This window comes from Phalacrocorax aristotelis, chromosome 9 (assembly GCF_949628215.1).
Source record: "Phalacrocorax aristotelis chromosome 9, bGulAri2.1, whole genome shotgun sequence".
NCBI lineage: Eukaryota > Metazoa > Chordata > Aves > Suliformes > Phalacrocoracidae > Phalacrocorax > Phalacrocorax aristotelis.
The window spans coordinates 37,071,132-38,216,131 of NC_134284.1; the positions used below are offsets into that span (position 1 = coordinate 37,071,132).

Genomic DNA, 1,145,000 nt, shown 5'->3' on the forward strand with positions numbered 1-1,145,000 from the left:
GGCTGATCAGATGGTTTTGTTACATTTACCTGATGAACACAACATCTGTACCGATATTCTTCCAAGAACATTTCATGTGTACGTGCTTTGAGAAGCAATGGAGAGAATGCAATAAATATGGTAACTAGCAGGTGATGAGGAATCCGATGAAAATAAATTCAATATGGCTATGAAGAGTAAATGAACGTCTTAGTACATATCTTCTGCTCTTTATTAAGTCCTGCAAAGATTTATTAGGTTTTGTATGGCTTAAGAAATACAAAAGGACTGTAATAATAAGAGAGAGGGGATTGCATGTAATTCACATTTTAATAATGGTCAAATGGGTTGATTATATCTTTTCCGATACGATGAATATTGCAGAATATTATATAAACTAGTATTTGTGGAAAAGCTATGCAACTCAAAGTTGTTCAGATGGCTCAACATTAAACCATAAAACCAAATCATTTTGTAGCCCTAAATATCTTTGGCATCAATGTTTCTTCTTTAAAAGTATATGATTTCAGCATTATTTTTGTCAGTATCACTATTTTATTTTTTTGTGGAACATAAATTTAATTAATACAGACTCACTTCTATGAACGGTGTAAAGTTTAAACGGTGTCGTGTTTATTCCCAGAGTGTCGATGCAGGGTTGGAACCAGATGTGAGCAATGAACATCTGATCATTGATACGCGCAACAAGGCTTCCCTCAAAGCAAGAGGTGGTAATATTGACTTCACGGCACCCCAGGAGAGACCAAGGCAGGGCTTAGCAGCCAGTGCCATAAAGACCACATCCAAAGAAATCGCACATGAGGAGGCAGAAAGGGGAGACAACAACATAGATAGCTAGCCACAGTCAGTTAAGGTGTAAGGTAAAGAGTATAGAAATGGTGGTGAATATATGTGGATGAATAACGGGTAGATCTTGTGGGTGTTTTGCTCGGAAACCTCTCCTGGGGCCTGTGGTAGAGCAAGACGTCATGTACTCCAAAAATACACCATTCAACTAGAATGTGCACTAGAGCTGAAAAAAAAAGTGCTGAAAAGAGTATAGAACTGTAAGGAAAAATCACTACTTGGAAACATCCCGTCGAATTGAAAGAGAGCAGCGAATAAGATGATTTTCCTGTGTCCTACTCATTTAATCTGAACAAAATTGGGAAGAGCCAGGTTGTGCCCTCAGACACAAAGTACACGGACACATTGCTTCAGCTGGTCCCTTCCAGCTGCTCCTGTGCGCAGGCTAAGCCAGGACTTTTGAGGAAATTAAGCTGAGCTTGCAGAGAAAGAGCAGGTCACCTTGCAAGCCTTTCTTTGCTGGAGGGTAGGAACTTACCAACCAACAAGCCAGGCCATTTGATATACGCCAACACTCATCACCAAAAGCAGCTGACAATTCCAAACCTTCACTTACATGGCAAACAGCTTTGGATTAAAAAAAAAAAAAGAGTTATTAAAAATTCCTAGTAACAAGAAAATCTACTGGATGACTATGGGACCTCTGGATAAGGAAGAGGAAATTAATTAATCGAAGGATGGTGAAGTAGGTGGAAAGAGAAATGATGGGTTTTCAGTTGGCCTTTCCATTTAAAATACAATGCAAAATTTCTTTATCCAAGAGCATTCGTCATGCGAGCTTGGAATGAGGCCTTGACAGAGACTGAAGTCTCTGAGGAAACTCTGAAAAAAAAAAAAGCAAGAAAGCCAAGAAGAGTAAACCCTCAGGAGTAAAAATTCCAAGGGTTCTGAAAGAAACAAATTATAAAATAATAGGGATAATAGGAAATAAAGTCACATTTCTTTGCTCTGGTGAGATACGATACACATGAGGACTACAAAGCTAACTTCCTTAAAGAGAAGATATAAAATAAGCTATGGATATTAGCATATTACATTAATATCACTGAATGCATATTGCAGAATTATCTCTGTCCAGCACAGATAACTCTACGTACACTTGTTTAACCATTTGAGAAAAGTGTTTTTCCCTGTGAGATCTGAAGGTCATTTGCATTCCTTTCTCCCTCAGAAAAGCATGAAAAATACAAAATCCAATAGTAGGTCACTGCTTCTCTACAGTATGGAGATATGGATTTTTTAGATGTGATTTCTAGATTTGAGTAGATTTAAATCTGTGATTTGGGCAACTTGTGTACTTGGACAATAAAATGCATCCGGTAATATCCGTGTATGGGTATGTTCCTGTAATACGTATTATATATGAAAAAACTGAACAGGCAATTTCACAAACTATTGAAAAATTACATTATTTTTGTCGTACAAAGAGATTTTGAATGCATGAATGGCCAGAAAAAAAGTCGATGACAACAAAAAATCTGAGTGAGGACAGCTTCTCTGGACAGATACAAGATTATGGACCGCTCCAGTGGGAACGAGCACATGAATTAATTTAATCAACATGTGAACTGTTTTCTCTGAATTTACCATGAAAGACAGTTGCAAGAGATTGCACACTCACAGATGGGGACAGGGATGAAGCTCCACTGTTTGGCCAGGTGGTCTAATCCAGGAAAGAAGGTGCAAACCTTGTCGGAACAGTCGCTGAAGTTTGCGAGGCTAGCCAAGAAAAAATCCTTGTGAGGAGGAGATTTGGCTTGTTGCAAAATCTTCTAAAATGTTTATGGACTAGCGAGGACCATGGCAGTGGTGTCGGGGTCCTGATGGACAGTTTTGCGCTGGAACTTTCAGAAAAGCTGGAGGTGGCTGGTCTACAGCCTCCTCACCTCCAGGAGGGGAGCTCGGCTCACCCAGCACACGTACGGGCACCGTGCCGTGTTCGTTGCAGCGATCATACAGACTGTGCTTACTCTGTGTTGAATAAATTTATAGAAGGGATTTCACACTGAAGTGCTAAAGCAGCAGGATGTTGAACTCGATGCAGGACTTCATGTGGCACCTGTGTTCTTATTGTTAATGCCAACTGTTAACGAAATGCAGAGAAACCATCATTCCTGTTAGTCCTTATCCCGTATGAGCCGCAGAAGCTGCTTTTGCTCCATTGTTCTTCCGTGCTTTAGCATATTTGAGCTTTATAATTGTTGATATTCATGTTTTCCTGTCCTCCCTGGCCTCTACCATCCCCAGCGGACATTACCTAGGGCTTGGTGTGACAGCCAAATACATTAGGTATGTGGTTTATCCTGCCTACCTTCTTGATTAAACTCTTAATTAAAAGTCTTTACCCTAATAGAGCTGGAAAATGTGGTCGTCCTCTCCCTTCCCTACGTGAGGAGGGATATTTACTAAAGACAGTGCCAGAAACACCAGCTTTCCATGGCTTGGCAGCCAGAACCCACAAGCCTTTTGTAAATGTTTGCCCATGAGAATGAATTAAAGGATCTGTAGCATGAACTATTTGCCTTATTTCATAACAAGAAATTAAAAGAAAGTGCTGTATGGGAGCATGTATGGGCAGCAGCAGGGAGGGGGGATGCATTTATGCATCAAACAAGCTAGCAGACTGGCCTTTTACGCTGCTCTGAAAGTCTTTAAACCCCACTTATCATGGTATATCCAGCAAAGCTGGGAGCAACAACTGGCAGAGAGGAAAAAGAAGCTTACAGCTTTCCACTGCATTTGAACCAGACTCCAAACTCCGCATTAAAACACTTTGCGGATGGGCTGCTTAGCCCTCTCTTTAATGCCAGCCCTGACTCCGACTGATGGAGGTGTATCACCTACCCATACTGCCAGGAACGATTCCAGGCCCTTCCGCTGATGCAGCTGAACACGGTCGTGACATGGATTACATTGCAAACAAGTCTCCCCGCACCCAGTATTTTCCCTGGGCGTGCATACAGATGTAGGAAGCGCTGCAAAGCCCAGGAGCATCACCGAGGCTGCAGCCTGCGGTGCAGCCCCCCAGCCCACTGGCCTGCCCTGGATGCTGAAGGCTTTGGAAGAACCGGTCTAAGAAATAGGTCTAGCCCACTCCAGGAACAATAAGCATCACTGCCTGTAGGGATGTGACAGCTTTGCTACACCATCAACCAGTGGCCAAGGTTCATTTTTATCCTGTAGACAGACAAGAGTAGTAATCTGGTTGTAATAAAATTCTTCTACTAAGATAAGAGGATATATTAGCCTGAGGCTCCTACTTGGTTTCTTTTAACTTCATCAAATACTAAAAAAATAATCCATCAGTATTAAGGATTTAAAAATCAAATGTGGAAAGAAAATATTTTTGTTCTTGGTCATTTGCGGGTTTATATTTCTCTTCACAAGATTTTGGAAACTGATACTGGTTAAATGTTATTCTTGTAATGTAAATTCACCCTTTAAAAATGAAGCTCTGATCAGCAGCTATTTTTCTCCAAGGCAGACAGCACCCTCGTGAAGGTTCATCTCAGCCTAACGCACAGAAACAGTGCAGGACCCGAGGAGAGTTTTCCAACCGTAATGCTGGGAATTTTCTCATTTATTATCTGTCATGCATTCTTTTTTCTATTGTTATTACTGCTGATTGCGAAGATTTTTAATGCCGCCTTTGCAATCAGCACTCTCTCCTCCTTATTTATTCATTAAGGCCACAGCCCATATCTGTGATCTCAATATTGTTCCCATGGTGACAAATGGGTAATGTCACAAAAACGTGATTGTAACATTACTACGTGGACAGGGCAGGAGCTCTGGCTGAGCGCAAATGGAATAGCTGCTGTTTACCCACAAATATCCTATGAACCAGTAACGAAGGCAAAGGAGACATAGGCCATTCAATAGGTATCTTGAATAATGAGTCGTAATTTTTAATCTTCCAAATGTGGCGATGCTTCCTCTTCCTGTGGAGAAAATGATGTGCGATGTGAGCTGTAATTCTGGGGCAAAAAATATAACCGAGAGGCCGTGAAATGCAAAGTTTTCCGTCTAGGCCTGTACCCTGTGTCTCTTGTTTGTGGGTGCACGAGCCAAGGTCGTTATCTCCTGGGCTGGTAAAGCTTTAGGAGGTAACTCTCTAGCGGAGCTGTACTCCTTAGCGTCAAAATACAACTTTCTGTTACCTCTTTGTGTTGCGGTTCCAAATTTTACCATTTTTTTCACATGACTGAAATGGAAACTACAAGGTGAGTTGAAGCTAATTAAAAAAACATTGATCTGCTCAGAAAAAACCTGTGGATGAAAATTGTAAAATTTTAAATGAAAATTGATTTTTTTTTTTTTGTCTTTGCCACAGAAAAAGCAGTAAAAGAAGAGGATTTTTAAATAGCTTTATAAGCGCATAGGCAAAGGAACTGTTTTTACAAAAAAACAAAAAGCCAAAAAACTAACCTAGAAAAAGATCTTTGTCTTCAGGACAGCAGAAAAACACAGCTGTAGCACATGAGAATTTTTCAGATCCAGCAGTTTTTTGGCACTGTAGCTCTCCTGAGCCCCAGTTTTCAAAGCCCACTTCTGCTCCAAAGTCTGCAGCACGTCAGTGTAGCCGGTAGGCACATTCTTGTATTTCTCTAAAAAAAAAAAAAAATACAATCAGTATATTTCAATATATTCATGTCTGGGTGTTATAAACTGCTTTTGCAATAGCTTTTTTTCTCCTTTCCCACTTCCCAGGAGGACACGCTCCCAACGACAGGGTGGTGAAACAGTGGGTTTCCTTCCCATTTGAGGATGCAGGACGTAACCCTTCGCTACGATGGTTCTCACTAGTTCAGGGGTTCCGCTCAGTTGCATCAAGCTCCAAAGGGGATGTTACAAACGCACCTACATGGCCAAAGGGTGGTATTTTACGGGTACTTTGTACAAAGATGTGTGACTCGGTGGGCACAGAAAAATGAGCAACCAAAGGTTGAAGCAACAGCTGTGGATGGCACTTTTTAAACGTTAAGCAGCAAAGGCAAGCTTCATGCCTGTACCTTAAGAACTGAACTAGTAAGTCATTGCTACTGAGCAAAGACCTTGAGTTACCCTGGGCATTAAAATTTAACCTAGAGTGCTCTGCCTGGAGAAATCACTCGTGGGTGGGGTGTTTTGTTTTTAAATGTCTTCTCCTCTGATTCCCCCACTCCCCCCCAACACATTAATGTCAGCTTCCAGCCATTAATTTTGGAGCATTCACTGTGTATGCTTCAGAAATCAGCAGCTATTGATCAGCAAAATGCTGACTGTTGACACCCTACCTTACAGTCTGCACTTTCCCTCAGCTGTGGTAGAACATTTGATGGCCCGTGTCTTGGCAGCAGGTCGCCTGATGCTGCTCCACCAACGTCAGCAAAGGGGACAGGCTGGGGAGACTCCAGGAGAGCCTGAGACCTTTTCAAGGCAAACGCAATGCCAAAGTAACCGTAATGAAGGAATGCAGCATCTGGAAACAGTTATATCCCATCTTCTGCATTGAGCCCTTGTGATCCAATAAGTGCTTGATTACCTTATAGAGTATTCCTGAATAATTCTAATCAGAGAGAAATTACTTTCAAAAACCATATATATTTCTATTTCCTCATTTAATATTCAAGATCACTCAGTATAAATTACCATGCATTTTTACTGGAATTCTTCCCATCACAGTGGAAATTCCATCATCGTCCTCGTGGGCCACAGTTTCCACTCAGCAGCAACGCTGCTGTAAATCTGTATTAATTTTTATGAAGGGAATGAAGCTACTAAAATTTTATACTGGTGCGACTTTCCCTAATATCTTCTTTTGTAGGAGGTGCTTTGTGTTTATGAAGCATCAGATAAAAAGTGTAAATACTGAGTTCGATGAGTTCTGCATAATGAAGTGCTACAGATGGGAACTGAACGCAATGCCTCCGGTGTCCTTCATGTTACATCCAGGAAAGCCCGAGGAGGGCATCTGCGCAAATGCGTAGGAGCAGAGCACTAGCTGTGCACCTTTCTTACATGATGGAGATAGTCAAGCTGTGCTGAATTCCTCTGAAGGAAGCCTGAGAAGGAAATACTGGCCCTGCTTCAGAGAGCAGAGTTACACTCGCAAAGACCACCCAAAACTTACAAAATCACGGTTCTTCAGAAGTAGCCTTCCCACAACCCCCACCGCCCCCAAAATGCACACCTGTACCGTGGGGAGGCAGCCTGGGAACCTGGCATTAGGTTTCTTTGTCCTTTCTCCCACACTGTCAGTCGCCTGGTGGAAAATTTAATAGCGGCCAATTAAATACCTGTTTGGTAAGGATTTTCCATCTGAAGCTGTATGCCCCTCGTGAGTCAATGCTTTCAGACTACCGGGCTTGCCCCTGCTTCAGGCTCCTTCCCTCTCCCCCCATGCCCTAGAGCAAATATTGATCTTTCCTATCCCATTACCTGATGCCGCTGATATTATTATGCATGGTTTACGCTATGTTTGTGCATTAGATCGGAAGAGGAAAAGGCTCCTGCTATGTTTTTATCCCACTGAAGATGTCCCCGCTCAGCATCTGGGAGAGAACTGGCTCTGTCTAAAATGGCAGAGGCATATTTTAAGACCCCTATTTCACCCACAATATTACCAGAGACCTTTCTCACTCTCGTAAAAGAGCCCAGAGTGTGTGGCCTCTTCTTCAGGTCAGCTTGACTTTTCCGCTCTTACCCAGGCACGTCCTGTGCCAGTTGCGAAGGACAAGCCATGCGTTTGGTTCATTTGCTCCCCAGTACCGCCCGCACGTGAGGGGCAGCCTGCCCTCCCTCCCTTCCCCAGTAATTGCTCCCTCCCCTGAATTTTTCTCCATCACATTAATTTCTCTCGGGAAAACACAAAAAAAAATCTTTAGGCAATTTTGTTTCCTTAGTAATTTTTCGTTCCTCATTCCACTGTTGTGCCCTGACCTAGCAGAAAGCCCTCATTAGTCTGCCTTGCTCCGCTCCTCTCCCTCATCTTGGGACGAGATGGCTGGCTCTGTCTTTGTAAATGGCCGGCTTCGCATGCTAATTCCCAAAATGTGCGACAGTTAAATATTCATTTTGCGATTATGAGAACCTTGTCTTGCTAAAAGATCAGCAAACTGAAATAAACTTTATTTTGGTACATGCAGTTATTTGACACCTGAAGAGCAGCTGGTAATTAACGTCTTGAATGAGCTACTGTCTTGCCAGTGTCACTCCTCAGCCGCGGACGGCACCATTCTGTGATGCAGCTCACGACGATGCAGTTCTGCACTTTTTAAACTCACAGTTGTTAAAATATTTTTGCTGCAACCACAGTCACTGCCGCTGGCCGACTGTCAACAAAGACCGTTTGCTCCCTGAATTATTCTTTCTTTAAGGAAGATATCAGTGTGCTTCATCCGTTGTCCGACAGCAATGTTGCAGCATTTTTGGGGGTGTGTAAAGTGTAGAAACATCCATTTGTTCCATGGTAAAAAAAAGAAATAGAGAAATAAATAGAGTTGCTAAATTCTGTCATGGGTATAGAAGAAACCTCTTCTTCACAACCCCATTTCTGTGTTCTCTCAGCAAAGCCTTAGACAACACCAATCCACACAGGCCTACATCACAGGCTGCATTAGAGCTGGAGAAGAAACTCATGTGCTAAAGAGAACCTCATGGTTTGCGGCAGCTATTAAAGTCTGTAAATTAATGCTGTAATTCTGCAGAGGCTGTCAGTGCTTGCAAACAAGAAAGTCTGGCTTCAAGTGGCTTCCCTTTTTCTCTTGTCACATCCTTCATTCCTTACTCAAGACCTTTTGCAATATCCCTGACAATTTACGCGGGTAAAACTGTGGAAGCTAATCAAGATCTGGTTTTAATTTTCATTGTCCTAACGGACTCTTTAACTGCTACCCGATAAGAACATACGCACTCCCACAACGTTATGGAAAATATGGGAAATGGAAAGCAGTGTTGAAGTATTACCCACGGAGCAAGTCTGATACTTGCAGATGGTGACGAGAGACTGGTCCCGATCCTGTCACAGTTGACCTTGTTATTGTCCCACTTCCCCACTTTCCAAACTGTTCTACTTGCCATTTTTCGGATGAGTTTATTTGGGCTTTGGCAGGCAACAAACTGGAAGCCAAGCAAAATTGCCAAAGCAGCGACAGCTGGAGCTGTGACCAGGACTGCATGAACCCATCTGCTGGAAACTTTGAGGCCACCAAATACTGTGGTCCTTTGGAGAAGACCTACTTTCCACATCTATGCTGCACCTGGGTTCCTTTCTTCGATCTACCTATTAAAGTAATGCCTTGGAGGATTTACTGGCATATGTACCCACCAGCTCAAGGCAGGTGGTGCTAGTTCTTGGTATACAATAGGCAAATAAAGCAGGTTCTATATTGTCCAGATTTTTAAGTCCAGCTTCTGAATCTCTTAACATTGCCTCCGACTGTAGGAAATAATTGACCAGCTGTTCTTCCATCAGACACAACAGTACAGGCTGCCACAACAACAAAACTATCTAGGAATATAAAAGTTGGCAGTTAGCACAGAGAAATCATGAAACCCCTCACTTCCTGTTATGACTTGCATCCCAGCGTTTGTACCAGATTATTAAGAGCGTTCACGGTAATGACACCCTTGGGTCTAGAAGCTCTGGGAGCACTGATGGAGATTACAAACTGAAAACTGTTTGAGAAACAGGCAGGTTAGAAAAAGGGGAGCAAGAAATGCAGGATTCACCCACATCATCATACCCACGTCATTTTGTCTTCATTGCACATCTCGGGGATGAGGCAGTGAAAGAAGACACCATGTAATGAGTAAGTCCTGAACACTGAGAGGAAGGTGATTGTCGTCCCATGCGACTCCTGTCTTCACCCTTTCCATTTTTCTGTTGTTTCTAAAAACATTAGCTTTTGTAGAAGAAAGAAAATAGGCAAAACCAGAATTTTGAATTACTTAATACTTACACATAAAGCAGTTTTAAAACTCAGCAGTTTTGGCTTACGGTTGGAGAGTTTTTTTAGGAGTGCTGTTTGCCTCTAAATGGCAAATCTGACCCCCCTCTGGATGGGTGGCACCACCAACACGAGCCCTTGCCTCAATTCCTGCCCCGATACCTTTCCTCAAAGCCCTGTGGAGCCCACCCGAAAGCGGGGGCTTGGTTTTCTGCTGCCTGCAGGCAGCGTCTGGCAGTGAAACAACGGCACGAGCCTCGGAAAGGCCTCCCGCCCCTCACGCTTTATTTTTAAAATCCAGGAGAGCATTACAGATCAAAGGAAAGCAAACACAGCTTCGTCTAATCTTGATGCTTTTGTAACGCTACCAGCTTCTGCCAAGCCCCTTAGGACTCCTGTTTGCCATGGGAGTTAGAGGTCTAAATATATCTTTGAGGAGCAGGGCTTAATCTTTCTGTTCTATGGGAAGGATGGCGCTCATCACCATCGCTTTCCCCCAAACTTTTTTGCTGCCTAAGCTGCGAAGTCTCCAGGGTGAGAATCCTTCTCAGGGTGGATGGGGGCTGCTCACCGAAACAGCTGCTTATGCATGATTCATCCCCTCCTAAGGGACGTGTCTAAGATAGGTGGAAGGACATTTTTTTTCTCTAGAAGCATCTTTCTTGCTGAGTCTAGTGGGGAACTACTTTTAATCTCTGTGCCTTAAATAAAGTGCCAGTGATATGAATCCCGCTATTTGCTTTCAAAAAATCAGGATACATGAATGCTTACACCCCGGCCTTTCCGGAGCTGCAGCAGACGCGGGCCCCCACTGCCTTCTGAGGAAGTAGGACACAGCTGCAGGTTTTGTCACAGCCAGGACACACCATGCAGAGGCAAATCCCACCTGCACCACACAGAGCCCTTGTAGGTAAGCGAGCATGAACGAGTCTGAGCAACAAAGAGGAGGTGAATGTCGTACCTTCTCACTTGTCCAGGATCCGCCACCACCGGCGACCTCCTTGCGTGCACAGCAGCGGGGAAGTCAGAGAAGCCCTTGCAACCTTCAAGGGCGAAACAATTTCAGGAGGAGGATGCTGTAAAACGTACCCAAAGCGTCTGCCGCGCGGTGTTGAAAGTTGCCGTGGAGAGCCTGTAGCGGCTACTGGGGGAACTAACGTACGCCACGAACCTGCGGACTCATTCGCTTTGTTCCAGGCAGAGATTTGAACAAAACCCCCCGGCGTCCCGGGAGACTCCGAGGGTCTCTTTGCCAGCTGTCTTCAGCGAGGCTGGCATTTCCATTAGCACGTCCTGACGGACAGCCCCGCTAACGTGCTGCGGGGAACTGACTGCGGCAGCTAGGGCAGAAAGCGTTGCTCTGCAGTAATTCTCTTGAAGCAGCTTCTCGTGTCCCGCTGTATGGATGCTCTGGCCTGGAGTAACTTTGCTTCGCTACGAGCAATTAGTGTGCTTGCTACCTGACTGAACAGAGCACTGCCAGGGGATCTACCCCAGAAAGCTGCACACCAGAGCCTTTGCTGTCCCCTTGCATGCCAATGAGCTCTGTGCAATGCTGGCACTAATATGGGACTATATATGTCACTCTATACTGACTTGACATTATGGTCCAGCAGGTAAAAACACACCTATCAATTACTTACTACATAAGACAGTATTTCTGCAGGGTCTCCACACACCACGTGCCCAGTACAGATAATTTATAGCCAAAAAACATTATTCCTGCACTGAAGTGCTTTCAAGCCCGATAGATATGACGGAAGCTGGGAGAAAAGAAGAATTAGTACACCCATTTTCCCTTTCAGAATTGAGGACTAAATAGACTAAATAACACACCAGGCAGACAGCAGCAAAGCGCAAATCCTTCTGTCATTTACAGGCCCAAAATGGGACACTGCCAGGATCCTCCTTTGAAATCAGTCCATTTACAGCCTGTGAATCGTTGTTTATTCCAAGCACACGATTTTTTTGCCCGATATTTCTTTTTCTGAGACGTTGGAAAGCAGACCTTGGAGAGTGCCCAGTCAGCACTTCGATAATGAAGGTCACTTCTTTTGCTGACTCCTGTTAAAGGGGTCCCTGGGTACCATTTCAGTTACAGGCAGTTCACCGAGCAGACATGTTTTCCTTTTTCCCTTTTCATTCAGTTAGTTTTTATTTTCTTTTTGCAGTGTTTCATAGTCCAAAGCACCTGATTAATTCAGTGCTCTCTGCATAGCTCTCAGGCAGCTGTATGATTAGCCTCTGAATGTATTTTAAGCTGATATGTCCTGAACTAGTGTGGTCTTCCATAAATTCTTTTATTACTATGAGAAGCAACTACCCATTTAATAAGGACAGCCTCCATTAATTCTATGATCTCACAATGCCCCAACACTTTTTTCAGGAAAAAAAAGATGCACCTTTTGCCTTGGAATTTTAATAATCAAATTATTTTCGCTTTTCACACCCTTACCTTTGTGTAGACCCTGTTTCACTGTGATAGATGAGACGTGATATAGTTTGTCCCACGCAACATCTCAGCCCTGCTTCTGTCACTGTGTGTCAGGCAAATAGATTTCAGTCAATCCACAGAAGTGGGTGATCAACCTATAAAACAGGAAAAAACTACAAGTACTGATACATCAGCAGATGGTTCAAGAAAGGAGATGCTCCTTCATGTCAGAGTGGACACCTAAACCAGGCAAAAGAGAGAACTGAGAAAGAAGAGAGCAAGAATGCAGCCAGGTTTACATGTTCCAGAAAGACCCAAGTCAATGAAAGAAGACAAGGGGGTGGCAGTTACTTTAACCTCTTCCCCCCTCCCCTCCAAAACATTGCCGCTGGAGCTCCCTGCTTTGCAGAGCAGTCTGCAAGCTGTACCTCTCCCGCTGGCCTTGAGGGTGTTCGTGGTGGGGCTTCGTTACAACCCAGCTCCCAGCAAGCTACTGGCCATGCTTGCAGCTCAGTGCAATGCTATAACCCAGGTCCAGAGCCTGGCGAATCGCTCATGTTTCTAGGCTGAACGTAAAGGACGTGGTAAAGAAAGTGAAAATTCTCAGAAGTCCTGAAAAGCAATGCATCTTCAATCCTGTAAATGCTGCAAGAAAACCTTGAGAGAGATGATGAGTCAGATGAAACCTGCCTTTGGACTGCAGCATCTCTCAGGAGAGGGGTGTTTGCTGAGAGACCATTAGGAAAGGCAAGAAAAGAACACAGCTTACAATACAGCTTTCAAATGAGGATGAATGTGTTTATCAATGGTCAGTGATGAACCTTTGATGTGCCTTGGAAGAGCAGAGATCTTATGCATAAAACATAGTGGCTGTACAGGGCCCTGATCTGGAGTCATCATTAATGTGATGCCTTTTGCATTTGCATCAAGGCACAACCAACAAACCCGCTAGTGTTTATTCCAAAATACAGAAATAATCGTGCATCTAGTTTCTGGGACTACCCTGCTCACAGCCTCCCTCACACAGAAGCCATTTGATCAGGGTAAATAAAGTGATTCAAGAAAGACATAAAGTATTCATAAAGTGCACGTAATAAAACAAGGAGCAAAGATATGACAGATTTTGTATCTGGGAGAGGTACAGTTTTAGATTTTAAAAAGACCTACGCATCATTTGTAGCACGTTAGTGTTGCTAGACCAAAGCCTCATATGCATTGTGCTGGGCTCGTACATACACAGTTGAAGGCAGAGATGATGTGAGAAGCTTATGTTATAAAAAGGTAAAGAACACAAATAAAGAAAAGAAATCCCTGGTAACGTTCCAGAATTAATCTGCAAGTTGAAATTCTATCCTCCAGAAACAGACTTTCCACAATTTGAGGGTTCCTTGCTTCTGAGCCTGATTGTCTTTCTTGATCTTTTCTGGAAACCTGGATATACCATTGCTTCAACATTAGTCCGAAGCAGCAGCCTACCCCCCAGCCAGCACAGATTATGCCTAATCATCACTGTCCTAGATAATTTTTGTTTTCTCTCGTTTAGAACGGGGGCTTTAATTAAAACAACTCCTAAGCTCTGGAGTTGTATTAACAAACCGGCTGGGCAGTGGGTCAATGAGCTTTGGATGAGCTGTCACTGCAGAGTCCTCTCTGCTCTCTCGGCTACTTGACCCAGATGGCTGCTCGTGTTGCGTGCCGTTAACATGGCCGATTGATAGCATTTCTGCCTTGCTGTCTTCCTGCTTTCGCTCTCCTTTTATGGACAGTATTTTGTCCTAAATAATGCTTCACCAGCCCTCCAGCTGGCAACTGGGAACAAGAAAAGATCAGGGAGGTGATCCCTTCTTCAATGATTTCTCATAAGACTTTGCGCTTGAAGCTTTTGTGGGATCCAATGTTCTCAATTGTTTGACCCAAGAGTTGACTCCCAAGAGTTCAAAGCGTACATCCATAAAAACACAGGTTATCATCAGTATTCTTGAAATAGCGTGCACGCACCCCAGGTCTGTAGTGGCTTTCCAGCTCCCTTCCAGACACAACGGGAATTTGCCCTTTTGATCTTTCTCTTGCAGCCACAGCTAACTTGGCCAAGGTGTCATGGCATGCGGGTCACTGCCACGGTTGAGTAACCTGCGTAAACGCACCTCTAATTTAGTAAAGCTGAGGCAAGAGGCTAAATGAAGAGGATTTGTTTACTGGAATTGCCAGAGGCTCTCACTGAACCACATACTGTTCGCTGCAATAATCTTCTCAGGTTTGCTGGCATTTACGGATTTTTCTTTCTTTTTTTTTTTTTAATTGAGAAGTATATTTCAAAAGTCTGGGCCGTGTGACAGATTTCTTGATTCCTGTAGATTTATGAGTGAAAAAGAGTGATGGAAATGTGATGGGGTAGAATTATAACAGATCTAGGAGGAAGACTGAGGACATATATGTTGCTCTGCTGTTCATTTCATTTTTATGAGGTTTTTTATTGTCTTCTTCTATGCATAATAAGTGAAGAAGTGTTAGAAATAAACAAGCAGAAAGACAGCCAGAAAAGGCATGCTGAGATGCTGCAGAATATGAGAAAGAAGCAAGACAAGCACATCCACCAAGAAACTAAAACTGTTTACAATGAATAAGGTGAAATCCTGGCATTGCCTTTGGCTTGACCAAGGTCCATCCTGTGGGCGTGTAGTTATCTGTAGCCTAGAAGCGAAGCAATCAGAATGAGAGTCATTGCTGGAAATCTTCAGCTCTTCCACAAGTAGGTTCCCTCTTGCTTTAATAAAAATCATCTACTTTGTCCTAGGTAATGCTATTCTGATTTAAGTGCATAACCAGCAAAAGATACTCTCAAAAAAAAAACTATAGTAGAGATGGGGTTTTTAATTTTAAAATCACTCATAATGGAACTGAATCAAGTGAAAGAAAAAATGGCCCTAAATATCCCTGTTTCTTTAAGAAAGTTGTCAGTCCTACTAAAACTTATGGCTTGGCCCTTCATGAAAGGTCTGTCCCCTTTCCACTAAATCGGCAATTTTAAAGTGCTGACACTTTGCTTACTTCAGGATATTCCCCTAAAAATACTGTTTGAGCAGTTTAAAATGTTCATCCAGGATCTCATATTTCCCAAAAAGATATTTACAATACAGTGATTTCCTTGTGCTTGGAAGAATTGTTCTTGATTTATTCTGATCAATTCTGATTCTGCTTTACATCTCATAACATTAGAAATTGGTAATTCTCCTGGCAGCGTTGAGCTGATTCTTATTGCTGTTAACAGCCCAATGTGTAACACGCTAATGGTCCGCAGTTTTGCCTTAGGAAGGTCGACTAACGAACCGGTTGGTTATAGCTGGTAATGATTGATTTGTCAGTGATTATATTGCTTAATTCAACAGCAGCATGAATCAAAGATGACACTTCTTTCTTTTTAGGCTGTCACTTAGGCTCTAGTGCTCTTCATGGTAATGGGTGTTGAAGGGTGTTTATTGTGATGGCCTTTCTCCACGTTTCCTTCTTACGGTGCTGCCATAAACTATTTTTTAGTGCATGTGGCTACGAACGTAAACAGCTAATGACTGAATTACGCAGAGAAGGAAAAGGCCCCAAATACTAACCTTGCCACGATAGCCAGCTTGGATGTGGCGCTACTCATTCTTGGAGCTCAGCCACGGGGTTTGGTCCAACGTGATGCCATACATCAGCTGAGTCAGAATAGCTGTCCGTATGGGTGCACACCTAGGCAGCAAGAAAAGGACCAATTTGATCTCGCTCAGGCTGCACCAAAGTGGGTTTAAACAAGGTGAATTGCTCCACAGTGAAAGGTGCACCCACGAGCAGCTCTCGAGGTTCAGCTGATGTGTGCTGATCCATTTAGCCTCAACAATTCAATCAGACTTCTGAGTGGCCGGTTATGCCAAAGTTGCTTTGCACAACTTTGGCAGCACGAAGGAATTACAAAAGCGGTATAAATTATGGGTTTACGCAGTTTCATTCACTTTAAGGATCATTTAACAGCTCATGGAGGCGTAAAGGGATCCCAGTGTAGCATCAGGTCAGAGAGCCAAAACCAACCTTACAGTAGCCTGTTACTGCGTATTAACCAGTGAAAGTCATTCCTCCAAAACACCCCCAGGGACCATGTGTAGACGAGTCCCCACAACAGAGTTCCTGCAGAGCATGGCTTTGCAGCCCCAATCTAGCAGTGTTGCTGGCACACTCTTCCCCAGCTACACCCACCTCCAGAAGACCAAAGCCCCCTTCCCTCAGCTCCCTCTGCACATTCAGGAATGGAGCGGGCGGTGGGGATGGTCCTGCCTGCAAGGTACGGCTGCAGTGCATGCAGTGTTGTGCTCAAGGGATGTGCAATAGCCGGTATTAATTCTGGTGGTCTGGGGTTTCTGTTCTCATAGGATAGAATCACAGAATCATTAAGGTTGGAAAAGACCTCTAAGATCATCAAGTTAACCAACAACCCAACACCACCATGTCTCCTAAACCATGCCCTGAAGTGCCACGTCAACATGTCTTTTAAATACCCCCAGGGGTATGGACTCCCCCACCTCTCTGGGCAGCCTGTGCCAAGGCCTGACCACTCTGGCAGGGAAGGCTTTTTCCCTCATCTCCAACCTAAACCTCCCCTGACGCAGCTTGAGGCCGTTCCCTCTCGCCCTGTCACTGGTGACCTGGGAGCAGAGACCAGCCCCCCCCTCACTCCAGCCCCTCTCAGGCAGCTGCAGAGAGCGAGAAGGGCTCCCCTCAGCCTCCCCTTCTCCAGGCTAAACCCCCCCAGCCCCCTCAGCCGCCCCCCAGCACACTTGTGCTCCAGACCCTGCCCCAGCCCCGCTGCCCTTCTCTGGACACGCTCCAGCCCCTCAGGGCCCTTCTTGTCCCGAGGGGCCCAAACCTGAGCCCAGCACTCGAGGTGGGGCCTCCCCAGGGCCGAGCACAGGGGCCCCATCCCTGCCCGGCTCCTGCTGGCCACACCAGTGCTGACACAAGCCCGGGGGCTGGTGGCCTCCTTGGCCACCTGGGCACTGCTGGCTCATGCCCAGCCAGCTCATGTTCACGCTGCTCTGCTTGCTGGGCTGCACACTGATAGAGCTGATTTCCATAAGAAACTGAGATTAGTGAGACATGTTTCTGTTACTTCTTCATTTACAAGCATCTGGACTCATGGCAGAAGAAGACATGTGAAGAGTGACAGCCCTCCGACCTTCATCTCCTCCCAAATCTTGTTCTCGGACACATCTCCCCACTCACGAGCCCAACGCTGCCATACAGGGACGGTGTTGCAGAACAGCCTCAACCCCTCACTCTGGAGAGCGGTACTGCCAGGAGCCTTTCGGAGCGCTAGATCTGTTCACATGGCGCCCGTCAGCCCCACGGTGGGTACGCATAAGATCAAAAGGAGAGTACAGACCCAGAGTTTGAAAACTTTGCTTCACTGCTTTCAAAGGGCTTTGCCTTCTGGACAGTACCCAAGTCTCATGACCAAATGTCATTCATTTTCTTCCACGTGACCGTAGGCAAAATGAACCGGCTTATTCGCCTCTTTGACACACACACAAAAAACGCCGTTTATCTCTGATGCAGGTATATAAAAGGCATTGCCACCTACACATCATCAGAATCTGATGTTCAAGTGCTTTTGGAAAATTTCTTTGCTGAAGTCTACAAAAAGCTTTTTTCCAGTACTGTACAAGCCCAGATATATAGCCTGAAATTCTTTTCAGCAAAATAGAGACCACAATACTACCATTTCAGCCAGCCAGATTCAGTGATTCTGTTCTCTGCTATCTCTAGACATATAATTGCGAGATGATTAATAACATAGCAAAAAGCCCAGATTCTTCATTCCCAGCGTAGCACAACCACTCGTACTTCAAATACACAAAACCGACAATAAATAAAAATCCTTCGGCTGCTATTACTTTACACACCAATTTAACTTAAATGTTCATGAATTAACCGGGACAGAATTGCTTTGGAGACAGCCTGTTTGTGGGGAAAAAACAATTTCCTTCAGGCTTTTTTTTTCCCCCCCAAAATCCTCCTGTGCCTACTCCACAAACTTCCAGATCTGATGCCGCATAGAATATTTGCAGGAGAAAAAGTTATGTTTTTAAAACAAACTTTCAGCAATGACACTATGTTGACTCGTGCTAACTGTCTGATAATACGACATCTCTAGTAGAATCACTATTTTCTGAACAAATATGTATCTGGGAGTGAAATATTACCTTTTCCCACCTGTTGCTTTGGTTTTGGTTTAGCAACACTTGCCTTAGAAAACAAGGTTACGCATTTACAAGCCTCAGAGGTATCTGATGAGTTCACGCTTCTCTCCAACCTGTTTCCCAAAGGAGCATAACTGCAGACAACACAGAAGCTCAGCATATTCTTGAACTTGGAGACATGTCAGTCAGTCTGGATAATGTATATACATACCCCTTTGTTTTAAAGAGGAATGAGAGAACTTAGAGGTCTGTGCATATATACTCGTATATCAAAATCACCTCGATTTTAAAAAAGCGTGTAATTATAGTGGAAATGCTGGGAATTACTTGATAACAAACTGATGAAATGCTGTGGCCAAACCACAGATTAGTGATTTTTCTTTCCTGAACATAATTAAGATTGCTTAAATTAAAAGAAGTGCAGTAAGAACCCAATTTCAAGTTGCTTATTAAAACTTACTAGAAGGGAGGAGGGAAACAAAAATCTCTCTTGCAGCTGTGCATTTTGGATTAGTACATAAGAGGATTTGGACAGGGATAGTGTTCAGGTGTTTCTTTAATGAGCTGTAAGCAAGCACGAACGATGTGCAGGCTGGGAATGCCAGGAGAAAAAATGATACCAGACGTGTGCAGTGGCAAAGTCCCATCTTGTTTTCTGCTTCACTTTCAGCTACATTTACTCCACAGTGACATTGCCTAACGCAACTTTTAAAATCCTCCTCTCTTCTCTCCCCCACCCAAACCCAAACTCATGCATTACTGCAGCTCAGCTCAGCTTTGCAGTGACGTGAATCATTAACCCTGCTATATACAGCGGTACCATACGAAAGAGGGTTTTCAAGGCCAGCCCTGACCTGGGACTTACCAAAGTTAGCATCCTGCCTTGGATTACTTTGAATTACTTACAGCTGCATTTGTACCAACTTCGGCCTGAGGCAGCAGTAAGACATTGTGTCCAATTTTAGCCATTTTAGCTTCAGAGAAGCCTGCCTGACCTGCCTGCAGCAAATCCCACCTTCCTGTTTATGCTTGAAAGGCAAAGGGGGAAGACAGGAGTGTGCAGAAAGTCAATGGAGCGAGGCTGCATGAGAGCAGAAGCCAAAAGAGTGAGAAACCAAAATACAGTGTATTAGAGATGTGTGAAGCAGAGGGACCAGCAAAGACAGAAGGAAAGCTGGGGAGCTAGAGGGAGAGACGAGAGGCAGAATATCAGCAGGCAGGCAACCCAGGGCGAGCACAACCAGGAACAGAGCAGATGTGTTCTGGCAGTGACAGCACACCACTTTACCCAAGGCATGAAAATAGTCCAGGCAAAAATGTATGGCAAACCCAAAGGAGAGAAGTGAGGAAAGGCTGAAGGATCTGCCCTGCTGCTTTTTAACGGACAATAAGACACAAGATGAAGTCCAGCTCACATAGCAATAGTAGGTTGGATTCATGATGCATTTTGTTGTTCTCAGGGCTCTGGGAGCACTAGTACGCTTCAATGGCCCCTGATCAGCTACCCCCAAGCCCATGCCCAACCATGGACCATGGTGTTCCAGACCCTGCCCTGCAGATTGACTTCCCAGCTTGACCTTGGACCTGCTCATCACCACAAACTTGTCTGATGGTTTGAACTCTTTGTTAAGCCTCACTCGTTGTCTTGTCTTTGCCAATAGGAGCTGTCGCTGTCACGGCTCTGCTCACCTGCCCCATCCATGGTGGGACGGGCTTTGGCTGCCGAGTTCCCCACCCTGCCCACCATACTGACATGGCTCCCCACCCTTTAGCGAGCAGCCAGCCCATGCTGCTCCCTGACACTGATGTAGGAAAGGTCTGAGCGCTGCTCACCTCACCCCCTTTGCACTTGGGGTTTGAAATGGTGAGCGTCTGTTTGCTCTGGTGGGTGTATCACTTCTTGCCTTCCTCAGAAACTAATAGGAGCTATAAGCCTGGACACAAGAAAACAGTGGAAAACAGAACATGAAACCACCTCTCCTGGAGTTAAGTACCAAACCCAGCTCTCTCTTAAAAATCACAGCAGATGGAATATACTTCCGTTACCCGCGATCAAATAGACATAGCATTTACCTTGGATCTGAAGACTGTTGCAGGCTTTAAACCTTTTGGCTACAAATATCCTCATCCTTCCAGTTAAATCTCCTCTAATTTGCAGCTCAAGGTTCTCTAGAAGATGTCTTCTAGCTACATCAGTTAATGTGCGTGCCATAGAAATCCCTGGGTGCCGCAGGAGGCCAAGCCCAATGAGCATGGGCAACCTGTGTTAAGAAACATCTTTCCAAGCTATGGCACTGCTTCAAAGCAGCTCTGCAGAACTGGCTTCTAGTAAGTTGAAGTAGTCTCTGCTCCCTGCCTCTGGAAGCTTGCCTGGATGGAAACTCTCCTCTGCATCTCAGTGAGCAACAACACAAAATGGTGAAACTGAAATAAAGTTTTGCAGGTATTCATTTCACCCTCTCATTCTCCGGCAGAACCTGCGAAAAGACTGCGACACAGAAATCCTAAATTTGTGTAGTCCAAGGAAGGTGGGCAAGCTCCACTCAAGGCCCTCAGAGTTTGACTGAGGAACCAAACTAATATGGGAAGTGATTAACCATTGCCCATAGGTACAAAACATACCAATGAAATGAGCTCTCTCTCCAAGCATGTAGCTTCTCCACTGCTGAGCTAGACACCGTGGCTTTTGGCCATTTATCCACACACTTAAAATTCGTTGACTTTTTCAGTGGAAATAGGACAGATAAAATATAACCTTTGATTTTTGGGCTGTTCCCCTATTTTCCTAGGTCCCCGGAGCCCTCTGCCTTTCTCTAAAGCTTGTTGTTGTTGTTGTTTGGGTTGGGTTTGTTTGCATTATTGTTTATCCTAAAGTCATGCTTTATTTATAAAGGACTAAAACAAAAAATTGGAACCAACGTGGAAACAAACATCGAAAGCATCACAGAGAGAAACAGCATGTGCTCCATCCTAATCAGCAGGGGTACCGCTCCTTTGCTTCCCCTATTTTATAAAAATATCTCTTTCACGTCTTTGACCACAGTCACTGAACTGAAACTTGTAAAATGTCACAGGAGTTTGCGTGGGTTTTGGCTCTCAACACTGTAATGTTTGATGTCTAGAAATAACTTGTTTGCGTCATGGAAGATAACGTCATCCAGGAAAAGCAAGAGCAAAGACGGAGGTGAAGAGGAAAGGAGTGGGGCACGAGGAAGCCCGGGTATCTGCTCAGAGGCAGGAACATGTAAAGCCCAGCTGTCCCATGCAAACCCTGAGCCACCAGAGATGCTGATGCTGCAGAGCAAAGCCAGCTGTTTCTGGCTGCGGGAACCAAAGGTGGTAGGGAAAGCAAGCTCCTCCTGTCCGAAAAACAACGGAACTTTTCTTTCATACCCCACACAGCCCTGGGAAGGATCCAGGCCGGCAGTCTCTCCTGGCTCTGGCTGAGCACTGGTGAGGTCAGACAGCAGAAATTCAGCCGGCCTGGCACAGGGCAATGGGAGCTTACTGGAACTGGATAACTTAAAGTTAAGCTCAAAGCAGCAACACAGCCTCACTATGTGGAAACTCAATGACCGCGTGGCGGGTTGACCTTGGCTGGACATCAGGTGTCACCAAGCTGCTCTATCGCTCCCCTCCTCAGCAGGACAGGGAGGGGAGAAAATGAGGTGGAAAAAAAAAACCCTGTGGGTCAAGACAAAGGCAGTTTAATAAAAGGAAAAGCAAAGGCCACGTGCAGAAGCAAAAGAAAACCAAAGACTTGCTCTCTACTTCCCATCATCAGGCAATGTCCTTCCACTTCCCAGGAAACAGGGCTTCAGTACATGCAGTGGTTGCTCTGGAAAACAGATGTCATAAATGATGAATTCCCCCCCTTCCTCTTCTCTCTTAGCTTTTATCGCTGAGCGGCCATCGTATGGTACGAAATATCCCTTTGGTCAGTTCGGGTCAGCTGTCCTGGCTGTGTCCCCTCCCAAGACCTTGCCCACCCCCAGCCGACTGGGTGAGGGGGTGGATGTTGGAGAGACAGCCTTGATGCTGCGCCAGCACTGCTCAGCAGTAGCCAAAACACGGGTGTGGTATCAACACCTTTCCAGCTGCCAATACAAAGCACGGCACGACGAGAGCTGCTGTGGGGAAAACTGACTCCATCCCAGCCGGACCCAATACACGAAAGATCAGGACTGCACTCTCATAGGGCAGCACTAGCAAGCATCCATTTACATGAGTCCTCAGCTGGCATTATAAAGACCAATATCAATTTTCCTCCTCCAACCGCACAGGTGGCTTGGGGGCAGGGGAGACACAGTCCTGGAGATGAGAGAGCCATGGGCTACGTGTGCTTCCAGGTCTGGGACGTGCTTCTTACCCTAGGACAAAGGTCCATCGTTAAACCCAGCTGTGATGGTTTTGGGGAAGAACTCTCTGGGTTCCCCTGGCTGCCCTCTGGCCTCACCCAGCATCGTCTCCCAGCAAGTGTCTTCTGGATCATTCAAGTACTCCACAGGAGAAAAGTGACATTTTGTCTCATTTTTGAACCGAATTTTCACCAGTAAAGGTGCCTTCCACCCATGCTCAGATCAGACCCAAGCCTTAATTCATTTTGTGTCTGTATATAGCATCAATGGCATCCAAAGCACACTTAGTGAACATCAGCTGTAGTTGCAGGAGCTCTAAGATCATGAGACTCTGCTTTTTGTCCTTCATCGGCAGGCAGGACCTGCAAGCTTGCTGTGATGTAAAGCACAGGACTCCGGGTTAATCAACAGCTTTAATTAATGTCTGTCTGGTCACTGCATCAGCCCATTTGCTCATCCAGGTGACATTTGCTATTACTCCAAAGGCTCCATCTTCCCAAGAGCATCCCTGGGGCAAATTTAGATACTGGACAATGAGGGAAAAAAACCCAAAGTAATGCCTGAATTGGGAAAAATCCGTGGAATTTTTCTTATCATCAAAGGGAGAGGGATAAAATCTGAGAGCAGGCTTATATAGCTGTAAAAAAGGACAGCATTTGACTATTAAAATACAAATTACTGCTAAATCCCATGGAAAAAGGGATAAAGCCAGGAACACCAGAACCAGATCTAATCAGAAATATCTAATTAAAACTTATATGTAAGGTTTCAATGGGCATTAGAAATTATTTTAATTCAGTCTCGCGTTAACAAGCTTTCATCAGTGTATCCTTGTGTATACGCAAAGTTACATATACATAGAAATGTTCTGAACGTGCAACATGCACTCAGTACAGGGCAAGAAGGCAAGGATGGTAAATAATTCCGACCCATTGGATTAGCTCAGACAAACGGAGCTTTTCCTTTTGTATCTTTCCATCTAAATAAGATCAACACAGGAAGGGGGAGGTGGGAACAGATTATACGCGTGGTTAAAGTGATGGTCAGAGAGGAATTAGTCGGATGACAAGTTCTGGGATAAGGACACTCGAAGGGCAGCTGCATGGCGGGGGTGGTGACATAAGAAGAGCCCCGATGAGGGTGCTCTGAACTTCTGCATGCTGGAAGTACCAGAATTGTCTCAAAATCTCTGCTTCCTGCCTCGCTGACATTAATTTTGTATAGCTTCACCTTTTCAGAGCTACGCACTCGTGTTCTTAACAAAACTCCCGTTGTGTTTGATCATTTAAGTCTGTTAAATCAATCTCAAAGCTGTTATCACATCCATGCTCCCACGAGGCAGGCTGGAGATGGCACGAAGCACATGGCAGGCTTGTGCTGGCGGTGGCCGGGGAAAGCCAGGGGCTGGGGAAAGGAAGGAGAAAGGACCAGCACATCTATGAAGCACTTTGATCTTGTAGTGAGTGCTTGAACCCTTCCACCCCCAAGAAATTATTACTCTTTTCCTGTCTAGACCCAAGTTTGAATTCTGCCCAGCAGATGAATGTTGAAGCCACAGACTGTGTAAAGATAATAGAGTAACCCAGAGCACAGATGCTGAGCGAGCACTGCCACTTCTCTAGCCTTCAAAGGACCCTGGGAGGAGGAAAAAGGGACCATGTCCTTAAGGGCTCCGCCACAGTGCACATACCTCAAGAGCAATAAATAAAACCCCTTAATTCTGCCTCTGCTTCCTGAGGGACTGTCTCTGTAACTTTCACCAACGGTTTTTAAAGTAGCCTTTGGGCGGTACACATGCACGCATGTATTCAAAGACTCCTAGTAACCTACTCTGGCCTTTGCAAAACCAACATTTCCTTTATTTTCTATTATTTCCAAGGAGCTTGAACCAGCTAACCTGCCCAAAGGCTGAACCTGGAGTCCCTAGATAGCCACTGCTTTGTTTTCATGAGGCACAAACTTCCTCGGCTCCGGCAGCGAAAGTGATAGCCGTTAGCTGCATCTCCACAAAAACCCAGCAGAGAAAGTGTTAGAGCTCCAAGTCCTATTGATTTTACCAAGTGACTTGAAACAACAATTAACCTTTCTAACTATGCGTCTTTCTTTAACATGCATCTCGGTTGCTTTTCGAAGTTCGCTTTTAAAAATTAATGAATCGATGCAATTTTACATCTATTGACCAATTTAAAATGTCAAGGTTGTAGTAGGAAAGAACACTAAAGAGATGCAAATCTTGTTATGCAGGCAGATGGGCCCTGTTTTGTTGGACACTTGACTCTGAACACTCAGCTCCCAGCTTTGGTTCCTGTCTTTTTAAGTTTTATCTCCTTTAATTCTCTTTAGTGAATGTAGTAGATGTCATGCATTTATAACAGCTTGGAAAACATCCTGGTCTTATTTAGAAATGCGTGTGCTTATGTGCATTTCCAGTTACGGAGACGAAATCTGTCACACACAGCATTTATTATTTAAACAGGGGCTCAGCACTTCGCTTTCATTCAGGGATATGAGTACAGCTATTTAGAGCTGAGCTCTACAAGCTCCTCAGCAAACTCAAAGTCCTACCAGGACTCAGCCCTTCCTTAGATCTCCATCTTGAACCACCTTTTTTATTCCCTATCCACTCATTAACAGTGTACCAGAGATTTCCTGCACTTTTTCTTCTTTAGTGTCTACAAGACAGGCACTTTACAGAGAGAAGATAAAACACTACTCACCCCAAAGACACTGCGATATCTGAGCGTCAGAGAAAGGAACCGGCACAGTGTATTCACAACAATTTTAACTATTTATTTTCCCCCGTAACGACATGTAGTTTCCGTCTGCGGGAGTCCCCTTTGCTGGGGGTGCCGAACAGCTGGCTCAGTTATCTGCTGATTAACGGCAGGGCAACAGATTCGTTCGGTTTTTAACCACCTAGCGAGAATGGCACAACCAAAATACCTAGATTACTCACGGTTAGAAGCATCTATCCATGTAGATTTGATGCCAGCAAACAGCCATGTTTTCAGACTGCAGATTAGCTAAATTACTGCTCACTCCCGTGGCAGTTTGCTTAATTGAAAGCACAGACTGAAGTTCTCAATAAACTCCCGAGCTCCCAGAGTCTCAGGACAACTCCCTGTGTTAAAGTTGGTAAGGCATAAGCCAAAAAAGAAAACAAATCCCCCAATCTCCTCTCTTTATTGTAAGGAACAATATCCACATTAGCAGTGGTGAAATCTATATTCTTTGAATCGAAATAAAAAGAAAAAAATAATCAGGATTCAGCCAAACTACTACTAAGCTGGTGAAATGATCTCCAGAAATTCAGTGGGATCCCGGTGAAGGCAAAGCACTTTCTAAGAGGATTTTGTGATGCAAGGAGTCTCAAGCCTACCCCCTTGCTCCGGTGAGCCTCCACATCTTCCCCCTGGAAAGATCTCCTCTCACCCTCTCATCCCCCTCTAAGCTCCGCCAGTGTCATCTTTCCCTTAGCTGCTTTCTCTCCCTCCGCAGGAGCCGCAAGGGACATCCCTGTCCCATGTCACGCCTGCCTGGTGGCCCCGCGAGCCTTGTCGAGAGGGCACTGAGCATCTTCAGTGAGCAAGAAGATGTTCAGAGACGCAGGAAACCACATACCAAGAGAGCATTTTTTTTCTTCCAAAGGCATAACACACCGGCCACATGCACGTGGCTTTTCCTGGAGAATGGGAACGTAAATCTCTTAGGGAAACACCAGCCAAACTTGAACTCCTGTCTTGAAGGCGTGAGAACGTTAGCTTATTTCCAATTAAACTTCCCCACAACATAAGCAGCACTGTTATTTTAGTAGAGACTAAACAAAATCTTTTCCTCTAGGCTCATTCCCATGCCCCAGAAACAACAGAGGGATGCCCAGCCGGCAGCATCCCGCTTCTACCCGGTGGCCTCTGCAAGGTGTGCAGGATACAGCGCAGAGGCCACAGCCTCCACACACGGCTCTGTGTTTCCTAAGGAAACATCTGGCTTCCTTAAAATATAAGGAAATCAAAAACTTAGGCTTCACAATGGGAAAAAAAAAATCTGCGTGCACCTTAATAACAGGCTAAAGTAGCTTATAATTAGTTCATACTAAGCACTGATGAAGGAAAAATCTTAAAGAAAGACTGAATTTTAAATGAATCAAGGTGATAGGAACGATCTGCATTTACTTGTCCTATAGATTAGTTTGCTGACTACTTTTTTCTTTTTTTTTTTCCTGAAGGGCCTTTTAATTATGCATAGAAATCTCATCAAATACAGATGAAGAAGGTCAGAACAATTAGTATAAAACAAACACTTCAGCATAATGCACCATAATCATTATTTTTGCAACAATCAGTTAGCAAGCTTCAAGAACGTTTGATGCATTTTAAACTAAGTCATTATCAGATTTTCCAAATAATCACAACAATTCAGCAAATCACCAAGCTAAGCTCCCTGCGTAAGGCCGTAGTCTTTTAACTGCCTGTTCCTGGGGCGTCAAATTTGGCCTCACACCCTGGCCTCACCGAAGGAGCTGCAACTTGGCACAAAGCACCCTCAGAAAGGACATATATGAGGATAAAGTCAATTGGTACTAATATAGTATAGGCTTAGTTTACTGTTGCTGCCATTCTCCAATCTCTATGAGCCACCTCAAGCCCGCAGACTCCATGTTTTCATGTTTTTGTGGCATTACAGCTGTTCACATACACCTGGCATGGCAAGGTTCTGATCCCGGAGGATCTTCTGGAGGCAGAAACGCCCATCCCTGTGGCAAAAGCCACGGCACCTCCACGGCACGGGCAGGGTCTGCTCGGCTCAGCCCCAGCTCTCTGCAGTGCCGAGGAGGCGGCGTGAGCGGTGTGCAGGCTGCCGAGCAGTCGGCCGGCAGCGCGCCGGCTCTCGGCTGGAGTCACGCACGGAGGAACGAACAACATTTGCAAACATTAAAGCTGGCGCTTTGCTCCTATTTTGGGATCGTTTTCTACTAGGTGAAATTCCTGCAAACCCAAATTTCTTCACGTGGGAATTTTGGCCGTTCTAGGGCTCGGTTGCCCACCTGCACAGATAATTTAACATCTCCTCAGCCATCCCTGCCTGCCTTCCCGCAGTGCCTTCTGAAGTGTCAAACAGGGCAGTCAAACAAGTAACAGCAAGAAGGAAAAATAGGGAGCGGAACTGGAAAAGAGATAAAACCTTACATTTCAAGCTTTAACCTAAGTCTTAACTTCACTGACTTTATGCTCATCATTGCTGGAAAAAGGAGCCCTCAGCCTGTGCTAATGAGAAACTACCTTCGTAAATGGTCTGTCAGGTTGTAGGCTGTCAAGTTTTAGTTCATTTTTAAGGAATGGTGATGGTTGTTTTGCTGCTAGCTGCCCGACTACCACCCTCTCCAGCACAGCTGACACAACAGCAGTCCCTCTCCCGGTCGCAGCTTCTTTTCCTTTTCCATAGACACACGGTTGCTGCCTGTGCATCGCACTTGAAACTCTGTGTTTGACACCACCCTGCTGTGGAGGCAGCTTCTTGTCCATGGGAAGCACTCGGCAGATCGGTGGTGACTAGGGAGGAAGCATATGTAGACACACCATGCAATAAAATCCTAGACAGAGGTTTTCAGAGAGAACGGGCATCAGGAGAGCTCAGAAATGGAGTCAAACCTCCCTTGCTCCAAAGCAAGGTGACATCTACTTTTGTGCCATGCTGAATTAAGGGCATGAAGACTGGGGAACGGCTACAAAAACTGCCTCAGCTTTTTCTGTCAAAAGGTGGTTTCACTAAACTGGAGAACCACAATACTGCAGCTGGCAGTTGAGTGGCTTTTCCTAACGACACACAAACCCCTCTTGACCTCCCACCATGACCATTACCTCCCTGACCCTCGCGATGCCACAGGTGATGTGCTCAGAGCTTGGGCACTGGATAAAAATTATTTCCCTGGAGGAACCAGAGTGTTCCAGGGTCCAGACCCTGGTCCAGATGTCCAGAGTCCACCTGGATGCCCAAAGTCCTTTGCGCGGTGGACTCGAGCTGTGCGTGTGTGGGATCCATCAGCGGTGCTGGGAGGTCGGCAGGTGAACAGGAGTCACTGAACATTAGAAGTAACAAGAAAACTAGTCAGGAAGGCAAAGTCCCCTTGGTGTGATGGCTTTCACTCCTGCCCACCTGCCACGCACACAGGACATATTTCAAATATCTGAGAATGACAATGGAAAATAGCTCTGCGATTCAAAGTAAATGGGTATTTGTATGTTATTAGTGTTACAGGAATGACCTTTTTGTACAGCCATGTTAAGAGCGAGATTGTGCCTTTAGGGTCTAATCCAGAGCATACTGGGAGTTAATGGGAGCCTGTCCATCAGCTGTAAGGCATTGCATTGGGCCTTTACACACAGGGCTGTGCACCGAAAAGGTGAGGAGGGCAGGGGATGGAGGGAGGGTGGGAGGGAAGGAGGAGGAGGAGGGAGGACAAGTGTTGACGCTCCCCAGACACTGCCCCATGCCTGCCTGCACAGTCACACCCCAGCAGTCACCAGAAGACCCACTACTTCTCTTGCCTGTCTTTGGAAATGGCCAAGGCAATGGCTTATGCACTGGATGTTTGGAAAGCTGCAGCTGCTGTTGGCCACACATATGTCCCGGTCACCTATTTGTGAACTGCCTCCTGTGACTTTTTATAGTTCGTACAGTCTTGGAAGAGTTTGGAATTAATTTATTATTGATTTATGCTACATGAATAGCAAGTTGCCAGAGGAAATGTAAATAATTTTTCAAATGGATGCTGTAAATCTCCTTGATTAAGTCCATTGTTAAATTTTGGGAATGAGCTTAAACTCTTTCTTATAACTGTCTCATTAGCCTTTATCTTGATTTTCATTAACTGTGCACCAAAACACCATGGTGACGGTTTTCTTAAACACAGAGCATAAAGCAGCTCCCTACTCCTCTGCACAGTCCTCGAGAGGGAGCCAGCCGCGAGTCCTTCCCCTGTGCTTCAGGAGGAAGGGCAAAATCTTCCTGGCCAATTGCTAATACAATATATGACATGTGCTGTGAAGGTTCCCTCGCGTCTGAAAACCTGGATCACCCCTCCAGCCTCCTCTCTTTCCTTCTGTGCTCCTCAGACTCCCTCCTGAACTCCACCTCTGTGTCAGGCTGCTGCCCCTCAACTTCGCGTCTCCTCGACTACGAGCAATAACAGGTAGCAATTCATATATCAAACCTCCTGGCTGGTACCCACTCAAAGATAAAGTACAGCCTTCAGCTTGGAAGACCTCTGTCCTTCCCACAAGGCACGGCATAAAGAGTACTTGGGGGTTCTAAAGCTCAATCACAATTTCCACAAAGAAGCAAAGCATCAAAGAGACATTTGCGTCGCCCTAAGGAATGTGCAGCTCCATCGGACCCGGGGAAAAGTCTTAGCCAGTACCTCTTTTTCCACGGCACAACATACCCCTACTCCCAGAAATGCAGCATAACACAGATGATTTCTGATCTCTATTACGTGCAGTATATAGTCAACAGTAAATTAGGGCCTCCTTTAATGCTCTTTCCTATCTAGAAGTCTCCTGTGAAGTACACTAGGAATCAGCTCGGAGGGTGACATGGCAGCTCACAAACCAGACCACCCTTGTGGAGACATCCCCAAAGCGTGGACATTCTGCCTGTTTCATAAATGGTCTTTCCCCTTGCTCCAATTTCCTTCTGACCCAGAACTGACCCCTAAACTTTAATTGGTGGAAGTTGAGTCACCCACATTGCACCTGCCTGGATGACTTGACATGACCAGCCATGTAACAAGCAGATTTGTATTAATCCAAATAGTACTTAAAGCACAATCCACCAGCTATGCAGGTTGATAATGATTCTGACCTTGCTGAGAACTCATTACATTTTCACCTAAAACATTGAGTGGCAGTAAATCTCACACAGCCAACACCTGGCAGAAGTACCCTGCAAGCTTAGAGACCGAACAATATATATGTGTGTGTGGGTACTGTAGATGATGTGTACATATAAAATCAAATCAAGAGAGGCTCTAATGTACCTGTTGCATGGAAAGCCATCACCAACAGCTATGCCTGTAAATATAAAAGCTGTGCTCATTGCTACAGAGGATGAATTTTATAGGCAAGCTCACTGGGTTAATGCCTAACCCACGTCCTTTTCTTACATCCTTGGCATGTTTTTTCCTCCAGATCTCAGCCATCTCATTGCTGTGCTTGTTATTTTTGAAATACAATAACGAGAATGCTGAAAGGAAAGGTGAGCAGAGGACACTGACAGCTACTGAACTGTGCAATGAGGAAGTGATCAATACAGGTTTGGTCCACTTAATTTTCAGCCAACATAACAAGTACATTTGTTTTGCTGTTCTTTTAAGCTTTGTTGTCAAGGATACAACGATATCCTCTATGTCAGAAGAGGAATCTGTTATGAAGAACTACTTTTCATTGGCATTTACTCAATCAAACTTGACATGAAGGCAGCATCTGTCCAATAATTTTTTACTTAAAGTAAAGTCATTATTTATAATATCCAGCTCAACAACAAAAACCATAAATCCTTCTGAAAGCCAGCTACAGTGACATTGAATGCTACTTATTTTTTGTCTGAGAAATGTCAGAAGAAAGGGCTCTGTAGTGGTCATGCACTGATATATTCTGTTATGATTGAGGTGGAGAATAAGTCTGATGATCCGTATGCACCGGACCACCATAAACGTGGCTACTGAAGCTCACAGCGAAGAGGTGGGGTGGTCGTACCCAGCCTGTAAGCAGCACCTCCGTCATGCAGGCTGCACGTGCAAGCCAAACACTCTTGTTCCATCCGCTGCCTCCTAGAATAAGGTACATTACACAGCGTATCTTCCCAAATCTATGTACGTTATTGCTCCTGCTTCAAAAACAAACAACCCCGCCTGTAAGCTCTGCCCAGCACAACATACTAAACATATATCGACTGCACTCCCGGCAGAGCTATCATCTTTCCATCATTCACTGACCACTTGTTTGACAAAGAAAATACAAGCTGTTCACTCCCTGCTCTCTTCTGAAGCACAAATTGGGCTCTAAGAAGAGGTTTTTATGCCAAATATGTGGCTTGGGCAGCATTTAACCCTCTTGCTCCCATAGATGACAGCACAGGGAGGCTGATACACCATCAAGACTTTTTTTCCACAAAAACCATGGTTTTTGAGGCAGTCTCCCTCCACACCAGGAATGACTGAGATCTTTTTATTCTTAAGCAGTTCAGAAAAGCACTGACAGTAGAATTTATCAAAAATATATCTTGCTAGCCAAACCTGATTGTTTTACTCAATAGACTTATCAAAGCAGATTCAAGGAATCTGTATTATATCTGGAGTGAAGTGGCAGAAACTGTCTAAGAGAAATTCTACCTTAAAAACTAATTAAATAGGCTTAGATAGAAGCACTTTCATGTGGGCTGGAAATTAATTGAAAGGCAGCATACAAAAGGTAATGATGAATATTAATGTGCTGAGTTGGTGGCAATATCTAATAGGGTGAGATTTTTATCTACCATGGACAGGGAAATTTTACAGAAAGACGTTAAAACCCGTGTGATTTCAATTAAGGAAAAATCAGGTTAATACACACAGAGGCTTGGAAGGAAACATGTTCAGCAGAAGTGTGAAGTTTTAAAGCAAGTAGAGACACCGTGAGCAGCCAAGACACAGCAGTAGGTGCTCAGAGGGAGCACTGACCACCCACAACTCCCATCCCTCCTTCATTTGTGGCCATGGCCTGCCCACACCACTCAAAACAGAGCTGCTGATGGGCCCTGGGGAGCCCACGGGCACTGTGCCCACACTGCAACCTGCAGGCGTGCAAATGCCTGGTGAAACTCCAGCCTGCAGGTGGGGATGGAGCGCACCGTGGGGGTCAGAGACATCACTTCTTCGCCTTTTCTTTCAATGCGATGCACCTGATTATGCAGCACATAAACGATTAATACAAATATACCCATAAACACATGTTCTTCACGATGGAAGCTACAGTCAATTATTTCCCCTTCTTCAGAAGCTATTACAGAAAGACACAAAACTGAAGCCATTTCTGTTTCACTCAAGGGGTTTTTTCCAGTTACTCAACTCCATATTGTCACATGCATGTACGTAAGCCATGAATTCCAGAATATTTAAAAATTGCTGTATGAGAAGTTCCATTTTACTGTTTTGCATTAAAACATTGAAGGCCACTGCACACCTCTGCGCAGAGTCCTTCGTCCCCCAAAGATAACTATTGCAAAACACCTGAAATCTTACCCTGGAAGATCTGGTAACACCGATTGCCCTGGAGGGGCAGGTGATTTCTGAGAGACTTCACAGGTAATGGCAGCCTCAGGTAGCAATTAATTGTGCAGAACGTGAGCAGTTCCCACCCATGAACATGCTTGGCCTGGCCAGGCAACAGCTCTTGAATGAGCTCTTCAGTGGTGCCTCGTATACGCGTATGTTCAATTTTCTATAAAGCGAACGGCAATAAACTCCTGTAGCTGTCACGGTAAGTCTTCGACTCAGTTTGCACGAGTAACTGTAGCACAGGAGCCTCAGGGTTGTGTCCAGCAGCCCACAAGCGCAGTATCTGTCATGGTATGGACCATCTCTGGGGAGATGCTTGGGCCCAGCACACAAAGGATGGCCAAAGGAGCGCAACCTGCACAACCTTTTCAATCTAGAAACTCACAAATGTCCTCAGATCAACTGAGCTGTGCTTGGACAGCATTAATGAAAAAGTTGGCCAAGCGCCGCTCTTAAAGTATGCGCTCACATGTCTGCTTGGGCAGAAAGACTGTTTCTTTCACTTACTGCAAACACTGGTGGAATAACTAAACTGTTCTCAAACTTTTTCTGCCCTAAGAGAAGCACATGCGTTATGGGAAGGTACAAGAAACAGTGGCCAGAGATACACGTAGCAGAGCCAACCCAAAGACCCTTGCATTCATTTTGCAGTTGTTCCAGTAAATGGGAAAAACAGTTTAGGTAATAGTTAAAGATCAGTTTCTTTGGCAGAAGATGAGGGAGGTAAAACAGGGCCACAAGACTCATCAGTTCTCCAGACTGCTGAGACTTCTCTTTGACCCAAGATTTGTGAAAGGAAAATATTCAGGAGTACAGAAACCTGCAACTGGGAGATAAAAATTTTGCATCCTTTGGGTTACACTGGTACTACTATGGCTGAAAAGTAGTAGCTTATTTCAACAGCGTGAATCACAGTCAGTGATCACTTATTCGTGGTAAAAAAAACATACCTAACCCTCAAACACAGAACGTCAGGCAGTTGGTGGAAGCTTAGAAATAATGTCCTAGAGCTGCCTGAAAGCAAGCATGTTATTTCTCAGAAAAAAAAAAAAAGAATAAAAAAAAGAATTACCATGTGTTTTTATCTGAGACCAAAGACAACCTAGGTCTCCTGGAACTCCTCATCCAGCGGGGACAAGGTCCTCAGCTGAGAGGTGGAAATGTGACAGCACATTCCCTGAATCTGCCGGGAAAAACTACGGGAGGAGGCGCGGGAGGAGTGGGAGCCTGCAGAGCAGCTCTGTGACCGACCGTCCAAGCAGGTTTGCTGCCGAGCGCTTTTTGCTGGATTGTGCATTTGAAAAACCTGCCGTTTTGCATATCTCCGTTTGCTAATTACCCACACGGTGCTTCCCCGGCCTGCTTTGGCACACCATGGGCATTTAGTGTCTTTATATATTGACAGATAGATCTTTGTCTCCTATTACTTAGTGAAAGCCAGAAGCATAATGCTAAGCTGATTAGAAGAAAGGGGATCACCAGCTAAATCCATTTCTTCCTGACTTCTAAATGTGGAAGCACCTTCTCATTGCTTAAGGGACATATTCTTGTAAAAGGTCCGGCCCCTGAACTAGCAGCACAAACGCTCCCTGGATGCTCTTGCAAGGAACAGACTTTCTTGTTCTGCTTAAAGAGTTTTTCCCCCTCCTCATCCTGCTGTGTAAAAAGAGAATTTTTGTCTCACCTTGCAAAAGAAGAATCGATTTTGTTCTTTCTTTGGAAAAATAAAAAATAAAAAAAAATAATTGACAAGGCCTGCTACTTAAAAGGAAAATTGTTTCACACCTCAAGGTCCAAACTTAGAGCAAACCACGTTGTCCAAACCACTGCCTCTGCCCAGACTGGCTATTGATCTGAAGAGACAAAAGGGAAACACAGGCACTGAGAAATAAAGACGCTGTTTGAGCCTCACCCAGCAGGTAAGTGGCAAAGCCAAGAAGAGCAGCCAGCGCTTCTGCCTCTACCATGTTGTGCTTTGTTCCCTCGGTCAGATCAAAAGGGTACCTAATCTGTGCTTTTAGAAGCCTTTATTTTTATGCCTCGGAAAACACTAATCAAGCGCAAGGTTGAGAGCCTAGAAGTGCCGCTGAAATGACATCTGACCTCAGAACCAGAGATGCGAAGGGAAAATTTGTGAAATGTTCATTTTCTTTTCCTATTCACATGCCAATACCACTGATCATAAGATTCTGCTGTAATCAAATGCATTTGGAGTGTAAATACAGCTTAAACTGGAAGTTTGCATTTGTTGATCTCTGTGGAGGGCCCTATTAGGCCCAAAGTGCTGAGCTTGGCAAGTGCCCTTGCCCAATCTCACCTCCACTCCGTGAGCAAACGCCTTTTCACAGACGTTAGTATGCTCCTAACTGTTTGCAGGGTTGCTCCACTGCTAATTGACCCAATAAAAATTATCAAACAGAAATCTCCACCTTTTTTTTTTAAATGGAAGATTAGAGTATGCAGGTAAATGAAGATGGAAAACAAGTCAAGGGAAACCAAAATTAACATCACTCTTCTAAGAACGTACAGGCATGAATATGTATGATACATTATAGATTTGACTGATGAATGACCTGTAACTCATCAGAAGTAATAGCTTACACTGAATAATGAAGGTTCCTCCTTCAAGATGAAACATTAGTCACTTAAATGCCTTCCACATCGCACTGCAAAGAACCCTTTCGGCTATTTAACTTAAATAACCGCTTGCTTTGTAAGAATTTCAGAAAAACTGTTCCTAGTTTAAATATGGTGCCCTATTAGTCAAAATAAATCCTCCAACCCCTCTTTCCTTGCATCATCTTTGGCTTTGCCGTCACTGCCATGTCAGCGTTTGGCAGATATTTGTTTCCCCTTAACCAGGAGAGAGATCAGAAATAAAGTAGGCTCCACCCACGCAGGCAGAGATGAAGAATAGGCTCAGCCAAAGTAGCCAAGATATTGCTAAGACCCAGTTAATACTGTGAGTGACATCGCTCTGGTTAGCCAGATGCTCCGGGTGCTTGTGGACCCATAAAGGATGAACGATGGCACTGCCCATTGCATTGTATGCGTTTAAGAAGTTGCAGACTTTTCCACCCATATTCAGCCATGTGCACATTTTGTCTTTCTGCGGTGGCTCAGCCAGAGCAACGAAACCAGAACTGCCTGGGGCTCTGCAAAACAACAGCTTGGATCGGGTAATTGGGAGAAGAAATGGTTCAGAAAATCCCAGACTCACAGGCTGGGAGGGACCTCAGGGATCATCTAGCCCAACCTCTCTAGGCAGAGCACAGCCTAGAGAAGATGGCCCAGCACCCTGTCCAGACGGCTCTTGAAGGTGTCCAACGTGGCCGAGCCAACCCCTTCCCTGGGGAGATTATTCCAACGAGCATTAGTAATTGGTCAAATCCAGACTTCTGACCAAGACATATATAGGAATTTTGTCAATGCAAAACCTCAGTGAAATATGATGCATTTTTCTGTGTTTGCCTGGAAAGCGATGACTCTGAGCCACACAGTTTTCCTAAACAGTTCAAGTTTTGGTATTTTAATTTAGTGTTTTATCTTTCTCTTTGCCCATTACCTTTACATAACGCTACCCCTGTCACCATGTCTACCTGCCATCTGCCATTACTGGTGTTTGAAAGCAAATATCGTGCTCCTCTTGAGCTGTCAGAGAAGGAGGAAAACTGGCAGAGAGCTGGGGTGCGTCCTGCCTTCTCCATGCTCCGTACTTCTGAGCTTCTCATTAATCCTCCCCTTCTGAACTATTACGATTAGGCTGGAATACAGAAAAAAGGTCCTGTGTCTTTGGTACCATTCATTAAGTAAAACTGATTTTGTAAAGGTAATTCTGCCAAGGAATTCACCAAAAATTGAAGAAAAAGTCATCTGAGGTCAGCGTTTCTACTCAGGTTTACAAAGCAGCACTGGAAAACCGACCACATAGTGGTTTATGCTGCATTGTATTGCATTTGCTATTTGATGGTCTGGTAACACTTTAATAGTCTTGAATGAGCATTTACTTTAGATTTAATAGGGCAGCTTCTCTGCTGTAATTAAATATCAATTGATTGTTAAAAGGGCACTTGCTAGATTTAATATATAAGAGAGAAACCTGGTTTGCTATATAATTAACTCAGAACACAACAATAAAAGTGCAATTTGATTTCTAGAACACAGAACTTGTAAAAAAGTTTATCAACTTGGTGGACATGAGAGGAATTAAATAAAAAAAATGTTAAAAATTGAGTTTAATAATGATCCTAAAAGCTATTAACTAGTTTGGCTAACTATTGATGATTTTGACCTTTCATATAGAGATTCCTTTGAGATGGAAATCAAACAATGAAAGTGACTGTTCCCACCAGGCGTGCGTGGTATCAAGAGACACTTTCCTTCAAACAGGTATAGAAAAAACGTCAGGCATCTAATGTAATTTTAATGGTTTTTTTCTGCATTAATAGTGTTTTTTCGTACCTGCTCTTTAGAAAATCAGCCTTTTAAATATTTAACTTCACCATAATTTACAAACAGGTAATTAATCCCCGTTCTATTTTTATTTGCCTCTGCCGTTACTCCTGCAGATTTTTTTAATAGGTTCAGTCAGTTAAAAATGGAACAACCAAAAGAAAAAACAGGCAGAGGTTTTGCCTGTTAACCATGGAACGCCATCTACGGGCAGAGCACTAATCCCATACCAGAATCAGCCTCCACCAAACTAGCCAGAGAAAACCAAAAACCTAAGTGATGCATGTTTACCGCAAAGCATGTTTCCATGGCTGGAATCGCTCTCAACTTCCATGACATATCTAAGGCCCCTCACTGCTAAATTAAGATATTTCCTCATTACGAGGCACCGCCAAGACTCTCTTCGCGACTCTGCCGCCCACACGCGTCTTGCAATACGCCTGCGAAGCAGTGGCCGCGCCTGCAATACGCTTTCCTCCCCCCAACATATGCTACACACCAAAACCAACCAATAACACAGCAGAATATTAGTAACTTCTGTTCTGCCCAGGGTCCCTGGCACAGACAGCCCAACCCACTGCCTACCAGGCACCTTTGCTGATTTTTCTTCCATTCAAATTTAAGGAGGCAAAGTTTTTTCAATAAAGGCCATCTAAATTAAAGCGGCTGTGATTCCATTCTGCGACGCCCCCCATCAATCCCCTTGCACCGACGCATCGGCTGTGCCATGACCTGACCCCATGGCTAGGGCAGAGCAGGGGGATGGATCGGCTGCACGTTTGGCAGGACACGGGAACAGAGCAATGCCTGTGTCCGCTCTCCGTGACCTTCGCAGATGGAACTTGCTTGTCCCGGCCACAGCTGAGCTGCGTGCAAAAGCTACCTGGTTTCATGACGACAAATCCCACAGACACAAGACCGAGTGCATTGAGATTTTTTTATATTTTTTTTTTTTTGGTGGGACTTCTTTGTCATTTTCCCTGAAATTACCTGTCAAAACCATTCCAGGTGTTTGACGAAAAAAGTAAAACCAAGATTGATTTTTAAGTCAACTCTTTCCCAGAAAAGCCCGAGAAGGGTATCTTTTATGCAAGGAAAATAGAATTGCTAGTAGCAGGGGAGTCTTTTGGGGTGCTGCTGCACTGTGCAAAGGACGGCAGAAGCAAGAAGAAAACAGAGACGGATGCTCAGGCCAGTGTGATGGGCAAACAGGAGGGTATTAACGATGGCTCCTGTCAGACAGCCCCTTTGGGTGCTGTGACTTTGGGAAGAGAGGTGGGGCTTCCTTTTAATTCACATTTTTTCCACTGAACATGAAAAAAGCTCAGGCTAAAAAATGACTCCAGCGACAGGACCGCTGAGCAGTGGTAAGTGCAGAGAGGACAGCCTCTTCAATCACACCATTTGCTTTTGTCCAGACAGTGCTTTCAGATGAGGCTGGGTAGAAATGAAGTGGAACATAATAAGTTTTCTTGCAGCCACCATACCCGGGCCAGGGAGCTCCAGTTTTATTTATGTATTAGAGGCGTAACAAGCCTGTGTTTACAGCACACTGGAGCCAGCTTGGAGGACACAGATAGAAGTAACCTCACCCACAGGCTGACTTTTATTAGAGCTTGAAAAGCCAGCGAGCAGGGAGCCGGGAAGCAAATATTACTGCCTGAGAGACCACGGCACATTTCAGACCAGGGTGAAAATAATGGAGCAAATTCATCACCACTCGAACTCTGCTGGCACCGGCAGCTCTTGCTCCTCTGTACCCATCTGTTCCCAGTGGAAATTCGCCTTCAGGAGTATTTGCATGGCTGGGACATTTGAGAGGAATCAAGCACAGCAGAAAACACGGTAAATGTTGGTAAATCAGAGGGCTGGCTGCAGGCAGGCGTTGCAGTGCCGGCCTGCCTGGTTTGCAGCGCAGCACATTTCGGGGTGTGTGTGCCCGTGCATGCACACGCACTGCCTGCGCGCCTATCTGCTGGCCTCCCCGGTGGCTATGCTGGCGAGGGCCAAACCATCAACCACTTCTCCTCATTACTCTTAACCAGCCATCAGGAAGGCAAGATTTAGAGAGTTCTCTTTTATCTGGCCAAAATACCTGGGAGCAGAGAGACAGGTTTTGGATCTCCTGCTACAAAGACAGCTAAAGCATCCCTGTGCCTTTATTTCCTATGAAAAATGTGCTTGTCCAACCAATCCCTAAAAACCTGGTCCTTCAGCACACACACTCTTAGGGCAAGCAGCATCTCTTGCTAGGGGCTTGCACATGTCCTGACATGGTGAAGCCGTAACTGGATAAAGCCTCTAAACTCTACCGTAACAGATACTGAGAGATAGATATCCTTGTGTCAGCACTGGTGTGGCCAGCAGGAGCCGGGCAGGGATGGGGCCCCTGTGCTCGGCCCTGGGGAGGCCCCACCTCGAATGCTGGGCTCAGGTTTGGGCCCCTCGGGACAAGAAGGCCCTGGAGGGGCTGGAGCGTGTCCAGAGAAGGGCAGCGGGGCTGGGGCAGGGGCTGGGGCAGGGTCTGGAGCACAAGTGTGCTGGGGGGCGGCTGAGGGGGCTGGGGGGGTTTAGCCTGGAGAAGGGGAGGCTGAGGAGAGCCCTTCTCGCTCTCTGCAGCTGCCTGAGAGGGGCTGGAGTGAGGGGGGGGCTGGTCTCTGCTCCCAGGTCACCAGTGACAGGGCGAGAGGGAACGGCCTCAAGCTGCGTCAGGGGAGGTTTAGGTTGGAGATGAGGGAAAATGTCTTTAGTGCCAGAGGGGTCAGGCCCTGGCACAGGCTGCCCAGAGAGGTGGGGGAGTCACCGTCCCTGGAGGGGGTTCAAAAACGTGTAGACGTGGCCCTTGGGGCCATGGTTTAGGAGGCCTGGGGGTGTTGGGTTGGCGGTTGGACTTGGTGATCCTAGAGGTCTTTTCCAACCTTAATGATTCTGTGATTCTAATATAAATATTGAGCAAAAAAGCAAAAATCTTCAATAAGGGCAAAAATATTCTATAATTACTCAATACAGACAAAGGCAGAACTGAGAAATGTCCCTTTCGATAGTTGGAGAGAAAAATCTGACAACTTATTCCTAAAACACAAGAACAGCAGCCACTAAATTACATGGGGAATAACTGCTGTGGCAGGTAACTCATTCTGCTTACACGGACGAGCTTTTTGTCCTAAATCTCTTCCCAGTCTCAACTATGTGATGTAAAAACTGAAATGAAACAAAGCACTTACCTGGCATCACTTTTAGCCCAACAGCAAGGATACGCTTGGATGTTTATATTTAATTTTATGTCTCGTAGATCTTATTTCTCCCCAAAATGCTTGTGGAAAATTAGCACCGACCTTCTGTAATTCACAGGGTACAATTTACCAATATGTAAATCTTACTTTCGCATAGCTCAAAAATAGCAAAGCTTAAAGGCTTTGCAGCCGAGAACCAAACTGATCCAGCTCTCTGGAGAGTGAATGCAAAATCTCCCATTGACTTTTATAGGCATTAGAGCAGACCCTCAGCTGACCCTATAATTTCCAAAGGGAAAATAATTGAGATTTCCAGAAAATTGGTTCAGCATTATTTTAACACTATAAATATTTCTGCTCGGAAACAGTAGACTTTGCATGTTTTTCTCCCAGTCCAAAGATAAAACTGTTCCCATAAAAAAATACTTTGTTAAAATGCTTTTTGGAGAGGGTCCCACCCTTGAAAGATGCATTTGCTGAGGATATCTCAGAAGTGACTTTCTCTTTGGAGATCACCTCATTTCCACCAGAGTGGTAATTGCTCATATCATTACTTTCTAAGTAGGCAGTAACTTACTTTCTCCTTCCTTTCCTCCTGCCAAAAGCCTTCCCACTCCTGTCTTTATAGCTACTTTTCTCCCTTCCCCCCACCCCCACAACCTTTTATTATAGCAAGGAAGTATTTAAAACCCAAACATTTCTAGCACTAGCACAACAGGAAGGATACAGATCAAGAGTATAGCATCAAAAATATAAAAATTAAGGTTGTTCTTATAGCTTATCCAGTGTTCTTTTTGCCCAGGAACCAACCGTGGCTAAATCCAGGAGCCTTAGCCCTCTCCCCCAGCGGCGCAGGACGAGACGGCCTGTTACTTGGGCTCACCTGCGGGCACGCTCAGGATGACGGGCCTTTCCTCTTAATGAAGGGAAAAGTACAGTAATTTGTTAAAACGTAGCAACCGGATTGTCAAGCTGAAATTTTAGCGAGAGAAGACAGATAAAAACTGTAATTTTCAGAATACAGGCAGGTATGCAACTCCTCAGCCTTCACAGTGGATTTGCGCTAATTTAGTAATTTTTTTTTTTCACGAGCTTTTGCTTATTTTATTTATTTTTCAAGACAGAAACATCACAATAACCAGGAGAATTTTTGCTGACCAAACTCCAGGAAAACCGGCTCTTCCTCCACCCCCCAAAAAATAATTTACTGTGAAAATGAGTTATTTACTTATTTGAATACCTTCATTTTAGGGACATGGTTTAGCGGTGGATTTGGCAGCATTAGGTTTATGGTTGGACTCAATGATCTCAAAAGGTCTTTTCCAACCTAAATGATTTTGCGATTTGGATACAGTAACACACTCTCACCGAAACGTTACCCTGAGCCTGTTGCACTTTCCCTTTCCGAGTGAGGTTCTGAAAACGCACGTGCACAGAAAATTACAGCCCTACAAATCAATCGGTGGCAAGATACTCCTGCTGCTGCTCAGGTTTCCTCCCTCACTTTCTTCTCTATTTAGAGCTCTGGAAAATTTTTGTAAGCGGAGAGCTTGGCTGCAGCCTCTCCGCTAACAAGCGCCTTCATTAGCATTCACTTGACATCAGCAGAAACGAAGCTTCCTTTTTTTTTTTTTTCCTGCGGGAAGAACAAACAAAAGCTTTATTATTCTCTGCATTGTCTGCAGAAGTCAGACAACTCTTTGGCTTCAATGAAGATCAAATATTAATGCCATATTCCAAGCAGGATTTTTGAAGCTATCAGCATCTCATGCTTGTTGAAAACAGTGGCTGGAGAAAACTTTTTATAGAGAAGCCCTTTAAAGCGTGTGATGCTCGCAGATGAAAAACAGTAGGCTGTTGAATGTAATTTCTGAAGAAATTGGGGGAAGCTATGGTAGGCCAGGCAGAATCCCCTGCGAAATAATCAGCATAGAAACCAGCAGAGGCAAAGATTCATTTTCAGATACGGAGTTTCAGAAATGAGCAGGGGGAGAGGCCGGGGTTTGCTTGGCCCCCAGGGGCCACCGGCCACGGTGCCAGGCTGGCGTTTCAACCTAATCCCATCCCACAACCACCGGCTTAATACAGACAAGATGTGAGAAACAGTGACAGCATCGTCAGCTCCACTAAAACCGCCCCTATCAATTTGCCAGCTTCAGGCGGTGACAGTTATTTCCAGAAAATAAAAATTTCTTTGCTCTTTCTTTACATTTTGCCATCTCTTAATCCTTGCGGGTGGAGGCGGATAGCCGTTTTGCTTATATCCCCAGTGAGCCCTGTGACACATGAGGGATCCAGGGGACAGGTAGGAGGGAGGAAGGATGAAGACCACAAGAGCAGGAGGGTCCTCCAGCCTCAAAGAGGAGGTGGAGAGGGATTTCCTGGAGAAGTGGAGCATTTTCATGTTTTTGACCGAGTGTTTTTTGTTGGTTCACTCCTGGTCTGTTTTTCACATTGGTGCCTTGCTAGGACAGCAAAGTGCTACTTCTCGTTGGCGAAGGGGCATAAGCTCCAGAAGAAATCCCTGCTGGGGCCCTACAAACATCCACGAAGCAGAAGACACTGCAGATCTCTGCCAGCTGCTGAGAGGAGGGGAAGGAGCCCTCACTTCTGGGCGAAGGTTAGTTCCCCTCCCCTCCCACCACTGCTGGAGGAGACCCTGGTGTGGGTGGCCGTGGCCCAACTAGTGACAGCGTCTGATCTGGTCACGCAACACCCCAAAGGGACGAGTCACAGCCCTCCCTCTGAACCAGAGACTCTGCCTGCAGCCTGTGCTCAAAAAAACATGGCTGGACCCCTCAGCCTTTGCTCTTGTAGCAACCATCCCAAATGGAGGAATTTCACTTATTTCAGAGACCATGAGGGGGTGGAGATTTCTGTTTGCTTTATTAAAACAAAACAAAACAAACAAAACAAAACAAAACAACAATCACTATAAAACCCAACTGGACTTTTGTACTTGTATAAAAATTTGGGAGCTCCTATCAGAAGCATCTTTCTGAATTTCCAGACGCTTGTGTGCCTAAACACCTGACAGCTCATTTTTTTCCAATCTCATCACCTAGTTAAATCTGCTGTCTAAAACCCTTTTGCACAGAAGAGTAAGAATTCATGATGTTCGAATTAATATGTTATTCATGAAACAATCATCCTCAAAATCTTTTCGAGCCCCGGTAGAGTAAGCATGGTCATCCAGGTGTTCACCACCCCATCTCCCTCCCCAGCCTGCCCACGTCAACTCTTAGGAAATATTATCTGAAGGTGATTAAAACACAAGAATGACTGTGTTGGGCCACTGGGTCAGACCAAAGGTTCACCCAGGCTAATCTCCTGTCCCCAGGCATGGCCATGGCTAACCCAGCTTCTAGCTTGGAGATCTGCTGAGCAGGAGGTGTGACGAAAGCCGTGCATATGCTACAAATCCTGTTTAAAGGACACGAGTTTCCCCGCAGAACTGCCGGGAATAATGAAACTGTTTGAACTCTTTGGAGAGCAGTGTTATAATTTACGACAAAAGTACTCTCGAAATCTTTCAAGAAGGGACCATAAACACGACACGCATTCCCACTCAGAGATAGACCTCTAGATGTATTTTGTTTCCAAAGAGGACGACTTTCATTAGGTTGGCTGCTAATTAAAGGGTTTTTTAAATTGCTGGATTTACAGATTTCTTACTCCTACTGCTTTCATTGTACATCACAAAGAAACCAGGATGCCTTCTTTCAAAGTCCTTAACAATTCCTTACAGCTCTGCAACATCTGAGATCACACAGAAATAAAGCAAGAACAAAGTTATAGAGAATGTAAATATTAGCGAGAGACTGCACTTCATCTTCCTCTTCTGTGGGGCCCCTGAGAGCAGACGCTGAGCAATACATATACTGCTCTCAGTCGTCAAAACCCTGCAACTGCATACACCTGCAGAGCGATTACCTGCGTGCTGCACTGCATCACCCACAAACTTGCAGGGACAAAGGAGGCAGACTGGACTCCCTTTGGTTTTTCTTCTATTGTCTCCAAAAAGTAGCCATAAAACCTGATGAAAGATATGTTGGTAGGGAACAGCTTAGGGACATCTGATGGCATTAACCCTTTGACAACCACACCTCCACAAAACTCTGCTACGCTTTTATGCACAAGCAATCTGCATTTTATGCTCCGTTGGCTGCTATTTTGTTCCAAGGACACAGTTGGTGCAGGAGGAATCACAGTTTTAGCAGACTGATGAAAAAAATAAATGTCCAATTTCCACTCCAAAGCAGTATTTCTGCCTTTGGGATGACTCAGTTGCTCTTCTTCACCATCCGCTCTCTGTATCTGGGCTTGGCTTTTTGGACCCATGTGGCGTTATATGAGCCTTGGAAATGTTAACAACGTGGTTTTGCTGCATGGGATCCCTTCACTTCTCCATGACTCTTGGTATGGGCACCGGAGCACCCGCTCACCTCCAGGCTGGCCAAGATTTTATGGGAATTGGGCTGAATAAGCACAGGACAAGGCGTTATCTCCACCTCCAAGCACTGACGGTGCAGGCAGACCCTCCACAAGAGAAAACGCTCCTATTTCGTAGAGGAAGCAGCATGGCACAGTGAAATGAAGGGCCCCTGTCAAAAAGGAATACCATTTGAGGAGAACATAGGGAACTACCTTTCACAAAGCGATCACTAAAACCTGCTTTATTCCAGTAAGATGCCACCAACGTCATACAGGGACCAAAGTTTTTTTCTATCGTCTCCCGTGCCTGATGTGCTGCCACCAATGTCCTCGTCGAGCAAATAATAAATAATGTTCAAAATAATAAATGAGTCTGTCTTCCAGATGGATATGCACAATGTGGGCACCCTCGCCCTGCCTCAGAGAGATGTCTCAGTGAGACACCTTAGTGTGGGGAAAAGCCACACCCTGTCTGCAGCGTTTCCAAAAATTCCCATTACTAAGACGTGCCCTGTGCTGGGAACCCCTGCCCTGGGTCTTCCCCTCCCGTCACACTGCAGAGACCAGAGTGACTTTGGCTTGTGAAGGCTGATCTGGAGCATAGGCTCCAAAAAAAATAAAAGGAGAAATGCAAACGAGCCTTTGAAAGCCCAAAGCCAGATGTGACACAGGGACCTGCCCGTGGTTAGACTGGGACTACGCCGCGGACTGGGAGCTGTGGGCAGCCTGTGGGGCCACGGCTGCGGCAGGGTGCACGGACCAGCGGCTGTACGGTGACCCTGTCACCTGCCACTTTCCCGTTTGCTGAAAAGCTGGATCTGCACAGCTCCGTTTCCCAATGTGCACCGGTGTGCAGGTGAGCAAAGGGAATGACGACGAGCTGACACCTCCCTCCCACTGCCCCGATGCGTTTTGATCCCAATGCTTTGTCCTCTTGGATTACACTGAATCCACAGGGATACCCCTGGCACTCAGAGCCTCCTAAGATAATCGGTAGCAGGGAGCGATCAGGACAGAGCTGTAGCCAAGAAGGCGATGCGAGGGCAAGAGCAGTCCTCCAAGGCACGGTCCTTTGGGGAATTCCAGTGGATTTACAGACTTTAAAGCATCTCTCCATCCCTGCATCAGCAAGATACCGCACCCCTTCACAAAGAAGCAAAAGCATGGGTGTATATATATAAAAATATATATAAATTTTAAACATATATATAAATACCTCTGTATGGGGAGGGAGAGGGAAGCAGAAGGAAGAGAAGAAAGCCCATAGATCAGGATTCAGCCCAATAACCATATTAAGCACGTACCTGTCGTGCCAACTCCTCTGCCAGCCTGGCACTAATATTAAGTAAGAAAAACCTGGCACTTGGCAGCATGCATGAGTGCTTCAATGACCTTAAGATGACATTAATTTGTTGCGGCTTCTTAAAGTAGATTTCAATTATTGCAGGTTTTTTAATACCAATGGGGAAAACACAGAAGCCTGTCAGTATTGGCTGATTTGAAATATGATGTGATTATCATCAAGCCTTAGTAAAGGATTTTAAATTAAAGACAACTTGGTCTGTAAATACTCTGTGTCTAGATTATTGTTCTCTTTTCCTAATGGCTTTTGGCATAGGCCTTGTCAGTGGTTTATTGTACAACCCTTTGGCTGTGACAGTGTCTTCTATGAATAAATCATACACTTCACTAAGCACCAGACGATGGCAAAATGCAACAGCAGATGAAATAAACAATAAAGAACCATTACAGCTGCCTGTTCTCCTCTGCAGGTTTACATCACCATCTGATTTAATTTCCTATTTGTAAAGGCACAGCTCACTGCAATGCCATTATGAAATAAAATAATAAATTATAAAATACAACTGAAAAAATCCTTCCATTTACTGAGATGTTTAAATAGACCTCTACATACCTGCCCTCTGCATTTCCTCTCCAGAGGAAAATACCGACCATGGCATTCAGTTGTGTTGCAAGGGAAAACGCTGGGGATAAATATGAGAAAATGGATCCTAGACCTAAGTTTGCTCATCTGCAGATGCTTGCCTTTCCTCCCGCACACAAAGCATCTGCCAGCCCATCGGGCAGTCAGCTCGTCCATAACCCTGCCAGCAAGAGCGAATGCCCGCGTATGCATGGAAACCTGGACTTCTCAGGCCTTTGCATGACATTGGAGATGGACCTGGTTGGGAGCAGGGAAAGGAGTAAGGAGGGGTATCTTCCCTGCTCCCAGATAATGACTAGTGAAAGGCTGGGATTTACTTCAGCAATAGAAAAATCACTCCTGCCAGTATTGCCTCTCCCAGGCTCCCCTTCCTCCCCACAACGAAGAGAAGTGTCCCGCGGGGTGGGCCTTGGCAGATACATCTGGCTTTATTATAAAGGCTCCGGTTCTGGTCAGGTTACTCAATTAGAACAAGCATCTGCTTCATTTGTCAGACTCGTGCAGCCCATTGCACACGCGCTCCCCGGGCAACTGCATTTCCATACCCACAGCCAGCCACGGTGTTTGCAAGAGAGGGCTTTACCTGATTGCTGGAGACAGCTGCCAACGGAGCCTTTAGTTAGCAAAGCGTCGGAAAAATACCTTTTTTTTTTTCCACACACACAATGTTGCTATGACCTGGTCAGGAGCCATGAATTCCTGCTGCAATTTAATGCCTACCAACACAGAGGTTGTTTTTTAATGCTGCGCCACTGCTCTTTGCTTCACTGAAACCTTTTTGGTGAGTATGAACATGTACAATTCCAAAAAGCTTCTGTACATAATTTCCATGTGAACCGCCTGCAGTGGCAAACTACACCTCTAACATTTGTCCAGGAAGGTATTTTTCATTTACAGTTAAAACACGAGCGCTGACCTTTCAAAATATAATTTTTATCTAGTAAAGCTGAGGTAGGGACAAGCAAATGGAAAGCTCACAGCTACGTACTGATTTATATTTACCACTGGCTTCTGTTAAACAAATAGGAATCCCAAGAGCCTCAGATGCTGTAAATGGGGACAGTTTCACTGACATCACATTTGGCGCAGAGCCCTGCTATTTTTAGCCCTGTTTGGGGTCAGCCTTCAGCTCCAAGAATTAAGGTGACCCCAGATATAATGTCATCCTTGATTTTGCTGGTCATTTTCCATTCTTCAGCCACCCCCTCCCACCTTCTTCACCGGTAACTGCTAAGGATCACCTGGTGAGCTCTGAGAACAAAATAGCACGTGCTACCAAACCAGCCTGGTTCAGCAACATTTGCCGTATGCAAATACTTTATTAAAAGTCTTTTCCCTCTTTGACCCTGAGTACTTACCTCTTCACCGTGTTGGCTGTTGCTGTTTTCAGCAGAGACGAGAGGAAAGAGAAGCTCTCGGCGCTTCAGCCGTCTCCGAAGGCACCATCTGCGAGTCCCCCCGATCTGCATTCATCCAGTCGTGAACCAGAAGTTTCCTGGGCCTCCCCTTGCAGCTAACGCAGCTGTACGGCTGCACTGCGGAGTGCCTTTCTACTTGACCCTTGCTCTGTGCTTTTGTCTTTCTGCTTTTTCCTCGATGCTTATCGTACTCTCCTACGCTCCGTTTTTCAGAGACCTGATCCACGTTTTATTTTCTGTACAATTCCATTTTGCTCAGAGTCAATAAAAGAGCTCATGATTTAGCTGTGGTCTCTTCCTGCCCTTCTTATTGCTCCTTTGCATTGGGATGGATTGTACACGTGCCTTAATGGCATTTTTAAAGAACTGCCAATTTTCCTGGAGTCCTTTTTTCATGTGGTCTTGTTTCCCAAAGGATCTTACCTACCAGTTCTGAGTTTATTGGACTTTACCCTATTGAAGGTCATTGGTGGTTATTTTCTTTGGTTTTGGGGATGCCTTTTTTTCTGTTTTCTGCATTTTTTATTCTTTCATAGCCTTGCCACAAATTGTGACCTCTGTATCTCATGGTCATGCTCATAAGTAACCTTCTACCGTCGTGTTCTCGGCCTTTTCATCCTGCCACTCGGGATCAAAGCTGTAAGCTCCCATTTTCTTATCCAAATTGTGTAGTTGAATATTAGCTCTAACACCACTTTTTGGATGGCTCAACAGCCCTTCAGCAGCCCGCTCACCCCATCCCCGGGACTGGAAACCGCTGCAGGATTTTAGGTTTCATGCAAGCCAGAGGACCTCGTCAGGGATTTATCAAGCAGCTCTTCGTTTCCAGTAAGTTATCCGCTGCTAGGGCATCGGCAGCCACAGGCACGGGCAAAGGCAGCGAGCTCCAGGCATCCTCTCCTGTCCTCCACACCCCTGTGGGCTCTTGCCTTCGAGCCTGGAGAGAAACCGAAAAATCCTGCAGTTTTGCTCTCGCACCTACAGATAATAATTGTGTAGATACTTGCAAGCCCGAGAACTCCAAAGCAGTGATTCGTTGATATATTGCAGAACTGAGGAAGGGGGTTTTTGTGGGTTTTGAGGGGCTTGTGTGCGGAGGGTTGCCAGGTACCAGTGATATGGACAAGTACCGAGCCAGCACAAGGATTACCACAGCAAGCCCTTAGCCACGTGTCTCTAATATCCCAAGGAAAAACTGACAGTGTGGAAGCATCAGCCCATGGGCCAGTCTGCCGAGCGCTTGGGATCGCAGCCCAGGCCAGGCTTCCGCATCGCTCGGCACCTTTTTAGGTATATAAGCAGGAAATTAATTCCTCTTAAAGTCAACTCCTTGGGGCTTTTTTCTACATTACTTCTATGTAGCGCTTTTAAAATAAGCAGTGGTTGCATGGCAGAAGCTTACTGGAGGAGAGGGGAAATTAAAGAGGGAAAAATCTCAGTCCTGCCCTCCCCCCCCGCCCCACCCCCGCTGTGCATCTGTAGCTTTAATGCTTTTTCCACTACGCTAAAAAAATGAAGCATTCAACGAGGAGCAAACACTGGAGAATAACAGCAGATGAGGCAGAGCTGTGCTAGTGACCTGATATATAGCCCTGCTTAAATTACTTTGTCTTTCTTTCTAAACACAGCCTTCTGCCTGCGAAACGAAACGCCTGCTCTCTGCAGAGGGAAGCAGTCAGGATGCATTATTTAGGGACTGTGCAACATGCTGAAGCAGTAAGTGTTATAAAGGTGCTCAAAGGGCACAGAATTACTGGAGACGTCAGGGTTTAGCATCAAACCTTTGAAGAAAAGTTCCCACAAGAGAAATATTTCCCTATGGAAGTGACAGTTCAGCGGTCTGGAGGGAGGGGAGAGGGAAATCCTTCTATGGCAACGCTTTAAAAATTGAGAAGTGTTTTTAAGTTTAGCTTATTGTTTCTCTTGCCCCTGTCCAGTGTTTCCAGAGCCACAAACAAAACCGTGTTCTCCAACTACTACAGCGGAGATCATCCTGCAAACAGGCAGCTGCAAATAGGATAATTGCCGACTTCTTGGAGACAACCTTTAAATTATTCCAAACTTACGACACGATTCAGCAGCACCAGCAGGCTGTAAAGCAACCACAAAGAAAATGATGGAAACTTTAAACAGACCTTAATGCATTTCCCGTTCTGGGTGCAGAGCAGGAATGCAGGCTAGTGGGCTTCTGCTCTTGGAAGACCGTGTCTTTTGTAACGTGCACTTATAAATTTTTAAGAGCATCTCATGTAGCTACGAAACACCAAACACAGAAAGCGCATTTGGCAGAAGCCTATGAATGTCAGCAAGATGTTAAGGATGATAAAATCAGTCACCTGTTTTAGTGCCTGCTGTTAACTCCAAAAGCTTTAAGTGCTGTAAGAGGTCAGGTGTACTGAAGAAATGTTTCGTTTCCTTCGCGATAACAATTATAATATTAAATGCCTTTAAAGATGTCAGGATCTGGGAACGGAAGGGAATACTCATTTGCAAAATGACATACCTCGCACCAAGCGGCATAAAACAGAAACCTATATCTGCTTTAAAGACTTTGCACACAATTTACAGTCCCGTAATTACTGGAGAAGAAACACTTGTTTGGACAGTCCTGAGAGCCGCAGCTTTACAGCACGATAATAGGTGGACACAGAACTTTTCTCCTGGATTTTTATATGTGATTTTGATTTGAAAATACAATTGCATCAGAAAACCTCTCTCTATCTTGTTACTTACTAATCTGGCTGCCTCTTGTCTTTCTTTTCCCAGCCATCACCAGAACCGCTGGCACCTCCTGCCCCTCCGAGCAGCCCCGTCCCCCAGCCCGGCTCAGTCCCCTCGCCACCCCATGGAGACGTTTTGCTTCCAGGACCGCTGGCACCTCCCTGTTGAGCACTGGCTGTAAGCACACTCCTAAACACCAGCCCTGCTTTGATAAATCTGGACCATTGCCTCTTCACCTGCCTCCTTTAACCTCCCATCCTCTCTTTAACACTGCTAACTCAGAGCTCCTTATTCATATTCTGAGCTCACTCTTATTTTTTCTCCACTCTCCACCAACAGCTGGATGCATTTATTTTTTTTCCAGAAATATCTATCTGCATCTTCAGGCACTTAACAAACTTCATAACTCTGGCCCACAGTCACTTTATGCTTATATTTCCTAGGCAGAGCCCTTTCTATTGTATTTTTTTCACCTTAGAGGTTTTTAACCAATTGAAGGGTCTAAGATATCCAACTTCCATAGGAGTCCAGACCGGAATAACTCACACAGGCGTCCTACATACACCATTACATCTCACGCAGCTCTGGCTTCCCCAACGCCAAACAACCCAATCTTACTCTTACCAAGGACAAATGTTTCCCAGGGAATTTAAGAAGCGAATAAGATGGCTTTATCATCACCATTTATTGGCTGTGTTCTCTCTCTGGCCACATTCCTTGCTATTAATAAGGTAGAAGTGACCGGCTTTGAAGCACACACTGGTTCATAAATCCTGCTCAGGAGTGCTGAATATACAGATGTCTGATTTGGAGACAGCTTTTGTTATCAAGGGGAGAGAAGAGCCCCAGCTTAAGGTCTGCAAAACCTCTAGAGCTTCACCAATTTTTTTTTTTGAGGCAGTTGAGGCTTTTCCAAGAGCATCGCTTTCTGTCTTTATTACTGTCTGGCAACACCTGCAATCGCAACTATCCCAAAGCTGCAGAAGGGATGAGCTCCAGGCAACGTCACCAGCAATATCTGTCATCTTTTAGTCGCTCTGCCTGAACGCGCAGGGAGCCTTCCCTGTAACCCAGACTTCTAGTCCAAAACCACCTTTTGAAATGGGATCTGTATTATTTGGCCATGCATTTTGCTCTGGAATTTTCTCAAATTCCCATTAGCAAACACTCAAGGCATCCCATTTGCTTGACTAAATAAATATTTGATTCTGCAGAGCCACTGGTGCACATTACAAGGCTATTTTACCTTCCTATACCCCCGATCATTGATACGTTGAACCGCAAGGTTCCCAGGAAGGGGCTGGCGTCCGGGCAGTTTCAGAAAAAAGAGAGGCTGTAAAAACTGTTCCAATTTCCCATTCTGGAGCTAGTTGCAAAAAGATGGACGTTTTCCCTTTTTTTTTTGTACCCGTTAGAGCTGCACCAGAGAAAAATACCTAAGCCGGCTTAATAGATGGCTTTCTAAATGCTAACTTAATAATGAATTTGACCTCGCCTCTGCAGGAAACAACAGGGTCTTTGGCATCAGACTGTTTTTCTACGATCGTTGAGAGGATCTAGCGGTGAGCAGGAACATGCAGTAAGTGCTGTGAATACAGCTGCTCGGGAGAGGGTTCTTGCTGCACGAAGATCCCAGTCTAAATCAGAGACGTAGTGGGTGCAAGACCACTAGCCAAGAACGTCAGGGGTCATTTTGCAGAATTTCCCATGCTTGAGCTTCAAGGGAGCAAGTCCTGTGTACAGAGGACTTGCAAAATTGTGTTCCCAGGAAAGTTTTCATGTTCCTAATTGGGTATTTAAAGATCCCCAAGTACAGTGTATTAGGCGTGTGCAAAATTAACAAAAATGTCACGCGCCTCAATTAATTCAAACTTACATGAGCAATAACTGCATCATTTGCATTATTACTAACACATATAATTTAGAGACATGTTTGGATATGAATCTAACATGATAGCTTTAGTAAGTTAATTAGATAATTGATAAACATACTAATTGATTTTTAATTACAGAGAGTGAAGCTTGCAGTGGAGCCAAGCCTGGCAGACTTCTCTGTCATTAGAGAACAAAAGGAACTTCAGCAACGCTTCAGCATCCCCAGACTCAATCCTGCCCTGTTTTCTGTACCTCTTTCTCCAAGTCATTTACAAACCCACCAGGATTTCCCCATCCTCTCATTTTCTTACTGTTTTTGAGACCTTCAATCAAAAGAGAAAAAGCTTAAAAACATCCCAGGAGAAAAACATTTCCACCTATCAGCTTAAACTCCATTTTCTGCCTATGAACGTAAGTTCAGGAGTTAAGCCAGCCACCTCCATAGATATGTCACCAGGAAGAGCTCACAGTTTCCATTTTGCCCTACACATTCATCCTGTAGAAGTCATCGGCAGTTCCTGTGCACAAGCACAGCAATCACCCTCCCCGCAAGGCGCCGGAGGTGCCGTTCATCAGAGAAGCACATGCCAAGCCCCCACGGTTTAGGGCAGTGGCACATACGATACTGTCACCACCGAGGTGGCTGAAGAGCTCTCCTCCCCATCTTGCAGACCAGTCTTCAGGAGGGAAGACTCAAGGCGCACATGACCATATAAGAAGAAAAGGCAGGGACCCATGGTTGCTGCCTGGACTGTGATCCCAGCCAGGCCTGCCACTGAGAAGCTTCCAGGGACATGCTTTTGGGTAGACAGTGGACATGTATCTCCATACCCCCAAGAACAGGGATGGGGGCCAACCAACAAGCAGTCAAATACCAAATGTGAACATACACCCCAACTGAGATGACCCTTGATGGTGGGGCAGTGCCAGAAGCACCAAGCCTTTGAGATATCCGCGCCGTTTGCATGCTCCGGCAGACAGGAGTGCCATGTTCTGCACGGCCATGCTGCAATGTGATAAGCTCCCTGAGAAGGGCTTGGGGACGAGGGTCCGCCACGTAATGACCAGCAGCCTGATGATGAGCTTGGGGCTCCCTTGCACAGCAGCTTCTGAGTCCTCTCAGCCTTCAGTGCTCCTCTTGTTCTTCAGAGGAAGCCTGGAGACCTCCTCACCTTTCCTAGGAAAGCGAGGTGTGACCTCACATCAAGCAGGGAACCCAAAGCGTTGCTGCCACTGCGGGGGTGGCTCATCTCACCCCGCCAAGGGTTACTACCCCGCCAAAAAGGGACAACTTCTGGCACTCGGCTGCACAAGAGAAGCGGGGTATAGCCTTACGTCCCACTGCCGCACCCTCTGGGGGAGGTGGGGACCCCCAGGAAGGATGACAGCTCTCCTCAAACCTGCCTGTGGTGCCGAGGAGCCCTGTTTTAAAAAAGGATCAAAATTGCCACATAAACAAATCAGTTGCTGTCTGTTGGTAGCAATCTACGTTACTTACAAAGTCCCTTCTTTTACTTGCCACCAAGGTCCTGGAGGTCTGCAAGCCCGTCTTTGTGCCACCTTTGCTTTAGCAGTTGCCCCAGGGAGATTTTTTTTTCCCAGTGACTGAGAACAAGGCTCTTGATTCACGCTCCTCACACATTAGATTCTCCCCTGGCTGCACTGTTACCTATGCAAGAAACACGCTTATTTAAAAACAGCTCAAAGGTTCTGCCTTTTGCATTGCCCTGCGTACATCTGACCGTGAGATGTCACATTGCTGTCACCTGTGCTTGTTTAGCAGATCCCTGAAATCAGAGCGTGAGGACAGTTTCAGAAACAAAGGCAGCTTTTCATCTGGCAGAGTTTTCTGCGAGATGGACCTGAAGCAGGACATTTGTTCCACCACCTTCCTCTGCAACCCCTGCCTGAGCAAAACTGCGCAGCACATCGGAGTCAGCTTATTTGTTCCATAGGAAACGGAAAATTTCTCCCATTTCCTTCTCATGAACTGAAGAGCGAGGCTGGAGCCTGAGAGAGTCCAAGGGCTGGCCAGAGGGAAGGACATCTTCTGTGCAAAGTGCCTGGGAGTGGAAAGCGGGCAGGAGAGCTCCCGCCAGCCAGGCTGCGCCGGCAGGATCACAGCTGGAAGGGCTTTTAAGCTTGACTCAGCTCTGGTGAGCAGACGAGTCTGGCTCTGGTTCACCAGTGAGAGGTAGAGAGCATCAGAGAGAAGGTGCCTATTTCTGGCTAACAAAAGCCAACGCTGATAGTCCCCACCTGCCCCAGCCGTGCTGGCTGCTCCGCTCTCTCGTGTAAGAGTGATCTCCAGTGACAGGAGATGTACACACAGGGAAGCATGAGGGACAGAGAGAGCACTGACAGAGGAAAGGCAAGAGAATTTGTTTGGGCTTGTGCAGTTTCAGGGAGAAAATAAATGTGGAATCTCACACGGAATATTGAGACAGCTGCAACATCCTCCAACATGCCCAAAATCTGTGTAGAGGAACAGCATCTCTAAATAAAAACGTAATTCTCGTCAAGTGTAAAAAAATACTCTGGTGGGAGCATCTCTAGGCTAGCAGAGTGCTCTCCAGAGAGGGCAGAAGCCCCCAGACCAGCACCCCTCACCCCAAACAGAGCCTAATTCACAGTTTCCTTTAAACTCCTCATGGTTGCTCCTGACTATATGCTCCCTCCACCCTACTTAGCCCGTGAATGAGATTTGGGATGGGAAATGGGCTTTTCTCCTTGCTCAGCTCCCCTGTACTCAGCACCTGTGTGACCACGGAGCTATTTCAGCCCAGAGACCGCATCAGGATGAACCCCTGCGTGTCCATCTGTTTACTGCTCGCCAGCCGTCCTCCTGCTGGCACCGGAGCAGCTACAGGTCTGGTATTTTTAACCTGCGCAGACAAATCACTGCCTGGGAAGCGCAGCACTGAGGCTGATCCGCAGTACAAAGCTGAACTCCTCGCTATCAAGACGTGCCACCCATTTTTGTACGCAGGCAGACTTCTCCCTGATGAGTGACCGTGCCCGCGTTGATGCTCACGGATACTCAATAATAGATGCAGCAGCTACAGCGGGTCAGACCCCAGACCCCCCTCCCCGTGGCAGGAGGATTAGGTCCTCCTCTGCCTTGCACAGCTTGGTGCTATTTTGGGAAACTTGACCCCAAACTGGACTTTTCCACACCGTGCAGCTCAGTCCAGATCTCTAAGTGGCCACTTCACGGCCAGGAATGAAAAAAGCCAGCAGAAGTAGAGCCGTTTGCTGTCGCGGTGTCCAGGCTGATGCAGGGAGAGCGGGGTGACCTGAGGTGTCTGCTGCTCCAGGCAAATGAGGTAAGATTTGTTGGTTCTGGAGGGGGAGTCCTAGCGTCTACTGGACTGGCGTGAAGCCTCGGTGCCTGAATTCCACAGGTGGGTTCAGGGCAGCTCTCTTACAGCACGGGAAACCACCTGAGAATACACCTAATTTTCTTTCACAAATGTGGTGTTTCTGGACTTGTTTGTGCTAGGCCAAGGGGGATTATGAAATTTTACTACTGAAAATACACATAAAAGATTTGGGGAGGCCTAATTACTGCACTCGTCTGAGACTTAAAATGCATCTCAAAACTTATTACTCCGATACTGCAACCACATCAAAGGTGGCAAATTTCTGACAGCACGCTAGCAGTCTATTTCTTTTACTTTCCCGCACGCTTCCAAAAATTATCTTTCCAGAGAAAGCTCTCAAGTGCAAGAATCCAACATTCGCGTTCTAGGAACATTTTTCTCATTCTCATGTAAAAAGACTTCTTTCCAGTACGATTTCCCCCAGCTTAGTGCCTTGGAGGGATATCCAGTGGAAAGGCCAGGGATCAGTTCTCACGTCATGCATAGCCTTTCCTTCGGCTCCCCGTTCCCCCCACGCCCACCCAAAATCCCTGTCCGTGTGTGCTCCAGACTAGTTAGTTCCAGTTTGGCCGCGCAGACGAGCCGGTGCACACGTGTGAGATTAGATCCTTCCAGTCAGCTACCAAATCTGCCCTCAGATGAAATGATTCACCCAACGCGCCACCTCAGAAAGGAAGAGGAGATGAACGTGGCTTTGATGGGGAATTTAAAGGCTCAGTGCTGCCCTTATCTCGCTGTAGTGGGTTGCAGGATGCCTCCTATTGGAAAGATTGCTTTTGCTACAGCCAACGAGAACGTGCCACAGCATAGCCTAAAGTAATTAATAACAGATCAGACTTCAGTGTCCAGGAAGGAAACTCAGCTAGGATGCTTTTCTATAGCTAAAACAGTGACTGAAAGGGTAAAACTGAAAGGTTCAGGTAGCCCCAAGGCCCTGTGGAGATTGGTGCTCTATTCTTTTATTCTGTCTCACCCCCAGCATCCATCCACACCCGTATTTTTCCTGGCACTCACTACTCCGTACCGCCACTGTCCAGGCACATCTCTCATCCTCCTTGGGTCATGACTGTACGTTTGTATTTACGCAAATATAATCTCCTTATGAAAACAAATCCTTACTTGTGAACAAAGCAAACTAAGTCTATGGAGACTCAAATGCTGCATTTTACCTCCAGCTATAGGATCGATCAACAGAAAGCAGGACAACGTATCACGTGCCAGACTGTTCCTTGGTGCTGTTTGAACCCCTGAGACTCATTGCACAGATGTTTAGCAACAAAACACACCCATATTTCACCGTCCCCTTTCCACCTCTGTAGCAAACACCATTTATTAAAAGTTAACGTTTAGCTCCATTTCTTCCAAACCCTGCATGCAGCAGGTACGATGACTCGCTCTCTTCCTTGTCTTTGTGGCCACACGTCTTTCCCAAGCCTCTCCGAGTTCAGCCTGCTACAGCTCAACACCAAGGCCTGATCACATCTGCGTTTCACGCGAGGCAGCACCCCGCGACGCGTAGATGCACCGCTGTCCCGGCCAGCCGCCACGCCACGGATGCTCTGCAAGGGGCCGGGGCGGGGGGAAGGAGCCGGTTTGCACAAAGTCACAGGTAAAAACAGCTACGAAGAGAGAAATCAGTCCTTTGCGACTTGCCGTGAAAACAAATGATTTATGCCATTGGCCGGCGCCGCGTGCAAGCCAGGCGTTTCCCGGCAATTCCCCTTCCACGGGAACGCGCTGGGTCTGGCGAGGCAGAAACCTCAGCTGCACAGGGCGGCTCGGCGCAGCTCTCTGTTGCTCTGCGAGCAGGGGTGAGCGCAGCTGGATAGGCTTTCCGTAAAGCTGTAGTTGAATAAAACTAAGCATTTGGATCTCAGGAAGCCCAGGAGCACCGGGGGCAGCTGACGGATGGAAGGATGAGGCGCAGCAGCGAGTTATTGTAGCCGGGACCTCCTGCCGCTTTGCTGTGGGAAAGGAGGGGAACACCCACAGCACAAGCACGCTGCCGCAGCAAGGGGATGCGAAACACCTCCTATCCCTAGCAATTCCCTTTTTGTTCTTAAAAAAGACAAGCTAAAGCGACAATCAAGCGCGCCGCCCGTCGTTTATCGGGTCCACGGGCGCTTGGAAATGCGATGGCCGCACGAGGGATGCTGCGCAGCGCCGGGGGGGTGCAGGAGGGGCAGTGCCTTGCTGCAGCCCCCTCGCCTCTTCTCAGCTCAAGCCCTGCTCGTGGGAGGTTGGGCAAGGGGGGAAAGGAAAACTTGGGTGGGGGCAAGGGGGGAGCGATGCCGACAGGGCTCCACCGTGCAGCTGAAATCACGAGACAGTCAAAGCTCTATTACAGGGAAAATGAGAGCTATTTCAGAAGGCTTTAAAAAAATTATTTCCACCTCAAGGAAAATCCCTTTACTTTCTTTTGTGGAAGACAGTTACCTAACGCCTGGTTCGGCATGGGGTCTTATCAGGGCTTCTTTTGTGTTTTAGCTTTGTCGGTCTTGTTCCAGTTTATTATTCTTTCCTTTCACAACAGTGCACTACTTTTTGGAGCCTTTGCAGCGACAAGGCTGTTTGGGTAGAGTAAAACCCACCACATACCGTCCCAGAGGAGCGGGAAACCACTGGCAATTCAGAACAGCCACCAAAAAATGGGGAAAAGAACACTTCTAAATATTTTATTTGAAATTCTGTCCCACTATAGGCAATGGGAGCTTTTAGCATTGGCTTCGGTGAGAATGGGATTTCAACTTCAGTCTTAAAAGCCAGCATTTGGATGATTAAAACTCTTGCGCCACGCAAAGCAGTTTTATAAATTGCAAGCAAGGCTTCCTCTACTGATGAATGAACTGCAGAAGGATTTATTGAGGCAAGGTCTGACACCCTGGCGGCTTGGCTGAACTGCCTGGATCCCATTCTGCTTGTGCTCAAAAGCGTCATCATCCCTGTCAAATTGCTGCCAGATACCAAAAGGGATGGGATTCATTTGACCACCGCGATTGCACTGGGAGTAGCGTTTGGAAAGGGATTCAGCCCCCTGCGATACGCCGAGGTGTTCGCATGGAGCATGGCACAGGCTTTGAAGGCAGGAAAGCCTTACAGAAAGGAGATCCACCGCGTCCTGTCACACCAGGGGTAAGTCTACTAGGAAAAATAACAGGCAATTTCCTGAGTGGGAGGGATTCCCACTTGGTTTTTAGAACATTGAACCAGAAGAGACTTCAAAATTGTAATTTTGTTTCAGCAATAGCCCATGAATTTCATTATGTGACTTCTAGAGAGATTACTGGCGTCTCTGGATAGATGATGGCAGATGAAAGTGCTGGTTCTTTGATATTTTCCTGCAGTGTTTGCTCTCAACCGCGAGTATTACAGTGTGTTAAATACCATATAGTTAGAGGATACAGGAAATAATTAAAGAGTTCGTAATTACATTAAAAAGTGCGAATTGCCAAAACTGGGGCAGAGGGGAGGTTCACCTTGCCCAGCGCTGCCCGTGGCAGCGGGCAGCTGTAGATGGTTGAGAAGGGAAGGAAGGGAAGGCACGCTGTGATAGCCCTCAGCACATCCCCTCGACCGCCAGCGCTCCCGTCTCCCACCCTCCTCGACCGGAGGCTGTGCCTGCGTCTTTAGTTTTAGTTAATGGAAGATTAATTAACATATCGCAAGCAAGGTATGTTATTACTACCATTGAATAGCTGTAGAGCCTGAGACCCATATACTTTTCTGTTTTAACAAATAAGCCCTCCCAAGCCTTAGGGTCAGATTACATCAGTGAAAAACACCTGTAATTATTAAACACTGACCAACTAGCGGATCTCAGAAAATATTGGCAGCGGAGAACCATCAAAGAGCTTTGTAGCAGCCTCATCTAGACACCAGCATACTCTCTATATTTGTAAATGAACTGGAAGTACACACGAAATAACAAAATCATTCTTCCCTCTCCTTACGCCCTGCCAGGAAGCTTGGCAAAATGGATGAGAAATTTATTTAGTGCAATATAATTCACGTAGTGACCCATCCACGCAGAGGCTGAGCATCTTTAAATACAGCTGAGTATGCGGTTAGACGTGCGAGGAGACACGATGCAGGTCACCCCTGCAAGACTGGAACTGGCCCCCTGAAATGACCGACTCTGAATAAAACATGTTCATAGCAGGCAAGAAAAACAACACGAGTTCAGAGAGCGATGCTGTGGCCAACACGGCTGATGGGGCTGAAGGAAGGGGGAGAAGAAGGGAAGCGTGTGGTTGAGTCACGTCCCAGCTGCCTCCCGAGTGCAGCGGAGGGACGAGGACCCGGCCGCTCGCAGGGAGGTCTCTGGCTCGCTTTCCTGCTGAGCCTCCAGGATCCGTTTTGGGCTGAATCCTAAGAACATTAAAGAGCAGAACCGTAACCGGCTTGGCAGCTCGCTCTCTCAACATAGTGCAGAGTTGTCCAAGAGGCTGAAAAATTAACACTCACTGGTATTTCTGACCGCCTGGAGCTAGTAAGCCTTTTGGTTTACCTCTTTAATGCTTATTTTTCACATGCATTTTTTTTTTTCTTTGCAGCTATAACAAATACTACCTTGGAGGAAAGGGGCCTGCTGCTTGCTGGCATCCATTTGTCTCAGAAATCCAGGAGGATGCACAGTCAGCGTGAGAGCCCAGTGCTCTGCAGAGCTACCAAAGAGCTCGCACAAAGGCTGCGTTTGACCCTAGTAAAGGAATGGGGTAAGTCCCGGGTGCAAGCAGAGAGCAACAACAGCTGAAGGCATAATGAATAAAACAGATGATACCGGAAAGAAGCCTCAGGAGAGTCGGTTCTTCGGGCCACAGTCATCCCTGTATGTGCTTAAATAAGTGAGGAAAAAAATTATTTTCTCTCTGTATACCTGACAGCGGTGTAGCTGAGGATTCAATACTGAATATAGGTCTTGTACTTTCATTTCTAAAAGGAGGTTGAAAAATTGGCATGGAAAAGAACTACAGAAATTACTCAAGGACTGGGAAAAATGCCATGTGCCGAGAGCTCGACTGGAGAGGAAATATGATTACATGGGATAAATACCTCTATGGGGAGAAAAATGCCTGGTACGGGAGGATTCCCTGCCATCGCAGGGAAGGCAGAACAGGGAAATTAAAATGAGAAACCAGCCTGAATGTCTTAGAATAGGTGAGAGCTGAGCACAAGCTTTACGAGGACTGATGGACTCTCCACCTCCTCCATCCAGGACTGGATGGTGTTAACCTTTAAAGCAGAGAGCCACGAGGTCCCAGGGACCCCTGGGTGAAGCGCTGGTGTCCAGGGCATGGAGCGGGAGCACCAGACAGTCTGTCTCCTTCCTGAGACCTCAACGTTTGAAATAGTTATTTACACAGGGGAAATAATGCACTAAAGCAGCTGTAAAACTAGGCAGGGCTGGCCGCTGGGAACAGCCAAGGCACTGCAGCTAGGAGCTGAGATTTGCCTGGGGTGATTTATCCTGGCAAGAAGAAACTGTACGGCTGCTGGTAGCTGAGCTCAGTTATCTTGGTGTGGAATTATGTTTTGATCTTCATCTTCTAACCCACACACCCCATAAATTCAGAGCCACAAGAACCAGAGTAGGGGGGTGGAGGCTGTCGGTTACGCGGTGAAGGCTCCTTGCAAAGAAATCCTCTCAGGTAACAGTGCTGACCGATCCAGCCCACCAGCGAGGAAGAAATAAGAAAAGCATCAGTAATTAATGGAACAGCCCAGGTGACAAGCTGAGAAACCAACCCCAACAGCAACACCAGCTCCTTCTGCTACAGAGGTGCGTGGAGTTGGTAAAACACACACCGATGGGGAAAGGAAAGGGGAAAGGAAAAGGGGAAAGGAAAAGGGGAAAGGGAAAGGAGAAAGGGAAAGGGGAAAGGGAAAGGGAAAAGGGAAAGGGGAAAGGGAAAAGGGAAAGGGGAAAGGGAAAGGGGAAAGGGAAAGGGGAAAGGGAAAGGGGAAAGGGAAAGGGGAAAGGGAAAGGGGAAAGGGAAAGGGGAAAGGGAAAGGGGAAAGAGAAAAGGGGAAAGGGAAAAGGGAAAGAAGGGGAAAGGGAAAAGGGAAAGAAGGGGAAAAGGAAAGGGGAAAGAAGGGGAAAAGGAAAGGGGAAAGAAGGGGAAAAGGAAAGGGGAAAGAAGGGGAAAAGGAAAGGGGAAAGAAGGGGAAAAGGAAAGGGGAAAGAAGGGGAAAAGGAAAGGGGAAAGAAGGGGAAAAGGAAAGGGGAAAGAAGGGGAAAAGGAAAGGGGAAAGAAGGGGAAAAGGAAAGGGGAAAGAAGGGGAAAAGGAAAGGGGAAAGAAGGGGAAAAGGAAAGGGGAAAGAAGGGGAAAAGGAAAGGGGAAAGATATCTGTTTTTCTTTCTTTCTTTGGCTTCTCCCTATGCATTATGAGTGGAAAACCCCACTGCTCTGCCTGCTGCCGTACCACTTCTACTAGTGCTAAAACCCATCACAAAATGTAGTGACAAGTTCTTTTGTGTCGACCAGTTGTTTTAAGCAGCTTTTCTACCTGGTTTTTTCTTCTCACTCACCTGCATTTCTGCCTCTAAAATCCCTAAAGCAAGAACTTGCAAAATGCTTCACTGTCTGAAACTCAGTGGATCTCCCGGACTGCCATCCCCAGAATGGCTTTTCCAGCTCAGAGGAGAAAACTGGCGTGCCCAAGGTGACTTTGAGTCTGAATTTTTGGTACAAACAACAACAGTTGACTGTGTGTGGGTGGGCAAAGGCCTTTAACAGATGCGATCTGACGGTAAATTCAACATGTACACGCCTATATGCATTCACGCAGACACGCTTTTCAACGGCGGAGTAACCTTGCTAGGCTTTTTCCCCCTCTTCTTCTTTTATTTTCTTTAGGATTTATTTGGCGATACCCCCAAAACACAATGAATTATTCATCCCTGAGAAAAGACTACGAAATATGAAAACCCAGCTACCAGCACATGATGTAGAAATAGAAGGCAAGGTTATTTATAGGTGTTATCCCGAACTTTTTCTTTTCTGTTTTCAAGAGTCAAACCTACTGTAGAGCTGCAATTTTCAGTAGGGAGCAGCAGTGGGAATCTGGCACTCTCACATGCCCGAGGAGGCTCTCGCAGTGTAAGATGTTCAGCGTGCAAACTTAGAACTGAGAGGGGAAACAGCATAACACGCTAGCATTTAGACTAAAATAAAGGCATTACTGATATAAAAAGCGCTTTTACGGTACAAACCTGACCCATTCTTGCTGTTTGGTTGTGCTCCATGAAATACATTGCTGGGGTAAGACCACCGCTCAGGAGCCCCGGAGAGGTGCGGGCCCCTCTGCGGCACAGCCCACGCCCCATGGCTCTCCGTGCCGAGCCCCCTGGGGAATTACTGCTGTAAAACACGGGGCTGTTGCAGTGACTGATCAGCCGCTTTGAATGGCAGATTCATACTAGGGAGTAACAACACTAATGTAAATAATTTATCACTGAAGGATTTTATTAGAGCTATAAAATAAACTCCACTGTAAACGTTACAGATTTGTGAAGTTTTGCAGGGCCATTTAGCAGGCACGCTGCCGGGAGCCTGCAGACAGCCCTCATACCTCACCAGCAAGGAGAGAAGCCGTGAGCTTGCTCAAGAGCTTGAGCAGGACTGTCGGTATAGACTGATTTACACCAGCAGTGCTGGAAAAATCCTGTATCCTGAGGTTATTTTGCCACTGACAGTGATGGGCAGCAGAAAATTTTAAATGCAAATTGGTGCAAGAGCTCATGAATAAATAGAATGCTGCAATTCTTAATATTTAAGACACTTTGACCTAAAGACCCAGTTTTGCTACTCTACAAGTGCAAGGCGGTGTCTTCAGCGTGTCCATGACAGCCTACAGATACCGCCATCTTCTGCCAGAGGAGACCAGCACTGAGAGGCAACACCTGCGCGCGGGGCACAACCGCATACAGCCCTAACACAACTTACTGCACAAAACCCGCCGCTACCTCTTGGATCCTGGTCGGTTAAACTCCGCTACTCGAGGGCCTCACCTAACTCACCTCGACTTCAGTGGAACGATGCAACATTGCTGATGCGGCACAGGTATTTCTGCTGCGGGAGGCACCCAAAGTAGGCGCCAAGAAGAGCATGTTTCCCAGAAAAAGCAAAGTTGGAAATTTTTACAGTGTCAGGCTCAGATTTTGAAGTTGAACATGTGAGAAAATAGAAAATACTTCCCTTCTCTTTTTCTTACGGTTAAAGGTTTGATTTCATTAACCTTGAGAGACTCTTACCCAATTGCCTCTACAGCCGTCTCTCACAACACCACTAATGCCATACTGTAAAATTAGGCAATTTTTCATCCTCTGGCTCATCCAATGCCAAATTTTTCTACTGTCTGGTATACCCCTCTGAGGGGACAACTCTCCTACTCCTCTTTACAAAATAGATTCATTGGAAATATTTCTGTTTTGACAATTGAGTTCTGACGCCTGAGCCTTAGGGTTCATTTTTAATTGGTGCAATTTTTCCATTTGCTCGCAATACCTACTTGAAATGTTTGTAAAATCCATTAATTTGTCAAGGGAAAAATAATGCCCTAATACGTCTTTCTCATTAAATTCCTGTCATGTGAGTTGTGGTTCTCTAGTATGGACAAAACTTTTAATAGATAAATTGCATATAGTGACTTCCTATATTATAATAGATATATATTTAAAAAAAAAAAAAAATGAAGTATTTGAATTCCCACACCAGAGTTCTGCATAATTCTGTAGTTTTGGCAAGAGACCTTTGGGCAAAGCTTTTAAACAGAGAACCATACTCAAAATCTGTCCATCCAAGCACTTGAAAGTAAAAATCAAGGCTGCTGAGAAAGAAATTCTTCAGGTGACCTCAATAAAATAACTTGCCATTCAGGAACAGTTGCCTTCTAATCCCAATATTTAACAACTAGCTCATTCATGGTACTTGGGGTTAATAAACCTTCAGAAACAGGGTTTAAATATCATCATTTCTTTTAATCCTGCTAAATTCTTAACCTCTTGCAGCAGCTACTCCTATAATCCAAACTGTTACTCTGTGCAGCAATGAGAAAACACCTCTGTTTCTTCGTTCTTAAGGGTCTTTTCCAACCTTAATGACTCTATGATTCTGTGATTTTTTAACCAGGTCTAATATATTTAGCAGCAGGTTTTGATTTTTTATTTTTTAATCCTCTTCCACCCAAGGTTTGAGGTTGTGGTTCCAAGGTCATTAACACTGGATCCATGCACTACTGCTTTATGCAGATACAGTGCGTTCAAGGTGGGACCCGAGACAAGAAAATTTGCCTGCTTTCTGCTTTTCTCAAAGATTTATGAAGGCAGCAGGAGGAAGAGGCTCCAGGATGCAGGCACAAAGTTAAATAGGCTTTAGGAAGTTACCAGAGCTAGCTTGTACAAGATGAGCACTCCTACCTCCTGGGCCCACAATATTTTCATCTGGTACCAAAGGTCCTTGAGTCAAATATGACCATGGACTCATTCCCCCTCCACATAACACCAAACTTTGCTCTTGAGTTACCATCTCACACTGCACATGCCTATGCTTCTGGCTTTTATTAGTGTGGTGTTTTTGTCCCGGAGTATTTAAGATACAGGCAGGGGAAGCCAGGTAAGTATTAGATCAATCCACATCACACAGACATCCTCTAGGTTTATTTTACAGCAAAGCACTACAAAAACACGCAGTACGTGGTAATCCTCTCTGTACCAGTTTTCCACCCCTGCCACAAGCCCTTGTGTAAGGGTGATCCAGGGCAGCTCAGCAACAGGAACCCAGGTGGTGGGTTTCTTCACTGCTTTACCTGTGAGTCACATCTAGGAGCCAACAGCCCGACATCACACCCATAGCCCTAGAAAATCTGCTCCATGTCACTGAGTGCTGTTTGAGTCACAGGCTACCACTGGGTGCATCCTTCCTCTCCGTGGGTCTGCTGGACTGTTTGGCTTCTCCACTGCTAGAAAACTACACGCCACAAAACAACTGTCGAGAGCCTTCTCTTGAAGCTGTGAGACCTTTCGTTCCTAAAACCCCACCAAACTTCTCACATTTCAGTGTGCTACGGAGCGAGAGTGTAGGACCCACTGCTTGGGGTCCTACAAGACTAGGGAATGAGTGCCCTGGAAATGCCCATTTAATCACAGAAGCGCAAGACAGCTGTGGTTGGAGGGGACCTCTGGAGGTCACCTGGTCCAACCCCCCCACTCAGCGAGGGCCACCTAGAGCCCAGGCGGCGGCTTTTAAATACCCCCAAGGGTGGAGATGCCACAACCTCTCTGGGCAACCTGTGCCAGTGCTCAGTCACCCTCACAGGGACACAGAGTTTCCCGACGGTTTTCTTTGTTCTTTAAAAGAACTGAGAGCAAGTTCAAGAAGCATAAAGTTATTTTTCAGGTGGGATCATTTGCCTGAGCTGTTAGCTCTTTCTGAAACCTTTGCATAACAGTTCTCATCGTTGCTCCTTCTCCGTCTGTTCCCGATCCCACCTTCTGTACAGGGAGCTCCTCCGTGACGCTGTTGCTCTCCCATCCCTCTCACGCTGCGCTCCTGTGCCCCACACCAGCTCAGAAAGCATCTATTTGCTCTTCCCTTCAGGACTCTCACTTCAGCTCCCGGCTCTGCACATTGTAGGGGAGAGCAGCACAAAGCCAGCGCTGAGAACCTGCTCCCCCCTGCCACGTAGAGATATCTGCCTCTTTTTTTCCCCCTTTTTTAAACCATAGGAGCAATAATATTGATATTTACCAGTAAAGCATAATCGTGCTTTAGCTGAGGTACCTTCTGCAAAGGGAACAAGTAACGCTGACTCAAGCATCTCTTCTCAGAAAGGCAGGAAGCCGAACACAGGCGCCCCCAGCATAAGAAGCATCTCCAGCATAAGAAGCATCTCCCTGGTTGAGAGCTCTGCGTAAAGCACGTTTGCGCTTTGCTGGATGGGAGCCTGTGCCAGGGGAACCTACGTCCACAAAGAAAAGGCTGCATTAAAGGTACCTCTGTGCTTGACCTCCCCACGTGCTGGAGGGCACACAGCAGCCACGGACTCGTGGGTTTACTGCGGGATCCTGGTAACACTGATTTGTGACTCATTGCTAGCCATAGCTAAAATGGGGATCAATGGGCAGTGGGGAAGACAGAAGGCGGTAAAAAGAGGAAAAAGGAGGGTTATAAAAACAACAGAAAAGGCTCAGGAAAACCTGGGAGTGCTTTCCTGGACTGGATGGATCCGGGTGAAAAGGCTGCGGCGGTCCAGGAGTCATGGAAGACTCTGGGATTCTCGTCAGGAGACTTTAGGACTTTGGGTTAATTGATCCCATTTATTAACTTGTGGTACTTGATGTGTTTTATTTAAAGCAAATATGCCTTTTTGATCCAGATCACGAACATTTGATCTTATTAACCCACTGATTCAAGATAAAATGTGTGGAGAGGTGATAGACCATATATTTTTCATCACCGTATCTCTCAAAGCAATTAATAAACTGTAATTCTACATCTGAACGCACCAATACTTACTTTCTCTCTCTCCCCTCTAGTCCCTAGACTACAAGTATTTGGAACGTGGGTTGATGTTCAGCCTGCTGCTGGGGAGTATGCCAAAAAGCGAAGATGAAAAAAAAACCACTGAGAAGAAAGAAATACAGAAGGAAGTACCGGCTTTACAGAACAGCAGAAGACAGGAGAGAAAATAGCTATATTTAATAAGCAAACTTGAGAAAACCGCGATATGCATATGATTTTCCTGATCCTACTCATTTAGGACTTTTTCACTTTCAAGCCTGACTGCAGAACTGCATTAAAAGAGTAAAGGAACATTTTCCTCCCTATCTGACTGGATTAAGAAGTGTTTGAGTACATATTACACATTTTTTTTTTCCCTTTTCACATGTGGATATATAGCTTTGGAAGAAAGCGCCTCGTGTCTCACTTTAGCCCTGTCAGGTCTGGTTTCATTATTAGCCTTTTATGAGAGTCCTCCAGGCAATGCTGGCACACGAGGACTCCTCCACCCTACAGCTGCCTTTGGCACATCACCTGATTACAAGGTATTAAGGCAATGGGAACCCCTCTGTTGTCTCTGTACTAAATCCATTGGAGATATCAAGGGAATAAACCATGTTGATAAGAACACAGGCACCGGTGTTCCTAAAAGTTGACCAAACTGTTGGTTTTTGTTTGCATGGGTTACGTTCAAGTTGCTATTTAAAGGAGCACCGGAAACTAGAAATAGCCCTTCCTACCGATTTATCAAAGAAAGGAGAAGGAAAAGAATGGGGAATAAAAACCAGGCTATTATCTAAAGCTGAGTATTTCTGATGTTTTCCAGTTTTGCTTGGCCAAACTGAAACCTGCAGAATGGAGGAGGTAGCCACAGTTACATAAGCTATTCCAATAACAGAAATAATCTGGGACCAACAAAACAGCGAAGACTGCCCTGGCACGACCAGCACAAAGTCCTGCTCAGGAAACGCTGCACCACGCTCTAGAGTATTAATATTACTGCACAATAATGTCTTGCCATCAGAAAAGCCACTTCAAAGAGTAGCTGGGAAATCTTCTGCCTAATCAACAGGTTTATTGAAGAAAATCTAATTTTTGGAGGTTTGAAAGCTCCTAAATGCATTCCTACCCCAAGGCTCTTTCAAGCAGTACCTCAAAATCCAGTACGTCGTTTGTCACTGCTTAAAAAAAAAGCTAAAAATGATATCCTATACATCTTTCATATCCATATTTCTTAGCCTGGGCTTTGCTTACTGCAGTCTGTTTAGGCAAAAAAGCACACAGGGTATCTATCAAAGAGGAGTGGTTTAACTCCTGGCATTGTCTCTCTTCTAAGTATTCTGGGATTAATTATGATGTTTTCATGTATATATAGGCTGATTATAGAAAAACACACAGATTTTCTTCTCTAATTCCGTTTCAGCTAAGCAGGTGGAATTAATTTTGAAGGCCTGTAGCAATATCTGCCTTCTAAGTAGAAGATGAGCCAGAGTCCCGGTGTGAATCACAAGCCATCCATCCAGGTCTGTAACACGTTGGAATGCAAAGTCAGAGTTCGGTGGTTTCAACCGACAGTTGCTTCCCTTCCAAATTCCCAAATGCCACTGCCGTTTTCAACCATTAATAACTAAAACGGCAGTTAAGGACATGCAAAATTTTTCATAGACTGGAAAATTACACATAGACTGCAGAATAATAATGGTATTTAGTGCTTACGGCACATAATGCTTCACAGATTCAAAGCACTGTGTTTACGAGTGTCAGCTCAGGAAAGAAATATGATGCTTCAGGTCTGTTAAGGTCTATTTAAACCCTCTAGATGTTATAAATATGTCCATATATCACTGTTGCCCCATGGCTGATGGCCCGCTTTGTCCTGGTCCATCCCAAGCCAGCACTGAGAGAAGCTGAATTTTGCAGCACTGGGATCTCACCGTGCCAGTAGGCGCAGCGAGTGCCACACCATTTCAAATTACATCCCTATTTGGAAACGAAGGAAGGAAAGATCAATTCATGCCAAAGGCAGAGTTGCAATTCCTAAAGTGGTCTTTTGAACAGGAATTATGGCACATTAACCCTCGTTCTTGATTAACTACGGAATTCATATTATCCGTTGTCATAAATACGGCTCGGAAGAGCTGCAGGAACACCAGCGCACAGACGGTTCCCCAACACGTGCTGGCTTTACAGCTTGATGGAGCCGTTGATCACAAGGAGAAAAAAATTATTTGAATTATTTAATAAATACACACTCCCATCTCCACTCAGGGAACAGTCAGTGACTCAAATCACAAAAGACCACACAGCAGATCCAAATCAAGTCACCCCAGAAAATCACGTGGCCATGTGAAAACACGTACTGAGCCTCCTAACGAAGAGGAGAGCGTCTCTGGCTGCCCTCTCACCAGGAGACGAGTGGAAGGGTGGATTGACAGTATTTACTGATTTCTGCTCTGTGTAGTGGGCACACAAACAACACTTGGTCCTTCAGGCTCCTTCCCCCGCCCCATACGTTGGTCTGTGCACAGCCATCATTGCGCACTGCCTACGTATTAAAGATGGGGTGCACCACTGGGTTCCTCTATATATGTGTCTTGTAAATACTGATAAGGCGGGATGGCAGCCAGGTCAGGTCTGAAGTCCCACTAATACCGACAAGCTGGAGAGAGTGTAATTGAGGGGATCCCTACCTCTACCAGTGAGCAGCCCTTCACAAGAACAGTCTAGCAAACGCAAAACTCTTAAGCATGAACTGAATAGCCAAATGCCTCCTTTCGCACTCCCATGCCAGGTGCAGGATCCCAAAATGGAAGAGGAAACCCATTAATGTAATTGAACCATGCTAGAAAAAATAGCTTTAGAAAAACCCCACAGCCCACTGAAGAGTTGTTTTGCTGTTACATTAACAGTATGCCCGTAGCCCATCCGAGCAGAACATCTCCTGAACACCACCGCAGCTATCACCGTTGCTCCACACAACCAGAAACTGCAACGTTGCCACATTTACCCCACTGTTAAACCTCAGATAAGGATGTGCCGAGGACGCCAGATGCTCCCAGCAGTGCACAACTTCCTAGGCTGCTACCTGATGTACCAAACGTCTAAGGCTGGAATAAGCTTTTGGATGTCAACGTGTGGTGTCCCACTTCTGCCAGCAGCTCCCCTGATCACGCCAATATCTACAGAGGCCGTGAATCCGGTCTTGGGGGGCTACGGAGATGATAGGGGAGAGGTGTCAAGACCTTCACAAAGCTGATACGGAAGATGCGTACTTCAAATACCAATTCCTACATCCTTAGAAAAGAGAAATAAAGCAGTCTGGAGTTACCCCTGCTTGACTGCAGCAGAAGGGGCAGAGGGATGCAAACATTGCACTTCACCCGGACAGCAGCAACCGGACAATGTTTGCATATCCATCTCCTGATGGAGGAAGAAAGGGAGCGTGCACAGGGCAGGAGTGATCACACTGCCAACATTTAATACTGCTTTTACAGAGAGTGGGGAGAGGTCACCGCAAGTTTAATCCAAGCACAGAGGAAGGATATTCAGTGTGCATATCAGAAGAAACACGTTAATGCCGTTTACAGACCCTTGCCACTGCAGCCCCGTGGATGGGACTCGGTGGACTCATGCCTTCTAATGCAAGGGCTAAATCTCTGTTCACCAAAGTAATGATGGTTCCTTTCCTGGCATGTAGCTGGGACGTACAAGATCTGCTATGGCTCCTTTTCCCTGCAGTGTGATATTTAAAAACAGGAACTGAGGCCTAAGCGCCAAGCATCATCCTTACCCCTGCTGTTCACTAGAAAAGGCCATTATTTTTTTTAAAGTATCAGGTAATTCTACAATTACATCACATAGCAGAGAAAAGGAAAATAACTCAGAATAATCCATCTACCAGATCTACACATTTTAAGACATTTCCATAGTATGTTTTTCTACTATTGCTGTCTAAAGAAGGAAAAGGGAGGTTCAAACCCTGCCATCACACAGAAGCTGTATAAACCCTTTGCACTCTATCAAGATTTGGGGATCATTTAGGTTAATTTTGATACGTAACCTTATTTGCAGACAAGTTACGTCTGATTTATTTTGCATTGCAGAATGGAACTAAAGTTCTTGAACACTGTGGGTGTTCGGGTACAAACAAACAGATCATTTAAGCTCCAGCCTGTACCTAGCACAGCTTCACTGGCATCTGCAAATACAACAGTTACGCAATGAAACTGTGCGTAACGCGGAGAAAAAATTCTGTACGAACTTCTTCCTGGCTGGAAGTCAACCTCTGTTAGTCAAGGCCAGTGGGTCAGATCCAGCCTGCAGATCCTTGACAAGAGAAAAAAAATATAGTGTTTAATTCTAGCAAATTGGAATTAGGGTTGCGGCGCAGGGAGACCCATCAGAAGGTGCCCGACTTTTTCAGAGCTAGGATCTGCCTCTGCAGGTTGTTGCCTGTGGTCGTATTTCTGTGCCCTGCTGAACTCGTGGTGAAGTACAGGATTTCCAGTTAACGTGTTTTCCTTCATGGATCCTGATGGAAAAGGTACATGTACCTTACAATACACGATAGCTTGTACATGACTGCATACAATGATGTGACACTATTTTACAAGCTTTTTAAAATACCTTCAGACTTTCATAGCTTTAATACATAGTATTTTAATATTACATACGCACTAAAGAATTTCCAATGCACAGACACTGCTTCTCCCCAAAATAAAGAATATCTCTACTCTTCCACGAAATGATATTTTCAAAAATATTCTTAAAATTCAATTTTTGAGTGCGGAGGGACCACTGTTCAATCATTGCCCAGAAGGCAGCTGAACTCAAGGAGCCAAGGGGGGAGCCATGAATTCCCACCCCCGGCTCCTTTTGGCTGGATCCAGCACACGAGCCCTTGTCCTTGACACACTCCCAAAAATGGCTGTTTCCTTGGAAAATCTCTCTTCTTCCACCAGCTAAGCAGGCAGAATGCTTAACTGCAGTGGCACATCACGGGGCAAGGGCTCCAACGCGGCCTGAACACTGATGTAAATCTTACACCACTTTCTAATTAAAAGGCCTTAACTATTCACAGGGGTATCTAGGACCTGCCGTGGCTCTGTCACACAACAGGCAAATTTAAGGTGAATGACCTGATAACTCTTTTTCCAAGTGAGATTCATAATGGGCCCTGCAGGTTGTCGTGTAACTTTGCCACCGTGACTGGCAAAAGAATTACTGACCAATTTTAAGCCTAGAAAAGACCATTAGATCGTTCGGTCTGATCTCTTCTGTAGCACAATACATTAAATTTTATCCTGCTACTCCTGCCCGGAGCCCAAGCACGTGGCTGACTGCAGCATACATTCATGGTAGCTTTGACAAGAACTTGATTCCTTTTACCTCACTTCATCATTATTTTTGCAGGTGACCCACGCCTGTCCCTTTTCTTCATTAGCACATTAGACCCTGATCGGTCTTTTAAAATTTCTCCAGCTCTATTTTACTTATTTGCTTTACTAGCTAATAAACTGTTACAGTCAAAACCCCCTCAATCAGTTCTTTTAGGTCACTTGGAAGCAAGCTATCGAGTCCTGTTGATTTAAAACTATTTTTCATTTGTGCAGTGTTTATTTTGTGTAATATTCATTTGCACTGTGTATGTGCACGTCCTTTGCATAAAAGGCAAAGGACAATAACTTCACGCTAAATAAGTGCATCTGCTGCTCTCCAAGCAACACCCAGAAGCAGTTCGCAAATATCAGTATTAATAACCTTCCCATCTCCATCTGGTAACAAGACACCACCACTGTCAGAATTTAATTCGTTTGGTAAAGAGGAAGCAAAAGGCAGTTGGTCAAGGCCAGCAGAAGAGATGACATTGAACTGAAGATACTAGCAGGGCTAAAACAGGCAGTACAAAGATGGAGCAGCTTTAAAAAAGCCTAAAAGCTATGAAAGCACGCTCAGTGTCCTGAAATATGCGGACACAAAAAGATGCACTCTGAAAAGACGGCCCCGTTCACAAAGGCTCGCAAACCAAGTGCGCCTCAACCATGACCCACTGGCAAGGGCAGCACTTCAAACGACGACGCGCCACCGCCTGCACCGCGCTCCCTGACAGAGGGCCACGGTCACTGCAAGAGGTGAGGAGCTGGGCAGACGTTACCGCCACAACAATAATACCTAATTAACATTTATTCTCCCTTAGCATTTAAAAAAAATCTAGAATAATTCACAATCTCTTATAGGGCCTTTATATATGTACCAAATTTAGATACAGGCTTTATTGGGCACATTTTGCTCATTCTGCAATAAATCTTAATTTCTCATCATTACAGTTTCAGTAAGCATTTTTTTTCCTGCTCGCCTTATGAGATAAAAAAAGGATTTAACAGCAAAGGTTCTGATTGCCAAAAGCCACCCATAACTACATGCAAGAGTATATCTTACACTAAGCTATTCAACACAAAAGTTATTAGCAAGCACGCATGTCCCCTTGTATAACGTCCTCCTCGCTCCGCTCTGCTCAGTGTGGAGAGACATTAAAAGCAGTAAGGAGGTTTCTGAAAAATCCTTCTAGCCCCACGTTGCTCTTTCCCATCTATTTGTTCAAATGGCCTCAGGGCCACGAAACTCTCTCTGTAGCTTAAGGAAGTAAACGTTGATTTACTGTGAAGTATCTCCTGTGGCTCACTACCCTACAGCAGAGGCTCTGTATTATTTATCCTGTTAAGTAAAACAAAGTTATGGCAAGATAGCGATGGAAAATTTAATATATTTTCTTAATTGTCCCTCGGTGCTCTGCAGCTCCTGGACTTTCTTGTCGTTCAGTGCATAAGGGCAAATACCTGTTTACTCTAACAGGCTCCACGCTGGGTCTCGCCTACCTCATTCCTTGTGGAAATGGTTACTCAGCCAGTGATTTTCGCTGCCTGCAAGGAGTCCTCTGAACAAGGTATGCACAAAACTGCAACAATACACTTTTGGTTTTATTTTCATAAGGAGGAAGTTGAAAGATAGCTCAAAATCATTAATTTTCCGAACCTTCAGCAACAGTCATGCACTGTTTGCAGGATCAAAAGCATTACAGTGACTATAAATACAATGCACGCGGGAACAGAGACGTGAGGAAGGAAGAGGAGTGCATAAGCAAGCTCAATAACTGTTAGCATCACCACAAGAGAAGCACAAAGTCAAATTATGCTACCAAGCATGATAACTGGAAGGTATGAACGTGAAGAGTGTTACGCCATGGAGGCAACCAGAACAGGAGGATGCTGAGAGCAATAGCATAGAGAAGGATCTGGGAGCAATGGGTGGATATGTTAGCATTAACTCCCCGTGCGAGGTTACAGAAAAAAGATGCCCTAAGTTCCTTGGAGATGGTAGGTACCAGCTTCGACACTTTGAGCTCTGGGATTCTCCTCCAGCCTGCTCACTGGGCTCATAAAACAGTACAGTAACACCCTTTGATTATAACAAATACAGCAGTTTTATCTACTTATGTGATGTTGCTACAGCCTCTTATTATCACTAGCGTTATCAAAGACAGCATTTTTAATAAGATGTATGACATAAACTCAACATGTAAAAATAATAACAGTGATAGTGATACCAGCTCTGGCATGAACATAAATTCATTTTTTTGGAAAGGATTATGACCCTGAAAGAGGTTATTCCTTCCAGGAGGATTTGGGCAATATATTTAACCTGCTGTATGTGGAACTTTCTTTTTGCAAAGCGGATATCAGAAAATCACGGAAAAATTTCAGTGGGAAGGGACCCTCTAGGGGTCTCTAGTTCACCTGCTCAAAGAGACAGACCCATATTTGCCAGCAATATCTTCATCTGATTATTTTATTCTATATTTTATTCTTGATCTCTGATGCTAAATTGATCTTGACTCCTCTGAAAATCTGCAGTTTCCAAAGCGCTAATTTGGAGGAACCCCTGGCTTGCAAGAAATGTTTGATCTTTATCCCTGCCCCTAAAAACACCCATCCCTCTCCTGGGCTTTGAGCAGGAAACTGAGCGGGTTCCATTTCATTTTGCCATTGATAAATTGATCCCTTTCCCTTAATTGCCACCCCTTCCTGAACTTTGGTCGGCAGCGCTTACAAAGGCTTAGAAGCAGATCATGCCAAGCTGTTTGAATTACAAGGGTTTTTCTCATACTTTCTTTAACCATTTTCCTATTAATCTTTGTAACCCCACCACTCAGATGTCGGGGCACGGGAGGTATTAGACAGCCTGACCTTTCCAACTCCCCATTATTGACCAAAATATAACATTAACATGAAACTCTGTTCTTTCACAGAGGGGAAACCTGCATAGCTAATTGTGAAAACATTATTCTGTTGGAATAACTGGCTGCAGGTTCTTGTTACAGGAAAGGTATTAGAAAATACTAATTCCTTTTCAAAAGAGTTACAGAACTATGATTTATGAAGCTAGCATTCTTTTAACTAGTTGTAATGATAAAGTATCGTGTTTGCAGCTTGAGTGATAAGATGCCTGAAGGAGCTCTTCCAATTATGAACAGATTATATGTGCAGCATTAGGGCAATGCCACTTTATCTGGAGTGATGGAAGAGCAAATAAAGGCTATCAATTCCTTACAAATACAAAACACTGAGGCTCCCGGTGTTGGGGGCTCATGAGTAATAAGTTGGAATTTGTAACTGCGCATCTCTAATATAACAAGAAAAATTATAAACATTGAAAGAAAACTGGTGCAACTGTCATGCTTTAGGGGTGTTAAATTGCAGCTCAAATTTTGCTGCTTTAGGAGTGCAAAACTGCAGCTGACTTTGCCGCTTTCACCTGCCAGGGACTATCAGAACGAGACTCAGAAGCAAAGACAAACATCCCCCTCGCCTTCCTGCATACCTTTTCCCTGGGAGGGTGTCCGAGCACTGGCACAGGTGGCCCAGCGAGGCTGTAGAGTCTCCATCCTTGGAGATACTCAAAAGATGTCTGGACACAGTCCTGGGCAACCAGCCGCAGCGGCCCTGCTGGAGCAGGGGCTTGGACCAGGGGATCTCCAGTCCGATTCCAGCCTGAAACATCCTGTGATGTTTCTTCTGATAACTGACATCCCCCATTCTCCGTCAGAGAGAATGCAGTGAAAGGCAAGCCTTGTGACAGCCTATCCTTCTAAAGAACCGCAGAATTGTATTTGATTGCAAAGGAAAATCAATGCAGTTGTGCCGTTCCGTTTCCAGCAGTATAGAAGTCCTGGTGTCCAACTTTGGATCAGTTGCTTTCCAGAAAAATAATTTTCTTAGTGTACTAATACATATGAGATTGAAGTACTTCAGGGAAAGGACCATATGTTTCTTAAGAGCCATAGTGTGTTTGCTGTCATGGCATCGGATCCCAAAGACGATCTGCAGGTTTCAGCTGGAATGTTACCGTTAGGGAATAACATGGTGATGGCAGGAATAGAGACAGCCCTCTTACGCGCAGTCTTGCAATGCTTTTTCAAACAAGAGGCAAACTTCCAATCTGGGGAGAACTTCTGCTTTGTTTGCTTCCTTCTGCTGCTTCCCTGCTGGTTGCAGTCGTGGTGGGAGCTGGGGCAGGACATCTCTCACCAAGTTTCTTGAACCACCAACAATTCCCCAAAGCCTAGCAACCACTAGGGATGTTCACAGATAGACCTGAAAGAAGGGGCTGTCTGCACCCTGGTTACATGCTGATTACAGCGCTCTCTGCTGCAGCACTGCTCTGCACATACCAATAAAACAGAGATTCTGGGAGTTTCCTAATCTGGTACGTCACCAGTGCCGTACCAGCATCACCACTTTGCCAAACCTAGATACAAGCTGGGGGGCAGCGAGGTGACCCTGAGCCAGCACCGGGCCCTTGGGGCCAAGGGGGCCAGCGGTGTCCTGGGGGGCATGAAAAGGAGTGTGGGCAGCAGGGCGAGGGAGGTTCTCCTCCCCCCCTGCTCTGCCCCAGTGAGGCCACATCTGGGGGGCTGCGGCCAGTTCTGGGCCCCCCAGTTCAAGAAGGGCAGCGAGCTGCTGGAGCAAGGCCAGCGCAGAGCTGCCAAGGGGATCAGGGGCTGGAGCATCTCCCTTGGGAGGAAAGGCTGAGAGACCTGGGCTTGTTCAGCCTGGAGAAGAGAAGGCTGAGGGGGGATCTCATCAGTGCTTATAAATACCTGAAGGGCGGGTGTCAGGGGGATGGGGCCGGGCTCTTTTCAGCGGTGCCCAACGCCAGGCCAAGGGGCCACGGGCACAAGCTGGAACACGGGAAGTTCCCCCTGAACATGAGGACAAACCCCTTCCCTGTGCGGGTGCCAGAGCAGGGGCACGGGCTGCCCAGAGAGGCTGTGGGGTCCCTTCCCTGGAGACATTCACCCCCCGCCTGGACGCGGCCCTGTGCCCCTGCTCTGGGGGTGCCTGCTCCAGCAGGGGTGGGACGGGGTGAGCTCCAGAGGGCCCTTCCAACCCCCGCCAGTCTGGGACTCTGTGAAAAACTTCAGACTCAAAACTTAATCTGTGGTCACACAGGGTCAGCTGGTCTGGTATTGCTAAGCCTCTAAAAGTGCATGAAATCTGGGTCAGTGTGGTGGGTTGACCTTAGCTGGATGCCAGGTGCCCACCAAGCCATTCTATCACTCCCCTCCTCAGCAGGACAGGGAGGGGAGAAAATAAGATGGGAAAAACTCATGAATCAAGATAAAGGCAGTTTAAAAAAGCAAAAGCCGCACACAGGAGCAAAGGAAAACTAAAGATTCATTTTCTACTGCCCATAAAGTAGCAAGCAACGTCCTGCCACTTCCCAGGAAGTAGGGCTTCAGTACATGTAGCAGATGCTCCAGCAAACAAACGTAATAGCAAATTCCTCCCTCCTCTTAGTTTTTATCGCTGAGCGGCCATCGTATGGTACGGAATATCCCTTTGGTCAGTTCGGGTCAGCTGTCCTGGCTGTGTCCCCTCCCAAGACCTTGCCCACCCCCAGCCGACTGGGTGAGGGGGTGGATGTTGGAGAGACAGCCTTGATGCTGCGCCAGCACTGCTCAGCAGTAGCCAAAACACGGGTGTGGTATCAACACCTTTCCAGCTGCCAATACAAAGCACGGCACGACGAGAGCTGCGTGGGGAAAACTGACTCCATCCCAGCTGGACCCAACACAGGCAGCCCGCTACAGCAGGTGAGAATTACTTTTCCTTCCCATATAGATGGGGTCCAAGAACAGAAGCAGACATTTCAGACCTCGCAATCCCCATAATGTAGATGGTACTTTCAAACCTTGAAACTCTCTCAATTAATCTGCTGAAATCCCTTTTATTCCCCGCCTCCACCAATTGCTAAGAAGCCAGCAATTTTCAGATGCTGAAAGGTATTGACCACCAATGGAGACTCTGGGGGTCCTTTGAGCCCCTCCTAGGTTACATGTGTGGGAGCGCTAAAAAGGATAAACCACGGGCACTTTCAACCCCCCATTTATTTGGAATACCAAATACACGGAAGGGGATTTCCATTAATTACATATACATTAAATACTCACGGGTGGCACATTAAATAGGTCTAGATGCTTTGCTCAGAAAATTGAGCTGATACGATTTAAGCGTCCAGTGCAGCAACTGCACATGCTAGTGATTCAGAAAGCCAGGTATGCAATTACTGGCAGTCATGGTCCATAATTCCTACACACGTACAGCTCTCAAACCCTTCCTGTCTAAAAGTCTCCTTTCCTTGTGTGTTAATTTCTTAAGAGGTCTTGACATCTGAGCTTCATGAATATTAAAATCAGCTCTGCATTGAGCTGTACAACCTTTGCACAGCCTTTCACTGCACTCTGCATGCCCTTAGTGAAGGGAGTTGCATTGCACTGCAGTTTATGGTCTTGGCTGGGTGTGAGTCAATGTATGCATGCTCAACTGTTCCCCCGTGCCTAATGAAGGTCACAAAAGCCAGTGAGAGCTGTAATATGTCCTTATTTGCATACGCAGGTTGAATAATCCTGTTCACTTGTGTGCCTTACTAGCTTGTTGTAAGCTAATCGGGAGTACTAGAAAAGAGAGTTATTTTATTGGTCCAAGACTTGTACAATGAGAATAAAAAATGATCCCTCAAGGCTTTTCTGTCTGATAATTAATGTTCCTAGAAGCCTGCACTGATAAATAAATAAACAAGTCTCACAGAGCTACTGTTCAAGGTCTGCCCTGCCTGTCATCCACCTCAAGTCCTACTACTTCCTGAAGGTCAGGAATATGCAGAATTCACGTTATCTTTGTTTATCAGTCTCGCCATCACCCAGCACGTTCCCTTCCTCCCCTTGAAATTCTTTTCAGAGTCAAGTCTCCAAAAGCGGACATGAAGGAAAAAAAAAAAAAGACATACCAACATCATAAAAGCTTCAATGCCTTCTACGCCGGGTGTAAAGTGTCCATATAGAATGCCAACAGAAACAGACTATAAGGAAAATAGCAGGAGACGGTATTTGCACTTGTTTTGTTGTTCATTGGCTCTACGTATCTCCCAGCGCAAGCTCAGGGTTTAGCCTCAGGTGTAGGTTATGTTAGTTATAGGTCAATGCCTACAGCAGGAAGTCAAATGCATGAAAACTAGAAGGCATCCCCAAAGCATCTCCTATCATTGCAAACAAGTTAAGACCACGTGTTCTACTAAAGTGTACGTAATGCTCTAAACCTGTATTTCCAGAATCCCTTTGTCCACGTGATTATAAAACGATCGGTGAACATCTATCATTTCCCATTATTTCTACAAAGCCTTATCTTAGCGTTGATATCAACGTGGTGAGCGCAGGCTCGGTCCTTCGCTGCTCTGCACTTTACAACGCAGACCATGCCAAAACAAAGCAAGTTTAAAAAGGTTGCTAAGCTTAAAATCTTGCAGCCATTTGCACCGTAATTACAAACTTCATGAAGTGCACAGGGAGAAACTACAGCACTGCCTGCATAGGACTCGTGGGCAGGACCATACAGATTACGTACAACTGAAAACAAAACAAACTCTAGATCTTTTGCTGCAAGGAAAACAGGACGCTGAGGACTACATGAAGAGACTCAACATGGGCTCTCATCCTTACCTGAACACAACTTAGGCACCACGTAAATCACTCAAAAGGGAGTTCATTTTAAATCAGTTCAGACAGCGCAAGAACTTAAGGGGAACAGGACGAAGTCCAGGCTAAAAGCCCGTCTGTGCCACAGCTTCATCTCTTGGGCCGATATCAAAAGTAAACTGAATACAAGGGCCAGGAAGATCCCAAATAGCCTGAAGTGAGATGAGCCATGGCTACAGCCAGAAATCTACCCAGCAGCCATGAGCCAGGCAATAAACCTTCTCAGACAGGTACTGGTCAGATTTACCACGTAAACCAGAAGAAAAATACTAGAGAAGCTGCACTCCAACCATAAACGAGAATTTCGTGCTTGTTGAAGGACGTAACTTCCCGTAGTAAAATGAACAAATTAGAGAAAGGCCAATTTAAAAGGCTTTCTGTAACACATCAATATTTACTACCAACAGGAACCTGTGACTACATCCTCATCTCATTTAAATTAATGTGCTTCCACTGGTGCTAGTGAAATGACATCACTTGAGATGAGCTGAAGATATAAACTGCTGTAACCGGTGCAGAATTAGCATCATCTCACATACAGAGCGCCTTGTCTCATCCCTCCCTGGGAACCCAGTACACGAACTGAAGCAAAGCTGATCTGGAGCTGGTAGAAGGACAATTCCCATTGACCAGAGCTGAATTTGAACCAGACCAAACAACGCACCCGTTGCAGAGCTGACCAGGAGGATGCTGCAGCACTGCTGGTACAGGCAGCTTTCCCACGCTTGCTACGACTGGTGGTGAAAACAATGACGTGCAAGAGCAGCTAGCAAACGTCCTGATGATATGAGAGGGTCTGAACTATAAGACACAAAATAAATATATTCTTTACAGAATCCTTCTTGTTTCAATGTAGCTGTGGTGCTACATGACCTTATGTGTCATGCTGAGCAAGTAACACCAGCTCCCAGAATAACAGTATGTCTAAGAAATGTGTGGATATACCAGTAGAGGCAGATAGAAGAGGATTAAATTGAAACGTTTAACCTCCGAATACTACATTGCAGAAATGCATGCTGAAAGATGTGTAGGAAGCTGTGCTGATTTTTTTATTTGAATGGGAGAAAAACTGGAGAAGATGCAGAAAAGAGCCACCAACCTAACTCAAAGGTTAAAGAAAATACCTTACCTGAAGATATTCAAAGAAGTCATTGGTTTTGTTCATCAAAAATGAAAACAAGAGGGAATGTTATAAACATTTTCTCTTCTCATGGGGAGAAGGGAAAAATGCTTTAATCTCATGAAGAAAGGCATGGTAAGAATTAATGACTGGAAATTAAAACTGGGAAAAGGATTCTCCCCCCCCCCCAATAAAGAATAATCATCACTGGGACAGACCATTAATCACCGTAACATTTCTGTTACACACAAAGCAAGAAAGTCTAACGCCACATAGCTCAACCCAGGTTGGGGCTTAGCTGAACAGCTCTGGAGGGCAGCTTACCCCGCCACTCTACGCGGAGTGCCTCGTGCTGTGCGGAGGAGCATACTCAAGAGGTGCACGAGAGCAGGAAGGGACATTCTCCATGAGGGGAAATGCCAAAATTGCTTTAGATGCTAAATGCACCCTTTAGGGAAACAGCCCAAGACATGGATTTGCTAACACGGTTGCTTTCGGGTATTCCTCTAAAAATTTGGAGCGTGCTCCAAGTCGGAAGAATGCGGAAATTGTTAAAGGAGGATGCGCAGAATCGGATACACATAGAGGGGGAATAAAAAAGCATAAGGGAATGCACAGAAAGTCTTTTCTAAGTTTGCGCCTCTTTTTAGCAAGGTGGCACCACAATTTGCAGGGCTGGGTGAGTCCCACCACCAGCAGGATGGGATCTTTTATATGGGGAAAGTCAGGAGCAGGCGTGAGATGGACTCCAGAGGAGGAGCTTGTGAAGAGCCCTGAACCAGCGCTAAGGTATCGGTACAGCCAGCTGGTGGCTCGCGGTGGGGCCGTGGGACGGGAAGGTGACACCTCTGCACCGAGGATGCTGTCTGACAAGGATCTCGCCTGCGGTGGGGCTCTTCGGCCCTTGGCAAGCTGAGGCAGAGCTGCCTGAAGGCGAGCGCGAACCCTCACACCCTGTGATTCAAATTCTGTGCGGGCTCTTTGAAACTTCACAGAATTTATCTAAGGACTTCACGCCAAGATGAAAGAGTCAAGGGAAAAATGGTTATGATTTGGTCCGTGGCTGGGAATGTTCATTTCCAGATCAGCCTTCTCTTAGCATTCTAGTCTCACCCCTGTTTTAGGGCAAAATGACAAGATTCAAACCAAGTGCTCAAAGGTTAAAGAACAGGCGGGTAATCCAGCGACTAGAAATAAAAAGATTTGGAAGCACACGCATAAGGAAGTTACTAGCAGTTACCATAAGTGCTACAGATATGCAAGCACATGCGGATAAGGGATATAAGAAATAGCAAGTTTTCAAAGATACACTGAGATTTATAAGTGTCATTTAATACGGCTCTGTCCCCCTGATAAATCCACAGGGGGTGGGGATCCATTTTCAAAGCCCTGCGTGAGGATTTAGCTATGTGATTCCCATTAACACTACAGCTAAATCCCTGCACACCATTTCAAAAGTCTCACGCCATAAATAAGCAGGGAGTGACAAAACAGGTTCGAGAGAGAGTCAAGGGGCAGCGAAAGATGCGAGCTACCAAATGCTATCTGTAAGCAAGGACTGAAAACACCTTTTCGTGGCAGTGAATTGCAGAAATATAAGCAGCAAAGAGGAAAGGATTGTGAAAGATGTCGTGTTAGTAACAGAATTTGTTGGAACGGCACATTAAGGCCACCGGGAACTGCAAAGGAAGATAAGTTAGAACTGAGAATTAGTTGTTTACACTGGATTTACAAAGTGTTTTCCTGCAATTTTTCTGTTTGTTCCCGAGAGCATCAGGTTTGTGCCTCGCTCATGCCCTCTGCCACACAGTGCTGGCCGGTGCGCTGAGGGGGCGGCGACTGAGCTAGGAAATACCCAGCACACGCATGGCCCATCTCCCTCCAGGGCTTTGCAAGAGCCCGCTGGCAGCTTCGTTGCCCTTTCTGGGCAGGCACCAGCCAGAGGTTGTAAATCAAGCACGAATGAAGAGAACAAAACACGTCTTTGCACAATAGCGTGCTTCTGCGGCACCAGCCTGCAGCACCAGGACGGTGCGGCTCACGTGCCAGGCACACGGCAGCGTTACAGGGGTTAAATGTCCTTTAGCGACGCTAAATATGCTGCTCGTGTAGGCTGCGTGAAGCTGAAGGCAGGCACGCAGGGTCAAAGGCATCTACCAGCAGCTCTCCTGTTGACCTCAGGTCACACTAACGCTTCTTAGACTAAGGCAGAGCAGACTCGAAAGTAAAATGGCTCTTATATTTTTTATTTATTTTTTTTTTATTACAGATGGAGTGGCAGGGATATCTTCTTGACGTGTATCGTATCCTTACCACAAAAGCTCAAGAGCTGACAATGCCATTTCGTTTTTCAATCTAAAATATTATCAGAAATATTGTTTCTAAAAATGTAAAAATTCAGAATTCACAGCAATAATATTTCATCTAAGTATTTCAGCCATCTGAAATTAGCATTTCTAATAATTAATTAGCAATTTCTTTTTATTTAATTTTCAGCAAACTAGAAAGACACTCCCTTTAAAAGTTAAAAAAAAAAAAAAGTTGCTCCACGTCTTCATTTTCTAAAATGCGTCCTCCATTGAAACAAATGGGATTTTGTGATGTCATCTAGACGGTAATGTCACAAGAAGAATTAGCAGAGAGTGACACTGGAGGCGTGAATGTAAGAATGATGAGAGAAATTTAATTAGACTTGAAAAAGTTAATGAGAAGTTGTGTATAATACATGAAAAAAGCAGCCAAGATTTCAATAAGTATAAGAGACATTTCATCAAAGATTTGGCTGCTGACTAATTATAAAAGTAATTAAAATGGTGTTTGCACGAAGCCCCTATCTGGAGGAGAGAACAATAGGGTACGTAAAGGGATAAATGGGTAAGAGTTTAATGCAGAGGCATTCTTCAGAAAGTGAGAGTAAAGGATCCCCCCATTCTAATGAATTTTTGTTAATTGCTGCACCATTTCAAACCTAGGTTTTGCATTAGGAAGAAACATTCAACTCTGCTTGCATTGTGGAGGTTAATCTCTTGTAAGTTATTCTGAAATAGCTGCAGCTGCAGCAAAAAAAAAAAACCCATGAAAAATAGATTGCATTAAACAGCTAAAATATATCCAGTCTCTGCCAGGAAAAAAAAAAAAAGAAAAAAAACTTTGAGGAAGAAAAAAAGGCTATACCTCTGGGAGGATGTCTGGAGCTGACAGGTGGCCATGACAAAATGGTATTGCTGTTCTGGGGAGCTGGGGGGGTTTAGCCTGGAGAAGGGGAGGCTGAGGGGAGCCCTTCTCGCTCTCTGCAGCTGCCTGAGAGGGGCTGGAGTGAGGGGGGGGCTGGTCTCTGCTCCCAGGTCACCAGTGACAGGGTGAGAGGGAACGGCCTGAAGCTGCGTCAGGGGAGGGTTAGGTTGGAGATGAGGGAAAACGCCTTCCCTGCCAGAGCGGTCAGGCCCTGGCACAGGCTGCCCAGAGAGGTGGGGGAGTCACCGTCCCTGGGGGGGTTCAAAAACGTGCAGACGTGGCCCTTGGGGCCATGGTTTAGGAGGCCTGGGGGTGTTGGGTTGGGGGTTGGACTTGATCCTAGAAGTCTTTTCCAACCTTCATGATTCTATGATTCTACTCTGCTCAAGGTCCACCACGTGGTTGGTTAGGCACAACCACAGCCCTTGGTGACATTCTCACCCCTGCAAGGTGACCATGCCATGAGCTGCTCTGGGCTCTGCCAGTTCCCCCGTCCTTGGCACTTCAGCCCCTTGTTGGAGCAGTTTTCACTCCCGATTCCTCCTGGGTCACATTCCTAGCTGGAAAAACTCCAGGAGCATAAAAGGCAAAGCATCCACCTGCACCTTGAATTTGGAAGCGACTGCATGTATTATGTGGCGTGGGTGTAACGTGCCCGCCTGACTAACACAGAAAGATGGTGCTCCTGAGAAATCGTAGGCATTTCTGATCACGGCCTATTGCACAGGGGGAAATTCAGCTCATGGAATGCAGAGGCTGCGCTTCCGTAGTAGCTTGGAGAAAGGCTGCAATGAGTCAGTCTTTTCTATCTTGAATGTCAGGATACAGGGAAGAGAAAAAAACCTTTATCTAACACACCATTGCTCTGTGGCTCCCCCAAAATGGGGTGAGAGCACGGGATCGGAGTGGAGCCAGGCTGAGCCTCGCTTTGCAAGGATGCAGAGAGCTTCCCCAGGAGGGAGGGGAGAAGGAAAACTCAGTCACACATGGCATTTGCAGAAAGAACTTCAAATTCCCTCTGCCCTGATAAGCTCCTTAAAGGTTTTCCAAAGATAAAAACATATTTAAGTGAACATAATGCATGTCGAGCATAACAGCCTCTACACCAAAGCAAATATGCAATGTTTCATATAAGGTGAAAACACGCGTCTCTCAAATCTAAAAAACTATTAATCTGATCAAAGGTACTCACTTCACTAAACCTGAGAATGGTCATTTAAAATACTGTTAGTATGTGAGACCGTTAGAAGTTAAGAGAGATTGCTTTGGCAGAGGAAGGACGGTGAAGACGCTGCCTGCGAGGCTGAGCTCTGGTGTCCGCCAGCTAAGCGAAGGGGGACGGATTTGGGATCATCAGGTAGTGGGTAGGACAGAGAGCGCAGAGCGGCACAGAGAAGAGGGACCTCAAGCAACCAAACTGGTGAGGGCTGCTTTCATCATCCAAACAGACAGACATTGTTTTTTCTAATAATAATAGTAAAAAAGTTTTCATTTAAGGGAAAATTCATTCAAAATTATAAGTTAAAGGGAAGACTTATTGACGGATGACAGTAGCAGGAGAAATTAGCAGTAGATGAAACACATTTATGTTGAGGTATGCCACAGAGAGCAATTTGCTGCAGTTGTGCTGTCGTATTTCAAATGTCTTAAAAGTGAGCCTAGCGAAGCGAAAGAAAATTGAGGACATAAACATGGAGCTTCCCCAAGGCATTTTGTGGTGGTGAAGCCTGACTCACTGGAGAGGTGACTCACTACTTGCCCCGTGCCACAGCAAGCTGCTCTTTCGGCCAAACCTACTGCCGACGCAAAATAACACGTGTTTATGGCGCTGTGATAACGAGGAGCAGTTAAAAGTCCAGCCTCTCAGATTTACTGGGAGAGGTTCACCTGTACCTCCTACCTGTTAGCATACTGTCGTGTCGTTCTTACCAGAGCGGAAGGAAGGTAAACAATTCTCCAGCAAAAAATACATGGAAAAGGAACACAGCAAAACAAATATTGCTTCCACGAAAATGCTCAAAAGCATAAAACCATCTTTTCTCTGCCAAAAGCTGAAAACCTTCGGATGTTCACAAGAAAGATTCTAGTAAAACCATGTTGTTTGCCTAACAATTCATTTAGGAAGGTCATTTAATTGACCTTCACTGCTTGTTTTGTCATTAAGAGCTGTATCACAGATCGGAGAAACCCTTCAGCCCAGGCCTGCCCACCCTAACTCCATCCCTGACCCAGCCAGGTCCCTGGGACCCTGCCGCCCACCTCTCCCTACTGACCGGAGAAGGTACGGCTCCTCGCTCGCTGCCAAGCCGGGGAGGAAGGTGCATTCTGCAAAGAGCCAGGCAGAAAGACGAGCGGACCACAAACCACAGGTGTTGTTTCCCTGGTGCTTTCTGGGCACCATCCATGCCCCCCAAAGGCACACCCCCGCCCGGAGGTCCCACTGCAAGCAATGGGCTGGGTTCTCTTTGCTTTGAGCATAACAGAAGCAAACATGGGGCCAATTAATGATCGTCTGGGAAGCATGGCTTTGCCTGCAAGGCTGACAACCGCAGGTCAACCCATAGATAGAAACGTGGCTCCAAAATTCAGTAGAGGTGTAACTAGAGCAATCAGTATCAGAATAACCCCTGGGGTTCGGTTCCACCCAACAGTTCCCCCGATGCACCTGCCTCCTCGTACACTTTTTCTGTGTACATTGCTCTCAGCGCCCACTTTTTAACGTTACCTCCTTTCACACCTCCTCTGACTGTACAGCGCCTCACGCAACGGGACGCAGCCGGTCTCAAATCTACAGGCATTGCCATGACGTCAAGGTGAAGACATCACCCGAGATGCAAGGGTGGCACGTGCTTGACCTGCTCCTCTGCTACCAAGCCACGCTTCCACCTTCTCAGTCGCTTCAAGACCTCTGTAGCTCTGCCCACTTCATGTGGGTGATGGCCGTGCTCTCTCTGGTGTGGGATATCTGGGCTGTACTGACCTCCTTCTATACTGGGGCGGGGGGGGAAGTATTTCTGAACCTTAACTAAACTTTTTGTCTCGAACTTCTGAATTCCTGTGTGACAACATGGTTCTAGCTTTTATTTCCTAGCGCCAGAGGATTCCATAATACACTGCAGTCATACATAAAGTCATGAAAAAGGAAACAGCTTCCCACGGCAACTAAAATGCCTTGATGCGACACACATTCTAAACACAGAAAAAACAAGAGCATGATTTTTTATCTTGTAAACGTCCCTGACATCTTACAGGGATTTATTTATTAATGTCTGTTATGAGCACACAGATAATACACAAGCACAGCATTCTTCCATATTTTATAAAACAAGGAAAAAATAGTCATTGCAGAAGCAGCTGCCATTAATTCTGCTTAAAGGGGAAACCAAAATGTCTGACAGCTCTAGTAAGTACATGACAATCTGTACAGCAGCAAAGATACATAGCACCTACTGCCAAATTGTCGCCCTCTTCTTCAGACCAAGCAGAGTCTTTTTATCCTGGTAAGAGAAAAACTTGGCTTCCTAATTCTGTTCAATCACTTTGACGCTGTTCCACTAGTTTCTAGAACTTGTCAGCTCCTCCTTTTTCTCACGTAAGTGGCCCCGCTACTTCACGGGATATGGATTTACCCTGAAAATCAGCAGTTCAGGGGTCACTTGCCCGATGCTCTGCTGCAAGACCCTGAGCGTATCAATTTGTATTGTTTTACACTTCCATTCTTTTCCAGAGCTTTAGCCCGAGCACAGGTATGAAACCTATAATGGTAAATTGGAAAAGACACCGGTAATTCTTACAGCAGAGACTGCCCCTCGCCTTTCTCACTTTTTCTCTCTTTCTGACTCATCCACTAGGCTTGTTTCTTCTCCCTGATGCCACTTTCTATTGTGTCCTTTGAAGGAGAGAGTCCCAGCAGACGTCCAGGCAGCGCCGCAGCCGGGGGACCTTCTCCTCCAAGGTTTCTGCTCCAGTTGCTCAGAGCTTGGATGAGGAGCAGGAGCTCTGAGCACCAGAAAAAAAGGTGCTTATTCATTTCACCTACCTCCAAAAACTACACGGTCCTTAAACATAGGTGACCTGCTGCTGGTCTGTAAAGTAAAGCTGCTTCACAGATACCTGACTTAAGTTTTTGGTGGAAAATGGGTGAGAAAATGTGACGTGGAGATGCTGCACAAGATGATGAAAGTGAGGAAGCTGATAGATCTGGTGATCCCAGAGGAGAAATGGAGACACACAACTGTTGGCAAGGAAGCTGGACTGTGTCAGGGATAACGAGGAGTGCCTCCAAGGGGAGAAGTCAAGGAGTGTTATTAAAACAGCAAATGATGACGATGGGAAGAGGAAGAGAGTGGGTGGCTGGAGCAAGGGAGCATGAAATGGGAAAGAAAAATGCAGAGCTGTTCAAAAGCAAAGGAGAAATGGGAAGGGAAAGTGGAAGGACACAGTACAAACAGGAGACAAGGTTGCCACCACTATCATCTGACCTGAAGTGTTGAAGCCTGGAAGCAACGAGAAGCAGCTGAAGTGCCAGTGAGGTAGTTTGGACCTGGGTGTCATGGTGCACAGCTGTGGTGGCAAGGGGGAGGGAAGAGAGAGGGGAACGATGGTAGGCATGGTGGTGGGGATGAGTGCGGCAGATGGAGGGAGGGGCACTGGGGCGTGTGGAGGGTGAAACCTGGATTTTCAGTACTGGGGAGAGTGGGAAAATGAGACTGAAGCAGGCAGAGGGGGTGTGAAGAGCTGATGGGAACCACCAAAAGGGAAGGTAGGGCCATGTTGAGAAGATGTGCACAAGATGTGTGGAGGGAGGGAAGCAGACAGGCTTTGGGTGAAGGAAAGGTTGATGTTGGTGGTGTCACCTTAATGCAAAATACATCAATAATCCCACAAACATGCTCCCTTAGTCTGGTTTTAGGAAGCACGTGTATATTGGGATCAGGCAGCTGAAGCCTGTCTCTACTGGGTTCAAACTTTGACTAATCTATGAGACACAGCTCTGATGTGGCTGCCTACAGCGGTGAGGTTAAACTTTATGACTCAGCAAGTCATCTTCTGATCCTATTCCCGATCCTATTCCCCCGCTTCTTTTGAATATTTCCCAGCTGTACACTTGGTGGTCGCATCTTCACTAACACCCTTTGAACTGTCCAGAACTAGGCTTCTTCTGTGCTTCTGAGGTAATTTTCTCCCCCTTTCAGCACCTTCAAACTAAATATGAAATATTAACTGAGATGAGAAAATCATGCCAAACCTGACTTGAAAGACCTCTATTTCATAAGAGAACTAGAATTAGAGTTCTCTTACCATTTGTTTTCAGTAGATAGGCATTAGCACTGGGCAGAACGCCAGAATTAGTGAGATGTTTTGGAACAGTAAAACCTTTTCTGTTTAATGTGAATCGCACTTTTAATATCTAAATTTTATGTCTTAGAAGCCACTGGCAGACATTAAATCATTTTAGACCCCACAATTAAAAACAGATTAATACTCATTCAAGATGAGTCTCCTATCAATAAGCAACAAACTAAGGGAACACTATATGGACCAGAATAAAAATACAGCTGCAGGGTGCGTAGCAAAACATTTAAATACATCATCTTTCTAAGGGTTGGTATTTTACTGTGCAGCTGTACAGCTCCTGGGTTAGATGGAGAATTCAAATCAATATATGTAGAAAACAAAATCAAGGTTAGTATTCACTTTAAGAGATTAATTTTATCAACAAACCCAATATTCTGTTAGAATCATAAAATAGTTTGGGTGGGAAGGGACCTTTAGAGGCCATCCAGTCCAACCCCCTGCCATGAGCAGGGACATCTTCAGCTAGAGCAGGTCGCTCAGAGCCCTGTCCAGCCTGGCCTGGGATGTTCCCAGGGATGGGGCATCAACCACCCCTCTGGGCAACCTGGGCCAGGGTTTCACCACCCTCATTGTAAAAAATTTCTTCCTTAGATCCAGTCTAAATCTCCCCTCTTTTAGGTTAAAACCATCACCCCTTGTCCTATCGCTACAGGCCCTACTAAAACGTCTGTCCCCATCTTTCTTATCGGCCCCCTTTAAGCCCTGAGAGGCCGCAGTAAGGTCTCCCCGCAGCCTTCTCTTCCCCAGGCTGCACAACCCCAGCTCTCCCAGCCCGGCCTCGCAGCAGGGGGGCTCCAGCCCTCGGAGCATTTCTGTGCCCCCTCTGGCCCCGCTCCAACAGCCCCGTGTCTGTCCCGTGCTGAGGAGCCCCGAGCTGGAGGCAGCGCTGCAGGGGGGTCTCACAGAGCGGGGCAGAGGGGCAGCACCCCCTCCCTCACCCGGCTGCCCACGCTGCTTTGTATGCAACCCAGTTCATTCATTGATTTTTGACTCTCATCTCCAGAATCAAAATCTCAGAATATAGAACTGTCTTGTGCACTGGAGAATGTTGGAAATCGTCTATTTTTCAAGCCAGGGAACAATATTTTACACGGCAGTAATTTAACCCTACATACCACAAGAAACAGAAGAGAAAAAAGGAAGAGTTAAAAAAAAAGTCGTTATCCACTCTGAAAAATTGCAAGATATCTCACTGAAAAAGAACCAGCGTTTTACAGAAACCTGGTGAAGACCCATTGTGCAGGCTGCAGTTCTGCATGACGCTGTCTACATGGTACTGTGAGTCACAAACCACACATGAATCCAAATGTCATGTTATTGTGACGAACACCAACAGGGCCCGGGAATATCTGAGTTGCAGCAGAGACTTTAAAGCCAGAGAAGTAACCCTCTGTGCAGCTCGGTACTGAGTACCCCGTACAGTTTACATTTGCGTCCCTACTGACAATACGGGTTACTGGGAGTGTGGCCAAGGAAAGGCAACGGACATAATCCAAAAATAATCACAAATAAGAAAAAAAAACCCCAAACCATGTATGACCTACAGAGAACGAATGAACAAACCCAAATTTTTAAACCTAAAGAGGACAAATGGGTACAGGCAACTGTTTTCAAGGTCATAAAAGGCTATTGTTTGCTCACAAATTCTAGGACAAGAAATTATATCCTTAAATTTCAGAAAGGAAGGCTGAAATTAATTCCACAGAAAAATGAATTCTAACAGAGGGCTACTGAAGGCCAGGAATGCATTGCCCAGGGGGCTTCAGAGTTGCTGTCTCTAGAGGTCTTCAGGAAGAAATCCATCCTTCTTCCAGAAAATATCAAGGTGTGTATCATCATCAGCTAGTAGAAGCAGACAGACTAGGGACTTCTCAAGGTCTGTTCCAGTCCCATTCGTGAACATGGGGCTGTACATAAATACAGAGCAGGATCCATGTAAGTGAGCTAGGCACGAAGAAATCCTCAGTGTACGATACATTCTGAACACAATATTCCCTCTTTTTTTTTTATTTCCTTCCCTAACGCCATCCGCCTCTAGTTTTCCAGCAATACTGTTATGCTGGATGACACAAAGGCATATGACATAGCCTGCCCAGTCTGTTTAAAAGGCCTATTAATACCCCAATAGCAAAAGTTTCGTCACTGTTGAATTGGAGAAATGGTCTGATACCTAGTAAATCTGCCTCAGCTGACACAGACTGAAAGCAAGCAGCCCACATTGCTTTTCCAAAGCGAAAGCTGGAACACAAAATTCAAGGTGAGTCAGGCAAAGCTATCTGATAGTAGGGAGTGCTTTAACTCAATGATGACATTACAGGGCAATCCAAGAGCTGGCAATTGAAATGGAAAAGACAACACAGAACACTCAAGCGTGGGATAAGATATAAATTGACAGGAAAGGTAGTTAGCAACGGAAAGAAATGGATTTGCTCAATTTCCGGCGCTTCAAGACTTGAGACTGAAACTGGAGGTCTGAGAGAGAGGGGTCTTAGCTCCACCTCACTCTGTAGAGGTTGATGGGATAGAGAAGGGATGACTGAAACTCTTTGGGAAGGAGATTCTGGGGTGAAACTCCTTTGCTGTGTCATCCTACAAGATGAAGGGTGACTCTGGTGGGAACTCATTTGCTATCTGACCTTACAGAGAGTTGCACTCTCTCGTCTGACAGCAGATGCTGAGTGTTGGATGGTTCAGATGTGAAAATGCCTGGGTTAGAGGTACTGTTAGCTTTGACTGTTTCCTAAGGAGGAGTTGCCCTGGGGCATTGCTACTTCACATAGTCCTGCAGGCTCACGGATGGCCAGACACACAAAAGCCATATGGAAGCCTCACACCTTTCAAAGAGATTCAAAAAGGGAGAGTTGTGTCCTGTTCATATGGGTTCTGCAGGTCATTGCTACCATAAAATATTCCACACCACACCTACGGTGTTAGAAATAATCATGCTCATCAGAGGCTACCAAGTACACCCTCAATGCCATGCTTTACTCTTGCGTTGGCTTACTCGTTAAGATACTAAAAGCATTATATTTGTTGGGGCGGGGATAAGGAACTAGGAGGCTTAATTTCATTATCTCTGTTGCAGAAGTCCTGAGTGACGACCAGTGATCCATTTACTCACTTTGCACCTTTGTGAAATCGGATTAATAAAGTGAGGAATCTGCTCTGCACTGTGGCTTACACACATCAATAATAAACACTGATAGACAACAGGCCTTCTTGATTCAGTATCACTGTCGATATGTAATCTTTATTATTTATAAACCACCAAAAAACGTGCTGAAAACAACTCAGCCACATTCCTTAACACAAAATGTACTTTGAACAGCTGAGTTATAGGTGCTCCCGCACCTGCGCTTACGGGTCAGTAACATAAGTTGGGGTCTTCGCCATTTTTGCAAACACCACCGGGGTTCCTGCAGTATATAAATAATTTCTAACTTTTCTATGAGAATAACAACAGCAAGAGGAGTCTACAAGAAAGTTTGACTTAATCTAATAGCTCATGCCTGCTTTTCGGTTTATCAATCTTAGAAATATTGCCAATTTATTCCAATGATTACCAAGAAAAATACTTCTGCCTTTGTCCTGCTCCACCTGTAGGCTAAAGCTAATTAATGCAACAGGGCAAGAAAATGTCACGATGAACGATCGGGCTTTCTCTGTACCAACCATGCACTTTCCCAGCTCAGTCAGAGATTCAAAGACTGCTCACAAATGTCCACGGGCCAATCTGAGTTGGAGGAAAGGATGAAGCTGTCAGAGAGGTGAAGGATGAGTTGTGCTTAGTGCAACAAGTCAAATTGAGAAGAGCTGAGCAATGTGCAGGTGATGGATGTCAGCAGGGACATGGTGGCTGGCTGTTCTCAGTGAAAGCACACTGAAGAGGTAAAAAACCACCCTCATTAACTTTTTCCAGAACTGAGCCCCACCTTTCAAAGATGTTCCTTTCTTGCTCAGACCACTCTACCTAACGCCGTGCTGGATCAGCCCAGTGGGGTCCCCAGCCCCACGAGCCCTCAGCACCGTGCTCTGCAAGACACTGCCAGAAACCCCCTCTCGGCTCTGTGAAAGAGGCGCTGAGGTTTTCAGACACCCCTCTGCATTGTTTGTGTCTCCTAACTGAAAACACGAGCGCAAATTCTACCCCTAAGCACAGAAGGACCTTCACTGCCTGCACCCAGGTAACGCCTACACAGGAACTGGAAAAGGAAACGCAACGCACATTTTGGCAGCCAAGGTGTCAAGGCTTCTCAGAAGGAAACACATCACACAAAAGACATGATTCACAGCGTGTGGAAATGCATGGATCACATCCCGTCTTATCAGCCAATGCAAGCTGTCTCCAAACGCCTCTCTAGAAAATTGCAGGTGATAGCAACGGTTAGTACCACAGGTAAGGGGCAGAACTGTGCTACACTCCCCACCACTGCTAAAAGTCACACTAAGGATCACAAAACGTAGTCATGGGCATCACAGATGCGCCGCTGCAATGCCGTAGAGCACGGTACATTTCTCCCCTTGGCTGTACTGAGATGGAAAAATGCAGATTTGTCTTATTCATCTTCTGAGTTCAGTTCTTCCTTGCATTCCTCCTACTCCTCTTTTCAGTGCTTGTCTCAAATATATGTGGAAAGATGAACCTGGGTAAGGTTTATTCCCCTTGAAGGTGTGAGATTCAAATTCTGCTCTTATTTAAATTACATGAAATCCCACCAAACTCCAACAAGAAGAGAATTTCTTCTCTAGATTTTGAATAAAGAACAAGGGGGATTTAAATTATTTAGCTTGACAACATCCTTCAAAAATACTAGCCTATTACTGCCCCATAGTTCTGCCACTACCACACCCCTAGTTAGCAGTTACCGTCACTAGTTCTGCTTCCGCCAGATAGATAATGATGCCAAATTCTGAATTCATATTAATTGAGTAGCCTGCCTGTAACCCAGGGAGGAACGTGGTGTGCAGTTATTTAAAAATAGATGTGGGAATGGTTTGATAGGACCCGAGATCCTGCACGAACCTCTTCTCGGATTAGGAATGAAGTTTAAATCAATCCCTTTCCTACACAACAGGAAAGTTTGACTGATTTCTCTCCCAGCTGGAAAAGGCAGAAGAGCACCTGCAACAGTGACACCAGAAAATTCAATTACTGCATTTCCTAATTCAATTAGTAACTGGGTTATAATGACTAGAAAAGGTTTATTTAGTAAAAAAAAAGATAAAAAAATCTAAACTTTTTGAGGCCAAAAACCCCTATGAAGAGACAAGATGGGGCAGTTGAGATACTGGTATAGGCAACTGCTCTCCTGCCCAAACACTTTTTTCCCCTGTGCATCTCTATGGATATTTCCCCACAGCAGAAACCCTACGTCTATATCCTTTCACAGGGGTCTGTAACACTTCTAGCAAGTAAACCGCCGTGACAGCACTGTTGCTTCCAACACCGAATGCCCTCCCTCCCACCTTTTTCTCTGTTTTTTTAAACAAACCTTGTAAGATTATCTGAAGGTATACCATCTGGTAAATCCCCAGAACGCTGTACTTGCCTTCTGTCAATCACTTCCAACAAAACTGCTTCAAGTTTCACTCCTCCTAACCTTCCAGATGTTTTCTAGAAGTCACACCTTCCCCCTGGCTAATTCAATGCAAATAAGCTAGAACAGCATCTACATTTTAATTTCTGTTCAAAAGAAACAATTCTCAGCCAAATCAATGCAGACCTCTTACTCAGATGAACAAAATGTAATGCTTCATCTTTCAAAAGATAGCATATAAATAATTTAATATTAATGAACTTTAATACATGCAGAGTTTTGCAGAGTTTTCTATCTGGTAACTGCATTAGGTTTATGGAAACTCCCTGAAAAATAAAACTTCCAAATTAAACAAAACTTTAACAGAATTTACAACTGGAACTCAATTACGGCAAGCTATTTTATATGTTTTGCAGACTAAGCTGATACTTTGCTGTCATTGGTTTATAAAAATAAATCATAAACTCTACAGAAATCATTAAAATATATGCAATTACAATACTCAAGACAGCACTAAAGAAAAATAGAGCAGGAAACAGAATTGTAATTATGTTATTTTCTTTTCTGTCCCCAAGCGCCAGATATTGCATTTTTTCCACTTTTATCTCCGGTTTAATAGATGATAGCTGCTCATCGCGGTGTAAACACATATTGGTCCTCATAACAATTGGAAGCCTAATCCAGTAGACCTTTAAGCACTGGAACAATTTAACCGTGAGCACAGAAAATTCATCATCATTTAGAGCCCTTAGACATCTTCTGTAAGAGATGCACAAAGAACGGCTCTCATGAACCTGCATTGAGGAATCATCTCCAGTCCATGTGATACAAGAACAAGGTTCATCAGACAACCTTGGCTGACTCCTTTAGCTTTCAGACCTAAGCACCACCAGCCTGGCTGGGGATGTCCCCTCTCCCCCACCAACACCTCCCTCCAACTACTGTGCCACTACCCCTGTGCGTAAAGCTCCTCGTATGCTTTAGTGTTTGAGAGATGGTCTAGACAACCACGTACCAGCAGAGGAAATGAAAAGGAATTTTGCTGGGAATCAACTACCCAGCTGGAAGGTTTTTGGCTTTGGCTTTGCCCACAGCCACTTTCACTGTAAGAAGGCTCTATATAGAGCAAACTGACCAGGGTCTACCTAAACAGGCTTAGGTAGAAAAGCCAAGGACTGAAGAAGTTAATTCCACTCAGGACAACAGCATGTGAAATGAAGTTTTGGAAGAGATTTGTGGAAAGCAGCTCCATCCATCCACAGCCTTGTCCTTGTCAAGCTATTTATATCTTCTTCCTTAGAAGTAAAATGTCCCCTGATAACCATGAGATTGTATGTGGTTCACAAAGGCTTCTTCACTTTCAGAAAGATTCCATAAATTATGATACATAAGAGATATTTAATTTAATTTTATCTTTTGCCTGGGATCCTGGGGCTTTTCCTTATTTTCATATAGCTTACCATTAATCACAATGATGGACAAATATGCATATGCACATGCACACACAAATTCCACAGACAAATGAAGAAAATGACATGTTTTATACTGTCCCGCTCATCCCAGCATGATATTCAGTGATGAATTCCCAGCGCACTCGAGCCAATCTTACAGAACGCATAAGGCACAAAAATAAACTAAAACAAAGACAATTCAAGACATTATTTGCAGTCAAACAATAGCAAGCCAAATAGCCCCTTGGTTGTACAACGTATTTAAAAGTAGCCTTTAAATCCATGAAATCCTCAGACTCCCTGCTTAATTACACAACTGACCTGATGAGATGGCTACGCTGCCTGCATAACCAGTGAGTTTTCAGGGATTCTGTTTTCACTGTTGTTTTTAAACAACACTCAGCCAGGCTCTCGAAAACATAACTGCATAGATAATCAGCTTCATAATTAAACAACTGCCCAGAAAGACTGCAGCAGGAGTAGAGCGAGTGCCTTCAGCACACTGAGACAAAGACTGTAGGACAGCGGGGGCTTCAGCAGGACAGAGGTGCTGGAGCCCCCCGCTGAAATACCCCACTCACCAGATGCCTCCCCGAGGAAGCGGGGAAGCTCGGGTGGAAGGAGGGCATCTGTGCTCATGTCTGCAGTCCTCAAAGCGCAGCTCAGCTCCTGTGCCTAGATGATCTAGAAACTAGGTAAATCACCTGACTCCTCAAAGACCGTCTATACCTACCACATCAGGAAGGACCTGAACCCCACCAAACATGTCAATGGGTAAAACTGAGTCCTCCTCCTCAGGTGAAACCTGCCCAGTTTCACAGTGTCCACCCTCCCCAGCCCACCTTGGCCACAAAGATGGCCTCTGGTCTGGAAGACCCGGGGTCTGCAAGCCCCTTCTGCTGTGGCTGAGGTGAGGGCAACTCCAGGTTTGGCTGCCAGGACTATTTTCTTTTTCTTTTTTCCAAATCCTCTTGAAACCTCTTCCATCAGCTCTAGCCCCACATGGACAACTGCTCTAAGCTGGGAACAGCAGATGGCTGTGAAACACCAAGCTACGGCTCCTGCCAGCACTGCTACATCTCCCTCCTCCGCAGAAGTACATTTTCCCAAAGCCAGACACCAGTTTTGTTTTCACGCTTAAGTCGGACAGTAAAGCACAAAGTAACCTCGCAGCCATTGCACATAGCAGTGCTGCAGTCTTAGGAGCACTGGAGATGCAAACCAAGGGCAAGGCTTCATCATGAAAACCAGGGCTTCTCAGAGCTGACTGCCTTTACCCTTTCTTATTACTGCGTTGGCTCCACACCGCCTCAGGAACTTTGAGCCCTTCCCAGTTGCCAAAAGAAAAGCCTCTGGCAGCAAGAAACCCAAAAGCTTGGTGATAACGTAAGCAGAAAATTCCCTGGCATTGCTCTTTGGCACTCTTTATGTCAGTGCTTTCACTTCCGTGCATCGCCCATCGCTGCTTCTGTGAGGTGCTGCTAGGCAGCACCTTCCCCTCCCAGAGACCTCATATGCTCATTACGGCCACCTCGCTGCTGTTCAGATGACAGTCAAAAAGGTGCGGCAACCAGCCTCACCAGCTGTGCCAACAAACAAGCAGCACAGGGCGCCTGCAGGTCCAATAGCACCCTCAACTCTGCTGCTCTTCTGTAAAGAATAGAGGCAAGAGCCTGTGAAAATTCAGGGATGATGAATCCCTACAGATCAGTGTAAGCTTCTACGCTTTGTCAACACTGAGAAACCAAACATAATAGTCAATAGATCTCACAGCTGGAGAGATATCTCCCTTAGATTACAGATGCTAGCAATAGGGTAAGAGAAAATGGGAAGAGACACTAAAGCACATACAACTCCAATATAGTCTCTAACATTTAGTAACAATACCTTTTACTGTAAGGAAATATTCAACCAACTTATAGCAAAACTTAACCAGCACACGTAGCCTAAGCCCTCTAGCATGGGAAGGTTTTTTTCTGTACATCCCACAGAATCGTTAAATTCAGGCCAGAAGGGACATATAGAGGTCTCTGGTTCAGCCCTCACTCAAAGCAAGGCCAACTTTGAAGTCAGATCTAATTTGAAAATTAGGTCAGGTTGCTCAGGGCCTTGTCCAGCTGAGTTTTGATCTCTGAGGCTGGAGATCAAACATCACCTCTGAGCCCCTGTTTAAGCCTGTCCACTGCCATGGTAGATTTTATTCTCCTAATATCTAATTAGCACTCCCCTTCTTGAAACCTGTGTCCCGTGTCTCATCCCACCACTATGCAACGCCAAGAATGTGTCCAGCAGGACCACCAGGTCCTTCTCCGCAGAGCTGCTTTCCAGCTGTTACTGGTGCATGGGGTTATCTCTCCCCAAGGGCAGGACTTTGCATTTACCATTGTGGAATCTCATGGGGTTCCTGGCAGCAAACTTCTCCAGCATGTCCTGGCTCCTCAGAGAGCCAGCCCTGATCCTGCATTTACAGAAGTTTTGACTTAAAATATTTCCTTCAATCTTACTCACACACGTGTATCCTTTCTCCTTTCTTATCATTTGCTTCTTCCCTTTTTTTTAGTTCTTTCTATGTTTGGCTGAACAGTTCATGGCCAGAACTGCAAAGTTCCACCCAGCTGTCCTTCCACTGCAGAGACCTTTCCCCGAGATCCATCCCTGTGTCCCCTTGCAGCGGGGCAGATGTTACTTTATCAAGCTTTGGGGATGCAGCAGTACCAGTCGGCAGTCACGTGCCTGTTGTTGGAAAGAAGTATCCGCCGTCAGTGAGCGCGAGGCCGCAGAGCACCGTCCTCATCCCCACACCCCCATGAAAGGCCACGCCGCCGCGCTGGAGCGTGCCCAGCCGACTGCACGGTCCATGCCTGGCACCAGACAGAGCATCGCTAAGCGAAGCGCACCAGGAGCACCGCGGGCGCACGCACAGCACTAACTGCGGTCTGGCAACTACTGCTTACAATCGCCAAACCTGCTGTTGGGTAAAACCTTTCCCCACGTCCCTAAAAAGTTCAAAATTATATGATTCCCTGAGGTGTGAAAAAGCCGTGTACATTAGCACACACACACACCAGGTTTTTAATGTATTTTCTTTGGGGGGGAGGGAGCAGAGAGCAGCCAGTAAGGGCAAGCAGAGGGTAGGGTGTGAGGGAGGAAGCTACGGAATAATTTATGTGCCAGTGGTCAACTGCACAAAATTTGCATTCAGCTAAACAATTACAGACAGAGGATAATGCTGCAGAGAGCGCAGCCTGGCAAAGAGCTTGGAGCTGAATTTAATTTTCAAAAGCAGAGGTTGCAGAAAGTGATACGCATCCTTCTGCAGCCTGGCCTTCCTAGCAGCAAACACCGATATGGTCAAAGAGCGTGGGTTCTCAGCCTACCAAAACTGTGGGTGACACGACAGATGTCTCCTCAGTCTTTCAGTAAGAGAGCTGAAATGACGAGGAACAGAGAAACATGCTGAAGAGGTTTCTTCCAGCCATTTTCCCCTTCCTTCCTTTTCTTCCGTGTTGTAGGCAGGGCCCACAAATCACAGTCTGCTCCTGACCATTGCTGTTCAGGTGGAAAACTCCTCAGCCATCTTGTATGCCTGTTAATAAGAAGGTCAGTCTAAACCTGATTCACCACTCATCAGAAATGGAAAGCATTACATGAAATCAGCATGACATGCATGCCAGGTCTTGCAGAGCTTTGCTATGTCATCTGATCACAGAATCACAGAATGGCAGGGGCTGGAAGGGCCCTCTGGAGCTCATCCCGTCCCACCCCCTGCGTGAGCAGGCACCCCCAGAGCAGGGGCACAGGGCCGCGTCCAGGCGGGGGGTGAATGTCTCCAGGGAAGGGACCCCACAGCCTCTCTGGGCAGCCTGTGCCCCTGCTCTGGCACCCGCACAGGGAAGGGGTTTGTCCTCATGTTCAGGGGGAACTTCCCATGTTCCAGCTTGTGCCCGTGGCCCCTTGGCCTGGCGTTGGGCACCGCTGAAAAGAGCCCGGCCCCATCCCCCTGACACCCACCCCTCAGGTATTTATAAGCACTGATGAGATCCCCCCTCAGGCTTCTCTTCTCCAGGCTGAACATGCCCAGGTCTCTCAGCCTTTCCTCACAAGGGAGATGCTCCAGCCCCTGAGCACCTTGGCAGCTCTGCGCTGGCCTTGCTCCAGCAGTTCCCTGCCCTTCTTGAACTGGGGGGCCCAGAACTGGATGCAGCCCCCCAGATGTGGCCTCACTGGGGCAGAGCAGAGGGGGAAGGAGAACCTCCCTCACCCTGCTGCCCACACTCCTTTCCATGCACCCCAGGGCACCGCTGGCCCCCTTGGCCCCAAGGGCCCGGTGCTGGCTCAGGGTCACCTCGCTGCCCCCCAGCACCCCCAGGGCCTCTCAGCAGAGCCGCTCTCCAGCAGGTCCCCCCCAGCCTGTGCTGGTGTGGGGGGCTGTTCCTCCCCAGGGGCAGGACCTGGCACTGGCTCTTGCTGAATCCCGTGAGGCTCCCCTGGGCCCAGCTCTCCAGCCTGGCCAGCCCTCGCTGGATGCCAGCACGGCCTCTGGTGCATCAGCCGCCCCTCCCAGCCTGGTGTTATCAGCAAACTTGCTGAGGTTACACTCGATCCTATCATCCAGGTCATTGAGGAATGTATTGAACAGGACTGAACCCAGCACAGACCCCTGGGGAACACCATTGGTTACAGGCCTCCATCCAGCCTCTGCCCCATTGATCACAACCCTCTGAGTTCTGTTGTTGAGCCAATGAATCCGCAGCTCCTACCTGACACCTATACAGTGGATCAGGGTAAGCACGAGCATGCTGAGGAGGTAAGCCCCATACAAGTGGGAGTAAAATAAATTAAATTAATTTCTCCATTCAGAATGAGCATGTCCTGGTTTTAGCTGGGATGGAGGTAATGTCCTTCCCCGCAGCTGCGCAGTGCTGGCCTTTGGGCTGAGTAGGAAAACAACGCCGGTAACACACCGATGGTTTGGCTGCTGCTGGGCAGGGCTGGTGCTAGTCAGGGGCTGTCCCAGCTCCCCAGGCTCTGCCGGGGGCACGAGGAGCCGGGAGGGGAGGGGGCACAGCCGAGAGAGCGGGTCCGAACTGGCCACAGGGGTATTCCATACCATGTAACGTCGTGCCCAGTGTGTTACTGGGAGGGGCTGGCCGGGGGAGGGGGGCAGCGATCGCGGCTTGGGGACTGGCGGTGTCAGTCAGCAGGTGGTGAGTGGTTGCATCACTTGTTTGGTCTTCACCTCTCTCTTTCCCTCTTATTATTTTTCTTTCTCATTATATTATTATTACTATTACTGTTCTATTTTAATTATTAAACTGTTCTTACCTCAACCCATGAGTTTTCTTACTTTGGTCCTTCTGATTCTCTCCCCCGTCCCACAGCGGTGGGGCAGCGAGCAAGCGGCTGCGAGGGGCTCAGTTGCTGGCTGGGGCTGAACCACGACAGAGCGCTATACAAATTCTTTGTTGCTCATGAAGCAATCTATGGATGGTTCTCCAGTGTGTCAGACTGAGAAACTCAGACTGGCTATCAGTTTGCAACTCTGAAAAACTTCCCTTTTTCCTTATTGACTTCTTACCTTAAACAGAATAAAAAGTAAAATAGCTTCAGTTAAAAAGTTCCCTTTGCTGTTGTAGCAGCATGCACTTTTCCTAAAGGCACGTCATTAGACATGACTACTTCACCAGAGGCATTATATCCTTTGAACTCAACTCTTCTTGGAGCAAAAATATTCATTACAGCTTTGCGCGGTGTCTACCTCCATCACATCCTAGGCTGGCTCTGGAAATCTACACGTTACAGTAAAGCAAACAGAAGAGACAGAAGAATAGCAAGTAAGTGACAATAATGATCCTGCCTGCAGTAAATGGCTTCCCAGCATTACTCTTGGAGGCTAAATTCATTAAATCCAAACAACCTCAGAACCTGATTCGTTTGCTCACATAAAGGTGTTTAGCGCTGTATGAGACACCTTAGTCCACCAGAAACCACTGTGGGACCCGGCCCATAGCGAACAGGAGACGTCTGCCCTCCCGACACGGCTGTTGGAGCCAGGCAGGTACCGCGGGGCAGCTCAAACAGCTGCTTATGCCCAGGCATCCTTCCTTGAAGACACACTCTTTTCTTTTCTTGAAGGGCATTCTTTCCTCAACTTACTTTCGTGTACAGTGCTCTTCTTTTTACAGTTGGACAAACGCTCAGCGTGCATCTTGTTCTCATTTAATCCATATTTTCCTAGACTCCTCATTAACTCTGTACTGGTTTTGGTTTCCGAGGTGGAAGAACAGCCACCCTCCCTTCAGCTCCTGCCCCCGCCAGGTTACTGCCAACAGGGATGAGTCAACACACTTTCATACTAATCCCTACCCTTTTCCTCACTACTAAATTTTATTACTGTAGCATTTTGCTTATACTGTACCGTAAACCAAATTTTAAAATGAAATCCAAATTATATGCCCAGAAGTGGGTTTTTTCTGTACTAAAAGAGAAAAAAAAACCACCCCTAATAATCTTCACACTGTCAGTCAAGTACACGTTTCAGCTATACGCAAAAGGATGTTTCCAAACACCTTCTGGATCAGGGAGTCCCACGTTTGTTTACTGACGGGTATCTCCTAACCCCACTGCAGTACAGACAAGGGCGGAGTGACACAGCTGGTACAGGAACAGCTGCTGGAAAACACTAGAGCAAATCACTGAACAGTCAACAGAAATAACGAAGAGTTTAACGAGGTGATAGGACAGAGGCAGCACATGTTTGCTAAAACCAGAGTCAAACTGATCTAATTTTCTTTGCTAACATTGCTCATGGCAATGAGCCTTGTGGCCAGAGGAGGAGACAACGTTTTGTTATTTCAGAGACACTTTTGACAGTGCCTTTCATGACAGCAACTACATCCTCATTCCCCAAAGTACTTTGGGAAAAGACTCCACTGGCATGGTTAAACTGACCAGAGCAAGGGAAGGAGAGGTATATTTTCCTGATTTTTGTTATTCTATTCACTGCTTTCCTAAATGAGCTAGACAAAAGAATAAAAAAGGACATCTACAAAATCTATGGAAGAGAATATATCAGGATATATCACAAGCACCTTTGGAAACCAGGAACAAAAATCTCAGTTGCACTGGGAGTTGCGAGAGAGCATCCAAAAAGGAAAAAAGCGATGGGCTGAAATTCAACAAGAACAGGTACAAAAGCTCTACGTTTGAGTAAAACTAAAATATACAAGAGAGAGAGGATTAAGTACCTTTAGCTGGTCACACTGCCAGAGATGGTGGGGAGAGGGTTTAAAGAGATCACGAAGGAGAAGGAAATATCATGCCAAGCGTTATCAACAGGACCGCTAGACAGCAAACATTGGAGGCAATTACTCTGTTCTGTGCAGCCCTGGTGAGCTCTGGAGCACATGGTCCCGTCATTAGCGTTGCTCGTACAAAAAATCTAAACTAATTGGAAAGTGTCAAGTAGAGGAGAGGCAACAGATTTAGAGAATGTGGCTTCTGAGGCAAGCCTGGAAAAGTAGCATAGCAGAACGCTGACAGAAAATAGACTCCCAACACGTAAAACACCCTGGTTAAGGGAAGGGTCATCAGCTCTTCTCCATGCCCCCTAGCTCGCAGATTAAAAGCAATTGGAAAAAGAGTCATTCTACATTTAGAGGCAATAACGGCAAGAAGTTTCTAACTAGAGGGTAGTAAAATGCTGGAGCAGCCACCTTGGGACAACATGGTTCCCCCCTTTGTTACAGGCTTTGCTGTCATTTCAGCGTCTCTCAGGAAGGTCCGGGTCTCACTGGCAGCTACCTCAAACGACAGCTCCCTGTGCGTCTGCTACCAGGAGGAACCACGGGCAGGCAGCACCACTGCACGCCAGAGCTCAGCCTAAGTTACGGAGTTAGAAAAACTAAAAGTTCAGAGCTATTCCCTTAGTCCTTAATTGGCAGCGAAGCTCTCCCAGCCTCGTGCTTTGATTGCCACCCTGCACCTGAAATCTCCCTGATAATCCTAGTGTAGACCTTTCAGTCAATCATATTTTTCTCATCATGTTAGTTATTTCAAGAGATATAAGTCACAAAGGACAGCAGGGATAAACTGCTTCTAAACATGCATCTATATATCTGTAATCACATATATTTCTTTTAAATGAAAAAATCAGGTTAACAGAAAAGCAGTAACAGGCATTTCTTTTGCTTTAAAAGTTTGAAAAAATCTCAGCATGCAAAGTGTCAATACTTCTGAAAAAAGTTTCTAAGAAAACTTTTTGATAAATGAATTTCTGAACTAAGTCTACAATAAGGGCATTGGTGGTGCTTGTTTTAACCTGTTCTAGTTGTGTGTACACGAGAAAAATCTTTGCCAAATTCAGGTATATGGAAAACCAATACTACACTGTAGCCTTCCCAATACGCCTCCATTATTTTAAAAACTAACAGTGAAGTGTTAAACATTTATGAGGTTTAGTTTTCTTTCCTCTTCTGACAGTAATATATTAAAATTATCCGACATCTGTACTATTGATTTCACTTTTGCCTATACAGTAGATATAAAATAAATTAGTTGCACATTAAGTCAGCACAGCCTGAGACACTAATTGTTTGTACGGTTCATGAAATAGAATCTATGCTTTTCTCCAATACAGTTTAGGAAAAAAAGAAAAGAAAAAAGCCACAAGCAAAAAACAACACAAATAGCAGAAAAATGTTAGGCTCCAGTGATTTTGAAGCTTACCTCCCTTACTTAAAATACAACAGAAATAAATCAACATACAGAGTTCCTCTGTTATCGGCACTATTGGTTTATTACAGCAGGGACAGCGATGTTACTCCTGCATCTATATTAACAGTGTAAACTTGTCCTTACCACAAGGTTCAGTTCTGATGACTGCTGCTAAATGACAAGCTCCAAAGTTAATTAGGTGAGTTCATTTTACTGCTGAAATGACTTCCTTTTCCAGGCATTCAGCTCCTGTTCAGGTCTTGCATGCACAACAAGTTTTACCGGTTTAGGGAGATAAAATAAATTTAAAAAATTTTTTTTCAAACCGATCCAGCCTTTATAATGGTTGAATCAATTCACAGCTAGGTGGCTTATGTCAATACAGTGGGCAAATTAAGCCAATAACAAAAGCCAGCACTAAATCCCTTAAAGAATGGCCATGCGAGTGTTGCAGCTGCTCAGCTAAATCTGTTCAACATCTTCTAAAGCAGTGCACTTTCAGAGGGGGTAAGCAACGAGCCACGCTGCAAATCTTCCCCCCTCTCCCCTGTTAAACCCATACCACTGTCGCGCAGACACCTTTTGCTTGTCTTTTTGAAAATACATGGGTTGATCCAAACTGCTCTACAGGAGCCAACGGAGCTAAGCTGTTTTGTAACATCGGAGGATCAGCTCCTGGCCATCCACGGAAGCCCTTCACACTAATATTAGCTCAGCACCGTGTACCAGGACTAATCTACCATTGAAATCTAGGAAAACTGCCTCTTGTTTCTGGTCTAATGCTCTAAAATTAATGCATACCATCATCTTTGGGAAGAGGGACACAGTGACCTTTCAAAAACCAGAAAAAAAAAACCCTAATCCAAATAAGAAAAAAAGCTTGTACCTACAATCTTTGAAGTATGATAGAGACAAGCATATAAATTCAACTGACCAAGGAAAGGCAATTAGAGTGATGGATTACAGGCAATTCAATAGAGATATGAAATATCAAGACATCTCTCAAATACAAATTATTACACAAAATTGCCCTCAGCCCACTCAGACCTCTCAGAAAATTAGTTATTCACATCACCACTCTATCACCACAGACCATGGTTTGGACCATATGCCAGGACGGCTTTTTCCACTGCACCGTTAGCTGAGCGCCACAGCATCGTTACGTGGTCAGTATCTCAAGCAGACGAGGGACAAGGGCTTCTCCGCATTCCACAGTAGACAACTGCTCCTGGTCTTGCAGCTACAACTCACCTGTGTGAGCAGGTGGGAATTGATTACATGAGCTTATTTTACAGCCAGCGAAGCCTCTGCAAGATTTCCCGAGAGGAGAAGGGAGGGAATGAGCACCTTGCAATCCAACCTTGAGAAAGTCTTCTCTCTGTACATCCCACTTTCCCAGTGAGCACACTGGGTATGTCCTCTGTGACAGGGCCATATTTTATATTTATCTAAAGTTTTCTATCTGAATAGCACAATAGCATATAAAATAATCAGTTCATTTCTGCAGAATACCTGTGTTTTTCTCCAGAATATCAAAAAATACTGAAAGCAGCTCCTGCCTGCACCCACTGGACAACGTGCCTTCTTTCTCCCAGGGAATCTCCTATGATCCTGTGCTCCACAGCATATACCCAGCACATCTGATGCTTACAGAAAGCATCAGCTCTGCCGTACATGCACAGCAACTGAGGCGGTGTGATGGAGAACAGCTGTTCGAAATGTAGAACAAGGCACTGGCCAACCTTGCCTCGAAGCGTAGGAGTGCTTGGCATGTCTTGGGATCACAAATACTCTTTGCCTGTTGGCTTTCCATGCTTTAGGGAGGAAAGAGGATTTGGTAGTTAAAGAGAGATGTTTGTCTGACAATAGGAAGGTAGGCAAACGATATCTGTGATAGAAGATCCAAAATGCCACCCACATTGCTTCCAGCTGCTATCCTTCAGTGGAGAATAGGAAAGACTTATTTATTCTTTTATTAAAATGATGAAGAGCTGGCAGTACAAAGACAAGCAGCAGCAGTCACTGATGGATGAGGTCTTTGTGCCTCCTCTCCAGCCCAGGCAGGTGCTCTTCCCTCTTTGCAGATCCAGCACAAGCAACAAGAGCAGCAGGAGGTTTGACGGATGATCTAGTGTAAGACCAACACCCCAAACTAATAAAGGCATGTGCGTTCAGCAGCACAGGGACCGAGCAACCCTCCTCCTCCTCCTCCAACAGGGTGATCCACACTTCCTAAGAGAGGCAGCTTCATTGAGCGACTGCCAAAGACTGACGTGGGCAGCGCAGCAGTTGGGAGCAAGCCACGAGCCCCAGGAGAGGCCAAGCTATGCACGAGGTGCCTCCGTCTCCTTCCTCTTATCAGCAGAGCTACGTGACACAGGGCTGTCATCCCGTGAAGGATGCAGAGCCAGGATGTCCTTCCTCGGGAGGGTGGTGGCAGCAGCCACAGTGGCAAACCTGCTTCAACGCTGCTGTTCACAGCAGGGTCCTCCCCATCCTGTCCCCTTTCTCCCCTGTTGTGTTGTTGCCACCAGAGCCGAGCACGCATTTGCTAGCTGCAGCCATGCGGATTCTACCCACACATCTCTGTTGGTTTAATTTCAGTAAAGCAGGACATTTTGCTAACACCATAATGAAAGGGATTTGAAAATAGATCCTGGTAATAACTCTAACATCAATTTTTCTGACATCAGATCAGAAGGCTTTCAAACTTAAAGTGTTCCCAGGTGATATTTGTCAGGGAACATAGAGTATTATTTTCTCAACACCAGTAGGTTTTTCCCTTTTAATATAGTTCCACCTGCATTTTCTCCAAAAGAATGATACACTGCAGCCATATGGTCATTACGAACCCGATCCAAAGTGAAACAAGGGAAACAGAAATCCTCAGAAACTTCAACAGGCTGCGGGTGTCACATCTCAATCGGCTTCGGAGATTTGCTCAGCTCACTTTCTCTTCCCAACCTGCTGCAGTCTCCTACAGTTCCACGGAGCATGATCTCTCTCAAATTGCCCTCAGCAGATTTACCCCATTTCCCCCCTCAAACATCAGTGTTTTTGGCAGCCAATTCACAAGCTTTACTTTATACATGGCACAGCATTTGGCTCATTTGCTACAATCTCACTTGTTTTCCTCATATTGAAATATAATTTTATGCAATTTAAATAATTCAACTAAGTCTAAGTTGCATGACTCAGCATGGTGATTGCATGTTGAAGCATTTTGTCATTTTCCTCTAAATTCTTGCCCATTTCATTACTTTAAAATTAAAAAAAAAAAAAATCCTGTGGAAAACTTTCTTACAGCACGGCCTCCAGCTGCGTCGGGAGGTTTAGGTTGGATATTAGGAACAATTTATTCACTGCCAGAGCGGTCAGGCCCTGGCACAGGCTGCCCAGAGAGGTGGGGGAGTCACCATCCCTGGGGGGGTTCAAACACCGTGCAGACGTGTCACTTGGGGCCGTGGTTCAGGAGGCCTGGGGGTGTTGGGTTGGGGGTTGGACTTGATGGTCCCGGAGGTCTTTTCCAACCTTAATGATTCTGTGTTTCTATGTTTCTATGATTCTAGACCAAGGAGCTCATAAGTCAGCGTAAGTCAACACACTTCTCAAGCACATTTTTACTGATATACGTAAGTAAAGAGAATAGTTATAAAAGCAAATTGTGCAAGAAAACAATCTTAGAGGAATAATTTTAAAAATTTATTTCTGCGGGTTCTTTAAATAGTCTATACAGTATCATAACGGATACAATTCTCTTGTCAGATTGAGGATATTTTTTATTTGTTGATAACTTGTGTGGGATAATAAAACTTCTAATATGACCCTGTTATTGTCAACTACAGAGAGTAAATAATCTCTGCAATGCTTGGTGTGCTGTTGTACAAGAGGTTTAGAGAGACCAATATGCATTGCTGAGAAAAAGAGAATAAACGCATTTGATTAAGCAGGTAAATATCTTCAAAGGAGTTAAAAATATTGGGTTCTACAATCCAGGAGAGAAAGCTGAACAGAAATGAGGTTTTTAGGAGCATGAGATCAGAGAAATTCATACTATACAATGCATGCATTATTTCTAAGAGCGCTACTGAAACTAGTCCAGCCTTTGAGCCAAAATAAAAGAATACAATTAAACTGCTGGAACAAGCAGCCCAGCAGTAGCTTCTTGGGGAAAAGACAGCATTTCTCTCTATGCACTCTGCCTTAGCCAAAACCCAGCTACTAGTTATGTTACAGGGCTTAATACCAGAAGTGTCACAACACGGCATTTTTCAGGAGTCATATTAGGTGATCTAATTGGCCCTTCTGACTTCACACCTAATTTGTTTCACATCCTGCCCTGCCTGTAAGATAGCAACTGTTTAACAAAAATTTATGGAGCTCAGGACAGCAAACAAGGGGTATCAAGAAAAACAAAACTGAAGCAAAACGTAAGAAAGAATTTTAAATTACCCAAATGAAACCCACAGCCTGTCAACAGAGAAGGCTGGAATGTCTCAATTCAAATTTGCATATGAAAGCTTTTATAGTGAGCAGAAATATTCACTGGCTTTACCTAAGTGCCCATTGGAGAGAGAAAGCACTGAAAACAAACAAAAAAACCCCAATAATAAAAACAGTCACACTGGTGGCGTTATTACTAATAGTTCTAGATGAAACTAAATAATTCATTATATTTGTGCTTGGAGTATCTTCAAACAAAATTGAAATTAACGTTGTAATGATACATTGCACACAATTCCAAAATAATAGAATGGGTTTGTTTTGAATGGCCTGAAATAGAGAACTTTCAAAGAAAGCTACTTTCTTCTTTTCAGACCACCACAATTTGATTAAATTTATCTGAAATATTAAAAATTTTGCTCTAGGCAAAAAAAATTTAGATGCAGAAATTTTGTCTCCAGATGTTATAGATCATAAACAGTCAAGGATTTCATTCAAGAGGTTATAATAAGGCAGTAGTTAACCCACCAGGACAACCGGAGTGCAAATGGCTTTCACTGTGCCCGTTTGCAGAGTATTTGACAATGCGCCTCCAGAAATTCCCCCTCTCTAAGGGAGAACCATTTTCCTCTAATCTTTGCAGACACTAGGAAAACTACCTGACATTTTAATCCTATATTTTGCCGCAGATGACATAATAACCTAAATAAAAACTTCATCGCAAGGAGCAGTTTTGGAGACTGCTATGACAGTACTGATCGCAAGGAGAGACGCAGTCTGCCAAGGAAAGTGATCTAAATGCTCCCATAAAAGCCCACGACAGACTAGGCTGGAGCAGCAATAAAGCAGCGTGCTGGCGCCTGCTGCCAGATTAAAGAGTCGCTGCAACACGGGATGTGCCTTTTGTCCTCGCCTATTGCTTTCCACATCCTCTTTCAGCGTCTGCTTTTAATCCAGGAAAATAAACGCTTAACTAAACTTTAAATGAACACAAAGTAAAAGTCAGAAATCATTTGTTCTTTCTGCTTCCAAAAGGAGCAGGATTTCGTTGTTTAAAAGGACTCGTCTCCATCCCAAACACACGCTCCCCGTAACAACACTCATGTCGTTCCCATCATCGCTCTGCAAAGCGTCCTTCTCGCCTGGCTACGTTTCATTTGCTTTCACATGAAAGATCATTTCCAAGCAAATCAATTTTAATTTTATTTTATGTTTCTCTTTTATCACAGCCGTCCCGCACACACAGTCCAGGGGGCATTTAGGTAACTGGGAAGGGGCCAGTTCAGCTGGGATGTTCGGCGAGTGGCAGCACGCTCTAGGAGATGCTGGTGCTCATCTCGACCTTGGCTTTCCCTCAGGAAAGACACACTCTCCAGCCTACTAAAACCAACCAAACAATTCCCAAAAAAACCAGAAGCCTGATTCAAGGGTTAAGTATTTCCGCAGCTACCTTCATAACGCTGTGGCGCTTGAAATGGTCGTTAGTGCAAAGGCCAAATCTGCTGTTAACCCAGTGAGAAGGGCCTGGCAAGTAAGTTTATTTTGACGCAATGTGTAACGACCTTCGGCACTGCCTTTGAAACACTTAAAGGACGAGTGAGCAAGGGGAAATCCGTGACCTTCCAGTATGCTCTCCGACAGCCTATTCACACGTGTGAAACGCTTAGGATTATTTCTGGCACCCCCAGAAAAAAGTTTCTGGCAGTTCTGTCCTCTCCCCCATGTACACAGACACAATAAAGCACCATTGGAAGTGTCCTATATAACTGGAAAAACTTTACATCCTGATCTGGACACAGCCCATCACTAATCTCTCTTCGATACTTTGAAAAGGTTTCAGGGTATTTTTGGGCCACAAACATTGCAAGATACATCCTTAAGGATGATGGAGTGCTTGCTGTGCATTGCAGCTTAATAACAACAGTATGATCTATCAGTGATTTATTTCAGGCTAGGGACTGGTGGATGCACTCTTTTATCAGGTTCATTACTATAATAGCTGCTCACCTTCCAACAGTACACTAAGCAACAGGATTGATTATTTTCATATTCTGTCTCCAAAGGCGCAAGTAGTAGCAGTGTCATGTTTTATTTCAGAAGGATATTTCAATGATCCAGGCCATTGGGCCCTTGCAAATGATCAGCAAACCTCTGAACCAGACTGCGCCCTGCAGAAGTCGGAGATGAAACGGCAAGGCAGCTGTCGGGGGCTCGCGGGAGCTGGGAGCTCTGCCAGCGGGCAGGACCGGCCACCTCGCTCCCTAACCCAACACAGACGGAAAGCTTTGCTTCTAGAACCACATATCACGAGAAACTAGTAAGGAATTCGGCAGGGAATTCAAAAGCACCCAAAAACTCTAAGATTTGACTTATTCTGAGCATGAAGCTTCAACTGGGAGCACTAAGTACACTGAATGCTTCTTGTAGGATTTCTTTATCCATAAGCTCAAGCATCACCTGTAGCACTGGGGATTTAGATGTGCTGAAGGAGAGGCAGGCTGCACCAGCCCCACGGTGCTGATCCTTCAGCATTCATTTAAAGGCTACACTGATGGAGAATGGCACTGGAGGGGAGAACTGTGGAAAACCAGAAGCAAACTGACCCAGAGCATAAATGCAACAGCTCACTAAAAGCAATCAGGCACCGCCTCCCAAGAGACACCTAAATTTTCTAGAGTAGAGAAACTGTTCTAGAATTTTACGACTTGGACAGCAAGAAAATATTTGCTCGACATTTCAGTCCAAACGCATTAAAAGTTGAGCTCTTGAATAAATAACTTTTGTGCTAACTTAAATAGCTCTTCTCCTTCCTTCCCCCCACCCCGTACTTGGCAATGCTACGCTGCCCTGTAGCTTTTGCTTGTAACAGAGCTCTCGGAAAAGAGAGGAAGAAGTAGCTCGGACTGAAATATTCAATTCTGAGCTTGCACACGCAGCAATAAGCAGTGCAGAAAGTGCAAGTGTTGCACAGGAAAACAGCTTTGCGGTCGGACTGCCGTCAAGGAGAGCATGCAGGTATGAAAATATGGGCGTATGTGTTGCCTAGCTCTGCCTCAGCATTAAATGTGGTTGTATTCCATTCACAGACTCGAACACCAGCAGCTCGGCAGCATTGCTTTCATTAAGAAGAGCATCAGATCCACACCCAGCTACAGCCCCTCTTCCCTGGGGCTGTGTTCGCCCAGAATTGATCCTCCCTTGGCTCCTGGCCTAGGGTGTCCGGAATTGATGATAGGAGACTCATCCAAAGGCAGAAACGTTAGCACCGATGGGACTTTGGACTGTCCTGTGAGCCCTTCCATGGCTCCCTGTCTTCGCTTATCACCATGTAAAGTTGTGATGAGGGTCGAGAGAGAAGGGTACGTGGTTAATAAACAAAGACATCGTTTGATTATAAAATGGTCGCTGAGTGAGCAGGGCGCTAACAGAAAACTAAAATCTTTTCCATATTCCTGACTCATGGCCTTCACGAAGGTCAAAGCCAAAAAGGGGGAGGCTTTGACTTACAATGTCAATAGGAAAATCCTAAAAAAACCTCAAATTACATTTTTAGTTTGCAATAGGGAAAATTCCAAAAAGATGTTAGAGAAAAAAACATAAATTCACTAAGTGCCCTTAAGCACTGGGACAGGTCCAGAAAAAGATGTGACCTCCACCCTCACAGACTTTCCAAAAAATTGACTGGGCACGGACCTCAGCAACCTGGTGCATCTTTGAAGTTAGCCCTGCTTTGAACTGGAAGCTGAATTAGAGATCTCAAGAGGTACCTTACAACTTAAACTATCCTATGGTTCTGCAGAAAACTCAAAAAAAACCCAAATTAAATAAAAAAAAACCCCTATGGATGACACGAACCAGGCACAATATATGATTCCTGTTACTCTCCCCTGTAAATTCTCCTTGCCATCATTGTTTACTGATACCTTAAACACAGGTACAGCCCGTGGTCTCTGCTCACCACCTTCAGGATACCGATAGCGCAGTAAATCACAGCTAAGAGGATACTCAGCTGCAGCATAATTGGTGATGTCACTACATCTGGATTTTATGTTTAGGATAATAAAACCTCTGCAGGTACTAAAAGGTTAATTATATAAAAGGCGGTCGATGCACAGAGATTAGAGGAAAAGGGTGGGGAAACGCACGTAAAATTCACGCCTCTACATGAAAGCACAACTCACACTACGTATGTTATATGAGCTTCTAAAGGGGTGGGTTTGGTTTTTTTCCAACTTAATGCTTTCCTGTTCAGATCCAGAAAGAAAATTATTACTGGAGAAAATTTACTGGCCTGTAGAAGTCAGGTGGATTTTATATCACAAATGCTTGCTTTTTTTATCTTCCATATGGGTTATACCACGTACTGTCAGCTTTTGGTGAGTTTTACCATTTTTTTTTCCCCATACAGCATTATGAAAACATCTCTGTAACGTAATTTCTACCTTTAGCATGAAATCGAATTTAATACATTTTGAGCAGGATTTCCCCATTCTTACGTTTTACAATCAAGGCTCCCAGTTCTACAGGCTAAAAACTAAGGGCACTGGGCTTCACTGGCAGAAACAGCGCGTTGGGTCGATACCTCTAAGACAGGCTAATCAGATATTAGATTCACTAAACAGGTTTTGATTATAGAAATTTTCCTGGCCAGGTTGATGACACCTCACAAAACTGATTTTATTGCATATGATAATCCTTCTTCTACTTAATAACACTCGCCTTCAGGTGCCTTCTGAGTTTGAACGTAAAGGGGAGGAAATCTGCCAGCTTCTCGTGTTGCAAAGAGCTTCCAAATCATCTTCTCTCTTCTCAAGTCTGTCTCCCATGGCAAAACAACAGAGCAGGCAGTATTTTGGTGGCCACCTCATCTTCCTGCAGACCTAACACCTATGGCCCTTCTTTTAGCACTTTCTGCTCTATTCCAAACACACCAGGATACTGGATTTCCTTGTTGTCCCCAAGGTTCACCTGTAGCTTTCAACAGTTTCATTTTCCCCATCTTAAAATCCATGATACAACTCCTGTATGGATGCAGGGGGGATGCGCAGAAGAAAGCAACTGTGCTGAGCCACCGCAGAGAGTTGTCAGCAGTTGTCTTATGCAATTTTTAAAGAAGTAAAATTGGCCATATCAATGGTTACAAACTTCAAGCAATTCCTTTTTCTTTTTTCATTCTGGTATTTTACTCGATGTACTTTGCTAACCTCAGCTCATTATCTATTTAAGCTTAGCTTTTAGCATTTTTTTTCTCCATCATTACCAGTATTCATAATTTCACCCTTTCTCTACACCATTATAGTCTCATGAATTTCTGAGTTTTAATAAGTTATATAATTAGGCAGTCAAAGCTCTTCAGTTAAAAATAGCTTTTGTTTTTCTAATAAAACCCCTCTCCTTGAAATCATCAACTGCTTTTCAAAGCCTTCATGGATCTTCCACGTTCTTGTTTGTGGGGCTTTGCTGTTGTTTTGAGTTTTTTGGATTGTTTTTTCTTTTGCTAAAGGTCTTTATTTTGTACGTGCCCAACACAGTGAGCATATATGACTATGGGGGCAGAGAAGACATGCTATTTGTACCATCCACTGACAAAAGACAGGGCCCATATTTCCATTTGAATTTCCAGCAAGGGGAGCATGGCATATTGGCATGTACTAACCCGTTAAATGAGGTACTACAAATGACATTAGATATCTTCAGACAAGATCTGGAAGAGGGGGCAGACAGTGAGCTGACAAGGTTGATTATCTTGAATAAATTCCCTGCAAATTTGAAGGGCAATAAAATGGTGGACGAAATTCAGAATCTGTCATTACAAAATAACACACATAAGAAATCAAAGTCTGTACCTTTTGTACACAAGAATAGATATTACATTAGACATTACTCCAGGAAAAAGACTGCAGAAGCATTGTAAAAAGTTGTTCAAAGACGTCAGGTCAAAATCCAGCAGCAGTCAAAAAGAAGCTAGAATATCAAGAAAATAAACAAGGACCAAATAACAAACAATAAAAAATAAATTTAAAAAAAATTATGTGCCCACATCCTAAGCGCTTCCTTCAGTGGTGGCCAACCCCTTTGTAACATGACAATACACCTAGATAAGGTAGAGTGAAGGAAGACCTACAGGATGAGAGATTATGTAGATGGCTTAGCTTGAGAAAAAGGCCAACATAGTTGATGATACGGCAAAGACCATTACAACCATAATAGGTGTGCAGAGATTGAATAAGGAACAATTATTCCTTGTTCTTCCGAACACAGCAACTGAGTACATGCACTGAAATTATCAGGTAGTTTTAAAACTGGTATTAAAACAAATTAGATATTATATTTTTTAGAGATCACAGAGATTCATGAATATTACGGAGCCATTCGTACTGTGATGGTCAGAACTTCAGAACTCAACGGAAAAAGTTGTTGTTCTTGCAGGACTAGAGCAGTTAAGGAATATAGAACAGGTTAAATGCAAGGCTCAAATCTGAAAATCCCCAAAGTAGTAATTATCTATAGCTTAGTTCTGATTTGGTACCATACACATTAGTACCAAATGTCATTTGAGATGATTTAGGGGACCCTGTCTGGCTTCCAGTTCCTACTCTTTAAGGACAGAGGTGGTCCTTCAGCCTGGCATCACCTAACCCCAGGCATCACCTAACCCCAGGCAGGTGCATCACAGGTATCCTCAGCTGCTGTAGTGGGCCATGAAATCCTACCTCACAAGGCAGGACCAGGGGAAAGATCACTCTATTCTTATTTATTCTTTATGATTTTTCTTAAGATTGCCTACTGCTGAAAACAAAATGGTTGAATAGAGAAGATTTTTGAAGCAGCCCAATTTAAAGCCTGAAGTTTGTTATTATCTTCTGTAAGAAAAATCGTCTTTGAAAGGAAAATATGAGCGTGTCTAAATGTGCATATGATTTATAGCAGAATGAATGTTTTCTACATTACTTCTACTATATATGGAATTAGAAATAGTCAATGACCCCTCAGTCATCTCCATTAAAATCTGATTTACTAAAATTCTAAGAATATGCATGAAATCCAGCGCTTTTCTGAGTCCCTGGAAGACTAAATGCATGAGATACAAAAGCCCACGTTATAAACTCCCACTTCAAATGCACTTTTTATAAAGTACACTTGCATTCCCGCAGAAAGCTTTAATTCAGCTGTCGCCGTAAAACAGCCCACAACAGCAAAGGCACCCGTTTTCAAACGTCAGCTTGAAAGGTGACATTCCTCATTATGTAAGAGGTAGCAGCCATGGAGTTCAGCTGGTAGCGAACGTCGGTTCCTGTGTAATGTAGGAGCTCTAAATTCATCTCCCAGAGGCATTAGGTGTAAGCAACGGACGGGTGCTTTCAAGGTCAGTGACCGCTGGGCATCTGAATCCATCACAGCCTTCACCAATTCTGCGTTGTTCTGTGACCCCTTTTTGTTCAGAATTTGTAAAGCCCCGAGCCTCACAGCGATAACTCAGATTAGCTCTCTCCTCCCTAACCACCATGACTGTAAAACCTCCTGGGCAGACGAGGCAAGTCTCGAGCATTTACAGACTATCAATATTATTCTTAGCTTTCATTTCCATTAACACAGTAATTGATCTGCTTTTCCAAGAGATCAGCAAGCCATGGCTTAGATACCCTCTTAATTCTCTCTTCCCTCCTCCTTGCTTTCATCCTCTGCAGCATCTTTTTCATCTCTCCATTGTACCCTGTACGAATGAAGAATGAATCAGCTGCACCACTGCCTGCTACCCAGGCACTAATTTTCAGTGCCATGGCAGAACAGAGATGTTAGCTAATTAGTAGAGTTGATTTTAACCCACTGTAAATACTTCTAAAGGAAAAATATTTGAGTACACCAATGCCAAACCAGTTTTATCTTAGACACTTAGTGCCCAAGTATGGTATGCAGCAGGAATAGCCACACATCAAAGCAGCAATAAAAATAATTTTATATTCATAACAGAATTTTTCCAGTGGTATAATACTTAAGATTTTTAATTTATTGTAAGTAAATGACGCATGAAATACTTTTTATGCCTGAAACACCAGATGTAAAATTGCATGGGTAAAAAATAATCTGGTTTTACTTTTAGTGAACAGATTTTAAGTGTTTTAAGCCCCATGTGCATCACTAAGCAACATCAACGATACCTCTCACACTTTCCAATTAATGGCTCTTAGATGAGAACCTCCTCCCCCACCCAGTGCCATACAGTACCTCATTACCCAGTATAGAAACCGCCTAGTCTTGTGGCTCTCTGTGGCTTTGTGTTGAAATTCTGGATATTAAAATAATCCTACACAGACCTCTTCGCACAGCAGGTCCCTACTAACACCCTTGCACAACAAAGCCTGCAGACATCTACTGTCCCTCCTCCTTTGGGTTTCATTTAAAAGAAGTTTGGCTCGGCTGCGGAGCTTCCGAGGGCCACAGCTGACAGCACAGAGCCAGGGCGTGATCACAGCCCAGGAGCGAGGGACTTCTGAGTGCCTTTTTGTTGGTGGAGTTTAAATTTCAACACTTAATGAAAGGTAACAAGAACAACACAAGTGTTTTTAACCTTCTTCCCAGCTCTTAGGGGGCTCAGGAGCGGCTCAGAGGATTACAGTACACAGATTATATTCTTTTCTGCTTATGACTCTGAGACCCCAACCAAGGCTGATAAGAGTAAGATGCACACTAGAGAAGAGACAGCCTTCAAGCTCAGAGCCCACCTTTGCCCAGCTACGTACAAGCACCAAGACAAAAATCTCTTCTACCCTGAAGAGCTTAATAGCATAAGAGGTTAATCTCAAAAACACAAAACCCGTGGGGATGTACCTAGTGACTGGGTTTGCTTTTGACCGAGCACGAGTCACCACTGAGCTCCAGACCCACCTCAGCCATTCACCCACCACACAACCGGGAGTCAACGGCAAGTCCCAGGAGCCGTGATGGTCCCAGTGAAGCAGAGGCCAGGAAACATCATAAAATGGGGCCTGGAGACTCCATTATCCCATTTCTCCAATTAATATTGACTGGAAAGATGATTCTGAGATCCCTAACTCTGCTCTAAACCAGAGCATGCTCCTTCTAACTCCCAACCCCCGGAGCAGGCTCTGTGCCTCTGCCAGAAGGAGAAATTCCATCTCTGGGGAAAAAAATAACTACTTAAAAGTTACCAATACGAGGACGTCCCAGCCAGAAAAGAGAATTTATACCTGGTCCGGGCATTCAGCATTCATCTGTGGAGTCCAGGCTTATAGAGAGTGCCGGCATCCAGTCAACCTCAGAAATTCAGCCTTTCTTGGTGAGATGACCTATACTTTTTTATCTTGACAGTCCTGGTAAGAAAGGTTTCCTATGCAGGGATCACTTGTGGATACCTTAAGAATATTACAAAGCAGCTCCAGATCCGTCACCTCTCTCTTTCTGGAGCACACAGGGATGCCTGTCCATGTTATCAGCACCTGAGGTGACACATGCTTTGTATCACAAAGAATCAAAGAGATACTACGGTCCAGCTTAGCTCTTCCATCAGCTTCATCGCTGGGTCACTCCTGAGACCAGGTGGATTTTCACCCCTTCAAGCTCACGCCAACATGCCTGATTTCGTTCCCCCCTTTCATCACTGTTTCAGAGCCACAGTTGCTCCCATTCTCTTTCTCACCCTCCAAGCTCAACATTTTTCTCTGGAGCTCCAGCCTTTCCCTCTAAAGCTTTCAAATATTGCTTGCTGTACATGTCCTTAAGTTGAAACGCTGTTTGCTCACTCTGCATTTCTCTCCCTCCGCTGCTATGGAGGCACTACCACCTTCTCAAACTTGTTCCCTCAAATTCCCTCCTCAGCCTAGAATAGTACTTCTTGGTAATTAATATCAAGGTGTCGTTTTCACATGTGCTTATATTGTTCGTCACAGCCCCGAAGGCTAACAGCACCTTCGGTCCTCATCTGCTCCCCAGATTTCCCCCTGCTCCCATATCAGCTGAACCAAAGCAGTTTGGCAGAAGAGAAGGTAACCAAAGAAAAAAAAAAAGTACAAGCCTATGAACTCCTTAAGGTTACGCATAAGCAAAAGAGGCTGTATATAACAGAGAAATCATATCTGAACTGCAGATGCCTCCTGCTTGAATCAGGAACCACTCTACATTAATGGCAAAGCTCAGGCTCCCCACCTAATTAGAAGATCTTCCGATCTTCCTCGTTGGTTTTATTTTTATTATTGCAGCTTTGCCCTATTAGCAGTGCTCTTAAATCGAGCCTATGAAAGCTCTAAAGGAAACCTGCTGATATATAGCAACTAGTAGCATTAAAGATAAATTAAAACTGTTGTCTAAAATTTCCAGTTTAAATAAAGTATAAGTGAGTACATCACATTTGTTGAGAGCATGAATTTTAATTGTTTCCGACGACTAGTCTATCAAAAGATTATTTGTACTTGAGTTTCTAAAGCTAATCATATGTTTTGCATTATACTTTGTATAAAGCTGAACTCCTGTGCACAAAGGCACCCCGTCAAGGCACACTCAACAGAGAGTTTGATCAACCTGAGCAGAACATGCCTGTGGGAAATGCAACAAGTATGTTTTCTGTCCGCATTAAGGGCGGCCGTAGATTTTCCAGGCTCTGTTACCTCTCTCGTGATGAGCGATTCATCAACTATCATGTAAGCAAAACGCTCAGAAATGAACCCATACAAGTCTGGGTTGGTGAACACGGAGCCTGGTTTTGCTTTCACTCGACTTTAATAGTGAAAAAGGTACAAGCTCTAATTTTCACTTTTCCCAGTTGAAACAATTGCCAAGTGTCTGCCTTGATCCCACCCCTCGCCATGTTTCCACTATGTGGAGCTTCTGGTACGTGGTAAGGAGTATTTTACCCGAGCAGGACCACTGCTGAGGCATCTCAACTCTGTTCAGCCAGCTGTTTTCACAGCACTTGTAGGAACTCACACACCTTTGTCGCCCCTCTTGCATCCTACCTATGTAACTGAAAGGAGTGATGAGCTCCAAAACTATAAACAGAAGCTAAAGAAGTGGTCAGCTGGACAAACATGCACCCCTGGCGTGCTTGGGTCTCACACACCATCCTACAAGCAATGTTCAAAGAAAAAAATCAGCAAGCGATGAAGAGATCCTGTTTTGAGAGAGTCTCCCCAGTTGGAAGTCACAATCTCCAAACACGCCCTCAGACACCCCGAGGTCACCAACACACACAAAATCTCTTCAAACCGAAATACAGCAAACAGCTGTGGAACAAGACATTCCCAACTTGCCATGCATCTTCTCTGCTGCTAAGGTAAACATGTCCCAGCAGAGCTACCAACATCTGCGCACCCAACAACCCAGCTTCCAGGTATGCTTCACCCAGTGCACCAAGAGCTTCCATATGCCGAAGTAAATCGCTGCCGAGCACCTGATTAGAGTCATCCGACCTGAGCACAGGGAGAATACACACGGATGGCAGCAGATGAGCGTTTCTTACAAAGCAGTCATCATTTCAGAGATACCAGTCCTGATTCTTATTGAAAATGTACAAACCGAAAGATGGTTTTGAGAGATAAAATTCATAATTCTGCTTTCTACCAAAACCCATGAGACCAAGAGATTAATAAAACACCATGTAAGTGACCCCGTTTGCCCCAGCATCTCTGGGTTTCATGGGCTATATACCTGTCTCTCTTTGTTCCTCTATTCCAGGTCTGAGAATCTGGCTTGCCAGCTTGCCTGATTTTTTTTCTCACTGCACCAGCTGCTCTCTCTATAAACCCAATCCCCTCAAAGCAATCTGATTTCTAGCTCTGCTCCCACTAGATACCACATTAAGAAGGTGGTGGTTATCTCAGTTTTGGGGATTTTCCCCTACCAACCGCTACTGACTCTGATCACAAACCATGGACAGATCTTCTCACTCCTGTGAGGGTGGGAAGGGAGGATTAAAGCTTGTTCCTAAGAGGTGGCACTGGGACAGCTGCATTAATTGTCCGCAGATATAGATCCTGCTGCTCCTCCATGCCTGGACCCAGCTGATGGGGCTACTCATTTCCAAGAAGGTGGTCACCTTGGTTAATCCCAGCCACCAGCGATCACAGCACACAGCTATAACCGACAGTACCACAAAACAGACTTTCGTATCTAGGGTTTAATCTCTGATACGCAAAGGAGCGGGCTTCATTGCGACTGTTCGTATAAAAAGCCCAGTTGATCTTAGGTTGCCTCCTGCCATCCCCAGAAACTCATCTTCCAGGCTGAAGCACTTCAAATGGAGCTCTTCACGCTAATGCCTTCCCCTTGGCAACAACTAAGTGGGTCAGAGCTGTGTGAAAAGGGTCTAAAAGCACAAGAGGCGGCACAGGCATAGGGGACAGGATTTCAGGTCAGTCCACAACAGCAGCAATGCTGCCAGCCATCTTTCTGTGCCTCTTGGTAGTAAAGTCAGGACTAAAACCAGGAGGAAATAGCAAACGTGCACACAGACTAGGGAAAAAAGAAACACGCACCAAACAAAAAAACCCACAAACCACAAACCCCACAAGGACTTATTTTTACAAGAAAAAGTGTCTTTGACAAGAAATCTATTTTTACAGGAATCAGGCAAAGTTTAGAAAAATAGGTATTGAACATCAGCACAAGATAAAAAGTGACCACTGACCTGGCCCAGCAGGCAAGTGGAAAACACTGCTCCTTCCACATAAGCATCCTTAGGAGGAACTAGAGATCTGCGTGCGGTCGCAGGGCCACGATCCGATTGCAGTTACAGAGATGTGGTGGGATAGCTCGCGTGACGGGAATGCTGTCATGGACGACTACATACTGTTTAGGAAAGACAGACCAACAAGGCAAGGTGGGGGAGTTGCTCTGTATGTGTGGGAGCAACTGGAATGTATCGAGCTCTGCCCAGGGGTGGAAGAAGAACGAGAGTTTATAGGTAAAACTTAAGGGGCAGGAAAATATGTGCAACACTGTTGTGGGCATTTGCTACAGGCCACCTGATCAAGAAGAGGAAGTTGATGAAGCCTTCTACAGACAGCTGGGAGTAGCATCACAATTGCAGGCCCTAGTCCTCATGGGGGACTTCAACCACCCTGGTATTCGCTGGAAAAGCAACACGGTGAGCCATGCACGATCCAGGAGGTTCCTGCAGAGCATTGAGGACAACTTTTTGGTGCAAGTGGTGGAGGAGCCAACAGGGAGAGATGTGCTGCTGGACCTTATCCTAACAAAGAAGGTGTAGTTGAGGATGTGAGGGTTGGGGATAGCCTTGGCTGCAATGACGAGTTCAGGATCCTCTATGGCAGAAGCAGGGCAACAAGTAGAATTACAACCCTGGACTTCAGAAGAGCCAACTTTAGCCTCTTCAAAGACCTGTTTGCAGGAATTCCATGGGTTAGAGCTCTAGAAGGCAGGGGGGTCCAAGAGAGCTGGTCAATATTCAAGGACCACTTCCTCCAAGCTCAAGATCGGTGCATCCCTGTGAGGAAGAAGTCAAACAAAAGAGCCAGGAGACCTACATGGATGAGCAAAGAGCTTCTAGAAAAACTCAGATGGAAGAAGGAGGTTTACAGTATGTGGAAAAAGGGACTGGCTACTTCGGAGGAATATAGGAACACTGTCAGGATATGCAGAGATGCAAGAAGGAAAGCCAAGGCCCACTTGGAACTAAATCTGGCAAGGGATGTCAAGGATAACAAGAAGGGCTTCTTCAAATACATCAATAGCAAAAGGAAGACTGGGGAAACTGTGGGCCTGCTGCTGAATGAGGTGGGGGCCCTGGTGAGGCAGGATGAAGAGAAGGCAGAGTTACTGAATGCCTTCTTTGCTTCAGTCTTCACTGCTAAGGCTGCCCCTCAGGCATCCCAGCTCCCAGAGGAGAGACAGACACAATCTGCAGAAAAGACAACTTGCGCTTGGTTGAGGAGGGTTGGGTTAGAGATCACCTAGGCAGACTGGATCCTCACAAATCCACGGGCCCCGAAGGGATGCACCCATGAGTGCTGAGGGAGGTGGCGGATGCTCTCGCTAAGCCACTCTTCATCATCTTTAAAAGGTCATGGAGGACAGGAGAGGTGCCCGAGGGCTGGAGGAAAGCCAGTGTTATTCCAGTCTTCCAAAAGGGCAAGAAGGGGTACCTGGGAAACTATAGGTCAGTCAGCCTCACCTCCATCCCCAGAAAGGTGATGGAGCAGTTCATCCTGGAGGTCGTCTCCAGGTATGCAGAGGAAAAGAAGGTTATCAGAAGTAGTCAGCATGCATTCACCAAGGGGAGATCACACCTAGGCAACCTGACAGCCTTCTATGATGGCATGACTGGCTGGGTAGATGAAGGGAGAACAGTGGATGTTGTTTATCTCGACTTCAGCAAGGCTTTTGACACTGTCTCCCAAAACACCCTCATAGACAAGCTTCGGAAGTGTGGGTTAGATGAGAGGACAGTGAGGTGGATGGATCTGAACAGCAGAGCCCAGAGAGTTGTGATTAATGGGACAGAGGCTGGATGGAGGCCTGTCACTAGTGGTGCTCCCCAGGGGTCTGTGCTGGGTTCAGTCCTCTTTAGTACATTGATCAATGACCTGGACGAAGGGATAGAGTGTAACCTCAGCAAGTTTGCTGATAACACCAGGCTGGGAGGGGCGGCTGATGCACCAGAGGCCGTGCTGGCATCCAGCGAGGGCTGGCCAGGCTGGAGAGCTGGGCCCAGGGGAGCCTCACGGGATTCAGCAAGAGCCAGTGCCAGGTCCTGCCCCTGGGGAGGAACAGCCCCCCACACCAGCACAGGCTGGGGGGGACCTGCTGGAGAGCGGCTCTGCTGAGAGGCCCTGGGGGTGCTGGGGGGCAGCGAGGTGACCCTGAGCCAGCACTGGGCCCTTGGGGCCAAGGGGGCCAGCGGTGTCCTGGGGGGCATGAAAAGGAGCGTGGGCAGCAGGGCGAGGGAGGTTCTCCTTCCCCCTCTGCTCTGCCCCAGTGAGGCCACATCTGGGGGGCTGCGGCCAGTTCTGGGCCCCCCAGTTCAAGAAGGACAGGGAACTGCTGGAGCAAGGCCAGCGCAGAGCTACGATGATGCTCAGAGGACTGGAGCATCTCCCTTGGGAGGAAAGGCTGAGAGACCTGGGTCTGTTCAGCCTGGAGAAGAGAAGCCTGAGGGGGGATCTCATCAGTGCTTATAAATACCTGAAGGGTGGGTGTCAGGGGGATGGGGCCGGGCTCTTTTCAGCGGTGCCCAACGCCAGGCCAAGGGGCCACGGGCACAAGCTGGAACACGGGAAGTTCCCCCTGAACATGAGGACAAACCCCTTCCCTGTGCGGGTGCCAGAGCAGGGGCACAGGCTGCCCAGAGAGGCTGTGGGGTCCCTTCCCTGGAGACATTCACCCCCCGCCTGGACGTGGCCCTGTGCCCCTGCTCTGGGGGTGCCTGCTCACGCAGGGGTGGGACGGGATGAGCTCCAGAGGGCCCTTCCAACCCCTGCGAGTCTGGGATCCTTGCTTGCAACCATCAGACACAGCATGAGGGGAGGGAAGAAGTACAGCAATGAAAAAAATTTCTGCTTAATATTGAAATATATTTCTATGCAGGGGGGTGCCCTAGGTACAACCACCCCAGGAGGCAGAGAGGCGAGCTTCTGCAAGTCCCCACTGCAACATAAAGGGCAGACTGGGGAAGCACCAACAAGATCAGAAAGTGTGAATTCCAGGCTGCAATTTAGCCAAAGGAGTACGTAAAAGGGATGCAGAAAAGGCTTATACACCTCTTCATGGGCTTTGCTATATGGTAGGTCTGAGCATCTAATTCGGAGAGACCACAAGATACCAGGAACATATAGTGCTCCAGCATTTACTCACAAATGCAGAGATTTCATACTTAATGCAAGTCAAACAGCAAGGTTGGTGGCTTTGCCCTTTGTGACCAGCTGAGGCAACTAGAGCCACTGGAAAGCTTTCGAATTGGTTTTTAAAATCAGTTTCTTCTCCATTAACTTTTAAAACTTATGCAGATTGTGGGATAATTGCCACATGCTGTAAGTCATGACTAAAATGAGTAATTCACCTTCCCAGCAGACAGCACGCAGACTAAGCACTGGGTCAGTACAGGGGGCTTCTCCATGAGCAAACCCTCAAGATTCAGCCAACGAGCAAAGCATCAGCACAGTGTCGGTGCTTGGTGCAGCACAACTTATCCTCTCGTTCTCCGGAGGGAGACAAATGCTCCATGAAGATGAAAAAACCAACGAGTCAAGACCAGAGTCTGTGCAGCTCAGTCTGGTCTCCAGCAATGGCAATGGGAGATACCAGACACAGCTTGTTCTCAAATTCTTGTACATTAATTTTTCTAATCCCTTCCAGACTTGTCTGTGGGTCTTGTCATTCCCTTGATGGCTTCCCACTTCTACTACCAACTGGAGCATCCCTTGAATCTTTTGAATCTCTCTGAATCCTTTTTTTCTAGCCATCTTAGTTTCCTCTCTACATCTGACCTGCCATGATTTACATACTTTCCAGTTCTCTGCAATTTGGAAGCGAGACAAAGTTCATAAACTTTCAAGATGAAAACTCTTTTCCCTGCCATTTCCCCAAACTTTGCAATGGCATAAATCCATCAGCACAACGGAAGCGGTATCAACACACTAATTGTGTTAAAGAGTGTTTCTGTCTCCTTGGGCTTGGGAAGGTGGTCCCGTGTCATTCCTTCCACGTCAGCCCGCAGCGATGAAGGTGCTACAGCAGTACATCCCTGCTGCTTTGAGAAGATGCGCTCACCGTTTCCAACAAGAAATCACCTAAGTAAACAGATAGGGTTAATCTTTTTTTCTTACGGCTGCAGAATATGCTGTCCATCATTAGAATTTTGAAACAAACTGATGGCTTTAATGCTTTTTTGCTTAGTCAAGCAAATGTATCCATGTGACCACAAAAAAAAATTATGCAAGAGAATGAGCTTAGATAAAGAAGAATCAATGCCACTTTGAAGGTGTTAGAATGAAGTATTGATATTTTAAGTCCACATTAACTCTAATGGCAAAACTATAAATCACGGACAGTCTTAATAAAAAGGATCCTGTCTTGTGACTGCTCAGAAGAGGTCTTTGATTGATTTTTGGCATAGTCAGGTAATTCTGCAATCAATAGGACAGAAAATCCACATATTTGCTTGTTAGCAGCAGAAGTAGTTTTTGTAACACAGACAGACTCGCTACTTATAAAGCCCATTTCACGTGTAGAGAATGTGCATCTGCTAGCTATGGAATTGAACTTATATACAAATTATCGGATATAAAATTAGGTTTAAATTAGAGCCCTCAAACTTCTATGTGCTTCTATATGATATATGTTATATGAATAATCAAGTTGGTAAAAAACCCCAGAAAATTGCAAAGCTTTAAAAAAATTCATGCATAGCCATAATAATCCTTACTGTGGCTCCCCAAATACAGCTGCAGACTAGCGTGGAATAAGCTGTTTCTGCCAGGTGACACAGCTCTGAAATTGGCTGCTGACAATTACAAGAAAGGTCACATTTATTTGTAAACCACCTAAACGATGGAGCAATCCCTTGAGGGATTTTTAAGTTGACCTGGGAAAGACACACGGCACCAAAACACGACTCAGAAAACCTCCCATGGGATGCCACCCAAGCAACGGTTTGGTTTCACCAACACAGTCTGCAAACGTTCCACAAAACTTGTTCAGACATGCAGGACCCAGTGCTGTATCATCTACCTCAGATCAAGGAGGCTAGAAGCATAGTAAAACCAGATGATTTTGTGTCAAAATCTCTGGAGTATACTTACACACATCAAGAGGCAAAAAAAAAAGCTATGAAGACCTCAAATTTTCTTAAAGACAAGGTGAGTGGAGCCTCTCCTGAGGCCTCCAAATCAAGACGGCATGAAAGCATCCCTTAGATAAGCACCAAAACCAACGGGTGTTACTTCTGATCCGCAGCGGCCCTCTTCCGTCCTTAGGAGTCCGAGATTTTGGGACAGGCTTCATCTGGGTAAATTTAGACATTCTCACAGTTAAAGCGCATTTCTGCCAAAGGAGCACAAGACAGCACATACTGATCACGTCAAAACTCTCAGAGAGAGCCTACAGAGATGACGTTTTTGCCTAACATTTGGTATTCAAAAGCCTGAATCATTTCAGTGAGCTTAAGACATGCTTTTTCCGTACAAATTGATTAATAGCTCTTGTTCAAAATACAGAAGGGGAAAAAACCCGCCATTAAAAAGAGAAGCACACTAGGAAAGCGTTACGATACCACTAAGTTACCAAAGTTCCCAATGCTGTCTATCTCAATACGTCCTGACTGTGACGAGACAGGAGAATTGCTCATCATGTTACTGGGACATAGGCTGGGAAGCAGAGAAGAGCAGGAAACTTCTGAAAGCGAAGATGGAGTTACAGTGCTAGAGAACAACCATTCGGTGATAGGAGTTTCATAGATAATTCCACACACTGCTGAGGGGAGGCTTGTCTAGAGATCCCAACCACTATCTTTACTCTGAAAGGATAGGAAAATGGACAATTTCCAAACTCCAATAAATTCTTTATCACACAGAAACTGGTCTTATCCTCTGCTGCATGCCACGCACACAAATCCCTCTTGCCCTCATTTTTGCCAGATTTATGCAACCCATCTGTTCTGCTAAACTGTTTCTAGCTTTTAAAGCCAAAGTAATTGCTTTTTCTCTTCTATGTGCTTTATGCATATTTATGATAATTTTACTTTTTCTAGCCAAATATCCTGTTTTCTGCAGAACCAATCATTACTAGTCAGAATGCCCAAATTGCACAAAGTAGCCAGACCACCTCCAATGGTTAGAACATCTCTCCTTTGAAGCAAGCTGCCACGCAGAAATCCAAAGAATAAATCAAAATCCTAGGCATTTGATGATTTGATGTCCCTTATGGAGGAGGTCTAACTGCATGCGCAGAGCTGGTGAAGGAATTCGTCACAAGTGTTCAGTGCAGCCTAATTACTCTCATTCCCAATGCGAGAGAGGAGCTGGAGAAGCTGGAAAGAGCAACACAGCAGAATATGCTGCACGTGTGACATGGTGGTGCCTCCGGGGTACATGTGGGTGAAAAGAAAGGTGATGCCTGTATCGGCATAAACCTAATAAGCCCCTGCGAAGCACTGAGGAAGGAGGTTCCCTCACCCCAAGAAATCTGAATTCCCAGTTTCCTATTTCCAGTGACACTCTTCTGATTCAGGCTAGGGGATAAAATCTGCTCCTCACCAGCAGCCCCAAAATGCAGCTTTTAAAATGCCATTGAGGAGAAACTGCTTTTGTTTCCTCTCTTGGCAATAGAAGCCACCCAGCCACCCTCAGGAAGGAATGGGATTTTATACCAGTGACCTTTCAGTTTACGGAAAGACTGATCGGATTATAGCACATAATTCAAATGCATTTTGAGATAATTGTGATTGATGAACTGAGAGCACACAGAAGAAAAGCATAAATTACAACCCCGAGGTAGTGATCAAGGAAGCCAAGATGAGGCTAGATCCAGGAGAAACGGTGGCTACGTTGCCACCTAATAACGCCAGATCTGGGGTCATCTTTCCAAATAATAAATACTTTAGAAAACATTTATCTTTTCCTCAGTACCCAAGCTACTTCTGTTCTGCTTATAACAAGCTCTGTTAAATCTGACAAAGGCAAGGAGAGCATTTTGGGAGAGTCAAGAAATCTATTAACGGTATCCAAAGTTTACTGACATTTCCAACTGCGCAGGTATCTCAGCAAATATCAAGACACAACTTTGGGGATTCCGCTGCGGTAACGTGGCAATAAAGAGAGGCACTTTGTGTCAGTTTCTCACCCCTGAAGGAAGATAATATTTAATAAGTGCTCAGACAATAAATTCCCAGAAGTTTCCTAGTACTTCGATGTTTCAATAATTGCCTCCCATTAGCGCTATTCCTAAGCTATCAACATCTAGGCAAGGTACGGCCTGGAGGCAGAGCCTGTTCACAGGATAAATAATCCAAACCCAGTTGGAGAATATCAATCAAGAAAGAGCCGCTCAACCCTAGGCTTTTCTAGCGACTCAGATGAATACAGAAGAAAAGCATCTGTGCTGTTCCGACTGCTGTGCTCGTCACAGTAGAAAAATACACTGGATTAAAGTAGTAGCTACTGCAAATCACTTTCAAGTTTAGGAGAAGCGCTCAGCCCTATTGCTTGTCAGCCTTTAGCTCTTCGGCTGGCCTCTACCCCCCGATCTATACCATCTTCCAGAGCAGCTCAGCCCGTTTCTGTGTCACATGCATTTAAAGTAAAGTTAGTGACTACGTAAAATACTAATAACGTCACGGCTATTCCAATAAAAAGGATTATAAAAAACATTTTATAATCCATGCCTTAGAATGCCTTGCCCACACAGCAGCTGCTGAAAGTGTGCTCCTACTTATTAGCAGTTGAGCGTTTTTAAAATCTTTGACTGCAGAAGAAAAGGATAAATAGGTGCTTAAACGTTGGTTGTTGAAATGCTACAGGACACACTTTGCAGCAAACAGAGAAAACGGATGAAAACTTTCTACAAAATTGAGTATTACAGGGAATGTGTTCCTAGATTTTAAGCACTAGAGCTCAAATTGGAAAGGTTTTTGGAAAGCATTATCTGGTGCCTGAGTTACAGGAAGAGTGACTCATAGCTGTCATTTAATTAAAAGACTGTCCTCCGCAGCCACAATGATTTATAGTTGTACAACCCTGCCACACAGATTGGAAAAGAAAAATGGCACAGTTTTTCCTGCTTGAGCTGCTAATGAGCACCAGGCTGCTGTTATGCACGAGGGCATCAGTGGCCATTGGGATACTAGGATGAGCTTCCAGCCTATGAAAACGGAAAATAATCAGATTAGGAACAAATACTACATACATTTTTGAAATTTCAAATGGCTCAGCGCTGAACCCAGGAACAGAGTCTCACCCAAAGGAGCAGTGTGGGTCCCTCAAAACCACATGGAACTCAGGGCTTAATTCGGAACACTCACACAGGAGCTGCTCTGCCCTACATCTAGAGTTTTTAAGGCACCATGGGAGGCAACTGAAGAGATGTACCCTGGTTTAAATGGTGAGATATAAACAAAGACAACTTCATTAGACTTCAGAAAGAAAAACCTGGCAGCGTGAGGTTTTGTTCTTATTTTATCCCCTTAACTTCCAGCATTCCTATCATTGTGCTGACTGTTGCACGCTTCCATCAACCCGGGAAAAGCCAAGTGCTACACTTCAGGTTCAAAGCTCTTCTAGCTGAAAACATGTGGAAGATGAAGCTATACAAATACCTTGCTGTCCAGGCTTGTTCCCCATATGAGAACACACAGATCGTGAACATGTTCCCTCTTAAAATCTCTGCTTTAACAAATCATTTCAGCCATGGACTCTCTTAACACAAGGTGCGTTTTAAAATACTTTCATTGAAAATTTTCAATAATTTCTGGGGCTCTTTTATTAGCTTTCTTTTGATTATTCTTAACTTGTGTACTAGAGCAAGTACATCATCCCAGGAACCTTCATTTCATCACTACCTGTACTGCGGTTGAAAAGAATGGGTTGAGAAAAACCAGCAGCCACCCCCCCATATTGTCAGCCAAGAGAAGGACACAGAAAAGACCTGGACCAGAATTTCAGAATATCTTGAAATTAAATTAAGGAAAGGAATTATTCAGACTTACCATATGATGTGGAATTAAAGACACAATTGCATTAAGGCTTAATCGAGCTATTAGGGAAATTTGCTCATTGAAAAGAGAGAAAAGGGAAGTGGAGAGAATGGGAGAATGGTAGGAGCAGCATCATTTGTTAATGGTAGGAGGTGCATCATTATTAATATTCTGATAGAGATGGCTACCAACACTAGAAGAAGCAGGGTTAGAAAAAAAGAAGATATCGTATATTCTTTCTTATCCAAATGTACATTCAGAAAGAATAAGGACTTCCCAGAAGCTGAAAAAAGTGTTTCTCACCCATAATTGTACGTTCTGGAGGTGGATCGTCACCTGCTAGAAGTGTACATCAGCAGATAGCATGCTTATTATCAGTGTAGATCACTGAGATTCGGTCTCAGTGACAATCCTTCAATGACAACCCATGGCAACTTAATTCCTGTACTTTTTGATATGAAATACTGTCTCTACTCCAGATGAGACGTCAAAAGAGGCATTGACCACACGTGGGCCTACACAACTAACAAAACATTCCAAACAAACACCATAAGCTAACAACTTTCTTTTCTCCAACTGGAACCAGCTCATCAAATTATTAATCCACAAACTGTGGATTATACTAATTAATGGCAGGTAACCGATCTGCAACGCAGTAGGCGAAGTATAAATAAATAGAGTCAGTACTAACCTGAAGCTGACAGAAGTGGAGTTCATCAATTTGGGTTAGAAACGCAAAACTGCACAGCGCTCCTCCTGGAACATCTTACTGAAAGGTGACAAGCCTTGAGTAGCCAACAGCTGAGACTGTCACAGCCATCAGAAGTCCTGAGCAAGCATTTAGAGCTATTTAACACTGGCTTTTATTACTAAACAAAAATCAAGAACAAAGTCCTCCACATATGAAAAATACAGCCTTGTTCTCTTTGACTTTTAATACACATTGGTACTGGACCGTCAGAGACCTCCGCTGCTCAATCCGTCCAGACGCAGAACTGCCGATAAACCTCAGCAGAAGGACTGCATGCCCACCGCCTCCAAGGGAGAAGCCAACCACGCCAACAGCCAGCGTCATGCATTTAACAGCGCCGGCTACCACACACAGGGTGCGCAAGAATCAGAAGAGCTCAAGCAAGGATGAAAGGAAAGCCTTGTAAAGACATTTGTACACGTTTCTATGGGACGGTCCACCGCAATCCGCATGATGTGAGTGAGAGTGGAAAACCGTGCTGAGAATTAAACATGTTGTTAGCGTCAGCCAGCCTGAAAAAGTGATTAGGAGAGAAAGATATACCACGGCTGTTCCTATTTGCGATGCAAAACGTAACTAGAGGTGTTTCATTTCTAGGAATTTTCACACTTCCCTCAAAAGTGTTTTTCACCAAAAATCACAATTAGCTGCACATCAATCACAATGCAGAAGTGCTCTGCTCACTCCGGCATCCTGGTAGTAGCAGTAAATATCACCAAAAAGGAAAAACACGGGGCTCGCAGGGCAGACTCAGCACACTGCATGGCTTCGCTCCGCCGGCCAGGTGGCAGCCAGGACTTCACACCAATTGTGCCAGGGACTTTGTTAGCAGATGTCTGGTAAATTAATTGATGCACATGCTTCTGAGCTTCTACCCATAACAAATCTAGATATCAGGTTGACAACAGAGTCCAGTGCTACTCGTGCTAGCTTTAAATGAAGCACCTGGAATGCTATCGGAGCACGGAATGTACACTTGAGAAATGAACACGAACACACACCTCAAACTGGAATGAGTTTTTAAAATCTTGTTTGGGCAGCACAAAGTGCCTATTTGGGACAGCATACAGTTTGGGTTGGGTTCTTCCACCTTGTCAAGCCTGGTGTAGCTGCAGCCAGCCTGCTCCCACTAGCCTAAGTGGGTTGAGGCGGTTCAGGTGTCTCTAAATTACACTGAAGCCTGGAGAAGGGGCACTCAGCCGTGTGCCATTGCATAAGCTGGGATTAAACTGTTCAGTTATTGTACTCCAAAGCATAACGATCCCCACAGGGTTCCCCCCAAGGATGCTCTGAGACAACATTGCTCCACACATTTACAGAACACAAAGTCTTCTCCACACTTGAGCTATCAAAATCAATAAATTTGCAATTGCCACCTTACGTCTATCACACTTCACTAGAAATCCCTTAATTAGTTTCTTCTAGGAGTCCACGGGTCATTTAGGTAATTAAATCCAATCCTTTCTCATCAAAGGACACTATGCCATTAAATCCCACTTATAAGCTCATTGTGCTCCATCTTATAACTACTATAGGCTTCATCATCTTACCCCATTGCTCTGAGAAGCCGTTCCAGGACTTCGCTCTCCCGGTTAATAAAAACCATTAAGTTGTTCATGCTCAGGTCTCCATCAGAGAAGGGCCTAAGACCGTTGAGAGACATTTTTTAAGTCTTCCACTCCCATGGCTGTTAGAATATAAAGTTATTCTAACAACATCTCAAATCAGAATGAATATGGGTGAAAGACACATGATGTCCTCTTATAAGACTTTGAGGTCTAAAACACACCCCAGATCTTCATGATGCCCAGAGTACTCCCCAAGACACCACCGAGAATATTTTTCAGTATTACGACTGGAAGCATATTACAAAGATCATATAATATTTCCAGGTATGACCTAGCACAGGAGGTGCCACCAAAGGCACGTGCCCGCACAGCACAACCAAGCTGGGAGAAGAGGAGCCAGAGCCACAGCTTGTCCCAAGGGACTCTACAGCCCAGTTTAGGGCACCCTAATCCAAGGGCCCAAGCCACGCACCAGCAGCGTGACCTTTCCACTTCTGCCGGCAGATGGTCACGTAAAAGCAGAGATAGCGACACCCCAGGAGGATGGGTTTGGATCTGGGAAAGGGAAACTAGGATGGATCCAGTTTTGTGGATTTTTAGATTTGGCTAAGGATTTTTTTAAGTGCCTGGAGCTGGCTATACCATGGATGTGGAGAAATCGATATAAAAAAAGCCCAGCTCCTCCCAGTTCTTTTGAGCATTGATGGACGCTTATTTTGCCGTGTAATTTAGCCCAACTAAGGGGCTGGTCTTCAGTAATTACACATTTGCTCTGTGCTAGTATCTGCAGAGAGGTAAGGCAGCTGCTTTTCCTGCTCCCACACTCGCTCCACCGCGAGGGAATTGGGCAGCGGTTAGGTTTTGCAACTGGCTACGTGTACTCTGTCCTGTGAACAACTTCAGCATTACAGAGAACCCTCTTCTGAGTACGACCAACAGGACAAGGACGCTGCTGGCACCCCAAGTAATTTTATGATGTTTCTTCATTTAATGAAACACAGTTTATACCCCATTTGCTGCAAACAGCTCAGCAAGTTAAAAAAAAAAGATACAATTAGCATTTGGAGTCATACAACTATATCCAGGGTGAAATTACAGTTCATTTTTCTTCACATCTCTCACATAAGGGACTTAATCCCTTCTACCCTGGGAAATGTTAATTAACATCGATAGGCTTTGCACCAGAGTCGTAGCAAACCCAGGAGTTAGAATCTGGGAGAGAAGAGCCAGGCAGTGGCGCTTCTTCCAGACATCAGATTCAAACGTGAGCACTGGAAACTTAATTAAGGAAAAGGAGATATACATTCCCACAGGCACTTTGCCCGGGGTGTTCCTCAAGAGCAAGGCTTGGCGGCCCCAACCCAAGCAACCCGGCTTTCCCCACCGCTACCCTGGTCCTTTCCAAGCCCTGCTCGTAACCTCCGATACCCACCAGCACCAGAAGCCACCTTTGAAAGCAAACGTACTAACATTTTGGTTTCGAGATGCAAATCTGGGCTGTTCCAGACCCAGCAAGGCCCTAAGGACCAACACAAGATATCCTCAGATCCACCCTCACCCCATCACAAACCTCCTCCCTTTGCCCAGGAGTGCGTCAGCCGCTACAGCAGGATGTCAGATGGACTCTTGTCTTGGACACACGGGATGTTTTGTCCGCTCAGAGAGGGGGGGAAAAAATAATTCTAAGATAAGCAGCAAAATGCCCCGGTCTGTAACATCACACTCATGCAAAGGAGTCCCTTGGCAGCCAGTTTCCTGCCCTGAGGAGCCGCTGCCTCAAGCAGCTCTGGTTTATTCCTATCCTTAAATAAGCACACGTCACTAGCGAGATCCCTTTTCTCCCAAGGCATCGGGCCAGAGGCCAAGTTGTGTTCGGATGGAGCCAGCGTAGACGTACTCAATCACAGTCGTGCTCTGAGGTACAGACCTCTCAGCAGCTTTTCGAAGAGCATTACAAGCCTAAAAAAAAATAGTAAGCCCTTGCAAAACATCGCTGAGAAACCTTTTGATGTTTTATACTCACTTGCATTTGCTGCAAGTTTTCCATTTTATTTACATTGCGTGTTACAGGAAAACCCAGATAGTGAAACATGCAGAAGTAACTTGTTCAGTTTCCTCTGCAGGAAATTTCAGCTAACCCTTAATATCACTGGTAAGAGAGGAATTAAATAAATTGGCAAGATGTTTTTCAGGGTTTTTTGTTTCTTTTTTTTTTTCAAATGTGCATTGAAACACAATCCCCTTCACCAGTGGGTTAACTTCCAGAGAAGATAATTTTTAATATAAATTAATTATGAGATTTGCATGAGAGGTCTTTGTAACACAACTTAAATGAAGCTGAGTTTTAGTAAAGACCTTGAACAAAAATGTTGCTAATGAGTTCCCCCCCCCCTCAGTTGAATAAATAAAAAAATCCCCCTCCCCCAAGAAACCTGACTTACAGGAAACAGACACCTTTGCTCGTCCTATATCTAATTTCTTTAAGTAGACATAAAACAATATTTTGTGTTTCTATTTAGCACTTTTATTTACCAGGAAAGCCAATTTGCTGTTCCTCTAGTGCTGGGGGAAAACAAAATATTTTACAATTAGTTCTCGGCAGAAGTTTTAACAAATTTCTTCCAGTGAAAGATGCCCACTGCTCTATAGCTGAGACTCGTCTGTCACCCACGTCTGTCTTCTGCGGGTAACGAAAGAGCAAAGGAGACAGGGTCTGTCCAGCAGCACTTTCTGACCCCAGATGTGTCTGTATTTAATTTTTTTTTTTTAAGTGATATTTTACTAGAATGCCTTCTATCCCCCCACCGCCAGCTGCCTCCTCTCTCCCGATGCCATCTGACCTTTCTGATGCCTTCCCCCTCCCCAGGCAGCTCTGCCGTTCACAATAAAGGTGCATTAAACCGAACTGCTCTGAGCGCTGGGGCTTATCGTCGCTACTGCCGAAATGTCAGGAAGCTGAAAGCGTACGCGGTTGTTACGTAGGCTTTCAGAACGCAGATTTTTGTAGGAATTCAGGAGTTGGGTTTTTCCTTTTTAAAATCCAGTTTTTTTAAAAAAAAAAACAAACACATACACAAACCAAAACACAAAGCACTCTTCTCCAGTCTCAGCTTCAAGTCTTGTAAGCATTTATTGAGCAAAAAATGTGCGCGTTTGGTGGTTACTCGACGCAGAGAGGCTATTTTCTGCCCAGTGCTGGGCACAGCTCCGCCTCTGGTCCCCCCACCAAAAAGGGCTCCTCAGACTTGTCTCCTGAGCACTTCTAACAAAAAGAAAAGATGCACGTTTTCCCCTACAGACCTAGAATATCGATACCAGAGCCCACCCGGCCCCCATCACCCACTGCCCAGGGTCAGCAGGGTCGTGGTGTCCAAGGAGGGGTGGAGCAGCAAAGCTCTGCGTCGGGGGCAGACACGCTAACTCACTTCTCACTCCAGGTTCGGAGCCGGAGGGTGCAGCCTGGGCCCCCATCACCTGCCGTAAGCGCAACTGGCTGAGCAGAGCGGCCAGTCTTGGTTTTCCTTCCACAACAAGAGCGATGTATTAACAGTTTCCCCTGTTTTCTGGCAGGCACGAATCCTGCACCCACGCAAGACAAACGCTCTGCTTATCATAATTTTTAGACCTCCAATTTTTAAAACTGCCGTAATTATCAAAAAAGTATTTTTAAGCCAAGAGCTCGATAATAGTTTAAGACCAGAAGGACGCAGCACCAACACCCAGGCCAGGGAAGGCTTACGGCTCTTCAGGCTCCTACGGGCTTTAACAGAAGCTCAATTATACCTTTAGTTATTGATAAACTGCCAGGCTGGGGCACGGCCCCCCGAGCTCCTCGGGCGGGCTCGTACTCCACGAGGTCCTTCGCAGGGAGGGCCCGCGGCTGATTTCCGCACAGCAAGGTGACTGTGCCATCTAGCTGCGGCTGCTCCGGCACTTCAGCGCACGATGCCAACCCACTCCGCCTTACAGAACGCGCTACACAGCTCTGCTTTCCGGATAAAAATCAGACCGTTTATTTTGTCCGTGCCGTGGTGGGTATTAACGTACGCAATAGAGGTTACTTTAGCCAAGAAATAAATTACTTAAGAACTACCAATCAAGCATATATAGTTGATAGGAATATTTTCCTTTTACTTACAGCTTTCTTCTATTACAAGCTTAGTTAGCGTTAAGATTGCCATTTTGTGTTGCTTGTTTCTGCACCGTTTTATGTCTGTTTATTTAAATCCACTTCTCTCGCCAAAATATATTCTCCCCCCCCGCCTTTATCTGACGGCTCCACTCTTTCTGGCCTTGCGATCCCATGTAGCGCATCCAGGCAGCTGCAGCATCCACGAGCGCACAGCAGTTGATTTTACAAGATGTGGAGAGGGCGACAGGGCTGAGGCTCATCATTTCAGCAGTAAACACAGCCTTCAAAATGAAAATGCAAAGGCATGGGGTTTGATTCATCCACGCTGAGGGTTATTTTAATGATGCAGAAACAAACTAAATATATTTTTAATTTCATATTTTAATTTGTCAAGAGTATCTCAGTGGCTTTTAAATGAGATTTAAAGTGCATTTTATTCCGCCAGGAATAAATTCAGTCACTGGCTAAAATTAGATTAGTGGCTCCAGTGCCTAATTAGCAATAGGTTTGGAGGCTGCAATTTTGGAACACTCCAGGCTACATCTCATTAACCCATCTTTAAGTAACTTTCTCTGTCGATATACGATTTATACATAAAGAAGAAGATTCGGGAACAAGACACAAATGCAGGAGAGCATTTACCTAGTTCATAACTAGGAACGGAGGCAGGCAGTCCAGGTAAAGGCCGGACCCAGAGAAGCTGGGCTCTGAGCAGGCGGTGAGGCTCCACGCTTTGCCCTGTGCTGGGACGGACACCCAGGGACCCCTGCCCCAGCTCATACTGCTGCACGCTCCAACCCCTCTGCGGAAAGCTGGGGAAGGATGGAGAGTAAATTAAATTCATTATGCATCCACTGCATCTCCTCCACGGCCCAGCGAGGTGTAGGAGAGAGATCCAGACAGGGGCAGCAAGGATGGCAGGACGCACCCAACAGCTCCTGGCTGGGGAGAGCCTAGCAAGATTAGGGATCTCCGGCCAGCAAAGATGACGATATAAAGTCTACAAAAGCACAACTAGATAACAAATGCTTGTGAATCCCAATCCAGCCAAGACTGGCCCCGCTTCCCCGCTCTGAGGGGCTTTTCTCTGGGGACGTCCGCTCTTCATGTTGCTCCAGCAAGCCACTGCTATGGCATGAAGAGCACAGCTGACCACACCGTCCACCTGAGCAGCGTCAGTTGAGCTGGTTGAGTTGAGTCAGTTGAGTCAGCACCAGTTGAGCTGGTGCGTGTGGTCTCCGGTGCCACATGCAGCGGCACACGCTGCCCAGTCCCAGCCGGGGCTAGGCACCGAAAACAGGGAAGATGCAGCACTCTTGAACTGGCCTCTGGGAAAATGCAAACAACCCAATCACATTTCATTTACAAGAAAGTGTAATGTTTCTAAAATACTATTAGAGGGACAGTTTCTACAGTTGGAAGACATTAACTACCTAGTTTCATCCAATGAAACCAGACAGCAGGACCACAGAGCTTAGACCGAGTAAGGAGGACACCAGGAATAAGATACTGAGTGCGACTGGGTTTTGCCATCTAGTTAAAACTTATCTGGTCAAGGATGAACCCTGACAAACTTCAGGAAGTCATTAGTGGCAGGAGGTAGGCGCCAGGTGTCATGGCAGCTGGCACTTCAGGAAGAACAGATGAAATGGGGTTAGAGGGTTATTTGCTGGCACATTGTCTTGTCCCCTAATTCTTGCTTGGGGTCTGTGGTGGTGCAGCCCCCCCAGCCTCCCTGGGATGCCGGAATGAGCCCTGTGGTGCTCTTACCTCGGTGATAACGACTTGGGCGCCGGGCAGTCTCTGACCCCCGCCGGGCCACCCCCTGCCCGAATGGCGCATCGGGACCACCCTCAGGCCTCAGGATAAGCCCCGGCGTGCTCTGACCTCGGCCATAACGACTTGGGCGTGGGGCGGCCGCTGCCCCCCCCCGGGCCGCCCGCCCCCCGGGCTCGTGCGCCAGAAGGTAAAACACCGGCCAAAGGCAGCCGCCTCCGCCCGAGGGGGGACCCCCGGAGCCCCCCGGGCCGCGGCGGGCTGGGTGACCCCGTATCCCCCCGGGGCTGGGGCGCCCCTCGGGGGCGGTTCCGCAAGGCCCGAAGGACCCTCTGCGGGCGGTTGCGCGGGGACTCAAAGGCCGGATTTCGGGGGGTTCACCGGCGCGTGCACATAACCATAATTTATGAAACTCCCAGAAAGGGAAATTTTTTTCACAGGTTAACCTTGGTGAGTGTGTGCAACTGGACTATATATATTATCCCTACTCTCACAAACCGTTGACCAAGTCTGAGACTAAGACCAGACCCAGCCACACCTGGACTCTCTGCAAGGGGTTCAGAAAGCAAGGGGGTCTGTTCTGAGCCTCGTGACTCAGCGGGAGGGTCCCTCCTTATCCCCTGCATCCACAACCCCTCTGAATGATTCTAATTCGGGTATACCTCAGTTTTTCTTTGTATACTTTCTCTATTAATAAAAAGAACCTTGCCATTCTTGAATCTTTACCTAAGCCTCTCTGTTAATTGTAAAAAATACCATCAAATCACTGTTTTAAATAGGCTAACGCTGTTAAAAATTATACGACCTACTACTGCGATCTATCTCCAAAATATTAATAAATCTTAGATTGCTAACCAAAGCTGTGTAACAGATCACATTCCCGACAACGTGCTGTAGTCGGCAGGATGCACAAGGCTGTATTTATGACAACTTGGTGTAGTCAGCCATATCCACAAACCCTGCACTTGCGACAGGGTCCAAACATTTTGATCCATGTGTCCAAGAGCATGTAAATCCTCTTAGGCCATTTGAGGAAAAGGTAATGGCTGTATCAACCAAGACCTTCTCCTGAGGCCACCTCCACAGCCACTGCTCCAGCTCGGAACCCCGGGGATGCCATCTCCCGCCACAGGGACAAGGGGATCTGCCCACACTCCCACAACCACCCCCCAGCCCCCGGGTAACAGCAGCAATGCCATTCCAAGGGGGATGTTTTGCTGGAAGCACGGCACACAGAGGGAGCTGCATCCTTCAAAAGCCTAGTGGAGACAACTCATGTCAGATGTCACCAGGGTCCAAGGACTGAAATAGCCTTCAGCCCACGTCCTCAGTACTCACAACCAGAGCGTTAGCAGCACAGTCAACACATCCTACCCACCGAACCCCAACACGAAAGTTCAACCTCTACTACGCATTTCTGATTAATGCTTGCCAATAAACAATTTCCTGCCTCTGGCAAAATGATTGTCAGAAAGACCCAGGAATATGAAAAATTGACAACAGTTGCTGGATGCTAAATATTGTTCACGCTTGATTGCTGTAATGGCACATCACAGGCTTTGAAAGACAGTTAGGCATTTGTTGCCATCATTAATATGGAGTGAGTTTATCATCCAACCTCCGAGTTCCCTTTCTCATTTTCCCTTATGTTCTCTTACTATACAGCCATTCATTTCTCATTTACATTTTTTTTTCTTAACAGTACAATGATTTGCAAAATTAAATTCATTCAAACTTTTTACTGTCCTCATTTCCACGCATCTTTTATTGTTTTTATTACCATGACTGGGCTGGTTTTGGCTTATATTTCATCACGAAGCGTTTTACAGGATCTCAGGAGCACTCTTGTTTTTCATTTTCTTCCTCATTAATAGATACATAATCACCACACAATAGTGTTCCAAACTCTTAGGTTTTTTTTATAATCCTATATTAAAAAAGAATCTCTGTTTTTTTGGCAAAAGATAGCTAATCCTGTGTCTCCAACGGCTGGGTGAACTTGGCAAGACAGACGTAAGACCATCTGCCTTGTGGTTCCTTATCCTCTTCAGTATATCAGACTGAATATTTGAGCTCAAAATTTCCCCCAACCCTAAGTATTTTTTTCTTCACTTTTTAATGAAGATGCTGAGTTCAGCACAGAAGGAGCTTTACTTTAGTGCTTAAGTAAGGTTCGAGAAATGAAATTATTGCAATGATTTCAAGTGTTTTAGTACTCTGCATAGTATTTCAATATCCAATCAAGGACAGTAGTAAAACTGAGCTAAAAACAGGCGTATCCCAAATAGCAAACTTTTGTGTAAAGACAAACTGGGGTGGGAAAGGGGAACACACCAAACAAAAATCCAACCCCAAAACACAGCTGGAAACCTTGTGAGAACAAAGTTTTCAGGTCAAACCAAGTCCGAGGAATGCAGGAGAATTTTGAATGTGATTCAAAGGAACAGACCAGAAAACCCAGGGAGAAACTTCTAGAAGTGTTCCAATACCCAAAGCATCCAAAATAACCGAAGCTTGTCAAGACATTTTCATGACCCATAAGGAGGTTAAGAAATACACACAAAACCAACATCCTACATCGTCCAAGGAGAAGTTAGAACTAGGTACTCAGGAGCATCCAAGCCACTAACGTCTTTTGGAAGTCTGGACATGTATTTTGGAAATTTAAGGAAAAACTAAACTCTCTTGAAAAAATCTGTCCCCAAAAACATTACAACGTGTTTCCTCCATTTTCTGCATTCTTAGCGGCTTAATTTTCGCAAGCAGTTGAAATTAACTCAGAGTTGGACACCTTTCAAGCACCAACTTGTACTGTAATTGCACAGAATGTCCTTCGTCCCTGGTTTGCAACAGCACCCGTGACACAGAGGTTACTGCACCCCAGCTCTGACCAGCCCAGCAGAGCAGATCATCCCTGACTTCACAGTTCTGGGGTGTTACGATTTTCCACGTGACGGGGGGAGCTGAGCCAAAGCTCCTCCTCTTGCAGTCTTCCAGAAGCTCCGATGTTGTTCTTTGCTGGCCAGACACCTGCATATCTGCACCAAAACACAGACTTAGCTGAGCTCGAGCTCCGTGCTGAGAACCTTAACTTACAGAATCTAGCTTATGTACATATGCAGTGCACACCATCAGCTAACATAGATGGCTCTGTAACACAAACACCAGTAAGGTTGCTGTTCCATCTCACTCCAGCCTTCTTCCACACTTCCCAGGCTTCCTTCTGAAGGTCTCACCCTCACTTGCAAGGTCCAGTGTAGCTAACTGCTTTCCCTCAAGAGACCTTCTCCCCAAGAAGCTGCAAAGCTCTTGCTCAGTCCTGGTGTCTCCCCTTTCCCTCCCGCAGAAAGGAAGCCGTGCACGGGCTTCCTTCACCCTCAATCTCCACAATAGTGCCTGAGCAGTGTTTTCCTGGGCAGCTGCTTATTTCCCAGCAGGCAGAGCCTGCACCGCTCGTGTTTCCCAGATAAAAATACAGCCTCCACAACGAAGATGCTTCCTCCTGTTCACATAAGGGGCAAGGACTCAGTCTCAGTCTCTGCCTTTGCGCTGACACAAACATTGTGTTACAGCAAGAGCAAACACATTAAGGAGCAATTCCCCCCCCCACCCCGATCTAGCTGGAACACTAGTGAGGGTTGGGGATTTTTTTTCCCTCCCTAACCTCCTTACTGCTGATTAAAGAACAATTACCAGCTCAAATTGCTTTTTTAACACTCTTCTAATTACTACCATCTCCTTTGCTGTAGTAGCTACAGCAAGGAAATTAACCTTAACTTGCATTATGCTAGACAACTTTCACCTCGGTACGAATAACTCATAACATGCTCAGTTGGCTAGTCCTAGTTTCTGCAGTACCTGGATGAAAGTTTAACAGAAATAAGAAAAAAATCAGAATTTTCTTTAAAATCGGTGTATGTTATAGGCCCTCAATTCAGCAATAAAACTGCTGTAAAAGCTTTGGCTGCCTTGGCTTTATTGCAAGAGGACAGGAGGATGGCAGGGAACATGCGGGGCCGCTCTATCCCCTGGCAGAAGTAGGGTAGTGCTGTCCATACCCATCCTGACCATGGCAAGCAAAATAATTCATGAGCACAGAGTGAGGGACCTCTCTACAGTAACGCTAAAATGCATTTGCATTGTTGTAACTATGAAAACCTATAGAAAAGCCCAAATTTATAAATAAAAATTATATTTTTTCAGACCAAGCAGATCAGTTACAAAATGTAACCAGAGTTTCAGACACAGTCCCTTTGTCCGGTCACCAGTTTGTTTTCAGCTAAGCGACCGATTAATTTTGCATGTGCTTACAGGAGATAAAAACTTTAATTTGATCAACTAGCATAGCCGGAGAAGGGAGACCAGCTTTCAGATACGCAAATACTTGGCCACACGTAACAGCCATGCAGCACGGAGGTTGGGATCGATTCCTCCAGGTACAACTTGAGGTTCACCCAACAGAATTGGAAGGGGATGCATAGCAATGGCAGGAGAGAGGGAACAGGCAGTTGCGGTCAGTGTCTCGATGTCTGGATGGAGACCCCGACAAGCGGTGTCCCTCAGGGGCCCGCACTGGGACCAGTATGATTTAACATCTGAGTCAGGGACACGGGCAGCGGGATTGAGCGCACACTCAGCAAGTTTGCAGATGACACCAAGCTGAGCGGTGAGGTTGATACTCTAGAGGGGAGGGATGCCATCCAGAGGGACCCTGACAGACGGGAAAGGTGGGGCCTTGCCAACCTCACAATGCTCAACAAGGCCAAGCGCAAGGTCTTGCACATGGGTCAGGGCAATCCCAAGCACAAATAGAGGCTGGCCAGAGACTGGATTGAGAGCAGCCCTGAGGAGGACTTGGAAGTACTGGTGGATAAAAAACAGGACATGAGATGGCAATGTGCACTCACAGCCCAAAAATCCAACTGTATCCTGAGCTGCATCAGAAGTGTGAGCAGCAGGTCAAGGGAGGTGATTCTACCCTCTACTCCACTCTCATGAGAACCCACCTGGAACACTGTGTTCAGCCTGGGGCTCCCAGCATAAGACAGACATGGACCTGCTTGAGCAGGTCCAGAGTGCCACAATGATGATCTGAGGGCTGGAGCACCTCTCCTGTGAGCACAGGCCGAGACAGTTGGGGTGGTTTAGCTGACAGAAGGCTCCAGGTAGACCTTATTGAAGGCTTTCAGTACTTAAAGGGGGCCTACAGATGGGGAAGGACCTTTTATCAGGGAGTGTAGTGGTAGGACAGGACAAGAGGTAATGGTTCTAATCTGAAAGAGGGTAGACTGAGTAGATATGAGGAAGAAATTCCTGACTGTGAGGGTGGTGAGGCGCTGGAACAGGTTGCCCAGGGAGGTGGTAGATGCCCCATCCCTGGAAGTGTTCAAGGCCAGGCTGGATGAGACTTTGAGCAACCTGATCTAGCTGAAGGTGTCCCTGCTCACCGCAGGCGGCTGGAACCAGATGATCTTTAAGGTACCTTCCAACCAAACCATTCTGTGATCATTCTATGTTATTAGCCTTTGCAAGAGTAGAAGCAACTTGCAAAAGGTGGGAAGGGAGATAAAAATAGTAATACCATACCCTCTTTTACTGTTTTCCTCCCTTATCTTGTCCATATGTCCATGGAGCTATGTTATTCTCAGCCTGAGGTCCTGTGACCACTAGGACTACTATGGGTGTTTTTCTAGATCATCTATTGACACAAACGCAACTTGCCTGAGGTGTGAACATATGGCCACATTTCTGCAGAATTAGCCAGAGCGCAGAAACACAGGGTTATTTTGCAAGGCTTATGCTTTCATGCTGTCTCTAAAAATGGCTGCTTGGAGGAGATGCAATGCCTGATTCTGCGTATGCCTTGTTGGCATGAAGTCAAAGGTTTGGAAAAAAAAAAATATATTCAAAGTGGAAATGAATTAATATGGGGGCCACTGGTTACCCACACACAGCTGAGGTCCTCTACATCAAGCACTACAAACACTAAAGCTGGGTTTATTATTGCACCTTTGAACCATAGCCCCAGAACCAACTATTCCGAGCCCCATGTTGACTTTTACTGTGTTTATGACAAGAACAAACATGCCCATGATCTTCTGCTTTCTTTTCTGCTTTGTCACCAAAGTACCAATTTGCTACAGACGCTGCCTCTCTTGCCATCTTGACCATCTCCCAGGACACTTCTCACACAGGCATCCAGAGCTACTAAAACCTATGGATTACAAACGGGATCACTGCAGGCTCAGTCCAGAGTCTAGCCACTAAATTAATGACTGCAAGGCTTCCCACTCAGAAAGCTTTTTAACTACCCAGAACCCAGCAGCCTTTAAATATACCTGTAAATTCCCATGGAAAGCTATTACAAGAGCCATTTCCTAACGGTTTTCTATCATTACAGCAATTTTCTTCTAAAGCATTTTCCATAAACCAACTGTAGCAGCACCGTATGCAATTAGTTGAAGGAAAAAGAAAACAAAAAACAGAACAACTTTGCAAAACACCGCTTCCCTCTCTTCCCCAACATCAGTGTGGAAAAAGGTTGACTGCTGGCTGGGGTGAAATCAGCGGGTGATAAACAGCACTGTTTAGCATGAACAGTTGGTTTATGTTTCAGATCAATCTGCAAGTCTAGCATGGACATGGGACACGTCGACACTCTCGGTTGCAGCAACTATAACCTTAGTTATGTCTAATGCTATAGTTCCTGTTCATTACGACATCTCCTAAGGTCCCTTTGTTCAGCTTTCTCCCACAGCGGAGAAGGGAACCGCGTTGTTCGCTGTAATCCCATCAAAGGCAGTGAAGTTACACTACACATCATCTTGACCCAAGAGACGTCATTAGCTACTATTCTGAAATCCTTCCCTTGGCCATAACCAACTTCGGAAAGTAAAATAAAAATAATGCCTTAAAATCAAGCTGTTTATTACAAATCTTGATACCATAAAAACCCAACCAGGAAGGATCCTGCTCCTACCCTCTTCACAAACATTGTTTTCTAATCCTTTTGCAGAATATCACCAAATTTCTGGTAACACTCCATCCAGCCCAGGTGCACACAGTAGCAATTTATCCCACACGAAGTTGGAGGGTTCCTGCATTTCTTCTGCCCACTTGAGGGCCTTCTCACAGCAAGGAAGAGGATCACGTAGTACCTTTGAGCTAGACCTGGCCCCCTCCAGGAGTTCCACATGCAGAGCATCCCTGCAAGAATTTTTGGGAAGCAAGTGAACAGGACCTTTCCTACCTAACCTCAGGTATGTGTTGTGCATTTAACTCAAGCTTTTTTACCTCGAGCTCCCTGTGTAACCCATGGGTTAGACCCTCCAAAGGGCGGTGCCCACATCCTGAGGATCCACCATCAGCCCTTCCAACAGGTGACTCTGCCACAAAAGGGGTGTTTTGGAAAGGCTAGAGGGATCACCCCGTTACCTTGCGTTAACAGGACCTCCCCATTCGCCACAGCGAGTTTTACACCAGGCATTAGAAAAGCTTAAAGCAGAGATCAGCGAGGCTGAAGCACGTCAACAGCTGTATGCAGGGCTGTGCCCAAAGTCATAACCCTCTGTGGGACAGGCAGCGCTTACTGCAGAAAGAATGACCGCTTTGCTGACTTGCCTGCCCGGCAGCGACAGCAGGATGCTCGAAAGCCCCGCAAGGCAGAGCGCCACATCTGCACGCGTTTCATATTCATGGTAAGGGAACAGACCCACGTAAGCTGCCCGCCTGCCCACCTCCAGTGAGCCTGAACGAAGCTTCCAGCAATATTAAGCTGTACTTGTCATGACAGCTTTGGTACCACAGCGCATCTTCAGATGTTTTTATCAGACTCCTCCAGAGCTCTTTCACATCAATGCTAAAAATATATTGCATATTGGAATACTGGTGTGTTGCCCCTTGGTAGCATTAGCCATGCTAGCATTAGCCATGTTGACACACACAAAAATCTTGATTTTAATATATTATTGGCTTAAAAATGCAAGAGAATTTAGGAGTAATTTTTCTTTTTCTTGTTCCAAGAAAATAGCAGCAGCATATTACAATACAAGTAAAGCAGAAACTACTATTGCTAGCACAAATCATTGCTAGTGCTCATGATACCACTAGCACTATCATCTCTGGTGCTCTGCTTTTAGCAAAAGCATAGCAATGTATCCCTACACAGATACACTTACACCTCTGCATATTATATCTGAAGGTAAACAGAGAAGCTCTCTAACCTGGTGTGTGTGCGTTTCCTTCCTTTCCTGAAATAGGTCACTTCCAAAGGGACAGGAGTCCATGCAGTTTATAGCTATAAAGCCATTCCCACAAAAAAAAAAGGGGATAAAATTAATTACGGCTCCATGTCTTCTGCAATAACACACCCCATGGAAGCTTAACAAGTTGCATCATTTTGCACTTAAAGGTGTTTAGACTAAAGTGCAATGAAGAGCTGTGAGAGTTTTGATATGTGGGGAGCAGTCAGGCTCCAGCGGAGAAACAGAGCCTCCACAAAGGGGAAAAAACCCAACTCAACTATATTTAATAGAGAAATACTTTTGAAAACAGGTCATTTCTAAAAGATTTCAACTTATATAAGAAAATTAATTAAGGTAATTTATGGCCAGATGGTCAAGTGGAAGCTGCTTCTCCCTCAGCTGCGAGGAGGACCTTCTCCTGATCCAACCTTTACAAGCCCATCTTCACCTCTAAATGCCTCTCCCATAGCACAAGAGTACGTGATATCAGGAACTGGAATCTGGGCAAATTTACACAGGACAAAAAACAGACCTCAAGCCCGCTATGGGCTTTTCCACCTAAGTGCACGATGGGCCTGCATTTCTTACTCTGCAATGCAATAGCAAGGGCTTGCAGGCAGTAACATTGGACAAAGCCTCCCGAGGCCTGGATGCCACCCATCTCGCACCCTGACACCTTAGAAGACCATCAAAAGGCACAAAGCACAGAGTCACTCACTTCTCCTCCCTGCCTGGATGGGCAGGGATAAGGATTGCCCCTCCTAACTGTGGACCAAGTCTTCAAACATGTAATCTCAGGGACCATTTCTAACCCTTGTAAATGCTGAAGTACCTGTGCACACACAGCACCAGGGAAATCCCCCAGCACACATGCAGCAGAATAGCAGACAAGGATTTTAAGCTACTTTTCCCTTTTACAAACATAGAAGAGGCAGCTACTGGTTGGGCATAGATGCAGGTAGAAAAGATTGCCAAATTCCTTTCCTCTGAAGGGAAACTCATAACCACCAGGACAGCATGTCTCTAGTAACCTAAGCAAACATTTCTGGTGCAGCAGAGGATGCTACTGACTGGAGTCTACGAAGATGGCAACCCGTGTTATCTGCCTGGAACAGTTACTCAGAATCCTTAAAATAACTGGGATACAGTTTGTCTAAGGCATCTCATTTTTCATATTGTTCATTATTTCTAATGAAAAAGCCAATGCTTTAATTAGTCCTCTTGTTCTGTGTCCTGCAGGCTCAACAAGGTCAGTAGTATCTCCTGGCTATACCCACCCAGGTTTAGGGTTTAAATATCATTATCAAAAGACAAGTCAGGCACTAAACTTTGGCTTACGTTCATGTCTTCATATACAGCAAAAACATCCTCCTCAGAACCTTTCAGATTCCAGGCATATTCAAACTCCAGTGACCATCTTCGGGTCTCTCTCACTGCTGTTATTACTCATTCCTCTGCCTCACACTAGTCCCTGCTTTGTCTTTGATCTAGAAGTCTAGCTGTGGTCATTGACCTAAATAACCTGAGCACAAAACACATTCTCCTGGATGGCCATTAGTGCAGGCTGGCAAATGCAATCTCTCATTTATCCTTGCTGGAACTACAGAAGGCCCTGTGTGGGTAATTAGGACTGTCCACAGAAAAGGGTTCTTAAGCCAACAAGCAAAACTTTATTTTACATGACATGCTAGTGTCCCTTCAGCTGCTGTGATTCACATACCCAAGCTATCATTTATTTGCACTAAACGGAAGATTCTCCCACACAGGCGCAGCTCCCAGGCATCTCCTTCCACTGTAAGGCTGCCTCATCCTTCCTTCCTATTGCATTCCCTTCCGATGCTGTGGCCAGCTGCCTCCAAAGACAGTTGCACTTCATGCACAGTTATTTATTCAACAGCTTGTTTCAGAAGGAAAGCGAAACCTGGTTTCATTCTCTGGTTACATCTGGGAATCCCTAACTTCCCCATGGCTAAGCAGAGTCTCCCAGCAGCCATGCCAGGCAGGGGACGGAGGCTCTGGGGGTGCAGACCAGCCCCGACAGAAGTTCACCCACAATTGCCCAAACCCTCAAAAAGATAAGGATAAATATTCAAACGGTGGAACAGAGACAGCACGGTCAGAGCCTCATTCTAAGAGAGAAAACTAGAGAGGAGAGTGCTGCCAATAGCCAGGATACAGGCTGAGCTGCCGGAATCCACCCCCCGCCCAGTCTGATTGTTTTAACCTCCAAGGAAATGTGAAGATGTATTACAACAGATGTGCAAAGACTACACTGCATCCTCGGCCTGTCTTAGCACATCCATATCTTTACTGGCTTGACTGGCTGACAAATCTATTCTGTTGTGCCTCATTTCCAGTGCTTAAAGAACATCAGTATTACAAGTGGGAATATCTTGGTATAATTTATTTATACTGTATATTGACCTGGTTATTGAATATTTACCCTATGAACATATTGGTTCAGTAAAGTGCTGGGAAAGAAAAGTTTTGAGATATCACTGCTCTGCAAACAGATCAGAGCTAAGCTCTGAAACGGTCCCGAGGACCTGGAAGAGCTACAGGACAGTCATGGCACGTCACATCGCTTGGGGGCCCCAGGCACGTGGTGCGTGACCACGTAGCCCGATGATACAGCATGGCTACAAGCTTCACACCGAGCCAGCAAAGGCCACAGGAGACGCTGTTAGGCTGCTCTGCCTGACCTTGTCTAGACCTGCCTCCAGATTTTTCTTACTTAGACTGCCGTTAACAGCTGAACTAATTGATCAGGTGTCTATGGGTCATCTGCTCTTACTCTGTACAACACAGCTATAGCTTTATACGGATAGCAGCATAAAGCAGTTATTTTGTGTATGATCAAATATTTACAATTAAAATAAAGTTGTTGTATAGAGAAACAGCACCGTGGTACCACAGCAGAGAATTAGCCAGAAGTGGGGACCTGGATGCAGCATGGGGGTGGTACAGGTGTCGGGAGGTAAGAGATGGGCACAGGCTGGCACAAGACCCCCACATCTGCAAACTCTCCACACACGGTCAAATGCAGAGCTAGAGCTGGACAAAGGTGGGTTTGGGGGTAAAAGAAGCTGTTTCTTTGCTCTCATTAACTTTCCTAAGAGCCTCCATATGTAATAAATCAGGATACAACACAGAGCTGAAAAGCCATGAAGAAAGAGGTACAAGAGGGCATGTCAAACAAAAATGACCAGGAAGGTCCTAGTATGAGGAAGAAGCCACCAGCTCGGACATCCCATTCCTCCCAGTGAAGGACCCCTGATGCCGATACTTGCTGTGACACCCCAGAGGCAGCCGCAAGGTGAAATCTGAACCAAAACACGTGGAGGAGCTGGGAGCAAAATGCCATGAAAAGGGTTAGAAACAAGGTGTGCGTAGCAATTTTAACTGCATTATTACAGAAACCTTTTCTGCACAGATATTTATCTTTCTGTAATGGATATCTATCTGGCCTACTGCCAATTCTTGCACTAAACTTAATATTTCAATTACACTAACAGAATTTTTGCTTTATGGTTTATGTTGCATTTCCTTGATATTGAGCATAACAAGTTTATAAACAGATCATTGTGAAGGGCTTTAGAAATATAAGGCTTTGTTCCAATAGGTGGTCTAAGCAACACAAACCCCGAGGTTTTCATGCAGTAATTTGTACATCCCATTTAGCCCACTTTAAAAGACTAAGAAACAAGGTGAGGACTAGACTATCAGAGCCTTGGAGGGCTGATCATTTAACAACCAGGGCGAGCAGGGTCCATAATTTGCTTTCTACTTTCTAATAAGGAGTTACAAAATGAAAGCTGTTTCACACTATTTGTAATTTTGGAGAAATTAAGGATTTGAGAGTTCAGAAATTAATTTTTTGAAGGTCAGAAATGGCCTAATTGACTTGCATGTCCTCTGCAAGAAAAACTCAGCAGCAGCTTGAGAACTGGGCATGGCAGCTGCAAGCTGCATCCTTCCGTCTGCTTTTAGCTCTTTCTTTCCTCTTGTATCTTAGTGCATACTGGATAGATTTGGTCCAGTAGTTCAAAGGAACTTGTGATATTTGTCCTGGTTGCATAAAAAAAGTACAAGATTATATAACATTCAAAGGTATGTGGCAATATTACTTTGAATTCCAGCAAAACTCTGTAAAACTCTGTGTCCTTCACTCATGGACTACGTTTAAGATGTTTACAAAAGCTAACCAAGAAAAGTAAAAGCTTAGTAAGGCTTCTGAAAGCAAACAAGTCCACACCTACATTTAGCACCAGGGGAGGTTTAGATTGGTTATTAGGATAAGTTTCTTCAGGGCCGTCAGGCACTGGCACAGGCTGCCCAGGGAAGTGGTTGAGTCACCATCCCTGGGGTTATTTAAAAGACGTGTAGATGTGGTGCTTGGCGACATGGTTCAGTGGTGGACTTCGCAGTGCTGGGTTAACAGTTGGGCTTGATGGTCTTAAAGGTCTTTTCCAACCCAAGCGATTCCATGTTGAATAAATTAGAGCGACTGTAAACCCTGGCTTGTAAGTCTCATCTTCAGACAATCAGACAGCAAGGCTGCAGAGGAAAGGTAGGGCTTGAACACCAGCAAACCTCTCCACTAACAGCATTACCCTGAGAAAACTCCACAGCTTACAGACTGCTCCAAAAAGCATCCGTTCCTTCAAATATGTGTATTCAAAAAAAACCAACTGCAAAACATTCACAGTAATGCACATCCACCTCTGCTTGCACCAAAAATAGTCCCACTAGCAAGAATTCATGCCAACCCTACAGAATACTGAACTGAGCAATGCGGGACCAGGAGCTGACGTTTTCAACCTCTAATTCAGATCTTTTAGTTTAACTACAAAATGCTGCACAACCAGCTATACCACTGCATTTCCTCATCTGTTAGAGATCTTTCTACATTGAGGACCTTAAATATCAAAGCTTAATAATATAAAACGCTTTTAAAATTTTAGTTCTCCCTTAAATAACGTAATACAAGAAGCAGTTACAAAAAATACTTTAAAAGATAGCCTTAAGACGTACGTATCAAGCTCTAAGCAAAGAAAACCCATCCCCAAATGAGAATTAGCAAGTCAATGTTTAGTGTTTATACTGAACTTTCAGGTTCATTAGTAACTGAACATTGGGAGATTAACAGAAAATTTTTAAAGGGTACAGTAGTCTGTTTTGTTACTTTCCTCTCCCAGAGAAGGAAATCATTCCCCAAAAAACCCTTTCAAGATGAAAAAAATGTAATTACAGATTTTAATTCCCAGTGAAATGAAAGGGATTTGGAAACTCAGTTCATTTTACTGGTAACAGTTCACAAGTATTTTTTGATAAGAGAAAGGGGCCGCCACACAGAACTGGAATAAAGTCTGAGTTGTTTTATTTTCTTTCTTTGTAGAACCTTTGTTTTTATTTTTAATTTATACTGGTATGTGCAAATATGATTTACTACAATAGGCCATAAAAAGATAGTAATAAATATAGAATAAAATTGTATAAAAAGATGCAGGACCTAAGTTTTCCTGTCCTCCACCTAAATACTATTTGACAATCTGCTGGATTCTATCTGTGTCTGCTCATAAGTGACCTCTGTTACTGATCTATTATTTAACTTGCTGCAAAATGTATCGACAAAAATAATTTTATCATTTAAATAGTCGAAAAATTTGATATTCCTGCAAGTCTTTCAAGGCAAGGCAGTTTCACTCTACCACTTCCAGCTAAGGCTTAATATTTTTAATAAGGGATAAAATTAGCCAGTTACTCAAAACATTTATTCCCCCTCTGAAAGTACCTGGTACAAAACAAAACTGCATCCTGACAGGTTTAAGAAGTAGCAGCTGAGCCGAGACAGGCTTTGCTCCCAGCACAGTCTTTCATCGGGAATTAAACACGCGAACAAAAAGCCTCAGAACTACTGAGGTGGACAAGAGGACGCAGAGCCAACTCAGGCAGCTCACCTGCCACTTGGGTTTTGCAGATCAGCAGGTTACGAGTCCCCGGGTCCCCGGTCCCCACCAGGAAGCACTGGGATTTGGTGTCGAGCCCCCACCCGGCACTGGCTGGGTGCTCCAGCCTTGCTACCGCAGCACCATCTCCCCATTGCCCGCGAGCCAGCGAGGACTGTGACCACAACCATTAACAATTGCTTCCCAGCACCAGACAAGCCTGACAGTGGGGGCTGGAGTTCGCTCACCCCAACCCATGGTGGGGGGGGGATGAAGCAGCTCTAAGAGATGGAGGCTGTAAGGGTTACAGCTGCTGCTGGAGCACCTTCTGGACCTTCTTGGGATCAGTCTTGTGCTGTAGGAACTGTGCTGGTTGCTGCCACCCTGCTGGAGACTTACTGGAGGTCACGTTGTGGTGACCAGACCCAGGATGCCCCTGAACCAAGAGCTGGTACTTGCAAGGAATTATTTTCCAGTTGTAGCCTGTTGTTAGCATGGCTCATCTCTCCAAGGAGAGCCCATCAGCAAGACACCACCCTTCCCCTGCTATCCCAGGAAGGTCTTTTCTTGAACTGCAGTTAGCCCCTGGTGCAAACAGCAATCAACGCAACTATTCTCATGCAGTGGATAAAGAGACCAAGACCCACACAAACAAATTTAGGAAGACAGAGTGCATCTAACCTGACCTGCAGATATGCCCTAAGGTGGCCCTTGTACAACAATCATCTGGAGCTCTGTTGGCCATGCCAGGCTATTGCGCTGGATTTCTTTCTGTCAAAGCCAAAGGGTACAAAGGGGACATGCTGCGACATAGAGGTGAAATGCAAGATAGGAAGTGGGAAGCTTCTCAGGCCACCTGGCTTCAACATCTTGGAAGAATCCAGTGACTCATGGTGCAAGGGCACAGTGCTGGGAAAGAAGATGGACTGCAGGAACCAAACACAAAGCTTGGAAGTTACACAAAATTGCTGCCTAGAAATGGCTCAAAACAGTCTCACTTCCATGAAAGTTACACTACAGAAAACAGTAGGGGCAAGATACATATGCAGATGCCATTTGCTGCAAAAGCCCCCTGAATGAGCAGAGGGAGCATCCCAGCCTCAGCAGCTGCCTCCAAATGGTGCTCTACAGAACAGTGTCCAGTAAAGAGCACTTCAGGGAGAAGTTGGATGAGGTTCACGGGACCATGGGGCCCAGAAAACATGAAGTTGACAGTGGTCAAAGTACCCCAGATCCTGGTGTTTCAGGCAACAGAAATCAAGTACTCTGTTTTAGCAACCAAGAGGCTGGTAGCTGAGGATTAGTTACATACCGGAGCAGCAATCACAGCTCTTCAGCAGATGAAATCAGTGTCTCCAAGACTTCAGTGAGATGCCTTGAAGGGGTACAAGTATAACAGGTGACGGTTTTCAGAGGACACTAGTGGTTATCCATGCCACGGTTCAAGCGCATGATCTGAAACACCAGCTGTAGGCCCTTATTCTGTAGCATGCCCATCTGACTGGGAAGGGCCACTTGTACGTTAGGTCACCGTGATGCACAATATCCCAGAGAGCACAATTAATGCCACTCTCAGCAACTGTTTTTGTGAAATTAACACCCGCACACTGGACTGAGATGCTCTGCCCCGAGTCAGCCTGGAACTCTTCTCTGGTTTAAAAAGAAGAAAAAAGGCTAGTAATTAAAATCAAGGCTCTAAACACAGTAGTAGTTGTTACACTACTCACGACTGTCATGATTCAGTGAAGCAGCTCTACATTTACTTAAAATCTTATCGACTGAGATTATACTTCAGTTTCCCTAAAGTGCTCTGCTGAGTCTGTGCGCCGCCTGCTCAATAGTCATCTCTTCTTGGAAGAGTTACGCACCCTAGACTGACACAAAACCTGCGCATCACAAGCTTAATTAACAGAGTTGAAGCAACATTTCTTTGAAAGGACACAGAAGAGAGAGGAGGGGAACCCACACCCTGCCTCGCTTTCCCCACATGAGGTTCTTGTAATTGTTGGTTACCCAGTTGGTGTTTGTAGGTGACTTTGAATCACTAAAAGACCTGAGGGCAGGGGGAACCCACAAAACAAAACACAACAAATGAGGTGCCAAGGTCTCGATTACCAGGACCAATATCAGCAGCTCCCTCCTCTGCAGAAGAGCATGGTGAAGAGACTGACCATGACCGTGCCACCACAGGCCCATGTCTGCTGTGCCAGCGTGGGGCTGGTGGATGAAGAGATGGAACCAAGTGACCTCCAGCACTAGGAGGTTGGGGCAGTTATGACCCCTTGGCTCTGCTTACCTCTGGACATGGGACTCCCTTCTGCTCCAGAGCCACTGTTACACTAAAATCGTCACAGAGCGGCAGAACTTGAATATGGCACGTGGTCAAATAACACATTGCTGGGAGGGGTTGCTACACAGTTATCCTAAGTCAACTTCACAAAATGACTGATAGAAATTTAATTAGCCTAAATGATAATCGTATATTCTCCTGAGAACATGCAGCATACGGATTCTGAAAAGGCAATAGCTTTATTTTTCATCATTTCTTTCCATCTTGGCTGAAAAATGCAAACACTTTGATACAGCATCGCTTTCAGAGCGAACTTCATTCATTTATAAAGACAGAGCACCCATATGGCTTACACGATAGCTCTCCTGTTTTGCACTGGAAATGATCTAACAGCATCTAGTTGATGTGATAGTACTGTACTGAATACTTTATTTTTTCTTCTTTGCGGATCTGCTTTTCTTTTGACAACACAGCTTTTGTGAGCGCTATTGATTATTAATTACCTATGCAACCTACACAGTTAGATATAAACCTAAGGAAGGGAAACAAAATATTAACTCCAAGTGCTTTTTCACATATAAATGAATTTGAAGATAAGGGAGAATAAAGCCTGGATTTTAAAAGGTCAAGCCTGGAGAGATTGTTGATTTTTGGACAGCCACCAGAACCTTCTGCTCAGCAAGGGTAGGGGAGGCGGCTGCCTCGGCAATTTTTGAAGAAGTTGAATAAAGTTCACTCCCTTTTCTAAAGAGCAAAAGGAGGCAGGAGTTTGCTGAAGCTTCCTGCTCTTTATACTTTATTATTGACTTCCTGACATAAAATGGAACGTTCTTAGCTAATGTCAATACCTATTTTCTTGTATTCGGCAGCCCTCTGCCTTTTTTATTTCAGCAAGTTACAGCTAACTTATTCTTTTATTTTCTCCTCCCCCTCCCATTAGTGCCCTGCTATAGGTTCCCACTGCAAACTCTGGGTTTGTCCCAACCTGAAAAAGGTAGTTTTAGAAAGAAAAACAGGATAGTTTTGCATGCAGTCAGATCCCCTGGCTTCTCCTTTCCCATGGATTAGAGGAGGAATAGCACAGCAAGCTAGAAAAAACAAACCAGCCTTTATATTCTAAGCATTTTAATAGTTTCAGTGGGAACCACAGAAAGATGTTTCTCCAATTCTCACCCATTTAAGCTTTCCAAACAGCTGCACTGTGATGCTGCCTGCCTTCTCCAGAGGATACAAACTGGAAACTGTCCCTCTTCCAAGATGTTTAAGCTTTAAGAGGTAGATTTTCAGGAACTTTTATGGAGAATTAATCAAGTAACTTCTAACTCTGTTTAATGGGAGTTAAACAACCAATTCTCTTCTGAGCCCTGCCCAGCAGTCAAGGTGATTATTGCACCTCTCAAGAACTCCTCTCAGTTTCAAGACACTGACCTTTCCCAAGTGCATTTCATTATGTGTCTGACTCTCCAAATGGTTGCACGCCATGAGCGTTCTGCCTCAGCACTCCAGAAGGTGCTCACAACTACGTGGTGGCTCCAGTGAACAGGACCAGCTCCCACAAGATCATTTCAGCTTCGCCTGTTGACGGCAGAGTCCAGAATTGCTTCCCAGCAGTGACACACTACGACATCCAGGTGAGAAGGACCCATCACCACCTCTCACACCCCCAAGGTCCTGAATATTCGCAGCTGTCACCAGCCCTCGCAGCCCAGCTCCAGTACAGACCCGTAAGCAGTGAGCGCTACTGCCGCTCGTGTGCCTCCCCTGCCTACCCCACCTACATTTACAAGCATTGCTTTACCCAAGAGCAGAGCTGTAATCCCCTCTACACAGGTGGGCAGTTATGCCTGAAGAAAGATTCACCCAAAGTCAAGGAGGAACCACGCAGCAGAGCCTGGACTCACGCAGAGGCCCCTCCACGTCTTCTAATGGTTTATGTGCATCACTTTCCTTCACCCAGAAAGGGCCCAGTTTAAGGTGTACAAATGCCAGTGCAAGAGCCTAGCTCTGCATCATAACACAGCAGCAGAGGCAATCCCACCCCGTGGTTACCCAAACAAAGAAGTACATTTAATTGTCAAGTTTTATACCCTGTCTGCTGATTGCATGCCTCGTTATCTCTTATTTCACACTTTCAGAGTCATTTAGGGCAGAAGCCACCCTTCTCATAGCATGACAAAGCTCTAATTGGGATATTTTTGTCCCCTCAAGGAAAGGAAAAGAAAAAAAATGCTGGAATTTCAGTCATTCCTCTCATCCTCAGGCAGAAGCAACAAGATCACACTGAAGCCATGACAATTAGTCTCGAGGAAGTGTTTATGGACATGATTTAGTCCCAAGTCCCTGCTGCATGCCAATGCGACGCTGCGGGCCTGAGGTTGGCAACGCTACACCATAATAAAGAGCAAACTCAGGGAGAGGTTTTGCATCTTTGGGACAAGATGACTGAGCTCTGATCCAAAGGAGACTACTGAGGTCGGAAGATCAGATGCAATCCTTTAGGTGATTTCCTGGTGGAGCACCATAGCATCTTCCCAGAGCCTTGCTACCCTTCCTCTCTTCTTTATTACCCTCCATTCCCTCACGTACACCAGAACACTGCAATTATTCCAACACAATTCCTATCTGCATTTCTTTTATTGTTCAAATTATCAGGGACAACAAGCAAAATTAGAAAGGCTGAAACAGGTGATCTTTTCCAGTAACCACTGGAAGTTCACCCAGCACTGTCATGCAGTCAGTGGCAGAACAGGAGAGCAGCAGCCTGTCACCAGGTGGGGAAGACCCAGAGCCATTCCAACTCTTTCAAACTGAGTACATCAAATCGGTACAGCAACTGAGACTCAAACACTCGCCCTCAAAACGTGCAGAGTAATATAGAATTTCACCTGCACAAAAGGGGATGGTAAAGCCATTCCCCTTCATACCTCTTTCTGCTCCCACCTTCTCAGAAGTCAGCCTGCCGTCTGATCTTGCAGCTACTTTTTGAAGTTATTTTCCTTCCTGAGCCTGGATTGTCTCAGCCTGGAGCCAAAGGGGGACTGGACACATTCCTACACATGGCCTATTTTCATAGAGCAGGTAAGTAGGTATGAGTAACCGGTATATTTGAATGAGTTGTTCCTCCTGGCAATTAAGTCACTAGGAAGTAACAATCTTCCTAATAGACTGCTGCTTCTTAGCACTTATGAGCAGCACATGCATTTACCATTTAAGAACTCTTAATGCGGTCTTCCAGAAAGAGGAAAGGAGAGAAATTAAAAGCCAGTGAAGCCAGTTCCATTACTTGCTAAAATAAGGGGAGATAAACTTAAGTAGCATGTAAAGTTCCACAGGAGATCAACAAATAATTTGGAGCTGTGCGTGTTTACAGACCCATATACGTGCAAGCACACCAGGGACATCAGAGTGGATTTTGATAGCAGATTATGAAATCCAGCAGGAATTATGGCTGTTCAAACCACGCCTTTGGTACTGTGGTTTTCCTGTAAGACCAGTTAAAAAAAAACACTTGAGTGAGGGTGTAAACACATTAACTTTACAGTGGGTGCAAAATGGTAAACAAAGGCAAGAGAGAAGCAAGAAAGACACAGAAGAGCGCAGAGGAGATGGAGCTGTTTCGGCACATCCCACCTTGGCGGTAACACTGTGACAAGCTACAGGAAAACCAGGACACTCCTCCAGATGCTCACTCCCAGCACACTCCCACCCCACAGTGGGCGCAGAGGACATGGCAGCCAAACCAGCCCCCTCTGCACTGCCTGGTCCCCACGCTCCACAGGGGACCATAGTTCCCAAGTGGAGAGGCACGGGGCGCCAGCTACAGCTGAGGCGATCCACAAGGACCCAACAAATATGAGCATCCCTGTCACCTTCATCACACCTGCAACTCTTCTTTAATATTGTATTCCATTACACCAAGAGTCCAAAGTTCCTGTAGCTTCCCCATCACTAGGCTTTTTTAGCAACCAGTAGAGCGTTGCTTCTCCATTACACCAACCACCATCAAGCATTTAAAGCTCTACAGAAACCTTGTGATTATCATTTCTTGGCACAGCTTGAGCAGCCCTTTACTGTAACTTTCTGCTTTGCAGATCAAAGGACCTTACACCCAGCTTTAGGGTTTCAGCTATGAGTAATGTTTTGCCTTTTGTCACCAAGGCCAAAGGCCCAACGCAGGTCCTCCCACCACTCAGGCAGCCCCTCATCTCCACCTCTGTCCTGCTGCTTGTAGGTACAACAAGCCACGGGCTCCAGGCTTGGGTTACGTGGGAGCATTTCACATAGCTTCTGGTTAGAAAAAGCGTAGACCTACATTGGATCTCTCCACGACAAAGTCATTAAAACTAGAATTTCCATGCAGTTTTCCAATCCAGCCAGCGCTGTGAGACAACTTACCAACATGTCTTAGAAATTCCTAAGACACAGCACTGAGAAAAGTCAGCAGCTGGGAACCCAAAACTGGAAATGGCGGTAAAACACTCAGTCCCAGTTATGCAAAGTATGGCCATGCAAGGAACAGCAACCCAGCTACAGGGCTGGGGGCTGTCAGGTCTGACCAGAATAATTGTCATTATAGTGGAAACACAAAAATACTTTCAGTTCTCAGAACACAGGCCAAGTTTGTAGGACTTACTCACTGATAATGTTTTCTCTTGTCATATTAATATCTGACTGAATTTCCTAATATTACAGTATTGTTAACATATTAAAAAGAGGTATAATTTTGTAGACTCCTTCCCACTAGGCAAGAATGTAATTATCCGTTATCTTTCAACACAGCCAAGCCCAGTAAATACAATTACAAAAAACTTATGTTCATCGGAGTGTGAAAAAATAAGTCATAAAATTAATACTGTATTTATCCTCTTCCTTTTAGCACTTATTAAAATGCACCAGTGATTTCCTGATATTCCTTTTTTATGGCAGCTTTTGGTTGGAATTAATTTTGACTTTGGTTTCCTGCTTGTTTACGAAGTTTTTCACATTTCTCAGAACCACACAGGCTTCCAGCCATAACCAAGTGTTTTCTCTTTTCCTTGACAATAATATAAGCTAGCGCCAGTTGTTCAAGAATTCTTTGCTGCTAAAGAAGGTGGGAAAAGCTGTAACTTCCCATCAGTTATTGTAAATTATGCTTATTCTGTCCCCCAAATAAACAGTTTTCACAATTTTATATCAGTGAAACAATTGACAATTACTTCAATGATCTGGATGAGGGGATCGAGGGCACCCTCAGTAAGTTTACAGGTGACACCAAATTGGGCAGGGGTGTTGATCTGCTGGAGGGCAGGAAGGCCCTGCAGAGGGACCTGGACAGGCTGGATTGATGGGCTGAGGCCACTTGTGTGAGGTTTAACAAGGCCCAGTGCCGGGTCCTGCCCTTGGGTCACACCAACCCCAGGCAGCGCCCCAGGCCTGGGGCAGAGGGGCTGGGAAGTGCCCGGCGGAGAAGGCCCTGGGGGTGCTGGCTGACAGCCGGCTGGGCATGAGCCAGCAGTGCCCAGGTGGCCAAGGAGGCCACCAGCCCCCGGGCTTGTGTCAGCACTGGTGTGGCCGGCAGGAGCCGGGCAGGGATGGGGCCCCTGTGCTCGGCCCTGGGGAGGCCCCACCTCGAATGCTGGGCTCAGGGTTGGGCCCCTCGGGACAAGAAGGGCCTTGAGGGGCTGGAGCGTGTCCAGAGAAGGGCAGCGGGGCTGGGGCAGGGTCTGGAGCACAAGTGTGCTGGGGGGCGGCTGGGGGAGCTGGGGGGGTTTAGCCTGGAGAAGAGGGGGCTGAGGGGAGCCCTTCTCGCTCTCTGCAGCTGCCTGAGAGGGGCTGGAGTGAGGGGGGGTCGGTCTCTGCTCCCAGGTCACCAGTGACAGGGCGAGAGGGAACGGCCCCAAGCTGCGTCAGGGGAGGTTTAGGTTGGAGATGAGGGGAAATGTCTTCCCTGCCAGAGCGGTCAGGCCCTGGCACAGGCTGCCCAGATGTGGGGGAGTCACAGTCCCTGGGGGTATTTAAAAGACATGCAGACATGGCACTTGGGGCCATGGTTTAGGAGGCCTGGGGGTGTTGGGTTTTTGGTTGGACTTGATCCCAGAGGTCTTTTCCAACCCTAATGTTTCTATGCTACCCAGTCCCTTGCTTTAGATCCCTGCTCTACAGATCTCTCTCATACCTCTCTCGGGCTGTTTATCAGGCTGAATTTTTTTGTCATGCACAGAGACATCTCCATGGCTTGGGCCAGTCTTGCAGAACTTCGTAGAAGTGCTCATCTGTTCCTCTCCAGAGGACTAAATAAGGGACTTCACAGTCACCCAAAGCTATGGAATTTACACCTACTGGAGAACCCAAAGGAGACGCATCCTGCTGTGGCAGAAGTTCAAGCAGCCAGGAATATGCCACATTGGAGGCCAGCGTTTGCTACGCTGGGTCCTTTGTCATCTAACAAAGATCAGTCAAATCAGTACCACTAAGTACTCCAAGCAAGACATTTCTTCACTGAAACACCTCTAAATGGGTCTCATTTATATGTTTGGCTTCAGGATGTGGAAACAGAGGAATGTATGTTCTCAGAGGACCATTTTAAAGTTGATAATGCACTTTTATGAAGTTTTTAAGTGTTACGCAGTTAGTCAAGTATTAAACTAATTCCTCCATTTCATCTCTGTGTTTACAGAACATAAACTCCATCAGAATGGCATTTTACAAGCTGTCAGGTTTGACTCAGCTAAGGAAAAGCATAATGCCATGACAAGGAAGCAAAGTCTTCATTGTAATGCCTTCTCTCCTCTAATTTCCCAATGCGGAAGAGGAAAACAAAAGAAAATTGCTTTATTACATGCAAACCAGTAACACCGCTGCTGCTGTTTACCCACACGGTTATCACTGTTTGACCACCTTGAACTGTTGCACTTTGAACACTCGAGACCAAGCAGGAGTGAAAAAGCAACAGCAAATGCTACAAAACCAAAGCTTTGCCCCTGTGAGTTTTGAACACCCCCAGCAACTAAGCTACCACAGCCTCCTCAGGCGTCCATGCCAGCGTTTCATTGCCTTTGAGGAAAACTTCCTAACATTTAATCAGTTTTAACCCTGCTGTGACTTGCACTGTTGCCTCTCCCCTGTCCCTGCACCATGCCGAGACAAGCCCGCATCGCTCACCAACACATCCCCATCATGTTCTTGCTGCCAGCAAGAAGATGCCGCCTTATTATAAGGCCCAGCACATCCTTGTCTCTCCTGTACCAGAGCCCAGAACCAGACACAGTGCTCCAGCCGTGGCCTCAAACCTTGCCTCGAGGGGAAGGATGCTGTCCCAGACCCACACTCTGGCTGGAGCAGCCCAGTTTGGGGGGAACCTCACCTGCCCCAAGAGCTCGCTGCAGACTCCAGCTGGAGCTCCTGACCTGCAAGCTCCTGCCTGTGGAGCCATGCAGCACCACTGCCCTTTCCAGCACCTTCTGCTGTCTTTTTTTTTTTTTTTTTTACACCCCCCTCCCCAGTATTCTCTGACTTTTTTTTTTTTTTTACACCCATTTAGCTCAAGTTTACACGTTCATACCAGTTTTCTGTTTTTTCAGAGAAAAAGTGCTGCTGAATGGAAAAAATATTAGTACTGGTACCAAACAAAGCTATCAAAAAGCTCCATTTTCATTTACTTCCACTTCTAGGAGATGCTTCTCTTATCCTCCCCTCAAACAGCATCAAATCCAGATGGTTCAGATCCCAGCTGTGAGTCAGAGTGAGCACCTCCCTCTGAGCTGAAGCTTCCAGGAGACAGACTGCCTCTGAGAAACTAGCTCTTTGCTAAACATAGCAAGTTTGGGTGATGTCAATTGGATTTAGGTACTTGTTGAAGCATTGAAAAGGGGTAAGTTGCTGAGGTACTTCGTGTTGCTGAAGCACGCTGCCAAATCAGACACATATTGTTGATGCAAGATCTAGTCACTCTGAGCTCACTTTACTCTGGATCTGCTTTAGTTGTTCCCAGCTTTATCCAGCACCACTGTTTGCTACCATGAGAAACAAGCGAGTGCCAGAGCCTCCACGATGAGCACCAGCAATCAGGTGTACAAGATCGATTGTATTAATCCTGTCAACCACACTGAGCCGACACCCATACAACACTGTAGAGTCTTATTATAAAGATTTTATATTACCCTTGGCCCCATACTTCTATGGCAAGCATTGAGAGGAGAAAAATATTAGCAAAACTTCTACATCTGGCACCAAAATAAACATGGATAGCTCGAGGAGTCCAGCGTGAGCCATGTGCTGTCAGAGGAGCTGCCCCTGCCTGGTCCTTGACCCCTTCAGCACACAGAGATCTATGTCAGACTTGACTAAATGCAGGCCCGGGAGGTAGAAGATGACAAACGCAGATTGCTCTCTCCCTGACAGACTCATCAGTTCCCAGTGAGTTAAAGGCACCGTGAGGAACAGCCTTTCCTAGCCCGAGCACGCCGTGAGCGGTAGAGCCACTGCGAGCAGGCAGGTGCATTCGCATCTGGGAACGCAAAAACACACCACAGAGAAAAGGCTAATGGATACACATGTCCCTTCAAGTGCCCTTCTCGCAGGTCCCCCAGATCAGCCCCTTTCCCTTCTCCCTCCTCCTATGATCGCCCCAAAGTTCAACGTGTCTGCCAATGTAACACCCAGGGTAGCAGATCCTCCCTGTCATCGCCCCTGCAGAGGTCCCCATCACCCCCAAACGCCACCCACGGCCACACTAAAGTCCTAACTCTGCTCAACAGTCACATATCCTCTATTTAGTGAATTTTACCAGGAAGTGAACCTTGTGTTTCTAGAGGGGAGTGGTGGGCAAGGAAACAGATAATGTGATTTAGATGACATGGGCATCACCCACTTGCCACCACCTAGCCTGGCTCCCAAGGGTGTGCGGCGCTTTTCCAGTTCAGACACAAACACAATATATCACTTCCCAGCACAGCACTGAGTTAAGCCCTCCCGGACTAAAGGAAGCCTTGCAGCCATATTCTGTTTTTTCCAGAAAATTGTTCTAGACAAAACATCAAGACTACCCAAAGCAACAAGGCTCTGATTTGAAAAGCCAAAATGCCACCCACAAGTCACTTTAGAAAAAAAAAACCAACCTTTTAATTTATTTCTCTATACATCTATCCATTTTCTTCCTGCAGTCCAAGGATACCCTTTTGTCATATTGTGACCTATACTTCTGATTGCCATGATAGCCAGGTTCCCCTTTTCTTTATTCTTGCTTTTAAACCTCCTCCCAGTTTCATTATTACTTTATTATCCTTATTTTCGGTTAAATTCATGAGCAAGATATTTCCCTTAGGGAAGGCAACAATATTAATGGTCCTCACTTTGAAGCAGATTTTTGTTGCCAGCAAACAGGAGAAGTCATAGTTATAGGGAAGTGATAGATGTACTTTCTTAACTAAATCAGCTGTCATCAGAGCACTGGAAGAGAAACACACCACTGACGGAAACGTGCACGTTAGGCAAAAAAACCCGCTTCTGAGAGCGCGGACGTGTCGCAAGCTCTGCAGGTAGCGTTTCTTCCCTTGGCACTGAGGGGAAGAGACAAATAGCAGGTGTCAGTACGTTGGCTGGGGTAGAAGTGCACGCTTCCGTTCGTACGCGGCTCAGACTGGCAGGAGCTGCTGCCGGACGATCCGGGAAGCCGCGTCAGCGAGCGCCTGCGGCCGGGCAGGGCAGCCAGGTCAGGATGGAAACTTGGCACAGGCTGGTTTTGGCAAGTCCAGGAAAATCTGTGTCTGTATCTCTAATTCAACTTTCCTAAAAGACCAGTATAGAGTCTTGCTGAATAATGCCAGCTGAAAAGCCTGTAGTTGTAATTATGCCTTTTGTTGCCCCTTCTTAAGGAAAGATACCATATTTACAGTCCTCCAGCCTCACAGCCCCAACCCTATATTCCTGTGACGATACCCAAAGAATCTGGAAGAAAAAAAAATACACTGAGCTTATTACTGATGTGCAAATTCCTTCAGAAATGGAGGGGTGACCAGACTCTCCAGGAACAAACACATGAAGTTCCTGGATATTTACTTCCACCCCATTATCCCTAGAAGACCAGCAATTCCTCCGAGTTTAACTGACTGCTAAACCTGCCAAGAATTTTGTTTTATTAATTCTGTCTGGTTTACCATATGCATACTGCAGTGTCTAGATGGGTAGACCAAGAGTGATCTTGACCAATAAAGTTAAAGTACCTCTGGTAAATAATGCTTTTAAAGAAGTAGTTTACAAGCCAGACATTATCCAGCAATGACTTAAATAAAACAGAGCACCGCATTGTATGGGACGGTCTTGAAGGGATGAGGGCAATAAGCAAGCATGCTACACCTCTGAAATTCAAAGCAAGTCTCTTCATTTACCAAAAGCCAGCTTGGGCATGTCTCCATCCCAGCCAGCACTGCCCTGCTTAGTGGTGAGCACCAGCCAGTCCAGACACCAGGCACTTTGCACCTAAAGCACAAGCAGCATTTATATTCCCTTGTCAGATGTGTTCGATGCCTCCGCAGCATCGCCGAGGACCAGGGGGTCCCTGGGTTGCAGAAGTGGCATGGGCCGGGAGGCGTCCCCTCCTCGCACTGCGCCGAGCCCTGCACTCCTCTGGCTGCGCTGGTATACGAGACACCAACATGCAGGAGAGGTAATATTGAAAAGGCAGCACCAAACTAGTGATTTAGAGAGATACACGTAGTTTTCTTGTGTCCTCTCCCTGAAGGTAGCAAAGAAACCTATTTTTAAGAGTTTCTAAGAGCAGGGAGGTAGCTGTTGTCACCACTCGTAGCCTTGGTAACACTATCAGTCTGCAAATATGCTGTTTGCACGCCCGCAGCGCGAACACAGAAGTTACGATTCTGCAGCTTTGCAGTCGCCCTCCTTCTGGTTTGTGTTGCAAGATGTCCCCAGAGAACCTCTGCAATTAGGACTCAAACACTCTTAGTGCACTTTATTCCTCTGAAGTTTCCCCGCAAGTTCCATGAGGTTTTAACAGCAGCGGAATTTCTGCTCAGACACTCCTATTTCCTGCATACAAGGCTTTTTGTACTACAATAGTTTGGGTTTTGTTTTTTTTTCTCTTAATTCTTAGAGACTTTAAACATAAGCAAACCTTAAAGATGATGTGGTCTCTTCATTTTAGTAGTCCTTAGAGAGGTGGTTCTCATCTTTGAGATTCATGAAAAGGTTATTTTAGCATTGCTAGATAAGCAATTAATTCCCCAATTAATATAAATATTTTATATGCAACTGGGTTCTTATTCAAATAAGCAATTATGTTAAGGTCCTTTGATTCCAAATTAGTATAAAAAACCATCCTGGCATAGGGGAATTTTTCCAGAAGTTTTTGTTTAGATATAAACTATCTGCCTGTGCAGAAGAGGAACAAATATTAATGTTACAGACTTTATAAGATTAGAGCATTTAAAAAAATATCCCTGTACAGGTTTTCAATGGAGAGGTTGCCCCCTTTCCCTTTAAGGCTCTGGAAAACATCCACCTTGAGGAGATCATCTGCGAGAGCAGGGAGAGCAAGGCCAGCACCTTGGGAAGACACTTGTGTTGAGCGTGCTGCTTTTAAACAATTAAAAGCTGCAATAAAATATATCCATCGGTCATCTTTGAAGAGAATTTGGATGAGAGAATACGCAGGTGGACTGAAGGCAACAGGTACATGCTCACTGTCTAGGGTAAGCACTCCCAGGCTGTTTTGCATCATTTATAGGGAAAAAAAGCGTCAGGATCATGACTGTCTAGAGCAAGCAGCGAGCACAGACATGCATGTGATCTGCTGGTCTCAAAGCAGCAGGTGTATGCTAATACTAGCACTTCTCTGCAAATTTGCTAAGAGTTATTATAAAATCTGTGTTACGGTTTCACTAACCGCCTCTAGCACGATCCCACTGTGGTCCATTCTGCCCCAGCTGGGCCAAGCCATCTGTCAGCAGGGCACACTCAGAAGCGAGGACAGCGATCCTGGTCACACGAGCCTCTGCTCCAGACTTGCAGAGACCACCCCTAGCCATGGCAGGCACCGCCATCTCTCCTAAACTCAGGGACCCCACCGGAGCGCCTCCGCCAAGAGCTGGGGCGCAGCCTGCTCTCCCCATGGCTGCGGGGGAACAAACCCCTGCACGGGCTGACTCAGCCCAAACCCAGACACGCTTCCCCTCCGTTCCTTCGGCTTGGGGAGTCAGAGCTCCCAACAGAGCTGGGTCACACGAGCTGAAAACCCACCAAGAAGCCTTCTGGGGCCTCTTATAGCTCTGATTCAATTTAGTTATCCCAAGCATTGAGCTGCTGATAAAACACTCCTGCAGCTGTCACATGCAGGTGACTTCAGGCAGGGATGAAATGCGGTGCAACTGCTTTGGCTTTTGATCGCTTTATACACCACAGGACCAGGACTCCTCCTTCAGCAGCACTTTCCCTGACCCATGGGAGCTGCCCATGACTTGGTCTTCAGTTTGGATCTACTTCCTACTGGCATTTTTGGAAGAAAAAACACCCAGCACAAGCCAGCACTGGACTAGCAGTTACCATGGACATCAGTTCCCTTCCATTTTCTGCATAGGAGGAAGTGCAGGCTGAGTTACAGCGATAGGGTAACGCACCCGTGAATGCACGGGCAGTGCCCCCACAGCAGATACCGAAGGTTTTGCCAAATTCCCGGGTGTCACCAAGTGAATTGCAGTACAACACTTGACACGGGTAGCCCTGCACGCTGGGTTCCTACTAGCCACTGCCTTTTTGTGCCCAGTCCAGATGGGATTTTCACCAAACACAAGCAGGCTTGCAGCAGAAACGTCTGACTGCTTGCGTATTGGCCCCTTCTGGATATCACAAAGCAGGCATCGCTATTCCCCCGCGGTGACCAAGCACACACAGAACTCACTCCCCCACCCTGCACCCAAGAACACAGCGATCTCCATCTCCCATTGATCCTCCTGCAGTCCTGGCTGATGGAAAATAACACATCTTTTTAAACTGGGCAGTTTTAAAAATATCATTCCTTATTGACTCCTCTTCATTCTGCTACACTTCATTTGTTTCTCGCTTTTGTAAGATGCTGATACACCTACAGCAAAGTCACCTGGGTGACAGCTAAAGCAGCACGCCAGGAATTTCCACCAAATTAAGAGCTAACCAGCCCCAGCCAGGCGACGGAGTCACACAGACCGCAGCAGCAAAGGATGGTGGCTTTTAGACCTACAGAGCATGTCTATAGCAGTAAACTCATCCGATGGGTGGAAGAGAGGAGCCGAGGGCTGTCCTGAGCCGGCCCTTCTGCGCAGCACCAGCAACCCTCTGCGCTCGGCCATGGGCAAGGTCTCTTTGTATTTATTCCATTAAACCCCTTTTCTCTCATCAACCCCAGATTCACACTTAGGTTTGATTAAACTTCAACTAAGAAACCACGATTTAAAACTCAGGCAATGCAAGAATACCTTGCATTGAAGGTATGAAATTCAAGAATACCTGGTTTCACACAGTACCTTGTATTATAATTGTGCTTGAGAAAGAAGAAATAAACTTGACTTCAGCAGCTTCCTTTGCCTTAAAAATTATTTGCAGCAAGTCAAGCAGCATCCTCTGATCTGCAAAATACTAATGATCTACAAAGACCTGGACTGCAACCCCCACACCCAGCTGTCCCAGCTGGACATTTCCCTCTGGATAGAATAAAAAGCATTCTTCACGAACACAAACTTGAAGAGAATAAAGTTCTCTCAATTTCAGTCTTTGCTCAAGTGTCTAACCTTTTTAAAAGCACATCCCATTGCGTTCCAGTTGGGATTGTACCTGCCTCCTCTCAGCCGAGAGCGCTGCATAACATGCCAATGAGCTCTTTTAGAGGGCCAGATGGCTGGGGCCGGGTAACAGACTTTGTTAGACATTGGGTCAAGAAAAGGGGAGAGAGAATAGTCTAAATAAGCATCACTGGCATGCTGTAACTGCTCAGCAAATAAATCATAATTTATTGTTTCTGCTTTCTGAATCATAAGTAGAGATTACAAGCTACAAAGACAGAGAAACCATTATTGGCTTCAATCTCTAAACCACAAGAAAAGGTCACAAAGGTAATTGCTGCAAGAAAAGATCACGGGTCAAAAGAAATGTCTTTTCACTTGAAATCAGGAAAAAAAGTTGGCCGTGGTAAGAATTAAAGAGTGTACATTTATTTTCACCTGAAATTCACACAAAATATTACAGATATATGAAAAGTCTAGTTGTGAAGACTACCGCCTAACCTTTATGGGTCCCGCTCAATCGTGTAGTAGCCAACACTATTTGGGGGGGAACTAGCACGGTTTCCTCCGCTGTGAAAAGCGATGCTGCCAGAGATGCACAGACAGAGCTTTGCCCGTTTTCCCCAGTATCCCCGGATGTTAGCGTACACAACCTGGCGGCAGCCATGCACGCAAGGTAAAGGCGGCGCACAGGAAAATAAAACATGACTGCAGCGTGAGGATTTCAAACTGAAAAATACCCGATTGTTCATCAGTGAAGCTTGGTGGTTAAACGGCTTTCGACTAAATACAAAGTGCTTAATGGAAGCCTGGATATACTGACAAGCCAAAGCCCAAGGTTACAGCAAATGAACACTTCTGAGAAAAATGAACATTCAGGTTCCGGGTACTGACTAAAGTAAGATGATGTTTTTAATGTCAACAGTTTTCATTTTCACTTACACTCATCATGAGATGTAATTTAGTTTCATGACAATCTAATATTTCCTCAGTAAGTTGGAGAATAAAGAAAATTAATAGTGGCTGATATTATTAAACAAAAATCCTATCAAGAGTAGGCTACATTCATTTCTGCAAAGCTTGTTTTGCTACCGGGTTATATTTCCAATCAGTAGCAAGATAAAGATGTACCTAGATAATCCCACAGCAGCTCCTCTTCCCATGAAAGGTCGGGCCAGATGATCTTTTGAGGTCCCTTCCAACTCAGGCTACTCTACAGTTCTTTAACTTTCAAACCCACTGTGAATCTAGAGCCAAAGGGGAAGTCGTGGTCGCCATTTAGAACAAGGCATTTGGTGAATTTGCCCTTGCTTGTTTTCCCCAACATCAGAGACAGTAACCACCAGTGTCACCGAAGTAGACCCAAACAGCCACACGGGAGAACCAAGGAAAGCATGCTTGCCTTCGTAATTTTTTTGAAAAACAACAACATTTTGAAACCATAGAAGCAAACCTTAAAGCTTACTGACAAAGTTTACAGTTCATTTTAATTTGCTTAGGGTGCTTTTGGTGTTGCCCACGGGCTGAGCACAACTTGAAGGCATGAACAAGTCAAACAACCACAGCCAGCTGCGGGATAGAGGTTGGCACCCAACTGGGCCAGGCTCCTCCTGATTTTTAGAGAGCGCCAGGCACCTGAAGGGTAGGGAGGACAGGGAATAGATACACCCAATTTTCTTTCTTCCCTGGGCTGGCACCACACAGGCAGCTGCTGGGGGTCCAGCTCGGAGCTCGCCGGGTGACTGCCACCCCCTCGCTCACAGCTCTCGGGGGATGGGAGCAGGTCAGAGCAATGCACAGGCCCCAGGTAAGCAGGAGACGCAAGAGCATGCCATGATGAAAGGGGCCAGCAAGCAGGTGGGTCTGCTCTACATAACAGCTGGGAAACCCCCACCCCAGTACCCAACGCAGCCCAGCTGGGTCTACTGATAAAAAACTGGGGTCTTGGGCTTCCAGCACCCACCACATTGCCTGTAAGGCCACCAAGAACCAGGCCTCTGAACTCCTACATACAAAAGCAGGATTTTACATAGGAGTTCCTAACTTATCAGGTTACAGAGCTGTTCTTTGTTGTGCTGCTGGCACCACGAAGGGGGGTGTTGGGGATCTGCTATGGCAAATTGTGCCCCCCCAAACAGGCAAACAACCCCTGCCTTCATTTAAGTCAAAACACACCTCACCTGCTGCAGCTTGATTTGCAGTAAAAACCACCTCTCAAGTTGTAAGCACCCAAATTACCCTTTCCCTCCAAGGTCAAGTGCACAAACAGCTGGCCAGCTCATCGCCTTCTCCACAGCCCCAGAGAGCCCCACAACCGCCAGCTCGAGCCAACTAACCACAGCAAGATGGCAGTGCCATTTCTTTGAAACACTCAGTGCCATTTCCTCTAGTAGCCTGGAAAAAGAAGCCTTCCCCCATCCTAAGATTGTATTTTCCTCCTGAATTATTAAATGAAAACACATTTTCACTCTGCTGAAGTTATTATTAGAAGGAGACTTATCCCATGAAGTGAGCAGCAAGTCCCAGGGCTACTGTATGCTACAGGCTCATCTGATTAACATTTTGAGATCCTACATTAAAAAAAATAAAGCACTAAGTATAATGTTCCTAGGTGCCTCTCTTTAATTCCAGAGAAAGAGAGCTATAATACCCAAATGGCATTTAATCTGGCACTAAAAACATCAGCACATAATACTTGCAACAGCAAGAAGCAAGTTCTGGGTGAGATCAACCTTCCCTCATTAAATCCAAACATTCACCCTTCCCTAGCAGACACACACAGGGAAAGCTGAAACACCAGGGAAAAAGCAGTAGAAACCTCAACCAGAAGAGAAAAGAAGGGAAAAAAAAAAAGCTTAAAAAAATATAAATGCACAAAGCACAACACTTACCAGCTCCAGCAGGCAAGAGGTGCAGGACAGGGCTGTCCCCAGCACACCCACAGCTCTCCCACCCCACTCTGCTTCACAGCACCAGCCCTCCCCCACACCCCCTTTATATGGGTTCCTTGACAAAAACTGAAAACACCTGGTTTTACCTTTCAAGCAGAGTTTCGATGCAATCACAGGATACTGTTCCAGGCCCTGCTGCTGCAGGGCAGCCACAGCTGAGCACCCCTGGGAAATACTGGGCCCCTCCGGGCACCCTGCTGGGTGCTGTAGGGTGCTCAGCGCCCTCCTGGCACTTGAGACCTCACATGGGATGTCTAGCAAGTCTAATTTGCTGGTAAATAGCTCAAAATATTTTAATGGTCTTAAATACACCCACCTTAAGGGTGTTTGTGTTCTACACATACTCTTGGTACACATTTCCCTTTTTACGGTGAAAATCCTCATCGGTCACCACAATTCCCAGCAAGAGGCATAGCCTGATTTATGCTCAAAGAGAAAATCGCCAATAAAACTAGGATATGGCAATTAAGCCGTTGGGAAAATAAAGCCACAGGGAAGATAATCCGCACTCATAGTCCCTCCTGTTTGTCAGGAGGGGTTGGAATAAGGCTCCAGTGGGTATCCTGGCCCGTGGTGAGAAGCCACTGATCTCCTTGGGGAAAGGCTGAGAAAGCAATCTGTGCTTGCATTTGCTCTCTCGTGCCATGCAGAGGTAGGCAGCTGCCATCCCCCTCTCTGCAGCATCACGCCCCAGGAGGCACATCCTTATTTTTAAGAATAAAAGGCCCACTGATATGAGGAAAGTTTAGTGCTCCTTAGCCATCTCCCAAGCCACAGCTCAGCCTCTGCTTCTGTTCCTTAAATGTCTCAATTTGCATAAAATTGTCTGCAAACAATCAAAGTTAATTAAGATAATTTATCACTTGAAAGTAAAGCATCTTATCAGCAGGTATCAGCCTGTAAAGCAAACAAAGAATTAGTTGTAGGGACATAGTTGGGGCCTTATTACCCTGTTAGACATGAAGTGACAAAAAATCTCTTTATGACACTTTCTGTTTGGTCTGGGTGCTATGTTTTCAAAGTAATTAACTACAATTAGCTAATCATCCTCTATAGTAACTTCATTTGTGACTCTACACCGTAGTATTGACTCATTTACACTTTGGCAGCCTTCCTGCATATGAATTGTGATAAAAAAAGTTCTGATAACAGCCCAAAGTTCTTCCCTGTGAGCAGAAATGGGATGGTGGAAAGAGCTTTGATTGCATAGAGAGCGGTACCCATTTGGCCCCGAAAGATGGAAAAGAAAAAGCAGAATATTCTGATCCATACGAGGAGCTGGGCTGTGCTATGCCCTGCCATCCTATCTATTGGTTTCTATTGCTTCCTTGATATACGGAGTCTTTGCGATGTTGCCGAGAATGCCACGTGCGAAGTATGTTCCCTGTGTCTGAAGGGACTGTAAAAACAATGCACTTTTATGAAAAAATAGCCTCATAATCCCAGTTCCATTTGCAGAGATAACACCACGTGTGAGCAAACACAATGCCGAGTTACCCACTTCTCTGGACTGAACAGTGAGAACTTATTTAATCAAATTGTGATCATAATAATAACAGAGACCATCTTTAATTTTGCATTTGTGAGATTAGTTGCCTATTAGCATTCACAAAGGCACTAACCCGTCAGGGTAAACCCATGTTAACGCTGCACAAAAACTGCTAAAAGGCAACCAGGAACGGTAATTTTTAAAATTAATTTAAAACAACTCCAGGGAGTGCCATGGGAAAAGGCGGATCATTAAATGGCCACATGAATATTCACAGCAGCCACGAGTCGATCAGGCGCCGCACGCCTATGTTCAAACCAGCCACATAACGGACTTCCCTGGAGGGACGCCCGAGCCAGGCTCAGCGGATGGGAACAGATCATCCCCCGAAAAAGGCCCGTTCCTCCCCTCCGGCTCTGCCCAGCCAGACCCTATTCATTTCCACGTGGTGCTCAGGGACGTGGTTTAGCGGTGGCCTTGGCAGTGTCGGGTTAATGGTAGGACTGAGTGATCTTAAGCTTCTTTTTCAACCCAAAGGATTCTGTGATTCTATGATTTCCCCTCCTTTGCCTTTTTTCTGCCCTTTGCCTCTAACCCCCACTGCAGCAGCCCTCCGCAAGGGCCATATAGACCCCACCCTCCCTCTGCCCACCCCGCCTGCGCCTCTCCCCACTGGCCTGCCCTCAGCCAAGACGCCGCAGGGTCCTGCCCATCCATGCCCAAAACCGGGAGGATGCTTCCATGCCTGCGAACCCCGGACCCTGCTGCCCGTGCGTGGCACAGGGCTGGCCCTGGTGTCCCAGCCAAGCTCCTCGGATGCTCTGCCTGTACAGAGCAGGGACACAGGGCATTTAACAGGAGAAAGATCAGCCCGTGAGGTATGTGAGGGGGAGATTTCTCAAGCACCAAGCCAAAATATGGTCAGGCTGGTGTACGTCATGTTGCCCTGGGGACACCATGTGTCCCTCGGTCTTCCTGGTGGAACTGAACTGTCCCGGTGAAGCAGTTAGGGGAAAAACAAGAGAAGAAGGATGAGCCGATCAGAAATACATCCTGGCCCGAGAACAAAGTGTGCTGAATTTATACCGCTCCTTCCACACCCGTAGCTCCCCCTGGATATCTTACTCTTGCTTTTATTGCTCAAGAGGGAAAGAAATGTTCTGAAAGGAAGAAACACTGCTGAGACTTTGCTTCTGACCTTGCCACAAGGGGTTAAACGGTCAAGATTCCAGCGGCTGGAGCAGCAGGTATTTCAGTGCAGGCACTGCCACTGGTGCCTACTGGTGAGATGCCAGCCACCTCTCCCCAGTTCACACTGGTGCTGATGGGTATGCTCTGAGTCAGCCCAGATTTGCGTCCCCTGGCAGCTCTGTCACCCACCACGCAGATCACAACCCACTCCAGGAGCACCCAGCACCTCCCTGCCCGAGCACAGGGATGAGAAGGCGGCTCTCCCAGGCATGGGAAGCCCCACCGGTGCCACACGTGTCCTACAGAGCTGCTCTCCCATCCCAGCACCTACCTGTGCCACGGCCGTTTCTGTTCGCCGAGCATCCTCCTGACCGGGTTCAGCTCCAGACCCTCCCCACGGTGGGACCGCCGTTCCCTGGGGAGGTCACAGCCTGTGAATGCCAAGAACAAGCAGCGAGGTTGTCTCTCTGAAGGGGCTCTCAGTGGCACCAGTACTGCCAGGGCGCTGCTTTGGAGCTCGCCTTGGCGCTGCAGGGTTCAGCAATTCTCCCCAACCTGTTCAAACAACAAAAAATGTGCTTGATTTTCTCTGCTTTGGGGTATGTTGGGTTAGTTTTGGAAAAAGCAATCACCAGGTCCATGCAAAAAAATTTATATATATTTTACTGCTCCCACCTCCTTTTACCGTACGTTCATGCAGACCTGTACTCACAAAGACAATAAAACAAGAAGACCGTGGGATACCCATGGATTCATGTGCGGCAAGGGTGAACGCAGGCTTCAACAGGCACAGCGTGTGCATGCACAGCAGAGCAGGGCAGGAGGCAGACCCCGCTCAGAAACCGCACGGGACTCTCAGAGGGCACCCACGTCCCACCACCAAGCTCCCCATGGGGGGCTCTAACCCATCCACACCGCTAAAGACACCCCGCGCCCCCCGTATGCCAAGCGGGCTGCCATGGTCCAGCCAGCGCTGCCGTCGTCCGCGGGGTTATCATCAGTGCATCAATTGTGGGGTTTGGTTTTGTGGGCTTTTTTTCCCCAAAGAATGCAAAACAACAGGAAAATTTCAGGTCGCAGAGCTGCATGTTCAGGCCATTCTCTTTCAGCTGAACACTAATGACTTTTATAAAATAATATTAAACTGACAGTGATAGGAAAGCTAGGAATGACCCTCTCGTCGGGCCCAGGCATCTAAAGAAGGACAGTTTAATTAAGCGTTGCCCTGATGATGGAGGGCCATTGCCATGGCAACTGGACTCAGGCGCTCCACCCTGGACCAGCCCTGGGAAGCCGCCAGCGCCACTCTGCGCTGAGCCACGGTCTAGAGCTGCATGACACCAGGAGGGGCTTTCCAGGTAGCAAAGCAAGGTCCTGATGGCAATTCACAGGTACAGATAAAAAGGTATTAACATACATCACTGAAATACCTTCAGCTACCCGGAGACAACGTGCAGCAGTACAGTGCTGAGGCACAGATTTGTTTGCAGCTCTGATCCGTTTTTGCAATATTAGCTGGGGAAAACAGACAGATTTCCAGAATCTAATAATTATGCATGACTCAGTCTTTCAGTGTTCACCTAGAGACAACCAGTCTGGAAGCAACCGCCCGCTGGCTTCCACTGGAGGTGAGGCTGCACAGCACCGCAGGCTGCCTGGCCCGGGCAAAGCTCAGAGAGGTCAGTGCTCCTCCAGCCCCCAGCACGGCCAGCACGAGCCCAGGCCGGGCTGCACGGACTGACGGCAAAGGGCTTTCCGCTGCTTTCAGAGGAATAAGGAGAGATTTGGATTTGTGAGGGGCTTTTAGCAAAGACGAAAAAATTCTTTAGATTGCAAATGGGTTGAAATATTCTTTTACTCTTCCTTCCAAAAAGCTCTTGCTCGCACTATTTCAGTTTCCTGGCTTATCTGTATTTCCCAGTTAAGAGCAGCTGAACGTAGGTACTAATGCAACTTAGCTTCAAGTCTTTGCTAAGGCTTATGGCTTCCCATCCAGCTGTTTTGAATTCTAATTGTGAAATGCATACACCACCTCCTCTCCCATTTAATTTAAAAGCAGATGACATTAGAGGCACAGATTTTATTTTTAAAGACAGCTTGCAGTTCAATCTATTGAGAAACATAGTTGTTTTGTTTACTTTTTAACCAGGGTCACCACCTTCTCCGCTGTTGTTTCAAGGTTGACAGTGATTTAAACTTGGTGTATTTTTACAACCTGCACCTAATCCAGGGTATAAATCATTCTGAAGGACATTTATTTCTGCCTGTCATTTCACAGGAAGACGCTATTAAAGCTGCTCTCGGTACAATGTGCAATTCAAAAATTTGTTGCTGATGACTTCAACACGCGTTACATTTTCATTAGCTACCGAGAGAGGCAGCGGCAGGGAGGAACGCCAGCCGATTAATCTGAGTAAATGATAATTGCTTTCCCCTCATTTAAGAGCATGTCACTGGTTTTTCTTCATTAATAAAAGGACATCTGCATTTTAACTGCGCCCCTTTTTTTAATAAAGACCAAGTAGAACGGGCTCACTGGACACGTGTGTGGGAAATGCAGAGATATCGCTCTGCTTCCCACCACTCCCTTCATTCTCTCCCCGTGATTTCAGACGCCGTTTCAGAGACACGTGAGCTCAGCTTTTCAAAAGCAATACCTGATTTGGGGGGTGTGCGCTTCCAGAGGACCCTGCGAGAAGCTCGGGTGTTTCAAGGTGTCCCAGCACAGGTGGATGGGGTGCGACCACCCCGTGCCAGCACCACGGAGTGCTCCCCACCAGCACAGCGCCCGTCTGCGTTAGGGACACGCACACTGACACGCGGCACTCACGGCCCCGCTGGGCTGGTAGAACTGCCCGCCTGCCTCCTCCTGGCCTGCAGGACATACGTTTTAGAGATGATCTGACATGGTTTAGGCAACAGTGAGAAGGGTTTGTGCTGCCCCTCATCATTTCCCATCCGTGGCAAGTGCAAAGAGTGCACATGTGTTTGACAGACGTGCATGGCACACAGCTTGCTGGCAGACACGTGCCCCTGGATAGTAGCTTGGCCATGTCTCACCTCAAAACAGAATATCCCCAAACACAAAGTTATCCATCTGTTTTTAAACGGATCCTGAGAAACCCTGGGGCTGCTCTTCTCCAAAGCAAATTCCACCAGGGACCCTTCACTTGAGACAGCAGCAGAGCTCTGGGATGGGTGCAGACCCCCAAAGCTGGGGTCTCCTTTAGAAAAGGCTTCCCATTGCATGCTGATGTGGGTCTGTGACCCACTGCCTGTGGCTCTCTGTGCTGCATGTCCCCATGGGGCAGCAGGCATCGCCGTGACTCGCAGGTGCTGGTGAGGGACCGTTGTCCCACTGCCCTCACCGGTTCTGCTTTTAAGCACAGCCACAGGCTGGAGACAGAGCCAGCACCACCCAAAACCCAGCCGAGCATTGGCTTTTAGAGACCACACAGAGGGAAAGAACCCATTGCCTCCTGCTAGGGACAGAAATGTGCAGCTCCAATATTTTCCTATCTGGTTAATTAAAGAGCCTGTCGCGGTGCTTGCTGGGAAGCTCTGAGCGCCGAGGGTGAGCGGTGCAGAGCATAGCGACATGTGCAATGGGAGGCAAAAGTGTACGGTCGGTGCCGCTCACCGCTGGGCACCTTGCGCTGCTGTTGACCCAGCAGCCTCCCAGGTGGTCGTGGTGACCCAGAAATGCTCCCACAGGGCTTGGGTTAAAACCCATCCAGGTCCCCTCTTCCCCAGAGGGCTGGACTGGTCCCAGAAAGAAACCTCTGGTGGAAGTGGGCTTGGGGACTCGGAGGCTCACAGCCACGATGGGCAGAAAGGGAAGGTGGGAAGAAAGCATGAAAAAATACCCCAAAGAGAAGCGAAAACTGTTTCACACATCATTACCGTAACACAGCAACCACCAACACAAACGTGCCCGCTGAAATCTTGGCAACCTCCAAAGCAAAGGCTGGTTCAGAGAAACTAAAAATCACCCTGAACCTCTGCCTCCAGTTCAGCTCAGACTTTTTTGGGGGTTCCCACGCCTTGCCATTTTGCCGTTGCCTTTTCTCGCTCTGAGCAGCAGAGGCTCGCTCGCCAGCTGCAGCCACGAACCGCAGGGCAAAGCAGTGCGATGGCCACAGTCAAGGCTAAGAAATGGCTTTGCATCTCCAGAGCCCAGCGCGTGCCTTGTTCTCCTTGCCTTTAAACACCAAAAGCATGACAGACTTGAGTGCATTTTAATAAACATACCGTAACGCGCTTCGGCACAAGCACTTGTTGCATGAGCACTAGCTGCGGTGTTATCAGGATGGGCAGCTGACCTGCAGGCTTTAAACCGCAGTTATAATTCCCTGGAGGATGCTGCAGTGGAGCGCTGGCAGGGGCTCTGGCCCACGGGCAAGGGCTGGGGCTGGCAGGGCCCCTCTATCGCCTCGTCTCGAATGGGATTTGTAATCCCAGCCCAGAGATTTGGAGCAAATTGATGGAATGTGGATCTTCCAGTCATTGAGACATCTTTGAAATGAACAGCAAGGCCCTGGCAGATCGGACCGAGCACTACCACCAGGGCATCACTGCCATGCAGTGGGTACGAATTTAACCTGGCTGCCAATTTTATTATCACTTTTTATTTCTTAGTGGGGCTTTGCAGTGGAGACATTCCCCAGGGAACAATAACAATAACAGCAATAGCATTAAAGAAAGCAAAAGCCAATAATTTTAGTTAATTAGCAGGCTGCTGTTGAATTTGCCAGATGCACTGCAGCCCTCACTTTGCAGACCCATCATCCAGGCAGAGTCTTAATGTGATTCCCGACAGATACCTCTTGACATGCCTGAATCGATGAAATTAAATGCCAATGGAAGGATTTCTCATATATCTTTAAGAGCACAAAGCAAGAGTTCCTTGTACAAATCCCATTAAGAACCACTTTGAAACTATAGTCTGCAAAGCCTATTAAATCCAAAAAGATATATTTAAGGCAAAAACTAAAACTATTTGAACTTTGCAGTGTCTGAGAGGCCACTTTAATTGCACAGCAAACAGAGCATTTCTAATCCAGCCCAGATGAGAAAAGAGAGGGCAAAAAGGACACACATTTAAAAGAGACGGAAAATAAATAGCAGAAAGGCACAGAGCGTAATGGACCCAAGGGAGCGGTGCTGCAGAAGGATGCGGAGTGCAGAGATGGAGACTCCAGCGCAAGACCGGCGTCAGATCACTGCCACTCGAGCAGACTTCAGAAGCTGCTTTGAAATGGTTATCCTGACTTTTAGAGGTCTCAGTGGGTTCACGGCCTGGAAAGCAGCCTTCCCGTGCAGAAAGGGGCAGCGCGCACCCACACACTGTCCCCGCTAACTAATCAAAAACCAACCTGGCCACCAAAGAGCCCCAAACAAACCCTGATCTGTGGCAGCAGCAGGTGACCCACACCACAACCGGCCCCAGCACAGGTGGCATCCCCAAGCACTGTGGCCGTGGTGGAGCATCATTAGGTTGCCCAGAGAGGTGGTCGATGCCCCATCCCTGGAAACATCCCAGGCCGGGCTGGACGGGGCTCTGAGCGACCTGATCTAGTTGAAGATGTCATTGCTCACTGCAGGGGGTTGGACTGGATGGGCTCTAAAGGTCCCTTCCAACCCAAACCATTTTATGATTCTGCGATGACCTGCTGACCCGGAGCCTGCCTGGGGTGCAGCTCCTTGGCACAGCTTGGCTCTCACTCAGCTCAGGGGTGACACTGTGTTTGCACGTGGCTCTAGGAGCCAGCGGGTCCCTCTTACGCTCGTCTGGAGGCAGGACCAGAGCACGCCCACCCTGCAGCCCTCTGGACCCTGTGCAAAGCTGCATAGGTGGTCTTGCGCATGATGCGTCTCCATGCAGAAAAGTAAGAGTATTCAAGCAGTGCCTTTGATTTGCAGACCTTTTGTACACAGAGCTCCTCAGCAACTGCTGTTTGCTTCCCCTGTACTTGGCATAGCTTGGAGGCAGATCTGAAGCCTTCTCTTCCTGGAGCTGGAGGAACAGGGCTGCCTGCGGGCTCACTGCCGCAGTGCCAGCCAGCGGCACGGGCACCGGCTGCCTCCTATGTACAGCAAACCTCAGTGCTCTGGGGAACTGCAACGTCCCCTTTCACAGAGAATCACAGAATGGTTTGGGTTGGAAGGGACCTTAAAGATCACCTAGTTCCAACCCCTGCTGCCATGGGCAGGGACATATTCCAGTAGATGAGGCTGCTCAAACCCAATCCAACCTGGCCTTGAGCACTTCCAGGGATGGGGCACCCACAGATTCTCTGGGCAACCTGTGACAGCACCTCACCACCCTCACAGTCAAGAATTTCTTCCTAACATCTAATCTAAATCTACCCTCTTTCAGTTGAAAGCCATTACCCCTCGTCCTATCACCACATGCCCTTGTCTCCAGCTTTCTTGTAGGTCCCCATCAGGCACTGGAAGGCTGCTACGAGGTCTCCCCAGAGCCTTCCCTTCTCCAGGCTGAACAACCCCAACTCTGTCAGCCCATTCTCACAGGAGAGGTGCTCCAGCCCTCTGACCATCTTTGTGGTCCCACTTTGGACTTGCTGCAACAAGTCCATGTTCTTATGCTGGGGGCCCCAGAGCTGAATACAGGAATGCAGGTGGGGTCTCACCAGGGCGGAATAGAGGGGTAGAGTCACCTCCCTTGGCCTGCTGGCCATGCTTCTTTTGATGCAGCCCATGATATGGTCGGCTTTCTGGGCTGCGAGTGCACATGGCTGGGTCGTGCTGAACTTCTCATCAACCAACACCTGCAATCCCTTCTCCTCAGGGCTGTTCTCAATCCACTCATTGCCCAGCCTGTATGTGTGCTTGGGATTGCCCCGACCCACGTGCAGGGCCTTGCACTTGGCCTTGTTGAGTCTCATGAGGTTGCCAAGGGCCCACCTCTCAAGCCTGCCCAGGTCCCTCTGCACGGCATCCCTCCCCTCCAGTGCATCGCACAGTTTGGTGTCATTGGCAAACTCGCTGAGTGTGTGCTCAATCCCATGTTGCCGACAAAGATGTTAAACAGCACCAGTCCCAACACTGACCCCTGAGAACCGCCCCTCGTCACTGGTCTCCACTTGGACATCGAGATGTTGACCGCAGCTCTTTGAGTGCGACCATCCAGCCAATTCCTTATCCACCAAGTGGTCCATCTAATAAAAACATGTCTCTCCAATGCAGAGACAAGGATGTCATGCGGGACAGTGTCAAATGCTTTCACAAGTCCAGGTATTTTGTGGTAGAGAAGCCACCACAAAAGGCCAGGCCTTCAGCAGGCTGGAGACTTGACACGTTGCGAGGATCCATTTCAGCAAGACCCCTGCTCACTTCTCAGCCACTGTCTCCCATGACCAAAGAGATTTTTGGCTTTCCTTTTCCACAGAAAAATATTTTGTTGTCCTTATTGGCTGTGATAGTGTGCTGGTTTTGGCTGAGAAGGGGTTATTTCTCCTCACTGTGGGGGTCAGCTACCTTTCCAGCTTCCCGCGCTCTGCCGCGTGGCGGGGGGGGGGCTGGGAGGGGCAGGGCCGTGGTGGGGGCGGCTGACCCCGACTGGCCAATGGCAGGTTCATTCCATACCACGGGACACCATGACCAGTATATTGGGGGGGGCAGTGGCAGCGCGGGGGCGGCGCGGCGTCGGGTCGGCGGGTGGCTGCGGCGCGTGCGGTTTGTTTCGGCGGTTCGTTCCCCCTCTCCCCTCCCTTCCCCCTCCCCCGGGGCTTTGCGCCTCTCGTTGTTCTCCTTTACATTGCATTTCTACTGTTGTTTCTTTTAATTTTCATTATTAAACTGTTCTTATCCCAACCCACGAGCGTTACCCTTCTGATTCTCTCCCCCATCTACCGGTGGGGGAGTGAGCGAGCGGCTGTGTGGGGCTGAGCTGCCGCTAAACCACGACAGATAGTTTTTGTATTTTGAAAGACATCACTAAAAATCCAAAATCAACTATTACCCAAACCTCAGTTATTCTTCCTTTGTTGTTTTTCTCCTGGCCATTTGAAAAGATGCACTTTTTTGTGAAAACAGTGGTTCTCTTCCTGCTTGCAATTCTGCAAATACTGAATGGCACCACTTAATAAAATTACAGTGGGTTAAAACCTGAATGAGAGGAGAAGCAGAGCATGATAACTGTTCCCTCGCAGAGGAAAAGTGCGTACATTCAGGCAGGGCTGCAGAGTGCAGACGAATAACAATACTTTGACTCTGATGGGTATCTGATGCACACTGGCTCAGAATGGTAATGTTTTATAAGCAGAATGCATTAGCTCCTCAGCACTAATGCTATAATGAATACATCAATGCTGATAATGTATATATGAATCCAGAAGTTGCCTCTTCAGATAGGTAGTGTCATCAAAACAGCACTTCACGGAAAATTCCTAATATCCTTCTTGATTGTAACATGCCGCTGACTAAATGAAGCAAGAAGAGAGCTAGTGCCACTGCTCCTGGCTGAACCGCAGCCTCTCCAAGAGGCGCATGCCCCAGGGGAGGTGAAATACTGAGGCTGGGTCGGAGAAAGTCCTGGCTGCACGCAGATGAGTCTAAGATGAAGGAGACCAGCCTCCCCCATTTCAGTTATTCCCAGTGGCATCCCAAAGCATTTTGGGGTCACAGAGGTGCTTCCAACATGACTTCATTCTCGCTGTGCACCAGCCACTGCACCCCAAAAAGGTTGAGCCATGAAATAACACTGCTCCTTGCATGAAATTCGGGCTGTCTAGACACACACCGAGATCGGAGCTCCCAAAACACTACTTTGGGTAAGTTCCTTCAGAAAACACCGGTGACGGTGCCAATGGCCCACGGCAGTGCCCTCCCCAGCACCACACCTCCCATCCCTGCAGGAAGCCCAAGGGTGGCAGGAGGTGGGGAGGCACAGGCAGAGCCTGGGGGCTTCCCAGGGGATCCCCAGCATGACCCTAGCCTGGCAGCCAGGAGCAACTTGTTCCCCACACTCAGTGTTTCTGGGGAAAAAAAAAAGCACTTTGGGCCATTTACTACAGTTTTCTAGAAGTGGATGGATATGCCCAACTCCTGGCCAGCCCTCTCTCCAAACCCACATCTGCTGCCTGTAGGCACTCCATGGCAAAGGAGCTACGCCAGTGGCACCTGTGTCCCACAGCTCCAGAGGTTTGGGGCCTCCGTGACCAGGGCATGGTACCAACCACACCGTCCCCTCCAGCTGCTGCTGGGCTCCTCCAGCAAACAGAGATCCAGGACTTCTCTAAATGCAGCGTCACGAGTAACAGCCTCTCCTTCCAGGAAACGCTTATCTCCTGGAATAGCAAGAGAAAAACAAACAGACAAAGCAACGCTCAAACACTAATTAAGGTCTGGGTTTGAACTACTGTCCTAGTGACTCAGTGAGAAGATGGATAACGTGCTTCCACAACTCTGCTGTGCCAATTTAGCATCTTCCTGGCCTGCAATCAGAATTGTAACAGCCGAACTCTTCATCTCCCCTCTTTCAGGTGACAAGACTGAGGTGAATTTATGTTATTTATTTATATTTTCCAGGTGAGAGGAAAACAAGTTGGAAAACTATTCTCAAATTCCCCCCACTCGTGTTTGCAATGGCAGTTTTGGCATACAAGGTTTTGCAACGTCACAATATCTTTTGTGGAAGCAGCGGCATGTTTCGCACCCACCCCAGTTCCTCTAGGAGCAGCCTGGACAGCCTGCCTCCACTGCAAGCCCACCTGTAGAAAGCGGCCTTTGATATGAAATTGCTGGGCTCAATAGCAATCCCCTCGAACCATAAATTTCCGCTTTCACTGGCTCTGAAATGCAAACTCAGAGGTCCTGCGAGAGTAGGTCCAACAAGCCCATCCCACGCCACGCCTTGGCATCAGCAGCTTCTCTTCAGAGCACAAGCTGCGCCGCTACGACTCGCAGTGAAAAAACAACTTTGCCACTCAGCGGCTCGACGGCGCGCGCTCGGCTCCGCGCGTTGCCATGGCCCGGCATCGCTGATGAGTTCTTTATGCATTCCATTTACAAAACATAATTATTTGAAGAGCTGAAAGTGAAGCTATCCATCAAACCATTAATGCTGCTCTGCTCCCTAATGAATGCTTGAAATCCACATGCTCCGCTCCTTATGTAGTTTTAAGTAAGGACTATACTGAACTTTTACAGCATTAAATGTGCTACGGAGACAGCTACGGTAAATGATCCTCTGGATAGTCCTGGAAGTACTTGCTAGATATTCCCTATTGTGAACTTTTTCTGAAACTCTGAACAGTTTGGGGATAATAATTAAAAAACACATTTCGTTCACAGCTTCCAAAGTGGATGTATTTCCAATTCCCCAAACAAGAAGAAGCCTCCTGTGTCTACTGAATGATGACAGATGACGCGCACTACACAGTATTTATAATTAAGTGCAAATGTCAGTGCATAAGAGAAAATAAAAATGGACAAAGAAGATGAGAATTTCGTAGTGTGTGACTGCCACTGCACTGCGATGCCCGGGAGTGCGCTAAGTGTAAAGATTTGGGGTTAGAGAGAGACACAGATCTTCCGCTAATGTTCTGGAAAGTCATTTTAGGTGCAAAGTAGAAACAGAACAAGCTACCCAGCTTAAATTATTTATGAAAACAATTAGCACGTGTTGTACATATATCAAAGACAGAAGGGGAGTGCAACTATTATAATCATTTGTTTCAATAATCCTAATTACTTCGGTGCAATTAAACGTACGCCAGGAATGCTACACGGCCGCAGACTTGTCTAGGATTAAATACCATTAAAACTAAAATAAAGCCTTTAAAAGGTACACAAACAAGCTGATAACCAGCTGCCCCGTGCCCTCCTGTGAAACACTGCAGCCCGCTCACAGCCGGAGCAAGGCGCCACAGAGACCACCACGGGAGGAGAGCGTGCGGTCCAGGGCTGGGAGGGATTTAGCGTCTCACCTTGTCAGCTGGACAGCAGGCTTGAGACATGGCAGAAAAGGGTTTCTGGACAACTAACGCACCCAGAAGTTGGTATCTTTGTTAGAAGCGTAGTTCCCTTTTCTCCGTCTGGCAAAATGGGGATGAGCCACTTGTGTTTGAAGGACTCTGAGATAACCCACGCGGTTTCCAATCCGTCAGCAGCAGAGGCAGCGGCTCATCAGCAAGCCCCCGATCCACACGACGGCGGACAGGCACCTGTCAGCCAAAACGCAATGCGAGGGATGGAAATAAAACAGGAGCCGTGTTGCATGTTCTCCTGATGTGCTTCCTCCCTTCCCCGCACAGAGCACAGACGACACGCCGGGGCAGGCTGCTGAGGTCAGCCAACACGAGGGGGTGAAACTGCACTGCCGAGCGCGGGGGGCACAAGGCAGCAGAGAACCAGAGCTGTGACTAAATCGTTGGAATCGAGACTAGCGGGTGGAAAGGGATGACTCTGAGAAATACATGACAGACATCACCTCTGAAAAATAGATGCCTCTCAGTTTCCACCGTCTGACCCTGAAGGACGAAGCACGACCACCAGCCTCAGCTCATCCCGCTCCTACCCTGCACACAGCCCGCGAACACACCCGCCAGCAAACACCCGAACCAGGCACAGGGTTCACACACAAACATCCAAGGCACCATGAGAAAGGAGGTAAATGTGAGATGAATAACTCCTCGTTATTGTCAGCTGGAAGACTTACACTTTGAGTAGAGGGATATAAATTGGAGGGTTTATGTACCGAATGTCAACACAGTAGAAAGGAAATCGAATAATTAGCAGTGAGAATCTAACCTGAAGTATGAGTATCGTTTTTAGCCTACAGTCTCGTTTTGCTCTCGTATAACCGACCAATGTCATTAATGACTGTTGCCAGAGGACGTGATTCAGGGACGGTTGCAGGAGGCATTTCCTACACACCCCTACAACAGTTCTGTGCTGTGCTGTGGGTCAGCACCAAGGTGGCTGAACATTTACTAACTAAACCCCATACATTTAACCAGACTCAAAGGAAAAAAGATCCAAACGGCTGGGAGGGGACGGGATTTCAAATGAAAACTCCAGCTGCAAAGAACTGGAGCTGGAGAGGGAAGAGAGATGAAAGCTTCTATTCAACCCTGTACTCTCTGCAAGGAATTCACTACAATTTATCGAAGCAGCCAAGGATATTTTCAGTGCAGCCCATTTAAAACCAAACTACCTCAAAGCTTGTACGTGAACCTCTAGGTCCTGAATAAGAGGGAGAAAAAGAAAAGGAAAAGAACAACAAAATAAAGGAAAGCTTCTTTATGGAAAATTGGTGATATGCTTTCAAGCATCCCTGTGTATTTCTAACTATGCTGGAAAATGTCAAAAAAGGGCCACTTGGAGGCAGGGCTCTAGTACAACTCAGAAGTGATGTATTATTTGGTTTTCTTCTCATTCTTCTCTTTTGCTTCTCCTCTCCTGTGGCTGTAACAGGTGCAGAGAGTCCGTCTGACATAGCTAGCACCAGATGGCATTAATTTATTGCAAAACTGTTTTCTTTTCTAGAAAGACTTTGTTGGTGTCCCTCACAACTTCAGTCAAGTTCCCTTCATTAAATCAGCTCTGTGTATTAAAATCTGGTCTCTGGACATAACGGCCCACCACAAGGAACTCAGATTCAGAGACTTTGTTTTAACAATTAAACGGAATCATGGGACTGGATTTGCAACACGATCTTCAATGGTGTTAGGCAGGACTATGGCTGCTGCCAGTCTGTCTCAGGTTCTCGAGAGAACTTATTTTCCTTGGCAGAGGGAGCTTTTCCATCACCCAAAGGAAAAAAAAAAAAAAAAAAAGTGCATTTGGCCACTGCCTTTCCCTGGGCAGCATCTTCTGATTTGTTTTATGGGTTCAAATGCTGAGCCAGGGAAGGCCTCCACCGGCTGAGCGGGGCTGTCACCCTCACACCGGTGTATTTATGGGAAGGTCAGGGTCTGTACGTCTTCAGATAACACAAACAGCAAACTTCAAACACGTGATACTCAAATGAAGAGAGCAAATGAGCCAAGAGTGTCTGAGCCGAACCGGTGAGCGAACAAGTGAGCGAAGCAATGGTGCCCTGAAGCAGGGTGCACTGGCAACACAGGGATGTGCTATTGCAGGAGAGTTTTGCAGCTGTTTCAGCTTCAGAAGACATTTTTGGGTTCCAGATGTAACAGGATAACACAGCGAGGACACCAACAATGAGAAAGGAAATGAGTGGTCTTACTGAACTAAACTGTAAATACCAAGAGAGATTAGTGAAGGGATGTGTAGTCCCCTAGGTGAAATTGTAAAAAAAAGGATCTGAAGTTTTGGCAGCAAAAAGCTGTCGATTAACTCTTTTTTCACCATATTTTATCTCAGATAAATTTAATTTAAAAGAGGTTGCATTTTAACTGAGGTGAGAAAAGGGTCCACTGCAATTTCTCATCAGCAAATGTCACCCTCCAGTATCTTCCTGGGGCATTTCCACCAGTCAGGGCAGGAACCGGGTGAGTGTTTCCCCGCTGCAGCTTGTCAGGGACTCAGTCCAAACCTTGATTTAGGTTTTCAAGCAGCTGGTGCCAACCAGCAGGAGCTGGGGACAGACAGAGGTTTAACAAGACCCCATTCTCCTGGCAGCACCAAAAGCATTGCCTGTACTATAAAGTGTCTCACCGTAACTGCCGCAGCAAGTCCAGCCTCGCTCATCACGGCAACAAGCTCTGCTGGTGCCGGATTTGATGCCTAGAGCCAGCTCCTGGGAATGCTTGCAGGGCTCGGCTTCCATCGCTGGTGAACAGGCTCCTCTTATCCTGTGCTGAAGTATGTAATGCAAATAAGCACAGCAACTATTGCAAGTGTCGTCCTCCTCTTACGGACTACATGAGTTCATGAAAAATGGTCAACTGAGGAAAAATTAAATAAATAAAAATGCAGATAGGAGTCTTTGCTTATGAAACTCCTGCTGCAGATGTCCGGCAGCAAGCCAGACTAATGGAAATATCACTCTAAATTTGTCTGTGCCTCTTCTCTAAATCACTGTAGGAATGAGGATACAGGAGAGATGGAGTTGGGATCTGATGCAAATAGAAGTGATCTCAGGCTCTGACGACTGCCACGCACGAAGTTTTAATGGGTACGCTATTGAATCATTGCCGAGCAGCCATTCTGTAGTTATTCATTTCTAAATAGGCCTTAAAAATCTGGTGCAATTTGCTCTACAATATCCAAACTGTACATTTGACTCTAGAAGAGAACCCCCCGGTGACTCAAGAGTGCAGCACCGCAGCCAGCCCAAAGCAATTATCAGCTTCCCGAAATAGAAGCCGGAGAGGGCTGTGCCAGCTGAGATACCAGAAACTCTGAAATGAATCCTACCAGATCCAAATTACTCACGTAGCGTGTTGCAAACACTTTGAAGCCAAATGGCAGATTCCCTCTGGCCTATCAAAATTCACTGAAATACACCGCTTGTTAATTTGTTGGCAAAATATTGCAAACTTGACAAGTACCATGGGGCAAAAGTCAAACATAGCATACCATGTGATTCTTGTTAAGATATTAAATTTGCAAGAGAACAGCCTTTCCCATAACCTTAAGAGATTAAAAAGATGGTGAGTATTTTGCTGTAATTGGCCTTTTTCCTATTTGTACTGCATTTATGAACAATATTAATTCACACACAATTTAAGCCATATGGCGGAAAGAAAATTAAAAAGTTACAAAAAGAAAATTAGCTGTTGATTTGTTTTCCATGTCTGGGAAATTTTCATCTTAGGTTTCAAGTTATATATCTCTTTTAGCTTTAAATAAAAGCAAATACAAAATTTTTAAGATGGTAAACCTCTTCTTCATTGTCTTGGCAGAAGAATAGCCACTCGTATCGCTACCGAGTTCAAGTGGAGAGAGTGATGCGCTTGCCAAGATGGACCAGTGCAGCCCTTCACAGAATGGCTGAGGTTGGCGGGGACCTCTGGAGGTGACCTAGTCCACCCTCCCAGCTCCAGCAGGGTCGCCCAGAGCAGGCTGCTCAGGACCGTGTCTGGTTGGGTTTTGAGTATCTCCAAGGATGGAGACTCCACAACCTTTCCAGACAATCTGTGCCAGTGTTTGGCACAGGAAAAGTGTTTTCTTGGGTTCAGATGGAATGTCATTGTTTTTAATATGTGTCCATACCTCCTGTCCTGTCAGTGGGCACCACTGAGAGAAGCCAGGCTCCATCTGCATCCTTCCATGTCCATGTGGAGAAGACCTCCTTGGGTATCCTCCAGGATGAGCAGTCTCAGCTCTCGCAGCCTTCCCCTGTAAGCAAGATGCTCCAGCCCCTTCACAATACTTATGGCTCTTCCTACAAAAAAAAAAAAAAAAACTGTCCAAAAAAGGATACTTATGGGCAAAGAAGGTGTTTGTAAGTAATGCATTTCCAAATCATTCTCCCATCACTCGGCAAAGACCTTTCAAAGAAAGACAACATCTGAATATAGTCCTGAGCACCCTGTACATCCATGGCCTGGCTACATCTTGACTGAACCTCTCCCAAGGGGTCCCTGCAGGGGTTATGCGTGGTTATACGTATTCCCTCGGTATCTGACCGGTGGTTTTATTGTCTTTTTGCAGCAGAAGCACAACAGCCCATATACAGTATTTGGGAAAAGGGCAGCAGAAGTCCACCTGCCGCTGGGTGAACCACTGCACCTCAGACAGTTAAACCTCCCAGTAAATGCCCAGGAAGCTTACAAATGAAGTTTAACCATAATCCGTTAAACTCCTCAAGAGAGGAGTCACCCCGTCAGTCTAGATGAACATCACCGGAAAGCTTGGCTTCTTACATCTACCTAAGGGAAATTTCCTCTTGCTGTTGTCATCTACTGTGTAACATGAATTCTACTCAAAAGGGAGTTTGGAAAATAGACCCAGCCATGTTTAGAGAACTCAATTCTCTTTGCGTTCCTTTAAGTTGAATTAAATGAGACTAATGTGGTTTAAAAGTTCTTGAGCAATACAATTAACGCCATTACAACTCAGTAGTTTGCAGTATTGACTTCGCAGCTGAAATGGAATTGGTTTTCTCGGGACTAATGGGAAATCCTACATTTCTAATGGGAGACATTTAGCAGAGACATATGCTTTTTAGAGGTTCTTGCTCATTTGTAAATATTGTAAGGTATTTATTCCATGGGTGCAATGCAGCTTTCACCATAGCACAGCTGGTTTTCCTGGTATTTGTCCAGCGATGCTTCTCACAGACCCATTTGTGACTTTGCCGAGCTCTCTCTCTGTCTGCTGCTTAAAAGCTTTAGGAGGTTTAATAATAGATAACAACTCATGTACCATTAGCATGATTAAATGCTCAAGCAAAAGATTATCCAAGTTAAAATGACCAGATATCTAAATTCAGAAGGGACAATTCTAATTTTTTTTAGCTCATCAGACTGCCTTTTCCAAGCATCCATTTTGTCTCACGTTTACCCTAGGGCTTGCCTTTGTCTTAGCAGCTGTTCTCTCTTCCCTCTAAGTGCCCTGCCACACAACACAACCCGCTCCTCAGTTCCAGCCATACTCAGGCTCCCTCACCTTAGCAGTGGTTATTTCACAGAACTGCTCAGAAGTCTCGGGTGAGACCAATTACCTGGTCCTGGTGACTTCTCACATGTCTCTGTGCTGTCATACAGCACAGCCCTGGTCTGATTTGCCACCTTCTCACCTAAAACAGAGGGTTTGTCCCCAAGGCATGAGGCAGCGGGGAGCAGAAATAATCAGCACAGCCCTATGTCCCTCTTGCTGGGACGTACAGGAACGCAGCACCTTCAGCCACGTCGCTTCTCTTCCTGCAGGTGTCAGATGCTGCTATATGTCAGGCATTGCGTGTTCCTAGATAACTGCTGTACCTATACAGAGCGCTCCGTATACATAATGGTGGCGCCCACCACCCCTGGTGTAATCGAGGGCATAGACAGCCACATCCAGCTGGTCACCTGCGCCCCGCCCCATAAAGGAGCAAAATTCAGGTGACCTATATGACGCTTTCACTGCAGGAGGAGGAGAACTGCATCCCTAAAACACCCATTCCTCTCCAGGGATTACGAGGGACCCTTAGAGGTCCAATGGAATAACGTCTCTTTATGGTCAGGAGACATCTAGCTGGCAGTGACATTGAGCCCCAGGGGGTGATTCACTTCATCCTCAAGTAGGCGTCTCCTGCTTAGATGAACCAGGCTCGAAAGGCACGTGGGTCCTTGCCAGGAGGAGGGAGCCAAGCACGGCAGCTCGGGGGTGGTGGCTGCAGGAGCACAGCCGAAGCTCGGCAGAGCAGCCCCTGCACAGCCAGCCCAGCTGTGGCCACGGCGCTGGTGGTCTCCACCGTGACCATCCATCCCTGCTCCACACCAGGAGCTGCCTGATGGCTACAGGGCACTTCATCAGTATCTTCCGACCTCAACCTCAGCTTTTTTGCAATGCCGGTGGTTTCACCGAGTTACTTCATTGTAAATGAAGGCAGACCCATTACTGCAGCAGCGGAGTGCTGCATTGAAAGTGCTCTGGTGGGGACCTTTGATGGGTCCCACTGCTGTAAGGGGCCTCGGGCAAGGAGGCACTCAAGGACATAATCTTCGCAAGCCTGATGGGGAATGTCCTGGAGGGATGCAGACAGCCTAGCAGCAGGGGCCAGTCAAACCCAAGACAAAAGGAACTAAGATAAGAGTCAGAACACCCCTGAAACCAACACACCTCGCTACACACTGTGTCAGGGTTGCCTGATGGGGCAACTCACGATCAGATGTGGAAGAAGGGCTCGGAGTTCATGGAAAGGACACAAAAAACACCCCTTCAACAAACCACTAGGGACCACCGGAGACCACCTGATGCCTCTTCAGGGGCTCCTAAGGGACTTAAAATGCATGGGTAATTAAGATGCAAGTATTATAATTTGTTCCAGGAAATGTAATGCGTATGTACAGAACTGAGCAATACAGGCTTTGTCCATCGCAACTTGTGGTATGCACGCTAGGAGGAATTTATCCCCCGTGCATCCAGCGCCCTAATAAAGAATGCCTGCTTCTTAATACTGTGTTGGTGTTAAGGAGTTTTATTGCCGATTTCGGTGACGCCACCCCTAAAGGGAATGGGATTCAGAGGCAAGCAGGAGCAAGGGCAGATGCACACTCATGGGGCTGAAGCCTTGGAAGTCCCTCACTCCCGGTGTCGTTACGGACATGTTGTAGCAAGGGTGAGGCGAAATGATGAGCAGGAAAGGAGCTGACCTCTTCTCGGAGGCTCAGGATCAAGATAATTAGTGAACTCATTACCCCTCTCCTGAACGCAGACACATCGCCTTTTAATCCTGTACCTTGGTACAAAACAGAGGACCTTTTGGTAAAATGAAATGTCAGTAAATTCAGGGTACGTAACGGGAAAAGTTGCTTCACACACTACATGAAATTGCTGCCACCCCAGGTCATCGTGGTGTAGCTGCTCTCTTGTTTTGGATTTTCAAGGGATAGGTAATTTCCAGCCCACTCATATATAATTTCCAGTTCTGTGACCATCAGCGATCAGCCACATTTCAGGGCGACACTGATCACCAGCTGCCATAAAGACAGACTTTCCCCGTGACATGTAATTCTAGTCCTGATGACTGCAGGGGGGTCTCTGGCAGAACTCACAGGCTCTTGATGAAGAGGGTATTGAACAAAACAATGGGAAGCCAAAATCACAATGCTCGATCACTGGAAATTATCATGGTTACAAAGTAAATGTCAGACTGCATTTCCTCGGAGCTTTGTTAATATAAATAAACCTTTCAAGGCAATGTGGGCTAATCAGATACCACCCTTAACAGGTGACTGCAGAGCAGCCTAAATACATGTGATCTAGGGTTTTGCATAAAAGACACAAAAAAACCTGCTGCTTTACACCGTGTCAGAATGAACAAAGGGAGTGCTCAGAAGTTGAGGATGGCTTTTGCTTTGCATTTTTTGATTCATTAAAAGGAGCAGCTCCAAATCCTTGCCAGAGTGAATCAGCCCCCTTTCACGTCCAGTACCTGGGCCAAAATAACACCACAACAGTGTGACAAATCCAGCTCTGCCGTCCTACTTCATTAACCAGAAAGCCATGAATGACGAATGCACACTCTTGGGTACTCTCATCTGACCAGCCAGGCTGCAATTAGTGTCTTTCAAGTCCTCCTCCCCTTCCCAAAAACACAGGAATACCTCCTGGGTGAAAATTAATTTGAAGACCAAGCTTAAATGTGTTGTTGGCACTCAGTTCAACCCCACGGGGAGAAGTTTTGCAATGCTACCGTGTGCTCCATGCCTAGGTTGTATCGTTTCAATTCAGAATCACCATGCTGTCCGCTGAAAACCCTGTGAAAAGAAGGTCAGCAAAAGTAGCTCTTCTCCCTGGAAAATCAGACTGACAGCAGGAATATAACAAAGAACTGCAGGACATTTTTCTCATCAGCAGTGACACAGACCAGAAGAAAACCTTAGAATATTAGAAACTTATTAAAGACATAATGTCACTGCCCAGTTTTGGGGAGATTTTTTAAATGGCTCATACTGTACATTGGCAAGAGAGGTTTTCTTGCGCTGAACATGCTTGGCACATGCCTAAGTGGAAGCACAGCGCTGCCAACCGCTCCTTTTACATTTGAAGTATGATGAGCTTTAATACATTTGCAAACCCGCACAGTTTTATAGTCCCTGTAGGCATTGTCTACACAAGAAAAATTGGACAACACAAAACACACGTGCAAGAACCGGTCCACGTGCACCTGGGCTGTTAGCTGTGTTGTCTCCAGACACCTCGGGGAGCGTTGGGGAACAGACGTTGGGTGCAGACCCCAGCCCGTGCCGAGGCGATGGGCCAGCTGGGAGAGGAGTTACCAGCCCTTCCCCAAGAAGCGACAAGGCAAACTTCAGCAGCTGGGGATGGTAACCCCGAGGGCTGCCAGGTCAGCATAACTGCAATTTCTTTACAAGCACGAACAAGCTCTTCATGAGCAAATGGGACATGGCACATCCTGTGCTTCTTACTCTGAACCTGCTGGTTTAGCACGGGGACCGTGCGAGCTGACTACTTTCACCTAAATGTATAAGAAACTAAAGCCAAAAATCATCAATGTATTGAGGTTCCCAAAGCCTTTTTAGAAGCTCATCTTTCCAATGACTTTACATGCAACTGAGCTGCTTTTATTTTTTCTCCAACTTAACATACCAGGGTTCGACTTAGAAATAGAGCATGCTTATTTTGGAGTCCCTATCATTACTCCAGTGGGAGATTTGGGGCCTTTTTGCCACAACACTTATAAAGGATGGAGAATCAGCAAACCTTTTTTTATTAATTTCAATAAAATCACTATACTATATTAGTGAAGAAATCTGCATTTCTGCTGCAACACCAGGACCTGTACAAAGCTTTTGGTCTTGGTCTCTGTGTTCCAAATATCCATAGTTAAATATGGACCCAAAAGGTTCATAGGCTCCTATAAGCCTAATGATTCTCCTGGAGAGGTGAAGACTTCTTTAAAGAGCTTCTGCACAGAGCTGTTGACAGAGGATAACTGCATTTCACGAACTACAATTAGGATGAGAAGTGGAAAAAGGTGCCAAGAAAAGTAATAAATAGGGCAATTTATTTCTCCTTTTTCTATCCCCGCCTCCCATGCTCCTCTTTAGGCTCACATTTCTTCACAAGCAGTTAATCCTTGGGATATATCATTTTAACAACTGTTTGCACTCTTAAAGAACATTTGCAGTAAAGAGAAACCTGTGAACAAATAATTCTTCTTTTAAAAAGTTGCAGTGGAAAATGGAAAATATTTTACTTTGCTCATGAACTTTTAACTGATTTTCTTTTCCTGTTTCATGGGCTGTGAGAGTTGTTTTCCCTTTATCAGTGATAGAAACATCTCCTACCAGACAAATGATTTCTTTGTTATTAAATAACTCATTAAAGATTCAGACAACTCATGACTTGCAGGGTTTCTGCACAGGGAGCTGAATTCAGTCCACCATTCACTCATGTCATTGGGATGAAGAATCTGACAGGCATGAATGAGGCTTTGTGTCTAAAGGAGGGGAATTCTCTTGTCTGTCATAAACTGCGCATTAAAGTTTAAGCAACCACCATCAGATTGATAGATTTGTTGGAGAAACATGTACGTATATTTCAGACTTTTACAGGCAAGTAAAGAAGGGCGCTTGTCCCATAGCACAAGGAAGGAATGCTACAGGAGACTGAAGAAACGTACACTCAATACCTGGAAATGAGAGCTTTTAGATATTGGAGCTTTCCATCAATTTAATATCTCAACAGGCTTTATCAAGTATTCAGTAGAAAACCACATATTGGGAGAAAGGAACATTATCATATGAAACTTAAGTATGCAACGCCACACCACCAGCTTGAAACATTACTGATTACTTAATTTTTTGCTCAGTAAAACTACATAAAGCCGCACAACAGTAGGTCAGATGATTCAAATTAGATGTTAAAAAATGCTGTTCTCTTAGGCAATTGAAGGCACTGGAGTGTAAAACAAGATTGTATTTGTTTGAACCGGCTAAGAGGGAATTCTGTGATTTTCCATTACGGTGCGTCTCTTCAGATGAAGCTGCTGTCTGCCCTGGCCTGCTCACACACTTTGTCTTCCATGTGCTCTGGCTCCTGACAACTCACAATAACTCTCCCAGATCAGTTTTTTGAATTTTCATGCATGAGGTAACATAGCTCTAAAGTATTTATTTCTCACCTGCCAGGCTACAATACATACAACTACAATTATAATTTGGAATTGAGATACCGACACATTAGCATTTGTTCTTCTCCATTACCGGGGTAAGCACTTCGACCCTGCTATGCCAGAGCCCGTGCCATGACTTTGCTGATAGTCTTTAGTGCTCTGAGAAATTAAGTGACCCTGATGTTTCCTCCTATTGACAACAAATGCCATAAATCTTTTATTATACACTTAAATATAAAAGACAAATACCGTGATGCCTTGTTTCTTTTATATTTTGACACTGTCTCCCACCCTCCCTCCCTCCTAGAGAAGCTGGTGGCTCATGGCTTGGACGGGTGGACTCTTCGCTGGGTAAAAACTGGCTGGCTGGCCGAGCCCAGAGAGTTGTGGTGACAGAGCTAAAGCAGGCTGGTGGCCGGTCACAAGCGGGGTCCCCCAGGGCTCAGTGTTGGGGCCAGTCTTGTTTAATATCTTTATGAACCATCTGGATGAGGGGATCGAGGGCACCCTCAGTGAGTTTGCAGGTGACACCAAGTTGGGTGGGAGTGTTGATCTGCTGGAGGGCAGGAAGGCCCTGCAGAGGGACCTGGACAGGCTGGATCCATGGGCCGAGGCCAGTTGTGTGAGGTTTAACAAGGCCCAGTGCCGGGTCCTGTCCTTGGGTCACACCAACCCCAGGCAGCGCCCCAGGCCTGGGGCAGAGGGGCTGGGAAGTGCCCGGCGGAGAAGGCCCTGGGGGTGCTGGCTGACAGCCGGCTGGGCATGAGCCAGCAGTGCCCAGGTGGCCAAGGAGGCCACCAGCCCCCGGGCTTGTGTCAGCACTGGGGTGGCCAGCAGGAGCCGGGCAGGGATGGGGCCCCTGTGCTTGGCCCTGGGGAGGCCCCACCTCGAATGCTGGGCTCAGGTTTGGGCCCCTCGGGACAAGAAGGGCCTGGAGGGGCTGGAGCGTGTCCAGAGAAGGGCAGCGGGGCTGGGGCAGGGTCTGGAGCACAAGTGTGCTGGGGGGCGGCTGGGGGGGCTGGGGGGGTTTAGCCTGGAGAAGAGGAGGCTGAGGGGAGCCCTTCTCGCTCTCTGCAGCTGCCTGAGAGGGGCTGGAGTGAGGGGGGGGCTGGTCTCTGCTCCCAGGTCACCAGTGACAGGGCGAGAGGGAACGGCCTGAAGCTGCGTCAGGGGAGGTTTAGGCTGGGTGTGAGGGAAAATGTCCTTATTGCCAGAGTGGCCAGGCTCATGGCTTTAGATTGCTATAGCCTGCACCAAAAGCATGCTTTGGACTCAAGAGGGGACCGTACTACACCTAGGAGATTTTCTACTGTGAGCCTTTGCAAGCCACCACTGTCTTCATATAACAGTCTGGACATAATTTTTCAAACACAGGCCAAAGCCAATAATTAGCTTAGTGTGTAATTATTTCTTTCAGTCAGTCTGGAGTTCATAATCTTTGGGAAATTTATTTCCTGAAGGGCTTCTGAGGGTTTTCCAACTACAGAATGCAATTTGTTAACTGTTAATAACTACAAAATTAGCTAATTCATTCAGAGCTAAAAATAACTCATCCATGTCAACAGTAATCATCAAGTTATCTGTAAATTCAAAAACAGCAAAGAAAAAAAATATATATACCTCTTTCTCTAGTCCAAGACATTCAGTGGGGAGGACAATTGTTACTGGTGAGGACCAGACATTTCAGAGGACATCGTGGTCTCAGGGCTCCGCAACGTGTATGGACTCAGAATTCCTGTTGAGCTCTTCAGTTGCAAACACTCTGTAAACTGCCTTTCCTGCCTTAGCTGGGTACCACCTTCTCCAAGCTGGAATATCCTCCTGTTTCTGAGGTCTCAAACCCTTTCTCTTAACCTCCCTTTTATTCCAGCTGATATCTGTCAGCCCTGTTCCCCCAGAGAAGACAGACCTCTCCGTGCTTCACCATTTCCCACCCATGGGACATGCCCACCTTAGAGCATGCACCACAACTTCTTGACCCTCCTGGACACCAGGATTACTCCTGTATACGCTGAGCTTACTTGCCAGTTAGTTTTGGTTCAGGCTTTTCTTTTCTTGGCCATTGCATGAGGAACTGGTTTAGAATTCAGCTCTTTTCCTAACGCAAAATTACAAGATTGACTGGTACTTATAAACTCCCTGGTGAATGATGACACTAGATGATGTCAGAAGCTAAGGGGATATAAATGTACTACTACAGTGCAAATCATTCCCATTTATGAGACCTCTGGATAAATTTTGGATGCTAGAAAGAAAGCCTTCGCCGTGTGCTGGTTTTCTTCCCCTCTACAAATGTCATTTCTCTCTTCTGCTCTCTGATGACTGCTGCACCCTGCCTGTGCATAAATATTTTATCTTGAAAGCCATTTTATTGTACCCTGTATCGCATGGTAGGGCATCTGAACAACAGATAGACCGAGGGAAGCAATTTAACAGAGGGTAGCATCTCTCAGTGGACGTGAAAAGAAGATCACATTCACTTGGTGAAGTAAGGAAAGCAAATTGACTGCAGGACTACGGGGGAAATCTCTGAGCGTTGGAAGTCTAATGGGTTTATTCCCAAATATAACTCGAGTGGTTTCAAGGGGCTGCAGCAGCAGTGACTTCAGCAGCAGAGGGTTCACTAATTAACAGCACAGTCGCCGCGCGACTCGCTGCTGAGCACCACCCCTCTGACCTCCACTGTATTTGTGACAAAGTCACAAAAGCTCAAACTCTCAGAAAACCGCGGCTATTTTACAAGTGCGTGAAGGAAAAGTATAAAGGAAAACACGAACCATAACCTATCACGCAACATGTGTATCAGATGAATTTCCAGTCGCTGCGGCCAGCTGTAACTTCATTATGCAGCACGATCTCCCTGTAGCACTGCTAGCCATGCACGCGCGCGTGCCGTGATAAAATAGTGGAGCTTTATCTCTAAATGCAGGCAACACAAAGCACCCTGATAAGAGTAAATAATTTGTTTACTTCTAATAGATTTCTGCCACTGGAAAGAGAAATAAATGTCCTGTCAATTTTAAATATATATATCTCTACATTATCTATGGTATTAATCTGAGGAAGCAAAAGCTGCCTAATAAGAAGCCGTAACATTTATTTAAACTTCACAACATACTCAATGACAAAGACATACATGCATATTCACACACCATATACCATCTTCAAGGGTTTTTTAATCAACTGTAATATTCTATTATTTTGAAATATGATTTGAGGACATTTGTTATCTCTTTGGATCAAAACAAAAATAGGCTCTTACAATACTGTTATGTACCGTAAATACAGTAGCTGGGTCAAAACCAAAAGGTTGCAGACTTTATGAAGCTTTAACCTTGGTAAAGCAGATACTGGGACTCCTCTCCGAGCACTATCCAGTAGGATGATCACTCCTTATCTGAGAACTGAGTTCAAAAAGCATCCAGATCAGTAGCAAGACACCTTTACAGATAAATCTTTACCAATTATCTGAAATGAGAGTTACCTGCAGAGAGACTTGACAGGTGCTAATCTGCTACATGGAGACCTATAAGAATACGCAACATGGAAATCCATCACCTCCTCGATTACTTTCCTAAACTCAGGAAAGAAATGGCTGCGTTGATACAGGAGAAAGAACTGCAACTAAAAGTGGGGAAAGAAGGGTAGGCAAAGGTTTGGAGAAGCAGGAGCAGAGAGGAATTGGCTGCTGATGGTGGGAAATCCACCGAGGGGAGGGAAATGTGCTTGCTCCTCCAGCTCAGCACGACTGGGAAGTCAAGGAAGGTATGGGACTGAAACCTCTGCTCTCACCATGACAAAACTCTGCAGAACTTTGGAGTGTTTAATCAGCTGATGCTTGCAGCCTAAATAAAGTTTATAGCTTCACATTAGAATGCTCCCCCCTGCCTTAGATACACACCGTACATAACAGTGAATGTAACGCAGTGGTTATGGTGGCCACTGAGCACTCAAAACGATTTCTACCGGAGTCAATAAAACAAAACAGCCCTCAGTAGGAGAGAACAGAAACCTTAATCAGAAAGGAGAACTTTCATAGCAAGCTACATGGGAAAACACATTTTAAAGGCCAAAAGGATCAGTAAGGAAATGGTATGGAGGTGAGGAAAGGATTAAGTGCTCAGCCAAGAATGCCTGCGACATGATGGATTTAACCTAAACACAGCTGGATCTCAAAAATAAGTAGGGCTGAACGACTGGTTATAAAGATTGGTTAAAATGCACCACTCTAAGCTCAGAGGGAGCAGGCTCATATGTCACAGCCAGAGATAACAGAGATGAACTATGTATTAGGGCAGCGCCGGACAGAGTCTTACGGGTTGAAAATTGCAGTCATGGTAACAACTTCCATCACAGAAGAGGATGACAGACCATCAGCGAGGCTGGGGAGAGCGAGGAGAGAAACCAGATGAAAAAGGTGTCTCTGGGAGAAGAATATTATTATTAACTGGGAACCGTAACTGTTCAGATGTAAACTGTTAACTCCGGGTGCGCTGAGTGGAAAGGGCAGTCAGACACGACCCTGCTGTCACTGGTGGAGCTCCTCCCGGAGCTGCAAATCTTGCAGGGTCACCTCCTGCAAAGCATGGGTGGAGACAGCCAAGAGCTCGCAAGCCCACCTGCCGGTCTGTCCCACAGCGCTCACGGACACACGAGGACACTGAGGCCTGGCTCGGCCAGTGGGCTTCATGCTCATCATGGCACACAGGGCTTGGTCATAGGCTTGTAACGTAGGACATGGTTCCCCAGGGCCCAGAGGTGACCTCTGCTGGCAGCAGTGCTCCAGCACAAGCGCTTCACACAGCAGACGTGACTGTGCCCCCAGTCCCTGTGCACGGCACTGCGCGGGGAGCAACGGGCAGGGTGGTCATCGGGCGAAAATGTGAGACGGGTGTAGATTCAGGTGAGTGAGAGGGGCACAAGGCAAAGGGGATGCTAAGGAGAAAGGAAAATATGAAGACTGTTGATGAGGGATGTCAGCTAGCAGGTCTGATCACATTTTTCTGGTTTCTCATTTTTTCAATAAATGTTGTTCATAGCAAAAAATTAGATTTTGGGACAGAAAATTATAAACATTTGGTCATTTATTTAAGTAGCAAAGCCTGACAGAGTTTGGGTTAAGGACATTATCCCACTTTTTAATGTTGTGCTTTACTCCCTTGGCTCACAGGACAAGTGAAAAGCAAAAGAGAAAATCAGAGAAAAGAGAGGAGAGAAGCGACGCCCCGGCGGCAGAGCCTGTTCCGTGCCCCGGGGCCGCACAGCACCCTGCGCGCCACATCTGGCAGGGAAGCCCACAGCTGCGGGAGCCTGGGCTGAGGCTGGGGGAGGACAGAGCACACACAGCACCCCTGAGTGCTTCCCCTCTGCGGGATGTGCCCGCATGGGGCAGCCGCACCCGAATGCGCTCAGGAGGTGCTTTTTCTGCTCCCCTGCTTTGAGTGATCCCTCTGCCCCGCAGGGGACAGTCCCAGCACCACCCGAGCAGGGTTTATCTCCTGCTGTGTATGTTCTGCTACTGTTTACACACTTTTTGAGGGGACGAGGCTATTGTGCTTGTGTAGCCTGCCTGGCCGCCATCTGTCAGCCCCCTGATTTGACTCATTAGTACAAACCACAAAGGGGCAATAGGAGGATCAAGGGTAGAAAGTCCCTACTTTTTTGGTGAAGATCAGTGACTGAAGAAGAAAGAGCTCAGCTGGTGCCCAGCTGGAGGCAAACACCAGAAAAACTCACTCATTATACCGGCAGATGCCAAAAGGCCGATTCACGGGACACAGGCCAGCTAATCTGTACCTGGGGCTCCGACCCAGCGAGGGCTTGTGCTGCCTCTTGCCCGGAGCCTGCTAAGGGACGTGGGTGAGGGCCCGGGGTCCCGGCAGCAAGGGGTGTTGGGGAGCAAAGTGTCAGTAGGTGACCAGGCACCACATTCTGCAGAACTTGTTGCCATCATTTCCTTTATACATCTTATACCCTTACGCAGGTGTCTGCAGGGTGCACAACCCCGTTGCATCTGGATTATTCTCTTTCTTGAAATTTTACCACCGTATTGATTCAATCAGATCTCCCCTAGTCGGGGGCTAGTCAGACCCTGCCAAAGGAATGATTTATGTGAACTTTAAACATTTTCTAAAAGAGAAAATCTGGGGAGGAGGAAGAGGTGAGCCAGCGCAGAGGACATCTGCTTCTGCGGGCAGCTCCTGGCTGCGGCAGGTCTCCGGCGGGTGCTGACTCGGGAAGCATATGCAGTCCTGCTTTATCTGTCTTTCAGAGCCTTTCCTAGGGACAACTTGACATTTCGGAGCTTCCGCCCCTCCCTGTGACACCGTTCAATGGCAACTGTCACATAAAGGGATTCTACTTAAAATTCAGGTTTAGTAATTGAGTCATGCTGAGAAAACCTCAGGGTGCCCGTAAGATTTAAATTCGGGAAAACCATCAATGTCAGCCCATCAAACTGTTCACAACAAAAACAGTCTACCTCAAATGGCAAATGAATTGTTTTATCTCCTTTGTCAGGGGCTTGCTGCATATAATTTAACACGACAAAGCACAGCACCGGACTTGGAGAATAATAAAAACAGATGGAGCACTTGCTCATTTATGTGACCTTTTTGTTCCTTGACTTGAATCAGGCGGTAAATTAGCTGCACTAAGTAACTAGAGCTCCCTAAATGCACCTGCTCACTTTCCTAAACACATGCAACCTTTCCTGCTAGGCTGTTCAGTTTTATGGTATCTCTCTGACATCAGACAGATGTGACTTGATGCTGACGGTGCTACGTAAACTGTGCTAATGGAACCTCAAGGCAACCTTGAACAACAAAAAGCAACCTTGAACATCAAGCTGACGAATAAAAACTCGGCTCTAGCTGTTACGATTGCAAAGGAAGCCTTGGAAGTGTGGGCAGGGTGATGGGCAAGTCCCTTGTTCGCCCTGTCCAAAGTCCCTGTTGACAGAACAGTTGATGTGGGAAAGGGACGGATATGAGCAGAGAAGGTGGCGAGGACGAGAACGTGACAACCAGTGTTACTGAGGATGAAAATTCTGCTTCTTGAGGGAGATTTGCTGTTTGTTACAACCTGCCACAAACCTAGACCTTTCCAGTGTTTCCAGGACCTAATGATTTAACGCGTGTTTGGGATCGAGGAAAACATTTCATTTTGACAATACTGAAACAGCGCTATCTTTCTTACTGTGTCACTCTGAATGAAAAGTCATTTCTAAACTCAAAACATTTTGCCCTTTTGGAGCAAAGGAGGATCCTTTGAGAGTCTTAGAGAATTCTTAAAAACTGTTTCCCATTACAGGTAATGCACTTTCTGATAGAATACTCTTCCTAACCTTTTTCCAAAGAGCTATTGCTCTTAGTGCTACCCATCTGCATGGTCTACACAAAAGCTCTACAATACTTCCACACATCTATCTCATTTGAACTTTTTAAATGGATGCACTTAGGAAATGAGGCTTTTTCGCTCTCCTTACTCATTAACCGTGGAAGACTGATCTTTTGCATTGGCTCAGTTTGGCTCCCTGGTGCGTGAGCCGTACGAACCGGAGTCTGGGTGGCCGTGGCACCCGTTACCTAACCCAATTACTGCAGTCCAGTTACCGCACTGTGTTCCTCTTCTCTTTGTCAGGGACCTCCTGACTTCTTCATAAAAGATGAAGGGCACCCTTTAAACTTTAGCACTAATTAGTTCACATATTAATATTGCCTCGATTTGCCTAGATCTCTCTGCCTGATTATTGCCTTTGTACCTTTATACTAAGGTTTCTGATACAGGTGAAAGTAAAGCACAATTAGAGCAAGTGTGTGAATGAAAGCTGAGCTATACTGCCACGCTTCAGTTTTCATACAGGACACAGCCTGGGTGCTAAGAATAACGAACGTACAGCATTGGTGGGGGGAAGGAAACCTGTTTTATTTTGGACTGAAAGGGACAGGATTGAGGCCATGAGATCACAGCAGCAAAATGCCGAGGACAGATTACCATTACCAAATCCCGCAGAGCACACACAGCCTGCTTAACCGCCAGGGACCCAATCATTATCGTGACACGACAATCACAACACCAGCAAAGAAGCAGAATGAAGAACTATCAGCTATAGGAATAACACTGGGAGATGAGAATCCTCACCTCTGGTCCTTGTAGGAAGAAAGTCATTCTTTGACAGACCACCGAGAGGAATTTTCTTGGGTGTACCCACCTTACACAAATCACAATAAAGAGAACCATACAGTTCTCTAGAAACCACTGATGAAGGAACCCAATACCCGGTGTCCCCTTTACGCCATCCCGCTCTGCTCCCATGTCCCCTTCTCATGACCAAAGCAGTGAAGCAGCAGCGGCGCAGCGTGGCGTGTCCATGAGCAAAGATGCCGAGTGCTTCAGTCTGATCCTCAGGTACAGCTCAGTACGTGGCTGTCTCACAGGACCCGGGCAGTCAGACCCCTGTGAGATGACTCGCCGTGCAATGTCCTCACATGAGGACAGGGATGGGAGCTCTGCTTTATTCTGGATTTTTCTGGAGAAAAGCTTGAAATGCCACAGACCTCTTTTGGGTTGCTGTTAAAGACTTAAAGGTTATTGCAACAATTTTTGTAAAGATGCTGTGAGACACAGAATTCATTTTGGACCTGTAAAACTAAGAATTGCCTGATTAACATTTGTTGATTACAATATAACATGATTACAGCTTCTCTACAACGCTGCAATATATTCCACGAAACAGCGGGAGCCCATAAATGCACACCTGTTAATCAGGAATGAAATTCCACAACAATAAAAGCTATGCAACTGGGTCCTCATCCAAAGCTTACAGGAACCAAGACAGACGATGCTTTTGTTTTCTATGAGCTTGGGACAAGGTTTCCATTACCTTATAACATCAGCATTTAAATCATGCGCGTTTCATGCTGTTCTTTGTAAGTAGTTTTGTTCATTTAGAGCTCTGATACTAACAGCGTGAACAATATTCATTAATAAGAAAACAAATGATTTGCCAGTACTGTAGGGATTCCAATGAATTTTAGATTTTCAAAACAATATCTCTTGGTCTGTAAGAATTACAGGAGCAAATCAATTTGCCTTGATTCTGGGTATCTATTTGGTTTCTTCTAATAAAATGAACACCAAGTATTTATTAGTCTAACAGTTTATTTACACCACTTTTCACACAGGTATAAACAGAGACTGAAAGCAAACTCTGTACGTGGGAAAGCTGTTATGAGTCTGAACATGGATTCGGTGAGGCTGGAGCGGTTCGAGGAGGCCAGGGAAGTAGCACCTGCTTCCATACAAAATCAGGAGGACTTGGGCACAACAATTTTTAGGTTCCTTTGAAACACCATCCCGGATTGATGGAGGGAGTGCTGCTGGTAACGTTAATGACTCACTAACAGCAACACATTAAGAACCCTTTCTGACTGTACACTCACTGTCTATGCCCTAAATATGCCGCGCGATGACAAGAAGAAAGTGCTTCTCACTCAAGCAAAGATAATGCTTCGACAGCCAAGAAGAAAGGGGACGCCTGCCTGCGGCTTGTATTTGCATCCAATCTGCACGCGGTGGGGGAGCACCGCCGCACAGGCCAGCAGCGAACGCTCGGTTCACACCACTTCACAACTTTGCTCTAGACAAGAAGTGTCTCCATAAGCTAATGAGGTCAACTTCATCCCTGATATAACTTTGCTCACTGCAGGATCTCGCTGAGACTGGTTTTGGCCCATTATTGCTTTTAATATTTCTCAGTCCCCTATTCCTTCTTTTACTGAGCTCTGCTCTAACTGGAAGCCAAAACCTGCAGCTGTGTTTTGTTTTAGACTTATGTTGGCCATGATACACACTTCTTTGGGCTCTGCTGAAATCGTGAACACAAGCAACTGAGTAAAATCTATTCTTTTCTACATCTACTGTTGCAGTTTTCCTCACACTGGGCTTATTCCCCAACCCTGGAAACATCCCAGGCCAGGCTGGACAGGGCTCTGAGCAACCTGCTCTAGTTGAAGATGTCCCTGCTTGTGGCAGGGGGGTTGGACTAGATGGCCTCTAAAGGTCCCTTCCAACCCACACCATTCTATGGTTCTTTTATATTTTATTCTCAGGGTTTAATCTGGAACTGAAACCCATTCTGGTAAAAAAAAAAAAGGATAATAAAAAATGGGAATGTATTACAAATGACTGCACGGCTCTAGGACAGAGGGAGAGATCTACTTTCAGTGTTTTCTTATTGACAATGCTATCAGGTTGTTAAAAGAGGAAAAAGTTCCCAAACCCTTCCAAGTAACAGCTGGCTACTGAAAAATATTTTCTGGAAAATCTACCAACATGCAGGTAAGTGTGCTGCTGGGAAAGGGCACAGCTGGGGGCATTGAATTGAGCCTTATAAAGACCGGCACTGAATTTTGGTGTGTTTTTTAAAGTAAAGGCTAGTTTTTGCCTTCAGCACTAAACTATAAAACATTATTTTGGCAGTGGGTTGTGCAGTTCAGATCTCAGAAAGGAAACATAAAAGAATTAAGATCAAGTCATGCTGTGAACAGAGGAACACTAATAACTAAGGGTAAGCTCCCAACACACATTTTCCCACAAGTCAACATTTGATCCTTCTCCCTGTCAGCTTTGGCTGAAATATCCAGAAGATTCAACATTTATTAACTAGGGACAGTGTTTTCACAGATATCCCATTTCCTTAGAGATCTGGGACGAAAGCAATAGAAAATGAAGCACAGAGCCTCAGCTACTCTTGTGCTAGACTTCCCGTGACAGGCTGTTGGAAATGCTTTGTACTTGTAATATGATATTAAAATAAATTACAAACCTCCTCTTTCCTTAGTTAAGGCCAAACGCATGCGTGAAACTATCTGACAGATTTTGCAATAATTTATCTAGAGTGGAAAGATGGAAAGAGAAAATAGCATTTGAAGGTATTTAAAGCACAGCATGACAAGCAGCTAATCTGCATAGAAATGGCAGATGTTTTTCCTCTGTCCAACAAGCGCAATTGCCTGAAGATGAGGGAACAAACACCGCGGTACGGCTGATGGGAACAAGGATGGGCAGATGGCACACTCCACCTGACCGGCACTGGATCAACCTCCAAGCGGGTTCTGTGGTGCTGCTCTCCATCACCTCCTCACCCGCTCCTCCACACTGAACAGCAGCCCTCGTGGGTTAGTGCCAAGCTGAGCGATTCTTCCAGCCATCCCTCTACAGAGCACTGGAACAAACTCCACGGGTCCCCGCGGAGGTAAGGACAGGCAGGTAAAATCCCTTGGCTTCTGCAATTTAAATTTTCCAGCTGATCAGCCAGAAGGAGCAACCAGAGCAGTGCTGGTGCATTTGGTTTTGTTTTGATACTTCCAGGGATGTGCCAATGAAACTCACGGGAACTGAGTCAGTCATTTGTACCAGCTTTGTCCTTTAAGAGCCTATTTCACTTTTTGTTTCATGCTCTGTTTTCTATTACGAATGATTATATGTGAGAAAATCCCTAAATGTCACCTGTGTTTTCACAAATGCGGTTGCACAATACAGCTCTGCAGCAACACCATGCAGCTTAGATTGTACTGCCAATATAAATCAATTATGTTAGTCCAATTTAACTGGAAATGAGATAAACAAGAGAATTTCAAGCACAGGACTTCCCTTCCAGAGGATGCATCGCCAAATGGACGTTTGAATTGTCCTGGAGCCTCCCCGCTGATGTCGCTGTGCCCACAGCACCAGCCTGGACAAAGCCCCACCAGTGGATCTGCAGTCCACTCCAGCTCCTGCCCCCCGGCGCATCGGGCACTGTCAGCAAGCCCACTCCGCTTCCCAGGGTTGAATTTCTGTTGCAGCACTGAGGAGAAGGATGCCCGATGGCAGAAGGCAGGGGGCTGGGATACAGCTGAATGGTGGCCACTTCATACTCCCCACAGACCGCGGCCGACACACCAGCATCAGTAAATGTCAGTATCTCTCGTAAAATGCTCCCAGAGATGAAGTTAGGTTCAGTACTGTACAGCAGACCCATGAGAAAACCAACACAAGAGTCTTGGGATTGACAGCCTAGGGAAGGCTGAAGTGCGAGGTGTCCCATACCTTGCAGCCTCCTGCCTGGAACAGACACTTCGTTAGAGCCAAGCGCTTTGCAAATCAAATTCCAGAAATTAAATTACCAGCCTTTACCTGGGATCCCTCCCGAGAGGCTGTAATTAAAGAAACGCGGTGGGACCGACTCAATGGACACCAGAATGCAGCTCCCAGAGAACAAATGGGAGACTTTGCATCTTCACCAGCTTTGAAACACAAAGGAGTCGGTGGAGAGAGCATTTGGAGTCCATGACCATGAAGAGCCAGACCTCTAAAGCCACACACCTCCTGGAGGTATCTATAGCCTTAATGTTGCCTGTCTGTTGGCCAGGGTAAATATTAACATGAACTCACACAGCAGCTCCCTTATCAACAAATATTCCTCAACTGAAGAGCAAGCAAACACGTGACTAATGGAATTAATTTTGCCTGGCCAGGTGTGTGTGTGTATGCGATGGAGAACTTGCCTTTAACGAAGATGCTGCCCTGCCCAGAGCAGGCTGATGAATATGAATGGCCATATGCAACAAACCTCCCCAGGAGCTGAGGAACCAGTTCCAAAACATGACATAAGGCTTCCTAGGGAAGATTCACAGCCTTCAGCACTTCTTTATCCAGTTCAAACAGGCCAGACTGCCTCACAGGCTTAGACCACCTCTAATATTTCTACAGAAGTTGTAAGATCCCAGAGATAAAGTTGACCCATCCAGACCATGGCTAAAAGTTGTTGCACGTCAAGGCAATGGCTCTGCACGGGAGGGCTCTTCTCCCACTTGCAGCAGACTCCAACCCATCCTGCCCCACCACCTCCCTCTGCCATGCTCTGAGGACTCCCACAGGTGGCAGGAGATGGGTCCTTTGGGCGGGATTACTGCAATTCTAGTAAGCATACTTTGAACCCTCACTTTGGACACCCACTGTTTCAGACAGGGAAGCAGGAGCACTTCATTTGAATTGTTTTGCTCCAGACTCAGAAGCCTTTGTAAACCCAGCTGGAATCAATGGGTGGCTAATGGAAAATGCATGCCACATCTGAAAACCAGGCACCGGCTCTCTTAAATTCAGCCCCAGCAAAATCCAAGCTAGAGTTTATTTCTAGATTCAACCTGACCTATTACTTTATAATTTGGCTTGTAAAAGATTTACATATATTTATTGTATGTGTCGTTAAAAATTCATACATAAGAAAGACTTTTTCAAAACTGCCATTTTGCACACAAGTGCATTAAAGTATTGTGTCAATGAAACGAAAATTCAATGAGAGTTTCATTTCAAAAGCAGGAAGCATTTGAAAGCAATAGCTTAGATATTTCTTCAGAGCTCTTGACTTTTGAATCTAAGAACTGGTCTAAATCAATTCAGAGTACTAAAAGGATCTTATTTTGTAACTTATGAGCCCATATCCCACAGCGCTGAACTGTTCAGCCTGGGTCATGCCCATTCATCAAAGATATTTAGTTTATCTATAATCTCGGGTGGTTAAGATACTGTTTTTCTGGTGATTTGTGCACAAACCATACACCAGGACCCTTCACAAGGCTTCACAATACCATTTACTTAGGGTACGGCAACACACGACATGAATCATCGGCCCTGTGTTTAAGCTCTTTATCTGCACCTTCCTTTGCCAGTAACATATGCCATTGACAGCGTCAGTTCTCCAGCTGATGCTAACCACATTGAACGCAAACCTGTTTAAGGCACCCATTACCCTCTTCTTTTGTGTAACGTGGTGGTTGGTAGCAGAAAGCATTTTCTACTCTGGCTGCGAGGACAACTGCAAAGAGTCAAGACTCTTCTGACCTGAGAGAGGTGGCAAAGAAACCCAACACTTCTCCAGTCACTGAAACACAGCCCAAAGCACACAACACTTTTTATTCCTGGGTTCTGTCTTGCAGAGATTTACTATTTCAGGCAATGTTGCCCTTAATCTACAATAAATGTAATTCTAGCCCAACACATCTGTTTGTGTAATGAAAAGTCATGAAGAAACCTTAAGCCATTTTTGAGATGATCCATTAAAAGCTGACTGCAAACCAAGGGCCTAAACCCATGAGGAATATGATACGATGAATTGTAATAGCATTTCCAGGGTCATCTGTTTCAAAGTTTGATGAGGGAAAAAAAGAACAACCCACTCCTATAAAAATAATACATTTTTCTCTGCAGCCAGTGCTCCTAGGCACACCTCCCTAGCCCTCACCTCCTGCTCCTCTTCATCTGCAATGCTTAGCACCTTCCAGCTGCACGACAGCCAAGATCGTGCTGGAACATTTCAACATGAAAAGGAAAAAGGAATAATATCTCAGACAGTTTCAATAGGACAAAATAACAATTTTAATGAATGGTTAATCACAGATGTTTGATGCATTGGTTGCCCTTTTGGATGATCTGGGCTTGCTGAAATATGACATTTTGCCTAATCTCTCTGTGGTTGTTTTCTAAGAAAATGACTCCTCCACCACTACTGCTGTTCTAACACTTGCCCCTTAAGTCTTGATCTTAAAAGTTATTATATAGCACATTAGAAGACATTTAATACTATCTAACAATCATAATACGTAGGGTTGGAAGGGACCTCAAGTGGCCAACTAACTTCTCCCTGTACCCAACACAGGATCAAGTAGACTTAGGCTGTCCTCACTCTATGTTTGTTCATTCATTACTACAAAATCTCTATGACTGATGACTTCCAGGTCTCTCAACACACAGTACAAAAATAACTTTTTCCCCTATATCTAACTCAGCGCCTCATTGTTGTAATTTTGGCTCCTAGTCCTGCCCGCAAAAGCTGCAGAAAGCAGTTTATTCCTTCGTTGGTGGAGCTTCTGTAGATGTAAAGACAACTGCTGCCCGGTGTCCTGGAATCACTTTGCTCCAGACTAAACATTTCTGGTTCATTTAATCTTTCTTCATATGACAGCTTGACTAGTTCTCCGATTGCCTCTGCTGTTCCCCGTTGGATCATCCCCAGCTGGCCCACATCTCTCTTCACAGGCAGTGTCCAAACTGGACAGACTGCCTGGTGTTCCCCAGAGCCATCAGCGGATCATCTTCATATGAATGCACAGGTTCATCTTTGTATTAAAACGAGGGTCCTGGCCACCATTTCATGGGAATCCATGAAAAATCACATACCCAGTCCCCATGGATGACAAATGTGCAATGCAGCACACTGATGCCAGGCTACGATGGAGGAGAGATGCTTCTCCTTTCCCTTAAGTTGCTCCACTTCGCATACATAAATACCATGAAGCCAGAGCAAAACATGCGTTATTTCCACTGATGCGAGGAGGAACCCAAAATTGGGTCCTGCAACACTGAGACACGTGTCTCAGAGATTGGAAGGTGAGGTGTGCCATTCACAAGATGACAGCTAGGGCAGGAACTGAGCCGAGCCTCAGCACCATCACACTCCTCTCTCCTCTAGACCAACAGTTCCCAGCCACTTCTGGTAGCAAAATCCATTTCTGTGGCATTTGAGACTCTGACTGTTGGCATAAACACATGCATTTCTGCAATTTGTAATTCCTTTGTCACTGATTCAGGCTGATTTGCGACCACGGTGTCTAATTGGAGAGATTCTGCATTGAATCATCCTGCCCCGGAGAGGTTCAGCCACCGCCAGCCCCATTTATTTGTAGTACTGAAGGAAGGAGCGCTCGGAGGAGCGGGGCTGATGCTCCCGTGGGGAGGGCAGCACCCAGCAGGGCTCCCCGCTGCCAGTAATGCTCTGGATCGAGAGCAGTGCTGGGGCTAAACTGGGAAGGGAGTGGGCAGAGGATACTGCAGATTGTCCCCTCCGGAGAAGCCGATGACAGTCAGTGGTGCTTGTTTTTCTTCCAGCCCTGTGTGACTTAATCACTTTCAAGTGTTTGCTGCTGCCACATTAAAGGCTTTAGCTCTCCCTCAAAACTGTTCATGTTCAAGAGGAAAATAGTACCAATCATTACTGTACAGAAGTGTTTCTGTGATCACACGTGTATCTGCTTCACAACCCTTCAGCTCATGCCAAAGTTAAAGGCACAGCAACTGCTGCATTTTACCCCCAAAAGCCTTCCAGCATGCTGTGTAATGACTCTTCGCAAGAGCTTGTGTTTAGGTTCACTCCAGACGATTGAGAAGAGACCTGAGATGAAGCAGCTACAGCAAACAGAACACCACAAATCGCTATTTTCAAAGAGGATTTCTTTTTGAAGTCAGACAGGCTCCTCACAGCACCACAGAAAGGCTCGATTTAACTATTTCAGTGGCACTAGCTATTTCAGTGCTTGGAACTGGAGTAGGATCAGGTCATAGAATCATAGAATCATAGAATTATTAAGGTTGGAAAAGATTCTAAGATCATCAAGACCGACTGCCAACCCAACACCCCCAGGCCTCCTAAACAATGCCCTGAAGTGCTGCATCTACATGTTTTTGAACCCCCCCAGGGACGGTGACTCCCCCACCTCTCTGGGCAGCCTGTGCCAGGGCCCGACCACTCCGGCAGGGAAGGCGTTTTCCCTCATCTCCAACCTAAACCTCCCCTGACGCAGCTTGGGGCCGTTCCCTCTCGTCCTGTCACTGGTGACCTGGGAGCAGAGACCGACCCCCCCCTCACTCCAGCCCCTCTCAGGCAGCTGTAGAGAGCGAGAAGGGCTCCCCTCAGCCTCCCCTTCTCCAGGCTAAACCCCCCCAGCTCCCCCAGCCGCCCCCCAGCACACTTGTGCTCCAGACCCTGCCCCAGCCCCGCTGCCCTTCTCTGGACACGCTCCAGCCCCTCAGGGCCCTTCTTGTCCCGAGGGGCCCAAACCTGAGCCCAGCATTCGAGGTGGGGCCTCCCCAGGGCCGAGCACAGGGGCCCCATCCCTGCCTGGCTCCTGCTGGCCACACCAGTGCTGACACAAGCCCAGGGGCTGGTGGCCTCCTTGGCTACCCGGGCACTGCTGGCTCATGCCCAGCCGGCTGTCAGCCAGCACCCCCAGGGCCTTCTCCGCCGGGCACTTCCCAGCCCCTCTGCCCCAGGCCTGGACACCTCAGCGTCAGGCCACATCTGACAGAGGGTTTTCACCATCAGTTTTGGGTTGATGCATTTTCAGCCCTAGTTCTGCTCAAGTTTAATCAGTTCTTTACTGTTGCTACTTTTCTTACTAGTTTCTAGTAGCAAAGGGGATATATTACTTCTTCCCCTTCCCTGGGTGCTGTTTTCTCCTCTTCAGCTGAGTGGTTTGAAAAGGCTATCTCATTGCCCCTGAGCCCATCTGCTCTCGGACAAAATTAGCCTGCGAGCTTAAATTGTGGTTGAAAGCGAGGGGAGTCTGCCTGGCCGAGCGTGCGCTGAAGCGGATCGGGGAGCGCTCGCAGCCGCAGTGGGGGACCTTCAGCTGTGCCTGGTAACTTCTGAGCGGCTCCAGCTGCTCACAAAGCAAAACCCAGCTCAGCCCTGGATAAAACACCTCTCAGTACCGAGTAATGTTGGCAGAAATTGGTTAATAGCTTATTTGCCAAGTTTATACAAATACAACTCTTTGGCAGAATCTGCTGCTCTTCGTTTAGTAACACTGAGTGCTTGCAGAGTATCTCAACACATTCAGTGCTTTGCAGTCACTCTGCTCTTTTCAGTGAAGTACATCACCTTTTGATCTCCCTCTCTGTGCTCAGATGATGCAGACGTCCATATTTCACTTCTTGAACTTTTCTAACAATCACAAAGAATGGCACATCGGTGACACAGCTTCAGAGGATTTGTGTTCTGTTCATTTTATCACCCGCAGGTAATCTTAAAAGACATTTCTTCTCCTGACACATATCAATAAATTAGTCCTTTCCACAAGGACAAAAGCAAAATTCCTATTTTTTTTCCTGGGTCTGCCAGTCAAAGTTTTGCCCTCCCCAGTTATTCCCCAGACAATTCTTATTCTTGGAGCTTTACTAGGACAACTAAAATTTTCCTTCCTTGTGCTGGAGATCGCTCTAACCAACACCGTTTATCACGGTTTCGACACCTCTCTGGCCTTTTCCATCATCAGGAAGATCGAATACAGAATTGTACTCATGACCTTCAGCATAAAATACATGTGACCAGCAAAATTGCCCATAATGTGCCTGAAGCACGACACTGCAGAATTTAAGCGCTCATCTTTCTTTCACTATGTACAAGAAAAAGGACTTACCTTGAGTTTGTCAATTAAGAAGGCTATTTCTCAGGATCATTCAGAATTAGTCACTATTCATCTATTCCTCCCACAGAAGCACACTAACCCGTTGCCCCCAGCAGATGAACCTTTCATGACTTCACTCTCACCATCAAAGACATTTCTGGCAGGAAAAGCAAATCCCCAGAGAAACTTTGTACACTGTAGGTTTTTGATCTAGAGGGACCGTTCTGCATTACTCTGGCTCTGGAGTTCATTACAGATTACCCTGCCGCGGTGCCAGTGTAATTTGCAAGCCACGCTTTTATTTAATACAGGGGGAGCTTATCCACATGGATAAATACTTGGTGGGAGGGAATGAAGATGATGGAGCCAGGCTCCTCTTAGCGGTGCCCAACAAGGGGCACAAATTAAAAAATATGAAATTCTGCCTGAATACAAGAGAACGCTTTTTTCCTGTGAGGTTGGTCCAACACTGGCGCAAGTTATCCAGAGAAGTCTCCATCCTTGGAGACACTCAAAACCTGACCAGCCACAGTCCCGAGCAACTGGCTCTGGGTGTCCCTGCTGGAGCAGGGGGTCGGACCAGATGACCTCCAGAGGTCCCTGCCAACCTCAACCAGTCTGTGACTCTTGCCCACACCCAATCCGCTAAAAAATAAGCAAAAGCACAAAATCACATACCAAGCAAGAAATGTTATGAGGCACTTGAAACATTTCACTAGATGGCCAGAGAAGAGCGTCAGCTCCCCTGGCAGCTGTGTGCACCACCATGGCCCAGCAGCGCTGGGTGAATCGCCCTGGCAGGCTGTACACAGCCCATGGGCTTTCCTGGCGTCTTCTTGTGCCAGACAGCATGCCCCCAAAGCTTTGCTTAGCACGGGTAGATCCCAAGACTGGCTTTTTCTCTTGCTGTTTGGCACCTTGCACACCACACCTTTCAGTGGGTGCTGGAGAGCCCCATACTGCAATGGTTGGTCCAAGGTAAAAATGAGAAGTCAATGACTGAAGCTTCAATCATTGCCTTAGGTGATTGAAGCTTCAAATGCCTAAGGAACACCCCTTCCCTTCCACAAAGAAAATCCCTTCCATGGCTTTCCACATCCACTTTCCCCATCCAAGCCCTACACGATACAGAGAAAAATCAGCCTCCTGGCCCTGTGGCAATCTCTGTGCCTTTCTATGCAAAGCTAAAAGTAATCCTAAGCCTTTACGCTAATCGACTTGGAAATATTAAACTGGCCCCCACTGTGCACACACGTCTTTGTCTCATCTCTGCTGAGCACAGGCAGCTTCCAGCTGGCACGGCTCACATCTGGGTGAAATGCAAAAGTGAGGCAGACATCCCCTCAGTCCTTGGACCACCAAGACCCGTCACTGAACAGGGCTAACTGAGAAAAGGACGATGTGTTTGTGCAATGCAAAACCGAAGCATCCGCGCCACAGGGCAAGCCCACGACGGAGGAGCGCAGAGATGGGCTGGGAGCGGGAGGCAGCACAGAAAACACCGCTCATGGCTGCGTTTCGCACCAGCCACGCTGCTCCGTAGCAGCCAGCTCCTTCGGGTGTCCTGGGGAAGCTGCCTTCTAGCATATTGCTTACGCATCGTCTACTTACGTGCCTCATCAGTGGGTAACTGTGACCAGTTCAGTGCAAAGGGGGGGAAAAAAAAGCCTGAAAAGAGGAACAAGCTCTCAAAGCAGAGTTGAGAGCTTGATTTATTCTTCTAAGAATGAACCGCTAGCAGAGAAGCAAACTAAACCGATATATGGGGACATTTCTCCATATGCCACAGGCCATAATCACTTCCCAAAAATTTCTTATTCTGAAACAGCGAAGGCTGTAACAACACACCACAAGGATCACGGCTCTCCCTGCGGCACCAGGGTCCTGCAGGCAGGCTGGGACCAAAGGTCCTTCCAAACTCCACGGGGGCTTTAGACTGGACATTTAAAATCTATGCCAATTATATCTTAAAGCTCATTAATATAACCAAAACTTAGATTTTTTTTTGTATTTCATCTACTGCTGGCATGTAAAAGTTGGTTCGTGTGTGCTCCAGACACCGGACCTGCTCCCGCTAGCGTACATTTACAAGGAAAAGCTAGAGCAAGACTAGAGGAAAGAGATAGAAGAACCTCGTGTTGAAATATGCACATACTCTCCAGGCAGTGGCGAATAGAAGGACTGGGTGTTTTTTTCTTTTAACATTAAATAAACAAATTCCGTTCCCTCTGCCCTTCAGGTCACAGATTCAATTTATTATTCTTATCCTCCTGCATCCATAGGGGAGAATACTTGACTCACAGAGTGAGTGAATGGACTGGATAAGCATATAATTTTCTTAATTTTTAGGTCATTATCTGCCCGTGAACATAGGAACCAGCTAGAGCTTGCTGCTGATATAAAATTCTGAATGCAAACACTTTTTGAAGTAAGCTTTTAAATTATTTACTTAAAAACACAAGTTTAGGCCACTAATTATAATAATGCAAAACTTTGGACTATTACACAGAGAAGCCATCAAGGAAAACCTGCTTTTCTCCAACAGGAACTACTGAAGAACTAATATTATTGAATAATACCTTATGTCATAGTTACATGCAGAGGTGCTTGTCTGTTATCTACTTTTGGGAAGAAAAATGGGGGCAGAAGAAAGCAGAGCACAGCATTAGGCTTTGTGTCTTTTTCCACATTGTCACGTCTCTTTTTTTTCATGTGAGCATAAAAATTATCTGCGAGCAGATAAGCTGGGTGGCTTCCATGATTCTGTGGGCATGGTTTAGGAAGCATGGCAGCGTTGGGTTAACGGTTGGACTTGATGATCCTAGAGGTCTTTTCCAACCGTAATGATTCTGTGATAAGTGTGACAAACCACCCTCTGAAAGGCAGGCTGCTAATTTGGGCCACGTTGCAGACCACAGCAATTTGACATTGTGGCAAACCTTGATCTCAAGTCCCCAAACGTGGGGTGCCACATCGTGAGAGTCCCGTTCCAGGGGCGCTGTGCTGCGGTCTGGGCAGCATGGATCCAGCTTTCCAAGCGCTCAGCAGCTTCCCACGTACTTCTCGTGCTTAAGGCAGTCTGACGACAGCGATGTGCCGGTGCAGCAGCTTTCCTGTTTTGCGTTTCCCATGACATTTTGCCAGATGTCTGCAAAGATGCTTTCCCACCTCAGCCCTCGAAAGCCTGTCCAGTTTCAGGATAGTCACTGGCCTCCCAGGGAGTCCCCCTGCCTGCCCCTCCCCGCCGGCAGGCCAGAAGTAAAAGAGCTTGGATGGGGGCTACTGGATGGGGACATGGCAGAGATGGACCGTGCCCAGAGGAAGGACTCTCTTGAGGTTCCACCAGCTTGCTGGTTGATGTCCTGCACTGCAGAGGAAGGGGGAGGCAGCAGCAGATGCCGGGAGGAGGAAATGTGCTGGGGGAGAGCAAAGGAGAAATCCCTGCACAGCACAGCCTCTCATAGTCTTCCAAGCACACCTGAAACCCCCCGTCCCTTCCTGGGCCCCCTCTCCCACAGCAAGCTGGAGCAGCTCTGCAAGGCACGGCTGCGACACCGCTGCTTTGCTGGATCGAAACACCGGCACGTGGCGCAGGGTTTTTTAGCCAGACTGCAAAATGCAAGCCATATTACTTTTGGATCAGTAAAACAATTATTAATACTTGATAGCAAGATGTAATCTATTCACATATAATTTCTAGTTTGCTGTCAATGAGCTAATTTAAATTTTAAAAAAGTTTGCAGCTCCCTAATTAAATTTGCTAAAAGCATTTCTCTTATCAGAAACGAAACGACTAGCGTAATTCAGTTTTGGCAGTCGCCTAAGTATAACAACCTCCGTTATGTTAAACCCAGGACTTACGACTCCACAGCAGCAACATTCAATGCACATCTCAGCGCTTAGCTCAAAGCTCAGCTCACCCAAACACCTTCTTCCGCACGCTTCCCAGTTACAGCAGTTGGCACATCATTTTCGCGGAAGTTTTATGATACGGCAGTAAAACTGACAACTATTAAATGATGTCTTTGTTTTTATGCAAGCTCACCAGGTACTTCACTAAATGTTCGCTTTTAACTGTACTTCATTATGAATAACGGTGGGAACAGACCCAGATCAAAAACCTCGTGTCCAAAGGGTCTGAGCCGGCTGGAGGGTGCCGAGCTGGGGAGCTGTGCCCCGTGCAGCCCCAGCTGCCAGGCTGCTCCACATCGCCTGCCCTAGTCCTTCTGCATCTCGGAGAGCTCAGGGATCTCTGTGCCAAGCCCTTGCCGATGCTGCCTTCACATGCAGGCAGCTCCTCCGAGCTCGTGAGAGCGATGGGGCTGCAGCACAGGCAGGCGCTGACGCTGGGAAGGAGGAGGCAGGCAGCGAGGTCAGGGCAGCCCCTGTGCAAAATAACTGGAGTCCAACCAAACTGCTCGCTTTGTGCTTTTGAAGACAGTGGTCATGAACAGCGACTTCCACAGTTGTCACGGGAGAAAAACCCCTGCATTAGCAATGACTGAATTTTACAGTTGCACTCGGTGATCTTAAAGGTCTTTTCCAACCTAAATGATTCTATGTATGGGGCACGCAGCTGCTCAGGGGCCCTAGGAAAGGTCACCTTTGGTTCTGCATGGTACTTTCCTAGCAGGCACCACGGGCTGCGCACAGGGCGAGCAGCCTGCAGCCACCCTGCTCCATCCCTGCAGCGGGCTGCTGCCGAGCGCTTGCTGCTCTACCCGAGCCGTGCAGCGCCGACGCTGCGCCCCTGCCCACCCCAGTGCTCGGCACAGCGGCCGCCCCCGTGCCAGTCCCCACGGCCACTTAACTCTGCTGCAAGGTCCAGCAGGGACCCGGGGCATGATGTGCAGGGAGTCACAGTGTCACCTCACAACCTGCTGCCAGGACATCAGAGCAGAGGGTGGGACATAAGGTCAATTAGTCCTTGCAATTAGGGCTGGGAGGCATGCCGTGGCATAACAGTGCACTGTCTCCGGAGTCAGAAACCTCCCACCACCTTCCCGCTTGGGCTCGAGCTCCCCTTCGGACTGGGGGTGCAAGTCCCCCTCCGGAAAGGGGCCGGAGGGGTGGCGGTCTTGGGGTTCAGGCAGCTGCAGCTGGGAGGCAAAAAGTAAAGACCTGCAAATTACACATTAGAAATTCACTAGCAAGAGGTTAAAAACTATTTTATGAACCCACCCTTCATTAAGTCCAATGTGGGTCTCGCAAATCGGTTTGCAAATAGCCCCCTAAGCCTGACAGTCCCCCTGTCCCATCACTCGAGGAGGCTGGCTGTACCACTGCTTCCTCGAAATGTTCTGAATACGTATGCGCGCGTCTACACAGGGAGAAACAGGATTTGGTTTTGCAGTTTGCCGGGTTTAACATTTTTACTTGCTGTTGCTCAGGTGCTGAATAAAATCTACACGACAGTCAGAGAATCCACCACCCTGGTCTATATCGCAGTGCTGTGGCAGGGCACTGCCTGGTTATGCTAAGTGGCTGAAAGAAGAATTTGCAACCATTTCAAGGACAACAAATAATAGTAGAGGCAAGCGAGCTGACAGTGAAATTTTTATACAGAAATGCAGCTGCTTAAGCATTTTAAATAAAATTATAGCTTAGGTTAAAAGGTGATCTTTAATACCGAACTTCAGGTGATTTCATTCAAAAGGAGCCTATTAACTTCCACGTTAAACTTGCGTTGCCTGATCATTATTCCCTGATAGCACAAGAATTATGACCGACATACGCAGTCCCTCCACACTTCTCAGCCATGACAACAGACTCTGATTACCCCGGGGCAGTTTGGCGCTGCAAGCCGATACGCTGTACTCTCTCAGGAAGGCAAAGCCTATCAACACCGATGTTAATAACTGTCCGGCCCTGACACACCGAATCTCAGTGCTACACATTGCACAGGAGTGATGGAGAACCGTTGTGACCCAACCCCACCATAATCTGTTGCACTGTCTCTGGCTCTGCACTGTCATCCTCAGCAAAGACAAATTCATCAGCAACAGCAGCCGCCGTAGGAGTGGGGGCAGATCCCACTCAGCCACCTTGCCGCTGCTCTGTAGGTCGTTTCAACACGGCAAAAGCCCCTCTGAAGTAATTTTTGAGGCTGACCTGGGGAACAGGATTAAGGATGAAGATAATGCCTCCTGCACTTCATCAGGCTTCAGGTCTCCTAGCAGTATGCTAAAATGCACATGGCCATCATCTGAACTGGATCTTTAGGTGCACAGCGCACAGCCTAGATGGAAAGAGCTCTCTCCATCAGCCCGTGTTCAGCGGTGGCACAGGGCAAGGATTTCAGGCCCATGCACTCTCAGGAAGGACACCTTCAGCAGGACTTCCCATGCTCCTTGCCCTGGGGGTCTGTGAGAAGCCCCCTGGCCCGGGCTGGGCTGGGCCATGCAGAGCTCTCCCTCCTCCCTGGCCAGGAAGATTCCTGCCTCTCCACCTCCTGGCACAGGCAGAGGCTTTCCAAACTCTTTGCAGGCTCTGCATTCCCTGATGTGGTGTGCATGGGACGTTTGGTTGCCCTCATTATGCAAGTCCGTGACACAGCCCCATCCTCCCTCCCCTCCTGCCCCCAGATTGTGCCAACGGGTGTACCTGCGTTTTCCCCTCTCTGTGCTGGTTTTCCCACTCCTCCCATAAGCACATGCTCAGATCCTGGATCTGATCCATCCTCTGCTTTTGCCCTGCTCCATTCCTCTGGTGACATCTGTCCCAGCCTCTTCTTCAGCTCCAGACCCACCATCCCCCTCCAAGGCTGCTAAACTCTCCGTTCACAGTCACTGCATAAAGCTTCTCCCCCAAGTCCATAAACCAGGCTGTTATCTTCAGCTGCGATCATATCCAGACAGCATCTAATTCCTGCTCACTTCTCTTTCTCTTGAACAATCTCTCTAAGTTATAGCTCTTCACATCCACCCACACAGGTAAGACTAGCAGCAGGGTTCTCATCTTGCTCATTGCAACATCCCTACTGGGACCTTGACAAATGCAAACTCAACCTATTAAAAAAATGGCAGCAAAGTCCATTTTTCCAGGCTGTCACATCCATCGCATCTCCCTGCCAGCGCTCTCTTCTCTAGCACGAGCGTCAGTGGAGCAGTGCTAAACTTTCAAGACTTCACTAATTTTCCACACTCTCCTTCCTCCGGCTAACTAGTACTGAAAAATCACCTGCTGATATAAATATATATGTGTGTGTGTGTGTGTGTGTGAATCAAAACTAATACTAATAACAATAAACAAACACGAGGCCTGCAGAGACACAACCCAAGATGCAACAGGAGACGAGAAGCCAGCTGAGAAGGCTCCAGGACCTCGCAGGTGTAGTTTCTCGCACTGCTGCGGGGGGAACAGCCCCGTTTCGCTCCCCGGGGGGACCTGCCGTTGCTGTCAGGGCACAGCTCTGCACCGCGGCGCGCTGCCATCTCACACAGACACGAGATCTGTGCACGTGCCCATACCTTATAGTGATTAACCGTGTCAAAACTGAAGCTATGTTAAAATTTTCCAGCAGCAAACCCCCCCCAAGGTCTGTGGAGCTGCACCGTCCATGAAGACCCCGCTTTGGCTCAACAACTCCTGCTGCAGGTGGTGAATTGCGAGGCTGAGGACAGGTTCCTTGCAGCGAGCAGGTGTTTAGCTCGGGTTTCACTACGGTGTTGCACAAAGCAGTGCTGCAGACAGGGAGCACGTGGGGTTTGTCCTCTTCATAAGATGCTCTGGAGCGTGCCTCAGCTTGTGATTAAAATCAAACGACAGCTTGGTTTCTTTTTCAAAAATTTTCTGTAGATCTTGATCTTTAGACACCTAGCAGACCACATCACAAATTATTAACAGGTGAACTACATTTCCCCATGCTCTTTCATTAGGCTGCTCATCAGAGCCAAATCTACAAACTCCAAAAATTTTAATGATTTAAAAGGGAGAAGTTATTTATACAGCTATATAAATCTTGTCATTAATAATGGTTTAAAGGCAGTGAGTGTATATACAAATAATTTCTCAGACATAGCTAGAAGTAGTCCAGACAATGGCTATAGCATCTCTATATGAGAGAAATGATCACTTCTTTTAAGCAGAAAGTAGAAACGAAATGCTCACGTTCTGGCGGGCCTGCAGGCCATGCACCAAACAGAGGAAAGAAAAGGCTCAGCAGATACCACCCTCACCCTTCTTGATGTGTCAGACCAGGCAAGCTACCCACAGAAGTTGCAAAGGCGGGCAAGTGGTGCCGTCACCTCCCACGGGGTCTTTCCCGCCTCGTAAGCAAGGCTGGAAAGATTGAGAGGTCAGGAAACCCATCCCCTCGCAATTTTCCTTTGATACCATCTTACCCAGCTTGAATTCCCAGGAGAGCACATTATGCTGTCCTTTGCCTTGTGAAACACTGGATTAAAGACATCTTGTCAGCGTCATTAAAAAATTCAACAACCTAGCCATCATAAAAGATAAATTATTCCTGGTTTCCGCCTTTCCTATAACAAGTCTCCTCATGAAAACAACAAACGAGAGGTTCCCATAATGAAATCAGAGCGCACATGGTAACCCACCGCCCCCTTCCTACCCGGGCCCATCAGCTTCTCTTATCTCATTACTTCTGAGTAGTAGATGCACATGGTAATAGCTCCGCAGAGCAATCTATGAACAATAATAGACTGTTTAGCTGCCACAGCACAGTTGAAATGTAAGCTTTGAACCTTCACAACGATTCTACTGTAGGAGGAGAGAAAATTAAAGGTTCATTATTAAGGAGAAAATGATGATAAGACGAACACTTCATGTACTTATCGACGGTCCTATCATTGATAAATAGGCTGCTAAAATGAGCACCGAGAGGTTTGCATCACAGGGAGCACGGTCATGGGTGACCCACTGGCAGAGATCAATAATATCCACAATGAATAAGCAGCGATAGGCTGCATTTCCTCGTTGTTAATCACATCCCCGTTGGAAAATGCCACGTTTATCCAGGTAAATGCCATTTCAATAAGGCAAACATTAATTCTATGCACTTGTTTTTCCCTAAAGTCTCATAGAAAAGCAATATGCACCAACAGCAGTGGTTATAGATCGCTCTGAATACAAAGTGTGTCTGTTGCGGTTTTCGTGGCCGCACATAATTTGAAAAAATTCTGGATTTGTCAGGGTTTTTCCCATCCATAGCAAACTACCCTGAAACATAAAGCACTAGATTCCATTGACAGCAATCAGTTCCACTACAAACCGGGCAGTTTTGTTTCATCTCAGGTTTCTTCTTTTTGACTTGCCTGCAGAATTTTTCATTTCAAATCTAGTCACTATCTCAACATGTAAAATGCTTTAGTGGATGTGGTTTGGAGACAAATATGGCTTCTTGGTATAAGCGAGGGTGCCAGTATCGCCCTGCCTCGGCACCAGGGAGGCGGTTCCCAGGGGAGCACTCAGCCTTTCGCCAACCCCAAAGGCTGTCCTTCGCAGGACACACGTCGCACCGGGTTTCCTTCTCCCGCCTACTTCTTGATTTGAATTGCCAAACACATTTCACTGGGTCTGCAGTTTCTATTCCCTGACTTCGGGCATCCTGTTCAGATACCTGTTACTTTTAATTTTTCAAAATCCATTTCACAGATGAAATATTTGTCTCACAAAATGCCAAAAGCAATTCTTAATGCTATATTTTTTAAAAAGCAGCGTCTTCTGATAAAAAACACTCCCTCTGCATGATGTCTGATCAACTCTCCGTGCTAACTGTGTGCATCCCAGCATGCCGCTATGCACACTGTTGTTTTTACTTCCTCAATTTGTAAATATAATAAATGGAATAAGATGCCCCATTTTGGATGTAACAGCAACGTTTCACTCCCAGGTGTTTTATTAAATCCTGTCCCTTCTTTGACATGCTCACCAACCTCTCCTTCAGAAAAGGTTTCTCTGCTTGCTTTCCACTCCTCCAGCAATGTCCGGTCTTTTGCTCTTCTGTTTGTGACACAAACCACTGCCAGGCACCAAGGTGGTGATTTGGGACTTCTGTCCATCCCTTGCAGTGCGGGAGGGCAGCCCACGGCTCCGTGTGATGGGGACAGGGCAGTTCACACGTACGCTTGTGGGGACGCAGCTCTGAACCGCGCGTGGTGCTCATGAGCCAGGTACCGTCCACCCCAGAACTGCCGTCGTGCTGCAGCAGCTCTCTCGTCCCCCATCCCAGCTGGGGTCACCCTCCTTCCTCCCTGCCCTCAAGAATCATAGAATCACAGAATCATTAAGGTTGGAAAAGACCCTTAAGATCACTGAGTCCAAACGCTAACCTGTCACTGCCAAGTCCACCACTAAACCATATCCTCAAGCACCACGTCTGCCCTTCCTTTAAATACCTCCAGGGATGGAGACTCCACCACCTCCCTGGGCAGCCTGTGCCAGTGCCTGACAACCCTTTTGGTAAAGAAATTGTTCCTAATAGCCATCTAAACCTCCCCTGACGCAGCCTGGGGCCGGTTTCTCTCGTCCTGTCCCTGGTGACTTGGGAGCAGAGACCAGCCCCCCCCTCACTCCAGCCCCTCTCAGGCAGCTGCAGAGAGCGAGAAGGGCTCCCCTCAGCCTCCCCTTCTCCAGGCTAAACCCCCCCAGCTCCCCCAGCCGCCCCCCAGCACACTTGTGCTCCAGACCCTGCCCCAGCCCCGCTGCCCTTCTCTGGACACGCTCCAGCCCCTCCAGGCCCTTCTTGTCCCGAGGGGCCCAACCCTGAGCCCAGCATTCGAGGTGGGGCCTCCCCAGGGCCGAGCACAGGGGCCCCATCCCTGCCCGGCTCCTGCTGGCCACCCCAGTGCTGACACAAGCCCGGGGGCTGGTGGCCTCCTTGGCCACCCGGGCACTGCTGGCTCATGCCCAGCCGGCTGTCAGCCAGCACCCCCAGGGCCTTCTCCGCAGGGCAGCTCTCCAGCCACTCCTCCCCAAGACCTCTTTAACTTCGGGGTTACAGCACAGGATTTTGGTGTTTGCTCTGGACTAGCAGTGACGTTTTACCAGCAGAAACTCACAGAGCAGCAAATCTGCCCACAAAATCCAAAACTTTGCATGGTCAGGCACTAAATGCACTCTCCAGGTGCCCTGGAAGCCACAGAGAAGCAGCGCCATGAAAGCAGCAGGGCTTGCGCGGCGCCGCTTCCTCTGCTCCAACAAAAGGAGCCGGAAAAGGCGGCAGACGCATTTCAGCTATGACCGGAGCTTCCCTGGCAGCGCCCCTGTTGCTTGCTCATCCGCTGATGGCCGCAACGATTCAACGCCGGGCGCCGAGGCAGCCCTGCTCCCACGGAGAGGAGGCGACGGCTGCACCACCTCCCGGCACCCAGCGCCGGGGCAGGCAGCGCTCAGGCTCATTCAGTTCCGCTGATGGAAAGTTCACTCTGACTTGCCCAAGGCAGAAATATGGTGATGTCCTCAATTGTTCCAAATGCTGCATTTTTTTTTTTCTTTATTTTAGCTTAACAGCCATTCTGACATTTAAAATCCCTGTTCGGTCTCAACTTAAATTTAAATTGGAGGTCATTCAGGGCTTATTCTGAATACTTGCAATACTTCACAACACCTGTTATCTCTGCAGTTTATAAACGCTGTAAAATATAGGAGGAATATTTCTGAGAATTCTGATGCCACTAATCCAACTAATATTTAACCCCATTATATTAAAATTATGAGATATACATATGGATTGCAAGGTTAATTATGTTTTATGAATAGGCTCCTCTGCAAGCAGCATGGTATGTACACTGCTAGAAATGTGCATGATTGATTATGATCAAAACCAATATTTTTCTCCAGTTCAAACTTAAATACAGTTGGTTTATTAAATGTTTTGTAAATTCACTTATGCAGCAAGCACCTGACATCTGTTTAGCATACTACAAAGGTTGTATTTTATAATAAGATCATAAATTTTGTTATAACTCTAGAGAACTATAAATCTGCAAGCAAGAAGAAGCCGGCTTACATTTACAGAAGAGGTAGAAGTGGTTATATATCACCAAAAAAAATTAGACCAGCTTCCCCTCGAGTATCCACAGGGATGACACCAGCTGAAGGTTGAGTCCAACACCATATTTGTCAGCTGCTCCATCAGCTGGATGCCACTCGCCCCCTGGATGGTGCCAAGTGTTGGCTAGACAAGCTAGTTATGCAAAGTGGGTTGAATAATTCAAAGGAACACCGATTTATCCAGTCAAAACAATGGCAAAATTTGGGAAATCTCAGTTTCCTCCGCACGCCCAGTTTTGCACTGACACGAGGGACAGCAGATCTGCGTTGGCGTCAAGGAGAGGAATCAAGCCAAGCTTAACAGAGTGTTCTGGCCATCCCCGTGAGCAAAACTGAAATACAAGTATACGAACCCAAAAATACAGAGAACAAAACCACTGTACTATGAACCTTCAAAACAGCTGTTGGATTGAGCCGATTGCTGCCTGGAGAGGTGGAAGTGAAACTCAATTTGTGAAGGAAAAAGAGAGTTTGTGATCCACAACCCCCTTTACATTTTGCAGATTCCGTCTCCCGCCTACTTTTTAACCACATTTTTCTTATCGTCGTAATAATCTTGAAGCAGGTCTATTAGCAATTCATCGCCGCAAGTAAAAGAAAGCAAGCATTTCATAAAGGAGGTCCCTGACACATGCATAATGCCATCAATCGTCCTGCCAAGCAGATAGGAACAGGTCCCTATCCCGAGCGGCGGCAGAAGGACTGCAGGTGACAACAGAGACTGCGCAAGGCCAAAACACCTGAAATTCAGTTCCCTGAGCTCCAGCTGGCAAACACGTTCTTTGTAGCAGCAGGTGTAAAAGCTCTGCACAGAAACAGGATTTTAGAGGGATCTGGTTAGAAGGAAAAATAATTGGTGGCGACAGAGCAGGCGGGGCAATGCGAAACCTCCACTGTAGAAGGTGCTGATTTTCATGCTTCGGGACAGATATAAAAACTGAAGTATATACAGGCTGGTTGTGTGAGAAAGGCAGTGATCCAGCACTGCCCAATAACGTGGAATATAATGTTATGATGACAGCCAGGCACTGAGAGCTACCAGAACAGCCACGTATGTCCGAAAAATATGGAGCGCTGCCCCAGAGCTGAATCTGGGGCACAGGACTCAAACCCTCTAATCTGCTATGGCTTGGGAGGAAGGGAGAGGGAGGAAAATCTCTCTTCTGGCTTATAATATCAAGAAGTTATAATTTCATGTCAGATCACCTACTCCACACATCAGGCTAACAGGTAACGGGGCTAGAGCCCTATCCATTCATCACCCGCTCCCGTCCATCCAGGTGAGCGCAGCACCCGAGTCCTCCTTCATCCTCCTTCATCCTCCATCCTTCATCCCCGCAGCGTCCTCGGGAGCCCACGACAGGGAGGTCTGTGCAGAGTCTCACCTTGCCGGAGCACATACGTCCACATCACAGTTGCATCTTTCAACCGCAAACTCCCCAGAGGTGGGTGCATCTCATTACACGTGGTGAATGTGCCGAGCACACTGTGGGGCACTATAATAACACCAATAAATTAATACTTGCAAGGTGTGAAAGCTGTCACAGTGCAGGCACCGGAGAAGTATGAAGACAAGTTATTAATGTCGTTATGGATCTCCGCACACAGCCACACTGTGCAGCTATGCAGGGAGAAAAGACAAGGAGGGGAAAAAAAAAACCCAGAATGGAATTAAAACTTTAAAATAGTTGATTTCTAATTTCTTCTGAACAATCACGGAGCTGTTCCCAAAAAGCAATGCCACACGCTAAATCTACCAAGCGAGAAGCAATATTCTGCCAGTGATTCCGGAGATTTGATTTGTTGCTGTATTTGTCAGCTGGGGATGGGAGTGGGCCCCACGAGGCACTTCCCTCGTAACGTTGCAGCAACCCCAACTGAGTTACCACCACGAGTGGAGTTCAGCTAGCAAGGGCTGGAGATGTCAGCAGGAGCCAGCTGGTGATTCCATAAGGATAAATACTCAAGCATGACCACAGCCAACAGAAACTGCTTTCCAAGAGTACGTGCCTTGTTAGGCCCATAAAATCAGGTACAGAAAACCATGAAGCAAAAGAAAACCTATTCAGACGTCAGGCTTTGGTGCGCTCCCTGTGTGCTGGGGGGGACTTGAGGTTGCAGGTGGTCCCACATGCCTCCAGAGGAGCAGCTGAGCAGATGCAGCACATCCCTCCCGGCGCAGAGGGAGAAGAGCACAGCCCTGCGCTTTGCTGGCTGGAAAAGTGCAAACAGGAGTTGGCAACTGGTTCCATTCAGAAAAGGCATGCCAGAATTTTCCAGCTGGGTGGAAAAGCAGAAAGCCGAGGTCTGAACGTGGCAACCAATTTACCCTTTAATTTCTTCTCTGTAAGAACTAGAGATTTTGGTCTGTCACTGGCAGGTAAAACATGCATCGCAATGGGCAAGAGAGATCCCGGTTGCCCTCTGCCCCGCTCCAGGCCCCCAGCGCGGCGGTGGAGAACAGCCCGCGCAACGGGAAGCTTTTCCCCTCGTCTCCTTCGCCTGCGAGTAGGACGCGGGTGGCAGAAGAGAGACCCGCTCTGCTTTGTTGTTCTCAGTTCCCTAAATCCTCACAAGATACCTCTGTTTTGTAACGTCTCAGAGAAGAAAAGCTCTTTTTACTGTCTTAATTTAACAGCAAGTGTTTGGGATGGGAGCTGTAATGCTTATCTGCCTGGAGGCAATTTCCCTATTAAGTGACCAGCAAACCGCCCATTCCTCGCGGCGGCGGGAGCAGTGCCGGCCCCGGTGAGCTGTCACGCACGCAGAGGGGCTGCAGCACGCTCGGTGACGGAAGGCAGGCGTGATGGCATGCTCGAGTGCTTCTCGGAGGCTGCAAATCCTCCTGAAGGTGTCTGCTTCATGAATCCAATATTAATAATGTTTTCCCTGTATTTTCTGATGCCTGCCTTCTTTCTAAAACTACTTGTTTTCCCGCCCTGCCCACACCAGAGAGCAGACAAACTGCTTTCAAGTCTTGAGCATGGTGATGTTGTACTTAAAATGCAGAGGCAATTCGAGCAGGGGAGAGGGGGAAGAAGGTCGCTGCCCACATCAGACATCGTGTCCGCCAAGATCACATTTTCTGTGCAGCCTGGGACTGACGCTGCCGTTTCTGTCTCACATGGCATCACTTCAAACTTGCTCCACGGCCCACGCGTATGTAATATTACCATTTACACACTCAAGGGGCAGAAAGCAGCATGTAATTAACACCAGACTTTTACCCTTTGGCTACAAATGATATTTGTGACATTTGATTGTCCAAAATGTACGTTTATAACAGTTTCCGTACGCAAAGTCAGCTCACCACTCAAAGGGTGTGTGATCCTGATGGTGCCCAAGGAGAAGGCAGGCTAAAGGGGTTAGTACTCAGATCTGGCGGGAAGACCCTAGTGAATTACGCGAGTGGTGCCGCGCAGAAGCAGGTGCCTTTCTGTCGCCACCCTGCAACACACCGACGGCGCCACCCGAAAGCACTCGCTCAGGTGCCTTTCACAGCGCCGAAGCTGCTGCAGCAGGGCGTGGATGCCGAAGGCACGCTGCAGATGAAAACCCACTGCCTCTGACATCCCTTCTAGCTTTTTTCTTTTCTCTTTTTTTTTTTAATTTAAAGGAAAACCATTAACAAAACTAAGCTACTTGAATTACCTGGGATTATGCGCCTATAGCTGTCCGAAAGCAAACACTGTATGACCTGTAGCCTGGAGGAGGATGGAGCATTAGGACACTAATGGTCGCAAGATGCAAACTGCTGCCACGAAGCGAGCTGCATTTCCATCTGCCTTTACCTCTGCAGTTTCCTCCAACAACTCCATCTGCCAATTCACTGCAAGGAGTCATGCTGCGACCATTTTGACCCAAAGCTCTTAGAGGTTGTAAAGAGGTTGGTTCGTTTGTTTCCAGATCTGTCTCTGAGCTTTTATTTTCTTTTATTTATTTTTTTTCCCTGGAAGGGAAAGGTTTCTTTTTTGCCCCCCTCCATCTCTCAAGGGCAAAGCTGCACTGCAGTTCCCCAAAGTTTCACAACCAGACGGGCGGGCCGGACTCCTGGTTGGTATTGCTGAAACAAGTTTCTGACTTTTTCTAGCTTTCTATTTCCCGGCACATTTTGACCCCGTAAAGTGCCAAAGCTACCAGTTACCATCAACCAGTGCGCTTCAAGGTACAGAGCTGACATCTCCCGTGCATCACCTCACCCAAGCGATGCCCGTAGAAGCACCCAGCAAAAAAGTGCGTCATCCCAACAAGCTTCACACATGACACGGTGGGCGGTGAGATGGAAATGGGGCTCCCCACAGCTGCACTGCGGGTGCTCTTCGTGCAGCCACGTGCTTTTCCTGGGCACTGAGCTCTGGCTGCTCTTGCTGGGTTTCCCCCAGCAGAGGTATGGGGAAAACTGGATAGAGCTTAGAGAACTGCCTATAAATTTAGGTGGCCTGTCTTCCCCTTGGCATGTAATCCAAGTTGGAGGAAGCCTTTGCTGTTACACATCATGGAATCACCATTGTTAAAACTGTGTGATATTTCATGGTCTTTGAAGTATCATACTGAGAGTCCCCAATTACTCCAGTCCTCCCCGATTAAGGTGCCCTGCAGCCAAACTGCTCTTCCAGCCAGCTTCCTGCAACCCGGCTCCACTGCCCCAAGAGAGACGGACAGTCGCTGGAATGACCCAGCAAAGAAATGAAGCTGACAGTAGAACCTGCCTTCAGCATACACTACTAAATTAGAGTGGTCAGGCATTGGCACAGGCTGCCCGGAGAGGTGGGGGAGTCACCATCCCGGGGGGTATTTAAAAGAGGTGTAGACGTGGCACTTCAGGGCATGGTTTAGGAGACATGGTGGTGTTGGGTTAATGGTTGGACTTGATGATCCCAGAGGTCTTTTCCAACCTTAATGATTCCATGATTCTATATCTTTTCCCTCACGGCGGCGTCACGATCTGTTGGTTGTGCTTGCCAAGGCTATTGAACATGACCTTACCCAAGACGCCTTCATTTATGCACACACAGTGGTGCTAACATGAAGAAAAGGACAACCCGGAGTGACTCGATTCCCATAACAGCCAGATGAGGCTGGTGATGCGCTTGCAGAGATGAGCCCATAGCTGTGCACCGGTGCGACCTCCTGCTCAAGCTAGTACCAGCTTTGCGACTCTGAGCAATTCAAAACCACGGACTGATATGAGAGAGGAAAAAAGCTTTACAGTTGTACTTGCACTGTCCTTCCCTACATCCAAAGGGATTTTCGTTGGTTATTAGATTAATTTCCTCTTTCTGCTCTAACTACAATGTATGGAGATGAATTTATTACCGGTTTTGTATTAGCCAGAGTCTTAAAAACCACTGATGGAAGAAAAGACTTTGAGGCCAATTCCTAATGAGAGCTTGTGTCATCTCTAAACTTCCATTGAACTTCCAGATCCCCTTTGAAGAAGCAAAGTATTTTAGAAAGTTTCCTAAGGTGACATAAAACTTTCAGTTTTATACCTTTTACAATAAAACATATTTTTCTGCTGAACCCATGTAGAGATCTGAAACTATCAAGCAACAAGTCTGCCTATTAAAGCCCCTGCCTTTCGTTGGATATTTCACTCGCATTAACTAGGAAATTGCTCGGCCCCATTGTCGATAAGATAAATGTGTTCTCTCTGGAAAATCTTAGCAGATTTTAATAGCAGATTCCACCTCATAGTTTCTTGTTACTTTCTAGATATATTGTAATGGTATCTGCTTTGAAGTTCTTTATCTTGCTTTATCCTTTCTTCTTTAAGGAGCAATTTCTTGTGCTGGAACTAGCCTTTATGTAGAAGTCTGAAAGTACAAAGAATAAAAGTGTCCAGCCTTGCAGAACTGTGAGCATCTGTCTAATAGAAATGTCTGCAGTTTTTCAGAAACAGTGAAACCATGTTATTGCCTTTCAAGTCTCCCCAGATTGTCAATGCATTGTGTAACGTAGTCTTAGAATGACGTCTTGGTTTTGCTTTCAGTCTGTCTGGGCCCAGCCCTGGGGAGGATGAGTACTCTTGATGCAAAGCATCTGTAGCTGTAAATACCATCTGCATAGCTACTGAAGATACTTTTGATCAGCTGCTGGAAAGTAAAAACGACACCCAACTCTATCCAAAAGTGAAACTTGACAAGTCCACCTTTTCTACAGTAGAAAGACTAAGTTTTCACAAAAGCCGTTGCACTAACACGTTGTAGTGAGAAGGTACCGCAGAGCCTGGGTATCGTACAGCCTGCTGGAGCACCAGCCAGAGGAGACGGCTGCTTTCCCAGGCTGGTTGTCCCCCTGTGAGACAACCCAGGTGCACCACCTATCCACCCAGAGCACGCCGGGCTGTAAGGTATCAGCGGAAGAGGGCAAAGCTGTGCAGAGAAAATGGGTATCGAGCCTTTCAGAGTCCCAAGACCTTCTCCAGGCACGCAAACCAGAACAGAGCCATAGTCTAGGTGAAGACAAGTAGGCAGCGCATTAAGATGGGCACCTCCAGGCCAGGACTCTTCTCAGGCAGCTTTGGGAAGCTAGCCGAGGAGGCTGAGTGAGAAACACGGCATTCTCAGCATGCCTCTATAACCTACAGGAAAATGCAGATAGCTGCCAGCAGCATCGACCCACCAGCGATCACGGCATCCCCCGAGATGGCCTGTTGCTCCCCATTGGCAGAAGAGGGATCAGCCCAGATCTTGGGGTCTTTCCTCAGCATCTTCCATTCTCAAAGCCATGATTTTCCCTTTTTCTTCACTCAGCGGTAATACACAGACCTTGCTCGGAATGCGTGACCTTCTGGCATCCGACCTCCTCTGTTTGGAGGCACAAGTTCAGGCGATCCAAGGTCCCGCACAGCAGAATGGACACAGCAGCTCAAGGTTTCATACCCTGCTAGTCACTAGAAACACTGCAAAGTCACTCATTATTTGGGAAAAAGGACAGCCTTTGCTGGGTTAAGACAGGAAGGAGGAAAGCAGGGAGCTAACTTGGGTTATAAAAGATCCATTCTCACTTTCACTTTCCAGGGCGGCCCAGCGCTGTTGCCCGGCCGATGCGGACGCATCCAGCAGCGCACTCAGCTGCACCACTGAGCGCGTCCCACGGGGCAGCGCAGGCTTTCAGCAAAGGCTGCTTTTAGCACTTCCAGCAGCGCAAACCCCATCTGAAGAGGGAAATGGCAGGTGGGCTACAGAATTGCTGCGCCAGTATTAGCTACTAATGTATTAAGAGAACATAACTTTATTCCCATAAAATATTTAGAACACATATGTATTTATTACTTTTCATCAAACAGAATAAGAAAGTTCTTCTTGCTTCAGCTTTTGGAAACCAAAACAAGTCTGGCCTGACAACTGCTATGTGCTTTCTTCCCAGAAAGCAAATAAAAAGTTTGGGGAAAAATAAATGTTCCACAGGATATAGTTTGGGAGCCACTACCAGATACAGGCTTAGTATGCCAACAGGAATTCAAGTCACCAAATCCAGGCAAGGCATGACACAGCCCTGGGCAACCTGACCCAGCTGAGCCTGCTTGGGCAGGGGGTTGGACTAGATCATCCCAAGAGGTCCTGGCCGACCTCAGCGATTCTGCCGTAAGGGATGATGACAGACTGACATCAGAAAATGGCCATGTGCTGCACTGGCTAGCAGAAACGTGCACTTTTGTTGGTCTGCATTGCATATGCGTACGCCTATCAGCACATATACTCAGTGGACTCTGACTTATACCTATGTAAGGTCATAAGGGGGAGTCGATCAGCCTTATCCCTCTACTTACGCTACCTGAGTGCCAGGTTCAGACAAGCTGTTTGGGCACCTAACTTCCCAAAATAAAACCTGCCTTTGAAGAACTTCAGTTTCCTGCTGAGCCAAACCACGGCAGGACACGCAGTGCCTCCAGGAAAAATCAAGGTGAGAACCGTGCCCCCGAGGGCGTCTCTGAAGCACAATCCCTCCAAAGCAAAACCCATTTGATACAGGTTATGCCCTCCTTGCTCAGGGCTGTGCTCGACACGGGTGAGAACATCTGTCTTTGCTGACCTTAGAAACAGCCCTGTGCAGTGTTTGTGCCTTCAGCCTTTGTCCGATCAGTGACACATGACCTTAAGCGCTCTGTCAACAGAGGATCGGGCATGTTATATGGTTTCTAACCAGCTACGGCTGATGAGATACGTACACCGGCATATCGCTGCTGTCAATGACCGCGGCCCGTGGGGAGGCTCAGCCCGGTGCCTGCACTGGGCAATGCCCACGAGGGAGTCCCCACGCTCCGGCCAACAGGTAGGGCTTGTTTCTTCCATCTTTTGCTTGTATTTTCTGTTGGGACCATACGCTTCCCATATTCCCTTTGTAAACCATGCAATACATTCTACTTGGTGCTGTAGCATGGAAAAAAAGGTAACGGCAATTGCCGCAACAGCTCCGCAGCGAGGAGCAGAGTTCGTGCAGCCCACTGACATTGCTGAAGGGCAAACAGGAACGTACCCACGTGTGAATAAGATTATGCAATTTTACTCCCTGCGAGTAAATAAAATTACTTATTCTTTAAAATCAAAAGGTAATCACGCTCTCTTCAAATTGTGTGAAAGGATGGAAACTGGATCCCTGTTCCTAAGACATTAATCAAATCAAGACTCAATTTAATGATGTTAACAGTCATCCTTAGCTTTCAGAATCATTCAAAGGGCTTCTACTGAAGTTATTTGATCTCAGGCTTTTTGTTCACTTTTCAGCAGTATTTTAGAGAGTCTATAACGTCTGAGAAGCTTCATGTTCTGAATAGGGAAGGAATCGCAGGACTAATATCACTATTTATTACTTTTTTTCTACTCAGTCAAACTTAAATTACATGCACAAAACTTCACGATGATATGAAGCACATAAATGCCCGTATTTAGTATTTTGATTAGTCACAGAAGAAAGTAAATCATGAGCTTGTCTATATAAGTTGCCAAGCTGCTGACAAAGTCTTTCAGAAATAACACTGAAAAATAATGAAGCCAGGTTTATGAATGAAGCTTGTGTCAAGGTAAGACAGCATTCCCTTCAGCATTATAAACAGTGCTTTGATGAAAGTTTCATAAATGGTTTAATTTTTCTCTTTTATCTTCTCCCACACTCTCCTCTCTGCAGCCTATCTTTCTTCAGAGCAGCGTTCGCGGAGGAACAGATGGTTCAGGAGACAGACGGGAGATCCCTCCTGAAAATTACAGGCAAAGGTTTCTCACTGGCTTGTCGGAGGAGAGTTAGCTCAGTTACGGGTAGCAGATATGACCGGTGAGACAACCAGCCTTGGCCCTGGCACGGGGACAATCCGAGGGGCAAAAGGTAGCTAAGACACAAACAGCATCTTCGTGTGGACTGAAACAGCTTAACAGAAGCTATTGGGCTGTGCAAGACTCCCACCACCCTCTGGCCGAACCGCTCTGCTCCGCAGGAAGGGTTGAGTATTCACCGAGATGTAACCTCGAGGAGGAAAAACACCCTCTGAAATGGAAATTATGACACTGAACTTCAGAGGGAGGACGCTGGGATTCTAGACTTTCTCGGTTAATGTTTATTTATAAATGGAGGTGCACTACCACAAGAGATTAAGAGCTTGCCTAGCTGCAGAAGTCCTCTAGCCCTGCACCTCAGGAAGCTGCTTCGGAAATGACAGTTCACAACTGCTCACTGTTGTCACCTACTGGTGGGTCTTCATCTCCATATACCCCTTTCCTCTAGGGACTCCACTGCAAGCTCGTCCCTCTGACCTATGCCACAGCCCCACCTGCAGCATCTCCTTTTTTCTTCCTATTTTCTAAAAAATTTGCCTTGCTTGCTGTGTCTTCCTCCACGTGGTTCATGAGGACTTCAGAGCCATAACAGTTTGTCTTTCCATCCCATCAGGGAAACGGTGCCTTGTCCTGTTGACGCAGCACAGAAGAGAGAGGAGGCACCACGCCAGCCCCTGCAGCACCTGGGGGCAGCACGCACGACCTCGGGGGCAGCCCAGCTCACGTGGACAGCCACGGAAGAAGGAGGAGACCACAGCTGGGGCTGTGCTGCCTTCCCCCACCTGGGAGAAGGGTTTAGGGCAGGTTTTAGGGTTTAAAGCTGGGTTTAGGGCAGAGCAGCTACCAGCTTGGTGTATGTCAGTGATGGATAAATGGGGAAGAGGAAACTTGCTTTGGCTCACTTCAGACAACCGCTGGCCCCGGGTCATCACATGTCTTTTACAACACTTTTGTTGTACATGAGCTGCTTCCTCCCTCCACCCATCCCAGGACACAGGGATACCAGCCCTGCCTGAGCATCATCACTTTCAGCTCCAAACACTTGCCGCCGCAGGAAAGCTAAGCTGCGGGGATCTCTGCCTCTCTCACATTAATTCCACTTCCAGCAAGCCAGTATTTGTTGATATCAGAATTACATGCAGATATCAGACTTTTATTCAGACTATTACAAGAATTGCTATAATCTCTCAATTCTTCCTTTGCTCCTTATCGTACTGGTTCAGCTCTTGCCTGCTTCATAGAGTTGCTGTCTTTGTATTGCCCTTTGTTCAAATTTGCACTCAGACAACAATTAGAGGACTATGCATCGCACATTCCCATCGTATCACACAGGCATTTATTTCTCTGGAAGGCTGGCAGCAACCTGAAACAGCACTTCTTTTATTAATGGGAAACCACTGGAAGAATCGCTGCATTCCTGGAGCTTTTGCCTTTGGTTGTGTCTCCCACCACACAGAACACACCTTTGGCTCTTTAGCAAATAAATAAGTCGTCAACTCCGTGAGAGCAAGCAGACAGAGGACACAAAGAAGAGTGCCCGATTTGTGTGGTGAGTCTGTTCATTGATCATTCATGGTAAATCTTGGCTATGGACTACAGAAAAAATATGAGACTGCTTTCTTAGACATACCCTCCTTTTGTTGCGCGCTTCAAAGTCTTCGGGCGCAGCCAGCCTCCGGGAAGGCACGGCAGAGTCTGTCATTGCGGGCACTGAAGCTTGCAAAGAATAGCTGTGGCAGAGGAGAAAGAGAGCCCCATTTGAAATAGGAAAGGGGAAAATGTGTAAGCCCTTCCCTCTCCCCACCACAGGCTCCCACTTCCTCATCCCAGCTAAAGCTAAGAAGGTAAAAAATATACTTTAAGAGAAAGATTCCTTTGAAATGAGGCAGAACATGGTTACAGAGAGATGAAGACGATGGCTTATGATAAGGGCACAGCCAGCAAGGAACAGTAACTTTGGGAACAATGGGTATTTCACAGGTATTAGATCTGAGCACAGTCAAGGCTGCTGGGAACTGCAGTACAGGCAGCGGGGTGAAAAGGTGCCCAGGCTTTACTGGGACTTTTTCTTCCTGTTACTTTACTGATAACGGGGAGGGGGGTGAGAGACAGCAGAAATGATCAAGAATATCCTGATCAAACAGGGAAACTATGGAGGTATGTAACTACTGTGTCATCTCTGTTTCCCCACAATCGGTCCGTAGCTTCTGCTGAGCTGACTTGCAAACAAGCATTTCATAAACCAGACGTGCGTTTGCAGACACAGGGAGTGAGAGGTGACGGGATGATTTTAAGAGGATGGTACCCTGAAGGGACACATCGAATGCAATCCTCTTGAGGACTTTAAAGCTTTTAAAGTTCAATACAAAGACAACTCTTTTTTTAGGTGACGTAAGTGTAATAGAGATTATATTTTAACCAGAAATTAGGAGTGGTGCCAAAGGAAGTCATCCTGACCTCTGGCAAGGCTGTGACCTGCCATGGCATCGCTCCCTGCCCAGCACCACCGCATCCCAGTCCCCCAACATCCCGATGGCAGGACAGCCCAGAGCAGAGAGGGCTGCCATGTCCAGACAGAAAACAGCTTTTCACTAGGCAACTGGTACAGGCACTCAAGTCCTTCTTCAGGTGAGAAACAGAGGGGGCAACTTTCAAGACCAGTTAATTATGGTAATGTAATTAAACAATTCAAAGGGGTATCCTAGCAGGGGTAAATTTTCCTGAAAAGTAGCATCCCTATAAGGGGTTAGCAGTAGGGAAGGTCAATGGAGGACTCTAATATATGGTCTATATGTCCGTATCAGATGGTAATATTGGCACTGATCCCAATTTTTCATCTCCAGCAGAGTTAAGAGCTGTTTTCCAGTCCTCTCCTGGGGATCGGGATTGAGAAGCCAAGGACAAACCGCTCTCCCGTTTCACTGAACCTGCCTTGCTTACGTGCTTCAACAACTTAAAACAGACTCAAAACTGGAAAGGCAAAACAAATTAAAAACTCAGAATAGAAACATCCCATTTCTGTTTGGAACCACTCCCTGTTTGTGGTGCGAAGCCCATCAGGACCATCACACTCCTGCAACGCTGGCTTATGGTGCAGCATTGTCCGGAGAGCAGGGCTTAAATTGAGATATTTTCAGGTAGTTCCGTGTTCTTGCAGTGGAAACCAGCGCTCAGCACTACAACGAGGAGCTTTGACCGCCCCCACTACAAACACGGCCGCAGGACAGCAAGGGGGAAGGCAGAGCTCTGCGTGGACAGATCAATAGGAAGCAGATACTGCAAAGCTGCTCTGGCGCAGTGGTGGCTTTAAAAAGGCCAGTTCTGAGGTGCAAAGTTTCAATGATAATCAGTTAAGTGTTATCCTAGCAAGACGACACCACAGTCACTGCAAGAATGTGCTGCCTTTTTTTCGTTGTTTTAGCATTCTCCTGACGCATTCTGGTTTTATTTAACAACTCTTACTGAGTAAAATGTGGAAAGTAGGGGGTGGAAAAAAAGGAGTGAACACCTTAACTGCTCTGAAAACTCCTAGATGTCTCTTCAAAACTTTTTTTTGGAAGTATTTGCTGGCGAGAATCTCCTCCACCATTATCCCAGGTGTGCTGTACGAGCTGCTTACCAGATTAGAATTAATTTCAGATAATTTGTTTCCTTTCAGAACAGTACGGTTGGGGAGCGTGCTTGGCCGGGACACCTCTGACTGCAGTAACCAAGTCAAATGGAAATAAAGGCAAAGACGACGCTGGTCTGACACACCAGGCAATTTCTGGGCAACTCAAAAGAAGAACTGGAGCACAGCTGTGCTCCAAGAGCACCAGGAGAACATCACATCGGCCCACTGGTGTCCTGCCGGATGCAGGCACTGGACAGAGCTGGCACGGTTAGGGGGGGTGGGAGGAGAAAAACCAGATTAGACCAGACCTCTGGTGCTCTTCTGCTTCCATTAACAGATTACTCATAGTGGAAAGATTTTTAATGCAAAAATCATTTGTATTGGTAACCCTTTCCGGGAGCTACCTGAGAGTCCCAAAGAGTCTTAAATACAGTTATGCCTAAACTGAAGATGCTTTTTGGTTCAGATTAATTTCTTTTTCTAATGGTTAGATGCTGCCTACTTCAGCAAACATAGCCATCTTCTCTTCCTAAGTACTTCGGTAGCACGCAATTATAGTTACTGTAATCGAACAATTAATGTTTCCATTAAAAATGCCTACTTGAAAGCATTTTATTTCCGTCACAAATTTGGAGTGGCTGAAACCCCCAGCAAAGGCTGGAAGTGGCTGGGTGCATTTCAGCAGGTGGGAGGAAGGGCGCCGCAGACGGCCGGCAGGAGAAGGCAGAGCCGCCCCGGCGCTCTGCGGGCAGCATCGTACGAGCACACGGCCACGGCTCCCCCTCGCGCCGCTCAGCGCGGTGTGCGCGTGCGTGCAGGCAGGGGTGGCACCGGCTCACGCGTCCCACCGCCTGCCCCGAACCAAAGCAGGCACAGCTGGGGCCGAGAAAACACCTCCCTGTCCCAGGGCTGTGCTGTTGCCTGCCCAAGCCTGCTCTGCCACCATCACCCATCCTCCCTCTCCCCTTTCCAAAAGACCAATTCTTCATGTAAGTAACTAATGTAAGTTCGCTGGTGACACCAGGCTGGGAGGGGCAGCTGATGCACCAGAGGCTGTGCTGGCATCCAGCGAGCCCTGGGCAGGCTGGAGAGCTGGGCCCAGGGGAGCCTCACGGGATTCAGCAAGAGCCAGTGCCAGGTCCTGCCCCTGGGGAGGAACAGCCCCCCACACCAGCACAGGCTGGGGGGGACCTGCTGGAGAGCGGCTCTGCTGAGAGGCCCTGGGGGTCCTGGGGGGCAGCGAGGTGACCCTGAGCCAGCACCGGGCCCTTGGGGCCAAGGGGGCCAGCGGTGTCCTGGGGGGCATGAAAAGGAGTGTGGCCAGCAGGGCGAGGGAGGTTCTCCTTCCCCCTCTGCTCTGCCCCAGTGAGGCCGCATCTGGGGGGCTGCGGCCAGTTCTGGGCCCCCCAGTTTCAGAAGGGCAGGGAACTGCTGGAGCAAGGCCAGCGCAGAGCTGCCAAGGTGATCAGGGGCTGGAGCATCTCCCTTGTGAGGAAAGGCTGGGAGACCTGGGTCTGTTCAGCCTGGAGAAGAGAAGGCTGAGGGGGGATCTCATCAGTGCTTATAAATACCTGAAGGGCGGGTGTCAGGGGGATGGGGCCGGGCTCTTTTCAGCGGTGCCCAACGCCAGGCCAAGGGGCAACGGGCACAAGCTGGAACACGGGAAGTTCCCCCTGAACGTGAGGACAAACCCCTTCCCTGTGCGGGTGCCAGAGCAGGGGCACAGGCTGCCCAGAGAGGCTGTGGGGTCCCTTCCCTGGGGACATTCACACCCCCCCGGACGCGGCCCTGTGCCCCTGCTCTGGGGGTGCCTGCTCACGCAGGGGTGGGACGGGGTGAGCTCCGGAGGGCCCTTCCAGCCCCCACCGGTCTGGGATTCTGTAAGAATATGCACTGCCTATCAAAACAAAACATTTTGACAACAAATCCAACATTAATCATGTTCTTTATCCCACACCCACCACCTATTACCATTAATATTTGCAAATAATACTGAAGACTTTTGTCCCTCTCATGTATAAGCAGCTCTAATTATAACATTAGTTATTAATATGTGTGCTAATAGTAGTATCATTACTGTATGATTTCTTAATCATGTATCAAGCTTACTATATAGCAAATACCATCTTCATTCTGGATGCCAATTAGCTCCAAAGATTACAATTAAACATATTTATGCATATTTATGCAAACACTAAAAGAAACTCATCCCCATGCACAGGATACATTACATTTTAGTTTCCTCTGACTACCGCTCATAACAACAACGTGTGCTCAGCTCACATGGCATGAACTGCAAACAATTATCACCCGCTGAATCAGCCCAGGTTAGCCCAAGACTTAATTTTTTTGTGTACTTTTCAGATGCCATCAAATCACAGATGCTAGTACTTGAAAAGATTGAGAGAGAACCCAACATATCCCTCTACCTCAGGGCAGAATAAGCCACAGACAAACCCCATCCCCAGGTTATGGTCATGGTGGCACTCAAGTCTCATATTGCATGCAAATTGTCTGTAGAGCACCAATTTAGTCTAGGGCGGGGATTTTCACACTTCACTTCATCACATCTCCTGTCATTTCCTGACACGTTCCACTCAGCCAAGAGCTGAAAGACAGAGCAATAATATAGATGTTTGTTGCCTTTGACTCTTTGTGTCTCCAATATCTTGCTCAGGCATGCAAATACACAGTAATTAGAGCTATGTGATACCAAAAGCCAAAATATTTCAAAGCAGCTGCTTTTGCCTTCTCTTTTTCTAACCCACAACAGCCAGTGTAGTCCTCCTCTTCTTCCCCTAACCCTGCTTTCCCTCCTGACCTCCATAAGGATGAGTCTTTACAGGAATTCCCCCTCAAAATGGCCCTGAAGAGTTTCAGGGTGGCATGAAATTTCTGAAAAACAATAATTAACAATTTGTTGCTGTTCATTCATACACGGCTCAATACTAAAAGAAAGAACAGCACCCAACCCCTAAAAAGGGAGTCGAGAGCCAGCCATGGGCACCAGTTGCACAGCCTTGCACAGCTATTATCTGCAGGGTCTGAGCTCTCAGCCTCTGCTGGAGGCCAGGCCAGGCTATCGGCATGGTTGCTCCATTGCCACCGACGTCATCTGTTGTATCTCCAGTGTACATGTTTATCTTTGGATATGAACACAGAATCATAGAATCATAGAATCATTAAGGTTGGAAAAGACCTCTCAGATCATCAAGTCCAACCCCCAACCCAACACCCCCAGGCCTCCTAAACCACGGCCCCAAGAGCCACGTCTGCATGGTTTTGGACCCCCCCAGGGACGGTGACTCCCCCACCTCTCTGGGCAGCCTGTGCCAGGGCCTGACCACTCTGGCAGTAAGGACATTTTCCCTCACACCCAACCTAACCCTCCCCTGACGCAGCTTGAGGCCGTTCCCTCTTGCCCTGTCACTGGTGACTTGGGAGCAGAGACCAGACCCCCCCTCACTCCAGCCCCTCTCAGGCAGCTGCAGAGAGCGAGAAGGGCTCCCCTCAGCCTCCCCTTCTCCAGGCTAAACCCCCCCAGCTCCCTCAGCCACCCCCCAGCACACTTGTGCTCCAGACCCTGCCCCAGCTCCGCTGCCCTACTCGGAGAAGGCTGATTACAGGTCCTGCCTGGGTCCTTCAGCTTCAGACCCTTCTCAGGCCACAAGTCTCATGGTGGAAGTCATCAGATGACCTCCCTATAAGGCAGAAGACATTTATCGATAAACTCTTCTCAGGCATTGATAAAGCCTGGGTAAAACTGATAGTGATGAAGATCCAGCCCACAGTCCACTATCTGAGTAGCTCTGACAGCCAGGAGAGCCGGGTCTTGCACAGAAACAAAGGTGAGCCGCGCAGGCGAACAGATGACCGAATAGTTTAAATAGAAAACGCAGGAGGCTCAGTGAGCTGCAAAAGGCAGCTTTGCCCAACTTTGTGTGGTATAAAGGAGCAGCTGGGAAGACGCCTCTGTTGTTGCCCTTTGGATACCAGGATATATCCCTGACGGACAGAGTCACCATCATCTGTTGTTGTTTGGAATAAAAAGCCCAAGACAAAATCACCCGCGTGTTTTTCCCCATGTCCTGACCCTGTGCGGGGGCTGGGAAGGCAGCACCTAGCGAACACCACACCGAGGGTTGGCTCTTTTGGAATCGAGCACGTTCTCCCTTGTCAAATACCTGTTTGCTACCTAACGTTGCAGATCTATAAGGCTGTGGTGAAAGCACTTCTTGGCTTCCCCACAGCTTGTACAGAACTGCTATTTTGCTATTCTATAAATGTCTAAATAAATAATGTACTGCTGTGCTTCTCTGTTGTTTTTTGTTTGGGGTTTTTTTTTGGTAATTTGGATATGAAAAGTTGAAAAATTAAGAAGTTTTACACGTAAACCTAACTAGATATTTAAACCTCTTTGCAAGCTTGTGTATAGGTTTCATACCTTAAGGCTCCGGTGCATAATTAGCATGCCCTGCTCCCATCATGGTTTTCTGTTAGAAAAGATTCTGGATGTCATCAGAAAACACCTTCTCTAATTTTAGTATGCAAAATTCTAATTACAGTATGAATTTTTTATTTCTTAATTCTTTACCATTTTTATTCACCCTCTGGGTACTGAAATATAATTAATTCTGCTTTACTTTTTCTAATAGATTTATGTGTATTATCATATATATTAAATTTCCAGTTCTGTAACTTTTTTCTTTTTTATTGCTTCCCACACTGACAATGTTCACTTCATTAAAAACAAGTAATCCCTGAGCTGCGATCAAGACATAATTGCACATTTTTGTGTTATAATAACATGCATGTTCTCCATATCTTATTAGTGAAACCCCCTGTTACGCTTGTACGACTTCGAGTAACCTCCCAAACTGCAAGTGGATTCCAGGCTAAGGCGTTAGGGGCACCGGTGGGATCGGTTCACGTGCAGTGATGATGGTCATACTCAGAGAAAACAATAAAACACTGCTTTTCCCCCCCAGCTCAATTCCCTCGCACCGTTCTGCATAGACCAACGCCAAGACCGCCGTCACAGCCCCGGCCTAGCAAAGTGGTTGCCCACCTGAAGCCCAAGGAGCCAACACACACTGAGACAAAGCGTATGGCAAGAAGGCGAGGCAGCAGCCCCTCCAGATCATAGAATCACAGAATCATTTAGGTTGGAAAAGACCTCTAGGATCACCAAGTCCAACCCCCAACCCAACACCCCCAGGCCTCCTAAACCATGGCCCCAAGTCCCACATCTACGTCTTTTAACTACCCCCAGGGACGGTGACTCCCCCACCTCTCTGGGCAGCCTGTGCCAGGGCCTGACCGCTCTGGCAATAAAGACATTTCCCCTCACATCCAACCTAAACCTCCCCGGTGCAGCTTGGGGCCGTTCCCTCTTGTTCTATCGTTAGTGACTTGGGAGAAGAGACCAACCCCCCACCTTGCTACAACCTGCAGAGCACCACTGCTAGTTAAAGCAGTGGCAGGTTACATGACCCTCCTTCACACATTGACCAGGTTGGTTAAGTTCTTCAGGTCCATAATTACACTTCTCAGGGAATGTAAGGGCCAAAAAGCCTGCATTCCTTTTTTTTTTCCTTCCTTTTTGAGAAAATCCCCAGTTCAGATAGATTTTTCTCATCTCAAAATAGTTTTTTTTTGTTCGAAGCTCAAGGTAATTAAAACCACAAAGTAAATTTGAAATGGTCAAAATGAGGGCAACAATTGATCTTCATCATTACTTTATCATATCAATTTGCTGATAGTAAACATATTTAAGATACTGACCTTTCAACTGGGAATAGGAAAGTATTTTAGTTTATTTAAATATACCAACTGCTCAATGTTTTTTCTAAGGTGGAAACACTTTTCTGATGCCAGAAGCTGCCCTCCCACGCTGAGCGAGTGGTTACCGCATGGAAAAGACACCGACCTACTCGGTTCAAACCCCACTGCACGCGCTTCATTTGCTAGCAACTTGATCTTAGAAATTTTATTATGCATATAGCTACTGTTTTTTCTTCCAGCCTTTAGCTCATACTTTTCTTAGCACTTACGAATTGGAAAAAAAGAATACCTTTTTAATGCACAGATAGAGACCAAAGGCAGAACTTTCTAGCAATTCATCCAAAGCTGTACAGTGTCCCCATATTAAGGGAGTACAAAGGGTACCGGAGATGTCGCTTAACAACTCTTCTCTTAACCATTAAACAATTTATCTGGAACGTACGCGAATATTAAGGAGTGGAAGGTAACACTGCTCGGCGTGTCGTACCTGTCCCGCTGTGCCTACCACAAAGGCATCAACCCTCTGCAGAAAAAGACCCCAAAACATCATCACATGTAACCCAGGCTTATTTTAAACCATGACGCTGTTTGTCTCACCTTACCACAGCTGCTGCTCAGCAGCCTCACGGCTGGCTAAAACGTGACCAAGATTCAGAAGATTAAAATATTTCCCAGTATGAAGCTACTCTGCTGTACTAACACGACTCACAGTAAATTTTAGTGTCGTTCCTCCCCCCAGCCTTTTAATATTTTGTTTCCTGGGATGACGTACAACAAAAACTGCTGTTAGTAATTACCTTCTGCTTGTAATAAACTGTCAGAAAGAACAGGAAAAGTCTGGAACAGTCATTCCAAATCCCATGGCAACATGTCAGCTCACGCAGAAAATCTTAGATCGGATTAGAGGTGTGTCGTGGCTGACAGAAACAGCGCAGAGCCCAAAGACACCGGGTAGCTGCTGGCTTTGGAAAACAAACGGGGCTCCCAATTAAGTGATGCTAGGCATGCCAGCCAGTTACTTCTGGTTTATCTCGTGTGACACCACCCAATATCACCTAGCACTGCCTGAATGACTTGTTGATATAATTAATTCAGCAAGTTAAAGATATTGCTGGTTTAAAAGAAGGCGAAAGAGGAAAAAAGCAGGAAGCTGCCCAGAAAACACGTGCTCCCACAACACCCGGCAGGAGATCTCACAGGCACACCCAAATTAAACAATATTCACTTAAGAAGAGACTTTTTTTTTTAAATCTTGGCACAAAGAGCAGGGCCTGTACTGCAATGGGCACGTCACCCGTCCTTCAACCCGCTGGACGGTGCTGGGAGCAGGTCCACCAAAAATCTTGTGCTTTATGTACAGAGACTTCAAAAGATCCGATGACCTTGGCGCTCACCGGTTGCCCAGTAAGGTTTAACCCCATCAGATACCTTCCCTAAGGGACAACATGCCTTGCACTTGCCAAAGCAGGCAGTTCCCCAGTGTGAAAAAACCAACATTTGTAAATCTACACATGTATGAATATATTTATGTAGCAAACCCATAGATTTTCCACACCCTTAGAAACAGAGCCAATGGGTGAAATCAGCCTTCTGCTACAGAAATGGGATCGACCGTCTTTCTCAAAAACAAAGAGCTGGCGTCAGAAGGTGAAGGTTGGTACAGTTGCCCACCACAAATAAAACTGTAGCTTGGCCACAGACACTGTATGAGATGATTGATAAAAGCTAGAAAATACCTGGTAGAGAGCACTTGTCCTGAACTTCAGGGAAGACTCTGGTGGAGCCATTTTGCTTTGAACGATGGGGCCAATATTGACGACAATTCAGCAAATTCCTCTGCGATTTCCAGCCAGCAGCGGGATATTCTCGAGTGCACGTTCCTCCTCAGCAAAGCTCAAGAGCCCGGTGAGCCAGACTCTCAGTTACATCAGTTTTACAATATCGAGTACTACAGCAGCTGCTTCCAAAGACATTCCTCTCTCTTCCTTTATGAAATACAAAGAATTATTATGAACACAGCTGCTAAAACCAAGAGGGATGTCACACCAAAAAAGGCAGGTAGAAATTTAGCTCATTCTCCCCCTAGTTAGGAACAGAGACTAGAATTAGAAAAGCCGTATGCCTTTCTAGTAGACGATCACAAATGACTTAGGCTGCACCTGACATTTTGACCTGGAAGGACAGGAAGAAAACTGAACACACACAGTGACGGTGCTACCCTTGCTACAGGATAACCACCTCCTCTACCACCCCTGATGTGACCACTAAACACCTCACAAGACCTTATGCAATATGGAAAATAAGTCATTCTGCTGATTTACTAAATATCAGTGGAATAAGAAGGCCCAGAAAGCCAAAAGCACTATTAACGTCACCTTGCAATGTTACAGAATTACAGAGTTGCATGTGATTTTTAAGGCAACTGTGGACTGTTTAATCCCATGGTAAAAAAGAGCCATTTAAAAAAAACCATTTTGATTTTCTATCAGAGATACCAAAACCACAGATAAAAACAGCACAGGCATATGAAATGTAAACTACTAGGTCAAACCTTCATTTTAGCTGAATCCTTACTACCTTTGTTTTAGAGGTAAAAAAATCTCTGACAGGCTCTTGGATGATATTAAAGGCGTTCCTGTGGTCAGGAGGTAGAAAGCCTCAGCGCTGGGGCTGGTTGCCTTTAGGTATCCCTCCCCAGCTCAGGTTCAAGACCTCTCTCTGAGTCCAAATGACAGAGACCCAGCAGTGTCAGGGCTTATTTCAGGCTCCCAGGGAATGACAGTAGACGCAGCCATCCTCCTGGCCCCAATTTTAGCTGGTACTTCTTCCCAGCTGGCTCGACAAATAAAGACACTCCTTCCCCAGAAAAAATAAGGGTGAAAGAGGGATTTCTGTAGTGAACAGCTCGCTGAAGCTTTATTCCACCTGGCTGCTACTCTGCGAGGACATTCATGTCTAGCTTATGGGTGAAGACCGCAATATAGCCCTGCTTTTCTTTTGCTTTTGTTTTTCTCTGTTTGTTGTTTTCTTTTACAGATTACAGTCTGTTACATGACACACTGTACGAGATGTAGGAGAGGTCAGTGTGATGCTGAGCCGAAGGCAAGGAGTGGCTGATCCAACCTACAAAAGGCACATAACGGCAATGTCTCCTGAGCCAGCATCGACCCCCACAACACAAACCACGCTTTCTAATGGTATTCTAGGAGATTACAGTATTTTATTTACACTCAGTAATCTAATTTGTGCTCCTAAAAGGCATAAACACTGATGTTCCATTAGAGCTATATTGATAGTTCGTCCAGTTGTTTGCTTAGAGAATCCCTGAAATCACAAAGTCGATTGGACGAACCCACACCAGCAAACCAGACTGCTGTACGGAGCAGAGAAAAGAAAAGGAGTTTCGGAGACAAAACTAGGACAGTTTGCATGGTTCCTCTGCAGGTGCAAGACCTCCTCTGCTCCACCTCCACCAGGTTACTTCTGGCACCACCTTAGAAATCTGGAAAAAGGCTTTATTGTGGGTTTTCTTGTGTTTTGAATAACAATTAAAGGGAAGAGACATCAAGATAAAAAGACGGAAAAGGCATATGGGGCTCTCCTGCTACTAACCTGCAACTCCGCTAAACTGCTACCCAGTGGAGACCCAGCACTTCATCCCAGCTCTGCCAGGACAGGGTTTAGAATAGGAAGAACGAAAAATGGTGCATCTGAATGATTAAAATAGAACTAAAAATCAAGAGCACAGCAACAGCTTAGCACAGATATCTTAGGTCACCTTAGCTTTACACAGCCTAAGTGGAAGTTACCTGGTCAGAACACAGCAGATCCGTTTGGGTTTTCCACATGTAAAAGGACTGGAGAAACACTTATCTTTTCTACACTAAGGTAAGATGATCATATCCAATAGATTATGGCTTTTTAAAAACCATTTTTAACATAAAAAGAGGGTCAGGATTCAGACTACATTCCTCTTTTTGAACTGATGTTATAGAATCATACATAAGACCTCTGGGATCATCAAGTCCAACCCCCAACCCAACACCCCCAGCCCTCCTAAACCATGGCCCCAAGAGCCACGTCTGCATGGTTTTGGACCCCCCCAGGGACGGTGACTCCCCCACCTCTCTGGGCAGCCTGTGCCAGGGCCTGACCGCTCTGGCAGGGAAGACATTTTTCCTAATATCCAACCTAAACCTCCCTGGCACAACTTGAGGCCGTTTCCTCTTGTTCTGTCACTGGTGACCTGGGAGAAGAGACCAGCCCCGCCCCGTTCATGCAGAGCTTCCATCTGCAGATGCACAGCCTGCTCTCGGAGGCACTGCTGAACTGAAGCATGCTTCTCCCCCAGCAGGCAGCTCCCCCAGCTGTGTTTTTGGAAGAATCTCCAATGCTGATCTCATGTAAGTACTTTTCTTCTTTCAAACTTGTTTTTCTTTTCCTCCTGTACTCACATAAACATTATTTCCACACGTTTCGTATCAGCATAACGCATGAATCATATCATATCTGTCCTGCATTATCCTTATCATATTCTCTAATGGAATTGGTAGGTAAAATTATTTCCACCCGCTAAAGCAAAAGCTTCATATCTTTGGGTTGCCTTCCCTGGCCTCCTGTCGTTTCCCAGGCACTGCCTGGGTTCAAGAGCCATCAGTCCCCCAGGAGTACGCCGGGATGGCACCGACCACGGCGGTGGCAAGTGCCACTTGTCACGCCGGGAGTGGTACCGCAGCCTTTCCTAACTTGTTTTCTCAGCTGTCAGATGATATTTGTTACTTCTCTTCTTCACAATACTACATTCAACAACTCCTGCTAGGAGAGCACAGGCACGGCAGCTGCAGGAGAGCCCCACATCCCCACGCCCTGCAGCTCAAATCAGTGCCCAGTGGGGGATTTCTGAGCAGCCTGGCATTTCATCTGACCCCAGCCGAGTCTCCTACATCTTTTGGCCAGATGACAATCCTGGCTGACTTTTTTCTGCCAAGCTTGACCACTGGCGATGTTACCCGAACGAGCAGTGCTCCCAGTGCTGTCTCAGAGGTAGTGGCTGGTCCACGTCTTGCTGTTTGGGACTGTGCTTTCCTTTCCACTGCCTGATTCAGATGGGGCGGTCGAGCTGCACCGAGCCCGTGCCAGCCCTGAGACATGCCCCTTTGGGAACACAGCCCACCCAGCAAACAGAGGAGTAAGCCCTCAAAAACCTTTGCTGTGACCTGCAACCTGCCAGCGAAGGGAGGGCAGAGAAGCCTGCTCAGCCTGTCCCCATCGCAGCTCTGCCTCGAGCACAACCACCCTCAGCTGCTGGCTTTGTGCTGGCGGTTCGCTCTGCAGCCTGCTCAGGGTAAAGAGCACAAAGCCACGGGGCTGGCCGTGGAAAGCACCGCCGCCTTAGGTACACCCGGGCTGGCGCAAGGACGGCGGCAGAGGGCTGTGCTGGCAGGGCTGTGCGGAGCCACCGGTCTGCGTGGCCACAGGAATCCACTGAAACGCCGGGGGACTGGGGGAGGCTGAGCAACAGCGATTCACAGAATCCCAGAATCCCCGACTGGCCGGGGGTGGAAGGGCCCTCTGGAGCTCACCCCGTCCCACCCCTGCTGGAGCAGGCACCCCCAGAGCAGGGGCACAGGGCCGCGTCCAGGCGGGGGGTGAATGTCTCCAGGGAAGGGACCCCACAGCCTCCCTGGGCAGCCTGTGCCCCTGCTCTGGCACCCGCACAGGGAAGGGGTTTGTCCTCATGTTCAGGGGGAACTTCCCGTGTTCCAGCTTGTGCCCGTTGCCCCTTGGCCTGGCGTTGGGCACCGCTGAAAAGAGCCCGGCCCCATCCCCCTGACACCCACCCCTCAGGTATTTATAAGCACTGATGAGATCCCCCCTCAGCCTTCTCTTCTCCAGGCTGAACAGACCCAGGTCTCTCAGCCTTTCCTCACGAGGGAGATGCTCCAGCCCGTGATCACCTTGGCAGCTCTGCGCTGGCCTTGCTCCAGCATGTACCAGCCAAAGTGCTGTTGGTAACTATATAACAGCCCCCAGTCTATCGGCAGAGCCCACCATCACAGGACACCCAGACACACCGGCTTAGTCCTCAGACACGAGCGTGCCAATACGATGCTGTTCCATGCTGATCTGGGTTAGCCCCAATCCAGTGAGCACAAGGCAGAAGGCACAAAGAAACACCTGAGAATATTTTATACACTGGTAGATGACACTTCCATACTGGCTTTCATACAGGCTTATATTGTCCAGCTACAGCGTGCACGCAACGGGATGGGCAGAGCTGGGCTGAGTTCTTTGGTAGCGCTCCTCTCTGGCACAGCGATAGGATCAGCTACAAAAATATTCAGAGAAAAACACCCAAAACATCCATGTACACACTAGCCTCCTGCGGGTGTTTCACCAAGAGGGTGTTCGAATCCCACTTATACTTACTGGTACTAAAGATTTGATTTCCAAGTCATGCAGGACAGATCAGGGAATGTGATCCATGCCTTGGGCACGACGGTGGGAAGACAGAAGCACAACCACGAGCTGCGAGGGCGAGCCGAGGGAGCTCCCACGGGACGTGCTTGTCCATCGGATTGCCCTGGGCATCAGTAACAAGAGACTGCGCAGTGTCGGGGGAAGCTGGTGCTAGAGCAGCTTCCCAGAGCAATGCTGAAGGTCATGGTGTTACTACCGCAAATACAAAAAGCCCATTCCTCTGTTTCAGTGTTTGGTACCGGTACCGCTGATGCACCCTAAGCTCAGACAACACAGCCATATAAACTCACATTTCAGATCCAAGTACGACTTTCAAAAACAGGAGGATATTTTAAATTATTCCTTACCTTTGCCCTGCTCCTTTCCAAGTGCAACCCATGCTGAGCACATGCTGCAAAGGGGCTGCTTTCCACCTGCAGGAACTGACTTTTTAATGTAGTCAACCCAATAAAGCAGCCTCAAGCCCAGGACGACGTATGAAAACGATAAGGCCCTTCCACCCATGCCCCCAATAAAATAAATAGCTAAGAAAAAGAGAATGAAAATAGACTGAAAGAAGACATTCTGGTTCCTAGATAATCTGATAACAACGGAGCCAAAGAGAAGGCTTTGAGTAGGAGTCCCTTTAGGAATATATTTTTGGTGAAAAATAAATGAACAGAACGTAATATCTGAGGACTATGTTTTCATAGGCAAGAGAAGGAGATGTGCCCAAAGGGGTATGGTTTAGTGCTGCTTCTGAGTCCATGCCACAGAAAGCACAGCTCCGGGACATCAGCTGGGCCAGCCAGCAATAGTGCTCCAAATGTCAGTGCACGTGGAGAGGTGGAGGTGGGGCAGCAAGGCTGCGCCGTGCACACCCTGGCCGGTCCCCGGGATGCCCTTGCTGAGGCATCCTACCTCTGAGCATCAGCAGGGAAGAGAGCAGAAACGGAGAACATGGACGTGGGGGTGGGAAAGCCTCCTCGGGAGGAGCAGAGCGCTGAGCGGTGCTGCCCATCCTCGCGTGCTGCTGAGGCTGCTCCCGCTCCCATAACGCATCTGACTGCAGAGAAAATGAAAGTTACTACCAACTTGCAGCAAAGGTACTGAATTGCACTGTGCTGGGCCATCAGTTACGTGACAGCCTGCCTTTAATAATCTCAGTCATTCAAGTCAGCGGCTACAGCAGCTGTGAACCTCCCGAGCTGCCCAAAGCACCAAAGCCACCGTTTGTAATCACAAGGAGGTGACAGGTTGGATCTAAACAGCCAAAACCTGTGAATACCTTAGCAGTGAGAAAGTATTCCAGAGGGAGGAAGGCGCAAGTGGAAGAGGTTATAAAAATCCAGGGAGACCGCGACCTGCCACTGCAGTGCCAATGCAGTAGGAGCCACGGAGCGAGCCAGCCCACGCACTCAGGTGAGCTGCTCTGAGATATTACTTTCCTAAAAAACCTGTGAGTCTGTTTGTGGTTGTCTTATTAACCCGTTACTGCATAGATACAAGGCAAAAAGTACATTTTGCAAATGAAACGATGCCTCAGGCCGCTGAGTGGCATTAACTGTGCAGATTTTGGTATGCTTGTTGGCTGCAGTGGCTTCCCGATAGCCCCGATACCAGTAGTGAAGTGAGCTACAAAGCCAGCCCGCCTGCAGAATGGAAGAGAGGGAAACCCACCAGTGAGCAGGCTCTCTGGAAACGTGGGAGATGCTGGGCAACACGCAGAGCGCTTCCCTCCTGCGTGCGTGGTTTTGCCCCTGGCAACAGAAGCCTCAGAAGCACTGGGTGGGTTTTGCAGCTCTGGGTTCACTCGGGCAGAGAGGCTGAATGCCAAAGTTGTGCTACATGAGCTTCGGTGCTGCGCTCTGTAGGAAGGCATCAGTTACAACAGGTAAGGTTTAGGTCCATACAAAAAGAGGGCGGAAATTCAGCCAAGTGTGTAAAATACCTCAGGCTGAAAGGTCATCCTTGGCATTCTTAGGTTGTAGCGGTCCGTGATCAGACATCGCGTAACAACTCAAGCAACCTTAAGACAAGACATAGCATTAACCTGACAAGTACTGGGGTAACTGGACGATCCCAAGAAAGAAGTCATCCTGCTCATGCTGATCTGTAGGAAAGGTGGACAGTGCCTGAACACTGGGCAAAGAAAAAGAAAACCCCTCAGAACAGCACTAAGAGATTGAAAGGGAAGTCCCCCAAAGTACCTGAGGCATCAAACGATGAATACCAACCAGCAGCTGTTTGTCTTTGGGACAAGAAAATTTGCAGTGGATTACACAGCCCTGCGAGAGTCTGCAAACCCCTGCGGAGTGTTTGCAATGTGGCCGGAGCTGGACAGGCACAGACGTGATCACTGAATACATTTCAGATATACCAATGTTGAACATCACACCAATGGGTAAGCGGATAAACTTAACTCGAACATAGGAAGCTACTCTTAATAGAGTAATAAACAAAGTGTATAAGAAAGAAGTCTAGAAAAGATAAAGCCTCTTGTCGTCATCACAAACATGTCCTAAGCTTGGTTTTACCAAGGAGAAGCACTCTTTTGAAGTACCCTGTAAGTTCACTTCCCTGGAAGTCACAGAGCCAGTTAACACACTTACTCGTCGTGCATCTCTGTACCTTCACTGACTGGTTCACACAAAAGCATATGTTTTTCAAAGCCAGTTTCCCATCACTCGCAGAGTCCTTTGGGCTTGTCCCCCATACTGAAGACGATTCACTGGACGATACCAAGCACTGAGGATACACACAGAGGTTTGGTAAATGCCACGCTGCATCAAAGTGAAAAAGAAGCCTGAGAAGGGCAGAGCTGGAGGCTCCAGCCTGCCCCGTACGGAGGCAGAGCTGCTGGACGAAACCCACCCAACACATGAACGCCATGTAAAACCTGTCACATCTTGATGTCTGCACCACACACCGTGTATTGGTGGGACAATTCTTCTCCCAAGTCACCAGCGACAGGATGAGAGGGAACGGCCCCAAGCTGCGTCAGGGGAGGTTTGGGTTGGGTGTGAGGGAAAACACCTTCCCTGCCAGAGCGGTCAGGCCCTGGCACAGGCTGCCCAGATGTGGGGGAGTCACCGTCCCTGGAGGGGTTCAAAGGACGTGCAGATGTGGCCCTTGGGGCCATGGTTTAGGAGGGCTGGGGGTGTTGGGTTGGGGGTTGGACTTGATGATCCGAGAGGTCTTTTCCAACATCAGTGATTCTATGATTCTACACCATTGGTATTGTCAAAAGCAGCTTGGCGGTTCTGCCCTCCCATTCCCCCCACGGCCCCTGGAGCCGACGGGAATTATCACCGTAGTCTCAGACACAGAATACACAAACTAGATAAAATCAGGTCTTGGTGACTGAGAAACATTTTGTAACACTAAAAACCAAACCAAACCAAAACCCTAAGCAAAGAAAACCTGCCTGACCCCAGACAAAGCGTGGGCTGTGGCTGGCGGAGGTGGCACTCCGCGATGAAATCGGCAGATAGCAATTAAGGCGATGAGCATAGAGCGGTCAGTGCAGTCTGCTCCAGGCCCCCGCTATTAAATTAAGACTGAGGTCTTTGCTTTGTTTAAAAGCACCAGGATGCCGATCTCTGTGAGGTTACAGAATTATAACCAAGAGCATCAAAAAAATGTTTAAAAGGACTAATGAAGATAAATTAAGGATTGAAGAAGCCTAAGCAAGGGATCAAAGGCATTTTATACTGGCCCCAGAAGAACTGGAAGCTGTTAAGGCTAGCTTTACAGACCAGAAGCATGGGTCAAATAAAGCAGAAGAGGCCACACCGGTGGCATGGAAAGAAGGCAGCAAAGTGTTGTTTGTGCTGACTGGAAAAGTCGAAGCTTTGGGACCTACCTTCAGCCCCAGACTGCTGGGGAACTTTAACAGCTCAGGGACTTCCAGATGTGGACATCACTCAATATATTTTCCCTGGGAATCTATTCTAGTATTGATTTGAAGTCTGTAATATTATTACATGTTATTTTTTAAAAGCTTTTAATCCACCCTTAAATCTCCTCTTTGCAGACTTGAGCCTAGCACAGATACAGCAATGCCTGTCACTCACATTCGGATGAAGTAGTTGGTGTGGCAGATCTTTAACCACACCAATAAAACACTAAAACTTTCATTTCCTTCCTATTAAATCTGCATTTATTGGGTACACTGCAGCGAGAGAGGTGTGGAACATTATTTTTCCTGCCATCTTTTAGTCCGCTCACACATTTTCAAAGCGCTGCTCTGAGATTTAGCCATGCACGTTTATTCTGGGTTTAATGATTGCGAGGAAAGTGGTCAAGCCCTCAGCAATCGGTCCAAAGAGTCACCCATGTATATCCCTGCTCTGCGAGGAACTGACCCTGAGCAAAGCAGGTGTCTTAGATCAAGGTCTCCAAACACTGAGCTCTGAGTGGGCCCATTCCCACAGAGCATTCCCATGTCTTAAAAGCATCACCAGCCCATGTATTTGTGAAGAAAACCAAAAAAGTAGGATGTTCAAACTATCCAGTTTTCCAAAATACACCAGTATAGACAGTGAGGTTTTCCAAAGCCCAGGGGAGGCCTGAGCCGGCGACTCAGGTACCACGACGAGGTAATAACCACGAAATATTGAAGCAGACTCGTATGATATCAACATCAGGGTGAGGGGTTACCTCGGCCCGCCAGCAAGGGACGGGGAAGGCCACAGTGGAAGGAGATGGAGTTAGAAGCTCCTCATCAGGGAAGATGTGGCAAGTAAAGAGAATATGAGATGCAAGGTCACAGACAATAAAAAGGCAGAAGTTCGCAAAAGGGAAGCAAAGAAACCCTAAAAGATTGGCAGAAATGCTCTGAGAGTGTGGTGCTAACACATGCCCAAAGGCCTATGAGGAGTACGCGCAGGCGTCAACGAGAACTGAAGTCACGTTACTCTCCATGGTCAGTGGGGAGGCCCCTGCGCCCTGTCAGGTCTACAGCCTGCCCCCGTGACCGGGAGCTCTAAGAAACCAGAGATGAAGCCCAGGTGCCTCCCTTGCTCCAGCTCTGAGCAACCCAGCTCTGTCTGCCGCCAGCCCCTCTGACAGCAGAGGTCCGAGGGGCGAGGACAGGCTCAGCCCCACCAGTGCCCATCAGACGGGCCGCAGAGGAGCCCGCCTGAAAGCAACGGTCACGAGCTGCTCCATGCCTGGGTCTCCTGGTTCACCGCCTGCCAGCTTTGCACGGCACGTCTCAAGAGGGAATTCTGATAAGCCGCAGCCGAGTTACTGCTCTGCCAACGCTAAACCCCTCTCAACCTTTTCCTTCTTCCCTGTTCGCTCTCGAGACAAGTGGCGCCACCGAGAAGGACCCTGTATGCACATGGCAAACAATTACGATTGTTAAAACACAGCAAACAAGAATACTTTTATAGTCTGATACCCTGAAGCAAAGCCCAGCACAAGAGAAGAGAGGAGATGGTGCCTAAGTTAGACTAATACCATGAATCCTATTTTTCAGCGGGACTGTTCTGTGTACTTTTACGTTTCGTTCATTGCTTTGTTGATGGCAAGCCAGCACGACAGACAGCTGAGTGCCATTTCAGTTATAATAAAATATTGGAAGATATTAGGCATTGTGAGCACAGGCAAAATTAGATTTACAAATGAGAGTCATAGGGGAAGGCCACAGCGAACAGCAGCTCGACTCCAAAGCCTGCATTCCCGCTACAGCAAAGGAAAGACGCGGGCACTGCAGCATGGGGCACGTCTGGTTCCTCCAGCCCCTGCTGTGTTAGCCCCCTCAAAGAATGCAGCAGGCCACTTAAAAATAAAGGCATAAATAAATAAAAAGGTTTATTCCCAAGAACTGCACATTGCCTTTGCCCTCCCAGCCCCTGCGGCCGCCGGCAGCGCAGCAGCTCCTGCCCAGCGTCCCGCCAGGACGGCGCGGGAAGGTAACACGTGCCGACACTTCGTCTTGCACAGCAAGGTCCCAGGCAACCTGCTGTCTGGAGGCAGGAGGTGGGAACTGCCGCTCCTCCCACGTCTGTCCCTGGCATCCTGACAGACCGGGAATATATTTTTTGAAATGCACCTTCTAAAAACATCCTACTGTGTAACTATTAATACCTCCAAGAAGATAAGCTTTCTGTGCTTTTGCCTAGTGAGTGGGAAGGCGGCCAGCCCAGAGCATACGGAGCCCTCAAGCCACTCACAGGCGTGCAGAACAGGAGAGAGGAAAGATAATGCTCAGCATTGGACTGAGATGGTGAGATCCAGGTCCTGTATCAATTCAGAAATGGGCTTGAAATGGCACCAGCAGCAACTGCACAGTTGCCAACTCTGTACGGAGGTGGGCTTCAGTGACGCTTGCTTTTATTTGTGGTGATGATTGTCCCTGCGGTCATCTGAAGGGAAATGCTCAGAAATTCTTCAATAGGACCTAATAACCAGTGCATGAGGATCTGAAGTCACGAGGTCCAGCAGACATCCACCTCCACACCCCGCTGCCTGCTATCCAGCTCCGGGGAGCACCTTCAAAGCACATATTCTTACCATAAGGGCTTCCCAACACAGAGCTCTGCTCTCGCAGAAGAAGAAAGATGAACCTGCAACCCTGACTGACCACTGCATCATGAACCCAGGTCTCACAGAAGCCAGAGCCTCAGTCTTCATCTCCTCCAGCCACCAAATTCACACACCACAAACCACGGCTGAGCGAGGAGGGGCGTCCCGCAGGCCACCCAACTGTCAGCACTCGCACCGCCGTGGGGATCGCGGGGCGGGGGAATTACATCGGCCTGGCAGCACTTTAAAATACACTGAGCTTTACTCTTTGCAGACTCAGGAGGCTATTTTGTTTGGAATTCTTCAGATAATGTGTATTAGAAACATTTCACCTGCAGAAGTCTGCTGGAAGATGGATGGTTATAACTATGGCCAGCACAGGCATATGCTCTAAATAACAATTTAAAGGCAGGTAGTCCTCTGACTGCAAGCAGTGTATCTGTTGCTTCAAGAGCTGAAATATTGAAGACTAACAGAGGTATTTCACACACAAAGTGATGCTGGGACCAGGCACCGCACAGCAGAGGCTGGAGATATTTACTGTGCAACAGGCAACTTCACGGCACCTGCCAAACGGTGCCACGGCGAGCAGAGCCACGGAGAATTTCGTGCCACCAGAGCCTCCTCCATCACCTACAAGAAATGCCCCTGCCTGCTCTGAAGAAATACATCGGCTCTCACCTAATGGCCTTGTCCATCACGGAACTGGCGTGGCTGCTGCAGGCTCCAGACAGATGCTGCATTTCAGGCTGCCGTAAGAGCCCTCCAGAGGTCTGGCGAGAGCAGCCTGCTAGAGAGCACTGCCTCCTGCACCACGGGCCGGGCAAGCGCCACCCCGGGCCCCCTTCCGAATTAGATTAGCCTGGAGAAGAGGGGGCTGAGGAGAGCCCTTCTCGCTCTCTGCAGCTGCCTGAGAGGGGCTGGAGTGAGGGGGGGGCTGGTCTCTGCTCCCAGGTCACCAGTGACAGGGCGAGAGGGAACGGCCTCAAGCTGCGTCAGGGGAGGTTTAGGTTGGGTGTGAGGGAAAACGTCCTTACTGCCAGAGCGGTCAGGCCTTGGCACAGGCTGCCCAGAGAGGTGGGGGAGTCACCGTCCCTGGGGGGGTCCAAAACCATGCAGACGTGGCCCTTGGGGCCATGGTTTAGGAGGCCTGGGGGTGTTGGGTTGGGGGTTGGACTTGATAATCCTAGAGGTCTTTTCCAACCTTAGTGATTCTGTGATTTTATGGTCAACCCTGGAAAGCAAGGGCGTCACTAAGGCGTCACTATCCCAAATTACTTCCTACCAAACTATAAGCCCTTCTAAAATAGATTAAATAGCAATTTTAAAATGCTGTTGTTGAATATGATTTATTTTGTCACATTTTACCTGGCTATAACTCCTTTCACTGCTTAAATGCTACTCCTCCAATATATCTCCTCTTCCTGTTTCGGCTCTAAACTTTGGCCTGTTATTTTTTGGCTAGTTATTAGTGTTATTTTCCTAAGAAGCTTTGCGCTGAACTCCCGGGATGTTTTTGGGTCAGGCTCGCAGCCTCCCGAGGGCAAGGCACGGCGCCCCAGTGTCCTGTCCCCCCCTCCCTGCTCTCCCTGGGCGCTCGGGGGCTTCTCAGCACACAGTGCAGGAGGTCACCGCATCAATAGGTGAATAAGGTTTTCTGATAGATCATCTTTGCCCCCAGAAAGGCTAATTAAAAGCTAGTGACATTTCTGTAATTAACTGCTTACTGTTCTGAATATAATTTGGGGGTTAAATGGCCCTGTTACGTTAGCTCAAATTTTTATCAAAGAGCTTCAAAAGTGCTGTGTGGGTTCCCGCATCCCACAATCCCATGGAAGATTAGAATAAAATTATAGCACAAATTTAACTCATATGTATTCCCGCTGGATCCATTTCTAATCTCTTGTGCTAGGTTTAGTGATTTAACGTTGGCACTGTGATTTTAGAAAGCCTTGTGATGGCAGCAGCACCTACAGCTGAATTTATGGTACCTTGCCGGCGAGGCTGTCTTCAGTCACTTGTGAGCTTCGCTAAACTGTGTCCGCACAGGCTGAGCTTCTCCTCTCAGAGCTTTGGGTTTTGTATTCATTTCACCCATAGGAGAACCGCTCTGAGCAGTTTCTGAGACTGACTGTTATTTTATATTTTTTAAAAATTGACATTGCCCAGCATAACCTGCTTTCTGGCGAGGAGTTTATATAGGCATAGCACTTAGCCAGCTTCAGGAAAACCTCAGATTTGCCAAACTGCATGTTTCCGGGGGAAAATAAAAATAAAAATTTCATTTCACTTTGGTTCATCTGACTGACACTTCATCACCAAGAAGTGATGAAGTCCCGCTCTCCCGGGTCTCCACCCCGCACACCCCCCCCTGCGACCCCTCCACCCGGTGCCGCACGCCGCTGGACCGCGGGCTGAGCAACCAGCGAGGGACTTGCCGGGGTCATATGGATTTATATGTCAAGGAAAATCTCGTGGGAGGACGCTGCGGAGCGTGCCGGCCAGCGTGGGCGCTAGGGAAGGGGGAAAACCCAGCACAGCCCTGCAAAAAGCCTGTGTATCTTCACGGTCACAAGAATTATACAACCTCCCAGAAATAGCTACAGATTAAATCAGGGCCCTACATGACTTGATTTCATTCTGGCCATTTATTCCTCTTTATGCTTACTAGAATTAATTTAATTCTGGCTCCTCCAAGCTTGAATTTTGCAATACTGTTAATGCGCTTCTAACATAGTTCCGTGCAGGTCCAGTACAACGCCAGATCTAATTCTCATCAGTAACATTCATAGAAGCATACAGATTCTTCTGTATCCACTACAAGCAGCCAAAAATCTAACAAACTTGTGAAAAACACAGTATAGCTAATTGGTTAATTAAAAAGGTGTGTATTTCACACTGTACAGCATATCGTTGGCTACAGGAAGCAGGACACTGAGCTCAGGAAATTAATGGAGTTGGGAGGGAGCAATCCATAACATCTGACTGACAGACCAAGGTACACCTTATTTATTAACAGAATCTATACCGAAATGGAGGCCAGCATGCTGATGGAGAGCTTCATTAAAAAATAGTGTCAGTCCTACATTATCTAAATTACACTTAGATCCGTGCTTAATTGCATTGGCTTAGCCTAAACAGGAGTTCCCTTTCAGAAAATAATGAGCTTCACACCTGACACTGGAAGGGATGGGGGTGAATTCAAAAGTGCTTTGACTCCTAATCAGGCAATTATGTTTTCTTCTTGATCCTGAATTAATTAAAGAAGAAAATAGCTACAGCATTAAGATGCTTTTACAATAAAGACAGATTCATGACCGTTGGTAAAAGGCAGAGCGATCCATACAAATAGGAGATTTCCTGAGGCCGACAAAGACCAGTCCCCAGCCAATTCCTCCTCCCAAAGTGATGAAAAGGGGGCTCCCCTTCAGCAGTGCTGGTCATGTATGGACATCCGAGACTCACCCTGTTTACACAAGGCTAGTAGGAAAGCCTTGCAAAATTAAAAGTTTTTTCTATTTCCAATAATAAAAAACCCAATCTTCCTGCCTTCCCTGAGCTCATCTTGACCATTCATACAACCACCTCCCTGGTTCGAGCTGGCAGCAAGCGGGTCTGAGCCCACCACGTCCCAAAGAGCAGCTTGAAACGCTGCGCTAACAACCTCCTTTTAGACTCTCTCCTAAGTCGCAGATACACCGAGGTGAAACCTCAGCTGCATCGAAGGCACTGGCTCCATCCTTGCCGAAGGGGCTACCTTAGACTAGCTACAGCCGAGAGAGGCTTTACACCGGACCTTACAAGCGCTGCCTCACGCAACCTGGCCCTGACCAATGCCTTGGCCAGTGCACCTCGCCTCTCTGCATTTAGCCCTTGCACCAGGCCACGGCAATTGCTCCCTGCCAGAGCTTTCCCCATTCAAGAGTTTACGAAACACGCCTGCAACAGGAAGCGAAGCAAAGCTCTTCTATATCACCTTGTGGATCAATAGTGCTGGAGCATCCAGCCCCGACAGCACATCCACGAACCCCAGACCCAGCCAGGGCATCATTTAAGCTTTGTTTTTATTTTGGTAAGAAAACATGGGGGTTCTTTTGCTCACTGAATGAGTGGCATGCCCAGCGAGAAGGCGCTATACATCACACATGTGGTGATTTGCTCTGTACGTGCACTCATGAATGGCCACTGCAGACCCTTACCTAGCCCAGCCATTCCCTCTGCACGCTGCACGGACCCGTCTGCTAAAGCCTTTGCAGGGAGAGAAAGGAAAATGGGTATTTTTGCTCAGGATGAGCCAGCCCCATTACCGAAGGGGTTTCCCCTAAACATCAATTAAAACGAGATATTTTTGGCATCAATAACAGAAACAGTTTACAGGGTTACGATGACATTTTTTCCCCACTTAGGGGCCCATAGAAAAACAGCTTTTGCTGACTGGGTCTAAAATGCCCCTGTCGTAGCATCACCCCCTCACGCACGGCCGCTCCCTGCTGCGGATCGTGACCCCTCTCAGCGCTCTGGGCCGGAGCCCCATCACTGCACCCCAGACACGAGCAACGTAGGTCTCTACGTTCTCCTCCTTGGCCGTTAATAGTGTTCAATCCCATCAGAAGACTGAGGTAATTCACGTCTTGCAAAGAGGTACTTTCAATGCCCAGCCCTGACGGCGGTAAGACATGCTGTGAATGACAAAACGCAGCAAGAAAGCCAATGAATCACAAAGTAATCAGAAAAGTACAGTAAATCTACCCCAGCCTAGGACCAGAGGGTGGCTCTTTGGCACAGTAAACATGCCGATGTCAGAAATGTCTCTGTGGTTCTTTGGGTTTGGGGTATTTTTAGGTAGGGTCTAGTGTAAGAGCACTGCCTGAGGAGTGATCGGTCGCAGGTAAGCCCTGTAGCAGTTCACAGGGTTTTAGTGACATCAAGTTTCTTCTAAGAACACTATATCCTGCAGCAGCCAGTTAAAACAGAATGATTTACACGCACGCGCACAAAAGTTATTAAAAATTCTGTCCAGCTGTACCCTGAAGAGGTGATGCCACTTCTGGAAGACCCCTCTTGCTGTCTCAGGCTGGGTGTTTAGGCGGACGCAGCCATCGCAGAGCTTCACGTGCAGTCTGGGAGCGGTGCCGAGCTGCAGAGACAGGCCAGGCTCAGCGGGTGATGGTGACGCAGATCCTGCCCTAACCCCTCTTCCCCCGATGCTCAGGGGAAGTTGCAGAACAGAGCACAGAAATACTGGGATGTGTCATGTCTGTTAAAAGCTGTCGCTGAGATCCAACGACCCTCCAGTTCTGAACAGCCCCAAACCCCAGTTCTAGCAGGTTAAATACACAACTGGAATATGCTCCATCTCAAACCCAGCCTCCTAATGAGAGGAGAGCCGCACCACAATATTAGCATGTTTAGTTAGAATCTTTTTTTTAATTAAGCCAAATAGCTCGTACTATAATCTCATCCTAACTTAGGGCATTTATTTTTGCTCTCCGTATTCAGCATGTCTGCGGTCAGGCCGTCATGCACGGTGGAGAGGAGCAAGCACAGCCTAAAGTGGTGCCTCAGGCAAGCTGTGAGGCCGGAAAGCACGGCCAGCGCGTCAGCCACCGACAGCCTGTCAAGTACAGGGGAGGGGCGGAGAAAATGCCGCGACGCACAGCCACCTCTCATCAGCGACAACAGGCAAAGCACTGGAGCCGCGCTGAAAACGTCCCAAATAATCATTGCTGGCAGCGCGGCAGGGACAGGATGTCACAGCTCTGACGTCGCTCACCACGGCAGGGACGGGACGTCACGGCTCTGACGTCACTCACCACGGCAGGGACAGGACGTCACAGCTCTGACGTCACTCACCACGGCAGGGACGGGACGTCACAGCTCTGACGTCACTCACCACGGCAGGGACGGGACGTCGCAGCTCTGACGTCGCTCACCACGGCAGGGACGGGACGTCGCAGCTCTGACGTCACTCACCACGGCAGGGACGGGACGTCACAGCTCTGATGTCGCTCACCACGGCAGGGATGGGGACGTCACAGCTCTGACGTCACTCCCCATGGCAGGGACGGGACGTCACAGCTCTGATGTCGCTCACCACGGCAGGGATGGGGACGTCACAGCTCTGACGTCACTCCCCATGGCAGGGACGGGACGTCACAGCTCTGACGTCGCTCACCACGGCAGGGATGGGGACGTCACAGCTCTGACGTCACTCACCATGGCAGGGACAGGACGTCGCAGCTCTGACGTCACTCACCATGGCAGGGACAGGACGTCGCAGCTCTGACGTCACTCACCATGGCAGGGACGGGACGTCACAGCTCTGACGTCGCTCACCACGGCAGGGACGGGACGTCGCAGCTCTGACCTCTCGAGCAGCAGCCGTCCCCGGCCGCGGGCGACGGGCATGCCGGGCCGGGGCTGGCGGCTCTGCCCCGCGCTCTGCAGGCTGGAGGCCAACTGGGAGGGCAGTACTGACTGTTATTCGCTTTCCTCTTCCTCGGGGCGGTTCGGAGAAGCGGCTCGTTGCTGCCTGTGGCCCTGCACGGCCGCAGCAGCGACGGCCCCGCCGTGCCCTGGGTGATGGGAAGGACACGGGGGCAGGCACCAGCCACCTTTTGCTTGGGGCGAGGAATCTTAGAGAAGGATGTTAACTTCCCTTCAGGTGCGAGTCCGGCTGAGGGAGAGCCTGCAAAGGTCTCCCTGCCGAGTGCTGCAGGCGAGGGAACAGCCGGTGCCCTGCCACGGCATGCGGCCCCTTCGCTCCGCGCTGCAGGGAAGAATACAGCCTTTCATTTTGGCGGAGAAGGGTATTTTTGTCCCTTCTCTCCCAGTACGCTTTGTGTGTGCGTGTGCTCTGAAAGCCCCGGCACTTGCAACACCGTCTGTCGGATGTTAGATTTGCTCTTTTGGTTATTTACTGCTGTTCCTCAGACACGGCTGTGGGCTATGGCTGGCAACCACCCCTTGTCTCTCTGCAAGCTGCAAAATAGAAATACGGACAGGAACATTCCCCTGAGTGACACGCAGAGCTTTGTCAGAGCGGTTTAGGTGGATTAGAGCAGTTTTGAGTTACATTCATTAAAGGAAATGAGATTGGTTCCGGCTTTTAGGTGTGTTGAAATACATTGACAAAAACATGTTGGCAGCTCCGAGTGAATGGAAACCGGTAACACCCCCCCCCATCTTACAGACATCTGCTGTTGTTCTGGCCCCTTAACAAGTCATCTCCTAATACCCCCTCTGGAGTCCAGGCTCACAGGTGGAACTGCCCCACATTTCAATGTTTAATTTTGGGAACAGGGGTCCCAAAGATTCGCAGAACAGGCCTGCCTGGTGCTGCGCCCCTAACAGACCTGCAGGCAGCAGCACTACAAAGGAAGCCAGGGGAGCTGCAGCTGCAGGGCTTTGCGAGCATCCTTCGCTGGGGTGCTCCGGAGTCAGGCGCATGTCCTGAAAGGCTGCCATAAATCACAAATCTGCATATGTGCAGTGGAAAAGATGACCCATTAGCAAACCTTTCAAATACAGATAGCCTCCCAGGAGACAGGGTTGTACATTATTCACAGAAATAACCCTGACGGCACAAAGATTTGTAGAGCATTTCAATTGCTCTGAAATAATTACGAATTTGTTCAGTGAACAAAACTGGAAACCTAAAAATCACAGCAGCTGAACAAATTATTCCAAAATCTGCCTCATTTATTTCATGGCAATGTAGATTTGCAGAAAATTAACATAAGAGGCAACTTCAGTAGCTTATGTTAAGCTAGGAAATACAAAAAATCAGAGAGCCATACCGTGGATCTCCTGGAGTCGCTTTGCATAGGACGTCTCAGCACCTCTACTCACAACTTCTGCCATAAGCCAACCTTGAACGAAGCTTTGCCCAATTTTTGGCCCATCTCTTGAAAAACTACCAATACTGGATGCACAGCACAGCTCTGGTAGTAATTGCACTCAGCGCCTATTCAGTCTGCAGCTTTCATTTCCAAGCTCTGTGACAGACTACTTCTAGTATCACCAAAATCCTTCTGGTTAAAACATGGCTTTGGATAATAAGCTCACTCCATTTTAAAACAGACCTAGCACCCAAACCAAAGAATCCTTTGCCAGAGGGCATCTTAGCCAAGGCTGAATGCCATGTTTCTCGGCAGCTAACATAAGGCTACAGACCTAACACTGTATTCCCAAAAGCTTATACCAGGAACTGTTCAGTGATACATCCACTGCCCTTGAATTTCACAAAAGTCCTTCTTTTACCGACGACGGGAGTGACACCTGGCTTTTAACTTCATGCAACACGTACAGACTTTGTAACAATCCCGAAGATCTCTCCTTTATATATATTTTTTTTTTCTGAGAAAGCAGAGTGTGTACAATTTTTGCTTGAGGTGTCTGTTTGCTTTAAAAAAGGAAGCTGATGTTTCAGCTCCATGAGATTGAGCACTGCCTTATGCATCTGGCATACTGACAGCAGATCAAAAGCACTGCGATGCTGTTTCCAGCCACCTCCAGCCTGGAGAGGGGAAAGGAAGACATGGGAGTGAAATTCATAAAGCAACTCAAAACAAAAACAAGGCAAACATGGGGTACTCCCGTCAGCCGCATCCCAGGGAGGAGCACTGGGTCTGTCATCTGCATGCTTCATACTTTTCATTTGGGTTTTTTGTTTTTTTTCTTTTCCCAAAATACCATTTTCAAACACCCTGTAAAGGAAGACACCCTGTCAAATTGCTGCTTTGGCGTTAAATCAGTAGTAGTCCCACTTCTAGGCTCCGACGTAGCAGCTCGTTTTCTCCAGGTGTTGCACACCCCGTGGTGGCCGTGCAAACCTCGGGAGCTGCAATGCCCTCCGAGGCATGCCACGGGCTGCTGCCCGGCTGGTGGCCTTGCTGCTCCGAGCCTGGCAGCCACCTCGGCAACCCTTAGCGCTGCTCCACGCTGACCTTTGCGGCTGCTGACATTTGGGGAATTTGTAGAGCAGCAGGCTCCAGTAAATCTTGTCAGAATTAATGTAAAAGTAGACACGCTCATTAACATCTTCCCTCAAATAAGGGCTGGCTGGCTGCAGAGTCGTTACAGAGACACCAGTTGTCGCCACTGCCCGCGGTGCAAAGCTGGAAGGTGGGCGATGCACCGGGACACCGAGCCTGCCGGCACAGGGCGATGGCATGCACCGTCTCCTGCCATGCGGCAAGGGCATGCCCAGCCAGCCTGGACATCCCGCGGCCAGAAAACTACTGGAAACAGGAAGACACGTGTACCCTACACCCATGAAGTCCGATCCTCTGACCCACTGGAGACCCACGGCCTCTGTATTGGTACACCGGCAACATGGGGTAGACCTTTTCTGTACATATTAAAACCAAAACTCTCCGGAAAGGTTCACTGAGGCGCCAGAGTTTGTTACAGACTCGTCACCAATCCACCTGTCAGCTCCAAGGAGTTGTAATGCTCCTGTCGTTACGCTGCTGCTGATTTCCCTCGCTGCGCTCTCAGGTCAGGGCACAAGAGAGAGTCTATCAAAACCAAGTGTAATTAGTGATCTGTGAAGCGCTTGTAGGGTCACGCCCTGGTCGGCCCCCTGACCTCTCCCAAGGAAGTCATCCCACCGGGGCTGATTTCGGATGCAGCCCAACAGCTCGTCCTGTGCCGTGCCAGGGTCCTCCCGACCCCCTCCTCCCCGTAGCTCCCCAACAGCTCTCAGCGCTGCCTCACACACCAGCATCCGAGCACGTTGCCGTTAGGGAATTTTCCACAACACACATCTTTCCACTGCAAACCTCAAGAGATCCCAAGCACAGACAGAAACATCCCTGCACCTGCACAGACTGAGCAGAGCCGGGACGGAGCTGATGCTGCAAGAGCCCTGGGTCAGCCCGAGACGGTCCGTTCTCCACCCTAAGGACCACAGACTCATGAAACAGAACGTGGGCTGCGGCTGTTACCGGTGCCGTCGCCTTACTGACGAAGATCTTACGCTTGTTGGTTAGGGGGTTGGTACGAAACTGTCCCTCACACCGAAACTCGTGGGCTAGGCTATGGATTGGCAGGTTGGCTCCTTCTACATCCCTCGGTTGTGTCTGTAATAACTACTTGTGAGTGTACCTGCAACACAGCTATTACAGAACTGCAAAGGGATATAAAACTGTCCAGTAACATTCATTTTCTACATGAGATTTTACACCTGCATTTCAACATTGCTGAGACACTTTTAAGATAATAAAAATAGAAACATGAACAGAGAAGTAAAGCTGTTGTAAAGGTTGAGGCAATGCTGCATTACTTAATGTCAAAATAACCCCTTGTACTATGTCCAGGTCTTTCATTTACTTGTCAGGAGGACCGCAGAACTTTCTTTGATTGAGATTGTTCAAAATAAACCCCCCAGAACAGACTAACAAGCCCAAATTTCACTACAGTTACACTGGTGCACCAGTTTCAAACACTACCAGTATCTCTCCCTAGACACGTTTTCCTCCACGCCGAGGCCATCCCATCACCTCCCAAACCTGCCTCTGGTGTCGGGCTGCAGGTACCCAACCACTCGCCCGGCCCCGCTCCGAAGCGCACGAAGTTCCGTAGCAAGCCTCAAAGACCGCCGATCTCTGGCAGTTTTTCTTTCCGCGTTACCAGCAGGCGGGAGAGCTGAGGTTCACTCTGCCTTGCACTCGCCCCGAGCTAAGGTGCTCGCGGCACCAGGCAGGACACGCACTGCGACCCTGCCCTACGCCATCTGAGCTCCCTCGGTTCTGCAAGCATCTCGGTTCTAGAATCCAGGGGGTTCAAGACCATGTAATAAATTAGTAACAAAGGATGAGAACGGCCCTGCACCATCCGTTAGACCACTTCGCCTCTGATTTCTTTACAGAGGCAGCCTGCTTGATCAATAGGAAGGAGATATTGTTCAGCCTGGAGAAGAGAAGGCTGAGGGGGGATCTCATCAATGCCTATAAATACCTGAAGGGTGGGTGTCAGGGGGATGGGGCCGGGCTCTTTTCAGCGGTGCCCAACGCCAGGCCAAGGGGCCACGGGCACAAGCTGGAACACGGGAAGTTCCCCCTGAACATGAGGACAAACCCCTTCCCTGTGCGGGTGCCAGAGCAGAGGCACAGGCTGCCCAGAGAGGCTGTGGGGTCCCTTCCCTGGAGACATTCACCCCCCGCCTGGACGCGGCCCTGTGCCCCTGCTCTGGGGGTGCCTGCTCACGCAGGGGGTGGGACGGGGTGAGCTCCAGAGGGCCCTTCCAGCCCCCACCAGTCGGGGATTCTGAGATACACAAAAAAAAAATCACAGCAAACCTTTCATCTGTGGGGCATTAGAGAAGGGGAACGACTAAGGAGTCAAAGAGGTGGAGAACTCACCCAAGAAGCCAGAAGCCAACCCTTCAGAGCTAACAGTTCAACACTTAACCAATCCCATGAACTAATATGTAATTAAAAGAGCACAGAAATCCAGACACCTGCTGCAGAGGAGACAAGGGTGGTGGGGTCCCTGCAAAGTAGGGAGGGTAGAGGTAATTACACCCTACCACACAGTTATCTCCTTCAAACACATCTTCCTAAGTATTTTCAATTCCTTTGAAAAACCTTTTGACAATGGGGGGGAAAAAAGGGGAAGAAAAAACAAGACGTAGAAGACATAATTCTCATAATTCTCTTGTTGGCCAGTTAAATCACACAATACTGTTAGGAAAAAATGGTAGAACAAAATGATTGTCAGGCAGACGCTTGAGCTTCCTTGTTTAATGTAAGTAAATAAATTAATGAATAAATCTAGCTTCACAAAGCAGAAATCCCTGGGGTTTTCAGGCATCAATTAAACACTACAAAAAGTCACAATGACCGACTGAATTCTTGAAGCAAGTAAAACCCTGGGAAGTTCAACACCTATTGAACAGAGCCCTTAGGAACTAGCACTTTGTACTGGAGAAACTGAAATCGGGCATCAAAATTCATTGCAAGTGCCTCAAATGAGGGCGAGGTCATCTCCTTACCTAATTTACTTGTTAACGTTCATCTGTCTGGCCCACTCCGGAAACCTGAGACTGCACTATAAGCCTCTCCTTTCTTTTTTTCCCATCCACTTCAGTAGAAGCTTTAGCTGGTTTCCGTAAGTGTAGGTAGCTATCAGGAAAGGTAACGTGCCTGGATATACCTATCCTCAATAAGTGCTCCATGAGAGCCTCCAGGATATTTTAGTAATTCATTAAAAAGAAAAAAACCTAACAAGTTATCTCTGCAAATCCTCTGAGGACCTCTCCAGCATTCAGAGCGAGTTAGTGCTGGTACAGGGTAGGGCTTAAAACTCCATTCATTTTGCCTGTAGTAATCAAATGCGAAGCTCTGTCAGGTAGAAGAATTGATATTAAAAAGATGAAAACTAATTTCAGACCTGTATTTTCATTATAAAAATATAATATCCCTGCAATATGCAGAAGAGGAGATGCCTCATTTCCAGCAGAAAAGCACGAGACACAGAAACCAACAGTACCAAAGCCCGAGCAATTCTCTTGCGAACGCTGTCCCCCAGCTAATCAACATGCACATGCACTGATCAGATAATAAAGGAAGATATATCTGATTTCTGCTAATCAGTGCTAAAGCCACAGAAGGTTAGCACGATAAATAGTTCATTATGGCTGGGAAAGGCTTATTGCCAGCTCGCCCAGCCTATGCCCGGGGTCACAGCTGAACGAATGCAAACACAACTGCTAATCTGGTTAGTTCGGCTCCATGCACGGTTGTGATGCCAGAGTCCAGGAAGCCAGTTTGGGACCGAAATGACACAATGCAGAGGTGAAGTAAAGTTCTGTTCTCACTGGAAAAAAGGGAACTGTGGGGTTTGTACTGGTCTAACTCCGTGCACAAGTCCCGCAGTCATGAAGGGCTCCACAAAGATGCTCTAAGTAGAGCTGCCGCTTTGAGGGCTGATGGAGACGGAGCAAGCTCGAAGGGCATCTGCTCAGGCAAAGCAAAACTCATAGTCCCTTGTCTTCCCGTGCCTTACACCAAGAACCTCTTCCTATCTTTAAAACAAAACCAGGACCCTTCCCTTCTTGTGCACTGCGGATTTTGCCAGCAGACAAGCCTGTTTTGGTAAACTCTTTCCACGTCATTGGGGGGAACCTGGGAATGTCCAACGTGTTTGTAGAAGCACAGCAGCACCTTGTACTCCGGCAAGTTTGCAGGAGCTGTAGCTTCGCACCTGGGTTGTTTTTACTGTTTTTTTATTTAGAAGGAACACAGACACATTCTCCTTACATCTCTGCTGCACAGAAGCAGATGCAGAAACCTCCCCTGGTTAGAGGCAGCCGGCCGGAGCACAGAGTGATGATAACCCCCATGGAGAGGCTGGGCAACAGGCTGCCGAGCGCAGGAACCAGAAATCAGAGGCAGCGCCCACCCGTGACTCCGAAGCCAAGAGGAGCTGTTCGTCCCTCAGCCCCAACCCCCCTGACAGCTACTTTGTCTGTCCATCCGATCACTTCCCTAAGCCAACTGCTCTTACACTGAATCGAGTCAGACCCTGGTTTTTCTTATCTATGGCAATGCCCAGAGAGCAGCTGTGCCTGCTGCTTCCCGTCAATCCGAGAGGACAGGAGTTTCCAGCAGCTGGGAGAGGTGTGAGCCCATTCCCCGGCCATGCTGCTCCAGGGACTGGGGGCACCGGGCTGGGACGTGCAGCTCCGTGACAGCGGCAGAGATTTTGCCTGGTCAGATGAAGGGGGAGACCCTCCTGGGACTCGCTCTCCAGGAAGAAATGTGAGGTTAGACCTTCAGCTGAGCGGGGACCAGGAACCCACCCCTGAAGAGAGGCTGCAAACGCTGCCCTGAGCAATTTAAAACTCTTCCCCTAATCAGAGTTGCCACTGAACAGCACGGAAAACAGTGAAATCACAATTTCAGAACCACTGTCTTGATTTAGATGAATTCAAACTCTCAAAAAACAAGCTCATTAGCCACCCAGGAACACATGAAGGACTTCTGGCAAAACCAAGACGCTGGCGATCGTATCCCCCCACCCACAGGGAGGGAAGCAAACGCTGATCCGCAGAGCTCACGGCGAGGGCCGAGCAGATTACGCCGTTGTTCTGCGTGCCTCTAAGGAGGAGGATTTATTGCCAGCCATTTTCTAGGGTTTAATCTGTTCCCTCCACTTCCCATGGTAGACTAGAAACCAATTAATGGCGAACAAAGTAGTGAAAGTTATCTCGAGTTTTGCTTTGATGCCAAACCACCGAATCCGAAGACTAAAACAATGTGTCTCAAAAGGGCAGAATGGAAGGGAATTATTAATTCCACCTCCTACTGTTTCCAGCACTTCGGGAGGTTATTCCCCAGCAAGGGAGCACTAGGTTTTGAATCTGCTTCCAAAAAATCTTCAGCTGTCAAATTCCTCAGAAAGATGTGTTAAGAAGAAAAAAAAACTTCCCAGGAAATCAAGTGAAGCCTTTTTAGTAAAGAGACAGAATAGATTTATTTTTCAATAATAAAACCCTAAAACAGTGCCAAAGCCACAAGGGTCAGAATAAAGCTAGTGTTCCTCCATTAAAGAGAACAATGTTTCTTCTTTGGTGTCTCTAAAGATGCATAGTTAGTCAGGCATGCGTCTTTCCAGGCAATTCTTTGCAATGAATTTTTAAATCACCCATTGAAATCACAGGCAGAGGCAACAACTAACCACTTGGATGTACGGTGGTTTTAAAGGCAAAATGCCAAATCCACGTATATTAGTATTAATTCACATCACAGACCAAAAAAGAGTGCTAACTCTAAAGCTGTTTCTGTAGGAACTCCTACCAGCAGCAGATAGATTCATGGATTAACTCTTTGGCGTACACCTGCTCTTCATCTCGTCAGCCAGAGGAACCTTACGTCCAGACACCTCTAACAACCTGAGAGGGTTAAAGCTGTTACCCAGAAGTGCAGGGTGAGGAGATCCGCATTAAGGCAACCTCCGCACTGCTCAGCGCCTTCAGAAATCCCTGCCCATAGACCATAAATCCCCCACCATCCTGCACCTCCCGCTGACCGCTACTTCCCAGGTACCCCACCCCACGCAGCACGGAGCCAGTTTTACAAAGCCACGTGCACCAAGACCCTCCCTGGCCAGGTGAGAAAGAAAATCAGAGCAGTCGAGTCATATTCTTGGCAATCCTCCTGCCCAGCGACGCTGCACTTGCAGCGGGGTGAGGGCGGCGGATCTGAGGCTCACAAGTCTGGTTTCACGTGGGCTAGCACGCTGCAGGGCGAGTCAAGCCCTGGAGCTACACACCAGCAATCCAACTGCCGGTCAGCTGCTCCGGTTTGCTCTCCTTCATGGAAAAACTGGCTCTGTGCAATTCGCAGCACTCAGGAAACAAGTCCTGCTGCAACACGGAGCACCGCAGTTTCACCTCATCCTTTTCCTCCTCCAGCCTGTTTGTGATTTTACACTGAGACTGGAGATCATGTGCAAAACGGAACGTTATTTTTCCTTATTTGTACAGAACTGGAGCAACGAGGTCTGCTTCCTGAGCGGTAAAGACTTAGAAATGATGAGCAGTAACCATGCCACCAGCAGCCTGTTCAATGGGGAAGAAAATATAACGCACAACCAGCACTTCAGCCTTCCCAGCACAAGGCAGGTGTTTTACCCAGCCCTTTAATTTTCCCCATTCCCTCACACCAAAGCCGATTTTTCAGTTATAAGGCATTTGAAGCCCAACACAAGGAAGGCAAGAAAGCAAAGCCCAGACTAATGGAGGCAGCTCTGCCCAGTGACTTCTAGCCTCAGCACCCAGCTCCAGAGCTGGAGGTTTGGTCTCCAGCGAGCATTTGCAGGCCACGGCTTCTGGAAGGGATTTCATGAGCATTTACAACTATGAGAAGTACAAAACAGCCACTGTTGGTGGGACAAACCGAGCCCATGACAGCAGAACTTGCTGCCTGCACAAGTCAAGTAGAGTCAAAGATAACACAAAGAAATCAGCACAACTGAGATGCTCCAGGAAGAATACAACAGAAATAGGTTAAAAATTAGCTTCTCGAGCACCTCAGAAAACCAATAAAATAAACTCCAGGATGAATTGGTTGTAAAGAGGGACATTTCACTGTGTCATCTAGGCTACGTAAATAAATCTGGCTCTGCTTGTGTTTGGAATTGTGTGAACATCAGGGCCCTTGCTGCAAGAGCAGCTGAGACATCGAGACGCTTGAAGCACACACCGTTCTTTGCTTTAATTCATCAGCACCGCCCGTCTGGGCTATCGAATGCTTTTGGGTGATGGTCTCAAATGATTTGAGACAGCCAAAATACATTTGAAGCACCTGTCAGGAAAACAAAGGGCCAGAAATAACACAGGATTTGGAAACGTATTCAGACATCAAGAACTAGATAAGGTAACATATCGAGCACATCTAAAGTACTGTGCCCCGCGCAGCAAGTCACGGGCAAAGGACAAGCCACAAGAGGAAGGAGGGCTTTGCAGCATAGTATTTAGGATATTCCACCAGCACTGCTACAACCCCTTTGAGAGTTTTGTGCCCCGCACAAAGCAGGGCAATGGAGCTGCGGGGTGTCAGGGGGACCTTTGCAGTTTCAGGGACGGCACATGAGGACTTTTTGTACCTTCAGCCTTTTGAGATTTTCCACTGGGAAAGGGAAAGCATCACCCCTGTTTTTAAAAAGGGAAACAAGGAAGGCCTGGGGAACTACAGGCCAGTCAGTCTCGCCTCTGTGCCCGGCGAGATCATGGAGCAGATCCTCTTGGAAACTATGCTAAGGCACATGGAAAATAAGGAGGTGACTGGTTACAGCCAACGTGGCTTCACTAAGGGCAAATCATGCCTGACAAATTTGATGGCCTTTTACAACAGGGTTACAGTGTTGGTGGACAAGGGAAGAGCAAGTGACGTCATCTGCCTGGACTTGTGAAAGCATCTGACACTGTCCCACACGACATCCTTGTCTCTGCATTGGAGAGACATGTTTTTATTAGATGGACCACTTGGTGGATAAGGAATTGGCTGGATGGTCGCACTCAAAGAGCTGCGGTCAACATCTCGATGTCCAAGTGGAGACCAGTGACGAGGGGCGGTTCTCAGGGGTCAGTGTTGGGACTGGTGCTGTTTAACATCTTTGTTGGCACCAGAGAGTGTGAGATCGAGTGCACCCTCAGCAAGTTTGCAGATGACGCTAAGTTGTGTGGCGTGCTTGACGCACTGGAGGGGAGGGATGCCGTGCAGAGGGACCTGGGCAGGCTTGAGAGGTGGGCCCTTGGCAACCTCATGAGACTCAACAAGGCCAAGTGCAAGGCCCTGCACGTGGGTCGGGGCAATCCCAAGCACACATACAGGCTGGGCAATGAGTGGATTGAGAACAGCCCTGAGGAGAAGGGATTGCAGGTGTTGGTTGATGAGAAGTTCAGCACGACCCAGCCATGTGCACTCGCAGCCCAGAAAGCCGACCATATCATGGGCTGCATCAAAAGAAGCATGGCCAGCAGGCCAAGGGAGGTGACTCTACCCCTCTATTCCGCCCTGGTGAGACCCCACCTGCATTCCTGTATTCAGCTCTGGGGCCCCCAGCATAAGAACATGGACTTGTTGCAGCAAGTCCAAAGTGGGACCACAAAGATGGTCAGAGGGCTGGAGCACCTCTCCTGTGAGAATGGGCTGACAGAGTTGGGGTTGTTCAGCCTGGAGAAGGGAAGGCTCTGGGGAGACCTCGTAGCAGCCTTCCAGTGCCTGATGGGGACCTACAAGAAAGCTGGAGACAAGGGCATGTGGTGATAGGACGAGGGGTAATGGCTTTCAACTGAAAGAGGGTAGATTTAGATTAGATGTTAGGAAGAAATTCTTGACTGTGAGGGTGGTGAGGTGCTGTCACAGGTTGCCCAGAGAATCTGTGGGTGCCCCATCCCTGGAAGTGCTCAAGGCCAGGTTGGACAGGGCTTTGAGCAACCTGGTCTCTCCTAAAATCTTAAAATCCAAAATGGGAGTAGATAAACTTCCATTTTATTCTAATTCCTGGGGGGAAAACTCAAGACTCGTCCCTGCTTTTGAGGGAGTTTATGGGCAGATGTAGCACAGCAGCAGTTCGCTAAGAACAGCCATTTCACACGTGAGGCGAATTGAAAACAAACAAAAAATCCAGCCAATGTGGAGTCCAGTGAGTTCAACCAGGTTTAGACCCAAGACCTAAAAAAAAGACATTGGGCCCTTTCAATCCTTTTAAATTGAGAGAGCACTGATGGGAGTGCTCTCTACCATGGGAGACAGAGGGGTCCTCAGGATGACACTGAATGCACATTAAAGAAGAGATGACTTATTTTGTCATACAATTTTGACTGGAACACATGACAAATGCAAAGACCGAGAGGATTAGTGGGATTAACTAATTGCTCTTCTCAATCCAAGAAAACTAGGCAAGCATCTCCCCATTTGGTGCTGAGCCTCCCAGAAATGGGAAAACAGGATCAGAGAGACAGAAGGCAGTATTGTGTTGGCAGGACTCTCACCGAGACCCAACGCAGGAGGCAAAGCACGTGGAGGATGGCTGACCTAGCAGCACCTCCAGGACGCCTCTTTCCACGTCCATAGTGGGAGGTGTTGCTCACAGCCTCCATCACACCGAGGTGTGCTAGTCTTGGTGTGTGCAGCTGACACTTTCAGTATTTCCAGGTGAAAAGCTGGCAAACATACAAAAATCCAAGACCCAGGCTGCATGTGTAAGTGATTTTAATAAGTAATGTACTGTAAGAAATAAATCAAACAGCCTGCAATATTTAATTTATTAACCTTGTTTCCACTGGGAATGGATATGAAACCAATCACGCTTTAATTCATTTTGTCTGTTTCTACCCATCCACCAACACGCAGCGCAAAATTCCAGGTCCTGTGAAAAGGTGACGCTAATTACTTGGCAGCGCGGTCTGGCAATCTGTCCTGCCGTACAGCCTTCCCACAAGGCCCAGCTGAGGCCACAGCCAGTCAGTGACCCAGAGAAATCATCCCCTGTCAAACATCTGCAATTCAATGCTGGAGGTTTTACGGGAATACTGTGCGGATGCAGTGCGAGGGATTTCCACCAGCTACACTGCTGCAAAGCAACTAGGAAGCCTACTCTGGTGAGGGACACCAGGACTCGGAGGGGATTCTCTACTTGTGCTGGACCTAGCAATGGGAATAATTAAGCTGAATATTCCTGCAGATTGTTTTGTTAAAATGAAGAAGAGAATTTAATATTTATTAGTGGGATTTGCCCATGCTCCTGCCTGTTCTCATAGCGGGGAGGAAGGCAAGGATTCACACCGTCTAACCTCAGATGCACGCTGCTGCTCTTTGCATCAGAAGGGTTTGTTCCCCTGGCTCACCAGACCAATCCTGTGGAGAGCCAGGCTCCCGTTTCACAGCACTTCCTAACAGAAATGCTTTAAATTATCCCATCAAGATGCCTATACCTACCGGGCCGTCTAGACCAGGGGGAGACCGGCTTCCTAATCTGGCACTTATATTTTTCCCAACCTGGTTAGGTCCCCTTCCAGGCATGCACCGGACAGTCTGCCATGGGCACCATCACAGAAGCAATCCATGGAAAGACCAAGTGAGATGAGAGATATTGCTCACCATGAGCATTGAAACATCATGAACACAGCAGATAAGAGGGAAGAGGACAGAGGTCCAAACAAAGCCGAGTATGAGGGGAGTGTGGGACGAGGGGTTGATTGTGGCCACCTCAGCAGGTCAGGTTCGGTAAGACCAGAGCCTGCATTCCCTTCCAGAAGGAAGAGAAAGTCCTTACCACTCACACCTCCAGTCCTACCAGACACTGCATTTGCCTTTCTGCAGCCTGAGAGGCGTTTACTCGGGATGAAACTAAAGCCACCAGCTATCAGCAGGCAGATCCTGGCTCCACTGAAGTCTACAGAAGTCTGGCCACCGACTTTACCATAGACAGTCTTGGTTCTTCCACCCTCCAATTTATCTATCAATACTAGTCCTAGACAGCCACTCAAGGGCCCTGCTCAGGCAGCACATCACCCATGGGCTGGGCTCGGGGCACAAAGCCCTGGTACAGACAGCGGGGGTGTCTGCACACACCGCCACAAAGGCCCTGCTCGGGAAAAGCAAAGCTCACCTCATCATCAACGCAAACTCAACAGGAACAGGAAGGCACATGGCAAAAGGCATTTTGTAAAATCCTTCTGCAATCCAACCAGGGCTTGCTGAATTAGTTACTGTAAAACCATCACCCAGTATTTCTTCCATCTCTCTTTTCCGGTGGGAAGCCACAATATAAATGTTTAATGAGAGTAATAACTTTCCTATACAATTCTTGCCATAGAAGACGCTTATATTTTAAGAAAGAAGCTCTCACATAATCTTCTATAGGCAAATATTAGCAAAATAACAATTATTTGAAGCTGCTGATGCCATCTCCTAAAATCTTCTCTCTTCACTTTAAAAAAGGCATTTTCTCGCTATGACAATCAAATTCCTAGCATTACAGGTTAGCACAAATACTCTCTTAGTGCAGATACCTTTACAAGCAAGGCTCACCAGGAAGCCAGCATTAATATGCCACCCTGTAGACATAGAAAAATTCATCTTTGTTCAAAAATTGGCCACCAAACAACATCAAATGTCGCAGAGCTAAGTACCATACAGAAAGATAGAGGCTATCCTGGCACACGGAGCTTGTACCCAAACAGCTGGGAATTGAAGCTGTCTTTCAAATCCCAGTTTCACCGCTTAGCTCTGCTAGTAACCAACCGCTTCCGAAGACCTTTTCTGTAGTACTGTCACTCCAAAATATATTAGCAATGAATAAAAGACGCTACAGACAAGGTCAAGTGACAGGTCAATTTGGAATCGGAGCAGTCACGCACCATTTTGCAGTACTTGACCTCTAAATCCCATTGTTATACAACAAAATAATCTATTCAAGACACACGCTGAGCTCTGTATAAGGATACTCTGCACCTTCCAACTCCCCCGGGTGCATGGGTTAGCTTTAAAAATTCCCCTCGTTACCCACAAAGCCTCAGCGGTTCATCACCCCGGCGCCGCAGACGACAGACACAGCAAGGGCAAGGGGGAGCGTGCCAGGCAGGACCTGCTCGTGGCTCGCTGCAAACCAACCCATCAGAAATCTAAAAACGCAGCATTTTGGAAAAGCTCAGAGGTTTCTTCTTTTTTTCCTGATTCTGAAGAGAGCAAAGACATGCAAGCTATGCTCATACTTGTACAACTTCCACTCGATTTGGGGATAATTCTTCGTCAGGAATAAATTAAAGCATTTAAGCAAGAGGTGTTTGAGGCGTCTGGAGCATAGAGTGCATTCAGTGGGATCTGTAGCTTCCTGACAGGCTCTGCATTTGATAAAAACTTCTTGATCTAGTAAATGATCTGTCATAATAACTGCTTCAAAGACGAAAAAAAAAAAGCTGGTGAAGCATTAGCTATAACTTTACAATCAATAATGTGCAATATTTGCTTGGGACTTGATCCAGGCTTCTGTTTTGATTTTTATCTGAAAGTATTTGCCCGGCAGACGAATACCAAGAGAGGGAAGGGACCGGGGTTTACCAAGCGTGATCCTCTACTACTGATTCTGGATTATACTTAAGTAAAGCCATCTCAGAAAACATCAGAAAGTATCTCCTCCCGCAATGCAGTTATTTTTCTTAAGAGGTTCCTGATATCCTAAAGAAACGCATGAATTATACTCCGTTTCCAGCTGGGTCAGGATTTAAGGTTCCTCACCCGGGAAGGCGCGCGGCTCGCGCCGCAGCCCCTCTTGCCGCTGCGGGCAGGACCGGGACGGCTGGCTGCTCCCTGAGCTCTGCCCAGCCCAGCCACGCTCCAGCCCCGCACGGGAGGCTCAGCCCCGGGCACGGCTGAGGCACCAAGCTCTGAGCTTCTACGGCTCCCGACACAGCTCGCCGTGCGGCCAGCGTTTTTGTTTCGAGAGGGAAACTTTGTTTTGTGGCCTGCTTTAACCACAGGGTTTTATACAGGTATGCATTCTTGCTTTTTCCTATTTCTCACCTTCCCTATACATCTTTTTTCCCCCGGCCCTCTACCTGCACAAGGGACAGCGTTGCTTTTCTTCCTCGCTAGTCACCTCTGATCCTTGCCAATAAGGCAGCCGGGGCCCATCGGTCTGGGCAGCCCAGACGAGCCGTGCCGGCGGGGAGCGTTACCCGAGGCTCCGGGCACAGACACCAGCGCCGAGGCAGGTTTGCTGGAACGGGGCTGAGAGTTTGCCGTCGTTCGCAAATTTCTTTTATTTTTTAGAGCCCTCAACACCTGGACTTCACAGTCCTAAAGCTCTAATTTAGCACCTCTTTCACCCACAAAGTAGGCTGTTCGAAGGCACGTGCCGCCCCCTTTGCCTCTCTCAATTTACGTGCTCTGCTCTCACACAGCGATGGAAACACAGGCAGATCACGTCACTACAGACTCCAAACGCCACTGACAGCCAGGACAGTCCCGGCAATCTTTGGCTGGGAAGCCAGCAGAGCAGTCAGTGGCACTGACAAAATATTTTGAGCTCAGAAAACAGGAAAGGGGTGCAGCCCCCCGCGCCACCCGCCTGCTGCTCCGCTGCGACATGGCAGTATCAGGCGGAGGACCAGCTTAGCCACGGATGGTAAAGATGAGCTCCAGATCTCACTACTTTCTACCTTTCTTTGGTACTTTCTGAATACTCTCCTTGCAGGAAGGGAACCAGAAGCAGCATCTGACCCTGCTGCTCCTGCCTGGTTTTGCTGTGTGGCTGTCGGAGATCGCCACGCTCTGCTCGGCACCGAGGAAGCAATGAGGCGCAGCACAGAAGGCACAGGATTCACGGCTTCCAGAGACGGTCAGTACAGCTCATGGCACTCTCAAGGAAAGGTCTGGCATGTTTAGAGCTACAGCTCCAGCACTTGCTGAAAGTAAGTATTTGAAAGAGCATTACCTTCAAACAACGATGTAAAAAAGAACAAGGAACAACATGAGATCATTCTGCCAGCTTGCAGCAGCTCTGTGGAAGGCACAATCCTTGCAAAGGACTTGCCAAAGAGCCTTACAAGCATAATCTCCCTGACCTGCAAACGGCATTTCTGCTTCAAAGTCACCCAAGGGATCCTAGGAATGGCACTGAGGGTGCTTTGCAGGATAGCACTGTAGGACAGTAAGAGACAGGAATCTGATAAGGAAAATAAGGATCCAAAACTAAACAAGAGTTTACATCAGAAAGTGGTTTAGAAACAGCCACTTTCTCATCAAGCATTGAAAAATCTTTCCCCTTTGCCTTACCACTGTCTCCCAGACCTGCAAAATCTCTGCAGTGACAATCTGCTGGCACGGGGCTCCGAACCCCCCTGCAGCTCCCCGAGCTATCCCCCTCCCCAAACCCTCCAGGCAGATCCTCCCCCATCCCTGTGGCTCCCTACAGGGGTGGAACCTCAGTTAGTGTGTAGCGCAGGGACGCAGACTGCTCCTCACTGAGCCCCTGCAGCTGCCCAGACCCCTGCTTTCTGCGGGGAGGGAGAACGGACGCCTCAGGCAGGAACGGCTGGGAACACCGTTCACGGGATGGTGTGACAAATCTTGGAATTCACAGCCATCTCATAGAATCACTAAGGTTGGAAAAGACCTTAAAGACCGTCAAGTCCAACCACCAACGCAACACCTGCAGGCCTCCTAAACCATGGCCCCAAGTGACACATCTACACATTTTTTGAACACCTCCAGGGATAAATCTGAGTGTCCTTGAACTATAACCAGTGCTGCAGCCCCTATCACCGCTTAGGAACAACCGAGGCATTTCTAGCTCATGTTTATATGCTTGGCAGAAGATGCCCTAACAGCAAAGGCAGGCAGGCATCCTAGCACTGAGCTGCCATTGAACAGAGGTCCAGATGTGGTCTCCACCCAAGCTCAGGGGCGATACCACTTGCGCTTTTAATTTGGGGCCACCTATCACGGTGGATGTTCAACACGATGACAGAGACAAGAGCGTTGTTCATGTGTTTGCAGTTTCAGGAACCCTCAATTTAAAGAAAAGATGCAGAGACCCCAGGGTAATCCCCAGCAGGGATGATTTAGCAGGCTTCTGGAGATCTAGACTGACCTCTCCAGTCACAAGTATCTTCTCTCTCAGTAGCCCCATGTCCCAGCTCATGGGCAATGAGCTGCCAGCATCTCTTCAATGTTTGGCTTCTTTGAACTGAGAGTACAAAAGCAGATGTTGTCAGAAGCATTTTGTCTACATGCTTCTTCTGATGGCCCAGTAAAGGTCAGGGACCGCTGCTCCAACCTGTGTGTAGCTGCAGGTGGCATTTATGCTCTGCTCTTAAGTAGGGGCAGCCCACCAGTATAAACCAAGGGACAGAGGGGGTTCAAGAAGTTCAAAAATTTGGCTTATAACCAGAAGAGTGACTTGATCATTCGTCTCTGGTGACCCAGGACGTCCCCACCGTTCTGATCAGGTGGGGGGGTTTCAAACTCGTGGGCTCCATTGAGGCTCAAGGAATGATCTTTAGAGTTTTTCCACATCCAGCTGTAATTATAACTTGAATTTTAACTCATCCAATTAAATGAAACTATTGAAACGTGCAAACAGGAATTATGAAATCTGAGTTCTCTTTCAAACTCTCATTAATTTATGGATATTCAGAAGTTTCGGATATCACAGGAAGACGTTTGTCATAGATTTCTTTTAAGTGTGGAATCAAAACAAAAAAAAATCCTTAGGCTACAAAAGCTCTGCGCAAGATGGACAGATTATGTAGTAAGACAGCCCATCATCTCTTCCCAGACTAAAATAAGAAGAAGCAGCAACGTGATTGACAGCAAACTATAGTCAACAGAGAAAAAAAATCTTCATACATTATGATTCAGTTTTTCCTTTGTTGACTACAGTTCGCTGTCAATCATCTACGGCTTTTCTTTATGTGAGGTAGGGAAAAAGGTTGCTGTCTCCTTCTTCCCCAGCAAGCTGTCTGTTTTCTTGCCTGCACTTTCTAGCCAAGGTATTTAAATGTTCTCATCTTGTACTTAACAGAAATATATAATAAACCTCCCAATTACCTTCTACCCTTATAAATGTCAAACCAATCAAAAGGTTGGAAGGGGAAAATTAAAGCCTATTTTCAGAAGAGCACACTTACTAATGTATTACTGACCTTCAAGAGAAGAGTAAGATAATGCAGCTTTTTTCAGTACCTACCCTGGCTTCCAGCCTACAGGATGAGTTCAGAAATGTGGGGTCCATTGCAAAAATGACTCCTAGAAAATTTGATCAGATTTAATCTAGGTTATCTACCTAAAACCGCGATATCTGATGGGTTCTGGTTTCAGCATTTCCTCTGTGACTTTGATGAGTTGCAAGACAGTTTTGTCTGGGAGGAGCCAAGGGGGAACAGAAACCAGATTCATTATTAGAAGAGCTGTTCAGCATGTCTATACAGACAGCGGCATTTGAAGTTAATCTTCTTCCTGATTTCATTACAGACGGAGCCATGTGAGACTTGCTGAATTACCCATTTTGCCACGGTTCCAGCTGATGGGGTAGATGGAGGCTGTCTACGCACCACGCAGCAAGAGGGGTACGGGAACGGAACTGGACTGTGCAGAGCTGCCACTGCACCGCACCTCCTAGCAAGGCATGACTTGCATCAGGCTCCCACTCTGGCAAGACGACAATCGGGCCCTTCTACCAATCCACTTTTTAAAGCCTTTTTATGCATATTAGAAGAGAGTAAGAGCATATATAGGAGAAAGCAAAATGCTTACCGGACGCATACCCACCCAAAGCCACAAAGGAAGGGCCTGGCTGTTGGTTGTAGAATCATTAAGGTCAGAAAAGACCTCTAAGACTATCAAGTCCAACCGCCAATAACATTTGTCATGTCACAACATTGTTGATGTGGATATTATTAATCTCTTAATCCTTCGCAACACACCATCACTCAAAATATGTGCATGCACACGTGGGCTATGAGAATCAGAGGGAATCTTTCCCTAAGGCTTGGCTCAGCAGCCTTTAGCCTCCCATGAAACCCCCTCCACGCACACACTGCCCCTGCTAGGAGCAGCCCCGTCCGCACTGTGCTACAAGCGTCACCCCTAACCCGCTTCACCGGCAGACTCCCCGCCGTCCTGCACGGAGCACGGTGCCAGCACCTCCACACAGCCGAGCTGTCAGCAAGTCAGACAGGCACTGGGGAGCTTTGCAGGGGAGGCTACAGCTCCTCGAGATCTGCATTAAAAATTTGCAAGCATTGAGATCAAGAAAAATCCTTTTCCGGAGAGAAAGAGCCACACAGAAAAACATAGCGCCTTCTTAAAATCACATTTATTCATATTTTACTTTGTGCACGTGTGATTTTGTTCCACATATGGCAAATCTTGTTTTTTTTCAAGGAGACTTGTGAATGGACAGTTTTGCAGAAGGCACAGAATCCAGCTGCTCATGCAAGCACTTTCCCATGCACGGGCACGCTGCTAGAAATCACAACCCTGGCAGAGGAACTGCTCACGCCTCAACATTTAGCCCATCACGCAGTGAGGAGGTCAACTATTTTTAATATCTCCGTGCAGTGGTATTTCCATCCTACAGTGCAGCATCAAGGCCTGGTGGGCCAGAGGGCATTAGGTGCCATTTGGGTTCCTACTACCTCCTGCCCCGTTACTTTCTTCCCCACATAGCAGTGAGGGTTGTTAAGGAATATGCTTACAAGGCCCATGAAACACCACCATCCCCATCACACAGAGCGTCTTACAAAAGCTGACGTCCATTCTCCGCATCGAGGAGTACCGCACCAATGCTCCTGTTTGCCCTTGGCTAACTCTTCAAGGCCAAACCACCCATTTTCTTCTTTTCCTTCCTGACAAACCTGCTTTCCTTAGGTATGAACATAAATTAACCCTGCCTGAGGCCGAGGAAGATGCTAAATAACATGATTGTTGCAAAGTACAACAGTATCACTGGCAAAATATTAACTCTTGCATCATAAAAACTGTGTTTACTTGTCTTTTATAGGCACACTGAGCGCAAATGTCACTACAGGGCCCTGTGCAGATCATCAGTGGGCTTGGAGGGATAAAGACAACCACAGGCTGCTCATCTGCATGGGATAACACCAGCTATGATGCTGCAGCCCAAGGAGATTTATGGTGCTGTGACAGCTCCCAGCTCCCTGACTTTGAGGAAGAGCTGCTCTTCCTAGCATTTGCTGCTGCCTTTCAAATATATACATCCTTGCTCCAGAGGGTCCTCTGCTAGCTCAGAGGTTAAGCTCTCTTCCTCTCCCCACTACTCTGCCGCCCATCACAGGCTGCAATAAGCCCCCCGACACATCACCTGGAGGGGTCCCTGGGCCTTTAGAATAACAGAATCATTAAGGTTGGAAAAGACCTCTGGGATCATCAAGTCCAACCCCCAACCCAACACCCCCAGGCCTCCTAAACCATGGCCCCAGGTGCCACCTCTGCACAGTGTTTGAACCCCCCCAGGGACGGTGACTCCCCCACCTCTCTGGGCAGCCTGTTCCAACACCTGACAACCCTTCAGTGAAAATTTTTTCCCTAATATCCAATCTAAACCTCCCCTGACACAGCTTGAAGCCATTTCCTCTCATTCTATCACTAGTAACTCCAGGTGGCCATGCAGGGCACTGCCTTTGCCCAGACCAGGAGGAGGAGAAGCAAGGCAACGGGCAGGGTTCAGAACTGCTCATAACCACCCAACCACGGGGTCTCCTCAGCTTCTAACCCTCTGGAGTAACAGTCCCCTCCCAGCCCAGCTGGCCCCACTCAGGCCTTCTCAGGCCCGGCCCCCTCCAGCACACACACGCCTTGGGGGAAAAGGATGGATGAGTCCCGTTCTCATCCGACCACTGACACTGTGAGCCCTACTCATGGGATCACAGCCAGGCTGCTCAGAAATCTGCTGTCAGGGCTCGGAGAGGGTCTGAGGCCTGCGGTCCCATCTCTGGTCCCCTGGACTGGAGAACTGCTATGCAAACTCCGTGTGGTACTGCACAGCCTTAGCTGCAGAAATGAAGATAAATGTCAAGAAAACACCATGTGGAGGTGAACCTCTGGCAGATGATGAGGTGGTGACCTTCTCCCAGAACATGCTTCAACTTAGAATAAGCTATTTAAAAGGCCCATTCCTACTTGTCTCCTGCGGGATTAAACTTGAGCAGTTGCTTTCTCAAAGGGGCAAGTCTTGTTTCACAAAGCAAATGCAGCCCCATCAAACCCTTGCATGGGACTATGAGCATTCTGAGGTGGGGACGGTGTTGTGCAAAACTTTGTAGCATGGTAACTTTGATTTTGTCTTGGTAACCGTGATCACATGCTGAATTGATGCTAATGAAACATTACGTAAACATTGCATGTACAATCCCTTAGACATAAACCATTGACCAAATCTGAGACTAAGGTTGGACCTAGCTGCACCTAAGCTCCAACAGGAGTTTAGAAAACAAGGGGGTCTACTCTGAACCTCATGACTCAGTGGGAGGGTCCTCCTTACTCCTTGCATGCCTGGTCTCCCTGTGAACCATTGTTAACTCAAGTGTAACCCAATTTTCATTTGTGCATTTCTTCCATGCATTAATTCATAGAGAGAACCTTGCCATCGAACTTCATTAAGTTGCATTTTTACAACATCATATTAAAACTGCTTTTACTAATACCTTTGTCGGTGATTCCTTAAGTGTTCTAAATAACCTATTTGCAACAGATGGACATTATCCGCCTGGAAGAAAAGCACTGTGCTAGCCCAAGAGGGCTGCCGCAGCACCCAGAGCAGGGTTTAAGCTCCCCACAGCCTGAAGCAGTCTCCCTTGTCCTTGGGCCGTACAGGTGCCAGCAGCCACAGAGACCATCATGCAGCCCTGTAAAGTTACACAAACTTAAAGAGATTTTGTTTTCTTTGCTGCCTTGGCTCCTGAAATTTATTAGCGTGGCACTAGCTTTCCCCAAGAATAGTGCCTGCCAAGTTCATTCCCACTCTCTAAAACCACATTATAAATCATACACCAGGAGAACATCCTGAGTGCTGATGACTGGAGGTTATGGCAGTGATGAGGGCTGCCAGGAAGAAAAATGGATTTTCCTCCCCCAGTCCCAGCAGAAGTGTCCAAACACGCCGCAGCCACTGCCCTGTCGGGCTGCCGCTCTGAACAAACTGGAGTGTGTTTATAGGAGCGATCACCATCTCTGCACTGGTTGTTAACACAATTAATGAAGGAATGGTTCAGTGGTTTATAGCTCGAGGTCTAACAGTGGTAGTAACAAGAAGGGCATCCGTTAAGACAGTTTCTTCCATTAGAGCACAATAAAACTATGATTAGTTCTATATTCAGATAATAGAGAAAAACAATTTCCAGTTGATATAAATCTTCCGAGGCTGAAGCAGTACTGCTAAGCTACCTGTTTGCTTGTTTGCTGCCTTTTGAACACTTCTTAAACGGGGCCGTTGTTAGCAGTTTAGCTTCTCAAGACACAACACAGTAAATTAACCCCGTCAGGGGGGAAGCACTTATAAGAAGAGGCTGGATGCAGAGCAGGTAATCCGGGCTGCCACAGAGGACTCAGCCATCCTGCTTCACCAGCTCAGCGTGTACAGGTCCAGCAGGTCACGGGCACTGGAGGCTCCTTCCAAGGGAGATGGACACCAGCCATTTGAACAGACACACATCTGTAGTGAGTGATCAGGTTATCGAGAGCTCTCTGTCCACTGTGCATTGAGTAAAAAAGAGTGGAAAAGCTATTTACATAAGGATTATCCCAGTTTGATTTGTGTTGGCTAATTAAATGGTTGGGAAGAAATTTGATGAGTTTCTGTGAATAAAGCAAGAGCAAGGGAGCACATACCAGAAAGAGACGAACACTGGGACAAACCTCATGCGGATATGAATTAGTCATGAATTAATTTAGACTGGAAAGGACAAGAAAGCCCCCAGGCCTCAGAGGAAGGCGAGCTCTGTGTTTCCAAACACAGCATGGGCCGTCAAACTGCTGGGAGATGGAGGTTGACAAACTACAGTGGGACAGCAAGGATGCTGGAGCAAGAAATGAAAGCTTATGTCACAAGTCTTAAGGTGTCCAATACACTGAGGAACCTAGTAAGGGTTGTAAGGTGCCTTAATTGCTGCGTCTCTGCACAGTGTTGTATTAATTCCATGCTTCAGGGTTTCTATTTGCTGCCAGAAGGGGCATAAGACAACTTCCCTTTTCAGAATAAATTCTTTGCTTTCTTTTCATCTTAGAAGCTGGCCAGCAGTTGAGATGGGATGGAACATGACACACACTGTGTGCTCAGTACCAGGAAAGCTTCAGGAGCCTGCTGTCCTCCTCAGTTGATCATGGCCAGAGGTCACCAGGAGGGCTCCTGCTTGGGTAAACACCCTCCTAGAAGTAAAAGCACCCCACCTCCATGCATGACTTTCTGGTGTACTGTGTCACTGCAAGAGTTGGAACTGCTGACCCCCAAAACCAGGTCAGGACTGACTGATTTTCAGCCATGCGGTAGCAAGTCTGGTAGAGCCGAGTTCATGAGAGGTTCCTTGCATTGCTCTTGGCTGAGCCACCAACTGCATCACTCCTAGGTCTTCCTTCTCATGCTCTCTCTACAGCCATGAACACTAATGAGAGATATGCCAGGCTTAGGAGCACTCTCAGCTCCCGCTTCCAGGACAGGAGCCTGAAGACTAGAGCTTGGGGCATACAGGAGACTTTCACTAGTGTTAAGATAACAGAAGCAATGCCAGGATCTGTCTCCCAGCAGAGCTGGGCACACAGCCACACAACTGCAGCAGCCTCAAACAGACCCGTGCCCGTCTCACCTACATGCTTTTTACCCACTTCTCCCATGCACAGTCCCCAGCTGAGGAGTCTCCTTATCTCTGCTCTGCTCTGCAAGGCTTCAGGTCTGGGAACAGCTGAAGGACTGGGGATAAATGAAAAAATAAAGTAGTATTTTTGTTTCTTCTCAGAAGGACCACGCTCTTTCACAACAGGCACAGAGCAGGCTATGCGGAGAGGTGCAGAAAGAAGCGAGGACCAAAGGCAAAGGAGGATCTGTTTGCCAGAGGATGAAGAGCCCAGCACTTCTACATCCAGCTCTTTCAGCAGAAGAGAAAGCGAGGCAGAACAAAGGCAGAGCCTCCACACTGGAGCAGATCTTCCCTGGTTCTGCGATGTGCTGCAGAAAGCACTCCGGAGGACATGGGGCCAGCCCGGAACCAGCAGAGAGCGGCTCTCCGTGCCCACGCTGAAGCTGTGGCGGAGAAGAACGAGCTGCAGACAGATGCAAAACGCTCGGTGCTGAGGGACGGCGTGTTTAAGGAGGGACAGCGGGAAGGAAGGATGACCCAGCATCACTCCAAGTTTGCTGAGGCAACGTGCAAAATACAAATGTCAATTAGAGAGTTAAACCCATGCACAGTGTGGAGACAGAGACTTGGCAGAAGGGCTCCCAGCTGCCCAGTAAAGGGGACAGAAGGTGTCCATGCACACGCAGATGTGCTGCAGCAGCCTGCCATCGCAGACGGCCAGGGCAGGCCAGGCCTCTGCAGTTTCTACGGCGATCCCTCACCTCCTCAGCCCGTTTCTCATGGTACCGAGCGCTGCTCCCACACACACACTATGAAGGAGAGCTCTGCGTTAATTTTAAATGCTTGCTTTTCTTTGCAACAATGCCGTTAGCGCTGGGAAAATTCAGGAGAGCAAAACCACGAAGAAACACCTTCACAAGAGAGGCGGTGCCGGCAGGCAGAGCATCCCACCGCAGCACGCGGAGGACGGCCGTGCCGGGCGGCTGCACGCACACCCCTGACCAGGCGAGCACCGGGCTGCTGCAGCTCCAGCGCTCGGACACACATGCACAAGGGCTGCTCGGTGCCGAAGCTCCTTCGCCGGTCCATGCGGACGGTCGTGGCAGCGCTGGAGCGTGGCTGCTATCGGAGGACCACGAGTGCCACCTGGAGCGCAGCCCTCAGCCACACGCCACCGGCGCTGGCAGCGTCCTCTCGGCACCAACCCTGCCCAGAAACTCCGGGCCGCTGCTGCTCAGCTCCCACCAGCCAGGGCTTGCAATGGGCTTTATCGCAGCACTTACCCCCGGCAGTAAGTGCTCAGGGCTTGCTGAGAGTCAAACCTCAACTCCCTAACAGAGAGCAGCGAAGCAGGGAGTCCGGGAGTCCATTTTCCTCCACTTTCTGTATTTGCAAAGAGGTACTTTCACATCAGGACCAGAGGTAGGTCAGAGAAGTGGGAGAGAGCAGAAATGTACTGTCCTAGGTGTTTTCCAAGTTCCTGCTTTCTTTGGGATTGCTGGGAAGCTCCTCTCTGCAGCTAGATGTGTGCGCCCGTGCCATGGCAATTCAACAGGGAAGGTGTAATGAGCTGGCCCAGCCTCTGCAGGGTCTGAAGGTGGTGACACCCAGCTGATTTAGACACTAGAGAGCAGAGTCGTTAGAACTGAGACTGCCACAAGCATGAGTCCTCCAAAACACCTTTGCTTTGACTTCTGCTGCGTGTGTGTGTCCTCCTGCAACGCTTCCGTTCTCAGGGCTGGGCACGAAGCTTTAACATAGTTCCGTCCAGAGCTGAGTGTTTCAGGTCAGCCTCAAGCCAGGACACAAAGGACTCATACCATCCCGCGTCTCACCCGAAGAGACCACACTGTTACTATTCTCAGCAAGTTGAAGCACATTTCATCCCCACCAAATACCCCAATTTCTGAGGGACACCACTGCTCCAAGGTGCCCGAGGAAGCCAAACCCACTGAAAATTTCCATCCAGCCTTTTAACCCCCAGCACAAAACTGACTCCACCACAATAAATGACAATTCCAGAAGTAAACTGTACCAGCTCTGTCACTTGTGGCATGAGCATCACAGACACAGCATTCAAGGCTGGCTTAACACAACGGCCCCCGCACCCACTGTCCTGCCAAGGTGACAGTATGAATCAGAACAGGTGGTGCCACACCGACCCTTCTTCTACCCTTCCTGCCACCAGCTACGACGGAGACTGAAACTGCTTCCTAGAGGCACTGCCATGGGATGCCCCATCCCTTGCGCGAGCTGCTACTCACTTCCACCCCGCCAGCATCCCCAGCGCAGGGCAGGAGCGGCGCGGGAAGACACAGGCGCTTTCGAACTCCCCTGCCAAGACATCTTCCACGGTTTCATCCCTTGTGCCCTCGTGTAACCCACAGGGATCCTCACGAGAGCCCCCTGCCTCAGCAGAGCCCCTTGGGGAGGGCAGGCTGTGACCCTCCTTCCCCCCAGGACAGTCACCCCCCAGCTGGGAGGGCTGCAGGTGCCCGCCGAGAACCTGCGAGCGCATCGTCTCAGTCCAAGTGAACTGAATGGAGGAACCTTCTCTCAAAATCACACCCGCTACTCCAGCACTTAATTCCTTTCAGGATATTGTCTTCAGAGTTTAATGTCTCAAAGTTTAACAAGATCGCCCCACGTCAGTATTATGGCTTGGAAACATCTCGGTGCCTGTCCACATTACAGGTGATGTTGGCAAAGGTTCCAGGCCAATAATGCAGGAATTATTGCAGAAGAGCCTTGATATACAACAACAAGGGAAAAGGGTGTGTTGTTCATCTGGCTGAGCTGCATCTTTGCATTCCTTGATCATTTGAAGCCAACACACAAGCCACAGCCACGGGGAGACAAGAAGCACGATGGCTACAGCCCGGTGCTTTGTATTTCTTTCAAATCCCATTTTTCACATACACAGACAATTCAACTGGCTGGGAGCAACTGTGAGAGAACTAAGGTAAAATCACTTCCAGCTGGAAAATGTCTGCTGCTGCTTAAGACAAAGGACTGCCAAAAGCTGTCGCTGCTTTCTTCTGCACACCTGCATGCGAGATACCTGTCCATCTCTTCATACAAAATGGCTTGGAAACTCCAGCAGCTTTTTATCAGAGATAGGTCACCCAGACAAAGTGAAGTAGGAGAAGCCAGTTTTGAAGGCATTAAGATATTTGAAGGAGGAATAAATAAATAAAACCAGCTCCAGTGGACTGTCTCCTCATGCCCGCCGCTTCTGCGGGGAGTTCGCACCGCCGTACCAGAAAGGACTGACACGGTTCACCCAGGACTAACGTCAGTCACCTCTCCACACCGCGGCGACAGGGGGACGGAGGGACGGGGTGGTTGCACATGCAGATGGGAAGGGGTGAAAGTCCATTTAGCAGCTTCCACTCTGGTGAACAGGAGAAGGCGCGTGAGCCGCCAGGACACCGAGTGGCGGCTGTATATACTGTATATAACACAGACACACCTAATCCCCCTCTGAACCAGCCACACTGTGCTGTGACTAAGGGTGTGGGACACCCTGCTGCTCCTTGAAATACAGAAAACCATCACTAAAACGGTGGTGCTCCCTTCTACCTGCGTTTCAAAGACGCAGATGCCCGTTTCAGCACACAAACACACAAAGACCTGCTTCCAGACGCAGATAGTTTCTGTGCTTCCCAAACAGTCGCGTGCAATACAGTGCAGGTGTATGGTCAGGCCAGCTGCGCTTATTAGCATTTATCAGCTTCACCCAGGAAATGTAATGAGTAAGTGGTGTGTCTATGGTGGTGCTTCCACTCTCCAGCCACCTGAGCCGCTCGGTTCTCACCCACCCTCCGGCCCTTCTCCCCACGTCCCTTCCCCTCCGCCAGGCTGCTGGAGCACAGCCATCACCCACCGCCCCACACAGCATCGCCCCCCACCAAGCCCCAGCCCCTCGGCTCTGCAGGCGCCGAGGGCAACCCGTTACGGACACTCCTGTCCCCGTCCAGCGCAGAACAGTGATAAATGGGTTGTTCCTCTGCTTTTTAATAGCAAAACCCACTCGGCAGGACCAGCTACTGGCAGAGTCAGCCAGCAGAGCCATGAGACAAGGTGTGCAGGAGCCGGCTGCGTGCTGCTCTGAGTGACAGGAGCTTATTTTAGCACAGAGCAAGCAAAGGCAGCACAAGGAGCTCCCTCTGCACAATTCTGGCTTGATGTTTTGCAAACAAAAAAGAGACAAGTGAGTAAAGCACTTTAAAACCAGTGGCAGCCAATCTACATAAAGTCAGACACGTGGGTCCATTTACATTTTCATTAAAATATCTAGCTTTCCACAGTTAAGAAAGATAAAACCACTCAGGAGCTGAATTAGCTATACATAGGAGTTGCACCTCACTGCAGCTGTTTGGGTCAAATATTTTTAGAAGGCTTTCAAAATACAAATGGGTCATCACAATATTTGAATAAAAATCCTAGGTATTTCTAATATAAACCTCTAAAAGTGACAGTCCGATCACCTTCAACATAACATGTGGTCTACACAAAAGCAGTTTGATTTTAAATAGGCAGTAATGTTTAGCACAGAAAACCTTCCAGAGCGTTAAAAGGAAGCAGAGGCTTTCCCTCCTTCCATTCAAGCAGTGAGGCAGCAGTGCTGGAGGCAAACACGGAGGGCACCTGCAACTCGTCCCTTCTGCCAGGCATTGCCAGCAGCAAGCACGGCCCCTCGCGCATCCCCAGTCCAAGCCCACCGAGAGGCCTGGGTAACGCTGCCCATTCCCCAGAGCCCCACTGGGAAACAAACCCACCCCAGTCAGAAGCACTAGGTTGGCATATAAAACAAGGGAAAGCGCCTTGGGTGGGAGAAATGACACCAGCAATGAACTAATAATATACATATGTGACTAAAACTCATCGCAACCAGTCCAGCTCTTGCCTCTTCCCCGATGCCCCCACTGCCTGCATGCCAGCACGCCCCCCTCCTCGCCTGGGGCACCACCATATGGCAAAGCCACCTCTACCCCAGGGCAAGGGAGACCTGCTCTGGTCCCTGAAACACCCCTGCTGCCCAGCTGGAATTACACAAGAAGTCCTAGAGCCATCCAGCATCCTCCTACCCTGTCCCACCCGCCGCTGCTTCGGGCAGGGGCCTCTGGTGGGAACGCAGCATCTCCAGAAGGCTCTCTTCATCCCCAGAAAGAAACTGGCCGTCACCCTGGTCACAGAACAGCACCGGAGTGCACATGGAAGATGAAATAGGTGTCTCTCTTGACCAGAAGTGGGGTGGGGGGCATAGACATGCTCCTCTCCCCATCCTGCTTTTCTTGCTTTCCTCTGCAGCGACACAATAAAGTATAAACTCAGCATTAGCACATCTAGGGCATCTAGTAGGCCCCAAGGACCCATTTAGAGTTAATTTAACCATTAGTATAGCCCCAGAAATCAGGAGTAACGGATGCTTTGCAAATCCACTTGGATTCCCTCCTCGGAGCGAGGAGATCTGATGCACTCCTTATGCATCACATTTATGCCTCAGTAAAGTTGGTCCATGTGCTCACTAAACCACTCTGTACCACTTAGCCCTTGGAAACCTAATTAGTTATATCTGCTGAAGGCTTAAGCTCAGTCTGCCTGCCAGGGCAAGAGCTGGGTGGATTCCTCAGAGCATCACTGTCTGACGGAGGGCCGAGCAAAGCTCCGCGAGAGTGTTTGCCATGCTCATCCCTGCTGTCCAAACTAAGCTGGTAGGTTGAATACAATCTATGCAAGAAGTTTTACAGAAGTGACAGGGGTTTTTTAATCCCCATTGATTTGTTGTGAAACAGGAAGCATCAGAATAGCTTCTGTGGAGAAGTGGATTATTCCCCCAAATCTCTCCTGCCCTTCAGTTAAATCTTTTCCTAGAGGGAAAAAAAAAAAAAAGGCAAAAATCATTCAGCCTCTTTTCTTGAAGAAAGAAAGATTTCAACCCATACAGCTTTGAAAGTTTCTTTCTCAGATCCTTTTCTAAGGTGAAATTATTGACTCATCACTTACTGCCTGGCTGGGCAGGAGGAGAAGAAAAGGAATTAATCGCTGGAAGTCCGGACAACACACTGCTTGGGCAGGTGACACGGTGCGTTTGCAAGGCCAGAGCAAAGCAGGACAGAGGAGCGGGAGCAGGCGCCTTATCCCAGCCTTGCCAGAGCCCTGCTGCAACGCCTTGGCCTTTCCATCCTTCGTGCCTCAGTTTCCCCATCTGTCTGCACACTTGATGAGCCTGTCTCCTTTCACGTGGGGCTCGGTGGATGCACTATGCCACACGGGAAGGAGTTTCCTTCTGTAACCAAGTGGTGCATTTCTCTTCATAGCAAAGGAAATTATAAAATGCAAGTTTGAGCATTATATAGTGCTACGGTCTCCAGGAAAGCGATATTTTCCTGATGTTCTCTACAAGGACAACTCAAGACCCAGGTTGGTCCCAGGTGGGGCTGCCCAGGGGAGTGGTGCTCCATGCTGATGGCATTCCTGCGGCCAGGCACTGCACAGCCTTTACAACAAGGCTGCACCCCCGCTGCTCCTTGATCCCAGCGCTGGGCAGGGCGAGAGGTTTGTGCTCAGGGACTGGGGGGATCTGCGCATCTTAGAACAGAAGCGGTTATTAAGTTCTGCCTTTAAGAAAGCAGCAAGTGAGATGGGTTCCTGTGCTTGACTTCCCAAGAAAGGGCTGGGAGAAGGACTTCAAGGCTTTAATCGGTCCCTCGAGGGACCTGCTGGCAGGTCGGCTCCATCGCAGGGCTGGTGAAGAAGATGCCCAGAGCCCTCCTGCTCCGGCTGCCCCAGCCCAGCAGCACAGAAAGCTGCCTCCCTTTTCACAGGGGGAATCCAGAGCTGCAGCACTGAGGGCCCGGCTTCTGCGCTCAGACTGCAATTTCCACTGGGATAATTACTCTTATCAGGGATATTGGGGGAGAAAAGCAAGGAAACCCACCCAGTCAGCGAGGCAAAGAGTGGCACAGCCTTCGGAAGACAGCAGATGAGATTTTCAACTCTCAGATATTACCCAGGTCTTGACACCCGAAGGGTTCATTTGCTGACAAACCACCCAGGCTGAAAATAGATTTTTATGACTCTTACTAAGAATTTAAAACTCCAATTATGGTACAGTCACTCTGTCAAAAAAATGCCAGCTTTTCTCTGATGACGACTGGGTTTCCCGAGCGCTATTGCGGAGACGTTCCTGCCAAGCTTCCTTACACAAACCCAGCTCTGTGTCAGCATCTGACCCTCCTTTGGTCAAATGTAAGCGATGACTCGGTGTGAAGTGGGGGATTAAGCACCCACACAGCTCGTCCACTGCTTACATAAAAGGCCGAGAAGTTACAATTTATATTTCTTATCAATAAAAGCCTTCAACAATTTGAACTGCGCAAGAAAAGGTTTGGCTTTCCTAAGGGACCATCCTTTGATATTTAAGCCAATTTTATTTAAACTTATCAATTACCATTTAAAAAAAAAAAGAAGAAAAAGCACAGCTTTTAATGGCAAATCCTAAAATCTTTTCAAATCTCTCAAGCAATATTTATCTGTTTGGAAGAATATTGGTAATGATTATGTTAATAAAATCAATTTGTGACAATTACTTAACTTCTACCATTCTTGGAATTAAAGTTTTATGTTATATTTTCTTCTAAATCAAGTAATTGATCCTCACATGAATTAGAATTATACCAGCTCGCAAAATCCACACACTAATTGAATAGTTAACCAAGTGTTCAATAAACTTCACACCTTAGTATCATACCCGTTAAAACTGCTTAATTAGATTTGGCTCCTTGCATAAATAGCTGTAAATGGAGACTGCTTAGTTTCACTTTTCATTTAACTTTATTCTCAAAGCACATAAACAAAATAAGTGCTTATCCGATTTCTTTACATTTGTCACAATATAGTGCTGATTGCAACAGCTGAAAGATTATAAAGTATTTTTAAGTGCTTATCAATCAGTTCTACTACAGCCAAAGTTTCCATGAGCGTGGACCTCGTACACTTCGACTCAGCTCAGCAAAGCACTTAAACGACTTGAGCCAGAGCTCTGCTGAATCGCAGCTTCCCACATTTGCATCATCAAGAACTGCAGTGGGTTTGTTTCTTTAAGCCTTTTCAGGACTTTCCCTTCCCTTCTCCGCACCCTTGTCTAGCCTTTAAGCCTTTAAGCCTTGTCTATCCCTGCTATATTTTATTCACCTTTTAAAACTCTATCATACGACATTCTCCTTCCCCCATTTTCGTTCCTTTTTCTGGAGCAGGAAGGCCGTGTTTGGGTTGTATTTGGGGCATCCCTGCTGGCCCCCACCTTTGCACCACGAGACAGCAGAGCAGTTACCTTCTCAGTCTGTAGCAGGAAGGTCTCTGCAAACTCAGGCAGACGTGTTCCCACCAGCCACTCCCTGATTATAGGGCTAGAAATTTCCCTCTAAAAGCTATCCATCTTAACAGCACCACAGACCACACAATCATTCATTTTGAGTTTTGCCCTTGTATTTTGGCCCCGCCCAACATCTTTCTCTTGAGCTCCAGGACTCTCCAGAGCCCCGGTGACAGCGGGCCGGGCAGCAGGGCGGACTGAAGGACCAGCAACGCTCAGCAGCTCGGCACAGGCAGTGAATTTACCCGTGAAGCTCCCCCCAGCAGAAGATCAGCATGCAGCACTAAAGAAGAAAGCAGCGGACCAGTCCGCAAAGCTCCCCACCAGTCTGAGCACAATGAAACTTCCTCAGCCCTTTCGGAAGTCTCCCCAGGACGCGCAAGCAAGACCCGCCAACCCAAGAGTCTAGCATTACCTCGGCGCCATGACCGATGCTCCCCCTCAGCCAACCGTGGTTGCTTCACGGGAAGGTTGGGCAAAAGTTAAAGCGTGGGACAGAAACAAGCATCGCTCTGGGGGAGCGTGCAGGGGGGAGCCAGCACCTCCTGCCTCTGGGAGGGCTCAGCTGGTGCCCTGAAGGCTGGGGGTTCTGTTACTGCCCCGGCGCAGTCTGTAGAATCACTGCAAGGTCCTCAGTGACCCGCAGGCCACCTCCTCTCCAATCTTCACCTTGACAATACTTCACGCTCCACAGTCTGGGTACATTTAACACAGAGCTCAGCACTTCTCTCCTCCTCAGTGCCCTCCGTACCAGAGTCTAGCCCTCTGTACCGACTCACGCCTCACACCAGTGCAGCAGCTTCCCAGGATGGCATGCTCCTTCCCCTCCAGCAGCTCCCCCGGTATCCAGTCTAAGAAAGTCAGCATGCAGCCCGTCTGCATCTCTTGACGTCACCCTCCACCAAAGCCCTTCCCGAAGTGCTCTCCACGGCCCCGCACTGACGCCAGAGTCAGTAAGGAGCCATCTCCTTTCCCACGCGCCTGGGAGAACATCCCCAGGTTTGCTCCGCCAACATCCCAAGCCACACCAGCATCCCCACCAAGAGCCTCCTCTCCCGGGCTGATGAGGCAGGCGGCAATTAGCAGAGAGGTGATGACTGCCCAGAGCCCCACCTCTGGCCACGCTGAGACTGAAGCACAGCAATTAGCTATGGTCTGACGCTCCTCTCTGCTAACTGCTTTGTCAGATGTTCAGTGTTGATTTTTAACACGTTATTATTAATTACTACCCCTCCTCTTTTATTTTTGACATTCATCTATAGCGTAACTGGTGTGGCAGCCTCAAAGATATTATCTCTTCCGGGAGACTATTATAAATTCACTTCCCCCATAACATCTTATAGACATTGCTCACATTAGGTATAAAAATTTTATGGAACATACTAAAGTTGGTGCACACAGCAGCAGTTTTTCAAACATAAACATCTTGGACACTTTAAAGATATTTCTTTCTAAAAAGCAAGCAGCATTTAGTCACACCGAGAACTGCATGCAAGGAAAATATGTATTTTAATTAAGTTTAAAAAAAATAGTGGAGCACAGCTCTAAAATAGTTTTTGAAACTAGACATGTATTGATTTCTCTTTAGCTTATACAAAAATTCATTGTGCAAACGATGTGCTTGGGGGGTATAATCAATATTGTATCTTTCAAGGATATTGAAACAAGCGCTTCAGAAGGAAGAATTTAGTAAGGAAGTATGAGCAGGCTTCACTTACACACCAAAAGTTGCAGGCGGTTCCAGCAAAGCTTGGCCTTGCCAGGCCATGGCGCAGCTCTCCTCCCCAGCTCCCCAGGGCACCGACGGCATCCCTCAGCAGGCACCACACGGATGCCTAGCAAGAACACCTGATGCTTCAGTCACACCCCCGGGTGGGAGCGATTTGTAACATAGCCTGTGGGTCATTAATTCAACGCAGAGCAGCTTGCTGCTCCCTTCTGGTCTCTGAATGGGGCACGCAGGTGGGTGTGTTACGGGATGCTTCAGGGAAACCTGTGTGTCTGCTGCGTAGGGGCGCGCACAAAAGCCAAGTGATCCAAAGATCTGAGTCTAAAATGAATGAATGAGAGCACTCTCACTAATGGTGTGGATCTTCTCATACAGAAGTATTTTAGTGCTCTTACTTCATGTGTAGCTTAATTCTCTGAATCTGTATTCGAACCTTTTACCTTCTCATTTTCTCATGCCTCCCTTGCTCCTTCTTCTCTTTCAAGAAGGATTTTGTAGTGATGCTCAGTCTTGGTCACTGTAAAATCTTGCATGCGAGAACCCTCAGAGCTTTGTAGCAAAGCTGAATATGATTTTTCAGGACAACGTATCTCCCTGAATAAGGATATCATGTGGACACATCCTCTCCCCTCACCACACGTGGCCCTTACTCCCCCTCCAGCTTCGAACTTTCTCACTTGGGATGATGAATTTACCAGTGCCCCAGCAAAGGCTGTCACTAGCCACCATTTTACTGCTTTTTGGGAGCTGTTGGCCATGCTTCAATAAAATTTTTCTTTCAGAGCAGACTGAAAAATGCTCTAAATCAATCACGGAACTCATTTTGAAAAAAACCCAAACCTCTTGTCTGCTCTGCAATGCTTAAAATCACACCACATCTCCTCCCTGCAAAATCATTGCTTCACATTTGCATCATCGTCATTTGCAGGCAGACAAAAACCACATCAGAAAGCAGAAAGGTGGGAAAAGGGTCTATAATTGTTCCTGGATGGTTTTTTTTTATTGATTTGTTGAAGTCTGTTCTTAATAAATCCCCATAAGTGCCACCCCTAGCCATGGGCTGGGGGAGGACAAGTGGAACGGCAGGTACCGGCGCACCTGCCCCCGCGCCCAGAGCTCTCGCGGAGGCACCGAGCGCAGCGGAGGATGGACACAGCCAGGCTCCTTTCACTCACCTACAGGCACTGGGCATGGACAGGCGGTCCAGGCACGCGCTGACGCCTGCGGCACCAAGCCTTGCTGCAACCAACAAGGAAAAGAAAGTGAGAAGACTGATGAAGAGCATGGTAACTGCTCCTGCTTGCCAGGAATTGCAGTCGGCTGTAGAGGAAAGGCCCAGGACTCTGAGCCTATAGAAGCGTCTTTAAATGGTGCAAGATTAGACATTGAAAGATATAAAGTGAATGTACCCAGGACTGGTGGGGTAGGGCAGAGCACTGTTGGGGTGCTGAGCCCCTTCTGCAGGCCTGCCTCCTTCGGGGAGCTGGAGGGGGAAGTCCTGCTGCAGAGCTTGAGGTCTTGCAGGGTACCCAACCCGCCCAAGGTCAATAGGGGTCTGGTGGGATCTCGGGTTGGGAGGGCGGGCAGGGCAGGGCTGCCTTGCCTGTTCCTGATAGCATAAAGGAGGGGGTTTTATTTATCCATAAACTAACCCTGGCAATAAACTGACAGAGCTTCAAGGAACTCCAGCTATTTGGGAATGGCAAATCCCTGCACAGAAGGAGTAGCCACCGACCAGTGCTGCCTGGGGTCCTCCCGGGCCTTCACGAGCACAGTGCCAACCCCGCTGCTAACACCAGGTTAGGCACGGGAGATGCTCAGAGACGTGTCCCAGGGGATCAGTATCCTGGCAGACAGTCACGCGTGCTGTGTTAGCAAGCAGCGAGGACGTGAGAAACAGCCGTGTAGGCCACCTCCTCCAGCACATCCCGCTTTCGAATGACTGCATCACTGTGAACTCTCTCAGCCCGATGAAGATGTTTACCTGGAGCCTGCACAGCACCAAGAGCAACCAAGGTCTCCTTCGGGGGCTAGAGCTGACTCACACCTCTGCTCAACAGTTACGCTACCTCCGGTCAACTCATATTTTTTTCATATCTGCGTTTCATCGGGGAGTGAGTTTCTTTCCACTCAACTGCAGTTCCTAAAATCCCACCAGCTGCTCCCGCCATCTGAAATTATCATCAGCTTCAGTGGAGGGAAACGCTAAACCTTGCTACGCACATCAGCGCTGCAGATCACCTTTTCCTGATGCCTGAGTGTCCCTTCTCAAATTGGTAATATTATCAAAAGAAAAAATAACGGGAAGTTAAGCGTGCAGGCAGTTTCCACTTCCAGCTGGAGTGAGGAAAACAGTTAGCCTCGAAAGTTTTACCTTCCCAGGGAGAAGAGTCCTCGGCTCCTTTTAAGCTGCCAATGATAAGTAGATTTATACACAACAGGATGTGTTAATGACAGCAATGGTAACTAAAATGAGTCTGGTAACACCTGAGCAACGCCCGTGAGCGCTCAAGAGATGAACCATGCCGTGAAGACAACCAAAGCCAACCAGTACATCCATTTACTAACTTTATGAGCTTGAGGTTGATGTCTTTTTCCACTGATTTGTAGTGATGCCCACTGAGGGTAGAGTGAAAACACCCATTAATGAACGACATTAAGTGTCTTTTTGTGAGAAGCTCGCCCCCACGTCCTCCTGAGCATCACGAGCACTGCGATGGGACGCCGAGGGGACAACACTTACGCCGGGCAGGGTCCCACCAGCCTCCTACCGCCCCAGCCATGGGTCAGGCAATGCTGTCAGTGGGGAGGCTGAGAGCTGCTGTCAGATGCATTGACTGCGAGCCCAGAGAGTACATTCTCCTTCTGCTCCTGCTCCCCTGCAAGAACAGTCCTCTGCCTGCTCCAACCCAGTGATTTTAATGGCTTTCTAAGCCGAAGCAACAGCCACGCCGTCCCTCTGGATCCACCAGGAAGAGCAGCCTGCCCTTCTCCATCATTTCAGGATTATTCTGCTTTTTTAGGAACCCAAAACAAACCCAAAGAGTAATGAACAGGACACTCTTTGCCATAAAACATGCTAGCGTTGATTGCCGTCTGTGTTCTGTATTAAAAAAGGTTGCCCGATACCATCAACCGCAAGTTGTACCTGTGCTGGGCACGGATCGTTGGAAGATGAAAGACATCTGGACAAAGGGCAAAAACTGCTATATGAAAGAAATAGGGTATTACCCTTTTATCTACCTGTCCTCCTACCTCCCCGCACAGGAAACCCGCTCTTGTAATTTAACTTGGTATCTAAACTTAGTTGGTATACAACACTTTTTCCTACAACTCCCAGCAAGCACAGCAAGATGAATGTGATGACAGGGTTGTGGATATGGGACGATATGTAAAAAATCTTTGAGATTACGTTGGAAATATTTCTTTCCTTAAGTGCTTTTATAGAAATTCTTGACTGTTTTGAAATTTGAATGTTGAATTTAAAAGGAAAAGAAATAATTGAGGGAAGCAACTGGCATAGAAAGATTTCCATTCATACCGTTAAAACTTTGCAAGAAAAACCAAATCTCACATGGAAAATGCTGACAACTTTAATGCAAAGCTATGTCGCTTGCCTTAACCACGATTCATACACTTTTACAAAAGTAAAGGTAATGGGTTATTTTCCTAGCCCTTATACTTGAGAAAAGGATTTCTTTTATTTCTTTGTCGTCTTTCTCTCCAGGCTCAAGCCAGAAGAAGTCACTAGATATACTATGATAAATAACATGAACATATGCGGATGGAGAAGACAAACAGTACAGCTCCCAGCCATATACAGTATCACCAAGATGCAACATCTTAAGATTTCAGGTAGTCTTCCAGTTGAAAAACCACCTCAGGGTAGGTCCCCGTACAAGCTCAGTGGCTAAACCATCACCAGAGATTTGGGGAGATTCCCCCAAAAGCTGCCGGGGCAGCAGTCAGACAGATCTCCTCCGGCATCGGCATCGGCCGCCCCACCAGCCCGACTATTCTGAGTTCAGCAGGCTTGCCCCAGGAACGTGCTTCAGGAACCGGCACTGATATCGGCCTCTGCACCCACACCCGCCATCAGCAGAGGTGCTGCGTCCTGCCCAGCCAAGCAGCCTCCAGAGCAGGGAAGTAGGAGAAGGACTTTGCCAGACCCCGCCGCTGCCCTGACAGAGAGATGTTATCTGGGTGGAGAACTTTTTACAGGGCTGGAGGCTCAGGTTAATTACCACCTCAATGAGCCAGTGGAGGCAAATGTCTTAAAGACAGTGTGATTAATCATGAAAACACATCTAACCTTGAAACGTGCTTTCCCCAGGTTTCCTGCATGTGGAAGCTGCTGCAGGAGGAGCCTGAGCGAGTGCTCGCCTGCAGTGCGCAGACAGCAGCCGCTGATAGGGAACCTCTCTGTCCTGGGCTAACGAAGCTGAGGTCCAGGCCCTGCTGGGAGGCACCCTGTTTGCATCTGGGACTTGCAAAGATCTTTTAGAGGAATCCCCTACTTGTACCAGACCTCAGAACAGTGCCGTGCAGCACACAAAGCACAGAGCAGTACGAAACTGTTCCCAGAGCACGTATTCATGACTTTGCCCCAGAGACCGCTCTTCTCCCACTTAGCCTTTGTCACCTCCATTGACCAAAGCTGTCCTCCCCTAATCCTCATCCCTCCTGCTTCTGTGTAACTTTTGTGTCCCAAGTCACCAGTGACAGGACAAGAGGAAACGGCCTCAAGCTGCATCAGGGGAGGTTTAGGTTGGATGTGAGGGAAAATGTCTTTATTGCCAGAGTAGTCAGGCCCTGGCACAGGCTGCCCAGAGAGGTGGGGGAGTCACCGTCCCTGGGGGGGGCTCAAAAATTGTGCAGACGTGGCACTTCAGGGCACGGTTTAGGAGGCCTGGGGGTGTTGGGTTGGGGGTTGGACTTGATGATCCCAGAGGTCTTTTCCGACCTTAATGATTCTGTGATTCTATTTTAACAGAGTTCTCCTGAAGAGACAGAAGTAGCTGCTCAGCACTCCAGACCCCCTGATATGCTGCAAACCCCCGATATGAATCTCTCTCCCGAGAGCAACAGCATCGGTGTATCTGGGAAAGCATGCTGCAGACAGCTCAAGGTATGTTCCTTTCGAGCATTTTGTAGCCGTCAGTTAGACTTTGTTTAAATTTCCCTTGAAGTTAGCCCAAAATCACACACAAAGAGCAAGCAAATTTATATCTTTGTTATAAGCCTTTTCCCTACATTTCTGTAGCTCTCTCAATATAGCAATTTATTAATCAAACAGAGTAGCAGATGCGACAGAAAGGCCTAGTAAGTATTTAGGTGGGAGGTGGGGATTTTGTACGCTATCGCAAGGGGATCTGAGGAGCCCCTGCCAGCCCCGGGAGCGCCCAGGCTGCCAGCCCTGAGGGGCACTCTGCCTCCTGCAGACCTGCAGTTCTTCCCAGGCTCCCTCCTAGGCATATGGAGATGCCGTAAAACTTGTTTCACAACCTTAACTCATTACCACATTGCCTTCCTAAATACCCTGCCCTCAACACAGGAAAACTGCATGTTTTCTGTACCTGTGAAGTATTTCCTGGAGACACACAAATGGTTGAAGAGAAAAAAACTTCAGAAAACCTGCCTTATCTCCCTTAAAAGCTGCAGAAACTTCACACGTACAACTTGTATGTACAATGCAAAGACTTTGAAACTCATTGCGGACTTTGCTCAGGGAATAAACACCACCAAAGCTAGTGAAACCTGTCCTCAGGTGAAATCACTAGAGAGCTGCAGAGGGAAAAGCCTCATGTAGGAAAGAGAATGAGCAGAAGGGTGCATCTCCACGAGTGAGCAGTTCAGCAAATGAGCAAGGCATTCGGGACTGGCTCAGTGAAGAACCAAAAGGGAGGGAGAAGCTGAAAGAAGGAGCATGGATGGGGCCAAAGAGGTGGGTTGGCAGAGCCATCTGCAGCACCAGGGTCAAAGCCAAAAAAGCTCTTGTGAAACAGCTGAGAGACAAAGCACTCAAGGGTCTGGAGGAGTCAATGCCCAAAGCAGAGACACAGGGAATGGTGGGGAACCAAAGCATCAAGACGAACATCTGCCCACTTGACACACACAGCAACACAAAAAGAGTATGAGGTATGACCTTTCCTGTGAAGGCTCTCTCCCAACTTTCCATACAAATACTAGAGACAAAGTTGGAGCCCAGCTGTCCCAGGGTCCCTCGAGAACCAACAGAGAGTGGCAGGGACTGCTAGAGCATGATTCAGGTCTTGGGCGGCCTGAGTTGCCCTTGGCTGGCCCCCAGTTCATCACAGCTTGCAGAGGAATACAAGGTGACCAGGGTCTTCAGTTAGCCTGTAAGTGCCTGGAGAGAAAGGAGACGAGTCTGCTCGTTGCCACTCGTGTAAGAACATGCCTACAAATGTGACAGCAAGGTATTTCTTAGGACTTGGGTAGGGCTCAGTTATGGCATCAGCCTTTATAAATCCAAACCCAGTCCCTCTCTTCTCGTTTCACTGCCAGCAACACGTGGCAGGAGGGGAGTAACACAAGTTGCTTAGTTAATGGCCAGGGAAAGCAGAGAGCCCAGTGAAACCAACACTCACAGTCAGTATGCTACACTGGGAATCATGACAGACGTTACAGTACTGCCAACCCAAACTCATAATGACTGACAAAATTGACAAACCATTTTAATAGTTAAGAATTTTTGTTTCACTTGAATTTTGGTTTCTGAGTCTTTTATCTGTACAACCCGTGAGCAGAGTAAAGCTCTGAACAGCCACCTGTATGACTTCAAACTTTTATTTGGAAAAGGGTCTTCAGCCTTCTCATGAATAGAATGTAAGGATTTCAGAAAAACAGTTTATGGTGTAATATTCATGATGGAAGTCACACACAAAGAACACTAGAGCCTTTGATTATGCTCTGATGGGTGCATTTTCACGCAGCCGATCTACCGGATCTTTAAGCAATCCCTGCGTTCCCTTCGGGCTGTGATGGGCATACGGTTTGCTGAAAGCATCTTGGGTAACCAGCTGAGCAAATGCCCAGCAGGCTGGGGAAAATGCCTTCCAGCATCCCTGAATATGCAAGCTAGCGTTGGCCAAGTTGGAGAAATGTTTGCACCTGTACGTGTACAGTCATACTGGAAAATAATGCTGGGGATGGACTGCAAGAGGTCACCTCACCCTTCACAGAATCCCAGACTGGCAGGGGCTGGAAGGGCCCTCTGGAGCTCATCCTGTCCCACCTCTGCATGAGCCGGCACCCCCAGAGCAGGGGCACAGGGCCGCGTCCAGGCGGGGGGTGAATGTCTCCAGGGAAGGGACCCCACAGCCTCTCTGGGCAGCCTGTGCCCCTGCTCTGGCACCCGCACAGGGAAGGGGTTTGTCCTCATGTTCAGGGGGAACTTCCCGTGTTCCAGCTTGTGCCCGTGGCCCCTTGGCCTGGCGTTGGGCACCGCTGAAAAGAGCCCGGCCCCATCCCCCTGACACCCACCCTTCAGGTATTTATAAGCACTGATGAGATCCCCCCTCAGCCTTCTCTTCTCCAGGCTGAACAGACCCAGGTCTCTCAGCCTTTCCTCCCAAGGGAGATGCCCCAGTCCCCTGCTAGGGCAGAAGCAGGCAGACGTGAATCTCCCCTAACAGGCTTTTCTCACCAGCTCTCAGCAGTCCGTCAGGGTGACGAGTCCACAGTGCCGGCAGGCAATCTGCTCCGGGGCTCCATGCGCTCTGCTGTTCCTTCTACTTCTGTACTTACAGCACTAACTACAGCAGAACGGATTTGTCCTGAGAATACATATAACATTTGAAAATATAGGCTTCCAAAAAAGCAATGCAAAAGGGGCAATAAATCATGACACCGGTTTGTTAAAAGTCTGATTTACACATCAGCGCATTGGGTGGATCATTTTTGGAGAAAGCTTCCAACAGTCAAGACCTGCAACCACTTAAAACTTTTTATTCGCAAAACCAATCGACCTGCCAACATTAAGCACAAGGTATTTAACAGCATTAACCACCCCATTATCCATTTCCTCACTTATCATGTTCTCTCGTATATAGAGTTTTATTGTGCTTTTGCTTCCAGCTCCATTAAATGCTGGTGAAATCACTGTCTTTTAGAAGATTGAAAATACCAGGCTGCTAAGGACAGAGGCAAAAGGAACCCAGATTATATTTAACTCACTTACAAATTTGTCATTTAAGCTGATAAGGCCATTAATTTGAAGCCATGATATGCCCATCATTTTAATTTTGGGTTCATTTAAGCTACATGTACATAAAAGAAGTAATTCCCAGGCTTTCCTTCACATTATCACATAAATGCATTGCAGAACCAGTGCAAAAAGGATATTAGAGCAGGCACCCCTTAACTTTGCTGTAATTTACCAGAGTGATAATTAAACTCAATCTCAGAGCATTAACATGCTCTATGTGACACAAAATAAATTCTGAAAATAGCATTTCTGTTTAACAAAATAATTGTAAAAGCTTCAAGTGGGCTTTAGCTGTAGAAGAGCCGTGCCTTTGCGCTGACCCCTCAGACAGCAGGAACGCCCTCCTGCTTCCCAGCCCTTAACGCCAGGCTGGGGAATCACCCACTGACCTCCCTGAAATTTGCTCAAAAGTCCTCAGGGCTCGCACCACCCCGCCGTGAGCTCGGGGAGCTGGGCTGGTACCGCCGTTGCTCTCCAGAGCACCCGAAGCGTTACAACTCCTGGTCAACAACTCCTCCGTACATCAGCGAACGTGGCGGGCCGCTTCGGGAGAGCCCTTTTGGCCAAAGAAGGTGCCTTAAAGGTGGAGCTGAATTATTTACAGCTCAGTTACAGGGCACTTCAGCAGGATGCAAACTCCTTGGGTGAGAAAATCACCAACCAAAAATAGAAAGAATTACTACGGAGCGCCTTGGGTCTCTCTCCAGGGGAAGAACAAGTCCTTCCCCACTTGCCTTTGCGCCAAAGCATTTCTTTCAGCCGAGACTAGAATTTTGGTTTATATGTTACAGCTTCCAGGCCTCGAGCACCGAGAAGGCTCGCAAGAAGAGCTGGCTGTCTCCAGACCTGGTCACGGGGAAAAGTAAACCTGAGGCACTTTCTCTGCAGCCTGGCTTCAGGGCGGCTGCGGGCGGCTGGATGGCCAACCTTGCTGCAGACAGACACATCCCTTTTCTCCCTCTTGCCATCCAGTGCGAACAAAAAACCCTCTGCTCATGCTTCTGCTACCCCTGAAAAGTATATCTTTGAAATTTTCCTTGGCATAAGCAATGCCCCGATCACTATTCACAGGATATTCAATTTCAGTAAAACCAGAGATCCGGCAAAATTCTAGGAAAAAAATGATGGTTGTTATTACAACTTGAAGCATTTCTCAGCGTCGTGCGCTGTCAATACCAGACCACACTCAGCTCTGGTAGATGTTGGAGGCTGCAAACATCAATCACGACTTACAGCAAAGTGCCAGTAGCTTTTATTGAAATGAATCCTTTGATCACATTAAAACTTTTCTCCCTATGTGGATCATTTTTTAATTAAGTTTAAAATAAGGTAATTGCCCACTTCAGTTGTTAAGATCCTCTGGGGGACACTTACAATAATATCCATGATTATCTAACATGGGGATTGCCATACGCAGTGTTCCAGGCTGATCCACAATGGGGCACATTAAAAATCAAAATCCAAGGAGAGATTAGCACTCCTTTGCCGATTTAACATCTTAAAATGACTATTTAGAAACTTTTAAAGGCGTAATGAGATGTGTGTTACGGCTGGTGAAATAAAAGCTAATGCAAATTGTTAGATGGGAGGAGGAGAAAGTTGTCTGGCAGAATTACGTGGACCAGAGTCCCAGCCCATCGGTAGACCAGGTACGAGATCACCGGTTTCTCCTTCCACCGAACCTTTCTACCAGATATCAGGAGCTGTAACGCGTCCTGCAACGGCAGGCAGAGGAGCTGGAGCCATCTGCAGCTGCAGTGACTGCGAAACTGGGCTGCTGCAAGCTCAGAGGATCTGGGAATAGGCAGGGCTTTCGCAAGGAGGTGAAGTAGAACATCCAAACTCCATTTTATCAGGAGAGAATGAACACAGAGAACGAACTAGAGCCCTTTATAACTTTGCAAGATAAGAGCCAAGGATCGACCAGCTCTGCCTCCCGTCCCTCTGCTCCAGGTTGCTCTCTAGAAGATATACGCCATAAGCAGCTCAATTATTTATTTCGTTGCTATGTGCAATCAATCTGTAGCACCATCATTGATAAAGAATATCCAAAAAAGTAGAATTAAGGGTACCAAGACTGAGAGTGACTACTTAAAAATCAACAGTATATACAGCCTTTTATGTCTTCAGTGCGTATCCTTCTTTCTTATAGATCTATATACAGTATATGTATGTATATACTATATAATAGTGTCATATTACCATGACACTATCAGAGGAACAATGGGGTTACGTTGTCCTATCACTAGATATAGGATTTTTGGTGGCAAGGAACACAAATATAATTCTTTTGCTCTATATGACTTGGAATGCACAGGCTGCCTTCACGTCACCACGCACAATGCCTGTACTGCACTGGTATCACCCCTTTGCAGCCGAGAGCGAGTAACGGAGTGACCTTGGTACAGATTACAGTGGAATAATGCATACATTCAGTGTATCGCGTTCTGTTTGGGATTCATGTGAATCTCCTCCAATATTAACCTGTTTTATTTTGAAGGGCTTCCCACCAGATTGCCGAGGCACACTCATACATGGTCCAGCATCTATAGGCACATGCTCACGTTTCCTTGGCTTCTACACGTGAAGAATCAGGACCCAGAGGCAGAAGAGTATCTGAAAAACAAGTGCCCGGTTCCTAAATGGGAGAGGTCATTTGGGTCCCTGACACCTTCTCTGCTCCTCCTGTTAAACCGTAAAGGTCTCCATCTCTAATAGAGAGGTCTATGCAGATAGCATCAAGCTGTAGGTAAAAAATCTTGACGATATTTAGGGAAGCAATTCTTCCTGCTCCTAATCCTGCCAACGCCAATTTCAGATAAAAACCATAAAACCCAGCGGTTTCTATTGGAATGGATTTAGTTATTATACTAGCATGTACTAGCGGGCAGTACGCGAGTCGGGGGATGCGCGCTTTGATTGTGGCTCTTGGGGTTTTCAGAGAAATAAAGGAAATTATCCCCTCCAAATGTCTTCAGTTGTGCTTTACGTTACAGCACCAGGCTATTAACCGTGAACAGAGCAGAACAGAAACTAGCTGTGCCTATTCCAGGGAGCAATGAAACGGGAGTCGTCACCCTGGTTTAGAGCAATGCAGCTACTGAAATGCAGAATGGCAGCGTGTCTGAATTTCTTCTCATTAAAAAAAAAAAAAAAAGGATGGAAAGTAGAAGGAGGGTATTCCTCAAATCTCTAAAATCCCGGAGACCACCAGAGAATGTAAAGGTATGATACCTAAACTTGCTGGTAGATTAGAATAAAGAAGTGCAAGAAGTAGTATATAGCGAAAGGCATTAGAAAGCACCAGAAATAAAGGAATTTTACAAGTACTTAACCTGCTGTGTTGGGTTTATGTCAAAAGAAATGTAACTTTTGTTGGTTTTTTTTAAGTTTTCAGATTTTTTAAGTTTTCCTTTTCCATTGCCTCTATTCCCTCTCCTCCAGTAAAACCACAAAGCCGCTATATAATCCTCGGCCAATAATTTCTGTGTGTTGATTTAAAAGCACGAGAAGAGGAATCAGTCTCAAAGTCTGTCGGCAGTTTCCAAATGCCAGCCGGTTTCATCCCAATCAAGCTGGAGGGCGTCTCCTCACCGAGGCTCGGAACAACTTAGTGTCCTCCATGCTATTTATCTTGTGAACAAAAGCACCTCTGTGTATGGGGAGCGCTTCAGCGAGCGTGCGAACGCCATCACGTACAGAGCAGCACGGAAACACGCTGCCCAGGCAGTGAGAACAGCTTCCCTTGCTACACCTGCAGGGGAGAGAACTGCTCGATAAAGAGGTCTTTCCTTCTGCAAACATGCATGGGTTTAACGATAGTCCCGCTGAAATGAACGGCACTTCTTGTGGATATAAAATTAAATGTTTGTGTTTGTGCCTGCGGAGCCCAAGCATACAAACATTTTATGCCGTCTGAAAGTTGTATTAATATGGAGATCGCTGTGGAGGCTAGGGGATATTATGCTTTTATTATATCTAACATATGGAAAACATTTTATTATATGAGACACAACATAATCATTATAATTGAATACTATCAATTGAAAAATCCCATATGTGTCTGAAAACTGTGCACCACTGTAATTACAAATGGAAACTAAGAACATTAAGAATAAAAGGCTGGCAAAAATTACTGTGTTGCTTCATTTTGTTAGCTTTGCAATCCGGGCAACATTTCCTCAGCAAGATAAGTTTTTGCTGAAAAAGCGGTTAAGTGCACCAGCAAGGGAGCAGAAAGTGTTTGATATAAATTGGAATTCTATTTTTTAACCTCCAGATATGGCAGATAACAAGTGGTCCAGCAAAACTTTACTCTTGAAATTAAAATTTACCTGGCAGAGGCCTTTAATTATTTTCTAATGAACTTAGGGTCTCTTCTGTCCTTGCTCTGTTCATTCAATCAAAGCGATACAAAAAAATAAGCTGAGGCAGGTTTGGATCAAAAGCCTGTTCTAATATTAATTTTGTAAAATACGAATTTCATACATTTTTAGCCCAGCGGAGCCTCATACCCACACAGCATGGTGGGAACGTGCCCCAGCGTGCTGCAGCCGTAGGGTATTCCAGCAAAACAGCTGGGGGTGGGAGGCACAGCCGACACCCAGTCCCTATCCCTACTGTACCCTCACGGAAACCACACTGGCAGAGCCTTCTTCCCTCCCCGTGCAGCCAGCAGTGCAGCTGGTAAGGCAGCGAACAAAAGCAGGACAACCGAAATAATGGGAAACGCAGCTATCGGAGGGCTCGGTAACGGAGTGGGCAGCCTGGCTCAAACAGCGAGCACAAAGGCAAGTAACGCTAAAGCAGGCAGTGAGTATTCATGGTTGCATCTCGTATGAAGACAGGGAATGACAAAGTCCTCAAAGAAATTAGATGAAGTCTAGGAGAACGGAGGCGGCTGCCAAGACCACGAAGCAGGAGTTTAAGCTGGCAGTTTGCTTCGTTCTAGACAACCTGGCATTCACGGTAACACAGGGTACAAGGCTTGCAAGAGCAGGGCTTGTGCCAGTTTTAGAGGCTTCTGTTTCCTCCTCGCTGTACCAGCTTCCCTTTCCTCTCTCAGCACGGCAAGCCTCATTCTTAAGACCCAACGTGGGGAGGAGACCCAACGGAGGGCCCAGAGGCAGCTCCATCCCACACCCCACTCGTTTGGGCTGAGCTTCTGCTGTCTAAGCTGAGGTCACCCCCTGGCAGCCCACCCTCCCCACACCTCCGCACTCCTCCCGCTGGAGGTCTCTGCCCCACCAAGACGTCTTTGCTGATCCAGTTCACGCCGCCCTCCAGCCAGCACCGCCACCGGCATGGACGTATAGAAGACGAAGAGGGCATTAAGTGGCAACGGCCCATTGCTCACAAGGGCCACATACTAGACCACAGCCTCACTAGATAAACCACTGCAGTTTGCCAACTGGCTTGGAAAGAGCTCCTGGGGTCCTGCATGGGGAAAAGGGTCTGTCCCAAAGATCACGTCACTCCGATGAAGGACACAAACAGGGCAGGGAGGGTCCTGAGGAACTGGGGCCACCTACAGTGAAGGTAACCGAGAGTATTCCCCACCTCAGTATCTGGCCAAGCGCCGCTGGGAAGCTTGGTCCCAGGCAGGTAGGACGACAGTGGGATGACCCAAGGTGAACTTGAAGACGTCCCATCTGGAAATCATTACAGAATCCCCCTCCCCACCACAGACTCTTCTGCACTGCCCATGCCGAAGCCACCCTGGCTCCAGGGTAAATGCACTCTCTCAGCTGCTGGGTGAGTTCCTCTCACCTAATTTTTGTTGTTTGGGCTTCCAGAATTGCCAGTGACAAGAAACCGGCATGTGCAGGAGGGTCCCGCTTGGCTTCTCTCTGCGCTGGCAGGAGAGGAAGCGATGGAGCTCACGCTTCCAGCGAGGCGGCTCCCAGGCTGCTCCCCTGCTTGGACGGGGTGCCTAACGCGCAGGGAGGCACAGCCGCGGGAAGCACAATCACTCACAAGCAAGGTTAGGTTTTTTTTCAAAAATCAATTGAGATATAAATTTCATTTCGGTTCTGATACTCTTGATTGCTGCTTGCAGAAAAAAACATAAATAATTAATTGCATTAGAGAACTGTCACTCAGCCCCAATTTCGCTTCACCTGAAGTAAAAAATGACCACTTTAAAGACAAAAAATTGACAGGCACTAAATCTTTATTTCGCGCTGCTGTCTTTTCCCCTGCTTTAAAAAAAACTGCATCTCTATGTAACCAAGTAATTATGTTTGAAGAGTATTAGCCATCCTAATGCACGGTGATTTATCAATGGTGATAGGATGTTATCCCAGATTGACCCTAGAAGAGGCAGAGGACGCCATCGAGACTCTTATGAAATTAATAGCAACAATGTCAGATCCTAGAAGGCCTGCAGAACTTTGCCAAGACTGACCCGCCTCCAGAACAACTTCAAGACCATTTTTAAAGGATCCGTAAAAGGTATTTTGTTGTTGTTGTTCTTTATTTTATGTTACGGCAAAAGCATCAAGATGTGGAGGGGATGCAGAAGGTTTGTTGAGTAACTTTGCATCCTCATCTCCAGTGGCTTTTTACGAAGGTGCATACAGCAGCATTGATGGGATCGAGCAGAGCTTCTTCCAACCCTTCTCAACAGTAAAGGTCAGTCCATTAACTGATCAGCAGAGAAGAAAGCTCTCCCGCAGCCTGTGAGGGTGCATATCCACATTCACTCCTGGTATTTGCGACAGCACGCTGACTTTAACAGCGTTACACCAGAGAACCTCATTGGGATGACACTGCTCATTATTGCCGGTGGGCTCTAACATAGCAGCAATAAATCCACCTTCAGACTTCTAAAAGTCATGAAGTACAGCATTTTCCATACATGCTAATGGAAAATGAAAGGAATGACAGTGCACTGGTATGGCTAGATTCTCCATTCTTCTGCTGGGCATGCCGTTCCCTGAAGCAGAAGCTGGGGAATGACACAAGAAATGTTTCCAAGATTTGTGCCCAGTTCTGGGCCCCCCAGTTTAAGAAGGGCAGGGAACTGCTGGAGCAAGGCCAGCGCAGAGCTGCCAAGATGCTCAGGGGCTGGAGCATCTCCCTTGGGAGGAAAGGCTGAGAGACCTGGGTCTGTTCAGCCTGGAGAAGAGAAGGCTGAGGGGGGATCCCATCAGTGCTTATAAATACCTGCAGGGTGGGTGTCAGGAGGATGGGGCCGGGCTCTTTTCAGCGGTGCCCAACGCCAGGCCAAGGGACAACGGGCACAAGCTGGAACACGGGAAGCTCCCCCTGAACATGAGGACAAACCCCTTCCCTGTGCGGGTGCCAGAGCAGGGGCACAGGCTGCCCAGAGAGGCTGTGGGGTCCCTTCCCTGGGGACATTCACCCCCCGCCTGGACGCGGCCCTGTGCCCCTGCTCTGGGGGTGCCTGCTCACACAGGGGGTGGGATGGGATCATCTCCAGAGGGCCCTTCCAGCCCCCGCCAGTCGGGGATCCTGGGATTCTGTGATTTGAGACTTAACTTGCAACTTCATATTTGCCATCTCTTCCTTGAGGCCAGACATACAAACAGCCACACTTCACTTTGTTCTGTCTCCCTTGCGGAGCAACACACTGATGTGGTTTCCTACCCAAGCCATGACAATAGGCATTTGAGTTTTACACACAGAATTAGCAGATTCAAATCTCAAAGATGACCACAGCTAAAATAAAAAGCTGGCGGCTTTTGTTGATTTCAACTCTTGTGATTCTGATGCTCAAATAGACACTTATCTTGTTGGAGTAGGTAAAGTAGGATGTTTCTCAAAGAGAAGAGCTTAGGCAGTGCAACAACTCTTAGTCTAGCTACTCTTCTCCTACAACCGGGGCCTCCAAACAAGACAGATTCCATAGTGGACATAAGGGCCATTCAAGTCTGTGGGAAGGTGAAGCTTTGCTGGAGTATGCTTAATTTCACAGAATCACGAATCCCAGGCTGGGAGGGACCTCAGGGATCATCTAGCCCAACCTTTCTAGGCAGAGCACAGCCTAGACAAGATGGCCCAGCACCCTGTCCAGACGGCTCTTGAAGGTGTCCAACGTGGACAAGCCAACCCCTTCCCTGGGGAGATTATTCCAATGGTGACTGTCCTCACTGTGAAAAATCTCCCTCTCGTGTCCAATCGGAATCTCCCCAAGAGCAACTTGTGTCCATCCCCCTTGTCCTCTCCATGGGACTCTGTGCAAAATTTCATCCTTTGCAGGACTGTAGCTCCTAGATGCACTGCCTAACATCCGAGCTCTGCAGGCACCGAGTGCAGACGTGTTGCTCAGAGCAGAGAAAGGTCACAGAGCCAGCCATCCTGCCTACGCTGGGCTGAGGAGGGCCCTGGAAGCCTACTTCGAAGGCCAGACGCAAGCAAGCCTTCCCCCCCGTCTCAGCCGGGAGAGGCCATCACCCAGCGAGCGGCAGGTGTCCGTACAGACAACACACAATTACTGACCGAGCTCGCCAACAGAGACTTCTCTCCTGAAAGGTGCTGCAGGCCTGGTGGCGTGGCCTGTGCATCACCCCGGAGAAGCACAGCATGCACCGAGCGTGGGTGCGAGCGTCCTGGCAGAAAGGAGTCGCTCCAGCGCTGTGCCGTCGGGGGGGCTGATCCCAAAGCAAAGCTGCAGTTCTGCAAAAAACCCCCTGTAAACCTCCAAACTGAGCGATCAAATAAAAACAAAGCCGCTGTTGTATTTTATTTTGGGGGTGGGGGGAGAGTTGGCTAGCTTCAAAGGAAAGAGAGCGATTCTGAATAACAATGCCATGCCAAGAGACACCAGAAGTGCTGATGATTTGCCACGAACTGTAAACAGAGGGTGGCTCGAGCTACAGCCTCAGAGTTCATTTATTCCTATCACCTCTCCATATATGTCCCAGGAGGGAATTATTATTGAATTATAAAGAAGAAAACAAGTATTACACTGCAGAAAAATATTTATTACCCTCACAGGTGGAAAACCAATACACTTCAGAAGGCACTTTTAACTTTAGATAGTTTCGAATTAGAATCTGTTCATCTGTCCATTTTGCAAAGTAACTTCGCTCCGTGGAAGAACCAGCAGATTTCAAATGGTTTAGGACAACAAGAACAAGCCAGCTAGCTCTGCTACCCTCTTGCTGCATGCAGTGGTGTTAGAAAGTCTGGCTGACAGCACACCAGTCTCCTTCCCTTACCTGCAATAAACAGATATATTGATCTACATTGAAATTACCCTCCGTTTTATGAAGTGAGGCTGTTTGGAGGATAACATCTACAGACACTGGTTCCTGAAGGATCCTGTGTTCATTCAGACATGAATTTGAGATCACAGGTTAAAGGATAATTAATATATTGTCTGGCAGAAAGTGAAATGGTGCCTCCATCAAGAGAGCAAACCACGTCTTAAAACAGTGTCATCTTAGGACGGTGCGCTAAAAATATTTAATCCAGTATGGCATTACATTTCCTGTCTGACCTGATAAATAGGTCTCTTTCTACTTCTAATCTGCATGGGAATTAAGTCTTCAGACTATCTGCGCTACCACAAATAAATTACATGTTTGTCTTAATGACTTTGAAATTTCCCTCTGACAAATTCTAAAGGTATAAATAATCTCAGAAGTCTTGCAGGAAGATAAACAGCCGTGCTTTAATAATCATAATTCACAAAGCAAGCAACGCTTGGGTTTAAATCGAAACACAGCATCATTCTGCCAAAAGAGGGGAAGAAGGAGTACAAGAAGCATTGTGTTGGTTGTCTCCTAAGCAAGTCAGGCTCAAATGGGTGCCAGGGCGTGCTGCATGTACCCCGAGACATCTGGATACAATTTACAAGTCCCTGAGAAGGATTTCTAGCCAGGTCCCCCTGATGCCAAAGCCTCTGCATTTCAGCCCAAGGGGCAGAGCACCACAGGTTGTATTGCACAACCTTATATCAGAGCCAGCTGGCCAAACTCTAACGTCTCACCAACATGTCGTGAAGGACTGACTCATAAGGCATCTCTCGGGAAATACGGCACCCCTCAGGAGTGACCACTCTATCTCATTGATGGTGCCACAGCCTCTACTATGAAAGAGAAACAGAAAAGCAGAGACAGCAACTCCCTTCTTGGTCTCCAGGCCCCCTTTGCCTGTGGAAAGGGAGTTAAGGAGAAGTTGCTCAAAAGGATCATTACTTTCTTGCATAAGAAGACACAAAATAGCGCACCTATGGGTATAATCCTGTGTTTTCTCCCTATGCTGGCTGAACTAGGAACAAGGGTCCCAAACCACGACCATCCTGATGAGCAAGAGACAGAGACCCTCAAAAACCAAAACCCAATCCCGCATCAGCAATGGCTCTCCCAGGTGACCGAGTACCATCTGTTAGCTGAGGAGGGGAGCATGGTGCAGGACAATCTGCATACGAAGCCCGCCCTTCCTTCCCCGGCTCCCTCACAGTCCCTCTTTCCTAGTTTCACACTTGAAGGTAAGATCAAAAATAGACCTGACAATTGCAAACACATGTAGTTCTTCTTTCAGAGGTGCAGCACAGAGAGCAGGGCTGCTCCTTGCCTCTACTCCCACGCAGCGCAGGGCCTTGCTGCACAGCGCCGAGGGGCTGGATGGCAGAGGAAGGCATTACCCGGCTCCCTGCTCACGGGGTGACCACCCAGCTGCGGCAGTGCTCTTCAGGCAGGGTGAGCTGCCCCCGAGCTGCAAACCAGGTCTCCAAAACAACTTCACTGGGTATGGCCCACTCCTGTTCTCTCAGGAAGGAGCAGGTCTTTGCAGGTGTGCTGAACACCTCCCAGCTGCCCCTCCGGAAAGTAAAGCTGGGATCTCCAGAGCGGTAACACTTGAGCTACTGCCCGTCGCTGTGAGAAATCACTACTTCCCAAGTAAGACCAAGAGCTGTAGAACTGAAGACACTCAGTAACATGCAAGGGACAGTCAGGCTTAAAAGGGCCGATTGTTTCTGGCAGAAACCAGCAGTTTTCAGCATCAGTTTTCTCTGACTTTGGTCTCACGCCAGTCCTTTCTCTCCCTTCCATCTTGGAACACCTTCTGAAGAGCTAAAATCAACCTTTAGGTTCAGTGAGGAAGAAGTCCAGACTGCTAAAAAAATCAAGAGTCACCTTCAAGAGCAAATAAACACATTCATCTTTCACTGGAAATTAAGTCAATTTACATGAAGGACTGATTTTAACCAAGTTATTAAATCTGAGACTCGCGGTATTAGATAACTCAGTTGCCTTTTATTTCTGGTTTTGAACCATCAAGTGGCAAAAGGGGAAATGAAGATGGCAGAAAAGAAAAACTTTTCTGAGGACATAATGGTCCGTTACGCAAAATTTTAAACCAGCTTGTCTTTGGCTCTCTATTGCCCAAATGCAATTCTGATCTTTCCCTTCAGGCTGTTATTAACACTTTTATAATGAGTAACTAGAATAAAACTCAAGTGAATAAATATGCTCAAGGTATTTTGTTATTTCTGCAATTAGAGACAAACTGCCACAGTAAAGCTAAAAGCATTGGGGAAATTATATTCAAAGAAACACTTACCATAACTACAGTAATCCTTGAGCTGCTCTTAGCAACTGCAGCGAATGCTGCGAAGAAGCTGTGTCTCTGTCATTAGCCACTGATAAAGGGCAATTTGTCACCCGCTATGGCACTGTGCGGCACGGCAAAATTAAATAGCGAAGAGGATCGAAGTTCTGCAAAACCTTGTATTGGCAGCAGCATTCACCAACTGCCACAACGTTTATAACAAATCAAACCAAAACAAGCCCCGTAACTATTTACTCCTCGGAAGACAGGCACCTGCTCGGGTGGGAAGTGGTCCTGAAACGGGAGAGCCCCATAATTAGTCCACCTGCGCTGGCCAGGTGAAATCCCCATCATAGAAAATACACACTCTGAATAAACCCCAATCTGCCAGCTGTCGGTTAAAGTTCTGGCTTGTTTTATTGTTTATACATCTTTGATAACCAGCAGGCAGGAAGAAGACAGCCTGCAGGCTCTTTTGCCATCATACTGGTCATGAAGACGAGCCTTGGCGTGCCGAGCGCTCTGACCTGCGGGCAGCGGGAGCTCTGAGGGGGTCCCCTCCGCGACACAGGCACAGAAGCATGGTGTGAGGCTCCCGGTTCTCGCCAGTCTACCCACGGCCTGTCTTTGCCACTCCTCGGTGACAAGGTTTTATATCAGACATCAGAACTCACTCCTGCGAGTTTAGCGCTACATGCCCCCAGGGTGCCATGCCCAGCATTGCCGGTAACTATTACATTAACTTAGTAATTATCTATTCCAGCAAAACTCAAAGGGAATTTATTCTTGGAAGAAAGGATGGTAGAAAAAGGGAAAGTAACAGGCAGCCAGGTTTTACAAAACACGGATTTTCTTCTGTGACTGTCTAACAGGCTTTTGGAAAACAAAAGACAGTAACTGTCCTTTATTTTGACTTCAATAATGCTTCTAAGGCTCTTCCATGTGACATTTCCAAGCAAGCTAGCAAGTCCTGGTTATGTCTGGGAGAAAGCTGATTTTCTTCCCAGTAGCTGGTGCGGTGCTGTGTGTTGGATTTAGGAGGAGAATAATGTTGATCACACACCGATGTTTTAGTTGTTGTTGAGCAGAGCTTACACTAAGTCAAGGACTTTTCAGCTCCTCACCCTGCCCTGCCGCGAGGAGGCTGGGGGGCACAAGGGGCTGGGAGGGGGCCCAGCCGGGACAGCTGACCCCAACCGGCCAAAGGGCTACTCCGTACCGTACGGGTCGCGCTGAACAAAAATCTGGGGGGAGTTGGCTGGGGAGGGGCGCGGCCGCTGCTCGGGGACTGGCTGGGCATCGGTCAGCGGGTGGTGGGCAACTGCATTGTGCATCCCTTGGTTTTATATTTTTATATATGAAATATACAAATATATTAAATGTATATACTTATATAAAATTATATATATGCTATATGTTATTTGTATATTATTTTGTCATTATTATTGTTATTTTTATTTTCCCTTCCTTTTCTGTCCCATTAAATTGTCTTTATCTCAGCCCACGAGTTTTACCATTTCCCCGATTCTCCCCCCATCCCACCGGGCGGCGGTGAGCGAACGGCTGTGCGGTGTTTAGCTGCCTGCCGGGTTAAACCACGACAGAAATCACGGTCTGGATGAAACAAAGAACACCACCATACTGAAGCCAGGACATACCGAGAGAGCAGTCATCCATGACCCCGGGGGGCATGCTGAGTGCGCTTCTGCATCTCTCTGGCTCTGATGCTCTTTAACTTTTCCCTAACGGCCTGGACGAGGAAGAGCAGCACACGTATGACAGGCACAGCTGAGACCAATCTGGGGCAGTCCGTAAGTAGCTTGGTCAACCAGACTGAGAATTCAAAGAAATGGCGACAACTGGAAAATGGATTTGAAAAAAATACTTAAACTGAAGAATGAGAAGCGCCCAGTACTACACAAAGCAGTGCAAGCTGAAGAAGTACAGGCTGGGGAGAAAACGGGCTAGCCAGAAACTCCTCGGAAGGGGGCTGAGTTCACAGTGGATTGCCAGTGAACTGCAATATTAGTTAGCAATTCCCAGTCACTGGTGAAAAGGCAAGTGTCAATCTGCGACGCACGAACAGCAGTGTGCTCAGTCCTGCCCTCTTCAGCCTCTTCCCCCTCCGCAGGGCATGGACCTGCAGAGGACCCGCTTCACAGCCAGCCACAGTCCGGCCCAACCCCCGTGGAGGTCGGCAGCGCAGTTTCGGAGCATGACGTGTCCGGGCTAACCTGGCACATGGGGCTCGGGCAGGTTTCGCCTGATGCCGCTCCAGCTGCTTCGCAGCGCTGGCGCAGGCAGGCCCCTGCCCCCAGCAGCACAGACGTAAGCCAGGGGAGTAACTGCCTCGGGGCCCAGACTGCCACCCCCAGACCCCAGCCTAACATCTCCTGCCTTCAGCCACCTCATCCTCTCCTGGTTTGGCAGCATAAGAACAGCGAGGTGGTTGTGTTTCCCTTGGCACTGCCTTGCAACCTGCGCCTGCAAACACCTGATTTTCCACCAGGAAGTTTGATCACCTTGTGCAAAAAGCTTCCATCCAAGAGACGTCACCCAGTCATCATAACTACTGCGTGCAGGTGACTTCTGTCCTTGTTTCTGTTTTCAGGAGGACAAGACACTCAGGAGTTGCATTTCTAATGTAAGCTGATGACGGGCTCTGCCTCTAGTAATTTGGGTTGTTCTTGCATTTTACGGGCTTTACATAGACTTCCTTACAGTGAAATGCTGTCTGGGAAACTAAAAGGCTGCTCCTTTTCCCTTTCCGATTCAGATCTTGAGTTCTTGGATTTCATCTTCGTCTCCCTTTGCCCTTAGCAAACCAAGCGCATTTTCAATTTTGACAGTAATTGATCTTCAGAGAAGAAAATAATTGATCGGGAAGCCACTTGCAAATGTGCTTCAAAGACAGTGTATTACGAAGGGGAACATCGAACTACGTAGAAATAGAGTAGCAAAAGTTTACCAACAGTCATTTCCATTTCCCCAGGGCCAACAAGGATGAAGTTTCTGTGTGAGCCAGTCCCCAGACTGGGTGTCCCCACAGGCAGCAGCCAGACATCTCAGGGGCGATGCAGATCTAGAAAGGATCTGACCATCGCTCTACAAGAGCAGGGAACTAAACTCGGTATTAAGTCACTTGCTAATTCCTTAGCAACCTCCCTCTCACAGAGAATGCAGTTTACGGCAGGATCCACACAAGACGTGCTGGTTTTGCTTTTGCCTGATGAAACGCCACTGCAGCGGAAGGGGTGCGGCGAGAGGCGTACTCCCGCGCCTCTGGAAGGCATCCCGGCACAAACGCAGCTCGACTCGCTGGACGCCAACCTGAGGACAAGGAATGGCTTCTCGTCTGACAGTGAAAACAGAGGCAGAAAGAGGAGCCAAGCTGAACGCGGCAGGTGCCACGGCCACAGTCAGGAATGAAAGTTTCAGAGGCTGCAAAAAGCCTATTAGATACATCCACAGAAGAAAAATTCAGGAACAATTAATCGTTAAGCACAAAGATGCTATGGCTGATTCAGAAGGTCCCTAAGCCGTAACCTGCTGAAGGCTAAGGGAATCCACTGCAAAATTATCATTACGGACCCCCCCCATTACCATACTCTTCCCCAAGCACCCCCTACTGTTACCCGCTGCCAGAGGCGGGACGCTGGGCTGCACGGACCTTTGGCCTGGCGCAGTGCAGCTGCTCCTCAGCTCTTTGGAGGCAAAAGCAAGCGCAGCACAGAGGTCCCTTCCAACCCCAGCCGTTCTGTGATTCTGCGAGTCTGACACGCTGGAGGTACGGATCCAGGGAATGGAAATGTCACGCTGCCTCTCCTGCACGCCGCTAGCTAGGCTACAAAGATCGAGCTGTAATTGGTGTATGTTGCTGGAAGATTAATAACCACTTGAAACATCTAATGACATTGCATTTCATGCTATGGTCCGATGGACATAATCTGCCCGTGATCCACGCAAAAGCTGTTTTATAAATCAGTTAGCAGTCATCAAAAGCAGAATTGATAATAAATGCATTATTTTTAGTATTAATGTATTACAGCACTTTAATGCAAAAGAATTTTGGTTTTGTCACCTACAAATGGAATCCTTATCTCTCCTTGCAGTGGTAAAATATCATTTTAGTATGACAGATGTGAAATGCTCTCTGTATTTTTCTACTTACAGTATTTTTGTTGCCAGATAGATTACTTATAACAAGGTTCCTTCAGATATTACCGAAAAGTATGCATAAAATATCCGGATTCACATTCAATCACTCAAAATATTCATTCCATATAAAAGGCTAGTTTCACTTTAGGCTTTAAACCTACATACATATTATCAGACCATTTCCACGAGCCGTGACTTGATCAGGCTGTAGATAATATGCACAGAGACCACGTTCGCTGAATGCCAATGGCTAATGTGAATTCCTTGAACGCTAAACTTTTTTTCTTTTCCAGCCGCAGCTCTGGGAATGATGCCACTGCCTATCACCTCTGGGTTTGAACTTGCAACGGGCTGAGGCAAAACCTGATGCAACCCAGTCTAAAAGCATCACACGAGACTGTAAAGAAAAGACACAGGAAGAAGAACTGGGTCTCTTCTTCCTATCCAAGATCATTCAATGACCCCCAGAAGCAACCAGAGCGATCCACCCGCATCTGGCAGCACAACGGCCAGGTTAAAGCAGGTGTCGCTGGATTTAATGATTCCTCTGGAACATGAGGAGTGTGTTACTTATTTCTATCCTTCACTGCAACTAAGTTTGGTCAGTTGCCTGTTTCAGACCGTCTCCTCCGAACAGTGATGCATGAGGCATGAAAAGCACCCTCGCTCAGCAATGGCAAGTGCTGCTCTGTTGACTGTAGGGTGTTGGAGGGTAAAGGTCCAGCGGGAACATGCAGCATCCGCTTCTGTTGTGGCAGGGTGTTGCATACGGAGTCCAAAGGGACGGCTCGGTGTAACAGGCAAGATCTGCATTTCCAGGCCTAGGACGAGCTGTGTCAGGCTACATTTGCAGGGGACTCCAGGCATCGCCTACGGCTGCTAGTTTGCAAGGGAGTCAGTAAAAGGTGTCCCTGGCTGCCGCGGAGACACGCTATTATGGTCTTATGTGATGTGACATATTAGCTGACACATTTTATTTGCTATGTCATACCCTCACTTGCGGAGGCTAACAAATGAAATCACAGCTGTCAACCATCCAAATTAAAAATAAATCACTCCACTGACCCTTGAACCCAAGCTGACAAGTCATTCCCCCACCCGACGGCATCGCGTTCGCTCTCAGTTTCCAATCCTCTGCTATCATCCGCGCTTAATTTATTTTCAGTTCTGGCCCGGTCCTACCTGCCTTCAGCAGCCTCCATTTGCTGTGAGGGTGGCGGTGCTCACAAGCGCAGCAACCCGCAGCCAGGCTGGTGGGCGCAGGGGAGATGGGGCGGGTGGGACGTGCTGGGACCAGGCTGGGGGAGCCTTGCCTGGAGCTGCTGGGTCCGGACACGGCTCCTGCTCGCTGTAGAGGTGCTGTTCAGAGAGCAGTTCGGGGAGGATAAATGAGGGGGCTCATCAGAGCCAGCTGAGCCCCAGCCTAGCGCCACTGTACCCAGCAGACCAAGCCCTGCCTGTGTGCTCTCTTTAGGCTGCTGGAGAACACCCTACAGACGGGCCCTGGTACTTATGGGTGACTTTAAACACCTCAGCATCTGCCAGGTGGGCACTATGGCTGCACGCAAGCAATCCAGGTGATTTCTAGAGCGCATTAAAGATAATTTCTTGACGCAAGCGATTGATGAAATGACCAGGGTAGGTGCTCTGTTGGACCTGCCGCTCAAGCAAGGAGAGAACTATGAGATGGTGCAGCCTTGGATACAGTGAGCATGAGCAAATGTGGACTTCAAGATCCTGAGATGAATGAGCAAGATGAACAGTGGCAATATAACTGTGGGCTTCACAAGAAAATCATTTTAGCCTCTTCAAGGACCTGCTTGGCAGGATCTGAAGAGAATATGCCCCTGGAGTGGGCAGAGGGGCCCAGGAGAGCTGGCCAACTGTCAAGGACAGCCTCCTCAAAGCTTAAAATGGTTCATTCCAATGAACGAAAAGTCAAGCAACTGTGGCAACAGACCAGCATGGATAAATGTGAAGCTCCTGACTGAAATCAAACCCAGCGAAGAAATATATGGAGGGTGGAAGCAGGGACAGGCTTGGAAGGAAAACCAAAGACACTGCCTGTACATACAGGAATGGAGTCAGGAAAGCCAGAGCACAGCTGGGGCTGAAGCTAGCAGGGCAGGAGACAGGCACAAGATAGGTTTCGGTAAGCGCGCCACTAGCAAAGGGAAGGTGAAGGAGATGTGGGCCCACTGCTCAGCGGGGCAGGGGAGCTAGTGACAAGTGATAGGAACAGGCTGAGGTGAGGACTCAGTGCCTTTTTCGCCTCAGTTTTCACAGGTAAAGCTTGTTCTCAGACCTCCCAGGCCCCTGAGCCTTCGAGCAGTCCGGGCGAGAAGCAGCACCCAAAGCAGAGGAAGAAAGACTCGCCGACCACGTAGCCCACTTGGATATACACAAGTCCTTGGGACTTTCTTGGGCCGTAGCAGTAGGAGGGTAGCCAGCAGGTCCAGAGAAGGGCTCCTCTTCCACACCTGGCGCACCACAACGGCAGCGCTGAGTCCAGTTTTGGGCTCCCTTCTACACAAAGGATATGGACGTACCTGCTGCCTGGCAACAGGGACACCAAGTTTATTCTTGCTTATCTCTCTTTTTTGCTTGCCTTTCTGTTTTGTAGACCGACACTCTGAACCCATAGTCAGATCGCTCCATAAATGAAGGCAACTGAGAAGGACTAATGTTTTTAATAAAACTATTTCAGACTCTATCCACAGGAGATGATATCATCGTCACAGATGAAAACCCTGAACTGTGTTTTCCATTTCAGACACATGTTCTGAGTAAGAGAAGAAAGTCCTGTATATTTTAATAGTGAAACTCATCAAGAACTCATGTTTCTAAGCAAACTGCTGTTAGGATGTTTAGCAGCATCAAAAAGACCTTCAAATAGACTATTTAGCAAATAGCCTTGCCTATGAGAGCTGAAAGATTTGGCAACGTTTAGTAATTTATGTCTTGCCTTTTTTAGGGGTAGGTAATAAATCAGAGAAGGTATTTTACCTGGAGATACAGAGAGAGAAGGTGCTTTCTGCTCTGCACCTTCATTATTTGTCTTCAGCTTCAAAGCATACAGCCGGTTGAAAGCTCCAAAAGGGACATATAATGATGCCCCATAATCAGCAGAGTAATCATGAGATAGCTGTGTTACATTACTCTCTCCAGAATATTAATGGAGTGAGGACATTGCAGAATGATGTGCAACAAGGGTTTAAAAACCTTCCAAATGGTTTCTTAGTCTATTATTTCTGATGCTGTGCCACTCTGTTATCAAGGCTGAGAACAGTAGGAGGAAGGCAGCCATATAATATTCACAGCCTGTTGAGAAGCAGTGCAGTTGCAGACTGCATCTCTGCTGCATCTCCCTTCTTCAAAGAGCCACACATAGAGAATTAAAATGTTGTGTGCCAAAAAGCAACATGATTTTGACCTCCAGAACTGATCCTGGACTCACACAGGCTTTAGGCTGCTCTGAGAGGTGCCAACTAGCCACAGACATGAACTTTGGCCATGTGGAGTCATGACGCAGGTACTCTCTCCTGCTCTGCTGGCTGCAAGGCTGTGGTCAGCCCTTGCACAAAGCATCCGCACCACCTTCAGAGCAGCCCCTGGCAGGCTGCGCTGTGGTGTGCCCACCTGCACTTATGCCTCATCTGCCCACCCTGCATGGACAATGGCCTGGGACTGTCCCGGGGGCCCCAGCACAGAGGGACTCCCTCTCCAGAAACCCATGGTGCCTTGGGTTGTGTTTCATAGAATCACAGGACGCCCTGAGTTGGAAGGGACCCACAAGGACCACCGAGCCCAGCACCTGTCCCTGCACAGGACAACCCCAAATTCACACCATGTCTCTGAGGGCCGTGTCCAAGTACTTCTGGAATATGGCCAGGCTGGTGCCGTGATGCCTCCCTGGGGAGCCTCTTCCAGGGCTCCACCACCCTCTGGGGGAAGGACCTTCTCCTAATGCCCAGCCTAACCCTCCCCTGGCACATCTCCCTGCCATTCCCTCGGGGCCCGGCGTTGGTCACCAGAGAGCAGAGACCAGCCCTGCCCCTCCTCCTCCCCTCGGGAGGGAGCTGCAGAGCGCCATGAGGCTGCCCTCGGCCTCCTCTGCTCCAGCTGAACAAACCCAGGGACTCCAGCTGCTCCTCGTACGGTTTCCCCTCTAAACCCTTCCCCAACTCCGTGGCCTCCTTGGGACACTCTCCTGTAGCTTTATACCCTCCATGTCCTGCGGCGCCCAACACCGCACCCAGCCCTCGAAGTGAGGCCGCCCCAGCGCGGGGCAGAGTGGGACAATCCCCTCCCTCGCCCGGCTGCGATGCAGGGCTTGGTGCCCCCTAGGGCACGGCTGGCCCTCGGGGCTGCCAGGGCACGCTGGTGGCTCCTGTTCAACCTGCCATCGGCTGGAACCCCCAGGTCCCTGCAGAGCTGCTCCCCAGCCCCTCGCTCCCCAGGCTGTCTGGGCAGCCAGGGCTGCCGAGCCCCAGGGGCAACACCCGGCACCTGCCCTCGTTAAACTCCATACGGCTGGTGATTGCTCAGATCTCCGGTCCGTCCAGATCCCTCTGCAGGGCCTCGCTGCCCTCGGGAGTGTCAACAGCTCCTCCCAGTTTTGTGTTGTCAGCAGACTTACTGTTCCTTCCAGTCCTGCATCCAGGTCATTAACTAAGAGATCAAAGAGCACCAGCCCGAAGATGGATCCCTGCGGAACCCCGCTAGTGACCGGCCGCCCGCCCAAGGTAACCCCGATTACTATAACCCTTTGAGCCCAACCCATCAGCCAATTGTTTGGCAGGATGCGTGCCTGGAGGTAAGCAGGATGGGTTACGAGCAGGTCTGGATTTGCAGATGGGCTCAGCCCCCACTTACGGGGCCGAGGGTTGTGGGGCATCATCAGGAAATCATAGAATCATAGAATCGTCAAGGTTGGAAAAGACCCTTAAGATCACTGAGTCCAACCGCTAACCTGTCACTGCCAAGCCCACCACTAAACCATATCCTCAAGCACCACGTCTGCCCTTCCTTTAAATACCTCTAGGGATGGAGACTCCACCACCTCTCTGGGCAGCCTGTGCCAGGGCCTGACAACCCTTTCAGTGAAGAAGTTTTTTCTAATGTCCAACCTAAACTTCCCCTGGTGCAGCTTGAGGCCGTTTCCTCTCGTCCTATTGCTTGTTACTAGGGAGGAGAGACCGACCCCCGCCTCGCTACAACCTCCTTTCAGGCAGCTGCAGAGAGCGAGAAGGGCTCCCCTCAGCCCCCTCTTCTCCAGGCTAAACCCCCCCAGCTCCCCCAGCCGCCCCCCAGCACACTTGTGCTCCAGACCCTGCCCCAGCCCCGCTGCCCTTCTCTGGACACGCTCCAGCCCCTCAAGGGCCTTCTTGTCCCGAGGGGCCCAACCCTGAGCCCAGCATTCGAGGTGGGGCCTCCCCAGGGCCGAGCACAGGGGCCCCATCCCTGCCCGGCTCCTGCCGGCCACACCAGTGCTGACACAAGCCCGGGGGCTGGTGGCCTCCTTGGCCACCTGGGCACTGCTGGCTCATGCCCAGCCGGCTGTCAGCCAGCACCCCCAGGGCCTTCTCCGCCGGGCAGCTCTCCAGCCGCTCCTCCCCAAGCCTGTAGCGTTGCATGGATGCACTAACAATAAGGAAGGCGATTCCATGGACGAATTTCAGGTCACTGCCTTCAGTCAGAAAGCACAAACAGCCTGCCAGAAAACATCGCCCGTTTGATGCACTGGGCAGATATTCCATTCCCGGTGCTGGGCCGACTGGTCAGGGGCATAGGAAGGTGCCGTGAGACCGGGGAAAGACAACCACTCCTTGGCAAAGTGTCTTCACAGGCCCAGATCCAAACCATGGACCGTTTGGTATTGTTCAGTTGTGCAGTTGGAAATGCAAAGGAAAAACTACTCACTCCGCTTCTGTCCCTGGGTGAGGAGGAAGACTTAGTAATGCTAAGAGCATCAGCTGGATTATATGTATTGAAAAGTTAACTTTCACTGAAGAAAATACTAATTTCAAGTAACTTTACAGGAGATAACAGCTCTTGTTTAACACCAGCACACAGGAATCCCTGCTAGTTAATGCTGACCCTGCTGCAGCACAGGAAGAGGCACAGACGCGTCTGCATTTCACCTGGCTCTGCCCAGGGCGGCTGCTCTCACGCTGTGTGCTGGTGCCGTCAGCGAGGGCAGGCTCCCTGGCGTGAGCATGGGAATCCAGACAAACTCAAATCTCTGTCCTGACTGCTTTTTTTTTCTCCCCCCCCCCATGAAAGACTATTTTTGTAACAGTATTCAGAAAAATGATTGTTTTCTGCGGAAAGTGCTTATTCAAAAGCCACAGAACTCCAGCTGAGCATGTCAAACAAAACACTTTCCATCACAAATGTTGCTCCTGTATCCTGGCACAGCCATCGAAATACATGCTAATGCTGCCCCATCTATGCACCGATCCCCAATACCACATGCCATAATGCCTCACAGAGGAAGGGATGCCATGAAATCCTAACAAGAGGGATGAACAAGGCATCACAGGAGATGAATCCAACCCAAATCCTGCTCTTAAGGGTCAGCATGACAAAACGCCCTAGCAGCATTTCTATCCTTAGCAAAATGTTTCCATTTTTTAGGCTTTTCCAGGAAGTTGTGGTCACCCCTGGACACGTCTTGCAAGAAATGTTTTCAATTTCCCCTCCTGAAATAATCGCAGAAAAATTAATCTTTTAGAAAGTTCCTTCTGTAATTTAATGCGAGTTAATTAGTCAGGGAAGAGAGGTTTGTTGCTTCACTGTGCTCTGGTGCCATTCTCTAGTTCAGCTGTACTACTAACCCTACCTCTTACCAACTTATTTCTTTCTGTAAGTCAAAACAGGGCTGGTGAGCAGGGTAATTGACTCAAAGGGATACTCTTTGACCTCTTTATCTTCACTCTAGCAACATCTCTGACCTGATCTAATTTATCCACCACAGAGTGATTAAAAAAGTACGAAAAGAGCAAGTCAAACTGCTGGAGAGGCTTCATGTGGCTGAAAACCGCTTCGCACGCTCCAATTAATTGCATTTTTTTTTTTCCCCAGTCTCTTTGCATGCAATTTTGACTCCCTGACAGGCAGGCATTTGCAGAGGTAACAGGACAAAAGACGGAGGCCAATATTGCAGAGATTCTTCTGGGCAGCCCTGCAAGTTTTCTAAATTGCGTGCGTGGGTGTCCCCGTGCCACCGGCGCGGGTACTGCTGAGGTTAGGCGCCGTGCTGAGGCCTGCGCCCGCTGTGCCCGCTGCATCGCGGCCTCCCTGCACGGAGGTGGCTGGCATGCACCTCTGGAGGCCTCCTGGTCTAACCCCCCTGCTCCAGCACCGCCTGCTCTTGATCCAGAGGTGGGAGCGGCTGATGCTGAAGTAGCTTTCACCAGCTCAGAGCTCACCTCCCCAGGAGTCCTCCGAGTACTTCCAGGCAATTTCAAACCCTGCCATAGACTTCAAGTGCACGAGGTGAAACAAGCGGAGCAGAGACTCCATCACACATGATCACACTGCACTTGAGGCACTGCAGCTTACAGAATCCCAGAATCCCTGACTCGTGGGGGCTGGAAGGGCCCTCTGGAGCTCATCCTGTCCCACCCCTGCGTGAGCAGGCACCCCCAGAGCAGGGGCACAGGGCCGCGTCCAGGCGGGGGGTGAATGTCTCCAGGGAAGGGACCCCACAGCCTCTCTGGGCAGCCTGTGCCCCTGCTCTGGCACCCTCACCTCAGGAGAACACTTACTACTTGTGTTGATTTTAAACCCTGGTCCTTTGGAGGATGAGCACTGTCATATTTCATCCCCAGATGGAAAAGCCCAGGGCGTGGGTTCTGCGGGACAACTCCATGGCACAGCCCGCCTGGGGAAAGCACTGGCATCAGGATCCGCACGAGGATCTGACCCATCTCGTCCCGCCTGCCTTGTGACAGTAATGCAGTGGAAGAAACAACCGGTTTCTGTTCTCTCTAAGGCTGCCTTTTTGCTGTTAGCAGCATTATTCCTGCCAGCTGGTGCTTGGCACCAAGCGGGACATCAAATAAGGACTGTTCTCGCCACCTGGTGCTACTGATGGTAATTACACGAGAGCGGTTATGGGACGCCCTAGACTTATGCTTCGTCTGCCTTCTTGGGGAAGCTGCACGTGGGACTGGACTGTTGTAACCGCCATCAGTAAAACTAGATAGAGAAAACGCTCCTGGAGCCCTGCTCAGTGCCACACAGGAACAATGCTGATAGTAACAGTGTAATAGTGCAGTCTTTTGAGAGGACAGAAAACAGTTGCTCTTTCTTCCATCTGCATCAGCATTGCAAAGCGGGTGGCCTGGGATGTGTGCAGATGCGTTCCCCAGGCTGGGTAACCGATTTGTTTTCCTAGGCAAATCTGGTCGTGCGATGGGATCTTTGCATCTGCAGGAAAGGACCATCTTCTAGATTAAGATATGCTAAATACGTTCCTGCTGTTACAGCGGGCTTTTGTGTGCGCCTGTGCGCCCGCCGCGCGCTGCTTCATCCAGCTTCTCAAGAAGAAATAACTTCAAAGCCCCAAGAAGCTGGCAGAAAACCTCCCACTAATGTGAACTGGCTCTGCATCAAGGCTCCGGTACTTTGATTCTGAATCGCCCTGGGACCACAGGCCAACCCAGATCTAAAACTCCCGTCATCCTGTGCCGCACCACAACAACGTTCCGGTGTTCCAGCATGACACAGGCTCAGTGCAGGAGTTACCTTTATAGCACTACTAAGCCCTGGACTGTTTCACCACTGAAGCGGGAGAAACTCTAGCACACAGAGACAGGATTATTTGCGCTTAAGCAGCCACTCTCCTGCCTGAGTACAGGATAAAGGAGTCGAGCACCGCTGCCTCATGGCAAGGAGCCACGCCGCTCTAACAGCCCGGCCACCCAGCGTCCTCGTGGCTCCTCTCCAGCATGGCACACCCATACACTCGCCGTAGAAACGGCTCCTTTGAACTGCAGAGAACAAATCCCAGAGTGCGATGTGCACGGGAAGTTTCACATGGGGACCTCTCAGCATCACCCTCTGTGAATTTGGGGTGACAGTGACATCCTGAGGATTTCAGAGATTCTCTGACTTTCAGTGTTTTTAATTTCTTCATTGCAGTGACTGCACTCTGTGCCCTGACTACAGAGCTGGGAAATCCCCGGGCTACCGTTATACGCAGTTCAGAGCTCTCGCAGGAGGCCTGCGACGTGTGAACGCTTCAGACAAGTGTGGTCTCGGTGTTGCACCACATCTACCCGCTCCCTTTGCCGCTGGGGACTCTGCAGCCAAAGCGTTCACCAGCAGGCAGGCCAGGCAAAACTCAGCGCAGGCAGCAGACCTGAGCGCGGGCTTCGGCCCCCTGCTATTAACACTACTGGATTTGACGGGAAAGAAAGCAGCAGACAACCAAGAGGGCAGAATCAACATCTGGAGACATTAGATTTGAAATCAATTACATAAATTATGTAATGAGGAAAGATTAGCTAAATTAGTGTTTCTGCGTGAACTCCGAATGCAGATAGCATGACCACAGCCTGTGCCTTGAGCGCACTCCTGCTCTGCGTTAACACCCTCCATTACTGCACGCAATACCTCATTTGGTGTATTCGGCGACCGAAATATTGCAAATTTCAGATGGAGATTAATTGAGGCCTGCAGCATTAGCTCTTTCCCCCTAGCTGAGGTCCTGCCGGTGTACCCGACGGCACCTCCGTGACACCAAGACCGTCAGTGCCAGTCACAGCAGAGCTCTGGCTGAACGTGAGTGAAGCGTCGTCTCGAGCTGACACAGTCACATAATGGCTGACCTTGGGCTGCTTCTGAAGAAAATGAATTAGCTTACAGAGGTAGTCAACTGGAAAGCTGAAACTATCATTTTCCAAAGATATTCAAGGTAAAAGGCCCCAGGGACAATCTTTTGTCAGTTTCTGAGACTTGATTAACTGCCTTAATTCCACATGATTAATGGCTTTCAAATCTCAGGAGACCCAGGTCTCTGTGCACATCGTGTGACTGAAGTGTCTTTAAAAATGCTTTTCTCCAAAGACCCCTACGAGATGCTCGAGAGCTGCAGCCACCCACGTCCCCGCCGGGCCATACAACGCCGTGCCCTCCTGGTGCTCTCAGCGGCACGCCGGGAGGAGGACCTTCCTCCTCCGGTCCCACCCACTTCACACACAGAGGGCATGCACATCAACTGGGAAAAAATGGTAAATGGCTAGTGACAAGCCCTCGGTGGGTCCCCGCTTTGAGATACCCAACGCTTTCCTCTGAGAGCATTTACGAGCTACCTTGCTGATCTGCACGTCGTGTCAAGAGTGGGGCAAGCACAGCAGGACCGCAGCAAGGAATGGGAAAGGCAGGTGGGGTTAGCCCAGAGATCTGCCCTCATATGAAGTGAAGGGACTCTCACGAGAGGGCCAAGACTGTTGCAGACACCCAAGACCTGGCAGGGTCAGGGGTAGGAGCTGAGCAGTGAAGCTCCAGGTCTGCAGATGATCAGAGACGGGCCAGGCTAGAGAACCTGCTGGAAAGATTGCTCCTTGGAAAGGACACTCCATCTCCCCGTGGCTGCTGAAGAGCACCTCTGCATCACAGGTTGAAGATTGCCACCGCGTTGTTCCTTGCAGAGCTAACCAGGAAAGGGTCCCCTGTGTGTGGCACCTCATCTGAGCAGAAGTTGGCTACCCAGAGGGACAAAGCCAGCCACTTGCCATTTTCATCCTGAAGGACCAGATGTTTGCAGCCAGACGGAGAAAAGGACAGACTGAAAAATCAATCCGGCCTCATGTGGGCAGCTGTTTATAGCTGTGATAGGACTATGTCAAATACCTCTTTGGTGGCCCCCTCCCCACTTACTCAGGTTTCACAAGGACAAAAAAGATGTGGGTTTTAGGAACACAGGGCCACTGTGTAGAAATAACAGATAGAGTCACACAAGTGGTGGCTGGAAGAGACCTCTGAAGGCTTCCATCCTGCCTCTCACTTGATGTAAGACCATCGCCAACACTAGACCCACTGAGTCTGGAGGGAAGGAGAGAAAAGGGGAGAGGAGGAAGGCATGGCAGGGTGAGCTGAGGTGGGAAGAAGCAGGTTTTTAACCCAAGGTTCAGTTTTGCTAAGACCTAGATGGCCATGCTGCACTGCAAATGCTATCACACCACAAAGCGGCTCTGGGCAGGGAGTGTACTGCCAGAGATCAGAGAAGAGACGGCTCTTGTCTTGCCCCACCTTGCTGGTTTCTCAGTCACCAGTGCTTACGGGCTGGGTTTGGAATGGGGAGAGCCAACTACTCTGCACGTCACTTCAAACTTTTCGTTGAAGAGCTGCGATGAGGGAGACGCAGGCACCTCGTACAGCGGTCCGCTGCACCCAGGGTGATGGGAAGGGCGGAGGAGCAGTGGTCTTAACCCTCTGGCTTGGTGCTTAACCAAGGAGGCCAGGTTCTGTCAGTGGAAGAAGGCTTCTAACCCCCCTTCACCAGCCAGTAGAAGTCCCTACAGTGGGTGCCCTCCAAACCTGAATGACAGGAACACCTCATTTTGCCAGGATCAAGCCAGTCAGTAGAAACACATTCCTCAGCATCTCTCTCACCGAGAGAGGAGTTTGCTGGGCTTTGGTGGATAACTACAAACACAGCATCCCTCTGTACCTCAGGGACCAGGTCTCTGCTATTGTAGGGATGCTTTCTTCTCTTCTGCTCTCCAACAGACGTGACTCTAGAGTGTGAGAAAGGTGTTCAGAGTATGTCTGTAACTCTGAGAATCACCAGGTCCTGGAGTGGCCCTGGCAGGGGATGGCGGTGCTGGCACTCTAATCCTGCTGACATTGCTCTTTGGAACCACAGATGATGCCTTGGGTGCCACCCCCGACACCTGTACAAGAGATCTGCGACACAGAGCAGAACAAATGGTGGAAAGAAACCTTAAGAAAATTATCACAACTCTACTGAAGAATTAGCAAAACCCTGCTGATTAATGTTGCTGACATGTGTGCAAAAATAGTTGAAACCAATTTCATTCTCTTCAGTGATCACTAGCGGATGCTCCCAAGGGATCAGCAGTAAGGAAGCACAGGCAGCATGTTTCGGTCTTGCAACCAAAAGCGGCGGCCAAAAGGCAAATGGAAAGAGAAGAATACGAAAAGAAAGAAAGAAGCATTGGCCTCGTCACCTCATATGACTTGCCAGATCAGCATGTGTTCTCCAGATGAATAATGCTTGTTTCACAGTTCATGGTAAATATAGTGAAGTCGAACATTTAGACTTCCTATTATAAACAAAATCAAATTAATATGTTGGATGAGTATGAAGCGGTTAAGTACACATGCACCACACAGACCCGATATGAGACATCAGTAAAACACTGGTAGCTGAATCATTAATCACTTGTCAAAGGTTAAAACAGTAGAGCCTCCAGTAAAAATGCACAGCATTTTATGCAGCACAAGGTCTGTAATGGATAAAAAATTCATCCCGTTTCTGCCCTCGTTAATAGGATGCGGGAACTGTGCATCTACAGGATCTATAAATAAACTACCAAGGCTGACTTGCTTCTACTGTACTTAATGGTAGGAAATTGCATAAAAGAGTTGCTCAGGCAGCCCGTGACCTTGAGAAGTTGATGTGAAGAGAATACATACGGGTTGATTGTGCTCTCCTGAGGTGGGCTTCTGAGCGAGGTTATCGCAGCAAATATACAGCAGAGCTGCAATTTGCCGGTTTGTATTATGGAAAGTCAGAATGTAGCTCACATGAACTGAAATGAATTACACATGGATCGTATTATTATTTTTATTTATTTATATTTATACAGAAAATGAAAGTGCTGCATAGATCAATAGTTCGTATTCTCAGAGCGAAACACAAAACCTGGCTCTGCGGCAACAACTATTGAACTTCATTGGGCACCCACTCTCACACTTATTTATTTGTACCGTTTCCCATTTAATGCCTCAGAGCTTTTGCTATTAGATGAATCCCTGCTGACTAAGGCAAGGGGCAGATAGTTTCTGTTAACATACAGGCAAAGGCTCATCTCTGTAGCGCTTCGCTGGTTTGGGCACTGGCTAGGATTTCCCCCTCTGCCCAGGCAGAAGTCCTCACACACCTGGGAGGAGAGTTTGAAGGTGAACTTGCGATCCCTGCCTGGGCGCTCCCTGCCACAGCCCCGCAGTGCCCGTGCCCGGCCCTGCTCCCTGGCAGGGAAAACATCTCATTAAAGGAGGATACCATTACATCGAAGGAAGAATTTCCCGCTGTCGTACCTTGTTTTCATTGCTTATATCTTGGACAAGCTTTCAGCGTCTCAGTTTGCACTTGCTATGCTAGCTCAGTCCCAAGCTGATCTTTCTGGAACGTTTCCACTGCAATAAGTAGGCTTTTTTTAAGAAAGATAGCAGGGAAAAAATGTTGTTCTGCCCATCTTCAATTCGTTGTGCAGAAGGCTTTGTAGGGTAGAGGAAAATCCACTCAAATTTGGCCCAAAAAAAAGCTTTGGAAAATGGCAGTTAACAGATTTGCCGCTGAATTCCTTTGCTAGCAGCAGTTTAAAGTCCTCAGAGAGCCCTCCTGCCCTGGGCACGCTCCCACTGGCAGCGGCAGCACAGGCGTGCTGCGGGCTGGCCCCCAGCGGTGGCCAGGGCACCCATCTGCCCTGCGACAAGGAGACACGCAGAGAGGTTTGTGGCGCTTGAAGGAACAGGGCAAAGAGACGATGAGGCGGAGGTGGCCCGTGCAGTGGAAGGAGACTGGGAATCAGCAGGTGGGGAAGCCAGGGAGGAAAGATCTGGGAGCAAACTGGGAACGCCTGGGCAGGGAGAAACATGAGACGGAAAAGTAAGTCTGAGAAGCAGCTTGTGGGGAGAAACCCGTGCAGGAGAGGGAGGGTGAAGGGCCTGGGTCTGGCTGGGAAGCTGGGAGGATGGGGATGAGAACTGATAAAGCAAGGAGAGAACAGGGTTGAGAAACCTGGAAGGACCGGGCTTATTTATAGAAAAGTGCAGGGCCTGGAATGATGAGGAAGGACAAAGACAAGCAAAGAGGAGTCAAAAGCTCATGAGTGTGGGGAAAAAGGGCAGTGCTTACTGGGTCACAGCCTCCAGCCTGGAACAAAACCCAGATCCCTGCGCCTCACTGCCTGCTGGCATCCTGCAGGAACACGCACGTCCTGCTCCCCTCAGGCGCTGGTGTGCGGATCACCCTCCTGCTCCCCCAGCTCTGCTAGCGGCAGAGATCTGTACACGGATCTAAATGTCTCAGCCGTGCCGCATGATTTAAATAAAGGCTGTAGCACAACGCATATCTCGCCCCGTCGTTCAGAGGGAAGCCTTTCAGCGGCTGTGCTACGCACAGACAAGCAGATCTAAGTAAAGATGTTGGAAGGAGCGGCAGAGATCTGTGCAGAGCCTGAAAAGGCCACAAGGCTGTGAGTGTCAATGGGACAAGTGAATTTATTTTTCCACAAACACAACAACTAAGAAACCTCAGTAAGGTCCGAAATCCAGAGTTAAAAGCTGAGGATACAACATACTGGTCTTGTATAACTTCTCTAGACCCCTGTTGCATATGTAATACGTTGATTGATGGATTAGAATCATAGGACCATAGAATAACTCAGGTTGGAAGGTGTCTAGTCCAACCTCCTGCTGAAGCAGGGTCACCTGTGAGACAGACCAGATTCCTCAGGGCTTTATTCAGTCAGATCTTGAAAATCTTCAAGGATGGAGACTGTACAATGTCTCTGGGCAACCTGTTCCTCTCCTGGACTGTGCCCATGGGAGCACAGCCTACTAACCACCGCTGCTCTCGGAGCCCAGGCATCCAGCCAGGCATCTACTCAACTATTTGTCCTCAGACAAACAGTCTGTGACTCAGACTGTAGCGTCCAAACTTGGAAACATGAATATTGTAGGACAGAAGAATATTGTATTAAAACATTGCTGAAGTCAAGGTAACTGCCACCCACTGCACTACTCCTGTCTCTACATCTAGTCATTTTATGCTAGAAGATAATCAGGTTGGTCAGGTGTAATGCCACCTTCTTCTCCTTCGTCTGCCAAGAAGTATGGTCCAAGATGACTCGCTCCGTGATTTTCCCAGGGGCAGTTCCCTGGATTGTTCTTTCGGCCTTTTCTGAAGATGGCTACAACATCTGTCTCTCTCTAATTGCAAGAGAACTCCCCTAATCCGCATAACTTTTCAAAGTTGATAGAGAACAGCCTTGCAAGGACATCACCCAATTCTCTCAGCACTTTCAGATGCATCCCATCTAGTCCCATGGACTTGTATGGATCAAGTCTTCACAAGCAGTCCCTGAGTAGGTAGCGGATAACACTGCTGGTAGTTTTTCTCCTCTTTGAACCCCTTCGCTATGCACAGAGGCTCAGGAGACCTTGCTGGTTAGAACAGAAGCAAAGAAGGCATGAAGTGCCTCAGCCTCATCTGTGTCTGCTGTGCCTAAATCACTCACCCTATCCAGAAACTGGTTCACATGATCCTTATTCAGCATATTATTGCTAATCTAATGGTAGAAGCTCTTCTTGTTGTCCTTGACATCCCTTGCTAGTCTCAACTCCAGGTGGCATTTGGCTTTCCTGATACCAGCCCTACACACCCAGACAATATTTCTAAATTCCTCCTTTGTAGCCTGTACCTGCTTCTACCCCCTGCGTGCTGCCTTTCTGCACAGGGCCCACGCCCTGCTTCCCTGGTCTTGTCTCCTGATGCAACTCCTCCTCTTCCTGAGTATGGGGAAGGACAGTTCTTGTGCTTGAAGGGTGCTCTTCTTACAGACCTGCCAGCTTCCCTGAACACTTCTATCCTTCAAGGCTGCCTCCCATGGAATCTCACCTACCAGTTTCCTAAATAAACCAAAATCTGCTCTCCTGAAGTTCAGGCTCGTATTGTGATACTCCTTCATCACTCCCTTCACGATCTTGAATATTTCCTGGTCGGTTCAGACGAGGCTACCATTGATTACCACATCCCCATTAGCAGTAGCTGAGCTCTGTAAGACCCTGATCGTATTCCGCAAGGCTCAGCAGAGTGGGACTGCATTCATTAGTGGCTTTAATGTTGATAAAGAAATAGTCTTTAATGACATTATCACTTTTTTGCCGGCTTCCAGAGATAAAGTTAAAAAGCGCAGTTCCTCTCTGCTGGCTCTCCAAACTTTGCCTGGGGTTTGCAAGTCAAGTTAGGTTCTTGTTGACTCATGTATCTGCAGGGAACCATGACTGCAAGTCAAATTCTGCTCTGTTTCACAATCAGATTCTCAGTAGCCTTTGGAGACACCAGAGGAAGCTGACACAACACCTATTCTCCATTGTTTGCTCCAGAATCGCTATTTCCATCTGCCTCCTGCCCAACCGTGTCTTAGAAAACAGTAACCATGGACTCTTTCCGCTGTTCCTGCAATGGGAACGTTAGACATCGGCAGGGAAACAGCACTCTGTGGACATCAAGAAAGATAAAGCTGCTTTCCCCCTGAAGCCTACTGCTGACTGCAGCACTGCCTGCAGGCTCTCTGAATTAGTCACAGCAACAACTCCGACTCCTGCAAGGAGATCTGGTAATCTCCTGCTCTCTCAGGGCACCATCTAATTTTGGAATGTCAGTTCCAATCCAACAACTGTCCCTTAAAACCAGAGAGATAAATGTTAACCCTTGGTTAACAAATGCCAACCCTCTGCAAGACAGATGTTATCCTTTTGCCTAGTCTTATCTCTTTAATTTGGAATGAAACCGGAATGCCCAAAGTACTGTGCAGCAGCCAGGAAAAGAAGCATTTTAATGCTCACAGATGTAAACTTCAGTTTCCCAAACATGTGGAGAGCAGAGGCATCCCCAGATACTGAAGGCCAACATGAAGAAGGTCGGTGTGGCACGGTGGGACAGGCAGCAATGTGCACTGCCACTGGTTCGGCAGGTGACTTTGGGACGGTCGCTCTCGTACCCCTAGCCAGGCTCCTCTTCTAAAAGATACCCAAAAAAAGGATTAGTGACACTGGCCTCACTTGTAGCGTGCTGCGTGAACTGCAGACGGCAAGTACCGCACGGACTCAGGTGTCTGTGTCACAGGGCTCTTCCAACAATAAACTGGCCATTACATCGTGCCATTGCCAAAGTCGTTCTTCTTGTCCCACCAACATGGATCTTGCTGAGACAGAAACGACCACCCATTCACAGCTTAGACTTAACACGGGCTTTTTGTGATCATGGCGCTTCTTTCTGGTACTTGCACTATTTCGAGTTTTAGTGCCAGTCCAAATTAAATTCATTTTACAATATGTATTTATTTTACTGCTTCTTGAGAGAACGATTTGGAAAACTACTGGACACTTTGAACAATACTGGTTTTTGTTTATGGCAACTACCTGGGTTCTTTGACTGTCTTTTCTCAGGGAGAACAGTCAGCAAGGGCAGCACCTCAGCTTGCACAGGGACATATGTTTTTACCTACTGATTGCACACAAAACTATTCAACAGTTTAGAATTTCCAAACTGACATTTTGTCACACTACTGCCTGTTAATTACATTTACAATTCCTTACACATGGCGGGGGGGGGTGTAGAAATTGAGTATCAAGTGACATATACCTCGTCTCCCACGAACTAAGCAAATAAAACTTCACTTAGCTTATTGTAATTTCATGACCCACAGCACGAGCTGGTGAAAAAATCCTCAGTAACATGACTTATCACTAACTACTCAACTTCCTTTAACCTTTGTTATGACCAAGACTGTTGAAAGGCTCCAGAATGCATGGCTGGGAAGACAGAGCCTTCGTGCCTGGAGGAGCACCAGTGGTCCTTCCAGACTGAACAGTTCCCACATTGCTCTCCCTTCGCTCTTCTCTCGCCACACCTTAGGTACATCCATGTCTCTTCTTTCGTAATAACTGCTTTTACAGCTGTTTCCCAGTCTTAAGTGATAAACAGTGATACTCTGAACATTTCCTACAGTCACCCCAAATGATTTGGGGAGGGAGAATACACTGAGATGCAGAGAACTTTGGGAGAAAACAATCTCCTTATCGTGCCGGATATCACTATGAATAAAGACCTTGGAAGCAAAAGTATCATTAACGCAGCACAGGTGGTGATGTTTTTGCAGGTGTGCCAGCATCAGGGGAAGGCACTACAAGGAAGGCTGGTTTTCTCTGCTGAGGAAAGAACAGGAAGACTTGACAAGGGAGCTTGTGGAAATTCAAATCAGTCCTTTCCCATCTTGTTTATAAATGGCTCCGTGTCCTCAGGAGTGGTGCACAGCCTGGTACAGTTCAAATGCACAGTTCAAATGAGGCATAACTCTGGCAGCCTAACTGGATAAACAAAAAGGAAGCAACTTGTCCCATCATCATTATTTCCCTCCAAAGCATGTTTGCTGTCACCACAGTGATGATTCAGGTCCGGGTTCTGCGGCACTGAAGGATGTAAACACACAAACAAAGAGAGTCTCAATGAACAAGAGTAATGAAAGTGATTCTTGCATTCGTTTTACAGAGAGGACTAATGCAGAAAGCAAGGAATCATCCAAAAGGCTCTTGCTTTTCTGCACTAAGTTACCGCCTCCGCCTTACAGGACTGCTGACATGCACGGAGGACGTACCAAACTGTCTGTCCGCTCCCACGTAAAGCCCTTGCCAGTGCGGGGAACCGAGTCCAAGATTCAGAGGTCCCACAACAGCACTGACGACAGTGTTGTCCTCCCCCTGCTCCCAGGCTGCTGCTGAGGACGCAGAGCCACTTCTGAAAAAATGTGAAGGGGCCGTTTTGAATTTCCTATCCAATCTCTTGCACAAAATAAAAAAACAAGTCAGAAAAACATTCCCTATAGGCCCAGAAGTTCTGGTGGAGCAGAGAAATGTCCCTCAAGAAGCCAGTCAGTCCTTGTGTGCTGACTCCCAGGAGCTGCTGCAGCTGGATGAACTGGGACCGGCCCTGGCAGTGCCGGAAGGCCAGGCAGCTGCAGCTTCCTCTCCGCGCTTCCCATGCATGCCCGAGGACAGCGAGGACATCAGTCCCCAGCAGCCACCAGCCACTGGTACAAAACAGGGTTTGTCACCTCATCTCCCAGCCACCAGAGCTCAGGAGCATGAGGTTGTCAGAGAACAGTCCCCCGCAGCTCCCTGTCTACGGTGGGTCTAAAATAGCCATGTTATTTAGCAAAGCAAACCTCAGCTTATAGCATAATTAATGTGAGGCTGCCATGAAGATATCCTTAGGAGGATCAGCAACATTCGCCACAGCGTTAAATCCTGCTGTCAGTGCGCTGTGAAATCAGATAAAAATAGACCGGATCTGGTGGCAGCCGGCACCGCCCGTGTGAAGCAATCCTGCCTGCATCCTACGTTTTGGGGCAGGTAAGAGAACAAGATGGCGTATTTCTGCTTCCTCAGCTCTGTTTCTACTGCTCTTCGTGTTTAAAAGAAATACTGCGAGTGAAAGCTGAGGTAAATTGAGATTTCAGGGGCTTGCAAAGCAATAATTTCCGAGAAAAGCATGTACCATGAACTTGCAATGTTCTGAAATCCTTCACAGCTAGGAAGGGAGGTAGCTGTTTGCCCAATTTCACTCATAAACCCTGAGGAAAGAGATCTTACAAGGGATGTTCTCTTCGTAGGAAAACATAGATCTGATCTGTCAGCATGTGTATCAGTCAAATGATGGTTCATGCCTTAATTTCGCCAGAAGGGATCACTCTGAGGAACTGAAAGGGCACCATCCGGCAAGTTCTAAGCACTTGTGAAAACGAAAGCTGCCTCTTCATTGCAAAAGACACCTCTAAAGAACAAAAATACTTCCAAAAAATGATCACTCATCACTTCTTGAAATAAAACCCTTCAGTTCTGCAGCATCTAGAAGACTAAAATTTCAGAATCTTTTTAGAACTTCTGCTATTTCGTTAAAAAGAAGCCAGAGAATAACTCAGTAACTTTCTATCGTTAGTTTAATATTCGAATATCTCACAGAATAAACCCCAAATTAAACTAATAAGCATTACTATGTTGTTTTGTTGTTCTGAAAAGTACAAGGAAGCCCAAAGATCTGTAACATACCTGGCTCTAGCAAGGTTTTCATAATTAAGCAGTTCTTCAGAAGGTATCTTTTCTGCATTTACGTAGAAAGACCCAAACGTTACAAAAACCTAATTTCTGCAGAGTAGCTCCATACTATACAAAGCAACAACAAAAATCTTATTTAGTATTAATCCCATTCATCATAGAACTAAAAGCACCACACAAACAAAGGTTTTCTTGCCCCAAATGTCTTTCAACCGTGCCCATTTTGCAAACATCCTGGGCTTCAACTGAGTAAGCAACAAAACAAGACGAACGCACAGAGATACACTGCCAAGTCATTACTTCTGTCATTAGTAAGGTAGGCAGTTGACACCCTTAGCTAACTTGGAGCACCAAAACCAATGACCAGTTAACTGTGTGCCCCGCGAGTAATTCATGAGTCCTTTCCAGGGTTTTTTGCCAGTTCTCTGGAAACCAACCAAAACAACGCAGGATGATGGCACAGACGCATCACCTCTGTTGTTAAGGTGTGAGCCGTATCTGCCCAGCCACCCCTTTCGTCTGAAAGCAATCCCTGTCTCACGGGTGGTTTGTATTCCTGGCGTCTGCTCTAGGGGCACTGCACTGCTTAGATCCACACCCTGTTTGAAATTTGAAAATAAGCTACGACTGAGCTTCACAGGTACCTGGTGCCCAGGCAAGCTGAGGCAGAACAGGCAGTCCTGCTCAATATCTTCTAACTGGGTATTTCAGGAGAACAAATAGATGAAAACATAATAAAAAAATCGAGAAGGTTTTGGAACAAGTGAGACAAGAAACAGAGAACACAAGAGACCAGGAACAGGAGAGAAGATTGCTATCGCCTTTCAGACAGAAACCCTGGCTCCGGTGACATCAACAGGGGGGTTGTTACCGGACTAGCCAGAGTGGCCACAGATAGACCACTTATGGACCAGTGGCCCCAGAATCAGGGCTAAAGCCTTACTCTGCCCTACAGCCGCCCCAGAGCATCTCCAGCGCAGAGCTGAGCGCCCATGCTCGCAGGAGTGCCTCACCTCACACAGCCTTTTTTGCACAAAATCGAGGCCCTCTAGGAAGCAGTTTCTGCGTGACCTCTCTGTCCCAAGAGGTCTTCACAAGGACTGCTAGGAGAGATGCAAACCTTTTACATGGCTTAGTCTTGCACAGGGGCCTCCTCCTCCCAGGGACACGGAAAGGGACACAATGTCATTAAACACAATATTTGTATTGTAATAAACTGTTAGGCAGTAGCTCACGGGACAGTCCAGCCCTAAACAGAACACAGAGCATGGGTGGTATGATACTGTCCCAAAAACCTACGTAAGCTGGGCTCTGGAGTAGAGGTCTACGTTAGTGACAACTTCTTGACAGTGTGTGTTTTCTGTCTAACGAATCAGTGCTAATACAGCACAGTATTACCAAAGTCCTTCTTACCATCTGGGGGATGTGGGACTTGTCAAGAAGGTGTAAAAATACTACTAAGATGTTGAGAAAAATCCAGACTAGTTCTGAACAAACATCTCAGCAGAGCAAATTAACCCCAAAAGACCTGAATGCTAATGCAGGTACCTTGTAACGGCACCTGAGTTCTCTCGTGCACAACAAGGAGGTACCAGCCTTTGACATTGAACTGCATTCCTACACCAACGCTTTCTCCTTCCCAACCGTGCTGAAAACATACTTCATCTGACCTCCTCCTGGCTGGGAGTAGGAACAAAGAGGAGGGATATTTTTGCAGTGCTACGGCTTCTTTTGGAAATTTAATAACAATTTTAGAAAAAGATTAAAGAGTGTTTTAATCAACTTCAAACAGACAACAGATGTTGGCTTTCATAAAAGTGAGTTATGAAAGAGAAGGGAATAACAAGAATTAATTAGAGGATGCTGAGCAAAGAAAGCACGTCCAGAAATCTGGATTTCTTCACAATACATTTATAGGTTAGCATCCCCTCGGGACAGGTGGATACTTTTTCTTTACTTGTTTTTAATAGAGACAGTATCACAGTGGTATCACCACTACCGAAAGCACAGATCATTAGCTCTGTATTTTAGCAGTGTAAAGTCATCACTCCGGCTCCTAGGAGCATCTCTCCCTAAAGCCAAGCACAGCGCCGGCACTGCACGCACCTTCTGAACGCAAGGGCAGAGTTTGCAGTGCCTGGGTGCAAACTTCACTGCAGGGACAGTAAAGGAAGAAGATGCTGCTCACGCCAGGCTAGCAGGTGAAAGGGAACGTTGGTGCTGGTGGTCTGGGAACAAGGAGACGGGTAATCAGCAGAGAAAAGAAATATTGCCAAGTGCACGATGAAACACAGACTGACTGGCTTTTTTCTTTAGCCACAGCAACAGACCCTACTGTAGGCCCCTGAATGACCTCCCCTAGTGCAGCGACTCCCATGCAGTGGCAGTGGAGAAGGAGCAGTAATAGGCACCACTGAAGTTACAGACTATGCACTGGTCATTCTCCGCATAAACTGCAGTAGCTGCAGTATCACAGAATCACAGAATCCCAGGCTGGAAGGGACCTCAGGGATCATCTAGTCCAACCTTTCTGGGAAGAGCACAGTCTAGACAAGACGGCCCAGCACCCTGTCCAGGCAACTCTTGCAGGTGTCCAACGTGGCCGAGCCAACCCCTTCCCTGGGGAGATTATTCCAGTGGTGACTGTCCTCACTGTGAAAAATTTCCCTCTGGTGTCCAATCGGAATCTCCCCAGGAGCAACTTGTGTCCATTCCCCTTGTCCTCTCCATGGGACTCTGTGTAAAAAGGGAGTCTCCATCTTCTCTGTAGCTGCCCCTTAAGTTCTGGTACATGGTGATGAGATCCCCTCTGAGCCTCCTTTTCTCAAGGCTGAACAAACCCAGCTCTCCCAGCCTAGCCTCGTACGGCAGCTTCCCAGTCCTCTGATCATCCTGGTGGCCCCTCTCTGGACCCCTTCCAGCCTGGCCACATCCTTTTTGTACAGCGGGGACCAGACCTGCACACAGGACTCCAGGTGTGGCCTGACCAGCGCTGAGTAGAGTGGGATGATGACTTCTTTCTCTCTGCTGGCGATGCCCTTTTTGATGCAACCCAGCATCCCGTTGGCCTTCTTGGCCGCAGCAGCCACTGTTCGCTCATGTTGAGCTTCCCCCCACCAGAACCCCCAGGTCCCTTCCCACAGAGCTGCTCCCCAGCCAGGTACATCCCAGTCTGTGCTGCACTCCTGGATTATGTTTTCCCAGGTGCGTGACCTTACACTTGTCCTTGCTGAACTTCATAAGGTTCTTGCTGGCCCACTCCTCCAGCCTACCCAGATCTCCCTGCAGAGCAGCTCTCCACTCAGTTTGGTGTTGATTTTCAGTAGTGCGGAGCTCCCTCCTTCTGCATGGAGCAGCAGTCCATCGCACAATACTGGAATGGGAAAATGTTCACAATAAAAGTGAAATGACATCCAGAAGCATCAGATATAAAACTAGTACAGAAAGCTAAACTTACCACTCACTATTCTAAAACACATGGACTTGGAATAGAAGACAGAATGACTGTAAAATATTATATGTAAGATCATGGAAGTGGAGGTGCTGAGAAGTAACTGAGGAGTACTGGACCTCCCAAGTGACAGGTGGCTTTTCCCACCATCAGGCAGGACAGGGTGGGATGCCAGAGCTTGCATCAAAGCACCCTTTTGCTTTGTGAAGCCCATTACTTACGCAGGGTGTCCTGGCACAGCGGCTAACAGCACCCATGAATAACAGGCTGAAGGCACGCAGGGACTCACCCAGGACTCCGAAGGCATAAGCTAAGGAAACGTCTCACCAGTGGGCACCAGTGCCCTTTTCTGTCCTGCTCCAGCAGACATCCCAGCTGAATGAGTCCTCGAAAATCCAGGCTCTGATGCTGCATGGCGTTATGTGGCGAGTAACATCAGCGTGGAGCACTGGAGTAAGCGGAGCTAAGAGCCTGCTGAAGGTGCTTTGCTAAATGGAGGCTACGGGGGGAGGCAGGGTGGAGTGTAGGCTTGTGCAGTGCTGTGGGAATGACACTGAGGCCTCACGTCGGAGAAATCTCAGCTGGGCAGGTCTCAGTTTGGCCAAAAGCATGTCACTCACTCTGCATGGCATCTACCTCTAACCAAACAGATACGTTCTCCATCCTCAGGAGCAAACACCAGCGCTGGCTGCAACAGCAGCCATTGACAATCATGGTTAAGTGGAACTTTGCTCCCTGCAATATGAGGGTTATAAAGACTGGACAAGTTTCACCCCTCCTGCCCTAAGGATCTGTCACCGATCAGCAGAAGCCCTGGCTGAGAAATCCTCTGCGCACCCTGCTGAGCCTCACTGCCCACCGGCGAGCTGCTCTCACCGCCTCCATGAGAAACTCACGTGCAAACCAGCGCGCTGCCCTTGCGGATGCCGCCACCGGCTCCAGCTAGCCTGCTAGATCCTTGCAGCCGGCTACGGGTGTTACTGGGGACATCAAGCTGTACCTGGAACCGGTCATCTCACGGTCACAATAGTGCTGCTGGTGACCACAGCTCTGGAGCAATACAACCCAACGCTGGAATGAAGACATCCAAAGGGACGCCGGAGCACAGAGGTACCGAGTAGCCATAGCAACCCGCAGTGGCTATCTATTTTCCTTCTTACTGTATTAGTGCTTTTCTCTTACACTACTGATTTTCTATCATACTGTATAAGCCGCAGGCCCAACTGATCTCCAGCTGGCTGAGATGTTAACGCTCTTTGAAAATAATTTTATTAACAGGTTTTCTTCTCATCATCTTAAAAGTGCTGCAGTGAACTTGGATTTTATCTAAAAAGGAGAGAGGAAGAAAGGAGAAAGATGCCACCAGTGCTTAATCTCACTGGAGAGCAAGCTGGTATACCCATTTATGTATGTTACTCTCATTTACTAGTCTTATGTGAAAATGACTGGCAGCTTCATTCTGCTAGGATCCCTGTGACTAGGAGAGCCGGGCAGCCGGCAGGCAGCTCCGGGTTTGGCATTTGTGCTCACCTGCCGACCGCAGGCAGCTGCGGGCTCCTCCTCTGCCCCGTGACCCACTCGTGGTCCTCTCGGGGACAGAAGAAACGATGGTGGAAAGATTGCACGTGGTCGTGGCACAGGAGGGCACAGGAGCTCCTTTGGGCAAGCCAAGGAGGGGCTGCAGGACTCGGCCTCTGCATCTCAGAGAAGCCACGGGGCAGACAGCTCTTTCTGAGCTTCCCCCACCGGACCTGCCGGCTCTCTCCTCCTGCTCCCCTTCTGCAGTATGAAGGGCTTAGCGTATAAAGGTCAGCCTCGATCCGTGGTTCAAACAGATTAATTTAGGGCGAAATCAGGACAGGAGGAAAACCATAAAACTGACACTAAATTTCTTCAAAAATGGACTGATGAACCTCACCTTCACAAAAGAAGAGGCAGGTCATTCTGTCAGGATTTGCTGCTTCCTGCAGAATCTTAATGACTTGTTTATTATTTATTTACTATTCTTGTTAGTGTGTGAGGAAGAGGGGACAGAGTGAAGAAAAGCAAGAAATGCGTTTGAAATTTATAATAATGCGTAATCCCTGTCATGCTGTATTGAAGTTCTGCCAGGCAAGCGCTAAATTGGGATGTTCTACAGGAGTTAACTAAATTCAGGGAAACAACCTGTCATTTTTTTGTAGCCGTACCTAAGGAGCAGGAACGCTTACCCGGGCAAACGGTCGTGTATTTAACACCAGCCGTGCACTGGTGCTGCAGTGACTCCATGTCTGAAGCTGCGGTAGCCATAGCTGGTGTCCCCAAAGCCCACCTCACCGCAGACGAACTGACTTCACGTCATCATCAGAAACATGAAAGTAACCCAGCTTGCTCTACATAACTAATTTTAACTAGAAAGGAAACCTTCCTGCTTGGGAGTAGATTTGGGCTACTTAGGTTTTGGCAGAGAAATTACCACCTCTCTGCTACGGGAAGGAAAATTTTGCTGGAAGACAAACAAAAGTGCCTGTTAATGAACAGGACAGGCAAGCGCGACGATCCCGTGAAACCTGGGAGAACGCGTCCGAAGCAAACATCGCCGCGTGAGGCCGTGGCTGGTGCGTCTCAGAAGGACGAAGTGTTCCGAGACCTTTGCCAAGCAACGCCTCCAAGCAAGATATATGAAGAGATGACCATTTTATCGCACGCTGCCTAGAACGGCACTGGGTAACATTTTCCAGAGGAGAAAGTTAGCTAACATCATCTCCTGAGAGGGGTTGTGGATTAGGCTCGGGAGCTCGTAACTACCTTTTACTCTTTGCGACCTTAGGGGAGTGGAAGCCTGAAACCTCCTTAAATTGTAACGTGGGGTCACACGAGGAAAAAGGTTAATATCTACCACTGCAGAACCACAATGTTGATGTCACTGAAAGGATGCATGACTGCTATCTACATATTAATTCCCTCAGATACTTCATTACTGACAGCTTTTCTGTGCAGCACCAATGGCAAGCCATCTATGTGACTCTGGGACCCCCAAAAAACCAAAATGCAAACAAATTTACATTTCCTCCCCATAGCTGCTTCATGCAAAGTAAATTGCCAAAAAGCACATTAATGCATTCATTTTACCAAGGCTTGTTTGCACTCCTTCCTTGAAGGAATCTGAAAATGTTCTTTCTCCCTTCCCTTTAAATGGTACTTTGGAATTAGTATGCCATTGTGTGGATCAAGGCCATTTGCACAAATATAAAATATTGAATTAATAAGACTCTGGAATATTTAATCATGACATTGAAATGCTAAGGACTGCATTAACATTTATTATTCTCTATAAAGGAAGGATCTCCAGCACTCTGCCTGGAACTGTTCTATAATAGCTCTTTGGAGCCTGATGTGGGTTTTTGGTCTCTTGCCTAAACCAATGCTAAAAGGCAGTATTAATGCAGATTAAGCTAAATTTCATAACCACTAGAGTAACACTCCAAGAAAGAGTGAAATTACTAGCTCTTGATTTAAAAAACTGGGAGAAACATCCCCCCCCCATTTCCAATTAGCAGAGCTTAGGTGGCAGAGAATTGTGCAGCTGAGTCTCTCCATTACCAGCTTAGGCCACGATGAAGAGCTATGAGATGCCAAGCCCTGCGCACCAGAGCAGGAATGTACCAGAGACACCAATAACTCCAGAGGGAGATGGACATTTGGACACCGCTAAATGAGTCCTTCCTCAGGGTTTCAAATATTTACATCACCTCCAGCCACTTGGCATATCAGTTCGCTGCATTTCATCACGTACTTCAGGTGAAGAACAAAAGTAGTGGCGCATACAGATTCTTCACAGATACACAATTGCTTAACTATCTCACATACTCGTTCTGAGTAGCCATATAAATTAGATTATATCTATTAGGGCAGATACTCGACAAAGACGAATCTGCCCCACCCTCACAGTTTAAGTCCCCAAACAGAAGACATCAACACAGCAGGTATTTTCATTTGTGTAACACAAAGAGTTGTCTGCCAAAAATCAAGTGATGCAGCCCTACCTAGTGTGGGTAATTCCCTTCATGGATAGTACAAAGGCAGGTTTACCCACCTCCTCCCGCACCCCTGACCCACCCTCCCTTGGCACGATGCTTTCCCCACCAAAGCCCCTGCTCTGCCTTTGAGGTTGGCTGGGTGACACGAGGGCATGGACTAGCCAAGGACTCACCTTCAAAGAACAGTCATCAAAGGGATCTGCGTTACCTAAGATACAGGTTATGTGTGGAAATCTAACATTATCCCCGAACCCATTCAAAGTTTTATTTTGTTGGTTCTGGAGAGCCCCAACTTCTGCTGGGGCTGTGTAAGGTTGTTGTCAGGACGCTCACTGCTGCAGAGGAAGGTCTCACCACTTCCTAGGAGTGGGAAGGCCTGACCTGGACTATGCCGAAGCCCTGACACCTGAGAAGGTGCGCAAAGGCCTTCCCTTTCTGACCACAGCAGCGCTCTGTCCTCCAAAAGACAGGTGACCGATTCCTTCATCTGACTTTATTAACCCATCCATACAGTATTTAGGAGTTGTCTTTTCGACTGGTGGCAAAACTGCCTCCAGCCAGACCACGCAGTTCCTCCTAAGTTGCAAGGGAGTGAAATTCAATTGCAAGTGAAATATGTGATGGATGACTTTACATTACCCTTTTTAGAACAAAAACCAGATCTTGCTATTAACAGTAGGGCCCAGATAGCGCACTCAATATGTATCTTCACCAAAGAATCACCGAACTAAAAATAGGCAATAATATTTCAACCTTGGTCTTGCTAAGAATAAGAGCACATCCAAGACAGGTTTGAGACAAGTGAAGAATCATTGATTTTATTCTAACGAAAAGGTCTGTAAATATGGCTTTTGATTTCACAAATTTCTTATTAAAGGAGCAAACTGGACTGAGGAGTTCGCACCTATCAGTGAGAGGAAAGTCTTCAGATGATAGAACTCCTAATCCAGCAAGCTAAAAAACTAAGTAGGGATATTTATATGAACCAGCCTCTTCAAAAAGGGTACTGGGAACACATCATCTACAATTGGTACTTTGAAAATTGGTAGAAAATATATGGAGCGCCTGGCATCTTAGAGGGCATATAGGGAAATATATGGGGATGTCAGAATTGTCAAGAATGAAGTTGGTTAAGACCTTGCAAATGGCAGAAAACCAGCAGCAAACACATCAGATGAAGCACGGAACTAACCCGAGATGGGGAAATTCTCATGGCCAGCCCTGGCCGTACTAAGCCAGGCTCGATATTTTAAACTGAACGCTTTAGCAGGATTTATTGGCTTTGGGAGCAGTGCCACTCCTCATCTGCCACCAGGCCAGCAAGAGCCCTGCTGGATGAGAGATTTCTGCACCACGCTCACAGCACGACCCAAGCAGACCCTGAAAGAGCTTGGCTTATTTCAGTGAGGAAAAAAACAAAAGAAGGCTGTAAGAGGGTGTTTTTTCTCAGTGTATTCAGGGATACAAACATCAGGGAGGGAGAAGGGTTGTTAAAACTAAAAGGCAAAAAATGCTTGCACAATAGTAAATGGCATAAAATAGTCATAAATCCAGGCTGGAAATCTGAGGATTTATAATCCTGACAGCAGTGAAATTCTGAGATGGCTTCCCAGCAGTAGTGGTAGAGGCAAAAACCCCTCTGCCTTGCTTTACATGTAGTTTGCTCAGCCCGCAAGGATAATTACATGAGAGGGGCTGTTAAAACAGTTGGCCAGGATGCGCAAACCAGAGCTCTTACATCAGTGCTAGTTTGAGAGGTCCCCATCCAGATGTCAGATCAGTGTGTGGTTACCTGCATGTTTACAGGCAGTCCCAGTGTAGCAAAGCTGCTCATACCGTTAAAGTCAAGCACCTGCGGAACCCAGAGTGATGCCACCAAGCATAACTCAACTGGTAATTCAAGCTTAGTGTCAGGAGTTTGAGGCCAGGAGGTTGGCTGCTGGTTTTGGGTCACCAAACAGCTCTCTGCACTTCCACTTCCGTTTTACGGTCTGAATGGAGTTATTGATTGGAAAGGTTCCTCTACTGCCTCCCACTTTCACGCCAAGCAACCCCAAACACTTATCACCAAATTTATCCTGGAAAAGGGATGAAAGCCCTAAAACTCAGTAGAAAAGCAGTTGCATGGGGAAAAGGGAGTCAGGAACAACGCCTTGTAACCCTGGCCCTGCTGTTAGCCTGCCAGCTGACCCTGCTGCTCCTCTGTGCCTGCTCAGACGGAGCTCCTCGGGGAAGGGGCTGTACCCCAGGGGTCAATACTCAGGCCAATACTGTTTACTGTCTTCATTAATGGCCTGGGTGATGGCACAGAGCACAGCCTCAGCAAGCTTGCGGACGATACAGAATTGGGAAGGGTAGTTGATAGACCAGATGGGTCTGCTGCCATTCAGGGCCTGGACCGGCTGGAGAAACGGGTTAAGAGCCTCATGGAGTTCCACAAAGGGAAAAACAAAGTCCTGCAACTGGGGAGGAATAACCCCATGCACCAGTATATGCTGGGGGCCGACTGGCTGGAAAGCACTTGGCAGAGAAGGGCCTGGGGGACCTGGTGTACAACCGCTTGACCACAACCCAGCAGTGTGGCAAAGACGGCCACCAGCCCCCTGGGCTGCGTCGGGCAGAGGCTGCCAGCAGGTCGAGGGAGGGTCTGACATGGAGAGTGTCCAGCAACGGTCCACAAACGATGATGAAGGGACTGGAGCGTCTCTCATATGTGGAGAGGCTGAGAGAGCTGGCACTGCTTGGCCTGAAGCAGAGAAGGCTCTGGGGAATCTCATCAATGTATACAAATACCTGAAGAGAGGGGGTAAAGGAGACAGAGCCAGGCTCTTCCCAGGGAAGGCGCAAGAGACAATAGGCACAAACTGAAATACACAAAATGTCATCTAAACATAGGAAAAAACTTTTTCAGTGCAAGGGAAGACTGGAATGGGTTGCCCAGACAGGTTTTAAAACATCCACCCGTGGGGACACTGAAAACCCACCAGGACACAACCCAGAGCAACCTGCTCTAACTCCCCCTGCCCTGAGCAGGGAGTACCCGCAGACATCCCTCCAACCTCAGCCGCTCTGTCACTCAGCCAGGGCACAGCTCTAATGTGCATTAGACACTGCTCCAGCCTGGACTGCCCGAGCGAGGCATCCCCGCTGTAGTTACTCAGAGAATTTTATCTTCCTGCATGGAGATGCTGCAAAGCTTTTTGCAGCAAACTGAAAAAACAGGAAATTTGGAAACCTTGAGCGTGATGTGGACACAAAGTGGACTGTATGAGCTCTCAGACCTGACAGATGTTTTTCCCAGGCAGATCCCCAAGTAAGGCAGTGCATTTGGCAAACATCCAAGGGACTTGTAAAATGATGTACTAAAAAAACCGTCAACACCAATTTTAAAATGTTTTAAGTGCTCACCAATGACTAATCTGCAGGTAGACAACATCTACCTTGCTAATGGCTTTATAATTTGTGTTGTGTTAAGAACAAGCATTAGCATGGCCAAAGATTCTTGCATTTTCCTAGATCAAAATGTCTCCTAAGTGACAAAAATAGAGAAGAGCACTGAAGAATTTATCCCTAAGACGAAACAGACATTGCTTTCCCTTTTCTAATACACAATGCATACGTATTTTAACATTTACAGTTAATGTCCATAAATATCAACGCTATTGCAATGTGATATTCTTTAAAAGCAGTTGCATGTGCTTTACAGGCACTAGACCGCCCAAGCACTTTGCCTCTCTTTTTAAATTTGTTTAAATTGTTTTAAATTGTTTAGCACATGCCTTTGGCAGATGTCCGTGGGGGTTAGCCTGGAACAGTGTCTGAGGGAGGCGAACTCCTCCCTCCTTCCCGTACGGCAAGATCACCACGGCCCGCGGCTCTGGGAGCTCCTGTGAGCGCCAGGCACTGGCAGAGGACAGCACAGGAGGGGAACAGGCTGAATTTACCCACTGCAGGCTGTGCTACGGTCACTGATGCGAAGCTGTTACCACTCCTCAGCTAAGAGGGATTCAGTTGCTGTTTACAGGGGAAGGGGACGCACACTCCAACTTGTCCAGTGCCGCGGTGAAACCTGCCTCGCGGAGTGCAGGACTCACAGAGGTCTGTTCTGCATATTCTTTCCATGCCACAGCTTTTTCTGTGCCCAGGACTTCCACTCCACAGCCCATGCCCACTGGCTCACCGCTCCGCCACCAGCAACACCAAACCCCTTTATCCCAGCAATCAGCATTACATGTTATTTCCCTGGACCTCACTACTTTACCCACAATCATGCAAACATGCTTTTGGATTTCTCTTTTTTCAGCAGTGCCTGTCAGGTCCACCTTGGCCTCTGGCTCCAGGGGGCTGTGCTGCTCCACACCTCCAAGGCTGGGACACATCTCGCACCTTGGTCTCACCTTCTTATAGAATCATGGAATCATTAAGGTTGGAAAAGACCTCTAGGATCAGCAAGTCCAACCAACAACCCAACACCACCATGTTTCCTACACCTTGCCCTGAAGTGCACGTCTACATGTCTTTTAAATACACCCAGGGATGGTGACTCCCCCACCTCTCTGGGCAGCCTCTTCCAATGCCTGGCCACTCTTGCAGGGAATAAATTGTGCCTAATCTCCAATCTAAACCCCCTCAATGCAACTTCAGGCCGTTCCCTCTCGTCCTGTCACTGGTGACTTGGGAGCAGAGACCAGCCCCCCCCTCACTCCAGCCCCTCTCAGGCAGCTGCAGAGAGCGAGAAGGGCTCCCCTCAGCCCCCTCTTCTCCAGGCTAAACCCCCCCAGCTCCCCCAGCCGCCCCCCAGCACACTTGTGCTCCAGACCCTGCCCCAGCCCCGCTGCCCTTCTCTGGACACGCTCCAGCCCCTCAAGGCCCTTCTTGTCCCGAGGGGCCCAAACCTGAGCCCAGCATTCGAGGTGGGGCCTCCCCAGGGCCGAGCACAGGGGCCCCATCCCTGCCCGGCTCCTGCTGGCCACACCAGGGCTGACACAAGCCCGGGGGCTGGTGGCCTCCTTGGCCCCCTGGGCACTGCTGGCTCATGCCCAGCCGGCTGTCAGCCAGCACCCCCAGGGCCTTCTCCGCCGGGCACTTCCCAGCCCCTCTGCCCCAGGCCTGGAGCGTTGCCTGGGGTTGGTGTGACCCAAGGACAGGACCCGGCACTGGGCCTTGTTAAACCTCATCCCCCTATGTTCTCTCTCAGCCCTCTTCCTAACCCTCGCTACCTCCCCTGGGCGTACCACTGCCCACAGGGAGATGCAGGTACAGAGAGATGAGGTGCCTGATGTGGCTCGGAGGCAGCAGCAGATGCAATGCCAAGTCCCACAGGGCTTTCACAGCTGTAGGAAAAGGCTCATCAGAGAGGGTTCATCAAAGAGCCATGAGAACCATTAAAGAATGTGGAAGTTTGCCTTAGAGAAAGAGACTTTGGGAGTTACTCTATTTAGCACATCAAATAAGATTAAGGAAAGACCTGATCACAGCCCACACAAACCAGCATATGAACAAAAGCTGCAGAGCAAACTCTCCCACATAACAGGATAGGGAAGGACGTTGCCTGCGGTGGACGGACAGTTGGATCACCTGATAGGAACTGGCCCTTTTTGCCCTCACAATCCATGTAAAATTCATCCCATCTTTTAATGCTCCTTGAGATTCAAAGTCTGAAGGCTGAACCTAGACAACTTCAGGACATAAGTAACAGGAAAATCTTATTGGGGTGGGCAAGTAGTTGCTGGAGTAGCAGAACCATGGATGTGATGGAGTCAAGGACATGAGCACTGTCCTGCAGGTTGGACCTTGGCCGCCCTCGTCCCCAAGCTCTGCTCGGACAGCAGCAAGGGGAGATGCTCTCTGCAGGGGCAGCAGACTGGGCTGCGCTCTGTTGTCCATCCTCCCGTACCCCCCAGCACCCACCACCACTGTACCGGGGGTGTCAGCAGCCTGGCCCTGATCACTCCTCTTTGGACCGCTCTCTGTCAGGGGTGATTTTAAGGATGCATTTCTAAATAGACAAAGTGGAGCAGAGGAATGGACTTCGTTACAGAAGAGGCTGGACTGTGCGACCACAGTCACCCCCCTCTACCCTCATCCGCAGTGAGAAACACAGCCCTGTGGTACGTGTCCCTCCGTGACCCTGCAAAGCGATTCTGCATGGCTCCCGGGCAGAAGTGAACATGGCAGTCGTGTTATACAGCTCACACACAAGATCATTCTCTGAAAGCACCTCACACCTAAAACCTTTTCTGGGCAGGTATTCCTCCAGTGGAGAGAACAGATTTAAAACCCCATAAAACCATGCCATAAGCATGATTTTCCCTCCAAGATTTCTGTAGCCTAACTAGCGCCCCGGCCTACACCACTAATGCAAACAGAAATGTGCTTCAGGACTGGTTCTGGACAGGCAAATTGGTTTGTGCCGCGACAGCATACCAAGGAATCCCTGCGTGCTCCCCGTGGCGTGTGTGCTTTACTTGAGCATCCACTAACAGCTCTAGTCAGAGCAGGGACACTGCCCTGCGCAGACCTCGGCACTGACCCACTCAGGCCGTTGTCTCCCTCTTAAAATACTGGCCTAGGACCTCCGGCTCTGTCACAGTCTGAGATCAGTCACTCAAACTGACCTGTAAGATGGGGTCACTATGTTTCTTCCCTTCTTTCATTGAACAAGGCTGGAAACCCTTTGGACCAGGAATTCACTTACTGATCTTTGTTCATCTTTGTAAAGGACTTGTCCTTTAGGACAAATCAGCAAGAGAATCCAAGAACCAAAGGTTTGTGTAGCTCAGCACTCCGGCTCTGATGCTGGCCTAAGCCAGGAAAAACAGAGGACTGTGCCCAAAACACTGTCCTAGTTTGCACCCTTTTAGGTCAAGGACTTCTTCAGACGCACAAATTTTGATATATTTGTTCCTTCTGAGGTGATTTCTCTTGCATGAGCAGAAATACACAATACAAGTAACACTGCTAGGAATTCACTATCACAGCAAATTTAACTTTCTGCAAGACAGCCCTAGTTATGAGCCATAAGCATTTTTAAACTCCTACTTTACTTTTGCATAACTTCTTGCAAAATCTTGGGACAGGTTACGACACTGTGGAACCATCTCACCCCTCAGGGAAACAACGTCAAACTCTATCACCACAATGCGCTGTCTCCTAATAACAGGCATCATAAATCTCTCTCTCCTCAATAAAAATCAGACATGTTTCCTTGCAATCAATGGGGATTACTTCAAGCAATCACTTATGAAATACACACAAAAGATAAGGAAAGTTACAGACACAAGTGAAATAAACTCTTACCAATAAGGAAAAGGACAACAAGGATGCTTTAAAAGAACAATAATAGGGAAAATTATTGTAATAGCTTACATCCATTATTGGGAATGGATGCAGCAACTATCAGTGTTAGAGAAAGCACTCAAGAAATATCTATCTTTTGTGCTTGTAAAGATTCTGAGTATTCACTTTTTACAGGAATAACAAAAATATTTTCTGTTAACAAGGACTGTTTAACTAAGCAGATTATTATCCAACCACAGCCAAAGCGAATCACAGACAAGAAACTTTAAAGCCATTTTTGTGAGCGGTTTTTCAAAGCAGTTCCTCAGCTAATTACATAAACATTTACGAAACCTCGGCGCCTTCAGTAAAGGACAGAGAGGAGGCCTGCAGGAGCAGATGGCTGTAATCACAGGACTGAAAGGGGCAAGCTGGATGCCCCTGAGAGCTGCAGAACAGCTAATGTGGCAGACCAGAAAGGGAAAATGAGGCAGGCTCATAGTCATGGAGTTCGGATGGTAGCATTAATTACTAGGATGCTGCAAAATTGATTGGATTTTGTAGAAACTAGACCTGAATAAGCCAAACGCCTTATAGAAACTTCTTGCGCCAGAATTGCGATTGTTAACCAAACTGCAAATTCTCATCTCAAGCATCTGAGGGCATGGAGAGAAAGATGCTCCCGGTAAGGGCATGTAATTCTTAGTGCTCCTGTACAAGCCAAATGCTGATCTCATTAGAGAAGAACTGAGCACAGCTCTGATCATCTGCTTCAAAAACACAAACTCAGACACAAACCGGTCTAGAAGCAGCAGCAAAGTGACACGGGTTAGTGCTTCCAGCTGGGACAAAGGCCAAGACAAACTGTGGCTGCTCTCTAGAGATACGCACGGAGAAAACAGCAGTGAAAGGGGAGAATTCGGTAGGCTAAGGGGCAGGGCCAGCACGAGAACCAAGTGTTGGAAATTAGCTATGAACACATTGACTCTGGAAATCAGAAGGCAGCGTCTAATCAGTAGAGAAGAAATACTGAGGAGTACACCCCAGCAGCAGCAGCATGGCAACGGGAAAAACGGGTAACCAGTTAAAAATGAGCTCAGCTGATGACAATAGCGGGGTAGGACTGAAAGCAACAAGTCAAGAGTCCTTTATAGCACATGTTCCTGAGGAAAGGTTATGGGTGGTCCCAAGGAAGGACGCTGAAGGGGCAGCTCAAGGGTCTAAGAGGTGAATCTCAGATGCACAGGCAGGAGAGGGACTAGCACTGCCGGCGTATACACCACTGGAGACCATCCTGTATGAAGGGGTCAGAGACCCGGGATTCAATCTCTGAGCAGCCTCTGTAAAAGCAACAGGAAGACCTGGGGTCTGGAAAACCTGCCTTGCATAGGGAGATGAGAGAAGCTTTTCATATTTTGGTTAACAGTGAAAGAATGCGGCCTCCTCGCCACCTGCCCAGGCTGAAGGCTTCTGGCATTAGACTGCTCTTCGTTCTGGCGGAGAAAGGAAGCGTCTGGAAACTAAAGCGAAACAATTTCACGTAGGAGTAAAGCACACAGCTTTACCACTGAGGTGAAAGTCACCGGAACAACTTATTATAGTCTGTGGTTGGTTTCTTAATCAGATCAGAAATGATTCCAGAGAAGCTCTCCTACAAGCCAACAGGTCCAAAGGAAGCTAACCAGGACACCGATTTCTACGGCCTGCGCGGCAGCAGAATCCAGACTGCATAGCCAAATGGCTTCTCTCTTGCCCAGGGATCTGTGACAGCTCCTGTAACCAGCAGCAGAGCTTTCAAAATCCAAGCCAAGCTTTCCTTAGCTGTGCACCACACAACGCATTTTCCTTAACCCTTGCTCATGCTTGTGTTTCTAAGAGTCACAGATGGGGGGGCATATTTAAAAGCTAAATGCTGTAAGCATTATGAATAGCTGGGGTTTTAGCAGAAGTACGTTTCAGGCGGAGCTGTGTGCTGGCCAGAGACCCCTGCTCCAGAGCCGGGCGCAGCACTGAAGGCAGCTCCTGCCATCTCGTGGACGTGGGCCCTCCGCCGCGCTGCTCCGGCATCGCACATCAAACCAGCTGAGAAAATGCAGTGCTTTTCCCTCTTCAGTACCTCCTCTCTGGAAATGCTTGTCAGTCAAGCCTTTCCACCTGGATGCAGAAGAAAATATTCCCTCGCATGAGGACTGACCCCCCAAGCGCAGGTACCACGTATGGCATCGGGGGGAAACGCGTGAGCTGCTTATGGATTTCGCGAGACTTCGCACAGCCCAGTGAGGCTTGAAAGGAAATGCTTGGCATTTAGTGGCTGATCCCTAGAGCTTAGCTATTTTTGCCTCTGCTCCTAAGATAGCGGGACCATTTATGACAAAATCCAATTTTGAAAGGTTTTATGAAGTAGATAATCTCTAAGCAACAAAATATTTCAAAGATTTTTCTTGTACCTCGCTCATGCAAAAAGTTACAAAGATCAAAGAAACTGTCTTTTTTCATACATTATCCAAATGTATCTTTGTAAAACAAATTATGAAGTAGCTCCTCTTAGAATTTAAAACAATATATTGAAAATGTTTGAGTAACAGCGCTAATTTGGTTTTAAACTTTATTTAACTATGCTTAGCCAAATAAGCACTTAGCAGCTTAATACTGTAGCTGAAGACATTCAGATCATTAATAGGATCTCAGCAAACCAAACAAAACTGGATCAGATCCATACCGGATACTTTTCTATCATGGCAATGAATAGGCCTTGGAAATTTTAATTAGCATACTTAACAAAAGCAATTTTAGGCTTTAAGTGTTTTTGCTTCTTCTGCAGGAAGTTACAAATCGCAACACTCCCAAGCATCCCCCTCCTGAGCCTGCTCCTAAGCCACTAAAACCTAGGGCTCTCAGAGTTCAGCAGGTGTTGAATCACAGCACATACATCTCCACGGGAAAGTAAACATTCCCTCGTTCCTACTTTCTTCTCCTTTCTGTCTTCGCTGTCTGGTTCTCAGTGTCACCGGAGCTGAAATCCACCCGTCCTCCAGGACCTCCCTGCGCTCTGCAGCAGCACCCTGCTGGCAGCCCACCGCTTCTCCTTCGGTCCTCGTCTACCTTTGCACAACGTTGGTCTCGTTCAGAGCCCCACATCCAGCTACCGTTTCTCTGCTGATGGCTTGCAGGCCACACAGTAGATGGGCATCTACCATATAGAAGGACAAATGGATCAGAGGTGGGTCCTTTCCCCCTACCTGGTCACTATTTTTTCCCTCCAAACTTGAGTTTACACCGACTGTGACTGATAGGAGCCGACGAAACCGAAAGTCTCTGGCCAGGAGTATGGGGTGAGGGAGCGAGGAACAGCAACTGGGCTGCAGCCACACAGCACACCAGCACGTCTTGGTTTTTTATGAAACCAGCCAAAAACCCTTTCTATCTAGACCATGGAGAAGCTGAAAGCACTGCTCACCACCCTGACCAACGCTGCCTCATCGCCTTCCTCAGTCCCATCCCATCCACCTACTGGCTTCTGTCTTAACACCTGGCTTACGTGCCTCTAGAACACTTCCGTGCCTGACATAAGCACTCCTGGCCTATGACCGTATGTTTCAGCCGATGTCTAAAGAGAATTATAAAAAGAAAACAAGTATGCTCTAGCATTTCTGAGGAGGCATTCTCTCCTAACCCTGGTTTGCTGAGCAGACGTCCTGAAACAAGAGTATTTACAGTTTTTACAGCTCTTCAGCCTACCTGCTATGTAATCACAGCTATCCTGAGCACTCCTCTAGAGGTCACATTTGTTCCTCTATCAGTATTCCTGTGACGATTCCCCAGAGAAAACTAGTGAAGTGATATACACCCCGCAAGTAACACCAGGACGCAATAACACCAAGAAGTACAACCACCTGGTAAAAGCAATTTCAAGGCTAAGGCAGTAACACGTTTCTTATCTCAGTGTGACCCTGCCATCAAATGAGTCTGTGCTATTGCTTGGCACTGAGATTCATGAAATGGTATTGCTGTTGGAGCACGCCAGGGCCAGTAACGTGGCTGTAAATGCTCCAGCCAAGGCAGGCTCCCCGTTGGGCACACACAGGGAGGAATTCACTTCGTCTACCTTCAGCCATCCGCAGCACAGACTGCTGCACCTGCACTGATCACCTCTACATGCCCAGTGGAAAGAAACAGGCATTCAGACATCTACTTTCACATGGCTTCACAGGCTACTTTGCCTCTCCTTCAACTACAGAGGTAAACGTAGGGAAATAGGCTCAGTGGGTGCCTCACTGACGACTCCTACCTCCAGGGACAGCCACAGCCTTAGAAAACTCGTGCCCTTAGGAGACAAAAAATACAGATGAACAAAAAAAGGGGAAGGGAAGAGGAAGAGGGAGGAACCCCCTTTAACATGAGCTGTGCAGGCTTGCACTTGCAGTGGGAGAGGGAACAAAGGTTTGTAAAAGGAGGTGTTGATGGGAAAGGTGTGAAAGGGTGAAACACTGAAGCAATCCAAACACAAATTACCATATCAATGAAGGAACATACTATGGCCATCATAACAAACACAGAAATATAACCCTGACACCACAGTGAGAACTGCTGTTAGAAGTTAGATCCCGCTGGTGGGCAAAACAGGGAAGTACAGGCCATTCCACGCACCACAAGTTCCCTCAAAAAAAATAAAAGCAGGCATTAGGAAGGCAAAAGGGTAAAGAACATAGCTGAAAGGTACTGAGAAGAGGGGCAAAGTCTGTATAATTAGGGAACAGGTAGATAGAGGTCTCTGACCTTTGCTGTGCACCACGATGGGACCACCCAAGGACACGGAGGTCCTCTTCCACCCTCCCTTCCGCATGGCCCACTCCCACACGCCCCATCACCTTCCTCCTGCTCTTTCAGCTTTCTTTTTTCTCCTCAGACCAGCTGCACTATGCAGCATTAAGAGAACACGGCAAGAGAGCACAACCAGCTCTGGTCAGCCTGGATTTCTTGTCCTGGAGAAGCAGCTAACCACAGGAGCTAAGCATGGCTCAAAGCAGAAAAAATGAGGCAGTCTCAAGCACCAGCTGTCACAGCTGATCTGCAGGCCCGGAGCATTCAGCTCTGTTGCCCTGCTTCCTGACAGTATCGTCAGAAAGCTCTAAGTCTTTTTATTCTCTCTGTATTCCTTCATAAGTGCTTGTTTCATCACAGCTCTGAAAGGTAATTATCACTGGAAACTTAGAATTAAGCAGAACCGACCCCATCTTCCCTTTTAAGAGTTAGCTTAATAGATGAAACGGTTTCTACAAATATCCTTGTTCAGACAAACGAGGAATAATTTGGTATATCTGAACGCTGACTGCATTTCTGTTCCAATCTGTTTGCAAGGTACTCTGTCTGGTCCCGTCCTTTCTCTTTTCTGTATCTCATTGTAGCTCTCCTCCACTTTTTCAGGGCTTTTCTCTAGTGACAAAGCCGGACAACACCTCATAAGCCTGAGCCTGCGAGTCTCACGCATAACCTGTGGATGTACGAGACAAAGTCTTGTACCAGTCCTTCCAGCTCCTTGTCTTGGCATTTACCTTAAATGAGAGGTACTTCAATCTCCTGGGATTCAACCCAGGACCCTGATCATGCTTCTGACTTTGATTCAACATGCCTTTGGCTCCTCCAGCTTCTTGCTCAGACCTTGGGTCCTAATTTTGCCCTTGGCTATCTCTGGCCCCTGGTTTCAAATCTCTTCCTGCTCAGCCCCTAGTCTTTGATCCCAACCGCCCACAGCTCAGCTGGGATTCCCCATCAGGCCTCACACTTCCTCCCCAGGGACGCAGGGTCTCGCATTGGCTTATGGAACCAGTAAGCCAACCCCGGCCTGTCCTCCACGGTGTCTTCCAGGAAAGCATGGCTCTGTTCCATTTCTAGCTTTCTTTTGAGCTTCCTGAAAAGTATAACAAATACACTGCTAAATGACAGGGAAACAGCAGAGGAAATTGAAAAAAGTGAACAGGGGCTACTACGAGACTCTCATTAAAGAACAGATTGCTCAGTGAAACAACAGTGAAGGGGATGTGAATGGTTACTAAGGGAGATGGACCTGGCACTGCAATAGGTGATATTGATATGCCAAGCAGAAGAATAAACAGGAACAAAAATAAAAGCCCTAGAGAAAAGCGCAAGGCACATGGCTCCGAGCACCATTGCTAAATCAGCAGGAGAAGAGTTCACAGAAATCCAATTAGCAAGGCCAGAAGCAGGAAGAGCAGGCCAGAATGTCAATCAGCACATGAAACAGCCAGCGCGAAGATGGAATGTAATAACCACCTCCAACTGCAGTGAGAAATACAGGCAAGCAAAAGGAAAGCATGCATGGGAAGGACAGAAACGGTTTGCTGCTCCTAAAAGGGAAAAAATGCTCTGAAGTGCTTAGAACAAGGAATTGGCAGCAACGGCAGCAGAAGCATAGGACTAAGCGAGCTGTACAAGGCATATATCGCACCAACCCCATGTCTAACCCATTACGATTGCACAGACTTAAACAAAGGTCTTGTTAGCAGGAAACTAATGCCAGTGCATTCCTCAGAGCTCCTGGCAATTCCCCCTTGTCTGAAGGAGCTTGACCTGTTCCAGATCTTTCATCAATCCTGGCCTCTCTTCAGGCTCCCCATGGTAGGTAATCTTACGCCATCCTCACTCTCCTACGGGCTTCTCTCACATGCGCCAAGACCTACATTCATTTCATGTACTACTTCGCTAACCTATTGCGCTGCTTCCGCACATCTCCCCTCCAAAAGCCAACTCCAGTGGTCAAAGACAGGGATGCAAAATGACACCCACACCTCCTAGGCCAGATCCTCTCTTGTAAGAGTGGTACAACTGTCGAAACAACCACCCCCTCCACAAGACTCAGCAGCAGACCTTTGCTAATAGCACAGCGAGACAGATTCCCAGTGGGCACTAATTAATACCACCTTCTCGGCTGGTGTTGACGTTCCTTCCAGCAGCTCTAGAACTGGACCAGTAGCTTTAAATCCGTCGATTTTGGAAAAAAAAGAGCAAAGCCCCACTTCGATCGGCTAGTTCAACAGCTCCATCCAGCCTTCCTGAAGGGTTTAGAAAAGAAGGACATTTCTGAAAGTCATATTTTATTTTTTGAAAATGTAAATCCAAATGGTCTGATGGTGTGGTCACAAGATCACAAACATTGCCAGCATTCATCTCAGAAGTCTTCTGGGAAGGCAATATAAAACCAGAGCTGCTACTTTCTCCTCTTTTTTTTTTCATTTCATCCTGTCGCGCCGACTGCAGAATATTCTAAAGAACATGTTAGCACAGTGGTTAATGCAGTCCATGTCATTCAAGCTTTCAGTCCATTATTTGCCTGAATATCTCTTCAGTCATGAATAAAGCTTGAAAAAAAGGGCAAAACTTTCACAGCAAAACAATTTAGTTTCACTAACACATTTGCATTCCAACCAAAATTACTAAATAAGCATGAACGAGATGAATGCAAATGAATTCACCGTTAATAAAACGAGAGGAGAATTTATGCACAAATAATAAATTCCATACATCCACTGCTCAATAGTGCTGCCTGCAAAGTCCTCTTACGGCGTCTGCCTAACGATTTACGCAGCTGTCAGATCTGACACCAAGTTTCACTGATCGCAAGGTGGCACGAGGCCCTTAAAAGCCTGCAACTGCTCTATCCAACCGGTGTTCGTACAGAAATCTCGCTATTTCATATGAAACGGGAGAAAGGCTAAAATAGACATCCAGCAGCACGCTGCAGCAGCACAACACACCGGTAACAAGCAGAACGAGGCTGGCTTCCAGTGTGGTCTTCACTTGTCAAAAGATTGTGTTTGATGAAAAGCCTGACAGGGATTCCAACCGCGGAGGGGAGGCCGGACCGGCCAAGGCGAAAAGCATTGGCAGAGGGTATTCAGAGACTAACGGGAAACTCAACCGTGTCAAACCCTCACGGTGTTACCGGCTCTGACGCAAAGCCATGACCTTTTACGGCACTCGCCTATCCCAGAGCTGACTTTAGCGAGCAAGGTTCAAGTCTTGGTTCAAAGTAAACCTGTCAACTAGAATGAGGTTTTCCAAAGAAATATATGCGTCAAAGAAAGTTCTTTCAAAAGATTCTCATCGGTTCCTCTTCTCTTGTAATTTTAGGGTTAGGTACAATTCGACACGGCCATACACACTGTGTTTAACTGAAATAATGAGTAATTACACTTCAGAAGAACACTGCCTAAGCCTCGGCTTGGTATTCGTTCTGGAGGCTGTGACTATCAACGAGAAGCCACAGCTCCAAATGCCTTTGCTCAGAAGCCGTTTTCAGGAGCCAGCACAGCATGGAGTTGTACATGTTAATCCCATGGACTATCCATACAGTTCTTTAGAAGGATGAACCACTGTGAAAATACAACGAGAAAGAAACAGTAAGAACTAAGGAGCTACTGGAAACTCTGAATTTTAATGATAGGATATTTTTTAAGAGTGAGAAAATAACTAGAAAAGCAGTAGAGAGCTGAAGACCAGGAGCGCAAAGGGAGTTAGGTCAAGTTTTGTTTAGGACAAACCCACAGGGATCACTTAGAGCAAATATTAAGAAATGGTATAGCTGGATTTTGGTGGTGGGGTGGGGACAAACAGAGAGGGACTGGAAAATTTCCAAATACGAAAAGGCTCCCGCACAGAACACGAAGCTTAAGCCGAGAACTTCCCTGGGCGCGCAGCTTTACGGGGCCTCGCTGCGCCGGGTGCACAGCGCATGCACGAGTCACTCCAGGGCAAGCACCGCTGGATTTACAGGCGTTAGCTGCTCCACAGAACTGCCTCTGCATCCCAACACAAAAGGAAATATAATTTTTCCACTGGAGAGGAACACGGTTTGGGGAAGCAAATTGTTCACAGTGATTTTGATCTGCCAGTTTTTTAAAAAATGTTAGTACCTGCTCATAAATCCAGTGCTTTTCCAATATCCAGATCTCTCAAACCTAACCAGTGTTGTCCTCCTACCTAAGGAAAAATCTCAAAGGTGCGTTGGAAACCACAGATCAACGAACCTCATTTATGCATAAACTATTTCCGATTTGTGAAAATCACCTGGGTTATTTTGATAAGAAACGTGCATTCTGACCTTTGCAAACAAAAGCATCCCTCGGTCACATATCAGCATGAATAAGAGACCGGAGACAAAACTGGTTCAGAAGTTTCATCCTGAATCCCCAAAGGCTTCTGAAAAGCTCTTTACAAAAGGCAATTAAGGAACCAGCCATCAAAGGCAGTAATCAGCCTTGTTTGAAGGTAGACTTTAAAGGTATTAAAAGGTAGGTCCAGATTCAAAACACATTAGTAAGTTTTCATGGTCAGATGCTTGAAGAGTAACATTTTATTTCATTTATTCATTACTTGCATGTAATTATTTTTCTGATATCCCTAAACCACAGCCTCCTTTTCTACTCCCTCTTTCCTCCCCTGGAGCTGCTGGCTGAGAAAGTAATAATGCACCAATCATAAGAGGCAAAAGAATAAAATAAAATGTTATTTTATAAAGTTTTTATAAAATCTTATTTTATAAATAAATGGGGCAGCCACCACATTGTCACCTGAAGAAGAGTGTGGCAGTGTTTTGTCGGTGACAAGTCTTGCGTTCACTCAGATGTGTTTGTATAGGAGGATCAGTATTTGGTTGCTGCTCAAGCCAGCAGACATACAGACACACAAAAGATGCTTCAGCCTTTTTTTGTTCATAAACCACACGCTGCTGTGAATTGCTATTCAGTCACCATTTGTTTCTACCCCACCTTCATCCTGACGGAGCACCAGCAGAACTCTTCAGAAAAATCAATACACATATTTGAAAATCGGATCATTCCAAACTGTGTGAGATTAAACTAAAAAAAAAAAATTAAAAATAAACTTCTTAGACATTTTGCAAGCAGGAGCACTTAGAAGGCAAATCAGAGAGCTCTGATATCAAAATCTGGAACAGCTGCTTAAATCTGGCTCACGTTTCCAGCAGTGACAAGCAAGCCCTTGCAGAAGCCCCACCTTAGCCCGGCTCAACGCGATCCTGCCACAGCGTTACCAGCCGTACGAAGCAGCAGTGCGCTAGTGGAAGCTGTTGGTTTTCTTTCTTTTTTTCCTTCAAGGGAACGTTAGTGTTACACACATCCACACAAATAAATTCACCGTGTTGAAGGGCATTTAAGAGATCACAAACTTGTATGACAGAGTCCCCGCAACAGCATAGAGCCTACTCACGCGTCAGATTTAATTATCTCAGTTTTGGAAGGGTCTTCAGAATTTGTCCAAAGACATCTTGTGAGTCTGACAAGTGGACAGCAATGACATGCTGAGGAAGAAATGGTAGAGGAAATGCTCTGTCAGCTGTAACCTCACTACTTGGAGGCTAGTATACAAAGTAGAAGCGCTGGGACAGTGTTTGCACTGAAGGATGGGGAGGAAAAAAACGAAAGAAATGAAGGTATTTACCAAAAGGCCCCTCCTGTCCAGCGGCACGAGTTCCACCAGGGTTCTTGGGGTGATCACGTTTTCCATCAGCGTATTACATTTAGAGCAAGGGCAAGTAAAGAAGCCCTCACCCATAGGTGAGTGCACTTCAGTTAATCGTCATTTAAGTGAAACTTCAAATCTGATCTAATTTAGCCCATTTATAGCAAGGCCTTTATCTAGGAAGCCTGACCAATATTCAAACTGACTGTTAGCACATGACAGAGAGAGGGTACAGGTATAGCTAGGGGTTTAGGACCAGAAATGTTCTTAAAATCATTTGTTAAATGAGACTTGTACATCTGAAAGGGAAGATAAATGCTAAAAGGTCGTCCTCGAGAGCTCTCTCCAGTTGCAGGATCCGGACTGGATCCAACCTGAGACACTTTACTGGTGTCCCACTCTCACCAGGACAGGCTCGCATCTTTCTGAAAACTAAAACCTGCAATGGTTCTCGCATCCAAGGACAGCAACAACTAAAAATCATCTGATGCTCTCACAAGTCTTGGACAACAACTATTCCGGTGGTTTAAAGTATGTCCTGCGGCAGACCATCACGCGGCTCTGGTTTGATGCCACTGAAGTCTGGCTGAGCGAGGCCTCAGCCTGCGAGTCGCAGTCAATGTGTGAAAGTTGCATAAAAGTTGGTTTTAGTGCACTCCACAGATTTCCGCCCTTCATTACAATGTCATGAGTAGTTAAACTTGTGCTTAGCTATCCTGACTAGTCCCATTAATTTATTGATTCTGGCCAGTGTTGAGAAGAACAGCTGGTAAATGAGTTTTGTGAAAAGTCAGCTTAGCACACAAAGCTCTTTTTAACTGGGAGAGAAGGAAAACTTCCTTATCTTTGGAAAATGGAGTACAAAATACTGCAGAGATTTCCCCAGCATAGAGCACACGCGTGACCCTGACTTGCTCATGTCGCTTGATGCAAAGGCATTCAGGACCACAACAGCAAGTGGGGGGCAATGCAGACCTCCCTCCGCTATACTGCTTTCAGTCAGAATATGCATGTTTTCAAGTGTTGCTCCTGGAGGTCTCTGAGCATTTGAAATGCTTCAGGCAAACCCTCAGGCTGGAGGGAATCCTCAGTCACACTTAGCAGGCTGGGAAAAACCGTCACTATCTGCGTGCACGGGTGAAGGCAGACCCTGGCGCTTACAGACGCAATGTCCTTCCTGAGCGCAGCACCGGCAGGGCTTAGCTGCTCTTTTGCCCCAAAAGCGGAAGGTCAGCCACGTGTTTCCCGACACAGCGGGTGGCAAGGCACAAGCTTTTTCTATAGAAGGATGGAATCCAATTATCACCATCAAAAATGTCTTCTGGTAACTGCAGCAAGTGACTGGCATAGGTCATTGCCTCGCTAGTGTAATTAAAACCATACATGTCTCAAAAATTTCCTTTAAGGTTATCAAAAAAGCCCTAAGAAACCTCCCCATCCCCACTTTGAGAAGACCAAAGTGCTGTGGCCAAGGCCAGAGTGGAGCAGGAGCAGAGGCAGAAGGAGCGGCCAGCCCGAAGGAAGGCTTAGCCACATTCCCCAGGCTGAGCCCTGAGGCTCAGCCATCCCTACTGACTCCAGCAGGTCTCAGAGGTATTCGGGCTGTTTAAAGACCAGGCTCTCAGAAACCCGAATATACTCTGTAAGAGTCTGCCCATGAAAACGCTGCTTTCAGCCATTTGCTGAGCTCTGTCAGAAGCAGACGCGAGACCGCACAAACCTCTCACATTTCAGTCTGGAGGACCCTGACTGTGAACTCACTGAACACCTTCCAGTTCCCTGGGAGCTGAAGCAAGCTTAGGTGAAGCTTTACTGTAACAGATTCATTCCACTGCCCCAAGATCATCCTACCAAGGGAAACAGGGAAGTAAAACATAGGCTAGAGATCTGAGATGCAATGAAGTCCGTCAGTAATCTGCAGCAGGAAAAGGTTTAATTAGGTTAAATGAAGATTAGTCTGTATTTCTAGATTTTAAAGCCAGTAATAAACCATCCCATATACACCTATATGTATACTTATATATGAAATATATGTGCATTTGCTTCTGCCTCCCCCCAAACAAAGGAAGCAGTTGGGTTTTTTTCTTCAGCCATATAATTAACTGATTTAAGATCTCAGAAATCTGAAGGATAAAGTGAACGACAAAAAGTATGAAAAATTAAGAAAACAATTAGTTTTCTCCCAGAAACGGGAGTATGCCTTTCATAAAAACAAATGGGTAAAGCGCAGTCAGCTAGGCAGATGGGTAGATATGACCAACGTAATTACTAAGCTACCAGGAAAATAGCTCCAGAAAGGGAAGAAGCAATAAAAGGCTAAGCTTCTTCACAGAGCTTCACAATAACTACAGGAATACAGAATGGAAACCCTGAGGGCAAGATGACATTTCCTTAATTATCAACAGTAATCCATCTTGGCTGATTGGGATACAGTCAAAAGATACTTAATTTTAAACAAGCTTTGCTCTACTTCTCCCATTGGAAGCGTGTTTTGGGAACACAGAACATCTGGTGCTCTCTCATGGGTGCCGCAGGTGACAAAGGACTAAGAGAATCCGCTTGTCCCTTGGTTCTTCATTTCTCAGGCACCTCTCCAGGACAAAAACATTACACAGAAGAGCGAACGCCAGACCGCAGCAGGGTAAAACCACTCAGAGGACTGCAGACATTTATTCTTATGCCTCTCTACTTACTATATGTATATATAGTCTGCTGGACTGTCAGTGGTGACTTGGGAGCAGAGACCAACCCCCCCCTCACTCCAGCCCCTCTCAGGCAGCTGCAGAGAGCGAGAAGGGCTCCCCTCAGCCCCCTCTTCTCCAGGCTAAACCCCCCCAGCCGCCCCCCAGCACACTTGTGCTCCAGACCCTGCCCCAGCCCCGCTGCCCTTCTCTGGACACGCTCCAGCCCCTCAAGGCCCTTCTTGTCCCGAGGGGCCCAAACCTGAGCCCAGCATTCGAGGTGGGGCCTCCCCAGTACCCAGTACAGGGGGATGTGTGAAAATATGTCTCCTTTTAAGCCCACAGCACAAAGACCCGATAGAGCGACTAAGTAGCCGTCACTTGGAGGTATGGCCTTGAACCAAAGAACTTGCACATTTTGCCTCCAGATGTGTCCACTCTCCCACAGAATAAGCTCTCCTGTTGTGCTGGTTTTGGCTGGGATAGAGTTAACTTTCTTCACTGTAGCTGGTACAGTGTCTTTTGGATTTGGCATGAGAATAGCACTGATGGCACATTGATGTTTTAGTAGTTGTTAAGTAGCAGCTAAGTGTTGCTACGTAGCGCTTACACTAGTCAAGGGCTTTTCCAGCCTCCCACACTCTGCCGGGTGCACAAGAAGCCGGAGCAGAGGGGGCACAGCCAAGGCAGCTGACCCAAGGGATACCCCACACCATATGATGTCATGCTCAGTATATACACTTTGGGAAGGAGGAGGAAGGGGGGGATGTTCGGGGTGATGCTGTTTCCCTTCCCCAGTCACCGTTAGCCCAGCTTCCCTGGGGATGGCTGAGCACCCGCCTGCCCGTGGGAAGGAGTGAATGAATTCCTTGGTTTGCTTTGCTTGTGTGCACGGCTTTTGCTTTTCCTTTTCATTATATTGTTATTATTATTACTATTACCATTACTGTTTTGCTTCCCCTATTAAACTGTCCTTATCTCAACCCATGAGTTTTCTTGCTTCTACCCTTCCGATTCTCTCCCCCGTCCCACCAGGTGGGAGCAAGTGAGCAGCTGAGTTGGGGCTGAGTTACCAGCTGGGGTTAAACCACAACACCTGTGCACACAGCTGCTGTTCCAGCTACATGCAGCACCTGAACTCACACTGCCCAACAAAAACCACACTATTCCACTCATTCTTTTTACCTTAAGGACTTTCTGTACTTAGTCTGGATTATTCTTCTTCTCTATACAATCAACCTGTTCTCTCCATCACAGAGCAAAGAATTGGCCAACAAGCTTAAAAATTATTCAAGAAACACTATTTAGGAAGCTCCACTGGCAGCTGGTAGTATGTACAAAAGGGGACTTGCTGTGCCCTCTTAGCAAAGTTTATAGCCAGTATGGGCATCTACAACGATCTAAACTACACCCCCAAATCTCACAAACCTGTTACTAGAAAGGAGCTACACCTGACTCAGCTTTCTGTGGATCCTACTTTGGGGTTTTTTTTTTTCCTGAAAGGAAGAAAAAGCATGATAGCTTCTGCAAGTAACCGGAGCAAAACAAGTTTTCTTTTCTTTTGATTACTTAGGCAAAAGCTGATCTGATAAATATTTAAGAAACTACGGTAGCACTAAGATATCATTAGAGATAAGGAATAAATTGTGGTTTGAACTTTTTTCTTTTTTTTTTTTTAACAGGAGCCGAACCACTACAGTGCAATACATACTGTTAGAAACTGACATTATTACAGTGAACTAATCAGATTGCTCTACTGCTTTCGGCTTACCAGTGCCGCGCTAGCCAGGCTGAGACCGCGCCAGCTGTACCGTCAGCTATACCCAAACCACAGCGAGACACACAACTACTAACATAAAATGTAAATAAAGCCTTTTCTTTTTTTTTTTTTTTTTGCCATTCCTGTTTTGCCTTTTCCATGCTCTGCTTTCATTTTCCCCATCGCCTTCTCCAGTCGGCCCCCACCGGCGGGGCTGCCAGCCCCACTGCTTCCCTCGGAGACCCCGGCCCCGCCGACCGCTGCGCGGGCGGCCAAGGCCCACGGCTGATGCCGGCCAGAGCTCGCCCGGCTCGCAGAGGTCCCTTCCGTGACCAAAGGCCTCCCGAAGCGCGTGCCCATGGCCTGCGAGCGCCCATACACCGCCATGTGACGGGCAGCACTCGCCCACCTTATCCACCCGCAGGTTTTAACCTCTTCTCGGCCCGAGGGAGCCGCTCAGGCGCACGTGAAAGCCTCGCCAAGGGGCTCCTTGGCCACAGAGCGAGGCCACAGAGCCTACGCTCCCAAAACGTGCTTCTCACCCAACTACTTTCCTTGCAGCTCCTGACCCGCCACCACGGAGCCACTCCTGCCTTCGACTCGTAACGCTGACAACTGCGTACCTGGGTTTTACTCCTCCGCATGCGAATTCTTAGACATTTTGGATAGCAGCAAGCGCGGGGTCATTGTCTGCTCTATAATCTGGGCCGCTAATTACCGTATGCATTTCCTGTAAGAAGCCCAAAGACTTTAATTACAAAAAAAAAAATTAAGATACCACACAGAACCCCAAAATATCCAGTATAACTTTTTTTAAAGGCAGCTCCTCTTTATTCATCACCATTTGGTCAATTACCGTAAATACAGAGGTGGTTTCTCACCCAAATCTGCATTTCTAAGCCTGCCTACCTGGACTAGCCTAAGCATCAGGCTCAGCTTACCCCGCAAGCTCTTCCCTGTGCCGCCTGGGGAGCTGGGAGAGCCTGGCGACCTCCCGCATTTTCTACTTGAAACATGAAAGCCTAGTGCTTAATCTTTCAGCCAAGACGGAGACTAACGCTTGCCTGCATTTTCAGAGGTCTGACTGCAGCCCCCATCGGAGCCGGCGGTTGTAGACGGGATTTGTTGCTGTCTTTTAAAAAAAGACCCTCCATGCGCTGCTGCGGAGCCGGGTCCATCCCGGGTCCGCGCCGGGTCCCTCCCGGGGCGCCGCCGGCTCCTGCAACGCCCACGCAGCGCCGTCGGCGGGACCCAAGGGAGGCGGGAGCGGCTCCCAGAGCCGCGCGGGGCGGGCAGAACCACCGCGCAGAAGGGGGGGGGGGGCTGAGCCGCCGCCTCCCTAAGTACCGCTCTGCGACTTCCGGCCGGCACCATTCCCCCCCCCCCCCAACACACACACAGAGTGGTTCTCGCCGCCCGGGCGGGCAGTGACGCAGCGCTCCTCTCCACCAATCCGGGCGTTGCGGCTCCCCTCAAATTCTGTAACAGCTGTGGCGGGCTGAGCCGCGCGCGCGCGCGGGGTCGGGCGGCCGCCTCTGAGGGGGCGACGGGACCGACCGACCGGCTGGCTGGCTGGCTGGCTGACTGACTGGCGTGAGGGGCCGGGTGCCGCGGCGGGATGATGGAGACGCCCACCCGCCGCTGCTGCGGGGAGCTGCTCCTGCGGTCGGTGCCCCTCAGCAGCCTGCCCGCCGGCGAGCTGACCCCGCTGAGGGAGCTCCTCGGGCGGCCGGTGGGCCCCGGTGTGGGACGCCCCGGGGGGCGGGAGCGCGACAAGGAGCCGTGGGACGCCGGCGAGGGCTGCACCGGGCCCGCCCCCGAGCGGCGGCTGAAGCGGCAGGCGTGCGAGCCCCCCGCCCGCGAGTCCCCGGCCAAGATCTTCCAGCGGATGAAGGCCCGGGCCGCGCGGCAGAAGCAGGGCCCCGGGCCGCCCGCGGGGGAAGCGCCGGCGCCGAGCTGCGACAGCGACCTGATCCTGACGCCCAACCCCGGGCTCCCCGCGCTGCGGCCGCAGCCGGCGCAGGAGAGAGCCCGCACGGCCGGGGCCGGGCCGGTGCCCGACAGGGGCACCCAGCCAGGAAAAGGTTTGTCCCGCCGCTTCCGAGGGGTCTTTTCCAACATTAATGACTCTGTAATTTTATAGACGTGGCACCTGGGGACGTGGTTTAGGAGGCACGGGGGTGTTGGGTTGGGGGTTCGGTTTGATGGTCTTAGAGGTTTTTTCCAACTTTAATGATCTGTGATTCACCCAGAAACCTGTCTCCTGTCTAACACTGATCTCCGACCGGCTCCCTTGTGCCTCTTGCTTATGACTCCTCCAGGGCCTGGAAAAAGCAGTCAATATCTGTTCATAGGTGTAGAAAAACATTGGTGCCAGGACTGATTTTCCCTCAGATGTTGAGGATTTTTATTTTCTTCTATTTTAAAGGTTGGTTGGAGGGGGTGTTTTAATGCTAAAATGTGTCTGTACCGTAGCTGATGTCTCTCACCGGCTCTTTAACTTGGAGGACTCTCTCCCGCGGTATTTTCTCCCTTTCTTGCTCAGGCTGGCTTTAACGACTCCCTCTGTTCTGTCTGCCAATGGGATTGACCCTTTACGACATCCTGAAAAATATTTTCAAGAGAGTTACATTTTAAAGGTGAAAAAAATCAAAACAACCAGTTACTTCAACTGTTCCCTACAGTCAGTACAGAAAGGGTGGTGGAAGAATTGTTTGGGTTTTGAGACCCCGGGGCGCTTCCCTGGGCAGCCTGGTCTGCGGCTTTTCCAGACCATCTTCTCTGTTTGACTGGTTGGTGTAAGGTGACTGCGTTCCCTCCTGCAAAGGTGCTGTGGGCGAGTGGGAATGGCCTTCCCTGTGACTCGTGTCCCAGAGCTGTGTGTCCATAAAGGTTAACAGAGGTGTTTTAGAGGGGAAGGTGTCCCGCAGTGGTGCCCTGTCATTCTCATGCTGTGATCACCTGGAGAGGGACACCCCCTGAGGTATTGGCTGCTTTATCAGAAGGGTTAGGCTTCGTTGCTACGTGTATTCCTGTGAAGTAAAATACTTAGGAATCTCCTGTACTAACCTTTTATTGAGTTCTGGGTAGGGGTTAAGACCTACCTGGTTTGTCTGTTCATTTTAAGACGTAATTGCAGACAACTAGGCTAAGTGCTCAGCCTGTCTTACCTGGCCGTTAGCATGGGCAGCTGTATGCTGTTCTCACTGGAGGGGATATCGAGTTGTTCTCAAAGGAACTTGCAGTTACAGAGGTGGCAGGGCACTCATTTTACGGTTAGATATGAAAAAGTCTTCCTAAATCTTCTTGCTGCAACATAAAACCACTTTTTACTCTTAGTATTTCTGTTGGATACAATGAAAATGAGATTCAACAGTCATCGTGGTGACTGGAATAAGGGAAACATTGTGCCCATTTTTAAAAAGGGTGGCAAGGAAGACCTGGGGAACAACCGGCCTGTCAGCCTCACCTCTGTGCTTGGGGAGATCATGGAACAGATCCCCCTAGAAGCTATGCTAAGGCACAAGGAAGACAGGGAGGTGATCTGAGGCAGCCAGCATGACTTCACCAAGGGCAAGTCCTGCCTGACCAACCTAGTGGCCTTCTGTGGTGGGGTGACTGCATGAGTGGACAAGGGAAGAGCTGTGGATGTCATCTGCCTGGACTTCTGTAAGGCCTTCTACACTGTCCCCCACAGCATCCCTCTCTCTAAACTGGGGAGATATGGATTTGATGGGTGGACTGTTCAGTGGATGAGGAACTGGCTGGATGGTCACATCCAGAGGGTTGTGGCCAATGGCTCGACATCCCAATGGAGACCAGTGACAAGTGGTGTCCCTCAGGGGTCCGTACTGGGACCAGTGCTGTTTAATATCTTCATCAATGACAGTGGGATCGAGTGCACCCTCAGCATGTTTGCAGATGACACCAAGCTGAGCAGTGCAGTTGACACACCAGAAGGATGGGATGTCATCCAGAGAGACCTGGACAAGCTGGAGAGGTGGGCCTGGGAGAGCCTTATGAGGTTCAACAAGGCCAAGTGCAAGACCCTGCACCGGGGCAATCCCTGGTATTAACACAGGCTGAGGGATGGAGAGCAGCCCTGCGGAGAAGGACTTGGGGGTGCTGGGGGATGAAAAACTGGACATCAGCCAACAATGTGCGCTCGCAGCCCAGAAAGCCAACCATCCCCTGGGCTGCATCCCCAGCAGCGCAGGCAGCAGGGCGAGGGAGGGGGTCCTGCCCCTCTGCTCCGCTCTGGGGAGACCCCCCTGCAGCGCTGCGTCCGGCTCGGGGCTCCTCAGCACGGGACAGACACGGGGCTGTTGGAGCGGGGCCAGAGGGGGCACAGAAATGTTCTGAGGGCTGGAGCCCCTCTGCTGTGAGGCCAGGCTGGGAGAGCTGGGGTTGTTCAGCCCGGGGAAGAGAAGGCTGCGGGGAGACCTTATTGCGGCCTTTTAGTACTTAAAGGGGGCTGATAAGATTCCCCGACTGGTGGGTGTCGGAAGGGACCCCTGGAGCTCACCCCGTCCCACCCCCTGCGTGAGCAGGCACACCCAGAGCAGGGGCACAGGGCCGCGTCCAGGCGGGGGGTGAATGTCTCCAGGGAAGGGACCCCACAGCCTCTCTGAGCAGCCTGTGCCCCTGCTCTGGCACCCGCACAGGGAAGGGGTTTGTCCTCATGTTCAGGGGGAACTTCCCGTGTTCCAGCTTGTGCCCGTTGCCCCTTGGCCTGGCGTTGGGCACCGCTGAAAAGAGCCCGGCCCCATCCCCCTGACACCCACCCCTCAGGTATTTATAAGCACTGATGGGATCCCCCTCAGCCTTCTCTTCTCCAGGCTGAACAGACCCAGGTGTCTCAGCCTTTCCTCATCAGAGACGGGGACATGTTTTTTGGCAGATCCCGTAGCAATAGGAAAAGGTGTAATGGTTTTAAACTAAAAGAGGGGACACTCAGGCTAGATCTAAGGAAGAAACATTTTACACTGATGGTGATGAAACCCTGCCCCAGGTTGCCCAGAGACGTGGCCGATGCCCCATCCATGGGAACATGCCAGGCCCGGCAGGACGGGGCTCTGAGCGACCTGCTCTAGCTGAAGATGTCCCTGCTCATGGCAGGGGGTTGGACTAGATGGCCTCTAAAGGTCCCTTCCCACCCACAGTGTTCTGTGACTCTATGACTTTTTATAGAAGTGAAAGATCTGAAAGTTTTATTTCCTTTTTAACAACACGTTTCCAAAGGTATATTTTGCCCTCGCATCATCACATCACAAACAGATAATGACTTTTGGTCAAATATCAAAAGGTGTTAGTATTGGTGCTCCTTGTTAGACCTTAATGCTATGAAACACACCCCATGTGTAGGCACCTCCAAACCCCTGTTGATTCCTGTGGGTTGGGTTACATCCAGACATGCCTATGCATACCTGAGGGTGTTTCTCACATGCAGCAGCTGTAACCCCCGATGGCAAGGGAAGGGTCGTACTGCCATCCACCTTGGGAGAGAAAAGAAAATATACTGTTGTATAGTGGAGTACGTTTTTCATCCCCCAAATTAAAATATTTTTTTGTATTATTATTTTCCAGAAGTTCTTTGCACTTGGGTTCCTGAGAACCGAACCACAAAAGCACTAGCCATAGATCCTCTGATATTGGAATCCCCTCACAGTTTCTTCTTGCGTGTAAAGCAGAAACTGCAGCAGCAAAAAGGTACTTGGTGTGTTGCTCTTGAAAACACTTCAAAAACTTCGTTGACTTCAGGGTTTCTGTTCTCTCGTGTGCTTTGGCAGAACATCATTGTTCTTCATCGTGGTCTGCGCCCAGTGGAAAAGGGAGGAGGAAACCTGCAAATCTGCCTTTTCAAACCCAGGGGTGGCATTAGGCTTGGTTTAACTATGGTTTAGGGCTGTGGGCTTCCAACCTTGAAGCTGACGATGTTAATCTGTTTGAGGCACTATCTCCTCTGGCAGTGAAAGCCATCTACCTTTGGGCTCCTGCTGCGGTTAAGAGTTGTTTGGAGACTAGGTGTAATGCTTTCCCTTTTGAATGTGAAACTTTGTGGAAAAATCCTAAACCTTTTATTTGCTGGCTGCCCCCTCCCCCGATTAGTTTTTATACATAAAGAGAAAAGGGTTGGTTTAGTGAGCAGCTCTCTTGTATTTGTTTTTTTTCCCCATATTGTTATTTAATAGCAACACTGTATAGGCTTCTGCCCTGTAATTCAGTTTTGAAAATACAGATGAAGAAAATGAGCGCCAAAGTCTTAGCAGTGTTCAACTCCAAAACTGAACTTAATTTATCTGAAAAATCAAACTCCGATGCTTGCAGCTCCCAGCATAGCAGCAGCATTGCTAGAAATCCAGGTCTTGAAGTCTGGAAAGATGGAAACATTTGAGATGTTGGTTTTTGTGAAAACAGATTTTGTTTTTTTGCTCTGCAAGGAGGATTCATTAAAGAAAAGATAGGAAAAGATATTCTATTCCTAGGTATAGTGTGCATTAGCTTGGTTTTGGGGGAAAGTGAGATATCTGTAAGTCTTTAATAGCGGGGGGTATTGATTGGGTGGTGAGGAAAAGCTAGTCCGAACAAATGGAGTGGCCTGCTGTTAGCTCAACGATTGAAACAGGCAGTGCTTTCACAATTGTTTAATGCTAATCAGTACAATCCCTCTTATTAAAAATGGAGCTAACTTTATGAACGTTTTTTTATTAGCTCTCAAATATCACTAATTTCTTTGTATTTCTTTTTTGTTTTTTTAAACGGACAGGTTCCACATCTTCAAACCCCGTCAAGCAGAACATTCCTCCATCCACAACTATAGAAAAGCCATTAGTCCGATCCGCTTTTCCGGAGCGGCCCGGGAACAATCCTACAGAGTACGTGACTGCGGAGAAGGGTGATGAGGATAGTTTCCTTGTGGAATCAATGGATGCTGATGATGAATTGTCTCAAGTTACAGTGACTAGTTCTGTGAATGTAAACTGCGCCCCTTCTAAAAATGGGGCTCAGTTAGAAGAAAGGTGGGGAAATGGAGAAGCAAAACGTACTGAACTTCATCACGACAGAAGAGAGTTGCAGCCAAGTCATAAGCAAGCTGCTCAAGGAGTAGAAAAGAATCTGGAGACTAATCCTCAAAAGCCCTCACAGTGCTTCTGTAGTATTATGCTCTCTTCTCCCAAAGTCCACATCCCAAGGAAGGGAAAGCCGAAAGAAGGCTCTAAGGTCCCTGTGGATAACCCTCCTACAGATCATGTTGCTGGTGAAGCAGGCAAAGAGGTAGGAGAACTTAATACTTTAGGGCAACTGATGTATTCCTGTGGGCTGCTTGTAGCTCGTAGCTGTGATTTATTTGGGTTTTTTCTTGTCAAAAAAAAAAAAAAAAGAGTGCTCGGAAGAGAGTATTATTGATTAGATCTTACTGGTAAATGCTTTCCCATCAAAAGGATTTCTTTTTTTCCTGTACTCCAAAATGACAATATTCAGGGGTTTTTTTTCTGGTGGGTTTTTTTTTTTATAAAAGGCCCTTTAGGCTTGGTATTCACAAGCCACAGGATGGGCCGAAAGAGTTCTCTACCGGAAGGAGCCTCCTGCGCCATCTCTTTAATACGTTAATTGCCATGTGTTGATGTGATGGACATGAAACAAATCCCTGGCCGGTCCAGCTCTTGGCTGTCTGCACAAAGCCAAAGAGGAGAGATCTTTCCCAGCTGGAGGCTAGGGGTGGTTCTAAAGTTAACTGAATCTGTACAGCTGGTAGTGAGGTCAAAGTCTTGGCTTTCCTACAGAATATCCACGCTTCTGTTCAATTAAGTGGGACCAGACTCTTCTAAGAGGCTAGTCTGCAGGGCTTATTTTGCATTCAAGAGATGCTTGTTAGTATTTACAACTTTCTGAATAAATCTCGAGGGAAGCGGTGTGTTTTGAAGCATGCCACGTTCCTCAGTGATTAGCCCAGGAAACCGGTGGGAGCGTACCTTCCCAAGGGCCGAGCTTCCTTTGTTGCCTGGAGAAACCCATGGGATTGCAGTTCCCTGCAAGTTAATTTTTTCGTTCTCCCTCACCATTGTCAAGCATGTTTGATATCTTTTCCTGTATTAAAAAGAAGTTACCTTTACACTAAGTTTGGAGTCAGATAAGGAACAGAGACCCATTAGTACTAAAGTTTTGTAGCTGAGTATAAGATACTGAAAGAGGAGGTGTTATTGGATGCTACAGATCCAAGCATTGAGTAGGTGCTGGCTGTATGTGTCGGGTACCTCTCCTCAGGCGGGGTTAAATCATTGGTAAGATCTTTAGTGAGGTCCAGACTGATGGTCAAAAGGCGAACATCATTAAAGAAAAGATCTGGAGTTTATTAACTGAAGTTGTGGGAGGAATAGTGATAGTTTCAGGTGTTAAAAAATGGTTTTCAGTGAAGCTTTTTTTAAAAACAAATTGTTTGACACACAGTTTTCCAAACTGCAACTCGAGTGCGACTGGCTTGCTGGCTACTTAATGCAAACGAAGGTACTGCAGCTCTGTGTGTCAGTAGTTTGCAATATCAGATACAGCCATTTTAACACTGTCTAAATTTTAGGAATAACATAGCTAATAAATACAGCTTTATATTTTCATGGATAATTTTTTAAGTGTAAGAGGTATGGCCTTGTGTTGGTATTGTTTGTGCTGAGTTTTTGGGTTTGCTAGAGGTCTTGGCCAATGATTTTGCCTTCTGAAAGTCAATATTAAATTACCCAAAAGCTTCTATAATTTAAATTCCTGTCTTCACTTGTGCATTAGACTCCAGCTTGATTATGCTTCAGCATTTCTGCGTGTCATGGTGGTTTTCAGTTTTTCTGGTCTGGAAGGGTGGTGCCTAAATATCTTCTCAAGTTACACAGGAGTTAATTTCTATTTTGCTAATGCCTTGGTGATGTTGCATAGCTTAGTCTAATCTAGTCTAATTTAAAAATGCCTTCTTTTTCCTCTTTTTTTTTTTTTTTGTAACAGAAAAATGTCTGCCTAACCAGTTGGAGAATTAAAGTCATGGATGGTAACACTGCAATATGTGTTGAAGGAAAACGGAAGTAAGAAAAAGCTTTCTGATTTAAATGCAATGTAAAACGTGGTGGTGGGCTTTCAGCATCTGAGCTGGAAAGGCTATGCCGCCTTCGCCTGGCTGAAGAGCTGTAGCTTTGAGACTTGTATTCCTGGAACATCTTGGTAACTGCTGAAACCAGTTCCACACGCTTCTGCCGCTTCCCTCCCCAGCCACAGGGAATGCGGCCCTTTGCTTCCATCCTAACCCTTGTGACAGTGCTTGCAAATCTTACCATGTCTTTAAACGTAGTTGTCTGTCTTATAGCCCATTTGCCTCAGCGCCTGCAGAACGGCAGAGCTGGTGCACGGGGGGATGAGGGGCTGCACGGCTGGAGGCTGAGGAGCAGTGGGGGAGAAGGAACCGTGGCTGTCCCGGCTTAGGTTGGCTCAGGTGGCCATGGGAGCTGCACCTTCGTGGAACTCACCCATAGCCTTTGGTAAATATGAAGCGACGCTGTCGTTTAAACTTCTTTAGCGAGGAAGGGGTGAATTCCTTCATGTGTGCAAGAGGCAGAGTGCCTACATACAGGAAGATGCTGGTTAAATAATTATTTCCAAGTCGATGAAAGAGCTTAAGAGGAATAAAGACAGATGTATTTGTCTAGTTGATCTCCCAAGCTGGTACTGACTAGGGGTCTTAGGGGCATCTACTTCATTTCCACAAAAATTCTCGTTTGTGGCTGTATTAAGTCAAACTTGGTGCAGACTGCCATCAGCCACGTGTTCCTGCCATACAATCTGTGATGGAACTATTGCTCCTACAGCTCTGGGGTGAACCATGGCAGCAGCTGATCCACCTGCATACTGGCTCCGTGGATTATTTTTTTTTGCTATGTTTTTGGTCAGGTTGTGTTCAAATAGCTGTAAGATGAGTAAAACAGGTGTCAGAACAAAGGAGAGATTTAGCGTGCAATGAAGTTGTTAAAGATGTTGTGAGAGTATACCCTTGGAGAATGGTATTCTACTCTTTCTGTAGTTAGTAGCTACCTAACACGTAGTTACCTACTGAAAACTCAGAACCTCACTCGAGAGCAGCAGCGCTGCGAAGGGCGGTAACTCAGCGTGCTTACCGAGAGGTGTCAGGAGGCCGCGTGTTCCGTACGAGGATTTGTAGCAGGGATTGACATTTTCATGGCTGTGTGGAAGCAACCGAGCCTCTTGCGTTGTACCCCTCACTACCTGCAACATGTTCTCTTTTCGCTGATGTGTATCTGATACATGGCGCTCACGCATGACATCTTTCATTTGCTTTATAGACCTTCTGAATTGACGTCTGTTAATATTTTGTGATGTTATACAGTTGAATGCTTTCACTGCCGTCTTGGGTTTCAGTCCTTAATAATGTTCGATAGCTTGATCTGTTGGTTGCTGTTGTAAAAGTATATTTAAAAAGCAAAACAAACACCCCCCACAATGCAAAACCAACCCAATAAACTCCCCCCAAACCCTAAAATATAGATTTTTCTAGTTTAATGATTGGGTCTGTTTTTTATTTCTCATGGAGAAGACCCTTAATTTCTTAACAGCTCTAATTTTTGCACATATTAGGGCTCCTTCTTCAGTTGTTCTTGTCCTTAAATAGGAATGTTAGAAATAAATATAATAATCCTGGGGAAAATATACATTTGACCTGTATACTGGTACTTTTGTAACTTGCGTACTGGTATCACAGCGATAATGAGCTGGAGCCCTGCAGTCCGTTTTGCTTCTGCAGCCTGGCGTCAAGCTAATGTTCTGTGACTTAACGCTTGCAGTAGTTGACATGTTCACTTTGACTCCGTCCAAGTATTAGGCAAGGCCAAAACTGTTTCTTTTCCAAGCTAAGAATAGAAAACCTAGCACATCCCACCAGCATATGTATCGCTCATAAAATATGTGACGCTGTCAGACTCGTATGGAATATCAGTGTTATAGTTTTAAATTACTTCTTCTGTGAAAACAACGCTTTATTTTTGTTCTTCATGTTACTTGTCTTTTCTTAGAGATATGAAAAATCTGTCTTGGCACAGTAATGCAATTGTGGAGCGCCTAGCACACAACCAAGTTAAAACTTCGTCTGGCAGTATCTACTTGCTACAGGGAAATATAGATTCAGCTTCGATGAGAAAAGAAGGTAAGATGATGATTCTTAATGTCACATTACAAACTGAGAAGGGCTTTAGATTTAGGGTTGAACATACTGCTGAAGCAAACGTTTTGTCTTCTGCTAACTGGGCCTGGTGGGTATTCGGCACATGCTGGAAAGTGACCCCAGCATCAGATCTCTAATTACTCTCTAATGTTAATTGTAGCTGGCATTTTTAGGGTGCTGCAGTTACAGAGAGGGCTTTCAGATCATGCAGTTGGCTAATGGGCACGTTCTTCTAAAGACGCTGTTTTTTGCTAAGATTGCCTTTGTGTAATTTGGGTCAATGTTTTGGCATTTAAACAGTGCTAAGACATTTGGATAGGGGTGGCTTATACGCTACTGCAACTACTCTGATGTTCGCATTCTATCTGTGACTCCTCAGCAATTAACCACTAGCTCTGCAACACTACGTGGCATTTCTGGAGATAGACAAGTTACGGTGTCAGTGCTTGATAATTTAGGAAACGAAACCATCTTTAGTGTCTAAGTGGTATGTTATACCACATCCAGCAAAACTTCCTGCCTCAGATTGTTTTGAAGCATGTGGAATTTAAAAGGAGACTTAATTTACACACACAGATGAAGTTAGGCTAGGCTTTATTTATTCTGCTTCATGTGAATCCTCTGTCATGTTCACTAGTAAACGAGCTGCCACGTTTGTGCTTACAGGCAGCTTTAGGAACATAAAGATCACCTGTGGCATAGGTGGGATAAACGCTTGCCTTACCACAGGCGTGCACTGTGTGCGTGATCGCACCCTTTTTAAAGGAGCGTATACGCATTCTCTGCGCTCTCAGGCCCAGGACAAGGCACCTTGTGGTCTATGGCTTTAATTATTTTCTTCTCATTTGCAGTACTGGGATGCATTTTGATAAATACCTGATGTGGCTGCTCTGACTTGAATTTTTTTATTAGCTCCTCTGCTGAATACTTATATTTGTTCTTATTTTAACATTCTGAGAAGGAAAAGTGAGAGCAAGAGACTTCTGTGCAGAGCAGCTCAAGTACTACAGAGGTTTCCTAAGCCTAAGAGTTAATGGACTGTGCTGGGGTCAATTCCTTTGATCTTAGGGCAAAACCTTCTTCCTTCCTTGCCTCCCAACACACAAAAAACTATCATGGGGTCAGTGTGGACAATACCCTGAGCGGATTCAATATGAATGTATGAATCAAAAGAGAAGTTAGAGACAAGCTAGTGCAGGTAGCCAGAAGAAATACCGCACCTAAAGCCTAACCTGAGGAGTGCCCTAAGGCCGCGCTGTTGGCAGCCGGGACTGTTGGCAGCGGCACCATCGGTTTGCGAGCGACGCCGCACCAGTATGGAACTACTTGGCTGTGGAAAACACATGATCACTGTGTACTGATACTCCAAATGACTCCTCAGAGCGCTGAAATGATTTGTGAAATGCCCTGCAGTGAGAGCACTGGCTAAGCACTTACCTACTCCTGCCTTGTCAGCGGAAGTGGTTGTCAGCAGCCTGGGACTCTGGGGTGTCCAAACCTATCCACCGGTCACCGTTGAAGGAACTCTGCAAGGGACGGTACAGGCTACTTAGTTGCACAGGATCTGTGCCTGGAACGGTGTTGTCTGGTTGATGTCCCAACAGCCCTGCAGCGGGGCTGTTGCGCACAACTGCTGTGGCACTCGCCCCATTCCAGCCTCCAGCCATGCCACGGCACTTGCGGTGCCTTGGCTACAGCCCTGCCTGATGGTCAGAAAACGTCCTGTCCAGTCGACAGAAAGAGCGAAGCGATGTGCTACAGTGAAATGCTACTCCTAAAGCTGTTCAAAGGAGCTGAAGGATGAAATAACTAGCATGTAACATCTCGCAAAAAACCCTGCTTTAATGCCCGTGGGCCTGAAAGGTGGCTGACGCAAAGGTTTTAAGGAAGTTGTTTCCCAAGTCACTTGAAATTAAGGAATGAGGAATTTGGCATTCATGCGAGGTAAACCAATAGAAACTGTAATAACGAGTGGGGCTGGCGGATGTACAGATAGCGAGGTATGGGGGAAGGCACCTACAGTGCTGCTGTAGGTGAAGTAATGCCTCCCAATGGTGTAGGGCTTCTTTGACGGCGCCCCTAGACTCTGGCCTTCTAGAAGGGCTCTTGGGAAGATTTGTAAGGACACAAAGTAGTTATCTGGTGAGGAGGGGGAGCTTCCGTGGGTTTAAATAACAAGAGAAAACGAGAGGAATAAAAAGAATCCCATAATGATGTGGGCTGTTGAGCAGATTCATCAGCTTTGTAGAAAAGAGCACGACCTGGGTAGCAGCAGCTGTAGTCTGGTGTTGCCGAGTTGCTCTGGATGGTGAGTGCTGGCCACAAAGTGTGTCAGAAGAGCTTCGGAATGGGCATTAAAATGATTAAATTGGCTCTTGATGAATGTAAAACTATGCATGTGGTGGTAGAGGAAAGCATATTGTTAATATATCAGAGAATGGCTTCATAGTTTGGTTTGGGAGGGACCTTTAAAGATCATCTAGTCCAGCCCCGTATGACAGTGTAGGATGATGTATGATTGTAAGGCTCTCAGTTCACCATAAAAACTGAGGAACAAGGTTTGGGGGTTTCAATAGGTGGCTCCATTCAGAGGCCAGCTTAACGCTCACCAGCAGTGAAGCAACTTGAACATCAAAAATGAATGGGGGAAAAAAAAAACCAAACCACGCTATTGGCTGTAAAACCCGTGTGAGGCACCAACATCGTGACAACTGAGTACAGCTCCACACCTTCCCTTCCTCCTCCCCGTGGAAACCCCAGCCACCTGCTCTCAGAAAGAATGCAGGATTAGGAAGGTGTGAGGAGAAGAGTGATGCGTTTAGAGTTACGACAAGGCTTTCCTAGGGCAAAGGACAAACCAAGTAATGACCTTTTGGCCTGCAAAACAGGACTGGGGAGGAGGTGGGAGAGGTTAATGAAGTAACAAAGGGAAAGGAGATGGTCAATAAAGATCAGTTGTGTGTTGTCTCTTGCAATAACAGAATAAAGGAAATAATAAAAAAACCCCAACTAGTGGAGGGGAAATAAAGAGCTTTTCATGCTACATGCATCTCATTTGTGGAAATCCTTGCAGGGGATGTCGTAGGTGCTGAAGTTTTACATGAGTTCCATTGGAGCCTGAGCAATTTCCTGGGAGACAAATTCTTCAGGGTTTTTAAATACATAGAAATCAGTGCTGATTTCTCAGGTGGAGGTTGGGAGGTTGTTTGGAGGGAATATTCCAGTATACTTGCCTTGCTTCTACGCTCTGCTTTGGCCTCTGCTGGTAGTGTCCTCCCCTGGTTGGGGCTAGACGTGCCTTTGGTTGTACGCTAAATAAGCTAACGAGAGAGCGCCTTGCTGACTCCCCGTCCTCCTGTAGGAGCTCAGTTACTGGAACTCTGTGGGTGCAGCCTGGCATTAATGTCCTGTCAGCACCCAAGATCAATAGTTTGTGGATGTGATTCCTTCTTTATTTTTTTATTTTTTTGACTTGTGTGCCTGTTGAATGCTTTCCAGTAAAGGTACTGCTTCCCAGAATTTCAGATAAATAGGCTGCGATTTAAGCTCGTTTCTAATCCCATGTTGCAGACCCTGCTTGCAGCAGTCCATGACCCCAGCGGTCTCGGTGTCAGAGGCTAAACGCTGCTGATTTTTCAGACGTTGCGAGCAGGCGAGCGGTGGCTCAGTGTTGTGCTCCTGCATCCGTACAGGTCAGGCCCTGCCCGCGTGAGGGCTGCGTGACAGCCCGGTGTCCCCGGGAGCATGAAATGGCACGTGTTTAGCTCAGAACGGCTGGAGCTCGAGCGATGCTTTTTTCCGTCTCTGTTGCAACAAAGGATTATGTTATACCTTTGCGTCAGTATTTGGTTTTAGGATAGTTGTCCAATTTTGGAGGCAAAGCTAGAGCCATTCTGTTGTATCTGTACTACCTGAAGCACTTTCCAGTTCTATAATATCATTGCTAATGCTTTGACTGCACCTGATCCTCATGCAGTTCTTTGCTTACGCCCTGTGAATGGTCTGTGTGCTCTTGGCTGAACAGTTTCCTTCCAAGTGGAGTTTCCTTGATAAGTCCCAAACAGCTCAGACCAAAGCGCAGCCCGAAAGCCTCAAGCTCTCTGAGGGACTGACTCCTGGCACGCTGCAGGGAAGCCACCTGCCAGCCCCGCAAGACAAATGGGGAGAGCTTACACTCCTGGTTCCCAGGAGGCTACAGTGCTGCCTCCGGGTTGCTGTCTGCCGTTAACAACCCCCCGGGTGACTTCTCTGCAGTACGCTGTTCTCTTAAACCGGGGAAACCTATCTCTCTCTAGTGTTTAAAGAGGTAGTAAGCTTCTGAGGTACTTACAAAAGCATGATTGTACTGGCTGTTATTTCTATCCTTTCTGGTTAAAGGTATTGCTCAGCTGTTGTTAATGCTACTTCTGTTTCACGCAGGATTTCCCTACCGTTTCATCAAAAGATTTACATATGGGTTTTCCAAAAGGTGGAAGGAGTATGTTGAGGAGTTGCTTGAGGAAAGGAGGAGGTAATTTCTTTGGAGATTCTGTTTCATCGCAATGCTCTTTGAAGTATTTATTGAGATTTTGCCTTTTAAGAATGTTATACTAGAGGAGTATAAAAGACTGTAGACGTGTGCATGAAGACTGCGTTCAAGGCAAATGCTGGTCCCTGCTCTGGAACCCTTTCACCTTTCCTCACGCTGCTGGTTTGGCTTCATTCCGCTTGTTTATGGAGCCTTAGAGCAAACACCAGCAAAGCAGCAAAGGGCTTCACTGCGCAGCGGCTCGCGGGGTGTCTGTACAAGTGCAGCTCCCTGGGCCCTTGGGCTTTCGCCCAGATGAGGAGGCGACTTCGAGTTTACCTCAGTTAATGTGGTGTTAGAGGATGGCTTTTTCAGGTGTTTATCATTTCTTTTCTTAAACTCCAAATCACTAGGAAAGAACGAAACCAAAATAGTGGTGAGGATGAAAATGAAGAGAGTGTCTCAGGTACGGATGTGCTGAAAAATGCAGGAGGCTCAGCAAGAGCGGCGAAGAAACCTGAAACCAGAAACACCACCTACGAAGTGTTACCGAAGAATAATGAAAACACTTGTGAGTATTTAGTAATCCTTTTCTGTGGACAAAAATTGGGGGCTTTTTTGAGAGCTGTCTTTTGCTGGGGAAAACATCTCGTGCCTGGTTTGTATCTTGTTAATCAGGTTGTATGGAGGAGGTTGGGCGAGGTGTTTTGTTTGTGGTCACTTAGGCTGCAGCGGTCAGGAGCGCCGACGTGTTTCTTTATTCCTGGTTCGCAGCCGTACGGCAGCTGCAGCAGCACGTGCCATGGGGCTGCCCTGAGGGAAGCCCTGGGAAAGGAAGATGCTGTAAAAGCTGTTTCATTTTTCTCTCTCGATACAGTTGGGATTATAAGGATTATAAAGATTATAACCTTCTAAACAAAAAGTTCACAACAGTAAATTTTATAATTTGTGAAGATTATTACTTCAATCCCGGTGAGGTATGCTTATTTCTAACCTGACCACTTTTAAAAGGACAACATAACGCTGTAGTAAGTTTTATATTTTCCATAACACAGTATTTGGGACAAAACTATTTCTCGTTTTTTTTCCCTGTAGATACGACACCGAGGCACAATTCCATATTGAATGACTCAAACACCGTTTACACACGTAGTGGCCGTCGCGTTAAACCGCCGTTAAGTTTCTGGTGTGGGCAACGTGAGTTCGTTGATCAGAATCTAAATGTTACTATAGAAGAAGGTGGAATAGATTATTTGAGCTTGGTAAGGTTCTTTTGCATGTTGTTACTTAACCATATCTTAACCATAGTGAACAAACCTGGCTAGGTATCTAACAGGAGGAGTCCAGCTCTGACAAGTACCTGAAGAGGCAGGAAATCTTGGAAACGTTATAAAAACATTTTAAAACAAATGAAAAAATAGTCTTAACCTCTGTATTATCAGATAATTGTTGTTGTCTGTAAAACGGGGATAATGGGGAATTACTTCTGGAAAAATAAGTGGGTTTTTTGGAAGGTAAATGCATCAAGCAGGACGTTGTACGCAGGTACTGGTTTGGGCCACAGAGGCTCCTAGGTAAAACGCTTCCTGTGGTATCGTGATGGCGGGTCCCCACTGCAGTGTTTAATCACGGGAGGGGTGCTGGTGCTGCAGGCAAGCTTCTGGGTTAATCCAGCCTGGCCTCGGTTCTCCCCTCCCTGCGCAGGGTTTTGCATTTGGTAGGACCAGATATTTCCTGATTGCTCGTCTCCCGACCTGTCCAGGTCACCCTGGTTTTGACTGAGGGGTGCTGGTCTTATTTATCACAATGCTCTAAGCAACTCTGATAACATTCGGACAACAAGTGAAGGAAAGCAGCGTTCTCTGTGGTCGTTGCGAGCTTTTTCATTTTATTTCAATCTCTCTAAGATTGGCTGAGTTTACAGAGTGGGGGTGCACTCGCGTCACGGCTGCAGCAGCGACAGTGTAGGTCTGATTCGCCACCAACTCAAGCAGTTCTAGGCTTTAGGATTTTAACTTGTGTTTTAGGATATTTCTATTGAAATGGGATCTGGCTGAGTTGCTTCAGTGCATGCATTTGTGTGAACACCCATGTTCACCAGACGGTATTTGGTAGGTTCCGGGCAACGTTAGGTGACTTGTAAATCCACCCGTCCTGGAAACATTTGGCTTTTTCAGAGCTGGCATCGTTAGGCTTGATATGTAATCTCTTGCAGAAGCTTAGATTAAATTGTTTTATTTTGAAGATGTTTAGTAATGAAAAATCCCAAAGAAAGACCACTTCTACCTCTAAGAAGACAAAAAGGAAGGAAGTAGTGAAGGCAACAGAAGAAACAACAAAAAGTCAAAGTAAAGGTAAAAAAAAAGTGGTTTTTTTTCTCTTGTTTTGAAGTTATTGACTAGAGCGAGTCGATTATGAATTGGGCGCTGGAGCAGTATGGTGATGTCCTGTTAATGCAAAGAAATTATTTAAATCTTTTAATGGTCAATTGCATCTTCTATGAAGAATTACCAGAGTAGCGTCAGTGCCTAGTTCTCTGGTTCTACAGCTCCGAATATAAACTAGGTTTTTAAATCACTTCCATAGCAGGAATGCACAGATTTCTTTCTGGAAATTGAAATGAAAGGGTTATGATTTTTTTTTTTTGAAGTTTCTGCTCCTGTACTTTGGATCCCCCTTTACCTGTGACTCGAGAGAGCCTGAAGAGAAGCAGAGTTCACCAGTCCAGTGAACTGGCGGTCTGGCTTTACTTTTTAAGCTGGAGGAATTAAATCAGATAAAATGCCTATGCAGGGAGAAAAAAAGTTATAAACAGAGTTTTAAACCCTGTAATAAAATTTTGGACACAGTAGAACCCTGAAAATGATATAAAATATACAGCAGAAGTGTCTCTTTTAAAACAACTGCAATGCTTCCCACAGAAGAGCTGTATCTGCAGCACAAGGAAAGCCTTTGGGATGTTGTGTTTGCTCAGTCTCAGTCACAGCATTTTAGCAGCACTCTCTGCTTACTATTTCATTCTCTTTCTACTTAATAATTTCACATTCCCTTTTGCAGCCTTGATAATCCTAATTCTTTAAGTCGCTGTCTGTCCCGGGGGTGAATGGGGCAGGAGCAGGGCGCTCCGTACGCGAGGGGCCCTCCCCGCTGCTGGCTGCACTCCCTGGGAGCCGGGGGTCGCTTGCTCGGGCTGGACTCGGTGCTCTCAACCGTTTCATGCTATGTCCTCTCTGTGAGAGTCACACGTAAATGGATTTTCTCTGCTTCTTGCCTGCCACGCGGAGGCACGGCCTGCCTGCTGGGACCGGCTGTCATGTCTGCGTCGTGTAGCCTCTTCTTCCTGAAGAATTAACCCCAAATACATAGGAGCGTATGTGTGAGGGCAGAAGGCCTTAACCCCTCCGAGATACACGTCTGGGGAAGGAGGTGTAGTGATCCCAGGGAGCTTCACTAGGTGCTGTTTGTACTCAGTTACGTCTGGTAAAAAGTTACGGACATCCCTCAACAGCAGAAATGCGTTTATAGTTATCTGTGAGGTAAATCTTTGGAAATGGGTTGCAGGTAACCTGTGCTACTGGCCTCTTAAACGGGGAAGGGGCGGGCAGTACAGATCATGATGAAACGCTCCCAGCATCACCAGTTTCTCTCTGAGGTGACGTTTTGCTGTGTCTCGGAGGGAAGTGGTGTTTAATTTATTTTTCTATCCCAACGTGACCGTTCAGCAGAATATCTCCTTGGCCAGAAGAGCTCTAGATTTCTGTGAATGCGGCGAGAGGCTTCTGCAGAACACAGGGAGCTGCAGGCTGGAGGTGTGCTGCTCCTCTCTTCCTCCAGTCTCTGCAACAGAAAAGAGTTCTTGGGTCATAACCAGTGTGGGACGCACTGTGTCCCGCAGCAGGCTGGTCTTTGCTTGTCTGAGAACACAGTGATGATTTACCTACGATGTGTGACATGGTACCGACATCATCTCTTTCAGGGAGAAGCACTGAAAAAGAAGTCAGTTCCAAAAAAGAAACGAAGTCCGCTGGAGGCAAGGAGGCCCAGCGCTCAGCTTCAGATGACAGTGAAAGCGATCATGCAGTCAATAGAGCAATTAAAACTCAGCTTTCTGTTAAGCTGACTCCCTTAAATACTCACGTACTAAACAAAAATAACTATAATAGCAGAATCCCTGGAACAACAAAAGAAAAGAGAGGAACAGAACATGGAGAGCAGACGGCGCATCAGCCGTCTTACAAGTACTCGTTAAGGTCAGCCAAGCACCTTCTCCAACACAAGCATTTAACAGAAGAATCGTCAAGCAAAGATGAGGACGAGGAATCCAGTGAAGATATCCCGCTGTCTATCAAAAGGAGAAATGAACCTTTATTTAGAAGAGAGACTCAGAACTCTAAATCTTACTCTAACGGTAAAAGTTCACAGGATGATGCAAACAAGGTGTCGTGTGAACAAAGGACAGTGCAACACTCTAGTGCCTCCCGTAACGTGCCCTTGAGGCAAAGTGTGTCCGGATCTGTTAATGGTTCTGATTTACTTAAAGGGAAAAAGGCTTCCAGTGAATCTAATATGACCCACCTGCCTGAGAGGACAATGAGGATGAGAAGCAGAATCAACCCTCCACGGTATTTGTTTGAATCTGACACTGAGACGGAAAGCAGTGAAGAGGATTTTCAAGTAAAAGAAAAGAATTCAAAAGTATCTAATAAAAAAACAAATTCTAAAGTTTCTGGTACTGCCAAGGTTTCAGCACCAAAATCAAGAGAACCTGAGAGGGGAAAGGTGCAGAAATCTCTAGAACTTTTTCCAAGGGCAGCTGACAGTTGGTCTGAAAAGGAATTACAGAAGCTCCACAGGCAAGTGGTTGCCCCGTCTTCACAGGGCAAAGATTCCCTCGGCCATGGGGAGGCACGATATGCCAGAGGGTTTGGGTGGCCGGGATTTGGGTTTTTCAGATTCAGTCTCTTTCATGTTATTTTAAAGGCTTCCTTCACGTTTACATTTCATCTTCAAAAATAAATACCGTTAGCAAATTAAAAAATGGTGGAAGAAAAGAGGCAACTGAGTATTTTCTAACATAACTGTAGGTGTGTGAGCCTACGGCGGCCCCTACCACTGCCACCAGCATAAAGCCAGAAGAACACAGATATTAGGCAAAATTCTGTGAATCTGTTCCTCTCCCTGGTTTTCAGAAACGCGCACCTGATCTTGTTAAAAGTGATAAACATTCCTATGAGCCAAACTGAAAAGCACAAGTAGGTAAATAATATGGTTAAAAGTATTTATATTTGTGATTTAGATGGTAAATCAGAGGTAGCATAGACTCCCCTAATGGAATAAAACGTTAAATACATCAGCATGCCACATTTAAGCCTCGTAAAGGGGAGATTAACTGCGAGAATGTTTAATTAATGCGTTGTCCAATTATGTAAGCTACTGGGCAGTATTTAATATATACATTAAGTAATAAAATGACCATGTTTGGTTTTGTTTCTTCTAGGTTAGAAACCTGAAAAGTCAAGAAGGTGTGAGCTCGTGTCTGGGGGGGGAAACCTGCTGCAAATAAGAAGCTTGTCTTGTAACGGAGCTGTTATCTTAAATTGTTCAAATAAATTTTTGCATGTTTTAAAGTGTCTGGACAAGACACCAGAGACAAGGTTCTCTGTGTCCAACGCGCAGCACCCTGTCTGGGAGGGGCGGCCGCTCCCGGGGCGTTGTATGTGGCAGCGCAGGTTCCTCTGCGTGACGAAGGCTGTGGCTTTGTTTTCTCGGCAGGGCCATTGCTTCGTTTCCAAAGCACAGGAACGGCTTCTGGGTGGAGGTAGCCATGGCGGTGGGCTCTCGCTCGGCTGAAGAATGCCAGCAGAAGTACGTAGAAGAACAACAGTCGAAAGGTTCCGGAACGCATGCCAAGAAGAGCAGCGCGTCAGGAAAACCAGAACAGAAAGGTACCGACATCTTGGTTCTGGGTATATCGTTGTCTTCAACTGATTTTAAATTCAGTATTTATTATGTGATGGGAGATACAGACATAAACACACATCAGCGTCCAGCAGTGAAGGAGGTCTTCTGTGGTACAGAGTTTGCTTGCAGAGCTTGGAGGATGTCATAAATGACTGAAGTAACAAGAAAAGGAAGGATAGCTCTTGGAGCCTCACAGATAATGGGCGACTTGTAGAGCTCTTGATCCAAAAAGGATAACGGGGTGCCTGTACTCACTGGGGGCAGCGTGGGGTGAGAGCAGCGAGGTTATGTTCTCTGGTGTTGGCACCGACGCGGCTGTTGCTGCGTTCTGTCCCGTTCTGAGGTCAGTGACTCCTGTTTACGGATAGCAAGTGCGCCCTGAATGAAAGGCATGAGGTGCTCGGTCAGTTATTTAACACAGGGAAGGTTACAGTGACTCAGCAAGCGCTGAAAGGAGTGCTGCTTGGTCGCGGCTCCTGGCTGGCCCAGACGTGCCATCGCATGGCCGTGGGACGCGCACGCTGTAAGTGGTACACAACTGTGAGCAGAGGCGACTGGTGATGTCTCTCGGCGGTAAAAGCTGTGCATCCATCTCTATGTATTGAAAGCATTAAAATCAGTTTTTCTGTCCAAGTGAGGCGATCCAGGTTACTGCTAGTTCCTGAACTTCAGGCGGGAATGTTTGGCCCTGGTTTGGTCACCGCCGTACCATAGAACAGACTGGATGATCTCCGTAGGTCTCACAGAATCCCAAACTGGCGGGGGTTGGAAGGGCCCTCTGGAGCTCATCCCGTCCCACCCCCTGCGTGAGCAGGCACCCCCAGAGCAGGGGCACAGGGCCGCATCCAGTCGGGGGGTGAATGTCTCCAGGGAAGGGACCCCACAGCCTCTCTGGGCAGCCTGTGCCCCTGCTCTGGCACCCGCACAGGGAAGGGGTTTTTTCTCTTATTCCTTGGTGATGGGAAAAGGTCCACCCCTTATTCTATGCCACTTATGTCATGCCCAGGTCCTACCCTTTCCTGTCCATTCCAATCAATCACCACCACTTCCCTGTCTGTATATATAGACTTGGCGCCTGCCTTGGTGGGTTTGTGGGAGTGTGATATAGTCAATGTGCCAGGCCTCCCCATATTTGTATTTCAGCCATCGTCCCCCACACCACAGAGGCTTTACCCGCTTCGCTTGCTTGGTTGCAGCGCACGTGTCACATTCGTGGATAACCTGTGCAATAACATCCGTGGTCAAGTCCACCCCTCGATCACGAGCCCACCTGTATGTTGCATCTCTCCCTTGATGGCCTGAGGTGTCATGGGCCCACCGAGCTAGAAATAGTTCACCCTTTTGCTGCCAGTCCAGATCCACCTCAGCCACTTCAATCTTGGCAGCCTGATCCACCTGCTGGTTGTTTCGATGCTCTTCAGTGGCCCGACTCTTGGGGACGTGAGCATCCACATGCCGTACCTTTACAACCAGGTTCTCTTCCTGGGCAGCAATACCTTGCCCCAGTGCGGCAGCCCAGATGGGTTTGCCTCTGCGCTGCCAGTTCTGCTTCCACTGCTGCAGCCAGCCCCACAGGGCATTTGCCACCATCCAGGAGTCAGTAGAGAGATAGAGCACTGGCCACTTTTCCCGTTCAGCGATGTCTAAGGCCAGCTGGATGGCCTTTACCTCTGCAAAGTGGCTCCATTCACCTTCTCCTCCAGCAAGTTCTGCTACTTGTCGTGTAGGACTCCATACAGCAGCCTTCCGTCTCCGGTGCTTTCCCACAAGGCGACAGGACCCATCAGGGAACATACTGCTTTTCATCTTCTGGCAGTTTGTTATACAGTGGGGCTTCTCCAGCACGTGTCACCTCCAGCCAGTGTCCCAGCCGGAACCAGGACACGCTGCGATGGGTATGTAAGGCTCTAGAGCAAGGTTCCAGCTGGGATGTAGCAGAGAAATTATTTTTGAAAGCCTAAGTTGTATAAGAGCTCAAAGGGTCACAAACTATAAGACACTTCTGCAAAGGAGAGGCTGAACTGTGTCAGGGCATTCACTGTAGTTAGCGAATTCTCAACCCGTGCTATGTAACTAATGTCTTAGAACAATTAATATTTTAATATTTTAATTCACGTAGATACAAAAGAGCCGGTTATGATAACTGCCAAAGTGGGAACCTTCAAAAGAAAGCAGCAGATGAGAGATTTCCTGGACCATTTGCCGAAGGACAACCACGACGATATTTTCACTGCGACGCCCTTTCAGCACAGAAGAGTGAAGGTAAGTCTGGGAACATAGTGTCTGTATGCGTAAGCTTTTCTGGTTGGTACTTCAAGGGTGTGTTACAAGCCTGCTAGTTCGGTTCCATCAACAAAACCGTGCGGATCTGGGGGAAGAGGCTTATTTCCTGGCTCTGTTATCACAATACTTCGATTGCCGGCAGCGAGGACGTGTGGAACGTGGCTTCCGCAGGCAAGCGTTACGGCTGCACGGGTGCGCGATGCCAGCCGGCGGTCGGGGCGTCCCTCCTGCCGCTGGGAAGCGCGGGTTGCGCAGCGATGCCCCTGTCCTGGGGCCGACTGTCGGACCCTTGGGCCGTGCAACCGCGTCCTTTCCAAAGTCACGCTGATGCTTAACAGGACTTTTTCCTCTCTTTCCTCTCAGCACATCTCACATGTAAAACCACTTACCCCTCCCCGCTGCCTGCAGGTGGTTTCTCTTTGGGGGTGCCGTTTCCCTCTCGCCCTGGCCCTCGCCTGTTGTTCACTCATGCTCGGCTCTTTGCTGCCTGTTGGGGCCCGAGGGCCGCCCCTCTCCCAGGCTGGGCTCGCCATCCACAGCAACAGGAGCGCCCTCCCCTCCCACGCCACAGGCAGCCCCAAACGCAGCCGGCAGACGCGGCACCAGAGCCAGAGAGTGGCACCTCAGCTCTGTCGTCAACCTCTGCTTAGCTGCCGTGAGGTGTGATGATGCGCTCCAGGTGTTAGTTAAGGCTCTGTTTTCATTTGTGGGGAGAAAGCCACTCATTTATCAAGAGAATAATTTATTTTTTCCCCACTGTAGGGAATTTTTGAAGTATTTTCATAACACATCTTTCTTTTTGCTGTTACTTGACCAAACAAGCTCTGTCTATCGAAACTAGTGCCTCAGTTCCAGCAGGGACTCCAAACCACACCTGTACATCTCGAGACGCTCATTCTGTGGGTTTTCTTGGTAGCAGCAGTGCGTTTCTTATTCTGGACGTGTGCGGAAGTAATGCCATGGCCCGCTGGAAAGTCAGAATTTCAGCGGTGGTCGCTTCATTGCTTTCTATAAACCGCAGCGTGCGATGGAGAAATGCCCGTGACCAGCACGAGCGGATTGCCTGGGAAAGAATCGATGCACCTGTGTCCAGGGCACCCTGGTTTTGCAGGGGATTCTCCAGGAGACTCGTCCTTTGGTAGAATAGAGTTTCAGCCAGAGATTTGAAAGGGTTCTTTTTTTCCTTTTTTTTTTTTTTTTTTTTTTTTTTAAATTCATTCTGCCCAGCTTGTGCTGTGCAAAAGAAGCCAGCCTCCTTCTCCCGAGTATGGTGGGGTATAGCTCCGGAGAGAAATTCTGTATATTGAGGAGTCCTGAGTGGATTCCCCTTCCACGACCTAGTCCAGCCCCCTCCTTGAGCCCACCACGCAGGCTCTTCACAGCTGCGATCTCCTGTGCTAAGTTCCAGAGCTGAATTATTTGCTGTGTGAAGAAGCACAATCTTTTATTCGTTCTGAACTTGCACCTGCTGACTTTGTCCTCCTCTTCTCACGCGAAAAAGACAGCGAACAACCGTCCTGGTCCCTGAGCAGCCCTGACACCAGCTGTAGCTCTCCCCGACCCTGCTGTGCTTTTCATCATCTGCGCTGCTCCTCTCTGAACCTTCCAGTTCTCTCTCTTCAAAATGGAAGGACTGGATGTTCACTGAGTAATCCTGAAATCCTCCTCCTGAATAGTAAAGATCAGCTTTGAGCTTGTAATTTTAGTCAGAAGTTGTTTTTTTGAATGTGTAGTAGCAGCCAAAAAAGGCCAGCAAAATGTTGGGCATCCTCAGGAGTATTAAGAGCAGGATAGAGGCATCGCTTGGCTGCTGCGTTGCGTCCTTGTCTACCTGCGGTCTGTGTGCTCTGCATGTAGCTGGTTTCTGTGTCTCAGGAGGGATGTAGCGGAGTCAAAACGCAACTGAAGGGAGTGAGGGAATGCAGCGACTGCCTGTCGAGGAGAGGCCGGAGTCTGGGACTCCCTGGTTGGGGAGGAGGGACAGCCAAGGTTGTCAGGGTTGTGAAGAGGCTGTGTCCTATCGCTGCTCTGAGACAGAGTCGTGGGAAGCCTTGGCGGCAGACTTTTGTTAGAAAGGGCAGGTCACTGATTGCTCTGATGTGGCTTTGTAGTTGCCAACGTTCCGGGGAAGTCATGAAGATGATGATGACGACTTTGCACTTACGGACAACCCCATCACACCCTCCTCGGCTGTCTTCCCTATGGTGAAAACCCCTCAGTGTGAGCATATCAGCCCTGGTATGCTGGTACCCATCAACAGGTAGGAACTCGTACCACCGGCCCTCTGCTAAACTCTTCCTTTCTCATTGCCCCCAAGACTGTTTCTTGTCTTCTGAGAAAGATCACTCTTGGAGCTGGGACAGCGGTTCACTTCCAGACTCAGGGCATGCGTGGTAAAGCCTGCACTCCTGGAGGGATTTGTGTAGAGAACGCGCTTCCCTTTGACAGCGCGTGCACTTTGAGCTACTCAGAGAAGCGTGGGCAACGAGAATGGTGCCAGTTGCGTGTCCTTTTACTCTCAGTGAAGGTGGTGATTTGGGCTTCGCCCTGAGCAGAGGTTTCTCTTCTTGTTTTGAGTCTTAAACCTGTTAACCCAGTTGCTTCAGTCTTTACGGAAACTGGAATCGTCTTGAAACTTGTGGAGTAACTGGCATTTTACCTAACGGACAAAGAACGCACACCGTCTGGGAAGGTGATGAAGCTGTCTGATGCTTGTATTGGGTGTTCTAGCATGTGATCCTGTTCTGTGGGGGTATGCTCCCAGAGCTGCTGTCATACTGAATGGACCAACAACTGTTTTTAATGGCCATGCTCATTTTCTCTCTGAGTTAGAGGTGTAGGTATAACGCCTTTAACGGCATCCAGCGGATTCTGTGGGCGGCACACCAGTGACCATAACGTGCTCTGTTTACATCTACAGGAATGATTACGACAGGCACGTGTTCAGGATGCAGAAGAACACGCGGGGCAGCAGAGGCACTTGGGACAACGTCAAGAAGTCGGTAATGCTGGTTTCCTTGAGCGTGGCCTAGCGCTGCCTTGAGGACGCAAAGCTTTGTGAAGCAGCAGGCAAAAGAATGCCGGGGTCACAGGCCAGCTCTGTGGCTCTGCTGCTGCATATTCAGGAAGGAGACCGGGAACCCTCCCCTCCTCCTGCCCCAGCTTCTGGCTGAGGTATCTGCTCTTGCAGAGAGGTTCCGTTTGTTAGACGAGTGTTTATTGTAGGGATTCAATCCGTTGCTTTTCTTCCAGGATTTGTTAACTGCTTTTCAATTCTGGGATCTTTGGGTACATTAAGTTCCTGTTACATTCTTCTGTACGGGGGGAAACAGTAATTCTCACCTTGTATCAAGAAAGTCCCTGAATTTATGTATTTATTAATTCTGTATCCTGAATTCTGTAATTCTTCTGGCTTTTCCATGAAAAGCTGAGATCCCAGAAGTAGAAAAATGGCTCCAGCCTCCACTTTGGTGAAAGCCTTTGTGGTAGTTAAAGAGTTTAAATTTTTAGAGAAAACGTAGCATAGCAAGGGGGCAACTTCATGCCGGTGCAATGACTACTGAGTCTGTGCCAGGCCCCGGCTCAGCGCCGTCCCCGCGCAGGGGAGCAGCTGGCTGAGCAGAGCCTTTTTCTCCTTTCCGTCAGGCTGGAGGCGTGCTTGGGACACCAGTGTCACACAGAACCACCTCCAGTTTTGGTAAAAGTAAGTGCTTTTTGTTTCACTCACTTTCGCGTCACCGCTGGCTTGTTGGGCGACCACAATCTTAGCGTTTAATAATTTTTCTGCAGGGTTTCTCAGAAGCGTCTTTGCTTGTTGGACCTTCTGTACCTGCTTTTCAAGCTCGGGCACGCACACTAATAACCCCCCCCTCTTTTTCTCCTTGCAGACGTGAATCAGCCCTCTGTTGTAGGGAAGCTCTTTGTGGCTGAGGCAGCAGATTCATCAGATGAAGGACAGGATGATTTCTATTTTTCTGTTTCATGAACTCTGGATTTTATTAGTTCAACACCTCTGCGCCCCTGGCGTGACGCAAGGGGGTTTGGCCACCCCCGAGGTGGTGTTCCTGTGATGTTAAGAGTTCAGTTTGGAAACCCTGACCTGCAGTGTTTTTATGTCTTTTAACACCACCCTCATCTTGCCACCGATCCAGCAACGGCTGCCTCTGCCCGGTGTACAAAGCAGCACTTTCTTGCCCGGGCTCCTCCTTTCCGTTGCCCTGTTTCTCCTGTAGGAGGGAGAAAGGTGCTCAGATACCAATTACCAGCAAGTTTTGATTCATTTTAAGATAAAATATCTTTTTGAAGTATGGCTGTACAATAAATTATTAGTGTACAGTCTGTAACTAATTGGAATTGCTTTTTAGCTTCCTCGGCAGAGAGTTTGAATTTTTACATTTCCTTAATGTAATAAAAAAGGAGAAGCTTATTTTACTCACGTAGTAATTGGACTATGTGGGGGGAGAAGTGCCATTCACACGCTGACCAGCTGAACACGACTGACGGATATCAGGGCCTGCACGTGTTTTCATCCTCTCTTGATTTTAAATAGCCATGAACGGCTGATGTCAGCCTGTTGCTGGTCTGTGTCAGACCCATGCCCCTCCTGGGCCAGCCAGGTGCTTTATCGCTGTTCGATTCCCTCACTTCTGTACGGGCCCCTTCAGGAACGTGCTCCAGGAAGGGATAAACCCGTTCCTTTGCCAGGTAGCCACGGTGTGGCAGCACCAGGCTGCAGCGGGGCGCTGGAGGGAGGCTTCCCCCGGGGTCACCTGCAGCCAAGCGGGCGGGGATGGGGAAGCAGGGGTGGTGGGGGTGGGAGAGGAGGGGAGGGGGATGTACTTGCTGCCTGGGCCCATCCATCCCTACGTCGCAGCTGTCAGCGTTCCGGGCAAGAACAAGGAACATCGGGCAATTCACTTTTTCCCTAGCAAACATGGGTACTGATCTTGCTGCGGATGGCGAGCAACTGCCGGTAGGCTCCTTCCCCTCTGCTGCCGCCTTTCCACCCAAGGCAGAAAGCCTTCCGTTGCCAAAACGCTTCGGCCGTGGTTCTCATTAGTAAAGGAGTTTTGGAATGATCATACCCAGCAACCAAAAGGCAGCCTTGCCCTGTGCCCCAGGAGGCGCCGGGCAGCGGTGGCAGGGCCCCGGTGTCTGGGGATGTGGGGGCGAGCGTCGCAGACGGGCCCAGCCTCGTGCTCGGTGACAGGCAGGAGCGGCTGTACCACGCCAGAAGCCTCTGACGTTTCTGCAAGGATTTATTTACATATTTTACAGTGAATCAAAACTCAATAAAGTGCAATTAAAAGAAAACAGCCCTGGGTTCCGAAACCAAGTTTCACTCCCCTCAGCTGTGGGCAGCCGCGTTGCCTCTCCCCCTGGCGCAGAGGTTCTCGGGCAGCATCTGCACATCAAAACCGTGGTGGAGGTAGCAGTAGATCTCCTCCGCCTTCTGCGGGCTGACGTGGGCGCTGGCAGCGATGTCCCGCGGGGAGCTGCGAGAGACAAAGGGCAAACCGCCAGTGGCCAGAAGAAGAAGCGAGCGAGAGGGACGCCAGGAGCTGCTGGCGGTCGCCTCGCTGAGAGCACACACTGAGCAAACCGGGGAGAGGTGCAGAGAAGACAGACTGCTGTGAATGGGGAAAGGAAGAGGTAGGGCAGCGGGAGGGGTGGTGGGAGCGGAGCCCGTGTCGCTGCCTGGGCCTGCTCGGCTCGAGGGGACTGAGAAATGTGTACAGACCAGGACTGATACGGAGACAGGAAAGCGCCTTCCAGTAAGAGAAAGGATCTGGGAGCAAGCACCCCAGCAGCAGGCGCCCGACGAGACAGGAGCAAAAGCAAAGTCAGGCCCCGGAGCATTTGCCGCACATCTCTGCTGTTACCTGTTTGCCATCTTCTTCACGGAGCCAAAGTGATGGCACATATTGAGGGCAGCCACGTAGCTGAGGTTCGGAATGCTCAAGTAGAAGTTGAGCATTTCCCGTTTGTGACCCTCCACCTCCGTTGGCACACAAATGGCGGCATTTTTTCTTTGCTCCACCAGAGCCAGGTCTTTCAGCAAACCGGCAGTTTCCTCTTGGCAAGAGCTAAAAAGAATGCGGATGCCAGCCTGGACCAAGGCTGAGAGCACACCATCGTAGTACTGCGTCCTCTGGAAAAACCGTGACGTTTCTCCTGCAGCGTTAAAATACAGAAAACTCAGTGAGTTTGAAGTGCTAAAATTACTGTGAAAAGTCTAATACGAATCACTCGCAAAGCAAAAACGGCTCAAAGATCCCCTGCTTTGAGAACACACAACCGAAAACAAGATGAAGGAAAACGGCCCCAGGAAGGGAGGCAGGAGGGGTCACAGGAGCAGGATGTACTTGGGTATTTCAGAGGTGGGGTTCAGGAATTAACACTGAACTTGCAAATGAAATGTCATTAGGAGAGGACTGGGAGGAACACGTGGTAAGTGACGAACAACAGGGCAGACCAAATCAGAAGAGGGTTGGTGAAAGCTACAAAAGTAAGAACACACTTGAACGCTGTCCAACAAGAAACGGGCAGCTCTCCGGAAACAGCGTAATGAGTAAAACTGGACAAAACCAATGAAAATGAATGGTGCCTTCGCAGCGAGGTAAAAAGGCAGCTCAAATCCAATCCACTTATCTACAGCCCCTGCGGAGAAGCTACATCTTCAGTGACCAATTCTATTATTGTTTCCATATCTGAACCATCAATAAATTAGATTTCTGTCACAAAAACAAAGCTGCATCCACAATAATTTGATTTCTATAGTGGAGTTTTATATCCCAGAACGTCTGTAATTTAACTGGAGCTGTGAGCTCTAGTTATGTCTTCTGTGAAGCAGGTGCAAGCAAGATCTCTCGGTTATTGTCTAGATGGTGCTGAGCCTTAGTAAAATTGTTTGATGGCATAATTTGGATCTCAGGATAACAGCAAATGGCTTGGCCAAATTATCTAAATTAAAGAAATAGCCTTGTTTAATCAAGTCCGGAGGCGTCTTTGAGACTCCTCTTTTCTGTGCTGCGTGACACGAGGCAGTAGGTCAAACACAGCCTTTCCAAAGTAACTCTTGGTAGGAGCACTCTTTTTGGCTTCTCTCTTTTCTTTCGCCTGCTGAGGCAGCAGCCGTTACGTGGTTTGGTCTCTACAATTCGGAGGTAACGACATGTGGGCCGGCGTGCTCAGCCTGGCTACCGCTCTCGCTGGTTCTAACCCGTGAGTTTCCCCCTGTGGTTCCGCAATGCCACGCATTAGGGCACTGCTAGAAAAAACATATTTCTCTCGAGCCGGCTATTATTTCCGTGCTGAGCATAGGTAGGCTTGTGCTTGTTCCTTCTGTGTTGAAATCCGTCTTGAAGCTGGGTTTCTTTTGCGCCTATTAGTATGGGCAGTTAATAACGTTTGCGTTAACGTGCCTTCCCCTGCCTCAGTAACCAGTAAGCAGTGTACCCCTCTGGATCCAGTTGTGTATCTCTGCCCAGATTAAATGGCCCTCAAAAGCAAAACAAGTTTTAGTGTTCAGCTGGTGACCTTATTAATGTAATACTCCTGCAGAGACTAACGTACAGGTTTTCAATCCCCATTCCGTCCCGCACGATACACGAAGCCAGCGTGGCCAGCGCAAGCCTTGGGCAGACCAGCGCGGCCCCACGGTGCCCCCGCCTGGGAACACCTACCTGTCTTAATCCTGTCCTTTTCCACGATCACGCATATTCTCTGAAACATGCTCTGCAGGTGCTGGATCCGCTGGGTGACTTTATTTCTGTTCACGGAGTTCAGTAATTCTGACAGAAATTTCCTTTCCACGGCCATGCAGTTGCTCACGATGTAATCGCTGCTGCTCAGCGAGCAAACCTGCACCTTCACGCCATGAACCGCCTTCAAGGAAGAAATCACCTCTGCTCCAGAGGAGATCTCACGGCTGTCTACCAGAATGCAGAGCGGAGGCTTTTTCTCCAGAGGGTCACGGGAGGACAGAGCCGTAGCTGAAGAGGGGTTTGCGGAAGCAGAACAAGGCGGAACTGAAGTGCTCCTACCGGTGTTCTTCAAAGAACTTCCCACCTGTAAATGTTGAAAAACCACACAGTGTTTCCAGGAGATCATGGAAGCATAAGGCCAAGAACAATTAAAAAAAACAACAGTTTTCAAATACTGATGCTTAACAGATACGCTTTGTTCAACCTTTTTTTTTTTTAAAATACAATTAATAAAATCTTGGGGAAAAAAGGTATTTTTTGATATTGCAATTGTAAAACATTAACACTTTCAGATTAACACTTTAATCCCCGATAAACAATCTCCCAAATTAGTTGATGTAAATATTTAGCAGCTTAAATGACAAAAACAGGCAGCCTTCACTAATGAGTTCAATAAAAACTGAATACTGTAGAGGGTACAGGTCAGGCAGAAAAGTGTAAGAGATCAGGAATCCAACCTCTGGCTATGAAGGGTCTTAATTTAGGACAGTGAACAAGTATTTTATAACTACGAAACCCAAATTATCAGTGGACACTCGACTGAAATCGATCCATACTCCCCCACGACTGTCAGACTCGAGGCAGTGCCTAATCCACAGTTGCTACGGGTCAGCTGCTGAGACACTCCCCAAGTTATCCTGCGAGTGCTGAAGCTCCCGATGTCACAGGAGAGCGCGACGACGTGAAGCAGTACAAGCAGAACGGCCCTGCTCCTCCCCTGCCAGAAGCACGCTCGCTATAGCGGCTGTATGGCCGACAGCCCTCAAAACAACAGCGCAACAGGACAGGTTGCCACTGCGTGGGGTTCTTTAACAAACATGAGGTGAGAGGAATTCCTTGTTTTGAATTAACACCGACCTCAGCGGGAGCCTGGAGATCCTCCTTCCCCAAATCAGAGCTAGCGACAGCTAGTGGAAGGCGTGTGCTCCTGACTTGATGGTCTGGGTGAAAATCCAGCCTTTCAGACACCGAAGCTTTCAAGCTGAGAAGCATCTTGCTCTTACTCTCCACAGACTGATGAACACCGATGTCCCCAGCAATTGTTCTGTGCTGCGCAGAAGAGGCGGAAGGCAATGACGTGGGTGACTTCGCACTTTCCTGTTCTGCCCCGAGACAGTCTGTTTTCATGGGCCTCTCATTGCTAACACCTGTTTCTTCCCCGCTGGAATCACTGAGGACGATAATTCGGGATGGTTTCTTCTTTTGCACTGTGCCAGAGTAGTTCTCTTCCATCCTGGCCTCGTTTAATTTTCTCCTGCGGCGAGTGAGGTAGTGTTTTCTTCCACTAGTAAAACTCTCATTATTTAGGAGATCAAAATTAACGCACACTTCCTCCTCACTAGATTCACTTTTTCTGCAAGTTTCCTCTTCCCCCTCTCCAACACAGAAACTGTCTTCTGCATAAGTCTGGTCTTGCTCAGGAATCTGTTGGGGGGGAAAAACCAAACCCAATGAGTTTCAAAGCACCGTAATGATTTTGCTCCTCGGTAAACGCGCTTTGCTGCCCCAATCCATCCTACGCACAAGCACTGCGGGGCCGAGGGCCTTCTCACACCTCCCAAAGCCTCCCCTGCTGAATATGCTCTGCAGCTCCCGAGCTGCTTCCCGGGAGGGCCCTACGCACGCGTGGCTGTGTCGGGAACAAGCGTACACGCGGATGAGCCCCATGATTCATCACCAGAAAGCTTTTATTGGGACTGTGAATTGTAGTATCACGACAGAAGCGAGACTCGCTCGCTAATACGACTATCGAACAGGTTGGAATTACAGACAGGAATATCTCCGTTGTGTGTCTCCGCAGAGGTGGAAGGACTCTGCTCGCTTTCACTTAAAAATCAAAATGAAGTGAAAAGTCTTTGCTAGAACGTATTATTTATCAACATTAGGCTGCAAACTACACTTCAAAGGAGGATTAGAACCTAGATACGGTCACAGTCGTATTTCGCAAGGAACCCGCAATCGGAATTTCACAAGGATGGGAGGTATTTCATTTCGTACCTGTGAGAAAATTGCCGTGTCGTTGAATTCACGATGAACCATTTTGTATCTATTGCCAAGAGCTGGACTACGCACAGATTTCAGATAAACTCTTTTCATCTCACAGTCTGGATAAAAACAAGAAGATAGAAGAGAATACAGTGTTATTAAGGATATAATTTTAAATTCATTATTGTTATGTTGTGTTTTCAATATTAAGTAATTCCTTTCTAGTCTCCCAATACCCTGTATTTCACAAAATAAAAATTTGAAATTCCCAGACACCTCTGAAAATCCCAAAGCCAAGGGCTAGGCCTACCCAGCTTGCCTAGACTGGGTATTAGGAAAAACGCCTTCCCTGCCAGAGTGGTCGGGCCCTGGCACAGGCTGCCCAGAGAGGTGGGGGAGTCACCGTCCCTGGGGGGGTTCAAACACTGTGCAGACGTGGCACTTGGGGACATGGTTTAGGAGGCCTGGGGGTGTTGGGGTGGGGTTGGACTTGATGATCCTAGAGGTCTTGTCTTTCCAACCTTAATGATTCTATGATTCTATTCTATAGCATTTTACTGCCTACAGCCTAGTTTGCCAAGCAGGTGAGCAGGGATAAGGGCAATGTTAACTACAGGAAACCCAAATTACTCAGTTTTCCGTGTTGCAAGTCCCCCCCAAAACAGACACAACCGATTTCACAGGCTGTATGAGAAAGGATGTGTTTACTGAAGCCCACACAGCATCTTACAGGGAACAACCCACAATTTCAGTGGAGAAAGAAAATCCTCAGTAACACCTGGGAATCTTAAATGGCAATAAGACGATTCCATCATGCAAATATCCCAGGCAAAGACAAGGCTCATAAGCACTGGGGTAAGTAAACCATCCTGGCCAAAAAACAGCATTACCTTCTCAGCTCTGTCAGCGTCAACGCTGTGATTTTATCTTTATCATTCATATCGTTATTTCATATCATATTTTAGGTCTCTCTGTAACAGAAGACCTGAAAGATTCAGAAATTTCTACGTGCAATTGAAAATCGTGTTCCTGTTCAGTCATAAGGGGGGGGGGGGGGGGTCGACCCTCAGCAAGAGGCGATCTCCTGCCCCACAATCCTCGAAGAACAGGCTCCAGCCTGCCCAAAGCTATTGCACGGCAGAGGCTCCAGGGAGGAGCTTACTACATAAGAAACCCATGCGAATACAAACAGAAAAGGTCCAGACAGATAACGGAAAGCCCCAGGTTTACCACAGCCGAGGAGGTTACTGCTCACTAGCTAACGCATGCTGACACATCAGCTGACGGGTTGGCCATGCCTATCATACATCATTTGCTAAGCAACACCCCTTAGCTTAAAACCATCACAGCTCTCCTCATTCACCGTTTAACGCTTGCGTGACCTCTACATCATCGTTCAGGAACTGAGCGAGCGAAGAGTTCAGCTTGTCCTCTGCATCATCGCTCTCGTCGGATGAAACACCGTCTGCATCTTGCTGGGACAGCTCAGCTTCTTCATCTAAAAACTGTCTCGCTGCATTCTAGAAGTGAAAAAAATCCACACAAAATCTGAGTTAGAAGGTGGCTCCCAATTGCCTAATGTTACGTATTAGACCTCCGATTAAACCAGTTCATGGCTTCAGAACATCAGCTACTCAGACAACCACGGATATTAGGCTTCTGGCTTTGAAAATAGAACGCATCAGAGGGAACAGAGGTAAAGAACACGCGGATCAGTGAAATACACGGCAGCGCACAGACGTCTGTCCCACCAGCTCAGAAGGCGGAGGCCGGACTGCATTTCAAAGCGCCGGCCAAAGGTAACGACAGTGCGCAGCACTGTCTGCACCCAGACCAGGTAATAGTACGGGCAGAACTTACTAACCGTTGTAGCGAAGCTACCCAAAAATATCAGGTTGTTTTGTAACCAATGAATCTAGTTTTATCCATTTTATTCGCTTTCGAAAATCTGTTTTGATTTTGAAGGGCTGGATTACTCTGACCCCAAGTCCACTCGAAACTTCAGATACAGACTTCGGGCGGGTTTGCCCTTTCCTCTTTAGGATTTAGGATTAATTGTTTCATGAATTCATCACACAGTGCGACTCATTATTGAGAAAATGCTTGTCTTTCAGGGAAGATGAGGCACTTCACATGTGAGCTGCAGCCCAGGAGACACGATAACAACCCTGGTACTGAGTTCCCTTGAAAACAGACAACAGAACATTCACAACAAAGTACATGGAAACAAAACAAATTAATTCAGAGAGATGTTTTGTCAGAGATACTTTATATTAAGGTAACTTTCACTTATCATTTCAGCTATAAAGTACTAAAATAAAAGATAGGGGGAAAAAAAAACTCAAATCCCATTATGTCTCCCAATTACTCCAAAAGAATGATTTGTTTGCCTTCAAAATACCTTGAATTAAAAGCACAACGCTGCAAATTTCACTTTGGTGCATGAAAGACTATGGCAGCTTGTGCTACAATAAGTGACATCGCTGATTTTCATACTTTCCTAAGTCTTTTAATTATTTGCTTACACCAATTAGTAAGCCTGAATGACAGACATTATTAATAGTTCCTTTCTAGAACAGTTTTGATTATTCTGAAACACACTGGAGGTCACCTGTTTACAGGAAAGAACTCTCGATGCTATTGCCAATTAGTCTTAATCCTTCTTACTTGCAAAGGACCATGGAGAGGACAAACCCTGCGGTGTGAAAAGCACCGAGACACCAGAAACTGACAGTCAAGAGCCTGGTCACGCTTGGGGAACAGTAAGTTACCGGGTTCTTAAATTATTTACTGAATCTTTGAATTCAGCACCAGTGGCTATTTTGGTCACCTTGGGCTTCTCACAGACTCCGTTAAGCTAACTGCAGAGCTTGGCTGCACTTACAGCTCCATTCCCTGCACTTCTGACACAACACCCTAACTGGCGGTGGACTCATCAGAATAATTTTAATGTCTTGGATCTGCTGTGGATCTGGAATTCTGACATGTTCATCACCATGAATGTTTAGGTAAGATGATACATGAAGGCAGAGTAGAACTTCCTAAGCATACAGGGGACACACTCTCTTTCCATGAGCCTTTTGGTCTCACATCAAAAAAGTGTTTAAATAAAATTGAAACCTCTTTTTTTAATCTACTTAGTTCTTTGTATTCCAGAACATAAAATACTGAGGCTATAGGGAAGTGTCCATAATGAAGATTATCTTTGAAACAGTAATTTCTGCCTGGTGGAACCACATCCGTGTGTATTTAAGAGCTTTTCAACTTGCTATGAATATATGGTTCTGGCCCCTCGTCCTCTCCTGCATCCATCCCTGCAGTGGCAGATTAAAGTGTGAAATACTAAGTTCTGATTTAAGCTTTGGGGTCGAGGGACCATTGCTGTTGTAAGATGTTCAAAGCCGACACCGTTGGAGCAGGCAATAAATCCATATGATCAAATGCCCTAACAGTGTAAGTTCTGGACAAGTACCTGAGCTTCCTGAGTCTGACTAAGCTTTGAGTATCTCCTATGTGTAATGTAAATCGTTAGTTTGCTTCAGACCATGACTATGCAGGGCCCTGCAGCTTCCTCTGAAAGCCAGGCAATGGACATGAGGGTTAAGGTCATTATCCAGTCTTCTGAGATTTCATCTCAAGGGTTTGCAACAGACTTGTGCGAAACTGCTATGAGCCTCGACCCTCCTAAATGATGTCTTAAAAACAAACACCTGCCCAGCTGCATGCCTACTATAATACAGTTATATTGCGAGACCCTACAAAGGACATAAAATAGACAGAAGCTCCGTTTTTCAGGCCATAAAATACACACAAGCTCCAGAACGAGTGACTCAACGACACAGTAAATTTTCATCCTAAGTATGTGAAATGAGTGCTCAGCATTTCTGGCATTTTCATTTGTTTTTAAAGATTTAAATACAGGCACATTAGAAAATATTTTAAGTTCATTCCTGCAGTTTGAACAGAAAGCAGAATCTCAGTGCCTTGCTGTCTCTTTTTTTTGTTTGTTTTTGTTCGGTACCACGTGCCACCTGTGTTCAAGGAAGCATTCTTCCGCACTAGGGTTTGCCACGGTGCAAACGTGCGCTGCCACACACACACCCCCCCCCAAAGCACAGCCATGACCTCTGCTGCAGCTCCAGTGCAAACGGCTCCAAATGTGGCCTTCAGCGCACTGAGAGGCACGGAACGTCACGTACCTTGTACCTAAAACTGCTCTTGACCTTTTGGCGCTTCGTACTTCTCGGCTGTTTCTGGTTACAGGGTGCCGAGCTGCTCTTCGTGGTCCTGCTTGAGTTGTTGTGGAAATCCGCGCTGTCATCACTGGACACGTCAGACTAGAGGGACACGTCACAAACACGCCAATAAATAAGACTGAAGCAAGCAATACTTTAATTACACAGTCATCCTTCAACATCTGGGGGTTTTAAGCAATACCTGATTATTTGTGAATGACACTAATCATCTTATTGAATACAAAAGGAACGAGGAAATGTTATTTGGGAGAAAAATCAAGTCAAATGTGACATGAACTTTTTTTTTCATTCAAAGCTTTGTGAAGAAAAGGTTATTTTACTGCCTTTCACAAAGGGAGAGGCTCGGCTCTCCTGCCTATAACAATAATTCACAGCCAGACAAGTACAAAGTCATCTTTGGAGACCTCGGGAAAGAACTGAAGGAAAGCAACTACATTCTAATATGCCTTAGGTCAGCTGGAATAAGATATTTTTAATAACACTTGCCTACTGCCTGGATCAAAGGTAAATGTTTAAACATGTACTCCATAAATGAGCTTGCATTATCTCCCTTCGGCCTCACCAAAGCATGTACTAACCATGTTAAGTGGGTGTCGACGTTTTCTGATGGCACGAATCGGCGACTCAAAATCACTCTCGCTCAGAACCTGTGTAAACAGAAATAAGTGTAATTGCAAAGAGGATTTTTGTTTTGGTGTTTGTCATTTTGCTTCTCTTGTCTTCCTCTCCCCCCGCTCCCCTTTTTTCCAAGACTCACACCAGGAGACTCCAAAACATTCTTTTTTTTCCTGTTTTTTCTCTGGAAAACAATCTCTTCTTCACTCTCACTGCTGGCTCCTGCAGAAAAAGTAGTAAACAACATTCACAAGAAAATGCATTGTTCACAACACAATATTGCTATAACTGAGCAATCAAAATCTGTCTCTTTCATAGAAGTACCTCCAAAGGAGATTACTTATTGATCTATGTGGCAAATATTGTTCTCTTTAGCCTTGTTAATCAAAATAAATAATCTCCAGCTGAGATGTACAATAAATCCTACCTCCCTGGAGAGTCTCTGCAGGGAAGCGATTACCCCAGGCAGTACAGATACAGAAAAAGGGAGGTGAAAAATGAAACCAAGAGAAGAAGCCCTGAAAAGTTGAGGAAGAGTTACACTTCTGGAAGCATTCTGTAATACATACCCCTCTGGGTGCACTGAAACAAAACCAGAACTTGCTGGAAACTCCTCTTTCCAATTCCTTTTCAAACAAGTGCAGCTTTTTTTGTTTTTACAAAGGACTGCCTTGATGAAAGACATGCTATTCCTTCACATTCTGCACGACGAAGCTCCAGCGCTGACAGAGACCCTGCCTGAGTGCAACAGGCACGCCACCTCTGGTAACATCCTTCCTACCCCAAAGCAGGCTCGACACTAACCGCAGCTACCGCATTCTAGCGTATTTTTAACTCTGTTCTAAAGGAGTATGGCAGGAGAGGGCGGGATGGAGAGTTGGCTCTGGCTAAATCACTCAAAGGTTTGAACTTCTTTAAGGAAAAGCACAAAATTCCCAAACATTCCACTTCTAAAATAACATAATTAAACCCCAATAACTATCATTTCAACAGCACACACTCTCCGGGGAGGTTTTCAAGACCTGACAGGACAAAGCCCCTTAACAATCTGATCCAGGTTCAGTGTTAACCCTGCAATTCTAAAACAGCATTTTGTTTCCTTTTGTAGTTTTGTTTTTGGTGTGGGTTTTTTCTTTGTTTGGTTTTGGTTTTTTTTTTATAAAATAGATTACAATTTTTGAATTCAGCAAACTAACGTATCAGTTTGAAGATATCATGATTCAGGAAGAAAGGTATCATTCAACAGTCAATCACCTTTGGAAAATAGGATGACTATCACACAAATTCAAAGAGAAGGAAAAAAAGACTCTTAAAGCACCAAAGGGACTGTTTACGCTTTGTTTCAATGTTTAAGGACAGTAACAAAACCATTCAGAAAAACTCAATGTGCCCTACAAATCAGAGCGAGTGCTAGTAAGCCCGAATTATTCTGCAAGTAATTCAGGGTTATTCAGAGATAAACACAACAAAGGGTGTGAATATGACCCATAAGTGACCTATGAGTGAAGAATGACCGTCACTTATATACTGGCAATATTTGAATATTAATTTTTTTTATGGTATATTGATCCTAAAGCAGAAAAAGAAAAAGGGAGAGAGAAGGGAGAAAATAAAAAAACTAGAACGGAGCCTACAAACAGCCACTATTTTTAAGACAATCCAGGTTTGTGCTGAGGTTATAATCAGCAAATTATGCAACTAAACTGAAAGAAATCCACCAGCAGAGTTTCTGCTCCTCAGGAACAATGACAGGAAAATATGAAGGCACAGATTCAGGGATTGAAGTGCAACAGATCCATATGATTACGAGTTAGGCACTGAGAGGATTAAGAAAGGCCTTTATAGGCAGCTATAGCTCACACAGTTATGTCTCTCACGGTTGCACTGTTAGCACTTGTGAAGAGATACGAGAGGTTTAATTCCAAGTACTTCCTCCAATGTGCACGTGCATGCATCCGCCTCAAATGGCTGAGCTCGTACGCAGGGTTGAGGCTCTGGAAAGTCTCCCCATTGAGCCAGCTTCTAGTATTATAACCATTATTCCCATTCACCCTTCCCACCTAAGTCATAAAACCAAATTGAGGATCGAACAGATACTGGATTCTACGTTATTTATTTAAACACAAAGGTATTAACTGACTGTACCACTGAAATCCCTACCTTCAGCAGGAAACACACGTGAACTACGAAGGTTGGTGTCTTCCAGGTTTTCAGTTCTTTCTAAAGGGGAATCAAGCGCATCCATGGCTGAACTCCCAAAGTTCTGCCTACGTGGGCTTGTCTTGTCTTTAGCTGCAAGAGGCGCCTCTGGAATTTGCTCCCTGGTGCTAGAGGAGATATTCACAGGAATTCTTTTGACAGCTTCAATATTGTTAAACTTTCTACTTGTTGGGGTAGAAAGTGCAGAAGCCAAAGCTTCAGGTGATCCAATTCCTGTTCTCCTGTTTCCCGACTTCAAGAAAGGCACTGCAGTGGTAGCATCCTCAGCCCCTTCTCTATCATTCTTGCTCCTACTCTGGAATGGCAAAGGTATGGAAATGTCTCTCCTCTCCAGATTTCGGCAATCCCGTCGTGGTGACGTTTCAACTCTGGAGCTATTCAGTAATTTTTTTTTATCGCCAATGGATTTAACATCCACATGACTCCCTGAGGCACCATTTAATTCTCTGGTATTACTAGTACTTAGAGCTTCATTCTTGCACTCTTCAATGGAAAATCCCAGATCAAAGTTAACAGAAAACAGTTCTTGAGAACAGTCATAAAGATCATCATCATCCAGAAAGTGCTCAGTCACACTAATATCACCTGACATTTCTGCAGTTGTGGCTTTACCGCTCGTTGGCTGCTCCTTGCAGGCTTTGTCAGCGTTCACGCAGCGCACCTCGGAGGGAGCCCACTCGGAGCCTCGCTCTGCAACTGGCAGAACACCACTCTCACCTGAAAAACTTCCATTACTTGTGTCATAAATGTGGTCATCTTCAAACAAATGTACACTCTTCTCTTCATCGATTATCACATTTTTCTTGTTCACGTCAAGATCTTTATCTTCTCGAACAAAATACCTATTTGAAGGGTTATTTGTCAGAGCGTGATTTATTGTTGGAGTCTGCTTTTGAATTTCAGTGAATTCTTCATTCTCAAACAGACTATCAAAGCTCTCGTTCCAGTGAAGTTCCTCCTTGGCTTTAACAACAGCCGTCTCGGAAGATGGTACAGTTTTTGGAAAATGGGTACTTGCAGAAGCACACAAGTCGCTGGTGACTTTCAGTTCAGGATTTTCAAAGAGCAGCAGCGAACGATCGACTTCTGAGGACTCAGGAAAGACCTTGTCCTGCAGCCTTTCTGAATAATGACCAGAAATAGCTTTTTGAAAAGGACATATTGTTTCTTCATTTCTCATCACGTTTTCAAAATCATAAAGTTTATTCAAAGAGGGAGGAGATTGTGATAGAAGCCTTTTCACATTGGAAAGCATTTGTTTTAACGAAGAAGGCTCCTCGGATGGTCTCACAAGCGCAAATGAATCCACGTATGATTCAGGAAGATAAAATAAGTCAGAGGACACAGGTGACTTCTCATCCGTGAAGCTACTGTAACCTGAATCTGCGTGGTTTGTCCCCAGTGACTTACAAGCTTTATCTACAGTTTTGTATTCCTTTATTGCTGTACTTTCATGAATTATAGTACTTTCACTGTTGTCACAGAGGTCAATGAATTCATTTAGGTCAAATGTCACCTCTAGTTCCTCATCCTTTTCACTGCCCTGGTCAGAATTTTCAACCAGAGCAAGCCTTTTTGCTGAGTAAGAGGCCGAAGTATTAGTATCTGTAGGCAACACGGACACTTCCAAATTTAATCCAGAAGTTCTTTTGTGAGTCTTTGTTATTTTAAACGTGGAAGAGAATTCGCTCCCATTATCACTCGTATCAGGTAAAAATGGTTTTACTTTTGATCTGTGCGCCATGCCTTTTCTAGATGAGCATGCTTGCTGATCAGATGTGGAGTTGGTCATGGAAAGATGACTTTTATTCCTTTGAACATTAATGTCTTCAATTCGTAAGTGGGGCTTAATCTCCAGTTCATAGCTGCACTCTCCCTGGTGACAAACAGAGTGGCATATTTACTGTAAGTACATACAGACGTACAAGGACCTGACGTAATGATAACTAAAACAAGTGACAAAGATTTTCATACTCCTAAAGTTTATTAGAAAGGGGTGGGGGAAAAAAAACCAAAAGGAAAGTGCTTTGCATTTAAAGTCAGAACTTTCAAACAAAAAGTTCGCTGGCAGCTTAACTGCAATTCCATGCGCGGGTAGTCAAGCCTGAATGTTTTAGAAAGACCAAGAGACACCATGCATAAATAAAGGTGGCATTTAACAGAGCAAGAAATGCGCAGTGTTCTGCACCGAGCAGCTGTGCTGTGGAGTTAAGATGCAGTTCTCGGAACATTAACGGCAAGCAACTTCCCTTAGCTAATAAAATGTGCAGGGCATTATGTCCTCAGACAGGCTAGGGCTTACAGGCTGTGGTTGTGGGAGGACTAGCAAATTGGGAAAGGTGCTGAGAGCAGAAGAAACCCTTATTCAAGCACAAGCGAGCCTAGAGTTCTCTGTTCTCTTTGTACTGTTGTTTGTAATTTGGCTGTTGCCATTGATGACACATTAAGAACTTCTCACTTACATACTCTGAACTTATTTTTTTTTCACGGATGCTTATTAATCTTCTGTTCAAAAAGGCACTGACCTAGGCAACCAACTCTTTTCAAAATACACTTGAAAAAAAGCATGATAGACTTTGACATCACTCCCAGTTAGGTATCGATACAAGGGCCGCCTGGATGGAAAAGCTATTTATTTATTGTCCTTCTCACTCTCCATTTTAAATTAAGATTTGAAAATCTTAATGCAATCTCCCAAAGGAACAGTAAGGGTCAAATGAGGCTCCGAAAGCAACAGTTTGAAACACTCATTCAAAGTCTAAACTTGTTTGGCTAATAAAAATGAAGATTTAAGATCTAAACAGAAGGTACAATTATTTGGCAGTTCAGTCAGATGAATCCCTAGGCTTATTAATCCTGAACTTAAATTATGTACCTTTATACGTTACCTGCTTCCTATACAAGTAACATTCTCCAAAAGCCTTACCAGATATAAGTAGGAAAAAATTAAGGTCCTCATAATCCTAACCTCCTGAACCCTCCTCATTGCCCCACAGGAATGCTACTAGAGCAGTTCTGCTTCAGCTTGTGTTAGCCATACCGATATTCACTGTTCAAGCTCCAACAACATCTGCATCTTCCAGTAGCATTTCACAGCCCCCCATCCTCCTCTAGCTCTGCACAAGCACAAGCTAGACCCTTCACTCCCTGTCATATGTACCCAGGCAATGCGCAGACTCTTCTCCCACGGGCATAACCCCTGCTCTTCCTTCATAGAGAACACGCCTTCTCATTTCTTCGGCATCTGGTCTCAGGGTAATTGAGTTGCTCAGGAAGCTTCCAGAGCTGTTCTAACCAATGGCACCGTGACACCAACATGTTGACAAAACCGGGACCCCCGGGACCACCGAGGCATCTCCCCAAAGGAGGCTGTTAAGCAGTTGGAGTTTCCACAGATGGTACGCCTGGAGCTGCTGTTAAACAACCTTTTACTGCTAGGCTCCCTACGGGAGCCAGAGGAGTCAATCATGGAAAACCAGGTTTGAAAACCCCCCTGGAAAGTCATTCTACCCCGTTACACAAGGCAGAAATAACCATACCTAAAATTACTGCTACCTGGCTTGTCTAAGTGGATTCCTGAAACAGGATTCGAAGCCGTCTTCCATGCATCTGAAGACGGATCACATCCTGACACAGTTTTGGATCCTCTCTGGTTGCAGTAGATAAAGCAAACTGTCCAGTATTAATATTTTTTCGCTCTCAGTAATAACAATAACAACATCATCATCATCAACGTTATCAGTATTTAGGTTTTACCACTGATTTCATACACATGCCACAGGAAGGATGATATGCAGAATAAATAAGGAAGAATCTGTGTACAGGCTGTTTTGGGGTGGGGGCACAGCTGGTTACAAGCCCTGATCCCAACGGTGATACACCCGTGTCAGTAAAAACCTATGCAGTTTCTATACGGTCAGCACAGCAGAGCAGTAGAGCAGGGGGAGGAGGTTCAATTGCCAGAGATCCAGCTCTAAAGGGCCGTGAAACTCCTACTCCATTTCTCACTACAGAAGATGTTGCTCAGCTGCTACACCTTTGCCTAGGCTTAGGCTATCCATTTATAAACATATCCAAAGAAGCTAAGATTAGGATTTTTTTAAAAAGAGATCTCCAAGGAGCTCCCCAGCCTATACAGGCTGATTTATAAGAAGTCTTAATACCAAATACTGAAGAAAACAATTACTATGAAAGGGCTAAAAGATAATTTTGATATGTGTAGATTCTAAATAATTAGTTTCCCCTCAAGCTCAATCAAAACACAAAATCAAGCTACGGAAGTCTTTGTAGGAAATCAAAGAGCAGTAACAAACAACAATCAACACGACCTGGTCCAATTAACTTTGCAAATGTCACCTGAGGAGATTAAACCTTTGGTTGACAAGGTAACGGCGTTGATAATGATATGTTTAGATTTATGTAAGTAACAACTGGATACTACGCAATTGCATAATACGTCAATTAAAGTACGAAGCATTGTAAGAACACAACCTATGTTAAATGGATTAACGACGGATTAGCTGCCAAACCACTAAGCCTTATTGAAACAGAAGTAGGTGATGCTCTTGCCCGCCCAACACACATTTAAGAGGTGCCAGTGCAGATCGTTCTTGGCCCTAGATTGTTCTGCACTTTTTAAGTAACCCAGAGTAAAGCAATGCAAAACTAATCAAACCTGCAGGAAAAGATGAGGGTTCTGAGTAGGTAAAAGGATAATTCAAATCACAACTGGACCAGAGACAGAGCAGATAAGAGCAAATAATTTACATTTTCCTATGGCCAGACACGCAGTTGTATGTTTAGGAGAGTAAGGGGTAACAGAACCGTAGCACATCGTCCAAAGCACCTAAAGAAACTCAGGAACGAGTTCCTGAGTGGGTAACGGTGGTACATAGTCTCTTGCTTACATACCTCAGGAACTAGGTGGTGGCAAATGTGGTGCCATCATTTAATGGTTAGGGAGGAAGCTAATACGTTGCTACCCTTATATGTCCATACTGAATAAGTTAGTAGACAATATAGCAGGTAATAAAAGTACTGGATGAGTCTTCTTCAAAAGTGTCAATATTGCTTTTGAAAACAATCACCCTTACAAACCCGTTAGATTTCTTTGAAGAGACCAACAAGCAAAACCACGGAGGTGCTGCCACGCCTGCCACCCTCCCAGCTTTCTGAAAGGCTTGCAAAAACTCCCTACCAAAATCCTGAAACAAACTTAACCAGAGAAGGCAAATTAGGGAAATTTCTCACATGGATAAGTCATTGGGTACAGGACAGAAAACAGGAGCGAGGAGTTGTTACAGTGAAGAACTTCATTAGGCCACTGCATACACCCATGATTCTGGTCTAACCTGGGGGGACGGGGGAAGTCTACCAGAATTTAGCATCTAGGGCAAACTTTAGTAACCTAATTTCAGGCTTACATGGAGTTATGTAACTGTTCTACTTCAACTCAGCCGTTGGAAATACTTTCTCCCAAACAAAATACTTTCTTCCAGTGAATCTAGTTAATACTGATGGAGTGAAAGGACAGAATTATCAGTATCACATTTTAGCTCGAACGTGTACAACTTGTGAAATCTAAAATTACCTGATCAGCTCTTCTATAACCTAGCGAGCTCCAGTGTGTACCAGCTACTCAGTAAATAGGTCACGCAGGAGTAGAAAAACAGGCATCGCTGGTATATTATTGTACTAAATCAATGACCTTGCTTAGAATTACTGATTCAGTTTAAAAAGCAATAGGGTTTTTTAATATAGACAATAAAAAGGAAAAAGTAAACTTTCAATATTAAAATTTTCACTTCTAATATATAAATATATGTATATATACACAAATACACACACTGTCTTTTCTAGCATTTAAATTTAAGGCATTTAATATAAAAATTAAAATTAACCTCTCTCTCCTCATAAGCTGCTTTGGATGTACATTTTCTAAGGAGATCCAGGTATCTGCCAAAACCCTGGTAATTTTGCTACTTAAAAATGAAAGGGTAAGTGTGTGAACAGGTACAGTATAGATTCTGACAATTATAACGTCTTTAATCGAAAGCTTGGTTGAAACAGAGGCAAAAGCAGCAGAAGCAACTGCCATTGAAGTCTTTTCTGATCCAAAGCAGAACCTATTTTCAGACCTGGTTTTTTGGTTACATCTAGGGAAGAAAGGCTTTGGGGTTTTCAGCCTTCATACTGAGTGTTAAATCCCACGGAGTCAACACCGCCAATACCGTTAGTCACATGGGTATTTTTTCTGGTTAACTTACGGTTTAGCATGAATATTAACAAAAAAAATTAAGCAGTAAAGCTGCTGGTTTTCACAGAGTATTTTGCATGAGCAGGTAGAGCAGATATCAAAGCAGCATATTCCAACCTATTCGAATGTCAAGTGGTTACAATTTTTTCCTTGTAGGCAATCAGTTGATCCCTTAATACTCAGGGGAAAAACCCTTGTGTTTGCCCCCACATGTGATCCTCAACACACGGAAGACACCTTTTCTTGTCTTCTGGACAACAAAATGCAATGCCTCAAATGCTCTCAGCTGTGACCGTCCTCCCCCACACCCCACAAACACTTCTTAAGGTTTACTGATATCACCTAGGCTATAATTATTGCTTTTAATATGTTGGATATGTTAACACACACTCGCTGAGGAAGCCCTTCAATCACAATGGAAGACTTCTGGAGGATAGAGAAATCAAAGTGAGCAGTGCTTCTCCAGCTCCTCCCATCCCTGCCATTCAGGAATCCTGCTCACCTGCTTGACAAACTGGGCTGTAGGCAGTAAAATGTTATAGAATAGACTCATTAAGGTTGGAAAAGATCTCTAGGATCAGCAAGTCCAACCGTCAACCCAACACCCCCAGGCCTCCTAAACCATGCCCTGAAGTGCCACGTCTACAAGTCTTTCAAATACCCCCAGGGACGGTGACTCCCCCACCTCTCTGGGCAGCCTGTGCCAGGGCCTGACCGCTCTGGCAGGGAAGACATTTTTCCTAATATCCAATCTAAAAATAATGTCCCTCTCTGAAATGGTTTAACATACAACTATGTACTCTACAGTACTTACTAGTGCCCAGTGACGAGACTGAAGCACAAGAATGAAAGAGGACAAGTACCCACAGCTGTCAGACAAAAGCTGCTTTAACCCAGTGTGTTGCATCTGGCCAAGAATTGAGAAAAGTACAGAAATCAAGAAATTATAGAGTGCTTTTTCCCCAAAACACGTCCACATGCTCACCTAGGCTCCGTAATGTCAGCTGACACTGGCTAAAAATTATGTCTATACCAATGACCTTAATGGCAGTGGATGAACTTTTGCTAGACACAAGATATGGGCATATAACAGATTTTGACTATCATGTAATTTTTTTGTCTTTATTTTATATTCCTTTCCTGATTTCTGAAATGCTAATCCCTTTTTTGAGTAACGGTGATTATTAAACTAATGTTTACCCAAAAGTATCCAAAACAACCCCTTCCTGGCTACGGCAGCTTTCTCCTCCATTCAACTTTGAACTTGTACAGAATTTATTCAGCAGCTTTTTAGATCTTGCTCACAGGCTAATTCTTTAGGAAATTTTGTAATTCTTTACGGCCATCTTTTATCACCAAAAATCATTTTTTACTTTATCGCTTCTCCAAACCATTTACAAAAAGGTTAAACAATGTTGATGGTTGTGTGATTTCACTGCTAACCTCCCTGCCATGTGAGTACAGGCCAGGAGCTGGTTAATGAACAGGATGATGAACCCCTCCTATTCTGTGGTTGCTCAGGTTCCAGGAGAGACTCTAAGGGAAGCAACACCATCAAAACGTTTTTTTGGAAGTTCAAGTATATTATATCAGATGACCCTTAAAAATATATTTAGGTGATTCATGAAAGAAGCCTGAGGGACACAGAAACCACAATTTCCCTCTACAAAAGCTGTGATATTTCTCTTCCTAACAATGACACATTACTGATGTATCTACTAAATCTATCGCTTTTTTTGCTCTCAGGCAGCCTGCCTGGAACGAATCACAAACCCTCTCTCCTGCAGCCACCCGACACCGTTCTTCAAAACCCAAGTCAGTGCCTGACGCCTCCTGCTCCTGCGACACCCAGGCTGATCTCAGCGGCTGGGAATTCTGGAAGTTACCATCCGCTCCTGCTTAGTAGCAATTGGCTACCGGTCATTTATCTGCTTGTACTTACTTTGCTGATACTCTGATCTGAGAGGGTGTTTGGCTCTACAGCAAACACAGCTACACAATAAAAACACTCAAAAGATCCCTAAAAAGGAAGATTTATTAGCAGAATACAGGGTATGTACCCAAGCAATTATGGGAACAGGTATCATTAAAGAGGCTACAGAGGCAAGAGTGAATGTTCAAGAACATCTGAAGTGTCAGAAAACAATCTGTGGTTTAGTAACTGCTTATTTTAGAAAGCTTTCTGGCCAGAAGCGATAGCTAGTTGGTATTAGAGGTGCCTGACCTGGTCACCACAGACTGTTCTGTTATCGGACACCACAGATGGATAGGCTAAAGCCGACATTTGACTCCCTTAGCCGGGGATGTCCCTTTGCTAAGCGCTGTAGGAATATACAGGGGGAGGGGGGAAACCTACCACACTACGGGGAGACCCACAGCAATGTCCTGGACACCGATAAGTCATTTCCAGGAAAACATGCATAGCAAAACCCCCCTGAATCCCAGCGGCCGTAGTAATTTCCTAAGCTAGTTTCCATGCCAACATTAAAAACACGAGCAGCCACATGTGTATTCAAGCAGATAGCAGGACTGTTGCTTTGAAAACCAGTTTTTCAACTACAGTAGCAGTTCAGTGTTCTAAATAAATGTGATTATATTGCACTAAACTTTGTCATCAGTGCATTATCATAGTATTAAAAATAAAGTTAAAGTATTATCCCCTCTCAAAACACAGATAGTATCTTCAAAGACATTTGGGTTTAGACCAAAAGATACTTAGCTCCTGCACGAGTTCCAAGACTATACAAATGGGTTGTCAGTTTACACTTGGCACACTTACTGTAAAAGTTTTGCCAAATCACTATTCTGCAAGAGCTTAAGCAACAACCAACCAATTATTCACGCACCTAAATATTTTGACTGTTTGTGAAAAACAGCATACAACTATTCTAAATCCAGAAACCTACAAAGCTACGAAGATGCTCAGGGGCTGGAGCATCTCCCTTGGGAGGAAAGGCTGAGAGACCTGGGCTTGTTCAGCCTGGAGAAGAGAAGGCTGAGGGGGGATCTCATCAGTGCTTATAAATACCTGAAGGGTGGGTGTCAGGGGGATGGGGCCGGGCTCTTTTCAGCGGTGCCCAACGCCAGGCCAAGGGGCCACGGGCACAAGCTGGAACACGGGAAGTTCCACCTGAACATGAGGACAAACCCCTTCCCTGTGCAGGTGCCAGAGCAGGGGCACAGGCTGCCCAGGGAGGCTGTGGGGTCCCTTCCCTGGAGACATTCACCCCCCGCCTGGATGCGGCCCTGTGCCCCTGCTCTGGGTGTGCCTGCTCACGCAGGGGGTGGGATGGGATGAGCTCCAGAGGGCCCTTCCAGCCCCTGCCTTTCTGGGATTCTGTGAACCTAAATGCAATGTTACTGCACACACCCCTAAACCAATAAAATAATGATGGAACGAACCCAACAAAAGTTGGCAACAGGCATAATCGATACGTGCTCTCCTTCTCCACCGAGAGCAGGGAGGGAGATCAGGAGTGCATACATGAGCGCATACATTAGTGATACAGCCCCACAGAAGGCGGGCAGCTGCGTACGATGGTGTTGCAGATACCGTACCACAGTCCGCACGTGACGTTTCTCTTGCCCGCAGATTTAAGCTGGCAACCCTATATTAACACATACTTGATACTGGTTTTGGCTGCAAAATTATGGCACATTTTCAAAAAACTGAGATCATTTAACTTTGGTGGAAAGAATATTTTTGGCTGGTATGCCTGGACGTGTGGCACAAGGGCTACAGGAGGCTTTAACACAGCGCTGTACCAGAACACTGAGTCACCCCTAAACACAGCAGATACGCTATCTCAAATTAACACAGCTAAGCCCTTGCAGGTGCCACACACAATCTGCTCAATCCCCTTGTCCCTTTCACATGGCTGACACCCCAAAATCCTTTGCCTAATCGCTCTTACTTCTCCGTTCTCACTGTGAGCACAAAACCCCACAGGATCATTAAAACAGAAAGCAATTAAAGGCCCGAGCAATCTAAAGCAGGTCTCAATTAGCGTTCGGACACAAATCGTTTGGCAACAAGATCAGAAGAATCAATATGGCACAAAGAAACTATTTTAATTGGAGAGCTGACATTTTTGGTCCTGTGGGCTCTCCCTGGCAGCCTTGCCGTCCAAGAACAAAACAAACATCCTTCCACCTTCACACTAGGACGTATGTTCCTGTTGGGTTTTTCTGGAATAACGAACAAGCTGGGCGCCTCTGCGCAGCTTTCTTTCGAGAATCCCAAGATAGAGTATTTGCTTTGATTATCTCTTCTCTACTGCTTAAGCCAGATTCGGTGCCCAGGCAATAAATACTGTCCCACGGCTCAACCCAGCAGTTCCACAGAGGTGTTATAGTCTGCTTGTCATAAATACTGTAACTGAACGTCATGCGCTGTCTTAATTATTTGTTGCTGGCTGGGGAAGAAGTTTTGCCACACCTCAGATCAGGAATTTAACCTGAGACATACTGTTGGCAAGGAGGGTCTAAAAAAACCAAAGAAATAAATGTCATTGTCCTTATGTGAACAATTTTTCAACTTTGAATTCAGCGACTCCTGGAAAAAAGCCACAGCTTGCTGGAAACACCGTGTTTTCCCCCCAGAATATGTCCGATTTAAAATTTCAAAATCAGGGAAAGCCTTTTCAGGTCCTTTGGAATTTTAGGGTACCCTGGGAGCATTTTCCCTGCTGTCAGGCATGTCATCCCATGAACCCTTCGAGGCAACCTAAGACAGGTGAGAAATGGCAGGTGATTTCAGTGGCAGTTGTTCCAGGTTTACCTCCTGAACGCTGCCACCCAAGGTGTTCGGTATCAGAGATGACCTGAGTGAAAAAGAGAGACAACCCTTCTAATGGGAGTCTTTGGGTTTTCTTTTGCCTTTCTAGGGCAAATCCTTGCTCTGACTACAGCTCATGTTGCCCGCTTTGAAGTGGGAAATAGACGCTCCCACATTTGACAATGTTACAACTTTTTAAAAGTCATTAAGAATTGCCTACCTCCCGAAAAAAGACGCACTTCTGTATCTCCTGTCACTTACCCTCAGAAACTCGGACAAGTATCATTTCACTGAAAATGATTACTTGGCCCTGACCTTGTTTCCAAACAGCAGTTTAATTTTCAAAAACGCTTAAAAGCTATTGAATTATTTTGCATAAGGACAGCATGATTTGTTACCGTGTCACACAAAAAATCCCTGCTCAGAGCTAGGAGCAAATCCAATCCCATCTGCCCAGTTCTTGTTGCTGTAGAGAAAAAGCTACAGGCATTAAAGGCTTTTCTGCAGTGGATGTGCCTGTCGCAGGGTTCGTATCTGGGATTTCTTTTTTACTTTCTTTTCATTGTGCCAACATTTAAGAGCATATACATACAGTTTCACATACAAACACCTTCATATACAAACACTTTCACTTCACCTATTTAAAAATATCTAAGCCTTTTAATTGACTTTTTAAATGTGTTATGCAAAACACAACTGCATAGGAGGTTTCTTGGAATCACTGAATGCGTACAAGAAAGGAAAGCTACGCGTCAGGGAATTCCTGAGCTTCCTTCCATAAGAGAAAAGAAAATGCCCATAAAGAAGACACAAATACCTCCTGAGCTGGCTTGTATTAAGTTATTACTAATCTCTGAATGAGATTCTTCCCAATAAATAATTAGTTTCATCAGATACTTCCAGATCATTTGGTTATTCATAGTAAATTAATGAATTGCCTGTCTTTATATTTTATCCCTCGGTAAGAAAATAATCAGAACTGTGGTTTGAAGTTCAATATCTTAGCTATTTAAGGAAGTGGCTTTGACTTGTACTTGTCTTAAATCCCTCTGCTATTAAGATCCGTAAATTAACGTCAGACAGATTAGCAGCGGTATATTTGGCCATGGAACATTTAGAGGAGGAACCTGGATGCACAGTACATACATGCAAAGCCTTTGAATCGCTGCTAAAACAATTACTGTTTCCATCCACTCATTTTCATACAAGACTAACCTTTTAGGTAGATTTTTTTACAAGCTTTATTTCTGTCAAAGGTGAATTTCCCAGAGGCTGGAGTAATATCCCTTTACCCTACTGTTCAATAATAGCTCTTCCTACACTTTCATCTTAACACTAAGGTAAAGCAAAACTTCTCAAAGTTGAAACTTGCCATAGAAACAATCTTCACCAGGAAAGCCCAGGCTGAAGTACTCTGTAAAACATCGAGCTTGAATTCAGACTCTCCCAATCTGTGCGCTATATATTGAGCACGCGTAACGCGTCAGGGGATGCGTTAATCCAGCCGCGCACAAGCACGCCACGCTAACGCAGGAGGCGGCAGCAGCCCCGTGCCTGGACTGCCATGCCTTGAGCAAGCACAACGCACCCAAGGGGTCCCCCTGTGAATCGGAGCAGGATATTAAATGGGATTAAATTCAAACCTGGCAGAAAAAAGCATGATTTTAAAGCTCACTGTTTTCCCAATCATATGCCGAACTGAACTGCTCAGGAAAACACAGTGGTGAAAAACACACGGGGCCGGTGACGTCCAGTCCTGCACGTGCAAACCCAGGCGGCTCTTTCAGCCGGTGGGATTTGTCCCCCACAGCTGCTCGTACCCACACAGCAGCAGCCAGGAACACAGCCAAGACATATCCACCTACGTAAACATGCCTTAGTAGGCATGCAGAAATTTAAAACATTGCCTACAAATCTCTAAATTTCATTCATTTTGCTCTACTTTTGCATTTTTTAAATTAGAATTTTCTTCTAAAAACAAGCACTCTTCAATTAAAAAAAAACTCAGCGTAGTAGTTACTACCAAAGTAAAACATCCACACCTCCCCGTCATTCTGGGCTATGGGCACCATGGCAAAATCAGTCCCTGGCAAAGCTTTCTTAATTTTTTAAAGATCCTGACATGAACAATTTTATATGCAATAGTGTTGAGAATACTATATCATAAGGAAAATCTAAATGTCTGCAATTGGAACGCTACATTAATGTTTTATTTATTCCAATTTTAAGTTTAAAGTACAAACTTCAATTCAAACCAGTAAGAAACCTGTCAAGCTTCCCAGAGAATACCCCAAGAATCATGCAGAACGCTTGGGGATAAAGAATTCAAGACTGCCTTTCATGAAGATGTAACCAGCTTAATGGGCAGAAGTGCAGTGGATGTTGGTTACCCTGACTTCAGCAAAGATCCTGACAAACCCCATAGCTGAGCTCGTGAGATATGGTTTGAAGTGGACTATGATGGTGGGTGGAAAATGGGCTGGATAACCATGATTAAAGTGTTCTGATAACTGGTATGAAGTCCAGCCAGCGGCTAGCTGCTGGGAGTGCTTCTCAGAGGTTTTCAGTGTTTAACACTTTTTTATTAATGACCTTCACTACAGTACAGAGTGCACGTTCGTTAAGTTTGCAGATGATAGCAGGGAAGGGGAAGCTGGTGACAAGCTTGAGGGCAGGACTGCTGTTCAGACGGTCCTCAACAGGATGACAGAAACCTCAGGACAGAGAAACAGGACAGCAGTGTGCCCCTGTGGCAACAAAGACGATCGCACCCAGGCTCCATTAGCAAGATTGGTAGCCAGCAGGGCAAGAGAACCTTGGAATCATAGAATCATTAAGGTTGGAAAAGACCTCTAGGATCAGCAAGTCCAACCATCAACCCAACACCACCATGACTCTAAATCATGCCCTGAAGTGCCACATCTACATGTTTTTGGAGCACCCCCAGGGATGGTGACTCCCCCCCCTCTCTGGGCAGCCTCTTCCAATGCCTCACCACTCCCTCAGTAAAGACATTTCTCCTAATATCCATCTAAACCTCCCCTGACGCAGCTTGAGGCCGTTCCCTCTCGCCCTGTCACTGGTGACTTGGGAGCAGAGACCGACCCCCCCCTCACTCCAGCCCCTCTCAGGCAGCTGCAGAGAGCGAGAAGGGCTCCCCTCAGCCCCCCCTTCTCCAGGCTAAACCCCCCCAGCTCCCCCAGCCGCCCCCCAGCACACTTGTGCTCCAGACCCTGCCCCAGCCCCGCTGCCCTTCTCTGGACACGCTCCAGCCCCTCAAGGCCCTGCTTGTCCCGAGGGGCCCAAACCTGAGCCCAGCATTCGAGGTGGGGCCTCCCCAGGGCCGAGCACAGGGGCCCCATCCCTGCCCGGCTCCTGCTGGCCACCCCAGTGCTGACACAAGCCCGGGGGCTGGTGGCCTCCTTGGCCACCTGGGCACTGCTGGCTCATGCCCAGCCGGCTGTCAGCCAGCACCCCCGGGGCCTTCTCCGCCGGGCACTTCCCAGCCCCTCTGCCCCAGGCCTGGAGCGTTGCAAGGAGTTGAAGTGATTATTCACTCATGGGAAGTGATTTTTGTCCTCTGTTCATCCTCTGAGAGACCACATGTGGAGTTCTTAGTCTAGTTTTGGGCCCCCAGTACAAAAAAAGTCTCGGACTGGATCAAGCCCAGCAGAGGCAGCCAAAACTGTCACAGAGCTGGAGCACAAGGATGTACAAGGGAACACCAAGGGAACTCTCTCCAGCCTGAAGAGGGGGATCTTATTACCATCTTTATCTAATGTAAGAGCACAGGGAAGACAAAGCCAGACTCCCTCGAGGTATGCCGAGGCCAGGGTTAATGAGCACAACATGTAACAAGGGAAATTCCAATTAGACATTAGGAGAAATTTTTTCACCACGAGGGTGGGGCGATCTGATGCTGAGCCAGGGGCCCGCTGAAGCTGTGGGATTCCAGCCCTGGGGATCCCAAAGGCTTGACTGGTCAAGGACCTGAGGCACCTGGTCCACACAGCCCTGGATTGGACCAGAGAGCTCCACAGCTCCAAACCAAAGTGCTCCATGGTAACAGCGATAGCCCTCAAAGCAGCTCTCATAACAGAGATACAGAAATGGTTTAGAACAGAGATATTTTTTTAAAATGTTATACCAAAAGGTTCTTTGGTCTGATTTACTGTGTAATCACACCCATTTTTCTCCATATGCGTTTTCTGGTTCACCAGCATTGAAGCTGTAGGAAGACTGAATAACAACGAGACCAGTAGTAACGGGGAAACAAACCCGCCTCCCCACACTCACACATGCTCTCCTGTTAGCAATATGGGAGATAGCTCTCTTGTGAACTGCAGGGCAGCAAGTTTTTGCCGGTGTAATCCACCTGATGAGTAAGGACTGCCGCAGCACAGCGACTGCTCCAAGGTGATGCTGCTGTACAGACAACATTCATCAGTCACTTCCCTTCCCTTTGGTGAATGTCAGTGGGAACATATGCTGTTGTGGGAAGACTATCAGTGCCTTTCGGGGAAGTCGAGGACTTAAGAAAATATTAATAAAACTCACGTACAAGAAACCACTGTCAGTGCTGACAAAATAGATTAAGACACATTGCATCTCTGCTTTTTGTGAAACAGTTACGGTGAAGCTTTGATGTTCTTGAACCTTGACAATTTGGTTTAGATATAATAAAGAGGCCAACAATCACTGAAGTCTGAAAAGTGGGAGTCAGTGCCGATTACAGCTTCTGCCTTTTCAGCCTTGTCAGACGTGGTCAGAGTTACTGCTAGTGCTTTGTTTTCCCCTAGAAGAATTTAACAGGGTGGAGCGACGTGTCATGTTGTAACCTCTCACATTCAGCGGAGTCATTAGAAGGCGTTTTTCACCACGCCAGTGACATCCAGTTACAATTTGTCCTCTAACTGATAAGAAAGTTCAGTGTCTCCACCTATGACTAGTTAAGACAGATCAGAGGAAGCTGGCTGGAAAGCAATCCAGGTAATGCCTGAAACTTTGAGCTGGGAGGCAGCTGAATGAGGTAACAAGCAGTCCCACCCTTCTGAGTGCAAGAGCATTACCTACAGCGTACCATGATTAAGCTGATGTTTAGCTGTTAAATTAGAAATAGTGAAAGCCACCTGTTTATCACTTGTTATTGATTAATAGCTGTATCCTGGCCTTTCCGATGCAGATCAGACAGCATTTTCCAAGACTCTGCAGACTTTCTTCAATGTGCTGTATGCAGGACTGCTCTTAGGTACCTGGGGAGAGAGCTCGTGTGCTACAACGGCACATGGCAGCATGATTTCTGAGTAGAGCTTGACACAGAGAGCCACAGAGCTTGCCCATGCAGGATGGCCATCAACAGAGCTAAGCGGAACGTAACACAACAACCACAACGTAAGAAGCCAGTTTTGGTCCCGCCTGTTGAAGGGACACCGTCTCTATCCAGCAGTGGTAGAGGGCAGAGGTAGGTGAGCTGGGCTGTCTCGTTCCCATGACGGACATTAGACAGACCTCCCTCTCTAAGTTCTGTAAAAGCTTGCTCGTGAAAGCAAGCATTTGATACTCTGCTTTGCTTTTGATTTTTGGCACCAGCTACGGCAGAGTTTGGGGGAGAAGACTGGAGACTCGCTTGGTGACTCACAGATTTGCTCTGTAAATTACTTTAAGGGTGCCAGATGTTGGCTTAGCACCTACAACTTTGAAGGCGCCTAGGAACCTGAACAGACTTCTGGTAGCAATACACTTGCACAGAAGTCACAAATACCTCAAGTGCCCAATCTGGTGGTAGGGAGGGAAGTCCTCAATTAGAAGAGTGATTCTAAAATTTTTAACCATTTCTTTAACTTCCTTCAGGTCTCTATCCCTGAACTCTCCCCAGAGTTCTCTCTCTGGCAGCACGTTCTTGACCCTAGCTTGAGAACACGGAGTCTCAAAGAAGTCAAGAATGCCATTGTTCTGAGATGAAGTGGAGCAGCTTATCGTAGCTCTGAAATCTATTTACAAATTTCCATTAATACACTTTCCTAGCGAGGAGTACAACTACAATGTCTCTATTCTCTTCCTTGATTAGTCTAGTTATTCAGGAAACTCTGGCAGCTTAGCAACAGATTCTGATGACCTAGAAAACTTCAACACACTAAAAAGCAGTATCTGTGGAACACAGGAGAGCTAAACTGGAGGAAAAGATGGCATGGTGAACAACTGAAGTCTTCAGGTACTGTCAACACATCTACCTCTGCACACATTTTCTTGTGCGTGCCTTTCCTTATAAAGGCATATATGCTATTCATGGCTGTTAGGCAACAAAATTCTCAACTCCCAAATGGTTTTCATCCATGTTTGACTGCTCTCCTCTTATCCTTTAATTCTTAGGGGGTTTTTAATTAAAGCTTTCACGGAAAACAAGCCAAAAAGCCTCAAAACACAACCATCTTAAAACACACTATACATTACTGCATCATTTGTATGGAATCCTCTTAATGTACATACATGATACAAAATTATTTCCAATTCTTGTTACACTCTGGAATAGTTCTAACATCGCTTTTGGTGACTTTGCTCCTTGACATATACAATTCTTGTATTTACAGTCTTTTTGTAAAAAAAATGATACTTGGATCCATTAAAACAACGATTTGGAGGGGGGTCTGTTTAGGGAAATACTAGCTATTTTTAAACAACTTCTGTGGAAAAGATTAAGAACTACAGAACAGGAGTAGGAGACATTTTGGAATAAAACTAAATATACATTATCCATTTCACAATGCCTAACTTAGCCCACGCAAACACTGCCCCACTTTTTGTTTCAGCTGAGCAGATAGAACTAGAGCACTTGTTATTTTTTTAAATATTCAACTGTCCATTAAATCCTCGCGCATCTTTACAGCCAGCCCAATGCAAACACCTTACCTGTTCATGTCTCATCAGTTCTATCATTTCCATAACACTGATAAAATGGTAGCAACGATCTGAGTGATCAACCATGGATGTAGGAAAAGGGCGATTCTGCCAAATTCTCCATTCAGACAAGGAGAGTTCACGAGTTGCTTTCTCTTCATGCTTCTGCAGATTGAAAGTAAGATTGGCAAGGAGGTCTTAAGCAAGAAATTGTTTAGCAAAACTAACATCTACCTTTCTGCCAGGGACAATAACTCTTCCGAAAGCAGAGAAGTCTCTAAACATTATCACAAAGGTTTAATTCTGGTCCAAAATAAAAACAATTCCGTGCTTTGTGTTGTCATGACTTTTCGTGGAAGACAGGTTGTTTTAAGTGGTGAAATGGCACAAAAGCTCCTAGTTTTTTTCTCCGAATCAAAAAAGAGCCTGTAAAACTTGAGGTTTTCTTTCAGCAACACTTTTATAGTTATATAAACGAGGGAATGAAAAAGTGTGGATATGATACATGAATACAGCATCCTGCACGGAATTCTTCAAAACAGGAACAGAACATATTGGATACTGAAGGACTTTCAAATGTATTTTTAATTTACAGATGTAACCTCAAAGACCTATTTCAAACACCTAATTCCTTAATTCTTAACCTCAAAAACCTACATATAATCTGCAGAACCGCATTGTTAATATAGACCTCCTTCAAATTCATAGCTGACTTTGTTACTTAGGGTATCCTTTAGGCTTCGTGTCAAAGGAAACATCACATTGAGGTTAAACTCACTGATATTTCTTCCAGGTTTTCTAAGGTTTCAAACTGAATTTGAGGCAATACTGGTTCCTTTACTCCATCACTTTCCTTAATCCTGTAAAGTCTGTCCCATATTTCAAATTCCTCAGGTGACAGAGACCAATTCTCATGACGGTGTATTTGCTTTTGGCCTATGGGGGGGAAAAACAATAACAGGAAAATGTTACCTACTTTAAGAAAAAGGATACAAAGGATAAAAAGAACTTTGTATGATACCAGCCAGAAGAAAAAATACCTCCTCTGTGCCACAAGCAAAACCAGATACAGAGAATCTTGTGTCAGAAACAAGTAACGAAATAGTGTTGTATGCGTTATAATTACGGATACATCTATCTATTAAACGATCGTCTGGGGGGAAGGCATCATATAAACAAAGATATAGATAGGCAGATATAAATAGATATACGTATATCAAACACATAGAGGCTCTGAAGACAGTATAGCAAACAGGGAAAGCATATGGACTGAATTTCTAAGCGTGTGTCTCAGAGACCTCGGGGAACAAACTGCAAAGTAAAAGCTTTATTTTGTTTTTTTTAAAGTTACTCTTTAAATACTGGAAAGCAACATTAATTTGTTACGACAAAAATATTTGCTAGTTATTCTTTGAATTAATCTCCTCTATTAAGGACATGCAGATGAATAAGAGGGCAGAAAGAAAAGTACTATGAAAATTCCCCAGGAACAGGGAAATAAGAGAGCGGCTCGTGCCTTCCTACTGCACGGGTACTGTCAGGACAAGAAAGCTGAATTTCAGGAACTGAAATAGCTGTGCATAAACACAGCCTTGATTAACAGGGGTTTTTTTTCAAAGAAAATAAACACCGAAACCAGCAGTCTTCTGCAGTATTTCCAGTTTTCCGAGAACCGCTCGAGAAGGTAATGTGCATTATCACGCATGTTTAGTTCAAATAGGAGATGAACTCGGGAAATTTATCAGCCATCCAAAGGCCTTGCCACAACTATATTAAAAGGCATGGGCGACTGGAAAGGCATAAAAACCCCACAAAGGTCTAAGGACTAAAGTATGTTTTAGAAAAAGACAGTAAAAGAAGATTGCATCGTTAAGATAAAAACAGCAATTAAAGAAATAACGTGGAATTGTAAAATCAAACGAAAAAGCAGCTATAGACAACTCAAAATTGATACAATCTGAAAAGGGGGGAGTAGAGGAATTGTGAAGAACCAGGAGAAGAATTAACAGAATGAGATTTCATCTAGACAAATGCGTTGCAAAAAGAAAAACAACAGAAATCACTGGTAGCTTAAAATGACATTCAGCTACCAGGGGCAGCAGGGAAGGGGAAAAGCGCATTTTAATGCGCCTTAGCTATTTTTTGCCACGACTGTTGTGGTTTCGTACCTCTCAGAGCAGGGAGATTGGCAGAGAACTTGCAAAGGTTCTAACATTAGAGATGATCATCCAGATCTTACAGCACTTGCACCTTTTCAGTTATCTTGTGCGATCGTTATTCTCATTTTATAAAGTAAAAAAAGATGAGCATAAAAAACATGAGCTGTCACCAAAGATATCTGCTCAGAGATTTTTTCTCCAATGAGCCTGAGCCATTTTAAGCGCAAAACTATTCTTTCTTAATGCTTTTTGGTTTTACTACACTTACTAATATGCTACTCGGTATTCGCAAACTCCTTAAAATAAATAAAGAAAAACAAAACAGAGAGAGAGAAAATAATCTCAAATTAGAAGAAATAATGTAAGAGGACTGCCAAGTAATGGGATTTTTGCTCTCGTTGCTGTACTTTTTGAAGAAAAGCTCATACAACTTCTTCATACAACTGAAGAACACAGTTAGTGACGGGGCAAGACAGGAGTAATGTGTCGTTCTGGTACCGACAAACACAAAATTTATGAAGGAGGTTCTGAAGTGGAAGGATAGCGTAAAATTAATAGAAATTTAATCAAATTAAGAAGAACAAGAAATATTTCATTTTAACTAGAAAAGGAGAATGCTTGAAACTACTGTGATACTTCTGCCCGCAGTACTTGAGTTTCTGTGCACGTGTATTCTTCCATGGGCAAACGTGAAGGTCGACTGAACCTCAAGAACAAATGAAGAGAGCATAAGGAAGGACGTACACAGCGTATTCATTACTGCTAGCTTTTTCCAATTTCTAATGTAGAAAGGAGCACTGAAATAAGGAGAGGAGAAAATGCAAAAAATAAAGAGCTTTCTCTTCTTTTTGAGATTTATCTTGAACATCATTAAAACCAGAAACAGCCACTTGCTTCAAACAGTAATGAGGGGGACTTCAGCACAAAGCTGGTACTCAATAATTTGCACTCATGTAACACTTGTTTGCGAGACGGGCAGTCAGTCGTGTTCATCTTCGGCGACTGATGGGCCTCCACGCACACTGTGTACTTCAATTGTGGCAGCTGCTAACCTACTTCACACAAAAGGAACCTGGTAATTACAGCCTTTGAAGTGCTATTCCCTCAGCAGGAAAGACGTTCAGCATATTATCTTCTTTATGCACTTACTGCCTCTCATTTCTATTTCCTAGGACAGACTTACAAATATTCTAAAATGATTATTTTAATTCCATGTTTTCTCTGCTTATTTTCTTGCAAGTTGTGCCTGTTTGCTCCATCCTTGGTCTTCCTCACTGGCCGCCATTGGGGTTGTGCACAAAGCCCAGAGAAGCATCCCCTACAGAAGGCTCCAGAGGCACAAGGGGAAACGTCATGACCAGGAGCATCATCGCAGCTGTGCCACAGCTGTGTCTGCAGCACACGCATACTTACAAGGATCCTGGGCTGAGGAGAGCATGTACAGATCGATTTATCGATACTAATTCTTCTCCGTTATGCTTCCACCCTGGAAAAGGGGAGATAGTATGAACTGGTTTGGAGGCCAAAGGGGAAGCTGAATTTTCCTGCGTGATTTTGTAGCTTGCTTCCCCTTTCTATGGTCAGCCTTTTGTTTGCCCTGGGTGGTGTCTGGAAAGAGATCAGATGTTGATTTTTATAGTAAGAACTTTTGTGACCAGAAGCATTTGAACGCCACTAACTCTAAAGTCTAACTACTCATACTGAAATATGAAGTTTCCCAGAGCTTTTCGGAGTTTCTTCTTTCCAGAAGTCACTATTGGCCTTTACAGAAAGCACTTAACCAAAGAGATCGCTCATGACAATTTCCAAGTATTTACAAAGCTTGGTTCTTTCTTCTCCTCTTACAATTATGTTCAGTTTACTGAGCATTTCAGTGCCGTGTAACTGCATCAGCTGAAGAGCTGTTTCTCTTTATAGATTCATTTTCCTCCAAGGGTGTGTGCAATTCATAAATATCCTACCCCTGATTTCCCCTTTTCCTCCCTCAAAATCATTTTGTTTTCAAGCACTTCAGTTTTATTGTCACTTACAAAGGCATAAGACATACTTTTCTTGTATTAATGAAAACATGAAGCCTAACCGTAAAAGCTCAAAACCAGATTTGGTATAGAATTATCACTAAACGTTTAAGTGGCAATCATGCCCCCTGACAGAGGTATATTGGAAGTCTTCAGAAGACGTCATTAACATTTGCCTCTTCTGTTTGTAGCTGGAGTTTCTGACCTTCTGTCATTGACTCCATGAGAAGCTCTATGGAGAAAGATGAAGCCAACGTCTGATTTGAAGTACGGATATTTCAGGACAGAACTGATTCGAGGATGCTAAAGGCAAAGGATGAGGAATCAAAGCAGCAGTCAGCACAGTATCACAGTCGAAAGGCTACAGTGGACAGAAATTACACTTTTGCTAGACCCCAAACTCATGTGAGCACGCAGTTTTGATATGCTGTAATATAACAACATGAGATAGCAGCTTATGCAGTGCTTAGAAAAACACCATAATCCTCTTACCAGTGACACAGGAAAAGAGAGCAGATTTGTGCTGGAGGGAACTAGTTCTTCGCTCTTTGGAAAGCATTCTTGAATTGCTTGGTTCGTATTTTTCAGCAGTAATAAACATTTTATGCAACTCTGGATTTACGCCTTCTGGAATCATACGTGGGCTGTGCTGGTAGAAATGAAGTGCTTTGTTTCCTGAAATAGCTTTGTGGATGTTCCTTTTGTTAGACTGGCTTTGATTGTAAGTCTGTAAAAGAGAGGAAAATCATATGTTGTTGGACTGTTTTTCCACATGACTTGATCAAAAGCAAAAGAACACCTAAGTGTCTGCGGGGTTTCTCATTATTTCCAGTTCTGTCACCAAGATGTTTTTTGGTTTTGTTAATTTTTTTTTCTTCCCCAAACACAACTAGAACAAAACATGATGCAAGGCCCCAAGAGCCAACCATTTTTCCTGCTCTGTGAATAGCGCCTGTTAGTTCCACATAACTGCTGGTGCAAGGTCTTGAACTGCAAGTCCAAGACTTCCAGTACGCGTCACGTTATGGCAACCGAAGCAGAGAGAGCGAAGGAACTGAAGGACAGGGATGAAAACAAAAAAGCAATAAGGTTGTACTGAGAATCTGATAAGGAATACTTTAAATCATAGCTACTAAGTTCATTTTTTCCCCCTTTTTAAAAGAGCTTCCATACTAAAATATCTAAGTCAAATTAAATTTTAATTATCATTGTTTTGTGCCTAGGTAAAACATTCAAAGCAAATATACCAAAAAGGAAGAAAGTACCAAAGAACAGTGATTGTTCTTTAGGTTGCAAACAATGCAAAATATAAAACAACATACAGCTTTTTATGCTCTATAAATAGATCAGAGGTAGGCACAGCACCTGAGAGGAAAAGAAACAGCCCTTACCTGAGGGAATTTATGATCTGCAATAGATACAGGGATGGTGTAAATTAGATTACATCAGAAACAAAGAAAGGAGGTCAAGAGAAAAAAAAAAAAGGCATAAGAGTGTTTGTTAATGCCATACATGCTCCGAGTCCTTTTAATTACACTCCATTTTTATTGTGCAACAGAGAAACCAATACAAAGATGGAGAAACTAAGGAAAGAAACTGGTCCCTCTCTCTGACCATTTCTGGTCCTAATACTCTTCTCCTAGCCTCCGTTACAGGTCACGGATGGAGGCAGCATGCCCAGGCAGGCAGACTACGTGCTCTGCGTGTGACAGTGTGGCAGCTATGCTCTTTGGAGAGGGACGATCTTTGGAAGCCAGGATTAGAGGAGATGGACACAAAAGGTGCTCTCTGAATAAAACCGAAAGCAGTTAACCGCTAGCACTACTGCACCATCCCTCAGGCAATCTAATAAATATCTTTTAATCCTAGAACGGGTAAAAAAGTCTCCTTGGAAGGGGGGGGAGAAATTGTATTACCAAATTCATTGCTTAACAGAATTGCTACTTTGCCGTTGCTGAGACCATGTTTGCTTTGTTTCACAGAGAGCATAAACTCGGCCTGACAGGAGCCTGAGAGGCTGAGAGCTGCCCCGTGCCCTTCTCTTTGTATCGGTGTAAATCTGCAGCCAACAGCCCCCGTCCAGGCTGATGCACACGCAGCTCAGCTGTCAAAAGACATTAGAAAACCCAAATCAAAACACGGTGCATCTTGGAATACGGCCAAACTAGGAAGGTAGAAGATTCGTAAGCCGGGGAACGTGCGGCATCACCAGGGTGCAGGCGGGTAACGTGCGCTGCACCGCTGAGCCGCAGCGTGCTTCCACGAGGGGCATCGGAACCGGGCGGGGAAACACGTGGGGAGGAGAGGGCTGGAACAGAGCGACAAACACTTCTGCAAGGGGAATTCCTGCCAAACATCAAACCGCCAGACCTGCGCTTTCCAATTTTTCCCCGGTAAAATTTATTCAAAAGCTTTATAATTGACTTGAAGTGGTTTGATTTTTTATAAAAAAAGAAAAACAAATTCCCATGAATTAATATGAGACCATTAACTACTTGGCTGCAAGTTACGTGATTGAGACATTACTTGCACTAACAGATCTGGAAGGAGACTCAATCAAAAAACCTAATCAAACCAAACAAAAAATCCAAGCAAAAACAAACAAAGCTGATACTGTTCAGCAATTAAATTTATTTCATGATATCAAAAGAAAAGAAATTATATAAAATTGCTATTCTACATGGGGAGAGGTTCTGCATCACAGATCTCTGAGAAAATATGAAGAACCCAGTAATCCAACTGCTTAAGGGAAACTCCAAGGAGTCTAAGGGACCATTATAATATCCCATTACAGAGCAGAGCTTTCAGTAGTAATCAGTCTTCATAAGCAGCACGAGAAAATAGCTACTTACAAACACCATTCACTTTTATAATTTTTAACTCTCATCCCTTCAAAGCAGCTTTTTTTCCTCAGGCAGGATTCTTTGGACACTCATTTAGAATTAAATCCCTGCTACCTACAAATCTAAACCAGAGGCACAGCATCGACTGGAATAAATGAAATAACGGCAAGACTCTGAAATTTTGGGTTTACAATTAGCTGACACAGATCTCAGACTTCTCTGTCAGGAAACCTGACCCAACCCAGAACCAACCTCACTAGTAAACAAGAACAGGAAAGAACAAAATCTATTTTCAGGCAGAACAGTGAGGTACACCCTAAAACCAGTTTGCATTCCAGCAGGGACTGCACGATGAAATTGTAGAGATGTAGGTTCATATTACTCTGCAACTAATCTCACCAACGAGCAACGTCAACAGGGATTGCCCTGCCTCCTCCTACCCAGACCCTGCCCCGCCAGCTTCCTTGGATCAGACCTAGCAGTCGCGCAGCTGTGGGATGACACGGGGCAGTGTGCTGGTACGGCTGAAGATCGGTTCTCCCGGCTCACAACTCAGGGCTTAGATTTCCACTGGTACATTAGCTTCCCAAGGGGCAGCCTGCACTCAGAGACAATTAATTATACTCTGAGTTGAGTGCTGAGGTTCAGGAATTTAGCAAAAGTAGATTTCCACTTAAGCTGATCTCTTCAGGCCTCACACGCAAGTGTGCTACGGCTAAGTACTTGTCTGAAAGCACAGTGTCGTCAGCAGTTCAGAGCGAGACGCTTCCAGTCCTCCCGCGCTCAGAGCTCCATCCCTCTCTCTTCCGCACGCTGTTCTGTACGCTTGGCAAAACCCCTGTATTTTCTGTGTCTCAGTTTATCATTTACAAAAAGTGTTATTAAGAACAAAGGCTTGAAGCTCTTCGTGTCGAGAAAGTGCACGTATTTTCAGAATAATGTGGACTTCACTTTCCTGTAGGGACAGATAAAAGGTCCCTAGGAGTGCTCAGGATTGCTGTGATGTTAATGCATGGTATATAGTTTCCTGGAACAGACTAAACAAGTTGCTGTGTTTTCCCAGTAGAAGAAAGGGACACACTTACCCGTTCCTCCCGCCCTTCGGCGAGGATGACAACGATCCTGCCTTGCCGCCTGCGCCCCGTTCGGCCCATCCTCTGCACGAGGCGAACTGGACTTTTCTGAGCGTCAAAGCAGATGATGAGATCAACTTCTCCAATGTCTAAGCCTTCTTCCCCAACACAGGTAGAGACCAGAGTGTTATACCCACCTTCACGAAAGCGTTTTACCACCTGAATAAACGATTAAAATTAGATTTAACAGGTTAGCCAGAAAGGCCCTTATACACAACTCTGCAGTTCTTCTGTGTTCAGACAGAAGTTGAAAAAATTAATTTGTATTCGATAACTACAAAACTTAGCCTTTCTGAATTCGTCAGCTACTGCCTCGGGATCAAATACCACATGCTAATGTAATCAATATGTCAACTCTCCAAGTCTAAAATAAAAGACAAAAGCACACCTTGTTCTGACTCCAAACAGGGAATTCTTCTAAAACTGATCTTCCCAACTTTACAGTTAAATATTTTTGGAGGTTTGGGGTTTGTTTTTGGTTTTTATAAACTTTGCTAGATCAAAGTTTAAGGGCATACCTTTTTTGTTTCTACCTACAAAAAAACCCAAACAAACCTCCATAGCAAGTACTGGAATATTTATCCAGAATTTCAAATATATAACAGTTAGCAGTTGTTAATATAATGTAAATCTATAAAATATTTCTACTTACACGTTCTGCCAGTGAGTATAATTTGGGATACTCTGAAAGCAATTAAACTACATCGGAATTGACTAATGATGCTTTAAGGTTCAGTCACCACCATACAATATGCATCGATACTCACGTAGTTATTTACACAATTAATACTCTCTATCGCTATTTCCTAATACAAGTCTCTTCTTTACCTCAAGCTGTTCCTTCTGCGTGAAGCCTTTTGTGCTCTTCCCTGTGGAGTGGCCAACAAACGTCATCACTCTAACGACCGGGCTGAGCCGGGAAAGCATTTCTGCAATTTCTTGCACGCTGTCTCGGAACGATGAGAAGATCATCACTCTGGTATCCACAGCCTCCACAGATGTGCCTTCAGCCGTGACTTGATCTGTTTAATTGTAAAAAGCCAGGAAAGCATTTTTATGGATGATTTAAAAATAATTTAAAAAAAAAAAAAAAACAACTAAGGGCAGGTCATCGCTCGAGCTACACATTCACAGCTCACATCTCTCTTACTGGGAAGACTCTGTTCAAGTATCCTGCATTCTGATTTTTGCAAAGAAGTCTTCTTTAAAATAAATTTCACGTTAAAAAAAAAAATCTAAGTAAATAAATAAATAAAAAAAAACCCAGTAGAGAAAACTGACAACTAGGAGCCTGTCAGCCTATTTAGACCAACCTCCCAGAAAATGCTGAGATACATCTGCTGAACAGTTCCTCTTTGGAACCACAGCAGTATTCGAAATTTGGAGAATTTACACCAACTATGGTGAGAAAGTCTTGTATCTGAGGTGCCATTACTAACGTTACTTTGAAAAGCTCCGGTCTGATGGCAATTGGCTTGAAGTAAAGTCTTAGATGCCTTCTTCCAAAGAGCCTACAGTGTGACTTTTAAATCTGCTACTTAAATGCCCTGAGTTAGATGCAGTTGGCAGCATATAGCAATAAAAACCACTGCTACCACTACTCTCGGATACAGCACAGTGGAGTAAGATGTACATCAGCTTTCTGTGATTTACTACAGAACGTTGTCTCTGCTTCCACCGCTTCGGATCCTCATGACAGCAGAAATGTGCAAAAACTTCCTTAATACCATAATCTCTTGCTTCTGAATGATCTGTCATCGCAACCGGTTTTATCTCTCACTTCCATAGCAAAGGTAACTTTTCTGCTTTTCAAAGAAAAGGGAAAAATAGTTGCATTGATACGCGGTTTCTTAGTGAGGCGCCTTTGACCAAAACCATGTTTCTTATGTTATACCATCACGGATTTTGTCTTCTGGGTACTCAACTATTTTTTTTCCTTCTTTTGCTTCTTTTTTTTTTTTTCCGTTACACATATCGGGTATCTGCTTTCATGAGCACAAGCAAAAGCTATCTGAGCAACACGCAAGTCTTGAACAGCCAGCTGCTGTTTATCCAGTCCAAACACTCAAACAACATGCCTGTTACTGCACACTACAAAGTAAAAACGTAGTATGTTAAAAAAGAGAATCTCTCAAAGGATATAATGGATTACTGCAATCGGCACCGCCTGCATGCATTACCTAGACAAAACAGCCCTCAGATGAAACCAAATAGATTTCCAGGATAAAGATCTCCTTTTTTACACGATTCTCCACAAAACACCTTTAGACCTCGCTAAAAGAAAAGTTAGACAAGGAATTAAAATTCTCAATGAATGTGTAAAAAGATGTTTCCCCGAACACACAAGAACAGTCACTTGGAGCTTGACAACAGTTTTGTGCTACACCTGCAATCACAGTATCAAGCTGTTTCTTGAAGTGAAAGCATGAAGTGTAACAGTGCGTGTGTATCTCTTTCTGACCAACTCTGAGAAATTCCATTTTAGTTTTAAGGTGTGCGTATCTACATGCAGAAATGCTTTCGGCAGCCTAAGTCAGAAAGGAGAAGCTGAAGCTAACCATTTTCCCCATTTCTTTTTAAAATGAGCCTTGAATTCCCAGACAGACTATAAGGATGGCAGCCTCTGGTCAAAACAAATTTTACTCTTGCAGCTGACAGCCAAGGAGGCAAGACAAGACGACCTCCAGAGGTCCCCTCCAACTAGTCTCAGTTATTCTATGATATTCTACCACACTGTTTCAGTAACTTGTGGGCGATCTGGGAGGTCATCTGTCAAGTACAAATGCCAGTCCCCAGTGAAGGCCTAGAAATTAAATGGTGACTACGATTCAATATTTTCAGCTAGAAACCAGACAATTGCAACCCTGATATAACGTGACCTGCGTAATTTGCCATCCTGAGCTGACTGACAAGCTGTATATTTCAGAATAAGTACAGGTTGGATATATCTTACTTACACGAGTCCATATTATTGTCCTCCACTAACTTTATTCTGAACATTATTTTATATCTATTTTAGCATATTCTTAGGACTTGAATAGCAATAATGCTCAGTAGCATCTATCCCTGTACTGTACAAGATGCTATACTGCTGCCATTACCTCCCTGACCTTATCCAAAACCAGACCTAGAATATTCAAGACATTAGCAGCCCATAATCAAACTGACAAGTAATCCAGGTATGGAATATTAGCTGGGAGAAGCTCATTATGCTGAACCCACATTTCTCATGGGCTGGCCAGAACGTTACCTTGCACTCACCCGAATTGCTGGTAAGTGCGTCTCCCAAAGCAGAGGCAACAGCTTTGTGGTCAGCAAGCTCCAACTTAACCTGGCTGATCACTAGTTAGAAATGGTTCAGAGTCTGCACAGGTGACTTGGCACTACTCCCACAAGCTCTCACAGGACAGCTTTCATTTCAAGTGGAGGAAAAAGAGCTCGTGATCTTCCTGATATGGCTAATGACTTAGGTGATTAATACTCTCCTTTTTCTGCCTCAGATGCAGGGCTTTTCAAGGAAATGCTTTGCAGAAGTGATTATTCGTTTTAAAAATTACACTGGCGTGAACACAGTAAGCTAGATTCAGAGTAGTTCGGAAACACATAATTGGAACAAAGCAGAGGTATATTCAGGGTTTTGTTTGCTTCTGTTTTTTTTTTCCCTACAGCTACTACACACTTGCATGAGTTCCCCAAACAAATGCTGAATGTATTTTCCACCACCCTCATAATGGTTTAGGCTTTTATTTCAGAGCCTTCTGATGGAGCAAAGATACGTGCGCTAATGTTTGGAATCTTAATAAGCACTCAAGTTTTTATTGACAGACTCATGACAAATTCTGGTCTGGAGGAGGCAGAAATCAGGACATGGGTGTGTACTCTATTCAGAGCCCAGCACCAGAATTTAGGGTGTAGCTACTTGTGTATGTGTGAATTTAGAGTTTACTTACAAGAAACAGGGAGTAAGGGTAGAAATACAGGTTTTGGGTTATTGCTCAAACGGTTGTCATCAGAGACACTGTGAAACAGTGAATAATAAGGAAAATAAATTCTCAGTGCCTCACTATTTCTGTCAACTGCCCAGTGCGTTTGGGTTGGAGACACATACGCTTAGGGGACACAAGCCGGAGTTTATGCATTCCCTAAGTTACTCCAGTTTTGTGATCCGACTGTGAGTGGTAAAAGTGCCTTCTAGCCTTGCGTTATGCACAAAGATTTCAGGACCGGCTCTTTGCACTTGCTTTAAATCTAACTAGAGAACCGTGCTCAGCACACCGCAGTATGTTCCCCGTGGCCTTGCCTTGCTTGTTAGTGATGAGGATAAAGGTGGTTACAGGGATCAGGAGCAAGGAAGGACAGCAAGAAAACCTAACATACCTAGCTCAAGATACAACTAGATACACTACCATGCCTTGCCAATTATGCTGTAAAAAAGTATGTATTTCTTCCTGCAATTTTCTATTTATAACAGTAACGACTCATGGTCCATGCCTACCCACTTCTGAGGTTCATGCACACAGACACAAAACCCAAACCCAAGACATCTGTATATTTGTTACCTGTTAGTAATATTAAGAGACATGTCTGACCAACACTGCAAGGAAAAACAGATATGATGGGATTCATATGACAGCAAAATCCATGCTATCAAAAGAAGACGGAAGAGTATTAAATATGAAACTCAGTAACTCCAGTACAGAACACAGAATTTGAAAACAAAAACAATAGCTTAGAAAGATGTTACAGGAAACAAGATAGAGGCATGGAGGGAGGCAGGGAGGACAGAGGGAAGTATGGATGGGAAGGGAGGGAAAAAAGAAAAAAGAAAATAATTTTATTAAATGCATTTGAACATATTATAAACTAACAAAGACAGAAACAAGGAAACTTTAAGTTGCCCAGACTGCTACTAGGAAGTAGCAGGCATGCAAAGTGTATTCTGAGAATCAAGCATCTAAGACAGAAAAAAAAACCCAACAAACCAAAACGGAAGGGACGGTCAGAAATTCTCAGACCTTCACAGAGCACAAAGATCCAAACAGACAAGGAAAATAGTGAAGAAGTTACAAAAAAAAAAAAAAATTATTGCTACTGATGTCGTCATTCCAAAAGCACCAACTGGGCCACCAAGCTAAAGCTTCCTAACACCAGAGGTGTCTGAATGACTCAGAATATTTTGCTTCATTATCTCATGCTACTGTATGACATATTTTTGTTCTCTCTTTCGGTCAAGATAGAAAAGAATGAGAGAAAGATGACTGTAACTGAAGGGTTTGGACTCCAACCCCATGCCTCAGAGTCCGTCATTCGTAGCAACAGGCTGGATATCAGAACTATTAGCCTTCAGTTCCACAAGCACGCTGCGCCTAGCTTTGCAGGAGGTGACGGTAGCACCACACTGAGAGATGGCTTCCAGAAAAAATCCTGTGACTATGAAAATCATGAGACATAGTAGCACTAGGAATGTGTTCGCTATCACTGTTTTACTAAGCTGGTAGAACAGTTTCTATCGCATTAATAATGATAGCTTATAGAATGTTTTTTCTTAAAGGAATTTTATGGTATAGTTCTTCTAACGAGGACTTTTCCACACAGAAGATACACAAACATACAAGAAAATAAAGAAGCACTTGAACAAATTAGGAAATAAATCAGTAAGATATTACTTGTTTCCATCCACAGGTTTAACTGTTTGGATACATTTTGAGTTGTTGGTACTTACCAGAACAACCCTTTTTCCAGGATTTGAAGTGTTCTATTACAATTTCCTCCAATTTCCTTAATTTTGGATGGCTGTAGATAAATTCCTTTTTATTCTCAAACACTGAAAAGGAAATAAAGCAATTAAAGATGTAAGTAAACCTGCAACAAGTATGAAGGTTTAGCGAACTTCATTTCCTCCCATTATAGTTCTCAGAGCCAGCCATACAAATTCCTGACACTAGTTCTAACTGCATTCACCTAAACAAACCAGCCAGTAAACTGCTTACGGGAGCACATCTGTTAAACCCAGGTTTTGAGCAAGCGTTGTTACTTTTGTTACAGTCACCCTGTAGAAGATATACAGCCAAACAGTAATATTTTAACCTTTCATTTTAAATCAAATTAAAAACTTCAAACATCGAAAGCTTGTTTGAAGGTAGCTAAAACCACCGAGGGAAGATGCGGGGGCGGGGAGGGAGGGTAGATAAGTAAGTGTGGGGAAAACAGTCTGGAGTAAAGAAGACTAAGCGAGTGTATCACAACAAATAGCTTCCTGCATCTACAAACTTTGTAGAGGTAGGTACTGTTTCATTTAAACAGAAGGTAAATATTCTGTCCCTAAAAGGGAAATACTGACCTGTTTTACTCTTGTAAACATTCCCATTCTCTGAAGCCAGAGATGTGTCTGAAAACATGTCTCTAAGCTGCTGATACAGCTTCATGAAGTCCTCATTACGACCAAGTTCATTTTTCGTACGGGTTAACCCTTTGTAAAAAGTTGAAATACCTTAGTATTTAACCTCCAGAGTGCATGTGATTTTTACTATCCAAATTACAAGCTTTCTCAGAAGTAGCAAGCTCCTTTCAAGAGCTAAAAGATTCATGTTAGCTTTAGAAAAATGTAATAAACATTGCTTGGCAACAATATTTTTTCAGGGAAGATTCCATTATAGAATTTAAACATGAAAAACACATGTAAAGCCCAGTCCAGTGGGTAAACTGTAAAGTTTTACATCAACCATTTAGCAGTAGAAAAGCCACAAAATCCTGAAGCACCGAGGGCGGTGAGGTGCTGGCACAAGCTGCCCAGACAAGCTGTGGATGCCCTGTCCCTGGAAGTGCTCCAGGCCAGGCTGGACGAGGCTTTGAGCAACCCAACACGGTGAAAGATGTCCCTGCCCACGGCAGGAGGGGTCGACCAGATGACCCTGGAAGGTCCCTCCCAACCCAACCCATCCTGTGATTCTGTGAAGTGCTGCCAGATACTCACAGAGAAGGGAACTTAAATGAAAAGCTAGAATTAATAAGGTTTTTTGAATGATTTTCTGTCAATGTTGAAAATAATTTTTTTCTACTCAAACCAGAAATCAAATTTTCCAGAACCAGTACAGACCTATTTATTAGAACTATTTTCCCTCAGCCATCTTTCAGGCAGTTGGACCAGGTGATCGTTGTAGGACCTTTCCAACTGAAATAGTCTATTCCATTCAAATTCCATTCAATAGCAGCCAGGGATTTAAGGAATCTGAGAAACTAGGAAATACACACAATGCTCTCTGGTGCCTTGGACTAACAGCAGCATGACACCATCAGCAATGTAAAAATCTGCACGTGTGAAAGTAATACATTTTTAAAATGTCAAAAGCATAAAATTAATGAGAAATATTAGCACATTAACTCTATCTCTGCTAAAACCATGACAGCGTACTATAAAAATATATTCTATAGATATTCTGTAATATGAAGCAAGCACTGTATGCTTTTGGTTCAGACATGGAACAAAGCAGCGTCCTTTTAATTAAGCAGTGCTGTAGGCAAAGTAGCTTCTCTAAGTTACCGCACAGGTACACAGCTAAGTGCAAAACAAAATGAAGTAAGAAACCGGAGAGCCAAACCATGGGGTAACCTGAACAGCTGGAACCTTCCCCTCCCACGTCCAGAAGACACTTGCTGTGGCACTGACATTGCCAAGTGGAAATTTTCCCCCTCAGAAAAGATGTCAGTACCAAACCGGGCCTTCCAGATAGTGATGACAACCAGCACGTCTAAGGACGACTGTGCAGAGTTGCAAAAGACTCAACAATAGTCAATGATAGAATTAGGAAAACAAACCGAGGCCAGGAGAGAAAACAACTTGCTATTGTGCTTAGTGAGCATGGAAGATGTTGCACAGCTGGGGTAGAAATTCTGGCGTGATGTGTCCAAACCTGTAATCTTCTGGCAAAGACACTTAAAACTCACGCATACATGAGTTTTGCTACAGGGGGAAAAATCGCTTTACAAGACCAAATGATTTCTCAGTTTAAATTGTTCAGTGGTTATTCTGTCCCTCCAAAGATAGCACTGCCACTTACTCGGAGTTTGGTTTGTGGTTTGTTTTTTTTTTCCCAGAGCTACAGCCATATAAGCACATTTGCTTTCCCAAATAGACTCTATCCTTAACATTGTGCTAACATATTTCCAGTAGGGATGAAGGGGAACAAACTACCAATTACATCTGCAACACATTCATTATATAAGCTGTTTTCTGCAAAACTAGCCATAGAGATGAGGTAAATTAAATGAGAAGGAATAGAGACCAAAAAAAAAAAAAGGATGTTTCTGAAGACAGTTCACCTTTCGATCCATCCATAATTCCACACAGGTAGATAAATAATGACCGTACTCCCATTTGCAGCAGCAGCTCGTAACCATGGTATAAACTGATACAAAGTGCAAAATCTCCTTCAACTATGCCTTGATGTATTCCCTGTGAAAATGAAACAGGCAAACCATTAAATTAGGAAGTCGATAAGCAGCAGGAATCATACTGCAGTTCTTATGAAAAACATAAGATTGACATCTGAGAAATGGAGCCAAAGCACAAACGAATGCACAGCAAGCAGTCTGTCTATCAAACCCCTCAGGAAATGGGTTACACAATTCTTAATTATCAGTGAAGGTAGTCCTTTTCCACCTTCAAAACGATCTCCCAAATACCTTCATTACCCTCCAAAATCAGCTCATTACTTTCCGATGCAGCAACACTCAAAACCTGACAGCTTGAACCATCAGTATCTGGCAAAACAAGAGATTTCTGGCATGTCTACCCAGGCTATAAATTTAAGTCAGGAAAGTTGTCTTACCTACTGTGGAGTGTACTTTCCAATGTTCTTTTTTTAGGGTACAGTCTTGGGGGGTGTGGGGGGAGTGGGGGGTTTAGGTAATAGTCTTTAAGTTTGCCAAATATGAACACTCCATGACAATTTACAGAAAAATAGGGGCAGTAATGTAGTTTTGAGGGGAAAGCGTGAACTTGGCAGTCAGTAATTACAATCTAAGTTCTCAAAACAATTTCAGTTTAGAAACAAAGTTCTTCATCTTCGCCTTAACTTTACTAGATGAGCATCAAGAAATGCAAAGCAAGCCGACATCTTTTATTCCAGGGCTAAATATAGAATGTTACAAAGGAAATCTATCCTAAAGTGTATCAGGAAACTTTGTACATTGTGGAATATTACCATGTATTCACTATTTTAATAATGTGAAATAAATAAAGACATTTACCATATTTTGTGAAGACGGATTTTTTCTATATTGATCTCTCGCCAGAATTATCTGGTACTTTGTAAGGTTGGGAATGTCCCGCCTTGCTAAAACACCTATTTTAATCAGGCGTCCAGCAAATGTTTCTAGCACCTGCAGACAGAACACAGAAGTATACAAGAGATGTGAAGGTATGTGTATTTGGCCCTTTGAAGTAGTTTTATTTGTGCAGATCTTACACAAAAGAACACAAGTAGCTCATTTATTTTATTAGAAACACAGAATTTTTCAAAACAAACTGGACTGATTTCTGAATAATTAGTTACTATACCAGATGACAACCCGGTGCTCTGCCTCACTGTCAGGTTCTCCATTATCAGGATGTTTCTAGGCTAATTTACAAAACCTTTTTCTAAGACCAGTAGAACCGTTACAACCTGGGTCCCTAAGGATTTGCACCCTCCATCCTATAAGACAAACACCCTCCTGCCCCCAAGATAAACCCATATCCACCAAACAACTGAGGAGCGGAAAGACACACTGTGCTTTTGGAATTGCACAAGTACTGACTGAGCAGAGGGGAAACAAAAGAGGACGGGCAGACAGCTGCTGAACTCATGCTGCAGCTCCCTCTGGTACGGGTAGCCTGAACTTCAGTGGCGTTTCCATCTCAAGAAAACCTGTATTCAGCTTTGAGAGCATGAATTACCGCAGGCAGAAGATGAGCCAACAGGTTAGACAATCGTGTGTGGAAGGGATGGGAGTGGGGAGACGTGAGCACTGGGGAACGAGCGCCCGGCAGGTGGACCCGGCACAGTAGCGCGCCCCGTTTCCTTCCAAAGCCACACCAAAAGACAATTTGTTTTTATACATCACATGTACCTGCTTTGGGCATCAGTGAAACAAGGGAACTGACCTGCACTAATTCATCTTAATCCTGTTTTTCCTCTTTGTTTCTCAGCCTTAGGTGGTTAGGATTTTTTTCATAGACTTAGTTTTGCATGAGCACTAACTCTGTGATAATTGGAGTAATCAGATTTGTTCTACAAAAATTACTTACAATCTGTTGGCCCACTTGGCTAGTAGCACCAAAAACATCTTAGTGCTCCCCAAGTTTTCTGGGCATTTTAACACAAGTTCAGCAGAAGTGCCCTAAGAAAGCTATAGCATAACAAACGCCTAATCAATCCCTTTATTGCTGTTCTTTCAGCCCACTGCAAATCAAATCCAACTGAAGCAATAAAAACAGGTCTAACTTTCAGGCCTCAAACAATACTGATCTAAGTATGTCTTCAGTTTGCAAAGACATGTTCCCCTAACAGGAAGGGATGCACACTGTAAAAGAGCAGTGCATGTTTATGCGCCAAGTAACACCACTCTGTGTGTCCTCCTCACGCATTTGGTGTGCGCTGGGGTTTAGAGCCTGTGAGGATGCACAAACGTTATTAACAACCACACTCTACTCATACCCCGTCAATGCAAAGGCAGCTTAGTTTAACTTCTCTCTGCTTGCTTGGGTTATTTATAGAGTTTGGTGCTCCTTCAGCTTCTTACTCTATGTACACAAATGGTGAATCCTGAGAAAAGGGGTGGGAATAATTGCTGTTGTCAACTACAGCAGCATTAATCCCCCAAAGAATCAAAAATGCAAAGAGAACTTTGGAAGGGTGAGCGAACACTTGTGAAAGCACCGGCCAAACTGAGGAAACAACGTGCTGGGGAATTTCCACACTGCCTGCTCCATGCCTGCAGGTCTTTCAAAAACAGCTAGCTAGAGTCAGCAGGCTAAGCAGATTATAACAGATAAAGGCTGCTGAGAAATAATAGGAACGAAGCCTAAATTCTGAATGCTCTGGGGCATCGCGGGTTGCTCCTCTTCCCTGCTTTGGTCCTTCAGGTGGGGACACCACATCTCAGGCAGCTTGCTGCTTTTTGCTCGGGTCAACCCAGCTCAGCCCACGGCTCCCGCCTGGAGGGGAGGCAGGTGGTGCCCACAGGAGCAGCTGGGAGGCTGCCGGGAGCAGCTCCGGAGGCAGGATGGTGCTGGGGAGCACTGCCCGCTCCCTGTCTCTTGCAGGAGTTGGTGTCAGGCCCGCCGGGCAGACCGAACGCCCCAAGAGCCCCCAGGCAGCTCCGAGCCCATCTTCAGGCTTACCGTTCCCCACAGGGAGCCTGGGTCGCAGCCTGGCACGGCTTCCCAGGCAAAGCAGAGCACAGTCAAGGACGCCAGCCTGAAGCATTCCTGCTAATTAAGACTAATGGATTAATTAGACCAAGTAAACCACTAACAGCATGCAAACACCAGTTGGAAACTACAGTATTGCTAGGAATTTTAGGAGGAAAGGGAAAAAAACCAAAAGAAAATAAAAAGAGGAAATCAAATGATCTTTTCTTAAAATACAGTCAAAACCATTTACCAAGCTACTTGGAAGTCTAAATACACAAGAAAGTAATTTTTCATATTTGGTTTAGTTTTAAGAGTTTAAATTTCAAAACTTTATCTTTTACCAAATAGTTTGCTATTGTTATGTTGGTTTTAAATCTGGCCTGTCTCTGACAAGTCACTTTAAAAGGACAGAGACAGAAACATCTGTGCCAGGTTATAAAAAAAAGGTATTTAAAAAAAAAAATGTTGACCATGCAAGGGATAACTTGGTGCTTTTTATTTTAATGGGCTACCACTGAAACAGCACTTTACCCTCCCGTCAAACCCTGAACAGTTGGACATGAGGACACTTGAAATGTTAAAGATCAAGCTTAAACTCTGCCTCAAGTAGTGGAAATTGAGTCAATTTCCGATCACAGATAAGTTTCTCTAGAAAATAAATCAGTGTTTTCATTAAAAAGTAATGTCCCCATAAGTACAATATTTCAGCACTGGTTTATTATTTCCTATACTTGCTGCATAGCTTTTTTAAAAAAGAAATTTCCATTACAGGTACCTTCACGTTTCATCCCTTGACCTAGTTTGTAACATGGAAGAAAATTATATTGTTACTGTTTGCTCAATGTACACCCCTGTCTGATTTAATCATCTTCTGCAAAACAAACCGAAGACAACTATTATGAAAGACAGCAGGATCCAGTCACCTGGAGCTTGAAAACTAATAAGGAACGGTAAACATAACCTACTTAGGGGAGATACAGAAACAATCTCTACTCAGAGTGATTGCATTTATCTTGCTTCCATACCTTTGTTTTTAACTAAAAAGATAATAATTCTCGAAAGGGTCCTCAATCTTTCCAAAACATTTCAGTGTTATGTTACCCATTTAAAAACAGAACTGTAGAATTAATTTAAATTAATTGCTTACTGGGACTCATGGCTTTTTGCTAGCTCACTAAAATCAGGTTCAAAAAGCTGCCAGATTTACTACCAATATATATGAAAGACAACTGGTAAAGTTATCCCATACTGCACTAAACTTGCCAAGATCATAGAGGTTTTTGCTGAGCGAGGTATCTTCTCCAGCAAATCACACTGATTTTTTGAAGCTTGTACCTGAGATTAGCTTCTGACCTGCCGTTTGGAGCTACGCCGTTAGCTGAGGGTTTCCGTGTGTGTTACAGGCAGAACCAGCAGGCAAAGAATTGTTTCGGTTTCAGCTACACGTCACTGAAAGCTGCTATGAACCAGTTTCCTCTTGGCACAATAAAAAACAAAGGCTCTAAACGAAGGACCCGGCCTAATTATTTTACTGCAGATTTGCAAGTGTTCTTTACCAAAGAAAACCAAGAAATCTCCCACGCATAAATAACTGTTTGTATTGTATTTCTTTCAGAGTAGAGAAGGAGTGGTTTGAGAGAAACCAGCCACTGAGAAGACTGTATCTTCACAAAACAAAGACTGAGAAGGTCCACTTCTATCCACAGGAAAGGCGAAGTGCCAGGAAGGTCTCCACGGCGCTCCCAGCCTCAACTGACAGACCTGACCAGGTTTATACAGTCACACTGCGCTTAACTTGAGCTGCCATTTCCCTTCATCTCCTTCCCCTGCTCTCCCAACTCACCTGGCTCCAGCATTTTCAATGCACAATATACCACAGACCCCTTCCAAACATACCAGGGCAGACACAGAATTGGTGTGCAAGGAAATGAGGCTACGTGTGTGTGTCAGTGAGGTGACATCACGCTTAGAGCTGTGTGGGAACGTTAGCGTGCCCACTGACACACAGGTCTGCCTTAACAAGGGACCACTAAACCAGGAGCAGCGAGGAAACACAAGCAGCTCCAGAACACAAACCCAGATTTTTGTTGTGGCCGTGCACCACATGGGCATCACGCTGCTCCCGCTCTCTGCTCCAGATCTTCACATTTTCAACAAAGGGAGCGAAGGAAGGCAAGAAAGGGAAAGAGAAGACTTCTTCCAGGCTCTGGCCCCACCACCCATAGCTGGAAAGGCCTCTCAGAAGGTGTATCTATCACAGGTCTTCACAACAGAGTTGTGATCATACTGTCCTAGGGGAGAGCAAACAGATTTTGCAGGAAGGCATGAAAGCAACCAAGGCCCTCTCCAGCGCCATGGCAGAGCAGCCCCAGTGAAGGTTTGATGAAGATCTGGAGAATTCATTGCTTTGTTTTAAGACTGAAACTAGAAAGGTCTGGCTTTCACAAAGTGCTACCTTGAGAAGTGTAAGTGCAATAGTCTAATATTCCTGAAGTAACTTACAGCCAGAAGTCCTGGGAGCAAAACACGTTTAGTCTCTGCCAGCCTCAACTCCAGCTTAAGTGACAGAGTCTTGCTACTCCATCAAAAAAGAAAGTACATGGCAATCCCAGCCACAACCAGAGAGCTGGCCAGCCCCACAGCCGTCGGGGCGCGTCTCACGGAGGAGCTAGGGCAGCTTACAGGCACCCCTTCACTGACTGTAAACTTCTCAGGCACTCGGAGTACATGAAGCTTATGTACAGAGTGAGAACAGTTTATTGTAACGTTTGATGTGGCCTCTCAAATCATAGCCTAGTGCATCAAAGAAGGGAAGGAGGACAGAAAAACTGTGGGGTTATGACAGAGGAGGCATTTGGGGCTATGACTAGTGCTCAGTTTTAGTTATCTCCCTGTAAAACTTCAGAGTCATGCCAAAGACAAGCAAACTCTAAACATTGAGAAAGTGACGTTTTGTGTAAGCTTTCTACTGACATTTCTTACCTTTCCAATAATGAAAAAGCAACAGGCACAGGGCAGGGTACAGTGTTTTTACGCTGACCTTACAATTCTCCAAACCCAATACTGATCAACCTAGCAATGATCTTGGCACCTCTGAAAGTTTTGTTGTCAAGTTCATATTAACTCAGTCAGATCCTTCACAGTCTTCCCACTCTCCAGGGATTTGTTACACATTGAACACAGACCATTCTTCCCTGCAAGCTGGTATTCATCAAAAAGATATAATAGTCTGCCCTCTTTCATGTTTTTTTCTCCTATTAGAGCATTTTTCATGTCTTAAAAGTTAAAAAAAAAACCCTACAGTTTTTACTTTCAATTAATTTCACTAGGAACATTTTTACTCTTTTACTTGAGGATTTATAAGAAAGAAGTGGCTTTCTATATTAAGCTGCCATTCAGTAAGAGTCAATGTCATCAGTTTGTCAAAGGACAGAAAAGAAGAATCCTACTGAGGATGTTTCATATCCTCAATTTGCAAGGCTGAATATTTGTTTGTCTTTTATATTCAGAGGTACAACCTGCCAGGAAAGCACCAAGAAGAACACAGCCCTAACAAAACCATACTCTCTCAAGAGTGACTATTTATTAACCACACAAACTTAACAAGTTGGGGGGGGGACGACCCAAATACAACAAAAATCAGCTTTGTTCAACTCCAGTAACAATCAGGTGCTCTGGCAGCCTGGGCTGATAGCAGCGCCTAGATACAGACCATGACACATCCTCAGCACTCCATCAAATGCAGCCCTTAGTACGGAGTTACTAGGCACATCACAAACCAGAACCAAATCAAATACATGGGCAGTGATCTGTGCAGGTGGATCTTTAAAACAGGATCCTAAACTCCTCCCAGGAGTGTAAGTTTAAATGCCTACAGGTAGCCAGTCAATACTCTGTGGCATTTCTCACAAATAGAGAAATTTGGTTGTGATTTTAGACAATTTTTCTGGTTGTTGATTTTTTGGTGTTTTTTTTTTTTTTTTCTATCGCCAGCAACAATGCTTAGCAAACAGAAATAATTTCATTTAAGCAACTATTTATTCTCATAATTAAGGCTTGAATGAAAAAGCCGGGATTGTTTTCTGTGAGAAAGTGCCAGATTTATGCAGGATAAAGAGAGAAAGAGCCTTGACACATTGCCTCAAAAAGTCAGCACTTCTCAAGAATAATGGTTTCCTAGAAGAAATCTTCAAAAGCCAGGACGCCCTCACTTGGTAGCAATAACCCAACTTCTAAAATTCTAAAAACTCCTTAAAGAATTCCCACAAAACTCCAGCCGGTGTTTGCACTGCACTAAAATGTAATTTAAGACACTAGCTGTGACGCGGATTGATTCACATTGTGCCTTACTTCAAGGTACCTACCCTCAGCAGCGTAGCTGCCCCACGGAGAAAGTTCAACAGCACCTTTGCGAGGCAAATCTGATAACTGCCAAAAAACAGAGTCCACTTCGGCACATTTTCAATGAATCTTGTGATTCTGTACACTAGGTATTTGACCATGAAATCAAATCAGCAGACAACCATACACTTAAGCATGCATCATCTCCAACATTTGTCAAGGATTTGCCTTCTCAGTGAATTTCAGATCAGAGAAGGGTCTGTGACACTGACATGCTGCCCACGACTAAGAGACCAAACACCCTCATGGTGGAACTACCTGCCTCACTGCAGCCAGTGCAGCCCACTGCTCTGCAAAACCCCCACGTGCTAAATTCCCTAGGAAAAAACGGCTGTCTCAGGACATTCCCACGGGCAGTTGTTCCTCCATCTGCAAATTCTACAGGGAACACCTTTGGCTGACAGAGGGAACGTGTTAGAGAAACTGCAGGATTTCAGCCTGTAGTGTCAGAAATACATGGTCAGGACTTGCACGTCTCTGCCTTCTAAGGCAATTAACATTTCATTGTCACACCAAGATCAGCCCCTGGGATTAGGCAACCAAAGCTGAGCCTGGGAGAAAGATACTGATTGGGGAAAAGAGGGGGAGAGAGAGGGAGAGAGAGGGAGAGAGAGGGAGAGAGAGGGAGAGAAAAAACAAAGAAGAAAACAGAAGAAAACACAGAAAAAAAACCACAGAAAAAAACCCACAGAAAAAAAAACACAGAAAAAAAAACACAGAAAAAAAAAAACACAGAAAAAAAAACCACAGAAAAAAACCAGAAAAAAAAACACAAAGAAAAAAACACAAAGAAAAAAAAACAAAGAAAAAAACAACAAAGAAAAAAACAACGAAAAAAGAAAGGCAGTGGGGAGATGAAGCATCACATCAGAGTCAATGGTTACATCCCTAACCCTTGGTCTCCCCCCGTGAGCATCTCAACAGCGTACGGGAGAGGACTATTTTCCTTTTATTCTAAAATTCTAAAAACCCAGAGGTTCCCCTTTCCTGCCTACACAAAAAGCACCACAACACTTATTTCACGTTAGAGTCGGAACGAAAGACTACAAACAGAGCCACACGCTCGGTGCAGAGCCCCGATTCAGATTTAGATCCTGCTTTAATCGTCACAGCCGCCCCCGTACCAGGTCCGAGGGCTTGCCCCAGCGCGGGCGACAGGCAGCTGCCAGCTCCCAGAGCTGGGCTTTCGATACCGGGAATGACCCCTGGCTTTTGTGCTCCTAACTGGAACCAGTTTGGAACGACCTCGCAGATGCTCCTGAATAAAATGAAAGGTTTGTGTTTCAAGCATGGTTTGAAATCATTAAAAGAAAGTCCTGATAAAGAAGGACTAACAGGACACAAAGAGCAGTGGGGGGAAAAGATGATGAAGAGAACAGCTAGGAAAGAGTGTGAGTTAATAGCGAAAAACCCATAAGAAACACAAACTTCTTTAAGTTCTGCACTGTTCGGATCCTACAGCACCGGCACAAGCTACAGAGCATCAGGACTGCTGGCGAAGAGGCGCTGGCAGGATGCCGGCCGCACCTTGCTGGAGCTGAGCTGAGCTGAGCTCTGCCCTGCCCGCCAGCCCCGCCGCCCCCCAGCAGCGTTGCGGGGGCTGCCGCACCTCCTCCCCTCCCTCCCTCCCTCCCTCCCTCCCTCCCTCCCTCCATCCATCCATCCATCCATCCATCCATCCCTGCCGGCCCTGCCCGGCGGCGGGCGGGCAGAGGCGGGGGCCGCCCCTACGTGTCCCGGGGCTCTCCCCCCCGCCCTCAAATCCCTGGGCAGGGCCAGCCCTTCATAAGGCGGCGGCGCGGCGCCCAGCCCGCTGCCCGGTACCCGCTGCGATGGAGGCGGGCGGGTGCCGCATGGGCGGCCCGGCGCCGGGCGGCCCGGCGCCGATCACGCTGGAGGAGCTGGACGGGATGGCGGAGGAGAGTCCCGACTCGGCGTACCACAGCAACGGCAGCAGCCTGGAGGAGGAGGCCGAGCGCCCGGAGGACGAGGAGCAGGAGCGGCTGCTGAGCTACTGGCAGAGCGTGGGCCGGGGGCACCAGGTGGACGTGCCGCGGGGTAAGGGCAGCGCCGCCCGGGCTCGGCTTCCGCCCACGGCGGCCCGCCGGGCTTTGCCGGGATTAGGTAGGCGGCGATTCGGGGCTTAGCGGCCGGCAGCGGCACCGTCCCGGTTATCTCTGACCTTGGGTCGCAGGGAGTCCCTCTCAGCAGCTCCCCCGGGAGCCCCCCCGGCTCCGTGCAGAGCGGTGCTGGCGGCGCCCCGGCAAGGCGCCGGCACCCCGAACCTCGCCCCTTCTCCGGAGGGCCCGGCGGGGTCTGTCGTGGGGCCGGGTGTCTGGCCCGGGAGGCTGGGGGCAGCGGGCAGGCAGCAGGTCCCCTCCAGCGAGGGGCCGGGGCCCGTGTGTGGTTGGTAACACGGTAGCAAGCGCCCGTCCCAGCCCTGTGCCCTCCCGAGACGCAAAGTCTGAGCTAGAGCTGTGCACAGCGCGATGCCAAAGATTTTTATAACTTAGAGAAGCAGGTGCAGTCGTAGTGGAGTGACCTATTTATATTAAAAAGGACCGATGTGAGTTTTCAGTCTTAATTAAATATTAAATGACTACCTGCAGAAGCATTCTTCTTGGTAATATCTCCTGTCCCTATCCAAAGGTTAGCTCTTTAAAGAAAGATGGTTGAACTGAAAGATGACACAGAGTAAACAAGTAAAAGGATTGACTTTGCTTTTCAACAGCAAGCCTCCCGGGCTTATCTTCTTAAGAAATTGTTTATTTTCAATCTGAAGAATCTGAAAGACTGTAACAAGTCAGATAACTCAAAGCAAGGAGCAGAGAGTAACTGCAAACTTAGCCCGTTCAGAAACTTTAACTCATCTGCACTGTCTTGCATCGAGGAGTAGCGAGAGGCCTTTGGCATCTCCGCTGTTCAGATAAATCCCACCTTAGAGGGTGGGAAGCAGCAAAATCTTCAATGCCAGGCTGCACTAGGCACTACCAAAGTGAAATGACTGCTATTTAAAAACTTCTACTACATTCCAACACAGCAAAGAGGGTACAACCTCCTCCTCAAGTCACGCCTGGGAGACTCACCTTACCTTTCTAACATTTTAGCAGTGAAAATTAATGCCCGGTCAGGTACTAAAAGAAGGGCAAGGTCAGTCTGAACAGAGCGCTCTGTCTCGCCTTGCTCTCGCTGCCCCCTTGGGAGCGGGCTTTGGATGCCATCCCATGGTTTTTAGCAGGCGTTCCAGTGGCCATGCGGTTGCCTCTGTCATCGAATCATTAAGGTTGGAAAAAACCTCTAAGATCATGAAGTCCAACTGCCAACAGATACAAGCTGCTCCTTGAGAGTAGCTTTTTGTAGCAGAAAACAAGATTCCTCCCCACAAAATTATCTGGTATTCTGACGCCTTAGCGAAACATAGCACTGAAATGCCCGAGAGCTGTGCAGCAGGACGTCTAGTCTAGGAAATATGTCAAAAGCAGTAATTTAGCACATTTTAGTTACTGTATTATAAAAGGTTTACTTTGTAATGCTAAGCGAATGTTACAAAAATCTGAATAGCAGATACTTTCTTCCGATGTTGTTCAGGGCTATGTCAAGAGCGGAGCGCACCTCACCTGGAACTGCCTGAGAGAGCGTCCCAGACAAGTTTACAAGGGCCATTCAAAGCTGTTCATGTCCGTGTTTAGTACTCAGGCAGCTAAGGTGGACTTGAGCCTCAGGGAACAGTCAGAGGAAACCCAGGATGACTTTCTGGGAGAAATCCTCTCTGCCAGCAGGGAGCGGAACGCCTCTGTGACTGATGTGCCCCCTCCCAGGGTCTGCCGTTGCTGCAGCCATGGTTAGGAACGTACATGAACTCGACTTGGCTGACTATGGATTGCCAGCCTGGTAACTGCAGACAGGGCATTTGAGGCCGTAACAACAGAAGGTAGTTTCCTACAGTCTAGAGGTAAAGTCTGCAAAATAAGAACATTACCATCCCTCTCATCAGTAGTTCTGGACTGCCAGGAGCTCTGATGCCTGTTCCGTGCTGTGCTGACAATATACCTTTCCAAAAGATGACTTGCTTTGTAGCTTTTGTTAGCACCGTTTAAGGGTAACAGGAACACTGTCAGCATTCTAAAAATTGTAAGATTTTGTGAGATGTGAAGAGCAGATATTTGTACGCTGGCACTTCAATTTATTGCTGTTAACAAGAGCTTAATCCTACAGACTGACTGACTGGCCTATGCCAGACCTGGCAACAAAAAGTTAAAAGAAAATTAAAGGTGCAGGAAGGTATAGTCTAACCTATTTGGCTTGAAAACTCCATTTTACCTACCCTCAACAGAAGCAGAAAACATGTTACAGCAGTTACTTTTAAATTTCTCAGTTCTAATTTCAACATAATGACATTCATTAAGAAGCAAGCTCAGGGAAGCTGCTACCCATCAAAACCATCCACTCCCTAAAGCAGAAAGTTGGGTAAAGATACCCCATGTACAAAGCAGCATGCTCTGAGGTCGAGTGCCCAGGCTCCAGATCAAACTCTGGATCTGGAGTGGCAGGTGGTTTTACGCCAATTCTGGCGTACCTCCCCTGCTGAGGGGACCTCATGTAAGCGGCTGCAAGGCTCTGCTGGCGCAGAGGCTGCCGGACCGCCGGAACATCTGCACGTTGGAGGAAGCGTGCAGGGAAGGACCACCAAGTCCATCGCTGGGCCATCCTAGTGACACAGCCGCAGGCTAAAGCCCAGCCCAGCGCTGAGCCTGCTCCCAGGGTCGTGCTCGCAAACACCTCCCCGGGCTTTCTAAGGCACGTGCCTAGGGGCTTGTTTCAGTGGGAAGGTTTTGGTTCCCAGCCTTACAAACGCCATCACTTCTACTCCAGAATGACAAGGTTAGGTGTGCATGTATGTTATTTAAGGGCACAGCTGACAAGTACATCCCGCATCAGTGATGCTCCCAGCAGGTCCGATCAGACACAAATTAAGACATGCAACAATTTAAGTACTGTTCAGTCTCACTGCTATGCACAAGTCTTGTCAAATATGCCTTATCTATATAAATCCCTTTGTAAAGATTTGCCTCTTTCACAATACCTTCCTACACTAGCACCTGCAGTCACAGCTGTGAAATCTATTAAACTGAGCCCTTTCCCAGCTACCCTGCTGCAGCTCACCTCGCCTTGTTTTGTCACACCAGTATTCAAGCTTGCAAGTTCGGACTGACAGACAACATGTCAAGCGACTCGCTTGCTTTTTGGCAGTATAATCTTAGTATTGTCCAGGTTAAGATATTTATAATCCAAATGTTATACTGTCATGCCTGACAGGCACAGATTCATGAGCTGCAGAATAAAACTCTGAAAGGACTCTAATTAGTCGTAATCCCTACCCTATGCATTAATATAGAAGAAAAAAAAACACAGTTACCAATAAAGGAATTGAAAAATAGAGTTGGCATTTCTAGAGTTCTGAAGTGTTTCCTAATTCTTCAGTATTCTGTGGAAAATTCAGTGCTGAAATCTAATCTGCTTCCGTTTTTCTCTCAGCCTCCAAGGAGATCAATTTTACATGTCAGTTATTACTTACATTTTAAATGATTCCCAATAACTTTTTTTAAAAAAAATGTTTAAACTTAACTAAAGTGTAGCTTTCTCCCCTTTATTAAAAGGATCTTCAGTATTCCAAATAGTCTTAAAGCTAAAAACCCTGCACTGGATGCCAAGAGATGTAGGTTTGATTCCCAGCTCAGCTACAGATTTACTAACTGACATACACCAAGTTAATTCTCCTGCATCTTAATCCTCTTCTTCTCTGCAATATGGATAATACTCCTTCCCCCATCATCCTGCCTTTTCCACTTAAGATACTGAGGCACTTGAAACACCCCAGAGAAGAGCTCTTATTTCACTTGAAACTTTAGTCCTTCTCATGCATGTCTGATACACACCATGAGGTACTACGGCAGAGATCCACAGCCAGACTTTCAAACTGTACATAAAAATTAAGTTTCTAATCCTCTGTCACAGTACACAAATGCCCCATGTTACTTCAACTTTGAAAGGCAAGGGGCAACTTTTTTGGAAGAGAGGCTCTCCAGTCCTAAGACTAGCCTTATATCCAGAGTTTCCAAGCCCCTCTGTTAGGGATCAGCTTCTAAGCAGAATTTATTTATGAACTGCAGCTGGAATTGATGTCAAGGCAACCAGAGCTGCAAATACACCTAAGCCAACCAGATTTAAATGGCAGAACCGTAGGAGAACAGAAGGACTAGAATATGCCAGTATTATACACGCAAGTGTAACATATTTGCTCCTTCTATCCATTTGAGCTTGGCTGGGAAGTGTAACCATTATACAGAGCGGAGGACTGCCGGTGTCACTACAGCTACAGAGGACAGGTTCGCCATTTCATTTCTTACAAAATGTGAGAATCGTTCAAAACGCCACAGCGCATTTCAGTGCCGTCCCAGTAGTGGTAAGCGAGCATGCAGGTGCTTAGAGTTCTTCGACGGTAGTCAAGCATTAACGCTCTCCTTGATATAATGATCCACCACCAAACCGTGAGAGCTCAGACCGGGGCGATGACACCTTAGGCTGCACTGAGAGCCCTTCTTGCTCCCAAGGGTGAGACAACCGACAAGGGCAGACAAAAGCACACGGTGTGCCTGTTAGTCAAAGAACGTTGGTATATTCCATTTAATCTTGACAAGTGCTTTATGGTAACTATGACTACTTGAGAACGTGGAACCACTGTACTTCTTTCTGCCAGGTGTTCCGCAGAACACAAACTACGCAGCTCACTTTGCTCTACTCCCTCCTTTATATAAGTTATGTTTCAATTTTGCTAGAATGTTAATATTCACTCTAAGTCAACAGTCCTCTGCCCCTTCCCAACTGAAATAAAACCTTTCTTCTAATGTACCTGGTATCTAATCAGACAGCACATGCCTATAAAAGTACTATGCAACAAAAAGAAATTCTGTTAAGTTGACACAAATCTGTGTTCCAATTTCTGTGATAAATAATCACCTCTTTATAAGACACAGTTCTTCAGGGAAGTATACACTGAGGAATTTTAAGTTTCCTCATCTTGTATTTCTTTAACATAACAGGACACTTTTCTCCTCCCTCATCCATAGTTCCCACACTTTTCTTTTGAAGAAAGTATAAACCTCTGTTTACACTAAATAGGTATAATATGTAGCATTAACTAATACACAACTACGTAATAATTTAGGGTGTAATATTGTGTGTTATGAATATAATCATTATTAACACACAAAATTATTTGTGTGTAAATATTGCAACCATGTAATAATTTAGAGCCCCTGGAAAGCTCTAATCTAACCCTTGTTCAAAGCAGGGCTCGTTTCAAAGTCAGGTTGCTAACTTTCAGGTTTCAGTTTCCTCAGGGCCTCGTCCAGCCGACTTTTAAGTTCTCCCAAGGACAGAGGGTCCGTAACATCTCTGGGCCCCTAGTCCTGTAGTTGATCACTCACACTATGATTATGGTTTGTTTTTTTTTCTTTTTAATACCTAACCACCATTTTCTGTGTGGCAAGTTATGTCTGCTGACTCTCACCCTATCACTGCGTAGCTCTAAAGGGTCTCAGTCTTCTCCACATCCTTCCGCTACACAGGCAGCCTGCACTTTGATCCCACCTCCACTTCCCCCACTCTGGCCCCAGCACATCGGGCTTTCCCAGCCCCTCCTGCGCTTCCCCCTGCCCTAACCAGCCAGTGGCCCTCCACCAAAGCGTCTCGAGTTAATCAATGCCTTTGCTGTACCACCAAGCCCCAAACCATGTGAAATGTAGCTTCACAAGCACTGAACAGAGCAGTCTCCTCCCTTGACCGCCTGGCTACAGTCTCGCTGATACAGCCCCGCACATGTCCTGTGCTGTGAAACCGCCTTCTGAAGCTACAAAAAAAAGTTCATGTTCTCTTCTACCTCTTAATGCAAACATTTTTTGCCTTTTATTTTTAAATCACCCCCCCATGAGGTCTTACTAGAAGGGCTTGCATTTAAAACAAACCAAAACATATATACACATATATATGCATATATACATATATGTGTATATATATGTATATATAGATATATAAAATGAAATTCACTTAAGACCCAGAACTCTGCCTTCCCTCGTTTCAGTTACAATGCAGCTAGCCGGGGACCACAGCGTGGTGGGGTAGCGGGATGGCAGTAATGGCACTCTGCTGACATCCCAGCCTGCCTGCACCGCGCCGGCAGCTCAGGCACTGGGGCTCCTGGGTGACACCACCGGCCTCACACCCGACACGTGTCCTGGCTAAGGAGCAGCACTGAAATGTGCCCAATACCGAATGCTCAAGTGAAATGTTAGTCATAAAGCGACTTTTGGAAATGGCAAAGTTTCCACAGTGGCATTTCCTTGAACCTGTGAACAAGAGCAGCCAACCCAATGTACTTCATGTAGATCCAACACTGAAAGAGCTGCTAGAACTGGCAACATCTGCCAGAAAACCAGGCACCGCCAAAAGCTTTCCATAGATGCTTGTATAATTGCGATATATGAGGGGTGGGAGGGTGGAAGCTCTTCCTAACAGCACAGAGGCAGGAGTCAGTTAGCCTTTCCCGTTAATATCTAAGAGCAAACTAAACTTGTTACAAAAGCAAGGTCCCCAGACTTTTTTCTACAGCTTCATTCTAAAATTGCAAACGCGTTATTTTGTTGCAGACATGGCAGAGCCAATTCAGCAGCTGACCAGAAATAACAACCCCCAGGAGAGACAGACCATCCCATTTACTCTGATCCAGCGCAAAGAAAAGGTACCGTTTCCCTTCCCGGTTGAGGTTTTAACAGTATTTTCAGTATACGTGCCTAGCTTCCAAAAAACATGTTTCTTTATAAAATTATTTTAACCATTTAGGAGTTTTAGCGTCATAAGTGCAAAGCATTATAACTGGATAACTACATTTCATTTTTAACATCACACCACTTTTACATGTGTGAATTTTTCTTTTTTGTAAGGTAGAAGCGAGCAGGAATGCCAGAAGATGGCCAGGAATTACAGTCATCATGATATTTTATAATTAGTTTAACAAAAGGCCTCATATTTTGACATTTGAAATAAAAATGCCTATTTTCTTCATTTAATTTGATGCATTTTCTTCTTTATACAATCACATTAATAAAACCTTAGCAAAGAATACCTGAAAGAGATTAATAACTGAATTTAAAGCCAAACATGTACTTTTGTGTCATGGGCCATTATTCTTGAAGCTATAAGTAAAGCACTGAAATACCATTTGACTTCTATTTGACTGTTCAGTTCTTTCAGACGATTAACTTAAAATACAAAATTATTGTCCTCCTGTGTTTGCAGCTTGGAGATCTGCTTTACGAAAAACGTCAGTATGGAAAAGCCAAATGGGCTTGTATAAAAATGAAAGAAAAACAGTATGAACAGAGCATATGCCTTGGGTTCATGAAGCTTATGAGGTACATTTGCGAGCAGAATTCCTCAGGTAATTGGTACCACAATTCCACATTGAAGTTAAAACATTATATTTACGCACTAGGTCCTCCCAATGGGGGAGATACCTTTATTAGCTTTGTCCAAATACACCACCCTGTCTAGAGGGACATTTTCCTCCAGTACAGCCTTTCCAGCAGAGTCCAAACCAAAGTGCCGCTCCCGCCGTGTATGTGTAGAGGAGCGCATCCACGGGAAGCCATCACCCTTTCCCAGGGCACTGTCACCATGACAGCTGCCTGGGCACTGACACTGGCTATTTTTGTAGGCTGTCAGCTATAAATTAGGCTTTTGCTACAGAATTTGAGAGGTTTAGTCCTCACAGCAGTACTGAAATCACAGATTCTAAGAACCTATTCAGAGCATAATGCCGAAAGAGACCGTAATGTTTTTCTGCTTTTGTTTTAGTTAAACGAAACGATGCTTAAATTGTGCCTGTCTGAACGGACACCAAAAATTTGTGTGTTTGAAGCCTATTGTCAGAAAGATAATCCAGTTTTAACTCTCATACTTTAAAATAACGGCAAGTCCACCATGTCCTTGATAGCTCGTGCCTGCATGAAAAACGTGCACCTCATTTCCAGTCCCATTTAATCTGTTTTCAACTTCCAGCCATCAGTTCTCTTTTTTTTTTTTTTTATTCTCCAGTTGATTATAACGTTTTGCAATGCCCAGTGTTTTGTTCTGTAATAGTACATGTGTCATCATCAAGTCAACCCTTAATTTTCTTTCCAAGAAACTAAAAACATTGATTGCGAAAGCTTTTCCTTATTTAGGTATTTCCCCCACTCTCCCCGTTCTTTTAACGTGGTTTAAAAGTAAGTTTGGCTGCAGAACAGTGCAGTTTTGTTTTCACACTGTGTACAGAAGCAAAGTTCCCGCTCCAAGTCATCACTGCTACCTGCACAGTCAAAAGAGTCAACCTTTTCATACAGCACTGCAGTAACATTGCAATGTTTTTGATTACAGGAAATGCTACACGCATTCACAGTGCAGCCCTCTTATCTTGCCTACATTCTTTGTTCCCAAATATTTAGAACACGACACAAGGTCAGTTTACAAGATTAACACAACCCTCTTAAGAGGGGGAAAGAAATTGTCAAGCTCCTTGCCCTACAGGAAGATAGGAGAGCTCAACAAATGCTACATCGTAGACACGCATGCACACATATTTTTACTTGTAGGCTATATATATACACACACACAAACTACAAGGCATAATAAAACGCTACCCCCAACTTGGAATATACAATCCCGTTTCCTAAAACATCCTACTGAATTCCTTTGAGTAAGGAGGCTCTGCCCTCTGGTAGTGCCTTTGTATTATTCAGTCTGAGTTCTGCAGTCAAGCACAGTATGCAGACCTTCTTTTGTATTTTCTAAAAAGTCGCATACGTCTCCTCAGGGCTGTACTTGGGGATAACCATACCCATCGTGACCATAGTCCATACAAATGAGTCGCAGTCGGAGATGACACAGTCAGTGACGGTAGCGTACTACCTGCCTGAAGTGCTGCAGGATGAGCCTCCTCATCCTTTTGACTCCGACATAATCATTGAAGAATGGCCTTCTACTATCGTTTATAGTAGGTAAGAAACATTTTAATTTTGTTCTAGTAAAACCCGTAGAGAGTTGCAGTTTTCAATGTGGGCACATTACATCTTTTAAATCAAGATCTAAAAGGTAACAAACAGAAAAACTTGATTTTCAGTAATCGTTAAAGGCTGCCTGCTTTATGAGACTGGGATGTTCAAGAAATAATGGTTATCAACTTATTTGGGAGAATGATGCATCCGTAAATGTGAGCGACACCAGCATCTCAGAACACAGACTGTTCTGCGGAGCTGGGAACAAAGCGTGTGATATATCACTGAAAATTTTAAGACAAAACTGTTACGTGTTTGAGATCAGTCACAGTCAGGTAGCATCATCTGCAAAACACGACTACGTAATTTAGAGGGAAGCATTTCTAGACTCTCCCAGAGCCTAGAAACTTTGGATTTTAAAAAGAATTTAATATGAAGTTGCTTGTTACAGGAGCTTCAGAGGAATCACCAATGAAGACTCCATAATGAGAGAAATAAACCTCTTGGCGGAAATTCTGGAGAGCCCCGAGCTCTATTTGCAGGATACCTTCATCATCGCGGGCTATACAAATCCAGCTGCTGCCAATCGACACAACGAGATATGGTTCCTCCAGAGGCCATAGCCACCCCTCCCTGATGCTTGTCTGTCACACTGGCAGAATCTTACAGGTGAATCACGCGAGACTAGTTGTCAAACCCTCAAAAGATTTTAGAAATGTAGCTTTTAGGCGGTTTAGCAAGTCAATCACTCCGACTTAATAATCCAACAGAGGTAACACCTGAAACACACGCAGTTTCCTATGTCAACTTTTACAGTTTTTACACAAGTTTAATGGTGATTTTTAGCACTTTAAAACTTAGTTCACCTTATCTTTTTTTACAAGATAAGGGAGACAGAGACCTCTCTCCTCATCCACTTACTAGCCTCTCTAGACTGCTTGTGGCTTGGGACGGTCCTAGGGGAGACCCTGGAGCCCCTGCCCTGGGCACCTAGTGCTGCACCAGCTGCACAAAGACCCTCTTGGGGCTTTCAGCGGGGGACACATTAAAACCACCTCACGCATGCAGGCTGTGCTTCAGAAAAATAATGTTCAGGTCTTATTTTCTGAAGAGAATCAGATTTAGACCACTGGGATTAAACCAGGGAGTAAGACTAGGCCAGTGCTGATTGCTTTTAATGGCATCAGCTGTGGAGCAGAGATTCTTACTGCTTACCTCAGAAAGCATTCAACCAAAGTACTTTTAACCTTGAGAGGAGACCAAGAAGGCAGAACCGTCCTATTCCTCATTAAAGTCTCGATAGCAGGAGCTACAGGTTACCTTAATCACACACGGTAATCCCATGACTATATGCAGTGTTCCCAAATAGAAAGTGGTTATTCTTAACTCTTCAGTTTTCTGAACACTTTCATCTTATGACTTTGCTGAATGTTAAAACACTGCAGCTGAAGTAATTTGTTCAGTACTTTTTACACTCCCCTGGCAGTACCACACTGTTAATATTAGAAATGACACAAATATTTCACAGAATCACAGAAAAAAAAATGAAGCTAGACATGACCTCTGGCAGCCAGCTGGTCCAGCCCTCTGCAACAGAAGGGTCAGCGCCGCTGGCAGAGCGGGCTGCTCAAGGCTTCACACAGCTGGCTTTTGAGCTTCTCCAGCGCCGAAGGGGGATAAGGAGCCTGTAACCCCTCTGGGCCCTGGTTCAGTATTTGACCACCCTCACTGTGAGAATTTTTTCTTCCTAATATCTATTTTTCCGTGTCGCAGCTTGTTTCTTTTACCCTTCATCTGTATGATAACTCTTCAAGTAGACAACTGCTAGCCTGGCACGCTGTGACTGAGAGACAAGCTCCCGTAGTTCTGCACGCATCAGAAAGTCTGAAAGCAGCACGTGTGCTTTGCTACGTACTACAGTTAACGAGCACCTCCGGCGCTTTAGAGTCGGGGTAGCACACAGTTGTGCTCTCACAAATCCCTCCTTAATGTCTCCCCTTACAGATATGATGGTAGAGTTTATCCTTAACACTTAATAGAAGTAAATGTCTTCTTACATAAGATTTCATGAATTATATCGCTAGCATTATGGATTGATTATAAGATTTAGGCTTTAAATAGAGCTTTTGTGTTCTTCAGTTACCATATACAAAACGGCAACCAGAGTCAGTGTCTGCCAGCTTACGGTAGTGTTAATTGGCAAACAAAATGGATTTATGTAGTACTTCTGGCTGAATAAACATACAGGCCTCAAGAACTTTAAGCCTCCTGGTTCCACAAGGCTCTGCGCTGCACAAAATTGGCTTTATGCTTAACCTAAAACCTCTTGTTGAGCAGCAGATTGGAGAGTGATGGCTGGCCCTGGCTGATCGTGCTGAAGTGTGGCCAAGGTGCTCTCTGGTGGCGCCTGCCCAGAGATTACCAAGGGAGACAGCAAGGAGGGAGAAAAAAGAGGGGGGAAAGAGAGAGAGAGAGAGAAAAGCCTTAGTTTTAACGCAAACAAACAGGCGGTTTTTTCCTCCCCACAAAAACAAACAAACAAAAGAAAGCAATCCTCACTTTCTTCTTCTGAATGTCTGATATCCCTAGCTGTGCAGATACCCTGCACTAGCCCAGCCTAGCCATTTGTATTGCCACAAATTAATTGTATGTGAAACTGATGGGGCTGGGGGGGTGGGTGGAGAATCTCAAAAAAATGCTGTGGGTTTGGGGTCTTTCTTTTTCCCACCAGAAAGCTGCCAAATCTGGTTTGCCAGGTGGCAGCACAAACGCTTGTGCCAGTTGTGGCCACAACTAGGAACCGCATTGCCTGATGTGCCAATTTAAATGCACGTCAAAGTACTCCTTATTTAACAGAACCAGGCAACAAAGATACCTGCCATGCCTTGTATTCCTCTCAATTTGTTCAGGATGCAGGATCATAGCCAGGGAAAAAAAATTCAGACTTCCTTTTCAATATGTTGAATTGTTTCCCATTTGATTTTTATTTCTTTTGCTTTTTTATTTAACATTTCCTCAGACCGTTGGAAATGCCAGCCAATATTAAAGTGAAGCTTACAATTAATGGAACACAATAAAAAGTTTTTAAAACCTGAGTTGAGTAGAGGGCCTAGGGAGGCATTACATAAAAGCTTTTGTTTTGCCCTCACAACCCCATGCTTTTTATAAGAGCAAATAAAAACAATTTTCAGCTTTGATAAGATTTTATGGCAAATTAAAGAAGTTTCTGCATTTTGATTGCTTTTGCCAGTTATAGAAATTATTTTCATGCTTTGGGCACAACAAATGTCAAATAGCTACTGGAAGCAGTTAAATCCCCTCACCATGAAGTACTGGTTTGTACACACTTCACATGTTAAACGTCTATTGCAAAAAGCGTTTGCTGTATCCCGTGTCTCCTTCCATAGGCAATCTCCTCCTAAACACTTCTGTGACTCAGCTACTTGTGGGTATGTTGTAGAAACATTACTGAAACATAAGACCAAGGTATTTATCTGAATGTGCTGATATCCTGTCTGCAGCAAAGCGTTCAGTGTTGTTTTACGTAAAACTGTGAATTCCAGGATAGTATTTATTTTGACTTATGTTAGACGGCTTCTGCTGCTGAGAAAGAACTAATTAATCTGGCGTTTGAAGATACACTTTATGGCTGTGGAACATTGTACCAACTTCTGTAAACGGCTCTCACGCCCACGGGCACAAAGAATTGTGTGTTTTCGCTGACACACAACAAAGTTTACTTAACAGTTACAGTAGCGATTACCACAAAACGTTACTGTTACTCAAATGTATCATTTTAGAATGTTTGAAAACATCACGTCACGCATGATTACCTAACTCCTGTTATCGGAATAGGTATTTTATTATCCATCTGTGGCTCTGCTTTGTAAGCCATTAAGGAATTAATTTGAAGTTATTAGATTTCCACTATTCAAAGGAGAAAATAAAACAATTCACCCATATTTTTGGAAGATTAAACGATGTAGCCTTAACAGATAAATGTTGTCCTGCATACTGTGTATTTTTCAAACAAGCATTAGTGCCTACAAAGTTTATTCCAGCTATTGTGATACTCAGGGCCTTGCTTATTGTATGTATACAAATATAAACATAATTTTTCCGGCATTGTTGCGTTGTGCTGTTTTACACTGTCCTCCATTTCCACTGAAATGTTGTCTTGTTTACTGTTACTGTTTGTCAAAATTAAAGATAATGATTTTATTGTGCAGAGTACACTTGGCTTTCATTTTTGTAACAGACATGCAAGCCCCTTTTCCTGTCTTTCCTTTGACTGGAAATGGCAGAAGTCACAAGTGACTATTCTGATGTCACAAAGGCCACTTAAGCCCCAAATTTGAAATGGTCGCTCTAAGACCCAAAAACCATATGTTCTTTGAAAGAAACACGTGCATTTGGAGCTATTGTCTCCTGCTGCAGCCAGCGGGTCCACTCGCACGCTCACTCCTCCTCACCGCAGAAGCCGCCTGCAACCCCATTTTGTCAAGCGTCCGGCACAGCCCCCCGCAATCCTTAGTGCAGTGCAGACTGGGGCGGGACTGGGTTCAGAACCAAACTGTAGAGAAGCAGTTCTTAACGAAAAGGGATGCATGTATTAGAGTTTTCTCCTAAATCCTGATGCCATTCAGAACACATTTCATGGCTGATTCTTCTTCTGGCAGCGGACAAGGATAATGCAACGTGTGCTTGCTACTTCTGTGGCTGCACTCACAGATCTATCCTGATCTCAAACCGCTCAGAAGCCAAGCACCTCTGCACAAGCTGAGGTACAGGACCCACTTTTGAAAGTGCTGAGGTCTCCAAGACTAAGGCCTGGCTTGCCCATGAATGCTGGCAAAGGCTGGGGCACCATCCTTTCACGCCCTCTGTGTTGTTACTGTGCGTACAAGTCCTATTTTCTAAGGAAAGCAGTTGCAATACAAATGCAAATACCAGATCAAAGAAAGGAAACAGAAACCACGGAAGCTGCAGTGACAGCTTTGTCAAGGTTTGTCTATACTCCTCAATTACACCAGATTAGCCGAACCTATGTGCCTACTTCAGCTTATAGCTCAAGTAAAACACCTCAAAAAAAAATCCCTGCACTCAATACACGCATTCAGAGGCGCCTGCAGTGACGCAAAACTATCTTTAAAGCTCTTGCTAGCTTGTCAGTAGAACTTCCTCATTTAAATACACCCTCAGGTTACTGGTGTGAAGACAGCTGATCTAATTCCACCTAGAATACGAACAAACTAGTTTGCCTTCTGATGGTCTTCACATACGCTACACCAAAAATCATTAAACTTTAACCAAGAACATACTCCAAGGCCATCAGTCTGATACCAATGCTCATTTTTTTATGCGTCTTACCAGAAAAAGAACATAAATTTTGAACTTTTCAAAGTGGGATATTATGTAATTCTAGTACCTTACTGAGAAGACACAGACCATTAAGTCATCACAGACTGGCTAACAGCTCTGGTCCCTGCTAGCATGACCTCTATTTGGACATTACCTACTGGTAACAGAGAAAGGAAAAAGTTCTCAAAAGAGAAAAGGGAAAAAAAAAAAAGCACCAAACAACCATCCAAAAAAAAAAATCAAGGAGAACGAAGTACACTGAGAGATGACTTCAAGCTCTAAAGAATATTCTCAGTCAGAGAAAGTGTTTCAGTCAATATACAGTTTTCACAAGGCTGGCAATAACCTGGACAACAAAAGCACGGCCATTTGCAATATCTTAATACTAGTAAATTCAGAAGCCTTCAGTTTAGGTCTCATGTCAGTTTTGAGAAAAGTGATGAGAAATCATGAGAAAACGAATTCCATTGTGAGTTTTCCACCAGAGCGAGGTAACAGGTATCACTGGTGCAAATTGAAACAGCAGCTGCTGTAGTTGAAACCATGGGGTTTTTTCTTTGCCTTATACTCAAAGTTACTGGCCTAGGAAAGCGTTACCTTTCTAAGTTATTGCCAGCCCAGAGAGGGATGTTAAAACAGGAAGGGACATTATATATTTAGTGACACTGTCCATTTAACAGTGAAGAAATGCCACAACTCACCCGGATGTAAGCATTCTGAATTTCTACCAGTTCTTCACCAAGCGGAACAACAATTTTCTCCACTTGTCGCTCATGAGAATAAGGCTGAATTTCTGGAGAATCTTCAGCACATAGTTCTATCTGAGCAATGAGTAAGTTGGAAATGACTTGCTGCACAGCCTGTTTGGGAAGCCACAAAAAGACCGTATTTGCTTGTTAACACTCCAACAACGTAAGTTAATATCACATGAAGGTAACTATTTCCATATTCTAACAGGCCTTGAATGTAATCGTAAGGTAAAGGTACCCACTACCTATAGATGACAAATGAAAGCCTCTCCATGTAAAGGTCTCAAGCAGTGTGCCAAGACCCAACACAGTCAGCTCATGAATGCAAAAAGCACGCAATTGCACGAGGGCTGGAGTCACAGAACTCTCCCTTTGGCTTTGGGCGAACCATGAAATACCTGATGAGCAGTAACCTTGAGCTAGGAGCTTAAACTGAATTTAGATGCCCACCTGGCACAGACAGAAAACCTAAGCCTTACTTATGTTTATCCCATTCCCTACACTGAACAGAAAATGATAGCCATTTTGCATTGAGAGTAGATTCTTTTTGGTTCAAATGGGTTTGTATTCTCAAAAAACAGAAGGTATTACTTCCTTTTAGAAAGGTCAGAAAATAAATAATACAAAGTCCATGGCATGATAAAGGCAAACCCTCAACAACTAACAGACTGTGAAGAGACTCAGTTTTTATGTGGAATTCTAATAGACTTCAGTACCCCGCATGGTGCTCAAACTGCATCAAACGGTACTAAATGTAGCTTCTACTGAAAATTTATTATTCCAACCACACGAGCAGATTTGACTCACCTTCGTGTCACTGCCTGGTGTGGCACTTAGGGCCAAGATCCGAAACTGACTTGTGTATTTGCTTAGTTCCCTTACAACCTAAGGACAGGAAAGTTTCCATTAATACCCTTAAGAGAGATTATTTGCTTATACAAACTATATTGATGAAAATATCCACTAAGTGCAAAGGGCTTAACAAAATATTCTAAAAAAGAGTATATCTAAATTGAAATGGGAGCTAGGAAGTGGTCGTTTATAACCATTTTATCCAACACTTAATTGTGACTCAGTATATTACCCCAGGCCCATTCAGCAGAACAACCCTGGTAAATTATGAAATAGTTTTTCGCTTGACTTAAGAAAAAGAATAACAGCACACTAACTCAAGTGAGTTTGAAGTAAGTTTGAAGAACCACTCTTAAAAAAGTAGATCGTGAACGATCAGCCCCATGAAATCTGAACAGAAATTAGGCAACAACCACCGTGCCAACCAGAATTCAGTAGAGTCTCACTTAAAAATGTTGCATTAGCAGTTGAGAAAATGGCTGAATATTCCTCAGACCTCCCACGTGCTCATTCTACAGCCTTCCCTAAGACCAAAATTGGGCCAAGTACAATAGTTGCTGAACATTCAAGCAATAACCAAATTGCCTCCCTGCTTTGTTTTCCCACCGAGCCAAACTCTGCCAGTGCTCTCAGTGAACACCAAGGCCTTCCGACCAACCACAGGGAGGGGAAAAACCAACAAAAATTACAAATAACATAATATAAAAGCTACAGAGAATAAGTGAACAGAGACAAAAAAGGAATTCAGTTTGTGCTGGTAGTCCTACTGAAAAGCGTGGAAAGGTATAGCCAAAACTGAGATGAAAGCCTGCCAGTCTCACAGCCATGGGGACTGACGGGGCAGCTGAAGAGATTCTTCTCAGCTATAGCCAAGACAACCCAAAGGCTAATGAGTACAAGTCTTGGCTCTACTCTGCAGAGCGGCTCACATAACAGTAAAATATTTTAAGAAAAGATTTTTACATGGTATTTTGAAATGAAATAATGTATAAGCTTCAAGTCTTTGAAGATGAAGTTGCTATGGTTCTAAAAAATGATAGAAGACAACTGCAATGCCTGCAAACCAACATGGACTGTTTTAACTCGGCAAGCCACCACCTCTTTTCCAGCATGCCAACTAAGACAAGCACTAAAACCCACCTACTTTCCACTAAAGAGGGCTAGTAAGCAAGTAGACACAGCCCTATATACATGCAGTCAATTTCTCCAGCATATAAAACCATAACTTTCTTTTACTGCTATGAGGAGATTAAGCCAAGATAATGCAACAAACTCATTGCTAATCAAGACAAAACCCAATTTTAAAAAGAAATCATAAACTCATTCTGCTAAGATAAAGAACTTTACAAAAAAAAAAGCCCACATTTTTGTCTGAAAAAAACACCCCTTATTTAAGACCTACTCCAACATAGCACAAACACACCAGAGTAGACCTGCAAATACAAGCACACCTGAAAGAAACAGCACAGTGGCTTTTAATTGCCTGTGAAAAAAATTCCCCTATCAAAAAAATATTTTGAAAAATTTAAAATGTTATTCAGGCATGAAAAAAATTCCCACCTCACCTTACCAGAGTTTAATACAGGTTTTACTTAAAAACAAGGCACCGACGACATCGAGGCCTGTTTAATCTCTTTCAAACAAAGCTAAGGACCTCAGGGACAATTTCCCTACAGCAGTGATGACAGTGACACGTCAGGGAAATGCTATAACTGATTTTGAGGGAGGTTTTTTTGGGAATTGTCAGACAAGAGTGGGGCGACTCCAGCATTACCTGACAGTAGGCGTGATTTCCAAGGGCTTTGTGGGCTTCGTCAATAACTAAACATTTAATCTCTACAGCAGGACACGTCCCACGGGAAAGATCATTCACCATTATTTGAGGCGTAAGGAAGAAGACTCTCTTGGTAGACCACAGTTCCCTCCGACTGAGGGCTTGGGTTCCCCCTGGAAATTAAAGAAATAACATTAGCGAACGGTTCTGCCAAGAACACACGACCCGTGACCTGAGAGTGACAGCAGAAGGCCGACAGGGCTGGCAGGCACGCGTCACCTTTGGGGAATGAGTGCCTTTTAAAATAGCACATGCCTTGATGCATTTTCAGGAGGAAGAAGGTGAATGCAATAAGTAAGAAGATTTTTTTGCATTAAAACACTATATCCAGAACAGGCTGGAATGCTCCAGATGCCCTGCAGCCCCGTACCTGATCTGCACCACCTCTGACAAAGGTTCACGCTTAAACACAGTTATGGATTCGGTCATTAAGCCTATGACTTCAGTAAGCAATACACTGCAGCTCATGGGGTTTGCAAAAAGTTTTTGCAAATAAAGGAAAAAAAAAAAAACAAACCAATCATTCTTTAGCTTAAGTTTCATGCAAAGCGTATTTTCTGAGGAGATGTTTACACCCGTGCGCAGAAACCCCACGGCTCTGTGAACCACAGGGCTGCGTCCCCGGCCTCCAGAGAACGTGTTCCAGTGCTTCATCACCCTCACGTCGGTGACCCGGGGGTTTAATTACTGCAAAACCTGAAATTAACCCCTTAAACAGCTCCTTATCCTAAAAAAAGGCTTCCCCCCACCCACCTCCCCGGCCCTACCTGTCATCTCGGCCATGTGCCGGGCCGGGATCCCCATAACGCGGGCGCAGGCCTCCATCTGCTGAGCCACCAGCGGCTTGGTAGGGGCGAGGAAGAGCACCTTGCCGGAGGGGAACCAGCGGTAGAAGTTGTACATGACGACGGCGGCCACGAAGGTCTTCCCCAGCCCGGTGGGTAGGCAGACCAGCGTGTTGCCCAGCAGGGCGGCGCGGGCCATGCGCAGCTGGTAACCGCGGACCGGGTAGTTCGTGGGGTAGATCCAAACGGACCCCGCCGCCGCGCAGAAACCCGCCGCCGCCGGGCTCGGGTCCACCGCCGCCGCGGCCGCCGCCAGCAGCAGGTCATCGTCCTCCTTGTCCCCCTTTTCCTCCTTGTTCTCCTTCTTCGCCACCCGCCAGGCCTGAGGCAAAGTGCGCTGCCGCCCGCCGCTCATCCTCCCTCAGGGCGCTGCCGCCTCCCACCGGCTCTGAGGTAATGCGCGCCAACGCCCACCGCCCTCCATTTTCTCCCCGCGCCGTCCCTTCAAAACCCCGCGGGAGACGCCGCGGCGACGAGGGGGTGGGACGGAGGGACGGCGAAGCGGAGGAAGCAGAGGTAAAACCGCCCCCCGTCCCACCCCCTCGTCGCCGCGGCGCCTCCTGCGGGGCCGCCGGGAAGGCTGGGCGGTGCGTGAGGGGGAGGAGGAGGAGGAGGAGGAGGCGGCGGTGGCGGCGGCGGCGGCGGCGGCGGCGGCGGGCGGGAAAATGGCGGCGGCGGCGGCGGGTCCGACGCAGCCCTGGAGCGCTGAGGAGCTGCGGAGCGAGGCGCTGCCCAAGAAGGATATCATCAAGTTCCTTCAGGAGCACGCAGCCCAGGCGGTAGGGGCGGGAAAGGGGGGCTCTGTGTGTATGTGTGTGTGTGTGTGTGTGTGTGTGTGAGGTGGGGGGGGCCTCTCCGCCGCTCACCGGTGTGCCTTGCAGTTCCTGGCCGAGCACAAGCTGCTGGGGCAGGTGAAGAACGTGGCCAAGACGGCGAACAAGGAGCAGCTGATCGCGGCCTACACGCAGCTCTTCCACACGCAGGTGCGGGGCCGGGGCGGCGGGGCTGGGGGCCGGGGCCGGGCGGTGGCTGATGGCTGCCCTCCTCTTCCTCCCTGCAGCGGTTTAAGGGCACGGAGGGCGCGGAGAAGGCGGCGGAGAAGGCGAAGCCCGCTAAGGCGGAGGAGGCCAAGGGGAAAGCGGCGAAGCCCGAGGAGGCCGCGGAGGAGGTCGGTGCGGCACCCCCGCCTCGCCTTGTCGGGGCGATGGTGTGGGGCGGCCAGACTAACCAGGGCTTCAAAACCCTGCTTACAGCGAGACGTCTGGTGTCTGCACCGCGTCTTCACCTTATGCGGCTTCTCTAACTGAATTAGCAATAGGCCTGGTGCATCTCTCCCAAAGCTTGGCTTTGCTGAAACTGGCTATGCTGCTATGTCTTCCCCACATACTACAGCACTGCAGTAATGCACCAACCCTTTAAAACACACCATTTGCTAATGCTGTAGGTGTGCATTTGGCACCTTGAACTAGGTGGTCGTTCAGCCTCGAAGGTAGTTGGTCTGAGACTAGTTAACGCAGTGGTCGTAACTCTGTTTTTATAAATTTAGGGGCCACCAAAGTATACAAAATCAATTTTAAAGAAGGGTGATAAAACCAACTTTCCGAAGAAAGGAGACACCGTTCACTGCTGGTATACAGGAAAGCTGCAGGATGGAACAGTCTTCGATACCAATATTCAAACAAGTAAGGCCATGTATATACCATCTGGCTTTTAGTGCAAATGCATATAGAGGAAATGAGCTGAATCGTCAGACAGCCTCGGGCACGCGTTCGCTGCTGGGAGGCGTGCGTGGTGGGCGTCCTGACAAACTGCTTTTGCCATCGTGCTGTTGAGCTGACCGGGGTGTCCCTGCAGTCAGCTCCTGGAGCCTGCTTTTCCATGAGGGAACGCAGGGCAATATTTTAAGACTGGCTGGAGTCAAGTGACATCTTGCCAGAGGTCACGTTCAGCATTCTCTGGGCCACAGATAATGTGAGAGAAGGGGATTTAATTGGTACTGAAATTACTTTGGAGACAGTTCCTGCTCGGGAAGCTTCTGTTATCTATGGAACATAAGCACCAGCAGTGGAGTTAGTTTCTCTAAATAGACATGTCATGCTGTGCTTCTGCAATAAACCCTTAAACGCGGGGGCACTGGAACGAGAGTGATTTGTAGCGTGGTGTACCGTACCCACTGCAGAGAAGTCTGCTGCTATTTTTGTGCTAGTTTCTCGATCAGAGGATTTAGGTATATGAAATCCTGACACGCTTTTCCAGCAGCGATGTCAAACGCTGAGAAGAGCAGCAGGGCTGTCACTGGAATACGTTCTGCAACTCATCGTACTTGTTGTGTGATGGTGTATGTTCCCTGTTGACTTTTTTTGATTCACTAATGTGCTTATGACTTTAGTAATTCAGAAATGAGTCTTTTAGGTTCACTGGATCAAGATCTGAAAGATGCTCATCAATTTGAACTCTTGGTCCAACTTGAACGCTAAATTTTCCCCTAAAATCTGATAGTGGGCTAAAAATAATAGCATAAGAACAGATATTTATATAAAGTGTGATTGTAATAGTTTAGAAAGAACTATGATATGTGCTGGTGTGATGTTAAAGCAAATATACATAAAACTGTCTTTCAGGTTCAAAGAAGAAAAAAGCAGCCAAGCCTTTAAGTTTCAAAGTTGGCATAGGAAAAGTAATCAGAGGGGTAAGTAAAGCATGACTCCTTAGAACACAGCAAGTTTTCATTCTGCAGGATTTATGACTGGGGTGCAAATTTTGAGCTGCTGTTCTTGTTTCTCGCGGGGGCGAAAAGGCCAGTTGAAAGCGCCTACATCTGCAGGATGTAGTATTTATTCTTTTTGGATGCATTCATCTATCTGCAGCGTCACTCCTCTCGTTAAGTAGTGCATGGAAATCAGCGTAACAGCTACGCATTCCTCGGGACAAGCGCAGCCTCTCGCGTACGCCTGCCCTAGTGCTTTGCACAAGGCTCTCCAGTTCCCGGGGCTCCCTCGGTCGCTCTATGCATTTGGTGTGCTTTAGTCTGCCAGAAGATGGTTTTTCTCTCAGCATCTTTTTGATACTTGCCTCGGTACCTTTTCATGCGTAGTTCAGTTCGTCCATTAACTCCGAACTGGATGCTGAAACTCCAAGTTCTAGTTGCAGTCGCGCACCGAAACGAGTTGCGGTTTTGGCGCTGTTCTGTCCAGCGCCGAGTGCTGCCGTAGCGCAGGTGAGGCTGCGGGAGGGGAGTATCTGGGCTGGCTGAAAGCCCCCAGGAGGAGAACGGAGTGTTTTGCGCAGCCACCTGCGTGCGCACATCTTGGAGTTGCAGCCGGGCTGTGAGCTCGGTGCGCCTGGGAGATACCGGCTCGTGCAGAGCCAGTCGCAGCATGGTGATGCCGTGTCTCACTGCTGCTGAGCCAGCGGTGAGGGTGGCGGCTGTCTGCACAAGATAATGCAGGAGGGACCTTGGGCTCACCTGACTTTTAGAATACAAAACAAGCCTAACCCAACCCAGCGTAATCCTCAACGCTGCTGCTGTGCAGCAAAAAGGCCTTTGCGGGTGATAGGATTGGAACTGGGATGGGGAAGACGTCCCTGGGCCTGTGGCCAGCGCTGCAGAAGCAGCCGTCGCCCGGGTTTTTCTGTAGTGTCCTGGCGCAGCGCTCCCGCCTTTGCGCGGGTGCCAGGTGCCTCCTGAAGCGGTTACGGGGCACGGGCTGCGGCTGTTCGCTGTGAAACGCTGGCACGGCGCTAAGCTGAAGGCCAGCTCTGGTGTGGCAAGTGCCGAAATAAAATCAGTCTTTGAGCACTAAAATAACCCTTAAATGCTAATCCATTGATACTGCAGAATGGTGGGGAAGTGTTGGGGTGGAGAGACAAGCCCCTCAGTACTCTCTACTGTGAGATGCCTGCTGGAACTGCTTGAACTGACACCGAAAGGAGCGTATTCCTTCATCGGTCGCTGCGGTCTCACAATGTAAAAGCAAGACTGACCAGGAAGTAGGGCCCAGGCTAGTGCAGGAGCAGGGAACGCCAGCCAAGGGGAGCGCTTCCACAGGCAAAAAGGAGGTGAAGCCGCCGCCCGGCACACGCTGCGGGTGGGGGAGCGTTCTGGGGGATCGAGGCCGTGCTGCACCGGCACTCAGAGGGGAAAAAAGCACACGAAATGTGCTTCCTCACAAGCTCTGTAAGACTGCTGCGTTCTTGTGGTATCTGAGTTTGATTTGGTGTTTTATTTCTGTTTTGTTCATTTTTATTGTTGTTTTGTAGTGGGATGAAGCTCTCTTAACAATGAGTAAAGGTGAGAAGGCTCAACTGGAAATTGAACCTGAGTGGGCGTACGGCAAGAAGGGGCAGCCTGATGGGAAGTATCCTTCTGCAGTCAGTTACTCACTAAGTGACTTGGAAATGCTGGGTGGAATGAAGTGCTCCGTGGACATCACGGGACAAAATGGGGGGAGCGTTCAGCCTTAGACTGGATGGATGCAACCGCCCATGTGTTTTGAAGGAAGACCCCTGCAGGGAGTACTGCCGAGGAGAGCTTGCTGCTGGTTTTCCTCGAGCTGCTCCCACGCACTTATTCCCGCAGCGCCTATGGGGATGCCGCGGGCAGGGAGCAAAGCTCCCCGCGGCAGCTGTCGGGACAGCACTCGTGTCGTGGCTGGAGCACGTTCTGGGGTACATGTGATACATGGGATTGAGTCTGAGATCCTGCAGAGCGTCTCATGCACTCACAGTTCAGTTTAACTGGTGCTTCTGGAGGAAGGGATTGTTCTATCTTGCTCCAATCAGGGTAACTTTCAAGGCGTGTCTAGAAATCCTTCTCCCTGCCATAGTGTAGCAGGACAGTCTTCCTTCCCAGAGGAAGACCAGTGCCTGTCTCCCAAAAACAGAGGTGAGGCTTTGGCAGTCCTGGCTTAGAGGAGCAGGACTGAGGAGGAGCAGGTCCTGACAGAGGCAGGGGGGCAGAGCTGGTACTGAGGGGCTCCTGACGACCTGTGTGAGGCAGCAGCTGTGCCTCTGTGCTGCCAAAATGGGTCAATGAAATATGAACCGGACACCTGAGCAGCGGGACAGCAGGTGATAAATCACTTGACAGAGCTGCATTCGCTCAGGGGGTGGGCTGGTGCCTGGGGCGGGGGCTTGGTTGGTTTTATAAAGCTTCCTTAACTTGTGCAACCAGGATTCCACCAAATGCAAAGCTCTTCTTTGAAGTGGAGTTGGTGGATATTGAATGAAGACTTTCCTTCGCCGCTGGGAACCCATTTATGACCGAGAAAGCTTCTGACAATGCGGTTTTGCTCTTGTACTGTCAGGATATAGTTACAACTGTGGCCTTGTATTGAAACCGAGTTTGCTCCCCCGCCCCAACTGCTGTACAGCGACACACCACTAAAGAACACATAGTTTGTACATGCACGTGGCTCCCTGGTTTTCTGTGTATGATCCCCTTCAAGCTGCTTTCTCTTACTGGGGGGGGTGGAACGGCTGCCAGCTCCAGCATGATCCTCCTCAGTGTTTCCCTTCCAGCTCTGGGAGCTACTGTGTGTTAGACAAGTGCTGCTGCAACAGTTTCAGTCTAACCTAAAATATTAGGAGAGGGGGAGAGGGGAAAAAGATGTCTACTCTAAGGGGAAAAACTTAGAGGCATAGAAGTGTTGGGCCCAATGCCCACCCCCTCCTGGAGGAGATGTTCCCAGGCCCCAGGGATTTGAGCAAAGTCCCAACTCCTGGCTGGAACGAGGCAATCCAAGAACGCTCAGAGGACTACTGAATTCCTTGCTTTTATTACAAAAATGGGAATGATCACTTTGATCAAAATGAAAAAAAGTTTGCTCACACTGTGTACATGAAAAACTCTAAATACAAAAATCATCCCAAACACAGTTTGTGCCTTTTAAAAAAGAATGCAACATCATTTTGCACTGCATTTTAATTTTTGACACACACACACCCTCCCCCCACGTAGAATAGAAAACACAGAGCGCGGCTCACGAGGGCTGCCTTCGCCAGCCGAGGGGCTTCGGTTGCAGCGGTGTGGGCAGCCTCACCCCGCAGCTCCCCCAAAACACCAACAGCGCTCCTGGTTAACTCTATGGAATCATTACAGGACTGAAAAAAATTCTTCAGATATCTCCATAAATTAGTGCAGGGAATTAAAATAAAAAAAATGCATTTATGGTAAACTAGAATTGTACAGAGATACCATTTATCAGTTACCAGCACACAACTCTTGCTTCACACATACCCTGTGAACATCAGCTCATTTCACATGCAAGAAGACCAAAAAGCGGGTATTACAATAGTTCTTTCACGTCCCTAATTTAGAAAAATATATTTTTTTAATTCCATCTTTGTTGAAACCGCAGCACAGCAAAGGTCGGTCACTCTTCGGATCAAGTCGGATGGTAATACTGCCCGTAGTTCCATGCGTTCTGGTAGTTGTACTAAGAAAGAAGGAAGGAACAGGGTAGCATCGTTCCGCCGGCCCGGCCGCGCTCCCCCTCTGTACAGCCGAGGGGTGGGAGCCCGGCAGCACCGCCGAGGCGCCCGCATCGCTCCCCAGAGGCCCGGGCCTGGGCGCCCCTCGGCGAGGCTCTGCGGGGTGAGGTGCCTCGGGCCTCCTGCTGGGAGCCAGCTTTGTGGGCAGTGACACCCGCGGGAGGGCCAGCTGCAAGGCCAGGGTGAGGCTGGCACCACTGCCCAAAGTGTCTTTCATAGCTTGATAAACACACGTGTGGTAAGTCTGCCGAGAGAGGCCAGGCCAGAGGTTGGCTCCTGCCCCTCAGATACCCTCTGGCACCTGCTCTATGGCTTCTCATCACTTCCCTTTCAACAGGAGCTTGTAAGAGGGAGGAAGAAGGAAGGTGAGGGAAGCATGAAGTGTCCAGTCTGGGTCCTGGCTCCCCATCGGCCCTTATGGCACTGCCTGCAGGATGAGCTCTCTGCCCTGGCCTCCCAAACGCCCTGACGCCACTCCCTTGGAAGCATCAGCCAGCAAGACCATCGCCGAGAGAGTTCCCATGGTGTTGCTGCCACCACTGCCCCAGCTGAGCCCTGGCCGGGTACGAGTACTGCTACTTGTAGTGCAGTACGCTACTATATACTAGTAAGTGCTACCCCTAACCTTCTCGGGGTAGCAGGGAAAAACGTCTCCCTGCCCTCAGAAACTGTTCCTGCCCACTATTCTCAAGCGGAGCGTGAAACGCGCAGAAGGCAGACAGCGATGGAGTCACCGCGTCAGCCACAGACCGAGATCTTCATCAGCACCGTAACTCTGCTACTCCCACGGTTCCGTCTCTGAAAGCTTGGAGCGTTCCTCCCAGCCTGGTACGGGGCAGTTTCCCCACGCTGGGTGAGACACCTTTCACCGCCTGACTTTGGAAAGAACACCTGACCTCGATGCAGACAACCCTAAACCGCAGTTAGACAGCGGCCGCTCTGCGTCCCATCGGCAAACACCCTTCTCGCGGGCTCGCCAGGCTCCCTGCAGCCCCAACAGCAGCTTTCCCTGAACTGCTTCAGCAGAACCTTCAGCTGGACCCTCCACAAGCCACAGCTCGAAGAGCGAGCATCCCAAGCCCTCAGCTCCCATCCCAGCTGAGGGGCGGCAGCAGCACCCGCCCCGAGCAGTGCACATCTCGTACACAAAGGCAGCTCTGAAGCGCTGACTGGCAGCCCACCCCTTGGACAAGTCGGCCGGCAAAAGGGCCCATCGGCCTCGAAGCAAGCAGAGCCCGTGCTGGAGGCTGCTGCTGCCGCAAGCAAGGAGAGGAAACCATGGCACGGTATCACGGATTCGCTCTGTAAGCCCTTGCGGGGGGCAACGTGAAACACCACGCGAGAAGAGCCCCAAAAGAGAAGCTACTAAACAGACCAATTCTGCCGGCGCTGTGGACCAGTGCAGCAGAACCCATACCGAGCCGTTACAACAACCGCCCGTCGGAGAGAGTAACTATCAAACGGATCTTTTGCCCTCAGCCAGCAACGTCCTTGGCCGCTGCCGCGCTTCCCTTCCCGTGCAGAGCTGGCCACCACACTGCTCGTCTTGCTCCACACTAGAGAGGAGTATGTCACACTTACATAATAACCCAAAGAGGAATCAATAAACCCAAAAGCTAAATCTTTACTCCAAACTCTCCTCGGCACCTGAGCTGGGCCACAGAGAAGCGTCGCTGGGAAAACCACGCCACGCACATTCAGGGCTCAGCCATTCGGCAAAGGAACCAAAGCACAGACCCACCTGATACCAGGCGTTGTAGTTATACGCTGCCTGGTTGACTTGCATGTCGCCATCCATCATCTGTGCCGACGCCAAGGTTGGGTCGTCTGTCAGCATTTTCTTTTCATCCGGCTCCTCTGATCTGTGAAGTTAATATTTGCTGGTCAATAGTAGCTTAGATCAAATTCTGAGCACATCTTCATGTGAGAAGTGTTAAAATGTGTAAAAGCAGTAATATTTTCACACTTGGTGCCCTGTCCAAACAGGGTAACAATTTCATTTAGAGGAAGACAGCACAATATTGTGCTTCAGAACAACAGCCTGGTTTTTAACCAGTTCTGGTGCTCAAACCGAGGCAGCGGGAGCATGTTTCTGCTTAGAGACAGCTATTCTTACCAGTACTGCTCAATTTTTGTGTGATACATAACTCAGTAAGCCGTTTTCCAGTAAATGTTTCCAAAATACTTTAGCCAACAGCACAGCTCTATTTAGTATTAAGTGACTAAAAAAAAAAGCAGTGGTTTTGTTCTTGCAAACAGTAGGTTTAAAGGTGAAAGACACGTGTGTATATATATACATAGATTAAAGGGGGAAACACAGTAGTCTCTGAGACTGTCCTCCAAACTGTTTTTAAAGGATTTCGCGCAGCACGCGTTCCAGCGACCCCACAGTGCATCATCTACCACATCAGTTTATACCCTCGGGTGAACAGACTCCCTACCCGTTCTCTGCTCTCCTTTTTAAAGAATCCTGCTCCTTTAGGAGTGCTTGATGTTCATCGTAGGCATCCAAAAGCCTGAAGGGGACAGAAAGAAATAAAGCTTCGCTCACCATTTTCACCTGACTGTTTTAAATTAAAACGGTTGCTGTGTGTTTGTCTACTTCCAACTGTAAAAAATAAAAGACCGGTCTAAACCCAACTCAGCCATAACCAAATCTCAGTCAGCGATCCACCGTGAAGATGGGAAAGCCAAAGAACTTCATTTGAGGGGGGATCCCACAATGCACACTGAAAATTCTTCCGTGAGCTCGGAAATTCCCAACGCGCTCAACTTTTATCACAATTCGTGCAGTTCTTCTATAAAGTTTCTTTATAAAGAAGCTTTCTAAAATTTATTTGGGATACAGCTGCTTCTTCCAGCGACTCCGTTCCCTCAGCTGCGTGCTGATGCCATCCAAAGCCGCACTGATGTCTAGGAATCAACATGTTCTTTAGATACTGGAAAATAGAGTATCATACGAAATTGTAACAATTCCAGAGTAGCCCTTTACAGCTTCTTGCCAAACCACACGGCAAGCACAGGTATATTTAATGCAGCACAAGAGCCATCTATCAAGTATAACCGTATGTCGCTGAATGAGCGCGCAACACGCTTCTGTCGCCTAGCGGAAATTCCCACAAATAGCTAAACGCCGCTTCACCTGCTGCACGCCGCAGTTTACAAGGTATCGCGTGAAAACTGCTTCTTCTGGTGCTATCGCTCTTGGTGAAAACCATTTATTGTACTGATTTTCTGTGCTCTAGTCTTTTTTGGGAACTGAAAACTTCATTTTGTTTGGTCCATCTAGGATCCTGCACTTGCAACACTTGGCTGCCCCGCAGGTTAGAACGGTCGGAGTCAGCAGAAATTAAGCCCAGCTATTGTTGAAAAAACCCCGTACAAAGCAGGAAAAACTAACTCACGGTCAGTCCTTCCAAGTTATTTAGCTGCTAAATGTAAGTAAAACCAGCTTTTTCTACAATATAGAATTAAGAGGGGGGGAAAAGTGTTATCTAGTGTTGAATTACACAGTTGCCCTTCCAGTATCTGAGCCTCCCACATACGTGCAACAGCATGGTTAACACTTCTGAACACAGAGAAATCTAATCAATGCAGTTTTGGAAACCTCCAGCAGCAGCAGCGGCTCGCGCGGTACAGAGTATCACACCATACCCGCATCACAAACCACTTCACATTCTCTTGGAGGAACATCCTCCTTTATAGGACTTTGCAGGAGAAAACTACAGTAAGAACCTACGGGCAGCACACTTCTGCTCCATGAGGCGTTAGGCATTTCATTAAAAAAAGGGGTAATTTTCTGAAAAGATATTGCTATTTAAAAATAGGAATTTGATTCAGAAAAGCAGCCATCCCTCAACAGAGAGCTGATGGCAGGGAAGTAAATGTTTACTGGCTGCCACTAACCCGACCCCTTCCCTGGTGCTTTAACAAGCACTCTTTCGGTGACCCTCATTTGGCCATCGCACAGGTGACATCTTACTTGTTTACATCAGAACCAAAATCTTCAAGAAACTCCACTTTTCGCTGAGAAAATGTGATCCTCATTTTTATAGACAATGCGCCATTGACAGCTTTATCAAAACAGCTCAGGATGTTTTCTTCGTTTTGCTTGAGATCGCCACTGTACTCCATTTCAAGTAAGTTGAGATACAGTTTCGTATTTTCCTGTTCAAAAGACGTATTAGAAGTTGTAGATCTCGGGTCACGTTAGGTTTTTAACGCTGAACGCATGTCTACCGGATGCGCACCAGAACATTCACACCATAAATACATGCTAGAACAGTCAATAAAAGGATTTTCTTTTTACAGTGGTCATCTTTGACCTGGTTTGTTTCACGCATAGATTAGGAGTGATCTGACACTACAAAACCAGGTGTTACACTCTGCTAATCATAAGCTAAGAGTATTTGGAGTGCCAAGTATTTCTGTGGTTACACCAAACAAGCTACGAGCACCACCTACACGCTCAGTTTTGTTCACCTTGGGATGTGAACACCCCTATGTATTTATTATTCTAAAAAGGAATAAGGAAGACACGAAGCACATTGTGCTTCTGATGGAAAACACTTGCAAACACCCACATTCGCAAGCTGCGAATACGGCAACATCAGTTTAGAGGGACTGGTGTCTCCATGTAGTAACGGAACATTACATCCAGGGACAATTCCTGTCATCATTGTTGCCAAGTTTTGTTTTTTTTTAAAAAAATAAAAGGTTCAGAAAATGAAAAATACCAGGATTTTTTTTTTTTAACACAGCAAAGAGGGAACACATACTTTGTCAATTTCTATGGCTTCTGACAGCACTTTTCTTGCCTTTGGAAGATTTTTCTGTACTTTGAAGAGGTGTCGAGCTAATTTGATGGCATAAAACGACGATTCACTAATTGATTTGGCATTCCTAACAGCATCTTCGAGCAGGTGTTCAGCTTCTTCCATGTTTCCGTGTCTGCGTTCTAAGCTTACTCTCCGTAAGCGAATCATTGCTAGCCCTAGAATACACTCTTCAAATGTTTTCAAGATTCTTCTTGCTTCATCGATGTTGCCTAAAACACCGGTGAAGATGCTTTAAGATATGAGACATCCAACAGCCTCTTAAAAACAGAATCCCTCCCAGCAAAAACTAACATTGCTCTTACCCTGCTGCTCCTCAAAGGCGGCCCACAGCATGTGAACCATTGGTTTCTTAGGAAGGTGAATTGTGCAAGCCCTGCTGTAGACATGCCTCACTCCTTCAATACTATGATTCTCCATGTATTTGGCATACTATAGTTGAAAACAGAGCAGAGATTGGAAAATTTAAAGCTTGTCTTTGTCTTTAAAAACATGACAGAACGATAAAATTCTTTTGTTTAAACCCATTCAGCACCTTTATTGAACCACTAGACTAGTTTCTGTAAGGAAGGACGTAGAGAGGCAACGAAGTTGGCATATGCAGCAGTCAAATCTGGTTGCAAGCAGACCATCTCCTAATGCAACAGATATAGTTATATATGAACAACATTCCACAAGAGTACAAAAGGTTAGTCACTAGATCAATGTATGCAATCCGCAGGAGGTAGGTGGTGAACCACTTCCCTTACCTTAATCCAGAAGTCCTCATAGAGGGCACATGAAATAACACATCTTTCAAAGAGGACCACAACTCGTTCATGAGTGCCATTTTCTATCTCAAATTCTAGGTACTCTTTCCAGTTTTTCAGCTGAATTTTCTCCAGAGGTTTTACGTGAAAGTAAGGCCTCTTTATCTGCAAGAGTCACAGTACGGCAACTTACGACTAAGCAGCATATCACCAAGTTGCTTAAAGAAAAAAAAAAAAAAAAATAAAGAGCCACACACCATCCAAGCGATGCCATTTAAATAACCAGGGCTTCAGAACGATACGTCATTACCTATTCAAGTAAGTCTGCTGGGGTTACCCAAGTAGTGACCAAGAGATTTTGCTGCCAATCACGTTCTAGGCTAGTGGCTTGCTTTTCTAGAAAGCTTTTTCAGTGCGAGCGTTTACGGAAGCTGAGCAGGAGCTCAGAGCAGTTACTCCCTCGCAAACCCGTGGTCACAGCGGAACAATGACACGATGAACAACAACGAGCGTTGCCCACATACGTAGGTACAACTGAAGCCCTTAGTGCCGTACTAGTGCATACCCTACCAACTATGCTCATGGTTTGGTTGGGGATCACGCAAGGGAAGGCAGGGCATTGAACTGAACTTCATGTTGAATATTTACATGAAGCTGATCATTCCAAGAGCTAGCAAGATTGCATTGTTACTGATGACTACCAGAGCCGCTGCCTGGGACAGAGTTCGGCACAGAAAATTTAAACATCGCTTTGAACTAAAGGGAGCAAAGCACCCTTCCAGAGATCTTTTGCTTTTCCTCTCCTTCATTTGTTGTTTTACCCAATCGTTTCTCTCCTGTTCTGCAGCTCCATCTCAAATATAAACGGACAAAGAATTTATAATAATTAAGGAGTACGTTCAATTCTTCCAGGCCACCTGAAACTTAAAGCAGGTCGCCCCCTTCATGCTCCTCACTGAGCTCTCCTATGGAACCCAACGCTCTTTTTTCCGTTTTGACAAATTCACAGGGACATTGTTCCTGCTAAAGTAACAGCAAAACAGGTCTAAGCAGTCTCCTTCACTTACGTGACATCTGTTGCCTACCTACCTAATTTCTGCTCATTATAAAGACATGTTTAACCTTCTCTTTCAAACTCCTCATAGATCCCACACGTCGGTTATCTACAGAGCAGATACTCTTGGAAGAAAAAGTACCGATTCTGGCCAGGAGCAAGAGAGGACACCCTGTTTCTTACATAATTTCTGCAGTATGTCCACAGTTTTAGCATTCTCCCAAGTTTCAATAATTTGTAGCTTACGGTTTCCTGAGCCAAGACTACCTGTGCTCACATAACCATTTTTCACAACACATCAGCATATCTGAGCATCACCTACTGTAGGGACAGGCTTTGTATGCTCTCCTTCCTCCTACGACAGGCTAGCGGCCGCAAAGGTGACCCCGTGACACGCAGGGCTGGTAACGGCACGGCAGGCTCTGTATAACCAGAGCTGTATGTTTTAGTCTATGGCGCTAGGACTGGCTACGCACTACGCCTTCGAGTTCCTTTGGCTTACGAGGTATCTGGCCTAGTCCAGCAAAGTGCAATAAGCAACGTAACGTTCTGACATCAAGCAACCCAGTAAGGAGTCTCTGAAAATCCATCCCAACTGTTTAATACTTTTTTTAAAAAGAAAGCAAATTTAAAACAAGAACTATGTTATGCAGTAGGGTATTTGCAAGGAAGAAAATAAATAGGAGACAGAATTAAAAACTCAAGTAGTTTTTTCACAAGTATCCAAACTTAATTCTACATAGAAAAAGTTCTATATCTGCAGTGATCAAACGATTAGCTTAACTAATTCCTTTTAATACATTACACATAGGAGCTGCACGTTACGATGGCTACTTCTGGAAAACAGAAGTGATTTCAGGTGTAAGAGTGTAATGATAAAATACAAAACCATACAAATTTAATTCACCTTTTAGGACAGGCTTACCTTTTCAGTTAGAATTACCTCCATTCCCTTATTACTTTGCAGTGCCCCACATGGCAGGGCAGTAGTAACCTACATAGCATTTCACGCGTGTATACTTGAAGACTTCTCAGTAAACAACACACCATCTTGCCTCTCTCCAAATACCACTTAAAGATTTTTACACTGTCAGATGACAGAGCTGACCTCAAAGGTTACCTTTTCACAAGGGAAACGGCAGAGAAGTGAGACCTGATCTTTGCTCAGAGCCCCACACAGTTTACATTGTAAGGCCTAGCCGTTACTCAAAACGCCAAGCTCCCAGTCTTGTGTTCAAAACTCTCATGCATGCTGCCTTACACAGATAAACTCACCGCTTCTTCGAACGTCCACCTCTTACTGACTTCATGCTCATTGTGGTTAAACATTTCTTGATGAATCTCAATGATTCTGTGCCTCATGTTCTCTATCTCGGTGATTAGCTAAAACAGAATTTAAAAAAACAAATGTAACAGATGGACACCGCATCACCTTTGTAGGTGCACTTTATGGTGACAGTTGTGTGCGTAAATTAGAAGTACCACAGATGGGTCAAGAGTTACCCCGAGAAGAGCCGGGGAAGGGACACAACACTGTCCTGATGGAGCCTTGGCCCTCAGCGCAGCCCAGCTGAACTGGTTTTCTATCGAAGTTTTGCTCTTACATTAAAGATGACTGCAATTACAGATGAATTTGGATCCAAGTCAAACTTGTTTCAGTATGTGTACTTTTTCACAGTTAGCAATTCCTCTAGAGGGCTCCAAGTTTCCGTAGGCCTCTGAAGGCTATGAACCTGCACAGACCATTGCTGGTGGAGAGCTTTCTTACACCACGCTTCCTAACCTCTTAACTGGAATAATTAATATTCATTCCTAAAGTTTTGTACATCACTGCTTTAGTTTTTCAACTCCATTTCCTTAATACCTATGAAAACACTGGTAAGACACATGCTGTGGACCAAAGTAGTTATCACACGAGCAATGACACACAAGAAAACCACGGGAACGCCGCAGCTAGAGACACACTATACTGTCTGCAAATACACTCGCCTTTCACCCACAGAGAAAGGCACGACATGCCCAGGAACACTCCCCCGCGTACGTACCTTGGCAGGGTCAGTTATGTCTTCGGTGCCAGAGGGCAGGTCGTCCCCAGGTTGCGCATCCTCCCCGCTGTGCCCGTTCACAGACGCCAGCTCCCTGCGCAGCTGAACAAACTGCTCGGTAGTCAGAAGGTCTCGGGGCAAGTTGTTCTGTATATGTTCTTTAAACCTAAGAACAGTTCGAAACAAGTCAACGGAAATGTGATGGTTTAGGTGGCAATACTCTGCATAACCAGAGCATGACAGTAAATCCTAGTGGGGCTCTGCATTACTTCAGTGATCTAGGGCAACACTGAGAATGCAACTTCTGACAGCACACAGGCAAAACACAACTTCCACTGTCTATCAGACTTCAAAAGCTTCGCATTTCAAGGAGAAACAAAAGGATGAGGAACTCCGGTGGTAAGGACAGACCCCTTGCCATGTAAAATTGATGGCAAAGAACAAGATCAGTTTGAGAGGAAGATGCTTTATTTCCAAAACCAAAAGATCTGTAGAAATTATGGGGAAGACTGGTGTGTAATTTAACTAAGGTTCCTGGTCCCTTCTTAACCCCTCCGTATTAATGCACAGTTCTGCTATCTGGAAGTTAATCTTCTCCTTAGTTAGTTAAATTAGTGTTTCACCACATGCGAGCATTGCATGAGGAATTAAAGTTCAAAACTGCTCATTCTGATTTTTCAAAGACATCCTCTCTTCTTCCTCACAACTCCAAGGCCTCCCTTTATTCCACAGCAGAACATGTGAATTTATCTGAAACCAAATACCTAAAATGCATATTAGCACTTTAAAACTATCAGTCGAACTGTATGAGGACATGAATAAGGATATGAAACTCAGCAACTATTTCAAGCTCTTGTTCTAAGTGACCATTTTCACATTTACAGAAGTAGGTTAGCATGTGCTTAAGAAGCTCGTGGCACTAATCTTTGTCTTCTCTTTACCTCTGGAAATGATGACTGTAGAGTTGTGTTGGAATTCCAAGGATGCGGTCATATATGGACGTAACTTCCCTTAGGTTTCCCTGTTCGTTTTCCCAGTTTATGTACATTTCCCATAGTCTGTCAGAACGGAAATCTGTCCCAGCAGCTAAGACTGCATGTTCATAGGCTCTGAAAAAATGAAATATCTTCACAGATTTTTCTGGATGTGGTAACGGAACAAGGAAGAAAAATTCTGGCTCTTATTTTTTCGAAGATTATGAGCACCCTCATTTACTCGCAAACACACTTAGATTATTTCAATTCTTCAAAGTATTTTCTAGCTATCTGTAGCAAGATCTCTAGAATTTCAGAAGCTTCGCACTGACTTTTTTTTCCTCCAGCACTATTACAACAGAACAAATAATGGCAACAGGAAAAGCCACTTGCAGGAACACAAGATATTAAGAAAAGACAAAACCTTTACCACTTGTATCTCGTAAAGATGCTAAGACCATTACTTAGCAGTTTACCACACAAAAGCTATCCATCAATCACGCAGCTGGAAGCTGCTTCATTTAAGTTCAGTTAAGGTTTTGGGCCAAACCTCTGTCCCACCTGTTACTCTAACCAGAAGCACTGCCAGCAACAGACCAGGTCAGACACATTCTAGCTGTACCTTGAAAATCTCCAAGGAATCCAGTTCCAACACCTCTATGGGGAACACCTTCCATGGCTGCAGCGAGTTTTTCCCAATGTCTAGCCCGCAGCTCTCAAGTCACAACTTTTGACCCTTGTACCACATTGTCTACCCCTTCTCACAGAATCTGGCTCCATCACCTCTTAGAAGCCCTGACAGCGACCGCAGGCTGCTATTAGCTCACCCCTTCGCTTAAGCACATTAACCTGATTACACTGCCGTGTAACTGTACGTACGGCCCTCTCGAATCACTCGCTCTGCTTTCAACTTACCCTCGAATAGTACTGTTAGTTTCAGGATCAGCAGGGTCCAAGGTCTCCTTTAAGAAGTTTATATAATGTATCCAAAGATCAACACTAAGAGGAATTGCCTGAAGCCCTCTGCGATAAACCTATGAAGAGAACGTGAACTGTACTTCAAATACTTAACGGCGTCCTAATAGAGAGGCAACACTGTGTTATCCGGTGAACCTTAGAAATACTAATTACTGGAATTTTGTTTAAATAATCTACCATTACCATTTGGGTGGAGGTTGGATAGAACATGGCAATGTTCTGATCTCCACGTGCAGAGTCTTGATCTTCAAAGCGCAGCGGTCCCTGCATTCTGACCAGGTTGTGTGGGCAGGCTTTGGGGTACAGACCATAGGGCACAGACCCATTAGAGCATCATTGACAGCGTCTGACCAAAAATGCAATAAGATGTAGCAATTGTGACCAGCAAACCAACTATATTGTTTTGAAAATGAGTAATAAATGTAAGTGACAGAAAAGCCCTGCCCTACTTGTTAAGCTGCAGTGTAATACAGAGGCTTGCACTGCAAAGCTTGACAAACTGTAGAGGTTTAACGCACCTGCCAACAAAGAGAAAAAACATTAGCTACAAATGCCACAGACGTGACAAGTGCAAACAAAATCCCTACAAACCTGGCCATACATGGCAGGTACTGGCAGCCAAATGACTCGTAGCAGGTTAGTCATTGTTTGGCTAGCAGGACCAACGGCAACAGCTGCGCCCAGCTACCTACATACCTCGTCAGACTGTTTCACGTTGTCGTGTCGCTTCTCGAGGTCCGCGTACTTCTTCCAATATCCATAGCAGTATGGATAATGCGTGAAAAACCTGTCGAATGCTTTCCTGGCAGCCGGTAAGTGGTTCTGCAAGAAATACACAATAAAAGCAATTAATCCTTTCCCTAAAAAAAACCTTCACGTTGTTTTAAAAACAGCTATTGTTTTAACGTTTTCTTAAGAACAACTGGTTTTATTTCGTGATCTCAGCCAATGACACCGGCAGGGCAGCTGTCTTAAAACAGTGCCTAGAACAGTACATCAGGCTTTCATAGATTTGTCACTGGAATATCCACGACTTATTTTGGTTTTCTTTGTTTATTTCTGGAAGGCTAAGGAAAAAGGGGGCATGCGCTCACCTCCTGCTCTACATACTGCAGTAGATATACCCATCCTGTGAAATCCTGGGGATTGTCCTCTACTACTTTCCAGAACTTGTCAAAATCTGGAGGGAAGCAAGCCTCAATATCTGTTGTCTGTAAACTTTCAATATTTGGAATTTCACTCTCCTGTGTGTTCTCTTCGTTCAAGTCAGGGGAACTGTCAGGTGATTGTTCCATCTCAGTTACACTCATAATTTCTGTACTGAAGTCCATCTGCTGTTCTTCTGTGGCGGTTTCAGCGCCATTGTCTGTGCTGTCATTGCTCACAGTTGGCTTCTCCTCCTCGGTGGTATCTGCGTTCTCCATAGCTGAGGTTACTGCTGTCTCCTCACTTTAGATCCTGTGGAAGAAAGAATATTCAGTATTTGTGCAGTGAAGGTTCAAGTAGAACTTGGCCGTGAATTATCAGCTCCCAAGTGCTTTAGGCACCTGTGTATTTCACCACAAGCCTTCATCAATTAGACCCGCTTCGCTCTTGAGGCCAATCCACAATGAAAAATCCCATTTAATAGCAGTCATCTACACATACAAAACATTGTGGTTTTTTCTAAAAAACTATCACAGGTACCTATTGAAGTATAAAAGTGAACCAATACAGTTTTCCTGCATGAGTCTGGCAGAAATTTATTCCAAATAGAGAATTATGTTCAAGTTTATTCAAGTCTCCTACTCCGTACAAATCAGTAACTTCTTTGCAAAACAAATGCATGTTAAAATGTACCCTCAGCGCTTAGCTGAACTGGCTTAAGCCATAACTTTGCAAAGAGAAGAATGACTATCAGCACTAGACTCAGTCCCTGTTAATGACATCTACACAAACTCACAAGCACCAGCCACAAGAAATGTTCTGGCTGCCCCTTACACACAGTCACTCGCTCTCACACACAGGTCAGATGTCAGGGGTTCCTCCTGCCCCTCAGGACAGACTCCATCTTCCTCCCACTCTTCATTTTGATCTTCCCGTCCAACACTACTGCCAAGCCCTACCTCCTCTGCAAACGCCCTCGGCTGCGTGCTGCTCTGCCAAACGGCCTCAGCGGATCTCAGCCCTCGTTGCCCAAGGCCCGGGCCTACGGCACTCAACCGGACCATCTCCACACCCAGGCTACAGCCTTGTGCCAACAGATCCTGGGTAATACAACACCCATGTAGAACACAACAGCTCTTAGCTGTGAATATATTTTAAGTGAAGAACAGCGCGAGACCATCATTGTCAAGCCCACTGTAGCAATTGCCACTCCTATTTCCCTTCGGTTCTCCTCCGAGGGGATGACAGCAAGTAAGTTTCGCATTTAAAGAAGTCCCTACCCCACACCGTCCCACTGAAAGCCTGAAAAGAGAACAGACAACCTGCCTTCGCTTCAACGAACACATTGATACGCCACCAAAATTATAGTGGGGGAAAAAATCTTTGACAGAAAGGAGAAATATCTATACCCTATCTTCAGCAGCTTCAACATGTGAGATAAGAGTGCACGTTCTCCCGAGTCCACCAAGCCAAGTAACTCTGGTGTAGTGCCATAAGGTCCACATGGCCTACCCTGCAAGTTTCCTAATAACTGTTTTTTAAAAGTAGTTATTTCTATTCTCCATTGCATACATCACCTGTAATCATATAAATACAACTTCTTTCCTTTAAGGTTCATAATTTTGTAACTTTATGTGGTAACTGCTCATAAAAATGAACAGTTCATGCCATTTAAAAGCCACACAAACACAACATGACCACGCAGAGCACCACACTGCTTTTGTTCTACAGGAGAAGAGGGCACTTGTGTAAGATGAGAAGTTTATTTCATTAACGACCAGTCCTTCCCCATATCCCGGGCCACCCTCGAAAGCTGGTTTCTTTAGTGAGCATTGGAGATGTGTTTTCAATATTGATTTTGAGAATAAACATACTTCATAAGTTAAGAAGTTAAATATCAAAGCAGCATCGCTATGCCTTCACCAGCGCAACATACGGAAGAGACCTGCATCATTAAAAACAGCTGCTACCGTGCAGAGCTTACCTCCACGAAGATTACAAAATCAAGGCGCAAGAGTGCATCATGCAAACAGCAGCCCCAACACTCAGAAAAAATAGTTTAAAGGATGTTTGCAGCTCTAAAATTTGAGAAAGCTAATGCAAATGTTTTCAAACATGCAATAATTTGTGACCTAAACTTATTCTGCTATTTGACAGGCGTTTTCCCCCTCTAGCCGATTCAGATGATGTATCCCAGCTTAAAAAAAAACCTCCCCCAAATCTAGCTGTCTTCAGGTTAGGGGAAGGACAAAAAAGACAGAGGGAGAAGCGGTCCCGCACCACCTCTGCGCACAAGGCTTCAGATGGAATCTGAAAGTTTGTTTGACAGTTGGCTTCCAAGGGAAGGCGTTCTGGAACACGCCAGGGAACCGGAGCAAACCCAAACTCTTACAGTGACTGAAGGCCAGGGTCGGCCCCGCCTGATGCCAAGCGAACGCCACGAAGGCAGCAGGCACAGGGCTGGTGTGCGCCCAGCACCAACAGCCGCATCAGGGAACGATTTAGTTCAAGTTCTTTACATTGCTCAGGCTGAATAACTAAATAAATATATCAGATAAAGTATTTAAAGCTGGTGTGCGCGGTTATATCAGCATATATTATTTAGCCTGTTTCAATTAAACATTTATGGTGTACAATACCGGCTTTTAAAAATATAAACAAACGGAAAACATCTGGGAAAAAGCACAAACGGGCAGCACCGAGGAACTTCAAGCCCCAACCCACCCTCTCCTCCCCTGCTCTAGGAACGCTTCACAACCCTGAGGAGCGGCTGCTTGAAACCTCGCGGGGCCGGACTGCGCGGGCGTTACCGGCGGCCCCTCTGCGCCTGCTGCCCAAACACTAACGCTGTGGCGGCCAAAACACAGCGACACCGTAACGAGCCGGGACGCGCTCAGAGGCTCGGAGCCGGCCTGTTGTTTGCTCGGGGGTGCAGCGGCTGGGGCTGCACGTAACGCGAGTGAGGCTGTCCCCAGCCGGGGAGGCCGGCAGGCGGGCTGGTTCCGCCGGGGGCAGGGCGGCCGAAGGCAGCGCAGGGCCCCGCGCGACCCGGCCAGGCCCAGTCCCCACCTGCCCCGGCCACGCCGCGGGCTGCCCGCCCAGGCCCGCCCGGCTCGGCCTCCCCAACGGCCGGGCCCTCCCCGGGCTGAGGCGCGCACCGCCCGGCCGCGCCCGCGCACCCACCCACCCCGCGGAGCGCCCGCACTCCCGGAGGCGCTCCCAACCCCGGCCCCAATCCCGGTACCTGCCGCGGGGCCGGTGACCGCCAGCCCGCCGCTCGCCTCCCGCCGCCCGATCGCCTCACGCCGCTCGCCTCCAGCCCGCCCGCCGCCGGGCCTGAGGAAGAGCGGGCCGCGCCTGCGCGAAGGGTACCGCGCCTGCGCCCCGCGCATGCGCCCCAGCCCCGCCGCCCCCGCGCCTGCGCCCTCCCCGCCCCGCCCCGCCAAATGGCGGCGGCCCCGCCCCACCCCGCGTCCCCACAGCTCCTCAGGCGGGGCGGCCGCGGCGCTACGGAAATAAATGCCTTTATTGGCCTCGGGGTCCGTGTAAAACGCGTACAGTGTCGGCAGCGGGTGTGGGGAAAAAGGAGAAGAAGGGGTCGTTTCCCCCGAGCGAGCCGCCGGCGTTGTCCGTCCCCGTGGCGATGAGCACACCCAGCCACCAAGCAAAGGTTACAGCACCGTAACAGCAGCCACAGCAAGCTAATACTGCACGACTGTGGAAGTGGATTAAAAAAATACATATTTTTCACAAATACCAAACAAAAAACCCATTGTACTCTTATCTCCAGGATTTTTCTTCCGCTTACAAAAGTAAAGCTTTAGTGCTAGAACGAGTCAAAACGTGACTATGTGGTAAGTGTGTTTATTCGTTAGCAACCTGATGTCCACAACTACAGACGGGCGCTGCGCTGGATCTTCCCAAGGAAAGCAGAGGAGCAGGGGCGACACTCCTGCCGCGGCCGGGCTCTCGCCGGCAGCTGCGGCCCTGCTGCAGGGGCAACGCAGGCTCTGGGAACCCGTGACAGGTCTGTCTGTCCCAGTCCGTCGGCTGGTTTGAGTTTCACGCACAGAGGTCGTTCTTCTAGGTTGCTATCTCCAAAAACTCTTCTAAACTCTTCTTGATGTGCGGTGGCTGAGATGCAGCATGAGTTAACAGACTTTGACCCATCTGTGCAAAGAGTGCTTTCGATAATTTCGCTGTGGCTGTCCGGATGTTTCCTCCAGCCCCAGGCAACGAGCCGCTGTTCGTCATATTTCCCAGGAGGTGCCAAAGGACAACTAGAACTTTTTGCTCCACAGCGTAAGGCTTCCGTGGGTATAACTCGGTAACAAGATCTGCAGGAAAGACAACGGGGTCATCAAGCAGTGCTTGAAGACAATTATTAAAGCACGGTTCAGAAGTGATCCCCTGCTTTGACAGGTGTTTAAAAGCACTTAGCGTCAAATCATCTTCTCAAAGCAGCTAATGAAGGAGTGCTTGCTGTGCACAAGAGCTTGTCTGTTGCTGCAACAGCATCTGTGCTCCAGTGAAAGACACCAGCTTTCCCTACGAACACCCTTTTTTATCCCCTCTCAGGAGTTTACACAGCAGCGCTGGTACTGCTGATAATTACAATCCTCCATTAAATTAAAAAAAGTAAAAGAAACAAAGGGGGTTTTGAGGGGTTTTTTTAGTTAAGATAGTCATAAGGACCTTTCTTTCTCACAGTGGACTGTGTGACATTTGATATTGTATCATTTCCCTTCTACCTCAGAAATATGCAGTAGGTATTTCAGCTTAAGGAACCTTCTGCTATAAAAATACATAAGATTAAGCATTTTCCCTACTTAGACAATTACATCATGAATTAAGTATTTCATTTGCAAACGTTTGCCTTTCTGCTAGAATGGACTCTTCTGATACATAATATAAACTGCTCCAAAAAATTCCAGCAAGAGATGAAGTGTTTAAAGTTTGGTGACTCGCGCGTTCAGAAAGCATACATTTAGGAATATTTCAAGAACAGACTGTCCATTGTGTTATTTAGCTCAATTTCATAGCTACTACACACAGAACTACTCTGAAAGTAAGCCAAATAACGTCTGTTTGGTTTAAGCGTGCTTCCCATAAAGACATCCCTTGTTCACTTAAAAGATCAAAGGAAAATTCAGCACTTCCGCTAGTAATAATCCCCAATATTAAAATATGTTTATAAATTCTAATTAAAATTTGTTTTCAATTTTTAAGCAAATTTGTCTTTAAGCTTTTGGCACCACTTTAGGACGAAGGTCATTATGAAGTCTGACATCTTTGTGGTGACTGCGGCTCAGCTTGCCAGCTTGGCTCCTTCACCCCAATATGTATTAGCAAGAGCTTTAAAATGAGAACAAGACCAACTGCAAAAAGTAAAAAGGTACAGAAGTAAAATTCAGGAGTTAGTAGGAGCCAGCCTTAGAGAACAGTGTATTTTCTGTGCTGGGAAATCTCAGAAAAAGCAGTCAGTCACTCCTTTAGTTTCTTCCTGGCACGAGTATGAGGCCGTGAGTGCTGTGAGAGGGAATACGACGTGAAGCCAGTAAGGGAAGCAGGCACGCCTCTGCTCCCCGGTCGGCCCCGCGCAGGAAGGGATGCTTGCCGACCGGGCAGAGGCTGCCGTGTGGGGACCCAGCCTCGGTACAGTGCATCAGGAGCTGACAGCACAGAACTCACTACAAAACTCATTCTCTGTGATTCCGTATTAAAATTATTATATGCTTAAGGTATTTTATACATTTTCCAGGTATTTATACCTCTTCTGTCTGACTATATAATAATAATCTTTTGTTTTGTCAGCAATAGATTCAATTTGCATTAGAAAGGGGTGAAATTTGACAACTGCTACATCGTTAATGCCCACAATCTACTGTGACAGAAGGGAAGACACAGCCACCGCCATCCTCCAATGAATTTGCCTAATTAGGATGGTACACAAGCAAACAAACATGGAAAGCAGAGCATCACTTTACCAGCAAGCTTTTCCGTCATGTCTTGCTTTGCTTTTCCATTCAGAAACTGGGCTTTTGTGCAGAACGGCTGGAGGAGCAAATAGTTGTCTAAATGCGAAGAACAAAACGTGTTAAAATTCTTAAAGAGAAAATTAAACAGTCTGGAAATAAGCACAATATGGAAAAGTGTAAATGAGAACCTTAGTTATGATATATTAACTTCAAAAAACACAGTACTTAAGGGCATAAAAGCATAAAAAGATACTCTTAGCAAGCCCTAGCTCCCACAGCCTGGTAAAACATAGCGTACTCATTTACTGAAAATACTAAGATTCCACTCCAAAACTAAAATAGTTGAGGAAAGAAAACAGTTGTGGCATACACAAATCAGCAAGAACCTAGTTCTTTGACCTGTTTAAGAGATTCAGCAGTGTGACAAGCTTCTGGGTAACGGAAGAGAGAATCTCACAGAACGGCTGAGGTGGGAAGGGACCGCTGGAGATCCCCCGGTCCGAGCCCAGCTCAAGCAGGACCGCCGCAGCCAGTTGCCCAGGACCGTGTCCAGACGGCCTCTGAGTATCTCCGAAGATGGTGACTGCACAGTTGTCCTGGGCAACCTGCGCCAGCACCCGGGGACCCTTACAGGAAAAAACACCTGCTATGGAAAAATAACGAAACCGCCTACGACATGCTTAGGACAAGCCCAGCTAGCTGTATTTCTTTATTGGACTAGCAAAATGTTAAGATGACTTCTACAGTTTAAAAAGCGTGAGGAAAAAAAAACACTGATTTGTTACACAATGTAATGATTGGATGGAAAGTACTGAAAGAGTAACTCCTTAAATTTAGAATTTAATTAACACAATTAAAACACTCTAAAATTAAGAGAGAGTAGATTACTTACCTAAGTGTTGACATAGAGCCTGAATAACGTTGGTGGCAGCTGCGTAAATCCCTGGATTTTTGGAGTTCAGGTTGTTGTCTACCATGGCAGGAATTAACATGTTGATCACAGGTGACAAATTGTCTTTCAGCAAAGGAATCATCTTGTGCATTGTCTCCAAAGCAACCTGATTTACTTTGCTGTTTGAGTCATGTAAGCGAGACTTGAAAGCATCGAAGATCTGAAAAAGTATCCAAACAGCATTCATTGGAATTAGCAATTAGCGTTTGAGGTGGATATTATGTTTCCTGCTTTATTTCACACTTTAATTGTCCACCTTAGCAAAAGACGTCTCTGATATGCAAATACTTGAGATGTATTTTTTTGTAGCAAGTAAAGCGACATTTGGTATTTTTATAATGTGTGTTATTCAACTGTACCTCACCTCATCTGAATTCGAATCGTTCCTGTACAATGAAATGGAAGTAAACTAGCCATCTGTAACTTTCAGTATGACTGATATTTTCTGCAAGCAAGTATTTTTAGCAAGGCACAACTCTATTTAGCAAAAAGAGTGTTTTCATGATTTCAGAAACATTCACAGTTAAGGTATTGGAAAGTTCCACAGAAGTATTTCATTGTTCCACAGCAAAGACGCTGCATTGTTAGACAACAATCTTGGTTTTCCTTTCGTTATATCTATCTTCAGTTTATAACTGCTAGGCCTCATCATAGTATTTTTCTCCTAAAGAACCTCCTTTCCTATTAGAAAGGACACTTACCTTAAGCTTCATCATAATAAAGACCTTTCCTCACCTTCTCTAGACAAACAAAGCAGGCAGAACTCGCAGCTGTGTTTCAGAGACCCTTTTTCAAATCTTGGTTAATCCTCGCTGCTCCTTTTGTAACGTGCTCCATTATTTGGGTACTTACTCAGCAGTAGCATGAAAAACTGCACACAGTATTCCAGAAATAGTTCAAAGAGGGCCAGCAGTAAGTGAAAACTTTCCGCTTCTTCCTCCTATTCACTTTACTACCTTTGCAGCTTCCATATCTCCCCCTTGAGCACACCCCACCTAGTCCTCCATGCTTTCCTGTTAATCAGACATACTTATTGAAAGATGGAGCCAAGATTTTTATCAGAAAACTTTGTGACACAACTTTAAAGACCTTTGAAATAAAACGTTTTCATAGAGTTACCTTCACAATGTTGGCAACAACAAAGCCTTGATTGTTCTCTGTGTCTGATAACAGCTGCTTAATGCCATTTATTCGATCACGGAAGTCTTTTGCATTCAATAAACCTACAATGTCTTTAACGTATTCTTCACTTTCTACTGAATTACGAGGAGCTGTTTTTCTTGTGACTTCACGGGCTTCTGCAGTCTCTCTGTTGGAAAGGAAAAAGTTATTCAGTGAGCACAGAAGCAAGCTGAAACAGGAGTCATTAATCTCAGACATTTTCTTTCCGTGTGAGTGCAAATATCAGAAGTAAACAGAAAATCTTCTGACAAAGGACTTACACTTTAAATATGGTGATTTAAAAAAAAAAATCACCTAATAATAACTGTTGTCCTCAAGTCTCAACACCCATTCCACTCTGAATGCGTATATATACCTATCTCACAAGAGATAAGCCTCAGCAAGGCTAAGGCTAAGCTTTAGCTAGGCTGTTTCAAGTTTCCATACAAGAGCAGCTGGGTTTGTGACCAGTAACAGTTGTGAACTTCCCTCACATCAGCAGGTCAAAAAAAATCCTCCCAGAAGTTGTTGTAGTTCAATTCTTTATTCTCAATGTACTTCAAACACTGATCCCAGCTTAGGTGGCACCTAAGCAACGTGCCATGCCGAGGTGGAAATTCAAGAGCTCTTCATAGAATATTTTGAAACACATTTTTTGTAGCATCTAATCTTATCAGACAGTCATGGAAAGACCTATAATATCACTTCTCTGTCCGGATAAGTATCCTGCACTTACAGACCGGCCCAGGTAGAGTCACTAGCTCATTCCTAATTCTTGAACAGAAGTCTTTGATGGAGAATGGAATAAGCATCTCTCTTGCATTTTCACACTCAAACCTATCAGCTCTGCGAGAACAGAAGGCGGCACGAACATCTCCTGTCCTGCTAGTGTATCACAGGCCACTAAAGTACCTGCATCAAAGGTAACAGAGTCTTTGGCATAATGCAGTAAGTAGCACCTCTTCTAAGGAAGCAGACCTGTGGTCTTACATGCCAAAGCAAAATTTACTATCAAATGTGGAATTAGTTATTATTCTTAATAGTAGAGAGTGTGTTACAGAAATCTGTTCCCGAACAGACACACTTCCTTCAACCTGGAGGCAGTCACAGTGCCTGTGAACTCTATATTTTTGGATGCAGGCTTTTGGTTTAGTTTAAATTTGGGGCCGTTTCTTGTTCAGTTCAATAGAAGACCTATTAGAAGACAAAAGAGAAAACTAAAAATGGACAGAGTGAGTATCATCTGAAACCTTCAGCATCCCCAGCTGGGATCTAACTGAATACTTAGTGTCGAGGTAAGCACACAAACAGGTTATTTGTACTGCAGCTGCCACTAGGCACATTTTTTCTATAGAGTCTGAACGGCAATATCTTCAGCTGGTGCTGACATGGATCTACTGTGAATTCCAAGAATTTTGTGTACTGGGTGTATTTTCATAGCCCGTCAACAGACAAATTAACTTCAAAATGCATAAAGCCATTTTAGTATTACCAATTACCCCATTTAAGAAAAGTTCATCTGGGACATGTCAGGTTTCCCCTTTTCCTTCAGGTACGTTTAATTTTCACAACCCTGCTGTGAACGTTCCTGTACTCTCTCCTTCTGGTGAGGCTATTTTCCTAGAGGTCAAGTTAGTACCAGGGTAAACCACCGGCGATCATTACCTGTCAGTGATGCTGAGAGCATCTCTGTAAGTGGATGATGACCTCGAATGTCCAACACTGCCAGTATGGGAACGTCTTCCTTTTGCTGAGGGTGTGTCTAATGGCATCTCCCCCAGACCCTGCACAAAGGTGCAACTGTTAGTTAACACGGCTGGCACAGCTCTGCGCTGCTGGAGACCCTGTCAAAGGAAGCTGTGCAAAGTATAGCAGCACGTTTTCCACGTACCTTTTCACGTAGGTTGCTAACGGATTCCTTAATGTAAGGCAAATCCTTGGTCGGCGTATACTTTTCAAGCGTTTTATCAAAATCGGGATGAGCCATCATACTGAAGAGCATCTTTCGACCATAATACCTGCAGGATAACAGACCATGACATACATATCCGTTAACATGGGTTTGCTTTGTAACCTCTGATAATTATAGGTGTGTACCTCCAAAATATAGAGGCACAGGAAGATTGCTATCTATATGGGTAACTAGGCACCCTTTCCATCCTCCCAAAAAGAAACTATGCTCAAGAATCACTATTTAATCATCAACTGAGCAAATTAATAGGAATAGTCTTCCATTTCAGCTGTCTTTAATTAGGATGGTCCAGCCTTGTCAGTCATACAGTGTGTATCCCAGTGCCAGCGTTCCCTCCGCAGCCTGTATCTCGTCTGTGCTCAGCAGAGTACATCCTTCGAGCCCCTTTTCTTCCTGCAGCCAGGCGGACACAGCTGCAGCAGGCATCCAGGTAATTCCTGTCACAGAGGCTGTCTGAACAGTCTCGGCAGTGTGAGCTTAACGGTTGGACTCGATGATCTTAATCCAACCTAAATGATTCGCTGATTCTCTGAGTCTACCCTCTGTCACTGCAGAGCAACACGCAGCAAGCTAATTTCAGCTACCTGGAATGCGCTTATCATAGAATCATTAGGGTTGGAAAAGACCTCGAGGATCATCAAGTCCAACCCCCAACCCAACACCCCCAGGCCTCCTAAACCATGGCCCCAAGTGCCACGTCTGCACCATTTTTGAACCCCCCCAGGGACGGTGACTCCCCCACCTCTCTGGGCAGCCTGTGCCAGGGCCTGACCGCTCTTTATAGTAACTATTAACCTGACTAACCTTGTTTGTTGTGAACTATCCTGTGCAAACTTGGCTATTGCAGGGAAAATCCGATCAGCAACAACTTTGGTTCCAGACATAATCCGCTCCGGTCCCATACGTTCTACAATGTCTGAGAGGTGCTGGGCTGTGCATCTTCTCACCGCTGAATGCAGGTGGCTAAAGAAAACACAGCTGCTTAGTGAAAACTCATCACAGGAGCTAAACAGCAGTATTTATGTGCTCCACCGCACACGGCATACAGGTTTTCTTTTTTCATCTTTGGCATAATCTACAACTAATATAGTGCTGATATGCAGATACTTATTCTGGCTGTACAGAAAAGACATTGCGGAGCAAAGACAAGTAACTTTATATAAAGCATAATGCATTGGATTAAATTTCATTTCATTCACTTAAAAACCCAAACTACAAGAACGTAGAATGAAAAATCACATCCTTTTTGTTTAAAGTCAGTTTCAACCTCTAACTGCGGCTTTTGGATTAATAAAACCAGTAATTTTTTTCCTTTCAGAATTTAGTTTCTGGTTTTCCTTAAAATAATTGCAAAATATTTTAGATAGCACACCACTACATGTTATTTCCACCAACTTTATGAAAAAACAGTTCTTATGCTCAGAAACACATCCCGTGTATTTTATATCAATTTTGAACTAAATAAAGCAGTATTGCACTGACTTCTAAAAATCTTGCGGAAGTCTATTTTCTCCAAAACGCGGGCCACTGAACACCTGTGCTGGTGACAATGAGAGAAGAGCTGGAATCAATTTTCGAGCTCGTGCAGCAGACTCACCTCTTATATAAGTTCTGCTGCACCTGCTGATCCCACATGTTTTCAGAGAAAGTCAAACTTTTTCAATTTTATTTTTATCTTTGGATTTAAAATCCTATTTAGAGGACAGCTTCACTGCACAGTAAATGAGACTTTTGGATGGCTCATCATTCATAGGGGAAAGCAGGTTTAAAGGAGAGAGCTAAGGAAAAGAATTGCCTTGGTAAACCACGCCAGTGGCTCCCCAGCTTTGGTGTTTGACACGAGCATCCAGCGTTCTTCCCAAATGTTCCCATTTCCGCAAGATTTTCATTTTCTCTGGTTCCACAGACTACCACGGCCTCGCTGGAAGTAAAGCCACCACCAGATTATACTGCACAAAGCAGCTTCAGCTCGCACAGAGACAGCTAACCAGGTCTATTCAAACTGCAAAGTGTGGCAACTCAGAATACAGCTCAGGCTGCAACATCTGCCCGGTAGCGTGGCAGCTCCCAGGCTCGACTCCCTGCCAATGCAGCCATCCTCTCCGCTGCTGCTGGGCTGCCTAGTTTAAGACTAGCTTTGGCTCATGCTCAGTACCTGCCCTTATGTCTGCACAGCAGCCACACATCTCGGGAGCCTGGGAGAAGGGAAGCGGTGACAGGCTAACTCCTGCTGTGCGTACCGACGGAAAAACAAGAGCTGGGATGTTTAAAGACCTTACTCTATGGAAGCAAATACGCCCCCACTCCCCTCGAACGCCTGCTGCCCATGCAAAATAGTTGGAGATCTTTTTGTATGCACATTAAGACCTTAAAATTAAACACAATTCATGCAGATAAGAAAAGTGGTTTTAAAATTCCTGAAATGGAGTCACTTTCAGATCTAGTCCTGGAATCATGCTCTTGGATCAAGCGCCTATTCTCAGAGGTGAGTTTACAGTGGTAGTCCAGTCTCTTTAGAGCAGCATCTCACAAAAGCAAACACAAATGTTTTTAATTAGTCTTGTTGGTAAAGTCAAAATCAGCTTTGTAGCTGATGAAGAATCAGCGTGTGTATAGATCTACTCGGGGTTGCAGGTGTTAATACTTATGATCACAGTAGGCTCAAGATGTGTTGAGCAGAAAATAGGTAAATTTTAAAAGGTCTTATGAATTGTAGGCAAAGCTGTAACCGCTAGCTTGAATACCTAAGTTGTGGCGACTATAAGCACCTTAACGTATAAGCCAAATTTAGAAAAGCTATCGTTTGTGTAGTTACACAGTGGTGTCAGACAGACCCTTTCCACTTCGTCCTGCAGACACACGTCATTTCTCTCCCAGATTTCCACTTTGAAAGATAATTCTCGTAGTCATTGTTACGGCCCCTAGAGAGGAAAGCTCCTTATGTGCTGCACAGGCTTTGTTGCTAATATGGCCAGAGCTTCCTGAAGCCAATGTTAGAAAAGCTGTTACAGTGCTATTTAGGCCCTCCACCGATGAGTTATGCATTAGAACATACTGTACTCCAGGATTTAGACACCACTTTGACGAAGTCTTAGGTGTGAGGCAATTAATCCCTGCTTCAAATGCTGTCTTCGGACTCACAGCTCAGATAATTTTGATGCCTTAAGTATCTGAAAATGTATCCGAGTTCACACATTGGAGGGGTCAAATGTTTGTAGTCTAAGAAACTCTTGAGGATGGGTTAGTGTGTTTGAATCTGCCACTGAAAATGGGGAGATCAGCTGTAGCCAGTTATGATCATGAGCATTGCTTGGCCAAGGATTTCTGAAGACACGATGGGAGCACATAAACAGACCGCTTCACATGGCTTCTGAATTACAGCAATGTGCCGTTACTGTCTGCTGCTCATAAATTCACAAAAACAACTACGTGTGGGCGTGATCCATAAATAATTTGCATCCCAATCTGCATTTCAGTTTAAAGTTCAGGTGATGGCAGTATGGTTCTCACTGGCTTTCAGGAGACAGAATCGATATATTCCACAACAACCAGCGTCCCAGGAAACAAAACATTTTGAATCAAGACTAACTCTTACGATTTGTAGCTGTGCAGAAAGTCTAAGGATTGGTTTATAATGGAGCATCTGAAATGTTCAATGGAAGGGATAGGCTATGAGAAACGTGGCCTATTAAATGCCACCTAAGTACTGACAGATAGGTAAGAGATTAAGTACAGGTAGGTATATATCTAACGTACTGGAATGCCTGATGGCTTAAGTATTGCTGTTAGAGTGAATGAGGATAGAAAAGAAAAAGAACAGCGTAATTAACAGGGGAAGTGAAAGAAAGGAACGTAACTTCTGCGACAGCCTGAGGCGAGCTACAGGCCAGAATCAAACCATGCAACCAGAAATGGAGGCTTGTTTGAGGTTCTCAAGAACATAATGGCCACCACCACTGTAAGGGACGTTAAAATGCAGACAAAAAGGACTGTTCACCAGCTGAGTCCAGAGAAGAACAGGAAATCAACGAAGATAGCTGCAGCTAGAGGATCGTAAGCTATAGATCATCTTTCTAAACAAAAACTGGTGCTGAAAACTAAAAAAGACAGGCATTTGACTGCAGAGCGAGTGAAAAATGAGAATGCTATGTGAGCTTTACTAGGCAAAGCAAACAGCAGTTTCCTAAGAATGCTATGCTAACAGCGAGTAAAATTACTGAAGTGTTGCAAAATGACCAGAAAATATACCAAGCTTCAGAAACAACAGCCAACTTTTTACACAACGGACGGAAAGAAACAGGGGGGGCTACCTTTTACTTTCATGCCAACAAACATTGCCCTGGGTACAGTTCTGCAGAGCTGTCTTAACTATGTTTTCAAATTTCTGCCTCTTGTATTTAGATTTTTTGGTTTAAAAGACTGTATTTGATAAATTTAATCTATTCACAAGTTATTTCTTTATAAAGTCTTTATAAGAATTACCTTTGCCCTCCATTTATAAGAGAACAAAGTGCACGTGCTGGAGTCACATTATTAACCATAGCCTTCAGTGCTTTGTCTACCTCTTCCCTTATAAATGTGTTGGATTCACCAGCTTTGTGCAAAAGGACTTTTACTGTATTATCTAGTTCTTGATCCATGCTCTTTTTCAGGTAGGTGAACAAATCCCCTAAACAGACCACAGCAGCTCGAGAAACACCTGAGCGTAAATTCTTGACCTGCACACAGGAAAAACCCAAACAAACAATGAATAATGTTTATAAAATATACTTTAAAATAAGTAAAGCTTAATGTTTCCCTTTGTAATTTTTAAGCAACATTAAAAGCAACCGAGAAATAAATTTTTAAGGTGATTCACAACGTGCGAGAATTAAAATACAGGTGAAAATGTTACAAAGTTGCAATCTACATTTTTTCAGCCTCTTAGCAAATCCGATCAAGTGTTGGTATCGGAAGTATGCGCTGCTTTGCTGGGCAACAAACTCATCCTTCTGAGACCGTCCAACAGAGGAAAAGTGACCACAGAGGAACGTACCATTTCACTTCAGTGTATCTGAGGGCTGTAAAATACATACACGCACAAATAGTGAAATATTCTGATAGTAAAATTTAACCTCTTGAGCCACAGCCAAACTCGTTTCATGTAGCTTTGCGGTCAGAATAGTCGCATGGTAGGCAGACAAACATCTAACAAAGTTCAGGCCTTCAATTTTCTTCTCCCTGTGTAAAAAAAAAATTAATTAAATTCAAAACATCCGCAAATTTTCATAAAAATATTAAAACACAGAGTTCCAAGAAGCCAAATAGCAAACAACTCAGACTGTGAAGTAAAGCAATGACATATCATGTAGGAAATTCCTTCAAAGTGAGGCTTGCTTTTAACGTGGTGGTAGGACTATCTCAGCAAAGCAGTCCCAATTCTTTCCCGCGGTTCCCTCCACAGCTTGCGCCAGTGGCAATTAGAGAGTGCTTTCCTTCCCCAAGATGAAAAGGCAGCAGCACTGTAACCCCCTTTCGCTGGTTGGAGCACAGTGAAGCCTGATATTCCACAGAAAACAGAAAGGAGGTGTTGGTGGGGGACCTCTCCGGAACAGTACTTAAACTTAGACATCTCTCCATGTCTCCGAAAGCTTAGCTGCTAAGCCTCAATTTACAACAGTTACAGTTTAATCTAGATCTGGACTGAAGAAAGAAGTTTTTCTTTTTTCTCATACACCACTTGCAATCCTTCTCACTACCTTTGATGCTATGTCCATTTTGCCTTTTATTTTTTTGAAGTTAGTTATTGGAACAAACACCTACATTAGATTCAGGATGTAGGTAGATGGTTACACCTACCAGTCATCATCAGCTAAAAGTGTCAGGGCTTCCATCAGTGCCGCTTCTGGCTTTGAAAAGGGCTGCAGTTCTGATGGGTCCATTATTTCTGGGCTATGAGTGACTGACGGGGTCTGGTCTTTATAGCGTCCTCGTGCCCCAAGAGAAATTTCATCTACAAAGGCATGAAGCATTACAAATAATTAGCATAACCTGAAGAAAATAATCCATTCAAAGGAAGGAAATACTACGAGTTTGACGTATATAGAGGCCGCTGCTACTAAGGGACCAGGTTTTCAAGGAGACTGCTTTCCCAGTTACATCATCCATTATTCAGCATTTCGTTCAGAGGAATGATTTTTTTTTTTGCCAACAACTACCGCTTTAAAAAGTCACAAACAGAAAGGTAGGGGGGTTTTAAATGTAAGATTGGATTCACAATGTGCTGAAGAACAGTGTGGTAAGACACAATACAGTAAAGCTGAAAGAGCCACTGGAGAAATTCTGAAGAGCTTTGGCCATTGTCAGTATGATCTTCCAGCCTGAAAAGATTTCTACTGCCTATTTTAGAGGCACCTCCGTGACGAAATGAACCGAGAAATGTGTTTTCTTGGAGACAGAAGGGAGTCAATTTGCCATTAATACATTACATCATTTAATTTGCTCAGCAAAGAAAAAACCCTCTCATGTTTCAAACATCTTCCTAACAAATTATAGATGAAAAATGTTTCAAGGGAGGAATGAGGCATGCTAATCCCCTTCCCTGCTCCCCCCAGTACTAATCTTCCAGAGCACCTCAGGACTGCCCATTGTACATACTAATCGTATTACACCTGATTGTATTTTGGAACTGTCCCGCTCCACATACCCAAATATTTTAACAGTCTTTAGTTTACTGGAACAGCTTACCAGAATCTAGCAAGGCTGAACATTTTGTCTTCTTCAAACTGGATGCTCTTTTTAATGAATGATTCAAGGCAACATTTTCTAATGACAAAGACACGGCTCGTGACGACACTAATATATCCCCACAGAGATTTACGCCTAGAAAATAGAAGGAAATGTCCAAACCACAACAACAAATCAGAAAAAAAGGAAAAAACTAGTATTTTCAGTCCTAATTTGTCTTTTGAAATTTTTCTTAACTACAGTCTCTCAAATGTTTCCCATAAGCACTTTAACCTCCACTATTTGCATTATAAGACTGACAACAAATGACTGAAGGGTAAACTGCAGTGTCAAATTAATTCTGGTATTACATTATGTCACACTAAGTCATGATTTTTGGTAATTATCACAGGATTTTGACTTCCATTTCGGCAGCGTTTAACAGGATATCGCTCATTTCAGACGAACACTAATCCTCACTTTCTGTTGTCATTTTCTCTGGTTCAGTCAGTTTAAGTCTTTCCCAAGGGTTTTCTTCCTTTTCTTCGAGGTCTGTGACTTCCTGATGTTCTTCATGACTGCGTTCTTTCTCATCTTTTTTCTTCTGCCTCATCTTATCCTGGGCAGATTTTGACATGACAACTTTTATCTGCAAAAAAATGAATGCCCCCATTATGGTATGCGCTATAATATAATGCACAAGTTACCCAACACCTTGGTACCCGGTTCTTGATATTGTCTAAGGTAAGTATGGAAATTTACTATTGTCACCATTATCCTACAGAGCAAAAGGAAATTATTCCCATAAATATTAAATATAATCCTGAAAAGAGCTGAGCGCGTGCTTTCTGCATGGTAAGTACTCCTACGGGCAAAAAGAAGCAACATTCCAGGTTTAAACATTTAAGGGAAATAATCACTTATCCTAAAATACCTGAATGGTTAGAGGACTAAGGTCTACAGGAGATCATCTTCTCTCCCTTGGCAGCATCGTGTAGTTTCCTAGAATTTTAACTAACAAATACACGGCCTGGGCTAACGCACATTTAAGCACACAGGGTTTTCTGTAAACAGCAGTCTCCAACAGCGTGATCTGACCCTACGCTCTTACATGTCTAAGACGCTTACAGTTCCTCATGAAAACTTAGCAGCATTTAATACATTCCTCCATTGACTCCTCTGAATTTGATCCCTCCAAGTATTAATTTCTTCAGTGGAAATGAGAAAATTAAGGCACTGTTTATCATTAGCTTAAAGTTTTAGTCGCCTTAAAATGTTATTTTAAATATTTTCAGAAACACCTGCGATTTTCATTCCAAATTTTTTTAAAATTTGTATCACGTCTCATTCAGATCAATCTTGCTCCATGTTATAACAGATGTAAACAGCATTTAGCAAAGCAGCACCACTCCTCGTGAAACCCTATTACGGGACAGACACTCAGGCAGTGTTTTTTAAAAAAAATGATGAATGGAGCTAGATTAATACATCCACCCAGAACAAGAGACATGATCAGCCACTTCCTCCTTCCACATTTCTTTGTGCTGTGGGAGTCAGAGAAGAGGGCATTTTCCAGCTCCCGGCCCACCTGCAGCCCTTCTCCCAGAGACTTCCCAGTTAGGCGGGAAGCTTCTGGCACAGCAATTTGGCGTTGTAAAATATCCAGGTGGAACCAAAAAGAAAAAGCCGGGAGAAGCACCTTGATGGCTGTAGGCTATTTTAATCAAACTTTTGTTTACCATAACATAGAGACCACAAAACTGTATCGAGCTGTATTCATACATCTAAAAACAGGAAGCAAGGCAATAAGAAAGTTATGAAATTCTTACCTCTCTTTCATTTTCAAGACGGAAGTGAGAAGCGCTGTTCCGCTGGATGCTTCTCCCGCAGACCCCTGACGGCTCAGTCTCCTCTTCGACAGCTCGGTCATCTCCATTCGCTCCACACGTTACGGACTGGTTGTGCGTCCGTGCGGAAGGAGGACTTCCAAAAACACCTGAAAGGCATATCATGTTGTGCCCCCACCGAAATAACCGTTGCATTCAGCAGAACCTAGCAAAAACTAGAGAAAACCAAAAGTAATTCAGGAAGATAAAAACATTGCTGCTGTGCTATTGGTGCCAATTTCCACCCAAAGGTACTCCTACCTTACTCCGAGTAGGACGGATGCCCGTGCACGTGGGCGCACCGGGCTAGAACCACACCTAACCTTCATAATGCGCTGCCGTTCGTTGTTGCAATGGAATAGCATATCCATGAACACTTGCAAGTATCGTTCTTTTTATTCCCCTTTAAACGGGAGATTGTTCATGATCTAAAATGTTGTACCGGATCCCACCCTATAAAAGTACATTTTCCCTCATTTTAATCACATGATGAGATGTGAGAGATAGTTTGGGTTTTGTAATACCTTTACCAACAATTACAACTGCATCTTCAGACAGGACACTTGGTGAAATGAAATCGAGGTTGTTCATCTGTGGAAAACCAGACGTTGACTCTGCAAGACCTTAAAAAAAAAAACAATCACAAAATGTAAATCATGTAGTTCACGCTTTGGTACTTGTTTTACTCTTCTAAAAGACATTGACATCTGAACCTATCACGAATCAGTCTATTTTCAAGTTACTGAAGTTAACAGGATTTACTAAATATTGATATCCTCAAAATCAAGGAAAGCATACAGCAAACAGAATTTCTGCCGAAGGATCATAAAAGAAAACAAATGTTTGTACGAGGATTTTAAAACTGACTGATTCCAGCGAAACATCCAGAAGTTTCTAACTCACTCCATGGAGCACAGCACTGCTCCTTATGAATCAAAACCGAATTTCCTGAAGTATTTTTTTCCCCGAGCAGCACTTAACGTTGTTTCCCATAAAAATTAGCAGTCCCTCAAATTCTTCACCACAGTGGATGCCATATATTACGTACTTCTATACTGGCGGCACTAGTTGCAAATAAAAACGATGGTTTGTGTCAAAAGAAAGGCACCGTTTGCTTTTGCTGTTTAACCTGAATAATCCGAAATTTCTAAAAAGAAAAGGACAACTTAGGAAAGCCTGATCACCTACCAGAAAGCGCATAAACGAAGTCAGTGGACTACTGACCCATCTCAGTTGAGAAACGCTCTGGTAACCTGACAGCCCTCTGCCTGCATCCGCGGCTGCTGACAAATCCCTGGCAGCTGCAAGGACCAGCCAAGCTGCAGCGTCGCAGCAGCGTGGGGCTCCTGACAGCTCTGTTATGCTTTTTGCCCTCTCCTCAGTCTTTGGTTTGCCAGAAATGCAGGCAAGAGGGCGACAGGTGCCTCTACTTTATAAATTACCTGATTACATGGTTCTAATTTTGGAGCTCTCCTTTTTATGCTTTACAAGAAAAAAGATCAAGTGAAAAGGTTTCTCTTGAAAGTGTTACTTCGTCCTCCCACAAACCCAATCACTGGCTTCTGAACGTTCCAAGTTTTAACATTGAAAAACTGACAAAATTGGTCTTTTGGGATTTTCTTGAGCATTTTCTTGAGGCTTCACGAGCAATCCTCTCTTAGACTGTAACTGAATGTGCATCAGATACTGTACCCCACCCCCAGATCAGGACCTTCTGTCCTAAGCTCAGCTCCCAGCCCGAAAAACGTACAACCTTCCATTTCACAGGCATCACAGGACAAGCAGGCGTTAACAAAAAAGAGAAGGATTTACAAATCTGGTTATAAACTTTACTTCCATCGCTGAGCTTTAAATGTTTGACAAAAAATAGCACTCCACCATTCCTATACGACCTTGTGAATAGACAAAACTCTCCACGATTAACCTTGAAACACGAGACGGAGAAAACACAAAATCTTATCGGGACAAAGACCTTCGTTATCCAGTGTCTGTTAACATGTGGAATGTCACTATTTAAACTTGTATTTGTCACTAAAACATGGTTACTTGATATCTCTTTTAGCCACTGTGGGGGAGATCTGAACCAGAGACAGTGAAACCATAAGTTGCTTAAACTGACTTCCACGTTTTACTTTTCGATGTTAAAAACCCCCAAAGTTGCTGCTCTAGTCTAACGAGCTTAGAGGCGGAGAAATCATCTACATCGTACACACGACAACTCTGTTGTAGGGCACAGCAGCTCCTAGGAGGCATTAAAATGACAGAGTTAAAATTGAAATGTAAAGTACGACGGTTTAAGTTCCTTAATTTTACCAATGAACAACACAGAAATTTAAACCCAAACTTTTAAAGCCGCTCATTTATTCAGACTCAGATACACAACAATTTGGTCCTCTGTTCCTGCCACGTACTATCGCCTGACTTTTAATTTAATTGGCAGTCTAATTTCAGTTAATGTCAGAAAAAAACACAACTTGTTTTAGCGTAAGTATAAAGACTAGAAAAAAGGAAACCACGCTAAACGCCTTGAAATGTATTTTCTATAAAACCTGTGTTACGAAAGGCTCTACATAGCCTCAGATTTTGCTATAAATGAGAGCTCAGTTGAACAGCAACGTAGCAAACTCACCAACCTTTTGCATGCTTAAAATTTCTTTGGCGTTCCATATTTTGACTTTTAAAAACAGTACGTGACACTTCGCCTTGCTTCTTGTCCTCATAATCTCCGCTTCCGTTGCCACAGTTCAAACATTGGCCAACTATGCCAACGTTAGAAGTCCCCTTATCATCAAATACTAGCCACGCAAAAGGGAAAAAATCAAATATTAAAAAAAAATTAGAAATAGATTTTCCTACAGGATTCCCAAGTAGTTATGTTTTCAGGGACCCTCAGACTGGTTTCATGCATGCAGTGTGAGCATTTTTGCCCACAGAAATCTGAGCATTTCAACACAAACGCTCAGGCTCTATTCATTTTTTGCATGCAAAGGCCTTTATCTACAGATAAACCCAGGTTGAAAATCTAACTCAAAGTTTAAAAATTACTTTTTAGTTTAAAGTCTGGTAAATATGAACAAGTGAACACTAAGCGATCCAGCGTTAAAAGCCAAATTAAGTCATAAGTCAGCTAAGTGAAAACAGTTAACACGCAAGTTATAATACTAGTTAACACACAAGAAATCGTCCCGTTTCATACCCTAGAAGTCATAAAATACATTTTTGTGTTACTATTAGAGACCACAGAAATGGACCAAAAAGTTATGCCTGCACAATGTCCTGCACATATTTTAGTTTTGGTTAAAAACCAACACAAAACAACACTAATTTCTTCAGGAATCCTTTAAAGGACCGTTTCTGCTTTCCCAAATCCTCCTAAAATTAAAATACCTAAAAAGACAGAAGTTTTTTCATATACTACGTGCTTTTACTACATATTCCACAAGTTCCATGGAACTAACCCCGCGTTTAACCGAGGGGACTGGCAGGCAGGACCACGGTGATGGGCTGACCTAACCAGAGCCACCCAGGCGTCCGTAGCGCGCCGCGAGGGGCAGCGGGCAGCCCTTCTGCTTCCCGCTGCCGCAGGCGGCACCGACGCATCTCCGAACGACCGCCTGCACCCGCCTGTCTCGCAGTTGCGCGCCGGTGGCCGTCCCTGTCAACCCAACCGTGTCCCCGTGAGGCCAAGAGCCGTACTGAGACCCTCAACACGGTTCCTTGTGCTCTCTTTGGCTGAGAGCTGGGATCAAAGCAGGCTGGTTTGTTCTGCTAGGGGATGGAAACCAAAGGGATTGTTTTGCTGTGGGATTCTTGAGATGGTGAGGCTTCCCCAGGAAGGAAGAGTACGGACGGAGCCCTGATCTGGGCTGGCATGAGATGCTCTGCAAAATTACTACCTGGCCAGATCCCCTGAAGGTCCAAGAACTCCTTGACCATGAACTTCTGCGCTGCTCCGATGAAATCCAGTTGTTACAGTGCTTCACACACCAACATTAAGACCTCACACGCCAGGACTGATCCACTGAGTGCTGTGGTTGGTACAACAGCACCCTCTGGCCTCTGACACTGCCAGGGCACAGGGGAAAGATGAGCTGCAGGCCTGACAGCAGGCAGGCAGGTTTTCACGGTGTCGACTATAAGAAGCTGCACAAACTTACATGTGACAGAAAGAATTTGGGAAGAAATGTCTGAGGGCTACCGTTCTATTAAAACAAAGCTAAGAGAAGCGGGTAAAATTCACCTTAGGGGAAGAGCTGAAGCAAGCTGAGCTCAATTAGCAGGTTAACGATAAGTAATGATAAATTTCCAGAACAGAAAAGAGCAAAAGTGTGAAACTCTTGAGAAAATAAAAAAAAGCTGAAGAAGGAGCCAGAGCACAACTGGCCCATATGCTGGGCAATTCAGTTCCCAGGACTGTGTCTGGGCAAATAACGCATTTGGAAGCACCCCCCAGGAAACAGTATAATCAGAGAAATCTGATCTTTTATGACACAGCAACAGACCCCATGGCAGGCCAGAAGGGAGAGATGCCATGTATCGTCCCAGGCATATGTACGCAGAGCAGTTACCAAAAGCTTCATTCTCCAAACAGAGGGACGTATCAAGCAGGGTTCTGCCACACTCTGTTCAGGAGCCACTACTATCCAGTGTTTTACCCAAACAGCTAGATAACGAGGCTGCGTGCTGCATTCAAATAAAGGTCAGCAATGGGGAGCATACACGCATGCTTGAGGACAGCATCTGAATTCAAGGAGCTCACGATAAAGTAGAACGACCCAAGAAGAACGAGACTCAGGTAGGCCAGGACCAATTTTGCACGCTCTACAACAACGCAACCGTAACTATCCTTTCAGCTCGCAGCGTACGGGGGGTATTGCACGGGTCCTGCATGTCCAGAAAGAGGCAGATCTGCTGAAAACAGCCCAGTTAAAAAGTTCAAAAAGTTTGACTTATGAAGGAAAGCTAGAAAAAAAATTAGGAGTTAGTCTAAAGGACTGAAAACAAAAGAGGGAAAGAAAAATACAAAAGGAAGGTAGCTGCTTGGAGGAACAAAATATTCCCTCCTTCGAAACAAAATAGAAATGTAATGAGATGATTTTCATTCAGCGTTAGAAAAACACTTCCATCTGACGAGACCAGTTAAATACCGAACTGATTTTCAAAAGTTTTCCAAGTTATAGTTTAAAAATTCAGAGCTTCTTGAGGTTTGACTTGTGTGATGGGCCAAGTCCAGTCAGCAGTGGGAGTGAAGGACTCTTCTTCACCAGTTAGCTGCACAGCATACATTGACCTTACCAGATGCAGGCTCTCCGCAGGAGGCCCAGTGCTGTGCATTCTGCTTGGTTAGCTGGCTCAGTAAGCAAAATAAATGTGCTCCTCATTACTTTACACTGAAGGTCAACCTCTCACAGAAGGTCTTTTCATATGACGAAGGCAAAATCATTAACCACAACGTGTACTACTAAGTATGCGCAGTATTTGCTTTCTGACTTACGCTGTTACTTGACAAACCCGTTCGCTAATTTATCCTGAGAAAAGTGGCCTTAGCTAAATTGAGGAGCAATAGCTTCCATTTCTGAAAAAAGACCATCGGTCTCAGAAGCAACTACTGTCTTTTTTAATGTGATGCCTTTGCAAATTCAGGCCTTAAGACGCCCTCCAATCTTAACTGAGCTAAGTTTTGTAAACTTCTTGGAAAAAACACAGAGCTGCTGAGGCTGCGAAGGGATGCAAAGAGCAGTCTTTGGGAAGAGAGGTCAGAAAAGACCTTTGTGGACATGGCTCCCTCAGCTCCTTTCCTCCATCCAGTGGAATCAAAATTGATTACACATAAACAACTGTAAGCAATCAGTTTCTGCCGATTACAGGAGTGCGTGGTTACCTGTACTTCACTGCAGCGTAAAATAGAACAGCATCACTTAACTTCAATTTCCTACCAGGAAATCAACTGCTTGCAACATTTGGACCCTTCCTACTCTTTATCAAGCTGGTGTCCAATGAACGTGCGCACAATGCTGCACTGAATTCGAAGCGCACACACTTTTTGCATTAACATATTTTATCCTGGCTCAGAAAGGCAGAACCCCTTGAGCTCCTCCTTCCCTGCAGTACCACAGGGTAACCTCAGTTTCACCAAACAGCGTCTAGCAATCACCCTTTTTTTAAGTACTGAAGGGTCACGAGCTCATTGAACAGGAACAGACACATCAAGTGACCGTTCTGTGACAGCAGTGAAGCAAGGCAGATACACTGATATGCACAGCAAAATACCTCTGCTGGAGTTATGCTCTGCCACGTGTAGGTCTCTGCTTCTTGCTGAGGGTACTCTTGCAGGCTGTGATTTGCTGCCAAGTAGCGGAAAGGTGTCTGACCTGTTAAAATATAAAACAAATTTTTATAAGTACAATTCTACACACTAGTCAGAGCCCAGTTAAACAACACTTTGTAGCACAGACATCAACAGGTTTCATTTTCTCCTCCCCAGCGTACTTGGTGGACAAACATTGCCAGGGTACTCCTACAAATGTTCACACTGAGTGGAAAAAGAAAATTAATTCAATAGAAGTTACTTGACGAGCAGGTCCTTTATGAAGAACACCATAAAGACAACTCTTAATAAACTGCACTCTGGGACCAAATTTAGCATGCACTCGTAAAGCTGAGGAACCGTTTGGCCTAGGGGACTGACGATGCTGGCTCCAGCCCAGCAAAGAGCGGCAAGTGGCAGCGACCAAAGCCGCTAACCTTCCAGAAACAAGCTGTTTCCAGCTCAGTGTCTAGCACAAGACGTTCACCAGGAAAACGATGCTATCTACGAGACAATCTAGATACTTCTTTTTCAAAATGATGCATCTGAATACTAAAGATGATTCAGCCCAGAGCCCTGCACTGTTAAATGCCATGTCTACCTCTGTAATAGTCACAGGGAAAGAGCAGTTGTTTCGCTTTCTGCCAGGGACTGAAATGCACACAACTAGAAGATCTTGAGGAAATCCCACGCTTCAGGAACTTCACTAATACCAATATCAAGCTCCCATTGCTCAGGGTAGTTTATCAGTGGATAAACTGACGTTCTAAAAGTCACTACACAGGAGCAGCCTGTGTTCTTGTTGCCCAACTACACAGATTTTGTGAACAGAGAATGCCAACTTCCAATGCTCGCAAAGCAGCATCCCAGCTAAAGTCTCTGAAATTTTTACGAACACTCCAAGGCTTTTAAGGTCTTCTGGGATATATTCTGTCACTTCTACAAACCCAGCCTTCCTGCCAGATGGCCTCTCTCTTCCTTGCTAGTTCAGAATTCCTGTATCTTTGAATCCTGTAAAACATTAAGCTTGTGTGTCGCTGAATAATGGAAATGGCATGTTGTATAGAACGTGTCCTAGTCCAAACCTCGCCTGGAAGAACATCATACACAGAATTTTGTAGTCTTGATTTTTTAAGTATTCTAGCATTTTTCATTTTAAAGATTATTTTTATAACTGTGATTCAGCAGTAATGCATATAGGGAAGATACGTACATATAAATAGTTCTGAGACTTTACAGCTGTGAAAAGCCTCTGCTTCTGAACCATTCCAGTGTCCCTCTGCCTCAAAAACCTTCCTTTCATATATTCCCTCCCTCCCTTCCTATTCTGTTTGCTGTTCAGCTGTATGCCAGTTAGATAAAGATGCACTCAGTACACATGAAAATAAAAGATATCTTCGGGTCAGAGATACAAGCAGCTTTATCATGGGCTCCGAGAGCAGACAAGGAGATTCTGTACTGTAAAGGTGTCAAACTACCTCAGAAACTGTTTTATTTCATTAAAAAATAACATAGTTTATACTGCTAATCACCAGCTGGGTCACTGCTCTTTTCAGAGTAGCATGTGTCATCATACAAGTTCTTTTTAGAAGAACTCTGTGAAGGCATTTTAAATTAACAGTAGTCTGTCAGTAGTAAAATGGAAACAGTTCATGATTCGCAGTAATAAGAAACTTCTCAATTGTCTCCCAAAAAACCAGCCCATTCCTTCTTCAGCTTCCAGGCTGTAAGAAGCAAACCTTATCCTTCCTCTTAACTCATTCTCCTTCTTACTCATTTGTTTAGGCTATGGTTCACATACCTTCTATGGCAGGCTAAAGTCTCGATAAAATATTTACTACCACTGGCAGCACTTCACCAGCTCCGCTGTGTTACTGTGGCTGCACCAGGGGCCTCTTTCAAATTAAAAGCCAGCACAAACCAGAATAATGTAATTAAGCAGCTATTGTAGAGAGCAATGTATTTTCAGATAGGAAAATAATTCACATACAAAAATCAAGCTGTTAAGCAAAGCAATCTTACATAACAAATACATTACAGATTTCACTCCCTTTAATATTTAACTAACACCAGCAGAGACTGCGTGTGAGAGTTGCAAAGCAGAGTTAACATACAAGTGCCACTCACATTATTCTCCTCCTCTGGGGGACTGTGGACACAGGTGAAGTCAGAGACTCCTGGCTGTAAACTCCGCTTTCGCCGTAAGAGCCCACGCTCAGGGAGGAAGCATGGGAGGGGGAATCCACGGAGAGATCAAGTTTAAGAGCAGAATCAGGACTTTCAAGATCTGAAAAGTTGCTGCTCAGCTTTGCCCTCTTCTTAGCTGCGCTGTTTCGCAGAGATCTCAGGGAATTCTGCATCTAAACAGGATTGAAAACAAAATGACAGTTTTTATTCACTGCGTAGGAAAAAAGCTTTTCTAAGCAAAAGAAAGTATGTGAGTGTTCGGTTGAGGGGAGTTCGGTGCACGTGCCTCTACCGGGCAACGTGACCAAGTATTGGCGTAGGTCACGCAGTATTGTAATGACCCCTTTCACCGTTTTGCTTCACACAAATAATCATGCTACTAAACGCAGATTCCCACAGGCACTGTATCCTAGCTTCATTTTGCAAATCAAAAGAACAGATTCCTGCAAAAATACATCACCTGCTCTTATCTTTTTTAATAGACTAAAGAAATTGTTTGACGACTGCTAATCTGCACAATTGCCACCTCAGGCTTTTCACATGTGAACAGCACAAAGATGCAAAATATGCAGAAGTGAATCCTGAAAACTGTGCCTAGCAAGCAGAGCTCCCGCTCAAATACGCAGGAAAATCTATAAAGACCAGAGCTCCGCTGCACACTCTCTCCTCTTTTTACTGAAGATAGTTGATGTGAAAAAAAAAAATCTCCCCCTCTCTGTTTAGCACCTTAACTACCTGCAGTTGTGACTATGGGATGGAAGAGAGAGATAGTAAGGCAAAGCCATTAAGTCTCACTGCAACTGTCCTCAGATCCACAGGGACAAAAGACAGGATTTCTATGAACTGTGACAGAAATAAGGACGTGTTGCACAGGCTCGCGTGGGGAAGGTCGCACAAAATCCAACCGTGCGTGATACCGATGCCTCTCACGTAACCAGCGTTGCAGCGGTTTCCATTCGTACAGATGAGGGTAGCGCGGACGCCGTTCCACCTCCCCACCACCTCCTGAAATAACCCGCCATGCCTCTGCAGTATTTTCCTACGCCCTGCACCGGTGCAGCTCTTTGGTACTTCTCAAACATCAGAGAGGCCTGAGCGACAGAGGGAGTGACGGAGGGAGCGACAGGACCCCTCGGCGTGTACGGGGCGCAGCGGCAGGGGCCGGCGTGACCACGGGCTCCGTACCCAGGGCAATCTCGCCGGGCAAGCCACGCGACCGAGAAACAGCCACGTGGGGTCTACAGCTACGCTGGCCGCCAAGTACTGCACGGACCAGTGAAGGGAGATGCTAGAATAAGTCTGTTTGACAAGTCTCGCGGGTCGCAGAAGGGATAGATTTTTAAAGGTGTTTAATATTTCAAATATTTTCTAGTCGCAGGTTGAGTGGCACACTGAGAACACTGGCCACTGAATACACATAACGGGCCCGTGTTAACACTAGTGGATTTCCACTTACAAGAGGGATGCCGACCTGCCTGCCCTAACGCCAAACGTGTCTGTGTCTTATCGAACAGCTGCAGGTGACACCACGCTCATCCACCTTCACATCAGTTCTTCTCATTTTACTCCATGAAAAAATGACTGAATCCTGAGAGAGCTGGGACACGCTGCGTGGGTATCGGGGACAACCCGCTTCGGCAAAGCCGGGAGGCTGAGGATGCTCCCGGGCTGAGTCAAATGAACCTTCATCAAGGAAGTTATTTGTTATTTCGGACCCTTTGTTACAACTAAAGAAAGGATTATTACTTAAATCTGACATGAAATTTAAAACGATGTCAAGACAATGAGAACAGAAACCTGCAGTTCTGCCCTGGTACTACGATAACTGAAAACATTACGACTTTGGGCCTGAGAAAAACAAGGGAATTCAAGATGTCTGAACAAACATAGGAGGTGTGCTTCAGCACCACTATTTATTGCTTTATTTAGCTTCTGTCAGACACCCAATGGTATCTCATCGAAAACCTGCACCGATGACAGTGTCACAAAATCTACGTCAGAAGTATATATTATTTTCTGGCTCATTTAAAAAAAAAAAAAAAAGCTTATACTACATCAACTATTAAAAGTGGGTTATGTCATATTTAAACCAACCTCTTCTTGGTCCACTTCCTCGCCATCGACATTTAGCTCCGAAAGGTCAGCGGCAAGCTTCCTGTCCACGTCCTTCAGCCACACATCCTCACACTCCTCGCTTCTCCACTTGGTCACGTTCAGTTCAATCCTATCGGGCAGCGGGCTCGCAAGGCGGGGTATGGGGGGGACGGGTCTGGCCCCGTTCAGGCCCCTGCGGGAGGCTGCGTGTCTCACCAGGGTGGGTTTCAGCTGCAGAGGAGAATGTTTCTCCTGCAAGTTCTCTCCTGAAGGACACAAGCAATGCCAGCCTTTGGAGGGGTGGCAGGAACAGAGCACTCACCAGAATAAACTTCATGCCTCCTTTCTATGTCACACTGGAAAACTTTTATAATGAGGCAAGCGTTCAAAAACATACGTATGCACGCAATTTTATTTACTATTATAAATACCAGACTTGCCTCCTTGCATGGCATTTTCTGTTACCTCCTGACTCTACCCTTTCCACCTCCTTGCATTTCGAGCTCAGTTACCAATCTCTTCTACTTTTAGTGTTGCCTTCTTTTTTTATTTTTTTATTTTTTAAATAAAGTTGGGGTTTTAAAAATTATTTTTTAAAAAATATAAATTTGTGTTTCATGCCCATACATACCAAGATATACTTAGTACCTTTAAAAAGTACGTAACTTAATTAAGGAAGAGAAGTCTGGTGCCCTAACAAACTCTCCTATAAGCTGCTGTAACAACAATTAAGTTATTCTAAAGAAACAGAAAAAACCTGAAACGCGTATGGATAATATAAAGAAAACCAGCAAGTGACGTACACGTGTCTGCAAGATAAAATGACACGCCTTCCAGCGACAGGTGACGCCCAAAGAATTAATTTAGAGATTTTATATAGATGTGCAAAAATATATGTCTCAGTGAAGATGAATTTTAAAACAGGTTTCTTTAAATCAGTGCAAAATTGTATGTGGAAACTGTTGCTTTGCTCACAGAAGGTATGCCCACGAGGAACCAGTTGAAGCTAAACAGATACCGAAGCTATTCTTAACCTAAAATAAGATTGCCTTTATTAAGTATTTGAAAGAAGACAGCTAAATTGTTTAAGCAAATGTAATGAAATAAAACTATTTCTGGTTAACCAACATGTGCGTGAGGTCTTCAAAGACAGAGGAAATCAGACCACAAAGAGCAGTCTCTGCCAGCAGCCGTCACCAGAAATTGGGATGAAAGCAGCACCGAGCCCACTCACTGGAGGGGTAGCTGTTTGCAGCCAGGTTTTAAAGAGCTATTCGGAGCGTGGGAAATGCGATACGTACGTTTCCAAAGGCAAATAAAGAGGCAAAATGTCAAAATGGAATGAATAATATTTTCTTGCACATGTGTTACTTAGAGTATTAAAAGTAACAGTTGTTTCTGTATTGCCTTTTTTTAAAAGTGCTAGATTCTGGAGTTTGGTTTTATTTGAGTGTGAAGGCAAACTTCACTGATAGTTTACCGATAAGAAAAGCAGAACTGGTGCACTTTATGCTTTATCTCATATATTTAAAAGACAAAAGGAACAAAACACATCAGTATTTAAAACTACCAAAGTACAAAGACTTCACTTTTGAAAGGAAGCCTCCGGGGATGTGCCTAGACTAGCGCAGCTGTAAAACCCTCTCGTTTCTAACTGCACTTGGGGCGTTGCATTAAGTCCCCATTTCCCTGCCACTGTAGGTTTTCTGGCCGCTGCTTGAAGTCACTCAAAACGAAAACCTGAAGTCTGTTTTCATTCCACTGACAACATTCCTACCTGTATTGTCTCCTGGGTTTTGGCTGAGAAGCTGCTTCTGTGAACTAGGCTTGGGCAGCCCTTCAAAGCTTTTAAGAGGCCAGGAATTTGAGAAGTTCATGGTATTATCTTGTGACTTCTTTGGAGAGTCAGCTGGAGAGGAGCCGTGCTTTGGGCTGTTCCTGGGTGATGACAGGGGGTAAGACGGCAGAATGAAGGTCCCCTGGCTTGCACTGGCACCTTGGAAGGACATCGTTTGTTCTGCTTGATTGCAAAAACTCCTCTGCGTCCTGCTGGAAAAATTTAGGCTGGCACAAACTGAGCAAAGAAAAAGAGAATGGTATTTGCAGTAATTAGCCTCTTTGACAGCTCTTATAATAATAATAATTTACAGTGAAATAGTACACCCTCTAGATAATCAAACTAAAGGTCAGCGTTTTACCCAAGCAAACAGGCAAATCGGCTAACTTCATTTTGCAAATTGGATTGTCCCTCAAAATATCAATTTCCTTTTTCTGCATCTGATCAAATGAGTTTGACTCTAAGCTATTTTGCAGTCATGTTTTGAAGAATTATATTTAAAAAAACGAATGACGCAAGTCAATCGAATGTGGTTCTGCTGCTTGCTGCTTCATATTCCAAGCCTGCATAGCATAAAATTTGCAGACGCCACTCTCAAAACTCAGTGATACAAGAGTACAAATAAAGAACAAATGTTATAAATTCTACCTTCTTTAAAAAATATTCCAAAAATTATTTTTCCCCCAGAAACCAGTTGGTGAAAAATGGAAAGATCAGTGTAGATTTGGAACTAGACAGTTTTAATTGTTTCCCACAAAAAGCAGCTGCGTGTTCCCCACACGCACTCAAGCTTTTAACCACGCAAGTGAAGAAGAGGACACGTTCTAACAAAGACCCTGACAGACTCTGGAAGGCGGGCTACCTCAGCGATCTCACTGAGAGTACGGCCCCACAACCAGTTCCTTGGCACAACTGGGAGAATGGGAAAGCACAGCGCAGGAGGGAGAACAAGTGACAGTGTGAGTCGGGCTCAGGGAACCTGTTAATTCTCTGTGTCACTCCAAAGAAAACCATTCAATTACACCTTCAGCTACAGCATAAAGAATCCCTTTACAAATCTGATCGTTCCAAGGTCTCTGTCTTCTGCTCCTGCTGCTTTCAAGGCTGCAGCACCCCGGCGCTCCCCAGGTATCCCAGGGCAGCAAAACTGAGACAACCAAGCCAGGTGTGGGTTGTTTCACCAGAGAAAGGCTCAAGTAACAATATCTGGCACAAAAACTGTTTGCAGAGAAATAAATCGGCAAGCGTGGGCAAAGTACCTGGCAGCCTTCTGAAGACCAAGGCCAAGAGAAGAGAACATAGATTTTGTAGTTACAGAGGCAAAAAACCAAAGAGGAAATGTCTCCCTTCTTTCCATAAGCATGAGGAAAGCACAGCATCTAGAGCCCAAAAGTGGCTAGAAGTAAACAGAGTAAATTACGTTCCTACATATCTTCCAAGAAGGCTGTCAGCTCTACCCCTTGTTCAGCACGTCTGGACCACTGAAAGCAGCTCTGTCCACAGATTTGGGATCATTCCTCTGGAGAGTGAGCTTATTCCTTCATTAGATGTACATCAGGCATTTTTATTATTATTACTGCTGATGAACAGACAAGTTTCTATGTGCTACAGGTCCTGATTTATCTCAGCCTCCACCTCCCAGGTTAAGGTGCACTCAATCAAATCCCCAGCCTCACTTTTGAAACTAGCAGCAAATGCCACCTGACGTAGCAGCACCCTGGCTGTCTGTCTAATAAAAGCTGCACAGACACCACCTCAAATTAACACAACGTTCAGGTTCTGTTACAGCACCGTTTATGCAGCATACTGTCAGACAGCAAAGGTGTGGGCTGCAAATTAATAACCACGAATGAAAAGCATTACACAGAAGCAAGGTGTAAATAAGTCTGAATAGGGACTGAACAACATTTTAGTAATAGTTTTCATGTCTTAAGGCAGGATAGAAAGAGACATTCCCAGAGTAACATGCACTGACTTACAATACAGTTAGAATCCATATACCTTTGTCTTGCGGACCGTTATTTAATCCTAAAAATTGTAAATCAGAGTCCACACTACCACTCTTCCCACGCGGCTGCATGTATCTAAGCGTTCCACATTTCCCTGAAATTTGCAGCTGATGAGAGCCCACGGCACCTTTCAAAAGAAAAACCACAAATAACTACATAAACACATCACATACGGTATTCAATGAAAAACATGCCATATTTAATAGTGAATTAAGACCTGTCTAACTTTCAGTGTCGAATATAACCACTTTGAAAGTATTTCATTCAAGAGTTTCTAAGCAACCTCCTAGTACTGTTCGCAGGCACAAACTGGACAAACGGCTGGCCATTCTTCCAGGGCGCTTTTCCAACTCTGAGAATTGCAGCGGGGCCTAAAGAAAAACCCAAACCAATCACCTCTTTGCATACATGACAATAAAAGGAAGACAACACCTTCAAACCCCAAAATGCAGTGAGTTTCTTTAGAGTCACGTCACTCCCAGCACGGCAGTGAGCAAACTCGGCATGCCACACATGTCAGCGCTCCTCGGACAAAGCCGAGACTATCACCTACTGCCAAGCGAAGAGAATAAATCAGGCCTGGTCTTGCCCGGTCTTTTCACGTGCCTTTTAGCTATTAAAGTACAAATCACTGAGGCTATATTGCTTGCCTGGAGCACTGGACCTACAGTCTTCTACAGACCTGGTTTTCAAAAACATGACATTTTTCATTTTTTAAAACAATCTTTAGAGCTCACCCTTCAGACAGCTCTCTACCCTAGCTGCTTATACAAAGCAAAGAAGAGAAAATATGCAAATCTAGAATGGATACGCACTGCCCGGCTCTCCCGAGCAGCCTACAGTACATAAATATGACCTTCCCAGCATGCTGTCCAGTTTATGCTATTTCATACTCTGCTGCTAGTGTCAGCTAACTCTGGCAGCATACTTTTTGTGTTAACAACCGCTATTCTAGTCAACAACGTATTCCTGCTCAAAAGTCAGTAAAATTCTGTGTCTCCTTTAAATTTACTGCTTTATCTGCTTGTATTTTACAGTGTGAAAGAAAGTTGGCTGAATTACTCTGTCGCTGATCTACATGGTACTTCTTTTTCCTGATTCCCCAAAAGCAGCAGAAAGCTCTAGATTTCAAGGATATCCCGAGTCCTTTTGTTCAATACATCCGCTCAAACAACCACACGATTTCTTTCTGGTCTTGCTGTCAGCAAAAAAAGCTGATGTATAAATTCTACTGGGTCTATCTAAACTAGTTAAAAATCTGTGTGTGTACGGCAGGTCTGGAACACAGCAGTCTGAGTTCTGAGATGGTGCAGACTTCTCCAGGAACGCGGACGGAAGCCGGAGGCGTAGCCCTGTGTCTAGTGCTCAACTCTTTGTAGTAAATGAAAATAAATAACAAAACAAATGATCAACAAATAATAAACCGTACTCGTGAAGCTACAAATTTATGCTCAGGTTCTTCTAAATCGGTTTTGTAAATGGCAGATCAAACACTTTTCTGTGTTAATACTTACCAGCAGAAACAGAAGAATGCTCAGAGTTAAAATCTACACTATTCTGAAGTAAACTCCTTGAAGGTCTTTTTCTACTAAAAAATAACTCCTCACTGACTGGTGCTCCTTGAGAGGGCCATAACTTGGGAGAATGAAGAAAATCATTGGATGTAGAGAGCTGTAGGAAAAAGGAAAACAAAGAAACATACACGTGTGAAATGAATGCACAACCCTTTTCTGCACAAACAGCAGAATTACCCGCGTAACTTTGCCTCTTTACAACAAAGCTACGTGAACCACTGCCAATACGTTAACAAGGCAGGACTGCCAGACAAAGGGGTATTTCTCCCCTATCACTTAGGCAATGAAAAGCAAGAGAGCGCGTAGGTGAACCACATCCTTCACCGGCAGAAACAAGTGGGGCTCATCATGCATATATCCACAGATAAAGCTCACTGAATGGAGAGAGCCATGAGAGGAAAGGTTTCTAAAAAAAAAAAAAATAAATAAAAAACTAGACTCAAGGATGGTACCAGGCAGTGGGCCAGAGCAGAAGCTCCAGGTCCAACTCCTGCCCCGGCAGCAGCCTGTCTCAGGGCACAGCACAGCGGCAGGGCGGGAGCTCCCATGTATTTACTGCCTGTGCGCTGCAGTGCTGGGGGACGAGAGCCACAAAAGGCACCGAAATCGGTGCCTGTGGACAGAAGCCGCCGGGGAACAAGCACCCGCTGCAGCAGTGCCCCGGGGTGCCTTGCTGCAGGGGTGCCCCGGCGGTGCCACGGAGGGGACAGCTGTCCCCAGCGCCCTGGGCACCCGTGCAGGGATGGACGGGGCTCCGTCCCATTCAGCCTCGTCCTCCCACGGCCACCTCAAGGCTGGTGAGTTGCCTAAACCCAAAGCGCTGAGGTTTAAAAAAACCACTCGTTCTGTTTTCTGACATTAAACAGTCTCACTTAACCATTTATTAAAAGATTATAATGTAAGATACGAAGCCTGTCACCGTGGTGAAACCAAGGGTAGGTTCGCTGCAGCGTGCCAGGTCAGCAGCTCAAAAATTCAGATTCTTTGCGCAAAAAACATGTCAGAATATTTTTAAAAACTTAAAGTGTAGCACATCAATACAAACTGCCAGACTTCCTTTGTTAAGAAAAGGCTGGTTAAACATAAAACATTTTGATGAATGTGTTCTTTTCCCAGCTATCCGATACTTCAAGTATTTTAAGCATTAGAAAGCACTTCAGTTGGTTTCCAGTTCTCTCTCTAATACAGGTTGACACTTTTCACACCAAAAGGAAAAAAAAAACAACAAAACAAACTGGTAGAGAGTTGCACTAGTCAACAATTTTAAAAATTAAACATTACTATTTTGAATTGTGCACATTAAGTCACATAAGTGTTTAAACAGCAGCTACTCGAGCAGTGAAAAAAGCATGCTTCAGATTTCATCTAAAAGCTGTATTTGGTAATAACAGCACCTTGTGGTGAGAAACAGTTAAAGGAAAAATCTTAATAATAGAAGTGTTTAGCACAGAAAAAATCACGCTTTAAATAAAGTTTTCTTGCTTTCTGATGTAATTAGTAAAATCAGTAATTTAAACTCTTTCCAGGCTATATTAACTCTGCCGTCCCCTTTCATAGACAAGGCTCCACACAGAGGTCAGAAGTCTGAACAGAAATGGAAATAGTTATTCAGTATTGGAAAGAACGGCATCACATTAAGCCTAAAAACCTCCTTTCCTCAAATATAAAGGTTGTCTGAACCGAGAATTGGCAGTCTCGCACATACGTAGTACTTCCATTTATAAAAGTATATGTTTTTTAATTTCACTGAAGATCTCATTTCCCCATAAAGAGAGATTCTGAAATGGGGAACGCCACAGAAACCCTCGCAATACGACACTGCAGTTCTCTGTTAGCCCATAATTCATCATCTCCTCCCGCCACATCCTGACCCACCAGCAGCGAACTCCGGAGATACACGGCACAGCACCCTGCAAAACTGGGAGCAACAGCCCGTTCTGAGGTCTGCCACACCTCCAGTGCACCACAATAAATCTCATGGCAATTTAACAGGTTACAGCGTCTCGATAGGGAAGTGACTGGGTCAGATAAACAGCAGCTAAACGCTCTGATTTAATATCTTGATGGGGTTTAATTTAGTATTTAATTCAACACAGTGATGGGGTTTCCCAAAAGCACCACGAAATAAAGCATGGCCAGAACTTAAAACCTGAAGCAGGCCAGTCATGAGATGAGTAGCGTGGCTACGAGCACACTCTAATTGTTTTAAAATCATTTTTATAGTTACTTTGTCACATAATATCCTAAAAATAGGATTTTTTATGGTTATGCAATACAGACAAAAAAATTCAAGAGTTTCAACAAAATCTTTTACGTCCCTTCCACATAAAGAGGATTCACAACGCATTAGCAAGAAATACATCCATGCCAAGAGAAATTAAATCTCCGTACCCTACCAATGAGAACCCTCCTGAAAAAATAAAACTTCACAATTCAAACTTTTAAATTACATATTTCTAATTCTGCTCCCTCTAACGGTGCCCCCCTTCAAAAAAAGAAAACAAAACCTCACACGTGGTACCTCTTAGCAGTAAATAAACAAGCAAAGCAGCCATTTTCCTATATTTCCATTTCGTGCTTTAAAAGACCCGGCCAGTTCCCAAGGTACACAGCAACGTGGGCACAGGCTCTTGAATGAAACAGCTTCACTGTTCCTGGGAAGGGCTTCGTGGTTAACAAAAATGGCAAAAATTTTGTCTTTACTTACAAAAATGCACGTTCCAATGTGCCATTCTGCTACATCTCACGTCCTCCAAGTTCAGCGGGTTTGATTAAAGTCACCCACGTAACAAGTCAAAGTCTCGAGTGCGCAGCACTTTAAGCAAATCCACTGAAATGCTCAAAAGCTTAAAACTTTACATAAAATCCTCCTCCCTGAAAGCCAGTGCTAATGCAGGATCGTTCTTTTTAATCGGCCTTCAGGGATTAGACTCCCTTAAAATATCTGTGGGCAACTGCTTAGTTCAAAGCATAGGACAGCGAGAGAAAACTTAAGGAGCCATGATATAAAACGGATCACCCGAACCCCATTTTTAAAGGAAGACAGCAGCAGGAATCCAGCAGTTGTGAAAGGCTTTAGCAAGACCAGAGCAGGAGATACGAAGTTTTGCAATGAATACGGAACACGTTCCGACTGCTGGATACACAGTAAGAACAGTGACTTAAATCACAGCCGCAGCAGAGGTAACACTCAGCGCTACGCTGGCTTTTTATCACCCAGGTACCCCAACGGACACTAGATTTACTTTACGGATGAGGAAAAGAACAGCAGCCAAAAGGGTGAGGTGGTTTGTTCCAGGTTTGTACAAGTTGGGATAAGAGAGGGGATGAGACCTCGGCATTCCTGCCTCTGCGATCCACCTGCTAGAAAACGGCATTTCCAATCTACGTATCTTTCAGTCCATAAATAAATGTGCTACTTGCACAAAGTACTTACACCTATTTTTCCATACAGAGAAAACAATATATGCAGAAGGAGCAAATTACACAACGCTGACATGATTGTACAACCTTGCTCAGTTGTTCCAATCCCAGCTACAGCAATTAAAACTGTCTGCTTTCTTGTATGCAAATTATAATTATAGCGATTATAAATTTGCTGAACATAGGCATGCAGGGTGGCGGCAAATAAACGCAAACCTAAAGCTGCCAGATTTTTCACTGAAGTAGACGATGGATCCTGGCACAGGGATTTCTCAAAAGGTTTCAGCTTCATTTAAATTCCACTAGTACCACCAATGTCGGAAAATATTTGAACCCATCCACCAAAAGAAATACTAACTGGTTACCGAAGCACAGCCCCTGTGCGTAACCTGTCACCGACAGATCTCCGGTCTCATGTTCCCTCCCCAGCTGAGCAGCCGCACCGGGCGAGATGAGAGGTCCTCCTTCCTATCCCGACCCCAGCAGCCATCAACACCACGCTCCCAGGGATCAACGACAGCACAGACGCATAATGCTGTCTCCCCAAAATACTCTCCCAGCCTCCAGAAAAGCCACGGCTCATATGCCAGAGACTGACACCTCAACTCCCAGCGAAAGGACAGCTTTCCTGACGCGGGCAGGTCAGCCTCTGTGTCCCTTTAATTCTCGTTATCGCCTGTGGAAAACAAAGAGCACTTGTTTCATAAAACTGATTTCACAGATCATTTGAACATTCACTACGGTCTTCATAAAGTCCAGCTATTAAGTTCTGTGGTTATCAGATCAGCACGTAAATGGAGAATTCCACGCGTACTGCCAAACAATGGAGTTAGGTGAAATTGCGCATGGCTCACGTATGCTTTATAAAGTGGCTTAAAATCATAGAGTCATTTAGGTTGGAAAACACCATTAAGATCATCGAGTCCAACCATAAGAAAAAACTTCAGTAAAACACTCGAATGTCTTGCTTCCCCGCAAAGGGCAGTGCTCTCAACAGCAGGTACAGGGACCCACAATGCATGGATTTCACAGAGGGAAAACCAGAGCTAACTCTTATCCAGCAATAATTACTCGGCACGTTATGTTTTACACACAGCACACTGAATTTGCAAGGCACACACGGGCAGGCTTGGCTACCAAAAGAGCAGTGAGGAACTCCCAGCACACCGTTAGTTGATTTTGAAGCAACCGGTTTGCTCTCCATGCTTTCAGCCGGGCACCAGAGCTAGTAAGGTCTACAAAAGAAATAGCATTTCATTTTTTAAACACTGCTTTTGTATCCCAAACTGCAGAGAGGGTTTTTGTTCCGATAGCTTGCTTGAATTGGAGTTACAGAAGATGAGAGTTAAAAAGGGAATGGGGGATTGCTAGCGCAGTGTTCTTAAACTCAGTTGTGTGACCCGGCACAAGCTGGGAGGCCACCGGAGAACGCAGCATGCTTGGTCACCGCAGGCTAATTGCGATTACTTAATGCCAGCACCCAAAGGACCGACAGATCATGTCAAGTCCTAAAGAAAACAATATAAACGTTGATTTCCAAATAGGATCTGGCTCTTATTGGAATTGTTCACACTTTCCAAGGCTAAACCGAGGAAATGGAGCAGAGCCGGTACAATAGCATCTCCAGAAGAACACTCCCTTCAGCGACTTCAGACAACTTTATCCATTGCATTTACAGACACAAACTGAACATGGTGAGCAGGCCCTGCCAGCTCGGGACCAAAAGTGAACAGGACCTTACGGAAGTACAAATAAAAACAGTCACAGGGTTATGCACTTTATTACCACCGTGTTGCCAAATATTTCCTATCTCTAGCAAACAGAGCATTCCTCTGATGCCGTTATAAGGCTCCTGTAAGTATATGCTTCAGAACGTAAAGCTGCAGGTACTTAAAAGAAAAAACAACAAAAAAAACCCCAGTTACCATTTTATTAGTTTAGCTAGGAACCAGAGAAGCTTCAGCCTACTGATGCAAGCTCAGTGGTGACAGCAACTGCCTCTGTCCCACGCGAGGAGAAGGAGATCAGGCCACTCAAATGTGGCTTTAGAAGAAGATACGGTCACAAGCAGAGTCTGTTCTGTAGCTTTGACAGATGTGTGCTGCTGCCAAGAGCCAGAAACACAGAAGCACATATAATTATACTTTATTTGATAAACTCGGGTTTGGCTTGCAGGAAGAAAGATGGAGGGAAAGCTGAGGTGCTATGGTCAGCTATTAAGCCGTAAGCCTTCCATTTCAGTCTGGAAAGCACTGAAGCACGAAATTGTGCACCTTGACCAAAGGTACTTGTTGTCAGAAATAAGACCCAGAAATAAGGTTAAAAACTGGTATAAATTTTATTTAATGACCTTTTTAAGGGGCGTGTGCTGTATGGCCCATGAGTGCCACACTCTGAAAGCGCACCTCGAGGCAGAACGTGGCACTGGCACTGCCTCCCTTTCCAGAAAAGCTCCGTGCCTGCATGGCTTACTCCAAGTCAGTCGCAGCATCGGGGCGAGGCGGCTCCTTGGGTGACCAAACAGCCTTGCTGCATGCAGCGCGTCTCTCCGGGGCGCCTTTGGTGGCACTCTCCGGCTCCGAAAGAGGCAGCTGGAGGCACCGGTTTTCTGAGAAAGGCCCCGCAGGGTTTACCATCAGTCACATTTCCTTCTGCCATTACGACTGGGGAGGAGACTCCTTTCCAAGTGCAGAACAAGGGCATCCTCTGGAAGTTGCAGTGGTGGCAGTTCAAGCACCTCTGACCCCAGAGCTTCTTACTACGGGGTTTGTATGGTAGAACATAACTATGGTCTCACGCAAATCTCAGAAATTAAGAGAAGCACTGGGCTTGCCTCTCCGGTGCCAAGCTAACCACCAGCAGCTGGCGACAGCTCCGCTGCTCGAGGTGGCAGCGTGCGCGTGACCGCGGTCACCCCCGCGCTTTGCGCCATACAGAATCACACCGTGCAGGGTGGACGCGCGTGGTTACGCTGTCCGCGCAGCCAGACTGCCCCTCCGAGTCCTGCGGCATATCTGTAAGCTTCGAGTTGCCAGCCAGGTACGAAACAAAATCAGTTTCAAAGAACTTCAGAGGCTGCAGAGAAATGTTTCATCAATAACCCAATTTAACATCACTGACAGAAGCTGTGTCTAGACAAACCCTTGAAGGCAATGTGCTTTATCTCCGTTACATTTTTAGTACACATTAACTTACACCTGTTTTACTTCGCTTCTTATCTGATCAGGAAAGTCTAGACGTGGCCTTGGACAGCCACTGTGTAACATGACCCTAAAAATACTAGTAGAAAAACAACTTCAAACATCAAGCTTATTTCATGCATCTTTTCAGCCACAGAATGACTCCAAAAGTTAATTTTTAAGCAAATTCATTTCAAAGGAATGTCTGAATTAATTATTAATTTTTTTCAATTTACATGACCGAGTCGACCACCCCAACGTTATGCATGATACACCTTACTGGAAACAGTTAAGAGGAGATACAGGGCTAACTTTCTTTCTCCTCCCACGCTTAGATTGCTAAATACCCCAAGGAAAGAGCTTTATTTACACAGCTTATGGCAATCTCTTTCAGTTAACAAGGAATGTCTTCAAGTACCGGAAACACTGTCCAAGCATACTCGTCCCAGTGTGCCTTAAGTGAAAACAGTGTTCACCTGCTTGCATCAAAGGTACATACACACCATGGGATAAAAGCAGCTGTGTGGCACGGATGTAACAAAACAAGCACCACCAAGAAGTCAGCAAACACTGTACCAAAAATCACAAAGCCAGATAAAAACAAGCCCCCTGCCTTGGAGAGCTTTACGGTTTATTCAGACGTAACGGCAGGATAAGACAAATGATCAGTATGCAAAGGCAGGGTAACAAGGCTGTCAACCTACAGCGATCACATCAATATTTCAATGCTTAAACCACTGTGTCCTTTAAACTTCTGTTACAGTAACTTTGGGTCTAGCCAATAGGACTTGAAAAAGTCTTGAAAAGAATTAATCTCAACCTAAGTTAGATCCTTGGTCACAAAGACAGCTCTTTAGTCTCTACTGCCTGCACAGACTAGATCTCTATTGACTACAGGGCTGCTCAGGCAATCACTGTGTAGGCAACCAAAAGGAGCCCCTACCCTTTTTCTCCCTTAGGCCAATGATAAGCAGCGTTTGCCTTACTTTCTAAATAAAAAAAGAAGTATGTCAGGGAGGTTTTCTAACAAGGCTGCTCCTTTCCCTCACAGAGGGCAAAGATGCAGTATCATGGAATCATAGAATCATTAAGGTTGGAAAAGACCTCTAAGATCATCAAGGCCAACCATCAACCCAACACCCCCAGGCCTCCTAAACCATGCCCTGAAGTGCCACATCTACGTGTTTTTTGAACAGTAGCTACCTTAAATCATGCTTTTGTCTTTCACAGGAGCACCGTTACAGCCAGACCTTACCTTTACAGACAGTGAAGTAAAAAGGAATCATTGACATTTTAAAAAATGAGTGCCACCACTACTTCTGAGTGACAAACAAGTGCCACCAGCACCCGATAAACAACTGCTATTGGAGAGGCAGATGCATGATGATGACAGCAGCCTACGCAGCCTGAATGGGTACGAGACTGCACAGAGAAACAAAGCTACTCCTTGAGCCAGGTTCAACTTAGATTCGCCTTAATGTGTCTCAGAAGAGCTTGGTAGGTGGGCAGCTGTTAATTTACAGCAATTTTTAAAACCACAGCTCCCAAAAGCCAGTTGAAAAACCTTATGTCTGCCAGCAGTACCCTCTTCTTAACTGCCTGCTGGCAAAGAAACAACTTGCATTTTCACGTGGACTGAAACAAATTTTTCAGACCTGCTGAATGCAAAATATTAGCCGCTCTATTATATCAGCCTTCAGGGGCCTACTCATAACCACACTTTTGACATTGTCCTCATCCGGTGAGCTGCTACCACTAAAGCAGGCTGGCAGTGCAGGCATGGTTTTGGTACCGTGTTCATCTATGTCTAAGTCAAAATTGGCAACTTTCAAATTCTATCAAACGTGACATCAAGTGTTATTCTTGTCAGTACTTACTTGCGTGTAAGCAAAAAGCTATGTCGAGAGGAGCTATACATCAATGTAAAATGAATTCAGGTTAACTGGAGGTTTCTGGTTACTCAGGCATCTTTCAAGTTAAAAGCGCACAAGGAGCATTAACGTGTTTCCTTTGGTAAAGTGCAACCGATGGAAGTCTTCGAGTTCTGACACCTCAAAGTTATCAATCTGCTTTCTACCAACTTAAATATGCAAGAAAACAATATCAAATGGAAGTGAGAGGCAAACAGAACAAGTCAGAAAGCAGCAGGAAGAGACAGGAACAAACAGAATCTCAAGGAGGCACAGGATGGCTTAGAAAAACAGTCATTAGGTGCAAAAAAATTAATTCTTATTAAGAAGGAATAAAGACTGGACATGACAAAAAGGATTTTCTCCCTGTAGAAATATTTTCATTACCAACTACTGTATACTACGTGGCAGCAGCGAAAGCAAAGCAAGACTGGCTCACTTCACAGCTCGAGTCCCCGCATAGTGGCAAAGGAAAACAGAGTCAGGACAGTAAACTGCACGGATAGTCACGAGTAGCTCCTGTTCAGAGCAATGCTTCCACCCAGTAAAGGCTGCAGCTGATTCGGTCCTAATTCTGCAAAAATGGATGGCACAAATATAAGTTCTACATCTGTTCCTAAGCAGGACCAAAGTAAAATATTTGCCATAACACACAAGGATGTAAGAACAAAGACGATCACAAAAGGAAAAAGTTAATTTAAACTTGAAGTGTATGCATGACTTTATATAATTGAAAGTCTTCCAAGGAGAAAAGAAGAAAACTTGTCATCCCACAAAGATTCAGTCACACAAACGCTGGGATGACAAAGAGACAAGCAAAGCAGTCGTCAGACGTAGGAAGTCAATCTGAAGGTCTTCCTAATTCTTCCTGTTAGGCTTTACATAGGGGAGGTAACTAGCTCTCCTAACAAGAGCCTCCGGCAGCCTGCGTACGATCCGCCCACCTTTGAGACTCATACGATAAACAAAACCAAAAACCCACCCTTGCACCTTCAGCACTCCAGATGCCCAGCAGTTCGGTTGGTTTTCATCCCAGTATTCTGAGATGGGATTTACGCCCATGAAGTTCATATTACACAAATAAAAACAGATATAGTCTAAAAATCTTTTATCATGTTAGTATCAAGGATGTTCCCTAGCAAAACAAGTACCTCACCATGTCTGATGTGAAGCCGTGAATATGTAGCTGCTTCCCCAGCACAAATATAACTAAGTTCACACCACTTGTAAATGTACTTTTCATACGCAACAAAACAGAAACCATAAATTAATTGCCTTCTCTCCCTCTGGGCAACCTTCCCAATTAACAGGGATAAAACCAACCATATGTACAAAAAGGTTAAAAAGAAAAAAAGCAGACCCATTTCCACAGCACCCACTGTGACCTCAAGCGAGGGCTGTCTCAGGCGGAGGACGTTCCACCATTCCAACCAACCGCCAAGTTTTGGTGCGTGTCTTGGCTTGCTTTTTGATCGCTGTCTACAGAAAAACACAAACCCAGCCAACAGCAAACAACAGCAGTACAGAACTCAGCCCAATTTGCCCAGAGAATGCTGGCAATTAACTATTATTTCTACAAGTTGTATTAGTTAATACTGAAAAGCCTTTTCAAAAAGAAAACCCTTCCTCCTCTAGAGGTGTCTCCTACTTAACTGGTTGTCCAGACTCTATTCGCTTTGTAGATAGCCCAAGGGAACTTAGTTGCCTGATTCATCAACTCAAAAAGAGAGAGACCTCTTTAGGAGTGTGAATAAAGGTAATACACCAAGGAAGGACATGAGCCTGTGTGCATACAAGTACATACGTGAACTCCAAGGTTTTTACACTACAATAATGTTAACTCACTTTTCTTTTTATTAAGAGACTTTGTTAACAGCCAGCCTCCATAAAGTAGCACTGTTCATGGCCTCACCCAATACAGGAACAAGTTACTAAGCAACTAAGAATTAAATTCTGAACAGGTAAACGTGGTAGTGAGGAAGTCTGTTCCATACAGCTTTCCATTTTCTAAAAAGATCAATTCGCTTAAACTCTTTCCCTGGAGTTCAAGTTATGATAAGTTAAACCTGTTATAAAAAAAAACAACCCAAGCAACAGAAAGCCCACCACGCAGCTACACCCCCCAGGTCGTAAACGCACGGCTGGTATCCAAAACAGACGTCATGGAACAGAACCCCTGCCAAAGCCACAGGGACCCGAACAAGTTTTCAAAGGTTCCCTTCCTTTGCAGCTGCCGACATGGTCAGTAAGTGGTAAAATCGAAACTCGGATCAATCAGAATTGCTTTTTCAGCCTAACCTACGTTTTTCCTAGTCAAAAGAGGCTGAGGAGCAAGAGCCACATAGACATTTGGCAACCCCCAGGTTTTATTAGAGGTCAGCACGCTGCCAAAAAGCACTGCCTCAGCCACGCTCCAGAGCTCTGCCTTCAAAGCCTGAACTGAAGCAATTTGTCAGTTTTCCTCCAAACAGCTTCTGTATTTAGGAAAGCCAGCATTTCTGCGTAACTCTTTGCAGTCCACCAAGTACTGTCAAACACAAATACACAAAGAGAAGCTCTGAAATAGTTTCCCCGCTCTTGTACTCATTCCCTGTGTTTGAGCTAATCGTTGTCTGAGACAGGTCCCTAGGGTCAGCCTCACGGAGTCCAGCTAACCTCAAAACCTCAAAACAAGATTTGGGTTTTTTTGGAAGTGATAGGTTGACTGGTTTCTACTAGTGCTAAATCTGACATCAGGAGTTCTCAAATTTGCCTTCCCAGATCAATGCACGTATAGAGATCCTCGCACATAAAACATCAGCAGTACTGGCCATGCCTCGCAAATACCTCCATTTAATAAACCTTTGACATCTTTCAAATCTCCCTTTGGGACGTGCCTTAGAATAAATGAGCCCAGTGAGCTATGAGCACATACCTTCTCCACACCCTTCATTAAAGGCATCTTGACTCCTGAAGCACCTTCCCCGTCTCCAGCATGCTCATTTTCCCATGGCAGTTTGTTCTTTCCTTTACCCGCACTCAAGACTCTTCTTGGGCTTACTGCTTGATCAGCGAATGCACCATGTGAGCTGGAGTTTTGCAGAGCATCGTCCCTGGTGTGACACCCACAGTAACTGTGTGCGCTCTGAGTCCTGTTGCCCATCAATAACCAGTCTGTATCTGCTCCAGGGGGTAAACAGGACCCCCTGTTATGCCCAGACGAAGGCAAGGGCACAGCATACTCTACAAACCCTTGGTCTACTAGCTTCGGCAAGGTCTTCCTGGCCAGCCTGGCCTGCACCGCGTGCATCACTCCATCCCCATTGTCCTCAAGCTCCACGGCATCCACTGCCTTGAAGAGAAGGGCGGTTTTGCCGGGGCCCATAGAAGACGCCAGGACAGCGAACGCTTCCATGGCAGCGTGCCGGACCCTGCGCTTGCTGTCCACCAGTGCCGGAGCCAGCCCAAATGCCAGCTTGGCCAAGTCCAGCTCCTCACTAGGGTAAGTGAGGAGGGCCACGATGCAGATGTTGACCACCTCCTCGCGGACTTTGGAGTTCTTGTGCTGCAGATGCTCCTGCTGCAGCAGCAGGCCCAGCACCGGCTGAGGACCCGCTGCCTTCATCAGCCGCAGGAGCAGGCGGTTGTACTCCTGCCGGATGGCCAGTTTGTTGTCCCCCAGCACTTTGGCAGCAGCAGAGACCAGAGGACCCAGGAAGGCCTGGGCCCGGTTGCCCAGGCGCAGGGCCAGCAGATGTACCACCTCCAGCGCCCCGAGCACCACCTTGAAGTTGGAGTCATCGAGGAGGGTGTAGAGGAAGCTGATGAGCCCCAGGAGGCTGGGGGCAGGCGCGGAGCCCACTGCAGCCCGGCTGGCGCCACCGACCACCCTCTTCAGCTCCTCTACGGCCTGCGCCCGGTTTCTGTAGTCCTCCTGGTCCAGCAGGCGGGCGTGCAGCTCCGGCGGCAACAGCCCAAACTTCAGGCCGGTGCTGTCGGGCCGGGCGGGGGGCGGCGGCGCCATGCCCGCCCCGAGCGGCCGGCCTTCCTCCTCCTCCTCCTCCTCCTCCTCCTCCTCCTCCTCCCGCTGCCCGGCGGGCGCGGGGCCGCCCAGCTGCCAGGCCAGGCTGCGGCAGAGCTCGCCTGGGCCGCGGCGGGCGGCGGGCGGCGGCGTGAGGGGGCGCAGGGAGGCGGCGGGCGGGCGAGGGGGTCGGCCGGGCCCGCGGCGCCTCCACCCCCCTGGGGCCTCCCCACGCAGCGTCGGCCCCCGCGGCAGCTCCGCAGCGCTGGCATCGCCCCGTCCCGCCGCCCGCCCGCCGCGCCCGGGGCCCGCCGGCTCCTCCATGGGGCGGGCGGGCGGCGGCAGGGCGAGGGCGGCGGCCATGGGCGGGGCGGGGCGGGACGGGACGGGACGGGACGGGACGGGACGAGGCCGCCCCGGCAACGCCGCCGCAGCGCCGCCGTCGCCAGGGGCCGGCCCACACCGCGCCTGCGCTGCGCCGCCCACGGGAGCGGCGGGGGGGGCTGGCGCACGCCTCACTGCACCCCCGCAACGCACACGCACACACCGGCGCTGCGGAGCGCGGAACCGCTGCTGCCGGAGCCGAAAGCTGCGGCAAAGGGGCGGGAGCAGGCGGCGCCGAGGCTGCGCCGCCGGTGAAGCGGAGCAGTGGCCGCCTCCCCCCCCTCCGGGGCGGTCAGTGGCACCGCCCGGGCTCTGTGGGTGCGCGGCGCGTCCCCGCCGCTGATTGGGGGTGGTGTGGGGCGGTGGCGCCGCCGGCGGTGCGCGTCACTTCCGGGCGCCGCCGTAGGAGCGGAGGCGGCGGTGCGGGACGGCGGTGCGGAGCGGAGCGGAGCGGAGCGGGACGGCGGGCCGGGCCTCGGCGCGGCCTGCGTCACCCCCGCCCTCAGGTGAGCCCGACCTGCCCCACCCCGCGGCTCCGGCCGGGACCCGTCCGCCTGCCGGTAGCGTTTTCGCGCCCGCTGGTAGCGCGGCGGGGACCCGCTGTTCCCGGCTCGGTCTCTGAGGCGTGGGTGGGGCGGGCAGCGGCGGCGGCCCCGCGGCCATGGGAGCCGTGCGGGGGGAGACTGGGGCGGGGCGGCGGGAGGTCCCCCGGTCCTCCGGAGGCTGCCCGCTGAGGAGGCGGCAGGGAGGGAAACGCGCCGCTGGTTTTTTTTAAGCTCTACCCTGTTAAGCAGGTTGGGAGCCGAGCTTAAGCACCAGAGTTAGGCGCAAGGACGCGGAGAGCATAAAACTTCATAAGCGAGGCAGTTTATTCCTGCAAATTATCTCTTGCGCTTCTTTTTGGCAGGCGGAAGGCGCTTTTCGCGATGTGCCGGGTGTTCAGAACCGCAGTTTAGGGCGGGCACTTAGGGGTTTTGGGCTTTCCAGTGAGTAACAAAGCCAGACGAGTCGCTCGCTGGCTCCAACCATTTTGTAGCCTAAATAAGGAACTGGCAAGCACTTAAATACTAACTTGAAACAGAGAAGTGCCTGGAGCTCTTCCTGCTGTTTTCACAGAAAGAAAAGACTGTTCTGCATCGCTTACTGGGCATCGCCACGTACCCTGATTTTTGGAAGAGTAGCTCTTCAGCAAGCGAGCTTAGGTATTGATGTTTCTCGTTAACCTTTTTATTTCCAATAATTCCTTCTCTGCTCTTCAGGATAAGTTTTATTCACAGACTGTGGAAAGGACCTGAGAGCCCAGAGTCTAGGGGCAACCGTTGGGCTTGTGCTGTGAGCATGCACTGTCAGACTAGCATATGTTTTTCAGGGCTGATAAATGCTCCAGTTTCTGATTTCTTGCACAAGAATAAAATAAATGCATGCAAATACATGGTGTGGGTGAGCATTGCCGTGCAGGGGGCATGTAAGATACAACAGCAGGCATCTGTACCAAGTTGGTACAAAAAGTTTTATTCCTGCAGAATAACTTAAAACCACCTATAATTAACTACATTTACAAGTTTTGCATCTGAACTGTAACAGTTCCTTTTTCCTTCTGCATGGTGTTACCTTGCAGTTTATGATTTCTGCATACACATACACCCAAGTTAGGAACTGAGCACGAACACAAAAGGAAAAGAAACTGGTTTAGCTGCTGAACAGCTCTTTCCCACCCTATACTCCCCCCCCATATAATTTGTGCTGCAAACACATCTTTATATGGAAAATGTTGTATGGAATCCTGCCTTTTGCAGATATGCTTAAAATACTCTTTTAATATGGGTTTTTTTTCTAGCGTAGGGTTGTAGTAGGAGAGGGATGATCTTGCTTATCTTGTCGTGGGTAAGAGATTTTCTGTCCCTAGCTGTAAGCCTTCCCTTCTCTCTCAGTGCTATTATGTTCTGTATTTAAATGTTGGCAACTAATTTTATTCTTTCAGATTAAGCACTTTGTAAGTAGGCTCACTGCAAATTAGATGTCAGTTAAGGAGCTGCGAGAACGATGAACTTATTATTAAGATTAAAGAGGTGAGATCTTGAAGTTTGTGTAGTCATTTAGCAAATCAGGATTAAATCAGCTTTTCAGTTCAGAAATCGGGTGGTTGCAGTGTTCTCTGTAGAACAATAGTTGTATTTCCTTGTGGTCCAGGATTCTGACATGTTCGTACCCTCCACCCTCTCACCGGTACAATAAATCAGTCTGAATAAAGAGCTGCAGAACTGCTTCTCCGACAGGTAGTGGTGGGTAGCACCATTTGAATTTTAATGACACTGAAATTAGAGCAGGTATCATAGTGCCTTCAAGTGTCATGATGCAAACTGAAACTTTTTGGAAGAAGCATTCGGGGGTTTTGTGGAGCTGTAGGTAGGAGCGAGGATCCTACTCTCTGCCCTTACCAGTCATTTTAGGGAGTGCAGGAAGCTGCCGGTGCCGTGAGGACATGGAAGTGGTGATAAACAGCAGGATGCTCAGACAGTCCGCCTGGGACCTGCTGCTGTGCTCCCCCTGGGAAGCACCCACCAGCCCCCATCCCTCGCCCCTTGATGGTGGAGGCAGGCCCAGCTCCAGTCTTCCCAGGTCAGATCTCCCCGGAGGGCAAGGGCAAGTGCACTGGGGATTTTCTCTGACAGTGGAAGCCACTCAGTGAGGTGAGGTAAGGATCTCCCCCTTCTCCTGGGCTGCTCTGCCCACCCGGAGTGCAGGGACCTCTTCTCCAGCACCCCTTTTCCCACGGCCCAGGGCCCTGCTGGCTCTGTGGGTCTCTTTCGCCTCTTTGCGCAGGGGGAGCGGAGGGCAGGGCCCTGCCGACTGCTGGGGCCCTGCCCGCAGCACTGGTTGAGGGGGAGCACAGCAGGGCTCGGCTGCACCGCAGCAGCATGAAGCAGGCTGCAAGGTGAGGAGCAGAACATAGTTTAAGAACTTGTAAAACTTTGTCTCAAATAAGCCAGTTCTATTCTTTTTTTATCTCTATTTTTATTTCAGTCACTGTTCAGTTCTCTTAAGTATCTGACGTGGAATCTTATAATCTTTTCGACGCTTCAGATAATATGCATTTTACTCCAGAACAAAAAAAAAAAAAGGGTGGTGGTAGGGTTTTTTTTTTAAGTCAAAGATTAGTATAGCACACACTATTAATAAACATTTGATTGTCCTTGTTATAACCTGCAGGAAAAAACATACAAGGATCGAAAAAGCAAATTGGAAAGTAATAAACCTAATTAAGATAAAAGCAAAAATGGAAAAATATTTTTCAAATGTTATGTGTGGCATGTCTAAGTAACATGAGTAATGAAGCTGTTGAAATGAAGCCCTGAGTAATGCGTTAAAAATTCTGTTTGTCACAGATGGACCAGTCGTCTCCAACCTACATGCTTGCCAACTTAACCCACTTGCATTCTGAACAGCTTCTGCAAGGCCTGAACCTCCTTCGCCAGCATCACGAGCTCTGTGACATTATCCTCAGAGTTGGCGATGTCAAGATCCATGCCCACAAAGTGGTGCTTGCCAGCATCAGCCCGTATTTCAAAGCCATGTTCACTGGGAACCTTTCGGAGAAGGAAAACTCGGAGGTGGAGTTCCAGTGCATTGATGAGGCAGCCCTGCAGGCCATCGTGGAGTATGCCTACACGGGAACTGTGTTTATCTCGCAGGACACCGTGGAGTCGCTTCTTCCAGCTGCCAATCTTCTCCAGATCAAACTGGTCGTGAAGGAGTGCTGCGCATTTCTTGAAAGCCAGCTCGATCCTGGCAATTGCATCGGGATTTCCCGTTTTGCAGAGACCTACGGCTGCCACGACCTCTACTTGGCTGCGAACAAGTACATTTGTCAGAACTTTGAAGATGTTTGTCAGACGGAGGAGTTTTTTGAGCTTACGCATTCTGAATTGGATGAAATTGTTTCCAATGACTGCTTGAACGTTGTGACAGAGGAAACAGTTTTTTATGCGCTAGAGTCCTGGATCAAATATGACGTGCAGGAGCGACAGAAGTACTTAGCACAGCTGCTACACTGCGTTCGGTTGCCGCTGCTGAGCGTGAAGTTCCTTACGAGGTTATATGAAGCAAACCATCTCATTCGTGATGACCACACTTGTAAACATCTGCTAAACGAGGCCCTGAAATACCACTTTATGCCTGAACACAGACTGTCCCACCAGACCATGTTGATGACACGACCTCGCTGTGCTCCTAAAGTTCTTTGTGCTGTCGGAGGAAAAGCTGGGCTGTTCGCGTGTTTGGAAAGGTAAGTAACAGTCAAGTTGTGGCAGCAGTTGAATGGCGTGATGGTCACACCTGTTTGTTATCGCCCTGGGTCAGGATTATGACAGTCGCTGAAGAGCCGTGGTTTGCAGGACTGTAGTTACTGCTTTCCTTCATAAGAACTCTGAGGTAGATCTTTTTTTTGAACAATCACTGAATTCAAAATAATTTTTGCTTTCATGAGTAACCCTCGATGCGACAGGGGTGTTTTTTGTGCCACACAAATAGCTATGAAATCTTATCATTTTATAATTCTGTTGATTGAGAATTTGGTTAATAAAGTAGTTAATAAAGGTTTGTATGCTGCTACTTTATCCTTTCAGGTCTTTCCATTTTATGTAATCTTTCCCTGATCTATTATTATTCCAGACAAGCAAATCATAAAACCTAACTTAATATATGACAGATACGCTTCCCGATAACTCAAAAGTCCTTGCAATTGAAATAGACTTACTCAGAGAAGAACGAAGAGGTAATTCATAGCAATGTCATGTTCTTGATCACAATGTAATCGTGACTTCAGTCTCTGCTGCTGAGCAGGTATCCGTATCTGTGCTGGCAGAAACAGGTAAGTCCCCATCTTTCTTCACCTGGTTTTCAAAACGAACCTTCTTTTCAGTTACTGGACTAGTTTGTTACATCCCTGAGGCTAATCATGTGAGCAAAAGGAATGTAATGGAGAGAAAAATAGCTTTCTTCCCCAAACTGGTACGGCTGGGTTTACTTTTACCTTGTATTAACATTTCCAGAAATGGCAGTTAAGCTATGCGTGGGTCTGCGTATGCGCACGCTGACACATACGCGTGTAGCGCTTTGGTCTTGAGCGTACCCTTGTCAACACGGCAAAGGTTTTCTGGGTTAAAGCAGACTACCCAAACTGGCTCTGCAGCGGATTTCTGGGGTGAGATTTTACTGAGAGATGTTCTTTTCTATGGCAGTTACAGAATCAATCCCAGAATCCCAGGCTGGAAGGGACCTCAGGGATCACCTAGTCCAACCTCTCTAGGAAGTGCACAGGCTAGACAAGATGGTTCCATGCTCACGTATATATACATACACTTAAATACCTGCATGTTCTTTTTCCCTGTGTTTAGAGGTATTGAAGTTATTTAAAGTTAATTTTCCGGATAATAGGGATCGATGGTAAACTAGATGTTGGGACTGGGAATTGTTGGGTTTATAGATTTAAAAAATTAAAGGGGTTTTTTACTTAATAAAAAGTCTGTTTGAATCCTCTGATATTCTTCAGCTCTGTTTCTTTGGCAGCTTCTTCAACGACTGTAGTAATATTACACACAAATGTAGTTTGGGGTATTTGGTTATTTCTTTTTTTAACAAAAATGATGCTCTTTACTATTATTAACCATGTTTTAATACATATAAAAATTTGCTCTTCCTTAATTTATTATTCATGTTAGTCTTCCCTAAGCTGTTGTTCCAGTTAATACTTAAGTTTAAACAGTTGCTCTTGATGTACAAAAAAAAGAGTCGCAGATCAATTTCAATAAATAATTCTTAATACAGTTAAAACTGTGAAGCAGAAAACCTTATTTCCACTATTTTCACTCTACTTTTCCTTTGTACTTGCAGGGAGGCTGGGTTTTCACTTAGAGTGAGCTGCTGCTGCTTCATAATAACAAAATTAATTGGCATATATTTAGTACTGCTCTTTGTTAACTGGACTGCTGCTGTCAAGAGCCAGCCTGGTGTTTCAGTAGTCAGTGGCTATCTGTTCTCCAGTGGCTTCATTTGCTTGCACGTTTTTCTGAACAGATCATATTTTCTGTGTATTAGATATTCTTTTAAATAATTTAGGTAATTCAGTAACTAAACTATTTAGGCAGGTTGACTAGCCTTTATACGTGATAGGCTAGACTCACCATATTTTAAGACTGAGTATAATAAAAAGAAAATGCAAATAAGCTGTGTTTTGAAAAAAGATTTTTTCAAATTAGTTTGTTCTACTTTGACGATTCATCTAAATTATACAGTGCCTGTAAAATACGTACTTATGAAACCACAAATTGTACTTCCTAAGTGTATGTTTGTACGTGTATAAATAGACACATGCTTCCCCCTCTAACTCTCCTTTCCTCTTTCTCCCATCACTGTGGCTGTTCTGACTTTTTTGTGTTCGGTTTACCCTCCTTATCCCTTTGGTTTGTATTTTTAGCTTACCCCAGTCACAGCCTACCTCCAAATGCTGCTGTGGCGTCAGCACCGCGTTGTCTTCCCTCGCATTACCCACGGTGCTGCCCTGCTTCCCCCGTAGTCTGCCTCGTTTGTACTTTCAAAACTCGTCGTTTCAGGTCTCAGACTCGGTGCCGTGGCTACTTGCTCTGTTGCTGCATCACTCTGTATGCCGTGAGGCCCTGGGGTTTTAACTGTTTAGAAGAGTAAACAGCATTTGATTTTTAGCTTGCGTTTGGGCTATTGGAAGGAACAGCAAACATCAGATGGGACACATGAAATACTCTTAAGACTGTGTTCCTTGACGCTCACTTGCGCTTCACAGAGCTTCAGAAGGCTAGGTTTGCTCACGTAATCTCTGTTTTTTCTATTTCAGTGTTGAAATGTATTTTCCCCAGAATGACTCCTGGATAGGCCTGGCACCTCTTAGCATTCCCCGCTACGAATTTGGAATATGCGTGCTAGACCAGAAAATATATGTTGTAGGAGGGATTGCAACCCACGTGTGTCAAGGCATCAGCTACCGAAAGCATGAGAATTCAGTGGAGTGCTGGGACCCCGATACGAACACTTGGACATCTCTTGAAAGGATGTTTGAGAGCCGGAGCACTCTGGGAGTGGTCGTTCTGGCAGGAGAGCTCTACGCCTTAGGTGGCTACGATGGGCAGTCTTATTTACGAACTGTAGAGAAATACATTCCTAAAGTGAAGGAATGGCAGCTGGTGGCCCCAATGAACAAAACCAGAAGTTGTTTTGCTGCAGCTGTCTTGGATGGAATGATATACGCCATCGGTGGGTACGGCCCTGCCCATATGAACAGGTATGTGCTTCTGATGTGCCTCGCTCGACGTCATAAGCTGGAAATTGGCAAAACTCACTGTTACGCTTGCGTTTGGCAGCCACTTAAAAGTTATTCCAAGGTGGATTGGTAATCCCCAGTGGGCCTCATTAATCCTTGTTCTGCAGTATCAGTCTGATAATTCAACCGGGAAATCTTTATTTCAACTTAGCTTTACGTGTTCCAGCTCTGAGCTGGCCTGTTTGGGTTGTTGTTGGTTTTGATTTTGTTTTGGGTCTTTTTAAATCCTTAAGAAGGGCAAATGGTAAAGACAAAACATGCATGTATATTGCTAAGCAAGGTAGTGCAAAACACCTGACCTTGTAGGCACCCAAGCTGGTTAACTCGGCGGATCAGTATTGTGAGGGCTTATTGGCTCGGGCCCCGAGGTGGTGTGCTTGTAACTGTGCCACAGTGCTGCGCCCCCGTTACTGAGCCCTCGGGGGAGGCTTGCTTAGCACTGTGCCAGTGCGATGTAAATCCTTGTACCTCAAGCCTGCAAAATATTAGGATGCCTGGTTAACTTCAACGTTTAAAACACTGATTTGAAATTAAAAGGATTTGTTACGTGCTTAATATACACAAAATAAATATATACCTCAGATGGAACCTTAAAGAAGTCTTAATGATGACAATAAAGTTCAGGATGGTGGTTACTGGTCTGGCTCGCGGGTACAAGTTGGCTTGCTTTAGACCTTACGTTCACAAGGTTTCCTAGTACCAGCACGCTCTTTAATTGCTGTGTTCCACATCGCTCTCTGTGGATGGACAGGGGCATTTAGTTACACAAAGACATAATTTGTACTCTTTTCATTAAAATGGGAGCAAATCAGCTGTGTGTCCCTTCAGGAAGCAAGTTAATAAACTACAAGTCTAAATAACTGAAGAAAGAATGAAAATGAAAATCTTGCTTATAGGAGGGGATGCATCGATTGTTTAACAGTGTAGTATTACATTGCACTAGTCATTAATTGTACTTACCCTTTACACTTCATATGTTTTTATGTAAAACAGTTTGCGAAGCAAAGGATTGGTTTCCAAATAGGAAAGTATAGCTAAGTAGTTTTCATTTGGGAAATGCAAACAATTTTTTGAGTTACTGAAATACAACACAGCAATAAGTCCGACCATTTCGTGTGGTTGCAACAGGATTTTTTTGAAACTTAACCGCTCGCTAGAGATAAGCCTGGGGCGGCATGCCAGTGTCTGAGGGAGGGTGTGCTAGCGGGGCCCTTCGGGCTGCCGTCTCAGTGGAGGTCGGGGATGGAGATCCGTGTGGCAGCAAAGCCACACGGGTTATGGATGTATTGGACACCTGAGAATGGTCATGAAGGAATTGGGGCTTCTGCCCCCAAAAAGGTGGTGGGATCAACAGCCCAAGTGAAGTGCCTCTACACCAACACACGCAGCGAGGGCAACAAACAGGAGAAGCTGGAAGCTGTTGTGCAGCAGGAGAACTATGATATAGTTGCCGTTGCAGAAACACAGGGGATGACTCGCACAACTGGAGTGCTGCAATGGATGGCTATAAACTCTTCAGAAGGGACAGGGAGGGCAGGAGAGGCGGTGGGGTAGCCCTGGGTGTCAGGGAGTGTCTGGACTGTCTAGAGCTTAATAATGGTGACAATAGGGTTGAGTTTTATGGGTAGGAATCGGGGAAGGGCCAACAAGGCAGAGATCATGGTGGGAGTCTGTTACAGACCACCCATCCAGGAGGAAGAGGCATATGAAATATTCTATCAGCAACTGGGAGAAGTCTCACAATTGCTAGCCCTCGTTCTCATGGGGAACTTCAACATACTGGATCTGGTAACTGGACCTATTTTCCACAAACAAGGAAGGACTTGTGGGTGATGTGATGGTTGGAGGCTGGTTTTGGCACAGCAGTCATGAAATGATAGAGCTTTTGATTCTCAAAGGAGTAAGGAGGGGGGTCAGCAGAACTGCCACCTTGGCCTTCTGGAGGGCAGACTTTAGCCTGTTCAGGAGACTAAGTGACAGAGTCCCAGGGGAGGCAGCCCTGATGGGCAGAGGGGTCCAGGAAGGCTCAACATACTTCAAGGAGGAAGTTTAAAGGCGCAGGAACAGGTTGTCCTCATGTGCTGAAAGATGAGCCGTCGGGGAAGACCAGCCTGGCTGAGCAGAGAGCTTTGGCTGGAACTCAGGAGATAAAAAGGGAGAGCTTATGACCTTTGGAAGAAGGGGCAGGCAAGTTAGGGAAGAGTGTCTGGAAAGTGCCCGGCAGAGAAGGCCCTGGGGGTGCTGGCTGACAGCCGGCTGGGCATGAGCCAGCAGTGCCCAGGTGGCCAAGGAGGCCACCAGCCCCCGGGCTTGTGTCAGCACTGGTGTGGCCAGCAGGAGCCGGGCAGGGATGGGGCCCCTGTGCTCGGCCCTGGGGAGGCCCCACCTCGAATGCTGGGCTCAGGTTTGGGCCCCTCGGGACAAGAAGGGCCTGGAGGGGCTGGAGCGTGTCCAGAGAAGGGCAGCGGGGCTGGGGCAGGGTCTGGAGCACAAGTGTGCTGGGGGGCGGCTGGGGGAGCTGGGGGGGTTTAGCCTGGAGAAGGGGAGGCCGAGGGGAGCCCTTCTCGCTCTCTGCAGCTGCCTGAGAGGGGCTGGAGTGAGGGGGGGGCTGGTCTCTGCTCCCAGGTCACCAGTGACAGGGCGAGAGGGAACGGCCTCAAGCTGCGTCAGGGGAGGTTTAGGCTGGGTATGAGGGAAAATTTATTTACTGAGGGAGTGGTGAGGCATTGGAAGAGGCTGCCTAGAGAGGTGGGGGAGTCACCCCCGCCAAGCTGTGTAGACGTGGTGCTTGAGGACATGGTTTAGTTGTGGACTTGGCACTGTTGGGTTAGTGGTTGGACTTGATGATCTTCAAGGTCTTTTCCAACTGAAACAATTCTATGGTTTTATTATTAATGTGGCATTATTCTAATTTCTTTATATTTTAAGTTATGAACTGTAATAGCATTCAAAATACTTAATAGACAAGCAAGCCATCTCCAAAAGTTTTCTGTTGACTCTAGGATTTCTTCACATGGGGTTTGGACCCGGAATGCTGAAGCTGCGCTGTTGTCCTGCGCGGTCGCTCCGAGCTCCATGCTGTCTTTGTGCCATACAGAAGTATCAGCTTTAGTAGTAGATTAAACAGTCATTTGCAGAGTGGATCAGGGGTACCAGGGCTACTGCGGGGCCTGTGGGTGCTCGCTCCACTGCAACCTTGTTGCACAGACCATAAAAAAAAAAAAAGATAATCAAGCCCTTGCTGTGGCCAGAAGTGGTTCCCAAAAGTTGAACGTTCAGTGTGCACACAGGCCTGTGAAAGGTGAACTCGGTAACCTTCCATCAGGAATTGTCAGACTTGTCACTGGAGTAATAGGAAATGTGTTTATTGGGCTGGTACCCGTAAAGGGAAAGCTCTTGACAGCACTGAAGTTCTGCAGTGGCCTCACTCCCTGTGCCACATCTATTTTCCTCAGTCAGAAAGGAACCGCCAGCAGCTCCTCTTGAGTTATTAGAATCTGATATTTCATAATTTGCCTTATTATATTTAATTTTTATTGAACAATTTTGGTTTTATTGATTATTCAAGGGTGCGAGTAGCATGCCGTGCCATACGGTCGCCAGACTCCTACAAGCTCTAGCATTAAAGGAATTGCTGTGTAATTAAGCACGTTTTCTTCAACTCTGTAGTGCTTCTGACTTTCTCCTCCCCTCTCTTCTGCCCCCTCGTGCTACACATCCTGTCCCCAAAGCTACACTTAGGGCAGGGAGTGGCTACGTGCCGTGAGCGTGTTAATGACTCTGACCATCTGTACAGCTCCAGTGATTAAAAAAAAAATAATAATAACGATGATGATAATTCATTTCCACTTTATCCTGAAGGCCTCTTCTATCCTTCATGTTTTGACCAGCAACACCTTTACTGCTTTTCATGAGGGATGTGCTCTCCACGTTTTTTTTTTCCTCTTTGCCTGTTATTTTCGGACAAGCCTCAAGGAAGTTTTTGATTTGATGTGTTACCCAAATAGATACACTTCAGATCTGCATTGTGTTCAGTTTTTCACGAGCTGCCTTTTTTTGTAAATACCAGCAGTCGTCCTTGAAAGAGCTTTCCCTTCTGAGGCCAGCTTTGAAAAAATCTTGCTTTCTTTCAATATGTAAGCTGAAGGTCCAGGGTAGTAGCGTGAGGATGTCAGAGAAGTAGCTGGACTGCAGTCACTGTGTGAGGATGAAATATGTTAAAACTGCTTTTTGGAGAACCTCCAGCTGCGTTGTGTGGTCGAAGGAGAGTAGGATGTGGTCGATGCCTTTGAGGTGACAACACTGGCAATGTACTGCCGTTGGCCACGGAATTTCCCGTCAGCTCAAGCACTCTGTGTTGCATCGTTCCCGTGCGTGGTGATACCAGTTGGCAGAACTAGATGTACCTCTGACAAATGCCGATTTCTTGTGGAGTGAAATTCAAATGTCACTAACATCCAAGCCTCACGAGTTGTTTGCTTGTATTCGCAGCATGGAGCGTTACGATCCAAGCAGAAACCTGTGGGAGACAGTCGCTTCGATGGCTGATAAGCGAATAAACTTTGGCGTCGGTGTCATGCTGGGCTTCATTTTTGTGGTAGGCGGCCACAACGGTGTGTCTCACTTATCGAGCATAGAGAGATATGATCCTCATCAAAATCAGTGGACTGTGTGTCGACCCATGAAGGAACCCAGAACAGGTGGGGACATACAAAACTCTCAGCAGTTAACTCAGATATCGCTGCAGAAATAAACTGTAGGGACCTGAGAGAAGCTGCAGTAAAGTTGCAGCGACTGGTCTACAGAGCTTTGCGCTTCATCTCTAAACGGAGACTGCTTAATCAGCTCTGTGAAAGAATGAGTATTTATTTCTGTTTTTAATTTCAGTTCAGTTTAATACTGAGCTGTAACAAAAATAATATGAAGTAATATTTTTACCTTCTTTTTTTATCTCCGTTGATTTTGAGTGTGTTTCAGCAATTCTGTGGTTACCGTTCTACTGAATTTTTTAACATTGAGAGTCAGTAGCGCATCCTTTCTTCTGTCTCCCTGACACAGTGCTGGAACAGAAGAGCATTGCGTTGTCATAGAAAAGGGTGCAAGAACAGTAAAAAAGGAGTGCATGACCTGAACAGAGAGGGACTCTTCATTTACACCCGTTTTCCTTAAAGAAAACCCAAAGAAGGAGAGGCTGTGAGAACCTGTCTGTTCCACCTTCAGGTGGGGAGGGGGTTTTCATCGAGGAACAGAAATACTACTTATTTCCACACTTGGTGATCATGCAATCTTTTTTCTTTCCAACAGGAGTCGGTGCGGCTGTAATTGATAACTACCTTTATGTAGTTGGAGGCCATTCAGGGTCATCCTATCTGAACACTGTACAGAAATACGATCCCATCTCAGACACCTGGCTGGACTCTGCTGGGATGATGTACTGTCGATGCAATTTTGGTTTGACTGCACTTTGATGAAAAGCAGGACTTTACGGACCTGACGCAAAGATGGAGCTTAATCTGCTTGAAAATAAACCCTGCTGGTGGAGACCATAAGCTGCATTTTCTGAAGCTGGAAGAGTTGGAGGAATGTGGTGAAGTTGGGATTGAAATGAGGAAGGATTTGTTTTCCTCCGGTAAATGGCCTTTGTTACGCTAGTGCCAGAGGCAGAAGGAACGGAAAGCTTGTTACCAGCTGGGTTTAGATAGCGTCCTGTTAACGGCAGTGAGTTTTAGAGAGTACTGTACATGCCTGGGATATGATTAGGAAACTTACTGTATACCTAACCCTTCACTTTCTAGAGCTTTTCTCTCTTCCTCCTGCCTACTACGAAATATGAAGTTTACTGTGCTTGGGGTGAGAGGTGCGCGAATGTGTTGTATGACTGGACAGTTCGCTGATAGTTGTCTGGTCGTGTCTTCATATTAAGAAAAGCCAGTGCTTCATCTTTTTTTTTTTTTTTTTTATGAACAGCAACTAAAGGGCTGCCTTGTTTTCTGTATCTCAAGGTTTGTAAATAATAAATGCCATAGTCTGTTGCCTGTACACTCTCCTTCGTTACCCGCTTGCTGGTAGGAGGGCTGGGATGGTAATTAGTAACTACTTCAAGAAATTTGCAAGGCAAACTTATTGCCTCCTTGTGAAATTTTTGGGTCTGCTGAAGAGAAATCACATTTTTAACTTTCCCTTATACTTTCTTTTTGTGGATAAATGAGCGCTAGATTAAATAACTTAATCTTGCTAGTCTGCTGTGCGTTTTCAGTTGTAATCCAAGGAAAAACTGCAACAGTCGCACATCGGAAGATGCCACACGCAGCATTCATAGCATGATGTAAAATAAATGCTCAAAAATGAATCCATCCCGTCCTTCTCCCGAGCGCACTTGTGTCCGTATTCCGTATGACTTCCTTTTTTTAAAAGAATGTATGATTGCTTTCTCAGAGTGTTCAGATACAAAAATGGTGCTACACGTAGGATTTAACAATAAGGCTGTTACTGATTTTTAGCGCGGTATGCATAAAGCATGATTGTTTTGATTGTTCTGGTGGGTTTTTTTCTTATTTGCTTGATACATTCGTGCCTCTGAAAACTGTCAAGAGAGCTCTGTTTGTTAAATTATTTTGTTTTTCAGAAGATCTACGTTTATCGTTCCTATTCTCACAAACACATAAATAGGGAATGAATAGCGAGACCCCACCTCGGGTTCTTCAGACAGTCTTGCCTTTAACACGAGTTGCAACGAGTGAGAGGCACGGGGCATAGTTGCTCATCCCAAGCGTGTGTCCTGTCTAACGGAGTACTGAAGGTCAGTTCCTGTCATGAACCAGAACCTCAAGAGGCGTAACTTTGTGATAGCCCTAAACATAGTGAAAATTTGGGCAGATAAAGAGAAGGTGATGCCCTGGGTTATAACCATTATTTAAAATAGATGATGGAATAAATATGAATTTTAGCTAATTTAGGATGTTTTGGTTTGTCTTCTGATTTTAACTAGGAATCATGGTTGTCTTGAATTTCTGTTTTGATGTCTGTGTGCGTATTGCCAGGCCTGGTACTGAAGAATTTTTTTCTGCCTCGAGTTGTTTCCCCCTGGTTTTAACATGTTAAATTAATGTTTGTTTCCCCTTGTTTTTTCAAGCCCGTATAGTATTATTTTTGAAGGTGCAATAATATATGAAATAGTTGCTTTAAAAGCCATTTCTTTCTAAGTATGCGACGTGGAGGGGTTTGAGTGTGCTTGATTTATTCTAAGTTCCTGCAAAGCTAATTGCAGCCAGGCAAACAATGGTGTTCCTTGTTCTTCCATACGCTGCCATTCAGATCTTAAACAGTCAAGGGGACGAGGGTGTTTTCACCATAAAATGTTATTCAAAGATAACAGGTGTTTGCACAGATTATAAAATCCTGCACGTATTCTTCAAATTTGGTAGAATTAAGCAGGACTTTAAAAGCAAATAAAATTAACAATGTCAGCATTTTCAATGCAGTTTATTTGACCCACTAAGGATTCTAGTTATATAGCAATAATAGCGTAATTTCAATTTCCCAGTGAATCTGTTGATGGGACACAATTAGCTACATGGTTGTACGTTGCGTGTTTGTGCGTGGGGAGGAGAAGGAAGGGGAGCAGGTTTGGGGATCAAGGGAGGTGTCTCGGCCCCTTGCGCAGATTGCCTTCTCGTTCTGTTCAGGTAAATGCACGAGCTGAGTGTTTCCATGTGCTGTTTGACTTTTCAGTCTCTTTCACAGAGATGCCATTGATTATCATATCTTCCAATCATATTTTTCCAATATACACCGAAGATAAAGACGCTTAACAATAGAATATAAAAAAAATCCTGACTTCAGAGGAGTTTATGCCTGTTGTTGATAGGAGGCTTTCCCCTCGGTGCGGTATGTACCACACCCTTTAGGTACTGCAGTAGGATTCCGTGAATGAAGACGCTCATAGATGTTCTGATGGCATTAGTAAACACAGTTTTCAGTTAGAAAGTGGTGCAAGGCATAGAAACGGTTCTGACTTCATCACAACAACAAATCTGGTGGTCGGGGTGGTGTTGATGGTTATTCAGTGTTTATATAGACGGCTTTCGTTGATGGAAGTCAACGCAAAATGTTTTACCCTCTTTACCTAGGCAGCTGCGGTGTGAAACGGGGTCACAGAGGGTGACCCCGTGTTGTGTAATGCGGCATTGCTAAATTTAAGATAGCAGCATAAACAATTTTGTTGGTGTGCAGGCTCGGTATGAAGAACAGGAAAACTGCCTAATACGCTGCTGCTGTTAGACGAGCTCCCTAGCTAGAAACGGATCGAGCAGCGTATCAACCTAGGGATCGCGTCACTTAAAATCATGCCAACTTCATTTTCTGTTCCGGGTGCTTGTCGTCCTGCTCACTGAAGTGCTTGGTTATCGGAAGATCAGACACAATCATCAGTTTAAACCTGCATTTAAGGAACAGTACTCTCATTGTAACGCCTGTCTTGCAGTTTAAAAATTAAGGACCTTCAAATAAGCTGTCATAGAACTATAAATTATCATCCAGTTCTATTTCTTAATCGCTCAAAATTATCTGTAAAGCACTTTAGGATGGGTATGAGTTTATACGTGTACATACAGTTCCTGAATTCCTGTTTTTTTCAAGATATTCATCCATAAGCTTCTTGACAGTCTCTCCTCCTACCAGGAATGCTTTTCTTTCAGAAAATCTAGTTGGAATCTCTAGAGGGGCAAATGTGTCCAGTCCACATTACAAACGGTTAACTGTTTCTGGGAGATAGCTAGATGTTACTTTTGTGAATTTGCCACCTGTAAGTCCCCATTCACTATATGAAACAATGCAAAATGTCCAAACTTGCCTTAAATGCTTGATATTTAACTGAAACGTAAAGAACTGGATGATAATTCCTATTTTTTTGCCTTATGCGCTGTGCTGTATTTTAAACCCAAGGATAACTATAATTTTTAGCAGGATTTAATAATTGTACAGAGAATACCAAATTGTACTCGGACTTGACCAGAGTGCTTTGCTTGGGAGTATAAAAAGATACATGTAGTTTTGTGTACGTAGAGTGTTTTTATGTGTACCTCTTCTTTTTTAGCAGCGGTGTCCCCGTTTTGTTATCGTTTACAAAAGTGGCATTTGAGTTCAACAGGAAAAATAACTGTAACCTGCATTCTCAGTCTTTACTAGTGTTCTCGGTGTGTTTGCTCTTGTGATAACGCTCTGTAAGTGTTGTTGTAACTATTTCATTGAATGTGAAACAGTTTAGTAAATAAACCTGGGAAAAACTCACTTGTGCGCTTCGTTGGATGGTGAATATAAACACGCTGTAGCATTAGTCTTCTAATGCACTAACATCTTTGAGTTGTTACTCACCAACAGCTCGGCCCTGCAAGGAAACAGCTCGAGCTAAGGGGTGGTGGAGCAGGAGGACGCTTGCCCTTCTTGGGGAGGGTGGAGCTGCCTGGAAGACCCTGGCCCCGATAACCGCGTTACAGGGTCTCTGCCTCATCGGTATCAGGAGCTCCCGTGGAAGAGGATTTTAGTACGTGGCTTGCTCTTTTCCATCTGTCCCTGTAGCCGTAGCTGTCGCCTCCCTGATGAATCAGTAACCATGGAAGGAACACAAACCCGCTTGTTCCCGCTTCCCTTGGCAGAAGAGCATGCTCTGGAAAGCTCCCGTACAAACTGTTCTCTCCTGGTGAAGTCCCAGCATCACTGAGTGGCTGCAGAAACAGGAGCTGTTCAGGGCCAAAAGGGTTTGCAGCTGCGTAGCTCTAGTTCACTGTTAGCTCCTCACAGCTGTGGTTTAGGTGGTGGTTTTGCTTCAGGTGGCGGCTTCCATGAAGTACCAGGAGAGGAGGCACCCCTCTCTCTCCATCAGTGAAATGCAAATTTAAGGCTTGGCAATTGTGCGGTGAAATCATTGTGTTTGCTGGCTGCATCTAAATAGAGGCAGAAATGGTTAATTTTATTTTTACACAGCTGAGGGCAGGGATTAGTGTGCTGAACTTGTGTTCTTGCCCAAGGCCTGAATTCAACATCTGGTTGCTGCCGTGGGAGAGGCCGTTCGCTGGCACGCACGGGTGCCCTGTGCCGCTGTCCATGAACCGTGCGTGATTGTGTAATCTGTGCACTCCAGCTAGAAAACGCTGCCTTTTACAGCCTTAGCCGTGCTGAAGCTGGCACAAAAGGGAAATACTCAAGTGATTTTCTTGGGGGGAGGAAGAAAAAAAAAATTACTAGATTAATAAAAGACTTTCAGGTAATACCCATCAAGGGTTTAGTTTTAGCTTTCTGTAACTTTAAAGGTTGCTATTACACATTGATATATCTGGTACATTTTACAGATAGACAGCGGGGAGAAGATTTTTTTCTGGTTTGTTTTAGCATAAAGTTACCTGTTTTTTAAAAAAATAAGATCGTGTCAGAAAAATACAAACACCTTGCATGGTGTTCGACCTAAAACAGTGCTAGGCAGTACGGTACGAAGCTACTGTCGTCCTCTTCTTTCTCCGGGTCTCAAGTATACCTGATACACAGAGCTGTGTTTTAGGGGTGGCCGGGAACGTAACAGTAAGAGGAGCATAACTGAGGCGTTCTAGCTGTCTAATATTAACTAGAGGTGGCAAAAAAATCATAAAATTCTGGTGCTTTTTTTAAAAAACATTACTCTTCTAAGCCCTCTGTAGGTGCAACCAGTAAACATTGATTTGGGAAGCTGCAGTGTAGTGCTTTTTATTGAAGAGCATGGCACCTTCCAATAAATACCTGAAAGTAAGTCATATGGATAGCGCAAGCATCCCACGCAGGCGCCTGCTGAGGGAAAAAGTGTCTGGTAGGCACTTACATTCCTTGGAAAACATCACTTTGATCATCTGTGTCCCCCCTTTGGCCACCTAGGCAGGTGTACTGCACGCGTCGTGCTCGGTGGACGCGGCGGCCCGGCCTTTCGTGCCCCCCGGTACCCAGATTTAACCGAAGAGCCAGCGTTACGGACGAGAAGTGGTAACGGGGGGGTGTGACAGGCAAAGCAAACTGCGTTAGCTTTGCATGAAACTTCTCAGATGGTAATTTTCTTTCCTCCTAAAGCTCTTGTCTAAAAACAAAAGCCAAAACTGTTTATGACCAGCCCCAGGGTGCTCACTCTTCTGGCAGTTATTTAAAAGTTTCAGATGAACTGAGGGAGTCCAAGCGACTCTACTGAATTCACCGTGCATTTATCTTGCGCTGCTTCGTACTGGTATGTGCTCTGCTCCTTGGCTGAGGTCATTCCCATAGTTACAGACCAAAAGAAACCAAAGAACCTGTTTCCATGCTCCGTTCCCGGACCCCATCCCACTCCTCCTGCCCTTCCCCCTGCGGCAGGGCAGAGGTGGGTGCCGGCCGCCCACCCGCACAGGTCGGCTCCCCAGAAGAAGCTGCAGTGAGCAGGGGGGCAGACGCCCAGCTCCGGCGCTTTACTGGCATCTGTGAGGCACAGGGAAGTTCAGCTGCTGTGATTTTTCCCAAGCCAGGATAAGGGCTGCTCAGTAGAACAGAAAACCCAGCACGTTTCAGCCTGTGCTGAGCAAAACCTCTGGGGTACCCCTGGCTCTGTCTGGGGGCGACTGGCAGCTGAGTCCAGACTCCACGAGGAATTTCTTGGGGAATATGGAAATAATTGTAATTGCATGATCTAGATCTTAAACTGTAATAATCTGCAAGTGCAGAACAATAATGACAGCTGTTTCTAAAAGTCATACATGTAAAAAATTGCCCATTCCTTGAAAGCTCACATTTTTTAAAATAGAATCACAGAATCATTAAGGTTGGAAAAGACCTCTGGGATCAGCAAGTCCAATCGCCAACCCAACACCCCCAGGCCTCCTAAACCATGGCCCCAAGTCCCACGTCTGCACGTTTTTAAATCCACCCCCAGGGACAGTGACTCCCCCACCCCTCTGGGCAGCCTGTGCCAGGGCCTGACCGCTCTGGCAGGGAAGGCGTTTTCCCTCATCTCCAACCTAAACCTCCCCTGACGCAGCTTGAGGCTGTTTCTTCTTGTCCTATTGTTAGTAAAGAAGATGTATTTAAAAAGTACTGTATTTCTTGCCCATAACCTACCTGCTTTGAAAATAAGGAAAAAATCATTAACTTTGTAAGTTACAAGTCAAATTTTCTTGACTGATTAAATTAAATATTTTAATGCATTATTCAACTAACAATTAAGAATATACATCTCAAAATATGGCTGTAAAATGAGAATTTAAGAGTTTGCTTCTAATTGTACATAAGATAAACCGAAACAAAACCAAAGAGCTTCAGCATAGACTGAAAACTCTTTAAACAGAAAGAGAAATTGTTTAACATTCACTTAGATCACTTAGGGGACCTGGGAAGGGCTCCAGCCCTGCCACCACGTGGACTTGGAGGAGGAGCGGGCTGAAGCTGTGTCGGGGTGCTCGGGTCCGTCTCAGGTGTGGAGATGGGTCCCCAGGGAAGGCTCCAACCTAAGAGTGGGCTGGGTCAGCACACCGCCCGTGCCGGGGTACAGCGGGTCCCCCCAGAGAGCGGGCACGCCGGAGGAGCACCCAGCCGCCCCTCGCACCCGCTCCTGGCCGTTCTCCCGGTTCCCTGAGCCCAACAGCCCCAGAGCCCTCCCTTCAAACCTCCATCACACGCACAGGACCCACAACTGCCTCCCGCCCGCTCTGAAAGCCCGAGCCCTCCCACGCAGGGGTGCAAAAGGCTTTTCTCCACGCGGTACAACTGGCTGCGTCTCCACACCTTTCCTCCCAGCCGGGGAAGGACGTTGCGTGGGTCGGAGCCAGCCGATGGCAGGTCCCAGAGCTCCGGGTGCCGCAGTCCTGCCCGGGGCTGCTCCCACCTCCGCCCCCGCGGCGCTGCTGTGGCTGCTGGGCCCTTCTCCCCCAACTTTTTGAAGGCAGTTTATGATCAAATCTTTTTTTTTTTTTTAACCTAGAAATTGCTTTAATTTACTATTAATGCACTTTCACAAGCTCCAGCACATCAGAGCACTGCGATTTTAAGACTTGGCATAAAAACGATTATTGCACTGTAAAATGAGATGTATCCAGTCATTTAAAGTGTCTTTCCATCGTCCTGAACTTTGTCAGAATTAAAAATTGCAACGATGATGTCTTAATGACTCTGCAAAGTAATTTTTAATAGCTAGAGAACTTGCCGGCTGCACACACTGCAGACCCCATGCCTGAATATTTCCCAGTATTTTTGTAATTTTGAAATGCCTTTGGCAAGTGAGAAGAAGATTTGGAAACTGTATTACACAGTCCTCAGATTATGTGTGAGCTGGAAGCACACGTTCATCTTCCACGGACAGATTAAAGTGTTCCCAAACATTAAAGTATCAGCTGCAAAAATAGAGGGTATTGGCAAAACTGAAATAATTTCATTACGTGATAACCTTGGAGATACAAATATTCCTCTGACTATTTCATTGTCGTCTTAAAAATAAGCAACACGGCAATGCGTTACTCTCCTTCCAACTGTGCTGTAATGACCAGCTATCCACATTTTTTTGGTGTTTCCATCATGCAGCCGCTGAGAAAAACATGTCCCTTCAGCAGATAGCAAATGACAAACGGCCCAAATTCAGCCCCCAGAGCCGCGCCTGACTTACGCGAGCGTCAGAGAAAGGTCTCCTCTGGCATGGCCAAGGCAAGGAGCAGAAATGCTCGCCATAACCCATGGGCTGCCGGAAGGGCCTCGGGGCCGCCTGGGATGGGCTGTGGTCCAAAGAGCTCAGCCCACCCCCATGAGCTGTGACCATCCCCAGCCTGCCCCCCGCTTTCCCCCGGTCCCCAGAGCCCTGGCTCCTCGCGATTCATCTCCCCATGTGCTGCCCAGTTCTGGAGGAGATATTTTGGGGGGGAATGGCAGCCCTGCCACTGCTCTGCGGGCAGTGCGGGCAGCCTGCCTTTGCTGGGCACGCGAGCTCCGTCAGGCTGCTGCCGGGGAAAGGCAGCTCCCACCTGCCCAGACCCTCAGATTTGGGCCCTTTTCGGCCCCAGCTTCTCACCAGGTCTGTCCCCTCTGCCACCCCGGGCAGCTCTGCAGGGACAGTGCCGGTCCCAGCAGCAGCTGGGGGGCTGGGGGGAGGTGGGGAGCAGGAATGGGACTAATCCAGTGCCTGGATTATGCCAGACCAAGTTAACCACATAGCATAACTTCTGTTTTTCTTCCTCCCAAAGAAAACCACTTTTGCTTAGCTTGAGGGCTCGCATAAATACCTGTTCTCATGGTGGTGTCCTGGGGAAGCCCCGCTCCCCAAGCCCTGAGCCTGCCGGCAGGCGTGGGCACCGCGTCCCTTGCGCCGCCCGTCCTTCACCCAGGCTGCTTCAGCACCTGTGGGCGAAGCACCCAGATGCCATTTTTATTTGCACAGATTGCTCTGAGAAGACCCTCTCACGCCATAGCCTTCTTGGAATTTTCTCTTTTTATTGTAAATTAGTGTTTCAACTAACTTGCCTCTGCGCGCTGTAATTCCCCAGCGCACGCGCGTGGCCTGTACAAATACGGATAACCCTTCATGAGGCACACTGCGCTAGCTGACGGCGGATCCCTGGCGGTTTAACAACCTGGTGTGGTGTGAGGTGACCCTGCTGGCTATCGCGACAGCGGTGCGGGAAGAGGCAGGCTCTCTCGCTGCCTCCTCGCCGGAGCTGATGCACTCCGGGGTGAAGGTGCGTTACAGCTGGTGACCGAAGGGACCCCAGGGGCTGGAGAAGGTGGAGAAAAGGAAAGTGCTTCAGTTTCAAAACTTACTTTTTCAGAATAGGTATAATGGTGTTTAACTGGAAGGGAAATAGCTTTTACCCTTCAGGCCTCTAGCGGGGAGAAAAAAAGAGCTGCTTTTTCCCCCTCTCACAGAGGCACACAGCAGGTCGTGTTCTTAGGTGGTGCTATTAGAAATTCAAGTCCTGTGCATTTGGAAATAGAAAAATTATATTGCTTTCAGTGATGTTACTTGAAAGTTAGAGCTGAGTGCATGCTTGAGTGCTTTATTTAATTGGAGACCAAATTCAAACACCAATAGCTCTGAGCTGCAAATTTGGGTACATATTTTAGACCTAAAACCTCCAGGCTGCAGAGCCGTTGTTCAGCCCATTATAAATGTTAGGATGCAGCAGGTATTTCATCCTGATGTGGACCTGGATTTACCTTGCAGAATCCCACCACTCTTGCTGAACAACGCAGCGCGAAGGCATCGCATGCTGCGTTGTTGGTAGGTATAGTTTAAGGTTCCTGTGCATGCTAAACTGTATGCAATAGTCTGTACCCATCAGCTGCACTACTGCCGCAGGCAGCAAGGGGACTGTGATGAAGGAATTGGCAGTAAGTCCTCTTAAATCCCTCTGCCCATCTCCAAAGGGCTGCACCGCGCTCTCCTTGCCATCAGCAGAAGATTGCCAAGGAGCGCGCCGGCGCTGGGGAAGGGGCTGCCTGTGCGTGGGCATCCCAGTGGGACTCTGTGGAGCAGGTTGATTCCCGGGGCTATCAAGGGTGTGAGCAGAGCAGGGATGAGCAGAAACACCTCATCTAAGGCTGAGAGAGTCGGGGTTGTTCAGCCTGGGGAAGAGAAGGCTGCGGGAGACCTTATTGCTGCCTTCCAGTGCTTAAAGGGGGCTGATAAGAAAGACGGGGACACACTTTTTGATAGGACCTGTAGAGATAGGACAAGGGGTGTTTCTAAACTAAAAGAGGGTAGGCTCAGGCCAGATCTAAGGAAGAAATTTTTTATGATGAGGGTGGGGAAACCCTGCCCCAGGTTGCCCAGAGAGGTGGTCGATGCCCCATCCCTGGGAACATCCCAGGCCAGGCTGGACGGGGCTCTGAGCAACCTGCTCTAGCTGAAGGTGTCCCTGCTCATGGCAGGGGGTTGGACTGGACGGCCTCTAAAGGCCCCTTCCCGCCCAAACCATTCTGTGATTCTATGATTCTATGATACTACAGCTGCTGCCAATGCATGAGCTGAGGGAAGAGGCTTCCACCAGCTGGGGAGAAGAAAACGCAGCCTTTCAGCCTGGAAATAGAGGGGCTGCTGTCTGTGGGAAAGCATGACAGTCAAACACAGGAAAAAAAACCCCACTGAAGCCAAAACCAATTTCCAGTTCAGGAAAAATCCTGGGTAACAGCCTGATGTGCTCCTCTGCCCATGGGAGCAATTGCAGCTCTGTAATGTGGGTGAGCAGAGCGGGACACGAGTGTCGCTGGGCAGCCGCCTCCAGTAGTGCCAAGGAAAAGGGAAACAAGGAAAAAAAATGTGGAAAAGTCTGCCCAGCTCAGTCCTGTTGGACCAAATAAGCCCACTGGTGACCAGAGCATCCCCAGGGAGGGGGGTAAGGGGGTGTGGGACCCCTCCTGCCTAATCTGGGAGAGCACCAGCCCCCTTAGGGGGCTTTGGCCTCAAGCAAAACACAACTGGACCACACATCTGCAGGAGTTTCCTGCAGATGGGAAACATCAGCTTGGCTGCCCTTCGAAAAAAGCGGTACGTCTGTGACCTTCCCTGCGACAGCCGCGGCCCATCCCGGCTGCGGGTGACCGGAGTCAGGAGGCAGCGGGGAGCTGCAGGACGCTTCCAGCTGCCGGGATCGCCAGCGCGTGGGACAGGCAGGACTGCCGCCGAGGGGGGAAGCGGCAGGGAAGAGCTGCTCTTCTGCCCTCCCTCAGGGCGCTGCACAGCCCTGAACAGAAAGCCGGACCAGCCTATTTCCCTTGTACGATCATGATCAACCACATTTTTTCAACTTCCAGTAAAAAAATCTTTCAGTAACATGGAGCCATGTTCGGAATCACTGTCTGTTTTGGGTGCGCCCGTGTGTTTTGTTGTAGAGAAAGGAACAAGGAAGCATAGCTCAGCCCCCCAAACCCACCCTGTGCCTGGGCTGCACGGGGAAACGTGGTCTCTCTGCATGTGCCTCCAAGAGCAAGGAGCCTGGCTGTACCTGCTCTCCTCGTGCTGGGTGCTGGCACCCCAGATCGCAGTCAGCGCCGTGGAACATAGAATCATGGAATCGTTAAGGCTGGAAAAGACCCTTAAGATCATTGAGTCCAACCGTTAAGCTCGCACTGCCAAGTCCACCACTAAACCATATCCTCAAGCACCACGTCTACCTTTCCTTTAAATACCTCCAGGGATGGAGACTCAACCACCTCCCTGGGCAAGCCTTGCCCTGGGAAAACCACCTGCCTGATCATGGGGTCTCCCCTGCCAGGTAAGTATGCTCAGGGCCTCAAGGGTCCAACCTTTAGGGGTGCTTGTGGACCCCACAAACCCATCCTGTCACCTCTGCTGGCACCAGCACCCTAAAGGCATGTGTTTTGTCTCCTTGAGGGAAAGTATTTGAGGATGCGAATAAAAGGGGTCAAAAACCTTTCTCCAAATGCCCCAGCCTCTGCCTGCACCAGCGAATAAACCGCTGCAGGGACTGCTTTTGTTCTGCTAAAAGGGTGATGCACTGGGTGTGTCTGACCTCCTGCTCTGAGGGTCACCTCTCGGCCGCACAGGTTATAAAACACAAAAACTCCCCCAAATCCTTCATCTGAGTGGCATTTTAAAGCAGGGAAGCTGCACGCAGCACGGTCCCCTTGCAAACCCAGGCAGGCAGCATCCTGTTAGATCAATTCGTGATGCAGCAGTTCTCCAAGTGATTTTTGAAATGAAGCTTGCTGCTGTGTCTTCCCAGGTGCAGACGCCAGGCCTGAGCCGAAGCAGGGCTACTGCCCAGATCACGCAGGCAAAAGCTGCTGGAAAGTCAGCACTGAAAGAAACAGCGTGGAAAGAACGCAGCGTCAGGCACCAGCCCTCCTGCAAGCGGAGGAGGCCGAGTGGAGGCGAACGCAGCCTCCCGAGCTCCAGCGCAGATCTGCTGCCTTGTCCGGGCAGCTGCTGCCTCTTCGCCAGCCACAGCAATGAGCCGGGGCCACAGGAGTCGTTTGAAGGTAAGAGCCAGGCTGCGGGTGGGCGCGAAGCCTCAGGGCAGGTGATAACACACAAATTGCCTGCAAGCATTTGTGCGCGGTTCTGCCCACGAAACAGATGCTGTGTCTCGAGGGAAAGGTAATAAAAAGCTCCTGGCGGCAGCCACTTCCAGCTGGGTCTTGGCTGCCCTTCGCTGCCTGCCCTGCCGTGGGAATAACGCATGCACACTCGTACTGCACGCCCTGGGGAGCTGTGCGGAGACGTCTTAGGACATTAAAAGACCAAAGCAAGATGTACCCATTGCTGCTTCTGACGGTAGCGAGCATTGGGCTTTCTTACGCCTTGGGCGATGCCTACACCGCTCTAGGCTGGTGCCCTCCCCCGGAGCACACGGGCAGCGGGTCCCTGCCCTCCCGGCTGTTGGGTTGCTCTGTCTTACAGCAGGAGCCTGGGAAGAGAGAAATCCCTGCGGCTGTCCCCACCAGAGCCAAGGGCCTCCCGCTCTGCACAGTGTCCATGAAGTGAGAGAGAAATCCCTGGTCCGAGCCGGGGGACAGCTCGGTGCAGGGCTGCAGGGACCCCGCAGGCATCCCCAGAGGGAAGGGGTGTGGGGCTGGGGCTGCAAACCCCCACCGCCTTGCCTCGCTCCACATGCCACCCACAGGTGCATGGAGCGGCCTTAAGGCATGGATGCAACTGAGCTGCAGCTTGGTTTTTTTCCCCAGTTTGTCTTTAAAGGTTGGAGATGGCTGCATCTCCTCCGTCAGGTTGCTTTTTCTCTAGGGAGCCTTAGCTACCAGTGCTGCAAAGCCAGCCCAACTGGGTATGACCCAGCTAGGTCCAGATGGGAGCCTGGGTTTCTCCATCCCGCGTATCCCTGCTCCCTAGCCTTCATCTTCCCCTCCTGCCCTGCCGCTCTCAGCCTTTCCTCCCGCAGGCTTTTTAATATTGCTGCTGCCTAAAAGTAGCAGGAGCGGTGGAAAATGCATCTGATGTTATGCAATTCATGTTATAAGCCTTGCAGAGTGTTATCATCTGCTGAATTTTAAAATCAGGCTCCCTGCAGTCAGTCTGTGCCTCCCCGCAGAAAGCTGCTGTATCACCAACGAGATTATCCACCCCGCTGCCAGGCTGCCCCCGGCACCGGCTGCCCCCGCGCCTGCCGGGACGGCCCCCGTGCCGCACACGGTGCCGGTGCCCGGTGCCCGGTGCCGCTGCCGGCTGCCAGGTCCTCCTCCTGGCTCCCACCGTCCGTGCAGAGAAAGGCTTTCACGCTTCAAAGAGCAAAGGTCGGGGTTTCCCAGAAGACAAGCTAGAGGAGCAGAGAAGCAAAGCAGAGAAGCAGCGAAGGGTCAAAACGAGAAGGTAAACCAACCAGAAATAAGGGCTGGTTGCAGACAGCTCTCCTGCCTGTCCGTGGGGGCACACGTGCGCTGCCCGTGACGTGTGGGACTGCGGGTCCCCAGCAGAGAAGCTGGTGGCAGAGGATGCCCAGGCAGAGCCGGGCTTTTTGGGGAGACACGATTCACCCGACTTCTGCTTCCCAGAGCGCTGTAAACCTGCTACCGCTTCGTGGCACGGCTACAGCAGCTACAGGCACTGTGTTATTTTACAGTCACCCACAACAAACTTAGAAAGACAGAAATATTTGCTACGATTACAACATGAAACACAGGAAGAGCCAGCAGTGATTGCTGAATGCTGGCCTTTGGGTCAGTTGAAGTCTTTTCTATAAACCAAAACGCCTTTGCGTGCCAGCCCAGGCGGGACGCGCGGGGCAGCGCGGGAGCTGCGCTGGGCGAGCGTGCCCTGCTGCAGAGCAATGCCCAGCCATGCCAGGGAGGAGCGGGGAGACGAGCGGCAGAAATCCGTGCCAGTGGTTCCCCCACCAGTGACTGCTGCTGCTCACTGGTCACATCTCCCACCACCTCCAGTCCTCCTCCTTGTTTAACCAGCTGCTTTCCCTGCCTTCGCTAACAAACTGCCATGCTATTTCCTTCCTGAAATGATTTCAGCGCAACAGAAACAATGCGTACCTGCCAAGAGGTGACGTAGCCTGTTATTTTGGAAGTTTTCTGACTTTAAAAGGGGTAAACTTGAAAATTCCAAGAGGAAGAAGTAGGGGTTTAAATTCTGACCATCAATCCCTGGCTAAGTCGGATTCAGGGCAGCGGCGGTTCCCCGCTGGACCTCGCCGTGAAGCAGCACTAGCTCATCCACTGAATTACATTTTCTACTAAGTGTTACCAGCACTGGAAACACTCCTTCCTCAGAAGCCAGGGGGATTTCTGAACAATTCTTGCTTTCCGGGACCTGGATGGACTGGATTTATTTTGAGACTGATTCCCTTCCAAATTTTGCTCCGACTAAAATCAACGCTGAGCGCTGTGTTGTCAGGTTTGGCATGGCAGGGAGCCGGCGGCTGCTCCCGGCACAGGGTGGCCTCGGCGGGGGTGTTTGTTTTGCCTGTGCTGAGCACCGCCAGGCTGGGTTAACCGGTGGGAGTCTGGGGGGTGCTGAGCCTGGTTGTGTGGTTAAAATTGCACCTGAAGCTTGAGGCATCCCTCCCTGTCTGTCTCAGGGATGAACAGATGGATGTATTTTCCTAAATACCATAAATAAAAAGTTAATGTCTTCAAATTACTAATATGTATATTGCCAGGAAAAATATAATGAGATAAAGTGTTTGCTTTCCTCTGCTCCTGGCACAGATAAACGTTTGACTCACCAGGGGATGCTGAAAGCCCTGATCCATCAGCTCCAAGCTGCCGGTCATATGAAAGCAGGCAATTGGGGGCTTCAAACACCCTGTGCTTCAGCCCAGGGAGGGTGGCAGGGCTGCCTGCCCGCAGCGCGGCGCGAGGAGAGGCGGAGGGAGACTATTTTATACTCATGTTTATACTTTTTACCCTCTTATCTTCTCAGACAGGCACCCAAACTACCCCTGAGCTTCAAGCTCTGCTCTGCTGCATGAAGGATGCTGCGAAGGATGCTGCCTTGTTGCACAAAGGATACTGCGAGGGTGCTGGGGCTGCAGCTGCGTTAAAGGCACTGCAAAAGGGAATGGCCCAAGTGACATCGGGTTCAGGGTGGCAGCCCAGCAGGCTCAGGGATGTCTTTTTGGGGCGAGGAGGGGAGTTCAGCTCCTCCGTCCCCAGAAGAAAGAAATTGGGCAGAGCCTCATGCTGCCCCCCTGCATCCACAATTGGCTTGTGCTGCTCGAGGACCACATTGGCTTTAGGGACAGTAGGGGTCCCTTGCTCCTGCCTAGGGCTGGAGCCTGAACCCGGGACAAGGGGGACTACGTTGAGTGTGGGGGAATTTATGTGGTGCCAAGGCTGCCCTGGTGCTGAGACGGGGTCACACGCTGCTGGGATGGCACCTGGGTGCAGCTCCTCCAGCGATGCACGTCCCTTCCTCGTCAGCTTTAATTCATTGCATTTAGAAAGACCGGAGAAAGTGTGTTTCCCCGAGGAACAGCTTTCACAGGCCGTTTTCAGGAAAATGAAAAGCCTCTTTTTTTTTCTTGGTTTTTTAAATTGAGAGCTCTTTCACTGAGCGATGGCGGGGAACAGAAACCTGCAGTGGTGCTGGGTGGTCACTGGATGTCAGTGTTGATTCATACAGGGGCAGGCACGGGTGGGGGCTTCAGCCCCACCCCGGCAGCCCGGGTCCCCCCACTGCACCAGCCGAGAACCCCCTGCCCAGGGGCAGCCGCCCGAGAGGTCAATAAAACCGAGCAACGCCGCTCTCGCTTTGCGATTCTCTCTCGAGGCCATGGGCACCGACGTCGGGGTCCCCCCATCATCATCATCTCAGGTGTGATGCTGCCAGGGCTTTCTGGGGGGTTCCCCTGAGGTTCTGGGGTGCCCCTCCATGCATTTTGTCCCCTGCTAGCAGCCACCCCAGCTGCCGTGCTGCACGGCTCTCCCAGCCACCTCCACCCTCGGCCGGCGCTTTCCCTGGCTGCTCTGGCCTCATTGCGAGGATGCTGGTCGCCCAGGGACCCCCACCCTGGGCTGCTGGTCCCCCTCCCCTTCCCCGCCACCATCCCCAGGCGGGACGTGCCATCCCTGCTGCTGCAAGGCCACATGTGCCCGGGGAAGGAGGGCAAGCGGGTCCTCAGCGGCTGGTCCTCCGCGGCAGGATCTGGGGAGAGGGCTGAGGGACGTGACCTGAGCCCCCTCCCCAGCAGCCCCAAGCAGTGAGTGCTCCTGGGCCTCAGGGAAGTGATGTGACCCATGGAAATGCGCACGCAGGAGCTGGCCACTGCTGGGACCCCCTGCCCTGGGACGCTGGAGGGGCTGCCCCTGCAAACCGAGCCCTGGCAGGGTGGCACAGCAACATGAGGGCAGCGCTGGGCTGGCAACGAGTCTCTCTCTGCAGATCTCAGCTGCTGAGGCTGCAAAAGAGCCTGAAACAGCACAGCTGGGTCAGAGCGGGACCCGATCAGCGTGAGCCTCCAGCCCCAGAGCCCACCGTGGGGTGCAGAGGTGGAAAGCTCCTGGTCTTGGCTCATGGTTGAAGGTGGAGGAGGAAGAACCGGGTTCTGCTGCGAAAGCAGGGTGCTGGAGAGCTGCAGGGAGGGCCGGTGCCTCTGCAGGAGGAGGTACCCCCACCTCTGAGCATCCCAGTACCACTGCTGGGGGAAGTGCTGAGGTTGGCAGGGTGCTCCCACCCTGGGGGGGTGCACCCTGCCACAGGCGGCCCCTCTCTCCTGCAGAGCCCACCCCCAGACCGGGACCCCTGCGGGCGTACAAATGCCCCATAACGGCTTGTGCTGGGTTGCTGTAAAGGGAGATGCTACCTCCTGGCTGGGAAATGTCAAGCTTTGTAGCTGGGCTGTGCAATAACAGGTTTTAGGTGGAATTAGAGGTATTAATGCACCACCGATCTCCTGCTGTGAAGCCCTCCGCTGTGGTGGTGGGATGACAAGAAAGTTTTTCTCCCCCTGCTCTTAGTCACCTGCAGAACCTACCTTAATGAACTGGGATCTTCCCAGCTGGAGGTGCAGCCCCCTCCCCATGGCGCCAGTGAGCTCCTGGGCTGCAGCAGCGGGCACCGGGGACTCCCTTCCCACAGATCCATGCTTTGATAACAGGCTCCCTTGACTCTCACAGCAGTCGGCCACCTTACTCATGTCCTCCTCTTCCTCCCCTCCACCAGCTTACTGCTGCCTTCATGGATGACAGAGGGAGTGTGTTGCTGAAGCGGGTTCTGGTGTCGCAGAGACCCTTCCCTCGGGCAGGCAGAGGCTTTCCATGCTGCCAGGTGCTGCCGGTACGGCCCTCCTCCGGGGTCTGCCCCAGACATCTCCGTAGGGGACGACAACTCCTAACTCCTACCTGGTTCCCACCTGCAGCTCTCCCCCTGAACTTCCTTGGGGTCCCCTTTTCTCTGCTGGGTCCATCCAGCTTTGCACGCCCCAGCGAGCATCTCCGCTTCGGCAGAGCTCCCACCTCTACTGCACATTAGCTCTCCTCACCTAAGTTCTGCGGTGGGACCCCCCTCCTGCTGCACAGCCCCCTGGCCCCTCTCTAGACCTCCCTACACATCATACGGGAGAACATCCCAGTGTGCGAAGGTTGCAGATGCTGAGCGTCCGGCCAAAGCCGCTGTTTGACTCCAGCTCACGCAGCCATCAGTGCCAGCAGCACAGCACCCAGCCTCCTTTCACCTCCCGCTGGGCCAAAAACTGGAGACTACGAATAACCATCTCCCGAATCCGGCATTCCAGCTTCTACGTCGTTCCCCTGTGGTATTGGAAATCAAAGTTAATATTTGGAGGTATGCCGGTTCATACACAAAGTATGTGTTGAGTTTTCTCTGCCTTTCTAGTTATTCTGAATCCTGATTTGTCCTAAATGAACAAGTACTTTACTTACTTGTGCAGATTAATTTGGAGAGCCAGAGATAATAATATTTTATAAATTTAGCATGAATTTCCCAAAGGGTTTGTGGTTATTCAGATTAAACTAATTCAGTTCAAGCTGGTACCCAGCTAGGAAACAAACACAGTCGGTTTTTTTCTTCAAAGCCCTCACCAAGCTCAGTGAGAAAGCTTGAGAGGAATAAATGAAATGAAGAGGCAGTGAAATCCTGGGAGAGGGGGTGCTCTGCAGGCTGAATGCGCTCAGCCCCAGGGGACCGGGTTTGGGTCCTCCTCGTTGGCAGGGTGGGGTGCCGAGGGAGCAGGCTGGTCCCTGCGGTGCCCATCTCAGCCGCCAGGCAGAGGGGAGAAGGCGTCCCTTTGCCTCAGAAACCTTCCCACAACCGTCCCCGTGCCGGAGACTGCAGGAAAGGGCAAAGAAGCAGCGACAGGAGGGGCTGAAGGCACCTTGGGGAAGGGGACATTCGGGGGTACAGCTTGAGGGAGGGTGCGGGCACCCTGTTGCCCAGCCTGGCGCCCTGGACAGCCTTGCTCTGGCCCATGGCACAGCTTGGCTGGGGCGGCAGAGGCATGTCTGTGGTATGGCCCTGCCATGCCGGGGCCGTCCCCACCACCAGCAAGCTGTGCTGGGAGCAGGGCAGCAGGCACGTGCCCGGCCAGCAGTAGGCTGCAAGGAGACACAGGCAACCATCAGCCTAAAGCACGCCAGTGCCGGCAGCGTGCCTTGGAGGAGGGTCACCAAAGCCACGTTAGTAGCTGAGCTGCTTTGGTTGCACTCGATTGCTGGCACGAAGCTGCAGCCGTCCTCTGGGCCTTGGCGGGCAGAGCCACAAGGGCAGCGGTGACCGCCCAGGGGTCTGGGGGTCGCAGCGGACTGGGAGGGCACCAGTTTGCTCGTCCGCTGTCTGCCTGCCATAAACCCCCCGTCCTCCCCCGTGCCCCCCTGCAGCCCCCACCGCTCCCCCGACACCACCAGCCCCGGGCAGCCCCACCAGTGGTGCCCAGCCCCGTGCCCAGCCCCATGCCCATCCCCATGCCCAGCTCGGCCGCATGGCTGAGCACGGGGCAGATGTGGAGATTCAGGTTTTGCCCAATTTGTATTGAGGTCGCATATGCATCAGAGCAAACTTTGGCATCTCCCCGAGGGCAGCAGCATCTGCCCTGGCTCGGGGGGCAGGAGGGGCCGAGTACACGATGCCTGATGCCGTCTCACCCTGCGCTGGGGCAGGGAAGCAAACCATGCTTTTAGAGCGAGTGTCCTGCTCACAAAATGTTTTAAAGCATGTCTGTGGGAGTGCCAGCTTGCTGGTGGTCCTGTTCCCATCATCTTAAACAGCAAATACTTTGTATTTCCACATCAGCATGGGGAGGATGGAGAAGGAGGAGAAGAGAATGAATATTTGCAAGAGTTTCTTTAATTACCATGAATCACTGCAGCATTTAAAATACTTGTCCTGCCTTTGACAGGGTGAATAATATGCCGTGGTCAGATATTAGCATTCGAGCCGGGTAGCGGGACGGAAGGGCTTCGGCAGTGGGAATAAAGCAGCAGAGAGCATGTGGTGACAGCTGCGAGGAATGCAGCAAATATTAACGGTGGCAGCTGGAGAGGCCGGGAGAATGGCAATTCCCAGGTGTGCCCTCCGCAGCGCCGTCTCCCCTCCTTTGCATTCACCGCACAGCTTCACCGCCTCCCTCTCTACGCAGGCACCAGAAACCGGCACCCAGGAGGACACCGGGGGCACCAGGGTGTCCCTCCTGCCCCCAAACCGTGGCCGGCCAGCCTGGGAGGCGCGGTGGGATGGCACATGGCACCTTCATCCTACAGATCCGCCGTAAGGCACCCCGGGGAGCAGCCAGCTGGGTCTGCAGCCGTCGGCAGGACCGTGCGGGCGCCACATAGAACCATAGAATGGTTTGGGTTTGGGTTGGAAGGGACATTTAGAAGGCATCTAGTCCAACCCCCCTGCAGTGAGCAGGGACATCTTCAACTTCACCAGGGACATCTTCACCTTCAAGCACCTCCAGTTCCAGCAACGTCTGAAGTGGGGAGGACTGTACCGCAGCAGGTTAGGGTGTGAGGGTGGTCAGATCCTCACCCAAAATCTCCACAGCATTTCTTTTTTAGTTTGGAGAATTAAAAATATGAGAAGTCCTGGTAGCACAGCCTGTGCCTGGCAAAGCCCGTGCCTTCCTACCCGCACCGGGTGGCACGTGGAGCTCCAGCCGTTCCCACAAAACGTGGTGGCTGAGTCTTTCAGTCCAGTGCTGCTCGGAAAAGTACCCCGTTCCCAATGGCAGTGCCTGTGGTGGGAATAACCCCTCCCTGTCCTTGTCCTCCCTCCCTCCCTCTGCCGGGGCTGGGGCCGCAGTGGCTGGGGACCCCCAGCACGGCGTGAGCGGTGCTCGCTCTCCTCCCTAACCAGCCCTCCCCCGTCTCTGGGCGAGGTCAGCACCCCTTGATGAGCCTGTTGGAGATAATCTGAGCTTGTCTCTTTTTAAACAACTTCTCCATTGCTCTGTGTTCTCTCCCCTGGTCCAGCTGAGGGACTAATTGTTATGAGTTGACGTAAGGCCCGAAGTCTTCATCATCACTGTGGCTTGTCTTTGCTCCTGGGTATGACATCTGCGAGGTCTGTAAAGCCGTCTCTCTCCCTAGATCACGGCTTTGAGAGCTGCAGCCATTACCAGGGCTGGTAATTGCTCCTTCGCACCCAGAAGCATTGTGCATATGGCCCCAGCGTGGAGCTCACATATTCCTCCTGGTGAGAGGAAGTCTCTGACAGCAGAGGAAAAAGAATAAAGGCAGAAATGATGGGCTAATCAAAAACTCTTCCACGCAGGGTTAAATACACATGATGCAGGAAAGCAGGGTATTTTCTAGGCACCGTGGGATTGCTGCATGGGCCAGATGTGTGTGTGAAGGCATCTCATTTCCAAACTGACAGCCCCACCAGGTGAAACCAAACCATTCCCCGAGCCCATGGTGTGCACCCGCTGGCGCGCATATGGGAGCCGAAGAACCCATTACCCTGCTATTTGGTGCATTTTAGGTGCTATACGTCTGTATATTCAAACATCCCAGTTGAAAATATATTTATCCACATGTGCCCCTCATCTGGGCAGGCATCCTCTCTGCTTTCTACCCAGGGAAGCATGCGGGCACGGCCAGGCTCGCAGAGGGGCTTGGCCAACACGTCTGCACAGGAGCTCGGTGCTGGGGAGACCTGCAGGATCCCCCCCTCTCCCAGGGTCCCAGGCAGGAGCTGGCAGAGACACACACACACACACACAAACCACTTGGCCACGCTTTTTCTTTTGCCCAGTGAAACATGTAAGAAAAGTGACTGAAAAAGGGGTTGTGGGGGGCAAAGATGCAAGTCTGCAAGCACCTCGTTTTCCGAGGGCGTAGGGGAGAGTTTGGGATAAATAATGCCCTGCACCAGCAAAACCTCAGAGAAAAAGCAGGTTTGTGTGAGGTGTGCTTGGCCCGTGCTGTGGTGCCCAGAAGCCAAACGATGAGTTGCATCCGAGTCCCTGATCTGAGCCGGGATGTGGCACTGCTGTGAGGGAGGTGAAGTTATCCGGCAGCAGAAGCAGGACTGCCTCGACAGGGAGGAGGAGGAGCGCGGGATGTGCAAGGAGCAGCAGTCACCGCACCTGGAAATGCATCTTGGTGGGTTTTAGACATGTTTTGGTTGTTTGCTGTTGTTTTCAGCCCTGTCCCACCCTGTCAGCAACGGTGCTGCAGCCCACAGAGCCACAGCCGCTCCTGGGAATGGGGGCAAACCAGGGCCAGAGAGGCTGCAGCGGTCACAGAGGTGAGTAAATCTGGAGGCAGAGGCTGGGATTAACGGGAAATAATTCCAGGGACAAGCTGAAACAGGCTGGTGTCGTTTCATCCCTGTAAGCCTCTTGCCTGGCAGCGTCTGTGGGAGATTACATCTGCCCGCTGCGCTTTTCCCTGCTGAAGGATCCTCAGCTCCAGTAATGTGATTTGCACAGCGGATAGATCAGGGACCTCTAGCTCTGCCTTGCCTGGTCTCCAGTGCCTGTGGTTCCGAGATACGTTCGTCTTCACTGATGGTGTTGACTCATTACGGCTTTTCCCCAAGTTCCTTAAACCCCTCTTTAGTCAGGCTTAACACCAACGAGGGGTAACGCCAGCACAGTGTAGATTTAGGTTTTTGCTTTAAATTGCCGCTACCGATTTAATTTCTGACTCAAAGCTGGGTTTTCCAAAACCATCCAAAACTTTTGGATGAGCAGCTAATCAGGTGAGTGTGAACAGTTTAGATGCTCTGTTCCTATTAACGTAGTCACGCGCCTGTCCCAAGTCCTTATGAAGGCTGGCAATGGCTCTCCAAAGGGCAAAACGTGCTGCTGCTGATGATGGGAAAGTGTTTGTCACCCGCTCTGGCTCCGGCAGGCAGCCTTCGGGCTGGCAGGACCTCCGTGCCTGCTGTCCAACAGCCCCCCGGCCTCGCCGCTCCTGCCGGCACCTCTTTTGCACAGGGACCCCCAAATACTGACCCTGTGGAGGCTGTACTGTAAGTATATGAAGACAACAAAGTCTGATTTGTGTTATATTACTAAAAAGCCCACAGTTAATCCCGGGAGGTATCCGCGTATCTGCGTTTTGGTCCCTTTTTTCCTTCTGATGGCTTCTTTCTTCCTGGGGATATCACATTTTATCTGCATTCGAATTATTGCAGGATAAAAAACAGTCTAGCTGGTTTAATTTAAAGTGACAGACCTTATCACACGGTGTCATCCTGCATTTCCAAGAAGAAAAAAGAGAAATAGAGTAAGAATATAGAAAAAACATAATTTTAATACTCCCTGGAGATGTTGTAAGATGAGCTGTGAGATGTTGTAAGATGAGCTGTGACACGGGGGTAATTTGGGAGACGTGGAGCCAGCACCGGCTCTGCTCGGTGTCAGCATGCCTCTGAGCAGCCCATTTCGGGGCTGGGACAGCGCTGCTTTGTAGGAATTCAAGCCTGGAAAGCCCAGGAGGGATCTGGAAGGGCTGGGCTGGGCCGGGGGGAGTGAGACTTGCTATGGCTGTGCTGGTCCCAGGGCAGTGCTGGGAGTTGTGGGGTGTGTGGGGTCACTGGGAAAAAACAGCGTCAGGAGCAGATGGGGGAGCGAGGCTGGTGACCCCCGCGCTTCGGGGAGCGTGCTGCCGACCCGGGAGCGAGCAGCCGGGGGGGCTGCGCGATGCCAGAGCAGCTTTGGGAGCAGGGTCGCTGCCCCGGGGCATGGGCGTGTTGTGGGATGGCGGGGGGAGAGTATTTTGGGACTGCATGCAATTTGTTCTGGGATGTTCAGGGAGGAACCAAAGGTGGGAAAAGGGATGGATACAGGTGATTTGGGGGGAATAAGGGTGGGGAAATAGCAGGATAAGAGGACAGAAAGAGCTGGTCCTGTGCAAATGGTGGCTGGTGGGTGCGCTTGCCTGGCCGTGCGTGTCGCATGGGTGAGGGGCTCCTGGTGCCTCTGGGCACAGGGGGGTCCTGGAGCAGGGCCATGGGGGAGTATGGGGCGCAGGTACAAGCCGGAGCAGCCAGAGAGGAGGTGTGGAGCTGGGGGTGTGTGTGTCTCTGTCTGTCCAAACGTACATGTGTTTTTAGAGGGCTTTTTGCAGAGGTAAGAGTATTCAATGACTTTTCCAAAGTCATCTCAGTGAGAGAGTTTGGGATTTGAGCGTCACTTTGTGCTCAGAGGATGCACACACCGTGTTGCAGTGTCCTTCAGCAGCCCTGCCTGTTCCTGGGGTGGGTGCCGAAGGACATCAGCTGTAAAGAACCGAGGTGTCAGAAAACAGTGTTATTGATAACCCCCGCTCTGGCATTATGGTGGAGCGTTTCCTCCAGTGAATCGCTCCTGCGCTTACCTTCGATGTGGAGCTGATGATAGAAAACTTGTTTTATTCTGCAGAAAGAAAAGAAAAAAGAATGTTATTTGGGGAATATCCTTTCTTAATTACCAGAAAGGAAAGAGCCTCACTCAGCAGACAACTTGATTAAAGGTGAAAATTTTTGAAAGGGAGGAAGGCTGTGCTTAGAAAGCAGGAGATTTTTCCTCTTGCTACAAAAGTATAAAAGCCTAAATGAACATTTCACCATGGGCAAGCTCCTCCACCCCCAGAAGGAAAGCAAGTCGTAACACTGCCTGCTCCCGCCTGCTCCCGCACCAGCTCCCATCCCTGTACCTCAGGCGTCCTTGCAGTCAGCTCCCTGCCCATCGCAGGGCAGGCGGGGGGCCTGGGGGTGCAAGGGGCAGCGGGATGGGGCCGGTGTGTGCCGGGGGGGGGCTGCGATATTTGAGTCCCTGCAATGAAATTGCTGAAGGCCCCTCCTCATCCTCAGTTGGTGTTTGCTTTTCTTTGGTACTGATGTCTTTGCTGCTTTGTGGAGGCTGTAGAAACCCTGAAAGCACCTCTGTGCACTCTGTGGCTTCGGAATAGCCGTGATTACGCCCCCCGGGGACACGGGGCCTCCACGACGGCAAAGTCGCCTGGGCATAACTGAAGGTTTTTGGTGCATTGACCCCATACCAGGGGCAGCAAGGGCAGGGGCTGGGGTGGGCAGGGAGGCCCCGTTGGTGGGGCAAGTGAAACCCCATGACGTGGTGCCAGGCACACCAAGGGGTGCAAACCCTCGTGACACGGTGCCGGGCACACCGAGGGGTGCAAACCCCCCATGGCAGGGTTCCGGGCACACCAAGGGGTGCAAACCCTCGTGACACGGTGCCGGGCACACCGCGGGGGCCAGCCTGCCCAGGCAGCGCAGGGCTCACCCTGCTCTGCAGGCTCCCACTAACCCCAAAGCCACTGAGCTCGGCTGACGGCCCGTGAGCCAGCAGTGTGGCGAAGCTGAAATGTGAATGCTGGTGGGAGCGGAGGTTGCCTGAGCTGTGCGAGGAGTGACAGGAGAGGCCTGAAGGGATTTGGGGTATTTTCTAACAACCCCCAGGGGAATACACAGCATTAAACTCGAAAAGTGACTTGTGCTGGAATCAAATGGGGATTTTCCTTACAGGTAAAGAGGACTTTGTACACAACGTTTTCATGTGAGAGAAAGATAAAATAAATCCCTCGATATCTTCTGGCATTATATTTCGGCTGTTTTTTTAAACAATGCATCAGTGTTGAAGTTGAGGTTGGTGAAGGCACCGACCCATCCTGCGGCAGCGGTGCTGGAGCTGGGGCTGGGATGACGGGCCGAGAGGAGGGGGTGAGGGTGACAAACCCCCAGCCTCAGCCCTGCGATGGCAGCAGCATTGCGGGGGGCTGTCCCCTTACCGCGGCGAGCTCGGTGGCTCTTTGGCGTCGCCCGTGCTGGGTGGACGGGAAAGAAAGCTGTTTTTGGCAGCACCAACCAGAGCAGGTGATTTTTGCAGTGGGCTGCGGGCTCTCCATGGACCCCTCCCTGCCCTCTGGCCAGGCCGTTTGCTTACTGATGAGACTGTCACAGTTTCAAAGCAATTCGGACAAGAGGATTTTAAGCTCTGAAGGGATCTTACATGTATCCCTGTGACATTTGACATGCTAATCTTATGGAAATAGATTAATTACAAATGCTATTTCTGTAGGCTTAACTTACAATCATAAGGTCATTGCTAAAGGATAAAAGCTGATGAGATTGTACTGAATAATAATGCAAGCCACAGGATTTCGCTGAACGATCAAGCGGCGGATGACAAGTTTCGCCGGAGGAGGACAGGGCAGGGATCAGGGGGGAGCAGCAGCTCTTCCAGTCCCTGGTGCTTCAGACATTTTGGAGCAGCTCTGGGAAGCTGGTGTGTAGGGTCAGCTCCCCACCCGTGACGCTGCCGTGTGCGGCGGGGATCAGCCTCCCGAGGGGCATCCAAACGTGCCTTGGGAAGGGAGCGGGGTGGGTGGCTGGGTCGGGGAGCTCGCCCCAAGGAGCACCCGTGGTGCACTGGCAGCACGTGGCGGGGATGCGAAGGCAGGCTGAGCCCCGCTGCTCTGGGTCTCAGGGGTGCCGAGGGCGGGCTGAGCCCCGCTGCTCTGGGTCTCAGGGGTGCCGAGGGAGGGCTGAGCCCCGCTGCTCTGGGTCTCAGGGGTGCCGAGGGAGGGCTGAGCCCCGCTGCTCTGGGTCTCAGGGGTGCCGAGGGAGGGCTGAGCCCCGCGGCTCTGGGTCTCAGGGGTGCCGAGGGCGGGCTGAGCCCCGCTGCTCTGGGTCTCAGGGGTGCCGAGGGAGGGCTGAGGCCTGGGGCTGGGATCCAGCTCTCACCCAGCCTCCTGGGCCTCAGCAGTGACCTGGTGCAGGATGCCCGCGGGGGGACAGGAGGTGGGCTGGAGGGAGGAGCGATGGTCAGTTGAAGCCGAGGACAACCGCTTTCAGTAAGCGTAAGCTCGCTTTGTCGCTTTTTCTCTCCCTCTCTGTTTCTAGCTCTAATTCCAGGGGAATAATGCAGGCAGATGGGCGCTAATATTGGCTCTGTCACCGGAGCAGACAACGGAATTTGCTTTTAGTCATTTTCATTTCAGTTTATTCGGCGTTTGCGCTGTGGCAGCGTGTTTCCATGGGAATCGCCGTGTGCGGGCAGGCGTCAGGCAGCGGGCATGTGAGGGGTGCTGCACAGCCACCGCCGTGCTGGGGGCAGTGGGGACCCGGGGGCAGCCCGGGACCCTCCCATGGGTGGTTGCTGGGACCCAGCACCTTGTGGTGCTGTCCTCTGGCTCTGCACCAGGAAAACACCCTCTTGCAAGCCCTGGCCTGGGGTGTTTGCCATCTACCTGTACCCCACATCTCCTGATTGATCTGGAGATGGATGGAGCTGTAGGGGCTGCCAGTGTGGCACCACCCCGCTGCCCGGCCCATCACGGCGCTGGTGCGGGGTTGAGAGACTCCATTTAAACAGAAGGATGAAGTCTGTGCCGCAGAGGAAGGGCGGTGGGAAGCAGGGGATCAGCTTTTGGCAGGGAAGCTCCTCATAAAGGCTGCCCATGGCTCCCACAAACCTCCCTCCCAAGGGACGGCTGCTGCAGGTGGCTGTTCCTCTGCGCTCGCTCTTGCCGGGTGTCAGTCGCCCAGAGACGGGGAGCAAAATGCACATGGCCAGGGCAAGCTGCCTCGTAGAGGGGTGTTGGTGGAGCTGTGACAGCAACATCCCACCTGAGAAATGCTGATGCTTTTGCAGGAAATCACATTATGCAGAAAGCGCAGGTACCGACGTGGCGTTGAGCGCTCAAGGAGCAGGAAGACAGGGCAGGGATGGGGGGGGAGATGCATTCCCACCCGCCAGCCATCAGATGTGTCTGGTCCTCACAGCGGCAGGAGCAAGGCGCTCGCCTGGCTCTGCTGAGGGGAGACGGAGCCGGGGTACGGGGGAGTCGTGCTGGGTGGGCTCGCTGGGACCCACAGCCTCACTCAGGCGTCACCTCCCGGGCTTTGCTCCAGCCCTGAAGCTGGAAACAGAGCCACGACATCCTTCACCTCCTTGGAGATGCTCCCAGGGGCTGGATGCCGGCACCAGGACTGTGGGGTGCAGCGGTCCTGGACCTGGAGGGTCCTGAAGCTGGAGGGGGTCGCCTGCAAGGGGCAGAGCTGGAGGAGTATTTATTACACATTGTGTTTGCTGTGTGGGGCATCGACAAAACAGCTTCTTTGATCCCCCGTGCTTGTGTCTCTAAAAACAGGTCAAAGGCAGTGCAGGAAGCTGCCTGTGGTGGTGGCGGGCTGTGCGTGTGACCCTCCGCTGGGATAGTGACTGATGTGAGGCTTGGGTTTGCATTTGGGAGTTAAGCCAAGGGACAGGTAAAGCTTCCCTTTGTCTGGCCTTAGGTTTCCAGGCCTTAAAGATGCTGAGCAGACTGGAAGGTGCCCGGCAGATGGTAGCAAAGCTCTACTGCATGCAGCCCATCTCTGCGCCGCCAGCAGCCTGCAGAGCAGCGCTCTGTGCCTCGGATTAAACCACTCCGAAATGCGCTTCTGGCACATCTTTCTAGAAGGGGAAAAGGTGTTTTTGCTCGGTCTCACCCAGAAGCGTGTTCCCAGTGTCACTGCAAGCCCGAGCGGGGCCAAGGAAGGAGGACCATGGCGTAGACCCCGGATTGATGGCACTGGCCACTGACGGGCAGCCGGGGTTTACCTGGAGGGGTCACTCAGGGGGTTTAAATGGCAACCCCTGATCTCCCTTAAAGGTAGCCAAAGCAGATTTACAACTTAACAGGTGAGCAAGTATTTTCCACAGCAAGCAGCTCTGTGAGCGGGAAAGGCATTTTCAGTAGCACGTGACTCCCTGCCTTTTAAAAATAGCATTAGGTAAGAGGTTATTTGTGATTTGATATCATGGTACTTGCAGGAAGCTACAAAGAACAGGGCTATCTGCAGCGGGGATTAGGATTTGCAACAACATGTACAGGCAAAAATCACTGGCAAACTCAGCTAGTTGTATTTTTATGGGTAATGCTCCCACGTGAGGCATTGCTGCTGGGTGCAGGGTCACGCACACGTCCAAGCAGAAACCTGCTGTCCCAGGGGAAAAACTGAGAGCCAAGCGGGGAGCTCAGGCATGTCCATGAAGCCTCCTGTCAGGGCGGTGATGGGAGATGGGGCAGGGGTCCCATCGGCTCTGTCCCGCCGTCATCCTCGCTGGGGCACCCGCGGGAGCCAGGCTGCTCCAGAGCTGGGGGGGCTCAGCTCGCCGCTGCAAGGGTGTGCGCCTGTGTTAGGAACGAGGATACTGGTTTTGGTTTGAATTGCAAAGACGTGATTTCCCTTACAGCAAAAAAATTAAGGTAATGGAAGAGGATCTTATTTGGTAGGAAGGATGCTATTAGTCTCAAAGAAGGTTGTAACAAGAGTAGGAAAAATAACCATTTCCAGCGGTAATAGTTACAGATACTTGATTTTTCTCCATTTGAATATTTTAATGACTTTTAAAGCAGAATCAGTTTGTTGTTTTTTTTTTTTTTTCTTTCCAGAACATCTGTAACTTGAAAAGGTCTTTCTCCCTAGTCATTGTTATTCTTAGAAAAAACCCAGAAAACATAAACCGAAATGTAGAATTAACATTTCTGGAGAAGCACTAGTGAGAAGTGACAGCAGAATTCTGTGAATTGAGGGTTGCGCTGCCTCCCTCTGCCACCTGGGCAGGGGACCTGTGCTGGCTGAGCCCATGTCCCCGTCCCCATCCCATCTGTGTGCGCCCAGGATGGGACGTGTGCGTTTACCCGGAGCAAAGAGCCGAGGGGCTGGGGCAGGGACCCCTCCGGTGCCACCTTTGGGAGCCGCTGATGTTTCCCGCAGTTGCAGGGGTTTTGGGCTTTGCTGGCAATCGGTCATTTCTGTTCTGGACCCACGGTCAGGGTTTCCCATTCCCATCCCAGCAGAGACGGGTGTTTCTGGGGCTTCCTTGGCTCCCCGTGGGATGCACGGCAGCGGGACGGGCTGCGGCTCTGCTCGGGGCAGCCGCTGCTGTGTCCCATCTAGGGGAGGTCTCTGGAATGGGCTGGATCTGGCTGTGGCTGCACTGCCCTCCGGCAAGGTAACTGAGGTTTAACCCCACCTTGGGACTGTAAGTGGCTGCATGAGGTGTGTCTGGAGGAGAGACGGGGATCTGAAGCCCAGGAGGAGACTTCGGGCAGCGCCCAGCCCAGGGAGGCTCCAGACCCCATCCTGTGCTGGTCCCTTCCCCCTCCCTAGTGCCTGTTTACCCCCTGCAATATCAACTTAGATTTTATTCAGGGAAAAAACACACAGTATGGGATGAGATAAATATTTCCAGTTACCTGATAATAAAGGACTGATTGATAGGAGAAAACCATGAGGCACAGGCGTCGCTACTAGCGTGACATTTCAACCCTATTAGTCAGATTAAAAATTAGATCATAGAATCACAGAATCATTAAGGTTGGAAAAGAATGCGCGCTGCTGCTGAATGAATCTGTGTCAGAGGCTCGGCGCATGAATTTCCCTGGAAGGGTGTAAACAGCGTTGCACGGAGGAAACGGGCAAGCGAATGCTGAATGTGAGGATGGGTGAGGGGGGAATAGGGGCACCTGCGCGTCCCTGGGTCCCAGACATGGCACTGGAGGTCTGTGTCCTCACACCACAGAGGGACTGGGAGTCTAATGGAGTCACACATTTCAGGATCTGGCTTTAAAATGGGAGAGACCCCATGTTTTCGGGTAAAGCTGCTAAGGACCCAGCAGCCTCGTGTCACGCACAGTCTCATGGTCCCTGCACTTTTGGGTGGACACCCAGAGATGCCGCCGGTGTCCGGCCCCATCCCAGCACTGAAGGACCCTCGGGGGGGTGCACGTCAGCCGCCCGCGGACCGGGGGTGCAGGGTTCCTGGGGGGTGACGAGGTGAGGGGAGCGCGACGAGGCTGTCTCAGACACGGATATACAAGTGACCAATGTCCACAGGTGGTCGGATAGTTCCCACCCCACTTATGCTCAGGATGGGCTTTTTAAAAACGGGGTTAACAATGGTCAGCCATGGGAAGTGCTCCAAAAGTGGCCGGTCCAGACAGCCCGCAAGCTGGGGCGTTCCTTCTCCCGACACTTTGCATCCTTCTCTGGGAACATCTGCACCCTCCTCCGGGAGCAAGACACGGCCGAGAGGCCGTCCTGCGCAGAAATCACCCCATCGCGTGCTGTATATGAGGTGGCAGGACAGAGAAGAAGATTGACTCGCTCTAGAATTAGGATTTGATCACAAGCAAATTGGCTCCTTCGTTGCCGTTTCACGGGAGCCAGGTTTACAAGTTCATGTATATTAATAAACTCGGATCTCGCTAAAATGTGATTACAAAACCTGTGTTTGTGATTCATTTTGCGCAGTGTAATTTGACATTCTCTGAGCAGAGGCGTCGCTAACCATTGTGTATTGCAGGGACAAGGTTTGGGTGAAAAACTTCCAAAGTCCTTTGGCAGCTGCGGCCTTAGGAGGAGCGGAGTGCTGCTTTTCCATCGGGCCACAGGATGCTGCCGCTGCCAAATTAGAGTGCTAAAAATAGCCTTTTAACTCCCCCAGAAAGGTTTACTATTATATTTGTGTGTCAATAAGCCAGCGAGACTGCAGCCACCTGCCTGGCTTCTTTATTTCTGAGTGTCCTGAACTGAGAAACAAATAGTTGCCTGGCCATCACACTGAGCAGAGATTTTTTTTAGTTTTCTAATTTCCTGCAGATTTCCTACAGAACAAACAGAAGTGGTGACACTGATTACTTGTTACATCATTAATATTTAACAGCTTGCCATAATAAAATATTTAAACTCAAATATATTGATTTTTAGCACTTTAATACAGTTGCAGCACAAACAGGATTAGCAAGGTCTCATATGCAGTACTTTAATTAAATCCATAAACCACACATTTTTAATAAAGTTGCACATGAAACTTAATTTTAAATAAATGCTTCAAAATAGGCAGGATATTCAGGCGAACAGGAGGCCGTGCAGGACCTGGGAGACTGGGGTTTGACCCGAGCACATCCCAAGCTTGCCAATGGGGACTCCTCCCTCCCGTGGGACCTTTTTGCCCCCCTCCAAGTGGGTACCTAAACGTTGCCTTCAAGAAAGAAATAATAAGAGTTTTAGCTAGAAATAATAAGAGTTTAGGCTGAGGTTCTGTGTTTTGCTGCCTTGGGGGGATAAAAAGTCCCCGCTGGTCCCTAGACAGGGACTGACCAAGACCGAAACACAAGAACAGGGTTTTTTTTTCCTAGAATTTACTGCTGGCAGTGGGGGCAAACACCCCTGCAGCCCCCTGCCCTTCGTGGGGCTCGCTGCCCTGCCGCCGCGAAGGGCTCTGGCAACCACGCCATCTCCGTGGGGTGGCTTGGGTGGGCTGTGGCAAAGTAACGTGAGGGACAGCAGGGTAGCAAAACAGCAAAATAACGAAGCGATTTCCCACCTATTTCCTATTCTATTCCGCTTTCGAAAATATTTATGTAATGTTTGTTTGCAATGCCAGCCTCTGGCTCTCCGGAGGCTCCGCAGGTAACTGTTTTCATTGGCACAAGTTTTGAAGCTGATTACAGGTTGTGGAGGGTTTTTATGTCGCTTATTTGGTTTCTGTAGGAAGGGGAGCCGAAAAGAGCAGTGGACGAGTCCCATGAAGCCAGTTTGGGGATCGTCCATGGGCAACACGTTGGCTATTTGCCTGCTGGGGAAACCAGCCACAGGAAATAATTAAATAGTGTTACTGGAAGAGCCTGATTAAGAGAGAGAAACCACTGCGGGCTTTGACAAAAAGGCTCGAATCAGACTCCTTTGATTCATACCTGTTGAAAGCAAAATTAAATGGCTAAAATGAAAACCCAGCAGCCCAACCCTGTCTTGGCCTTTGCCCCCCGACAAGCGTACGCTGTTTGTGGGTGTCCTGCTGTGTGTGTGCAAGGGAGGGGGGGGCTCTGCCCGGCCGTGCCCCCACGAGTGCTGGGGCCCGAGGGGATGCTCTGCCCTGAACAGGTCTCAGCCTGCTGGGACTGAGATTTAATAATCAGTCAGCAAGTTGGGGAAGTGTTCGGCGGGCTTTTTTTTTTGCAAAATATTAGTAAGAGAAGATAAAAATATTATTTGTATATTATTATATTATATTATCAATACATACATATTTACATACACGTCTAGTTATGTATTTGTGCTATGACTTTGCGGAAGATGCCAGCCATTCCCTTCTTCCCGCCTCTCTCGCATGGCGCCGTGGCCATATTTCTCCCGGCTGGTGTTGCCGGGCGGGAAGGGCAGTGCCGCCGGCACCTTACCTCGGGTATCGCTTGTGCGTGTTGGCGTTGGGTGTCGGGCGGGGACATCGCTTGGAGAGGACCCGCCAACATCACCCCGAGGTACTCCACAGCTGCCGGTGCGTCGCAGTGAGTTTCCTAAGGTGGGTGGTTGCGTGTGAGAACTGGCCTAAAGAAAAGGTAAAAAAGGGTGGTGGGTGCATGGGGTAACGCACCGGAGAGCTGGGGGAGAGGAGGGCTGCTCTGCGTAGGGATGGCGGAAGGGAGAGGGCACCCTCTGCCCTCCTGGGAAGGCAGGGAAGAGGGGCTGAGGCTTTTCCTCTCCCTGAGGCTGTGCAGTGCTTCAGGCCATGGCCAAGCAGCGAGTCATGGCTGGGAGAGCGCTTTGGCTTTCAGGGCAGAGTGGTTAAATTGATGTGGAGCTGGAGGACGCCTCCAGGATGCCTCCAGATGCCTCCTCCTACTCGGCTGGAGGAGTGTTTTCCTTATTTATATATTTCATACAACAGACACTGGCTTCATACTTCCCTGTGCACTGAGCTTCAGTCCTGTTCATTTAAAGCATGGTGATTTAGGGCACCGTTTTCCCTTGTGCATCTTGGTGTCCTACCAAGCAGCCCTAAAGCAGAAGATCCCTGCAGGCTGTCAGCGGGAGATAAAACACATTTCAGGTGTAAGGGGCAGAGTTCATTACAGGTTTACAGGCAGTCTGGAGCGGGGTCTCTCAAGCTGCTCCTGCTCGTGGGCTCATGGCATGGTGTGGGATTTGCCAGACACTTTGCTGAGGCTGGTCACAGCTCCCTCTCTTTTTTCCCCCAAGGATGGATCCGATGGCCCCAGGATGAAATGCCCCAGTGCTGTCCCACTGGTCCTGCCGCCCTGGAAGAGCTGCCCAAATATTTCCCTGGAAGTCCCAGTTTTCCATGGTGATGCAGCAGGAGCATCGTCTGCTTGGCATCCTCCCCGGGAGCACTCAGAGAGGAGGCACCAAGACCCATCCAAACAACTAGTTTTATGCCCAAACGTGGGTCAGCCCTGAAAGGGGGATGGTCAAGAGACTGTGGGACTGGAGCAGTGGCTGTAGGTGCCCACGGGCATGAATGGTCTTGGTGTTTGAGATCTGGCGCTGTGTTGGCTCCGGCTGACCTGGCTGGAAGCTGCGGGTTTGGGATTAGCCAGGCTGAGGTCCTGCTCCATCTTCCCCCCTCCCTCCCCACAGCCTCAAGCAAACAGGGCTCAGAGGGAATATTTATTGTTGCTGCTCTTGGGTTTTTTGCCTTTGCACTTCTGCAATTCCAAAATGCTGATACTAATTTAACCTCCCGCATTTATTTTTACGAAGTTCCTGAATGCCCAGGCTGCTTTGCCAATTACCTTCAGCTCAGGGAGATATTTTCTCACTTAATTAAAGGAAACAACAACAAAGCAGCCTGAGGCAGCCTGGACCAGAACGTGAGCAGCGCTGGGGGTGTCTGAGCTCGCCGTCTTCCCCCGCCTGCCTGGGGGCTGCAGGGGCTGGACCGACGGGGTCTGGGGAACCCCTCAGGGCACAGGCATGGAGGTGATCACACCTAAAGGATGCTCACGGGAAGCGACACAGCTTTTTCTCAGATGCCTGATCAGAGGATTTTCCCCCCTTGAGTGTGACCCAAAAACTGGCTTTTACCCATTGCTTAAGCTCCCAAAGCCCTTCCCAGTTGCTGGGATTTTCTTCTAGCATTTTCTATCCCAACTGTGGGTATCTGGGAGGACATTACTAGCCAGCCCTTTGAATCCCACTAGTGTCTGCCCATAGTGCATCTTAATATCATCAGAAAAATTATCTTCTAGCATAGTTAAGTGGATTTGCATCTACATGGATGCCCCAGCAGAGTCCCCTGGCCGTCTGTGACGTTACATATTTGGTTGCCCCTTTGCTTTGCGGTGCTTAGCCTTGTGCAGCAGCCAGCTTGGGTGTGGGTGGAGGAAAATAGAAAGAGGAAGCAAAACCTTATTGTCAATGTTGATCGAGCTGTTATGACTTATTTTTACTCCAAGAATTATGTTTCTGTTGGAAATGAGGCGATACGGTGGTTGCTAGCAGGAACGGAGCCTGTTCATGGCCTGTTTGAGGCTGAGCAGAAAACAAACCAGCTCCCACCCCTGTGGTGTGACCACCCATGAGGTGCTGCAAGGGCAGGGAGATCGGACCCTTCGGAGAGGGGACATCGCAGGAGGTGCAGCAGCAGCCTCCTGCCTGTGCAAGGCACAAGGCGGGGGGAGGTGACCCCACGCCACAATAGAATCGTAGAATAGAACAGTTTGGGTGGGAAGGGGCCTTTAGAGGCCATCCAGTCCAACCCCCTGCCATGAGCAGGGACATCTTCAGCTAGAGCAGGTCGCTCAGAGCCCTGTCCAGCCTGGCCTGGGATGTTCCCAGGGATGGGGCATCAACCACCCCTCTGGGCAACCTGGGCCAGGGTTTCCCCACCCTCATCATAAAAAATTTCTTCCTTAGATCTGGCCTGAGCCTACCCTCTTTTAGTTTAAAACCATTTCCCCTTGTCCTATTGCTACAGGGCCTGCTAAAAAGTGTGTCCCCATCTTTCTTATCGGCCCCCTTTAAGCCCTGGGGGGCCGCAGTAAGGTCTCCCCGCATCCTTCTCTTCCCCAGGCTGCACAACCCCAGCTCTCCCAGCCTGGCCTCGCAGCAGGGGGGCTCCAGCCCTCGGAGCATTTCTGTGCCCCCTCTGGCCCCGCTCCAACAGCCCCGTGTCTGTCCCGTGCTGAGGAGCCCCGAGCTGGAGGCAGCGCTGCAGGGGGGTCTCAACAGAATACAGCTAGCAATCTGTATTTAGACAAATGTGCAAACGACTTGACATATACAAAGTTGCCTGTTCACCAAAAAAACAAACAAACAAAAACCCCAAAACAAACAAAAAAAAGGAACAGCAACTGTACAAAATCACATTTTTTAGACTCTCTGTGGCCAAGAGCATCTTCTGGTTTAATGTGATCATTTATAATCTGAAGGCAGAAGTCTCATGCAATTTCATTTACATGAAACAAGTCAGAAATAAATTTTATGAAGCTGGAGAACTCTGAAATGTCAAACGCAAATGAATTGCCTGGAAGGAAAGGTGGTCTGGGACTTATGGCTGGTACCTGCACGTCCTCATGACCGGTCCAAAAGGCTGTCGCAGGCAAAATTAATTAGTGGTGCTGAAAAGTCTAAGTGCACAGATGGTGCTATAGGCATATAATATATCCTTTATTATTATTTTATATTATTATACTACGTTTGCAGATGACACCAAGCTGGGCGGGAGTGTCGATCTGCTGGAGGGCAGGAAGGCCCTGCAGAGGGACCTGGACAGGCTGGATCCATGGGCCGAGGCCAGTTGTGTGAGGTTTAACAAGGCCCAGTGCCTGGTCCTGCCCTTGGGTCACACCAACCCCAGGCAGCGCCCCAGGCCTGGGGCAGAGGGGCTGGGAAGTGCCCGGCGGAGAAGGCCCTGGGGGTGCTGGCTGACAGCCGGCTGGGCATGAGCCAGCAGTGCCCAGGTGGCCAAGGAGGCCACCAGCCCCCGGGCTTGTGTCAGCACTGGGGTGGCCAGCAGGAGCCGGGCAGGGATGGGGCCCCTGTGCTCGGCCCTGGGGAGGCCCCACCTCGAATGCTGGGCTCAGGTTTGGGCCCCTCGGGACAAGAAGGGCCTGGAGGGGCTGGAGCGTGTCCAGAGAAGGGCAGCGGGGCTGGGGCAGGGTCTGGAGCACAAGTGTGCTGGGGGGCGGCTGAGGGGGCTGGGGGGGTTTAGCCTGGAGAAGAGGGGGCTGAGGGGAGCCCTTCTCGCTCTCTGCAGCTGCCTGAGAGGGGCTGGAGTGAGGGGGGGGCTGGTCTCTGCTCCCAAGTCACCAGTGACAGGACGAGAGGGAACGGCCTGAAGTTGCATCGAGGGGGTTTAGATTGGAGATTAGGCACAATTTATTCCCTACAAGAGTGGCCAGGCCCTGGCACAGGCTGCCCAGAGAGGTGGGGGAGTCACGCCCCCCCAAGTTGTGTAGACGTGGTGCTTGAGGACATGGTTTAATTGTGGACTTGGCACTGTTGGGTTAGTGGTTGGACTTGATGATCTTCAAGGTCTTTTCCAACCTAAACAGTTCTATGATTACCTGATTCTATGACTGTACGTGCTAAATCCAGGCAAGCGAAGCTGAGATACATGAACCTGGAGGCAGTTTCACATCTGATATTAGTGGGATCAGTTTAAAGATAAGCAGGTATTTAACATGAAGTGCAGTTTCTGAGATTCACCTACCCTTTCCCTATGCAACCAGGAAAAGCTGAGTCTGACCTATTTACCACAAGCAAGCTTTAAATTAAGTGCAGTGGAGAGCACAAGAAGGGTGCAATGAATGTTTCCCTTTTATATTCTGAGTTTTTATTTCTGCAGATCTTTTCAGTATCAAATTTTGATGATGTACAGGACTATCTTTTCCATATGATTTTAGGCAAGCTACTTTTGCCACGGCCATGCTGCACGGAGTGACCATAGAAATATGCAAAATAAACGTTATGAAAGCAACATGATTAAATTTTCTGACGGTGGTTGCCACAATGTTCAGAAGTGCATGAAATCAATGAGAATTTTTCATTGTTTTGTTATCTGCCCCAGGTTGCCAGGGAGTAAGAAATAAAAATTTCCTGAAAATTAAAATAATTCTCAATATGTTAGATAAATATCAGTACTCTCGAAGAGGTGTTTGAGCAGGCTTGAGAAATATTTCAATTAAAAAGAAGGGAAAGCTTAATCAAATGGGTGTGTGCAGGGGCTGTCTGTCTGCAGGCAGGGGAGGCTGCCTCGCCGAGCGTGGCTGCTCAGAAACCCCTGTTGGGTGCTGGTGCTGCCGGCAGCGATGGGCTTCGAGCCCTGGCAGGTTCCATCCACTGCAGTGATGCCTGAGGGTGTCCCACTATGCAGGGAGAGCACGGTCCATCTTGTCCGTGAAGAAACATCCCAGACTGGTCTGGGCTTCTATAACCTGGTTTTAAACCTTAAAACATACTTTTTGCTACATCTCCATCCAGGAGTGGGGTGCTCATATCCCCGCCGTCCTACATGGGAAATCACGGGGGAGCAGGGGGACACCTCCCACCACAGCTCTTTGCCCTTCAGGCTGCTGCTTTGCACTGAGCACATCTAACCATGCTGCCAGTCTGTATTATTTCTTTCTCCATGAATAACCAGCTAAAGCTTAAACGCATTAAAATTGAAAGTGAATTTTGAATGCAGCCCAATATTTATATGCAATACTGTATCGTCTGTAATTTGCTTGGCCCAAAGCAGAGAAATAACTTGTCAACTGCGCTGAAAATAAGGAAAAGATAATGCCAGGATTTTTCCTTTGTTCTGGGTGATGGATGCTAAGCTAGCTAAAAACCTGGTGTTTAACTGTCCTCAGGAGCAGAAGTCCAAAAATCCCCAAGTGCTGTGCCAGTGTGCAGCCTGGGAGCGAGAGGCTGTGACCATGGGAATAGCACAAAGTCCCTCGGGCTGAGGGGTAACACCTGCACCAGCTTTGGGCAGCGTCCCGAGAGGAGACCAGCCACGACTCACGGGAGCGAGACGCTGCAGAAGTCTTAAAATGTTGATCAGTAATGCGGGGGGAGGGAACAGCTGCCCAGGGAAGAAAGTCAGTAAGAGATCCAGCTCCGACTGCCACGTATTTGGTGGCTGCCTCATTTTTCTTCATTAAATAGCACCCAGCACTTGACAGTATATGCTTTTTTCACGTGCAAGTTTTAGCAGTTAATGAAGACTTGCTTGGTAGGTTATGAATAAACCACAGCAGCTCTTCCCCCGACTCCATCAGCGTAGCACATGTCAAACCGGCACAAGGCACAAAGCCCCTGCTTAGCACCGGCAGGCTTCACATGGGGCAGACATGGTTTATGCCAACTTGTCGGGGCTCACAAACCATTCTCGAAACACTTCTTGGAAGTAGCCCATGCTCCAAGCGCAGCCGGCGGTCTGGAGAGCCCTGTGCAGGAGGAGCATCGGTAGTGAGGAGGCTTGTCCCAGGAGCAGTCTACAGGCTTGTATGGCTTCCACAGCACGAGGGATGGCTTCTGGCATGCCTTCCTCTCCCCTGTGCCTGCCTCGTGCTGGGCAGTTTGCTCTAATTTGCTTTTTAATGCAATAACTGGGGAGTGGAAGAGCTGATGGGGCTGAGCCGTGGGAGCTGGGGCCGTGGAGTAGCACGGAGCATGTGGAAGAAGAAGGTTGTTTCTTCTAGAGAGATGGGGTTGCGTACCTTCCCTGGTACAGGCTGTGGAAGAAGCCCTGCTCTTACTGGAAGCAGATTTGTTTTGTGCGAGGGCACTGATATATCTGTCTGATTTCCTGCTGTGCTCCAGGCAGTTGTTAATGGGCATATGTTTATTTGTTATGGCTGTGGCAGTGCACAACATTTTTTAACGACTCCTGTAAAAGATGTAAGGGGAACGGAGATGAGAAAGGGAAAGCATATTGGACTCAGATGAAAATCTCAGGCCTTGCGGATTTCTAACATTGTTTTCCATTCAGAAGGGAAATCACAATTAAATGTCCTCTGCAGCTTATCGTGGATTGCAATGAGTTTAAATCTGCTCCTTATTTTTTTTCTATTTATTCTTGCACAGTTTCACGTTACAAATGAAGTAAAAATAACGTTTGCCTTTTCCTTCCTCCTGCCCTCTGCTCCAAAGCAGGAGGGACCGGGGCTGCAGAGGGATGGACCAGGACATGGGACCACTCTGAGCCCAGTGGGTTCACTCCTAATAACTCAGCGGTTGCATTTAATTCCTGCTTCCCCCTGACCTGGGGATCTGCTTTTCTCTGCCTCCCCTTGGGTACTCCTCTGACTATGCAGATTGGTAACGAGCTCTTGTTCTCATTTGTAGCTTGCCAACAGCGAGGGAACTCATGTAAATAGGTCAAATATCACACACAGATCTGGAAGTTGGGGCCTCTATTCTGTGTCGGGAAGCAAAATCTTTTCAGGTTACAGGAATTTTTGCTTGATGCCTCACCATGTAATCATGAAGTTCTTTGCCCTGGGGTTGCTGCTGCGGGGATCCTGCTCTGCTTGGTCCCTCCCCGCGGGGGGATGCTTCGCTCACGTTTTAAAAGACAAATGGTGTATTTTTGCTGGAGCAATTATTTTGGTTTTTTTTTTTTTCTTTTTTTTAAGTGGGGTATCCAGGTAACCAATTATGAAAAACGTGAGCTAGCTTCTTCCTTCCAGTCAGAGACTTGAGCATTTAGGAAAAAAGCTTAACTTGCAAAGTTACCCTGACATTGTAATTTTTGCATACCTAATAAACCGTGGCCTCTTTAACTGAAAAGTGGGGATTTTCATGGAATGCTACCCTTTTCATTACTGCATACATCTTCGATTTAATTTGGCATGGGACGCATCAACCTTGGCTTTTGGAGACAAGGTTAGAGCCTGCAGAGCATGAAAATGAGTTCTTCTAAACACTTTTTTTGGTCATTTTCTACTACACCGGGTGCAGGTTTTGAAAGAACACAGGAACAGGAGTTATATTTTACATGGTTTGACATGAAATTATTAAAGAAGATTCTCTCTCCTTTCCTGCCCTCCAATGGAAACCATCTCATTTTTTTCCCCTGAGAAGACAGAGCAATTTGAACCACAGAGTAAAGCTGTAGCTAATATGCATATATTTTATTGAATATGTTTTGAAATATTCACTTGTCCCGGAACGCCTACCACAGCCTTCTGTTCCTCTTCGGAAAACATAATTTTCTCATTATTGCCAGATTATTGTTTAAAAGAGATGATGAAAAGAGCAGCCAAGGCTTTCGGGTTAGACTAGCTCCTTGGTGAAGGCTGTTGCGGGTATTTTGCCCCCTTCTCTCCCGTGGGGGCTGTGGGGAGCGCGGGGCCCTCTGCCTTGCCGTGATGTGGGCAGAGGTGGGGAAAAAAAAAGAGAAATAAAGATGGATATGAAACAAAAGGCTTTGGTCTGTGGAAGTTAAACGAAGCGGCGCTGCTGGCGCAGCTGGGGCCGGTGGCGGCGCGGAGCCGGCACTGCCGAGCGGGGCGATGTGGGCGCCGAGCGGCGGGTGCTGGCACCGAGGGCTGTGCACGGCCACGGTCCTGGGCTAACGCTGGAGCTTCAGCCAGTGCCTCCCAAAATTTAAAAGCACCCTCGTGAGCAGGGAGGAGGCCGGGGAGGAACAGCTTCTGGAGGAGGGCAGGTCGGACGGCCGCGGCAAATTAGTTGCTTTGTTACATGTCGCATTCGCTCCATTCGCTTTTAATGAGGTGAGATTGTTTCATGCCCATTTCGTCATTAAGTTCAACTCCCCTGAAAGTGCTGGCATTGCCTTCTCTTGGAGAAGGGCCGTGATGAGAGTGAAAAGAAGGGCTCAGCTCCGGGGACGTGGTGATGCTGTGCTCCATCCCGAGGCCCCGGCCGATGGCGTTTTGACTCTGCCCCAGCTGAAATTCCCTGCAGGGAAAGTCAGCAGCTGGAGGCTGGGAAGCAGGCTGCTGCAGCCGCTGCTGCCCTGAGCCGACAGAGTAGGTTGTAAATTGCTCTGGCTCTGTGCACTGTCCCTCCTCTGCAGCCCTGCTCAGGGTGCTGGGGTAGACACGGGTGCTGTGATGCCTCCCTGCAGCCCTGCCCTGGGGTGCTGGGGAAGAGGAGGGTGCTGTGGGGGCTGCTGCCCTAGGCATGCATTAGCCATGAACAGCCCCAGCTGTCTTGCATTGGGCCATGGTGGGAGCAGAAGCCCCACAGCACGTGTTCATGTGCCTCCTGATGATGATGGAGGGATGCATGAACCCACAGGGATGATCAGCCGCCATGGCTCTTGGCTATCCGAGTTTATACTTGAGCCTCCATTTTTAGATGCCAGAAACTCAGGGTGGAAAAACTCACATCCAATACAAAGCTCTGACCAGGTCGGTATCTTCTGAAGATCAGCACTGTCTGTGGTCCTTCCCCCGGGCATCTCAGGGCAGCTGAACCTGCTCTTGTACCACTGGAAGCCTTGTGGATCCAACTTTGTAAAGATAGATCATAACTCAGTTTTCCAAATGGCAGACCTCAAAAGAGGGATATAGCTTGGCCCTAGTCATGGAAAAAACATGGAGCTATGTTTTTCCGAATAACTCAAGGACATTTCCTGAGTCCTAGAAAAGCATCACGTTCTCCATTGAGAAAGTGGCAGTACCTGTATTGTGGCCCTCAAGCAGGACCCAGCCCAGGAAACCACATCACATCAAAGGTACAAACTGCCTGGAGCATGAAGCCAGAAGGAGCCTCCTTTCCCCCTGTCCCCATTCCCATCCCCGTCCCTGCGAGGTCCCATCGGGGACATCCATCCGCTCCCGGTTGACACTCCGGTGCTGCAGGCGTCCCAGGTGTGCTCACGACGGGTAGCTGCATTTGCATTAAATAGCAGGCATGATGCATTAAAAGATTGAACAGACCAAAGGAGAGCCGGGGCTTCCCCTGCCCTGCCAAGCCGCCTGTTTGAAGTGGTACAGGTTTTGCCTGTGCTGCGGCCGTGGGAGCCTGTGGGCACCCGGTAGCAGGGCAGGCAGGCAGCAGAGGGGAAACAAGGCAGTGCACGCACAGCATTATGAAATACAGCCTCTTTCCTCCAAAAAGCTGTTTCCTAGGGGCACCCGTTGCATTTCCAGGATGAGATCCTGAGCCACTTCACGGGTTTGGTAATAAAGCATGTCACCAGGTTAAGCACGGATTACCGGTGATTACAGATAGCAGACTCACGCTGTGCTACTTTACTAGGGCTAATGAACTAAAGTGTTTATTTCATGCTTCATTTCTACAACTAAATGGCTGTAATATATAATGTGATTATTCCAGCCTTTCTTCAGCTGCACGCTTGTGGCCATAAGAAATGTGGAAAGTATCATTATTGGGAGAAAAGTGCTGCACATGTATTTCTGTGAGCAGATCATCAAGTGTTAAATCAGAACATTTACATGCCGTGGAAGCAAATAAACTGAGCAAAATAACATCTAAGGAATTACTAATACTTTGTATTGTTATCTTAGTAACTCTCAGCAATCTTTTGGGCCTGTAATTGATGTATGTTCTGCCCACTCTTGAAAGTGGTAATATACTTTTGTCCTGATTCTGCCATGACACACTGTTCAAGTTTTGCTATTTTCCTGTATGATTTACGGCCACATGACTCATGTGGCAAACTCTAAATACTGATAGGGTAGATGTGTACCTGTTGGATCACCTCTGTTCACTTTAGTAGATTTACTACAGCTCCTACACCAGTGATGGCTGTTATTTTTCTCCATGATAGCTCAGTTTTGGGGCTCAGAGAGGGTGATCAAACCCTGGAAGAGGCTTCCTAGAGAGGTGGTGGATGCCCCAAGCCTGTCGGTGTTGAAAAGGGATGTGGTCAGTGCCCTTAATAACATGCAGTAACTTTTGGACAGCCCTCAAGGGGTCAGGCAGCTGGACTAGGTGATGGTTGTAGGTCCTTTCCAACGGAAATATTCTATTAAAAAAATATTTGGGATAGTTTTCTGTTATTTTCCACATCATATTTGTAAAAGTATGCATCCAATAATACCGGGGTATGCTTGTCTTGCCTACACAAAATGGGCCTGTGTGCGAGTTATGCAATGAGAAACCCTACTTGATATCGCTCATTTTAATTTAAAGATAAATGGTGGGGCTGAGGAGAGCACACTGCCCTCGCCACTGAATGAATTAGGCAGAGGTACAAAATGATCACAGCTACCTGAGAGGGAAAGGGCCGTTATTCACTTAGACTGGCTTTTGGAAGTGTCCTCATTTCACCGTAGTGTCTTGGCCGAACCCTTTTGGATCGAGCCTCTCTGCAGGTCTGTGCGTAACCATCTAGAAAAACAAGCAGAAATATTTTTTTCTGCTTTGCTGATTTTTTGCGATCCCTGGCACGCTCTGTTTTTGTGGAGGGGACAGCTCTCAGCTCGTTCCTGCGAGCGGGGAGGGTAAGTCACTGCCGGACGGGGTGGGAGCCCAGCTTCCGATGCCGAGGGTGCATTGAGGGGCATCACGGAGAAGCTTGCGCCTCTCGCCCCCCCGGCCCCGCGGCAACGCAGAGCTGCAGGAGCCGTGGGTCTGGTGCCCGAGAAGGGCTGTGGGTGCCCCTTGCTTATCCCAGAGTTGTCTTCTGGCAGCTCCCCAGGCAGGCGCAGGCGTGCGCAGGCGTGCTGGGGCTGGCAATTACCCATGGCTGGTGCCTGATTGGTGTCCTGGTGCAACACCTCTGCTCAGGCCAGGCAGCTGAATTTACAGCCTCAATCTCTGCAGAGCTATTAAAATGACACAATCAATGCTTTATTCGCAGTGTTGCCCATGCTTCTTGTTGTGGCCATGTTCGCCCTGTGTTACCAGCTTCCCTAGAGGGCACGTACATAAGAAATTAACACAGATAATCCTGCCTCCCTAGCATCCACCTGGGGTTGCTGGTGTCCCCGTTGCCTCCTGACACAGATTTGTGAGGCCTTGATCATGTGCTGAAAGTTGTCTCAAGTGTGTGTGGCTTCTTGATACGTTTAATGAGAGAAGGGTCACAAAAAAGCCTGAATTTCTTTACTGTTGACACAAAAGTATGACCCTCAGCTTCTCACCCAGATGGGTTTGTGTCAAAGACCATCCTCCATCAGCAGCAAGATTTGGAGGAGCCTCTGCCCTGCCTGGTCTTTAGGAATAAGGTGGGGTGTGTGCTGGGATGGAGGCATCTACTTCCCCCATGACTCTGTAAGAAAACCTAACAGGACAATATCTAAGGGTGTTAGGATCAGAGCCAGGACCAGCCCTCTGTCCTCCAGACTGGAAGTCTGTGGCAGGATGCTGAGGTTAACGCAGATGGAGCAGGCTGGGAGACCGTCACATTGCTCCGGGGAAACAATGGGGAATTAATACGTCCTAGCTCCCACGTGCAAGTATGCATTTCTGTTTCATTTTCTGTTCTGTAGACTGCTTCAGCTCAGCAGCTCGGTTTGCACACCTTCCTGCAAGCTGCAGCAGGAGCCAGAAGGAGAGGCAGGATTTCTGGGCAGCCCGGATACCTGCAGGTTTCCAGGAGCAGCCGTTTGCTCCTTGGCTCTCGGCCCCACCCCAGGAGGCAGCGGCAGAGCCCGGCTGTGACACCCTGTGCATGGCCCAGCTCCAATGCTGAAGCGCCGGGGAGGTCCCCGTGCCGGCACCCTTCATTCGCAGTGCTGCATTGCTTTTGTGCCCAGCAGGGACAGGGATGGCGAGACTGCGGTACTTTCCCTCTTGGGCTTTTGAAAAAACAAAAATTTTTTTAACAACTCTGAAAATTAGCTGTGGATCATCTTACCCTTCCCCTCCTGCCCTTCCCCTCCTGCCCATCCCCTCCTGCCCTTCCCTTCCTGCCCTTCCCCTCCTGCCCTTCCCCTCCTGCCCATCCCCTCCTGCCCTTCCCTTCCTGCCCTTCCCTTCCTGCCCATCCCCTCCTGCCCTTCCCCTCCTGCCCTTCCCCTCCTGCCCGTCCCTTCCTGCCCTTCCCCTCCTGCCCTTCCCCTCCTGCCCTTCCCCTCCTGCCCTTCCCCTCCTGCCATTCCCTTCCTGCCCTTCCCTTCCTGCCCTTCCCCTCCTGCCCATCCCCTCCTGCCCTTCCCCTCCTGCCCTTCCCTTCCTGCCCTTCCCCTCCTGCCCTTCCCCTCCTGCCCATCCCCTCCTGCCCTTCCCCTCCTGCCCATCCCCTCCTGCCCTTCCCTTCCTGCCCTTCCCCTCCTGCCCTTCCCCTCCTGCCCTTCCCTTCCTGCCCTTCCCCTCCTGCCCTTCCCTTCCTGCCCTTCCCCTCCTGCCCTTCCCCTCCTGCCCATCCCCTCCTGCCCTTCCCCTCCTGCCCATCCCCTCCTGCCCTTCCCTTCCTGCCCTTCCCTTCCTGCCCATCCCCTCCTGCCCTTCCCTTCCTGCCCTTCCCTTCCTGCCCATCCCCTCCTGCCCTTCCCCTCCTGCCCTTCCCCTCCTGCCATTCCCTTCCTGCCCTTCCCTTCCTGCCCTTCCCTTCCTGCCCATCCCCTCCTGCCCTTCCCCTCCTGCCCTTCCCCTCCTGCCCATCCCCTCCTGCCCTTCCCTTCCTGCCCTTCCCCTCCTGCCCTTCCCCTCCTGCCCATCCCCTCCTGCCCATCCCCTCCTGCCCTTCCCTTCCTGCCCTTCCCTTCCTGCCCTTCCCCTCCTGCCCATCCCCTCCTGCCCATCCCCTCCTGTCCTTCCCCTCCTGCCCTTCCCTTCCCGCCCTTCCCCTCCTGCCCATCCCCTCCTGCCCTTCCCTTCCTGCCCTTCCCCTCCTGCCCTTCCCTTCCTGCCCTTCCCTTCCTGCCCTTCCCCTCCTGCCCATCCCCTCCTGCCCTTCCCTTCCTGCCCTTCCCTTCCTGCCCTTCCCCTCCTGCCCTTCCCCTCCTGCCCATCCCCTCCTGTCCTTTCCTTCCTGCCCTTCCCCTCCTGCCCATCCCCTCCTGCCCTTCCCCTCCTGCCCATCCCCTCCTGCCCTTCCCCTCCTGCCCTTCCCCTCCTGCCCATCCCCTCCTGCCCTTCCCCTCCTGCCCATCCCCTCCTGCCCTTCCCTTCCTGCCCATCCCCTCCTGCCCTTCCTTTCCTGTCCTTTCCCTCCTGCCCTTCCCCTCCTGCCCATCCCCTCCTGCCCTTCCCCTCCTGCCCATCCTCTCCTGCCCATCCCCTCCTGCCCTTCCCCTCCTGCCCTTCCCTTCCTGTCCTTTCCTTCCTGCCCATCCCCTCCTGCCCTTCCCCTCCTGCCCTTCCCCTCCTGCCATTCCCTTCCTGTCCTTTCCCTCCTGCCCTTCCCTTCCTATCCTTCCCTTCCTATTCTTCCCTTCCTACCCTTCCCTTCCCCATCTCCTCTGTGGCAGGACACAGGAGACACAAGGTATCAGGCAGAGATACCAACAGTGAAGGACTTTACAAGGAGTGCCGTGATCCCGAGTCCCTGTGACACCCACCTGGCAATTCTGCGCAGCCATGTGTCTCGCTGTGCTCTATACACCTGCCGGGGCTTTAATAGTTCCTGGGAGAAGTTCAGCCAGCCCACAGCTGGGGGTAGGTGTCCCTCTCCTAAGCAGAGCTTTTTCTCTCCCTACCAGCGCTGCTCGCCTCCAAGGGAGCCGGCTGCACCTCTCGCCCGGTGCAGGCAGGGTTTGCAGCCTGGTACCTGTCCTCTGAGCCACAGGAGGAACAACCATCACCCACTGCCGCCCCTTCCTGCCCTGAGACCTTTTTGTGATGAACTCCCACCTAGCTGGGCAGATTTGCTGCAGTAAGCCTTCCTGCTTGCTTGCTTTCTTCTAGAACGGGACAAAAGAGAGAATAAGATGTGAGAGGAACATTGCTTGTGTCTCTGGGTACAGAGACTTTGACCTCTCCTGGACATGCCTGACTTTGTGCGGCAGATAGCTGACAGAGCAGAGCTGCTTTTGCAAGACCCATCCTTTATCTGGCACTGCTCACTTTTAAAATAGCCTTGCACTTCCTAAGTGAATTCAATAAATATTCCGGCTTTGGATAAACATCAAAGCGTAATTCTGAGAAGCATTGACAAGCTCAGGGCAATCTAGTCATGTCTCCCGAACGGAGATGTGCTAAATGGCCATGTGTCTGTGGATAAAAAACTTCATCTGAGCCCTGCTTAGGGCAGGCTATTTACAGACAAACCTACGGTGAGTTTGACGTCTGAACATTTAAAAAATTATAGGCTTTCCTTCCTGAAGGAAGCTATGGAAATCTTTCCGTAATGCACCTGTGAGCCTTAGCACATGGAAAAGTAGGAAGATGGGTTGGTGCTCCCCTGGAAATTCAACTAATGCTGTGCCCCTCGTGCAACAGCAGGAGAGGAGGGCTCGTCACCCCTGACACACCTCGGTCGAAGGTGGGAAAAGGAAAATTTATCTGTGTGTGTCTGAAAACCTCCCTTCCATAAGTGACAAACCCACAGATCAATGGCAACAAGGCAGTGCTTTGGTGACGGCTCCCCGTTCCATCGCTGGTGGTGATGCCGACCCGAGGACCTGCATTTCGGAGGGGAGGATTTTTCAGATGATCTCAGAACAAATTGCCCATTTGAGGGCAGGACGGGGCCGGGGGAGAGGAGCCAAGCACTAACTCTGAGCACAACATGGTCCCGTTGGTGCATCAGGATGCCTGAGAAAAAGATTGTCTGCTGATGGACTGAGGCAAAGTTCTTGGGCCGGGACCAGAGATAAAGCAAAGCAACTGAGAAGAGGGGAGATCCCAACCCGTTACAGTTTGCTTCCCAAGAGATGGAGTGAGACTCCCGTTGCGCCCGTGCACGAGGGACCACAAAGCTCAGCCCTACAGCTGCATCTGGCACACCAGACGTGAAGGGCTGGATTACCTCCTCTCCCACTGCAGGGTGCTCGTGATCTTTCGCATGGTGATAGACCAGACATTTGAAGGCATGGGTGCTTAGTGGACAGAAATATACAGAATTATCGATGGTTTTGCTTGAGAACCTGTCTCAGTCTATAATCATTTACACAGCAACATACAGAATGTATGTGGCTGACTTAAACTCATATTCAAATGATCGTACGTGTCTGTGAATGTACATTTATATGAAGCCTATATGGCCTAGTCTTGGCCGAGGATGTGCCACCTGGTCATCCCCTCGCAATGTCACTGTTGGCGGCTAAAATGTGCTTCTCTGCAGTTTCCTGTGAAAACAATCTAGCCTGAGCCCTTTTTTCTTCTGTTTCCAAACTTGTGTTTTGGGCTTTTGTGTTTGTGGGTTTGCATTTTGGCGATTCTGACCGCCTGCTTCGCCGGCAGGTGAGCGGGCGGGGGGTGCGGTGCCCAGGAGAGGCTGTCCCCGGGTCCCCCTCCCTGCTCGGCTGCTGGTTATTTCATGTGATGCTACCAGCCCTATAAACCTTTTTTGCTGTCACTTGATAAAAAAATCACAACACTTTTAACCCTGTGCCACCTACAAAATGCTTTGGTTATTTGATAATTATGTTTAATGAACTTGCCTGAGGATTAATGAACACGGATCAGAGATGTTTGTGAGCATATTTTCCTAAAGAAGCCACTTCAGCTAAAACAGAAAAAAATGAGCAAGGGAAAGTATGCAGTGCCTTAAATAAAATATATATGTTCTCACTAATGATAAGGAGAAAAGTGAGGGAAGGGAGGACTTTCATGCACAGGGTCAGTGATTTATGCACCTGCTAACTACAGGTGTAGCTCTGCAAATCTGAGTGACAAACTGAAAGCCATGCAAAGAAATATGAATTTCTGTAGAGGCTAATAATGATCAGGGTCAGGCAGCACAGCATTTGCCCAGCTACTTGCTGGTGCTTGGTTAGGGAAGAGGGAGTTAGTGTGATGTAAGCTGATGCTCCTGGTACACATAAAGTAGAAAAATGTTCTAAGGATGAGGCAATCAACTGATGAACAACACTGTGGATAAAAAACCCTGTAAAATCCCCCCCATCATCAGCGTTGTAGTGCCTGCTCCGCAGGCACAGCCATGAGGCCAGAAAGTGCTGCAGGCACTGGTCTCCTGACCTCGCACCCCTGAAGCTGTGAAGAGCTGCGAGGAAGCCCAGCCTCCTAATCGTGAGCATGAAACGATGAGCTGAGACACACGATCTTCTTTCTTGCCACCCTTGCTCATCTCATACAGGCTTTAATGCAACCTGTGCGTGACAGAAAAAGCGTTTGTGTCAAGTGAGATTTGTAGTTGATGCCTACCGCCACTGAGCTTGACTTAAATGGAGATAGGTTAGCAGGTGATGCAGGAGAATTGGATCTGCTGTCTTGATTTCCATCTGCTCTGCCCATGAACGAAGAGCAGATGTGCACGCTGATATCATTAGATGTGCCAGCCTCCTCTGGCAGCGAGGCTGGCTGTGAGGTGCTACTAACGTTTTTTCTTCAACTCTTCCATGCTGAAAACCCCGAGAGCCTGACACAAGAAAAGCACTTTTATTCTGAGCTTTACATGGTGTGCTCTGGGTTTGTCACCCTTCCTACTTTGTTCCTGCGTCAGGCTTCAGGATAACAGGATAAGGAGAGCTTTTCAGGTGCTTCTCAGGTTTTTTTATAGTTGAAAAAATCAGGGAAGTATTCCATAGAATGGTCTGATGAAAGTTTTCACCCTGGTTTTCATGATCTACCAACGTGCTGGGCTATATCTTTGTTGAAACTTAGGGTGTTGTACCTCTGTCTTGTTCAGTCTGCTCTCAGAGCAGGCGCACTTCTTGCTTCGGAGGAATTTATCTTGTCGGTGACTTACTCCAGTGAAAACCTAAATGATTATTTACCTGAATCTTTCAAAGTCATAATTTGCTTTTCAAATAGATGCTGGTGATCCCGGGGTCCTGGTAATAGTTTGTATTTATGAAATCAAAACCACCGATTCTTTTCAGTTTGAATTGAATTTTTCTTTCAACATTTCTTGCAGTTATATTGAAATCATTCTTTCCTACCGCAAAATGATTTTGCCTAAATCAGGCATCAGATTAATCTGAAATCAAGTTCAAATGGTTTGACTTGTAAAACCCTGACAGCTCTCATTTTCCTCCTGGAGCAGAGAGCAGGCATTTCCATCACACAACCGGTAGAAAGCTGGAAGGGTGGTTTGGGGAGTCCTTTGAGTTCCCTGCAGGGAGGGCTTGTTCAGCCACCGTGGGCTTCACATGAGCATGGTTAACACTGAGGGGTGAGACTATGTCAGGCTAAAAAGCCCCCTTAAAAGGCACCTTGCTTCAAGAGCGCAAAGCACAGCATATCCCATATACCACGACGGTGTATGGGACCTTGTTGACAGCGTGCTCAAACCCTGGTAGGTCCTCAGGGTAGGGCTTGAGGGGACACGATGAAATGAGCTTTCAGCTCCCAGCTGATTTTCACTGTAATAATATTTTAATACAATACTAATGAACCTAATTTTCAACAGAAATCATTCAGAATAGGTAAAGCTTTTCAAATTTTGGAGTCAAAAGGCTGGCGAGGGGGGCTACGGTGCGTCCACAGGTAACGGCAAGAACAGGTTAGGAAACATCTGGTGGGGTGTTCTTTCGTCAGTGCCACGTGTTGGATTAAATAACCTCTTGATCATTTTTCAAGATTTACATTTCTAGATTCTAAATTGCACAAAATGTCTGCAAGTGAGCAAAGTTTCATAGAAAATGGTTTTCCACTTTCACCCGTCACTAATCACTGCACTCAGAGGAACATGTTGTCAAATAACAGATGGCATATTATTCTAGAAATAACTGATCAACATATGTTTACTTTATACATAAAGACTACGCTTGAAATATTCAAGAATTATTTCATGTGCGTGTAAAGAAATACTGTTTTCAAAAGGCTCGGCTCCCAGAGGGCACAATTAGCAGATCCAAATATATAGGTGCAAATTAAAGTTTTGCATCTCTACCTGATTTCCACTCCTTTGAGTTGTGACTGTCTTGTCAAAGAATTTCCTTCTGTACTGAACAATCATTTTGGGTTAGAAAAATTCCCTATTCCTAGAGTTATATGTGTTCCATCTGCTCCTAAAAAGTCAGGTACCGGTACGGGAGGACTTATAATCCAGATAGAGAAGATGGTCAGATGGAGGTAGGCCTGGACTGTCTAAAAGACACTGGTGTCCCCAGGGCTGGACACACAAGGACTGTGTAGGCAACACCACGGGGAAAAGGCATAAACTTCCTCCTTTTGTGCCTACATTTGAACTGCAGCTGCGAATTGCTCCTGGCACTTGTTTTTCGCTTTCTGAAATAGAGGCTACTGAAGAAAATATATCAGAGATTTATCAGAGAGATCTTTTCAGAGAAATACATAAATGAAGAGATCTGAATATTTGAGGTCCCAGCTGGGGGTGAAGCATGACTCCCCCCTCGCTCCCCTGTGCATCCCTGCAGCAGCCGCGCGGCCGAGGCCGTGGGAATGTCTCGGTGGTTCCATCCTGGGGACTGAGGGTTGTTTGGTTCTGCTTCTTCTGCTTTTCAGCGATAAATATCAGGAGGCTCAGAAGCACGGTCGGATTCATCTCGATAACAAATTTCTCCTCCGCGCCAGAGGTGTATACTAAAAGATATGCTGTTCTGCTGCCTGGCAGCTTGCTATGCGGGTTTGCAAGCACCATGTGCTGCCGCTGCCTTCTTCGTGCTTCAGTATTTTAAGGATTATCTTCTATCACTTGAAACGTGTGTCAGGCAAGAGCCATGTGTTAGCAGAAGAGATGGAAAGCAGAATAAATAACGCCAAACTCTCGGTTTCATCCAGCACACCTGCATGAGCGCAGCCTGTGCTATGCAAACCCCACGGGCAGCAGAAGAGCTCTGTGCTTGTGCTCGGTTCAAGGCAAGGTTGGTGGCATGTCTGCCCACCTTTGCTAATGAATGTCCAGATCATTAAAATCCCCCGTTGTCCACCAGTTCTTCTGTGCTAGGCAGTTCTGTCAGATGGATCCAGAACAGATCCTCCACTTCATTTCTTTGGTTTGGTGGGACCAAACACACGTCCCAGCATGACCGTGACAAAGCCCTTTCCCCTTTAGCCACCACCTGGAGATTTGGAGCTTGTCCAGCTACCTCAGCTGCCTCCACACAAAAGTGTTCTTTCAAGGGGAAGAAGTGAAGTGTCCATCACCTACTGATGTATATCTCTAAGAACTCATTGCGATTTTCCTTTGGCCCCACATAATTCCATACTTATACTGGAAATATGAATATTCCTGGAAAAAGGAATTTTCTTTAAGTTATACAACCATTTCTTTCTAATACATTGTGGAATATATAAACCACATGCACTATATCAAGTAACATAAACACCTCTGCCTCTTAGTTTTCTCTCTGAAGTACATGTTTCTACCAGGCATTTGAAAGGACCACTCCCTTCCACCCAAATGTCTTTGCAGGTAGGGAGAACTCCCCTGTGCAGCTCTGATTTTGGGAGCGGTCTGGCTGTAGGCACCCGTTACCAGTTTCAGAAGGATGTGGAACTGCTGGAGCAAGGCCAGTGCAGAGCTGCCAAGGTGATCAGGGGCTGGAGCATCTCCCTTGGGAGGAAAGGCTGAGAGACCTGGGTCTGTTCAGCCTGGAGAAGAGAAGGCTGAGGGGGGATCTCATCAGTGCCTATAAATATCTGAAGGGCGGGTGTCAGGAGGATGGGGCCGGGCTCTTTTCAGCGGTGCCCAACGCCAGGCCAAGGGGCCACGGGCACAAGCTGGAACACGGAAAGTTCCACCTGAACGTGAGGACAAACCCCTTCCCTGTGCGGGTGCCAGAGCAGGGGCACAGGCTGCCCAGAGAGGCTGTGGGGTCCCTTCCCTGGGGACATTCACCCCCCGCCTGGACGCGGCCCTGTGCCCCTGCTCTGGGGGTGCCTGCTCACGCAGGGGGTGGGATGGGATGAGCTCCAGAGGTCCCTTCCAACACCGCCAGTCTGGGATTCTGGGATTCTGTTACAGCCGTGTCAGCAAAAGCAGTGGGGTTTCCTGCAGAGCGTCTTCTTCTCTCGCATGTCTCCAGCAGTTCTCCTCAAGCTAGAGGCACGTTGCAAATAATCCAGACTTGGAAGACAACATGGGAACCCCGTCGTGCTGTAGCCTTTTTGCTTATCTCCTGGTTACCAGGTTGTTCTAATTAAGAGGAATTTTCCTTGTGTGTTGGCCATTATATTGTCAGATGTGGAAACGCCTGGCTTCTGGGAATAAGGCTGGAAGTCCAAGCAGGGCTCTGTCAGAATCATGCTTACATGTTGGAACAATTAATTGAACCTCATATTGTTTGCATGTGATGTTTTTCACTCAAAAACCTGGCAGTTTCTGATGTTGGAAACAGTAAAATTCATTATAGACCGGGAAGGAAAGGTACTGAATCCACTAAGTCATCAGTGTGTAGGAAAATACTTCATATTCATTTTTTAAATGGGTAACCATACTTTATGCAGCCTGAATTTTAAAGGCAGAAGGGTAAGTCTGTATGAGCAGTAGCAATATCTTCTGTAGGAAACGCTAAGCCATGGCTCTGATTTGTGTGGCGATCCTGCAGCAGCCCTCGGGAGAAGCTCCCCTGCAGTCAGCGCCGAGCACGGCCGCAGAAAGCACAGACACATGGCAGCCCGCACGACGGGAACGACGCACAGCTGGACTCTGCGGAGACCGGCCATGGGAACAACTCCGCCTGAGAAAATGTGCTTTGTGGGATATGTCTAGCAAATATCCTGCAAGGGGTATTTTCTCAAACAGAGAGCACTAAAAGAGTGTAGGAAAAGTCTATGAGTGCAAAAAAAATATTAGAAGGTTTTTCCTCTAGCATTTCTTCACAGCTGCTTGGAATTGAAAGGCAATCGTATCATGCTTAATATCCATCAGTGGATCTATTTGCCCTGAGTTTATCTGGGCGTTATGAAACTCCTAATTTGGTTTCTGCGGTAGTCTGTGGGGGAGTAAGTACTATGTGATTAACTCCCGCCTAAGTCTTATTTTTGGCTTCTTGCCTAATAATTTCACAAGACAACCTATAACCTGTGTAATGAAAAATTGTTCTCGCTCTTTGTGTCTCCCAAGCCCCAGAGCTTGTCCCCCTGCTCTGTCACACCCCATCCCCAGAGCATTTCTTTTCCAGGCTGGTCTGTTTGGGCAGCCGGCAAGAAACCGCGCACAGCGGCCGAGCACCTCCGACGCCCATCCCCGCACCCCTTTGCCTCCCCTCCGGGGCACCAGCCCGTGCCCGTGCTTAGGGCGCCCGCGCTTTTCCCACCTGCATTAGGTGGGCTGATGAACACTGAGCGCCATCAGCCTTCCTCTTGCCAGGTGGTTCTGTTCTGTGAAACGTTTTGTTCATGACCTTCAGTTTTGACAGTGACTATAATTTCAGTAATTGTGTCACAGTAGCAGATTTTGCCCCCTTTCGCGCCGCCTTGCCTGGAGCACTGACGACGGTCCTGATGAGCTTGCTTCCCCGCACACAAGCCCCCTGAGGGGTGGCCCTCCTTGTTCCCCTACTGCTTGTCGTCTTCTCCCTGCAAAGTCACCCAGGGGAGGGACTTTCCTCTTGCCCTACAATAGGTCCTTTTCTCCAAAGCTCTTGATCAAAAATGTTTTTAATGCCCAATATGCTACACTGACCGACCCACCTTTATGCACAGAGGTGTTGGCTTCATCAAGGGGCTGCAACAGACTTTTGAAGGCACAACCTTTCTCTACCGTAGCAACATAAACCTACTCATTTTGTATATATTTTTTTACAACTTATTTCATTGTGCTTGGTTCATTTTCCCCACCTCCCTTATTTTCCAGCAGTGTACCCACTGTCCCCCAGTATTGGTTGGCTTACGTCACCTGCTGCAGTAGTGAAATTTTGTAACTCACCTGAATTATTTCTAATTATATATACCTTTTGAGCATTACAAAGCGAGATCTGCAATTGCTTTAATAGAGAACTTGCTCTTATTTAAAGCCTAGCTTGATATATTTTGGGGATTTCTAATTGAAGAGCCTCAGGCTCTGCTTTTGTTGACTTCAGTGAGGTTAGAATTAGGTCAGGAGGTATTTTCTCAAGCTCTTTCAAGGTAGAAGCAGTTAGCTCATTTCTGCTCCCTTTTTTTCATACACAAGTTGCTCCGTTTCACAAACACAATACCGAGCTCAGCTGCGGCTTTCTACACTGCTGTTGTAATTGCATTCACAAATCCAATTACGGCAGTTTATGGTGAGCACAACTTGAGCACTGATTTCTCCTTTTCATCATTTTTCCACTTCCCATCCTCCATGCCGGAGTCTGAGACCGCTGGATGAGGGACACAAGCAGAAAGAGCAGGCAGATGACAACCCGCTGTGCTGAGATGTTAACTCTTGGGGGAACATGGTGGTTTCTACGTGTAGCCTTCCTCATGGACAACCCGGACCTTGTGACTGCAGCAAGCTGGAAGTATAGCGCAAAGTGTTTATCGAGCTTTTTCCTGAGAAGGCGGATTATGTGTGGGGGCCAGGCGATGGTTTAGGAGCACACATCCACCCTGCAAGGAGCATCCGACGAGTCTGGATGCGGGGACCGCCGCTGCGAATGCATCACAGCACAAAGCCAACGGGGGCGGGTGCCCGTGAGCAGGTTGATGGGTAGCCCCAGAGGTAACTTCCATCCTGGGCTGCCCACGGAAACAGTGGCTTCAAATTTTGCTAACTGCGAGGTGATGGCCACATCAGCTCCACTGGACATGGTATCGGTGGCCAAACTTCCAGAAATGTGTAGGAATTAGAAAGACGGCCCCGAGAGGAATGGGTGCACCTGCCCTTGGGTATCGTCCAGCTTGGGACAAGCCCATTTCATGGTGGTGTCCTGGTTTCAGCTGGGCTAGAGTTAATTTTCTTCACAGTAGCTAGTATGGGGCTGTGTTTTGGATTTGTGCTGGAAACAGTGGTGATAATATGGAGATGTTTTAGTTGTTGCTGAGCAGTGCTTACACTAGTCACGGACTTTTTCAGCTTCCCGTGCTCTGCCGGGTGCACAAGGGGGTGGGAGGGGGCACGGCTGGGACAGCTGACCCCAACTGACCCCAGGGATGTCCCACACGGTATCACATCATACTCAGTATATAAAGGTGGGGGAACAAGGAGGAAACAGGGGACATTTGAGGTGATGGCGTTTCTCTTCCCAAGTCACCCTTGCACGTGATGGAGCCCTGCTGTCCTGGGGATGGCTGAGCATCTGCCTGCCCGTGGCAAGGAGGGAATGGATTCCTTGTTTTGTTTGCTTGCGTGTGTGGCTTTTGCTTTACCTGTTAGACTGTCTTAATCTCAACCCTGGAGTTTCCTCCCTTTTACTCTTCCGATTCTCTCCCCCGTCCCACCAGGGGGGAGTGAGCGAGCGGCTGCGTGGGGCTTGGTTGCTGACTGGGGCTAAACCACCACAGCAGGAAAGCTGAAACGCTTGGGTGGTTTTTTTTACAGACAGAACCGCTGGAAACGGCACGCCTGTGGATGATGCAAAGGTGAGATCTCCTGGTGAAAGTTCAGTGGGGTTTTTTGCCTTCTGAGCAACGGGTGGGTTGGTACGGATCAAATCCGGGTGCCTACATCCCATTGATAAGGGCCTGAAGTACTCACCAGTTGTGTGGCTGTAATCTTGTTTCATTATAGATATGGGCACCTTCCTTCCCCTCCCACAGAACATCTCGCGGGCTGCTCCTGCGGCCTCTGCGTTGCTTCGGGGTTTCTGTTGAGCCAGTGCCTGTGGCTCAGCCCCTCCTCGTGCATCGTTGCATCGTTGCCCTCCAGCGTCGCGCCGGGAAAACCAAGTTTGTGTCGTGCTGAGGAATCCTTTCTCTTTTGCTCAAACAGTTGCTACAGCTTCTTGTGAAGGCTTGAGTGATTCATTTACAATTTTTCTTACAGGTTTTCAGGTTAAATTGAAATTCAAAGTAATGATAAAACCCCTGGTACTTTATAAGGTGTAATGAAGATATCCCATGTGCAAACTCAAGACTATTTTCAGATATTTTTATAAAGTATGTAGGTTAAAAATCCCAAACCTAACCATGCAAACAACCTCAGAAAGGGCCCGAATCCCTGTAGGTGTGCATTTCTCCTGTGCTTATCGAAGGGAGTACCCAAGTGGCTACTTCAAAAGTTAAATTTGATTTTCTTGGCATAACTTGAAAGCAGGAAATTATTGTAATTTTGAGAACTTTTACCTTGGAGTTCTTTCATAAGTAGATGAGAAAAATTGATATTGTTGTTGGCCTAATTTCAAAGAACAAAATTTCAAAGTCATTGTTAGGTATTTTTTAGGTATATGTATGTATATATCTGTCTGTACACAGATATCTAGCTCTAACCTGCAACAGCCAATAGTGGTAACTCAAAGGAGAAGAGAAAAAGAGAAGAAGAAGGAAGAATTCTAATGCTTTTATTCTTTTTCTATAGGGAGAAGATACAACCCCATGATTGTAGTCCCCAGAAACAGCACTTCTCTGAATTCTTTAGCCGAGGAACGGAGATTTAGTACTCGGCAAATGCAAACTAATTTCCACAAAATGTCAAACAAGGACACGATTTCTCTCCCCAGAGGACTACTTCTGAAATATGAAACAAGAGACGGAGGATAAATATATAAGCAGACAGTGAAAAGATGCGGTTCAGCATGGAAAGCCTCACCATCTGCGTATGTGTCCAGTCTTTAATTACATCATCACACAACCTTTTTGTCTCACCCTGATTGTTTCAACGGATGGCTTGAATAACTACTTAGCATTCCCTTTCTCCCATCCTTCCTGCCCAGAACGAGCTCGCTGCAGTCTCTTCCGAAACAGGAACGCCGGGCTTTGCTCTGCCTGTTGCTGCGGCATCCGAGGGCCGCGCGGGCGGCCGCGGAGCCACCATCAGAGCACGCTGTGAGATGGAGGAATATTGTTCTGCGGATCAATGCGGGAGCACCTGCAGCTCCCCCACCCTGCTGCTCTTCTGCTTTTGGGGGAGCAATTCCTTCTTTGCGGCTGAGGACACCGGGGGTGAGCGAGCTGGGACATTTGGGGAGGGGCTGCTGCAATAACAGCGCAAGGGGCTGATCTTCCATCCCGGGCTGGGGCACGCCTGGCACGGACAGAGCATTTGGGAATTTTACGTGGGAAGGCTTGACAAGTCTGTAGGGAATATGTGCAGACTGTGACTAAGGCTTTTCTGACAGCAGTAAAGAGATTGGCCATGTACGTTACCCCACGGTCAATCCTCCACAAAAATTGGAGTTCCCCAGCGAGTACTGGAGTCTTGCAAAGGAAGGAGAAAACTGCGCATTTTTCTGCAACATCATTTTTGGAAACTTTTTGTCTTCTATATGCTGCCATTTGGGCTGTATAAGTATTGCAATGGCCTCGGACTTTCAAGCAGGTTGATGCTCTTGCACTGGGTGGATTTACCATCGGGGTGAAATACTGCTGGGGTGTTGCTCAGAGGCTCCCCTGCACAACCAACTATAATTGCATCTTTATGCTAAAACATTGGAAAGAAGTGAGATTTGCTGCAAGAAAATTCAAAAAGCCAAAGAATCTTCTAGGATTTGGAAGAAAGAGACTGATTACAATCCCCACCCACCTACTAACATGAATTTCTTCCTGTGTAAGGCTGGGTGGCATTTGGTAAACTGTCACTTGGGAAACAAGTAAACTACAGAAAAAGTGGCTGTTATGTACTAGTGTTCTGAGAATACATAATTAGTTTGCTATTACTCTGAATTTCATATGTCATTTGGCCGCTCTAAAACAGGATAATTGTAGCTGAGTCAAAACAGAAATTGAGGAAGGACAAAGGGCTGGCCAGTCCCGGTCCCAGGGGACAGAGTAGCACCCTTGGGTGTGTTCCCGGGCAGTGCTGGCAGGGTGACGGCACCCGCGGGGAGGACGGGCACCGCAGCCTGGATCTGCCTCTGGCTCCGAACACCTCTGTGTTTAATGGGGCTGGAGGATGTTGTGTCTCTGGCTGCAAGGTGAAGGTGGCAGCGGAGGAAATCATGGAATCACAGAATCATTGAGGTTGGAAAGGACCTCTAGGATCATCAAGTCCAACTGTCAAATCAACAGTACCAGGCCTCCTAAACCATGTCCCCAAGTGCCACGTCTACACGGTTTTTGAACACCTCCAGGGATGGTGACTCCCCCACCTCTCTGGGCAGCCTCTTCCAATGTTTAATAAACATTTCAGTGAATAAATTTTCCCTCCTCTCCAACCTAAACCTCCCCTGACGCAGCTTGAGGCCGTTCCCTCTCGTCCTGTCACTGGTGACCTGGGAGCAGAGACCAGCCCCCCCCTCACTCCAGCCCCTCTCAGGCAGCTGCAGAGAGCGAGAAGGGCTCCCCTCAGCCTCCCCTTCTCCAGGCTAAACCCCCCCAGCCCCCTCAGCCGCTCCCCAGCACACTTGTGCTCCAGACCCTGCCCCAGCCCCGCTGCCCTTCTCTGGACACGCTCCAGCCCCTCAAGGCCCTTCTTGTCCCGAGGGGCCCAACCCTGAGCCCAGCATTCGAGGTGGGGCCTCCCCAGGGCCGAGCACAGGGGCCCCATCCCTGCCCGGCTCCTGCTGACCACACCAGGGCTGACACGAGCCTCCCTCCAGCACCTGTCGTGCAAACGCGTGCAACGCCGCGTGCAGCACAAGGGCATTATCTACGTGCTGGGGCCGGTGACCTGCTCGTAGGGGCGCAGCCCTCGCGGTGGCACGCTCTGGTCCCCCAGCCGGTGGGGAAAGCAGCACTGCTTCCATCAGCTGGGACTGAACCGCTTCTCTTTCTGCCTTTGCTTTCTGCGTGGTGCTCCAGGCTTTTTACGGTCCCATCGGAACGAGCGAGGGTGCGGCATAGCTTCCCGCGCACAGGCGTGCTGTGCCTGCCGCTGCTCAGAAACCACCATCGATTCCAGATTATTTTAACCAGGCCGGGTCTTGTCCCTCCCGGCAGGGCTTATGGATATTTTCAAGTTTATGTCGGGTACATATCACAGCTGCTATAGCCTGGGGTTTTTACCTCTACGTCTTAAGTTTTCATTTGCTTCCTGGGGCATTTTTCCTTTCAGTAATCTAGTGTTCTTATGTTGTTAATTCACTAAAAAATCTTTTTTTAACCAGCGGTTGCATTATACCTCTACATATACATGCAGATTTAGAATTAATAAAACCTTGATTATGTACCGTGAACTAGGAGAGGGGTTTTGTTTGCACTGAGATTTGGATGGAAATTCGTTTCTGTACCTCTTTATCCAAATTTTTTTTTTTTTGTCTTACTGCCATAAAAAAGATGTTATATGCTGTAGGAGCAGTAATATTTAGCTGTGACAGAGTAAATTAAAAAGGGATTTTCAGCTGTACCTACAGCACAAATGAGGCACACGGTTCATCCGCATCTTTGTAGGCAGCCATGGGGTTCTTAATATATATTTTTTTTTTAAATTATGCATGTAAGAGTGCAAGATTGTTAAAGCACAGTATTGGCTCATGAATTACAGTTTCCCCGTCAGCTGCAGACTGTGAGAAGCCATCTCTGCTGAAATAGTCTAAAGCAGACGTTTCTCTAGAATAAGCTGAACAAAACAAACAAGCCGGGAGATGAGCTAAAGGTTTTCAGCACCTGAAGTAATTTTGCAATTAAACATAAAAGAGACAAAACTGAAAGGTTATTAATGCAGATTTTGGGGATGCAGCGTGGCTGGGAGCAGGGAGCAGCTTGCGAGGAGGACCACCGGGGAAGGGGAGGGCAGCTGGGGAAGGCTGGGGGCAACGTGGGGGATGGTGGGGGGGGTGAATGGGCAGGGGGGTACAGGACATGGAGGGCAGTGCGGGCACCCAGCCAGGGGCAGGCTGAGGCTGGGGGGCAGGCTGGGGGCAGCTGTGGGGCAGGGGTGCCGAGGGCAAGCTGTGGGCAGCTGTGGGGCAGCAAGTGGGGGATGAGGCTAGAGGCGATTGTCCGGCTGTGGTGGGGACAGGCTGGGGCAGACGCAGGGCAGCATGGGGGGAGAGGCTGGGGCAGCTGTGGGGTTGTGGGGGTCCAGTCTGGGGGTAGCAGTGGGGCGGGGGGGACACAGCCAGGCAGCAGTGAGCTGGGGGACGGCTGGTGACCTCACAGTGGTGGGTGCTTCCAGAGGGCAGGGGTGGGCAGAGGAATCCTCCTGCCCCACACCACCACCCCCCTGCCCCATGCCATCACCAGCTGCCCCGCGAGCCCCTGCAATGGGGAGGTGCTGACCATCATGCCCCAGACGGACCTGCTGGGGAGCGAGGGGCTGACCCGGAGACCCTCGGAAGATGTGAGGGAGCCCGTCCTGACACCATGCACGGGTACGGAGGGTCTTGCCTGCATCCTTCAGGCCAGCAAGGAGGTGGCAATCAGGAGCCACCGGGTGAGTCACGTTTGGAACAAGACGGCACTGGAAGAAACCCAGAAGTCCCCTGCTCAAAATCTGAGGGCTGCACTGATACAGAGAATAAACTGATAAATAGGGTGGAAGAGGAAATTTCGGATACGCGCCCCGGAATGGCTGCAGCAGAGGGGCAGGCGTCGCAGCGCAGCAGCCAGCAGGCACGGGGACAGCAGCACAAGCACGGCAGCCAACGCCTGACGGGACCAGAACCAGCAGGACATGTCCGAGAACAGGCAGCGCAAGAAACCCAGGAGAGCGAAGGATCACGCAGTAAGGCGGATGACCTAGTTCAGCAGGCTGGCAGTGCCCTAAGTGTTTCTCAAAGGCATGAACTTAGGGGCCAGGTTTTTGAGCTGGAGCAAACCCTGGAGCAGGAGTCTCCGCGGAAAGCATCACAGCACTCCCTCGGGCAGGACTTCTGGCAAAGCCTCCAGAGGGTCTCCACGGGGGGCAGCTGGCAGTCCCTGGGGACAGACTCCTGCCTGGGGGATGAGCCGTGGCAGAGCGGCTGGCAGACCCTGCGGCAGGAGTCACCGCTCAGCACAGACTCCAGGGAGAGAGCGGAGCAAGTGCGGAGGGTGGCCTACAGCCCCGAGGAGGGGGCGGCCTGGATCAGCCAAAGAACAACCAGAGAAGTAACCAACAGGAGCCAGCAGACGAGTCAAGTTTGGAGCAAGAAGGCTCTGGCAGAAATCCTGAAGTCCCCTGCTCAAAAATCTGAGAGCAGCATTGATATAGAGAACAGATCAGTAAATGGGGCAGAAAAAGACATTTCAGATATACGTCCTGAAACAACAAGGTGGCCAACGAGGCAGGCATCACGGCGTGGCAGCAAGAAGGCATCAGGGCAGGAGCCATGGCATGGCAGCCAACAGGCAGTGGGGCAGAAGCCACGACGTGGCAGCAAGAAGGTACCGGGGCAGGAGCCACGATATGGCAGCCAGCAGGCAGTGGGGCAGGAGCCACGACGTGGCAGCAAGAAGGCATCAGGGCAGGAGCCATGGCATGGCAGCCAGCAGGCAGTGGGGCAGGAGCCACGGCGTGGCAGCAAGAAGGCATCAGGGCAGGAGCCATGGCCCCACCAGCCTGGAGAAGAGGAATGGGAGCAACCTGACAAGCCAAGCAAGGGCTGTGCAGTGCCCTCTGACAGCAGCCTGCTGCTGGTGCTACAGCTGGAGTGCAGCAGCCTCCGGGGAATAGAGCTTGTGGTGGAGCAGCAAACAGCTGAACCTTGGAGGAAAAAAAGTCAGGCAGGAGCAGAAGAACACACTATGCAGCAGTCCCAGGGCCCAACAGCTGAGCGGACGTACAACCTCCTGTCTCTAGAGGGAGGGACCTGGATGGGCAGAGCAGTGAAAATCCTGATCAGCTGTGATGAAGAAACGGGTGACACTGTCATTCAGAGAATCCCTGAAACAGCCGAGCACCCTGCCCAGCAGCAATCCCGAAGGGAAGGGGTGACTGGTGACCCCGAGGTGTGTGGTGGAGCAGATGCAGAAATGCTGCAAGCGATGGGACACGTGTCCTGGCACAGTGGTGCAGACAGAAGTGGGGGAGCTGCCTCTGGGCTCCCGGCTGCCTCCCACAGCCCCAGAGGTTTGCCGAACACAGCTGTATCCATAGACGTGGTCCACAAGGCTCAGCAGACACACAGCGTTATTTCTCTAGAGGAAGGGCTCTGGATCAGGAGAAGAACGGGCAAATTACTGAGGAATAAAAGCCAACAGACAAATGTCGCTGCTCTGTAGAAAAGCAGCGTCACGGCGCAGGAGCGGAGCGAGATGCTGCAGCAGCAGGGAAGCAGCTGGAGGATGCACCTCAGGGGAGCAAGAGCAGGGTGAACCCCAGACTCAACCAGGCATCAAAAATCTGTAGTCTGAAGAGTAACATGAATAATTCCCTCTGGAACATGGAAAGCTTTTTCTCCTACCAGCCCAGGCAGGAGGAAAGGGACTGGCAGAGAGCCGGCTGGCAGGGGCAAGGTCAGCGTCTGCTCTCACCTCTCGCCAGCTGCTCTGCTCCCCCCGCAGCCCTGCTCTGCACACCCCTGCCCCTGGTTTTGTAACCCCTGTTACCTTCGTAGCAATACAACAGTTTAGCTTGGGCCGTGACGCTGTTACGAAAATCATCAGTATGTCAGCGTAGTTTACCCTGTTTAACAGCTTCCTCTTGATGTACTTTAGGAAGAGAGAAGATGTGTACCTTGTGGCTGTACCACAGTCATCAGAGGGTCTGAACGGTGCCTGTTTGTGGGCATGATGCTCACAGGGGTCGTGATCACCGATGCCCTCAGCTCAGCTGCGTCCCTGCCAGTAACAGGATGCACGGCCACCGTCTGCACGGCCACTGGCATTAAATGCTCCAGGGCCCTGGGCCAGCCCCTCCTCAGCCTCCCGTGGTGTGCGGACACGGCAGCGCCGTTGTCTGCCTGAGCCCGAGTGTTTCCCAAGGTTTGTTTTGGTTTCCGCCAAGTTCAGCGGCGAGACGTGGGGCCAGGAGCTGCTTCACTGTGAGAAGAGCAAAAGCACTCCGTGAGGAATGGCAGCGGGGAAGAGGCACTTGCAGGTGGTGGGGAAGAGGAGCTGGCAGAGACAGTGTCGGGCCAGGGGAGACCGACACCGTCTTCTGGCACGTGAAAACAAAAGGAAGAAAAGTGAAGACTGAAAATAACAGCAAAGGAAAGATCGAGCTGCCAGGTGTCAAAAGGAATAAACCCACATAAAACAGAAAAAATAATAATAAAGAAAGGAAAACAGCCCTATCTGGTCACGGAAGTTATCCTCATCGCTTTTTCTGCAAGTCACAGCCCTCTGTCACGCCCTGTTTTCCCCCAGGACACAGCCAGGCACGGGTGTTGTCTCTGCGGTGGTAGCTGGGTTTGCACTTCAGCAACCCCCCACCGTGGGTTGCACCTGGAGAAGAGGCTCCACCAATATCTAAAATCTGGAGCTGCTGGCTCCTTGTCTCCTGCATGGCCCCGCTTGTCCTTCAACCTCTCCTTTTTCATTTTCCCACCCATAAATGGGAACAAGAGTGCTTTCCTTTCTCTTGTGCTTTGCTCGGGTGATGAAAACTTCAGGACAGCAGCTGTCTCTCCCTCTGTGCATGTACGACGCTGAAAACAAAGGTCTTCTAAACCCAGCAGAGGCCTTCAGCTAAATCAAAAGATTCCCTGAACTCCTATTCTGCTGGGAAATATTTTTCTCTCCAGACCGGACTCCAGCACCGTCTCCTCCGCTGGCAGCTGGGAGAAGTTTGCAGTGCCTGGCACAGAGGGAAGGTGATGGGGGGAAGCTCAGCACAGCTAGAAATTGATAATGCAGCCCCCAAGCAAAGCCTGGCTTGCCACGTCTCCCATCAAATCTGGAACAGAAAAGCAATATAGAGCCAGACTTACACTAGGCACGAAAAATGTGAGACGGCAATATAAAATTACTACTCTCCTATTCTATTCTATTCTATTCTATTCTATTCTATTCTATTCTATTCTATTCTATTCTATTCTATTCTATTAAGACGCCCCTTTCCCCCCGCCCGTCTGGCCCGCGCTGCCCGTCCCGGTGACACTGGCCTCTCTAAGCTGCGCTCAGAGCGACGCCGGCTCTGGTTTCCCCCGCACAGCTCTACCTGCAGCCTTGCAGGATTTAGTTCTTGCCTACAGCACCAGCTCCCCAGTTCCTGGGATGCTGTGAGCTTTTCACCCTGCAGCGCCTCTTTTCAGAGGTCGTTCTAAATCCAAAGCAAGCCCTCGGCTTGGAGCATCAAGGTTTAAAACACAAATCCTAAACACAGATTCCAGAAAGAAAACAGAAAGTCCCGAGAGTTACTATTGCTTTCTTAGATCCCATGACTTCAAGCCAGTTTCATGAACATTGGCAGCTTTTTGACTTCATTTCAAACACTTAGCCGTGGTTTTATTTCTGCCTTTCTCTCTGAAGGGCTACATAGTGCTTCTGGTTTCCTTCCTTGAACCTGGATTTTTATGTTTTTATAGATTTTAAAGGAAATTTACAGAACGGAGCTGTTGCTTTTTGAAGCCGGAGGTGGGGGGAGAAGTGAGCACAAGAGTATGGTGTTGGAAATCTGCATCCTACTTTAATGTGCCAAGTCCATTTGATGTTTTGAAGTTCTATAGAAGACAAAATGTTAGAAATCTGTAGCGTGACACGCAAGTAACTAGAAACATATACAAATCTGAAATAGAAATAATAAGTATAAAAGACAAAAGTATTTCTTAATGAGGGCTCCCAGGCTCCCTGGGTTACTGCCAATCTTCCAGATACGCCGAGAGCTGCCACTGCCGCACCCTTATCCTCCAGCTTCAAGGTGACAGCTCTCTTTATAAGGCAATTTTCACCAGCTATTGGCAAATTATTGCGGCTTTGTGGGAGCCATTTGTGTCTGGGAGCCGGTGCCTCGACCCACCTCCCATAAAACCGTCTTGTCTTCAAACGATGACGGTCCCTCAGCAGTACGCTGCACACCTGGTCCCCAAAATATTGGTGCAGGATAATAGTTTTTGTGGAGTTTGCAATGAAACTGAAAGTACAGAGGGTTAATGCTTTTTCAGGAGACGGGAAGCATCGCGAGCAGGTGGCCGATGGTTCCAGCGGGAGGAGCTCAGCCGTCGGGTCCCTCAGCTGAGCAGGCATTTGCTGCTTGGACTTGTGCCGCTTTTCAGCCTTTCCTGCACTGCCGACCCTTCATCTGGGGAGGAAACCACGAACCCACCTGCGCAGGTGCTTAAAGAAATCTGCACCGCGTTGGACAAAGCCCTTCCAGCCCAGCTGCAGAGATGCAAAACGGTGCGGTCCCCCAATGCCGGTGCTGCTTTCGGCCGCACCTTGAGGCGACACCGAAGCAGCGGGTGAAGTGGCCAGTGCTGACGGCCAAATGCGATCAGGGAAGAAATTTGGCACCGTCTTGTCACACCTGTTTTGCACTATTAAAGCTGATGTGGGCTATAATGGAGGAGTAAATGAGCTCCAGTCCAGGCTGTTCATCGGCTGAGGCTCTCAAAGTTCATTATTTCCAGAATTAGGATCTCCGGGCAGTTCCTTGCAGACAGGTTCCTTTAGGAAGGAAGCATCATCTGCTAGTTTGCATTGTGGCCACTGGAAAACATATTTTAAAAAGACTGCTTAACTGTTAACGTCTTTCTGCTCCGTGCCTTATCTTGTGTGTAAAATGACTGTGATAAGTCTTTAAAATACTTTGGTCTAGTTAAGACGTCAGAATTTTAAGTCAATGCCCTGCACTGTTTCAGGTAGAGTTAGGAAAATGCACGCTAACAATAATTTCATGTCAAAGCAGTCCAAGGATTTTACCATTGACTGTCTGTAAAGGTAACCGTGTATCAATTTTCTTTGGACTTCTAATATGTTTTGCATTGTGAAAAGGGGATTTTGGGGAATAACTTGCTGCTGACACGGGCGGCTGAAATGCCGGACCCAGCAGGGGCTTCTGTATCAGCTGCCACAGGCGGGATGAGCCGCAGGGGAAAACGGGGACGGAGGGTCGGTGGGATGGTGGCAGAGCCGTTGTCACGCTTGATGGTGTCACCGGGCTGGCACGCAGCCACCCCGGCCCCCCTGTACCGAGGGGACCCGGCGCTCAGGTTCGGACCTGACCGCACTGAACCCCGACCTTGAACATGAGCGAGTTATTAATTCTCTTGAAATTGTCTTATTTGCAGAAAGGAGCCGAGAAGGTGTTTGTTTTTCACTACGTGAGGTCTGCTTTTACCTAGCAGACCAGCAAAAAGTGGGTTTTGCGGCTTCTAGGGGTTTTTTTGAGATCATGAAGCAGTTCATGTGAATGTCATTAAAATCTGAAGTTTGAAAATTTGAAATGCTCACATGGATGATGCTGGGGAAAAGCTTGCACTCCTCTAGCCGGTGAGTCAAAGAGTAGAAAAGCTGAGATCTGTGTTCACGTGAATTTATCCCAGATCCCTCGATTACATATTTCCATTTCTATTTTTCAGTGTGGCTCACGAAATGGAAGAGGGGAAGGTTTTCAGAGGCACAACGATGAGGTGGCATCTGCCTCTGCTACCCCAGCTCTGCACAACGGCGGTGTTATCTTGGTGTTTCTGTCTCATCTTTGCCCCTTGCCCCTACTTCATGTCACCTTCAGATGGGGACCTTTCGCTGGCTGCGAGCACACCAGCACAGCGGATCCAGCCCGGTGACTGCACCCCCCCGAGAAGGAAGGGAGAGACAGCCACACAACGGACCAGAAAGGTAGCAGCTTTAGGTGAAAAGAGCATTAACTGCTCTCTGGGTACTAACAGATCTCTCGTTTTATAAATAACCGGGAAATTTTAAAGCTAAGCTTCCTTTTGGAAAGCAAGGTTTTCATGTAAGCTCTCCGAGTTTCACGGACAGTAGCAGGCACATTGCTGTGAGGTAGGAAACCGGGTGCCTTCACCTGCCGGTGCGAGGTGACAGCCAACGTCACACAACCCGCTCACGCTTTCCCCCGGCCCCGTTGCAAGCCACCGTTTGAGCAGAGAAGCCGCAACTGGACATAGAAAATCCTGGTCAGTTGTCCACACACTGAAAATATACGAAGGTAGCTCCTACCAGCAAAGGGAACGACTAGCCTTTGGAAAAATCTCCTGCATTTCATATGGAATGAGGAGAACAAGCCTCCGCTGTGGAGGAGAGCCAGCCCGCTGCCAGGCGTGGTGCAGGGAGCCCCGTCTCTCCTGGGTGGTTGGGATGCTCCTGGTGACTGACGTCCAAAGCAAGGAATCCAGGCTCGACCCAATGGAGAGGTGGATGGAAGTGCCCGTGGGAGCATTCCTTTCCAGCCGGCAGCTGAAACACGTTCATTAGCAATGCATCAGATTTTGATCTGGAGGACCCTCTTGCAGCTGAAAGCTAAGGCAGGTTCTCCAGCTGAAGTTGAAATGAGAGTGAAAATAGCAAGAGAGAATTGCGCAAAAGGGAGGAGGCATCGTGTCCGCTGGCCATCGCAGGGACAAAACATACAGGGTGGCAAACTCTCTTCCTGCCTAGTCCTACAAATGCCACCTGAAAACACCCTGCTTTTTCTGAGCACCTCTCCCAGTCCCTCTGCACACCCGAGCCGTGCTTCTGAAACGGGCGAGGAGAGGCGCTGCCCGCAGCACGCTCCAAACTCGGGGGTACCAGGCTGCTTCCGACGCAGGAGGAACTGCTTCTGCTGCTGAGAGTGTGAGCTGTTTGTTGCTGGCCAGGAGCTGAGTATTAACGCTGGCATGGATGAAAAGAAATATGTATTCGGACTTCAGATTTCTGCATTAGCAATTCTGTTTGTAAGCTCTCAGCTTAGTGAGGAGGGTAGAGTTTAAATGATATTATAGAGTTGGAATCGTAGGATGTTACCCCTTTAAAACAGCTTTTTGAAGATTAATTTTTTTCTGAAAACGCTGTGGGTACCTGTTTCTGGAGAGTTGCTGGTTGTATTAAATACGTCTGCTGTAATAGCCAACGGTCTTGTACTAAACAAGCGAACCAGCAAAAGCAAACCACTTGTTAGCAATTAGGGCAGAAACTCTGTGTTCCTTCTTTTGCTTACTTGAGCTCAGGAAAATGTTTCCAGGCGAGACCTAATGAGCACAGTGTGGCAGGAGGCATGGCGAGGCGTTTGGGAAACGTGCTTTACCAGAACACATCTCGGAGCTCTGCCCTATTAAAAAGGGACTTTAGATGTGGCTTGGTTGTGGCCTGTAAGTAAATCAATGTGGAGAACTCTGCTGCTTTAGGAGACGAGTTTAACCCTGCAGGCACGGGCAAAACCTGCGGCGGAGGATGCGGCGTGGAGGAAGCAGCAGGAGAAATGGGGATGAGGAGGAGGGAGGCGTGCAATCTCCCTTCCCTCACATCTCCAGCTCTGGAGCTGCCCCGTACTTTGGAGAGGGGATAGAGTAGGGCTGGGCAGTGGGAGAAGGTGGGAACGCCTGCAGGTAGGAGAGGGACAGCCAAAGGGAGGGTTGTTTGAGTCTGTGGGTCCTGTGTTTATAGATGTAAATCATCTTGCGGCTCTAATTCCTAGGGTGGCAGGAAGGTAAAATAGATAACTTACTGGTCTTCTGCATCTGATTAAATTACAAAATAGGAATTTAACTCTATTCCGGTGAGGGAACAGTTTGCATTTTTCTCTGTTACCTTCAGAGGATATTCAAAGGAATGGGAACGATCTCTCCACGTTTCCTTGGAAAACACGGGTCGTTCTACTGCAAGTCAAATCTTCCCAGATTTGTAGCAAAATAACGAACAATTTGTTTTGCAGAGCGAGGTTTTATAGTTGTTTGTTGTAACCGGCACACGGAGATGTAACAGAAAGTCACCCAGCTTTTGCTAATTTATCTGGCTCCTGCAATTTTCTTCTGCGAGCTGATTGCTGGCGACGTGCGGTGGTACCTTCATTAGCTACCTTTGAACTTTCCTGCATGGAAGTGAGAAGGCAATCGTCGTGCGTGTTGGGAGTAGGGGAAGGAAGGGGTTTTGTTTTCTTTTCATAATATTTCAGGCAGTTTCCCAGAAGTGAGGGTGGGAATTATTCTTTTCCCCCTCCTATTTCTGAACACAGACTGAATGCAGGGTCCTGGATGCACCTGCAAATCCTAAATTACCATGTCACCTTGCCACTGGGAAAACACGTAGGGAGAGACCTCAGTTCGTCTGCAATGGCTGTGCAATGCTCTGCAGCAGAAAGAAGATGGAAACGTGCCTTTTGCGAGGTCTGAGAAGGACCAGACCGACACTATCGGTCTGTGTAAGGGCTTGATGAATTGTCACTGGAGTCTCCTCAGGTTTACCAGCGCTGCTGCCGGTTTTGCTTTCTGCCTGAATGAGACCTGCACCTTCAGACCGACCTTTCTTTCTAGTTCATTGTACTCTCCCAACACAAAGCATTTCGTAGAGCCGCTGCCCGGAGGAGGCAATGCCGGTGCTGTGCCCGAGGAGGGGAGCGGGTGAGCTCTTCAGCTGAGGTGCTGGAGTCACCTTGCCAAGCAGCGCCGTGCTTTGGGAACCGGAGGTCTTGCAGCAAAAACGGCCGCTGGGCCCGGGAGCCCTGGTGCAGGCAGAAGCTCCACTGGCGTGGGTAGGAGTGTTATCGGAGAGGTGCTCGAGAAGTTGACTCAGGACAAAATTTGGTAATAGATAAAAGGGCAGATGCGTGCTGGGTGACCTGAAATCTATCTTATAGGGGAAAAGCAACCAACCTATGTTAGGCACTAAGGGAGGATGGTCCAGCATCTCTGCGGTGTGCTGAAGTGTTATGCTCGTCAAGGTTGCTGAATAGTTTAGGCAGATTTATTTTACTTTTGTGGTTCGTTATCTTTCCATGATTTCTCATCTTTCTGCCTCAGTTTCTGACCGAGGACCAGACAATTAATTGCAGAGCCTGGGAGGTTCAGGGAAAGCTCCCACTCTGCTCTGAGCCTGGGGTTCTTTTGCAGCGATGGTTGCTGCTGGGCGGTCCCCAGCTCTGCTGTTGCTCCCTCACCTATGGAAGACATCAAGGTTAATAAAAAGCACAGCCTGAACCCCAGGTGGTTGCCCAGCCCTTGCTTTACAGTGCCTCTTCCAAACCGTATTTTTCAAATGTTAATTTTCTGTGTTGCCAAAGAAACAGTTCCCCACCAGCTGCAGATTACTGCCTTGCTTCAGGGTGCCCTTGGTGACCTCCCATCCCATTTCTTCCCCTGACCTTGTCCCCCCACGCCGAGCGCTGGGGTGGTGGCAGCCAGGTGCGGGGATCAGCGTCGGCACAGTGAGCGCTCGTGAAAGCAACTGCTGTTTTCAGGGCAACGCGGGCCTTCTGCAAGATGGGGAGAAAGGAGAAGGGAGAGAGGTTCGTTTGCCTCCAGTCTGGAGCTCCGTGCTGGTGGTTGCAGGCTGCCAAGAGCACTCCCACTCCTAGCGCAGCAATTAGCTCAGCGTTTCCTTATGCTCACAACTGCGAACCATATGCTCAGTGCTGCTGTATAATGAGCAGCATTCCCAGCACAATAAACTGCTGGAGAGTTTCAAAAGGCATAGCAGAGAGGGCTCTGCTGCCACCGGGGAAGGGTTTGTGGACGTCCATGGCATTGCTGGTCCACCTTGGTGGCTGGAGCTCAGCCCACGGCTTCTGGTGGAGCGGGGGCTTCGGCACAGTCCGAGCCCCGTGCCCCAGACCGGAGGGGTGAAGCATCTGACCCACAGGCATGTTCCTGCATGTGCTGGTGTTGCAGCGACCGCTTCCACCCTCCTGCCCCAGCACCTCCCCCCCCGCCTTCCCCAGGGGTGCACCGCTCCTCTGGTGCCGCTCCTCCTGCTTGCCTTGGGACTTGGCGGACCCGAGGGACGATTCGCTGCCTGTGAATGCAAGTGGCAGATGAGAGGAACAGCCGCTAAAGCAGCTGAGCCAGGGACAGAGCTTTTCTAACTTGCTCAGGACTCCCCGGCCTCAGCAGCGGCACTGCTGGGCAGGCAACGTGCAGCAAACAGCCTCGCGCTCGGATCTCAGCTCTGCTTCCCGCGCTGGTGCGCGGCCCTGGGAGGCGTTTACAGGCAAAACACTGCCTGTGGGCTGCAGGGTAGGCGTCCTGGTGCTGCCCCTCACCAAAGGCACTTCTGTTTACCGAAGCATTATTTGCATCCTTCGGTGCCCTACCCCTCGCTATGTGACAGCCGCTACGTGCTGTCTTGGCATTACCACGTTGCGTGGAGCAGCGGTGCGAGGGGCCCTTCCTCTGTGCCGCCTTCCTGGCATCAGCTCCTTTGCTGTGTTTATGTGGGCAAGACAAAACTGTACCTGGCATCCTGCCCCCTTTAACTCGGCAGACATAAATCCCGCTATTTATGCAGCTCATGAATTCAGCCAAGTGTCATTTTGCAGTTGGAAAGCTTCTACACGTATTTGTTAAATAGTTTTAAAGGGTATTTATCTGTAGCGTTAGAATGAATAATTAAACTATAGAGAAGATCCTACCTGCTGGCCCCCGGAGGCAAGTGTCTCTTCTCAGGATGCAATCCTTGCAAGAAAAGTCTGCACCTCCTGCTGCTTGGAAAGCACGAACCGGCTGTGGGCCTGATCCAGAACCCCCTGAAATGAAAGGGGGGTATTGCAAAGCCTCCTGAAAGCAGGAGGTCTGGCTCCACTGACCGCTCGGCACGAGCCGAGGGCAGCAGGGAATCCCGGAGCTCCGCGGGGGTGAGCCAGCGGTAAAAGGGTCACCCAGGGGAGGAACCCCAGTGACTTTTGTGGAGCTAGAGGAGAGCTAGAGTGATCTGGCTGGGTTGCTTATGCACCATGAGCCCGCGGTGCTGAGGTGGCCATTTACTGCAGCATGGTGGGGCAGAGGCCGGCTCCCCTCACTGAGGACCTCATCCCTCCAGGGATGCTCATCTGGGGGCATGAGCAGGGAGCGAGGCTGCCTGCCTGAAAGGTTGCGGAAGATTCTCCAGAGGCAAAAAATTGCACTGAGAAATCACATAATGGATTCAGAAAGAGCAGGGAAGTTACAACTGCTTCTGCGAACATCTTTTGTCCTGGTTGTCAAACAGGCGGGCAGATAACCCGAGCCCTCGCTGTCACCGTCAGCATTTTAAAGGAGATCTAGCAGTTTTGCTCGAGTATCGGGCACAAAAAGACTGCTCAATACACAGCATGAAGGATTTTAAATATATTTGGGTCTTGCGTAAATGACTAGTTGTGGTTTCTGCTGCAAGAGGCTCTGAGCTCCGTAAAACTAAAAAGTGTTTGGCAAGCAATAAATGACACGTCACTGTGCTGCCACGACGTAGTTACTGTGATAAAGGTTCAAAGATAGCTTCAACTGCCTTCAGAGTTTTATTTTTTGTTAGCCTCTGCCTTCGACGCTGGGGTGCCTGTCGCCTGCTTGCCCACCACGCCCCTGCCCGGCGGTGGACGTCCCCCCGCTCTGCTTCGGCTGGACGTAGCTGATTCAGGAGGTTGGGGGCACCAGCATGGCATCTGGCTAGCTGGAGAGGACACGGCTGGTAAGAGACAAAATAAAACTCAAGTGCAATCAGGGGTTTGCTTTATTAAGGTATTTGCAGGCAAGGGATGGTTTTAGGAAGGGCCTTGTTGCTCACTGGGTCGTGGTGTCACCCTCACCACTGCGGTTTTCGTCCATTATAAGACTTATTGCTGACCCAACTCCTGGTGACTGGGCTCTGCTCCCCAAGCAAGAGGCTTGTGCAGGTACTGGGAAGATGGAGACTTCTTTTGTAGGTGAATGGACAGATATATCGCTTTACTCTTCCACCTACATGGTTCTTGAGGATTTTTTTGCTTGCCTGGGATATAACTCACTGTAATTATGAGTATGTCCAATTATGAGATAATAAATACCCATTTACCCCCTTCTTAGGAAGATGCAGCTATGGCTGGCAGGCAGAGAGAGGCTGAGAAGCAATGATTTCCCTGAAGTCTCATGGTGGATCTGCCGGAGACAGAACCTGGCTCCGCTTCCCAAGTCCCAGTCCAGTTCATCAGTGATAAATTTCCCTTCCCTTAAGCTTTATTTTCAGATAGCAAAAATAGCCAAAAAGCTGAAAGCTTACTAGGATCTTTAAGTATCTCTATCCGATATTTCTGGCCCCAAATTCCTGGGGGTTAGGGCACGTGGAGATGTCCCTGCTTCCTCCCTGCCGTGTCGTGAACGCCCATTTATTCTCATCTTAGCCAATTTCAGCTGTAGCCTCATCTGCAATAGCTGGCTGAATGCTGAAAGGAAAAGGAAGCTGAGTGTCTTTGGCACTTTAGAATAATGTGCCTTTTTTCCTCTTGCCTAATTTAATGTGTGGTTCCGATGTTCCTGTCTGAGAGCTGTGATAGACCTTGCCTGTGCTATGTAAGTGCTGTATGGTCTGTGCCGCTCTGAGAGTAGCTTGTAGCTATTCATGCCTTGAAATAAAATATGAGTATGTTTAAATCCTCCCCTTTACATTTGGCACAGCAGTTATTAGTGAAACCAATGTATTTTTTGGCAGTCTTCACTATTACTTTGTGACTATTTGTGTTTAACTAATAGCCTTTCTTTCCCTCCACCCCCTCAAATTCTTCTGATATTCTGAGGCTTCAACAATATTCAAACCAGCCGTTTGCTGTAATGGCACGGCCTCATTAGGTTGATGCATTTGAACATACATACTAATAAGGTTGTCATAAGAAGAAGGATACTTTATTTTGTTCTTCCCTGGGGTTGCCACTTGAAATAAGACCAATTGCCAATAGCGGGCAGTGATTTCAGGGGCAGCCCGAGGAGGAGCGGAGGCAAAGGTACCGGGGGCTTTATGAAGCTCCAGAGAAGCTGCTTGCCTGCAGGAGCGGTGCTTCTCCCTTGTCTACCCAGCTAACCATTGGCTCTGCAGAAAAACAAATTTCTCAGGTAGCACTTCTGAATTTGTAATTAACTCCGAGTCCATAATTTCCGAGTGTGGGTAGATGAACTGCTGCTCAGCTCAGCGAGCACTAAAAATAGAGCCGCAGAGAAACCCCATGCCAGCTCACGAGCTCCGTTACATTAAATGTTTAATTAACAAAATTTTACTGCATTACTTATGGCTGCTTCTTCAATCTATTGCTGTGTTTCATGAATGATACTAAGAAGCGTGCGCTTGTTTTGTCATGTTTGTCATAAACCTTAAATTAGATTTTTTTTGTAGAGCAGACAACATTGATGATTTTTTCTTTTGTAATGGGCTCTGGAAAAGGTTTTTCTTTCTTTCTCATTATAATGGAGCCATCTATTTCTTTTGAGGCATTGACTGTATAAATCTAAAGGCTCTCATAATGCCTCATTTCGGCTTTAATAGTCATCCTGATTTTTTTTTGTTTAGAAAATACAAGTGATGTAGAATTGCAATTGCAGTAAGTGCGCGTGAGCGGTGTAACAAGCCCCTCTCTGCCCGTCAGGAGCTGCTGCCGGCACTGCCGAGGCTGTGCCGTGGGCTGGGCTGGGGGCACCCGCTCCCTCCCACTTCTTCTGCTTGTCCCCACAGCGGGGCCTGGACATTGACTTCAAGCAGCGTTTCAAGCCTGGGACACCAACAAATTCCTGAGCTGAAGCCCGTTTCCTTTAGAAGACAGGCTTTGGGTTCTACTTTTGGGTATGAACAGAGTAAAATGAGGAACTGAGGAGAGAGAGAGCTGAAGTTTGGTTGCATTCGGGTGAAAGTTAGGTACGTATCTGTACCTGAGCCATTTGAAGTTTCCTTTTCTGCTTTTCCACTTTTTTTTTTCTTGAAAATATAGGGGGCTCCCGCTTATAGCTAAAGGACAATTACTCACTAATGGTAAATATGGCCCTTAAGAAAGGCTGATCTTAATAAATAAAAAGCTTGGGCTATATATACCTGGTTGGCCTCCTGGAGGCACCAAATCCCTTGCAGGTGGGCCAACAAACGCAGCAGCAGCACAGCTAGTGGGGGCATCCATCCTCCCCAGCTCCCCCAGAGCTGCGCCTACAGAGGTGCTGCTCCATAAGGTAGGGAAGAGCTGTTGGAGGGCTCCGTGCAGAGGCGACAGCGTAGCTCGGAGCCGCCCGCCCGAGCGCCTCTCTTCACAGTGGTCTGGATCGGTTCTTGCAGGTTTGGTGCCTTTTCCCTTCTCCCGTTGCCTGTGTTCCTTGGCTGGCTGGCTGCTCACCCATGGCAGCTCCAGCTACGAAGTTAGCAGCGGAGCTGGGCATTTTTCATGAAAGGAAAGTTTTTTTGTTGCTGTTGATCCTTCCTTTAATGGGTTTTCATTTGCAGGTAAGAGGGGCTTAAAATCCCCTGCATGACACACTGAGAGCTGTGCTTACCGTTGGGGTCGGAGATGTGTTTCTGCCTCCTAAGAGCACTCCCCACTTACTCGAGGTGTTCTCCCTATGGCAGTGATTTCGGCTTGATGCGCTCACGGTGTGATTTTGGGACGCTGCTTAAGCATCACTGCTTGGAGTGACAGGAACGGAGCTGCTGTCCGTTCATCATTCCGCAGAACGCAATTCAGAGCATTTCTTTTTAATTAGATCTCTCTTTTTAATTTAATTTTATTTTATTTTATTAGATTAATTGGTATAACTGGAAGCAATAGTGAAATGGCATCAGTGAGAGAGATGACTTCCTTCTTTAGCCTGCCTCTCTTGTGCAATAAAAATTATTATGTACTCTGCTTTCCATAGGATTTTGACCTCAAACGGAGTGCAGCTTCAGTAGGGACTTACCTTAATGCACAGCGATCAATATTTTACTTTTCTTTTTTTTTAATTGCATCATCGCTGGCTCTATCACATACTCTTCAAAACCTGCTTTGAGCACATAATTTTTTTTTCTCATTGGCCTTATTATGTTGATCTTCACCATTGAGTTGAACCTGAGCTTCACTTGGTCGTGAAGCTTGAGTACTTGTGCCTGTTCCAATGAAGGTTTCTACAGGCACCGGTCTCTGCAGGGTTTTGGCTGCACACCATGAGCAACAGGCAAATGCCCGCTCCAGTCTGAGTCACACAGGCTTAGACCTGTGTAAGGTCTGTGCCATGAGGCCAACAGGCACACTGTGGTTGGTCCTAAATACCCGATGAGAAGAAGATGAGCATGCTGCTTATGGTTGCGCTACATGACCCTTTTGGTCTTGTTTTGCATGCCAGGACACCCAAAACCATGAGCATCATCATGGCATGCTGTGTCCGCACAGTCTGTGTGGAGGCCATGGAGATGTGGGGTGTGGGGTGGGCTCAGGGCGACGCAGCTTGTCCCTGGCAGCGCTCCTGGCCCCGGGACAGGCGGTGCCTCTGCACCCATGCAGCTGGTGGGTGCTGCACTCACAGCCAGACGTGCAGCCCGGTGGAGACCCATCCCCAAGTTTGTGTACGGCCATAAACTGCATGTGTTTAACACAGTTTTCCTATCTGTAGGTCGTGTTCCCCCGAAACCCAAGACCTCATCCCAGGACATGACACACCGCTTTGACACCAGCGTAATCTCTTCCCTGAGGAGGGAGATGGGGCTTTGGTAGATGCTCTCTCCACTTGTGCCCCTGTGCTAGTCGGGATCAGTTTTGCAGGACAGGTGCTGACACACACGTGGCTGGTGCCGCCAGCGAAGCTCTGTGTGATGGGGCGTAGCCGGTTGCACGCTGGTATCTTCCGTGGTTGGTGCCAGGGTGCCACGGGGCGAGTGGGGAGCGGGGCGCGTGGGCAGCCTCTCCGCAAAGCTGCCCCTGAGCAGTCCCTCTTCTGGCTGCTGTATCACAATAGCATGAATATAGTAAGATATATTAATGAAATGTGCTCTCGCCATCTTCACAGCGGGTGCCAGCCCACCGGTCCCTGAGGGATGCGGCTGCAGTACAGCAACACGTGCCCTGGTAAAGGGACCTTTCTGCCAGCGCCTGTACCATATTTTTCTTTCCTCGTGGGGATCAAACAGCAAACGCAGATGTGCTCGGCGGTCCTGCGGCAGGTCCGCCTCCCTCGGTGGCATCCTTCCCGTGGGCGCTGGCGTTGTTAAAACAGTGCCACGCACCAGTTTGCAGATCAAACGCAACATCTGCCCTGCTGATGAGCTTTCAAACAGCCATTAGCTTTAAAGGTGCTGAAAAACTGCTGGTTGTTTTGATCCATCTTTACTTGTTACAGCTCATTAAACTTGAGTGGCGGAGCAGAATTGGCAGCGGTGTGAGACGGCAGGGTCCGGGTGGGGAGGGATGCCTGCTCCTCCTCTCAGGTGGGTGGGTGGGCAGGTAGGGGCTAAGCTAAAGAGACGTTAGAAGAAAACACATCAAGCTTATTAAACATTACACTGAAAGGTAAACGGTTCTAATTTAAATGTCAGTCCTGGTGTAATGAAGTAATACAAATTATGATAGTCAGTGATTTCCATCTTCAAAGCCATTTATGGACATGAACAAATTTATTCTCATGGCATCATCATCAGGAAAAAAGCTTTATTGTGGGGACACTGAAGAAGCAATTTTTAAACACCTTACCAAGGCTGAGGAGGACCTGTGCCAGGTCATTCCAGGGACACCTCAGCTGGCTGCAGAGCAGTCCATGTCCTTGAAACCTGTTACTGCTTCCACTGCCTGCTGATACGGCTCCAGGGGTAGTGGGACATGTAAGTGGTGCCTGGCGGGCTCCCAGGGTGCTGGGTAAGGTGGTGGTGGCTGTACACCATTAAGAAACTGGTCCTGGTCTGCAAATGACCAGCCAGGGGCACTGAGAAAGTGGCAAACCCAGTTTCAGGGTGAGTTTCTGGTTGCTTTGCTGTAGCAATGTCAGTGGAGGTTGCCAAAGCAATTGTAGACAGAGCAGAAATGTCGGGGGCGATGGCTCACCCCAAACTGCAAGGTCCGAAGGGTCCGTGGTGCTTGGCCTCTAAAGAAGGACTGTTTTTTTGCTAAAGACATCACCCCATACGTGGTACGCTGTCTGTCTGTGCCGGCAAGTCTGTCCAGCTGCCTGGGCACAGGGGCCACGGAGCAGCTTTGGTGCCCCTGGTCCCAAGGCGCACTGCAGGCAGAAGGGCAGATGTGCCCCATCTATCTGATGAGGTTTATTTCAATGGGAGCCAAAAACGTGCTGCAGCGTCACACAGACACGTGCATGCACACACACGCGCGCGCCCCCCAGGCAAAGCCTGCCTTGCGCTCGCCCCGCAGACGCTGATGGGTGCTGCCCGTAAGGGGACCGGGCTGGAGATGGTCGTTCCCAGCCTGCAGGTGAGGTGTGCGCAGATCCCTATTTTATTGTCTCGGTGAGGGTATTCACAGCTGGGCTTCCAGCGGCAGCGAAGAAGTGCTGTCCGTCCTTGGGAGCATTTCAAGCGGTGAAAGGCCACCGGAGACCTCACGGCTCCAAGCCCGTGGCGAGCAGGGGTGCAGAGGTCCCGAGCAGATGCGGCTGGGCCATGTCCAGGCGTCTCCCTGCCCCCCTGCTGCGGGGGCGGTGGAGGTGGGAGGGCTGAAGGCACCCTGGGGATGGGCCAGATGAGCCCCAGGGCCAGAGCCCTGAGAACAATTAATGCGCTGGGCAAGAAAACAGGCGAGTGCTGGGCAAGATTATGTCATGGAGAAGTCTTACCAGCATAGGGGATGCAGTGGCTCCTGTGTTTGGTGGCACTCAGGCTATGCAGGCGTTTATGAAAAAGGTATTTTTTCCCCATTATTTCAGATTGCTCCATTTTAAAGTACGCATTGCTCGGAACGAACTCACCACGTTATAACGTGTCGCTGGTACTGCAAGTTCTGTTACAGATGCATTTTGTGATAGGGTTGATTCCTATTAGCCAAAAAAAAACCCCCATTAATCCGTCATTGCTACAAAGGGGCTGAGACACGCCCTTCTTGCTCCGGACAGAGGATACTGATTTATTTTTCTTTGGCCTGGTTCCAACTGCTTTGAATCCCTGTGGTATAAAAAGAAAATCTGTTTTATTCTCTTTCTACTTGAGCAGCATATCCTGAAGGAAGTGGCATACCAGAGTCTGGTGGTAAGACACCATCTTATATATAAATGACTGTGCCTTGGTGCTGTAGGTTGGGCAGCTCTCTGCTGCTCTAACCACCGCCAGGGCCAGAAACCCAGGAAGATGGGTTGATGCCCAAGGACAAGTTGGATCGTCACACCCGGGGTAGTCATCGCACACACCATGAACTGGTGCACCAGTCTTAGGCTGTGTTTTTATTCATTTTATGGAAGTAATTGCATGTTTTAATGAGTTGTCTGATGATTAGAGGATGAACTTGGCAGCAGGGCTCCTGCCTCGACTGCTGGCTGTCCCACAGGGCTCTGGGTGAGCTGTGGCCGTGGACATCTGGTGCAAGGGAACTGAAGACTTGATCCCGACCAGCCTCATGGGGGTGGGGAGGATAATTAACATCCCCAAGCTTTTTTTAAGCTCTGCAGATGAAAGACATGGGAAGAAATGAGAGCCAGCTACTTATTCCATGACTTTTTTCCTTGAGCAGCCCTGAATGTTCTTGCCATAACAGTAACACTGAACAGAGATTTAGTGTACTTAGGAGGAATCACCTTCTCTGTCCATATCTCTCCTCCGCAGCCACGTCCCACTGGCAGGACCGGGGATGCCACCTCCTGCTGATGGTTGCCAGAGGTGCCAGCCTGCGTCCTCAGGAGACACCAGCCCCTCCGGCTGCGCGGGAGAGGGGGTGACACACATCACATTCTCCGTGTGCTGGCTGCCGATGCATGGTGAAGTAACTGGTGCACGTGACCGACGAATAAACTGCTTGAAGCCTTTTTCAACAGCAAAGAGAAATGGAACAAAGCTGAAATTCAAGCTTGGCTTACCTCACTGTTCTGCGCTCCCTTGCGAAAGCTGAGAGGTGAAACAGCAACTCTAATTCCAAGTGCCTCCTTTTCTGGGGTCTCCTTGTGTGTTACTGCTTAGTGCTGAGGCTGGTTTTCTCAGTGAGTGCCTCTAGGAGCTTGTCAGCTGGAGAAGTTTATTTTTGATAATAATACTCTTTTCTTGTGAGATGGTATGGATTTTATTCATGGGCTTGCTTCAATAAAATGCTTACAGATTGCTATTTTAAATACTCTCAGCCTGGCTCTTTGTACTTATTTTGTTTTATATAGACATGTATTCCGCAGATAACACAGAGGAATTCAGCTTGTTTCATCAAAAGCGAGAGGAAGGAGCCTCAGAGAGGCACAATCTGCACTCAGAAGTAACAAACTCGGTATGAGCGAGGACAGCTTGTTCCCTCCTCAGCTATTTATTTATTTGCTTGCTTGCATGGCAGCAGATGGATATCAGGGTGTGCTGGGCTTGCTTTCGCAGGGAAGGTGCAGAAGCCATCAAACGCTGCTAAACCAGAGCTGGCGAGTTGTGGAGTTGCGTGGGAGTGGAAAAAAACACGGTCCCAGGTCCTGAGCTGGGAGGAGGTCGGGCTCTGAGCCGGACCAGCAGCCTAAGTGTCCTGCTCATGTCCAGTAAAAACTAATTCTGTCTAGAACAAGTCCAAATGGAGAGCTTCTCCCTGATATAAGGCTAAAAGGATGGCTTAATTCGATGGGCAAAGCAGGGACGGAAAGGGGATATGATTGCCTTGGAGAAATACACTGAGGGATGGCCACCAGGGAGGGAAGGGAAATATTTACCCTGAAGGACAGTGCTGGCACAAGGACAAGTGGATTTAAAATTTCCAAGGATAAATTTAGGCTGGAAAGAATAAAGTTTCTGACATTCAGAAGAATGAATTATAGAACAGTTCCTAACAGGAAAAGAGGGGAAAAAAAGGATGTGTTTTATTTTAAAATGAATTTTATGGAAACAATCGTGTGATGTGACCCCATGGGAATATATTAAAGGTTCTAGATGGGTCCTGTGCCTTTGCACAGGAGATGGACTAGGCATTTACCATGAATGGTCATGGGGGCCTAGGGAAATCATAGTCCCTCAGAATTACCCTATATGCTCCAAGTTAATAACATTTTCCTAAAGACAATATTCTAGTGAATAATTATTCTCAAAAGTAGCTGGCAGTACAGCTAAAATATGCTCAGTGCTCCTCAATATTACATTTCCTTCTTCATGTGCTTGTTTTACCATACCTGAACTTTATTCTTTGAATAATAAATATACTTTGCTATACATAAACAGTGTAAGTGCCATATTAAAAGAAGACTGAATATTTAACTGAAATTTAAACTTGTCATTCCATGATCTGATAATAAATGTCATAAGTTATTCAGCTTTCAAGTTAAATCCCTGAGCAAATGTTTTGAAAGAAGGTGCTGATTTGTCCATGGGTACTACTTTAGTTGCTGGAAATTTCAATAACTAAGTCATAACACTTCTGCAAAAAACTCTAAATCAAGGTTTTCCATTGACAAGTTGATTTAGTAATACAGGATGATGAAGATGGTCTGATATCTTGAATATTGAGTTATTTCCCAGCATTCTATTTTTCTTGCTTTGAAATTGTCTCTATGTACTCTCTAAAAAGCCATTTTTATCGTGATGGGATTCTATTTTCACATAATTTTGCAGGTTATTTACTGTGAATGAGAAAAGAACGAGTTTTAAAGAGATGTGATGGACAAATGATGTATGCCTCTCCTGCTTGCTATTTTTCTTTTAGTTATAGGCAATACATTCCTTCTTCTAAGGCAAAGAAAATTATACAGTAAGGGACAAACCCCAGGACCCCCTCTCAGGGAGCCCCTCAGTGCAGCAGCACCTACAGGCAAGAGGAATATCTGGGCTATAGAAATCAGGCCAACTCCATATTGACATCTTCTGCACGTGGTTTTTGGGTGGTAAAATATTTGCAACTCTCTCCAGCTTAGAGGAAGGGAATGGAGATCCACTGCAGCTGACTGCAAATGTTAAATGAGGATCTCCTTTCAAGTCAGAGCCAAGTTTTAAAAGGCTGCAGAAGCCCAGTAAACAGCGGCGGATTGGCTTTTCTGACCCACCACTCACCAACTCCTTTTATCAGCTCAGGCTCACACAGCCTCGATCAAGAAGGCAATTTCCTTTACAAGAGCCCGGCATGTACAAGCCTCAATAAGCCAGCAGTCATCTTCGTTTTCAGGATCAGTGGACTACAAAGGGGAAGGAAAGGGAACAATTTAATAACATTTCTTTTCCATAGGCGGCCAAGCCTGGGCACGCTTTCTGTTCCTCAGCACGCGCTGCTTATCCCACAGGATGGGGGGAAGCTTCTGAGCGAAAAGGTGAGCCCAAATGTGGAAGCATTGAAAGGAAGCCTAAAAAGAGAAGTGTCCTCCCTTTTACCCCCTAAAATTCATAAGAAATTCGCTCCAAGCAATTCACTGTTCTCTAGGCTGCTGTGCTGTGAGGAGGCTGCATACCACCCCGGGGTCACTCTTATTTCTAGTCTGTACATTGCAGAATTAAAAAGACCCTCTATGAAAAAAAAAAAAAAGACTATAGAAAAGACCGCTTTCAAGCTTAAAGACTTGTTTTCTATTCAGCATGCTATAGCACCGAACACTTCTTATTTCTTTTTTGCCGTTGCAGAAAAAAAACTCCTCTCCTGAAGTTAATAGTCCAGCCCTGGAGCTGCTTTGCAGAAACTATCACGCGTTTCCCACAGCCTGTGGAAAGACCCATCCCGAGTGCGAAAGGCTTGCAGCGGCTGTCAGCTTTCGCTCTAAGCCTGGGACTATTCCTGTTTATTGCACACGCTGTATTTTGGTGGGACAGAGTCTGGATGCTGCAGCTGGACCCTGGAGGGCCTCCCCGAGTGTCACTGCTCCGGGGCAGGGGCAGCCCGGCCGCAGGCGTCACCTTAAGCAAAGCTCCGTGACATCCCATGGCCATTATTCTTCTGGTACTTGACATTTACGTGTTTTTCCTCTTCTGATGTTGCTTCTATGTATGAAGCACCAAGCTGGCCGGTGTGGAAGCTTGAGGCGAGCCTCGTCCTCCTTCCACAGAAGTGAATTCAGAGTGTCAGTTCACAGCCCTTCCCAAAACTGCAGACTTTTAACAGATATTTTATTTCTTAATTTCCAGGCCCGAGGGAATGGCAGGGAGATGTGCCGGGGGAGGGTTAGGCTGGGCATTAGGGAAAGGCTCTTCTCCCCGAGGGTGGTGGAGCCCTGGCACAGGCTCCCCAGGGAGGCATCACGGCACCAGCCTGGCGATGTTCCAGCAGCACTAGGACACGGCCCTCAGAGCCACGGTGTGAATTTGGGGTGTCCTGTGCAGGGATAGGAGCTGGGCTCAATGGTCCTTGTGGGTCCCTCCCGGCTCAGGGCGTCCTGTGATTCTGTGATTCTTCTGGCTTCAGATAACTTGTGGGGTTTTGGAGTTTGCAGAGAGTTGATTTGGAAGACGAGAGTGTAGCCGTGTCACTGGCTGAAGGCACCCTTCATCCACAGCCGCGGCGCTGGTGCTGGCGCGTGCCACTCACTCTTGTCCTGCACCGTAGCTTCCCGCTAACTCTTCCAAAGGTGGAGAAAATCACTGATTCTCGATTGCCTCAGTAAAGTACAAATCAAACTAAGCAAGGCACCAGTAAATAGAAAATTGATTTCAGATTCGTCTGCTTTGGGGCTTCTGGGTTTCGCTTCACACAAGTAAGAGAAGGAGCCTTGGAGGGATTGATGACACAGGACGTCAATGCAAGGCATGATCTCATCTGCTTCCAGAAAGGTCACCAGCCATTGGCAGGGTGCAATTACCCAGCAGGCAAAGGAGGTATGAAGGAAAATTCTGTGGCTTGGGTGCTACAAGTAGCAATATTTGGAAAATGAAAAATAGCACCAGAACTGTTCCAACAGCTTTGTACCCGCAGACTATGTGGCAAAGCACAGGTCCTCTGACCCCGGTGGTCAGAAGGAGTCTGCCCAGCAAGGAGGTGGTGGCAGGGTCAAGAGCTAAGCATCTGTCAGCAAGCACGAGCCTCTGCCTCCATGTGGGCTGTAAGCCCAAAAGCCGCACTGCGTGCTATGATGCATGCTGGAGCCTGCTTTTCTAGGGACTACAGGACAAACAATAAACAATAAGAAGCATTTTAAACAACTTCTTGCACTTATAATAGTATGTGGCATGAAAAATAGCCTGTTTAGTGAGTAGATACAGGCAGTTAAGGAAGAGACATATTTTCATTTTAATATGCACTCTTCTCAAGGTGAGTTAATAGAGGCTTTTTGTAATGACCTAAATAAAACTTCAATTTCGCGTGCCTGTAAGCACTCTGCATTTTTTATAATTCATTCAGGTTTGTGGGGAAATCAGCCAAGCCACAAACTAAACACTGCGTTGCGTTCTCCTGTAATTTCTGCACAAACAGGAAGATGTTTTTACACTGTGAAATGAAGCAGACTGGAATAGCAGTAATGATTTGATAAGAATTTCCTAAGTATTCTCCAGCTTATCTCTGCCATTAGCTAATTTGAGCCTGGACGGTTGCCATGGAGACCTGGCTAAGCAGGCAGCAGCATTGATGCTCGCAGAGACACCGATGGAGAAGAGAGCATGGGGGGTGCAGGGTTTTTTACTATTTTCTGCTGACAGCCCATGGCTACACGCACGTTGTGGGTGCCCTACTGATAGAGGTTGGGTCATTCTCACCCTCTGGCTTCCCAGAGGGCACATCGCCAGTGTCCTGCCCAGCGTCCGGGTGTGAAACTGTGAGGCAGAGCATCCTCAGCACCGTCTCGGCTGCTTCGTGCTGCCTGGTGGAGGCAGTGCACTCCATGGCAGAAATCTGGCCGCCACACAGCTGCCTTGCTTTGAACTGCTAGTCCATCAGTGAATCATGTCATCTGGGCTTTTTGCTCCTGATCGCTCCAGATTTTCTCCATTTAGTGACACTCATCCCAGTGGTCTCTTCTAGAGCTATGTTTTTATGCTTTCCATCCATGGAACCACAGCTAAATGCATCTGTTGTCTTAATGAAAGCTAAATCACAGAAATTATATATGCTGGATGAGGGCGTGCCTCTGAGCAGCAGACCGTGCTCAGCTGGCAGAAACACCTAGAATATTGCTTGCAACACAGGCAACATAAAAAAGTGAGGAAAGCAGTAAATCTGCAGCATGGAGGACAAGCTGGTAGAGCCCCGGCAGACCTTCAGAGGATATTTTCATCCGGGGGTGAAGTCCAAAAGCTTCTCCTAAAGCTCATGGAAACAAGGTGACTCCATTTTGCACGTGAAGGAGCTGGCAGGGGTACACTTGTGTCTGTCAGTGATTCGGTAACACTGACCACATTTTCAGCAAGTTGAATCTCATGCTGTTTGACAGAAGCAGCTTTCATCCAGCATCCCCATAGAAATTTTTCTAAATATAGATGAGCTAAGCTGTGTGCTTTGAAAACCAGCAAGAAATGTTGGGTTTTGACCCAGGAAATGTCCCACAAGTCTGTGCTGATAATTCTCCTAGTTTTAATGGGTAGGAAAACTGCTCTGGATCTCTCCACCTATTCCTCTGGCTTTGCTTTGGTCAAGGTAAAGCAAGGATCACTGATAGCTCTGGTTATGTTGATCACCCTGGGACAGTTCTGGTATCAAGACCTTCTCCACTGACTACAAAATATGATTTCCTGGGAAAAGCAACGTTACCCAGACCCCAGGTGTGGTTGAGGGCCTGCAGCAGGAGTCTCAGTCTGTTATGGTTCAGTGGATGGGAACTCAGCTTGTCCTTATTTTCTTTAAAGGCTTGGTTCCTCTGCTGGGAAGGACCCCTTCCCATGGTGGGGCTGGAAAGTGCGACCTGGTTCTCTTTAATCTTCCTGCTTTTATGTATTTATGAAAGTGTCCCATGACAAATACTTCAGCCAGAAGAGACAAGTAAGGCCTTTACCATTGTTTTCAGGATCTATCTTAAATTTCTTCTCATATTTCTTTACGAGTTCCATCTCATTTATCTGCCTCTTTCCCCCTAAGGCCTTATAATTCTAGAGCTGGTTGCCATTCACACAGTCTCACTTTTTGTATTAATGTCACCCACCAGAGCCTTGAGGCAATCCTGAAGGCCACTGCTTTAAATTAAACAACAAGGCTTTTGAAGGACAGCTGGTGCCCATGTGGTCACGGTGACAGCCACGGCAGCTAGCAGCCTCTGTGAGCTCCTGGGGACAGGATAGGTGGGATTCACTAGCAAAAAGGACATTCAGCTTTTGTGAACAGCTTCCCTGGGGAGGATTTTCCACCATGAGCTGTGCTCAACCTCCATCTCTGTGCGGTGCTTGGAAGAGCTCTCCTGTGGTCACTTCACAGGCATCAGCAGGTGATGGTGAGCTGCTGGGTTCTCCTCACTGGACACCTGCATGGAACAGCACTTGAGGACGGAGGGGTTACCCAGCCACCACCAGCACCTTTGAGAAGAGCAGGACAGACCTACGGTCACTGCCCATCTCCCTTCCCCTCCGAGCCCTTTGAAGTCTCCTGGGGTTGAGGGGCACTGCAGTGGCACAGATACCTGCCTGAAACGGGGGGACTGAAACGGGGGGACCTGGGCACGCAAGCACCGTTCCTTGGAGGTTAGAAATGATGGCTGCAAATGAAGTGCCACCAAATGTGAGTGCCGTATAGGCAACACATCTCAAGGGACTTTGGTTTTTGTTAGGCAGCTTATTCAACACTGAACTGGTCTAAAAGACTGGCCTGTTGGCTTTGTGCTGGTTGTTGGTGCCGAGCTGGAGGGAGGGAGGCAGTTCTGTGGGCTTGCTGAACGCTTTTGAAGGAGAAAAGCAGAAACTGGAGCTTTAGTGTCAACACAAAGTGTCAGATTAGTAGTGCAAGGGCTCCTGGCTGAAGTGGCTGTATCTGCTCACAGCTACTGACAATTTTATGATGGTAATAACAGAGAAAGAAACATTAAATGGTTCCTAAATATAATTTAAAGCCATATCAGTGAATCATTTCTTATTAAGGAGAAGTCTTCTGGTGATTAGAACCAGAAATTAATAACGAACATATTCCTCTGTAAAATAATAAAGCATCTGAGAAACAAGTGGATGTAGGTCATCTTACCATGCGCTAAGGGGTGATGTTATTGGTGTGTGATGTCCAGCTTTGATATCAGGAAAGTCAGGAAAGGCACTGTCTCGGAGGATAGCCACCAGAAGGAAAAGAAGGTACGAGTATGTCTTTTAGGAAAGGATGGTTAACTCAACAGAGCGTTAAGGAATAACCTGATCCTTGCCCCAAGTACCTCATACAGAGGGATTCCACCTAGGAGAGAAATGCCTAATGAGATCTGGTGACCGACACTGAAACAAGGCGAGTTCAGATCAGAAGCAGGAAATCCCTGCAGGTAATGAGGTACTTCAACATCTTAACAAGAGCTGTAATGGGTTATCCATCACTGGAAATTAATAAAATCAAGATTGGATGCTTTCTTAAAAGCCACATGAGAATTAATTGAAGGAAGTTGTATGGTTTGTGTTATTCGTGTTCCTTCGGGCACAGTAATTTAAGCTTTTTTCCCACACTACAGAATACACTGCATGTTCTTGAGAGACTCATGAAGAACCTCTGATGCTAAGTTAGGGTGAGAGAGGGGTGTAGGCAGTAGGATGAGGAGGGGAGGGCTGGACATGGTCTTCTGAACATGTCAGTGACTGCCCAGTCTCTGATCTGCACTAGCAAAATGGGACCGGGGATGGAGGGCGACCAGGACGGTGCTGCTGGGCAGGAGCAGGCGGGGTAGAGGTGAGGCAGAGGCTGGGCAGTGAGGAAAGGTGAACACGGCCTCCACCTACGCTGCTGTGTCCTCGGCCAAGCAAGGGATTTTCTTGTGGACTGAAGTGGCTCAAAGAAAGATGCAGCAGGAAGGAAAGAAAACATGAAAAAGGCAGGCTGGAAGACTTGAAACCCCACCACACCTGGGCACCTAGCTGGAGCTGCGGCCTCTGCAGCATTTACCCCATCTCTCTCCTCTTGAAGAAAATGCTTTTTCTCACTGTCAATGCAGCATTAAATCATGAAATGAGGCAGGGCTGGATGTTCAGGTGGAAGGAGCCCACCTTGCTCCTGCCCCAGCTCTGCAGCGACCACCCGGGTGGAGGAAGAGCTCAGGAGCCGACCGCTCCGCACCCAGAGGGACCCGCATCGGAGCCGCGTGACCCGAGCATCCCCTTCCGAGCTGTGCAAGTGGGACCTCTCTGCCGGCCGAGGCACCGCGCTTTAATCACCTGCAATTATCACAGCAGCTTTTCGCAGAATCAAAGCGTTATCCTGATGAGTTCTTTCCTGATGACAATTTGGTTTGAAGGCTGCACAGGGTGCTCATTGCAGCCGAGGGCTCTTCCTGGCTGGGGACTGCAGGGCAGCGCTAGGAAGACCACATCCAGCAAAGAAAGGTGTTTGGGCTCAAAAGTTTCTTGGATTTTTTTTTTTTTCCTGAAATATTTCTGCAATTATTTAAAAGAAAGCTAGAACCTTGGATGAAATGTCAGGGCTGAAATTATGTCACCGCCTTATCCACAGTTTAGCAATACTTGAGAGCTGAGCTCAGTTTGAACCCGTCCGAGCATCGCTGTGAAGAGCGAGCGGAGTGACCTGTGCTGGGGCCGCTGCGTCCAAGGAGAGGGCGCACGCCTGGGACGGGAATAACTCATGGGATGGTGGCTGCTCTGTCTGAGCAGAAAAGCAATAAGAAAGCTGGCAAATAACAAGGCTTTGACTTCTTTTTAGGTCAGGTAACGTTAAGTCCCATACGCAGCAAGAGCAGTGCTTAGTCGCCTGATAAGTGATGGATTCCTGCAATTAGCAGAGGCTCAGAAGAACTGTTGTTTTACAGTTTCCATCTAATCAATAAACCAGTAATGATCTGGTAGTTTATTCAGCTTTAATCTTATTTTTAAATTTTTCCTGGAGGCGGGAGTCAGAACCTAGGTTGTCTTAGTGGCAGGAGTCATTCAGTGGGGTTAAGAGCGTCACCGGGCATGTTCAGTGTGTGAACCCCGAGCCCCCCACCACGCCAAAGCACAGCCCCTGGCACAGTTTCCAGGCTGTGGCACGGCCATGGGATGGCACAGGGGGAGCAGGGAGATGCAGGCATGACTCTGAGCTACTACCATGGCTTTCCTTCCCAGAGTGTCCCTAATGCACAGCTGCTTTGGCTCCCTGGGGTGGGTCCTGCCTTCCACCCTGCTCCCTTCTCGGGGAGGGCTCTGGGGCCAGAGCTCAGAGGAAAGCCCGCCCCTGCCAGACCTGCCCAACTGTTTCTTACAAGACTTTGCTTCTTCCAGCTGGACTTCTTTGCGTCGCTTGAGAGCACCAGCTTACAGAATGTCCTTTCCTCTTCAGGGTTTTTTAATTAACATTTCTATTATCGAGCTTAATTAGCACATCTCTGGCTTCCATCTGCTTTCCTCTGTTACAGCCTGCTGAAGACACTTTGGTACAACATTATGCATCATATCATGGAGAATAATAAATGAGCATCATTGTGTTCGGATTACACAGCTTGAGCTGAAAGACCGGGCCTGGAGGTCGAGAGGCAGCCACTCCTTTTAGCCCCTGCTTGATTTCTGGGTTAAACTCTGGTTATTTCTGATAAGCTGCCCAGAGAAATTGCATGTGCTGTGAGTATTGAGCCAACCAAGCATGGGGAGGAGAGATGTTCAGTTGTCCTCTGAGTCGTTGTCTAGACTACTTCCACTGCAGATGTGCACGAATCCCATCAGTTTTTGCTAGAAGCATCCACCGGTTGCATTTACATGAGAAAATCTGGTGCTCCCCCACTGCAGAGGCACGGAAGAGGAGAGAGCAACTGATGCGCAGCGACCTTTTCACAGTCTCCGAGAAGAGATGGAAGTTGCCAGCTTGACTTCTTTGAGCCTAGCTGTTTCTGACAGGTGAGTGTAGGTATCAGCTCCCCTTTCACCTCCCATCAGTGGCAAGCAGCCTGCAGGGCACCGTTACCCCGTTTCTGGCATCCTCTGCTCATCATCCCCTGGCATCCTCCTCACCCACCGCTCCCCAGGCATCTTCCAGCTTCATTCTCCCCGCGGCGCCTCTGGCAAAAGCAGCCCTCCGAGATGCACTGCTGCTCTCGGTCCCTCTGCAGCGGTCAGCTTTGCTGCAACCTCTGCTAACACTTTCTGGGGAATCGTAGCAAGGGAGGGCCTGAAAGTCTTGTACGGAAACAGGGTATGCGAGCACAAGTCCCTCCAGCATGCCCCTCATGCCCCTCTTCCCTGTGGCATTGGCTGTGCTGTTGCATCGCAGTTGGGTGTGTGCACAGCCTCGGGGTTGGACAAGGTGACCTCCAGAGGTCCCTTCCAACCCCTACCATGCTGTGATGCTGTGATTCTGTGACTTCAAGGGTCTTCAGGGCCCTGCAGGAACCTGCACCTCGCTGACCAAGGGTCCCAATGGGCGAGAAAGGAGAGTGCAGGAAGGGAAGAAGAAATCCTCCTGTACTCCATGCTGCAAATAAATTTGTGGGCAGAAGTGCTTCTGCTTACCGCAGACAAAGGGAATCTGTAAAGACGGCTGGTGGAGCATCCCCCTCCGAAACAGGCTTTGCAGAAGCTGCCCCTCTAAGTACGCCTGCCTCCAGCACACCATCACGCGAGTCCTCTTTTCGCAGTACGTCGTACTCGTGAGTCACCGATCGCATCATGTATCGGGTTGAGTTTTGTGGCAAAGCTAGTTGCTGAACGAAATGTTTTCCATTCCCATTTCCTAGCTGATTAGTGCTGGGAAAAAGTGGCACAGAGGGTCCACGTTCTTGTCTTCTTTCTTAGCGACGGACCTGCACAAGCTTCTCAAAGAGCCTCAGTCGTCAGGTGTTTCAGGTGAGGCTGGCTGAAGTGCCACCATTACCTTCTGGGGGGGGTTTCAGTGTGCAGGGTCCTGCTGATTCCCCTCTTGTTTTCATCAGAAATACTCCGGGAATGTTTGTTCTTTGCTGACATGGGGTGGTGACAACACTAATGCTTCAAACGGGCATTTTGGAGGGAAGACTGGGTTAATACATGCCCCAGACCGGAGTGCATGTTTGTTTTCTCTTCACGCTGCAAGCACTGCTCTGCTATCGCTGATGGAGCAATTTACATTTATATCCTCTTAAAACATGACAGTTTGAAAATGTAGCCCTTCCTTTGCTGTAAGGGCTTGTCTCTATTACTACATACATATACGTGTGAGCGTGCATGTATGTACGTACGGAGTCAAACGGCCCCTACATAAGAATTTCCGTATTTCTTGCAGCCTGCTGTCTGGTACATCTGCTATAACTGATGGCTGCACTCATTATGTATGTTTTGTCCTTCTTCAAACTTTAAATGTGATACTAGTGATACTGACTAGACTGAGAGGAAACGGCCCCAAGCTGCGTCAGGGGAGGTTTAGGTTGGAGATGAGGGAAAATGCCTTCCCTGCCAGAGCGGTCAGGCCCTGGCACAGGCTGCCCAGAGAGGTGGGGGAGTCACCGTCCCTGGGGGTATTTAAAAGACATGCAGACGTGGCACTTGGGGACATGATTTAGGAGGCCTGGGGGTGTTGGGCTGGCAGTTGGACTTGCTGACCCCAGAGGTCTTTTCCAACCTTAATGATCCTGTGATTCTAATGGTTCTGTAAATTGAGTATCTCTGTTCATCTGAAGTATCTTTCAGCCAGGACAAATGGCCAAAGGTCAGGCAGTGGCTGTATTCTCCTTTGCATTCTGGTTTGGGGAAAGCTTGGAGGAACCGCTGGGCATCCCACCGGGCGTCTGCTCCTCTCCCTGCCTGCTCAGGGCTGTGCTGCTCTCCCTCCTTCCCCTCTCTCCCATCCCTGGGGAGGGGCCAGGGACAGCTATTTCTGATGGTGGCTGATGTAACCAGCTGTGCAAATCACTTTTCCTACTCTGAATATTGTGCCTTCAAACACCTAATTGTGAAGAGATGGTCTCCTGATAATTTATTTTTTTGTATCTTTGACAGTTGTTTCTCTTTTGAATAATTTGTTAGAGCAGTATAAATAATCTACGCAGATAGGGAGGTCTCGTGTCATAAGAAAACATTCTTCAAAGCAATGAAATGATACCCTGCAGAGGCGAGCTGAAGCCTAAACTCCAGATGAAAGACTTACAGCTGGTTCCCAAAACTTCTTCTGGGATGGACCAAGCCCCCACATCCTGGGCACGAGGGAAAACTTGCGTTTGGCTCTGGGTTCCACATCTCTGGCTGAGGCTTGGTTTTGGTCACAACCCGTGAAATAGGCAGATAAGGAGGCAGGCAGTGAATGCCTGGAGCTGCTCTTCGGTGCCCGGAGGCACACTGCACCAGGGCAGCTCTGGTGACACGGGTCCCACGGACTCGATTTTGTGCTATTTCTCACCGGCCTTAGCAAGGACATGGGAACCATTTGCTCTGTCTGTGCTAGTAAATAAAATGGGCCAAGGCCAGCATTTTGGCTTCGGAGGGAAGCGTCGTGGCACAGCTCACGTCTGTACATGTCATGTCTTTTCCTGCTGGAGAGGGTGGCCCCGTCCGTGCTGGCTCCCAGGGGTCCCGTGCCCGCGATGCCCGGCAGATCGCGCCCTAGCCCACGCCAGGGAGCATGCCAACAGAGAGCTAACCTGAGCACCACGCGACAGGGCTCAGGCTGCTCTCGGGCGCTGTTTCATTAATTAGTGTGGATGTAGCCTATGAACGTCATGGTTCTTGGTGGGCTGAAGAGCAGAGCAATCGATCGGGTAGCTGGTGTCACTAATGTGTGTGATTGCTTGTGTTACCGGTGTCCCACAAATCGCCTGTTCTTTGGCTCTCACGCAGAGTTCTTGGGTGGAGAGATTATTGATCTGTAAATATTTCATTGGCCAAACTTGTTATCGCAGAATCCCAGACTGGTGGGGGTTGGAAGGGGCCTCTGGAGATCATCCATCCCACCCCCTGCTGGAGCAGGTACAACTAGAGCAAAGCTGCTTCTTTGTCCTGTGCCGTAAACCAGTATTTGAGGTACGGTGGTGTTAGAGGGGCTTGGCAACCCTCGCAATCCTACATGCCCCTCAGCATGCACGGAAAGCCTGAACAGACAACGCTGCTGTGACTGCTGCATGAGTCGTCTCCTTTGGTAGGTGGAGCTGGGTAAGACGAAAGGGTGGATTTATTTTTTTTTTTTCTTTTTTTTTGTGAGGTTTTCACCTCTGCAAAACAACTCATGTCATAATTAGGCAAAGAGGCGAGTCTGATGTTCAAATCAGTCTGCTTTCTGTTGCGGCTCGTCGGCAGCAGATGGAGCGCTCTCGGGAGGGCCCACGTGCCCAGGAGGAGAGCAGCGGACGGGATGTTTGATGCCTCCTGGCTTGAGCTGTCGAGCTGCTCTTCCTGCGCTGCCCAGGGAAGGGAGGGCTGGCGCTCGCTGGGAAGTTATGCTGAATTTTGCGCAGTGCATAAGTTTTAGCCATCGTTTGTATCCTGACACCAGGATAAACTTAGGGAAATATTTCTTGTCTCTTCAGCAGAAATTAATACATTTAGCAGTGACATCAAATATTCAGTACAAACAAGACAAGGGAAGGACCTTTACACAAGATAAAGCTGTTGGGGAGACGGCAAAGATAAATACAGCGCGAAAGATATTTCTTATTAAACAGCTGGCCCGCATGATTTGTTTCCTGCATTAGTGATGATGCATGGCTCCTTATTCACATTAATAGCCGACCATAAAGAATTTTTGTCAGCTCAGTTTTACTCGGAGTTAAATAAAATATTATAGTTTATGACAGGTTTAACAACAGACATCAACTTTACAGCATCTTGTTGCTCTTCTATAGCAGACTGAGCATATGCTTTTCTTAAAATGCCTCTAACATATTGCATAAGCAATCACATTGTTGTGATAACATGACTTTTTAGCTTGATTACACTACAAGATGAGCTTTTAAGCTTTATGAGAATGCCATAAAAGTCAACAGTGAGATGAAACACCGAAAGAGAAAGCAAATACTGGTTTTCCCTGAACTTTCTTAGAGAATAAGTGCACGTTGCTGAGTGTGTCAGATGATAGATGCAGATCCGCTCCGGCAGCGATGTGGGGTGGCCGAGCTGCCTGCTGGAGCTGAGGAGGATGGTCTGGTGGCAGCTGGAGCTACCGGACACGTTTCCACCCTGGAGCGGGGCTGGCCAGCAGCCGTTCAGTGCGGGAGCGTAAGGATGAGCAACAGGAACCGGGCAGGTCTGGCCCACCAGGGGAACGCTCCTGCCTGGGACGTCAGGAGAACAGCAGGAGGCATACCTGGTTATTTGTTTTCCTGCACAATCATGCAAGCTCCTCTGAGAAAGCATCTGAGCTCCTCACAGGCGCTGCTGCTGTGTCATTGCCGTCTGAGAAAGGCTGTTTTGAGGACGAGCCGTGCAAAGGACAGAGCACCTTCCCCATCCCCAAGAGCAATCGTGGCAGATAAAGGACCTCTGGGTAAACATGGTGTTTTGCTGCTGAATGAGCTATGGGGACGAACCACCCATAAACCAGGTAGATGCTCCATCTCCTGCGGTATTGACATCCAACGTGGTTACGCTGTCAGCAAGCGTGCTTTAGCTCAGCTTACCCAGGGGCTTCAGAAAAAAAAGAAAAACTACAGCCCCTGAGTACTGCTGTGAAGGGAGTAGGAATAAATTACCCAATGTTCCCTTCTGTAAGGTAAACTAATACTCTTTGATTTTACGTTCTAACTCCCTGCAAAGGGCTCAACTTGTTACTTTCTGCAGAGAAAGTTCCGATGAAAGCAGCAGCTCTGAGGTCTGAGGCTGAGCTGGAGCACAGCCGCCGCCTGGGAAAGCCCGGAGAGGTGAAAGGCTGTTTCCATGGGGGTTTTTAATGAAAGTATTTCCGTAACGCAATAGCTATAGCTGCACAAAGCACTTGGTGCACGGTTACAGCACATGCAGACAGCATGCAAGGAGGGAAGCATTGCCACGCTCTGTTCTCTATTCTGCTGGGTTTTTAAAATTTCAGAAACATGTCCTACAGAGTGGTTTGATGGAAGCCCAGAACTGCACATCACCTCTCTTCTAGGGGAAACACTGTTCTGCCTTTTCCCATTTCAGAAACCCTTAAATAAGTCAAAATCCCATTAAAGTATCATCACACAATGTTTAAGCTCAGCATAGATCATGGTTACTATAATTCCTATTAATAGGCTTCCTATCCTTGCATTACAAGTGGAATATTAAACTTTGTGGAGTTCAGAAGCAAACCATTTAATTGCTGGACACAAGATATATTTTGATCTTTTTCAGGAAAAAATACCCAACAGAGTGAAAGCTGTGCTTCATTTGTGGTTGGAATTAATAAGATCAAAGCAAAATTTGGCATATTTAAAGAGCATTGATTCGAAGGAGCGTTTCCAACAGCCTCTGCTCCCTCCATTTAGAATATTCTTTTCAAAATATTTAAGAAGCATTAGACATTTTGTTTTGTGACATTCCTTCCCGTGATACTTCTCACCGGTATTGTATTACTTTGATTCCACGGTCCAAGGATCTTGGATAATCAGACAATAATAACAAACAGCAATGGCTAAAGGGAAGAGGGTGAGCGGTTGGATGGCAAGGTTAAGAAAAAGAAGAAAAAGTGGATAAAATGATTCTGTGGAGTAACAGGGGAACCTGCTCTTGGCCCCCGGGGAGGGTGTAGAGGCAGGTGGAAGGAGGCACATTTATCGCCCTTGTATGGGTAAATGGGAATCAAATCAGCAGAAGAGGTTTTATCTTCCCAGGGACAAACAAGACAAAAAAGTTGCAGCAATAATGGCAAGTCAATAATACTTCAGAGCATAGCAGTCCAATGATTTATTTACCTGGTAGTCAGTTGATCAATAGGAGATAATAGTATTCTGAGTGTTTGGATAAGCAGGAAGGACAACATTATAAAGAATTGGTGTCTTTTTAAAAAAAAAGAAAGCCCTGAACCGAACACTTGTAAGTCACTTCAGGTTAAATTACAATGTTTGAAAGAATTCGAAAGGCAGGCTGGAGCTGTGCTGTTAACAAGAGACCAAGCTCTCAACGGCGCTTGGGATTTTAAAGGGACAAACTGCGAAACTCAGAGAGGTTTTTGGTAACGTTACGTGGTTTGAAGAACTCAGGTAGTTGAATGTGGATAAACCGCCAGTTTGGGCCCACAGTGCCAAAACTAGGCAAAATTGGGTCCCAAGGTATCAAAGGCAAATCCACCTCAGAAAGGGATTAAGGGTAAGCAGAAAGTCTTCAGCAAATGAAGGAAAGAACCGACCATTAAATCCAGCAGCTCTGAGGTCAGGAAATGTAGAGAAATGATGAGCGCCTCAGGACAGGCTCAGCTGTGTCTCGTAAGGGATATTAAACACTGAATGTTCAAATAAAAAGTTCATAAAAGTAAAAAGGAATAAAGGAAGAAGTGGAGAGGATAGACAAAATTTAAAGGTAATTTGCACGCTGGCCAAAGCGAAGTGCCTATCTCTCTTTTCAGTAAGGATGGTTTATGTTAAACATAGGGACTGAGGGAATAAAACAGTTGCTACTGTACCAGATGGGATATTACTGCTTAAATTGGAGAGGATGGGTAATAATGAAATGCCATAATATGACCAAGGAGATGAATAATTGCCTAGGGGAGAGATGGAAAACAATAGCATTAGTGGAAGTCGTAGGCTGGAGGGAGTTACTGGTGGATTTTCTGAAAGACAAGAGTGAGGACCAATTTTATTTAATATTTTCATTAGCAATGCTGGTACAACAATCAGAAATATGCCAAGGGAATGTGTTGGTAATGGTGAGCTGGGGAGCATCCTACTAAAGGAGGAAGAGTTGGATGATCTTCACTACTGGGATAGCAGAAATGGGATAAAATACTACTATTTGAAGAAGTAATAATAAAAACTACTAAGAAACATGGCTTTAAACTAGACACTTTTAAAGCATGGCTTTAAACTAGACACTTTTAACTAGGCAGTTATGTGCTCCTTTTTCTTGAGCTTTTCCTTGTGCTTCGTACTGGGAAATTGTCAGCTCTCCTAAAGGCTTGACGTTTTCCTTATGCAGTATTTTTATCTTTATTCTCTTTACTTCCTCAGGTAGGTGACTAGCAGCTTTCCAAACTAGATGATATTTTATTCTTATTTCTTTAGGCTTCTCTGTTTCTTATATTCACTGGAAATTAGAGCTTTCTCCCTCAATCTCCAGTGGTCACAGAATCCCAGAATCCCAGAATGACGGGGGCTGGAAGGGACCCCTGGAGCTCATCCCATCCCACCCCTGCGTGAGCAGGCACCCCCAGAGCAGGGGCACAGGGCCGCGTCCAGGCGGGGGGTGAATGTCTCCAGGGAAGGGACCCCACAGCCTCTCTGGGCAGCCTGTGCCCCTGTTCTGGCACCCGCACAGGGAAGGGGTTTGTCCTCATGTTCTGGTGGAACTTCCCGTGTTCCAGCTTGTGCCCGTGGCCCCTTGGCCTGGCGTTGGGCACCGCTGAAAAGAGCCCGGCCCCATCCCCCTGACACCCACCCTTCAGGTATTTATAAGCACTGATGAGATCCCCCCTCAGCCTTCTCTTCTCCAGGCTGAACAGACCCAGGTCTCTCAGCCTTTCCTCCCAAGGGAGATGCTCCAGCCCCTGAGCATCTCTGCAGCTTGAAGAGGTCCCATGTGAGTACTGGCCAGTCCTCTTCCCTCCGCTGTCCTGAAGACCCCACCGGCACCACGCAGCTCCCCACGCCTCCCCAGGTCTCACATCTCTCAGCAAAGCAGCACTGAAGGAACCTATTTTGCACTCTCCAATCTGGGCATTTCTTTTTATTGTCAGATGCAAATATTTGCTTCCATACGTACTTCTGTATGTTAAAATACGAGAATTAGGTGAACAGGAAACTGTCAGGTTGCAGCTGGAGGTACCCTCCTGTGATCTGGCTCATGCTTGGTGTTTGTTTAAGCAATTTTTTCCCAGCTATCATGTGCTGGGTAATTGCAAAGCATTACGCTCGCTCAGTTTCTGGGCAATCTTTCCACTTATGTGAATTAGCAGGGAAGTCTATTAATAGCAATGCTAACTTAACCACTTTCTGTCCATGGGTTTCCAAGCCTCTCTGAAAAGTTACGTCAATATTAGCATCCCTCTCCCTTCTTTTGCAGCAGGGGAAGAGACAGTACAGAGGTGTCAGTAAAGTATCTGGGCTCTCCTGCGGTGTTGGTGACAGGGCTGGGAATAGGGGCCAGGTTTGCTGCTCTTGTCAGCGCTGAGCCTCTGGTCAAACAAGTCATCTGCTGTCCCTGTCCCTCTTCGCAGTGCGGCACCAATGACTGCAACATTGGCTCCCAAGCACGGGCTGTGTTTTGCGTTTTGCAGAGGGGGAAGATGTATAATCGCTGCTGAATTAAGAACCATGGCCATTGAGAAACTCTGTGGAAAATGAAAATGCACTGGCAATGAGTGGAGGAGAAAACTCCTGTGTCCTGGGAGAGTCCTCGGAGAACTCACAAGCCTCCAGCAAAGTGAGGGGGTTATTTTTAGGTGGATGGGTTGAGGTTATTATTCTGTTCAGTGTTTGTCCCCATGGATGGTGGGGATTTTGGAGTTCCAGCCCATGAAGCCCGTCCCTTTGCAGACCGTACCGGTGCGCAGCCCCGAGCTAAGTGCAACAAGTGAGAAGATGCAGGAGATCCTTTTCCCACCTCTGTCACTGTCCAGTTGCACTCTCCTACCCCTTAAAAAAAACATTACATATCCTGTATCTCCAGATGACAGGCTGGGCTTAACCAGTCTCCCTTCAAACGGCTGGTTCCCACTTGTAAGAGGTACAGGTCTTCTGCTGTAAAAATTACACTATTGCTTTCCCGCTTCAATTTCAGGGGTGTAGAGCAAACCAAGTTAAAAACAGTCCATATTCTTAGCTGCTTAATACCTGTGCAGCCATTAATTAGCTCTGTGAAATCCATGGAGGACCCATTCCTGCAGCTGCCCTGCAGCAGAGGAAACGCTGGCGCAGCTGCAGGGGCACGGGCGGCTCCAGGCATAGCATCGCCCAACGCCCGCACGCCCGGCCCCGTGCTCCTCGCAGCCCCGCGGCACGGGACTCTGCAGCTCACACACACTGCTAGCCTCTGCTTCACAAGGCTTTCGTATTGCTTTGAAAATCTGCAGAGCTTGCTGTTCTCTTACACACCACCCCCCCCCCAAAAAAAAAAATATATATTAACCAGGTGGGGTTCTGTAGGGAGAGGTTCCCCCTCAGCGACCCTCAGGTTATCTCACAGCTGAGCTTGCTGCCCTCCTCTTGCGAAGGCCAGGGAGGGAGAGGACGAGGGGGAGGCTGTTGTCCCCCTCCCCTTTGTGTGGCTGAATATGTCAGGCACTGGAGAGCATTGCTGCTCTCTGCTGGGATGCCTCTCCCTCGCGCTGCTGTTACTGAGCTGCAAGAAGAAGCCTCGACCCTCGCCAAATCCCACGACAAGGGACCTTGCAGGGAAGGCTGTGCTGGGGAGCACAGACCCTTGCTCAGGGCTTGGGAGGGGGAGGCAGAGCCGCTGAGCGGCCATGGCACTGCGGATGTTGGCCAGGACTGGCCACCGCACCCTCCGTGATGCTCTTTCTTGGGTAAGAGCACCGTTGTTTGAGGCTTGGGATTTGTCTTCATAGGTGCCCTTGCTCTTTTCAGGCTGGTCTTCCACTTCTCTGGGTTTGGGTGCACCTGTAATAGATTTATAGTAGCGGCAGGTTTTCTTTTGGGGGGTGAGAGCTTCAGCGTGCAAGGGAAGCAAGGCTGGCCACCTTGGCTGTGCCTGTACGGCACTCGGATGGGGGGATCGGGGGGGTTAGCTAACGGGTGCTGGGCTCCCTGCCTGGCTTTGTGCACCTTTCCTGTCCGTTCACCTCTCTGGCTCGGTATCGAGTGGCCGAGAGCGGCCGAGCACAGGCTGGCTGCCTTGTGCAGACGATGCTGAGGTCTTCCCATGGAGGTGCTGGTGGAGTCTGCAGTGGGGTGTGGGAAGGACTTGGGTACCACTGATGCCCACACTGGGGGCCTGGGGTCTCCCAGACCCAATGATGCTGGGAAAGAAAAGTTCCCCTTTTGTCTTGATGGGTCTTCATGTGGGTGGGATGTACCAGATATACACGAGCCTGTACTTAAAGACTGGTGCTTCCTGCCTCTTCCACCAAAGAAAACTTCATTTTCAAGCTGTGAGATACATTGGTCTGACCTGGGGACCAGCCAGCTCCTATTTCTCCAGGAACCAGGACTGATCTCAGCCTGTAACCACCAGAATTCATATTTTCAAGGAAAATTTGGCATACTCCAATCTCTGGCCCTGGTAGCACTGCAGTTATTGCTGCTCTCTGTGTAGGCACAACAGCCCAACACCACTCTCTTTACCTAGGCAGCATCAAAGCCAGCTGGAAAAATTCGAGATTATTAGTAACCACAAATGAGAGCTCTGATTAAAGAAATATGATCTCCAAGCAGGGTGGGGTGAGGAGCAACCACTATTTCTGAAACAATAACAAATGCAAAACAGAGTCCCCAAAGAAAAAGCCTGAAATGATAATACTGCCTGGTACACATATTTCATGGGATTTGAAAGTAAGGGTTTTGTTGATATGACAATATCAATCAATCTAATTAGATCTTTTTGCATAACCACGTAAAATTTGCATAAAAAGTATAGCCAGCCCAGGAGACAGCTGAGAAAGACAAGGGTTGAGTGAAAAACAGAAACTTTTGAATTACAGCTATTTTTTTTTTTAAGACTGTGTCAGTTATGATGGGAAAAAAACTTGCACAAATTGCAAAACCTGGGTGCCTGGAGTCTAGATCTAAAAGAATGAAGAAAATAAAGTATCTTTGAAAAATGAAAATAGGAAGACAAGTCCTAAAAGCTTAAAAAGCTCCTCTGTGCTCCTGTGGAAGGACCCAGCTGAACGTTTTCTGGCAACGTACTTGAATATTGAAAAAACATGGGTTTAATTGCGATTTGTAACACACTGTTTCAAATTCATTAAAGAAAGTCAGGGAGAAGGGTTCTTGGGTGGCAGCAGAGGGCCTGACTGGGGTTTTGCTTCACCTTTTATACTTCATGCATGTTGAACTGCCTTGACCGGGGAGCTCTTTGGCCGGGGCAGGGAGATGCTCAGAGGTACCACGCAGGCACAGTTTTGCCCTTCATAGGAGAAGATGTTTTCCATGAGCAGGGAGAGAAGTGCTTCTGCTTTGCTCCCTCTCCGTCTGGTGGTCACTCCTCCTGGTCCCTGCAGCCCTACACCATTTCCTAGACCTGAATGTGCATAGCACGCAGGGTGCACATACTGATAAAATAAACACCAGAAGACTTAGCATCAAGTCCATCTGGTGCCCCCGCCGGTATGTGTCTCGGATGCTGGGGGTTTGCTGGGGCAGACGCAGTGAGTTTGTGGTATGCTGAGGCTTGGCGTAGCAGTGAGCTGCATCTCAGCAGCCTGTTCCCTGGAAACCACCCTCCTCAGCTTTGGCGCATTCCCGTGCACGCAGCGGCCGTCCCCAGCCACTGAGGGGATGCTGCGCTCCTGTCCGGCCCCTCTCCCCAGTTCTGCCACAGCCCCTGGCGCAGGATGAGGGCAGTGCTTTCATCCAAGGTAGGCATGAGAGTGCTCCTCCACGCAGAGCCGGTTCCTTAACAGCCTCGTTGACCCAGCGCGGGCAGCACTGGGGGCTCCGCAGGGCTTTACCCCGTTCCCTCTCCAGGAGAGCATCACAGTACTGGGCTTGCTCAGTGGAAAGGCTTTTCCTGTCATCACATCCACGTTAAAAGAACAGCAAGGGGCTTAATTCTTAGCAATGCGTCAGAGTTGGCTGACGGTACTGAAATTTTTGCAGATCAGCTTTCTAGTGTAAAACCAAGTTTCTGAAATAGTGGCTTTTATTAAGAGAAAAATTTAATTTGTCTTCCTTAATAGTATGTGTATTTGGCAAGTGACCTAGATTTTGATTAATGAAGTGAATAATATGGTTTTCTTCTAGCTGGAAGCTACTGAGTTATTTTTGTTTTCCTCTTTAATCCTGAAAATGGGTTAGCCTTTAGGTGGATATATAGATTCAAAAATACCAAGCTGATGATACAATGCGGTTATAGTTTAAGGAATTCAAGCATTTGCATGCACTCACTTTTTTGTCTGCACAAGGCAGATAATTCATGACAATAGGATGAGAGAAAGTGGCTAAGCTGTGTGTGCTTCAAAATATATCTGGGCATTTCCAGATATGAATTCTGTCACGTACGCTGGCTACAGGTAGGCGATATGAAATGCATTTGAGTAATGACAGGCAGCTGGAGGCTGGCTCTCGTTCCCATGGTGGACACCCAAAATGGCCATAACCCATAAAAAGTCTGCTCTGAGCTCCTGCAGACTTTGCTGGGTCAACTGTAGAGGAGCCGGGCTGGCTAAGCGTGGGGGAGCATTTCTCTCAGGTCCTTGCGGCAGCGACGCTCAGCACTCCTGGGCACGGGGAGGCTTGTTCAGATGCCCTGAGTGGGTTTAGAGATCCTCCCTGCGAGCCCATGTGACGCTGCGATGGATCTTGGCTCTTCAGGAGGACGGGTGCTTTAGTTCTGCTGTGCTTTCTTCCTCTTTTATAAATAATACAACGCGCCTGCCACGGTGGTTAGTAAATAGCAGCGCTATGGCAAAGGTGCCCAAGGACGTTGTTATGCATTTCTAGACGTGCAGGTTTTGCCTCTCAGAAGTTACGGTCTGTGAGGCGCGCGGCTTGTGGGAGATGGATGGCAGTATTAACCACACCGGTCTGAGGTACAACGGCTGTGTGTGCGGTTCCTAACTAATCAGTAAGAGTAATTATGTTTGCCACCAACCCAAACAGTGAGTTTCCCCAGCGAGACCACAAACGCCAAGCAGTGGATCACGCTGCATCGGCTGCAGTTGATCTAACGCTGGGGTTATGAGGCAGTAGGGAGCCGCAGGCATCCCCTCTCCGGGGGTGCCATGGCAGCAGCCGTAAATCCGTGGGGGCGGACGCAGACCCCGCAGACGGCACACAGCTCTGGGATGCGAATGCCATTGAGTCACAGCTGTCCCCTGAACCCTCCTTTCTCACACTGCCTCCTTATGACCAGCAATTCATCACCCGTCTCATCACGTCCACCCTCTGCATGGCCCTCTGGGCTTAGAAGTGCGATTGCTGCTCCTTGCCAGGCTCTGCCTTGCTGTGGCAAGAGCCCCCCACCATCTCCCAAAGCTCCAAAAAGCAACAAGCCAGAGGCGGTAGATGTTTAGCGTTAATGCAGCAGCAAGTGACTGGGGTACTGGCTCTGATATGTTCCTTCCTGGTACCACTGAGAAGTTCTTATTTCCTGACTTTTCCTGCAAGCTGAGTGGATCTTGCATGTTTATTATTCATCGCTGGCAATAAAGGGTTCTGGGGAAGGCTCTGGTAGCAGCTCAGTACCAAAGTCAAGGGAAATGCTCTTTTGGTAAATGATCTCAGGAGAATAAAACAGCTGCTGATTGCTTTTTTCATTTTCATTAAAAAGGGAAGCAGGAGATGGCTTGTTCTCCTACCTGAGGGAGTTGTTCAGGTCTCCACCCTACAGCTGTGTCAGAGCTGGGGATGCTGTTTACTACAAAGAAATCATACCCCCCTAGAACAGCCACTGCAAACACCTCTGCCTCCCCCAGGCTGGGAGGCAGCACCCTCGGGGCTCGGGGGCCAGCCCGGCCAGGACACCCCACCCCTGGCACGTTGCTGGTGCTGCTCTGAGCACTGGGACATGCATGGGTTTGGGGTGTTAAACCTCAGGTGGGAGGGACCCATCCCTGAAGGCTTCAAGGACAAGTCCTGTGGCTGTCAGCTGGGGGCACCCCAACACTGCTCCCCTCAGGAAAGAGAAGTGGCGTCTGGCAGAGTTGAGGGCTTCCTCCCAGGAAGACCCTAAAAAGGTGAGCAGGGAAGAAGCAGTGTTTGCTCCCCACTGCCCTGCACCAGCTTTCTGCTTGCCTTGGTGCACAACGTGTGGGGCTGGTGGTAGCAATGCCAACTCCAAGTGTCCTGGCAAGGGGCATTACAAAGTGTGTGGCCCTTGTAGCTCCTAATTGTCCTGGCCAGCCCCACCTGGGGCCCCACCACCCTCAGCAGCCCCACCTGGGACCCCACCACCCTCAGCAGCCCCACCTGGGACCCCACCACCCTCAGCAGCTCCACCTGGAGCCTCACCACCCTCAGCAGCCCCACCTGGGGCCCCACCATCCTCAGCAGCTCCACTGGAGCCTCACTGCCCCCAGCAGCTCCACCTGGAGCCTCACCACCCTCAGCAACTCCACCTGGAGCCTCACCACCCTGCAGCCCCACCTGTCCTGGCCATTAGCTGAGCTCTATTTAAGCTCCAGCTTGGGTCCCTGCTCTGGTTGGAGGTTTGCAGTTGGTATGTCTGTGCCCAGACCCATGTTGTCCTGTCTTCTGCTGCCCTGGCCTCCAGTCCTGGCTGAGGCTGACCGGGCTCTCAAGGATGCCTCTGCTACCCTCAACCTGCCCTGGCTGGGATGCTGCTGGATGCACCAGGTTGGTGAGGGCTTGTGCTGTGGTCACCTTAGCCTCATCTGCTGTGCAGCAGCCCTTCTTGTGGTGCTCCCTGAGAGAGCAGACGGTTGTCTAAAGCCTTGTGACTTGTCCCTGGTCTGTTCTGCCTCTGCAAGGCCCTGTATGCTTTTTCCCATGCTGGTGTGCCATGCCTCATCTCCCTGGAAGCCCTTGCTTAATATGGGGCTGAGTGATCTGGCTCTTGTCCCACTCTCTGCCTGAGGTGTGTTGCACTGATGAGCTCCTGGGTTATTTGTTTCTCACTAATCCAACTGGTGGCTTGAAGACCTTTGTGTACATTACTGAAAGATGGTGGGGAAAAATCCCTTTGGTCTTTTGGGGACATTCTTGGCAACTCTTGTGAACCCTTTGCTACAAGAGCCTATGGTATTGTTGTACTGATGGTTGGACTTGATGATCCTAGAGGTCTTAATGATTCTATGATTTGCAACTCAGCAACCTTTTGCAGAGTCCAATTAGATTTCTATAATAAAATATCCCTTTCTGTGGTGCCATTAGTAACTTGGGGGAAGCTATTCTAGCCTCTTGGGTGACAGAGAACTTCTGCTGGTCCTGGTGCCCCCTCAGCATCGCTGCTGATGCTCACAGGAGCACTGCTGGTGGTGAGAAAAACCGTGCTGTTGGAAGATGAAGTAATGAGCCTGATATCAGGCTTCCAGGCTGTAGTGGTGATTTGCACATGTGCAACACCCAGCTGGCTTTCCATGCTGGCAGGAATTTTGTTACAATTCAAAACTAAGACAACCCCAAACCCCACCAAAACCAGCCTTCCAGGTATCAAGAGGTTGAAGTCTGCAGACCTTCCAAGACCTAAGTGCCTTTATTTGACGGCTCAAATACTGGATATCTTGCTTTGAGCTTGCCTAAACCGCTGGCATTGGATACAAACATGTAGCATCCTCTTTGGCCGTAACTTCCCATGCTCGTGGGGGGAGCTCAGCCTTTCCCCTCGTGTGCCCTGTGAGAGGCTCTGTTTCCTGGTTGAATATCTCATAGTCTGAGTTCTGCTTTTCCTAAAATCCCTAGTCCTGCAGCTCCTTTCAGGAAGCAAAGGAGCGGGCTCAGGAAGCCCTGTGCCGGGTGATGTCTCGGGTACCTTTGCTGCTGTGGTGGCAGCCTGGCTGGAGACCCGTCTGCGGTGCCGGTGGTCCCTGCAGCTGGTTCCTGCCTGGGCAGCCCAGCCTGCTCTGGCTTGTGGTGGCTTTACTTGGGGTGTCAGTCAAGCCACTGGCAGCTGTTTTAACTCTTTCATTTGGGCGTTTCTGTTGCAAGGATTTCATTATAACTTGTTTTCCCAGCGGCCCACTTTCTTCAGTGCTTTAAAATAATGTGAGTGAAATGCCTCCATCCGACCCTGCCCGGGTTGTGCTGCTTCGGCACCGGCGGTCCCCAGGGCTTCAGGGCACCGAGCAAGCCCCGCGCTGCCCGAGGCAGTGCCGCAGTGCTCCGTGGAAGGCCACTGTGCATCCACGAGCTGACTTTCCCATGGCGTGCTCTGCCAGAGCATCACTCAGGGTCGTGGGACAGGCATTCATGCTTTCCTTGCTGTTGTTCTGTACCTGCTGCTTTTTAAGTCCAGAAGTAGGACAGAGCGCAGCCTTCTGTGCCCCTGCCAGCGGGTGCTGCTAGCGGGCTGACAGCTAAGGCAATTCTTTTTCTGATCTGTGTTTCAATGCAAATTAGAGCTGCTGGCTCAGAAGGGGTGAGGGATCCCCTCTGAGGCAGCAGCCTTTAAAGACAACCTTTGATATCAGGAGCTGGGCTGTTCATCCAAGCTTTTGCTTGTCTCCAGGCCCTGGGGAGAGGGAATAAGACTAGAAAAACTGTGACGTGAACACAAACAGCAAGTAACACTGAGAGCTACAGGGTGGGTTTTTTAAACTTCAGGACTTAGAAAATGCCGGGGGGGGGGGAAAAAAAAACCTTGTGTGTGGTTATTCTCTCCTGAGTGTACAGCATCACTGGCATTTTAATTGGAGCTTTTTTATGTAGTTTCCTTGATACAGTGTTCACTTGCCTCTCCTTGGAGCTAGCACTCAGAAGCAGACAAGGGTGGGTGGCCAATGTGGTGGTTCTGCTCAAAAACGAGAACGTGACCCTGGGTTAAAAATCTGCATCAAGTGTTAGTGGTCCTGCCAGGTCAAGTGCCTCTTCCCAGAAGTAAGGATGTGCAAACAGGCATTGCAGAACACTGCAAATCCAAAAATGTTAGACTTTGGCAGTCCATCATTTGGTTATCAGGGAAATGAGTTGACTTTTGGGACTACAGATAAAGTTCATACAGAATGATTAATAATTAACTATGCTATATCAAATTATTTTTAAGTTTCAGCATTTTTCTACTCACCACACTTCGGAAATACTTGGCTGGAAGAAAAAAGTGCTTTTGGTGTAACTAGAAAGACAAGCTGGAGGTAGCATGGGCATGTTTGCTTTATCCCAGCAGGTCTCTGTGTTTCCAGGGCTCTTTAGCCCCGTGACCTTGCACAAAGCGTGTAGGCTCCTGTTGCAGAGACCCAGACCCCGCCGGGCCGCGGGGCTCAGGAGCAGCTCAGCCATGCGGGATGTGCGTGCCCCTCTCGTAGTGCCCCGGTGTGGTACAGCAGAGATCTGGCTGGCTCTCGGTGGCACTTGACCTCCTCGAGCTTTAATGTCACTTGTGAAAAGAGCTGCCGGGCTTCAGCGCCACACAGTGAATTCTGATGCTCGGGCTGCTCTTGTGGGTGGTTTCCTTCTGCCGACTCCCGTGTGATGGAGCCGTGCCCAAGGCTGGGTGATTGCATTGGATATTTTAAAACTGCAGAGGAACTGGATGGTGTAGGTGTGACTGGCTCTTCCCAGGAGACCAAATACTCGAATGCATACTTATTCAGAAATTTTCCTAATGGGTCATGATGTGAAGCTCTCTGGAAGCCCCAGCAACTTGGCAGCACCTCTGGGAGACAAGAGTAGCCAGCAGCTCATGGCCAACCTGGGTGGAGGTTTTTTGAGGGGAAGGTGCTACTGCTGTTCGTGTAGGCTCAGAAGATATAAATCATGGAGCCCATCACCCATGTTCACGTTTCACCTGGATCCAGCAGCTTTTTCTAGAGTTCAGGGACCAGAAATTGTGTGCCGTGATTTTTAAAGTGATTTTCAGGTAGGAATTATGGTTACATTTCTCTGCCATGGGAGCACTGGATCCAGCTGTTCATGAGGATGCTGAGCTGTTCAAGAGGAAAGCCTTTTCCAGTCCTGTGTCTGCCAAAGTAATTCTGGAGTAAGACTTTGCAAGGAGAAAGAGGCTTTGGAACTTGTAACCAGAGAGCTTGTTTAGCATTGCCCCTCCTCTGGCGGGTCCGGCCCGCTCCCTGGTCAGAGATCCTTCTCCTGCAGCAGCAGCCCCAGGTCATTCATACGAGGCTTGTGTCATCTCCAAAATGGAGATGAGAATTTCATTTGTGCAGCTGGACTCGAGGATAAATTCTTCATTATTTAAACAACGCTGCGTGAGGACCAGGTTTGGAATTCCCAGCCTATGGTGGGAAGAGAAAAACAGAAGTGATACCATGTGTATTTTACACCGATCTGGAGTGGGAAGCCTGGGACTTGTTGACATGTCCCAGGAAGGTAGTGCTGTCGGAAGCTGCTAGGCCTTACTCAAAATTAGGGAGCAGAAAGCTGAAATACTCTGCCGTTAATCAGAAAATTGCAGATGTAACATCATGTATCTTACGAAGATGAAGCGCAGAGTGCTGGAAGAGATTTATGTGTGTCTGTATTAGCTGACCCCTTTCTCCAGGAGGTAAAAGGTGCACCAGTCCTATTGAATTTGATCCAAACTTTTGGGCCTCTGGGCCAGCTGAGCCTCAGGGCCTTCCTCTCCTCCTCGAGCAGTGTCAGACCAAGCACTCCTGGCTCAATTTCTCATGCCAGGATTTCCATTCTTGCTGCTTCTAATCCAAATGTGGTCCCCAAAAGTATGGGAAGGATTTAAAGGAAAAAATGTAGGGTCTTCTCAGTTTGCCAGAGCCCCCAAGGCTGCCAGAGCATCTTTGCTTTGCAAGCTGGGAACCTGTATTCGGAAACATGTTCTTCAGCTTCATTTTTGGGCATAGAACATTCTTGTCCGTGAAGCTTGCTAAGTAACACAGTTCCAGCAGCCTTGTTCAAGGAGATTTTAGTTGTGATGGAAATGAGCAAATAAATTACCAGTTTTATGTATTTTGTTTTTTATTACTGCTGAAGACTAGCCGGAATAACTCGTATCATGAAGTTCCCCATATGCTGAGTGGTCATTGCTGACCCCAAGTCTATACAGGTAATAGCTGTTATAAAAGTCCAAATGCACTTTACAGCCTTAGTATTACATTCATCGAACAGGACCATTTCACATTTCATTGTATTAAGAGTGTTTGGTTTTAAGTATTACTTTGCCTAATGGCAAGTATTTTGTAACTCCGGTCCCAGATGAAGCTGCACATGTGAGAAAGTGCCAGTGGATGAATTTCCCCAGAAGACATTTGGGATATTCTTTCTCTTTAGAAAAGAGGTGCTCCAGGGAACCAAGGTTTTATTTTAGACAGCAAGGGTAGGAGCGACCCTGCGGCAGATGGCACAGGAACACGAGGCCTGCTACTGGAACCTTAAAAACAGTTAAAGATTTACAGTGCATCCAAAGTGCAGTAACACAAAAGTTTCATAATTAAATCTCTGATTTGAGCCTGATGTGTTATTTCTGAACTCTTTACTAGACTTCAGCACTTTTTGTTTCACAGCATTTGAAACCAAGAACTGTAATTTGCCATGAAAGAGAACAAAACAGCCATGAGGTTTTCAGGTGGGCTGGAGGAAAGGTCCTTAACGTTAAAGGTCTCTGTTGGTGTTGAACAAGGACATAAATCTGCATTTCTTGTACCCAGAGGGTGTCGTGACATCCTACCTATTGGGTTTCTGGTTTACGGGGGGGAGAAGGAAGGAGACTGTCTTTTCTTGTCCTCCCCACCTTTCCCTTTCCCCCCGAAATGCTAGCCAGTGCTGTGAGCCCAGGACCTGATGGTCTGTGTGCTGAACACTGGCGATTTATGCAAGGGTCACTGGTCCTGGCCCCACAGGTGTCCGTCCCTGGTCGAGTTTGGTCAGCGCCCTATAAGCTGCCCTGGCTGTTCCCCCTGGGATGTGGGGTAGGGACAATGACTAGTCAGTCCTGAACGGAGACCACTTAAACGTGAGTTGGAGTTATGAAGGCGGTTAAACAAAGCAGACCCACATTTTAGAAGCTTTTTTTAAAATTTTTGTTTTCAGTATAGCATATATAGGGTTTGGAAGGCAGCAAGGACCCCCACGTGCCTGAGGAGCCGTGGTCTCTGGCTGCAGTCCAGCAGCAGGCTTGTCATCCCTGAGCAATGATATCGCATTTCCTCATATTAGCTTGTATTTGACACATTCTTAACTAAAATGCTCTTGGCTTTTTCGTGAAAAATAGGTTAAGACAATCTGCAGTTTAGAGGTGCAATGGCACCTCATGTAATTATGCATGAGCAAGCTTTAAACTAGCCCGAGGGAGCATTGCGATGGATGCAGCCGCCGTGATGCTGCGGGGTCCAGCGCTGGGCACGTGCCCAGGGCCCCCGCTCCCCCCGCGGCCGCGCTGCTCTCAGCCAGGGCGTGCGAGGCTGTAAATCTGCAGTTTGGCCCCGCTCGGAGGCCCTGAAGCACGCAGCTGTCTTTTGCAGCTGGTGTTTGGGATGTTTCAGGTGCATTAATTTTTCAGCTGTTCTGAAAATTTTACCTAAAGTCTTTCTCTATGACAGAGTGGGGGGAAAGGGGGCACATGGAAGGAGTTGAAATGTTTCAAATCAGAACCCGAGTAGTATGAAGAATTCCCTGCCTTCTTCAAAGGTAACACTGTTTCTACAGAGTCACTGTAGTCACTAACCTAGTTGAGCTCAGATATTTGCTTTCATTTCTTTAATTAAAAAGCTAAGCTGAGAGGATTACATGACTTAAAAAAAAAAACAAACCCAAACTATTGAGCTAGAGTATTAAGTCATATTATTAAAAAAAAAAAAATTGCTTGGAGCTTCAAAGTCTGGAGGGGGAAGGAGAAAGGGCAATGGTGTACATAAATGTATTTACATATCTTTGGAAAGAAAAAACATCCCAGTTCTCATCACTCCAGCTTAATTATTTTTAAGTACGTATATTTTTGATTTAGCTGTTTACATACATCTCTCTCTTTTTGGCAGATCGAATAATGTGCTGTGAAAATACACCGAGCACCGTGCCCTCCCGCAGCCGCCGCCGGGTCAGCTAAAAGCAGCAGCAGGCGCTGCCGCATCGGGAGGGTGCGCGGCCCATGGCTCGGTCCTCACCCTGCACTGAGGGCACGAGTTTATTCTGCCGCTGCCCTGGCTGACGGGTGCTTTTTAAAATAACCAACATAAGGACAAGGCTATGCCCCAAATGGGGAGCCCCAAATGGGGAGCCTCAGGGGTCTTTTCCTAAATGCCAGAAGGATGACCTCCTGCTGGAGATCCACCCTGGCCAGGGCATCCTGCTCCTGCTGGGCTGTTCGCTGATGGGGAAGGGAAAATACTATCGCCTTTTCCCCTCCAGCTTCAGCCAGCGCAATGCGTGCTCCCATGCAAGGAATGTTTTTGTAAGTGAAATGCTGTGCGGATCAGAAAACAGAAAAGCTGCAAATAAAGCAGTGAGAGGCTCGGGAGTGTGACTGAGGAGCCAAATGGTCTTGCAAACGGGGTCTGCAGCCCACTGAAGGGCTGACACTGAGCATGGGACGTACATAAACCAGAGAGAGCTGAAACACAGCATTAAGGGCAAAAAGCAATACCTGAGAGCGGTGTGCTGCCGGGGGGCTTCCCTGTGCACCTGGCTTGGGGATAAGGCGATTAGTGAAGACATGAGTGTGTGGTCTGACCTGCAGGGAAAACCTCAAAAATATAAAGATATTTGGGGATTTAGGCTGTTGGATGCTGGGCTTGTGCTGCTCTGGCCAGCGAAGCCAGAGTCCTGTTTAGGTAGAAATAGGAAATAAAAGGTAGAAATGCATGGGGGGAACGATGAGGTCCTTGATTTAAGGAGTAGTCAAAAGGGATTTTTTTGGCCAAACTGAAAAAAGGAAAGCGCTTACGATGAAGGACCAAAGGTAAAAATGCATCAGTGAATTCTCATATCGGGCCAAAATGCACAGAAGCTCAGTGACCCCGCAGCCAGAGACAAGGAGGAAAACGCACGTCCCGTCAGCGGTGCGCAGGGCTGCAGGCTGCGGTGCGTGAGAGCGCCTGGGCTGGTGTGGAGAGGAGGCCTCCTACGGAGCCGGCGGCGCCCTCCTGGGTGGAGGGACCTCAGCATCCCTGCAGCCCATGGGAGAAACCTCTGCCTGGGTCTTTGTGCGTGGAAGTTCCCAGCAGGCTGGCTGCAGCGGGCTCCTCCGGCTTCCCACAACACCTCCAGCCCTGCGAACTTCGTAGCGCTGATTTTTAGAAGCGTATAGTGAGAATTTGACTACGAACATCTGACGTAAGGTGTCTGGTTTGTAGTCCTGCTGCAGCACTCAGGCACTGTTGCACGCTGAAAGGCAGAAATTTGGGTCACCAGTGCCAAAGAGAAGGGTTTTCTCAAAAAAAAAACGTGTGACACAAATACCTGTGTTTCCCATGAGGTGACCATGGGGCTTTTTGCCTGGTGGCAGCTGCTGTTGTCACCGCACTGTCCCCGCACCACTGCTCTCCAGGCTAATGGCCACTTCGGGGCACCTTCAGCTGGGTTAATCGCCGCGTACCCTCGCTGCTGAGCGCGAGGAGACAGGGACCTGCTCATATTTGGGTCCAGCAGACATTTTCTTTCACTGCTGAAGCCACCCAGGTGATTTCTAGGCTCAAACCTTTTCTTGACAGCTTCAAGCTGCGTCAGGGGAGGTTTCGATTGGATATTATTAAAAATTTCTTCACTGAAAGAGTGACAATGGCTGCCCAGAGAGGTGGGGGAGTCACCACCCCTGGGGGGGTTCAAACACTGTGCAGACATAGCACTTGGGGACATGATTTAGGAAACATGGTGGTGTTGGGTTGGGGGTTGGACTTGATGATCCTGGAGGTCTTTTCCAACCTTAATGATTTTTCGATTCTCTTTCTGCTCCTCTTTCCTCCCACAATCTCACCCTTTCCATCCACCTGCTGTGGAAAACCCCATCACCTCCAGTTGCCCCAGTCAGGACAGCGGCTGAGATGTGCTGTGGTGGTGGATGACGGCTGCTAATGTGACTTTGGGTGGTTCTGCCCAAATTAGCCAGAGGCACCAGTGGTCAGCTGGGGCCTGGCTGATGTGTGGAGATGTGGGATGTGAAATTCTGCCTGTTGTGGTATGGGGAAAAAGTGTGTTGGCGTGGAAGCAGGTGCCGAGGGCATTGCGATGCAGCACGGGGAAACTCACAGCTCTGCTCTGCCTCCAGAGCGCGTGGGAATGCAGTGGCTGGGGGTAGAAAATGCGTGGGAAAATGCCTAGTTTCCTCCAGCCCTTAGGAGAGACCGTGATCAGCAGTGGGCAGGGGGATGCTGTGCCATACAGCTCCAATGCAGCCCCACACCTTTACTCTTGGTGTGTTTTCAATTTCAATTATGTCAATCCTGAAGGTAACACGACACACAAGGGCATGGAAGAAACACAAGATGGGTTATAGATGTTCATATTCAGGAGAGATATTAACCCTTCCCAGAGTTCCTTACTTATTTGTCCTGTTTATTTCTGACAAATTATGACTTTTTGTCTGAGCCCTCGTTCTTCTTGGTCAAGGATCTGTGTTCACATCTGTGTGTCTGGTCAGAGAAAGCCCTGCTGAAACCCAACTTGGTGTTTTCTTCCCTGCTGCTCCTTCTTTTAAGGAGAAAGACTCCATTTACCCTTTTGCAATGTAGGTATTTCATTGAATCAGAAGTTGTCAGAGTCAGGAATAGCCGACGTGTGTATCACGTAACTTGATGTGTCCTTATGGGAGACTCCCTTAGGAGAAATTTTACAATGTAGAGAAATGGAGTATAAAAGAGACTGGGAGACCAGCAGAGTTAAACCTAAACAAGTTGCAGTATAAGTAGGTAGGCAGAGTATTAAGTTCAAACATCAGGTTTTTATCATGTTAACCCTCACTGTTGACTGGGTTGGTAGACTGTTATGTCCCCATACGATCTTTGGATAGATATATAGATACATACACACACATATATATTGTGTCAAGGTAGTTTCAAGATAAATTAGCATAAAATGACAAACTGTAGCTTCAGGCAAATATGGAACTGGGAGAAAAATCTATAATAACTAAGCAGTGCAAATAGCATTAATATAATCAGAATTACCAAACTTTTGCGTACCAAAACAAACATATTATCTTTCTAATAAGTCTTAAGCCCCAAATCCTGCCTGTATGTATTCATGTGTATACATAAAGCTTCACGGGATGTTCATATAGGTTCATAGGATGATACTGGCATTCAGTCAGCAATTTTTGGTGGCATCAGCCATGTTTTACGTGGTTTATTCCTGTCTGGAGTTTGGGCACCTACATTTGGCTGACGTGTACCCCCGTGGGGTTCTCAGGCTTGGCTGGGGAATGCCAAGGGATGGGGTGATGCAGGGGCCTGGGCAAGAAGCATCAGAGCAGGGTAGTGCCCGGCTCTCGGGGAGGAGGGCTGCTGACGGCCCGTGTGTGCCATCCTCTCCGTGCCCGGCTGGGGCCGGTGCGTGGGAACAGCAGCAGCACGTTGCTGCAGGGGTTAATAGTCCTCAGCGGTAAAAACTATACCTGAGCTCCCTCTTGAAACTTCCCATTTCCCTGTTCTGCCTTTCTCTCTTGGAGTGAAGAACAGCTAATCCCCAGGGTTTTCTCTTACACGCACTCTACCTTCTTACATTTGTGGCACCTTCTTCGGCAAAGTCTTCTCCAGCTATTTTCTGCACCTTCCGCAGGTTGCCCTCATCCCTTCGAAATGAGGGCACTGGGGAGATAAATGCGATGTGTAGTGCCCCGTGGAGAATAAAATTGCCTTTTTCATGTTTGTTGCTTCTCCCTTCTTGTCGTGTCTTTGTTCTGACAGCCCTGTTGAGCTGTGCTGTCTTAATTTTGGGAGAGAGCTGGGTCCATAAATTGAAAGGCCTTCACAGCACAGGCCAGCATCTGCATGTATGAAGATAGACAGGTACGAATGGTTTCAGGCTTCAGCTACAGACCCTCGGAGTGATTAATTCCATGGGAAAGACTTAAAAAAATTTATGAAATGCAGACGAACAGTTAAAGCATTGGAAATGTAAAGGGTTAAATAAAACATACGTTCTAAACTCCCATATTTCCTCTTTTTGTAGATGGAGAAAGCTTCAAAACCAAATATCTCTGCCTTTTGAAGAATAAAACAACTGAGACAGCTGGCAGCCTGACCTCGGTGCTGGTGTTGAAGTCCACTCCTGTTTCCCAAAGCTGAACTGAGACCGCTATGGCACATGCGGCTGCTGGCAAAGTCAGAGGCTGCATTTTCCACTGAAATAACTGTATCTTTATTTCTCAAATAACAGCCAGCTGTTATTTGGTTTCCTCCTGAAGCAGAAGGACGACTGCAATAAGTAATCACGCTGACCATTCAAAATTAGAAGGTATGTTCCAGGTCTGCTCTACAATAGTGAGGCACTTGTCTGCTTTTGGTGCTGCAGATTTGTGGGAATGGATTTACATTTAAATGCCTTATAGACAAAGCTTTGTAAATAGGAAAATAAAATAGAGCAAAAACATTAGGGCTGGGGAGAAGAAACATAAAGGGGAGTGTGAAAACAGGGAGGCAAATCTTACCTGCAGCACGGAAGGCAGTGACACTGTGGCATGGGCGATGTCACTGGAGCATCTCCTCCTCAGTTTGATGGAGGCCCAACTAATGTCATATTAGGTTTTGAGTTTTCAAACTGTAATAGGACAAGCAACTATGATGCTAAAACAAATCCTCTCCAGCCGCCTTTCTCCTGGTGTTACTACCTGCTAATAACCATGAGAGCTTGGATAAAGCGGTGCATCCTGCTACTTTTTTCCTCTACCAATTAAACTAATATTTTTGACATCTCAGCTCTCTGCAGAGGTTTTCAGTCCCACATTCTCTGTTTACCGCATGTCACTGCAACACAGCTCAGGCACTGCTATTTTTTTTTTTTTTTTGATGAAATTTTCTGTTTGACATTAAATTCGACCCATTTTTACCAGAGTAAGTGATGCCTGAGGATGACGCCGCAGGCTCCGGCTGCTCACGCCATGCGTGCTCGCCCCTTGTGTTCCTCAGAGGCAGGCGGCTTTCAGCAGCTCTGCCCTCATGCAGTGGGGTCAGGCACCCACGGGGAGAGGGGTGCTGGGGGAGGATGGCTCCCCAGTGCTCGCCCCGAGGCTCGATGCTGGTGAGCTGGGCAGGGGTGCTGCAGCCGGCGGCACTGAGATGAGAGAGGGTCGGTCTGGTGGCTTCAAAAGCTTGAAATGCTCAAAGAGCAGTACCAGCTCTCGCTGCCTCGCTGAAAGGAGAAAGCACGTAATGTTTTCTGTCATTAGGTTGGGGCAGCAGATAATCTGATTTACCCGGATCAGTCCTAAAGTCCTCAGACAAAGCCCTTCCTGAGCCCAGCCTCCCTGTCTCGCAGAAACCCTCCTGCTCTCAGAGGTGCCTCTTAATCTCTGTTTGATTTCGTTTGCAGGCTGGAGAGCTGCCACAGCTGCTGAGATCACAGATTTGGTAAGAGCAACAGAAAAACTGAGTTTGAACATTTGAGAAGGAAGCAGATTCATCTCCTTCATTAAGGAAAGAAATGATTCAAAGGTGGGTAATGCATTTAAATAACAATTGAGAAGAAGAGACTGGTGAACCAAGGGGGAAAGCTTTTGGTAAAATTATACAGGGAGAAGTGGGATTTCCTGCCTGAAAGTGCAAATCTGGGTGAGTGGTCAGGGCTGGGTGCTGCAGAGAGATTTAGGGCACCCGACAGCTTAATTACCCCCATTCAAATAATTTCTGAATATGGATTTTTCAATTCTAGGTTGTTCCCTTGAAGTTAACGATAATCTAGAACTTCTTTTCCCTGCATAATGTATGTTGGCCTTTCCACTCATTAAACCCAAGATCACACCACATAATTTAAATTTTTATCCAGAAATTATTTCTTCTAAAGGCTAAAGCCTTTGCTGAATGTCCACTATGTAGATCTGAAATTCAATTACCTCTGCCTAGCAGCTGGGGAGACGAGGGCTGGAGAGCGCCAGCGGAAGCACTGTGTTCAAATCTATTGTGCAACTAAATCAATCTCCATATGAAAAGGCTTATATCTTAGTTGATGTAAGCTGCTTTCAGCCAAGATATCAATAAATCGTAGGTCAATAAATGGAAAGCACTGAGGTGTTTTTGGCGAAGCCCGACCTTCTCGGAGCTCTCCATTTCTGGTCCTCAGCTCCATCATTCTGTATGCTCAGATTTTCCTTCCTGGCTGAAATATCTCAAGTGTTCAAATGGGGCAGATCCCTTCTGTTTCTGGTCCCTGCGTTTGCACCGAGGGGTTGAATTCGGAATGCAAGGCTGCATGAGTAACTGGGGCAGTTAGGGGGCGGCTGCCCTCTGCCCGGAGCGTGCCCCCTGGCCAAGGTCTCTGCCAGCGCTCGGTGGCCGGTGCTGGGGGACACCCGCACTCCTCCCAGCCTCCCACTGCCAGCACTGGAGTTCGAGCCCGTTCCACGTGAAAGTGCGAGGGAACCAGCCTGTAAATTCTTTCAATCCACAGAAAAGACCAGGAATGAACCATTTTGCGGACATTTTCTTTTCCCTCCAAAGCCAAGGCAGTGCCATGGACAACAGCAGGCCTTTCTCGTGTCCCCTGTGGGTTCCTCCTGCCCTCTGGGACACCGTGGTCCCCAGAGCCAGCCCCCCCCCAAACCACCAGGGCAAACACGACTGAGGGGTTTGGGACCAGGGGGAGTGTTTCAGTGTGGAAGAGGCCTGCTCCTGTATCCTCCCTGCGCTTACAGGAAAACAAAGGCAGGTTCAGTCAAGCAGTGGCACGCTGACAGGTTTCTCTGTAATAATCCTGTGCTATATAATAAACCCACCATGCTTCAAATCCACCAGGAGGAAAGCTGCTTATTAATGCAGACAAATGCACATTCTTCCTTCTTGTTTTTGCGTGTAAAACTTTAAGAATTGTCAAACTTGACTAGTCAGCTGTCTAGGAAGAGACTGATTTGCATCCTTCAGCATCCTAACAAGGAGGTGGGACAGCTCTCCCACTGTACACAGCCCAAGCATAAAACCTTGTGGAGGATGGGAGATTCTAATTCTGACCAACCTTCTTGATAACTTAAATTAGCGAAACATTTTAATATATCAAACAGATTTCCTGGGAATGCATTTACTGTTTTATACGTGTGAAATGATGCACACAAATCTGACTAACGAAGTCTATAATTTGTAATGAGCGAATTGAGCACGGGGCCAGGGGATTCCCCCACCAAGCCGACCACACCATCCTCGGGGACATGTCCTGCCTCCTCTGCTGCTGAAGGAAGAGACATCTTCCTGTCACAGCTGGCTTTCTGATTTGTTCAATTTTCATTGTATGAAACTTTAAAAGTCTGGCTCTCAGGATAGGCACACGTTGCGAGTGGCATTAATTTAAATGACTGCTAGGTATTGCAAATGGAGCCCCGAAGGTACAGGGTTTGAAAGTGTGGTAGCTGTTTACCAACAAGCACCAGCACTGTGGGGGCAGAAGGGAGAAAGCCAGGCAACCGGGAAGGCTGCACACCTTGGGACAGGGGTGGGAGAAGAGTCTCAAAGCCTGTGGATGAAATCAGTGCCGACAGCTGGTTGCAGGGTTGGGTTTCTGGTCCTGTTTCCCTCTAAGGCAGACGCAGAAGACGGCAGTGCTGGAAGCTGGCTGCCAGCAGGAGGATGCTTAAGAACTTGTCCCTAATAACGACATAACCCTCAGGTAAAATGAAGACAAGACATTCCAAATGCTGTTAGATCACAACTGGAGCACAAATGCCAGTTCTTGTGTATGCAGGGGTGTTTCTCAAAACTGAGGCCGATTGATAGGCAGGAGCGCAGATCTGCACTTCCCTTTGCAGGGCTCCCTGGGTGTATCTCATTTAACCTGAAATCAGACTGAAGAAAATGCGCTCGCTGCAAGGTTTGGGACCTCATTCAGGAGGAGTCTTAGTCTGTGACTGGTTCTGCAGCACTCCCCGCTCTGCCAGGCTTTGCCTTAAATCGGCAGCGTTTTCCGGAGGGCTTTGCCCATCTCCCAGTGCCTGCTGCACCCCCGGAGCTGCCTGTGCTGGTCCCTGAGCCCCGGGGTTTCTATACCCACCTCACCAAGGCATTTGCAAAGTACATCATGGGCTGCTTTCCAGGGATTAACCAACCCACTTTTGCATGGCTTAACCAAATAGCTGTGACGCATGTGCGAAAATCTGAGGTCCTTAATTTTAGGCTAAGTGCTAAGGGCATGGGAAAGGAAGCGATAGCGGGGTCCCAGGATATTAAGGAGGATTACTTTTAGGCTACTGCTATAATTTCCACTTCTTAATGAAAAACTCTGTATATGCCAGAAGGCAAAGATAGATCAACCATGGTGTGCGCATTCAGAAAATGCAGCATGGGATAGCCTAGAAATTACAATCTGCATTAAATTTCAGACAACTGCTAAAAAAAATTAAACAGGTTAGAGAATAATGTAAATTACATATGGGAAAATAAATATCCCTGCGTGCACACTAAGCCCGTGTTACAAAAGCCGCAGCAGTGCGAAGGGGATTTGTAGGGGCTTCCTTCTAGTGACATGAGTTAGAGACAAGCTGTCAAAGTCATGGGTGCTGTTTTGATGCATCTGGAGGACGGATCCCACAAGCGGTGTAGGCTGGGGGACGTGTCGTGTATCCGTACCACGGCCGGCCCGTCCCACCCCAATCACGGGCTGCCGAGGCCGGTGCCGGCGGCCCGGGACGATGGCGAGAGGGAAGACGACCCCGCAGGAGGAGCGGCAGTGCTGGCCTGCGGGCGCTGCGCCGTGCGTCAGCCCGGGTCGTCTGGCAGCCCCTGCCCTGCATCCCAGCAGGGGCAGGTCTGGCAGCGTGGATGTCAGATGTGCGGAGGTGAGGAAGAGCACCGGCATCACGCTGCTGCTCACACCTAACCACACCAGAGATCTTCCAGAAAACACAACTTCCCTTACTGTAGGAAACCTCAGATTTTTTTAATATGAGCATCCTTTACACATTTATCCATGTCCCATCCTTTCTGCAGGTACCTGGGCGCTCGTTTCAGAGCTGTTTCAAGGCGACTGGCTGCAGATCCCAGCCCAGCCCAGAGGCATGCCCGCACCACCGGGAAGGGCTGTGTGCCGGCGCCTGAGCTACTTCTGTCCGTGCCAGCATGTATCCTTCTCCCCAGCAGACCAGCTCGGTGGCCGGTGCTGCCTGCTGCCCTGCAGCTTTCCCTTACATGCGTCAGGTACGTATTGTTCTTTATATATCTTTTTTCCTAAAGAATATTTCTTTGTTTTCAAGGATCAAGAAAATGCTTAAAAATAGTGGCTGAAGAAACAGCCAAAGGAAGTGGCATAAAGTAGTGGGTTTTGCTACTACAGATGGGTCTGGATAAACCTGTTCAGTCAGAGGCTCAGTCTCTAACTGCCAGACCTCGATGGGGTGAGGCACAGGGCTGTCCACGGGGTTGGATTTGGGTGCCGGCTCCGATATGGGCACTTGGGCAACTTCTTTGGGGAGTGACTTTCTCAAGTCCAGCATAAATTATTTTGTCCTCACCTGGAATTCAAGTCCTTAATTTTTCTTTGCAATTTGTAAATTATAGACTCACAGAATCATTAAGGTTGGAAAAGACCTCTAGGATCATCAAGCCCAACCACCAACCCAATGCTCCCACATCTCTTAAACCATGCCCTGAAGTGCCGCGTCTACATGGTTTTTGAACCCCCCCAGGGACGGTGACTCCCCCACCTCTCTGGGCAGCCTGTGCCAGGGCCTGACCGCCCTGGCAGGGAATAAATTGTGCCTAATCTCCCCTCGATGCAACTTGAGGCCGTTCCCTCTCGCCCTGTCACTGGTGACCTGAGAGCAGAGACCAACCCCCCCCTCACTCCAGCCCCTCTCAGGCAGCTGCAGAGAGCGAGAAGGGCTCCCCTCAGCCTCCCCTTCTCCAGGCTAAACCCCCCCAGCCCCCTCAGCCGCCCCCCAGCACACTTGTGCTCCAGACCCTGCCCCAGCCCCGCTGCCCTTCTCTGGACACGCTCCAGCCCCTCAGTGTCCATAACTCAGTGTTATGGAGGCTCCTACCTCATCTTGGTGAGGTAACTGTGGCAGGCAGGGACGTGGTGCCCTGCCGCACATCGCCCTTCGTGGGGGCTCTCACGTGGGCCAGCGCTGCCCTGTCTGTCAGTGCACAAGTTGGCATCCAGAATAACCACCTTGGGTTTTTTTGCTCTGGATATCTTTTGTGTGTTCTGAGAGCTGCTAGCTGGCCGTTTGCTGTGGGAAACGCTTACTTCCAAAGTACAAGTCCCAGGTGCACGGGACACCAAGCATTCTGCCCAGATAACTAACATGAGGCAGGCAAGTTAAAAATGTACAAGTGCCCTGCACGCGTGCCAGTGAGAAAAGACAAGCAGCTTGTAACGTATGAAATGGGTGCTATTTTATTTTAATTTAGAGAACTGAAACTTAGTTCGGAATAGAAAAAGGGATGAATCATTCTTGATGGATTCATCTTAGCCATTTATGTTCCAAATACTTACTTTCTCCACCATAGCTGCCTGAGGATGCGTGAGGAATGTAAAGCTATTTGTTTTGTTATTTTAAATACAGCCTTAGATGTACTTACTATTTTTGTGCACTACCTGGGAAATAGTAAATTCTGTGACTGATCATAGAGGTTGCTCTGATTTGGTAATAAAAGTTGATTACGTTTCATTGCAGCAGCAAAGAATAGTGTCGGAATAGGGATTTCTGGAGTGTTGCGATGCACGAGGAAGGGTTTTCGCTGCGCGTTACTGAACAAACATGATAAGAGGAGATCTGGCAGTTGCATCTCTGATTTCTGCCTATCCTCTTGAATCGATAATTTTATTGACTGAGCTTGGCAAATTTACTCTCCTTATTTTGCCTGTCCTCAGAGCAATAAAAACCTCAGGACAATGATTTATGCCAGCCCTGGTGCACAGCACTGAGGGCCGCAGGTGCCCCCATGCAGCCACCTTCCTGCACGGCCCGCTGGCTCCGCTCCCGTGGCATAGCCGCTTTGGGGTTGCCAGAGCTCTCTTGCACCGCATTTCCAATAGGCTTTTTCTTAAACGACAGCATTTCTTTGCTGTTGGAGGGTAAGGCGTTAGTGAAATCTTTCAAACAGGCATCAGTTACTAATTTTGTCGTGCGTGGAAATGATGTGACACCTCTATTGCCGTAGAATTAAGGCAGACCTGGGCGTCTGCCAGCGTCTCTCATGCGGACTGACCCGAGCACATCTGTAGGTGGCACAGCAGAACACACACTGCTGCTTTTGACAGATGTTGAAGGTCTGAAATGGGGTAAATGGTCCAAAGGAGGATGACCACGTGCAGGAAACGCATCACCTGCGGGTCCTGGGGGGAAAACAAGATCCAGGCAGCTGCCGAGTCGAACGCCTGACCTCCGGAGTGGGTGGTGTAGGAAGGGAAGAGTAACTAAAGAGGCAGATAAATTAAATGGGATGGAAAATCTGATTAACATATATCTTCTCATGAAATAATTTCTTTTCTGGTTCTGAAAGCACAATAGATTAAATAGAGCTGTGTTTCGGTAAATCATTTCAAATGCATTAAATGTAAAATTATGATGAGGATGGGGATTAACACAGGAAGGGTAAGGCAGGCTGGGCTCGCCGGAGGACGGTGCAGTGCCAACCTGGGGGGCAGGGGAGTGCCGTAGGAGTTGCTGGTTGGAGGCTGGTGTGATGGGGCGGTCAGGCTGTGCTGGCACCTTTCCTCCGGTTCCCCAGAAATCTGTGCAGTAGAGATGGGACCGCCATACCCTTTGTCCCTGCCTGGCCCTGCAGAGTGTTTCCTCATCAGAAAAGTAGGTGGCATTTGGAAAACTTCGGAAAAACGGGTAAAAAATTGAAGAAAATCGGTGAACCTTTAAATCTGTGCAATTTCCCAGCTCGCAGTCCCAATACTTGCAGCCTGGCTTTAAATAATGTTTCTCTTCAGGTTTGTTGTGCTCTGATGGGGTAGCTGGTTGCCAAAGGAGCGGGCATTGTAATAGAGACACAAAGCATGGTAAGAGGCTGTGGGTTGACAGACCTTTTCACTTTTAAATCCGCAGTCAAGTGGGTTCTCCCTGACTGGCCTCACTTCACCAGGTGTTTTTTGCCATTTATTACTGTCTTTTTAAAATATATGTTCTGAAATTCAGATGTGTATATAATGGGGATGATATACAGTTGTACTTCAGACTGAATGCGAGCCATCTGTCAAAAACAAAAGCTAAATTCTGTGTAATAAAAGCCACAAAAAGATTGATATTTCACATTAAAGGGAGAGCTGAAAAAGCAATTTTGTTTATGGGCAAACCTGTGTCTGGCACATTTTTCATGTCATATAAAGATGGAAATCTCACCTTATGGCTGTAGATTACTGCTATATTTCAGGCTTTATAATTGTGGACAGATATGCATGCGCTTCTATGTTAAGAGAGATAATTCCCCGTGTGTTGTTGATACCAATGAGTCCATCTGAACACGTTTCTGCCGCTTCCCAAATGTGTAGTATTTCCCATATGCTGCCCTTAGTCTGTCGGGTGAAGCACATTTTTCTAGTAACTTGATTGTATGTGAAACTTTTTTTGGTACTTTCAATTTACCTCAAACCATTCTGAGTATCAGCAGGTCCAGGCGGGACAGAGGTTGAGAAGGGGGCGGCTTGGCTGGGGCAGGGACACATAGGGAGCTGGTCATATATCCTCACCTTACATCAGAGAGTGTGAGGTACTGAAGAAACAGTTCTGAGCACCTCAGAATTGTGAAAACCCTTTAATTATTGACTGAAGTGTTCTGTAAACAATTTTTACTTGAAACCACAAAGCCACTCTGGAGCTGTGCGTGAGTTGCATCGCCTCTGCGATGGGTACCCCCGTGTGGGGGAAGCCCAGCCTGAGGCTGGCTTCTGCATTAAGCACACCGAGGTCCTGGCAGTCCCTGTCACATGTAACAGAGCAGGGCAGAGGCTTTTTGCATATTTATGCACCTCCTCTTGAAGGATAGGCATGTTCTGACCCCGCAGCTTTTGCATGTGTAAGTCACAAGGGATTGCTTGCGGGGCTCTGGGCAGGTGATAGGGTGGTGTTACCAACCCAGGCCGGCAGGTTTCCTCATCTGTGGTGCAGGGTTAGCGTATTTATCGGACAACTGGAGAGGGAGACGTTATTCTGCCTGCCCCCAAGTAATTCATGCAGTCCACGCAGGTTTGGGTCGTCCGTCTCTGAGACGCCACCCGGCGCAGCCGCTGCGCGGGGCCCCGCGGGAGACGCTGCGGTCAGAGCATCCCGCTCCCCTGCCAGTCTGGGCGGGGGTGGCGGGCTCTGGTCCTCCGAGGGGACCACCAGCTGGGAGGGGCTGAGGAGAGCTCAGCACGGGAGAGGGTGTCTGCAGTTTGCAAAGTGAACTGGCAGGTGGGGCATGTGCCTGATCCTGCAAAGCAGGTCCCCGGGTGCTGCTGAGGGTGTGCAGCAAGCTCCTCTTGCTGAGCCGCATTTGCCAGCGGCAGCCTGGACCTGAGCCATTCTCAGCAGCATTCCTTGCTTGCATCTGTACAAAAACTCCTGATAAATTGCTTGGGTGGCCGGGCCAGCAGCAGATTACGTGTTTTTTGAGACATTGGGCAGCATAATTTAGCTGCACCTGGCAATCAGGGCATATATACGTTCCATGAATTGACTTCTTATTAAAGACACTTTATTCTTTGAGTGATAATACATACATATTTACAGAAAGTGCCTTTTTAAGGCACTACATTCTCTTTTTCTGTTTCTTGAGTCATATTTTCTAATGGAGATAAAGCCATCAGCTTGAAGGTAGGTGATACCAGTGGAGACGCTGAGGTATAACAGTGGCTGACATACAGGAATACGGACCAAGGTGGTCCCATCCTTGCTCTGCCACTTGCAGAGGAGGTAACTTTTCTGCAGTGCAATCAACAGCATTGACTCTGCAATCCAGGAGGTGTCTTAGGGCCTGTAAATCTGCCTGAAGCATAGTCCTTCCCCACCTACACCAGCCTATAGCTTTGGTTTAAACGTGTTGCTTTGTTCTCTCTATCACCATCCAGTGAAAACTCTTGCAGTCACATCTGGAGAAATCATCCAGCAAATACTATCATACAAGGGGTCATGTAAAATGAAGTATGAAATATTTTTTGGCAGAAAGAAAATAGTGGCAAATGATAAAGGTCAAAAAGAGGTTTTAAGGGTGGACACAGATTTCAGAAAGCTGTATTAGAAATGCACGAATAATGGAGAGCTAGGTTGTAGCCACAAGTAACATGGGTTATTTGTTTGTTGAGCAGTGTGAAATATTTTGAAGTACTTTTTGATCACTGTATAAGTGTAAACAAGGCTTGGTATCGCTGGGAGTTCAGAATCCCAGTTTGTTCTGGGATTTGGTCTTCAGCAAGGAACCAGCAAAGAGCCCAACCAGGAATGTGACTCAGCATGTGAATCTGTGCAGTGGCTGCATCAGCGTCTAGGTGTCAATGAGCTCTTGCTAAAGCACTTCAAGTTTTTGCCAAAAAGCTTTTTTGCACATCAGTACTGGAAAAGAAATGCCTGTCTATGGCCATTCCCATTAACTGTGTGTAGGGGAAGAGAAGTTGTGAATGTATGTGAACTTTTTCACTCAGAGCATTACACCTTTGAGGTTTAAATCTTTGGGCAACACCTGCACCAAAAGCAGCCTCATTTCTGGAACTCAGTTTTCAAAGTGGTTGCAAGAATTTTGATTAACAAAAAAAAAAAAAAAAAAAAACCCAAAGCAATATCAGCAAGGTTGCACTGAAGGTTTTCTCTTTGGGGACCCTTCAGCAGGTCCTGTGGGGCCAGCCGACGTCTGTGGGGGTGCTACACAGGGATGAGGGACCCCAACGTTTCTTGCAATAATTCCACCTTTATGCAAGTGTCCCAGGATGCCCTTAGCACCTCCACGACGGTTTCCTCGGCCACAAGCCCTCTCGGAAATCCAAACCAGGGTGTTAAATCCTGCTGTCACAGCCTCTCCAGGCTGGCATCGGTTCAAGGGGTGCAGAGGTGGCACCGAGGGCTGGGGGGCCAGGACAGCGGTGTGCAATGACCTGCCTGCCGAGCCCCTGAGCTGGTGACAGCCTCAGCTGCACGTGGGTAAAAGCAGCATGTCCCACTCGTCACGTCTGATCACATACGTAGGCTCATGCATCGGCTGCTGGGTCGTCCTCCGAGTCTTGGGGCTGGGGGTGGCAGTGAGCGCCTCAGTTCACCTTGCTGAGAGGCTCTCTCCATTTCCAGAGCACCTTTCTCCTCTGAGGAGTGATACCTCCTGAGAATGTCATTATTTTGAGGACATCTGCTAGGAAGTGGTTCCTGCAGAGAAGCTGGCAGTGCTGCTGTCGTTGGGAAATTTCTGTTCTCGGCCCCGTCTCAAGGCAGTGCTGGACACAGGTGAGCGGGAGGGAGCTGGCTGCAATGCAAAGCCATTTTTATAGTAAGCAGCCAGTTAAAGCACCCACGTGATGTGGAGGTTTCATTTAATGGAAGCTGTGTTATGCCAGGCTTAATATTTTTGCATGCAGCAAAAGGTTTGGTGCTGCTCATCACGCTTCGCGTGCCGTGGGGCAGCACAAGGGTGATGCCTCCCGCGGCATCGTGTGGGTGGCATGGCGAGACGGACCCCGCTCCTCCTCGGGGCACCTTCCTCCTGGGAGCACCCCCGTGCTTGCGGATGAGACGCTGGCTACTTCAGGCTGTCAATCTCATACATAAGTGAAAAGGTAATGCAAATTGCATGGCTCTGCCTCTCCGAGTCTTTTGCTCCCTGTGTGATACACACGGATCTGATTTGGCTCTCTTGATCACAGAGGAAATTCCCAAGGGAGAATAAAAACTGCCAGAGCAGCCACGGGACCGAGACTTGCAAAGTAAACATTCGCAGTTTTAAATCTGAAAGAAAAAGCCTGATTTGCAAGGAAGGTGGTTTCAAAGTACTGATTTTGTGCACTCTCACTGGATCTGGGGAGAGGCAGGGGGAAGACTGCAGGCTGCTCCCGTGCTTTGCATTTTAATCGCAGCCGGTCCTTCGTCCTCAAAACCTCCCGGCTGCAGGCGTGTGCTGCCAAGCTCGGTCCAAGCAGCTGCTCTGTCCAGCCGCCTGGTCACAATGTCTTCTGTGTTCATAGAAAATTACCTCTTTTATAAAACAAAGTTTTCCACCCCTGAAGGTGTTAAGCACAAAACCATGAAGCAGTTTCTGGGGCCTCGTAGACACCGTTTCTGTCTTCCCCGTTCCCCTCTCTCAGCCAGGGGAGACAGGTGCCCTCAGGCAACAAAGCAAGGGCCTGCAAAAAGACATCATGATTCCGTTGCAAGAAAGTCCCCGCAGCTGCTGGTGTCCCTGAGGCTCTGGTGCTGGCGCGCCCCGGTGCTGTGGGAGGGATGGGCTGCCTCCGCAAGGAAAACCGGTCTTTGACCGTTGTACCCAAGTCTGCCGAGCAGAACGGTGAGCTGCTTCTGCTGCTTTGCTCAAGCACTGATGACAAGAGCTTCCAGTGAATACCTGCCTTCCACCTGCCGCGGCCACGGTTTGGGGTGGAGGTGGCGAATGTTGAACTTACCTGCATCTGAAGATGTGCCTCCTTCCCCTTCCAGCGACTGCTCATCGCTTGAGTCGGCCTTAGGTCACCAACTTACTGGTTTTATTAAAGTAATTTCAGTTTCAAACTAAAGAACAGTAGCTTTAATAGTTTTCATTCAATTAAAATACAGAAAACAGTCTCAATGGGGAGAGGTACTGTAGGCAAAAGAGTTTAATGTTTTATGTCAGTAATAACTTCTCATTGTTAGCGAAACGGGTAGAAATAAGTCAAGATGAGATGATATTTTGTAGCTTGAAAAAGGATGACTGTGGGCAATGGGTTGTGCGGAGCTGTGCAGTGCAGCACAATGCTAAACGCCGCCGTGCCAAAATTGCGTGCAATTAAATACTCATCAAACGCAACCGTGGAGGATAAATTAACTCTACATGCTGCTAATAACTTCTTGTGGGAAGCGAGTGAATTAAGTACTTAAAAACGATCAGGACTGGGGGGCAATCTGACCGCGTTAGCAACAGGGTAGTTCACGCGGTCACCAGCCGCCTTGTTGAAGGGGTGGGTGAATTACTGCCCATTCCCGGAGCGGGGTCCTGCCTCAACGCCAAGCACAGGAGAACCGTCAGCTCGCATGGCCACGAAGAGCTCAGAGGACAAGTGCCTTCGCGTGTGTGCACCCTCGTTCAAACCAAAAGAACAGCCTGGGAGCCAGGACCTTGTTTCTGGACACAGGAAACCTGAGGACGTTTCTTACGGCAGCCCTGTGCATTGCTGGGTGAGGGGGTCTCGCTCGCTGCCGCCTTTCCCCATCCGTGATATTGGCCCTGCTCAGCCTCCCATAAACACACGGGTCATGAGGAACTCGGATTTTGGTGTGGAAACGGGGATAAACATCTCAGGTAGAACAAGAGCTGCTCTTTCAGTGGGCTGCAATGTGTTTCTCGTGCTTTTCTGACTTGTATCAGACACAGCTGAGGTGGGGCCGTATATTCTCTTTGCCTCGTGACAGCTTTCTGTCTCACGTGGGAAGGCCTGCCAAGTATTTCTGTTTTCCCCGCCCAGGAAAAACAGGCCTTGGATGCATGGGATGATTTCCACAGTAAAATATGCAGCTTTGTAGCTCTGAGAGTATTTGTTCCGGAGTAACGAAGCAAGAGGAAAATGGCTGTTGGGCTTGCTGAGGACGATGTGGGTTCCCCTCTTAAACTACAGCAGCTGCTGGGCATGGTGGTGGAGCGTGCTCCGGCCGAGGACCGTCCCCAGCTACCGCTCCCACCAGCAGCTTGTTCCTGCCATTTTGGAGTAATTCTCGTTATCTGCATGGGTTGCCTTAATGGCGTAATTGTCTGGTATGTAACAGCGAGCGCTGCTTCTAATCAAAACAGAGCCCGGTGCGTAAATATTTTACTCACAGAAAATTGTCAGACCAACCTTAGTAAATGCTGCTGGAAATCTATGAACTTTAAATAACTTCCACATGTGCATACAGGCCCTATTTATTAGCAGTAAAAAGCAATTAATGCTTTTGGTCAACACATCTAATTCAGTCTTGCGCATCCCATCTGTCACTGAGTCACTCCGAGACAGTTAAATACACGAGCGGTGACATTTCATACTTTTTAAATGGAATTTGTGGGAAATGTTTGCAAATTGGAGCTGCAAAGGTAATAAAAGCAGGTAAGACAGTGCCCTCTGGGCCCCGCATCTTTATCTTGCAGGTATGAGGGATGGTGACATGACAGCTGGCCAGGCGCTGGGGGGGCCCGGCCCCCCGTTCCCCTGGGCTTTCCCGGGGTGCTCACAGATGCCCCGGGCAGGAGGCAGAGGCAGGAGCTGTGCTGCTCGTTGGATGGTGTCCTGAGCATTGAATGAATATCCTGACACTGATGCACGATTTGCAGGTGCCCGTAGGCTCTCCAAACCCTAATGCATTTAAAAAAACCAGTCTTCTGCCAATACAGACGGATTAGGGCATTTCCAGATTCTGAAGAGGACACTGTTCGTGAGGTTCATGCTTCTAGGCACACATCTGGGGCGGGGTTTTATATTTATATTATATTATATTATATTGACCTGTTGGTCAACAGAAGCACGGGGAAGCACCTGACAGCCTCCCGCCTCTGTAAGTGTCCCCAAAATGTGAAGCCAGGCTGGAGAACGCTGCTGTCGGTACCGTCCTTGGGGGACACCCGTGATGCCCACGAGCGTTTCTGCTGCCCGTCACCCCCAGGAGCCAAGGACCTCTCCCAGCACCTGGTTTCCCACGCGCACACCACAAAGGGAGACAGATGGCAAACGTGGTCTCCACGCGGTTTGGAAACCACTGGCGTTGCCCAAGGAGGAGCATCACAGTAGAGGGTGGGGGTCCAGGTCCAGGGAGGCGGGTTGGGGCTGGGGGAGCTACATGGGCTTCCCTGGACACGGGGAACTGGTGGTGCCTGCAGAGCTGGGTGCACACAGCGACGCAGCACTCCCCCTGTATCCATCTGATAATAAGCACTTTTTAATACCATCAGACAATAATGTTTTGAGAAATTGGTGCCTACAGTTGGTGTCAGTTATGAATATTGGGCCAAACAGCAGAGGAATTATCTCTGACTGTCAAAAATAGTTATGCAATGAGTTGTGTTTCACAAAGATGTGGGCGTACATGTGCAGGTGATAGCTCTGGGTGTTTCTGTTGCTCAGCAGGGATGATAGGCTTACCTGTTTGAATACTCCATAAATCTAGTTTTCCACTCCTGGTTCCCTTGTCCAACAGTAATAGCAGCCGCAGGTCTGGGTCTAAAATGCAGGAGGAGAAGTTTTATTGCAGCAAAAGGATGGGAGGGATGAAAATGACACTGGGGCTGCACAGAAATGAAACCTCTGGGGTTGGAGCTTTGCTGGAGCATGGGGTGTGATGTGGGGGTCCCTGCCGTGCCCCCCTCGGCACACAGAGCAGGTGCTCAGGCAGCCCCTCATCCTGGAGGATGCAGGGTTGGGTGTTTGGCTCAGAGATACTGGGACACCTACCCCTCAGCTCCTGGGGCAGGACGAGCCGCGGGTAAGCATCAGGGACATCATGAGCAAGGGGAAAAAATGAAATCTAGAAGCTGGCTAGGTGAGAGTGACTTGGAATTGAAGGCTAATAGGGTGTTTTTTAATTTAACTTTTACTCTTTGATGGAATCTGGTTTGTTTAAGGATGATTTCAAAGCTACATTTGATGCCCTCAATTTTTCTCCTAATAGAAACAATCCGGAACACTTCAGATTTGGAAAACTGCTCATTATAATAATGTCCTGCAGTGCTTTTCTAATTAGTAGTCAATGTTAGTTCAGGGCCCTAACTATCCTAGCAAGACTAAATCACATTTTTCACTATAGCTAAAATGTATTTAGCAAGTGAATTTTAAATCTTTCTCAGCAGTGCCTTCTCTTTCATAATCTTTCTACATCCAGTTTTGTTATATATTAGAATAGGGATAGCCATGGAGTGAAATCCAGTGGCAGCTGTACCTCGGTTCAGATTTGCATGCCCCTTGGGTGTTTTTCTTCACTAGGAATTCTTTTTCAAAGCCTTTCCTGAATTGAAAATCTTAAAAAAATAAAAATAGATGAGACAAGAGCACATCTCCTTTGTGCAGCGTGTGCTTTCATACCCTAATCGTTTCACAGATAAAACATTACGCCGGCTCCCTGATGCCATACTCTATGCTCAGTCCAAAGTATTAAGAAATACCATATGTCTAAACCACAAATCGTTTCCTTTAACTTCAAATGTAGAAACTCAGGCAAGGTAAGAGCACATCTGGCATCCAAACCCTCAAGGGGCGATTCGGGGGCGTGTTGTGGCAGAAAGGCAGCTCTGGGTAGAAGAAGGGGCAGCCTCTCTTACAGCTTTTCTGCTGGTGATGGGCTCTCGGGGCTGGTTTCCCACAATTAAACCTCAGCGATGGGAGCTGTCCCTTCCCTTTGAAAAGCAGCCGGCAGAGCCTCGCCTGGGCTTGCCTGACCCTGCGGGGAGCAATGCCAGTTGTGGAATCACAGAACGGTTTGGGTGGGAAGGGGCCTTTAGAGCCCATCCAGCCCAACCCCCTGCCACGAGCAGGGACATCTTCAACCAGAGCAGGTCGCTCAGAGCCCCGTCCAGCCTGGCCTGGCATGTTCCCAGGGATGGGGCATCAACCACCTCTCTGGGCAACCTGGGCCAGGGTTTCCCCACCCTCACCGTAAAAAATGTCTTCCTTAGATCCAGTCTAAATCTACCATGATTTAGTTTAAAACCATTCCCCCTTGTCCTGCCACAACAGGCCTTGCTAACGAGGTTGCCCCCATCTTTCCATCAGTCCCAGAGCTGCTGAGATGGACTCTGGGAGCAGGTCTGGGTCTCCGTCCCACAGGAGGAGTGACGAGGGCTCATAGCACAGGGAAGCGGGGCTTCCATTTCCAGCTCCGCGGGGCGGCAGCGGCTGCACGTGCGGCAGGGACAGAGCTTAACCCTCTTGTGAGGACACCCTCCGCTTGTGCTGGCTGCCGGGACGTGTGACGCTCACACATAATTTCACTGTATATTGGCCAAAACCTATTGATCTGGTAGCTAGTCTTGAAAAATCTTGAAGGTTTATTTTCCCTTTTTATGTTTTTTTCCTCCTTCTCTTGCACTAGAGGTTGCCTAATTGGGATCAGAAAAAATGGTTAAGTCACTGGCTTGAACAGTTGTGAGCTGTTAGTGCTCAAACACTTTAGTACAATAACAGCCTCCAGGGTTGTTAAAAACTGGAATTCTGTTGCACACAGAAATATTTGAAATGTTGAGTGTCTTTTTAATCTAAGGATTTTCTTGCCTTTGCTTTTGCGATCAGAACTTAGAGATGTTGAAACCTAACCTTGCCCGTGAACCAGAGCTTGAAGGCTCTTTTGCATCGCAGAAGATTCCCCAGATAACAGAGATGGGTGGTTCCCATCCCCCTGCTCAGCACACGGACCCTGATGGGGGACAGACGGATGGACTCAGACACCAAACAGCTGTGCTCGGGTCTGGCCTCGGAAGGGGCCACTAAAGCAGGGAGGAGCTTTAACTTTGCTCTCTTGTAGCCTGTACTGATGGCACTAACCTCCGTTCTTATGTGTATTAAACATTCAGACACCATCGGGTAGACTTATGTGCAGCTATTTGCCGAGCGGCCCCTGCGATGTATTCAAAAACCTTCTTATGGAAGTTATAATTGGGGAATAGAAATAATAAATTTAGTATTTCATAATTATTTACCATAAATATCTTCAGTAAAAATTAATTTATGAACAGGATTATATAATATAATTAAGATTAAATGTATAATCACTATGAAAACCTCCCTGCTAGAGCTAATAATCCACTTCTGGATTTGGGATGTGCAGGTGCCCAGCATTAGAAAAAAGGGGACTTGTTCTCCCATGGGTGTTTTGGCTGCTCCTTGTGGCACCAATACAGTTAAATTTCAGATGAACCATTTAGTGAGGATAAAAAGGAAACCCTTAAAGTAAAGCAGGGGGAAATGAGCTGGTTCAGGCTCAGTGGAAAAATCTCCTCGGAATCTGAGTGATTTTAAACCTTTAAGAGGTTAGAAAAACATCTGGGGTGTATCCCATTACCTCCTTCTCTTGCTTTCCACCTCTCTTTTAAACAGTTTGCTGTGAAAAAGCAGCAGCAGATACGTGCGTCAGGTAACGGCGTCCGTCATAAACATAAACATAAAGGCAAGAAAGTGTCTCCCAGAATAAGATCTCCAGTTTTCACACAACTCTCTGAGGTTGGTGAAGGGTTTTAATTCTGCCCTCTGGTATCAACAAGCAACGGAGAGTTCCTTTGGAAGATAAACCTGTATTTTATTTCCATTTAGATGCATAAGGATGTCTTGGTTTTGGGCAAAGAGGATGCACACCTATGTAAGTAAAGCCAAGAATGTAATGTCAGTATAATTAAAATCTTAGAAGTCTAACAATTAATAATTTAGATCTAATTGTTACAGGAAAAAAAAAACCCACCCCACAAAAATAGTGCAGTTAAATTGTTATGTTTTGCTCCCAACTGCTCTTGGTCTTAGTCTGGGGCTGGGCCTTGGTGTCATGGTGCGTGTCAGCACTGGGGGTCCTTCGTTGGGACAAACGTGATGTCCGTGGATTTTAAACACGTTTTGCGTGGATACACATCGGTCGCTCCATGTGGGGAAGACTGCTGCACCTCTGGAGTCATCGGTGTTTAAAGAATGATAAAATTAATTGGTTAAGTTTTTGTAAATAAACTTTTGGCAAGGTTGTCTATGGACTGTAAGACTCTTCTCCCAAGTAACAAGCGATAGGAGGAGAGGAAACAGCCCCAAGCTGCACCAGGGGAAGTTTAGGTTGGATATTAGGAAAAACATCTTCACCCAAAGGATTGTCAAATATTGGCACAGGCTGCCCAGGGAGGTGGTGGAGTCTCCATCCCTGGGGGTATTTAAAGGAAGGGCAGACGTGGTGCTTGAGGACATGGTTTAGTGGTGGGCTTGGCAGTGACAGGTTAGTGGTTGGACTCAGTGATCTTAAGGGTCTTTTCCAACCTTAACAGTTCTATGATTCTAAGGGCTGTCGGTCCATGTGTGGGATCCCTCTGTGAAAGGCGAAGAAGCCATGTCCCGGCATCCACAAAGCCAATCTCAGTCCTCACTGCTGTGTAGGTCTTGTAAGGCAAATCTGAATGTTTCCCGGCGGCCCTAAGGAAGTTGCGATGCACCCAGTAACACTCCTTGTAAAATTGCCGAAGCCTTCATGCGTTTATGCACCCTTGTCTTTAAAAAACCCACAAACCAAAATAAAAACACCCCAGTTTTTATAGAGTAAATAAAGATGGGAATCAGTGAATTAAAGGTTCTTCTCAAGCTGTTTTCAGCTACATTTCATAGCTGTTTCTAATGTTAAATCATTGTGCTCCTAGCACACAATATATTGTTGTTATTTACAGGAGGAAGAAAAAAAAGGACTAATATAACCTTGTGGTCTTTTTCTTAATGAAATGGATGTCTGATAGATTCATGGAGCTATTAGAAAGGATAGAGGAAGCGGAGCTGTGGAAAGCACATTAGTGTTGCAGCTCGGTGGACATCTACAGGTTTTTTATAGAGAGGTGAGGAGGAAAGGTTGGGGCTGGAGTTGGGGACTTAACTGACTGTGCAGCTGAACTATCCAGAAGGAGGTACCTTGCGCAAGGAAGGAGCATTGGTTTCTGTTAACTGGGTAGAAAGTAAAAGTATTCGATATGGTAAGCAGTAAAAGTGTGCGTCCGTTGTTGAACTTGGGTGAGTACGGATTGAATGTCGCAGATTTTTTGACATTAGCCAGGGGAATGACGGCTGAAATAATACCCATCATTTTTCTAAGGCACCTGTAAAATCCCTGAGAGCCTGCTGATAATACCTTCTTCTTAACAGGAGAGAGATGAAGAGTAGATAAATGGAATTAAGTATCCTACGTGGATATGTGACCACATACGGATTTAAATGAATGCAGAAAGAAAACGATTTGCGATACAGAAGAACGATTCAGAGCTTCCTCTGAAGCTACACTTGTACCGAGGGTTCATCCTGCTGTTTTGCAAGATCAAAGGATCATCAGTGCAACAAACGGGTAGGAGGTTTTTAAATGGAAAACAAAATACTTCTTTGATTTCAAGAATATCAAAAGTAAATCTTGCCTCTTGGTTTTGGTCGCAATAACTTGTGAGTTTTTTGAAATAATTTCAGTATGATTGGTCGGCTGTGAACCTAACAAATGGAAAGAGGAATCATTAGGTCTCCATCTGATTGTTGGATAATCTAATGGTCAACGATTCTTCTGGAAAACAGCACTATGATATTAAATTTGAATATACATTTCTAAAAAAAAAAAGGAAACGTGTAAACTAAGTCAATTTCTTTTTGAAAGAAAACTGGGAAACAAGTTGAGTCAGCGGCAGTTTTCTGTTTTGACGTCTTTGGAACATATTTTTTATAAAAATTTCTGGCTTTTTTTTAATCATATATACATTTTACTGAAACAACGAGTTGCAATTTGCCTCTCTGTAGCCCCAAATTAACTCTTGAAAATTACTCTTTGAGGAATTTGTATCTTTTCCTGTTTCATTTTAATTAAGCATGAAAGCAAACATCAAGGTCTTTCAAAAAACTGAGCCTCATCCCTATCTGTAAGATATCTACTGGGTGCTCAGCACAGCACCTGAAATGACCCCTGGTCACCAGGGACCTTTATGTGGTCTTTTATCACAGAATTGACAGGAATTGATAGCAAGGTTGAAGCATTTCAACAACCAGGCTGGGAAATTCTGAATATAATCAGAAAGACCAAAGGAAAACTTTGGACTATGACTGAAACTTGTGCCGACAGAATAAGCTTTATGTAAGCTTTTGTGGTTTACAAGAAATTCTGTTTAATAAAATGGTATGTAATAACCTCTGCAGAGCACAGAGGATCAGTTATTCAGGTTGGAAGTTCTGTTGTTTGCACATCATCAGATAAACCACAACTGGGCATCAATAAGGGACTGGTCGATGTTCCCAGAAGGGAGCTGATTGATGCAACAACTTCCTGCTCAGAGCAGACCCTGCTGTAACAAAACAAGGGCACTGAAGTCCTGTTTCAGGATGTCCAAAGCGCAGTGACCCCATGCAAAGCTCTTCCATAAGGACGAGGATCATTTGAGACGGTGTCCTCTGTGTGTGGCCGTCCTGCGTGTTCATGTGGGCTGCAGTCAGGTACCAGATCCAGACACCTTTAGCCCCACTAATACCTTAGGGAGCACCTATCTCCTACCTTTCCACGCACAGAGCACGTGCCAAGTCTCCCTTTTCAGCTCAATGGCAGCTTTCACATGCAGCTTGCGGCTTGAATCCCTTCTCAAGCCTTGCTTCTAGCCCTGAGTTTCTTTGAAACCCATTTAGACATTTCAGTTCCTCTTTTTGTTTGTATTTTGATTTTTCTGCTCCTTTTCTCCTTTAATGAATTCCTCAAAGCAGATGGTCTTCAAACTGCCTTTTTCAAGAGACATATTCTCTCATCTAAGAGAGGCATATTTCTCTCATCTGAAGAGCGTACGGGAAGACTTTATTGCCTTGGGGACAAACAGATATACCCAGAAAATGCACACTTTACAGGGGCTTTAATCCTCAGGCCTGCAGCAAGCAGACGAAGAGGCTATGTTTGCTATTGTTTGTCAGGCTGTCCCATTTTTCTGCCTTAGATCTGGGAAACCTTGAATTTTAGGGATCCATCTATGTGTTCAGTCCAAACTCTTTCTGGAAGGAGGTAAAAGTCTGTTGGTCATGACTGCAATACCAGAGGAAGACTTTTCTCTGGGGCAGCAGAAGAAAGTACCTTCTCCATCTCCGTTTCCTCCTGCTGTGTGATGTCCCAGCCCAAAGTAGTCTGGAGCACCCTGTTATGAGAGGATCCAGTCATGAAAGCAAAACCTGTGTGTCACCTTCCTCCATGTCTTGTTGACTGAAGGGAGTTGGACTTCTTCCTCAAGGCCTGCCTCGGCTTGAGATCGATCTTCTCACACCTCTTAGCCTGCCGGCACCACCAAGTAGAACATGCACTGGTAGAAGTCACAGGGGCTCTCCGGTCAGTGGCATGGCCAAAGGATGTCCCCTTTTCTCCCACTTTGATCTTGCCCTTTTGGCAATGGGATCAGCCCAACAGGTGCTTCTGGAACCTGACTCCAGAGCCCTTTTTTTCACCTTCACATCTTCCTGTCTCAAGGAGCTGTCAGAGACTATTCTTCTTTGTCCAAGAATGAAAACTCTTGGGGAAATCTCATTGTCAGGCAGTTTTTGGGCTTCCACCAACCTCTGCAAGGAAGTGGCAAGTAAGCTCCAAGTACCACTGCCACCTGCAGCAAGTCCTCCTCGGTGACAGACTTCATCTCCAGCTTGACTTGCCGCTCTTCAAACCCAACCACCTGTAACCAGGTGGGTTTCCCTGGTGCATCCCTGCTGGGCTCCTGCTCAGCAAGTGAATCCTGAGTCTGGTGTCGGGGACAAGTTTTCTTCTCTCACACAGGGATTAGTTAATACTTAAAGCATCTTCAGATAGCTTATTTGTGTAGTAACAGGATTAGCAAGGAATACACAAGGGAGGAGGTTCAGAGAAAGAAACAATTGTACTCTTTCAGCATACGTTTATATCTCTTTTCAGTTTGGTGCGTGCATCTCTGGTCTGACCAGGAAAACTGTGAAAGCACCCTTAGATAATCTGGCAGTAGGAAACCCTGATGACGTGGCCTGTCAATGCAGTCTCCAGGTGTGTGGCTCGTTGCCTGCAACGGTGTTGATTGCTTCTTATAACCCAGTCTGTCATTTTGATAAGCTCCAGGCAGCACTGGGAGATGTCAGTGCGCTCTCTCGTGCTTTAATCCCCCTCTCAGCAGCCATTTCAGCAGGCGCTTCCATTGCGCGGGCACGCCACGCGGTAGCACGTGCTTTGCAATCCTGGCACTACCACTGCCCCAGCCTCTCTGTCCGCCGTCTCTGCAACCCTTTCCTAGAAACCATCTCAGGAGAATCTTCTACAGCTCTCACTGCTCTGCATACAGGGAATTTGTCTTTTAGTAATGGAAAACTCTCAAGACTTCATTGTGGATAGGTGGGAAAATACTGCCCCTGAAACCCTCACCGTTTTCTGAGTAACGCAGGCAACTTGTGCCGGTTTTGGGACACACCACGCTCTTGTTTTCCCCCAGCAAACACCTGCAGCAAAATTCCCTTCCGAGTTGTGCCTCCTGTCAGAACAGCAGCAATGGCAGGTGCCGGCACAGTGAGATGGGCACACGCTCACATCTTCGCTGCCTCCAGGCCCTTCGGCTGCTAAGAAGGCTTGTTAACATGCAAACGCCTTGGAAATGCAAGCGGGCTGAGAAGTGAGCTCTGTGTCAGCGGCTTTATATTCAGGTGGAGACTGGCACTGCCGATATAGTCCCCTATATAAACTAAGCCCACAGGTGGTGTGACCTACAGCAGATCCATTCGCTGCCCAGTTGCATTTCAAAAGTATTAAAAGCCTTAGCAGAAAAGTTGAACAATTTTAGGTAGATAAATTGCAGATGGGAGGACTGAGATGTCTTGCAACTCATATTAATTTAATATTGATTTCTAGTAAGGATCTAGTGACCCGTTCAGATGTGTCTGGGAAGATCCACAGATCTTTTTGCCTTGCCCCTTTCACTGCAAGAGTGTTGCAGAAGGTAGGTCAAAATTTACCCAAGAAAATTTATCAGAGGTTTAATTGCATCTGAGGATGAAGAGCTGGGTGGTCTCAGGACCCGCACCTTGTCTCAGGTCAGACATCCCATGTTTTGGTTTCAGTACTAGATTTCCGCTCAGCATTCCTCATATCATGATGCTTCTGTTGTCCTCGGGGTTAAATGGGCTACTCTTCACCACCAAGAGATGCTTTTTCATATATTAATCTCTTACTCATCTGCAACATTCTTCTGTGGGGGGAGATTCCCCAGTAAAAAAACATGCCGAGGGTGGATGTTTTGAAAGGGAATGTTATCCAGCTGCAGTGCGCCAAATAAAAAGGAGGCATTAATATTTAGTTATATAGCCTGGGGCTTATATATTTGCATTGAATTGGGTTTTTTTTCACACAGCCTGGTTGTTTATAGACAGGAGTTGAACAGTGCCTTCCACCTGAAATCACGTACCCCCGATGCTGCCCCCTGCTCGGGTAGCTCTGGGCTGCGGGTGTCCCTGCGGAGCACACCGAGCTCGCCCGCCCTCGCGTCTGCTCCCAGGGCAGGGTCCCCTTGGCCGGAGCAGCCGGGGTCTCTAGGTGTCATGGGTTTCCTTGGGACGGCGTCACTGGGTGGAATGTAGGAGGCACGGTACCTCCCACTGCTCTGAATTTCTGTTGCATTTCTTCTTCATAGACACACATTTGCCTCTCTGCCACAAAAGGTATGGAAGTTCCTGGATCCATGATATTTTGGGTGAACCTCATCGCACGTGAAATCATCTGCTCTTTCACTTAACCAGTTTGATAAGGAAGCATCGTCCTTACGTCTGTTGATGAGCAGTAACTGTTATTAATTTCTATTAAATGAATACCAGGCTGTAACTGCATTAGAAAATTAATCCATTTTCCTGAATAATATATCTGTGATCACTCTGGGTTTGGCAACTTTTGTGGCTGCAAAAGTTCCTTATCTACTTGTTCTGATATTTAAATTCACCCCAAGCCACCCCTAACTGCTTCAGCAATGGGTTTTGCATGCAACAATAAATTTCACTCAGAAAACAAATGATACAACTATGAGAAAAAAGATGTGAAAATAGGTTTTTAAATGCATATGCACAACTACTTCTGTCAAAAGAGTTTATCACTTCGTCCAATCATTCCAGCAAGCACCACATAACTTATCTTCAGCTTAGATGGCAAAGCATGCATTTCAAGCACTCATCTACAGCATAACAAATTGGTGAGTTGTTATTAAAAATGCATTTTGCCATGATCACAGATATTCAGCAAGCAGACAGACTGGAGCCTGATATAAACCGGTTGCTCTAATAGGTGTGATTATGTATGTATATATGCACAATTTGATAATAGGACTGAAATGTTTGTGCCGTGATGGAATGGCTATTTTCTGTCTAAATATTGATGGAGGATTTCTTCAGGTCATGGATAGCTGTAACTTTTGAATGTTAGAATGAAGTTTTATTTTTCTTAAAAGCAAGAAATTTAATTTTCGGATGAAAAATTGTGTGGCTGCGGAAGTTCTGGGAAGAGAAACTGAACTTGGAAGGGAGTTCTAGGGATATGAGGTACTGGAAATTAAAGTGGCATTATCAGATCTTCTTTTGCTGTTCCTATGAATAAAAACCTGTATGTTTTCTGTGCCTGTATAAGCCTGAAGCTTTCTTTTAAATTTCGTACTGTTAAGCAAAAGATAGTGTAGAAGATTATAAATGCAGAAATCTTAATGATGTGAAGGAGAGTTCTGTTTGCTTACTGATGCAGAAAAAGTTCAGATTAGGGACCTATATCTCAGTCGCGTTGGTTTAGTTTTATTTTATGTCATGTTCCCCTACAAAAATTACATTTAATTTTTTTCTGTGTGGCATTGCGTCCCCTATTGTCAGATATTGCTGCCTATAAAACCAAATTAATAATCTAAAAAAGGTTCCCTATTAGTGATTTAACCTGAGATAACGGTGTAAGGCTGCTGCTCTGTATATCCATGGAAATCTTCTGTGGGTCAGGTCTTCCCTGGCCCGCTATCACAAACTGGGGGTGATGGTGATGTCTGGTTTCTATCAACGCCCCTCTCCCAGATTTAGCTAATAGTTGATTAATCCTTGTTTCCAACCACCTCATATCAACCAAAATGGCTTTTGCTGAAGCAAAGCTTTCTGAGCCACCCTGGCACATCCCCAGCACGGGGGCAGGACCTCCAGGTCTCCCTGGGAAAGGTGCTGGTGGTGGAGAGGGCTCCTGCGGTGCCCTCCTCGGGAACCGGCGGGATGCTCTGCTCCTTGTAATTACGCCTACAAACTATTGAATGAAACGGGTTGATTGAGAACCTGAAGGGTCAGAAACTGGTTTTTTTTTTACAAAATTGGTACCTACTCCTTGGATGGGGGCAATGTCCTGTCACTCAGTGTCAGCAGCACCAACTAATTGCTATGTGGATTCCCTTCAATTATTAGATTCCTAAATCCCCAAAGTGCTTTCCGAGGCAGTGTTTAGAAATGCATTTAAATGCATTTACTGTTGTCAATTCTGCTAAGTGCTCTTCTGGCTGCCTTCTATGAAAGCAAGAACAACACCGGTCATTTTGCTGTGTTTTGCTTGTGGTAAAGGCCCCTACTTTTAGCAGGTGAAGCTTTTCATTAGGCTGTTGGAGGAATAGTGTGAAAAAGATGTTATTTTCCAGCTGACCTGCCTTGTTGAGAGGGGATAGGAGGTAAAGGTGAAATGAAAGGAAACAACCTGAACTGCAAATCCTTGTAGCTGCATCTTCCACACACCAACTGCTCAATGACAGCCAGGGTCTGGGAAGGGATTTTGTTCCATAGCTGTAATTCAAATATGGGGGAGTTTGCGGTAGGTCTTCTCCAGCATCACGAGGGCAGGACTCCTACCAGATCTGACCAAAGACCCCGCTGGGCTGAACCCTGCTTTCGCAGCAGCCCACAGCAGATGCTGAAGGAAGAGTATGAGGGCAGAGATGGAGAGCAGTGACACTTTGCTGGCAGACAGTCCCAGCATCCATATATCTATAGGGGCTCCTGGAGTCAGGTGATATTCTTGTCTTTAAAAGTTCCGTACCCTTCAGTGATTTCACCTAATTGTAGGGCAGTGACGGTGCTCCTGTGCTCGGCCCTGGGGAGGCCCCACCTCGAATGCTGGGCTCAGGTTTGGGCCCCTCGGGACAAGAAGGGCCTTGAGGGGCTGGAGCGTGTCCAGAGAAGGGCAGCGGGGCTGGGGCAGGGTCTGGAGCACAAGTGTGCTGGGGGGCGGCTGAGGGGGCTGGGGGGGTTTAGCCTGGAGAAGAGGGGGCTGAGGGGAGCCCTTCTCGCTCTCTGCAGCTGCCTGAGAGGGGCTGGAGTGAGGGGGGGTCGGTCTCTGCTCCCAAGTCACCAGTGACAGGGCGAGAGGGAACGGCCTCAAGCTGCGTCAGGGGAGGTTTAGGTTGGGTGTGAGGGAAAATGCCTTCCCTGCCAGAGCGGTCAGGCCCTGGCACAGGCTGCCCAGAGAGGTGGGGGAGTCACCGTCCCTGGGGGTATTTAAAAGACATGTAGACGTGGCACTTGGGCACATGGTTTAGGAGACATGGGGGTGTTGGGTTGGGGGTTGGACTGGATGATCCGAGAGGACTTTTCCAACCTTAATGATTCTGTGATTCTATGAATTGTGTTTTGAACCTGTCTTTTTAACAAAGTGTTCATTGTCCAGCTCCTCTCCGACTACATTCTGCTTTGACGTACACATCCCACATGGATACAGACAGAGATACAAAAGATTAATCTCCCCAGTGAGATGTGTTTCTTGGCATCTGAGGGATTCTCCAACATTGAGGTAAACCAGATCAGTTGAAATTAGCCCTGTCCCATGTAAGTCACATATGCTTTTGAACAAGCCATCCTTTCGGTGATGACACTTGTGCTGGGCTGAAGGAATGTTAGCTTCTGTGTGAGCAGAAGTGGCTCCCAAAGGACAAGACAAGGAAAAAGGTCATTGCATTTATCTGAGCATGTGCAGGGACAGGGCAAGTGCTGGCCTTCAGCGCACAAGGTCACGAGCACTTTCCCTGGGGCACACGGGCTGCTGCCAGGCCAGAGGCCCTCACCCAGGGCTGGCTGCACGCCGGCACAGCCTGCTCCAGGGTGCACAACAGCTGCTGGATGGGGCTGTTTCCTCCTTCTGTGAAAGACTTCAGACAGGAGTCCAACCTGTTCTTTCAGGGGATGGAGGCGCTGCATCGCTGCCCCAGCAGGCTCTTCTGCACCCGTGTCCCCAGGGGAGGGATGGCTGGGGTACGCGATTCACATCATTCCTTTGGTCTCCTCCAGCCGTGATGTTTTGCTGCTCAAGCTGAAGAATGAAGTAGGTTTTGCTCAAGCCCAAACCCAGTATTGCTGGAACATCTCAGCGGGTGTAGCCCCCGGGGATCATGCCTGCGCGGCAGAGCTGCCACCAGCGGTCGTGTCACTGTGGTCTGTGTTGTTTGGTGTTTTCCACCTTTCCTCTTCCACCGAGAGGTGTTTTAAACCTCTTGGTACTTGGTGCCCAAGTACTTTGAAGCTGAGCAGGTGAGAGGCTTCTGCAGGGCTGGTGGTGTTTAGAGCCAGCTGAGGCTCACCTCGCTTCCGCAGAGTTTCGATTGCTAATTGTTTCCTAAATATTCCAATTCATTTGTAAATCATGTTGCCATAGCAACAATAATTTCTGTGCATTACTAATATCAGACACCTCTCGAATCAATTTGTTTTCCCTTGTTGCCATAGTGACAGACATTTTGTCAGAACTGTTTAGGTAGAGAGAAATCCAGAGACCTTTGCAGAGAAGGAGCTGCAGAAGGATCCCTGCGGGGAGCCCAGCCGCTCCTCTCCTCCCATCTCCTCCTGCTCCACTGCAGACCGGTCCCCCAGGCCCCCGCCAGTGTTAGTTGGCTTGGATGCAAACAGCCCCCTCTGCTACTGCCCCATCCTCATCCTCTCCATCTCCAAACTGTCCGCTGCTAACGGCCGCCTGTCGTCTGGCTCAGCTTTGCACCTCTTCCAGTCCGAGAGCCTCCAGTGCCGATCTCCTCTGCGTTCTCTGATGGTTTCTCCTTTTACATCTGGGTCTTGGATCACACCTCGGCCTTCCTGGTTTTTAGAGCAATGTCTAATAAAATAGATCGGGAAGGGAGTGTTTATCTGGTGCAGTCATTAGTGATGCAGAATAGGCGTGTTTTGAAAAATCCCAACAGTTCTTTTAACTGCCTAAGTGGTAGATGAGGTCTTTGAAAACTCTGGCTTACAATATCTATCTACAATAGCGTGCAACCTATTTTTTGTTCAGAATTGGTGCTGCTTCACAGTGGCAGTTCAGTGATGAACTCCCCAAACAATTTAATGAACCCTTTTGGGGTACTCTGCCTCCCTAGCTCAGCCGCTGGGCTGTCAGGATCCGCCACCCAAGGTGAGGTGGGGGCTCAAATATTGCCACTGCAGCCAGTATTACTCTTAGTTCTTAGGACCGCATGAAATGCTTGGGATGGAAGAAAAGTCACAAGGAAATAGAAAAATAATCTGAGCACTGTTGGTTTGATCATCCACATAGTCCAAGTTCCCATAATCTCTTATCTGAAGACTAATAATGCCATTTTTAGATGACATCCTATTGAATCCGTCTGTATTTGGCAATCTAGGAAATAAAAACTACTTGAAAGAATCTGTTACTAACCATATGAGTGCTCAAATTATAGGTGAGCTTTGGAAAACCTATAAATCTTCTGAGTATGAGTTACGAATCTCCACTGCGGGCTTGGAGGCTCCCGCAGGACCCCAGGGCTGTGCTGCATTGCTGCTGCCACGGGACGTTGCTGCTCACTTACCCAGTCTGCAATGGGGAAGCCTGCTGTCTCCTTGCAAAATAATATCTAATACTTCTTGCATTGGAAATGTCCGGGTGGAGGAGCCAGAACACTGAAGCAGCAAGTTGACATCTGGCAAAATAACTGTGCAAAATACCTTGCGGCAGACAAATGCTTCTCCATACCAACTGTTTCATAAATCCATCCGTCCTCCGTGTATGTACATGCATGCACAGTGCCTCTGTGTGTGTAATCCTCAGCTTCGGTACAGTGCTACTGGACGTACGAATATCAGCATGTCACAGGGGAAAATCCCCTGAAGAGAGCCTTTTTCTTCCATGTTGAAGATAACCAGAAATTATAATGTGGTGCTCTTCTTCCTGAATAAATCACAGGAAGCTGTTACAGGGATTTACAAGAACTGTCTGTGTTGCTCTACCTTCCCCTGCTGTCATGGCTTCACCTGCATGCTTACCTCCACTTGGTGGTAGCATTTTCTCTGTCTTCCCTTCTCGCTTCCAGCATTTTGAGTAGCTGTGGATGCGTGTGAAGAGACAGTTCCCTACTAAATATATGATTGAGGTTACACTGAGCATGTACTTTTCCTCTGAGATGCAGTGAAATTTAACACTGAGATCCTTCCTGGACTGTTTTTTTCCAGCATTCAAAACATTTTCTTCTAAAGTGGAAAGAAGAAGAAAAAAATCCTAAAAACTTGAAAATACGACCCCATGACCGGCTCTGCCTTGTACTCAGGTGGGCTTGACACCCACATGACCCTGGAGGGAGGTCACAGTGGAGGGCCAGCACTCTGTCTGCCCCAAAACTAGTCTAACTCCTGGCCCAGGCTAAGGGGAAGCTGGTGCCAGGGCTTCCTGGTGGTCCTCGCCAGGCAGGTGAAAGCATCCCCATGTCCTGCCTCAGCAAGTTCTTCCCAATTCCTTCTCTCCTGGCAAAAGGTGTCGGGGTGAAGGAACTGGAGCTAAGAGCGATGGCATAACATTTCTGGTGAGCAATTCACCTGCGAGGCGGGAGGGACAAGCATCCATGCTCCAGTGCAAGGCAACCCTTGCAGGAGCACCAGGGTGCTTGGAGAGCCTCGTGCCTGCAGCGGTGCCCTCCCAGCCCTGTCCTGGGCATGGCTCCGGTGGCATCAGTACCTGCTGCCGGAGGAGGGCTGTGCTGGGGTCTGCCTTGGCGTCGGAGAGACAAACGCTGCTGCCGAGGGATAGATTTCCACACAGATGAATGGAATAGGAAGCTGATTTTTTTTTTTTGAGAAGCAAAGGCGATGCTGCAGGAGGAAACCTGTGACCAGCCGAGGCAGGGCTGCGCACAGGGAAGGCTCTCTGCGGGTGATGCAGCTTACTCAGATCAAGACAGCAAGAGATGATGTCACTGTTGGCTTTATTTTTTTATTCTAGCTATTAAAAATCTACATAAATGCTCCACCCTGATAATGGGCTGTACTTATTTTGCTCTTACTTCTCTTAGCTGGTATTAAAATCTTGTGGTCTGAGCAAAACTGCAGTTAAACGTGGTGAGGTCTGTTGTGCCAAGGCATTTGCTTCTGTTTCTGTGCTGCACAGGTGCGTCTCATTTTCTGCAGAGAAAAATTGCAGCACCACCTGCTGTAAATGAAATTATTGTAATATTAATTTTATTTTTTTAATTGAAGTGTGCCGTTTATAACTAGCTTATCTGAATGGCATTTACTGCTGTTCCCTTTCCTAACAGCAGCAGGCTTCCAATCACTGGAAACGCACGGTTATTAAAACATAGTAAATTGGTTTGCAAGTTAAAAACTCTTATTCTTTTCAAAGAATTGATTACCGTAGGGGCTGGCTGAACTATGAAATAGAAAGAGAAAGGAAACTTTTTGGTCTCCTAATCTCTCAAGTACATTGGCAACCTGGGTGGCAGTGACGGGGTTTGTCGTGGGTTGTACCACGCTTTGAAAACACCTTCTGTGACTGTTACGTCCGCGTTTTACCCAGAGATAGGGCAGGAAAGGGAAACGGTGGAGAACTTAGCAGGCATCCTGGCCAGAGCCAGCGCTGGCGGCTTTCTGCGGGGAGGGGCGGCTGCTGGGCACCGCTAACAGGTCCTTTGCTCTGAAATGGTTTTGCAGATGGGCGCTCATGTGTTTGGTCCACTGCTCCCGGGGTGCTGCAGCCCGCAAGGACGGGCCCTGGCGCGGGCGCTCGGTGTCCTGCTTCTCCCCTGACCTGAGAAGGACTCCCTTTTAACAAAATCAGCATTCTGCTTTAAAATGGGTGGTGAAGCCGGTTATGATGATAATAGCTCTTTAAAGCCTTTGAAAGCTGGATGGAAATACTGTTTGGAAGGCTCTAGGGGACAGAGGGAGGAGGTGGGGATAAAATTGCCCCATCTCTTCCCGCATGCCCTTTAGGGCTGCCTTCCCGCCCATCTCCTGGCAGATGCTGAACGTCACCCTGAGGTCGCAGGGGTGGAGGCCTGCCCCATGGATGCTCTCCATCACTCAGCCATATCAGATTTCCCAATTTTGCTTCTAAGTTTGGGGTTGTTTGGGTTTTTTTTTTCCCCCTTCAGGTGCTGTGGATGAGTAACGGGGTCTGGCACAGCCGCCCCAAAGGCTATGGCAGGGGTGAGGAAAGGCCACGTCTCCTCACGCTGTTCTGCGTTGCAAGGGAAGGGGGGGCATTTAAACTGGAGCAAAGAGGCTGTGTGTGCGCTGGGTGCCGTCAGCTTACAGAGCTCACCGGGGAGACATCGTGTGAGAAAGCCAAAAACTGCGGCAGCCTTGTATTGGGGCGTGTCAGCGCGTGGCCGGGGTAAGTTAGATACTGCAGACTTTATGATGGCTTTATAATTACAAGGGCTACCCATTCTAATGCTGTGCATTAGAAATCATTATCTAGGATGAGAAATAAACCTCTTAACAGATTACTGTTGCAAAATGTATGATACTGGCTTTCTTGGAAGCAGCCAGCTTCTGTCTCTGTCAAGAGTAGTGTAATTACTGTAATGAGCTTTTGGCAGGCTATTTTGGAAGTGTAGGTCTTTTTATTCTTCTTTTGAGAAAGCAAAACAAATATGTGGCTCTGGAAAACGAAGGTGTTCTCCAAACCCCTTGTCCCCACCTTCCTCAACGCCTACATGCACAAAGTGAAAGACGAGAGAGCTTTGCGAGTGTCTTGCTAATGACAGCTTTTCTTCCAAAGTGATGTCTCAGACTGTAAGCAGCTGCTTTTGGAGAATTCAACCTTGACAAGGCATCTGCTCCAACTGCTTTGGATGTGGCAATGCTGGGGGGAGGGGGCTTTTCATAGCGATTGCCTAAACTCCTGGAATTTTACAATGAAAATAAAATGAGAGGCAGATGGCACATGTCTCCTGAAGCAGCAAGGCCAGAGCTGGTGATGGCATTGCAAAGAGGCCCAGTGAATCGTAGGATCACAGAAATAGTGACTGAGAGCTAGAAATAGTCCCAGACCCCCCAAAAAAAGAGCTGTTACTGCTTTGCTGTTTAAACATGCAGCGTTCATGGTAATGCAATCGTGGTGTGTATTATTCATTTTAAACACTGTTCAAACCTGTGATTTCCCTTTTTCATAAACAGTGAGCCCGGTTCTCCATTTCTTTGCGTTTGGTCTTTTTTAACATCTAAACATACGTAATGTTTAGGAGAAGCCTGTGCTTTGCTGGGAGACGTGAGGTGCCGTGCGGGCGCCTGCATGCCGTACGACGGCCCCCAGCAGGGACCAGCCTCCTCCCTGAGCCTCCTTCCCGTAGCAGCCGCTATCAGCTCGCCTGGTGCAAGCCCAGACCATTCCTGCTGGAGATGGGAGTGGCACCTGCGATCAGCCACCCTCGGGGGCCCGGTTCTGGCTGCAGTCCACGGTCCCAGTTGCTCCTGAGGTTTCACTAGGTGGGACTGGCTGCAGCAAGTGGGGTGTAGCCTGAGCACGTCTCTGCTGCCAGAGGCAGAGGCCACGCACACAGAGAGCTGAAGGGATGATGGGTCCTGAAAAGGCTGTGGACTTAAAATCAGCGTGTGGGAAACAAAAGGGAGAGATGCCCTTTTCTGCAGAGGGGAACTGAGCCCTGGAGAACAGCATTTGTGACCGGCTGCCAACTGGATTTAGCTCCGTCACCACAACTCTCTGGGCTCGGCCACCAGCCAGTTTTTACACAGCAAAAAGTCCACCCATCCAAGCCATGAGCTGCCGGCTTCTCTAGGAGGATGCTGTGGGAGACAGTGCCAAAGGCTTTGCTAAAGCCCAGGCAGACACAGCCACAGCCTTTCCCTCACCCACCAGGTGGGGTCACCCTGCCATAGAAGGAGATCAGGGTGGTCAGGCAGGACCTGCCTTTCATGAAGCCGTGGGGCTCATCACCTGGTTGTCCTGTATGTGTTGCATGACGGCACTCAAGATGATCTGCTCCATGACCTTCCCTGGCACCGAGGTCAGGCTGACCGGCCTGTAGTTCCCCAGAACCTCCTGGGCATCACATTTGCTAACCTCCAGTCGACTGGGACCTCCCCAGTCAGCCAGGACTGCTGGTAAAGGATGGAAAGCAGCTTGGTGAGGCTTTCTGCCGGCTGCCTTGGGTGGATCCTATGGGGTCCCATAGACTTGTGTGCGTCCAGGTGGTGTAGCAGGTCACTAACCATTTCCCCTGGGATTGTAGGGGCTCTGTTCTGCTCCCTGTCCCTGCCTTCCAGTTCAATCACCAGCCTGTTTATGCAGCGCTGCCTCTTTGGACAGAAATGTTCAATCTCAGGGATCGCACTCAGTGTGGAGCCTCTCCATGGGGTAGCACGCTCTCTTGAGACATCCAGCAGCCCTGACCTGCAGCAGCCTCTTCCCAGTACACAGCAAGGAAGGTAGGGGCAAAACTGGGAATTAGCAGAAAAATAGGCTGGGAATGACCACACTAAACTTCAATTAACAAAACCCAAGGTGCTCATTTTGCCTTGCTTGTCTGCAGCAGGGCGGACCCGGTGCTACCCGTGGTGAGGCTCCGCTGCAGGAAGGAAAAGGGGACTGGCGGGGCCGAGGCTGGGGAGCGTGGCACGGCCGCTGACAGCCGCTCCGGCAGCCGTGACGTCCCGTGTGCCTGCTCAAGCTGGTTTGAATAATGTTCACAAATAGGTGGACCTTTTTTTCCCCCCTCTGAGCTGATGAATTGATGATTTATGAATATATTTCTGTTATCTGACTGGCTCCGCTGCCCTCTAAGGATTATTCATAATAAGAGAGTGTGACGGAAAATAAGGAATGCAAAAGCCTTTCTAACAGCTAATGTTGTGTGTTGTATTTTTTTTTCCTCGTCCTGCCAGCTCCATTTCCATGGCAGTAAAAAGTAGGGCTTCTGCAGTGCAAAAATGATCCTGTTGGAAAATTAGCTGCAACCTTCCTGCTGGAGGAGAGTGTGGCCTCACATACAGCACAGGAGTGTCCCTGGGGCTGCCCTCCCCGCTTGCACGAGCCAGCACAACCCACTCCTAATAGGGGGCTGGCATGTTCGTGTGCACTTTGAAATAACTAGCATGAGGAGTTGTTGTTCACAAGTTAAAATTGCATCTCCTGGGACCCTTGGATTGGAAAATGGACCCAGTTTCTGCCCGCTGCAGCCGGTGATGCTGAACATGCCTGTCCCCCACCCCACACAGCTTCACCCAGGGCTTTGCTGCCTCTGCCTGCCGGGAAGGCTGCTCCAGGAACTCCTTCCTCCGGTGATTAAAAACCCTATTCCAAATTTAATGGGTTGAAGCCACAAGATTTGAAGTTTTGGAGGATTCATCACTTGTTTTTCACCCGTCATTGCTGGTCCTGCCCACATGAGGAGCCCGGGAGTGTCCCCTTCCCTCCCACGGGGCAGGGGGTCCCACAGACTTTGGGGACCCCCAGGCTCTGCCCTGTCCTGAGCAACCACCACGAGGAACCCACTGCGGTCTTTGCAGCCTGCTGTTGGCATTGCCCCTTGTAGAGTGCTTCTGTCTGAAACCTTCACGCCCTGTAGAGGAGCTTATGGTGCTCATACCTCAAGGGGAGATGCATTTTAAGAGAAAAATTTGCGTGGCTGAATAGCCCTTCAGCACAAAACTTTGGAGCAGGAAAAAGTAGTGCTGAGAGAATGATTTTGTTCACATTTTGCATGGTTTTGATACTCTGAGAACTTGAATTTTTGTACTTTCTAGCTAAACCTGCTGCTTTGATTCTGATGAAGGGTAGCTCCAGCAACTACACTTTAGGAACATTTTCCAAAGGGAAAAAAAGCAGCCCCTTGTTTGTGTAAGAGACTTGAAAATAAAGCAACTGCAGGCTACTGAGAGCATAGTAAAGGCCTATATAAAATGTATTTTGCTCACTACTGTCAGCTTTATTTAAATCTTCCAAGTGATTGTTTTGCATATAAGTATATTCTAATAACTGTCTGTATTGCTGCATGCGAAAATCTAATTTCTGTGACAGATTATTTTCCTATTCAGTGCGTTAGGTGAAAAGGCTGCATTTCTAAAGCTAAAGTGCCTCCATGTTAACAAAAGCGCTTACAAAGATGCTGCAATTGCTACCAGCATTTGAGTTGTGCGCATGCAGACTGGTTTCCACCTCAAAATTATTTTCTTTTGCAGCTCGTGGCTCTTTTTCCTGAGTTTCATGCGTTTTGCATCTCTTCTTTTACCAGTGTCTGTACCTGCTCCAAAGGCACCTCTGACTTACTGGAACAGGTTAGCAGCGTTGGTTTTCTGCAGGGACCTGCCTCCCTTCTGCTGGAGCCCAGAGCTCTGAATGTTGTAGCACCTAAAAGAAGATCCCCCTTGCAGCTGGACATGCTGGTGTTGCGGGGAGCCTTTTTCCACCCCTGTACTCCAGGCTGGCTCTCTTGGAGCTTTGGTGGTACCCGTGTTTTCTATACTCTGGTGCAAGTGCAGTGCAATTTCTTTGCATGGCCCGCGTGGTGGCCTCTTCCGTGGCCAGCAAATGGAGGAACACTCTCCCCAGGGACCAAGGCAGTGGCAGCCCAGGGTGCCAGTGATACCAGGTGTCCCTCCAGCAAGAGGGCTGGTAGCAGGTCTGAGGACCACATCCCCAAAGCAGGGTGCAGCCAGGGAGAGGCTTGGCCTCAAGTGGGGATCGCTGTGCTCTGTTCTGCCCGAAACGTGCAAATGGGGTACATCTGCATGAGGTGTACCTCTCAGGGCTGGTGCCCGTCTCCCTCGTGCCTCTTGCACTGCCTCCTCGGCTGCCGGGCTTCGTGGGCTTTCTCTGTTCCCCTTCCCTTTGGCTGCTGTAGCTTTACACAAAAGGCTGTGGTCTGAGCTGATGGCAGGGGGAAATTCATACTTTTAAGAAAATAGACTTAGGCTTTGCCTTCAAAATACAAATAAAAGAGGTGAACCCCCTTAGGAAAAATCCAAACTGTGTAAATGAGGTGTAATGAAGGGCACAGACATGAATGTGCTGCCGGGCCCAGGCTGCTGCTTCTCAGATGGTTGCTTTGAAGCTCTCCGGGTTGCAACAGCAGCAGAAAACCCGCCTGACAAAGCCCCGATGTTTGGCTGCTCGGTTGGTGGGTTGAAATGGGTCGTGCTGCGGTCAGGGCTAGAGCAGGGCAGAGGGAGAGTCACACAGGGAGTCAAATGGGAAGGAAAAAAGTGGGGAAAACAACCCAAATGAAAGGAAAGTGGCTTCAAGGAAGGTGGGGGGGGGAAAAAAGGCAAAAGTATTCTCCCTTTTGAAAATGTGACTCATTTGGCCTCAGCCACGGCAGCGCGGTTTGCCGCCAGAGCTGGGCAGTGCAATTAAAGCGGTGAGTACTGGGAAGCCAGCGAGCGCAGGGGTGACTGTCAGGGCTGGGAGGTAACTCCGCATCTCTCTGGCTTCTTTGGCTTATGGGTCCCTGAGGGACTCTCCCGAGTGAGACGGGTAAAAGGGATACCTTCCCAGGCTGGGGGGAGGTCAGGTGCTGCAGCTGGGTCACTCATGAATCTTTAAGCAGCACGGCCTGCTTTCTGTCTGAGGAAACGTCTCATTTACTGGAGTTCTCACCAAAATGCAGGCCATGAGGTCAGGTACCGCAGCGCTGGGAGCAGTGTCGCAGCGGGGGGAGGCAGCGCTGAGCGGGGCATCGGTGGCTCTGCAAGAGCCCGGAGCCACGTGGGCCATGGGGATGCGCGCTGCCGGAGCCCCGGCAGGTTGGGCTGCTGCTCACGGAGGCAGCATTGACACACGAGCTGGCAAAGAGTGTCAGAGATGGTGTGAATTGCCTTTCCTGCTTTGGCTGGCATGGTTTAGCTGGTGCTAAAAGCCAGGTAATTTACATGGGTGGTGCATGTGCCACCCCAGCCTCTGGCAGGAGTAGGGTGCCGAGGGTGATGGCAGGAGAAGGTCAAGCTGCCCATTCCCTGAATGAGGGCTGTGGTGGTGAGAGGTGACAGCAGGACATCTCTGTGTCTGAATATCTTCAGGAATTGTAATGCATATGGATATTAATTGCTTAAGGGATGGATATATAAATTTAAGCCATGGTCTAGGCCTTCAGTGACCTCTTGTTCTTCTTTTTCCTTCTGTGCCCTCAGGAACTGGAGGTGCATCTTCTTTATCCCCTGAAACCAATTCTTGCTCCTCCGCATCATCTCCTTTCCCAGCTGAGTGACACCATGAATATTTCTTCTTTGAGGTCCTCCCTACACCCACTGCCATTTAACCTCCTCCCACCCGTGCACAAGGCTTTCCATGGCTCGCAGTCGCAGCTGGGCGAGCCCTGGGTGTCACTGGGCTGGGTGCCTGGTTTGTGACAGGGCCCTAAAACAATAGTTTTCTGATACTGATGGAGGCTCAGAGCAAGTTATGGAGACCCACATTTCCGAAAGCCTACTGGATTTGTGTCTCTGTACTTGGAAAAGTCCAGAAGAGCTATCTTGGCTCCACCGTCATCACTTTTCTCGTGGCGCGGCTTGCCCTTGGTGTTTACAGCGATACATGGGTATCTGCATGCAAGGGTGCAGTGGGGTCAGACTGAGCTCTTAACTCCTGCTCTATGGATAACTTTGAAACTTTTGACCTTCATGTGTGTCTGAAACTCTGTTTTCTCACGTCTGTAATGGAACAATAATGGCTTTCACTTCTTTACCTCTTTTAATACAAACTCCCGTCTGATTCTCCAAGCATCAGTCATATTGAAACGCTTTTTCATGATACAGCTACCTTAATGACTGTGCTCAGATCATCTTCAGTAACCTACAGGAGGGAAATGGGCTCTCTAGCCCATGGAGAGGTTAAGAAATAATGCTTGGTCACCTTTGCAAAGTGATTTGAGCTCTATATATGAAATAATAAGTACCGGATGAGAGCTATGCATTATTAGCCATCTCTTATCTCCAATTGACCTTTCCCGGTCAGTTTAACACCCAGTCAAAAGAAGTGAGGGCTCGCATTTTACGCTGACTTGGCATTGTGCCCGTAGCATCTATTAGGGTGTCCCAGAAGTGCCTATTACCTCATCACACAGAGCATTATGGTGCGCTTTGGAGAGCGGGAATGAAACCAAGGTAAAAGCATGCCGGACAGGCTGCCGCTGATGGATGGTGTCAGATCGCAGAGACACCAGAAGAGCGAAAGACCTGACGTAGAGCAACGGACCTTGGCAAATTGCTGGGAAGCTTGAAGGGAAGGGTTTTATTTCCCTGGCTGTATTGACTGAGTGGCCGCTGCCTCCTGAGCGGAGGCGATGCGCTGTGATGCAGCGTGGTGCTGCCTGCGCTGCTCCTCTGCGCGGCACCGCTGTTTTCTCCTGCGCGCCACTTCTGCTACGTTGAGTTTTGTGACTCTCCTGGCACTGTAGCATCATCTCTGCCCACGGTTTCTTTGGCAGGGACATGCCAACCTCTGGCATTTAAAAGCAGCAGGACGAGGGCTGCAAGTCGGTCTGGGCTGCGGGGTCATTCTCTCCTCTTTGCCCAGCCTGCCGCTCCCCTGCTGTGCTGGGAATGGAGGTTTATTTATTTATTTAGGTCAGGTTATCCTCCGTCAGGGCCAGCTCTCTGATGTGTGATGCTGGGGGAAGCAAGGGGCCATAAATCACTCTGCTACTAGTCACAGCCTTCAAAACGTCCCTGCCTGCTTGCATCCGAGTGCTCCTGGGCCCATGCTGACCTTTCCCAAAGGCCAGCTCACTCTGACCTTCTAGATGGAAACAAAAGGCACTGAAATTTCCTTTCTTTCCAGCCTTCTTTTCTCACCAAACTTTAAGGGAGTAATTGTTTCTGAATAACAAATAACTCAACTTTAGATCATTTTACTCCGTTTTACATTCATGTCGGTTCCTGTTTTGATTAACATTCAATGCACGCTTGAAACCAGGATTCTGCAACATGATTAATTCCATTAAACTGTGTGTTAGAAAAGATTTTCAACCCTACTATTGCTTGAAGTGAAAGCGAAAGGAAGGTTGGTGGAACGGAGGCAGCTCCTGTAGGATTGCTCCCACCCTGATAGACGTACCGGTGAAAGAAGTTTTTGGGAAGAGGGGGGCCTAGATTCAACGAGGGGTGGTGTTAACATGACACAGTGCATGGTACTACATAGAGAAAGAGGAGCTATAGGGATTTTTCTAGTATTGAACTGAAAGCAGGACAGCCAAAAAACATAGGATAATATCACTTGTTGCCTCTTCCGCCATGCCTGGTGTGCCGCCCCTTCTTGTTCGGTCGTTGGTCGTTCAATTAGAGCAAGCTGAATTTGTCACAAACGGAATGTGAGACCGAGTCCAAAAATCAAACCAGTGTGCAGGCCTGGGGGGAGCCCCTGGCTGATGTGGCCAGGCTGACCTGATTTCCAGGTCAGGGTTTAATGAGCAAATCTTGGCACCTCTGCAGAGCGGAGCATGGCAGAAGTGGTCCGTGTGATGGGCTTGTTCTCAGGGAGAGATGAGTAGAAGATGACCTGCAGTGGGCACACGAGCACTTTGGTCCCCTCTCATACTGTAGGCTTAAGTGTTTCTTCTTTTAATTTCTGTCAGCTTTCTGTCTTCTTTGAATAAGGCTTGTTCTAATGAGCTTTCATGCTGCAAGCTTTTTGGGGAAGTTTCACTTATGTGTCATTCTGGGGAAAAATCACTGTAAATTGTTGATGAACAGAGGACAGAGAGAGGTAGAGGCATCGGGCTGTGATGGGAAAGCTTCTAGAAAGACACCTGGAGAAGCAAAGGAGAAAAGCTAGGGGCTGCTGGACTCAGCTGGTTCTGATGTGTCTTACCCAATGGCCCAAAAAGGGCCAAACTCCCTCAAAACAGAAGGAGATACATGTAGGAGAGACCCTCTTCCTGCACCTGGCAGAGATGTTTAACCCTCCCCTCTTGTCTTCTGCGGGTCTCTAGTCTAATTTAATCTTTCACCTTGAAAGTCCTACTCTGCCTGCATGTAGGAGGCATCTTGGCTACCCTCCACAGTTGTACGTGGAGACATTTACACACTTCTGGTATACAAGAAGTCACTTAAAATATTTGAGCTGAAGCAAAGAACTATTTCCTGTCCATGAGATTTACCACTATCTCCCCTCCTTTTGGTGGCCAGGAGGCATTCTCCAGCAAGAATGCATCTTCCTCCGGACCTCATGTTTTCTGCTGGGCCATGCATTAAGTGGCGTTATGCAAAAGTCCCATCAGTCCCACTGCATACAGCTTAGAGCTGCCTCTTGAGTAAGGGCAGACGTGACAGGCGTCAAGTGCTTTGGGTGACCAGGCACCCAACTCTTCCTCCCAGGCAACCTCTAACAGCTGCATTTGCACATCTGTGTAGCAAAATGTCCAAAAGATATGTGTAACTTGCCAGGTTATTTTGGTATTTTTGGCGTTTATACGCTGAACTCTGCCTTCTATGTGCTCTGCCTCTTGTTTGAATGCTTGCAAGAAAGGAAAAGGGTGCTCTGAGACCAGTAAGCTGATTATCCAAATTGAGATGGATGGAACTGGGATAAATGCAGTTACAGAGTGATGACTCCAAGCACCTGGAGAGTCAGTACTAACACACCTCGGCGGTTTTGCCTGTGTCCCTTCAGAAAAAGGTGAAGATTGGCTTCGATGACTTGAAAAAAGTGTCTCACATCCTCCAGTGCTTGATGTGAGAAGGCGTCAGAGCAGCGTTTCTGCAGCCGCCGCTGTGGTTTGCTGGGAGGGAAGGGCCATGCGCATCTCCGGCTGATGGAGGCATCTCCCGGGAGCGATGCCCTTTCCCGTTCCCAGCTGTAAGAGCGAGGCTGATGGACAGGAGAAGCGACGGCGCTCTGCTGCCCGCATGGCTGCTGTCAAGAAGTCTGCAGGGAGGATGACGTATTGGTGGTTCAAAAAGGGCTTCGATCTGCAGCATCAGCAGTTTAACATGCTGTAAGCCTCCTTCATCCTCCGAAAAGACAGTGTAAAAGCTGTGCTTTTTGCCCACCTCTTTTGCTTTGCCTTTCACTCAGTATCCTCTCATGTCATAAGGAATCCATAGTTCTGCCTGAACTGGCCCCAAATTCTGTGTTTTCTTTTAAGCTATAATATTTTTGGTGACATAAATACTATTTATTTGAAAAAGGAATGGCTCAGAAAATAATTCATTGTTCTCCTATTTCCATTTATTCCATCTCTCCTAGGAGGCATCCCACTCAGTATCCCATAAATAAATGGGTGTTAAAATCTCATCACAATCTGGCTGTGCTGGAAACCGGCCTTTGGGCTATGTTTTACTCAAGGTGGAATTGCTATGAGAAGCTGGTAATTTGCCATTACTACCCTAATGAAATATTTAATCAGATTAATCAATGTAGCTTCATTAGTCAGTGTGCTTCTCAGACTGAGATCTGGTGCCATGGCTGCCTCGTCCTTTTGTAATGTGCTTTGGAGAACTTGATTTATTTATCTCCAACATCTCCCCTCTCATATCTGAGTTGCTACAGCTGGACTACAAAATCTGTCGCTCATTGATCAGCTCCAGGGGAAAGCATTTTCAAGAGCTGGCTGGAGAGGAACTGGTGTGTGATTAGACTGTAATCAAGGGTGCTTCATTTTTTCCTTTAGAAAGTCCTAGATTGGTTTCTATAACAAGCCCTGGCCATGAGAGCTGTCTGCTGAGCGCTCCAGTGTGTCCCCACAACATTTCCAGTTGCAGAGCAGGGCAAGGTTGGGTGAGGTCAGGGAGAGCTGCAGGAGGACACCCTCGTTTCTCTAGGAACAGTTGACGATTTTCAGACCTTTCTGACAGCAAAATGTGCTCTGTGAGGGCTGCCGGGGGAGCTGCCACAGCCTCCCCGGGCTGGGGGTCTGCGGTGTTGGCATGTTCCCACCCGGGCATGCTGCTGACACCTGGGGCTCTGTAGAAGGTTTAAGTACGAATAAACCAGACAGAACTGGACAGAGACGCATTTTTGCCGATTGCTTTTTAAAAGCAAATGTCAAATCCACAGGAAAAGTGTTATTTTTTTACATTTTCCCACTTGGCCCCCGAGCCTGTGTCTCTGAAGCGATGCTGGTGATGGCATGGCACAGCCAGTACGGTGATAGGCAATGCTTCTCTCCAGCGTAAACGTTCGGTGGGGTAAGCTGTACTACTTCTCTGCACTGCAAAAGTAAATAATAAATTAGTCACATGGAATGAAAGGGTCAGTTATAGGGACAACCCTTCCAACACTGACATCCGCACTGTGTCATTGCCTCTGGTCTCCTGTGCTTGTCAGTAGTGTCTGCGCTCCGCCAAGGACTGGGGATCTAGCATTACACAGAATCTGTTTCTCTATGATCAAATCAGTCTGGAAATAGCTGTACACAGCACAAAAATATTTTCCTTTTGCCAGCAGTCCCCTGCAGCGCACTGCCCACAGGGCGCAGTTATCCAGGTCTCCGGGGTCACCCAAGCGGTCCCCGGTTTGCGGTGCCCCTCTCCTTGCACACCCAGCTGGTCATCACTGCCTCCCGGGCTCTCCCTTGCAGAGGCTGTCGTTGGAAACGGTGCCTGGTTCCTTCAGCTCTGATGACCTCTTTTTGCAGGCTGCCACTTCTATAAGCTGTGTAAGGTCTCTATTAACCTGCTTGCATTAGTACTATAGCTAAGCCTAGACTACAGTACTATAGCTATTAGTATTATAGCTAAACCGAGCCTACAGTACTACAGCTATTAGTACTATAGCTAAACTGAGCCTACAGTACTATAGTTATTAGTACTATAGCTAAACCGAGCCTACAGTACTATAGCTGTTAGTACTATAGCCAAGCCAAGCCCACAGTACTATAGCTATTAGTACTATAGCTAAGCCAAGTCTATGGTACTATAGCTATTAGTACTATAGCCAAACCGAGCCTATAGTAGTATAGCTAAACAAGAGAGATGAGGCAATGCAGCCGGAGCACTCAAGCCATAGTTTCTCTGCAGTTAGGCTGCTTGTCTTGGTCTTCAGTGATATACATGTAATTTTTTTTGCATCCCTTGGAGCAGTGGCCAGGCCTGCGGTCCCTCACGGTGGGATGGGCTCTGTGCCTCTCGGCTGGGCTCACCATGCTGCAGCCCAGCACGGGCAGGGCTCCCGCTCCTGCCTGCCCCCTGCCTGCTTTCCAGGCACTTCCCACATGCCCTGTAGGTGCTTGCTGTTAGCAACGCCTTGTCCTTTACGTGCAGAATTGATTTCCTTGGTTAATTTTACTGCTGCGTGTCACGGATAAGCATACGCAATATACAACTTCAGCTAGTGCTTTCTTGGCAACTAGTAATTTGAAGTTTTACTATACATTATATTACAGACTACAAAGTCATTGACTTCCTCTGACTGATCTCAAATGCACTTAAATCATGGATGAATGCCTGTATTTTTCAAAGATAAGCCCAGAGCAAATGAATTGGATTTATTTTTAATGCTGACTTGTTTTTAATGCCCAGTGACACATGAACAAACGATTGCCATCAGTTGTCCTCTTTCTTTGTAGGCTATTGCTTTGGGCAGGATAATATCGGTACATTTAGTATTATAAATCATCCCTCTGGCTTGATATTTCTTTTTTAAGGAAAAGGCTTAGATGCAGCCTCCAGAAGATAGATCAAATTCCTTATTGTCATGGTACCACTAAAGTCAACAGCAAAACTCATGCTATTTGACTGATTCAAGGACATCGGGGCATGGATGTCTTGCCATCGACTGGCCGGGTTGGACAGCGGGTGAAGACAGGGAGAGAACACTGATGGGTTCGAGTGGCCCCAGAGTCCCTCCTGCTCTCCTGGGGCCAGGCACGGGGCACCCAGCCCACAGGACCGTGTCCGGAACCAGAGCTCAGGGTTTAGGCATGGTCTATTTACTGCTGGGTCTAAAAGGTGTCCTGTACTTCTGGTCATCCCTGTGGCTTTTCAGGTCTACCGCACCCTTTTACAGTTGAGGGACAGTGACAAGGCTCCAACACCTTAATCAATGTATACAGGCACCACAGCTTTGTACAGTGGCCTAATAATGTTTTCTGGCTTTCTTCTCCATTCCTTTCCCAGCTTTGTAAAGTATTACTTCGGCTTTTGTGATTTCTGCTAAGCACAGAGCTGGTATTTTCACAGAGCTGTCTTATAACACATAATATCTTCCAGGGAAGATTGTAATTTCTTTGTAAAGGGAAGAATTTTGCTAAACTCACATGTGCAAGCCTTGAAAAGACTATTCCCTTGTGCTATTGGGAGTGGGAAACAAATTAGATTAAAATATACCAAAAGCACAAAAAGATTCTGAAGAGTCCATCTCCAGGTGCAACTAAAAAATCAGAGTGCTCAAGGACTGTGACCTGTTGCTCATCTGGCCACGTTTTCCAAGGAAAATAAGAACTCGTCCCTGGAGGAAGGGGCATGCAGTTTTCCTCCAAGGCACTGGCAGCACCTCCACTGCGAGCGCGCTGCGTCTCAGGCAACGTTGCCTTTGGAAAGCGGTAAAAAGGCCTGAGTGTGATACCGGAATACGGATGAGGTGGGATATAAAAGCATTGAAGTGCACTCTCAGCTCCGAGGCTCTTCCCTGTGGCCTGTTGGAAGAAGTGTTTGGTGTTTTCTGCCTGGGGAGGGCCACATTCTGCCCCGCTCCCTGGGAAGCCCGTGGACATCACTCGCCTGCGGGGACCGGGCGCAGCGTGTCCAGTACGTGGCACAGGACTGCGACAACTCAGCAGAGGCAGTAGCTCCTGGAAGCTTTTGCAGCCGCAGCCGAGGTATCGTACACACCGTTTAGAGGAGTCTATCTTCCTTTTTCTAGTTTTCCCTTTCAGTAGAGCGCCTGTTTTTCAACATTTAGGCACACTGTGCCATATGTTGTTTTTCACGGTGTAATGATGTGAGGCACCTTAATGATGAAACGCTGGCATCCTTCCCGAAAGGTAAAGCGAAAGGAAAAAAACTTCTTGCTCACAACAGTCTTCGCAAACTCGGTGGATGGGCTGGCACAAGGAGCGCTCTGTTAACTGGCAGCTTGAACGGGGCTGCCGCGTGAGATGCTGCTCCGGGGCAACGTCTCCTGGAGCCGTGCCATGCGGTTTCGCCACGTAATTGAAGACGACGACTCTGGAGGGGCACGTGGTCCCCTGTGGAGCGAGGGCGTCCCGTTTGGATGCTGGCCCATGTTTCCCTCTCTGCATCGAGGAGGCGGGGGGGGGCTGAGCCAAGTGGGCCCCCCCAAGCCAGGCACTGGGGCAGGTCTGACCCCCCCACCGACACCCTCCCAAATGGTGCCAGAGTCTGTTTGCTTTTCTATATATCATGGTAACATTATTATAATGGCATTTTAAATACCCTTCAGAATATATGCTAGAGATCTAAGGCGCTATTAATAGCATTTTAAGTCTCTCTAGTATTGTTTATGGCAGCCTCTTGTGAATTTGCAAGAAACGATAACTCTGCTGGGGAAATCAATTATGCCGAGCAGTTTGTTACATCATTTTTCAGTGTATTAATTTTAATTTCAACAGAGGAAAAGACACAGCGAATCCATCTATCATTTTTGAACGAGGTAGTGTACAATGGCCTCTTGGGACTCCCCTAGTTCTGCAGTCACAGCTATCAATAAAGTGGAAGGAGAACTTCTAGGTAATTTCCAAATATGAGAAATTCTTATAAATTAGATTGAACCAATGAATGCAATTATCACAGCCCAGGTTTATTCTCCATGCTGGGGATACAGCACCCGTTTGGCTTTAACGGAACAAATTATTTCGGTCCCCCTGCGCGCACACGTATTTCAGCATCAGGGCAAGAGGCCTTCTGGTTCTCTGCACCTGCATTTGTCATAACCAGGTTTGGAAACCACTGCCCTTGATCAGCTGCGATAGAGCATTGAACCTGGGCTTCAAGTTCATAGTATTATAAACTCTTTTTAAAGAAAAGTCACTTAAAATGTACAGTTTACTTCATAGCCGTGGCTCTTCTGTCTTGCACAGGATGCTATGCTTTTCTCAATTTGGTACATTTTTAAACATTACTAAAATTACAGAAGGAGAGCCTATATGTCCCACCTATATACCTATATATTATATTGAGACCCACTATACCCCACCTTCCAGCCACAAAACGTTAATGCCCAGGACGAGCAGGATAAAAGCATTTTGTGGGGTAGTGCAAATTTAAAGACTAGTAGAGGCCTTAAACTAATCCCGTGGCTCTCTCAGGTTCTTCCTTACCTAGAGAAAGATATCCTTTCATAGGAAATTTTAATATGAAAACAGGGCTTTTCTTGTGCTCCATTTTTTATCACTGCGGTCACCACTTTCCTATCTTTTGATCCCCTTCTTTATCCCACACGTCTCTGTTAGTACTAGAATGAAAGAAGGGGAGAAAATGAAAGTTGAAATTTTATGTTGATATTAAGCCTACTATTTTATTATGTGGAAAAAGAGGAATAAATGGTGACGTTAATCTGAAAACCAGGAAAATGAAAACTGATTTGAAATGTATTTATTAGCCTATTATATCTCTTTCCAGCTCTGCTTCTGTTTTCTTGTGAAACTCCCTCATCCTGCGTCAGCACATAAAACCACCACGGGCAAGAGCTGCTACAGGGCCGTGAGTCAGACTGGCTAAAATGAGAAGCCTTTCATCGCTGGCTGATGAAGGCCCATTTCATCTGTCTTCCACATTACTCACTGAGCATGGGCTTTAATGAGCGTAAGGAATAATACTGGAGTCTCTCGAGCATCTGAAGCAAACCCCTGGGCACGCTGCCTTCTGTAAGGCTGGAATACCCTCTGCCGTCTCTACTTAATTCCCCAGTAAACGTGTAAAGTATCACAGCTGCAATTCAGTGTATTTCTAATAGGAAGGAAGACGAGGTGTGTATGTTCTTCGTGCTCACAGCACGCTTTATTTCATGTTTCTCTGCTTACTTGGGGTGGGCAGAGGGATGAAGTCATTCAGCCTGCCCGTGCTTCGGTTCTTCTGTGGCAGCAGGAGGGATGGGGTAGGAGGGCAGAGGAGAAGATGCTCACCCCCCACAGCAACGCCTGGACCACTGACTCTCAGCTACCCCCTTGCTGATGGCCAGTTCCCTTCCCTGAAGCACTCTGTGGTCTGGCATCGGGTCCCATACCCTGAGCTCACACACCAGCTTGCTTTCATGCCGCTGCTTTGTAGCAAAAAGCCCTAAAAGCCTGAGCGAGCTTCACGGAGGAATAACACCCTCTGCTGAGCTGCAATGTTGGGGATACGCTTCCAGGGAATTGCGTTAATATTGCTGTAGGCACTCGGCCTTTGGGTACGGTAGGAAAGGTGTTAGCTCATGTACATGGTGTGGCCAGATGCTGCGGCTGTGGGGTACAGTGCTGGCCACGCAGAGCTCCGTGGAGGCCACCGAGTCTCATCTTTCTCATTCCTTTGCCTCGGCTAGGGTTGATCAGAAACGCTACCTCTTCTAACCTCTCCTGCCAATGGTTTCTTCTGGCACATTTCTCGTCAGACTCCCCTCTACGGCTATGGCATATCTGATTTATGAGACTACTCAGTGATTTTTCTTACATCTTCCTTTTCTCCTTCATCGTTAATGCATCTGCTCTCTCCGCGCCTGTGGGAGCTGCTTCTCTTCTCCCAGCGAAGCCTCCTCGGCCTTTCTGGCGTACCGAACAGCCAGCGGGTGCGTCGGTCCATGGGTAGCTCAACGGCACGGGGAAGTCCAGCTCGCAGTGCGGTGCCAGGCACCCGGCACACGCCTGGGGCTGGGAGGGCTTTGTGCCAGGGCAGCACCACCCTCGGCACATCCAGCAGCAGCTCAGCCCAAGCCCCGCGCCGGGCACCCAGCCTCCCGCTCGGCCAGCGTAACCTTGCAGGTACGGGTCCGGCTTGACGCTTACAAACAGGAGATCCAGTCAATTGAGGCCGTTTTTTTTTTCCATGATTAATTGTTGTTAATTATTGGAGAGCCGGTGCATTAATCATGCTTTGTGCTGCTTCCTTTATTCCGCCATGCACCGCTATCTGCAGCAAACCAGAGTGTCGCCGGGGGAGCGGGGCATCGTTGTGGCACACGGGAGCAGTGTGAGATGGTGCCTGCCCTCCTCTCCCTCATCCTCCTGCCTAAAATATCTCCCACGCTGCCCTAGGAAAGGGAAGGAAGGGAAGGGAGAGCCCAGCTCAATAGGAGACGACGGCATCGCCACGAGGTGACGAGGGGAACCAGCTACTGCACTTCTCAGTGGCTGCAGCCGCCCAAGAGCAGGAGCAGTGGTACGTTTTTAAAAAATTACTAAAATTACAGAAATAGTTCATTGAACATGAGGCAAACGCATTAAGCATGCAACCCATTAAATGTGGAAACTCAAATGTTTGTATCTTTTAAAAATGTTTGTGCAATACACAAATAAACCATGCCTACTTAGTTAATATAAACCATACATATTTAGTTAATATTATATATATATGCATGTGCACACATACATATCCATATACAGGCCATACATATTTATAAAATCCTCAGCCTAATGGTCAACGATCTACTGATTTATTTTTTTTTTTTTACTGCAATGAAAACATAACTGCTTTTTGTCATGCTTGCACAGATCAAATGCAAAATTATTCAGGTTAATCAAAATTACAGCTGAATGTTAAGTGTTGCAGAAGGCTCTTATGATACTGAATAGCTGTGAAATAAAATGGCTGATGAAATTTCATCTAACAATGAACAGTGTTGCCCAGGAGAGAAAAATAACCTTCCTTGTATATCTGCAATGATGGGCTCTGGCTAATATTACACAGAAAAGCGATCTTTCCTGCATAGAAAAATAAACCATTTCCCTGTGAGCCAGCAGTGCTGGCACTTCTGTAATGCCGGGAATAATTCTGGTCATCACATGCCCCAGAGAAGTGAAATCTGGGCAGGGAAAGACAGCAGAGCCAGCCTTGGCTGTAGCTGTGCTCTGAATGGGGATAGAGTAATCCAGAGCTGCTCCTGCTGGAAGGGAGAGTAGGAAAAGGGAAGACAAGGCTGCTCTGAAATCCCTCCGGAGCAGCTCAGTGGGGAACAGCTCGTCCCTGCTTGTCGCTGGAGGCTGCGGCAGTGCCCAGGACGGCGACCCAGGAGCCGGCTGAAAGGGAACAGCAGTAAACAATTTTTCCCTCACGGGGTATTTCTCACACCGTGCCGAACTATAATGCAAGCTCAGCTGTTCGGGGTGCTGCGAGGTGTGAAGATAAACGCTTTAAAGGCAGGGAGGGAATGGACAAATTCCTGGGCAACAGCTGCATTAGTGACCGTCAGACCTGGAGGTGTGGGTACAGCCTCTGTCTCCCGAAATCCCTGCAGACCCCTGCCTTCTGGGGCGACAGATGTCATCCCACTTTCTAGGACCTCCCAAACCTCCGTCCTTATCCTCGTCATTAATCCTCTGCTACTGATCCCTGTCCCACTGTTTCGTTAAAGGTTTGGGGTTGTGGGGGTGTGTCCGGAGGAGTTCTTTATGCTTGCATTTTGATTTATTCAGATGCAACGAAACCTCAAAAGTTGAATTTGCGGCAGTTGCTATTCCTTTCCATGGAGATCTGTCGGCGGAGGTGGCAGGTCTGGTTGAACAGGAGCCAGGAGCCTGCTTTGACTCGCTGCTCTCCTGGTGCTTCCTTGTCCCAGAGGGCAGGATGGGCTGTGCAGCCATGGGCTAGGGGCTGCCGTGCTGGTTAGGGGGGCTCTGAGACCCCCCAGCACGCGCAAGGCAAGACAAGGGAGTAGCCATGGGCAGCTCATGAACTCCTGTAGTGCAAGACTCGCATTGGTGCTTGAGTGCTTAACAGACAGATAAGGAAATCCATTAATTACAAAGCACAAGAGAAGTTTGATAAAGGTTTGGCTGAGCTCTGCGACGTGTGCCTTGCTCCAGTGGTTATGGCGAGCCAGCTCTGGCTCCTCTGTCCCTGTTCCCACACCCCATCACAAAGGAAAATGGCAGCTTTCTCCAGGTGCTAATGAATCGTTCCCTATCTGGATGGCATTTAAAGCTTTGTACCTTTTAAACAGAGAGGAGTTAAGCAAACAGGTACATACAGAATGAGTGTGGGAAAAGTCACAGGCACAAAGAACAACTGCAAACAGGTGTCATCGCAGTGATGGCCACAGCACTTTGTTTCTTCCTGGTTAACTCCTCCTGTTGTTTGCAGATACCTAAAGCAATGAAGTCGAGACTTATTGGCTTGCCCTAAACACTGATCTCTTAAGAAAATTCCAGTGTGCTTTATCACCGAGAGTTATTCAGCTCCAGAAATTATCTGTAGGGCCGGGAGCAGCTTCACTGTGCCTTGCCCATCACCCCATGCCAGCCCCGCAGCGGGCACAGCAAGGGGGCAAAGCCGCCTCCAGCTCACCCGGCAGGCAGCTCCGCTCCTCTCTGCTCGCACGGCACAGCTTCTCCCCAGATTCGGGGCTCTTCCTACCACAGGGAAATGTGCCACCTATCCATTTATTCAAACATAATGTGCTTTTATAGCCTCTTATTTCTTAACTGTTGTAAACTTGCAGCAGATTTTTATAGTCTCAAATTTATATTTCACCAGTTGGATAGTTTAATCCCAGGGGGAAAAGCTCCAGTTGGAAATTCAGGATTTTTATGCCATCATAAAATCTATGGTGTCAGACATAAGTGGTGAGGGTGGGTACGGAGGAGGAACACGCCAATCTTTGCACTGATTGCGTTTGTGCCCTGCACGTTGGTTAATGACATGACCGCTCATCTTCAGGGGCTTTAAGACTTGTGGGTGCTAGTAATTTTTTTCTTGAGGTGATTATTCACTTCAACCAGCAAAATAAGAAGCCACAGGGTCCCTCGGCGTCCCTCCGAAGGCGATGCCCATCCTTCCCCGCCTCCTCTCCGAGCAGCGGTCGGGTTGCCGGGGCTGAGCGGCACAGGAGAGGCAACGGGAGGCAGGAACATCGCGGCTTTTGTCCTGCAGAGCCAAGTCACAGCTGTCCCCCACCATGTACCTCCTCCTGCCAGACAGGGCTGGCTGGGGACCCCAGACCCCCGGCCGGGCTCCGTGAGCAGCGTGTTGCCTCATTTCTCACTACGCTCCCCTGGGGGAACAGCACACTTCCAGAAGAGTTTCCTTGCAGGTACATTGGCTTCAAGTGAAGTAGAGAGTTAGGGAGAAAAAGAAGCTGGAGCAAAGCAAAGCATAGTCAAGCACCACAGCAGGCACAGGGGATTTTGCCCTCAGATGGTTTCTAGCAGCGTACACACCAGATAAGCCAGCCCTACGGAGAGGCGGGAGACCTATTCTTGCAAGAAAGTGGGCTTGGGTGAGGCTTTCCTGCAGCAGCTCTCAGCATCATCTTCCTGCAGCGCCGGTGGAGCTTGGGAACAACAGGCTCTGCAAAGCAAAGGGTTTCAGTGTTGGGCACTTGGAGACCGGGCACCATGGAGGCACCCGAAACCTGCCTGCCGCTGGGGCTGCGAGGGGCGCAGGCAGCTGCGGGGCTGGGGTGGGATGCAGCGGGGAGAAGCCTGAGCGCAGCTTGAATGCCAGCTGGAGTCGCGGTGGTTTCCTCTCCAAAGAGGCACTTCTAGATGCCAGGAATTTGCTCACGCCTGTGCCCAGTGAAGGGTCTGTGACTGCACACAAGTTGGGCCCTCCTTCGGAACCTAAGCCTGTTCCTTTGGGAACTCTTTTTCAGAGCATCACTCGACCTTGGAGTGGAAAAAAATTATCAGCTACAGACCAGGGCCTTGATTTCTTTTCAGTCGTTTAAGATTGATTTAATGCATGCAAGTACCCTGTCGGTTTGAAGATCAAATCTAGTCTCTCTTGTTTGCTCTTCCTTTAAAATTTTTAAGCATCCCAATGAGACCAATCAATTACTGTGGATTTATGCGCTTTTCAGACCACTGAAGGCTGTGAGTGGCTGTACCCGCGCTGGGAACGTGACCTTGCCTCCTACCAGTACTGCCTCCCTCCCGCCTGAAACCCACGGCCACAGCCACAGCGCAGGGGTGGGTTTTCCTCCACGTCCCCCATGTGTCTTTAATCCACCTTCACTTTTTCTTCCCCTTAATAGAAATAATGGTAAAGCTGAGCAGCCAGAGACACGGTGGTTTATGACCCCTCCCTTTTAATGAATTGCAGCCACTGAAAAATTTATCCAGTGGTACATTCTTTACGGCTTTTTCTGTATGAAGAGTTTCTGAGCTGTAAGAACACTGAGGGGATGCGGTATTTTGGTGAAAGCTGCTGTGGCTTCTTGCGAGAGTGGGTAGGCTAACTGCAGCCGGCTTTGGCGGGGAAGGAGTTTGGCTTCAGGGTTGATAATCCTGCTTGTGGGCAGCTCCGGGACGCATGTGGTGCCTGCCTGGGGTCCCAGCTCTTCCTCCCCGTGCCATAGCAAAACATTCTATTCTATTCTATTCTATTCTATTCTATTCTATTCTATTCTATTCTATTCTATTCTATTCTATTCAACAGCAGCTTTATCAACTAGAGATTGCAGAAGTGTGAGCTAATTACCAGGGGCTTTACAAAAGCGGGCTAAAGCCTGCATTTTTGGTGGTTAGTATATACTTTCATCCTTCCTTGAACTCCCCCAGAAATTATTTTCTTACTGATGAATGCGTTATCTTGTTTTCTGATCATGCATCTCTGCCGGGGAACATGTTGCTAAAGAAACAGTAATTATGCTGGAAAACCTCTTAGATAATGGCAGGCTGCTACATTAATAGGTTTGAGGTTCAGCCCTGGGAATAATTTGGAGACTGTTGAAAAGGGAATGGTATTCCACTCCTTGTCACGTTTCAAATTAAAACTGCAATGAGATCTGCCTGGCTAAGGCATCCCAGCGGGGCTGGGAGTGAGCAGGGCTGCCCTCAGCCCATTGCTGAGCAAGTGGGGAGATTGCTCTGGTACGGCTCTTCACCCAAAAATGCCCCAAATCACACCGGCAGCAAGGGGAGGATGTGGCCATGATGCCCACCTCGGGGTGCTCCCCGCTCCCACAGCCCCCCGGGGAGCCCTTGGGGTGTGGGGGGATGCTGGCCATGGCTTGACAGGAGAGCACCGGTCTCAGATCCACAAAAAGTTTTCTCAGGATGCTAAAATTAGTAATCTTTTTTAAAATAAAAAAGCAAAGATATGGGTGACACCACAGCGATATTCTCCTTGAACTCTGGCTGGTGCTGTTCAGGGTTGTTGCTAAATTCTTATTAAGCTGAACTCTGTTTGGTGGTACTTCTTTTTATTAGTATTTGTTTAAAACAAATATCCTTTGTGAAAGTTTCTTTTAAAATGTGTATGCTTCGCCCAGGTACCTGGAGCAATGGCTCTTCTGAGTACCTATTTAGACAGCCTTTTGAGTGGTATTATTTGTCTGAAAATAATATACCACATTGGATAAATAAGGCGTGCTTATTTTGAAGCGTATATTGCTGTTTCCACAAACAGACAGCTGCTCTTCTCAACAAAATAAATGCGTATTTGTGACAGTTTCGGAGAAGGATGCTGGCATATTCCTGTTCTGTACTTTTTTCTCACGCTGCCGGGAAAGGGGCGGCGCGGGAAAACAGCTGTGGCGGCCCAGGTACCTCGGGAGGCACAGGGCCGTGGGAGCACAGGGGTCTTCTCGTGGCAGATGGGGTGACAAGTGGGGTGGCAGCGAGCACGCTTAATTCCTTTTCACACGCACACCTACCACTGGCTGCCTGGAGGAACAAGTGGCACGCTCATTATTTCCTTCTGATACATTTCTCTCTTTATTGGCTAAATACATCTTGCTCAGGACTTTGGGTGTTTATCTGTCAGTCTTCGGCCTTTTAATAGGAGCAGTCACTGCAGCGCCTGCTGCTGAGCTGGCGCTCGGCAGTTTACTTGGAGTCTCACTGCAAAATTCATGAATATTGCAGAAAAAAAAAGAAAAAAGAGAAATGAGAAGACAACGGCATGGAGCAACGCTTCCAGCTCCTATTAGCCGGCAGAAGACAGCCCCTGGTCAACGTGTGCAGGTGAGGTGTCGCCAGCTGACACAGCTTTGACATCTGTGCAAAGAGGGTGGGGAAAAGCTTCCTAGGCTGCTTCGTGTGTTAGTAATGCCTTTCACCATATACCCTATCCAAGATGCACAATTTATTCTCCTACAGCCTAATTCAAAGGCTTTTCACAAATGCTTTTCTCTCTGGAAAAAGGAAGGGAAAAGAAGCAAAACTCTGCTTATTTGGAGAAAGAAGGGAAGGAGCCATGAGGGGGGCGGGAGGAGGACTTGCCAGGCTTAAAGGCTTGTGAAAGGTTGTAATTTTGTTGCACGCTTTAAAATTGTTTTTCTTTTGTCTTTGCATTTTTTGTTTTCTCACCGTAATCCCAGTTGTGTCTGAACAGAGATCTCCGGGTTTCCCTGGCCCAGAAACCTGTGACAAAGGCACTGTCTGCAATGAAACGCAAGGGGACAAAAAGCAGTTGTGCAATGAAATGTGTAAAATAGGTGAAAGGAAGGATGCGTTGCACAGTGCACCATTATGAAGGGCAGGGAACTGCTGGAGCAAGGCCAGCGCAGAGCTGCCAAGGGGCTCAGGGGCTGGAGCATCTCCCTTGGGAGGAAAGGCTGAGAGACCTGGGTCTGTTCAGCCTGGAGAAGAGAAGGCTGAGGAGGGATCTCATCAGTGCTTATAAATACCTGAGGGGTGGGTGTCAGGGGGATGGGGCCGGGCTCTTTTCAGTGGTGCCCAACGCCAGGCCAAGGGGCCACGGGCACAAGCTGGAACACGGGAAGTTCCCCCTGAACATGAGGACAAACCCCTTCCCTGTGCGGGTGCCAGAGCAGGGGCACAGGCTGCCCAGAGAGGCTGTGGGGTCCCTTCCCTGGAGACATTCACCCCCCGCCTGGACGCGGCCCTGTGCCCCTGCTCTGGGGGTGCCTGCTCATGCAAGGGTGGGACGGGGTGAGCTCCAGAGGTCTGGTACTGTATCATATGCTTTATTGATGCCTGGATCAGTGGGATCTACCTCATTTTCCTTGCCTGCACAACCAAATCATTTGCCAAGGCAAGCTCTCCCTTCGCGGTAGCACTGCAGTGGGACCCCAGCTCCATCTACCCCCATGTCAGCAATCACTGCTCAGGCAGGGAAATTCAGAGCCTTGCTCGCCAGTCCTTTCTCCAGGTGAGAGATAGGCTGTTTTGTAATACTGTTTCTTGTCCTTTTTCTAGCCCCTAAACTCATGATTCTGACTGATTCCCTTAGTTCTCCAACTTGCCTTTTGAAATTGCAGATTTTCCATGATCATGCGATCCTTTGAGGTGTTTGTTGCTCCAGCAACGCTGTACAGATCCCTCCAGGTATCCAGCCCTCACCCTGGGAGCTGGGAGCTGTCTCCAGCAGCAACAGGCTCCTCATTAAAATCCTTTTATAATTCTCCCACAGCAACACCCATACCCAGGTTGATTCTGCTTTATCCACGTTACTCTTTCCCATAGGCATCAGCCGTGTTCATTCCTGGTTCCATCCCATCACCTTTCCTTCCGCTTGGCCTTTGCAAAGCAGAGTGTCTTCCCTGAACCCATGAGCACCTGCAGCTTGTACGGCTCCTCAGCCTCCAGCGGCCCAGCTCCACTGGTGCTTCGCTGGAGCTTTTTAACTGTGATTGGCAAATTTTCTATAAAGCAAGCTTGATGTGCTTATGGGTCAACGGCCCCCATGTCCCAGGAGTGCTTTGTCCTAATTATCATGTCTGTAGTGCTGCCAAAGTAATACAAATATCTCCTTTTTCCTTTCTGCCCTTTGGTTTGTGTTGCAGAGATACAAATCCAGCATAGTTTTACTTCAGCCGCAGTTGCGACGGTCCCTTAAATTCTTCATCATGAATCCAGGCGCTTCCCTCAGTTTTGTGCTTTAGACTCAAACAAATAGGAGAGACACACTCCTTACTTTATTTTGCTCATGTGAATGAGATCTTTGTGCGTTCACCCCCCTGGAGCTGCGCAAGCCCCCTCTGCCCTGGTCCTCCTCTGTCCCCCGTCCAGCTCCCTCTGTCCCCCATCCATCCCCCTCTGCCCCCATCCAGCCCCCTCTGTCCCCCATCCATCCCCCTCTGCCCCCCGTCCATCCCTCTCTGCCCCCCATCCAGCCCCCTCTGCCCCCCGTCCATCCCTCTCTGCCCCCCGTCCATCCCACCCTGCCCCCATCCAGCCCCCTCTGTCCCCCATCCATCCCCCTCTGCCCCCCGTCCATCCCCCTCTGCCCCCCATCCATCCCCCTCTATCCCCCGTCCATCCCCCTCTGCCCCCCATCCATCCCCCTCTGCCCCCCATCCATCCCTCTCTGCCCCCCATCCATCCCCCTCTGCCCCCCATCCATCCCTCTCTGTCCCCCGTCCATCCCCCTCTGTCCCCCGTCCATCCCCCTCTGCCCCCCATCCATCCCCCTCTATCCCCCGTCCATCCCCCTCTGACCCCATCCATCCCCCTCTGCCCCCCATCCATCCCCCTCTGCCCCCCATCCATCCCCCTCTGCCCCCCGTCCATCCCCCTCTGCCCCCCATCCATCCCTCTCTGTCCCCCGTCCATCCCCCTCTGTCCCCCGTCCATCCCCCTCTGCCCCCCATCCATCCCCCTCTATCCCCCGTCCATCCCCCTCTGACCCCATCCATCCCCCTCTGCCCCCCATCCATCCCTCTCTGCCCCCCATCCATCCCTCTCTGTCCCCCGTCCATCCCCCTCTGTCCCCCGTCCATCCCCCTCTGCCCCCCATCCATCCCCCTCTGCCCCCCGTCCATCCCCCTCTGCCCCCCATCCATCCCCCTCTGCTGCCCCGCTGCCTGTTCCCACCGCGACAGCGGGGTGCTTTAACAGGGAAAGGTCTAAAGACGGTGAAATACCCTTTGGAAGTGCGGAGTCTTGCAGAAACGCAGTAAAACCCGTTACGCTGCAGCAGGAGCAGCCTACGCTCGCGCGGACCTTCTGGCGAAGCCATGGGCAAAGCGCAGCCCCACCGAGCTGCTCGCCCGCGCCAGCCGCCCCGCGAGCAGCCGCGAGGCACGGTGCTCCCGCCGCGGCCTACACCGCGTGTCCCTGGGGACCCAGCCCAGCCAGGCAGCAAACACAGGTTGCTTTAAGGAGCCCGTAAAAATCCGGCTGCCGGCAAAGGGCAGAAACGGTACAGGTCGGCTAATGGATTATTTAAACTGGGAGGAGGGGAAACCACCTCTGTGAGCTGAGAAGAGAGCTGGCATGGCACTGCGGTTGCCATCGTGAAAAATAAAGGCTGGTTTTTGGTGTGAATTGCAAGGAGCAATAATTCCATTCTGCTGCATAATCATTCATTTGGTTAGCACATACTTAGAGATCTATTTTTATAAATATATATGTATATATAACCTTAGGCGGTGTGAGCTTTAGCTCAGCCTGGCAGTAACGCACGTTCTCGGCGCAGCCATGAAAATAACTTGTCCCCTGGTTTCTGTGGTTCTTTCTTAAAGACAGAGGCGGCCCCGCAGCGGGAGCAGCGCGGCGCGGGCTCGTCGGCAGGCCTGGGCGCAGCCGGGCGCGCCGCCGGCGGGCCTGGGGCAGAACACGTTGGACGTGGGCTGGCTGGAGCCGGGGCTGCGCGCGGGCAGGTGGCTCAGCAACGCGGGCCCGCGCCGCCGCCGCTGCGCGCTGCGGTCGTGCCTGGTCGGAGCCACGCGGATCGGAATGGTTCTGTTGGGCTCATGCAAAGCCTCTGCGATTTCATGTCTAATCTATGCCTATGTATGGATTTTAGGATTTTTAGATTTTTATATTTTAGATTTTAGATCTTTAGACTTTAGCATTTTAGATTTTAGATTTTCATATTTTATATTTTAGATTTTTAGATTTTTAGATTTTAGATTTTAGATTTTAGGATTTTAGGATTTTAGATTTTAGATTTTAGATTTTAGATTTTAGATTTTAGAGTTTAGATTTTAGATTTTTAGATTTTTAGATTTTTAGATTTTTAGATTTTTAGATTTTAGATTTAGATTTTAGGATTTTAGATTTTTAGATTTTAGATTTTAGATTTTAGATTTTAGATTTTAGCATTTTAGCATTTTAGATTTTTAGATTTTAGAGTTTAGATTTTAGATTTTAGATTTTAGCATTTAACATTTTAGATTTTTAGATTTTAGAGTTTAGAGTTTAGATTTTAGATTTTTAGATTTTTAGATTTTAGATTTTGGATTTTAGATTTTTAGATTTTAGGTTTTAGATTTTAGATTTTAGATTTTAGCATTTTAGATTTTTAGATTTTAGAGTTTAGATTTTAGATTTTAGATTTTTAGATTTTAGATTTTAGATTTTTAGATTTTAGCATTTTAGCATTTTAGATTCTAGAATCTTAGATTTTAGAATTTTAGGTTTTAGTTTTTAGCATTTTAGATCCTTTAGATTTTAGGAGACATGGTAGTGTTGGGCTGGCAGTTGGACTTGATCCTAGAGGTCTTTTCCAACCTAAATGATTCTGTGATTCTGTGATCTATGTCTAATTATATCTTTATATCTCTAACCTGTATCTACATAGACTAGAGGTACATTGATAAGCTACCTTATCTCCTACCTGTATCTCCAGATATCGATAAGGTCCTTCTTTTTCCTGTTGAACCACCACTAAAGTTGAAATTTCTCAAGTCCATGGGCAATGCAAAAACTGAAAAAAACACCCCACATTGGCAAGATGAGGACGTTTTCCTTTGATCGCACCAAAATGTTCTTATTTTTTTAATGCGAAAGTCTTCAAAGTGTTCCAAGCTATTGGATAAACCCAATAAAATGCCTATTCAGTGCTGATCCGAGCGCGCCCGTAACGGTGCATTGAATGGCCACAGTGACAGTGAAACGCTGGTTAGTGTTTCAAAGTGAAAATATTTTATGCATGTCCATTTTTTAAAAAAATTGCAGTTTTCTGAATGGAATGAATACAAGTCTGGTTTTTTTTCCAGGAGAAAACAAAATACTTTCAGCAATATAAATATATATCTTTAATATAAAGAACTCAAAACCAAGCCTGCATTATTTATGTATATATAATTGTGTATATAGCATCTATCAGATATTCTATTCTATCATATTCTATGCTATTCTATTCTATTCTATTCTATTCTATTCTATTCTATTCTATTCTATTCTATTCTATTATATTATATTATATTATATTAATATATAATATGTCTCATAAGCCAAAAATACATATATGTGTATAATAATATATTGATAATGGGTTTGCATTATTGTGCATATTATGCATTATAACTTTTATGTATTTATATGTTTTATATATATTTAAATATAAAGAAATAGAAATATATTTGAATTGCTTGGTAAAAAGAAATATATATAAAAAGAAACATGCTAGAATATGCACTTTCAAGAAAAAAGACTTATACATGTTTATGTATGAGAGATAAATGTAACGTAGTGCATACAATAATATTCATAGGTGTTATTTACGTTTATAATTTGTATGCATTATTTATATGTACATTGTGTAATCTCATTCTGTATTGTTCACCCTACGTATTTTATATTTTATATATACTTTACGTATAATTTTTTATTCTTATTCACAGTTTCAAACCAGGCTGGTGTCCTCGGGGGGCTCCGGCCCCCAGCCCCGCCGTCGCCCCAGCTTGCGGCAGCCCGGGCTGGGGGGACGGGACCGAGCCAGCCCTCACCAGAGACACCAAACACCTTCCCACCGGCTCAAACCCGAGGCGGCCGCGCCCTTAAGCCTTTCAAATCCCGCACAAGTTTTTCAGTAGGTTTCTGCCGTTCGCCCCCCCCGCAGCTCCCTTAACGCGAGCTTGGATGGCGAGTGCTCCCTACGGTGGGGTAGCTGTGACGGGCGTTTCACGACGCAGTGCCAGGCGGCGGCAGCAAAAGCTGGAAACGGGGCTAAAAGAAAGCCCCGGGTGCATTTAGCTTCCTTCTTGTCCCTCTTGATCATTTCCCTGGAAGCCGGTGACCACCTCTCTTGGATGGAGTTAAGCTGCATGAGCAAAATTAGCTGAGACTTGAAATAAAGAATTATAATAGCAAAGCGCAGAAGGAGGCGAAGAAAAGGCCTTCAGATCCCCTGCAAAAGACAGATATCAGGAACGTAATGAGCAGCATATCAAACCATTATCTTTTTTAATGTAAAAGCTGCGTAATGTTGGAAAACCATGGAAACAACACTAGAGGAGATAACCAGTTTTAAACATTTGCGGCAAAGAAACGGGGAGGGCAGTAATATGCGGCTGTTGTTATTTATTTTAAAAATAAACAATTTTGGTAAGTCTTGTGGGAAACCGGATGAATTTGGGATTAAAATGACGGTCAGGGAGGCAGGGATTGATCGGTGCAGCATGGCCAGCCGGAGGTGCATGGTGCTGGCCATGGGTCCCTCTTGTCCCACCGGGCAGGGTGCTGCGCCCGCGGGATGCTGCCCCCATGGGGTGTTGCGCCCGTGGGATGCTGCGCCATTGGGATGCTGCGCCCATGGGGTGTTGCACCCGTGGGATGCTGCGCCCGTGGGATGCTGCGCCCGTGGGATGCTGTGCCCGCGGGATGCTGTGCCCGCGGGATGCTGCGCCATTGGGATGCTGCGCCCGCGGGATGTTGCGCCCGTGGGATGCTGCGCCATTGGGATGCTGCCCCCGTGGGATCCTGCGCCCGTGGGATGCTGTGCCCATGGGATGCTGCGCCCGCGGGATGCTGTGCCCGCGGGATGCTGTGCCCGCGGGATGTTGCGCCCGTGGGATGCTGCGCCATTGGGATGCTGCGCCCGTGGGATGCTGCACCCGTGGGATGCTGCGCCCATGTGATGCTGTGCCCGCGGGATGCTGCGCCCGTGGGATGCTGTGCCCGCGGGATGCTGTGCCCGCGGGATGCTGCGCCCGCGGGATGCTGTGCCCGCGGGATGCTGTGCCCGCGGGATGCTGCGCCATTGGGATGCTGCGCCCGCGGGATGCTGCGCCCGTGGGATGCTGTGCCCGTGGGATGCTGCGCCCGCGGGATGCTGCGCCCGCGGGATGCTGCGCCCGCGGGATGCTGTGCCCGTGGGATGCTGCGCCCGTGGGATGCTGCACCCGTGGGGCGCTGTGCAAATGGGATGCTGCGCCCGTGGGATGCTGTGCCAATGGGATGCTGCGCCCGCGGGATGCTGCGCCCGCGGGATGCTGTGTCCCACCAGGCTGGCGGGGGCATCGCCGGCCGCTGCCACCTCCGCAGGCTCGTCCCGCCCTCCCAAGCATGAGTTCAAGGTGAGACGCACCACTTTGATGCAACCCCTTGGTTATGCCTCGCATGCGAGGGAGCCGGGCCTTTTACATTAGCGCACACCAGGAGAGCATCAATGTGGCTGTGAATCTATCAAAAGAGAAAAAGACCCAGCAAAATGAAACTCCCTCTGAGACAAACAGCTTTTTCTCTTGCTGAATGGCATCAAAATACCGAGCCCCTAAGCTTCAAAATATTGATGGCGTTATTGAAATGGGACCTTTAATTTTGCATTAAGATCATTTTAACATTGGAATTTGGGGCTTTAATTATGCATGAGTCCCAGCCTCTGTGCTCTGCTGAAATTAGTTTGCAGTTTTCATTTATACTTCTACACTTAGCGTGTAATTTAGCCCCTCGTATGAAAGGGCTAAATGCCGCTAAATGCCTGTCCGTGGTTAGCTGCAGTAATCCTTTTAAAATAGACATGCAGATACTGCACTCATGAGTAAGTGTGGAAGGTCATGAAGAAAACTAGGAAGCAATTTTGGGAGATTGGTCCCAAGGAAAGCCGCGGTGCAGGGCACAATCCAAAGGCTCTCCGATATAAACCCTGAGCTCTCCTGCTCCTCGGGGTTGGGCAAACACCTACTAGTTTTGCTACCGCCGTGAGGTGATTCTGCTGCAGGGACGTGATGCAGAGGCGCCTTTCAGGAGCCCGCCGTCCCCGCCGCGGTCCTGCACGGGGAGCTCAGAGTCCTCCCGCATCCCCCTGCGCGTCCCGCACGCCCCGGCCGCTGGCGGGATGAGCATCACCCGTCCCGCCCCTGCGCCCCGCGGCTCTGCTCCGCAGCACGTTCCTGTGACAACCCTGGCGCCCGCTTCCCATTCCTCCTAACGGGGGGGCAAGCCTTCGACAGACCTCTTGGCCCCTGCCCAGGGCTGCTGAGCGCATACTTTACCGCTTCTACCCTGTCCAGGTAATTCCTCAGGAGGGGACCGAGTGGTTGTGCAGGTTTCTGCAGCACGGCGACAAAAAGAAAGTCAGGCTCCATCTCATAAATAAAAATATTTTAATTAGGGAGCTGTTGTTTTCTATCTCTGGAATATGATACAGAACCTTTTCAAGCTATTAAAAGAACAGCAAATAATCGAACTGTGATTTTTTAATGTTGCATCCTGCGCGCAGTTATACCGGTACTGCGGCATCGATAACCCGTAACTCCCATACGAACGGACCCGATGAACCCCGATGGGCGCCGCCCAGGCGCGTGCCCTGGCTCCCCACCAGCCCGCGGCACGAGGCAGCCGCAAAGCGCGGGGACCCGGTGACCTGGGTCCGGCTGGGAGAGCATCCCGGGATGCTCCCCATGCCCTCCGCTCCCGGGGGCAGCTCGCGCCGATCCTCCCCTGCCCCGTGGCTTCCTGTCATGGCGGGAGCAGGGAGCTGAACTGCTGCTTCAGGCTTTTCCTCTTTCTAGTCTATATAAAGTTTTTTTTGGCAGTCGATTACGCCTCCCTCCTACATATTTGGGTAGGAATTTTTAAGTATTGCTTTTTAAAGTGTATTTCCTAGGGAATTTGAAGTCTCCTTACCAGCAGAAGTGCCTGGGGAATGAAACCTCTGTCCATAAAAATATGTATGTTGAAAGAGAAACTAAGTCTGAACTAAATCCAGTTGTTTTATACAAGACAAGAGGGAGCAGCTTAGCTCGGGGAAAAAGGAAAACAAACTGAATGACAGAAAAAAATCAACATTAAAATCAATCTGCACTCCATACGATGTTTGCTTGTAATGCCAGAAGTGTGTCTGTAAAAATAACGTCTGCATCACTGTGAATCGAGTCCTCTGAGACAGAGGCAGAGCTCAGGACTAAAGGGAGGAGCAGGAGGACGGATCGGTTGTACTGCTCTGGGCTAATGGCCCAGAAAGCACCAAAGTACAAACCCCTACGGTAAGGATTTCCCTCTGTGCCGGTGCCTGTGTTCAGCTTCTCCTCAGCTTTCTGGGCTGGTGCAAACTTGGTGGGCACTGGATTTCAGATGCCCGACCACCACAGGCGTGAGAGCGGAAAGGCGAAGCAGCAGCCGGGACCGTGCAGTCTCCAGAGATGGGACACCGGTCATCAGGGTGTGGGAAGCAGGAGTATTCGTGGAACGGGGGTGGGAGAGGAGACGAGCCCCAAAGCTGCCCGTAGCCTCCACGCGGCGCTCAAGCTTCTGATCAGCATATCAGCACACGCTCCTTTCCATCCGCAGTGAGATGTAAATGTTTATTTACAGTATTTATTACGATCAGAAATGTCAAAGGAGATATCAATAAATCAGCAGTGCTCTGGGCGTGGAAAATCAAAGTTCTTTGAGAGATAATCCACAATTTTAAGGACGTTTTTTGTATTTCATGGTGCTTTAGCATTTCAGTGAGATAAATGTTAAGTTTGGTGTCCCGAGAGTGATTTGGAGAAGCTCTTTCTGACTCACGGGTGAGGTTACTTTGGGACAGTCTACACAGAGATGATGTCCCCCACCTCGTCTCCAGCACCAAGCACGGACAAGGTGAAAGCTTTGGACGGGGTTGGGGCCATCAAAGCACTGCCAGGCTGCCCTGCCCGCCCCGAGGTGGGACGCTGCCGCCCTGCCCGGCTGCACGCCCCCTCCAGCGGCACCGCTCGCCCGCAGAGGGGCTGCGTCCTGCCCGCGCCAGCGCGGCTGTCCCCGGCGGGTGTCCCTCGCCGGCCTGCGGCATCTGGGCTTCACCCTGCGGGGGGCTGCATGGGGGGCTGCATGGGGACCTGCATGGGGAGCTGCATGTGAGGAGCTGCATGGGGGGAGATGCATGGAGGGACATGCACGGGGAAGGCGCATGGGGGCTGCATGGGGGAGAGATGCATGGGGGAGAGATGCATGGGGGGAGATGCATGGGGGAGAGATGCATGGGGGGAGGTGCATGGGGGAGAGATGCATGGGGGGAGGTGCATGGAGGGAGATGCATGGGGAGATGCATGGGGAGATGCATGGAGGGAGATGCATGGGGGAGAGATGCATGGGGGGAGATGCATGGGGGAGAGATGCATGGGGGGAGGTGCATGGGGGAGAGATGCATGGGGGGAGGTGCATGGAGGGAGATGCATGGGGAGATGCATGGGGAGATGCATGGAGGGAGATGCATGGAGGGAGATGCATGGGGAGAGATGCATGGAGGGAGATGCATGGAGGGAGATGCATGGAGGGAGATGCATGGGGAGATGCATGGAGGGAGATGCATGGGGAGATGCACGGGGGGAGATGCATGGGGAGATGCATGGAGGGAGATGCATGGGGAGATGCACGGGGGGAGATGCATGGAGGGAGATGCATGGGGGAGAGATGCATGGAGGGAGATGCATGGGGAGAGATGCATGGGGAGAGATGCATGGAGGGAGATGCATGGGGGGAGATGCATGGAGGGAGATGCATGGGGGAGAGATGCATGGGGAGAGATGCATGGAGGGAGGTGCATGGGGAGAGATGCATGGAGGGAGGTGCATGGGGGAGAGATGCATGGGGAGATGCATGGAGGGAGATGCATGGAGAGATGCATGGGGAGATGCATGGAGGGAGATGCATGGGGAGATGCACGGGGGGAGATGCATGGAGGGAGGTGCATGGGGGAGAGATGCATGGGGGGAGATGCATGGAGGGAGATGCATGGGGGAGAGATGCATGGAGGGAGATGCATGGGGAGAGATGCATGGGGAGAGATGCATGGAGGGAGATGCATGGAGGGAGGTGCATGGGGGAGAGATGCATGGAGGGAGATGCATGGGGAGATGCATGGGGAGATGCATGGGGAGATGCATGGAGGGAGATGCATGGGGACATGCATGGGGAGATGCATGGGGGACATGCATGGGGGGAGATGCATGGGGGAGATGCATGGGGACATGCATGGGAGAGCTGCACGGGGGAGCTGCATGGGGGGAGCTGCATGGGGGAGCTGCATGGGGGAGCTGCATGGGGGGAGATGCATGGGGGGAGATGCATGGAGGAGCTGCATGGGGGAGCTGCATGGGGGAGCTGCATGGGGGGAGATGCATGGGGGGAGATGCATGGAGGAGCTGCATGGGGGAGCTGCATGGGGGACCTGCATGGGGGGACCTGCATGGAGGAGCTGCATGGAGGAGCTGCATGGGGGAGCTGCATGGGGGACCTGCATGGGGGGAGATGCACGGAGGAGCTTCATGGGGGAGCTGCATGGGGGGAGCTGCATGGGGGAGATGCATGGGGGAGAGATGCATGGGGGGCTGCATATGTGCGGGGGAGCTGCATCTGGGGACCCACAGGCACAGCCCTGCGCACACCCCCAGTTGTGTAGGTGTTTGCTTCCTAAATGTTTGTGACTGTGCCAAGAGGTGTTGCCACTGTATACGTGCAGCTTTAATTGGAACTTATTCGTCTTGGCTGAGGCTGCTTCCCCAAGTTTGCTCTGAAAATCTCATCTGCTCTCTGCCTCCTCGCTGCAGCCCCGAACATCTGAGTCCCTCTGCGCCACCACCATCTGTTAGACCTTCACGTAACCTTGCCTGTCCTCTTCTCCGTGTCTTTTTTCAGGTTAGCAAGGTAAACCTTGATTTTAAACTAGTCAAACATTGCCTTGATTGATTTTTATTTTTTTTATGTTAAGCATCTCTTACACCTGTGGCATTTTTGGAATAATTACATTTCTGGTATTTTAACAAATAGTTGCAAATTAAAGGAGCGCATGCTGAAGTCAGAGCAGATGGGCTGAATAAATTTATTGTTTGGGGAAGAATATCAAGAGAAATAACCTCCCTTTTTAGGGCAGGGAAGAAGAGAAAGGACAAGTAAAATTAGTAGAATGGTTCAGTTAGCTTCAGAAAAAAATGCCATGAATGCGGTAGTAGTTGATGGGCTGGCAGCTGTGAGAAGAAAGAGGTGAGAGAAAACCAGGCAGGAGGAGGTTACAACATTGCAAAGGCAAGCCGGGCGTGCATGGGGCGTGCACGCATGCACACGTGTGCGTGCAAGCTTACAGACCCTAATACATGTGAAGCAGCCCATTGTAAAGCAAACCGACCTGACCTAAACCGTGGCTGCAAACTCTGGGGAACCCAAGCGGCCCAGAGGCTGGCGTGAAAGCAGCAATCCTTGCACGTTGCACAGCCGTGCCCCGTTGTCGCGGCCGGTTACTTTCCTCCGAGGACTAAGAGCAGCCCAGACCTGAGTGGTTGATGCTTCAAGCACGGAGGCAGTAACCCGGAGTGTATTAGGAGCAGCATCACACTTGCAGCAGGGCCTTTCCCACAGCTTTATTTGTGGATGCAAGGACAGCTTTAGCTCTGCTAAGGTGCTCCGTGACGGACAGCCCCGAGCAGCCTGTGGCCATGGGGCAGCCCCAGCTCCCAGGTGCCTGGCAGTGCTTGGCTGACGCAGGTTGGCTCCGCTCCTGCCCGGTGGCGCCGGCTCTGGGCTCTTCCAAAAGCTGTCGCTTTGTATTTTGAAATATAGCACCTTTAAATCTTCCCCTTGGACAGCTTCTACCTGATCTATGGTTTTTAGACTAGAGCTGAGAGAATTTTCTCTTTCAGTTTTACATTTGTTCCCGTGCTGCTTTTGTTCTTCAGCTCAGGCAGCATTTCGCCTCCTCAATATTTTCCCGTTTCCAGGCAGCGATAATATCCATAACGTCACACAAAAAGCAGGCAAAATGAATACTCTTTGCTAAGCCTTTCCCAAACACACCAGGAGATGAGGTGTTTTGGAAGCTTGTGGGTCCATCTCCTTGTTTCTCCCAAATAAGAGCCCGCCTGGGAGGAAAACGGCAAATTTCCATGTTTTCCTTTTGCTGGGACGCACAACTGCTGTGGGAGGATTTTTTTATGGTGATTAGCAAAACTCCAAAGCCTCCATTAAGTGCAATTGCTTTTATGAGATTTAAACCTTCCAGTTACGAGCCGTGGCCCATACAATGCGCACGAGGCTTGTTGGGATGGCGGTGGGGTTACGTCTTACCGTAGTCCCTTTTAGGTGCAAGGATCTGTGGGGCTGTTTCCTGGTCTCAGAGACGAAAGACTTCTTGTACGCCTGTACAAGAGTAGTTCAGAGAAGAAATCAGTGTGCTCAGCTCCTCTTTCTTTCCTTGATCACTTCGGTTATTTGCTGTCAATTTGAAATGCTTTGCCTGGACAGGCAGAATGAACCACTCCTGCAACTTCGCAGGGACTGCAGAGGCTGTCTGAAAAGAGTTTCCCTTGCAGGTCTCTCCGGCGTTTGTTACACAGAATTGTAGACATTAAATCAGCATAATTACTGCAATGCCTCAGCCAGACTAGGGACTGGATCCATGCGTTAATTCTCAAGTTCATTAGGGAACTGCTTAAATCTGGAGCAGTTGAGGTTAGAAAAGGAATGAAAAAACGGAATACGGGTATCATGAAAAATATATTTTAAATGCTGTTATTAAAGCATTTTTGCAAGGGTTTAGTAGCAGACTGTCAATGGGCATAGATGGATTTATTTAAAAAAAAGAAAAAGCTGCAAAACAGGTTAAAAATTTGAATTGAATGTACTTAATCTTTCCATTATACACTCAGAAAGAAAGCAGGATAGTTCTTTTTGTTGGCTCTAAGCGAATACAGCATGCCCGTTGCTCCTGGTTTTGTCTGATACATTCCATTAAAATATACTCAACTGTTTTCTGTAGTCTGGTTATAGAAATATGCAAGGACACACTGTAATGGGGGGTGGTGTGTATATATAGATGCCTAAAGAGAAGGAAGTGCATGTGGAGAAATTTTTTGAAGGTAAAAGCTGCTTTTTGTTCAACATTTTTGAAAGGAAAACTCCACAGTCACGTAACAAGAGGATCAAATTACTTCTGTATACAATCTTTTCTGAGATAAGCCAGTGCAGATGTATGCAGGAGTTTTGAGGACAGGTTAGACGTCTTGCCATGCAGAGAGTCAGGGAGTTTTATTGGGCTTTTAAATTTAATGCCCTCTCTTTGGTTTGGTTTTGGGTTTTGTTGTTGCTTTTTTGGGGTTTTTTCGTTGGTTTTTTTTTAGAAGTTGACACTATAGATTTCAATTCCCTTATTAGCTTTGCAGATCAGAAGCACAGAAACAGCTACTGTACCAAGGGAGCTTGATCTCCTGCATAACCCTCACCACTTACTGCCCTTTGGGCAAAAGTCTGCTTTGAATGACTCTGCTTCAAACCGGTCAGGCAGAGCTGATACCGGCTCAGTTATTGATACGCCAGAGCTTGACACAGGCAGGACGCACGTAGCGGTACGGTGCTGTTACCGTCCTCACGCAGACCGGCGAGCATCGATGTGTGTGCTGAGATACTCTCCTTGTGATGGAGACCTTGGCCCCAGGCGTAGGTATCCGCTCCCGGGGCGTTCTCCGCACGGACTCTGGCAGCTTTGATTTATCTGCTCTGTTTTACCCGCCCTTCTCTTCTGCCCGAAGCGGTGGGTGTGTGAAACACAGTCTGAGCCAAACCGACAGAGCTCCAGCTGCCTTCTCGGCAGGCAGGACGTGGTCATGATACTGCTGGTCCTAGAAACAGCCTCAAAGCACGCCGCCCTCCCCTCGGTATAGCCCGCTCGCCGCGGCTGATAGGCGAGCCGGAGCCAGCTCGGTTTGTCCCAGACTGCAAAACCCAGGAGTGAGCAAGCTGTCCCACCTCCCGTGTCCCAGCACCCACCCAGGCAGTGGATGCAGCAATGGTCCCCGCTTGGTGCCTTTGGGGGCCCGTGCCCCCCCCAGCAGCAGCTCACCAGTACCGCCTGGGGGGCTCGCAGCCCAGCATCGCGTGGGCTTTCTGTCCTGCAGAGCCTTCCAGCACATTAACATCTGCTTTGGTTGCAAGTCAGAGCACAGGGTAGAAATGCTTCAATAAAGAGAAATTCAGGCGCTGCCTGGGAACGGCATTCCTCGCAGCACGTAAATGCCTCTGAGCTCTTCCTTGTGCCTGAGACCCTGCCTGAGACCCTGCCTGAGACCCTGCCTGAAGGGCAGCGGCTCCTCGTACAGACCTGGCAGCTCTCCGTGAAACCCACCAGCCGAGGAGGGGCGATGCTTTCTTCTTGCAGCGCACATCGAGGGCTGAAGAGCTGGAGTGATAAGTTCCGCCTGCCTTTCTCGGCTGCACAAGCCGGGCCACGAGATTTTGTAGCGCCTGCTGCAAGGTTTGACTCGGGTGCGTTCGGCTCAGAGCACGGGGCTGCTCCTGGCTTTACTGGATAAAACCTTTCAAAGTTACTATAGATCATATTCAATATCGACCTAGTGATGTACCAATGCAGCTGTGACCGACCTATCATGGATAGAAAGCCACTTGGTGTCTGGTGACCGCTTCAGTGTTGCAGTGATGGTAATATCAATGCCAGGACCCTGGCTACAGAAGTGTAAGCAAAACCTCAACCTTCTGAGCTGCTTTAATATGTTTCTATAAGTTCAGATATGTTTTGTCTAGGTTGCTAGTTCCAAAAAACAAATTTATATGTTACTATATGGTCATTTTTTAATCTTGTTTCCTGAAAACTCTTTTTTTGGGGGTCAAAACAGAAATAAGGAGTACAAAAAAGGAGCAATTAATGAAGAAAATAGTGACTGGGTTGTAGTGGAGCTCCTTTGGGAAGTTCTGTGTCTACAGCACTTACACCTGGGTCACCGAGGTTATGATGTCCAAGGCTGGTTTGGTTTTCTTAAATGTCAGGAGAGCTGAGTGCTCTCCCACAACACCACAACACCTGTATTTCCCTAGTTTTTGGACAGCTAAGTAGTGTGAAATTTAATCTGAGAGGAATCGTAGTTCCCCAGGCCAAGAGGGAAGATGTCCCACTGTATGCCTGAGGAGACCTCGTTGGGTCTGAATCTCTGAAACACACCTACAAGCCTCCAGACGTCCTCCTGGATATTCCTGAGGTTTTCATAGCTCTGGTCACCCATATGAAAATCGCGGTGGGTGCTGGCACGCAGGTATGGCCTTTGTCGCTCCGTGTCCAACTGGAAATAAAATACAGCAGACTGCCCTCCCTTTTGCCTTCATATCACGTGAAATAAATGGGCCTGGATTAGATGGACCGTCGCTGTGTACTCTCTCCCACCCAACTCCCTTCTTAGAAAATTTCACAGAGCAATTGGACAAAATAAGAAAATAAAAAAGCAAAAAAAACCCTCACTGTATCCACTGTCACGGCACAGTGTAGTAGATCCACTGGTTCTCATTTTGTGTAAGAAAAAAGGCTAAAAGACCTGTTTGGAAGGAGACTTATTCCAAGAATAAGTCACCACGTTGTAGAGCCCTGGGGCTGCCCCAGTCCTCTCCCTCGGGCTCGCTGCTGCCCGGTGTGAGTCGCCCTCCTGGGCCCGGGCGTGAGATCAACCGTCTGAGCCTGACGGGACTCCGCAGCAGAACCCTAAACCGCTCCTCGGTTACGGGGAGATGTACAGAGGCATCGTCCAAACTGTTGTTGCCTTTTAGTGGTGAGCGGGAGGGAAAGCTTCGATGTTTCTGGGTCACTTCTGCTTAGACTATGGCAATCTTTCACAAGAAGGTATTTTTGGGAAACGCGTTCAATTTCAAAGCATTCTTTTCCTCATATTTTGCTCGTTAAGTTGTTCAGGAAAAATTACCAAATGAGACTATTTGCCAGAAAAATTGTCCAGCTGGTGTTCTCGAATGCCAATCTGTGCTGCTGGAGGATGCCGCATTGCGAACTGCTCATAGCTGGCTTTGAACGCTGCCTCCTTCCTGGCAGGGCATGGGGCTCTCACCCAGCTTCTCCTGAGCACCTCCTTTATTTTCACAGAATCCCAGAATCCCAGGCTGGAAGGGACCTCAGGGATCATCTAGTCCAACCTTTCTGGGAAGAGCACAGTCTAGACAAGACGGCCCAGCACCCTGTCCAGGCAACTCTTGCAGGTGTCCAACGTGGCCGAGCCAACCCCTTCCCTGGGGAGATTATTCCAACGGTGACTGGCCTCACTGTGAAAAATCTCCCTCTCGTGTCCAACCGGAATCTCCCCAAGAGCAACTTGTGTCCATCCCCCTTGCCCTCTCCATGGGACTCCGTGTAAAAAGGGAGTCTCCATCTTCTCTGTAGCTGCCCCTTAAGTACTGGTACATGGGGATGAGACCCCCTCTGAGCCTCCTTTTCTCAAGGCTGAACAAACCCAGCTGTCCCAGCCTAGCCTCGTACGGCAGCTTCCCAGTCCTCTGATCATCCTGGTGGCCCTTCTCTGGACCCCTTCCAGCCTGGCCACATCCTGTTTGTACAGCGGGGACCAGACCTGCACACAGAGCTCCAGGGGTGGCCTGACCAGCGCTGAGTGGAGTGGGATGATGACTTCTTTCTCTCTGCTGGCGATGCCCTTTTTGATGCAACCCAGCACCCCGTTGGCCTTCTTGGCCGCAGCAGCCACTGTTCGCTCATGTTGAGCTTCCCCCCCACCAGGACCCCCAGGTCCCTTCCCACAGAGCTGCTCCCCAGTCAGGTGGGTCCCAGGCTGTGCTGCACTCCTGGATTATGTTTTCCCAGGTGCGTGACCTTACACTTGTCCTTGCTGAATCTTACACTTTTCCTTGTTGAATTTTGTTTCTTTATCTTTTATAAAACTCTGCTTATGACTCCCTTCCTGACAATTGTCATGTAGATGTTCCTCCTAGATGCCGGGACGCATACAGTTCAGCATCCAAAGCACAATGGCAGAGCCCTCTTATAGGGAAGGGAGCATCTTCGGGCTCCTGCGGGCTGTATCCAACCTGCAGAGGCAGCACTGTCAGCGTGGTGTCACAAAAAGTGGCCAATTTGCATCCTGGGGCAAGGGACCCCCCTTGTGTCCGGGTATTCACTCCCTGTGGGACTTAACTGTTGTGCTCGCACCCAACTGCACTCTGCAGTCAGGGGTCACAGCCGCGGGGTTTGGAAGGAGAATGGAGACCATTGATAGGAAAAAAAAGGGCTGGCCTCGAGCTCCACCAGGCTTAGCCTGACCAAGGAACACCTGAATTCTTTCCCTCTGTCTTTGGGGATCTCATAGGCAGCCACAGGTATCCTGTGTGGTTTTATGAGGCCAAGAAAAAGGTGAAGTTTTCCCAATTTTTATGGAAAGGGTCACACCACTGTATTAAATGATTTAGGGGGATATTTCCTATCCAAAGTTCCTACCTGATCAAGAGCAGAAGTTTCCTACTGTACGTGGTCTAGCTTGTCTCTAACTCACCTTAGCAGGGTGATAGGAACAGTTGGAGAACTACAGGTCCCAGCAAATATGAGCCCTGCCCCCCAGAAACCAAAATCCTTTTCTGGGAGGTATTAATAGAAGAGATCCCTGAGGATTTGAATAGCATCAGGTGGTTCTGATGTAGTTAATCTTAGCGTGCTGCATCTAACTTTGGGAACTAGACTGTAAGGAAAAATGCAAGCATATAGGATAATTATAAAACAGCAGTAATAATAGGAGACTTAGAAAGTATTACAGACCAGGAAAGGTCAGAATAATTTTTCCTGGAGAATTTCTGGAGTGGTGGCCTTTACGGCATGCGCCTGAGGAACCCGGAGCAGTTTTCTCCATCAGAGGTTTTCAGAGCGCGGGACTGTGCTTGCAGAAGGCGGCAGCAGGCGGTATGAGACGTCCTGAGGTGCCGCAGGCATTTGGCCAGGGTTTTTGGGAATGGGGGGTTTTATGCCACGCAGCAACCGAGCCAAACCCAGAACTTTTCCTTCAAAAGTTGAAGAGAAGATGGTGTTCAATGGTAGGAATGAAAGGAGGAGGGAAGGGTGAAACCTTGCACTTCACTGATGTTTCAGTTCTCCAAAAACAAAGTTAAAGTTTCAAAGCAACCAAGGAAAAAGCAGTTATTTCCTTTACAAAATTTCTGTTGAAATATTTTGGGGTTTTTTCCACCTCAGGTCTTCCTGTGACTCCATTTTTAAGCTAGAACTCTTGAAAGGTGTATTAGTTGAAATTATCATCCCTCTAATACAAGAGGAATTGCTCAGAATTATCAAATGAGGAAGCGTCCAACAAAGGCAGGAAGGATACGTACGTTTTACAAGCATAGATTTTTATGGAACTGAACTTAAAACATTATAAAAGTTTACAGTTTAGTAGTTGCATGTACACTGATTTGCATTTTAGGCTGCATAAATGTTAATGGTTTCCTTTGAACTTGATTTAATTCCTTTGATATTGACAGTAAGGCATCTACCATGTCTCCTTCTTTATCACTTTCAAATAGTTTTCCCCACCACTTGTAGTTTGACGCAGCAAACCGATTCTGCAGCCTGATTCTGGAGTTCATTAATATTATCAGAGATTTGTGTGGGGATGGCGGAGATAATTTAAAGCTCATGCAGGGCAAAAAGAAAAATCCGCTTTTAAAAGAATAATTAACTTCAACTCTTGCTCAGTTCAGAGTTTATCAGCAAGGTTACGATGAACTGCTTTAAAATCTGTTTTTTAAAGGGTTGTAGCTTCATTGTCAAAGCACTGACGACTTCTGGCAAATTAAGCATTGCTCCCGTCCTCACTGGGCCTGCAGGGAGCTTTGCTGTAGGTGGAGGGGAATGAGCGGGCCACAACACTCGCCGAAATCTGAGTTTTATGAGATGGTTTTGAGCAGTGAGGTTTCCATCCTGCCCTACGTGTCACCTGGGCTCTTTCCCAGGTGCGTGGCTCGGGGTGCTTCCCTGCAGGATGCAAAGCTCCGGGCTCATGCCTGGAGCAGGCGAAGGCGCGCAGCTGCTGATGGACTTGTTTAATGGCGGGTCAGGCAACGTCGGAGAGCCTTGCAGGGGGGAAGAGGCAGCCAGGGGGGGAGGGGAGGATTTTGAGCTCCACCGTGGATGCTGTATGGAATGAGCAGGTGCCGGAGGCTGGCACTGGAGACCGGCACTGGAGACCAAGCGTCACCCGGGGCTGTTCCAGCTTGCAGAGGGTCGGCTCTGCAGCCTGGCCAGCCCCGTGTCGGAGGTACTTGTGTGTCCCCAGGGAGAGGGGCTCTCACCCCACACACTGCTGGTGTGCCCTACGTGCCCGTGGAGGCTGGCGGCTAGGGTAGCTGGGGCAGGTGAGCATCGTGGTGGCCCACCAGGAAGGCTGGTGGTAGCGGGGACACTGGCCCTAGCGTGGGGCTCCTCAACGGGGACGTGAGCGTGGAAATATCAATAATGCATTAGAAAATACCAGTAAATGTTCTGTGACATGTTTGGCTGAGACTTAAGCTGTTTTTGTATTAAGTTGGCGTTTTGCAGCTGCTGGGTAAGTGCCAGGGGAATGATTGTTAAATTTAGGATTTCATTGTTTCACTGAAAATGGGCACAGCATGGACTTAAGCACTTCCCTGGGCACCCATATTTCCATATTTTCTAGAACCCCACAGAGCTCTTAATAATATATTAAGCATTTTGAGTAGTAAACATAACAAGTTACTAAATTAGGAGTTTAGGTAGTGGAACGGTTTCGGAAACTTAAAATTCACTTTCTAGTTCTGCTGCAAACTTCTGCAAGAGCTCGTGTGACTACTTAATTGTTTTGTAGCTCGTTCTTTGTAGAAGGCAATGACAGTTCTCCTCTTCTGGACCCTTCTATTATTATTACTTCATAGATTTTAGTTGCTGACCTCACTGACGGATTCTTTTCCCTGTAGAAGATGTAGATCAAGTACCCTATACCGCTCTTGCTGTGTTTCACAAAAACGGTTTATTCAGAAGAAAGGGCATGTAAACTGCAACTCATGCTGGACACTGTTTATTGGACCATCAGGACTTTTATACTGAAACATGTACATGTGTCTTAGAAATTATATACAATCGAAAAAGCTAATTTTTAAAACACTTTCCAAATATTTATATTATATTTAAAAGGAAGTCACAGAGTAGTTAGTGTTGGAAGAGACCTGTAATCCCCTGCTCAAGTAGGGTCAGTGAGAGAGGGTTGCTCTGGGCTCTCTCCGGTCAGGTTTTGAATATCTCCAAGGATGGAGACTCCACAACCTCTCTAGGCAACCTGCTCCGGTGTTTGACCAACCTCATGGCAGGGTGGAGGGGGGACAAGAACTTTCTTGTCTATAAATGGCATTTCATGCGTTTTAGTTTGTGACCATTGCCTCTTGTCCTGCCACTGGACACCACTGGGGGGGTCAGGCTCAATCTTATTTACATCCCACTGCATCAGGTATTTATACCTGATGGATGAAGATCCCCCTGAGCCTTCTTTTCTCCAGCTGAGCCGTCTCAGCCCTCTCAGCCTCTCCACATTGGCAGATGCTCCAGTCCCTTCATCAACTCTGTGGGCCTTCCCTGGACATGCTCCAGTAAGCCCGTGTCTGTCTCATTCCAGGGAGCCCAGCACCACAGCTGTGTCTCACCAGTGCTGAGCAGAGGGGCAGGGTCTCCCTCCCTTTGACCTGCTGTCCACCCTCTGCCTGATGCAGCCCAGGAGGCTGGTGGCCATCTTTGCTGCAAGGGTGCATGGCTGGTCATGGTCAGCTTGGCATCCACCAGGACCCCCAGGTCTCCTCTGCAGAGCTGCTCTCCAGTCGGTTGGCCCCCAGTGTGTACTGGTGCATGGGGTTGTTCCTGCCCAAGGACGACACTTTGCAGTTCCCTTTGAGCCCCACCGGGTCCCTGTTGGCCAACTTCTCCAGACGCCTTTTGCACTCCGCGGTTGGAGACATGGAAGCCCTTGGTGTTGCCCAGGGTGGTGCTTTGCTCTGGCGTGTACGTGGGTGATGGAGGGCAGTGGGGCCAGCACGGCAGTGCTGCTCCTTGCTGGAAAACGCTTCCTCGTACCAGTACCGGTTCCAGTTTCTGTCATAGCCATTACTGAAGTCAGTAGAACATCTTACCTGGTTAAGACTTTTTCCTTTCAGCACTTTCTCGCTGGAAAGAAAACTAAAGGCAGAGCTCAAACTTTGTGAAACAGTGGGCAGCATGTAGAAGGGCATCAAGGGAGCATTTATGGGTTTGATGTGGAGGCACCACCAGAGGCAGGGTCTCTGGCTGTACATTCTGCAGAAAGGGGAGAGGGACAACAAGTCTGTGTGGCTGGCTTGCTTCTCTCTCAAAGCGGTGAAAATGTGTGCTGAATCAAAATCCTGTTGTACAGGGAAAGACACATATTTGTCCATGGTGTATGAGCCAGGAGGGACTGATTCCATCATGTTCTTGCTCTGGGTTATGTATGAGCAGAAGGTAAGAACTTTCAAGGCATTAGGAGTATTAGCTCAAGCAGATGTAGGGAGACAGCTCCTTACCTCCCCCCCCCATAGTGACTGTGAAATTAAGCCCTTGGGTGAGTCGTAACCAGATGCGGAAACATTTTCTTTTCAATTTTGCAGCTCTATTAGCAAGAACACTTTATTTTTACTTATCCTTTGCTTCTCATCCTGGTATAGTGTAGGAGCCACTGCAAATGTATCACTTGCCACCCTTTTCCGCCTCCTAACTTAAATGCAGGGAAGACTGTAGCTATCTCAGATACTACTGTGCGCTGCCCCAGCAGCTGCTGATTTTGGTAAGGTGCAGTTTTAGGCGATGGCCCAACACTTATTCCTGCCATGCCCTCACTGTGCACTGCTGTAAGATTAGAGCAGAGCATCAGGGGGGAGGTTCAGAGGGGCAGGGAAGGCTGTTCTGTACACAGCGGTGTAATTCACCATTCCTCGTGCACATCACCTTCCGGCAGCACGTAGGCGAATAGTAAGAGCGGTGCTCTCTGCACAGAGAGCTCAGGAAAGGCCGCGGGGGTTGTTTCAGAGCTGCAGCCATCGTGGATTGCAAGCCCACACTGAACCATGGCACTTTTCCAAAGGTGTCTTTGCCATGGCAGCGGTCCCTGACATCCTCAGCTGGGGCTGCAGACGTGGGGAGATCGCAGGAGGTGACACCTGGGGAGGAGGTCCCCACCTTATCGCCTCCCGCTCACTCGGAGGGATGCTGCCTTAGCATGTGGCTGAGCAGGCTTTAAAGGTGTTGGGACCGCTGCCTCTTTACGGCACCCTGTAGGGGAATTTGGAGAAAGCCCAGCTTTTACTTTTGCTTCCAAGGCCGCCATGGCTCAGCCAGACAGCGATGCTTGCACCCAGCTTTGCTGCGGCGCGGGTGCCACCAGGCTCCCGGGCATCCCTCAGGGACTGCAGCACCAGCTCCCAATGGCTTTGGAGGAGATGGGGCCCCTCTGGGACCTCGGGAAACTTTTCTTCTAGTGACTAAGGCTGCTCAAAGTGCCTGAGCGAGTTATGCAAACAGGTTCCACTTGGACTTTCAAGACCCCTTTAGATGTTTGTGTTGGGTTTTTTTTATTTACCCCTCTAGTAGCAAATTAATGGATTTCAAGGACTACATTGAAAACTTACATAGGTGACGGTAGGAAAACCCAATTTTTCTTCTAAAACAACTCACCCATGGCAGATAAACATAGAAAATTTCAAGCCAAGATGAGATTTTATATAACAGATATAGCGGACTAGACTATTACTCTTTTAAAAGGAAACACAAATTGTAAAAGCTTCATCTTTAAATCACAGTTCCACAGCCTTGTTCTAACATCACCTGCCTCCATTATGAACAGTCAAAATTGGTGCAAAGGTTTCAATTATATCTGGAATTGTTATCAGCTTTGAGATTATTCTTTTTGTTTCCTCCCAGAGCTTTGGATGTTGCTACGTGTCTCATTGCTCTTACATATAACAGGACACTCAATACCGACGTAACAATACACTATTACAGTCAACTTTTTTAATATATTCTAAATCGCGGGCTTTTGTGACACAATTCAATAGCAGAAACAGGTATGAATATACATTAATGCTTGGTTTGCACGAGGTCCTCCAAGAGGAAAAGCCAAAGCCAAGGGTCAGGGAACACCAGCCAGACGAGGGCTGTAGCAGCCAGAGGTTTGGTCGGCGGAGGGGACTTACAGACTCTGACCTGCTGGTTTTCAGGCAGGGTGTATCGACTGATGCTGTTCCTTGAGCCCTTTCATGGCAGCGCAGAGAAGAGATGTACATACCTTCAGCTCACTGGAGGATGAAGCGAAAGCATGTCTTAAGACTCAAATCTGGTTTCAAAGGTTTTAAGTAGCAGTGAGTCATCCGGGCCTCTTGGTAAATAGTGTTGATGGTAATTATCTTGGTAGTTGCAGTAGGATTGTACAAAACAGTTTCTTTTTTTGGCTGAGATGATTCCTACAGTAAAGTTTCCCTACTAGAAAATTTTAAGAGGGAATGGATAAGATGTTTCCCTTGTCCTTATTTCCCTTCTACCTGTGAAGCACATAGCCTTTTATCATTTTGATGCCAAGTGACCGATGCCTTCCACTGCAGAGCTGTCCATACTTTTCTCCTGAATACAGATTGAACAAGAATGTTGGGTCTTTGTTTCTTCTCAAGGTCTGCCTATTTTGTGATCACAGCTGGGAAACTGTTGAAGGAGGTTTTCTCCTTTGGCTTCTTTTTCAGTTGGCTGGTTTAGAAGGGTAAGCACCATAGACACCATGATTCAAGAGAAGTACAGCTACCAAAGCCTGCTGGTAGGGCTTGGCTCAGCCTTATTTTGCAGTGAGATATAAATGAGAAATGCCTTTGAAGCGTGGCCCGCTGTCTCCTGCGCACGCGGGCCGTTGCACTGGCAGCCCTGGGCATCCCCTGACCACAGCTTGGCTCCCCCAGGTACCACGCCAGAGTGTGGATTGAGCTCCCTGACCTCTCCAGGGAAGAGCAGGGGCAGCCGGTGCCCAGAATTGCTCAGGGGCAGAGCAGGCAGCTCCTCAGAACGGGCATTCATGGGATGGATGTTAAAGAGGTAAGAATTTATATGCTTCAGATTGGACCACGGAGGAATATCAAATATGCTTTCCCCATTCTCCTGCTTTCCTGGGTTAAGCCTTGTTAGGAACAAACACGATGGTGTACGCTAGCAGGTCCTGCACTGCAGCCAAGACTGACTGATTTGGGGCGGTGGCGAGAGAAGGAAACCCGCTGCAGGAAAGAGCCGGGTGCGGGGCTCCCCCAGCCCCCAGCGCGGGGGCCGTGCGGGTGCCTCCTCCCGCCGCCCGCGGCGAGGCTGCGCTCTGCTGTGACCACCCCTCTCGTTCCTCTTTGCCTAGCGGAGCTGGGACGTGCAAATGCTCGGGGGGTGGGACGTTTTTGCGCGGAGTCCCATTTATTTTTCTTCTTGGGATGGGTGCAGTAATGAGAAGGTTTTTATTCCTTCAGGGCACTAAATCGACCTTTTTGACTGGTTCGCAAAGACCTGGCAATTCGGCCTTTTTTAATTAAGGTTTAGGAGATTTCACATACTTTTCATTAGAGCTGCTGGAAGCACCACAGCAGGATCAGACCTGCGGCTCCAGCCTCCCGAGCAGAGTCACAGCCAGGATTTGTGCCTGCAGCATCGTTACGGATGACCCTGCCTGACCGAATCGAGGTGCTGGGGCTGGGGAATGGCATTCAAATGTGGTACCTGCCCAGCAGAGGACTCTGTGTGAGTTTCAGTGTATTACCTCTGTATTTCCTCTCTTTAAGTAGTTCTCCCCTTCCCCATTTGCACCTCCCAGGGAGACTTCAGGCTAGACCAGACAGATTTAATCCAAAGCATTTAGATTTTTAATAACTCATGAGTTTAGTGAATCTCTTTATTGTGAAAAGAAAAGCTTCCAGGGATCAGTTCTTCAGGCGAAATGTGTCCAGCTCTCCCCTGGGAGGTGTTGATCCCCTGCTGCTTTCCCAGAGATGTAATTACTGCACGGAGAGTTTCCTCCTAATAAACGAGAGCACGCTGGACATGGCGTGTTGTCATGGAATTAACAACCGCACATTTCTCCTTGTGGGAAGGGGCGTAAAGGTGAGAAGTGATTTGGGTTTTTTTGGTGGATGGGGGCGCCGCTGGTGACTCAGGGCTGTTTCCCGACCTAGTTATTGTCCTCTCCAGTGCCAACAATTAAACGAAAGCAAGTGATTCCGCACGTCACAGCTAATTGCTATCTTCGTGTGATCTTTGGACTTAACAGGAAGGCTGCTGGTGTCAGGAGTCGGTGCAAACAGGGTTCTGAGTAGACGAAGGAACTGATGTGTTGGTAACGAATTACATTAATTTTCACAAAATGAGCTGATGGCAGGATTTCCATGGCTTAGTGCGGCTTTATGCTGGGGCTGCTGGTGTGACACCTATGAACGGTTTCCTTGCCGCTGAGCCGAAAATGGCTGTTGGCAGACAGGCAGGACCAGCCTTATTTCCAGTGTACCACTAAAGGCGGCATTAAAGCGGGTCCCTAAAACATCTTAAGGAAATGGTTTATGAAAAGGCTTGTGAAAGGTGCTGATGAGTGATTCTTAAGTAAGCCAGCATGAGTGGTTTTCTGACAGTATATCCCGATCCAAAACCCAGTGACCTGGCTCTGCTAAGCAGCTCTGCTGAAGCCAATAAGATTATTTGCATGAGTAACGACAGCAGAATTATTTTCTCTATTTGTAGAGGAAAAGTGCTTTTTAGAAAGATATTTAGTTGATGACCATAGTTGACACAACCAATACTAAATTCACAGTATAAATATTTGATTTTTCTATAATCAGTTCTAAAAAAGTAAAATAGTGAAACGTTGTTGGAAGGGGAGAGGTAATTGTAGTTCAGATAAAGTACTTAGTTTTGTTTCCAGCTTTCATTTTTTTTTATATTACTTTTATTTATTTATTTATTTTAGTAAAGGGTTTTCTGGAATTTTATGCCATTTCCAAAAAACACCACCTTTTTCTGTCCAGCGAAAATGTCAGAATGTAATGCTTTGGGGATTTCCAAACTTAGTTTTACAACCAAAACAGGTTCCCGAAATCCAGGGAAAGAGTGCTGCTGAAGCCAGCTGAGCTCTGGGGGCGGTGGGAGAGGGCTCCGTTACCGCGGGCAGGCGAAAGGAGGCGTGAGCTGGGGGTGCTGGCGCCTCCCTTCCCGGGGGCCTCACCCAGGGATGGGGGCCGTGGGGAGCCTCACCTGGGCGGCAGCGCTCGCCTCTGACGGTACCACTCGGAGTTCATTTCCTCAGCCGCACCTCGGAAAGCTGCCCCCAGCCGCGGTCGTTAGTTCCTCTGACTCTTCCCTTCCAAAAGAAGCCAGCCCGAGATGGATGTGGGCTCCGCGTGGTTCGAAGGAGTGCTGCCAGCCCCGCTCCCAGAGGACAGGGTACGTTGCAGTATCTTAACAGACCTGTTTTTAAGCTGGACTTGGAGTAGCAGCAAGAAATGGCCCATCAGTGCTTCAGAAATAGTTTTCAAATACGTTGGTTAAAGAACAGCGATTAATTTTTTAGAGTCCTAAAATATAATTTTATTTGTGCATCATTTTAGCCATTGCTTTTTGAACTACCAGGCAGATCATTTCTCCTGTCATTGCAAGGACAAGCGAGACCCCAATCTCTGCTCGCACATCTCTCGGGAGCAATAGCGTCAGGATAAACCCAGGAAACTCAACGCTATTTAGGTCACTGACTGCTGAAGAAGGTTTTAAAATTAATATTACAAGCCTTAAGCTTTCTTTCCCCTCCCTAAAGAAGTGGGAGGCGCTGAATAGACCCATCACTGCTCTGTTTGAACGCGAACGCAAACAGAGAAGGCCTGAGGGAGCGCATCTCCTGGGAGAGAGTACCTGGGCTTTAACGCACAAGTGTGGATGCCCCAGAAATAATTGTTTCCTGGGCTTAATTTTGCTTGCTTTAGAAGAGACGAAGGAGGGAAGTGGTAATGATGATGGATGTTCCGATTTTTTATCTCAAGAATTTAAAAAAAAAAAAAAATCATTAGGGAAAAGTTATCATTAGGGATCCACAGAAAATGTAATTAAAGCAAACCTCAGAGAAAAGACGAGAGCAGATAGTCTGAGATATTAAGAGCTGTGCAGAGAGAGTTCAAAATGGACTGTTTGAGGAAAAACAGCCATTAGCAAAGCAAAGGTGTGACGGCGTCGGCCGGCGGAGGGGGCGGGCTGGGCGGCAGCGGTGTGCCCATGCGGGATGGGGCAGGGACGGGTCCTGGCTTTGCTCAGACACTGGGGACGTGCACGTCCTCCCACCACGTCCCTGCAGAGCAGCTCTTCCTGCCGCCGCCGCTTCGGCAGCCCCGCGAGCGGGCGGCGATACCCGGGCGGGTTCGGCTCCCCTGGGCGGGAGCCACGGCCCTGCGGCGGCTCACAGGTGTCCCTAAGCAGGTCCGTTTCGGTGCGCACAGATGTGCCGCCGCTCGGGCGGGGGGTCTGCGGGGAGCACACCCCACCAGCGGGGAGGGCGGAGGCGTGGGCTCTCCGCACGAGGCCCGGGAGCCTCTTTCGACCAAAGCCAGAGCGTAGTCCCGCGGGAAGCCCCGGGCTCTGCGGAAGGAAAAAAGCAACCGCAGAACAGCTGTTTCTTCCTGCTTTTTTTTTTTTTCCAAAGGCTGTATAGAAGGCTTTTGCTTTCCCCCAAGACTTTCCTTCGCTGCAATGCAATGCGCAAAGCCTGAAGACAGGCTGTGTGCTTGCTCTGGAGGGGCAGTGCCTTCTGCCTGTGACGGTGCTGCTGCTGGGCTCCGGAGCAAGGACCGCTCCAGGCTGGGGGCACGCTGCCACGCAGCCCTCTCTTGGGCAATGTTGGGGTAGTTGTTAGTCATCGAATCATAGAATCCTTCAGGTTGGAAAAGACCTCTGGGATCATCAAGTCCAACTGCCAACCCAACACCCCCAGGTCTCCTCAGCCATGCCCAGAAGTGCCACGTCTACACGTCTTTTAAATACCCCCAGGGGTGGCGACTCGCCCACCTCTCTGGGCTGTGGGTAGAAACACCCGTGCAAAGCAGGGCAGGCAGGTCCCCAAGCTCAGGGGGTCTGGGTGTGGGGACCAGCCCAGCACCAGTGAGGCAGGAGGCTCCCAAAGCCCTCCTGCACCTTCTTTCCATGACTACCACCCCGTGCGGGGGGAGTGCTTGGAGCCCCTCCGTGCGCCTTTCAGTGTGGCTTCCACCAGGGTCTCTTGCGCTGCTCTCCGTGGCCGTGCCCCTGATGGGCATTTGGCTCCAAATACATTTAGCTTCTGATTCGTGCTGGTGTTTTACATGTGCCAGTGGAGAGCTGGGATGGCCAAACATTGAAAATCTGCGGGCAATTCTATAGATCAGAAGGTTCTAGCAAAAGAGAAAGAAAACATTTCTTTTTTTTGCTTTGCTTTTGTTCAATGAATATTTTGAGCTTGCTGATATCACAGCTCCGCAGCCTTGGGAACTGAAAGCAGGAGCCAGCTGGAGACTGAAGGAGGTTATCCATAAAAAACATGGCACAAGCTTTTTGGGAGGTGCAAAGGGAATTTTTAACATTATCTTTTAAAAACTTTTCAATGGCTTATCTTCATTCAGACCGTTTACTCCGTGCCAACTGATCTGTTTAATTTCATTATACTTTAACAGGGTTTTTTTTTCAATATACACTGGCCATATAAGTGAAAATAACGTTGAAATTGAAAAAGTTCCCAATGTTTCGGTATCTTCAAATTTTTCCCCCCAAATTATTTGTCTTGTAGGAAATATCTGAAATCAAGCTTTCCTTTCTGATTTACATTCCTCTTTTCGTTCTTTTTTTCAGGATTTCCCTTGGAACTGAAATTTCAGACCACAACTGCCTTTGCTAAAAATACACTTGTTAAAAACCTTTGGATTTCATTTAAATATATTATATGCCTAGTTGACTCTGGGCTCAGGGATTTTCTGTAAAACATCAAATATTGGGAGAAATGGAAGCTTTGCCGGGGATGCTCCTGCACTTCCTCTGTACCACGGGGTCGGTACGAAGGAGCAGGGTGCTGCACGAGCCCAGGAGGAATTTCAGTCTGGCACGTCCCCGTTTAGCCAGCAAGCAGGCATTAAACCAGGTAGAAATAGTGAAGGAAAAAAGGCTGAACTGGTTATGAAAAAGCAGAGTGCAGAATGGTCCCGGGGACATGGTGCTCGGGGTACAAGGGGAAGGTTGAAGGTTGAACAGGTCCAGCCTTTGGGTCTGTTGGGCCGTCCTGGGAGTGCTGAGCCCTGGGTGGGCTCGGGCAGAGCCCCCCCAGCCCTCTGGGAGCTTCGCTGCAGCGTGAGCGTCCCCAGATCCCATAAAAACCACGTGTGCTGTGCCCAGCGGGGCACGCCACGGGTTGGAAACTCGCAGGGTCCCACCAACTTTCCTATAAACACCCTCCTGGGTTTGGTGTCTCCTCCCCAGCACGTCATCTAGAAATGGTAAAAACCATTTCTATGCATTAGCATGCATTTGCTTCAGTGCTTCTGTGTTTGGGCAGTTAAATATTTATTGAACAGGTGGTCTCTTGTGCAGCTTTGCTGTCTGTAAGTGAAGTGTCTGGGTGGGGCTCCAAGGAGGAGCGTATTCTGTGGTGATCAGGTCCTAAATCAAAGCATGAACTCCTCTGAATGCTGTAGCCACAGGGAAGTTTCTTCATGCTTCTAAATAGATACAAATTCCTTAATTTTTTGATCTCTGGAAGGGCTGGAGAACATTTGCAAGTAAATACCATGGTTTTTGGTGATGTCTTGATTCTGGCTGTCCGTAGGCTGTCTGGGCTAGAAGAAAATATCTACAGTTTACTTGCAGATGATAAAAAAACCCCAACCCTTATAGAATTGTAAATAACACTGGGGCAGGGTCAGTTGGGCAGATGGACATGGACCAGACCATGAGATAAGCTTGTTTGAAAAATATGGGTATTTTAAGACAGCCAAATGGAGAGGTGCCTCTTCAACAGCCAAAATAGCTGACACTTATGTGAGGGATGGAGGTCTGGAAGCCTGCGGGATCATAGCAGAGGCTTCAGTGTGGGTTCTCAATACAATGCTGAAAGCAAAAGTGTAGCTGCGGTTGCTGGAGTTGTAAGCGATGTACCTGGGGCAGGAGGAGGGGCTGGACGTGGCTTTGAGGTGAAATATCTCAGCCCAAAATTGCTGCTCCTCAGTATGGACATGCATGAAAACCTTTACATGTCAACAACTCCAAGCGTCTTTCTTCTGCTTGGCGCTTCAGACACTGGAAGGCTGTCGGAGACGCTCACCACTGGTGCAGAGCGCCGTGGCCTGTAAGCAGGGCTGGGCGTGAGCCCCTGGGAGAGGTCTCCTACCACCTTGTGTGCTTCGCAGGGCAGGAATAAAGCTTTTCTCTTAAATAAGGAGTGGCAAGATTGCAAATGCTTTGGTTTACCATGCTAACATGCCATGCAGGTAAAATGCACTGAAAATTCAGAGGAGTTAAAAAAAAAAAAAAAGCTATTGAACTTTTTTGACGGTTTTGCAAGTATAGTGTCAATAAACTGTTACAAATACTTTGATATTTACCCGCACGGCTCTATTAAATGTTTAGTATTACAAGCACACTTTCTGCTAGTCACATGAAGGAATATATGCCATTAAAAAGTTAACTCTAATTGCCAATGTAATATTGTCATTAAATTTCTGTAAATTAAAATGGGGCTCCCTCAGGATTTTAAAGAGATTGTATGTCAGAGTGAAGACTCTGCAGTGAGTAAAGCCTGCATCTGTTTAGCCAATATCATCAGGCTCTTAAAATTGAAATACACTGCCATAACTCTGCATAGTTTCTGTTTCTTTGGGATATTTTATACTCTGTGTGTAGTAAGATCATTAGACAACGGTTGAGAATGGATAGGATTTTTGTGGAAGCATTTAGAAAAGAAAACCTTATTAATACTTAAAACATTTAATAGGCCCAAGGCTGTACAGGGGTTTGTGCCCTGGTGTTCCTGCGGTGTGAGAGGCAGATGATGCTGGGCGGTGCTGATGAGGTCGGGCAGCGGTTTGCCAGATCCCCTCGCCCCGCCGTGCCCAGGGCACCCGCCACAGCCCGCGTGAAGGCCCTTAAAGTGCTTTGGCAGCTTGAGCCCCCCGTTCTGCCCGGTCCAGTCTCTGTATGGCCAGTGTTTGCTCCGACGTTCATATGGGGAAGAAGAGGGTCATGTGGAAGCGTCCAAGAGAGTGCAGGTCCCTGGGTAATGCATTTTAAGCTTTTGGTGTTGTCTGTTGCTGTATCCATCCTGCTCCTCTTGTCACGGGAGAAAGCAGGGAGAAATGGCATGGTCCAGTGGAGATGAGGTCCTTGTCCTCCCCAAGAGCCTCAGCAGCGGCTCTCAGTGCATTTTAGTCCCTTGACCTCCCCCCGCGGTCCTGCTGGGAACTGTATCTGCAAGTGGTGATGCTCCATCTTGCATCGGGCTCCGAGTCAAGCGCCCAATATAGTGGCCACGAGCACCCGTGGGCACAAATCCTGCCTCTGCGGGGGTCATGAGCGGTGGCCTTGGAGGAGAGGTCCCACAGCTGCCTCGGCTGCGGAGAACAGGGGAGACCTGGAGAGCAGGAGGCTTGGGGGATGCAGGGTTTCCTGCAGTGGCTGTGCATCTGTTCTTGGGGTGGGGGGTGGGTAGCGATGGTCACTTGTTTCTCATAGCCTCTGCATATTTAAAATACAGTGGGGTGAGATAAAACTCACATAAGACCTTCCTGCACCATAACCCATTGGGAATGTGTCGGTCTGGTGCTGCAAACTCCTCCCAGGAATCTTCTGATTCTCTGTTCCTGTGGAAAGTGTACCCATGGCTGGGAACATCCCAAATAGCGTAATGGGGAGAATTAATGTGTTTTTATCTTTGCTGAGCACTTTTTCTGTGCCGACTTGGAAGTGTATTGTCTGCCTTCAGCTGGAAACAGCACATACATTAGAAGAAAAAGGCAAGTTCATCTGTGTATAACTCATGTCAATGCTGCCACTGACATGAAAAACCCAAGTTATGCAGACAAGCACAGTTTGGCTGGTGTAAGATATTCCACTTTATCATGCTCCAAAAATATGGCAAGGAATCAAATAAACACTGTCTTTCATCCACTGAGGGTCTAAATATTTCAGAGGGTTACAGCCCCCGCGATCACGATTTGGTGTACAGCTGGCCACGACTTACTTTTGACTGATGGAAGTTTTGTCAAGCTGTGAGGAGGCAGTGCCATCAGACAAAGTCTGGAGATAAAATGTTTTAATTAGCAGGCTCCATCTCCCGCTGTTCTGCCCTCAAACCCTTATCAATGTGAGCAGCTGGGAAGCAGTGCTAGACCCAAGCATTGGCCTTATATGTAGAGAGGAATGTTTGTGCTGTAACTCCGGCAATAGCTGGGACTTAAGAGCTTGGGAAGTTATGCAACTTTTCCACGTGTCTCAGTCCTTGGTGGGGAGGATGCCCTTCCCTTCCCCTTCGCTCTCTGGGTTCTGTCTGTTCTCGTTGTGGCCCAGAGGACCACCAGAACTTTGGGGTCAAGTTATTGTGCCCTTGGCTTATAGCATGGGAGTGCTTTTTAAAGGGGGCACAGCTCTTTAGGGTCACCTGTGGATCAGCCTGGGACAGCTCTTGCTAACTCCAAAACTTCTGGAGGCATCCAGAGGGGTGTTTGGGAGGCTGAACTACCACCCATCCATCAGTCAGCGTGGGCTTCGATTGACCAAGGAGGACAGGACCGTGGTGTGAGGTGGGAAGGACACAAGGGACGTGGGGTCAGGTGTACTCAAAGTGGGTGAAGGCAGCTGTAAGGGGTTTATGAAAGAGCAGAGCAGTTGAAGCGTCCCACCACGGACGGTAAGGCTGTCCCCGTGGCTCTGAGGTGGGTGAGACCTGTGGTGCCCCCAAGGGCTGCGGGGACCCCGCTGTGCAGAGAGCTGGTGCCATCCATTCAGCAGTGGGGTTTCTCACCTTTGAGACCGTCACTTGCGGGGTCCTTTCAAAAGACCGCAGACTCACAGAAATGCCCTTACTGTCCCCCAGGAAAACGTCGCACCACCAGAATCCAGGTGAGCCCTGAGCAAAGACCTCAGATTCATAAGGGCTGCAGGGAGAGGCCCAGATGCACACAGTGTGCGTACGTGTGGGGGTCCCGGAAAATGCAGGTGCTCCTTCAGGGGCTGGAGGACCTGCAGAGGTTCACCACCCGTCCTCCTGGCCCCTTTGATGGGCAGCAGCTTGGCTGTGTTTGTCCAGGCTCTGAAACCATTAGTGGAGGCACTTTCCTGGGCCCCACGGAGTGGCCCCAACAGGCTGGAGTTGAGCTGGATTTTTAGTTCCATTCACAACGAGAAATAGTAAAAATGAATTATGAATCAGTTCCTCAGAAGACTGTGTGTGGAGTCGGAGACCTCCAAGATCACAGCAGACATCTATAAAGTGCATCTCATCTTCCTGCAGTGTCTGGAGCTAATTGGAGAGGGGGGTCAGATAGGGCTGAGCTAGGAGGGTAATTTTTGAGTGTACAATTCTGTAATTGCTCTACTCTTGTGGTTTGAGACATTATTATCAGAATTCAACAGTGGAATTACATCCTTATAAATTTAAACACATTGTGGGGGAGGAGTTGAGATGATTGTCTTTCTCTGGGGGTCATCGGAGAACGCCTGGTGTAGCGTGCTCTCAGCTGTCCTCCGATGGCAGAGCCGCTAGTGGGAACACTCATGGTCTCCTTCAGAGATGTTTCTATTTCTGGCTGCAGTCCCTGTCTGGAATGTAAGGAATAATAATGGAATTGATTAAAATTAAGGGTCTTTTTAAGTTATATCTTTGTAACATACTGTAAACGCAGTCTCTGTAGGATTTTTTTTAAACATTACCTCATTAATAATGCATCATTCATTCGCTCCTCTAGTTAACTAAAGTGGGGAGGTCTGTAGTCACCTCCATGGAGATCCCCACTGCAGATCCAGTAAGAAACCTGGGGGCATCGGTCATAGGAGTTGAAGCTGTGATCGGTCTGTTTTGAGTAACAGCAGAGCGAGGTCCCGTGTGTCACCCAGGCCTGCATCGGGGCGACGCAGAGAGGCTGACGTGTGACGCGCTGGTTCTGGCGGGCGCAGGCTGGGTCGCAGGGGTTTCCTCATGGCATGAAGCCGTGCCTGGCTGGGCGATCCAGGGGCAGAGCCCTGCGGGGACGGGATGTGGAGCCAGCCGTGCTCTTGCGTGGAGGGGGGCTGCATGCTCGCCTCACGCCTTGGAATTGCTCTTAAAGCAAGGTCAAATTTTTATTTGAAAATTAGCCTTTTTGTACTTGAAATAGAAAGCTGAGAAACTGGCTGCTAGGTTTGGAAAGCAGATGTAAGGATGCAAAGTAATAATCTTATTAGCTATCTTTATTTGGTCTGATTCCCTAAGTCTCCCTGAGACTTAAGTCTTGCTACAGCTGGGGTCTGAGGCCATGTCCCAGAGCTACCTCCCCATGCTGGAGCTGGGGAAAGCCCATCCGCTTGAGCCTCCCTCCTCACTGCAGCCCTCTGTGAGCACAAATGCCTCCCAAGAGCCTGCCGCAACCTGATGCTCTGATGATCGAATTGGTTGGGATGGTGATCGATTAGCCTCCTGCTGATGAAGTACTGCTGATGCTGCAGCGGCTTCTGATGTTCAGAACCTTCCTCAAGTACTGCCTCATCCCAGGCAGCTCCGTGGTCAACAGACAGCTGATACCTCCACCCTAAAGCACCTTTGCTGGGTGAAGTGATGTCAAAGTACCCCGAAGACATCACAGTACCAGTCACTTTGGTGGAGAAATCGTAAAATATAGCTGCAGAGCATCACACATGGTAGTGTTGGGTTGGCAGTTGGACTTGATGATCCTAGAGGTCTTTTCCAACCTTAATGATTCCATGATTCCATGATTCTATGACACATGGGCATCTAAGTGCAGCGTTTCATATCTGCAGCTTCCAGCCCCCTCTAAGACAATCCAGGACTAACCTGGACAGCTGCTTTCTCACAGCTTGTGGTTTGTGTAGCGTGTTTGCATTTATTGCTTGGAAGAGACGTGCGGGATGCACATCCTCAGCGTGCAGTGAGCTCAAATGTACCGAAAAAGGCCTGATCGGCACGTGCTCAGCTGCGTTTATCCTGCCCAGTAACGCCTGTGCTCTCTTTCTTGTGACACCTGCACTCCAAGGGTGCAAACCCACACTGTGGCATCTTGCAGCAACGAGCAACCCACACGGTGTCATTCCCAGCGGGGCAGGGTGTCCAGAGACCATTTCTCTGTGTGTTAGAGATAAATGGATTGATCTACGCATTAAAAATGCTTATATCCACATTGTGTATGAAAAATGAATTCTCCTGGCGTAGTTGACAGTGGAACTAGAAACCAGCTTCTTGAATGCAAGAATGAGGAATGGTTTAATCTTTTTCTTGTGGAAGAAGTTAAAAATGGAAATGGAGGCTACTGTACCTTTTTTTCCCAATTATGAATGTTCAAGCTGTTTACGAGGCAAGATGACAACAAACTCACTTGCCATGTAATGAGCTAAAGATAACTGTAATTAGTATATGAGTCAGTCTGTAGAGCCGTTAAAACATGGGTATTGCACCTGCATTTTTAATGGTCTACAGTACGGTGGTGCTGAGGTTGCCTTTCCTTGCATTTTTATAGGTTCATGGGCATCAGTCTGATAATGCAGTTACCTGCACTTTTAATTTAAAATGAATATCCGAGTTTATCCCTATCCAGCAGAACTCGCAATTGCTTTTATAAGTCCCGCAGAATCACTGGATCTGAAACAGTGCTTAAAGCATACGGGTTTGCTGTGGAGGGATAGATGTGAGTCTGTATATCAAGTAAAGGATGTACTTAAGCAGTTAGCTGAACTTAGTCTTAAAGGCGGGCTTATTAAAGAGTTTTTACTCTTCCTCGTTTTGGATAATATGAGGTGTTGAAAGTCTCCATGATTCAAACTTTATAACTTGTGTGAAAGTTATGCTAGCAACGGGATGAAAACGTCCTTAAGATTTTTGTCTTTAAAGAAGAAATCATTTTAAAGCACGCGTTGTACAAGGATCGCCAGAAGTGTGATGCTTTCTGAATAGCTACTTCTTCGCATTTATTTTTCATTTTCCAGCTCTGATTTGGGATATTGAAGGATAAAAGGGCGTGCTGGTGACTCCCTCGGCCCAGCGGGATGCTCGCGCTGCCCGCGCTGGCCGCAGCACTGCTCCCGCACGCCCTGGGAGAGCCTCGGCCACGGTGGGACGTGGCCCGGGGGGGAAGGGGGCAGCTTTCCCTGCGGACACCCCCGCGGTCAGCGCTGGCGATCTGCCGCGGCAGCCCCGGCGAGCTGGTGATGAGAGATGAGTTTGCAAAAAGCACCGCAAAGGGACTAATTAAGGTGAGCGATTTGCCTTTGTTTCCATTCCTCACAGCAGCCTAATTGGAAGGCAGAGGCATTTTCACTTGGAGAGGGATTAATTTTAACTGATAAATGTCCCGGTCTCAAATAATTTTCTGTAGACTACTGCAGTGACATGATTCAGCAAGGCCATGGCTCACGCTGCAGCCCAGCAAGGCACTTACACGTGAATCTGAGTTTCAACGTCCAAGTAATTCTGATTAATAAGAAATACTTAAGTTAGCAGAAGCTGAAGAAGCTTCTTGGCTCAGAGTTTTGCTCCACTAATCCTCGGTTACATTCTCCAGAGCCGTCCAGAGAAGCACTGTCCTTCTATAGGAAACATTAAAAAAATAACTGTTAAGGGTATGATGGTCCTAGCTGATACAGAGGAGGCATTAAAACGTCCGGGTCTTGAATGCCCTTGCAATGTGCTCTTTTTAACAGGTAAAGGAACTGCTTCTGGTCCCGCTCATGAACAGTGTGTGCATCTTCTGGAGCAGGTGAGGGGCCTGGGAACCCCTTGCTGGCGTCTGGGAGCGTGCACGGCCAAGGGGAGCTGCGCCATCTGCCACAGCGCCTGGCCTCAAGTGGGTGCTGGCTTTGAGGTGCATCTCTGGTGCTTGGTCACCGTGGGACATCTACTGCCTAGAGAGGAACTGCCCTTCCCTTCACCCCTCAGCAGGGATCCCTTACAGCGTGACGGGGTGAAATGGCTTGGTATGACCGAACCGGTGCCGCCGATCTTGCGCAGACTGGCAGGCGGGTGCGTTACCGCCAGGGTGCTTTGTGGTGCCTGTAAAATGGGTGTGGAAGAGAGGCAAGGTGCGATGGTGAGCCCCTTCGGCACCCCTGCAGGGTTCGCCTGCCTGCAAGGACGGGGCAGTGGCAAAGCCAGGGTGAGTCTTGCCTCCGCTCTGCAGCGGCACCGAGCTGCCCCTGTCCCCAAGTGCCACGCAAGGCCTCCCACTCCGTAGCTCCCCCAGGACATAACGCTGCACATCTGGAACAAAAGATGGGTAGCACGGTGTTCCCAGGCCTGGTCTTTTCTTATCTGCAATATACAATCCTCAGATATTTTACTGTTTCGTCATCCCTCTGTTTTACGAGAAATCTTTATGTGATTTTTTTTAAATGTTCTTTCATGCAGGGAAGGAAAAACCTTTTGTTATTTTACTGCTTAAGATTAGAATTAGTCTTTAAGATGTTGGCGTTCACTTTATGACCTGTTTCTGATTTATCTGCCTGGTTTTTCAAAAGCACAGTTCATTTGGGCAACTTGTAGCTTAGGGATGTGTAGCTGGGGAGTCTGTGCTATAGATGCTGCGTTACTGGTCTGTACTGGCACCTTCTGACCTCGTGAAGTGGGAAAAAGGGAGCAGTGTTGCAGACCTGGAGATCACGAGTGCTGGAGGCTGGAGAGGGGCTCTGGAGGTGTTGGGTGCATCTTCTGCTCACAGCAGGGGTAACGCCAAAGCCAGTCAGGCTGCTCAGGACCTGTCTAGCTGCATCTTGAACACCTCCAAGGACAGAGATCCCACATTCTCACTTGGCCTCTCTACCAGTGTTTGGCCACCCTCAGGAGGAAGAATTTCTTTCCGGTATCTAAAGGAGGTTTCCTCACCGCAGCCTGTGCCTCTTGCCCTTCCCCCAGGAAGGGCCCAGCTCCATCCCCACCATGGGGCATTCACAGGCAGCAACAAGCCCTTTCACTGCCTCCTTTCCTGGTGCCATCACCCCCTCGGCCTCACCTCTCCTGTCCCTGTTCTGGCTCCCACCACCTCTCTGGTCCTGTGGGGTCTGCACCGATGAGCAGGGCTGTCTGGGACTGGGGGCCAGGCAGGACCAGTGCCCAGATGGGGCCTCACCAGTGCCAGAGTGGAGCATCATCCCCATCTGTCCATATGCCTCCAGTTTAGCTCTAAGGGTTGATCAGGCACAACTTGTCCTTAGCGAATCTCTGCTGGCTATTCCCATCATCTCTTCGTACTCCACAGAGCCTGGACAGAGCTTCCAGGAGGCTCTGCTCCATCGGTCTCTCTTGGGACAGGCATTGCCTCTTGGGGAGATGCTCTGGTCAGTCAGCTGCGCTGATATGGTAAAGCCAACTCAGCTAAAACTTTACTGTGAGTTATCTTGCCTGTTCTGACCACTTTGCCCCCTTCCACCCCCCAGACGGAGATGATGTATGCACCTTCCTTCTCGACTAAGTTAGATATTGATACACAAAACTTTTGAAAAATCTGATTATCTTTAACAGTCTATGATGCATTCAAGCCGTGTCACTGGGCTTGTCTGAAGCCACAAGGAAGGTCAAAATTAATGTGCTGAAACTTCCAATAATGGAGCAATGAAGGAAGCAGATTTATCCAGAAGGAGCAACTAGTTAATTCTGTGCTGCAATAACGGGAAATGCTGCATGCTTCTTGTAAGGACAGATACCTAAGATGCTTCAAATTGCCAGGCTTCCATGTGTTGTGCATTTTCTCAGTAATAGCAAAGAATTTTAAGTAGCTTTTGCTCACAGTGATCACGTTTGCAGAGAATTGTGTTGGGTAGTGCTTAAAAAATTAAAGAAAAATGAAGAATTTGAAGAGCAGGGGAGGGAGGGGACAGAAGTCCTTTTTTCCCACTTAAAACAATTTTTCTGGGATCACTGAAAGTGACTGAACTTCAGCTTTCTCAAGCTCTGATGGAAGCCACGTAGAAAAGATGTTCTCTGCCGTGAGCATAGGCAGCTCTCAGGTTCCCAGACTAATCCAAAATCAATTTTGCTTTTATATGCAAATCTTGATTATGACTTTTAAAAAGCACCTACCGCAAGAAGTACATCTGCTATCTGTAGGGATTTTGCCCTCTGACTTCACCATTTTAATTGAATTTGTAAGTGTGTAAGGATTTCCTTAGGCGGAGTACGCTAGGATGATAGCGCTGATATCATCTGCCACCCATTGGATTTTTGCTGGGTCAGGGGACAAGGCTGATAACTAAACGGTACCAGCCCATGGTATAAAATACGGCAGGTATTTGTTCAGTTATTTTTTTCCTTCAAGACTGCCAAGCCTGCATGTAGCGACCCAGATTTGGTGGGTTCGCAGCGGTGCCAGAGCTGCAGTAGCAGCTGGAATGCGGGAGTTGGCACCGAGAGAAAAAAGAAAAATGGGGATATTTCTGGGGGGAGGCTGAAGCTGCCATGCCTATTGCACTAATGAAAATACTATTAGATGTGGAAATAGAGGCAATGTTCTGGGCTTCAGTCGGCAGTCTGCACACTGTGGTACTCCTGACCCCGTGTGACTTCCTAGGGCCATCCTTGCAGGAGCCAGTCCCTCTTTTCAGTCTAAGCAGCACATTTTTTAACTTGTCCTTTTTAAGAAAACTTCCCTTTATGTAATGCATGTGTATAACCTGTGGAATCCTATGCTGTTATCTATGACATCGGAAATGCTTAGATAGATCTGGAAAAAGGAAAACAGTCAAAAAACCCCAAGCCGCGCTCAGGTATGGATGGCTAGCCAGAGCCGGCTACCCAGCACAACCTCCCAAGGCAAAGAGGTTTGTTTTGCATTCGTCTTCCTGGCTTTAAATGTAATTTTTTGTTTGTTTTGGGGTTTTTGTTTGTTGTTTTTTTTTCTTAGCGAGAAGTCCACGGCAAAGCTGCCTCCTGCAGTTTCCCATACGCGCATCACACACAATGTCAGCCCGATTTGGCTGAAGGCGTGTGTTTGACAGAAAGGCACACCTGTAATTTCTCAGGCCTAGCTAGGGATGCCAAGTAAAGCTATAGCTTCTTGACAATTACATCTTTACAAAAGCTTTGGAAAGAACAGCTAGAAAGCAAACTTACTGACAAGCTTTCTTATTAGAGGGAAGTCCTTTGGCAAGGCCCACGAATGCAGCATTTCACGATGGATATCTCAGAAGAAGGAGCTGTGGGAGGCTCGTTAGAAATAGCTTTTTATTCAGAAACTTTTATTTTAGAGGAAATTCTCCTAACAAAGGCTTAGCTTGAGTCATTTCACAGTGGATCAGTAAAAACAGATATGAAGTATATGTAATTTTTACTTGAGTCGAACCACAAAGTAAATTGGCTCCAATGCTTGTGCTGATGGCACGTTGACACCAGCTCCAAAGGGGTCCCGTGTGCAGGAGCCGGTGGATGTGAACACCTACGAGCGGTTCCACATTTCTGACAAAAAAAGGGGAATCAGAGGATGGGGAAAACCGATAGCAGCAACTGGTCGTGCCAGTACTGCTGCCAGAGAGCTGCCCTTTGCCCCGCTGCCGGCTGGTGTGGGGTCTGCTCGGCCAAAACCCCAGCAGCTCCTGGGAAATTAATGGCTGGCCCAAGGAAATGGTGATGGGGCGAGAGAGCAGGGCTTATTAACAACTCCTAGGAGTAACACTACAAACCAAATGGGAAGTATTTCCAAAGTCAAATATGAGATTAATTAATGTTACGTGTGACCCGGTTACACAGGAGAGCTAGAGCCTCCAGTTTTACTGCTTGTTCCATGGTCGTGACTCCCCTGTAGCCAGGCTGTTGGAAAGGACAAATGTAGCTTAATTCAGTTTGCTATTTAGGCCATCTATATATAAACACAGGAATGTAAGATGTGACCCCTTGGGGGGACTTTTATCTACTCCTCCTCTCTTTGCCCTACTTCTGGTAATTATGTTTTCCAAGTAGGTGCTTATTCATGGAACTTCTCTTATACTGAATGTCAGTAAATTCTGCAAAATGTATTTTCTGCTGTTTTGTTAGAGGCATTCTTAAACCTGAGCAGACAGCTATTACCTGCCAGCAGTATAAAAATGTAGTTCCTGTATGTCAAATGCTTTCAAATTCCCTGTGCTTTGAACAGGACCCTGTTAGGGCTGAAGCCTTCTCACCGTCCTCTTGGGAGTTTCCTATGCTCCGGCGTGGCATTTTTTTTATTATTCTCAGCCCCAGTGAAGTTTCTTTATAGTCTTACAGCAACTTAGCAGGGATTGGGCTGGAGAAATGAGGAAGGAGTCCACCTGCCCAGAGGAGCTTACGGAAATCACAGCCTCCAAGTTGTGCGGAGAACTAAACAAACAAACAAAAAAAAAAAACAAAAAAAGAGCAGAACCAATTCAAAGCTGGAAGAAAAGCTGGCAGGACTCAGGCGGTGGTGAGCACCACCCGGCAGCTGGCCTGCTGGGTGAGCAATATTGAAGCAACAATCAGAGCACCACTCGCAGAAGCTGTGAGCAGTAGATGAGCTGTCTGAGTGAAGCAACACTGGCAGGGCTGGGGGGAAGAACAGCCACAGGATAACAGAGGCGGAGCAAGGCGGAGGGAGGGAAGCCTACTTTTGGAGCAGGAGGCAAGCAAAGCTCCTGGTGGAATGTGGGCATCCACCTAGGGGTGGGAACGCAACCAAATGCGCGGTGGGTTCGATCGGTGTTTAAAAGAAAGCAGGGAAAGCCTTGCAGACTTTGTGCTGGCCCAGGTTAGCCGTCATGGGGGGGCGAGAACGTCTTTTCACAGCTGCTGTGGCAGAGGATGAAGTTGATGGAGGTTGTGCTTGGCTGAGGCCTTGCAGCAGAGAGAGCTTGAGGTAGGTGGAGCGATGCGATGGGTGCCTCCGGCAGCGCGTAGGGGTGGAGAGCCACAGGGAACCTGCAGCAGCTGATCAGACCAACCTACAGCCCTGGCGAAGTAGATCGTGCTGATGTGCGGTGACACGCTGTTTTTGAAAAAAAAAAAAAAAAGCAGAGTCAGGTATACAACTAGTTGTATCCATTCGCCTCACAGCATCTCTGTGGATTGAAATCCCGTGCTCAAATGGGAAAATCATACTCTAGTTTCAATCTTTTGACCAGGGTGACATCTAGGACTGTAAAATACTAAGGAGGATTAGAGGGGTTGCAAGGATTTAAAAGAAGCAATAAAAGATTTCGGTTATTTACCAGTGTCACACAGGCTGCATTTTTAGATGCAATAAACAATTGCTATTTGTTGAAGGAGGCAAAAGAGAAGAGAGACTGCAATATAGTCATGAGCAGCATGGAGGTGGGGCTATAGATAAAGCTAACAAAGAGCCATACTGTGATAGAGGCCAGGCCAACCTAATCCATTCTTGTAAAAGGCAGAAAGTAAAAAATACATATGATAGTAATACTTAACTTTAGAAGAAGAGCTATATAAAGTGGAGTGAAGTAATTAAGGGATCAGATAATGCAGCAGAAATGCTTGTGGAAAATAGACATCATGTGGGATATACCAGGCAGGAGGCTCTGACTGCCTTGTGCCCATCACGGAGCGCTCCGAGGACGCGCTCCCCTTTCACATCTCCAAGAGTGAAAAGGCAGTCCCCAAAGCGTGCAGATCTTTCCTAAAGGAGGAAAATAGGGAAGAGCAAAAGCACTAGCTAATTACTGCAGATTTGCACTTAACAGGGCTCAGAATTTTTCTGAGGAGCAACAGGCTTGGGAACTAACAAGAAAACTCTTCCTGTAGGGATCAGCTGAGGCGTAACTGCTGAGGCCGAGAGTTCCTGGAGGTGGGGAGGGGAAGCAAGCAGGGAAGTTTGATGAATTCTTTGTGACAAGTGCTCTGGGAGAGGCAAGGTTTCAGCCCCGCAGCTGCTCTCTGCAGTCAGCAGGTCTGCGACTGCCTTACCTAAAGGTCCACCGAAAGACCTTTGAGAACAGGCTGAAAGTACAGCAGAGTGCCCAGGGCTGGACAGCATTGTCCCGAGAGCTGAAGGAACCAGAGTGCAGCATGTTTTAACACTGCAGACTAGTCCATACACTATTGCTTAGTTCAGCCTCGATGTCAGAGAACAGAAAGGTCTACCCTCCTTTTTAAAAGGATGGCAAAGATGATACCGCAAGTTGCGGACCATTAAGTTTGATTTCTGCATCAGCAATTTAATAGGAATGGTGGTGAAGAATAGAAGACCAGACTCAGAGAAACATGAAATCCTCCCTGGGTTCTGGAGAGAGGAACGAAACACATCTCTTGCTTGTATGTTGATGTCCCCCTTAGAGCACTCAGATTCATGCTGGATGCCTTTCCTTTGCAGAAACAGTTTCCTTCCACCATATCAACTCTTTTGATGTATTTTCCGATCCTGCTCTTAAGGATTCCTCCATCTTCCCTGATATGGAAATACCTCACGTGGAGGCGAATGTCCCTTTTTAAGCTGAATGTCAAAGTTGCATTAGATAACCCTAAGTGGTTTTGTTCTTGTGTAACCGTTTCCAACAAGTTTCATACGCGAGTCTGTGGTGGTGCAGCCCCCCTCCCCCGGCCTCCCTGGGATGCCGGAATGAGCCCTGTGGTGCTCTTACCTCGGTGATAACGACTTGGGCGCCGGGCAGTCTCTGACCCCCGCCGGGCCACCCCCTGCCCGAATGGCGCATCGGGACCACCCTCAGGCCTCAGGATAAGCCCCGGCGTGCTCTGACCTCGGCCATAACGACTTGGGCGTGGGGCGGCCGCTGCCCCCCCCCTGGGCCGCCCGCCCCCCGGGCTCGTGCGCCAGAAGGTAAAACACCGGCCAAAGGCAGCCGCCTCCGCCCGAGGGGGGACCCCCGGAGCCCCCCGGGCCGCGGCGGGCTGGGTGACCCCGTATCCCCCCGGGGCTGGGGCGCCCCTCGGGGGCGGTTCCGCAAGGCCCGAAGGACCCTCTGCGGGCGGTTGCGCGGGGACTCAAAGGCCGGATTTCGGGGGGTTCGCCGGCGGCTGCACCTAACCGTGAGTAACTGATGAAGTTTTATTCACAGGTTAACCTGGGGGGGGGGGGGTGGTGTGTGTGTGCGATTTGACTGTTATATACGTTACCCCTGTTCTCATAAACCGTTGACCAAGTCTGAGACTAAGACCGGACCCAGGCGCGCCCGGACTCTCTGCACGGGGTCCAGAAAGCAAGGGGGAGGGTCCCCCCTTATCCCCGGCACCCACAGCCCCTCTGGATCATCCTGACTCTGACTCGAGTATTCCTCAGTTTTCCTTCGTGCATTTCTATAGAAGTGACAGAGCGACCCTCGCCATTCTCAGACCTTTAACTAAATCGCTACATTGATTGTAAAAAATTCCATCAAATTGCTGTTTTAAATTGGCTGATGCTGTTAAGAATTATACAGCCTAATGCTGTGATCTATCTCCAAAGTTATATTAATAAATCTTAAATTGTAACCAAAGCTGTGTAACAGATCATATTCCCGACCATTCGGTGCAGCCGGAGGGTGCGCAAGGCCGTATTTGTGACAATTTGGTGTGATCGGCCATACCCACAAGCCTGCGTTTGCGACAGGGTCCCGTCTGAACTTATCTGGGCCACCTCCCAGCCGCATCTGCTACGTCCAAACCTTGCCCGCTTTGTCCCCTTGGATTACTGATAAATCACTTTTGTGATATTTTCAGCAGAGTTTGAATCAGACAGTGCTATCAGCTCCAGCCTAGCAGGAACACGGGTGCTGTCGTGTCCTTTGTGACCCGTACCTGCTCGCCGAGACCTTTTACTCCCACCTGTTGAACAGGTCTCCAGGTAAATGTCATGTGGAAAAAGCTGCTGCTTTACTGACAGATTTAATTTTTTTTTTTGAAGTCAGAGAAGCTGATGTGTCCTTTCATAATTTTGTTTCCTGTTGCTACTTTCCCAAACAAGATAATGAGGTTTTACAAAGATGTACCACATATGCCTGTATTAATTTATGCCTGGTCAAAGATTGTTTGCTTTTGGGGGGGGTCTGTGCGTGTGTGTCATCCTGGTTTAACTTAACCAGACTTTCGTTTTCTGCTTGTCTTCAGTCCGTTTTAAAATATGACTTTTCTTCAGCCCCATGCTAACAGCTGAGTCCACTTTTATTATAACTCCCATTCATCGTCGTCCTTCAGAACAGTTGGTTGTGTCTTGAGGAGCTGCAGAGCAGCTTCTGCTCTTCCCTTGCGGTCGATCTGCTGGGTTTGGGTTTTTTCCACCCCCTTCTCTTTAGCCTCTAATTTTGTCATTTTTCTTTGCTCCCTGCTGGAAAATATACCTATTTCTGGTGTGCCTGTGGTGATAAAGATGGGACTGTAGGCAGAGTTGGATGCTGTAGCTCAGCAAGGTCTGCTATTTCTGCAGCGGCACTCTGTTCTGCCCAGGACCTCTGGAAGTGGCAGCAACCCATGTTTCTCAACAGCATCTGCTGATTAATGGCACTTCCCCTCTGTTTTGCTCAGCAAAGTGTGCCTCTTGTCATGTGTCCTGTCACATTAAAATTTTTTCTTTACTTTTCTTTGTTCTGCCGTTTTTAGTTTGGCAGCAAAATCAGTCATATGTGATTGTGGCCCCCAGAGCTCTCACTTTTCTCCTTGATCTCCGGACACTTTACCTTTTAACTGCAAGCAAGCATTGCCATGGACTATCGAAATCCTTGGCAGGGCACCAGAGCGGGTTGTTCATCCACTAGAGCAGGTGGGGCTGCTCTCGTTGTTGGGGACTACGGAATCATAAAATAGTTTGGGTTGGAAGGGACCTTTAGAGGCCATCCAGTCCAACCCCCTGCCATGAGCAGGGACATCTTCAGCTAGAGCAGGTCACTCAGAGCCCCGTCCAGCCTGGCCTGGGATGTTCCCAGGGATGGGGCATCGACCACCTCTCTGGGCAACCTGGGCCAGGGTTTTACCACCCTCCCCGCAAAAAATATTTTCCTTATATCCAGTCTAAATCTACCCTCCTTTAATTTAAAGCCATTCCCCCTTGTCCTGTCACAACAGGCCTTGCTAAAGAGGTTGCAATCCTGCAACAGTCTCTGAGGGATGCTCAGAGTGGTCCAACCACACCCTTTGCTGAAAAGGGGGGGTGGGAGAGAGAAGCGACCACCTTACACTGCTGTCCCAGTGAGCATCCTCTGGCTAGTTCATTGCTTCTCAGGGTTGCTTCCTATTTTGCCTTTTCTCTTACGTACTATGCAACGTGGTCTGAAATGGTCCCTGCTGTAAAAGAAAGTCTGCCAGGCTATTTTATTTTTCAGGTGCATATCTGAAATAGTTGTGCTCTAGGGAGCTTTCACTGTTTCATGTTTGTAGCTCCCTGTCTGAGCTATTTTGGGAAGCTCAGGTGACCACTGGCTTTACGAGATATCTGTATACTTGGTATTATTTAGATCTTGGCAAAACAGAAGTGCGATGTGCTTTTTAAAGGTCGAGAAGATACCTGCAGAGTTAGGTCCTCGGCGCCCACCGGTTGTCTCACCTGCTGCCCAGAGCCTGGGACGAGCCGGCAGCGGGTGGGTGGCAGCGGGGCACAGGGTTGGCCCTTGGGCAGGGTGGATGTCATGAGCTTCACCACGCTTTATAGAAACCCGAGGCCCAAAGTCATTTGGATGCTGCTTCATTCAGGAATGCCAGATAAATGGTTTGCGTAGCTAATACCCACTTTTAAAAGAGACTTTGGCAGCAAGACCTGGAGTTGCAAGTCAGCTCGTAAACACCTGTAAAACCTTAGCCTGAATTTCCCCTTGTTACCCGGTAAAGTAAAGAAAGAGCTGAGCCCGATTCCCAAGCCCAGCGTAGGGCCCTGCTGAGGGTGGTGAGCACCCAGGGAGCACCCAGCTCCCACCCAGGGCTCCCCATGAAACCCGTAACCTCTGAGCTAGGGCATCTTCTCAAGAATAATCATGTAATTAAGTCTTCAAAGGATAGAGAATTTGCTCCCTATTAGGTTAGCTGCTTCACTGCTTAATTAACTTTATTCCTAGTCTGGATTTGTTTCGTTTCTCCTTCCAGCCTTTGGCTTTCATTATGACTTTTTTTTTTTTTTTTTTCTAAATTTAAGATCTGCCTGGTATTAGAATCACCTCCCCATGATGGTACTAAAGAACACAGTGAAATTGGCCGTTACTCTTCCCTTGGATAAATTAAAAAGGTCAAGTGCCTGTAACCTGTCTCTCTGTATAAAACTGGTTTCGTATTCGTGAGCCTCCGAACTTTGTCAGGTTGTATCTTGGTGTCCCCGGCCTGGATGGATGGCCTTAGTAATGCAATACCACCCCTGGTCCCTCAGCATCCCCCGCTTACACCTCTTACCAGAGAGAGCCACCCCGTCCTGGCTGGCACGTGCCTGCCGTTGGTATTCACCCCGGTGCTTCAGTTCTTCTGAGGATCACGGCTCCCGGGAAAAAACAGCATCATGAATAAACATCATGAATAATTTTCTGAGAAAAGCATAACTTCATCACTCACTGTAAGGAGAGGGACAGGATGAGAGCACTGATTAGAATATTTATGCAAACCGGTCTTGATGAGATCCGTCTTGACAAAATAGACATAGGTCGATCCATTTTAATTTCATGTAAATGCCTTGTTTTCCAGAGTGGCTCAGTGCAGTTAATTGCAGATGCTGACCCATGTCCTCTAGCTCTGCAAACCTTCTCTCGGGCTGAAGGGTGCAAAGGTTCCCTTTCTGGTGTGGATCGCGAGAGGGGGATGGCTCCTGCGCCTGCGCCGGGCGCTCGGCTGCCGCCCGCGGGTCACCGGGACTTGGTGACGCTGAGCAGGACAGTTGTCTTAGCTGAGGCTTTGGAAAGCGCTTTTAATATCATTGTCTGGTGGATTTGGGAGCACGTGGAAGGGATTTCTGTCTGACCTCTCTTCTAAAGCTTTGTGGTGGGTTGGCCCTGGCTGGATACCGGGTGCCCACCAAAGCCACTATCGCTGCTCTCCTCAGCTGAGCAGGGGAGAGAAAATATAACAGAAGGGTAGGGAGAGATCACCCACCAACTACCCTCATGAGCAACACAGGCTCGACTTGGGGAAATGCGCTTAATTTATTACCAATCAAATCAGAGTAGGATAATAAGAGATAAAACCATATCTCAAAAAGATTTTCCTCCCACCCCTCCCTTCTTCCCAGGCTTCACTTTACTCCCAAAGTCTTGACCACTTCCCCTCCAGTGGTGCAGCAGCCAAGGAATAGGAGTTGTGGTCAGTCCATCATATGCTGTGTCTGCCGCTCCTTCTCTTCCTTGGCGCCAGCGTGGGCTCCCTCCCACGGGAGACAGTCCTCCACGAGCTGCCCCAGCGTGGGTCCCTTCCCCGGGGTGCCGCCCTTCAGCAACAGGCTGCTCCAGCGTGGGTCCCCCATGGGGCCACAGCCTCCTTTGGGCACCCACTTGCTCCGGCGTGGGGTCCCCACGGGCTGCAGGTGGGTCTCTGGTCACTGTTATCCTCCACAGGCTGCAGGGGAATCTCTGCTCTGGCACCTGGAGCACCTCCTCCCCTCCTTCTTCCCTGACCTTGGTGTCCGCAGAGCTGCGCCTCTCACATATTCTCACTCCTCTCTCCAGCTTTTTTCTCCCCACCCCTTTCTTAAATATGTTGTCCCAGAGGCGCTGCCACCAGTGCCGATCGTCCATCATCAGCCTTGGCCAGCGGCGGGTCCGTCTTGGGGCCGGCTGGCATTGGATCTGTCGGACATATGGGAAACTTCTAGCAGCTCCTCACAGAAACCGCCCCTGTAGCCCCCCACCGTATCAAAACCTTGCCATGCAAACCCAGTGCAAGGGTGGATTTCATTTTGGGTTACTTCTAGGCTTTTGCTTACAAAAGCTTTTGCAGCTGGTAGGAACACGTTTGTGATGTGCTAATCATTGATAAGCCTCATGAAAAGCATGAGAGGTTCTCCGGGCAGGACCCAGCCGATACACAAGCAGGTCCTGCAGGAGGGATCAGTGCCGTGGCTGAGAAGGGCCGGTGCCCGGGCTGTCCCCGGGGCGCGGGGACGGAGCTGGGCACCTGCTGCCTCCGTGGCAAGCTTTCATCTGCCCGCGTACGCAGGGGATTAGCTCCGGGAAAGCAATTCTCTGCATCCTACTGCAGACAAGTGACCTGTGCTTTGTTTCTGCAAGCATAAATGCAGGCCATGTACGTGAGTGGGTTTTAATAATATTAATCACGAGCATGCAGGTAGGCGTTTACTGGGTGAGGAGCTGGCGTAATTGTAAGGGACTGAGCGGACAAAAGTGCTTCTGCAGTTGTCTCCATCATCTGTGCCCGTTAACTTCGGTTATCTGGAGAAAATCAGACACGCTAATCGTTTCTGCAGTTCAGCCAAACGTGCAATGGTGAGGTCTCCCTTCTGTAACCAAGGGTGCAGCGCGGTGGCAGGGGCGGTCACGGTCACCCTGCTCTGCGGGCAGACGTGCCCGCTGGGCGAGAGAAAGGAGCCCTCTCCGAAGCCTGAGTGCCTGCCCGGCAGTTCGGGATATTTTGTTTGCTAACTGTGAAAATAACAAACAAAGCCCCCCAAAAACACACCCAAAACAACAAAAAAAAACCACCCTACGACAACCCTATAAGCTTTGAACTATGTCATGTCCCTCATTTCAGTAAAATTTTGTAGCGAAGGATTAGAGTTAATTATATGTTTTAGGGAAAATAATCGTTTTATTACCCTGAGTTTGTCACCTTTTTGATTACATGGTTTTCTCATTTATTTGCAATCCCTCATTTATTTTCTTCCTGTTCTTTTACACCTGTTTTAGGTTGTTATTCTGACTAGTACGCGGGACATTTTGTATCCTGGTAGTGCCGGGTGTCCCAGTCAAGGCCTGGCACTGAGAGAACACCCCTAGGTTTAACAACTTCCAGTTTAAAGATACAAAGAAAAACATTCTTTGTTTGGAAATACGCAAGAACAGTGAGCGTGGGAGATGACTACCTCTGGGTTTTCAGGTACTTAGTCACTGGAGAACACACAAAAATAAAACGGCTGGGTCTTCTCTCTGAAAGACCAGGGGGTCTCGTGGTGCCTGAAGGACTGTGTCACGGGGATGTTCCCTCTTTGTATTCCCTCTGCTTTCTGATACAAAGCTGTCTCTCCTCTCTTTTCCTGAGAGCCTTTTCAGGTCTCTAATTATTTCTGCTGAAATCTCTGTGCCTCCTGTTAACAAGGAGAATGTGCAGGTGGGGCGGCTAGGGCTGAACACGGTGTTGGGATGGTGGTACTGGATTTACCTGCATTTATGATACGAAAGCAGCACTTCTCACACTCTTGTTTGGTTTGGTGCCTTTGCAGAGCACCTGCCGCCTCTTAGCAGAAGCGACGCCTCTGGTTCACTAGGACCCTGCTCTGGCGAGGGGGTTCCCTGCCCTGCCAGAGGCGGGAAGGTGCAGCAGGAGGTTCTCTGCAGATATCTCCTGTTGCTGGAGCCCCCGGGCGCTGCTGAAGCCCAGGGCACGGCGCTAAACAGAGCCTTGCTCTCACCCCCCAGCGTTCCTCACATCTTCTCACCTGGCCAGGAGGAGACAGCAGCAAAGCCCAGTCTGCTGTTAGTGCCTCTGCAATTTCTGCTGTGTGCATGAAGTTTTTTTTAATGAAGAAATGTTGTATTCCTGGTTATTGTATCTTATGCTTTAAATGGGTGAAGTAACGGAGAAACGGCTAAGAGGCTAGACACATGACAAAAAGAGAGCAAATCTGTCAGGGAAAAAAGATCTACCTTATTTTCTCTCCAAAATAAATCAGCTGGGAAAATGCTGAGTCGATAAAGTTCACTTTCAGCAAGCATCCTTATTTCTGGTCGGGAGATATATTGCTTGTATTTTAATTGGGTCTCTAATTGTTCTTCCTGTGCTGCAGTGCCTGCCTTTTGAATTCTGCTGGTAGCACTGCCTGCCATTTCTTTATGTCTTTCTTTTACAGGAATAGTAGCTGAAAAAAGGCCTAAAATGTTCAGTATATGCAGAGGAGCTATGCTGTGCATCAGCAGCCGACGGCTCCCCTACGGCAGGGCTTCAAGCCCACTTCTGGCCATCCTGCGAGGTGTCTGCAATCCTCATTCTCTGTTACTTTCCATCATTTTTGCAGAGGTAGAAAAAACGAGTGGTTCTGGTGTCTCACAAGTATTCCCAATGCATTTTGAGCTATATAATGAAGCGGCGCAAAGCTTGGCAGGGGTTTAGTTTCTCTGCTAATTAAGATTAAAAGTGAAAGTGGTCCATTACAGGGAAGCATCTCTTAATGAAAATCTAGAAAGAGTTGAGAAAGAAGGCAAAAAACCCATTTTGCTTAAAAAATCAGAAGCAATGCAGTGCACTCGTAACAGCACGTCATATTTTATCGTGTGATAGCGGTGCTTCATCTTGTAAATGAGACCTGTTGACACAGGACTTGCCAGTCAGAGTCCACTGTGCGCAGCCTGGGATGACAATTTTGTGTGCTCTTTGGCTTCTCGGATTCCCTGGGGATTTTCACAGCAAACTCAAGATGTTGATTTTGGGCTCTTGCTGGGAAGTGCAGCAGCAGAGTTAGCAAAAGGTTGCATGATTCATCTCCCAGAAAAACAAACATGGAGTTTTAGAGCTCAAAGAAGAAGGTGAATACAGTTTTGCGTTGGTTAGAAGCGCTGATTTAGCTCTCCGTGGATACCCGGCCAGCTGAAGGCCGTTCCACCTCCCCACCGAACATGGCACGTGGCTGGAGGCAGTTCGTGCTAAATGACGAGGCTGTGTTCAGCTGTGCGACGGGGAGGCTGCCTTTGACATCAAGCCCCGTATAGCTCTGTCTGTTGGACCTAACTCTGCCCGTCATTCAGACCTTCATGTGGCTGGCGAGAGGGAAGGAACGGGAGGTAACATTGAAAGGGGGCTGTGCGGCAGGTCTCCCTTCCGAACGCAGGCTTCCCCGTGGTACAGCGCTGGGCGTGCTACCACCGTACAGAAACTGGGGATGCTACGCGTGAGGGTTTTGGTGGAAGCGGCTTAAAGGGCTGTGGGGATTGTCTCAAGAGGTGAAAGGAAATCTGTTTGCCACGAGATCCAGAGAGAAGATGAGGAAAAAGATCTGTGAGTTTAGACAAAGCACTTGGACTTCTTGGAGAAATGGGAAAGACTAACGTTCATCAGTTGCGAACTCTGTCTTTCTGGGTCTATCTAAAGTTGCCATAACGACATGCTATATACCAGTCCTATACTCTCCAAAATCAGCTGTGGTTGTATATCGGTGGGTTGCCACCATCGTCAGTGTGTATCATGCTTTCCCTACCCAAGTCCAAGGTGAATTTGCATATAATCCATTCAAACAGGGAAGATTTCAGTAAAAACAGGTGTGTGCTTTCATGTGAAGTTGTGCTCTGAACAGATCCGGCAGGATGTGTATTTCTGTCTCTCCTAATTTCTGGATTCAGTTACGTCTTTGCAGATAAAGCCCTTTGCTTCTCCCAAGAGGCACCTGTGGCATAGCCAGCTTGCTCCAGAGAGCTCACCCAGAACCTCCTGGGAGCTGCAGGGCTGGTGTGGGTCCCGTGCTGCTGCCCAAGCCTAGTCTTCTTTCCTTAATACTATTATTATTAGCTCTGAATTAATCCTGGCATCAAGCATTGCCTTTCCTGGTGTCTCAGGTGGTGGGCAGGGCAGGCGGTGCTCCCGGGGAGGACGGGACCCTAAACCCAACATCTCAGCCTTGGGTCTGTTATCTTACCCGTCTGCAGCTTCTTACAGAAGTTACTTCAGATTCCCTGGGTAACAGGTCACCTACCTACAGATTCAAGCTTTACTAGCTTTCAAGAAAACTCATCAACGAAAATAGAAAATGTAGCTTTCACTTTCCCACAGATCTGGTACTGTAAAGAAACTGTTCTCACAGGTCTTTCGGATATTTTCTGCTGGGAATATTTTGTTCCAAGCAGCACAAGAGCACTCCACTGAAGAACAAATCATGCTATTAGACTTGCACTTTAATCTTCCCTTTGGGAACAGAGAGCTTCCTAGTGTAATCTTGACGGTACCGAAAAGCATTATTATAATTTTAATGCACGTAACAAATTACCATTGTCCCCTGTTTGCAAAGGTGAAGGAAGCTATCTTTTATGCATACGCTAGAATGAACGTAGCAACTTCTGTTCTTGTTTATCCTGGTTCAGACCTAGCTCTACTGGAGTGAAACCTGTTTTTTAAAGTAGATGGGCTCTGGATGATCACTGGGAATTATAAACTTAAAATGTGCCCCTACAGGTTAATTGGGGGACAGCTGTAATTGGTGTGTGAGCCTGGACTTCACGACAAAAGAAAGCTCAAACTGAATTTCCAGGCTCTGCCGAAAAGCCTAATCTGCACATTGATTCAAAAGTTAGCGCGTCCCGCCTGGACGCCGCTGCTCGGTGCGTGCAAAGGTCTCCCAGCGCCCGGCTGCCTCCGATTTCCCCCCTCTGCCAGCACAAAGCCACAGGAGCCTGGTGTTTGAATGCCTCTGCAGCCTCACCCTGGGCACTGGGAAATGCCCTCCTTGCTTTCCCTGCGCCTGCTGCCTTCCCCGGGGGTTGCGGTGCACGGCCCTGAGCGGCGGCCCTGCCCGTGGGGTCGGGTGCTGGCAGAGCCCGGTGCTGCTCCTCAGCTGTACCCAGGCACCTGCGAGAGCGCCCGGCACCGGTGCTGAGGCCGTTTCTTGCCTTGTCCGAGCCTGCTTCTGCCCCGATGCAGCCCAGCGCCGTGCCGTGCCCTCCCGGCGGTGCCGAGACCCAGCTGGAGGGTGCGCGGTGATGCGCGGTGAGCGCCGGGCTTCCTCCCGGCCACGGGGCCAGCGCGGGCAGGGCAGGTGCAACGGGCTTGTTGCTTCTCAGCGGGGAAGGTCGCGAGTGGTCGCAGTCCGGCAAAACCCTCTGGGAGAGGGGTTTGCTGTTTGTAGGCAGGGGGTGGAAACCTGCAGCGTCCACACGCCACGGGCACAAACGATTTTCATATTGTCGGTCTAGGAGGAACAAAGGAGAGAAAAGGACCTCCAGCAGTTTCCTGTGTTGGTACAGAAACACCTCACCGAGAGAGGAAAGTGTTTGTACTTTACGTGATATTATTCTGTGCGGTTACCAGAGGCATCCTGTAACCTCTGGGGGGTAGGTAAAATAGTGCATTGTGCTGGCTTTGAAAATTTGCTGACGTGAACCTCTCGTGCAGCTGAGGCAGCCGTCCAGTTGGGGACTGGAGTGGAGCTTTGCTTCTGGTTCAGTCTTTTTTATGCTTAATATGCACGTTTATGTTGAATCCAAACTGCAGGAGAGTTAGCGGGAGAGAGCCATACCCTGAGCCCTATTTCTATTTTTAAAAGCTCATATAACTCCACTAAACAGGATGGATTTTTAGCTCGCATCGCTTTGCGGTCCTTAGGCTTCTTCACAAGCGAAGCTTTGCACGTGCAGAGGGAGGAGCGGAAAGGGCAGAGGGTCCAGGGGAATTCACGCTGCCGTCAGGCCTGTGCTGCCAAAATTGTGCCACGTTCTAGCACCAGGTGAAGGAAACGGAATGGCAAAAATACCGTGACTTACTGCACTACAAAAAGATGGGTAACTGGGTATTAAGACATTCTCCTACCTACTCCTCTTTCTTCCCTAATACCTACACAGAAGAAGGGGAAAAGAAAGCAGTGAGCATCCTGTGCTGTGCAAACGACACAGAACAATACCAAGAAGTGGATGGGAACTTTCTAAACACCCAGCTATGAAATATGACCTGGATATTTTGGCAAGATCTTCCATCTTCAAATAGAAAATCTACTTTTCCAACCGTGACTTTTATTTTTAGGTCTGGTCTATTTTTTTTGTAAATGAGCAAACTTACCAAAAAAACCAAGTGTTCTAACAACATAATGCCTTTTGGGGAAAAATATCAGCTTTTTTAGGAAAAAACCTACCACACGCACACCCCACCCCACCCCCCAATGTACTATACACCGGACAGGCTTAGAGACGGGAATTTGAAATCTAGCCTAGCTCAAACCTGAAATGAGAGATGTCCGGGGGTGGCGGGGGTCTGCCTTGGGAACAGCTTGGGAAGGTCTGCGGCGGTTGCTCAGCTGCAGGCATTTTAAAGTCAAGGATAAATGTTCCTCTGCAAGCTGTGCACTATTCCCAACAGGCCGTGATTTAAAAAGGTGGTGTGGTCTGGACAACGGTCTGTTCTGATCCTGGGCTATTAGCCTGTCGTTACAGGAAAGGCTGAGGATATTTCTGGTTCAGTTCTGGATGCTCGTGGTTGCTTGGTGAGCATCTCCCTCCTTGCCTGTCCTTCTGGGAGGAAGAGAAAGGTGCTCCCCAGCGGAAGGATGATGGGAGGAAACGTGATGCTCTCTTTGTAGTGCCTAGGGCATTATGAAATACATCCCTCGGAGGAAATCACGGCTCCTGCATCGCTGGAGCTGTTGCCAACTGGCCCGGTAAAGCCTGGTTAGAAACGGCTCAGGGAACAGCCCAGTCCCAGTATCCCCAGTGATTAGAGACAGGGATGTGTGGAAATTTCATCAGATCAGCTAAGCTGTAGTTCTTAGATTCTCTCAATGTATGTTCTAATATGTGTCGTTTCTGTCCTACCCGAGCGTTCAGGAAACCATCCTCTCCGAGCCAATTTAGTTCTTGCTAGCATAGCTGGCAGTTCATCATTTATCTTAATTGCTCTCTGTGTGGCTCTGGGGTGCCAGGGCCTTAAATACCAGAGTCCTCCATAACATAACCTATCGAGCTTCTACGACAAAAGTAAAAAAACCCAACCAACCCAGACAAAACCCCACTGAGGCAATCCAGAAGAAACCTGTAGATGTGCCCACAGAAGGTGGAGGCCCCTTTTGCTTGAAGTTGAACTGCGTGCTGGTGGGGTGAACCTTCTGCAGCCCTCTAGTAACGGGGATCTGACACCCAGGAGACTGGGAGAGACTTCTTCGTCTCCTGGAACAGGTTGGGGGCACCAGTGCAGGACAAAAACGTGCTGCAGATTGTTGCCTCCTGTAACCTCTCGCAGCGATGCCGGCGGTTCGAGGAGGTGTATTAAAGGGTAGGAAAGCACCGCCGCGCCATGTCGTCTGCAGCTGGGAGACGGCACAAGAAGCAACATGCAGCTTATCTCCCTCGTGCAGGTACCTAAGTACAGCCTGCCATAGAGCTGATCTTAACAGAGAGAGTATGTTGAAATGCATTGATTTGACCCAGTCTTTCATGGCGTGGTACTACAAAAATGCCACTGCATAATATCAATGAAGCACCTTAGCATGGATTAAAAGCTGGCTAGAAGGCAGATCTCAAAATGAAAGGTTGTCCATGGGGACACATACTGGTGACGGATAATTCTAGGATTCTTACCCATCTTAGGGCTCTTCTGGATTTCCTTTGCTGGCCGGGACACAACGCATGTTGTCGATAGACATAAGGCGATGAAAGAGGAATCCTGCAAGCTGCAAAGCGCTTCAGGAGACCAGCCGGCCCCCTGTGCCATCTGAGGCTGCACTGGGTATCATCAGACCATGTTGGACAGGTACCAAACCACGTCCCACCCGTCTCAAAATCCGCAGACGAGAGGTTCTTCTCCATTCGCTCCCTAATTAAGTTCCTCCACACCTTTCCAGAGAGTTAGAACTTTCTCCCAGCAGCCGGCCTGAGCGCTGATCTCGCCTGCAGCGGCTCTGTGCTCCCCCCTGCCCTTCCCCAGCCCCTTCTGCCGTGCCGGCTTCTTCCAGCTCCCATGCAAGACCACAGTCCCGCACCTCCCGGGCACCTCTGGGCTTTCTCCAAGGCACGTACCCTTCCCCAGACACGGTGCCCTGGCGTGTTTTCAGCCCCGCGGGGAGCGGGAGCACGGCTTTGCATATCTGACACATCATGCCCGCTTTTGTAGAGCCCGGTATATTACTTCTGTGACAAGACGACATTATTAACTCGTGTTCAGTTTGTCTTCAGCTGTCACCATTGCTGCTTTTTTCAATCCTGTTGCCTAGCAGGCGCTCCCTATTCTGGTGTCTGAATATTTGTTTTTCTCTCATTTGTGTGTGCACTTGTCTCTATTGAATTTTGTCTCTTTGATTTCAGACCATTTTCCAATTTATCCAGATCACTTTGAATTCTAATCCTACCTGCCAAAGCACTTGTAATCATTCTCATAATGATGTCATTCACAGTTCCCTGACTTGTGTTGCTGGAGTCATTAATATTTAATAGAAGCACAACCAGTAGGGTCCCTGCTCGATAGTATTTAATATGTCCTTTGCCAGGGAATTGTTCGTAGCAGATTTTTGCAAGTGTTTCTGGGTCCCTAATCTCTTCTCACCACCGATTGCTAATGATTCAGATAATACTTCAGTTAACTTAGTATTTTATGATAGATTTAGATCGCTGACTTACCTCAGGTTGGTTTCTCTGAGGCGTTTTTCCCTCTTGATCCTGCGCTGCCATCCTTCTAAAACAAATACTCTCAGTCTTGGTCCCAGGTGTAAGCGCACATCCAGCCTTTCCTATGCCATTTGATGTGCAACTTCTTTGTCAGTGAATGGCTTTACATTATGTTATTCTCCCTTGCTATTTTTTAAGCCCTGTGCCTTAGTGTTTGGACTTTGGGATCCTCCGGGCCATCCTCAGCCTCGCATCCCTGTGGTCACAGTCCGTGGATGTGACCGTGGCTTCCAAGGACGGAAAGGCAGCAAAACGGCGGCGTAAGCCGTGCCCAGGAGAGGGAGCCAAGCCTTGCAGGGCGCTTCTTGGGCAGCGGGTTGGCGGTTGAGGCGGACAAACGTTGAGTCCCACCGCACAAGGCTGGTCCAAAAAGCTGCAATCACCCCAGATGTTATCATCGGGGAAGCCCTAACAGGAGCAAGGGGGGATTTACATCCGTGCTAGTGCGGCACGTACTGAAGTACCGTACTCTGATGTGACTTTGTGCTTCTCATAATCACACTGAGGATGGGGCAGAGCCTAACTGGGAAGCGGCACTTGGGCAAGGCCTTCAGAGGTGAAAGCTTTCTCCTCCCGAGCGAAAGCTGCGCTTTGCAGTAGTAAATATCCCGCTCTATGGCGATTGCATGGCAGCGCCCCAACACCCCGGTTAAGACACGTAGCAGAGCCCGGAGGCATTGCGGTGCCAGCTGCGGGGCAAGGTGCTGCACGCCTTGTCTGTGCGTCTCCCGAGCGGCGGGGGACGTGCTCAGGCACGGGGGGGTTCCAGCACAGGGGCGCTGCCGGTCCTGGACCCCTGACGGGCAGCCCCGGGGGAAGGAGATGGCGAGTCCTGACTTTTTCCCCCGCCTGAGCGCCGAGGGGGTGTGCGACATCCTCACGCCTTGTGATGCGATAAAGGATTTTTTTCCTTTTCAGTGCATTCCTAATCCACGTGCTGCGCCATAAGGAATTGTTTCTTTTTTCCCTTTATAATCCAGCACTACTTGTGACTGTCGCATGATTCCCTTTCACAACCGGTTGTGAAATTATAAGCTAAGCCTTTAAAAAGCAACTTTTAACCCACATTCAGTTCCAATATTTGAAATCAGGTTCTTTTCGTAGGTGCCATCTCACACGTCCCCCTTGAGGCTTTTCAGCCCTGAGAGCTGAAGACGTGCTGTTTGCGGGCAGTGCCACAGAGGCAGCCTGCAGCACCGCAGCACGGCAGCACCGACACGTGCCGTGGTCCGGGGCTTGCAGGTCGTGGTGCGGTCTCAGCTGTCCGACAGATGTTGAGCATTATAACTGGCAGAAAGCACAGTTTTCTCTCTGATACAAGAGTACAACCCTTTAGTATTTCTTTTCATGCTGGACTGGAAAGCAAACTTGCATTTCACAACCATTTGGGGAGTTTTTTCAATAATTTGGATTGACAGGATCACATTGTTCAGCGACTCATGAAATTTGAATATTAAAACATGAATTAAAGTTGACCACCATAAATGCTAAATTAAAATTAAGTACAATTTAAGAAGCTGAAATTAAGCTCTTCGCTGCTCTGAAACTAGCAACTGGTCTTAGTCCTTTTAGTGTTTCCATCTAAATAGTTTGGTTACGCTGACATTATCCACCCAAACACTTCCTCATGTCGTTGGGCAAACCGTGTAGTCTGTGTCTTCTTCCCAGCTAGGTCTTGTCTGACGTCTTGGCACATTTTGTGGCTGGCAACCACCTCTCTGGCTCCTGCGACAGCCTGATCCTTATTTGTATCCCAGACTGTTCCAAGCAGCAAAGGAGAAAGACCAAAACCCAGTTTAGTTCCCCTTCCCTTCCTAAAGCCGTAGTCAGGGTGGTCATGGGCGCAGGTGGAGAGGGCAGGCCGTGTCTGACGAGCTGGGGTCCAGCCTTTGGTTTGCCACGTGCAGCTGGTGCAGAGGATGGGCACGGTGGCCCTCTTGTAGCACCCATGGGTGCCACGCTCCTGCAGGAACACCCAGGCGGAGCCAGGACCCTTCAGCCCCCAGCACGAATTAACGGCAGCACTTCCCAGCCAACAGTCAGTGTGGTGGTACCTTGATTGTGTCAACGAGCTTGAGCAGAAAGTAAGAGACGAGTTTGCACAAAAAGCAAGACTTTATTTTCATAGAATCACAGAATCGTTAAGGTTGGAAAAGACCCTTAAGATCACTGAGTCCAACCGCTAACCTGTCACTGCCAAGCCCACCACTAAACCCCATCCTCAAGCACCGCGTCTGCCCTTCCTTTAAATACCTTGTTATCCGTTGGTGGAGGTCTGCTCATTCCGTGCCATATGCTGACATCGGAGAACCAGATCCTCACAGCTGGCACCGGGGTTTATTGAAGGGTGCGGTAGTTTGCTCTGATAGCAAAGGTGAATCTGCAGAAAGGTGAACACTAATCAGTTTCATAATATTCAACTGGGAACATTAACTAATTATAGGATGGGTATTTTGCAGAGTAAAATGAATAGCTAATGGCTTTACTATTTTAATTACTTTAGGAAAGGTTGCCCTGTAGGTTATCTAAAGGAGTTTTGCCTGGTTAGATTAATATTACAGCTGAAATTGGAGAAGTGTTATTATTACCATCTATCACAAAATGCATGTGATGTGACCAGATCGTGTGTATCTCCCAAGTTTATTTACTGTTTTTTTCCGTAACCGAAATGGTTCCAACCATTCTGAATAACACCTTTGTCTTTAAGGGGGTTGTAAGGTTCTTTTCATAAGGCAAAGCTGGTTGGCAGTGTTAACAGGAGAGGCTGAGTTTTGCTGGCAGTATCGTTAGGTCATGGACTGTGACTTTGTAGGGCACGTTCTCTTCTTTTTAGAACACAGCCTTTTGTGTGGCCTTTGGCTTCGGCTGTTGCTGGCCCCGCAGCGCTGGTGGTGTGAGGAAGGGTATATGGGGAAAGGGGTTGTAGAGCACCAGGCACAGCAGGGAAGGGAAGGGCCTTGGGGTGGCTGGAATCTGAAGTTTAAATATCACGGAATCACAGAGTCACAGAATCCCAGGCTGGGAGGGACCTCAGGGATCATCTAGTCCAACCTTTCTGGGAAGAGCACAGTCTAGACAAGACGGCCCAGCACCCTGCCCAGCCGACTCTTGAAGGTGTCCAACGAGGCCGAGCCAACCCCTTCCCTGGGGAGATTATTCCAGTGGTGACTGTCCTCACTGTGAAAAATCTCCCTCTGGTGTCCAATCGGAATCTCCCCAGGAGCAACTTGTGTCCATTCCCCTTGTCCTCTCCATGGGACTCCGTGTAAAAAGGGAGTCTCCATCTTCTTTGTAGCTACCCCCTAAGTACTGGTACGTGGGGATGAGATCCCCTCTGAGCCTCCTTTTCTCAAGGCTGAACAAACCCAGCTCTCCCAGCCTAGCCTCGTACGGCAGCTTCCCAGTCCTCTGCTCATCCTGGTGGCCCCTCTCTGGGCCCCTTCCAGCCTGGCCACATCCTTTTTGTACAGCGGGGACCAGAACTGGACACAGCGCTCCAGGGGTGGCCTGACCAGCGCTGAGTAGAGAAATATAGTTTTCTTTAAAAAAACCAAACGGCACCCCAAAATCTCTTGCTAGCGAATTTGAAAACGCAGCAGCTGATGGAAGCAAAAGACTGTTTACACTTAAGTTTGGGCAGTCGGCGGAACACGCTCCTGTACAGGAACATTGCTTATACATTATCAATTCACATCGAGTCAGGGGTGCTCCTTGCGTGTGCAACATTATTAATTTATTAAATTACTTATAGGGTTACTGAAAATACAGCTTTCCCAGGGTGCTTCTGTCTTTTTCCTAGGCTCAGTTATTTTTATGTAAAAACCAGTTGGTCTCAGTGTTCTGGTCAGCATTCACCTAAGAATACAGCAAGAGGTGAAATACTTCTGTGTAGTTTGTTTGAGTTTTTCTCAGGAACTGTCAGAAAAGTTAAGAACTCCAAGGGAACACTTTATTATGAAAAGCTGAAAGTCAGCTCTACAAAAATAAAGTTTAATGGGCTCAAGGCCAGCCTTTTGACATTTTCTGCCTAATTCTGAGCTATGTGCCATGGCCTTTATTCAAGTTCCTTGACAAAAGCATTCTAAATAACTCTAGTATGACTGCCAATAGCTATTACTTTATCAATTTGGGGGGGGGGGGGGGGGGGTTTACTTAACACAGACAAGAATAATGAAAAACAGGATTCTTTTTTATCTTTTGGGGAAGAAGGTCATGTTTTGAAAAAGTTAATTTGTGCCTGCTCGGGAGTATTTTCACTTAAAAGCCAACATTGCTGCGACACTTCTGCAGTCTGAAAGACGTTCCACTTGCTTTTTCCTCCAAAGCATTAGAAAACTGATATTCTGGATTTGTGTAATTACATCGCAGCCCTCATTGACTGCACTTTTAATAGTTAATCTTATGTATTGGTCATCAGCAAAATCCAGAGTAGACGCAGGCTTCTGTGCTCGCCTCATGTTTATACACGCTGCTTGCCCTCGCTTGCTCTGCGGCTCACCATCTTCGGCGTGTTTATCTTCACGAAACCTCAGTGCCCCTGTGCCGGGAAGAGCGGGTGGATTCCCAAGGGGATCACGTCAGGAAACCCGCAGGCTCCCGGCAGTGACGGGCATTGCGTCTGTAGGCGCCGGGGCCGAGGCTCGTACAAACTGCTGCGCTGAACGGGGTCGGGGTTGCGGGGCTGGGGGTGATGAGCCTCAGCCACCTCAGTCCCTTTGAACTGCAAAATAAAAGACTACAGCGGCAGCTGGTACAGGCAGCGCTTGTGTTGGTCCCCTAGCCCTGCCGCCAGCTGCAGCACAGCTTGGTGACATAGATGGCACCCCAGCTCAGGAAATCACTATTCCGCTTGGAAATGTCCAGGGGAAGAATTGCAGCTAAAAGAGAAGCATTATCTCTGTAAGATGGTAGAGGATGGGTAAGGCAGGGGGGTGCCCCGCACTGACGAGGCTGGTTGGTTGCTTGCTATCGGCAGCAGGAGCGGGCGGCACGGGGACCTGGAGATGCGCCGGGCGTTCGCGTTGTGGCTGGAATGCCCAGGCCTGGGACACCAGCTGTTCCAGCACAAGCTGTAAGAAAAAGAGAGCATAGGTTCAGGTGATATGACCATTTTACCCCCCTTTGCGGGGGAGTGATAACAAGAGGGGAGAGGAGGTGAGGAAGGCTCGTGCCAGGGGTAAGGCTCTGCGGGTGGGAGGCAAAGCCTTGGGGTGCCAGGCAGGAGCGTGCTGGCAGGTACTGAAAGGGTGCTAGAATAACTGATGCCAAATAATTTTTCTCAAGATCCGTGCATCTGCTGGCCTGTTCAGGACCCCATTGCGTGTGGGCAGCCGTGTCTCCGAGTCTGTGCCTGCGGCTCCTTGCTCGCTTCGCTTTGCTCCCCTGCTCCCGGCTGCCAGCCAGGGCTCACCACTGGAAGGATAATTTAGCTCAGTGGTGGGGCAGAAGAGGCTGGAGGCAGAAATAGCCGCCATGGGGAGAGGCTCTGAGAAGGAGGGCAGCAGGCTGGCCCGGCGCTGTGTCCGGGAGAGTGGACGGAGCGCTTGGAGGCTGTCCCTGCGGGAGGCAGGCACTGGGATCCTGCCAAAACGCTCACTGCTGTGGGATGCAGCTGATCTGGGGCTTGCCCAGGAGCAAACAGAAATGCAAACACCTGGAGACGTATGTGCAAGCCCTAATAAAGGTCCCTACGCCATTAAGCATCAGGTTTTATGAGGATGAGGATGAATCCTTTTCTGAAACCAGCTCTTAGAAGCATGTCCAGCACCTCTGTGATCTGAGGTCTCAGCTCACATAACAAGCCCTCGGCTGCCATCCGGCTGTGATGCATCACGGAGACGTCCCCGGGGAAAGGAGGTGCTCGCGGATTCCTTTGCATAAATGTCTGAGGAAGCCTGCAGAAATCAGCACAGTGGCGTGTCAGAGAGGAGCGCGCATGCAGCGCGCCGCGTGCAGCCCCCAAATCATCTGCCAGCCTAAGACACCGACCTACTTCGGCAGATTTTTGAAATTTCACGCTTTGAAATATTTATGATTAAATACTTGCGCTGCAGCTTTTCCTCGTCTCCTTGCTGCCTGCGTGCTGCTCTGTGCCCGTGGCTCTCCTGCATCGCGCGTGCCCCGTCTTCCTGCCCTGATGCGCTACGGCTGCGTTTGCCCCGTGTCCAGCCCTTAGGTGATAAACATCCCCATAAGCTTCCGTTGAACTTGCCTGTGCCATAAAACCCACTACCTAAATAGGGCCGTGTGTTCATCTGAGCTGTGCAAAGCTCTGAGGCCCCTGTCGGTGGCTGAGAAATCAGGATGGAACGATGCTGGATTCAGGTCAGGTGGGAAGTGCCGCGTAGAGCACCGGGCAGCCGGCTGGGCTAAGGGCTGTGCGGCGTCTGCAGCGCACCGGTCCCCTCGCCGCTCCCGGCAGGGGTGGGTTCTGAGGGCTGCCGTTACTTACCGCGCGCCGCTGCTGTGCAGAGAAAATGTTCTGCCGGGGATTTGAATAAGACCTGATCAGGTTTGTGGTCTTAAAGCGTGCCCCGTGTGCCAGCGGGTACCAGGGCCCTGCAGTCCGCTGGCATCCTTCGGCGTGAAGCGGAAAGGATGGATTCTGGCCACGACGGCGAAGGACTTTGTGTGCCTATAGAGGTGTGATTAAATTGGTCCCAGGAATACATGAGAAAGACTTCCAGGACAGCAATACTTACAGGGAGGACCGATGCGGTAGAGACACAGCCCTGGCATGTGCTGGCCTCGGTGCCTCGTGCCCCCTGTGCCACCCCCTGCCCCCGCTCTGCCAGAGCAGTGGGACACCCAGAAAAGGAGTATTTCTTCGATCCACCTAACCCAGGCATTGAGCGAGGAAACAAAAATGGCATCTTCCCAGAACTGAGTCGTCAGGAAACATCACCATTTGCAATGAGCAGCTCGGAGGCGAGGCAGCGCTGCCTGCCCTGGCTGCCGGGCCCGTCCCTGCTGCCCGCAGGCGTCCCGCAGAGCTTTGCAAATACGGGAGGGCGTGCGGGACTCGCTGCGTGTACGCATGCAAGCGCGTACACCGGCCTCTCCGGTGCCAAGCTCAGCGAAACCCTCCCGCACGGCACGGCTGCTGCTGCGTCACCTGCTGCGGCCGCGTGGTGTCAACGGAAAGGGTAGAACATGGAATTCTTGGCTAATACGCGGCCTCCTGAAAGCTCATTGAATTACTGCTTTTGATCTCTGCTGTGTTGTATTTAAGCGCACCTGTAAGCCTGGGAGAATAAGCGACACATTTCTATCACTTGTAGGCTGATTCGCTGAGAGGACACAGCTCAGAACTGATTCAGAAGGTCTAACTGGTTGTTCAGTCCCTGCATGAAAACATGCTTTTCATTTCTTTTGGGTTTTTTGTTTGGGTTTTTTTTTTTTTTCTCTTTTTCTCTTCTGAAACCTTTATTCTATTGCTGTGTTTCACTGGGGAAAAAATCAGGAGTCTTAAAATAACCTCGTAATCTATACAGACCAATCTCAGGGCTGCCTGTTTTCCTGGGCAACGAGCTAGTAGGCAGAGAGGACTATTATCCCATTTTTAAATCAGCCTGCACATGCTCCGGGCGATGCGGGCTCTCGCTGTGGTCCTTACTGCTCTTCATCACATGGAAAACTGCTGTTATTCCGGGGTCCTTCCTGCCCGCTGCTGAAGGCGGAGGGGCTGGAGGGTCACCCGCTCTGCCCCACCTCCCCCGGTGCAGGTGGGTCTCACCCTATACGCAGGGGCTGCGGACCATGCAGAGGTCAGGTCAGTGCCCTTGGTCTCCCAGTGCTCCCTTGTATGGGCGAAAATCTCCCACCAGAAGGCAAAGTTACCCTGTTGTGCACGCGGGAGTAAGGGGTAACTGCGCTTCAGTCAGGCACAGTGGATTATACTTTTAAGCACAAATCACTTGAGAATCTTGACATCTGTTAAGTGGGTCTTAATCGAGGTGCGACACATACCGCAAACAGCGGCAGCAGCGACGCAGGCGGTGGCCGTGAGCCTCAGCCCAGGAAGGCAGGGAGAGGCAAGGATGGGGATGTCTTGGGATGGCTGCAGCCTCCTGGACGGTCTTCTACGTCTTTCAGGTGTCTTCAGATGCGTTTTGGGGTAGTCTTTTGAACAAACCAGAGGAACTGTGCAGTGCCGGGGCAACTATTGGCCTTTGTGGAGTGACTTGAACGGGAAAATTCACAGTTTAGATTTACCAATAGCTAATATTTAATTTATTTTTTTTTAAGGGAAAAAAAGCCTTTTTCTGCTCTTTTTATGTCTTAGATCAAAGCTCGCTCATTTTAACTACTCCCTTGATATTGTATTTTGTCCTTTTGGCTTCAGAAGCACATTACACAGACACAGTTCCTGCTCTGGCTTTGAACTTCACCCCATGAATCTCATGATCACAGCACTTGTACAAACTTGCAGCGGGAATGGCCCCACCATTTTCTTCAGGACAATACCCGGCATGTGAACAAAGCCCTTCTGTCGCTGGGTGCCTGCAGCAAGCTGCACAAGGAGCCACTGAAAAACTTCTGTAATTTAACAGCATGCAAGGAAAAAATAAAAGGAAGGGGAATTAGCACCAGTTTTATGTCTTCTCTGTAGCCTGGATAGTCTGTGCTATTAGTCGAGCCTCAGGCTGCTGTTCCGGGCCAAGCCGTGCCCTGGTCTCACCGCTGGGTGCCGATGGCCTGGCAGAGCATCACTAGCTTGGCAGACTGGAATACTGGCGAGGAGACGCTGTCAGGCAAAACTCATCTCTCTGGTGGTGCTGGTACTCAGAGCAGGCAGTGGGACAGCGTTGTGCCCACCCCAACATCTGCAGCCTGTTCTTGATCCCTTCTGCTTTTGTGCTTCATTTACTTCACGTGAGCTGCAAGTTGGGGAGCGTCTCGCCGATAGGCACGGCTCAGAGCTCGCCGGAGGCTGCGCTCCCAAGTCCCACTGCAGCGCCGGTAAGAGCAGCAGCGCCCAGCACCTGTTGCATTAGCAGAAACTCCTCCATACGGCTGACCCTGGTGCTCGGTGGCCGAACGGGCAGACGTCGAGGCCAGTGCCTTAAACCGCGCCGCCCCGCACGCGCCGCTCGCACGGCTGTGAGCCGGCGCGGGAGGCACCACCAGCCACACCGCAAGGATGCTGGTGGGTTGGGAACTGCAAAGTGCAACCCCAGTGATGAGGCACAAAGCGTTTTTCTTCTTTCCTTCCAAAGGATCCCTCTGTCAGCGTGAAGACCTTGGATGGCGGTAGGAAGACAGAAATTAATAAAGCAAATGATCAAAGAGCTGGATGGGCTGATGGGCTTGGTGCAGTGATGAGATCAAATGTTACACATCAAGGCGCCCATCAGAGAGCCGTGTTCAAGGGAAAGCAGCTGTCAGCATGTCGCTTGTTTGCTCCCGCGTGGATGCTAAATCCGAGCACCGGGACCAGCATCCACATCCCGCCTCAGCACCCGCCTGGGCTGCGCCGGGCAGCCTGAGCACCCGCAGCCCTGCGCCTGTCTGCGGGCGCTCAGGAGAGGGCAGGAATTCCTCTCCGCGCCTGTCGGGGAGTTCAGTGTTCGCAGAGCTGGCGTACTAACAGCACCGGGAAAAGCTCAAACAAAGGATGTGCTGAATTTGCCCCTGCAGCTCTGCTAATGCCAGTTACCTCCCCAAACACACCGTCCCTCGCCCTGGCTCCTGCTGGTTTCAACGAGCTGTTTTCTCCTTTTTACACAGATCAGTCAAAATACTCAGATATCTGCATGGGTCCTGCGAGGCGCTTCCTCCCCCAGCACCCTTCAGTGCTTTGAAAACAGCCTTTCCCTCCACTCACTGAAACAAGCAGCTCTCCTTCTTCCAGCACAGCGCTCAGGCCAGGGCGGGGAGTGGTTTAAAGAATCATTAGGTAGATGTTTGCACTGAAAAGGTCTGTTATTCGTTGAAAGCACCCAAATCTGCTCCGTGGTACTCCTTCCCGAGATGCGAGTGGGCTCGTGAGAGCCAGTGCCGGGAATGCCAGTCCCTCTCTTGCTGGGACGGGGGTCAGGGACCCCGGCCACCCGCGTGGTATCCCACTCCCTGCGGGGCAGGCACTGCGGGGGCTTGCACAGGCACGGGATGCTGTTGTGCTGCTGAGGTTTCCTCCCAGAGGCACGGACGGTTCCCCTTTGCCGCCCCCCCGGCACGGCCGTGTTTTAGGCACAGGCTTGCTGCCAGGGCAGACGCTCGCTCTCATCCGCGTGCCGGATATTTTTTAATGGCTTTTCCTCCAGGTTTCGGCGGCAAGCTTGAGCCAATGTATTTATCAATGTCCTCTGAGTCTGAATCCATCTTTTCCCTCAGAGGTGTGAGTTAGAGAGGCAAACCCTTAGACCGGAGGACATGCACGGGTCTCAGGGCTGCAGCGCCCTGCCCTCTGCCCGGCACAGCCCAAGACCGGGGGGCTCGTCGCTGAGGGGCTCCGCACCACGCACCTGGCACTGTAGCAAAACCACACAAGGACAGATTTCTTCCTCCACCAGTGCTTTTTCTATTGCTTGAGTCAGTAAAGATTTCTTTCCTGACATCAGATCTCTTATTTAATCGTGCAATATATTTGCCAGTGCATCATTAAGCATAGATTTGTATATCCTTAAATTAAATTTAGCTACTAGGCCTGAGTTATTTCCTTCCTGATTACCCATTTGTAAGAAACAATACCCATTAATCTCTCTCCCTTTTGCTGGTGTGCTACTTTTAGAGTTTACCACAGAGGGCTTGGAAGAACAGAGCAAACACTGTCATTCCTTTGTAAAAGGATTTCAGCATGCCCTTCTCCTGCTTTGTACTCAACCTCTGCAGATTAAAAAGCCCCTATTCTACAGTTAATTTCTCCTTCACTCTTGTCTGGTCTCTGGCTTTCATGTGAATTGATTGAAAATATGGTGCTAAATGCAGCTCTTCCATTTCAGCTAACGCAAATTACGCCAAGTCCCAGTGTGTGAATATAACCTGGTTAGCATGGGGGGGGGTGGGGTATGGCTGGGGGGGTGATACTGTGGAACAAGGGAGGGAAAACAAGAAAGGCTTTTATCCAAACGGAGGCTGTTGGAAGCAGATTTCCTTTTCCTAGCTCTGCTCACTGCTAGTGGGGAAAAATAACTCTGCAAGTTAAGGAAATATAAATTAGAGCGGTGAAGCTGCCTTTTCCACAGCCTGGCGAGATGGGAAGGAAGGAAGGTGCGGGTGCGCAGTTTGTTAGGGATGCAGGTCCCGGCACATTGGGTGCTGCGTTCCCCTGGGGCACCTGGGGAATCGTGTCGGGGAGGGGGATGAACCTCCCAGGGGTCCTGATGGACCCCCTGAGCTCGGGAGCAGCCCTGGGCAGCTGCCTGTGGGCGTGTGTCCGCCGAGAGGAGCAATAAGGACACGTCTCGGGAAGGGTCGAGGTTTGACGCAGTCTCTGTCATCTGCTGCAGCCCAGCACGTGTAGGACGTCCATGGTCCCTCCGTTAACTACAGTTTTCCAACCAGCTGCCCTTTCGGCACTAATACAGCTGTGAAAGCCCTCATGTTTGGGGACAGTCCTCAGTCCAGAGATCATTTTGTCCAACATGATTTTTTCTACTGGAAATGATGGTTTCTCTGTGGCAATTGTAGAATCCCAGACTGGCGGGGGCTGGAAGGGCCCTCTGGAGCTCATCCCATCCCACCCCCTGCGTGAGCAGGCACCCCCAGAGCAGGGGCACAGGGCCGCGTCCAGGCGGGGGGTGAATGTCTCCAGGGAAGGGACCCCACAGCCTCTCTGGGCAGCCTGTGCCCCTGCTCTGGCACCCGCACAGGGAAGGGGTTTGTCCTCACGTTCAGGGGGAACTTCCCGTGTTCCAGCTTGTGCCCGTGGCCCCTTGGCCTGGCGCTGGGCACCGCTGAAAAGAGCCCGGCCCCGTCCTCCTAACACCCACCCCTCAGGTATTTATAGGCATTGATGAGATCCCCCCTCAGCCTTCTCTTCTCCAGGCTGAACATGCCCAGGTCTCTCAGCCTTTCCTCCCAAGGGAGATGCTCCAGCCCCTGATCCCCTTGGCAGCTCTGCGCTGGCCTTGCTCCAGCAGTTCCCTGCCCTTCTTAAATTCCTAAGCTTGCTCTTGGTAAACTGACTAGTGGGGTTAAAGAAATAAAAACCCGGGACATCCCAGCCCAGCTGACACCCACCTGCAATTACTGATCAGATCCCACATATTCACATTTCTTGAAAAGAGAGCTGGCTGCGATCTGACAATATGGGGTCACCGTTAGATCTCTTCGGGGATGCTGCAGGTTCCCAGCCCAGGGTCACATACAAGAGTCATCAGAAAGTGTTAAAAGAAGATATAAAACTGTTCAGCTGAAGTTAAATAGGACTAGAATATGTAGATATTTTTACTGTTGGCTGGATTTTATTGGTAGTTTATTTGAGAAAAGCCACTGATGTTTGTTTTCATCTAAATACATTTTACCAAAAAGCTATATTTAATAGCTTTTCCAAATCAGTAGAAATTCAGAGAACTTTGTATCCACCAAATTCCCTGTCCTATCCCCTTTCCTCTCCCCACCCCTGTAGTATTAATCATACAGGAAAACTGGAATGCAAGGAACCCAGTCTGCAAATCCCAGGGAGATAACCAGGTGGGAAGATCTCCCGACTGACTATAAGTGCGTTATTGTCTTCAGCTTTTCCCTTTAACAGCCCTGTTGCTATGGCTGTAGCACAGAGACCCGAGCTCTCCCTTTAATGATTCATTTCATTCATTGCTCTTGCCCTGTAAAGCCAGGAAGTTTTCCTTCCTCTCCCCTTCGGCACGGCGGGCAGCCTGGCTCCCGGCTCTCCGCAGCTGGAAACCACCCGTCGGCACGTCTACAGCAGTGGCAGTTTGCCCAAAATACGCTCCCTTCCTTGCAGAAGCATGGCTTTTTCGTCAGCTTATCTTCTCTCCTCCTTCCATCGGCAATGCTGACGTGATGCCGTCACCACCCGACTTCCGATGCGTGAAGAAAGTTTGAGGTAGAGGAGCAGAAACGCAGCTTTCCTTCCTACCACCCCAGGAACCACCACTACCTTTTAAAGAGTTTTTGGAAGATGGAGAAAGTTCAAAACAATCTCAAGTGTGATTTCTCATTCACTTTCCCTTTAAAGCGAAGGCTTTCGTAAATAAAAGTAATTCAAATGGCATTATTTCTTTGCTGCTTTATTTGTCTTTTAGGAGACGAAAAGCTCTTTGAGTTGTACAGAAGCTGGTTTGAGGACCCAGCCCTCCTTTACTGAAGACAAAAGAAAACAAACACACAAAAGGCAAAAGGAAAAATTAGCTCAGCAGAAAACCCAGTGCTCTGCTCCTGGCTGGTTCCCCTCCAAGGGAACAGCGGGTGGCCCGAGCCCCTGAAGCCTGGCGATGCCGGCCAGCACCTGCCTGCCCAACGCTTCCAGCTGCCTGCTTTGCCACAGCCGCACATCAGGGATGTCAGGCACAGCCGCCGCCGGCTCAGGGCACGGTTTTACAGGTGTTCAAGGTAACCTGGTTACTTGCCACCCCTGAAAGAAGAGGTTTCCCTTTTCCCTTTCTCCCCCACCTTTTAACCACGCACTCTTGCTGTTCAGCTCCTGCCGGCTCCGGTGCTTGTCGGAGCCTGCTGTGAGCTGATTGAGGTCACTAACCTGCAAAAAAAAAAATACCCAAAAGGAACCCACCCAACAAAGTAAGTGATAGCTTTTCATTAAAACAGCTGAGGAGTCTCCAGCGTGAGCAGAGGGAGGCTCCTCGGGCTGTGGCTAATCTCACTCTGGCAGATGGGAAACCTGCCAGGAAGGTTAAACCAGCTGAAGTTTTAACCAGGTGAAGGGTTGGTGAAACACAGCTCTGAAAGCGAGCGGTGGAAGGGGCAGGTATAGAGGGGAGGGGAGGAGGTGGGGGCCCGCTCTCGCCCACGCTTGAGATTTGATCCTCCACCAAATCCAGCGGGAGGATGCAGGGTAGGTCCCCCCGGGCATCCGGGCGGGCGCCTGGGATCAGGGCAAGAGGAACCCAAAGCTGTCCTGGAAATCCAGGGAGGAGGCAGCGCCCATCGTGGAGGGGATGCTTCTCCCCTCGTTCCGGCCGTTTTCCTCCCCCTGGTGAATTAAGGGATATTAAGCCATGAGATGGGATGAGCTAAGCATCCCCTTCGCTTGCTGACTGGGCTATTTCCACGCCATCGGTTTTAGAGCATGAATTTCTGAGCCCAAGCCCTTCTTAGGGGCTCGCCGTGATCCTCGCTGGTGATAGTGCGTCTGTTTGTTAGGAAAACGTTCCCTTTTCATTTCTGGTGACGGCACGAGGAGCCCTGTGCCCTGAGCACCTGCATTTCGGTGGCAGGGGCAGCAGCTGACCGCGGTCACCGCAGCCTGCCCGCGCGCTTCCAGCTGGAACCACCCCCCCCAGACATTTTGGTGCTTCCAGATAACATTTCCTTGAACATTTGGCATTGCAAAAAGTTTGTTTTCTTATGCTTTGGTCTCTTGGGCTGGCATGCAAATGAATACAAAATACAAGAATTTTCTGCTGATGCAAACCCCCGTTTTCCTGTGGCTTTAGTTGGTGCATCACAGTGGAATAGACACAAAATTGCGATTACAGAAAACCACACGTCTGGACAGGGCACAGATTTGCAAGGCTTACTGTGGAGAGCCTGGAGTGCGAATATCAGCTCTCACAGTGGCATCAGAAGTAGGTCACTGTGACTCTGTCCTTATGCTTGCCTTCCAAACTAATGAACATGGAACTTTTGCTCTTATAGGGTCAAAATGGTAATTTCAAACTTCAGAGCACTTTTTCCATTAAAAAAAACCAAACAAACAAACAAACAACACTTTGCTGAAATAATCCGTACTCACTAACACTTTTGATTCAATGAATTCTCATTTTCAAATGGAAAGAATGGTTATTTAAAAGACTCCTGACCTTCTCTCTCAGGTCCAGACTGTGAATGCTAGTGAGCCTGGATATCAGCTTCCTTCCAGGAATGAAAATCCTCAGAATTTATCAGCTGAAAATATTAAAAAGAAAAATATTTTCAAGACTTGCGACAGGGTTGCAACAGGAATCTCTAACTTCTGCCGTGCAAACATTTTGCGTATTCTGACGACGTAGTGACATGCAGCAAGGGGGACATTTATGGTTTTTAAACTGTACTCAAGTGTATCTCAGATCAGCAGTTCCAGAATAACTCCGTAGAGTCATGCAGAATAAGGGAAGCCACAAGGAGGGAAACAAATAGAAAAGAAAATATGAGTAAAATACAATCTGAGAAAAGACGGAGGGACCAGAAGAGGAAAATAATTAAATGTTGGGAAAAAGCTAGTGTTGCAAAACGGAATTGTAGCAGGGCAAGCTGCATGCAAATACTGGGGTTGGTCAGCTTGCACGTCGAGGCAGCTGAAGAGAAGCAGGGCTGGGTGCCCCGGGTGACCCCGAGAGAGGCGCGTGAGGGCACCAGGCCGGGGGGCAGCGGGGCAGGAGACCCTTTAAGAAGAGCCGAGGGGACCGAGGCCCTTTGCGGCAGCTGGAGAGCGACCTGGCTGGTGCGCAGCCTTTGGCTCTGCCCCAGAGCATCACAGCGGGCTGCGCCCAGGAGCACGGGCGGCTCGGAAAGGCCATGTTTCACACGTGTGCCGTCGTTCTGTTTGACAGCATAATTTAAGTTCCATGAAACCATTAAACAGGTATTCATATGTTGTAAAGCAGACAGAAGTAATGAAATATATTATGCAGAGGGCCATCATTCATCCAATTTATTACGTTACAACGTTCCTCTGATTGAATTACGGTTGTGAAATTACTCTCTGTCCATATATTATCCTATGTTTAATGTATAGGGTACATCTGTTCAGGGTGGGATGATAGACTAGGGACGGTTTATTTCTGCAACTATTCTTCCTGTAACTAAGTCACCCGTTTATCACTTGTGCGATAGCCAACGGGCACATGCTGGGGAAAGAGCACAGGGGGCTTAATCTCTGCGCCCTGCCATCACGGTTCCCCTGAACATGAAAAATTAGTGCTCGCAAAAGGCCCTTGCTGCACATGAGAAGGTAACACAGCTTTTAGCTGCAGCCAGTTCAATCCAGCCAGGTTGGTACTGCAGGAGATTTGAGGCTGTGAGAGAAAACCCCAGCTCGGGCCAAGTGCAACATGGCAAAGTGAGTGAAACTTTTCATGGGCTGGAAAGTTCTGGCAGAGCTCCCAAATATCCGAGTGTTCTGTGTTAGCCCCTGGGCTGCCCTGGTGGTGTCGCCCCTGGGCTGCCCTGGTGGTGTCACCCCCAGCAGTGCCCTGGGGATGTTCTCCATCGTTGGGCACATCCTGCAGTCGTAGCACACCAGGCAGAGCTGTGGCTACCATCCTGTCCCATCTCATCCCATCCCCATCCCGTCCCATCTCATCTCATCCTATCCCTGTCCCATCCCATCTCATCCTATCCCTGTCCCATCTCATTCCCATCCCGTCCCATCTCATCCTATCCCTGTCCCATCCCATCCCCATCCCGTCCCATCTCATCCTATCCCTGTCCCATCCCATCTCATCCTATCCCTGTCCCATCTCATTCCCATCCCGTCCCATCTCATCCTATCCCTGTCCCATCCCATCTCATCCCATCCCGTTCCATCTCATCCCATCCCCATCCTGTCCCATCCCATCTTAACCTACCCCTGTCCCATCCTCCCCCATCCCGTCCCATCCCACCCTGTCCCGTCCCATCCCGTGCCATCCCAGGTATGCACACACCTACCCTGGTGCCCCTGCAGGAGGAGGCAGCGAAAGAACACCCCAAGTACCCAGCCCAGACCGCACCTGGGCAGAAGTAGCAGTAAAGCACCCCAAAATAAAGCCCATGACAATTTACAGAGCTTTCCCCCAGGGAAGAAATAATGCTGTGGAAAGATCTACCTTCCTATTAAAACTCCTGCATGCGGGAAAAGCAGATTTTCTGTCAAAGAAGCATTTAATTAAGCATTTTTTCAGCTAGATCTGCTTTTAATCCCGCAAGTTGTTAATATTGCCGTTCTTGGCCTGCTAATGGCTTTCTGTTACAAAAACCAAAATATTTTACAGATACCATATTCTCAAGTTTCCTGTCATGTAGAGAAGTAAAGCTGTTTTTATAAATAACGGTATGGAGAAACTGATAAACTTCTGAGGACAAAAAAGGAAGATAGGGCTGGGTTTAATTGTTTTTGAGATCAGATTTTTTTGGAAGCGTTTCCGTTGCAACATATAATGGGTTGTTCCAAATCCCTGGTGTTTTATTGACGGCTGCAGGTTGGTTGGGGGTTTGTGTATAGGGCAAATGAACCCAAGTCTCAAAACAGTTGCCAGGGCAGTAACAGAGCTGACAGTGAAACCTCCCTTCCTTATCTCAGCACGCAGTAATAAGTTTTACCACCTGGCATTGATTTAATTTCGAAGGTGCTAATTGTTAGTGGGGAGGGGTGAGTCTGCACATCACCTATATGTGGAGCCACAGCACCGGCTGCAGCCCTGGGAGCTGAGCACCAACCTGTGAACAACTAGGAAATACAGCAGCACTGCAGCTGTACCCCAGCAAGGAACCTCAGCTGGGGGGTTTTAATGAAACAGGTATTCTTTCCTGTAAAGAGTTGCTGCGTTTTGTGATTGAACTAACTGCTGTTAATGTAAAGTACGTGACATTGCCAAATCAGGGGTCTTTGGAGATTTTTCTTTAGCGTGGTCTTTTCTTTTTTGCATGTGCTGTTTCATTGCTAGCTGGTTTGGGAAAGCTCAGTAGATGGTTATGGAACATACGTGCCTTCCAGTCCCTCTTCCCTGCCATGAATTTCATTGTCAGGCTGTAAATGTATTTCGCTTCCTTTGTTGGTATATTACAGCACATCTCTGCTAGAGAGCGTTAGCTAAGAATGTGACATTAAATGGCAGGAGATTTCAGACTGGTTATTTGTTCATTTATTTTTCTGCCCATCTTCTCTGCCTGTTTCTCACCCTTTGCCTGCTTGAGTTGCATTATTACTTCTTGAACCCAAGGAGCTCTAAAATCTAATCTAAGAAAATAAGGCTGAGTTCTCGCAGATCATCTGGTCCATTTGCCCAACAAAAGGCCTGAAAAACTGCATCTCTTTTTTTCTGACAGGTGCTTTTCTTACTTGTTCTTGGGGGAGAAAAAGTTAAAGGAACTTCCATAAGTTCTCAAAAAAAAATCTATTTCAGTGCTTCAGTCTTCCGTTTCTTATATGGCTTTGTCGTAGTATTTAACCTAGGTTTACCTTGCTGCAGTATTTTCTGGTATCCTTTGTCTCACTTACGGCTGACCCCAGGGTCAGTTTGCTTTGCAGAACCACGGAGGGGGTAGGCAGCCCTGGAGGTCACCTCGCCCAGCCCCTGCTCCAGCAGGGCCCCCCTGAGCAGGCGGCCCAGGATCGCGTCCGGATGGGTTTCAATGACTCCAAACCCCCTCTGGGCAGCCTGTGCTTGGGTTTTCTTCCCGGAGTTTATTATGTATGTGAAGACGATCGGCTCGGTTCCCCTCTGTTCTCTCTCTCTGATTCGATAACGCCACTTCATTTGGCCTTTCAGGTTTTTTTGTGTGCCCGTTCATCTGTGGTTCTCATTTGAACAACATCTTCTTTAGAAACGTGGCGTAAGAAAAGAAATCGTGCATCTTACAGGGCTTGCTGTTGGTTGTGCACCCCACCGCTGTTTGCCTTGTGCGTACCAGAATGACGCTGTTGTCTCAGCTTGTAATTGCACGTAGCCCCAAGACCTTTCTCTGTAAACCTCTACCTAGCTACTTCTTCACCTGGGCAGGATTATTGCTTATTGGATTTCATCCTGATTTTTGTTTAAATTCTCTAATATGGTAGAACCGCCTTGAAGTCTAATCTTGTTTCCTAGCATGCCCACGTCCCTTTCCAGTTAGGAGTCACCTGCAAATGGGATAAACATATTCCGCCTCTCATCAGCCAGGCCTTTGCTGATGTTGAGTCACACCAGGCTGCGGGAACCCCCACGGGACCCCACCAGCTCAGTCTTCCCGTTCCTGCTGCTGAGCCTTTCTGATCTGCTTTCTGGGTGACTGTAACCCATCCAGCTTTTACGTGGCTTATCAAGAGCGTGTTTCTCAGCTTTTCTTGCCATGGGAGGGAGCATTAACCAACTCATTAAACCAAGTTCTGTGAGATCTGCTGCTCCCCTCCATCCCCAGCCAGTTCCCCCGTCCCCAGGGGCACGGCATCCACCGTCGGAGAGAGGGGAACAGTGGGGTTGCCGTGAGCCGTTCTGGACAAAATCATTCTTGTTACTTATCTCTCAGAATCTTCTGGGGATTTGCAAAACGTGGCTTGATTATTTGCTCCTGGCAACAGAAGCTACGCGAGAGGCTTTGCATAGGAAGTGGAAGATACGCGACAGTTTGCCCTTGGTAAGTCTCCCAGTCTCATTCTTCCTCCAAAACTCCCCAGCGCTAGCAGCAGGCAGTTCTGAAATTGCTCCAATCCTCTAAGAACTTCAAGAAAATATCGGCAGGCTCAGCTCCTCTGAAACATTAACTTTTCCAACCTGCTCTTTTCTGAGCTATTACCCTTGAGTCAATGACACTAATCGCGTTACGCGGCTGATTGCAATTGTCCTGTTACTGAAGAGTGAAGGAAACGGTAACAAAAATTATTAAACAGTGGTTTTTCAATGTTATTTGCCATAAGCTTTTCTCCCTGTTTATTTGCCACCTTTCTGTTTGCTCTCCTGCTTCCGTAGGTCCGTTCACAGAACGCTTCCTCGGTAGTCCGATTGCCCTGGGTGGGTTTACCTCCAAGTGCCTTGGCTCTCCTGATTTTTTCCCCTGTATGCTCATGCCATTTTCTTCAGTGCCTGCCCTTAGCACCAGTCGAAGCACAGAGAAAGCAGGAACTGGTTCCACCTCGTGCCTGTGAATCACCCGTGGTTCGGGCAGGTGCTACCCTGTCCTTCCTTCGTGCTGGAGGAGCGTGTGTTTATGCCATCAATATCACTCCTTTAAGAAACTGCCATCTCCTAATTGCATTTTCCTCTGGTCCTCCGAGATCACTTGAATGCATCCTGAGATTACTCTCTTCGTCATCATTTTTCAACAGGCTACCTTTTCTATCTTCCTTTTCATGCCTTCTCCCCTGTGGGAAGCAGTCACCTCCAGCAGAGCTTCATCTCCGCTTGCCTTCAGGTGATCCAGCCACTCCCCAGGCACCACAATACCAGGGCTTTTGCAGCAAAAAGACGAGTTGCAGCTCCTTTGTGTTGTCACGTAGAACTCGTCTGAGTGTGACCTTTTCCTGGGATAAAGCTGGACGTTGTGCAGCCAGGCTTAGCAAGCGTGATACAGCACATTAGCATTAATGAAATGGCTTGAGCATATTGCAGAGGGCAGCGGTGAGTGCCCGCCTGCAGTACCCCGTCTGCAGCACGGTTAGTGCTCCCGAAGCACGGCCTGGGAGCCAAAGCTTGTGGTTTCCCAGGAAATGTGCTCAACCAGGAATATTTTCCTTGTTTAGAAGTTTATTGCGACCTGTAGTTAGTAACAAAGCGGCTAACGAGACCCAGGATTTGCTCCCTTCATCCCCGCCCAGGCTGGCCCCGGCTTTCCCCAGGTCTGGGGGGCAGTGGTGCCCTGCCTGGCACCCCCAGTGAAAAACCCAGCATCAGCATTGAAGGCGACTTAATTTACCTCTTCACATAATGCCAGTCCCCGTTTCCAGCTTGAAGTATCTCCAATGGACAAACATCACACAGCTTAGTGTAATTTGACAGGAAATAGGTTAAGGATGCACCTGCCCCATGGCGGCTGGGTGCTGCTGCCCCAGCAGCAGTGGCTTGCTGCTTAAGGAGCCGGCACCCCGAGCTTGGCACCCCCCCTTCCCGCCCCAGGCCGGCACGCTCTCGTTAACGCTCGGTATTAACGATCCAGGGGCCTGAATCCAAGGAGTTATGGGGTTTAGTTTAATTGTCCCTCCTTGCAATCTTACCTGTATTAAGAAAAAAAAAAACCTTAAGTACTTTACTAATAGTTTAGTCTTTTTCATGGGGCTTTTTGCTTCCATTAACTGTTCTGAAGCCACCTGCCTCTGACTGAGCATCGATGCCGGGGACGGCGAGTGAGGGGTAGGGGTGCTTGTGGCTTGGGGGTTTATTAAAGACAAAAAAGGTGGCTATCAGAAAGCATGAAACTGCATTTCCCTATCACAGGTTTCAGAAAATAGTCATTAGGAAAAAAAAATATTTGCATCTCACAGTAAAGTAACAGTAAATGTCACTGTTCTTAAATAGCGCATGTTGCACCTCGCTTGATTTAGCGCCCTTTCCCTAACTGGAACACAAACAGACACTTCTCCAGTCTTCAGCACTATCCAGCGAGAGGAGAAGTGTTAACATTTATTACTCAATAGCAAACATCATTAGCATGACCTTTTTGAGACATTTTAAAGGAAAAATATATATAATGCAGAATCTGGAGATCCTTTCCCTCAGAAATACTCAAGCTTGCAGCTCCCTTTGCATCGCCTCTATCTCACGGGGAAGCAAATACCTTCAGCTGACAAAAGCAGAAGGACTAACTGTGCCCTGATGGCTTTGCATTTCTCAGCGTCTTTATCAGTGCTCGGGAGGATGCAACAGCTCAGGCAGGTGGGCTGGAAAACAACCAGAGGGCTCACAGGTTTTTTGCTGATAACCCCCCCCACACACTATTTCCTATGAATATTATACACCATTGAAGAGCATCCCAGTGCTGGAAACCCTTTGGGATGTCCGTAAATGCTTTGAAGAAGTGACTGCTTCATTCCTGGTTTAGCATCACGTGCAGTCTCGGGCACGTGAGGCAGGGAAGCAGGGTGAAATGAAGGTAAGGGTGTAGTTGGTCCTGAAAGTACGCTTTCAAGGTACGAAAAAGCACGGTCCTGCACTGCGCAGGCTCTTCATCGGGGCCTGAGAAAGCCTTTTGTGGCGCCGCATGGGCACTACAGTGACGCTCCGCGTGCGCCAGGAGGGAGGCTCTAACACCCCGGAGGGGAGTTAGAGGTGCATGGCACCCAGCTCGCGGTTTCAGGAACGCCGCTGCGCTGCCCGTACGCGGCGATACCTTTCCCAGCATTGCCCCGCACCCAGATGAAGCTGTCTGGATGCTGCGTTGTTGTCTGGAAGTAACGAGGAGTGTCACTGGCCCCTTGCCTTTTGCAGCAACGATGGGAGAAGTTTTATCAGCAAAAAGAAATAATTCTTATCTCTGCAGCTTCTCTCTCCTTTCTGTCCTTGGCTCTTCCCTGATGCAGCTTGGGAAAGCAAAAAAAAGAAGGAAGAAAATAAAACAGTGGTTAAACCTGTCCATGCCCTCAGCTAGGTTAGAATTCCTCCATTTGATTAAACCTGGTGATTTTGGAGCACCAACCTGTGTGTACTCAGCTGGGTGTAGCTTGGAGCGACAGAAGAGAGCAGAGGCAAAGCTGCAACCTGATGAGAACAGCTCACCGCAAACTAGCCCAGCCTGTCCGTTTGTTACCAGCAGCTCTTTGCTAGAAATTAAGTGTTTTTTAACAACGCAAGGTAAAATTTTGACTGTCAGATCCCAACGTGTCATAAGCCCAAGTAGTACAGGGGGTTGAAAGTGCTTTATTGGCTGAACTGAGAGCTGCTGGCTGTTCAGACAGTGTTTGCTGGAAGAAAATGTGCGTGTATAGTGTTCTTGTATGTAATACCTGTGTGTGCGTGGTGTGTGTACAGGCACCTCACAAACGAGCAGCGGCAGCGCGGCTGCCTTGCGTCTTTTTCAGAAGGCAGAAGAAGGGATCTGCTGACGCCAGCCCCGGCCCTTGTTTCTCTCGGGAGGAAGGCGATGGGAATATTTCTTTCATGCAGGATGATGGGCCGAGGCTTTCTCCTACCCTACGAAAAACCAACTCCCAGCTGTGGCCGGTGGTTTTCCAGCACGACGCTGTATTTCTTGGTGTGCTGCGTGTTGCCCACGTCCGCAGCGGGTGCGAAGCAGGCGGCAGCGCCACGGCAGCAGGGGAGGCTGTGCCAGTTGGTCCTGCTTCAAAAAATGTTCAAAAAACATGTAGACATGGCACCTGAGGACATGGTTTAGAAGACGTGGGGGTGTTGGGCTGGGGGTTGGATTTTATGATCCTAGAGGTCTTTTCCAACCTTAATGATCCTATGGTTCTGCTATTTTATTGCTGGCAAAAAGTGATGAGTTATGATGAAACGAGGAAGGGATGAAGGACAAGTGCCTGGGGCCAGGCAGAAAAGGTCTGGTCTAGCAAGGTGTGACCTGGACGGGGCTGGTGCATGCACCGCGGCTCAGCCTGGGGCACGGCGCGGGATGCCCCAGCGCCTCTCCTCCCCATTCCCCGCAGCCCTCCATCCCGCAGCGGAGGGTGACCGTGGGCCGGACACGCTCCTGCCGGTGTGGCTGCCGGCATCGCTCCCCAGGCTCGGACAGGGCTGCCGACAGCACTGCAGCCCGGGGCAGCGCTGGTGTGGCAGATGCCTCTGGCCACCGGTGCGTGTAACCCGCAGCTTTCCTCGTCCCTGCTGAGCGAGCACCGCGGAACCGGCCCCCTGCCCGTGGGGCGGCAGCTCCTCCGTCATACCTGCTGATGTCCATCGCACGCGTCCGTGTGTCCACGCACACTTGTACGTGCGTAGTTGCGCTAGGCTTCCCATGGCATTTCCCAACCAATTTTTGTGTGATAAGTATGTGAAGGAGATTTATTTGCTTCAGAACAAAGGAAAACTGGAGATTAGAAGGATGAAAAGTGGGTGGCACCACGTGCGGAGAAAGAATGAGGGAAAAGTAAATTGCAAGAAGGAAAAAGGGAAGCAGGAGAGAAGGAAAATGTTCAGGCGTCCTCTTTAGGTGTCCTGGCAATCCTGAGTTTCTTCCTATAGCCTGTGAGTCCTTCAAGGGGACCTGTACTCTCTGAAAGCACCTTTAATAGAATGACCTTTTTTATATGTTCAGACCTTTATCTTCCCATCTTCATTTTACCTCTAAAAGGTGGCACTCATGATGTAAGAGCTCTTAAATGGAACAAAACCTGCCGCATCCAGTGCGTGCCTGCCTGGCGAAGGAGGAGGCACCGTGGCCATAACACCACGGCGCAGAAGTGCTGGCGCTGTCGAGGGCAGATGCTGGAAGCTGGTGGGGTGGACAACCCCTTCCAGCAGGTTGCAGGATATGCACCTGCTGCCGCGGGGGGTCCCAGCACGCCTGGGGGTCCCAGCACGCCCGTGGTCCCCGCTGCCGTCCCGGTCCTGGCGAGCGCTTCCCGGCTGAGCCTCCCGCTGCTGGCACAGCCCGCGCCCACCCACCTGCCCCGCTGCTCCTCACCCTTCTTCAAAGGGAACGGCGTCTTTGCAAATCGAGCCACAAATAAGCATTTAAATTACCGCTGTAGTATTTTTCTGCACATCAAAAGCCATCAAAAGAGCAACTAGTTGCATCCTAACAGAGAAAGTGATCTGTGGTTGTTTCAGTCCCTACAGCTTTCTGTTCATGGGCAGCTCTCATGAAAAGCTTCTTGTGTGTGTGATGGATCTCCGTAGGGTTGTTAATCGCTGTCAACAGCTCATATCATGAAAAAGCACAGCGCTCTTGGATGCACCATGTAATTCCGGACTGCACACGTTGCCCCCCTGCTGCTTATACCTATATTTATAACAACTCTAATTTTTGCTAGATTCAAAGAGCTTTTTGATCATGTTTTTGCTTTAGCTGTGTGACGCGGTCAAACTGCAGTAGTAGAAAATCTGTTGTAGTGTTCGGCGATTGTCTCCTGTGAAACAACCCAGTTATCTCACAGGGACACTGTTTAACATATATGAAATGGGGCATTTCTCATAGCCCTGCAAAGACTTGTTTTTGGCAGACAAGCTCCATCAAATGCCTTTGCCTAAGTAGCACAGACTTGCGGTAAAACCTTTTAAAAGTATGTTTTTGTGAGAGCTAATAGATTGCTAGCGTTTAATCCTGCCCCGATGGGGACAACAGCATACGTGACGCCTTGTGATTTTTTTTCTTTATATGAGCATAAATATCAAAATGGAATCGGGGTATTCTGTTTGTTTTTATAAGGAAATAAAGAAGTGAAAGGGCAGTAATTTATTAGATAAAAGTTAGTACAGCTGGGCCCACATTAGGGTGATTTTGTACAACTTCCTCAGAAAAACTTGATTAAGCTGATACGTGTTTGAGGCGAAACGCAAACAGGATCTGGGATCTGGGTCGGTCTGGGTAGGATTCTGATCGATAAATAAGCACCGATTCGGTAAAAGTTCATCACAAAACAAAGCAAGACTTTGTTGTGGTGAAGGGAGATGGTTTTGATGGAAGGGCAAGTGGAGAAGCGCTCAGCCAGCTATACTGACAGGTTTTATTAGCGTATGGGATGCTCTTACAAGCACAAGCAGCCGGAGATACAGGAACGGGACAGACGTGTGTGAAGGAGGAAGCTGGCGAGGGCTCGGCTCGCGCCTTGGCTGCGCCGCTTGGCGGCCGCACCTGCCCGGAGCATCTGCAGCTCTCGCCCAGTTCAGATGATCTCAGTGCTGTGGGAGCCTTCCCCGCCTTGTAGAGGCTCCACCTGGAGCTCTTGGGGCCTGTCCTGCACGTGGTTGTGTGGACACTTAGAAAGCAGAAAGAAATCCCCCGCCTGCCCCTGGGGAGGACGTCTCCATCCCTCCCAGTGTGCCCACGGGACGGGCCTGGCTCCCTCCTGCCCCGCTGTCCTCACCACCGCCTGCGGTGACTGACAGCGCCCGGCCAGTTCCTCCAGCTTTCTGCCCTGTTACAGGGTAATAATTTAACCGGCCCACCCTCCAGAAAACCTTCTTTCCACATGTTTCATACACCCAACCTCTCTTTCCCCCAAGGCCAAATCTGAGTATTGCAAAATTACTTATTTCTTTCTAGTAAGGCAAAACCAAACTGTTGTATACAGCAATGGATGGGCTCACGCTGAGGTCTCCCAGGCCTTGAAGCAGAAGCTTATGGGAAGAAAATATCCACAAGCCTTTGCTAAATCAGAAGTGAAGGGGCTTGCTCCCAGCGGATATCAGAGGGGCCTGGCAGAATTAAGCGTGTATAACGCTTGATGTTGCAAATGTCTTACTGAAATCAATTCCTTAGGAAAAGGAAGGTGGAGTATTAAGTCTGAAAAGCAAAATGAGGATAAAATAGGCAAAGGCCTTCATCCATCAGGAATTTTCCATGAAGAAATGACCGTCATGTTATATATTACCTCTTATTTTTCATTTCAGATTGTGTTTTATGATCAGAGTAAACTACTACATATTAGCTGTTTTAGTAACCAGAATAATGGCCCTGTAACTTCAAGATTATGCTAACGACGTCAGTTCAGCGCTTGGCTCTATTTCCCGCTTTGCTACAAAGAGCACGGCAAGGGACTGGGACAGGAAAATGTGGAGTTACACAGAAAAGGTGAAATTGGGAATGCATATTCCTAGCCGTGCGTTAGGGAGCCTAGGTTATGTGCTAAGACGTACAGCTGAGATTGATAAACATGAAAATTACCAGAAGGATTAAAACATCTTCCATGGTGGCCAGATGAACCCAGAGAAAGAACGATGTTAACGCCAATGTTTTTGGGGGATTCATTCTGATGATATTATAAAATTCAGGGCGGGTAGCCCTGCCTCCCGACAGGTACTGTTTGCACTCTCAGCTTGTGCGTCGCATATTTGATTTGGGAACAAGAGCTTTCCTGTGCCCCGTCCCTCCCCTCCGGAGCGCTGTCACTGGACAGCCCTGAGCTGGGGTGGGGGAGAAGGAAGTAGGCGCCTTATCAGGGACCGGCCGTGCGCTGCGGCAGCTATTCCTTAGTTCTTTGAAGCATTTTGAATTTTGTAGCTCAATGAAATCTGCCTGATAAAAATGTAGGGTCTGACTCTTGTTTGCCTTTATCTTCAATGCTACCAACTGCATTTCTTTCTTTCATCTTTATGTCTTCTGCAAAAGTAATGTGCACCTGCTGGTGATGTTAATATTCATATTCCTGTTCTTCCCTCTGATGGAAAGATGTTTCACTAAGTATAAGCCCTTGGCAAAATATAGTTAGAATAGTGAAAAGAAGAAAGTTTGGCTCTTAATTCTTCTGCGTTCCTCATTCAGATATGGTAATTAGACCCTGAAATTTCTCGTCTTTCAGATTTTATAGTTGACCACCTTCTCCTCAAGCTTTTATCCCCCTGCAAGTCATCTGCCCGTACCCCAAATGGCAGTCACTGTCCTTCAGGTCGATAAATCCACCGGAGCTCATCACCAGCCTGCTGCAGGGAGCAGGGACCTCCCAGCACTGTAGCACCTTCCGTCCTGCTCCGCCACAAAGACTGAGAACTCTTACAGGCAGCTGATACAAACCTTCCCCGCTCTCCTGCGAGGGCAGGGCTCGGCAGAGGCCGGCTCCCGCCGTGGTGGTGCCTCCAGGGCAGCCCCCTTCGCCCTGCCAGGGTGCCCTGCCTTGGGTGCGGGCTGCTTCAGGTGGGGCTGCGGGCTCAGCGGGGTTCACCTTAACTGCAACCACTTCCAGATTCCCTATAACTAAACTCATCTCCTACCTTCCCTGGAGGCCAACCACTTCTCCCTTTCATACATCGTATTTCTCTCTCCACCACTGGAAATGCCTCATCTTTGGCCACTGTGTGCAAATGCTTGATATAAGATGCGGGGTCCTCTCTCCGACCTCTGCAGAGGAAGACGTCTGCAAAGCTCTCTAGCTGTTCTCCACTTGCCTTTGGCTTCTGGGGAACGTGGTTGTATGAGGACTGTGCTTCACAAGAATTCAAACGCAAAATCTAAACCCACGTGGATGATAAAGGCACGCCATACGCTAGAGAAAGCGGGAGCCACGTCCTTTGAAATGACATTAATACCTTGAACTATTAGTAGTTAATAGCCAAGCTTTTCTTGCTAGGAAAAAATCTTGCCTATCCTGCCCTACCTTTGGCTTTTTCTGCGTTAAGGACGCCTCTCGCTGATGATTCGTACCTGTCCTGTGGTTAATTAGTTTCCTTTCCTTTCTGCATGTCAGACTGAAGAATTCCGAGATTTCAGAAGAAAATCTTGTTATTTGATCCAGCACTTTTGACTGTGAACTTTCAACTGGAATATCATCTCGCCCCACTTTTTTTATTCAGGTAGTTCATGCCTGCCGCAAGAAGATCCATTTACTCTTTTAAAAATCAAACTCAAATGGTTCTGCATATAACTTTTCTTGACCTTTTTTTTCCTTTTGAGTACTTCCAGGCACATAGTGATGTACTAAAGCTAGATACATATATAAATCATGTCCGTAAGAGTCAGCGATGCTCTAAGTTTTGGGTTTTCTTTTTAACTTCCCTTTTTAAAATCAAGTGGAAACCATATAATTATTACAGTATTTTCCTCCGATAAGTTCCCACAGACGATTTTGTCAAGAGCAGTCAGCTAGCAGGAACATGAATCTTTCCAGCCATCACAACAAACGGTAGCTGTTATCAGCCCGGGACAATTTGAATATAATCTAATAATGGCACCTAAATCCATACTTGTCAGGTGGCCTGACACCAGGATCCCAGGAAATAATGAGCTTGCGAAGGCAGCCGGTGCAGCAGAGCGCTCCTCGTTCTCGCCTCTAATTGCAGCCGGCGCTGGCAGCGAGCGCAGCCTCAGACGTGCTGACCTTTCCCAGCGCCTCCGGAGCTGCTCGGCTTTGAGTGACTGAGCCTTTTGTTTGCCGCGCTCGCTCCGCTCCCTCTGCTTCGTTAGGCAGGCGCTGGGGAGACAGGTTAATAAAAAGGCAAGATTTAGATCAGTCACTATGCAACAGTGCGGAAAACCAAAAATCAATCAGCCGTCCGTTCAGATAATCCCTAACCACGGATTTCATACGCCGCTGGCCTGGGGAAGAGCGCCTGCTCTCCAGCTAATTGCACTGAGGGCGGACGCGTGTTCCCAACGCTGTGAACAAAACTCCATGCCTAGCATCTTATTTATTTCTCTGCTCCCGCCTCACCTTCTGAAGTAGATGATTGGGTGTGGGTAATCACAGCGAGAAACCATGAAATATTACGTGAGACCAGCACCCACCTCGAGACACCAGTTAGAACCAATATATAGTTTATATTGGTTGCACCAGAGTAATATTGAGAATCGGAAGGTGTTTTCCTCTCACTGGCTCAAAAAAGGCTGTGCAGACTCAGTTTGCTCCCTGGCTGTAGCACGGTGGTCTTACAACACTGCTCTAAAATCTCCCAGTACAACTGGTGAGCCAAGCAACACTCACCCCCGGGGTCCCCCTGCCCGTGCTGGCGTGGGCACGAGCCATTTTCAGTGCCGAAAGTTGCCGAGGGCTTTCCTGCTGGGTGTTTTTAAGCTGAAAAAGTGTCACAGTTCGTTAGAAATGGCCCTTGAGCGTGCTGAAAATGAATGCCTCGAGGTGTAGGGTTTTAGTCTCACCGTGGCTCTGCCGCCTAATCAAGAATCAAGCCAAAAACCTGAACTATTTTTTAATATAAACTAGTATGCCCGACACAGATCCCATGGGAAAACAAGCTGTGCCCGATGGATGTGTGTTTATTCCTGTGCTGTGTCCAGGCAGCCCTGGAGCTGATCGTGCCATCGTTTGCTGTAATTCTCGTAGTTTGGTTCATACTGTCCATGCCCACCACTTACCTCGATACTGATGCTGCTGTTATTAATGAAGTGCTTTGCAAGGATGTGGCAGAGACCGGGAAGGTTTTCACCCTTTCTGATGCATATCAGGTGGGATGTACCCTTCCGCTGCGTAAGGCAAAAATAAAGGTCACCGGAAGACTCTGGCATATCTGCAAATGCAATTTGTGAAGCCCCCTCTTTTTGAGATGTATATTCATATCTATCTGAACCTAACATGGTGGTAATGGTTTGGAAGGATCTACCGATCCTCTCACAGGCTCCCTTAAGCACAACTATTTATTGAAAACAAAAAGAAAACGTCGTATCTGCCGTACTTCTACCAGTGAGGAATTAATTAAAATGGGAGGGCCCACCTACAGGAGAATTATGGCTGGGTTATTTCTCAGGACTCTGCTACTAAAACTAAGAAGTGAAACTATTAGAATTATTTAACATTAAATTTGCTGTTCAAAAAACCGTTCAGAAAGCCCACAAAGTCAGGCAGTGACTAATAGACAATTTTAAGACAACTGGGTAACTGAAGTGTGAAAGGCTGAAGTACCCAAAAGGTCAGGTGCCTCAGAGATTTGATTTTTCTATCCGAAGTAAAAATCTTAATGACTAGTTTAATTATATGACATATCATAACACATTGGTTCAGTGAATTCAGGGAAGTTAGGTATTGCTATTTTCCTGGATAAATCATTTGAAAATAAGTTGAATTGTTAAAATAATCATTGACTACTTCAAAAGGTTTCCACCGGTGCTTTCACAGTTCAGTAGAACTAAAATATGAGCTGAAACCTCATTGAGCTACGAGCACTTAATTGGAATATATTTTTGTAAGTTTTGCTTTTTCCTCTCTGATAACTAGACCATGATGGATATGAACAAGCTTTGGAGTTGAAGCTGGTCGCAGGATTAATTGCAAGTGATTTACTCAGCACATTGCAGCCTCTGCTCCTTGCCGTTTGGCAGTGGGCATCGCTACATCCCAGTCATCCTCACCCTTCGGCCCGCGGGTCGCCTGCACAGCGTCGGCGTTTACCCCCCATCGCCGCTTCCCCCTCCTGCGGTGTCTCAGCACCCCAGTCTTGCTCCCCATCCTGCTGGTCGCCGCTGGGAGGCAGGGGGCTTGTCTTAGTCCTCGCACTTCCCCAGGTGAGGGCCAGGGGCAGTTCGAGGGTGTTGCGCAGCTTTTGGAAAGGGTAGTTGAACCAGTCTTTGCTGAGGACGCTACTCTCAGCGGTACTGATCCTCTCGCACGGGGGGCCCATCTTCTGAATAACCTGAATTAACCTGCTGCCTCCTGCTACTGCAGCACCAGAGCGTGTTGAGGTGCTGGTTGGCTTTTCTCCGCCTCCCTATGAGAAAACATTCTCCTTATCATGCAGATGGAAACTTTCATCGTGATAAGGCTAAAGTCCTTGGAGATATTAAGGCTGCTGATTTTAAGGAGATTTCAGCCAGCGCTAGACACCCAAAGACCTTATGCGGAGCTTGGGCTAAGTGATTGCCCCGGGGCCCAGGCAGAACCCACGTCCTGCTGCTTCCATTTCCTTTCCTCAGTCCAGAAAGAGGGATTCTGTGTTAGCACCAGAGGTGTGGCCCCCGCGTAACTAACGTTTAGGAGTCGTTCAGTTCCCCCATTGCCTGGGTGACTGCGTGTAGCTGTAGCTGGTGGAGAATTTCCAAGAACGGTCTCCGCAGGGCGTATGAATAGCACTTAAATGAGTGTTAATAACACAGCTTTAATTTAACTCCTTTCCCCAGTCAGTGGCATACAGAACAAGGGCAGCAATAGGAGGAGTAAGGAATATGTCTAAAAAGCTCTTGAAATCCGGGGGATGAGCACAGCGTAGCCATCAGTACCAGGGATTTTTCACAGCCTCCCCCGAGAGCTGCGGTGGTGTAACTTCTGCTGTGTAGTGTCATTATTCTGCATGGAAATACCAGTCTATTTCTCACTTGAGCAAGCAGGCACAAAGCAGCGCCATCTGACATTATCTATTTGGGCTTTCAAAGTGTCTTCAACCAAGTCCCAGAACACAGAGCGGGAATAAATGGCCATTTGACTGTGGCAAAAGGTTAACGGTAGGGTGTCCGGGGATTTCCACATGGGGGCTGTTGCTGTCTGGCATGCTAATTAACGACGTGGGGAAGGGAGTGATTACTGATGTGGTACATCTGCAGACGACGGAGTTATTTAGATCAGCCAAAGCTGCAATTCTCCGGTCTAAAGGGACCCTAACGAAGCAAGGTGATCAACAAGATGGCAGGAAATAAAACTCAATGTTGTGAGCTACAAGTTATGTAGGACAGAATAATTTGGAAAACTCGTATGTCTGGAACTAACAGCAGCGCCATGAATCATAGGAATACTGTTTGGAAGGGACCGCTGGAGGTCATCCCACCAAAGTCCCACCCTGAAGCACCAGCGCAGGTCAGCCGTGGCTTTGTCTAGATAAGTTTGGCGGTCTCCAGGAATGGAGGCTGCACCACCTCCGGGGGCCTCTTCCACAACCGCCTTCCCTAACGTCTTGCCTAAAGCCTCCCGAATTGCAGCTCGTAGCTGCTGCTCCTGACCCTGCCAAGGAGGGTCTGGCTTTGCAGGCACCCCTCAAGTGGTGGTGGGCTGACCTTAGATGCACAGGCCCCTCATCATGGGTGAGACGCTCTTGGCCCCCGGCCATCCGGGTGGCTGACGGATGAAGTCGCTGTAGTTTCTCTGTATCCTCTTTCTTGTTGACAGCAAAACAGCCTGTCAAACCTAGGTCGATGCATTAAAAAATTGGGCAAAATCAAATTTTTTTTTTTACTAGATCCGGTAGGAACTTTTCACTGGAAATGTTTTGACAGAAACAGCCTTTTTTTATTAATCAATATTTCTACAATGCCTGCCTAGAGTTACACCAGCCATGCGCAGTCAGTCTGTGCAAGCGGTCAGGAGCGGGCGAGGTGCCCCAACGCGTGACGAGTTACGCGTGTTGTCCAAAGTCAACGACTCATTTTGTCTTCAGGAATAAGCGCTGTCCTGCTGCAAACCAGCAACCTCAGCAGCAACAGCCAGCTCTCCCTGGACCCCAGCCCCTCCTCCTGACCACCTAGGCTGCGTAAGAGCTGCCTTGTCCTACTCATGGGCTCTGAATAGGCACGTCGGGGCTGGGAGGTGAGTTTGGCCCGGGCTCACCCAGGAGCTCGAGGCAGGGCGAGGTGCCAGCCAGCCCCATCCCGCCGCCTGCGCCCGGCCAGCCCTGCCGCCCCAGCTGCGGGATCCGCCTTCCCCCCGCCTTACTCGCAGCTCCTTTGGCTGCTAATGAGATTAACGCCCGTGCCGTGGGAGTAAATGATAAGTGATGTAGTTAGAATTAAGAAATTAATATGACTGGGTTTTAAATTGCGTAGGAGTTCTGCGGTGAGTTTAAACGTGATCAGACAGCAGACGCAGCGCGCGGAATATTGATTTTTTTTCTGTATGACAAGTACTATTTTTGTATTCTTGACTGTCAAATAAACAAAACCTACAATACAAATTAAGGGGGCATGTCCAATACATCCTGTGTTTATAAAATAACTGGATTCTACACAGCAGATTAATTATGGATGGCAATTAATTTGAGTTGCTAACAGCTAAAATCATGAATATTTTAGTGGAAGTCCACCTACAGCACCGGCCCTGGAAATTACATCCTACGTTCCAGTGCCTGCTTTTGTTCTGGAAACATTGCCTCCATTTGTGATGGGAAGCAACAACTTATAAACACTGCAATAATCGTACGGCACCACACGCTTTCTGCTTTTCTGTATGCCAGATGAGTCATCCCAGTTATTTTGTATTACAATGTTATCAGGATGGATTTCATGATATGATTATAATGCATGTAAAGCTTAGCAAGGAAATACTATATAAATTTTTAATATAACTTTCTATTCAGTGCTTTTGTTTTGTAGTGCACAGAACCAAATTATTTTAACTAGTTTATGCCAGCATGCTTAGTTGCTGCTTGAGTTAGTTTATCTCCGTCATCCAAAACTCAGCGCGATGAGCAAGCACTTACTACGTAATTTTATTAATATTGTGCCACGTACACACTATGTGAAGATTGCCTATAGTATATAACTGTCTACTTTTCTATTTGAGTTTTTATTTCATCCTGCTGATTGCCAAATAAGACAATATTTTCGTAGAAATTAATAATTTTCCATCATGTGGTTCTTGAAACACAGAAGTGAAACACCAGTCTTCTATCTCATCATGTGTGTTGGAAGGTCAAAGAAGCTTCAGAAAGGTGATTTTTTTTTCCCCAGAAAAACTATACTAGCTCAATGATCAGGGCTTACTGAAATTCTATTTGATATTTATTGAAATCATATTTCTTTGCCATATTTTTTCTATTTTGGTATCCACTTGCAAACTGGAGAACATCAATGCCTGTTTAAGTACGGCTTTGCTAGCGATATCTATGGGAAGAGCTTCCCCTTCCCAGCCCACCGCGCAGTTTTGCTCTCTCTGAGGGCTGTAGTGGACAGACACCCATCCCCCAGGGAGCTTAACCAGCCTGCTGGGAAGATCTAAAAGCGAGGCACTGAACACAATGTCGTAAAGTGCAAAATCATAACGGAAAAATATATGGGGGGCATCCCCGCAGGAAACAGGAGCCGTGTTGCGGTCCCTGCAGCAGAGCTGTAAGGCCATTAGAAACACAGGTGCGGTTGGTTTTGCCTGAACCCGGAGCAGTAGATACTGCTAGAAAGGAAAGAACAGTGACTCTGACATTTTTTTTTCTGTTTCCCTGAGAATTTTCCCCTCGTCATCTGTTAGAAAAAAAAGCATGAGAAGAAACTGCCTAGGTGTGGCGTGGTCTAGCCTGACTAGGTAGTTAATTAAGAGGAGGCTTCTCTCAACAGGGGGAACCCAACGGTATCGGAATAGCAAATGCAACAGACCTTGAGGAGAAGCAGAGAGAAGCTCTCAGCTGGGAAATAATGCGTGTCTGTTCCCAAATACTCTGACAATGTTTGTTCATCCCCACTTGAGCCGAAGTGTTCACACGGGGGTTGAGAAACGGAAGGGAGAAGGAGCGCTGATGGAGGGGGGGATTTTCCCTAAGGGCAGGAGGCTTCCCCGGAGGGATGCAGCTGGGGCAAAGAGGATTTGGGAAAGTCCACAGGAGCAGGCTGAGGTTTATGGAAGGAAGGGGGGAGGTGTTTTTGCAGGTCTACCTTTTGGGTTGAGCGAGCACATCACGTGAGTTCACCTATTCCTGCTTTTTTTAGAAGGGACCAGTCATTTAAATCACCTGCTCTTGAGGAGTTGCAGAGGGGAAAAAATCTCAAGGTACTAAACTGAGTTGGGCTTGTTGGGAAGAGTCAGGGAGAGATAGTCTTAAAAGGCCATAATGCGTTTTATTCATATAGGGAAAGGAGACAATAGTGAAATCCATCTCCAAAGGGATGCGGTCAGGCGGTCAGGTGGGGGTGGGAGGCGTTCATAGTGGGGATGGGGAGAGGACGAGCACTGGAGGTAAGCCCCAGGGGCAGCAGCCGACAGAGAACTGGGAGGAGGCTGGAGCAGTAGATCTTCAGTGGGTGATGCGCGGCAGGAGCGGCTGCAGTAAGGCTGGCTGCAGGCTGGGCAGGACACAAACGGAGAGCGAGCTTTGGTGTGCTTCGGACGCCGCGGTAAGACTCCTGAAGATTAGAAAACAGCTGCAGTGGTAAAGACTTCAGGGTTATTTTTACAGCCAACTGGCCAAGGTGGAGACATCTGTAGGTGTCCTACACTGAGAAGGACAAAGATAATTGCAAAGTTGCAGCCACGCAGCTCTGTCCTTCGGAGTCTGCAGCTCTGTGTCCTCCACGATCAAGCAGGCTGGCACGATTAACTCGGCGTTAATCACACCCCTTCTCCATGCTCATGGAGGACTTACCGGGGAAGGGGAAAAGTGCAGCTCATGAATATTTATGGTTGGTATTTACACAGGCAGCGCCTGGTTGCGGAAACACAAAAGCATAAAATAGTTTAAGAGGCTGCTTTATTCTTGGACTCAATGCTGTTACTTGACAAGTCTTCTTCCATAAAAATGCAGACACAAGAAGTAATAAAAATACTAAGAGTAAAGGTCAGACTGACTGCTCCTGTGTACGTCAAAAGACTGACATTCTAGAGAGGACATATAAAGTCTCCCGTGTTTGGTTTCCAGCCCTGTCCGTAAGGGACCGAGGAAGGATAGGAAGAGCTGCAAGTCTTTTCTGTGGCACATAAAGAAGTGCCCAGAAATGTGGTCACAGCTGTGCCACTCTCAGGTTTTGATTGTTTTTCAGGGAGGACTTTTCCAGAAAAGTGAGAAATTAATGGTTTGGTATCACAAGGAACAAGTCAGGCACACCTAAGGTACTGTTAATCCGGATTTTAAAAAGGAAGCCTGCTTTGTTAACACTAATTTAATTCAGATTCTGAACACTTATCTGAGAAGAAAAGCTTTCCTTGGGAAAGATTCGCATGCCCAACTCTTTCAGCTGCAGAATAAGAGAGCTTCTTTTTAGATTTTCCGGTTAAAGCAGATTAGATGAGACTTAATATTCTTGATTTATTTGTTTACGTATTTATTTGCTTTTTAAACCTAAGGGTAAAAAACATGAGCAGATTTTAAGTTCTTTCATCTCCAGCAACAGTAATTTCATTTTAAACCTTGCTTATATAACCCAAAGCAGCAAAATTGTGATTCCCTTTTCCATTTAAATAGCCTTCAGTATTTATTGCGTGGAGCTGAAAAACTCGATCTTGCGGCTTGACACACGGCAGATCAATTACAAAGCCAGAAGGAACTTTTGCTTGATACCAGCCATAAAGCTTCCCTGAATTAATTTCTATTTTAACTAGAGGATATCTCTTAATAAAAAAGTCAAGTTTTGATTTTTGGATTACCATTGACATTGACTCTAAACAATACTCATAGGTTTTAAGGTGACAAATACAATCTAAAAAAAATAAAAAGAAAAAAGGGAGTCTTCTTCCTTTCCTCTTGAAGCCAAGGTGTCCGAACGCTGCCAGCAAGCCCTGTTCAGCCTTCCCCTCCTCAGCCTGAGCGTAGGAGCTCCCTACATGGCCCTGGGGACCCTTTCCACTATATGGATGTCCTTCCTGACTTACAAGCAGAGCGGAGGACCCGATACCCTGCAGCAGAGAGGAATGCAGAAGCCTCCCTCTCAGCTCTCTGTTTATCTCTCTCTGTACTCAGAATTTTCATCAGCTTTTGTGGCCGAGGTGTTGGTTGGAAGCCGATGTTGATGTTCACCTGCCAAGGGCCCAAGTCACGCTTGGAGCCACGGTGCTCACAGTAAAACCCTCCACCTCCAGAAGTGGCCTCAGTCCTTCACTCTTGAACCTGGGGTGTTAAAATTGGCTTTTACAATTGACCTTACCTTTAGGTTAGTGATTTGCGTATGCCAAGCTGACCAACAAGGTGGAGAACTCCGTTGTCCCCCCATCCCCATCGGCACCCCCACAGTCTCTGGGCCATCTGCAGGCTTTATACAACATGGCTTTATGTTTCTTCCCAGGCCATTGATTGAAATGCTTCATAACCTGGGCTGAAGACCGGTTCTTTGGTACCCTATTAGTGATGCACCAGCACACGGACCCCAAAGCCACAGTGCCACTGAGACCCATCAGCCAGTTTTAAATGCACCTAAACTGTGCCGTGCTGCAGAGCTGTCCTGCTGTCGTACTGAAACGCTGTACTGTGGGAATCGGGAAAGCACCGTTTTGTTTCTTACAGTAAAAATCCAACTGATGGGGTTAATCTTCCCTGCAGGCAAAGCCTGTGCTGGAGGTAGGGAGGCCTCCGGTTTCAATTGTGTCCCTTTGTAGTTAAGATAAAGAGTGGTCGTGAGGGCCTGGAAGAAATGAGGACTAAAGTCTGCAAGGAAGACAGAGCCTCTGTGTGTTTTGGCTTATTTTCAGGAAAATAAGTTGCTTTTGCTGTGTTCAGGGCTTCTGCATTGTATCAAAAAAAAAAAAAAAAGACAGATTAATGCCTAAATGATTATACTAAGTCATTTACATAATCTATTCATATGCTAGCTACATTGTGTATTTCTGACTCTTTTAGGATAAACTTGTTTTAAGAATTTGTTAAAATATGAAAATGTGTTGAAGGAAATATTTTTTCCGTAGTTTTCTCATATAGAATAGAAATCTCGGGCATCTCACTAACCTTAAGGGACTTCTTTTTCCAGGTCAGAAACCCAAAACATTGAGATTAATATTCAGGTAGCCGCAGAAGCACCAGAGATTTAAAACTCCAATTAATATAATCCAGAAACTGACATTTCAAATACCACTTGCATGATACTGCCAAAATATTAATGTCTGCCTAAGCGTTAGTATTTTGAGATTTAATATGTGGTATTATGGATGTCTGTTTCTTATACTGCCCAACAGGAAAACCCCAAACCCCTTCTGGAATCTGGCCTGAGGATCATGTCCTGCTGCAGTGACGGTGGCGCTGGCCGAGGACCCTGCCACCAGCCAGCACCCCGTGCCACCACCCTGCCCCGCTGCCCCCACCTCGGTGCTCGTGACCCGCCTCTGCGGAAGGGCTCCTAGGCAAAACCTCAAAGGGGCACCCTTCGCTATTTCAGCTGACCTGCCCCAACCACCAGCTGGATGTCGATGGGCGTCCTACTTCCCACCAGCATCCTCCAGACGCGGCGGGAAATGCTCCTTGAACAGCAGCAGGGGGTTTGCCCGCCTTCTCACAGCTTTGGAGTGACTTTCTAACCAAGGCAGATGTACCCGAGTGGGAAGTTTTAGCAGGGCCTGTAGCGATAGGACAAGGAGTGATGGTTTTAAAATGAAAGAGGGGAGATTCAGATTGGATCTAAGGAAGAAATTTTTTATGATGAGGGTGGGGAAACCCTGGCCCAGGTTGCCCAGAGAGGTGGCCGATGCCCCATCCGTGGGAACATGCCAGGCCAGGCTGGACAGGGCTCTGAGCGACCTGCTCTAGCTGAAGATGTCCCTGCTCATGGCAGGGGGTTGGGCTGGATGGCCTCTAAAGGCCCCTTCCCGCCCAAACCGTTCTGTGACTCTATGATTCTACAGACCTGTAGTGTCCAAGAAGAGGAGGAGAAATGTTTCACGTCTCACGGGTTGTGGGAAGAGCATTCATTACAAACCGAGCGAAGGAACGACACGAGAAAAGGTTCGAGAGGCTGAGGTGTGGAGACGGCGTTTCGCTCCGGCGCAGGAGGTGGTGAAGGCTGTAATGCCTCATTTATCTCTCAGGGCTGGATCAATGCGCCGCTTGTATTTACTTCCCTCAGCGTCAGAAGTGTGGACCAAATCCTTGAGAAGTGCCAACCAGACAATTGTCTTGGGTATGATTAAATAAAATTATTAAATAGGGCCTATTCCTTTTTTAATTAGATTGCATCAGAGCTTCTTCCATTACAGAGAAGATGATTCGGTTCAATTACCTTTATTCTCAGATGTGAAGCATTCTAACACACTTTTTTTTTCCTTTGTTAAATTAATTTAATTAGAAAACACTATTTTTATGAAACAGGATACTGTAGCCTCAAGAAATGAATTTTCGTATGCAGAATACTTGGGGAAAAAAAGCAATGAAAATAATTTTGATAAGCCTCAGACAGAATATCTCTATTGTTGCTCATGCCCTGAGGTTATATTTTTAATTGCTTATAATAAATATAACTTTATTAATTAGAAATTATCTCAAAAGGAAAGAGACTTTTTTTCTGCTTTTACGGTATACAGAGGCTTAAAATAAAATTACTGCTCCTAGGGGTAGGCACATCTAATTTACCTTTCTTCTTTGCTCTCAGGCTGACAACAAAACCAAGAATATAAAATCTTATCTTGTTTCTGTGGTTATTTCATATATATATATAATTGAGAAGCAGGTCGTTAGCCCTTAACTGAAGGAAATTTGGGAAGTTTCTTATGAGACTCTTTCTCGTTGAAACTTCTTCCCTCAGGTTTGTGATGGGAATCTCACTTGCCAATGAAAGCAGGGTGTCCGTGCTTTGTATTCATTTTTTCCTTGTATCACATTTTTCTATCTTATTTCTTGCAAAGTCACAATGTTAATTTTCTCTTCTGCAAGATGTCTTCCATGTGCAAGACGCTAACTTGGGGGTAATGATGGGATTTAAGATTGAGGAGTTGGTTGTAGGATATAAGAAAAAGGGAAATAGTAAGGCATAGCATCTTTTTGTCCTTTCTTTCACTCTTAAATTTAAAAATGAGGAAAAAAATCCATAGATTTCATTTTTCTTCACTGGAGGAAATTTTTCTCAGCTGTACAGGACAAGTTGACTTGAGACACAAATAATAAGGCCAAGATGTTCCCAATCTTACTAGATTTCATACTAGGAGTGAGAAAAACTTCCCACAGTTTGGGCTTCGCAGGAGCTTCTCCTCAGCCGCTCCCCTCTCCCGCAGTGCAGCTCCCACACCGGGAGCAGACCTGGCCCTTGTTCTGGGAGGCTTTTTCAGGGACCATTTGGGTGCTTTGGGTGCTGGAAGTGTGAAAAGACCAGAGCTGGGGTGGGCTCAGCCCGTGCGGGGTGGTCAGGGCTTTCGCAGACGGAGGCTTGCTGGCTCCAGGTCCTTGTCTGAAGCTCAGCCAAGTGCTAACGGAGGGTGAATAAGCTGGATTGATTTCTGCTCGTCTCCAGCTGCTTTCGCTTTCCCGTTGCCAACAAGAATCAGTGCTTCCAAAGCACAATAATCCATGGATTTTTCCTTCTTCCTAACAGTGCTAAAAAATGCATCCTCTCCCATCTTATCATGTGCACCTTAATTTTTGTATATACCTTTCTCAACCAAGATTCTAGACTGCGCTTTTATGCTTGTTTGCAAAGAAGAGCAATTTAACCCAAGCCTTATGTGGAGGTAAACAACAGATGAATTTGAATTTTTGGCATACTCTGGGATGGAGCCCCACGTCCTGCTCGCTGGGTGTGCCGGGTGCCACCAGGCCCCTCTGGCACAGCCATGCCGCCTGGGGCTGCGAGTCCTGCTTCGCCCAGAGGCACCGGCCGGCTTGGGCTGAGCGACCGCCTCCAAAACAAGGGGCACGGCGAGGGGTGTAAACCTGGGGACACCTGCGGTCGCTTGCTGCCTTTTCCCCAAATCGTTATCATGTTTTACTGCTATCGGTTTTACCGTTTCTCGGTCGCCAGGAGGAAAGCGCTGGGCATCGTGCATCGCCAGGGACCCGCAGAGCCCCGCACAATGTGCTGCTCCTGCCTGTGTGATGGGCGCCGCGCACAGGGAAAGCTAAAGGAAGATGTTGAGACCACATCTGGGGGGCTGCGTCCAGTTCTGGGCCCCCCAGTTTAAGAAGGACGTGGAACTCCTTGAGCAAGTCCAGCGCAGAGCTGCCAAGGTGATCAGGGGCTGGAGCATCTCCCTTGGGAGGAAAGGCTGAGAGACCTGGGTCTGTTCAGCCTGGAGAAGAGAAGGCTGAGGGGGGATCTCATCAGTGCTTATAAATACCTGCAGGGTGGGTGTCAGGGGGATGGGGCCGGGCTCTTTTCAGCGGTGCCCAACGCCAGGCCAAGGGGCCACGGGCACAAGCTGGAACACGGGAAGCTCCCCCTGAACATGAGGACAAACCCCTTCCCTGTGCGGGTGCCAGAGCAGGAGCACAGGCTGCCCAGAGAGGCTGTGGGGTCCCTTCCCTGGGGACATTCACCCCCCGCCTGGACGCGGCCCTGTGCCCCTGCTCTGGGGGTGCCTGCTCATGCAAGGGTGGGACGGGATGAGCTCCAGAGGGCCCTTCCAGCCCCCACCAGTCTGGGATTCTGTTTCCAGACCCAGACAAACTACCTCTGATTTTAGCCTGGTTTCTCTTGGAGGTATTTACCTGGTTTTTTGAATGCAAAATATTCTGCCATTACTTCTGTGAAACTGAGGAGGATTGAATACTCTCTTCCTAAAATGTATTTCTTTTTCTAATTAAAAAAACTCATCAGGCTTATTTCAAACCTTTTCCTGCCCATTTGGTTTTTGCTGTCAAAGACGTCAAATACAATAAGTTAGTTACCTGGGAAGTTAAATGCATTTTTTTCACCAAACTCCTTCAATCTGAAAAAAAAATACACAAAGTTCTGGAGAATAGTCTGGACAGTATTAATAAACCTCTCATTCATGTAAAAATAATAGTAATTCCTGATTCTCTGTGATCCTGAGACTTGCAGCTCCAGGACTTGCTCCTACCATGGGTCAAGCCGTGTGGGCAAGGGCTCCTGTGATGGAACTGGGTAGGTGGGGATCACCCACACCTGGCTTCCCATCACCAGTGTTTCCTCCTGCCCCTGTACCACCTCTCTCCTTGTGCTTCCAAAACTGCTGGTGCTCATAAACAGCAAAATGACTTTGAGGAAATGGAAAAAATATTAAACAGATGCAAGAAAATGTATTATCTTTTTTTTTCCTTTTCCATCCAGGCCAGTTCCTTGACCCACACAAACAGCTATGCCAAGAAAAGGGAGCGGGGTGGAAGCAGGAACGGGTCGGCTGGAGAAGGGGTGGCTCTGGCTGGAAGCACGGCTGCCTTGCAGATGCTGGAGGGGAGGCTGGTCCCGCGAGGACTTGTCGCAGACGGCACGGTTAGTCCCAGCAGATCTCATCTCCACAGTCAATCTAAAGCTATGTTTATACTTAAAACCTGCGACATGACTATGCATCTTTCTCTGCTATTGTTTTAAATCTCTGTTACAAATACTACAGAGGAAGAAGGTGTCTTTGATTCGAAAGGAAAACAAAATCTCCACCTGGGTTTAAGAGGGAAGAAAACACCGATGCAAAAAGGCAAAAGGAGAATACAGGGAAATGTGCAAATCCACAGCTGGGAAATCGGGGGAGAGAAGAGAAGCTCTGTGTCAGTGGGAAGGGACAGGCAGTGGGATTAAGCAGGATAAGGAGTGTTTCTCTCTGAATAAATAAAACCCCAGCAGTGTGATTGGGCTGCTCTCAGGCAAAGACCAAACATATTGGGATACAGAGAGGCTGAAAACCCTAAATGTGTCCTCACGCTCTGTGTGGAAAGAAACAGGATGATTTATTCATGTCTTACTGTGATAATTAAATGCTTTCTATTCCATCTGTAACTGGGCAGGATGTTAAAGAGCAACTGCTAACCATTTCTGAATCAGCAGGACCACACAGTTTGCTTCTAAGATCATTAAAAAATGGCCAGGAATCTCCGGGAGCTGCTAACCTCGTGGACCTGTTTGTTGGCTATTTTTAACAAATCATGAAACATTGGGAAAAGACTGTGGGAACAGATAACTAAGTTATGTCAGTATTTAAAAAAGGCAATGGGATGTCCTGAAGTGCCAGAGAGTCTGATGTGGGTGATGGTAGTGGATGGTGGCAAGGCTGATATAGGATTATCCGTTGTATGATCAGATGATATCCCATATTTGATTATCTAACCATATTTGCTGGGATGTTCTCTTGTAATCAATACCAAGTCAGAAGGTTGCAGCATAATAATTGCCAATGAACTTTGCTTAACAGGAAGAGTTTTGTTAAGTTTGGTTCTGCTTTGGCTGGTATCTTAAGCATTTGCTTAATAAAGGTAACTGACATATCTCAAAGTGCGTAGGAGCTTTGTGCTCGTACCGCTGCAGTGTGCAGAGCCACTTCAACACACTCCAAATGGGTGGAAACAGCAGATAAACAGCAAATACATTTCAGCAGCTGACAGTTCTGCAGAAAGTTTCTCCTGTGGTTTTCCAGGGAACTGTCCTTTGCCCAAACTAATCAGTAGCTTTACCAAAAACATACACCTGATGTAAAAAAAATATATATACTTTGCTAAGAATTTGTAAATGTGCAACCCCAGGAAGCGTCTCGCACCTCAGACTTGTATTTCACTTGGAGACAATAGGAGGGGAGTTACAGCTAGAAGAAAGTGACCTGCCGTGGTCCGTGGCAGAGGTGGCAGGAGAATTTAGGTTAGCTGGTTTGGAGAGAGGGGTTGGCCCCTACACCACGGGCACTTCCAGTACAGCCACAGGATGCTGATTTGGCTGTTGGTTGAAATGCAGAGAGATTACTGGAGAAATATTGCTTCCACAGCTGTAACAAGGCCACCATGTCTCCTGAGAAGTTATGAAGTGAAGGAGACTTGAGGAATCGGTTTGCTCAAGTGTTTAGTGGCAACACCATTTTGCTCTCAGATCTGTCCATCTAGGGGCCAGGCATCCTAATTCCATTCTGTGTGTTCTGTTTCACCTGTGCTGGTACCTGTTTAAGAGTTTATTACTGAAATTTGCAGAGAATGGGGTCTGAATGATTCATCAGGGAGGCAGCTGGAGTCTGAAGGGCAACGTGCATAAAAGGATGCACCTCTGAATGACAGAAAGCAACAGGCAGCGGCGCACCCCAGACCTCAGGGTCATGTTCTCATAGAGGAGAGCAGGACTTCTGTCACTCCTGGCACCAGCAGCCAGAAAGTTAAAGATGACGTTGGTTAGCAGTGTGGGTGTTGTTAACCAGCCCGGGGCGGCTGGGTCTGGAGTGGTTCCACGTGTCCGACCCCCTCCAGCACGGGGATGCCCATGTGTGGCCATGTGTCCTGTATCCCCCGGGGTACTCCCACCCTCAAGCCCAGGGAGGCGATACTCTGGACTGCCTTGACTGGGAGATGAGGGATGCCCTGGCCCACGGGGCTTTTCTTTGCTTTAGGATTTGCCTTTATAGGAAATCACTAAAAGCACTGCACCAACACATTATGAAGGCAACAGTGCCACAAGGGCAACGGCTCTGAAGCTTAATCTCACGCCAGCATGAAACTCCTCTGCTCTCCAAGGCTACGCAGGGACTCACATTTCTTACCACACTTAAGGAAAATCACATTTCTTTCTAACCTCTTAAAAATGCTTCAGGATGTTGGCTAAGTTGAACTTCATGTTGACCAGAAATATCCAGGTGCTTCAAGGTATAACCACTGCTTTGTTGTAGAGCTACGTGTGTTCTTTTATATTGCGTGCCATAGCTGTCTGAAAAGGAAAGGATATTGGAGAGGTTTTCTGAGTCAAAGGTAATGATCTGTCAAGATCTTAGCAAAGAAGTGAGAAACTTTTAAGCTAGCTAAAAGAATGAGTAGAAATAAAAATGTTAAGTAATTAATTAAACAATGCTTAAGTGAAAGGATGAGCCCTTTGAAAAACTCCTGGCGTCTGACAGTACCGTTGCTGAATACAAGCCTCTCTTGAGTTATCAAGACACTGGCATGGGTGATATGTCAGTATGTAATGAGAGAATATTCCCTTAGGAGTACCAAAACATTTTTAAAAGGCACTTTTTTTTTTTAACGGAGCTTTTTAAATATTGCTGATGAGGAACTAATGAAAGTTTGAATGTCAGCCCTTCACAGCCAAAAGGCATAGTCCTCCACGTGGGAAGGCAAGAGGCAGATTAGTTTTCTCAAACGTATTTAGCATTGAACAGTGGTACAGCTTTCCATTGGAGAACCTAATTGTGAATGCCAGGAAGTCTGGCTGTTAAACACCTTTTCTCCACGCCCTGCAGCGGTTCCCCATGTCCCCTTTCCAGCGCTCACCCCTCCGTTCCAGGCAGCTGGGGCTCACCTTGCTCCCCCTCTGCTGCATCCCCAGCCTTGGCCAAGTGGCACCCGAGCACAGCATCCCCTGGGCATCGAGCTGGGCAGGGCGCTTGGGCACACCTCGCTCCCGCCGCTCCCGGAGCCCCAGGGAAAGGGGAAACATCGCTAACATCAGTCTGCCACCACCTAGCAGAGGACAGTATTTGGGGCCCATCTATGTGAGTGTTGAGTAGTGGGAAACAGGTGCTGTTTCTGTTTTCTCCTTGAATTAACAGTGTAGGTAATGGGATATGTTAGATTTGCATCACTTATTTTATAATGAATTGGGAACTGAAAAAAGGCATTGATTTCCAGCTCAGCAGTGCAGCAGCGGAACCATATGCACGGGTGAGAAGGGCTCCAGGAGCCAGAGCCTGGCCACCCTGACTTCATTCCCTTTGTGGTGAGAGTCGATCCTGCCTCTTCAGTTTTTGCTGGCCTCCTGGGGCGAGGGGGGAATGCTTTCTGCTCTGCACATTGCTTTCCTACCTTTAACTCAAATTCAGAATATTTGGGGGCTGAAATGAACATTGGCGATTTTTTGCACTGTAGATGCAGACTGGAGACGGGGGTTAACATGTCAGCAAAGTCAAATTGCCTTGTTCCAGAGACGTGTAACCCCACGGCCGGGTGAACAGGATGGGAGAAGTATGTTGTCCAGCAAATTAGCATGAAATGCTGATACTGGCAGCTTTGGTAAGCTGGTACTCACAAGCGAACTGTGAACCAAGCCAGGAGATACCATAAATTTACCTATATGCATATTTACATATATATATATATATATATGAAAATCTGCATCATCCCCCAGTTGCCCATGCAGTAAGCTCTGGCAGAGGGAGGAGGGGAGGACTGCTTCTGAATGTGAAGCCATATGAACATTACAGACTTTTACTAATCCAATACCTAGTGTCTTATTTTTAATTAGCTTACTGTTTTATATGAATCTTCATTTAATTAGACCAAACCAGCAGTAACCAAGCCCTTTAGGTGACCCCTTTGTCCCACAGCTCACCTCGCTGCCACAGGAAGGTTTTCCTGGGAAACTCGGTACCTTTCGGTGGTGAAACTTTGCAAACTGAAACAGAGGTGAAGGGAAATGAGCCCCGAGAAGTCTCACAAGGCCCAGCTGGTACATGGCCACGCTGGGCAGTACCAGGCAGAGATTTATTTAGGCTGTGGTAGGTGCATTTCGGGGATGCTTTTCCCCAAGCCCATGGTCACGATGCTCTTCCCTGAGCCCATGCTCACTCAAACGGTGCATTTTTGATGGATGCTTGTATCTAAGTAATGAAGCCTAGGAAGCTGCCTGAAGCAGGGGTGGCACAGGAGAGCTAATTTCTGCCAGTTTTCTGATTGCCTCGTGCTCCTGAGGCCATCTTCAGGGTGGTTGGGAGGGCTGGGGCAACCAGCCCAACCGGTGCCAATGCTCACGGGGCTGGCAGGGACCACAGCACAGTGCTCTGCCCTCCTCTGCCGCCACCCACTCTCGTGCAGTGGGTGCTTCAGTCATTGCATCCCATACCAAGCCCTTCTCGCCCGGAGTCACTGCTGTGTGGGTCCACAAGTATTATTAAGCTATTCTCCAAGATTGATTCAGGATAGAAGTCTCTAGGTAATGTAGGCAAGAAATCCTCCTGTCCTTTCCCAGATGCTCCTTTCTTCCTTTCTTCTCTACAATACCAACACAGCCGTGCTTTGAAGTCTTCTCTTCTGGGCCTTGCTGTCTGTGTTGCTCTGCAAAGTGTAAAGGAGAGAAAAGCTTTAATATATTGTGGCAGGGGTGCAGGGATGGGGTAGGGAGGGGAAGGTTAAAAGACTCTGACAATAGGCAAGGCTTTCCAAATAATATCCTTTTATGCTTGGTTAGAATGAGACTCCAGTCATGGTTATTACACATAATGATGTAACTGTAATTGCTTCTCTGTACAATGGTATTAAATTAAATTCACAAAATGTCAAGGTCCTTTGCATTTAAGTACAATTCAGCAAAGGTTTTAATCATAGAATCGATTAAGTTGGAAAAGACCCTAAGACCATCAAGTCCAACCGTTAACCCAACACTGCCAAGTCCACAACTAAACCCTGTCCCCAAGCACCACGTCTACACAGCTTTTAAATACCTCCAAGGACGGTGACTCCCCCACCTCTCTGGGCAGCCTGTGCCAATGCCTGACCACCCTTTCAGTAAATAAATTTTCCCTCATACCCAACCTAAACCTCCCCAATGCAACTTCAGGCCGTTCCCTCTCGCCCTGTCACTGGTGACCTGGGAGCAGAGACCAGCCCCCCCCTCACTCCAGCCCCTCTCAGGCAGCTGTAGAGAGCGAGAAGGGCTCCCCTCAGCCCCCTCTTCTCCAGGCTAAACCCCCCCAGCTCCCCCAGCCGCCCCCCAGCACACTTGTGCTCCAGACCCTGCCCCAGCCCCGCTGCCCTTCTCTGGACACGCTCCAGCCCCTCCAGGCCCTTCTTGTCCCGAGGGGCCCAAACCTGAGCCCAGCATTCGAGGTGGGGCCTCCCCAGGGCCGAGCACAGGGGCCCCATCCCTGCCCGGCTCCTGCTGGCCACCCCAGTGCTGGCACAAGCCCGGGGGCTGGTGGCCTCCTTGGCCACCTGGGCACTGCTGGCTCATGCCCAGCCGGCTGTCAGCCAGCACCCCCAGGGCCTTCTCCGCCGGGCACTTCCCAGCCCCTCTGCCCCAGGCCTGGGGCGCTGCCTGGGGTTGGTGTGACCCAAGGGCAGGACCCGGCACTGGGCCTTGTTAAACCTCACACAACTGGCCTCGGCCCATGGATCCAGCCTGCCCAGGTCCCTCTGCAGGGCCTTCCTGCCCTCCAGCAGACTGACACTCCCGCCCAACTTGGTGTCACCTGCAAACTCACTGAGGGTGCCCTCGATCCCCTCATCCAGATCATTCATAAAGATATTAAACAGAACCAAACCCAACACTGAGCCCTGGGGGACCCCTCTCATGACCAGACACCAACTAGATTTAGCACCGTCACCACAACTCTCTGGGCTCGGCCACCAGCCAGTTTTTACACAGCAAAAAGTCCACCCATCCAAGCCATGAGCTGCCGGCTTCTCTAGGAGGATGCTGTGGGAGACAGTGCCAAAGGCTTTGCTAAAGCCCAGGCAGACACAGCCACAGCCTTTCCCTCACCCACCAGGTGGGGTCACCCTGCCATAGAAGGAGATCAGGGTGGTCAGGCAGGACCTGCCTTTCATGAAGCCGTGGGGCTCATCACCTGGTTGTCCTGTATGTGTTGCATGACGGCACTCAAGATGATCTGCTCCATGACCTTCCCTGGCACCGAGGTCAGGCTGACCGGCCTGTAGTTCCCCAGAACCTCCTGGGCATCACATTTGCTAACCTCCAGTCGACTGGGACCTCCCCAGTCAGCCAGGACTGCTGGTAAAGGATGGAAAGCAGCTTGGTGAGGCTTTCTGCCAGCTGCCTTGGGTGGATCCTATGGGGTCCCATAGACTTGTATGTGTCCAGGTGATGTAGCAGGTCACTAACCATTTCCCTTTGGATTGTGGGGGCTCTGTTCTGCTCCCCGTCCCTGCCTTCCAGCTCAGGGGGATGGTTACCCAGAGAACAATCGGTCTTACAACGAAAGACTTTCAGCACTTCAAATGCTTTAAATGGACTGATATCAGTTTTTTGTCCCAACTTTCGTTATGAAACACCAAGACAACAAAACACTTCACCGGTGTGCCTTGGGAATTTCATGGCATTTGAAAACTGGAAGTGAAATACCCCCTGCACAGAAGTCACACCTTTCCCATGCCTGCTATAGACATTTGTGAAAAGCTGGCGTTGTGGCAATAAATTAATTTAGACCTTCCCTTTAGATAATGTCCTCACCACTGCATTTCCCAGGCTGATGAGAAGAATGCACTCAGGGCTGGCATATCAGGCTTCTTCTCGTGACCTTGAAATGAAGGAAGGGATGAGGGCTTACTCCAGGGCCATGACCGGGCGACCCCAGGACTGTGGGTGCAACTGGGGCTCCATGGTCAGGTAGGTCCGATTGTTGGGACCAGGTGCCCTGAAAGAGCACAGGTGAGCTTTTTTAGTGAATTTTCACTGAATTCAGTCAAAATTTAGATGTTGCTTTTCTATCGTTTCAGGCCCTTGCGAGCAGTCAAGGTAGGTAAAAATAATCCCCATGAGAAGCAACATGGTTTTTTAAGCCTAGATTTATAAGATGTGCAAATAAGTTGGGAAAAACATCTTTTTCATGAGCAAATACTCATGCAAAAATGACAGATGGCTCCAATGGCTCCATACACTTATGGATGCAGATGATCAGCTAAGTCTTTTTCACGTCTTTTTTTAGAGGTGACTTTGTTACCAGGGCCGGTAGTGACAGGGCAAGAAGCAACAGTTTTAAACTGAAAAAGCATAGATGTAGATTTGCTATAAGGAAGCAATTTTTTTGTGATGAGGGCGGTGAGGCGCTGGCGCAGGTTGCCCAGGGAAGTTGTGGATGCTCCATCCCTGGAAGTGTTCAAGGCCAGGTTGGATGGGGCTCTGAGCAACATGATCTAGTGAAAGATGTCCTTGCCAATGGCAGGGGGGGTGAACAAGATGATCTTTAAGGTCCCTAAGAATCCAAATCATTTTATGGTTCTGTCCACTCTGCGGAATGGTCTATGAGCCCGTCAGTGCTGAGGAGCAGCAACAGCCAGTTATACAGGGCATGAATAAGAAAGACAGCTTTCTATTCTTTTGCTACAAATATTGTAGAGAAAACCAAACACAAAGAAGTGAAAGGGTGGAAAAAAATGATCTCTTCGTGCTGCCTCTTCTCCATGGCCTTTGCAAAGCCCTTTTGGCTTAGCCGTGCCGAAGGCAGCCGCCGTTGCCATCCCGGGGCTGACCGTCCAGCAGCTCCCAGAGATGCTGAGCGGGAGCGACGGCTCTGGCAGGAGCAAGCGCCCGGTGCCTGTGCGCTGCGAGAAACGCGCTTTCCCAGCGGTGGGCGAGTAGCAGGCGGCAGCAGGGCACGGGGAGGCTGTTTAACAAGCTCTGCCTGCTGCCACCTGCTCACCTTTGTTCCTGATTAAGTCTTCAAGTGTAAAGTAATGTGAGATGAGGGAGCACAGTTCCATGAAATTACCTTTCCATTAAATTCCTTGTCATAAACGAGAGGGAAGGTGGTTAATTCAAAGCAAAGGTGAATGAAATAAATTTACTGTAAATCCCTCCTGAGCTGCCCCTTTGCTTAAGTTTTGAGCCTGCAGCAGCACATTATGTACCCTGTAGCACTGAAGGCTTTTGATCTGGCAGGTCAATACTTCTTTCCCTTTGAGCTGACGCTACTATGAATTGCTTCATCTTCCTCGGCAGGAACGCGTGCATCCCACTGAACTGGCCTCCCACAAAAACTCCCACTATTGATCTAATTTATGAATGAGGTCCTTGATTAAATTACCATTAATGGATACTGCACATGAAGCAGAGGCAAATGTCAGGAGGATTATTAGAGTAGGTGGGGGGGTTCTGAATTACTGAACGACTTTTTTTGTGCTTGCAGCCAACACTGCACGCATTACTTGGGAGCTGGGGCTGGGGCCACCGAGGCCAGGGAGCTGGGAGGTCCCCGTGGCACCACAAGCAGAGGCGTTGGGCTGCGGCATCAGCATGTGCAGAGGCAGCACGCTCAGGAAGATCTCTGTCTCCCGTGTGGCAATGCCCAGGTCCGACCTCGCTGTCAGGGGTGGGCTTTCCACGGGACTCAGCTGGGTCCCAGGGGCAGGGAAACTCCGATTTTTCCAGACCTCTGTCGCTGACCTGAGGGTTTGTCCTAATATTTCTGCCATTACTGCTCTGCAGACATTTCTGGCAGCTGCATCCCCTTTGCTGGGAGAACTGCTGCCTCCCTGCTTGCTTGGGAGAACTGGCTTCTCCCTTTGCTGAGCCACAGCCTGTGTTTTTCCCTGGCTCATCAGCAGTGCTCTGCAAAATCCTGTGTTGCTGGAGGCTGAAGAGAGTGAGGAAGATGCCAGGAAGCACAGAGAGTAATTCCTGCCTGAGGAGGTTTTGGTGCAGGCAGCTCGTCTGCTGGGACAGATGCTAGGGACCACAGGGGCTGGGGGGCTGGGCCACCTCGCTGCACGGCCATTCCCCCTTTCCCCTTGCATCCCCCGCCGCAGGGCATGGCACATGGACCTGTTTGCTTGATTTCATGTTCTGCACAGTCTGTGTCTTTATTGGTCAGGAAACACTACGAGAACATTCGTCTCCTGGCCATCCCCGAGCTGCTCTACGATAGTTTGTGGACATCCGCGTATGAAGAGGACCCTTGCAGAGCTGGGTATGTTGCCACAGGCTCTGCCACCAGCAGAGGTGGGAATGGGAGGAATACAGCCAATCCTGCAGATGACAGAGCCGTCGCGGGTCGGTGCTGCACACCAGCCTTACCCTGGGCTCCCACCCGCCGCTCTCAGCGTGTGCCTTTGCCTCGCGGGTTCGGCGCGTTCGGGTACGGATCGCTATCAGGGCAGCGGTTGCCTGACCCTTACAGGTTCTTCTGATGTACCAAACCCGCTGGGTGTTGTTCTGCCTGTGGCAGAAAGCGTGTTGCTGAGTTAATCCATCTGCATCAGAATATTAAATACCATCAGGATATTATATTCTGCATTTAAAGATAATTTTCGGCCATTTAGGATGAAAAGCACAGCACGCGTACGTGTGTGCGTCTGCGTGTTCACACCGCTGGAAGGGGGCAGAACAACGTGATTGTATTTGTAAGGTCGTGGATGCGGGGGATATCTACATTTTCATCTCATTCCTCTAGGGCAGATGTTGGTTAGGTGATCCTTTACAGGGATTTGAAAAGGCAAGTGGGCAGCTTGGGTCAAGACTCAGCAGTTTTGGCTTCAGATTCTGACTTGCTGTGTGACTCTAGGCAAATAATTTCATTTCTCTGTGCATGTATTTTCCACCTATAAAGAGGGGGTAATTTCTTTAAACAGTGGTGGTAACTTCTTCTGCAAGCAAATGTGACTGTTATGAGGCTGAATGAAGATGAAACACCCCAATGCTACAGTATTAGAGAGATGTATGGTATTGAAACCCTATAAATATTTAAATTTAGTATATTGGCCCAGGCAGAAACAGATCCGAGTTTGCATTGTGCACACACAGTGTAATCTTGCAGAATTGGTTTTAGCCGATTTCATCACACTGAAGACAAGTTAACAGCTTGAGAGCAGCTCCCGTGCAAAGGTAAGTCAAGGGTCCATGTACGGCCAAGGGTCTGGAGGCTCCCTGCTTTTCGGGATGACATTGGGCTGCTTTGAGCATGCCGAAAATGTGGGAAGAGACCATTGCCTTCAGGGGAAGCTGCAGGGTCTTTGCATTGAGCCTGGTGCTTGAGGACAGCTTTAAATCCTCTACTCATCGGTCAAACCAGCAGTGCTGGCTGTGCACAGCTTCCTCCCCTCCCCGGGCATTCCTCCTCATCAGCACCAGTCTGAGCTGAGGCAAAACACCTCAAAATTATAGCCAGGGATCGCCACCACCCCTAGCATTTCTGAACGGTACTCACGTAATGTATGTGTATGTATATGCACACACGGGGACACGCAGACGGGCTTGCCCTGGGCAACGGACCTCTCTTCCCCTCCGGCTCTAGGCATACCAAATTTTGATGATGCTGATTTGTTTTCTTCTGTGAGCACAGTGGCAAGATTATTGAAGATGAGAAGAAATATCTCGCATATAGCATGAATGGCAAACAGGCTACTCGCTACAAGAAGAAATCTGGCTGAAGCAGGGCCTGAAACACCCTTCTCCTCTCTAAAGGTTATTCACCGTATGTGGGAAACAAAACCCCTCCAGGAGTTAGGGCGAAGAGGGGAGCAAGAGACAGGAAAGGGGGTGGAACAAGGGTCAGGACACTCGTGAAAAGCAGAAGGTCAGTAGCATGCGGGCAGCCGGGAGGCTTCACCGCAGGAGCTCCCGCTCGGCCGGCGCTGGCGGGGGGAACTGCCCAGGAAAATTAGGTGCGCCTTTTTTCTCTCTTTCCTTGGCAGCAAAGCAGGGTGGTTTCTATTTTTGTCTTGGCTTGTTATGGAAAAAGATTAAATACATCATTAATCAGAGAATACAGTGGAAGCAATTGTAAGCTGAAAAAAAGAGAAAGAAAATAAAAAGAGAAAGAGATAGAACGTGAATAATAAATGAAAAGAACACAAATAGCTTAGTAGGCAGCAAATGGGAGATAATTATATCATTTCAAATAAGGTTAGTAAGAAAAGTTCATGCAATTGGCATAAAGGTTCCTGTTAAATTGTTATGCTCTTTCCAGCCCCTAAAAGACATAAATGTTCTGTGAAGGGAAGCCCTGGGGTAGAAAGAGCCACTATAGACCTCCTCAATTTGTGTGTAGGACTACGGCCCATTGCAGCCCAAGGGTAGCTACTGAAACTCTCTCCCCCAGTTTATTAATAATTAGAGCTATTACTTCTATTTCTAAAACATTCTCCGTTCTATAACTGTTTTTTGAAATGTTACCACTTATGAATTTGATATGTTCTACAGATTTAGAAAAATCAAACAGACCGATATAATTTCTCATTATACTTGACGCCTTAATGACCTTAGTGATTTAACAGGCTTAGCATAACATCGGAGGGGTATCCTTCCAGGCAAGTTTCAGGTCTTAAAGCTATTACCTGTAAATTAAGGTACTGTATGGAGAAAACACATAGCAAAAACATGTATGCAGAGCAATGCAGCAGGTAACTTGTTAGCAAGTTGTGTTCTCCGCCAGCAGTAAGTAGCTGTCAGCAGCCTGACAAAAATGCTCTGAAATAAGAAAATTACAGCATGAATAAATGGAAATGAAAATACCTCTGGGCACTAAGAAATTCAAACTGTGAAAGAGAAAGGTGTAAACTTTAACCACTGGCGTGGGGCACATGCGCGGGGACAGCCTCCGCGCGCTGTCAGGAGGAAGGGGGGCAGAAAGCGCCGGGGGGGGGTGTAGGGGGACGCAGCCGAGCTGCGTGGGTGTGGGGGACGGGCCGGCGCTGGCGACGGAGGAAGCTCGGGTTTGGGAAGGTGATGGGCGGCCATACGTGCGGGAGTGAGCAAGAGCTCCTCCACATTGCAATAGCCAGCCCTTAGCGAAGGCTTCCACACACAGCCGGGAAACCCCATGGCGAGCCCCTGCTCTGAGCCTTCCACACCCTGGGAGGCGAACCGGGAGGCGAACTGGGAGGGATGGACGTATATATGGATGTATATTGTATATATGGATGGCTCTTGTATATATGGATGGCTCTTGCATATATAGATGGGTATTTTATACAGCCTAACCTGCCTGCTGGGGGTACGTGCTCCCCCTGGCTGCTGGCAGGGCCTGGGGGATGGAGGCAAACTGGGGGGATGGAAGCGAACTGGGGGGATGGAGGCGAACTGGAGGGATGGAGGCGAGCTGGGGGGATAGAGGCGAGCTGGGGGGATGGAGGCGAGCTGGGGGGATGGAGGTGAGCTGGGGGGATGGAGGCGAGCTGGGGGGATAGAGGCGAGCTGGGGGGATGGAGGCGAGCTGGGGGGATGGAGGTGAGCTGGAGAGATGGAGGCGAGCTGGGGGGATGGAGGCGAGCTGGAGAGATGGAGGCGAGCTGGGGGGATGGAGGTGAGCTGGGGGGATGGAGGCAAACTGGGGGGATGGAGGCGAGCTGGAGGGATGGAGGCAAGCTGCAGAGCACGGCAGAGGTCGGAGCCAGGGGGAGCAGGGACATCCTGGGCTCCCACGGGGGGCTCTCGGCCCTTCTGACAGCTCAGCCCTGGCACCGGCCACGTTTCCAGCTTCTCAGGGACCCCTAACTGGAGCAGGGTTATGGGTGGCAGGACTGGGCTCCACCCCGAGACTGCCGTGAGAGGCAGGTCGTGCCCTCTCGCAGCGCACCATGCCCGGAGCGCCTCGCTTCAACCAGTGGCATTAGCACAGTCACAGTGTGCACTAATACCTACAAAACCACCTATGGAAGCTGGGAGAAGCAGTTTGGATGTATTAGCGGTTTAAATAGGTTCGGATCTGCTAATACCATTTGAAATTACAATAGGAATACTGTGGCAGAAAAATTTACAGATTTTTAATTTCATTGCAGATTAGAGGGAACTGGGACTTTGTGTGTTTGAAAAATGACATACTTCATAAATATTTAGTGTGTCAGATTGGCGACTGCAGATGTGTCATAATAAAATCCGAAGAAAATTGGTCTTCCTCCAGCCATTAATAACGGCCAAGCGAGCCAGCGCAGTAACGAAAACTGATCGGTGCCAAATGACCAAACACAACAGCACCAGAGACCCGACCCTCTTCATCAATCCCGGCCTAGGCGCTAAGGCCAGGTCTGCTCCCCGGGGACCCCAGTGCGGGAGGAGCTGCACCCCTGGTCTCGGGGGGACACAGACACCAGCGGGGGCCCTTTGTGCCACCACATCCCACCCCTGCCTCAGGCGTCTGCAGGAGGACGGTGCTGCCCGCCGCGCTGCTGCGTTGCTCGGGCATGGGTGCAGGGGTGCTATGGGGTGCAGGGGTGCTACGGGGTGCAGGGGTGCTGTGGGGTGCAGGGGTGCTACGGGGTGCAGGGTTGCTGTGGGGTGCAGGGGAGCTGCAGGGTGCAGGGGAGCTGCGGGATGAAGGGGAGCTGCAGGGTGACTCACACAGCGAAGGAGAGGCTGAAGGGCAGGTGGGTGCTGCTTTGCCTTCGCAGCAGGAGGAGGAGGAGGAGGAGGCGGCTGCTCCTGTGGGGGAGGGTAGCCGGGGAGCTGCACAGCAGGGCTGCTCTGAATACCCAGGTGGTGGGGGACTGACGACAGTTTTTCTCTCCCATGTTTGGAATCAAATCATTTGAATGTTACATTCCATGGGAAAAATAAGCAAGCAAACTGAAGGATTTTCTCTTCTCCCAGGCTGATGGCAGGGTCATTTTGCATAGCAAGAAATGTCTTTTTACACTCATCTCTACATATAATAGAAGCGAACCAGTAACGATGTTAACACGGATGTGCTCCTAATGCATAATCATTGGCAGACATTTACTTTTCAAAACTCTTTTAGATAAATTGCTGTTCTACCAATGCCCCCCTCACCTAAAATTTCTCCACCTCTTTCTGAAATGGGGTTGTTATAATATGTGGAACTTTAGGCATGTGCTTTATCTTTCTTCCATCTCTTTTTTGGAATCTTTGATCAGATCTACTGTCTTGTCTTGTGCAAAAACTTACTTTACCAACTATATAATATGTCTTTAGCATACAGTATGGGTTTGCTTCCAAACTCATTGAAGTTACCAGGAGCGTTTTCACTGACTGCTGTGTGTCTGAAACGAGGACATACCTATGTCTGGAGACATGAAAGAACTCCAAAGTCTGATTTCAAAGTCTAATTCCACATAGGAAGTCTTCAGGAACTCAGATCCCAAGTGGCAAATGTGTTATCTGTATAAAACACTTGAAGCCACTGTGCCTTATATTCTCCCAGGTGTTCCCTGTCCTGTATTTCAGCTAATGCTTCCTCCTAAAAGCCTTAGGCAAGAAGATGTCAAAGGGTAAAACCAAAATAACACAAATTTAGGTCTGGTTTTGATTATATCACACAAGTAGCCCAAAAGGTTAAGACACAGTACACAATGGCCTGGCCATCTGCTTTTTGGCCTGTTAGAGGAAGCTGTTGGACTGTTGGATCTGTGGTTTGAGCCAGTACAGCCTTTCTTGTAGTAATAAATCCAGCTTTCTCTTCACATAGCAAAAATGCAGGGAATATTTTGCTTAGCAACTTCTATGCAAACGTGAGTTTTTGCACAAGGTGAGATGACAGGTCTGATCAAAGGGAGGATACTCAGATTTCCCTCTTAGTTCCTTCTATCATGTTAGAAAAATATATTTGGGATCAAGAGGTTTGCACATCCATAGCAGAGCGGAGCGTTACCTGAGTGAAAGCCTTGCCAGTTCCACACAGGAACTGACAGTTCTCGGTAACTATCTAATTATTTTAAAATTTAAAATAGATAAATGAAAGTGCAGCTGTGTTTTAACTCTGTAGGTGGGGCAGTCCAGACAGACCCAACAACCGCTCCTCATCCCTCTGCTCTCTGTCCCTCTCCTGGAGCACCTCTCTGCAATCCCGGCGCTGAGAGCAGCTCTAGACAAGGTGACACTCTTCCCAAGGCCTTCCTCCATCTCCCCCGAGGGGAGCGACCTGCGGAGAGTCCTTCAGCTGCCTCTGTCCCGGATTAGGCAAGTTTCAGTTTTTAGCAAGTTGTGCAAAAAAGCCAGATGGAGTCGGTTGGTTTTGCAGCTTTTCTGAAGGCAGAGCAACACTTCAGGGTCAGCACAGCCCCCAAAGGAGATTCATTCTGCAAAGAATGGCCGAATAACGGCAGAATAATCAAAGCTAATGGCTGTTTGGTTGCTGAAGGTGTTTCTGCGGTGGGAGCAATTGCTGGGGAGCCTGGCTCCGCAGGCACAGCCGGGCAGGGCTCGAGCCAGCCTCGTCCCGCTCGCCTCCACCTGGTGCCGCAGCTCTGCCCCAGGCTGCCACCTTCTGCTCCCCGCCCGGCGTGTCCTGAGCGGTGGGTGCCCACAGCCTGGTTTCCAGCATCACCCCTAAGCTCAGCTCCCTAAGCTCTGCCTTCAGCTTTGGAGTTTCCTCTTGAGGAGATACTGAGGCACCAAAAATCCAAAGTAGCAGGGAAGAGAAGAAAATGGTCTGAGGAAACTATGGGTCCTATGGATTTGTTGCCCTTGAATTTTAAAGCGAGATGTATGATCCAGCCTGATTTGGAACAGGGCAAACGCTGATGCGCTCCTGGGTAGGACGTCGCTGAGAGCAGCAGCCCGGCTGCTTGGCTTTCCCACGGGAATGGAGGGAGTCCTCCGTGTCGGAGATGGGGGGTGAGTGGCTGCCACCTCTAGCACTTGGCAGGAAAATGCTGAGCCTTATAATCACAACTGGAAGACATGCTTTTAGAAAATGAGACTTCTTGGGTGCTTGATTGAAATCATCGCTGCATATCTGTTTCATTGAATTCAGGGACAGAGGAATATAATCTAATATTTCTGTGGGAGGTTTGTTTATAGATCTTTATTTAAAGATTTGGAGATGAGAATAAATTACTCTAACGTTTTCAGTGAGATATAGATCACTCCTAATCAGGTTTTTTGTCTGAGTTGGGGCAGGGAGACCTGGGATGACTGAGAGGCACGTCAGAAGAGGAGGCGCTGGCAGGACAGTATCCACGGGCAATGCCCAGACTCGCTGCTGTAATCAATGCAATCAGTGGATGAGGGTCACAGTAAGGGAAACCTTATTAAAATACACACCACATCTGTAAGGATTTGAACCGCAGGCATTCCTCACACATTTCATGACCCCTCCACTTTGAGGACAGCTTTTTCTGGGAAGGCAGTTAGAAATCTGCAACCCGCGACTCGAAATGAAGATTAACGGGAGCGGTTTTTTGGCCTGCAGCCTCCCACAGACCGTTTATTGTTGACTATGATGTTTCCAAATGGTGATGGACTTGAATTTAGAGAAACAAGATGGCACTGACAGATGCAAACCGTTGCTTTTGGCAGCTGGAAGCTGAGCAGCTGAAAGGAACAGTATTTTGCTGCGGAGCTGGAAAACTTGGCAGCAGCTCAGGCTTTAAAAGCCCACCCCTGTTGCTGGGTGGATGGTTTATAGCCTTCACAGATCATCAGGCTTCGTAACGGGAAGAGGCATGAAATTTGGAAAGAAGTGGCAAAACAGTGGTGATGTTCCCTTGCTAATCGCCTCCTGCTCTGCCAGAACGAGGTGGCAAAACCCAGGGCCTTTCGGCGCTGCCACCACCGGGAGCCCAGAGCCCTGCGGAGAGGGAAGGCAAGCGGGGGAAGAGGTCGGAGCAGAGCTGGAGGAGGCTTAACTGGAAGCTCCGGGAAATCTCAGTGGCACAAAAGCAGTGGGCAGCAGCCGGTTGTGGAGCAGATGTCCACACCTCTTCCTTCTTCTGGAGGAATAATGACCACATGGTTAAACAGTGCTGGGGGAAAGAGGGTTTTAAGTAAACGTGAATGTAACAAGAATTACTTTGGGTGTCTGAAATACCTATTGGGCAGTATTTCAAACACTAGCTATTTTCACTAGTGTTTAAAGGCTTACCTAATGTACCCTTTGGGGCCAGTCAGTGGCCGGTGTCGTACTGCGTAGATGTGAATTGCTTTTCACAGAATCCCAGAGTCACAGAATCCCAGGCTGGAAGGGACCTCAGGGATCATCTAGCCCAACCTTTCTAGGAAGAGCCCAGCCTAGACAAGACGGCCCAGCACCCTGTCCAGGTAACTCCTGAAGGTGCCCAACGTGGCCGAGCCAACCCCTTCCCTGGGGAGATTATTCCAGTGGTGACTGTCCTCCTTTTGAAAAATCTCCCTCTGGTGTCCAGTTGGAGGCTCTTGGTTGATCAGGAAGGGCCATGGCAGAGGCGATGAAGGTGATGCATCTGCCCGAGCGTTGGTGTCTAACGCTGTTTGACCCATCCCTCCTGGGCAGGAGTTCCCATGTGCCCTGTGCCAGAGGCGCCCGTGCCAGTGTTATCCCAAAAAGCAGGTTCGTCCTCCTGGGGTGCAAAATGCCAAACTACACAGACCAGAGGTATTTTATTCAAGTCGGTTTTGCACAAAGATGGGTGCTGGGTGGTAACCCACAAAGCTGCACCCCGCACGGAGAAACTTAAGGCATTTAGACAGTTAAATGTGTCAATCACAGCTAATATTCACACGCCTCAGCTAATAATTGGTTAATTTCTCACTTGGAAGTAACACTACAGCTCACTTTTAATTCACCATGTATGTGCGTAGATTAAGGGACTACTAGAGGGGGGCGGTTCCTGGCCTATGGGCCTGACTTTTAGTATTATAATGAGGATAGTTCCCCTCCTGGGCACTTTGTTTTAGTTCTTATCTACATCCCAATTAGTTGCTCTCCCTGACTACACACTTTATCACCCCGTTCTCAGCGGCTTCTGAGGCGGGATGTTTGCTGTGATCAGTCCCTCAGCTCTCCTCAAGGATATAATCCTAAAACAAGTGCTTTCCTGTCTCTCCGTTCCCATCTCTGGTCCTCAGCTTCTGTTTTGCCAGGCTCGCATAGTTCATTGCTATGTCTTTAGTGGACAGTTCCAAAAATTCTGTTTTCTTAGGGATATCAAGAGTCCTGGTCTCTGCACCAGCTGGAGGACCTGTATGGCCACAGGCTCCGAAGGGCAGCCCCGCTGGGCATCCTCTCTGTAACAGAGGGAATTCAACGGGTCTGAGAGTTAGTTTTGGAGTTAGATGTTGGGGTTTTTTTTCATAGCTGTGCAATCTCACTGCCAAAAGGATTTCTTCTTTCCTGTTCAGTTTTACTGGGTTTCCGAGGCGCTGCTGCGGGGCAGTGCTGGGGCTCCCGGCGGGCTCTGCTCCCCATGGCACGGAGCAGGGGCGCCCCTGCCCTCCCAGAGACCCAACCAAAAGCCCCGTCCTTTGATGGGGTGCAGAGGTCATGGGAAGGAGTTTGCTCCCCTTAACACCCCGTTGTCCGATAAGCGGATCCGTCGCCCCTTGTGCAATGAGTCAACAGTCACACGCTCAGGAGAGGCTTGTGCGAGCCCGGCTGCTCGGCGGTTTTCCACAAACCAAGCACCCCAAAGCCGGCTACCTCATTATATTTATACAACAAATACATACATATTCTACCTATCCAATACATATTCATTCTAATCTACAATACGTAATGGCATTAAGTCACTCCTCTTGGCTCTGCTTCAGATCCTTCTGCGCATACCTTCTTCTCTTCAGGGGTCTTGGTGGTCTTTACAGATTAAGTGCCCTCACCCTTTTTACCCATATATTCTTCTGCCTCCTAATCGCACTAACGCGGTGTCGGGTTTGTTATTATTTAAAAGTCAAAAGAAGAAAAAACCTGCATTCGCCTCTACACTTACCAGAAAAAAAGGATACGCTTCCAGTCTTGAGCTGCGTAGGCCATTTGTAAACTAGATTATGTGGTTTGCTGTTATTTTTCATAACGTTATAGAAGTTTGTTACCTTTTGGACCAATCTGGTGAGGCTGGCGGTCAAGACACCAAAGGAACAACACGGTAGAGCTATGAGTGTTTTACGGCTTATTGTATCAAACTTATTTCTTGGTAATGCTGGCCAAACATGGCACTTTATTTTTGTGAAAAGGTTAAATAAATTATCTTAACGTTTCGATTTTAAAATGGGATTTTTAAATCAAAATCTTGTGTTTATAAAATGTGATTTTTTAAAAAACCTGTTGGGGTACTGTGTGTTCGTGTGCAGCTGTGCTTGGTTTGCCCGTACTGGGAATCTCACAAAGGCAGGAACGCGCAGCTTTCTGCCTCCTTTAGAAGTGCCAACAGCTTTTTATTTAATATGTAAAACGAATCTTTAGCATTAAAAAAAAATTCAGTCCAGCGGTTTCCTTTTCCCTGCCCACTTCCCTACTGAGAGGCAGCTTTGCTTCTCAGCTCTTCTCTCCTCAAATAAGAAGCGATACCTAAAGGAGAGCTGGCTGCAGCCTTACAGAGGGTGATAGCCCTGAAAAGAGCTGTGAAATCCAAGATCGTTTTCTGGTTATTATGTATTAAATTAGAGTAAAGCTTCCCGAGGTGAAAAGAATCTCTCTCCATTACCACACTCCTTGCTGTAAAATGTGTAGGTTACATCTCATTATCACTTAAGAAATTAGCACCTCAAGGTCATGAATAACAAAATATGGGCTGCGACCCTCTGCAGAATTGGCTTATTAAGTCAGCTAAGCATACGTGTAATTTCCTATCCTTTTATGACCTTCGCAGGCTAAGGTCACTGAAATACGTATCAGTGGAGGGTATTTCTTCAGGACCCTTAATACGGGATTAGATTATTTAAAGGTATTTCACTTAGTGGATGGCTTTTGCAGGCTGTGGAAATTTTTGGTGCCTACTTGACCTTAGCGAAGGGATGTTCAGGTGTGTCCCGTGGGGTTTAGGCCCGCAGGGTGGGAGCCGCGCACGTAGGCAGAACCGAACCCAACGGAGGAGAGCCACCGTGCCGGGGGGGCGCGGGGGGACGGCTGCCTGGGGTGCTGAGCCCCCCGCCCCGTCCCATCGAGCTCAGCCGACGTCTGGGGGACAGTGGAGAGGCTGGGAGAGCAGTGGCATTGCAAAGGGGTCTCAGCACGCCCCCGCGGTATGGGAGGGGTCCAGGGCATCACTTACAGCTCCTTGGGAATAAATCACACCACCTGTAAGCGCTGAGTGCTCCCTGCAGTGCCTCCGCAAGAGCACAGGTGCGGCGTGCTGGCTCTCAGGGGCTGGCTGCTGTTCAGCACGAGGGAAACCACAACTGCAAATGTTTGGTGAAAAAATTAATAACCCCAAACCAGCAAAGGCTTCTGTAGTTCAGTCATTCACCTGCATGGCCACGACACTGGGTTTAGCCTATGGCCAACATAAAAACACGTCTAGGCGTGCCTCCTGGGCTGGGGCTGCTTGCTGCAGCAGTGGGGGCTGTGCTGGCAGAGTTTCTATGGGCGTTATGACATTAACAGTTCTGCTTATATCCTTCGGGGCTATTTCTTTGCTCATTTTTCCTCTCTCTTGACACAATTCATCTCGGGCAAGCTACATATTCACAGTTGTCTGTGTTGATCTGTTTTTTTCCCTTTTGCCTGTAACTTGTTTCCAAGGCTCAGCGCACGATCGGCTGTGGATGAGAAGCCACTTACATATGACTGTACAAGAAAAGACTGTGCAAGAAAAGAGAGCTTCGGTTTCTTCCTTAGAGTCAGCTAATTTTTCCTTACATAAAATTTGTTTTCAGGCTATCTTTTTGTGCGTGTTTGTTTTTATCTCAATAACATATGGTACAGTGGATGTTGCCTAACTGCTATAAATAATTCGGCAGCAAGTAGGTGATATAAAATACGTACCCTGGCAAACGTGCAAGTCCTTTTAGCAAAATATATAACGGAACAATATGAGAAAGTGAAATGGAGAAGACACTGAATTATGAAAATCCTTTTATATACCACAAGTGTAATTCACCTGTGTGCTGTGCAATAACGGGCTCGGTGAAGGGTGTCTGCGATACCAAGGGTTAATACGTGATATAACTACTCGCTGTAGCCTGGGCTCACTGGATCATGCAGCGATTTGCAGTCACGCCAAACTCTACACCAGTGACAGAGGCAGACTCTTGGATAGCCTACGTGATTTAGAGGTTTAAGCGACTAGAAAGCTTAACAGACTTGGAAAGTGAAAGCAATTTCATGGGAAAGTTGTTTTTCAAGTTTTCATCCTGCACTACCTGCTCTATGGAATAATATGCCAGGTTTCCTTAGTAAGCCCTTGAAGAAGAAAATTCACAGGCCTTGGTTTTCAGACTAAGGCTCAGAAAACTCCGTTTTATTATAATTAGATTAATATCCTGCTGACCATTATGTTTTTCCAAGAGGTTTCACAGAACGTTTTTTTTTTATAAATGTAACATTTGGAAAAAAACCTGGATTTATCTTGGTTTATGGCCTATTTTACGTGGTGTGATGCCCTGGTATTACTGACCCAAAGGGCACGTGGCCATGGGCATGGGGTGGTGGCATGGGGTGGCATGTAGCTGCCTCCCCTGCCTTACTCTGCCCCCAGACCACAGCAATAAACCTTGTCTGTATGCCGGAGGAAATGCTGATGATAAAATCAACACAGGGGGAGGGTGGGTTTGGACAGGTTCTTTATGGCTTCCCCCACTTTTGAGTAAGCATATGTTGTTTGTACTTATATAGAGAGAGCTACTGTTTGGGTGTATATAAATAGATATGTTTATAGATATAATGATATATTTATATATAATGTATTTATATAAATAAAAGTATTTTTATATAAAAGTATATATAAAACTATACATAACTGTATATATATTTATATAAAACAGTACTTACATCTAAAAAAAGTCCTCCTTCAGCTCAGGAGATGCCCAGGTACAGCCCTGGCAAACGGGCTACAGCCCTGGAAAACACCCTGACCAAGCGAGGCCAGGCTCAGCTCCGAGCTCCGGCTCTCCCAGCGGACCTGGTGATGTCCCAGACGTTAGACACGGGCTGTGCTCGGCAGCTCCCGCTTGCCCATAGCTCATGGCATGAGCTGCTGAGGAGCTCATGGTCTCAAGCAAATTTGATGCCTACTTTGTGATTTCCAACCTGAGCGTCTCAGCTGTCGCAAGAGCCAAAGCTGGAGATTAAAATCTCATCCTCGTCCTCGCCCCGCTCCCTGGGCTGGGTGGGAATGCACGGCAGGCCCTGGGGCTGAAGGGATCCAGGTGGCATCATCCAGGTCCCTGGAGGGACATCGGGTACTGGGTCACTCAAACCCCCACTTCTGCCGCGGGGACGGGAGCGCCGAGTGCCCGGCAAAACCCCCCAGGTCACCCGCAAGTCGTGAGAGGCTGTTGTGGGAGACGGGAGCCGTGACGAGCAAGGGTGGCCTGATTTTCTGATTGGCACTGAGCGCTTTGCTGTGCAACTCGACAGACTTGTTTGAAAAAAATAAATAAAAATGCAAGGTTTTCTTTGGAAACAGAGCACGAACAAACTTTCCTGTTCTTAAGTAAGTGAATTAAGAATTATCTTTCCTGATGCATCAGTATCTTGTTCGTTATTGCTTTTTACCACGTGAATCTCCTATAGTTATTGATTTAAATGTCTGTCTCCTCCAGTACTATTGGTAATTTTAGATTCCCTGCCTGCCCTCGGTCTTATTTCACAACACGAATGGGCTTTTTCGAGTCGTCGCTGCCCACTGGGCTGAACGTGGCCAGCGCTGGCATGGGCGGGCGGCAGCTCTTCCCCCCAGCACAGGGCGTGCAGGCAGGCTGGGAAACCCGCTCCTGCTCCTGGCAAGGGAAATCTGCACAACCCTTTTAGGATGTTCAAGGGAAATCACCATTCTTAAGCTTTACACGTACGCTTTTGATGGCTATCACAATTTTTAAAGCAGGGGAGGATGTAGGCTTGTGGCTGGAGATCAGTTTTTCTGTTTCATTCTGACCTTTGTCCCTTGCTTTAGTTAGAGAAGAAAATTCAATGTGTGCCCAGAGGTGCTGCAGTCACGGAGATGCACGTGGTGGCCCCGGCGAATTATCGCTGACTGACTCTCCTTGGCGGAGAGCTAAATCGAGGGGCTGTGTGATGATGTACGTCGGTACCGAGGTCTCCTTTGCCCCTTCCTCTCTCCTCTCCAGAGGTCGCACCCCTACGTGGGGAACGCCGCCAGACCTCGAGGGCAAAACAGCAGCTTTCCCGGAGAGGGAAAATATTGAGTAGTAAAAACTGCACTTTAGGCAGCTTCTCCTTGTATCGCTGGTCCTTCCCCCCTGCCAAAACCCAGTTGGGAAACAGGAGGATTTGCAGGTTGGTTTGTTGGCGTATGCAGTGATCTTGATGGGGTTTTGACAGCTGTGGTCCAAGCTCTGAGCTCAACATATAATTTATACCAAAAAGGGGACGTGCAGATGGTGCCACAGTAAAAACAGACAATAATTTGCATCCGCCAGCACGTCAGCGAATCGAAGGGGCTTTTCCCACTCGTGCTTCAGTGAGCCACAAAGCAAAAGTGTCCTTTTGGGGGGCCAAGGAGGTGGGGAGGTGGGAGAGGGGGTGGTTGCTTTGCAGCTAGTCTGCAAACAAGCCTTCCTCGGACGTGTGTCACAATTTGGCTGCATGTTTTGTTCACATGGCTCTATGGCTACAATGGGAAGAAAAATATGCTTTCCTTTCAAAATAATTTCTAAAACAATGGCAGAATGAGGTGAGTCAAAGCAGAAATCCCTGAAGAGGCAAGAAAACCCATGTTTTTAATGAGGTAAGAAGAAGAAAATGAAAAATGCAAAACTTAAAAAATAAAAATACATTTCCTTTTTTAAATGCACTGTTTTACGGTAAATTCTAAAGCAGTTTATAGCTCTCCTCCACAGGGCAACCTCTCTCCCTGGCTTGCATACCTCTTACAGGGTGCATCGGGTCGGGTCTGGCTGCCCTGGCAGTGTTGTGTTTGAGTGGGCCCATCTTTCCCAGATGGTTTTAGATGGTTTTTCTGTTGCCGTTAACACCCATACCACAAATGATTTTGTCGTGTGAAGTGCTTTTCTCCTCCCAGATGGTTGATGAAGATATTACAGCTGTGTCTCTAGTATTAGGCATCCCCAGGCCCTCTGAGGAGCAGACCTGGGGACAAGGTCTTGCTGGTGTTTGCTTTTTCATGATTCTAATACAGAATCATAGAATCATAGATCGGTTTGGGCGGGAAGGGGCCTTTAGAGGCCATCCAGTCCAACCCCCTGCCATGAGCAGGGACACCTTCAGCTAGAGCAGGTCGCTCAGAGCCCCGTCCAGCCTGGCCTGGGATGTTCCCAGGGATGGGGCATCGACCACCTCTCTGGGCAACCTGGGGCAGGGTTTCCCCACCCTCATCATAAAAATGTCTTCCTTAGATCTGGCCTGAGTCTACCCTCTTTTAGTTTAAAACCGTTACCTCCCATAAAAACATTACCATGCCCTATTGCAACAGGCCCTACTAAGAAGTCTGTCCCCAAGTCTCAGCTTGGGGGAGCTACTCAGTTATTAAACCACTGTATATTTTTCCTGAGAAAGCGTGTATTTTTATTGTGAATATTGTACATTTTGAGTCAAATACCTTGCAAATTTGATTCATGTTACCTCTCTTCAATTATATTAACTAGACTAGAACAGGACACTTATTTCTTCTGGGTTTTTTTGTGAGGTTGGGTTGGGGTTTTTTTTTTGAAATTTCACTTGTGTGAAATACCCTCGCTTGTGTCACTGTCACATTATAACAGTGATCTATACGATGACGAAGCTTAGGCTCTCCGGGTATGTTCATCACTACATCAGCTGCCCATCCCTACCTTACCTGTGCCCACAAAGCATCAGCCTGCAGCTGTTCCCACCTAGTGCTGGTGCTGCTTTGCTTTAAGCGATAGCCCATTTTGCAGGTTTATCTGACCCCCAAGGAAAAGGGAAAAGTGGGCTTTTTCCTGGAGGAGCCAACTGCTTTTCCTGATACTGAACAGTTGGGTGATGCTTGGGGTTGTGGATGAAGGGACCGCGGCCTGCTTAGCACCATGGCAAAATGCATTAATTATTTGAAAAAAACGTTTAACTTTGCATGAGGAATTAAGACTAAAAGACAAGAGCAACTTGTCTGAAAAGTGACAAACAAGGCATTCCTTTAGCATCCTCCGGTCCCGCTCTCCGGCTGGGAAGGAGTTCAGAAATCGGCACAGGAGGGCTCAAGCGACTGAATCCCAGACTGGCGGGGGCTGGCAGGGCCCTCTGGAGCTCACCCCATCCCACCCCCTGCTGGAGCAGGCACCCCCAGAGCAGGGGCACAGGGCCGCGTCCAGGCGGGGGGTGAATGTCTCCAGGGAAGGGACCCCACAGCCTCTCTGGGCAGCCTGTGCCCCTGCTCTGGCACCCGCACAGGGAAGGGGTTTGTCCTCATGTTCAGGGGGAACTTCCCATGTTCCAGCTTGTGCCCGTGGCCCCTTGGCCTGGCGTTGGGCACCGCTGAAAAGAGCCCGGCCCCATCCCCCTGACACCCACCCCTCAGGTATTTATAGGCACTGATGAGATCCCCCCTCAGCCTTCTCTTCTCCAGGCTGAACAAGCCCAGGTCTCTCAGCCTTTCCTCACAAGGGAGATGCTCCAGCCCCTGATCCCCTTGGCAGCTCTGCGCTGGCCTTGCTCCAGCAGTTCCACATCCTTCTTAAACTGGGGGCCCAGAACTGGACGCAGCCCCCAGATGTGGCCTCACTAGGGCACACCTAGTGTGTCTCAGCACACCACGGCAAACGCCTCCTCCACCGGCCGCCCTGCTCTGCCTGCCCTCGGTGGCGGGCAGGGGGCACCTCTGTATTGCACGCCGTGGTGCAGGAGCCGCCGCGCACGGGCACCCGCAGAGTCCAGAGTGAATATCGATGTGACTCGAAAATGCGTTGCAAGGCACGCTCTGCTCCGCGTGACACGTCAAACGTCCCACCCACAAACCGTCCTGATATTTTTTGGTCAAAATGAGGAAGAGAGTGCTGCAGCCCCCAGGTCTCACCTTCCCCCCCTGCAGCCTGGGGGAAGGCGGCCACAGAGCGGTCACTTCTTCCCTAAAACAGTCATAAGTTCCTGCTTCTGTTATGCAGATCAGCCTTTACCAATATTTACAGCATTGATATTTTTCATGAAATAGAATCGCTCCCTGGCCAGCTGTTATTATGAGCAAGCCTTACTCTTGAGTTTTCATTCCACTGACTTCAACGAATCTCATTTTGGTGAAGCAAATTCTGCAAAACATATGACTTTCCTTGTCAAAACAATATTTACAAATGTGGGATTCTGACATTAGAATTTTAGGCTAAACCAGATTTTGATTGGGTAAATTTAAAAAGGCTGTCATTTATCAAACAGTTTTTCTCAGTTTTGAAGGCAGCGAAAAATAGTGATTGATGCACAGTTGGGAACTGCTCCTTCAATCTTCACTGGCCTGTCATTAAAAAAAATTGCAGCTCAGTCCATGGCCTATGCATTTTTCTTCTGTGGAATTTTGCAAGGTCAAAGGATTGTCGACATAACATCAATATCAACAATATATTTTACTGTAACTTGAGAAGTTCAGAAATAACAAGTTTGCTGCCAGCCTGGCAATACCAACTTACATCTGTCATATATCAGGAGCTGGAACTGATAGAGAAGGAAAGATCTTGCTGGCACCGTGACCGCGTTGTTTTCGTGGTTGGTTTGTGTTTGGTTTGTTCTGTTGTTTTAAGGCCGTCGCTAATCTCTTCTTCAGCAATACAGCTGCTGCCAGTAGGAGGCTTGGAAATGCTAATTTTTAATTTATAAATATTGCCAGTTTAGCTTTAAGGTACACCAGGGAGTATTTTATGGGGTCATCAATTCTTGTCTTGAATGTGATGTGTTGGTGTCTTCATTCCCTCGGGGCACTTTATTAATAGTCCCATGAAACATGCCTTGAAGTTTCTAGTAGCAATTAAAACATGTCCCTTTGTTCCTAAATTAATCTTTCTAATTCTCTTAAAAACAATTTACTGAAGAGCCCTACATTTAGAAGAGGGCTTGTGCACCGACTGCAAACGCTTCCTGAAGATGCTCGTGGTACCGAGGGTCGGTGGGTTAGGGGGGATTTCAGCTACGGGGTCAGAAACAGACCAACAAAATAATCCTCGGCGTCCCTCCAGCAGCCCTCGCGTCCCCAGAGCCAGCTCCTTCGGTTTGTGTTAAATTAGCTGAAATACCGTCTTTTCATAGTTATACGAGGAAGAAAACTTTAGGCCCGAGAAGCTTGCTTGACATAAATAAAGGGCACCGTGGGGATGCTGCGACGGCTGTAGCACCCGGGGAGGCCTGGTGCCTTCATCAGCGAGGCAGCGCGTTGCAGCTTCACACGCAAAGAGGAGAAACCGCGAGTTGGTTGCTAGACACTGGCTTTTGGTGAATAACGAAGGGCAAGGTCAGACAGCAACAGCAATGCAAGCGTGGCACCCTATGAGTCGGTGGGATGTGCCTTTAACAGAAGTGGTTTGCCTGACCCCTGCGAGGTAGATACAAATACCTCAGTCGACGCAATGAAGGCACGCTTTGAAGCAAAACTGCCCATCAGGTCCGGACGGTATACACAAATCCGTGGTTTTGGGGGGAGTTCCCCCCATGATTTAGAATGTGAATTCCACCTCTTAATTTCAGTTTAAATAAACCTGTGGTTGCAAGCGTTTTAGGGCGATTGATCGACATCAGCCTAGCAGAATTGGCCGGCCTTAATTAGGCACCATCTAACCTTAACAGTTACCGCCTGCGGGAGGCCTGGTGGCCCCGGAAAGGGGGCAGCGGAGGAGCCCCGCCAGGCTTTCCGAGGTGGGATGCTGGTAGGGGAGACGTGCTGGTGGCTCCTGGCTGCGGGGTGAGTGAGCAATTTAATGTGGGTAGGGGTTTCAGTAGCAGACGGATTGAGTTTGGGTTCCTATTTCTAGTCTTTTAGGTGATGAAAATGGAATTTGGTAGAAGCACGGCTGGTTTACTCTGCTGTGGCGCAGCTTTGAGAGCTGGGCTGGAGAGGGAGGTTGGGAGCGCTTGTGAAAACCCGAGAAGCTGGTAAGGTTAAAAGCCTGCAAGATTTCTCTTTGTGACAGAGTTTGAGCGCAGGCCGAGGCCACCTCCTGATGTGGGAACGCGACGTGGCCTCGCAAAGGGCTGGCAGCAGGGCTTGGCTGCGGAGCTTGCGGGGGGCAGCTCCGAGCCACGGGCTGCGCCCGCCGGGTCGGGCCCCCGCCGGGACTGATGCAGCCGTGGGCAGGGAGTTTCTGGCCTCCTGATGAGAACTGGGGCTGCCTGTGCTGGGGGGCAGCGCAAAACTCGGTGTAGCGCTTTCTGATTGTAGCAGCCGTGTATTTGGCGTTCTCAAAGCAACGAAGGACAGTGCAAGGGATGCCTAAATCTGCTGGGGATGCTTTGTTTCGTTCTCCCCATCCCCCCCTGGAAACCAAGCGCCTCGTGGGGGGCTGAGCTGCTCCGTGGGCACGGCGGGGGCTGCAGCCCCTGCTCCGTCCCCAGGGCAGGCTGCCCTTCAGGAGAGGCGCTGAGGTTCAGCGGGTGGGAGGGAGGGGGCAAACAGCCCCTTTGCTGTCTTTCTCATGCAAAACTCCGCATCGCAGCGTGCACCCCAGAGCAATCACGCTTTGTAACTGTTAATCCTTCTCTTGTGATAATGGCAGTAAATTCTTCCTGTTCTTACTTCGCTGTGTTTCCTCAGATGGTCGATTGAAGGGAGGAATGTTAATGATGCCCTTCTCGTGGTCACGCAGACTCCGTGTCTGCCTGGTGCTATTTACGGCGTTTTGTTGGGTTTGCCTCTGATTCATACTAATTTCCATTTAAAATGCATGAAAACATATGTAAACGGCACAGTGTTTTCTGTCCTCTTCCATGGTTTCTGCCGTATGAAACCTCTGTGATCAGCCGAACTTCTGTGGAATTACCGATGTTGATGTGCGTATGAGCAGGTGGGAATTGTATTTCCAGACTGAATAATTTCACGGATGAAGAACAGAGATCCTGGATTTAAATTTGCACCGTGAGGATAATTTTTTTGTTGTTCTTTTGTTTTATTTTTTTCTTAACCTGATGCCTTTGGTTCCTGCCATTGACTTGTTTGCCCCTTCCCGAAGGCGGTCGGTTGTAAGTGAAAAGGCGCTGCACGCTTGTGCTCCCTCTGGAGAAGAGGGTTTCATTCCACACGGGGAGTGTCTTCGTTTGCAAGATGCTTTTCCCTTTTTAAAATTGCATAATCTTTATTCTGCTGATATTGATGTGCCTTTTGGTAAGGTTAAAAGTGATATGGAGCAAGGCAGTGGGTGCAATGATTCCTTATATGTTGCTTATACGTTTTAGTAGCCGCTTTTGATGCGATTTGTTGAAAAGTCTCCATACTGAAGTTAGTTTGGGGGACTTATTAAGTTTTAAATACTGTATAAGAAAAAAAATTTTAAATTCATCTCCTATTTCAGGTGATACAAGGTTATTTTGTCTCTTGGCACACTAATAATCTTCTATACGTCCCTTGTAAAAAGAAGCAAAAAGTAACAGTTTTAACCCATCTTTAGGGTGTGTGGATGCATTGTCAGACTGCCAGTGTAAAAAGAATGAGTAGGAATGGGTCTTGTATGTGAGAGGTACGGTGAGGTGTAAAAACATCAGAAATACTGCGGGAACAGATAAGAACGATGGAATTTCTGCAGGTGACCTCTCGGCCCAATAAAAGAAACGCGGTGCCAGGGCTGTGCTCCCAAGGCCCCGGTGAGACAGTGCTGCCCTCCAGATGAGTCCAGTGAGGCCGAGGATATGCAGAAACACAGCAGGTGGTTTTAATGGGAGGGTTCAGGTCTCCCAGGCAGACTTGGTGAGTGGCTCAACGGGGCAGGGTGTAAGGATAAGCTGCTGAAGCACTGGATGGTGCTGCCTGATTAGTCTTAACACAAGCAGGGTTGTCGTCTTGGGCTTGGAAGGGAAGTGAGTCTGGTTCAAGAAATATTTGGCGTGTTGGATAGTAGCAACCACGACACAGGGAGGTGCAGCACAGCAGGAGAGTGTCAGGCGAATACATCCAGATAAACAGTTTGGAGGAGGGGGTCTGAAGACAGCCTCTGGCAATTAGTCTCTTATTTTTAAGAGCAACCCAAAAAGCAAAAAGCCTGTGAGCAGGCTGGAGCTGCTCTTGAAATTCTCGTTAGGAGCCTGGTGAAACGGTGTGCCAAATTCAACAAGAAAACAAAGCCCTTCCAAGAAGCCCCATGGCTCAGGGGAAAAGTTAAGGAGTTGGTGGCAGGGAAAAAGCTGGCACTTAAAAAAGTGAAAATCCTCAAATAAAATGAGAACAGGGAAGCACAGCAGAGCTGATGTAGACAGGTGATTAAGAGGTCTAGGAAAAAGACTTCTGCCCAGGCACCTCTGCCTGCAAAGGAACAGATCCGGGGGATCCTGCAGCCCGCTCAGCCGTGGGGCTGTGACAGCAAAGCCCCTGTGCATGGCTGGTCAGGGCTAGCGGCCTTCGGGAAGGTGGTGGATGCAGGGCATGCCTTCGCCAGAGCCTGCGCTGCGCCATCAGGCAGGGGCCCCTCACCACTGCGGGTCTTCCAGAAGAGGCCTCTTCGGTGTGGAAACAAACACACGGTGCCTCCGCATCATGTCAAGCTCTTAAAAAATATTTAAATATTCTTTTCAGTGTTGTGTTGGGGGTAGTCCGTTTGTTCCTTGCTTGGTTTTCACCCATGTGAAGGTGGTGTAAGGGGCCTCAGGCAAGAATGCACTATAAACTTGCAAGCCTGATGGGGAATGTCCTGGAGGGATGCAGACAGCCTAGCAGCAGGGGCCAGTCAAACCCAAGACAAAAGGAACTAAGATAAGAGTCAGAACACCCCTGAAACCAACACACCTCACTACGCACTGTGTCAGGGTTGCCTGATGGGGCAACTCACGATCAGATGTGGAAGAAGGGCTCGGAGTTCATGGAAAGGACACAAAAAACACCCCTTCAACAAACCACTAGGGACCACCGGAGACCACCTGATGCCTCTTCAGGGGCTCCTAAGGGACTTAAAATGCATGGGTAATTAAGATGCAAGTATTATTGGTTCCAGGAAATGTAATGCATATGCACAGAACTGATCAGTATAAACTTAGTCTATTGCGACTTGCAGCACGCACACTAGGAGGAATTATCTCCCGTGCAACCGGTGCTGTAATAAAGAATGCCTGTTTCTTAATAATACATTGGTGTTAAAGAGTTTTATTCCTGATTTCTGTGACAAAGGAGCCTTTCCAGGGCTGCAGTGATGGCTGACGGCATCCCTTAGTGAGGATGCGTTGCTGTGAAAGAGGCAGATACAGTTTAGTCTTTGCTTTGGTGTCTCTAAGTCCCCATCTGACTTCCTTTTTCACTGAGAGAGGATCTGCGCTGGCATGTGTGCACCTCTGCTGTTGCCTGGAACCCACCTCAGGGGGAGGAGGTGACTCTGAACATCACCTGAAGAGGATATTTCCCTCGTTAAAACTTAACAGTCAGCTTTATAGCAAGTGGCTGGCCCCCTTGCTGTCACAGGGAGAGCGCAACGCTTTTCTGTTGAAGTGAGGGGGAAATACAAAATGAAGAGGAGTCAGACAAGCCCGAGCAGCCTTTTCTTATGGCATGCGCAGTGTGGCAAGAAAGGGTCTTGGGAAACTTTTCTTAGGACAAAGAAACCAAACCTAAGTTCATTGTGCCCTTCGCAAAGAGAGGAGGGAGCTAGCTGTTTAAATGTCTCTAGTGATGTTACAGCAGTTTCTTTTGGAGGATCTTCATTAAAAAATTAATAAAAAAAATCTGATCCGTGCACTCCATGTCCCTGCTGGCCTGTATCCCGGCTCTCAGCAGAGCACGCTGCTCTGCCAGCTACGAAGCTGCAAGTAGCTCATCCTCTCGTGTCAGTTGCTGGGGGAGGATGTCTCTCTAAACTGGAGGGGAAAATACAGCTGTGCACCGCACTGCCCGCGAGCAGCAATGCTGTCCCAAGGGCACCGCTTCAACGGGATGACTGCCCCTTGCCGACTCCTGCGCCACTCCGCTGTGAGGAGACCTGCTCCTCGGCTTCAGCGCTTTTAAGCTAGAAAACAGACATTTAATCTGATGGCTTTCTTTGTAAAGTGCTGGGGAGGAAGGGGTGCAAGGCTCGGTTAGGATGAGTTATAGCGATGATGATGCTGCAGTAACTTTGCTGAAATTCCCATCACTGCTCCGCCTGCGACCGTGCCCGTGGGGGTGGGGAAAGGTACCGGAGAGCACCTGTGCTTCAGCTCAACGCCGTCCAGCGCATCGCTCGGTGCCTCGGTACCTACCACTGCACCTTCGACGCAGCAGGCTGCGGGCTCTTGGGTTTCAGGAAGGAGCAGAGCTGCCAGGAGGTCTGGCTTCTCCATTTCTAAAGCCCACACGTTCCCTTCCTCTCCTCCCTTGCCCAAAAGAGCCAATGTGAGGCTGGAGGAAACAGCTAACTTATTTCTATCTCTGTTGCTAATCTTCATGTTTTGCCAGCCTTGCACCTCCCTTCTGATCAGTCTGACACTTTTACAGCCTATTTTCTTTCTGTTCTGGTTTCTGTGGAAGGTGTGTGTAGCTCTGGGCCCATGGTGCTCTGACCATGAATGAATTACCCTGTTCCTGTCAATGTCTTTTCTCTGCTTTCATCTAAAGCTGCCTTGACCAGTATGTTTCTGCAAGGTCTGTTAAGAAGGAACCATTAGATTAATAATCTGACCTCTCTGGGCCAGTCACCAAGAGATCTGGTGGTGCTGAGAAATCTTGTAGGGAAGAAAGTGTAGATGTCTTCCTTTTGAAGACCTCCAAATATCTAAATAGCCTTGGTTTTCACTCATTCTCTACCAGTGACGTGTGTGACTGTAAAAGAGGGTCTGATACCAGGACACCCCAACAAGCCTGCCTCTTGGATACTGGTGGGTGCTGCTCTCACCTGAAACCAGATCAGCCGTGCAAGTGTGTATATTAGTGTGGAAACAACCCTTGAGTGCCCTAGTATGCTTACATAAAACATAAATGATCTAATCTCCAAACTAAAATACTAGCTGTGATACTAAGGAGATGTAACTCAGCAGGAGGTTAGCTTTTTAAGGACAAATTAATAGGTGATATGAATAAAACAAGCTGTAAGAGCCTGTTTTCTTTTGCAATTAAGATATACTGTGTGAAAAGTACAACTGAAAATTGCTTCTCTTAGCAAGTGCATGACTCTGGTGAAAAAGTAGATGTGTTTATAGCCTGGTAAGGAGAAAACAGTGAACAGAAAGTGAGGCGTCTCCTTCCTGTGTTAAGCTGTGTGAAGTATCAAATGTATTGGACAAGAAGAGAGCAAATCTCATAGCTGGCAAACCGGGATTTCATCAGGCCCATTTTTAGGGTTATTTTGCTAGTCCTTCAGGAAATGTTGCTGAACCTTTGCAGGGCAATGGGGACTCTCTGCTATGTACCTGCTGTCTGTCCTCTACTTCCCTGGGTGCTGCTTGTTATTGCTCCCCAAAACCCAGGTGTCCCTGTCCTCTCACCTCACTGGAGGGTGCTTGAGGACAAGCAAAAGGAGCCAATGCAGCTCGAGGTGAGATAACCTGCAGGTCACCCGTTTCTCCCTGCTCTGCAGGACTTGCTTCCCCAGCACCAGATGTTTGTGTCATGAGCAGCTTCAGGCAGCACCTGAATTGTCCCCCTGCTCGGGGCTGGCTAATGCCTGTGTGGTTTTGGTGGGTGCCAGCAGCCCTAGTCCCTGAAAGTTCAGCCAACTGGCTTTGCTGCTGGTCACCACAAAGGTGTCTCCAGACCAGTCGAGGTCTGTCACCCAGAGGTGCTGCCGGCCCTCTGCAAGCAGCGCTGCTCAGCAAGCCTGGTCCAGGCCAGACCCATCCCTCGCTCTGCTTAGGCAGCCTGTGAACAAGCACCCTCCTAGCCTTCAGTGGTCTTTGAAAATCAACAGGGTCTCTGATATAGATTTTTCTGCAGCTGAAGATAAACTGGAGGGTCTGAGGGTAGTGTCTGCAGCTGGACAACACTGCTAAATCTGACCCCAGAACACCTTCAGGAGGAGCAGTAGAAAAAAAAGCTCTGCAAGGTCTCTGGGCATGATTTTTACTTGCCACTGGCATGAAGCAACCCGCTGGGGTGTCTGGCTGGTGGCTTGGGGCTGCTGGGGCAGAGACCAGCCTGCTCCTAATGCCAGGGTTTCTCCTGCATCACAGTGAGACTTTGCTTGCAGGCATTTCAGCAGGAGCCCTCCCTCTCCTGCCCTGGGCAAATGTTCCCCTTTAAAGAGATGCTTCTGGCATCTTCTGCTTTTTCTGATACTAGGCTCTTCAGGCTGTTATTTAAATAAATCAGTGCTTTCAGATTCATATGGAATTTGTGCAATAGTCAGGCACTCTCAACTTTTTAGAGCTGAACTTAATTACTACTCACTGTGTGCTCCAGAGGGCACAGGTCCTTGCACCTTTCTGCTCTGAGCTTGCTCCGTGTTTAAATTTGAAACAAGGAAATGTGTATCCAGTGAAAACCGTCTTTATTGCCTGTGATTCAAAAAGTGTTAGTTTTATTACTAAACCCATATGGAAACAACGTTCAAGATGTGAAAAATCTGACATCAAGCTCTTGCTGATTTAACACAGTTCTTAGATCAGAAAGGTTCCTTCCTCTCCCTGAGAAGCAGCTTCGTTAGAACTATAATAAGAATAGAATGAATTACCACAGAGTGCTTTTCTCTTTATAGGTTGCCTAGTTCACAAAGCCACATAAATCTTCCCAGTGAAATACTTGCACACTTCTTTTTATTAGCTCAGCTCATCCTTCAGAGGTGGTGATCTCCAAAAACCTGCCTCATACCAACCTTCCCCCAAGGTGCCAATTGCTCTTCTCTGCTGGCAGCACAAATCTGAACGAGCTGCACTTGAGGCACCAGCATTAGCCTGCTTTGGCACACCTTAGCTGTGTATTTGCCGCCTGGAGTGGCCAGAGCTGTACCTGGCAGAGCATGACCCTGCCTCCCCCATCAGCTGGGAGCACTGTCCCAAATGGTGCATGTCACGGGGCGCCCCGAGTCCTCCTTCTCCCTCGGAAACCTGCTAGTGCTTTTCTGGTTTGGTAGTGGGGCATTAAATACGATGCTGTGAACACCGGAGAAAACCTTTTCTATCTCACGCTGCTGATCGTGCCCCTGGAACCAGGAGGCGAGCAGGGTAAGGCTGCTGAGCAGTTGTGCCCGAGTGGGGTGTCTGTCAGGGGCTTAGTGGAGATCTGCTCTCGAGGCAGGAGAATTATACCGTGTTGGGTGTGCGTGGCAAGGTTTTGGGGGAGGGGGGCTACAGGGGTGGCTTATGTGAGGAGCTGCTAGAAGTTTCCCTTATGTCCGATAGAGCCAGTGCCAGCCAGCTCCAAGACGGACCCGCCGCTGGCCGAGGCTGAGCCCCTCGGTGATGGTGGTAGCGCCTCTGGGGTAACATTTAAGAAGGAGGGGGGAGGGAACCTGTGCAACCACAGCCAAAGAGAGGAGTGAGAATGAGAGGCACAACCCTGCAGACACCCAGGGCAGTGAAGGAGGGGAGATGCTCCAGGCACCAGTGCAGGGATCCCCCTGCAGCCCCTGGGGGATGCCAGTGGCAGAGCAGGTGGATGCCCGAAGGGGCCTGTGACCCTGTGGGAAGCCTGTGCCGGAGCAGGCTCCTGGCAGGGCCTGTGGCCCCATGGAGAGAGGAGTCTATGCTGGAGACAAGCAGATTCCATGTATCTACCTGTGCCAACACCCATCCCAAGGGTGTCAGCCCTGGGCCCATCCCCCTGCCCAGCTCTGCTGCCCAAAGGTGGCCCCTGGGCCTCCCATTCCAGGGTGGCCACAAGACAATGCTGAGGCTGTTTCTTACCTCATCACCCAGGGAAGCTTTGCTCCCTTCTGTCTCTGGCATTCCTGCTTCCAGTCAGTTTAACCCCTTCCTGCCGTTGGGCCTCTATGCCCGATCATTCCTCAGTCACAAGTTCACTGCTGAGCAGTTCGAATGGGAATTTCCTCTTCAAGTCCTTCATCTTTCTCACAAGTCTGAAAAACCAACGGATGAGAAATGCGTTGGTGCTTTGAGGTGATGCTCCTTGCCTAAGCTGTCTGTTGCTTCAGCTGGGATGTTGTCTCTCTTGTGCAGAAGGGCTGGTGTCAGCTTCCACTTTTAGGATGAAATTTAGACACATTACTTGCATTATCACATAATCATGTTGATATCAGAATATCAGGTTTGAAAACTACCCATGAGTTCCAAGATCTGGTTTAAAATCGGCCTTCTAGTGTGAAAAACTAGACAAACCTTGTCATTCTGCATTTCTAACATTTGTCAGTCCCCACTTATGGTCTTATTTTACTGATTAAAATCAGGGCTTTCCAATATATTTACTTTGTCCAGGTCATTCTTTCCAAATGTCCTACGAGGCTACTTCTACACTTGGGTCTTTCCACAATGAGTTTTTGTTTTAATTTTTAGTATCTTAAATATTCTCAGCAGGAGGTTTGTACGCAAAGACTGATATCGTGCGTGCTCCATCAGACAGCAGCAGCGTTGCTCAGATGCGAAGCTTGTGCGTGACGCTCCTACCCAGCTCGGCCTGCACCAGCTCACCCATGTGCCGTAGGGAAAGCCAGGCCAGCAGCCGAGTGCTGCTCTGTATCCTCTGTGCTTGGAGAGCCAAAAGCAGCAAGTGCAAACACACAGCATTTCGGGTGAGGATTTTTGTTCGCCTACGAACTTACTGCACTCACTGATCTGGCAGAGGAAATTAACCCCCACCTCTGTCCTTTTAATGCAACATAAATGAGTCTGTTTCCTGTAACGCTTTTGCTAGTTGGCAACTTTGATGGAAACACAACACAAAAGCCCAAACATCAAAGAAACCAGACCTTTCCTGGCAAATTATTCAAACAGTTTTATGCTTCTGTGGCTGTTTGCATCTTGATGGACTTCTTAAACTAATGCTTTATTGCTGTAGAGTAATTCTTATTTTTATTACTGTTAAGTGTCTTATCGCTTGGTACCGTGAATTATTTGTGATGTTAACTTACGTTCTATGGCAGTTAATAGCAGCAGCTGCCCTCCACAGAATAGCACCGTTGTTCATCCTTAAGGGTGATATCTGAAGTGGAGGAGGAACCTCTTCTTCTGTGAGGTGAGAAAAGAGCAAGAGAAGCTCCCACGGGGGTGGTGAATTTGTTACTGCTGAAGTGGGGAGGGTTATTGAGCATCCCTGCGCTGCAGCCTTTCCTCGGTGTGCTCGGTGTGCTGCCTCGCAGCTGTGAAGGGGCTGGAGAGGCAGAGGTGTGCTAATCGCAACCGAGTTCACTGCAATCGGTGTGGCATCGACAGTCCCGGGGGTGGGGAAGCAGCCCGTCACTGCAACACCAAACCGCTGCCGGTAAGCAGCAAAGGCGCGGTGGGGACGTGCCGTGAGCATCGGGAGCGCGGCTGTCTTGTGAGAGTCTGGAGCAGTGAAATCAATGCTGTCCAGGCTGCAATTAAAGGCACTTAAGGACCATTAGTGGAGCTTGTAAAACTGCTTTTTAATCCAGCTTAATAAATGGGAGTCCTAGTTTAATTGGTATTATGAAAATTACATGTGGGCTATTTTCTACAGAAAACTATAGGCGGAATTGATATCCCTGTGATATGAATCACTGCTTTCCAGACTTCAGATTAATACCATGTACTGAATATCACATGCTCTGTTGACTGTAACGGTGCCATGCATCACAGCTGTCACCAAATGCAAATGCCCTCGCAAGATTTGCCAAAGTACGGGAGTGGAGCGCTATCTGTTCATCACAAGCTGACTCTCCTGTAAAGGGAGATTGCAGTGTGCAAGATTTTATTGAACTGTTAAAGTTCTTAATGCTGCCAAATATGGAGCTAAGGGTTTCTCCATCAGCTCTGACAGGACAGCTTGGATGAAAGAATGGTGATTTGGTTCCAAACTGGAGGCTTCTTTCTCAAGCCCCACCACGGTACTGATTATTTTTACTAGAAGTCCTCACCCGCAACGGCCCTGGGTTGTGCTTCTGCCACGTTCGTTCATTTGTCTGATATTTCTTTGCGCTGGATCTCTGTGCAGATCTCTTGCTTGGCTGCTGGGGAGCTCCTTGAGGGATACAAGGCTAATGCCTTGTACAAGATGGTGTAATTACACCTTCCCCTGCATCCTCTTCTCTTCCTGACTTATGCCGAGTGAAGTCTGGCTGTAACACAGGATCTGGATGAACCTGTACCACCCAACAGCAGTTAGAACTGCTTTTCACACCCCCTCTAGTCCCTGCTGCACAGACGCCTATTTGGTTGTGGGGATTACGCTGAGAAGGGTGTAGCAGCTGAGAAGAACCACAACCCTGTTGCGACTTTCCTGCGCTGTGCATCGCACAGCAGCTCAGCAGAAGCCCAGAAATAAGTTGTGCTGGACTGATCCCTCTTGGCAGCCGGTTGCCTCCCCCTTGCCTGCACGGGGGTGCCAGCAGCACGGTCCCCGGGGTCTCCCTGGGCTATGGCAGCGCGCGTTGTGCGGTGCTGAGCGGGGATGTTCTCCGGCATGCGGGGGCGTTGGCAAGCTCTGACCTCAGGGCTCAGAGAGGGACTCGATAACCTGTGGCTTTTTCCATAAGAAGCACTTGTTCTATCCTGTTCCCAACATATTAAAAAAACCAAGTTGCTTTCGTCTTCCTTATTGAAGAGCCTTCAGTGACATCTCTTAATTTTTCCCTTTTCTAATGTCCATTTTCTCACCTGTTCTATGGGAAAAATTCTGACTTGGGAATTTGGCCACCGAACTTGGAGGGAACAGCCTTGGCAGTATCTTTGTAACAAGATTTTATGTGCAGTTTGCTCTTTTGGCATAGCAAGGAGGAAGTGGAGAGTAGTGAACGATAAGAATTTCTTTTATACTGAAAAGAAAGGACATTGCTTATTTTTTTGTTATTCTCTCCATTTCAGAGGAAAAACGCTCAGAAACATTGTACGTGAGTCAATCCATGGCCCTCCCCACCCAAATGAAAAACTCTTTATCTTTTTTGTACTTTGCAAGTGGAAGTAGTTGGCAATATTGACGTTCCTGTAAGTCATGGCAAGAATTTGATGTCCTGGTGCCTGGGGCAGTGCTCAGGGTTACACGGTGATGCTCCACCTTTCAGTGGTACAATGAAAGGGTTAAAGGACAGACCCTCTTTCCCAAGAGCTTCTCAATAGCTATAGTAGCCTTAGGCATTTTCTTGTGTAATGTTAGGGTCTTTTATTTTAAATGCATTTTTATAGTGAATGCTTTTCTGTTGTATATTTGAGCATGATATGTTTAAAAGTGAGGTGTGTAAGAGCAAAGGGAGCTAAATCTGAGGAATTGGGTGTCTTTCCACTGGAGGTGCAAAGCTCCCACGGCAGGAGCCTCTCATTGGGGTCAGTGGAGGAGCCACGGAGGGAACCGCAATGAGTGCGAGCTACAAGCCACCAGATTTACCTGCCCTCTGTGTGCTATTGCTGCTTCCTGAGCTTTCAGAGAGCATTTAACAAGGCTACAGAGGATTTTAGGGAAACCAAGCCAGCATTTGTATGTAGATGGCTAAATGGGGTTTTCCCAGCTGCCTGGTAACAGTCAAAGAACAACCCAACCCTCTTTTCCTTATGAATTTCCTAGAGTTCCTGTGCTCAATTTCTCTTTCACCTGATAGGGCCACTGCAGAAACATGCATCCAAAGGGACAATGTCCCCGCTCAGGGATCGCTGCTTGTACTGCTGACAGCTCAAAGAGAAATAAAAAAAAAAATCTTAAATCCAGCCCCACTGCTCAGCAAGAACAGCTGGGCACTTCTGAAAAAGCCCAACCCAAACAAAAAGAAATTTGAATACTCTTGGAAATTCCTCTCCTGCGCATCACTTCCCAATCTGGTAGGTCCCAGTGGTTTTTGTCGAGCCAAAGAGGCTCAATTCAATAACAACGTCGCTGCCCAGACCTAGGGATGGGGGACTCTATAAAGCTGCCTGGGAGTGTGTGTATGTGACCTGCTTCCAGGTGTGCTCCTCCTACAGCAGGTAGGCAGAGAGGCAAATAAAGGTCCCAAATCGACCTGTGGTGTCCAACTGTCTGTGAGCAATGTGATTGATTACCTGGGTGGGGCTTTGACAAGGGAACATTTCCTTAGGAGCAACAGGAGATGAGCTGAGCCTGCAGTGATTCACTGGGCGGCCCAACTAAACTCAGACTTGGCACCATTGCAGGAATGAGACCAAGAGCTAATTCGATGCTGTTTACACCCGCAGCTTTGCTGAGCAGCACTGGTGTTAATGGCACGATGCTTTCCCTCTCGCCTGAAGTAAGATTTCCTTAATCTTGGCAGATAAAGCCTTGATCTGCCTGAGCTTGGGCTGGAAGGCGAGCTGCCTCCCAGCTCGTTAGTCGCTGTGGTAGCGGATGACCTAGTTCAGAATTTTGGGAGGGATTTTGTAATTATTGTTCTAATTTATCTTGGGTCAGGTCAAACTATAGTTCAGTTAGTCATGTGAACCTTGGGACCTTTCTACTCCTAACCAGAGAGAAAAATAAAGGAGGAAAGTAAAGATCACCAGGGCAAAATAAGTAACCTATTAATAGTTCTGAAGAAAATCGTACCTTAAAGCACTCTGCTCTAGTTTTTCGATTAGCTCATTCGTTTTTAGGCAGAAGGGTGTCTTGCCATGCATCCCGCCTTCCCCCTGCCCTCAGAAAAAGTGCCGCAGCCGCAGGACCCACCATGAAATCTCTGCCATGGCTGGATGGTGTCCGATGTTTGAAATAGTGATGTGCTGCCTCCTTCGAACTGCTCTCGCCTCAATTTCCTTGCTAGGGTGTTTTTGTGCCGTTACTGTTCCCGTCTCAATTTTATCTTCACTTGCTAGTTTTCCTTTTAAAAAGCAAACTGTAAAATCGTGTAAAGGCTCTTTGCTACTTGCGTTCTTTATCCTTTGTTATTTTTTTATTAAATTGTGGCAGCCACCACTGCCTTTTCCGTGAGCATCTGTCAGTGTAACCACTGCAAGAATCCCTTTTTCCCCAGGCTTTTCCCCTTAGCTGTGCGTACCCATTCTGGATGGAAACTTGTTCATGTTTAGCTCCTCTGGAGCGACAGTTTTCTGTGGACGTTAAGGCAGACTCCTTCTATCATTCTTAAACCTGATTTCTTCCCCCCCACCCCCTTCTGGTTCTTGGGCTTATCTGCTTTATTGTAGCTAATCTGCTCTGTGCTTAGCAATTCTTTTAGGAAGAGCAATGAATGTTTACAAGCGACTGTGTTGTTCTTTAGACAGTGTAATTTAACTTTAAAAAAGAAAAACCCAAAACAAACAAAAAAAACCCCCAACAAAACCCCAAACCCCTTTGGGGGGGGGCAGTGGTACAGGCTTGCAATAAACATCCTATCTTAGCCTGCGCCTTCCAGCCCTTCCCCTGCAGATTCATGGCTGACAAGTCTCAGTGGAATTGAATGGGCCTTGATTTTTACAGATTTATACCATTTATTACTCCCATTGACTCTGTAAAGCTTCACCCAGACACAATAACCCGCGAAGCAGCCCTTCCTCCACCAAACATGCTGGCTGTTGGACAGTAATCGTTAAAGTACAGAAAGATCTTACTGTGACCTCCGCGGTGGTACCAATGGAGAGGTGAAAAAAACCCCAAACAAAAAACACTCAATAAAAATGAGAGTGGTCAAGGAAACAAGCTTTTTGCACATGTTTTATAGCCAATTTTCTTTTGCATGTGAGTCCCAAGCTTTTTGGACTGCTCTGAGCCACGGTGCCTGGTGCTGGGCCCTGCCAACGCACCCTCCCCGCTCCCGGCAGCGGCTGTGTGCCTGCTGGCCGCTGTGCTGGTGCGTGCGTGCGATTCGTCCTGCAGAGATCTGAAATGAAAGCCAAAAATCACCCGGGAATCGGCACCTGGGTGCGGGCCTTGGGCGGTGGGAGCAGAGCCCTGACCCCGGTCCCATCAGGGGGTTACGGGGATGCTCGGCTCTTGCATCTCAGCTGAGGACGAGGAGTCTGGCCGGAGGGGTGCTGGTGCCCCCGCATCTCTGGCTTGCAATCGCGCTGCTGCCACCAGCCCTTCTCTCCTGTGTCCCTGACCCCCCCCTTGCCCAGCTGCACCCCGTGGGGCTGGGGGTGCTGCTGCCTTCTGCGCCGGGTGTTTGGGGAATGTGGAGGATGGAGCAAAGAGGCCGATGCCGTTTCCCAGCCCTGCTGAGCGGCGGGGAGGCTGAGCTGTGCCACGGGGAGCTGCACCCACCTCTCCGCTGTGGCCATGGGTGCCCCTGCACCCTCCCCTCCCCGGGCGGCAGAGCGCTCGGCTCCCGCGGCCCTGCCCTCCCGCTTAAATGGCTTTTCATCTCCACTTTCATCTCCCAAATTATTTTCCCAACAATCTAGTCCCTCATAATTTCTTGCCACTGCAGTGGACCGGTGTTAAGTTTCCCAGCTTTGAAGCTGGGAGAACAAAGGAAGATTCCTTTTTCCTCCTAATTTCTTGCTCTGCCGTGGTGGGGACCGATCCCCACACCAGAATGTTTTGCTGAGTCTCTGTTTCATGCCCGAGGCTTAAATGTTCTGGGCCAGCTGCTGTTATGTGTGGTCTCACTAATGTTTCCAATGTAATATTTATAATAACCTGCGCAGCAAAGAGAGCCCGCGGACCCCAACAGCTGCTGTTTCCCTTTCATTTTTTCCCGTCTGCTTGCTTGTGGCAAGGCCAAAAATGGGGAGAAGTGGGAAACTTGCCAGTGATGCTCTGTCTTGCTGTTCAAAACATGGGTTCGCTTTCGGTGCTAATCTGTTTGCTGCAGCCTCCCTAATAGTCTTTATGTGGAATTATTATGCATTGGCAAATAACCTAACCTGATGAATGCGGATATTTAGAAGGGCAAAAATTCAAGCTAAATCTGTTTCAGGAAGAAAATCTGTCTCCGCATAATGTCAGGTCTGCCCTGATAATGTGGTTTTGTATTTTATTTAGGTGATGCTCAGCCCTCTGAAGTGCATCACGCCCTCCAGCAGCGGCTGCTCTCATCAGTTATGTTTCTCTCTAGGTAGAGCAACACCATTTGTCAGGCATGCACGGACAAAATTGGGCTTTCTCTGGTCAATGTGCACTTTGTGCTGGCAGTTAATGACTGAAAATAAAACTAGTATAGCTGACTTCGTGGACTCAACTTTGTCTGTGCACCACGGCCAGGATTCAGCCATGTAGCTGCAATTTCAAGAGACTTTCCATTGAAATAGCAACAATAAAACGGATGAATGACGATGCTAAAAAGAATGTATCAAATGTGACCTGCTTTTTAAATATTTCATGCAATTAAATGAGTGCCTTTTTGGGGAGCTTGGCTTCTTTCAGCCTGTAATCCTAGGGCGTGTTCTCCATGGCCAGGGATGGGAAGATCCCATCCCAAATTCAGACATCAAACCCGTTCTTGTTCTGAGCCAGGAGCAAAAGAGTTTGTTACCCACCACGGGTCCCAGCAGCGGGCAAAGCTTGGCTGCATTTCTTTTGCTGTCCTTGGGTTTTCATGGAAGTCTCCTGCTTGCAGCCCATGGTGCTCCCTGACCGCCAGCCCCCCACCTTGGTGACTTTGTGCTGCAGCAACTCGGCTCCATCTTCAGCAGTTTGAGGTTCTGAATGACTGACTTGTGCGTGCGCCAGCTGGGTAGCTGGTGCTTTTCCCTGCTCCTGCAGACATAGTTTCAAGGCCTGAGCTTCCCTCCGTGTGGATCCTCCCTCCCATGAGGAAGGTCAGTGGGTCTCGGGGCTCTTGGGACCTCCTGCTCCTGTCCTGGGGTGAGAGCACAGGCTGAGCTGCCGGCTTGGTGCTCCAGAGGTGGTGGGGCGAGCCTGGAGGCGGCCCGGGGGACCGGGAGAGCTGCAGCACACGGATGGGGCTGGGAGAGAGGAGCAGACCTGGCAGCCCACATCCCCCTGGCCAACTGCTTCTCAGTCTGCAGTTTTCAACCCCCTCATCGCAATTAATTCTAGCAGAACAAGTGAAGCCGTAAGCGAAACGTGCTGGAATGAGCTTGTGGTTAAGACGTGCATTTAAGATCTTCTTATTTTTAACTTAAAAATCAATAGCTAGGAGATGGAATAAAAGGATTGAAGACAGAAGTAATGAAGTGCAATGCTCGTATGTGATCAAGAGCTGAGCAGAGATGCTGTTCTCGCCACCACCAACGCCTGTTTGCCTCCTCGGTGGGATGCTGGGCTTGGCGGGGTCGGGGGCAGGGGCGCACGCTCTCCCTCCACAGTGGGCCCAACGTGGTGCTGCATCGCTGCATGCTGCCCTGTGCTCCTACTGGTGAGGCACAACAGCAAAACCATTTCTGCAGCTTTGTCAACCTTTTTTTGGGGCACCGGTTCAAACCTCCTGCCTTTTAATATCAGCTGGCCATTGAATGGCCTTCTGTGAAGAACTATGTTAGACTTCTGTTGGTTTGGCTGGTGTATGAGTTAATAAGAGCGTCTGGAGTTGCTTTCCAACCTCTGGACCTGGCTGTACCTTGTGGCAAATCCTGGGCACCCTCCACCTCTCCCTGTCTCGTCAGGGAGACCCTGAAGCCGAGCAAAAGCAGGCTGGAGCAGACCCGTGGCGTGCTTCGGCTCCATCCCTGCTGCCGAGGAGGCCAGCAGGCACGATGCTGAGCAAGAGCATCTATGGCTGCTCCTGCTTTGTGGGGAGTCAGAAACCATTGTTTACTGAATAAATAATACATTGTTTTACGCTTGCTGACACATCTGATGTTGGGCCCCAGCAGCTTTGAGAATTTAGCATCTAAATCCAAGTAGGGCCATCGACATGTAGTCAAATCTTCTGCTCAAGAGGAATGGGTTTATGCAAATCAGTGGAAATCAGAATTAAAAAGTGATTAAGTGACTTAGCAGAGCTGGTTTTGAAGCTGTTTGCTGTTGCCCTCTGGATTAGGTTGGGTGTGGGGAGCACTCCCTGTCCTCACATGGGATGCTTCCAGGGCACGCGGGCTGCGGGTGGAGTGGATGGTGGGTCCCTGCCCCACAGCTGGGGATGGTGCAGGTGTGGGGCTGCTTCTCCCTCCCACCCACCCGCAAAGCACTGCCCTTTCCTGGCAGCATCCTCTGCAGGTGCCCCCAAACCCCTTCTGCTGCACTAAGCATTTTGGGGCAGATAGATATCCCATCCACCTGAGTATAATTAAAAATCAAGGTTTAGCAGTAAATTGCTAAACTTGGGACGGTTTTGTCCTTCGAATAACATTACAACCCTCCCCCCCCCAACCCCTTCAATGTACATTTGATGTGGTATCTTCCTCTTAGAAAGAGCCACTTAGAAATATTTATACAGTGGCTTGTTAAAGCAGCTATAAATAATACATTAGTGTTGCAGGAATGTCTGTTAATGTTACATTATTTACTGGAGGTGTTCGTTCTTCCTGAGACAGGTATTTTTTCTTAACTCTCTAAGTCCCCAAATACTGTTGTGTGGACTATAACATATAGCAGATATATAATGTAGGCTATAACATAGATCAAGCTATAACTTAGCAAAAGCGTGTCCTGAGGCTCCTCTGATAGTACACACAATGCTTTTCCCCTTAATTATTTTATCATGATAATTCCCTTTAATTATCTCACCGTAATAAATTCAGTAGGTGAATTAATGCAGAGGAGTCACTGCAATTGCACAGCTTTGGATTTTCTGTCAACGTTTTTGCTGACAAACCAGAATCCCTTTGCTTCCTCCAAGGGCTGTTCGATGTTACTAGTGCCCTATTTTTCTTACGTCCCATATTTCTCCATTACAAAGAAGGCAGAGTAGAGGGGCGTGCGATGAGTGGCACGGCTGTTATTTGCCTCTGTTAGGGCTGTGGGAAACGAAACTTTGTGGTAGTTAAATGGACCAGGGAAGTTCTGCAAACTTTTGTTGAAATAGTTTGCTACTGCTGTTTGATTCTGTGGTTTTTGTGGAGGTATTTTTGGGGGTTTAAAAAACTATATCAAAGGTTTTGTCTTCTGTATAAAGATTTAATGAATTTAGGGTATACAGAGAGCAACCCCAGCTGAACAGCACGGAGCGTTCTGACAGCCCTTGTTTGTGGTGGTGGTGCCACAGCAGGAGCTTTCGTTTGGTCTTTTCTTCCCAGTGGTGTTTGGAGTGAGAGGGAGAGACCGAAGCTGGGGGCAGGGGGTGGAGATGCCTTTTCCCACCTGGCTGTGAGGCCAGGATGGATAGGGAGGCCAACGCCGCGGGTCCTGCTGCAGCATCGGCCGCAGGCAGCTCCTGCAGAGCCGGGCTTAACCCCTCTTGCCTTTACTTCAGGCAGAGCTAAAACATCTAGCAGTGATCCTAATTCTCTGGGACAGAGGAAAAAAGACCTGTCTCTTTCTGATCTTGTTAGCTGAAAAGTGAATCTGGGTCTTGTTAGCTGGTGCTGCAGTGCAGTGTGTGCTAGCCCATCAGTCAGGAGGCTGCAGCTCAGCATCCTCAGCGGAGCCGAGGAAGCTTTTAAATACAGACAACCTGCACTAACATAGTCTGAATCAATAATTTTAATATCTTCTTTTTTTTTTTCTCAAAACTGTCTGGTTTAGGTAGGTACTGTCTCATGCACAGATCGTCGGTGAGAGCTATCCTGGTCACCCCTAATAGCCCAAGGGGTATTTATGGTGGCTGTGTGCAAGCACTGATGGAGGAGCTATCAATTCCCCGTGTGCTGCCCGCTGCCTTTTTACTGCCTCCTTTGCCTTATCTTGCTCTGTAAACCTTCCAAGCTGCAAGGCTGCGTTGCCAATACTGTTCTGTAAAGCTGATATAGCTTAGAGGGTAATGAAGTGCCCTGGCATCTGCCAGAAATGAAAAGAGGCAAATAAAACCTTGCAGGTTGTCTCGCTGCTTAAACAGACTTATTTCATTCGGCTAAATAAAACCCTGTTCTCCTGTAAGACCCGTTTCGTTTCACACCTGAGCTGCGGTCAGTTCTCTCCCGAGCAGCTCTGCCCTACCGGAGTGTTCGGAGGGTAAAGACCACCCTTGCCTCCGCTTTCACCCAGGCGCGGGGTGTCGGTGCTTCGGCCCTGCAGCACGCTCGCTCTCCGAATTCCAGATGGGGCATTAAAAATTCATGGCTCACGGCGTTCAGTTGTAATGCTGATAGCTATAATGACATTTATTCTGCGACAGCTCAGCTCTCTGGACGTGCAGGAAAAGAAAAACTGGGAAAGAAAAGTGGCTGCTGAAACATCACTTTGAACCACGTGAAGGAAAAGTAAGGCTTGTTTACAACAAGCGCCTAGAGTAGCTTTTCATTATTTTTAGGTGATTAGCTGGGGAAGAGCTTTATTTTGATTTGGTTTTACGTGTATCGATACATGACACTTTAACTGAAATCAGGTCTGGGCACCGACGCCGCACCACGCTGAAACTGTAGGTGTCTGCTTTAGCACAGGTTCTGCAGTGCGTAGTCTCTATTACTCTTATTCGAAGGGGTCAGCGAAGCCCAGCTGATGTGCCGCTGGCAGAGGAGGTTTCCTGGGAACTTGAGTTCTGGGAAAAGTGCTTTTGTGCTCTTCCTTTTTGGTTTTGGTGCCTGTTGCAGATGTAAGCCCAGCCCTTGGCAGAGCCCCATCGGCAGGGCATGTCCTCGCTGGCCGGCGGCACGTTGCACCGATGCCAGATCTGTTTGACGCTGCAAGATTTCCATCTCCTAAAACCAGCACGTCACCTCAGGCTGAGCCTTCTGACGGCTTTGCTTGCTATTCTATTAACTTATTTTTACCAGACTGTTGCGCTGCCACATGCCAGCATTTTAGGGAGGACTTTGGTGCACAGGCGTGAGGATAAGCGAGGGACTGGAAAGCACCTTGCAGGGAAGGGGTGCCCAGAGCTCATTTGAAGCAGTTACTGCAGGAAAGAAAGGGCGACTCTAAGTGAGGATGACTTGGGAATCTATAAAACCTTCTGTACTGGGTTTTAAGTAAGTACGTATCTATACCTTCAAACTTTATTCATATATTTCTCTAGTACCAGATTTTGCAGCACCCACCCTTTGGAGCACCCTATGCATGTACCCCGAGCACCCCCCAGTGCCCTGGGGCAGGCATGGGCTTTCCCTGGGCTGTACTGGAAGCCAAAGTAATACTCTGTTCTTTAAATGATTGATACTCTTCGATTAGGTAGTAGTAAAGAAAACTGTCAGTAATGCTTCTCTTTGAAACAGCAGCTTAGGCTCCGGAGAACTGACACTCCCAGCGGCTTCGTAGCCTCCGTGGGAGCGCACGCAGACATCACGGTCTGCTGTGATTCCTGAGGCAGCCCTCTGGCTGTGGCACTTCTGTGCAGGCTGGCCCCTCCTTGCCCATAACTGATGTTAATGGGCACCGGTTGCTCAAATTTAAGGTATTTCTGCTTTGGTGAATGGTGGGGGCAAAAAAAAAGTATCTATAGAGCGTCTGTGTTGTAGTTCAGCACCCAAAGTGCAGGCGCATGTTCCTCTTCTGGATAGATGCCATTTCAGAATATAAAAAACATTTATCCTGTTCTTGATGAGAATGTTACGGAAATATTCTCAACACTCATACATGATTTCACAGTTGTCTTAGGCGACGTGAATGCATACAGCAACCTGATGAGATACAACAAAGAGCCGAGAAGCCATCTCAAGCAGCTTTTCTTAATTTCTGAGCCTTGTAGGGTCTGGCAGAATCTGCTCCTTAATTTGGTATTGCTGCTGGGAGTTTGAGAGGTCCTGTCCTTCCCTCCTGGGGCTCGTGTAACCAGCTCGAGTAACTGCTCTGAAAACACTCTCAGCATTGCTTGCAATTAAGGCTTTGTGTTTTAATGGCTACAGAATTACCGTCATGCAACAATTTTTCATTTTTTTATTGGAATCCACGCGGGTTGAAAGGGAGCACCAGAGGCAAAGGAGGATATTTTCTGCACTCGGAAACGCGTGGTGGTAGGGAGAGGGTGCTCATGGGCTCAGCGGGCCTGCCACGCTGGGCTCTTGTAACGCCTGCAGACAATGCAGTCTGTATTTAACTTCTTCAGCATGCTACGGCAAATTATTTTATTAGGAAACGTGCGTGTGCACGTGCTCTGTTCCTTATGCACGTAAGGGGAGAGCCATCGAGCCATGGTGACGTCCACAGCTGCTGTGGGCATGTTCTCTCCTTCGTGGGCAGTGAAAATCATACCTTGGTTTCCCTTCACACAACCCCGCCTTGGGCAGTCTTGCCTTGATTTAGACCTTTCTGTTGCAGAAAACTCCCTCGGGTCCTGGCTGACTCCTTTCTGCCTGTCCGTGTTTATAGTGCACCTTGTGTCGCTTGTCTCCGATCACTTCTGGAAGTCATGGTCTGAAAAATAAGCTGTTATTATTGAGCTGCCATTCTGGTGGCTTTGGGGTCCTTTTTCCTTTCCATTTTCATGACTTTGGGAAGTTGTTATATGGGTTTTTTGCCTCCATTCGCCCACAAGCAAAATGGATACAATACTTACCTGCCTAACAATGTTGTGAAGCTTTTATTGCTATAAAGAGGTGGTTTGAATACCTTAGGATCGAGGCACAATTCAATCCTAAATGCAGTGTTGTATTTCCTCCTTCAAGCAGATTCGCAGCCCTGTTAGTTCTTCAAGCCTACCGGTAGTGTGGAAGAGAGATGGGTGCCGCAATAAGCGGTGGTCCCGCCTGTGAACACAAATCCCAGAGGCGTCAGGAGATACATCAATTCTGTCTTCACTTTTATCAGTGAGAGGATGATCAAGACTAGGCCCCTAAAATCACTAGTCTTATCAGGGGATGAAGAACAAACGTGAACCCAAACTGCGTGAGCAATAGTAATGCAAGGTTGGGCTTTTTCTTAGTTATTCTGGAGATACTTGGACCAGGAAAGAAAGCAGTCACAGCAGAAAACGTGTGGGCCAGGGTTAAATGGTGATGCTATTACTAAAAGTATATTCTATGTTTCACACTAAGGTTTCTAAGGCCTAAAGGTCAAATCAATCTGAAGATTTTGTTTCTTGTAAACAGGGTAAAAAAAAGAAATAAATCTGTGCTTAGAATATAGCAATGGTAATAAAACTGTTGACATCTAGATCCTGATCCATCATCTGTTCATGCTAATGGAAATTCTTTAGTCCTTTGCATTAACCTCACTGACCATGGGATTCAGGCATATAAAGTTCCTGTTATTCACACTCTTGTATCCTCAGTAGAAGTATTGGTGGAAAAGCGTGTTTGTGGTTTGGTTTTAGTTTTAATTTTTTATTTTAAATAAACCAAAATCCTCATCTACAGTGTCTCTAAGCAACAAAGTACAGGGGGGGAAAAAAACCCAAACCACCGAGTAATTTCTGTTTCCTTGTACGTGCCTTTTATTAATGTTAAAGCGTGGCTCTGGTTTCTCCTGACAGTGGTAAGGATGCTCGGTGTAAGTCGGCGTTAATTCCTCTCTGCAATCTGCAGCTCCTCCGACTTCTCCAGCCCTCCCAAAGCATTAGAGAGAAGTGCTGGAACACGGCTAATTTAGCCTTGTGCATTCAAAAATAGATCAAGAAAACATTCAGTGAGCTATTGCCCTGGGAATACGGCTCCGAGTTATTTACAGACCAGGCGTGAGCACAGCAGGGAGAGCCGCTAACGAGTAGCGATTAAACCGAGCGCAGCCGGACAGAGCGGGCCGTAGCAATTGCCGCTGAGGCGCCAGGTCGCGGCTCTTCAAAGACTGAGCATCCTCACCGCGTTGCCGTTGTATAGTGTTTATTCGAGGAAAGAGAAATCCTTCTGCAGGGGCCTGAATTAGTGTGCAACTTGGGCGCCTCTGGAGAGACAAACCTGAAGATTTTTTCTTTGGTTTAAATCAGTGGTAACATCTTCAGAGCTGTACGAAGGTCCAGCTGCTGCAATGCCCTGTCTCGGGAGTGGCTGGAAATGAGTGGTAAAGGACAAAGTAACAGCACGTGCCTACCGTCCTTCCCCAGTCCGGTCTTCTCGCTTCCCACCTTTCCTGGTTAAACACGTGGCTTTTACTATCTTTTTTTTCAATGAAATAGTGTTGAATTTTCAGATTTTAATTTTCAGGGATTTAATGACTCGAAACAAGGCAATCTTGCGCAAAATGCCCAAATCGGGAGCAAGTATTTACAAAAAGATGTCACGAGTACATGTGTTCCCTGCTAACTTCCTCCATGCAACACTGAATCTGCTCAGCAGCACCAACGCATGACAAAGCCTCCCTGGCACGGGATCTCCGGTGTGAAAATCGCCGTGCTTCCGTGCTCGTGCGGCCGCGCCGCGGTGCGCCTGCACCTCCCGGCCGCCTCGGCTCGCGCTCGCGGTGCTCCCCGCTCCCGCCCCGCCGCGTCTGGCCGCGGCGCCGTGCGTTGGGCTTGGTTAAACGCTCTGACCCACACCTCCTCGCCCCGACCCTCGAGCAGAGGCGGGATCTGCTGCTCCTGCCCGAAGCAGAGGGCCGGGAAAGAGGGGATGTGCCTCACAGGGTGTGTGTGGGGGCAGCAATGCACCCTCTGCTCATGGCCACCACGCCGGTGTCCTCCCTCAGGCTAGAATTAGTTTTTGCTCTGAACAATAATATAAAAGAGAAATTTGACAGTGATGGATTCTCTTGGGAGGGTAACGATGCGAAGGCATTCATCACGCCGGCAAGGGCCTCGCTTGCCGCCCCCGTTGCTGTTTCCAGGGTACCGGCTGCAGTGAATAGAGCTGTCTAAAGAGCCTTGCCTTGTGTCTGCGGAAGACATTTGTTTGGGGCAGTTTCCTACTAAAATATGTTACAGCTTTAGAGGCTTCTTTGTGCTGGACTAATGGAAATGGTTCATTTCTGCTTCCAAGAACAGATGACTAGCACGGGTGCGGTGCTCAGACCCGCAGCATCACACCCCAGCCCCGGGTGGAGAGGAGACCTGGATGTCCCTGGTCGCCCTTCCTGCTCAAGCAGAGTCAGCCCGACAGCGGGGTCAGGCCGCTCAGGGCCTGTCTGGTGGAGTATCTCTAAGGATGGAGACCCCCAAATCTTTCTAGGCCCTTGTCCCAGTACTTTGCTCCTCTGACGGTGACCTTTTTTTTATTCCCTTTGTATCTGGTCAGATTTAGCCATGTTGGAGCTGGTGCCGGTGCTTCTTGCCTTACCCTACCTTTGCTTTCCCCACTCTCTCTGGTAAGACCCCCAAACCATCCTGAGCCAGGGACCCCCTCAGCTTCCAGACCTGGCTGTCTCGTTGGGAATACTGCACCCAACAGCAGGTGCAGGCAAACAGCCCAAGGCACACGCGTGTGTTTCAGAATCCAAAGCTTTGAATATCCCGTGTGCTGGTAAAGGTGTTCCTTGATGCTTCATCAGGACAGCAGTTAGCTACAGCCCTGTTCCACCCTAGATAGTTAGCAAAAATCCTCCATTGCCTTGAGGGATTTGTTAGGCTCCGTGCTCCTCTGGCTGCTCCTGCTTGCTTTGCCTCCCTTGGGAGGGCCAGGAGATGAGGGCAGCGGCTGCTTCTGCTCTCCTGCCTCTTGTGGGGTGTCTCTTGCTGAGGCCAAACCCCAGATTTTGGCACTTCCAGGCAGCTGCCCGGGCCCGGGTGCAGACGGCCCGGCAGCCAGCGGCAGCGCTGGGAGCCGAGAGCATCGTAACAGCTTTGCAGAGGGCAAACTCCCCTCCTGCGAGGTGCCGCCCTGCAGCCATCGCTCCCGCGCGGGGGTCTCCCCAGCGTGCGAGTGCCCCGGGTCCCTGCGGGGTCTGAGGCAGGCGAGTCGTCAGCGCTGGGGGTGTGTGGACTCCTCCAGCCGTAATCCTGTGAGACCTGGTGCCTCGGGACTACTCTGAGCTTTGACGCAGAGTTGAAAGCAGAGGGGCAGGCAGCAGGAGGTGGTTTGTAATCACACTGGACACGCAGCGCTTCGCCCCTCCAGGCACTGAGGCAGGCTGGGGAATACGGTCCCCAGGGCTGCCCCCAGGAGCTGGGCTGACTGGAGGCATTTCATGCGCCCCTCCGGTCAAAGCTTTGGTCTGAACGTCTGGACTGTGGCCATCCTGACGCACTGGCTGGTGTGTGCTTCTCTCTTGGCAGCATCACCAGCCTCCCCTCTCTCCTTGGGAATGTTTTCCATACCTGAGGATCTGTTGGGAGACCTCTTCAGGGAGGCCAGCCCTGGGAAGTGCTGCCAGGATGAGGCAGCTCCTGCCTGCAGCCCCAGGGCTGGCGGAGGGAGCAGCTCATCTGGGCCGTCTCCTTCACAGGGGGTGCTCTGGAGGCTCTTTGCAACTGCCATGCACTCCGGGGCTTACACCCCCTCGTCCTGGGGACAGGATTTGGCCCACCTCTGAAGCTCTTTGCAGCGTGCACGGCTGCTGGGAGCACACCCTTTGCCCCAAATGCCTTTTGTTATCCTTTCCGAGCGGTGTCCCCTCTGGCCCGTGGGCACAGGGTCTGCATCAGCGCCAGCCAGGGAGACCCCCCAGGCTGGCCCTGACCCCAGCATTGTGCCGTGGCTGCTGCTGGGGAGAGGGATCTCCCCGCCCCGGGCCCTGTGGGAGAGGTGGGGGACAGAGGCCACCGTGCAATTTGTCTAATTGCTTTTGGCCCGGTACGTCGCTTTGTAGCTGCTGGTAGCAAACTGCCGAGTTTGAGCAGTCTCTTCATATAACAGATCAAGAAAGTGACGTTTAGATTGAAAGGGGATTTTGAGTTTTGCTTTTAGGGTTTAAAAGTGCTGCTAGCTTCCCTCTAAGTGCATGTTGTTCCATTTAAATATATGGTTTGGTCACTGTGAATGATTTCCACTTTAAAGTATGTTGTTAAAAACTTGCAATGAGAAATTAAAAACACATTAAGAGAGTCAGAAGTCATCCATCAGTCCAACCCATCCGTGGGCTACCGGAGCTACAGAGCTGTCCTTTTACTTATGTTTGTAAGCGTGTCAGATTGACAGCACAAAATCCTTAATGTCAGCATCCCCGAGATGCTTGGCTGTGGCTGTACTTCCAGCGTGTTGCTTGCCTTTTAAACATTAGGCACATCTTCCTAGGGGAAAGGTTCCTCTAGGGGGAATGGATCCCCGCCTCAGGAGGGGATGGGGAGGTGATTACCTGCTTTTCTCCTGTGGAAGATGGGGCCCTGCTTCCCAAGCCTGCTGACCCCTTCCCGGCTCTGTACTTCTGTTTTCCAGGTCATATCCTGTAAGGAGAAGCAGATATAAAATGTCTGGCACGGAGGGTGCTTGGGGCTGTCTGAAGACTGTGGAGTTGGGCTTGGTGTAGACCTGACCCAGGGAGTGCCAGGCTTTGGCAGCGTGGGGAGAAGGGGACAGGGGTTGTGCCGCAGAGACCCCCGACAGACCCGTCTGCTCCACCCCGTGCTGATGCCTGTGGGTGAAGCAGCCCCTGAAGAGCTGCTTTCTTCCTCGTTTTAAGGTTATCGAGACATGCCACAGCACACTGGGGAATGCAAGCTGTATTGCCTTAAAATTTAGGAAGGTACTGGAGCAGAGCAGAGGTTGTTGTTGGAAACGCTGGTGGTAAGCGCAGCTTAATTTTGCAGCGATGCCGTGGGTCAGGGCAGCCTGCTGCCAACCACCCGCCCTACCCTCTGCCCCCCGAGCCTGCAGGGAGCGTTTCCTGCCAGAAACGGCAGCTCCCACCTCCTCAGCCCCTGTTTGCTGTCGGATACACCAGTGTTAGGCCGTACGCTTCATCTCATGGGCTTTTTCTGCTTTTCCCTCTGCAGTAGTCTTTGTGTCGTTAGGAATTGGGATGGTGCAGGTAAAGGTGCTTTGTATTAAAGCAGCTTTGCCAAGCATCAGAACTCCTTGTGGGGAGGAATTGTTGTTTCTACAGCGTGTCAAGCTGCTATGTAAAATACGTTTTTTTTAAAATAGAATGTACCTAAAGTTTGTGTTTATACACAGGAAGTATTTCCTGAGCGTGGAAACGTGGTTCTGAAGAAAGTGAGCTTGTTTCCCTTTTTGTTTGTTTGAACGCAGATGTTCTTCAGCAGTAATAACAGGGTGAGAAAGAATACCAGGTGCATCCCACAGGTCTCTCTTCTAGCCCCTGCTAATTGTATGACAGCTTTTTTTCCTCTAAATTTTTCCTTACCCAGAAGTATCAGTAGACTAGTAGTTACTAGTCTTTTCTCCCAAGTCACCAGTGACAGGACGAGAGGAAACGGCCTCAAGCTGCGTCAGGGGAGGTTTAGGTTGGGTGTGAGGGAAAATGTCTTCCCTGCCAGAGCGGTCAGGCCCTGGCACAGGCTGCCCAGAGAGGTGGGGGAGTCACCGTCCCTGGAGGGGTATTTAAAAGACATGTAGACACAGCTCTTCAGGGCATGGTTTAGGAGACCTGGGGGTGTTAGGTTGGGGGTTGGACTCGATGATCCAAGAAGTCTTTTCCAACCTAATGATTCTATGAAGTTGTTCTCTTTTCTTCCTTATGGAGAACTTAATTACTAATTACTCCAGTTCTTCAGTTGCTGGGGTATTTTATGATGTGGGACTTCATTGCTTACTAGAACACCAGCCGTGGTGCTTTTTCCTGGGCTTCCTGAGTACACGATGTTCCACTGAGGAACCGTGTTGTCTTGTTGCTTCAGTTTGTATCAACACAGAGAGAAAGACTTGGTTATTTTTCAAAATAACCACTCATTTTCTCTTCAGCCCTAGCAGATATAACAGAGCAGGAATACAGTGATCTTCCCAGTGGCAGAGCTGCCACTTCAGGACACTTAGAAGCCATTTGACTTCTAATAATAGACATTGTTTTTGAATTGCAACCTTTTCCTCTGAAGCACCGGAGGACAGGGGTGCGCAGTGTTGCCCACTCATTTCCCACCACCACCCACACGCAGGGACCAGGAGAAACCCCTGCAAGTTGCTGCAACCTCCCTGCGGGACCATACGAGTGAGGAACCACAAACCCTTATTTGCAGGATTTCAGATGCCGGCCTGATGGTGTGCAGTAACACCAGAAACGCTTCTGTGCTCACCCCTCCGGGCAGCACGGGGAGGTCGGTATTTCCGGGCGGTTTGAAACGGGATGAAAAGAGACAGTGGGAAGAAGGGGTCAAAAATGGAACATACTACATACAGAATGGGCTGTGGTGACTCCAGGTTCAGTTCTGTGAAGCTAGAAGAAAACAATGCTAGGTTTTTTATTTTAAAAAAATTTGTTTTACAAAAAATTAAGATATTTGAAACAAAGAAGAAAATTAATTAGCTGATGTTAATCAAGGCGCCAAACAGCAGTAGAACGCAAAATCACATGAGATTTTTTCAGTGAGTCACAGAAGTAGAAAAGCCCACTATGAGCTTCAGCATCAGTCGGGAATGTGACCAGACCCTTGGCAGTGGGGAAAATTCTGGAGGATTATTGTTAGCACATTCTAACAGATGCACAATTAAGCTGGGGAAAACAGAAGACATACCGAGTAAAAGATAGGGAGGGGTGCAGAAAGAGGCATCCGTGAGTACGAGAGCAATTCCAGGGTTTCCCTTGTGGACGCCGTGAGACGAGCGGCCGCACAGACTGACGGTAACAGGGAAACAGGAGAATTGATGTCAAGCAACTGTGTGTCAGGCCAAACTTCTTCTCATCCCCCAGACTGTGGAAAAACTCTTAAAATTTGATTCCGCCAAGCTATAACTATTTCTGGAGTTGTTAAAATTCTGGGGCACACTCATGGGAATTGAGTGGTTTTGTTTTGCAGAAGGTAATTTCAGGAGTTAATTTCAAAATTCTGACTTGAATTATTTAGACACAGAGGGAAGCTTCCTAGGCGTTCACTAATGACAGGCTTTCTCACAATTCAGTAGATAAGCTGACACGTAGTCTTGGTTTTCCATTGAAATAAACAAAAATATTTACAAGCTGCAAATCACTGAACCTTGCGTACTTCGAGGCGTGTGTGCAAGGGGCCATCCTGCCCGCCGCCACCGCCGGCATTTACAGAGCTGTTTTTGGCTGTTCCTGTAAATTCATTTTGTTTCGCTGGTATTTAACAGCAGTAATTTGTAGCTGCAAGCTACAGAAAAACAAAGTTTATAAACAAAAGAAAGCTCCTCCTTTAATGTAATCTTTAGTTAATAAAAAAGAAGAGTACAATTATCCTTGATTTCATTGTAACTGCCCTTTAAATGTGACACTTAAAGCCCAAATCCTTACGACTTAAAGGTTTACCTTCCAGATCCTCAGTGCGAATGGATGCCTAGCCTTCCGCTCGCTGCTCAGCACAAACAGAAGCCTGAAAGGAAAACGGGAGGTGCCCGGAGGTATAAAGCAGCAGCGGGTAAAGCCAGGCGAGTTGTGAGATCAGGGCACGACGCTCCCGTCCCGTGGGGAAGCTTGCTCCGTCGTCTGAGCGACACGGCTCAGGAGGCTGAAAGTGCCCTGGATGGGGCTGGAAACCCTCTTTGGAGGCTCAAGTCTCCTTATTAAAGAGCAAGAAATATTCCAACTTTACTTTATGGTTAAATGCAAGAGAGGAAAGGCTTGCTTTTGTTGCCTTAGTGAATGGGTTTGGTTAACTTGTACGGCCGTCGCGGCTTGCAGCGCCAAGCGCCCAGCCCGGGCGCAGGGCTGGTGAGCTCCAGGGGCCACCCGTGTGCGTGGGGCTGGTGTTGGAAGCTGGAAGGACGGTCAGACGGGGCCCCAGCAGCACCAGGGAGGCGGTACCGAACCTGGCCCAAGAGGTGCCCAGCTCCAGCCGTGGCCGGAGGCGGTTACAAGCCACCGGGCAGGGGATCTTGCTTGAATACTCTCCCAGCTTCCCGCCGTTCGCAGCGCAGGGCTTGGCAGTGTTTTCCGATGGATGTCCTTCCCATGGACACACACGTTTCCCCTTCCCAGCTCTCATCCTTCATAGAAGGGTATTTTCAGTAATACGGCTGCACCTTTCCAAGCTTTGCCTTTCCTATGCCTTTAAACCACGGAGCCAGCGCCGCCACCGCTGCCAGGTCGTTACACAACAGTGTACTGCCACAAGTGATAGAATTTATGGGAACAATTCCTCATTTTCATCAAAAGCAATCACAAATATTTTTTTTGGTTAGGTGACAAGGTGAACATTGAGTAAAAGTATTTTCCCGCCAGTCTGATGAACATTTTTTATTCCCAGGAATATGGCGGGATGTTTAAAAGTGGCGGAAGGGATATTACTCTAATAATCATGAGATCCCCATTGCATTGCATTAGGGAAATAAGTTTTACCTACTTACCGCTGTTCCAATTCTGTTGTCTTCTGCAAATCCGATCAGTATTGATTTTATGTTTTCTTCCACGCCAATGATTAACGCGCTCAGCAGCCCGGAGCTAACCATCGGTTCCTGCGGAGATGAGGTTGCTCAGCGGGCTTTCCAGCCCAAGACCAATCACTGAGATGGCATTTAATTGTTTAAAGACCGTTGTATTGATTTTGTATTCTTCTGCTCTCTTAGTTAAGAAACTGCATGATATTGCTAAAATCTGAAGTATTTTACGTCAGTATTGTTTTGCCTATCGCTAAAAGGTGTAACCTTCAAACAAGAAGTTGTTGGATTATTTCAACTGTAATTAGTTATCACAAGCTAGTGTTAACTGCCACTCATTGTATTAGTCAAAATATTTATTTAGCTACAGTTTTAACCTTTCCAGCACTTGACTCAATTTTACTCAACAAGAAACTACGTTTTCTAAATAACTTTAAAAATCTTTTTAACATAGCTACAGATCAGGGTTTTTTCTGTCTTTCAGATTTCCCTGCTATTCAATTTTTCTGTTATTTCCGAATAGTTTGAAATACTTTATTTTCATAGGTGCTATTTAGAAGCCTTCTCAGTAACTCTAGGAAAGGATAAATAGCCTACTAGCTGTTATGAACACATGCATCTCTCGAAATACTAAGGAGAAATACACAGCAATACTGTTTTTCATCTTATTTACGGTCCTTCTGGATTTGTCTGCATATTGATGAATAAATTTTTCAAGCTTCCTACGAACTTTTAGAAACAAACGCATGGTATTGCCTCTGCTGGCAGAGGTTTATCAGGCATGGTATCTTATCAAAACTCCTCAGAATTCCTGCTTTCGTATGTATTTTTATATTTCCATTCCCTTCCCTGCTTACCCTGAGTGCAGGGCTGGTTTCTCGGCCAAGGCACTATTTTGGGCACAAAAGCCCCTTTGAGCTGTTTTTAACCAGCTCTTAATTATCAATCTAGCGTTGATGATAAAGTCCTTTCTTTGAACCGCTGTGCTCCTGCCAGGCCCTTCTGGATTGCTCTGCATTTGAGAAAGGCGATCGAGCCGCGCTCTCCCTGTGCTGAGCCGCTGCCCCGTGACCGTGGTTGACTCTCCTTCGTTCACCCAGCTGAGGTCTGACCCGAAATCATCGTGCCATGTTTTGGCACGGCTCGGGGTTAGGGGTTGCTGTCTTTAGCTCAAGGAGCTCTGCAGCTGCTTGGGCACCTATGGCCAGCTTTTGGCTTCGTGTTGTCAGCACGTTAGAGGTATGCGCTTTTCCACCGGCTTTCAGGAAAGCAGCCAAACCAACTGCAAGGACCTAAATTAAAACCAGTTTTCTACCCAAATGTGGAGTCTGCATGAAGCAAAATGAAGAGGTAATGGTAGGTGATGCTCAGTAACATGTAGCCAAATTCCTTTTTCATGTATGACCAGAAGCCTATCCCAGACCGACCCTCCATGCCCTCCAGGTCATGTCCTTTCTAGTCTTCCATTGACTGTCCGCTGCTTCCGTGCTCAGCAGCAGGCAGGGCAGAATCCTCCCTGTTTTGGATGCTTTTCCCCCCCTCGGTGTGCTGGAGCAGGGCAGTGTCCCTGCTGATTGCTGCCAGGCATCTTTCAATACTGTGATCTGAACTCTTGATTACCTGGATAGATCTAAGGAGAGAGACTTGCTTCCAGATTTCAGCTCGGAAGCTTGGTTTGTTTCCTGTGGCCATTGCATCCAGGCACCGGTTTGCACGCGTGCAGTGCTGCGGGTCTGGGTGGCACCTGAATTCGTGGGTGATTTCTGACAGCTTCTCTTCTCTTTCTTCCTCTAATGGCTTCTTGCTCCTCCTCTCCTGTTCTGCAGATGCTCTGGTACATCTCAAAGTCACACCTTTAAACATCAGCCAATTCAGATCCTAGAGAATAATAGTCACAACCTAAAATTAGACATGTGTGTGTGGAAACGCTGTCCTTAGCAATTCCTACAAGTACCTGTGTAGAAAATACAAGCTGAAACTGCAGGGCAGCCTGAGCAGCTTCTCTCTCATGTGGCCTCGGCAGGAAACATTTCTACTCGTTTCTGGTTTTATAAGTGAGAACCCGGGTGTGCTCACGGGGGAGGAGGGGGAGACCCTACGCGGCCTTTCCAATCTCACCGATCAAAGAAACGGGTGGGTGGAGATTGGGCTTGTTTCTAAACTACCTTTTCAAGCCACCTTTTTCCTAAGTTTCACTTTGTCTTTCTAAGCCATCTGCATTTTCTAAAGAAGGAATAATATTCTTGCGTTGTAGTCAAATTTTCCTGACGTGAGTCTCCCCGAGCACCTGTAGCCGGGGAGCACAGAATAGGAAAGTGACAGTTACGAAGAAAAGCTGGTGGCATCCACGTTAGATTGATTCGTATCGTTAGCGACTGCACAGGCTCGTCCTGGACCCACAGGAAACCAGAGCGCTTCAGACAAGCGCTTTCCGCAGCTCGCTGACGTGGTGCTCGTGGCGATGCTCGCGGCGCAGCGTGCGGGGATCCAGCTCGAGAAGCGTGTTGCCGCTACCAGAGACGCCGTTACTGCTGACTTGCTTTTGCAATGTGCTCTAGCCTAAGCTTAGCTGTATTTTAAATGTAAGTAATTGCTCCCCAGAGTTTAGAGAAGATGCCAATTTCTTCAGCTTGCGTTTCTTCTCACTCTTGGTGGACCATACTTCTGTGGAAAGAAAAGAGCGAAACAAACAACACCAAATAAGAAAGTCTGTGTCAGTGCTTAGCTAACCCTGCTGGCACGGAGAGAGAGGAGTTTCAGGGGTCTCTCATTTTCAGGGCACGAAACACCCCTGTAACTTTTCCAGGCACGATATTTTGAAATTTTTTTTGTCTCTTTCTTTCCTGGTTTTAGCACGCTGCCGCACGTTGCGGTGTCGGAGCGTTGTATCGATTTCCCTGCTTGCTCCGAGCAGCATCAAGGCTGGGTGGGCACGTATAAGCAGGAGAGGAGGTCCATAGGACACAGGGCTGCTAAGCATTTTGTACAGTCTAATAATCTGGCCTGGCTCTTACCTAAACCCTTTGTGCCGTGAGATAGCGGGGAGGAAGGTGCGCCCTGCCCTCTGCGCTGCGGCTGTAACGAGGCAGACCAAGACATCGATACGCCCTTTTTCTCCTGCAACACTTCTCAATGACATTTGATGAGAGGATGAACATTGCAAACCTGGTCAGAATAACAGGTATCATCTGGGGTTTTGTTGATTGCTGCGGAGAATTAAATTAATTTTAGACCCAGGCTTGGAAGTTTCAGGGCTTCCCAGACCAGGTTATTCAAAGAGGTGCTCTAATTTTTCTTTTCCTCCAGTTGCACTCCCAGGAGCGACAGGCAGGGAGCTGGCTGTGGCGTCTCCAGAGGGATGCAGGACCTGGAATTGGCTGTGGAGGGCCAGAGCGGAAGCCCAGCTCTGGCCGTGCCCTGCGGAGGGGCTGGAAGCAGGACCCCTCCGGGGGTCCCCGTGCCCCCTCCTCTGCCTCCAGCAGCCGATTCCCAGGCCAGAACTTGTCCTCTCACAGCAACCCACTGCCGTGGAGTTAATTAACCTGAACTCCATTTTACTCCTTCAAATTTTCTAGTGCAAACGGAATTTTGCTTCGAGGCCTCCTGGGCCTTTCTCAGACCTTCCCAGCTGCTAAAATGCCACTTTGATTTGTGTCCCGCACCCAGCTAGGAGCTGGTCTTGAAAATCCTGACAGCTAGACTTTGCTTGAACGTGGCGCAGGCCGTGGTGGAAGGTACCGCATGGGTCATCGTGCCCTTTGTGTTTGCGCAGCTTTGTGTTGAGCAGCTTGTGTCACTGCAGAGACACCTCTCTATATAAAATTTTCCCCAAACTTTCATTTTCAGTGGCCGGTTAGCATATTTGAGCTAAGAAGTCCTGAAATATCAAGGAGAGGCAGCAGCTAAAGCCAACTATTGCCACTCTCAGTGTAGCTCAGCCGCACACGGGAGCCCTGTCCTGGGCTGTCGGGCGGCCGTGCCCAGGCGGGATGCGGGATGCGGGATGCTGTCCTGTCTGTCCCAGCCGGCGGGTGAAGGTCACGCCTCTTTGTTCATGCACATCCTGAGAACATACGGATTGACTTCATAGCCCAGCCTACAACTAATTTAGCTAATTAATGGGTATTATAGAAAAGCTGCTACCACCTCATAGGTCATTGAAAACTGTAATGGCAACGAACCAATGTCTTCCCTTACAGGGCCTTTCTCCTCAAAATGCATCAGATATTTGTTAGCAAAATAACTCAAAGGCTCTGCAATGGAGACAGACCTCACGTTCATCTCTTGACGTTAGAAGATTAAATACTCGGCCTGTGCCACAGGAAGTAAAAGTTTTCAAGCCTGGTAGTTTGGAAAAAAATGTATTAACACTGAAAAATAGCTTTCTTAATCCCATGAATTCAGAGTGCTTTCCAATACGACAACAATCTCAATGCATTATCAATCCTTTTTTATGGGTTAAGTGTTTTTCAAATAATAAAATTTTTAGTTCGTAGTTTAAACTGCAGTTTCAAGTCTTGAACGCAATTCCAAAAGCAAGAGCCTGGCAAGAAGGGGTGTTAGATGCAGTTATGAACCTGTGAGACTTGTGATCACCTGCGCATCTGATAGCCTGAACCTTAGGTCGTAGTATCATTAGATTGGGACGAAAAACCTACTTTTAAAATTAAACAGAAATTAAATGATTGAATCAGCCCAAAGCAGTCTTTTTAAAGCTGCCTATTAAAGAAAAGAAATGAAATGTTTGTAATTGCAGTTATGTCAGAGCTTATCCCCAGGTAGTTTTTGAAGGTTGTCTTGCACAGAAGACATTCGTGTTAGTCATGATGATAATAGACCCGCAGTGCAGTAAATGCATCTCAACGTACTATTTTCCACTAGAAAGGCTGACCCTCACAATTCAGCATCCCAAACACCGAGATTGCTTATTGGAAAAGAAGGGGCAAGGAGATGGTCGCACAGCAGGAAATAGACGATTTAGGGGAAATTTTCCAGAGAGGCGCTGCAGCCTGGCTGCCCGTGGAGCAGGGGGGGGCCCTGGCACCCGGGAGGTTCCCAGGCTGTGCTGGCTTTGGCAGAGGAGGGGAGGGATTCCCGCAGCGAGGCATCTGCAGCGTGCGGGGCAGTAACGCGGCGGCGGGAGACACCAGAAAGAGCAAAGGCACAGAGCTATTAAATGGATGAAAGTTGCGTGGTCTTATTTCCTCACCTCTCTATCTGCATCTCTGTGTTTTGTATTAATCAACCCTTAGGGCTCCCGTGTTTATATTTACTCTATTTTCATTTTTAATGTTATTTTGTAATGCGGTGCTTTAGATGTTCCTTATTCCGCATTTGTGCACACACCGAGATGCTGCCTCTTACCCTTTATTTTAACCATGGTGCTCTCAATGAGTATTTGGGTTTAGTTTTGCATGTTTTAATTTAACTATATTTAATGTAGGTATAGCTAAGAGATGTTAAATGTGAAGAAATACAACTAAATGGTTGCACTTCTGTCCCGAGTAATATCTAGAGAAAGAATATCTCTTTTCATCAATCTCTTCACTTTTCTTTCCCCACTCTATTCTCACTTTAATATGTTCTGAAAATACATCAGTAGCATGCTTTGGTTCTTGGAGAGGTGCAATAATTGTCTCTTGTTTGTTGAATTCCTTTGACTCTTTCTTTGCCTACAAACAGCTTCTTACCAGTGTTCCCTGAATGGTACAAACCAGTAGGAATATAAATAATATAAAACGTTGCACAAAGTAGCTGAAACTGAAGTTTTGGGGAAAAAAACAAGAGATGAAAATTAGTCTGTTGTTAACTTGGCGAACTGTTAAAGACAGGACAAGACACCGTCTAATTTGACTTTTCACCCAAAATACAAAGTTTTTGGGAAAAGCAGGTAAGAGGTCACTGCTCTTATTGCTGTTGCTGGTAGAATCATAGAATCACTAAGGTCGGAAAAGACCTCTGGGATCAGCAAGTCCAACCGCCAACCCAACACCCCCAGGCCTCCTAAACCATGTCCTGAAGTGCCACGGCTGCACGGTGTTTGAACCCCTCCAGGGACGGTGACTCCCCCACCCCTCTGGGCAGCCTGTGCCAGGGCCTGACTGCTCTGGCAGGGAAGGCATTTCCCTCACACCCAACCTAAACCTCCCCTGACGCAGCTTGGGGCCGTTCCCTCTCATCCTGTCATAGAACATGCTGTGTGTCCAGGTGGAATCCACCACCAGATGTGGTTCCTCATGTTCCTGTCACTTGATGTAGAAGGACAAAACATGCCCACAAATGCTGCTTCTAGGGCCGCAGGGACAAGCAGCTGAAGGGTGGAACCGGGGGTGTTTCCCAGCTCCAGACGCGTTTGTGTGTGTTGCAGGTTGCCAGTGGTGCATCTTCCCTCCATCACGGACACCTGTGGCTGGGAGGGATCAAGGGTGACAAGCCTGGGCCGTCCCTTTGCACTGAGAACCTCAGCAGCGCAGGTGCTAGGTCAGGCCACCCTGCTTGGGCAACACCAGAATTCAGGCGCATGTCATGGACCCTCAGAAGGGTGAAGCCGCGTAACTTGGCTTAGCCCAACTGAACGGATTCGGATCCACGTAACTGGCTCAGGCTGCCAACGGCTAGGAAAAGACCCATGAAAAGTTCCTATTTGACAACTCTGGTAACTTATTAAGCTGTGGCAATGTGCCCGTGCAGCTGAGCCCCTCTGGCTGACGTTAGCCTTATCCACGCAAACAAATGAACAAACAGAAGCCAACGTCGAACAAACCACCCTCCTGCAGAAAAGAGATGAGGATTCTGCGACGTGCTTCGCCAGCCTGCTCTAGCATTCTCCCGGCCCTAGCGTTACCCCTGAAATCCAGCCTATTTCACCTTTGCTTTCACCCCGCCTTAGGCCGTTTTGTCATTTTTCCAGAGGAGGCCGAGGCGACTTTGATCTCCTTCACGTAACAGCCTTTTGCACCTGGAACCAGCGCGGTCCCGGGCGCCGCAGTCGCCGCCTGCCCCCACACCCCAGCTGCTGTCCGCACGTGCCCACCGCCGGAGTGGGACCCCTCCCCTTGCCCTGCTTTGCCCCCCCCTTCAGCAGCGCGACCTCCCAGCGCTGCAGCGCCCGCCCGCTCCCGCCAGCAGAGAGGGGAAGGGCTTAGGCATGGCCGGAGGTTCCCCTTCCCACGAGGGGGTTTCCCCAACCCTGGTACTCCAAGGACAAAAGCTTTCTGTAGGAGGTCCCCGCAGAGCAGGGCAGACAAACTAGTTGGTGGCTGATGGAAACGGCACGTTTCCCGTGCAAACGCTGCTGTGACGTGCCAGGCTAGTGCCGTGGGCCGGCCGCTTCGCCTGCCACCTCTGTAAATTATATGAGAATAGGCAAGGAATGTAAGGAAAAGCCACTTTCTTCAGTAACGCTGGGGATCAGCTTTCATATGGTAATTTTGCAAAGCACATACTGTCTTTAGTGTGTCCCGCTAACAGGGATATTTTAATTTATCTTTTTTTTATTGAAGTTCTGTGGCTGAGAAATAGGAACAGATTCTTTTCCTCTTTCTCGGGAGTCAGATCGTTAGGCTTTGGATTTTTTAATTATGTTTCTGATGCTTTATTGACATTACATAATAAAAAGGAAGTTTGATTTTACTTTCACCTGTTCCATGATATAATGAGTTCCCAGTCCAATTAAATATTTAATAAAAAATATTTCATTTTGGTGATACTCGGATAATTAAGCCAACTGCATCTTCAAGCAAGGAGCTAAAATTTAAATTAAGCTAAGGTTTACCAGAATGTTTTTAGGAAATGTATTTTGAAGGAAAGGGTTTTGAACAAAAACGTTTTTTTCACATATCCATTTTCATGCTTTTCGTGGATGCTTATCAACATGTAGCATGCATGAATGAAGAGGCACAGGGAGAAACTGGAAAGCCAAGCTCGGCTGGGTCTTTTCCACCTCTCTGAAGTTTGAAGACACGGAGCTGATTAGAGACCACTGGCTGGTGAGACGTTGGGTTGCAAAGGCACGTAACAGCCTCCCAGGCTTTTCCCAGGAAAAGCAGCCGTTATTTAATGACGTGAGCTGATGTTAAAGGTCACGCGTGCAGTTTCTCTTCACTTTGCCAGTTCCCAGCTCCAGCCGACCGGCCCCAGCCCCAAAGGCAAGTGTTGTGGATGGGGAAGTGGTAGAGAGGTCAGAGGCATGACCAGAGCAAAGCCATGCTGATACCTCATCAGATCTGCCAGCTGCAGGCATGCAGGTCTATAGTTCTACCCCTGTGCCCTTAAAATGACAAAGCCCTTCCCTCCTAGGCAGCAAAGCCCCCAGTCCTTGGCTCTTCGAAGCCTCGGCAGGTCGGCTGTTCAGGCTGGAGGGGATGCTGTGGCAGCCCAGGTCGCGTACCCCATTCTCCTCTGTGTACGCGGTGACAATCGGTGCTCAAAGGTGAAGAAAAGCTTCTTCCACTGCAAAGATCGGAGAGTGCCCAGAAGTGCTTCTGGGCTCAGCAGTTAATCAGTCGGGAACAAAACGGGACGCCATGCATTTCAGCAGCAGCCAGTCCCTTATGAGACATCATGGCGACACTACTTAAATTAAAGAGAGAATCTTTTTCTGCTATTTTCCTTCACCTGGATGTTCAGAAGTCAATAGTTAAGTAGACTGAGGGAAAATGAGAGAAGGATGTTATATTCTACAGGTTCCTCACTGAAGCAGCATAGCGTGTACGTTAAATAAATATTAAATGGCAATAATTATTAAGCTGTGACCAAGTATATCAAACATAAAATACTAATCTACACAGAAGTACTTCAATGTCCTTTCTCTGCCTAATTGATTAATTTAATAAATCCATTAGAAAGAAGTTGAAAGGGCACTTGAATTACAGAAGTAAGGAAAATGTCAAAGGGAGGGAGGAAGGTAGGGAGACATCCTACAGGTGAAAATCTGACGCTCCATATAGGCAGATAAACTAGCTGGTTATTCAGGACAAAAATCTTGCATGATAAAATAATGGAAGTTGTGGAAAAGGGATAGCAAAGGACCAGGTCTGCCCTTCTGCTGTCTCAGGCTGAAAATCACGATCTCCCAACGTAGCTGCTTGTCCTAGAGACTGAAAGGGCAGAGATGAGCGTGTTGTGCAGTGTAGTCGGTCGCTACACATATGGTCTTTTATCTCTGTCTTAACGTTATCGTCTGGCGATCGTACCACACCAAGGAATAGGTTCAGTGCAACAATTCACTGCGCTTGCTCTTACACCTGTTGGATTTTCACCCCAGTGCCTCTCCTGTGACTTCCTGCTGCAAGGCTTGGTCCTGAGCGAAGGCGAGGTCGAGCACTTGCACGGGCGGGCTGTTCCGCAGCCCTGTTCTCCAGACTGGTCCCCAGGGAAGGAGCACGCCTGGGTCCAAGCGGGGAAGTCGAGCCTGTGGGTCAGGATCAGGACCAGAGCACTGGCATGGCTGCCGCACCATTGCAACGCAACGTATTTTGCTAAGTTGTGAAAAAGCTGGAGGTTTGTCTGTTAAGATGCCAAGGCATTTCAGGATTCCTTGTGGTCCCGGAGCTGCCTATGATGGTGAGGATGTAAACTGAAAGAACAGGCATGAATGACATCATCTTCTCTCTCAGCAAGAAGAACCCTTCCGATCATAGAATCATTAAGGTTAGAAAAGACCTCTATGATCATCAAGTCCAACTGTCGGTTCTAAGATGAGGTCGCCATTGGATAGCACATCTCCTCTGAGGGAATGAAGTTCTGATGGTTGGATTCTCCATCCAGACTCTCGGGGAGACCTCCTCAGTGCTGCTACACTAGCCTGTTGACCTTTACAGTCATATTAGGCAAAAGGGTGAATTTAAATCAGTTTAACACACACTTTAGAACAATAACAACAACAATAATAATATTAATATTGAACATCAGGATCCACATGATAATTGGAGAAAAAGTTCAAAGATCATCTTCTACCCCAATAATATTATTTTGACAATATATTTTGATAAATATTATTTTGTTTCAGTAGTTTGGCAGAAACACACCGGAGTGACTCTAGCACGGATGACTGCCAGTGGCCCTCCTCTTCCTCCCATACCAGCTCCCTCCATCGGTCTCACGTGAGCAGAGCGTGCTGCTCTGTATTTTGGGGCAGCAGCAGAGGATACGTCTCGTTAGTGGAATATCTCCTTTGCTGCACGTTGCGGATGACCCGAGGCAGCGAGGAGTGGTGGTGGGTGGAGGGATGCGGCACACGGAGGGGAGCTCAGCCAGGGCAGGCACAAAGTGCTGCCCCCAGGGCCACCAGCACCCCCCGGGCAGGCAGCATGTGAAAGGGAGAAAGGCAAACACTTGCAGCAGGAGGATGTTAGTTCTGAGCCGTTAGACCCTTAAATAGAGGGGGTTTTGTTTTTAAAAACTTGTGATAGTTATTTTCTTTATGTTGCTGAATGACCATGAGACTGCTCAAGTGCCCATCAGCAGCTCTGCGCACAGGAGAACAGGAATCGGCTCTAGAGGTGATGGATAATAAATCATCCAAAGGAGTTGTCTTTGCAAGTGTTCATTGCCGCTTTCTCTTGGAGGTGAGCTCCTGTGTGAAAGATGTCTTTACGCTGTTGTTTGCGGTCAGGAAGCATTTTATATGATAATTATTAGGTTAAAATAGCAGCAGCTCCATATACGCTCAGGCTAAAGTGCTTTGGTTGAAACCTACGGGAACAAACGCAAACGACGGGAGAGGACATTTATTTTTAAAATGGAGCGTGCTGAGACAGTAATTTTACTCACTAAAAAATAGAAAGTAAGATTTCAATAAAGATTTTTTTTTATTAAAAACAACAACTCTGAAAGAACATTTTGATCTATAGGGAAAACAGAACTGCAAACGCTACCTCCACGAAAACTAATGCAGGAAGAAGTGCCCGCTTAATTCTGGCGACGACGCTGAGTTACAGCAACGATGTTCCTTTCCTTTCCTCTAAAGGGAGTTCTGGGAGGATAAGAAAGTAGTCGCTTAGTACTAGTTTTTAAGAGACTTTCAAAATGATGATAAATTTAGAGGCCTCGATGAACTGTTGGTGATGAATCGAGCTATTCAGTGAACCACGAGTACCGCGAGCACGAACCACAGCACCAAGCAGAAGAGACCGGTGCTGTTCTGAGAGTTTCAGAACTGATTTAAACAATGTAATGTTTAATGCGGTGTACTTTGGGCTTTTTTTGTTTATTCTTTATTACATTAATGAGGTTTTAAAGTATAACTTGTAAGGTTTCATTCTAAATTATACCGAGAACTCCTTGGCTCTGCAGATATATTGTTCTACTTTCCTATTTTAGTTTTTATGATTTTTGTTCCCGATATAGAATAGTCTTGCTTAAGGAATTATGTTCACTTTCCATGAAGACCATCAGAATTTGGGAACTCTTTGGTTTAGAGTTTTGAATTTACAGGGTCAGTTTGACAATGTTTACAACCTTATGCATTGCTTCCATGCCATTTTAATTCCTCTTCTATTATTTTGCACGTGGGAATTAAATAGCCCAGGTAAGGCAGTGACCTCCTGAAGAAAGTTCTGGTCTTGTTCTCCAAGATCTGGGACAGCTTTGCTTTTGAGGCTTTCCCACTCTTCTGTTCAGGAGCTTTCAGGCTTCCTGTCTCAAGAGACAGCTGAAGGGTATTTGAGTACAATCTCCTTCCCTGAGCAGGCCACACTACAAAGATTGATATTTCATGGTTTTTTGTGATTTACGCTTTAGTGTAAAGAGCAATATTCTGGGTATTGTACACAGATAAGAGGAGGAGCGCTGGCAGGGTGTGCCCACTAAGGGCATTAAAGGGTTTGAAGGGTTTCTCCACCATGAAGCCGGTGGTTCCTGTGTTCCTGGGCAGCTTCCCATGTTGCAGAGCCTTCGTGCCAGACGGCAACTCCCAGCGTCCCTTCGCAAAGTGGGAGATGGGGCGGAGGTGAGCTCAGGACGTGGCTGCATCCAGCCATAGCCCCACGTGTGCATCTGTGAAGCCTCCGACGTTCCCCAGGCTGGTGGTGATGGGCTGGTGAGACCCACATGTGCCCCCCGGCCGCGGGGGGACGGGGCAGTGGGGGCAGCTGCTTGCGTACGCTAGGCCCTCCGTGTGCGTCTCTTTTCCTTAGATTTGAGTTGGGTTGGACAAACCACAGTTCTGATAGTGCCCCTGTGCTCGGCACTGGGGAGGCCCCACCTCGAATGCTGGGCTCAGGTTTGGGCCCCTCGGGACAAGAAGGGCCTTGAGGGGCTGGAGCGTGTCCAGAGAAGGGCAGCGGGGCTGGGGCAGGGTCTGGAGCACAAGTGTGCTGGGGGGCGGCTGGGGGAGCTGGGGGGGTTTAGCCTGGAGAAGGGGGGGCTGAGGGGAGCCCTTCTCGCTCTCTGCAGCTGCCTGAGAGGGGCTGGAGTGAGGGGGGGGTTGGTCTCTGCTCCCAGGTCACCAGTGACAGGACGAGAGGAACCGGCCTCAAGCTGCATCAGGGGAGGTTTAGATGGATATTAGGAACAATTTCTTCACCAAAAGGGTTGTCAGGCCCTGGCACAGGCTGCCCAGGGAGGTGGTGGAGTCTCCATCCCTGTAGGTATTTAAAGGAAGGGCAGACGTGGTGCTTGAGGATATGGTGTAGTGGTGGCCTTGGCAGTGACAGGTTAGCGGTTGGACTCGATGATCTTAAGGGTCTTTTCCAACCTTACCTATTCTAAGATTCTATGACCTCCTTCCAGTTTTTCAGGGGAGAGTGTTTTCATTTCTGTGCTCTTTTGGGGAGCACAGCGGCTTCCCGCGGTACCCAAGCCTGCTGGCAAGGCAAGTTATCCTGTCGTTTTGGTGGCGCCCGTTCGGAGGAGCTGGGAGGGCTGGGTGGGAGCCATCACAGCAAGGCCAGCAGCCGCAGCCCGGCCGAGGTCTGCTGCCTCAGTGCCGCAACGTGTTTTGGGGAGCGGTAAGCTACTGTCCCGCTGGTTCTGCGGCCCTGACCGCGCGGTCGGTGATGGCATTGGAGGCGGTCTGCGCTGCCAGGCTCTGCCGCAGCGTTCGCTGGGACAGGCTGCGCCGCTCACGGTGGCGGCGGGCGCGCGGGGCCTCGCACGGCGCAGGCACGCGGCCCCCCGCAAGCGCTGCTTGCCAGCACTGCTCAAACAGCTCACAGGCTTTAATTTACCTGGCCCAGCCGTCAGCTAAAACATACCAGAAATTTGCTAAAGGTGGGAAGAAGAAACACTGGGAGGAGTATGATAGAAGTTTCTTTAATTGCTTGAGCAGCCCAAAGTCAGAATCCTGGGTATTTCCAAACCAAACCGCCGCTTCCCTGCATTACAGACAAGTTGTGGCCAGCTCAGCACCGCAGCTTGAACAGCCGCGCTGCAGAGGACCTGCGTCCGGGTCCAGACTGCGATTAGAGCCTTATTTTCTGTTGCAAAGTGCAATCACTTGATTAAAAGAGCCACAGTGCAAAGCCCTGTCTTACTGCTGGTACGGAAAAGCACTGACCTTGTGGAAGCCAAAGTGTTTAAGAGAAGGCAAAGATAATTACCGGTAGCCAGTTGGGACTGGCAGCAATTACAGCAGTACTTAAAGATTACAAGATGTTAACTTTCCATATTAAAGTGCACCTAGGCCATTCAAAATGCTTTATTCTGGACATTTTATGGTACTGTTTAGCTCCTGTGCTATAACTTGCTGGGCAAGGATCTGCACACGAGAGTTACCTGCGGGAGGAAGGTGTTGGGGCTTACCCGTGCCCAGCAGCCCCTTACCGTGGGCTCAGGGCTGATCTCCCCCCGGAGGGGACGGGCTCATGGAAGGCTGTCACGAGGGTAAGGAGGGGAGGTGGGAAGGGAGGGCCGGGGCTGCCCGCTCTGCCCAGCCCCGTGCTCTGCAAGGCTGGCCGTCCCTCTCTCGGGGACTCCTTCTGCCACCTGGGCTAAGGCCAGTCCGTGCTCCCACCCGCAGCTTAACTGTCCTTGAATCAAAAAGATACTCTAACAGCCGCAATTATGCTCGGTGTAAAGCTCACAAATATTTATTTCTTATTTTTGTTACTGGCAAAAGACAAATCTTAGAATATGATATATCTATAATACATCACAATCTCCTTTCAGAGTACAATACGGGTATATGTAGGAGGATCACTACACTTTCAGTTAAAATTAGGGATACCACAAGTAAAACTAAACAGGAAAGTATGTGAGTACGTAGGCATAAGGTTTCTATGAAGCACAAGGATTTTTAGGCATATTTCTTCATTTAGAATAATATTCTTCCCCTTCCCCCTGCAAAGCTGTGTATGAAGCACGCTCTTCAGGCTCCGGAAGAGTTTATTTGAATATTCCATTTTTTAAAATGATCAAAACAACCCCCAATCTCAAACCCTGGGTTACAAAGCAGGAAGAGGAGACATAACAACTTTTGATATTTAATCTTTTTGCTTATGTGTTTGATCACACACTTTCCCTTCACTTCCCTCCAGCTCATGTCTTCTGCTTTCTTGTCTCATCACACAGCGCATGTCTTCAAAACGCATCTATGAATATGAAAGGCTCGTCAGTAATTAGTTTGACATTAAATGCTAATGTGTCCGTGCCACCGGGATCGCTTCCGCGTGCATCAACCAGGCAAGACACTAGCAAGTCTGTTTAAAACAGGCGCGTGGGGTAACGGTTCTCGCAGGAAGAAGTGCTCCTCTTTGAGAACAGCCCCCCGGTGGGGCAGCCCCTTTCCCACCCCTCGCCCCACACGGGGCTGCCTTCGCTCGCTGGAGGGTCCCCCCGTGCTGGGAAAGGGGCTCCGGGCAGAGATGCTCCCGGAGAAGTTTGCCTCCTGGTGCAGAACGGCTTCCTTGCACGGCGGAGGGCCCAGCCCCCGCGCGGTTTTGCTCTGGGACATGGCGCTGCCGAGACGGCAGCCCCGGTGCTGTCAGAGCGCAGATTTGCAGCGCGTCTCAAAAGTTTCGAGCGTGTCATTCCCTTTGACTGGCCTGTTTTCATGTTGTCCTTGGAGATGCATCTCCGTTCCTTCGAGGCAGGGAACGAGCTATGGTTATATTTTTTGGCTTCAGATTAATTCATCACTTACACCACCACCCCCTGCCCTTGACTGTTGCTGCTTTTCCTAATATTTTGAGATTCTCTTTGAAATCTGTTGCAACCCAGAAGAACGAGGGTCGTGACCCCTGGCTTGCCCGCTGCTCTGGGCGCTGGCAGCTCTCTGGCTGGAGTGCAAATAGGAAACCTCAAGAGACCGTGTGGCAACGACAGCCCCTTACGGGTCAGGTTCCTCCTCTGCCTCATCTGGCTGCCAGAGGCTTTAACACGCCTGCGAGACGTAGCGCGAGCATGGGTGCGAAAGGCAAAGCCTCAGGGTTTCCACTGGCCAGCTCTAGAGAGGAACATACATCACCCTGTGAGATGTGGCTGGTTTCTTGTTTATTAGACTATTTTCCCTTCCTCTGAAGCCTTAAAGACTGGCATCAGCTAGGCACAGCGTACGAGGCTGCGTTAGTGTTCCGAGGATGGACAGAAGCATTCACTGGTGCCTCAGAAGCGGTTTCGCACACATCCTTCTGGCTTCGGTGGGTCCCTGAATGGAGGAGATACCCGGAGCGAGCACTGTGCCTTCCTCCATATCACAGGTACTTCCAGGCACTGTCTGGGCATCTTCCTTCTTCCCCATGCCCCAGGGTGTGTGCAGGGAGGTTTGAGGCGGCTTGTGCGAGGAGCTTCAGCTCCTCCGGGAGATCTGTTTGGGGGGCAGGAGGTGCTTCGTGTCTTACTCTGGCTCCTGGGAAGAAGTGTTGCTGGAGATGATGGCCAGCAAGTCCCCTTTTGTCCTTGTCCTGTTTCTACAAGACTTATTCCAAGAGGTCAGAAGGTGTAAAACAAACAAGGAGGGAGTTTTCTCCGCGGACATCTCTCCGCAATGCAGACGAGGCTTGTCTCCCCCTTGTGCAGAGTCCTCCTGGCAGCGGCCCCCGCAGCTGGGGACCTCGGGGGTGTGAGGCAGGCAACCAGATTGTGACAACTCAGTTTCTCAGTGCAAAAATTATATAGCCGTGCATACACTTCATTGAAACTTCCCCTCTGAGGTGACATTTTCCAGTGGCAAAGCACCAGCTAGTAGGAAACGGAGAGCTTAATCCTGGTTTTACAGGGACTTATTGCATGACCTTTTGAGCAACCACGTAACTTACCTGAGCCTCCGCTTCCCCTCGGAGGTAATACTGTATCAGAGGGATTTACAGCTTAAATGGCCCATTGACTTGAAAATCACATTTCTTCCTGAAAATCATTTGCCTACTGTTTTTTCCAAATGACATCCAGGGTACCCCCACCCCTTTGGGGGCTGGTTAACCCCGAGCTCTTCCCCCATCTGCCTGCTCCGTGTAGGACGGGGTGAGCCCTGGCAGCTGAGATGTGTGCTGGGACCTGGACATCGCAGGCAGGTGCTGCCGGGCTGGCTCCATGCGAGCCTCGAGTCAGGACCGGGGGCATTAGTTCCCTCACGTCTGAGATCAGCGAAGACTTGGGGCAAGCAGAGAAATGAGGATTACCGCTTGGGGATGGGGCAAGTCCTGGTGGACCATGAGCCTGGATTGACTTGGTGCTGCAGTGCTGGGCCACTGGCACTGCCTGACCAGTGCCAGCGCTGGATTTGGGGTACCTGCTGTGCAGAATTACCCAGTTTCCTAGACAAATCATGCGTGTAACTCCCAAGGTCAGAAGTCCTTCAATGAGGTCGTTTTTTAAAAACAGCCAAAGAATCAAAATGGTAGAAAAAATGAAGGCTAAAAACCAGAGAAACAAACAGGAAAAGGAAATAAAGTTGTGATAGCTCCTGAATGATAAACTCTGAATGTTTAAACTGCCGTTGTTATGCATTGTATGTAGAGATTGTAAAGCAAAATAGCACTTGACTCAGATTCACGTCCTGAAGTGCTTACACAATTTTTAATCTCTCCTTGTGCAAGAGAATGGTATCATGGCTGCAGATACTGCAGAATTTTCAAAACTGAGGAACACCAGCGACCTGTGTAATGCACAGAGACTTTTCGAAAGCCTTAACTTCAATGTAAAATCCTCTAATATATTGAGTAAGAAGTTATGAAAGCAGAAGTTAAATGGATTAAGAGCAATGAAAGGGAATAACTGCACGCTGGAAATCATCACTGTGTAGAAATGTTTTCACTGAGACTCTGCAGGGCCTCTCCAGCGTTTAAATAAATCATTTTGAAGGATATTAGTGTTGATTAAAATGAACAGAAAGTCTACCAAACCTGTGGTAGCTAACACTGAGCTAATGCTGAAGAGAAGTCGGTAAGATGGAGCAATATGGATCCCGGATGGGCCCTTAAAAAAAAATAATGCAGGTGTACGTATGCGCATGCAGGTGTCTGGAGCAGGACAGGCTGGGTTTACAGGGCAGGTGGCTGTATCTTGCTTTGCAGGACAGGGGACCGCCTGTGCGTTTGGGGCAGTGGGAATTAGAGCCATTGCTTGGAAATTATAGGCAGGGGGCAGCAGTTGCCCTCCTTCTGCCCCCACTGCACGTAGGGCTGCTGCTGTGCCTAGGACCAACCGCACGCGGGTTTAACGCTCCGCCTGCTCAGGATGGGAGGAGAAGGGGCGCAGCCACAGAATGCTCTGGGGTCGGAAGAACGTGCCTTAAACAAACACATTAAGGAACTCGGTCTTGTGATTTATCAAGAAGACGCCTGAGATGGCTTGAACGTATCCCACAGGGACCTTTGCGGGAAGGAGACCTTGATGGTCTGGTCTTTAAGAAAGTGCTTCGTTCTGGCAGGGAAAGGCAGAGAGGAAGCAGTGGTTTAGTGGGAAAGCTGACAAATTCCGCCTGCAAGTAAGACCTGCTTTAGCAGCAAGCGTGGCTGAACTTGGATGTCCCTGCCAAGGGAACAGCTGGGTGCTTCCTCTCCAGATGCCTTCAGGCTCGGAACGAGCGAGACATCCATCGGGAGCTGTGCTGCAGCGAGAGAAGTTAATGGTCTCCGAGAAATGTAACTGGATGAACACTGACCTGTACCCGCCTAAATTAAACGGATTACAGGTCTCCCTTACCTTAGAGTCTGTGCATTTATGATCTAATTGACTTATGTCTCTGATCCAGTGCCAGAACTGGCCTCACAGAGGCAATCCAGGAGCACTCCTGTGCTGGAAGAGCGATTATGTGACCTTGGGGAAGGTGTTAGACCTCAGCTGCAGAGTCACCCTCTGCAGGTAAACGCAGCCCATTGCACTTACGTTGCACACAAAAAAAGAACCGTGGAGTTTTGATAAAAGATTTTATCTAACAGTTCGTTAGGCTGAGAATTAACAGGCTGTTCACATCTGGTTTAGAACAAGGCCAAATGGATCTTTATTTCTGTAACTCTGACAATTTCTGCAAATATTTCCAACTCGCGCTGTGTGCGTGCATGTGTCTGGCTTTAAAGGACGTTGCCCATCCTGTGCACAGGGCGACGGCAGCGTGCGGTGTCTGTGATGAAGAAAGCCAGGGAACGGCTCAAAGGCCTCTTCCCACGGCAGGCGGTGGGAGCTGCCTGGGTGCAGGCCTGCCAGGGTGCACGAGTGCACCTGAACATCGGCCTCGCTTGTTATATTTTTTTTTAATCCCAGGCTGGGAGGGACCTCAGGGATCATCTAGTCCAACCTTTCTAGGAAGAGCCCAGCCTAGACAAGATGGCCCAGCACCCTGTCCAGCCGACTCTTGAAGGTGTCCAACGTGGCCGAGCCAACCCCTTCCCTGGGGAGATTATTCCAGTGGTGACTGTCCTCACTGTGAAAAATTTCCCTCTCGTGTCCAATCGGAATCTCCCCAAGAGCAACTTGTGTCCATCCCCCTTGTCCTCTCCATGGGACTCTGTGTAAAAAGGGAGTCTCCATCTTCTCTGTAGCTGCCCCTTAAGTACTGGTACATGGGGATGAGACCCCCTCTGAGCCTCCTTTTCTCAAGGCTGAACAAACCCAGCTCTCCCAGCCCATCCTTGTATGGCAGCTTCCCAGTCCTCTGATCATCCTGGTGGCCCCTCTCTGGACCCCTTCCAGCCTGGCCACATCCTGTTTGTACAGCGGGGACCAGACCTGCACACAGAGCTCCAGGTGTGGCCTGACCAGCGCTGAGTAGAGCGGGATGATGACTTCTTTCTCTCTGCTGGCGATGCCCTTGTTGATGCAACCCAGCACCCCGTTGGCCTTCTTGGCCGCAGCAGCCACTGTTCGCTCATGTTGAGCTTCCCCCCACCAGGACCCCCAGGTCCCTTCCCACAGAGCTGCTCTCCAGCCAGGTGGATCCCAGTCTGTGCTGCACTCCTGGATTATGTTTTCCCAGGTGCGTGACCTTACACTTGTCCTTGTTGAACTCCATAAGGTTCTTGCTGGCCCACTCCTCCAGCCTACCCAGATCTCCCTGCAGAGCAGCTCTCCCATCTGGAGTGTCTGCTTCCCCACTCAACTGGTGTAATCAGCAAACTTCATCAGGCTACACTGGATGCCGGTATCCAGGTCACTTATAAAGATGTTCAATAACATTGGGGCCAGTATCGATCCCTGGGGGACCCCACTAGTGACAGGTTGCCAGTTTGAGAAGGAGCTGTTTACCACCACCCTTTGGGTGCGGCCTGTCAGCCAGACACTCTCCCGGCACCTGGCAGCGTGCTGGTGTCTTGCCCATGGCCTGCGCCCCTACACCTTGCGCATGGCTTCAGGAAAAGGCGAGCCAAGCTGCTGCCCTACTGCTGGCGTGGACGTTATTCTGGGGTTTAAAGAACAAATACAGTGTTCAAAAATACCTTGTTTGTTTAGCTTGCTAGTCTTGGGTTAACTGGCATAGGGGCCTTAACACACAGTCACTAATTACACCAGGTAACACCCGCGTTCACACTGTAATGTGCATTAATAAACCACACTTTCTAATTGTTAGGAGGAGGCTGGTCTGCCTCTGCTGAACTCTTTCCCTTGCTATTTTAATTTTTTTTTGTAATTAAATATTTTTTCTCCTTGGATTATGGCTAATTTAAAGGCCCAAATATTCAAATGTATAGAAATAAGTTCTATTAACATTCCAAAATGTCAAAATCATTCAAGCGAAAAGCAAATTAAAACCCTGATATAAAGCTGTGAACATGGAAATGTTACATTTCTGTGATGCAGAGTAAGCTGAATCTCATGGCTGGTCTTCCTCCATACCACACGCTGAACAGCAAAACACAGCTTGTAGCTAATATTGACTGTGACTTCATAAAATCAGGGAGGTTTCAAACCATTTTTGAAAACCTTTTCCTTTATGAAAGCATAGACCGTTTACGCCATCAGCCGTTCAGGTGGCAGTTCACATCAAGCCCTGCCCTTTTTTATCGGGCTCATTTCTCATCCCTCTCCCCTCTTCCCTGAGCTTGCAGTGAGAATTCCTGCTGACATCTGCCAAGAAAGATGCTTCCTCTCCCCTTACCTACCTGGAATGCCTTTAAAAGTTTAATTTTTTAGTCCCATCCCGTTATCCTGCACATGCTAACGCCAGGAACAGGGACATTTCTCATCTTGATCCCCAAGAGTTTTACATATGCCTAAATAATTTCATGTCCCGAACTCCAGCAGGCTAGCTAAAGCTTTTAAATTAGGCACCTCCAGAAGCAGTCCTAGCATGCCCTTCGCTATGAGCTTTACATAAAGATCAAACAGGACGTCGATGTCTATGAAGCTGGGACTGACGAGCTTTGACTGAGCAACCTTTTCCCACGTCCATTGCTGGTTTTAGCACGATGACCTCGAAACCCCCATCACGCTGCTTCCGTCAGGGCTCCCGTAACACAGCCCACGAGCCTCAAGGAAAACCATTAGTGAGTTTGCTATTGCCAACTTTTTTATTAGGCAGAACCTTTGGTGCAGAAGAAGTAGAGGAGCCCCAACTCACACGTGGCTGTTACGGATGATCCAAGCATTCAAGGCATGGAAGAGACTTTCATGCAGTGCAACGAGCTGCTTTGGTTTCAGGGATAAGGGGACATGGCAGCAGAACTGCAGCATCCCTTCTAAGGATAAAGTTCTGCTGAAAGTCCCTGCCTAAGCCTGGGCAAAAGTGGCAGGGAGGCATCGGCACTGCTGGCTGGCTGCTCGCTCCGGCCCAGCACCCTCACCCCGGTGCAGGCAGGGTGCTCCTGCCTGCAGATCAGGGGTACAAAGCACTTCAGCACCTTTGGCTGGGGCGGGGAGGCTGTGAATAGCATTGACACCAGTAAAAAAACCTCTTTTATGCACCTGGCTTGGAAGCCCTTCACTGAGGATGCTGCCGTGGGGAGCGCTGGCAGCGCATTTGAAGCTTTGGAGAATGAGCATCACCTCCTGACGCCAGCTTGCGACTCGGCTCACGTCGGGGCACTCTTCTTTCAGCACGACTTCGTCTCTGTCATTGAGCTGCTTGTCTGAGGCGTTGGGTTTTCTCTTTCAATTAAGTACCCTGTTTAAAAGATAGGTGCTTTTCCTTGTCACTTATATTCTGACTGTAATAGGATTAGTGATATATCTTGTGTGGCTGCTGATCTTAATGGTATTACCTGGGTCAGTATATCACGTACTTGACTCATTATTCTGTGCTGTTACATCTGTGGCAGTCATTTCATTCTTCTCCTGCATTTTTCTAATCCCAGAGATTCAATGGCCCGAGGCCCCACTCCTTTGCTTGCATCAGCTCTGGGGCAAACCGTACAACCGCAGACGTCCAAGGGAAGGATAAGGGACGGAAAGCCCATACACACCGAGAGCGTATACTGAGGCATAATCGGATGGTGAAGAAGCAGCAGGTTTCACAGAAATCGCCCCTTTTCTCCTGCATTGCCTGAGCTCCCGAGCCCACCACGGGAAGGTGTGCAGGCAGCCAGGCTGGCGAGCCAGTGGGCTGAATAAAGAAATACAAGACAGCACTGCCTTTGGCTAGCTACGGCCAGCTTGGATGTGCTCGGTGTCTGAGTAGGTGTTGGGTTTGTTTTCTTGTTACTATTTCTCCATGTAAGTTGTTCACGACAAATTAAAAATATATCCACTGGAGAGCATGAGCTGGGGTGAGCGTTCCTGGTGCCCCAGTCCCCAGCTGGCGCTGCTATTTTTTGGATGCTGTTAGGGATGGGTCAGGGGGTTTTATAGAGTACCGAGTGCCGGCAGTGGGAATCTTGCCCATGCTTTGCCAGGGACAGGACTTCAGGATGGTTCTGTTAGTTCCTGGTGGCCCGTGAGTTTCCAGGAGGTGTTGCTCTCATTTCTCAGTCTAGAGCTCAACTGTCTTGTGAAATAGATTCAGATTGTGTGAATCTGGAACAAGGACTGTGGTGGTGGTGGTAAGACAGGATATTACTCGAGATCAGCTGCTAATATCCTCTGAGGCCATGACAAGGACGAGGACGAACCCTCCATGAACTATTTGGGAAGATGATTGAACCACGGGTTGAGCATCCTCAGTGACTGTGAGGGCAGATCGGTGCTGACTTTCTGAAGAGGTCTATGAGCATGTCATCTTGTTGCCTGTAAAATCCTCCAGATGTTCCTTCGCTTTTCACTTGTGCCTTCACAGAACACAAGGACGAGGGGATGGCCAGAGTTACTGTAATTCACACTGAGCAAGCAGGACTCAGACTACTCTGCATGAGAACATTTTCAGACTGATTTCTAATTCAAGGTGGCGTGTTTGAAACTAACAGGGTTTGCATTTTGTCCCTTGGTTTTGCTCTTCATTACAAAGCTGACAAGCGTAATCTCAGAGGCTAGGGAACGTGACAAACTCAAGGAAGGAAAGATACACCATTATCCATACGATAGGAGGAAAAAATAAATGTAACCATGTCCTCTCTCTGTGGCCATGACACACCTTTCTAAGGCTCCTATTCATCACCTGCAGAGTGGCATTTGTGTGCAAATAGTTTCCCTGCAGTAGAATTGCTGTTCAGGAGAGAAATCGTCTTGGCTGGAGTTTTAAAATGCTTTAAAAGAAGAAAATTTCCCACACCGTTGCAGTGAGGAGCTGCCAAACTTCCCTCTTGATACAAGACATGAAGCTCGGAGGAGCAGCGATAATCATTTTGCATTTTCTTTACAGGAATTAAGAGTCCAGATTTGCTTTATTTGGAATGTCGCTGTTTTTCCCAGCTGGCCATGATGCTGCCGTGTTGGGAATGATATGGGGCTTTTCAGTGCCTCCCATGCATATTAATTACATGAGAGGGAGGGGGGACAGCCTTTAAGTCACAATAGAAAAGTCAATTTTTCAAACCTATTATTCTTTTCCTGGTCAAATTGTAGAGTATTTGTGGTGTTCTTTGTAAGGCTTTTGTTTGTTTTAGCAACATAGACTACATATCACTGGGGCCTACCTTTAGAGTTTTCCTCCATGGGAGATGAACAGTGTAGAATAACTCATAACTTCTGTGGAAATAGCTGCTGCAGTAAAGCAGTGAGGAATCCTAAAGAATGGAAAGAAAACGTATAGGTCTGGCCGTGAGGCAGACCAAAATAAATGGTAAGATTTTGTGCGACTGAGGAAACAGGACATAAAAGAGCAGTGTTATGTGGTCGTAGTGATAGCTGCAGCCTGGAAGAAAACATCTGGAAGACAGCTGTGCAAAACACGGGAGCTGAAAGCCCATTTGGAAAGCAGGGATTCTTGGCTACACAGAGGTGATTTGATACAGGATTTGTACTGATGCACTAAACTATGGAGAGTTTGGAAGACCGGCGCTATTATCTGTAATCCTTGAAATGGAACTATGGGTATGCATTGCGTACAAAAGAGATCGGCATCGGTACGGGAGTCACTGACCAAACTCTAACTGAGCTGATGATGCTGAACATTGCTCATACCCAGCGAATTCAGCAGTCATCTTGGGCACAGACCTCTGCAGGGTGAGAGCAACAGTGGAACAGTTTACATCTGCTGAGAGTAAGATTACTCTTAATCATCCTTGGGATGGGATGGGATGGGATGGGATGGGAAGGGGAGGGGAGGGGAGGCAAGCGGATGGGAGGGGAGAAAAAGGTTCTATTCCTTAATAATTGGTCTAGTTCCATGGTTTAGGAGATGTGATAGTGTTGGGTTGATGGTTGGACTTGATGATCCTAGAGGTCTTTTCCAACCTTAATGATGCTATGATTAATAATCAGTGTTGTATTAGTGGGAATCTGCAAGACTGTAGATACAGGACGAAGGGATGCGGGTGAGGTTGACAAGCTGGGGATAACATTTTGGAAGGGCTTATACTGACTTGTACTTGGAGGTTTTCAGAGTCTCCCCTGCCCCTGGACACCAAAGGAGTTTATGAATCAAGGGTGTAGGAGTCACAGTGCACAAATGTGTATTTCGGTTTCGCAGTCTAGGAGGCATGATGGTAGAATTGGGCTTTCCATGTGTCCTACATGAACAGTGGTTAAGAGGGATAATGCTTGGTGTATAAATAAATATTGAATGATACCACGGAGGTAACCATTTTCTTTGAATACCACATCCATAGTTGCGATTTGCTGCAGCTGTGATGATATAAGGCAGTAAAAGAAGTGAGGTTTGTAGGGAAAGGTAGTATCTTTTATTAGCCTCAAATCTGTTACATAGATGTGAAAAAAGGTTTGTATATACAAAAGCTTTTCTGATTTTTTTCAGCTATGTCATTTGGCCTAACAAAACGTACTACTTCCCCCTGCAAGCTCTTCTGCCCGCTGTCACCGCAGCTGTAACGGCACACGTGGAGAGGTGCACAAGGGCTTGCATCGGCTGGTCTGGCAGACGGTGCTGCTCCTCCTTAAAAGCACTGTTGGTAAATTGGACAGGGTTCATAAAAACAATAGCCCCTGAATTTATCCTCAAAGGAGAGACTTACAAAGCTTGACCTACCCAGTTTGTCTGAGGGTTATTTAGTGCGTACCTTGTTCGCAGTCTACAAGTAACTGCACAGAGAACAGCTTTTCAGTGGTAGGAAAACCCTTAGTACATACAAAAACGCAGGATGAGAGGGAACCCGTGTAGAGGTTAAACCACAAATGGAGAACCAGCTCTGCAGTTGGGCTGGGCACAGCGGTGAGCTGTCGTGCTGAGCCAAGGCTCTGCCTCGTCCCCCACTCTCCCGGGAAATGCCAGGGAAGGGCTCTGCTGCTGATGCCAAATGATGGGGGAGGGTTTTGGGACAGCAATTATGCCAACATGCTTTCACTTGGGTCAGCTCAAACCATTATTTTTTTCATTGGCAAAAAGTTCAAAGGTATTCACAATAGTCTAGTCTTGACATGTTTAAACCGGTAAATAAACAGCAGTTTGTTGTTAGTGTAGGGAGCCACCACTCCCCGCATGCTCCGTACCGATGCTAGCCGTGCCAGGCACCTTCAGGTCCCCGGAAGCTTTCAGCTAAGACACAGCTACATCTTGCTCATCACCTAAAGCAGCTCCCAACGCAAGGGGAAATACAGTGTTTTGAGTCCCAACTTCCTCACAATCACCTAAAAACATTAATGTGGCCAAAGATGAAGGGACCCAAGCCCGCCTCCGGCGCGCTCCGTGCAGGGAGCTCGGGAGGAACTCGCTTGGCTGGTTGATTTGAGGTTGCGCCTTGCATTAGAAGAGAAGAATCAAGGTCAGAGTTTGTTCTGAACAGGCTTTATATTTCTAATTCTGCATTTTGTTGGGAAGTTTCTTCCCTCTCCTTTTTGAACTTTTTAGCAGCCATGAGATTTCAGACAGTTCACGGCAGTTCTTAAGGCATCCCCATAACCATAACTGTAGCCGTCGGACTCGATGATCTTAAGGGTCTTTTCCAACCTTAATGATTCTGTGATACCTCTGGCCAAAAGGCCACGTCAGCGCTCCCCTGCACCGTGGTGCTTTCACCCGTAAGGCTCGCGAGCTGCCGCTGGCCCCGCCGCCGCGCCAGGGCTACGGTGCCACGGTGCCTCACTGACCTTTTGACAATGGCCTAAGGGCAGCCAGTGCCAAAAACGTAAAGCCTTTAGTCTGCCAGTGTGTGCTCCCCCATTTAGCCAAAAGGCACAGAAAATGCCAGTGCTGCTAAAACGTAGCTAATCTGTGGCCGTTAACATTTTCTTTGTCTTTTGCCTAGGAGGAGGAGCACAAGCTCCGAGTCCTTCTGCCACCCGGAGAAAGGCAATCTTTCCTGATAGCAACTGGCACAGAATTGGTTAAACTTGCAGATTCGGATCTCGACCCTTGGAGAAGCGGGTCCGGGCCCTGCCACCTGGGCGGACGCGCTGCCTGCGGATGCTGCTTTTAACCCTCTTGCAGCAAGCAGGAGGAACCTCATTATTACCAGTTTGTGCTCAGTATGCATTGCAAACATTGATATTTTTAACAGCAAAGTGCTAATGGCAAACTGCAGCTTCCAGGCTAGGAACTTGAAAATTTAAAACCAAACCCAGCAGCGAAAAAAATCTTGCCCGATGATGGTACCGTTTGGTTTTTAACAGCTCTGATTTCGGCGTGATTGCACCAGTATCTCACCACAGCACGACTGTCCTGCAGATCCAAGTTATTTTCTCTCCCAGAGGTGCTGCGTGCGTTGCCCTGGAGCCACGCAGTGCTGTCAAAGCAGCGCAGTGAGTGGAGCTTGGAGCCCGTATCCCAAACTCAGAGACAGGGCTTTGAATAACTGGCCATGCTTCACTGCATCCAAACTAGGGTTAAGCAGGGATTATTTAACGGCACTAGAAAACACTTCTGCTCAGCCGGTGAGAAAAAGAAGAGGCCAGTTCGTGCTGAGTGTTTAATGCTGCCTCGAAGGCACAGATGGGAGCCAGATGGAAACGACAATTTTCTACTCAGACCTGCGAGGGAAATCTGAACATATACATATCACGTATACATACCCTGTAAACACGGCATTGGGGTGTCCAGGCAGAGATAAGCACCCCAGCGTGCCTTCCCTGCGCATGGCATTTGCTGGGAGCCTGGCTCCAGAGGGGGGGTGTTGCTGATATTGCTGGATACTGTCAGCAGCCTGTGCCCGGGGCACGTCTCCCATGCCTACACCCGCTGGGCTGTAGCTACAGGTGGAGCTCAGGGGAACTTCCAAGGGGGTTGTCTGGCATCCATTTTGGGTTGCTGCTTCCTCCTTTGGGGTAGGTGACCTGAGGATCCTGGCAGGGCGATGGCTGGGGCTCTCATCAGTATGTGGTTTGGTGTCCCAGCATCTGCTTGGTAGATCGAAGAAAATCAGGCATATCTCTTTTTTTCCTACTTTACAGCAGACCTCCGGAGGGTGCAAGGGGACTAAAACCAGCGGAGGCATTTCTAAGTTCTGAACTTCTATTCTAAACATTTTCAGAACTTAAAAAATTATTTCCAGTCTTTCAGAGGGTTCATTTTATATACTTTTTGTTATTCATGCATTATTTTACGAGATAGCAGTCAAACCAATGACATGTCGTGATATGACATTATTGCTGAAACATTCTTGTATCTTAATGTCATTTATAAAAATCAGCAGCTACGAGTGATCAGTGCTGGTTAAAATACATAATCTTCTGTTCTAGATCCAGATGTCTCTGCCGTACGGAGCAGTGATGGAAGGGGCGGAGTTTTTTCTTTGTTTGGTCGAAGTTTCCCCTGCAGCAGAGAGTCTTAGTAAACCATGGTCAGGTAATGAGTTGTTGATTTTCTGCAGCTAGCATAAGGCCCATGCATATTCCTATTATGTGCCCTGGGTAATCTTCTAGAAATTCAATTTAGTGCCCATTTCTGATATAGGTCGTTACAGACCTGCTGGGTGACCTGGTGGTGGCCATACCCACTATCAACGGCCAAGAAATCCTAGGATGAACTCAATCCCCTCCCGTAAAATGGCACTGGGCTTTGTTTCCAAGACACGTGAGTTTGTAATCGTGAGCCGTTCGGGCAGCAGTGGACGAGAGCTGTATAACAGCGCCTGTTGCTGCGGGGTTTGGTGTCCGGTGAACATGCTGCGTGTTGTGTTGTCCGTCACAGCTGGAGGTCAGCGCCTAGAGCGGGGGCACGATCCGAAGCCCATCAACGCATTGCTGAGTGTCTCACTGTATTTAAAACGGGGAGAGTACAAGCAAGCAACCCAAACGACTCCTAGTTCAGAGATCCTATGTGTTAGCATTGCCCTCTCCACCTTGGGATGTGGGGCGTGGGGCCGGGTGGGCCGCCTGTGCCGTGCATTCGAGGCGACGGGGTGTGGCTCTTGTCTCCACCACTTTATCGTTTTTTTGAGGCAAATGATGGCATGAGTGAGATGAACACATGTTCGTGGTTTTCTTTTTGAGGTTGTCCCATGCTGAGAATCTGAGCTGTTCCAAAGCATCCAAATGAGAGATACATAATTGATCGTGACGCTTCTGTTCCTGCTGTAAGCAACGGCCCTCTTGTCTCTTGACTCGCTGCCTTGCTTTGATTCCGTGCAAATCTGTCACCTGTTCCTGTGATACGTTTCCTCATCTGCAAAAAGAGGTCTTGCTACGACACCAATCTGCTCCCAGTCTTCTCTGTCGGCAGTTTTTAGCCATTTTTGCTGTTTTGTTGCTTTTGGGACTTTGGTGGAGAGCCAGGCAGCGCTCTCCGCGGAGGTGTGGAAGAGCAAGGTCAAAAGATGACGCCAGTTCCACTTTCCACTTCTTGTACGTTCTCCAAGAGAACCCTCCTGGGGCTCATTCTGTTCCACACCGGGTTATGCAAAACAGTGTATTTCTTGGCTTTAAAAAGCAAAGGTAGGCACTACTTCTTGTCTTCTAAGGCTCTAAGAAATATGCGTGCATGGATTTAAAAATGCCCTTGTGTCAGAATTTATGCCCTCTTGAGCTCAGCTCTTTATGAGTTTTTCATATTAGAATATTGCTGTTATTTATTAAATCCCTGATAAAACTACACATAATGCTCTGATAATAGAGTATTCATCTTTAAATATGCTGAATATGTGCTTTGTCACTGATGCAAAGTGTACTGATTAATTAAATAAGACTTAGAGATTCATAAAGCAATTTCTCCAAAATGAAATGTTATTTACATCCAAGTATATTATCAATTACGGAAACTTCATTTCCCTTACATAATCTGTCTTGAAATTCCACTGATTTTAGCAGTCTCATGGTTTAATGATTTAAAATTAATTTTCAGTATTGAACACATTTGTAAAAAAATCAGGAATATTTTTCAAAATAAATAACTGATATTTTGCATAGCGGCAATTTTACTATTCTTGGGGGGAAGAGAAGAAGGGAATTAACACCTTATGTGAATTTCTATCCAATTTTTTAAAGTAAATACTTTAGCTGTCATAACTGTAGTGTGTGAGTCATAAAATGCCCTTGTATTATGATGAATTTTTGGCAAAGAAAAGGTTCCCTATCTTGCTTTCATGGGTACTGTGTTCTGGATTATCTCGAGTTCTGCTGCTGCTTGCTTATTATCCATCAGCTGTTTACTGGGCAGTTAATCAGCCAGCACCAGACAAATCCCGTCCTTTATCAAGCACTTTATCAAGGGCTCATCAAACTGCTGGGAGACTGCTCGGTTAGTCCAGTGAGACCTTACTGCCACAGCTGTATTAATTCAGCTATAAAAGACAAAACCTCATTCACTGGGTTCCTGTTGTTTTCTCTTATTCATGTAAATAGGAAAACGAATGATGCATCAGATATCCAAGTCTCTCCTTCACCAAGGTCTTTTTCTGTATCTTTGCTTTTCATGTAATTAATGTTTTAAGAGATAGAGGGCTGAAGGTCTGGGAAAAGTCGGGGATTTCTAAGACCTGATGAGAGCTGATGGGTGGTGTCATTTAGAAAAACATTAGCCCAAGATTTGGTCTCTAGCAGAGGAGTTTTCCCCACTCCTTTGATACCATGTTTGCTATTGAATGGTTCCCAACAACATCTCCTTCTGCTGAAGCTTTTACCCAATTATCACGTACAGCTCAGAAGTTCATTAGCAGCCTGGTTCCCAGGGCCCGGCTTACAAACAGCAGTGAAAGCCCATAGGAGCTGTTCTCATTAAGCCTTTAGTATAAAGGTACAACCACACTCCAGCCATACATAACATTTTTTCATTAAACTATTTGTTTATTAAATTAATCAATATGGCACGGTTCCGCTTGCCCGTGGCCTCTCCCAGCGGTGCTGGTACCCTTGTCCTTCAGACCTTCTGTTTCACCACTCCCCGCGCGGGGACCTGGGGATGTCCTTTGTGCTTTTTCTTCTTTCTTGGTACTACCCTTTGGGCTCATCTCCTGCTTTGAAAATATTTCCCCACTCGGGTCAGGGATTGCTGCCGTGAGCGTAGCCCCATCATCCCCCTTAGAGCAGGCTGTGTCCTTTGCAGGTTCCCGCTGAGCCCGCCGCTCTCTGGACAAACCCCCTCGACCTGCTGTGAAGGTGGCACGGCTCCACCTGCAAGGGTGGGGTGGGATGGGATGGGATGGGATGGGATGGGATGGGATAGAATAGAATAGAATAGAATAGAATAATTTTAACTTGGGAGGGACCCACAATGATCATCTAGTCCAACTATCCAAGGAGTATAAAATCAGTTTTACCGCTGCGCCTCACTACCGACCGTGAATGAGTGTGCAGGCCAAGAGACTGCTGACCACTTCTTTCTCTTTTGTTTTTTAAAGCCAGCTAAATGGACTTTGAGCAGTGACCTTAAAGTCCCCGGGGAGGTGTTGGTCTCTCCCAGCTTTGCCTTCGGGGCTACCCGCAGCCAGGCTTGTGGCCCGCTGGCTGTGCCGTGGGGAGCTGTGCCCCACTGCCACCGTGGGTAAGGTGTGGGGTTTTTGCCTCTGAACCTTTTCTCCCCAGAGCACTCAGTGCTGCTGGGCTTTCTTGTGAGACGCTCAATACTGGTTCTCCACGGGAGCGAGCTACAACACTGGAGTGTTCTGGAATTTCACCCTCCTGTTTTGTTTATTAGAGAGAATAATTTTCTGTAGGGGAGGTGAAAATTTAGAGTTGTTCAAAATGATCGTGCCTTGGTTTAACATTTTCAAAAATATTTGGAAAGTGTTTTGATTTCTGTGAATGGCGACGGTGTGTGATATGAAGCACTTGAGCTTTAAACCCCTTAGTTTTTAAGTATATCAGTCTTCTCAAAAAGGACTTATCTGAATCTTTGGGCCATGTTTTCTTGGCCCCATGCAAGGAGAAAGTTGTGGCCCAGGCACGTGCTGTGGATGTTCTCCTCCATAACAAGACAAACCCCTCCTGCCGTACGACGTGGCGGGGGGCAGGCAGCACGCATTGGCACTTGCAGGACCTGTTAGAGCTGGAGCGGCAGAGGGTTTGCACATGAAAGGTGCTGAGCACCTCCGTTATCTGCTGAACTGTCCGCGCTCCCTCCTCTGTACCTACCCCTCGACACCTCAGCCATGTAAATCTCTTCTCTCTTACACGGAACATTGTGCTGCAAATGTGTAGTAAGTAAATCTGTCATAAGGATTTTTATTATGCGGTTCTGATGCGCAAGAATGGTATCTAAGCTGTTTAGAGTCATTGATTGCTATTGAGCTAATGAGCTAAGTGCTAATCTATTCTCTAGGAACTGCCATGAAAAGCTATTACACCTCCCACAGTGCCTGCATTGACTGCTTATTGGCAGAGTGATTGTGTTATCTGCCTCAGAGTTCACAGACAGACTATCATAATCTAGGAAAATAATCTACTGTCAATGATACTATAAGGCATATCTGAGAGTGATGCAAGGGGATGAGGCCAATAAACTGCTACACGGATCCTTCTTTAATTGTAGACGTCTATTTATACACTGCATATCTGTTGCCTCCACCTAACGCATACCAGGGCACGGGAACTGCGGTGATATCTTTACCTAACTGATTTTCTAGCGTGGGAAACGCAGTAGATCTGCTCTGAGGCTTCAGAAGAGCTCTTGGTACAGTGTATGTAACCTGGGGTGGCGTGACTTGGTATGCGAGGTAGCAAAGGGACTGAGGCGTAAATCGGCGTTGGGTTGTTCCTCGAGTAGAACGGCGGGGCTGGCTGGGGAGGTTGGGTTAGGCTTTCCAGCAGTGACTTGAGCGAGTAGCGACAATGAGAAGGAAAATGAAGAGGTTTCAGCAGGGTGAGGGAAGGGAGCGTGCAGATGGTAAGGATTAAAAAAAGGATGGAAGTTAACAGCGAAAATAAGGACTATGCAGTTGAGGAGTTATTATACATTCATGCCACTAGGTGATTAGTTGGATACAAATGGAAGAGAATACAGATACCTCAATCGACCTCAGGGTAACTACGAGCCAACAGTCTGATCCTTGAATACGTTACGTGCGGCATTTCCAGACCGGCAGGGCATGAGTGACACAAACCAATAGTCAAAAACCAGCTCTGTGGGATTCTGGATTCCTGAAAACACAATTCCAATCCCAACTGGCTTTGGGAGGTGCTCCCAAGATGTCTTGGCAAAGGCTGTCGGAGAGCAGAGGGTCTCCTTAAGTCTGCTGGAGCAATGGGCTGTGAGGGTACCATTGCTGAGTGGGAGACAAGGATGTAAGAGGATAATGTTTGAAAAAAAGGATTGTGAAGTGGTAAAAAATAAGCGCAGGCTGAAGATTACAAGGCAATGAAGTAATTCAACTTTTTTAATGGTATCCCGAGAGACGCCAGTGCGGTTTTCTCTTCTTCCTCTAACGCTGCCTCCTGTCAGTTTTTTTGAGGTTGGATTTGCCTCTAGCCCTACTGAAGATTGGTGCCCTGCAGTGAGCCTGTGGGCCTGTGCCCATCCTCCTCCTCCCCCCTGCCTTTCCTTCCTCTTCCATCCTACGGGATGAGGCGTTATGGCACTGAGCTCCGTGGGATCACACATTTTCCCCTGCCTTGCCCTCTGGGACAGGATCACGCCTGCGATGTGCCCCTTCATTGGCTCTCTCCTTCTAGCTGAAGCGCTTTTCACATCACTCACAACGTTTACAAGATTCCCACTACCTTTAATAAGCCATATACCATAAGATGCATGATCTATACAAGCTTAACTCCATGTATAAATTTATTCCAGCTTTCCACGCATGACGTGGCTTACACCGACGACATACAGACTTGGCAGCTGCAGTTTCCCGGGTGTCTCCTATCAGCCTGGGCTCCTCAGTCTTCTCCTACGCCTTGAAAGCATCTGTTAAACTCCCCCACTGTACTAGAGCGTTCATCATGAGCCTAACTCTCTACTGCTAAACTGCTAAATCAAACCCAGCTGTAACTGTAATAGCATCCCTCTTCTGTCGTTCTCTCTTTATTAGTCAGGATCGTTAAAAACAAAACAAATTGATAGTGTGTTTTCATTGATAAATATATTTAAATTTGTCTTAGCATCCAAAACACCTATTAAGCTCCATAGAGTTTTGTACCTCAGAGCTTAATTTTATTTAACATTGATATAACAAAATTGAAATATAATGTAATTTCTTTGCTAAGACAACCAAGTTTTCCCACCCACGATTAATTGCGCTGTGGTGTTGTTTTTTTCTTTTTAAAAGAAGTGGAAAAAATACGCAGGTTTGACTGAAATGACTCTGTGCTATTCATGCCACCAGCTGACAGATCCTAGGACAGTTGCAGGCATTTTCACATGTCTTCCCAGCAGCTGGCAGGACAATGATGCACGGCTGGAGAGCCTGGGCTTCCCGCTGCTAGGAAAGCATGAGCCTCATGGAGATGGCCTCAATCCTCCCGGGTTGTTGTACCTGGTGGCACCGTCTCACTGGTGCTGCGGGATGCTGCCGTTGTTCATTGGTCATCCATACCTTCAAAGCACCTGCCTTGGGAGGGACCACCTTGTTCAGTTATCTGCCAACACAAAGATGAATTGGCGCTCCAGATATGTTATTCAATCAGTGCATTATAATTCTAATTTAAAAGAATTGTAGAAGAGTGATATAATCGGTTGGAGCGGGATTGCAGGCAGATCTCTGCTGAGGGTGCAGGGCTGAGCAAAGACAACCCACCTTCCCAGCAGCTGGTGCAGGAGGTCCCTGGGCTGCAGGACCCAGCTCGCCCCCAGGTTCCTGGCACCGAGGTAGTCTGAGAGGAGAGTGAGTCCCAAATTCTGAATTTTAGCTACTTCTGCCTCAAAGCGGAGCTGTAGAAACATTCTGTATCACGCTACTTCCCGCAGCAGCAGCTACAAGAGTCAAGGTAGTTTCTCTGACACCACGTATTGATCTTTCAGAAACTATTCCTGCTTCTCACAGAGAATTTTCCTATTGGAAGAAAACAAATTCCAAATGCAATTACTGAGTGGTAATAGAGTGGGTCAACGCAGTTGCTTTGTGGTTGTGAAGGCTGCAAGAATTTCACCAAATCCTTATGGAAGCTCTTGGTTTAAGCCATTGCCCACCCATTGCTGCAGAACGAAACTTAAAAGATAACGAATGCATTGGAAACTTTGCTACTTGTGAGTAGATAGCCGGGTGTTTGCTTGTCACCATGCCCTCAGAGGTCGGACAAACTGTAGTTGCCTTGGTGGTCGTTGGTTGTGAAGAGACACGCTCCCGGCCTCGCCGGATTCCACGTCCCCGAGTCCCAGGTGTGGCGTGGGCTAAAGCGATGCCTCCGAGCGCTCCTGGCTGGACGTGAGCAGGGACCGAGGGCTTTTTGTTTCTTCAAAAGGCCGACGGGATGTTCCCAGGGGGCAGGTCTGACCCGTGGCAGGCCTCCTGGCGGGGCACGGCAGGGTCCTGGGGATGGGGACCCTCCGCAGGGTCCCGGCACGAGAAGAGCGAGCCATAGTCCTGGAGAAATTGCATCACAGCAGCGGGAGAGTTTTGTAACTCTGCAGAGGCACTTTTGCTGGCTGTGTTAGGGAAGGTGAATGCTGGACGTTTGTTTTTTTTTTACCTGGAGATTTCTTCTAAAGAAAAGGAAAAGGTAAATTTGCTGTTTTCCTTTGTGTTTGCTTTGCAGTAGCTAATCACACCAGCTCGTCAGGCTGCGTGCCTGCTCTCTTAGAATCTGCCTGGCTTCAGCTCCTGCCCAGAGCTTCTTGTTATGCCTGCCTCACTTACATTAGAGAGACCTTTAATACCTGTTGTTTTCTCCCTGTGAAGGTACTTAGACGCTGTAATCAAGGCTTCTCCTAATCGTCTTTCTGATGAACTAAACAGATTAAACTCTTTAAATCTCTCCGGGTAAAGAACTTTCTCTAATAGTCAAATTATTTTTGTAGCTCTTTTCTGCCCTCTCTCTAATTTGTTGAAGGCTTTTTAAAACCGGGGAAGTCGTCCTGTGCAGCGTTGCAGCCAGCCTGTGCTGTGTAAAAGCAGGGCAGACATGGGGCTTGAGGATATGGTTTAGTGGTGGGCTTGGCAGTAACAGGTTAGCGGTTGGAGTCAATGATCTTAAGGGACTTTTCCAACATTAATGATTCTGATTCTATGACTCTAATGCAGAAGGCACACACCAGCGCTGCCTCACCGATGCTGACCCCATGTTTGCAGAGCCAGGGCCCGCGTTGCTGCGGTCCCGCAGCGGTGGCCCCGCAAGGCGTGGGGAGGAGGACTGGCAGCTTCCTGAGGAGCAGCCGGGCAGTTTCATTCCAAAGCAGGATTAAACCTATTTAAAGCCTGGTGGGGATGTTAATTTGACCTGATGTTAAATGCCAGTGGTGAAGTCTCCATATTCCAAGTTCTCTGCCCAGACTGCCCCAGATGTCTTTCAAGCTCATTGCGCTCCAGGACTGCAAACCAGGGTGGCACTGTACATCTCCATCCCCAGGGCATCAACCACTGACACCTCCTCTGTCACCCATCGGCATCACCCACAATGAATTCATGCTTCATTCCCTCATTAACACCAGTGGCGGGGCTGCAGGGCTAGTGCTGACTCCTGCAGATCCCTGTCTAACAGGTTCCCCTGACTCCCTTTATTTCCCTTCTCAGCATGTCATTCACCTTAGTGATTACTGGATCTTTCCGGGCTCCCAGGGATGTAAAGCCAAACGCCTTGTAGAAGTCTGGATACAGGATTAGATGTGCCCAGGCACCCTGTTAAAGTCTTTGGTGCTGTGAAATAATAAAATGACTTTTTTTTTTCCAATATATACTTTTTCCCTTTTTTCCCAGGTTGATTTATAACCACACCCGTACCTCGCTCAATTGAGTTTTATTTCCTGTTTTCTACTGGTTTTGTCTGGGTTTTCTTTTGGACTAATGACCCTCTATCTACTCAAGTCTGTATCCTTTGAACACTGACATATTTTTCAGTCTTTTGCCCTTTTCCCCCCAAATTTAAATTAATATTTATGTACACATATATTAAAAAAATATGTACGTATATGTGCACGTATGCATGTGAATTATTTCATTGACCATCCTAACACTGATGCTTACTCACCTGGGCTTTAACAGTTTTCAGGCTCCACACGTATTTAACATATTATTTGGCTGTGAAGGAACAGGTAAATAATTGACCATCATCATGTAGAATTTATCCACTTATTTAAATCTTTCAAATCCAGGTAAACATTGCTTTTAAGTAGATCTCATGTTTTTCAACACTGCTACTATTAACTCGTTATTCGGTGATGTACCTTTTGTCCTACCCCTGGCTACGAGCCGGCGCTGCCAGGCTCTCCCCGGCGAAGCAGCTGCTCGCGCTGCCCTCCCGCTGCCTGGGCCACCCGCGGGTCATTTGGGCTGGTGCTCGTCAGCACCGCGGCCGAGCCGTGCCCGCCCAAGGTCCTGGAGGTCTCAGTCTGCAGTACCTGGAGAAGAGATCGGAAAGGCTTTGGGGCGCAGCCCCCACCTTGCCCTTCGGCAGGTGGAAGCGGTGCCAGCATCCCCATGGGCACTGGCATCCCACCAGGGACATCCCATCTTCTGCTGGCATGAGTTTCAGTTCCTCGGGCTCCCTCTCCGGTTTACAGGCAGTTAAGGAGAGGGGGAGGAAAATCACAAACTTTTCTTTGCTCCTGGCAGCAACATTTCAACTTATTTATGGTTTGCTGAGTTTGAATTTAAATTGCGTTGGCCTTGTTAGTGCCCAACCTTCTGGTGTTAAATTGAGCGCTTTGCTGGATGTGCCAGCCAGCCTCTAACCCAGCCCATTAGCTCTCTTGCCTGGGAGAAGTGGTCTGGCTCGTTTACACAGCCTCCGTCCTACAACGTGCTGCAAAACTGACTTATTTTATTTTTGTCCATTTTTATGTCAATCACATCTCAACTGGTTCAGCTTCGGTGCCTTCCGCGGTCTTCCTGTGGGACCAGGAAGGTCTCTGAGAAGACCCCTTGGAACTGTCTTTTCTGTATTTCTTTTCCAGAATTGGAGACATTTGTTAATTTGCTCTTCTTTACACTTCCCTCAGGCAATATTTTAGGAGAAGTTTCTAGTAGTACGGAGTGAAAATCAGATGAGCCAAGTCTTTAGAGTGTTTTGAAGTGTTTTGCTTCACACAAGCCATTTGGAGATATTGGCAATAGTGAAATACGGACGAAGCATATTAGCATAACTCATGTGATGCCTGCTACTCGTTGGATGACGGCGTGTTTATAGCGCAGCTTTTCACTTGGTCCTGATTGAAGCTGGCATCCCCTGGAACGCAGGTGCAGCTCCTGAGTGGGGGAGAGAGGAAATATTTTGCAAATGTTAAAGGGAAAAAGCTTTCATCTCAATTAGGTTTCAGGCACCTTTTCCTTTTTTTCTTCTTTTTTTACAAAGTGGAAAGAAACGATGAAGGCAGAATTTGGCTAGTTTGTAAGTAAACACACTGCGTTTTTGCACGTAAGCAGCTGGGACTTTCTGTTGGCTTAGGGGAGCGAGAGGAACTTGCGTGCACGTGCTCCGCGGCTGCATGAAAACAGGGGCAGGTTTCCCGTTGCGGGGAGAAGCACGAGGCTGCCCCCCTCGCCAGGCCCCGGGGGTGGCGGCGGCCGCAGGCATGGGGGAGAGGAGCAGCTGGCCGCCCCCAGGGCCCGCGTGGAGACGTGCTGGCGGCAGCACGGATGCGGTGCACGCTTGTGCCGGATCGCAGGGATGCCGAGGGCTCAGCGTGCTGCAGGATGCCCGTGAGAAGTCGGCGTGCGGCAGTGCCCTCCCAGCCGCTCTCGCACCCCATCGCTGCTTTCCCTACATCGAGTCGCCGCCTGGCTTCGGTTTCCTCTGTCGCTTTAACGCTGTTTTCCACATGGTGGAACAACCAGTTGTGTTAATAGGATATTAATGAGAACAGCAGCAGAACTCCCTTGTTACTTGGAGCTATGCAAATAGTGATTATTTTGTTGTTAATGATTTTGTTCTACAAAGATAGCTCAACGCCGCCGTATTTTCTCCTCTGGGTACCACTTTCCAGCAAGAGTTGACTCACATGAGTAGGCTTCAGTTAACTTCTTTTTTCCACAGGAAATTCTGAAGAAAAGCGTTGGGGAACAGGGTTCAGGGGAAGAGAAAGGTTTAGTCCTGTGTTTAGGTGGTGTTGCCAATATTGGTAAAACAGGCACCTCGACTTAAAGGCCACCTTGGGTTTTCACCCCTCTGCCTCTTTGTTTATGGTGATGATCATAGATGATTCAGTTTAACAAAAGACAAATAAAATTACTAATGAAAATAGGTTTGTTTTCAAATTATGAGACATCCTCTGACAATTTTTAGCAAGTGCTGAAATGTTTATTTTCTTTATTAACAAAACTGCAGAGAATGGTAGCATTTTTTTTAAGCATAAGATATTAGAAGACAACTAAGTGGGGGGAAGAAGCAGCACATTTTTCATGATAAAAGAGGAGGTTTCTAGAAATCAAGGAACTGAACTGTGACTGATGAGTTTAGGTTAAGTTCTCGTCTCTACTAAAGGCTTGCTGTGCAGCTCAGATAATTAAATTTCTGGGTCTCATTTTGTCTGTCCACAGCTTTTCCTTCTGATTTTGTATTTGTTGAATGTGACCTGCCGTTGAAGGCTGGATCGCCTTCCTTGGCATCACCTTTGTGCTTCGTCTGTCGCTGTAGGTAGCAAAGCACATCCGAAATAGGTTGGAAAAAGCTGTTGTGGAATTTATCTAACCCAAACTGGGTGACTGGCAGAAGACTGGGAGCTCCTCCAACAAAACTCAGCCTTTATTGAAGTGCATCCTAATAAACACGCAACATTATGAGCCGCAAGAGTCTGCCGCAGCTCTCACTTGCCGTTCCCAAGCAAAGAAATTAATTATCATCAAAGTAGCCTTACTTTCCAACAGTACTCCGTGTTTTACCTCTAGGACTTGATTCTCCAGTGGTCTGTGGTGCCTTTCTTTGTGGCCATGGACAACATGCTGCTACAAAAAAGTTTAGTTTCTCATTATGGCTGAATATTATTCAATACTATTATTGAAAGCAGAACTTCTTTTTGACATGCATGGCTGTTCTTCAGAAAGGGGGAAAAAAATTAAAATATGCGATTACCGCGGGGTGGGGAAGCTGGTTTATCATGAGGAGTTTGAAATGGGAAGAGGATGGCTTTAAAGGTCTGCATGCCAGCTTATCCAGGAGTGGTGAGTTTAGAGCAGGAATTGTGGCAAGAGGCTCTGTGGCCCCTGTTCTGCGGGAGGCTGGAGCAGATGGCTCAGATGGTCCCTCCTGGCCCTGCAATTTGTGCGGCCATGGGAGCAAAAAGCTGCTGCACAAATATGCAAAGTTCATGTACCTCAAGTTCCGGTGGTTTTTACATTAGCTTGAAATAACGGATGGTACTAGTACCGAGTTGTATTTGCAGAGACTTAATAATATGATACAAATTAAGTATTTTGGCCAAAAGAAGATACAGGCTTAACATTCCTATTTTATTCTCATTAGTTATTTTCTCCTATAAATAGTATCCATACAGCATATACTACATTCTCTCATGTCAGAATTTATCAGGGAAGTGCTTTGGCTGGGCAATTGCTGTGTGAAAAATCAAGGCTTTTGCCTCGTTCCGTCAACATGCTTTGGTTTCACTGTTCAATAAAAATAGATTTTTAACTAACAGTCACAAAAAACGAAACAAGCGCAGAACAGAGCCCATCTTCATTTCAGAGGCGGATTCAGCGCTGTTTGATGAAACTGGAATAGGTCACTCGGTTACTCTAATTATTAATGACCATTATTACAAACGCAACCAAAAAACCTAACGAAGGTTGTGGTAATGCCGATTTATATCAGCCAGCTGTGACACATCAGCCAGCTTTCCTGTGCAAACGTGTGGAACGGAAGAGGGTAAAAACGAGTTACTTTCCATTCTGGAAACGCCGTGGCTGTTCCTGCATACTTTGCAAATCCAAAGTGACTGAGAGTCACAGTGCTGTTGCGCTGATCTAATCTACGTATTTATTAGTTTTCCAGGGCGCACGGTTGATTTCTGGCAGTGGGGAGGCTGGTTATCTGGAGAGCCGGAGTGCTCGGCAGGGTGCTGATGGAGCTGGTGCAGGAGAAGATGAGCAATCACGGGCAGACAAGCCCGTATTAGTCAGATGCGCCTGTGACCGAGACGTGATCGATGTCATTAACATCACCTGGCAGAGCCCTGGGAGAAAGTGCTATTTCTGGCAGGCACCTTGATTTCTAGAGAATGGAGATGATTTATGATTAGAAAAGGCTGCTGGTGGACTGGCTCGGTGCTGGACAAGTTAATCATTCGGTATGAGAATACCGTGATTTGTTTGACATTCCCAACTTGTGTTGTAAAGATTTTGTGTCAGGCAGCGTTTAAGCAGGAGCGAAATGAGTCTTATTCTCATTTCACTTTATTTGTACCCCATGGGGAGAGGTCTTAAAACACCTTTGGCTGTTGAAAGCAGGTAGGCTTTGGGGTCCCCTCAGCGCTGGCTGGCAGGCAACTCCCTGAATCCCCACAGAGCAAAGGGAAAGGTATCTTGACACTGCGCTTCTAGACGCAGGGGCCGTTCTGGAGGCAGTGGATGATTCTCTTGCTTCAAGCTGGTGGAGTTTTTTCCCTCCTGATCATCCCGCACACCATCTCCCGCGTGTAAGGGGTGGGAAGAGAGAGGAGTTCACTGTGCTTTCAGAGGTGGGACATGCCCTGCAAGAAGGCAAGCGCCAGGGTCTCCTACCTGAGCTCGGTTGGGTGGTTCGACCGTTGCACCACACAGCCACCCCGACTTGCCTCCTGCTCGCCCGCTGGCATTGGCAGCTGCCACAGAACCCATCCCTTGGTGAAGATATTTGGTGAAATGCAACATAACAGGACTCCTCTATTTTCTAAGGGTTGCAAATTGGCATGGTTGGGAGAGGGGAGTCATAACTTGCCTTCCTGGGCTCTGGCTTCTCTAGCATGGCAATGTGGTGAGGAGTCAACTATGGATGTGATTTACTCGGAGTAAAAGTTCTTTAAAAAACACTGATGGAAAAATTTCAAAACTGTTTCCCTGGGAAAATCTATGAGCTGTTTCACTGTACATCACAAAACAGCGTGACATGAAAACGGGTCTGCAGATACTTCATATATAATGTTGGAAAACAGTGGCACAAACTTTTACTAAAATGAAAGCTTCTCACCCAGGACTACAACTTTTCAATCCAATTTGCAGTGTACCAGTACAGTGGAAGGAGACTAGATGGAAGGCAATGTGAATTAATTAATTAGTTAAATCAACACCCCACTGAACAGGGAAAAGCAGGGATGCTCTGGACCCTGTATGTTTTATTTTACAGAAGTGTTTCAAACACCTGAATCTCCACTCTGACCTTACTTTAGAGCTTTAGAACAAGGTGAACAACACGAGGCATCCATCCGAACTGTTGCGTGACTCATCTGACGATTGTTATTTAAACATTTTAACTGAATCAAGTAATCTGTCCATCCCAAAACAGGACAACAGTTAAGTGTTAGCGTGTCCCCTCTGGCAGCCAAGCCGGGCAATGTTCAGTACAATATAATCAGAGCCAGTGAGAAACTCCAAAGTAAGTTGTCTGAGAGGCTGCTTTTAAATTCATTGGGTGAGTGCTAACAACATCTGCAGGTCACTTGTGGTTGCCAGCGTGGAACCTGTACCCACAGAGCATGCTCTGAGAGGGGAGAAAATAGTTTGGTTTAATAGGAGTTTATATGAGTGAAGTAAATACCTTACAGGGAACATAGAACCATAGGATAATTAAGGTTGGAAAAGACCTCTCGGATCATCAAGTCCAATCATCAGGCCTCTTATACCATGCCCTGAAGGGCCATGTCTACATGTCTTTTAAACCCCCCCAGGGATGGTGACTCCCCCACCTCTCTGGGCAGCCTGTGCCAGGGCCTGACTGCTCTGGCAGGGAAGGCATTTTCCCTCACACCCAACCTAAACCTCCCCTGACGCAGCTTGAGGCCGTTCCCTCTCGCCCTGTCACTGGTGGCTTGGGAGCAGAGACTGACCCCCCCCCCACTCCAGCCCCTCTCAGGCAGCTGCAGAGAGCGATAAAGAGCTGGAATTGATTGAAGAGATAATAGAGAATGCATGGACTTGAAAAATGAGTGAAAATGACTGTATGTGTTTTTCTGGCATTGGGAGCCAATGGATGAATGGGGAAGGCTGGAATTCCTCCATTCCCACCCGCACATACGTGCTTTTGGCTCCCAAGCCCCATCGGCCGGCCGACCAACAGGTCTCCAGGGCGGCGGGGTCTGATAGCGTCACCCGCCCTTCAGCCCCAATTACGCACGTGTTTGTATTCAGCTCTGTGAACAAATGTTGACTTATCTCTGTTAAGAAAAGTCACCTGAAGGTCTATTGGAAAAGCATTATGAAAGGGCACAGACGGCTATTTTAGATTTGATATTTGCCGAAAGAAAGACTGCTGGAGAAACTGAAAGCAGAAAGTAATTTGGGCGATAATGACCATAAAACAATACAAAATGATGGAATTTGTTATTCTAAAGACAGGAAGGAAGGAGAGCAACAGAATAATGATAATGGAGTTCAAAAAAGCACACTTCAATGAAGTCAGGGAAGCAGCAGTGAGGGCCTCCCGGGAGGGTATTCAAAGGCAAAACGAACTGCAGCAGAACTGGCTGTTACCAAACGAAGCTGCCTTAACGGCACGACAGCAACCTCCTGTTGCAAAGGAAAGGCAGGCATTCCCGAGGCTGCTTCTCAGCTCTCCGAGGACGTGGTGAAATAAAAAGAACCCTCCGGAAAACCAGAAATAAGGACAGATGACTAAGGATGAATATAAAGGAATAAACTCCCTACTATAAGGATAAAATCAGAAAGCAGAAGGCATAAAACGGGCAAAGAATATAAAAGGCAGAAAGGCAGGCATCTATAAATGCATCACATATAAGAGGAAGACAAAGGCATGTAGAGCCCTGGTACCCAGCAGCGAAGGGAGGAGAATGAAGGCTAAACAATTCAGTGCCTTATTTTTTTCAGCCTTCAGAAAAAGGTTAATTTGGACCAGACACTTACTGCAATTAATTTTAACAAGGGAATAACAGGGGAAGAAAAGATTAAAGTAGGCTTAGATAAATTAGATGTTTTCAAGCTATGGGAGCCTGATGAAATCCACCCTAGAAGAGTTGCTGAGTTGCCCCGGAAAAGCGCTGAGTCAGCGGCGATTATCCGTGGGGAGGTGGGGCGGTGAGGACTACACGGAGAGTGCTGGAGGAGGGCAAACGGGGCTCCTCTCCCTCAAATGCCCGTGGAAAATTATAGAGCTGGAAGCCTAAATCAAGTGCCTGAGAAAGTACTAGGGCAAATGATTAAATAACCAGTTTGTGGGTATATAGAGGATATTAAGGTAATAAGAAAGAGCCAACGGGGATTTTTCAGGAAGAAATCACGACAAGGCCGTGTGATTTGCTCTGACAGGGTAACCGGCTCAGAGGTAGGTGGAGCTGCTGAGGATGCAGCTCCTTCAGTGACGGGGGCACTAAGGAGCTGTGGCCTGGATGAACCTGTGGCAACACTTTCCTTTCCAAACTCTGCCTTTCTGCCAGGCCGGGGAGCATTTTACTTGGTATTTTTTTCACCTGGTTGTTAAGAAATGCTTTAAGTATGCAACAGCTGGCAGCGGCGCCCCTTTTGGAAGCATTGACAGATTTCAGATAAACACCGAAAGGAAAGCAAACCTGAATGTAGAGGAGAGCTCACCTCACGCCAGGAATCCCATCTGAAGTTTGTTGATGTATCTGATAGCTTCAGTTTTTAAAATAACAAAAAAGTTTAAACCAAGTTTTAATTAAGAACCCTTTTCTAGCCTCTCCTTGAGCTAGCGCAAGAGGAATTTCCACCCCACCCACCCCGGCTCTCCAGCAAATTTTCACATCCATTTTAATAATTAACGGGGTGCTTTGCCTGAGCGTGGAGTAAGCCTGAAAGAGCAGCTCTGAGCACTGAGAATTTTGATGCCTCTGAGAACCTCTACTCCCGTTCTTGGATCCTGCTAAGAGCATCCCAGGGGGATAGAAGGGCAAATCCCCTGTAACAAATATGCCCCTGCTTGGCTTTTCTGTCGCTGATCTTTAACTGGGAGGATGGAGACGCAGCATGTCAAAGGCTCCCTCCCGGGCTGTGTGGGTGTGTGTGCTGGTGTGCACCTAGAATCATAGAATCATAGAATAGTTAAGGTTGGAAAAGGCCCATAAGATCATCGAGTCCAACCACTAACCTGTCACTGCCAAGTCCACCACTAAACCATGTCCTCACGCACCGCGTCTGCCCTTCCTTTAAATACCTACAGGGATGGAGACTCCACCACCTCCCTGGGCAGCCTGTGCCAGGGCCTGACAGCCCTTTTGGTAAAGAAATTGTTCCTAATAGCCATCTAAACCTCCCCTGACGCAGCTTGAGGCCGTTCCCTCTCGCCCTGTCACTGGTGACTTGGGAGCAGAGACCGACCCCCCCCTCACTCCAGCCCCTCTCAGGCAGCTGCAGAGAGCGAGAAGGGCTTCCCTCAGCCCCCTCTTCTCCAGGCTAAACCCCCCCAGCCGCCCCCCAGCACACTTGTGCTCCAGACCCTGCCCCAGCCCCGCTGCCCTTCTCTGGACACGCTCCAGCCCCTCAAGGCCCTGCTTGTCCCGAGGGGCCCAAACCTGAGCCCAGCATTCGAGGTGGGGCCTCCCCAGTGCCGAGCACAGGGGCCCCATCCCTGCCCGGCTCCTGCTGGCCACACCATTCCTGCTTTGCTATGGGTGTGTTGGGCTTAGGGATCCTTCACCTGCTGCCTTTTAACCTCCAGGATGGAAGAGCTGGGTCCCAAGTGGGGGTGGGACAACCTCCACAGGAACCTTGAATAGTTTTGGCTGGGAGGGACCCCTGGAGGTCCCTGGCCCAGCTTCTTCCTCAAAGCAGTGCAAACTTCAGAGTTAGGTCAGGTTGCTCCGGGGCTTGTCTATTTGCATAGTGAATATTTTCAGAGATGGAGAATCTATGGCTTGCCCAGGACCTTGTTCTAGTGTATTTGACAAAGCTGTAATCCCCCAAGTCAGAGCATTTTCTTCTGCCTTCAGCCTCTAGACATTTGTAGAGCAACACATAATCACTACATGTGCTATATCTTTGTATACATGTAGTACACCACTGAAGGTATACTTCTATTCATATTATATATGAAAGAAATACTTCAAAATTAAAATATAATGCTATAAATATTTTCAATTTAAATTTTACATTTAGAATTCATGAAATTAGCTTGGAAAACCCTGGGCTTCAGGTAATGGGAGCATCATAGCTTGGGCTTATTTTGGTTTATGGAATGCCTTCTGAACACATCCTTCCATGCAAAGGCATTGTGACACTAGAGCCAAGAAAATCTTTTGTGGTGCTCTGTTCATTCTGAGCAGTTCTTACAGAGCTTAATAAGCTCTGAATCAATGCATGCTGGGAACGGGTGAATATTCCTGTGCTTTGGTGGTGTTATGTACTTTCCCATAGCACCCAAATATCAAATCCTTGAAATGTATCTTGAATGCCTGCAACCAACAACTATATTGGGGAAGAGTATGCCTATAATGTATTTTTTTCCCCCTCTTTTGCAGAATGTCTTTAGTAGAAAAGCAAGCAAGACATCTGAATGAATTTTATATGTTCCCTGAACTGCTCAACCCTTTGAAATAACTCAGCTTGAAGTTTTAGTCAATATGAATGGAGACATTTAAAAAATGTGTGCTCTTCTGTCAATAAAAGATGGCAAAAGGCTAAAGAGATGAAAATAGACAGTAGAGTCAGAGCTGCAACCAGTACTGAGCAACCTCCACAGGGAACAAGCCATTAGTAACTGTAATCGACAAATTTGATATGAATTTATAGCTGTGTTGATAACTACAGAAACGCCTTTCTTGCATTCCTTTGAAAAAAAGAGATTAGTGGCTCCACCTCTCCAAAACTCTGCCCAATTTGATTTTTGGAATAGACATACGTGAAAGTTACATAATTTGAGCATTTCACGAGTATCATTAAGAGGAGTGACTTCTGTTGGCAAACAGCTTCACTCCCTTTCATGATAAATGTACGCGTGCATCAACATAAAGTTAAAAAAATTTATTTTAATTTAAAATTTAAGTAAAATCGAGAAGCATATTGAATACATCAGAGCACCTAGGGACTATGTCGTTCTGGGACACAAGACTGGAGGCAGCCCTGGACCATGCAGCAGAAAGCGGGGTCGGGGTTGTGCGGGCTTGGCTCAGACAGCCCTGCTGTGCCCACCCAGCGTGGGACCACTGACCTGTTCACTTCTAGCCCCGGCATCGCGCCATCACCGTCCACCACATGAGGGGGAAACGGCCCATGCATGATGCTGGTAGTAGACGTCGCTGGTAAAACATCTCATTAATGCATAATTCAGTGCCTGACAAATCTTAAATTCTCTCCTTTCCCAACTCACTTTGCAAATTCTGGGTTCTCTGGTGAGCAGAGCAAGGCGAGGAATTAGGCTCCGTTGTGAGATGGCAGTGAGCAGTCAGGCTTATGTGAACCACCAGCAGCCACATAGAGCCTTCGTGGTGGGGAATGGGGAAGTGCCTCCATGGGCAGGGGTTTTAGGAAAATTCAGAAAACTCCAAACCTGGAAGACTTGGGTATGTTCGCCAACTTTTGGGTGTGTTCGCCAACTTTTGGGTGTGTTTGCCAACTTTTGGGTGTGTTCGCCAACTTTTGGGTGTGTTCGCCAACTTTTGGGTACGTTCACCAACTTTTTCTGCTGTGGGGTTGTGGTGTTTTCTGAACATCAGCTGTGCAGCACGGCATTCCTGGTGCCAGGCGGTGAATAAGATGCCTTTTGGAAAAGAAGACAGAGCAGATGATGTTGTGCTAGTCAAGTCTGATAGCCCTCATGCTTTACCTAAATATCAAGGATGCTCCAAAGGTTAGCATGATGACTCATATTAATATATATCTCTTGACTTGGTTGGATTTGATCATTACCAGTTGCATGAGGCTGGAACAGTGGAGAGCTTTGTATATGGATGCGGTAGGGACTTTCTGATGGGGAACTTCTGAGCAACCTGTGAGCATAGTCCCTAGCTATGTCACTGTAAGTGGTACTGCAGGAGAATTTAAATTATCCTTGGTACTTCTTATACTCTGCACCAACACAGCGAAATATTGGATTTAGCTTTTGAAAACCTGAATGCTACTTAAGAATTTGAGGAGTAACTAAATGCTAAAAACACATCAGAAGCACAGGACTGTGAGATATGCAAGGCAAGAAGTGAAAAAGGGTGGGGTGCATAGCAGGAGATGTCTCACACGAATAACCTTGTGTCAAAGTTTAACTTCCACTTCTCGTGAATGTGGATAACAAAAATGGGCTTCCTGGTCCTGGAAAGGACTTTCATGCCATGGGTCGGACTCCTCTCTCCTAATTTACAATCATCGCGTCTAAACTGTTTGTCAGGACCTGCACCGTAGCCCTACTACGTGACATACCTTACGTGCATGTTGCAGTTGGCAAGTGCCATGTGTCTGGCTACACGGGGAGCTTGCATCCCTGAATGGCTCTGAAGTACTCAATATTAGGAGAGATAAAATCCCTCATTAGATTATATCATGTGTGATACAGTAAATTGGTTGGTGTCTGAGCAAATTATGACAGACTGAGTAGCCTGGGAACATTCTCCTTTTACCAGCATCCCTGAGCCAGCTGGCAGGACAGAGACAAAAGTTCCCAGGCTCGTGGCAGCTATCAGAGTGCTGTGAAGTTATGTGGGCATCCTGAGTAGCTTGGACTTAGGTTTGTAAGTCAAAAACAAGAACCTTAAGTGGACCCATAAACAGCAAATGTTGCTCTTGGTGATTTGTTTCGACTTTTTAGCAGATTTTCAGGCTTGTAAGGAAAACGTAGCTTTGTTCTCCCTACCTTTCCTCTTATAAAAACACTTGCCAGCTGGGACCTGGGCTGGAGAAAGCTGGCACTTTAAATATCCCCGACTTCAGACAGTACCTGGTATGTGGATGTGTGCATCATTTAGCTCACTCACACTCTTCCTGCTGTCAGCTGGGCTTCACTGCATGAAAAACACATCTGCGCTCAATGAAAATTGGAAGAAAACAGTTATTCATGGTATAGAGGTTATTATGTAGTGACCAGTCATCATTCATCAGAGTACTTAGTCTTGTATATCTCAGCGAGGTTACCTCACCGCGATACTTCCACTTTTTGTATTCCTCTTTGTCCCTCAGGAGCCCATTCCCACAGAAACTTGATGATCACTGCATCTCATCTTAAATAAAACCTTGGCGTAAGGAGGATCTATGGAAAATACATACTGTGTAGTTATGAGAAAAGCACCTGGGCTTCCTTCGGTGGGCACCAGGCAGTGGATCGCTCTAATAGTGCTGTTTGCAAATATCGAATAATAATGGAAAGTATGACAATAATGAAGTAAGTAATCAGATGAACTGTTGAGTACAGGTGCCTACATTTACAGCTCTTTCATCAAAGAGAAAATTAAGCGCTCTCAGAATATTATGGCAAATTGCTTGCTGTTATACGACTACTAATCAGGTGGAGTACATAAATGCATCAGGAAAAATCTTCTTGAGCAATTACTGCAGGAGATGATTAAGGCACAGAGCACATCATGGGACGGTGAATGGGCTCCTTTTCTCTGCCTACAGATCTAAATGCTTGCTGCAAAAACAAGCAACAAAAGCCCAGAGTCATCAGAACCTCTGCTGAAGTTTGGCTGATGGTAGGGTATGGGAGAAGGTGACTCCTGCGTCCATGCGATTGGGTCACGCAGCCCTCGGCACCCCGAGGCCAGCTCTCCTCTTCAGAGGGTGGAGCTCTTGCAGGGGCTTTAGGTGAGTCATCTATTAACAGGTGGGATGGGGGGTAGATATGGCATTACCTCACCTCACTGGCACCCTTCAATGCAACACCACACCTGACACTGCGATGCAGCCCAGAAGAGTTTGGGCTCCCAGCCCAAGCCCTGGAAAGCAGAACAGTGGGGCCATGCTCCGGCACCCTTTCTGGAAGCTCTGCCTCTCCTGCCACCGTGGGGCACAGAGACCGTACCAATTTTGCCGCTCCTAGTGCCCCACCAGTTCCCAGCTACTGCAGGGGGATCCGCAGTGGACATGGGCTATGAGCACACCCATGCCCAGAGGTGTGTTCATCCACCTCAACAGCTTCCCAGGGGAAATAGCCTGGCTACTGCATCCCTTCCTGCCTTTCTCCTCTCCCACGGCTTTCACAGACGTTATGCTCTCCTACCTCCTCTTTTCCAGCATCTCAGGCAACTGATCAAGCCCTGCATTTTTTTCTTGCTTCCTCCTTGTTTTCTGGAGCTTCTCTGAGATGAAGTGAGGCCACCTCCTGAGTCAATACAGGAGGTCTCTTGAGCCTCTCAGCCTAGACGTGCCGCTTACTGGGACTGCTACAGAGAAGCCTGGTTCTGTGCTTGGCTCTTCTAAGCCAGCTGAGGGAAGAGAACATGGCAAGAATTTGAGAGCGAGCTTCGACTCAGAAAGCAAGCTGCAGACCGCTCTCCCATGCTGCGAGGCGGGGGATCATCCTGGGGGCTGGCTGTGACTGTCCCTTGCGTCCTCTGATGGGAAGCCAGGCTGCCCTGGCAGGATGGAGAAGGCTGTTGCCCACCCTCCTCTTCCTCCGCCAAAACCTATTCTCTAAGCTACCGACAAAACAGGATAAAATCAATCTCTTGGCAGGGGCTGTTCTACAAGATGGCTTTGTGGGTCCCTTCTCTACGAGCTGAGGAGGAAGAAATAATTCAGAGTTACAAGATGCAACTGTAGAACCTGGCTGCAACACAGAGCATGTGGTCACGCTGAATCGAATGACCATTCTGGAGGAGCACTGTGCCATGCCAGGCCCCTGCAGGCACCGGAGCTGGCATAAGGTTTCTGGTAAGGTGCTTTCCGCATGGCAGGGTTGCTGTGCAGGGCTCGTGATAGCACTTCCCAAACCCCGCGTATTAATTGCAGGGATGCAAAGTAGGAAATAGCTAACTGGTGTCAATGCATTGTGTCACATCTGAATTCCTGATCAACAACCAAACCCCGTTGTTTGATATTTAGAGACTAAACCCAGTATATTCCTCCAAGGGCATGGAAAGTATCCTTTCATTTAAGTGGCACATACGCATCCTTTCAGTTTATCGCGGCACTACTGTTACCGAGTAATCCTGCTGTGTTCTGACTTAAAGACTAAGCTTTCTGCTGTCCAAGCCCTTTTCTTACATTATATCTTAGCAAACATCCTTGTGATGTGAGAGCTTGCAAGCTCTCTGCCAGCCTCGGTGACTCACAATTAGTATGGCAAGCCATACAAAAAAAATGAATTGGATTTTGGATATCTCAGGATAGAAGATAATATAATCCCATTATAGAAATAAGGTATCTTCATCTGTTCTTCCCTGCTAGTTTCCAATTCTCTCTTACTGGGTTTTACAAATCCTTCATATTTCCTTTCATTTCAGTTCTGGTGAGTTTGGGATTGTGAAGCTATTCCTATGTTGACACTTAAATAGCAGATGTGCTAATATCCACACGTATCCACTTAATCCACGCATAAAAAAAAGCAAACTGCTGCCTTTTATTTTATTGTGTGCTAGTCCACAGTGATATATGCCCACTGCTTCACACACACAGAGCTTACGGTGGAAAGGAGCCGGAGCCCAGGGAGGGAGCTCTTGAGGTGGTCATAGCTTTTGGGCTGCATCTTACTGGGAAAGGAGCAATGGGCACCTGGAAAGGGGACTAAGTATGCCCTGGATGTCTGGGTGGGAAAGTCAACCAAAATGATGATGCATTGATAGTACAGAGCCCTACACCAAGGTTTGCTTTCCAACGGTGCTGGGAAGCATTTCCCTCTGCGGCGAGGACGTGGGCTGCTCAGCTGCCGACCGCGGAGCAAGGTCTGCTAACGCTGCCGTGAATAGGTCTCCGCTTCCTCGTGCACAGCGGTTGGTGGAAGGTGTGCTAGAGGGGCAGCACGCTGGCTGTGGTGGCTGGGCTGGCCCTGGCTCTGCTGTCAGGTCCCCCGCCCTTCCCCGTCGCCTTCCCCCACCGCTCGCCCCGAGCAGCACCACACACGCTCACCGCTTCCCTCTCCAGCTGAAATGCAACCTGCAAAAGGAGCTCCAGAGAGGAAGGCTCAAAACGCAGCCCACGCGTCGACCTCCCTCGCAGAACATGCTCTCTGAGTTTAGGTCTGTAGCGCAAAGCTTTCCAAAACCTTAGCAAGCAACCCCTTCCCTCCCCACTGCCCCAGCCCCGCGCAAGGACGTTGCTGGCGGTGCTCCTTGGGAATCGGTCTCCCTCTTTTGCCCCTGCCCAGGATGAATTTCAGTAAAAGAGGCACAGATCTCTGAAGGCGCTCACACGCTACCTCCTCCAGCACCCCTGGTAAGCGGGAACCAAGGCTCAGCTCTGCCGAAACGCCAGCTCCTAAAGGTCCGTGTGAGCTCTGAAACGGGGACGGAGGAGCCTCGGTCAGCCCAGCGCTGCAGCATGCACCCGTTCATGGTGCCTACTGCAGATACCTTGGAGATGTGGAAACTAAAGCTTCAGAAGTAAAAAGAAAAACCCAAAGCCCTAAGAGGAGCTGGTAGGCAGTACTTTACAATGCTGCTTCTCTGATTCTTCGGTGTAAACCAACATCTGCAGCACTCTGACTACGCTGCCAAATGCTTACATTAGGGATACACTTATCAGTCCAATATATTTTAAGGCTGTGTGCAGCAACGTGCTGAGAGCCCAGCGCACCCCCTGCAATTTATGAGAGCACTTTCCCTGGGCTCATTATCTCACACAATCCTGCCACTGACTTCCCCCGCGGGACCACTTCTGTGCTGGAAGGTTTGCAAATCTATATCTTAATTTGATTCCAGCTGCTAGCAATATAGCTCTGACACCTCTACATCATCCCTTTTCTTAGGCTACAAGCTATATCTCACAGGCACTTAGAAGTTTTTCTAAACGTATTTAGGAAAAAAAAAAAAAAATCTGGTTATATAATGTTTGTTAGACCATGAGGGGGTTTTATAATCTTTAGGGTTTTGAGTCTCACAAGGAAGATGGTTACTGCTGTAATTTCTACAACTTTCATATTTAGAAACGGGAAACTAAGAACTGGTACAGCTGTGCTTGCAGAGGATGAGCCAGGAGGCCTCCCTGGGGCTCCTCCGCACTATGGGAACAGGCGGTTCCTCTGGCTGGAGGCAGCGGTTGGGGACCCCAGTTACCTGCTACCTCCCGACTGGAGCTGCCACGTCACAGGCGGATGCAGCCAGAACTGTTAGGGATTCCTGAAGGTCTGTGAGAGTGCCCCGCTCGAGGTGACAGAGTGGGAGGGCATGACTGCGGACATCCGATGCAGGTGCATGGGGCCATGCACCCAGTTACCTCTCCCATCCGATGCAGGTGCATGGGGCCGTGCACCCAGTTACCTCTCCCACGGAGGCTTCTCCCGCCAGCTTTGCTCCACGTAACAAACCTGCAGAAGCCCAGCAACAGAAAAAGAAAACCTGTCCTCAGAGGGGAAATTTGTAATCCGCTCACATCCTTGCTAAATTATACCCCACAAATACCAGCAAACCCACTGGCTCCACAGATTATGCTGTTTGCTTCGTGCACTAAAGCTACAGAATCAAGAGAGACAGCTAGGAAAACCCGCCTGTAATTATTCACAAGCACTGCTCATGTAACTCTCAATGATTTCCATCACTAATATTTGTGCTGTTACAGCACCCCTGCACCCAGTGTCACCCGTCGTTAACGCTGTGTGTGCACACACCTGCCCAGTTACCTGTGTCTGCGCTGCCCTGTAACTGGAATGGCCCGTGCACGGGCAAAAGGGCAGGCTGCGTGGGTACCTTTGCATGATGAAAGCTCAGAATATGTGTTTTTGGAACCAGGAAAACATTCAAGCTCCTGAACGATTTCTGGACGGCTCCTTCCCCACTGGAAAAGTACTCAGGTGTCACACTGCGGAAATAGTCTCCGCCTGGTGTTTTAGAGATGTATTTGGCATACTGAAAGCTTATTGTTATTAAAAAATACGCATACCCTTGTATTCAGCACACAACCAAAGAATCCCTGTGTACAGCAATATGGTGGTGTTAAGTAAAAATGATTCATAAGGCCAAACATGGCCTTGGAGCCGGTTTGGTGTACGGCTGCTGTGGTCACAGTTCTCATCCACGCTTTCAAAAAGAGCGTGTCCTTTCTGGGGCAATACTGTCAAGCTGTAAACTTGCCTTACACTGGAAGACTAAATGAGATCAATCTATTTAGTTTACCCGGTGGAAAAACTGATTTCATCACTACCTAAGTAGTTGCAGGGGAGATTTCTGATAGCAATGGGCTCTTTAGTTTAACAAGCAAAGGTACAACAAGGTCCAGTGCCTGGGAGCAGCTGTCAAACATGGTTGAAATAGAAAGAAAACAACATTTTTAACACTGACCAAATCAAACCATCATATCGTCGTAAGCAAGGGGATGTGGATTTTCCATCTCTTGAAACCTACCCGAAGACAGGAGGTGCTTCTCCATCAGTCTGCGGCGGGGGGAGGCTCAGGCAGACTCAGGACTTACCTCTGCATGTCTGGGAAGGAAGAAACAAAGTCACTAACATTAACGTAAAAGAACTGGTAAATAAGAAGATTGAGCATACTGTCAGCTGGAAAAAGTTTTTTGGGATAGCCAGTAGCCAAAGGATGAAGTCACTGGTTTAGCTTAAATCAAAGGTATGGTCTTGATGCATGTATTGCAGAAGGGCTTCGTGCACGTCGCTGCAGACCTTGCTGTCTCTCCTTCAAATCCGTATAGCAATGCGTGGGCAGAGCTACTGAAGGGACCCAGAGGACTGCCGAACAGCCTGCGGATGTACGTCAGGAGGGTCGTGTAGTAAAAGTACGGTTAGGCCAGTTTAACGCATCATTTTTGATAGTGGAATCATCACTGTCTGTAAAGCTGATGGATCTGTTAGAGCTGGTTCGTCCATCAAGGTATTTAATGCATTAGTACATTATTGATGTGTAGCATTTCCCAGCAAACCCTCCAACATACGTATGTGTGGGTACATATGCAGATACAGGCTTTGCGTGCGAGTTTTCTCCTTTATAATTAGAGCTACCAAAAAAATTATGTATTTAAAAATATATTCTTTACTTTAACAGAACTGTTTGTGCCTAACAACATTTCTAGTATCCTTCTGGTTTTGCTCTTGGTAAAATCTGAATGCAAAAACTTAAACTTACTCATCTTGTGTTTATTTATTTGTTTACTTGTTTATTTATTTCCTTGGTTTCCTTCTTGCTTCCCTCCAGCTTTTCGGGTTTCTATGGAAAAACAGAGATAAGTTAATCTGAACAGAACATGGTAATGCTTGAAAAAGTCCTTCCCATCAAATTACAGGAAACAACATTTACTTTTCATCTATCTTCCATGTTTTTGTGTCGGCTCTAATCACAGTCTACATCAGGCAGCATATGCCATGAAGGATTTGTTGCCCTAAATCGCTTGGCTGCCTTTCCCCCAGAGATGACCAAAGAGCAGAACCTGACAGGCTCTGAGACTTGGGAACCGGTGCTGATCAAAGGCACAAGAAACAATTCATGTGAAACAGATCAGTGGGAGGGGCTTTTCTTCCCCCAAGGTCTATCTAAGTATAAAAATATCACTGGAATATTTATAGCCATTTTTATTTTTTATTTTAAATATTTCCTTTTTCTCTCCTTAAAACTGTTAATGACGTCGGTTTCATTGTGACATTGCATTATATTTTAATGACAACCTGCATTTTAATTTGCCGTCTTTTATAAACAGGCTGTTTATTCATTTAGTTTAGAAATGCTCTACGAAAGTATCTGCCCCCTGTGGCCTCCTCCCGTGGCTGGTTTCCCCCCCGGGTGAGGAGGGCAGCCTTCCCCTGGCAGCTGCTGCGGGCGCCGGAGCGGTGGGAGCTGCTGCCCGGCGGTGGTGGTGGTAGTGGTGGTGGTGGTCACAGTGGTGGCAATGCTCGCAGTGGTGGTTACGGTGGTGGCGGTGGTCGCACTGGGGGTTGTGGCGGTGGTTACGGTGGTGGCAATGCTCGCAGTGGTGGTTATGGTGGTGGCGGTGGTCGCAGTGGGGGTTGTGGCGGCGGTTACGGTGGTGGCAATGCTCGCAGTGGTGGTTACGGTGGTGGCGGTGGTCGCAGTGGGGGTTGTGGTGGTTACGGTGGCGGTGGTGACGATGCCGGTGCATGCACTCACTTCTACACCAGAGGGCAATAAAGTGAAGGTAAAATTCCATTTTCCTCTATTAAATAAGAACGGTCGGTAGGACAAAAGTAACTTACATTATTATTTATGACTTGATAATTGAATATATTATTTACCTGCCAAATCTTTTATATATTTGAGAAGCAGAACTCTTTGTATGTTGTTAATAAGTTGAACCAAGATTTTTCTTCCACGCAATTGTATTTTATAAAGCTGCAGTTGTACAGACCTCAAGTTTTTACCATGACAGAGATATTTCTTTCTATTTTTATGTTTGAACAATAGATAACTTTATAGTATTATCTGTCATGTGTTCAAATATTTATAACCACCCATGAAAAGAAATATAGTAATTATTTCTCCCAGGAAATTAGGATGCCAGCTGCAAACCTGAAACGCTTTGGATTTTGCAGATAAATAAAACACTCTCTCCCACGGCATGGGCTGCTCCTGGAAATGCTGTGAGGCAGCTGGGTGTTATTTTTAAAGCTGAAAACACTTGACTTCCCAGACCTTCAGTGCAGGTAGGAGAGAGGGAGGAATTATCTTAAACATTCTGCCACAGACTTTACAGAGAGAGTCCCAACACCCACTGCCAGCGATGGAGAAAGAAATACAGAATAGTAAAAAAGGCGTGTTGGGGGCTCATGAAAGGGGTAAGCTAGAAATAATTGCAACAAAAAGGAGAGTTAGGGATCTGCTTCATATGTCAGTGACTGTGGTGCTTTCTTGTCACTCTGTGAGAGCAGAAGGCACACCCAGCATTGGGGTGTCTTCAGCTCTGCCATCGCCGTGTCAGGCTCTGCCTTGGTAGAGAAATATAGCCCCTGGTAGGGATGAGGTTAACAAGGTCTGTGCTAAATATGGTGCTAAATAAGTCGTGCAAGCAGACTTCAATCCTCAGAGAATACACAGGTGGATTCTAAAATGCTGGTGATCAAGGTATCAAGCAGTGACCGTGTGATCGTATGAACCCAACCAGCACCAGGAGCCTTGAATGGATGCGCTGGTGAATCAGCCTGCCTGGTGGCCTGCTCCAGGGCGGCAGCTGCTGCCGGGGATGATCCCACATCTGGGATGCGCTTGCTGTCAGCCTGAGCCTTGCATCCACTGTCCCTGCAGCTCCCCGAGCTGCACTGCTTGCGAAGCAGGAGAAGCCAGGAATGAAGGGCTGGGAACTGCAGACTAGCACTGTGAGGCTGTTTTCTTCTGACATAGGTCTTCGTTTATGCATTGCATAACTGCACTGAGATCATGCCAAGAGCTCAATGGAATTTACTTCATGGCAGGATGGATATGGAGTGTCTGTTCTGCTCATTTGGTGCTCACGGAGGAGTCATTCCAAGCGCTGGATCACCAGCCCCCAAGAACCCTCAAGGTCCCTGTTTTCTTCTGTAACCACTTCTCAGAGCCAGCTCTTAGACCTGGGTTGTGTTTCTTGTCTGGATCTGCACAGAACTCAGCAGAAAAGGGCTATACCTTCTGCCTGGTGTTTCAGAATTATCATAGAATAGAATCATAGAATATTTAGGGTGGAAAAGACCTTTAAGATTATCAAGTCCAACTGTGAACCCAACACCGCCAAGGCCACAACTAAACCATGTCTCCGAGTACCACATCCAAAGACCTTTTAAATACCCCCAGGGACGGTGACACCCCCACCTCTCTGGGCAGCCTGTGCCAGGGCCTGACCACCCTGGCAGGGAAGACATTTTCCCTCATCTCCAACCTAAACCTCCCCTGACTCAGCTTGAGGCCATTCCCTCTCGTCCTGTCTCTGGTGACTTGGGAGCAGAGACCAACCCCCCCCCCCCTCACTCCAGCCCCTCTCAGGCAGCTGCAGAGAGCGAGAAGGGCTCCCCTCAGCCTCCCCTTCTCCAGGCTAAACCCCCCCAGCCCCCTCAGCCGCCCCCCAGCACACTTGTGCTCCAGACCCTGCCCCAGCCCCGCTGCCCTTCTCTGGACACGCTCCAGCCCCTCAAGGCCCTTCTTGTCCCGAGGGGCCCAACCCTGAGCCCAGCATTCGAGGTGGGGCCTCCCCAGGGCCGAGCACAGGGGCCCCATCCCTGCCTGGCTCCTGCTGGCCACACCAGTGCTGACACAAGCCCGGGGGCTGGTGGCCTCCTTGGCCACCCGGGCACTGCTGGCTCATGCCCAGCCGGCTGTCAGCCAGCACCCCCAGGGCCTTCTCCGCCGGGCACTTCCCAGCCCCTCTGCCCCAGGCCTGGAGCATTGCCTGGGGTTGGTGTGACCCAAGGGCAGGACCCGGCACTGGGCCTTGTTAAACCTCACACAACTGGCCTCGGCCCATGGATCCAGCCTGCCCAGGTCCCTCTGCAGGGCCTTCCTGCCCTCCAGCAGATCGACACTCCCGCCCAGCTTGGTGTCACCTGCAAACTCACTGAGGGCGCACTCAATCCCCTCATCCAGATCATTGATAAAGATATTAAACAAGACTGGCCCCAACACTGAGCCCTGGGGAACCCCACTCATGACCGGCCACCAACTGGATTTAGCTCTGTCACCACAACTCTCTGGGCTCGGCCACCAGCCAGGTTTTACCCAGCAAAGAGCAGACCCGTCCAAGCCATGAGCCACCAGCTTCTCTAGGAGGATGCTGTGGGAGGCAGTGTCACAGGCTTTGCTAAAGCCCAGGTGAACACAGCCACAGCCTTTCCCTCACCCACTAAGTGGGTCACCTTGTTATAGCAGGTGATCAGGGTGGTCAGGACAGTCCAGTTTTCAGACAGACCCATTGTCTTCCCTGATGGCCTGCTCCTGTACCTTAATATCATTAAAATAATCACTATCATCAATAATAACGCTTTGATCTCAGAAAAGTGTTATAAAGAGAACACACCAGAGTGGGTGTGAACTATGGAAGCTTTGACTAGGGGGCATCTGGCAAAGGTCATTCTTAAACTGAAGCAGAACCCTGCTCGATCTGGGCTAGAGCAGTGGTTTGTTCACACTGTAGAAGATGCTCCTTACGTGGACCCTTCTGCAGCCCATGCTGGTGTCCTTGCTCTCCGTGACCGTCAGACCGTCTTGTTCTCTTGCATGAAAATGCCCAAAGCAATATAGAGCAGCAGCATAGTGGAGGCACAATAAGATAAACTGAGGTTGATCTTTGTGACAAAAAATTACCCTGGTCCTCTGTTGTTGCTGCCTTATCCTGACACGTGGGAAGCAGCATGACTCAGGTCTGCCTTTGGCTGCTGCAACCCCAGGACACTGTCCAGATGAATTTTTCAGCTGCTGCTTGCATTTGTTTGTACAAAGCTGGTGCACCGGAGAGCCTGGGCTGCTGGCTGTGCTCCCTGGGATGCCCCTCCACCTTATCTTCCCTTCTGGGGAAGTTCTGTGAGTCCGAACAACCCCATTTGGATCTTTCATACCTTAAAGTTGTGAAGACTTACAGCATTTGCCTTGCTCAGTTCCCCTTCCCCTGGAAGCCAGCGACCTCTCTCCAGGAGGTTAAACATTCTAGCCCAAAGGAGCTCTGAATGCAGGCGGTGCCTTCCTCAGAGCAGTCCCTGAGCGGAGCTGCTGTTCACGGCTTCTCTACCATGGAGCGGTACCCCCCGCCGGCCTTCCCTCCTGGGTGGACGTTGCCCCATGACCGGTGGGAGACGGAGGCTGGGCAGACCTGGCAGACACCTGACGACCTGCTGGCCTTGCTTGCTAACCCCCGCATGTCCTGCAGCTCCGAAGCACAGCCACCACCCCGAGCCATCAAGGTGATAATTGGGCCAGGCTGGGCTGAATGAAAGCAGAGCTGCTTTGAACCATTTTTATCCTGCCTATGTGCAGTTTTAAATGCTGTATTAAGGTGATGCAATGACGGTACCACACAGAAAACTCATGCACCACAGAAAGCATGCAGTGACTGCTCTTTGCAGGCTCTTACGCTGTGGTGAGGAGGAGAAGGCAACTGGAGGTGCCACAGAGCAGGGGCAGAGAGCTCCCCAGCCGCCTGCACTGTGCACCCACGGAGCGGGCACTGGCCTGCACCTTTCCCGCCGACTTGCCGTGCTTATACCCGTGGCGATAACAGTGATGGTTTGATTACTTGTCACCAGCTGATGGGTATTCTGTACTGGGAATCTGTTAATTCATGATCTCACCTGTGGCCCAGTTTTCAGATCTACATCATCGCAGAAGAAACTTTGTCCATAAAGATGGAGTTACCAAATGTGTAAGCTCTTAGGGAGCACGAGCGGGTTATAAAAACTTTGCTCTCTTCACAAGCGTGAGAGTACTGCGAGACCTCAGAAAGGCAGGAGCCAGGCACCAGCAGCACCATGTGCACGTGATGCTCGGGTGTCTCTGCAGTGGCTTTGGTTGGTGCTCTTGGAGGGAATGATGGGGTGGGACGGTTATGGGAACAAGCATCAGAAAGCCCTCAAGCCTCACCTGCAATGCTTCCCTCACAAATCCTGGCTGCTAGACCCCTCCTGAGAATGAGTAATAGGTGTCTGCTCCACCTTTGTTAAACCCAGACCTAACCAGTTGGCTCCTGTCCTGCCCAGAACCGGTTCCACCCACTAAGACCCTGCGTTTCTGCAGGGCTGCCCCTGCGCCACCAATACCGGCCACTTCAACATGAGCAAACTCTCAACGGTGAGGATAACCAAAGTGATAACCTCCGCCTGTAGACTGTCAGGTTATATTTTCCATTTATCATTATTTTCTGTTCTGAAATTAAAAGTCACTGTTCAGAAAGTGCTCCCTGGTTTAAATTAAAGATTATCGGTGATGACTATAATTCAAAACTTTTGAATCAACTCAGAAGTTAAGTCATATTGACAGCTACCCAGCTGATAAACTCATATTGCCCTTTGTTTGATATACCCATATTTGAGCTAAGTATATATTCTTTTTAATGCAGACTGAGACCTTGAGGATCATTTCTGAACAGCCGATGATCTTTTCGTGTTTGCGGTGCTCTGTGGCAGAGCCCTACTGCTGCCGCCGCCTGGCTGACGGATGGCTGAGCGAGGAGCCCTGTGCACCCACGCTGCTTAATAGCACTTTAAATTACTTTGTCTTTTTTTTTAACGACTACTCAGATAATATAGTTGAGAAGGAAGGCAAAGGCCAGTGCTTAAGACTTCCTGCACTGTGAAGGCATAGCGAAACCTGTGCTCCTGCATTGCACGGCAGAGCATTGCCAGCCATGGGCATGGGATTTATGCCTGCGGCGAGGGAGCTGGAAATTAGGGGTATTTTCCCCTTGAAAAGATGGGAGGTCAGCAAAAGGAGCGGCTGCACGTGACTTGTCACTAATAAACAGCACCTTCCCCTCCAGCGGTGCTTGAGATTAGTAGGTTGCGTTAAGAAGAAGCTGTAGCTTGGGTCGTTAAAGAATGAAGGCAGCAAAGCTGGGCAGAGTGAGGAATAATTGTCCTGGCATTTGAAAGATTGCCTGAAAGCACCCAGGATCTTATGACTGCCTGCTGACAAGAGGCTTGTTTTTCTTCCATCTCCTCTGCCTTTTTGCATCACACAGGCTGCTTTGCTGCCTGCACCCCTGCTAGCACCAGCTCATCAGGTCCCTGAACATCAAAATGGCACTTTTTTGCCATTAAATTAATTGCAGGCAGCAGAAAGGAAGGTTGGATGCTGGGTGGCTGGTGTGGGGAGGAGGAGCCCAGGTTACTGTGGCAGCTTCTCTTTCCAAGTTTAGCATGAACTTTGAAAAAAATTTCATAACATTGAAATTTGGCAGGCTGCTTGTAACTGGGGAGGTATTTTTTGAGAGAGTAACTGAATAGCAGCCAAAGAAGGGTACAAGAAGATCTGAACAACATTGCTTATAAATATTTCGCAACATTGCCCTTTAAAAAGTGGGGTGGGCTCAATTTTGCTCTTTTATATTTCTGTCATCCAAAGATAATCTGGGCTTCTGGCTTTTGTGCCTGTGATATCAAATGAAGCTGAATGTTAAAAAAGACCTTATTCAGTAAATCAGGAACATGTTAAGAATGTATATTTTGCAGAAATCGGGGAGGTTCAGGACTGCTGTACCGGTGCTTCGCAGCAGACTCTGGTGCTCTGCTGGCACAACCTGCAGCTGCTTGTACCTCTACCTACTAAACCCATCATTGCATCGAGCTTCCCAGTAGTGCGTGACTCTAGGAAGGGGACGACCCACAGTAATATGGAAATGCAAGTTGCTGTTCTTTCCATAGTAACTTCTTCTGTACTTTGAAAAAAAAATTTTGTAAAGATGATTTCTTTTTTTACCTTGTGGAAAATATTGACAGTTTGCGGTTATTTCGTGTCCTGAGCTAGGCAGAGAATATCAATAACAAATCCTTTTATCCTGGGAAGTACCACATAGATCCAACAAGATGTGGATGTGCCACACATACCACAAGAACCTGACTTTTCAGGAACCCTCCATTAATCGAACATGCAAAGTGTTAGCGGGGAGCTTGTTAAATTGCAAAAAACCCTGATTTGCATCTACAAAGTGGCTTGCAGGGACTGCTGTACTCCGAGGTGATGGAGGGGAGGCGACGGAGGGGTCGTGGGGTGGCTGTTCCCTGTGTGCGAGTGCCATCGCAGAGGCGATGTTGCGGGCTCACACTGTTCAGCACCGTGCTCCCACGCTGCAAGTGGGAGGCTGAGACTCACGCAGGGAATCGGGGTGCTTGTAGGGATCTCGCATCCCTGGAAGAGACCGTCCGCGAGGTCTTTGGCAGATCCTTTTCTCATCACGATCGTGTCCAGGTTGGTTCAGGTCACCGGGAACAGGAGAAGCCTCCACATGACACTTGGGTCTGTTGGCACCCGTGGTCAAAAGGCGGCGCGGGCAAAGCTTCTTTGTTAGGGACCCATGGGAGGGGAGCGACGTGGCGCTGGCACGGAGGGTCCCCGCGCTCGCAGCCCTGCTGCCATCAGTGCGGCGGGACGGAGCAGCCAGCCTCCGCCCACGCTTCCCATTGATTTGGGATTTGCCCAGTTCAAAGGCAGGCTGCTCGAACGAACCACCAAATTCCTTTCCGAAACCACAGCAGCATGCAGTGCTTCGCTAGGAATTTTTAAATATGCAGTTCTTCTTTTGCTTCATATCTGTTCTGCAATAACATGAGAAATTCATTCTAAAGGCAGAGTTCTAGCACAAGCACTTCAAAGCCTATCCGGTGACAACTGGGGATGCGTAATTTAACCAATAAGGTTTTTCTCTGCACGTTGTTATGTGCAGCCTGCTGAGAGTGCCCGAGGTGAGCGTCCCACTCAAGCTTCTGTCTGCAGTTTTGCTTTGTTTCCCCAGAACTTTATGTATCTGACAAAGGGACTTCACTGATAAGAGAAGGTCCTCCCCAGAGCCTTAGAAATGATCCAGAAACTGGGATTTTCCAAGCCTGCCTACCTGGCTCTGTTGAGGCTGTCCTCGTTGCCACCCTTTTCATTTCACGGCTAATGCAAGGGAACGTGCAAACGCCGTCTTTGGGATTTCCTGATTTTCTTTCTGCTGTTTCTTCTCTCCTCCCTATCACGCGTCCGTTCAATAGTCCATCATTTTCAGCAGAACTGGTTGAAATCTTTGCTCACTGTGGATTCCGCATTTGCTCCTGGGTTGTTCCTGATCTGTCCTTGATTTCTTCAAAGGCATTTTGCTGCCTCCTGTTAGAAAGGATGTTAAAGAACTTGCGAACTCTATTTCTAGACAAGAATAATGTAACTCCTACAAGACTCTCATTTTAAATCTCTCATATTACATTTCTGATAGTCTTCGTTTTAATATCAGATTTTCTTTTAATACTTGAACACTCTATGGATAAATTCCATTAAAACAGTTGAAGGAAAGAGTCAGATTTTCAACATGAGCTAAAGGTTTAGCTACTGAGCTGATAAATTTGGCAGTTTAATACTAGCTACTCATGGCATGGACGATACGGAGAGGTGCTATAATCCGTCTGATATCTCATAGGCTAACAACCCTTTTTGTTTTCCACATAGAATAATCAGCAACAGCAACAACTTGGAAATTCCTGGTCTTGCAAGTGAACACGGGTATTTTCATTTAATGTTCATATTTTTTCAGTACCTGTGAAATTAAAATAATTTCTAAGAAGCCAGCAAGAACACTTCAGAGTCATGGGGAATATCCAGTTTAGTCTGCTAGAATAAGTAGATGAAAGAAACAGTGGAAAATATTAGTCGGCCAGATCATTCTCAGGAAAACACAATAGAAATTAATAAAGCCATTGTGAAAACTAATTTATTCTAATAAGCGATAACTATATAGACTTTTTAAACAATATTTTTAGACTCAGAGCAATATATGATTAATGGATCAAATAGAATAAGCCAGACCTAAAATGTCTATTTGAAAATTTGATATGTCAAATGCAGCTGCACATTTTCATACTGTCTACCAATTAATGAAAGTCACAGGGGGAGACAAACACTAGAGAACTGTCTTCTCTGTACAAACCCCCCTTGTATTATAGAAACAGAATAATGCGCTTTGGAGGTCTTTGCTTCAGTCTTAGATGGCCACGCTGAGAACGCTGATTTCAAAGGCAGCACAGATAAGCCTTCTGCCAACTCTCCAGTCTATAACACTAATATTTAGTTCTGGACAAACCAACTAGTAGTATATCTGCTTCGGTGTCGTACAACCCTTCTGAGCTCCAGCAAGGAGGGGAGAAACCTAAAGAACAGAAAACAAGGACAGATTTAAAGAGAGTTTTTTTCTTTGTAAAGACTGTGGCAGCAGACCCAAAATAATGGGGAAGGAATAGGCTGATTTGTGCAAGGTGAGCACCGTGCTGCAGCACCTCTCCGTCCTACTAAAGCTGTAAAACAGGATTCAGGTGAAACCGGGTGATGCCAAACCCTGTTCTGGCTCCCTGCACAAAGACAAATGTTGTGCTACCCTCAGCTGTGCCTGGAATGCAGTCCAGGTCCTTGCCATTCCTTTGTCATACCTTTGTACGTTTGTGCTGATGAGCTGGGGTGGGTTTGGGTAGGGGTGTTTTTTGCAAAAATCTGGAAAAATAAAAAAAAATGCAGGAAAAAAAAATTTAAAAGCTTAATTTGGATGACGTCCATTCCGTAAAATTGACATTTATTTAGGCTTTAGAAAGATTTAAATTGTTTTGTGCTTTTTGCTCTGAAAACCGAAGTCGAATATGTCAGTAAGGTGGGCTGTGATCTGCTCGTGGTACAGGAGGGAAACGCCTGCTCCTGCAGAGCTTTGCTGCGGTGAAAATCAGGGACAGTTGGGAGCTTTGCAGGGAAGTTTATTTTCCCAAGAGGCCCACATCAGTTTTCCCATTGCAGCTATTTCAAAGGCGGCAGGGGTTCATCCGCCCTCCACCAGCCGTGCCCCCGGCCGGCTGCCCGTGCCTTCTTGCGCGGGGTAAAGCACGTCCCGCAGCGCGGCGACTGCCGTGGTGCCCGGCGCTGGGGCGGGGGGGCCCGGAGCCCGGAGGATGATGGTGGTCGCACGGCCGCATCCCGCGCTGCTGCCAGCCCCCTCAGCCCCTGGAGCTGCGCAGATGCTGCGCGCAACCTCTGGGTAGCTCACGTCCGCTCCAGCGTTCCTCGCTCACGTCCTAAATCTTCCTCCTTTTCATTTTTGAGACCAGGACTGTCTCATACATCAGCCCAGCAGAGTGGAAGCAGAAACAATCTGAGAAAAATAAAGAATATCTTGTAGTCAGAGCTTAGAGAGGGGAAAAAAAAACCATGCAAGGCTTCCTGGAGCTATACAATCTCTCGAAAATAAATGAACAGATTGCCATGAATGAATAAACTGCTTAAGACACTAATTCACATTCAGGAGGCCGCAGAGCTGAAGGTACCAGCAAAGATGACAGAAATGTTTTCCTGTGATTGTTCCTGCATCGTGCAATTTCATTTCTGAAGGTAGCAAACAGAAGGTAGCCGTGCTCTGCAAACAAACTGCTCGGCACAGATGGCACAGAGCGCTTCTGCCGGCAGTGAGATCCCGACGACGCTCCTGCCCACAGAAACTGTCCATGCGTGCACCAGCCCGGCTCGCTTGCTTTGGGAAAGAAGAGAATATGGGAAACAGTCCATAGCAATCACAGAGAAATTGAACCTGCAGCCCGGAGGGGAACGCTGCAGGCACAGCACATGTAAGGGATGGTGAGGAAAGAACATACCGGTGCCCTTTTGCTTATTCCAGTGTGTTTCCATGTGACTTGCAATGCAGGATCCCAGACTGGTGGGGGCTGGAAGGGCCCTCTGGAGCTCACCCTGTCCCACCCCCTGCGTGAGCAGGCACCCCCAGAGCAGGGGCACAGGGCCGCGTCCAGGCGGGGGGTGAATGTCTCCAGGGAAGGGACCCCACAGCCTCCCTGGGCAGCCTGTGCCCCTGCTCTGGCACCCGCACAGGGAAGGGGTTTGTCCTCACGTTCAGGGGGAACTTCCCATGTTCCAGCTTGTGCCCGTGGCCCCTTGGCCTGGCGTTGGGCACCGCTGAAAAGAGCCCGGCCCCATCCTCCTGACACCCGCCCTTCAGATATTTATAAGCATTGATGGGGTCCCCCCTCAGCCTTCTCTTCTCCAGGCTGAACAAGCCCAGGTCTCTCAGCCTTTCCTCACCAGGGAGATGCTCCAGCCCCTGATCACCTTGGCAGCTCTCTGCTGGCGTTGCTCCAGCAGTTCCACATCCTTCTTAAACTGGGGGGTAGGGAGAACACAGACCTTGGGTCCCGCTGTCCTGCAGAGCCGCGGTGGGCGGCAGCGGGGCTGGGGCTGCGATGGCAGCGGGGCTCCGGCAGCTGGCTGCACTCCAGTGCTGGGTTTATGGGCAGGGACAACGACCGCCCCTTCCACTCTGGGTGGGAGTTTCCATAGCTGACACAGTGCACTGGCACCTCTGGGCAGGGACCCCCTGAGCCGGGACATCTGCATCACGCATCCTCCCGCACCCTGGTGTCCCCGTCCTGAAACTCCCCTCGGGGGCACCGTGTCTGCGTTTCACCCAATGCATTCATGGCCCCCAAGACCTGGGTGAAATACGTCAATGGATACTGCACAGGTCTGGAGCTTGTAATAATCTGAAACCTCATTTCAAACAGCTCCTTGTGGGATCTGAAACAGCTACAGAAATGGGGTAGTTTGGAGGGCTTTGGGGTTTTTAAGATAAGCCACTGCTATTAGCACTAGAAGCAGCTGTTTCACCGCACTGAAAGAAGGTGATTTGATGAAATCCTTGAGATGTCAAAACGGACTGGATATAAAAATCTGTGTGAGAGAAACAACTTGTTAGGGAGATGCTAGACTTGCATTCAGCTGAGTGACTTGTAGATGTGTTATTCAGACAGTGCCTACTGGGCACATCGGTTGCCACTTTAAGCTTTCGTACGTAGACAGTCTCATTCAGCAGAACAGCATTCTGATATACAGAAAAGAAATTCCTAGATCTTACCCTTTTGTAATAGTTCAAGCCAAAGTTTGCTATAACGTATGCCCTTGCAGTATCTAACACTTTGCTTGGGCATAATCAAGGGGAGGAGAGCTGCTCCTGGGGCCATTTTGTAGTGAATCTCGATCACACATTGATTAATAATACCTGTGTTTAGTGGCTTGCTGACACCGTGTAGCTGACGCTGATGGGAGTTAGGTGGCTACACAGGAGGTGCTCGTCTCATTCTCTTTATAACCCTGGCCTTCTGGTTCAGCCTTAAAGCTGGTGCTGAGATGTTTTAGGTTGCTCTGCGTTACAGGGAAGTGTCACAAGACAGCTGGCCTGGGAGCAAGGCTGCGGCGATGCCCCAGCACTCGCTGTGCACAAGCGACCTGAGCTGAGCCAGGTTTGCTAAAGTATGAAACTGAGATTTACGCGATGAGCTCCAGGTTAGCATTAACAAAGCAGTGGTGCCACGTGCAGTGTGGCGTTATCAGTCACTGCCTGTGGAGACTAATAATGTGTGGCTGGTGGTCGGTGGTGTGTTAGGCTCCATCGCCTCTGCTCTCGCACACTGAATGCTGCGTTGCCTCCTAAGAGATCAGCCTTGCAAAACAGGTGATTGAGGTTTGCTGTTTTTTATCTTTTTTTGAGTGGCTTGTGTTATTTAAGTATAAAACACAGATTACTTATTCCTGTGGCTTTTACTGTGTTTCCTAGTTGCCTAAATGATGGGCTGGCTTCTCTTTTGGGTGGGAGGTGTGTGGATTGAGCTGGAACATGGCACAGTTAGAGATGCTTGTAATAGTCTTCCTGATAATGTCTGATTTGGAAAGGTCCCATCCAGCCCAGGATGGGGGCGTTATTCACAAGAGCTGAGTTACTCGGGTGGCTTCTGTGCCTGAAGATAAGGTCCAGAGTGGGAGCAGCGGAGCACTTTGGGTTTGCAGGGGTTCAGGATTACAAACCAATGCTTTGGTCGGGTGCGTGCACAAGGTGTGCGGCTGCTGCAGCCTGCGTTAGTGCTGTGGGTGCAGGAGTAAGCCTCCAGCACGTGTAGGTGTGGGTTGCAGCTGAACCGCTTGGGTAACGAGGGAGGAATCCAGTTGCAGAGGTAATCCTGAAAAGCCTTTGAGTTTAGCAACACCAAACAGGTTCTTCTCTTTGCAGCTGGGTTGCTTTACCGTGGACTGGTGGAAACCATTTCTCCTCTGCTGAAAAGCCAGCGTACCTAAGAAGCTTTAGAGGCTGTGAAATCTTTTTTGAACAAAATTCGGGAGCTGCTGCAATTCATGGTGCCTCCTGTCGTGACCGAAATACATGACACCATGCCCTGAGAGCGAGCTGCTGGGGCCTGGGGGCTGCCTGGTGGGCCGACAGCATGCTGAAGAACAAAAGAACAAGGCAGATGTAACACGTCCTCATAAACGGGGACAGAGAACTGTGTGGGGTTTAGCACTACCACAGGAGAAAATAGAAAGGAAACCCACTGCTCAGGGGTTTCCTCTTTGCCTGGGCAACGCTACCGTGAGTGAAGCATTCCCCTTGCTCTTCTGTGCTCTCTGGTCAGGCTCACGCATGTGCTTTAAACACCCCCTGAAGACATTGTCCTGAGACCTCAGGGCTTGGCTTCCCTCGGTGACCTAGACACTGTAGGGCTTCTTGTGGGTCCTCTCAAATAAAAACACTATCTATGTTAAAATGAAACAATATTTAATATTAAAAACCTAGTTGAGGCCAGTGACTGGTTGGCAGCTGAGGACTAAGAAACAACGTGAGAAATAGTTTGAATAGGTTTATTCCCAGCTTTCAGCCGCTACTGGTATGGGGATTTTTTGGCCGTTGAATTTAATAGCCACCAGTGGACTGGCCTTACACAAATATCCCCAAATTACTTTTGAATCCCTATGTCTCTGTGATATCTGATGGCAGGAAATTGCATGGATTTTATTATGCATTAGCTGAAAATGATTTTTGATTTGTGTTAAACTTCTTTGAAGATCTTTCTGCTATTTAATCCCCTTGAGAGTGGAAGACACAGTGTGTAGCTGGAATATTGAGGTCACTGAAGAGTGGGAGAGCAAAGAGAAACGTGGTCCTGAAAGAGATGGTGGGTGAGAGTCTTGCTTTTTTTCTTAAATCAAGTGTATGTGAAGCTTTCCATCTTGATTCTGAAGGATATCCAAGCAGCAGAGTAGCTATTTTTGTTAAACGTTTTCCTGAACAGCTGCCTACTTGTGAGTGTCCCTCTGCATTTACTTTCTGTCTCAGTATTCCTCTGGTAACAGAACACAGTCATTTAGTCTGAGATAAAAAAGGAAATTAAAAACCTAGCATACACGCAGGCCTCGGTTTTCTCGGTACTTTTCTGTTGTTGCTGTGGGTAGTTGAATTTAACTCCTAATTACATGGTACGATTTTGCAGCCTAGGCAGTGTCAATACTTTGAAGTAAATTCTGAATGGCAATTCTTAAACAAGGCTATAGAACCGCTTTGGATATGGAAAATGTTTGGTGTCTGTGCAGGCTGCTTTATCAGACTAGTTGCACTTGTCAATGTCAGGCACGCTGTTCTGTGCCCAAGATGGTAATATTTCTACGTACCCGATTATCTCGGTGAGATTTGCACTTGTACACAGGTGTTAGAACATAAATGGCTTTATATATCTGAGGATCTGTTCATTATGGCAAGATTAACACATAATAAAATTCAGAATTTACCTAGCACTTACAAGCACAGTATGATTCTCATCATCACACAGATGCAAGTATTTTTAGTTTTCCAGTTTGAAACTTTGCTGGCTCCAAAGAACAGGCAGCTTAAGACATGCTTAAGCTAAGCTTAACCACTCTTCTCACTGAAGTTTATTTGGGGGAAGGCAGGTCTGTTTCATAACCTATGTTGTTTTGTACCATTCTGTGTCCTAATCCGAGGAGAGGCCTGGATTAGGATGTATCCATGGCAGTCCCTAATTGGGAAAGGCTGTTTTGGGTCTTAGTGAGAACCAAAGGGTTGCTGATTGACTTTAGCAACCAGAGCTTCAGCTGCTGGACAGATGAGACAGATTCAGAGATGCTGTCGTACAGTCGCATGCTCTGGCCAGCAACTTCAACCCACTGGAAATGGGGTTCAGGTGCAAGTTGAACATGCCTACAACTATGCAAAATAAGCTTGAAAAATATTTAAATATAATTGCCTGTAGAAAACTAATTGCAATAGACGAAAATGTTCATAAAGGGCCTACAAAATAAGCCACCGTTGCATCCTTGCAGGTGACCAGTCTTGTCTGTTGCCACAAAGTGTTGATCTGGAGCCTTAAAGGCGAGCTCCAGAGCGGTGGGAAGGGGGGTGGTGCTACTGCCGCTGCACAGGCACTTCTGTTCAGCCGTACCCTGCAGCAGCACTGGCCGCTGATGCCGGCTGGGGGCTGCCCGAGGACGAGCGGTGCCTGTGCAGCTCCGCATCCTCCAGTGGCACAGGGAGAAGGGGAGGTTTGCCAGCCTCTGGAGACAGGTCATCCCCTTTGCCCCCCTCCCTCTGTTGGAGATGCCTCCTCAGTACCTGGAAGTGCAGAAGGACAGATGTCTGTCCAGGCTCGCCTTGCAGCCCTCGCCCCTTTCCAGCAGTCTGTCCCTGTTCTGCCCTACATCTGCCATTAACAGATTTCCCAGTACAGGAAGCTTCTCTTGCGCAATTTTTAACTCATTGCTTTGTCTTATCCTCCATCCTCATTCCCTTCTTCAATAAACATGCATTTTCATACTTGAATGTTGTTAACAGACCTGCTCACTCCTATGGTTAGGCCAGAGATCTCAGGTCTTTCAGTCTTCCAGATTGGGTCATGGTGCTTAGATACTTAATGATACTTTTTTTTTTTTTAAATAACACCACTCTTCTTCCCCTCTTCTGCACCCTTTCCATTAGGTGTTTTTCCCTCTTGCACCACTGTGCTCAGATGCACACGCTATTCCAGCGGAGGCCTCCCTGCTTCTCCTGGGTGTGATGCTTCCCTCCCACACACAGCTTCTCCCTCCACTGAACATACCCAGCAGGATTAAGCTTTTTTTTTATCCCGGCAGCGTGTTGTTGCTGACCCAGGCTCTGTTTGATCCCCCACCTCCTGGATCCCTTCTGCTGGAAGAGCTGCCTTACCACTTTTCTTTCTGCCCCTTTTTCAGTGCCTCTGTATTTTTATCCTGTTTTTTCTTCTTTGTCTGTATTTTTGATTCGTCCCATTTCTCAAGGTATTTATGCACTCCAACCTCACCCCCTTGAATAATTAGCATCTTGATGCCATCCATAAAAGAAAAAAGTGCTCTGTTCCATCACCTGCACCCATGATAGACACATGGACCTGAAAGCCCCTGCCTCTGCACTACCACACTACTGATACTTGACTTTGAAGCAGAAACACCTTGAGAGCCTTTCACCCAGGCTGTAGTTCAAGTTTACAAAGAGGGAGTCTTGTAAGCTGGTCACAATCATTGCTGAAATGAAGCTATGGGGTATTCACTTCCCTCCCCAGCAGCTCTGCACTCTCATCATGGAGCGTCAGCTTTGTTTGGCAGGACTTGCTCTTGACGCTTCTGGTTTGGCCACTGCTCATCACCTTGCAGCTTCCCGGTGCTCGCAAGCTCTGGTTTGCATGCCTCTTCCAAATTTCTTATGCTTGAAGCTAAGGTCATCTGTAATTATACATCCCCCCTCTTTTTGCTTAAAATATTAATGTGTTAATGGGAAATCAGTTACACAAACATACACCAGCTTGTAATTATTAGTCCTGGCAAATATCCATTGAGCGTATCTGTTGGCTGCATTAGTTTCTTGTTTAACAGAAGATGCCACCCTTGCAGCTATGCAGGAATAAGAATGCAGCGTCCACATGGTTAGAGGCGCTTTGCCCTGTTTCTTCGTTTCATGGCTTGATGGAGCTGAGATGTGCAAGGCGTAGCTGAGGGCAGGAGGGAGCCCACAGTTTATGATACAAGGATCTAATCTCTCCGTATAAATGGTCTGTCAAGTTAGTTACGTGATCAGCTATTCAAATATGGATGAGATGGCTTTTTTGCTCCTGTTCTCAGCTGGGTAAGTGCTGAGCTTAAGCAGATCACTTTGTCATGCCACTTGGAACGGCACATTATTTTCTTACTTTCTCTTGAGTAATTTCTTAGAAGTTTCCTGCTTACCTTTGAATAGAATAGCAGCTACTTTGGTCATCCATCAAAGCAGAGCCCAATGACAGTAAGTTTTACAGTAATACTGGCTGATCCCTGGGCAGAATAGACATCAGCACTCCACAGAGATAAAGTTGTCATCACAGATCCAAAACCTTGGAAAAAAGAAGCGATGCTTTCTCCTGCTGTCAAAGCCAGAATTAAGAAGACAGTAGGAGACATGTAGCAGTATAAATAGCGTACAAATACAGTGGCTTAATTTTGGTGATATTAAAAGCCTTAAAACTCAGGATACTGCCCCCCAAAACATCTGCAAAATTAGCGCCTTCTCTGTATGACTTGTCTACAAAGGCAAAATACTTCTATCTTATTCTTTAAGAATTATTTCACTGACTCTAATGCCAGACTAATTTGTGGAAAAAGTTTAGATTATTGACAAATATTCCAAGCCATTTTTTCTATTCAGAAAGAAGTATCTAAAAGACAGGAAAAGGTTACCCTTCAAACTCCTGATCTTTGGTTCTACTTATTTAACACCAACACATGCAGCTTCTCTTCCCTCTGAACATCAGCCCGCTTGGAGACGAGCGCTTCTATTGGCAAAGCGAAATCCGTACCCGGTGCGGCGTGACACCAGCCCTCCAGTACTGCTTCCACCACGGCTCTGGATTAACAGCAATAAAAGCAACTGCTGCCTCCTGCCACCCGAATGGCACCTCTCTGCAAGCCTTCCCGAGCCCCGGCTCACTCTACGGATAACGCAAAACAATGGCTTTCCCCAGGTTCATACCCAAAACATCATGCAGCAGTAAAACAAGCGGAGCGGACAGCATGTGTCCCCTCGGGCAGAAGCAGACGGTGCTGGTGCCCCTGCTCCCCTTCCCCTCGCCTACCCGGGCTGTACCCAGCGCTCGCGCGGCCAAAGGATGCCGTTCCTGACGGGTACGGCCGCCTGCCGCCGCCGGAGTAGCGCAGCAGGTCAGAAGCATCCTGCCGAGAAAGGTTAGCGTGTTACCTGCCACTGCATCAGCAGTGATGTGTTTAGCAGAAATCTGTCAGTTCCAGGGCATCAAAGAGGGAGCGGGCAGGATGATCGCAGGGCTCGGGGAGGGAGGGAGCGTCAGGTCACTGCGTTGCCTTTGTCCCAAGCAACCCCAGTGTGTACCTACAACTCGGTTCAACTTGCAGCCTAAAAATAGTCTGACGGTTTGTCCCCCCACACCCCTGGTTGTGTGTGTGTCCCAAAGCTCGCTGTATTTTGTTTTTCAGCCTTATATACTCATGCCCACAGATGCTAACCTTGCTTCTCAACCTAAAAAGAAATTCCCTTTAATGATGTCTGTGATATATTTATACAGAGCCATCACATGCGCTGCCAACCTTCATTTAGTTCACCCATAGGATCTTCCGCTTGTATGAGCAGGTCTCTGTTCCCCGGCCACCCCAGCAACTGTTTTCCGGCCCTGCTCCATTTTTAATTCCCCTTTCTACATGGATCTTGGTAAGCTTGATGTTAAGCCTGCCTGTACACGTGATGAACTACATAGGCTACCTGTGAATTCAAATGCAAATGTAACACCTTGTCCAGAGGAGATTCAGGACTTTTAGAGAACAGGATTAAAATTAAAAATGAGCTTGACAAACAGGACACATGTTTGGGGTAAAAGTAAGATGAAATTCAAGATAATGTGAAACTGCATTTTGGCTAGAGCAATCAACCTCATAAACTGAGGGTGGGAGTTAGATGTAAAGCACTATATACGTATATTTTCCATATATAGGGCCTGTTGTGATTTTGGGTATCCTGGAGCCGTATGAAGTCCCGGTGAGGGTCAGGTTCCCTTGTGCTGGATGGACGATCCAGGTCACAAGACAGCTTTTGGGGAGATGCAGAGTCAAAAGGGAGCGAGAGCATCATCAGAGCTATTAAACTGGTGGTGCTCTGGGGATGGTGTGCTGGCTGGAAGAGGGGAACTATTTTTGAGCTAGAGTTCTGCTTAGTAAGAAAGCTTCCAAGACTCAAATTTCTCCAGCTGTAGCGAAACACTGAAAAACTCTGCCAAAATATCCAAAATAGCTGTATAGTTGTAAGGAAAAACATTTTGGTTTCTTATACCCCAGAAGTTGAGGGTGAGAAGAAACAATTTGCCGTTTCATGGTAAGCAGTTTTGTGAAGGCAGGATGGAACCCAAAAGGCGACCCAGCAAAGCACAACTTACCTGGTAATCGATCAAATGACCCCAGAAAATGTCAAACTCAAGTTTTTCCCCACTTTTCCGAGCTTTTCTGTCATTCACTGGTAGCTTTTGCAGTTCATTCCAGAGATCCGGTGTTAAAGTAGATGTTTTCCAGTTTGTCTAAACACGCTTTTCCTAGCAGAAATACTCAAGTTCTGCTCGTCTGGTTCCCACCTGCATCTGCAGCAGGTAAGTGTGTGCTGGGCAGCTGTGGATAAGCTTTCCCAAATACTTACACTGGGAGATGTAAACTATTGCGGCAACAAATCTTCAAAGCAACATATCTTTGAATATTTTTAGCTCTTTAATAAACAGAGCATTCAGACTCTAAGGCGTTATTAAAAATTTATTCACAATATGTATTTATATTGGAACTCTTGCAATCGTCCCCTAAGTATTTGACAAGGATTTTAATGGTGTATAACCTGCTCTTTCTCCAAGCAAATGAAATCCTTTCTTGCAATTCACAAGAGGAAAAAAAAGCAGATTAGGGAAATCCCAAGCCAGCCATAGCAGTGAAGACTGAAGCAAAGAAGGCATTCAGTAACTGCCTCCTCTGCATCCTGCGTCACCAGGGCCCCCACCTTGGTCAGCAGCCGGCCTGCGGTTTCCCCAGTCTTTCTTTTACTACTGATGTATTTGAAGAAGCTCTTCTTGTTGCCCTTGACATGCCTTGTTGGATTTAGTTCCAAGTGGGCCTTGGCCTTCTTCCTTGCACCTCTGCATATCCTGACAATGTTCCTATATTTCTCTCAAGTGATCAGTCCCTTTTTCCACATCTTGTAAACCTCCTTCTTCCATCTGAGTTTTTCTAGAAGCTCTTTGCTCATCCATGCAGGTGTCCTGGCTCTTTTGTTTGACTTCTTCCTCACAGGGATGCACCGATCTTGAGCTCGGAGGAAGTGGTCCTTGAATATTGACTAGCTGTATTGGACCCGCCTGCCCTAACACATGGGAGCCCTAACACGTGGGATTCCTCCAAGCAGGTTGCAGAGGTGGCCAAAGTTGGCTCTCCTGAAGTCCAGGGTTGTGATTATACTTGTTGCCCTGCTTCTACCACGGAGGATCCTGAACTCGACCATCTCATGGTCACTGCAACCAAGGCTACCCACAACCCTCACATCCTCAACCAGACCTTCTTTGTTTGTTAGGATAAGGTCCAGCAGCACACCTCATCTTGTTGGTTTCTCCACCATCTGTGTCAAAAAGTCATCCTCGATGCTCTGCAGGAACCTTCTGGATCACGTGTACCTCACTGTGTTGCTTTTCCAGCAAATATCAGGGCGGTTGAAGTCCCCCATAAGAACCAGGGCCTGTGATTGTGAGACAGATTGAGCTGTCTCCAGAAGACCTCATCATTTTCCTTTTCCTCATCAGATGTCCTGTAGCAAACACCCACAAGAGTGTCACCCATATTTGCCTGCCCCTTGATTTTTACCCATAGGCTCTTGACTTGTTCTTCCTCCACCCCTGGGCACAGCTCGATGCATTCCAGTTGCCCCCTCACATAAAGAGCAACACCCTGCCACGCCTTGCTGGCCTGTCTTTCCTAAACAGTACGTAGCCATCCATGACAGCATTCCCGTCATGTGAGCTAGCCTTTCCTTGGGCTTCCCTGGCTCCGGGAACCCTCTTGTCAACCCCAGTCTAAAGCCCAGCCCCAGAACTTACCGTTGCCACGTTCCCTGCAACTGAGCACTTGCCCTTCTCAGTTTTAAGTTAAGGTGTGCAAAGGGGTACAAAGAGGGGCTGAGGGGACTAGTGATAAGCAGTAATAGTCTGTTTAAGCTCTTGGTAATGCAGAAATCTGCATTGTACATTGACCAGAACTTACCATCAGTAAGACCTAGGGAAAGAGGTAATTTTTAGAATGGGAAAAAAAAATTCTCAGAAGGGAGAAAACTGTTTGAAAATAACAGAAATATAGACTTTTTTGCTCAATATTATGAAATTCACTTGGCATGATCCAAGCAAAGAAGGTCCCATCTTGGGGATTAATTGGGACTGTAGCAAAGCCAGGACAGGATTTGATACTGACATCAAGAGCTGAAGATTTGTTTCACCCTAAGACACATGAAAACCTCAGTCATTAGTCTGTAGGGGTGCTCTGATGAGAAGTTGTGTCGTCCCTGTAACACCTCCCATGGCGAGAAAACAAAAGTCCCTAATCTCTACCTGCACTTAGGTGACCCACAGGGGTGGTGCTGTCCAAGTGAACCTCAGAAACAAGGTGTCCCACTGCAAAGTGTGATAAAGCGAGCTGGCAGAGACCAGGTAGGTCTGAGTCTGGGGGCAAGCCCAGAACAGCTAAAGGGAAGGGACACGTGGAAAAGTCACCTCACGCAGAGCAACACTGAGAAAACCCGCAGTCTTATCCCAGCCCGTACGCGGGTGGGCTGACATCCAGGACTCGGCAGTAGCGTTCGCCCATGCGTCTGCAAAGCGAAGTCACGGTGTGCACGGAGCAGAGCCAGTCCTGCGCTTTCGGCTCAGGAGGGGAAGCTCCTGTGAGCAGCCCCAGCTCAGAGTTGGGTCTCTGGGGTTGCAAGGTGTCGGTGTACATTTATGCTAAAGCTATTAAAGAAATGGGTGTGTCAATAGATAATAAGGGTGAGGGTTGTTTTACCGGGGGAGTCACGCAGAACTACCAAGACCCCTTTGGTCCATCCTTTGGACACCTGCTTTTGTAGGCAAAGGACCCGTGGCTGATTCTGGGTGCTGAGGTTTCAGTTATTCTTTTGGCTTTGTTGCAAACTGTTAGTTCAGCTGGTGAGAAAATGGGGTAGTACAAGCGTTATGCAGGGATTAGGGAGATGAGAAGGGCTGTCTTTAGAAATGCTGGAGGCTTCAGTGGTGTTATTAGCATGAAAACAGTGAGAGAAGGAGAGGAGGATGAGCACATCCCAAATGAAGGAATTTGTCTGACTGAACTGTGCTGGTGGGAGGAGGAAGGAGCAGAGATTCTTTGCTGAGTTGGGTGGGTAGTTTGCTAATCTATTAAGAATATTTTTCTGTTTGAATTTACTTTCATAATAATACATCTCTTAAATATTATATGCCACAACAACACAGTAGCAGTGCAATAGAAATGACATTTGATTCCCCTCTGACCATGAAGAAGGGAGAGCTCTTTCTTGAACATTACTGTATTTTTGTATTTTGTTGTATCTCCTCCAGTTGAGGTTGCTTGAGTGTCATTAGAGAGCTCCTAAAGCAAAAACAGATCGGCACCACTAATTTAATAACTTCCTCCCAAACCAACTGTCCTTCATTCTTCCCTCTTTTCATTTAAAGAGAAAAAGAAATACAAACCTAAACCAGACAATTCTGACAAACTAGAAACCTTGAAATTGTTTTACTGCAATATTCTATGTCTACATCAGTCCTTGCTGACCTGCTTTTCACCCTGCTCCCAGCGCAGAGGTATTTGGGAAGATGTATATACCGTAATTCAGATTCTCCTCCTTGACTTTGTTTCTGTTTTTCTCTCCTTTTTGTCATTCTTTTTGCTAAGTAGTGCCTATTTTGTCTCAGACAGCTTATGGTGCTATCTTATTCAAACCAATAACTATCAATATTTTTTGTTGTTAGCAGATATGTTGCTGGTGATGTACGTACTAATTCAGCTGCAGGCGCCTGGGTAAATACTTGTTTCACTCGAGGTTTTCTATGTATCACAAGAGTGAAAGAAAGGAATAAGGAGTCACTTTACAACAATTTATCAGGATTTGTGAGTGTATGTGGGGCTTAAAAGAGGTAGTAAGTGGCTCTCCCTTGTGGGGGAAAAACTCTACAAGTCTTAATAGCAAATGCTACCTGGCTGCTGATGAATTGGGCCCTTGGAGGAGACCTGGGTCTGGTCCCTTTTTCATGGGCATTCACCCCAGTTCTGTGGAGGGGAACCTCCATGCGACGGAGGTGTTGGGGCCAGAGCGGGGGGCAGCCACGGCCCCAGCCCAGCGGCGACGTGTGGGTGCCGGGGAGCTGCGAGCAAGGAGTCCCTCTGCTCGGGAGAGCTGAGGTGGTGCTGCCGGGGAGGAGGCGGGAGGCTGCCCCGCTGCCTTCCCGGCGTGGGAAACACCCCTCAGATCTCACAAGATCAAAGTTCTGCCTCTCCAGTTCTGTATCTGACCTGTGTGTTCAGCAATCACTATTTGATTTTATTTTTTATATAAAAAAGGACAACAACAAGGAGTTTTCACTGTAGAAAAATAAACCCCGTGCAGCTTTGATCTCTTCCAGTTTGTTTCCGTTCATAGCGCTACGCAAGCTGCGCTTCAGTCGTGCCAGCAGTGCTGCTGCGTGGCACTGAGCTCCTCTACTCCAGGATCCCCGGGTGAACGGCCTGGTGGCTGCAGGTACACAGGAAAAGCCACTCTTGGCAGCATTTTAAGTGCCACTCATTTTATATAGATTTTAAATAAAAAATCCTGTTTAAGAGCGTAATTATTTCTATGATACACTTATGATATCTGTGAGAACTAAGGACACTCGATACAGCTGGATAGAAGAACATGTGAAACCAAAAACTGTGGGCTCCATAAAGGTAAGTTTTACATCTTTAATAAAAAAAAAAGCTATAGGCTTTATATAGGTCTTGATGAGCTAGAAGGAAATACATATTCCAGTCAAGGTAAAATTTTCCATTTTAAAATCAGTTTGCGGCAATAATTGCATGTTGTCAAAGTTAATGATATTCTCATCCACACAGCACCATAACAGTGGCCGGCTCCAACGCACGTGGCTAACACCTGGGGAAGCAAAACAACACTAAAGAAGCTTTAATCGAAAACGTGACCCTACCACTGAGAAGGCACCAAGCGATAACAAATGCTTGTGATTGCTACCAGTAAAAATATACTTCCAGAAGTGGCTTTACAACCTCTGCGCATAGAAAACTCCAGCATCTGCTCCTCTTGCCTCGTTTGGCTTTGCTCATGCTAATGTTTTAGAAACTGAATTTGCTGTGGTGGGGCTTGGGCCAGTGAGACCCTCGATATCAGGTGTCGGAGCGGGCGGTCCTGCGGGGACAGGGGAGATGTTGATCGTGTTCAAGACTGTCTTGTCCAGGCTAAAGTGTAGCGCTGCCAGAAAGAGTTCTTAAAATGGTGCCTCGGAGGGCTTGATCCAAACAGGCTCCATGTACTGAAGAACCATATAGGCATGAACAACAGTTCCAAGGAAATTTTCAAGTGCAGCAAAATTTTCACTGAAAACCCTTATTTTTGCAAGATGGACTGGTTGGGTTGAATAAGGAGAAGTAGAAGAAGGGACAGGGAAGCCGGGACATTGGGCTGCCAAGCAGCGGTGAGGGTAAAGGGGAGCCCTTCTCTTTCACAATCAACTCTCCAAATCTCTTGGATAAAGAGTATTCTCATTGTTTCATGTGAAATGGAACAGCCCAGGCCCCAGGAGTTTGCTCACAGGTGTCTGGGTCTGTCTGGTGTGAGAGCAGTGCCTCCAGCCAGGGAGTATCTGTAAACCAAAGCAACAACTGTTTTGGGAGTGGTGTTGCTTCTGTTTTTGGTCTGTCTGGGTTTTTTGCTCCATCCTCCCTTGAAAGTCTTCTTTTCATCTGATGTGTTGGCAGGGAAAGAGGGAACAGTAGGCTGTGAGTGTTTTTGCAACGGAGGGTTTTCTCTTTGCCTGCCAGTGCTGGCACTCGGTGCACTCCTGGGTGCCACCAGGTGTTATTCCCAGGAATGGAATGAAGGAATGAACCCCACACATTTACATAATTTTATACAGGCAGGGAGGAGGGAGTTTTTGCCTGTCAGACTTCCTGAATATGTTCTTTCTCAGAAAGGCTGATGTTCATATACAAACATTGGTGACCGGGGGAACAACTGCCCAGCCCAGGTCCTCAGCATGGTCCATCGCCCGACGCCTACAGAAATGTAGGAGCGGGAAAAGCACACAGTGGTTTTTCTCCAGATTATAACCTCCAAAAGCCTGTGGCTGTGACCGAGGGATTCAACAGCCATCGGTTCATTTTTCATTAGTGCATTCTTCCGAAAACCCACGGACCCGGCGGCGAGGAGCCCCACGGCGCGTGAGCTCCAGCATGGTACCTCCGAGCCGGAGCGGCACCTGCCTCCCGGGCTTGGGAAAGACGAAGGACCGTTCCTTGTTAACCTCACCACCCTTCGCGGTTGTATTGACCTATATCCTAGTCCCCTCTATTCTCTTCTCCACGCTGGAGAAGGATAGTTTATTTGAGGAATATAAAAAAAAAACCCCCAACCCTCAAAATATACTCCATGACAATATTTCAAGCTGAAAGCTTGCACATTACGGGAGCCTTTAATCTTCCTTGGGGATAAAGTGAAACCTAAATTACCAGCTGGCTGGGAAGTGCTGTGATGCTGAGCTCAACACCAGAACGGGTTGATTCTGGGCACACAGCCAGGGGATTATTTGCAGGACAGAATAAAGTCCCTGAAAACGTTTAGCCTCTGCCTTGCCCCTCCAAATCTCCCTGTGCATAGTTCTATAGGCCTGACTTGCAAATATTTAATATTGGGGTTAATATTAGCAAGAAAATATTAAATGTTTTCTTGCTGAAAAATTAATGATACAACTGAAGAGTATTGCTTAAAATTATACTATTATGAAAATGATACTATTATCACTCCAATCCTTGAAAATACTTCTTAGGATAAGGCTTATTTCAAAGTAGATGCTCCCAATTTCAGAATTTTAAATATAAAACAGCTGCAGTTTGGACTACGCTTCCATATGATGCGAGTGCAATTGCAGCTGGTGCTCAGCATTGTGCTGTACCTGCTGTATTAAAATGAAATTATATGGAAACACCACCTTTAATTTGCCAAACTTTTCTCTAAACAGGTGGTTTTTTCTATTTCAGAATTTCAGTCATATTTGCCCTCCGAGTTTTATAACGTAACTCTCTTTGTGCTTACATATCAACAGAACTTTTCTATTTTCACCTTCCTGAATTGTTCACGTTTCAGAATTGTCAGCGGCAGAACAGACACATTCGTGCACGGTGCAGCTCCGCTGCAACACCGAGTACCTTTATCACTTGTAAGTGAAGAATTTATATCAAACATATCTAAAGCAACACTTTCTATGTATTAACCGATTCCATGTATTTCTAGTCTTGAAAGAAAACAAGGACTAGTTTCTGTAAAGGAGTGACTACGTCAGCTATCCCAGATTTTGCCAGTACTGTTGTTTCTGCTGTTGGATTAAAAAAAAGACCAAACCCCAAAAAAACCAACAAAAACTAAAACATTTTTTGCGTGCCTTCAAAATTCCCGACCAGCTCACGTCTGCAGCTGTACCGATCGGAGGCTGAATGGACTGGCTGCGGTAACGACCTGCCATCTTGATTTCCTATCATCTCCTTGTCTTCAGTCACTGAAATGTAAACTCTATCTGGATGTAATGATGTTGTCCTCGATTCTTAGGCTCTCCACTTCCCTTCAGGAGATGAGCTGCAATACACTGAAGTCGCAGTCTGAGATCCAGGGATCCTGAGCAGCAGCAGTGATTGCTCCGCTTGCATGGCTAGTGGGAGGTGTTGTGTCATGCTCCCCACCCCCTGCCTCCCCCCCCCAAAAAAAAAAGGGGGTGAAAGGGAACTCGAGAAGCATAATCAGTCTGCAGTAAAGTAGGCTCTTTTGCTGAGCTGTGATTCTTCATCTGCAGTTCTTCAGGGGCTTAAATCCTGAATGGCAGGCCTGGGTAAGTACCTCTCAATTTTCAGTAGTTGTTATATCTTCCCCAAAAGAGTATGTCACCAGGAAAAAGATATTCAGAATGATTGTGCTCAATTTATAGTATTGCTCTAGGTAGGGAGGGCAGGGGCTGTGCGGACGTGTGTCTCAAAGAAGTGGTTAAAACGCACCAAACCCAAGCAGCAATTAGCAGCGTGCGGGTTAAGCCCATCTCCTGCATGTGATGACGGCTGCTCCGAGCTCCCGCGCCGGCTGCTGGCGCCAGGGCCGTTAATCGTGGCCACTTTGGGGCGCTCCTGGCCACGCCACGCTGCGTGTCTCCATAAAGACAGGTGGCACTGGGAGGCTGTTTGACACGGAGCATCACTCACGCTAATTTGGTGTAACTTGTACTCAGAGGCCGCTGAAAGTCCGTCACGTAAATATTTGCAGGCGAGGGAAAAAGGGTTCTGAGTGAGAATGTGACCCGCAGCATGAGTGCCACCAAACCACAAAATTGCCTTCGCACTCGCCATCACAAGTGCAACCAGCGCTTGACTCTGATGCCCCTTGCGGTGCCTGGGGACTGTGCCCCTCTCATTGGGCACAGTGGGCGCTCCGAGCAGGGATGGGCAGCATTTAGTTGAATGTAATTCATCACAAAACATGAGCCAGCAGTGCCCAGGTGGCCAAGGAGGCCACCAGCCCCCGGGCTTGTGCCAGCACTGGGGTGGCCAGCAGGAGCCGGGCAGGGATGGGGCCCCTGTGCTCGGCCCTGGGGAGGCCCCACCTCGAATGCTGGGCTCAGGTTTGGGCCCCTCGGGACAAGAAGGGCCTTGAGGGGCTGGAGCGTGTCCAGAGAAGGGCAGCGGGGCTGGGGCAGGGTCTGGAGCACAAGTGTGCTGGGGGGCGGCTGAGGGGGCTGGGGGGGTTTAGCCTGGAGAAAGGGAGGCTGAGGGGAGCCCTTCTCGCTCTCTGCAGCTGCCTGAGAGGGGCTGGAGTGAGGGGGGGGCTGGTCTCTGCTCCCAAGTCACCAGTGACAGGGCGAGAGGGAACGGCCTCAGGCTGTGTCAGGGGAGGTTTAGGTTGGGTGTGAGGGAAAATGTCTTCCCTGCCAGAGCGGTCAGGCCCTGGCACAGGCTGCCCAGATGTGGGGGAGTCACCGTCCCTGGGGGTATTTAAAAGACATGTAGACGTGGCACTTCAGGGCATGGTTTAGGAGACATGGGGGTGTTGGGTTGACAGTTGGACTTGATGATCCTAGAGGTCTTTTCCAATCTTAATGATTCTATGATAATAAGCTATGATGAGCAAAAGGAGCCTTCCACCCATGTTACCTGCCCATTACATGTGGTGACTGATGAGATGACCTAATTTAAATAATTGCAAATATACATTAATCAAACTGTTGTTAGATATTTTTATTGACCTTTGCTCTAACACATACTTCTACCTTTCCCTGTTAATATATGGATTGAGATGCCACGTTAACTAATTAGCAACTGCGTTGAAATGAATGAGCCAGGTGGGACTTTGATCTTTCCTTGAGCCCTCTTGGCTAATGGCGTTATGCCTGAGTAAGACGAGCACGTTTGCTTAGTGCGGAACAGCTCTTTATTTATGTGGGTATTAGCAGCCATTTTAATCATTAAGTCCCTTTTACCTACTCATGGAAAGCTTGTGAATCATTTAGGAAACCAAACATTAATTTACTAATGGCCTCCACTTGGGGACTTCCCATCCCGTTTTGCTTACCAGACACAGAGCTTGGTTTGAATCTAAACGCGTGAGCGGTGCAAGGCCTTGGAGGGAAGCGAGTGCTGCATGAAATCCGTGTCCTGCACTTCACAAACTGGTTTCAGGCTTTTGAAAGCTTCCTCCTTCATTTTTGCACTTGTAAATCTCTTAGTCATCAATCCTTTACCTTTCTCTTAAGTGCCGTAGTTTATTAAATTAGAAACAGAAATAATTTCTTACTCGACAGTCCCTTTATATCTTTTGCAGATGAGCTGCTTGTGCTCTAACCAGCCAAACCATAGTGTGGAGGCACTTCAGCAAGAGGCACCGGGGCCTTCCCAGCTAACGTTAGCAGGAGCAGTTCTGCGCCCCCCCTGCCCGCAGCCCTGTCTGTGGCCCCTGTAACCACCCAGCAGTTCTGCTAAAGCACCTGCGATTGCACGTGTGTGCCTCTCTGACAGTCCATCGGGAAGGGAGTCAGGAGGAAAACGTGGATAAGATTTGCAGGGCCTCTGGATGCAATTTAGCACGTGAATTTCAAGTTTTGCAGAACAGTCTGAAAAGTGGTGAGGATTTTTCCCCTGTGTATCTGGATGAATGACATTTTTCCTTGCTTCCCTGTGAGTTCACTTCACTTTCTGAGCTATTTTCTCCTGCGTGGCTTTCCTTACAGCTTGCTTTCCAAGCCCTGATGCCCTCCCCGTGCCTTTCCGTGGCGTGCTGTTGGAGAGCCCTGCAGCAGCACCCGGCGATGGAGGAGGCACGCGCTGCTCGGGCAGCGCCAGCAGGGACTCGGGCCACCTCCTGGGTGGCACATAACCGACTGGGTAACCTGACGCACACCTTTAGCTGCTGAGGGTGTGTGGGGAAGTCCTTCATGGTCCGTCATTAGCACGTGTGGAATCTTCTGCCCTGAGAGCGAAGGAGGGGCGCAAAGCCATGCACGGAGGTGTGATGGCAGTGCCGTGAGCATGTTCCGCTCATGGTATCTTCAGCTTCTGTTGCAAACCCTGGCAAAGCACCGGTCCTTTGTAGGCGGCCTGCAACCCTGGTGACTGCAGTCTCCATGCAGAGTATGAAATCAAGTCCTTTTCTCTTAGGAAAAAAAAATGTTGGAAGTTTCACTGCCCTGGTTTCTTAATTTTTCTGCCACTTCATTTCTTGGTCATTTTATTCTTCGCCATTTAAAACTTTAGTGGCCATTAAGGAAGAAAATCAGGACACAGAGCCCGAGGAATGATTTCCATTTCCTTCCATCACATTCAGCCCACTTGAAATATCCACTTGAATGGTTTATGCTGTAAGTGTAGTGCCTTAAGATCTCACAAACGCTGCTTTTTGGGAAGGTTTAGCTGGGAACTTGGAGATAGGCTGTGGGTATGGCAACCGCACGAAATGAAAGAGGCTTTTGCTTGTGTCATACATAATTGAGCACTGAGGAAAGAAACAGTGACTCCAGATTGCAAAACTGCTTCACCATCCCAAAGCTCAGGAGGACGCAATGCCATGAAAGAAACCAGGGAGTCATACCCAATGAGCAGATCGAGTCAAGACACTGATTTTAAAAATCACCGTTTTTCTCTGTTCAGATTTTACATGTGTTTGCTCCTTGAAAGAACAGTTGCTTATACAGCTAAATAAGAGCTTTACTTCCTCCTCCTCTGCATTTCAAGGTCTGGCTGTTGCCATTGGGCATGTACCTGCTTCAGGTCAGTGAAGGGGTGAGCAAGGACCCGCGGTGGCACAGAGGAAAGGCTATGGCTGGAGCCTACTGAGGAATGGTGTAAGTGATCACAGGGAAATAGAAGCCAGACATCTCTGTCACCAAGCTTGGCGTCAAATATATTTGAGTGAAGTATGTATATGAGGATTAGGGGGTTTTATATGTATTTTAATTATTTTTTTTTTGCTTTAGGAGTGGTTGACCCTAGGGTGGATCGGCTCCGTGCAGGAATGGGACCACCAGCTGGGTCTGGCAAATAGAAGGTGAGGGCAAGTCTCCTGCTCCCTGGGTGCAGGTGATGCTTTGCCAGGCGGGAGGGGCTGGGCTGGACGTGGTGAGCACGACCTGTGTGACTGTTGCGGAATGGAAATGGTAGCCAAGAAAATGCTGTCCTACTGTGATACCCAGTTTAGTGAATAAACTTTGGATTACGTGCCAGAGTGTGTGTTGCGGCTCTTGCAGCCATTGCGCATAAATCCCCCCCGCGATGCACACTGTAAGGGAATACATTATTTCATCAATGAAGATAAAAGGCTGTGCTACATAATATAAAGACAATCAATACTCATAGCAGAGCAAACCATACAATTATCATTTCCATCTTCTGTTGGGTTATCATCAATACCAGGTGTGCTTGTGTATTGAATAATTTAAAAAAAATAGGTTAAAAATGTTAACAAGCATAACTCTTCGGTAGAAATGTATTTTTGGTGCTTTACTTTCCTCTTTATTGACTGTCGAACTTCAGAGTACAGCTCCCAGGAGGCATCGCAGAGTCCCTCGGGGCACTTCTGGTCTGAGGGCACGGACCGTCGCAGGAGGCAGCCTGGCAGCGCTGTCCGTGCGTGGGCAGCAGAGGAGAGCTGAGGCTTCTGTCCTGGTAATAATTCAGGCAGAGAATTTCTAGATTAGCTAAATTGAATCGAAACGCTGCAATGTGGTGCAATAATCACTTTTGCAGGAAACGTACTTAAAAATGAACCAATCATTTTGACAGAAAACTCCGACAGCTGAAGATAAATTCATACCAATTTTTTTTTAAAAGCTTCAATATATCTTATACTAGATTGGCCGTTAATATAGCATATATTCAAAATACTTTTACTGAACCTTTCCCTTTTTGTTTAATTCCTATTTAATAAAATGTTGATGGGGGATGAGTAATAAGTTGTCTTTGGGCATCTCAACAGTGATCATTATTTTCCACTTAAAATTAAATTACATGTAAATTTTGGTTATATACATTTTAATAGCAACAAATTTTACACCATTATCTTAACGTGCTGCAGTTTATCACCTCTGAAAAAAAATTAAATAAATCAGCCTACTAAAGAGAGGCAGTAAACTATCAGGACACAAAGACGAAAGGAAAATATTGATTCGGGTGGCATCAAAGGCGCCACGGAGTTGTGTGTCACAGACCTGTCAATCCCTTTAAAAGATAAAACAAGACTGTCTTTCAGAAACCGGAAATTCTAATTAGTTTGATAAGATTTTCCCCACTATTTGAAATGCGTCCTGGGAGCCTGGCCGCATGAGAGCGAGCTTTGAGTCGCTGCCACTGCATGGTCACTGTTCCGTGCCTGCTGCCCCCTCACTACCGAGGACGCGGCCACCCACCCGTCTTTCCAGCCTTGATACCACCCAACTTCTGCTCCGGCACAAGAGGGGGCTGCCTTTGTAGGAGGGGGAGGCTGCCCGGGCAGTGCTGAAGCTGTGGTCTCCCGCGGTCCCAGCAGAGCGGTGGGATGGCGAAGCCTCCGAAGATGCAGCAAGGTGATTTTGGACCCAGCAAAGCGCGCTCTGGTCTTTCCGCCGAAGAGCCCTGCTTGGTTAGGGCTGCTGCGAGGGAGACGTTGGTCCGAGGAGCGTTAACATCTGATAAAAATGATCCGAATGGCTTTGTTTTCCACTGCCAGCTTCCTATGGATTTGGGGCTGCACATGGAAAATCCCGGAGCCAGATGGCTGAAGAGCCGCCATCTGTCTCCCTGCGGTGTGGGGTGCCGGCGGGGTGAGGCTCCGGCTGCACGGTTCCTCGGTGACTCAGGGAACTGGAAAGATGCTGTTTAGCTTAATGCCACAGTAAGTGCCATGACACAGGCATTCTCCTGACTGATGCAAAATATTTTGGGAATCCTGCCCAGCATGAGGAGCCACTGCCAGAACAATACTTTTTGCCAGGGGAGGGTGTGGAACTGCAGGCGAAGGAAAGTGTCAGGCTGATATTTACCTCCAGAAAATATTACTGACAAACTTTTTTAACAGCTAACTTTTAATTCAATAAAGCTGTCCCCTCAAACTAATTTTATTCTAATCCTTGAGAGGCGAGAACCTTTTAAGTCCAGTGGAAAATGTTAATGAACTTTCACGCTGTGGGTTCTTTTTCCTAACTCAGTAATAGCTGTCGGCACCTTTCTTTCTCCACTTTCACCTTAACAAGTTAATATGCTGCGCTGCCTCCAGCCTGCACTGGGATTATTAATTAACAGGCTCTTCAGAATGGATTTTTGTTCCTTTTTTTTTGGTGTGTGGCGGGAACAGCCATTCATGTTTCTTGCAGTCTGGTGGGCATCTTTGGAGAGTTTCCCTTGCGGAAGGTCTTGCCCCTCTTTCAGTACATTTCACTGGGCATCCACAGCCCCCGGGCACGAAACCCTGACGCTGCCCTGTGCTGCGCTCGCCTCCTTCCCCGGCACCGTGCGGGGACAGGGAGCTGCGGGAGCCCCTCTCACTGCTACGAGTCCCTTCCTCTAGCCAGAGACCAGTTGTTCCCACAGCAGCAAATGGTGGCTCAACATCGCCTGCTACTCTCTTTCTGGATGATGTGTGCTGCACATCAGATGCTCTTGCTGCAGCGAGTGGTGCCGCCGGCCCCCTCTGGTCCCCAGCATCCTGGGAGAAGCCTGTGTGCCAGGCGAGTGGTCCAGGCGAGGCAGGTCTATGAAGCCCTGTGTTTGACGGTAGCTTCTCATATTTAGGTCATAACACTTGGGTAAAATCCAAATAGACTTCCCTGCTGTCTGAGAGCGGGCAGGGATATCACCCCCTTTGCTTGGTGACCATTCCCCCGCGATGAAATCCTGCTCCCTGTGCGCTGGATTACAATGGCACATGCCGGTGTATCAAGAGAGATTTATCAACTGTGCAAATCAATACATTTCTTAAATTAAGAGGACTAGGGCAGCAGCGAGGCTGCCTGAGCCAATGCAATCTCACACTGCCAGACAAACGTGAAATATAATGCTTCCCACAGGCTGATAAGCCCCATCTTACAGTGCGTCTTTGTTCCTCCTGCGCTGGCCTGCTACTAACAGGGTCTTCGCCCCCTGTGTTTTGGCCTTGCTCGGGTTGAATGTTGTGTTTCTTGTAAGTGGGTAAGAGCAGCTCTGCACGGCTTTCCACCGAGGACGCGGGGCTCCTCTGCGCACGCCCCCGTGGAGGTATCCGAGGCACGTGCTCGCTTTTCCTCAGCTGTGGTCTATGGGCAGCTGCTGCAGGCAGGTCTGCAGGACTCCTGCCCTCCCGCGCACGGCGTCCACCCTCGCGCTGAGGTGGTAGACTTCCAGATCCTGCCCTTCGCACACTTTCTTAAGCACATCCAACTTGTGGCATTTACCTTGTCTGGAAAATGTTTTATTTTTATTTTGCCAAAGAATAAAGTTGTTGTATTAGAGATGAACACTCAGAGAAAGTTACAGCTTAACTGCACAGCTCTTTTCCGTGGTGTTCTATGTCTGTTAGGCACAGCAGACTCTGGCTGAATGCCTGTATTTCAGCATAGGCTAACACCGTGATGATGAAAATGGGAAAGACAAGTGCTTCATTGCTCAAAATTAGCCATATCCCCTCATTTCAGACAACTGGCCATGATAAGATGCCTTGCACAGCACTTCAGCCATGTTATATGTGAGGCTGATTGAAAGCTGGAAATGAGCCTTAAAGAAAATGACATAAAACTATTTACCCGTAGTCAGCGGCGGCCAACAGGACTTCACACTGATGTACTGTCAACATATCTCCTCAGCCTTATGTTTAATTCAGTGCAGAGCTTGTAGTGGAATAACATCAAGTCAAGCTTTTATTAAAATTTCCTTACTTGAAGTCTCAAAGCAACCAGTGTCATTAGAGTTTAAGCATGGTGGTGAATCGGGAACCAGGAAGGCTGTTAGGTGGAACAAGAACATTTCAAGATTAGTACTGGATTCAATTAACTGGCTCCTAGCCTTTATTCAGCAGCTCCCTCTGGTCGCCCGTCACTGCGTGGGTGCGTCTGTGGGGGGTCTCCCTTCCCGGCACCCCCAGCCTGTGTCTGACCAAGCCACCGCTGCTGAGCAGGTAGGATGGGCTCCTGATCCTTACCAAGTGATTAGCCTTGTGCGAGACTTCCCAAGGCCCCCTTAGTGTCTCACAGGTTGAAGGTAGTTACCGTCTCTCCATCCTGTTTTATCTAAACACCCGACATGCTTGGCACCGCTCAGGCACGGCAAGAGGCTTCTATCGCTCCGGACCAGAAGTGACCTGCACGGCACTGTAGGCTCAGAATAGATGGGTTTGCTTGAACATTTCAGTCAGTATCTCTGATGGCTTTCCCTAATTTTTGTGGCTGAACATGGTCTGCTTTTCTAGTGTGAGGCAGAAGGAGCTACAGAGCCAGTGATCTGGATTGCGGAGAGCAAAACACCCCAAAACCATGTAGTCGTTAGTTACTAGAGAATTATTAATCATGAGGTTCATTTCAGAGCTGTGAGTTGCAAGGTCGGGTGTCAGATGGAAGCAATCAGGAGGTAGAGTAGTTGGGGTTTTTTTGTAAAATAAATCTTATGGGGGAGAAAAAGAAAAGAGGGGAGAATTTAAAGTGCCAATGTAAAGGTAAATACTTGCAGTGAGAACCTGAACATTCTGAGCTAGGACTGACTATTTTAAGTCTTTCAGGTCCACTGAGAAGCCGTGAGTCCCCTGAGATGGGTGAGCCGGTGCCCAAAGCCGAGGGCGACCAGGCAGGGGCTGGAAGGCTTTCACCCCGCTTCGGCCTCCCCTCCTCCCGGGGGCTGGGGACCCCTCTTACCCAAACTGTTAAACTCAGACGTTGCCATGCAGGGAGGACTCATGTTCTGCCTGTGCCTGAGGTCCGAGGCATCCTGCTCCGCTGGGGAGAGGCAGCATCTCCAGTAGCAACTGAGGGGATGCAGGAGGGCAAAGAGAAAATGAGTTCTATTGTCAAGGACAGCTAATAGTATAGTTTATTAAATGACTGGAAGATGCCCTGTGGAAGTGCTGGCTATATTAGAGACAGATGTATGAACCCCCGGGGGCTGCTCGAGAGTCATCAGAAGCTGGCGCAGACTTCTGCCCCAGCCCCATCCCCGTTAGCCCCGCTCCAGGGGTGCAGTGGGCAGCCCTCCTCTGGGAGTGGGAGGGGAGTCCCGGCAGAGCCCCACTACCCACAGCAAGGGCAGGGCAGAGTCATTTTCTGACAGAATATTAAATTAAACATATTTTTTCCCTGAATTCCTTGCATACCTGTCTCTAGGACGTCAGTGTAAATAGAGAAGAAAAAGCCAGATTGATTGTCAGGTTGGTTTTCCTCATGTGGTGACTCATAACAGCGCTGCACCTCCAGCATCAGCCAGGCTGGCTTCTACAAAATATTAAGGAACAGGCAGTCAAGGCTCTCCTGAACTTTACAGAACTGAGCTAAGCTATGCCATGAGTGCTGCCAGGGCCTTTGGCACTTCAGAGACACAGATTTCTAAAGACGGTGCATTTCCAGCTTTCCTGTGACTCAGGCAAAAGGCAGGAGGGGGCCTGTGTGAAAAATGGTACTTGTTTTGCTTGTGACACGTTAATGGGAGGGAACCTTCTTGCATGAAGTTGGTGGGGCTACGTGACATCTCAAAGGGCCAAGAGGTGAGCGAATGCCACCACTTCTGTCATCCCAAGAGAGGTGTTGGGCAGGAGGAGCCCTCCTCCTCCTCCTGTTCCCACATGTTGAAGGGACACAGAGGCATCTCCTTCATGGAGGAGTCACTTCAGAGATGATCCATGCAGAAGCAGCTCCATCATGGGGGAAGAAATGGCAATGGTGGGAGCTGAGCCCTCACCACTGCTGGCATCGTGTCTGTTTTTCTGCTTAAATGAATTAGAGACCAAGGAGCAGCAGGAGCATGAAGAGGATTAGCGTGCTGGCGACTCATAGGCATTTCTTCTTATGTCATGAAAAAACTGCTGCGTCTGAGCAAATATCTTTGTCTATTGTGTATAGACCTCAGATAAGTCCTGTTCTTGCATTCTTCCCAAGAAGTTGTTTTCTGGTCATCCAAAGTTTTAGCGCTTGACAAGCTCTCCCGAGCACCTCGGGACCCGTGACTCACCTGGCAGTGGCACGGCGGCGGGGCTGCGTCGGGGTTACAGCTCTGCTCCCCGCTGGGGGCTCGGGGCAGTGGCACGTAAAACAGCTGCGGAACAGAAGCGATGAGAAGGACACCGGTGTGCGTGGGGAACTGTAAAGAGCTGGTCTCATACTCCTTGTCCCTGTGGTAGGTGTTTCCCATAGCATCTCCTTAAATTGCACCGAGAGGAAGCTCGCCCAAATGCTCTGCGTTCAATCAGTGCATTTCATTCCTCTTCACCTCACCGCTCGCGGTATCAGCCACTTTTCACTTCCAGAGTTTCCCACCCGGTTCTTTGCTGCGCTCGTGCTGGAGACGATCCTTGCATGCACCGAGGCCAAATGTTGCAAAACCTCTCATTTTTCATGAAGTTCATCTTTTCCTCTGTGAGCCCTAACACGCGCTGCCTTGCGGCAGCTGCTCGCTCCAGCTGGGCTGGCTGCGCAGGGACCCTGCGAAGCGCGCCGCTTCAGCCAGCACTGGCACCGCTACCTGGACGTGTCAGCCTCGCTGCAACAATATTTAAACAATAACTAGGAAGGTAATTAAGATAAAAGTGTAAAAAAACCCTATAAAAATCCCTTTTCTGGACAGGATGACTCGTTTGAACAGAATTTCTTACGTGGGAACACGAAAACTGACAAATGGGGATAATTTCATGAGCATGTAATTAAACCGTACAACTTATTATTGCTGGGAGTTGCTACGGCAAATAATTCGTACAAATTCTGAAGGAATGTACACCGATAACAGCAACACCCGGTGTTCTGCCCTAGTGGTGAGCAGAACAGAACTGGTGACTCTCGCTCACAGCGCTGAGCAGCCAGGTTGCTTCTGGTTTGCTTTCGCTGAAACAAAACATGACCTGCTTTTGTTTTTTTTCTAGCATTCATAATTTGAGTGGCAATTTGGCACGTTCTGATTTAAAATTCAGTTTCAGAAGAATTTTTTTTAATTGTTATTATTTTTGAGTAGTTGGCAGGGAACATTTCTGCCTCTTTCTCTTCCCTGGGAAGGGTTGCGAGATGTAACAAGACTCCTGAATATATTTTGACCAATCTGAAGGTCACTTTTCACTGAGCAAAGCTATTTTCAGAGCGATTTTAACTCATCTCTTTGCCTTAATTTTGTGCTTTACTTATGAATGCTTAGTTACTAGTGATAACTAGTGAGTTTATTTAATATTTACTAAGTAATTGTTAATTAAGAGTACATAGATGTATATTTATTTACTTATTTGTTATATATTCTTGGTTTTATGTAGTTATTATTTAATTTGTTTTCTGACTTAGCTTTTCATTCAGTTACTTATTAATGTTTTGTTACTAACATCCAGTTATCAAAGACTCAGGCCATGGGGGGGTGGCCAGCCCATGCCTGCAGCCCTCGCCAGCCTCGCGGGCCTGGGGTGCCGGCAGCGTGCTGGGGCAGACAGTGTGAGCCCGGAGCCCGGTTCACACTTCTAATTAAAGGCTTGACACTAAGCATCCCTAAAAAAAGCAACTGTAACAGCACCTGCTAATGTAGCAGCTAAATGGGATTAGGAGTTAAACAGCAACTCACACTTTCTGAAAGGTTTATAGCTTCAAGTGTATTAATTATGACAAACTGATTATTTCCCAGCATCTCACAGCACTTGTAGGGAAGGGTATTTTGTGGCTTAAGCACACACATTCCTCTCACTTCCCTCAAGCTCTTTGCCTTAACATGTTCGGCATTCTGAAAATTTATCACTTCCAGCAGAGTTAGAAAGTGGTCTTTACTTTCACTTGTTCATTCTCTTCAGAAGTGTTGTTTTATATGAAAACAAATGGTCGCCTGCCAAATAACAGCAGCCCTCTCCGACGCTGAGCTTCACAGCCTCCTTTCCAGTTTCCCCCGTTTACCATTTACTTACATTCAGGGAGGGGTTTCTGCCCTGCCACTTCTATGCACAGCACAGACGGCAAAGGCAAGGTTTCTTTTTTTTTTTCCCTAACATTTAGACTGAAAAATTGAATTGGAAAAATGATGGGAAAAGAAGGGGCTTGACTGAATTTTGTTTGCATTCTGCCCATCTAATAATGAAATGATCTAATTAAACCACATTAAGATAAGAGTCAATACGGAACAGGAATAATTAAATTAGCAATTACAAAATGACACAATGTGACTCCTGCATTTCTTTCTGATGGTACTTGGCGCGCTGGGCCAGCCGTAGCCCCTGCCGTGAGCAGCCGTGTGTACCCGAGCTGCTGAGACCCTCAGCCCCGGCCGGCTTTGCCCGTGGAAGGGCCGCTCCTGCACACACGGGGCGTTTTAACGTGCACAAGTACCCACGAGGCATCGGCTGGTGCACATGACAAATGAACACCGCATTTATTTCAGTTTTGATGGTAAGTAGCTGTTGCGACCGCTCGCCAACGATTTCCAGTCTTTGTAATTTCCCTTTTCTCACCTTGCTTACAGACTTTCTCACGGCTCTTTCTCACCACTCTTGTGTTTTTCTCGGCAGTCTGAGCCCAGCCCCAGGATCCCCCAGGGGAGGAAGATGAACCCCTTCGGAGGGGGTTAGCAGGGAGTGTCTCGGGCTCCTTCGTCCTTCCCTCCTCGCTGCAGCCCAGCTCTGACCCTCCCAGGCCACGGGACATGTCAGGGTGGCCGCAGCCCCATCCCATCGGCGTGTGCGCTTGTGTAAACCTCCCTTTGCACAAGGGATCTTTCTGAGATCTTTCTGCAAAGAGCTGTTTTAGAAACACTGGTTTGCTGTGTTTCCAAAATTAAACATGCTGCAGTGTGCCCGCGGCAGCTGCTGCACGATGCTGCCAGCCAGGGCTGGCGGCGGGGACGTGGGGGGCACAGGGGGGCTCTCATGATGCTGTGGGCTCCGGCAGCCCTTGCTCTGCACTCGTGCCCCCAGCCAGGAGCTGGGGAGCCCTGGACGCACCGCTCTGGGGCTCACAGCCACAGGAGTGCCACCCATGGGGTGACCTGACGCGTGGATGGGGGTGAGGAAACCTCATGGGGAGATGCTCCATCCTGGGTGGATGGGCCCATCTGTGCGGGTGGGGTGGGCAGGACCGGCTGGGGCTGCGTGGAGACAGCCCGGTGCTTGTTTGACCTAGTCATACCCGGGCGTTTTGTCATTTGCGCATAAGACACAAAAAGTGCTCCCTCGGCTCCTGCCCGAGTCAGGGATGTCCCTCTGCACGGCCCCAGATACCAGCTTGGCACACAAGGGCTCACGGGGCTGCCTGAGCATCTCCACTGGGAGGGAGGTCCCGGCTCACCAGCCCCGGGAGGAATTGGTACCTTTGCCAGGCCTCAGCCACCCCCCTCTCCTGCTTGCACCAGAGTTAATAGTTTGAGATAAAAACATGTTTATTCTACAAAAATTTGTCAAGTTGGAACAGACTGACTGGGTTTAACGTTGCTTTTCGTGCAGCCCAGAGTATCCACACTTTGACTTTCATAAAGCTCAAAGGAAAAAAAGACACACACCCCACCCCCACCCCCCCACCCCATTCCCATGACCACCACCGGAGGGGCGGGGGGTCCAGGGCTGGCAGCTCCATCTGCCTGAGCTGTCAGCTTCCAACCTTTTCCGTGGTCTAGTCCAGACGTGGTGCCATGAATCACACCATGCAAACACAAATGCCACCACTCGGGGACACAAATCTCCCTCCCCAGCAACTGAACTGGAAGTGGGTATTTAGACCCCCGTGCGCCATGCCCCGTTTCCACAGGCCAGTTCAGGATGCCATATGGCAAAATATGGCCATAATAATCCAGGCTGCTGCTCTGTTAGGAAGCAAAATAGCCTCTTGCAACACAGCAGTGGCTTTTCAATCTTCGCGAGGCACGCTGGCACAAAATGCTCAGGAAAAGCAGCGTCGGCCTCTTGCCAGAGCAAGCCAAAGCGCAGCCACTGAGTCAGGAGACGCTCTGCACCCGCTGCTCTGCTCCTTGCAGAGCAATAATTCAAATTCTGCTTCTGGCTGTCACCTTTCTCCAGGAGACCTCTTGCGGGACACCCTCTCCGACCCCCCTCGCCAGCTGCAGCCTGGCTCTCCCCCGCTCCCCATCACCCCTCCGGCAGCCCCCGCTGCGTCCTCTAGCCTGGCGCCCGCCCTGCATTGGCACAGCAGCACCAAGGCAGGACACCGGTACGGGACTGCCGCTAGAAGCTCAGCTGGCTGATGGGGGGTGTGTCACCACCTATCAGTTATAAAACCCAAAAGTCAGTCACGGGGAGGTGGGGTAAAGAAGCCTGCAATAAACCACCTTGTGACCTTCCACGGGGACCAAGCCATTTTGGGTAAAATGCTGCCAAAGCCTGCAGTTTTCCACGGGAGCGTTATTCCGCTGTGAAGTTTGCTGCCAGCTCCTTTAATTGATTGCCAGTGTCCATTGTTGCCAACCATCCACTAGATTATTCAAAGGAATAATTTTCAGAATATGACTGTTTCTGTGCTGTGTATTAATCATTTACTATTCATTATTTCTGAACTGTGACTGACCACCTAAATTGAGTGCCCCATTTCTGTTCTTCAATTAGGTAATTGAAATGCTCTTTAAATCAGAGTAATTAGCAGTATGACTTTTCAGCTGAATTATTATTTACCCTAAATTAATGGAAAATTCTGAGACTTGTGAGCTATTACGCCCATTACTTGGCAGTGATCTGAATTCTGTCAGATAAAGAGTGGTATGAATTTGTGAATCATCTTGAGCAAACCTGACAGCTTCTATTTGTAAAAATATTAACAATTCTGTTTTTTGATAATTCAGCCGACTCTAACATTTCAGAATATTTCAAATGTAATTTGTAACCAACAAGGCATATTAGTTACAGAAGCCACGAGTTTGGTGTCAGCATACTAATGTCGGCTCTTCAAGATGGTGGAAATAACTAATTTTCATGCCTTCGGAGTGCCGCTTTAGTCAGTACACCGGCAAGCCAGTAGCTGATCAAATGAACCGATACGTATGCTGTGAGTGCTCTTTGGAATGCCTCCGTGCATTTGTTTTGATAGTTTTTGCTCCTATTTTGTGTTCACATTGTGAATATTTTTTCAGCAAATGATTTAACCAGCCTTAGACTATTAAGCTTCTTTACTGAGAAAGAGATCATTTAAATTTGCAGTTATAAATATTCACACTGCAAATGAAACTACATACCTTCAGCTAAAAAGGAACATAATGTAAGGCCCCCGGTGAATAGTTACAAAAATGGAGCTTTTTGTTCCTAAATTATATGCGGGTCCTGATTCGGTGTATATTATAAAAAAATGTTTCACTTTAAGCGTATACATATCACCGTTGGGCCTCAGCGGCATGAGCCGTGTATTTCAAGTGAGCACCAAGCCAAACCCCTGTCCCCAGCCCCTCTGTCCTGCAAACGCTGCCCACAAGCTGCTTCACGTTAGGGTCTTCGAACGAATTTGCTGCCTCTTGCGTACTCGGAATAAAGAATCTTATATAATAAACTGCCTCCTCTCATCTCCGTGTTTGTGCTGGCCGTGGCACTGCTCTAGTCCTGTGGAGAGCAACAGGTTTGCCAGACCTCAGATTTCTCTTCGAGAGCCTTTCTGAGGTCTCCCTTTGAGAGCTTTTTGGCAGCCGGGGAGCGAGGAGCAAGGAGGGCGACGTGCAGCTGGGTCCCGCGGAAGCCGAGCCTTGGCTCTGCTGCAGTGTCCTCCGCTGGGGCCGCAGGCTCCTGGGAAGCTTGCCTTGCTCCTTGGATTGTGTCAGCACTAGGCTGAAACAAAGCATATGATTTGAAGATTTCGTTATTCGTGTTGTTACTATCACTACTATTAATTATCTATTTATGGAAAGCACAGAGCCGCCTCTGAAGTTTATCTGTGTTATGCAACAGCCCGATCTCCCTCTCTCTCCCTTGCTCTCTTGTTTTTAGCTGCATAGCATGATAAGAAAGCACTGTAGAGATTGGCTATTCCTATTTTATATTCAGAACATAAGGCTTTGCAAAAGGAAATGTCTCGATGTATCTGCTATTTTATTTTTAATGAAAACATTTCTCGCACTGAAAAAAAAAGAGGTCACTGCACATCTCTTAGAGTACAAATTATTGCATAGGCACAGAAGATGGAAAAACACTAAGGGCGGCGTTGGAGCACTAAATTCCCCACTCAACGGCACTTTTATAACATGCAAATAAAGCAAAACCAAGTCGTGGGGTTAGGAGCACACAAAAATATTATCCCTGGAGCAATACCACTCCCCTGAGACGGTGAACCGAAAAGCACAAGACGAGACGGTTTCTTTCTGAAAAAGCTTTGTAGAGGAGTGAAAAAATCACTCATGGACAAAGGACTGAAGGCTCTGATATACCAAATATCTTCCCCCTAAGGGCCTGAGTGCAATGACTGAAAAAAAGAGGTATCTCCAGAGCAGAGAAAGAATGGTTGCTGCTCTCTTGGGAGACCCTCAGGAGGTCATTTGCTCCTGCATTGAATTACTGCCTTTCCTTGCTGCTGCTTGGTTGAACCTCTTCCCTTTCTAAAAAATCATGAAAGCATGAAAAATGGTGATTTTTTTTTATGATTATTATTATTTTTTCAAATTTCTTTAGACCTGAAGGAAAGAAACAGCTTTATGTGCAGGGAAAATGTAATGCAATTTGCAAGTATTAATTTCAAGTTTCTCCTAGCATCCTGGTTCACGGGAGCACGCACCGCGGGGCGAGTGTGCTGAACGCGCTAACGAGGGCATCCAGGCGCCGAGAATAAAACGTCGGCAGAGCACGACCTTTTCTTGTTATCGTGGATTAGTATTTTCCATGTGCCTGTTGGTGTCACTCTGCGTTGAATAAAGCTCTGGGTATTCCTTTAACAGTCGCCTCCATTACTGCACATTCCTCACCGCAGAAATAATGAGGTTTGATTGCTCCCACACCGAGGACTGCCGGCAGAAGTTTGGGGGCAGAGCTCTCATCTGCGCAGCTCCCATGTCCCCTCCTAAGCGTCCCGTAGGCTTCGCTTTCACAGAGCCAAGTGGGAGGAGGTGCAGCCCAGGTGCGGGGTGGCAGCAGGGTCTCGAGGCTCAGCCCTGGCCTCGGGGCTGAGCCCACGAGGCTGGTGGGGAGAGGGACCGCGAGCCACGCGAGGAGGAGGGACGCTATCCCAGGAGCTACAACCAAGGAGACGTGGCAGGCAATGGGCCACATCCCCTCCCGTGTGGGCAGCGGTGCGGGGTGTGCTGTCCCGAAGCCACCGTCCCCTGCTCTTCCCTCTCCCCTGCTGAAGACTGTGGCTGAGCACGCGTGGGACATCCAGCACTTTCCCTTTAGCTCTTGTAAATGTGGCGGGTTTTGCACAACAGGGGTATAAGAAGCACTGTATTAAACTAAATTTTTTTATTTAGGTTCCTTGCATGACAGATGGATGGGTGGAAAGACTTCTGGCAAGGTTCATAAATCTCCTTCCTGAGCTATTAATCAACCTCAAATTGCACAGCTAATGCTGTTCCTAAGCAAAGGCAGAGGACGGGGGATACTCGCAGCCTGGGTTTGCTGCGGAGGTGACGCTCCCTACGACCAGTCGGGAGCTCCTGCACCCACCTGCAATGCACAGCAGCCGAGTGGTGAGCCAAGGCGAGCGGCAACGAGGGCTGACCGGGGGGAGAGGGGTCCTGCCTGGCAGTCAGTGGGACGTGGGGGATGTGTCCGAGGGCCGGCTCCCAGCTCCGGGCTTGCACCCTGCACCCCCAGCCCTTCTTCTGGGGCTGTTGCGTCCCTTCATCGACCACTGGCAGCAGATTTGGTGGGGCTCGCTACCGCTGGGGGTTACTCATGTGTTAAATGAAAGGTTGTCCTTGTGCTTTTTTTCATGGAGAGGAGAGTCAGGACGGGAGTTTCAAGGTGCAGCTCCACTGCCGAGATGCAGTGGTCTCCGCTCGCTCCTGCTAGCGTACCCAGCCCATCCTCGGGAGCAGAAATCAACAGATTTGTTCTTCTGAGCGCTAAAACTCAGCACTTTCTGTCTCAAGGTTGTCTAGCTCGTCAGTAGAGCTGGAGTGACTTTCATGCTGAAGTGCCTTTTCTAGTAAGCTAAGTGGCTCAGAAAAAGTATAACAACCCTGTTCGTGCCTGGCTATGACTGCCACGTTTCTTTGAAGCTGCCAGTGTATTTTCATTAAATATATTTCCTTTTTCCACATAATTTTTTGGGAAACAAACATATCGCAGCTTTCTATTGTAAAGATCTTTTATTAAACCTTCTGCCTGTGTTTTTATAAACGCCTGTGCTTGGGCAGGGTTTCTTGCTGAAGCTTGCATCTAGCGCATTGGCATGTGATGGGGGATAATCGGCCACTTCGGTCTCGCTTTGGGTGCGCTTGTCCTTTCAAAAAGTGGCCAAAGGCACAGCTGTTGTTGGCCGAATCGGGCCAGGCACTTCGAACGGGGCTCGCTGGGTGAGAAGCCAGGAAAGAGCAAAGCTTGTGGTGTTGCTAAACAGATGGGCTCCTCCGCACCAGCCTGAGCTCGCTCGGGGCACGCGGCATCGCTCCAAGCCCCCGGTCCCAGGGTGGAGGGGATAACTTCAATGTTACAAAAAAACCCAAAAAGAAATCTTGGACATCGAGTACTTCACAAACAATTGACAAATCAAATTTTAATTCACATGGTCCCTTCAGTGTAAAACCTCTCCTGCGTGCTAGAGGCTGCAACGCATCAACAGAAACTGCGGTTCAGCTGCAGCAATCAATGCTTCGGGCACAGCGAGCTTTGGAATTCAGATGTTTGAAAGCATCAAGTAACAGGATCATGTTAAATATATCCTGTGCCATATTCATGCAGCACATGCATGTGAGGGGCATGGGAGGCAATGGGTAATTTTAAAGTACTGTGTCATCCCATCAGACTCTTTTCGCTTCGCCAGAATAAATGTACATTAAAAGATAAAGAAGGCTTTGTGCCCTGTAAAAAGCAAAATCTGATTTAACTGCTTTTTTGGGTAAGATATTTTTCATTTTACATTTCCTATCTCAGACTTAATTATTTTATGTGGCTTGCCCCTGCTGCTGCCCTTGTACTCGGCTGTGACTGGAGGTGCGTGCTGTCCTGACTCAGCTGCTCTTTGTCAGGGGTGCTCTTAGTCTTGTCGTGCTTCTCCTGGGTCATCCACACACTAAATATACCCCTTCAATCGAGCCAAATTCCCTGAAGTATCATCTCCTGTGTACACGTAGAACATGAGACGTTACCCTGTTGAAATTCGCATGGAACACTTGAATTTAAGGCAGCCTTTGTCCAGTGTCCAACTGGAGTATTTGGCGCCCTGAGCAGGATGCAGCGATGCTGAGAGCGAAGGCGGTTGGTAGGTGGTGCTTTCATGATAAGAGTAGCTTCAGGTCTCAGCGTCAGCGCATATCCAGCCTTCCCCTTCATCGTCACTGCTGAGCCAGCCCTTTCCTCCTGGGCTTCATTGGAATTGAGTGTTGTTATTGCCTTTGGAGAACTGCTTCTCCTTTTCAGGTCGCACCATTAGTGGAAGCTGCCTTGTTGTCGGACCCCTCATCTGTTGGCACTCCGGCCTTTTGTCTCCTGTCTCTGGGTTGCCCACACATGAACAGCTCCCAAGATCCCCTGTTGCCTGTTTCTGTGGGCTGGAAAGCATTTCCTTTCGGTGAAAAATGAGAAAAACCCAGGCAGGACTTTTGTAATATTTGAAAGTTGTCTACTTCATTTTAACAAGTTACTGCTATAGACCTATATCTCTGCCTTTTAACTTGATATATGTCTTAAGAAAGCCGGCGGCTCTGTGCGGAGAAGACCACCAATTCCCCCGTAGCCCAGCAAACATCTGCTGAGTCCTTCTGCCAAGCCCTGCTCTCTGTGATCTGCTTGTGGGCTCAGCGCCCACCGGCAATGATTCCTACCTGCATCGCTCCGCACAAAAACCCAGACCTGGTTCATTTTTTTCCCAGGTTCATTTTTTTCTGTGATAGTTTTTTTTTTTTTAGATTTCTTATGGACTTCGTATACTGGTAGCGTAAGGGAAACCAGAAAAATACCTTTATTATCACGTGTTTTCACACACGCATTCGTTTTCCAGCTCCACCCACCGCTGGAAAAGGCAGAGAGAGCGAGGTGCACTGTTTCAGAAGTGCTTGCATGTAAGAAATTATACCCTGACTAATCCCCTGGTGCCTCTGTTCTTTTCCCTCAGCCATTTTACAGAGAGATACACCAGCACACAGCCCAGGCCAGCCACTCCAGGCCGTGACAGAACACAGTATTTGAAAGGCCATGACTATTTTAATGCAGCTTTGTAGAAGCAATCTTAAAACGGTGACATTAAAAATTTTGAATACATTGAACAGGTATTTGCAGTTGCTGTTCTTATGTTGTCAGGAAAAATTAAGCCAGACCAACTTTAAGTCCCCACAGCTCATTACGTGTGCCAAGACGTGAAGGTGTTTTACTTTTGGCAGATATTTAGGTGGAAGATTTCTGTGCATGCCCTTAAGGAGCGGCATCGCGTAAGGCCTGGAACCCCCTCCTCGTTGCAGAAAAGCACGTTACAGCTCATCACGGAGCTGCCCCGGTTCCTGCCGCCGGGGAGAAGGTGCTGCTGCCGTGGCTGCAGGAAGAGGTGCATCACCCTAGGAGCGGCACGGCGGGGTCGGGGGCTTCTCGCCTGCCCTGGGGAGCGGCAGAGCTGCCTTGGACCTGTATTGGCAGTGGATGGGGCGGGTGAGTCCGTGCAGCGCCCTGTGGGTTTATTCTGTGGAGTTTTGCCCTGTGAACAGCCTAAAATTTTAATGCCAGCACGCGTTTATGCAGAGGACAAGGTCCGTGGCCAGAGGTAATTGTTGCTACAGCGCTGTGTAAAACTTCCCACTGAAATTTGTAAATGTACCAAAACTCCATAAGTTCAATACCTAATTTTGTCTTGATGGCCGTATCTGTACGTACATTTTATTTTTCATTTAAATAACGTTTAAATGAAGCATCACATCTGTTTTCACACATCAGTGTTTCTTTTTATTCTCACTTGGCTAGGCCCTGCTTTTGCACAGAAACTACAAGTGCAGCTTGGACCCCTTCTGAGACTGAAACTAACACCCCAAACTGATGTATGTGTCATCCCATGTCAGCCTGCCTGTGGTGGCTGGGAGCTGGGACTTAGAGAGATAAGCTTGTTTTAAGGACTGAGAAATACAGCTTGTATAAAGCTTGGCAAAATTATTATATCACTAAATTCCATCTAGTTCCCTTTCCACTGTTCCCAGTCACCCTTCGGCTGCACCTCTGGATCCAGACAGAGAGTCCCAGAAATTAAATACACTTATATTTTTTTCAATTACGGTTGATGCTGTTGGCTTGATGGATATGAAATAGGATCTTGATAATAGATAAAAATATTAATAATTCCTTTTGGTTAATTGAAAATGTTATTTTCATTAAAATAGAGCACTTTAAAATGTCTGTCCTACAGGGACATTTATGCATTAGCTTTTTCCCCATGGGAGGCATGTCTTTGCTGCCAGGAGTTTCTTCCTCCTCAGTCTTACACTGGCTTGAGCGTATTTTTATATGTTTTATAAGACAGTATGCTAACACGCTCTTTCCTCAGTGGGACCCAGCTGAAGCATGACTTTCTTCCCCCTTTAGCTATTAGTTAAAGCACAACACCCTCCCAGCCAGTCAGCATAAAGAGCCGATGGTTTTTTATTAGGTTTGTTAGGTGTTGCCACGTGCAGCGTTTACAAAGTTAAGCTAAAACAAGCTAGGTAGCAGCCACCTGGCCACGATGCAATAGCTGCCACGGATAAAATAAGCTAAAAACAGCTCAGGACGGGACAAGCCCAGACAAATCCTAACACCTGGCACTGTCAAGTCACTAAAAAGCCAAAGGCATTTTGTCAGCAATGGCAAAAATTATATTTACTGGGCTTTACTTGATTCTGTGCAAGTAAAAGGCAGCTTTTCTTGCGCCCCCCTCCACCCCGTCAGATGGCTGGCTGCCGGCTCTCGCGCTGATCTATCACAGCCTGATTCTGGCACAGAAGCCTTTATGTGAGTGAGGCAATCCCAGTTTGGTGGCTGACTCTCCTGATTGCAGACTCCTTCCCGCCTGCCTCCGGAAGCGCCGTGGGAGGCGATGCCCTCAGGGAGCACCGAGCGAGGCTCGCGTCACGGCCAGGGGGTTGCGATGGCTTAGTGAGCGACAGCAGCGGCCGGAGAGGGTAACGGGGGCGTGTTTGGAAGGATTATGCCAACTTCCTCTTCTAGAAAGTGGGATTCTGCAAAGATACAAAATTTAGACATTAGTTTTACAGGAGAGGGGGAAGGAAAAGGCTGCTCAATTCCTGACACGCCTGACTTGCGGAGACACTTTCTGCCTGAGCTGCGTTTCAGGAGCGGGGCGCTTACTAGGCTGGGCTGTCAGTAACCAGAGTGATGGAGAAGCGGGATAAATGTGAACACATCATTTCCCTGCCGGTGTGCTCACCTCTTGTTTCGATTGGCATAAAGAGAAAGACTAAAGTGTTGTTCTGAATAAAGCTGATTGTGGATTTAGACTACACAGATCATTGATATTGTAAATTAGTGACAAAAAATCAAAATTAGGAAGCAAAGATATGTTAATGGCAGGCAAAAATACTGAGAAGTGGAACTGCAAAGCTATATAAACAAATTATAGTCTTCAGATACCAAAAAGAAATACTATCGGACAAAAATTTTACCAGATGGTGAAGTCTAGCATCACTTACTGGAGGTATTCAAAGAACGAATAGTTAATGAGCATAAAGATAGTGGATAAGAATTTTAGTTGATGCTAGATGAGGATTTTTATGAGAAAGCATTATGTACCAGACTTTGGAAGAAGCAGAAGTTTTAGTGAAAAATATAAATGTAAACTGGAGCAGATTTAATTTGTGAGAGAAAAAAAATAAGCCAGTTCAGGTTTCAGCCCAAATTGGACTAAAACCCTGAACCATAAAAACAATTCCTGTGTCATGGACTTTTCTAGGCAGACAAACCTGCTCCAGAGTGTCAAAATGAGGACCATTAAATCCAGTCCTCTGGTATCGAAGGCCTTTGCATTGTGTAATCGCTGCCTTTAGCTGATCAGTCCCTCTCAAAACCTCAACTTTTCCCCACCATGACAAGAAATTCTCACATTTTCCTGCTGTTGCCTTGAAAACTTTCTGCTTCCAGCCGAGATTTCCTGATGGAAACGTGGAGCACATCGGGGATAAACTATGCGGAGCTGTTGTACAGTGAAAGTTTACTAGACATGTAATTTTTAGACCAAAGTAATTTGGATTTAAAGGCTTGCCGTGTTTTGACCGAGCTTAGCTTCCTGCAGTAATTCCCAAACATGTCTGCTTGGGATATTCAATGCAGAAAGGAAATAAGAAATTTTTCAAAACACAGTTGCTAGACTTCAAACTAAGTGCTTTTAGTGGACCATAACAGCGCAAAGAAAAGGTAAAGACGTAAATTGCAATAGAAAGAGTAACAACATTTTTTTTCTGAGGTTCCACGCCGAGCAATAGAACTGCCGGCAAAAAAATCAAGCATCTTTTATTTACACTTAAGAAACAAAACAGTGAAAATGTTCCTTTCCATTGTGCTCCTGATCCCGTGGCCCAGGAGGCACCGGTGCAGGGAACAGGTCAGGGAGGGAGGAGATATTTCCACGGCCAGAGCTGGGAAGGAACGGTCAGCTAAAAGCTGAGAATGAAATGGCACAATGAAAGCTTCAGAGAAGACGATCAGTACCGGGGTCAGGCTCGGCCCCACGCACCGCTTGCTGTGGGCCGGGAGGCACCGCCCGGTGCCGACGCCTCCGCTCACGCGTGTGCCGCGGGTGTTGGCAGGCGTTGGCAGGCGTTGGCAGGCAGGTTGGCTCCGGGCACCGAAGGCGGGACGGGCCACGGGGCGGCTACACTGCTGCAGCCTCCGCCGGTCGGTGCCGGTGCTGCTGGTCCCGCTGCCGCAGACCGGCGTCAGCATCTTTCTCTTTGGGCTTCCTGTGAAGGAAGCCTTGCTTAAGTTACAGCCCTTTTCTTACAAGGGGTTTAATTATATTCTACGTTTCCCTTCTTCCATTGGATACCACTCCTGTACAACCTCTTTAAAGTTTGATACGTGCTACGTTTTGACAGCTAATGTATTGGCCTTACCCAGAGAGCTGTTCCTGAACGCATATTCATATTAAGTATTCAAGCTCAGGAGCCAACAAACACCAAAGTTAATGTCACACGAGCTCCTCAACCTTGCCCGGTTGCATGGCGTCAGGTGATGATGCCATCCTCTGTAAACTGACACATGGGCCTGAGAAATCCTCTACAGAGTCACGTACGCAGGCAGAATGGAGGCACGGCACGATGCGCTGTGCTTTGCGTAGCTGCGTGTGCAGCCAGCTGCCTTTATTGCCTACAGATTTATAGTGTGAAGCCTGTCATGGGGAAATGATGGAGCAGAGAGGATTTTCATTTTTACCCAGCACTGGCCTGATTCTCCCACAAAAGTCAGCTTAAAACCTGCTTCACTCTGGTGGAAGCACACTTAGGGCAGTAATGCCTCTCTGGCCAATTTCTTAAGTCTGAAACAGATGTAAAAGAAGGGAAAAAGCCCCGTGCAATGGAAGAGCCGTGTTACAGGCCACAGCACCGTCCTACTTCAGTCATCAGCACTGAACATCATGAGCCCTTCCACCACGTGTAGCATCTGCTTAATCGGTCTCGTTAAAAGTATGGCTCCTTTCTGGAGGAAAAAGGAGCTAGTGCCACGGCAAGGTCCGTTTGCATTGCAGAACTCTCTTGTAAAGGCAGTCATTTTCACGAGCTCCCATCTCGATGTATTCTGCTCAAAGTCAGGGAAACATTAGAGTTATACTCAGAATGTCTCTGTAGCACACAGAGAAGAACTGCAATGAGACAGGACTGTAGAGAAGAGAGAAAAAAAAATGATGTACAAGGGGAACTGTAAAATGATTTCTACAATTTACAACCTGCAGAAGCAATAAAGGACCCTGTTCTGCCACCACGTATGTAATGTATGTGCTGTGTATTCTCATAAACTATGTGGCTGCAGTACTTTGCATAGCCTTTTTGTATAATGAAGATGGAAATGGGTTTTGCTGTTCTAGCACCAGTGAGCTTCCCCGGGAGCGCAGAAGGCAGCGGGAGGGAAGGGCATGGCGGGGATGTGCTGGGGGTTGGGGCCCACCTCAGAGAAATGACTCGCAGCATGGGACACCTCCCAAAAGCAAGGGGGGAAGCACGGACCAGACTGTGCTCACACTATCCTCGCTCCACCTACTCCACATCCATGCGCTCACACGTCCCGTGGCCCCTTCGGAGCCGTGCAGGCTTTCACAAGAAATGCCGGAGGCATGGAAGGGGACCCTTATGGACTGTGGCTGAATGTTTTGATCCATGACCAGTCATGGCTCCTGTATGATAATGTCCTTCCCCAGGAGGCTGCAGACTCACCCTCTCTACAGCTCTGGGGTGGCTCTCCATCCCCTCCCCACTTCTGCCCTGTAGCCACAGAGCTTTAACTGGCATGAGAAGGAGCTAGTCCTGCTGCAGCTCAAGACAACGATCACCTTGGCTGGTGGCGGGTGTCTTTTTGGCGCTATGAGCATTGGGTGGGGGTGGTGAGCCTTCCCGTCTATTTGGCCCATGGAGCGGAGCGTGCGGCCCCGCTTGTCTCTGGCGACACACGAAGGCAGGATTTGGCATTCATGAGAAATTGAGTCTTGTTTTGAAAAATGTTAGATCAGCTCAAAGCAAGCATCATTTACCTGGCAGCGGAAGAATGACCGTACCAGCTCAGAGCAAGGGTACGTCTCCCCCCGTATGCTCTCTTAGAGGGCAGCCAATTGCTAACGCCTAGAAAAGAGCAATAATAGTGCAAGGATATTTGACTGCATAGAGTTGTTCCCCAAAATATGTTATGAACCAGAAATTTGAATATAAAGTCCTGGAAAAGCTGATGTTTGAAGTTTCCTACATGCCACATGCTCCAGCTCACTGAACCTGGCTCACTGAAACTACTGGTCTTCTGAGATTTTTTTAGAGAATCTCATTTCTGCTATACCACAGGAAAAACTGTTCATAAAGGATTTTTTCCCGATTTGTTTCTGGTCTTCTGGACTCCTGGATCCTTGCCAAACAACCTAAGTCCACAGCAGCGTAGTGCTGCTGTTCTGGATCTGTGGGTCTTGAAAGCACTGTTGACCGAATACTCTGACAGGAACTGCAAAAACATATGTCCTGCTTTTTATTTGTTTGTGAAGATTTGATGTTTTTCTGCAAAACAAGCTCCTGCCGTCATGTCCGTCCTGTCTATCGATGCACGTGCGCTGTGAACATGCAGAAGCAGGAGCTCCACCCATGCAAGCCTTGGCTGCTGCCTCTGACACCGGGACAGACGGGACGTCCTCGGACACCAGTGGCACCCTCGCAGGCTCCAGCCTTGCCACCCCACAGTCCTAACTGGGATGTGGCAGCTGGAAGAGCCCTACTCCTATAAGGTTACCTTTGGGCTTTCTTTCGCCACCTTTCACCACATTTCCAGGATCTGAGTATTTCCTGGGGAAAAAGAGATGAGGTTTTCACATTCTTCAGGCACACTTTGGCTGCAGTTAAACAACCAGACATTGTGAATCGAAGGGAAGGCATGCACTGCCTGCGTTATTAATTTCCAGGGGAAAGGAAAAGGTTAATTTAAAAGAATAAAAAAAAAAATAGAAATGACTCATTCTCAAGCTGAAAAAAGAAAGGGAACAGGAAGAATTTTGGCATTTATGACTCTTGTTGTCATAGAAACTGAACTTGATATTTCCATAGAGCCATCCGTAGAGGTAACAAATACTGTACTTTATAGCAGTGATGAATTAAGATCAACTTAAGATTTCCAATACATTGTCAAGCAGATCAAATACCGGTTTATTTTGTATTGCCAAGTTGTTATCAGAGTCCTTAAAAACCATTGCTGATATATTTAAATGAAACCTCTCTGGTATTTGCAGGCTATTATAAGGATTTAGAGCGGCTGGGGGAGAAACATTACAATAGCCTAGGAAAAGTTCCCAAATTTCCATCAGAAAAGAGCGCGTCTCACGGGACACGTGCCTTGTTTGCCGTCGCACAACCTCCTCTGGCACCTACAGCAATGCTCCACATCGCAAACAGTCCTGTGCAGTTCCGTGGGCCCTGAGGGCAGCGTCTGAGACTGCAATGAAAGGGGGACCCCGCACGAGGGGACCCACCCGTTGTCCGGACCCCACAGCTCGGGACCTGCTGGCTTCTCTCACCTTCTGTATTCGGTCTTTTGGCAGCTGATACGACAAACATTGCTTGGATTTCTCAAATTCTAGTTACCCGAGTAGGCCTATTAACAGTATGCGGGTGTCACAGCCAGGACCTGGGGGTGTCAGCTGGTTTAGCCACTGTGTAGCTGAGACCATCAAAGTCATGTATTAAAGGAATGTTTCAACCATTCTGAGCATGAACCATTACCTCCCACGTAGTTACGGCTGCAGGACTCCTCTGAACACGGTTCTGCTTCAAAGCAAGCTCTTCTTTAAAAAAAAAAAAAGAGAATCAAATTTTATTTTAAAAATTCCAGTAATGGATAACTTATCACAATTCTTTGTACATTATTCCTCATTATTTTAATATGCAAGCAAGCAAATGGCCTTTATCCTGCAAACTCCAAACTATTTTTAACAAGGATATATTTAGTTTCGTTTCCCATCTGGGTATTCTTTGCCCTTTATTAATTAGGTTGGAGAATCCTCTGTCAAAATCAGGTTCCACCTGTTGTTAAAATTTGGAAATTGTGATCAAGATAGCCCTTTACCTTTTCTTTGGTAAGTAAAATGTTGACTTCCTAGACAGTCTTTCATCTCAGATCTATTTTTCTTTCTTTTTTTGTTGTTGCTGTTCTCACGATTCTCAGAACCTTCTGCCTTCACATTTTTTAACGCGATCATGGCAGACCCGGGCGATGCATTTCAGCACTGCTTGTATTAAGGCAAAGCAGATGGAAAGAAGAACGCGGTACACCTACACAATATTTCTGAAATTATATAGTTAATGCTGCCTAGACTGGCCTCTGCCCATGGTCAGTAGTGCCTGCTTGGGTGTCTGCTGAGCCAGTAATCCCCTGCCTCTTCGTCTCGCAGAATGACTTCCCCGTGGTGTTGACTTTGGTGCTGCCGCCGCCTTTCCTCATTGCTGCAGCAGCTCGCCTCACTCTTGCAGGCGCTCACTGCTTGCGAGTGAGGATGCAGAAACAGCTGCAAGACGTGGAAGTAATTGTCTCTGTGCTAATAGGGTAAGTCATCTGACAAACCAGCATGCCCTGACCTCTGGAGGCTGCTGGTATTGACAGGGCAACCACACGCCTGCTTTGCAGAGGTGCTTCTGCCACTTGATTTCAATAGGGGTGGAAACGGGTGGTTGTTAGTCTGGCTGAGAAGAGTGAGTGGAGCCTCTGTTCTTCCTGCCAGCAGTTAGAACAGCTGAATTATGAACGAAGATAGTTACCTGCTTCCTAGGCTCTTTTATTTAGCTAATATAGTAAAAGATTGGAAAGAAAATTTATATGGGATACGATGAAAGGAAAAAGACCAGTACAGGGAATGTGAAATGACACAGGGATGTCTTGTGGGCACTAATGAAGTCACATCAAAGCCTCAGGGGAGATAATGCACTGTTCTAGGCACGATAACTCTTTGTCCCAAATGTACCCTGCTGAGGATGCTTTGCCGTCCTCCCCCCCATTTAAGAATGCATACGAACGAAGTGAAGAGGCAGCAGTCTGGGCAAGAAGTCCAGAAAATGGTCCTCATTGCCATGAGCATTTAACAGTTGGAACCCGTACCTTTGGAAGTACCTGGTTCCTTTATTTTTCATTCTCACTTGGTGGAGCTTTTGCAGCACTCTTTTGCAACTCTGCACTCCATATATCCTTCTGGTAGATGGGGAGAAGAAATCTCAGTATTCTCATTTGTCCCCAATACAGTTTAAGGAAAGGGTAAGAGGCTTTTCAGAAGTTTACCAGAAATCATTGAAGCCAGATAATAATCAGCCTCACCTTTTGCGGAAAGCCACGGTGCTGCTCCTCCGAGTGCTGTGCTCCCTTCTCGCGCGGGAGGAGGTCAGTAAATCATGCCACCATCAAGAGTGGAACTAAACAGATGAGAAGCTAAAGCTGCAGCGAGCGTGACAGTGCCGGTGAAATATTCCATACATTCAGCTTTCTAGAGCCTGAAAATACCTACAGGATTTTCTTAGAGACCTAAATTATGTTATGTGATCAGCCACCACGTTACTATTCTGCTTTGATCGCTCCATCAGTTGTCATGTTGCTGCTAAGAGCCCTGACCCAATGCACAGAACTTGTTTATGATTTATGTAAAACACGTAGGTTTATATGCTGCTAATTCCATGGCTTACTGACCTACGTAGCTTTTGGAAGTGCTGCGGCTCTGATTCCTCCTCTATCCTCACAGTGCACATATATCCTGCCCATTTACACACTGCCCAGTTGCATATTTTCTTGAAAAATTATTTCTACGTTTTTCATAGAACATGAACCACGGAGCTGGAGAGAAATATGTGATGCTGAAGTGCTAATATATTTCCATGTCTTGGTTTTAAGAGTGCATTTCCCAGAGAATACAGAGGCAATTGTTAATGTCATGTCTGATTTCCTTTCCAGAGATGGAAGACGGACAAAGATTTACTAGAAGTATTCTTTTCCGTGCCAAGAGAATGGATACACATTAGTAAGTTGACAGAAAAGATGAATCCTCTTGTGCCACTGCTGCTGTCCACTCTCTAGCCTTCCTTTATAATTAATTAGCTGTCAGATCTGCTAAAACTCAAATAACAGATTACCGGGATTCAAGGCAAATTGGCCCTGAAATTAAGACTCGAGTTGGTCTTCTTCCTGACCTTGCAACTCTTGTTATTGATTTTGGGTAATTTCCACCTGTTTAGGAGAAACAAGGATAAGGTAGCAGTAACAAAGAAGCTTCTTAAGAGTCTTTCTGTGAGTTGTTCTATGATTTCAAGGACGTGGTACTTAGGGCTGTGAGCTCTCTTCGCTACTTAAGTACCTTAATTTAACTGATATATTTACTGCTCATCTGTTTCTAAGCTTCAAACTGAAAATAAGGACCTAGATCGATTGTTTGTCCCTACAATAATTCACAGAGTAAAATGGAATTTGAATAACCTAACTGAATTAATAAAAGTACTGAATTGCATAGCTTGGCTCAATTTCTAAGACCTTATTAAACCTGAAAACAGCTATGGAAAAAATACCTCAGATTTAGGTGAACGGTTACAGTAACTGGCATAATCACCTTTATTACAGGACAAAAGGATTTATTAAACTTGTATTTATTTAATTAATCTCTGTTAGTCTTTCGGTAACTATCTTAAACCTTCAGTTGGATTTTAAGGATCCCAGAGCTCTTCTGATGTAGCACGAGCCTGATACCTGTTCTGAGATACGCTTTCTCTGGGAGGCATGTTCTGCCGAAGTTAACTTGCTCCTATGACTGATGGCACTGGGGGAGGACGGGGGCACCGGTCCCCCCGCCCATTTGTGCCGGGGACTCAGCACAGCCCCATTTGTATCCTGTGACTGCCCCGGGCTGGCTCTAATGCCTTCATACTTCTCCTGCCCTGCTAATAGGCTGCTACTGGACATGTTTCCTAGAGAAGGGTGACATAACACACAGTGTTTTTTAGATAATAGGGCATCCACCAGTGGAAAACGAAGTGCTCGGTGCTCGCAGACGAAGCCTGGCTGAGGCAGTGATGGGTTTGCTGATACGAGTCTGAATCAACTGGCTCCAGCGGTCTCTCGATAACGTGGAAACCTCGGTGCTACACCGAAGACACATGGGATGTAACACCCTCAAAACCCATTGTGCTTCAGGGGCTTTGCTTTTGCGGGGTTGAAAAAGAACATGAATAAATCTTGATGTAGGCAAAACATCTGAAACACAACACTTCACCTATAGGGGTGATTTACAACAGGTGGACCTCGTGCGGTTCCAGGCAAAGCTGAATTTTCAGAGCCTATAGGTTAGTTAGGATGCATGAATAGGTCAGAAACACTGTGTTGGCACATCCTGATGAATTATTGCTCGCTCATAAAAGCCGTCCACCGGACACATTTATACTGGAACCGCCTCGCTCAGCCAGAGTTACTGCTTTTTGCATTTTTATTTTGTGAAGAACTGAATTTACCTTGTAAAACATAGTGCCTCCTGCAGGTGCCTTCTGCTTGCGTTAAAGCACAGAAAGCCAAGAGGAGCACTGGATTAGCGCTCGCTCACCTATGTCACAGGATAACTTTGATTATCCCACATTCAGTCGGCTGAGACCGCCTGGTTCTCCCGACATGGTTGCTCCAGGGATGCGCACAGCCTGCGTGGGGGAGGGCTGGCAGGGCGGGATGCTGCACTGTGCGACGGGACGACCGTAGCTGCCCCCTTCCCGGGGCTGGCAGAGGGGCACCCACCCAGCCGGGGCAGCCCCCGCAGCCCCCCGAGCCTGGGGGCACCCACACGAGCAGCACAAACCGGGGAAAACCCCAAACAGAGCGACGGGGCAGTAAAAGGGTGCGCTGGAGATGGAGCGAGGGGGAGATAACCGGAGCATCGCTGTCACCATGAGCAAGGGGCTGGAAGGGGTTGGCTGCTTCTGCTGCCAGCCTGAAGAGGGCTTGCATGACTACTTCTTGCTTCCACCATTAGCTGGGCTAATAAAAGATGCTGCACCCTGTCCAGCCCTCGAATCCATTAACAGAAGATAATGAGAGATCATTTTCTGACCAGCTCAAAGCATTCAGTGTTTTAAAGAGGTGTATGTTAACTGACGTGACGGAAACTAACTGTGGCACTGTAGGACAGGAGAAGATGCCATTTCATGAATAAATGAAACAGATGAGCGATGCTTCCTTTTTAAAAAAAAAAAAAAAAAGGATAAAAATAGAATCTGAGATGTGAAGTTTGAGGCATGAATCTCGCAGGCTCAGGAGATGTGTCCTGGCGAAGCGAACAGATTGTGATTTTGATCAGGATCATTTGCACAGGCATCCCTGGAAGTCAGAGAATTGATTCACTTGGGAGAAAATAAAAAAAAAAAAAAAAAAAAAAAAGGATCCTGAATTAACTGAGTGGTAAAAAACTAGAGGTAATAAGTGTGTCTTCAGCATCTGTGTAGCGGGATATTTCAGTTGTATATCTGCCTTCGGAGACATCCCTGAAGAATTTACAATAGTCTGTTTCAACTATTTTTGTTATTTAAGGAAGAAATAAATAAATAAATAAATAAATAATCAATGTTATTATTTATACTATTTAGATAGATATTTAGATAGAATAAGAAATCTTTTTTTTAACAGGTGGGCTGCCTCTGGGGCTGGAGGATGTCATGGGCTGGAGGCACCCACATGCCGCAGGGCTGGAGCAGCTTGACCCCACCTGTCCCTGATGGATGCTCGTCCCCCCTGGCCTTTCCCCATAGGGAAGGTGTTCACGATGTCCCTCCGGAGCCCACTTCTGCGTTCAGCTGTCCTGGCCATCGGCAAGAGGTGGCTACCAGCTCACTCGCATCGCCTTGCTGCGGCTGAGCCTGCAGGCTGGGGGTTCAGAGCTGTCTCCACAGCAGAGTGCACGCTGCCATCATCCCTCCTGCCACCTTCTCTTTCCAGCCACAACAGCCACACATCTTCCATTCTTTCCCAGCAGCTCGTGTTCCTGGGATCTCTGGATTTGCCTTACCCCGTCCTCTGGTGCCCCAGCTGGCTCAGAAATACACAAGTGCCGGTAAGGGAAGTAGGTATCACAGACCAAAGATCTACTTCAAACTGAGAATATCAGGAAATGTATTCAAGGAATTGATCTGAGTCAAAGACAAACCATCATAGGAACACTGAATCTGCAGTAAATCTCACTGCTTCTTTGCCAGGAATAACCTCTTTCCCTTCCTGTGACCAGTGCCATCTGACCTGCCTGGTGCTTTAATTGGGAATCACTTGGGATTCCATCCAAAAACACTTTCTTTGGAGAAAACAGTTTGGACAGAAGGTGGGTTCCTACATGTTCAAGCCAGGACTCGGCAAAAGCTCCAGTAAAAGTTGTCTCAAAATTCCTGCTGCTATTCCAGAGAAACTCCTTTAGGTGAACAAACCGGCGCCTACCCGCAGCCAACGTTTCCAGCGCTAAGCCTGGCACATCGAGGCGCAGCTCACTCCCCATCAGTCTGGAGCTCACAGCGTCATCCCTCCACCTACATCTCTGGGTGAGCTATTCGGGAGGCGGCCCCGAGCTCACCTGCAGCAGACGGTGAGCAGAGCTCGGCCCAGAGCAGGGTGGGCGGCAGCGTCAACCCACAGCCAAGGAGGCACCGCTTCAAACTCCGCTTCACGGAACTGCGGCACATCAAACATTGCTGAGGCTAAAAGCAACAGTTGCCTCAAAAGCTGACTTGATCCTCATGGAATAAGAATCTAATGGAGGTTACTTAACACACAAACACATCTTTTTCCCTAGACACATTCGCAGCACACGTTACTGGAGGCGGGGGTAGTGCTCTGCACCCTTCCTGGGGTGTCCCAGACCGGCTTTCTCAGGTGGGACTGCGGGGACGGCTCTGACTGGGTGTGATCACTCTCCTGCTCACACTTTTCCATCCAAAAACCCAGGAAGGGCAGCAATCATCTTGGTAGCATATTTTTTTGCACGGTAGAAGAACCTTTCCACAAGCGTCCAGTGCTTTCTCCCAGTTAATGACCCATCACAGGTATTCACTGGAACAAGCCTCGCTCGGCTCCTGTTCAGTGCAACACAGCTCTGGGCACCTCACTGTGCCTCTAATCTCCCCTTAACCCATTTATTTTTTCTCCAATACCATCAAGAGCAAAGTAGTATTTCAATTAGATGTAGCAATTACATCTAACTCCTTAGAAGTGCTTCATCGCTTGTCTCTCCAGCCCATGCTGATGCTGAGAAGATACCAAGCTCTCAGAATATTCTTTGTTTTCAGTCTTTAAACACATTGTTGCCTTTAATCCTAAGACCCTTTGGTGTGGTGATCTTGGTTTTCAAAGCAAGAAATTAAAAAATCCTTGACATCGCCACTTACCTAATTGCATCTTCTCCAGCTCTTTTCAATCATTTATGCCAGAAAGGCTTATTATGCACAGAGCCATGCTGTTGCTGTGCTGTGATGCACACAGCACGGATATGGGAAAGATAATACAGGAGGTTTTATATAAAAATGTAGAATACTGGCAACTATACAGCTCAGAACAGTCTTGTTTGTTTGGAGCATGTAGACAACAATCAAAGTTCACTGCAAATAATAAGAACTGGAACACGACTAAGACGAGAAATAAATACAACGACTGCTTGTTTATGACACTTTTAAGAAAATCCCTACATTTCTGGCCATTCCAGCTGTAGGACAGAGTTCATGACTCCTTTGCTGGTATAAGTGTTTGTGAGGTCACACTGGAACTGGATCACTGAGATAACCCAATGTAAAAAAATAATAACTTTTTTCCTATTCAGTTCAGGTCTTTTTATAGGTCCACAAACCTCTGCACTGGTAATACGTCAGTGACACATAAACGGAGGCAGGAATGGGTGCTAACGGATGAAGTAGGGAGAAGGGTGAGGACTGTAAATGAGCTCTGCCTCTGAAAAAAATGTTTGTAAAAACAGTCACTTCCAACAACTAATTCTGTGTATCTATATATTATTTTTTAAATTAAAGATGACATTGCTTAACGGAAGCATTCATTTCTTGCAGGCTCATACTGAAGGATTTTGTTCAGGAAGACAAAGTAAATCCCACAATGCATCATCATCCCTGCCTTTGCCAGGATGCGCATCTCTCCTGGCCTCCGAAACAACGCATGCTTATGGTCAGGGAAAGGTGGGACCTTTCTGAAAAGCCTAAGTTTTCTCTGAGATCTGTTTTCTGGAGATTCAGTTTATGTCTATCGTAAACTAGTGTAACATTCAAAACGCGTGTTCTCCGGGCACATTCCGGTTTTATGACATTTGAATGACCGTGCCCTAACTGTGCTCTTTACCATATTTAATACATTTACAACTTGCAATTTAGTGTTTTATTAAAGGTATCAGGTTCACAATTCTCGGTAACTGTTGCTAGCATTCCCTCCCCCCCTTTAAAGTACATCATAAAAGAAAATAGAATTGAAATTAAAACAATACAAAAGTTATAAAACCCTCTATAAATATAATCTGTATTCCTATGGCTATTACCTCATTTTATACTTCAGACTTATCTTTGTGTGACAGGAAGCTGAAATCCCCAAAATGGTTTAATTAGGCTGAAAATCTTATTTAATAAAGTTCTGCCGAAGAAATATAAGCAAGCGTTAATATTAACTTCCAGAAGAATCAGACATATGAAGTCAATGGTGAATTTTACATTGCAAATTACAGCCATATGTAAGAACGTAACTGACAGATGGAAGAATAACTGCAACCATTTTTTGCATCATCTCTGAGGTTGCCCCAAAGAGTCCCTCCACCCCCAAGAACTACTTTTGCCAAGAAATCTGTATATTAACCTGTTCCAGGCTGGGTATTATGAACGACAGTCATTTCCCGGCCAACACGCGTATTACCACGCCACCCAGATGCACTCTGGTGGAACAGGCCTGACTGATGAGAAGCACGGCAAGCTCTAACCTGGAGTCCACGGAAGCACATCCAGCACAGATTTAGGAAAACAAATCATAACCGGCCACGGTGAAAAGGTTCTGTGGATGAGAGGAAAGCGGCAGGTTGTCACCGCTGGTGAGGTCAGCGAGGCTTTTGGCACAGCCTCATAGCAGGCTTATGAGCCAAGCGGGTGGGAGGAGGGCTGGAGGGTGGTGGGGATGGGTGAAACGCCAGGGTCACAGGGCAGTGCTGGGTGGTGTGACGTCTTCGAAGTTCAGCGAGGAGAAATGCAGCTTTACACCTGGGAGGGAATAACCCCATGCAGCAGGGCAGCAGAAGGGAAGGTGGAAGAGGGATTTAATCACTGTCTTCAATTGCTTGAAGGGTAGTTATGGAGAAGACAGAGCCAGACGCATCAGTTGTGCACCGCGAAAGGTAGAGAGGCAGCAGACACAAGCTGCAAGAAGGGAAATTTGAACCAGTTATAAGGAAAACAATGCTTTGCTGTGGGAGTAGTTAAGCAAGTTACCCAGACAGGGACTGCCCAGGGTGAGGATTTGTGTGCCACAACGGCATACGCACTGAATAAGTTGGAATCTAATGAGAATTAAGTTTTTCCCTGATCTTCAGGAAAAACCTCTCAGCGGTGCAAGCAGTTAGATGGAAGGTTGGCCAGGACACAGCAGGAGACTAAAGCTTTCGTGGATTCGAAATATTGCGCTGAATGCTCAACATCTTTTCGTGGACCTTCCCGTATTGGCTGGTGGATCTACCAATGCCTCTGTTTCTCTGTACTGTCCTCTGAAAAGTCCATCATTTATTCACAATCTTTTTTACCCATGTGTACTAATTATCTGCAATGGTTGGTTAATGGACAACTACGTTTTTCTAAAACATTCCTTCTAACTTTTTTCCCACACCTAAGTGAACGTCTTTGCTTGTTTACGTGTGTCCTCTCAGGAAATCGCTCATGCCTATTGTGCTTGAGCCTGCCACGCTCCCAACACTTCTACGGGAGCTGCCGCTTCTACTATTTCCCATCATTTCTGAAACTGGCGTTCAAGGCAAGATTGTCAGTCCTGGTGCTGAAGAAATAATAACAGTACAGTGCTGGAACTGGAGATATGGACTTCTCTTAAAACTGTTTTTGGTATTTGATGGCCAACATCTTTTGCAGAGTAAACACATTCAGAAAGCTGTAGCATGAAGGCCCTATGCATATTTTTTAATCATAAAATGAGATAGAGATACCAGTGCCCATACCAGCTCTTGCCACTGTCAATGTTGACTTGAGCGCTAGCTCATCTCCTTGGAGTGGAGAGTCGGCTCCACTCAGTAAACCTCGAGCCTAGGTGTGCAAATAGCATAGGGCTTAAGATAATAACTGTGTTCGCTTTTATTTGTAGAACTCCCTTCTAAGAGAATAAGTAGCCACATTTACTTCATAAAGAGGGTGGAGAAAGAAGAGCACCGAGCAAGCTAAAAGAACTAAAACCAGTAGTGGGTGCCTCAGCTTTGGCTGCAATTTTTGTTAGTGATAAGCATGTTCTTGATTTAAAGAGCTGCTCCTCTGGTTCCCAGGGAATGAGATAATTGGAAGTGAAGATAGGAGGGTGAAAAATACCCTACTGTGTATAACCACACGCCTCAGTGGGGTTGTCAGGGATGCTGACCTTGAGGAAAAGCTGTGCACGGGAGATGACTGGTGACCCGCGGGGTCTGTGGAGGGCCCTGACAAGAGGAGGACCTGGATACAGTGAGGTTAAGTTATTCGCATGTGTATGCTTATATGCCCACATATACATGCATATATACGTTTATACGCCATACCACGGGCATTAAAAGCAACCCCCTAAAGGGCAGTTCAGGCAATCCGAGTACAGCGTAAGGTGAAGAGCGTGATCCGGGAGCCTGCGCAAGCTGCAGGGATGCGGCCGTATGGCGTGTGGTGCTGCACGAGCAAATTGCCTTCCCGGGAGCAAATGAATGCAAACTGGCCAGGAGTACATATAGGCTGGAAATCAAAAGAGGACTTTAATCCTTAGAGTAGTGAAGGTATGAGATTACCTGAAATGGTTTCAGAAATTGCACAGGGCTTGATTCGACTGGACGGCTGCTGACGGTTCCGCACCCCTGCACTCTGCGCCCGCGCCCAGAGGCCTCTGCAAATGTTTCCGTAAGCCCCAGTGTCCCTTCCGGAAAGATGTGCTAAAGCCTGCAAGGTCTGACAGCACCTTCACCTGGCAAAACCTCCCAGGGCCTGCTCCTCTGACGGGGAGCTGCACGTCCTCACGGCAGGGGCCACGTCTGCTGTGGGGGTCTCCTCCGGCCCGCTGGGCCACGAGCTGCGGTGTGAGGCAAGCGAACTTCAAAAGCAAGAACGCAGGCACGCCTGGTCTTCAGAATTAAAACATTTTTGGAATTTTGGGTGAAATGATCATCAGTTTTCTGACAACAAAATAGAAACTTCCCACTAAAGCAGATGCTTAAAAAATAAGTTTACTCAAAAGCCACCTTTTCTGTTTAAAGGCCCTTTTGCTGGACAACTCCTGGCTAAGCACACTCTGGAGCTGTCAGCCCACCAAAAAGCCAGTGAAAGACACTGGAGGCTTTGGCTGAGGACTGCTGGAGAAGAGAAATAGTCAGGAGTTGGCCACCCCTCAGGGAATCATGGCTTTGCCATAAAAACCCTATAATCTTTGCAGTGTATTTTGACTACAAAGTAGTTCACTGGATTTTGTGGATGTTGCTTGTGTTTACAGATATCTTTTCTTCCACACTATTATTTCTCCATCACTACCCAAATAATAGAATGCATTTTCACTGCTGCAAGTGGACAATATGTGTCACGTAAAGCCAAGCCCCAAATATATGTATAAAAAAGAAACATCCCAAAAATACCTAGGTTAGAAATGAACCAGATAAGAGGTTTGGGGTTTATTTTGTTTTAGCACTCATTAGGTGTGAATTGTGAGTGGCATTTAGTTGCAGTGCTGTGTATGGCATTAGGAAATGCTGTGCAGAACATTATCAATTCCACGGGAAACAGATGGAAATAGGCTGTGAAAAAATACTGTACAGAGCAGACAAATGGCCTGCAAAGTGTGAAAAAAGTCCCTCAGAAATAGCATATTTGTAAGTTCTTCATATTGTTTGATTTATTTACTCTGCAGTTTATATACTACAATGCTAGATATGGCTATAAGAGCTGTCGATGGTTCCTGACAACACAGAGATAATTGACTGATATCAGACTTAGTGCTGAAGGAAGCAGCAGTTTGGCCATACTGCGTAGTTGATGATAAGCAAATTATATAGCTGCTCATTATGGTTTTTCACCTCTTTAATGTCAATATTATATTTTTGATATGAAGAGTAAACCCAGACCTAGAACTTACCCACTCTTTAATACTTCTTTTCCCCAGTAGCATGTAACTGTGCAGCTCATCTTAGTGCAGCAGACCTTGTTCTGTTGAGGCAAACTCATCAGAAAAAGATACAGTCCCCACCCAAGGAATGAAAAATCAGATAAAACAAAACTAAGTGGCATAGCGCAGCAGGAGAGGAGGACCAGAGAGCACTGAAAGAGTGTCCTCAGCACAACAGCAGACAAATTGTCAAAATCTCTTGCAAAGACGGAAATAAGGAGGACAGAAGGTTATATGCACAAGTTGGTGCTGGGAGCAGGTGGGGTGGAAGCGACAATGCATAAACGTGCTTCTGAAAATTCCTCTTGGGGTTAATGGAGGTCGGTACCACCAGCCCGTGGGAGAGGTCTCTGACACTGAAGATTTGACCCAAACAGCTGAACTATATTGCTGTTCTCAAAGCACATCATCAAAATAAAAATCAAAATCTTGAGTTTTGTGTAGTGTGCCATGATCCAGTTCTTGCACTTGATCATCCACAGCTGTCGGGTTCATCAGTCAGCCCCAGGCAGGTTCGGGGAAGGATGGACAGCCTCAAGAGAGGGCATCCCACGACCACGCGTGGTCCCTCGTGGGAGAGATGCCAAAAACCTGATAGAACTGGAAATCGCTTTGGCTCACACTAAACTGTCAGGATGCTGGAAACTGCTGTTTATTTCTCTTTGGCTTTTATTAATGCAGAGTATTTATCCATCCATGCAGCAGTAGCAGAAGTTCAAAAACCTATATATATTTTATGAGCAATATTTTTAATGCTTTTTAATAAACCAAGAAAACAAGGCTTCAGTCTAAAATGTCCTTCATTAAGAATCAATGTAAATGGGCAGAAAGCTTCAGTGTAGTGCAAAGAATTTTCCATTAGGATTGAAATGAACTAATAAGTTACCGTTAGCTGGATTGCTAAAATGCACCATTCTCTCGAATAGAGCAGCAATACAATGTCAGCAAAGAAAAAGGTAATAAAAAGAAATGTACCACTACACACCTAACTGCACCAGTGCACTTGGTCACCACTAGTGCAAGTGCATATGGGTGAAAAGCATGATCAGCCCAGGTGCAGCTTTGGCTGCACCCCGGCTACAGAACAGCAGCTGAGGTTACCCCTTGCTCAGCCAGATGACTCCTCCCCAGGTGAGAAGTGCCTGAGAAAGAGCAGTTGCTTTCCAGTACTGTCCTCGCCCCAGGCACTGGTCATACTGGTAGGCAGAGGAGCACTGCCTCCAGCCAGACCAGCGCAGAAAAACCTTTGGGTTGCTCATACTTGCTCCGAAGCCCGCACCAGATTGCAGGGGCTCCAGGCACCGTGAGACCATAAAGAAAAGCATATGGCCAGTTTTTTATCTGTTTCACAGTCCTGCTCTTGATATAGCTCAGCACATGTGCACGGAGAAGAAAAAAAAAAAGAATTTTGCATGAAAAACACTCTTTCTTTAGAGGAAAATGTGTGTGAGCGGAGAAAGTACATAAAAGTATGTTCTTACAGCACTGTTATTGATAGTGCTAAGCACGGTAGCTCATTATGGATTGTAAATGCTGACAAAAATAAGCTCCAAATAACTCTTCAATGCAGTAGTACTGACAGCAGAGTCAATAGTATCAGCCATCCCCCAGCAATGCCCTTCCACAGCATGCTGAGACAAATCCCTGACCAATGTGCTTTCTCTTCCTGCCTGCCTGATGCCACCAGCCAGGCTGGACTGCAGGGTTAGCTGGACTCCAGCCCGGGTCCACGTTTGGCCAAGGAAAGACACTTGTTCCTCCCAGGCTGAAGAGGAAAAAAATGGTAAAGCACAGAATTGCTTTCAGTGAAGCACAAGTCCAGCAACAGGATACTGAGAGAAATACATCCCTTCAGCCTGGAGAAGGCAAAGGGAGACCTTAGAGACGATGGAGACAGATTATTTTTGAAGAGGCATGGTGAGAGGACAAGAGGCAGTAGGCACGAGCTAGAACGTGGGAACCTCTCATTAGATGTAAGGAAAGACTTTTAAAAATAGCATTAGTCAAATGCTAACAAGACTTGAGGAAACCCAGAAAAGTTGTGGAAACTCTGTCCTTGGGGACATTCAGAACCTGACTGGGCAAGACCCTGAGCAACGTGCTTTGAGCAGCACGTTGGAGCAGAGACCTCCAGCAGTCCCTTCCCACTCACATTATTTTGTGACTCCAGTGTTGCTGTGCTCTCGAAACCAGAGAACAACTTGGGTTGGAAGACACCTCTGAGGATCTCTGGTCCACTCCCCAGCTCTGACTAGCCTTAGAGTTAGATCAGGTTGCTCAGCACCTTTTGTCTTCTAAGCTGTGGGCATCCCCAAGGATGGAGATCTCACATGCTTGGCTGCCAAGATCAGACAATGAGAGAAGTCATCAGGAAAGGGGAGGTGACTTCAGCTTGGGCCAGCTGAGGCTCCTCCTGGGTCTTTCAGTTACCTAGCAAAGACTCTGCTCTCCTGAGACTAAAGAAAATTTATTTGTAGCCTCTAAGCTGACCTGAGATGCTCCCCTGCCTGCAGCACAGTCACTGTAGCTGTGTCCATAACACAGTTTTGTTATTAAAAGATTGTCTTCTCAAAATGTTAGAAGACTAACTTTTGTTTCTGAATGGCTTCAGGGTAAAGCCTTCCCTCTCTGTAGTTCAGACACCCTCCTTGTCCACAGGGCACCTCTCCCCATGGCAGATGGAAGCAGCTCCTCAGGGAACAGCCCCTCTCATGCAGGTGAGATGTTTTGTTCGGCCCAGATCCGTTCCTTGTGCTTCCCCCTGCTCCTGCCACTGGGTGCATCTTTCTCCTGTACCTCCATCTTCCTCTCCTGGAAGATTAAGCTCACCAGAAGGAAAACCTCCCTGGTCCTGAGCTAGCCAGGCTCTGCTTAACTTTTCAGTAACTACAAATAGAGAATTCATATAATACTAATACAATGTCACTGCTAACTACTGAGTTAATGAGAGGTTGGAGTGAAACAAACTGCTACTGGGGTCTGCTCTAAAGCTGAAGGGGTTTAGTTATTTTCTCCAGTCAATACAATTGAAATGGTTCTGCATCCTGGACTCTGTTATTCCAGGGGAAATCTGGGGAGTGAGGTCTCTGCTGCTTTATCCAGCATGGTTTCAATTTCCCTCCCAGAGCACTTCAGCCACTCGCTCCTCTCTCTCTCAGCATCCTTCATCGGCAGTGTCCGTGCTCCCCTCGTCTCACACCCTGCCCGGGCTGCCTGGAGCAGGGACCAGGCACATCGGAGAGGCGAGAGGCTGCGCAATCCCACCTGCCCCCATGCAACCCCCACTCCCGTCACCTCCATGGAGGAGAGTGGCTCGTGGTCCCAGGCGGCAGCTAGCAGGTTCAACACTTCTTCAGCATCCACACTGCCACAAATTAATTCATTTAATTTGTATTCAGAGTCACTCTCTGGAAACAAGAAGTCAGTTGTTTTACTCCGATTCCATCGCCTCAGTAGCAATTTTGACATTAAAACTACACGATGATTAGTGTTTTCCACACAGCGTACAGGTGGTGTAACGCGGTTTCTTGATGCGGCGCCATGCAACAAGAAATAAGATGGAAGAAAGGAGAGGAAGCAAAACTTCGAAAACACTGCAAATGGATGAGTGGGAGGGATTAATCCTCCTACTTAGAACTAAGCTGATTTCTTAGGTTTATTATTATAAACACAAAGTAGCTGTGCTCTCCATAAAACACTGCCTGCTAAGTAACTTTGGTAAAAAACATAGTCTATGTATGCTGAAGAGGGATTTTAGTTCCTACAAAATAGCGCTGTTTTTCTGTTAGCAGGAGTGAGCAACAAAGTGAATATTTTAAAGGAAAAGAATTACATAATACAAGATTATGTATTATCAGTCTTATTAATGAAGTTATTTAAAACAGTTATTCACTCAAAACCAGCATTCATATTTAGCACAGTATTTCATATACACACAGACACCTTTCAGGTATCTATGGGTGTTTGATAAACCTTGCAAGCCTCACAATGCTCAACTGACCTGTTGGGCTTTGAATATTTCCAGGGTTGGAGACTCCACATCATCTCTGGTCAACCTGCTCCGGTGTTTGACCACCCTCACAGTAAGAGAGTCTATTATGTTTATATGGAATTCCCTGCATTTCAGTGTGTGCCCATTGCATCTCATCCTGTCACTGGACACCATGGAGAAGAGCCTGGCTCCATCTTCTTCACACCAACTATTTGTATAGGTGGATGAGATCCCCCCTGAGCCTGCTCTTCCCCAGGCTGAGCAGTCCCAGCTCTCTCAGCCTCTCCTCATAGAATCACAGAATGCCCTGAGCTGGAAGGGACCCACAAGGACCATCGAGCCCAATCCCTGTCCCTGCCCAGGACACCCCAAATTCACACCATGTCTCTGAGGGCCGTGTCCAAGTGCTTCTGGAATATCGCCAGGCTGGTGCCGTGATGCCTCCCTGGGGAGCCTGTTCCAGGGCTCCACCACCCTCTGGGGGAAGGACCTTTCCCTAGCACCCAGCCTAACCCTCCCCTGGCACATCTCCCTGCCGTTCCCTCGGGCCCTGGCGTTGGTTACCAGAGAGAAGAGACCAGCCCTGCCCCTCCTCCCCCCCGCGGGAGGGAGCTGCAGAGCGCCATGAGGGCTGCCCTCGGCCTCCTCTGCTCCAGGCTGGATCTCTCCTCATGTGAGAGATGCTCTACTCCATGATCTTTGTGGGTCTACACTGGACTCTCTCCAGGGAATCCATCATTCCTCCATACGTAGGAGCCCAGCACTGGACCCAGCACCCAGCTGTGTCTCGCTGGTGCTGAGCAGAGGGGCAGGACCGCCTCCATTGGCCTGCTGCAGCCCAGGAGTCTGGTGGCCGTCTTTGCCATCACATCATTTAAGATAGTTTGGTCTCATTGTCTATATAACATCCAACACACTTTCCCAGTTCACCGCTCTTCAACTTCATGATATTTCATAGGTAATCCCTCCATATTGTTATTCTTTATGGAAAGGACTTTTATGTTTGGCATCCAGATGCCTTCTATGTGCAAGTTCCTGCCTGTAAGTTCTGGAAATTAATGTTGTGTATAATAATACAGTGTGCAATAAGCCTGTGACCTTTGCTATGAAAGTGCACTTTGATTACTCGGCTTTTCCAACTGCCCTGTGTTTACACACCACATCCCACTAACCTTTGGGGACCAGACAAAGTGGCTGCTCAAACAAAATACAGAATACTGAAAAGGTCACGAGTGAAGCGTGGTCAAACACTACCCTCGTCTGAATACATTAAATAAGCGCTCTTAGTTAGAAGAGTTCATTCTCACAGCAGAGTGAAACAGTGAGGGTCTGTGGATACATTCACACGGCAAAGCCTGCGTGTGATGAGCGAGGATCGGGACATTCGCTCCTGCTCACCTCATCTTAGGGAATGCAGTCCCATCAAGCTCCATAAGACCAATGCAGGGCAACATGCACCCAGTGACAGCTGAGGGAGGAATTAATATAACAGTAATAAAGCCCACATCCACATGCAGCCGGCTGTATGCGATTACAGCTCACGGGAAAGCTCTTTGCATTGAATCTTCCCCTGAATAGCAGCTATATGTAGGCTGCATCTTTTAACGACCCGAACGTGAGCTGAATAGAGGGGAATTTAAGCTGTTCAGAAGTCCTCCATCAAACCGCAGGTGACAAGATGTGCTCACAAATTACACTCCCATACTGGGAGGCTGCTCCTCAACCTACCAGAAAATACAGCCAACAGCCAGAGACACGGCATGGCATGGTTTACGGCTACTGAAGGTTTTACAGTTGCGGCTTTGTGGTACTACATTACTCACACTTCCCTTTTCTTTATGCCTTGTATTTTACAAAGGAGCCTCAAACAGCTGAACGATTCCTCTTGTAACCTGTCTCTAGGAATATTTAATGTTCTGAAAATGTTTCGGTCTATTCCAGAGCTCCCTGGACTGGGGTGCTGGGCACGTCCTAGCATTAGCATTAGCTAAGCATCTTAGCTTAGCACTGCACCACAGAGCGGTCAACCTCTATCCTTGGAGACAGTCAAAACACACCTGGACACGGTCATGGGCAACTGGGTCTAGGTGGCCCTGCCTGAGCGGGGCAATTGGTGCAGATGGCCTCCAGAGAGGGCTCGTCCCACCTCAGCATTGCCTGTTTTCCACACACATGTGATGTCCGCATAGGCAAAGCCTGGCAGGTGCCAGTATCTGCTCAGGGTGTCTGCAAAGCAGGCGGTGGCAAATACGAAGGGAACTGAACACGTGGTGCACCTAACGTGTTCTTACAGCTGATCGTGCCAGCCTCATGGAAGGAGGAAAGAATGGCAACAAGTGCACTCCATGGAAAAAGCCCAAAAAGCTCCAATACACAGTATTCTGAAAAATTTAGTGACAATGCCTATAATTTCCTAGATGCAGAATATCTCCTCAGAGAGCAAGGCGAGCTTATCAGCCTAATGTTACGTCTTGCACAAGAAGCAGCTTTCGGGTTCAGAGCCCTGGTTTCTCCCTCTGCAAGCTGCCATGGGAAACAGCAAGGTGGTTGAAAGCATGTAATTAATGCAATTAATCTGTGGATCTGCAAATTCTGTTTAAATAGAGCCAGTTGAAAAATGGGATTTTTTCCCTATAGCCAAGTTCGCTCCTGCACAAATAATATATTATTTTTTTCCTTGACAAAAAAAGTCAGCCCACGTTATACAAGCAGAAATGGCAACAGCTCCTGCTTTCTCTTCACCCTTCCTCCTGAAGCTTTCTTCCAGTTTTAACAGTAATTAAAAATTGCAGGTTTATTTTCTTATATTTAAAAACCGTAATACACAATGTTCCCTTTTCCCAATTCTTTTCAATTCAAGAGAATAGAAATGGAAAACCTGAGTGTTCCTTCACCAAATTTTGCTTTTATTTAAAAAAAAGAAGAGAGAGAAAAAAGTAATGAAAAACAAAAACTCATAAATCACAGCTTTTCCATTAAAAATATTTTGACAGATCTACTCATCACCTCTGAGTTCTTCAGAACTGGAGGTAAAGGTGGATATTCAGGCTACATTTTATTACTTGAGCCTCTATTGGCCTTTTTCAATATATCTTGTTCTTTTTTCATCTTTCTTCCACAAAAGGACGGTTTGCCATTTTACCTTTAATGCAGTTTCTTTCAGTAACTGCCAGCACTGGTTTTCCTCCTCGCGTTTGGTCCCAAGGCTTTATACCCTCCTGCTCCTGAAGCCCGCTGAAAGCAGAGGGGTTGTTGCTTTGTTTAAGCCTATCATCTCTTTTCTGGCACTCTCATTGCATCCCATGGTTGGAATACTAAACATCACCTCTTGATACATGTGCATCTCTCCCTTGCTCGCGATACCCTCCACCCCTCAGACCCTCACCTAGCCCTCCCGTAACAGCCAGGTGTGAAGCTACATCTGCCGTGCACATGGTAAAGCCTTCCTCCTCCTGAATGAAAAACATGATTCCTGGCATTTCTCAAGAACGTGATGAACTGAACTCCTGCTGTTTTCTGTTTACAGGTGCAGCTTGGTGCTACCCGCAGGTAATTGTTCGGCAAATGAAAAAGCGACTCCTTTCCCAGCACCAGAGTGCCTACACGAACACGTTTGTGCTCTTTCCTCTTTCCTTTATCCACGAACAGTCAACAATTTCCCACACTACCACCTTCTAGACAGACGGATCAACCAGACACTCATCCTCCTTTTTTCCCACGTCTACATAGGAGGCACTTCACAACCTTTTGCATCCCGAATGATCCCTGGCAGCCCATCTGCAGTGCCCCCAAGGCCGGCCAAGCCCTCACTGGCTGGGTAGCGAGACCCTCTTCCTCTTCCCTGCCTGTCCCCAGCTGATGCTGCACAGAGCTCCTCACTGTCGGTAGCCTGTGCTCCTCCCTTTTCTCTCTCCTTTGAATATAACAATTTTCCTTTCTCAGCCTGGCCTGAAATTCATCAGAAGAGTCAGTTTGTGATAAGAGCCCGAACCCTTCACCTTTGGTGATTTTTCCATCACGGTTACCTGTGCAAAAAGGATCTGCACCAGGAGACACCACTCTGCCTTGCTTTTAACTTCTCACTCGTCTTACCGTGATGTTTTCACATCTCTGGTGCGAGGTAGGCAACTCTGCCTCCCCTCATCAGGCTTTGTTAGTGCGACTGCTGGGTAGCCTTGACATTTCTGGTTTCCTGAAGACTGAGGCTAGCTCTGCATTACAGCCCCTTTCCCAGACCAGATGTTTCACGCGACACACGCCAGTGCTCTGACAACAGTGTTCCCGCTGGCGTACCTTGCTCATACTTCCCTGGGTTCAACACTAAAAACCCGTGCCAGAAATCCCCCGCCTTTTCCCCGGCACCCTGGGGAGCATGGTCAAACTGAAGAGCACGTGCACGGCGCTTCGGCCACAGAGAGGGAACCAGTTTGTTGCTTCCATCAGTTTTAGGCGCAGAGGTACCCCATGCAGCAATGCTTGGTCTGTTAGCAGAGTTTAATACTCCCCTCCCATCCCCAAAACAGTATGGATTAGGGGGGGCTATTCCTGTGGATTTAAAGCTTTTTGCCAGTCAGTTTTTTTTGCATTCAGTACTTCAGATACGTGTTTCCTCTCCTTTCAGACTGTCGTATATCTCTAAAGTTTGCATTCTTTACAGATGTGTTTAATCATACCTAAGTGACATATTATACACATACATTACATTTATATTCTATATAATTATGTTTTAAATGACAGCTGACACAGAAGCATAGATAAATAATCCTCTCAAACATCTCCTTTTATCTCGGCTTAGTTGCAGGAAGGTAACCTAGGGCAAAATCCTCTTAAAGCCCCTCTCAACAGCGCAAAATAAGATTAACTTGTTGCACGCGGTTCCGGTACACCGACCTAAACACACAGGTCATGGAATACACAAGAAGCAAACGTAAGCGGTGGAATAGGATAAAGAAGGCAATACGCTGCTGTATATTGATTTCTTCTTTAAGAGAGATTTTTATGTATTTAAATTCTGATTTTTTTTTTTTTTTACACAGATATTCTGGTTTTGTGCCAAATCTGATTATGACACTTTTTGCCTAAGGTTTTCTGTGCTTTTAGTTTAACATAGACTCAAAACATTTTAATAACTATCCAGTGTAATCTTGCTTAGGTACCACAGTCAGATGATTTCATTGTTCAACTCCAAAGAAAACACATGTTCCAGCTGAAAGGAATACCCAGCTTTCCTTAATGCAAAAGCCAACAATCATATGCTCTGTTAGGAAGCCATTCTCTGATGCCAAAAACCAGTGCTCCTGCCTCATAATAAAGCATTATTATGCCAGAACGTGTGTTCATTTAAGCCAGAAAAGGTACAGCAGCACCCTGAAGGAACACTAAATGCCCTTAACTCTGTGGCACCTCCCGGCGCTCAGGCAAACCCTGCTGTGAGAGGGGACCGGGTGCTGCTCCCAGTGCCTGCCACGAGCTTCCTGCACCGGAGGGGAACCCGCCTGGCACGGTGTGTCTCTCTGTGTTTTCAGGAATGGGGGCAGCAGCTGGGAGATCTGCTTTTCCAGCTTGAACCGCGTCAGCTCTTCTCCTTTTCTAACCTTCCTAGAGACTCTTGCTTCTGAAAATTGCTTGGTCTGAAAACGGGACACTGCTGATGTTTGTTAATTCTGTTAAGTGATGATGGAAGTGAAGCTTGGGTGGAAGTTCAATTTCTGACAATACTAATCAGCTTACCCTGCACAGGCTTGCTTGCAAATAAACTAGGTCTGTTAAAATGAACTTCAGCAGATATATTGACAGAAACAAATCAGATGACAAAGCTGCCAAGGAGCAATCGCTACCCCAGAAGCAGGGGAAATCTAAAGGAAGGCAAGATCGGTACATTTTTCTTAGACTTCACGCACTAAAGAAGCCACATGAAAATCAGACAATCAAATAACTCATGGGAAAAAAATACAATGGATGTGCGTGCTCAAAACCCCATAGATCAGGGAACATTAGCTACTGGTAACAAAGGTAATGAGAAATACGATATCAAGGACCTCCAGTAGCGTTGGTTCAGTATCCAATGGAGTGAGAAAGCTGCCAGCAGAAGGAAACTGGTAAACAAATCAGTAACCACAAGAAATCGCTGATCAGGCAGCTGGGGCAATTAATGGAACAAAGAAGCGGCCACATTTTTTAAATTTTAAAAATTTTAAAAAGGCCCTTTTTTCAAATGGAGAGTAATGGGCAAGGACTAAAAAATGGGAGAAATCTCAGAATTATCACTGGTTAGTGTTAATCACTAATATTAGTGGTTATAGTTAATAATCACTAATTTTTGCTTTGCACCAGTGGAGGCCCCTGAAAGACAGGGAAAGGGTCAATGTTACACAGGTCTTCAGCAGTAGAAAAAAACCCCAAAACCAGGAGGTAAAAATAAGCGAAATTTGTTTTTTCCACAGGAAAACTGTGAAGGAAGTCAGCGTGATAAACCAGAAACAGCTTGGTTTTAATGAATCACATCAAACCAGTCTACATTTTTACCCGTAAGACAGTAACTATCTCATGATTTCTAATAAAGAACCAGCTGAAACAGTTTCGAAAGCTTTACAACAGTCAAAGCAGCTCACGCAGTATTCTAGGCAAATGAGAGAAGCATGGTCTAAAATAAATCATGACAATTTTTAGAGGCATACAGCATACTCTATTTTATGAAACAATAGTAACGTATGACAGGTGCAAGCCTGCTTGGAAATTATACCTGTAGAAAGGTTATTGTACATTTATTACAGAGGAGGGGAGATACATCTGCATGGGTTCGTCAAATGCAGAATTTTAACAGCCTGGATGACACCTCCCAAAGATCATAGCATCCCTGAGGTTGGAAAAGACCCTGAAGATCACTGAGTCCAACCGTAAAATCACTGCATCAACATGAGATGTATTACAAATGAACTGGAGAACAGCCCAAGATCGGAGCAGCTTTGCCATACTGGAAGTGTGGGAAGCTATCAGGTGATAAACGCTGCAAGTATGATATGTAGGCAGGAGAAATCTGCATTTATATACGACGCAGAAGAGGACACGGGGTTTATCTGGAACAGACCGAATCAACAATGTGCAGCTGTGAAAAATGGTCTCTGAAGAGGAGCGTTACCTGTGAGACACGTGTAAATGCTCCTCTCTGGTCAGCGTTGGGATGGTGCTTTGTGCTGGTGCTTCGTGACCAGTTTTGGTGCTGCACTTCAAGGAAGAGGTTGATCAAACAGGGTCTGTGAGAGAACACAAAAACATCTCAATAAAAAAAAAAAAACCAACCCCAGAACAACTGGAAAATCTTACCTTTGAGGAGAGACTTGGAACGATGAGCATAAAATGTTTCAAGGGGACATGGTTAGTGATCTTCAAGTGCATAAAAGGCTGGCAAGAAACATCAAATAATCAGTTTTCTATGTTCATCATGGGTAGAGCAAGCATAACAAAGGGAAACTCAGGCAAGAAACATTCAGAGGAACTTTCTAATGCTGGGCATGAAGCAGAGCTGAAGTAGGTTGCCCATGGAGGCCTGAAGAGCTTTTGTAACTGGGGCCAAGAACAAGCTCTGCCCCAGGAACAACGCAGCTAGAGCCGATCCTGGCCCGGGGCATGGAGTGTCCTACACGCCTCCTGTGCCTTTGGCGTTGCGTATTAAAGTGCCAGATAGACTGAAATGCTTCCTGACAGTTCAGGCTTAGAGGGGACGACGGGTTTGCTTTCTCAATATAGCTGATTACAGCAATTAAAGTGGCCACGTTCTTCTTCTCAACTTCTATCAGTGAAGTATAGAAAACTCTTCAAAGGCTGACATGCTGCTCTCTTGCGGCATAAAGCAGACACGGACAGCTTTTGAACTTGATACCTACAAGTTTGTCTCAGCCGTGAACTGGCAGTACCTTGTCTGTCCTGGTAAGGGCCATCTGCCCCCAGAGGGCAAGGTGCCAGGGGCCAAGGGCCACCCAGGGCAGGCAGTCCCTCGCCAACCCAGGCACAACCCCTCAGGGGCTGACCACAGCTGGTGAGAGGGTCCATTAACAGCCCCAGTCATGGCAGGGAACAAAACTCATCCAGGGGCTAAAGGAGACAGATCCGGAGACAGGACTAGAGATGAGTCGATGAGATGGACCCAAAGCCCACCCGGGAGCAGGGACACCCACAGCACAGCTCAGGAAAAGACCAGGTGCCCAGACCTAGGCTTAAATGGAGCTCCCAGCCCAGGGGCAGAGGGTGTGGGTGGCCAGGTGAGTCTCATGGGGCAATCAAGGTCTTTTAGTGCACTCAAAGCCCTGACTCAGAGGAGCAGTCTTGAATTCTGAGTTTCTGGGAGCAAGGATTTTTGTAACATGCGCTTGGAGGATTTGGGTCCTCTAGGCACCGCCGCAACGGCATGTAGCTACACTCCTGTTTATTTCCTGGGGAATTCCAACTGCTGTAGCTTTGATGATGACAGCTAAAGCAGAAATGGGTTTGCTGTGGTGATCTCAGGGGTTTCTAATGCTCAGCTCACAGTGATGGGCTCACAACTACCCTGTGGTGGCACAATTTCTGTGATCCTGTTGATGCACAGGAGTTTATTAAGATCCTTGACCTTTGGAAACACATTTCTGGTGTGGCATTAACAAGATCTCCAGTATCCACAGGAAAACATAACTGATGATTTCCTGAAACTTCCACAGCATCGCTTTAAACTGCTAAGCCCTTTGCTATGGCATTCACATGCTGGCTTTGGGGAGCTTGAAGCACAGAGGAAGATCAAATCCGTCTATGCCACTGATCCACGGGGAGAGAGCTAAGGTGAAACCATGAAGTTGCTTACACTGTTAGACCTATCTATGCAGCAATGTACTCACACCCTGAAATCTGTAGTTTATGTAATGTTTGGCATTTTAAAAAAAAAAAATCTATGAATAGCTCATTAGTCTCTTCTCTTCAGCAGCAGCAGGTCTGAATGTCTGTTGGTATGCGTAAAGGAAGCCAGTGCAGTGAAAAATGCTCTTTCTGATGGGCAATCTTGCAGATATAGGAGGTAACTGGGTTATTTTGCTGTGGTATCTATACCACATAACGTATGAAGAATAAGTTTGGATGTCTATTTTTATACATCCATAGAAGCAGACAGAGATACTTGCGTTGGTACTGGGAGTTACCAGAGTGAGACAGGACTTTGGCGACGGGAGACTGTCCGTGTTGAGACTGTGATTAAAGACTGAAACTGGAAGCAGAAAATTATTTTCTGTCTGACCCTCTCTGCCAACACCTTTGTCTTCCTGGGCTAAAAGTACAAATGCTGCCTCCATGGTTGTGCTTAATGTAGATGGTGATACAGTGTGTGGTGTCAAGATTTTTATCTTAAAATACTATGGATATATTAAGTAATTAGGTCATGACATGACAAGGGGAGGTGAAAACACAAATCAAGGACTTTCAGTAAGAGTTGTCTCTGAAGTACATTAGATCACAGTTTGTAAAGTCGAGTAAACCTTCGCGAGAGCACAAGCCACACAGCACAGCCCAGCTGCAAGGCTGGGGGAGTGTGAATTGCCCAACGCACTGAGATGTTGGAGAAAGATCACTGAAATCCGCTGATGTGAGTTACATTATTCTCTCATGGGGAAGTCCATTTATTATCTATAACTGAAGAAAAACGACGCAGTGTGTGGCACGTGACCATGTTTTCACATTTCATGGAATAAACTGTGATGTTGCTGGAGAGAAGCAAAATTCTGAGTCTGGTGGTTCTTGCCATGCCATGTTGACCAGGCTGGGCTGGCAACCTTAAAGGCACCTCGTCTTGTGAAGAAATACATTCTGGCAGGATTTAACCCTGTGTATGGTTTTTTTAGTTGTTTTAATTAAAGTGAAAATTTGTTCAACAGCATTTCCTTTCACCAACATCTACATTTTTTTTTCAACTTTAGCGCCTCAGATTAAGCACCTGCACGAAGCGACTTCACTACAAGCTCCAAATGAATCACATCTTTGTAAGTTAAGGAACTTGAATTTAAAGGTATTTAACATGAGGTTTCTTTCTTAGGAGTGGAAGCACCACTCCTGAGAGGAACCTCCGTGCCTGGTCCTTTATGGGAGACACCAGCTGCTGTCTGCATCTTAGTGCCCAAGCAGACGGACAGCCAGGCTGGTGGGTCCCATGGTACAGCTGGTGACAGTTCCCTAACGATGCACGGGGGCTCTTCTACAGGGACAGACAGTTGAGACCCTGTCAAGGCAGAGAATTTACCCTGTTGCAGATCACATAGTTCCCCTCGTTAATTGTCCTCATCGTTGGAAATACGCTGAATGGGCTTGTGCCCCATTTGTAGACAGACCCGTTTCTGCTCGCAGCCTCCACACCAGCCACGCAAATACTCATTTGCAAAATTGTCCCCAATCACTGATCCTCCTCTGATTATACATGCATCAGCTTGGATGTGAGCCCCCTCCCCTGTTGTATGTTAAAAACCTTGCAGAGTTTTCTAAAATTGTGTCACAGTTATGGCTGTCTCTCCAAAACCTTTTCTGTTTCCACCATTCTGACTGGAGACAGGGCACGATGTTTTCCACAGTACTTCTGTAACCATCTCAGATACTCCTCATAAATTGGTAAAACCAGTGTTTGGCTTTTACTTACTATATTTTTTCTCCAACATTGGGTTTTATGTTTTCCCCTATGCACAGAATCACTTTGGGCACTTGTGGTCTCTCTGGAGCTACTGTTTTCCAAAAGACAGGGTGGAAAGCAAAGCTCTTCCCTACATGCAAGGCTCTCGGCCTCACGGCTTTCCACTCAGCTGAATTAAAAAGAACGCTTTCAAGCAGTTTGAATGTCACATTCTTTATAATTTTTAAATGGAGAGTGTCCTGTGTAACGATTATTTTTAGGAAGAAAGTTAGGAATGTAATTAAACATATTCAAATAAAAATTCTGTGCCAGGTCCTGAGGTCCTTTACTTTATTAACGTAACACCGCTCAGCCACTGAATATGGTTGAACAGCACTTTGTTGATACAATTTCTGTTTAATAACAGGCAGCTTCTGGCCTCGCATGAGCTTCCTCTTCACTGGGGATTGCATATGCACTCCTCCCAAGGCTCAACTCGGCCCTGAGTTTACGGGACACAAACAGAAACCAAACGTGCCTTTCTAAGCATGAGGAAAGTTCTCAAAAGAAATCAGTGTCTTCTTCATTTGCCAGTATCACTTTAGTGAAGGGCTTTTTATTAGCAAGATGAATTTGCCTTTTTCTTTTCTTTTCTTCTTTTAAAACAAATACTTGGAAGAATTACGGAAACTCTTTGTTACACATTGTTTAATATATTTGCTTTCTGAAATTAGAGTATGTAACTGGAACAAATCGGGTGACACCTAAAGCTTTAGTTTTAGTAGAGTCCTGCCAAAATGCTATTGCTAAAAATAAGAAAGCTTTCCAGGCGGACACTACGGGAATGGATATTATTGTCCGTAGAGGCAGTAACACAGTTCATAAGGCAGCTCTTTTCCTTTGCCAACCGTTGTGGTAAACATTTTCTAATCAGTGAACAAGTCTGTATGGGTATCTCTACTGCCATAACGATCATCCTTGGTGGGTGATTCTGTAGAAGGTTTATTATCAACTTCGTGCCTACATTAAAGTTGATGACAGTTATTGAGGTTTCTGTAAATATCTCCTCTGTACTGGGATCCATTCTCCTGTGCACAATTTCCGTTTGGATTTTTCCTGATACCAAGTTGAGAAAGAAAATGCATGAGAGGATAGCCTACATTAACTGGGTGAAGAGTTTACTCAAATCACTCGGTAGTATCTTTTATTTTTCAGGCACTGAAAATGGCTGGGTGTGAGGTTATTACTTTTTTTTATTAAATCAATGCACATTTAGAAGCGCTGCTTGTCATTTGAATGTTTGTATGGAATTAGTAGAAATAGCTACAGCAAAATGTGTAAATGCTGCACCGGATCTATTTACAACGCCAGTATTCATGCCCATTAAGGAAACTCATCCTACGCCCTTATGGGCTACATATATCTATCACCTCTGGAGAACGTATGTTCCAGGACCAATAACAAGTCACTTTAGATAAGAGAGTTTAAAAGCCCAGACTGTGAGAGTGTTTCTGCACACCGTGTGCAGCAGTAACACACGCTGCGTGCCGTGCCCGCCGCCCACCACATTAACCCGCCCAACCCCCGGCCAGCGGCTTCCCCGGCCGCCAGGCACCGGCAGCCCCCAGGAGGAGCGGGGGTCTCACCGTGGGTGTTAGCGCTCGCGCGTCGGCAGCTTGTTTAGGCACGTGACACTCAGACCAACGTGAAAGGGCAGGTCTGAAGCGTGGAGGTGCAGGATGATGGGCGAGGGGTGGTGGGGAGCCAAGCGCCAGCATCTTCGCTGTCTTTCCCTGTCTCCGCAATCCTTTGACACCATCTGACAGCTCCTCCTTGCTGCTTGGGGCTCCTTTGGGACCAGGGCTGAGCCACTTGCGCAGGGCATTTTCCCTTGTTTTAAGGGCCACTGGACTGTGCCATGGTTGGCCCTCGGCTGAGACGGCGTGTTTTGTTAATTCAGATCAATGCTGCATATTTCACAGGGGTGTTAGGAGGACGGGGGCTTCTCCGTACGTACACCGCACTGCAACATTAATAATTTCAGCAACAGCAACACTGAAATGAGTTAAATTCTGTTCTGATCTGGAACCTCTGACTTGTTAAAATAACTGTTGAAAATGCTGCATCCAAATGAGGACAGCGCTGCTGTCGTTGCCTCCGGCCGTTATTGGCACAAAGAAAAAGTGACATTTCATGCTTTTCAACTGAGGCTCTGTTTTCGGGGAATGGCAGTCCTGCTCTCCTACCCGAAAAGTAAAACAGGATCTGCCAGCCTGGCTACCCCCTTATGTGCCTGCGCAACCCGAGGGGCACTCTCCCAGGAGCACTGGTAGCACGGAGCTCAGAGGCTTGCTGCCCCCGGACACTGTGCTCCATGGGCCCAGCACTCGGCCCGGTTGTCATCTGAGGCAGGAGGGAACGTGAGCTGTGGAAGCCATTCTTCCCGCTCCCTCCAAACACGTAGAAGCTGCTGAGTTTCACGGGGATGTTCTGAAGCGGCTCTCTGGCCAGGGTGTTTTCTCAGCTCTGACAGAGAAGGAAATTTCCAAGCACAGAAGCCAAGGACAGATGCAATGGATGATAGGCTTTTATGTGTTGACATTCATGTCAAATGAACTGCAGAAGGCTGTGGTGACAAGTTACAGCGTCACCCTAGTATTGCCATTTCGCTAAAGAGGTCCGATGACCACAGCTGCAGTAGCTAGAGACAGGGCGGTTCAGCCATCGGAGAGCTGAGCACAGGGTTGCTATTCCCATGTGAGGCTGGGAAAAGGAAAAGGGAGAATGTGGTTTGCATTTGAAAAACCAAATAGAAATACTTTAAAGCCAAGATGCTGTCAGAGTTACAAGGTCTACTGCTTGAGGGGTTAAAATCATTTGAGGCAGATTTCTAATGGAAAGGCACACAGACCTTGGAAGGGAATCTGTAACACATGTCAAGATGGAGAGAGAAAGTAAAAAGAAACATGTAAAAGTGTCAGGACTTAAACAAACAAAAGGAGAAAAGAACACTAATGAACAAACCCATCTCACTGCTAAATGTATGCTCTTCTTTGTTAATTTCTTAAAGCTAAACATTTTACAAAGACCTGAAAATTTTCTGTATTCTTTACAGTGCCAAACTCTTCTCAGATAATTTACCTCAAGAGACATGGACAAGGTGTTCTACTGATTTCCCTCTAACTTGCTATCAACAGCTCAAGTTTTTCCAATTAACTAATTATATAGAAAAATTAACCTGCTCACCTGAAAAGAACAGAAGACTTCAGATTTGACTCATTAAGATCGTGTTTTCTGAAGGAAATTGTGCTGCGAAGATTAAATGAAATTCATAAGGGAAGAACAAGTTCCATTGAATAATTAACTTAATAAGTATCAAGCTCCTATCACTTGCAGTAGTATTCCCACGGCAAGCTACTCTTTCATAAGCCTTATGTATCTTCTCTTCAGTGTACAGCAAACATTGGCAGCAGATGTTGAAGAACGTCAGCGCCTGAGTGTGGTAATGCAATAAAAATAGTTTGAAAGTACTTGAAACAATGAAGACGAGCATTTGTTTGGCTGTGAGAACGTTGTTCATCCCCTGGGTACTGTAATCACTAGTCAGAGAAAAATAAGGCTACAACAAAACAACTTGCCGGCAATGACCTTTTTTTGCAGGAATGAATTCAAAGGTCTGTTTTAGTTTGAAACGAGCAGCGCCTCCTGAGTGGCGGCACCGTGTGTCTATAACCACTGCATCCACAGGAGGCGTGGGGTCCTGGGTGGTTGTCACGGCCGTTCCCTCCTCTGCTAGCGAACAAAGAGGAAAATCCACCACAGTCCCCTGTTCGGGGGTACTTCTGCTTCTTAGGTGGATGCCGTTAGCGGAGACCATGCAACGGGACAGCCTCTCTGCTGGAGGCACGTCCTCCAGCCCAGGCTTCCTGCAGCATCTCAGAGACCTCCCCATGCTTTCCGCTTCCCACAGCTCCCGCCGGCAGAGTGCCTCTGCAAAATACAACCCAGAAACTAATGACATGCAATTCAAATGCATTAATGCAGCTCTCCTTTCCTTCTTCATGCTGTTTGCAAAGTCCTTGTAAACTGTCCATATTTTTATCCCTTTCTTTATTTACCCCTGGCAGTTTAGCAAGGCTCCACGAGGCACTGCAGTATCTGCTTGTCTCAGGAGGCAGGTACGTGCTCCAGTTCTTCCCTGCCTCACAGTTGTGGGCCCTGTAGAACACTTCCAGCTGACCTGCAGAGCTACAGCTGCCACAGCCCTGCAGGCGCCCAGCAGTCCGCCAACAATAACATTCCTGTGATTAGTCAGGTTCAAACCAATGCAAAATTCCAGAAAGCTCTCTGGTCAAATCAAAGTAAATCACAGAGTCACAGAATCCCAGGTTGGGAGGGACCGCAGGGACCATCTAGTCCCACCTCTCTAGGCAGAGCCCAGCCTAGACAAGATGGCCCAGCACCCTGTCCAGATGACTCTTGAAGGTGTCCAACGTGGCCGAGCCAACCCCTTCCCAGGGGAGATTATTCCAGTGGTGACTGTCCTCACTGTGAAAAATTTCCCTCTGGTGTCCAATCGGAATCTCCCCAAGAGCAACTTGTGTAAAGAACAACTAAACCTCAGGATCTCTTGGCCTTCTGCACGGCTCCTCTCCCGGTTGCTGGATTTTCTTTGATGTACAACAAATATGATTTTTAAAAAATTCAAAAAACTAAAATGTTTAAGAAAACGATGGAGTACAATAAGCCAGAGGCAAGTTTCGAACAGAGATTCTGAAGTGACCGAGTGAAAGGAAGGGATGTTTCTGACGCTGAAGTTAGTTGCTGCACGCAGGAACATGTAACAGAGAGCATGGGTATCCACAGCTCAGATTTCATTTTATTTTCTCCCATGCTGTAGCCATGCAATATAACACTGAGATTTGAGAATTAATTAAAAAAAAAAAAAAAAGGAAAAAAAAAAGAGGCTGACACTCTAAACCTGACAGGGCTCTAAGAAAGGTTAAAATAGAAATAGTCTACTTGAGAATTTGACTGCAGTCTAGGGCACAATTAGTGAGCAAATACACCATTAATTGAAAGGATCAAGGGCATAGCAGGACCATTATAAGAGGACTGACTGTAGTAATATCACGGTTAACTGAGTGACTATTTGCCTGCACTTGAATAGAGAGCAGAACTAGCAATTAATTACTTGTATTTCCATTTTCCTCTGGAGCTATGCCATTTCCCAACTACACTGATCACCATTTAAAGCATACTATTTCTTGGATCTGGACTGTTGGAAATGGTGTTTCAGCAGTAAAATTTCTGATTCATGGTTGCCTGTATCACATCCCCTTCTCAAACACAGTTTGGTGGATAAAATGAGTACCTGTGGAGAGAAATGGGAAGAATATTCATCTCTGGGATGTCTCTGAGCAAAACTAGGTTCGAGAAGCTTCTCTGGTACATAAGAAGAAATGTTTTACTTCCTTTCTAACAGATTTAGAGAGCTGTGTTGTATCTTATTACTGCTAAATACATTTCAATGCACATCCTCCACATCCGCTGACATTTATATGTCATGTATCCCCCACTCCAACCACCTCTTCCACTACAAGCCAATAGAAAAAAAAAAATTAAAAAGCTGTTTCCTTCTGGGTTAGACCAAAACAGTTCAGTATTTTCAAGGTCCTTTCAAGTAATGCTTGTTTTATAAATAAGATGTCTCTGAATATAGTACTTCTTTTTTGCTTGGAGAAATTCTATGAAGAAAATTTTTTAGTAAGTGATGAGCTTGACACTGTCTTGCTGGGGATTCTCAAGGCAGTTTTGAGGAGCTGTTCAAGCAAAGAACAGGAAGATATATTCCTTTTAACCTCCAAGAACAAATGGTTTCCAAAAAGGTTACATTGCCGCAAGTCATGACATTATGAGCCTGATCTCATGAAACTGGTACAAACTGGCCTGCAGTCATGGTTGTTCCTCTCTTAAATCAAGATCAAATTTGTTTTGCAGACATAGCTTTATGGAGTAGCTGCTGGGTGAGGCTCCTGGGCCCTCTGTTATGTCCAAAGGGAGACATGATGATCACAAGCATCTCTTCCAGTACAAAAAAGAATAAGAATTTAAATGAATGGCAGTCAACTACTTATTTCTCTCTCGGTCTGTTCTCCTTATGGCTCCTGTTGTCACCGTCTGCCAGCTTCTACAGCTATACCCTCCCTGTATCGGGCCCTGTGACTCCGCTGACGAGCAGCACTGGGGACTTCCACCATTTCATTATCCATTTTAAGGGAAGCACCTCCTTCCGATTTTTCTTGACCTTTCCACCCGTTATACTGGGGACTGCATTCAAAACCCACCGCCTGCGTTGTTCAGCTCAGAGAGTGAGGACAAATAACTCGTTTGTGAATGCAGGCGGGAGGAGGTGTGAGATAGACGCCGATGCACACATCTCAGTCAAGAATTCAGCACCTTTGACAGAAGAGCAAACAGCAGACGTCTAGGCTTCTAAGTAAGCTTTTAGGAAAAAACCTTCCATGTCAATAAACTCTTGGCATGTGTTCAGTTAGATGAGCTTTTGTTGTTTGCTTCCTGAGAGTAGGCATCTTACAGGGTTTTTGGGTGATAGTCTAATGGTTCTCCTTTCAAGTACTGGACAGCGTGGATTGTCATATCTACACAAAGGAAAGGACATTACTGCTGACCAACAGGGAGAAATGCTGTCCTCGACTCAGGGCCGTTCCGTGAATAGCTTTCCTGATGGACCAAGCTCAAAGTACATCAATGGTTTGAGGTATCTGCTGGGTTTGAGCTCAGCTTGAGACATATGGACTGCGTGATCTCTCAAGGTCCCTCTGGATCTCGTTGTTCCATTCATATGGTACCAGATAAGAGTCATCAGCCCCTAGAGGAAATCAGTATGTTGGTTATTACCAGCTTTAGTATTCCACGGTACGCTGAAGTGGTACTCGTTAGTCATTTCCAGACTGAGGGACTCTGATCCCATCCAAGAGCAGACCTACTCCTAAAGGTGCAATTGCTGTTAGAAGTCTTTGGGCAGATCCAATCAAAGTAGTCTATAGAGGAAGTAAGCACTGCTTTCAGTCTTTTCTTTTAGATATATACCTTTTTATCTGTCCTTTTCCTGTAATAATAAAATAGTTAAATAATTACAACCACTTTGCTTTCTTTATGGCTGCCTCAACACAAATTACTTCCCTGAACTGTGTGTTGTGTTGGTGGACCTGTAGTAACACTTGGATGTGATTATTTCTCAGTCATGAATTCGACCTCTTCTTTCTTTTCTGCTGCTCTCCCCATGGAAAAGGCTCATTTCCAAGGGTGATTTTGCAGGCACTTTCCTGGACATCAGGCACAACCTGAACTCTTAAGTCATGGCACATTTCCCCAGAATGGAAGATTTTATGTCTCTGTCTCTGTCTCAGGTTCTACTTGCATCTTCTGCGAGAAAGCATTGCTAATTTGTTTCGTTTATACTCAGAGACCACAACACACTAATTCAGTATTTCTCTCACCAGTGCTTGTCTTTTTTAGAAAGAAAACTTCTACTCGATTTCTTTATGCATCCCAAGCATTTTTTTTACCTCTGGCCTTAAATTAAGAGCCAATGCTGAGCCAGTTGGTGATGTGTCACTCTGGCCTTTTCAGCATCATTGCCATCTTCCATCTGTTCTCCAGGCCTGTACGTTGGCTCATCTGTATTAACATGCCATTCGTTTGCCAACATTTTTACCCCAAAATCCATACAACCCATTTTTAACTTCTGTCAGTGTTTTTCACATTCATACTTTTTGGGTAACACCTCTATATTCACCTCAAAGCAGAGAATAATGTTTGTCTTTGTAATTTCTACTAAGTAACCTTATTAAAACACCTTCCTTTGGTGATGTCCTCTTAGCAAAACCCAGAGATAAAGTCAAATAGCTGATGACTGTAAGAGTTACCTCTACCTATCAAATTTGTACTCTCTCTCCTAAGAGTAAAATCAGATCACTTCACTCCGACACCTGCTTTCCATTCCATAACCTGTGCTGGCTGGGACTAGGACTGGTCCTATCTCATTGCTCTCTCTTCAGCCTATATCAGCCTGTTATTAACTAATCAGGGATGACATGATGTCAGCTGGTGTGTGGCTGCTTGGTTCATCCTCTCCACCTAATGAAATGTCCTTGGCTACGGGGTTTCCCTGGTATTCCTGAATTAAATGAATGTCAGTACCTGAGAGACACAGCTCTCCTGACCCAGCTCGCTCAGGGATCCTGCATGCAGGGTCCTGTTGACCTGAAAATTTCAGGAGACATTTTTTTACCGTACTCCTCGAGGAGAAAGGATTGGAGAATGTTTCACCATCCAGTTCAGCGCAGAGATTTCTCCCTGCATTTTCCAGGTACAGAAAATAAATATTTATAGTTCCTTCTGGTCTGAACCGTGACTAACAGTCTTATTTCAGTGCAGCAACTTGCTCACAGTGCTTCTAGGATTTTGTCACTAATGGGATGCATGAAATCATATCAACCTAAGTATTTCCTTCTCATGGTCTGTAGCTCTGCTAGTCCTGCATCATTTCTAAGGTCCTCACCTTCCCCTGCTAATTTCCCCTGTGACAGGCTTGTTCACTCATGACTGCCTTTTCTTCCCTTCCCCAGGGGCTGTACCACACGCCGGGTCCCAGCTCAGCTCTCCCAAAGCGTGGGGCTTTCGGCAGCCAGTTCTTGTCTGTGAAATGAGAATAATCATCCCAAACTTCACAGACATCTTACAAATCCACTGCAGGTTACAAAATGCTCTGACTCTGATGTGGCAAGGCCGCAGCTAAAAGAGAGGGTAGGAAAGGGAGGGAGTGGTGATTTTATCTGTACAGCAAAGAACTTCTGCTTCCTGTGCAGATCCTGCCCCACTTTCTCCCCAGACAGTCTCTGTACAGTGAAGATGTGTGTGCGAATTGTGTCCTGGTTACTCTCGTGGTACTGGAAGAAAAACTAAGCTCTAGAAGTGAATTAACTAGCAAGAAGCTGAGTGGGTTAGGAGAGGAGTGGGAGGAGGAGGGAAAAAGGGGATCATGAAAGACAGAGAGGGAGAGAGAGAGGAAAAACTAGTAGTTATTAATCTATGAAAACTTATTTTTTAACTACATGGCTTCTTCCTGCTGCTGTCTGCAATTTCTACTAACAGGTAATTAATTTACCAGACACGTTTTGCATTTCTCCAGGTTGCATTTTGCCTGCTAAGAGAAGATATTCATATTTTGACACTGTCTAAGCCAATTCAGATTTGCTTGAGACAGTGACTTGTTATTTAGGTCAGAAACCATTTTTCATAATTAAATTAGAATTATTTTGTGCATGTTAGGTTTTGCGATATTAATTTTGGATACAAATATACTTTTATTTCCTTTCTTGCCTGTGTACACTGATCTGTTCTAGTGGTGTGGACATGGGAAAGAACATGGCATGAAAATATTGGCACTGTAAGAGACTAGATTATTTCTGGTCTTATGTGAATGCATTTATTTATCATGTGGTTATTCTTTGCACTAAGCTTGAACCCATACAGATACCTAGGAAAGGGAGGTGAAAAAAACAGGTGAAATCAACAAAGTACAAAACCCACGTGGCTATCTGGACGTGTGAGAATAGCAGGTCTCATTGCTTAGGGTGCTTTGGATCAGTTTTGGTCTGGGTTACTTTCGGAAGCAGAAGTCCCCCTGGAAATAATCACAATTTCCTTAACCGTACGATAAAGTGAAGTAACTGAGCTCAAGTGCTGTATGGGGGCTGGCTCCTGACATGTCAACATATTTTGAATGTGAAATAATGCTCTCCCTTGATACTGAAAATTCTTGCAAGATTATGCATTTCTCTGTACACTTTTCTTTCTGTGAAATGAAGACCCATTCCTCTTATTTCAGAGATAAACGATCAGGTTAAATACTGTGTCTTCCTCTGACTCTGGTGAGAAAATGTCTTTTCTTGGGCAGGTGTAGTACAGCCTTCCCATGGTACAGCCTTCATCACCCAAACCCAACCTCTGCTCGCTGTCCTAAAGCACAGGGATTTATGCACCCAACATTTAGCATGGACGTACGGTCATAATCTGTCTAAAAATGCCTCCGTTTTGTTTCTTTGATTTCTGATTAATTCTTGGCTTCAGAGATACCTGTTTAAATGATCTGTATTGGTAAATGGTGCACTGGGCAAACCCCCAGACTGCTTACTCCCTCTGCTTGCTGCCCAGTGCTACCCGCTGTGGGGACACTTTGAGTGAGAAGGCTTAAAACTGGGTCTACAGTTAAGTGCATCTTCAGCTGATGCCACCAATATAGGTGCCTTTCTCAGCTGAGGACCATATTTATCTCCTTTAACTTCCATTACTTCTTCCTTGCTTCTTACAGAAAACTGGAGCCACAGAACTTTTTCGCTCCTTATTTTGGTGTTTTTTTGCTATATTTAGTGTGTTCTTTATCCTCTCTATTTTTATGTGACTTAAAGGTAGCACTTCTATTTTTCAGAAATAGATAAATTTCAGTATTATCATACTGAAAAAAAACCCCAATCCTTCCAAATTTAGCATGATCTTTGACTAAGGAGTAATCTTTGATTTGGACAAGAAGGGATAAAGGAATAGAGACTGTCTGGATTCTTCAGGACTGATATTCTTATCTGTGTGACTTCAAATAATCAAAAAAACCCCAATAAGATTACGCTTCGAATTAAACAGATTAGGACTGAGATCTAAGTGGCTCATAAATAAAACACAACATTGTGTTTTCATCCTATTTAAAATGTACAAAATCAGACTGAAATGACATCATCCCATGTCATCCCAGCTGTAAGGGACAGCTGCATATTAGGGTTCTTTCCACAGTTTTATAAGAAAGAATATCCAAATTCCTAAATCACGTGTTTCAAATCCCTTTTCTAAGCCCCCCTGAGTTTATTGCACAAAATAGTGACTGCTCTTCTCTCCTCACAGGCATTTTTCAGTCCAGGGATCTACAGCCTGTGCTGTTGGTCAGTTACAAACTAGTGTCCAAGATTAATGAAAATTATTAGCAAGAGCTTGATTAATTGTTGGCAGTAATCGGACAACCCAAGCGATCAGTGGCCGTTCCATGGAGTACAGATTCGCAGTGTGGCACGGTGGTAGAGCTGAAGGAACCAGAAGATTTACCGAACCCTTTTGTTTCACAGACTGAGCTGAAGAAGTTGGATTTTTTAATTGTCATTTCTGTTATCTCCTTAAATATGCCCTTTGGAAAGCAACATGGATACTGTCCTTTTAATGACACTTTCCTTTTTACGACGTGTTCATTATAAAAGGGCTCTCAGGGTTTCCAGGAAGTGAAAAACTCCTCAGGGAGTTTTCTGAAAAGATTAGACTGGTTTGGCAAAGCTGTTTTAGTGCTGGGCGGGTGCAGTTGTGGGTGCTGGCATCAGGAGATGAAAGCAGTATGCCTAGATAGTGATACCAAGTTAATTTATCAGAAATAAGAAATGCCTCTGGATACATAGGATACGCCCTCTAGACTGCATTTATTTTTCAGGACTTCTTTTCAGGCATTCCCAGAATCTTTTGGTTTTACGGCATGGAAATCGTTGGTACAAGCATTCCTGCATGATTTTCCAGATAGCTGTAGGCTTTCCTCACTCTTAGTATCAGCTACTGAAATGAGTGAAACAAGCACTCCGCAGCAGCATTTCCACGTCCTGCATGCGGATGTATGAGCAAGGGCTAAATAGATTAGAACTCAACCTCAGAAAGGAAAAAAGTCAAACCCTGAGAATATGATAGCAGCCCGTGAAGTCAAAAATGACACGGGAACAGTGAATGGGGGGTGGCTAGTCATTACTCTCATAAAAGAAAAAAGCAAGGGCCCCAGTCAGCTTACCAGGTAACCTGTTAAAAACAAACAAAAGAGAGTATTTTTTCATCCAAATGTTGGGCAAACATCTGTCAGGAATGATATTATGTAGTTGTTCTTGCCTTGGGGCAAGTGATGGACCAGATGTCCTCTTGATGTTCCCATTCAGTTGTGTTTCCTGTGATTCTATAATTAGGTTGCAGAGCTCATTGGCATAAGCTTTAGCAGTTGCCAAAGTTACAAACATATTAAAAAAAATTACTGCATAGAATAAAAACCCACAAAGAGCTGTTAATCACAACAGCCTGGGTGCAATCTCTGACTCGGATGGTCTCTGATCAATGCTGGGAAGAGCATTGGTCTGCATTTACCCTTTTTCTTGCCTTTTCCCCCAAAGCAGCCCCTTCCAGCTGCTGCGGGTGGTGTTTGCCATATGTTGTTTCTACACGGGACTGCAGATGCTGCTGCATCCTCAGCACCCTGCAGGAGTCAGGAAACATCCCTTAATGTCTCCTTCTGGAAAAGGCTCCTTCAAAAGGAGGCAGTGCCAGCGTTCAGCGTATTTGCAGCCAAACAGTGCGTCGCTGCGTGTCTGCGGCAGCGGTGCAGCCAGTATTTCTGCGTCCGGGAAAGTTTCCAGCATGAACCTGGGCTCTGGCAACACAGCAGCACTGGATTCACTGGTGGGATGCAATTTCAGTCCAGCATGAAGGAGTCAATATCCAACTACTGTGCAAACATACGTGGCCAGTCTTTGTAGGAAAACATCCACAGGGTGAAGAATATCATAAATTTACTGGTGCGTTCACAATGCACCTGTGCAGTAAAGCTGCTGTGGCTAAAAGCGGGATGTGTCTGGAGTAAGAATTCCATGCAGCCTTACCAACTACCTTGCATTTTCACCCATAAAATAGCAGGTGTTTTTTGTAGGACCATATGTCATAGCTAAGGTACCTCTTGCAATAGAAAAAAAAAACTAGTCAAGTAATCCAACCAGCCAAGTTAATGGCAAATTAAGGCTGCATCCCCTACCAGAACTGTCCTGGGTAGCCACAGCACACGACAGGCTGTACTGTCACATACATGTAGGAGGCATAAAATCTCGCAAAGCCAAGTAATTTGGCTGATTGCCTGCTTCCTTTATAGTGTTCAGAACTTCCATGCCAGTATTAACCTGAGAGTGAATTTGTGAAGGTGTCAGAGAATCTCCTTAAGAATGTGACACTACAGATTTGGTGTAGCTAATTAAAAACTTCGATGAATTATTCTTTATTACCTAAGCCTTTTCCAAACTTGCTTTAAGAAGGAAAGCCAGAAGATGTCTTCAGGAACCTGAACGTGGCAGGGAGCTGGGAGGTAAGCTGGTATGATGCTGGTACTCTCAGGCACCAAATAGCGAAGACAGGATCTAGCTCAAGAAGAGGTATTGCCCAGAACATGAGTCCCTCAGTCTAGACGTTAACAATGGCTTTGAACTTCATTGTGGGACCTGATAGTTCAATGCAAAAATAGGGCCTCTTCAGTGCAGAGTGGGGTTTGAGCCCTGATTAATCTGTCCCGAGGACCGCTCCTTACGCCCCGGCCAATCTGTCAGTCGGGGCTGCTGGTTTCTCAGAGGCTTGTAGGAACTGGTACCCAGCTCTGCACTGCTAAGCAAGCTGAAACCGCTGCCTTGGCCTTTTCTGGGGAAAAATAACCTACACACCAGGAGTCTGAAGGAAATGGAATACCATATCGCAGTCCATGGGCAAAGATTTTTAATAAATCTAACAAATCTGAGGTGACGTTATGTGAGGTTGATCCTGCTCTGTGGCACGGCATTTGAGCAACATGCTGGGATGAGGCGAGGAAATAATTCAAGTAATGATAAGCCCATTAGCATGGAAGGCTTTGGTACACAACGTGGAGAAAATAATAAGATATAAGAGTGTAAAAAGAGACTATGATGAAATGCAGCTTGGGCTTACTGGAGATACATCATTGCAGATTAACATAGCATTATCAAGGAAAGCCTTGATAATGTAGCTGTTTTTTCCAGGCAAGAAAAATTCAGAGGATTAATCTGTCTGAATTTTTATAAAATGTCCAATAAAGCACCACACAGGAAATAATCTATTAAAGTGGAATAACAAAAGAAGTTGTAAATTGAATAATAAACTCATTGAAAGGGAAACAGCAAGAAGTATGGAAAGGAGGATAGCTGGGTGAGCGGCAGGGTACAGCTGCTGTCCTCAGGGCCGGCTGGAAACTGTTCGTGAATATCTTTCTCCCCATAGTGAGAGCGCACAAAGTGAGGTGGCATCACACAGAGGAAAGCACAAACTGGGGGTATTGATAGGAGCTGAAGTCTTTGCCAGTAGGTTGCGACCACAGGACATCTGTTCCTGTGACAGCACACAGGGGACGCAGGGGCCTGGGGATCCTCCTTGTTTCCACAAAATCATAGAATTGTTTAGGTAGGAAAAGACCTCTAAGATCATCAAGTCCAGCCACTAAACCCTGTCCCCCAGCACCACGTCTACACAGCCTTTAAACACCTCCAGGGATGGTGGCTCAACCGCTTCCCTGGGCAGCCTGTTCCAATGTTTAATAAATATTTCAGTGAATAAATTGTGCCTAATCTCCAACCTAAACCTCCCCTGATGCAGCTTGAGGCCGTTCCCTCTCGTCCTGTCACTGGTGACTTGGGAGCAGAGACCAGCCCCCCCCTCACTCCAGCCCCTCTCAGGCAGCTGCAGAGAGCGAGAAGGGCTCCCCTCAGCCTCCCCTTCTCCAGGCTAAACCCCCCCAGCCCCCTCAGCCGCCCCCCAGCACACTTGTGCTCCAGACCCTGCCCCAGCCCCGCTGCCCTTCTCTGGACATGCTCCAGCCCCTCAAGGCCCTTCTTGTCCCGAGGGGCCCAAACCTGAGCCCGGCATTCGAGGTGGGGCCCCACCAGTGCCGAGCACAGGGGCCCCATCCCTGCCCGGCTCCTGCTGGCCACACCAGTGCTGACACAAGCCCGGGGGCTGGTGGCCTCCTTGGCCCCCTAAGCACTGCTGGCTCATGCCCAGCCAGCTGTCAGCCAGCACCCCCGGGACCTTCTCCGCCGGGCACTTCCCAGCCCCTCTGCCCTGACTTCAATGCTCCCTTTTCTAAAGTTCATAAGCTCTTTATTTTCCCTAGTTCCAGCCAAAGCTCTCTCCTCAGCCAGGCAGGTCTTCCCAGACAGCTCATCTTGTGGCACATGGGGACATCCTGCTCCTGCGCCTGTAAGATTTCCTTCCCGAAGGATGTCCAGCCTTCCTGGACTCCTCGCCTTTCCTCCTCCGCTCTCCCAGCCTAGAGCTAACCGATGCCACAGCCTTACCAATATCTGTGTGGAGAAAACACTTCTGCGGGGTGTGTGCTGGCGGGCACTTCCGAGAGCAGCATGCCCACGCCGCCCAGCGGCACTGGTCCCAGCGCCCGTGGCACCCCGGCCGCCCCCGGCCGCACTCCTTGGGGGTGCTGGGGTGCCCTGGCGCAGCACAGCCCGCCGTCTGGATGTCGTTTGTACCAAGACAGCAACATCTTACATGTCGAGGGTTAGGGTTGATCTGAGGCTCATCGGTTGCTAAACCTCCTGGTTTTCCCTGGAGATCTCACAAGAATGGATTTTCCTCTGAAATGCCCAAGTTTTTCAAGGGACATGAATAGCACTGGCTCACATTCAGGGTTGAAAAGCAAAATAAACAAAAGGTTTGTATTCAAAAATTGCAGAATCTCACCCAGTAGTTGGCTGAAGCTCAGCTTTGGAGATGAACAAAAGACGTGCTGCTCTCCCAGACCTGGCTTATCCAACCACCGCTGTGGATTGGAGCCGTAGAAAACTTCCAGATTTAACGCTGCTTTCTCTCTTTACCGCTTTTTTTTAGGAACTCTGAAATGAGAAGGAAAGGGACCTTAAGGGGCTTGATTTAATGCATTTACCTGCCATTCTCTCTGAGACAAGCCGTGTTACTCTGCATTTTAAATTAACTTCTCTCCTTCTTTTATGAAGCAAAATGAAAGACAGCTCTGTTGATTTAAAGTGCGATGTTCACTCATTACTCGCTATACTTATAATAGATATCCACACTTCCAGATGATTCTGATTTTCAGTGTTTCATACAACTCCAGGCAGGCTGTGTTATTAAGTACTGTAGGCTGGAATATGGTATTTCCTTTTGACAGACAATTCAAATGTTCAGAAACATATTTTGATCCTTATTCTGAAATGTATTTTGTTTAAATCCCAACTATGCGGGAACAAAAAGCTCCAGTTTCCGGTGGGATCAATTTTACAATACTCTGACATATGACATTTGACATATGTCAAAACAATATAATAAAATATAGAAGTAAATAGCATCAAATCAATATGACAAGTCTCTGAGAAATTATATACTTGAAGTAAAGGTAACAAGACATCTTTATTTCGATGAAACAGAATCCTGCTGAAAAAATTAACAAAATCAGCACATTACCAGGAAACTGTTTCATTTGGTGCATTGCCTTTTTCAATGAAAATGTTTCAGTTAACATGTTACTGAATAAAGCACTGAAGTTGCTCCCTTGATGCCTGCAGAAATTAGTGCGGCCTTTGATATAAATCGAATTAATTTGGACCTCCTTCATGAGTTTCATTTAAATTTTTGACACACATATATATATATTTATTGATCTGGAACCTATGGAAGGCAATTTATCAAATCTCTTGCTCCATACATTGCAATTACTGACAGAAAGAAAATAGCAGCACGTAATTTAGCATGTTGAATATATTAGTTTAGTTCATTCAAATTAAAACAAGTCAGCAGGAAAAGTAAAAGGAAACTTCAAACACGTCGCAGTAAGGAAGGCAATACCTTTGGTAAAATTTTACCTTGCTATAGGGAACATTTAAAAATGACTAGTAGAAATGGCTACTTTTGCAAATACACACATTTTTGTCTTCTACACGCAGATGATTCATCAGAGGTAGCCTGAACTAGCTCTGCCCTCTCTGCGCGGAGACGTGGGGGGCTGCACAGGTACAGCCCGCTCCCCCAGCCACCGACCCCTCCACGCCGGGCTCTCACCGGGGCGGCTCGTCACCGCGGACATGGCGCTTAGCCGAAGGGGCCGGGCTGTGCATCGGTCGGGTCCAACCCACGCTCTGTGCATCGTGGAGCACTTGCCAGGTCACCTCATCATTGCACAGCTGTGCCTATGGAAAGCCAGAAGTCACAACTGTATATGATCTCTAAAGCTAAGAGTTTCATTAGAGATTCAAACCCAGCTGAATTAGCAGAGTCTTTTCTGAACTTGGTCTATGAAGTGTTTTTCCCCCCGCTATCCTCTAAGAATGAATCCAAATGGGCAGGAGGTGTTTACTGACACTACACAGCAGCCCCCCATGTCCCCAGGTGGCTGGAAGAAGGTGATGAGGGTGGTGCTCTGGCCTGCAGGAGTGAGCTGCTTTGATTGTTTCATTTGGATGCACTCAATTTGTACTACTCTTAAGCATGCGAAGTCAGGTGTTGAGAAAATAGTTAATAATGGAGAATAAGTTAAGGTTTTCATCAGGCCAAAAACAAAAAAGGAGTTTAAAGTGGACAGGGGCTGGTGTTAATGAGGTGATGTTAAAGCCTGGTGAGAGGCAGGTTCTGCCATCAGTCGAGGCGCTGAGCTGCTCTTCCCTCTGCATGCAGACCTCCTTCCTCAAGTCCTCCGGGAGGCAGGGACCCCTGTGAGGAAGGTGGATACCAGGAGTGATGAGGGAAACCTGTCAAGCTGTCCTGCTGCGTCCATGCTCACGCTGGAGAGGGGAGCAGCTACGAATCATCGCAGCGCCCATGCTGACGCTGGGGATCTGTGGAGATGTTCTCCTTGACCTTGAGAGCTTGAACATGTTAAGGTTGTGTGCTGTACCTCTTCCCGTTATCATGGCCAAAAAAAAATACCTTCTAACTGCTAAGTGGATTAATATTTCTGAGTAACTTTGCTTTTTATACATATGCATAACTCTAAACATTTTTAACCTAGGTTCATGAGCAACTGAGGAATCCCCAGGCAGGGCACTGCTCTGTATTTTAGTATTTCCTAGGCAGCGCTGAGTGACCCGCTTGAGGAGCAGCAGTCACCACTGAACGGTCTCCTCGTGCTGTGCACGGAAGTTCAGCAATGCAGCAAAGAGCGCAGCCGCGACTACGGAGCCTGGTCCGCCTTCTCCCTGTACATTAGGTGGGCATGAATTTTTCAGTTCATACATCATTTATCATTGGCTGCAGCAATTCCGCAAAATCAGTAAGCTTTAAAAAGTTAATGGAAGGCAATATATTTTTCTGACTGTTGTTAAAAGTTAAGTAATTTGTTGCATTGCTCTGGGAGCCTGGAGAATAAGTGGAGATGAGAGGTGAGGAAAAAAACACTCCAAACATTACATTTTCTTTGAAAGTTTCATGGTTCTTAAAGATTCGTATATTGAGAAGTTAGCCGCGATTGGTCCACTGCCTGATCTGCAATGTCTGACAGATGTGAGAGCCACTCCTTTCAAAGCTGTGTTCTTAAATATCATCATATTTTAATATTTAAATATCTTCATAACCTAACATCTGCATCAAAAGCCTAGACAACGGGGCAGCATGCACCTTCAGCAAGTTCATACATGACACCAGAGTGGTGGAGCAAGAGGACAGGGACCAGGAGAGGCTGCAGAAGAGGGCTGACAGGAGTCCACGTGCCAAGACCCGTGTCTGAGCTGCCATAACCCCACGCAACAGGACAGGCTGGGCTGCCTGGAGAGGAGGCAGCTCTGCAGAACCGGGCCTGGTGGTCCTGCAGACCCTAACCCTAACCCTGGCAGGCAGCAAGTCAGACAGCAGACAGCAGTGTGCCCTTGCAGCAGTGAAGGCCAACTGCCTCTTGGGTTGCATCTGCAAGAGTACAGGCAGCAGGGCAGGGGAAGAAGTTGTTCCCCTCCTATGGCTACAGCTGGAGCACTGTGTCCAGTTTTGGGCCCTCTGTTGGTAAACTGGAGAGAGCCTGATGGAGGCCACAGTGATGGTCAGGTGGTGGAGGACCTGAAACAAGTTAAGTCATGAGCATAAGAAAGCTTGAAGAGCCTGGGGAAGAGCAAGCAAAGAGCGGACCTCATTGCTATCTCCCACTAGTCAGGGTTTATAAAAGAAAGCGCAGCCAGGTTCTCCTCAGAGGAGCAGAAGCACTTCAAAAGGGTGACAGGCAACAAATACAATTTGCTACAAGAAAAGCTTCAACTGGATATAAGGAAAAAAATGCTGAGCAGTTGCTCAGAGAGGTGCTGTGATCTCCATTTTTGGAGATTCTTCAAAGTGAGCTTGAGAAGGCCTCCACCTTTATCTAACACTGGACTTGGCTTTGCTTGGAGCAGATGGGACAGCACACTTCTGAGGCCTCTTCCAACCTGCATTTTTCTATGATTCATATGCCCACATGACTGTGGTTAACGGAGCCCCCTGAACATCATGTTAATGAACAGAAAGATAAGGCATCACATTTATCTAGATTTTAGTGTACGTAAACATGCCACTTAAGACAGTCTGTCTCATATCCAACCAAGAGCACTGAAGGAGCTGGTGAAGGAGCTCGCCAAGCCACTCTTCATCATTTACCAGCAGTCCTGGTTAACAGGGGGGGTCCCAGCCAGCTGGAGGCTTGCCAATGTGACGCCCTTCTACAAGAAGGGCTGGAAAGAGGATCCGGGGAACTAGAGACCAGTCAGCCTGACCTCGGTACCGGGGAAGGTTACGGCACGGCTCATCTTGAGTGAGCTCACCAAGCATGTGCAGGACAACCAGGGGATCAGGCCCAGCCAGCATGGCTTCATGAAAAGCAGGTCCTGCCTGACCACCCTGATCTCCTTCTATGACAGGGTGACCCACCTGGTGGCTGAGGGAAAGGCTGTGGGTGTGTCTGCTTGGGCTTTAACAAAGCCTGTGACACTGTCTCCCACAGCACCCTCCTAGAGAAGCTGGTGGGTCATGGCTTGGATGGGTCTGCTCTTTGCTGGGTAAAACCTGGCTGGCCGAGCCCAGAGAGTTGTGGTGACAGAGCTAAATCCAGTTGGTGGCCGGTCATGAGTGGGGTTCCCCAGGGCTCAGTGTTGGGTTCAGTTCTGTTTAATGTCTTCATCAATGATCTGGATGAGGGGATCAAGTGCGCCCTCAGTGAGTTTGCAGATGACACCAAGTTGGGTGGGAGTGTTGATGTGCCCAAGGGTAGGAAGGCTCTGCGGAGGGACCTGGACAGGCTGGATCCATGGGCCGAGGCCAGTTGTGTGAGGTTTAACAAGGCCCAGTGCCGGGTCCTGCCCTTGGGTCACACCAACCCCAGGCAACGCTCCAGGCCTGGGGCAGAGGGGCTGGGAAGTGCCCGGCAGAGAAGGCCCTGGGGGTGCTGGCTGACAGCCGGCTGGGCATGAGCCAGCAGTGCCCGGGTGGCCAAGGAGGCCACCAGCCCCCGGGCTTGTGTCAGCACTGGTGTGGCCAGCAGGAGCCAGGCAGGGATGGGGCCCCTGTGCTCGGCCCTGGGGAGGCCCCACCTCGAATGCTGGGCTCAGGTTTGGGCCCCTCGGGACAAGAAGGGCCTTGAGGGGCTGGAGCGTGTCCAGAGAAGGGCAGCGGGGCTGGGGCAGGGTCTGGAGCACAAGTGTGCTGGGGGGTGGCTGGGGGGGCTGGGGGGGTTTAGCCTGGAGAAGGGGAGGCTGAGGGGAGCCCTTCTCGCTCTCTGCAGCTGCCTGAGAGGGGCTGGAGTGAGGGGGGGGGGTTGGTCTCTGCTCCCAAGTCACCAGTGATGGGACGAGAGGAACCGGCCTCAAGCTGCATCCAGGGGAGGTTTAGGTTGGATATTAGGCACAATTTATTCACTGAAATGTTTATTAAACATTGGAACAGGCTGCCCAGGGAAGCGGTTGAGTCACCATCCCTGGAGGTGTTAAAAAAATGTGTAGACGTGGCACTTCAGGGCATATATTAGGAGGCCTGGGGGTGTTGGGTTAATGGTTGGACTTGATGGTGTTAGAGGTCATTCCAACTTTAATGATTCTATGATTCTCTTAGAGTCAGGATGGCACTGGGAATTGTTAGTTATGTGTCCTTTATCTTTCTTGAAGTTTCTCATTACACCCGATGTGAAAAATTGGTTAAAGTAACAAAAGAAACCAAAGTTTGTGTGTGAATAATGGTATATGAGTAATGGAGAAACCACTTCATTAGTACTGACCACCTAGCCTATGAGTATTGGTTTAAACTATCCAGCAAAGTAAAGACATCCAGAAGATATCTAAGCTATTTTTATGTTTGTACAGCTGATGGATAAATCCTCAATTTTTCAAAACTCGAGGTTGCTGAATATAACGCAGAGAGATGAGCAGTGTCACTGCAGCAAGCAGACCCTTACTTTATTAAAAGAAAATAACCCCTTGGTTACAGAGGGCCAAAAACCTTGTCTGAAACTTCTTATCACTCCAATATAAGACAACCTATACAGTTCTGAAGGTGAATTTCCCGCACTTTTCAATAACCTTCGAAAGGAGAGAAGATGAGAAATAGGATGTCAATTAACAGTAATATCCCCTGGCAAATCTGTTTCCTAAAATAGGAGCTGTGGTACCATATCAGATTCTCCAGACACCAGCCATCAGCATTAGCTACAGGAAGATGCCTGCAAGGAATAAAAGTGGGCCAGCAAAATAAAACAGCATTTCTTCCTGAAGAGGGCCAGCTCTCAAGGTGAGGAGTGCTTGCCTAAAGCAAATGTTATTTACATTCTGGATGGCATTCAGCCAAACTGAAGGAAATTATTATTTGAAGAATTAAGTCTGAAATAGCTGGATGTGGCAAGAACCGCAGCATTTGCCTCTCTCTGCCAAGGCATCTTTTTTTCAGCCTTCTGTTCCTCTCGGTCAATGTTTCTACATTTCTTTTCAAAGGATCCACCACTGGCACACATGGTATTGAGCTCTTTGTGCATTTACACCCATGATGAATTTGCTTATGTTCTTCAAATGTCTGTGGCAAAGCAGCACTTTGCTAAACCTGACCACACCGTAATCAGTGACCCTGTCGCAATAGCTGTAGGTCCAGCTGCAGCGGCCACAGAGCATTGCACCGGGCTGCCCCATTCCCTTCCCTCTCCTTACAGCCGTGCTGTAGTGCGTCCCATTGCACTGGCCATGTCCTAGCTCATTGTCAGGGTGAAATGATGTGGGCTTGGAGGCTGTTGGGGAATGTCACAGTGCCCTCCACACACCTCAGGGACTGCCCGAGCCGAGAACTGCTGCAGGGCACAGCCATGTCCGGGGAAAACGCTGCCGCCTGCTTCCACCAGCTGTGTGCTCCTCCCTGGGCGCCTGCTGTCAGCTGCTGCTGCAGAGGCCCCCGAGCCACAGCCCCCGAGCTGGTCAGGCCCCACACCTGAGGACATGCCGCAGGACACAACGTCCAGCAGAAAGACACGTTCTCCGAATGCATATCCTTAGGCAATGTGACACAGGTACCTTTTCCCGGGAGAGGAAAACGTGTGCTTTACCACCGCTTCTCCTGACAGCCACCATGCCTTGCTGGCATGGGAGGGAAGAGGTGCTGAGAAAGTATTCCCTGAGACGTCTGCGTTTACTTGCCTTGTTCCTCAGTGTCTGAAAGGAAAAACACTGTCACTCCCATGGTAACCAGTGATGGTGAATACAAATCAGACTAACAGTAGCTTCCTTTATACAATGATAGTTTGAGTAGAGGTGAGGGTTCAGCTCTATTTGAAAGTAGACAAGAAATAAAGTAGGAAATTAATTTGAAGTTGTTCTTGAAATACGACTTCTCTGGACATCTTGAAAAAGAAAATAAAAGCAAAGGGAGAGAAAGGAGAATGTGAAAATGGAACAAACGTTCCTAGCTAACATAATTCATTCTGAAAGTCAGTAGAGCACAGTTAGTGATTTCTAGCTCTTATGAAATGTCTCCAGTAATATAAACTCCAGTTCTGGTCTTCAGAGTCAGCTAATTCATACTTGTTTCATTCAAGGAGTCAGGGCAATTCTACACTTAACATGAAGTTCATGCCTGTGATATGTCAGAGCCAGAAATAGCTGTCTATTTAACAGCAAGAGGCTCCTGTAAAGGTGGTTGGGATTTCTTCTCCTAAGACCACCCAGAATCTTGAGTTTGGAATATATTTCACTAATGAGGGGAAAAAAAATTACTTTCTAGAAGTCTTTGCTTATCAAAGCACCCCTCCTCACAGCGACTGATACAGGAGTGAAACCCAGCCCCTGTATGTAGGTTATGAGATTTACTTTTTTCTAGTAGGGCAAACAGAACCCCCCACCCCCAGCCCAGGAACCTGCATCTGGATGATGGAACAAATGAAAGACTTAAAAATGGAAAGGGGCAGATTCACAGCTGATTAAACGTGCTGTTGTTACCGTATTACATCTTTCCTCCTTGCTCTGCAGCATTATTCTGGTACCATCAGGTACCCTTCCTCCTTGCCCTCCATCCTTTGTTCTTACTGTGCAGGTTTTATTACTTGCACACATCCATTTCCCTGTACCCCGTTTGTGCAAATATACCACAAATCTGTTTTTCCCCTTGCATTTATATACTTTTAATATACTTATGCTTAGCTGTGTTACCAAATGCCTGTACACTGTTGTTGGTTATGCTATTTAATGTGTTTATGTCTATGTTTAAGGCAAGAAACAGCCTGCTTAAAATATTTCTCCTTCATGGGTGCAACAGGCCTCTGCTTCATCTACACCTGCCTTTGCGCTCTTAGTTTTAATGTGCAGTCTAAAAGCCTGTATCAGAAATTACATTTCTGAAATAGAAAAATTATATTATGTATGCAGTACCAAACCCAGCTGAGTGCTGAATGCCATCAACCCTCATTTCATCAGGAGCTGAGGGCACTTAACACCTCGCAGGGCTGAGATTAGAAACCTGGCAAGAAATAACCGATTGTAATTCAACTTGTTCCACTCTGTTAGTAATTTCCTGGCCTGAGACCATCTGCTGTTCAGAAGTAGCTTTTCTAACATAGTAGGGCAAGACAAGAAAATATATCAGAACTGTTACAAAACTTTCCTAGCATATTAACGCTCTCCTCCTTTACCAGTTTTAATTATTTATAACTGTGTCATAGAAACTTAGAGTTTTTGGGTTCTTGCTCTGACTAAAACTACAAATTTCCATAAGCCATAAACAGAAAATATTGCAGAACAGTGGGAAAAGCACTGTGTTTTACTCAGGCATGAGCCTTCAGGGCTTTAGCAATCTAAACAGCTATTCACAAACCTAAGTGCACCATTATGTTACCTCCTAGGGAACTCCAGTACCGAATGCTAAGGTACCTGGGCACTTGGGGACAACTCTTGTGGCCAAACAGGCGAGGTTAGAAAAAGAAATTCAAAAGGATAGGCTTATAAGGAGATTGTCTTAAAATGAAGTAAACGTTTGGGAAAAGACTCAGTCAGACCTGAGAGATCAGAAACCCCAGAGGATGGGGCTGAACAAAACAGGGAGGTTTGCAGGTTCAAACTAGTCCACCATGAACCAGGCAAATCCCTTTCACCAAAGTGTTTTCTGCCTTAGGTAGCAGAAATCCTACCCTGCTTTGTATGGAGATTTTCCCTGTGGTAGCAGAGGTGCTTTGTATTCATCCTTGGCTTCCTTCTTGCTATTGTCCTTCTGCCCAAATGCAAGCCAGGGGCAGATCAGGTTATCCTAATTGTCCCTTCTCCTCTTAACATTTACCTCCCTAGAAGTGAGCTTCGTGCAGTTGGAAGGTCAGCGCCGATCCCTCTGTAGCAGCCCCTCTCAAGGCAGTACCTCCTGACAACAAGAAACCATTTTTTTTTCCTCCTGATATTTTTCTCCCAGCTCCCTGACCTGACGCTGCCTGGAGCCAGGATACAGCGTTCCTTTTCCTAAAGCAGCCACGTGCTCCAAAGGGAGGAGGCTTGGGAAGGGGAACGCATAAAGCTGTTAAAACATAATAATCTGAGGTCAGTCGACAACGCATCACTCGTGTAAGAAATGTGTTGTGAGCTAAACCAGCATATCATTCCACCGTTGGTATTGTAATGATGACAAGACATGGCTGTGTCCTGACTTACAAACACGGTTGCTTTAGTAACTAAACCCTATTCATCTGCAGCGTGCTTGCATGAAACCTCTACCATCTCTTTGTAACACAGAAAATAAAGGAAAAGGGAAAAAAATCAGGATTATATTGAGGAGAGAAAGAAGCTGCATTGCTGAAGGAGAATGCTCCTCGAAAGTATGCCTGGAAGCCACCAGGCCTGATTTCCAGTATTACCAAGGTGATAATGTCTGAAAAGGCGGCCAGTTTGTGTGAATGGAATTTGCCCTTGTTCCCATTACAGTCATATAAATTCACAAGATGCAAAAATGCAGTGAGCCACTGTAACCAGTTTGAGTGAATTATCAAACTTTATCTCCCATTTCCATGTTTCCATGGTGATGGGAAAAGTGAATGAATAGTTAGTTCTTAGACATAGAGGTACGTAATGCAAAGACAAATACTGGCAGAGGTAAGGGGTCACGTTATTAGATGAATGGAACAGAATGATCAGAAAATTCCCTTGTTGCAGAAAGAAATTATAGAGTATGTACAAAAAGAAAGAGGTGCTCTACAGCTTCCAGTGGAACGGGGGAAGGCAAATCACTTAGATACCGTAAATGGTTTAGGGAGCAAATCCTACCTTTTAACATCCAGAAGCCAGAAATAAATTAAAAGTGGGATTAATATGGGGGAAAAAAAAAAAAGCTCGAGCATCTATTATATCCTGGCTCATATTAGAAAAGGGGAAGAAATCCTTTAAAAGATAAAATCATATAGGCCAGCTAACCGTTTGTCTGAATGTGTTGTGTGAACTGCAAGGTCATGTCAGGACATACATAATCTCTCTGGAATTGTTTTACTCCCTACCTTTTTAATCCCTTCCTGGTATGAGAACAGAGCTAAAATATCAGCGTGGTGTTAGGTAATTTTTTAACCTTGGTCATTATTTTCTCACCTGATGCCTCTGCCTTTAGGCAAATATAGAACTAGTAATACAAATAAAAATTGCAGTCTGAATAAAAGAATGTGGAGACTAGCATCTTTTCAGGCTCCTCTGCTACAAGCCAGTGGTTTTAGAAATGGACGTTGGTCTCAGTTATAATAAGCTAGAAATGGTAAACAGTGCAAAGTAACGAGCGTTTCCGATCTCCCCCACCCCTCGCTGCAGGAGTCCTTTGCTGCTCTGGCTGGGAGCCCTGCCCTCGTAATGACTTTGCTCAGTTTGTGGGGGCTCGGTGTCCATAAAGAGGAATAATGGGCTTTTCAGATACAAGTAAATAAAAATAGGAGAGGGGGAATTTATCTTAAATTAAAAGAAAGTTTTCTAAAACGTACTGATGAAAGAAAGATTCTGAAATGGCAAATCCACTTCATTTTCATTCAGATTAGTGCTTTTTAACCATTAAACCCCCCTCTCTTGGTAAATGTATGTTAATTTTAATATGGTAAGTGTCACTTCTACATACAAAGTAATTTATTAAAAATTGAGATGAAGCACTATAGAATATCAAAGCCTGAAACATTTCATTCTGATAATGTTAAAATCCAATGTTTTGCAATTAAATACATCTTTTTTTCTTTTTCTTTTTTTTACTTTGCTGATTTCAACCTACTTCAGCAGATTTTCCATTCCTGTGAAACTTCATAGTTCAATCAATTATGTAATCAAAAAAATAAAAGAAATTAAATTCTGCATCCAGCAGAGAGGCCTGCATGTACGGAGCTCACTGCAGAACCAAGGCACGGCCAGAGCATGAATAAATTCTACAGTAGCTCAATATCCTGAGGCCAGCGCTTGCCTCAGGCCCTGCTACTGGTTTCTGCTGGCAAGAAGGTCTTTGGGTTTCTCCTTCCCCCCACTTCTTTTTCTCTCTTTCTTGCTCCTTAGAGTACTAATTCAAATCTTGATTTCCTTTGACAGAGACTTGTCTTGTGGACATTCAGGCCAACTTGTATTTCCCCAGCGCAGGCAGAGCAGTACAGAAGACACAGAGCCTCCCAAGCCATCCACGGGGCCTTTGAGACCTTCCAGGGTAACCTGGAAGCCCTTGGGAAAGCTGGTTATTGACGGTTTTACCTTTTTTTCTCTGCATTTGCAGATCCTTTGGTGCGGGTGAGAAGAAAAGTACATCAAATCACCTCTTATACAAGTCTCAGATCTGTGGAGCAGACCTGCCACAGCTGAGGCCCAGGTAACGGGGGCAGACGGACACACAGACACAGCCTGGTATAAAAGGGCAAGAATGTTTGTGCTCTGACCTTCGTTATTCGTATCTTTATTTTTCATCTAATTTCTAACCAAATAATGATGAAAGTTGACACGTGTAGCTCACATAAGCAAAGCTGACCCTAAATTTGCGTAACACGGAAAGGAGAAAATCCCTGCAGCGCAGGGGCTGCAAGTTTGCGCACCCTCCTCCTTCGCCTGGAGCACTGAGCGCAGCTGAGATGGCCAAGGCGGGGTCTGGGGCACCTCAGACGCAGAGGGTGCCTCTGGGACTAGACCACAACGTCTGTGGGGGAAAATTAACGGGACAAAAGGGAGCGCGTTACTAGGTAGAGAGAGAGATGGGAAAAGGTGGCTCGTGGACCTACGAGGAAGGGCTGTGAGAAGGCCTCTGGAAAAGGACAGTCTGGGCTTTTCTGTGGTTTTACTACTGCTGCAAACCTGGACAGAAGAGACTGAAACACTGTAGGGGGTTTTCAAGGAGCAGCATGTGGGATGGTTAATGGGGACGTGCGTTAGATGAGGAGAGGGAAGTGCTCTCGGACACAGTGGTGAATCGGGTCCCCGGTGGGAGAAGGGAGAGCTGTACGTGTAGGGAGAAAGCGACTTCTTGGGGAGTCTGTGGGCCACCACCTCTTCTGCAGGCACTTGCAAGAGAGGGTTTTGCCCCACCTTTGTGCCTCCCTAGGCACACGCACTGGCTGCAGGCCCCTTTCAGCAGACCCAAGGGCCCATCATCTCCTCGACGTGTGGGAGCACAGGCACACCAAGGGCTACGGCTAAACAGCTGGGGAATATCTTGGCTGAGAAATGTCCGTTACCAACATTTTCCACTTATTTTACTTACACCTGCCACTCATAAACTCCCAGTACTCTGGAGTTCAAGCTGTTGCCAGCAGCCCTATAATTAACTCTCTCTGATGTCAATATAAATCACACCGAACCCAAAGTCTTTAATTCTCTGAGATTTTTGTCATGTCGTATGATCAGCTTAATACAGTCATGTATGTTCCAGGACCTGGAGTATTCTTTAGAGTATCTGTGGTCGTTAGGTTCCAGTGTTGCCACAGATGCCTTGTGCCCTTAAACCAGTCACCTAGTTTGGGATTTATCTTAATTAACTTCAGACAAGGAACAGTTAGATGGCTGGGTCTAAACTGGTGACAACAACTACACATACAGCCACATTTTAGCTCAGAAATGTTGCACAGCCTTTAAGCAAATCTGATCACATCCATTTTTGATACAGAGCAATGTTGGTTTACATGAACTAGAGGATGCTCACACCAGAATTGAACTCTAAGTGAACATCAAATATATTCTGGCCCCTAATGAGCCAAAAAGGAGTGAAAAAATTACTGGTTCTTCAGACAGCCCAAAACCACGTTCTCAGTCAGGGACACCTCACTAAGTTTAGTCCAAAGTAAAGCTTCTGAAGTTCATACAGTACAGACATACGGGCTTCATCAAAGGCTGCTTCAAACTACTTAGCTGCACTGATTTTGCTGAATTATTTACTAATGCAGATGAAAACTCTGTCTCCCTTTATAGTCAGGGGCCAGAAAGAGGCACTCCAGAGGGATTCACTGGACCTGTCTTACCAATGAACTGCCCTGCTTCTTCAGTGAGAAGTGAGATGATTAGGTCAGACTTAAACCTAATTTTGGGGGCATTCTGAAGTCAGGGAAGGTGAATCACAGCTTTAATCTCCCTAAACCTTAGCTTCTCAACCTACATGGAGGGTGAAAATCTCTCTGGATGAACTATGAAAGACGTATTGTGGTGCACGGGTGGAGCAGCGTCAGCTGCTAGCAGAATGGTCACCCATTTCAGCCGCGATCTCCAGAAGTGCCCTCAACACAAATACAAATGCAACTGTGTTTTCATCAGTCATTTGTATGGATTTTATTCTGTTGCCTTTGCTTGGCAAACCTCCCACGGTAGTCACCAGGACTTTAAATTAGGACAGGAGCCAAACCTAACTAGGGATTATTCATTGAACTCCATCAGTAAGAAATTCATTGAAGCCAGATATGCATAGATGTGACTACAGTGAGAAACTGCTTAGAAAGAGCTTAGACATCTATCAGTCCTCCAGCGAATAGGAGGGTCATTATGCATAACAGAGTAATTCTAGCTTGACTCATAATGGGTTATTATTTTATTCTTGCAACCTATGATCACATATTGTGAGGAATAACACTCTGTTGTAATAAAATATAATATGTCATATCCCACATTTTCCGTTCTATATGATTCAGTAGCTGGAGACAATATGATAATCTTATGTCAGAGAGTATTTTTACAATGTCATTATGGAAAGGCGTTATTTAATGAACTGGTTTCTGTGTTCATAAACACAAAATAGAATTATTTTTCACAGTGGGTTCTTTTTGCCCATTTATTGTTAAAATGTAGATTAGATGCCAACTAGTGGAATACTCAGTCTGAATTTATAGAAGACAATTACAAGACCATTTTCCAAATACCTTTTATTAATTTGCTGGGTCTTCCAGTATCTGAGCTTTAAGCAAGCTAAGGATATCATGACTGATACAATTTTAAGTCTGACGTATGCAAACATCAGTCTTATCCCAGTACTTCATGAAAAAACATGTAAGCACAAGTTTTGTCTGGGGTTTTAAAATTTCCTCTCTTCCTTCAAACTATCACAGTTCGGGATCCATCCTTCTAACACAGAAGTTGAATGGATAAATAGAAATAATTTTTATGAATGACTCAGAGGGCTTCAAATTACATGTTCTCGGGGTCTTTTTCTCAGAAGGTCTATACCTACAACCATAAATCTTCCAGTTTCTTCCATGGTGAGTGTCCAGGAGCAATCCTCTTTGGTGAAAAAATAAATGAGAGTAACTTCTATCAGCACTGTTTCTTGCATTGCATGATCTCAAAGTGATATACCTGATTGCAAGCTTATTACTTCAGTTTCACTCTGAGCAAAGGATCATGTAGAAACAGAAGTTCTTCACCAAACCTACTCATATTGAAACCGGTCTTTTCCCTCTGATGATAACTAATTTTGGATTGTTTTATTTCTGCAGGTGGCATAAGAGGACTTGAACTCGGTTGTGTTTCTCCCTGGGCTTCAAATGCACAATCAGTTTTATATTTTTGAACACGCCGAGGCCACTTTTAATCGAGACCCTCAGCTGGTCTGAACAAATACAATTAGGAGAATTAAGATAATTCACGGCAATTGAGATTGACCTACTCTATGTCAGCGAGGGCTCAATGTGAGCTAACAAAATGCTTAACCGAACTTGTAAAAGTTTTTATTGTGCAAATTTTTTAAAAATCAGAGAACTCTGTTAGACAAAATATAAAACCAACCTAAAAACTATTGACTCAGAAAATATGCTTAATCTGGTATCACATAAGATCTCATAAACATGGAGCCCCATGATGTCACTTTATAGTCAAAAGTGAGAAAAGGAATAATGTGTTAAATAGGAAAATAATTAGAAAGAGCTTTTAGCTTCCCCCATACCAGTTTTAACGTGGTGCAGTTCCTCTGGCTTCAGCGGCATGGGCTCATGCCCGTGTGAGGAGGTGGGCAGGGCCGGCTGCCCGTGGCACACTCAGAAACCTGCGTTAAGGTGACATCCATGCTGGGTGTGTCGGTCACGTGGAGACACGCTGGATAAAGCTATTTACCTGCTGAATTTAACTTTGGGCATTAATGGCTGATACTAAAAGTAGGACAGCTAAGGGACAGCAGGACAAAGGCTTACGTATGCTCCAGAAAGCGACCACCACGCTGTGGAAAAGGCGGCCGTTCCCACTAATTTGTTAGCCCGCTTACAGGAGCTGCTGGAAATTGAAGTCCTGACAACCCTCCCCTCCTGCCTTACCTACGCAGAAGCTTCCGAGGGCCAGATTTGACCCTGTTGAAGCCAACAGCAAAAGTCACAGTGACTTCTCTGGGCCAGGACACCCCAGTAGGTACAGTTTGCTGTGCGCAAGACGTGGTCAGAAAATGCTTCCCACTCTGTAGGGCCCTCAGGAAAATCAGCACCCTGATCTGCTCCCCCGTACGCTTTATGCTCCCGTTTGCAGCGGTGGATGTTAATATAAAGTCTGTCTGGTGTGATTTGGTACAGCTGTAACCCTCCTGCTCTGCTCCGGTCGAATGATTGAATCCAACACACGAAGAACGAAGGCCCAGCTGGATTGTTGTCTGAAAAACAAAAGCTTGCAGCACTCTGGTGAGAAGAAAGCACATTTTCTGCTTTAAAAAAAGTATTTTTAACTTTTTGAAGTCTTATTCCCACACGTCACATGTATTGAGCACCTCTAAGTTTTCTAATGGTGAAAAAAATTCTGCAGATTCACAGATTTTACAGCTAGAAGGGGCCTCATGACCATCTAACCTGATTTTGTATGGACTCACCACGTAAATTCCCTGTGTTAATTCTGGCTTCAAATGCAGTACCTAAGTGATGTTGTCAGCAAGTGACACAGGCAATTCTGGAGTTTATCTTTGTACCTGTGTATTTCACCTGCAACATTTAAAAGGCGCCACATTTTAAACACAACTGTGGATTCTCAGACTAGATTTGCCACTGATGAACAAGGCGTACGACTGCTTAAGAAGCTAATCTACTCAGGAAGCTGTCAAGAGGCTGGTGATCATTCTAAAAAGCAGCTGGATGAAAAATGAATATTTTCTAATATTCACGCTTCAAAAATTTCCTCCAACAAAGAGTAAATCAAAGGAGACAAATTTTAAAATATATAATTCTTGGAACTTTAATGTTTAACTTAATGTGCTTTTTGCTGCTTTTTGCTTAATAGTGGACACAACTGTTATTAAGTAACTTCAAAAAATACACAAGAGACCAAGGAGTGTGTAGCCCAGCAGGGAGAGTATCTTTCATCATTGTACCAGGAACATCTTTTCTTGCTATGCCTTCATCTTTCTGCGAGTGCATCTTATCAGACCCTGAAACCTTTTCCAAGGAGAATAGGTGGTTCATCCTGTGTCCTTGTTACCAAACCTGGTAGGATATAGAGCAAGGAATGGCATTTCTTCAGGGTTCTTCAAAAATTAGACATTTTGGCCTAACAGATCCTTTTTATAGCCAATGTCTTTTCATCTATAACGTAACAATAAAACCAAGTCAAACTTTGTCCACGGTAACTCGGAAGGCATCACTATCATTACTATAGCAGAGGGGTCTGCATGGGTCCTTTCCACAGGGTCACACAATGAATTCTTAATGGTATCAGCCACTGATTGCATCACTCCCCTGCACAGATCAATGAAGGGTTCACAGCAACCAATTACGCCGTTGACCTTAACCTCCTGTTCTGTTTGCAGATTGCAGTCGCAGCGTGCAAATCCTCCGGCTGCATATCTTCTCAGCGTGATCATCGTGAGAGTGGGGACCTGAGCAGGGCTGGGCAGCCGTGAACCTGTTTCCTTCACTGCAGCCTGCCACGCTATGTCCTCCCAGTTTGGGAATGTAAAATGGCAATTAGGGGACTTTGCAATGCAATTGCTGAAATTCATGCAAAGTGGAACTCGCCCAGGTGAAGCTTCACGGGTCTGCGCAGAAGCCCCTAGACCAGCAAGCTTATGGACGGCAGTGCTGTCCCCAAGCACATGATGTCCCTGTGTGAGCTCAACACCACCATCCTGGTGCCCAGATCCCCTGACCCATGCCTTTGCTCAGTGCTGGTTCAGCTGGCTGCTGTGTCATCCGCACCCGGTGGAACAGTGCCTCTCTTGAAACAGCAGGCTGTATACGTACAGGCAGTACCACCACACCTTTTTCTACAATTTGTGCAAAAACTATGGAGACAGCTGTGAAGAATTCTTAAGGAAATAACCAAGCTCTTCTTTATAACTCTGCTGCGGACAGCTAGAGTTTGTCTGTGAGCGTAATTCCAAGATCAGTACAAAAACAGTGGCACAAGAGGAACCAAAATTAATACCTCTTCATTTCCTTCAACTATAGAAGAAAAATCCCTGATAATCCATCTATCCAAATGCTGCCAAGACACCCGGTGTTATCCGACGGCATGGCACTGTGAATTAATTACCTGGTTGCTCTACTTGCAATCCAGGAAGTGATGCTCTGGTTTTTTGATTACTCTGAAAGTCTATGGGGAGAGGAGAATCTTTCAAGATGCTGCACAGCAGCTTAAAGGGCAAAGATCAGGAAAAAAAGGAAAAAAGAAAAAAAAAAAAAGGAGAGGGCAATACAAAAAAAAGGCTGAAAACCCCCAGCAAATTAGAGAAAGTTATCATACGGATTCTTAATAGGGTTGCTCTTTTCCTCATTGCGCCTTCATACTGGTGCGACCAGCACACGGACCGGTGCTTTCAGAGGAGTAGAAAAGCGGTAGCTAAAGGCATCTTTCCACCGTAGAGGGATCCTTGGCTCGTGATTCATGCAGGGCAGCATGGCTTGTGTCCGCGCTACCCCAGGCTCACCTTCCCTTGGGCAGAGGGCCTAGGAGACTGCACGGCACTTGGCCCTCTTTTGTGGGTTGTTTTTTGTTGAAAGCATCTGGAAACTTTGAAGGACTGTGTCAGACGGAGGCCCAAACCTGTCTTGCCTCATCTATATTATTTATCAGGAGTGGTGCTTTATGTACCAGAGCCAGGTTCTGCCTCAGAAGCAGCTTATTCAACCCAGAAAGGAGCGCAGGAGGGCACTGCCGTACAGGAACGTGGGCCGACGTGTACTAGATTGTGGGGGAAACCCAGGGAGATGAATTGTTTGTCATTGTATAATACCACCTCTCTCCAATCACTTGGATCAGCCTGTTTATCTCAGTGACCTCTCTGCTTTCTGCTTTTTCCAGCTTATACTATGGACAATTAAGGATATTCTGAGAAAATATTTTTTTCTAAGCAGGAAAATCTTGCTCCTTCCCAGCTTACCAGGGGGTACATAGCAAAGGGATGCTGGGCTCAGGCTAAGCACGATAGCAGCTGATGTACACCCCCAAAAAGGTCTGATTTAATCAGCCCACATTTAATCTGACCACAAGCTGTGAAACATTCGTGGCTATCCCAAGGTGTCTGTCAAAGTCTGGGGTTGATGAAAGGCAGGCTGGCTGGCTGGGAAAAGCTGCCAGAAGGAGGCAACTTAACATCCCAACCTCATTTAAATGGCTGCTGCTCTTACTAGGAAGATATTTTGACATACTTTGCTCTGATCCCCAGCTCTGGCAGCCAGTTTGCCATTCAAAACCAAGAAAAAAGGGATCAGAAACACCTTCGTCTGTGTCCCCTGCACAACAGGTTCACCATCCTTTAGGAAAAATCAACTTACTTTTAGATGTGCGGACTCAGATGCTAGGTGTACTCTAGCTGCAAAAGCAGGCTCTTAGTAGCCTATTTTACCTTGCTTTCTAGCAAAAAATGAGCTTCTGCTAGACCCCATGCTGTCATAGCTGAACTGCTTCTAGTTTTAATTGCTTGTTTAAAGTTAGTTTACATATTTTTACAGTGCACTACATTCGACAGGACAGACAAGTCCTTTATTTCTCTCCCTCTGACAATAAGCTGAATTCTCTCCCACATTCCCTGGGATAATTTCCTATGAGAACATATGGAATTGTTACAGGAGAATCTTGATGTAAATGACACAATTTGCCAGAATGCTCGATTTAATAACCTTTATAATGGCTACTCGCAAAAAGCACAACCATTCCTGAGAGAACATGTTTTCTAAAGCTTTCTGCCACAAACAGCCCATCATTCATCATAACTCAGAAAAACTGCACCCACTAAAGTTTCTGACACCACAGCTCCTAAACATGTAACAGCACCAGAACACCACAGCTACCGCTGGAGACATATCTCTGGGAGAAATCTGGAGAGAGGCAAAGCCGCCTCTGAAACAAGGTATGTTTGTTATCAGGCCCATATGTGGTTTTATAATGCCAAGAAAATAAAAACATCTGGAGTGGGCACAGAAAGGGACGCACACCCCACGCGACATACGTGGCCATCGCATCCAGCGTGACGGTGCTGCGGGTGCCTGGGCGATGGGTGACACCCCAACTGCTCAGCCCCCGGAGCCACCCGGACCCTCCCAGGGGCACCTCAGCGGTGGGTGGCTGCAGGCTGCTGAGGGGGACCGGGGCCGGCTCTTGGACGCCTTTAGCACATGCCTGGTGCCCTGGTTCCTCATTGCGGGGGGCAAGCGGTGCGTGCCCCAGTGTGGGGGGCAGCCGGTACCTCAGCACATCTGGGGGTGCCCAGGTACCCCGGCGAGTGTGGGGAGGGGAGCGGGAGCAGCAGCTGAGAGCATCGTGGAGGTGGTGGTTCACTCCGAGGTTTGAGGGTGCTCCTGGAGGAAGCTTAAAATGCGAATACTTTTCAAATAAATCTGAGTGAGGAATAAATCTGAATAATAAATTTATCCAAAGAAAAAAAGCGATAAGCTCAAGGATGTTTCACCAGGAGAAGAAAAAGAAAGCTGGCAAAATTAATCAAGGAATAGCAAATTATTTGCTTTAATTATTTGCCCAAAGCTCTGTGGAAGTCGTGTGTAAAATAAGTGTCGTACCTGTTACAATGGAGATTATAATCACTGCAAAGCTCAGTAAATCACTTTCTTCTAGGTAATCTGTGATGACTCTCTTCAGTAATCGGGAGTCTATAGAAGATTTGGTTCCCTTTTTGGCAATACACCTGTTGGTAGCACGCCTCTGGTAATCAGCTGCCTTGGCAGACACCGCTCGGTGGGTCCTGAAGGAGCTCTCTGATGAGTCAAGGGTTTACTCCACTGTGACTGTGGCCTTTTAGTAACCATTTTAATGGGTTTTTGGAAACTGTGTCCACTGCAGTTAATGTTGTGATAATGATTTCATTTTAATTCCATGTTTTTAAACCGTTAGAACAATGCTGTTAAACCAGGCTGTACATCATTAGTCAAGGTTTCAAACTGGGAGTCATTATTTTAAAAGTCTGCTTGCTATTTTACTGTCACAGGAATTCAAAATGAAGAGGGGGGAGAGAAAAAAAGCATCTTTTTCACTTGTATTGTGCGCAAATGATCTAAAAAATTCTGGATGGAAAAATGGGGCCTGCTTATTAAAATAATAAATGAGCTCATCTTTCAATCTTTTAGTGCCATCATTCCCTCTTGCCGTCACAATCTTCAGGTTTAAAAAGCTAATAAGAGAACAATTTCAGCCTATAAGGCAAATCTAGTAATAATTATCCAGGAAAGGTTGGATGTCTTAGTTAAACCAAAAAATATAAGTTTGGGGTTTATTGCCATCTTTTGTAGATTAGATTCAATTCGGTGGATAGTTTCAGCCAAAAAGACTTCAGAAATTTGAATCTGATTTTATATTATGCCTTTAATATATTTCAACATGTTGTCTCATTTCAAACGTAGCAACGTAGATCTTCAAAGATTAAAAAAATACCTGACAACCTAACAAAAGAGTTTTAGAAGAAAACTAATTATTTTTAATGACTCCAAACTATGTATTTCTGTATGCTTTCCCTATTTCTTTTTCTGTTGTTTGCAGTGTGGCCTATAAAGGACTGTAAAGTGAGTGTAGCATGACACAAATGTGGTAGCCACAGCTGAAGAATGTATTTATTTTGACCAAAAACTCTTCTGCCATCACAAGTCCTACTTTGCTGCGAGCATGCTGGACAAACAAAAGGTGATTTTTTTAGTTGTGGTTACCCAGGACTGAGTGTTACTGATACCACACTTGTGGCTAGTTTACATAGATCACTCTCCTCTTTGGCTTTTTATGTTACTCCCACCACCACCGCCACACCTCCCCTGTCAGCCCTTCACAAACCAGCACGTTCTTGTGGTTCTAGGTAGAGAGAAATGACTTTAAAGCTGACTGGTCTGGCTACAAAACTGCCTGTGTGGATAGCACAAGCCTTTTTAGCAGCTTTCTTTCTTTATAACCTGTGTCCTTTTCTCCTTTTGATAAGCTATATACCTTTTATAACATTCTCCAACCAATCTGAGAGATTAACTTCTTAGCAGCGCTTCTGAGAAATGGACTTTGAAATACTCATAAAACCCCATCAGCTTACACAATGCAAGGATTTTATGGCAAAACTCTCTAAAGGGAGTGTTTATTCTGATTCTTCTCCCAAGAATGTGGCTGAGCACTCTCCCATTCAAGGGAGAAGTGCAAATCCTCCATACCCAGGAGCTGCTGCGACACCTCGTCCTGCAGCCTGAGTGACAGCTGCCATTATCGGAGCTCATGTAAATGACGAGCGTGGTGGACAATAAACCACTCTTTCTGCATGGCCTCTTTGAACCTGGCTGGCACAATCCTCTCTGGCTACTCTGTGAACAACAAGCCCTGGTTCAGCAAGCTTTCTCCGGAAGGTCAGATTGCATTCCGTTCCTTTGTAATAGTTTTTGGGGCAATATTGCTCGGTGGTACCACAGCCATCCCTATTAAATAAAAAGAAATGTCATGACTATGAATTCTATATCTTAAAAATCAAAACAAACTTAATGATGGCTTTTCCACCTCTAAGTGTTCATGTCATACTGTGCTCCGTCATACAGTTTATTCCCTTAGCTTTTAAATTGTGCTTTCTCTTTCCTATTATTTTATAGAGTCAGGATTCTTTAAGCCAGGGGAGAAGCACTGTAGCAATTTCTTGCAAGTGCGTGAATACCTGCCATGTACTGTTTATGAGGAACCCACCAAGGAATAGCTACCGTAGAATCACAGAATGCCCTGAGCTGGGAGGGACCCACAAGGATCATCGACTCCAACTCCTGTCCCTGCACGGGACAGCCCCAAATTCACACCGTGGCTCTGAGGGCCTTGTCACATGGTGTGAATTTTGGGGTTGTCCCGTGCAGGGACAGGAATTGGACTCGATGATCCTTGCAGGTAGTAATTTATAGGCTTTGTAACACTTGTGCTCTGACCTTTGCCATGAAATGCTTTGCCATGAAAGGAAATGTACGGCCATTGCCAAGAACGCTACTAAGGAGGTTTTCATGCATCGAGTGGGTGGCAGAGATGCTCTGAGTGGGGTGGCAGAGCTGGCTTTGCTCTGCAAGGTGCAACTATCATGCATGTAAATAAACATTGAGAGGTTTAACAGAGCACTCTGTTATCACCTGGTATGGGGAGCTGGGCCCTGGAAAGCAGGGTTTTCAGCAGCAAGTGGAGACCATTAGGACTGGGTATGTCCAGGCTTAGGCAGATAACAGCCTGGAAAGGTGAGTTACCCTGGATTCTGCTCAAAACTGATGAAGAGAAATAAGACCGTCAGAAGGAGAGTTTTGTAGCTAAATCAGATGAATGGCAGTGAATTGCCCAGTCCTCCTTATGGACTCTGAAGGGACCCCAGAAAACTGGCTGAGATTTAAATGTCTAATATTTGTATGAGGAAAGGATTTCATTCTAACCGCATGTGAGCTCCCATGGAGACACTGGGGCTAAGGAGGATTAACGTATCCTTGGCTACATGGAGGTGGAAGAAATGAAGATTATTCTGGCTGTCGAAGACAGGCCCCTGCTCTTCCTGCCTTTTGCTGCTTCAACAGCAATTTTGGGGCTGAGGAATGATCCTTACAGGTCCAAAACCACCATGCTGGGGATGAAAGCAGGGTGGTGCTGCTCACTTTGTTTCCTCTGTTGCAACCCACAATGCTAAGGGAACAGAAAAATAAATTAGAACAACTTTCTGCTGCAAATTCCCCTTTCCCTGATAAGAGCCATGGTGTCAGGAGTCAAAGATCGCATTGACCTTCTTGCAGAAAACCTTTTACTCACTAAGCTGTTGTTAGTAACAACAATAACTTGTTTCTGTTAACAGCAGTAGATAACTGTTCACACAACAATTCACAAATTCACTCAGCCGCCTCACGCACCGACTCGCAATGGCCCAGTTGGAGCCCCAGAAGGATGCCCAGCCCCAGCCTGTGGTCAGAAGCAGAGGGTGGCACTGGCGTTCCCGTGGCTTCTACGTGCCTATCCAAAAAGTCCCTCGGGCATACTAGTCTCTCAAACTCACCAGTCCTTGGGACACATTCACATTCTGCCTTCTCAGCACATATTCTTCTCTCTATCCTGCTGTTTGTTGTTAACTACTTCTCCTCCCCAGCCTATGGGTACCATAGGCCCCATTCCCACCAACCCACGCTGAAGGTACCTTGAAGCCATTTCCACCTCCCTCTGTCCCTGTAATAAAATATTTGTTCGGGTGAGAACTAGAAAATGCTGACAATAGCAACAAAAATAAGAATGAAATGAGTTCTGGAAAAACCTGCCTGAAAAAGAAATATATAGAATACAGAAAAACCCCTTCAGACTAAATATTTTATCCCAGAGGAAGCTAAGAGTTGACTCGATCATGGTCTACATGCATTTATGTGTGTTCCTGTTAAGAAAAGGTTCTTTAACATAGCAGGCAAGGAAACGCTGAGATCTGCTTGGAGGAAGTTCAGACTGGAAATTCTGAACACTAGAAAGCAATCTCACAAGAAACAAGGGTTTAACTTGGTATGGGGGATGCAGTTACATACAGCAGGCTCTCCATTGCTTGAACCCCTAAATTATGAGTAGATGCTTTTCTAAAATCCATCATCTGCCGTGTCATAGGAGTTGATGCAAAGGGACAAAATCTGCATCCTGTGTTCTACAGTAACGCCAGTTAGAAGCTGAGAATATCGTTGCAATGGTCTGAACCCATCACATCAAAATCAAACCAAAATTTCCCCTGCCATCCTCTGGAGCAGTATTATTACCATGGAGAATTAATACAAAAACAGTAAGAGTAATAATAACTGATAGGCGTTAAGTCTTCCCATCACAAGCCACTCAGAACCTGCCACATAAACTCTTAAAACCAGCTCAAAATGCATTTACTAGTAAATATTATTTTTAAAGCTAACTCTTCCGCTCAGGTTCAGTGACTTAGTCACACTGCAATGAAGTGTGCCGCCCAACTACAAATAAAGACACCGGTGTATCTCAGCGGAGCTGATGTGTTTGGGGAGTAGTACATTTCATTTTTGACAGGTTTCTATTAACATGTCCGTGCTTGGCCCATTAAACGGCCTTGTGCCAGCAAATTATCTTGTAATCAGAAGCCCTGCATGCACCACTGACTCCACACAGTCTGCTTCAGAAGCAAACTGGACCTGCACGGGCGTGCTGGCACGCGAGGGGAGCCGGGTGTGCGCGATGCTTTGGGGAGCCCGGTGGGCTTTTGCCTAACGGGATTTTTTTGGTGCATAGGTTGGAAGTTCAAGCTATGCTCATGAAGATGTGGTTGCATCTCTTTCTCTCTGATACCGGGTAGTTTCTGCCATAGCTGCATGCATGCAGGCTGCCTCTTTCCCATCCGACTGCATTCGTTATCGTTTGAAACTGCCTGTAGCAGAGACTGAAGACCTCATGATGTGTTAGTTTCATTAACTGGGGCTTAGCTCGCCTATCGGTGGTCAGTCCCTGCGCTCAGCCAGTTGTACAGGATTCTGATTTTTTTCCACTGAAGGTGTTCATAGGTGTTTTCATACTAAACTGCAGCTTTATGGCTCTCTACAGTTTTGCTGATGTAGGATTTTTTTTAAAATATTCAAGAATACTGAGCAAGAAGGACTCCCGAAGATGATACAATCGTGGGATAGGACTAATAAAATGAAGCTATGTTGTACAAAGTTTAATTAATTTTTGCATAAAATTTTGCAGATCAAAAATGCTGTGGGGCTATTCTTTAGCACACATTTTTCCAGAGCAGCCCAAAGCACTCAAGGGGGTGATGCCTTGAAGAAATGTTTTGCCTTTGGTCCTTACAGGAAAATACCTATAGATGTCTCCCATGGACTCCCTGAGGATACCCAGGATGGCAGCTCTCCCGCTTGTATTTTGGTATTTTTAGACAAACCAGTGAGAGTTGTGTGAGCAAGAAGCTGGGACTAGATGATCTCTGAGGTCCCTTCCAACCTGTGATTCTGTGATTCTTGGGCAGTGATCCTCATCTGTGTCTTCTATTCACCTGTTTTAAAATTAATTCGTCGTTACAGCTCCAGGACTTCAAAAGCTGTGAAGTGGGCAGCAAAAAGAATTTGCTTTCCTTAACAGGTGCTCACATTGCTGCTTGCTGCCTATCCCAATTTCTCCGTAGGCTGGGTAAGGTGGGTAAAGCCTCTGATCGAGCCAGGCGGTGAAGACCAGACTCATCAGAGTAACAATGCCGTGGTAAAGATGACTTTCCTTTGAAAAGGCTTTGGAAGTATCACATTGACTGACCCACGATGATATTAGGTTCAAACCCATTCCAGTTATGAATGAAGTATGATTTTTCATGTACTAGCCTTGCAGCCTCTGTCCGGGATCTGAAAATTTGCTTGGGTTGATTCTAGTTCATTGGCAACAGACCTTCTGGAAGAGAGTCCATCCCTCTGTAATAAGTTTTGAGCCAGGTACCCTCGGGTAGGTGTCCCTGATCAGGGAGGCAGATGGCTCTGGTTTTTGTCGTGCGCTAAGCAAAGTACTTTTGATATGTAAAAGGCCACCACAATAGAGCAGAAAAGTGTCATTTTTCAAAGTATGCAAAGGTAGTGCAAGATGGGCTGTTTCTGAGATGTGAACAGTTAAGTGAAAAAATTACCTGAGATGTAGAACAGCTAAGGTCAGGTATTGATTAAGCTTTGAAACAGAAGTAGTTACAAGTAATTTATTCTTTATACCCTGACATAATGCAAAAAAATTTTTTCATTAGGAAAAAAAATATTTACAGAAAGGTACATTTATGGCGACTTTAAAACAATAGGCTTTGTCAGTGTTCAAAAATATAAATCTTGATGGAGTTTAATTAACTCCAGGTTCTATCAGCAGTTATGGGATTACAGTTTTGTGTAAGTCCATCACATTCACAGTAGCTACCTGTGTCATTTTCATGGATAGCTCATCTTTTAAATTAATTTCTTTGTGCAATTTTCATGCTCTCCTTTAAAAACACTCTTCCACTTCATTGTATTTAATGGAAAGAGACGGCAAGACCTGTTCCTCATCATACACCCCTGTGTGTATGTATATATAATGAAGACATTTCATTATAAAAAAGCAGCTGGAGCAGGTATGACAGCTCTGCCTCTAAAGCCCCAGTGGTGTCCTACACAAAACCTCAAGGTGATGGAATAGTATAACTGCCTGCCTGCTATGGGGCTCCTTTTACCTTACAGGATTCGATATGGCACTGTAACTGCGTGGGAACAGCTTCCTGTTGCTGCACTATATATTTCACCAAATATTTATTCCGAATGGCAATTGCAGGTCTAGAGGGGAGCAGTGAAAGGCCTTATCTCCCTCTCACCTGTCCCTTCCTGTGCACAAGCACGTAGAGACATCCCTCTAAAATAAACTTTAGCCTTCAGCAATATAGACTAAAAAATGTCCCATGGCACATAGAGTGTCTTTATACTTCTTCACCTCGACGCGCCTCTTCTTAGCTGAATTTGCACAACTGCTTTTTGAACCCATGAAAATTGTTGGCATCGAAATACCCTGTGCTGAGGAGTTCCCCAGGGAGGACGCCGTGGCACATCCCGTTTCGCTTCTGATACAGCTTCCTGCTGTCTGCTTTTGATGTCTCCTCCTTCTGGCACTGGAACAACATGTAAACATTTTCTTTCTTCCCCCGAATAGGTTTTCCATTTTGTTCTGCTCGGCGAAGACTCCGGTATCTGTCTCTTGAAGAAAGCGGAAATGGTCATAGTGAACTACAGAGATTTCTTCCATTTTGCCAAACTTTTTAACACCAGATCAGAAGATCCGTATTAAATTCAGATCCATTAAAAGTCAAAGAAAAATGGATTTGTTGATAGAAAGAAAAATAGGTTTGCTTTAGTGTTTCCACACAAGACGCAATCTTTTCTCAGGTTTGTATATATTGAGGTGACCATGCACAAAAGCTTTGTCACGCTGACAAGGTTGGTTACAATTTTGCAGTACTGTACAATAATAATCTGATATCCAAGCAGCCGGTATCTATCTGTGCAATACTATGCAATTAATTCATTTGTAATTTTTCCTGAGATGTTTTTTTGAGCCTTAAAATTTTGGGGCACCAGAAGAATCTTCTTTTTTTTCTTACACATACGATGTTTACAAGAAATTGGATAAGGTTTGTTTTGTTTTGCTTTGCTTTTCACACGTTATCAGCTGTAGTCAAGAAATGCTTTATGACAATAAATGTATTACTTCTGAAAAAGAATGGAGGAGATTGGAGGGGTTTTTTTTACATAATCAGTATACACAAATGAAAAATATAACTGTATGTAATATAAATTCCAGCAGATGTGAAAAGTCACTTTTGCTCAGGCAAGCTAGAAATGTAGTTTCTTTTCATAAGCATGCATTCCTTGCTGAGGGGAGTTTGCTGCAAAACTTTAAAAAAACCCCAGGAAACAGAAAACAGCTTTTTGGAAGAAAATCCTGTGGTTCTTAGGCAGATCTTTAATTTCAGGGAGAATTTGTGCCTAAATGATAACTATGGGGCTGTTCCATATCATTTAATCAATAGAAATGGAAATATGGATTAATTTAGAGTCAGATCAGACTAGAGGTTACAGAATTTATCCATAACACTTTAAAAATGGAGTGTTTTTCAAAATACGAATAATTTTCTGTTTGCTGTGGAGGCTACATGAAGGGGCGAGAATAACATGTTTCCTATCTTATTGCAATACTTCTTTTGTTAAGGGAAGGCTAGCACATCACTGGTCTGTTGCATAATATCACTTTCTTCATGGCAACGGACAGAAAAGTAAGGGTGAGCAACCTTTGTTAATTCAACCCGTTCACATTCTATATCATAACAAAGAGGCATCGGAATATAGGTAGGAAGAAAGAATCTCTTTCCCCTGCATGCCAAGTCCTTGAACTGGGATAGAAGCCATTGACTTGTTTTGATTAACATCAATGCTCAATTAAAAGAAGCAAACATTAAGCTGCACAAATTATAACCTCCAATTATGAAATTATTTTTAAGGCAGCTTGTTAGGACGCCCGCAGATAAAAGCCTGCAGGCAAGAAGATTCCACCTCGGAGGCAAAGGAAGCCATTACAGTGGTTTCTTTCATTTACAGCCTGACAGTAAACACGCATTACAGTGTCCAGAAGGAACACACACAGTCCCATTGCGCATCCTGCCCTGCAGTTATGTGCAAGATAGTGTGTTACATACTTTCATGCTTGTTGATTTAATTTACTTCCAATTTAGGTGTCATGATAAAAGATGACAGATTTGCCCTGTCAATCAGATTAAGAAGAGAATAGCAAAACTAATTTGGCTTATCATCAAGAGAATAAATCTTGTTGGAAGGCTGTTGCCGTGCTTTCTTATTCATAACAGCTTCCTCTTCCAGGAGGACCTCAGCCACTACATCATGAAGGCAGCTCTGGGCTTGTATTAAGACTGTCTGTCTCTCTTGTCAGGAGCAAAATCTTACTCCGGTCTCTCTTTTTCTTCATGTGGTGAGAGAGCAGATGGAGGAGGTGCTGCCCCTATTACTGTAATAAATGCCTGGTGCCTAAAGTCATTAATTCCTGAAGAAAACGGTTCCTCACCACTGTGGATTCTCTCAAAACAGCTACGACAAAATTGTTCTGATTGCATTCTATGTTCACTTATCCAGCTTCTGAGAAATTATTTGGGCAGCTTACAGCCCAGCGTGTTTCAGATCGGCCGCTGGGGATGCTTTCCTTCGATCGTGCCCAGGTGCAAGGCAAGCCCTGTTGTGACTCTCAAAAGCTCATTCGTGTTGAGCGTGAGGTCCTTGCCTCCACCCAGCTCTGGGGTTGGAGGGTTCGAGACAGACAGGCCTTGTCATGAAGGCGCTGACATAGGTCCTGAAAAAGCAGGATTCATTTCTTAATTCTCCATTAAAAGATCCATGTGCCTCTTTGGAAAGCCCCGTCATTTCTGCGGTTCTCTGTTGTACGTGTTTTCTGTCGCCTGCTCTCAGGCTGTCTGGATTGTGGGCTCCACAAGGCACAGGCTATTTCTTTACATAGTACCTAGCACGCTAACATTTCTAGATGAATTTCAATGTAAAACTCATGATGCTAAAACTAGCTGTAAGCGCAGATGTTAAATGGTAAACCTTCCTACTCTGATAAGGATCTTTTTCTGCTTAGCAAAGTGTGATATCAAAAGCTGATATTAAGGACGAGTTCCAGAAGCTAAAAAGTTTTCTCACAATTGCTGTACCTTTTCCTCTGCTAACTCATTTTTAGCTCGTGTAAATCCTATTTGCCAAGCTATAGTCAGTGCTCACTGGCTGCAGAGCCGTTACCAAGCTTCAGCTGTGTTGGCTTTTGAGGAAAATCTACTGAATAGACACAGCTCCAGAAGAGACGGGCAGCAGTTGATACCAAAGTATTTTCATTCCCCTTTCTGTTTTTTAAGGCTCCTGCCTAGCTCTTTATTTTTCTTTCTTTTCCGTCTCTTCCTCCAGCCATACCTCCTCCTCCCTTCCATAGAAGGGAAATCAGATTTGTTTTACTCATCTTCAGAAGCTATATACTGACGCTGGTTTTACTTACGAACCAGCAGGTCCCAAGCAGCCAAAGCAAGAGCACAAAGAATCCCCCCCCCCGCTGGCTGTTCAACAAACCATCCATGCGCGTTTCATCATTCCTGCAGTTCGTTCTTACGCAGCCGCCCCCGTTACTAGTGCAATCGGGTTTAGTTACGACCCGGTGTATGGTATTTGGCGTGTCGGCGCATCAGCGAGGGCTAGCTGACCTTGGAGAGACCTGATCTGAATGTCAGATTGTCAGATCTGACGTGGATCCCACCAGGACATAGTCTAGTCCATCGTTACAGGGCTAACGATGGGTAAGTTTGCTGCTTCTCACATTTTACCTCTGAGGCTGTTCTTTCCCCTACGAGGCAGACATTGTCTCCAAGCTGGGAAGTCAGGCTCTCCAGGATGCTCTGGAGCCAAGGAAACCATTTAGAGGGTGAGGTTTAGCCTAAGTGATGTAAATCACCACCTGGAAGATCTTTGCTGAGCGGTGGATGAGGTGCCTGGAGTTGATACTCCTCGGCGTGAGAGCCTTTGTCAGGCATGGATGCAGAGCTGCCCTCTCAGTGACAACAAGAACTCTGCAAATAATTGCAGTTTTCATTTAGAAGATGGATCAAAAGTCACAGGTAGGGAAAAGATGGTTAACAAGGAATGGGAATTCAATATAATTGGCTTATTAATGAAAATAAAAGCCAAACCGACTTTGTGTCATGTCCTGAATGAGAGGTTCAAAATTTCAACCTAACTTTTTTTTTTGGTAAAAATATTTGTATAATAAATAAGTTAAAGGTTTTGAAATTTCAGTGAAATAATCCCTGTCTTAGCAATAACAAAACAAAACCTAATTCAGCCCAAAGTAACAAACTTCATTTTTTTAGTCAAGTAAACTAGCCATCTGAAAAAAAAGTACTCTGTTCTGTGCACAAGTGCTAACCAAAAGCCTTTGCAAATGGAAACGGCATTGTTCCCAAAGTGCTGGAAGCCTGACATTTTATGGGGCTTACCCAAAATACAGGCAGCGAACAATGGTCTGCTGGGAACGTTTGCTTCTTAGCTCATTGCTCCTTGCCTTGGAATGCTCTAAGGAAAATCTCACGCTAAGCCCTTACTTCTACCTTTCCCTTGTAACCGGTCAGTAAAGCGTGATGTTGCCTGACCAGTTCGGAAGCTGTTTTCTATCCTGGCTGCTGGGAGAATAAGCCCGTGCCCTGCCCTGCGGCAGGGATGCCGCCTGAGCAGTTACGCTGATGCCAGAGGCTCCCGTCTGGCCGTTGGTGGCGTGCCGGTTTAGCTGAGGGTGACTGTAAGGGACCAGAAACTTGTCTCAGCATCGCTGGCAGGACAAGTTTCACCACCAAAGCTCAATCACTGCAGCAACTCAGCGGGACGGGTTGGTCCCCAAGGCAGCCCGTGAGCCCTGCCCGGCAGGAGCGTGTGGGTCCTGCTGTCTCTGGAGTACGTGCCCTCTGCACAGCACACCTCCTACCTGACCGTGAGTGAGGCCCTCCTCGCTCCTCTGGATGGGGAGGCTTCTCTGCTCACCTCCTCGCTTGCACAGCTGGAGCTTGTGTCCCAGGAGTGGCTGCGCTCGTTCAGATTTCCACCCTCCTGGCTTGGTCTGCGACTGCTGAGCTAACTCCCCCGCACAGTGTGTGAGGGATGCTGTTTCATACCAGCGCTGCTTCCCGACTTCCCAAAGTTTCTGCCCAATTGTCTTCCACTGCAGGGCCTTGGTGGGAACGAGGGAGAGCAAATGGGCTGGGGATTATGAACTTGGTCTGAAGAGAGTGGCAGGGTTTTGTTTTGGTCAGTGTCATCTTCTCTTTCCTGGTCTGCAGTGTCTGAGGAACCGGCTCACACAGCAAAGCAGGATTTCTCTTTGGCTATTGAATTATGTCCATGGAAACGTCCTGAGTGTTTTTACATAAAGCTGCTAATATCAACTTTGATTACAAAGAGACAAAAGGCCTGTTAGAAAACAGGAACCACAATACAGAAAGAACAATGAATTCAGGACCTCTTTTGGGGGAAAGCGGCTGAGCTTGTTTTTTTAAAAGATCACTGTCTTGCAAATATTTTTCATTTCTTTACCAAATATAAGTAAAGCATCTTTGCTGGCTCATTTGGTGCTGATGAGAGAAGCAGGATCCAGCCTCTGAAAGCACCGTGCTGGAGCACCGTCTCTTCTAGAGACTTCTTGGTCAACTGTGGGCAGGGCAGAGCGTTTCTGGTTTGGCTTTGGTTTCCCTTTGCCATAATATGGTCAGTGCTTCTGTCTTCCCTCCTCGTTTCAAGAGCTCAGGGCTATCCTCTGCACCACAGCCATGGGCTGCCAGCAGCAACGTGCCACCCCGCACGAGCCAGGGTGCCGCAGCACGTGCCACGCGCTTCAGGGGACGCGTTTGCCGTTAGCTGTGAGAATGTACTTGGCGAAGCGCGTGGCACAATAAAGTCCAGATCTCAGTGACACCTTTGGGCTCTGCAGTACAGATGATATAATGCAACATAAAAGCAAATACATCAACCAAATGAATTGTCCAATTCTCAGACTACACATTGCCAGATGAGGATTTATGTTATTTTTTTTCCCCACTGAAGGGTTATCAATCATGCAGCTTTACTGCTGTATCTGGCTTGTGGGATTACTCAAGATCTATTTATCTTCCGCCTTTCCCTTGTCTAGAGCACTGGAGTTACCTGCAGAGGTGATGCACACTCAGTCCTGATCAGGCAAGATGCCCTGTTCCATTTCATGCCAGGCTGTGGAAGCACTCATTTCCATCAAAAACAACAGCCTCCAGAAATGACAGGTTGTGATAAAGGTGTGTTACTGCAAGCACAGCTTTTCAGGGAAGTACAGAAATCAGTGAAAAATAAACCCTGTTCTGCAAGTGTAGGTACCTTCCTGCCACTTGCAGCCAGCCCTGGGAGGCATCACTGCCTGGTCGCTGCGTGGCCTCACGCCGGAGCCGGGCTCCCTCCCAGGGGGTTGGGGGTTTTCTTATAGTTGTGCCCCGTGATCCCTTTTCACAAAGGAAGCACATTTGGCTGCGTAGCACTGTCGTCGAAATAATGTCACTGCCTCAGCGAGGTGAGCGTCAGTACGGTTCCCCTGGTCAGCAGCACGGGGATACACCAGGCTTTGAGTAATTTCTAAATAGGTCACAGGTTTCTGGCAGACAAAAGCAGAGTCAGTTATTGTCATCTTGTCTGTTTTTACATAAATCTGACAGGCTGATTATGAGAAATTCCCGTTCCGCAGTGGTGAGTGCATGGCAGAGCTGTCACTGTCAGCCTTTCTTCTCAGGGTTTTGTACAGCGGTAAAAATGCAGAAGACCTTGCTCCCAGCTGAGCACTGACCTGCTGCACAGACTTGCCACCTGGGAAAAACCCCACTCCTTCCGCCTCCTCCTCCCTCCTGGTCTTTGCAAACAGCGTTTGAATAGAAAGGCTTCTCAGCTTGTTATTATAGGAAAAAGTCTGGCAACCTTGATGTGGCTTTTCCTCTCTGCGCGGCCATTCCTTGCGGAGCTGATCAGAAGCTCTGCCAGAGTGATCTGCTGTCAGAAAGCAGGGTTGCACTGGAATAAAAGTAGAGGTTTTAATGATTTTTTATTTCCTGGAATTAAAATAAAAGTAGAGGTTTTAATGATTTTTTTATTTTCTGGAATTAAAATAAAAGTACAGGTTTTAATGATTTCTTGTTTCCCTGAATTTTCACGTGGGGTTGTGGGGGGAGAATGAAAAGTCTTCTGGTCTTGCTGAATACTCAGTTTTAACCTGTGAAGGACTGGTTTTTATTTATTTGTTTGTTTGTTTTAAGCAAGGGATCAAAGAACTAAAGAGCACAAGTTTTTAACCGCTGTGGGGAAGACGTGCCTGTTTGGCCTCAGTCGGTAAGTGATGACCCCGGCTCAGGAGTGGTCTCCGTCTCATGTTCCCCTGCTCTTGGTTTCCTCGGTAGGGGATGGGTGCTCCATCCACCCTCTCCAACCTCCCACAGGGAAAATCCCACTTCTTAACCCCTCCTCGCTCTGATCCTTCAGACTTATTTAACAGCAGGCTCCAGGAGCAAGGGTCTCCCTTCTCCTGGGCTGTGCCTCACGCAGCCGCCCAGCTCACGGCATCCAAAGGGCAGCGCAGGCATGCCCACCTTTGACAAACTGAGACTGCAGGACTTGGAACAAAGATACCTTATGATGTAATTGCAGTTATAGAGTCATAAACACCTATCGTTTCCCAATAGGAATAAATGAACGCATGATAAAATTGCACAGAACCACTGTCTGTGGCCAGGTGCCTGTACTCGAGTTGCCAGTAGACTACAGAATATATATATTTCTGAGGCTTTTCAGGAAAACAATTATAAACAAAAAATTAAGGAGTCCCAAGCTTTGAAGTCCTACCCATTTGGATATATGTGTGTGTAATACTTGTATACACCCAAGTACCGTTGCCTGCTCTTGCTGGAGAAAGATAAAATGTCAGTGAAACTAATAAGAGTAATGGACTTGCCAGCCCTGTCAGCACCACTTAGATCTGCTGTGCAGATACGTGCCTGCCCAAAAGAGGATAAAATGAACCAGAAATGTCTGACAGACAAAGGTGGAATACATTTAATATCCATCTCACTTTGCTGTTTCCGAGCGCGTTGCTGTATTTGTTGTAAATGGTTTACATTATGAAAATTTATTCTGGTTATACTTGTAGTTCTAGTCTTTCTCACCTCCCAGATTGCATCTTTACCACCGAGAAAGAAACGCCGTGATGAGGATAAACATACCGCTACTTGATAAACAATTTTATTCTGTTGAGAAATGGATCATGAAAACAACACTTCAAATCAGTTTTATGACTCTCTCACTCTACTTTTTTCCTCCTTTGGGTGAAGGAAAGGTTATTAATCCTCAAACCTTTTATACAGGAATGGCATTCCCAGAATGTTAGAAAGTACCCGGAACTGTTAAGTTGGTGGGGTTTATGACTCTTACATCAAGGATAGCGTTATCTGATTCCAAATAATCTTCATTATATACAAGTAACTTTTATTTCCCATATTACCTGGGCTTCAGAAAAACGGTGAACTCCCGTGCAGTGACAGAGAACAACAGTTGCCTTTTGAAGTACGTGATGGTGCTTTTAAACTCCTGTGGGCACCGTGGCTCCACTTCATCAACTGGAGTAAAACTCACAGTAGGAAAGGTAATAACTTCAGTTATTCTGTATTTAAAATTAGTGAGTACAAATGCAAAGGGAGCCCTGTTGTTAAGTAAACATGCTGTTGAGTCCCAGAGCCGGGTCTCGCTGCAAGGGCACCTTCTGAAAGAGACCTGCTCCAGAGGGCTGCCAGCGAAGCTGCGCTGCGGCAGTGTTGCGGGCGAATGGGTTGACCTGAACAGCTGGCGGTGTTCAGAGGAGTCGTGGGATGCTCCTGCTGTACTTGCAAGCCATGTTCCCAGATCCCCTCTAGCAGACGTGATGTCTTATATTGGAATCTGAATCATTTCATCAGACCTCTTCAAAGTGCACAAGCCAATGCCTCCATAGCCCCGGTGTTGCCTGAGAATTTCTGGACTTGTGGAAAAGCCCGGGAAGTGGCAGCTGTGTCCCTGCAGTTCAGTGGCTGGGTCCCCATGGGACCCTGCACCGGCAGGTTGCTCCGTAAGGTTCCCAGCCACCCGAGTTCCCCGGAGAGTGGATTTACAGAAGAGTATGTTCTGCAGGACAGAGCCCTTCTCTCTGCGTTTCTCACCAAAACCAGGGACACGGCAGGGCAGGCTTTGTGGATCCCTCCCAGCTGCATGAGAGCACCGACAGCCCTGCCTGCGGAGGGGTGCCCACTCTGACCTTTATTTGCTTCGGTCTTAGATTTGAGACCATTGGGCAATTCCTGAGCAAAGCTTTGCACGTGCACAAGGCAAGTATTTAGGTGCAAACCACTTTAGATAAAGAGCAGATGTGTTTTCCCAATACTCTTGGGCGCATCCTGCCACTTTTCGTACCTTTTCCGTTTAGCAGCTGTAGATAATCGTTAATATGAGCATGTATTCTGTGTGACTCTGGGCTCGGGAAGTTTCGGAGGTGGGATGGTTCCAGCTGGCACCAGCTCATGGCTCCCTGACCCCGTGCCTCACGCTCGAGTACCCCTTGACTGTGAGCCGCATTACAATGGCAGATGTACAAAAATTCAGCAGCCCAGTCCTGTGTGGCAGTTGTCAAGGAAATAACGACTGGTGCATTTTAGCAACTGCCCAGGTAAAGGGGATAATAGGAAAATGATCACTGTTCAGGAGCCTTAGATGTTTAGCAGTCATGTCTCAAATATCCTTGGTGTGAGTGGTGAAAACCTGGTGTAAAACGATTTTTAAATGATCTTTAATTTCTTAGAACATGTCCAATAGTTTATCAGAACTGGATTATAAAGATTCCTTAAAAATAATACACAACACTTTAAAGTCCAGCAGAGTTTATCTACTTCCTTCAGTATTTCTTTTCTTTATGCATGTCTTTTCAGATTTTTTTTCCTGTTCTGTGAAATTTCGGAGACGATCTGACCCCTGCTGTATGGCGGGTTAGAGCTTGTAAGGCAGAGTTATGTGTCTTGTGAATGCTCTGATTTTCTCTCACAGCCTGGTTTGCATACTTTGACAGACTTTGTTTACTTCTGGTTGTGCCCTTCCTCTGAAACCTTCTCAAGCTTTATGGTTTTTTCTTGCATAATAGAATGTAATTAGGTTAAGAATTCCTTTGGGCAATTTCAATTCACATACTGTATTAAGAAGCACATATATTAGTTTTCTTCATCAGGAAGTCTAGACTTAGCAAACTGTCTATGTTCAGTGAAAAAGCCAGAATGGCTACTAGATATTTAAGTTAAATTATTTTGATAAGAAAGTAATATCCAAGTTTACTCTGGAAAAAAAGATTCATAACAAACTGATTTATTTTAATGTTATCTAAATCTTGAAAACTGCCCTGGAAATAATTGCTAAGTAATAATTTTCATTTTTTAAAGAAAACTTCTTTAGCTGACAACAATTAAAAAAAAAATAATCCGAATATATGTACAACACAGAAAGGGCTGAACTATTTCATTTTACAAACTTATATCAGGCACATTTGGTCCCAGTATCCAGTGCCAGTTCTCTTACTAAAATTCAGATAATGCCTCCTTTGCTATTGGGTAACAGTGCAAATAGGTTTGAGTTACAGTGCAAATAGGTTTTATAATGGAAACCAGGCAATCTTAAATACAGCAGTTTATTATAAAATTAAGAGAATTCTATTAGGGTCCATTTCCATTAGTTTCCATTAGTTGTTTCATTTGTAGGAAATGGCTTATAAGAATAAATACATTTTTCTTGTTGTGTGGAACAAGGATTTTTTTAAACAAGGCAAGCCAGCTGGAAAAAGTGGCCAAGGACAAGCTATGGGAAATTCCTTCAACACCTTCAGTCAGTCCTGATGCATTCACAGAACTTGAGTTTTTCTGTAACTCCACTGGGCTGTGCAGAAACAAGGAAAGTTTTGCATGCAAAGGAAGGGCCAGCTCTCAGCGTGAACAATGAAGACCTGAAGCTGGGGACTGCCAGCAGGGAATTGCTATGCTGACGTCAGATCTTTTGAGCTTGAAGCTGCGTAACCGTCTCCAAGGTGGTATTTTTTGGTGTTATTAACATTTCTACAGCGTGTGCCCACGATTTCAGAGGTGCAGCCCGAAGGTCCACCTAGACCCTGCCTGTGGGGGGGAGGTGGTGAACGCCTGTGGCCCCTCTCACGAGCACTCGCTGACACTGATGTTCTCCATGGCACGAGTCGGGGATGCTTCTCCAGCTCGGTCCTCACAGGCAAAGCCAGGCAGCGGCCAGACACACCAGCATGACCGCATGTAGGCTGGCTTGGGGCAGGGGGTGGACAAAAAGTCGGCCAAAGGTCCCTTCCCACTGACACCTCTGTGACTGTGTGATTCCATGATGTAACCCCTGTGCCAGAATCCCAGAATCCCAGAATCCCAGAATCCCAGGCTGGAAGGGACCTCAAGGATCATCTAGTCCAACCTTTCTGGGAAGAGCCCAGCCTAGACAAGACGGCCCAGCACCCTGTCCAGCTGAATCTTGAAGGTGCCCAATGCGGCCGAGCCAACCCCTTCCCTGGGGAGATTATTCCAGTGGTGACTGTCCTCACTGTGAAAAATTCCCCTCTCGTGTCCAATTGGAATCTCCCCAGGAGCAACCTGTGTCCATTCCCCTTGTCCTCTCCATGGGACTCCGTGTAAAAAGGGAGTCTCCATCTTCTCTGTAGCTGCCCCTTAAGTACTGGTACATGGTGATGAGATCCCCTCTGAGCCTCCTTTTCTCAAGGCTGAACAAACCCAGCTCTCCCAGCCCATCCTCGTATGGCAGCTTCCCAGTCCTCTGATCATCCTGGTGGCCCCTCTCTGGACCCCTTCCAGCCTGGCCACATCCTGTTTGTACAGCGGGGACCAGACCTGCACACAGCGCTCCAGGTGTGGCCTGGCAAGCACTGAGTAGAGCGGGATGATGACTTCTTTCTCTCTGCTGGCGATGTCCTTTTTGATGCAACCCAGCATCCTGTCGGCCTTCTTGGCCACAGCAGCCACTGTTCGCTCACGTTGAGGTTCCCCCCACCAGGACCCCCAGGTCCCTTCCCACAGAGCTGCTCCCCAGCCAGGTGGGTCCCAGTCTGTGCTGCACTCCTGGATTATGTTTTGCCAGGTGCGTGACCTTACACTTGTCCTTGTTGAACTTCATAAGGTTCTTGCTGGCCCATTCCTCCAGCCTATCCAGATCTCCCTGCAAAGCAGCTCTCCTGTCTGGAGTGTCTGCTTCCCCACTCAACTGGTGTAATCAGCAAGCTTCATCAGGCTACACTGGATGCCGTTATCCAGAAGACTCAGGTTGGCGTAACAACCATACACGGTGACTGTACTTTCCCTGGGAAGGCACAAAGCACGGAGCCTTCCCCATTAAAATTCAGCTCAGTCTTCAACTGGGAGCTAAGCACGGCTGAAGCGAAGCATCTGAAAGCTGTTGCGCTCGGTGCCACAGAGGTGTGAGCTTCCCCCACGCTCTGCAGGCTCTCGGTGCTTATTTATAGCTGGGCCTGTAACGAGGGGGTGTGTGTGGATGCATCTGTAAAAACAAAAAAAATAGTCTGTGGAAACCTGATTGCCGCCCTAAAAGAGGATTTATTTGTCACGAGAATCAATGACACTTGATTTTTTGTTTGTTCAAGTGTCAGGAGCTATGGTACGTAGGCAGTATTGTTATTCATGAAAAAAGATTTGCAAAGAAAATGAGAACTTTCCATGGATAATTTAGATTAGATATAGAAATGATTAGGGAGGTCTAATTTCACTGCTACTTAATATTGTTTCTCCCTGCCCTGGTTCTGACAAAGCAATGCAAAGGCTCTTCAATCAGGCAAGGAAAAAAGCTATCTAAAACCCCTTGAATAAGGTCAAGCAAAATGAATCATGTCTTTTTCATTCAAGAAATGAATTTTGCTTCAGGCATTAGAATCTAGAGCTGTCTGAAAATGTTTGAGACATACTTACTATTTCTTGTGCTAAAATTGTCTCATTTTTGCATAGTCTGATTGCAATTCCAGAGCACATGTATTATTAACAGAGGTTTTCTTTGTAACTCAACCTGTTCTTTAATTTACTTACAGAGCAAAGAGACTGGAGAGCTGCCCTCTGATGCCTGTAGATAGCAATACACGATGAGGCTATAGAAAGGGCTCATGCAAACAGTTGAAAAGTCTCTGTTCTTGGAGGTTTGTGAGACCCAATTGGACAAAGCCCTGAGCAGCCCGGTATAAATCCTGTGCCGATCTTAATTTGAGCAAGAGTTTAGACTAGGGACATCTTGGGATCCTTTCCAGGCCGAGTGAGTTTGAGTAGGTGATTCTACAACTATATAAAAGTCCTTTAACTACTATAGTAATTTGGTTAGATGCGGTATTTTCTTTACTAGAAAGAATCCCCCAAACCTTCAGATTAATTACAGCCTACTACTACTAAAAAAAAATAATCCCTCACCCACTTCTCTGTAGTCTCAAATAAGTGCTTCAGTACTGTTTGTTTCTTACTGAAAAGTAAACAAACCTTTTTGCTCAGATGCTGTTTTCTGGTTTAACTGAGCCCATCCAGGTAGAGCAGGCTGCATCACGCAGCTGTCCTGCTTGGGGGGTCCCCTGGCACCCCGCCTTCTGGCGCCAAGGGGGGCACAGCTTGTAAAGGGCCATGAGACTCACAGATGAGGGAAGAGGGCTGGGTACCTGCTGGGCGTCCAGACGTTGAGGTGATGCACAGGAGGGAGAGGGCAGGTTGTGTCCTCCGAGGGCTGTAGTTGCAATAACTGACCTCGCTCCTACCCACCGGCTCTGGAGCACCTCCTCAAGCCTGGGTTAGGGCTGTCCCAGCTCTCTTCAAAGCTGCCACACTGTGGTGGATCCATCACTCTGGGGAACATTGTTCTGCTTATCACTTCGACCTCCAGGAAATGGCATCTTATTTCCAAGTTGAATTCGTGCAACATCAGCTCCCAGCCACTGGGCTTGTGAAGCCTTTTCTGCAAGACTGCCAGATCTCTTCTCTGTGACCTTCTCACATCCGTCTATTCAGATTATGGCAGACGTGGGTTAAAAGGTGAGCTCCTGGAGTGTCCTGTCAAGGTCTAGGTTTTGCCCCAGGTTTCTTTCTGGGGTTTCTGTGGGGTTTCAGATTTCTGGAGCTGCATCTCATTCTGCATTTGAAAAAAACAGGGACTAATTCAATTTTCCCCACTGGACACCGCAGTCATTGAGTGCTGTGGTAGCTCCACGTGACGGGTGTATGAGCTGAGCTTTTCTCCGTGAGACACTCCACGAGGATCATTCTCAGTGCTCTGCTCCTACCCCTGTGCATCAGCTGTCTCCAGCGGCACGTCCTCAGCTTGGCTCTGAGTCACAGCGCTGCATCCCACGGTCAGTTCAGCGCTAAGGGGAACAGCTTGGAGCGCTGACCCTGAAAATAAGAACTCTTCTCCCGGTTCAACGCTGTTGGAGTGAAAAGAAGTGCCATACATGGCAGCAGCTTTCATCGCGTTTGTCATACTATTGACAGTCTTCCTTGCTTAAGTGCTGTTTCAAAGCACCAGATATTGGTAATACCACAGAAATATTATCTCAGTGCTTATCTCCCCTTACTTCTTCATTGGGACCAAGGTGAGCCATCACAGAGACCTAGGCTAGGCTGGGAGAGTGCCTTTTGCCTCCCCGGCCTCAGCCGCATAAGAACTCGCTATCCAGGGAGAGCTGCCGGATCCGACCTGTGTCCAGCAGGAGGAACGAAGCCGACCCCGAGGCCAGCTGGGGTGAGATCGACCGGTGCAGGGTGCGGGGACAGCAGCCCCTGAGCCCCTGAAATGGCCCATGAGCTCTTGTGATCGGTCACTCAAAAGCAGCTTCAGCGAAGACTCAGTAGTGTGTCTCTGTAGCTGCAGTTAGCCCCGATCGGCGTGCCAGCCCCGTTGCTGCCTCTCTGCTCCCCACCTGCTTTTCTGTCACAGATCCGCTCTGCAGACACCCTTCAGCAGGTTCGGGAGCGCTCCACCTGCCTCCTCCCAAAACAAATAAAAGAAAAAAGCCCAAACCCACCAGAAACCACACACAACGCACACTGGGGTTCCCATGAGCGCGTCCACCGAAGGTCCCTAACACAGACCTCTGTCCATCAGAGCGAGCAGGGGATGGAAGAGTGGCACTGCTGTCCGTGGACGGCTCGGGGAGGAGCTGGAGATTCAAACCTCGGTGGCTTTCCGCGACGGGGCTGCCATGCCTGCCGCCTCAGCAGCATGGATGGGGGAATTCCTGTCAGTCTGGCAACCGCCTAACCCTGCTGCCGGCCGCCTGCGCCGCGTCAGCCCAGCGTGCGCGCCCCTGCACGGGCGCGCGGGTCCCACGCTCTCAGCTCTCGCTGCTGGGAGGCAAGCCCACAGGTTCTCAGAGGACATCGACACTCACCATCGATTCCTAGTTTCAACCTTTCTAGTCCCTGTCTGAACTGCTGGTGTGGGTGGATTTATCACTCCAGGAAGATTGATGCTCTTTTTCTTTGTTACGCAATCCTTTCTGTAATAACATATCTCTGGGTAGCACCACAGCAGCTAATGAGTTTTTTAGCAACCTTGTACTAAGTTTTATTTGCAAACAAACAAGCATAAGTAGGGCAGTGAGTGGCAGGAGCAGAAGGGAAGGGAGAATAACGCTGCAATGAGAAAATGGGTGTCTGTCTTGCAAAGTCATGGAGCTGGGACTCATCCGTTCAGCTCACGGGCTGAGGATTATACACCCAAGCAATCTTCCACTTGTTTTTTCTTCCCTGTGTGGTGATGGCTGTGCCGTGGGTGTGTTTGCACGGGGAGCTGCCGTAGCAGAAAGGTGACCCGGGGGGGAAGGATCATGTTGTGCGGAGGTTGCTTCTACCCGGCGCAGCTTGGTGTGCATGAAATGCAAGAAGACGATCTGCCACGGCACGGCACCTCCAGAGGGGTCTCGGGGGGCTGGATGGCCATGTTTGTAGTGAGAAGGTTCTTAGTTATGGTCATGATTCGTAGGTCCCAGCAGTCCTGTCAAGTAAGGGAAAGAATTTGGAAAGTTGGCTTTCTGTGGAGGTGTGTGAGCTGGCTGTGGAGAAGGAGCAAGCTGTAAGAGAAGTCAGACGTCCTCAGAATTGAAGGCAGGCTTTTGAGGGGGTAGTTGCAGGTTAATTCATTTGAGTCTCTACAGCACTTCTGCTCTTGCTCTTCTGTCTCATAGACCATTATAAAGGTTTGCTTTAATAGCCTACCTTTTCTTTACCATTCACAAACAAATATCAAGACAAAGGATGACTTACGTTTTTAATATCCTCTATCTCATCCTACCTGAGCGTAATGCTATATATCTTAATCAAAACCACTTCTTACTCTTTACTTTGGGATTTATTTTTTTCTCAGTGTGGTTGCTTTTGCTCTTTTTGCTAAGCTGAGATCGAAACTTCATTGTGTGTGAGTATAGCTTCCTGAAATTCACTTCATTTCCCATGGAAAAATCACCCCGGCAATTGAAAATATTTTAAGAAGATCCTTCCCCAAGGGAAACATAAGTTAGCTACAGAGAAAAGCTTACGGAGTCGTCTTCCTCTGTACTTGAGCAGAAATGCATTTAAAACGCAAAATGGTTAATCCAGTTACCCCCCAGTTTCCATCTTTTCCATGGCAAGCGGTGCTGTGTCCGTCCTGGTGTCTGCGCCTCTGGCAGCGGCGCCGAGGCTGGTACGGACGCCCTACGTTAAGTGATGAGCTTACAGAGTGCCCTTCTTGAGCCTGCCAATGGCTCTGATTAGCATCTGCTCGTTTAAAGAGAGGCTAACTGCTCTGTAATTTCCCCGAGCCCTCTTCTAAGAAGATGGGGGATTTTGGTGACTTTCCAGCTCCCACAGGTAATCCTTGCACTGGAGTTTTGCCATAAGAAGTCCACACAGAAAAGAGAGTTTTTTCATATATAACTCTGAAAATTTTTGTAAGTGCCTGTGGTGTATGTCATGACCAGTACACACTTTTTAACCATTTAATAGGAATTCAAAATGCAAATTTTACATTTCCAGTTACTAATCAAACATTTGTTGTTTCTGTAAATTTGTTGTAGAACTTTGCTCTGACAGATTTCATTTCAATTCCAGCACATACTTTATGTGGTTTTTTTTTTTTCTTTAGTGATATGTTTAAAAGAAAAATCCTCCAGGTGAACCAGACCAAGCCCCATAATGCCATTGAGAAGAACTGCCACTGTCATTCTCATTAGTTATGTCTGTTAATTTATTTTCAGAATACACTTAACATGATCATTCTCTTTGGAGATAAGTGATCTTGGGAGCAAGACAGGGAGGTGGATGGGGGAGAAATATTCTCCTTTTGTTTGCCGCCTACCACTTCCCCCACAGCGAGACAAGCTGCCCATCTTTCTGCTCAAAGGTATATGGCTCAAATGAGCTGGAAAACAGCTCAATCTGGTCAAGTGAGGCTTCACTGACGCGAATGAGCTCTCAGTAGGTACTGAGCTGGTTTCACTCATCCCTCTAGCATCTACCCTTCAGCTAGACTGCAAAGGGTCAAGTCAAATTAGAGGTCAAATCCCACGGCAAGCTCAGCTCCAAACGTGCTCTGCTGGCACGGGGCTGCTCGCAGACCTGCTGCCGCAGCTCAGGGCTGCGGGGACCTGAGGTCACTGAATTCAGACACCCAGAGGTTTAAATTCAAAGCCAGGTGATGCCTGGGTCAGTAAAACTGCCTTGCACTTAGTATGCCTCATATCTGCAGGTAGCTGATGTGTTAATTTTACCCCATCATTTTAATACTTAATGGGCTGTGTGGGCTGTACTGAAAACAGACCAGGAGAGCTTCTCCGGAGCAGCCAGCCTGGTCGGAGGGGAATTCAGGTCTGGTGCAGAGATAGTGTACCACCGGTTTTGGGGGGAAGATTGCAAAAGCTCCGTGTTTCAAGTGCTGCACATTGCTCTGTCCTGCATGTGCAGAGGCATGTTGGGAAGGTGAGCGGCCAAGGGAGCGCAGGCACCCGTCCCCTCGTGTGTACAGGGCAGAGGGTGATTCCCCACCAGTTGCTTGAGTAGCAAAGACAGACCAAGCTCTGCCTGCTGCTGTTCTCTTCCTGTGATCCAAAAGGGCACCCATAAAACTCAGACTGGGTGGGAAGGGAGCTCCGGAGGTCTGCATCCAGCCACCTGCTCAGAGCAGGGTCAGCTTAGAGCAGGTTGGATATAATTTGCAAGGTCAGAGCAGTACTGAGTAGTTAGATATTCCAGTATCTCTCAGTGAACTCATAAATGCAATGTCCACACGGCCTAGGCTGCATATGAAAACCGTGGGCATGTTTGCGTTCAGGGATTTTTTCAGGCAATGAGAGGTGGGATGTCCTTCTCTCTGCTCCTCAGATCTCTCGCCTTGGAAAGCCCCCTGCTCCCCCACCACGCCAACTCATCGAGGACAAGGCAGAGCTTTTATTTGTGCAGCTGCAATCAGTGCCATAATTCATCCCTTTAACTGCAGAGCCCGGGAGCTTTCTGCGCAGCAGCGGGTTCATGCCAGGCACTGTACGAACACAGATGGATGGCCTCAGCCTCAAATAGCTTTCAGGGAGCAAATAAGTCGTTTCCATCTTTCCTGACATGAAGGTTGGCAAGTGTTGCTCACGAGACAGAATTCAGAGGTGGAACCCTGGCCAGCCCAAGCTACCGTCCCAAAACAGCATTGTTCAGCACGCACCTCTCAAAGTATCACAATTCCAAAGGTTTCTAAGAATTTTTATGGGAAAGTTTTGGATTTATTGCAATAAATATTGTACTCGTACACCCCTGATTAGTGCTATACACCTTGGCTTATCCAACAGAGGTAGCTTCCTCTAGAATGTGAGATAAAATGCAGCTGCACACCACGCTATCCTCAAAGCCTTGGCCCTCGGGATTGCTCCAGCCAGCTTTCTCAGCTGTCTGCTCCTTGCTGCCTGCCTGATTTCTGCTGCCCGCTGCCTCTGCTTGGCTTAGTGACCAGCACTGCTCAGCAAGCAATGCTTGCAGCAGCTTGTGTTTCAGTCAGCAGATCCCCATGCGAAGCATCTAAGGCTACACTCCCAGACTTACAGGAATAATTGTGTAAAGAAAGACGGAATGCGTAAGAAATAGGTGTTTATCTGTAAATACAGCACAAGGACACTTGGCCTGCCTGTGCCCGTGCTCTGCTGCACCTCCCATCCAATTTAATAGACAGACTCAATTTATATGCAAATGTCCACAGAGATTAATTTCACCCGGGTTTTACTGACAGCCCCACTGACACTGTTTCCCTCCGCATGTCCCCGGGATCCCTCTCTGCTCTGAGCACCCTTTCACGTTGCCACGTTGCCATGCTGGTGGCGTATCGCTTCGGGGAAAGTATTGCAGCATCTCACAGCCCGCGCCATCAGGACATCTGATGGGTATTTCTGTGTGGCCTCCCTCTCGCTTTGCAGGCAGTTGCGTTTGACAGCAGACAGGTTGTGAATTAGCACCTTTAATGTGAGGGAAGAGTGTTTGAGGCTCACTGCAAGGCTTCAGGGCACAAGCAATAAATCAGATAATGGGGCCAAGGAGGAAAACAGCTCAGAGACAGCTGAGAAATGAGGGAGCGTGGGGGAGATGGTGCCTGTGCTCCTGCAGGACAGAGGGTCTGGGGAGAGCATGGAGGCACGGCTGTGGTCCGTTCTTCTCCCGGGACAGCTGGGTATGTCCTCGCTGAGCACACATCATAGCTGGGGTGGGAGAAGCTGCTCTCGTGGTTTCTTTCCCTGAGGTGTTTCAGTGAACATGGAACAATTTCTTGTTGAGCGCAAGCGGGGTTTCACCCTCCAGCCTCACCAGAGAGGTTCAGGAGGGTGAGTGGAGGCACCTCCCAGAAACATCCATGGTGGCTCCTTCCACAGACCCTGTCTGAACCCGCTCCTGCTGACAACGTGCGGAAAGTGCTTTGAGAAGAACAGAAATGGCGTGAGTGACTCAGCTTCCAGAGCGCTGCGTTGTGTAGCCTGGGCAGAAATCGCTGCGATGTCTACTCATTTCTGAAACAAGTATTACATCGCAAGCAAGACATATTATGAGTATAAAGCTACTGAGAGACACAAGCCCACAGCCTTCTTGGTTTTCTCCATCTTAGAGCATTAAAGCGTGCCATGTCCATTGAGCATGCAGAGGAATTACAATTTATAGATACATACCAGCGAAAAAACAATTGCATTTATTCATCCAGGGATTCCCAGCATTGCTGTATTACATAAACTGTGCTGAGCTATGGTTTCCAAACAATCATTAGATGGTAAAGATAAAACAAAGCCCCCAGAAAATAATTATCATTCTCAGAGCACTCAGATCTGTAAGGTGTGTAAATACACTGATTAACAAATGATGCAGATAATGTGTTATGTTTGTCTACGTGTGTGTTGTGCACAGAAGAAAAGAAATGAGGAATCCTGGGTTTTGGGGACCAGAGAAGCTGCTCAATGAGTCTCTCTCAGCTGGAGGCTTGCTGGGATCCCTTCAGGTTTGCTCCTCGGAGTGCCCTCCAATCGTTTACTGCTCTCCCAGAAATCAGCGCCTGAAAAGTCTAGCAGATTTAAGAAATGTGTCCCCATTAGGAGTGAGGTCTGTGGAGAAGAAGGCAGAGAAGGAGGCGGAGGAAAGACCTTTTGTTCAGCACTTGGGATGGCTCATTTTCAATGTACTGTTACGCTGCTACAGCGTAGCTCTGTCCGAGTATAGAAGAGGCTTTCAGCTACCTGTTGATGGGCTAAGTTTTGAAGAAGTTCAACCACAGAAGATGCAGATGCAACCAGAGTAAAAATTCAGAAGGAAAAGAAACTACTTTTCAGCACAAGGTGCTTTACTGTCCCCTGTCCAGTACCACGGTCCCAGTGACTCCCTCTCCTAATACCTCTGAGCAGCTGAGGGATATCCTTGGAGAGGATGGGTCTGGGAGGGTCTGGATACTGTGGTGGGAGGCCAGGTCTGATGTGGGAAGTCCTGCGCTGGCAGCACATGCTGGGGAGCCTCCTGGCACGGGCACCTTTACCTGCAATTACCTATCTCACTCTAGCCTATATATTATATATATGCCTTTTGGTTTGGGTTGGTTTTTTTCCGGAAAAAAATCTTCAAAGGGCAAAATTCTGTGTGTGCTGGTGGTGGCCGGTGGAAACCATCCGCTTGGTACCACGTGGGCAGCAGCAGCACACAGAGGGGATCTCTCGGGCACCGCCGTGGCAGCCCACGCCGCTCTGCAGGCAGCCGCTCTGGCAGGCAGCCCAGGCTGTCACGGCACAGCGCCGGTGCTTCGGGAGGAGGAAAAAGCAAAGCTCACAGTAAGAAAACTTGATTTTGGAATAGCTACTTTTTCCTTAGAAGCAGCGAAGCGCCAGCAGCGCTGCGTGCAAGGTGAGCTGCAATTAGATAAGAAAGGCACTGCCTCTGAGCCGATCGTGCTTGTGGCTGGCTGTAGTTCAGTGATTTTAAATAGTTCTGGGACCCATAAAGCCAGTGGCTCTTTTTTCCCTACTTGCAGCCTATTTCTCTGTCAGGTTAAAGCGATCCAAAATACTTTTATTTTTCTTCTCATGGGATTACCATTTCAGGCAAGACTCGTGTAGCCAGGCAAAGGATCGATATATTCTAAATCTCTAATGCTGTCTGCCCATGACCATGCTGTAAACAGCCGCTGCTGGTGGGGAGACCTGGCTCGTCTCTGCCGGCACGGGCTGGGTCAGGCTGGGGATCAAGCAGTGCTCTGTGCCTTTCACATCGCATCCCAGCTAACCAACCACCCGCACCTGAACGCTCAGAACAGAGTGGTCCGTCAAAAATGAGTGAAGTGGGAGCAAAAACACTTTCCAAAAGTACATTCAGAGTCTTCTTTGGTTCATAGGAAAGTCATGGCCCGCGCACGGACAGAGAAAGGGGTTGCACGTGCGAGGCAGGGCGTTCGCTGGGCCTCGTTCCCCGGCCGAGGGCACAGAGGTCGTGTTTTCCCCGGCACCCTTCTCCCTGCAGGGCTCTTACCGTGTCAGCTCAGTTCCTCTTAAAGGAGGAATTCACCTCAGAAAATCTAAATGAGAAGAATAACATTCTGGATCACCATTGATATCTTCGCTCACGATCCACAGGCGTGGCGGGGATTACTGCCAGGCTGCTCCTCTATACGGAGCACTTATTCAGAGAGTTTGAGTAATAATTCAGAACACGTTTCTCAACTACGTATCATTTTCTCAACCATTTCTTGGTGGAATATATTCCAGCACTTATGGATCATTTTGTTGCCTTTTAAGTCTAATATATTTGTAAATGGATGCCGGCTGGTTTTCCTGCAGTCTGTTACACACACAGATTACAGGGCTTCGGGACACTGGGGAAAACAAGAACGAATACTCCAAGACAAAATAGATTTGAGATTACTTCATGTGAACCGTTTTTTTTTTTTTAAAGTGGCTTGCTTTAAACTGGGAAAGTGGAAATGTAAAGTTGGAGGAAATCTGAAATTTTATGGATAAGAGCGGAGCTGAGACCTCATGTAAATGGACATCTCTCCTCACGCTTTACCAGGCCTCCACCGTGCTACGTAGTCAGGCATTACTGTCTAGGCAAAGGTTTTTCTGGATAGAAAATGTCATTGAAAACTTGTTATGATTGAATTCATGGTTTTGGGTTTTTTTTTCTGGTTTGGGTTTTTTTTTGTGTGTGTGTGTGTGGTTTTTTTGTTTTTAATTTGTTGTTTTTAATATAGTTATCAGCTAAACATATGACAAAACGACTAAAGAGAAAAAGCAATACCCTGGTTTATTTTAGTGAGGCTGTCTCTTTTTAGTAGACCTTTGAAATTTACTCTTAAAGTAGTTACAAAACTTAGAGTTCTTAGATTTTAATTTCACTTCTTCCCTCCACCTCCCAAAGGCAGGAATATTAAATATTCCGTTCTATGACTGTAGTCAGCAAATATATGTGGGGTTTGCGTTTGATATATATTAAACTTTGCAAAAAACACCCAGGAAAGGATTAAGATTTTTCATTTATTAAACCTTTTAAACCAATCACATAGGTTTTATGTTCGTCAACACCTTTGTGTACTTTCCTGGCACAGATGCAATCAATTATAATATTTTAGAGATTCCACCAGTGAGAAAGTAAATGATTCTTCTGAACTCTGACAGGTCTATCTCCTGAAGAGGCAGAGATCTGCAAATCTCTTTTCTGTGTGTGGCCCTTACTTGCTACGACTGCTACTGGATTTTTTTTCAGTGATGGAAACACTATATTCCCTACTAGCTTGCACGACTGAAAACAAACTTAACTTCTTTTCTGTTATAGCTGAACTCTCTTATTTTGTATAAACTTTCCATCCTCCTTTGTCTTTACCATTTCAGTTTTTATGATGACCCAACCGCCAGGTAAGGTGACTCGCTGCCTGCCGGGAAAGATCTGGGTGCAAAGACTTGGGAAGAAGTCCTGATGTCTTCTTAGGTGAGGCTACTTTGCTTTCCCCCTTGCCTGGGAATACAAGAAGATAGCAGCACTCAGAGCCACGCTGTTGCATGAAGATGCCCGTCAGCGAGCAGGACATCTGCTATTGCCGGCAAAGGCTGTGGGCAAATGATTGCTTTTCCCGCAGGGACAAGGGGCAATGTCTGGAGCGCCTAATGTCTAGATACGAACACCGCCAGCCTCCCGCAGCCAGCTAGCAGTGCCCAACAGGACTGCCTGCCACACGGCTCCTCGGGATGCCCCGTCCTCCCTCGGCATGCAGTGACGGCAGCACACCTGCCAGCTGGCAGGGCCCGGCTCTGCCCCGCGGCCAGAAGGCTGGAGCCCAGGCAGGGCTGCACCTTCTGGAGCTGCAGCTGAGCTCTCAGTCATGTCACCTCATTCAATGCTTATTAAATCATCATAATTTAAATGTCAAACCCTTTTGTCAGTGACAGCAAATTTTTATGTGCACAGGAGCAAAGGCATGCAGGGCTGGAAAGGACTGTTGGGCTCCCAACCCCAGGGCCCTGGGAAGGCAGCAATTTGGTCCTTTTTATGAACTCATTAACCTTAAAAGCAGAGATGCCGTCTGCACCCACTGCCCCACCTGGAACACTGTTCATGAATCTGCAAGATTTAATGTTTAGGAACTCTCTTCAAATGGCACCACCGTACTTTTCAAGACTGTATTTATTCATGGCCAGTTTATCCCCATTTGTTCCTAAGCCAAAATTATTTTTAGAATAAATGGATTTTTATCCCTCCCTGATGTTTTCCCCTTGATGTGTTTATAAAGAGCCATCATGTTGGTTCTCAGCCTTCGCTTATTTAGGCTAAAGAAGCCAGCCTTATTAGGCTGCTCCTGTAAAGGCGTTCTCTACTCCCCAAGGAGTGCCTCTCACTGCGTTTCAGCCTGGCCGCCTCTTCGTTCCGACCATTTCACGCGGCAGGCTCACCGTTGTTGTGAGTGCCTACGACTGCCCTGCTGTGCATGAGCGTTGCATGTAACCAGCCTTCCCACCTGGCTTTTACCAGTATTTTTGTTCCTTTTTTCCGTTTCTTTCCCACACAGTATTTTACCTCTTTCCCTTCCGCTTTGAAGAGTGTTCATGTTTTCCATCCTTGGTATCTCCAGCCGTGTCCTCCCTCCCCGGCTCTGAATCTTCCAGCCCCTCTTGTCCCCACGTCCTGCGCTCACTGCCGCATCTCCTTTCTTCATCCTCTTCTCAGATTCCCGTTAGAGCTCAGCCATCATCACTAGCACAAGGTCTGTCGTGTTTGCATCTTCTTCTACACACTTTACAAGGCATCATTATATACACAGCAACTTCCAGCTCTGCTTGAGGGTGATGACCATCCTACAGCTTTTTTCAACATTTCCTCTCAACATTGGCTTAAAGCCAGTAAAAATTCAAATTATCGTCATTGTCAGTGGAACGAGTATGAGTCCATGTATAAAAAAATCCCTTGGGTAAATAATGAATTGACCTGTTCCTTGTGCAGAAGCTCTTCTTTTCCTGCAATATTCCTGTTATTCAGTGCTGTAGTTTTTCTTGTTCTTCTGTCTATATTTTTATCAAGTTCAGATTTGACATGTAACAAAATCTGAAATCTCTAAATCCTTTGTGAACATGGAGATCCTGTTTTCCCACCTGCAAGAACAGCGATGTTTGTGGATGCGCGGAGACAGGCAGAAGCCACCCGCAGGCTGGGTTTCACTCGATGGTCCACACTGCATCTCACTTACCATCTAATGGTGCACCGGCCCCGGTCAGTGGGGGCAGAGCTCCTGCAGCTCCATCCACTGCCAGCGTCGGTGCTCAAGTCAGTCTGTTACAGGAGGTATTATTTTTTAATATGTAAAACTACACTATTTTTAATAAAGTGTCTCTTTTGCCCTTACTGCCATGTTATTATCCATGATCACTGGAAACTCAGGTTGTTTGGCTGCCTCTGAAGTGAGAAGGAGCTGCAGAGTCAGCTTTGAACCATTTGCTGAGAAAAACAAAACCTGAGATGTACTCTAGCTGAGCTGAGGACTTCTGAGAGGGGCGATGCCAACCCTGGAGGAACACTCTGTTTCCTTTTTAATAGTCAGGCTTTGTACCTTGGTACCGTGACCCTAAGTGTAACCAAAAGGAATTTAAAAGTGCTCCATATTTTTCATCTGAGAGCTTAGCAGTCGCTTTTTCGACCTACAATAACACTGACCACAAGCGCCTTCTTTCCCTTGAAGAAAAGAAAAGGCACTGGAAAAATCTTTGATCTCAAAAGGAGAGTAATATTATTATTTCCTGCCAGCTGACATCTTTCAGTTATCTTCAACCTTTACTGAACAATATTCTCTCCACCTCTCTTGGTGTTTCCTATCATTTCAGTGCTGTGGTCAGAAGAAATTCCTCACCGCCTACAGGCACAAGCTCAGTTTATTCGTCAAGACGAACATATTTATTTAAAAGGTAAGTGCACAAAAAAACCCCTAATATTGAGAAATATGGTCCCATTGCTCTAGCACCTCTTCCTAAAAATGCCAATAGCTGAACATGATGCGCAGGGACCCTTCGGGGAGCCGGGAAAGTGGCCCCCGACCAGGGTGCAGCCCGGCAGTGTCTGAGCAGGGACAGGGATATGTTCCGTCACCACCCAGCCTACAGGGCCCTCTGGCGAGTCTGGTGACGGAAACCTTCGCTGGGACTCGCTTCCCTTTCTCACTACAGCAGTGTTTTTCAGATACTGTGGAGCATGATAAGCACAACATACAACTGGTTGCAACTATAAAAGCAACATAGAATGAAGTGACGTGCATGGTTTAGTGAAATAGCACCATAGGTTTGCAAGGAAACAAAGGCTGAATAATACCTGTGAACAGAACGTGAGAAGATTTTACCATGTTAGATGACAAAGTCAGATTATTTTTAGTTGTAATTGTTTTTAAGTTCTGCTAGTCAACATTCTGCATGTGTAATTTTGACACTGGCACAATGGGTACCTCGGGCTGCATGTATTGACAAAACACAACAGAGCAGGTTGGTTTTGTTACAAGGAGCCGCAAACACTTTATTATTTCAGCTAGTTTACCCACCTCCAGCTGGGCTTTCATTAGCCAGACTGACTTCTGCCCTGTCTTTTTATAAATTTCAGTGTTATCTATAATGAGCAGTTAGGTGTAAAAGCCCATTTTTAGGGCTCTTGAGTTTTTCTGCCAATGGGAGCCTGGCAGCAGCGGCAGGTTACACAAGCTAACCTTGTCCATCTGGTTGTGTATCATCATGGTGTGTATTTTAAAGGCCAGTTATGTCCTCACCAACTTCAGCAGGCTTTGACTTTTGTCTTCAGCAGAACAGGCCCTAATTCCCATAAAATCTTGGCTCCGTTGAAGTGACTGAGAGCCAACGTCAGCGGAGCCGGGACTTCATGCCCTGTCTTTGCTAGCAAGGTCAAGATTTCATGAGTTCATCCCACAGTGAATGGGGCTTTGAAGGTCAGGGTGTTTACAGGCATTTTAGTCTGGACAGGCTGCTGCTTACGGTTTCACCTGTCTTCCCAGGTTAAAGAACTCCTTGACAACTTCAGAAACTCATGAAGGAGCAATATAGGAATTGGAGCAAGGCTAAGAGGCATCAGGGAACTACCCTGGCAGTATGCACATGTGATGAGCGATCGCTGCTTCTGGGGACAGTGACAGATGTGTCCGACATCACGCTTCTCCCTTTCAGGCTGATTTCAGTAACTCACATGAATTGATAAGGGTGCAGTTACCCTGAGGCTGAATCTATTAAAAACAACATGATGCAGCTCTTTATTCAACACGACTTGACCTGACATGAACCATTGGAGCATTTTGTGCATTTTATTCTGAAAATATTGTTTGTTTGATGTAAATGGGGTTTACCTAGGGTTAATGGGAGTTTGTAGGTGCAGTGAAGAGGAGTGAAAACTGTCCGAAGAACCAGACCCAGAGGGTTGTGGTCAGCAGGATGAGGTCCAGCGGGAGGCCAGTTGCTCGTGGTGTACCCCAGCGGTGGATACTGGGGCCGACATCATTTAATATCTTTGTTAATGACCTGGAGGATGGGGCAGATGCCCCCTGACCAAACTGGCAGTCAATACAAAACTGGGATGAGTGGCTGATTCACCGGAGGGCTGTGCTGCCATCCGGACAGACCATGAGCGGCTGGAGAAATGGGCTGAGAGGAACCACGTGAAGTCCAGCAAGGGGAAGTGCAAAGTCCCATGTTTGGGGTGGAACAACCCCAGGCACCAGGCTGGGGGCTGCCCAGCTGGAAAGCAGCTCTACAGAGAAGGATTTGGGGGTCCTGGTGGACAACAAAGGGTGCACGAGCCAGCAATGTGCCCTCACGGCAAAGATGGGCACCAGCCTCCTGGGCTGCATGAGGCAGAGCGTGGCCAGCAGGTTGAGGGAGGGGATCCTGCCCCTCTGCACAGCACCGGTGGGACACAGATGGGGTACTGGGGCCAGTGTTGGGCTCCCCAGTACAGGAATGACATGGGCTTACTGGAGTGACTCCAGCAAAGGCCTGCAAAGATAATGAAGGGACTGGAGCATCTCTCATGTGGGGATAGGCTGAGGGCTGGGACTGTTCGTCCTGGAGAAAAGAAGGCTCAGGGGAATCTTACCCATGTGTGTAAACACGTGATGGGGCAGTAAAGAAGAGGGAGTCAGACTCTGTAGTGGTGCTGGCTTCCAGGACAAGAGACAACGGGCACAAATTGAAACAAACGAAATTCCATCTGAAGGCAGGAAAACACTTTTTTACTGTGAGGGTGGTCAAAGCCGGGAGCAGGTAGCCCAGAAGGTTGTGGAGTCTCCATCCATGGGGTTGTTCAGAACCTGACTGCACCCAGTGCAGGGCAACCTGCTCTAGGCAACCCAGCTGGCGCGGGGGGTTGGCCAAGATGATCTCCAGAGGTGACTCCAACCTCAGCCTTTCTGTGATTCCAGGAACAGAGTTTTAGTTTTGTGTTGTTCTGGTGACTCAGAGATTGACCAAAATCTCTGAAGCTGATAGGAGTCCCTGTTTCAAAGGCTCATAATGAGGCACTAGTCCTTAACTTTTTACGGTTCGAGAAGTATGCTGACAGCCATAATCAGTCGCAGACTAGTGTTCTTTAAATGCACTCCAAAATTGTAAATGCAATGGTCAGGTGAATCCAACAGTGGAAATAAGACCAACTTCAAAGCAAGCCCAAGGGTAGTGATTACCTTAACCTGGTCCCTGGAAAGAACATGGGGGTTTTTTTCTACTTAGTTTACAGCTCTATACAGGTCTGATCCAGTCGGTCATCTTGCATTTACCCATAGACGTCCAAAATACATCAGGTGTCACTCCCTAGTGTCTGTTATACTATAATTCTGAAAAGGAAAAGGGCCTTTCACCTTTCTCTTTGAATGCACCTGCTCAAAAAAAAAAGGTGAAATTTTTAGCACTGGTAAAAAAAAAAAAACCACACCAAAATTATCTGAATTTGTCTGTCTGCCATATAATTCTCATGCTGACCTGGGGAAACCTGACATAGAAGTGCAGTAATGAGAGCAGAGTAGGCAATGTCAAAATGTTACTGAATTACTAGAGCATTGCTGACTATCATACATTGCACAGTACCTCTGTTGTTCAAAGGTGAGAGATATCTTTATCTTTTGTTCCTGCATGCCATTAATGCTTGAAATTCACCCCGAAGCCATCCAAGTTTAGCAGGCTCCCTATCAGGTTAAAAATGGATTAGATGATGCTTTTGGTAATGCAAATTGTGAAGAGGACACCCTTGTCCCTAGTCAGAAAGTTCATCTTCTTTTGTCACTTCATATGTTAAATAAGGGCATGGACAATTACTCACTTTCATAGCTGGCTGGATTCAATATTTCAGAAGCTAAAATAAAATAGTCTTTGTTCTACTGACCCCAAGGTTGTCGATTCTGTATTTAACTGCCAATGTCTTACAGAGCATGGCAACAGTGTTTGAAAAATTAATTGATGATAAATCTTTCTTTTTATTTTCTGCAGTAAAAACTCTGAAATAATCACTTTCCTGGATGGGCCAAAAAGCAGAATTTTTGTTTGGATTGAGTCTGTCTGCACCTGAACATAGACTGCTCTGGTCTTCTGTGGGAGAATGGGTTTAACAGGGTGGGGTTCACCCCCATGAGACAAGAGATGTAAAGACTTGGGGTTTTAGCATGTGTCTGAAGGAATGAGTTGCGCTTGCTCCAGCATACATCGGTTCCTGCAGAAAAGGGTTTCCAATGCTATGGACGATTAATCGTGTGAATTCCATTCACCACAACTGCACGGTCATCAGCATAATTTGAGCAGATAAGTGGACAAGTGTTTAAAGTCATTGGCGTAGAAATAGAGCCATTACTAGGCTGAACTCTGTGTGCCACAGATCACTGCATGACACACTGCAGACACTTAGTCTGGGACTTCCAGTCTGACACAAAAGGAATTTGGCCACGACACTAGATTTAATGAGCTTCATTGATGCAGAGTGCCAAGACAGCTTTAGTGGCCTCAGGTAATCAAGAGTCTTAACTATTGAAGGCAAATAAAGTCATCCTTCAAACTTCAAAGCTTCTACATGCATATTATTCATTACCATTTCTGTCCCTATGGAGAAAATGTACTGCCAGGTGAATTATCAGAACACTTTATTATCAGTCATACATACCTCTGTTGTTTGCAGTTGTTTCCAGGATGGCAGTCCCTACACATTTCTAGCTCAGCTGGATGTGCCACGGAAATTTCATATACATAGCTGACATTGCAGCGTATCTGAACTCTTCTTCTTCACCTTTCACTGATCCCAGAGAAACAGTGCATGGGCTCCCTTATGTCCTGCTGTCCCCACAGTTTGAAGCCTCTGGACTAGAACATATATAACTATATGAGACCCTGAATACCCCTGCATTATTTTGTGCTTGAACAGGAATACCTCTTTTTGAAAAGCAGCTTACCCTTTTACACGTGACCTAACTACGAGTTGCTTCACCCAGGAGCATTGCCCAGGCTCTCTCCCACGGAGCCAGGCACCCAGGCCCATGGCACTGAGAGGAGGTGGGTGCTTGGCCACCCTGGCACGGGAACCCCCAGGGTTAATGCCTCCGAGTGCAGGGGAAGCTCTCGATGTAAAGCCTATGATCCAGAGAAGTCAGATGCCAAGAAGGAAGCCAGCTTTCCTTCCAAAGACCCAAGCATTGTTCATTCTTTTTGAAGCAAATTCAGAAGGCAACATGTTGTGCATCCCATACCCTGCCCTCTGCCACCAAGGTTCCGTGGTTAAAGCACATGTGACCTATTGGAGGTACAGTTTAAATTCCCTTTTTTTAGCCACGCTGCCCAAGAAAGTGTCCTTCCAGGCTGTTGCAGGAGGGAGCCCTCAGAGACTCTCCTACAGCTCTTTTACTGGGCACACAACACAGAGGTCCACTGGATGCGAGTGAAAAAATGACTTGAAGACCTAAGAGGATCAGAGTCCTGTGGGAAGGGAAGACCTGAGCTCTACACCCCCTAGTAGTAAAACATCGCATATTTTGTCCAAACATCTTTAACACACCCTGTTCTCTAAGGCTGCCATTCTCAGCTTCATTTGTATTCTTCCTCCTTCTTCCTTTTTTCAACGTGCAGCTTCAGCAAGAGAAGAAAGGGGCGCCTGGCTCGGCCGGAGCACACAGCAAAGGAGGTGGGGGTCTGAGGTCCCTCATGCGAAAGCGGGACCGAGGTGTCTCAGGCAGGTGTCCAACACCTGCATATTTACAAAAGGAGACAAGAGCTTCCTTCTTTGCTTCTCTTCTGAAAGGGCTGGCAGCTACCGTGGCTTTTTTTCTGTTTCCTTTTTTTCATTAGCCTGGTATACCAGGCACAGGCATACCCCCTTCGTGAGCAGGGTGTGAGCCTCCCAGCGCGGCCGTGCCGAGCAGCACGGGGATGCAGGGGCCGACGTGCCCATGGGGATCCCATCCGAGGCGGCTCGGGGCGGTGCCAGCTGAGGAAGACCACGGTCTTCCCGGCACGCCCGCACATGCTGGGGGACCAGCGGCACTGTCAGACTGGGCTGCGGGGGCTCTCTGTGCAGGAAATGCATGAGCGTACTGCAGGGAGAAATGGAGCGGCTGCACTTCTCGGGTAAAGCCCGTCTTCGTGGAACATGTGCTTTAAAAATAAGTGAGGCTTAGACATGCAAAACCTGACCGCTGCCCCTTTGCATTTTTTTGCTGTGTTATATTCAACCACAGCAGCAACACAACTGCTGTGTGTTATTTACAAACACGTGTGAGACCGGCCGTTTACCTGTAATTCTGAAACGAAGCCTCTGAAGAAACTATTAAAAGAGGTATCAGCAGGCCACAAGAAAGATTTTCAGTTTGAAGAGGAAATCCGTCCCTCTTAGGAATTGGGTGGATTTAAGAAATGTATGAATATCTTCTATTCAGAAGGAATATCAATTTTACAACCAGCTTCTTTGGATTTTTATCTGAATCCAAAAATCAATGACTTAATACAGAAAATGCATCGGCTCAGCCCTGTATAGTCATCCTGAACGACGCGCTCTCTTCTTATTAGGAATGAGGGTATTATAGAAAAGATACAATGCAAAGGGGGAATTAGAAAAAAAACCTTTTCCTACAATGACTTCAAATCCTCGAGGAGACGTTTTGCTGCTGCGTGCAACGCAGGACAGACCCCACGGGCAAAGCTTCCCGCAGCCACCCTCGCTCGGGGTGCAAAGGCAGTAGGTGTTTAACCAAATCAAGCTTGTTCGCAGTGCGCTTCGCCGGCGGACGTCACTGCCAAGATACCAAACCCCTCCCTTGGGAAATGCGCTCGGTGCTGGCGCCGCTACGGACCCGCGGCGCTCAGAGGCGGAGGGCACCGGTCGGCTTGTACCTTGCTTGTAAGGGAAACCCGTAAGTCACACGTGTCGGGTGGATGTGCGGAGCAGGCAGAGGGTCCCGCGTGAGCAATGGGTACGGGGGCTAACCTGAAATTTCACCTTAGCTTGTTAAAAAGGTAAGAATAGTAATGAAGAAAAAAATGTAAATAAATAGCTAAAGATCAACCACTCAAGAAATACGACTGCTAAGTGCATTAAACTGGAAAAGCAGCCTGTTTTGGGGAGAAATGCTGACGGTCCAAGGTTTGCTTTCATTCCAAAGGGAAGAGAAAGCCGATAGAAATAAATGTAATAAAAACAATTTAAGAGATCAATTTAAAATGGCAACACTAATGATGCTAATTAAGAAAGAAACAGTTCGACACCTGAAATGTTCAAATGAACGTCATTGTGAACGGCAAGGTTCACGTTTGATCCGTCACTTTGAAATCAATATTGTCCTACACAAAAAAATCCCATTTGAACTCACCCACACCTTCCACCGAGGACGAAACTTTGTCTTCATCCCGCTTGAGCGCGTCCATCCGTCACCGCGCCGCCTCGTGGAGAGCAGCGGGGGGGCCCCGGGCGCTTTGTCTCCAGTTTGGCACCCCCTTCACGGCCCAGAGGCGGCTCTCGGGCGTCTGGAGGGCTCCCAGGCCACACATTGGACTTGCCCAACTCGGACAACTGCAAGAAAAATCGGGCTTTTCGTTCACCTCACCCCTGGGATATTTTGGAGTAAACTTGGCAGGAGTTGGACGTGAGGTGTGCCATAACGCCGACCTCTCTGAGCTCCCCCATATATATATAATTTCAACTTTTTTGATCTGTATCCCTGAAGGTAAGTCTTTTGGGCCTTTCTTCCCTTTCTACGGCTTTTATAAGGGAAAGTGGATTCCACGGTACAGCAGGATAACGTTTCTTTTTTTTTCCCCCCCTAAATATTTAAAAGAAAATTTTCATTCCATAGTTGACTATATAGAGAATTACAAAGAAAAAAACCCCACACATGCGAAACAGTGGGATTTGGAAAAACCATTCAGAGTAGCTAAATTATGGGGAAAGCATCCCGTCACGATAACCAGGGTGGCATTGGGAAGACCAGCTAGGTGGGACTGCCTGGGCACTGAGGTCCCGTCCAGGCCCATTTGGTGAGAGCACATGGTGTCTTCCACGGGCTCTGCCCGACCCCCTCCCAGGCCACGGCGGGGGGTGTCCCTGGCTCCGCTCCCCCTCCACACTGTGACTCAACCTTTGGAGATGGAAACGCCATGGGATTTCAACTCTGGTTTTCCTGTGTGACTTTTCATTCAGACTGATTTTCCCAGGCGCCTCCCCAGAAGTGGCATGGCTTATAGGATCATAGAACCGTTAAGGTTGGAAAAGACCTCTAGGATCAAGTCCAACCCCCAACCCAACACCCCCAGGCCTCCTAAACCATGCCCTGAAGTGCCACGTCAGCACAGTTTTTGAACCCCCCCCAAGGAATGGTGACTCCCCCACCTCTCTGGGCAGCCTGTGCCAGGGCCTGACCGCTCTGGCAGGGAATAAATTCTTCCTAATATCCAATCCACACCTCTTTCTTGCTCTTTGAACCATTTAAGCTAGTAGCTGCTGCACAGCCTCCTACACAGATATATTAATTTTTTTTCCTCAGGACTGTGGTTGAAACAGGGAAGCCTGAACTTTGCTGGGAATGCGTTTTGAGGAGGCTGCCTGTTGGGGAGAGCTTCGTGACTGACTTAATCTCAGCTGCTGGAGAGATGGTCCAAGCTACACAATTTACAATGCTGTCAGTCTGGATGCTGGTCTCGTGCTATTGCATCAGCCCACCTGCAATCTGACCCCTTTAAAAACTGGTTGTTTTTGAAGACAAACAGGCAAGGGGTTAGCGCACAAATATTCTCCACCCGTCAAGGACCGTTGCCGTGGATTAAAGAGAAAGAAAAATCACTTCCTTTTGTTTTGCCAGGGCATTCAAATGCTTTAAGATTTAGTGTAACACAGGATCTGTTTAAGTGGTAATTGTTCTTTGTTTCAGACTACATCAATTTACAACTGGAACACTATGGCTGTCACTGAAAATGCTTTGTAAATTTATTTACAGGCTGCAGGAAAGTGAAGAAGCACACAGACTGCATTTTAAATACAAATTGCTTCAAGGTACAATTTGCTCAAATTGCTGTAATGTGTATTATGAATTTAATTTTAGTACATTTCTGCTATATAATAACCTGATTTGAAAGTATAAATGCAAATTAAATTTAAATAACCTATAATTTTTATGTGATGTGATGTTTCATAAATATTTACTACGGGTGTCCTATTATTGAATCAACTAGTCCTTAAACTGTGTAGATAGTACTGAAGGCAAGGTCATCTCTTACTTGTATGTATTAAACTTGTAATCGGCAGTATCTGTTTGTTCTTCAGCTCATCTGCCTAAAAAGAGATAATCATGGTAGCATCTGAGCGCCTCACAGCCTTTAATGCATTTATCTTTCTGCTTCTCTCTGTGAGAGGGAAGTGCTTTTGTCGCCTCTGCGCTCACTGGGAAGGGAGGCACAGGCAGACGCACTGACAATCACCGAGGTGCCCAACGATCGCTGGGATGGATGGCAGTTAGTGCTAAATGTATGTGAGGAGCCGCGACCAGGTACCTGTGCTCAAATAAACAAGGGGAGGGACGCACCAAATTGCTATTGATCCCAACAGCAGCCGGAGGCTTGGACGATCTCAGAGCCGATGCATTGGCTTCTCAGAGATCCTCACGGAGCCTCCCTGGCCGCGGGCCCTGGCATCGCCCGGGCTTGCACTCCCGGCTCTGACAGTGCGCGCGTTGCCGCGCTGCGAGCTTGCACCAAGCACCGGACTCCCGCGGGCAGCACGCCCCGGGCACGCCTGGACCCTGCCTGTGCCACCAGCACGTGCGCAGCGGGCAGGGCCCGGACACCCGCCCGGGAGCGGGAGGCAGGCAGTTTGCGTTCACGGAATCCCAGAGTCACAGAATCCAGGTTGGAAGGGACCTCAAGGATCATCTAGTCCAACCTTTCTGGGAAGAGCCCAGCCTAGACAAGATGGCCCAGCACCCTGTCCAGCTGAATCTTGAAGGTGCCCAACGTGGCCGAGCCAACCCCTTCCCTGGGGAGATTATTCCAACAGTGACTGTCCTCACTGTGGAAAATTTCCCTCTGGTGTCCAACTGGAATCTCCCCAAGAGCAACCTGTGTCCATCCCCCTTGTCCTCTCCGTGGGACTCCGTGTAAAAAGGGAGTCTCCATCTTCTCTGTAGCTGCCCCTTAAGTACTGGTACATGGTGACGAGACCCCCTCTGAGCCTCCTTTTCTCAAGGCTGAACAAACCCAGCTCTCCCAGCCCATCCTCGTACAGCAGCTTCCCAGTCCTCTGATCATCCTGGTGGCCCCTCTCTGGGCCCCTTCCAGCCTGCCCACAACCTTTTTGTACAGCGGGGACCAGAACTGCACACAGAGCTCCAGGGGTGGCCTGACCAGCGCTGAGTAGAGTGGGATGATGACTTCTTTCTCTCTGCTGGCGATGCCCTTGTTGATTCAGCCCAGATTCCTTCTCCCCCTCCCCAGGAAAGCAGTCAGATACACACAGAAAATTATGTCACTGAGAGGAGAGGTGATCCTACAGCCATGTGCGCTTGTCACGAGCTTTGTACAATGTTCACCACTGCTCATGCAAACAGTGAGAAAAAGCAGGGCCCGGAGTTTTGGAAGGTGGGGATGTCTTAGAAAGGTTTAAACAAAGTGGGATAAGAGTTAATGGATTGTAATCGCATAACATTTTACTAACGAAGTGACGCTCAAAGGCAGCCCCAGGGCAGATCACCACCGAGGCAGAGGTGCTGCTGCACTTGCACGGCTGCGGAGGGGCGGTGGGAGCCGCGTCCCCTTCAAGGTGGGGCTGAGCACGGGGGGCTGCTGGACGGGCACCAAATCACGCCAATGCCCGCAAGCACACCTCTGCCAGCGCAGGCGGGGAGCGCACAGCAGGTCTGACTCAAAAGCTGAAAGTTTTTGCTTGTGGAAATCCCTCCATGCAAGGAAACCTAACCCCAAAGGACCAGGGCAATATTGACTAACCTAGGTTTTAACCTGTGCTTCTCTCCTTTAAGAAAGCTTTTATTGGAAATAAAAGCTTTAGCATTATAGCACTGTTTATACTGCAAAGAAGTTACTCAGCCGCTGTGGGTTACCTTCTGCCAGGGACGGCTCCCTGCTTCCTCTGTGTATACACTAAATTGTACTTTTCACTAATCTTAACATAAAGGCTCTTGAAAGAATCTTAAATGGAAGGTCAGCTTTGATGTAGTGCCTTTTAAATGAACCAGACGTCTTTGACTGGGTGAATATGTAACCTGTGTTTGAAAAACATAAATGGAAGAATAAAACGATAAATCGCTTACTATAAACAACATAACAAATGTTTCCGTAACATCTGATTTAGCAGGCTGGTGTTATCCCCTTTCTCCACAGAGGGAGGGCACACATTCTGCTGACCTCCCGTCTTTTCTAGCAACGCAACCATGCAGCAGTTAAATAAGATTTATCTTACAGATGATGTTTGCAAAGAAGGGCACAATTTGTAAGATATTGTGGGTGTTTTTCTAAACCTAATGCTGACTTTTCAGAAATTACAGGCATCTTTTCTGCGGTTGGTGACTGGAATTTTTCTGTCTCTCATTTTAAAATTTAATCATATTGGGCCACATGTTCTCCATGGGAAACCTGATATTTTAAAACAAGTGCTTTTTTTTTCTTTCCCCTTGTGCTGTATTCCCACTGAAAATCTGGGGGTGGAATTAAAGCTGTGGAAAGAGAGAATAACGAAGTCCACAGACAAGATTAAAAACATGAACAAAAAGCCCCATGAACTCGCCCCCTACTTTTACTGATTTCTTCATCAGCCAGCAATCCTCTATTTTCCCCTTTGAGAAACTGAATCATCTCTGCTGAAGGCACCTGCAGGCCAGGAGCAAAAAGAAAAAGGGGATAATTTCTAAATGGGTGGATTCACCCTGGAAAGCGCTGCTCGCCTCGCCTTCCGCAGGGGCCGCGGCGGAGCCCACCCCCTCCGTTACCTCCTGGAGCAGCAGCCGGCTCCAGCGCCCGGGGTGCGCGCCCGACGAGCTGCTTAATGAACGTTAATCGCAATAGAGGCAGTCGGGTGAGAAACGGTACGTGGCGCTGGCTGGGCCATGGCTGGCTGCCGGGGAGGAGCCGCTCAGGCACCAGCAGCCTTGCTCAGGTAAGGGCTGCCTTTGGGTAACCGGGTGGCCTCGGGTAAATAAATGCCTTTCCCCGAGCGCTCAGAACACCTGAAGCAGAAATTATCCAGGAGGGTCTGGGTGTGAAAAATACCCCCTTGCCATCAAAAGAAATCAAGGTGAAGAGAAAGGCCAAGCGAAGACAGGCTGGGGGCTCTCTCTGAGCAGCCCGGTGACAAGGGGTCGCGCCCAAAGCATCCAGCTGCAGGAGTCACTGCACAGGGTTTCTCATTTGAGATATAACATTTTATTTTGCGGGGTTATTTTAAAGAGGCCACCTACAGAAATGCGACATCCGTTTGATCAAATTATTACAGTGAGCGTTAAGTGCTACCCAGAAGATTTTATGAAGGTTTCTGTAGAGAAAAAATTGAGAAAAATATCAAAGGCCGTAAGCCTCTGTTCTGTGACATTATGGGCACAACGTATCTTTAAATAATTCACGGCCAGACAAGAATAATTAATGGCATAGCTTTTCAGGATTTTGGTTACAAAGGCCATGTTTTTCCTCACTTGGAGTTGGAGGCTGGCCCAGATATTCTTTCTGCAGAAAGCTGAGCAGAATTAAAGGTCAGACCATGTCTTTAAATGGCGGCTGGGGCGGTGGTCTCCGTTTGAGCAGGGGGGATGGTCCCCACAGACCGCCGCGCTCGACAGCCAGTTTCACCGTCCCCCGAAGCTCCATGCCGGCTGCCGCAGCTGCAACGGTGCCAGTTCGGATGCTTGTTTTGGGCTTATCATCTACGGATTCAGGAAACTCCCTAGGCCAAGAGGTGCTTCATTCCACACTCTGGCCAGCTCGGGAAAACTGCTGCGTTTCCGTATTTCACTCAACGTCTCACTCCAGTGATGTCCCACCTTGCATTCCCTTTTTTGTTTGTTTGTTTTCCTTTTTTTTTAATCTATGCCCAGGAAATTTAGTTAAATATTTACATTTGAAAGTTCTGTAACCCTGATCTCTTCCAGCTCTGATTTCTCACCAGTCTTCTTAGTCATCCCTCAGGAACTGGAAGCCGCTTTCTTTTGCAGGTGGAATTCCTTCACTTTTGCAAAATAACTGTAAAGTATTAAGAAAGGGAGCATTTGAACACACCCAACATATTGTACTGGGTGAGTTCATTGAGCAGGATCTCTTTCAGAACCCGAAGATCTGTCTGCATTCACCTCGCTCAACTTCACCCCGTGACCGTGGCTGAGCTCTCCCATGGTACAGCCCCCATCGCTACGCGTGGGCAGAAGCCCCACTACCAGCCCCAAAACTTCCCGCTCATCTCGGAGGGGATAAGAACAATAACGGAATTCGGATAAAGCATCTGCTTGGGGGACAGGCAGGGTTTGAGGAACGTAGTTTAACTGCTGGCTCATATGTCACAATGCCTATAAGCACACCTTTTTCAGAGAGCAGTCCCAACCTTGTAAAGACTTCAGGTGTTAGAGACTTTACTAGTCCCTGAGTAAAAACAGCCTAGAGCTTAAACACCTCCACAGCGGCAGCCCCTCACCTCATTGCTAGCCACGGTGTGTCCACCCTGCAACTTACAGGTCATGCCCCAGTCTCAAGAAAAACTACTTCTTTCCTTGAAAGGCCGAATTTTCCAAACCTACAGACCTGGTGGCAGCCCTTTGCTGAGATACTTCTTGTTTGTTGACCTTTTTCACCGTTTAATATCAGAATCTTATTAATACTGCTTATGATAATAAAAATCTCCTCTGCTCTTCTTTTCTGTTTATTATTCTACCAACAGGGAGGCCGTATGTCACACTGGCAGCAGTAAATGATGCCCAAGCAAGCCGTGATTACCAGACTCTCTACCTTGTTTTATATGGCTGATTTGTCCTTGTCCCTTTGCCAGAAATAATTTTGCTTTCTTTCATGCCATTGGTAAAACGCTGCAGAAAATTGGTCCAATATCAAGCTTCTGCAGTAAAGATAAAGCTTATGTTGCAGAGTGATTTTGCATTTAAAATGACTGCCAGATGGATATTTTGAAATGCGTTTAATATATGATGGAATTATTTGAATATAATAAATACAGTTTAAGATAAGTTAATAAAATTTATAATAAAATGTAATAACATAAATAATAAAATATTCTAAAAATGATAAATGAATAACATTTATTAAACTCAACTATGTTACTACTGAAAATTAATAAAACAATAGCAAATCAATTACACAATGTTAATGTTAATAAAATTAATAATAATAAATATTATTAACATTAACAAATCAAATTAATGATAATTCGTATTAGCATGGGCAGCGCACAGCCCCAGGTGCCCCTCAGTTGCACTCGACCCCCTGCAGTTCCCGCCACCTGCAGCCCGCGCCAGGGCAGCGGCAGGAGCCGCGCTCCAGCACGCCCGGCCCAGCCGGGTAAGGGGATGAAGATTTCCTCTTTCACGTACAGTCAGGTAACTGAACGGGGTTTGAAAAGCGATTTATGTGCCTGGTGTGCGCCAAGCCTGGTCCAGGATCTGAGGTGCCAGGTGGGGAGTTGCATGTGAAAGGTTCGCTCGTTGAGAAACCCGGTCTGGGAATTCCACTGCGAATTCTGAATTCCAGATTTCTTAATGAGTTCCTCTTTATTTATTTACACACACGCACACGTAGACACACACGTACCTACCACCAATGACTCAAAAGGAGGATGAACGCAAGCCCAGCAGCCAAAGCTGCGTAAGCAGGTCCGTGCACAGCTGATTGAAGGAACCCGGGCCATGCACACGGAATGACCTGAAGCACGCAAGGTGTCACAGCATTATGGAAGCAGCCTGCTACCCCACGCACCAGATCCCAGTGAAGGGGCGAGCCTCCGAAAGCTTTCGTTGGGGAAAGGCCAGAGACATTCATGCAAACTAAGCTGACTAAATCACAGCAGCGCTGCTTGGGAAGGGGAAAAAGCAGCGTGCGCTCCCCTCTTCCGTTGAGCAGGTACGGTTTAATGGACTAGAGACCTTGTCCCTTGCTGCACTGCAATGCCAACAAAGCGCAAAGCGACACAAACTCCCCATGCAGAGGCTGTGGAGATGCTGAAAGCTAACGCAGTTCCCATCCCCATCCTTCAGAGCTAGGAAAGCACCCCTGTGCCACAGCGACTTTAACAGATTCCTCTCCCTTCCAGCTGCTGTCTCCTCCCAGCTCTGCTCTCAGCAAAAGCTAGCCTGCCCGAAGCTGAGCACTGTCTGTGTCCCAGAGTCAAGGGCCTAGCCTGGAGGTAAGAGCACGGCTAGTGCAGCCCCAGGGTGCTGCGTTGCACAGCCCACCCATGCAGCCTCGAGCGGGAGGCCCAGCTGGCCTCCCCGCAGTCCCAGGGCGCGGGTAGAGCGTGTGGCCCTGGCCCTGCCTCCTGCGGTGATGCCCGCAGCTTAGTTATCTCAGGTGCCCGAGTCACCAGTGTCCTTGGCTCGCTGCAGCTTTCCCTGGGAGCCGGCGGTTGTGCCCAGAGCCCAGGAGCGGACTGGCAGGAGGGAGGTCTCCCTTGGGACCGGGGCTGGTGGGATCCCAGACTCCTTCCAACCCACCTTATGCTGGAAATTTTGCTGGGTCAAAAGATGGCGAACTCAGACTTGGCACTTTGATGTTGTTCTTGTAGCTGATAGAAGAGAGGCTGAAAGGACATCCTCGATACCACAGGCAGCCTCTGCGAGGCCCCATCCTGGCCTGCGGGGGACCCTCTCATGGGGTACTTGGGTGGGCTTGCAGCTGTGGAACTGCCATGGGGTCAGGGTGCTGTTCTATCGGCCCTGACTTCACAGGTACCTGGGGTCCTTTTATTGAAAAGACCAAAAAAAGGATGAACCGTACATACCAAAGAGGGATATTTTCCTATTTTCACTCTGAAAGCTGTTCCTTGCAGCAGTTAATGAGGTGCCCTGACACAGGTTTTGCACAGGGATACACGCAAGGAAGACACTGCTGGCTCATCCTCGCCACGTACAGGCAGGCAGATTTCAGACCCAGCTAACAGCAAAAGTGCTCTGCTGGTAACAAGCTCCCTAATACGCTTCTGATGTCAATCCCAGGGAGCATCTCCTGTTTTGCTGCCCAAGCGCCTGCAGCCCGGCGTCCAGGCGCCTCCCAGGGGTGTGGGGGATGGCCATGCAAGCAATCGCTTCACTAGGGCTGAAGGACTACAGCGTGTGATGCCTGGGGTGAGCAAGCGTGATCGTTTCGGATGCAGAGGGACGCCGTGTACATCTCACAGCAAGGCAGCTCCCCACTCAGTGTCCTGGCGTGGTGCAACAGCCATTTCCCAGCAGGACCGTGGGTGCCGAGGAGAGCAGACATCAGCCTTCAGCCCAAATTTCACTGCCTTAACCTGAGTCTGGAACAGGATTAAAGTGAAAAATCATATACACGTTTGGAAACCTAGGCTGGGATATCTGCTTTGCAGCCTCTCAATGCCCTGACAGCTGGGTGCTTCCTGGGGAGGAGCGGCTGCTAATTAGATGTTAGGTAACATTTGTGGGAGTTTATTTTTCAGATTTTTTTTTTAAGCTACTGCAGTTAAAAATAAATAAATACTGAAGGGCAATTTTAGCAGCGTGATTCTAATTTGTTTAATCAGATTATGTTGTTTTCTTCTCTGCTGCCTTCTAATTTGGATATATGAAAATGAAATTAATATTAAATTCTCATATTTATTCAGACTTAATGAGATGACTGGAATAGCTTGCCAGAAATTCCAAATGTGGCTAAACATTACTTCCCGACAGTTGTTTTTCATAAGGACTTTATTGCCATCTGAAGTTTAGGAAAATGGCCCAAAAGATCACTTTCGTTCCTGATCATTTCAGAATCATGATGTCAGCAGTTTATGCAGACAAGTGTTAAAGAAGACATAACAGGATTAAAGGGCATTATACGGAGGAGAGTTTAAAAAAAATAAAATTGCTCCGACGTATCACATCAAGGAAGGAAAAAACCCTGCTTTCCCCAGGGCTTGGCTGCGGATGACTTGGAAGCAGTTCAGCCTGTCCATGGACCAACTTCCCTGCCCTCTCCCAGAGCTGCCCTGCCTGCACAGCTGCCCTGCCTGCAGCCTGCCCTGCCTCCAGAGCTACCCTGCCTCCAGAGCTACCCTGCCTGCCATCTGCCCTGCCTGCACAGCTGCCCTGCCTGCAACCTGCTCTGCCTCCAGAGCTACCCTGCCTCCAGAGCTGCCCTGCCTGCAATCTGCCCTGCCTGCAACCTGCTCTGCCTCCAGAGCTGCCCTGCCTGCAGCCTGCCCTGACTCCATAGCTGCCCTGCCTGCAGCCTGCCCTGCCTGCACAGCTGCCCTGCCTGAAATCTGCCCTGCCTGCAACCTGCTCTGCCTGCAGCCTGCCCTGCCTCCAGAGCTACCCTGCCTCCAGAGCTGCCCTGCCTGCAATCTGCCCTGCCTGCACAGCTGCCCTGCCTGCAATTTGCCCTGCCTGCAACCTGCTCTGCCTCCAGAGCTGCCCTGCCTGCAATCTGCCCTGACTCCACAGCTGCCCTGCTTGAAATCTGCCCTGCCTGCAGCCTGCCCTGCCTGCACAGCTGCCCTGCCTGCAGCCTGCTGCCTGGCCCTGCCGGGGAAGGGGAGAGGTCCGAGGCGGCACAGCCTTGGGCTGGGACTTGGCGCAGGGGAGCGGTGCCGCAGGCTGTGTTGCGTCCCTCCGTCGCGGGTGGCATCGCTGCAGGGCCACGTGCGCAGGGCTGGGGCCCTGGATGGGTGTCGCTCCCCCGGCTGTGAGGGGAGAGCCCTGCCTTTCAGCCTGTTCTCCCAGCACCGTTGCTGCAGGTTTCTGTCTTACATGGAGCCATGCTGGGGCTGGAGAGCAGACAGCAGCACCCCTTCCTCCCGAGCAGGCATCGTCCCCACCGAGCTGCGGAGCGCGGTGCTGCCTTGTTGGCAGCTTCTGACATTGACCCCTTCCCCATGTGACTACGGGGCTCCTGAGGCGCCGGGACCCGGCTCTGCGCAGCGCATGGTCCTTGCCCCCACCAGCCCCTTTGGCAACCTGGCACAGGTCTGGAGCGCTGAGAGGGTCAAGATATAATTATCTTGAAATTGTCTTTTGTGTTGGACACAAGAGTTTTCTCTTTTCTTTCTCCAGATCGAAACCTGAGCTCCTGGCAAGGCAAAGCGATCCAGGCAGTGGAAATTCCTGTTCCTGGAAGTTGGACAAAACAGAGAGAAGGGGAAAGTCATTAAAGCAGTTTGCACATTGCAAAATTAAAGTGTACCTGCTGGTAACAACTGTGTTTGAATTTGGCCAACTGCTTTAGACTAAGTGATAACCAAATTATACCTGCTTCAGGCTGTTGCAAATTCTGCCAGCAGGGGGTAGGCTGTAATGGATTAGCCTACATCCCATTTGGTGTGCATCATTAGAGGGTCTGAGTTCTCCAGCAGTCATTTCATCTCTCTGCAATGCAGCCTTGAAATCAGGAGAGAAAGGTGCTGGGTTTTCTTCAAATGACTCACTCTGCTGTCACATTTTCTTACCTCTTGTTCTTCCATGTTTAACACTGGCAATACGCAGCCATAAACAGCAGGTTTATAGCTGCAATCAAACAGATTCTTCCCGCTGGAAAAAAATATTCTAAAACTTCAAGGGTTGAGCTCTGTCCTCCCAGGCATGTCCTTGGCTCAATGATTTCACTGCAAATGGGCATACGGAGCCAGAGCCTGGGCTGGAACATCCAGATTTATGTGAGGCACTACACATCATTCTCCAATTTCAGCCCGAGAGCTGCAGATCTTGGCACAGAGCGTCCTGAAGCAGAAGGTGGTGGTGAGTGACAGCTTGATACATTCCTGTCATGGGCTGCTTTTGCACATAGGCTCGATTTGGAGGAAGATTTGTTGGTTAACTCCGGGTATATTGTACCACTCTGCAGACACACTGTGGTAATTATTTTGGGTATTCAACAGACTTTTTCTTTTTTAAATCACTGAGTAGTACTTTACCTGATTATCTTCATTGTGAATCCAGCCTTGTCTATATGATAAGATTTCCCACTCAATCAACACATGCCTCTAACTTGTAATTATCTTTGGAAATGTTTTCATAATGTGCAACCCTTAACCTTTTTTATATGTTGATTTATTGCCTCTGAGTTAAACCTTGATGTTCAATTTCCTGGTGTTGTTATTAACATCTCCCGTTAGAGAAAATAATTTAACTGTATTTTCATGGGAAAATGAATGAAAACATGATGATATTTACATGCAGCCTTTTAATCATTTCAAACATAGAGAAATTTTTTATTTAAAATTACAGTGATTTTGTTTCAATTGTTCTTGGTATTATCCTCAGCCATAATTAGGAATATCCACATAATTAACAGACTGGCAGCTCCTTCAATGAGCAGCAAATACCCAAGATATAAAAAAATACCAAAAGCCGTTTCAGATACCAGGTTTTTGCAACATTTTACTAACAAGGAATTTGGATCAGCATCCTTTGCCTTTTATTTGGAGTCACGAGCAGTGGCAAAGGAGCAGGCACCAAAGCGCCGCTCGGCCCCCAGCTGCGTGCGGGATGCCAGCACACACCCTAACCCCCAGGCTGGAGGATCTCCACTTCTCTTCAGGTTGTTCCTCTGCAGAGAGAAAGATTTATAACACATTGAACCCCAACAGGGGAACGTGGGTCTGCAGGCTTACTTTTACACACCTAAAATATTGTAACGGGAAAGAGGTGTTGGGGGGCTGAAGGCACCAAAGGGCATTGCTGGCCCTGACCCCCCTGGGACCTCCACCCCGTCCCTGTGCCCAGCAGGGCATATTCCCGACCTTACCCAAAAGACCCTCTTGCAAGTAAGTAACTGTGCTATCAGTGATACTGAAATCTGATTTTTTTTCCATTCTGTTGGCTTCTCGAAGCGGTGTTCTTTCCCCTTCAGTGCTGCTCCCCGATGAGGTCTATCAGATCAGGATCTATCTATCCATTTATCTGTCTCCCGGGTCTGCTGTGCATTTAGAGTTTGAGCGCTGCTCTGAGTACAGTCAATGTAAACTCAGCTGGTAGGGCTTCATAAAAAGCAAGACGTGCTCTGCTCACCCAAATCTCAATCAGCTTTCATCATTGCTGCACCGGAGGGCTAAAATTCAGCCGGCATAGGGCCCAGTACCTATCAAAGCGGATTTGGATGGATGACCCTCGTTTTACCATTTACCCATCTAATAAAAAAAAAAAGTTGTTATACTTTAAGATGTGATCTGTCATGGAAATTTACCATTTCCAAGAATATTTTCACTTTTAGAGATACTATCGGAACAAGCAGATCAGCTGAATCACTGGGCTCAATGAAAGCTGCCAAGCAGCAAAGTAGTCTCCATTGTGGACGTCCGTGTGTTGGGATACACCAACCCTCCAGACCCATTTTGCAATGGCTTTGTTCATTTATTTATTTTCCAATATGCAGGGAACCTACTGAAGCTTCGGCGAGGTGGCTGAAAACTGTCCTCATGCACCTCGTGCATGTCCTCCTTGACACCCTGCAACTCCTCGGGACCATGTCCTCCTTGACACCCTGCAACTCCTCGGGACCATGTCCTCCTCGACACCCTGCAACTCCTCGGGGCCATGTCCTCCTTGACACCCCGCAGCTCCTCAGGACCATGTCCCCCTCGACACCCTGCAACTCCTCGGGGCCATGTCTTCCTTGACACCCTGCAGCTCCTCAGGACCATGTCCTCATCTACACCCCGCAGCTCCTTGGGGCTGTGTCCTCCTCGACACCCCGCAGCTCCTTGGGACCATGTCCTCGTCTACACCCCGCAGCTCCTCGGGGCTGTGTCCTCCTCGACAACCCGCAGCTCCTTGAGACCATGTCCTCATCTACATCCCGCAGCTCCTCGGGGCCATGTCCTCCTCGACACCCCGCAGCTCCTTGAGACCATGTCCTCATCTACATCCCGCAGCTCCTCGGGGCCGTGCCCTCCCCAGGATGCGTCTCTGACATCCCAATCCCAGCGCTCGGGCAGGCTTCCCCCTCGCTGCCTCTGGGTGCCCCCACAGCATTTCCCTTCCCCGGCGAGAGCTTCTCCCTCTCCAGACCCGTCTCCTGGGGCAGCAGCAGCAGGAGCACGAGTGGCAGCCCGGATAGCTGGCACTGCTGCTTTCCAGTGAGATGTCTTACTGGGGTCTGCACACTCCCCAGCCAGTCCATCCCATGCCGTTGTTTTCCTGCTGCCCTTCTCTGGCTTCTCCTCTCCTCCACCGCCGGTTCCCACTCTTCCTGTGCTTAAAACATCTAGTGGTTCATATGACAAGTTTGCCTTAACGCTGCCTTGTGCCTTTAGGATGTGCTTTTTCTATTGCATCTCCCTTCCTCCCCCAGTATTTCCATACCCTTTTCCCAGTTCCAGCTTCCTACTTAATTTACTCCATCCCCTTTCCAAATAGCCCGCTGAGGTTTGTGTTTACACAGCGCCTAACGTAATGTACCATCCCCTGGACAACCTCCAGATGGTACTGCGATGCAAGTATGTGGTCATAACCGGTTATAGCCCTAACGGTTACAGTACTATTCAACAATTTATCCTAAGACACAATTTACTTCTCTTCTATTTCCTGGTAATTTGCTGACACACTGATCCATAAAACTTATGAGAAATATTTATAAAGGTGACAGCCTCGACATGGAGAATTAAATCACAATACGAGAATGTGCCAATTTAGTAGCTTATGAAGTTCAAGTAAAAAACCCCCACAAAAACAGATGAAGAGCTGTCACAGCTGAGAAAAACAAGCATATGAGAAAGAATTAGAGCTACAGATTTCCCATATATGACAAAGAGAGAAAGAGGATAAATTTGTGTCAGGTGACAGGTAGGCAAGAAGTGAGGGGTAAGCACCATGTTATAATATCTTATACATGAGCAATCCTTACTGTAACAGCTGCTGTTTAGGAAGGGAGAAGTGCCTCTCTTGTAGCATAGAAAATAAATGATGAAGTGGCAAAAAAAAAGGCACCAGAGGCACTTTTTTTTTTTTTTTTTTTTGGCTCAAGGCAGTATAAGGATTTATTCACCTGGAAAAGAGGCACAGCAAAGTGCCTGTCCCGCTTTCGGGGTGGGTCTGCACTCTCCTACCATCTTTCACTGCACAGACCTGCTGCTGTGGTGAGCAAGGTTCGCTCTGGCGGTGCCGCAGCAGGACAGCTTTTACAAAGAGATTTTTGCCAAAACAGACAGGAGTATGCCAGGCTTCCAACCAGCAGTGCAATCTCCCCTGACGGCAGCGGGAGCTTCACAGTGGCCTTCGGCATATCTTTTATCCTGACTCCTCTACTTTCTTCTGTAGCTGAGACACTGGCTCAAGTTTCCATGATTTTAAGCTGATTTTATTCAGAGCTGTGTATACAACAGACCAGAGAGTCCGAAGCGCTCTGTAACTCATGTCAGAATAAAGAATGAAGACTGATAACGTGTTTAAGAGTACGTGTTTCCACTGGGAGGTTTCCCATCGGTTACCCCACTGCAGGGTGTCAGGGAATACATGTCTCTCTGGTTTAATACGCGGTTTGCTTGTGATGATGCAGATAAAAGGGCTGCGAGTACTTCAGAAGTGGAAGAATGGTTATCACAGTGCCAAGGGGGTGTGTAAGGTGGGGGTATTTCCACAATACATTATGGTTTCCTTTTTAAGAAAATAATGCAACTAAGGGATTGCATCCTGCGGCGGCTCACAGCCCTTCCCGTGGTGTTCAGCACCAGCCTCCCACCCCTCCTGCCCCCGGTACAGGTTTGTAACTTAGGGACCACGTCGCTGTGGGTGGCGACCACCTGATGCAGCCCCCCTCGGGGCGGATGCTCCGAGGAAACGGTGGCAGCAGCCTCTGCTACAGAGGCCTTCCCACGGCGGGTGAAGCACGGGGCAAACTCCTGCTGGCTGGTGCGCCTTGTCCCGCAAGGCAGGGCAGGGGATCGGCGTCCAGTGCCACGCTTGTAGGGTTGGATGTTTATTCTCTAACTCTTTTTTTGTTGTATTTGTTAAATAAAACCGCTCTCAATTCATAGCTGTTTTTTAACCCCGTGAATGATTTTAAAATGCATATGCTACTCCTACACTGCCCTGTCCCCTGCAGAAGAACTGATGTGGGTGGGCCTTAAATGCAAACAAGATTATGCGTGTGATGGGCTCAGTCTTTGGTTAAAACTGAGACATATGACAATTCCAAGAGACAATTTCTTATCCAGTGCCTGGCAGTCTGAAAGATGGGGAAAAGCTCTCAGCCTAGGTTAGAAGTGTATCATTACCAGTTAAGGACACGACCCTTGCTGTCCTTACATATATGTGGAAAAATAATGTAATGAAATAATTGAAAATGAGAAAATTAAGAAACCTAGAGCGGTCTGCTATTTTTTACTGGATGGCAACCTATGGAAAAGAGTGGCTCTCACTCCAAATCCCATCACCAGCTCTGGAAGAAAGGTCGGGAGGGCACAAGGATCTACTTGAGTAAACAGCTATCCACGTGGCAATGGAAAAGAAAAATGAAGGATGAAATAATCCTACAAACCAGCAACAAACCAGATGTGGCAATCCTGTCAGGCACTGAGAAATTAAGAAATGTCAGATTTGTAGTTCTCAGTTAATCCCCTCTCCTTTAAACTGTTCCCGTGGACCTGATGCAAAATTTATTTATATCAGACTTTTAATCAATTTCAATTTTAGCAGTTACTTAGTTGTCCTCTACTTTCTCCATATAACTCCATTTCAGGGGCAGAAATACGCCTCTGACTCCAGGACTCCAAAATGTTAATTCATACTCTGAATTTCTGAAACATTAAAACTATTAAAATGTCCAGGGCAAGGAGTCAACTGGGGGCAAACAGAAGCGGTGAAAATTGCAGGGTGGAAGAACAGAGTCTGTCGGTATTTAACCAACTGGGGAGCAGTTGTTAACAGTAAACATGCGACAGCCTTAACAGCGGAGCCTGCTGTGCCAGTGCCTAGAGACAGTCCCCCCAACAAGGAGTGTCTTCTCCAGTTTTTCACCATCCTTTTTCCCCCAGTTTGCCAAGCTACTGGTGGTGATGATTGCAGCAAAGCTTACCACAATATAAACCTGGGCCCAGATAGATAAATACCTGGGTGGGTTAAGGAAACACAGGAAAGCAAATCAATGTTGGGAAGAGCTGGACTGATTTAAAGCTCTTTCTCACCCATCCCTTTCCCAGCAGCGTCATCTCAGGTTGCAGCTGCACCACGCTGGGGCTGCCCTGGAGCACGGGCAGCCAAACCTGTGGCGCTCGAGGCCCTGACAGCTCTTTGATCAGGTCCCTAAAACAAGAAGACCCCAATCCTCGTATTCTCTTTGCTCATTTTGTACTCTTCACTCTTGTTTTGTCTCATAGATGTAAGAGCTGTGTCATTCTTATTCCCCGTTTTGCTCAATTATGTTCAGGGGATGACAGCTGCGGATTACAATGAAGAAATTCAGACTCAGAGTCCTCTGGCTTTGGTCCAGAATTTAGAGTAGTTTCAAACTACAGGGAGTTTTTATCTGGCAGCAGGCAATGTGTACTGGCTCTCTGCTAGGATGCAGCTCCTTTGACCCAAGGTAGGTGCCCGCTTCACACCCAAATTCCCATAGACTTACAGGGAACGAGCAACAGATTCCTACTCTTAATACCCTTGCCCCTTTCTAAATATCAAGGAGATTCCCCTCTTGCTGTTTTGAGAGGGCTTCTGGAGCAATTCTGATAGGAAAAGATGAGGGATTGTGCAGTCCTAAGAGACTCCTTGTGACAGGAGGAGTTGGCTCCCTACGTTACAAGAAGCGAGATGATCCAGTTGAAGATGTCCCTGCTCACGGCAGGGGGTCGGACTAGATGACCTCTGAAGGTCCCTTCCCACCCAAACCATTCTATGAGTCCGTGATTGTAGGGTCAGTCATTTCGCTGCACAATGGCCATTCCACCCAAAAGCCGTAACAGAAAGGGATGCATTTCTGGGACCCTTGGAAGGGACGAGCTAACTGCTGCTGGAAAGCTGGAGGACGGACCGCGTCGGCGGCATCGGTTGGTGCGAGAGCAGCAGGAGGCAGATGAGCAGTTTTCCCTCTGACTCTTTTTTTGCCCATCCTGAGGGCGATGAATCAGTGCAGAGCAAAGGTACCTGCTAGCACTTGCTTTTCTTTAGACACAGGTTAGGAGCCAGCCATGCTCTGCAGTATGTTTGCCCTGGTACGAAGCACCATGAACTGTAATTGTGTAGGCAGTAGTGTTCGTTTAAGAAGCCCAGGAGAGCCCAGTTAATGTACTCGAGGGGTTCCTATAAAATGCAGCTGCATCTGCTGGAATTGCAAGGAAATAAATGGTTTTGTTCCATAACAGAGGCGCTGTCCCCACATCAGCTCTGCTTATACCAGCTGTATGGATGCAGTTGGTAGCAAATTGTACAGAGGATTTAGGGAGACATTTACAATATCCATCCAGGAATGAAATGTAAGGCTGGTACATGTTTACTGCCAGACTCGACTGCATATTCTGTGTAAGGACAACCAACAGGAAGGAAGGGCATCCTCCCAAACTTGCTGATCCATTAACCACTGAAAAACAGAAAATAAAAGAAGTGAATAAACAAAGGAAAAAGCCTAATTCGCTTGTGAATAGGGGGAGCTGAAGGGTGGCAGTTGGTTCCTACAGCAGGATGTTGGCCCGATACGCCAGCTCTGCTTGTGCTGCATCACAGACTGTGCTTCATGTGGCGAAGAGATGCAGCATGGACTTCAGATGTGTTTTGTTGGCTTACTGCTTCAACCCCTGGAGAATTACAGATTAAATAATTAGATTGTTAACAAAGGGTGTGTTTTAAAAGAGAAACAAAATTTCCAGACCTGTCTGCAAGATTTTATTTTTATTATTGATTTACAAAAAGGTACTGTTCTTCATGAGTTGCTAATTGGGGTCTTTTATTCCCAAACCTCCTACACAAACACTCTACGGCATTGCAGTCCAGAGAAGATGCCCAGGGGAAGTTTTTCTGTAACTTCAGTAGCACCTTAGGCTCGCCTACCGGCTCAGCACATCGAAGCTGTGCAGGACGCGGTGCCAGGGCTGAGCTCTGAGCCCGCTCTGGAGCGCGCAGGGCTGGACTCAGCTTCTGCCAGCAACCGGCAGGTGAGAACAGCAGTAGGATGAACGTGGCATACAGATTTAAATACAAGCCTTAAAACCCACGACACCCCAAACTCATATCACCTTGCACGTTAGTTTTATCTGCAAGATTTCCATTACAGAATACAGTTGCCTGCACCGAAGCAGAAAGGTTGCGAATTGAAAACCACTGGCGTGGGCTGTGCTTCAGGTTTGTGAAGCACACCCTCTCACGACAGGGTGCAGTGAGGCAGGTCAGCGGCCCCGTTACCCCTGCTGACCCCCGGACCTGCCCGCGTCAGCGGTGCCTCTGTGCAAGCAAAGAGGGGGTGACAGGGAGTCGACGCTCAAGGTGCTCCCCTGGATAGCGCACGAGTCTGGAGGCAATTTGGACTGGAGAGAGCACAAAGACGCTAAGACTGGAAACTCTGCTCCTACACTAATATTCCTGTGTTTCTTTTTTTTTTTTTTTAAATAAAATAAAATTCTAAATGTACTAACTGTCGCTTGACAACTTCATGTGATAGAAACGCATTGTTGAGGCTAATTTTGGCACTAGGAGAAAAAGTGTGAACTAACTGTGCACACGTTCGATGGCTATACGTGGAGGTTTGTCAGAGTTTCTGATAGCTGGGCTTCTGGAAAAGTTTTTCACTGGAAACTCACTTGCCTCTGAAATTTGATTATTTCTTGGAACGGACTCTCCGATGGAGTGAACTGAAATAAGTGACCTCAAAGTTTCCTAAATGTTGGGCTAGAGATATTATTTCCATTCTTCTCAGTGTTGCACGTGATGAAGTGGTATGTACATTCAATCCTTTATTAGTCACCGAGTGAGAGTAAGAAACTGGAAAAGGATAGAAAATTTGGAAGGAGTCTTCACCGGTGCAGCAGTGCTCCACTGGGCTCAGTTTTATAATCGAGTCTAAACAATTGCGCACCCTGTACCTGTGTTTGATAACACTGCCTTCTTCCCCAGAGCTGCAATTAATTAATTATGCAAATGTTAAGACTGGTCTCCAGGGGATGATTTTCTCTCTCTGTCACTTATGTCCCCTCAGAGTAGTTGCAGGTATAAGGCAGCAGCTCCCCAGTCCCATCCTCTAGTCCCCAGCACCCCAAGCATCCCAAGCTCTTATGAGGAGCGGCTGGGGGGGTTTAGCCTGGAGAAGAGGGGGCTGAGGGGAGCCCTTCTCGCTCTCTGCAGCTGCCTGAGAGGGGCTGGAGTGAGGGGGGGGCTGGTCTCTGCTCCCAGGTCACCAGTGATGGGACGAGAGGGAACGGCCTCAGGCTGCGTCAGGGGAGGGTTAGGTTGGATGTGAGGGAAAATGCCTTCCCTGCCAGAGCGGTCAGGCCCTGGCACAGGCTGCCCAGAGAGGTGGGGGAGTCACCGTCCCTGGGGGTATTTAAAAGACCTGTAGATGTGGCACTTCAGGGCATGGTTTAGGAGGCCTGTGGGAGCTGGGTTGATGGTTGGACTTGATGATCCCAGAGGTCTTTTCCAACCTTTATGATTCTATGATTCTACACCAGCCAGCTCCGGGGGGAAGGCAAAGCTACAGCCCCCTCCTGGTGCAGGGTGCCGGGCAGCAACGTCTGGGCACTGGAGGCTGCGTTGAAGCTGTCTCTCAGAAATATACCAAGCTTTCACCTCACTCACTCCTTCAGGGCACCCTCAAAGCAGAAGCGTTTGGGCTGTGAGGCCGTGCCAGGACGTGCTGTTGCTGTGAAGCCCCTCGCCAGAAGCCAGCAGGACGTGCATCTGCACGTTGTTGCTGAGCCGTGGTCTGCTCCCCCCCAGAGTAACAGCGCTCATCCGTGATGTGCCGCAGCTCGTGGTGGTCCCCAGCGAGCCTCGGCGCGCACTGCTGGAGCCTGCACGTGCGTGCGTGCGGGCTGTAGCCTCAGGGCCGGTGGAGTCATCATCTGCAAGGGTTTGGCCATTAAATGAACAGCTGTGAATGGCAAACACAAATGGGAGAAAGGGAAGACTTGCCGTGATTTTATTTTCAGCTTCTGATTGGGGCAGTCTTAATGCCCTGGGTGGTCAGTCTCTGCTGTTGCTGCTCATCTGCCCCTGCTCTGGAGGTGGATAAAGAGTCCTTTTCCCAGCACCATCAAGCCGAGTGTATCTGAGCTGCCCCATGACCCCCAAACCTTACATACCCTGCCCAGGCGCTAAAGTAACCCCTGCGGGCAGAGGTGCACCATCTGCTCCCAGGGGTCATCCAGTTGGCCGTCAAGAAACGGGCAAGAGAAGGAGGTTCTGTGGATTAATTTAGTACCTTGAATGCATTCCAGTTCTATCAATATCATACTTATTATCTAGAAAAAAAACATGCAACACTTCATGTGGAAGCTGAGAGTATAGATAATGCTAATGGCAGAAGCAACTTTCCCACAAATTACTCTAAGAAGTGATTGTTTTGGAAAAGACATCAATAATAAGAGAGAGGCTCCTGAGAAAGAAGTTCAGTGTTTTAAGCTTTAAAGGACCCAAATGGCTGTTGTAAGGAAAGAAAACTCAAAGGACATAGGGAAGTACAAGGTGCAATATAGTCCTAGGGCAAAGGATGTGTTTAAAGAACAGCAGATTATTTCCTCCAGTGATAACGATGGAAAAATAATTAAAGAGAAAAACAAGATTCCAAACAAGAGAAAAATCAGTAAGAACAAGGGAAAATTAAAAAGGTGTTGGAGGTAGTAGTGCCATCAATAAGTAGAGTAATAGCTGGAAACCACGGTGGGGCACTGGGAGGGCCTGTGGGCGTTAGAACTGCCTGTTTGCCAACGCGGTGTAGAGCGATGTGGTACCAGCAGCACTGTCTGCAGCTCGCACGCAAACCAGCCGACACCGTGCAGAACAGAAGGCACATTTGCAAGCACATTCTGTTGCACTGGAAAAGAAGCAGGCAAGAATCAGCTCACCTTCAGATCGCTTTGTAACATATTCAGAGATTTACTCTCAGAAACATGATGACGGACGATGGGCTGTTATTACTAAGACATACATTCAGCAGAGTAAAATCACCTGATAGGCGTCTTCATTGAAATCTCCAACGAATTATGTCCAGTCCTGTTTGATGCTTTAACTCCAGCTGACCCAGAGAAAAGCTTGCAGGAGAGGAAGGAAGCAGATGCGTTCTGAGCATTGCAGCTTAGTGGCAGAGTATTCATGAAGAGTTAAATAAGCAAAAATGCCCGAGGACATAAACTTTCCTGACATAAACTTTCCCGAAACTCCAAGAAAGGGCTATGTCATTAAATGGTTTGCTGCATTAGTGCTTTTATGTACAATCACTGCAAGATACTGCAGTTCAGGCCCATCACTGAGTCGGATTTGTTGCTGGCATCTCCTGGTCACAGTGACCGGCGCTCTAGAGCCCCTGGCCCACCCCGAGCTTGGCTTTTCTGTGTTTAAAACCTCACAAGGATCTGTTAAACAAGGGTCAAAATTGAGACTTGCCTATGAAACAAGCAACCCCGGCCTAGAGGTGCAGCTGATGACATTGATGCCAAATGTCGGGGGGGGGGACACTAACGAAATGCTGTTCCCTGAGCATGTTGACACGCAGAATGGCTTTCCGACTCTTTGGCTCATGCTCTACAGACATGAAATACATCACTGGTTCCACAGCATTTTCCACTGATGGTTGCTTGACATGTTTTTTAAAATATTTTAATCCAATTTCTAGACAATTAGAATTGAAAATTTTGCAATTACTATTAATTTTTATTCTAGCCTTGTCATCCTGTCATATACAACTTCTGAAAGAAAGAAAAAGAAATAAAGCCCTTGCTGACTGCATCTCTACCTACCCAATTTGTCTATTAAGAGACCGATAACCCTGATATGTAGACACTTATCAGATGTAAAAATCCTACGATTCACAAATTAGTGTGGGAATATTAACAAAGAGCATCATGTTTTATCCAGGGACTTATTGTTTTAGGTGCTGCAGGTTGCCTGATTTTTACAGTAAAAATCTTTCTAGTCAAAACAAGCGGGTAAAAGTAAATGAAGTTCAAAGCTGCGTTACATTTTCCATTCATCTTGCATGATGACTGTTCCAGGAAGAAAATTGAACTATCAGCTCTTTACAATTTCAGGGAAAGTGGTGTATTGTGTGAGAATATGGTAAACTTGAATAGGAGTTTAATTGTCTGTTTACACCAGCTTTGTGTTCCCGCTGAACTGGGAGCACTTTGCTCCTTTCCAGTGTGAACATAACTTCTCCCAGCCATGTTTAAAATTACATATGCATTCTATTTTATAAGTAAGCCATATTGAAATTGTATTTCAGAAGAAAAACGAGAACATGAGATACAATTTAACGTTGGTGCATAATGAAATAAGACTCTACCACATCTTTAACGGCTCCTGATTCACTGAGCGCAGCTTTAGGAATTACATTGCATTTTGGTCTCAAAGGTACTTGGAAATTGCTTAAATCCAGAAAAGATTTGCCAAATAACTAGGAAGAAATACGGACTTCTGCATTAACATTATTCCTATTTGACTGTTATAATACAGCTGCAATTCACATGTTGAGCTCTGAGCAACTATTCAGTGAGCATATGTCTAAAAATTCATTTAATCTGAGGCTATTTAAAAAGTTCCTAGGAAATGGACTCCAGAGAACAGATTTTGCATTGGCAAGGAGATGTATTGCATGACCTAATACATCTTTCTATTTCTAATTCCTCCGGTTCTTTTATACGGAGTAACTTGTTGAAGCCATGCAGTCATTAAAAAAGGATTTGGATCTTGGTATGGATTAGAAACTCATGCTGGGTCTGTCTGGGGTGGAGTTAATTTTCTTCGTAGTGGCTGGTATGGTGCTGTGTTTTAGATTTGTGACCAAAACGATGCTGGTAACACATTGATCCGTGGGCAAAGGGGCGGAACAGTCACTGGCGTGAGTTAGCTAAGAGGGCTGGTGGATGAGGATTAATTGCCAAGCCATGAGCAATAAGCAAAGTGCAACAGCTCAAGGTGTTCAGAGGGTAAGAGCATTATGGTAAAATCATGAGTATTTTGGGACTTTTGGCAAGAAAACTTTCGTTACATGAACAGAGAAGGCGTCCCAGACAACTGCTAGACCAAAAAGTGACGATAAGCCTCTTCACTCATTGGTTAAAACTCCTGATTTACATGTGCTGTGCGCATAGAGCACTCCCTCTTTGCAGAGGGAAGATGAATGGGCCACGTGAAAGGTCTGTATAGCAGAGACAGGCTTTTAGCAGAAGCCTCTACTGACATGAGAGGCTGCTGGCTTCTCTGTCATTGCACTGCCCATGGACACGTGCATGCCACACAGTGGAAGGGCAAGACAGACAGCTTCTAAACTTATCTGCAATGATCAGGCACGTTTGGCTGCTCAGAAAGACAAAACCCAGGACTGACCTAGAAACCGTTTCCTGAGAACGTAGCACAGCGTTACAACGCTTCAGAATTACCCTTGCAATGCCGAGACCAGGAACTCAGCTTTATTTTAACTTCTCTCGGATTCAGCCCCGCCTGGAGAGTGTGCTGCCAAGAAGGCGTCTGCCTATTTCTCACTACATGCACCTCCTCGGTTGCGCCCAGTCCTGCGGCGGATGGCGCAGAGGTTTTGCAAGGAGGTGAGATGTGAGCTTCGCCGCCAGCTCCGGATAAACTAAGAGCTGTGTCGGCATCCAGCCTGAACACTGTTCTCGGTGGAAGCCCCCTCTTTTAGGTTTCCTTCAGTTCTGATACGCTAATTAAAACAAAGTCAGAGTGAAGACGTAGAAGATGAAAAAAGCAAATGATAAAACAGGTCTAACTTCTATCCTGCAACTGATGGCAGGAACGGAAGCCCACCGGTTTCCCACCGCACGGCTGCCGGCCCCAGCACAGACCTGCTGTTGTCGTGCCACTTCTCCTCATTCTTTCCAAGACAAAACCTGTGTCCTCCTGACCCCTGCCTCCTCCCACGGAGGAAGGGAGAAGGGGATCTCTGAGGTTATGGAGGCTCTGGGAGGAACATCTGGCCAAGGAAGCTCTTGGTCGCAGGGGGTAAGCTGCGGGTGGAAGTTCACTGTACATACAGACACCTGGAGAGAGGGTTCTTGGACAGACGGACCTTCTTTTTGACCCGCTGTAATAGCTGTAATGTTTTGCATCTCCAGTGCACTTTCACAATACAGTTTCTTCCTCTGGCTTCCAGAATGGATGTGTCAGAGCACCTCGTGGTCTTCAGCTCACTTAGCTGGGGGCTCTCGGCGCCCAGCTGCACGTATAAGCCAGGTGCCACCGCCACGATCACAGAGGCTGTCTGGGCCAGGGAAGGCTCGATCCCTTCTCCCACAACCTCGCCAGCTCTCCAGTGAGTATTTCTTCATTCCACGTGACATGGAGTAAATTTAGCAGTCTTGAGACGGGCTCACAAGCAATTCCTCCTGACCTCCAGGTCAGGGCAGTTCCCAGGAGGTGGCTGTTTTCATCCTGAGTCAAACACTGAGGAGACACGACATGAGGCTATGAGGCTTCTGGAGACACACTAATTTTTCAGAGATGCCTTAGCCCTTCTGAATCTGACACTGCTTTTATTAAGTGGTAAATTAAATTCACTTCTTACAGGTGGAACCAGACTTGGAGTTTGAATTCAGACAATATTGCCAAATATTCTGAATCCTCAATTTCGAGATCAAGACATAAATTTTATATAATTATTAAAGTTACTTGTGCCAAAGTGACCAAAGTGGAAGATCATTGCCAGGGTCTTACTGCTAATGCCCAGCTGCTCTGTGCTGATCTCCTGACAGTGAGAGGACAGAAATGCTGTTTAACCGGTGAGTCGATCTGCCGGAGTGGAGCACATCAGCACCACCACCCTGCTTAAGCCGATCCTGCAACTACACTGACACAGAGTAGACCCCAAATCCTTTATTCATGAGAAGCTGTGATTGAATTTTGCCTGAGGGAATGAGTGAGGACAGCAGCAGGTGGGTAGATAATGACACGTACACTCATGACTTATGAGCACAGTTCTGGTAAAATAAGCAGAAGAACATTTTTCTAACATGACCACAAATAATAATACCTTTTTCAGCACATGGCGAGATGTGGCTTCAGCCCCAGTAACTGGAAATGCTCCCACCAGCTAATAAATGAGAAGAGGTAGCATCGCTCTTAATGTTGTGAAAATTAATGTAAAGCTATATTGGAGCTTACTGTTGCTTTCCTTCCCCTCCTCTGTGCCCATCTGTCTGGGAGGAGGAGTGAAAGTCCTAGCACCATGTAAGATGTACTCGTTGCAATGCCTGATGCATTTCTGGAAAGCACTCTGGCACTGCAGTGATAAATGTGCTCTGAGAAGCGGTGCAGAGTAGAAAGTGGTATTATTGCTTTATTTTGTATGACACCCGTATGGTGGTTGCACTCGTAACCTTTGCAACTGAAAATTGAACACCACTATAGGAAGACAGATGAAAAAAGGAGGAGAAGAGATTTACAGTGGAGTTGCACAACTGTGTCTGAGGTTTTAACCCAGTAACTAAGTCAGTATTTTAAGCGATGCGCCAGAAGGCAAGCCATAGGACTGCGACGGTATGTGCAAAACCAGAAAGGGTTTGTGCTCGTGTGGCGAAGAGGTTCCGGACATAAGTACAGACAAGTTATTACAGGGACGGGGAGACAGTGTCAGCAAGCTGTGTGTGGTGCAGCGGGTGCCGTGGTCTTCCAGGCTGAGTAGGGTTAGTGGTGTCGGGGAGCCCGACCTCCCGCCTCTTCCCTGGCAGGTGAGAGGACCCGCGGCGGGGGCAGCCAGTGCCGCGCTCGGCGAGGGGCACCCGCACCTTCCTTCGCAGGAGAGGGACGTGCCTGACCACGGCGCTGGAGTGCGGTTTATGCCAGGGCTCTTTACAGCAGCCGAAGGGGGGTTTCCACCGCGGCCAGCCCTCCCTCGCCTGCGGCAGTGGGGCCGCGGGCTTTGCCCGGCCCTGCCGAGCTGGGGTGCAGCGCACGCGTGAGCGGAGCACCCATGGGTCTGTGCACCCCCAGAGACCCCGCAGAGCCATGCCGGGCTGGGTGTGCAGACCCAGGAGCAAGCACTGCCTCCCCTCCCCGTTGTTCACCCCGCCAGAGCCTAAACCCCGCGACCAGGAGCCCAGCTCCCTCCAAGGAGCCCAGGAAGAAGCGCTGCCCTTTTGCCTGAACAGCAAGACATGACGTGGGCCACATCGGCATCAAAAACCTTTCTTTTTGATGCTCTGTTAAACTGCTTTTCTCTTCCGAAGTTTACATGTTGTAAATGTTCACATAAGCCACTTTCTTTCTGAACTGTGGCTGCTTTACAATGGTTTGTTTTGTTTTTTCATTCGGTATCTGATTTTTGTATTGACTTTCATCCTGTAACTTCTTAAAATGTCATCTCTGGCATTACATGTTGGGTTGAAAATGTTATTTAAATTTAAATACATTTCACACGCACGTGGATGTTTATTATCAGACTGGAAGGGTAACATTTTCTTAGAAGTTTATACAAGTTATGAACTTCATGTTTGTATTTAATAGCTTGCTAGCATTGCATTGTAAGGAAACATTATAAATACATGAAATAAAAAATATTTCTAAAGGCATTATATAACCTTCAGGATTTATTTTCCTCTATTTACTCCTTTCCTCTGAGGGTCTACTAAGGTGGCAGCAATCTTGTCCTGAAGACAGCATGTCATTTGTTATATCTGTATTCTGCTGCCTTCCTTTAAATGGGCTCGGAAGATCCACAAATAGGAGAAAACAAAACAAAACAAATCAAGCCAGCAAGACAACAGCCCAGAAGCAGTGGTTAATCTCAAAGTGATGTTTTTTTCCCAGCCTTAATCCCCCGCTTAGGCACAAGCTATTCTCCTGCAGAAACCCGCGTCGCCCTGCTGCCGTGCTCCCCGGCGCAGCACTTGGGAGGAGCCGTGAAGGTCCCTCTCGCGCCCCTCCGGCTCGGACAGCCCTTCCTGCCCACGGCGCACGAAGCTAGGGGGGTGCGTGCCCACAGGGCATGTGGCCTTGCACCTCTGGGAACACCAGAAAGGGCAGCGCGGACACAGCTTTGAGCTTCCCCCAGCAAAACTGTCTTCAACTTCTTTACGACGTAGGCACGAGCAGCCTCTCTGTCCTTCACCCTTTTTGCCTTCTCAGCAGTTTTCCGGCTTCCTCCACTCTCTGTCTTTGCATCTGGTTCTTGGGTGGCTACATGACCGCACAAGTAATCAACACCAGAATGATGCAAACGTAGATTTTGGCACTTATAACTCTATTCCACCTCACTTGTGCCCAACAAGCAGCTTGGAACAGTCTTTACACCACTGATGAGCTTCAGTCATAATGATTTGTAACTGATTAATGAGGTTTTAGATTTGTTGTAACATAACGTATCAAAGCTTTATGCAGATAAATTAAAGATCCTGCTGTATGCCTTGTTATGGGATAGGAACAAGTCCAACTCCGGTTTATGCCTCGCGGTACCTACCAGTAATCAGGTGCTCGTCACTCTCCTGGCAGCAGCTCTGGCACTCCCGGACTAATTATAAAGCATGTGGAGATACAGGTACAGCCCAGGACGGACACCGGGCTGGGGATGAGGCTGTCAGCATGGCCACTGCTGCAAGCAAAATGGATATTTGCCACTGGTCTGAACTTCACATCAAGGATTGTTTCCTGTGAAAACATTTTACGATAGCGCTTTCAACAATAGGATGAAGTTAAAGGGTAAATCAACAGGGTTTCTGGCAAGCCAGGGAGGGAGAGGATCTGTGGATGGTGCATCAAAATTGGGCTGCATTTTTTTCTTCAGTCCTAATATTTTTCTTCTTCTTATGGAAAAATTTAGTGTAAGTTCTACTGTAAATTCACCATTTCTGAACCCGTCTCTGTCCACTGGAAAGCTAGAAAGTGTCGATTAGTCCCCATTTACAACAGCAGAGAGACGCGCTCCAGTAGCAAGAGGGTCCAGACGCTCCACCTCTGCCAGGATGTGCAGAAGCAGGGAGGAAATCGGGATTTCTTTGTAGGCAGAGCAGAAGCCATGACCTCTCCGGGTCAGTGCTGTGCACAGCGGTGCTGCTCCGCTTGAACCCGGGGGTCCATCAGCACCATCCGGGCTGCCCGCATGGGGTCGGAGCATCCCTCCCAGGAGCAGGGGCAGAGGTGCCGAGGCGTGGTGACACCCTCCTACCGCCTGTGCTGGCTGCAGGGGCTACACAGCGCCAGGAAAGCCCCTCCCCAGCGCTCAGGCAAGACTGGGAAATCGGGAACTCGGACACAAACCTGCCCAGACAGCAGTGATGGCGGGGCAATGACACTTTTCCAGGAAGGGTCAGTAAAATCAGCGTTGTTTCCGGTGTGGAGCTGCTGCTGCAGGGCTGCTGTTCCACAGCGCCCAGAAAAGCTGCTCCCAGGAGCACCTTCCTGTGGGACCAGAGCCTTCGCAGCGGCGTGAGCTCTCTGGGGCTCAGCCGGGCACGGCCGCTAAAGCCGTGACAGTGAGCTGCCGTGGGAGGCACCGTCACCGTGCCAGTTACGTGCCTCTTTTGGAAACACTTCTACCACTTCAGCCTGTAGCAGAAGTCCTTTATTGTTTATTTTATAAATTTTATAAATTGATTATTTATTTTTATTGTTTATTTTCACCATCAAGATGTTCTTCTACACAAGAACAGATCTCCGTGTGCCTCCTCCTTCATGAGACCACACCATTCCCACCACCGTGCCTGTGACCCAGCATAAACTGGGGATGTACTTCAACTGGAGCATCGTCTGGGGGAAAGAAGTCCCTCACAGGATGCTAGAGGCAGCTGGCTGTCGGGAGATGTTGATGGGCATCTAGCCCTTGCTCTCACACAGCCATTCCAGCAGCAGGCATAGGCTACTATTAATTTCACTTCCCATAAATTGTGATTGATTTAGTAACAGAAGATACAGAACTTCCTCCTCTTCTTCCCGTAAGCTACTGCTCCCTGGTACTTGCACTCTGATCCCAATCAGCTGCATCTTTTGAATCAATAATACGGGTCATGGCATGTAAGTACAGCAAACTTTCCCTGCCGCATCACCACAGATCCAGTCGTCGCCGTTACTGCTGCCAGACCACAGCCGAGCCAGCCGGGGCCGTGTTTGTCCCACAGAGCCTCGGTTCCTGCCAGATCGCCTCTTTTTTCCATTCCCTGCCCCATCATTTTTGTAGTGTTTCTTGGAGTTACATTCAGTGTTTGATTTATTCTCTGTTCATTTAATAACAAATGATTATGTGTCTTCTACCTGTGATTTATAACGATGAATCACCTTCTCCCTGAAAATTCTTGCACGGTGTGTGCAGCCCTCCGCATTTATAAATCTGAAATGTTATTCTGCACTTGGCAGGCCAGCTCCAGATTGTCAAGCCACAGCCGTGGACGTCAGAAAACTCAGCAAGACAATACGTAAATGATGCGGGCGCTGCTAATCGGGGCGTCTGCCGGAGGACCGAAGGTGACCGGGTCAATCAGCATCAGCAAGGTGATAACTAATCCATACTTCTACTAGAAGACACAGTTTGCGTTCAGAAACCAGTGCATTCACAGTCCTTTGCTCTCCTTCGGTTCAGACCCTCTCTGCACATTTAATCCAAGAAATGCTGTTCCTGGCTCATTTAGAGCAGGATCCGCCAAAAAGCTCATGCAGGAGGTTGCTCGCTATCAGCACTTGCAGGTGTCTCAGAGGAACTGCTCTTTACTGAAGCCTGTAAAGAGGATTTTTAGACCACGTCCTGCACTCTGGCCCAGAACTGGAACAAGGAAGGTGCTGCCAGGTTCTCCTGCAGTTTTAAATAGTCTCCTTTAAAACACCAAGGCGCGGACCCCGGTGCCTAAGCGGGCACCTCGTTCTGTTTTGGAGATCCCAGGGTGTGAGGCCGGCAGATCTGGCAGAGACCTGGGGGGGTCCCTGCCCTGTGGGAGGCGGCTGGTGGCACTGCGGGTGCCGCACGGATTCACCATGCCATCAACACCTATCTTTATGCGCTTCAGTCCCATCCTCCGGATGCTTTTTAACCATAATAAAATCACTTTTGGCACATTATGCACCTCCCTGTAGGAGCTTACCATGGAAATATTTTTGTTGAGTCAATTGGCTAAATGGAAGCACTTTATTTTTATCCCATTATGGCTTTTTTTTTATATATATATAGTAACCATCGGAAGGGGTTTGCACCACTTTCATATATTCTTTTCCTTCAGATATTGATAATTGTTATTTCCCTTTTAAAAAGAACGCTTCAGGCTATTTGTTGCGTCTCCTTTCGAACAGTACCTCAAGCCCATTTAAGCATTCTCCATTCGAAACCAGCACTTTCAGAGTATGTGGAAATAAAATAAAAGCCAACACGATCAATGGAACCAAGATCAGAAAGATGCATTTAAAAGCTGGTTATTTGTATTCATCTGTAGCTAGGAGGTTCCGGGTAGTTTTAAAATGTAGCCCCCTACGGAGCACAGATCAAAACATCTCTCTCGCAAGGGCCAAAGCTGTGGGAACGATGAACCTGTGGGTTCGTGCCTGAGTGTGTAAGAAGAAGTGCAGAGGCTGGGAAGTGAACACCGAAAGACAGTCCCTTCCCCAGGTCTCAAATGTGGGTTTCTGGAAGTAAAGGATAATCCAGAAAAAAATTTCTTTTAAAATCCGTAATGTTGAAAGCATTTTTCTCAGTATTTCAGTAATTTAAAAATACTGCTCACGTCAGTTACAGCCCTCACATCTGAAATGCCTGCTCAGCTCAAGAGTCGTGGGAGGCAAGCTGAGACATGGTGGAAGGGCACAGGTTAGGAAGGGGCTCTGGACCGGGTCCGTGGGCTTCATCTCGGGCACAGCATGAGGCGGATGCTGCTGACACCGCGGCTGAGCCCGGCCGCCATCCGTCCCCTCCCCACGCTTTGCAATCACAGCTTACTGCTGAGGATGGAGTTTTCTTGGCTGTGATGTGTGGGTTCCCAGCCCGGCGGAGGGAGGGGACTCCTGCCAGCGAGCCTGCCGGGGGGTCACCGCTGGCAAAGTGAGGCGCTTTGTCTCCCCTGTGCCGGCACCTGGGGCTCGGTGAGCAGAGCTCCATGAAGAAGTTGTAGCTGAGGATCCCCAAGCAGCGTGCGCTCGTCCTCCTGGGAGGTTTCGGGGGACGTGCCTTTTGGCAAAGCTCATTAAATGACCGCAGCAAGGTCAAAAATAATAAACTGGGAGCAGGTCTAGTTTTCCTCCTGACTGCCATTAATTCTTTTACAGCCTTGCTGTTCAGCTGCTCACGTGAAGAGGGAAAGGGGCACAGATGGAAACGTAATGCATGTTCCTCACAGATTTATGCACAAATCAGAAACGAGCTTCCTCATTCTAAGGTTTTGGACCCACTGTGGGACTGGTGGGGCATTAATTACATCAGACCTGATCATTTCCTCATCCAAAAGAGCCGCTGCCTGAGCAGGGGCAGGTCTGCACCGTGGCAATGGTGTGCACCCACCGGTGCTTGTGAGAGAGAGCAAGGGGGAGGAGAGCGGGTGGGCGTTAGGGAAGGGGCCAGCGCCCCCCCTCCCAGTCGCCCGGGGTGCAGAGGAGTGGCAGGAGCTGGGAGATGAGCTCTGACCCTCCTGTGCTGAACTGCGGGTCCCTGCACACGGACAGTGGATACCCCCAAACATCGCCGAGTGGCAGCAGCCATCATTTCTGCCGCGGGCCGGAGGCAGGGGCACAGGGCGGGTGCTGGAGAGGGTTTTCCACATGGAGCAGCCAGATGCTGCTACAAGATGTGTGAGAGGTAGATGGCCCAGGGCCAGATGTGCAGGGCTGTGCGGCTGCAGCGGGAAGGGCGATGTGGTAGCTCTCCTGCGAGCTTCCCCTGATGCACGTTTTCTCCAACAGCCCTGAAACAAGGCTCACCCAGTTATGACCTAACCCTGGCATTTTGGCACAGGGACTAAAGGGTTTGTTGACATCAATGCAGCCTTTATTCCAGCACCCCGATACTGTACGTACCTGGGCTGCATCTTCTGTTTGCATGGACATACTCCCGACGACTTCTACCCTGCCTCATCTCCGTATAAAAATGTGGTAGCTCTTACAGTAAATACAGCTAGAGACCTCTGCATTTGTGAAAGCCTGGCACTGCTGGGGCAACAGCAGCAACAGCAAGCCCAGCACCTGCCCGGGTGGCGGCGCTGCCCTGGGCCGGATCAGCGTGGGCATTGGCAGCCGGCCTCAGAGGTGTCTGAGGCACCCGCTCATCTGGTGCCCCTCGGCGAGAGCCGCGCCTGGCTGCACTGTGTGAGATGCGAGGTCTCGACGCCCTCTGAGCGCCTACCCTTGCTCCCATCAGACAGCCTTTTAACACAGAGCCCTGCCTCCTGGCTGCCCCACAGGTGCACCAGGCAGAGCTCTAAATCCAGTCTTCCCTTTTCTCAGGTAACACGAACATTAATGCATCCCTAAAATGCATAATGCATCAGCTTTATTCCAACTGATAAATAACGGCACAGTTGTTAGAGATTCAAGCTGCTTTTTTTTTCTCCTGGCTTGAAGCTGTAGAAGAGTATTTGAAAAGTGTGTTTAATCCATCCAGCACACAGTCTCGAGAGAATCAAGGCTTCAGCTTTAATTCTGCGCTGATGCTTGCCTGAGCCTATAAAGCACCGAGACTTCTGATGCAGCCCAGAGACAGGGGCTTTGATACCTGAAAAGTGTTTGCAGTACGAACCAGGGATAAAATGATTAACCAGCGCCGCACACCCAAGGCAGAACAAGTCACGCCGTGTTCCGCGATGACCCTTCGTGGCCTTGCGAAGCCGAGACCTGACACCCGGGCCCCGCGAGCGCGTTGGTGCAGCAGGCAGGGCTCCCGGCCGGCGGCGGTGCTGGCACGCAAGCCCTGGATCCCCCAGCAATTCTGCATGATGCCGCCCAGTGCCACGCTGGATGGCATCCATTCTTTCATCTCGGGGAAATGTAAACATCTGGGGAATAGTTAATTACTGGCACTGGTAGTTAATTAGCTCTACGTACTGCTTTTCATTTTGGGTGGAACTCGGATGATAAATGGTGGGTTTGAACCTACAAATCCATTACAACTAATAGAATTGTAAAAGCTTTTTCTCTCTAGCTATTATTCTGTACCGAATGGCCGACTCGCAAACAACACATAAACGTAATTTATTTTCGCCACAGTGGCAACTTTTACTATTACAACAGTCACGAGTATCCAGACTTCTTATTACAACACCCTTTTTTATTTACATTTACATTTATTTGTAAGCTAGTTATTATGCTCGCTATGTCCTTTGGAAGAAAAATGCCATCCTAAATCACATTTTATTTGAGGATTTTTAGCAGCTATTTTAATTAGAAGTTCTCCGTGGCAATATCTGTAGGCCAGTGGTCCTTGCGTCAGCTGTTTGCCAGGTACCGTCACCGGCAAGAGGGACGGGTTCAAGTACACTTGGACTATGCTCGAAATGAAGAACACCATGGGAGGACAGAGAGGGTAGCTCAAAGGAAGGGAAATGCAGTTTGGGTAGGAAAATACAGTGACAGTGTAGGGAGAAACCAGGACTATAGCAAAGAGCCAACACAGAAGAGGAAGAAATCTGAAACACTCAGACTGTACGTCTGTGGGACACGAGACCCTGTGACCTCTGGGGACATGGAAAGGCTCTGGTGACCGCAGCTTAAATCCATTTATTGTGGCATTAAACACTTTCTTTATACGGGTCCGTTCTCCAGCCTATTACAAAAAATCACCTTGTCATCAGCAATTTGCCCTGAACGTTATTACTGACAGTTTTTCCTACAACTTCCCGTAAAAAAACATGGTAAAGTTTCACGCCCTCTTCCACAGAAACTGGAGCTGTTGTGTTTATTACCCAAGTCACACTGGATTAATTTCTTGTCATATCTCATTAGAAATTCATCTCTAAACAAGGTTTATTTCCCTTGACTCATTTTCAGCGTTCTAGGTTTACATAATACTCATCCTGCTTTATTTTTGTTTTCAGGCTAAAAAGACTCATATACTTAAATATGATTTGCTAATTCTGCAGAAGCATAAATATCTATGAAAAATGCCGGATATCCTTGCTGGCTTTTTGAACGCTTTAATACTGGCTAACATATGCTCAGCTACTGTGGCTCCCGCTTGTGGCTCTCTAAGAGGCTAAAATGAATCCTCTTCAGTCACTCTTTCTACGGCTGACAGCATGGTCTGACGGCCGCTCCACCTCCCAGGCCCCTGCACCAATAAATATGCAAAATCTCAGGTAGAAGAATTCTCAAAAAATGAGAAAGACAATGCACAATGGATAAAAATACAGAAAAAGATTGGTTTTTGCCGTTAAGGATTGCACTTCAGAAGGAAATATGAGGCTGACAGTAGGGGAGATGTATGTTCTGAGGACAAAAGATAAATGCTGCAGCACCGTGACTGCAACCATTGACATTCAAGGCAGATGCCTCACTCTGCTCCAGATCCAAGGTCCCGTAGTGAACCTCCCAGCAGCACAACACTCGCCCTATTAACCTTCTCTCTCTTCTAAGGAAATGCCACTTGCAATTGAAATTCAGAGGGAAGATGACATATCACCTGTTATTCCTCAGTGTCCTGGAAATGTGTTTGTGTCAAAGATCAAGTATTCCATGGTAAAATTATTTTTTAGATATATTGCTTCGATGAGGAATTATTTAGGAGAGGCTTTCAATGGAAACATATTTATAATAACAAAAAACATGCCTGCCAGTTTTTAACATTGTAGTGGCCCGGGGAAGAAAGAGGAAAAAAACATCAAAACATGAAAAGAATGATGTGCACGCCTGGTTCTTGGTCTGGAAGATAACTACAGTCACACAATGAGAAGGGAGAATAGCGTGCTTGACAAGCCGATCCCGAGAATAGGTTTTGCGGGAATTAAATCATCATTATACTTCTATCAAGGCAAATGATCATAAGGTGGTGGTTAATTCAGGTTCTGACCTGAACTCAGAGCTAATGTCTCTGAAGGAAAGTGATCGACATTGAAATTAGTCGCGTACCATCTCCTGCCCAGCCACGCACTTGGCGGTCTGAGCTGGAGGGCTGTTCGCTGAACCTGGCCCGGCAACTGCAGAGACCCTGCCGCTTCTGCCTGGGCCTTTCTGAAGGGGGGCAACGTGAACACGGGCAGCCCAACACAGCGGGGGCGAGCTGGCGTGCCCGGCTGGAAGGGGAGGAAGGCGGCACTCAGCATTCCAGACTGGGATTAGGAAATAAAATGAAAAAGCATCCTTTATTGGTTGTCTCATTTTTCTGAGGAGCCTTTGTTTTGTCGGATGCTAAATGGCGTTGATACTGGCGAGGTGGTACTTTGTCCTTGTGACAGACAGCTTTCTCCCAGCACAGAGCATCTTTGTGCTGCCAGTAGATAAGAAAGCAGCCCTCCCCGGCAGTGCACGGTTGCTCCCTTGTCAGCGCTGTCGAGAGCAAAGGGAGCAGCGCTCCTTCTCCAACACCTTTTCTGCGCTGCTCTCCACTCCCCCCTGCAGCGCAGTGCTCATTCCTGTGTTTAATTAATAGGTGCATCCCCCAAATCACCAAAAATAGTAGTAAAGCTATTGAAGCAGGAAAACAAGGACTTTTTTTCCTTTAAGATATATCCTTGGAGGAGGAGAAATGCACTCGTGTCCTCAGTCCATCCCTGAGGCTTGTCCGAAAACACCCAACCAGAAAGGCTGAACTCCCGCCGGGTGGACATCCCGGTCCAGCTCCAAGCTGAGCCTGGGTTTCAGCCAAGCAGCTGGCAGGCGTGCTGAGGGTTCGGGGTGGAGGCCCGGGGGGGCACACAGCGGCGGCAGCTCCCACAGAGGGATACGGTCCCACCGGTGTGAATCACAGCGCTGTGCTCGCGTGCCTGGGATGCTCCTCAGGTCTGTGGGGAACACGGCGGCTGCAGCCCTGGCTCACGGCGGCGCCCCGCGCCCGGCCCGTGCAACGCTCCCGCCGTTCACCCAACGGGCTGGCAGCTTCGGCGGGGACAAACGTGCAAACGGGTGTCCAAAAATCACCTCCCTCCCTCCCATTTGGTTGTCATTAGCACTTGATTTAATCCCATGTAGAAGACGCTCATTAAAGAGTAATTAGCTGGGTGAAAGGAGCATGCACTGCGCTGCAGAGCAAGGTAAGCATTAACAGACCAGGCGTCTAACTGCTGACAGCAATCGTAATGTTGCTGTAAGGTACAGCTGGGCAAAGCCAGTGTTAGCCAAATATTTAAAGAACGAAAACACATTTAGATTAATCATAGCTGTCGTGGAATTGTAATGAATGTGTTAGATCTTTTTGAATAAAAAAAAATGAAGAGCAAATAAATAATAATTGAAATGCTTTATTTTTACAGTGGTATGTGTTTCAATTTACCTTTTAAAAATGTTTGTTTGGTTGGTTTTTTTTCTTTTTAATACAGTTTGGATTTAACACATTTAAGTGGGGGAGGAGGTGTTTCCTTTAGGAAAAAAATTAAACCTTAAATATTTGATTAATTAATTCTATTTTTCCTCTTTTTTTGAGGTTGATGAGAAACAAAAGTTGTCCTTTTTTTAATCTGGCCAGAGAACTGAGCAGCCAGTTCCCCGTACAGCTGCATCCCAGAGAGCAGGTTCACTACCAAACCAGTAAATTACCAAGTCCTTCTGAGTTCTTTGCTGAGTAATGTGACTATTTACAGAATCCCAGACTGGCGGGGGTTGGAAGGGCCCTCTGGAGCTCATCCCATCCCACCCCCTGCTCGAGCAGGCACCCCCAGAGCAGGGGCACAGGGCCGCGTCCAGGCGGGGGGTGAATGTCTCCAGGGAAGGGACCCCACAGCCTCTCTGGGCAGCCTGTGCCCCTGCTCTGGCACCCGCACAGGGAAGGGGTTTGTCCTCATGTTCAGGGGGAACTTCCCGTGTTCCAGCTTGTGCCCGTGGCCCCTTGGCCTGGCGTTGGGCACCGCTGAAAAGAGCCCGGCCCCATCCCCCTGACACCCGCCCTTCAGGTATTTATAAGCACTGATGGGATCCCCCCTCAGCCTTCTCTTCTCCAGGCTGAACAGACCCAGGTCTCTCAGCCTTTCCTCACAAGGGAGATGCTCCAGCCCCTGATCACCTTGGCAGCTCTCTGCTGGCCTTGCTCCAGCTTGAACCGGGGGGCCCAGACCTGGACGCAGCCCCCCAGATGTGGCCTCACTGGGGCAGAGCAGAGGGGGAAGGAGAACCTCCCTCGCCCTGCTGGCCACGCTCCTTTTCATGCACCCCAGGACACCGCTGGCCCCCTTGGCCCCAAGGGCCCAGTGCTGGCTCAGGGTCACCTCGCTGCCCCCCAGCACCCCCAGGGCCTCTCAGCAGAGCCGCTCTCCAGCAGGTCCCCCCCAGCCTGTGCTGGTGCGGGGGGTTGTTCCTCCCCAGGGGCAGGACCTGGCACTGGCTCTTGTTGGATTCCACGAGGTTCCCCTGGGCCCAACTCTCCAGCCTGTCCATCCCTCGCTGGATGGCAGCACGGCCTCTGGTGCATCAGCCGCCCCTCCCAGCTTGGTGTTATCAGGGAACTTGCTGAGGGGACGCTCGGTCCCTTCGTCCAGGTCACTGATGAATATGTTGAACAGGGCTGGACCCAGCACAGACCGCTGGGGAACACCACTAGTGACAGGCCTCCAACCAGACTCTGCCCCATTGATCCCAACCCTCTGAGCTCTGTTGCTGAGCCAGTAGCCTACAGGTGATGCACAGCAAACAAGATTAAACTGTTTCTGATTATATACACTTCAAAATAAATGAATAATAGCAAAAGTTGACCCAGAAGAATGCAGGAATGTATAAAATTAATTAGGTTTGAATGTAGCAGTTTGAAGTAGCTGCCATGACTGAAGTCATACATGCCTACTTCTTTATGTATTCATTTAGAATGAGCTATACAGATTAATTAGACATTAGAGGTAAAATCCATAACACAAAATAATACACAAAACAAAAAATAACACAAAACAAAACACGCCACAAAACAAAACATTAAACTTTTATCGTTAAGCCTTCTTTCTAGTTCTGTCCTTTGTAGTATGTGTGAGCTTTCCAGCGTGCTCGTTCTGCTTACAATTAATTTATGTAGATCAGGTGCCGTTGTGAAATACAAACGTCCCCTTCCAAAGCAACAGCTAAAGTTGAGGTCTTAGAGGGGAGGTCCCTGAAGAACAAAGCACGTGGAGGCCAGGCTCACCCAGCAGTTTGGTCTATCTCGGGCTCAGAGCACGAGCCGCAACCTGTCGCCCACCGGAACCGAGGTGCCAGCGCGCCAGGGTTTGGGGAGACAGACGCTGCGATACCCAAGAGGTTTGATTTAGTTGCCCTTACCTAGTACTGCTGCTCTTCATATGAGTTTATATCAGCTGTTTTAAGGCAAGCTGCCCTGATCTCAGGCTTTGTTTAAGAAGTCTGTACTTCTCTTGGGCTCCCCTACCGATGTGATGGAGGCACGAGGTAGCGGCGCACTGAGAGCGAAAGAGGCAGTTGAGTTCCAAGAGCCTGGTGGGAAAACTTAACACTTTTACAGCACTTAATAACGCTACAACTTACTATATGCACAGTGACTAAAATAGCTGAGAAAAAGCAAGCAAAGCAATGTCCCCAGGTGAAGGGGGGTGGAGGGTGTGAGGCGCAGCTCTTCCCAGCCCAGGCTCTGCTCTAATGCTTTTCACTTACAGTTTTTATTGGTCTCTTCCTTCCATTCACGTTTGTCTCAGTCTTGCAGATTTTCCCAAACCAGCTCGAGTTTAAGCTTACAGTGCATGCACACTTGGCTCTGCTTCTCTGAGAAGATAATTTTGCCTCCGTGGCTAATTTTCGTTCCTTTCAAAATGTCACACGCTGCTTTGCAGCGCCAAGCTGCCTATTACCGCAGCATTTCGGTGCTATCTGTCTTTGGGTAACGGCTACCGAAATCCCCTTTTGGCAATTCGGGGGTGATTCACCTACCAAGTCATCACTACCCTGGCACTTTATGGCGAGCTTTTCCCCCTGACAAGCTGCGTATGTGGTGCCGTGCCCCGGGCTGGTGCCGGTGCCGCCGTCACCCCAGCAAAGGCTGGCACGGCGCCTGCCTCCCACGGGCTCTGCCTTCTTCCCTGGGGGCTCGTTTGCAAACTCTTCCTTCGGCACGTTGGTGCCACAAGGTCAAGGGAACTGATGGAGTAGGCGTGGAGCTTCTTCCCGCGTTCAGCACGCTGCAGTCTGCAGGGCAAGCGCTGCTGGGGGGCTGTAGCAGCCTAGCGCTGGCTCTGCTGGCACTGGCCTGTGCTTATGTGAGGAAGCACCAAAACCACGTTGTTTGGAAAGAGGTTAGTCTGCACAAGTCACGTTTCAAAGAACGGGACCAGGCCTGTTCCTGCCGTATTCTCCATCATACTGAGAGGGGGAAAGGGATGAACCGTTTGCTGTTTAAGCTCAACTGAATCCTGCAAAATTTAATCTATTTTTACAAACAACTTCCACAGAAAATTAATAAAAATACATCTCTCATATATGTGGTTATTTTTATTGAGTAAATGGCTCTTAAAATCAAGAGTTCAATAAAAAAAGTCTCTCCGATGAGTTTGTTCGGTTGTCTTACCCTGACACCTAATCCCAGCATCCCGTTTCAGTGACGCTCTCTGCGAACGGTGGTGCCGAGGTGCAGCAGGGCAGGGTTGGCCCGTGAGCTGGGGAAAGCAGCGTGTGGCCCAGCCGTGTGTCCGGAGGAGCTGCAGGAAACGCTATGGCTTTCGCTGCTTGCTTCTGCCAAAAAAAAGAAAGACATTTTTCTCCATCTTTGAAGATTTCAGCGTTTGCTTGCATTGACATGGGGCTGCGATGTTCAGTGCTGGACCTTTCCCTGACGGTGTTGCCCGCTGCACCCCTGACTGTGCCATACAAGGGGTGAGAGTTTCCAGAATCATGCGTGCTACTGGTGAAAGCCACTTGCTCTCCAATGGGAAATAATATAAATTAAATGACTCTCTTAGCAGCTCACAGAAATGTGCACAGCTACTCAGGAAGCTCTGGCATTTCAAAGTTATTTAAGTTTTCCTAGATTCAGAAGTCAATGATATTCCTCTAGCTTTTGAAGTGTGACTTCTCCTTTCCTTTCTTTTCCTTCTTTTCCTTTTCCTTCCTTTCCTTTCTTTTCCCAAGTTGAATAAAAGAATTAACTCAAAGGATTTTCCTCATAAACTTTTTTTATTTCCTATTTTTTTTCTCACTTTGAAGAAATTAAAACTGAGACAGTACCAGGAAAAACCCATGACTAATTAAAAGAAAGGAAAGGAAAAAAAAAAAAAGAATCTTATTATTTGGCAGAAATTTAAATCCCAATGGGAATAGGGTAGAATGGGAAGAAATCAAAAGGAATAAAATCTCTAAATTTATCTTTGGTCTGTTCTCACAAACGAAAAAGCAGCTCAGGTCGGGATTGCAGCTGCAAGCCCTGTCTCATTTCCCACTGAAAGCTTCTCCCAGAGCCACAGTCTTCGACGGTGGGTTTCAGCAGGGGAGAAAGCCAACACCTGAAGGAGGGAGCTCCACCTCAGGCTCTTTCCCAGGTGCTGCAGGATGCAGACGATGCCCAAAGGACCACACTTGCTGTCCCTTTGCCTTCATCCCGCCTATTGATGCACTTCCCCTGTTCCCAGCGTCTCCACGGTCCCTTTGGCCGGCAGCCGGTCATTTTGCAGGTATAATGTCTTCTAGAAAGACCATTTATTTTCCTCACTGTTGCCATGGGCACATGCAAATGCATCGGCGCAGCAGACGGCAGGTCCCCACTCATCCTTGTTCCTGGGATGCAGAAATGGACACGTGAACATATCCTGTCTCCATCAACAGGGGCTGCTGGATTAGGGACTGCTCAGGGACCAGGGTGAGAACCTGTGTCTACATGCCGGGCTCCAGGAGCATCCTACCAACAATCTTCCGTTCATTTGAGCATCCACCTTGGAAGTTTGACCTGCCCAGAGACTCCTAAATAAAGTCTGTCCTTGGTTTGTGGCATGCTTTATTACACCACTCTAATTTTTCCAACAAGACAGAACTTCATTCCAATTACCCTAAATGAGGCCATAATCGCTAAACCCAATTAAAGCAGAACAGGCACTTTGAATCAATGCAATAAATGCTTTTAAAACTGTATATTATGTTACTGGACTCAAGGGCTTTCTGGTCTACTCACTCCATACATACAGGCTTTCTCTGGTGTTTGGAGACCTACACATCGATGGCTGCTGCCTGCTCCCAAGGCTGAACAAATAATTACCTGTCCAGAAAGGCACAGTCCATACCAGTCTGAGGAATCACAGTGTTTACAGGGAGCGTGCACAGCCAACTCCAGACACACCGCCTGCCTTTGCAGACACAAACCAAACATCCTGGCACCATCCTCTGGTATGGAACCTCTCACCCTCCAACACAGAACGGCTGCAATCACACTGTCTGTTGGGCTTTGCCCCAGTTCAAGTCCTAAACCACGCCTGGGGTTTCTGGAATGGGGCTTGCTGCCACATGCCAAACCCAGAGCGGGGCCCCATCCTGGGGAACCAGCCCTTTCTCCTGCTATTAAACAGAGGAAGATTAGGCTCCTCATCTGTGATTTAATTTCCAAGAAGATATTAATCAAAATAGTGGGTTTTTAAGAAGATATCACTTACGGGGTGCTTTGGTTTAGCAAGTGAGGAGGTAAGAAACTGCAGCACACCATCAGCCCGTGCATGTGAGAGCACACCAAAGTCTCCGCATCCTAAACTCTCCCACTGCGCTTGCCCCCCGTTGCCCCAGCGTCACGCAAGAGACTGCTCAGCTCCCTCCAAAATCAGTTCAGAAAGGCGATGCTGCTTCAGACGCGGGAGGGCTTGAGCACCCAGCAAGGTGGGGCTGTTCAGTACCTCTGCTACCACAAAACGCAGGTGCAGATGAAACGCCAGCCGTGGCGGCAGCCGGGCCTCTCGGGGGAACCGGGGCTGCTCTCCTCCCTGGGAGCAGCGCTCGGCTCTGATTTATTGAAGTGACATTTTGTAATCCTGAAACAATTAATTGTTTTAACAGCAAACAATTTTTTTTTTTCTTTTTACTTAGGGCTTTCCCAAGTGTTTTGTTTGATGAGGCAAGTTTAAGACTCATAACATTTGTGCAAAATAGCGTCACTTCCATGTATACAGCGGTATTCAACATGCAAGGGTCAGCTGTATAATTTAATAATTTAATGTCTTTTTTGCTTGTATTGAACAACTGGTGACTGTGTGAAGACAGCATATAAAATATTTGAAATTACCGCTGTTGGGAGATTAATGACACGTTTTTCTATGCCATTTCAGCAGCTGTAAGGCTTCTGTTCTACATTTCACTGACAAAGGTTGTTGGATTTAACAGTCAGAAAAAAAGGCAGAACAGGTAATGTATGGATGAAGGTGATTGTATTCATATGATTTATGACAATCATTTAAGAGAAAGGGAATAAATTGTGAGACACAGAGCCCATAATCCTGCAGCATAATGTTATTATTGCCTACTAAAATTGGCTTCATCTCAGTTACTTTAGCCCTAAGAAAGTTTGAACAGATGGCATCTCTTGCTCTAACTGTATATCTAATTTAGTTTGCATGACTTTTTGATTATGTATATTTGAAATAATGGGCTTCTTTGTGTTTGTTACATCATCAGATTAATGGTGTTTAAAAGATGGTCATATGTATCAATCCTCCGTTGGTCAAGAGTCAAAAGTAAATTAAACTTACTACAAAAAATTGGTGCTGAATAGTGAAATAACTCTACTAGGGATAAGTAGATTTATCCTTGCTAAATTAGGGACAGCTCTTTGCTGCCTAACCTATGTAACAAGGGAAGCGAGTGGTGACTAGAGGAGTGATTAATCACTGTGTCTTATATGTCATTATTGCTTCAATACGATAGGAAATCAACATTCTTTGAATCTTTAGAAAAAAATATCTGAATTCAGACATTGCTTTCTAGACGTTACAGAAATAAGGAGTCAACCTGCTTGTTTTCCTTTTGAAAAGAGAATTCTTAGATAAGAGGTCCTTTATCGATTGTGCAAGGACTTCAGTTCAGGCTGCAAGTGTATTTTCTGGTGGACGCGGCTTTGAAACGAAGAGGGCATAAAATACTGAGATGCAGCGTGGGAATCCTTGAAGTTTTCTCTATCTTCACAAGGTCCAAATGCTCTGTTTAGTCATTAGAGTTGGTCAAACTGCAAAACGGCGCTCCTGAACATCTGTTCCAGCCCAGACAGCTGTTGCTTTCGAGCCTGGCCATCCCTTTTCCTATGCAGTAGTCACAAACACCCATAAAACTAAGTCTGTCTGCCCAGAAACGTCTGAGTGCATTATTTATATGCAAATGACCATCCATATCTGCATGCAAACAAGGAGCTTTGTGGCTAATGAGTATTCTTTTATGTTCTTTTTGCTGCAACTTAGAAGTAGGGTTGAAGAAACATAATCATGTGCCTAAGCATGTATCAGCAGCAGTGAGCTGTTAGTGTAGCGCTGAACAGCTGTCATGAGCAAATCTCATTCAGCTACGTTATTTTTGTTGTTTTTCCCCATGTTTTTAAGGCTGTTTTATCTCCCTGCATTTCTACATGTGTTACAGAGAATTTCAATCAGTCATCTTACAATGGTTATTCAGGAACACATTAAACTGGTAGAAAAATTCTCCATTCACAAGTCAGCAGGCTCAAAGCTTTCACAGGCTGAGGTATTTGAGGAGGCAGGTCATTTTATTTTATGTGGAAAAAAAAAAGGAAATATTTTGGCCATTTTGGCCGATCTGGCACCATTCCCAGCTGTGCTTTCTCTGACTTTTCCCCCTTTACAGAAGCGGAGACCTGTAGTTCAGCGACACCATAGCCCAGAAGAAGCATTTAAAGGTTAAAGGATTTAAGGAACCTTTCAATTACTGAAGCTTCCTCTCTCTTCAGTAGAAAAATGAGAGCTGCACCTCGCAGCACAAAGAATTGCCTCTTGCCCAGGATGCCCAGTGCTCTCCAGCCTGCCATTTTCCCACCGCGCCGCTCAGCAGCACTCCTCGCCCGCACATCCTCTCCCGCAGGCTCGCGGCTTGCCTGGGGAGCGGGGAGCCTTCGCGGACCAGCATCCCCTGACCAGGTAAAATTTTGTTGCAAAAATCTATCCAGCATTCCTCAAATGCCTCCTGTGCTGTGCTCCAGGTACACTCCTCGGTGTCACCCTCATCGTGTTTTACCACTGTTCTTTTGTGCCTTTGGCAATTGCATCACCAAACATCTCACGCCTGCGGGCAGGAAGCAGAGGTGACGCTCCAGCCAGAGCGCGGGTGCTGGGAGTGAGGACCCTCTGCTGAGCCAGCTGCCCCCGAGGTCCCCACCGGCCCACATGGGGGTGGGAAGAGAGAAAAACTCAGGTGCACAGAACAGACCTATAAATTCCCAAATGTGACTGGACAGATTTCCCACTGATTTCCCACGTTTGCCTTGGAAATTTCAAAAAAGCCACTAGCTTTTCTCTTTTTTATTCTTTTTTTTTCCCCCAATAAAAAACCGTTAATTTTGTTTCAAAAAGTTAAACTCTACATGGGGAAAAAAATGTTTGCAACGTTTCCAGATGCTGGGTCTGTTCTGTAACCCTGTAGCTTGGAGAAATGTGGTAGATGAGAAACGCCTGCTCAGTTCATTTCAGGTCAGAGCAGAACGGCAGCGCTCTCCAGCGCGGCGCTCTTCTGCCTGATTTTACCTGCAATATGCGACAGGCTTTCTGAGACGGCGTTTGCACATATGCTATAGAAATCTGGGATTTGTACATCACCGCTATCAAAGTTTTGGAGATATTGCCTAACAAATAAGAGTAACAAGACAACAGAATAAAAATAAGCTATAACAGTCAGTAATTAATGTTTCCACAAGACTCACCTTTCAATGTGAATTATCTAAAGGTTTAATTTTACAACAGCATCTCCTATAAAGAAAACCAAAATTGGGATACAGATACCAGTGACTCTGTGCTATGTTTCCCTCTAATTTTGAGTTTATTTTTTC

The 1,145,000-nt window shown here is 47.6% G+C and overlaps 7 protein-coding genes, 5 long non-coding RNA genes and 1 other non-coding gene across 21 annotated transcripts; 7 read left to right on the forward strand and 6 right to left on the reverse strand.

The window, feature by feature from the left end:
• Positions 1–5,175: 5,175 nt before the first annotated feature.
• On the reverse strand, positions 5,176–9,726 carry LOC142062238 (uncharacterized). The gene is made up of 4 exons (XR_012662408.1): positions 9,573–9,726; positions 7,019–7,090; positions 6,123–6,255; positions 5,176–5,453 (listed from the first exon to the last, which is right to left on the reverse strand). It is a non-coding gene; the product is annotated as an uncharacterized LOC142062238 (long non-coding RNA).
• Positions 9,727–10,561: 835 nt separating this feature from the next.
• Positions 10,562–376,279, reverse strand: LOC142062237 (uncharacterized). The gene is made up of 10 exons (XR_012662407.1): positions 375,958–376,279; positions 375,640–375,746; positions 302,502–302,565; positions 239,629–239,728; positions 191,911–192,082; positions 177,095–177,318; positions 48,530–49,526; positions 12,232–12,365; positions 10,738–10,819; positions 10,562–10,662 (listed from the first exon to the last, which is right to left on the reverse strand). It is a non-coding gene; the product is annotated as an uncharacterized LOC142062237 (long non-coding RNA).
• Positions 376,280–376,507: 228 nt separating this feature from the next.
• MIS18BP1 (MIS18 binding protein 1) lies at positions 376,508–403,407 on the forward strand. The gene is made up of 16 exons (XM_075104403.1): positions 376,508–377,100; positions 380,603–380,725; positions 381,783–382,291; positions 384,005–384,081; positions 386,077–386,207; positions 390,645–390,735; positions 391,146–391,303; positions 391,828–391,994; positions 392,978–393,086; positions 394,709–395,585; positions 396,505–396,677; positions 398,813–398,955; positions 401,088–401,236; positions 401,897–401,978; positions 402,622–402,679; positions 402,864–403,407. Exons 1-16 carry the CDS (start codon positions 376,635–376,637, stop codon positions 402,959–402,961), a joined length of 3,411 nt encoding a protein of 1,136 aa, XP_074960504.1. The 5' UTR covers positions 376,508–376,634; the 3' UTR covers positions 402,962–403,407.
• An 809-nt stretch (positions 403,408–404,216) lies between these two features.
• Positions 404,217–479,107, reverse strand: FANCM (FA complementation group M). The gene is made up of 23 exons (XM_075104402.1): positions 478,568–479,107; positions 477,741–477,913; positions 475,922–475,999; positions 475,067–475,225; positions 451,368–451,499; positions 450,438–450,570; positions 448,459–448,587; positions 447,841–447,942; positions 442,947–443,140; positions 442,071–442,277; positions 438,635–438,869; positions 434,744–434,901; positions 433,978–434,130; positions 415,979–417,914; positions 413,961–414,040; positions 413,782–413,850; positions 413,147–413,284; positions 410,311–410,467; positions 408,960–409,066; positions 407,820–408,386; positions 406,662–407,046; positions 404,859–405,150; positions 404,217–404,471 (listed from the first exon to the last, which is right to left on the reverse strand). The coding sequence occupies exons 1-23, from the start codon at positions 478,998–479,000 to the stop codon at positions 404,324–404,326; spliced, it is 6,165 nt and encodes a 2,054-aa protein (XP_074960503.1). The 5' UTR covers positions 479,001–479,107; the 3' UTR covers positions 404,217–404,323.
• Positions 459,683–469,766, forward strand: LOC142062242 (heme-binding protein 2-like). Its single transcript, XM_075104408.1, has 5 exons — positions 459,683–459,972; positions 466,620–466,711; positions 467,269–467,410; positions 468,824–469,007; positions 469,456–469,766. The coding sequence occupies exons 1-5, from the start codon at positions 459,747–459,749 to the stop codon at positions 469,625–469,627; spliced, it is 816 nt and encodes a 271-aa protein (XP_074960509.1). The 5' UTR covers positions 459,683–459,746; the 3' UTR covers positions 469,628–469,766.
• A 109-nt stretch (positions 479,108–479,216) lies between the features above and the next one.
• Positions 479,217–484,052, forward strand: FKBP3 (FKBP prolyl isomerase 3). The gene is made up of 7 exons (XM_075104410.1): positions 479,217–479,424; positions 479,527–479,628; positions 479,706–479,813; positions 480,192–480,327; positions 481,267–481,334; positions 482,906–483,003; positions 483,819–484,052. The coding sequence occupies exons 1-7, from the start codon at positions 479,311–479,313 to the stop codon at positions 483,871–483,873; spliced, it is 681 nt and encodes a 226-aa protein (XP_074960511.1). The 5' UTR covers positions 479,217–479,310; the 3' UTR covers positions 483,874–484,052.
• A 351-nt stretch (positions 484,053–484,403) lies between these two features.
• On the reverse strand, positions 484,404–500,281 carry PRPF39 (pre-mRNA processing factor 39). Of its 4 annotated transcripts, XM_075104406.1 has the most exons (16): positions 500,163–500,256; positions 496,867–497,230; positions 496,469–496,594; positions 496,222–496,290; positions 495,956–496,118; positions 495,710–495,828; positions 494,762–494,929; positions 493,821–493,986; positions 493,051–493,158; positions 490,722–490,886; positions 490,278–490,404; positions 489,916–490,184; positions 489,120–489,304; positions 487,579–487,653; positions 486,879–486,999; positions 484,404–485,082 (listed from the first exon to the last, which is right to left on the reverse strand). In XM_075104406.1, the coding sequence occupies exons 5-16, from the start codon at positions 496,040–496,042 to the stop codon at positions 485,032–485,034; spliced, it is 1,641 nt and encodes a 546-aa protein (XP_074960507.1). In that variant the 5' UTR covers positions 496,043–496,118; positions 496,222–496,290; positions 496,469–496,594; positions 496,867–497,230; positions 500,163–500,256; the 3' UTR covers positions 484,404–485,031. The 4 variants fall into 4 exon arrangements, with proteins under 4 accessions (XP_074960507.1, XP_074960506.1, XP_074960508.1 ...); XM_075104405.1 differs by lacking the exon at positions 496,222–496,290 and having other exon boundaries at positions 500,163–500,279; XM_075104407.1 differs by lacking the exon at positions 496,222–496,290 and having other exon boundaries at positions 495,956–496,065.
• On the reverse strand, positions 489,739–489,824 carry LOC142062305 (small nucleolar RNA SNORD127). Its single transcript, XR_012662420.1, has one exon. It is a non-coding gene; the product is annotated as a small nucleolar RNA SNORD127 (small nucleolar RNA).
• Positions 500,282–500,426: 145 nt separating the features above from the next.
• TOGARAM1 (TOG array regulator of axonemal microtubules 1) lies at positions 500,427–544,546 on the reverse strand. 2 transcript variants are annotated; one of them, XM_075104411.1, is made up of 22 exons: positions 543,007–544,546; positions 531,521–531,677; positions 529,999–530,133; positions 527,938–528,234; positions 526,161–526,426; positions 524,007–524,239; positions 521,843–521,943; positions 518,206–518,367; positions 516,097–516,195; positions 515,516–515,682; positions 514,167–514,335; positions 513,708–513,842; positions 512,820–512,973; positions 512,096–512,201; positions 511,464–511,699; positions 507,786–507,944; positions 506,901–507,027; positions 506,675–506,793; positions 504,968–505,157; positions 503,789–504,008; positions 502,906–502,992; positions 500,427–501,255 (listed from the first exon to the last, which is right to left on the reverse strand). In XM_075104411.1, exons 1-22 carry the CDS (start codon positions 544,453–544,455, stop codon positions 501,002–501,004), a joined length of 5,022 nt encoding a protein of 1,673 aa, XP_074960512.1. In that variant the 5' UTR covers positions 544,456–544,546; the 3' UTR covers positions 500,427–501,001. The 2 variants fall into 2 exon arrangements, with proteins under 2 accessions (XP_074960512.1, XP_074960513.1); XM_075104412.1 differs by lacking the exon at positions 518,206–518,367 and having other exon boundaries at positions 543,007–544,545.
• A 300-nt stretch (positions 544,547–544,846) lies between these two features.
• On the forward strand, positions 544,847–561,115 carry KLHL28 (kelch like family member 28). Of its 4 annotated transcripts, none has more exons than XM_075104415.1 (6): positions 544,847–544,982; positions 545,593–545,678; positions 547,863–548,761; positions 551,345–551,788; positions 556,319–556,527; positions 557,132–561,115. In XM_075104415.1, the coding sequence occupies exons 3-6, from the start codon at positions 547,863–547,865 to the stop codon at positions 557,293–557,295; spliced, it is 1,716 nt and encodes a 571-aa protein (XP_074960516.1). In that variant the 5' UTR covers positions 544,847–544,982; positions 545,593–545,678; the 3' UTR covers positions 557,296–561,115. The 4 variants fall into 4 exon arrangements, with proteins under 4 accessions (XP_074960516.1, XP_074960514.1, XP_074960517.1 ...); XM_075104414.1 differs by lacking the exons at positions 544,847–544,982; positions 545,593–545,678 and adding exons at positions 546,918–547,171; positions 547,258–547,411; XM_075104413.1 differs by lacking the exon at positions 545,593–545,678 and having other exon boundaries at positions 544,880–544,982.
• A 212,520-nt stretch (positions 561,116–773,635) lies between these two features.
• Positions 773,636–834,576, forward strand: LOC142062246 (uncharacterized). 2 transcript variants are annotated; one of them, XR_012662410.1, is made up of 5 exons: positions 773,636–773,855; positions 800,500–800,806; positions 824,546–824,817; positions 825,429–826,366; positions 829,466–834,576. It is a non-coding gene; the product is annotated as an uncharacterized LOC142062246 (long non-coding RNA). The 2 variants fall into 2 exon arrangements; XR_012662409.1 differs by lacking the exon at positions 800,500–800,806.
• A 132,686-nt stretch (positions 834,577–967,262) lies between these two features.
• Positions 967,263–970,250, forward strand: LOC142061729 (uncharacterized). The gene is made up of 3 exons (XR_012662221.1): positions 967,263–969,593; positions 969,668–969,881; positions 969,980–970,250. It is a non-coding gene; the product is annotated as an uncharacterized LOC142061729 (long non-coding RNA).
• A 130,135-nt stretch (positions 970,251–1,100,385) lies between these two features.
• Positions 1,100,386–1,101,868, forward strand: LOC142061730 (uncharacterized). Its single transcript, XR_012662222.1, has 3 exons — positions 1,100,386–1,100,561; positions 1,100,648–1,100,703; positions 1,100,974–1,101,868. It is a non-coding gene; the product is annotated as an uncharacterized LOC142061730 (long non-coding RNA).
• The last annotated feature ends 43,132 nt before the right edge of the window (positions 1,101,869–1,145,000 follow it).

Coding starts and splice junctions, on each gene's coding strand:
- MIS18BP1 (XM_075104403.1), top strand. CDS start 376,635: ATGATGGAGACGCCCACCCGCCGCTGCTGCGGGGAGCTGCTCCTGCGG. Junction 377,101..380,602: donor GGGCACCCAGCCAGGAAAAG/GTTTGTCCCGCC, acceptor ATTATTTTCCAG/AAGTTCTTTGCACTTGGGTT. Junction 382,292..384,004: donor CTGGTGAAGCAGGCAAAGAG/GTAGGAGAACTT, acceptor TTTTTGTAACAG/AAAAATGTCTGCCTAACCAG.
- LOC142062242 (XM_075104408.1), top strand. CDS start 459,747: ATGGAGGCGGGCGGGTGCCGCATGGGCGGCCCGGCGCCGGGCGGCCCG. Junction 459,973..466,619: donor CCAGGTGGACGTGCCGCGGG/GTAAGGGCAGCG, acceptor ATTTTGTTGCAG/ACATGGCAGAGCCAATTCAG. Junction 469,008..469,455: donor TCTACTATCGTTTATAGTAG/GTAAGAAACATT, acceptor TGCTTGTTACAG/GAGCTTCAGAGGAATCACCA.
- FANCM (XM_075104402.1), bottom strand. CDS start 479,000: ATGAGCGGCGGGCGGCAGCGCACTTTGCCTCAGGCCTGGCGGGTGGCG. Junction 475,226..475,921: donor CACCAGGCAGTGACACGAAG/GTGAGTCAAATC, acceptor CTTCCCAAACAG/GCTGTGCAGCAAGTCATTTC. Junction 410,468..413,146: donor AGAGCAGTTTTAGGTACAAG/GTACGTGACGTT, acceptor TTTCACTTCTAG/AATGCAGCGAGACAGTTTTT.
- FKBP3 (XM_075104410.1), top strand. CDS start 479,311: ATGGCGGCGGCGGCGGCGGGTCCGACGCAGCCCTGGAGCGCTGAGGAG. Junction 480,328..481,266: donor CGATACCAATATTCAAACAA/GTAAGGCCATGT, acceptor ACTGTCTTTCAG/GTTCAAAGAAGAAAAAAGCA. Junction 481,335..482,905: donor TAGGAAAAGTAATCAGAGGG/GTAAGTAAAGCA, acceptor GTTGTTTTGTAG/TGGGATGAAGCTCTCTTAAC.
- PRPF39 (XM_075104404.1), bottom strand. CDS start 497,196: ATGGAGAACGCAGATACCACCGAGGAGGAGAAGCCAACTGTGAGCAAT. Junction 490,887..493,050: donor GGTGGACGTTCGAAGAAGCG/GTGAGTTTATCT, acceptor TGACTCTTGCAG/ATAAAGAGGCCTTACTTTCA. Junction 490,185..490,277: donor CGCCTTTGAGGAGCAGCAGG/GTAAGAGCAATG, acceptor CCGGTGTTTTAG/GCAACATCGATGAAGCAAGA.
- TOGARAM1 (XM_075104411.1), bottom strand. CDS start 544,455: ATGGCCGCCGCCCTCGCCCTGCCGCCGCCCGCCCGCCCCATGGAGGAG. Junction 521,944..524,006: donor CCCCAGAGGAGGAGAATAAT/GTGAGTGGCACT, acceptor ATATTTTAACAG/GTCAGACACCTTTCCGCTAC. Junction 501,256..502,905: donor CATGACGGAAAAGCTTGCTG/GTAAAGTGATGC, acceptor TCTTTCCTGCAG/ATCTTGTTACCGAGTTATAC.
- KLHL28 (XM_075104415.1), top strand. CDS start 547,863: ATGGACCAGTCGTCTCCAACCTACATGCTTGCCAACTTAACCCACTTG. Junction 548,762..551,344: donor CTGTTCGCGTGTTTGGAAAG/GTAAGTAACAGT, acceptor TTTCTATTTCAG/TGTTGAAATGTATTTTCCCC. Junction 556,528..557,131: donor CATGAAGGAACCCAGAACAG/GTGGGGACATAC, acceptor TCTTTCCAACAG/GAGTCGGTGCGGCTGTAATT.